The 1060000-nt window shown below is 36.0% G+C and overlaps 3 protein-coding genes across 7 annotated transcripts; all 3 read left to right on the top strand.

Annotated features, from left to right (window-relative positions):
* Positions 1-247947: 247947 nt before the first annotated feature.
* Positions 247948-801940, top strand: LOC138709007 (cadherin-related tumor suppressor-like). Its single transcript, XM_069839450.1, has 16 exons — positions 247948-248254; positions 287987-288220; positions 311753-311954; positions 332139-332326; positions 358635-359060; positions 368158-368689; positions 736749-736929; positions 743440-743693; positions 746772-748360; positions 754699-754983; positions 761449-762918; positions 766734-768310; positions 789416-789732; positions 792519-792805; positions 794213-794510; positions 796458-801940. Exons 1-16 carry the CDS (start codon positions 248039-248041, stop codon positions 798458-798460), a joined length of 10059 nt encoding a protein of 3352 aa, XP_069695551.1. The 5' UTR covers positions 247948-248038; the 3' UTR covers positions 798461-801940.
* Positions 801941-806858: 4918 nt separating this feature from the next.
* LOC138709008 (U4/U6.U5 tri-snRNP-associated protein 1) lies at positions 806859-883821 on the top strand. Of its 5 annotated transcripts, XM_069839454.1 has the most exons (17): positions 807067-807206; positions 817519-817594; positions 853569-853736; positions 862011-862289; positions 862671-862864; positions 863816-863944; positions 865609-865725; positions 867569-867874; positions 867983-868166; positions 871416-871549; positions 871954-872106; positions 873672-873753; positions 874773-874971; positions 878799-878939; positions 879138-879219; positions 881985-882097; positions 883457-883821. In XM_069839454.1, exons 3-17 carry the CDS (start codon positions 853724-853726, stop codon positions 883482-883484), a joined length of 2154 nt encoding a protein of 717 aa, XP_069695555.1. In that variant the 5' UTR covers positions 807067-807206; positions 817519-817594; positions 853569-853723; the 3' UTR covers positions 883485-883821. The 5 variants fall into 5 exon arrangements, with proteins under 5 accessions (XP_069695552.1, XP_069695555.1, XP_069695556.1 ...); XM_069839455.1 differs by lacking the exon at positions 853569-853736; XM_069839451.1 differs by lacking the exons at positions 817519-817594; positions 853569-853736 and having other exon boundaries at positions 806859-807206.
* A 3180-nt stretch (positions 883822-887001) lies between these two features.
* Positions 887002-896066, top strand: LOC138709009 (transcription termination factor 4, mitochondrial). The gene is made up of 3 exons (XM_069839457.1): positions 887002-887125; positions 893661-894413; positions 895756-896066. Exons 2-3 carry the CDS (start codon positions 893668-893670, stop codon positions 895994-895996), a joined length of 987 nt encoding a protein of 328 aa, XP_069695558.1. The 5' UTR covers positions 887002-887125; positions 893661-893667; the 3' UTR covers positions 895997-896066.
* The last annotated feature ends 163934 nt before the right edge of the window (positions 896067-1060000 follow it).

Consider the following 1060000-nt stretch of genomic DNA (forward strand, 5'->3'; position numbering starts at 1 on the left):
CGGTGTAAAAGGCGCTCGGAGTGTAGTGCCCACCACACCACCTCATTCTAGTGTCGAGGTCATGGAAAGCATGGGGCTCTACCTCCATGTCCCCCAAGTGCCTTCATGGCGTGTGACGGGGATGCCTTTACATTTTAAAACTGTTATACCTAATTGGCTTAATTTTCATTTTTTCATCTTCGGGAACCTCACCCATAATCTTAAACCATCCTCGTCGTCGTCGTCGTCCTCTTCATCATAATAATCATCACCACCTCCACCACCACCTTGTTCTTCTTTTTCTTCATCTTTATCACTATTTTTCCTTATTTTCTTTAGTATATTATTATTATTATTATTATTATTATTATTATTATTATCATTATTATTATTTTCTTTACATTCCTTCTACACTTAACTAGCACATCCAGAATCTTGAATCACCTTTATCTCATCCATCCTCGTCACTATTACTTCATTTTTTTTAAATGTAATTAATATCTTTATAATTAACATATTTTTCAGAATTCTGTTCCCGGTAACTACAGAGGTGTGAAAATTATTAGAATAATCTTAATTTTAAAGGTTTTTTAATAGTTCCTTCACAAATATTCATTGAATTAATGAATGTTGGTATATAATATTACTATACTGATGTAGGATATATTTACTACTAACAAAGCCGGAAAGCGTTGTTGTACATTGGTATTTTTCTTATTTTACAATTGTTATGGGAATTCAGAAATTATTATATTATGTTGGCGGAATTGGAAACATCAAAATTTAATTAAGAAATGCTTTAAACAAATTGTTCTTTGCGTTTACATTGTTGTGAAGGTTCAAATGAACGTATACATCTGTTTTGTACATATAATTTTTTATGTTTCCAATTCCGCCAACATAATATAATAATTTCTGAATTCCCATAACAATTGTAAAATAAGAAAAATACCAATGTAAAACAATGCTTTCTGGCATTGTTAGTAGTAAATATATCCTACATCAGTATAGTAATATATACCAATATTCATCAATTCAATTAATATTTGTGAAGGAACTATTAAAAAACCTTTAAAATTAAGATTATTCTAATAATTTTCACACCTCTGTATAATAATAAGTTAATAATAGGTATTGTTATTATTATTATTATCATCATCATTATCATCATCATCATCTTAAAATAATCATCAAGGTCATTACTAGACCCTACCGTCGTAAATTTCTGTTATTTATAACATATCATTAATTTTTTTATAATTAGCGTGCATAATTATTTTCTCGTAAGAACGATACTCGTATTCTTAAATTATCACCGTCATCATTATCGCCATCACTGTCATATTTTCACTTTTACGTTCGTCATAATTTTATCCTACATTACAATGAGCATCCTTCTTCTTCTTCTTCTTCTTCTTCTTCTTCTTCTTCTTCTGAAAATTGTAATAATAACCATAATTACTATCGGTAGCGCTTTTGCCTACTGATCCCGAACTGAACTTGCATTTGATTTCGATTCCCGCTTAAGCTGACCAAATTGGTTTTTTCGAGATTCTTGTGAGGCGAATGTCAAGCAATCACACTCGCCAAATACCATCTCGTTATCGGCAACACCATTCACTCTAAATAACTTAATAGTTGATATAGCATCGTTAAATAATCGAGTCCACGGCTAGCGCGTCTGGCCGCGAAACCAGGTGGCTTGGGTTCGATTCCCGGTCGGGGCAAACTGGCTAACTTTCGGTGCTGGACCCTGGACTCTTTTTACCGGCATTATCACCTTCATCTCATTCAGACGCTAAATAACCTAAGATGTTGATAAAGCATCGTAAAATAACCTATTAAAATAAAATATAAATCTATTAAAATATATTATTACAATGATTTTCTTCTTCTCCCTCACCTTCGACTCCATTTTCTTTTCTCTTCTAATTTTTAACTCACTTTCTATCACTTTCATCGTCTTTTACACCTTTTGCAATTTGCTCCCTTTTTATCTTCATTTTTTTTTTCGTATTCTTTACTTACCTTGTTCCTATCTACATTCTTTATTAGCTACACATCCTTTGTTATCGTCTGTACTATCTAACTTACTTATGTCTTTTAGAGAACTCGGAGGTTCATTGCCAGCCTCACATAAGCTCGTCATCGATCCCTATCGTGAGCAAGATTAACCCAGTCCCTACCACCATCCATTTTAATGGTATCTTCCCATCTACGTCTCGCCTCTCCAAAGTTATTTTTTCTTCCCGCCTTACAACTAACACTCTATATAGATTTATGGATTCGCTAATACGTGCTACATGCCCTGTCCATCTCAAACGTCTGGATTTAATGTTCCTAATTATGTCAGGTGAAGAATACAATGCGTGCAGTTCTGCGTTGTATAACTTTCTCCATTCTCCCATAACTTCATACCACTTAGCCCCAAATATTTTCCTAAGCACCTTATTCTCAAACACCCTTAACCTCTGTGTCTCTCTCAAAGTGAGAGTCCAAGTTTCATAACCATACAGAACAACCAGTAATATAACAGTTTTATAAATGGCAACTTTTAGGTTTTTTGAGATCAGACAGGATGACAAAAGCTTCTTAACCGAATAATAACAGGCATTTTCCATATTTATTCTCCGTTTAATTTCCTCCCGAACTGTGAGTATTTTACTTCTTTTCTTAATTTTCTTTTTTTGTCTTATTCATTTCCTTTCACATTATGTCGTCATTCCTGTTGCCATCTCCTTTTCGTTTTTTTTTTTTTCCATTGTTTATATTTTCATTTTTATTCAGTATCTTTATCCATCTATTTCACCACGATTGAATCGTTGTTCATCGTAATCAAGAAAAAAAAAAACACTTAATAACTTCATGTACTTTTTCTTGGTCATTTTTATTGTTTATCAGGTTATTTCTTTGATTTTATATTTTTCTTTCTTTCTTTCTTTCTTTCTTTCTTTCTTTCTTTCTTTCCTTCCTTCCTTCTTTCTGAAGTATCCATTCATTTATTCTACCAGTTCCAATTTGTCTTATAATTTTAATGTATTTTTTTCATGTTGGCTACATTTTTTAATTTTTGTGTTCACGTTGTTCATCTTCTTCTTCTACTTCAGAACCAGAAAATAACGTTTGTCAATAACCCTAGTGGCCTCTTCTTTTCTAATTTCGATAACAATAGCGGAAATATCTGCCATAAATCCCCTTATGTCATCTCATCTGTCAAAACTTACATTTTATTCTGCAGGTAAAACCGGTTCCGAGTTCCTGCTTTCTTAAATTGTCTGACAGATTGCGACGGGGTCTATAGGTCAGTAGATGGTGTACGTGAAAGATCACTTGAAAGAGAGAGAGAGTTCTGTCGGGTAAAAAATCGGATGTGCGCCATATGCTACACCTGTAGCACGGACGTTCTGCAAGAAAACTCTGGAATCGAAATCATTAAAAAATAGTCAGTGTCATGAAGATAATACATACTTTCTCGTTGCGAATTCTTAAAGTTATGAGTTATGCAATAATGCTACTAAAAATTCAAATTTCAGGAGAGAATCCCTGCGAGGGGAGTGAGGTCCTTGCGGGGTAAGATGAGAGGGTAAGCCAGTAACTCAGCGCTCTTGAAGGAGCGGGTGGATAGGGGTGGTGTTATTGGCTAGCTGGGAGAAACAAGGCTCAGTCAATGGTCAGACGGTTCCATGTCGGGGATTGGTTATAAGAGTGGGTAAACAACTCGCATTCCTTGCGCGGATCTTATTAAACTGAATTGAATTGAAATGAATATCTCACTCAGACGCTAGATATCCATAGCAGTTGATAAATCGTCGTAAAATAAACTATATATCCACCAAATTTACAATTTATTTCAGAAAATAACTCCGAAATAGTGACAGGTTTAACATCTAAATCACCAATTTCACTAAAAATACACTCCCTATCCTATAGTAACGGCTGTAGTAGTACAGTGAAACTTCCCAATAGCGGACACCGCCGGGGAAAAATTAAATGTCCGTTATTGAGAAGTGTCCGGTATTTAGAAAATCGTTAGTATGTATACAGTACAGTAGACAGTGAGATTGTTTACAGTATTCAGCTAGAGAGAAATCGTACCAGTAAATGTTTTGTAAATGAAATAAACATCAGTCACTGTACCACTTCACCTTGCACAAAGAAATCTAGAATTGCATTCTCAGTGTATGATTTTAAAATAACATCCTTGTTTTTTAAAATTTCACTAACCTGAGTTTTTCCTAAATTAAAGTTTGTGGCCAGTTCACGAACACTTAATTTCTCCTTCTCACTATGCTTTACAATATCCATTTTACGTTTACGTTTTTGTGACATTTTTAATGTGACTGTACTTCCGAACACTCAAGTTGACAAACTAAGAAAGTACGGACTGCTCACGTACAGTGTCACAACTAACAACTGTGCTGCTTACCTTCAATAAAGTACAAGAACGTTCAAATGCACGATAATTAGAGATGGCCGATATTTCACAAACCGATATTTTGTCACAGGTATTTTTTTGTCACAGATAAACCTGTGACTGATGACGCGAAATATCTGTGACAAAATATCGCTATCGAAATCTGCTCCGTATTCAGTACTCTGTGACTGATATTTTCTCCTCTACGTCGTAGGTTTGCGCGTGCTCATGATACAATAACAGCAATCGGGCGGTAGTTTTTCCATCTTATTATAAATGATGTAGTTATTACATGATTTAAATAATAACACCATTGCTTACCAGTACTTAATCTTGTGTAAAATCCTGTCTGAATAACTGTTTCATTTTGTAATTATTTTCCAATGTTTTTTCGAATACTTATGTTTCATTAATTTTTATTCTATGACTCAGTATTATAATGTTAATGCACGACTTAAAATAATAATTTATCCATTATATTATATACAATAAAAAGGATCAATTTTTAAAACGATTAGGATAATCATATAACCTCAATTTATCCATACCCAACAACATTTTGAAATGATCAACTGGTTCAATATCTATAATATAACCTCTTGGTACATGAGGATAACTTTTGACATGTTACTATTCAGTTAGGTAAGTATTTATTTGTTAATGATACATGTACATAATTTCTTTGTTGGATTTTCCCATACAAATCGCTGATGAGTGGTGTGTATAGAGAAATCGTATTCATACTTCACTGCTCTTCAATATTTCCTGCTAATTTTTATCGGTGTGACAAAATATCGGTGTAATTCATGAATATTGTGCTTACGTATCGATATAGAATATCGGTGTGACAAAATCACCGATAAAAGTCACAGATATTTAATTGTCACAGTCACAGTTGTCGCAAATACTTGAAAATATCGTTTAAGCTCTTCTCTAAGTCGATAATGATTGTTGCAAAAAATTCCGTTAGAATTCCGTTTAATTTACAACCGTCTTTTTCTTTTTTATTTCGCGCTGTCCGTTATTTGGAAGGTTTAATTGTTGTTTGGAGATACATTTCAGTGTCCGGTCCGTTATTGAGAATGTCCGCTATTTGGAAGAATTTTATCATAAGGGCCAATGTTATTTTGCAGGGGAATTTTAAAATGTCCGCTATTGGGAAGTGTCCGTTAAGGGAAATTTCACTGTAGTTGTTTGCTAGTTCTGTGCTAGTTTGCATTGAGCATAGGCAGTGTGTTCAGGCAGAAGATATCTAAGCGTGATGCACGGTATTTCCAGGTACAGTGCAATAACTCTCACTTGCGCTGCCTAATTACTAGTAGGTGATATACAGTGTAAATATACGTGAAAGATCCAACCAAAGATGCTGAAGTTTTACTGTTCTCTTAATGTTACATTCTCTCCGTAACTGGATGTTTCTCCATCGCTCTAAAAAGTGTGTTTGTTGCAAATGCATATCGCTCTCTGCTGCAACATCTACGTACATAATTTCAGTTTAAATCCCGGAAGAAGATTATGCGCTTGCTTGCTGTGAACATTGAAAGACTTCAGTTGTAAATATTGTTGTATGTCAAGACTACGCGGAAATAATTTTCAAGTTCATGTGTGTTCAAGACGTCAGAACTGCTGCGATGCAGGAAACATGCTCCTAGACGTATGAATAATACAGAAACATCATTAAGAATTTTTCTGTCCATTTCCTTCGACGTAACGCATTGTAGCTGTATTAGGAAACCAAGCGTAAGTAGTAAGGAATCCATATATTACCTGTCAAGATGTCCACATTTCAACTTCTTAAAAGTTCGAAGGAATATATGAGCCGTTCAGATCAAAAGTGGTGTAAGTCAAAATTGGATAATGAGGTTTAAAGTAAAAATTCTGTAAAATACAGCGCAAAGTAGCAATTAATACGTCGTTCTTGCTATCCACTGACTACTAATAGTGACATTCAACATTTAATTTTTTAAGGTGACATGTATTTATCTAGCCTGACGAGTTTACTTCCTTGGTTTGAATAGTAAATTATTTAAAATTAGCGTGTAAGAGGGCCTTAGACTAGAAATGTTTAGTTTAAATGTAGTTCTGTTTATAAGTATGCATAAGGATGTAATTATTTGACTTATTTGAACTGTTGTATCAGTGAAGCGAGGTGAGTCAGTGAAGTTATGGTTTTACAGTGCAGTGAACAGTTCCGATCAGTGATAATTTATAGCGTCAATGAAATGTGTTCTATAGTGTCAGTGAAATGTGTTACAGAGTGTCAGTGAAATATGTGCTAAAGTGTCAGTGAAATGCGTCATAGTGCCACTACAGGGAATGAGATGAGAGTAAAGTGAAAGACTATTGAAACTTATGTAGGACCTATAGATAATTATGTGGGTTGTATTGTAAAATTAGGTATTTTATTTATGTTTTATTATTATTGTGTTAAATTGTATTGTGTATTCTTATTGTATTGTGTATAAAATTGTATATGTGTTGTAAAATTGTATTTGTATTGTAAGTTGTATTGTGTATTGCTTATCATTTTATTGTGTATTGTTAATATTGTATATACCACTGCCACCGGGTGCTTGCCCACTTGCAGTGTAAATAAATACATACATACATACATAGAAATAAAGTGAATATTAATTGCTACTTTGCGCTGTATTTTACAGAATGTTTATTTCAACCCTCATTACCCATTCTTAACTTACACCACTTCTGCTCTGAATGGCTCATATGTATAGGGTTTTCACGAAAGAACTGATTATTTTATGTCATAGATTAAAATATTTAAATTACAGCAATATAAATTATAATTGCACATGTAAACACTTCCTTAGTGGAAGAAATTTTCAGTATGGCCACGTCTCCTCCAATAAATGTTAATGAATTAATGAGTGCGCAAAGAAACAACTGATAATTTAATGAAGGAGTGAGTAGGTGGAAGGATAAGTTAAGAAATTAATTAATTAATTAACGACTGAATAACCATATTAATGAATTAGTGTAAAAGGGGAAAAAGCGAATTATTTATGAGTAAACGGATGATTGAAAGAAAGAAACACTAAATATGTAGGGTAAAGATTGATAATATTGTGATACTAATAATATTATGATAGTTCTTTTTGAGAATGTTTTACAATTTTACTGAGCGAGAAGAATATCGGTTTCTTGCGTCAACGTATTAAGGCAGTGATGTCAAAGCAAGCGCATTTTTTTGACCTTGACGTCGTGCGCGGGCATCAAGCGCTAAGTATGGAAAGAGGAAGGGTTGTGTATATGAATAAGCAGCCTGTTGGATTAAGAAAACGGTGGTGCACAAACTTCAAACGGAACGTGAAATTTTATGTCGTTATTTTTATATGGCTTCTTTCTGTTTGATATTATCTATATTGTCTATAAACAAATATTGCAGTTGTGCTATAAATGTTAATAACATAATAAAGAGTTAAGAAGGAAGATTCACATAAATTCCATAGTAGTACAACTATACTGTACTAAATGGATGAAACACGTCATTCATAATGAAAGTGATATTCCAAAAAATAAATTGAGTATGATATAAGTTGGAATTGATATTGATGGTACCTTTAGTCTTATAAAGGTAATCAATAAACTAATCAAAACAATATTACAGTACAAAGCAAAGTTGCCTAGGTACTGTATCCGTTTTAAGTGTAACTAATATTACATAACAAAACTCTTATCGCATTATACTTTTAAGGTGATATTGGTGAGAAACTTCCTATCATCAGAATATAAAATTATTTTCTCGAAATCTGCTGAAGCTGAAATTTTTACAACACATGGGCACGTATCTTTTGTTTATGATGTAACAGTAGTTGCTTTGTTAATTCATTTCCTTACAAACAATTTCCATGCGAATATTTTCAAAATTTTCTTCAGTAATACGTATTTACGGTTTATTAGATTTACGAAAACATTATGTAAGGATAGTAAATAAATAGGCCTATATCTGAAAATTTCAAGTTTCTAAAAAAAAGTTGAGAAAATATTTATTTTGAACAAAAAAATCAAACTTATGGAAAATGAACATTAAAATTAAAACTAACATTCTTATAATGCAATTATACTTCTCAGATAAATCTAAAAATTAACATGGATAGTGTTAATAAGTTCTCTTCCCTTCATCTATTCAATCAGTGTTGGCCATCCCTGAATATAACTCGACCAAGCGGTATATACTCGTACTACCTTTTTCGGCTGTCTCTTTCCTTTCCGCTGTAAAGCGCTCAGGCTCTCCTGAGCTCTAAAGCGCGCGCTTGCTCCTATGGGCATCAATTGACATGTCTGTATTAAGGGAATGTTCGTGGACAAGTTTCTGCACAAAACCGGTCCTTCTGTCGCTCAATAAAATTGTAAAAAAAATCTCAAAAGAACTATCATAATATTATTAGCATCACAATCTCACAAACCTTTACCCTACATAAACAAATCTATAAGCCAGTGAAAGGGTGAACAAATGAGTGAATCTACGACTAAATATTGTTCAGTGAATGGATTGAATTAAAAAGGAATAAGTGAACGATCGAATTGACGGAGAAACGAAGTAATGTACCAGTAAGTGAATGAATAAACGAAAAAATAAATGATCGAAAGAATGCATGAACAAACTGATGAATATGCGAATGGATTAAAACTGGTTTTAACAGATTAATTATATTAGTAAAAAACGAATGGACGAAGAACAAAGGCTGCTATTCATAGACATTTTGCTAGCCCATGCTACGAGCGTGCTAAACAGGATTCATATCATATCATATCGCTAACACTGGTTTATGAATACGAAAAACGTTAGTTCGCTGATCATCCACCGAAAGCCCGCACTAAGAATGTCTATGAATAGGGCCCAAAGAAATTAATATCGGAAAATCGGACTAATGAGTAGACGAATAAATAAATTATTGAAAGAATTAACTATATGCACTTGGATATTCGGTTCGATGTAATTTAACTTGTAATTGTCGGTTTGTGTATATCTGAAATATTTCAACGCTATCGGAGATGAAAGAGTTAAGTGGGCCACTCTGTGTAGGATTCTGCATGTTACAAACTAAAAACACTGTTTAAGTGATACGCGTTCACTTAGCCATCTTAATTTTTTTCTATAGATAATGTTAATTGCTTGTTAGTAGTACAAAAGTCATTAGAAGTTAAGTAGGTTTAAGGAAGAAAAGAAGAGTTAAAAACAGCCGAAAAAGAATGCAGTAAGGCAGTATTAACGGTTTGATCGTTAAAGATTGTTGAACTGAAAGATTCGAACTGCAGCCTTCCGGATACGCGCTAACGAGGGACATGCCATCACGCATGATTTGTTTTATAGTAGATTGACTATAAAGTATATATTGACTATAACGTAATGCTTTATTTTTTGGAAATCCGTTGGCAGGCATTGTTAAGTTATCGAATAAATATTGACATAAAGGGAATTGTGACATTACTTATTCAAAGCAAGATTAACTAAGCCACTGGCGTAGCTCGATCGGCTGAAGTGCTTGCCTGCTGATCCGGAGTTGCTCTCGGGCGTGGGTTCAGTTCCCGCTTGGGCTGATTACCTAGTTTTTCCCCAACCATATGGCGAATTTCAGGTATAGTCCGGATCACCTTATTTAATACCCTAAGGTTGAAACCTAACCATCATTTCCCTATTACTACATATGCAAGTGTATACAAACAACAACAAATTATTTATACTACGGGTAACATATATTTTACAATTAACCCCTTAAAAACATGAATACTCTATGTAGTGAGATATTTGGATACATTTGTCAGTGTTTTCATTGTGCAATACCTGCATGTATATGTGTATTTACAAGGTAACCAGATATGCCAAGGTGTTCACTTAGTGTTTACCTCCTAACAAAGGACCTGAAGATGCCATTTATGGCGAAAACATTTGTCCTCGCCTCCACTGGGATCGTATTTTGAGTTTGTATAATTGAGTCATGTTTTGACTTATTTATATATTAAAGATACGCAATTGATGAAACCATATATAAATTATTTTATTTTATTGTACCCGCTTATTGGACCACTATGCCAATGAAACTATAAGGCGAATATCAAGTAATCCCACGACGAATCATCGACCTCATCTCGCCGAATATCAGCTCACAATCACCGTTTCAATCGATGCTAAAATAGTCGAGTAACTGACAGAGCGTCGTTAAGTAATAGACAGTAAAAATGTGTATTCAAAGTAAAAATGAAAGAGCCATCTTCTTATTTTGATTCATAGTAATGATTTCATGCTCTTTGTCTTGTAAATGATTGTTCAAGAAAGTAAGCTACAAACGATAACATCAGTGGTAACATGATGAAGAACAATTTGTAGTGGAAGGAGTAAAATATGTAGTGATTGAGTAGGTGTCACCGTCATGAAAACGCCTTTTTCTTCCCTTGAGCTTAAGTTTTGGCTGTGCTGGAAGTTGCTGTACGGGAAAGGAAGGGACAAAAGCTGAAGAATTATTTTTAGTAAGAATGCTAATAAATTCCGTGACTGAGGGAGTAATCTCTGCTCAGCTGGGGGTTTTCTGTCCGGATCCACGAAACCGTCCCTTGTACCGAACCAATCCCCTCGAGTTCTTTTATTCCGCCAACTACCTGTAAGGTAACAGTGGGGTGGATTGTTCACGGACTGACACCCCGTGAAGACAGCAGACGAGGGTTGTTACAAACCCCCAACTCCTCTCCTAAACACAAATCTCCGTATCTGACTTGCAGCAGGGATGTCAAATGCCCACCTGCAGCTTGTTAAAATTCCTCTTAAATCTGCTGTCTTGAAAATGCTCGACTTCAAACATGTCATGCTCTGTACCTGTCCCAATGACGCCATCAGCTGTGCCAAATTGGATTTTGTAGGAAGATTAAAGTCTAGTAATTGGCAAGGAAGGCATGTAGGCTGTGGCATGGGAGCACTTTCCAAGAAAGCTCCGGTAAAATTAAGGAATGAAGATTCATTAGCGCGAGGTACTGAACGGAGAACTGTCGATATTTTAAGCTAATTTGAAGGCTTTTAATTAGATGAAGTACTTTTATATGAAGCATTGAATGTAGGGCTTAGTTAGGTAGATTGGTTAGGAGAGAGTTAAGATTGGTGCATGTGTGAATGAAAGGATAGGTGAATAGATGTCTGTGTTGATGTTTTATTGATGGGATAGATGGATGAATTTATAGATTGATCACATGCTCGACTTGAAACGTGTCATGCCCTGTACCTGTCCCAATGACGCCATAATCCCTGTGTCAGCTGTGCCAAATTGGATTTTGTATGAAGATTAAAGTCTAGTAAATGGCAAGGAAGGCATATAGTCTGTGGCATGGGTGCACTTTCCAAGAAAACGGGTAAAATTCAGGAATGAAGATGCATTAGCGCGAGGTACTGAACCGAGAACTGTCAATATTTTAAGCTAATTTGAAGACTTCTACTTGTAGAGGAAATACTTTTATATGAAGCATTGAATGTAGGGCTTAGTTAGATTGGTTAGGAGAGAGTTAAGATTGGTGAATTAAAGGATATGTGAATAGATATCTCTGTGGATGTTTCAGGATGGGATAGATGGATGAATTTATAGATTGATGAGTAGATGAATGGGGAAATGAATAGACGGATAAGTGGATGCATAGATAAGTGCATGGACGGAGAAGTGAATGGATGGATATCCGAATTAATGAACGGATTACCTGGATGGGTGGATAGTTTTTCAGAGCAGTAAAAGAATTATTGGTAGGATTTGTACGTGGAAGAAATGATAAATGGTTGGATAGGTTATATGTGGATGGATGATCGTTGAACGGGTAGGTCAGTGGAAGTGTTGACTGATGAGGAGGTGGGTAGATAGACGAATAGGCGGACAGATGGATGGTGATATGGATGGTTCGAATGATAGGTGGATTGATGGATGTATGAATGGATTGATAGTTGGATGAAAGGGTTGATTCGATGTGTGGGCGATTGAACAGGTGGATGTATATATAAAACAGATAAAGATAAAGTGATTTGGGTGAGGGATTATAGACATGTGTGTGAGTGAAATTTGGTAAGGAAGTGAAATCATACGAGCTTTAAGGCTCTCGCGGTAAATGTGTATAGAAGTAGACTCTCGAGTATTCAACCATGTCCTGGAACTAAATATCCCCAACGTTTCGGAACTATAGTGCATAATTTGAATCTTTCCACTCCCGTGGAGGTAAAACGGAATCTGCAGTGCACAGAGCTGCTACCTACATACGAGCGTGGAAAGATAAAATGAATGCAATGTAGGTATAGGTTCCATCATCAGATCAAATAGGTACGACTTGAAGAGTTACCTGCTCTATTGGGTTCGCTATTTCTGGTTACTCCAATAACTGAGTTAATTGGAGTAAATGTGACTCTTCAGGCCATATCTATTTGATCTGACGATGGAACTGTATAGAATTTGGAAACGTTGTTTGGAGAAGTTTAGATCCAGGAGACGGTAGAATACCCAGAAGCCAGTTGAAGACTGTTCATGGAAGTATGTAGAATGAAATCAAGACAAAATTACTTCTAGACTTTTGGCAGTTAATGCGTCCAAGGAACAAATTTATCTTTGTGCATTTCTTGCTTTAGGTTTATATATTTTTAAATATATTCTTACTCTGTTAGCACTAATATTATCTATCATCATCATCAGCAGCAACATCAGCAGTAGCGTTATTACGATGTTCTCAGTAAAATTAGCAGAATTAATTTTAATCGAGTTTTTCATCATTTTTGTGCCATGTCTGATATTCTTGATTTTGGTCCTGATTCAAGGGAAATTTATCTGAAGTTTTACTAAATATGTTAGCATTTCATTTTCCCCAATTGTCTTAAAAATATAAAGAGACATATTCAAATGAAAGTTTAAAATTAAGTCCACTTAAAACTATGATACTTTTCTTCTGAAAGACGTACCCAATTTAAACATGATCACTTATTTGTTAACTGTTATCGTAAAAATCCGTACAAATGTCCCTACAGAGCAGATGGGATTTCGTTAAATAAACTTTTTCAATTTTCAATGGTAATGAATTGTATGAATTTGTTTTAAACACAGTTGTATGAAGTTAATATGTGTTATATATTTGTCGTAACAACGTTGTTCCATTTATTCATTTTCATTCATAGTGTTCTGCCCAAGGGCAGGTCTTTCACTGCAAACCCAGCATTATCCAGTATTTCCTATTTACTGCCTTCCTCTTTATCTCATCATATGATCCATACATTTTAATGTCGTCTATCATCTGGTATCTTCTTCTGCCTCGAATTCTTCTCCCGTTCACCATTTCTTCCAGTGCATCCTTCAAAAGGCAGTTTCTTCTCAATCAGTAACGCAGCCAATTCCTTTTCTTCTTTCTGATCAGTTTCAGCATCATTCTTTCTTCATCCACTCTATCACAGCTTCTTCCTTATTCTGTCTGTCCACTTCACACGCTCCATCCTTCTCAACATCCACATTTCAAATGTTTCTAGTCGCTTCTCTTCACTTCGTCGTAATGTCCATGTTTCTACCCCCATACAATGCTACACTCCACACAAAGAACTTCACTAGTCTCTTCCTTAGTTATTATTATTTTATTATCTTTTGGAATAAATTTTCTTCGGCGTAACAATGGTTTGGTGCACATCGTGATTAATTAAAGGCTGACTCATGTAATCCGACTTCCCAGAATTGGTCGTAGTCCTAACTGTATTAAAGATTGGCTACAGATGCGCAGATATCGGGGAGATCACATGTGGCAATAAATGGTACATTTCTGAAATTTTACAAACGAAAATAGCAGGGAAATGGGAAAAATATTTCCGACACTGAATCCGTCTAATACAAATTAATCGATAATAAATCCACTCTTTTCTCAAAAAGAAGTTAAAAAAAGAGAAAGCAATACCAAAAGAACCGGATAAAGTTTACATTAAGCGCATAATAACTGTTTTTAAACAAACTCATAACATTGAAATTCGTGCATTAAAGTATTCCATTTCACCTGTAAAGAGAAAATATCTGAATTTTCAAGATCTAGCAAAATTTAGCTAAGTATTGTGTAATTTAAAACAACTTTTCGTAAAATACGCACTTTCACTGCTCTGTTTGATGTGCACCCCTGACTGCCATAAACGAGATTCATTCCCGTTAGCTGTCATCCCAGCAACCCTCGGATCCTCTCTGCTCTCCACCCTTGTGACCAAGTCAAACCACGGGATATTAATTGCATTTTAGAAAACTGAAATAGGATGAGTTCCCATTTTCTATGGTTAAAGAATCTTACTGCAGAGAAACAAAGTATTGTTAACCTCTGTTCCTGCAACATTCTTCTTTCACGTTTCATGTAGGTAATTTCATCGCCTACATACCAAGTTTTGTTGTTTTAAAAACGGCGCGATAAATATCTTAACATTTAAAGATCAATATTCCATGCTATTAGCACAGTCTAATATATTCAGTCACGAAGCTTGAGTTGTGAGGGTGCTAGGAACAATAAACTGTGTCGGTACTATTTCGCATTGTCTGTAATGAGGCGATATTAGCGATCGTAGTGGTTAGCAACTATCTATGAATGCATATTTACTGCGTATTGAGCTTCGTGACTGTATACGAAACTGTGCTGTTAATAAGATAACCTTCAGAATATCTCCGACATTCTCATACCTTCCTACAATTCAATAATTAGTACGATCGAGGTTTGGAGTGAGCTGTATCACTTTCTAGTATTTGTGTAGATCTGTCTGTTTATCTCTGTTTGTTTATCAGTCTATCTATTCTGTTTGTTTATCAGTCTATCTATGTCTATCTGTCTGTCTGTCCGTTTATATCTCTGTCTGTCTTCATCTACGCAGTAGATACAATGCACCAAAACTGTGATAACCAGAGACCGGATTTTGCAGGAAAAATTTAAAAAAAAAAAAAAGAACAAAAAAGGGAAAGTTATAATCGAAAAAAAGGACTTCAAAAAGGTTATATTATTCCCCAAAACACACTTCAGCACATTCATGGATACCACATGGCACACACAATCTTACATTTAGCTCTTCACAACATGAGGAAAGTGTTGTATTTGATATGTTAGTCAAAAAAGGACCATATTACTCTCTCAAAAGAGTGCTATTTTAATTGAAAACATACTTCAGTACATTCATGGATACACATAGCACACATAAGAATTCATTTATCGCTTCACAACATAAGGAACGTGTTGTATTTGATCACATTCAACATTTCAATATGTTTCAGTATGATTATGCCTATTTGAAAGCAAAATGTCTTTATAAACAAAAAATGACCGCTCAACATCAACTGAACCAGAGGTGAAAATTTCCTTTTTATCCTGAACTCTAAATCAGCACACTTTATTAGTTTTCAATGTCTGGAATCAGAAGAACGAACGAAATTTATTTTCCCAGAAAAAAATATAGGATAATTATCTAAATGTTTGCGATACTCTGTGAAAAAAGTACCAAAATAAGAGATATTTAAAAAAAAGGGGGGGGAGGCAGGAAAGGGAATATGGATTTAAAAAGGGGAAAAAGGAAGTCAAAATCACATAATTTGGTCGGTGGAAGATAGTTTTGAACATTGTAATTAATTATTTCATGTTTCGTGTTGAAATAAAAAAGGGAATTCCCTTTAAAATCAGGTCTCTAGAGATAACTTTGCGATCTGTTATATTGTTCATTCTCCGCTATGGGAGAATGATGATTACCGGAGTAATTAATGTAACAGTAGTGTAATAAATGCATGAGCAACGGGAGTACAGAATAAAAACCTGTCCCAGCACCATTTTGTTCACCAAGAGCTAGGAAAAATATTATACGTCTTAGCTAGTAGTTAATAGTTGGACGAGTTTTCGTATTTTGTTTTTCTCCTATTACTTATATAATTTTAATGAACAATTTGACTTACTTACAAATCAATTTTAAGGAACCGAAGATTCATTGCCGTCCTCACATAAGCCCACCATTGGTCCCTATCTTATGAAAGATTAATCCACTCTCTATCATCATATCCCACCTCCCTCAAATCAATTTTAATATTATCCTCCAATCTACGTTTCGACCCCCTCAAAGGTCTTTTTCCCTCCAGTCTCCCAGCTAACATTCCATATGCATTTCTGGACTCGTCCATACGTGCTACATAAACAATTTGACAAATAAAAAAAATAAATGAATAAATATTGTCTTCTATTTGCATTTCAATTCGAGCACATCCATACCAGGATCAGTTTTAATGGCTCAAGTTAATGAAAATGAAATAAATATTTAGGTAACTAACTTCAACTACCACCTCGTTCACAGTTAAAATGCCACAGCTAGTCCTATAGTCCGGTTAATATCCTAAGGCTGAAACCTATTACTACATAATATGCTAATGGATTATAGTGATTTTCTAGTTGTTAGATTGAATTTTCTTTTATCAACTTTGTTTCGAATTTCAGGTACTGACTTATACTAAAACTACCAGTTATTTTCTAACTGTTATGTTGGCAGCATTAATTTCGGTTTGCAGTAGGAGGAAACTGATGAAATGAAAGCAGCTATACTTGTTTTTTTGAAAGATGGGACATGACAGGAGCGTTGCGATCGGAAAAACAACTGAATATCATATAGCGTGGTAGGCCTGTTGCTACTGTATGGTAACAGCGGTTGAATTGCCAAACTTACAGTTCGCACGTGGCGAGTGCTTAATAGCTCTCTTGGCGACATTTATTGTGCACACAATGTTAGTATTTCGTGTTTAATTCTCTGTCGATTTTTATATTGTTTCTTACCTTCATGTCAATTGTCAATGAATGTTTTAACGTCAGCCATCTTAACGACAATTGCTAGTTTCCATCAGCTGGCAGCGTGGTAGTCCATATTGGCAACATGGCACTGTAGTTCCAAGCTCGACCCGCTTAACTGTCATGTCCCATCTTTCAAAAAAGAAACAAGTATAAGCTTGTGAATTAATAATTGATTAGTAATACAGGTATTCATATTAATGTAAGTGCATAATTCAGTTCTGTTGCGTTGTGATTCCAATTCATCACTATATTCAGGGAAGTGTAATTAAATAAGATATAACGTATAGGCCTACTTGGTATGAAACATTCACGTTAGTAATGGATAGAATATATTTCACATTTTAATGCATTTGTTTCGTGTTTAGATTTTTATTAAAATGTTCAAGGGAGGAAATAGCATGCAAGTGACTTCTCCAAGAAAGAAAGTGCTTGCCATTCAAAGTATACGAGGTTATATTGTAGTTAATAGGTATGCCTATACTGTACTGAAGAACGAAGACATTAAAAAATTGTGCGCATAGAGACAGAAATTATTACGAGAATAGTAATATTATGACTGATTATTTTAAGTAGGCTATACATCTCAAAGTGGGTATTCTGTTTCCGTAATTTGTACCAGTCATTTCATACGATCAAACAAAATGCCTTTTCAGGTTATTTCTCATGAATTATAAACTGTTTAGTCAGAGCAATGAATTTGATGTTGTCAGACAAAATAATTATATTTTAATATTAAATCATACTAATCTATTAATATATTAGAGGGTCACTTATAATAGATGATTGAGAGTTTCAAAAAGTTACTGAATTTAAATACTTAGGAAGTATAATTAATGAAACAGGCTTATTTGGGAAAGAAATTGAACATAGACTCAGTACGGCAAATAAGTGTTATTACTCCCATCATAAATTGCTTAGTTCCAAACTCCTTTCTAGATTATCAAAATTAAGATGCTATAAAACAATAATCCTACCATCTCTCCCATAGTGCTGCGAAACTTGGATATTAACAAAAAAAAAAAAACAACAACAACAAAATTCCTTTTTACTTTTGAGAACAAAATCTTGAGGAAGATTTTTGGTCCCATTCAAGAAAATAACACATGGAGAATTTTGAAGAACAAGGAACTAAGGGATATTTATAAAGATCCGGACATAATAGCTTTAACAAAAAGTCGAAAACTACGTTGGCTTGGACACGTTCTACGGCGTGATGAAGAGACTCTTCTAGGTAAAGCTTTCGACTATTCTCCAAGATGTACCAGACCTCTTGGTAGACATCTCCGTTGGCAGGACCATATGATAATCTTTGTACAGTGGGAGGACGACAAGAAGATGCAGAGAACAGAGATGAATGCCGATATATCGTAAATGAGGCTAAAAACCACTTAGGTTTTGAAATTCCCTAAATTGATTGATTAATTGAACCTATTAATATTACCAACATAATATGCGAGAGACCCAGGAGAAAAATATACTATTTTACAAATTATCGAACCATTTAGAAAACACCTCCCAACATAAAGATGAGGTATGGTAAATAAGTAAATAAGTAAGATATTGTAATTGTTAATTAATTATTATGACTACGATGATGATGACTATGATTATTATTATTATTATTATTATTATTATTATTATTATTATTACAGTACGTAACATAGGTCCGGGGTTCGATCCCAGGTGGTGACAGGATTTTTTCTCGTTGCCAAACTTTCAGAACGGCCCCGAGGTTCACTCAGCCTCCTATAAAATTGAGTACCGGGTCCTTCCCGGGGGTAAAAGGAGGTCAGAGCGTGGTGCCGACCACACCACCTCATTCTAGTGCCGAGGTCATGGAAAGGATGGGGCTCTATCTCCATGCCCCCCCCCCCAAGTGCCTTCATGGCATGTTACGGGGATACCTTTTACCTTTTTATAGTACATAACATTGTGATTTTACTCTCTTTAGTGAGACCTGGTATTAGTTGGCAACACTGAAAATACCGCCAAAGTAGCCTATACTGTACTCCAACCAGGAAAAAGTCTCAGGGGAATAAGACGCAGCGGGGTAATGCTATGAATGAATGTTGATGTCATAAGGTCACACACGTGGGTACACATAACTCCATTGGCTAACTCTCAAAGCACAAACGATAACACTGATACACACATATTTATAGGCTTACTACCCTAGTTACAAAATTAGATCACGGTTAATCTCCTGGTCTTTTAATCCCTCCATACAGGAAATAACATATGCAGGAGAGCGCATGTTTTTAAAACTGACGTTATAACGGTAATATTATCTATCTACTTCGCTCCAATAGATGACGCAATAGTAAGCACATTCCTTTCACGGTTAATCTCCTGGTTGGAGAACAGTATCTGGAGTAGATATCAACAACTATCAATATAGAACAGTTGTGGTTCGTTATTTCACATGTGACACTGGAAATAAGTTGACAAACATTGCAGTATATACCGGTAATGAAAAGTTTCATTCGCAAATTAATGGTAACGCAAATGTGTTAATTAAGAGCACATAAAATTAATAAATACGTGATTTTGTTAAGAAACATAATAATGTTCATGAACACGACATGTTAACGAAGTTAATAAGCATAATTAATGAAAACCTTTCGGTGTGGATGCACTCTTACACTGGGCTTGCTCTGATAGCTTCGATATTTAAATGAAATATTACAGCTGGCGAAGTGGCTGGTTTTACAACCTGGAAGTCGTAAAACGACAAGTAGAATACCAACAAGCATTTGGTTGTGGGTTTTGTTGCCTAGAAGAATATTCACGGGTACGAAGTTTAATAGACCCAAATGTATGGAATCTGATCCCTGCTTAAACAAGTCTAAATCTTTTTATTTTCCTCCCCCTCCTTCCACTCTCGATACTGCTTGACGATCAAGTTCTGTTTGGCTCTGGCGGTCTTGCGTGCTAGAGTTATGAGTTCAAATTCCGTCGAGGTCATGATTGCGTTTTGTTGTATTGTATTACATCATCACCTTCTCATCATGACTCCGATGAATTTTTTACTCGTATGGAAACTGGTGACAAGTTACAGGCACCTGCAGATATCCGTGCGCCGTTGTGCCTCGGTTGCTCTAACAAATAGTCTGCCTTCTAACTCAAATAGTCATCATTTTTATTTTATTTCTTTATATGAGGTGCCAAGAGAAAGTATTTACGAAGTTTAGACACCAAAAATTGCATAGAAGTACGTACAGGTTAAAGAGGAGACTAGACTTCCATATTTTACAATGTTAAATTCCTCAATTTTTGGTGCAGTTTTCTCGGAAGTTATAAAAGATACAAATGTAGAAAAAATAGGGCATATGTAACATACCTTTATGTATACAACCGGTTAAAGAAATTTAATATTCCACTGAGCAGTTGGCAAAAAAAAAAGTCTTATTTATAACGTTTTTTGATTAAGAATTATTACAAAGTATTTTTTATTTTTGCTGAACATAGAAATAATCTTAATTTTTTTTAACCTACTGTGTAAATGCCATCACATTGATATTGTATATTAATTTCAACCTCCTGGGTACAATACTTTCTGAGAAAAGTGCACCAATGTCATAAAAATTAAGAAGTGCAGAATAGTACATTATGCAACGAGCCTATAATGGTAGTAATTAAGTCGCGAGTATGTTTATGAAACGAGCGCAAGCGAGTTTCATAATTTTCATACGAGCGTCTTAATTACCATTATAGTCAAGTTTCATACGACTTTTTATGCTCGACCATATTTCTAACTTGAAATTATTCAGAAGTAGGCCTATTCGTTTTATTCTTATGTGACTGAAGAGCGGAAGTGACCTTGTGCATAGCTCGTAAATTGTGAGATGTGCGCAGACGCGAAAGTATTGATTTTTTCCTAGGAACAGATGTCCACATTGACCTTGATATAGTCTAGAGAGTAAGCTAAATATTAATATTGATATAACATTGAAATTAAATTAGACATGGAAAAACGAGATGACAAATTGAATTTATCTGAATATTATTTACAATTAACGCTAATTATTATAGTAACAGAACATGACCTTTTGCGACAGTATTGGATTTCCAGCCTCCGTGACTTTTCGCTAATTGTCTTTCGATTGCATATCCGAGAATAATCGATACTTGCTATTTTATAATGGTACAATCAGTAAAATGGAGATTTCTCATTGGCTGAACAACTGAATTATAATGAATAGGTGTACTTTAATGAGGTGCATTAAAGAGCTAATACCAGGTGTATAATTACTACATTTCGGCATGGTCGAACATAAAAATGGTATCGAAGTTCCCATAGCATGCAATGTTAAATTCCTCAATTTTGGGAGAACTTTTCTCAGAAGTGATAAAAGATACCAATGTAGGAAAAGTTAAGCATATATAACATACTTTTATGTATTGAATCGGCTAAATAAATTTAAAATTCCACTGAGCGGTTGGAAAAAAAAAATAGTTCAGTGATAACATTTTTTGCATTAAGAATTACTGTACTACAATATTTTTGCTGATGATAGGGCTAAACCTGACAATTAGAAGAAATAAAATCATATTATTATTTTACACATATTAAACTGCCGAAAAACGATAAAAACCTAAATTTCATTTTTTGTCAAGATTCGGTGTACAGACTCCCCTTAAAGAACACAGGATATAGGATGATGATAGCTGTTTACTTTACTACATATAAAGAGTCCACTGCAAGAATGATGGATGTCACTTTCTTGTCGAAAATGAACCAAGACTGTTAATGCATAGCTTAAGACATATAGAATTACGTAGAGAGTTACATGGCATTAACACTGAGTCATTGTCCAGTGATGATCGGAAAATCACGGTTAAGCTTTGAGCGCTAAGCATTTCAAACTTTCAATTGCGTCTCCTGCAAAATGTGTTCCAAATGACATCCATCATTCTTGCAGTGGACTCTTCATATGCTTCTGTTGTTATTCAACTTTGGTTTTGTAGCGTTCTTCTTTACGTGGCGATATTTGTACAAATAACTTAGCTATCATGTACGAAGCTCGTTATGCTCAGTAAGAAATGAATCTACGTTACACGAGGAAGATAATTATGATTTATTAATGGATTTATTGTTGGAAGTGTTGACAGGGGAAACGGGAGAACCCCGAGGTCTTCTCAAATATTATATATCTTTCTGCATGATTTGAACATTGGTGACTAGTGTGTAAAGGTGACTCCCTGGCGTTTCGGGTCACGGTGCATCGCAGTTCTTTGATAACTTTAGCACGTTTGAATTGTACAGGGACATCATTTTATTTTTACTTCAATTATTATTGTACCTGAGTTTTTTAATGTACTTCACTCCCACCCCCTCTACTAGTAAACTTCCAACAGTTCTCAACACAGAACCAAGCGTATACAGTCAAAGTCGCCTTACGGTCATAATAAACACAAACAGTACAAAGTTAGTGAGTATAGTAAGTTCCAGAAATATGTTCGCGTTTTCCGCGACGAAAGAGCTTTCAATATTGAATCATATTCTCGCACAACTACTGTCGTCCTATTGCCTATGTAGCATCCCGGTTTCCCCCACCCGCTTCTGCTCACCCCTCTGTAAAGGTTAGTATCTGGGCCGTCTTAGCTCTTTTCTGAAAACATTAATTTCTGTTAGAAATTGGACGTCTACTTAATATTATACAACTGTTTAAAATAACTTAAATAAAAGGTCCTCGTTAATTAACTGTCACGCGATTTCCCTCCTTCTACGACCCTGCGACAAAACCACTTGGACGGACAGTAGATAGCATGTCTGAGTATTTTTATCTTTTCTGATCGGGCAGAAGTGAAGATTGCATTTAAAGTACGTAAGGTACTCTTTTATAGAGTAGGTACAGAATTGTTTCAACATGAATTACTAGTACGAAGGACGAAACTGCTAATTGAATTAGGTACAATAGTCTATAGTGCGATACTATGCAAAAGGAACTGAAGCCTGTATCGAAATGAACTGCCACCATTTTCAAAATTGTGTTTAAATATTCATATTATGATTATTTTTCAATTTAACTTCATTCTCTATATTGTACGTTAATGTGCTGTAGACAGTATAATGTACACTGCATAATGAATACTTCCGAATTTATAGCTCAGTTCGTGAGTGAAAACACTTATTGTTAATACAGTACTGTATTATGATTAAAGAAAAACCTAATGAAAATTATCAAACTCAAAATCACGATATTTCCTACTACTTTCCTTCCCTCCTATACCTAGTAAAGTTATTTGTTTGTATTTTACGCCAGTATCATCGGACTCCAGTCGTGGAAGGGGGTAGCAGTGTTTCCGGTTCTCAACCGTTAATTCAAAGGTATAGCCAGGTTAATATTAGAAATGTTAGTAAAAATAAAATGATGACTCTGTAGTTTCTACTAAAGCGAACTCCTAACCAGTTGATTGAAAAGCCAGTCTACTGAACTGTCTGTGGAATAAGTCACTTCTTTATGACAATTGGTAACAATAACTGTAACACTTATTTTTGAAAATGAAATAACGACGCAATATTCGGTACCTAATTATTCAAACCCTTGGGCGTGTCGTGTCGTTGTGCACTGATGAAATAGCCTATTGTTGACTATTAACCCTTGACTGCTGTATAAGTAAAATTCATGTCATAAACCCCCCGTCCACTTTCTCCGCCTTCGGGAGGGATGGAATTTTTTATGGTCAGAAATATTCAGACAAAAATGTTGAGAAGAACGAATTCTGAACATTAATGATTAATTCGATTCTATCCAGAGACATGTTTATCATTATTATAGTGTAGTGTAGTCGAATAAGTTGTCAGTTGAGCAATATTTTGGAAGAGCCTGGGTTCAAGGTAGGGAATACTTGTCAGTTTGGCTGATACACCCGCGTAAACGATCATTGTGCCAAAGTTGTTATTTTTATTTGTTACTAGCTGAAAGAACCCAGCGTTGCCCGAGTTATCCTTTTTGCACTTTTTAATTAAACTGGTTGTTAGACTTTTCGGAAATCTTAGAAATTCAACTATAGACAACCAAAACGAATTGTCTTGTTCCATAAAGATGAATCTTTACATAGCGTCACTTGCATGATGTAATGAACTTCTTAGCCAAATGCGTGAAAGGATTAACTCAATTTAAAACAAATGCAGATCAGGCAACGAAAGAAAACATTTCATCACGTGCCTTACTTTCAAATGTGTTTTAATTTGTATGTATGTATGTATGTATGTATGTATGTATGTATGTATGTATGTATGTATGTATGTATGTATGTATGTATGTATGTATGTATGTATGTATGTATGTATGTATGTATGTATGTATGTATGTATGTATGTATGTATGTATGTATGTATGTATGTATGTATGTATGTATGTATGTATGCATGCATGCATGTATGTATGTATGCATGTATGCATGTACTGCATACATGTGTTTATTTATTTATTTTGGCGTAGTTAAGGCCATCAGGCCTTCCTTTCCACATCAATATTTGGCAGTAGTACTATTGGTGATTTATGGTAGCAATTCTTGTGATTTCAAAGAATTCAAGAATTCAGTTGGATAAAACACAGTCTGCTCACTATCTACAACTGCATCGAGAAATACATAATACGGTTCTGGACTGCGTAAAGATATTTACTGCTTGAATAAATTGTCTAGTTTTAGCCTTCATGATGTGTATCAACAATGTTATTTAATTCCGTGTTATAATTTCCATGGTCCCTGAACGTCGATGTTGAATACAACAGATAATAATAAAGAACAATTGACTACAGAAGATAGCATTTTAGTATTACACATGAATGTTTGATTGTATTTATTTTTATTTATTATTTTTTAAATTAATTTAAAGTCCATTTTAACAATTTTAGTATAACCTATGTTTTTCTCCTGGTTATGAAGGTTAAATGTGCAAACTTTGGCACATATCGGTCAAAGCGTGTAGATTTGTATAGAATACATGCATACATACATACATACATACATACATACATACATACATACATACATACATACATACATACATACATACATACATACATACATACATACATACATACATACATACATACATATCCACATTCACTTTTATATATTAAGATTAACAAACTACCAACAGGTAACGCAACAAATGCAGTGTTTAAACTATATAAACTGCCAAAATTATACAGGTTGTACATCACAATTCACTGAAAAAGTACCTAATATGTTATAATGATTCCCTCCCCAAATAGATATTCTACGTAAACCATCTGTTTTTCTAACAGCGAGTAAGATATGGTTGAGAAATACCTGGACATTGTCCAGTGGACATTATCACGGGGCGTCAGCCAATAGTGAACAGGACTGGCAGCATGAAACAATTATTGTTGGTGAATTTATTAAGTCGTGTTGCTTGCTAATATAGGAGAGATATGAACGATGTTGGTGGATTCGTTTTCACGACCTTTGACATGTTCCCTTATTTAACTCACAAATATATATTATATAATGTGGTTTTCTCCGGGAGGGAAGTAGATAAAACTGTGTGGCCCTTGTCGTAGATTTACTACATGTAAAAGAACCCTGTCCCTGACAGAAGGCTTCAGGCAAAATTTATGAGTCATTTCTAGCCCACGTTGAATTTAGACGCTGAATAGTCTTTGCAGTCAAAAGTTTAGTTAAGTAAATTTTACTGCTATTATAAATGGTTCATTCATCCCAATAGTCATAACATAACTCATAACAGCAAATGGACTTATTAAGACGACCGTCAAGAAGTACTTAAAATTGGATTTTGACCGTAACGGATGACATAGATCAGATATTCTGGAAAATGTTGGATTTGTAAAGTAAAATAGCCCCGTATTAAGTGTGCCGGAATGTCCCTTAGCCTCCCATTGCAATTGTCCACACAGTGTTGGACACGTAAATAGCCCCGAATGAAGTATGCTAGATGGTCCCTCAGCCTCCGTTGGAATTGTTCACACCGTGTTGGGCATGAAAAACAGTCAGAAGGTTCTTCAGCTTTAAAAATAGCCCCCAATTAAATCTGTCAGATGGTCCCTCAGCCTACTGTTGGAATTGTTCACATCGTGTTGGGCATGAAAAACAGTCAGAAGGTTCTTCAGCTTTAAAAATAGCCCCGAATTAAATCTGTCAGATGGTCCCTCACCCTACTGTTGGAATTGTTCACACAATGTTGGACATGTAACATAGCTCCGAATGAAGTAGTCAGATGATCCCTCAGCCCCCTGTTGGAATTGTTGACACAGTGTTGGACACGTAAAAGAGCCCCGAATGAAGTATGCCAGAATGTCTCTCAATCTTCTGCTGAGTGCCATGTGAAGAAACTCCAAGAAAACAGGATAACAAAAGTTAAGAAAAGAAAAATAAATGACAAGTCATTAAAATATTCATGACTTGCTAACATAAATGTCTTCGAAGTTGCTTCGATAGTGTTGCAAAAAGAAGAAAAATGTGTGTTACTTTTATAGTCTTCGAACTTGCGAACTTTAAGGCCACAGCCATGGGCATAAGCATCACGGTTCTTGATCAAATCACATAAATGTTTGCAGGGAGTTGCCCGTTGAGGGTCGCAGACGTTCACCTCCAAGAGCAACAAGTGTGTTTGTACCACGCTTCATTTTGCGGAACGGATAGAGAATGCTCAACGTGGCAGTAAGGACGAGAAGAAAACATCCCCTTGGGCCCAAACCACGACTCGAAAACTTGTTTAAAAACTTCAGAAATATTACTAATTAACTACAGATAGTTAAAGGAATACGACGACATTTTCATTAAGTACGGTGCCATGCTTTTGGTTGATGAATATTATTAAGAACGCTGTGGACAGCATAAACACTGTCATTGAAGCGCTATAAATTAGTAGTCACATTCCTCGGCTATGAGAATATTTAGCCTCAAGCTACGTACGTTCTTAGATTTGAGGCGAGATCCCAAAATCTCATCGTTGTTACGGTTTTTTTTTTTGAACGTATGAAAAGGCAATAGTCTTATGATGATGCAACAATCGAGTTCTAAATTTCCACAGGAATATACGTTTACAGCGTTTTTAAGATTAAGATAGTTACTTCCGACATGCTATCTCCCTATTTTTCTTTCTGTCTTCAACACTACCAGAAATGCATTACAACAACAAGATATGACAATATTGGAGAATAGCAGTAACGGATCCAACAATTGGTTCCCTCTTCTAGTCCTGGAGAATAGCTTGGTAACGGATCCAACAGATAGGTTTTTCCTTCTAGTCTTCGAGAATTGCTCTTGGTAACGGATCCAACAGACAGATTTTCCAGTCCAGTTCTAAAGAATATTTCAGTAACGGGTCCAAAATATAGGTTTCTCAGTTCGGTCCTGGAGAATAGCTCTTGGTAACGGATCCAAGAGATAGATTTCCCAGTCCATTCTTAGAGAATATCTCAGTAACGAGTCCAAAATATAGGTTTCTCAGTCCAGCCCAGCCCAGTCTTGGTAACGGATCCAATAAATAAGGCTTTCCAGTCCAGTCCTGGAGAATAGCTTTTAGTAACGAATGCAACAGATAGGTTTCCCCGTCCAGTCCTGGAAAGTAGCTCTTAGTAACGGATCCACAGTTAGTTTCCCGGTCCAGTCTTGGAGAATAGCTATTCGTAAAGATCCAACATTTATAGGTTTCCCAGTCCAGGCCTGAAGAATAGGTCTTATTAACGGTTCCAACAAATAGGTTTCCCTGTACCCTTTTTTCCTGCCTACCCCGATGATGGAACCGAAACATTGGATGTCTTTCCAACTAGGACACGGTGCAAAATCCAAAAACCTAGCATTTATTTATCACCGTGTAAGTACAAATCACACTTGTATACCTAAAAATGGCTCATGTCCTGGACTAATGGCAAGAAAGTCTGGTTAGTAACCATTAAGTCTCGGGTTTGATTCTCGATTCTGCCAAGAAATTTTTGCTTCATTAATAATTGTTCTTTTGAATATATAGTCTTACTCTTTGTATTGTCTTTAAGTTTAAGTTATATTCAGTAATACATGTTAGAGGGGAACCGGCTCGCTCTTTAAAAAATATCTGCTGATACCCCCTACTAAGGCATTACTAGAGCTCGCTCGTGACTCGGATGTTTAGGACTTAGAATGCTTTAGAATGCTTAGATGACAACAGTTAAATGATTTCCTTTTAGTGTTCGTCAAATTATTCACGAAATGTTTTGAACGACGATCTAATTGAATTATTCGATGTTTTAAACGACATTCGAATTGCATTTGTCACTAGCTATTTCCAAGGAAACGAATTAGTCACAAGAGGTTTTTAAGGACAATAGAATTGAATTTGTCGCCAGATGTTGTAACGATGATATTGAATTAGTGTTCACCAGATGTTTGAAGCGAGAGGCTACGTGAAGGGACATTCCTTAAAATATTAAACAAATGCTGCACCCACTTGGACAGGAAAAACAAATTTGACACGCCGACCTGCACCAGGTATTTTATTACTTTTTGTTATTTAATTTATTTTATTTATAGATAATGTAGACAATGAAGGGATATTCCATATGTGTTTTTAATAATATTTTCGTGAGGGGAAGAAAAGAGTTATTTTACAGTTGTAGGAATGTGTCGCTTCGAATACCGTTATAATATTTATAAACAGAATAACCTTATTAAGTTTTATGATTATATTTTTAGAAGAAAGGATAGAAAGTGACCTCTGTTATTTCTCTTTTTTGTCTCAGCATACTGTGGTTATGTCCCATTTGTGGCTTTTATAATATTTTGATCTCTCTACCAAAGTTAAATGTATATAGACTACAAACGAACAAACTGTTAATGTAAATAATCTAGACACTGTCTGCAGACAATCACGTTGATATACACTGTACAAATCTAACACAAATTAGCTCACTTGTACAAGCAAATATTAATTGTAACGATGTTTCTGTTGGTGAGGAAAATGTATAAGATATAACCTGCAGGTGTTCCATTCCCGGTGATATCTACGTTCAAATGCAGAAGTACATTTTCTAATACTGCAGAATCAGAACCTGGAATTAATATTTCATCTTGTAGTAAGGAAGCACAACATTTTTGTTATTTTATAGGATGGTGTATTGCTGTATCGAGAAGTTCCTGTCTGATATTTATCTTAATATAACGACCTTCTTATATTTCATGAATGTTTAGGAACTCTGTTATAAGACGATATCATAGCAGTGGTAGACTGACAAGACGTCGAAATATCCACAGCAACTTTGTTAACTAGATGTTTAACAGAGTCAATTGTGAATAGAGGATATCTTCAGCGTTTTAGTAGGACTTAAAGTAAATCCGTTGTACATATTTAGTATGTGGATCAAGTTAAATGTAGCTCTTTACTTAAAGTATCCTTTAAACAAATCGTAGAGTCACTTCAGAGAGGTTAAGATAATGATAAAATGGTAATTGAGTAATATTGAAATGAAACTGTAAGAACATTCGAATTCCTCCACGAAAGCCTGTTTTAACACTGAAAATTTTGTTTTTGCAAAATGTTAAGTGACAATTTTGTCATGTTTATCAAATTTCCATTGTCATGTTGCCATTTATAGGCCTACTATATAGAAAATATAAATATCGCCGGACATTTCAGCTGTAAACAGGAAAATTGTTTCATATAAGTCTACACGTGTTTGATTTTGCTACATTTCTAAATTTTGAACACTATTTTGCTTTTCATTCTATTTAAAACTGAACTATAGTCATATTACTGACTTTATTACTTTCAACAGTTTATAAACAACGTAGCGAGTTTACAGTACCACCATTCCAAATTATTTCCAGAACCACAGACTCGGTCTTAACAAAAGTAGCTTGGTTGTTTCACACACGTTTTATTTTTATTTATTTTTTTCACCAGTTATGTTAAAAGACCAATCCTAAACCTTTCATCTGCCTGCAACTTTTTAATTCAAATTATTTTACTTGAACAGCATTTCCACAACTAACTACTTACCTTATATATTCAACAATCGTCTTATATTTAGCCCTTACCCGCCATGTTTAAAGCTCTGGCGGTCATTTTTAAAATGCTACTTGCAGCTCTTTTAAGCCTACCATACCCACTAAAAATTGCGTTTCTCAAAACTACGTATTTGATCAATAAAAAGATCTCGGGCGGCTTCCATTTGCTTCGATTTACATGAAACTTAGCGAGAATATTCAACATAGGCCTACTACTCGTACAACATACAAAACTGTGCATGGAATAAGCTCTTCATTGACAAATTTTCATATATACGAATTTTTAGCTTCTACAAATGAAAGAAAATTGTCAAATCAATATTACTATTCATATTAAATTTATCTCATAAACCAATGCTCAAATTTAAAAATCTATATGCATTTTTCTCAATCATGAGATATAGCTTCTTCACAGAAAATTTTAAAACGCAATAATTCTGAATCCGGCAGGGATGTTTTGAATTTACGCATAGCCTAATTTAATATCATTAAAGTAGGTGAAAATTAATATCCAAGGAACTAATGCATGAAACGTGATGAAATTTGTAAGTTATTTAAATGTACAGACACAACAAACCCACCGAATTTGAAAGAAATTGTTCGAAAACTTTAAAAGCGTCCCTTAACTTCTCATCTTGACAACAATCCTCTGACTTAAATTACCATGATATTCGTCACTGATATTTTAATATTGCAGTACTCAATTTTCGCATTGATTATAAGAAAGAGTACCGCCTTTCTCTAGATTTCGAGTATGCATCTCATTGCTCTTGTATCTGTATCTGTCATTAAATATTGTTAGAAAACATAAATCTGCAAGACAGAAGCGTATGTTATGTTTAATGTTTGAATTACGCATAGCCTAATTTAATATCATTAAAGTAAGTGAAAATTAACATCTAAGAAACTAATCCATGAAACGTGATGAAATTTGGTAGTTATTTAAATGTACAGACACAACAAACCCACCGAATTTGAAAGAAATTGTTCGAAAACTTTAGAAGTGTCCCTTAACTTCTCATCTAGACAACAATCCTCTGAATTAAATTACCATGATATTCGTCACTGATATTTTAATATTGTAGTACTCAATTTTCGCACTGATTAGCCTATAAGAAAGATTACCGCCTTTCTCTAGATTTTGAGTGTGCATCTCATTACTCTTGTATCTGTATCTACCGTTAAATATTGTTAGAAAACATAAATCTGCAAGACAGAAGCGTATGTTATGTTTAATGTTTGAATTGCGCATAGCCTAATTTAATATCATTAAAGTAAGTGAAAATTAATATCTAAGGAACTAATGCACGAAACGTAATGAAATTTGGTATTTATTTAAATGTACAGACACAACAAACCTACCGAATTTGAAAGAAATTGTTCGAAAACTTCAGAAGTGTCCCTTAACTTCTTACCTTAACAACAATTCTCTGAATTAAATTACCATGATATTGGTCACGATATTTTAATATTGTAGTACTCAATTTTCGCACTGATTATAAGAAAGATTACCGCCTTTCTCTAGATTTCGATTGTGCAACTCATTGCTCTTGTATATGTATCTGCCGTTAAATATTGTTAGAAAACATAAATCTGCAAGACAGAAGCGTATGTTTAATCTCTGATCACGAGTAATGAAAATGAGATGTAGGCCTGTTTAAGTATGGGAGTGCGCTGTGCCCATACGTGGCCGGAATAAGAAGCCGAAAAGATCAATCGTTGTATTATCATGCTGGTCGGTAGGACGGCGTAATGAAGCAAATAAAACCGTACCTGTACGAATTACGAATTCGCTGACAAGAATGGATAACACTGACATCACAAGCGACGAAGGGAAAGGGAGAAGCCAGCAGAATTAAGAGTTTTAACAACTTGTAGCTGATCCGCACATTCGAGTGACAGAATAGAATGTTGCAATTTCTAGTTGCTATTTTCATTGTTAGGTTTTGCAAGCCATTGAAATTTCTTTCTGCCCAAGACGCTTGTTGTGACTGTGGAACTCCTTGGGCATATGGTTAAGATGAAGCAAGGCTACCGATGAAGGCAACACAATACGTGTTATAAGACTAAGAATGTAAACAATCTCTATTGAAATCTTGATCTTCATTCAAACTAGTGCCGAAGATTTCATTCTGCTTGTCCAATTATTTCAGCTGTTATTTAAGTAATTTTAATAATAAATTCACTCCGATATTTTAATGTAGATATAACATTTACTTAACCGCGAATTAAGTAATAAAAACAGATAGTTTTTCGAAATACACGAGTCATTCAATAATTAATTAATGGCAACGTTTGAATTATCAACAATGAAAACATTTTTGGAACAGTCACATATTTACATGCACTTTAGTAGGGCCTATATGGAACAGAAACATGACAGTTGAATAAAAATATGATTTTGAAGCATCTTAGTACAGAAATGGATTGTTTAAGACGCTCCACATTATATTCTAAATTGGAAAAAATTAGAAAAGAGACAATAAGAAAGAAATGAAAGTTCAAAATTCAATTTTAGATTTTGTGAAATAATAAGCATTTAGAATGGTATGGACATGTTACACGAATGTCAGATAGCGGCTACCGAGAAAGATTCTTGACTGGATACTACCTGGAAGGGGGAAAGAGAGGTCATCCTATAAGCACTTGGATGGATGATGTTTGAAGATGGATGAGAAAAATGTTTAAATGAAATGGCCAGAACAGAATGGAGGAAAAAGTAAAAGTGGAATGAACTTTGGACACTGGAAGTAATATTTACCTACTCATGATGATGATGATGATGATTATTATTATTATTATTATTATTACTTACTTACTTACTTACTTACTTACTTACTGGCTTTTAAGGAACCCGAAGGTTCGTTGCCGCCCTCACATAAGCCCGCCATTGGTCCCTATCCTGAGCAAGATCAATCCAGTCTCTATCATCATATCACACCTCCCTCAAATCCATTTTAATATTATCTTCCCATCTACGTCTCGGCCTCCCCAAAGGTCTTTTTCCCTCCGGCTTCCCAACTAACACTCTATATGTATTTCTGGGTTCGCCCATACGTGCTACATGTCCTGCCCATCTCAAACGTCTGGATTTAATGTTCCTAATTATGTCAGGTGAAGAATACAATGCGTGCAGTTCTGCGTTGTGTAACTTTCTCCATTCTCCTGTAACTTCATCCCTTTTAGCCCCAAATATTTTCCTAAGCACCTTATTCTCAAATACCCTTAACTTATGTTCCTCTCTCAAAGTGAGAGTCCAAGTTTCACAATCATACAGGACAAACGGTAATATAACTGTTTTATAAATTCTAACATTCAGATTTTTTGACAGCAGACTGGATGATAAAAGCTTCTCAACCGAATAATAACAGGCATATCCCATATTTATTCTGTGTTTAATTTCCTCCCGAGTATCATTTATATTTGTTACTGTTGCTCCCAGGTATTTGAATTTCTCCACCTCTTCAAAGGATAAATTTCCATTATGCAAATCTAGTCTTTCAGGTGAAGCTCCCTGTAAAGCAGATTTGAATAATTTCAAGGGAAAAATTATTCAAGGGCCGGGTATCGATCCCGGGACCTCTGGTTGAACGTACCAGCGCTCCCCCAGCTGAGCTACCCGGGAACTCCACCCGACTAGATTTGCATAATATATACGTTACTGTGTACGTTAACAGAAAACCACAATTCCAAGTCATACAGAGTTAGTGTGCACTTGATGTGGGTCTCTGGCGTTTCGTCAGCCCACGTGAGTTGTGTGGATATAAAGGGAAAAGTTGAGACGGTGTCGGGTGGAGTTCCCGGGTAGCTCAGCTGGGAGAGCGCTGGTACGTTCAACCAGAGGTCCCGGGATCGATACCCGGCCCCGGAACAATTTTTCCCTTGAAATTATTCGATAAATTTCCAGTTTTTATATTTCCATTTCGTACAATATTCTCGTCACGAGACATAATCATATACAATGTCTTTTCGGGATTTACTTCCAAACATAGGCTATCTCTTTACTTGCTTATAGTAAAATTCCCGTGTTTTCCCAAATCGTTTATTATTATTATTATTATTATTATTATTATTATTATTATTATTATTATTATTATTATTCCTTATCGTCTGAAAGTGAGACGCATGAACTCTAGCTTAAATTAAATAGTATTATAAAGTACATTGAATTGAGAGCGCTACAAGCAGAGATCCGTGTTGGGACATGTAGACCTATTGACAAAATTTCTCAATTTACCAGGTGTTAGCCTATAACACTTAAAACGTTGGAAACTAGCGTTCTACAGCATTGACTGGTCTCTGTTTTTCTGTAACTAAGAGAATGGGATGTTTAGCAGCATAAACAACTGTTATTTCTGTTTAAGTGTGAAGTAATAAATGAAGGAGAAGAATCTTCTTCCTCGTTGCGGGCACTCCTCTGTAGCTGGGTGCCATAATTTGTATAATTTTTAAAGGAGAGACTTTATTCATTTCAACTTAATTACTGTGAAGGAAAGTTTATGAAATATGAACCATTACGATGTATTCGCTTAACCCTTGATTTCTGTGTAATTGCTCGTAAAGAACACTCTGTACCGCGCGAGAGATGTGACAGTCTCTTGGTAAATTCGTTCCTGTGACATGGAATTACGTCATGAGAATGCGGAGAAGTGTCACAATATTTAACCATGTGCCACAGGCCTCCTCGGAAGTTATATTCTCTAACTTTTCTACCACATAAGTCGCAGTTAAGTTTTATGTTAGTCGCTCAAATGTAAAACAATGAAATTTAATTTTTATTGAGAAGAAAAGATCCCAAGACAATGAATGGTATAAAAATGAACAGAACTTCAAATATAGACTGTATTAACCTCTTCCCTTACTATATATTTTAGCAGTTTTGTGAAAAAAAAGTGTCATATTTTTTATTTTCGTAAAGAGGTCATTTAATATTGCAGAATCACTGTACATCACTAATTTTCTTACATACCTAAAATATCACTATGAAATAGGCATACATTCAGACCTGAATTATTATCCCGAGTTATCTCGTGCACCTTGATTCCAGCTCTGGTAGTTGTTTCACTTTGATTTTCTTCTGAACTATTTACCAACTTATGTTTTTTTATGGATTAATTTATGAGGTAGAATACCAGTGCTGTTGTCAAGGCGTCAAATGTTGCTTGTCGTGTGATAGACTCGAAATCAGGGTATTACGCACAGTGGCACATTGCATTCCGGACAGTAGTATCTGCTCTCCTATATGAGGCGTTTTGGGAAGAATGGTTTAGCAGTCATTCAATATTTGTACCAGTACATCTGTTCTTCAGGTTTGTGAATAATGTTCTGCAGTATCACTATGCCCAAAAGTACACGTATTTAAGAGTCTGTAGTGGGCCGCCACGAATTATTTTCAGCATTCTGTGAACACTTATTAGCATGCCTAATCGTCTTCTCGAATATAATGTTGATGAGGACATTATTAAAGAATAATTAAAAAAATTGAGAATTATCGTTATCAGAAACAATGTTAAAATTTCAGGAAATGGGGACCTCGGAGGTGCAGAAGAAATGGTGCCAGATGTCTTCTATTTAAACCACTGTCGAAAAGACGCGACATCAATTGATCTGAATTTGTTTGTTGGTCTATAACTTCGTCTTCTGATACCGATGTTTCATTTCCTAATCTTATACAGGAATATACTCCTGATCAAAAGTTTCGGAATCACTAACTTGGTCCATCTTTACACAAAACAGCACAAAAAAACACTAAACACAAACAGAAACCGCCAAAACTAACTAGCACCTACTCACTACTGTATGTGAATGCTATATGAGCATAGAATTCCACTCGCAAGGAAGAAGTACAAAAAACACCACCAGATATAGCAATATCACTAACTTCTGTAGCCATCTAGTGAGGAAAAGTTTAATGAAAGAATAGAAACGTATATATTCGGGTTATAATCCTTAGCAGCGAAAATGGGACTCAAACGGGTTAACTCGGGTTAATAAATTTTGACACAAGTTAGCAACCCGAGTTAACTCGGGTTAATCAGGGAAGTGGTTAATGATAGAATAAAATATTTTGTTAGAAATTTGTTAGAACAAGATGCAAGATTAGTAAAAAAAGTATATCAATTTAGTTCGATTGGAACAAGATATGTACGACACAAAAATTGAGATTTCATATGAAAATTTTCTGTGAAGTAAAAACATAATGACGGATTTTTTTTTTTCTTTTCCCTTCGCTGCATACTTTTTCTTTATTCTTGCTCATTACCACAAAGCGTCTTCGTCTACGAGGCAACTGTAGATAACATTGCCGCCTTCAACGCTGCTTGTGGTTACCCCATGGAAGGTGAATCTACGTTGCATCAGTATAATGATGATTAATGACCGGAGAAATATGAATACCTGTAAAAATTGTCCCAAACACCTTGTCTGCCTACCAGAATTTCCCCTCTAACTCGCTAGAATTTAACTTACGTCAGGCTACAAAGGGAAACACACTGGAGGAGATGAATTCGATCCAGTGCTGTGGATTGAACTTCGGCGTAGCTCTATGGTTAGAGCGCTTGGTACGTAGAACCGAGGACCCGGTTTCTCCTCTAATATCAATTAAATGTAATAGGTTTATCCCACGAACCATCTGTAATCCATCTATCTCTATTCATGTGCTCACTGTATATTTAATATTTAAACTATATAATCACTTTATGGTATTAAAGCTGTATTTGATTGTCATCGATATAAAACATGTAAAAATTAGCGGTGGCAAACAAAATCCTCCTTAATGGGAAAAGTTAAAGTTAAGTTAAAACAAAGATTACGCGGTAATTTTGATATAGCCCTACAGCAGCGTTTCTCAAACTTTTTTGAAGTGGGGGACCACTTTTTGAAGTCATTATAGTTCCGCGAACCACCTTACTCTTGTTCCCTTCGAAAGAAAATTTATAATACCAGTATGCTTATATATTAAAATATAATTAAGGTTCGATACTTTGGTACTCTGTTATGAATTCGGGTGGTCCCTGGCTGGGTTACAGGCGCGGCGCCAGATGTGCAGGGAAAAGATGGCGAGAAACACCGCGTTCATAGTGCTTTAAATCCCTCTTTTGTTGCGAGAGTAGAGTGGCAAGTCGGTAGACGGGTAGGGTAATAAATTTCATAAAATGTCAGCATTGGGAGAAAAGGTGAAATTCGATTGCCACGTGTCACTTTCAAACTGTGAGAATTTAAGCTATAGTGTGATACGCAATTCGTTTGAATTTTATTTTTTCTTCTGTCTTTTTTGAAGGACCACAAGGGTAGGCCTCGAGGACCACAGGTGGTCCGCGGACCACAGTTTGAGAAACGCCGCCCTACAGTATTTACCTGGAATGGAGCTCCAGACTATGTTGGTTAGAAGCCATCAGATGAAAAGTTGGTTGAATCTGAGAGAGATGGAGGGAATGAACACCGAAAGAAAGAAACAGAAAATTAAATCATTGTCTGAATAATGCAGATCATTTTGAAAGGAACTCGAACGAATGATAGTTGTTATTAAGACAATATTGGTATTGTTTTGGCATCGTGCAGAGAAAATGTTGAAATCCTTGAACGTCGACATCGCTCTTCGGTTAATTAAAACATGCCGTCCGCCTCGGAGTATCACTCTCATATAATGGTGTTTAATATGTTTATGTAATTGCTTGAAAGAACGCGAGCCATCATAAAATGTCTTTTATAATGTACGATAATATGTGACAGAGTGAAAATGTGAAATGAGTGAAGATCGTAGTAGGTGTAATGGTAGCACAATTTTGAAATTAGGTTTATATATCTCTTACTTCCGTAAGTAGAAAAATAATATCAGAAGTCATTATAATTTACGAATAATGATTACGAAGGACATTATTGTATGCATCTACTTAAATCATAAACTTCTAAATAAAGTTCGTTATCTTACCTTTTTTTTTTATTATATCCTGCCATTATAGGCATAAGTGCCAACGTAACAATTTGTAGATTTTACAGGAGAGAGAAAAAACATTAAGAGAATTACCACTTTAATAATTTATTTAATAACTATCTTAATATGCTGGTACAACTCCGTATTTCAAGGTGGTGTAATGGTTTCAAAATAGATTAAAAACGTTTATTTTTAACTGTCAAGTTAATGTAAAATCTGAGACGTTTGCCCTAATTATTGAACTAATTATAATACAGTATTACAAAGTACAGTTTTTACTCAATTCAAATTGAAGATTTTATTCAGCTTCAGGAATGTTCATATAAACCTTTCGCAAAAGAATGTTTGAAAAACCTTAAACTTTATTCTAAAATTATAAGTTCGATAAATATAAATGATACTCGGGAGGAAATTGAACACAGAATAAATGTGGGAAATGCCTGTTATTATTCGGTTGAGGAACTTTTATCATCCAGTCTGCTGTCGAAAAATCTGAAAGTTAGAATTTATAAAACAGTTATATTAACCGGTTGTTCTGTATGGCTGTGAAACTTGGACTCTCACTTCGAGAGAGGAACAGAGATTAAGGGTGTTTGAGAATAAGGTTCTTAGAAAAAAATATATGGGGCTAAGAGGGATGAAGTTACAGGAGAATGGAGAAAGTTACACAACGCAGAGCTGCACACATTGTATTCTTCACCTGACATAATTAGGAACATTAAATCCAGACGTTTTAGATGGGCAGGACATGTAGCACGTATGGGCGAATCCAGAAATGCATATAGAGTGTTAGTTGGGAAGCCGGAGGGAAAAATACCTTTGGGTAGGTCGAGACGTAGATGGGAAGATAATATTAAAATGGATTTGAGGGAGATGGGATATGATGGTAGAGACTGGATTAATCTTGCTCAGGATAGGGACCAATGGCGGTCTTATGTGAGGGCGGCAATGAACCTTCGGGTTCCTTAAAAGCCAGTAAGTAAGTATTATAGGCATAAGGGCCAACGTAACAATTTGTTGATTTTACAGGAGAGAGAAATAAACATTTTAAAAAATTACCACTTTCATAATTTATTTAATAACTATCTTAAAATACTGGTACAGCTCCGTATTTCAAGGTGTTGTAATGGTTTCAAAATAGATAAAAAAAGTTAATTTTAATTACCAAGTTAATGTAAAACCTGAGACTTTTGCCCTTCTAGTAGAACGCCGCCATATTTGATTTAAACGTTTGCTCTAACTATTGAATTAATTATAATACGATATTTCAAAGTGCAGTTTTTACTAAATTCAAATTGAAGATTTTAATTAACTTGAGAAATGTTCATATTAATACCTTTCGCAAAGTAATGTTTGAAAAACCTTGAACTTTATTATAAAATTATAAGTTCGACGAACTTAACCTCCTTTTTGAAACAGTAATAATTTACAAAGCTTCTTAATAATATTATTAGAATACAAAACAATGAATTAAATTCAAACTTACCTGTTACTGTTGTACATTTTAAACATCAGTGGTGATAAATAATATTTATATTGCAATTTATTAGATAACTGTCACAGTAACAACAATTCTATTCAAATACGCTGGATAACCAACATTCGCAGATTAAAGAAATTAATTGAAACAAAAAATATCGCAAAATACAGCATTATAAAGGAAGAATTATGTTTTTGGAAGCTAGTTTTTGTTTCTTTTGCCTCTTTGTCATATTTAAAAAGAAAAATCAGTAAGTATTTATGACATAACAACATAGCTTATATACTGTAAACATAGGACGTTGGCGCTTTTGGTGGTCATGTCTTATTAACATCGGCCCAACAACCAACATTATTTTCTCATTTACGGCCACAGTATTACGAGAAAACGTCAGTTCTTTTGCATGTTGATGAAAAATATGATATAGAATCACATAGTCAACATAATTCATATTATGAAAAAAATGTTACATTGGTACTTGTGCCTATAATGGGACGATATAAGGGGTAATGGTTTTCAAACCAGGAAAAAAAAGTTTTTGCACGATCATGTTTTTTTGTCATATTTACAACTGTTATTAGACCTTGAAAGTTAGAATTCCCACACAGAAACTTGTTGCTAGGGAAATCATTCATCATAACACAAAACTATATTGAAATAGACCCATTACAGTGTGCTTATTAGGTTTGTCCCAGCACAGTTCAGATTAGATTCTGAACTGCCTGCTCATGCGCAGTAGCTGAATGTGCGTTCCAACAAGACTAGAACTGATTCCGAACCAATTCTGAACTCCCGGTTACCTGTTACAACGTGCTTTAGAACTCGTTCGAAACGTGTGAAATTGATTCTCGATTCAGAGAAGGGACTGGGAATTCTGAACTATTGACGCATGAGCAGACGGTTTAATAAGAAGTTACGGTTAAGAGGCTTCGAGACTAGGCAGGTTAAAATAAAAAAAATAGTCGATCATCAGTAATTTGAAGGATGTAGTGATATTCTTTTATGACGAATTAAGTTCGGATGATGAATATAATTTTAGTATGATAAGAAACTCTGAAGGCCGTGAAAGAACAGTTTTTAAGAAACGTTCCAACAACGTAAAATCCAGAAATAATTCTGAGATCGTACACAACTGGCGCATGCGTCGAAAGAAGTTTAGGCTTAGTTCGTAACACGGTCTGAATTGCTTGCTGGAACAAATCTATTGTCACATATAGTTACCATTACAGTATACTAGTTTCGCGAAGGCTTTGGAATAATATTGCTCTAAATTTTCAATGCAAAATATATTGTATTTTCAATTTTAAAAATATGATCGTGAAAAAAGTTTTGTACAATGCACGTTTGTGAAGTGCATTAAAAGTTTCGGGAATTGAAAAACGATCATGCTCGTTTTTTCAAACTTTTCTTCGATTTTGTAAAAAGCACTTCCCAAAATTACATCGTAATATACGCTATTACTACAGTCCAGTACATACAGTCACGAAGCTTGAGGTGATTTTTTGCATTTCTTGTGATTACAGCGCTCCAAGCGGCTGGCTACTAACAGTAGGCCTACTAGGACTATACCACAGTCTAGTATATACAGTCACGAAGCTTGAGTTGAGATGCTACTAGGAACAATAAACTGTGCCGGTACTATTTCGCAGTGTCTATAATGAGGCGATATTAGCGATCCTAGTGGTTAGCAACTATCTATGGATGCATATTTACTACGTATTGAGCTTCGTGACTGTATATACTAGACTGTGACTGTACTGTGCCGGTACTATTTCGCATTATTGCTTGTAAAGATGTGATGAACTTGTTAGTAGCTAGTCACTAGGATCGCTACTATCGCCTGGATGCATATTCCCTACGTATTGAACTTCGTGACTGTAGGCTATATACTAGATTGTGCTATTACCACAGTCTACTATATACAGTCACGAAGCTTGAGTTTTGAGGGTGCTAGAAACAATAGACTGTAATGAGGCGATATTAGCGATCCTAGTGGTGAGCAACTATCTGTTTGCATATTTACTACGTATTGAGCTTCGCGACTGTATATACTAGACTGTGCTATTACTCCGTTATTTTATGCACAATAAATGATATCACTATGAATGTATTCAAGAAAATAAGTTGTAAACAAGAATAGAATTGGTAACATGATAAAGAAAATGACTTGTTCCAAGATACTCAATTTGCGTCATCTTCAAGACGCCGATTTCTTTCATTTCTTTCATCTTCTTTGCAAGAGAAGAAAGATTAGGAAACGTTATCATTGTAACAACAGTCTAAAAGTTCTAGTCCACCGAAAATGTCAAGTTTACAATCTCTACACTAAGTAGAACACACCTATTTTAATATGTCCAGACTATAAACTTGTAAAGAGACATGCCGATATATTTTTTGCGCTCATTTCTCCTGAGGTTACAATTATGAGTTTCTTTCGGCGTGAAGGACAGACGCACAATGAATACATCTTTCAAAATTATATACGAAAAGATTTTATATATAATATGGAAATGCGAATAACATTATGTGGCAAGTCTTGGAGGATGGCTACCACAAGGCAGACGTGTATCGGTCGGCCTTCTGTCTCGTAAGACTATATGGTCTTATCGAGCGGTTCTGTCCGATTATTACACCGTACCGCAGTAAAGATCTCCAGTTCTGATAAAACACTACAGTATTGCGTGCATCAACGAAATAACCACCTACAATGTTGTGGAGTAAGGTATAGAAAAATGTAATAAAATAAAAAAAACCTCTAGGTTTATGTAACATTACCATATTAACATTATACATAGAACATTTAATATGAAAAGACCTTGTAAACAGTCGCCGTCATCAAGTCATCATTTCCTTTTCACGATGTATCGCTATGATTGTTCTATACTGTCCACTGCTTTCTATGTAAAGATTAATTATTGGTCTTACAGACTATATCTGTTATGGCAACACAATATTATAGGAGAAAAATTCGCTTCGGCGCGGGGATCGAACCCGGGTTCTTGGTTCTACTTACCATTGAGCTACGCCGAAGTTCAATCCACAGCGCCGGAGTGAATTTTTCTCCTCTAATATCAATTGTTACCATAACAGATAGGCTATATTCTGTAGGGCCAAAAATTAATCTTTTCGAAAATTCTTCGCCCTACAATGCATATTACTGTGGAATCCCGGCCATCAAGTCACTCAATTAAGTGCGTTCCTTGTATAATGGCAGTTGACTTAATATAAATGTAGGAGCAAGAACCCGGGTTCGATTCTCTGCGCCGGAGCGAATTTATCTCCTCTAATATCAATAATATCAATTACCCATTACTTTCCACTCAAGTTCGCCAACGTCTGTATGTAGTACTGATAGTATTAAAAAAAACGCTTTCAACTGCAGATGTCATTCGGCGTCGAAGTTTAAAATGTTTGAGAAATTGCCGGAAAAATTGACTGGAGTCCTTTGTTAGTGACAGAGCTATGTTACATGCCGGACACTGGATTCTGAATTCCATCATGTTGTCTCGTTCTTCAGTCGTACTCATAGCGATATTACGTCTTCTGCTCCCACCCCTTCCATGCACGTGCGACTTAACTCACCTGTATTGTGTATTCCGGTTTTCATTGGTGTTCATGCTAGATTAGGAGCTGCACCGCCATCACAAATTAGAACTCGTTTGCGATGTATGTCAACATTTGAGAAGTATAGTGGCACGCCACTGGTCATAGCAATGGCTATCTTAGTGTCTTGTATACATATTTAGTAGCATAACAGTGGAGGTGGATGAATACTGAATGTAAACACAACTTCAAAACATGACGGCATTAATGGAATAGTCTAGAATGCGCTTTTCGCCCTATAGAATTATTGATTGCGATCAGGTTTGAACTCGCTAATCTTGGTTCTCGTATCCAATGATAGCCGCTAGAGCTAGATCGACGACAACGACTTACTTCTTTGATATGTATTTGCATATCAATTTTCGATGTAGTTTGTTGTCCTTTCTGTGTTAGAGTAATGAGATAGTTATTTCTTTATCATTTTATTGAGTTTATTCTTACTGTTTGTAATTCGCTTCTAATGTGTTAATTTTCTTTACTTAAACATCTGTTTACATCTCTTAAAAATCCAGTTAGATCTGTTTAATTTTTATTTTAGTAGGTTATTTTACGACGCTTTATCAACAGCTTAGGTTATTTAGCGTCTGAATGAGATGGTGATAATGCCGGTGAAATGAGTCCGGGGTCCAACACCGAAAGTTACCCAGCATTTGCTCATATTGGGTTGAGGGAAAACCCCGGAAAAAACCTCAACCAGGTAACTTGCCCCGATCGGGAATCGAACCCGGGCCACCTGGTTTCGCGGCTAGATGCTCTAACCGTTACTCCACAGATGTGGACGATCTGTTGAATCATAACTTCGTTTTTACATTCAAAACGTTTGAACGGAGCCATAATTTTCAGTTGACTGTCTATGCTGTAAACAAATGACGATTGCAAGGCATACTTTATAGTACCGTAAAGAATTTGCACTTTGAACTGTTCGCAAACGAAACAAATGGTAGGAAGACGATAAAAACAGGAGAAAGTATATAAAGATTAGAAGAAAGGGTGTACTCTAATACAATAAAATAGATATTAATTGACTTACTAAAATTCTATTTCACTAATTTTACCTTCACCAAAATGTTTGAACGGAGCCATCATTTTCGCTGCCATAACATTTGAAAATTAAATTAAGTCAGTATTACTTTCATAATGTACTGAGTGATGTCACCAGCCTTCTGTCGGTGGGACATTACGAGAAAAAATATTTGTTCATTCATTCATTCATTCATTCATTCATTCATTCATTCATTCATTCATTCATTCATTCATTCATTCATTCATTCATTTATTTTATTCCATAGATCTTACATGAGCAATGAAGCTTTAAGATGTGGAACATGTCAACATTTTACAATATTACAATTACAATTTTTACAAATTTTTATAGTTTTACAATTTAGTAATTTTCTACAATTTTTACAATTTTGTACAATTTTTTTTTTATATTTTGGCGAGATGTAGTGAGATGAGATGAGGTCCGAGGATTCGCCAAAATATTACCCGGCATTTGCCTTTTCGGTGGAGGAAACCTCGGAAAAACCCAACCAGGTAATCAAATCAAAGGGATTGATGCCAAGGACTCGCCATAGACCATCCGGCTTCAGTCCCACGGCTGGGGAAAACCTCCGAAGAAACCAAAGTCCAAAGGGGGATCCAACCCAAGCCCGAACGCAGCTCCGGATCAGCAGCCCAGCGAGTCTGCCGACTGAGCTACATCGATGGCTCTACTAAAAGTATACAATACATAGTCAATCAGATTATTAAATTTACAAACGCAAACGATCATTCATAAGTTGAGCTATATTATAATACAAAACAATTTAATTAAATTTAAGGCATAAACAATTCAACCAGTTGTGATATACAGAAATTGATAATACATATCATGCAAACTACTTCAAATTACAAACAAAAACAATTTATCAGTAGAGCTATATAGATTACTATTCAATTTAAAGCATATACAATTCATCGGCCAAAACTATACAAATATATACAATACAAAGTAGCATACTTTCATTAAGCTATACAAATTTGTGCAATTAATATCAAGTAGATTAATTCAATTTATAATCATAAACAATTCATCAGTTGAGCTATACATATTACCATTCAATTTACAGTAGGTCTATATACAATTCATCAGTAGAGCTACACAGACTAGTAATCATTTTAAGAACATATACAATTCATCAGCCAAACTATACAAACATATACAATCAAATTAGTTCAATTTACAAACTTGTAGCCAGTGCAGAGACTATCTACGCGGGAAAGAAATTACGATCGCAAAGCATGTTTTATAATACTATAGTAACGTATGGTACGAAAGAAATTAAGCATTTTTAATAACAATTTACAATCAACTTCATTAGAATACAAACTCTTAACGAAGTCTTGGTGTTTTAAAAACTGTGTAAGAAAAAAACGTTTTTGACAAGTTTATTAATTTCAATTCTCGGTCGGTTTATTTATTTTATGGTTTCAAGCTTTTTCTTCTTTCTCTCTAAAACTTCAGTGATACCTTATTATTCTTATTTATTTTATTTCCTTAATTTTTGTTATGTTTTATGTTTTTCATAGACTGTAGTTTTATGCTTTGTTATATTATGTTCTACAACATATTACGTATTTGTTCTTGTATATAGCCTCCGAATATGAGCGTTACTCGTTCGAACATTCTCAAAAATTAAAAAGAAAAGTGTTAAATGAATATCTTCCGCTTGTTGTACACGGCCACCTTAAATAATCACAATCATTTGCTTTTGAGGGGGCACGGATTACTTTAAAACTCATATATCTCGTATAAAAATTTTGCCTAGAATAGAACTTGTCGGAAACATTTGAAAGCAACTTTTGTTGTGTAATATTATCCTAAAAATCAATAATTAGCAAGATATTTCGATTTATTTACTTCAGTGCCCCTTATAACTCCTCTTTTAATGAAAGTATTATAGTCTTAAATCTAAGTGGACTCTAACTTATTTTACACACCAATTTTCGTAGGAATATGTTCAGCCATTATCACGTGAAAAAATAACAAACATACAGGTATACAAACAAAATTAAAAAAAAATGCGATTTTCGGTCTCAGGAGAGTTCATTATACATGTTAACACCAATTGTTTTTGTAAAAGCGAAAATTACCATAAAAATTTAGATTACAGTTTTATTATTAGTATAGATTATATTACGTTCTGTTGTGGAATTAATGTATTTCATTCTCTACTTTTAATGTAGAAATTAATGTATTGTAACTTGTTAATTTTTACACAAGATGGTTGTGATTGTAATTCAGGATCCTTGTGGCCATTCATGTTATGATAATATGAACTGATGTCTTTGTAAATATTGTATTATATTAGTGGAATTATGACAAAAGAAAACGTTTCACTTTCGTAGTTTCCTCAAATCGTGGCATTGCGGTAATTATTGCATACAGAATCAAATAGAGTACAAAATAAAGAGATCAGATTAATGTGTTTCATAACTCGACGTAACACGTAAAGGAGTATGTAAACAATAATCGTTCAACTCTTGGAATTATAGTTATTCTCTTTTGTGGTTGAATGGCTGTTATTATTATAAAAGGTGATGATGTAGGACTCTCTGAAGATAAGCATTGAAACAGGTAAGCGTCTTGTTTTGTTTTAAAAAGTGGATCAAGCATTCCATAGCCATTAAGACGACATACAGTGGGAATAAATATTAGGAGAAACCGGGTGAGACAAAAAATACACCTTCGCAATTGCATCAGTAATCGCCTGCTGCGTGCCAATCCGATAAAACGCCAATAATCTAAGTCATTAATCCCGACCCATCGGCCTTCCATGGCTAAGCATGGTTGCTATTGAGTTATGGGCCTTTCTAAGCATCCATTACCTCTCCAGGTACCTATTTAGTATATTTATCAATAAGTAGTACAATAATTGGGAAGATAACACAATCTCCTAGGCAACGCATGTGGCCTGAAGACCCGTGAAGACGTAATGTTATCACGTTCGGATTATTCACTCTGTTAGCACCCCCTTTTTAAGTGCTTTGACCCCTCCTGACCCAAAAATGCTTGCTCTGCTACCGCAAGTACTGTATTTCCAGCTCTGGAGATGAGATGAATTCTTGTACCTAAGCGTGGCAACACCGCTAGACCAGAGAGGCCCGTCCCTTTACTTTTAACAAAGGTTAAGAGTAGCACAAGATGGAGGGGAAGAGGAAAGAACAGGCAAGGAATGTACCTTCGGGCCTTCATGCATAATATAAACTCGTGGCGAGCGAAACTCGACCTTAAGCCCTGTGACCATTACCTTTGTTCCGTTGAACCCGACTACACGTGTCGAGAAGGTTCAAGATGGCATGCCTTGCCTTTGCCAAAGGTTTTGACAGCACTGAAAAAAGCAGTGGAAAAGAAATGATGGCTGGGGGAAAAAGAAGTTAAGGCGGGAGGGAGAAGGGAAATGAAGTAAGAATGAGAAAGGAAGGAATGTGTGGAAGAGAAGGTAATGCAGGGGTCGAAATAAGAAATACTTGGTAATTGAAGTTGTGTAAGAAGTTCACGAAAAGAAAACAGTGATATTAATTGACTATATACTATAAATTTCGCCACTGACTCTTCTGCTATAAAAAAAAGTGAATAGGAAATTCTCTTGAGTTGTATTCTCATTGTTTACCACGGACTGTACTGTTTAATAAGCTCTGTGGCTGTGTCTGTAGGGTTTTGCTATTTGCTTAATTTGCACAGTGTTAAAACACTCCTTAATACCACACTGCCTTCACTATGTACCAAAAAACTGGGAACTGCGTGGCGATAAATAACCATTACAAGCTGTACTTAGTACTAGCCCCAATTTCATGATGATAAATCAAATAATAACGCCATTTACTGCAGAATATCGTTATGCTTAGGAAGGTTACTTTTTCATGTTGGTTCAAGGGAAGTATTTTACACATGGGGCCACCAAAAGATAATGGGTTTTGGTTCTGGTGAATAGCTGGCGTCTCCAATGTCGATATATTTTCGAATCTCATTAACTCATAAATGTGAATCACAATTCTATTTATCTACAGGTTGTCTGTCTGTCTGTTCCATCTCTGTTTAATCTGCATAATGTGTCTAATCTATCTTACTAATCTGTTTAATCTGTGTAATCTATCCTGTCTAATCTATCTGGCACTCATGTTTGTCCCTTCTGTCTAGCTAATTTATTTGTCTCTCTGTCTGCCTACCTACCCAACTACCTATCTACATTTCTGCTCGTCTGTCTACCTTATCTGTCTCATCTGTTTATCTCTGTTTAATTTGCCTGATCTGCGTGTCTATTTAATCTGTCTGATTTATCCAGCTACCTACCTGTCTGTATATCTAGCTACGTAACTGCCTGCCTGCCTGTCTGTCTGTCTGTCTGTCTGTCTATCTACCTACTTACCTGTCTGTATATCTAGCTACATACCTGTCTGTCTATCTATCTAGCTACCTACCTACCGCCTATCTAGCTACCTACCTGTCTTTCTATCTTTCCACCTACTTACCTGTCTGTATATCTAGCTACGTACCTGAATGTCTATCTAGCTACCTACTTGTCTTTCTATCTATCTAGCTACTTACCTGTCTGTATATCTAGCTACTTATCTGCCTGTATATCTAGCTACTTATATGTATGTATATCTAGCTACTTACCTGTATCTATCTAGCTACCTATCTGTATTTCTATTTATCTAGCTACTTACCTGCCTGTATATATATATATATATATATATATATATATATATATATATATATATATATATATAGCTACCTACTTGTCTTTCTATCTATCTAGCTACTTACCTGTCTGTATATCTAGCTACTTACCTGTCTGTATATCTAGCTACTTACCTGTCTGTATATCTATCTAGCTACCCACCTGTCTTTCTATCTATCTAGCTACTTACCTGTCTGTATATCTATCTAGCTACCTACTTGTCTTTCTATCTATCTAGCTACTTACCTGTCTGTATATCTAGTTACTTACCTGTCTGTATATCTAGCTACTTACTTGTCTGTATATCTATCTAGCTACTTACCTGTCTGTATATCTAGTTACCTACCTCCCTGCCTATCTAGCTACCTACCTCCCTGCCTATCTCTGTCTTTCTATCTACCTACTTATCTGTCTGTATATCTATCTACCTACGTACCTGTCTGTCTATGTAGCTATTTACCAGTCTGTATACCTAGCTACGTATCTGCCTGTCTATCTAGCTACCTACCTATCTTTCTATCTATTTAGCTACGTACATGTCTGTCTATCTAGTTACCTACCTGCCTACCTAACTAGCTACTTACCTGCCTGTCTACGTAACTAACTACCTCCCTATCTGCCTATCTAGCTTGCCTACCTGCCTGTTTGTCTAGCTACCCATCTCCCTAAATGTCTATCTAGCTTACCTATCTAGCTGTCTGTCTGTCTGTCTGTCTACTTACCTGTCTGTCTGCTTACCTAACTTTCTGTCTACCTACCTGCCTGCTTGTCTGCCTGTCTATCTACCTATCCATATTTGAGTCTCGTCAACCTGGCACTTAACATACAAGATAATACTCTTGTGATATGGATAATTATGATACTAGATCCGCCTAAACAACATGTTGTTACATTACAATGATCGAGTATTCATGTCCGGATTGGAATTTGAATCCACGATATTGATTTCTATGGAACGTGAAAGCCTGTGTCTTAGCCATTACGTATACCCTGGTTTTCCACGAGTTATGGCTATGAAATATGATTTATTTTATTTTATTGGGTTATTTTACGACGCTGTATCAACATCTAGGTTATTTAGCGTCTGAATGAAATGAAGGTGATAATGCCAGTGAAATGAGTCCGGGGTCCAGCACCGAAAGTTACCCAGCATTTGCTCGTATGAAATATGATTAAGGTTTCTTTGTAACTTATTGTTTAGTCTCAGGATACGAGGTATGAATATACCGTTAGCATTTACTGCTTAAATAGGTGAATTCATGTGTTGCTCTCTAATTACCAAAGAATGCTTGCTTATACATTTTTACATGAAGTGGCTGAGGTGGTTATGGGTAGTTAATTGTTAATGCGATATGTTTTTTTTCTCTGTTTAAAGCAATGTTTCAAAAACCTTTATCTGTTGCGGACTCCCGAATGAAATTGAGGAATTTGATCCCAAAACGCGTTACATTCAGTTTTATGAAAGGACTGAGCTAGCTTTATATCTGCCGGTCTACGGAATGAGTGAGTTTTCAAGTGACATGTAAAATAACCAAACTTTTAGACAAGGATTGGCTCTGTTCTGGAATAAAAGAAGCTTAAAATACAATGATAGAAGTCTAAAAAAAAATCAAATGTACATATATATTTTTAGTAGGTTATTTTACGACGTTTTACCAACGCTTTATTTAGCGTCTGAATGAGATGAAGGTGATAATGCCGGTGAAATGAGTCCGGGGTCCAGCACCGAAAGTTACGCAGCATATATATATATGAAGGAAGGAAGTAAGCGAAGTTTCAATGTAAAGTCAGCCAAATGTAAAAGAAAGATGTTTTGTAAATTGTGCAGTTTCCGGGTAGGATTAGTGGGTCCCTCGAAAAGTGGTGTGCAGTTTCCGGGTAGGATTAGTAAAACCCTCGTGAATCAGTGTGCAGTATCCGGATAGAATTAGTGGGTCCCTCGAAAAGCGGTGTGCAGTTTCCGGGTAGGATTAGTAAAACCCTCGTGAATCAGTGTGCAGTATCCGGATAGAATTAGTGGATCCCTCGAAAAGCGGTGTGCAGTTTCCGCCTACCCAATTAAACGTGTCTTGTTCTACTCCTCACGACCAAAATTTCGGTTTGATTTTCGCAAAAAAAATCTCATATTCAGGCCTCGACAATGATATTGATGTCTGTGTCATCCTTTGCATGACTCGAATCTGAGAGTCGACTCACTCCTCAGCTGTCCCCGCGCACCTTGCCGTGGCTGTACCGTCCGTTGATTGCCGTGCGGCCGTGGATTGTGTTCCAGTTCAACACTGGAGGGCTTTAATTGAAGATGATCACTATTATTTGTTTGGCTTAACGACGCGACCTCCTTGCTCCCAGGCTAATGGTGACGGAGCACGGTAATAACATTATGATTAATTGCGAATTATTATTATGGAGCTATGTTTTCCCGGTCCATTTAAAAATATACCTTAAGAGATTGAGAAAAAGACGGTATGGTTAATGTTGAATACTCTTAGCTCTAAATGTCTAAATGGTTGGAAGGGATTATCTCCAGCTACATTGAACTCTATCTCATTACGGATCTACTTTACACTTCATTATTTGGCCCTGTAATATCGACGTCAGTAATACGAAATATACTTTCTTATTACCGGTACCTATCCATGTATTGTGGGTTCCTATCATCACGGCATGGCGCGTCCTCAGGTTGCGGATCGAGGAGACGGCCTCCAGATATGGAGGGTAACTGTGAATACAGTATATTGAATAAGCAGTCGCGGACAGCCGATGAGGGGTAGTCCTCCAGCTTGGGGGTTGGGCGAAGGGCTAACAACCCATCACCGTAAGAAAACAGCTTGTTACGAAGCCTTACAATAAGCTTCGGAATGGGGCTGATTCTCTGGCACGACCACAGCAAAGGAAAAAGGATTTAAAATGGATTTGAGGGAGTGGGATATGATGATAAGACTGGATTAATCTTGCTCAGGATAGGGACCAATGGCGGGCTTATGTGAGGGCGGCAATGAACCTCCGGGTTCCTTAAAAGCCTGTAAGTAAGTATTACCGGTATACCTATATGTTTCACATGTTTCGCAACAACGCAGTTTAGTGTTGAGAATGACATTCCCTTTTACAGTTTTTTTTTTTTAAATTGTTCAGAAGACACACATGCAAGACAGTCTTCTCCATTCTACATTCATGACACATTGTCTGGAAAATTTTCTACCCTTTTAATTAAAAATAATTCTCATAGTACAAACATTGGTGATGCCACATTTTGACTATTGCGACATTCTACTAATAGATTTAAATTCTAATTTAGCCCAAAGATTGCAGCGCGCTCGTAATGCCTGCATATGTTTCATTTGCAACATCCACAAATAGGACCACATTATAGCTTCCCTTTAAAACGCTCCTATGGATAGGATTACAGGACCGAAGATACATCCATTCACTAATTTTCGTATATCGTATCATCAATACTTCTTTGCCTAACTATCTCTCAGTGTAGTTTAATTTCTTATACATCTTGATTACGCAACAAGCTGCATTGCGAACAATGGTACACAGACTACTCAACATACAAATGAACCAACATGATTACAAAGAAGATCTAAACACAATCAAATACATAGCACAAGAAAACGGATACACCCTAACATAATAGACAACATAATGCGAAAGACAAAACATAATCACAAAAAAACATAAGAATACAACACAAACACAAGAACACAAAAAATACATCACACTAACATACGAAAACAAAAACACACACAAGATTGCAACCTCATTCAAGAAATTAAATTACAACATCGTATACATAACAAATAATACTCTACAAAAACATCTAACACGCAAACGACACAAACAAATACAACCACACAGGCGTATACGAACTCAAATGTAACACCTGCAACAACTTCTACATGGGACAGACCGACAGATCATTTCAAACACGTTACAAAGAACATATCACAGCCATAACAAAATTACAAAACACTTCCACATATGCAGAACACATCAAAAATGCTAATCACACTTACAGAGACATCAACACAGACATGGAAAGTTTACACATCCAACCAAAAAGCCAGAAACTAAACACACTAGAACAATACAAAATATACAGACACACAAAAACACATCCAAATGAAATTCACAACACAAAACTCAATTTCAGTTGCAGTTTAAAAGTAGGCCTAAGTTATTCAAACTCGTGATCAGTACTAGGCGACATAACTCCTAGCTCCAGATTTAATTTTCCCGTTCCTTTATTCTATCATGATTGTTTTATGTACTTTTATCATTGAAATTATAAATCTTATTGTAATCCTACCTTTTATCATCATCCAGTTTGCTGTCAAAAAGTCTGAAACTTGGAATTTATAACAGTTATATTACCGGTTGTTCTTTATGGTTGTGAAACTTGGACTCTCACTTTGAGGAACATAGGTTAAGGGTGTTTGAGAAATAGGTGCTTAGGAAAATATTTGGGGCTAAGAGGGATGAAGTTACAGGAGAATGGAGAAAGTTACACAACACGGAACTACACGCATTGTATTCTTCATCAGACATAATTAGGAACATTAAATGCAGACGTTTGAGATGGGCAGGGCATGTAGCACGTATGGGCGAATCCAGAAATGCATATAGAGTGTTAGTTGGGAGGCCGAAGGGAAAAGACCTTTGGGGAGGCCGAGACGTAGATGGGAGGATAATATTAAAATGGATTTGAGGGAGGTGGGATATGATGATAGAGACTGGATTGGCATTGTTCAGGATAGGGACTTACGGCGGGCTTATGTGAACGCGGCAATGAACCTCCGGGTTCCTTAAAAGCCAGTAAGTAAGTAAGTACTGTAATCCTACAAATTGTAAGTACATATTTTACTCATTTTTCTGAAATTGTTTTCTTTTCTCCCCATTCACATTTAATTCTCCTTTGAGTGTATGTATGTATATATATGTAATTTTCCTCAGTACGTTTGAATTTATAATTCTTGTAATTTGTAATATTGGTTCACTTACCACTTACATATTCATTGAGTGTAACTTCTAAGCCTTATATTATTTTGTAATTATTATTTAGTATGTTTGCATTATTTTACTCAACTTGTGCTTATATGACTATATCAATTTTTTATGTTCTTTAAATATTAATATGTAATCATTAACTTGCATTACTGCAAATCGTATCAGCTTCTTTTGTTTCTGGCTAAATGGAAGAGAAAGTCAGATGGCCTTAACTTCGCCAGTATAAATAATAATAATAATAATAATAATAATAATAATAATAATAATAATAATAATAATAATGTCATTTCATCTTTTTTATTTGTATTTTGTGTTATACCTGCACTTTTGTGTTCTGTTGTGATCCTGTTCATTCTCTATTTGAATTTAATGTAATTTTCATTATTTACTATCACTTTTTGCATTTGTATGTGGTCTCTGGTAGGGTTGGAGACAAGCCCATGTGGCCTTAATCCTCTCAGATTAAATAAATAATAAATAAATAATACATTAAAGTAGGAGAGCATTTGTATGAGACGAACTTTCTCCGAGAAAGGTGGGAGAGGATAATACATTTTTTTATATATCTTGCCAGGTAGTTCGAAAGGTAGTGCAACAAATCTTGCGATTGAAAAATATAAATTTTTAATATTGAAGTCTAAGATATAGATTATGTAATTTATGCCATCGTTATAATTATGTCAAATATTGAAACATTCTTTACAAACTCTTTCGAAAACTACAATTAATTATTATCGTTTTCACACATTCAATTGTATGTACCCGATTTTAAATGACTGTTACGCTTTTACTACGCCATACTACTTTTGATCAATAAAACGGTACGAAAGGACGTCTTCAACCAACCACGGCTGTTTATCACACAATTTTATCGTTTCTCTAGCATTTGTTTGTTTTATCACTACCCTAATATTTGTTTCTTTGTTGCCAACATTTCAAACTGCAAATCCTTTATGGTACTATAAAACATGCTTTACGATCGTCATTTGCTTACCGCATAGAAAGTCAACTGAAAATGACAGCTCCGTTCAAACGTTTTGATGAAGCTAACATTAGTGAAATAGAATTTCATTAAATCAATGAATATTTTATTGTATTAGAGTACTTTATTTCTTCTAATCTTTATATACTTTCTTCTAATAGTGTAACAGTCAATTAAATCCCATTCCCAATCAAAACCTCTAGTGAGATTACTGCTTACCATTTCGTTTCTATGACGTCATTCCATTTTCGACCAATGAAATGTAATGAAATTTTGAATTCCAACCAATCACAGTCACACTTTGCGATAATGTTTGCAGCTAGATTTATCGCTATCAATTTATCGCATGGTCGTTCTTTTGTTTAGTCGTTGTCGCCAACTGTTTCCCCGTAAATTGATGATCATGAATACATTAAGATGCAACTACACTGTTAAACATTTCTTTCAACTTTAAAGCAATGAATGCAAGATTGATATTTAATATTAATTAATATATTTACGCAGTGAAGACGACGTTCAAAACGGCGCACCATGTAGACACAAGATCTTCATGATCTTAATTGAACGTAACTTTTAAACTTGATTATTTCAATATTTTCCTAGATTGCACGCATAAGCGATTGGAATATTGAACTGTGTAGATGAAGCTTTAGTTCCGTTACACACTACAGCTAGAATGCGTTTGTCGAGCTATAAAAAATGCTTTCCTGTAGCACGAGTAACGATCGAAATAACGCACAGCTGACATTGGTCCTGCTCCCACAGGTAACTTAACCTATAATTGTAGCTTATAAAATTTGTATTTTGTGAATGAAATAAAACAATTGGCATTACTGAATAATATTGAATTTCGTTATTGCAATAATCGATATTCATCTATTTATCGGCAAATCTCAGAGCTCTTGTGACATAATGTGTGATCGGAATCACCTCCCCTATTGAGGTGACACTGATGAACAATAAAAGTTAAAAACAAAAATGAAGCTGAAAAAATGGAGGATATTTACATTCGATAGACGGGATTCTAAAAAAATTGTAGATTATAAAATCAAATCGACGCTTCGCTAGGAGTTAATCTTATATGGTTAACGCTTAGAAAACTGAAAATTTTGATCGGATTCACCTCTTGTTACGGTACTTGAATAATCTCCATATTTGAACAGGGACGTTAGATAGACAATTAACAATTACCAATTAAATACATTATTAAGGAGTAAATTGCTGTGTACATAGGCGGAAGAGTAATTAAATTGGGGCAGAGGACTCGAGAATCCCCCTTCCCCCTCCCCCTCCCAATTAAGCGAGCACTTTACTGAAATCAAACACAAGACGAGCGGGATGCTTGATTAGCCGTGTGCAGCTTTGAGCTGAGCCGGCCGTCGCGATGGGTCACGTAGTCTGGATTCGCTTTCGAAACTCTTCATTCTAATTAGCGAGCGTGCTGCTTTCTCTCCATGACGCTGCATTCTGGGTTCAAGTCCTGGTTAAGGCAATCTGATTCTACGCTCTTTATTTGGTATGCCATAAAACTGTACCCATCTTAAACAGTTGGCGATCAGACTTGCTGTACACGTAGAGTTGTTTTCTGGTTCATTAATACTGGAAAAGACAGAGATAGGAACACTCTGTACACTTTCTCTACTAAGTGGACACTGTATCATTATTTTATATCTTTTTTCCGTACAATTTTCACACTTCTGTTTTCCAAGGAATTTCATACTGGATGGTAAGATAATTATGTTGTAATTGTGTACGATTTTACCACGAGAAAACAATATTTTTTCCCTTTCATCGAGAGTATAATTCACGTCATTTCATTCTCTATAACAGTATTTCATCATCTTTATTTATTTCTCTCTTTCACTTTTTATTTTCACGACCTAGTGATGACTTGTCACCTTGGTATCTTAGGGTACGTACACCTTGGAGCAACGATAAACGACGAAAGAAATGGCCTAGCGACGCTTTGGTATTATCAAAGAATCAACTGTTCATATCGGAGCAACGAGGACGCCGGAAGCGAACATTTTGATTTATCAGTAGAAGATATTCTACAGTATACATCCATTTAATGAAAGAAGATATATAGGAAATATCAGCTACTAGGTTCAAGGTTAATATAACTTAAATACGTACAAAATTGAACCCGTTTCTCATCCCAAAGCTAGTATAAATTCGTTGTGTTGTGATTGGTTCTTGTGATTACATAATATATGACGAATAAATACACAACTGATCAATTTGCCAATATCCATGATAATTAATTTAATATACCGAAATAATAATAAATCGATTAATACTCGGATATATTGATAACCACCGGTAATTATACAGATAAATAGTATCTTAATCAGAGATCATATGAACAACAAGAGCGAAGAACATGGAATTTTTCTTTTCCGTCGCTTTTATCGTTACTCCAATATGCACACCTCAATGACAATGCATGCTTCAATTCTCTCTGTTATAGCACCGCTGCTTCTTTTATCGTTTATCGTCGCTCCAACGTGTACGTACCCTAAGTTAGCAGAGCGCTGGTTAACGTTGACTACGGACCCAAGTTCATATTCCGGTGATGACGCAGTCATATTTATGCTGCACAAAGCCAAGGTCTCTGAGGATTTTTCTCGGAGTTTTCCCATTTCCGGCAATTATTTTACTCCTCACTTGAATATTTACCAGGGTAGTTTCAATAGTGTCCCGCGCCGCGGCGTCGTGGTCTAAGCCATTCTGTCTAGGACTCGCGTTATGGAATGCGTGCTGGTTCGAGTCCTCATGGAAGAAGAAATTTTCTTATGAAATTTCGGCCAGTGTATGGGACGGTGCCTACCCAGCATCGTGATGCGCTTGGGGAGCTACGACAGGTAGCGAAATTCGGTTGCGAAAGCCAGCTATAACGGCTGGGAGGATCATCGTGCTAACCACACGATATCTCCATTCTAGTTGGATGATCGTCCACCTCTGCTTCGGCATGTGGGCGTAAGGCCAGCAGCCTGCTGGTCGGTCTAGGCCCTTCACAGGCTGTAGCGCCACGGATGATGATTACTCTTATTATTATTATTATTATTATTATTATTATTATTATTATTATTATTATTATTATTATTTCTTCTGTCTTTATTGTATTATGCTGAACTTTAATTGGTTTCTGGCTGTTGTCCAGCACACAGATATAAATAAATAAATAAATAAATAAATAAATAAATAAATAAATAAATAAATAAATATATAAATAAAAATTATTATTAACTTATGCTGTATAAATACATAAGTCACAATCGTTTGTTTTTAAAGCCGAAATTGAGATCGTGTCAACGTTAGAAAGTTACTCTAATTTTTCTTAGCAAGTGGATCCGAAAAGTTTGTAGCTTTACTCTATCGAGATTCACTTTTCAAAATAATAGTTCTCTTAGTGTTCTCTCTGCTTGAGAAATCAGCAAATGGAATTATCGCCATATAAATCCACCATCTGCATACATGTCTGTCACTATCACTTGAGTATTTTATGTTCCAGTACTAGAAGTCAGTTCAGAAATGTTGTACGAATAAGTTTCTTCCTTTGTCCAGATAAAATGAGTCCTTAGAATTTCCATATTATATTACATAGAACTGCACTAGAAGGAATGACGAACGGGAGAAGAGTTCGGAGCAGAAGAAGATATCAGATGATAGACGACATTAAGATATATGGATCATATGAGGAGATAAAGAGGCAGGCAGAAAATAGGAAAGACTGGATGATGCTGGGTTTGCAGTGAAAGACCTGCCCTTGGGCAGAACATATGAATGAATTACATAGAACCTGAATTTGTTAAAAATGTCTTGCGATTTTTTTTTTTTTTTTTTTTTTTTTTTTTTTTTTTTTTTTTTTTTTTTTTTTTTTTTTCCAGAATTTGAAAATTGAGTACCTACAGTAAAAGTTTAGTTGACAATTCTGTATGAAATTTGGCTCCTCTTCCCCACGCCTAGAAATTCCAGAAACGGAGTTATCATTAGATAAGCCCAACAGCAAAAAATACTTCTGTGTATTTTTCCTTTTCAACTTGTTCAAAAATTCTAAAATGGAATTATTTGAATAAATCCATCTTGCAAAAGGTTTTATTTATGAGCAAACAGAAATTATTATGTGCCAGAACTTGAAGTTCACTCGCGAATTTCTTATCAAATTGAAGCTCTTTCTCTTGTTTCTGTCTACAGATTAGTCGCACAAGATCGCCATCACAAATTCATCAGCCTAAAATGTTTCCATCTCTAACCAATTGGAGGTTATGTGAAAACGCTAGAAATTCAGGGCGTTTGAAGTCCGGATCTCCAGCTAGAAAGCCTGATGGCGCTTGTTCCAAAGGAATTCCGAGCTCACATAGCCAAAGGACCTCCCGAGCACGGGATGAGATTAATTCATGTCTAGTTGTTGCTCCAAGTTTCGGCACTGGACTCTTGCAGACTTGTTCCATTACCTGGAGAACGTATCGCGTGACTGCTTTGTTTTTCCATCGAGGACGTTTAATTTGGGCCCTCGGACAAAAGTTGTAATTTACTACGAGTTAAATTCCTCTGGCTCGCTCTGGGTATTGTAATATAATAATTCCTTGAATTGCCCGTATAAAAATTTCTTTCCTTATAGCATGGTCACTCATAGCCCGACTTGTTATACACACTAACCGCATTTCTGTTATGGTTAAAAACTTAACTGGCAGTTTGATATGAACTCCGTATGTTTGTGTCTCTTAAATGTTTCATTCATTCATTATAGACGTCATAATTACGTTGTAAAAACTCTTGGGCATGACACTGTCAAAGAAGGTATAGTTACAAGTTTGAATCATGATTTTGCTGTCGGGTTGATATTAATTTACTGTTTATTATTTCATAATGTTTTAATAAGACGTGTGTTCAATGCACAACTAGAATACCGCGCACACCAGAGTTCCACGAATCACTTCTACAAACAACCATTAATTTATCTGACTTACTCAGTTCTCTTCTAACTTCAATGTAATGGTAATATAATGTTTATTTTAGTATTCAGTATAAATGACTTATGACTTATCATAGTTATTAAATTTTGGTTCTACAGAATTATCTGTAATGATTATTATTGATTAATAACGGAGAAAAATTCGCTCCGGCACTGGGGATCGAATTTAGGATCCCCAGTTCTATGCACTGGGTGCTCTACCACTCCGAGGCTCAATCGAATCTGCTTAGCCGAAGCGAATTTTTCTCCGTTATTAACCAATAATTGTTCTATTCTATTACATAATAAAAGTATATTTTATCAAAGTACATTATTTTCCATTCCAGTCTATCCTATTATTTTATACGATTCAGTTCAGTTCTATTCCAAGCCGGCCAATTGCAATCCATACTATTCTATTCTTGTTCATTCCATGCCTTTTAAATCTGCCTTTATCCTTTTTACTCTTTTAAATTTTTACTCTAATCTATTCTATTGGAATTCAATTATATTACTAACCTAACTTTTCTGTTATATTGAAATGTATAGATATAGCTTACTAACTTACTACCACAGAAATCAAATAAAACATGAATCTAATCGACATGAATATCGTACTCGAAGACAAAAGTCTACTTTCCCATTAATTGAGCCTAAATGTTATACAAATGCAGCTCTTAAACATGGTGCTAGTTTTGGCCCAAGACTTTATAATAAAATTACAAACCATTTTTCAAATTTAAAAAAATTTAAAATTGAAGCTTTTGAAAAAGAAATTTATCAAATTATTCGTGATACATAATATTAACAAATGTGTGTATTTGTTTTACCTTTTGTGTCTGTCGACTTTATTCATGTTTTTATTGAATATGATTGGCTTCTGTCTGATTGTCAGTTTATATTAAATGTCTTTTTTCTCTCTTTTTCTCTTCTCCCTCTCTCTCTCTCTCTCTCTCTCTTTTTCTTTTGCTCTTGTGTGTTATTTATTGGTTTGAATTAAGTTACTTAGCCTACTGTATTTAGTAAACTATCCTTGTAAATTTTATGTTATATTATTGGCTAAGACCACATCGTATACGAGCTTGGCTCTTACGGTAGTGACTAGAAATATTTTTGTTTTATAATTTTAATTTGTACTCTCTAGCTAGCTAGTTAAATAAATAAATAAAATTAATATTTCATTTGAATTGTAGCCTACTCTATCCTATTACAATCTTATTCCATTCTCTTATTAAAATTCCCTGCCGTTACATTTTACTGTTTTATATTTTATTAAAACTCTATATTGTTGTGTTGCATTATTTTTTACGAAGAGTCTAACTTAAGGGACCGGAATTTCTATCGTCTCTCGACACTACAGTTCGGCAAGCAAATCGCCAGTGATTACGGATAACGTTCTAGGATCTTCCGGTCTGTAGTTTGTTATAATTTTTTATTCCATCCCATTATATCTGTATTCTACCCTACTAACTTTCTATTCATGCAATTTTGTTCTGTTCTGTTTTCTCCTATTGTCACAGTGTTATGTCTTAACAATGATTGGACATCCCTGTTTCAGGACGTAATAAGGTTTCTTAAAGGATAGCTACATGATATTATTCCGAAATATTATTAGCACTAAGGCTGAAGTATTATTGACTTTATGCATGCGTAGGAAGAATAACACAAGACAAACACTTTCTTCAGCAGAGCAGATGTTAAGAAATTCTGCGAATGTTAGACCTAATTGAATGCTTATGAAGTTGTCTTCGCTTGTGGTTTACTGTAACAGTTTTTACAATGTGCCTAGAGAACGGTATGTATTGCAAAACACATGATGCTAAATCAAAAATCAATTCTTTGTAAACCACGACAGAATTGAGTAATTTATTGTAAGATCGAATTGTCATCGCATTTGTTATAATGAGGTTTTTTTTACATCTGTTTTTATTACAACGGAATTGAACGAAGAGATAAATTCAGTATACGTAACCACAAAGACTTTCAGTTCTATAGTTCTGTGTATTAATCACTCAAACTATTGCTTACTTGCATCGTAAGCTTTGCATTCTTACACAATTACCCACTTTTTTAACTAGAACAAACTGATCTGTATGAATGTCTTGCTCTTTCGTTTTGCTCGTATGGCAAACTATGATAATGTAACTTCATATTTCTTTGCAGAACGTGTATTTAATCCATTCCGACTTCACTCCCGCTTTATTTTGTCGGTATTGTGTACAGTTTATTCGTTTTTTTAATTGGTTATTTACGTCATTTTATCAGCTGCTTTGATTATTAAATGTCTGGATGAGATGACGGACATAATGCTAGCGAAATGAATCTAAGATCCAGCGCCGAAAGTTACCCACCATTTGCTCGTAATGGATTGAGGGAAACCCTGTTAAAATCTCAGCCAGGTAACTTGTCCCAACCAGGATTTGAACCCTGATCCGCTCGTTTCATGGTCAGGCAGTTAAAATCTCAGCCAGGTAACTTGTCCCAACCAGGATTTGAACCCTGATCCGCTCGTTTCACGGTCAAGAATGCTAACCGTTACTCCACAGCGGTGGACTGTTTCGTTCTTACATGCTTGCCACCACACCGAAGTTTCTAGGTTCAAATCCAGAAGAGAGCGATGAATGTTTAGGAGTTATGATGATGTTACTTACGGTATGATTAATAAGACACGTCAGCATCTGTGGTTATTTGCACCCTTCTTAAGCCTTGGTTTCTCTGAACCGACGCATGCGAGTTGCGAGGCCCTCCTCGCACAAATCCGGACTACACGAAAGATAGTGAGTGGTTTCTATAACTGCGAGATGCGAGGTCTGCGTACCTCGCAGTTATACTGGGTTTCGTTATACTGGGTGTTCAATTCAAAGTGTGTCTTGAGGTCACTGTTGGTGAGTCAGCGATTTGAAGCGAGTTTCAGCTTTTATGTCAGAGAAGTTGCCTATCAATCAAGGTGTTCAATCTGAACTTGAGAACGTGTACGGTATAACTTGAACGTCATAGCAACAGATGGCGGTCTGTACGGTCTGTGTGCTACCATAACCTCTTTCGAACTGTGCTTTGCGCGGGCAAGTCGTACCCAGGGTATTTGTTATCGTCGGTTGCGTATGGCAACATTCCACAACACAAATCAAATGCTACGTGTCCATGTTGACCTTCGAAGTTAATGTCAACAAATACTGTACGTAAGTAATCGTCTTAACCCTCTCCCCATATCCCGACAGTAAGAAAAAAAAAACTCACCTCAGTACGTGTTTCCAAACAGTTCACATTCTTGCCACTACCGGCGTTACCGTACGTATCGGTAAGTACTCTTCAGAATGAACGCCGTACTTGCTAGGCAACTTCTCTGGCACATAGGTAATACACCTCTGCGGAAGTGTAGGAAGATTGAATTCTCTAGGCTCATCGGCTAGCCACATGACGACATACAGCGAGCCATGACACACTTTGAACTGAACACGCAGTAGAAACCATTCACTATATCTCGTATAGTCCGGATTTTTGCGAGGCAGGCCTCGCACCTCGCAACTCGCATGCGCCGGTTTCGAAAAACCAAGGCTTTAAAGTTTTTTTAAACAAAACACACTTAATGTTAGCGTAATTAAAATACGAACAAAAACTAAAAGACGTCACATTAAAATGAGACACACAATTGTCTTAGTACTAGAATACCTACTCCGAAAAGAAAGTAAGTAGGATGTTCCCATTCGTGCATTTTTTTCTTACTATTCATTCCTTCCGCACTCGCGTGGAGCACAAGATTTATATTAATTTTCCACAGCAGACTTTTATATAGGATGAACAGCAAGCACTGTCATTAATTTGAGTGGGGTATTTGAAATATTTCAAACAATCAAATTTAACACAGTTTTCCTCGTTTTTGCTTCCTTTCCGAGTTATTTTTTCCATAGCGTGTTTTGGGAAAACCATTAATTTAATTCGTAATATGCTCAGTCAATTTACGTGAGCATTGTATTACGATAATTTATGATTGAAATAATTTTAGTTTTGTTCTTTAAATGTGCAGAAATTTGATCCGAACAAATGCAGTTTTTAGTTCTACAAAGTAGTCTTACAATGTTACATTTGTTCGGATCAAATTTCTGCACATTTAAAGGACAAAACTAAGATTATCTCAATCATTTATCAAATACACTGCTCTCTTAAATTGACTAATCATATTGGAAACTGAATCAATGACTTTCCCGAAACACGCTATGAAATATTTCATATAAAATAATTTTTATCTGGAAAAGGAAGCAAAAACCAGCAAAATTATATTAAACTTTTTGGTTTGAAATATCTCAAAGAATACCGTCTTGAAATTATTGACATTGCGGATTGTTCGCTCTGTATATTTGTTTAACCTCTTCACAATACAGGGCCTTCATTTCAAAATTTCCCAGTCCAAATAACTAATTATTTAAAATTAATTCAATTTAAACAAAAAAAAAGACCTCAATTTAGATATTGAGGGGGAAGTCTGAAGCCAGGCTTAATTGCATTTCAGATTTCACCCCCACCCCACAGTCATCCCCACTTTGAAATTTGAAATGGCACCCCTATATTTTTGTACTTAAATATGAAAGAGCATTCAATTGTTTATACACCTCATTCATTTCTTTTCGCATCTTTTGTTTTCTATCGTCGCCTGGCAACCTGTATTTTTGTTATTATCAGTTGATTGTAGGATGAAAACACAGCTTATTTTGTGTATTTTCCTCAATTTAATCAATAAGAATGATTTATGTTCTCTCTTGAAGGGTGTACACCATTTTAAAATAGTTTAATACACAAACACAACTATTACATTAAATGGTCAATAAGATTTTGTAGCTTTATTCTCTTCAGCTCTAATCAACAATAACAACAATCCAGGTTGCCATGCGACGACAGGAAATAAAAGATGCGAAAACAAATGAATGAGATCTGTAAAGAATTGAATGCTCTTTCATATTTAAGTATAAAAATATAGGGGTGCCATTTGAAATTTCAAAATGGGGTGGCTGCGGGATAGGGGGTGAAATCTAAAATGCAATTAAGCCTGGTTTCAGACTTCCCCCTCAATATCGAAATTGACGTGTTTTTTTTTTAAATTGAATTCAAATTAAATAATTTTATCCATTACTTTTCTTTCAGGTCTGTGTGTGTGCATGTGCGTAAATACGACGAGTCAAACCGTATTAAATTTATGCATACAAACCCTGGAAGGAAAATGAAATACTAGGGAGGACTTATTCTTATTTCCATCAAAGTCTTTAGGCCCAAAAAACCTATAGCGGTAAGGGTTACTTTATCAGAACCTAATAGCTCATTGGTATTATTTATCAAACTAGTAAAATCACAGTTTGATTTTTCCTGACGCAATGTTTAAGGATTTGCCTGTTAATTAGCGGAATTTCCAACCTTCACAAATTATGGGATTAGTATAATCAGGCTGTATAATTATTCTTCAAGGTGTAAGACTGACTTGCCTTATATTGCCACCTAAAAAGAGGCTTTGTCACAAATCATGAACTTTTTACTGAATCAGTGTAGCAGAAATTTCCACAGAGACTGCCCACGCCTCTTCCCGTTTAGAACAGCAATATTGCATATAGGAGACTAGTAACGTTTTCTGCAACAGATTGTGACCTCCAACAGCTCGTAGGCATATCGAATCTAAATTTAACCCATTCACAAGGCTGACCGAGGCGCCTGGTTATCTGATTGAGTCCAGCAGAAAGAGCTATAAGTCACCTCACGTAAGGATAATCCTGTTGTAAACAAATCTGAGAAGAATTTGCTTACGAACACGGCATGTGATTGGTTGAAAGGGTTATATTCGCGATTGATGTAGTCCGCTAGCTGCGATGGGACTTTTGACAAAGCATTTTGGTATCCGCTCATCATCACTTTTTGTCTACACGGCATTCTAGTTGTTGAATAACGCCTTTTTTATTCCGTTTTTGAATACGCTATTGGGAATTGAACCGGTTGTATGCATATTCTACATTAGAATAATAGTAATAATTTAGGGGCAAAGGAACTGGCCATCCTACCCCATTATCTCCTGGCCTAGTAGCCTCATAAATGGTGCCTTCTTTGTATGACTCGTGAGGTTCAGACCTGTTTTCGGACAGTTGACTAAACAACAATTTACTTGAATATTACAAACATACCATCTAACCATAATGCATGAATCAGCTCTAATGGAGTACATGCAATGCATTTTGGAAAGAAACCTCAATTTTTTATATTGCGTTATACAGGGACATACATCTTTTCTATCGATATGAGTGTACTGAAATGTGGTAACGTTGGATTTGACTGAGTTTCATTTGGAATGTCTAGAAAAATTATGTAAAATATGAAATGACTGGGTCAGCAATGCTAGAATATACTACTCGTAGTTTAGTCTCCAGATTGGTTTTGTTAGGTAGATATAAAACTAATTATCAATAGACTTAAATATTTATTTTATCGTTTGACTCCTGAAAATCCTAAAATGTTTAACATAGGTGTTTATTATCATTTTAATGTTCTCTTTCGTCGCCTTAATAATAAATGAATACCCCCGGAATAAAGGTCTAAGTATGTAGGGAAACAGTGTACCATACACCCTTATTCCGGGGAGGGGTGTTCAAATGTTTTCTTACTTACTATGAAATGTTTGAATGCACCTAAGTGTAGAATGTGTTACGAAGACGTAGCGATTTGCGTACTTTTTTGCCATTGCTGGGAAGCACTTACGTGCAAGAAATTTGTAAAATAGAATCTACAAAAATACATACCGTATATATATATATATATATATATATATATATTTATTTGCATGTAGTACGTTATAGGGATGATCCTTGCGAAGAAGATACTCTTCATTCATATTGTTCTGTCCAAGGGCAGGTCTTTCACTGCAAACCCAGCATTCTCCAGTCTCTGCCTTCCTCTTTGTCTCCCCATGTGATCCATCAGAAGATACTATGAGTCTGTTTTGAGTGGCCATTTCTGATTCTAGTGATAAGAACTTGATCTCGTCGCCTTAGAAATCAAGTTGAGAAGAATTCCGTCGAATGTTATTTTGCGTAGTTGATGTGATGCCAGATATATTTCCATTGTTTCAAGAGATATCGTTCCATATGTCTTATTTCAACATGGTGTGAGATTATGGATGTTTGGTAGGATGTTGCTTCTTTGGCAACTTGAACCGCTAGATTATTTCCATTTATATCTTGATATGATGGGATTCATATGATTTTGACATTGTATTTCTTATTAAAAAGTAGCTATTTGAAAGATTGGATGTATTTCGGTTACCATTGGGCGTGAGAAATAGAGACCTTTTGATTCTTAAAATTGCATTTTTGAAATCTGTGGAGATAATGTACGAGAGTTTTTGGGTTGTGATGATTGTATATACGTGTAAAAGTATTTTTTGAATGCACACAATTCGCAGGTGAGTGCTGAATATGAATCAGGGAGTTCAACTGATATGTTATCTTTCTCATTCATGGGAAGTTTTGTTTATGAAGGCTAACATTAATGCTGTTTTTGATCGACTGAAGCTTATTTGAATTTCGTACCTTCATTTATAAAAACTTATCTTGAGCTTCTTTGACATCTGTTAGTAGAAATATAAACAACTGTCTGAAATATGAGTAAGATGACTTCCAGATCGCTTTGTTTACATAAGGGAATATCTTACGTGAGGTGATATATAACATGGAGTTTGTCATTGAAAGTTGCATTGTTATGCGTATTTCATAATCCTTTGCCATGAGGGAGGTGGAGGTCAGATGTGGCTTGTGAGTGGGTGACATTCATGTATACTCTCTTAGAAATGCCAGAGATGATTGGATGTTTGAAGAGAAGTTGGATTGCAAGTGATTTTAAAGTAAATGATTGCGAAGTCCGTGAACCTCACGACCTCCACTTGAATGTGATTGAATGTCGTTAATTGGTGCTACATCCCGAGAAGAAGCGCATACATTATGACTATGAGTTACTGTGGCAGCGGTGATTGCGTGCCACTCTCAACAAAACATCTGAATAAAGCTTTACGAACACATGCAGTGTTCTTCTTTCCTTCTGAATGAGCATTTAGATGAAAATTTATGAAGAGATTCGAAGAGTTCATGAACGAATTATTTTTAGGTTTTAGAGATCCTGCAATACTTTTATATTGCTCATATGTTTTATATCAACAAACAGCTCAGATCGCGGGGAGCTTCAAATGTTGAGACATGTCATCATGTGGTAAAAATGAAGAGCTTATGGACAGGGTCAAGGGTGAATATGTGCAGAGAAGATAATTCCTGCAGGTGAAGAACACCTCCAAAAATTGTAGTGAGGGAATCTGGTAAGCTTGAAACTTAAATGAGACATTCATATCAGCAGACGGATGTATTTCTTGACAAAGGGTACTGTAGGACTTGTGCGTTAACAGCAAGTCTAGGAACTAACGAACGCGATATTACCTACCAAATGACCGTTTTCAGAGCTACAAAATTGCGATTTATGGTCCGATCGTGAAGCAATGGGTACCGTGAGCGGTGGCATAATAGTGTTGAAAATTTCCATAGACTTTTTCTTCGTATATTATTGCATTGAAGAATGACCACAGCATATAGGTATGTAACGTAGCTTTACTCTTATTTTTTCATAAAAGATATTCACCATACTGGATATCTATTCATTGGTAAAAAGTATAGATCATTATCTTGATATAAGTACAAACACATACCGTTGACACAAGTCTGAAGAAGCCTGACTCTCCTCGTAAAAATGAAAGGAATAAAAGTAATGACTATTTTATAATTAATCTTTTACTTCCACTTTTAGGTAACTCTTGTAGTAACATCACGTGACAAAAAGAAGCGTTATGTGCACTCTTGTACTGTTACTACGGGTGTTATAACCAATAGGAGTCACAAAAAAATTTCTGTACTATCATGGATGCTAAAAAAACTTCTATTTTCGTCAAAATTTCGAAATAGATTTTTTTAAGCGTCGTTGTGTCTATATGAATAGCGTGTTCGCTCCCCAATCAAGCGGTTCGTGATTAGATTCCCGACGTGGACAATGGAAGTGACTTATCTTCCGTCAACGGGGCTGGGTGTTTGTCCCTTGTCATTTATTATCCTGGGTTCTGTCGGCAGTGACCCCATACTGTAATAACCACACGACCAGGAGGTCCGCAATATTGTCTGTCAATTGTTGGTCCATAGCTATATACTCTCCCTACTACATGCTTGGCCTCAACGCTCACCAGATCTCAACCCATTGTACTTCTTTCTGTGGGGACACTTAAAGTCCTTGGTGTTTTCAACTCCTCTGCATAATTATGGAACTCTTCGTCAACGGATTCTGCAATACTGTCAGACAGTAAGACCTATGCCAGGAATTTGGGAGCATGTTCGGATCTCGAATAGACGACGAGCTGCGGTCTGTATTTAGGCAGGAAGTGGACATTTTGAACAGTTCATCCAAGGAAATATAAACAGAATGTAACATAATTCCTGCAAACAAACGTACTGAAGTGCACTATGATCATACTTGCAAGCAAACAAAGTATTTCCGGATCCATGTTGAAATAATATGAGAACTCTACACCTGAAGTCTTCGACACACTCTGTATTTATACAAATACATGCTGTAGAAAGAAGCGACGACATTTTAAGGTAGTTTTGATATGATTTTGGAGGATTTTCCTGATACAAATTTTTGTTGTCATTGACCGGGTTTTAACCAGCGTACTTAGAGTTCAATGACGAACCATTCCACCATAATTTTTTACGTTACACAAAATGTCCGTTATAATTTAGTAAATTTACAAATTTTGTTTTATTGTATTTTTCGTGACGTGGCTTGTAGACAGCGAGTTAGTTTCTAACTGCTGTGTAGCGCATTCATACGTAAAATCGTTGCTCAACGAGTGACATGTAAGGGGTTGCCTTTATGCAAACAGCATTCCATTCATTGCAGCGTCTGAGTGCTACATGTAGGTGTACAGCAAATGCATGTAGCTGTGTTAATGGAGGCTCTATCAAGGGGTGTACACAAGTTAACGTACCTTTAACTGAACTTAACATATTCATCTTTTCACACCGATGTCCCGGACTTAAGTCCAGTGAGTTCAGGTTTAATTTACGATGGATAAACACATTGGAATACTGCCGCATTTCTAGCCATCATTTCCCTGATTCTTCTGAACTTTCATTATGATGAGCAGAGACCGGAAGTTTAGGCATTATGAATCACTAAAATAGTCAGGCAAAAAGGCATCATAAATAGCTAAAATAGGTAGGCAAAAAGACATTATAAATAGCTGAAACGCAATAAAAGGCAATTACAAAAACCCTGCACTAGACCTACAACCTTGCACTTTCCACAAAGGGATTTCGGCAGTAAGGAAAGCTTTACATAGGAGAGAGTTGGGTAGTATCGGACATCGGGTAATATCGGACAGTGATGTTTCTTTCATCTACCACCAGATGGTAGTACATAAGTGACATGGTTACGTTTCTGTATGCGACATATGAACACTGCAACTACCATCTGGTGGTAGATGAAGGAAACATAACTGTACTACCATCTGGTGGTATATGAAAGAAACATCACTGTCCGATATTACCCGATGTCCGATACTACCCAACCCTCCACTAAATCGAATGCAAATTGAGATTTTCGACTCGATGTTGCAATTACTGTTGGAAGCAAAGAAATCTTCTTCCCAATAGCCTTGGAAAGTGCATTTTTGTGTTTGGTTGTACTGATATGTTGCGATATGAAATATTTAGCTAGCTACAACAACGTCGCAATGAAAACTGAAAGAAAAATAACGTTAGACCCGCACTCATTGTTGCCTTGTCAAATAAACACAAGCGATAGTTAAAACGCTTATCGTTATACATTTTTGCACGGGAGCACTCATTATTGCAAAGAGAATATAAACTGACTGAAAGATAATAATATACATTCGGTGAAGTCACTTTCATTGTAGCGGTTATAGAAATAAATTAAAATGTACCTGTAGGCAATTTTTAATAATACATTAATAAATAATAGATAAATAATCAAATAAAGGCAAAAAAAGCATTTATTTTTTAAATTAGGCATTTATATTAAAAAGGGCAGAAAAGGGTAACAAAAAGCTGTGACGTTTCAGTCACAAAGGTATAATTCGTACAGATTTACTTTCAAAATGAAAATAGATTTAACACATTTAAAAAGGCATTTTGCCAAAGTTCCGGTCTCTGAATGAGGCTGGAGCAAACGCGTAAAGCGTTTAGATTTAATGCATGTAAGCCTCTATATAAGTCTTATCCACACATGTATACTTACAATTTATTTAATACCATACAGGATATAGACTGCGTGTATGCAGTGGTTAAGGAATATACTCCTTAACTTAGCGAGAAAGACGGTATCATGTTTGTCACTTGCCAGTGTGAAGCCTGCTGTATTGTCTTAGGTCGAGATTGAATCGTGCTTACTGCACCTCACGTTATGTGTCTGTTAAAATAAATGTAGCATGTCCTGAAAAGCTCCGAGATTTCATGAGTTGTAAGCAGCATATAATGAAAGAAATAAAGAAGAAAAGAAAGGTAAAGGGAAATTAAAAAAAAACGAGAAAAGTAAAGAAAACTAGGAAAAAAGAAGATGAAAAATAAAAGCTTGGACCGAATAAAGAATGAAGGAAGAACACAAGAAGAAAATAAGGTAATAAAATAGAAGTAAAGAAGAAAAAGAAAATAAGGCAAGGGGAAAAAGGCATAAAAATAATGTAACGAAGGATAAGAAAGAACAAAAATGATATGAAGAAAGGAACGGACGAAAGAGAGAGAAAATAAGTGAGAGAAAAGACGAAGGAAACAAAGAAAAGTATAGAATGAACAGAGGAGCTGAATGGTTGAAAAAATTAAAGACAGAGGAGGAAGGAAAAATAAAGAAAATAACAAAGGAGAAAACACGAAAGATAGTACAAGATAGAAGAAAAAGAAAGAAATAGAAGAAAGATAAAGTAAGAAATGCAAGAAGGAAGGATTATGAAAGTAAACAACAAAATAAGTCAAAAGAAGAATAGATGAAGAATAAAAAGAAACCAGGATAAAAATTATGAAAATAAGAAAGACAAGTCACTTAGTGTAGAATGAACACAAGGAAAGGAAGGGTGAAAGAGCGGATAAAAAGTTCCAAAGACAAATTGACCGGCCATTTCAAAAGGGAAACAACGCACAATTTAAAATTTTGAGAAAACTGAATTTTAAAGCTTCATTTTGCTCTGAAAAGTCCAATTAGCTTACTCTAATTTGAAACTTATGGTATATATACGAGACGCGTCCGTAAAGTAACTTTCCCACTCGTCCCACAGCTATCAAAACATATGTTGCGCGAAGCGACTGCGTGTACGTGATAGAGTAATGTCCTGGCATGGCGCATGCTCTAGAGGAACTTCCCGAGTGCTCTCAGTAGCTTCGTTGCATTGGTTGAAGATGGACGTTCCTATTCCAACTCCCGCCGCGTGAAGTGCGGTCAGTGATAAAGTTTTTGAATGCACAGAGCATAGCGCCGATTGAAATTGATTGGAAAGCTATAGACATAGACGTATTGAAAGATGAACTTGGAGTTAGGTTGACATTGTCACGTTCTATGAATATTTTCTGGCGTAATAGATTCTCTATGTTTAAAACATAATGGCCAATGTGGTCACATGATGTTATATAATCATCAACGAAAGGAGTTTAAAATTACACACATGAAGATCGACTGCACGCTGACGTGAGAGCTGTTTGTCAAGTGAGTTGGAAGTAGCCTATAGATATTGCTCTCAGACATTGTAAATTTGTTTTTGAGCATACGGAATATATGATTCTCATTCTTTGTGTCAATGTGCGAACTCCTTTAAATTGCAAAGAATAATGCCGGACACCTTGTTTTAGAGAACACGTATCTATAGTCTTATCAAACTGTTAGATAATCAGTGACGTAGAATTTGTCACGGTAAAATGATTTTACAAGCAACATTTTGTTGAAACGCGGAAGCGATTTTGTACTCATGCGAGCAAAATTAATCTTATCAAAATGTATCGACTTTCTTCGCCTCACGACTTACATTATCAAGAATAAATAATCTACCTACATTGGTGGCGGTGGACGGCACGAGAATAAATAATATTTATGACTTCGCAAGTGAATTTAAAAGTTTTAATTCCAAATAACACAGTTGAGTTGTATTTCAGATTAAGTGAATGTTACGCCATATACTAGAAACTGCGAATTGAATTTAGTACCTACCGTCTAATTAGACGTTATTATTTTTTTTAATTTTCTTGTAGGTGTGCTACATATTAAGTACAAATGGGGAGGAAACGCTGAACTGTCATGACTAGGGCCAGGGAGTTCATGCCTTAAAAACGTACTAAATATGCATGCAAGTATACCTTTAAAGACCTTAAAAATATGCCAAGAAATATGCACTAATAAAATTCTATATTCCCTTTGATATCACTAATAAATAACTACCGGTAAATAATAATAATAATAATAATAATAATAATAATAATAATAATAATAATAATAATAATAATAATAATAGGCAATAAATGTAATAACATTATAGGTCAAACTAGATGAGATTAAACTTACATGTATTGTTGAGAGCGGTGCCGTGAGATTCGCTACGCATGCCGCGAAACTTTCAATACTTTTATGGTAATAATTATTGTATAATAATTTCACTGAATACCAGTTTTCAAAAATAGAATATGATGCTTTTATTTTAAAAATCCAAACTGTGCATTTTTATGCAACATAAAATCAGCTTTCATTAGTTTAAACGCGAAAATAAAAAATAAAAAAAAAAACAAAATATGTAAATATATGAAACATAAAATTTTATTTGATAAGCTTAAATGTTGATGATTCGTGAAGATAATTAATCTGCAATTAATTAGGCCAATGGAAAAAATCTGCAAATGCATGAACTTCCTGGTCCTAGTCATGACCGTATAACATAATTTAGTAATAGTTTCGATTATTTTTTATAATGACTATTACACTTGTACTACGTCATACTAATTTTGACCAATAAAACGGTACGAAAGGCCATGTTTCAACCGATCACGGCTGTTTATCCTACAATTTTGTCACTTCCCTAGCATTTGTTTATTTTTATCACTTCCCTAGCATTTTTTAGTTTTATCACTTCCCTAGCATTTATTTCTTTGTTTGGTAACATTGCAAAGTGCAATTCTTTACGGTACTATAAAATATGCTTTGCGATCGTCATATGTTTCCCGCATAGATAGTCGAGTAAAAATGGCGCCTTCGTTCAAAGTTTTGGTGAAGGTGACATTAGTGAAATAGAATTTTTGAAAGTCAGTATCTATTTTATTGTATTAGAGTATATTATTTCTTCTAATCTTTATATACTTTCTTCTGTTTTTATCACCTCCCTACCATTTGTTTCTTTGTTTACCAACATTTCAAACTGCAAATTCTTTGCGGTACTATAAAATATGCTTTACAATCGTTATTTGTTTACCGCATATAGAAGCCAGTTAAAAATGGCTCTTCCGTTCAAACGTTTTGGTGAAGCTAATAAAATAGAGGTTTAGTAAGTCAATTAATATCTTATTGTATTAGAGTACTTTATTTCTTATAATCTTTATATATTTTCTTCTAATTGTGTAATAATCTAGTAATGTGACATTTATTATGACTATTTTGTGAATAAAATAAAAATATAAATAATAGCCTATATCCCTAAAATTCGCTCACAAAACGTTAGTAATTGTATATTTATGAATACTTAACCTATTCAGACATTGTGAAGTCGAAATAGGTGAATAACGATTACTGCAATAAAGAAATTGAATGTTATTCAGTAATGCCAATTGAGAAAAGCGAAATACAAATTAAAAATGCTAATTACATGTACTGCGCTTTTCTCTTGTTACTATAACAGAAATACGTTTTCATTATCTGCTCAAATTATAATTTAATTTAAGCATTTTGTAGTGTAATTACAAATAACCTTATTAATACATTAATTAAATGAGCAATTGTGTTGAAGTAGTGTTATTTTCTTTAGATACAATGGACATGGAATTAGAAGATGAAGATGTAGATATGGAAGTAGGATTTCGCACTTTATTTAGTACAATGTATTCATGTAATCTATTTACGTGGAAACAGTTAGCGACACTGACTAAACAAAAGAACGACCATGCGATAAATTGATAGTGGTAAATCGGGCTGCAGAAATTATCGCAATGTATGACTGTGATTGATTGGAATTCAAAATTTCATTACACTTCATTGGCCGAAAATGGAATGACGTCGTGTAAACGAAATAGTCAATTAAATCCCACTCGAGTTTTGATTTTCTCTAGATAAATCAAAACTCTAGTGAGATTACTGTTGAAAAAATGAAGATAGCGGGGGAGAAGAAACAGAAGAAGAAGAAGAAGAAGAAGAAGAAGCTGAGAGGGTGAGTATTGGAGACAAAGACTGAGGGGAGAAGATGCCGAGAAGGGAAGGAAAAAGAGACGAATAAGTAATTGAAAGGACGGCAAGTAGCAGAAAAGAACGAGCAGAATACATGAGAGAATAATATGACTGAGAACTAAGGTTGATAACGTGATAGTGGAAGGAATATATTAGCCTGTATGGAGAACTTATCTTTAGGCTTACAGTAGGTACTGTAGATGTAGAAATGAGACAATATGTTATTTTATTATTGAGTTGTATTTCGATGCAAGTATCTGCTAAAGTATACATCTGTGTTGCAGTTTTGAAATTAATAGTGCGCCATTTATAAAATTCTGCAATTTTTATTGCGGAAGACATTTCTCAGTTGGTTAAGACATTTAAGGTGGCAACACTGAATATCTTGTACTGCTGCCGGGTTAAGATGTTAAGCGACTTAAATGTTACGGGGGGAAAAAAGATTACGACGAATGAAAATAAAAACGGTTTGCCCCTCCTCCGTTTAGGAATACATTTCAGAAGTCATTACTGGAGTCTTAAGGCACATTTAATTTGTTTCGTATGACTTGGAGTATGAATTTCTTGGAAAAAATCTTTTAACACCGGCCATTCAGCATTTTTTAATTCTCTTAACGCCATCTAAACTGGTATTATTTTTACATTTAACATAGCGTGGTAGTTTACGGTTGCATGTTTGCGTTGTAGTATGGAAATGAGTTGCTGTATTTTAGCTCCTTACATTTACCGAGGCAAGTTGTGGTTTTACTCAGTCGCATCTGTTGGCATAGAAAAGTTTGTACTTAATTTTCATATCACACTTGGGGTAGAATAATGTTCTTCTTTCCAGGATATACAGGGTGATTCTTAAGTAACTATACAAACTTTCTGGATGAAACGTGGGGGATAAAAATAAGACTAAAATGTTCTGTACAACTTTTCCCGCAAATCCTTACTTGCAGAGTTATAATGCATAATGTCCTATCTTACTAGGCATAAAAACATGAGCCAGTAAAGTTTTCGGATATATCACGTTCGCCTATATAGCGACTGCAGTAGACGTTTGTTATTCGTACACCTAACTACGACCTGACAGGACCTTGTTTACTTTACTGTACGTAGGTATGTTTAGTTGTATGACGCTGTTGTATTTCCTACCGTCACCACGTCTAGTTAATACACATTCATTCATCGTAGTCGTTCAGTAGGCATCAGTTGTGTACGGTACGATAGGTCATGCAGGACTAGTTGCTTGGCCAGCCAGATCACCGGACCTGAGCCCCCTGAATTTCTACTTTGGGACCGTTTGCAGGCGCTCGTTTATTCCACTCAAATTCTGAACGTAGCATAATTACAGCAACGAACTCAAATTGGCTGTGAAAATATTCGACATGAGTTCAACCGGCTCTGTAACAGTCCGAGATCAGTACATACTACGTACAGTAAACAAAGTCCTGTCAAATCGGTATCAACTGTTTGGGGTGTACGGATAACAAACATCTACCGCAGTTGCTATGTAGGCGAACATGATACATCCTATGGCTCTATTCGCCCTCTCAAAAAAACCTGAAAGTTAGAATTTATAAAACAGTTATATTACCGGTTGTTCTGTACGGTTGTGAAACTTAGACTCTGTGAGAGAGGAACAGAGGTTAAGGGTATTCGAGAATAAGGTGCTTAGGAAAATATTTGGGGCTAAGAGGGATGAAGTTACAGAAGAATGGAGAAAGTTACACAACGTAGAACTGCACGTATTGTATTCTTCACCTGACATAATTAGGAATATTAAATCCAGACGTTTGAGATGGGTAGGACATGTAGAACGTATGGACGAACCCAGAAATGCATATAGTGTGTTGGTTGGGAGGCCGAAGGGAAGAAGATCTTTGGGGAGGCCGAGATGTATATGGGAGGATAATATAAAAATGGATTTGAGGGAGGTGGGATATGATGGTAGATCTTGCTCAGGATAGGGACCTATGATAGGTTTATGTGAGGGCGGTAATGAACCTCCGGATTCCTTAAAAGTCATTTGTAAGTAAGTAAGTATTAGTACATAGACTACTGAAGTACTGAATACATACATGTGTTCTGCCCATGGCAGGTCTTTCACTGCAAACCCAGCATTCTCCAATCTTTCCTATTTTCTGCTTTCCTCTTAGTCTCCGCATATGACCCACATATCTTAATGTCGTCTATCATCTGATATCTTCTTCTGCGCTGAACTCTTCTGCCGTTCACGATTCCTTCCAATCCTTCAGTAAGTAGTTTCTTCTCAGCTAGTGACCCAACCAATTTCTTTTTCTCTTTCTGATCAGTTTCAGCATCATTCTTTCTTCACCCACCCTTTCCAACACAGCTTCATTTCTTAGTCTGTCTGTCCACTTAACACGCTCCATTCCTCTCCATATCCACATTTCAAATGCTTCTATTCGTTTCTCTTCATTTCATCGCAATGTCCATGTTTCTGCCCCACAGAATGCCACACTCCACACAAAGCACTTCACTAGTCTGTTCCTTGGTTATTTTCCAGAGGGTGTAATATCACTAAATTTCCTACAATAACAAGTGACTCTTTTACCGACTGAACTTTATTCAAGTTCCCTTAGATATGATGGGATAAGTGTCCTCCTTGTTTCACACTGGCGTGACGTTCCAGTTTACTTTCAGGACCCTGTTTCATAAATGCTAATAGTCTTGTTTCTTGTCTACTTTTACTGGATATTATTGAATTAACATTAATGAAGTTTGGCGAAATTGGCCAGGAATTAGAAATATTAAAACACGCATTAATGAAATAATTTTATATTCAAACACACATTATTGAAATCATTTTACCTCCTTTTCCATTGTTTAAAGTTTGAAAAAATCTACTGTATATATTTTTATATTTTATTATAATATTTTTATAGTTTATTATAATTCATATTTTTATTTCACACTTGGTTTAAATACTACCAGCAATGGCTCATGTAGCACCACTAGTACGCGTATCATAGGTTGAGAACTGCTGAATTAGGAGTTGATTCTTATATTTTTTCAAGAATGTAGTATATACATGGAACAATGCCCGTTGGGAGAATAGAATGTAGAGAATAACTTGAAACTATTCATAACTTGGTTTGTATACGTTATTCTTACACAAAACATTTAATGACAGAACGTGATGTCCGTTGTGGTAGCAAAAACAAAAGGCGGCTTTTTGAAGTACATTTCAAATCAGCGTCTTGTAAGATTTCCTGCACATAAGATATTACGATACATCACGAAAAGAAAAAGATTTATCGAATAATACTAAATATATTTTTTCCTTTCCATAAACGGAAATAAATAACGTCATTTGAGTTAATAATGTACATTATTTTATGATCGTGAAATGTTTGATTTTATGTGATTTCTCTCGCGGAGAAATGCCACTAGCGTTAAGTACTTCATTTCAGTGGCGGCTCTGTTTCTCACCTTAATGTAACACAAAGTGGAACTCCCGTTTAATGTGTCAAGTCATCGTCTATCCTCTCTCTTAGAACATCACAATATATCTATATTTGACTACGCTGTTGAGCTGCAAGGTTATCTAAGTTAGTTGAATTGTTGGTAGTATATTCGCCATGGATTACTTGTCATTTGCTCACAGTCGGGGAAAACTTCGGAAGACCCCTCACTTTGGAATTCCCTACCGTGTAATGTCCGAGATTTTAAGACATCAAACGAGTTTAAAAATGGATTAAAGAAGTATTTATCAATTAATTCCCATTAGCAATGGTAGTGGTTTTAATTTTTTCAGATTTTTACGGTCATGTAGGCTTATAGGTCTGTAACAGGATATATTTATTATTATTATTATTATTATTATTATTATTATTATTATTATTACTATCAATGTTTATTATTTTTTCACTAACGCTACTTATTTAACATTTTATTATTTATTTTTACTCTATCTATGCACTGCCATAGGATGGAAGAGAAGGCCTTATGGCCTTAATTCTGTCAGATTAAATAAATAAATATTACTGTGCGTTCTAGATATTATTGTAATAGGTAAGACTGATGAATTCAATGAGAGTCTAGCTGGGCGGAAGAGACGGCCTGCTGGTCTTAGCTCCACGAGATTAAATAAATAGGTCAACATTATTAAATTAACTAAGTAATACACCTAAGCGGGATACGAACCCACCCCTGATCGCAGATCGCAGCCACGGCTTAGGAATAACAACTCTTACTCATGAGTTACACCGGCAGCACTTGTCTACTTCTAGACTTTTGGAACTACTACACTGATAGAAAAATTCGTAAGCATAAATATATTATTTAGTGAACTAGATATTAAATAGCAATAAACATAATTATACTCTTGCGAGTTTTCTGCCTATAGTTCAGTATAGCGGCGTCGAGTTGGAAGGAGAAAAGTTTCTTATTAGATGAATCTCTTACAGATAATTTAGTTTTATTTATTTAATTCAGAAAAGGCACTTGATTTACATTATTCGTCTCAAAGAAAGTAAAGAGAAATAATTACACTGCTTCGCCGATTCGTACAATGCGTTTGAGTCTAAAACTCTAAAAAAAAAAAAATGTAGTAATACAGTACAGCGTGGTCTGTTGTGACGACAAACAAAGCCCCCTCACACCGGTAAGGCATCATGTCACAAACACGTTCATGTCTGAGTAGGCCCTATTTGTGACGAAGTAAATATTATTCAGAGTCTTGAAAACGGTGCAAATATTAGGGATATTACTGGAGAGTTTAAGGTAATATTTATTTGTGTATTTATTTACTTGTTTGTTTACTTTATTTATGTATTTATTTAGTTATTTATTTCATTTCATTTCATTTCATTTGGATTTATTTATTATTGTATTTCATAGGTATATTCTAGGAAATAAAGTTAATCTGCTTGAACTTGAACGCTGTGTCAGATTCATTCAGATTCACTTTCATAATGAATTAACTCTTAAATACCCATTCCCGTATGATCGATTTTTCACTGCCCCTAATATTCTTTGACTTTTATGCTCTACCTGAACTTGATGTTTGCCGATTGCAAGGGATTTGTTCTGCGTATTATATATAAGAAGGTAAATATTGGTTTTCTCTTATATCTACATATGTTGTTGACAGTTCTGGGTTACTTTAGACCAGGCATGTCAATTGATGCCCACAGGAGCAAGCGCGCACTTTAAAGCCCAGGAGAGCCTGAGCGCTTTACAGCGGAAAGGAAAGAGATAGACGAAAGAGGTGGTATATTCATGGATGGCCAGCACTGATTCAGTAGATAAAGGGAAGGAACTTATTAAAACTGTGTCCGTGTTAATTTTTAGATTTGCCTGAGAAGTATAAGTGCATTATAAGAATGTAAGTTTTAATTTTAATGCTCATTTTTCACAAGTTTAATTTTTTTATTCAAAAGAAATATTTCCTCAACTTTTCGTATAGAAAACTGAAATTTTGAGGTATAGGCCTATTTATTTAGTAGCCTCACAGAATGTTTTCGTAAATCTAATATACCGTATATACGTATTACTGAAGATAGTGTATTGAAAATTTTGAAAATATTCGCATGGAAATTGTTTATAAGGAAATGAATTAACAAAGCAACTACTATGCAAATCTAGTCTTTCAGGTGAAGCTCCCTGTAAAGCAGATTTGAATAATTTCAAGGGAAAAATTGTTCCGGGGCCGGGTATCGATCCCGGGACCTCTGGTTGAACGTACCAGGGCTCTACCACTGAGCTACCCGGGAACTCCACCCGACACCGTCTCAACTTTTCCCTTTATATCCACACAACTCGCGTGGGCTGACGAAACGCCAGAGACCCACAACGAGTGCACACAATCTCTGTGTGACTTGGAATTGTGGTTTTCTGTTAACGTACACAGCAACTACTGTTACACCATAAGCGAAAGATACGTGCCCATGTGTTGTAAAAATGTCAGCTCTATAGCGTCAGTAGATTTCGAGAAAATAATTTAATATTCTGAAGGCTGGTTGAGTGCAAGAGAAGGCCTTATGGCCTTAACTCTGCCAGCGAAAATAAAACATTATTATTATTATTATTATTATTATTATTATTATTATTATTATTATTATTATTATTATTATTATTATTATGATAGGAAGTTGCTCACAAATATCACCTTAAAAGCATAATGCGGTAAGAGTTTTGTTATGTAATATTAGTTACACTTAAAACAGATACAGTACCTAGGTAATTTGCTTTGTACTGTAATATTGTTTTGATTAGTTTATTGATTACTTTTGTAAGGCTAAAGATACCATCAATATAAATTCCAACTTATGTCCTACTCAATCTCTTTCTTTGGAATATCACTTTCTTTATGAATGATTTGTTTCATCCACTTAATATAGTATAATATTATACTACTATGGAATTTAAGTGAATATTTCTTCTTAACACTCTATTATGTTATTAAGATTTAAAACACAAGTGCAATATTAAGAAATCAGTGTTAGTACTTTTGTTTTACAGACAATATAGATAATATTAAACAGAAAGAAGCCATATAAAAATGACATAAAATTTCACGCTCCGTTTGAAGTTGGTGTACCACTGTTTTCTTAATCCAACAGGTTGCTTATTCATATACACAACCCTTCCTCTTTCCATACTTGGCGCTTGCTGCCCGCGCACGACGCCAAGGTCAGAAAAATGCGCTTGCTTTGACATCGCTGCTTTGGACCTACATGCAGTCCTCTTAAGCGGCCATCGTCGTTAGAATGTCTTCCTGACCCAGGTTTGTCACTCTGACATCGCTGTTATTGGCACGATTCAACAAATTCGATGCAGTACTTCCCTGGATTGATTTCATACTCGACGCTTTTTTTCTAATGTTGCAAATTCGAGCGAATTCTTATTGTCGCAGTGATATTTTCATCCGGATTTACTTCCGATTCCATCCAAATTTGCTTAGACTCCAAATCCAGCACAATTGCTTGTGACTCCAAGTAGAATTTCTTAAAACTCTGAATCCACCTAAAAATTTTTTCGACTTCGAATCCAGCCAATATTGCTTCAAACTCATAAATTTATTTTTTGTTTCTTTTGTTAAGTTTATGTATATAAGCTTTAACATCTATTGTCATAGCACGTGTGTAGGGTCTTTGGGTATAGCCATACACCGTTTTTACTATTGTTGACTTCCTGTTTCTATTGTGTTCATGTAACTGATTTTAGATTTTGAGTAATGTTTATGACATTGTTGATTGAGGCGGTGATGAATCATGATAATTATGTAAATTTCCAGTGCCACATTTGCCTTTGTAATTGAGGGAAAGCATGAAAAACCACAGTCAGAGGTAAATTTATTGCGACTCCAAATTCACACATAACTTCTTCCGACTTTACCCAAAACCTTTACGGCTCCAAATAAAATTATTTCTAATCCCGCTTCGGGATACTTGCACAGTTATGATTTTTAGAATTTGGTAAAAGGTGATTTTAAAAATAAATAGAAAGTAGGTTTTCAAATGAGAAGTGAGATTTATGTTTTACCTATAGTCATCTCACTAGAGGTTTTGATTTTTGTACAGAAAACCAAAACTCGAGTGGGATTTAGTTGACTGTTGCACGATTAGAAGAAAGTATATCAAGATTAGAAGAAATAAAGTACTCTAATACAATAAAATATTAATTGACTTACGAAAATACTAAACTCTCTTGAAAATGTATTATTATACCATCTCATCATTACAAATATTACGCTAGAAGGCAATAGTGTGTTACGATGAGCTGTTATCTTGTTACCAATGTGCCAACTATAAAATCTTCATTGAACTCTATGTATTATTACTAGTTAAGAAGGGTTTGTTCATTCAGTTTCATTTTTATTAAAACAGGTACATTCCACTACAATTATCAAAATATATTAAACAATCTCTGATACGTGACTATCCATAATCTCATACAGCTGAAGTTATAACATAACCTAAATAATATAAACAAGATAAATGATAGAAAAGTTTTAATTAAAGATGATGAAATAAACATGAATAATTTTAAAAGATACAATTATTAAAAGTATAATGTTGGCAATCAAAGAAACAAATGTTAGGGAGGTGATAAAAAGAAACAAATACTAGAGATGTGATAAAAATTGTAGGATAAGCAGCCATGATTGGTTGAAACACGTTGTTCCGTACCGTTTTATTGGTTAAAAATAGAATGACGTAGTAAAAGTGTAATCGTCTAAAGAAAAAAAGTTATAGTTTAAGCAAATTTTTTTATTAAATGAAATCTACGTGACTAATTTTTTACAACCCGTATCTTTAGCGTCCGGACTATGTGACTTTCGTGATTTGGAATAAGCACGACGCCGAGTCACGTTATTACTTTGTCAATGGACGAACATTTTTATTCTACAATGAATTTGAATTCACGGTCATGGTTTCCGTGTAGAGTTAAGGTTTACTTTGTTGTTTCCTGCACGACAAAGTATTAGAGCCGAAAAATATTTAATTTGCGAACGTTAAGTATAAAATTACCCGGCTTATAGCCAGTAAATACTGAGCATATACTTGCTTACAATTTTCTTTGAACGAGCTGCCACTGATTGAATGAAATGCATGTTGGAGCGCATTCATTCTGTCGCCTCCGTCCTACTGGCTCAACCATGAAAGAGTTTTTCAAGAAGAGAAATGTTTTTGTAACCGACCATTAATACTGTCCATTTTCTCGCCTTGCAGTAGTGTAGATGTCATGATATTACTTCGTTTTTAGTCATACTGTAAGTTCTAAGACTCGAAAACAAGGAATACGTCTTTTAATTGAGCAAGCTAAACTCTCAGCCATGTTGGAGTAACTTTTCATGACGCTCAATCTTAAAGTTGTAGTTTTTAAAACAGGATTGCTCACCTATGATTTGAGAACAGGCCAACATTCACTTTAGTTACTAATATTAGAAATATGACAGTGATTTTCGACTAGGGGGCCGAAGAGCAGTTAATGGGGGTCCGTGAACAAAATGAATAACAATAATAATAATAATAATAATAATAATAATAATAATAATAATAATAATAATAATAATAATAATAATAATAATAATAATCATCATCATCATCATCATCATCATCCTTCACGAATTAGGCCTCTGTAGACCTGTTTCGGCCCCATCTAGCAGTCTTCTAAAAGGTCTTCCTGGTCGACGATGTCCTCTAGGTTTATACTGCATCATAATTTTTGGGATTCTTGAATTTTCCATTCTTCTTACATGATCTAGCCAATTTAATTTGTATCTGTTGATTTTTTCTTCTACTGATTCTACTTCTAATTGTTCTAAAATTTCTTCATTCCTTTTTCAGTCTAAAATAATATAGGCTATCCTGCTGTCCTCCTGAAAAATTTCATTTCCGTTGCTTTGATTCTGTTCAGTCTTTTTTCTTTAATGTCCAATCTCGTTTCCGTATAAAAGGGAGGGTAATGCTAGTGTATTATATATTTTATTCTTGTAGATTTTTGTACTACTTTAGCTTTTAATGTATTCTTTATTATTCCTAGAATTTGTGTAAATTTGGTAATTTTCTTGTTCACATCTTTTTCATTTTGATAAGATATTTCAAACCTAGATAGTTGAAATTTTGTACTTGTTCGAGGCATTGGTTATAATAATAATGATAATGATAATAATAATGATGATGATGATGATTAGGGAAAACACGGGAATTTTACTTGAAGCAAGTAAAGAGAAGTAAATCCCGAAAAGACAAAGTATATGATTATGTCTCGTGACCAGAATATTGTACGAAATGGAAATATAAAAATTGGAAATTTATCCTTTGAAGAGGTGGAAAAATTCAAATACCTGGGAGCAACAGTAAAAAATATAAATAATACTCGGGAGGAAATTAAACACAGAATAAATATGGGAAATGCGTGTTATTATTCGGTTGAGAAGCTTTTATCATCCAGTATGCTGTCAAAAAATCTGAAAGTTAGAATTTATAAAACAGTTATATTACCGATTGTTCTTTATGGTTGTAAAACTTGGACTCGCACTTTGAGAGAGGAACATGGGTTAAGGGTGTTTGAGAATAAGGTCCTTAGGAAAATATTTGGGGCTAAGAGGGATGAAGTTAAAGAGAATGGAGAAAGTTACACAACACAGACCTGCACGCATTGTATTCTTAACCTGACATAATTAAGAACATTAAATCCAGACGTTTGAGATGGGCAGGACATGTAGCACGTATGGGCGAATCCATAAATGCATATAGAGTATTAGTTGGGAGACCTAAGGGAAAAAGACCTTTGGGGAGGCCGAGCCGTAGATGGAAGGATAATGTTAGAATGGATTTGAGGGAGGTGGGATATGATGATAGAGTGGATTAATCTTGCACAGGATAGGGACCGATGGCGGGCTTATGTGAGGGCGGCAATGAACCTTCGGGTTCCTTAAAAGCCATTTGTAAGTACGTAAGTAAGAGTAATTATTCGTATACAATGTTTGCAGTCTTAAAGGTCAATAGTTGCAATAGATATTTGCATATAATTACTTTTTGAAAGTAAGACGAACTGGTGCTCTACAGGTAGTAGAGCCTAGGCTAAATATGGGTTACCACAAAAATTTGAAAATAAAATTGGAAAAAACAAAGAAACACAAGTAGGAAATGTGTGTCACATCAATGGCAATGTTTTGTAACAAATAACGCAAATCACGATAGTGAAAATATGGAACGTGTTAATGTGCTTGTAATATGGCTACCTATCTCATATTTGACACATAGCGGTAGCCCATATTAGCAGCATCGACTCATGAAGGTTTTTAAGACTATGTATGGCAATTGTTAATAAAAACTACTCTCATGCCATGTGATAGAGCTGTTCTTCATCAATGCAACACATCAAGCGTGATTTCTAAATACGAAATATATTTTTTTCAATAAAATTGAAACTACATAATGAAAAGCACGAAGGACACACCACATCTACATCACAAAGGCAACTGGTTTGTCTCTTTGTGCATGCAGACTGATGGACACGAGATGTAGCCTAATTTTAGAGCTTTTTCGCTAGGTAACAACACCATATATAGTAAAAAACGAGGTAGCCCATATTACCACTCCTAGCCCATATTTCCACCTTCTTCTCTATATATTAGGAGGAAGTGAAATTTCCAGACATATCTCTTGCTCAGCATTGCAATAAAAAGCCATCAACATTCGTAGGATCTCGGGTTTGAAGGATCGCCGGTTGCTTTACTTTCGGCATCTTCACGTCTTCACTTGTGATATACAATATCCTGACTGTGGGCACTGCGGCTGCAATATTTCTTCTGCTGCATTTAATTGGGAGAAGGACGCAACACACGTGATCAGGAGTCACGACTGATGCAATCATAAGGAAAATTTCTTCGAATTGCATAAGCAGTCTGGAGTAGGTTCTCGAATATAAACTACGACTACCCCGTAAAAAAAAAGTCCGTTCAAAAGCAGGAAAGGGGCAAAAATATAACAAATATAACATTTACTAAAAAAAAAAAAAATAGAAAATGAAAGAACGAAAAAAAAAAAAGAAAAAGAAAAGCAAAATAAATTTAGCTTACATTGATTTCGTATTAAAGTGAAATGAGTTTATATAGCATCTAGCATCCTGCATTTGTCTGTTATATCTCAGGAAAGAGATGCCATTTCATCAACCTCAGAGTCCTAACATCAAAACATATAACATATAAATTTATTAATGTAGGCTGTGTTTTAGATATATATTTTATAAGTACTGTACCAGTATAGTTTTAATATGTATGGTAGGGTAACAGAAATATGTTCTAGAAACACCGGCAGTAAGTTTATAAATCATCATTTCTACGCCATGTTGCCATGCTGCTCAAAACTTCATTGAATCTCCCTAGGTTTCAAGTCACAATCGGCCCGTACGGATTACGAGAGAGATAGTGTTTTATTTTAGTATAATATTACAGCTCATGCATTTTGTAAAGACACTCGCGATGTGCAGTACGGGAACAACATTTCTGTAGAGGGGGTAGGAATAGAAGGGAAGATCGGGCGTGTGTCTACCGAGTAGAAGGCAAAGACACACCCATTCCCTTATAATTCGTAAGTAGACTCATCCGATCTCGTGCGCAGCTCTGTAGGAAGAGTGGGGAAGTATCTGGACATAATGCATGCGCTGTACATATCCAGCTCATTGTCGGAATTCGCAATTATTTTGCTAAATCTTACTTCATAGCCGTTGATGACAAGACAAATTTGTCTCACTCCTTGCAAAGAACAGGCTGTTTTAAATAGAGCGTCACAATTTGGCGCTGTGCGAAGTGTCACCTGTTCTGTCGCACTTTTAGTTTCGATTGCAGACCTACTTTGCACTTAGTTATTGGTAGGAAGCCCACGGGGCGTTCGTCTTGTGACATATCAAAATAATAAATTAATAAAAGCATCAAGATCATAGATTATAAGAGGAAGAGTAAAAAAATTACGATATACAACACCGCATCAAAAGTAGTTAAGTCGTTTCCAACACATCAGAGTCAGACATGGCACCTCCTGTGTGAGAGGTGCCGAAATGACTGGCTGAGACTAATGCGGGTTCAGGGAATGTAGCGCCGTTTTTCTTACATTAATTAATTTTTCGCATACCTCCTGCGGATGATCGATTGTATGTTCCTGGAAAGGAAGTAAATTAGGGAAACGGCGGTCTCTTTTGGTCTAATAGCAAACACAGTTTTGCAGGTTGTGGCGCCAAGATTCTGATGTTGCTGAAGAAAATATTGCATATGTAATCTGCACGCATTTTATAACGAGAAGGAGCCTCTGAATTCGTCTTAAAATATGACGAGTCTTCATCTTATGCTGTGTACAGAACTTAAATGTTTGCGAAAGTTCGAGGAATAAGATACTTTGTAACGTAACAGTGATTTATAGACATGCGGTACTACTTTTGATACTATTACTAACATTACTACTGCTGATCGCACAACTATAACACCTCTTCTGGTCTTATTGCAGCTTCTTTTACTGTTACTGCTATTTATATTATTATTCTTTTATCCTTTCCTGTGTCACTGTTACTACTTTTTCTGCTACTCATACTACTACCGTAACTCCTACTTCTATTAATTCCTTTACTACTTTTGTTACTGCTGTTGCTATTACTGCTACTGCATTATGATTACTGCTGCTACTGTTTCTCCTGCTGCTATTATTACTGATGCTACTAATATAGTAATTTTTGCTGCTATTGTTGCTATTTATATTGCTGGTACTATTAACAATACTGCTACAATTGCTACTAATTTTACTATTAGTACTGTTACTGTCATTACTACTTGCAGCGTCTAGCCCAGTGGTCGGAATTTCTTGACTCGCGAATCAACTCCGTAATACACAAGCAGGGTGGAGGACTAAGATATGATCTCCCTCCTCTTAGCCATCACTTGTTCAAAACTAAGAAGTTTGGATATTCTGCCCCTCCTATCTTCTCCTTTGCTGTGTATTGAGGACTGTATTTTATATGACTTAATCTTCGCCAACCACTGATATAGCCTATAGCTACTGCCCCTAGTTCTTTCCTCCTGAGTCCTGAAACATTTGTTTTTTGTTTTTTGTTTGTTTGTTTGTTTGTTTGTTTGTTTGTGTTTTTTTTAAGTTATATGAGGGAACATGCTGAAAAAAATCTGCAGGTTACAGTTAGGGCACAGAAGTAGGTTTATTATACTATACTTCGGGTCTCTGCATATACACATTATATCATAATCATGTTTGAAGTACAATATATGTACTATACTATACTCTTAGAATTCACGAGGCTATTAGTACTATTATTGTTACTGCTGGTGCTGTATTACTGACACTACTGCTGCTACTGTTATGACTGTTTCTACTGTACTCCGTTCACTCCCAATGCAATCAAAGGAAATTGTATCCATCCGCCAAAAACCAGACCTGTACACTCCAGATCAAAAATAAGTAATGATATACTGTTATATATTTAGATTGTGCATTACTTGCTTCTCTGTGAATAAATTATTTTGCGGTCAGACTTTAGCACTACCATTACTACTTGCTATTGTTGCTGTTGATCCTCTGTTCCACTACTGCCAATGCTGCTGTCATTACTAATAATATAGGTGTTACTGTTACTCCTATTGATTTTAAAGTTTCTATTGTTATTAGATGGCTACTCAGCCAAGTATTAATACTATTGTTACTATTAATATTGCTGCTACTATTAATAATTCTGCTACAATTGCTATTAATTTTACTTCACTACTGCCACTGTCATTACTATTTCAACGTTTGGCTATATCCACTGGACCTACTCCTATGGCTATTACTGCTGGTGCTATGTTAGACACTAGTACTATTATTGTTTCTACTAGCACTACCACTGTATTACCTGTTGTTCTGTAGGTTGTGAAACTTGGACTCTCACATAATTAGAAACATTAAATCCAGACGTTTGAGATGAGCAGGGCATATATAGCACGTATGGGCGAATCCAGAAATGAATATAGAGTGTTAGTTGGGAGGCCGGAGGGAAAAATACTTTTGGGGAGGCCGAGACGTAGATGGGAGGATAATATTAAAATGGATTTGAGGAGGTGGGATATGATGATAGGGAATGGATTAATCTTGCACAGGATAGGGACCGATGGTGGGCTTATGTGAGGGTGCAATGAACCTCCGGGTTCCTTAGAAGCCAATTGTAAGTTTGTAAGTATTAGCACTACCACTACTACTTGCTAATACAGCTGTTACTGTTATTTCTACTATTGATTTCAAAGCTTTTTTTGCCACCACATGGCCGCTCAGCCGCGATGTCTTCAGCAAGCCCATATTTGGGCGCCTTACAACTTATATATTGCGCTGAAACTGAATGAAACATCAATGATAACGGGTTAATGCCATCCTAAATATCGAACTAAAGCAACACAGAATATACATTATTGCCAAGGCACAAATTCGATTCGATTTCATTCTTATGGTTTTCATAGTGCATATGCACATTAGCATTATCGTACACAAAAGTTGACAATTTTTATAGATGAGTTGTAAGATAAAAAATTCTAAAGATTGCAGTATAGTTATTGTTGTATAAGGAGTAAGTTTTGAAATTATTGCATTGCGTAATTTCTTTAAGGAACAGATGATATTGCAATATGAGGAATGTTTTCAGGATGAAGAATTGTATGAAGAGCAAACCACGGCTCACGTTAGGGGCTCTGCTTGTACTTTAATAGAGTGCACTTTACACTACATCACACCTTCCAAAAAAAGAAAAACGTACTCTTTGATGTGGAGAAATACCTGTAACTATTTGATGTTTTTTGTAAGAAGTTTGTCGCGCTGTTTTGTAAAGCCGTGGCGAATTACCAGCGCCTTGTGTGAGTTGATTGGAGTCTTGGGGGGCACTGTACCTGAGTGAGGGTCCGTGGGGGGAGCCACACAAAAGAGTCATTTCCACCAACTCGCTCATCTTCTCAGTCAGTCAGATTTACCGAGTTACAAAACAGAACTTTGATTGTCAACAAAGATTTCCTAGGCTGTAACGCTGACACTGGACTCAAACGGATTTTATTGCTTCTTCAAGATGTTCGATTCCGTCTGTAACTTTTGTAACAGTTTTTCCCTTACTAATTATACATTTCAGGAATATCGAGTGGTAAATTAGATAAGTCTAAGCTCTTGATGAATTACTAATTTTTCTTAAGATGTAACTCAGGTGTTGAGCTGTACAAATTTGGCTATGACTTACAGAACTTTGATTCTGCAAATTTCATAATTGGCTTTTTTTCTTCTAGATTTGTTGAATGAATGTCAAGTTACGAATTAATAAAAATTCTTAAGTGATAACAAATGTATATTAAGTTATTATTGAACTTATAAAACTGAGGTTTCACACATGCAGTAGTAATACATGGTCAAGAACTTATTTTGAGAATATAAAGTACTGCTGAAGTAAAATTTTAGTTCAACTGAACTTTTAGAAAGGTACCTAAACTAGAAGGAACAAATTTTACGTTACTCACATGCGTTGCAGTGACTTTTTAGTCATTTATCTTCTTTAGTGTGTCTTCCTTTTAACATAAAGGGCAATAAATGTGTACTAAATAGGCCTACATATTATATTCGTTCGCTTTTTATCCTGGACTTAGGAATTTTCTACCCAAATAATTCGGATTTAGGAAAATAACAGTAACGAATTGTTCCATTTCACTGCTGATATTTAACTCAAAATTGTCTAAGTTTTTATGTTAAATCGATCACATTTCTATTTTTGAAGAGCTTTCGAATAAATACTGTACAGATTGTTGGAGATCTACAAAACTCATAACCTTGGAAGAAGCCTGTCACATGATTTGAACTGTTGAAGAATATAATCAGGTTGATCAGTTCTAGATTGCTGAAGAATTTTAGGTAGATCCGTTTTTGATTGTTGGAAATGAGTTTGGTCAGTTGTTGATTGTTGAAGTATGTCGAGTTGATTAGTTTTGAATTAATGTAGAATGTGAATTTATTCAATTTGAATTGTTGGATAATACAAGACCAATAATCATTTTTAATAATTTATTGGAGCATATCATTTAAATTGATCCTATATTTATTTGATCACTCTATTCCAGTAGCAAATTTTTTGCACCGTTGTTATAACAATCTTTGTAAAATTATATCTAGGTACTGTATTACCGACCGATTCCTTTGAAAGAAGTAGCAATAGCAGTAGTAATAGTAGAAGTAGCATCAGCAATGTAGAAGTAGCATCAGCAATGTAGAAGTAGCATCAGCAATGTAGAAGTAGCATCAGCAATGTAGAAGTAGCATCAGCAATGTATCTGTGCACTGCACAAACCCAGAAATTTAACTTACAGGTCATTCATTATCTCGTAAAACCTACTTGCAATTGAGGGGGAACAGAAAGTGGACCGAGAAGCTTCCCTCCCTCGCTACGATTCCACTCGCACTAGCTAGCTCACATACCCCCACCATAGAATTCTTTCTATAAGCTTCGGCGCACGCTTGCATTAATTGATTTCACGAGATAACAAATAACCTATATATTGTTAATTGTTCCGCTTCTTCCTGTATAATATGTTCAATAACCTAATCACCTCCGTCCTTATTGTCTTTTTATTGCCTATAAATGTGTGAATTCTGGTAGGACTTCAAATATATTTTCCTTTTCCTTTTCTTCCTTACACTATACTTACTTTTTTACCCTAACTTCTTTTTATCAAAGTGTCCCAAGGAATGGAAATGAATGACTGCAGCAGACTGTAGGACCCCCGAAGGTGAAATATATTTCTTTCAGTACTTATGTAACCGAAAATCTGCATTATTTCTCTCTTATCTCCTGACTGGTTCTTGAACCTGTTGTGATTCTTTGGAATATCTGCCAATAGGATGAATTGCAGACAATGGTATACGTCTGATATCACATTTCAGTATTCTCGGATGCATACTCTTTTGAACTGTAAAATGCGTAAAATTAAACTTCTTCATTATTACCATCCAATGATACTTACAATAAAATGGCAGGTATTTCTAGCATTATCACAACACAAAGATGCGAACAAAACTACAAGGAGATAAAAGAAGATCATGAAAGGCCGTCCGTACGTCTGTCTGCTTCAGATAACCTTATTACTCGTAATGCGCTGACTGTTTGGTTGTACCGAACAAAGTAATTGCGTGTTCGCTGTCAGAGAATTCAAACTCATGCGATTCACAACGTGATGAACGCAAGAGCGATTCACAATAGTTTAATCTATCGTTTCAAGAATTCGGTTTGACGTTCAATATGGAACGTGGTTACCAAATTGAGGAATTTCGGACGTTATAGTTTCCACTAAATACAGTCTGGTTTATTCAAAATATACCTCGGCCTACCTTGCTACGTTACTGTTAGATATGCACTGGTAAAATAATATAGATGCAAAGTGATGTAGCATCGATGGAAATTTGATCACATGGTATGTTGTGATAGAAATCTGAACCCAGGGAATGTTTGCAGACATGAGGTGATTCATCTACCATTTGCCAAGTTGGAATAACATTTGCTTGCCAGCGTTACGAAATTGCCTCATCCATTATTTGGTCGGCTGGCCTTTATCGGGCATTCAAGATTCTCAGCTGTAGTTCAGCTCTATCCCGAAGTGTCCAGGGGATTTCTTGTGAAGAACACAGTAGTTGTACTGGAATTAGTTTTCTAAATAAAATAGGTTTTCTCATAAGCCTTCACAGAATATTGTACATTTGGCTCTATGTCGATCAGTTACAGCCCTGATCACATATAACAGACTTTTGCTCCATGTCCTTCCTGACGAGCACCTCTAAACCTCTATTCCTTTCCCTGGTATAGTTTTGACAGCTTCTGTATAAATTTTCATTGCATATAATGACTAAGCTTCAGTTTTTACACTCCTCATTAAACCTGCTTCAATTGCAATGTTGTTATTGCTGTTATTGTTATCGTTTTCATCGTATAATAATCATCATCAGTATTTTGTTTTGCTCTGAACAAATTAACGTAATTTGTGTATCGAATATCCGCTCCAGATTATTCGTATATCCAGTTCACTCAGGATCGGATTAGCTTTCAAACACTTCCAAGAATATAAGCATCCAGTTCACTTAGGTTAAGTACTTCTAAGAAAATGAACATCCAGTTCACTCAGGATCGGATTAGCTTTCGAATACTTCGAAGAATATGAACATTCAGTTCACTCAGGATCGGATTAGCTTCCAAACACTTCCAAGAATATGAACATTCAGTTCACTCAGGATCGGATTAACTTTCAAACACTTCCAAGAATATGAACATTCAGTTCACTCAGGATTGGATTAGCTTTCGAATACTTCGAAGAATATGAACATTCAGTTCACTCAGGATCGGATTAGCTTCCAAACACTTCCAAGAATATGAACATTCAGTTCACTCAGGATTGGATTAGCTTTCGAATACTTCGAAGAATATGAACATTCAGTTCACTCAGGATCGGATTAGCTTCCAAACACTTCCAAGAATATGAACATTCAGTTCACTCAGGATCGGATTAACTTTCAAACACTTAGAAGAATATGAACAGTCAATTCACTCAGGATTGGATTAGCTTTCAAACACTTCCAAGAATATGAATATTCAGTTCACTCAGGACCGGGTTAGCTTTCGAACACTTCGAAGAATATGAACATTCAGTTCACTCAGGATCGGATTAGCTTTCAAACACTTCCAAAAATATGAACATTCAGTTCACTCAGGATCGGATTAGCTTTCAACTATTTCAAATAATATTAACATGCAGTTCACTCAGGATCGGATTAACTTTCAAACACTTCGAAGAATATGAACAATCAATTCACTCAGGATTGGATTAGCTTTCAGACACTTCCAAGAATGTGAACATTCAGTTCACTCAGGATCGGATTAGCTTTCAAACACTTCGAAGAATATGAACAGTCAATTCACTCAGGATTGGCTTAGCTTTCAAACACTTCCAAGAATATGAACATTCAGTTCACTCAGGATCGGATTAGTTTTCAACTATTTCCAAGAATATTAACATCCAGTTCTTCGCACTTACGTTCCTACAAATATTCCGCGATTAGTTTATTTAGATTTGGTTCAATCTGTAAATTTTAAGTAGGTTGTTTTACGACGCTTTATCAACATCTTAGGTTATTTAGCGTCTGAATGAGATGGTGATAATGCCGGTGATATGAGTCCGGGATCCAGCACCGAAAGTTACCCAGCATTTGCTTATATTGGGTTGAGGGAAAACCCCGGAAAAAACCTCAACCAGGTAACTTGTCCCGACCGGAGTCGAACCCGGGGCACCTGGTTTCGCGGCCAGAGGCGCTGACCGTTACTCCACAGGTGTGGACTCAATCTGTAATCCAGCGTGGTATAATCAAATGAGGAAGAGGAACAAAATTTACACTTTCTCCACTTAAATTGCTTCAAAAGCGGATAATTAAAATTTGCTTAAACAAGTCAATTGATTATACAACAAATTTGATTTACTCAGATTTTAATGCTTTCCAAATTGAAAAAGTATATAAGTATACATTATTAAATTATCATAAAAATCGTCTGAAATATAAGGAAAAACAACATTATGCTACCTGAAGAACTTTGACATGTCTTTTAGCTTAACCTAAACGTTACACAACCACTGGAATAGTCGGCCTCGGTAGCGTAGTTGGTATAGCTCTGGTCTTCTGTGCTCGAGGTTGCGGTTTCGATCCCGGCCCAGGTCGATAGCATTTAAGTGTGCTTATATGCGACAGGCTCTTGTGAATAGATTTACTGGCATGTAAAAGAATCCTGTGAGACAACATTTCGGCACACCGACGACGCTGATATAACCTCTGCAGTTGCGAGCGTCGTTAAATAAACCGCAATTTAAAATTTACCACTGGAATAAATCATACCCAGAGTTACGGGCCAAGGTTATACAACTCTATTTTGGTACTAAATCGTGACCTAGATTAGTTTGAGTTTAATAAATTTAAGAAAAAAATTGAGCAAATAATTTTGTATTCATGTCCCTTCTTTCTTTTTCTTAATTTCAATGGTATGTATTCATTCCAACTTGTACTCTGTTCTTGACTTGATTCTTTATTTTCATCTTCGTAATTATCCCTGTTTTCTAATAATTGTATTGGTTTTGTAATTTTATTGAATCTTTGTTATGTCCTTTAATACAAAATAGAGTCCACACCTGTGGAGTAACGGTCAGCGCGTCTGGCCGCGAAACCAGGTGGCCCGGGTTCGAATCCCGGTCGGGGCAAGTTACATAGTTGAGGTTTTTTCCGGGGTTTTCCCTCAACCCAATACGAGCAAATGCTGGGTAACTTTCGGTGCTGGACCCCGGACTCATTTCACCGGCATTATCACCTTCATATCATTCAGCGCTAAATAACCTAGATGTTGATACAGCGTCGTAAAATAACCTAATAAAATAAAATAAAATACAAAATAGTTATTTATAGGAAGCACCCCCGAACACAAGCTTGCTCAAACGGGCATGCGCTACGTAAATAGTATATATTTATTAATAAATACTAAATACATAGGATAGGATTAGCTTTCAAACGCTTCCAAGAATATAAACATTGAGTTCACTCAGAATCCGATTAGCTTTCAAACACTTCCAAGAATATGAGAAGTCTCAATAATTGTGTGTATTTAGCTCCAAATTCGTCACTTTTCTGTTAGTGTTGACAAATTGTATGCCAATTTTCGTGGTGTGTAGCCAAGGAAAATAATTATAATTGATACAACTTCATTTTATATCTCATCTTTGTTACAAGGTTATTATTATTATTATTATTATTATTATTATTATTATTATTAACGACGATAATGATTGTGACGATGATAATAATAATGATAATGACAATAATTGCCGCAGAGAGTAATGGAATGGATACCATAAGGACGCAGGAAAAAAGAAAGACAAACAGACAATTGGGTGAAAGGAATACTCACAACAATGAGGGAGAGAGATATTGATGACTATTTCGTTTATATGACGTCATTCCATTTTCGGTCATTCAAGTGTAATGAAATTTTGAATTCCAACCAATCGCAGTCATACATTGCGATAATTCCTGCAGCTCGATTTATCACTATCAATTTATCGCATGGCCGTTCTTTGCTTTAGTCAGTGTCTCCAACTGTTTCCACGTAAATCGATGAGCATGAATCCATTGTACTAAATGAAGTGCAAAATCCTATTTCCACATCTACATATTCATCTTCTAATTCCATGTCCATTGTATCTAAACAAAATGACACTCCTTCATAACAATTGTTTATTTAATTAATTAATATATTAATGAGGTTATTTATAGTTATACTATAAAATGTTTAAATTAAATTATGATTTCAGCAGATAATGAAAACGTATTTCTGTTATTATAACAAGAGAAAAGCGCAGTACATGTAATTAACTTTTTTAAACTTGTATTTCGCTTTTCTCAGCACTGAATAACATGAAATTTCTTTATTGCAGTAATCGTTATTCATTTATTTTAACTTCACAATGTCAGAATAGATTACGTATTCATAAATATACAATTGAATTGGTCATTGCTAGAAGGCCCTTTGTCCAAAAATGGTAGTTCTGAATAAATCGAAAAAAACTGTTTTTAAGAAATACTAATCTTCGTAGAGCAATGTGGTGACTGTCCATCATAAAGGTATATTTGTGCTTTCTGGAAGCACAATTTTTATTTTGTTGTCACATGTAATTTGTATAATATTATTAATTAAAAATTCAAATTTAAGGGCCTTTTAGCAGTGAACTTAAAATAATTTCACATTTGGTTAAAAATGGAGTACTGTAATAAAATACAGGATTGTAAATTAAATAAACTACCATTATTTCAAGTTAAAAGTATATTTCTCTTCTTAAAATATATTTTAATTACGTATTACAAAGTTTTAGGCCCTTGTTTTAAATCTAACTTGACGATTTCATTCTGTATTTTCTCTATGTTCTGCTAGTGGAGAATTTACAACTTTCTCATAATAAGGTAACTGTTCATGGGGAATGTGGCATAGAATTTTCTTGATATCCTGCATTTTGTCTGGGTTGATTGCAATCAATTCATCATAAGTAGGACGTTGGGGAAGCACTATGTTTTCAATTCCAGGTACACAAAGAGCAAAGGTATGCCTAATACAACCATCAATGAACTTGGATGTTGAAACAATATGAGGAAGAGTGGCATTGTACATATATTCATAATAGCTCGCAGGGGCGAATGACAACTTCGAACACCGCGGTATCTTTCTACCATAAGATTCTACAGAAAGACCTCTTTTGTAAAACATGGGCCACCAGTTAATGAGTGACTTTATTTTTGTGCATGCATAAATATTTTATATAGCCTATAAAGATTTTTGTGGCCTAAGGAAATAACATTTTTATGCAATATTCAGTTACGTCAGTGATTCAGTGTAAATATTCTGAGCTTACCTACAATCCTCACCAGTTCGTCTTTCAGCCACCAATTCTCCAGAGTAAGCCACATGTTCAGTGCCTTTAACTTTGGCTTTCTTTAATATATTTCGTTTCCTACTGCAAGTATCACTACATCTTTTTTTGCTTTTCAAACTCTCAGTCTCCATTTTAATTAGCCGAAATTGCGTATAATATAATAATTTGTATTAAAACACAAATAAAGATCAGAGCAGAATAAACAGACCGCTTCAAACAATGAAGATAGCTGATAGTATAGTAAGTATAAAGGTTTGTCATCAGATGGAAACACCGCTAAATGACAAGATCACAGCTAGAAGGCCCTCTACCCTGAAGTAAGGGCATTTTAGCATGACATGAAAAATGAAATGCTCAACTGTGCATGTGTATGAAGGCTTGAGGAAAGTCCTTTTAGCACAGATTGTGTATTTATGCGTAAGGATGTTGAATCTGTAGTTAACTCATTTTTGCAAAAATACGGAGAAAGGGCCTTTTAGCAATGACCAATTCAATTGCTAACATTTTGTGAGCGAACTTTGGGATATATTAGGCCTATTTAAATGTTTATTTTATTCACGAAATAGTCGTAATAAATGTCATTTAAGGTCTGAGATCTTCCAAATAAATCGGTAAATCTCAGACCTCTTCTGACATTGCTATAGAAAATTTATGGTTTTATAAACAAGAATGGAGGAGAGTTTTAAAAAGACATAAAATTGTAATCGTGGGATCCGGAATTATTGAACAAACATTGTAAAATCGGAAATTTATTATTATTATTATTATTATTATTATTATTATTATTATTATTATTATTATTATTATTATAATCATCATCATCATAATCATAATCATCCTCATGATTTCCTTTCTGTTTGTCACAAACACACTCTTGATAATGTAGTGGAAAAGAGTAGCCTACCTTCGCAGGAGATTTTTTTCTGACGTGGTTGTTGTCCAGCATGACGTCTATTTTCACTCTTCTGGATTTCATTTCGTGTCTGCAACGTGTTAAACCGACATTCATGTTGTTTCACTACGTTTTCAGTGCGGAGTATATCGCGTAGCGAAGTGTTAATAGAAGCTGTAAATAATTCCTGCAATTGCCTACTCTTTACTAACTCGTCTTTGTTATTCGGCGACTTTGATTTTTTCCGGTTACGTTTTAGAACTGCAAAAATTCACGAAAATTGAATAAACGATAGTGTTGAGACTTATTATCATGGTAATTCATTCTCTGTTTGGTTCACCAAAGTGGTACATACTCATCATTTAGACGTAATTCCAGTGGTGGCATTACTGAATCTACTGTCCCTAGAACCCAATTTCCATGCAAATAAAGGTAAGTTTTTTATAATAGATGTGTGAAGCAAAACAAAATTTTAAAATATGTGATGAGAATATATTGTTAAAAAGATTTCCCACTCTAATATCACAATGGGTTTTGTTATCTCGGGGAAACCAATAAAAGATGTTAAGGCTTGAACATTTTCATTAACATCCAATGAGCAATTTCAAATTTAATTTTGTTACATCACCCCTTCACTCCTTTCCCACCGTCACGTGGAAGTAAAACCATTTCGACTACATATTCTGTCTCTTCTCAACTAATAACAATTCACGACAAAGGGACGGTGCGAAGAGTTCACCTTTAATTCGATAATGACTGTACCCAAGTCTTTGGTATAAAGAAGTTGCAAGGTAAAAAAAAAAGACTGTGAGAGAGTGAGATGGGTAGATTAAAAAAGGGGCGCTTTCTAAATGAGAAAAAGCCCCTCTCTCGTAACACTTCATGCTTGATTTTCTTCCAGCTGAAGGAAGAAAACGAAAAATGGTCCTCGGCTTGTGTTCTCTCATCATGCTGCCTTCATTGTCTCCCGGCCAAAAGATGGCGGTCAGGATTCGAGATGCCGTCACATAACGCGTTGCCCCGGTAACAATTTATAATGTCGGTGTAAGAATCGTGTAAGTCTCTTCTCATCTTCTTCTCCAAAATATTCTTGCTGGAACTTATTAGTGTTAACAATATCTCTGCATAGCGTTCTCATATACTTTAAATAATATTAGAATTCGAAAAATTTGTCGCTTCTCTAGAGCAAATGTACAGATTACTATGCAAATCTACACATTGTTTCAAAACCGATAAATAAAATGTAATTTTTTATTTAGTTGAAAATGTATTTAAGCATTTAAACTTAAGTATAACGCTACTGATGATGTAGGCCTATTATAAACACTAATATCATTATGCCTGTTATTCGGTTGAGAAGCATCCGTCATCCAGTCTGCTCTCAAAAAACCTGAAAGTTAAAATTTATAAAATAGTTAGAGTGAATCGGGAGGAGATGACTATCGGGGGAAAATGCTTATTTCTTTGTAGTTCCACAGTCTTCCAAGAGAGAACCCCATCCGCATGTCTCCATAATCACTGAGACAGTTGAATGTCTGTAGAGTGGAAGCTAACTCATTTTGCCACGTGTTCTTGTTGTGAGAAGAAGAAAAGCAAGAAAACAGCTCATTTTTCTGCTATAAAACGATTTTATTGCAAAGGGAAGTTAAAATTTTAATACATCCTTGAATTCGTAATAACTGTCAAACCTTTGTAATGGATATTGTAGTAAAGGTTCTAAAGTTTGTATTGTTAACAACCAACGACCTTGTTCCGCCATCTTAGATTGCGTCACAGCTTAAGGCATCTTACCCCGATGCTTGGGGTATCGCTGATGTTCGTTCTGCACAAGAAGACCTGTCGTGTTTGTTCCGTCTTGTTATAAAAATATTCCCTGTCCTTCACTCCCATTTCTTCATATTTTAACCGCATAAGGCCCGGTTTTATAAATACGGTTAATCTAACGATTATGTTAAACCTAACCATGAGTTTAACTCAACGTGCCGTATTACAGAGTCTCGGTTAAGTTAAACCGTAGTGGAATATGATTGGTATTACTGCTAGGAAAGAAAAGAAGATCGCAACTGTTTAATTACATTATAGATTTTAAATAGCCGACGCTCGTGGAGAATCTTCATTAAGAAACATCTTTGTTCTTCGATATCACACAGAGTATCTTAAAAAAACCTGCAGAGGACCAATACCGCATACTTCAGTATGCTTGTTAGACTTAGGGGAGAGTCGGGTAGCATCGGACATCGGGTAGAATCGGACAGTGCGTTTCTTTCATCTACCACCAGATGATAGTACCTGAATGACATGGTTACGTTTCCCTATGAGACATCACAGAAACGTAACCATGTTAATCAGGTACTATCATCGTGTGTTAGATGAAAGAAACTCACTGTCCGATATTACCCGATGTCCGATACTACCCGATTCTCCCCTAACCTCAAATAGTTTCTTAACGCTGGCTGCCAACGTCATACTCTCAAACACAATGCAACCAAACTAAATCTTGCATGACCATCCGCAACGTAACTCCATACAGAATCAAGTGAGTAATGAAGTAATAATATTAGTGTGCGTATTTTATGTGTTGTCTAGAATATTTATAAAACAGAATTCAGTCAAACAAAATTATTTTTACGAGTCTAGTAAAATTAGGTAATATTATTAGTGTGTTTATAAATCAGGTAAATTTTACTAGGGGACTGTCTGCCACACACAGTACAATGCGCAATAGGTTTACAGTCTTACTAATAAACCGTGCATAGTTTTTATACGAGACTTATGCAGAGTTGAGACAGAAAACGTTACTAACAAACCGTGAATAAGCTATGGACGTATAAACAGGCTGTAACTATACAATGGGAATTGCTTTGCAGTAGTTATATACACGAAACCCCTTGTTTAAGCGTTGTATATAGGGAAAAAAATGGCCGCCCCTTTAACAGCTGTTCGTATCGACTGTCATTTTATGATGATGTTTACCTTGTAACCACAGAAGAACAAACCAAAGATCATAGAATTATTAGAATAACATTGCTGTAGCTTGTACTCTTTGACCAAAATATAGTGTGGTAATCGATTAGAGCCAGTTGTACTATCGATATTTAACATGCCACACTAGAGCGCTCTACCGGATTCAGTAGAGAACATCAGATATTCTATTACCTTTCGTAACGAAGTAATGACGAAACTATGACGTAGCTTTGTAACAGTTATACTGTTATACACGACGTATGTAGTGATTATTAGTAAGGAATTTACACACGACTTATAAACGAGCTACTCATTGTATAAGACAGTTAAACGTCTGTATATAGAGTTTTTATTAGTAAGACCGTTATAGTAGATTTACGGACACCTCCGAAATCTTCCATCGTTTTCAGTATGCCTACTACCAGAGGAGAAATAGCGCAGTGTAACTCGTAACTGATGAGAGATTCAACAGAATGTTAAAAAAAAATCATTTATCTTTTCAAGTAATCTTTAAATTCAAACCCTAAAACACATATTTTTGCACTTCCTCGTTTTTATGTTGCATGTTGTATCCGAGTTTCAATTTTCCGAAACAAGGTAAGGACTATAAGCCTAATTATGAAGTATTTGAGGAGAAAAATTCGCTCCGGCGCCGGGGATCGAACCCGGGTCCTTGGTTCTACGTACCAAGCGCTCTGACCACTGAGCTACGCCGAATTCAATCCACAGCACCGGATCGAATCTTCCTCCTTCAGTGTTTCCCTGTGTGGCCTAACTCCAAGTTAGGCATATATGTTGACGTAGCCTATATGTCTAGTATCAACTGCCATTATACTAGGAGCGCACTCAGTTGAGTGACTTATTTGGCCGAGATCCCGCAGTTATGATGTACTGCTAGCTATGAGAATATTATGGATTTATTGATTTTTCCTACAGAATAATCTCTGTAATGTTGACAATTAATATTTGAGGAGAAAAATTTTCGTGAATTGTTAATTGGCCAATTACTTGAGCTTATTAAGAATTCAACGTCAAAAACGTATTGCGATCTTATGTACATTTTCACAAATAAAAAGTATGAAGCTTTACTTTTTGTGAAACATGTTTAGCCTGTAACTTGTAACTACAGGGATGGGCACTTGACAAATTATAAACTTGTTAGTTACTTACTTATGGCTTTTAAGGAACCCGGAGGTTCATTGCCGCCCTCACATAACTCCGCCATCGGTCCCTATCCTGGCCAATATTAATCCAGTCCCAACTATCATATCCCACCTCCCTCAAATCCATTTTAATTTTATCCTCCTATCTACGTCTCGGCTTCAATAAAGGTCTTATTCCCTCCGGCCTCCCAACTAACACTCTATATGCATTTCTGGATTCGCCCATATGTGCTACATGCCTGCCCATCTCAAACATCTGGATTTATTGTTCTTAATTATGTCAGATGAACAATACAATGCGTGGAGTTCTGCGTTGTGTAACTTTCTCCATTCTCCTGTAACTTCAGCCCTCTTAGCCTCAAATATTTTTCTAAGAACCTTATTCTCAAACACTCTGTTCCTCTCTCAAAGTGAGAATCCAAGTTTCACAACCATACAGAACAACCGGTAATATAACTGTTTCATAGTTCTAACTTTCAGATTTTTTGACAGCAGACTAGAAGACAAAAGCTTCTCAACTGAATAATAACAGGCAATTCCCATATTTATTCTGTGTTTAATTTCCTCCCGAGTGTCATTTATATTTGTTACTATTGCTCCAAGATATTTGAATTTTTCCACTTCTTCGAAGGATAAATCTCCAATTTTTATAGTTCCATTTCGTAGAATATTCTAGTCACGAGAGATAATCATATACTTTGTCTTTTCGGGATTTACTTCCAAACCTATCGCTTTACTTGCTTCAAGTAGAATTTCCGTGTTTTCCCTAATCGCCTGTGGATTTTCTCCTAACAAATTCACGTCATCCGCATAGACAAGCAGCTGATGTAACCCGTTCAGTTCCAAACCCTGTCTGTTATCCTGAACTTTCCTAATGGCATATTCTAGAGCGAAGTTAAACTCTTCTGAAATAGTTGTCTGTTGACGTGATTCCCTATCAAACAAGGAATTGTTACGTTCTCACTCGGTGTACGTTTAGTTGACGAAACGTGTTGTCAATCGGTAATGGTCTATAAGATCTTGAGATCGTTAGGATCTGTGTGAGTAATTTTTATTGTATATCATAGGTTAAAAATCCGTCTGCAGAGAATTCATCCATCTCGCCTCTTTCTGTAAACAATTAATAGCCCAAATGCAGACTGATGTCTTAGTCCACTCCCACTGTATATAGACACAAGAACGAGAAACAGCTATGTTTTAGGTGATTCTGTTACTAGTGAGCATATTTTTACCGAGTTTTTGGGTTATAATTTCATATTGAACTGATAATAAATTAAGAATTTGGGTGCTTTTCGGAATTACACACTTTTCTTCTTTCAGTGCATTACAATAGATTCTTAAAGAAATACGGTGGGAAGAATAGAACTCTATAGGACCCACGCCAATTGTCCTTGATATCATTACCGATTGTTTACGCTAAACAGGGAGCAAAAACCCAGAGTTCTTCGCGCACTCGCAGTGTTAACATTAACTACGCAGAATTCGATAGTCCATGTGTAGTGAGCTACACACAGAAATATATGCTGTGAGATATAATTTTAGCAGGCTATGTTACTTATAATTTTAGTGTGTTACAAGATATTGTACATTTAAATAGCCAAGTCGTACTAGAAATTGCAGAGGATTACATTAAATTACGGTTTATTTAACGCAACTGCCGAGGATATATTAGCGTCGCCGGTATGCTAGAATTTTGTCCCGCACGAGTTCTTTTACATACGAGTAAATCTACTGACATGAGCCTGTAGCATTTCAGCACCCTTAAATGCCATCGACCTGGCCCGGGATCGAACCCGCAGCCTCAGCACAGAAGACCAGCGCTATACCAACTGCGCTACCCAGGCCGACCATTGTAGAGGTAATTTCGATAGATATTATAGGCGATTCTTTGCTTAGCATTCATTTCTAGCTACGAAGAGTTCAATATTATTCTGATAGTATGAAGGTAGCAGCGGCTCCTGGAATTTTAGACGCTGATCGGATTTTTCCCTCCCTCATTGCAAGACATATAAAGGGAAAGAAAGTATTGAAATAATCCAAAAAATGGATTTCAAGATTTTCACGTAATTTCACTTTTTCTACGAATGTGTGGAAAATCAGTATTTCCGACAACAGAACTGACACTGAAAGTAAGGTTTCCTACATTGAGTGCTGAAAATATTTTTCGTGTGCACTTCCCGCACGCTTGCTAATAAATGAATTTACACAAGAATATTTTTTTACTTTATTAATAGACTATTAGTATTCGAATGACACATTTCCACAGTCTTTTACAAATTGTTATTGATGGTTAATATTAAATGTAAATCCGCTAGTTTCATTTTCTTCACCGCAATCCATTATTTTTGACGCATATTATTGAAGGTTTGACTTACTTACTTACTTACTTACTTACTTACTTACTTACTTGCTTGCTTGCTTGCTTACTTATAGCTTTTAAGGAACCCGGAGGTTCATTGTCGCCCTCACATAAGCCCACCATCGGTCCCTATCCTGAGCAAGATTAATCCAGCCTCTACCATCATATCCCACCTCCCTCAAATCCATTTTAATGTTATCCTCCCATCTACGCCTCAGCGTCCCCAAAAGTCTTATTCCCTCCGGCCTCCCAACTAACACTCTAAAAGTATTTCTGGATTCGCCCGTACGTGCTACATGCCCTGCCCATCTCAAACGTCTGGATTTAATGTTCGAAAAATACATTGCGTGCAATTCTTCGTTCTCCTGTAACTTCATCCCTCTTAGCCCCAAATATTTTCCTAAGAACCATATTTTCAAACACCCTTAATCTCTGTTCCTTTCTCAAAGTGAGACGCCAAGGGTGCTATTCATAGACATTTCGCAGCACGCGCTACGAGCGTACTAAGCTAGCCCCGGCTATCCACTGGTTACTAGTACAGAATTCAAATCATATCCTATCGCTAACACTGGTTTATGAATATGAAAAACGCTGATCATCCACCGGAAGCCCGCGCTAATAATGTATATGAATACGAACTCAAGTTTCACAACCATACAGAAGAACCGGTAGTATAACTGTTATATAAATTCTAACTTTCAGATTTTTTGACAGCAGACTAGATGAAAAAACCTTCTCAATCGAATAATATCAGGCATTTCCCATATTTATTCTGCGTATTTATTGTTTGGTTTCGTAACAAGCTGTTTTTTACGGTGATTGATTGTTAGCCCTTCGCCCAACCCCCAAGCTGAAGGACCACTCCTTATCGGCTGTCCACGACTGCTTATAGAATTAAATGTCCTACTTAAAAAACGAGAACTGTTATTTACATCGACAATATACTAATGTTGTCATAACATCACTGCCTCCTGGAAACATATCTTACAACATAGACGTCCACATCTGTGGAGTAACGGTTAGCACGTCTGGTCGCGAAACCAGGTGGCCCGGATTCGATTCCCGGTCGGGGCAAGTTACCTGGTTGAGGTTTTCTCCGGGGTTTTCCCTCAACCCAATATGAGCACATGCTGGGTAACTTTCGGTGCTGGACCCCGGACTCATTTCACCGACATTATCACCTTCATCTCATTCAGACGCTAAATAATTTAAGATGTTGATAAAGGGTCGTAAAATAACCTACTAAAATAAAAAAACAACATAGACTACCCATTTCGATATACTGTTCGACCGAGTGGAAGTGGTTATGTCACAGGGTCATCGAAACGGGATAAATCACGTGACAGTTATTTATTAACGGAACCCTTTTCTTTAAATTATTTTAAACAGTTAGGCCTATGTAATATTACATAGACTTATAATTCCGTGCAGCAAATATTTTTAGGAAAAGCTTAACAGCTCAGCTACTAGCATTTACAGAGGGGCCAGCAGAATCCTCCGCAACGTCCTTCGCGACTTCGCCGGGGATCGTACGTGGACCGCCTGAATGGAAGGCTATAGCAGAGCCACAGATGCGACCGAACTGCATTTGGACTTCTTGTTCGACAGATCTAAGCTCCCTCCGGTTTCTGAATAAGTAAAGAGAGTGGGTGGGTCCCGAAATTATTATTGACGAAGTGATTAAAAGATCTCGTCCTTTATGGGAGTCTAACCCCTGCTGTTTATCTAAAGCTGTTCTCATTACTAGAGTAGGCCCTACTATCACAGATGGATTACGTAAGGGAAATTTGAAATGTAAATAAGAAAACGATTTGTTGTGTACTTTTGTAAGATTATAACTGTCTTTCCGAACAGCAATCACTTCAAGTTGGACATCGTAGCCAATGAGATAGCATGCTGCAATACCGGCACCTGCTCTCTCCATTCTGAAGCATAGGCTGTGTGTATGACGCCAGTTACAGAAAGAAGAAATCAACTTGTGTCCAGGCTTAATATTCTTTGTCGATGATGCGAATAAGCAGTGAGATCCCCCGCTGGGGCCTACTTCTGGCCAAGGGGGACGTGGGGGTTGAGGAGAGGATTTGACGAACAACCAACAAGGTCGCAGATAAATTTTGCAGCCGCACGATTGCTCCTTCCTGTAATGCCGAAATGTGTAATGCAGAAGGTTTTGTTTCTTATCAACAGTAATGTCACTAGAGGTTTTAATTTATATAGAGAAAATCAAGTCACCTGACATAATTAGGAACATTAAATCCAGTCGTTTGAGATGGGCATGGGCATGTAGCACGTATGGCCGAATTCAGAAATGCATATAGAGTGTTAGTTGGGAGACCAGAGGGAAAAAGACCTTTGGGGGAGCCGAAATGTAGATGGGAGGATAATATTAAAATGGATTTGAGGGAAGTGGGATATGATAATAGAGACTGGATTAATCTTGTACAGGATGGGGAGCGATGGCGGGCTTATGTGAGGGCGGCAATGAAACTGCGGTTCCTTAAAAGCCATTTGTAAGTAAGTAAGTAAGTAAGTAAGTAAGATAAAATCAAAACTCGAGTGGTATTTAATTGACTATTAACACGATTAAAAGAAAGCATATAAAGATTAGAAGAAAGTACTCTAATACAATAATATTAATTGACTTGCTAAAATTCTATTTCATTAATGTTAGCTTCACGAAAACGTTTCAAAGGAGGCGCCATTTTCAGTTGACTATATGTGGTAAACAAATGACGATCGCAAAGCATGTTTTATAGTACCGTAACAAATTTGCAGTTTGAAATGTTGGTAAACAAAGAAACAAATGGTAGGAAGGTGATAAAACAGAAGGAAGTTTATTTATTTATTTATTTATTTATTTATTTATTTATTTATTTAACCTAGTAGAGATAAGGCCATCAGGCCTTCTCTTCCTCTCTACCAGGGGATATATAAAGATTAGAAGAAATAAAATAGGCCTACTCTAATATAACAACATAGATATTAATTGACTTACTAGACTTCTATTTGACTAATGTTCACTTCACCAAAACATTTGAACGGAGCCGCCATTTTCAGTCTATTATCTATGCGGGAAACAATGGCGATCGCAAAGCATGTTTTATAGTACCGCAAAGAATTTGCAGTTTGAAATGTTGGCAAACAAAGAAACAAATGTTAGGGAAGTGATAAAAACAAACAAATGCTAAGGAAATGATAAAAATAAACACATGCTAGGAAATTGATAAAATTGTACGATAAGCCGCCATGATTGGTTGAAAGACGTTCTTTCGTACCGTTTTATTGGTCAAAAGTAGTATGACGTAGTCACTATAGCCCACATCTTGGAGTAACGGTTAGCGCGAAACCAGGTGGCTCGGGTTCGATACTCGGTCAGGGCAAGTTACCTGGTTGATGTTTTTTTCCGGGGTTTTCTCTTAACCCAATATGAGTAAATGTTGGGTAACTTTCGGTGCTGGGCCCCGTACTCATTTCACCGGCATTATCACCTTCATATCACTCAGACGCTAAATAACCTAAGATGTTGATAAAGCGTCGTAAAATAACCTACTAGAATAAAAAAAATAGTCAATATAATATGCCCGAGAGCATGAGACGTAAACAGACGATGTGTTGCGTGCGATAGAAATGAAGTGTATGCAGGTGAATTTGTCATTTTCTAAATGCAGCTGCAATATTTACATATTGAAGAATTAATCAATCATTGAGGTTATTTTAGAACAGATTTACAATTACGACGGTTCTTCGTTGCTCTGTTTCTCTTCTAGGTAATGTAAGTTTTATTTAGTTCTACAATATATTGTAAGTTACTGGCTATTTTAAGTCAATATGGCTAAGCTGAAGTTAATTTTTTGTAGCTAATGTTACTTAAACACTTCAATACAGAATGTGACATTTATAAATTGAATCTTATAAGTCTCAATTTCAACTAAGACAATATAATTTCCACTTCTTTTATCTATCTTAACTTCTCTCCCTAAGACGTGTATTTAGACGGCATCTAATTATGGACATCCCTGAGGAAATAAAAATGAACTCTACAAAAACTACGCAATAAACTTTAAACTAACTGGAAACAAGATGATCATGAACATAAATTACTGCGTGAGTTTTAAGGGACTCTAAAACAAGATACACTTTGTTTATTGATTCGAGGCGAATTGTTGAACATTATTCTGTTTTGCTGTGAAACAATGGTGACGATTTTTTTTGTCGGTAATTATGTTTCGTGAATAGAACGATATACATATATAGAGATAGACGAGGCCACATTCATGTTCTTCGTATTTATATAGATGTTTAAAGCGTCCGTTTTTAGAATTCTGTATGTAGAGATTTTTATAGGGCGTTATTTACTCTCAAGAGGAAACGCCTGTTGATGTCAGTCGGTTTCCGTCTCCCGAAGTGTGGAGCATTTGACGAGATTTAATCAAAGGAGAAACTCATTTTGGCACTGTGGATCTGTGTACTTTTGTACACAAAAATCACAATTAATTTACTGTATCAATATACGAAGAGCAAGGAGATACACTATCACCTTTACTTTTTAACTTCGCTGTGGAATATGCCATTAGGAAAGTTCAGGATAACATAGAGGGTTTGGAATTGAACGGGTTATATCAGCTTCTTGCTTATGCGGATGACGTGAATATGTCAGGAGAAAATCCACAAACGATTAGGGAAAACACGGAAATTTTACTTGAAGCAAGTAGAGCGATCGGTTTGGAAGTAAATCCCGAAAAGACAAAGTATATGATTATGTCTCGTGACCAGAATATTGTACGAAATGGAAATATAAAAATTGGAGATTTATCTTTCGAAGAGGTGGAAAAATTCAAATATCTTGGAGCAACAGTAACAAATATAAATAACACTCGGAAGGAAATTAAACACAGAATAAATATGAGAAATGCGTGTTATTATTCGGCTGAGAAGCTTTTGTTTTCTAGTCTGCTGTCAAAAAATCTGAAAGTTAGAACTTATGAAACAGTTATATTACCGATTGTTCTGTAGGGTTGTGAAACTTGGACTCTCACTCTGAGAGAGGAACAGAGATTAAGGATGCTTGAGAACTAGGTTCTTAGAAAAATATTTGGGGCTAAAAGGGATGAAGTTACAGGAGAATGGAGAAAGTTACACAACGCAGAACTGCACGCATTGTATTTTTCACCTGACAAAATTAGGAACATTAAATCCAGATGTTTGAGATGGGTAGGGGATGTAGCACGTATGGGCGAATCCAGAAATGCATACAGAGTTTAGTTGGAATGCCGGAGGGAAAAAGACCTTTGGGGAGGCCGATACGTAGATGGGAGGGTAATATTAAAATGGATTTGAGAGAGGTGGGATATGATGGTAGAGACTGGATTAATCTTGCACAGGATAGGGACCTATGGCGGGCTTATGTGAGGGCAGCAATGAACCTCCGGGTTCCTTAAAAGCCATAAGTGAGTAATATACGAAGTTTAAAGAGAAAATATTTGGGATATAAAAACTATATTAAAGTTAACGGAAATCCACGTTTTCAGACTGACAGTGTTGTTTTCGATATGCCGTCTGTCTGTGTCGAGTATTTGCTCCTGAAGTACTGTATGGATTTGTTCATACTCACTGTAGTGAGGATCACGTAAGAGTAGTTCCTAAAAGGCTAATTTGGCCGTCTCTTCAGTGTTGCCAACTAATACCAGATATCACAAAAGAGGGTAAAGTCATCTACTGAATTAGTTGGGGGGGGGGGGGGAAACATCATTGGCCTGTGTTATAGGAGTGGAAATTTTCAGTGGTTTTCATAAAAGAACCATAGTTCGAAGACTTTTTTGTGTGAAAACATTCATTGTCCAGCCGGGAAGATGTGGCATTTACAAATATTCCGGTCATTTCATCTTGAAACATTTATCCATAAAATTTTAAACTGTAGTAGATTGGCAGTACTGCTTCTTACGTATGCGGCAAAAGCCATCTCAGAGAAAAATACTTTGGCACCTGAATTGTTGTATGAGTTATGGAGTCATCTTTAGATCCAGAAGTAACCCCATGGAAGAAACGTAAGCAACGAAAGGAGAATAACGGGATATAATAAAGAAAAAGAAGATTAAAGGAGAGGCATAGTTCAGCCACAGTAGAGTATTTTTTCTTAAAACACCCATGTCCACAATTACCTGCATTTGCAGATCTATTTCTATGAGACAATTTAAGTTATAAATGTACTTCAGTTTTCCCAAGTTTCTAGAACACCATAAGAAATGGCATAATGAAGTGTCAACAACACCCATGCCAGATAGTTTTTTGTTTCTCCTGAAAATTTATGTTTTTGGACTATAGTTGCTTTTTTTTTTTTTTCAGAAAACCCTTAAATCGCTGTAGAGCGCATAAATATATGATTACAAAATATGTAAGAACTTCATGAAACTAATTTTTTACATAAGTGTAATGAGTGTTTGTTTAAAATAACTACGCAAAACAGCCTAAACTAAACTATGAGTGTGGACTCTAGAGAGAAATAAAACGAATACTAGGAAAACGGTGGTATAAAAATGAAAAATGTATAACGAATATGCATGTTTCATTTTCATGCCACCGTTTTCTTAGCTTTTGTTTTATTTCTCTGCATATTTCATGCCCATTTCAGGAATAATTGTTTGTTATACATATCTGATCTTTAGTATTAATAGTAAGTTATAGAAATGTAACCCGGAACCTTCCCAAAACTGAATCCACTGTCTGCCCACTCACCGTCGTTCATATTGGATCACAATCTCCGATGGATACGAGTATTAGTCGGTTTATAGCGCTGAAAGTTGTTGCAATGTCCTGAATACAAAATGTAGCCGGAGATTGGATCGCGAATTCTTTTTAAGGCGTTGGCCACGTTGTCATTTATTTCGGTACAGCCTGTTGGGAACATCACGGATGCCTATCATATCTCTGAGAACAGGCTTCTGCATCTATGTGGTCAGGATCACAAGTTGGACTGGCTCTCTGAGTGATGGAGTGTCCAAAGGCGGCCTTGGAAGGGCTCGAAGGAAGAGAAATTTGGATGCTGTTGCCGTCTCCGTCGCGGACTTATTGCATGTCCTTGTATAACGCATTTCTACCACATCCTTCTTGTGGACATGTGTATGAACAATTATTAAATTTATAACCCGGTATTTATCACCTGCATGTTTTGGTTAATCCGTCTCATTCATCATCAGTGTTTATACATGTCTCGGCCGAGCTCGGTGGTCTCTGCCTGTACTGTATTCAGAATAGACCGACCCCAAGGGCGAATGTGGAGAATATGATTCATTTTCAAGCCTTTTTTGTATTTATATAATGCACTTTAAACGTCTGCTGGCACATTAGCGAGGGATGCAGCTTGTCGTCGTCGGTGATGCAACACTTGCGAAGTGCGCGGGTTCAAATCCGACCTTCAGTCCGTTCGAAACATTGTTAGACTACAAGTAAGGAACTATCTCCACATTGTATAGCCTACGTAATGTATGCCTACTTTGGAACTGAATAGCGCTACCCATAACTCAACGTGGTGCCCCAGAGTCCTCATTAGTAAGTTCAAGGGATAAATTTTGTACTGTTTGCTAATTCTCCGACTTGCTCTCCCTCTCTCTATCTATGTACTTCTTTCTATCACACACATTTTTCTCCCTCTCTCTATCTATGTACTTCTATCACACACATTTTACTTATTTATTTATTTATTTATTTATTTATTTATTTACTTATTTATTTATTTATTTATTTATTTACAACTGCATGTTATTATTCGGTTGAGAAGCTTTTATCATCCAGTCTGCTGTCAAAAAATCTGAAAGTTAGAATTTATAAAACAGTTATATTACCGGTTGTTCTTTATGGTTGTGAAACTTATACTCACACTTTGAGAGAGGAACATAGGTTAAGGGTGTTTGAGAATAAGGAGCTTAGGAAAATATTTGGGGCTAAAAGGGATGAAGTTACAGGAGAATGGAGAAATTACACAACACAGAACTGCACGCATTGTATTCTTCACTTGACATAATTAGGAACATTAAATCGAGACGTTTGAGATGGGCAGGGCATGTAGCACGTATGGGCGAATCCAGAAATGCATATAGAGTGTTAGTTGGGAGGCCGGAGGGAAAAAGACCTTTAGGGAGGCCGAGACGTAGATGGGAAGATAATATTAAAATGGATTTGAGGGAGGTGGGATATGATACAGACTGGATTAATCTTGCTCAGGATAGGGACCAATGGCGGGCTTATGTGAGGGCGGCAATGTACCTGCGGGTTCCTTCAAAGCCAGTCAGTAAGTAAGTAACTGCATGCATTATATTCTTCACCGGACATAATTAGGAACAATAAATCCAGAGTTTGATATGAGCAGAGCATGTAGCACGTACTGTAAAGTGGGGCTACTTGGTCATCTTTATAGCACACTTTTACATGTAAACTATGGGAGTTTTATATTAGAGCGATTAAAAAATAGACACTGCACCTACTTGACTTACAAGATTACATAGCTGGTATAAAAATTGGAAAATATCTTTCAAAATCTTAAACAAAAAGAAAAAAAAAATTATTAGGTGTCCAAATAGACCCGGTTTTGGAATTACTTGCACACTTAACTGTTTTTAGACATAAAACGTTTGGTATGTTTGTTAGGTGCTCATGTTACCCCGTAATATGTGGCAGAAGCCTTCAGAAATGTATTATCTTTGTGAATATTATTTATTTTATTTTTATTTTATTAATTTATTTATTTAACCTGGTAGAGATAAGGCCATCAGGCCTTCTCTTCCCCTCTACCAGGGGATTACAACTACAATATTAAGAATACAATTACAATTATAATTACAATTAATATTAAATTTACAAATACAATAAAAATCAAAGTACTAAAAGATTAACTGATTAATAAAAGCTAGATAGTTTATTGTAAAAGTTAAGAAGAGAGAAGCATTTTTTTTTATTGATGAAGTAAAAATTAAGCCTACTCTACGCAGTAAGAAAATGCTTAATAAGTTTGCTTTTGAACGCTACTAAATTCAGACAGTCTCTGGTGTCACTGGGTAGGGTATTCCTCAAGCGCGAGAGCGAGATTGTGTATGATGATGAATACGATGATGTCTTATGTGTTGGTATGGCTAGTATGCGGCTATTTTGCGTGCGTGTGAAGATATTATGATGACAGGTAACTAAACGGGAGGCAAGGTAGATAGGTGTAGAAGTGTGAAGGACTTGGAAAAGGAGAACAAGAGAATGAAAATTTCTACGTTCGTTAAGCCGTAGCCAGTTTAGAGTACCTATATGTGTATATAATGCAATATTTTAAAGAAAAAGTAAGGTTTATTGAATTTTTATTTATTCTCATAATACTTTAAAGGAAAACTAAGATTTATTGAAATTTATTTATTCTTAAAAATTGAAGGGTTCAGAGCCATAGTGGGCCAAGCGCAATTTATTAAAAACGGAGAAAGCAAGGGTTAAAGTTAAGTGAATACCATAGTTTAATGGAGATTGACATACCATTTAGTTTGAATGTCTATCCTTTATATTACATGCTATATGTTTCCATTGAATTATGGTAATAACTTCATTTTAACCCTTGTTTTCTACGGTTTTAGTAAATGGCGCTTGGCCCATTATGGTTCTGAATCCTTCAATTCTTTATTTAAAAAAAATTGCAAGTGACCTTAACAATTATCTAATGAAAAGTAGAAATAGCCACCACTCCCAGCGTTTCTGCAATAACTTCCTCTTCAGTCTTACTTAGACCAGTTGGATGCCCAAAACGTCCCGGATTTTTTCCAAGTACCTTTCGTACTAACGTCGCCCGAGGAATTTTAAAATTTTCTGCTGCCCCCTTCTTCGACCTCCCTTCCCTAACTGTCCCCAATCCCTTTTTCCATATCTCCTTCTTTGTAGGCTAATGATTGATGTAGGGTTCTTGACCCTAGGGTCTTTTCATAAGTTTGCACCATTTTTAACCATTAATACCTGTAACAATGGAAAATAAAACATAATAATAAAAAAGTAACTGAAAATGTAGATATTAAATATGTCTCAACGTGTCACGTTGTGTCCAAGTAGCCTCGCAGTAGTCAAGTAGCCCCACTTTACGGTACGAGTGAATCCAGAAATGCATATAGAGTGTTAGTTGGCTAGGCCGATACGTAGATGGGAGGATACTATTGAGGGAGGTGGAATATGATTGTACAGACTGGATTAATCTTGCTCAGGATAGGGACCGATGGCGGGCTTATGTGAAGGCGGCAATGAACCTCCGGCTTCCTTAAGAGCCGTACATTATATAGAATCATCGTTTTAGCCCTTTGTGACTGAGAGGTTTTCCTCAATACGGTATTGCTAAAAATTGACGTTGGTAATTATCAAACTGATTTCACAAAGTGTTAAATTATTATTCCAGATTCATAGTGAGGTCTGCAACAAGAGTTTTTTCTTGCTTGGAAGCAATTCTTCTTTGGATCTTTAAAAAATATAATCAAGTGCTTCACCTCCTTAGCGGTATTCGTTGTTAAATTTGGAACACAAGAATATACAATCTTTTTACATTAAGATAAAATTGAAACTCCAATAAAATGTAATATTGCACTTAACGTTTAACGAGGTATAACTAGAGAAAATATACAGTACAAACCATAGCTTCCTTTAAAAGGGTCGGCCTGGGTGGCGCTGTCGGTAGAGTGCTGGTCTTCTGTGCCCGAGGTTGCGGGTTCGATGGTATTAAGTGTGCCTAAATGGACAGGATCATGTCAGTAGATTTACTGGCATGTGAAAACTCCTGCGGAACAAAATTCCGGTACACTAGCGGCGTTTATATAACGTCGACAGTTGCGAGAGTCTTTAAATAAAACATAATTTAATTTTAATTTAATTCCTGTAATAGGGAACTATTTACAAATTCGATCTTTTCGTTCTCATATATTTTTTCTCTTTATCGTTTTTTTTTCTCGCTTGGTATTTTTGTTGCTATGGTCATTGTCCTGTTTCATTTATTGTATTCCATAGATCTTACATTAGCAATGAAGGTTTAAGATGTGGAACAAGTCAAAATTGTACAAGATTAGAATTACAATTTTTACAATTTTTTTTATAATTTGAATTTCAGTTTTTTACTATTTTTTGGCGAGATGTAGTGAGCCCGAGGATTAACCAACAGATTACCTGGCATTTGCCTTGTGGTTGAGGAAAAGCTCGGAAAAAACCCAACCAGGTAATCAGACCAAACGGGGGTGAAGTGAAGTGAGGCCGAGGACTATTCTCTACTTTCGTTTCCCCTCTCTTTATCAGTCTCTGTACATATTTTTTTTTTTTACTTTTTTTTCCATCCATTTCTTGGTATTTTTGCTTTCTTCTATTTCTCAAATCTTTAACCTTCTCTTCCTTTCCTTCATTTCCCTTCTCTACTCTTCGGCTCATTTTCTTTTTCGTTCTCCTTCCTTCTCTTCTTTCAGCTTCCTCTTTATCTCATTTCCCACCCTAATCTTCTCTTCTCTCTTCTTCTCCTTTCATCTCTCTTCTTTCTTCTTCTCCTTTCATCTCTCTCCTCTCTTCTCCTCCTTTCTTCTCTCTCCTCCTTTCGTCTCTCTGCTCTCCTTTTCATTTTATCTCTTGACTTCTTTCTTCTCTCTCCTCACTTGACTCCTCCTCTCGTTTCTCTCCTCTCCTCTGATCTCATCTCCTTCTCATTTTCTCTCTTTTTATTATCTCTCCTCATTTTCTCTCTTGTCTATTTTCTTCTCCTCTCTTTGAGAAAATTTACAATGCTCAGCTTTCAGTAACGCTCGAGAGATCAAAGTAACACACACAAGGCTGATGTATCGCCCCCTCCCACCCTCTGAGCGGCGCCGGAGGGTCTTCATGAACTAGTTGAGGCGGGTCTGTAATTATCTGGCGGTACAAAGGGGACGGGAACACATTTGAGCAACACCCGGTAGCAGGGAGGGAGTGATCGGGCCCAAGTGTTGTTGCCGTGAGATAAAATAACAAGATAAGGTATAAATCACTTAATTAACACCACACTCTTGCCTAATAATTTAATACACAACCTTCCAAAAACTTGAGGAAGAGCTGGTTGACAATGTGTGGTTCGCGAGTTCTAAACTTCCTTCAACGAAAGCGAGTTTCTTCCTTTGAAAGCATGAAATTGTCATACATTTAAACGATCTGTATTATAGGATATTTAGTGTTTGAAAATACCTATCTTATTATACTTCCTTACACGAGTTGGACTGAAGCACAGTCTAGTATATACAATCACGAAGCTCAATACGTAGTAAATATGCATCCATAAATAGTTGCTGACCACTAGGATCGCTACTATCGCCTCATTACAGAGAATACGAAATAGTACCTGCACAGTCAATTGTTCCTAGTACCCTCATAAACTCAAGCTTCATGACTGTATATACTAGACTGTGCTTGAAGCTTGTTCCGGTCTTATCCAGCCTCGTTTTCTAGAGTGTTTCTTGACATCCATGTGACATATATACACTCTTTGCAGTTGAGAAACAATTTTTTTTTGTGAACGGTTCTGTTCCGAGTTCTCTGCCCCCGCCCCTGGAACTTGAACAGCCACGCCGCCATGGTTCAGGTGATAGGCACGAGTTCTTGGTGATCTGGAGCTGCACTCGGGCGTGGGTTCGATTCCAGCGTGGGCTGATTATTATCTTGGAGTTTTTACGAGTTTTTTCCTAACTGTAGGACGATTGTCAGGTAACTGTTTGTGACGTAACAACTACTATGGTTGTCTCTGTATCCGAGGTTTGTCGGGTCACACCGATAGATGCTTCCAGGAATGGGGTAATATGATCATATTTACGTTTTGTAAGCAATGTTCGTAAATATGATCATATTACCCCATCCCTGGAAGCAATAGGTTGGTTTAAACTAGATAAGAAAAGAAATTTACATTCACTCCTCTTTCTCTTCGAAATCTTGAACTCTTCTATTCCTTCGTACCTGTCGCCTCGCTTCACTTACCTTTCTTCCCACCATAATCTGAACACACGCTTTCGTCATGAAACAATACTAACAATACCATCCCATCGCACCTCCTCATACTCATCCTCTTTCACAATAGCCCTGCCAAGACTGTGGAATTCGCTACCTGCTAGCATCAGGGACTGTCGAAATAAAATTGAATTCAAACGCAAACTTACTAGGCTCTTGGTCAGTAATTGATTTCTTGTAAATAGTTTCCTTAATCTATCACAAAATATTTCAATATCCAGTAATTTCATCACTATACAATTTTGTTATTGTAGGTTTAATTTGTAATTCAGTAAATATAAAATATTCTTTGTTTTTCTATGATAAATTATCTAGCTTTAATTAGTGAGGTAATCTTTTCGTACATTGATTTTTATTGTATTTGTAATTGTAAATTTAATACTAATTGTAATTTTATTTGTAATTGTAATTGTAAATTTAATATTAATTGTAATTTTATTCTTCATATTATAGTTGGAATCTCCTGGTAGAGGGGCAGAGAAGGCCTGACGCCCTTATCTCTACCAGGTTAAATAAATAAATACTACTAATAGATGATGATGATGATGAATTTTTAAGAGAGATAAATATTCGTTGAAAGATATAAGTTCGGAACCTTGCATTATAAATTAAAGTACCTTATCTCCGAATGAGATACTACTTACTTACTTACTTACTTACTTACTTACTTACTTACTGGCTTTTAAGGAACCCGGAGGTTCATTGCCGCCCTTACATAAGGCCGCCATAGGTCCCTATCCTATGCAAGGTTAATCCAGTCTCTATCATCATATTCCACCTTCCTCAAATCCATTTTAATATTATCCTCCCATCTACGTCTCGGCCTCCCCAAAGGTCTTTTTCTCTCCGGTCTCCCAACTGACACTCTATATGCATTTCTGGATTCGCCCATACGTGCTACATGCCCTGCCCATCGCAAACGTCTGGATTTAATGTTCCTAATTACGCCAGGTGAAGAATACAATGCGTGCAGTTCTGCGTTGTGTAACTTCCTCCATTCCCCTGTAACTTCATCCCTCTTAGCCCCAAATATTTTCCTAAGAACCTTATTCTCAAACACCCTTAATCTCTGCTCCTCTCTCAAAGTGAGAGTCCAAGTTTCACAACCATATAAAACAACCGGTAATATAACACAATATGTAATTTTTCAATAAGTTTCATAACAGAATATTTGTTATATAATCCACAGTTTGGAAGATAGAGAGATTGGGTTTGCAGTAAATACTTGACGTTTCACAGGGATGAGGCATTTGGTTTGTGTATAAACATCAAGAGGTTTCACATACGACGAAGGACGAAGTGAAACTTTACCTATGGAGGAGTGTCCTTAAACATTTCGTAAAATCTGTATTGACAGACTTAAAATAAAAAATACAATGAATCTAACTACTTATCAAAGTACGGTTAGAATACATGATGAGATGAGCCTGAATAAAATATTTACTAACTTATTGCAGACTGGAATGCAGAAGATCTGTTGGACGACATCTAAAGGGAGCATTACTACTGTTTACTTCCAAGAGATCAGTAAAGACATATGGTGGGTTGCAAGAACGCATTTATTCCTTTGTTAGCCTCTAACGGACCAATAAGTTCGAAAAACGCGTTGCAAGAAACATCTTTAGTGTTACTGATCCGTTGAAGGCTTCACTAACTTAAAGATCTGATTTCCCTTCTATAATAAACATTTATTCCTCCGTTAGACAGCCATATTACGTACATTCTGTGTTTTGGCGAGTAGTTTATATATTTTGATTCATCATAATGTTACCTGTGTGAGATTCAGGCATGCGATATTTTGTATATTAGGCCTATATACACGTTATTATAATATTATTCCATATCGATGGCTAAAAAGTGATACCTCATATCTGTACATTTGCAGGTAAATAAAAAAAAACTTCCGAAATTATTTTCTCAAAGTAGACAAACTTCTTATACATGTTTCTGCTTTTCAAGATCTTATATTCCAGAACAAAATATTAGTACACTGTCCAATTTTGTGAAAACAATGATAATGTAGTTAATCTAAATAATAATGTAGTTAACCTAAATTACATTTTTGTACATAGAGGTATCTCTTCTTAGCGATCGATATACGATATTTTGTTTACTTGTTTATTTATTCATTAATTCTTCGAATAGCGAAGTTATTATTTATTTCTTTATTACGGACTCAAGTTCATCGTCTGAAGACGAGGTTATGTGCTCTGTAGACTATCTTTTTATTTTCTATAAAATTAATGCACTCATGCGCTATTTCTAATAACAAAGAGGCATATTTATCTTTCTCACTGAAACTTCTGTTCCTGATTTCTTTCTGGTTCATATTAGTCTCTATTTATTGCAAATTTTGGCAACAATAAAAGCAGTGCCTCACATCAGTCTAGCTGCCGATGTTCACTTTTTATTCATTCATGTCCTATTGCGTCACTTGTGAAATCAAAAGTTGCTTGGTTAACGATCCAATAACTAGTGGCCCGTTAAATGTGTCTTCTGCAACCCGACAACCCACTAATTTTAAAGGTCCACTAACTAATGGAGGAATAGGCATTATTTATAGGTCTGTTTTCTTGCAACCCAGCATAAAACTGTGAAGTTATTGATTCTGATATTCCACATGAACTCACAGGATTTGAACCGGTATCTCTAACATGGAAAGACGACGTTCTAGTCATCTAGTGCATCGGATGACAATGTACCTATGACATTTACTTATTACGACAGTACTAAATGAATATTTCCAGCATAAGCGCTGGAAATGTTCTGCGCGCAAGGCGATACACAAATAATGCTGTGTAATTATTTTCTCTGAAGGTCTGGCGATCTGCAAGTCTGATAGCTCCAGTTTTGCAAGGTTAAGGTTTAGAACAGGGCCTCTCCAAGTGTTTAATCAGGCCATCCGACACAATTGAACTGTGTTAAAAGCAAGATACTTTCACTACGTAGGTGGGCGTACAGATTATGGTCTCTCGCTTTCAAGTCTGTAACGCTTCCTGGTTAACACTTGGGATATTAATGCGCTGGTCGTCAGGTTAAGCTGGATGGTTATTGTAACAATGAGGTCTTGTAATAAATGAATTGGCAGTGACGCGTAGGGTCGTTTGACTTTTTAAGATTTAAGTGTAAGACCATGTCTTTGAGATATGAGGGTTTCTATAATCAGGTGTGGGTTTCTACCCGACCTAGCCAAGGTTGTTTTCCGTATTTATGTAGGCCGCGGCCTTCTAGACTTACCTTCCCAAACGAGTTCGCTGACTCTCATGCTGGAAGTCCATGGTTTGATATCGAGATCCATTTTTCACTTCACTGTAGATTCGAATGCTTGTGTAATGTGTGCGGATCACGTTTTTGACATGGCTCCACGAAGTAGAGTACAATGGAGTGGCATTACTTGGCATGTCACTTCTACTAAATAAATTTAATATCTTGACAACTAACAAAGAGATTTACTATAATGTGTCTGTAAATTGTTTTGCAGTTTATGAGACGGTGTCTTTATTTAACATCAGTGTTGCCACTAACAAAAAATAAAATGTACCAGATCTCGCAGAAAATTATACCAAGCTGTACTTTTTTGTTTACTTAAGGTACCAAATCTAACAATCTCTTGCAACCGTCCAACAAATTACAAATTCTGGGAAGAGGCATTAATACATAACAGAAAACTAACATTACATTTGTTGTTGTTGTGTTGTGTGTACTCAATAAAAGAATTGTATTCCAATGGATACCATCCCATTGTGGAATCCTGGGAAACGAGAATGCGGATGCTTTAGCAAAGAAGTGTAGCACTGCTACTTACAGACCTGTTACCAAATCTACGTATTACTCTCAGAAAAGATTTGTTAAATCTACGTACTTAGACTTCAACAACAAAATTTGATAACAAAATCTCAAGAGGAAAATGGAACTCTCTGCGTCATAAACCAAAGTTAATTTCCGATTTACCACGAAAATAGTCTGTAGCTGCATTTAGATTGGCAACAGGCCATGACTGTTTGGCCAAACACCTGCATAGAATTGGAATATATCAGTCCCCTAACTACCCATTGTGCAACTCAAACCAAGAAATGTATTCGGAACACCTCAAAATCTGTGCTTCATTGGCTGACGATGATAATATCTTTGAAAAATATTGGAGTGCAAGAGGTCAAATGATTTTGTTAAACGCCTGGCATTAGAAAGCAACAACAAAAACACTTGTTGTTGTCTCTTTATTACATTTACAGCAATACTAGTTTCATTTTTTAACATATAGCATACAGTACAACCTAGTTAATCCGAACTAATTGGGGAATAAGTTGTCAGAATTAACGAAAGTCCGGATTAACTGAAATGTCCTAAAAGAACAGCAGAAAGTGAATTAAAATTCAATTTACTGCAATGAAACACGTCTCAGAGTCATGCATCTTGTATACATAAAATAAAAAAGTACATTACATACATGATAATTATGATGATGTGCCTGACGCACCAGGCTCTGCATCATTTGAAACGCTTGCTGCAGAAATTGATTTAAAATACGAGGATTACATGTATATGCTCCTTATTGATAACAATGATATCGTGGTAAATATGAGAGGTGACTTTCAAAGACGGGTTGAATATAAAAACAATGGTCTCATGCTGCCATTTCTAATATCCATAAATAATTTTATGATGATTGAATATTCGTATCAATTTATTTCTGAAAGATTCACCTTTGTAACATCCTCTTTCCTCGTCATAATAGAGGAGTAATGAATAGTAAAGCACATCGTGGTTAATTTACTGCTATGATAAAATGGTCTTTACTGTCTGGGAGAAGGCATAATATAAAATGGGTGTTAAATTGTCTTGTTGTTGCCAGTTACAGGTATTTATGCAGGTACATATTGTTTATCGCACTGTTACAGGCGCGAAACCTCTTCGCTCGGGTAGATTTGCGTGAAGCAGTGAACATGGAAACGATTTTCCACTACAATGATCACGCATAGGAGAGTTCCACATGGCAAACCAAGTGATTCCGTCGGATGTACTTTACACAATTATCGTGAACTACTCTTCTTACACGCGAATTCCAAATGTAACATGGATGTCTTCAACATGTCCAGCAACACCTCCACTAACTGCACTACTTCCAGGACTGTTCACATTAGAATCACCTTCAATGTCCCCGGGAACTATCTGTACAACCACAACAGTTAACACCACTTGTATCAGAACAACTAGCACCTTCTGTATCACAATAACAAGAGCCAGCACCATCTGTATCTCAACCAAAAGACATGAAAGAACCATCTTCAGAATCATAACATCCAGTATATCTTATGCATGAGACCTAGCGTCATAAGTCAACAACAAGACCCAGCACCATTTACACAACCATAATAACTGCCACCATCTTTAACACAACCATTACACGCAGCACATCTATTATATCACACCTCCAGCAACCACAAGATTCAGCACCATCTGTATCACAACTACTAGATTCAACATCACATACACAACTACAGTACCCAGGACTATTATCACTATGTCACAACCTACCAACACTTTCTTCAGTCTCATAAAACCCAGCATCATCTAGTAGACCTATACCACAACCATTTTAGGCATAATTTGTTTTACAAACATCACCACTTCAAGAAAATAGTATCAAAAGTACACAATCCAGCACCATAACCATATCTTTTTTAGCGACCATGAACATCCTCGTTACAGCCACCACATCCATGTCTAATATTGCCATAATTTCATTTTTATATTGTGAAGACTCTGCAGTCGTCAGTTTGAATCTCACTTGGTTGTTCGCAAGTCTATCAGTCGTTTATTAGTTAAGACCTAACGCGAAAGTCCTACCAATATATATATATATATATATATATATATATATATATATATATATATATATATATATATAATTTAAAGTTGAAAATTACCAAAGTATATTCAGGATGTATCTGACCAGGGTGTGGGAAATTTGAACATTTGCTTGGCGTAGTGCTTACTTACAAGTTCTTGAAGCTCTCTTGTGCGATGAATAGCTGTGTTTGTAAAGTTGTGATACCGTTAATCGAAAAAACGGTTAAAGCGTAGGTTTTCTACTAACGAGACTTGCGTTCAAATCCTCGGCAGTCGAATTGGAACTTGTGGAGAGGCAAGAAACCTATTTGGGCTGGTATTCTTGGGGTACTGCCACTTCTCCTACCGTATTTCACCAATATTCCACTATCATTCTATTGTATATAGATCCAACTCCCAAGGTACACCGTATACAGATGATTCAAAGGTTGCGCACAAACTTAAGGAGCTTATAGAGGGGTCGAAATACAACAACTTTAGAATAGGAACTTATGGTCTAGGAAATAATCTTGAGTCAGTGCGCGCTTGGGAATGTCAGCAACTACATTGCAGAGGTAAGCTTACTTTGCAATGAGGCACTATATTCCAATGTGTTTATTATTGTTCTATCGTGTACATTTTATTGAATTATCGGCTTCTGATTTCATGTATTTGATTCTAACAACAATAATATGTATTCCACTGTGTTTATTTTTATTTTATTAGGTAAATTTTTATTTAACTGCCTCTTTTGATATCATTATGTAATTGATATCTGTAGGCCTATATAATTACCTTTGGGGATGTCGAGACGTAGATGGGAGGATAATATTAAAATGGATTTGAGGGAGGTGGGATATGATGATAGACTGGATTAATCTTGCACAGGATAGGGACCGATGGCGGGCTTATTTGAGAGCGGCAATGAACCTGCTGGTTCCTTAAAAGCCATTTGTAAGTAAGTAAGACCTATGTAATTACTTATATCCGATTCAGTGTATGTTGAACTATGTAAGCAAGTTTTAATCCTGGTTGAGTGTACGAGAAGGCCCTACGGCCTTAACTATGCCACGTTAAATAAAGCCATTATTATTATTATTATTATTATTATTATTATTATCATCATAATCATCATCATCATCAAAATTAAACTCGGACTTCAAATTATTAATACAATGGATTCATCTGAGTGATCCAGTTGCGGTTGGAGTGAAACAAATCCAACGACTATTGTAGGTAGAACTACGTAGTGAAATCTTGAATCCTGTCCAGAATATACTTAGGCCTATACGTTTTTTCGTTGGTATTGTTATACTGCCTTGTCTCATCGGAAGTTCGGCGTTAAGCCCATCCCACGTCCCATATAGATGAGACCAAGATCTATCTCGGCTAGAGATCCGATAAAGAAGAACAACAAGAAAGCAAGACTTATTAATTCTCTAATAACCCCCTTTTCCTCTAATGGTATATGTGTATGAAGAGTCTGTTGATTTACCTCCTTAGGAAAAGTGGTGGGGTTAGGGGTGAGACGTTTGTCTTAGAAGCGCTAGTGAGAGAACTTAACCGTATTACTGGCGTATATTAATTACTGAACTTGTATCCTTCGAGACAACGTCCATAAATCAAAGTTTTATGACGAATAATAAAGCAATTTATGAATCAGGCTTTTTAAAACTAGTAAAACTTATGCCTGTAGCTGTAAATTTTAATTACTGTATTAATTTAACTCAAATGAATGGAAGGTGTGGATAGATAATCATTTTATCCTAAGGCCACATATTTGTGTCACAAAACACACAGAAATCAGATTCTTTTTAATGATTTCTGGAAAAGAAGGCTGCTGAGTTCCTCTAAACCAGTGGTCGTCAGCTCTCGCTGAAATGGGTAAAGAGTAAGCGGAGCCGTCCCTTGTGTTTGTCGTGCAGCAGGAAGAAGTAGAGAGCATACCAGCTAGTAGCTACGAATGCACCTTAGTGCAGTGTATTCTCCGCGGGTAAGCGATGCTAGCCTCATAGTGCTCTGTGCTGATGACCGCTACTCTAAACGGTTATTATCATCATCATCATCATCATCATCATCATCATCATCATCATCATCCTCCTCGTCATCGTCGTCGCAACTTTTTTCAAGAATCAGGCGCAATGGGCCGTTCTTCCCCTATTTTTGTTAGAAGTTGGAATCAAATGCTGCTCTTGAAAACAGCATACAAATCGATAAAGAAGGCGCCATAAACTTTCTGATTATAAGTATCATGTTCTTAGTAATATTTCAGTTTTTTATTTCACTGTTGCTATTCCTGTTTGTAATGTATTTTCGTGAATTACGCCTATCATTAGAAAGACACGGGTCTATAAAACTGAAATGGTTTACTGTTCAAAATTTGTTTTGAAGGATAGGCGGAGCGGAGAAAAATTCTCTCCGGCACCGGGACTCGAACCTGGGTTTTCAGCTCTACCTACTGACGCGTTATCCACTAAGCCACACCGAATTCCAGTTCCGATGCCGCATTGAATCCTCTCAATTTAAGTTCCATCTTTTAGTTAACCTTTAGTGGCCAACCCTCATGCACTGTGTCACCAGATGTGTGACAGTGGCACAATGTCCAACACACTATGTGCAGAGGTGCACTCATTACGAGTGACTAAGTAGTCAGAAACCGACGGAATTCCTGCACGGAAATATCATAAGTACTTCGGTACAACACAAATTGTTTTCCCCAATTTGAACGGAAGATACACTTATAATCCCAAAATGTAGTTTCATTTATGAGCTATACTTCTTAAATGTCAGCGCGGTATAAAATTCATTTTTGCAGAAATTCACTTAAAATAGCTGCCCGTAGGTCCTATGTTGGAATCAGTAAATGTTTTGTCGTTTCATAAAACCAAATAAAATACTATTATTACTATTATTACTATTCTCTTAAGCAAAGGGAACTTCAGTGTTTAATAAAACTGGTAAGCCGTTTCAGAATCTTCAACGTGTCTCTATGTTGTCTAGAGCTGTTGAGCTGAAATAATGAAAACGGTACCTGATACTCTTTCGTTGCACATTCAATTCAGAATACTGTATATTTTTAACAAAAAGAAAACAACGTATTTAAATTCGCAGTCAAAGTTCATTTCTATGTCGTAAGGTTGGAATAAGGTAATTTACCGAGAAAACACTCGTACATGCTTATTAAGTTAATAACTGGGACTAGAAATAATTCTCTGGAGCCAAAGACTACAGGAAAATAACTTCCAGCTGATTTTTCACTTGGAAGATGAGATTAAGAACTAATTTGTCACAGTCGGAATTGAAATAAAATGCTCATGTCGGGTTCACCGATATCAATGAAACATGCAAATAAATTATTGTCACTTTCTGCACTTGATTTATGATCGACACTTGAGAGTAGCTTATGGTTGAAACTTCAAGCTCTTAAACAAGGATCATTAGTAAATGACACTAGACATTAAAAAAATTGTTTTAGGAAGTTAGAATATTCTAGAAAATATTATTTTTTATGCTCCGTATGATATATGAAATTGATTTCTTTTCATTTTTTATTCTACAAAGATGAGGTCTCTTGACCTGTTTCAACTTTAGAGAAAAATGTCTTGTCACGAATGTCTTGTTGGTTCACGATTGCTTGAATTGTTTTGGTAGACATTCAGTCCCAATCAGTAATCTTGACAGGGTGAAGCCTCTGAAGAACGGGTCGCTATGCAATGAAAGGCGGAATTATCTGTTAACCATTTTATCCGAAAAACTAAAAAACTGAGGGGGTAAAGACCGCAGATTGGGTCGCTTTATCGTGTAGAAGAGAATAAAAAACTATAAGATATATTGAAATTTTAAATATATTGATATAAAACACAGAAAATATAGGGAAATACTTATTAATTTTGATTTAGATTTTTTTTTTAGTTCTTAAGGTCCAGTTTTTTTGTCTACCGTTGTGGTTGAGGGGTTAGCAAGTATAACTCCGAACCCAGCGGACCCGGGTTCGATTCCCGGTCGGGACGAGTTGCCTGGGTGAGGTTTTTTTTCCAGAGTTTTTGCCTCAGTCCTATGGATGAACATCTGCTAACTTTATCAGGCTATTGGAACCCCATTCGTCTTCGCCACTTCCTTTCCTCCCCTATCCTTTCATTCGTCATTCCGTTACTTCTTCTGGTTTTCAGATCGCTCTACAGGCGACCCTCCGAAGCTGCTGGCTCTCTCGACCGGCCTCCGTGGATTGTATTCATGCGATGATGTATAGCTTCTGCAACGGAACCCGGGACAGACCTTTTCGGGGGAGGACTTCAGCCTCGGACTGTTAAGGGAGCCTTGGGGGGGGGGTTGCCGAAGCAGGAGTGGTATAGCCTATGGACTCTGTTGGCTGTAGAGACCGGTCGTTAAAAGAGTCGGTGCGCGTAGAGGATCGATGGCACGCAACTCACACAATATAGGGGGGTGTACAATAGACCTCAGAATGTAGTGCGTGGGATGTTCCCTCCCTCCCTCCTAAAAGAAAAAAAAAAGTCCAATTTAGATTGTTTTAGGTTCAAAACGATTTACATAAATGACTCTTATGACCATGATTCGGAGAATTATCTAAGAAATTATAAGTTCAGAAGTAAAGCAAAAAATAGGTGAAAAACTTATAAATCCGGTCGACGATGTTTGTGTTAAGAATAGTACATGATTTCCTTTACTGTTCACCCTACGTACGCTCATACCGTAGTGTGCTGTAATTTGTGAATATCGTCTGTCGAAAGTTCTAGGACACAATTTAGTGCAGTTACTTTACATAATATGTTGAACTATTTTCGATGTTTGATCTCCGTTTTGTGTCTGCAGCTGGGGTATTTGCAGATGTTTGAAACAGATGCATGTTACTCGGTTCTTCGTGCAGTCCGATGGAAAGTTGAAAGCCTGCGACCCACAATTGTGACGGTGATTAGTTGCCGCATGCTGTGATGACAGTGTGTCATTCTGTGTCTGTAATTTACGACAGTTTAAATACTGGCTCGCAATCTAGGGCATACATGCCGCTAATTGACGTTGTGTTTAAAAATTACCACTAATAGGCTGTTAATTCATTAATTTAATACATTTTATTAATTCTAAAGTGAAAGTTCTCCATGTGGTTAGAAATGTGTCTTGAAGCCGAATTAGCTATTTCTGTAGAGCGAGTAAAGAAGTCGGGAGCAGTTTCAGGTGAAGAAGAGTTTTTTCATCTGTATCTAAGTTTCAGATCAGCTACGGGATTCATTCAACTTCCTGTGAAATTGAGGACCGAATATTTCCCGGGCTAATAATGGACGAAGCGTGGTGTCAGGAAAAAGTAAAGGACCGAGTCTTGACAGCATTCCTCCTGTATATAGACAACAAGTATTGGAAGACTGTTCACAAGTAGCATACACATAGGCACTCTTGTTTACTGCACAAGCTGTAGCTGAAGCTTAATACAAATAAGAAGCCCATTTTTTTTTTGGAACTATACCTACCATATCATGTCTTTCAGGTATAGAGATCAAATAAGCATCGAAACTATTATCTTTCTGTCTTCTGTGAGCTTGAATGATATGAAGGCGGTCATCATTGCCTTTGGAAAAGTGCGTTTGAAGGTTAGACCAACAACACCAAAGAAAAACACTGAATTAACGAGTACCTCAGACATGGGTTGATTAATCTGAACTTCAGGCTCTCTTGTATACTTTTTTTAGCTGGAGGAAGCCTGAAATATATAATAATAATAATAATAATAATAATAATAATAATAATAATAATAGTAGTAGTAGTAACAGTAGTAGTAGTAGTAGTAGTAGTAGTAGTAGTAGTAGTAGTAGTAGTAGTAGTAGCAGTAGCAGTAGTAGTAGTAGTAGTAGTAGTAACAGTAGTAGTAGTAGTAGTAACAGTAGTAGTAGTAGTAGTAGTAGTAGTAGTAACAGTAGTAGTAGTAACAGTAGTAGTAGTTACCATCATTATTTTCAACGTTATAATAACCTTTCATAATAAAGTCGGTTTCGGCCAATAAATAAATGCCTTTTTTGAAACGTATCTACCTTACATAACATAGATGCAACTTGCACGGTGTTAATAATTTTTTCAAATAACTGAAAACATGAAATTGTTTATTTTTATATCAAAATTGCATTCTTCCTGAAATTCAATGTTTATACAAATACTTACTATTTTCTTTGTTAAGATGAGGAAAAATTGTAACCTATTCTGTGACTCTTGGTTATACATACATACATACATACATACATACATACATACATACATACATACACGCATATACGCATGCATGCATACATACATATATACATACATACATACATACATACATGCATACATACATACATACATACATACATACATACATACATACATACATACATACATACATACATACATACATACATACATAGTATCGTGTGTTTAATGTCTCTATATACCTTTCCTTCATTAGAAACCACAATGTTTGCACTTCCATTACCACGTACCTCTCATTTCGCACGTAATTTACTACGTCTTCGAAGAATTTCCCGTTCTTGAAATATTCCTCTATAAAATCCTTATCTTTGAAATCCATCTCCGCAAGAAATCCCTTCACCCTTGATTTTTCTGAACCGACGCATGCGACGTGCGAGATGCGAGGCCCGGACGAGAGATAGTGAGTTGTTTCTATAGCTGTGAGGTGGGCAGACCTCGCATTTCGCAGTTACAGAAACCACTCACTATCTGTCGTGTAGTCCGGATTTGTGCGAGGTGGGCCTCGCACTTCGCACGTCGCATGCGTCGGTTCAGAAAAACTAATGCTTTACAGATTCGATCATTTTCACTTCCAAAATCACAGGAACCACCTCCTCGTTTTTCCAAAATTTCTATCTGTAACACGTGTAATCATAAACTGATGCCGATCAGGTACACCAGCTTGATCAATTCTGCTAGATACTTTGTAGAAATGTTGAATCTTTTGAGCGTGAGGGAGCGACATAATCCTATGTCTATTGTATCTCAAGACCTGTAAAATAATCGTTTGTGTTATGTCATATTATCCCTTCATCACAGGACGTTGTACGCATAATAGACTTACAAATGATAGCAGTGAGGAAGGACTTCCTTCGGCCCCTCTGTATAAAAAATGTAATATACAGGGTGATTCACAAGGAAGAGTAAACAATTTAGGATGTGAATTCTGAAGTCTTTCTGAGTCAAAAAGTTCATATGAATATGGGTCCGTTTTCGAACGGTTACGGAGATGTGGCTCTTTGATTTCACAAAAACTTTTTGGATTCCATTGTACTAACTCGCATTTAGAGACAGATAACGGACAAGTTTAAAGTTTATATTCACGTATGCATACATACCTAATATTCTAGAAGTCGGGGTCGATGTTTTCGCACATTTTCAAAGGTACCTCCTTCTGCTTCAATGCACTATTGCGCTCGGGCGTGAATCGCGCTCGGGAGAGTTGCTCGTGGCTGTTCTTTATGCCACATCCAAAAGAAAGTCGATTAGCGCCTCTCTCGTTTTCCCCCTTCCTTTGCTATACCAAGTCTTTCATCCAACCCCATAGACAGTAAATACTCTTCGATATGGTACCCTTCTGTTCGGAAAGCGTCGTTCATATTCAGCGACGACACACAAGAAACTTCCATCCCACAAGCCATAAACATACACAATATCGGCATATTCTGTAGTCGAAAATTTATAAAGCTTCTTGAAAAACACAACTTAACACTTCCGATAACTGGACCTGTATAATACGCTGGTTCTGTGTCATTACATCAGACAAGGGAGGCGATTGGGGATTTGTAATGCCCCCCCCCACCCAGTTTGTTTCTCTTATCTATATTACTCACAATGCAGATTCCAATGCTACGTCATTCATTGCGATCGGTGACCTTGTCTCACGTTCTTACGTCAGCAGCATATGATAACGTCTGATTCACATTGGGGCGAGACGTTTTACCAAAAAAATGCACCTAGCTCCGCCATCGTTCGAAAACGGACCTATGTTCATATGAACTTTTTCACTCACAATGGCCTAAGATATCGTATCCTAAATGTTTGACCTTTCCTCGTGAATCACCCTGTATATTTATTACAATAATTTACTGAGTTATTCTGAAATAGTATATGTGTTGGCTTTCTCTCGTCAACGGCTATAATAAAGTAATAAAGTTGCTTAATTGGATCTAGTTCAGTCTTGATCATCCATAATATTCCCATTAGCGCTTGAAAGTTGGTCAATTAAATGACTGCGTACAAGTAGGTTGGTTACACGCAGCTTCAGTACTGTTCCAAGGAATTATTATTGTTTATTATTATAAATTATACGAACAACGTTTATTGTTGTTATAAAAATTAATAAGGCAGCGTTAGCAGAGTGGCTACAGCAAAGACTTCTTGAGGCGGAGAGATCGAAGTTCAAATCTCAGTGAGCCCAAGTAGAAAATATGGCGAGAACGATGGTTTTGAAGGTCGATTTACGTTCTATACTCCCGTTGTCGTGATTGAATTGTACCTGTTACTTCATTAACCACTTCCCTGATTAACCCGAGTTAACTCGGGTTGCTAACTTGTGTCAAAATTTATTAACACGAGTTAACTCGTTTGAGTCCCATTTTCGCTGCGAAGGATTATATCCCGAATATATACGTTTCCATTCTTTCATTAACCTTTTCCTCACTAGATGGTTACAAAAGTTAGTGATATTGCTATATCTGGTGGTGTGTTTTGTACTTCTTCTTTGCGAGTGGAATTTTATGCTCATATAGCATTCACACACAGTAGTGAGTAGATGCTAGTTAGTTTTGGCGGTTTCTGTTTGTGTTTAGTGTTTTTTGTGCTGTTTTGTGTAAAGATGGATCAAGTTAGTGATTCCGAAAGTTTTGATCAGGAATATATTCCTGTAGAAGATTAGGAAATGAAACATCGGTATCAGAATACGAAGTTATAGACCAACAAACAATTCAGATTAGTTGATGTCGCGTCTTTTCGACAGCGGTTTGAATAGAAGATATCTGGCACCATTTCTTCTGCACCTCCGAGGTCCCCATTCCCTGAAATTTTAACATTGTTTCTGATAACGATAATTCTCAATTTTTTAAATTATTCTTTAATAATGACCTCATCAACGTTATTCGAGGAGACGATTCGGCATGCTAATAAGTGTTCGCAGAATGCTGAAAATAATTCGTGGCGGCCTACTACAGACTCTGAAATACATGTACTTTTGGGCATAGTGAATTGCAGAACATTATTCACAAACCTGAAGAACAGATGTACTGGTACAAATATTCAATGACTGCTAAACCATTCTTCCCAAAACGCTCTCATATAGGAGAGCAGATACTACTGTCCGGAATGCAATGTGCCACTGTGCGTAATACCCAGCTTTCGAGTCTATCACACGACAAGCAACATTTAACATCTTGATAACAGCACTGGTATTGTACCTCATAAATTAATCCATAAAAAAACATAAGTTGGTAAATAATTCAGGAGAAAATCAAAATGGGACAACTACCAGAGCTGTCTTCGGTTTCTTCCGAGGTTTTCCACAGCCGTGGGACTGAAGCCGGATGGTCTAAGGCGAGTCTATGGCGAATCCTTGACATCAACCCCTTTGATTTGATTACCTGGTTGGGGTTTTCCGAGGTTTTCCCCAATCAGAAGGCAAATGCCGGGTAATATTTTGGCGAATCCTCGGACCTCACCTCATCTCACTACATCTCGCCAAAATGTAAAAAATTGCACAAAATTGTAAAAATTGTAGAACATTACTAAATTGTAAAACTATAAAAATTTGTAAAAATAATAATTGTAATGTTATAAAATTTTGACTTTTTCCACATCTTAAAGCTTCACTGCTCATGTAAGATTTATGGAATAAAATGAATGAATGAATGAAAACTGGAATCAAGGTGCACGAGATAACTCGGGATAATAATTCAGGTATGAATGTATGTCTATTTTATAGTGATTTTTAGGTATGTAAGAAAATTAGTGATGCACAGTGATTCTGTAATATTAAATGACCTCTTTACGAAAATAAAAGATATGACACTTTTTTCACAAAACTGGTAAAATATATAGTAAGGGAAGAGGTTAATTAACTATAATCGTCATATTGGTTCAACGTAGATCCAGCTCTCTTGGAGCACGAACGACAATGTGAAAATGACAAAATTTGCATGCTTTATCCTAGAAGAGATTATGAAGGATAGAAGTGCCGTCGCATAAAAATTATGTTACTTATTCTAGTTACAAACGATCATGTTCTCTTCTACGAATTCCTGTTATCACATTTCATGTCATCAGAATCTTTCGTAAAGATAGTGCTGTAAATGGCGCACTGAACGGCCGAAGGCACTGCGCTCTGTCGGAGAGCTAAAGAGGTAGTTGTAGAAATGGCGGAGCACGTGGAAACTCGAAAAGAGATTTATATAATATATTTGAAGCTATGATTCCACAGGTAAAATTATTTAATTATTTTATTTAACGTGATAACTTATTCTCTGATATGTTACATCATGATAGGAAAGTTTTTCTTTTTCTCTCAACGTTTACTAGGCTTTCTCATATGGCAGGCCTCCAAGACCGTGCGGTCAGCACGATTCAAAGTCATCGCCGACACATCACAGGAGTAGTAGCTACATGACAAGAGACAAACACCTAGTTCCGTGGAATGGAATTAAATCTCTTGTCCACGCCGGGAATCGAACTACAGTCCGCTTTTGGCATGTTTTCTTATAAGTAACTACATATTTTATTTATTTTGAAGAAAGCGTCAGAGGCTATTTGTGAATCCCACTCTCATATAGGTAGGCTACTTTTTTTCCTATACAAAACTAATTTTTTCTAGTTACAGAGTTAAGACGGTCGTAAATAAATCCTCCTTCACTCACCCTTATCCCTCTTCAATTTCTTGTAGAGCAGAGCTGGGCACCAAGAGGGAATTCTACTCTCTCATGGGGAGCCATATGACTTCTCTTCAACCCCTTTCTTCTCCGCCGAACGCCGCGCAGCGTTGATTCCGAGACGGATGAATATTAAGCGCCCTCGTTTAGAGTTTGGATTCGCTCCCGGTGCCCAGCCCTGCTGTAGAGGAAGAGCTATTCTCAGTATAAAACTGTGTTGGGTGAAAATCGGCAATCATTTGGTTTTCAGAACCTAAAAATACACAAAAATGTGCATTGTAACCCTGAAGTCTGACAATTATGTGCGTGAAAATTAACATGAATAATCTTGATATATGTTACCCAAATTTTATAGTTTTTTCTTGTAATATAGTTTTATCATGTTTCATGTGTCTTATGCAGTTCAAACCTACCAATAGAGGGAATTATTATTCATTTATTATATTCCATAGATCTTACATGAGCAATGAAACTTTAAGATGTGGAACAAGTCAAAATTTTACATTATTACAATTACAATTTTTACAATATTTTACAATTTTTACAGTTGAACAATTTAGGAATTTTCTACAATTTTTACAATTTTCTGCAATTCTTTACAATATTTTGGCGAGATGTAGTGAGATGAGGTGAGGTCCGAGGATTCGCCAAAAGATTACCCGGAATTTGCCTTTTGGTTGGGGAAAACCTCGGAAAAACCCAACCAGGTAATCAAATCAAAGGGGTGAATACTATATAGATGTACAAAATACAAGAATAATTATGGCGACCTCCTATCTTAAGGCTTGTTCGTTGATTTTTCCCCACCATACGCAGGGTTTGCGATATTTATAATCATAAGTCTGAATAACAGTGAAATAGTTTTCAGCAATACCGTTATTAATTGTTAATTTATTTTTAAATTGGCAATTACAGCAATAATCAAGTGAAAGAAAAAATATTATATGATAAATTTAGTAGATGTAAATAGCTCTGTTAAATTACGAAGAAAGAGTAATAGAACGGAGAAAAATTCTCTCCGGCGCCGGGATTTAAACCCGGATTTTCAGCTCTACGTGCTGACGTTTTATCGACTAAGGCACACCGGATTCCACCCCGGCGTCGGAAGAATCGTCTCAGTTTTAAGTTCCAACTCTTGGGTTCCCTCTAGTGGCCGCCCTCTGCACTACGTTAGATATCTATGAACCTAGGACCGAAGTTCACCATGTGCTGAGGTGCACTCGTAATGAGTGACTAGTTGGCTTGGATCCGACGGAATAAGAGCCGTCTTAAATCACGAAGTGATTTACGCATATCATATATTATTATAATGTACCGAAGTACATATGATATTTCCATGCAGATATTCTGCGTCATCATACGAAGAAAGAGTAATGGAACGGAGAAAAATTCTCTTCGTATGATGACGCAGAATATCTGCATGGAAATATCATATGTACTTAGGTACATAATAATAATATATCTGTTAAATTAGTTTTTTTGTTTGTAGTATTGTACTGTACATCCTTTCCTGGTTAGGCGATTTCATGAGCAACAATACTACAAAGCGTCGGAATTCACTGAAAAATAGTATTTTTTTTTTATTTATATAGTTGTTTAATTAATACTGGAAATCCTGAATCCACCACACTTTGCCCCTCTGAGTGATGCTAAATTAACAACCGAAATAGCCACCGGCGTGGCGCAGTCGGTTAAGGCGCTTGGCTGCCGGTCTGAAGTTACTTTCGGGCGCGGGTTCGATCCCCCCTTGGGCTGATTACCTGGTTGGGCTTTTTCCGAGGTTTTACCCAACTGTAGTGTGGATTCAAGGTAATCTATGGCGAATCCTCGGCCTCATCTCGCCAAATATCATCTCGCTATCACTAGTCTCATCGACGCTAAATAACCTAGTAGTTGATACAGCGTCGTTAAATAACCAACTAAAATAAAAAAAAAACAATCTAAATTGCTCAACGTCAAGTAGTAATTAATATATTGAAATGTGGCCGATATACATTGAGAGCCGAAAGTCACTCTTACTGTTATTTCAAATTGTTGATATATTGTTGAAAACGATCTGGCACACATAAGCATACTTTTCTGCACAGTGTCTGATTCGAATCATTTTCTTCAAAAGCTTACTTAACCACTAGCGTAGCTCAGTCGGCTAAGGTGCTTGCCTGCGCTCGGGCGCGAGTTCGATTCCAGTTTGGGCTGATTACCTGGTTGGATTTTTCCCTACGTTTTCCCCTACCGTAAGACGAATGTCAAGCAATCTATGAAGAATCCTCGGCTTCATCTCGCCAAATATCATCTCGCTATCATCAATCCTATTGAAGCTAAACCTTGTAGTTGATGCAGAGTCGTTAAATAACCAACTAAAAAAAGGTTTACTTAAGACTTTCATGGTAATATTTGTGGTGAAAGGTTCTTAGACATTTGCATCGTGTTCTAGACATAGAAACATACAACGTTTCGGCATAATCAAACTGTTTAGCCCAAGGATTTTTCAAACGATCCATATATTTTAGAAATCAGTTACAGAGGTTATTTGCAGAAAAATAGTGGTAGATCTGTAGAAGGATAGTTTGGCCTATTTAAATCTAAGACATAAATTATCATAGCTTAATGAAGTTACGGGTTTATTATCATGAGGACGCTTTTTCAGTGAAACTTGAATTGAACTTGAAAACATTACGTTGTAATATTTTCTATCTTAATTCAAGACTGTAATGATGATATGATCAAGCCTATAAAACTGCAGGAAATTCAAAATATAGTTAAGAAACTTGTATTGTGGAAAACAAAAATATTTGCATATGACTATTCTATAAGCTTCTCGAAACGGGAGAGTAAAAGTAAAAAGAAAAATAATAATAAAAATTGCGGTTACGGATCATGTGGTTAAGGGAATTGCGAGGCGCATCCTGTGAGGTCTCAGCTTGAAAGAGTGCGCCATTACACAAAACAATTGAATCACGTCGGCCGTATATTGTAGCCAGCGCAGCACCGGTAGCATTTGTTTTATTGACACGATCTAGAAGTACGCATAATACATTGGCGACAATTACCTTTGGTTTATTTTCTCATGCATGTATCGAGCCGTATAGAGGTTATGTGTGACATGAATATGTTCCATACGACCTCCACCTTCTTCTGCTTACACCTCATATTCATAACGTGAAGTGCATATTACCCACTAGTCTGCGATAGCCTGCAGGGGTATAGAAAGTTTTCAATTCTATTCATTCATTTTATTTATTTTATTAGGAATATAGACGAATTTATTTCCATATCATGCATTCGAATTCGAATCTCTCAAGACTTAATATACGGCGGACAAGAGACGTTATCATTTTTAAGTACTTCTTCCCCTGACATCAGTTATTTTCAAGCATCTTCGCCGAGTAAGTATTTGTCCTAAGTAGTAAACACTAATACGTATTTTAGAATTGAAATTGTTGTTTAGTCAACTGAACGAAGACAGGTCTGAACCTCACAAGTGATATCAACAAGGCATCACTTATGAGGCAACTAGGTGAGGAAATAATGGGGAAGGGTGCAAGTTCCTTTCCCCCTCCATTGTATACATCGCCGACTAACTACACATTACACTAGTCACACTCAGATGCATACAAACAATAATTGTTCTTTCTCTGACATATATCAAGTGAGATGTACTGCCTGATAATATAAAATCAAATTATAGATAAAAGAAAAATGTATGTATGTTTCAGAATTTATCACAATTTTACTGAGTCAGAGAAAGACCGGTTTTGTTGGTCAACGTATTAAGGGCTTGTCCCTCAACACGTTCCTGCACAAAACAGATCCTTCTCTCGCTAAGAAAAACCGTGATAAGCTGTCAAACACAATATCACGATATTACTCTTATTACGGTTTACCAACCTTTACTCTATGTATGTATGTATGTATGTATGTATGTATGTATGTATGTATGTGTAGTAGGTTATTTTACGACGCTTTATCAACATCTTAGGTTATAAAGCGTCTGAATGAGGTGAAGGTGATAATGCCGGTGAAATGAGTCCGGGGTCCAGCACCGAAAGTTACCCAACATTTGCTCATATTGGTTGAGGGAAAACCCCGGAAAAAACCTTAACCAGGTAACTTGCCCCGACCGGGAATCGAACCTGGGCCACCTGGTTTCGCGGCCAGACGCGCTAACCGTTACTCCACAGATGTGGACTGTATGTATGTATGTATGTATGTATGTATGTATGTATGTATGTATGTAGCCTTATTTGTGTATATAACGTATGTGTGTATGTAACATGTATGTAATGTAACATACGTATGTAATGTATGTACGTGTCTGTCTGTCTGTGTTATCTGTCTATATGTCTCTCTATTGTCTATTTGTCTTCTGTTTCTGTCTGTCGATCCGACCGTCTGTCTGTCTGTCTGTCCTGCATGTCATCTCACTCTGTGTGTGCGTGTGTGTGTGTGTGTAAATTCCGCAGCATACAGTTGATATTAATTAAACAATATTATGTCAGGTCGGGTTTATTTTTGTTAACGTTAAACAGCAAAATATCATCTTCGTCTTGAAATTGCTGTGTCTGGACTTATCCTAACATACCACATCTTTCTCTTGTCAGTGTCCAAATATATTATCATGTATTAACAAAATTTATGACAATTTAACTGATTTAATCTCTTGCATATGTTCATGATAACATGGCTGATAATGAGTTTTGTGTAGTGCGTTACAAATATTGAGTTCTTTGAGATTGTATTAGTAGCCTACTTCTGATATGTAATACCATACACCACAAGATCATAAAGACAATTCTGTTTTGTTCACTCTGCTTTAATATTCCCGTACATCCATGAACTTTTATTATATTAAATTACTCTCTTGATATGGTGCAGTAGCGTGTAAAATGTATCAAATGTGTCTGTTGGAATGTTCTATGTTTTTACAGTAAGTGAATTTTATTCTCGGATTTATATGTGACTTTTATTACCTTTTTAAAATTTACACAATTTTGAAATTGTATATTCGACCTTCGTTACTTGATACTGGACATAGCTGCTTGTATGAATTCGTTAAACACGGCGTAATTCCTTCCACAGACAAGACGTGACATACAAAGCAAGACAGAGAAACACTTTCTCTCCGATTAGTGGCTTTGTGTCTACATTTATAATTTCCTAGAATTCCCTTGTATATACCGCTTATTCACAACATGCTATGATACTCGGATTTCTGTAAATCATTTTCTTCCCTTCGTTTTACAATATAAAAAAATAAATCCCGAATGTCATAAGCACTAAACGTATCTGCTGTTAAATGTTCAAATATTTTAATCGCCATTTTAACACCATTACCGCTTTCAAGGATTCCGTCATTCTGAGAAATTGAGGATAAACCACGCAGACGAAGAAATATAGAAGTGATACTGAAATGGAAGTTTAAATGGGGAAGACAGTTGAAGCTGTACTTGAATTAAACATTTGAAGAGGTCTAATGAAGCTACTTCCCTGGCGATTCGTTTCGCAGTAAGTTTCGTAGAGACTACTTGCATTACCTGTGCCATTATACCCTTATTGCTGGAATTTTAATTTCTTCTAACACATTTACGCTAAAGAAAACACATTTGCGCCGTATTTCTGCGAAAATCATGCACATTCAGTTAATTATTCCAAATTCAAGACTGATATGAAAGGAGTTCATCTTTATGAAAGCTTCATGACTAAATTTATCGTGAAAAAAAAAAATATTTTTTTTTCAAAAGAAAAGTTTTGGATTTCTTTTCCTGCGATGATGTTTAATATCTTGAAAGTTTCATAATCAGAATTAAGTCGCCGTAAGCATCAAACGTAGCATACTGTGTCTGGTTAGCCATAACAATTAGACAAGAATCACATCATAGTACCACAGTCTAGTATATAGTCACGAAGCTCAATACGTAGTAAATATGCATCCGTAGATAGTTGCTAACCAATAGGATCGCTAATATTGCCTCATTACAGACAATGCGAAATAGTACCGGCACAGTGTATTGTTCCTAGCACCCTCACAATTCAAGCTTCGTGACTGTATATACTAGACTGTGATAGTACTCGTATATACTCGCCGTGATAGCTCACTTGGCAAAGCACTAACTTAAGATATCCTTCTACCAGAGTTCGAATCTTGGCGATAACGGAGTCATATTTATGGTGGAGGAGAAAGCCAAGATTGTGAAAATTTTTCACCCGTTTTCTTCCGTTCCCAACGCTCTCCATTCCCCTTTCATTATCATCTCTGTTTCAAAAAGTAGGGTAACACTTATGTTTGTACTGCACGGAACCGATTATTCTCCGTAGTGGCTGTGTTTTGTCTAATCATTGAAAGAGGGCGTGGCGTTGGATTATAGACGACTAATATATATGTACTGAAGAAGAGGAAGCGGAGCCTCTCAATATTCTTACTTTCCTCTCTGACGGAGACATGACGATTCTCATAGTTCTGTGAGGTATAGCTATTGCAGAGCATCATCAGAAGTAGGCCTACTATATTTTACAGATTTGATAGCTGGAGAGGAATGTGGGTTTTCGCGGATGGTGGAGTCGGTTTAGTCGAGCAGCACAGTCTGCACGCAATTCATTGCATAATAGGTGCACAAGAAGCCTACGTGTGTTGAAATGTTTAAAGCATTATTAGAAGTAGAAATATTAAACCAGTATCCTTGCCTCTTTTATCCCTAAGGAAATAGTTCTGGCACTTTTCTTTAGAGGCTGAGTAAACCCTATGGCCGTAGTGCGATTACTCATAGGGAATCGAACTCGCGACCTTTCGACTTGCAGAACAAAGATATTTTGGTAGTCGATCGTCATCCTATGTATTTCATGTTGAGATCAATCGTTTTAAATTTCAATCGTCATTTCCATATTTCAAAACTTGCTTTGGGTGGTATATTATGAAGTCTTAATTTTGTGTTATCAGCTTTTTTTTATTTATTTGTTTGTTTTTTGTTCGTTCATTTGTTCTTCTATGATTCAATTAATTTTCTCGTATCTTTGCAGTTCGACATCGGATCGACATTTGTTTCAAATCTTCTTGGATGACATTTCTGGAATTTGACATTAGAGCAATATTTGTTAAAATTTTCCTCTATGATTATTTTTATTTTGTTGTATTTACAATTTGACATCGGATACACATAATACAGTATGTTTAAATATTTCTCTGTGATACCATCTACGTAGTTGTATCTTTGCAAATTGACGTGAGATCAATATTTCTTTAAAATCTTCTTCTATGAGTCCTTTAAATTTTCTTATATATTTGCAGTTTGTTATCGGTTAAACATTATGTTCAAAACATTTTTCTATTATACCATCCCATTACATTAATATTATTCTCATTATATCGATATATTGTCCCGCGCCGTGGCGTTGTGGTCTAAGGCATCCTGCCTGGGACTCGCGTTACGGAATGCGCCCTGGTTTGAGTCCTCATGGGGGAAGAAATTTTCTCATGAAATTTCGGCCAGTGTATAGGACCGGTACCCACCCAGCATCGTGAGGCACTTGGGGAACTACGATAGGTAGCGAAATCCGGTTACGCAAACCAGCTATAATGGCTGGGGGGGGGGGGCTCATCATGCTAACCACACGATACCTCCATTCTGGTTGGATGATCGTCCACCTCTGCTTCGGTATGTGGCTGTGAGGCCAGCAGCTGGCTGGTCGGTCTTGGCCCCTCGTGGCCTATAGCGCTACGGATTATTATCGATATATTTTAGATTTATATTTTGCTGTCTATAACATCCAATAAACTACTATTAAGTTAATTATTGTCATCATTTAAGGAACTAGCTAACTCAACGTAATTATAATTCTATATTGCATATAGGTTGAATTATAACATGTTAGCTCATAAATTATTACTTTTCGTATAGACTTTATCTCAAATTAAGTAAACACACACGTCATTAAAATTTAACTCAAGGTTACTGCTGGAGAATATGTAGTGTATTGTAAATATTTATAATTTAAATATGTATGTGACTATTGTATTGATTAAGGCCTTATATCCTTAACTCAGCCAGCGAAAATATTCTATTCTATTCTGTTCTATTCTATTCGATTAATGAAGGCTTACCAACGAGAGAGACCTTATACGAACTATGTAAGTATTTCTGTACCGAAAGAGGAATGGAAGATACTAGAAGAGCGTTGCCAGACAGAGAGTAAACGGAGCGGAACGCTCCACTAGACTCGTTGCGTGCTCCGGTGTTTCCACAGACATAAGCAAGTTCACGCTCCGATCTAGCTCCACAACCGGTTTTGGAGCTTACAACTCTGACACTACTGTACTAGAATAAGGGAAGATTTATATATGCTAGCTGCACATTGCGGATTGAAACGTGAAGTACATCTTAGGCAAGTGAACAAATACTAATTGTAACAACTTATTAAAATGAGCTGAATCTTGCACAGAATTAAACACAGGTGCAAGATAAAAAATATCTTATATTAAATATTTAAATTGTAAATATTGTATTTAAAAATGGTATATTTATGTGTAAAATAAATAAAGTGTGTAGTGTAAGGTTTTAAATGATTGTATGTACTGTATGTACTTTTTGTCTGGGAACTATAGTATAATAAATATCAATATTATTTTATTCTATTCTATTCTATTCTATTCTATTCTATTCTATTCTATGTTGTATCTTTGCAATTTGATGTTGGGTCAATATTTCATTTCATAATACAACTTATTTTGTTGTAGTTTCTTACCTTAAGATCGGTATAATGAATTAAAACGATTAGTTTATGAATGTGAGCACTTCTTCGATTATTTGTTTTGAATTTCGATTTTCAGTAGATTTTTTCACACATCACCTAGGCAATACACATTATTATATGTATATATATATATATATATATATATATATATATATATATATATATATTAATTTGTCCTACAGAATTTATCTGTAATATTGACACTTAATATTTTAGGAGAAAAATTCGCTCCGGCGCCGGGGATCGAACCCGGTTCTACGTACCAAGCGCTCTGACCACTGAGCTACGCCGAATTCAATCCCGGCGCCAGAGCGAATTTTTCTCCTAGAATATTAAGTGTCGATATTACAGATACATTCTGCAGGACAAATTAATATATCTATAATACTCTCAGCTAGCAGTGCATAATAACTGCGGATTCCCACCCAACAAGTCACTCAGCTGAGTGCGCTTCTAATGGCAGTTGACATTGGATACACGTCAACATATATGCCTAACTTGGAGTCCAGGCCACAAAGGGAAACATCGAAGGAGGAAGGTTCGATCCGGTGCTGTAGATTGAATTCGGCGTAGCTCAGTGGTCAGAGCGCTTGATACTTAAAACCAAGGACCCCGGGTTCGATCCCCGGCGCCGGAGCGAATTTTTCTCCTAAAATATTAAAAATAAAATAAAATTAAATAAACATTTAGCACTAAAGTAGCTGAAGTTTCTGACCACGTCAGTATTTCGTGAAGTCAACGCTTAATACAAGAGGAACACAATACAAGGGGACCACACTTCTTACAAGGCGGAGACACACTTCACACCCTCTATGCCTAAAATCGAACTAAGGTCCGTTGAATCTGTAGACAGAAATGCTAACATAATATATACACATCAAATACGGTTTTTAATCATAAAATAATTACAAACCACACGTTGTACACGGTATATAGAATGTCGGAGAAAATGATAAGGAGGCCAGACGTGACTCTGAACCTTCACCGTTTGGTCACCTCCCAAACCAATACCAGCAGCCACGATAATTGCAGTTACAACAGTGACTCACTGAGCTAACATGCGGTACTACTGCACTTTCCAATATACCTCCAGATACGAATCTCTTGTGGCTGCTACTGAAATCTAGTTTCGTTCTTCCGTGTAGCAAGGCTGATATTATTGCTTATTAAGTTTAAGGTGGAGGAAATCCGTGTATGTTCGAGACAAACGGTTCTGCTACGTGTATACGTTATTGCAGAGCTTATGGCACGAGACGTAGACCTAGGGCGTCTACAGATGAAGCGAAGATGATGAGAGAAAGAAGGGAATTCAGTCATAACATCCATTCACAGGGGCGATTATCTAGCATAGGTGGAATTGGTGATAACTATACAATTGGATTGCTGCGAATAATCTACGAAAGACACACAGAGAAAAATAAGAAAGTGTACGTGGTACTCGTATTTGTGGACGTGAAAAGGCTTTTGACAATGGTTTGAAATAAACTAATGGAGATCCTGAATAAAATTTGTGAGAATTGGAAAGAGAGGAGACTTTTAAGAATCTTTGTATGAAGCCAGTCATTGTTAGGGTAGGAGAAGAAAGTTGGACGGAGTTACGCAACAACAAATCAACCTACAATTTGAAAAAAAAATTAGATATTTGCACAAATCTGTTGGCTGGAATATATAACTCGGTGAAAAATCAAGAATGCAATATCTGCATTTTGTTGCTGTTTATAAGAAAAATTTATTTATTTATTTATTTATTCATTTTTATTTATTAATTTATTTATTTTTATTTATTTGTTTATTATTTATTTATTTATTTAGCTTTGCAATATTAAATCAACTCCCGGTTTATTATTAAAAATCTGTTAGCCTTTTTAAGCAATGTTGTTGTTGCTCTGTCAACTGTCCGAAGACAAGTCTGAACCTCACAAGTGACACCGAGAAGCCACCACTTATGAGGCAACTAGGTCAGAAGATCATGGGGAAGGGTGGCCTGTTTCTTTCCCCCTCCATTGGATACATTGCCGACTAGCTACATATTACACTAGTCAGATCTCAGATGCATACAAACAATTGTTCTTCATTGTTCTTCCTTTGACACACATCGTCAAGTGAGATGTAGGCCTACTGCCTGATAGTAGATGTACATATCGGTCAAAATCTCAATCAGAGGATTTTTTTAGTATTATTTGTGCTGTTTTTTGTAATGGTATGAATGTTACAATACTTCTTGCATAAAATGTTTAATAAAAACCAGATTTATTTCAATAGTCAATATCTCGAAAACAGTTTTTTGGCGGTTAGTCTCTTTTTGCATAAGTCCGTCCAAATGCCACAGGGAAGTAGAATAGGGAGAGGACTGCGACATGTATGTTCTTTATCACCCATCCTCTCCAACATCTGTTTGGAGGATTTGAGCGAAGAACTGTTTTCAGAACATAGTAGGGGTGATAGTAGAAGGCAAAAGAATGAAGTGCGTAAGATTTGCTGATGATAATGCGTTGGTAGCAGTAGAGGAGACGATACTAAGGCAAAAGTTAAAAGTTACTGGAGCTAAAAGATAGCTGTTAGCAATATGAGATGAAGTTAAATGCAAATAAGACGAAGACCATGGTTATCGGAAGGAAAATAAAGGTGAACGTGCTAATTCGAAATGCAGCAGTAGAACATATGGACAGCTTCAAATACTTGGGGTGTACTGAAGTAGTAACATGAGCTGTTGTCAAAAAGAGGATAGCAATAGCAAAGAAAGCTTTTAATAGAAGAAGGAGCATTTTCTGCGAATCTTTGAAAAAAGAAGTAAGGAAGAGACTAGTAAAGTGCTTTGTGTGGAGTGTGGCATTGTATGTAGCAGAAACATGGACATTTCTACGAAGTGAAGAAAAACGACTGGAAACATTTGATATGCGAATATGGAGATGGATAGAGCCTGTGAAACAGACAGATAAAATAAGAAATGCAGCTGTGCTAGAAAGAGTGGGTGAAGAAATAATAACGCTGAAACTGATCAGGAACAGAGAGATAAATTGGCTGGCTCACTGTCTATTGACGGGAATGAGTAGTTTGTGGCTTTTTTAAGATTACAAAATTACATTTTTTCACAAAATGTCTGCTTATTGACGAGAATGAGTGTGTTTTCGGCAGTGTCCATGTTATGATAGACTAAAGTTCCCCCCCCCCCCATTGTATTCTGTGCAATATACGAGTACCATATCCTGAAATGTAATTTGAAATTGAACCGATCCGATGTAGTGTTGTGCTTTCGCTAGAGAGGACAAATACGAGAATTCCGTGTAATTTTACCTGTGGAATCTATTCGAATTTGAAGACTTTGAGTAGGCCTATTTAGATCATACTTAATACAATATAACATGCATACATAAGTGGCAGTAATTTTATTGTACTTGAAGTGGGCGTCATACGTTTGAGTGGAATAACATACGCACAGTGTAGCTTACTAACTGCGTCATTTATTATTACTTCTATAAAAATTCCGAGAATGTTTTGCGTGCTCGTGGTTTCCAATTCTGACAATGAAGTTTGAATTACAGTCCAGTTGGGGATTTGAACGAAATACTTCCGGTGATCTTGACCAAAAGAAGCATACGATGAAGTTCATGTGTATTTTTCTTCTTGTCCTTCTGCCTCTTTCGGTCTTATTAATATCGTTTCAGCTCTTCTTCGACTATCTGCTATACCAGCGATGGGTGTTTGAGTGCATTTGTCCTCCGTGCGCACGGGGAATTCCAAGTGCGAGCGCTGCAGCGCAGTGTAGTGCCAGCAGCTATAACAGATCTTACAGCTTTTAAATGAGCTGAATTTAGGACTTCAGGGAAAAGAAATTCTTAATACACAATTTGCAGATAGAATTGCAGCTTTTAAGGAGAAATTGCTGTTATGGCTACGTCAAATGCAAAAGGGCGAAATATATCATTTCCCATCCTTATCTAAGCGCATAGAATTTTGAACAATGAAAATTTCGAAATGTACGCATGTATTTTATCCGGTCTATTAGAGGAATTTACATCAAGGTTCCACGATTTAGATTGTCTGGAAATGGATTTGCGTATTTTTGCTACATGTTCCGATTCCAACTGATTATTGATAACGTCCCCCCTTCATTATAGTGTGAATTGATTGACCTGCGATGTGATCGAGAGATGCGAGCGAAATATGATTCAAGGTCGAGTCTTATGCAGTTTTATGACGGATTCCCAAAAGGACGCTTTCCCAATCTGCATAAACTGTGTGAGAAAGTTTTGTGTTTATTTGGTTTCACTTATAGATGTGAACAGTTATTTTCTATAATGAAAATAAACAAATCTCAAACAAGAAATTATGGGCTTTTAAAGGCAGTTCTTCGCATAGCTTGTGCTAATACAGTTTCTCCAAATCTTGAGAAATTGAATAATACGAATTAATGTGCAACAGACATGTTTTGTGTTTAAGGAAGTGTTTCATTACTTTGTGTTCTTATTTAGTTTGGTAGAATAACATTTTCTTTTGAAACATACAGTACGTACCGCAACTTGAATAAACCGGTTTTCGTGCACTCTATAAGCACACTTCTCTCGTACACCGTGCAAGCACAGAGTGCATAATTCTGCCCAATCCTGTGCTATACGATATTATAGGCTTTATATACCTCGTTCTACGTTAGTAACAGTCTGTCATTCAATTTTTAAATTACAGCTTGTTTAAGATTGCGAATTTGTCAAACACGTGTGAAACACTTAAGTGTACTAATTAAAATAAAATATCAAATATGCATATTTAACCGGAAATTAATTAATTAATTATATCTTGTTGAATTAAAGTAAGCATATGTGAATACTGTTGATCAAATACGTGTATGACTTGCATTATCATGTTAAAATAATTTAAACGGAATGCAAAAAATTATGTTTGAGTGTGTTACGTGCATGAAAAAATGGTTATGGACTGCTATTTAAATGTGTAGAATTATTAAATATGCATATTTTTACAAAAAAAATAATAATACTAAATTACAACCACTCATATCAAAGTCATTTAATTGAACTACGATGCGACTATTATGTGCGGGCAAGAAGTTGATAGAACTTCGTTAAATAACCAACTAGCCTGAACAATCTGAAATATTGAAGAAAACAGGGTGAAATTGAGAGAGTTACTGAAATGAAATTTCTGAAGTTGAAGAAATTGGGAGGTTTCTGGTAAAAATAAATCTTATTGTCTGATCTTGTCCGTAAGTTAAAACTAGGAACCGAACCCAAGTTCGCGCAATTACGAGCTCGCACTCTGAGCAATAGCTCCTTGAAATACTCGTCGAACTGTTTCTGGCGACCTTTCGACATTCTCTCTAAGATGTAGACGACGCGGCTAGTATTTATATAAAATATTTGTACATACCTTGACTTATAGTAAGGAGTGGTAGAGTATTTTGTTACTGACTGTATTACGCGTCTGGGTAGAAGATTATTGTCAACTCGACGAAGAACTGCGACAGGGGATTAGAAAAGCTGCTTCAACTAGTTGATGGTCTGGTTTTTCAAACGATGGGATTATTACTTAGTGGCCACTTAGTATTAAAATAAAAACATAGTCAGAGTCGGATTCTTAGTTGGGGGGAGATGTAAAATTATTCTGAATCAAGATCAGCAGCCCAGGCGGCAGTTTAAGGGGCGGGGGTCCTTGGGTTTGAAAACATCCCACTCCTACACAGAAGACAGGGATTCGAATCTGCTGCCCACATGTACTGAGACAATAAAAAATGAAATATGACGTCTTTGTGTTTTGGTATAACGACAACTGGCGTAACAAATTTCAGAGAAGGCTTTACGCCATTTTATAACAAAAGAAACGATTCTGAGTCTAGCTGCTGACCGTATACGACGGATCCCAATTTAAGAAGCGACATACAGTGAAACGGAGTTGGTTTTTAAATGTTCTGTGATTTAATTAAAGATGAGTCTTCGATATAATTAGTTATCTTCGTTGGTAGTATTCTCTGATACTAAATCAGTTAAAATAATTCTGGAACTTTAGTTGTCCTGCGCTGTGTTTTTTTATAGAAAAAGATAGGTTTTTGTTCAGGCACGTAAAAATATTTTGTAACAGAGAAAATGTTTTAATTTGACAGCCATTTCTTACAGTGATGGATTTAAATAACAGTGTTTCATTGAGTAATTAACATTATAAGTGGAGTGTTATAAGCAGGTTTCGAGACTTTGGACCCGATACAATAAGTTTACTGTGCATGTACTATAGGTTGTTGACTCGCTGCAGGTAGATAGAGATGTGTTGAGGTAACAACGTTGCTGTTTAGAGTAGAGTACGGTAGTATGGGGAAACACACATATGTACATTCTGGAAGTAAATATACATTGCACAATGATAATGTCAAAAGAATGTGAAAAGCATTTATTCTCCTGCCTATTATAAACATTTGTGTTTAATTATACACAGTGTTAATGGTGGAAATGAGCATGTAGCAATTTTAATTTTTTTTCATTTATCCTATTGATCGTCTTTAGGAAGTGCAGTTACAGTACCGAAGTGCAATGTACTACGAGATACATTCTCAGTGTCTCAAACGCAAATCTTTTTCGGTTATCTGCCAAAGTTTGTACTGCAGAAAGCTGCGCTCTACGTCGAATGACGTGATTGGAGCAAAACGAAAAAACCTAATATCATTGCAGTCTCTAAGAGACAGTCCTTTATTCTCGGTTGACTCTATGTCCACTAATTTGCTGTTAATGTTACACTATGTTCCATATCCGTTATTTTTACTTAAAATTGATTTCCACTTCTGTTTTACACGTTCAGTAACCGGTGTACTTGATGTCTCATTAATTCTCTGCATCATTTTCTAAATTAATTTGAGAGCTCTGACTTTTCTAACCGTGTAATAGTTTTAGACACAGTTTGTATGAAAACCAAATTATTCGTCAGAACCTTCAAATCCAGAGCGATTTCCTTTGCGTATTTGTTGGCATTCATTCTACAGTACCCCCACCCACTGTACGCTTTACCACTGTACTCAGTACGCCGTTATGCGAATTTCCCAGTGAACTGTTCTATTGGGTCCGAAGTCTCGAAGCCTGGTTATAAGAAATAATAATAATAATAATAATAATAATAATAATAATAATAATAATAATAATCCGTGGCGCTACAGCCCGTGAAGGGCCTAGACCGACCAGCCGGCTGCTGGTCTCACGCCCACATACCGAAGCAGAGGTGGACGATCATCCAACCAGAATGGAGGTATCGTGTGGTCAGCACGATGATTCCCCCCAGCCGTTATAGCTGGCTTTCGCAACCGGATTTCGCTACCTATCGTAGCTCCCCAAGCGCATCGCGATATTTGGTGGGCACCGGTCCCATACACTGGCGAAATTTCATGAGAAATTTCTTCCCCCATGAGGACTCGAACTAGCGCGCATTCCGTAACGCGAGTCCTAGGCATAAGACGTAATACGGTTCAGTAATTTTATTCCTTGCCTGTGCACCATATTTAATAGAAATAAAGGTATTCTGAGATATGAAGTACGTGTAGTTATTTCAACTTTTTTTTTTTTGCTTTGCTCCTACACAGTGCTTTCATTTTATACAAATGGGGTTTATTAAAGTGTTAAAAGGCATTTAATATCTTCTAAAATGTCTCAATTTTAGCTGTCATCCTTTCAGAAGGATAGATTTCAATAATAATGATATTGATTTTTTTTTTAATTTTAGTAGGTTATTTTACGACGCTTTATCAACATCTTAGGTTATTTAGCGTCTGAATGAGATGAAGGTGATAATGCCGGTGAAATGAGTCCGGGGTCCAACACCGAAAGTTACCCAGCATTTGCTCATATTGGGTTGAGGAAAAACCCCGGAAAAAAACCTCAACCAGATAACTTACCCCGACCGGGAATCGAACCCGGGCCACCTGGTTTCGCGGCTAGACGTGCTAACCGTTACTCCACAGGTGTGGACATAATGATATTGATGATTATGAAAATTGTCAATATAAAGATAAAAACCTTACATATTTAAGTTAGTGTATTTTTATTTATAATAGGCCAGTAAATATTTATTTTAGAAGAATTAATTAATTCATTCATTGTGTTCTGCCCAAGGGCAGATCTTTCACTGCAAACCAAGCATTCTCCAGTCTTTCCTATTTTCTGTCTTCCTCTTTGTCTCCGCATATGATCCATATATCTTAATGCCATCTGTCATCTGATATCTTCTTCTGTACCGACCTCTTTTCCTGTTCACCATTCCTTCCAGTGCATCCTTCAGTAGGCAAAAGTGGCCGTTTAAAGTTACGATGTCAAATATTCAAGGAAAAATACGTATCAGTATTGAGATATTGTGGTATCGATCTATCCCTGAAACTAATCTTATTATACTTTCTTAACTAAACTTAATATACCTACGTTTATCAACTGAAAAGGAATTCTGTTTAGCTCTGTCAGTAAAATAATATAAAAGAGACAGGAAGAATCCATTTTCAAGCGCAGGTGAAACTGGAATTTTTCATATTGTTACGACTTTTCAAGTGGCATTAGAATCCACACTGTATAAAAAGTCCGTTCAAAAGCAGAAAGGATAAAAAATGCAAAAAAAAAAAGAGAAAACCAACAAAAAAGTATAACATTCCCAAAAAAATTACAATAAACAATAAAATTCCGAAGATGCAAAAATATTCAGAATTAAAGTCGGCTATATTGGTTCGTATTGAAGTGAAACGAGTTTATATTGCATCATGCAATGTTTGTGTCTCAGAAAAAATATGATATTTCATCAAATTTCGGGCCCTAGTAATCACATTAAGTTTACCAAATGTGTACTCATTATTCGTAATTTTCAAAGTGAAAGAATTTTTCGTTTTGAAATTACTTGTATTCAACAATTAAAGAAATGCACATTGCTGTTTTAAAAAATAATCTCTTGTGTCTAGTACACAATACAAATATATAAATTTAAATTTACAATTTTTCAATTTTTATAAAATCCATACATAATTTTTAAATTTAATATTAGCACTATTAGAACTGACAAGATTAGGATATTTAAACAAAAATTTGTTATTATATTCTTGGGTCTAAATTTCTACTATGATTAAATATTGTAACAGTGTTGCATTTTGGTTCAAACAATCTTAAAGAATTCATACCTTTTGTTTGATAACTGTGAGGTTACAATTCAAAATTATTTCGATTTTTATGTATGCATTTTATTAATACAGTGTAATAAATTTGTCTTATTTTAAGAACATTAAAGTCTAAAAACAATTTTTGAGATGGAAAATCAGTAGGTTCATGGAGACATATTTTAATTATTTTCTCCTGTAATAAATAAAGTGGATCAAAATTGGTTTTAAATAAGCTACCCCATCCTATAATTCCATACATAATTACCGATTAAAATAAAGTTAAGTATATTGTGCGTAATAAACTTATTGAAAAGTAATTCCTCAATAAAACAAAATAATATATTATTTTACGTAATTTATTACAAAGGTAATTAATGTATTGGTTCCATTTTAAATTATTGTCGAAAATTATGCCTAAATACTTAACTTCAGAGGAATCCTTAATAATTGGACATTTACACTGTATAAGGCAACAATTAGAGTTATGTAATTTAATGCTTATATAAATGTAGGAGGTTTGTTACATTTTTCAGATAATGAGAATGGAATAATTATGATTTTATTTTCGTTGATAGAAAGATAATTTATGTCAAACCATTTTTTTTATTAATTTAAGTCCATTATTTGAATTATTATATGCATCATACCAAGTTCTTCCACCAAAAAGTAAAACTGTGTCATCTGCATAAGAATAATGATTGGGTAACTTTCGACGCTAGACCCCGGATTAATTTCGCCGGTATTATCACATTCATATCATTCAGACGCTAGATAACCATAGCAGTTGATAAAGTGCCGTAAAATAACCGATTAAAAATTATGTAAGGGAGATGGAAATACATGGGAACATCTGCTTCAGCTTAGTTTGATCTTCTTTTTGAAAAACTTGTTGTTTGGTCACTCAAGGGTCACATTACCAAATATTTAAATGAGTTGTTCTTGATTCGATTCAAGGTTTTGTGCTTCAAAAATATCAGACATATCTCTGTAATTACACGACACGCCTAGGGAATTCCTTTTCCATTATTAATAGAAATAAACATATCCCTAAAGAGTGTGACAGGTTGGTTTAAGTAAAATAGTTTGTAGATGTAGGAAAAGAGTTTAATGTCCCTGTCCTACCCCTTTCTGAAGTGGTTGCTTTTAGTTCCCAACACAAAAATAATATAATCCTTTTATTGGGAGTTAAAACTCCCCTAATATTTTTACTATAACACGAAACTTCACTCTGGACGTAAAGAAGCTTATTATGTACTTTATATATAAATGTATATATAAAACCCTAACTAGAGCTTATGATGCAGTCCATGCCAAGATTCAAGGATTATGGAGGGCCGTGTAAATAATATAAAAAGTATGGTGGTCACACTGAACTTGTGGTATGAGATCAGCTTTCGAGAGAAAGAGTGAGGGCAGGGCGGGGGAAGGAGAGAAAAAATATAGCCTCATGAATTATTACATTAAATATTCAGGACACGCAAATGAGATACCCAGAGAGTTTTCTTTTCTCTGCGTTTGGACATTAGCGACATCTCTTTTCTGTAGAATTTAGCACCTTCACTAATATAAGAACCGATTATAATCTTTCTCAAGGAACAGTTTCAAGTTTTCAGAACAAGCTTGACTTGTCATGCGCAAGGCATACAGGCGGTTGTTTATGTCAATGGGATTTCTGAACAGTCTGCACATAAATAATATTTCTTGATATGGGGCATCACTTCTTTTATTGTTCCACTTTTCTTTGATTCTTGTCGTCATGTTGGAGAGGCGCTGAATAGATTAATACAGGCCATGTAGATGCGTCTTTCTTCTGAGAGTGTGTTATTAAAATGGATATCTTGGTTTGTAATTAAGTTTCGATTCCTATTTCTTATTCGCTTTTCGAAAACCTTATTTTACTACCATCGAAATAGTTACCTGCTTAAAAGAGAATATTCACTTCAGTTCGAAACCCTTCGATAGTTCACAGTCTGCTGTCAAAAAATCTGAAAGTTAGAATTTATAAAACAGTTATATTACTGGTTGTTCTGTATGGTTGTGAAACTTGGACTCTCACTCTGAGAGAGGAACATAGGTTAAGGATGTTTGAGAATAAGGTACTTAGGAAAATATTTGGGGCTAAGCGGGATGAAGTTACAGGAGAATGGAGAAAGTTACACAACGTAGAACTGCACGCATTGTATTCTTCACCTGACATAATTAGGAACATTAAATCCAGACGTTTGAGATGGGCAGGGCATGTAGCACGTATGGGCGAATCCAGAAATGCATATAGAGTGTTAGTTGGGAGACCGGAGGGAAAAAGACCTTTGGGGAGGCCTAGACGTAGATGGGAGGATAATATTAAAATGGATTTGAGGGAGGTGGGATATGATGATAGAGACTGGATTAATCTTGCACAGGATAGGGACCGATGGCGGGCTTATGTGAGGGCGGCAATAAACCTTCGGGTTCCTTAAAAGCCATTTGTAAGTAAGTAAGTAAGTAATTGCCTTAGTAGGAAAAGAGGTTTTGTATTACTTAATATTTAGACTAGTAATTAAATTAAATGTTACATAATTTTTTCTAAGTAGTACACTTTAATTAATTATTTTACCTGATGTAGTTTCCATGTATGATCGTTCACCACTGCATCGGCACGTGGACGTGAGGTCAGCAGTCGGCTGGTCGGTCTTGGCCCTTCATGGGCTGTAGCACCATGGATTTACTCTACTTCTAATTTCCGTGTAGTCTACCACAAGGCTACTCTTATCTGGAATTAGCAGGTATAGAGGAGTCTATATTGAAGGGGTGGTTGGACTGATTTATTACATGGGTTGTACTAAGTTAAAATGGCAATATTTGTCTAGAAAAAGGATTAAAATATTATACAAAATAATGAGTAAAAATGGACAAAATATGTAAAGAAAATATCAAAGGAAATAGACATTATTTTACATTAATAATGGGGATTTATGGCTAAAATTAAATGAAAATGCCTAAAAAAGACCGAATAAAACAAAAGATGCTCTTTTGAGTTTAAACAGGCAAAAAATGCCCTAAAAATATGTCTTAAAACATTCAGTTTATCACATAACATATAAATACTAAAGCAGCGATGTTTCTGGCTTACTAGAAAAAAGAAGCAATTTCATAAAAATCCTAGCCCTAGTAATCGCTTATTTTTCTCGCGTTCATGTTAAGGGTATATGTACGTGAACGACCACAATTATTATCAGAAAATACAGGCTCTAAATTTCTAAAATTTTATAAGGAAATGAACTCACAATTGGACAAAAATTACAGAATACCACAACAAGACTTATTAGAACGTAAATATGTGACAGAAGTATAAAAAGGGTTACTAATAATATTTTTGTCAATTCACTTTTTACTTTAAATTAAATTTTCCAAAATTTGAAAATTTTCACACATTATTTCATAACTCCACAACCATTAGAGATATAATTCTGAAATTTTGTATAATGATTTAACATGAACTTATGCAAAAGATAGACTACAATAATGCCCATTTCTTTGAAAATAGAAAAATTACGTCACAAAACATTATGTAAATTTTAATAAATTATATATAGGACAAATACAAAATTAATTGTATTAAAATAAACAACTCTACATGTCTGAGAGTAGTCTACTTTTCAGAAATAGCCTAAGTGTTTATTACATGCAGGAAAAATATGAAAAATGTCAGAGAGACCATAACAATGTTATGGTTACCAAATGATGTAACTGCAATTTTTTTTGTTGTTTTTTTTTTTCATACTCTGATAATATTATTAGAAACATTTTTATACTTTTATCAGATATTTAAGTTCTAATAAGTCTTGTTGTGGTACCTTATTATTCCTTCGTACCTGTCGTCTCGCTTCACTTACCTTCCTTCCCACCACAATCTGAACACACGCTCTCGTCATGAAACAATACTAAAAATACCATCCCATCGCACCTCCTCATACTCATCCTCTTTCACAATAGCCCTGCCAAGACTGGAATTAGTTACCTAGTAGCATCAGGGACTGTCGAGATAAAATTGAATTCAAACGCACACTTACTAGGCACTTGGTCAGTAATTGAGACTCGTTCAGACATGGTTTCTTGTAAATAGTTCTCTTAATCTATCACAAAATATCTCAATATATGGTAATTTCATCACTATAGAATTTTGTTATTCTAGGTTTAATTTGTAATTCAGTAAATACAAAAATATTTTTTGTTCTTAACTTCTATGAGAAATTGTCTAGCTTTCATTAATCAGGTAATCTTGTCGTACTTTAATTTTTATTGTAATTGTAATTGTAAATTTAATATTAATTGTAATTTTATTCCTCATATTATAGTTGTAATCCCCTGGTAGAGGGGCAGAGAAGGTTAAATAAATACTATAATTTGTGTCCAATTGTGAGTTCATTTTCTTATAAAATTTTAGAAATTTAGAGCCTGCATTTTCTGACAATATTTGTGGTCGTTCACGTACATATACCCTTAAAGAAATATGAACTCTCTGCTTCACTGCTCTCCACTTACAGTACATAATGTATTTTCATGTGTTGAGCGTTGTTGCATGGATATGCTTAGATACGAAGAGTGGTGCCCTGGTATACCCCTGTGCGCCACCATAAAGTCTTATAAACATTAAAACGTAATGGTTTACGTGGTTGTTAGGGGCCCCTCTTCAGACGCGAAGTGCAGTTAATATTCTATGCTCTTGGCTCCACGAACAGTCAAGCGGGCACTGCAGGCTGGCTTACAATGCTGTTTTAATTACTCAGACTCTCCAAGGTATCATAATAGAGCAAATTAAGGTCTCATTTATTCGTATTATTTATCGTCAGTATGTACGTGGCAGCCATCAAGCAAAGATAAATAAAAAAAAACATCATTTTGTGACATTGTTCGAAGTATATAATTCATTTATAACTATTCTTGCATTGCTGGCAGCCCGTCTTATGATCAGGCTGTTCCACTCTCACAAAATATTAATCCCTTATCTGTCTGTTGTCTGTCTGTCTGTCTGTGTCTTCGTATCGCTGTGTCCGTAACAGAACGTCTCTGGTCTTGACGCTAAAGAATGGTCTTCAACGACTTTGGGTCAGCTTGACGGCTAACTTTTATTTAAAATTTACAATTCATGTTGAGGAATAGTCGGCTAAGCCCCTTGTTAATAACAATATAATTAATTATTTATTCCGTCTTATGGCTTGAGCATTGATTATATATAAAACAAAACACTTATGTTTTACATCTTATTTAGCCTTAATACTAACGTTTTCACCCTTGTAGGGTAGGTACGAGATATAACAGATATCCATCTAAAATCAATTACAAAACTTTGTTTTACATTTGGAAATGACATAAATAGAGTGAAATATAACATAGTGACAATACTAATCATCCAAAACAACATTAAAACAAGATCATGTCAAATATTAAAAACAAAGTTAAAACAACGTAATTTTGCATAGCTATGAAGTAATACTGAATATGCAGTGTTGGCAGACAAAGTAGATCTCAGTACATTGGTATCCTAAATATATTGTACTGTTGCCAATAACTTGTTGAAAGTGAATAGAGAAGCATACAGAGAGTAGTAATCTATGTAGTAATCAGTATTACTTCATAGCTATGCAAGCTTACGTTGTTTTAATTTTGTTTTTAATATTTGACATGATCTTGTTTTAATGTTGTTTGGATGATTAGTATTGTCACTATGTTATATTTCACTCTATTTATGTCATTTCCAAATGTAAAGCAAAGTTTTGTAATTGATTTTAGATGGATATCTGTTATATCTCGTACCTGAAGATGCCCTACAAGTGTGAAAACGTTAGTATTAAGACTAAATAAGATGTAAAACATAAGTGTTTTGTTTTATATATAATCAATTGTCAAGTCATAAGACGGAATATATAATTAATTATATTGTTATTGATTTAAAATGTCAAGAAACATTACATTGATAATGGGCAAATATTCATGTGATGTATGGGATTGAACCGACGATCATACCTTTCACATAAATATTAAGCTGCATTGAAATATATTTTTGAAATACTTCGGTTAAGCTAAAATGAAATCCTTCGCAGAACATAACGATCTGAATGTACATGTAACAATGATGCTCAAGGAGATATCTAATGTCATTTGTTACTTTCTCTATTATCCTTTTGTACCTGCAGAAGCTATTGAGAGACGATATAACAGGATCCATATAAACCAGGGATACAGAACTGGCGAGAGAGGGGTGGAAAGCGTTGGTTCCCCGTCCACCGGCGTTGAATGAATGACGTATCTGTGGCCCGTAAGCAATCACATAAGACAGACTGAATACAAATCCTCTCCCCTATCAAGTCAATTACGCGGGGATGGAAGGAACGGGTGACTGACGTATTCGATGAGTGACGCAACGCCACAATTCTCGCCCAGTTCTCCAAGCCTGCTCTACGATAATAAAGTTCAATCACAGTCTACTATATACAGTCACGAAGCTTGAGTTTTGAGGGTGCTAGAAACAATAGACTGTGACGGTTCTATTTTGCATTGCCTGTAATGAGGCGATATTAGCGAGCCTAGTGGTGAGCAACTATCTAATGTTTGCATATTTACTGCGTATTGAGCTTCGCGACTGTATATACTAGTCTGTGGTTCAATTCCAAGTTTACGCAGATCTCCGCAAGGAAGTTATAATATTGATCACTGTATGATGAAAACTGCAAGGGAAACTGAATTACTCTGAAGAATAACGCTCCGAATTGATTTTTTTTTTCTTCTGGAGTTTTACATAATATCCCTGTGTTATGAAGTTCGACCCCTGGCCCTGTAGTGAAAGCCGTTAGCTGACTGAGGGCAACTGAGCTCTTACGTTGGCTGGATCATGATCGTGAAGTTTGCAGACACATGATTGACCTCCAAGGTGCAAATACCAACTAGGTGTGAGTGCAAGTCATTTGCCTAACACCCTTCTTAACCTACCTAGACTATTCCTAATTTGGATGTGATGATATTTTAAGAATAAAGAGTAAGAGAATACGATCTTCACGAGAGAGAGAACATTTCTTGTAACCTGTTAGTAACAAAATTTGTTACAAATGAAAACGCTGCTCTCTTCTTGTGAGGTATAAATTACTGTGGTCAGAAAGGCGTTCTTAATTTAAAACTAACCTAGAGTTGATGGACTAGGGTTTCCAGGTCTTCTTCAGAAAAAAAAAGGAAAATTTTCACCGACTTAGTGAAAATCACTATAAATTTCAATTTGAAGTTTTTTCATTTACATTTACTATACTTAACATGAGGTTATATAGATACAAGTTTATTTTGATTACAAGTATATTACTTCAGTTGTTTATTTATACTTGTTTACTGGTTTTTCTTTAACAATTTTGTATCACTTTTTGCATTTTGGAAAAACTTCTGGCAGGGAAGGTGAAAGTTTACGACAACTTGTATTTTTGACTCAATCAAGTCATTGGTACATCGATTCCTTGCATCTGTCCATTTTTGTTTCATTAGAGAGAATACTGTCTTCACAAACGTATTGGATCCAGGGATACTAACCAAATAGCCTGAATTTGAACTGAATTGAATTTACAGGAGGGAGCACTAAGGAGCACTGCGACCTGTTACGATCTATTGCGCTAACCCTCAAGCTAGGCGCATTCCCAAACCCACACGGCTGACTACACTAAGATTGTTGGCTGCGTACTCAGGTGTCGAGCAGGCAACCCTCCTCGTCCCTAGGCCAGCCCCCTCCGTGCGTCGCCAGCCTGCGATCGAGGAATGCTGTGGAATGATAACGAAATGGAGAAATTGTGACTGAATAATGTAAATGTATAATATGGGGAAAAACGGGAGAACCCCCAGAAAAAACCCAACTGCGAGCTTGTTCGCCACAAGTGTCACTATGGATTTTTCAATGAAAAATCCCAGACCTGATCGGGATTCGAACCCGGGACGCTTGCGTGACAGGTCAGAGGTCTCACCACTCAACTACCGAAGTGGTTAAACAAATAGCCTACAACTTCACAACATTTTTCTCGAGAACATAGGAGAAAAGTGAACCTATTTTTTCTCTGTCAGTGCCTTGAAGATTTTTCCTGAAAAGTAAATAAACAGAAGAAAGCGTCTTAAGGGAAAAATAAAAACGTGAGACGTACAAGTGAACGAAAAAAGATCTTACAAATTACGGGAATAACTTAAGACCTGGTAACCTTACGATGGACAACGACTTATATGTGGCCTTTAAAGGATTAGGCAGGAACAGACGAAATGGAAAAGAAAGAAATATTTAAGATAATATGAAAGAACTAGTTATAAAAGAGCTGCAACACGTTGAAAAGCCTACTGCTTGTTGTGGAAGGAGAATAGAAGAGGAATGCAAGACAAGGATAATAAGAGAATAGGATAAAAAGGAAATGTTAAGAGGAAGAAGACGAAGAAAGAAATGAAGAAAGAAACGAGAGGAGACGCAAAGGAAACCAAGCATAATTATACAGGAAATATAAAAAAATAAACAGTACACTAAGAGGAAGTAGACTGAGAAGAGGAAAAGAGACAGATGAAAACGAAAAGGGAGAAAGTGGCATACGCAGAATTTGTTAAGGGGGGATGTCATTATTAAAATTGTTTACAATTTACAGGGATTATATTGAAGGAGGGGTAGAAGGATTATGCCTTATGTCGATATAGATTTTGTTACCCTGACAATGAAAAATTAGATAAAGGAAAACAATTACGGATAAAAACATATTCAAATCTAAATATGTATTTTTTTAATGAAGTTCAAGGGAGGGTTCAAATCCGGTAACTCTCCCTTACGTACGGTATATGCCCCTGATGATAAGAAAGAAGATGGTGGAATAAATGAAACGGAATAAAATATAACTAAAATGAAAGAAGGTGAGTAAAAAAGAAAGAGCGAGGACGAGAAGCAGGAATGATATTTATTTAATTTATTTATTATAATTTATAGTATTGTACGAAATGCAAACGAAAAAATTGGAGATTTATCCTTCGAAGAGGTGGAAAAATTCAAATATCTTGGAGCAGCAGTAACAAATTAACATAAACGACACTTGGGAGAAAATTAAACGCAGAATAAATATGAGAAATGCATGTTATTATTCGGTTGAGAAACTTTTGTCATCTAGTCTGCTGTCAGAAAATGTGAAAGAATTTATAAAACAGTTATATTATCGATTGTTCTGTATGGTTGTGAAACTTGGACTCTCACTTTGAGAGAGGAACAGAGATTAAGGGTGTTTGAGAATAAGATTCTTAGGAAAATATTTGGGACTAAGAGGGATGAAGTTACAGGAGAATGGAGAAAGTTACACAACGCAGAACTGCACGCATTGTATTCTTCACCTCACATAATTACGAACATTAAATCCAGACGTTTGAGATGGGCAAGGCATGTAGCACGTATGGGCGAATCCAGAAATGCAATATAGAGTGTTAGTTGGGAGACCGGATGGAAAGAGACCTTTGGGGATACCGAGACGTAGATGGGAGGGTAATATTAAAATGGATTTGAAGGAAGTGGGATATGATGATAGAGACTGGATTAATCTTGCACAGTATAGGGACCAGTGGCGGGCTTATGTGAGGGCGGCAATGAACCTTCGGGTTCCTTGAAAGCCATTTGTAAGTAAGTATTGTAATTTATAATCTATGAAGACACAATGCACAAAAGACATTGTCTTAAAATTATGACAGAAAAGTACATAACATTAAGATTGAATATTTATAATAATGAGATAAAAGGATCTACTTACCAACCAATAGAAGAGAAAATAAGGAGATAGCGAAGTAATTGAAGAAATGGAAGGATTACGTAAGAAGACAAGAAGTAGAGACAGAAAAGAAGCGACAGACAGAATAGAAGAGGCTGTGAGTGAACAATATACATATGAATAAAAAAGAAATATTGGAAGAAGAGGAGATAGAGAAGAAAAGAACAATCAAAAAAAGAAGTGGAGGAACAGAGGAATTGAAAGAAGGACAAAGACGAAAGGGCAGAAGAGGAAAAAGAGAGATTGCAAGATGTGGAGTTGTTTACTTGTGGCCATTCCCCTCGCACGTGAAGGCTTTGGACGGCCCCAGAGCACCAGGCTGGGTCAGTTGTTGGCTTCTTCCAAGCAGCAGCAGCGGCCTCTTGAGTGTATCGTAAATCCTGGGCCCGGGCTCTCTGTTGGCTGGCTGACAGTTTTACTACAACCTACAACTCAGCTGGCCCCCCTCTCTCCCAAGGTTCCGACGGCACCACGAGCCCACCCTGCTCCCACTGAGACCGATCTACACAAAAATGTCAAGGACTCCCCCAAAATTCTAGCAGTTACCGTAAACTATCACTAACCAAAATTAAGTTGTTAATTTTTTTGTCTTTCCTACTTTTTTTTTGTAAAGTTCCTTAGAAAAAAATTTCCACTCTTAATTAAAATAATAACTAATATTTTTACCGCTGTGTAATTGAGGAATTCTGAATACTTCCTCTTAAGGTTTTCTGGTTTCTTATAAAATGCCTGTTAAACAGGTACACTTCTGTTCTGAGTACTGTACTTAGATTTTGATAATTCTGTTTCTGCTGGAAGTTACTTAAAATGACGAATAATATCGCCTAGGTTATCAGGTTATTAGCAGCGAAAGTTGCGATCAAGCGCTTTTTCTCTTTAATATAACTACTTTCTTCTCACTTGTGCTGAGCAACTCCGGTAGCTTAAAGCATAAATCATATATAACAGATTGCTTATCCCCCTGTAAAATCGGTAGCACTTTGAAGAGAAAAACCGCTAGGATCGCCACCCGTCCGCCGTAAACGAACACGAGATGACAGTACAGTCGCTAATGCAATTAAAATGGGAGTTATGACGTGATTCCTTATTTAACAATTAGATGGCAGCATATTAAACCTGACAAAAGTTGTTACCGTCAAAGCTTATAAGGCCGAGCAATCTGGGTATATATGATCTAGGCTTAAAGGTTAAACACTGGACTGTTAATGGAGAGATCCTGACATGGTAGCTAATCTGCCCTTCTTCTTCCTTTCCTTTCTGTCATATTGTTCTGCCTATCCGTCATTTCAGAAAATCTTTTATGTAAATTAGATCTTGTCTCTTGTGTAGTCAGTAATCAAAGGATTTCTATGCGCTTTGTCATTTTTATTGATATCCTTTTTAATTTCTGAAGATATATTAGATATAAAAGACCTAATGAAAATTTAATATTTGGACTTCTTGTTTTGTAAGAATTGGGCATCTTGGTCTGTATCCACATCAGAAGAAACCATCTTTTTTTTTTTTTTTGATTATTTAACGACACTGTATCAACTACTATGTTATTTAGCGTAGATGAGCTTGGTGATAGCGAGATGGTATTTAGCGGAATGAGGTCGAGGATTCGCCTTGGATTACCTAGCATTCACCTTACGGTTGGGGAAAACCTCGGAAAAACCCAACTAGGTAATCAGTCCAAGCGGGGATCGAACTCGCGCCCGAACGCAACTTCAGACCGGCAGGCAAGCGCCGTGACAGACTGAGCCACGCCGATGGTTGAAATCATCTTGCCATTGCCTGCGATGACGGATCTCTGTATTCTTTGGACTTGTATTTCAAAAGACTCTTCGGTAGAATGTGTTCTTACATTCTTAATGTATGTTCAAAACAATTGATTTTAAGGACATTCTTCTGTTAGATTAAAGAGTTTAGCGAGTCCTTTTTTCTATGGTCTTCAGTACTGTGAACAGAAAATAATCAGTAACGGGTGGTGGGGGGGCAATGGTCATATCTGCGGTCTTTATTTTGCAATCTTCTTTTCTTTTCAACTTCCTGTTCTCCCTGCTTACGTTAAGACTGAAACTGGCGTTTTTTTAAATAGAATTTTATTTTAGTGACTCATCTGGTTTTGTTCCGTAAAGTCTACTTAATGTACTTTACCACGCATCTATTGAAATTTGTTTAATTTTGTGTCAGTATCTGTTTCGTAATTTACGAATTATTTTTTCTAATAATTGAAACCAAGTTCTTATTATATTCATTTATTATTGGTCATGATTAATGTTAACTTTGCTTCCCTCTGACAGCTGTTATTAGGCCTACTTTAGTTTCATTTTTAAATTTTCAAATTAAATTTGTTTATTTATTCAATTCGTTGTTATTCCATCTTTTGATTCGCTTAACAAGCAAACATTCTCATGAGGGCAAATAAAAAAGTTAATTTTTTTCTTCCACTGTATTAATAATGTCAAAATATGTGCTTCTACAAATTTTGACCACTCGAGCGCAATTACGAGAACCCCCCAGAAATTAACTTTCCCTGTGGCCGTTTTCAGAAAGAAAACAATAATTTCATGGAAAGATTTATTGGAACAGATACAGATAAGATTGTTGAAGTATTGTTCAACATAGTTCCCCACCGAAAATTAGACATTTGTCATACCTTGGGATCAACGTTTGTATCCCTCTGCCATCTGGGATCGGAACCAGTGCGTGACAGCCGTCTGCACCTCCCTGTTGATCCCGTGGTATAACAAATGCCTTATTCCTATGGGGAATATGTTAAAAAATAGTTCAACAATTGCTGTATCTGATCCAATAAATATTTCCATGAAATTGTGTTTCCTTTCTGTAAACGGCACCGTGGAAGCTTACTTTCTGGGGAAGGGGCGCGTAATTGTGCTCGAGCGGTCAAAATTTGTATAATCACTTTTTTGACATTATTAACATGGTGGAAGAAAAAAAATAACCTTTTTATCTGCCCCATTGGAGAATGTTTGCTTTAAGATGACCCGTCAGTAAATGAAATGGTTTTCAAATAATTATTTTTTGTTTTAAAATGATGATGTAACAGCTTACCGTTTGATAGCTGCGCCTATATTTTTCACTGTTTTAACAAAAAACTTTTGTAATTTCCTACTCGTATATTGTAATTTCATAAAATATCACAAGAAGATGACAGAGACTGTAACTTCTAGAATTATGTTAGATTTTAAGTTTACATACCATATTCGTAATATTATGTAAAAGCCAACGATCACAAACCGTGTGACTAGGAAAACGACTTTGATATGTGGAAGAATTATTTTTCAGAAAGGTACGAATAACATAATATACAATCATTTTCATCCTGAAGAAATGATAGACGTAATAAAAAACCTTAATGAAGACTTGAACTCAATTTGGACGTGGGCTTATAAACTAGGACTGAGGCTGAACCCAGAGAAATCTCAGACAATAGTGATGGGTCATCATCGTCTTCTTAGTACTGTAGACTGCAAAAATTTGCCTAGCATCATGCTTAATTGTACAGTTATTGAATACAGTAAAACAGTAAAAAATCTTGGAATCTCTATGGATAATGATCTTAACAGGAACACTCAAGTTACTCATACATGCAAGAAAATATTGTCGCTGCTCCACCCTTTGAAGCACGTAAAACACTTTCTACCACTTACATTAAAAAATAATATTATACAGACACTCTTGATGCCCATCTCGATTACTGTGATTCCTTGTTAACGAACTTAAGCTCTAACTTAAATGAGAGATTGCAATGTGTTCATAATGTATGTATAAGATTCGTCTGTAATATTCGGAAATTTGACCATGTAATACCGTCTCTTGGTCTGCTCTCGTGGGCTTGTCTAAAGGAGCGAAGAATCATACACGCTCTTTCACTTCTATACGAAATTTTACATAACTCTTCTCCAAATTACTTTGTCTTCACGCTTTCAGTTCCTAACTACTTCACGAAATCAGCATCAATCTCCCCTTTCTATTCCTCGTCACAGAACTTCCCTATACTCATCCTCCTGTACTGTATCATTGCCTCGCCTCTGGAATTCGTTACCTATTGACGTCAGGGATTGCCGGACAATGTCACAGTTTAAAAGTCAACTAGAAAAGTCAATTTTATCTACGAAACCCGTTTCTGAGAAGTTCTAAGATTTATGCCGAAGTTTTCATCTTTAGTACTTTAGCAATAATTTCCTTTTGTTAGATTAACCCTTTCTCTTGTCTTTGTGCCAGGATACTAGAACAGCGTATTGTCTCTTGGTTGATAATAACAGTGATGCTGAGTGACAGTGCCTGTATTTGTTGTATATGTTTTTACTTTTTGCTTGTTCTTTTTTTGCATCATTTAATATGTTAGACTAATTTTTATTATTTTCAATTTGTATTTGTATGTTCAGTTGTTTTTTTTTGTCATATTCATTCTGTCACTCGTTATTACTGTAGATTAATTGCATTTAGAAGGCCTGATGGCCTTAACTCCACCAGAGTAAATAAATAAATATAAATTCCAAAAAGTACTTATCTGTGAGATGCTGAGTATTTCAGTGTTGTATCAGTAAAGCTAGATGTATTTTTTTTATTATTTCGTTTAATGACTTTGACCTGTTGTCAATTCAGGGAGTCATTATACCAGTAACAGGAGAAGAAAGTGGCACAGAGGCAGTCACGACTAGACAGTGCCCCCATCGGTTTGTTTCTGGCCACCAGAATAAGTTTTCCAATACCCAGAAGCGAAACCTTTTCCTGTCACGGGCCTATTTCTGCCGCTACGGAAGGGCTCTCGCGCCTGTCTTATGTAAATCAGGACCTTGAATTTTAGATGCATTGTATTGAGAATGTCATCCGATATAATTCGATCTGTCTGCTGGCATTATTATTCGATTTTATCATTGCAGAACCAGCGCGTCCTGTGTTCCATTCATAACTCAATTTGTTCTGTAACTACATAAGGAGTTTTGTTATATCAATAGCTTTTAACAAATACACAGGTTATAACTTTAATAATGGCAACTGTTTATTTATTAGGAATATATACGTGATACATCTATGAAACTTCTACAGTCCTTTAATGTAGTAACCGGCATTGGCTACAACTCGTTTCCAGCGATGTGGAAGTCGTAGTATCCCTGCAGCAGCTCCTGTTTTGTTGATGTTTCTGATGGACCGCCCTACTGCCTGCAGAATATCGGGAACAGTCCGGAATCGAACGTCACTAACTGGTTCCTTCATCTTTGGGATTAAGTAATAATCACAGGGGCTTAAGTCTGGTGAATGTGGTGGATGGAAAAGCACTTTCCACCCTCAGCGACGGTACAAATCAGCTACAGGGTGTGCTGTGTGCGCCCTAGAGTTAACCTGCGTTAGGCGATTCTTTAGAATACGAAACACAGTCATATGCGATATTCCTATCTCCTGGGCTAACTAACGTACCGTCTGTCGTCGATCGTTGTCTAATAGCGCGGAAACAGCTTGCACTTCCTCTTCACTAACACTCAGACAACCGGCCGAGCTATGTTTTCCACGCAGTCACGCCCCTCGTTGAAGGCTCTAATCCACCTCGCCACAGTCCTGCATGGTAACGCCGTCTCTCCACATGCCTCGACAAGACCGTCATGACATTGTCGTGCTGTACGACCACGGGCAGATTGAATTTTCAGCCAAGATCGCTGTTCCTTCTTTGTAAACATGGCGAAACACAACCGCTTAGTGCTGTAACTAACAGGAGACTAACTTCAACTCTCCACAGCGCATGCACTGGGAGTCGAACGGAAGAGTCCTTTTAGGGGGGAGGAGGGTAGACACAGACTAACATGCGGTAAAATTGACAACAGTGAACTCCGTCTCGTTTCGCTTTTACAGCAGTGTTGCCACTATTAAAGTTACACCCCACGTACTAGTGTGATACAGTATCGTCATTGTTTCAGTGGATAATGTGCTTTCTTCTGACTCAAACATTGCGTTTTCAAACCATACGGAGGGCGATGAGTTTTTTGAATACGTAAATATGTGGATTACAAGTGGAGCGTGAGACTCACTCGCCCTTAGAATAATAATTTTTGGTTTTGAAACATGTATTGAGACAATATTTCGAAACTCTTGATGGCATTTAAGTGTGCTTAAATGCGATAGGCTCATGTCAGTAGATTTACTGGCATGTAAAAGAACTCTCGCGGGACGAAATTCCGGCACACCGACGACGCTGATATAACCTCGACAGTTATGAGCGTCGTTAAACAAACCATAATTTTTTTTTTTAGTGTTCTGCCCAAGGACAGGTCTTTCACTGAAAACCCAGTTTTCTTCAATCTTTCCTATTTTCTGCATTCCTCTTCGTTTTCTCAAATGATCCATATATCTTAATGTTGTCTATGATCTGACTTATTATTATTATTATTATTATTATTATTATTATTATTATTATTTTTATTATTATTATTACATTATTAATATTATTATTATTATTACATTATTATTATTATTACATTATTATTATTATTATTATTATTATTATTATTATTATTATTATTATTATTATTAAGATAGGAGATGGCTTCAAAATACAGTATTAATTATTCTTTGTTTAATGGTGATTTTTTTCCTAAAACAATCACAGCTGCTATAATTTTATTTTTGCACATAATCTGTCATCTTACTTACTTACAAATAGCTTTTAAGGAACCTCGAGGTTCATTGCCGCCCTCACATAAGCCCGCCATCGGACCTTATCCTGTGCAAGATTAATCCAGTCTCTACCATCATATCCCACCTCCCTTAAATCAATTTTAATATTATCCTACCATCTACGTCTCGGCCTCCCCAAAGATATTTTTCCCTCCTGCCTCCCAACTAACACTCTATATGCATTTCTGCATTCGCCCATACGTGCTACATGCTCTGCCCATCTCAAACGTCTGGATTTAATGTTCCTAATTAAGTTAGATGAATATAATGCAAGCAGTTCTGCGTTATGTTTCATAATTCATCATTATAAACTCTTGATAGATCCTGCGAAGTTAATTAAATTATCGCATGTACTTTCTTAGCAAGTAATTGAACATTCTGTATAATTCTTTTTTTTTTCCAGTGGGTACGTAACTTCTTGCATCATTGATTCCAGTTTCCCCCTCTGAGAGAAACACGCCGCACTTGTTGAACTTTTACTGCAAAACATTTCCTTTGGGGCACCGTGGGAGATCATGTACAGAGCACCAGTGTAATATTAATGGAGCACTGGTGGATTGATGACAGGAGAAGCGGGAGTATCCCGCGAAAACCTATCACTTAATATCGTCTTTCACCACCACAATTTTCACATCGACTTAAATGGATTCGAATGCTGGTTACCAGCGTGGAAAACCGACGCTGCGGTCGTTCAGCTATCAGTGCCCCTTAATTCAATTATATGGATGTACATTAGTTAATACGTAAATGAAGAATCTAGTTAGTCTATAGGGATATAAAAAGGAGGAATTCATGTAAATTTGAATAATGATGTTTTATATAAAATGTGTGAAATTATTAATCTGTGAAATAACGTTTTGATGTAACATTGTAACGAATCGTTACCGGGAAGGAAGAATGAAGTCTTATTACCTATTTTAAACAGAGATTAATGTCTTCAGTATCGAAAAGGGCAATAACCTCGGAACGAAGTGCTACAATACTGAAATGGGCCATAGGGTTCAAAACATAATTTACACTCTGAAATCACACTCCGTAATTACATATTCCAAGTCCTATCTTCACCGTACATGCCGCTGATATGCTGTCTGACCAAATTGTTAAAATCAGCTTTACTGAAATTATTATTCAATCGCTAAATTGTTTCGCTTTATGTTTATGAGCTGAGAGCAGGCTTTTGAAATACAGTGCCCCTAAGGAAAAACTGAGTGAGGACTTAAAATTCGTTTTATAATTCACATGTCCAACTTCACACGCAATTCGATCATTTTGAAATGCAAGTACTCTTTATGCTGTAGGGCGAGGTACCCTAGAATCTCTATGTGCCCTAGGACTATAACAATACTAGACTACATTCTCGATAAAACATTTCCTACATCTTTACTTGTGACTATGAGCCTGTCCAGTATACTGTAGTTCCTTAGCATCTTACTTTGTTGCTCACTATTCCCTTACACGATTTGGAGGTACAAAATACAGAAGGAATTCTGCAGTGCTTGGGATAAGTGACACAAGTCAGTTTCCAGAAACCTTTTTTGGTAATTTATTGACAACTTACGGAACATCTGCTCGCTTGGAAAAAAATACATAAGTATTCCTCCCATTACAATAATTCATACAGAAAAAAATCAAATCGACATAAACCAGTGTAAGTTGTCAATAAATTATCAAAAAGGTTTGTGGAAACTGACTCATGTCACTTTTCCCGAGCACTGCAGAATTGACGTCTCCATTTCCGCATCGTCAGATTCTGTGGGATATTGTACTAGAGAATGCCACGTTTTTAAGAATTACTTCTGTTCACAATTATCATCATGATCATGTAACTCAGGCCCTGGAATAGTGTCCGTTGGGGCCTTTTGTAATCTTTTAAATCTCCCCAAAAATACGTTGTCATTAGGGCAGTAATTTAGAATTAGTTTTGGCTGTCTACTGTTATTCGACGATGCTGTATCAACTCTGACGATGGAATTGGTGATAATGAGATAGTATTTGAGCGAGAAAAGACTGATAATTTATCATAGAGTATCTGGAATTCACCTTAAAATAAGAGAATACGTCGAAGAAACCCAAATCAACCCAAGCGGGATTCGAAATCACCCACGAGTGCAGTCTCAAATAAGGAGACCAGCCCCTTAATCCAAGTTACGCCGGTGGCTTATTCTTACTGCTGGCATTCCTATCCTATCCATACTGCTACCACCACACTGGTACCACTATTAAAATATTGCCGCTACTCTAATGCTAGTAGCATTACTACGAGTATGTTGTAGATGTTACTAATAATACAAATACTATTACTTTCGTTTCTATTACTGCTAGTACTACTACTCCAACTATTAGGTTCAAACTTAATGTATCGTACAAATATCTTGAATGCAGAGTTATGTTACTGAAGACGATTCGATTTTACCATATACAGGCTGTCTATGAACTACCTACCCAAACTTTACAGGTTTGTAGAGGACTTGAAACTAAACAAGTTTTGCAAATATTGCGCAAATCTTATGCATGATGTTATGGAATTATAGTAGGAGTAAGAAAACACGTGTCAGAAGCAATATTTATTACTTGTGTTTCAGTTTATACATTAAATGTTCAAAATTTTGATGACGAAACTCGACGCAAGACGAAGGTGTACCAAGAGACTTTGTCGAGTGTGCTCAACGTCAACATTACATCTATTATCCGCGGCTTCTGCTGCTGTAATTCTGTCGATGAGAATCCTTTCAGTCTCAATAAGTGTTTCATAAACGAGAGTTTTCATGTAGCCTCATAAGAAGTCTATCGGCATGAGAGCCGGCGACCTAGGAGGCCATTGTACAGCTCCATCTGGTCCAATCTAACTACAATCGTAGATAATGTCCAGGTGATTACATACCAGTTGAGAAAAATGAGAACGAGTACTATTTCTGACTGCAAAGGGCACATCTTTCAGTGGTTCTGGCAACACGTCCCTTAGAAATGGATAGTAGGCCTACTTCCTTTCGGCTTTCCTACTGTACCCTAAGCAGCTCCATAGGCAAAGTGAATGTCTGTGTATTCAGCTAAGGTATACTGCTCCATTATACCGTATGCATATAAATGACTCGCAAAGCCTGGTAAGCTACACTGAACACTGTGATGTAGGAATCAGACTGATTATAACTTACTGGTTTCCTAATGCAGTATAAGAAACGGCATAACGATTGAGTGTGTTTTTTTAATTGGTTATTTTACGACGTTTTATCAACAGCAATGTTTATCTGGCGTCTGAGTGAGGTAAAGGTGATAATGCCAGCGATAAGTCCAGGGTCCAGTGCCGAAAGTTACCCAGCATTTGCTCTTAATGGGTTGAGGGGAAACTTCTAAAAAAACCTCAACCAGGTAACTTGTCCCAACCAGGATTTGAACTCGGGTCCGCTCGTTTCACTATCATATATGCTGTTACTCCGCTTCTTAATTTACCTTGACCTCCATTCTATAACTTCGTAAGAACGTACTTTCGACTTATACAGCATTTGCAAAACTTGTTTAGTTTGAAGTCCTCTACAACTCTACGAAGTTTAGGGGGGTAGTTCATAGACACTATCTATGTATAAATCATTAATCTAACGTTACTACCGCCAACAACACATATCTAATCAGATAGTTTTTCTTCTGCTTTGTGTCTTTGAAATTTTCTGTAGGCCAATTCATAACAAGGGCTGTGAAACCGTAACCAGTTTTCTTATCGTTGGTTTATGAATGCTTTATCATCGAGGTTTGTCCATCTGTTCAGTGAAGTTTCATGTCAATTTAATACAATTTCTGGCATATCTTGTTAGACCTTATTATTAAAGTTCGTTACTGTTATATACTTTTTACCCCTGACGCTAAGTTATTCGAAGGTAGAACTGTTGATACTTTTAAGGCCTCTATGTCTTCAAATAAATTTGTCACTGATGATCCAAGTTCGAGAATTACGTGTTGTAAGGAAACACTTCACAATATTATGCCCCACTTCGATTATTGTGACTCTCTACTGACCTACCTCAATGTCAACCAGTCGCAAAGATTACAACGTGTTCATAATTCTTGTGTTCGCTTCGTCTGTGATGTCCGTCGCGCTGACCACATTACCCCATCCTTCCAAACTCTAAACTGGCTACGGCTTAACGAACGTAGAAATTTTCATTCTCTTGTTCTCCTTTTCCAAGTCCTTCACACCTCTACACTTACCTACCTTGCCTCCCGTTTCAGTTACCTGTCATCATATCATAATCTCTTCACACGCACGCAAAATAGCCGCATACTAGCCATACCAACACATAAGACATCATCGTATTCTTCATCATCATACACAATCTCGCTCTCGCGCTTGTGGTATACCCTACCCAGTGACATCAGAGACTGTCGGAATTTAGTAGCGTTCAAAATCAAACTTATTAAGCATTTTCTTACTGCGTAGAGTAGGTTTAATTTTTACTTATTTGATAAAAAAAAATTCTCTCTTCTTAACTTTTACAGTACAATAAACTGTCTAGCTTTTATTAGTCAGTTAATCTTTTAGTACTTTGATTTTTATTGTAGGCCTATTTGTAAATTTAATATTAATTGTAATTATAATTGTAATTGTATTCTTAATATTGTAGTTGTAATCCCCTGGTAGAGGGGAAGAGAAGGCCTGATGACCTTATCTCTACTAGGTTAAATAATAAATAAATAAATAAATAAAAATAAAATAAATATTAGGTCGAAAGCCCCTTGAATACACGAATAAATATCATAAAAATAAATAACCAACAAAAATGTAGTTGAAAATATAAATCGTAAAAGGTTTGGGGTACCGGCTTTTAGTTAAATTTTGCGTCATATTAGTAGGCCTATTTGAATAACCATTATATTTACCATTAACGAAGATAGACCAGATGCGTCACATTTTACACTACAACAGAGGAAGATAAGTCACATTACATATATTACACTAAAGTATAAGCATGTTGGTAACTTGTAAATCATCATTTCACCATGTAAGCGCCACTACTGTCCGTCCGAGTGGCTATGTTGCATTCCGGTTTCTCCCACCCGTTTCTGCTGGCCCCTCTGTTAAGGCTAGGGTCCGTCCCAGGAATCTATAGAGTAACTTCACGCATATGGGAGCGGAGTCTATGTCGAAGTGTATTGCGGGCAGCATCAGCTCGAGTCCGCTAAGGGGTAAGATGCTCGTGGTAGAAGGTAGAGTAGAGTTCAGATAGAAATAATCCAATCCCTGCAAGCGATTGCTAGCTTCGTTCAACCAACACCTCCCTCCCCCCCCAGAGCGATGACTGGTCCTAGCCCTCCCACATCACTTGCGCAGAGGTTTTGTTTCGTCTTTCTACTCTTCAGATACCTGGGACGGACTATAGTGGCTGGGCTTTCAGGCTCTTCCCTTAAAATATTTGCTGTACGGAATATTATACAACTGTTTAAAATTATTTAAAGAATATGACCCCTTTAACTGTCACGTACTTTCTCAGTTTCGATGACCCTGCTACATAACCACTCGGACGGATAGTAGTAATGCAGTACAATGAAGAATATTATAGGTTGAATGTTATATATTGTTTACTGGACTTGTGGATTACAAGTGAAGGTTCAGGAGAGTCATGTTAAGGACGTTTGCTCCAAAAACATACCAAAAAGATCAATAAAATTCATATTTTAAGACTTTTGGAGTCCTTTTGCTGCTAAGTGCTCATTGGCAGCTAATTTTTGTGCTAAATTTACCTTTCACAGATACTTTAGCATGATTTTGAAAGATTCCCTGCTTGGTGCTTTTAAATAGCAGTACGGTAATATTACTGCTGTTACTACTATTTCAATTGTAGTTATTACTAATACTACTGTCATTAACATTGCTATTAGGCCTATACAATGATGAAACTTCGAAATCTCTGAAATAATCACTCGATATTGTCTTCGGAATCCAGTTGGAGGTTGACCAGGGTGTTCCCCTCAAGTTATCATGCGATGATGTGTTATTCCTACGAGTATTATATAAAAAAGATGAAGGTGACAAGAAAAACCAGCGGCGGGCGTGTGGGGAGGGATAGCGGGAGGCGAGAGCAGTTAACCCGAACACCTGTCCTTGCTTCGGACATGTGTTAACTGCTGCGTCAAGTGGCGCTCGCTCAACCTGCGCAACGAGATGGGTAATTCGCCCAACAATAATTGATCTCGATGTGGATACCTGCATACCATTGAAACCGAACGGAAATGAAAATATTGTGGAATAGTCATGCATAGAATAGGAGCTGATTTAGCTCTTTCGGTAGATCAACGAACTGAGGATTGGAAAGCTCGGTAGATCGATGGACTGAGGACTGGAAAGCTCAGATTCATGCTAAGGTACAGCGGGTAACTTCCAGAGAAGCGCGCGATTGCGTCGCGGTTAGAGCGTTGTGATGCAAAGTCGGAAGTTACGGGTTCGATTACCGATGGAGTCATGGATTTTCTTCATCGGTCAATCATCCCGGCCGTATTATGGTCAAGAGATTTTTTTAGTAGGTTATTTTACGACGCTTTATCAACATCTCAGGTTATTAAGCGTCTGAATGAGATGAAGGTGATAATGCCGGTGAAATGAGTCCGGGGTCCAGCACCTACAGTTACCCAGCAGTCGAGAGATTTACCCAGTCTTTAGCAGAAAAGAATACTAGGTGTATTTCTTTGGGAATAAAGACGACAAGCGCGTAGGACTAGCACTGCTAACATTACCACTACTATTACTACCACCACCACGACCACCATCACGACCACTACCACTACCACCATCACGACCACTACCACCACCACGACCACCATCACGACCACCACCTTAAAACATAGGCATATTCAAAACTTCTTTCAAATAATTTATGTTTGATTTTTGTGGCTCTCCAGCACTTATATTAGGGATACCTTTATCTTATAAATCCAAGGAGGGGTCACGGATCTGCGTAAAAAAAAATTGAGTACGAAGTCTTTCCAGCGTGTGCAGAATACATCCTTCCTCTAGTGCCGAGGTCTTACTGCTCTTCAGTGTATCTGAATGGCGTCTACAATGTTCTTTACGTTACTTTATGACGGAATGTTATACTGTATATAGTGAAACATTGCATGAAGTATGGAAGGAATAAATATGTAGCAAATGTTAGATGGTGTAATACCAATAATTTCCATAATCTTCATCATCGTCTCCAGAATCTAGGTGAATAAAGGTACGGTCACTGTAATGTAGGCTAGATAAGCAAGACTAATAATAGAAAAACCCAATAAAATTCACCCACCATAAAATGATCCAATATGGAGAAAGTTCCAATATTATGAAAGTATTGCAGAAAGTAGAGCTGAAGCAAGCAAGCCCATGCGCTTTTTGATCAGTTATATGGGCGTATAGTGCTATGTATCTACTTTTAATATTCCAACAATAAGTTGCGGATTCTTACCCGGTAAATGTAGGTGCAGTTTGACTATATTTTGTGACGATATTGAAATAGCATTTCTTCGTCCGTAGCTGATATTGTTTACCCATAAAAGACCTATATCAGACAGTTCAACCAGATAATATTGTTATCAGGGAGACATGAATAATTACAGATTCTGGCAAATAAGAGCTATGTTCTGATGTCAGTTTGGTTATCCTATTTGCCTTTTCATTTCCCTCTTTAATAAATAGAAGCCTAACAACAGTATATAATAAAATACTTAGCATCAATTGAGAAAAGCCACTTATACATTAAACAAATCCTACATTCTCATAATCTTAAGACAAGCAGCAGCAGCAGCAGCAACAAACTGTGTTTAAGTAATTTAACATGTTGCTATTAAGATTGGTTCACAATAAAGAGGGAAGGGAAACGACAACGAGAACGAGAACGGAGAAATTGTTAAAATAAATATATTGAAGTGCGAGTATTCACAATTAACGAGAAGATTGCCTGAGCCCGTGAACAGAAACGTGAAGGTTGGCGTACTTTTAACTTTGCCGTTTTCGTTTTCGATTACAGCCTGCTAGATTCATTCTGTTGTCATCATAAAGCTATTCGGTCGTTGTATATTTTGTAGCAAGGAGGCTGTGACATAATTTCTTCTTCATTCCATTGCTTCTAACTTACCCAGAAATTAAGTAGAATCGCTTTCAATATATGCTACGAGTATATGTGACCAATCTACCACGTGAATTGAATTCTTAAATACTACGTGCCATAAATTTTGAAGTTGGTTAAACTGTGTACGTGTTGGCTGGCTTGTACTCATGAGAGAACGTCATTGGTCAGTTATATACAAATAACATCAGAATGTGTAATATCGACATCGATATTCACATACATATCGATATGTCGACCGCTGTGGAGTAACGGTTAGCATGTCTCACTGTGAATTGAGCGGGCTCGGGTTCAAATCCTGGCTGGGACAAGTTACCTGGTTCGCCTTTTTTACGAGGTTTCCCCTCAACCCATTAAGAGCAAATGCTGGTTAACTTTCGGCGATGGACCCTGAAATCATTTCGCCTTGTTAATAAAGCGTCGTATTATATTTCTTCTGTATGGTGTGAAACTTGGACTCTCACTTTGAGAGAAGAACATAGATTAAGGGTGTTTGAGAATAAGGTTCTTAGGAAAATATTTGGGGCTAAGAGGGATGAAGTTAGAGAACAATGATATGATGGATTTATGATAGATTTTATTGATATTAGTTCACAAAAGTACAAATTTAATAATTTAAACAATGATCTATATACAAAACTAGTTATACATAATAAATATACAATTTCCTAAACTAATTAATTTATCGCAAATCTCAGTAATTAATTGTTCAAACTTGCACTTGAGTCTGGGTTTAGTGCATGTTTAAACCAATCGTGATAACCATTAAAACTCTAAAACTTATTTTTCTGCTCCTTTTCACAATTTACTACCATAAATATGTTTAAATCAATTTTTCTTTTTTCTTTTTTACTTTACAAGGGAATGGAGAAAGTTACACAACACAGAACTGCACGCATTGTATTCTTCACCAGACATAATTAGGAACATTAAATGCAGGCGTTTGAGATGGGCAGGGCATGTAGCACATATGGGGAAATCCAAAAATGCATAGGATAGAGTATTAGTTGGGAGACCGGAGGAAAGAAGACCTTTGGGGAGGACGAGACGTAGATGGGAGGATAATATTAAACTGGATTTGAGAGAGGTGGGATATGATGATAAAAAGTGGATTAATCTTGCACAAGATAGGGACCAATGGCGGGCTTATGTGAGGATGGCAATGAACCTCCGGATTCCTTAAAAGCCATTTGTAAGTAAGCAATAAAGCGTCGTAAAATTACCCACAAAAAAATACATATCCATATGCATAACCGTTTCCGTTCTAGGTTTATTGTGAATAAAAAGTCTTCACGGTCACGTCCTCAGCTTCCCGTTCTAGTACTCGTTCTCGTTCCCGGTTTATTGTAGACCAGCCTTTAATTGCTTCGTACTACTCGTGGCAAGTACTGATCTTCAAAGCGCGAGTAAGGGATATGAAGTGAGAACATTAGAAATGCTGCATGGCCTGTACTGCATTACAGTTCAAAATAAAGGTAATATTTTTCGCCACAAAACTCCCGGAAATAAAAAGAATGCATGTGCACGAACATGAAACTAGAATCTGCAGCAAAAAAATACGGGCAGCTCCACGTCCATTCATGTACCGTGTTCGCAGCTCAACGCCACGTTGTGTAGCAAGTGTGTCAGGCAGGCAACCTACGTACAGGCGTTCACGAGTTCCTCCCTGCAATTTCACTTTCCAGTTTTGTAAGCCGTGCGAGTCTGTGTGTATAACAGTGGAAGCCCCGTGTCGTGCCGGGAGTTTAGCATATGAATTTTCAGTGTTTAGCCCGTGGCTGAATGGTTAGCCTCTCTGCCTTCACTATGGCGAACAGGGTTCGATCTCTGTCTGGGTCACGAGCGAATTGTTGTGGATAAAACGGGCGTTAGGGATTTTCCTCGATATTTACTCGTTTCCCTTCAGCATTATCACCAATCCACCAATACTCTACAAATCACCTTCACTGTGGTAGGTTCCGAGGCATGCCTCTAGAACAAATAAAAAATGTTTGAAAGTTGTATACATCCGTGTCTAATTAAAGACTGTTATTAAGGTAATTTTTAAACTACTGTAACTTTTCACGGATAAAATTAAGTTTAAAATTATCATCGATTTACAAGCAAAACACATTAAGTCAAAAATATTACTTCTGAGAAAAAGGCGTTTGAATGTTATTGAAAAAACTGAATCCCCAAAATATTATTTTAAGCGAGTTGTTTCTCTTTAAGTGTATATTATTTTCAAATTCTAAGTTTATACATATAGGCCTATAATATGTCAATATATACAAATGTTTCTCAAAAGTTATGTTTTTGACTTAATGTGTTTCGTTTGTAAAGCGATGTTATGATAATGGTTACATTAAACGAGAATCTAGATATACACAACAACTCATTTCGGGACCATATTCAATTATTTTAATTTCGAGAAGGTAGCAATTTGTATGGGAATAACTTATCAAAATATGTAACTCCCACCGTCTTGCGTCCTATTATAGATCATTGCAATTATCAACAGTAATCTCACTAGAGTTTTTGATTTATCTAGAAAAAATCAAACTCGAGTGGGATTTAATTGACTATTACACGATTAGAAGGAAGTAGGCCTATATAAAGATTAAAAGAAATAAAGTAGGCCTACTCTAATACAATAAAATATTAATTGACTTACTGAAATTCTATTTCACTAATGTTAGCTTCACCAAAAAGTTTGAACGGAGACGCCATTTTCAGTTGACTGTCTATGCTGTAAACAAATGAAGAGTCTACTGCAAGAATGATGGATGTCACTTTCTTGCCGAAAATGAACCAAGACTGTCAATGCATAGCTTAAGACATATAGAATGTGCGTAGAGAGTTATATGGCATTGTCCAGTAATGATCGGAAAATCACAGTTAAGCTTTGAGCGCTAAGCATTTCAAACTTTCAATTGCTTCTCCTGCAAAATGTATTCCAAATGACATCCATCATTCTTGCAGTGGACTCTTCAAATGTCAACCGCAAAGCATGTTTTATAGATGAAAACAATCAAATATATTGAAATATATTTAATTAAACACAATAATGGAAAATGGAACTCACCAACGATGAAGAATGAAACTGGCATGATGAATATATTGAAGGAGGGTAGGATGACTATACCTTATGTCGATGTATATTTTGTTACTCTAACAATGAAAAATTAAAGAAGGGAAAACGATTATGGATAAAAAAAAATTCAAATCTAAATGTCATTTTTTTTCAAGGTCTAGAAGGGGCGTTCTAACCCTATAACCGCCCTTGCGTACGGCCCTTCGATTGTAACTAGGGATAATATTTACAATGAAAAAGTGACAACACCGGTTAACATTACAAGTATTGATGCCTGCAAAAAAAAGCTATATATCCAACACACAGCCTGCCGCTAGGGTATTAATTGAAGGATTTTACTGTAGGTAAAGTAGATAGAGAGGGAGGCAGGCAGGTGGAGATGAATGGATGGTAGACAGACAATTCGGCAGTCCAGACAAGCATTTCGTCAGCCAGCCCAGTCATTTCGTCAAACAGTTCCTTAGTTTGAAATGCTATCCCTTCTGTCATGTCCGTCCGTAAGTCAATTCAGTCATTCATTGGTCAATCCGATCAGTTGATCAGTCTTCATTCACTGGACTGTAGTTTGAAATTGCTTGGATGAGGACACGGGTCAATCACTGGATTTCTTGAAGTTCTCTTCTTGTGGATATGCCCCAGCGGAACCTCTCGTCACTGTCTGAAGACCCTAACAACCGCAGGAGAGAGAGAAGATCGAATGAGAATGAAATTCTGAGAGTTACGAGCATTCCAGACGAAAACTCTTTTCCCTTCCCGCCCTTCCTCTGTAGCGCCGACCGTACGCTTGCCCACAACCATCTAATTTGGGGGCCTCTATTCTCCTAGTCTTAACACTGAACTGCCCAATCGTGGTACTTGACCTTACTTATGGACGCCAACATTTGTTTTGAATAAATTTGCATATTTACACAGAAAACTCATACAGGGTGTAAAGTAATTAAACCGACAAACTCCGGGAGGTGATATGGGACACCAAAACAAACAGTTTTCTGTAATATCATATTTTTCTCAAAGGCTTCGTTAAACCGGCAGAAGGCGTATGCTTTCTTCAGTTCATGACAACTCTACAAATTCACATTTTGTTGTACGTCTTGACCCAGTGCAGTACTTTATTAAACCGGTCTGGTGGCTCGGATATTGGTGCAGCACAGGCAATAAAAGATAATTCTGGAGTCTTTCACCGCGTTAGACAATCCATATCCCGCTGGTGTAACCTTTGTACGGAGGTATTTTAGCATATTTTCTAGTGATTTAATGTGTAAATGTTTTTGAACATCTTTTGCAGTGATTTTGGTATATATATTATATATTGGGTTTTTTTACGACGCTGTATCAACATCTAGGTTATTTAGCGTCTGAAGGAAATGAAGGTGATAATGCCGGTGAAATGAGTCCGGGGTCCAGCACCGAAAGTTACCCAGCATTTGCTCGTATTGGGTTGAGGGCAAACCCCGGAAAAAACCTCAACCAGGTAACTTGCCCCGCCCGGGATTCGAACCCGAGCCACCTGGTTTCGCGGCCAAACGCGCTGACCGTTACTCCACAGGTGTGGACTGCAGTGATTTTGGTGTGTAAATGTTTTACAAGAGACTCAAGCAATAAAGCATAGCGATGGTTTGTGTTATATTACGATCTGGTGTCTTCGCGAAATAGTCCCTCACAGCACAATATGACATTACAAAAATGTTTGTTTTGATGTCCCATACAACCTCCCGGAGTTTGTCGGTTTAATTAATCCTGTACATACTTGACATACTTTTTACCGCGTTTCACAACATTTCACTTCTTTATCATGTTGTGAATGGTATTCCTGTCTATAGCTGATTTTTTTAACCATCGTTCATAAAACATACCCTGTATACAGTACGATTATTTAGTTCTGACAGTCGCCAGCCATGTGCGCCTGGGTCAGGCGAGTCCATTAAGTTACTCCAAGGGATGTTCAGGTTAGTCTGTCGCCTGCAGCCAGAGCGATCGGATGTCACGCATGCGGTAGGGGGGTATGTTTCCAGTACTGTTAAGCTGTACTGCATTTCTTTACTGACCGCTCGCCCTTATCTCTACTCCGGAGCTCTCCCCACTACTCCTATTACTTCCTCTCTTCCGCGTCGCTGAGCTGTCAGAACTAAATAATCGGTCTGTACACATACATTGCTCTCAAATAAGAAGATAAACTTTCGTTTTCCGGATTGCATATAAAATGTATTATTTAGGAACCTTCCAAAAATAAAGGCTATATTGACTGTATTTACACATTTAGGGCACGCGTAAATGAATAGAAAACCTATATTACGTTTTGTGATTAGATGCACGATTAATTAGAAAATTAAGTTTGAAGTTTCAGCAGTCCGGCAATATCGCCGCTAACACACTCTACTCGTGATACAGATGTAAGAGGTCAACGAACTCGGTGTGTCTCGGTAGGTGATCTGCTCTCTGCCAAGTCGTTGTCACTTGCTCGCATCGTGCAACGGCTTAAATTTAGGGGCTTTTGAAATTAAATTTACACGAAAACCGTGCACGCCAAAGAGAGAAATTATTCTTTATTAGATTTCCTATCGATATAGACAAAAATCACGATCCTACTCACAATAGTTACCGAATAAAAGATAGTTAAACATTTGAGGGGGAAAAAGAAACTATGAACTTCCCACCAATATGATGATATAGTTTTCTGTTACATATAACATGAGCTATCGCTCTGGAAATCTGCAATGCTATTTCACTTCCACTCTGTATACACATACAAGTCTATGTATATGTAATGGGAGTGCGAGGTAACGTCACAATTAAGTCGTTGTGCTACAAGGCGGGAGGTCTCATGTTCGATTTCCTATTGGATCATAGTTTTTCTCTTTTGATCTTATCTCCCCCTGCTGCATTATGACTTTGGGGCCAACTCAGCTTGTACGAGTTTTCCTTGAAGATGAAGGCGGCAAGTACGTAGGACTGACATCTCTTTTGCTACTAATACTGATTTGCGAAGGTGGAAGTTTTAACATCCCATTACTCTTTGGACATTCATGACCTCTAAGATAAATAAAAAATCAAAATAATAAGTTTATTTATTTATTTAAATTTAAATATACAGAATAAAGAATATAATTACAAGCAAACAAGAGAAATAGAAATAAAATAATACAAACAATATAAAACAGGAGATACAGTAGTATTAATATCGCATGTGACATGTGAAAAGTAGGACTATATAACTGTAACTTTTTATATCTAATTAATTTTTCACATAAAACACAATAGTTATTCGTGTATTGTAATAATTTATATTGAGTCTGTTTACGATAATCAAATTTGGAAGTGAAATAATAAATTTGCGAAATACTTCACATTTTTGGAATATAGGTGCTCGACGTTTACATCATCAATAACATCCTAATTTGTCGTCTTCTGATCCGAATAGGCCCATTTTTACGAGAAATGCGTTGGTGAAGAAATAAAGAAATTCAGCAATGGTATAAAAACAAGTAAAATGGTACCAACCTGAAATTAACCTAAGCAGAAAGCAACTGTTTCTCATGCAGTTTAATTTATAACTTAAATTCTGACAACACAATATCTGAAATTTGAGAGTTACTACAGGCTCTACACAAAACGACAATGACCTTTAGGCCTATATAACATGGGAGTATTTATTCCCAATTACAGTAGCTGGAAATTCAGAGCCCAGGCAGGTGGCTATAATCACCTCAATATTGCTAGGTTAACTTAGCTCAGGCTAGAATTATTCCTGATGTGGGATTAGGCAGTGTGAGGTGTCTTAGACTCTCCAGACAGTAACTCAAGTTGCCTTGAAACGGTCCCCCACAAACGTCACTGGCAAAAGCTTGAGCCATCAAAATAACATTCGCTTCTCGTACATATTCATGGCCCCGCTCCGACATAAGACCCGGGCAAAGCAAATAATTTGTTGCGCAATAATAATTGTCCGTCCGTCTGTATGTCTGTCTGACCACGCTAGTGTCCAACACAGGATGTTCCCAGAATACTGCAGACATTGATGTTAGCTAGTTTATTTATGAATTATGAGTAAATGTAGTCCGTCGAGAGTTAATAAAAGACGTTTATGTATTTATTGTTAGAATGCGAACTCATAACCACTTCGTAAATAAATGATTTTTTATTATAATTATGCTAATAATTATGTTTACATGTGTTATTATTATTATTATTATTATTATTATTATTATTATTATTATTATTATTATTATTATTATTATTATTATTAGAGACCGACACAATATGAAGAAAGTTGTGGCTAACATATGAAATTTATTTTAGCAAAATTTGAATGTATGAAATACATATTTCAGTGCTAATACTATAAATCTCCATTATAAACCATTTGAAGCTGGTTTACATCACTATTTACAAAATAATCCTATATATTTTAATAGTTTTGTCTATATTTAATTTACTACCAAATAAAATACCATAAATTTGCACAAGCATCATAAAATCCTTACCTGAATGCAAGAACTAGATAACTCCCTTTATACACTGAACAGAACAAAAGAAAAGTTCTTGCATTGCCTGGACTCAACATTGGCTACAGTACAACACAAGTAATTTTTATATATTTTCAGGCAAAAGATTACGCCTTCTGTCAGTTAATATTGTTTTATGAGTAAAAGTATTATGAACTTGGTAAAAGAACATAAATTAAGTAGCAGTAGTATTAGAAGCAACAGTAGTAGTAACAGCAGTAGCAGTAGTAATATTAGCAGCAGCAGTAATAATAGTAGCAGCAGCAGTAATAATAGTAGCAGCAGAAGCAGCAGTAGTAGCAGCAGCAACAATAGTGATAGCAACAGCAGTAGTATTAGAAGCAACAGTAGTAGCAACAGCAGTAGTACCAGTAGCAGCAGTAGTACTGGTAGTATAGCAGCAGCAGCACTGATGATGGTAGTAGTAGCAGTGGTGGTAGCAGCAGCAGCGGTGTTGGTGGTAGTAGCAGCAGCAGCGGTGTTGGTGGTAGTAGCAGCAGCAGCGGTGTTGGTGGTAGTAGCAGCAACAGTAGTGGTGGTAGCAGCAGCAGCAGTAGTGGTGGTAGCAGCAGCAGCGGTGTTGGGGGTAGTAGCAGCAGCAGCGGTGTTGGTGGTAGTAGCAGCAACAGTAGTGGTGGTAGCAGCAGCAACAGTAGTGGTGGTAGCAGCAGCAGCGGTGTTGATGGTAGTAGCAGCAACAGTAGTGGTGGTAGCAGCAGCAGCAGCAGTAGTGGTGGTAGCAGCAGCAGCAGCAGTAGTGGTGGTAGCAGCAGCAGCGGTGTTGGTGGTTGCAGCAGCAGCAGTAGTGGTGGTAGCAGCAGCAGCGGTGTTGGTGGTAGCAGCAGCAGCGGTGTTGGTGGTAGTAGCAGCAGCAGTAGTGGTGGTAGCAGCAGCAGCGGTGTTGGTGGTAGCAGCAGCAGCAGTAGTGGTGGTAGCAGCAGCAGCGGTATTGGTGGTAGTAGCAGCAGAAGTAGTGGTGGTAGCAGCAGCAGCGGTGTTGGTGGTAGCAGCAGCAGTAGTAGTGGTAGTATAGCAGCAGCAGTGATGATGGTAGTAGTAGCAGTGGTGGTAGCAGCAGCAACAGTAGTGGTGGTAGCAGCAGCAGCTGCAGCAGCAGTAGTGGTTGTAACATAGAATTAACTAAGGAAAATAGAATGGAAGATAGGCGCCATCAAACCCCTCAGCTTAGCTCGTAACGTCATCTGCCATCAAGGCTGGGCCTTTAACATTCCTCGTACTATGGAAAGCAATGCACCGAAGATATTTATGACCTCATAAAAAGACCATTGTGATCCCAAACAATTTTTCAAGTAGCAGCAGTAGTGGTGGTTGTAGTAGCAGCATCAGTAGTGGTGGTTGTAGTAGCAGCATCAGTAGTGGTGGTTGTAGTTGCAGCACCAGCGGTAGTAGTAGCAGCACCAGCGGTGGTAATAGCAGGGGCAGTGGTGGTAGCAGCAGTAGTAGTGGCGGTGGTAGCAGCAGCAGTAGTGGCGGTGGTAGCAGCAGCAGTAGTGGCGGTGGTAGCAGCAGCAGTAGTGGCGGTGGTAGCAGCAGCAGCAGTAGTGGCGGTGGTAGCAGCAGCAGCAGTAGTGGCGGTGGTAGCAGCAGCAGCGGTAGTGGTGGTAGTATTAGCAGCAGTAGTGGTGGTAGTGTTAGCAGCAGTAGTTCGTAAGGGTTGGTGGTGGTAGATAATTTAAACTACAGAGATTAATCAGTAATGAAATTCAAAATGGGTGAGAAATAGATAACAATTTTGTTCGGAGCTCTCGGTTCTTTTATGCACCGTAAATCTACGACACTGAACTCACAACTTTACTTTCCTCTCGAAAGAAACCATGCTGAGAATTTTATCGTTCTTTGTAATTCCCTGTTTCAGCCGGGCGTGAACCGGCGAACCTCTTATCAGACTGCTAGCTTATTAATGCAGCTTGAGAATAGATTCCTAGAGAAGTTGTGCCAATTAACGAGGTAGATAACTGCTTGATTTCCGTGACTGTACCAGACGTAAAATATCGCATATGCCAGTTGGCAATTATTACTCTTTCGTGAGTTAACTATTGTACATGAGAAAGAAAAGTTTTCACATTATATGGGGAGCATCTAGAGTTATGTATAAGTTAAAACCATTTTATGTGGGGGCCATAAAGTCGAGGGGTAGGCGAAAGAGAGAGAAAGGGAATCGCGGAGAATGTGAGCGGGAGAGAGACAGCAACATGCAGTGCTTGTATAGCCACAAATTCTATCCAGAAGATCCATCATGCACGAGGATGTCACGTGTTTTATATTCTGTTAGTAAAAGGACCTAACCACCAAATCTCGGAGCCTGGGTAATGTCAAGGGTAAACTCTATGGCGTTATACGGCCCACATGTCTCGGTGACTGACTTTTATTGACCAACTGCTTGGATGGTCGGCCCGCTATATCAACACGACAAAATCGCTAGAGTGGCGAACATGCAAGAACGCAGGTGGTCAGTGGTCGCGTAAGACGATAGCTATACTATTTTCTTTTGCAACCTCGCTCTTTGATTTCCTTCCGGAAATACATTTTAGGCGCTTCAGGCTCATAACCCTTAGCTTCTTTGCGTGAAAATTAACCTTTGTGGTATAACTTTTTACATGGTCGTGTGCATTGCCACAGTACGTATATTATTGCAAACTTTCTAGTTTAATAGTTTATAAATTATGTTTATCTTATATTTTATACCAGACTTGCAGAACTGAGCATCAATTGAAGCATTACGTCACTCATTGGAATACGTCGCTCACCCCTTCTTTCCACCCTCGTGTCATTGACTTGGTAGAGGAGGGGATTCGTATTCAGTGTCTGTCTTATGTGATTGCCTACGAGCGACAGACACGTCATTCAACTCCGGTGGACTGTGAACAGAGAACCAACGCTTTCCCCATGCTTTCCACCCCTCTCTCGCCAGTTCTGTATCTCTGTTTTATACAGGGACATCATTTTATTTTTACTAGCATTTTTAATATTAACTTGCCCATACCTCTGCATCAAGGCCGTTTGCTACCCCCTTCCACGACTGGAGTTCGATGATACTGGCGTAATATACAAACAAATCACTTTACTAGGTATACAAGGGAAGAAAAGTAGTTCATCCATTTACGTAAACTATGAAATATTCCGCTTTTGAGTTTGATCATTTTCATTAGCTTTTTGTTTAATCAAAATACATTACTGTATTAACAATGAGTGTTTTTACTCACGAACTGAGCTGTCCGTGTGGACGTATACATTATGCAGTGTATATTATACTGTCTGCAGCACATTAGCGTACAATATAGAGAATGAAGTTAAATTGAAAAATAATCATAATATGTATATTTAAACACATTTTTTAAAATGGTGGCCGTTCATTTCGATACAGGCTTCAGTTCTAATGTGCATATTATCGCACTATAGACTATTGTACGTAATTCCAATTACCAGTTTCGTCCTTCGTATCAGTAACTCGTGTTGAAATAATTCTGTACCTACTCTATGAAAGAGTACCTTACGTAGGCCTACTGTAAAAACAATCTTCACTTCTGCCCGATCCGAAAAGATAAAATTGCTCAGACATGCTATCTACTGTCCGTCCAAGTGGTTACGTCGCAGCGTAGTAGAAAGAGAGGAAATCACGTGACAGTTAATTACTTAACGAGGCCCTTTTATTTAAGTTATTTTAAATAGTTGTGTAATATTACGTACACGTTCAGTTCCTAACAGAAATTAATGGTCTCAGAAAAGAGCTAAGACAGCCCAGCCACTAGCTGACGAATAAAAGCAGGTGGGGGAAACCGGGATACGACGTAGGCAAATGGACGACAGTACCTGTGCGAAAATGATTCAATATTGAAAGGTCTTTCGTCACTGGAAAACGCGAACATATTTTTGGAACGTACTGTTTACTATGACCGTAAGGCTACTATGACTGTATATGACGTCTTGAATCTGTGTGGAGGACGGTTGAAATTGATTAGTAGAAGGGGTGGGAGTGAAGCACATTCAAAAACTGAGGTACAATAAAAATTGAAGTAAAAATAAAATGATGTCCCTGTACTTATTTTTGTCTTTTTTAATATTTAACTTTTCTGCTTTTTCCTCGCTTTCAAGTTTGTTTTCAATTCCATCTTTTTATTTGTTTATGGAAATTAAAAATTAGAATTAAAAATAAATTAAAACAAAAATAAATAAAATACGTAATTACTTTTACCTATGACTTTCCTGCCTTTTCCTTGTTTTCACTTCTGTTCGATTTTCGTCTATCTCTGTTTTCACCTTTTCGCTTTTATAATTTTTTTGAGGTTTTTCCTCGTATTTTGAGATTTCATTTTTGTCGTTTTTTTACTATTATCTCCTTTGACTCTTCTCATTTTTTAAATGTATCCATTTTTATATTTGATTTTATTTCTATACTTGTTTCCTTATCTCATTCTTTTGCCTTTCTCTATATTTGTAGAGAGATCCATTTATAATTTGAGAGCTAGTATAGCGCACATCGATGAAATAAGTTATAGGCACTTGCGTCTCCTCCTGCCGCACAAGCAGAGCCACAGTTACTGCGAAGGATTGCGTAACCATCCAGTAGTAATGTCTTATCATTTTTTTATTGGGTTATTTTACGACGCTGTATCAACATCTAGGTTATTTAGCGTCTGAATGAAATGAAGGTGATAATGCTGGTGAAATGAGTCCGGGGTCCAGCACCGAAAGTTGCCCAGCATTTGCTCGTATTGGGTTGAGGGAAAACCCCGGAAAAAAACCTGAACCAGGTAGCTTGCCCCGACCGGGATTCGAACCCGGGCCACCTGGTTTCGCGGCCAGACGCGCTGACCGTTACTCCACAGGTGTGGTCCTTATCATTCTAAGGCAATTGTTCTGCACAATATTAAGGAGATAATTTTTCTAATACAAATTTGTTTACAAATTGAAAGCACTGTAAATGGTGTTTAAAAGTGCATTCGCAATTTCCCATCATAAATATGCAGAATTTCTCACTCACGAATTAAAATGGATTTCCCTCTTCATTTGCCTTTGCTCTTACTTTTCCCTTGCGTCTACCACTGATTTTTGTATCTTGATCTTTGTTTTTAACTTTACCTTTGAATTTCGTTTATTTTAACTTCTTCTCTGTTTTACTATTTGCTTTGATTTTGTCTTTGCATTGGTTTTTACTTTGATCTTGGCTACTATTTTCCTTCGATCATTTTTAACCTTTCGTATGTTTTTATCTGTCGATTTTGCTTCTATCGTATTTAAGGGGTTAGGTATAGTTTACAGCACTACAATTTTTGGAAATATTCAACATTTTTTTTTCCATTACTGTATCTTGCACAATGTTGAAAATTGGTATGTTTAAAACACTATCCTTCTGCTATATGAAAAAAATATTTTTACGATTTAAAAAATATATATTTATATTTTTTTATCAAAATTCAAAGTTCACTGTAAAGTGATGAAGCGTTTCCCTCATAACTCATAAACTTGTTAACTTTTTCATGTCCTCTCTCTCTCTTTTATTTTATTGCTGAAACTCATGTTTACAATATCATGCTCTTTCAACTACATTCTTTAATAAACAGTATTTTTTTTTAATTTTGTGTTATATATTTGACCATTTTTTTAAATGAATTTATTTTTTATCAGACAATCTTATCAAAGGTAGGGAAGTGATTTTGCATTATATTGTAGATATGACATGCATAAATACACATAAAAAATTTCATCACTGAATGTTGGATACTTTTTGAGTTATGAAGGAAACGCTGCATCACTGCACAGTGAAATTTGAATTTTGAAAAAAAAAATATATATATATAAATAATTTTTGAAATCGTAAAAACATGTTTATTATATAACAGAAGACAGTGTTTTATACATACTAATTTTCAATATTGTACAAGATAGAGTAATGGAGGAAAAAAAAGTTGAATATTTACAAAATTTTACTCCTTTAAACTGTAACTAACAACTTAAGTTTTTTGTCGGTTTTACCGTTACTTTATTTTCATAGTTACTCTGAATTTTATGCCTGGTTTGTCTTTAACTTTCCGCTCTTACGTTTTCGTCTTCTTTCTGTTTTCTTTTCGTTTTGGATTTCTCTCTTCAATTGTTTTTTATCTTTGCATACGTTTTTAGTTTTGCACTTATTTTTAAATTCACTATATTACATGTCTTCATATTGAAATCCCTGTTTTATTAATGTTCTGGATCCTTGCGGTCATTCTCATTAGAGGGCAGATTATTTTTTTCATTTTTTATCATACATCTCGTTTGACTTTATTTCTACGTTTTACTTTCTTTTTCTGTTTGTCTTATTTTCACTTTTAATTTCATTTTTATTTTACTTGTGCTTACCTTCTAACAAAGCAAAATATACTGCAGAAGAAAATGACTCTTTCGTATATACCTACACTTTTGTTTGAATAATATATTTTCAGTCCTATTTGACCGTTTAGGACATTAGTATTGGTTGTGATCTCATAGTAATATATTTAGATGTTGTGTACGGAATGAGTATATAAAACAGGTTATTCTTATTAATATAACACTTTCCATGTTCAGGAGGCAGGGAACCAGTGCATCCCGCGAGAACAAATGTCTTCATTTCCGGATCACTCGTTGAGTTAACACTCTAAATAGGCGGCCCTGTTTGAAGAGGGCAACTATAACGTTGCGAATATAAAGTCTCTTATTACAGAGTGCGTGGGACTCTTATATGAGAAATATCAAATTTAAATTTATTGTAGAACAGAAGTTGTAGCTAATTGGGGGCTTTTACGATGATAGGTGGGGCCATTCCTGATGTACGTTTAAGTGTTTGGGTCGTTGCGGACATAAATTTTCGGTTTAAAAATCCTATTTGTTTTTATTGAAGTTTTACTCCTTTATGTAAGTAGGTTTACAACATTCGTTCCACATGAAATGGCAATCATTTCGAGAGAATTTCTCGTTCTGTTATTGGTTCGTTCCACAAGAACTTCTACTGTTTCTACTATTACTAGGCTAATAATGATGATGATGATAATAATAATAATAATAATAATAATAATAATAATAATAATAATATAATTTCTGATAACATTAATAGTTTTGAATTTATAAAACATTGAAATTGTTTAGTTCTTTTGTACAGATTTACAAGTTTCATCGTCAAATTTGTATCACCCAAGATTCGAAAGGATGTGTTGGATAGATTGTGCATGACTAGTGCAAACAATATTGGTCCAGTAAACAGTTCTGAAACTTCAAATATATTAATTCTTAATTAGAGAATGACTTTACATTTATAGTTGAGTTTTTGCGTAGAGGAAGTGTTACAAATATGGGATACCATTTTTTTGTTTTGTTTTGGAAGATACACGTTTTGAATACTGAATGTAAAGTATCGTCCCGTTTATTACTGAATGTCCCTGTGAATGGTACACCGGACTTAGAAGTTCGTAATATGTTACAGAATGTTAAAAAAATAATAATTTCCTTAAAATCTAACATATTACCTTCATAAAAATGGAGGTACAAATATGGAATGCTATTAAGAAGTTAGAAGATCAACAAAATTGCAAAGTCAAGGTGGCATCTACTAAGAAAAGCACAGAACAAGCATTCAGCATTTTCATTAGAAGATGTTTTCCCAACCGTAATACTGAATCCAAATGAATCGTTTCTCACGTATTTTCTCGAATAATTTTATGTTTTCTTACATTGCCTTTTCAGACCACTGTTTTGTAAGTTTATTGGAAGGTGAGGTTTTCCCTCCTCCTCCAAGTGCCAACACTAGTAACGAAACAGAAAACCAGGGTATAAAGATGGAATACTAGTAATACTAGTATTTCATATTTGTGACACACTGATGTTGTAAGTTATAAGCTCAAAACATATCATAATTTAAAAACAAAATCAATTAAACATATATTGCTATGAACATAGATTATTTCTCTTTTAAAAATATATATTCAAAAAAAAAAAAACTTGCCGCCAAAATTTTCGCTTTCCTCGAAAACTCAATAATGATAAACGTTTCAACATACACACTGCCGCGAAAGAGAGTAACAATGCGTAGTAATTTGGAAGACTTCCGTTAGAATACAACATGTCTCAGGTCGTATAACACACTATTCCATATTTGTACCCCTATTTCATATTTGTAACACGCTACAAATAACATAACGTAAGGCGCAAATTACAATCTTGTAAAAATAACAATTACACGCATTTCCACATAAACATTTGAACGAACAATATTTCTTCTTCCTACTGTCTATCTCTGTTACACTACAAGCTTATGTTTATCAGAATAGTCATTCCATCATTTTTAGGCATCCCAGGGCTTCTCCCTCCATGGAGGCGAACATTCCTTGCAATTCTCACAATCCTATGCTCTTACATTTTTGTTACACGTCCATTCCACTTGTCCCTTCTTTTTGTACCCAGTCTTATATTTTTTGTATACCGCACTGCTCCCTTATACTTCAATTTCTTACATGTTCTAGTCTCGTTACAGCTGCTATTTTTTTACTGCTCTCTAAAAATTATGGTTTATTAAACGACGCTCGCTCTGCCGAGGTTACATCAGCGTTGCCGGTGTGCCGGAAGTTTGTCCCGCAGGATTTCTTTTACTTGCCAGTAAATCAAATGACATGAGCCTGTCGCATTTAAGCACACTTAAATGCCATCGACCTGGACCGGGGTCGAATCCGCAACCTCGAGCACAGAAGGCCAGTTTACTGCTCTCATTTCTGTTGTTTCTATAATTTGTTTAGTCCTAGATCTGTCTTCTGTTGTTTCTAATGCGTCAGTGAGAGTAGATCTATTGTGTTTTTATGTATTTTTACTTTTGGTTCTTAATTGAAATAAAAAAAAACGACAATGGATAAGTACATCTTTTGCAGTAAGATGCTGAAATGTTCGATGCTGAAACAGCAAAGATCAGGAAGTAAGAATATACCTGAAAGAGCAAAAAGAATATATATTTTATATCCTGTAAATGAAACAAATAATCCAGATTATGGTATAATTAGGGTAAAGGTTGGTATTATTGTGATACGAGTAATATTGTGATAGTTCTTTTTAGGAATTTATTACAATTTTACTGAGCGAGAGAAGAACCGGTTTTGTGCAGCAGCTTGTCCATGAACGTTGACGCAAAAAACCGATCTTCCTCTCGCTCAGTAAAATTGTAATAAATTCTCAAAAAGGACTATCGCAATATTACTCGTATCATAGTATTACCAACCTTTACCCTATAAGAGGTAAAGTCAACCCTGTTGCAGACAGTCGGCAATAATGGCAGTAGAGATGTCAGTTCTATGTTCCCGCCGCCTTTACCACCAAGAAAATAAATAATTATTGGTACAGTAAATAGAATCTATATATTAATGAAAAGTGACCATCAAATAGATGGCTCGAATGTGTGGAACAGGATCTGAGAACATCTGAAATTAGAAGATGGAAAGATAAGGTAACTCACAGAACTCTATGGACACGTATCACAATGGCAGTCAAGACAGCTGTTGAACCAGTAACGATGATTCCATGAAAAAATTTATCAAGAGCCTTTCACACTATTTCCTTCCTGAAAACATGTCCCCATCCTCTGATCCACCGAAACACAAAGTGTCATAAGACATCAGTCCATCACTCAGTGGAATTCCACTTTAATCTCCAAACTTTATCACGTACAATCATCTCCTCGCCAGTGTCAGTTCATTCCCTGAATCTCTTTTTATATATTATCCAGCTGTATGAAAATGCTATGTCCACACTTCAGCGATGTAGCTAAAAGTGAGATGTTTCTGAATATTATTAGACATGTAACATGTTCGTTCTTTCCCTCCCCCCAACTCTGCTTTACCACGCCAAGTGTTAAGATGTCACCACTTTATACTGTTGACAAACGTGCAATATTTTGAGTATAATATTTTCAGTCCTTCTCTTCATTTTCTTCGTTTCTCTCTCTTTTTCTCATGCACTCTTTTTTTACTTTTATGATGAATATTATTCACATCATAGGAGACATTTAAAATTAAACTTGATGCAGCTTTCACGTATCAGTAAGTTTGCTTCCTTTTACTATTAATATTTTAAAGAGAGCTCTTTCTGTTGCTTAAAAAAAAGTCATGTACATAAACGACATTTCTCATGATGGAGATTTATTCCAGAAATCCGTTATTTTCGCCTTTCCTACGCCACTTAAAATTGTAAGAGTATGTGTACACACAGTACTAAAGTTATTTTCCAAAATGTATAACGAAAAATTCTTTACTTCAGAAATTGACATGTTAGCTTGAAATCTTTAAAAAAATGTAATAATGCAATTCTAAGTAAGTCTGCAAATATAATGATAGTATTTTAAGAAAAGTTAGGCACAACATTAGATGTAGAATGGTAATACAGATCAATATTGAAAAATACTTTAAATATGTCGTAAAATACTGATATCATGACCTAAAGAATAAAATAGAAACGTTAAATTGTTTAATGAAAAGAACGCTTTAAAGTGAGATCAGTAAAGATACCGCAATAAAACTTGAGATTAGGCAGTTCCTAACTTTTTTCGTAAGCAAAACTTGAATGATGAGAAAAATAGAAAAGTAAGCCTATATAGCCTACTAAGTACAGGCCTAAGTGTAAGTCAGGGATGGGCGTAATGTTCCCACGCGGGATACACACTATACGCGGGAATATTATGCCCAACCTGGTATAAGTGATCAGAAAAATGAATCACAAAAAGTGAATATATTTGAAAAAAATAAAATAAAATAGGAGATGGAAACACGTACAGTAGTTATATAATGTACAGTAAATGGACGCTTTAAGTCTGCCATAAATATTGTAAAAAAAAACTGCAAGTTGAACGACAAGAGAAGCATTACCACCAAAAAATCACTTCATTGCTACTGAAAGAGGTAGGCCCTAACTTTTGAATGAGAAAGAAGCTTTATAGTGATGGTGATGGTGATGGTGATTGATGATGATATATTATTGGTAAACTTAACTGGCAAAGATCAGTATTTCATCTGTTTTGCTTCCCCTTTTAGTTCATCTATGTTTATTATTTTTATCTTCTTTTTTAGTGTACTCATATAAACATTTTTTCATCGTTTTCTATAGCCTACTTAATCATAATTTCATTACGAAAATGTTATGTGATTCTTGCCTTCTCGGATTTTAGGTATCGTACCTATTTTTTTTTTTTTCCTGAAGGAATAAATAAAAACCAATGATGTAGGTAGGGTAGGACTACACGTTTCATGAAAAGTTATACCACCTGCTTAACTTGCCTTAAAATGCATATTTACCCATTGATACCTATTTTGTGTTTTTGAGCCTAAAATTGCCTAAATTAAATATTTCCGGAGATCTTTTAATTTTACGGAAAAATACGAAGTTGTAATTAGAGTCGGGCAGACTGCCTCATATTATCGCCCGTTCTCGGTTGCGTAATCACCTCAGTCTCGCCCAGTGCGCGAGTACCTAACGTAGCCAAATGACTCATTGATAGAGAACACGAGATTCTCTTGCTCCCGAGATTACCGATACTAGATCACTCCCGACAGTCTCGGAGGTCTAGGCGGGACTGTAGTACTGATAAGCAAGCAATATCGCTCGGGCCGTGCTCCTATAGGAAGCATTGGCTTATACACTTCCCGGTTCTTTAAATATATATAATGTCGTAGCTCCTATAATACTTAATCAATCGCGCTGTAAAATTTTTGGATTGATAGCTCAATGTCTAAGGAAGGCATAGAAAAACAAATCGAACTGAAAATCTTTTTTGGAAAGTGAAAAAAATATATATTAACTTCGATGGAGATTGATCTGTTCTGACTTCACCGCTTGTAAGCGGCAAACTTTTTTGTTTTTCACGTTAGATGGGGGGTCAAAGCGAGAGAAATGTTGAGAAAGGATGGAAATTACTTTTAAAAGTGATGGCAACTCAAAAATTTTTACTGGTTCTCGAATAACGGCGAGTTAACCTGTTAGCGCGGGACTCATGACTCAAACGTTTGTTCAGTGAAATTTGTACGGAACCCTTCAACGCTTGAAAACTCGTTATTGTACGGATGGTATTAAATGGTATTTTAATACCGGTAGTTGAAAATGAGGCTATATAGTCCAAGACGGTTTACACTTTACAGTAATTAGGCTATCTTTTATAACAACTAAATAAAAAAATAGTTTGTAACACAATGATATGAAACATGAAAATATTAAAAGCTGGTTCACTATAAACCGAGAACGGAAACGGCAACGAGAACTAGAACGGAAATATTGTTAAAATAAATGTATTTAAAGGTAAGCATTCACAATTAACTATTCTGAATGCTCACATTTAAATACTGTACATTAATTTTAACATTATTTCCGTTCTCGTTTCCGTTCTCGGTTTATTGTGAACCAGCCTATATTATAGAAAACTACACTTTCTATTGGTGTGCACGTTATAAATTATTGTTACAGAACAATCATTATTGTATTCTAGCCATGTTACAATATAAAATTATATAGGCCTATATGGTTTATAATAATTATCCTATATGTTATAGGAACGAGAATAACAAATTAAGAATTAATCAGATTTCTAATACTTGTACCGGTACCTAATGATAACTTACAAGACAGTAATAAATAATAACCATCATAATAATCCTGATAATCATAATCTTAATCATCCTAATGATTACAATAATGATGATGATAACAGTAATACTAATAATAATGATATGATGATGATAATAATAAAAATAATAATCGCTGTAGAGTAACGGTTAGCACACCTGATTGTGAAACGATCGGCTTCCGGTTCGAATCTTGGTTGGGACAAGTTAAGACTAGTTCACAATAAACCGAGAACGGAAACGACAACGATAACTGAAATATTGTTAAAATAAATACATTTAAATGTGAGCATTCACAATTAACTTTCACGTTCCCGTTTCCGGGCTCCGGCAATCTTCTCGTTAATTGTGAATGTTCACATTTAAATATATTTATTTAAACATTATTTCTCGTTGTCGTTTCCGTTCCCGGTTTATTGTGAACCAGCCTTTACCTAGCTGAGGTTTCTCGCCTCAACCCATTGAGAGCAAATGCTGGGTAACTTTCGGCGCTGGACCCTGGACTCATTTCGCTGGCATTATCATCTCATTCAGACGCTGGATAGCTATAGCAGTTGATAAAGCGTCGTAAAGTAACTAGGTAATTTAATAATAATAATAATAATAATAATAATAACCCTCTTTTATTCTCTGTTGTTATGATAAAGCAAATATAAATGACACTCAGGAAGAAACGCAGAATAAATATGGGGGGGGGGATGCCTGTTATTATTCGTTTGAGAAGCTTTTGTCATCCAGCCTGCTCTCAAAAAACTTGAAAGTTAGAATTTATAAAACAGTTATATTACCGATTGTTCTGTATGGTTGTGAAATTTGGACTCTCACTTTGAGGAACAGAGGTTAAGGGTGTTCGAGAATAAGATTCTTAGGAAGATATTTGGGGCTAAGAGGGATGGAGAATGGAGGAAGTTGCACAACGTAGAACTGCACACATTGTACTCTTCACCTGACATAATTAGGAATATTAAATTCAGAGGTTTGAAATGGGCAGAACATCTAGCATGTATGGGCGAATCCAGAACTGGATATAGAGTGTTAGTTGGATGGCCGGAGAGAAAGGACGTTTGGAGAGGCAGAGACGTAGATGGGAAGCTAATATAAAAATGGATATGATGGTAGAGACTGAATTAATCTTGCTCAGGATAGAGACCGATGGCGGGCTTATGTGAGAGCGGCAATGAACCTCCGGGTTCCTTAAAACGCATTTGTATTTTAAGTAATTATGATCAATTTGTGAAAGGATCTACTCTATTTCGTAATTCTATCCTTCCCCTTGCAAAAGTGTTTCCATTTCACATTCAGCATTTTATCAGTTGGGAAACAAAAATATCTTTTGTCAGAGTCTTTGGTCCTTTATAATAATATAAATAAGTATTATATTATTTCGTCCTTACGCAGCGCAATAATTACCCATGCTGATGAAGATGCCCTTGCATAACAACGAAACATCCAGATGTGAACGCGCAATATAATAGAGATGGGTAAAAAATAACACAACAGTTATTTTGGAACTGTTCCGGTCTCGGAACTGTTGCAAAAATGAACAGTAGGTCGGAACCTCCTGTTCCGAAATAACAGTGTTCCGACTCCGAGCTGCTCACTTGCCCAGCTGTTACGGGCTCGCAGTACCGCGTTGCACAAGGTATGTTCCGACTCCCTCGGAACTGTTGCAAAAATGAACAGTAGGTCGGAACCTCCTGTTCCGAAATAACAGTGTTCCGACTCCGAGCTGCTCACTTGCCCAGCTGTTGCGGGCTCGCAGTACCGCGTTGCACAAGGTATGTTCCGACTCCGAGATAACAGTCGGAACGTCGGAGCTTGTTCCGATGAACCAATGACAGCTGCAGTTACACTGTTCTCGTTGTTCTTTATGTTGTATTTGGAACTTCGTTGGATGAAGTTGGTACTTGAAACTCTCACGTGGTTGGAGGGGGGCGCATGGAAATTGAAATCCTTGCGGTGGCGCGAACTTTAATATCAACATTTGTAAGACTGGCCAATCATCTGTAATGTTATAGTAAGTATTTAATAATCTGTAATATTCATTCCCGCTTTATGGTTTATTTCACCATTAGTTGACTAATTCTGTTTTATAAACATTCTACAAAGTCATAAAGTACGCATACTATTATTAATTTATTGATCAGCTGATTCTATACAAAGGTTAAAGTCGTAAATGGTAATGAGTGGTTTAGTTACAATGTCTGTATGTCGTTTGTTGAGGTTAAGTCTGACAAGCACAAGTTTTTGTGCTATCTTCTCTGTTATCAAAGAACGACAAAAATGTTGTAGCATTATTTGTTGGAAACTACCCATATAAGTACTGATTTGGAGAGCGAGGTTTAATGCGAAGTTTAAATTACACTTTGGTAAAGATGCGATTCCAACATTTTACTAACCCACTGCGGGGTTTCCAGGTTTCAGTACTGCCAATATATATCTTTTTTATTTATGAAATTGTAATATTTATTATTATTATTATTATTATTATTATTATTATTATTATTATTATTATTATTATAACTGTGCATTAAGAAAAGTAAAAATAAAAATTAATGATTTGTTTTTTTTTATTATGTAATAGAGAGAACAGAAATTACATACCATATGTTTTAAATGTTATGTTATTTTTTTTTTAGTTGGCTACCATGTCTTTATAACTTTATGTACGAAAACAAAGTGTTGTATTCTATCCTTGTAGTCAACAGCTGCGTAATTACTGACATTAAGCTTTTGAGTTCTGTCCGCATGCACAGCAATTTTCCAAAATCGATTCGAATGTGCATTGCAGTGCCATCTATACATAAGAATGTGTACTGTGTCATGCCTATGAGTGCTCCAGTGTGAGCTGCATGGTGTCTATGGTGAAGAGGGAGGGTACTGTACCGTTCGTTTGAACGACTCAACGACTCCGACTCATCACCACTGGTGACTGTTATTTCGGAACTGTTATTTGGAACATAGTATTTTTTCGGAACCGGAACCGTCGGAACTGTTCCGGGAAAAGAACAACTTCGCCCATCACTACAATATAATAATAATAATACAGTCGTGTGATATCCATTACTATAGTGTATACAAAACACTATCGAAAGATTAAATATGGAATGTCAACAAAATCCTGATAGCGAGAAAGTATATCATAGCTCCAACCATAACTTGTTATTGTTTTAGACTAGCTTAGGATTAGGTAACGGCTGAAAGTGCTGCATTATTTTGTTTCTCCGGAAAGGCAATAAATAGTTCATTAAAATAGTGTGACTTCTGTAAGAATGTCGACAATCATAATGTGCTGTATTATTTATTGTATACCACACTGCTGTGCCTTCTTAAATTACTTTATGAACATTAATATTTCAGAAAGAGTCACGAATTGCAGTGATGAGCGACAATTAAGCCGGCAGTCAGTGTACGCATTTCATAACGATAAGTCGGCCGTGCGATAACAGGCCGGGACCCGGTATTCCTCGTTCCCGAGAGTGCCAATCTCGAGAATACGATTCTCGGAACTGGCGTTATCGGCCAGCTAGTCTCGCCTACGAGAACGAGCGGGAGTAAGAGGCTGTTTGCCCGACTCTAGTTGTAATCCCAGATTTTTTGTATTTATGAAATCATTTGGAATTTGTAAATGGATTCCATTTGGATATCCCCAAACTTTAGTTAAAATTTGATGCAATATCGCTGTTCAAGTCGTTTCGTCATTTGACAATCTGACGGGATATTCACTACACTTCCTCACTCCCAGCGACTGACTCTTTCTGCGGGCGGGAAAAAATTCACGCGTGCGCATGAATGTCCCCTACACCCCTCCACCGAAGGACGCAAATATAGCTAAGTTTAAATACGTACCTATTACGTCAAGTAAAAAATCTTTTTCAGCTTACAAAATGATTCTTTCAGATAAAGGATGCAGTTTTAACACCTGAAAATCTAGAAAAATAATTCGTGATGTATTCCAATGCACCAGGGGAATGAGAGAGCATCGAAATAATGTAAAAACATTACAATAATTTTACTTTGTGGTCAATAATTAATTAACTTTATTTCTTTTATTAATTTGATATTTATGTCATTCATTTTTCTGTTAATGATAGTTAATATTATGTGATATTACACAATTTAATAGTCTAAAATAGTACTTTTAGAATCTATTCTACGGTTTTTAAAGCCTAATTTAGGTACCTAAATGTACATTTTTAGAGCCTAAAAATTCTAAATCTACAGTTATAATCCATACACATAGGCTACTGTACATATACAAACACACATACATATATGGACGCATACATGCTCACACATGCATGTATTCATTCTTGACGTCGGGAGATTCTCAATCTAAAATACCTGCAGTATTAATTTTAACTTGTTTTAGCCTTGAAAGTCGTTAGACATGTTGTCAGGCCATTGTTTCAACGTGTGCCCTTTCATATGACTACATTTCTTGTTTTATTATTGGGGGGGGGGGCTGCAAAGTCTACGAGTAATATTTTCCATCATCAATATAGGCCTACTAGTCTATTCTTGATGGTATAGTTAGAGAATAACGCTAAAGCTTTGTAGTTCTTACTCTGTTTTATGACGTCTTTCCCCTGGAAACTTGTCATGTTTTCATCGTTGTCGTAACGGAGGGAGCTATGAGAGGGCGATGGTCATCAACATTGGCCATATTTCCTCCTGCTAACAACCGTCAGGTTCGAACCAGCGAGCTTGGAAACAAAAATCTAGTTGTAACGACTTTCCGAGATCGTTAAGTGTGCAGGATTTTATAACATGACAGAGGGGAGGGAATAAATTCTGCAGAGATTTTACTACGATAGCAGACAAAGCAGAAGCGTTTGCTCCGAAGACTGGGCTTCGGTTCTCGACTGCGACAGGGGATTGACCCTGATGAATTTCTGAAGTAGCCTCTCACTCTACAACACTTGGTGTTACATTGAGAGCAATGGTATGACCACAGTTTAGTATCACGAAGCTCAATACGTAGAAAATATGCATCCATAGATAGTTGCTAACCACTAGGATCGCTAATATCGCCTCATTACAGACAATGTGAAATAGTACCTGCACAGTCTATTGTTCCTAGCACACTCACAACTCAAGCTTCGTGACTGTATAGTGAGGGTCACATAAGAACAGTTCCTAAACAGCAAATATTGCCGTCTTGTCAGTGTTGCCAGCTGTTACCAGATATCACACGATCCTGCGTACTAAATGACTTATTTACTTAACGTACTTTATGTTGGAAGGTTATTCTAAATAATTCAATAATTTGTAACATTTTCGTACGCAAACTATACGGGAAAGGGATCAACATGTCAAGTATTTTGTCTGGCAATACGAAATTCATTGGTTTGACTAAACAATTGACTCATGAGACCTAACCTAAAAGTGTATTTTGTTTGACCACATGAAATTATTAGTAGTAACTCCGAAAACTTACATGACTATAGTCTTGAATTATAACTACAATGCAACACATAAAATAACTATTATAATTAATTATTAGTATGTTCAAATTTCACTAGCTTCCAGTAACCGGCTCAGAAATCTAGTACAATTTTAATTTCATGGAACTCCAGTACCGACAAATATTGTCGATATTTGCCTCAGCTGCCAACATACCAGTTACAAAATCACTACCATTTGTAGTATTTGTCAGTATCGAAATTCGAAACGAAGTTGGCAAAAGAAAATTCAACCTGCAAACTAGATAATCACCACAATCCACTAGCATACGTAGTAATGGGGGAAAAATGGTTAGGTTTCACCCTTAGGGTATGAAGTAAGCTTATCCGAACTATATATATACTGGACTGCGGTATGACTATGTAAAATAAATCATGTGCGATGCGAACAGTGACTAGTTGAGTGGTGACAGTGGTGATGATCTTTTTCAGTCGTGTGAGCCTGTCCGTGGTTGTCAGTTGATAGCTTTATTAAAGAAACTAACGTCGATCAGATTGTACGGCGTTTATGATACAAGAATAAACTGCGTGCCTCTCAGCTAGTTCATTGCTACAACTTGGTGTTATCGTTCTGCAAAATCGGTTTCGATCCCCGGCCATATTTGACTGGAAGGTGTTTTGAATGACATTGGAGTTTTCGCATTTCTCTCAACGTTGCGTATTTTATTTCACTAACACTGAATATTTCTCCATACGTTCCGCCTCATTTCATAATATTTAGTATTGTAATTAATTGAATGGCTGCCTAGAATAACGTTGTAAGTCAGTTTTTACAGTTTGTCAGGAAAATAAAATTATGTTTTTTTCCATACTAACATTGATAAGTATTATAAAATTTGACAGTGTGAGGTCTGTATTAATACTTCAGTAAGTATTCACACCATATATATACCTATATTGCCTTCATCTTCCAAATAACACAACTTTTCGAACATTTACAGTAGAAAAACGATGTATGTCAGTCGAGAAGAACAACGTTGTAAAGCAAAGAAACTTAAATAGTGTCCATATTTCTTGGTAAATTGTGTATGGTTGTTACATTTCAGTACATTAAATAATAATAATAATAATAATAATAATAATAATAATATAATATAAGAATGCGGGCGTGGCATGCGCAGTGGCTCATTTCGGGGACTTCGATTATCCCGTCGGTCCGGTTTTTTTTTTTGCCACTTCTGTACATCTATTCATTATCAAGCAGTAATACATATCATTTGACGATAGGTATGTGTCAGAGGAAGAACAATTATTATTTGCATAGGTCTACATCTTAAGTTACTACCTGACCCTTTCTAAATATCACTTTCATTTTATTACAAATAATTATGTTTGTGTTAAATAACATTACTTGTTTACAATTAAATTTCAAGCTATTTTTTATTTGCAAATATAGAGTAGCATTGTCAATCAAACCGTTTTGAAAATTAATGTCAGACGTTAGCACCAATTTTACTCTTCTTGTAACATTAATTCTGTTATTTATTATATGAGCCTATTATGAAACTTTAGTTCCTCTAATTCTGTAAACAGTGGCCAACGAAACTAAGAGGAAATTGTTGTAGGAAATATTTTAAGTCTATTACATAGAACTCGTACGAGGTAACCCCTTGCGTAAGCAACCCGCAGTATATATTCTTTAAAGTCGTTTTTCCTATTGTGTATGGAAAGTTATTGACCTTAGCAGAGCATGCTTGACGTGCAATATCTCCTGGTTCTACAGGCGTTTGGACGTTTGGACTGCCATGGTCTATCGGGAAAGCTGAAAATGCATTGTGATGTGTAAAACGTCTCTGATAAAGGATAGAGCGATGCATTTTTGCACATTGGCACAATACACCCAGAAAAAGTTCTGGGTGTACATATTCTCAGCAGGAATATAATATGTCATAGTAAATTTCTACAACGGTTGTAGAAAACCAATCGACGGGAATGTAAAAAAAAGAAGCACATTGAAATACTACACGAATGAAATGGCGTTTTCGAGTCATCTGACATTTCAAACTGTTGCCACATTTTATTAGCATTTCTATCAGGAAAATTGAGAGGTTTTATACTTTCGAATTTATAGCATGAGATACGTGTATTATATTCTCAATCAATGAATCCGTTTTCGACTGGAAATAGAATCTATGCATATCTCCCCTTACGGTTATAAGAATCGATTTCTCATGTAGTCTACTATCTATATGTATGGTACATAGACTAGTTTATAAGTATAAACTATATTCATATTATGATTAATTATCTTATGTTGGAGTAGTTCCACAGTTCTGATGATAAGTATTGAAGTACATTGAAACCTGCAGTAGGCCTATTTAGTAGCTTACATATTTTGAGGTTTTTACTTACATACAGGATGAACATAAGTAATGTCATGAACATCAGGACGTAATTTTTTGCGATATTTAAACCAAAAAAGTTTAATACAGTTTTGCTCGTTTTTTGCTTCTTTTTCGAGAAACAAATTGTTTGATATGAAACATTTCATAGTGTGTTTTGGGAAAGCCATTGATTTAATTCCCAATATGCTCAGTCAATTTAAGAGAGCAGTGTATTATGACAATACATGATTGGAAGAATTTTTATATTGTCCTTTAAATGTGTAGAAATTCGATCCGAACAAATGTAACATTTTAAAATCACTTTTCAGAACGAAAAGTTACATTTCTTCAGATCAAATTTCTGCACATTTAAAGGACATAACTAAAATTATTTCAATAATTAATTACTATAATATACTGTTTTCTTACGCTGACTGAACATATTTGGAATTAAACCAATGGCTTTCTCAAAACACGCTGTGAAATATTTTGTGTGAAACAACTTTTATCTCGAAAAGGAAGCAAAACCGTCATAATTAGAAACATTAAATCCAGACGTTTGAGATGGACAGGGCATGTAGCACTTATGGGCAAATCCAGAAATGCATATAGAGTGTTAGTTTGGAGGGCGGAGGGAAAAAGACCTTTGGGGAGACCGAGACGTAGATGGGAAGATAATATTAAAATGGATTTGATGGAGATGGGATTTAATGATAGAGACTAGATTAATCTTGCTCAGGATAGGGACCAATGGCGGGCTTACGTGATAGCGACAAGCCTAAATCAGGCCACCGAAGTTGATATTGAGAAGAAGTCCATATATGAACCTTGTCTGCCTTATCTTTCTCAAAAGTACAACGTCCCTCTTAAACAATGGTCTGTCATTGGTTTGATGTTTGGCAGTAAATTTCCAAATTGACATGGAATTATCTTAAGGAACTACACATTCCTTTTGATTATGTAATGTCTGTCCTTATAAATATTATCAAGGATTCTCTTCAAATATTACATCATCATCTGTATTTCAATTAATCCACTTATATTTGCCTTAAACAATTAACTTTCTTTTTTCTTTAATGTATCACATCACATTATATTGTACATGTTTATTGTATTCAGGACCCTTGTGGTCACTCAAATTCTTTGAGCTGATGTCTATAATTTAGAATTTATAAATCTGGACTCTAGCTATGATCAATCCCTTCGACGTTAAATAACCTAGTAGCTGGTACAACGTCGTTAAATAACTAAGGAAAAAGGAATGTTAAATAAAATCTTAATAAACGCACTGATTTACACAAAATAATATCTGCAGCAAAAATACACAAGAACATCCTTTCATTGTATGTAATTATGTTGCATCTTAACGTAAAAATAAAAAAAATCGTGATCGTCTATTATAGAAATTAATACAATCTTTACAGATATCTTATCATTATATCTTTTACAAGTTATCTCCTGCAGCGACTTGGAGGAGATATTAACCATTAGACGGCCGGGAACAAAATATAAACTGGCAGAATAATTGAAGTTCCGAGGATAAATAGGAGATTATCTGAATAATTTTTATTGAAGCTTAAGTTTCAATTAAACAGGAAATTATGTCTCTTTACCACCTATGACCAAGAAAAAGAAACACAGGTATGCCAACTACGTTGACACATAAAAATATCTGTTTAATCGCCAGGGATAATAAATAAGAAAGCGGAAATGTGTTGAAATAATGAGGTTGACGCAGTTTTACCCCCTCTGATGTATCAAGAGAATCATAAACTAAGCCTTTCTTCACGTTCTGTAGGCTATCTGTAGTGCAAGATAAACTGTATGCAGGTCGTAAATTAAACACTTCACTGCCTTCTTCGCGATGACTTCATTATAAAGTAACGACCACCTCACCTGCTTTCCCAACATTCTTTATATTTGATGTAAATGCCTTCATATCCTGTGAAGCAAATTCTTAGCTTCTAATATCCGTCTACGCGCAATTGTTTTATTTCGTTCAAATGATGTAAGAGGTGGAATGATGTAGCCAACTATTGTTGCATATCGAGAAAATAGGCCCATATTGATGTAAATCAGAAAGTTCATGATCGCAAAAAAGGTAATATACTAGTTGCAGAGAATAAATGCTGGAAAATGTACAAAATGCTAGAAGTTAATTTCAACGAAGGCTGTGAGAGTAGCTTCCGATTAATTCTGCGTTGAAGTGTGTAAATTTTGTGGAAATGTTAAAGCAGTTGCTAGTAATTATGAAAAGAGTGTCTACTTATTCATTTTAAGAAAAAAAAAAACAGACTGTAAGGAACTTGGATTCTTATCTACGGGATACTAAAAAATGTCCTTCGCTTCACAATTCTCTTTTGAGATAAATTTATGAATGTCAGAATGAGTGATGAACTGATAATCCTCATTCACTTCGGAAAATAAACACACTGTCTGCTGGCGACATTGTTATAAGAAAAGGGGTTAGTATCGTATACAATTGTCATGCTGTAGAATATATTTGCCTCATCTGGAAGCTCATTTCTTTTAATGAAGGATGGGCGGAGCAAAGAAAAATTCTCTCCAGCATCGGGACTCGAACCCGGGTTTTCAGCTCTACGTGCTGACGCTTTATCCACAAAGTCACACAGGATTCCAGTTCCGATGCCGGATTGAATCCTCTCAGTTTAAGTTCCACCTCTTAGTTTCCCTTTAGTGGCCAACCCTCGTGCACTGTGTCACAGATGTGTGACAGTGGCACAATGTCCAATACACTACGTGCAGAGGTGCACTCATTACGAGTGACTAAGTGGCCGGGATCCGACGGAATGAGCGCGGTCTTAAGTCACTTTCTAGTGGAGTTAGATCGCTTCAAAATTTTTTCTTTGGATTTCCAAGTTTGAATTATATAAATTGTTTAGTTTACTTCCAAGAATCTTCTCACCAAAGTTTGAAAGACATTAAGGGAAAAATGTGGATTTTCGTTCTAAGAGTCGATGAATACCTTAAATGCTTCTTGTCCAGAAATTTCCCAGTACGTATAACTTATTAAACTGTAACTTATTTTAGTTATATTTAGTTGTGAACTTGGAATTCGGACACTAGGGAACTTTCGCTGTAATTTAATGTGGCATTTTCCTACTGAAGAAATCTCGTGTAAAAATGTGCCTTTCAAGAGACTATCGAATCAACATAAAAATATAACTGACGATCCAAATACCATAAAATAATACAAATTATTAAATTGACAATTCAAATACCTCCTGTAATAATATTTATTTGTTTACTAATTTACTTGTTTATTTTTTGTTTGTTTATTATTTATTTATTTACTTGTTTGTTTAGATTCTTGCTTGCTTGCTTATCTGTTTGTTTATTTATTTACTCGTATATTTTTTATTTTAGTAGGTTTTATCGACGCTTTATCAACAGCTCAGGCTATTTACCGTCTGAATGAGAAGGTGATAATACCGATGAAATAAGTCCGGGATCCAGCACCGAAAGTTACCCAGCACTTGCTCGTATTGGGTTGAGGGAAAACCCCGGAAAAACCCTCAACCAGGTAAATTGCCCCGACCGGGAATTGAACCGGGCCACCTGGTTTCGCGGCCAGACGCGCTAACCGTTACTCCACAGGTGTGGGCTTTACTCGTATATTGGCGGAGTTAAAGCCATAGGACCTTCTCTTGCGCTCCATTAGGTTACAAATACACAATATAAAATAATTAAAATCTTTGCGAATAATGAAATTAATTACTGATTCGTCTTGTGTATCCAGCATCTTACCTCTAGTACAGGGTTGCAGAACTAGCGAGAGAGGGGTAGAAAGCTAGGGGAAAACGTTGATTCCCCGGCCACAGAACACTGGGGTTGAATGACGTCACTGTGACCCGTATGCAATCACATAACACAGACACTGCATACAAATCCCCTCTCCTACCAAGTCAATGACGCAGGGGTAGAGGGAAGGGATACGTGACGTTTCCGATGAGTGACGCAACGCCACAATTGCCGCCCTATTCTGCAAACCTGCTCTAGTACTTCACGTCTAAATATTGTTTCTTTAATAGTTTTGTTACACTGAATGCACGTATTGGTACTGCTTCACAAAATTTTTTTCGATTGTCTTTTCTTTTCCTGCTTTATCAGTGCTGGTTCTGTGTTGCTGCACATAGGATCATATTACAAATTATTACAAGTATGTAGTTTATTTTGAAGTTTTCTTAGAAATTGTGTCTACGTCGCAAGCCCAGGAACTGAAAACTCGTATTGCTCTTGAGGCTCAACGGCAGTACGGAAATCTCTTGCCTATATGTCTCAGAATTTTCTTGAATAACACTAAACAACATGAAATGTGTCCTTTTTATAAAACTGTGTGTATTGGATGTATTTTGTGGTCGAAAAAACGAATCTGCAGTTAGTTTTTGTTCAGCGCGTACTGTTTATCCAAAAAGTTATTTAATGTTAGTGAAATGTTGCACTGCTCTCACCTGATGGGATCCGACATGTCACTGAAAGAACACTTTCCTGACAACCACCTGGACTTCTTTCCAAAAAGCCTTGGTGCTGTAAGTGATGAACATGGAGAAAGGTTTCATCAAGAAATATCTACCTTCGAAAAGCGTTTCAGTGGAAGGTGGAATGCAAGTATGCTAGCTGAATATTGCTGGTAGCTCATCAGGGAGATTGCAGAAGCTGTCTACAAACGTGAAAGATAAAAAAAATACTTTTTAATTTGTGAGTTTTGGCCAAAAAAGGTTGCTTTATATGCTAGTGTAACAAATTTGTGTAAATAAGTGAAGTGCGTGTACTATAAAAATGGTATGTGTTAGAAAATTTTGATTTTCAGAAATGAACTCGGCACCTCTCATTTAGTTAAAATTACATAGTTTCATCTAAAGGACAGAAACAAAGTTTAAATTTACTGTCCAGTGTAATCTATATGAAGGAGAACAATCTGCCTTCGGGATAAAAAAAAATACACGAACAAACGCACTCCTGTGTTCTTGATTAATCGATGTAAGTGCGTGAAGGTTCTGTATCATTATTGTCCTCTGAAACGCATTAATAGCTGCCAATAAATTTGGCAAGGCGTCTTGAAACCGATTTTCTTATAGCAATAATATTTTACCTAGAATTTCAAGTGTTCGCTATGCACGACAATCGTGGGGGGATTCAAACCTGGAGCTTATATTTCTCAAGTGCATAGAAGTATCTGTCGCGGCACTCGATAAATGATTACAGATAATATTTTTGATATCGCTTCTAGTATGAAAATAATAATAATCGATTTGATATGTCTTGTGATCACTGATCATGCGCGGTGAATATAAATCTCGTGGTGGAGATGTCAGGTGCGTAGGACTGTCTGTCAGTTGGAGGTCGTTTTGTTTGGAGACTCCCGAAGGCATGATATCAAGAGCGACTCCATCCATCCTTGGAGAGGAGCGATCGATACTTTATAAGCGAGTTGACGCAGGGTAGACAATTTAATGCTCTTTAATATAAAGGGCAAGAAACATCAATCCATTTAATAATTCTATGGTACAGTGAACGGAGGGGGAATACGACCACAATTTTCTCCAGGCTAATTTTTTATCGATATAATGCGACCATTCGGATCCGAGCTATGCACTAGGACCGCGTCATCTTAATATTTTAATAAGTTGGAAGATGCCCAGCATTCAGAAGCAGTTGTGGCACGTCATGATTGAAGGGCTCTGTGCAACATAATGCTAGGCCATATTGATAATTTTACAGACAAGCAATTTAAGGATTTCGAACAATTCCATAAATCAAATTTCTATTTTATTATTCTTAACCTAAGTCTTTAAAATCTATACAGATGTGGAGGCTATAGGCCTATTTCTTGCGAACTATTTTTGTTTACTTTGAGAAACTTACAAATGTCTTTTAAGGAACCCGCAGGTTCATTGCCGCCCTCACATAAGCCCGCCATCGGTCCCTATCCTGTGCAAGATTAATCCAGTCTCTAACATCATATCCCACCTCTCTCAAATCCATTTTAATATTATCCTCCCTGTACTTTTGACAATTAAATTGTTTGATTTCGCAGAGTTGACTAACCTAACTCCATGGCCATTACTAGTTACGTGCAGGCTCTCTTTTCCAATAGTTGGTTTAAAAAATCCTCCCGTCTTACTTTAGCGTTGAAATCCTCCAATAAAATTTTCATGTGATTTCTATAGAACTGACTAAGAGTGTGTTCCATTTCCTCCTTGAAGCTATCTTTTATATCGTCGTCTTTCTCTTCTGTAGGAGCATGAGCATTTATAACTACGATATCGCACCATCTACCCTTAAGTACTAAATATGATAACCTGTCACTTATAAATTCGACCCTTTTTACTTCTGATTTTATTCTTTAAGCCTTTAAAATCTATACAGATGTGGAGACTATAGGCCTATTTCTTGTTAACTATTTTTGTTTACTTTGAGAAACTTACAAATGGCTTTTAAGGAACCCGCAAATTCATTGCCGCCCTCACATAAGCCCGCCATCGGTCCCTATCCTGTTCAAGATTAATCCAGTCTCTATCATATCCCACCTCCCTCAAATCCATTTTAATATTATCCTGCCTGTACTTTCGACAATTAAATTTTTTGATGTCGCAAAGTTGACTAACCTAACTCCATTGTCATTACTAGTTACGTGTAGGCTCTCTTTTCCAATAGTTGGTTTAAAAAAATCCTCCCGTCCTACTTTAGCGTTGAAATCCCCCAATAAAATTTTCATGTGATATCTAGATAACTGATCAAAAGTAGAAGCTATCTTTTATATCGTCGTTTTTCTCTTTTGTAGGAGCGTGAACATTTATAACTACGATATCGCACCATCTACCCTTAAATACTAAATATGATAACCTATCACTTACAAATTCGACCTTTTTTACTGCTGATTTTATTCTTTTATGAACAAAGAATCCTGTTCCTAATTGGTGATATTGTTTCCTTCCCCGTAATACAACAAGTAAGCTTCTATCTGTGATATGTCATTCCCATCTAACCTAACCTCTTGTACTCCCACTAAGTGTACTCTATATCTAGCTAGTTCTTTTGCTACTAATGTTACCCCTCCTGTTCTATAAAGACTAGTTACGTTCCACGTACCAAATCTCAGAACCTTATTCCTTTGCTGTGGTCGGGTCTGAGAATCAGTCCCATTCCGAGGCTTATTGTATGGATTCGTAACAAGCTGTTTTTTACGGTGATGGGTTGTTAGCCCTTCGCCCAAACCCCAAGCTTGAGAAAAGTGCATATAAATGTCTTTGCTAAATAATTATGTTAATTTTGAAACCTCTTCCCCCGAATTTTCTTTTATGACGTATAGGCTCGAGTTAGAATGTGGAATCCATCATTAAAGCTTCCAGTAACTTGGAGTGAGAGAGAGAGAGAGAGACAGCGAATGAGAATGGGCAATGAGCACGAGTACATAAATCATATTCACCCTTTCTGACGTCTCCCGTGGGCGGATTAAAATGTTAAACAAAGAAAACATGAATGTGAAATTATTGTAATTTATTCCAAATTCGAGCGTTGGAAAATTTTCAAGTTTTAAAGGCTTTAATGACCCGAAGAAGTGAAACTGTTGCTCAAGAAATAAAACGATTATGCGACCAGACTGAAACACACTCCCCCCCCCCTCCCTGCACCATCACTTCTGTACATGGCTACTTTCTCAGTGTATGGGTTTCATCCAGCACAAAATTGTACTGGAATGAGTAGTCCAAAATGAGACGATGGCCAATTTGTGGCTATGAAATAAACAAGTTAGAGAAGACATTTTTGATTACTCATTCAAGACATCAAGGTTAGGATGATCATACCGGCATGATGGTAGAAGCGGAATGTTTATGCCCCTAAATGTATGCAAATGCAGGTACATGGTAATAAGCTGTATCAATAATTTTATTGCTTCCATCAAGACAAATTTGAATGAGAAACGTTGTTCCTTTGGTATCCTAATCCTGTGCAGAATAATAATAATAATAATAATAATAATAATAATAATAATAATAATAATAATAATTTATTATTATTATTATTATTAAGATTTGGAACCTAAGTAAACAGCAAGAAAGAAGAATGGAGGAAGCAGAAATGAAATTGTTGAGACCGTTGGCAGGATATATACTATTAGATCATAAACAAAACAAATACATTAGACAAGAATTAAACATTTCAAATATAATAGATGTAACACATAACTATATAAATAGATGGCATGAACATGTAGAGAGAATGTCATCAGACAGAATTCCAAGAAAACTACACAACTACAGGCCCATGGGACACGGGATGTAGGACGGCCGAGACGACGTTGGAGTGACCAGTTTTAGACTTCAATTAACTAATGGGGCGGAACAGGCCGAACAGCCTAACCCGTGGTGTTTATTATTATTATTATTATTATTATTATTATTATTATTATTATTATTATTATTATTATTTTCGGCGAAAAGCGGTTCAAAAATGAAGACTTGAATTTATGTACGTATGCATGTATGTATGTATGTATGTACAGATATAATCATAGTTTGGTATATCCTAGAAACGTATTAAAACTTTTGTATAAATGAAATAATATAATGTAATGGTTAGGGCTAGGATTTGGATGACCTATAAATCATGAAAAAAAGTCCTAAAACAATGCATTTATGACCTAAAAATCTTTCAAAATGCCCTTAAAATGCCCTAAAAATTGTTCTTACATAATTGGCTTAGTAGGAAAAGAGGTTTTGTACTACTTAATATTTAGACTAGTAATTAAATTAAATTCTACGAGTAGTACCAACATTTAAGTTTATTTAATTTTACATAATTTTTTCTAAGTGGTCCACTTTATTTACTCCACCTGATGTAATTTCCATGTAGCTCACCATAAGGCCACTCTTATCCGGAATTAGCAGGTATAGAGGAGTCTATATTGAAGGGGTAGTTGGAGTGTTCTGCGTTAAAATGGCAATATTTGTGTAGAAAAACGACTAAAATATTATACAAAATAATGAGTATTAGCCATAGGCGTAGCTTGGTTGGTTAAGGCGCTTGCCTGCCGATCCGGAGTTGTACTCGGTCGCGGGTTCGACTCCCGCTTGGGCTGATTATCTGGTTGGGTTTTTTCCGAGGTTTTTCCCAACTGTAAGACAAATGTCAGGTAATCTATGGAGAATCCTCGGCCTCATCTCGCCAAATATATCGCTATCACCAATTCCATCGAAACTAAATAACCTCGTAGTTGATACAGCGTCGTTAAATAATCAAGTAAAAAAATAATGGGTATTAATGGACAAAATATGTAGACAAATATCAAAGAAAATAAACATTATTATATATTAATAATGGGAATTTATGGTCAAAATTAAACGAAAATGCCTCAAAAATGTCCGAATAAAACAAAAGGTGCTCTTGTGAGTTAAAACAGACAAAAAATGCAAAAAAAAAATGCCCTAACAAATATGTCTTAAAACACTCAGTTTATTACATAACATATAAATACTAAAGCAGCTATATTTCTGACTTACTAGAAAAAAGATGCAAATTCATCAAAATCCTAGCCCTAGTATTGGTAATATAACATTTACTGAACAGTCAAAGCAAATTAACTCAATGTATTAAAAGTGGAAATATGACAATTCGACTGCTATTTTGGCGTAAACGTACAAGTTATAACTTACGAATAATCGAAATCTGATTCTGCTTCTTTAAGAAGTACTTTTAAATTAACCTGTCGCCCTGAGTGGCGCAGTTGGTATAGCGCTGGCCTTCTGTGCCCGCTGTTGCGACTTCGATCCCGGCCTAGGTCGATGGCATTCAAGTGTGCTTCAATGCGACACGCACATGTCAATAGATTTTAGTGGCATGTAAAAGAACTCCTGCGGGACAAAATTCCGGCACACCGGCGACGCTAGCAGTTGCGAGCGTCGTTAAATAAACCATAATTTTTTTAATTGGCCTACCGTCTACACGTATAACGTAGGTGTGTTGCAACCTACTCGGCAAGTCCTACAATTTGTTATGGGTCTCATTAAAATATTACGTATCCCGTTCGCGACCTCCCTTGTAAAAATGAACGCTCTGTTCTGACGTTTTAGTATCTATTCGTAGTAGGCTACGTGACGGATGGTCATCAGAAGGGCCTTCTTTCTGTCTCAGTAAATCAATGAGGTATGAATACATGCGGCCAGTTACTGCGTAGATTGTGATGTAGAGCCCGATCTTGTGTGTATAGGAAATTAGTCGGGAGGCAAGTTATTATGAGTCTGGCTTAATAGTATGGACATTTATAACAGGGAGTGAGTCCGTCATGTTGGTATGAGCTTAAAAAGAAATATTAGTCGTCTGTTGTGACTTGTTTCTGCCGAATGTTGCTGGCTGGCAGATAGAAGGAGGGAGGGAAGGATATAGGTAGAGGGGGCAAATCTAACAATCTAATTGGAATTTATGTAGGCCTCCCCATATGAATATCTTCGGTGTCTAAGGAATAAAAGGGCGTAACTACATAAAGGTAAGTTTGTGTTTTCGAATTCTTCAGTGAGTGATGTCTTTTTTTATAGTTAATAAGCTAGACCTTGAATTGTAAATCTGACTTCATATTTCTAACTATACTTTACGGTGATACAAAGCAATTTGTCTTTAACATCAGTAGCTTCTGACTTCCAATTCTTAAAACGACTTTTTAATTGGCCGCCATGTTCGTTAGCTATGTTTATATAGCCACAACAAATTCAGTTCTCATGTTGGAATTGAAATACTGTCGAAATGTTGCAGTAAATATAACTATTAATGATATTATTCAAAATTTGGCTACCATGTGTTTGATTGGATCCACGATTTCCAAAATATATGAGTGCCTACATTCTGTAGTCAGTATTTATATTTCAAAGAGCTTTGACTTGAACGTTCATCCATTTCCTATGAAATAACAAAATCAAAATGTTTCGAAAGTTCGACTTATCTTCAAGAGGTGAAAAATGTGTGAGGAGCTTGTCTTACTCATTGATGTCGTCACATATATCTGAATCTACGTTAGAGGTAAGTTGAATTAGAAATTTAGACACACTTAGAAACTACAGTTTTGGTTGTGCAAGTCTAAGAGGAAGTGGATCTGAAATCGAAATAGGAGCCCTGATTTCAACATGTTATACAGGGTGTTTCCGAGGTGATGTTACAAACTTTCAGGGATGATGACGAAGGTCACATGTATTAATTTGAGATCAGGAACCATGGTCCGGAAATGACTGAGTCGAAAGTTATAAGCAAAAATAGTTGTGTGGAATGGAATTGTAATTTGGCATCACGTGCCCTACTTCCCTTAACTTTTGGAACAGTTGTGGAAAAATGATATAGGCCGAATGTCTCCTACGTGGGTACTTTCCCCGATACAATCTGTGAGCTTGTCTACTGTTCCCATTGGCTCATCCGTATTCGAAAATCAGGTCTGCTTATTCCACTCTCGTGTACTCCTCCATTTCACTAGGACTGATTGACTGGACACTGCAACTTGTGCACATACACTGCTGTCTACAGACGTGCATATCAGGACCGACTATGTCTGTTACACATTACGATATCTGCATTGCTTTATTGTATTTTCCTGTCCCCATCCCTCAGACAGCGCATTGAATGGAATACTGTAAGTAGACAACGTAAACAACGTCAGATGAATAAAATCTGTGTAAGATGTACAGAGAAATAGACATAAATAAGGTGTACAGACGAATAAAATTATTTCATTTCCACAGAACTATTTTAGCTTGTAACTTTCCACTCGGTCATTTCCGGACCAGGGTTCCTTATCTCAAATTGATACATGTGCCCTTCGCCATCATTCCTGAAAGTTTGTAACACCACCACGGAAACACTCTGTATAATGTGTTCTGATGATGATTTTTATAGCCTTTAAAACAATTAAATTCTAACATACAAGTCTGAAGTCGAAATAGGAGCCCTGATTTCAACCAGATGTTATATAAAGTGTTCTGATGATGATTTTTATAGCCTTTAAAGCAATTAAATACTAACATACAAAGTCCCATTCGATGTATATAAACTTCTGAAAGTAAAAATAAAACGACGATTAAAGATTCAATCCCATGGTCTTCAAAATATGAAAATGTGAGATTACGTTTAGGGGTGGTCCTCGGACCACATAACTATAAATATGTTTTATTACAATGAAGGACTTATGGACGGGGCGTTGCTATCGTAACATAAACACTGTTCCCAGAGCGAACATTACCCTTCTTTAATAGCGGGTTTCGCCCCAAGTGAAATCATTCCAGCAAGTGTGCAAAGGCATTCAGATCCATTGTACACATTTCCCTTTCGCGCAGTCATTTGAACATATGTACGCACGTCTTCTGCCTTTGTTATTACAGATCTCCCTGCGCCGACACCGCATGAAAAGGGCGTATCTACAAAATGTTATATAAGAAAGAGCTGAAAATTTTAAGTACAGGGGGCTCCATAAGCTTTTACAATGAGAAAGAAAATATGGAGTCCATGTCGCTCAATTGCACAGCTCCTGTTATATAGTATTGAAACTTGGTAACAGCGGAGAGATTCTCTCTCATTTCCTCAACTTCCCTCGTGATTAGACGGAGGATTTATATACACTAAAAACTGCCAAAATATGCATGCTACCATGCACAAAAAAACTTTACAAATATACACTAACGGTCTTACTAATAAAAACTCTGTATACAGACGTTTAACTGTCTTATACTTATATAATGAGTAGCTCGTTTATAAGTCGTGTGTAAATTCCTTACTAATAATCACTACATACAACGTGTATAACAGTATAACTGTTACACAGCTACGTCATAGTTTCGTCATTACTTCGTTACGAAAGGTAATAGAATAACCGAGGTTCTCTACTGGATTCGGTAGAGCGCTCTAGTGTGGCGTGTTAAATATCGATAGTACAACTGGCTCTAATCGATTACCACACTACATTTTGGTCAAAGAGTACAAGCTACAGCAATATTATTCTAATAATTCTATGATCTTTGGTTTGTTCTTCTGTGGTTACAAGGTAAACATCATCATAAAATGACAGTCGATACGAACAGCTGTTAGAGGGGCGGCCATTTTTTCGCTATATACAACGCTTAAACAAGGGGTTTCGTGTATATAACTTCTGCAAAGCAATTCCCATTGTATAGTTACAGCCCTTTTTATACGTCCATAGCTTATTCACGGTTTATTAGTAACGTTTTCTGTCTCAACTCTGCATAAGTCTCGTATAAAAACTATACACGGTTTATTAGTAAGACTGTAAGAATTTATAAATAAACTATGGGACGCTTTAGTACACTGTTAATGAGAGATTCAGATAGCCTTTAACTATACTTTTACTTTCAAGTCCACCGCTGTGGAATAACTGTTAGCGCATGAGTGCCATAACGCCTGTAGAACCAAGCATGCCCTCCTAAGGTCAATAACTTTCCATATAAAATAGGAAAAACGACCTTAAAGGATATGCGCTGCGGGTTGCTTACGCCAGGGGTTACCTCGTATGAGTTACAATTTGGACATCTATATGTTAGTATGTCTGACCGTGAAACGAACGGGCCCTGGTTCAAATCCCGGTTGCGAGAAGTTACCTGATTGAGATTTTCTCTGGGTTTTCCCTCAACCCATTAAGAGTAAATAGTAGGTAACTTTAGGCGCTAGACCCTGGATTCATTTCGCCATCATATCACCATCTCATTCAACGCTGGATAATCATAGCAGCTGATAAAGCGTTGTGAAAGAACCAATAAAAATGCTTTCAAAAAAATTCTGATTACAAATATCAAATCATTTAAGATGCATTAAAGGTGATATATTATAGTTATATGAACACCAATAAACGCAATAAAATTATTAAAGAAATTAGTTATAGTCAGACATGTTACGGAGATGCTAGTCTCCTTTAAGCAAAGCAACAACGCGGTTCGATCACCTGAACCATCCGTAGTGGTAAATAGTCACTGAAGATGGAGAAGCATCTCCGAAACATGTCAGACTATAACTAATTTCTTTAATAATTTTATTGCATTTATTATTGTTCATATAACTGTAATATATCACCTTTAATGTATCTTATTAAATCTATGAATTACCACGTATAATTGACGTAACATCTGTGTTTTATCTTTAAATATATCAATAATTTCACTCGTGTTAATGCAACCGCCTTTGACGGAGTTTAGATGACAATAAATTGCAAGGTTTTTTTTTTTTTTTCGGCATTTGCTTTTGTGTAGGAACGTATTTTTTCCGTTAATATAAGTCTGTGTGCTGAACATGATCGTTCAACATTACAGGATCTATCTGAGGCAAACTTAGAAAAGGGACCCTTGTCGGATCCCTAGTATTTCGGATACAGGTGTAACTGATTAAATGGATGCACATGAAATATAATAATAAACCAATAACGGTCCTTTATACTCGTATAATGCCAACAACTCCGTCAGCGATTCACTCCGGATCAAAACAGATTATTTTCTTTGTGATGCTTTGTATTACGTAGAATAAACTAAGAACTAAAACAGATGGTAAGAGATTTCCTCAGAGAAATTAATTATCTGTTACAATACTTCTACAACACGCTTGTGATTTCTGTCTTAAATCTTTAAATCAGCCTTAGCACCATAAATCATCACGAAAGATCGCGTGACGTGTAGGTAATCAAATGGAGATAGGACAACAATAATTCTAGATTGCTCTTTCTTAAAGAATAGCGATTTCTAGGTTTAAATTCTCGTTGTTTTTGCGTGGTCAAATGTCCTGAGGAGCACTTTGCAGGTTCCTAATTAACTGTCTGGTTTCAAAGTATTACTCGACAAAGGACAGTGGAGTCCTGCAGCCCGGAGCCGTGGCGCTACTGCTCCTGCATTCGTAATACCGCATCGCAATAGTCCAAATTACGCCGTACATTCGATTTAGTTACGCGTTTGCCCGCCACAAGTCTCCACTTTTCTATGTAGAGATGAATGAAACTATCGTTGCGAAATTTAAAACTTAGGGTTAGTGTCAAAATATCACAAATTACGATGAATTGTAATTAACTTACACTTACACTAATTATGGCTCACAGTTCTCAACATGTCTGCCGCCCCAAGAATGCACAAATGCAAGCGACGGATCATCTCCTCGTGCACTGTCTAGAGTATTTCAGGATTAACCATCTGTATCGTGTGCACAATCCTTTCGACCAGTTCTGGGATGATGCGAGGTTTATCTGTAAACACACGATCTCTATAAAAATAAATCCATGAAAGTTAAGTCTGGTTATCGTGGTGGCCAAGCAATTGGAAATACTTCATGCAAGATTAAAAAATCACGTGCATAATATGGAGAAGCCGCTCATATGTTATACCATTGCAAACACGCATGGAATTATAATGGCGCTTTCTGGTGGACACATTTGTGACTAGATCGACTTCTGGTGGGGAAACGCGTAACCAAATTTAGTGTACGGCACTAGGAAATGTTTCTAATACCAGAGATGTACAACACAGCCACAAATCGTAAAAAATCGTCACTTTTCGAGTGATCAGTTACTTGTGAAAGACCCCGTAGTTAAGAAATTTATAAAGGAGAACATCATTCGTGACACAAATAACTAAACTATTGCGAATACTTAAAACATTTTAAAAATGCCATCTACGTAACTCAGAGTATTTATTTACTTATTTTTCTTGTTTCTCTCTTCCTTTATTTGTTTCTTCTCTTCTTCCTTTCAGTCTTCCGGGGTATTTATTTTGTTTCCTTTTCTCCTTTATCTCTTCCTTCCTGTGTATCTTTAATCCTTCTTCTTCCTTTTCATTTCCGTTTTTCCCTGTTCATATTTTCTTTGATCTATTCTTCATTAATTGATTGTATCTTGGTTTCTGATTCTTCATTTCTTCTTTCTGTTTCACCATGCTGAATGCCGTGAACGTCTTAGGTCAGACTTCATAGTTCTGATCAAGTTTCAAAACTTTGTGACGTAAAATCGTTAATGAAATAGAAAGAACTTGAAGGCTCCAAAATTATTTCTAAAGCGCTAGACAAGACAATTACAATGCCGGGAGAAATAAAAAGCTACTCTTGACATTCCGGGCGACTGTCAAAGGTCCAGCGCTTTCTATCATGATTTAATCTGTAAAACTTTGACAGCTGAGTAGATACGTCTCTGAGCCTCTCAGTTCGGTATTTGTAGTTCTGCGCTCATAATCTAAAATCTGAACACGCAGACCACCCCAGAGTAGAGGCCCAATACTGTACCTTTCAGTTTTGACAGCTGATTTGATCAATCAGCCTTTCATGGTACCGACTTACAGGAGATGTGCTGCTTTTCGGCTTCATTTCCGATCTCTCTCTATAAAAAAATAGATTCAAATCATATCTTAGTTTCGTTTCAATAAACCTCAAAAATTTTTGACATTTCCAGTGGAATTTATCCTAAATATATCTTGGACCCTTAATTCAACATTATGTGGCTCCATAGTGGGACTCCCGCTACGTGATTGAACACGACGCAGGGTCTTCATTTACTACGAATACAATACAGAAGATTATTTTAACAGCAGGCAGATATCCAAGTCTTAATTGCGAATCGAAATTACAATATACTAACACGCATTGGTAGTACTACAATCACGAAGATCAGCTTATATGTACCGGTAGCTTCTTTTTTTTAATTTTCTTATAAAATGTAAGAAATTGGTGTAATTAAAATAACACAGACTTGTTGTAGAATTATGTATTTGCCAACAGTTCATGTTCGTGATCAAATTGCCAATGTTATTAGTTGTTACTGTTTATATACTTAATTTTTTTACCTATCTTTAAAGAAATGCATAGCATCCAAATAAAACGATAACCTCTTATTACCTAGATTGCACACTGCATGGATTTTTATATAAAGAAGAATCACGTTTCCTTTACAAATAGTAAGGTCAAAGTAGAAGTAGGGTAAAGGTTAGTAATATTGTGATACAAGTAATGTTGTGATAGTTCTTTTTGAGAATTTATTACAATTTTACTGAGCGAGAGAAGGACCGGTTTTGTGTAGCAACTCATCCACGAACATTCCCTTAATACGTTGGCGCAAAAAACCGATCTTCTTCTCGCTCAGTAAAATTGTAATCAATTCTCAAAAATAACTATCACAATTTACCAACCTTTACCCTATATAATCTTACATAGAGTCAAGTAAAATAGGTTATTTGAGTATTGTATTCACTTCTACCAATAGTATAGAGAAAAGTAAAGTTAGCATAAGGAGTATACTCGTATTATGTGACACAGGGTATGGTGGTTATTGGACCTGAACCAAAGGAACTGTTGCCTATATTTAAAAAGGATTATTATTATTATTATTATTATTATTATTATTATTATTATTATTATTATTATTATTATTATTATTATTTACTTTTATAGACGTTTCCACTTTCATCGGTTGCCTTTTATTCCCCTTTTCCATTGTTGTCATTCATCCCAAGATCCATTTTCCAACCCTCTAGCTTCCACGGCCTCAGCAACACCACCTCTCCATGTAGGGGAGAGTCGGGTAGTATCGGACATCGGATAATATCGGACAGTGAGTTTCTTTCATCTACCACACGATGATAGTACCTGATTGACATGGTTACGTTTCTGTGATGTCGCATAGAGAAACGTAACCATGTTATTCAGGTACTACCATATGGTGGTAGATGAAAGAAACGCACTGCCCGATACTACCCGATGTCCGATACTTCCCAACTCTCCCCTAAGTCGAGGTCGTCCCTTTTTTCTCCTCCCTGGGAGTGACCAATTTGTATGTTCCGCTTTTCCAAAATCGTGTCATTTCTGACCCTCTGGAGACGGGATATGCATAGACTCCTTAGTCCATCCATTTCCACAGATCTAACACGGTCTTTCTGTCAGAGTCCAGTTCTCCCCTCCATGAGTCAAGATACTCTTTACAATTACATTTTCTTTGTCTCCATTCTAACATCCCTATTCCAAAGCACACCATTAAGTTGTTTTCTTGCTTGTATGACACGATTTTCCACATCTTTAAAGCATGTACCAGATTGGTGGAGAACCGATATTTAAATTGATCCACTGACTTCACTATGCCATTAGAGAATTTCAAATTCCTGCCATCCCCACCATTTACTAGATATTCTGTCTTTGTAAAATTTACCACAAGGCCTGCCGAGTTATAATAATCAATTAGTTTTCTCATCATAAATTTAATATCATCTCAAACTTGTGCAATGATTGCCTGATCATGGCGAAGGTAATGAATGAATATATCGATCTTCCACTCTAATTCCCATATTTCGACAAGAATCATGTCCAAAAAGATCTTAAATAAAGATGGGGACATCCCATATCCTAATCTCAGTCCTTTGGATGTATTAAACTCAGAAGATATAAATTCTCCACACTTAATAGATGCCCTACAATTATAATACATCCTTTTAATAACATGTATTATCGGTTTTGGTACATTCATTCTCTCCATTGATTCCCAAAGTCTACCGATAGGAACCGAATCATATGCTTTCTCTAAATCCACAAATAGAATATGGGTTATTTGAGATTTGGCAGTCCTTTTCTCAATAATTTGTCTCCAGGCAGGATCTTCCAAGAGTGAAGCTTGTCTGCTTTTCTGATACATAGGGGGATATAATCTTCTCAAGTCTTGAAGTTATTATTTTACTAAACAACCTACTCATTGAAGCCATCACACTGATACCTCTATAATTATTATTATTATTATTATTATTGTTATTATTATTATTATTATTAATACTACCGCCACTACAACAACTACTACCTCTACTACTATCACCACCACTACTAGTTGTACTATTGCTGCTAAATTTTGTGGTTTTACACATCTAGACAAAGGAGAAAGAGATTTTGAAATATAATAATAATAATAATAATAATAATAATAATAATAATAATAATAATAATAATAATAATAATGTATGTATGTATGTGTTTATTCACACTGCAGTGGGTATATACCCGGTGGCAGTGGTATCTAATTACACTCAATAATGACAATAATAAACTTATTAATTAAAATACAATTAATAATACTAATGATTAATACTAACGATAATTAATAATAATGATAATAATAATAATAATAATAACAACAACAACAGGGAATATACTAAATTAAATGAAACGATCACTTAAAATAACATTTGAAATAAATCTAATTTGTATCTTAAAACTAAGATCGAACTAAAACCCACGAGTATGATATGTTCATGTCTGCACAAGTACCTTTCAAATTACACTCATTTCGCTGTCAACTCACTCACTGCAATGGAACTACGACACATTTCACTGATTCTATCCTGATTTCACTAACACTTCAAAAACATTTCACTGTTCAAATACTATGCACTGCCACTATAAACTATAAAGCTTCACTGACAGGAACACGTTTCACTTACACAGCACACTTCACTGACACGACATACTTCTTCACTGACACAACACACTTCACTGACACAACACACTTCACTGACACAACACACTTCACTGACACAACATAATTCTTCACTGATACAACACTTCAATAACAACATATCATTTACACCCTTTAAATACTGTGTATAATTACCGTCTATTAGTAAGGTCCTTAAGCCTATTTTTAAATGCATTTTTGGTTGTTGGTAAAGCCTTTAGTATAATTGTAATAATAATAATAATACTATAATAATAATAATAATAATAATAATAATAATAATAATAATAATAATAATAATAATAATAGTTGAATGTATAGCATTTTGCACAACTCAAGTTTCAAGTTTACTTTTCCTCTCAATTATAGTGTGTGAATTCTTCATTTCTGTGCGTGTGGATATAACATCGCGATATGAAACACGCAAAGCTACCTGTGAAGCTCACCTAAAAGTATATCGACCATGTCTTATGCTATGTTACTTCTCTAATGAAAGACGAACAGCAGGCATGTCGGCCTCTTATCGGTTGGCACCTGTTTTCCGTATACTTCCTAGAGGCATTTCGCCGAATTCACTAACCGTTGCACTCTTGGATCCTTCAGTTTGAGGAAGTAAGGTGTGTTAGCGACTTGTCTTCTTTGAACACTTCTTTATCAATTATAGAGAACATTATTCGTTGTGAGATGACCGGTATGATTATGTTGTTTTTTTTAATCTATTCTCTCTTCTGTTATATTTATGTTAAAGACGAACGTTTTAGAAATAGCAAAATTTTGTGTGCATTTAGTATATTCCAAATCGATTTACAATGCAAAATTAATACTCACTTACTTACTGGCTTTAAAGGAACCCGTAGGTTCATTGCCGACTTTACATAAGCCCACCAACGGTCCCTATCCTGTGCAAGATTAATCCAGTCTCTATCACCATATCCCACCTCTCTCAAATCCATTTTAATATTTTCCTCCCATCTACGTCTCGGCCTCTCCAAAGGTCTTTTTCCCTCCGGCCTCCCAACTAACACTATATGCATTTCTGGATTCGCCCATACGTGCTACATGCCCTGCCCATCTCAAACGTCTGGATTTAATGTTCCTAATTATGTCAGGTGAAGAATACAATGTTGTCTGTGGTAAAGATTCTGTACCATGTAAATTTTGCTTCAGTGGCAAAAATTTGGAAAGACTCGATCACTTTAAATACCTTGGTGTCAATTCATCTTTTTTTTGGCAGATCTTGGTATTCCAGATAAAATTCTTACACAACAAGTCTGTGAGCATTATTAATACAGTCGTGAAACCATTTCTAGTTCAAAGCCACACTCGTACGCGGCTATGACATAAGATCTTGGCAAGCGCTGTTCTATGTTACGGGTGCGAAATATAAACTCTAAAAAAAAGCGATGAAAGAAGAATTATCTCGAGCGAAATGAAATTTATGCACTGAACAGCCGGCTGCACAAAGTGGGACCATAAGAGGATCGAAGACATCCTTCAAGGATTAGGAATTTATTTATGTACTAGCCGTACCCGTGCGCTCCGCTGCACCCGTTAGAAATAAATATAAAGTAATTACATAGTTAAAATAGGACGTTTGATCCAGGGAAGATTCGTGTTTGATAGAAGGATAAATCGTTTAATATGTTACTTAATTTAAATTGTATTTAAATAATTAAAATGCGATCTTTTGGTCCAGAGACACTCATTCGGTGCAATGACAATTCCTTTAATATGTTTCTTAATTTTTATTACATGCATCCATACTTTAATGAAGACCGACATATCATTTAGATTTAATGTGTATACTTTATTTTACTTGCTATATGTTTCCATTGAATTATGATAACTTAATTTTAACCCTTGTTTTCTACGTATTCAGTAAATGGCGCTTGGCCCACTATGGTTCTGAACCCTTCAAATAACTTAAATAATTTATATTACATTACATTATATTATATTATATTATATTATATTATATTATATTATATTATATTATATTATATTATATTATATTATAGTATATTATATTATATTACATAAAAATGTGTTGATAACGGATGTACACCGATAAGTAAGTTTTTAATTTGTTATGGAGCCTCTTGAATCTCAGGAGGAACAAATGTTATTTTACAACAGCGCAACATAATCTGCTTGGCTCATTACCCAATTTTTTTGCATTGCATTTAATGCATATGTATTTTATGTATTTTAACACGATTCAATTGAGCATAGTTAAAATTTGGATTATAAAATAATGGAATGCTAAGCTAACATATTATTACTGCATACTAAATCAATACACTCTTGTGGTTCGTTAATTCTCTGAGATAAACATGATTATTTTAAGAAATACAAGAAACGAATACACAGAATAGCCTATCAAGTTGTTTGTGCATAAGAAGCTATTTTAATCTTACCTGTCCTCAATTCACTCCGAAGTTACCGTAATAACATTATAGCATTATGTCCATAAAGAGAAACTACACTTTCCAATGGTGAAATAATAATTAATTACACAAATCGGTTAATTTAGCTTCCGATATTACTTCATACAAACACAGAAACATTCTCTGTAGGCTATGATTCATAGCTTTCGATTGTTGTTGACCAAGGCCCCTTATAGACGAATTCATTTGTTTATTTCATTACACCGCCTTAGATGGCAGTTATTTTAATTTTGAAACTCATTTATCTCATTAAATATCAGTCCTATCAAAATTTTTCAAAGAATAAAACTTATCGGAAATGATTTTTAAAGAAATGCTTGTTATGTAAGATTTTTCACAAAAATCAATAATAAGCGAGATATTTCGATTTATTTAATTCAGATCCCCTTATAACCCCCCTTTTAAATAATGTATTTTGAATGCCATTTAGCCTAAAATCTAAGTTACAACGAACTTAATTTATATTCCAATTTTCATCGAAATCGGTTCAGCCATTATCGCGTGAAAAGGTAACAAACATACAGACAAACATACAAACAAAAATTTCAAAAAAGCGATTTTCGGTTTCAGGGTGGTTAATTATATATGTTAGGACTAATTATTTTTGGAAAATCGAAAATTACCAGAAAAATTTCGGCTACAGATTTATTATTAGTATAGATTTATTTATTTATTTACTTATTTATTTATTTTGCTAAGAATTGTAATATAAATAGAAAAACTTTAGCTCGCCCCTGAAAGAGTTTAACTCGTGCTCAGGGGCGGATTTCTGAATTGAAATTAAGAAGTGTATAATACAATTAGTCTTATGTCTACTATGCAATAAGAATATATAAATTTAAATTTAGGCTAAATGGCATCGCTGTCGGGACGGCAGACGGTTTACGTAGTTCTCGCAACTGATCAGCTGTTGTGATGTTTACATTGCATTAGTGTGTAGTTGGACGTACAGCGTATTTTAAACAGTATTCGTAAAATTCGCGATCGAAATGTCGGCATAAAAGTATTATTTCTTCAAAAACCTCGCAAAAACGAGCAAAATATTAGACTTTTTTGTTCGTTATATTTTAAGGAATCACGTCCTACAATTAATGTACTACCTTATGTTTCACTCTGTATATACACGTATGTAAACATTACAGACCATTTATAGTAATATACGTTACAAGAGCGGTATGTTGACGTTTTCATGGTCGACGAAAAGATTGAAAGAGCGAAACGCAGTTGAGCTTTTTTAATTTCCGAGAACATGAAAACAAACATACCGCTCGTGTATCGTACATTATTTTGTGCGAAGGTAGTTTATTACATACCTGAAAGACGAATTTCTAATTAGTTGCAATGAAATCTCCATGTTGGTTTCAGTTTAATGACGGCAACTTCGGAAAACCAAAATATCTTTCTTCAACATTGTTGCTATAAAATGTTTTCTGTGTTTACTATACTGCAGCAGGCCGTGATATACGTCTGTCTTCCCCCCCCCCCCAGTCTATAAATGCGAACTTAAAACAAACGGTAAGGTTATGTAATGATTTATTTTTCATTTTAATATTTTAACAATATTATTTATATAACATATTGCAGTAATAACATCGGCATCTGGAATCTTGTTGATTTTTTCACGGCTTCCTTAATGTTACTTGTATCAGGAATGCAATAAGTTTCGTGGAGTAGCAGACTTTATTTAATTTTTGCAAATATTTAAAAACATTAACTAACATTGCAATTTAGGTGAAATTGCAGTGGTAAGTTTCCAGTTTATAGTTATTACTATGTTTAACGTCTCTAAAAATAATATGTTAAAAGCCTAAAGCAGTAAAATGAATGTCGCGCTTAAGCGGTAAGAAGAGGGAAATTGTTATGTGTGTTACGTTGGGAATACTGAATGTGGTATTTCACACTTACCGCGTATTGGTTCTGTGCGGAAAACAAGCAAATACGCACGATCTCGCACAAATTATATTTATTTCTTTACTTTGTCTCTGATGCTGTAGTGTATATCCTATAAACGCAATGAAATAGCTATAGTTAACACAATTTTAAGTAGGTATCTGAGATGCTGAGATGGATGCTTCTTCTCTTTGAGAATCTATTTTTGGCTTCGCCCTCTGAGAAAATCTCGGTGCTACCTTGACTGTATAGACCTGTCTAGCTCGCAAAAAAAAAAAGGGGCTAAAAGCTCCTCCCATGGTTGTGCAGTTCGTCCCCCTTTTTCGCCCTCAAGCCGGGTGACTTTTATATCGGGAATTTCAATCTCTTCAAGCCCATCACCTATAAGATGCACCATACTTTAATTCATGCAGTGCCCCTCGGTAGAATCTGTTCACTGTGCGTGTGTGTCTGCAGTCAGTGGCGGCTTGCAAATTGTAACTATACTCCGACTAAATTACGAATTACATTTTTATGACAGAGGAATTACTTCAGATTGTCAACCTCTATTGAAACTTAGTAATTCTATCGTTTTTTTTAACTACTTGCGGGTTCCATTAAAAATATAGCCATTCTCGTTACAAATGCGGGCATATCAACGCTCGTATAAACATATAAATACACAGGGTGAACCGTATGTAATGTTATTCTTTGAAATATTCCAAACTGAAAAGTTTAATACAGTTTTGCTCGTTTTTCCTATCTTTTCGAGATAAAAATGTTTTATATGAAACATTTTATACGTGTTTTGGGAAAACCATGTCTTGTAAAAATTTCTTAGATAAAGCTCCAAGCCACTGGCGTAGCTCGGTCGGCTAAGGCGCTTGCCTGCCGATCCGGAGTTGCGTTCGGGCGCGGGTTCGATTCCCACTTGGCCTGATTACCTGGTTGGGTTTTTCCGATATTTTCCCCAACCATAAGGCAAATTTCAGGTAATCTATGGCGAATCCTCGACTTCATCTCGCTATCACCAAACCTATCGACGCTAAATAACCTCGTAGTTGACACAGCGTCGTTAAATAACCAAGTGAAATAAAAAAAATAATAAACCTCAAATTTCATATGCATTTGCGGGAACATTTCCTAAAAGCATTTCAACAGTCATAATAGTCACTGGTAATAGTCCATGTGATAAAACTTAGTTCAAAGCTGTGGGCCAAATTTACCCGGCACATGGGGTTACTTTGATCCACTTATGTTTTCTCATATATAACTATAGCAAAATTAAACTTGGCCAATGTAATACAGCACATAGGAAATTAAACTAGAAACTGGCAATAATAATCTTAAAAATAAGTCTCTCTGAACATTAAAGATATTTCTTTTGAGACAAATATTTAAACCTTTCCAATGTTTTATGTTAAAAAAGTCATGTTCACAAGTAATGTTTACAAACAATGTCTAAAATTTTATGGCACGAAGTACACGAAGATACATTATATTGATAAGGCTGCAAAACAAAATAAACAAAACAAAACTACAAATCTTTTACAGCCTATTCAGTTGACGCCTTGAAGACTGAGAAAAGCCCTCTTCAATTGTTTTGGGGCGGGGTATTTTCTTTTCCACTGGTAAAATAAAATGTTCTTCTGCTGGGGCCATACCCAATACCGACCAGTAGGACTTGCATGCGTATACTTACTTACTTGCTTGCTTTTAAGGAACCCGGAGGTTCATCGCCGCTCTCACATAAGCCCGCCATTGGTCCCTATCCTGAGCAAGATTAATCCAGTCTCTATCGTCGTATCCCACCTCCGTCAAATCCGTTTTAATATTATCTTCCCATCTACATCTCGGCCTCCCAACTGACACTCTATATGTGTTTCTGGATTCGCCCATACGTGCTACATGCCCTGCCCATCTCAAACGTCTGGATTTAATATTCCTAATTGTGTCAGGTGAAGAATAAAATGCGTGCAGTTCTGTGTTGTGTAACTTTCTCCATTCTCCTGTAACTTCATCCCTCTTAGCCCCAAATATTTTCCTAAGCACCTTATTCTCGCACACCATTAACCTATGTTTCTCTCTCAAAGTGAGACTCCAAGTTTCACAACCATAAATAACAACCGGTAATATAACTGTTTTATAAATTCTAACTTTCAGATTTTTTGACAGCAGAATGGATGAAAAAACTTCTCAACCGAATAATAACGGGTATTTCCCATATTTATTCTGTGTTTAATTTCCTCCCGAGTATAATTTATATTTGTTACTGTTGCTCCCAGGTATTTGAATTTTTCTACCTCTTCAAAAGATAAATTTCCAATTTTTATATTTCCATTTCGTACAATATTCTGGTCACGAGACATAATCATGTACTTTGTCTTTTCGGGATTTACTTCCAAACTTATCTCTTTACTTGCTTCAAGTAAAAATCCCGTGTTTTCCTTAATCGTTTGTGGATTTTCTCCTAATGTATTCACGTCATCCGCATAGACACTTGCATGCATATAGTCAGCATAAATTCCAATTTCCTTCCATTTTGATGATAACAGGTGGATATAACTGGCTTTTCCAAGTTACGCAAAGTTAGCAACAGCCAATGATTGGGTAGGCCTATTTTAATTTCAATGCTCTGATATGGCCTGAAAATAGTTACAACGAAAGAAAATTTAGCGCTAGGGATTACTTTGACCTGGGCCAATGTAGCCCCTATCCATGTAAATAGGTGCTATTTATTTTTAGTTAGAAACTACTGTCAAGGGGTTTTACAATAATCAAATATTGCTTACATAATATATCTGTTATGCCTATAATTTAGCTTACAAAAAATAAACTTACTCGATTTTTTCAGTCTCCGGTATCGGCTGGGAAGGAGGAACTTTACACAATATTAATTTACTACTTCTAGAACAACAAACGCCATGAGCATCACGGGTGTTCAATAAAGGCCGTTATAGACAATCGTGATAGCAGGAGTTATTCTTAAAATATCTGACTATCGTATGGCGTGTAGAAATGAATGCTGTGGATGAAACACGCAGTGCGAAAATTTTTTAAAACTTTTTATCGTATGTAGGTCAATCTAATCCCGGTCGTTTTGTGGGACGGAGATAACGATAACAGTCTGAGTAGAAAACTTAGAACATACACAATATATAATACCATGTAAAACTATTATTCAATCATCAAATGAGTCTTGGATATTAAAGGAAGATGGAAAAAACTATTAGATATAGCATTAATTTGATTACTAAAAAATTTAGATGACGTCAGACAAAGTTAAAAATGAAGGTATAGGATTAATACTAAAAATACGAAGCACAAACAAAATCATAACATGACAAAAACTGAATAAAAACCACAGTTGCTATACAAATCCCATTCCCATATCCGGCTCTTTCATGGAAGTTTATTATGTCAATAACAACAAAGCTACAGTGATACCACAAGACATTTAATAAGCACCACATGTTTCGGCAAGCTACTTTGTAGACACATAACCTGCAATTAGTTATAGCCCTAATCTAATAGTACCTATTGTAGAATGGATGAAAAATTACTTCTTAAAATACCGCTGATAAGCTGCAAGGCACCACGCAGCTCAGCGCCTCGCTAAATATTTCTAATTATAATATCACTAACGTCTCACACTATAGTCAGCGTCATAAGAAGTATTTTCTCAAAATTATAGTCGATATAGTTTTGCTGAACTCTTCTTCACAGCTCTGCATATAAACTTACCGGTAAACCAAACATTACGTCCACGAAAAACGGATGAAGGAATGAAAATCTGTTTGAGATGTAACGGGCTTTCTTATCTAATAACGCGACGTAGAAGAATCGCACTATGGTCAGAGTAAGTCTAAGAGTATATCCGAGACTCGAGAGTGAAGTTGGGACTGTCGGTAGAGCGACGAACTACTCATTGAAAAGGCCTCTGTTAAAATCCAACTGAATACAAGATTTACCATCTCGTCTTATGACAAATCAATATTTTATTATATTAAACTACTTAAGTAAAAAAACTATATTCAAAATGCAACAACGTCACTACTCAAAATTAATAACTTTAAAGGAAATCAATGCAAAAATAGTAATAAATATTCACGGTTTTTCAAGAAATGAATTTAATTCACATGTTATTATTTATATATTCGGGGTCTACTCACATTCTTGTAAAACTGAATGAAAATCTAAGAGGAGTTAACTTCTCTCATCATTTCCTAGATCCGCGGTAAGACGCATAGCAGCTCTTCTTCCATAACAGTTGTGTGCCTTCGACTTAAATCGCAATTTCCTATTAAGTTTTCAATTAGGCCTAAATGTATTATTATTAATGTTATTATTGTTATTATTATTGCTATTATTATTATTATTATTATTATTATTATTATTATTATTATTATTATTAAGTATATCATTAAAATGGTTACATTATAGCCTACCTACATTATTACCAATTGAATTTATTCGCACAGACTAAAAATTAACTTCACTTTTCAATAATGTATGAAAAATCGCTGTACACAGAGAAATGGCAAAAACAGTTTTCTCTGAATCAGGGATTCTGAAAATGCGTAAGTTCTTAAAATCATCTTAACCACAAGACTCACCTTTATTTGTAGATTGAGAGAATAAAACTACAGTATTTTATATGTTTTAAAAAGAATAATAATTGACCTATATTACATTTCAACCAGCCGCCAATCAATCAACAGCCCTAGCGGGAACACTGTTAATTATTACTGAATGTCAAAGACTGTCTCGGCGAGGCTGTGCCGCCCCTGTGAGCATGAATCGAAGACAACTCCGTAATTCTTCGCGGATCTAGAGCGGCATCTGATGGAATTCGCTACCAGCGTCAGCCACACGTATCAGTTCATCTCAGGTATAGTTTTATTACAGCATGCGTATCGCTACATATTTTAATTTTTCTTCAGCGTAATGTTTGCCTTAAGACATGGAAACCCGACGTAAGCATGCTAAGAGAATATTAATAACTTCCCCGCGATCGAGATTCAGAGTCTAGTTTCTCATTTTGCCAAGTAGGTATAAAGAAAGTATTTATTGTTGCTAGAAAACAACTTTTGAGTTTTAGGGAAATACACATTTTCGACGTCACTCATAGCCTAGATCAAATATAGATAGATAGGTCGGCCTTAGGTATAGGTTTTGAAGTCAACTTTTGTCAGGTTTACTACGCTGCCATCTAGTTGTTACATAAGGAGTCACGTCATAATTCCCATTTGAATTGCATTAGCGACTGTACTGCCATCTCGTGTTCGTTTACGGCGGACGGATGGCGATCCTGGCGGTTGTTCTCTTCAAAGTGCAAACGATTTTAACATAGCGATGACCTATATGTTACATATATGACCTAGGCTTATAGGCCTATGAGAGATGCTATTTTTGGTTTTTTATTTTGTCGACCGCTCTTTCTATCTGTTCGACGTCTGTCTGCGTACATACGCTTATGCTAAAATTTATAAATTGTCCGGGCAAGTAGGCTAACAGAATATGAATATTTCTACAAGTAATAGTAAGTAATTTAATTTGTGTGTGCATAAAAATGAACAGGATCAGAAATATTTAAAAATGAACAGAGTAAGAAAGAAAAGGGAGTTCGGTGAAAAGATTTATAAATTAACTTGTTCTGTTACAATAGTAAAAACTTTGTTTTTGTATACACTTTCTGTTACTATAACTTCAACTGTTATTTCTTATTATTAATCGTATTATTATTGCTATTATTGTTATTATTAGGGCCAGGAAGTTAATGCATTTGCTTATATTTTTCCATTGCCTGTAATTTGCTGATTGATTATCTTCACGAATCATCAACATTTAAGCTTGTAAAAGCAATTTTATGTCGCATATATTTGCATATTTTCGTTTTATTTTTGTAAGTGCATAATATTTCATGATATTTATATTATTGTGACATATTGTCGCGTTTAAGCTCATCAAAGCAAATTTTGTTGCATAAAAATACGTAGTTTAGAATTTTTTTAATAAAAGTTCATATTCTATTTTTTAAAACTGGTATTCAGTGAAATTATTGTAATTATTTATACCAGTAAAGTATTGAAAGTTTCGCGGCACACGTAGGGAATCTCACGGCACCTCTCAACAATAAATGTAAGTTTAATCTCATCTAGTTTGACCTATAATGTTACTATATTTATTGCTTATCATTATCATTATTATTATTATTATTATTATTATTATTATTATTATTATTATTTACGTATGTATTAGTGATATCGAGAAGTATAGAATTTTATTATTTATCATAGAAATCGTAATAAGTTTATATTACAGGCACATAATCATGACACAAGACGAAATAATAAGTCCACATTAGTAGAACCTAATGTTTCACATTGCTGAACTAATGCATAGCATTAATTTTGGCCCTCGACTGAGCTAAATTACACCCAGAACTTCTAAGATGTAACCTACTAACATATAACAAGAAAATTAGAAACGTGTTAATGTTTTCAATTTGATTAAATAAATTTATAGCCTATGTGTATGAATTAATCAGCCTATATTATATTTGTATTCTATAGTTTCGAAATATATATTTTTCTTAAATTGTCCTAATTTATTCATGTACGATATTATTCTTGTCTATGTTAATATTATATTATATAATTTCACTGTAGCTGTAATTTTAATTTTAGTTCCTATCAATATGACCTAATAAAATCGCTTCTGTTAACACTGATGTTGACAAGAGTTTTTTGACAACCAAACTTTTGGCTTAAAGAAAAAAGTTGAAAAAATATCAAGATATTAGCCAAAGTTACTTTAAGAATGCTGACTTTTGTAAGGATTTTCTGTCAGCACTGAATATACACAAGAAGTGGAGCTCCATTCTAATTTAGTTAGTATGACACGAGGCGCGTCCAGAAATTAAATGTCCTTGGGGCCGTTTAGAGAAAGAAAAACACAATTTCATGGAAAGATTTATTGGAACAGATACAGCAATTGTTGAGGTATTTTTCAACATTATCCCCAAGGAAATTGAGACATTTGTCATACATGGAATCATGTAACATACTGGTTCCGATCCCAGGCGGCACCGGCGTAGTTTAGTCGGCTAAGGCACTTGCCTGCCGATCCAGAGTTGCGCTCAGGTGCGGGTTCGATTCTCGCTTGGATTGATTACCTCGTTGGTTTTTTTCGAGGTTTTCCCCAAACCCTAAGGTAAATATCAGGTAATCTACGGCGAATCTTCGACCTCATCTCTCCAAATACCATCCATCATCAATTCCATCGACGCTAAATAACCGAATAGTTCATACAGCGTCGTTCAATAACCAACTAAAAAAAGTACAAGCCACCATTTAATGCAAAACGTAGCAGACAGAATACTACAAATGCATATAAAAAATTATATTATGGTTTATTTAACGACGCTCGCAACTGCCGAGGTTATATCAGCGTCGCCGGTGTGCCGGAATTTTGTCCCGCAGGAATTCTTTTACATGCCAGTAGCTAAATCTACTAACATGAGCCTGTCGCATTTAAACACACTTAAATGCCATCGACCTGGGCCGGGATAGAACCTGCAACCTCGAGCATAGAAGGCCAGCACTATACAAACTACGCTATCGAGGCCGATTTATATAGATTATTTTACGACGCTTTATCAACAGCTTAGGTTATTTAGCGTCTGAATGAGATGACGGTTATAATGCCGGTGAAATGAGTCCGGGGTCCAACACCGAAAGTTCCCCAGCATTTGCTCATATTGGGTTGAGGGAAAACCCCGGAAAATACCTCAACCAGGTAACTTGCCCCGACCGGGAACCGAACCCGGGCCACCTGGTTTCGCGGCTAGACGCGCTAACCGTTACTCCACAGGTGTGGACTAATATATACAGTATATTCCAATTCTATGCTGAGGATCAAATATGGATCCTCTGATTGGTAATCTAGTTTTTTAACAATTGAATCATAAGGAACAGTACTAATGGATATTAATTTTTAGACACAGCATTTGTAATGTATGAAGGTAATGTATAATAACAAAATTCCATATGAGAATCCAGTCCATATCTCCTTGATACCGCCTGATCTTCATTTTTAACGTGGTACAACTTACTAATACTACTGTAGGTATGATAATATTCTATTGCCCGCTATTACCAAACCTATACTACGGGTTTTTGTTAACTATTTCTCATAAAATATGTTCTGAATTTCCTTCATTTTGAAACTAACATCTCTGTGTCCAACGAGTTTTGGTAATCATAATAAAAAATACGTGGTCCAGGCCAGCGGATTCTATCGCCATGCCGCGCCTTGCCCTAAGTCAAATAATCAACATTTTCTTCCCATTATAATCATGAGAAGACGTCCTCTTTTCCATATAAACTGCATTCGGAGCTGTATATACATATACAGTGCAGCGTTCGATTTTAAAATAAATGAGGCGTTATAAGATGTTATTCATTTATATGTACATAATAATGCACGGCTCTTGTATGGATGCAGCAATGGTGCTCCTGATTACGCTGTAGAAATAAGCTGCATTAAAGATAATGTAAGGTACATTTTTGCATTAAGATGTCTGGTTACTGGTTGTAGATTAATAATTCTTGTTGTAGTGCGCTTGTCTGAAAGATGTTCTCCTTATAATGAGGGACGAATGATTCGATCCATACTTAGTTTTATGTAGCACGTTGTGATTCGAATCTTTTAGAAATCTAGCAGACTCGAGTGCGATTCTGGGAAAAGGGAGAGATTTACTATCCTTCCCTAGAAAGTAGATGTGCTTCGGTGACTTAGAGACATTGCAAACATAGGGACACGGAGTACAGATATTAATTCATCAATGACTGATGCCAGCTAATATGTTTGAAGAATATTTTAAAACAATTTATCCTTTAGACTATAATAATAATAATAATAATAATAATAATAATAATAATAATAATAATAATAATAATAATAGTGCGATGTAATTAAAAATTGAAGGTGAAAGAGATAGACAATTGTAATAATAATAATAATAATAATAATAATAATAATAATAATAATAATAATAATAATCCGTGGCGCTACAGCCCGTGAAGGGCCTAGACCGACCAGCCGGATGCTGGCCTCACGCCCACATGCCGAAGCAGAGGTGGACGATCATCCAACCAGAATGGAGGTATCGTGTGGTTAGCACGATGATTCCCCCAGCCGTTATAGCTGGTATTCGCAACCGGATTTCGCTACCTATTGTAGCTCCCCAAGTGCATCACGATGCTGGGTGGGCACCGGTCCCATACACTGGCCGAAATTTCATGAGAAAATTTCTTCCCCCATGAGGACTCGAACCAGCGCGCATTCCGTAACGCGAGTCCTAGGCGGGATGCCTTAGACCGCGACGCCACGGCGCGGGACTAGACAATTGTATACCAAATTAAATTGAACATAGTTATTCATCATGCAGACCTATTGTAGTGTCAGTGTCAGAATGGATAAAATGTACTACATATTTAGGCATGATAGTGGATTCAATGTTCTGCACTGAAAAATCGCTCTTAAATATTTGATGTTAACCAAAATATAAAGAACTAGGGAAGAGACTAGTGAAGTGCTTTGTGTGGAGTGTAGTATTGTATGGGGAAGAAACATTGACATCAAGACGAATAGCAGCGAATAGAAGCATTGAAATGTGGATATGGAGAAGAATGGATCGTGTGAAATGGACAGACAGAATAAGAAACGAAGCTGTGTTGGAAAGAGTGGGTGAAGAAAGAATAATGCCGAAACTCACCAAAAAGATGAAAATGAATTGGCTGCGTTACTGGCTGAGAAGAAATTGCCTACTGAGGGCTGTACTAGAAGGAATGGTGAACGGGAAAAGTTCGGAGCAGAAGAAGATATTGCATAAGAAGGAAAATAGATAAATATTTTCCTTGATTACACAATAGACGACATTAAGATAATATGGATCATATGCGGCGACAAAGAGGAAGACAGAAAATAGGAAAGACTAGAGAATGCTGGGTTTACAGTGGAAGACCTGCCATTGGGCAGAACACTGTGAATGAATGAGTGAGCCAAAATATCATATATCACATCATATATCATATCACATCATATATATCATATCATATATCACATCATATCATATATCATATATCATATCATATATCACATCATATATCATATCACATCATATCATATATCATATCATATATCACATCATATATCATATCACATCATATCATATATCATATCATATATCACATCATATACCATATCACATCATATCATATATCACATCATATATCATATCACATCATATCATATCACATCATATCATATATCACATCATATATCATATCACATCATATCATATATCATGTCATATCATATATCATATCACAACATATATCATATCATATTATATCATATATCATATCATATCATATCATATATCGACCTGGTTGGCGCAGTTAATATAGCGCTGGCCTTCTATGCCCGAGGTTGCGGGCTCGATCCCGCCTTCTATGCCAGGTCGATGGCATTTAGTGTGCTTAAATGCTACTGGCTCATGTCATTAGATTTACTGACATGTAAAAGAACTCCTGCGGGACAAAATTCCTGCATAGTGGCGACGCTGTTAAAATCTCGGCAGTTGCGAGCGTCGTTAAATAAAACATAACATTTAACATATATCATATCATATCGTATATATCACATCATATATCATGTCATGTCATGTCATGTCATTTCATTTCATATCGTCCTTTCCATAGTCTAGTAAAAGTTTAACAAATTGTGTATTTCAATTCAAGTAGCAAATTATGCTCAAGTATTTTGGCTTTCACTTGTTTTATCATCTGCATCTACACTTTCGATTAATTTTGGCAACATAGGCCTATTTATAATAAAAGTGCTTGAAATGCAATGATGTAATGATATTATATGTTTATTGTTTTCAATATCAGTGTTACTTCTAAGGTGCTCTTTTCACGATAGAATTTTACATGTGACGTTACAGGAGTATTGAGAAAGAAATAACATGCTAATAGGAGATATAGGTTTGAAATTGATTGGAAATTTTTTAACCATACATCTATACAATGAAATCTTTCTGTCTTCCCAGCAATGCGTACAAAGGGTAGGAACTGAATGTAGTCCATTGCAAAACTATTGCATCCACGTGTTGAAAGGATTATCAGGGAGTTGCTACAGCAGGTTTTGCATTGCTTTATTTAAGAAAACACTTTGGAAATTAAGGTTTAGTGATTGATTTAGTGATTGCAGATTATACTCATTAATCATTATTGACTATTATCATTCACATCATCGTCATCGTTGGGCACGCATTAGACCTGGTGGTTTGTTGCGGTCTTCTGCCAGCGTTTAAAATATCTTTAGATCTTGGAGATATCGATAGAGACGTGTTCTGTGCATAACCAGAACATGTCAGTTGATTCTGTATAATTATTCTGTTTTTAATTATTTTGTAGTTTTTAGTTATTTGTGTATAGCAGCGGTTGTTCTTAAGATTTCGTGCCAATGGCCAGGATTCTTTCACTTTCGCACCTTAATATGAACTTTCTGATACGAGGGAAATGCTCGTAGAAATTTTTATTAAGATTTTCAGTGATATAGCAAAACAGTATAGATTACTATCGAACTAAATATTGAAAATGTAGCTTTCAATTCGTGTTTGTGCCTTTCTGGTTGATGAAATGCTTCCCTGTCCGTTCAAAAAAAAAAAAAAAAAAACTACTACTGGCTTCTTCTCCATATGGACGATATGAACAGTAGTCTCTTGTATTATCCTGGTTCACCAATGATGTGTAAGAATCCGTTGAACTTGAACCAATCAGAACCGTGTAGGACGACGAAAAGTTATCGCATGTAAGTTGCATCGAACCGACAGTTCTCTTATAGAATCAGTAGTAATCAGCAGTAATAAACCAAGTAGCAAATTGCAGTGGCCTCAAAACAAACATGGCTAACCGATTGGAAAATACAGAAAATATTATTATAATCGCAGAACCTTGTGAGTTTAAATTATTTATTACTTAATTATGAACGTTTTAAGATATTTCGTTACAGCTATGTATGAATGATCCTCCTGCTATTGTGTTTCAATAGCTTCTTTATATTAAGTTCATAACTTTAGTGTATTGTTTAGTAATAAAAATGAAATATTGATTTTCCTATCTGTATACAGCGTGATTCACGAGGATTTACCGTCCTTTACAGTGTTTATTTCCGAAGACATTCTGAGCAAAATATGTCATATAAACATGGGTCCTATTCTCAATATTTACAGAGTTACGTTTCGTTATTGGAACGCACTGCTGTGAACGCGTGATCTTGGTCAGCGTGCAGTCAGCAGCCAGCGCGAGCGCTACGGTAATCAAAGATAGCCGTATGCAGTTACGTAGAGCGACGAGTGCCGTTCACAAGCGTGCGGCCAAGTGTACTCAAGCGGACGGCGACATTTTTAAAAATGTGTTGTAAACTCTCCAAGACTGTAAATTAGGATGCAAAATTGAGCTGCAAATAATTAAGTCGGTGGAAGTGGTGTGATTTGTAATAATTGTGATAAGTGCGTAAGAATAATGTAATGTTCTAGTTAAAAATAGAAAAATATGTCTGTACGAAGCAACTAAGAAGGTCACAGCACATTTTTAGCTACTGAAATGATGCATCTGAACGGTTCATTCTCTATTTGTATTATTCTTTTACCTTGAAACTAAAGAAAAATCTTATTTTACAAACAACTTTAAATTAGTGTAGCTAACTCTGAAAATATTGAGAATAGGAACTATGTTTATATGACAGTTTTTGCTCAATATGTCTTCAGAAATAAGCTCCGTAAAGAACGGCAAATCCTCGTGAATCACCCTGTATAAGGTAGGTCAGTTATAGCCAAAGTCTCAAGATTAGCTGCACTTTGTAAGCCGAAATCGTGACAGATTAATTGAATTGCTAGGGTCTATACAATGTTTGGAATGTTTATACATTTCATATCATGATTAAATAGTATAACAACTTTCGACAGTGCCAATTGAACTCTTGGATAATGACAAATAGAGAGCTGAGTTATTAAATCTGTTTTTATCTGACTGTGTACCTGTATATCACAGAGACACGACGAAATGAAGTTAGATAGATAGATAGATAGATAGATAGATAGATAGATAGATAGATAGATAGATAGATAGATAGATAGATAGATAGATAGATAGATAGATAGATAGATAGATAGATAGATAGATGGATGGATGGATGGATGGATGGATGGATGGATGGATGGATGGATGGATGGATGGATGGATGGATGGATGGATGGATGGATGGATGGATGGATGGATGGATGGATGGATGGATGGATGGATGGATGGATGGATGGATGGATGGATGGATGGATGGATGGATTTATTCGTTCCATAATATTCTTACATTTGCTTTATAGCATAGAATAAAGAACATGTCCAATTCTTACGTTTAACAGTAAAATGCAATACATATAAAATGCAAATATGAAATATGTACAGAATTAATACCTTAATAACAATAATATTTTATACAATGTAATATGTTTACCATTTAATAGTATTATAATATTTACACAGTACTGTGAAATGTCAAGAATTCATCTACAGAATAGAAAGTGTGAGATATTAAGTAATTTCTTAGTTCTGCCTTAAATAATGCAGGGTTTTGGCTATGATTCTTAATGTCTTCAGGAAGACTATTGCACATTTTTATCGCCATGTAACGTACTCCCCTTTGAAAGCATGATAAATTTGATGATGGCGTATGAAAATCATTCCTTCTGCGGGTATTTATACTATGTATGGCTGAGTTAGTTGGAAAATTTTCTTTATTACATAAGAGGAAATTTATTGTAGAGTATATGTATTGATTTGTTAAGGTTAGAATATCTAATTTTTTTTTTTTAAATAATCTACATGATTCTCTAGCCTTTGCTCCAACTGTTATTCTAATGGCTCTTTTTTGTAATAAGAATATATTTTTACTATCTATAAAATTTCCCCAAAATATTATTCCGTAGGACATAATGGAATGAAAATAGGCAAAATATATTGTCTTTAAGATACTGCTGTTTAGAAATTGTTGGCTATCATCAAGTTGCATTGAAAACAAAATGTAGGCTACTATGTAAATAAATATCATGATTTGTTATTTTACTTAATATAATGTTGAAATTACATTTCTTATTTATATGCTTGTATATTTATACAGTATGTTGTTATCTTTTGTGAATAGTGTAAACAAATACCACTTTTGCTGTTCATTCACTGTCGACATATTCACCGAGAGCTTCTTGAATTTATCGCCAATGAACAGCAGTCGTGGCATTACCTCTGATAATTATTAGTAAACCCTATTAGAACGCGGTTCTCTATTACGCATTCAGAATTCTTTGTTTCCATTGCATTCCAGCAGTTGTTGAACACTACTTGTAAACTCACAGCATTAAGACAAGAGCTAAGGATTACAATCTACAAACAAATGACTGTACCTAAATAATACAATATATCGACGCCGCAAGGGGGCACAAATACGTCGTTTTACGGAGTATTACCATATTTTCTTATAGTTATTACCTTTATCGTCCTTGATTCTTTATGGTACTTGGTTACAGCGTTGTAGTTTGACAGGTTTCTTCGAGTTTGCATCGTTTGTGTTGTCAATCGTCCATTTTCTTCTTTATTGTCTTATTACGCAGGTCACTCTGCAGTGGCTTGTGCAACGTCATTAAGTTGTGTGAGAGATGACCGAACATGTTAATAGAAAGAAATGATATTGATGACGAATAACCTTATCGCTTCGGCTTCCGGATTTAATTTATTGCCACAGTGCCTTATTAATTATTATATTATAACAGTTTTGTAAATAATATGTTTTAAAGAAATCGTAAATCTATCTTAAATTGGCTATATATTCAGACAAAGTATGACTCGGCCTTAGCTAGTTAATTTGCTGGTATTTCTTTATCGAAAGAAGTTAGATTCTGACCCGAGCAAGCTCATTTAGATTTTTAGAGGTAAGTGGCTGTGAAGAAACGCTTAGGGAAAACGTGGAAGTTCTACATGAAGCAAGTAAAGCGATACGGTTGGAAGTAAATCCCGAAAAGACAAAGTATATGATTATGTCTCGTGACGAGAATATTATACGAAATGGAACTATAAAAATTGGAGATTTATCCTTCGAAGAGGTGGAAAAATTCAAATATCTTGGAGCAACAGTAACAAATATAAATGACACTCGGGAGGAAATTAAACTCGGAATAAATATGGGAAATGCGTGTTATGTTATTATTCGGTTGAGAAGCTTTTGTCATCTAGTCTGCTGTCAAAAAAAATCTGGAAGTTAGAATTTATAAAACAGTTATATTACCGGTTGTTCTGTATGGCTGCGAAACTTAAACTCTCACTTTGAGAGAGGAACAGAGATTAAGGGTGTTTGAGAATAAGGTTCTTAGGAAAATATTTGGGGCTAAGAGGGATGAGGTTACAGGAGAATGGAGGAAGTTACACAACGCAGAGCTGCACGCATTGTATTCTTCACCTGACATAATTAGGAACATTATTAAATCCAGACGTTTGAGATGGGCCGGGCATATAGAGTGTTAGTTGGAGGCCAGAGGGAAAAAGACCTTTGGGGAGGCCGAGACGTAGATGGGAAGATAATATTAAAATGGATTTGAGGGAGATGGGATATGATGGTAGAGACTGGATTAATCTTGCTTAGGATAGGGATCAATGGCGGGCAATGAACCTCCGGGTTCCTTGAAAGCCAGTGAGTAAGTAAGTATGTAAGTAAGTGAGTATGTAAGTAAGTAAAGTATGTAAATATTTCTGTTCGCAGTTTCTCGGTAAGCCAAACCCTATCTAATATGGTTGATTTCTAGAGACCGCAAGACTTTTTTATAAATAAATTTAAAACCGGGAATTTAGTGTCCTCTTACATAACACACAAAGGAATCTCAACTTTCAATGACATGTCTTCAGGCGAAATTTTACTGGCCGTTTCATTCACATGTCAAAACTGGATTGTCATTTTGTTGTGAAGCCCGTGTGATACGTGTGGCAGCCGACTAAATTATATGAGAATCTGTTTCGGAACGAGTATTGAATTGAATCGGCATATCTTAGCTTGTTAAATCTCAACGGTAAACGCTGATTTTGAACGCTTCTGAACTGAATTTTAACACTATTATTGATGATGATGATGATGATGATGATGATGATGATGATGATAATGATGAAGATGAACCTCTGAGACCGAGAGACAATAAACCTTGTACGAGTATGTACTATCCGACTCTTCTAAATTGACCGGTGTTGATTCCACGAACTAGCAGAACTAGCACAGTGCACCATACCCCTCCACGAAAGCTTCGATTCCCTCAATGCCTCACGCTTCGTAATCACCTACGATGTGTGGTATAAGACAGTGGCGACATTAGTGCCCAGCGGTCGTGTAACATGAGATGCGTAGTACGTATGTGAATCCAACTTTGCAGTATACAACTACAGTCTAGTATATACAGTCACGAAGCTTGAGTTGATGAGGATACTAGGAACAATAGACTGTGCAGGTACTATTTCGCATTGTCTGTGATGAGGCGATAGTAACGATCCTAGTGATTAGCAACTATCTATGGATGCATATTTCCTACGTATTGAACTTCGTGACTGTATATACAAGACTGTGATACTACCGGTACCTAATGCTACAAACGTTGGAACATAGCAAACTTTTATAGCTGAAGAATGTTATCCTAAAACTCACTAAATCCGTTTGGCCATTTTTATGATTTATACATATTATGAAGGCGTTTTTTTTTTGTGCAAATTCATTTTTTACACATATGAGGAAGTTACTGATAAAATATTATAACATCTACTCAAAAAATGATGTAAGTATGGGGTGTAGAATTTATCATACCACACCTAATAGCATCGGACTCTAAACTTTCAATGCTCCCTCTTGTGAAATTTTGTCTGTGTGGCTTAGGACTATATCATTCTCACTCCTTCATATATATATATATATATATATATATATATATATATATGATTAAGTTTGAGCCTTTTATCGCAGTTTAAGCATGTTTTCTTCCAAAACAACGCCAATCCTCGTCTACAAGGTTGTATTATTGTGCATGTCACTTGAAAACTCGCTCAGTACGTAGACCAGTGTATACAAAAATTAGCACAGTCTTTTCATAAATATGGACTTAACGCGTTTTGGAATCGGTTCCCATACACTATGTCCACGGATATTTCGTCCACTGTTTCGTACGTCACTTTCATATTCTGTCCACTATATTTTTTCGTCCTCTGGTCTTATATGTCCACTATTATTTCGTCCACAGTTTAAATGTCCATTGTGCTATTTTGTCGTCTGACAGTTTGGTCCACATTTATCTTTGTTCTCTTTATTAAGTTGTCCATTTTATTGTCTCGTCCAGTACATTCTGTCCAATATTCCTGATTGTCCATTTGCATAAATGATTTAAAACTAATATTACTACCATATCACTACTACTACTACTACTACTACTACTACTACTACTATTACTACAATAATAATATAATAATAATAATAATAATAATGCGAATGAAAGTGGTAAGTATAATTTTATTGTTGTTGACTAACATGTCTTGCCTTCTTACGGTTCTTATCATATAAACCATTTTAAATGTTTTCATTTCAAAATTCAATAGCTACTGAACCAATGAACTACATATTTGCATTGTAATGAACATTTTTATCCTACAAAATAATTAAATACATTGCCGTAAGAAGTCTTTTTTAAAATTCTGTATTGGAAGTACTTGTTACCCAAAAATGAACAAAATATTCGAGGACAAAATATTTAATTGGCACAGAAACTAGTGGACAAAGAAAAATTGAAAGAGAAAAATCATAGACACAATAATTCTTGATCGAAATATTAATGGACAAATGTTTTGGTGGACGAAATGTTTGCTGGACTAATTTCCTTGGGCAAAATAGCTGTGGACGTGAGATAGTGGACAAATTGTTTGATGGACGTACTGCTGTGGACGTATCGTCCTGGAAGCTTTGGAATCACACTCTTCAGTTGCTGTTATTTAGTGTATGAACAGTGCTGTAATTCTTTGTCATTTTAATTCATACATTTTCTGAGTTGATAACTATATGATTCTGGCTTGAATTAATTGTAATTATCTTCTTTGGAAATTGATTGCCCCTCGAGACAGAACTTGTCTTGAATTAACTACTGTTTATTATAAAGCAGCTCATTAATTTCTTTGTGTCTCCTTGCAGGTCCGCGTTACGGTTCTTGACAGAAACGACAGTCCTCCATCGTTCCGGGACACTCCGCTAGAGTACTCTGTATCTGAAGACCTTCCAACTGGACAAATGGTAGCTACGCTGAGGGCTAGTGACCCCGACACTTTGGGCCATCTTACGTACAGTTTGGTGTCGGGCGATGAGGGCCACTTCCAATTGGATACAGCTGACACTGGTGTCTTGCGTCTCAGGGAAGCCTTGGACAGAGAGACTCGTGATACATATAGACTGCAGGTCCGGGCCTCGGACGGGGTTCAACACACAGACACCATGGTCACCATCAAGGTAAGATTACGGATTACTCGAGAGTCCCTAGTGTTGTAGAAATGGCATGTCACATATTGAAAAATAATGGAAATAAAAAACAAGGTTAATGCAGGCCCAGGCTCTAGTTCTACCGCCCGGTGAGATGGTTGCCTTGTGTGGGGAGTTAAAGGTAAGGATGGACTGTGCCGATTATTTTTCGGCACCCTGTTTCTTTATTATTGATTTTCTTTTTTGTTTATCCACCGTCCCCGGTTTCCTTTGTTTCCCTTCTCTTTCAGATAAATGTCTCTTTCTTATACTCCATTTTCTGTCTAATTTCTTTTATATTTGTGTGGAAAGCGAGATCATTGGCTGGATTATATTTGTGTGTTCATTGGTTTATTTCCTGTTTTCTCATTGGTGATCTTTTCAAATTTTTTCGTTACTTGGTTGACGGGTTTTTCCTGACCGCGCTGGAGCGACATTACGGAAGTGACATTAATGAATAAGTATAAATTTAGGTATAGGAAAACTGAAATAATTAATTAAATCAAATAAGGAACCAAATAATTCCACATACATATAAAAGAAATTAGACAGAAAATGGAGTTTAAGAAAGAGACATCTATCGGAAGAAGAAGGGAAACAAAGGAAACCGGAGACGGTGGATAAACAATCAATAATAAGAAAACAGGACTATCAGGCCAAGTGCCTGGGTTCGAGTCCCGGTCTGAAAAATCCATAGTGACACTTATGGCGGACAAGGTCGCAGTTGTGGTTTTCCTCGAGGTTCTCCTGTTTTCCCCCATATTAGACATTTGCATCATTCCGTCACCATTTCGACATCATCTCGTAGGTAACGGTGACACGCAAATTCTTGTGGTTAAATGAAAATTTATATGCCCACTTGTTTTGGTCAATGTAATGAAAGACTGCGTCCTAGCAAGAGAGAGCTGAAATAAGTAAAAATTCCGGTGTTCAGATTTCCGGCCTCGAAGATAACACAGAGATATTATACGCAAGTTTTCCCAGGGTTTACTCCGACAGGCCGGGTACCTGCCTATAGACCAGTCTCGCAAACTGTGCATATTCTGATGGCGCTAGTGCATGGTCGCAAACTATTCACAGAGAAATATAGGCCATTCGGTATCTCGTGAAACCAACCTGCGCGTCAGGGGAAGAAGAATGTGGACTGAGAAGCTTCCCTCCCTCGCTACACTCCTTCTTGTAGCAAGCGAGCTCACTCACCCCCACCGTAAGGCTCTTACTATATGCTACTGCGCACGCAAGCATTTGGTTTCACGATATAAACATAAGTTTTATGGCATGAAGTGAAGTGAAATCGGATTGGGAGTGTTGGTGTATTGAATTTTTTTATATTCAGCAAAGCGGGAGAACTGCAGTTGTTCTTATTCTCTCTCTGCTACACTTCCCATTTCTTCGTAATTGTTCAGTTCCTTGTTAAAATAACCCAATTTTGAGGACGACAGTCAATTTTCCCACCAAGAAATTAACATAAATGCATGGAAGGCGAAAACTAACGAGTCTTCACGATAAACTCGAAGTACTGTTGATAGAATTGAATACTCATGATAGTTTATACTACCGTCACGTAGTAAATACTTCGTAGTAGTGACATCAGATTTATGCATACAAAACGAAGTATATACTTCTGCTTCAAGTATTTTCTACAGTCAAAGCAAAAGGTAATGCAACTTTATGCATACCTACCCTTATTTTTTCTTAGGGTAAAAGGCAGCCAGAGCGTGTTATTGTACAATATAGTTCTACCGAGGAAACTAAGAGCTGTAGGCTACTCTCAAACTCTCTGACTTCTGTGCGTGTCTGTGGCGTATGTACACAGGACAATTACTTAAAAAATTGTATATAACAGCCGTCTCGGTGAACGAATTTATTAAGACTCACTCCTTTAACGTAGATTGAATTGAATCTGAGTTAGGGCATGACTATCCCGGTAGGTAATGCTGAATAATTGTGATCTTACGGTAAAGTCCAATAAATTTACTATTACTACTGCTATTACTACTACTACTACTACTACTACTACTACTACTACTACTACTACTACTACTACTACTACTACTACTACTACTACTGCTGCCACCACCACGACCATTACCACCACCACGACCACCACCACAACCACCACCACACTGAATATTATACGTGTGGAAAGTAGGAATTTACAGAGAATGGAAAACTATTCTATCCCACTTCAAGCTTATAGATTCGCGTACACAGTAAGAGGAAGGCGCGAAATAGGCAGACCAACGAAGCACTAGAGAAGAGCAGCTTTAAAATTACTTTGGAAGTGGAAACAGGTCAGTAGGCTGAACGGTGTAGTATGTGATACTGATTATTATTATTATTATTATTATTATTATTATTATTATTATTATTATTATTATTATTATTATTATTTAGTGCTGTTGATCGATCAAAATATTTAATCGATTAACTATTTGAATTTAATCGATAGATTAATCGAGTTTCGATAAAATATTTTAATATACCGGTACTATAATACACATTTATTGTTAAATTTAACTTGTGTTCGGTGATAAGCATAAGTATTGAATGTTGTATATCTGTATATATATATTGTATCGTTATATTACAAAACATCTATTTTAATTACTTACTAATATACTTATTATGAGGCTTATAATTTATTGTGTCAAATTCTCCGGGAATTTCTGAGACAAACATAAATAACAAAAAGTATGAAGACTCACCTAGTTAATACTGTTTCATTCATGATTTTAAACATGTGAGTGCATTCACATGCTCCGAATTGAGTACCACTCTACGTTTAGTAACAATGTTTCCTGCATCACTAAACACGAAAAAACTTTTTTTCTGTCAAGCACTTCTCCACGATCGTTCAATTTAAATCCAAACGCTTCATCGAGTTTACCTCTCAAATTCTCATATGACATAATGGAGTCTACATTTTTCACAAACCACAGAAAACTGATTTTTTTTTCTTTATCAAACTAAACACACAACCTTCAAATGCAAACTTAGTACAGAAACTGCAACTGCGGTATAGCGTTCAAAATAGAAGACTGGCCCCTATTGTAATTGAATTACTAGATTTTAGAAAGAGAAGAAGGTAATTACGCTCTCACTTGCACACACTGTAGACATGGCTATTTTATAAGGGATGAGGGGGATGAATCCCAGAAAAGTGTGTATTTCATATGCTAGGAAGATGAGCTGACAACAAGGTGGAAGTTTTATTGGAAAACCATAAAACTTAATAAGGGTTTCGCATTGTGTTTCAACTTTCAATAGAGGTAGACTAGGTCACTGTCCTCATATCTCCATCTCTTTCTGAAGTGTTTGTGCAAAGATTTTTCCTACGCTGCCTGATTTACAGTTAGAAAATAACAGTACTATTTTTTTAAGTAAGCAATTTCCGAGAGAGAAATATTGTCGGAATTTTTGGAATGAGTTTGTATTAACAAAATAATAATTAGACCTAATATCAACTACAACAGATTAATTTTAATCGACTCGATTATTCGATTAAATATTTTGATCGATTAATCTCACAACAGAAATTGATCGATTAATCGATTAGATTAATCTATTAAATCCCACAACTTTATTATTATTATTATTATTATTATTATTATTATTATTATTATTTTTACATTGGGCCCTCTGTTATTTTTGTTATTTATAGATGGCATACGTAAAAGATTAATTTCAAACTACCTGTTGTTTGCTGATGATCTCAAAATCTTTCGCTCAATAAATAGTTCTGCCGATTGCCTAACTCTTCAAAATGATATTAACTCTATTGAACTTTGGTCTGACAATAATGGAATGAAAATTAATGAAACAAAAACTTTTGTCATATCGTACTCACGAAAAACTACTTCCATAAAATTTAATTATTCTCTTAATAAGGTCTGTATTATTAGGAAAAATTCTATTAAAGATCTTGGTGTATTACTCGATTCTAAATTATACTTTCACGATCATGTTCAATATATTTATAATCATTCAATAAGAATGCTTGGTTTAATAAGGTCTATAACTTATTATTTTTCTACTTCAGACTCTCTATTAATTCTACACTTTACTTCGGTTTGATCTAAACTTGAATATGCATCTGCAGCCTGGAATTCCATTACTTCAACTGATTCGGTTAAATTGGAAAATATTCAAAGAAAATTTATTTCCTTATGTGTTTTTCGATTTGTGCCCAATTCCTCTGACTTTAACTATGAGATTACCTGTAAATATTTTAACTGTTGTAGCCTTTATTATAGACGTCAAAATCTTGATTATCAATTTTTTTGCAAAGTTATCAAGGGTGATATTGATTGTGAGTTTATCATAAACAATATCAGCCTTCGTATTCCTACAAAAGGTTTAAGATTAAAAAAAAAAAATTTATAAAAGGAATTCAAAATCACTTTCTCCAGTCTGTAGATGCATAAAATATGCTAATTTGCATGGGCATAATTTAGATCCTTTTAAGGTATAGTTTCGTTTTGATTATTAGTATTTACTGTTCTTGTTCTCAATTTTATTTATGTATGTTTTTGTTTATTTAAGATATTATTTATTTGTTTTTGCACCTTTGTATCTTCTGTTTGTGTAATGTGCTGAACTATAATTGGCCTCTGGCTGTTGTTGAGCACACAAATATTAATAATAAATATATTATTATTATTATTATTATTATTATTATTATTATTATTATTATTATTATATTTTTCGTGTCTTGGAGCGTCCACCAAACCGAAAAGTTATTAAATTACAAACCAACAAGTGAAGAGAGAACAAGGATGTTCATTGAATTGATGGATAGACCAATTCTTTTGTACTTTGAGACCAGAACAGGCCAATACATCTAAACTCTGTTGATGATATTTTTTTCACGTTGAGCCATTTAGGAGCAATTAATAAAGAGGTTGTAATACTTTGATCGTGGCGATGATGGTAATAGGCAAAGGACATTGAGTCAGAAAGATTAGGCAGTTGAGGACGACACGCGTAGACACGAGTAAATCGCATCTCTGTAACAATGTCGACTCCGTAATATGGATCGACAGCCGCCAGCAAATATACACACGACAAAATCTGAACGAAGCGTAACTGCCATTCCTGGACTTGCTGATTCTACCTTTCTGTGTCTCCTTTAAATAAAAAAGATCATCTTACAGACGGAAAAATCTTTTTTGACTGTTTTATAAAACGACTTCACAAAATAAATAAAACTAAATTCGAAATAAAGAAAAAAATATATACCGGTCCTTTTTCTGTGGCAGAGAGGCCTCTCAAACCAAGGTAACCAAAATCGGCTGGAATGCAGTTGGTGTAATTTAGTTGGGATTCCAAAGCGGCTTTATGCTAGAAGGAGAAGGAAGAAGAAGGAGAAAAGGAAGAAGAAGAAGAAGACTGACGAACATCAGTTACACAACTGAAAACTTTTCCTTCCCAACGTCAGCTTTTCGTTTTGTGTGTGTGTGTGTGTGTGTTTGTGCGTGCGTGTGCGTGTTTTTTTTTTATTCTTTTAAAAATCTTTTTTTAACTTCTTCGAAGTCAGGCATATCAAAGCTTGCTAACTACCAGTTTTTACCTCTTCTTCCGTTCCAGACTTGAAACACATTCTCATACCAGGAATATTAAAAATTCTGCCAACTCGATTGTCGTCGTCTGTGGTGGACGGTCCACGGTAAAGAAAAACACCCGATCCGATCAGTCCTGAGAAGCTCCGGATCGCAGAGCCCATTCTAATCGTTGCCAGCGGCCTGTCCGCCTTTTATAGGATAATGCGACACGTACTGACTCCTCAGATACGATTCCAAGTTCATTTTCTTGTTAGGTGATCACACTGGTCACAGTTCTATGCATTGAATATCCATTTCATTCATTAAGAGTTCCAGAAATGCTCAACTGTAATTCTGCAGTTCTCTATTCACATTCCTATACGGTCGTGTGAAATTTTCATAGAGGAAAATGACATGCGCAGAACTGCGTAGGCTATATACCTAACTAGTACAAATACAGTAAATATTTAAATACTTATGCATATACAGTAGAACCTGTCTTATACGTAAAGCAAAAGTGTTGTTATTAGCTGTAAATAAAAAAGTTGTTTATATAAACAAAATATATTTCTTCCTATTTAAAATAATTTTAAAGTGGTGTATGACATTTGGTGGTATGCATAAAGTTGTAGTATTACCTTTTGCTTTGGCTGTCGAAGGTACTTGAAATAGAACTATAAACTTCATTTTGTATTCATATAGGCCTACTTCATAATCTGAAAGTTAGAATTTATAAAACAGTTATATTACCGGTTGTTCTGTATGGTTGTGAAACTTGGACTCTCACTTTGAGAGAAGAACATAGATTAAGGTTGTTTGAGAATAAGGTTCTTAGGAAAATATTTGGGGCTAAGAGGGATGAAGTTACAGGAGAACGGAGAAAGTTACACAACGCAGAACTGACACATTGTATTCTTCACCTGACATAATTAGGAACATTAAATCCAGACGTTTGAGATGGGCAGGGGATGTAGCACGTATGGGCGAATCCAGTAATGTATATAGAGTGTTAGTTGGGAGGCCTAAGAGAAAAATACCTTTGGGGAGACCGAGACGTAGATGGGAGGATAATATAAAATGGATTTGAGAGAGGTGGGATACGATGATAGAGACTAGATTAATCTTGCACAGGATAGGGACCGTTGGCGGGCATATGTGAGATCGGCAATGAACCTACTGGTTCCTTAAAAGCCATTTGTATGTATGTATGTATGTATGTTTTTTATTTTATTTATTTTATTGGGTTATTTTACGACGCTGTATCAACATCTAGGTTATTTAGCGTCTGAATGAAATGAAGGTGATAATGCGGGTGAAATGAGTCCGGGGTCCAGCACCGAAAGTTACCCAGCATTTGCTCGTATTGGGTTGAGGGAAAACCCCGGAAAAAACCTCAACCAGGTAACTTGCCCCGACCGGGATTCAAACCCGGGCCATCTGGTTTCGCGGCCAGACGCGCTGACCGTTACTCCACGGATGTCGACTGTATGTATGTATGTATGTATGTATGTATGTATGTATGTATGTATGTATGTATGTATGTATGTATGTATGTATGTACACTTGATACTACTACTACTATGAAGTATATACAGATGTGGCGGTGTAAATTAACACGAATATTCGATTATATCGATTATCGACAATAATTCGGGTTTATCCTCGAAGATTCGTTAGTTTTCGCCTTCCATGCATTTATATTAATTTATTGATGGGGATAATTGATTGTCGTATTTAAAATTTAGTTAGTTTAACAAGAAAATGGACAATTACAACGAAGTGGGAAGTGTGAAGAGAGAGAAGGAGAAGAACTTCTGTTTCTTAAGCTACTAAAGGAATACCCAACATTATTATACAAATTGCAAACTCCTGCAACAAGAAGTAACAAAGAAAAACCATCCAGTTTATGAAAGTTGAGATGGTAGCTTACAGCGGGGGGAAAAAATGATGAAAAATGATTAAAATAAATAACTTGAAAAGTTAAATAACGTATTAATCAAATGGGCACAAAATATTATTCACTAAATTTATATGTAACCTAAAATATTGTAAGCACATGAAATTTTTTTTCATGTAAATTAAATGTATTATAAATACATCAAAGAATCATCTCACTAAAAATATATTATTTTTAATAACAATAACAAAAATCAAATGACAGATAGAATTCCGGTTAGTTTCTACAATCATAATTTGAGCAGTCTATTACAAAAATGGATCATATGACATTTTTTATTTATAAAATCTGCATAACTTCTTATAATCACGTTCTGATGGTTCTCGTCTTTCGTGTAGGATTTTCTATCGCGAATTTGCACAAATTGTGCCACTTTAAAGTGTACAAATGCTTATGCTAAGCTAATGAAGTCTCAAACAGGGCAGACTACGATTTTTCTTGGTTTATATTTAGAAGTAGAAGTATATACTTCTCGTTATGCATACAAATAGTAGTTTATACTATGAATTCTAGCATAAACTAAACACGGCTTCCAGATCAACTTTTTGCGTTATGGGAAAGAGTTTACTATAGGTTTTTATACATGAAGATCGTAGTATATGGTATATACTAGGAAAACCTTAGCAATAATATTTACTTCAACTTTATACATACCGCACATTATGTTTTTCCATTTTTTTTTAATCTTGCCTTTTTCGAGAATATTGTATTTTTAACTATAAATGAGAAATTTATTTTTTATTCTGGCTAGAAAAAATGTATTTATGTTTACTTCTTTTTGAAAAAAATCAACACTCTACAAATGAAACAATTGTGTATGTTTAATTCAAGTTTTGATTTGCTTCTGTGTTAAAATGAACTTTGTACCACAGTATATCAGTTAAGCCATTCATAATAAAGGTAACAGATTTGATAGTGTAACAGTACTGTTAGCATTGAAAGCAAAAGGTTAGCCCAGGCTTGCAGAAGTGGGCGCCAATTGTAGCGTTACGTCACTCATTGGAATACGTAACTCATCCCTTCCTTCTATCCCCTCGTCATTGACTTGGTAGGGGAGGGGATTTATATTCAGTGTCTGTGTTATGCGATTGCATACGGGTCACAGTGACATTATTTAACGCCGGTAGACTGTGGACCAACGCTTTCCCCATGCTTTCCACCCCTCTCTCGCCAGTTCTGTATCCCTGGGTTAGCCTTACCTCGACTTTTTTTTAACTTTCATTTCAGTCATTACTCATTACCAGGCTTCGAGACTTCGGACCCGATAGAGTAGTTCAGTGGGAAATCCGCATAACGGCGTACTGAGTATAGTGGTAAAGCGTACAGCGGGTGGGGGTACTGTAGGATGGATGCCAACAAATACTCAAAGAGAAACGCTCCGAATTTGAACGTTCTGACGAATAATTTGCTTTTCATACAAACCCATTTTCAAACTGTGTCTGAAACCATTACACGGTTAGAAGTATCTGAGCAAGAGATGCCGGAAGCCCTCAAATTAGTTGAGGAAATGACACAGAGAATTAATGAGACACCAAGTACACCGGTTACTGAATGTGTAAAACAAGTGGAAATCAATTTTATATAAAAAAATAACGGATATGAAACATTGCGCAATGTAAACAGCAAATTAGCGGACATAGAATCACCCGAGAATAAAGGACTGTCTCTTAGAGACTGCAATGATGTTAGGTTTTTTCGTTTTGCTCCTATCACGTCATGCGACGTAGAGCGCAGCTTTTCATAATACAAACTTTGTTTGGCAGATAACCGAAAAAGATTTACGTTTGAGACACTGAAAATATATTTTGTAGTACATTGTAATTCGGTCCTGTAACTGCAATTCCTAAAGACGACCAATAGGATAAATGAAGAAATTAAAAGTGCTACATGTTTATTTCCACCATTAACACTATCTATGATTAAACACAAATGCTTATAAAAGAAAGGAGAATAAATGCTTTTCACATTATTTTGACATTGTCATTGTATAATGTATATTTACTTTCAGATGTACATATATGTGTGTATTTCCCCATACTACCGTACTCTACTCTAAATAGCAACGTTGTTATCTCAACATATGTTCACTACCTGCAGCGAGTCAACAACCTATAGTACATGCACAGTAAACTTATTGTATCGGGTCCCAAATCTCGAAGCCTGCTCATTACTCATCAGTAGAGTTCGAAGTTGAGGCACATATACTCTGAAATTAAGTACACACAGAATAATACAGTGTTTACAAAGCAGCTGGCAAGGTAGTCCCTCCCCTCATACACACATGACGTTAGTTGGATGGAGCAATATAGGGTAGGCCAAGCAAGGAATAGCTGTCAACAATCTATCACACTTAAGAGAGCGGGATTAGATGCATTTCTCTTCGTAATGCAGGAAAGCTGACTGCATACGGACAGTAGCGGTACTTTGGGAAATATCTTGATTGTGTAGAGATCACATAAATTTAGAATGAGGAATGGAGTACTGTGTCATCGGCGTACTTTCATAGAAACAAAACCTTACTGACGAAGTAGGTTCCGGCATTTTAGAATATTAAGCATCCAAGCAGCTTGTAGCACACATCGACTAACGGACGAGTGGCGCCATTCTTCTTGTACATGACTGCGCCGAAGGATTGTAACTATTTCTCTTTTCTGTCGTCGCAATTATAACCGATTAACAGTACCATTGTGACCATAGCTTATTGATAGTACTTCTCGACCCGATTCAGGACTCATGACTGGAGTCACGTGAATTGATTTAGCACGTCACCGGGTTTCCGTTTAGTTGAATTATTGTTGTAATAAGATTAAAACACATTTAGCTGGATGGATCACAGGTAGAATAATAATTACGCAAATGAACAGCATCTTTAAATGAAATTATAAACCAATATCCCTGATAACATGTGTATCAGACTGGCCATTCCCTTGTTATGGAGAACAACCACCACTCTCTCCACTGTCGAAAAGGCATTTTTGGCAACGACTTCTAGATGGAAGTACAATTGCTGCCTGCAGTTCCATAAGGGTTTTAACGTGACTTCTTTTGCAGTCGGAAGGTGGCAGCATAGTGAAATTCATAAAAGCGGTTGCCTTGAAAGGCCAGAATGTTACAGTAAAGATTACAAATACTGTCTTACCGGTAGCATAACTTGCGGAGTTTTCATCAGCGTATACTCCGATCATTTTGTTATTTTGCCAGCATGTTTAAACATCAGATTCCTGTCCACCAAGTTTTCGTCAGCATGAAAACATAAAATAATTTTTTTTTCCTTCACCCTTGTTTGAGAATAAGGTGCTTAGGAAAATATTTGGGGCTAAGAGGAATGAAGTTAAAGGAGAATGGAGAAAGTTACACAATGTAAAACTGCACGCATTGTGTTCTTCACCTGACATAATTAGGAACATTAAATCCAGACGTTTGAGGTGAGCAGGGCATGTAGCATGTATGCGAAAATGCATATAGAGTGTTAGCTGGGAGACCGGAGGGATAAAGACCTTTGGGAAGGCTGAGACGTAAATGGGAGGATAATATTAATATGGATTTGAGGAAGGGGGATATGATGGTAGAACTGTATTAATCTTGCTCAGGATAACCGATGGTGGGCTTATGTGAGGGCGGTAATTAACCTTCGGGTTCTCTAAAAGCCATTTGTTAGTACAGTTTTCTAACAGTTTGAAGATATTTAGCTTTCTAATTAAAATGTGTCTTAGTGAAACTTACAGCAGAGCCCGTATAGGCCAGTTTCTTTCTGATGTTTTTCCAATTCACTGCGGACTAAAGCAGGGAGATGCACTATCACCTTTACTTTTTAACTTCGCTCTAGAATATGCCACTAGGAAAGTTCAGGATAACAGAGAGGGTTTGGAATTGAACGGGTTACATCAGCTTCTTGTCTATGCGGATGACGTGAATATGTTAGGAGAGAATCCTCAAACGATTAGGGAAAATGCGGAAATTCTACTTGAAGCAAGTAAAGAGATAGGTTTGGAAGTAAATCCCGAAAAGACTAAGTATATGATTATGTCTCGTGATCAGAATATTGTACGAAATGGAACTATAAAAGTTGGAGATTTATCCTTCGAAGAGGTGGAAAAATTCAAATATCTTGGAGCAACAGTAACAAATATAAATGACACTCGGGAGGAAATTAAACGCAGAATAAATATGGGAAATGCGTGTTATTATTCGGTTGAGAAGCTTTTGTCATCTAGTCTGCTGTCAAAAAATTTGAAAGTTAGAATTTATAAAACAGTTATATTACCGGTTGTTCTGTATGGCTGTGAAACTTGGACTGTCACTTTGAGAGAGGAACTGAGATTGAGGGTTTTTGAGAATAAGGTTCTTATGAAAATATTTGGGGCTAAGAGGGATGAAGTTACAGGAGAATGGAGAAAGTTACACAACGCAGAGCTGCACGCATTATATCCTTCACCTGACATAATAAGGAACATTAAATCCAGACGTTTGAAATGGGCAGGGCATGTAGCACGTGTGGGCGAATCCAGAAATGCATATAGAGTGTTAGTTGGGAGGCCAGAGGGGAAAAGACCTTTGGGGAGGCCGAGACGTAGATGGGAAGATAATATTAAAATGGATTTGAGGGTGGTGGGATATGATGATAGAGACTGGATAGGGACCAATGGCGGGCTTATGTGAGGGCGGCAATGAACCTCCGGGTTCCTTAAAAGCCAGTAAGTAAGTAAGTAATCTACAGATGATGATGATGATGATGATGATGATGAGGATGATGACATAAAAAGAGTCTGAGGGGATCAGAACTAGTTCGATGACGAATGAGATGTCCTGATACTGAAAACTGAAATTCAAACAGGTCAGTGGCCTATGCCCTGGAGGGAGAGAGTGATATGTAACATCGTTACGTTGACATCTGTAAAGGACTTTTGGCCATCCCTGAGGCTTTCACACAGTAGGGAGGCCGGCCAGCCCCAACTCGCTGCCCGTGCTGGAGGACTCGACAAATCTAACGAGAAAATCTCGCCCCGCCGCGCCAGCCTGCGGACCGGCCGGATTTGTAGGTTCTAATGCCCGCGTCCATTCTGTTGGGATGTTTATGAGTGGACAGGAAGTTTTTATTCACTTCCTTCCCTCTTTAACATTCTCTCTCGGTCAGGTTTCCTGCACGTGTTTTTAGCATTTTTTTTACCACGGGGGACAGAGCACGAAAGGAGTCCGTCGCCATACGTCAGCCCCTTCTCACGTTTTTCTGAAAAGTTTCGTACAGTCTTAAATTTTGAAACCCTCGCCTCTTCCAGATTATTCTCCCAGTGGTCTTCTTTACATTTTCTTGGGTTTCTTTCTGTCTTTTTCCTCTTCTCTTTGTTTTAATGCGCCTTATTTCTCTTCTATCATTCTCTTCTTTTTCTTCAGTTTTTCCTAGTAATATTTTTTTTCTCATTTTCTTTGCTTTCACTTGCCCTTTTTCATCTTAGATTTTAGTAGTAATCTTTCTTCTTTTTCTTGCTTTACTTCCACTTTTTTGCACCTTTTGCTCTTCCTCGCAGTAGGCTTTAATCTTTCTATTATAGATTTATTAATTTGTCCTACAGAATAATATCTGTAATATTGACAATTAATATTTGAGGAGAAAAATTCCCTCCGGCGCCGGGGATCGAAACCGGGTCTATAATATTCTCAAAGCTGCAGTGCATATGTCTGTACAGATTACTGTGCACTTAACTGCGGAATCCCGGCCAAACAAGTCACTCAACTAGTGCGTTCCTGATATAATGGCAGTTGACATTGGACATATACGTCAACATATATGCCTAACTTGGAGTCAGGCCACAAAGGGAAACATTGAGGGAGGAAGGTTCGGTGCGGTGCTGTGGATTGAATTCGGCGTAGCTCAGTGGTCAGAGCGCTTGATACGCAGAACCAATGACCCGGGTTCGATTCCCGGCGCCGGAGCGAATTTTTCTCCTCAAATATTAATTTAATCTTTCTTCTTTATGTTTTCACTTCCCCTTCTTCCTAATAGTAATCTTTATTCTTTTCCTTCTTTTCCCCTCCTTTTGCACTTTTTACTCTCCTTGTTCTCACTTCCCCTTCATTTGCTCTTTTACCCTTTCTCTTAGTAATCTTTCTTCTCTTTTGTTTTCATTTCCCCTTCTTTTGCATGTTTTTATTCTTCCTAGTAGTACTCTTTCAACTTCTCTTTGATTTCACTTTCTTTTTTTTTAATCTTATATTTTTCCTATTTCCCTCTGATTGAGGTTCTGACCGATAGGTATAGTCTTAGAAAAAAATTTTGTCGCGCAAATACTTTAAGTCCCAGAAAGAAGGCAATGAGCACGATCGGACATACAACGAAACAAAACTAATTTATAACCTCAACTAGTCCTCTTGTGAACTAGGCCGCACGTCCTCTCCTCTGATCATACACATGGGCTCCCTTCTGGGACTTATAAAGTATCTGTGCGATAAAACTTTGTTCTAAAACTGTACATCTATTATCAGACAGTACATATCACTTGAAGATATGTGTCAGAGGAAGAACAATTGTTTGTATACATCTAAAGTCTGACGAGTGTGAGACCAGTAACACACTTGAAGAGTTTTCGCCAGCGAGAAATGTGTTGCGAGAAAGAGGCGAAGAGCCTTCCTCCACACACTTGGCGAGTTCTCGCTATCACAGATCACACCTAGCTATGATCATCTATGCACTGCCTCCATGCAGAAAGCATTTATCTGATGAAGTAATGACTCGTTGGGGGAAATATTATAGGTTATGTATTTACGTATATTGTCGTACTTAAATATATAACCTGTAAGTATATTGTCGTATTTTACACATTACGTACGAACGCTATGTTGAATCTGAGTATTCAGATGATGAGGAAATGGAGTTACATGAACATATTTTGTTCATGAAAAGAAGTAGGCCTAAAATTAAATATCTGAAAATCACATTGTATCTTACGAAAATAAGGGCGAGTTTTGGACACTGGTTTCGATTTTAATGATGATACGTTTAGGCGTTATTTCAGGTTCAATGGACTACAGTTATTATTATTTTTTTGCCATTCATGATATGATAGAGAATTCTTTGCTATATTCTGATTAAAATTACGTAAACTGTTAAGACATATAGATACATTATTTCAAATGTTTAATCAATACTATTAAATCTCATCAAAATAAAATATAACCCTATTTATTTTCAGATAATCTGATATTTGCCTCCAGATTTCTTCTTTAAGTTTCGTGTTTTTATAGTTTTCGTCCCGTGTATCATATAAATATGCCTACGGGTGATATCGTATAAGTTCGATAAATTTCTGACTGCAATTATCAGCAATCTTTCCTCATTTTCAAATAAAAACAATACAATTCATCGCCACCTGTGATATCTTTTTCTACATTCAATCGTCATAAAGAGTATAAAATGTCAAACACCTTTGATAAATGTGTCAAGAAAATTCGCTGAGCTACCGATTCCAGCGAGAAACTCGAGCGAGGTTTTTGCCTTGAGCGAGAATCTCTTCCAGTGTGTGGACGTCCATTTGAATCCATGTTATCAATTTTTTAATTTTCTCGCAACACATTTCTCGCTGGCGAAAACTCTGCAAGTGTGTTAAGGGCCTAATGTAGCTACTCGGCGATGTATGCAGTGGCGGTAGAAAGGAACTGGCCACCATACCCCATTGTTTCCTGGCCTAGTTGCCTTCTTGATATCATTTGTGAGGTTCAGACCTGTCTTCGGACAGTTGACGAAGCAACAACAACGAAACTTTTCCTATAAAGGCCAGCCAAGTTCCGATTACCGACGGCAGGAGTCCGAATTACTGAGCTCCTTGCATGTTTTTAGCGATAGCAGCGATCTCCTCTCCAATCGGTAATAAGAAGTTGGTGGGTTTATATAAGTGACTATTTCTTCTTCTCCTTGCTTCCAATCTTTACTTCTTACTTGTGTTACCTAATCATATTTGTCTCTTCCCTCGTCTTGTCTTTATTTCCTCAATTCTTTCTTTTTCTTCTTTTTGTCTTCTACACTTCCTGTACTTTACATTTTCTTTTCTTTTAAGAAAAAAATGGTTTTACATATACGAAATATTTCATAGCGTATTTTGGGAAAGCCATTGATTTAATTTCCAATATGCTCAATTCATTTAAGAGATCAGTGTATTATGACCAGAGACCGAAAGTTTAGGCATTATGAATAATTAAAATAAGCAGGCAAAAAGGCATCATAAATAGCTAAAATATGCAATAAAAGGCAATTACAAAAACCTTGCACTAGACCCACAACCTTGCACTTTCCACTAAGGGATTTCGGCAGCAAGAAAAGCTTTACATTAGTCGAATGCAAATTGAGATTTTCGATTCGATGTTGCAATTACTGTTGGAAGCAAAGAAATCTTCTTCCCAGTAGCCTTCGAAAGTGCATTTTTGTGTTTGGTTGTACTCATATGTTGCGATATGAAATATTTAGTTAGCTACAACAACGTTGCAATGAAAACTGAAAGAAAATACCCGATAAAAATAACGTTAGACCGGCACTCATTGTTTTCTTGTAAAATAAACAGAAGCGATAATTAAAACGCTTACTGTTATACATTTTTGCACGGCAGCATTCATTGTTGCAAAGAGAATATGAACCGACTGAAAGACAATAATATACATTCGGTAAAGTCACTTTCATTGTAGAGGTTATAGAAATAAATTAAAATATACCTGTAGGCAATTTTTAATAGTACATTAAGAAATAATAGATAAATAATCAAATAAAGGCAAAAAAAGCATTTAGTAAATTAGGCATTTATATTAAAGAAGGCAGAAAAGGGCAACATAAAACTGTGACATTTCAATCACAAAGGTGCAGATTTACTTTCAAAATGAAGATAGATTTAACACATTTAAAAAGGCATTCTGCCAAAGTTCCGGTCTCTGTATGACAATATCATCGAAAGAGTTCTAGTTTTGTTCTTTAAATGTGCAGAAATTGGATCTGAACAAATGCAACTTTTCATTCTGAAAAGGAATTTGAAACAGATGAAGTAATGAAGCATAAATTAAAAGTGATTTTGTATGTTAAATCTTGTGTTTTATCTATTGGAGAATTATCTTTTGTCAAAACCCAGGCGATTTGTCCCATGAGAGGCGAGTTTATTGACTGACGATAAGACAAAATGGTGGCAGAGATTTAAAATAGGAGAGAAATACCTAACTTACAGCAAAGAACTTCATCCTGTCTGTGTGAATTAAGTAAGCACAATCAAGACGATCTTGATTTTTGTAATAAGTTGTGTAGGTTTGCTGGAGTGAAATATTTGAATTCTCTTGCGATTTATGACTACTCAGAGCAGTGACGTGGCTCTTGATTGGGTTAACGAACGAATTCTCCGTTTAGTTTAAAGTGAAGATATTTGGGCATGTTCGTCCGCAAGCTTAAAATAAGAGACTTAACGAGGAACGAAATGCAGATGGTCGCAGACGAGTCATACATTGAGACATTTCCGCATATCTTGAAGGTCATAAAACTCTGAATTTATGTCCTTCGCTTTTCCTGAAGTAACAGCCTTCGTTAGCAGAAATATTTAAATTGTTACGAAGTTGATCGGGCCTACTTCCGTTATTACAAAAATATCGAAGTGATGCTAATGTAAGAATTTTGTGAATATACAGAGTGGACCTCTCGAATGTACCTAATTTCAATTGTATGCGACTGGTAAACGGTTGAAGGTAGAAATCTACAGTAACGTTTATATGAAAGGAAAACTCAACAAGTTTCGATATGCACATCACCATATCTCTACGTGATCTCCAGCTGTCACTGTGACGATATCGAGGCGATGAACGATTTCTTGCCAAGCATGTCTTCTGGAATGCTCTCAATAGCCTCTATGATGCTCTCCCGAAGATCACGAAGGTCTCTGACTGGGGTGGCGTTGCAATGTTGATTTTGGTACTTGAAGTTCCCGCGAAGCTCTTCTTAATGACTTCCGCGGGCTTCGCTCATACGCGGCTTGAACATTTGCAACCATTTCGTCGGAAGTTCTACGACCACCACCATGCTTCTTCAACACCGATCCTGTAGCTAAAAATGTATCGTGCCACTTCTTAATGCTTTTAGCAGTTGGAGTATCATGGTTAAATACTCGCCGATACTCCCTTTGAACTCTAACAACTGATTTAAACTCCGCATACCACAACACAATTTGCGCTTTCATCTGCGGTGTCGCCATTTTGACAATCGATGCAATCTACGAAAAGAAACCGTGCCTGCGCACCATCTATCGATAGGATTCGAAACTTGAGTTTTCATTTCATATAAACGTTACCGTTCACCAGTAACATACAATTGAAATTAGGTACATTCGAGAAGTCCACCCTGTATTATTTTGAAATAATATAGAGGATATTTCTTTTAAAACACATACAAACATTTTCAGTGGACTAATGGTTACCATGCTTGCCTCTGGATTAAAGTATAGCGCGTTCAAATTCGAGCGAAGGCTGTTGATTTGTAGTTCGAACAAATCAAAAAGAATGTAATGGCCTCGATCTCCTGTAATAGATGTGCTGCATACAGAAGTTCATTTTTTCATAACTAAAGAACAATGCATTTAAAATTATATTTCCGCGTCCTACATTGCTCCTTTTAGAACTGATGCAAAAGAGAAAAGGAATGACTGAGATAGAGAAAAAATAAATAGAAAGAATAGATATCAAGAGGGATAGATGGAGAAAAGAAGAGAGATGACGATAGAAATAGAGAGACAACGACATGGACGGGAAAAGAAAGAACTAGAGAAATGGAGGAAAAAAGAGATAGAAAGACCTATAAAATTGTGAGAAAAATGTGCAGAAATAATGAAGAGAGGAAAATGAAAGAGATGGAAAGATACAAATGTAATAGAAGGGATGGAAAATGAAAGGAGGAGAAAAGGAAAGGCGTAAAAAAATGAAAGGAAGAAGAACATGAGAAAAAGTAAAAATAATGCTAGAAATCGCAGACATTTACTCCTAAGATCAATAAATTAAGGGTCGAATTCATAGTCGTCACTTATAAAATGAGAAAACACTTAAGTAATTAGCGTTTCCTTAGCACTTATTTCAGATCGTATTGCAGAGACGCTACTCTTTCATATGCAGTGAGCATTCCCTTGACATCGAAAGAAATATGGCAACATGGCCAGACATGAGCGTTTTCGCACATTCAGTTGTTTTCCAGCGCCTTCAAATTATTAAATCGGCATTAATATTGTAGACAAATACAGAAGTAAATACTAACTTATACAGCTCAAAATTATACAAAATGTCGAAGAAGCATTTTACACAAGAAGAAAGAAGTGAGCTAAGAGAACTAGTTATGAAATATAATTAAATAATATACATATAACTCTGCTCATACCAACTGCAAAATAATAATTAAACCAGAATAGTTTTATGTGTTGCCAAAAATAGATTATTACATTATTATCAGTTATTACTGTATTATTTTATTACATAAACCTGCCTGAAATGATGCTGCAGATAAAATCTCAAAACATTTTCAAAGTTTTTTTTAGCAGTGATGAATTCGGTAAGCCTCTTATAGTTGTATTGTGATTTTCAATGAGAAGTACCAGAATATTCACAACAGTGTTCTTGTTGAAATTGTTGGTCATTATATATCTCTAAAGGTTTTTCCATATCTCTTATATATCTTTTGTTTTGCCGAAACACATTTTCATTTTTGTTTTCATTATAGAATTCAGTAAAATCATAATCATCATCCATTATACACTGAATCAGCTGATTACAATGCATATGAGGAAACACTTGAGTAAACTGACAAGCTACCTTATTTGAATAAGTGTTCACTTCAGTGGGATTTATGAATTGGAAATAATTGTAAGTAACTGCTTAAGGATTTCCTTACGATAAGTGTTGACTATGAATTCGGCCCTAACACTCAAATTGCATTTATTTCACAGACTGGTAACAAACAAACGTTGGGAAATGTTTCTCTTAAACAGAGTTAATTAATTCGAATCCTAAAGAAATTAATTTTAATATGAATTGGAAATGATTATAAGTAACTGCTTAAGGATTTGCTTACGATAAGTGTTGACTATGAATTCGGCCCTAACACTCAAATTGCATTTATTTCACAGACTGGTAACAAACAAACGTTGGGAAATGTTTCTCTTAAACAGAGTTAATTAATTCGAATCCTAAAGAAATTAATTTTAATATGAATTGGAAATGATTATAAGTAACTGCTTAAGGATTTGCTTACGATAAGTGTTGACTATGAATTCGGCCCTAACACTCAAATTGCATTTATTTCACAGACTGGTAACAAACAAACGTTGGGAAATGTTTCTCTTAAACAGAGTTAATTAATTCGAATCCTAAAGAAATTAATTTTAATATGAATTGGAAATGATTATAAGTAACTGCTTAAGGATTTGCTTACGATAAGTGTTGACTATGAATTCGGCCCTAACACTCAAATTGCATTTATTTCACAGACTGGTAACAAACAAACGTTGGGAAATGTTTCTCTTAAACAGAGTTAATTAATTCGAATCCTAAAGAAATTAATTTTAATATGAATTGGAAATGATTATAAGTAACTGCTTAAGGATTTGCTTACGATAAGTGTTGACTATGAATTCGGCCCTAACACTCAAATTGCATTTATTTCACAGACTGGTAACAAACAAACGTTGGGAAATGTTTCTCTTAAACAGAGTTAATTAATTCGAATCCTAAAGAAATTAATTTTAATATGAATTCACGGTACATTTATTTTCTTTGTTTCAAAGCACATGTATTTATGTTGTATAACCGTGTATTTATTGCAATATGAGTAAGAAATTCATATGATAACTCCTGTTGTCAGTATGGAAACATAAAAATATTCCTATCACAGAATTCAGGACGTACAGATGGACATCCGCATATTTTAAAGGAACTTGTTTTTACAGAGATCGGTTGCTAGGATACGTATATTGTTTTTGTATTTTATTTTTTCACTCCAACTGGACCGTTTGAAACTCTTTATGGTTATACAAGGAAGGAATTTGACATTTTAAAATTCATAAATAAAACTTGTATAGTTTGAATGTGATAGTACAAGCCTCGTTCTTTTGGGATATGAGTTCCATATTTCTAATACTGAACTGGGTTCAGTATAATTTACATTTATGAGAGAAGCCTAACTTGTTATCAGTGTCGTTATATATGAAATAACAGGATGGTTATGTGGGTGAATAAACGACTTAAAGTTTTTGTGATTTCTATCGTCAGATTTCCATCGCTATAAACATAAAAGTTTTACCTAAAATGTTCTGCAAAGAAATGCCCTTATATAGGACTTTATTTACATAAATTAAGTAAGATTTGAAAAGGCGTAATTTGATACTCAACGTTACGAATTACAATTCTTGTGTCACGGTATGAATCTTACATTTATTGAAGTTAGTGTAAGATATAACTTTATTTCCATATTATCCTGTATGAAATATTCCCCAGTAAGTTTCGTATCAATCAGCAATTATGGCTGTTTGAATTTGTTCTGTTATGCCGTATTTGGACGCTCAGGTGTCCTAGGAATGCGGCCGTGTGTCCTGATGTTTAAGTGAAATAAGTTACGATTCTCGAAACCGCGAGGCAAAAGACGGCAGAAGAACAACGAAGGGCGCAGTATTAGTAGAACAGAACGGGTCTCTCCTCCGTACAAAAAAAAAAAAGAAGAAGAAGAAGAAGAATACCAAAGTAAAACGAAATTTTTCATTATCATGTAAATCGTTGAAAAAATTTGAGTCAACTTAAGGTAATGCAAAATAGGATATGAAGAGTCCAATGCAAGAATGATGGATGTCATTTAGAATACATTCTCAGGAGAAGCAATTGAAAGTTTGAAATGCTTAGCGCTCAAAGCTTAACTGTGATTTTCCGATCATTACTGGACAATGACTATCAGTGTTAATGCCACATGACTCTCTATGTACATTCTATATGTCTTAAGCTATGCACTGACAGTCTTGGTTCATTTTCGACAAGAAAGTGACATCCATCATTCTTGCAGTGGACTTTTCATATGATAGTAAATTAAGATAATTTCAGTTGAATAAATTTTTTAGTTGGTTATTTAACGACGCTGTATCAACTAAGAGGTTATTTAGCGTCGATGAGATTGGTGATAGCGAGATGAGGCCGAGGATTCGCAATATATTACCTGGCATTCACCTTACGGTTGGGGAAAACCTCGGAAAAAACCCAACCAGGTAATCAGCCCAAGTGGGGATCGAACCCGCGCCCGAGAGCAACTTCAGATCGGCAGGCAAGCGCCTTAAATTAAAAAAGAAAAATGTAACCTTGGGGAGAGGGGGATTGGAATAACGATAACGAGAAAACCAACACAAATTCCAAGTCTCCAGCATGTTATAAATTAAATGAAGTACTTGCCTGATGTACTTCTACTTTACCATAATACAGTCAATTATTTTGCCCTGCTTTGCATGACTATACAATCTATAGCCTCTATAAAACCTAAACTAATAATAAAGATATATACGTTGAAGATGCCTGTTATTATTCGGTTGAGAAGCTTTTATCATCCAGTCTGCTGTCAAAAAATCTGAAAGTTACAATTTATAAAACAGTTATATTATCTGTTGTTCTGTATGGCTGCGAAACTTGGACTCTCACTTTGAGAGAGGAACAGAGATTAAGGGCGTTTGAGAATAAGGTTTTTAGGATAATATTTGGAGCTAAGAGGGATGAAGTTACAGGAGAATGGAGAAAGTTACACAATGCAGAGCTGCACGCTTTGTATTCTTCACCTGACATAATTAGGAACATTAAATCCAGACTTTTGAGATGGGCAGGGCATGTAGCACGTATGGGCGAATCCAGAAATGCATATAGAGTGTTAGTTGGGAGACCGGAGGGAAAAAGACCTTTGGGGAGGCCGAGACGTAGATGGGAAGATAATATTAAAATGAATTTGAGGGAGGTGGGATATGATGGTAGAGACTGGATTAATCTCGCTCAGGATAGTGACCAATGGCGGGCTGATGTGAGGCGGCAATGAACCTCCGGGTTCCTTAAAAGTCAGTAAGTAAGTAACTTTAAACTTCTTTCCAATTAAGACAAGATCTTGGAACCTAGAATTAAATTCATTTTGAATTTCAATTAATATTTGCACATAATCGTTTAACATGGCTTCATCACGAGCAGTTTCTATCGTTGGAAAGTGAGCCATATTATCTTCACGAAACTGACTTACGAAAAGTGTAAGTTTACGACTGAAATCCCGTAATTTATTCCTCATATCAACAATGAGCGGGCCTTTTCCATGAAGAGAGATATTTAAATTGTTGAAGATTAATAAATTCTCACGTACCCTACCTCACGTAATAATGCAACTTTCAACTCCTGAACATCTTTACTGCGAGGTTCACCAACAAAACCATCGTATCTCTATATGTGGACTACTAATGACGCATTATATTATGTTTTCCTCTTTTTTTCAAATTTTTGTGGCAGATAAGTATTGACTCTAGCTGCTGTGTAAAAATAAGCATTCTCCCATGGAATATTGAAAAAATTTGCCTGATGATCACTTTTCCGTCTTTTAGATTCCTCCATTATGTAGCCGTAGATAGGCAAAGTGAAATAGCTACTGATAATACACACTACACCAGATAGCTGCGTGGACTATCCTCTACCTATAGGGATATCCTGAACTAGCACCAACAGATAACGCGCGTGTACTTTGAGGGATGCGCTTTGCGTGTGCGTTTGTTTTCTGATGTATAAACACTAAGGGTGCTATGCATAGACATTTCGCTAGCCCGCGCTACGAGCGTGCTAAACTAGCCCCGGCTATCGACTGATTACTTGTACAGGATTAATATCATAACATATCGCTAACACTGGTTTATGAATACGAAAAACGTTAGTTCACTGATCACCCACCGGAAGCCCGAGCTAAGAATGTCTATGAATATGGCCCTAAGGATTTACGTAGTGTATTAGTACATTAAATACTCTTTAAAACAACTCAAAATGCCAAATTTTTGTTGTGTTCCTATTTGTAAAAACCAGGGAAAGCCTTCTGTCTTCATTCAGGTCCCTAAATATTCTGAATATATGCTTTGAACCTTCAAAAATTTAACTAATTAAATTGCGCCTCGAAAGTGCTAGCTATTGAACAAAAATAACAACTTCAAGTAAGGAATTGCTGGCTACAGTTTCATTTTTGAAGAGGGGAAAAAAATTAATAACATCATAAGCAACCTCGACAGCAAGCTGTGTTAGCTTAGATCATATTCAGTACTTTTAGCTTAGGAGTTGCCAGCATTTTACGCCTGCAGTAAACTCTCGATTAACTGGGATGTTTATTATCCAGGACGATTCATAATGAAATCCATTTCGTGAATAATGTTTTTAATGTGCTGTAGACTAATTATTAAAACCATGCTTTTACTTCAAATTTCCAAAATCAGCCTACATAGTATTCAAAACTGTATGTCCGTAACCTACAAAACACAGGAATAATCGCGATACTACTGCGATCATATTATATCATCTTATCAAACATTGCATTTGATCTTTCCGCAACTAGAGAAAAAAATACGAGGAATTCAGTCTCTATAGTCCCTTCCCTATAAAAAAAAACACATTGGTGGCTGCATATCCTGGTTTTAGCGTGCGGTACTTACAATACTAATGATTAAAGAGGTAATATTCACCTTCGAGAAAGTTCCTATTTTATTTATTTATTTTATTCGTGCACCTCGTTTTCAAAGTTCTCGTTTAGGTTCATGAATATTCAATTTACTTTTATCTATATTCTACATACTGCAGATTTCCCCATCCACCTCTTAAGGGGAATCGCTCAGTATTATACAATTTTAGACAATTATTTATTGTTAATTAAATTAAATTATGATGTAAGAAAATACTGAACTATATTAAATTATACTAGGTTATACAAAATAATTTTAAATATAATTTTGACACGCACAGAAAACCAACAAGAGGGAGAACGTAATCAATTGTAACATATGACATAATATAGTCCTACAACATGGTTTTTTTTTTTATTAACAGGAACATGTATGGTACATAAGTGTCGGCCTGAAAAGGCTTTTACTTTAACAGAGATGGTTAACAAGCACGAACATTTATATATTATATATTATTATGATGTACCGAAGTATATATGACATTTCCGTGCAGAAATTCTGCGTCATCATATGATGAAGAATGAGTGGAACAGAGAAAAATTCTCTCCGGCCACCGGGATTTGAACCCGGGTTTTCAGCTCTACGTGCTGACGCTCTATCCACTAAGCCACACCGGATTCCCATCCCGATGTCGGATTGAATCCTCTCAGTTTAAGTTCCACCACTTGGGTGAAAAAGTAATCACTTAGTGATTTAAGACTGCACTTACTCCGTCGGATCCCGGCCACTAGTCACTCATAACGAGTGCACCTCTGGACATGTATGGACATTGTGCCACTGTCATACATCTATGACGCAGTGCATGAGGGTAGGCCACTAGAGGGAACCCAAGTGGTGGAACTTAAACTGAGAGGATTCAATCCGACATCGGGATGGGAATCCGGTGTGGCTTAGTGGATAGAGCGTCAGCACGTAGAGCTGAAAACCCGGGTTCAAATCCCGGTGCCGGAGAGAATTTTTCTCTGTTCCACTCATTCTTCATCATAGGAACATTTATATTTTTAATTGAGGTGACCGATCTTGACGATAGTTGTTATTTTATACTCTTGTTGCCAGGGCTCTTATCAAAGGAGTGGGGTGGTACAGTAAGTCCTTATTAAAGTTTTCTGTAAATTTCTGTATAGTGTCGTAGAATGATTCTATTTCAAGCATGTCTTGTAGTTTATTGGTGGTTCTATAGTCTGCACCAGTGATGGTTAGGGATACTTTTCTCTGTATAGCATGAAGACGTCTGATAATTTGGAATTTTGCATTGCTCCAGATTTCGCAGCCATAGGTCATTTGAGATCTTATAACAGAAGTGTAATGGATTTTTTCAAGGGAAGTCTGATGTAAGGTGACTTCAACAATGGATATAGATGAATGAATCTGGCTAATGCTTTGTTACGAGCTGCTTCAACATGGTGATGAAATCGAAGTTGTTTATCAAGTGTGATGCCGAGGTATTTTACAGATTGTTTATAGTAGATATCTTCGGAGAAGAGATTGAGGTGATCTGGCATTTTTGGCTTTCTTCTGGTAAAAATGATGGCTTGAGTTTTACTTATATTGACTTTTATTCTCCAGTTTCTTAGCCACATTTACAATATTTATAACATGTAGTGCCGCATGAGATATCCCTATTGCAGGCCTACGTCATTCCGACATACCTTTCCGGCGAGCTGTTAGTCGGCTCTCCCGCTCAATGGGCGCCGTTTGTGCAGGCCTGGTCTATAGCCTCTGTAAAACCTAAACTAATAATGAAGATGTATACGTTGAAGTCCGTCTTCATAGTAACAGTCGATGAGTACTAAACAGTGTTTTGGGATATCTTGTTGAGATGTGGATAACTTGAACGAGCAGGATGTGTGCCCCTGGTCGAGGTCCGCAGCCTCTGCGATGAATCAGGTGTTCCGCCTCACCACACGTCATGCTGTAATTTTATTAAAGCGAAATAATTTTGTACAGGAGGTTGTTTAGGTTAAATAAGTAAGCAGTTGTTGATGTATGTCACCCAAGCAGACAGCCCGCTTGATATTCTCGCTTTCTGTGTTGGGTTTAACGCTTGGTGAGTCACTAAACTCCTTTTTTTTAAATATAATTATCATGTTTGCATAGTTCGGAATGTAAAAACGCAGAGATTCCAAATAAAGCTGTCTTGTGCATAAACCTATTGAAGCATCTGAAAATCACTACGGGCGAAAGTTGTATAACAATTTTGTGAATTAAAACTGTTGATGGAAGAAGGGGATATGTCCCAACTGTAAATGCAAATACTGATAGGTCAAAGGTTAGAAACATTACAAGACAAATTTATGTGGGAGGATTCTTCATTCTCCACCGCATATCAGAACGATGTACAAACATCATTTAGCTTTAACTGCTTTCATATAGTGAAGTGTTTAAAATAAAACCACAGAGGAGTGGCCTCCATTTTACAAGGCCTCCGAGGTTTGTTTGTTGAACAACGCTCAACACTTTTGCCACGAGGCTTATATTAAGTCCCGGATGGTCGTGCATCTGCATTAATTTTTATTATTTTTCTTAGATACACATCTTGACTGATATTACTGTGTGCCCATCGGAGTCATTTTTATTTTGAAACAAGTTACGTAACTGATAAACTGCGTATGTCAAGCTGTTTATTCACCTAGTATCCTAGTGTGATGGAAATAGTGAAGCTCAAAAATTTAGATTGCGTTTAAAGTAGCAGAAGACTGCTTACATCGCAAAGTTCTCATTTATATTTCTAAAAACGAGATCTCTTTCGTCGTTTAAAATAAATCAGTGCTAGTAAATTACCTTTAATGACAATGTCCGCCGAGTTAGCTCTGTGGTAGCGCTTCTGTCTCCAGACTAGTCGGTCCGGGTTCGATTCCCGGCGAAGTCAGAGCTTTTGATTATATCTCAAATCTCTCCGCAGTGCATTGTTGATAATGATTCGTCCGTCGGATGGGACCATTAAACCTGGCAGCCGCCTTGGTATTTTCGACAGGAGTAAGCTACGTGCCGGCACCGGGTTTCCCCTTCTCTCTTCCTCAACTTCATCATCATCGTCAGCCATTCCCTGCACTACTTTCATGAACACCTACACATACGCTCATCCTAGTACTCGACACAGTCCTCCACGCAAGTGAAGTGGATAGGCAGTAGATACACACACACCTTTAATGACAATTCAGATTGTAAGATTGTGATTATTTCTAGCCTCTGCAATTAAACGGTGCTCTTTTGTAATTATGATAGTGTATTTATAACCTTAAAAGTATAAAATCTTTTTTAGTTTTAAAGATAAATGGGTAGATACTTTAATACAGATATTTTATAACGACTCGCGGTGTCTATTGTACTATGCCTTCTATATTACATGACCACTGAGCGCGGGGCCCTATTAGTTGAGCCATAATTTAACCAAGTAGAACCAAATTTGTCACTGAACGACGTGTTTCAACCAATCATGGCTGCTCATCCTACAATTTGTATCACCTGCCTAGCATTTGTTTGTTTTTATCACCTCCCTGGCATTTGTTTCTTTTTTTGGGTTATTTTACGATGCTGTATCAACATCTCAGGTTATTTAGCGTCTGAATGAAATGAAGGTGGTAATGCCGGTGAAATGAGTCCGGGGTCCAGCACCGAAAGTTACCCAGCATTTGCTCGTATTGGATTCAGGGAAAACTCCGGAAAAAACCTCAACCAGGTAACTTGCTCCGACCGGGATTCGAACCCGAGCCACACCATGGCCAGACGCGCTGACCGTTACTTCATAGGTGTGGACAATTGTTTCTTTGTTTGCCAACATTGTACTTTCAATAATTGTACGTTTTCATGATTCATGTTTATTTTATCATCATTAATTAAAACTTTTCTATCATTTACCTTCCTTATATTATTTATGTTATGTTACAGCTTCTGCTGTGTGGGATTATGGATAGTCACGTATCAGAGATTGTTTAATATATGTTGATAATTGAAGTGGAATGTAACTGTATTAATAAAAATGAAACTGAATCAACAAATCCTTCTTGGCTAGTAATCGTCCATACAGTTCAATGAAGGTTGTATAGGCCTAGTTGATACAACTGGTAACGAGAAAACAGCTCGTCATAAAACACTACTGCCATCTAGCGGAATATTTGTAATGATGAGATGGTAAAATAGTACATTTTCAAGACAGTTTAGTATTTTCATAAGTCAATTAATATTTCATTGCATTAGAGTATTTTGTTTCTTCTAATCTTTATATACTTTCTTCTAATCGTGTAATAGTCATTTAAATTCCACTCGTGTTTTGATTTTCTCTAGATAAATCAAAATCTCTAATGAGATTGCTGTAGATAAACAATTCTGTAGCTTCTGCAAAACTAAGTTCAACCATCTTGATCTTAGCTTCAGACGAAATGATCTATTTATTTGGCTGAATCTTCTTAAGGTTATGAGAGGCACCGGCGTAGCTCAGTCGGCAGAAGCGCTTGTCTACTGATCCGGAGCTGCGCTCGGGCGTGAGTTCCATTCCAGCTTGGCTGATTACCTAGTTGTTTTTTCAGAGGTTTTTTCCTAATTCGAAGACGAATGTCAGATAGTCTACGGGGAATCCTCGAACTCGTCTCGCCAGCACCAATTCCATAGACGCTAAATAACATAATTGTTGATACAACGACGTTAAATAACTTGCTAAAAAAAGTTGAGTAGGCTACAATATTGCCTTTCCTCTCTTTTCACGTGGAGAGAAAAACAACGTCATAATTTCTGCGTTTCACCACAAATGAGGAAAGAATTTCAAGACAAACCCCTCGTTCATGACTAAAATTATTGAGAGACTAGGAATTAAGCGTAGACTGTTTCACAATACTTCTCTTTTATATTTTATAAGAATTTTCAGGAAATATAACGGTGTAATATTTTATGGTGTTCATCCTGTGGAACACAATCAGCACTCCCTGAAATTTTAGAAGGGGATGTAGCACCAAACCACAAAGGTAACATTTCCAGACACTCTTTACTTAGAGCACGGCGACAAAAAAGTAATAAAAAGTTTCTAAGGGTCGTTTTATGACCTGCCAGTTCCGCACTGTCACAAACTCATGTCGGGTAACAGTTTTTATTTTTTCTTCCCCTCGACAAAGGGCAACCTAAAGAATTCCAGCGCTCGTATAGACACACGATAATGTGGGGCCACACTTTTCATTCACAGCTTTATGAGTCAAATTGTCGAGTTTCTCTATGATTTATGGTGACCGGAATCGTATAGTGATATGAGTTATCCTTACTGCCTATGATAGCGATGAAAGGAATCATTCTTTAGTGAAATTATCTCAGCAGGATGGACTCTCGCCTTTTCCTACACACATTTTATGCTGTTTTCCACCTGTCGGAATGTGTGAGAGCAAACATTTTCTTGACTTTGTATTTAACTAGCTGGGCAGCGCAGAAGGTCTCAGACTGTGTTTCGTGTCTCTTATCGCCAAAACAAATTCCAGGGAATTCGTAATACTATATAACGTTTTTGGTGAAAACATTGCTGTTTTTAGACACTAAATTAATAATATTAATTTGTTCATTATTTTATATTATTAATATTAATATGGACACCAACGTGATTAGCCAATAATATTAACTCAAGGGTTATTACTATAGAAATTAACACAATATTACTATTAGTAATAATAATAATAATAATAATGATAATAATAATAATGATGTTGATAATAATAATAATAACAACAATAATAATAGGCCTAATAGTATGTACGGCATAGAAATATAAAAATTGGAAATTTATCCTTTGACGAGGTGGAAAAATTAAAATATCTTGGAGCAACAGTAACAAATATTAATGACACTCGAGAGGAAATTAAATGTAGAATAAATGTGGGAAATGCCTGTTATTATTTTTGTTATCCAATATGCTCTCAAAAAAAGTTGAATGTTAGAATTTATAAAACAGTTTTATTACCGGCTGTTCTTTCCATCTCAAAAATTGTTTTTAGGATTTAAAGTTCTTAAAATAAGACAAATTTATTATATTGTATTAATAAAATTCATACATAAAAATCGAAATAATTTTGAATTGTATTCTCATAGTTATGAAATAAAATGTATTAATTCTTTAAGATTGTTTAAACCGAAATTCAACATCGCTATAGTATTTAATCATAGTAGTAACTTAGGCCCAAGAACATATAACAAATTTATATTTAAATATACTAATCTTGTCAATTCTAATAGTCGTAGTATTAAATTTAAAAAGTTATGTATGGATTTTATAAATAATGGAAAAATTGTAAATATAAATTTATATATTCGTATTGTGTAGAAGACATAAGACAAATTGTCTTAAAATTTAAATTCAAGAATCCGTCCCTGAGCACGAGTTCTACTCTTTCAGGGGTAGGCTAAAGTTTTATCTGTTTATATTATATTTTATATTATAATTATTAGCAAAATAAATGCATAAATAAATAAATATGGTAGTAAAAATTGGACTCTTATTTTGCGAGAGGAACAGAGGTTAAGGGTGTTTGAGAATAACGTGCTTAGGAAAATACTTGGGGCTAAGAGGGATGAAGTTACGGGGAGGCCGAGATGTAGGTGACAGGATAATATTAAAATGGATTTGAGGGAGGTGGGATATGATGATAGAGAGTGGATTAATCTTGCACAGGATAGGGACCGATGGAGGGCTTAAGTGAGAGCGGCAAAGAAACTTAGGGTCCCTTAAAAGCCATTTGTAAGTAAGTATTATTTTATTATTATTATTATTATTATTATTATTATTATTATTATTATTATTATTATTATTATTATTAATAATAATAATTAAACCATAATAAGAAAAGTTCTTACTTGCCCTTAAACTTAACTTCTGTTAAGCACAATAGGCTATTCTTATAAAGGGAGAATAGAAACTTCCGATATTATAAAAAAGAGAGGAAAAACAATCAATTTTAAAGGACCATAAAATTCTCAACATGGCTTCCTTCGTGAGTAAAGCTTGGAGGTGTATGTCATAAATTTATAGTAGTTAACAGTGGCCTTCAGGCGAACTTTTGTCTGCCATTATTCGTGCATACTGAATTTTGACGCTGAAGAAAAATAGTATTTTGAAAGTATTCTTAAATAAAATACTACTGTTAGTGATATGTTACTGCTCTTAAGATAACGGTGTTAAGTCAGTTCTAGCTTATTCGAAAAAAATTCGATTTTTGATACCACGTTAATCAAACCGTGTACATGTCCATCACTACTCAAATTGAGTTAGAAAGATTCACAATGCCATCTGTTGTCACGTAATGGAATTACTGTCGTTTGTTACGTCATCAAAATAGATTCTTCACGAAGACAAGAAAAAACTGTGTTTTCACATTAATATTCATCAGGGTTTAAAGCTATATGTCGGCCAGTTAATAATAAAATTATTATTTGCAGAATTGTGTATTACGTAACCTAACATTTCTAGACTATTTTAGCTGCAGGGGTTCATATTACGAATAAACATTCTCTTCTTTTAAATTATAGTCTGAACTTTATTTGAACGTTTCTTTTTTATTCCTTATGTTTGCTTGTTTGGAAATATTTTTCATTTATAAAAATAATAATGAACAGAATCGTTTTCTTTTTGTATTATTAACCTATTCGATGGCGTGCTTATGTGAGGGAGGCAATGAACCTGCGGGTTTCTTAAAAGTAATTTGTAAGTAATTATTAATCTATTTGAAAATGAATCAAATTTCGCATTTTGATAAGTATCGCCGTCGTCGTCTTCTTCTTCGTCAAGATGAGTCGTCATGTCCATTTCGTCTCACAGGGAATTCTGTTATTTGCGACGAGGTTCCCTTCTTCTTTCCTATAGGAAAAGAATTTAGATTTCTCATATCGTTCATCTTCATCATCTCTTCCATAGGCATAGGCCTATGACGCATGTCTTCGTCCGCTTGCAGGAGGAGCGTCCTCTCCGAAACCATCTCTGGGTTCCAAGCCTTTCGCAATATCTGTGCCAGGATTTACACCTTAAGACATGGATGAGCACTTACTGGTTTACGAACCAGAAGTGGTTCTTGACGTTCCCGCAAAAGACAAGAGATGGCAATGCGGGAGTTCGGTGTTCGTAACCTGAATAGCAGTCAGTATCGGGCAGTGACACAATTCCAGTTGGAAAGTCGTCATGGCACATTGAAAGTCTATATCGTCGTTGTTCCTACAATAACTCGTATGTGTAAAATATACAATTTTTCAGTAGGAAGGAAAAAACACATTTATTCATCCTATGGCAGCCGTACATAGGAGATTGTGAATTCTTACATTTTCGAAACAAAGAAATATAATTACATATAGGAGATTTTATTATTTGCTGTATCACTATTTAAGTTATTTAATAGAACAAAAATCTGAAAATCGATAAATATGTCACATAGGAGTTATTGCAGGAACAACGACGATATATAAACGCAAATTTAATGGTGAATGGGAAGAACAGTTTTCTGTGTTCCCAAAGGAGACAATGTCCTTTGCCTTGTTTGTTCAAAAATGCTAATTGCATATAATAGACGTGGTTGTAAACACAATAATAAAATAGAATGAAAAAGCTCTAAAGCACCCACAGTTTCGAAAGCTTCTGGAGGACATGGAATCCGATTACGAAGATCTGATTTACTATACTGATGTCAGATGGCTCAGTCATGGTAACATGCTTCATTGCTTCTTTTAAGGGGTTAGGTACAGCTTACAGCAGTAAAAAGTGTGGAAATATTCAACATTTTTTTCGTCTATTACTGTATCTTGTGCAATAACGAAAATTGGTATGTGTAAAACATTGTCCTTCTGCTATATGAAAAAAAAATATTTTTCTAGTTTAAAAAATGATTTATATACATTTTTTTTTTTCAAAATTCATAATGGTGGTAGTTCACTGTGCAGTGATGAAGCTTTTCCCTCATAGCTCATAAACTTGTTAACTTTTTAATGTTATCTTTCTTTTATTTTATTGCTGAAACTCATGTTTACAATATCATGCTCTTTCAACTACATTCCTTAATAAATAATTTTTTTTGAGTTAGAAGAAAATACTCATACTTGACTTTTTTTTTTTAAGAATTTATTTTTTATCAGAAAATCTATCAAAGGCAGATAAGCGATCTTGCATCATATTGTAGATATGACATGCATAAATACACACAAAAATTTCATCACAGAATGTTGGATAGTTTTTGGGATATGTGGGAAACGCTTCATCACTGCACAGTGAATTGAAATAAAAAAAAAAGAATGTAAATAATTTTTTTAAATCGTAAAAGTACTTTTTTCATATAGTAGGAGGACAGTGTTCTACACATGCGAATTTTCAGTATTGTAAAGATATAGTAATGGAGGAAAAAAATGTTGAATATTTCCAAAATTTTACTGCTGTAAGCTGTACCTAACCCCTTAACTTCGTACGACAGTAAATGAGTTTATGAAACGTTTGGTCAGTAACATTTGCATACAAACAACTTTACAAAACAATTACTTTATTCTATTAAAAATTATCATTTACTTCATTATGCTTGCTATATTTCCATAATGTTCATGTGCTTTAATGAATATTATTGTTTTTACAGGGAAAGCAAATTGTGGAATTAGAAAAGAAATAATGGATTAAAGATTTGGCCTTCCTTGTTGATATATCAAAACACTTAAATAATCTTAACAAGAAACTTCAAGGAAGAAATCAAAGTTTAGTGAACATTTACGATGGAATTAAATTCTTTACCGTGCAGTTGGACTTGTGAGAGAGGGGCAGCTGTATCATTTTCCCTGTTTGCAATCCCTCCAAACTACAAACATTTTAATAACTATATTCCGTTACTATGCAATCTAAAGACTGAATTCTTAGAAAAACAATTTGCCTATTTCAGAAACATGGGAAATGAGTTTGACCTATGCACATCGAACATGCAAAGATAAGACTGGATTTGCAGTTACAATTAATATCCGTGCAAAATTATACATGTTTGAAACATCAGTGCCATGATAAACTTGGTGTCGATGTATTTAAACAATTTTCAGTTGCTAAATACATGCCATTAAGTTTCTTTGCAGCAACAATTTTGGTTATGTTTGCTTCTACATATTTCTGTAAGCAACTGTTTTCGCAAATGCATTATGTCAAGTCAAAGTACAGATGTCGTTTGACAGACGAACATCTGTTGGTGCAACAAAAATAGCTTTACCTGAAGTAAACCCAGATTTTGACGAAATAATTGCAAACGCAAAAGAAATTAATTAAAATCACAGTCTAGTATATACAGTCGCGAAGCTCAATACGTAGTAAATATGCAAACATTAGGTAGTTGCTCACCACTAGGATCGCCAATATCGCTTCATTACAGGCAATGCAAAATAGTATCGTCACAGTTTATTGTTTCTAGCACCCTCAAAACTCAAGCTTCGTGACTGTATATAGAAGACTGTGTTAAAATGTTGTTTTGTATTATTTGTTACTGAAGTCTAAGAGATGCTACTGAAATATTTAAAAATATAGCAGACACCAACCAAAACCCGCACCAAAAATAAAGCAAGCTCATGTGTCGTTCAAAATTTCAAAACTAACTTTTGTAATTGGAGACAAATTAACCAGATATCAGGATCTGTCAATAAGGAAGGAAAAGTAATCTTAATGGCATGTACATGTATTTCATGTCAGTAAGTGTACATAAATTCCTAATAGCCTACATGGTGCAGATGTGATAAAATTCTTCCTTGTTGCAAGAGGTAAAATATCCGAAGAGGTACAGGAATCTACATAGAAATAAAGACTATAGGGAGTTCAGAGAAATTCACGAATCGCTACAAGTGAATATTTACTTCATACCCTCTTTGTGTCATTTGTTCTTTTATCGCAAGCTTAAGACCAGTGCCAAAAAGGAAAATAAACAAGCTGCATGCTGAAGTTCAAGCTTTCTTTGCAATTTGAAGAACATGAAGTAGAAAGAAAAGATAGTAACAAGAAGACGAAAACGAAGAGGATATCATGAAATAGACCTATTTATCCTTGGGGAGGGGCAAGAAAGTTTTATACAGCTAAATAGATTGCAAAGATTGTTTCGTAAACAATTAGTTCCGTATTCATTTATTTCACATTTTCGCGATACCTCTCGTTATACTTTATACAGTAAAGTCGAAATCTTTACTGAAAATGCTAAAGTATCTGCTCCCAATACACAAGCAAGAACTACACACTAAAACATGAGGAGAGGCCTTGTAATGAAAAAATAAAGCTGAGTTACCTCTCATCCTTCCTGGATCAAAGAATAAAGTGTAGACACTTTAAATAGATCTATTAACAGAAATATTTGTTGTTATTATTATTATTATTATTATTATTATTATTATTATTATTATTATTATTTTCAAATTCAATTAATTTGATTTTTATTTTATGTAGGAAGTGTTTTATTGAATATTTGAAGTAAAATCTTGTACAATACAAGGATACATAATAATCAGTGGGAAAGAATGAAATTCAACACAGATAACGAAAAAAGAACCCAGAATCTCTCTACACACTAGACTAGACTGCATTTCGGAAGGCGGTCAACTGCTATATGCGCCGTAGCACTTCTGGTATGTGACGTCACAAGTTTGTACACTAGAACCAATCGGAATCAGTCTATAACAAGTAAGTTACTTCCCGAGTTCGTTTGTTCACATGTGAGTGTTTCAATATATTGAATAAGTAAAACTAACATTTACTGCGTGTGTGCAAATTGAAGAAGAGACTGTAAAAAGACAAGTATTGCACAGGCAGGCGCGGAAAATAGTGTTTAAAGTGTATAATTATTTCAGAAACGTTGACGAGCAGAATGCTGCCGGCCATCTTGATGCTGACTACAACGTTGCCAACGCGCAAGAAATGACTGCAGAAGCATGTGATGTAGGACTGAGAATCGTGCAAAGAATATTGTTAGTGAAGGAAAGAGGATTTGTTTGGTGTCATGCTTACAGTAATCAATTGCTAAGGTCATTATTGTCTTTTGATAATCTAAATTCTCTCCTGCGCTATTTGTATCGCACGTGCGCGTGAAGTACGATGTGGCAATGTTGTACGCTGCCTTGCTCTCTCTATCTGTCTCTCTCGACGCAAACGCTAGCAGACTATCGCCTTCCGAATTGCCGTCGACTCTAGAGAGTTTAGATGTGGACTAAAGTTGCTTTATCCTTTAAATAACTTATTCTAGCTAACTGACATTCCAATAAACTTATTTCTATTTTTGACGCGATAAAATACTCTTTCAGACTAGGCCTACTGTGCTGAAGGGTCATCCCTAACCCGCCCTTAGCCTCTTAATACTACTATTGCTACTACTACATTTCATTTCAGTGATTTTAATGTAAAACCGTTTTTAGTTGGTTATTTAACGACGCTGTAACAACTTCTAGGTTGTTTAGCATCGATGGAATTGGTGATAGCGAGATGGTATTTGGCAAAATGAAGCCGAGGGTTCTCCATAGATTATCTGGCATTCGCCTTACATTAGGTGAAAAGTTCGGGAAAAGACCAACCAGATAAACAGCCCAAGCGGGAATCGAACCCGTTCCCGAGCGCAATTCCGGATCGGTAGGCAAGCGCCTTAGCCAGCTGAGCTGCGCCGGTTGCTAACAGAACTCTCTCAATGCACATGCGAATCGCACAGACCCAAAGACTAAAAATAAGCGTAGCCCCTTAAAATGCTGCAGCCGTGCCAAGAATATTTAGGACATGTTTATAGTTGCGAAGAGAAATGTGCGAGAACTCTGCAAATGGTTTACCAACATGTCTTGTTACTACAATATATTGTATGCAAATTATTTAGTTCCAGCTGCTTACGTTGAAGTTATAAGCCTATATTTCTGCAATTTAAACGCCATCTGAACATATGAACTCGTATTTAATATAGTATAGAGCGGTGAAAAATTACATTTACCATTTGTCCTATAAGAACTGTAGGGGAATTGTTGAAATCGTCTTTTCCTATAAACAAACAAGTTGTCGTAGAAACCCGATCGTCGCTAAAGGTATATGGAGAGAAATTCAGTAATACGCCTTTAAGAAATCTAATAAAAATAAACAGTGTTATTTTATAGTAGAATGCTTATATAAATAAGTAGGTATGTGAGAGTTAGTTTAAAATTTGCGCATAATTGAGTGGAAAAAATAAAATATCTGCACAAATTAACGCAATTTTTATATTTTCTTATTCTTATTTTCTAATTAGTTGAAGTTTAAAGGAAGTGTTATGGCCCTGAGAGAGGCCTTGAATAATACTGCTAGAAAATACATGTTTTCAGCAAACCTGATACCAAGAAACTACTTTTTGGAGCACCTATGTCACAAGTATTTTACTTCATTTCCTTTTTACGGATATTTTTCCATATATGTTTATCCCTACTGATGACAGTCTATTAGATCTTGTTTACATTTTTATAATGTATGAAATAAATTATTTCCTCTATTCTTTTGTACATATCTTATGTGTGTGAGTCAATTTATTCGGAGTGATATGCACGAAATATATTTACTTTTAACAAAAGCTCATTGCCAAGCAGATGACACATACTTTCTCATTCCATCAAAACTTTCCACTCGATCCTACTCTTCTCTTCGTAATGAAGCATTTCATATTACAAATATGTAGTTTTAGAGTAAGGTGTTAAAGTCCTCGTTATGCTGGATGGAGGTGAATAGAAAGTCACTACTTCTCTGTAAAAGCTCATTAGTTCATGACTGTGCTTCGGTGCCAGATAGAGACCCTGAATAGACGATATTCTCTTGAATTCGGAAGTGTTCCTCAAGCTGGAAGGATGCCTCGAGATGGCATTGTATGTGTGGGCGTGTGTCTCTATATAATGTAGGTCTATACGTTTGTTGATAATTTTGTTACGATAACTTACACCTTTTGAAGTCGAATTTGCGATAGAAAATATGAAAAAGCACAAATACCCAGGTAACGATAAAATCCCAGCGGAATTAATACAAGAGGGTGGAAACGCATTATCTAGCGAAATTTATAACCTTGTACTTGCTATTTGGGAAAAGGAAATTGTACCAGAACAATGGAAGGAGTCCATAATCATACCTACCTTTAAGAAGGGGGACAAGACTAACTGTAGTAACTTTCGAGGAATATCACTTTTGTTGACGTCGTACACAATTTTGTCCAATATTCTTTTGAGGAGATTAACTCCATATGTAGATGAAATTATTGGGGATCATCAGTGTGGTTTTAGGCATAATAGATCGACTATTGATCACATTTTTTTTTATTCGACAGATATTGGAGAAAAAAAAATGGAAGTATAAAGATACGGTACAGTACATCAGTTGTTCATAGATTTCAAAAAGGCATATGACTCGGTTAAGAGAGAAGTTTTATATGACATTCTTATTGAATGTGGTACTCCCAAGAAACTAGTTCGATTAATGAAAACGTGTCTCAGTGGAACGTATAACAGAGTCCGTATAGGTCAGTTTCTGTCGGATGCTTCTTTAATTCACATCGGACTAAAGCAGGGAGATGCACTATCACCTTTACTTTTTAACTTTGCTCTAGCTAGAGTATGCAATTAGGAAAGTTCAGGATAACAGAGAGAGTTTGGAATTGAATGGGTTATATCAGCTGCTTGTCTATGTGGATGACGTGAATATGTTATGAGAAAAGCCACAAACTATTAGGGAAAATACGGGAATTTTACTTGAAGCAAGTAAAGAGATAGGTTTGGAAGTAACTCTCGAAAAGACAAAGTATATGATTATGTATCGTGTCCAGAATATTGCAGAAATAGAAATATGTAAATTGAAAATTTATCGTTTGAAGAGGTGGAAAAATTAAAATATCTTGGAGCAACAGTAACAAATATAAATGACACTCGGGAGGAAATGAAACGCAGAATAAATATGGGAAATGCCTGTTATTATACGGTTGAGAAGCTTTGGCATCCAATCTGCTCTTAAAAAAGCTGAAAGTTAGAATTTATAAAACAGTTATATTACCGGTTATTCTGTATGGTTGTGAAACTTGGACTCTCACTTTCAAAGAGAAACAGAGGTTAAGGTTGTTTGAGAATATGGTGCTTAGGAAAATATTTGGGGCTAAGAGGGATGATGTTACAGTAAAATGGAGAAAGTTACACAACGCAGAACTGCACGCATTCTATTCTTCACCTGACATAATTAGGAACATTAAATCCAGACGTTTGAGATGGGCAGGGCATGTAGCACGTATGGGCGAATCCAGAAATACATATTGAGTGTTAGTTGGGAGGCCGGAGGGAAAAAAGTCTTTGGGGAGGCCGAGACGTAAATGGGAGGATAATATTACAATGGATTTGAGGGAGGTGAGATATTTATTGTAGAGAGTGGATTGATCTTGCTCAGATTGGGGACCGATGGCGAGCTTATGTGAGGGCGGCAATGAACCTGCTGGTTCCTTAAAAGCCATAAGTAAGTAAGTATGTAAGTAAGTAAGCAATTGTTTATTTAACATGCATATTTCACGAGTTGTCGTTGTTGTTTCAGGTTACGGACACGAATGATAACCCTCCTGTATTTTCGCTGGGTGCCTACTCTTTCGACGTTGCTGAGAACACGGGACGAGGTGCCCGCGTGGGGTCTGTCACAGCTCGCGACATGGATCAAGGAGTAAACGGCCAGGTCAGCTACAGCGTCATCTCGGACTGGGCCAACGACGTGTTCTCGCTGAATCCGCAGTCTGGCATGTTCACTCTCACCGCTCGCCTAGACTACGAGGAGGTAAGAATTTATACTCGTGCTCATAATAACCTGTTATATATATATATATATATATATATATATATATATATATATATATATATATATATTCCATAGTATTTGTAGTCTTGTAAAGCTTGATCAAAAACCATATACATTTATAGAAATATTGTCTCAGTTATATAACTGAGTAAAAGGTAAAGGTAAAGGTATCTCCGTAACATGCTATGAAGGCATTTGGGGGGCATGGAGGTAGAGCCCTATGCTTTCCATGACCTCGGCACTAGAATGAGGTGGTGTGGTCGGCACCACGCTCTGACCACCTTTTACCCCCGGGAAAGACCCGGTACTCAATTTTATAGGAGGCTGTGTGAACCTCGGGGCCGTTCTGAAAGTTTGGAAACGAGAAGAAAATCCTGTCACCATCTGGGATCGAACCCCGGACCTTTATATAACTGAGTAAAATAATAAAAATAATAGAGTTTGATCATGAATGAGAAACCGAAGAACATGAAAGTTACTGCCAAAAAATGGGATCCAGATATTGAACTACATTCTGTTACCTATTTGGCACCTTTGAAAAAAAGAAGTCACATTTTACTTCCCGGCAAATTTTATGGCTTGATTTTGGAGAACGTTTTCTCCGTTATTCGACAGGAGTAGGCTACGTGCCGGCACCGGGTTTCCCCTTCTCCCTTTCTCATCTTCATCATCATCATCACTCATTCCAGATACTACACTTACACGAACACTTACACATACACTCACCTTAGTACACGACATAACTCTTCAGATACACATCATGTACAGTGTGACCCGCCGAAGTGGTGTACAACTAGAAAATGGGTCACAGTTCTGCCATCTATCCGCAGCATGCGGAACCCGAATCACGCAAGTGAAGTGGGTGGGCATTGGATACACACACACACTTCTTGTGTGTTCTTTGATATTCTAAAGGTGCATCTACACCGTTCAACGTTTCTTTCAATTTTAAGCATTCAAGCAATGCATGCAATAGTGCATGTCTTTTTCCACCAAAAATAATAGCGCATGCGGAAATTGAAAGCTACCCATCACTGGTGGGTATTTTGTGCGTTTTTCGTTCAACATTAGCATGTAGCGAGCAGCTGATAGTTTTAGGTGGCCGTGGATAAACTGAAAATTGTTTTAATTGGTGAAGGTGGACCTCTTAAGTTAAAGGTGGTGGCAAGTATACGATTAGCTTTTTTGAAGATTATCACACATGTGAGTGCCAGTGGAGTGTTCAGTCATAATTTTGAGGATCAAGTAGACCTAAATATTGGATTGATATTGATTGACGCTGCTATAACCTCGGCAGTTGCGAGCATCGTTAAATAAACCATAATTTAATACACACATACATAATTTTGTTGACTTTCTTTTTCTTCTTCTTTCTGCTTTTACATTTTCATTCATATTTACTTTCCTTTTTAGTTGCTAGTTTTATTTTATTCTTGTTTACATCTTCATTCCTTTAAGTTTCTTGTGGTTTCTTTTATCATTGCTTGCTTTATGTATCGTTTTCTGTCTCTTTCAGGTTTGTCTTGTTTGTCTGGATGTTTCTTTCCTCTGCCTTTATTTATGTTTTTCTAATTTAATTCTTTTTAAATTTCCTTTCGTTTGTTTTTATCTTTCTTTTTTGTTTTTAATTTCTTCCATATTTTTCTCGTATTTTTTTCATTTTAATTTCATTTACCTATTTAATTTGAATTTATTTGTGTATCTTTACCTGATGCATCTCGAATGACATATTTTATTACTTTAATGCTAATCGCTCCGAAATTTCGACTCTCTTCCAGTTATTTTTATTTGTCTTTTTTATCTGTCTGTGTCTTCCTTTTAAACTTGTTTCTCTTCATATTTTATTCCTGTTTTTCTTCATTCTACCTTTTTTCTCTATAGTAGGCCTACTTTTTTCCTTCGTATAATATTCTTTCATTCATCATTGTTTTTGTGGCAAAAGTTTATAGATACCAATACCGTCTACCTTGCTTTCGTTGGTACGCGTCTCACAACCAGCGCACCGTTCATATCTGCTAACTAAAGTGGCTATTAATTTTTTTAACGTGCAGTTAAGAATCTAGTTTATTAAGAAGGTTACTCACTAGGGCCTGTTAATAGAGAATCGTGTGCTAATTAATTATGGTGACCCGGAATTGTGTCTTGAAAGGGAGGCTTCTCCGTATTATAATTGTAGACTTGGCTTTATGATGTCCAGAAGGGAATGAACTCTAGTTCGCCAAACTGCGGTCCGGAGATTTGCTCCAGTTCGTCCCTACAACCTTGTATGTAAAAAATGAGGAGTAATGGAGCAGGTCTTTTAATAGTTTTATAACTTGTGTCGTTTGAAGAAAGGAACTCTTGAGTAATTGCGGTTCATCCACCTCTCAAAAGAATTTTACGACACTTCAACATCTTAAATTTATGTTTTGTGTACGTATCCAGCCATTACCGATTATGATACAAAAAGCATTAAATAATTTCTTTTATTATTGAATTGTTTGTGTTTATTTGTTGAATGACATTGAACCCTTCATCAGTAATATCCGCTAATTGTCTGTGGACTGAAGGATCAGTGTGTTTAAGTGTCTGTCCGACAGTTCCGAGGTTTGTTTCTCATCTTGCCTCATATATTTATTCTTTTCTGTCTCAAATTCTTGTTCTCCTCTTCCTCCCTCATTTCATCCTATTCTCTTCTTTCTCCCTTATTCACAAGCTTATCGACCTTAACGTTTTTGATTTTCTCATCCCTTCCTGTCTTCTTAGTCCCTTGTTCATCATCCTTCTTACATTTCTCGTTGTTCTTTGTTTTGTCTTATCCACCTGTTCTATGTTTCCATTTAGTTCTTTTCAGTCTTTCTCTTTCTTTCTGTCTTATCCTTTGTCTTCTTTTTGCTTCTTTCTTTTCCTTCTGCTTGCTTTTCTTCTCTGTTTTATTCATCTGTTTGTTTCTCTTCCCTTTCTTTTTCCTCCGCTTCTTTCTCTTGTCTTTATCTCTGCTTCTTTCTTTTCTTTTTTTTTCCTCTGTGCCGCTTGTTCTTGTTTCTTTTTACTCTTTGCTTCTTTCTCTCTTTCCTTTTCCTCTGTGACACTTTCTCTTCTCTTTCTTTTTGTTCTGTGCCGCTTGTTCTTTCTTTTTACTCTTTGCTTCTTTCTCTCTTTCCTTTCCTTCTGCGATAATTTCTGTTTTCTTTTGTTTTCTTCTGTGCCGCTTGTTCTTTTTTCTTTCTCCTCTTTGCTTCTTTCTCTCTTTCCTTTTTCTCTGTGATACTTTCTCTTCTCTTTCTTTTTCTTCTGTGCCGCTTGTTCTTTCTTTTTCCTCTTTGCTTCTTTCTCTCTTTCCTTTTTCTCTGTGATACTTTCTCTTCTCTTTCTTTTTCATCTGTGCCGCTTATTCTTCTTTCTTTTTACTCTTTGCTTCTTTCTCTCTTTCCTTTCCTTCTGCGATAATTTCTGTTTTCTTTCGTTTTCTTCTGTGCCGCTTGTTCTTCTTTCTTTTTCCTCTTTGCTTCTTTCTCTCTTTCCTTTTTCTCTGTGATACTTTTTCTTCTCTTTCCTTTTTCTTCTCTTTCCTTTTTCTTCTGTGCCGCTTGTTCTTTCTTTTCCCTCCTTGCTTCTTTCTCTTTCTTTTTCCTCTGTGATACTTTCTCTTCTCTTTCTTTTTCATCTGTGCCGCTTATTCTTCTTTCTTTTTACTCTTTGCTTCTTTTTCTCTTTCCTTTTGTCTGTGATACTTTTTCTTCTCTTTCTTTTTCTTCTGTGCCGCTTGTTCTTTCTTTTTCCTCTTTGCTTCTTTCTCTCTTTTTTTTCTTCTGTGATACTTCCTCTTCTCTTTCTTTTTTCCTCTGTGCCGCTAGTTCTTTCTTTTTACTCTTTACTTCTTTTCTCTTTCATTTTCTTCTGTGATACTTTCTCTTCTCTTTCTTTTTCCTCTGTGCCCCTTGTTCTTCTTTCTTTTCACTCTATGCTTCTTTCTCTATTTCATTTTCTTCTGTGATACTTTCTCTTCTCTTTCTTTTTTCTCTGTGCCGTTTGTTCTTCTTTCTTTTTCCTCTTTGCTTCTCTCTCTCTTTCCTTTTCCTCTGTGATGCTTTCTCTTCTCTTTCTTTTTTCTCTGTCCCACTTGTTCTTCTTTTCTTTTCCTCTGTGCTTCTTTCTCTTTTTCATTTTCGTCTGTTCTGCGTGTTCATCTTTCTTTTTCCTCTTTGGTTCTTCCTCTACTCTTTTTCTTTTCTCTTCTCTTTTTTCCTCTGCTTCTACCTCTTCTCTTTTTTCTCTGCTTCTTTCTTTACTTACTTTTCCTTTCTGCTTACTCTTCTCTTTCTTTTTCCTCTCTGCTTTTCCTTTCCCTTTCTCCTTCTTATTTTTCCCCTTTTCGCTATCTATATCTCTCTTTATTCTCATGCTCTCTCCTGCGTTCGTCTGTCTGAATCTCATTCTATTTTCTTCATATCGTTATTGTTCGTTTTACCTTTCTTATCATTCTTTTCTTCCAGATAAGTAAAATAATACCTTCGCGATTCGATTATAATAAAATTCACTTAACGATTTTTCTGTGGAAAGCTCCAGTTCTGATACATACGAGAATGCGAAAGGTCTGAAGTAATGCAGTGTCTTCTATGAATCTTCTTGCTGCAGTTTGTAGATCATGATCCTCTTCTTGACGAATTCAGTTCTGGTGGTTTATTATTCTTCCTTCTCCATAAGTTCCGCAGCACAAACTGGAGGAAAGCTAAAGTTGATAAAGCGTCGGGAGCCATCAATCAGTGATTCAGTCTGAGGCCTGCCGTCGTTCGCCTTGGTTACGCATTATTCGAAGGACTGGTAGCTCGAAGCTGCTGCACTGGTTTTTCTACGGACGGGCTCGGCTTATGGATGCTTAGTGCCTCACTGCATGTCAGAGGTGACCAAACTACGGCTCACATGTCGCATGCGGCTGTAATGCTTTTCACGCGGCTTTGTTCATTCGTCCTATATTCGTTGCTGCCAGAGCTAACAGCAACTGAGTTTGCAGGCCAGTTGTGTCTTATACAATGTGAGGCTATGGAACGGACGATTTTCAGATTCGTGTCTTCTCGGCTGTTGTCGGGTACTTTAATTATTACATGCAACAATTTATTCTACGTTCGATTGCATTTTTTATAATGGATCGTTAGACGGGTGAACAACATGATTTTGCTACTAAGGCACATTATAAAAATAATGATAGTTTCATTGCTGGACAACTGCTATTTCGACGTCATTACAATATCCACCGCAATGATCCGATACCATCACCCCATGCAATAAAAATCTGGATTCAGAACTTTGAAGTAACTGGTTCTGCGTTAAAGAAGAAGTCTTCAGGTAAGCAAAGATCAGTACGTACCCCGGAAAACATCAACTCCGTAAGAGTTGCTATGATCCGTAATCCTTCAAGTTCTGCCCGTCGTCATGCAATTTCATTGGCTTGTCAAACATCAGTATACGAAGAATTCTTCATAAAGACCTACACATACATCCATACAAAATTCAAGTAGTGCAGACATTAAAAGATGCTGATAAAGCAAACTGCATGGCTTTTTGCCAAAAATTTTTGGATCTAAATGTTAACGAAGACATTGTCCACATACGCTGATGAGTGATGAAGCTCATTTTCATTCTCTCTGGATAAGTCGATAAACAATACTGATCACCAACTAACTCTTATGAAATGCATGAGGAACCATTACACAGTGTCAAAGTCACTGTTTGGTGGAGTGCAATAGCGTCATTTGCAATCATTGGTCCTTATTTCTTTGAGGACGATAATGGGACATCTGTTACTGTAACATCACAGCGATGTGTTCGAATGATTAAAGAATTTTTGTCTCCACGAATTGCCAATAATCCTCTCATCAATAGAGACACGTAGTTTCAACAGAATGGCGAGACCAGTCACACGGACAGACTTAGGCCTAGACTTGAAGAATATGTGCAACGAAATGCGTTCCATCTGCGGGATGTAGTGTTCAGAATATAAGAATTTCATGAGGTACATTAAATGCTATTGTGTATACTTTAAATGTAAAGTGAAAGTTTCTTTTCAAATTAATCAGTGTAATAATATTACTAAAGTTTCAAAATCGCCCGTTTCATTGGCTCTCCTTATATTATTCGTGGCTGGATGGATGGATGGATTGATTGATGGATGGATGCATGAATGAATGAATGAATGAATGAGTAGTTTCCACGTGGATGGTGGGAAGGTGATTTAGGTCACCACTTTGATATGGGTGAGATATAGCTGGTCAATTTTTCTTGGAGCCCTTAAATCAGGGGAATGGCCAGGGGCGGCCCGTCCTTATGTGCTACAGTGCTACAGCACAATGATAATTTTTGCTCAAATAATGTATTTGCAATACCACCATAGTATCTAATCTGCCATTAGACAATTTTCCGTGGTTATGTTCATGACGCGTTATAGAGTGTTTAGTCTTCGCTCTTAGCTCTTTGGTGCCTCAGGGAGTACAATGTGCTACTCAAAACTCTAAAAGAGAATGTAGACAATTAATGCGCATGTGCGAAGCTGAAATCACTGCCCTGATTGGCTATTTTTACGCGGGGAAGTGCTGTAGTCAGCTTCAGCACAACACAGCTTGGAGATTGCAAAAGTAAAGCGTAACGAGAGAATGCTTGTTTGTGGAAGAACTCGGAACTATTTACAATGTAGGCCTATTTGGTAATTCAAGTGTCCGACTGCTGCTGCCGTCTACCTGGTTTTTGAGGTTCCTCCTGAATCAGTCAGCAAGCGACGAAGAATGGAATCCCAGAAAACTGAAGCCAAGGAAGTATGTGACCGTATAATTCAGAAAACTACTCACCGTTTCCAGTCATTAAGCTATCTACATGCAACAAAATTGTTAAACAGCAAATTTTCTGGCAATTTTTGGATAGCCTAATTTTCCTGAACGCGAACTTGAAGTTGCTGTCAACAGCTATACTGTACTGAACAAAAGAGTGTTAAAGACACAACTTTGAGTTCTATACGGAACACCTGCCTTCCGGAATACAGATGGAGCTGTTCAATTGTTACGATACATAGCCTCCAACAATTCACAGGATCCATTCTGTGAAGTAACACTGTCAATAGAAAAGAGTATGATATCCAAGTTGAAGGGTTTAACACAGGGTAATTGACAGGTCCTACAGTAGGAAGGAACGTCGTATGGATTTCATATTTCGTCACTAGGCGAGTCTCAAATTAAGATAAATGCGTATAAGTGTATACAGTAGGCCAATATAGAAATTGTAGCACACTCATTATTTTGACCACCAGCCGCTACTGGGAATGGCTCTTCAAATCTATACAAGCCTTGCAACTTTACTCCTCCTCCTAAGAAAATCATGCTAAGAATGTTTTATCTCACTTGAAAATCCATCACTTTGACCCCGCGAATCTCGAATACATTAGCAAGCAAGATAACCACTACACAACCGAAGACGAAGTCAATATGATGTACTCACAATGCAATTAAAAAAAAATAAAATAAAATGCATTAAATCCGTGGCACGACAGTCCATGAAGGGCCATAGTCGACCAGTCGACTGAATCCTCAGAGGTTAACGATCATCCCACTAGAATGGGAGGTATCGTGTGGTCAGACGTTATAGCTGGTTTGCGTAATCGGATTTCGCTACATATCGTAGCTCCCAAAATTCATCACGATGCTGTGTGGTCACCAGGCCCCTAGACTGGCCGAAATTTCATGAGAAAATTCCTTCTTCATAAGGACTCGAACCAGCGCGGATTCAGTAACGCGAGTCCTAGACATGAGGTCTTAGACCGCGTCGCAACGGCGCGGGACCAATGAAATTAAGCTTAGTTGAATAATTATGAAAAAAACTGGAAATATTGTACCTTCATTTAACTTACAAACATTCCCTGAACTTCGTAAATAGATTCTGACTACATGAAGAAGTTATTCAGGAGTAATTGCTAGAAGTTCTCTGCGAATACTGCCTCTTAATCCAAGTGTATAGAGATTTGTTGCATACACTTTCTTTTCAGAATACTCCCATAAATAAGTTACATGTGATCAGATCGCGTCAACATGTTGGTCGCAAAACACGACTTATCATTTTTCTGAGAAGTGAGTTTCATCTTATACGCTATATCGTTCAGTTACTCTTTACCACACGGAAATTCTGAACTACATTCAGTAAATCTTAACTTTATTAAACCGTTTCCGAATTGCATACCTACTCAGTATTTTGACACTAAGAAACATGCGACAAAGTGTTCAGTGACAAATTCTTGCTGATGAACACTAGGGTGCTATGCATAGGCATTTCGCTAGCCCGCGCTACGAGCGTGCTAAACTAGCCCCGGCTATCGACTGATTACTTGTACAGGAAAGTTTATTTGATACATTGGTGAAAATTGCAACAATAAAACATAAAATTGTTGCTGTGTCTAACGACAGATCTGCCTCTCCATGTTAATTAAAAATTAAATTTGGCCAATTATGTTTAAAAAAATATATAAAAATGAAGTGTGCAGACAGTTTTTTGTTCCTCCTGTAAAGTTTGTTTTTCTTGAGATACGAAGTTTTCATTCTTAGCCGACGCAGGCCCGCTTTCTTCAACCTTTGTTAAATTATAACAATATGTTATTCCATTTTAACTTTAAACTTAACAATTGAAGCATTTCTTCAACTACTGTTAGTATTAACAGACTGTTAAAACCCATGTTAAGTTAACTGCCCAATTTCATGCAATTAAATCATTTAACTCTCTGTTAGCATAGACGTATTCAATATGGCTGGTGTGTTAGATGCTGAACTTTTATATCTGGATTATTTAGAAAATGATATCCATGAATACATAAACAGAGCGGATAATTTCAGTGATTTGACAGAACAAGACTTCATACAAAGGTATAGGCTATTTTCTGCCAAGCCTCACATTGCGCTTTCAGTATAGATTCGTTTGTTTGTTTTTTTTTTCTCAATAATTGGTTTATACTGCGAAATTATTTAGGCTTCTCTCGAACGGAGAGTTAGTCCCACAATTTCTTTTTGTTCCAGTGTTTTCCATTTCACAACACCAATACGCCGCTTCACGACACTATGATACACTCGACGGAAAGAAGCATAAATCAAATCCGAGAGAATAGAAAGACTTCTTTTCTCTTTGAATCAAACGAGAATCGCAATTGTCACAGTTCAGAAAACAGAATTGAGCCTACACTTAGTTATAGGTTATGGTTAAACTATAGAATCTCTGATCCTAACAGAGAGTTAACAAACAGTATGTTAAAATGTGAAATATAAAGTTGAAGAAACGCAATATTTTAACAGCAATTTATATTTTTAACTTCCAGTTAATTAACACTATGTTAGGTGCATTTTAACAAAGGTTGAAGAAACCGGGCCGTAATGTTTTTTTTTTTTTAATTCTCTGACGCCAACGACTAATACGAGCCACTTTAAATTTAACGGTCACTCATCGGCAGAGATATAATAAAAGATATGTGAATGGATGTATAGTTGCATGGAGGGATGAATGGTTATTCATTGACTTGAAACATTGTGTGTGTATGTAGCCTATGTATTTATTCACAATACCCGATGGCAGTGGTAACTAATTACACTCAATAATGATAATAATAAACACAATTACTAAAAATATAATTAATAATAAATTAATAATAATTAATATAATAATAATAATAATAATAATAATAATAATAATAAAAGGGAGCATCCTAAATTAAATGAAGCACGATCACTTAAAATAACATTTAAAGTAAATCTAACTTGTATCTTAACCTTAAGTTCGAACTAAAACCCACGGGTATGATATGTTCATACCTGCACAAGTACCTTTCAACATTACACTCATTTCGCTGACAACTCACTGCACTGGAACTACAACACATTTCACTGATTCTATCCTGATTTCACTAACACTTCAAAAATATTTCACTGTTCAAATATTTTGCACTGCCACTATAAACTACGAAGATTCACTGACAGAAACACACTTCACTTACACAACACACTTCACTGACACAACACACTTCTTCACTGATACAACACTTTAATAACAAAATATCAATTACATCCTTTAAATAATTTGTTTGTAATATACTTCGTAGATAATCAAAAACATTAACATGTTCGAAGTAATTATAAAATAAGGAATTAATACTGTCAGTAATCCAAAATTCATGCTTCCAAGAGCTGCTGTTAAAATATTTATTACGAAAATGAATTAAATGTTTGGCGTGCGCTTAGGAAATGATGCATTTGGGCACCCCTGATAATGCAGCCACTGCCGTTATGGACCGACCGAGCGACCTGACTGGACTGGCTACTATCTCTTGTATACAATTGAATTTTCTCTTTTGTCCTGGTGTTGACACAATGGTATACAAGACATTGAAGACAAACCGTCAGCTCCCAACCAGACTGGACAAGAATAAATTTTTCGGAAATGAAAATAAAAAACGATAGAAAAGAAGAACAAATCAAATTCATGAAAGGTGGAAGAAAAGCGGAGGAGGTGAAAGAAGAGGAAGATGATAAAAAGAGAAAACTTTGTAGGCCTGCTGGTGGAGGAAAGAAAAACATATCAATAATGAAAATAAAATGCTGGGAACAAACCTTGTAAGTTGAAGTACGGCAGGACGCAGTTCCGGTAATCAGATACGTGTACAACAGGGTGTAAAACTGGCTGCTTTCCCTAGAAAATTGACATGTCTTTCGTCGTTATATTTTCATAATGTTTGCGAAAAGTTGTACAGGCACATCATTTTATTTTTACTAACATTTTTAATATTAACCTGGCTATACCTTTGGATTAACGGTCGAGAACCGGAAACACAGTTTGCTATCCCTCTTCCACGACTGGAGGTCGATGTTACTGGCGTAAAATACAAACAAATCACTTTAATAGATACAGGAGGGAAGAAAAGTAGTTCATCCATTTACTAAACTAGGAAATATCGCGATTTTGAGTTTGATAATTTTATTAGGTTTTTGCTTAATCAAAATACAATACAGTATTAACAATAAGTGTTTTTACTCACGAACTGAGTTATCCATGCGAACGTATTCATTATGCAGTGCATATTATACTGTCTACAGCATATTAGTGTACAATATAGAGAATGAAGTTAAATTGAATAATAATCATAATATGGATATTTAAACACATTTTTGAAAATGGTGGCCGTTCATTTCGATACAGGCTACAGTTCTTTTGTGCATATTATCGCACTATAGTCTATTGCATCTAATTCCAATTAGAAGTTTCGTCCTTCGTACTAGTAATCCATGTTGAAATAATTCTGTACCTACTCTATAAAAGATTATCTTACGTACTGTAAGTTCAATCTTCACTTCTGTCCGATCCGAACAGATAAAATTACTCAGGCAACATGCTATCTACTGTCCATCCAAGTGGTTATGTCGCAGGATCATATGAAGGGTGGAAATCACATCACAGTTAATTACTTAACGAGGCCCTTTTATTTAAGTTATTTTAAACAGTTGTATAATATTACATAGACGTCCAATTCCTAACAGAAATCAATGTTTTCAGAAAAGAGCTATGACAACCCAGCCACTAGCTTTTACAGAGGGGCGAGCAGAAGCAGGTGGAGGAAGTTGGGATGCGACAGTACCTTTGCGAAAATATGATTCAATATTGAAAGCTCTTTCGTCACTAGAAACGCGAACATATTTCTGGAACTTATTATACTCACAAACGCAGTACTGTTTACTATATGCGGCCTTGGTTCTGTGTGGAGGACAGTTGGAACTTCATTAGTAGAAGGGGTGGGAGTGAAGTACATTAAAAAACTCAGGTACAATAAAAATTAAAGTAAAAATAAAATAATGTCCCTGTACATGAATGTGAAGATTTTTAAGTTATCATATCGTCGTCGTCATCGTCATCATCATTATCGGCTTAACATCAGTGCCTACTCAAAATTTAATACCATGGGAAAAAACATTCTTAATATGCTTGTAACAGACATGGTAAAATCTAGTCTTAATTCGACAGTGTTTTCATTCAATTGATTAAAAAATATAACATGCAAAGACAATATAATTATTACAGTATTAAACACATATTGAAAATCATGTTTAAACCATACATGTTTCAGGACGTGCGGTCCTATCTTCAGTGGTCATCTGTAAGGAGAATAATCTCTTAATATAATGTTCCTAAACAATTACAGTGTTGAAATTGAAGTTTAAAAATGTGTTTAAATTTGAAGGTACAGGTCAAACTGTAAACATTCCAGAATCCATAGAGATTTATAAAGACAAAATTACAAATAAAAATAATTTAAATGATAAAGCTCTAATTGACAATAACATTCTCATTGATCTGTGTATTGCTTTTCAATTTGACCAGCGTAGTCATAACACACGCCGCATTCAGTCACCTACCCATACCGGCATCGCGTCTCAGCGAACATCAGCTGATTAGTCGTAAGTATTCATTCTGTACTATGGCCGTTTTCAATTTTATACACATTATTAAACTTCAGTTTCAACATTGTAATTTTTAGTAACATTATATTAAGAAATTATTCTCCTTATAGATGACCACTGAAGATAGGACCACAAGTCCTGAAACCTGTGTGGTTACACATGATACTCAATGTGTGTTTTAGTACTGTAATAATTATATTGCCTTTGTATGTTGCATTTTTTAATCAAAACCATTCTTTACTACGGTACTACTGATTAAAATAGGTTAAAATATTACTAATGAACTATTAAGTTACTTAAGGTACTCATCTACCTTCAATTGTTAATTTTCCTTTAAAAATATTTTTTTTATTATTTTTATCTGAAAGCTTGAACTTTCTAGTTTTTCAAAAATATATCTGTTTCATCTCTATGATGTTTGGTTAATTAATTAACTGTGCTTTTATTGACCGGAAACACCCTTTCTTTAAACCGGAAGTGCAGTTTTGCAAGTGTCAATCCGTCAAATTCTGTCAATTTTATATATTTTTCATGTAATAACAGTTCAAATTCGGCGGTAGAGTTTGACTGTATTATTTTTCATACAGTCAGGAAGCTGTGTGTTTGGTTACAATTTTTCATACCCTCAGGATGTCTATGATTTTTCTCCATGTTCGGTTTTACAATATTTTACAACACTAATGTTAACACAAAATGCATTGAGAATGGGGATATTTTCATTATTCTGGCACTAAAATGAAGCTGATTAACGTAGCTAAGTGTCAAACTACAAACAGTGCCCTACTTCTTAAGAAAGTTAATTTAAAACTCCAAGATCTTAAATTTTTATTTTTATGTTTGAAATTAAAAATAAACTGACACTTTTCCTTGATAGGATAACATAGGGAGAAAGATTAGGAGTGGGACAATTAAGGAAATTTTGTTTCAACATAAAAGCAGTGGGTCAAGGACTAAAACAAATCTCAGTTTTGGCTTTAAAAAAAATTGTCCCCTTGCTCTCCGAAAAATATTTGAGGGGTTTATTTTGTAAGGAAATCCTTAATTATGTGTCAAGTAATGAGGGGAAAAAGAGCTTTTCAAATTTGGATAAAAACTGCAAACATTTTTATCCCAAGAATAGATAAATATCTTAAATTAAATAAATAACGACTTCACTGTATTAATATTTAAATATCATATCCATCATTCTCTGAATTCTAGTGAGTTTCCGCGCTATCTTTTGGTTCCCTGTTATGATGGGGTGTGTTCATGACTGGTAGGGCCTAATATTGTATCGAAAAGGACGTGTGTTGAGAATGTGCTAGGATTAAATTTCAGAATATACACCCTTTTCAATACAGCACTATCGGTTATTATATTATATTGTTATAATATTTTTGTTTTATTGAGTGCAATTAATTTTTCCTTTATTATTATTATTATTATTATTATTATTATTATTATTATTATTATTATATTATTAGCATCATCTTGTTGGATAAATTGCTAAGTTATATTAACTTTATTTTCTTGGCAACCTATGATTTCAGAGTGACTTCTTACTCGGTAGTGTTTTCTGGAAAACATATTACACTTGTACTGCATTGCACAGAAAATCCTTAAAGAAAAGTAAGCAATATTTTTGCACTCTGTACGTATTAGTACATAAACCTTTGTTGGTATGATGTTAATCGATGAAGCGATATCAGGTGGATTCATACAGTCACAGATGAATAGGCAGAGAAGAAGGACGTTAACATTTCATAATTGTTGACCGTGGCAGTTAATTCTCATGAAAACGGGTTCTGTGTTTTTAATCAAGGACGTTGTATGAAATGTAGAGTTTTAAAAGTAGGAAATAAATTGTTTTCAGTGGTGAGTTAGCAAGAATTTAAAGGAAGCAGTCACGGTTGAAAAGAAAACATCCATACACTTTTCTGAACATAAATTATTTGTATTAACAGCCAACATTCGTCTTGTACAATTTCATCAAAGGAGACGATACTAACGACAATTTTAGTTGTTTTACACACCCTCAGGAATTAGCTGATCAGGATGTTACACACAGTATATTGATCGTTTGTGGTCATGATTCCAGAAAATAGTTATCATCTTGAAAAATTGTAAAACTTTCTTTAAAACTCTAGAAGTGTTAAAACTAAAAAGAAATGATAATATAGCTTATTAACAGACTGTACCGTTTGGACACTGATGTTACTCTTAGAGTGAACACCTAGTGCATGATGAAAGTTGAAGGATCATGGAGAATCGGACTATGCACTCTAAGAGTCTCATTTTCTACAGTCCTACGCGGTGATAAAAGTTATAGAATCATGAAGATTAGTGTCGTGTCACGTATTTGTGTCCTAAGTGTCTTGACTTTTTACAGCCTTGTCTCATAATGAAAAGTGAAAAATCACTGATCGTATCAACCTACTTATGTTATAGAGACTGATTTTTCTTCATCCCCAACTGACGATGAAAGGTAGCAGAATCACGGAAAGTCGAATCATACATTTGTGTCTGACTTGCCTACATGCTTAACCGATGATGAAAGATGGATAACGGAGAGCCGTGTCAAGCATTTTGTGTTTTAAGACCATGTCTTGTCTACAGACCTATCAGATGGTGAAAGCTGAAGTATCACGCAGAGCAAAATCAAGTATTAGTGCTTTAATATTCTGACTTGTGCACAGCCCTATCAGATGGTGAAACGTGAAGGAAGATCACGGAGAGTTGTATCAATTGTTTTAAGATTCTAACTTATCTACAGACCTAGCAGATGGTGAAAGGCGATGTAAGTATCACGAAGAGCCGTATCAAGTATTAATTAGTGTTTTAAGGTGTGACTTGTTTACAGACCTATCAGATGGTGAAAGGTGAAGGAAGTATCACGAAGAGCCGTATCAAGTATTAGTGTTTTAAGGTTGTGACTTGTTTACGAGCCTATCAGATGGTGAAAGGTGAAGTATCACGAAGAGCCGTATCAAGTACTGCTGTTTTAAGAGTCTGACTTACCTACAGGCCTATCAGATGGTGAAAGGTGAATTAAGTGTCACGAAGAGCCGTATCAAGTATAAGTGTTTTAAGGTTGTGACTTGTTTACAGACCTATCAGATAGTAAAATATGAAGGAAGTATCACGGACAGCCGTATCAAGTATTAGTGCTTTAAGGTTGTGACTTGTCTACAGACCTATCAGATGGTGAAAGGTGAAACAAGTGTCACGGAGAGCCGTATCAAGTATTAGTGCTTTAAGGTTTGACTTGTTTACAGATCTATCTGATGGTGAAAGGTGAAATAAGTGCCACGAAGAGCCGTATCAAGTATTAGTTTTTTAAGGTTGTGACTTGTTTACAAACCTATCAGATGGTAAAATATGAAGAATATCACGGAGAGCCGTATCAAGTGTTAGTGCTTTAATGTTGTGACTTGTCTACAGACCTATCAGATGGTGAAAGGTGAAATAAGTGTCACGGAGAGCCGTATCAAGTATTAGTGCTTTAAGGTTGTGACTTGTTTACAGACCTATCAGATGGTGAAAGGTGAAATAAGTGCCACGAAGAGCCGTATCAAGTATTAGTGTTTTGAGGTTGTGACTTGTCTACATACAAGGTGAAGGAAGGAAGTATCACGGAGAGTCGTATCAAGTACTGCTGTTTTAAGAGTCTGACTTACCTACAGGCCTATCAGATGGTGAAAGGTGAAATAAGTGTCACGAAGAGCCGTATCAAGTATAAGTGTTTTAAGGTTGTGACTTGTTTACAGACCTATCAGATAGTAAAATATGAAGGAAGTATCACGGACAGCCGTATCAAGTATTAGTGCTTTAAGGTTGTGACTTGTCTACAGACCTATCAGATGGTGAAAGGTGAAATAAGTGTCACGGAGAGCCGTATCAAGTATTAGTGCTTTAAGGTTTGACTTGTTTACAGACCTATCAGATGGTGAAAGGTGAAATAAGTGCCACGAAGAGCCGTATCAAGTATTAGTTTTTTAAGGTTGTGACTTGTTTACAAACCTATCAGATGGTAAAATATGAAGAATATCACGGAGAGCCGTATCAAGTGTTAGTGCTTTAATGTTGTGACTTGTCTACAGACCTATCAGATGGTGAAAGGTGAAATAAGTGTCACGGAGAGCCGTATCAAGTATTAGTGCTTTCAGGTTGTGACTTGTTTACAGACCTATCAGATGGTGAAAGGTGAAATAAGTGCCACGAAGAGCCGTATCAAGTATTAGTGTTTTAAGGTTGTGACTTGCCTACATACAAGGTGAAGGAAGGAAGTATCACGGAGAGTCGTATCAAGTACTGCTGTTTTATGATTCTGACTTACCTACAGGCCTATCAGATGGTGAAAGTTGAAATATCACGGGGACCCGTGTAAAGCACTTATGTTTTATCTACAGCCTATTAGATAACCACGGATAGCTGTGTCAAACACGTACTTTTACGCTTGTGACTTGTCTACAGGCCTATCCAGGGATGAAATTTGAAGGTTCGCTGAGATTCGAATCCTGTAGACGCCACTTGTGTTCTAAGAGTCTGATTTTTGTGCATGTTTAGAGCTTATTTAGGAAGCTGCTTCTCATGCATTAGGGTTCGTATTTAGATCTAATTTTTATGTTTAACCATTCCTTCAATTTGCCTTCCAGTGAACGACTTTTCAAGCAAGCATTCGACCTGATGATTTTGTACGGTTTCCTTGTAAGCAGTGAAGTGATCATGATAGTTAAACATTTTGTACTTTGACGTTGCTAGGGAATTGTTGAATGTAAAGTGACAAATAATTGGCAAATTGTTAAAGAAATGAAAACAGACTATTGTAGTTTCATGCCATGGGTATCAAAAGTAGAAGCATTTTCTTTGCTATACAATGTTGTTAACTTATCACTCCTTATGATTGATGGGTAACTTTTGTTTTTATAAAACATTGTCTGAGAAGAAGAGGAGTTCGTAATGTAGAGTTCATTAAACTGCGTTTGTTTTTGTTTGAGACTGTACCGTCATTATCACAGTCATTACGATCCCCATAATGTAATGTAATTATCACCACAACACGACTGCGGTGTAGTTACATTCCTTTCTGATTCACAAGTTCATGAAAAACTCGAGACTTCTCACATCTTTTGTTATGAATTCAGTTGTGATAGTAGAACACGTTATGAATATTGAAACCTTCGTTTCTTGTACGTTTTCTTTCCTTACAAAAAGAATAGCACAAGAACAGAGAAATGCTAAGTAAGCAGATTAGAAGTTCAGATGTAGGAGCAATACAGCGGCTGGTTTGTGAAACCTTCTTCGATCTTTCTTTTCTTCTTGTACTTTCTCTTCGTTTAATTTTCCTATTTCTGCTTCTACTTCTTCGCTTTGTACATCTTCTGACGAGGTGTTCATAACCGTAGAATGATTTGATTCAAAACTATAAATTTTAACTTTTTTCGATCGGATACTAGATGGACAGTCGTTAGAAATCTAATACTATGCATGATGGCCGTTTACACATAAGACAGTACAGACCTTTACATGAGTAATTGGCAAACATTTATGCCTAAGGCAGATTCGAAATTATGCCTTACCCGTAAAACTATTACGCAAATGATCTTTTGTTAAAATTATATCATTGTGCACTTTTACAGTATATGTGACGGTCTTTATATCAGACATCTGGAGTCGAAATCGGTAAAATTGTACTACATACATACAGTCGGCATCGGTAGCGTAGTTTGTATAGCGCTGGTCTTCTCTGCTTGAGGTTGCGGGTTCGATCCCAGCCCAGGTCGATGGCATTTAAGTGTGCTTAAATGCGACAGACTCATGTCAGTAGATTTACTGGCATGTAAAAGAACTCCTGCGTGACAAAATTCCGGCACACCGTCGACGCTGATATAACCTCTGCAGTTGCGAGCGTCGTTAAATAAATCATAATTTAATTTAATTTAATTTTTCCATACATACATACATACATACATACATACATACATACATACATACATACATACATACATACATACATACATACATACATACATACATACATACATTTCCTGTGTTAACAATATTACCTACTAAAATGCATATATAACTGTGTTAGATGATAGATTTTAGTAACTTAAAAATAAAAATTTAGTGCATTATGCAACGAGCCTATAATGGTAGTAATTAAGACGCGAATATGTTTGTTTATGAAACGAGCGCAAGCTAGTTTCATAATTTTCATACGATCGTCTCAATTACCATTATAGGCATGTTTCATACGACTTTTTATGCTCGACAATATTTCTAACTTGAAATTATTCATAAGTATTCATGTTATGGTTATGTAAGTGAGGAGCGGAACTGACCTGAATTGTGAGATGTGCGCAGACGCGAAAGTATTGATTTTTCCGAGGCACGAATGTCGTTGACCTTTGTATAATCTAGAGAATAACATGAAGATTAGTCTTGATATAACCTGGAAATTGATTTAGAATTGAAAAACGAGATGACAAATTGAATTTAGTTGAATATTATTTACAATTAACGCTAATTATTATAGTAACAGAACACAACCTTCTGCGACTGTATTGGATTTCCAGCCTCCGTGACTTTTCGCTAATTGTCTTTCGATTGCATATCCGAGAATAATCGATACTTGCGGTTTTATAATGGTACAATGGTGATTTCTCATTGGCTGAACAACTCAATTATAATGAATAGGTGTACTTTAATGAGGTGCATTAAAGCGCTACTACCAGGTGTATAATTACTACATTTCGGCATGGTCGAGCATAAAAGTATTTTATAGCACTTTTAATGTTAGAATTTAGTATGTTATACCACATGAACACTTTCCCAAGTTTCACGTAAATCGTAACATAACTATAAAACACATTAGGGTTCTAGCAGAATCCTGTTACGCCCGGTATAGTTGGTAATGAATGACAATAAAATACATTGGACTAGCGCTTTAAAAAATGGAAGTTGATACAATTTGGCTGTGATAATTGTGGAGGGAAAATGACGGAGCTGAAAACAGTGTTTTAAATATTATCAGTCAAAGATGAGACGGTATAGAACAACAACAAAATGTTAATTACATCAATAGCAGAAATTCACTACAAAATTACAGGACAGTTAAAACGATATGAATGCCTCCAGCTCAGTGTTCAGTATGCGTTAAGTTCTAAAAATCTCTCAGTTTTACGGTCTTCATGGTCCTTCTTCTTACTTGCAACGTTTTGCATGTGCAAATAAAATGTCACATAAGCTGTTGCGTCTGGACCGCCTTAACAATCAGAATTGTAGGCTATGTTTGTAAAAGAATATTGATTGTCTCAGTTTCTTTTCTAAGAAACTGATGTATGGGGACCCAAGTTCGAACCGGGTAGCTCAGTTGGTAGAGCAGCTGGCTACGGACTGGAAGGTCCGGGGTTCGATCCCAGGTGGTGACACTGGAATGCTCTATCTGCAGACTTACTAAAGGCTTTACCAATAACCAAAAATGTATTTAAAAATAGGCTTAAGGACTTTATTAATAGACGGTAATACCAGGGGCGGCCCGTCCTTATGTGCTACAGTGCTACAGCACAATGATAATTTTTGCTCAAATAATGTATTTGCAATACCACCATACTATCTGATCTGCCATTTGACAATTTTCCGTGGTTATGTTCATGACGCGTTATAGAGTGTTTAGTCTTCGCTCTTAGCTCTTTGGTGCCTCAGGGGGTACAATGTGCTACTCAAAACTCTAAATGAGAATGTAGACAATTAATGCGCATGTGCGAAGCTGAAATCACTGCCCTGATTGGCTATTTTTACGCGGGGAAGTGCTGTAGTCAGCTTCAGCACAACACAGCTTGGAGATTGCAAAAGTAAAGCGTAACGAGAGAATGCTTGTTTGTGGAAGAACTCGGAACTATTTACAATGTAGGCCTATTTGGTAATTCAAGTGTCCGACTGCTGCTGCCGTCTACCTGGTTTTTGAGGTTCCTCCTGAATCAGTCAGCAAGCGACGGAGAATGGAATCCCAGAAAACTGAAGCCAAGGAAGCATGTGACCGTATAATTCAGAAAACTACTCACCGTTTCCAGTCTTTAAGCTATCTACATGCAACAAAATTGTTAAACAGCAAATTTTCTGGCAATTTTTGGATAGCCTAATTTTCCTGAACGCGAACTTGAAGTTGCTGTCAACAGCTATACTGTACTGAACAAAAGAGTGTTAAAGACACAACTTTGAGTTCTATACGGAACACCTGCCTTCCGGAATATAGATAGAGCTGTTCAATTGTTACGATACATAGCCTCCAACAATTCACAGGATCCATTCTGTGAAGTAACACTGTCAATAGAAAAGAGTATGATATCCAAGTTGAAGGGTTTAACACCAGGGTAATTGACAGGTTCTGCAGTAGGAAGGAACGTCGTATGGATTTCATATTTCGTCACTAGGCGAGTCTCAAATTAAGATAAATGCGTATAAGTGTATACAGTAGGCCAATATAGAAATTGTAGCACACTCATTATTTTGACCACCAGCCGCTACTGGGTAATACATTATGCAGACTACAGTATTTTGTGGTTTTACAAGTATAGTGAGTAAGCAGAGAAACATTGTGAATCTCCAGTGATTTATATTGGGTGTGCAGTGTGTTGTAGTGAAAGTGCAGCTTATAAGTAAATTCTGAGAGTTATAGTGACAGAAAAATAGATTTATAGTGAACGGGTGTGAGTTATAGTGATTGTCCTAAATTGCTTGTAATGGGGTCTAGACTAGCGATTTGAGCTTAATACAGTAAGTACAATTCTACGGAATAATAAGGATGTAATTGATGTTCTATTATTTGAAATGTATCAGTGAAGAAGTGTGTTGTGTCTGTGAAATGTGTTGTGTCAGTGAAGTGTGTTTGTGTCAGTGAAGTTCTATAGTTTACAGTGGTAGTGCAAATTATTTGAACAGAGAAATGTTTTTGAAATGTTAGTGAAATCAGGATAGTGTCAGTAAAATGTGTCTTAGTTCCAGTGCAGTGAGTGAATTGATAGCGAAATGAGTGTAGTGCTGAAAGGTACTTACGCAAGTATGAGCATATATCATATATACTCGTGGTTTTAAGTTATAACTTAGGGTTAAGATATAAATTAGATTTACTTTAATTAATTATGTTATATTAAGTGATTCATGTAATTTAGGATGCTCCTTGTTAATAATATTATTATATATTACTATTATTATTTTATTAATATTATGGCTGTATTTTATTATTATTGTAATTATTGAGTGTAATTAGTTACCACTGCCACCGGGTATTTACCCATTTGCAGTGTGGATAAACACACACATACATACATAGGCGGGGGGGATCTTTATTCCGTGTACAGATTGCACTCTCCAGTACTTCTAAGGCATACGATCTGCTGTCAAATTGTGATTCTACGTTGCCTATATTTTTCAGCCATTCCCACGAAGTTTGTGGTATTTAGCTAGCTTCGTACTGTTCCATTTCTTTGATCGTCGATGACATTTCCATTACAGTAATATTTTTGCTGTGTGGCTTAAAGAAAACATATCTCTATTTATCACCTATAGATCTGAAAAACAAAACCTAAATCTAGGTAGCGGTGATAAAGTGTTACGTGGCGGGCACTTGTTCTCTTACCTTCAATGGTCGCATTTTCACTTCTCCCACCTGCCCATATATAATACGCTTTCCTCGTCTTCTACTAGGAGGCAGCGTTGCCACGTCTCCGCTGGATGAAAGTCACGCACCCCAATAATTAACCGTTTATTAAATTACGTTATTAGAACGCGCAAGTTGATGATGGGGCCCGGCCAGTGAGGACATAGGATGCCCCCACCTTCCTCTCTACTTGATGTGATGAGACGTACAGCGAGTGACGTATGAGTCAAGTGAATGCCCTCCTGAGTTGAACCTGATATGCGTCATCTGCTGATCAGCAGACTTTTATCCTTGGATCGAATCCTGTCAATGGTTTCATCTCATTGCAGAGAATGGTATTTAAATACATACCGAAAGAAGTAGTAGTAGCGGTAGTAAAAGGTAAAGGTATCCCCGTAACATGCCATGAAGGCACTTGGGGGGCATGGAGGTAGAGCCCCATGCTTTCCATGACCTCGGCACTAGAATGAGGTGGTGTGGTCGGCGGTGGTATTATTATTATTATTATTATTATTATTATTATTATTATTATTATTATTTTACTTGGCAGAGTTAAGGCCTTGATACTTTCTCTTCCACTTAACCACGTCTATAACTAATACAAATAGATGTAATAATACTTACTTACTGGCTTTTAAGGAACCCAGAGGTTCATTGCCGCCCTCACATAAGCCCGCCATCGGTCCCTATCCTGAGCAAGTTTAATCCAGTCTCTACCATCATATTCCACCTCCCTCAAATCCATTTTAATATTACCTTCCCACCTACGTCTCGGCCTCCCCAAAGGTCTTTTTCCCTCTGGCCTCCCATCTAACACTCTGTATGCATTTCTAGATTCGCACATACGTGCTACATGTGCTGCCCATCTCAAACGTCTGGATTTTATGTTCCTAATTATGTCAGGTGAAGAATACATGTTTAAAATAACAATTATAATAATATATTATCCTCTGATTGAGGTTCTGGCTGTTATGCAGGGTAAAGGTTGGTAACTCTGTGATACGAGTAATATTGTGATAGTTCTTTCTGAGAATTTATTACAATTTTACTGAGAGAGAGGAAGGTGGGTTTTTTTTATTCAACGTATTGAGGGAATGTTCGTGGACAAGTTTCTGCACAAAACTGGTCCTTCTCTCGCTCAGTAAAATTGTAAAAAATTCTCAAAAATAACTCTCACAATATTACTCGTATCACATTTTACCAACCTTTACCCTATATCTGTTATCAGACAGTGCTTCTCACTTGACGATATGTGTTAGAGGAGGAACAATATGTTTGTGTCTTTTAATATTTTGTGTGTAAGTTCAAAAGTATTCGAGGTAAACTACACCCTTTCTGTATGCCTTTAATGATATCTGTATATGTGTAGAATGTTAAGATTCTTTACCGATACACGTAATATATGACATGTATTTTCTGCAGGTGCAGCATTACATCTTCGTGGTCCAGGCGCAGGACTCTGGACGGCCCAGTCTCTCCTCAACACTGACCGTTTACTTCAACGTGGTAGACCTCAACGACAACGCGCCACTTTTCGATCCCATGAGCTACAGCAATGAAGTCTTCGAGAACGTTACTGTGGGCACCAGTGTTGTCACCGTGAGCGCTACGGATCTCGATTCAGGTGAGTCAGAATTATGTCTACGCATGGCTTAGGATAATGAAACTGGGAGTTTTCTTGTGAGGTGTATGCAAATATTGAATGAGCGGATTATCTATGAAACGCGAGCTCCGAATAGAGTTAACGGGTCACGAAGCGTATGCTACCGGCCGACCGGCAACAGATTTTGCGGTTAAAGCGCGGCACTAATGTGATTGCCTAACAAAATACTACTCACTTTTATTTAAAAAAAATATATATGTATATGTACCGGAACTCGCCCATGTAATGAACGGAGACGTAGAACTGTCTACCTTCATTTTCCACAAATTTCTGCGAACATCTTTTTTTTTTTCTTTCTCTCTTAAGAAATTGAATTAATTTCTCCACGGATGTTATTCTTTAGTTCGTCCAAAGTGAGTGGATTTTATCATGTACACTTTGTCTTTTAATATTCCACAGAGATAATCGCAAGGAATCGGGGATCGATGGGGTTATATCGTCGTCGTTCAGGCAGAAGTCACTAAGTCCAAAATTGACGAAGTCCATTATTTTGGATATTTTAAGAAATAATGCGTATCTACGTGGCAACAACTTCGCTTATATGCCGATAAAATTAACTAGGAGATGTAATCAGAAGGAAAAAATAGGTTAAATTATGGCAAAACAGATTTTTAAAATTTGATTAAACTTTAAAATCGCTGTAACTCAAAACAACAAGCTTATGACTTTATCGTCGAATACTTTATGAAATGCCTACAAAGAAACATCGTCGCAGGGTCCTGCCGGAAAAACGCGAAACTACTTTCCTTCACACTTAATTGAGCAAAAAAAGTTGCAAAATATTTTGCATATATCTATCACTAAGTTCGTATCACCTCCAATTTTTTGGTCATGAAAGGGTTCCTCATGGAGCAGATTAGGTTCTTGCGGTTGGTTTGTGTATTAACATAACCATATAAGTGGAACGAAGCTCCGTCGGAGAAAATGAGATTATGATCACTTTCTAAATCATGCATTTTCTCAAAATCCTTTCATAAAGTCTAATTCTAGGTATTGGATCACTCACAGTAATTTTATACAGTTTTAATTTAAGTAACTTAGTAGCTCTTGTATAGAAGTGTAAAGGTCTATTCACAATGAAAATTAAACATAACCGTAACATAAACACAGAAGTTTGCGATCAGGTTACCAAATGGGATCATTCACAATGATTCACATAAACGCTGACATTAACATTGTCGTTAGACGATAACATGAAAGTTTGCAAACTCCAAACTTTCATGCTTATGCTTACGTGATTTGCAAACAGTACACAATCGTGGAGCGCTGAAGTATACGACAGAATATGAGGAAATGACGTCGTTGTTATATTTCCATGGTTACCAAGTATCTTTGCGGTTAGTTTATGTTCCCATCGAGAATGACAGCATGAGCAAAGTCTAGTACTGTATATACAGTCACGAGTCCACACCTGTGGAGTAACGGTCAGCGCGTCTGGCCGCGAAACCAGGTGGCCTGGGTTCGGGGCAAGTTACCTGGTTGAGGTTTTTTCCGGGGTTTTCCCTCAACCCAGTATGAGCAAATGCTGGGTAACTTTCGGTGTTGGACCCGGACTCATTTCACCGGCATTATCACCTTCATCTCATTCAGATGCTAAATAACCAAAGATGTTGATAAAGCGTTGTAAAATAACCTACTAAAATAAAAATAAAAAAATATACAGTCACGAAGCTTGAGTTATTGAGGGTACTAGGAACAATAGACTGTACCGGTACTATTTCGCATTGTCTGTAATGGAGCGATAGTAGCGGTCCTAGTAGTTAACAACTATCTATGGATGCATATTTCCTACATATTGAGCTTCGTGACTGTATATACTAGACTGTGGTATGAGCAAGTGTAAATATTGTTGTTCTCGCTCATCCGATTATTATCTTAGAAAGCATGTTGAAATGTTCAGATAGTCAATATAATATGATATAATATAATATAATATTGTTTAATAATTCAGTCTAATTGATATATCACAAATATAAAAAGTCAATGACACTTACCCATGTAAGTGATCATTGTGTACTATTCAAATATATATAGTACACAATGATCACTTACATGGGTGTCATTGACATTTTATATTCGTGATATGTCAATTAGACTGAATTAATAAAACAATATTATATTATATTATATCATCCGATTATACTAATTGTATGACAGATTGAACCAAGCCTATACAAACTAATCGCAAACTTATAAATTATTTTAAGAAATCTGTTACATAAAGAAGAAACATATTTGTCCCATCTTAAATGTTGGTCAATAATAATTCCCAAGGACTTCACAAATGCAATAATTCCTGTAAATTACTAAGATATCGGTATGTGCTGTAATTTCATCTTATAGGTATTGTTATTATAATACTGATAGGCGTATCCTATTTATTAATTTTATTTGAAAGTTATGGTTGTATGGTAATTTTTCTACTCGTATTTTTAATGTACTCTATTTGGATTGTAAGTTAACTTTCCTACACCGAAAGTTACAATTTGGTTAGGAAAAGTAATTCTAGGAACAAAACTAAAACATGGCGTATAACAAGAGTACAAATAAACGAAGGTGCTCTTTGAGTGATTTCAACAGAAATAACTGCGAATGACTGACAATAAGAAAGCCCGCAGCAGTACAATGTACTTCAAATTTAATTGTATACAGTATTGTGTAGTTACACAGTATAATGTAGTTTTGTGTTTGAAACCACTGAAATTGTTGTGCATTGTTGATTTTGAGTTATGTTACAAAAACCCATGATTATAATTTATACCTTATGACAGTAATCCTGGGAAGGGAATTTCTTTATTGTCGTAGTAAATGTTTGCATTGCGCATCTTTCGTGGGAGTTCCTTTCAGACACACAATTGCTATCGACACATTGGCAGTGAAACGTATTCAATTTGTAGCAAGACAAAATATATAAACAACACAATGAACCTCTGTTGGAAATGAACAGTGTCAGAATTAACGATCTGGAAAGACTGCAACAGATATATATATATTACCCTTCACGATCGACTCTTTTATGTCTTAGAACCGAACAACTTCAAACATTATTCCTTAGTAATGACTAATGGGAAGTTAACATCAACGGACATGTAATTGGCAATATAAAATTCTGGGTTTTATACAGCCTTTGCTCTAATGTTATTCTTCTTAAAATAGTTACTGAGAGTTCGAAAAATAAAAAAATAAAGTATTTATGCTTGTTTAAACCAAAAACATGAAATGTTAGAATCAATTCCAAATTTACCTACCTACATTAGTTTCCTTTGTTATTCCTTCTCTATCTTGCCGTTTGTCATGAGTAGATTTTGCTTATCATAATATATGTACTTGCCAAATTATTGTTTTTGCTTTCTTCTCCACCTATCTTCAAGGATTGAGGCAATTCTCTCGTTCCGGGTTCATGAAAATTTACATTTTGGTCACCTCATCTCTTCCATAATTTTTCCAACTCTCTTCTTTTGAGCTGATACAGGAACAATTATTTTTGGATACGTCTGTCATCCATTTTCAATTTCTTTTTCAGACTTCTGAATGGACTCCATACATTAACCCGAAATTTCAGTCAATTAAATTTAAATTTTTCATAATCTTTTCTCTATAAACATTTATAAGGTTGTTTTTAGAATTTCACAATTTTTTTAAATGATTAATTTGTTTTTCTATATGAGAAGCATGAAAAGGAATATGACTAATAAAATAATAGTTTATACACAGATGAGCATTTACTGGTTCGAGAACCGGAAGTACTTCGAAACTTCCCACCAACGCCGAGAGTTGGGGCTGTGATTACAGTGCCGGTCTCTTCGTATCACTTCTTCTGTACCGTAAAAATGAAAACAATTTAAGGGAGTCAGAAACAAACGGGAATAACTGCACTTCAGTTACTTTTGAGAAAATGTGATTGAAAATGTTTAAGCTTTTGTAAAGTCCGTTTAGTTTTAATTCTAATTTAAAAAAAAAAGTATCATTTTGCACTGATATTAATTCGAGCTGAACATTGAGAACCAAATCACTTTCCAAATGTTTTAAATAGACTGTCTGAAAGACCGTATGACAATACTACGACTAGACTGTTTAATTCTTTTAAAATCGCGCAGGTATACTTTTACCACAGAACTTTCAATGAATTTCCCGTCAATGAATTGTTTTAGACATGGCAGTGCATGTCTTACGAGAGCGTGAGTTATCTCAAAAGATAACATCTGCAGTGCCTGGGAAAAGTGACATAAGTCAGTTTCCACAAACCTTTTTTGATAATTTATTGACAACTTACGGAACATCTGCTCGTTTGGAAAAAGCGACATAAATATTTCTCCCATTACAATAATTCATACAGAAAAAAATCAAATCGACATAAAGCAGTGTAAGTTGTCAATAAATTATCAAAAAAGGATTTGTGGAAACTGACTTATGTCACTTTTCCCAGGCACTGCAGAAATGTCTCAGTAACTTGTAAGGACTATCTTATCGGTAATTTGCTTTTTTTTTTGTCAGATTCTGTAGACGTTTCTTCCAATTGATTTTTTCATATCCATTAACTGTTTTCCACGTTAACGGCTTCAAATGACGCTAAAATAATTCAGAATTCTGTTTCTCCAAGGCAAATTATGATATAATTACCATTTATTTCAGGTTTTCGAGAGCGGCATATAAAGTTTGAACGACCGTATAAAATCATAGTAATCAGTGGCAAAGGGATATATCTTTTAGTCAGGTCACACGTTAATATAAAATTAAAACTTTATGGAATTTACGAAAGATTAAACATTTTCAATCACGTTTTCTAAAAAATAGCTAAAGTTCTCTTAACTCCTTTGCTTCTGACTCCTTCAATTGTTTTGATTTGTACGGTACAGAACGACTGATACGAAGAGACAGGCACTGTAAATCACAGCTCCATCTCTCGGCGTTGGAAGGAAGTTTCGAAGCACCTCCGGTTCGCGAACCACTAAATGCGCATCCACGGTTTATAGCCTTTTTTAAGATTACATATTTCATTCCGTACACAATTGTGCTTGTTACGCTGTGTTTTTCCTTTACTTCTATAACATATCTATAATGGCTGAAGTACCAATCGCTGTTTGTCTTTCCTGAGAGGGATTCGAACCCGCATCCTGTGCTTGCACTAGGTATCAGGACTTTGTTTCTGACAGTCACGCTAGTGTACGTTAAAAATGTATAGAAATTCTTTAATATTCTTGACTGTATACCGATAAAGTAATGTAAGAATACGATTTTCAGCAAGAGAGGTGAAGCACAGTAGCTTGGACGTTTAACGTCCCAATTGGATATAGGAGTATTGGACTACTCGCAAGCGAGGGGATGGTTCCCAGCAACCTCATACGAAACATGCAATCAATCATTGCTTTGGCCCAACTCCCCTCTTCTTTTCTGCTCCTTCCCCACTTCGTCTTGTACACATCATGTCCGAACCTCCCATTTTCTTCGCGCGCAGTCTGAAATGTATCTCTTTTTACTTCGTCTTCTCTCCTTTACTGCTCAATCGCTGTTATGATGATGATTATGATGATGATGATGATCATCATCATAATTCTTTACGCATAACCATTTTCATATCTTGGTCTATATATCGTTTTCTTGAACGCCCAGTGCTTCTTTGTCTTTTTGTTTGTTTTTTTTTTCTAATCGGTTATTTGTCAGCACTTTATGCTTATCAAATACTAGGTTATTTAGTGTCGATGACATCGGTGATAGCGAGATGGAATTTGGCGAGATAAGACAGAGTATTCGGCGTGAATTACCTAACATTTGCCTTACAGTGGGGAAAACTTCGGGGAAAAACCAAACCAGGTAATCATTCTAAGCAGGAATCGAATCCTCGAATACAGCTCTGGAACAGGAGGGAAACCGATGTTTCTTCTCCATGTATTGGTCAACATTTTATAGGACAGTGTGGTAGGATCCGTTCTTCGGAATTTGAATATCTACTTACAGTGGTCCCTTAAAAATATACCTGAAAAGTTTGTCAATAAAACCAGGAAATATAGCAATATATTATAATGCTCAAATTATATAAAACAATTGCCTCTTGTGTTATACATAGCACATATTATGTATCCGACAACTGGAGAATGAGTAGGCTACGCCTTAAAAGAGAATTGGTAGAAACTGCAAGGCTTCATTTCCTCGGATAACTTATGTTTCAGTAAACATCCTTTAGGAAATCAAGTTGTCAATACATATTCAGCTTAAACATCTACAGCTAAACGTTTATTGTAGGAGTTGTAGAGGATGATCTTGACAATGTTTTGTTTAGAGATGACTTTGTTATTATTCATACAGCACTATGGTATGATGTGATGTGATGTGATGTGATGTGATGTGATGTGATGTGATGTGATGTGATGTGATGTGGTATGGTATATGATATGATATGATATGATATGATATGATATGATATGATATGATATGATATGATATGATATGAAGAGCTTGAGGGAAAAACGATGAATGTCACATTTCTATTAAGGATTACATAATAATCTAATTGAGTCTATAACTGCAAGATGTAGTGCTGTTTCTATAGAAAATAAAGGAAATGATTACTGTATTCGTGGTGATAATTCTCCTTTTTACCATTTTTCATAAGAACAACATTAAATTTCGCAGTAATCCATTGAATTAGATAGTGACATCAACTTTAAGAAAACTGTGACATTCATCGTTTTTCCCGCAAACTCTTCATATGATATATGATATGATATGATATGATATGATATGATATGATATGATATGATATGATATGATATGATATGATATGATATGATATGATATATGATATGATATATGATATGATATGATATATGATATGATATATGATATGATATATGATATGATATGATATGATATGATATGATATGATATGACATGATATGATATACGATATGATATGACATGATATACGATATGATATATGATATGATATGATATGATATGATATGATATGATATGATATGATATGATATGATATGATATACCTGTCAACTCTTTACATGTAATGGTGGACCTCACATTTTACATGAAATTATTATAGAAATCAGTGTTAATTTTTGTTACCTCTGAGATGATGATGATGATGATGATGATGGATTATTATTATTATTATTATTATTATTATTATTATTATTATTATTATTATTATCATTATTATTGAATACAATTACAATTTATAAAGCTTTTAATAACGAGAATTTTATTAAATGATTGTGCAATGGCACGTTTCTATTTTTCTGCTATTTTCATTCGCCATTCAGCATTATTGAGTAATCAGCTTGTGCAGCATATAAACTGCCATAACGATCGTACCAAGAAGCTTGTCTTGGACATAATAGGGACACACAATGTTAAGTGAACAAAAGAGTTAGTTTATGTGGATTGTAAACTTTTACGAAGAAAGGACATAAAACTGCGAAAAAAAACTCTTCTCTCAACATAATGCTTATTCGTTTCAGTTCCATTATTATGAATGGCGGGAAAATGACCCAATTTAATCGAACTGAGCAGTAAAATTACATTTTTTACCTTTTTTTTTCTTTTTTCTCGATCTGTTTTACGAATCACTTTAGCGTTTACGACACGACTTCGAGGTTGTAGAGAGTGGTCTCCCTAAGTACATATGAACTTGGTCTCTTTGAGATAAAAGTTTTTATGACGTCAATATCGTTGGAAATTAGGAAAATAAGGAATCCATTTGAAGTTTGGCGTTGAGATTAATTAAATCTGGTAGCTATGTTATCATTGTTTGATATTTTTTTAAGAACAAACACTAAAACAGAAATATTTACAGCTTTCTGAATGTTTTTATTTTATAAAAGCAAAAGGCTATTGGATTTTTATTTTGTTTATCGTACTTCTTTGTTTCACCATGGTAACCATTTGTTCTTGATTTGAGCATTTGAAAGGTTAATGAAATAGTGGACATAGTTTCGAAATGGCAGAGCAGGGATTTCAGGTTTTGTGTTTTATTATGTTTCTAGAAGAGCTACTCTTCCAAGACATTAGGGAATTAATTGTATTATAAAGCGCGATGTTTTCCTAAATTTGACTTTAAGATTCCATGACTCGTTATAAACATATATGCTCAAGAATCTTGGGAGGAGCGATGATAAGAAAAGTCTGGTGGTATTAAAGTCAATCAGTATAACGTTTCTCGCAGTATTTCTCTGAAAAGAGGTTTGCAAACGTTATGGACTTCTTAGGATACTATAATCTAAAAAACTCGTAATATCTTACAGTATTCATAATAAGAAGATTACTTAATATTTTACCTTCGTCAGAGCTTTGACTTCAGACTCGCTTTCTATCTATCTGTCTGTTTGTCTGTCCATCTGTCTATCCGTCACTCCATTCATTCATCCATCTCACCCAATTTATGTCTATCTATCTATCTATCTATCTATCTATCTATCTATCTATCTATCTATCTATCTATCTATCTATCTATCTATCTATCTATCTATAGCTAAATCTAATCTAATCTTATCTTATTTTTATATCTATCTGTGTCTCCCTCTGTCCTGTCTGTCTCTCTGTCCAACCTTCTGTGTGTATCTGTCTCTCTCTCTCTGTATTCTCTCTATCTCTGTCTGTCTCTCTCTATCTGTCCTTATATCTCTGCCTACCTACCTGCCCAACTCTGTCTGTTTCTATCTTATATCTGTCTGTCTCTCTCTTTGTCTGACCTTTCGCCTATCCATTCATCTTTCTTTCATGGTTATTTTAAATTTCATGTAGTTAGTCTTTCTTATTTCTTGGATAGGCATTTCATCTCTACTAGAGTTCATAGTTCTATATTATTTACTTCTTTCTTTCTCCCTCGTTTTTTCTTTGTCAAGGATTAATCTTGCTTGTTTTCTTTGGTATTTTATTTTTGTCAAAGTTTGGCTTTAGTATGCCCTCCTTTCTTGGATATCTCTGATCTTTGTAGAACTTAAATGTCTTTATCAGTTCCCTGTTTCTGAGCATTTTGAACCTTTTATGTCGAAACACAATCGACTGACATATTAATTCGCATAATATTATTATATAACACACGAAAAGTTGCTATGCGTTACAATTCCTACGAACATCACTGTCACCTTACCAGAGGTGTATAAGGAAGTACATACATCACAAGTCTCCGTCTCTTACTCCTCAGTCCTATCATGCCATGCATAGTAAGAATGAAAAATATTGGGCGTCCATTTTCCAAGTACTGGTGGGAGAAACAAACCAAGATATCAGACAAGTGCTGTAGGGCCATACTGACAGCACCTGTGAAATGAGTCAAATACATCAATGCATAATCAAATCCAAAGTGCATGCCCGTCACCCATGCACTCAAATCATATAAATTGTTTTTTGTATAACGGTTGCAATTTACAGGTCGGTCAATGTTCTCTTAGCAGAGTTTCAGAAGGATATGGGTTTGAGTCCTCGTCTCTTTTTTTTTTTTTTTTTTTTTTTCTTGAGGTCTATTGTACACCCCCATGTATGGGATGAGTTACATGCCCACCGATCCTCTACGCGCACCGACCTAATCACTTGACCCCCTTAACGACCGGTCTCTACAGCCAACAGCGTCCATGTACCACTCCTGCTTTGGCACCCCCCCCCCCCAAGGCTCCCTTAACGGTCCGAGATGGAAGTCCTCCCCCGAGAAAGTCTTCCCCGTGTTCCGTTGCGGAACATCACATGAATACAATCCATGGAGGCCGGTCGAGAGAGCCAACAGTTTCGGAGGGCCGCCTGTAGAGCGATCTGAAAACAGGAAGGGGAGGAAAGAATGTGGCAAAGATGAGTGGGATTCCAATCGCCTGATATTCATCCATAGGAGTGAGGGAAAAACCCTGAAAAAACGTCACCCAGGCAACTCGTCCCAACCGGGGATCGAACCCGGGCCCGCTGGGTTCGGAGTTAGACTTGCTAACCCCTCAGCCACAACGGTGGACGTCCTCGTCTCTTACTACTCTGCCATCTGCCGATATCCGTAATAAGAATGACAAGTAACATGGCTCCCTCGCTTTAAAACTCCCATCTGCAAGGTATAATGTACTTACTGCATCCGTCAGAAGGAATAAACGGTATGTCACAACACAGCCATAAATTACAAAGTTATGCAGTTGCTGCATGACGACTATAAAAGTCAGAATAAATAGTAATATTATAATTACAGTTATGTAGACACAAGTAATGGGTAAGTGTTAGTAGGCAGTGAATCAAAATCACAGTATACTGTGTCACAGCAACGCAGCGCAAGGGAGACGAGAATTTGCTGCTCCAAGCTATATCGACGAAGCGTGTCTTCTCAAGAAATTGTATGTCGCAAGTAGGGTTGCCAGGTCTCTCGTATATTACGTGTTCTACCGTATTTTACCCACTTTTTCGCCAGTCTCCTGTCTCACGTATTTGGTAATATTTTCTCCTGTAATTTATTTAAATGTTATATGAATAATGCTATGAAAGTTACTCTAATTAGATGCGTATTTTTTAATGTATTCTACAATAACAAATTCTCACTAATTTTCAACCTGTTTTGTTAAGGGAAATTTCAATTGTAACAGTTTTTTTAATTAATACAAAGCAAGTGGTAAGTATTAACCCTAGAATTTTACTCACTCCGCACGATTTCACTTTACTCGAGAGCCCTGATTACTTTGAATGTCCATTGTAATATTCTTCTTTCTCAATTTCATGTTCAAATTTAGAGAGGTGTTTCAGCAATATAGTAAATACTGCATAAAATGATGTTTGAATCTTAATTCATACAATATATCATGCTCAAATTTCTTATCCACATAAAAGAAACATAAAGGTAACCATAAAACACTCTCATAAGATTTTAGTGGTGATTGAAAAATATGAGTAAATTTTACTCATGATTAGTATGCACGAGTGTAGAATATCGTTAGTATTCTAGGGTTAATAGTGCTCTGAGATTCATTTTAAATTACTTTTGCGTACAGTTGTACTGTGTATATAACATGCTCCTGAAGGTAAAACATGTCGATAATGTCTTGAATGAACGATTTTGGCATTTATTTCCAAAATCTCCTGTACTTTCAGTTTGAAATTCTGGCATCCCTAGTCACATGTAAGTTCCGTGAAAGGACACGGCTTATAAAAGATTCATTTTTCGAATAATATAAGTTGCTTATCATTTCTGACGTGAACAATTAATTTCTTAATTCCATTTCAGTTTGTAAGACAGAATTTGCTTCAGTATTTTTATTGCTATTTATAGTAGATCTAAAAAAATTTATAGTAGTGGCAAAAAAAACCGGACCGACCCTTGTAGCTGATTGCAGAGCCTTGTTCACTCAGAGCACGATAGACTGGTAACTAAGACTTTTGTGGTTCGAATCCTGCCTGGGAAGGAAACGTTTTTTTGTTCCTTATTCAAATTTATTCCCAATACTTTTCGATTTCTGATAAAATTCATGTTCTGGGAATAATAAGTTAATTAAGTAGTAAAATATCGCTGCAATCGAAAAGTATTGGGAATAAATTTGAATAAGGAACAAAAAAACGTTTCCTTCCCAGGCAGGATTCGAACCACAAAAGTCTTAGTTACCAGTTCTGGAGTGAACAAGGCTCTGAAATCTGCTACAAGAGTCGATCCGGTTTTTTTGGCACTACTGTACACACAGTCTTATACCCCTTTTTTTTTCCGGAGAAGAGCCCGAAGGCTACCATCTCAGCTTATTGTGCAAGTTCCTTATATTGTGGGATGATTGTTGGAGTCCTTAGGATAAGATTCCTGTGAGTATGTGATTCATTGCTTGGTGGCATCTTATCGATTCTTATCCAATTCGGACAGAGTCCGCGTAGGCAGGGTCGCCTCTCCATCTCCCTGTGATGTTCTGCCGCCTCCTCAGATCGATGGATCTATTTTCAATTCACGTACTATGTCTTGCTGCATCTTATATTGACCTGAAGCTCGCGGCACTGTAGATACCGCGACTCACCAAGGCGCCATCTGTCCGAGGGAGCTACACTCCCTAGTCTGCCGTAGTCCGCTATGAAAGCCTCTACGCCTCCCTGGGATCTGTTCGGCTCCCCCAAACAGATGTCACCTGTAGGCGAATCATGGTACCACGTCTGCCCGATCTCCTGGTCGACCTGAAACTATTGAAGATGATAGATGAAGTTGAAGTTAATGAAGGCGAAATGAGTCCGAGGTCTAACGCCGAAAGTTACCCAACAATTCTGCTTCAAGTGGTTGAGGAGGAAATGTCTGAAAAAAAAAACCAACCTGGTAACTTTTATCCACCAGGATTGAAACAGAGACCCACTCGTTTCACGGTCAGGCATGCTAACTGTTACTCCACAGTGATGGACATCTTATACCTAACACAGCTGTACAGACAGATTGATGTAGCTTTAAGTCACAATCTACTACAGATTGTATGTTAAGTTCTTGTTGAACACTTCTAAGGAATTCCCAAACTTCTCTGTCAACAGGAATTTAGCCTGATATAAGAAATGAACAACAGAATTCTTCTATTTGGTCTACGGGCTTATCGGATAAGGAATAGTGAAGGATCAGAAATAGTCGTGTTCGAATTCTGACAATGAGGCTACTAAATTTAAGGTTTGAATGTATTTTTTTAGTCTACGTACACTAGTCGCCTGGAAACGGAAACCATAGCGGCCATTAGCTTCGTCTGTAAAACAGAGAGTGCGCATGCGCGAGCATATGCTATAATACTGTTTCTACCCACGGCAGATTCCAGGCGGGAAGTGTAAAGATTACTATGTTTGTTTTCGGCCCTACAAAATTATCTGTTATGGTTACCATTGGTTATTAATTGTGAAAAATTCGCTCCTGTGTCGGATGGATAAAAAAATTAATACTTACGTAGATCATTCGCCCAACAATGCATATATACTGTGCAGCTCCGGCCACCAAGTCACTCAAATGCGTGCGCTCCTTGTGTGATGACTAGGGCTAGGATTTTGATGACCTGTAAATCATGAAAAAATGTCCTAAAACAATGCATTTATGACCTAAAAATCTTTCAAAAATGTCCTAAATATTGATCTTACATAATTGGCTTAGTAGGAAAAGAGGTTTTGTACTACTTAATATTTAGAGTAGTAATTAAATTAAATTTTACATAATTTTTTCTATGTAGTACACTTTAATTAATTATTTTACCTCATGTTGTTTCCATGCATGACAGTTCACTTCTGCGTCGGCATGTGGACGTGAGGTCAGCAGTCAGCTGGTCGGTCTTGGCCCTTCATGGGCTGTAGCGCCATGGATTGACTTTAATTTTAGTTTCCATGTAGTCCACCACAAGGCCACTCTTATCCGAAATTAGCAGGTATAGAGGAGTCTATATTGAAGGGGTGTTTGGACTGATTCATTACATGGGGTGTACTACGTTAAAATGGCAACATTTGTGTAGAAAAATGATTAAAGTATCATACAAAATAAATGGGTATTCATGGACGAAATATGTAAAGAAAATATAAAAGGAAATAAACATTATCTTACATTAATAATGGGGATTTATGGCCAAAATTAAATGAAAATTCCTAAAAAATGACCGAATAAAATAAAAGATGCTCTTATAAGTTGAAACAGGCAAAAAATGCAAAAAAAATGCCCTAACAAATATGTCTTAAAACACTCAGTTTATCACATAACATATAAATACTAAAGCAGCTATGTTTCTGGCTTACTAGAAAAAAGATGCAATTTCATCAAAATCCTAGCCCTAGTGATGACAGTTGACTTAATATATGTGTCAATATAAATGTCGAACATGGAGTTATGCGACTAAAGGAAAATATCAGAGGAGAAAGATTCGATCCGGTGCTGGGGATTGAGCCTCGGCGTAGGTCAGTGGTTAGAGCGCCCAGTGCGTAGAATTGGGGGTCCCGGGTTCGATCCCCGACTCTGAAGCGAATTTTTCTCCGTTAATAATATTTTTTAGTGTTGATTTTGTGTCTTGCGATTCATATTGCCAGCTATTTTTAAAAATAATTACCCCTTATTTTGCGACTTTACAATGGGATTTAGTTTCTGTGATTTTGGATGGCTCTCTTTTGAAGACGTATTTGCAATTAGGCAGTGCGAACGAACACTTTTTCTGTCCTACTCCTTTACTGAGCGCAAGCATCCGAGCCGCCCATCAACAAGGAAACCCGAAAACTAGTTCCTCACTCCATGCACTGCAGTTAAAACTGCCTATTGAATTAAAATATCTCAACATCCATTATTATGTCATTTCGCCTCCCCTAACCCCACCCACCTGCTTTGACCCTTGCAGCCTTCAAGCCATGTCGTAACTGTAGTTTGGGTGTCACCAAACATTACCTAAAAAAAAAAGAACCCTCTACTTCGGCGATGTTCTGGTTCTTCACCCTTCTACAGAGAACTCTGTTATTTCACGAGGTTTGTTTCTATGAATGAGACGGACAACATCCTGGACTAGATGCAAGTGGTAGCGTTTCCGGCTATAAATTCTGATTTGAAAGTTTGTTCGCTGTGAAAAAGGTAACTACAAAAATGTAGGTGTCATTATAAACTGTAGGACGCACAAAATGAGTTTCAAATGGAGCGTGAAATATTTTAATGTACTAGTAGTCCTACATGAATAACTTTTCTTACTTACTTACTTACTGGCTTTTAAGGAACCGGAGGTTCATTGCCGCCCTCACATAAGCCCGCCACTGGTCCCTATCCTAAGCAAGATTAATCCATTCTCTATCATCACATCCCACCTCCCTCAAATCCGTTTTAATATTATTTTCCCACCTACGTCTCGGCCTCCCTAAAGGTCTTTTTCCCTCCGGCCTCCCAACTAACACTCTATATGCATTTCTGAATTCGCCCATACATGCTACATGCCCTGCCCATCTCAAAAGCCTGGATTTAATGTTCCTAATTATGTCAGGTGAAGAATAGAATGCGTGCAGTTCTGTGTTGTGTAACTGTCTCCATTCTCCTGTAACGTCATCCCTTTTAGCCCCAAATATTTTCCTAAGCACCTTATTCTCAAATACCCTTAACCTATGTTCCTCTCTCAAAGTGAGAATCCAAGTTTCACAACTATAAAGAACAACCGGTAATATAACTGTTTTATAAATTCTAACTTTCAGATTTTTTGACAGCAGACTGGATGATAAAAGCTTCTCAACCGAATAATAACAGGCATTTCCCATATTTATTCTGTGTTTCATTTCTTCCCGAGTATCATTTATATTTGTTACTGTTGCTCCAAGATATTTAAACTTCTCCACCTCTTCAAAAGATAAATTTCCAATTTTTATATTTCCATTTCGTACAATATTCTCGTCACGAGACATAATCATATACTTTGTCTTTTCGGGATTTACTTCCAAACCTATTTCTTTACTTGTTTCCAGTAAAATTCCCGTGTTTTCCCTAATCGTTTATGGATTTTTTCCTAACATATTCATTTCATCCGCATACACAAGCAGCTGATGTAACCCGTTCAATTTCAAACCCTCTCTGTTATCCTGGAGAATAACTTTTCTACTCACGTTAATTTACTGCTATTAATAGATGATGTGATTCTTTATTTATCAAATCAAAACACAAACATCTGATAATAAGAACAGTGAAAAATGTATAGTGTGAAGCATCGAAGTGTTTTCAGGCTAACTCTCTTTGTCTGAATTTAAACAAATCACAGAATATATTGTTGTCGTCGAGGACACTTAAATATAATACAAATGATTAGATATTACATTGGACACCAAATTAATATGGATAAATACGGCATTTGCTAATAGGGTATAGCAAAGGTAGAGTATTCAAATCGATTTGAGTCTCAAAGTCGATACATCTAAAATGTGGGATCGGCTCGACGGATCGTCCACACCTGTAGAGTAACGGTTAGCGCGTTTGGCCGCGAAACCAGGTGGCCCGGGTTCGATTTCCGGTCGAGGCAAGTTACCTGGTTGAGGTTTTTTTCTGGGGTTTTCCCTCAACCCAATATGAGCAAATGCTGGGTAACTTTCGGTGCTGGATCCTGGACTCATTTCACCAGCATTATCGCCTTCATCTCATTCAGACGCTAAATAACCTAAGATCTTGATAAAGCGTCGTAAAATAACCTACTAAAAATCGACCGGATCGTATTGAAATTTGCATGAAAACACGTGTCGTATTCAAAACGATCTCAATACGCTAAGCGCGTGATCGATCGTCATTTGTTTGATATGTCAGCTGTTTTACCAGCAGGGATCGCTATTGCGTATGTTAAAAAAGCATGTTGTAACAATAGTATTTTTGTATTTTTCTAAAAGCCGTTATTACCATCCTTCATTAACAGCCAGAATATTAACTTTTCATGCGTCTTGTTAAGAAAATTCAACAATGTTTATAGCTAAGGTCTACAGAGTGACCAACATGCTAACATATTTCGTCTCAGCTAGTTGAACCAACCAATTTTAGGTCTATAGGCTAAATAATTTCGGTATTAAAAATGATTTCTATTTTTTTCACCTGCGACACAAAAATATCTGTAGTGATATATATATTTTTTGTAATTCGTTAATTTTTGTGAAGATATTCTCAAAGGATACATTTTTCGAATTTAATATTCATTTTTATGTATCTTCATAAATTTGGCATGTTAGAAAATTTTTTGTGATTTTTTTTTAAATTTAATAAAAAAATATTCATAATACATACATAATTAAACGTCTGAAATGTGAATTTTATTAATCTACCTATTCTTGTTCTCAAACTTTTCTTAACTCACTTGTAAACTTTTGTCTCAATAGGGTTAAAAATACAACACCAGAAACTTTTTATGTGACGCTAGATGCAAAAAAAATTGTTTTCAGAAATAAGCAAATAAAAATTTGGTGTCAAAAAATGTCTTGTATCTTACTTTTCTAAAACTGCCCTGCTCATTTTGCCCCCTCAGACTTCTCTTTCTTTTCTTCTTTGGACATTTTCTGGATTATGGAATATTTTTGAGAATATAAACAAAAAATTGAATTTTCGATCAAATTTGGTCATACCTTACCTTAATTATTAAATTTCAAGCTAAATTATATGTTTAATGTGTACTTTAACACAAGTTACTCTCAGATATCTTGTTAATAGTAGCACAATCTAGTATATACAGTCACGAAGCTTGAGTTTATGAGGGTACTAGGAACAATAGACTGTGCAGGTACTATTTCTCATTGTCTGTAATGAAGCGATAGTAGCGATCCTAGTGGTTAGCAACTATCTTTGGATGCATATTTACTACGTATTGAGCTTCGTGACTGTATATACTAGGCTGTGGTGGTAGTGTTAACCAAAATAAAAATACATGAAAAGCACTATCATAGACAAAAACAAGTGTGACTCGTGAAAGAAAAGATGTGTATTGAACATAAAGGTTCGTTCTTTACACAAGGAAGACGTCTCTTTCTCCCCCTTTTTAGGCTTATGGTGGTAACTCTACACCCGTGACTGCTCCAGGCGGGAAGAGTGCCAACTGCTGAGGAATTCCCCGCATCCTAGCGCAGGATCTGGGGTTTCGAAACTTCCAAGAGTCAACGCTATCTCGGCAGGCCATCTAGAAAGAGGGGAACATTCCTCTTTTTTTCCCTCTTAAAACGTTTTGTTGTTTTTTGTGTCTTCTTGTAGCTGCTCATTTAATGATCTGACTCGATCCGTCCGTCCGTCTGTCCGTCTATCTGTCGTTAGTGGACAGGAATTTCAAACGAAGGAACAGAAAAGAAAGCAGATATATTTTAGAAATGAGGAGGGAAGCGATGAAGACTCAGATGTCTGATTTAGCTAACTTTACTTACCTAAGCTTTATGTTTGTGGTCTTCTGGAGACCTGCGTTGTGGAGGATGGGAAGAACTTCAGTGATAAGAGTAAGAGAAATTAACGATTTAGGAAATGAGCATCGACGGACCTCTTAGTTTTTGAAAGAAAAAAAATTAAATACTCTTTAAACCCATTATGCTGCGTGTGGCGGTATTGTATTCGTAAAGTACAGGTACCCATGCACACGCCATTGAAATGCATACGAGGCAGGCACACTTTCATGTATTCTTGATCTCGTTGCTGGAAGAGTGATTCACCAGTCAATTTTATAGGAGCCGAAATTATAACTACATGAACTTGTTGATTTCGGGCTCTACCAGTCCGAAAAGCGCTTCAGGACATTGGGCCTACTAGCTATGAGACATTTACAATTTTGTTAACAATTACAATCGACTCCCGTTAATTCGCGGTAATTAGTGGACGAACTTGCTTGAAATATCAAAAATCGCGAATTATCTATAGCAGCGTTTCTCAAACTTTTTTGAAGTGGGGACCACTTTTTTAAGTCAGAACAGTTCTGCGGACCACCTTACTCTTGTTCCCTTCGAAAGCAAATTTATCATTTTTGTAGCATATTTTAATACCAGTATACTTATATATTAAAAAAGAGTTAATTAATTATGATACTTTCGTAATTATATTTTTGTAGCCAATCAGAACTAACTTATAACTAATTCTGTGCATTGTTGATTCATCTCTTGGCTGTTAGCAGTTAGTTGTTTGAAATCCTTCTTATATGGTACACGAAGTAATTGTCCAGGTCTGTGTTAAATAGTGCCTGGCTTCGATCTGCATTGAAAAGAAAGGAACATGATGATACGCGTCATTTAGACAGTGTTAATAGTTCAGAAGCTGTGTGTGAAGAAATATATTAATTATAATGCCATTAAAGAAATATCTAAACCTAGTGGTAGCTATTCAAAGAAAAAATACTTTCGTAAATATGACAAGAGTTATTTGGAACTTGGACTTACGTGGTGTGGCAATGAGAGTGAACCAAAACCTCGGTGCGTTGTTTGTTACGAAGCGCTTTAAACGAATGTATGAAACTCGTGAAATTGAAACGGCACTTAGAGAGGAAACACGCAAGTGTAAAAATTAAATCTGATGGATTTTAATATAGGCGAAGTCTAAAATTTCTTATGTCGTCATCTTAAAAAAAAAACAAATAAAAATTAATGCACAAACATGCCCGATTTTTAACAAGTAAAGATGCATTTTGGCATGTTCTATTTGGTGTACGACGTACAGTACGTGCACATTTCAATGTGCAGACTGGGTGTCGGCAAGTTTTAAAATATTTCAAACTTGGAAAATGATTTGTAATTTTATTATAAAGTGTTGAGCCGAAACTAGCGCCATGTTTATGTGCTGCACTTGGATGACATATAGGTTCAATAAGTGGGAGAGTAGACTTTTGTCTTCGAGTGTGATGTTCATGTCGATTACAATTATGTTTTTTTATTTCTGTGGTAATAAGTTAGTAAGCTATATTTATGCAATAGTTAATACTTTAAATATGTGTAAATTAAATTTGTTGGATAATTCATATTTTTGGTCAGACAAATTTTTATTAATCTTTTATGTAATAAAATTAATGGATTAAGTACAGATGATGCTACTCTATCCCAGTTTATTATACCATACTGTTTTAATGAGTGTACTGAAGCTAAAAATGTTATTCTCAATGCTTTCTTAGTGATAAAATTTCGAAGTATTATGAATTTATCAATTGTCTTTCTTATACTTGTACACATAAAATCAGTATGTTTATCCCAAAGTAAATGCTCATCTATAATAATTCCTAAGTATTTAACTTCTATGAAAGATATTAAAGATTTATTAATTTGTCCTACAGAATAATATCTGTAATATTAATTGACAATTAATATTTGAGGAGAAAAATTCGCTCCGGCGCCGGGGATCGAACCGGGTCCTTGGTGGTCAGAGCGCTTAGTACGTAGAACCAAGGACCCGGGTTCGATCCCCGGCGCCGGAGCGAATTTTTCTCCTCAAATATTAATTGTCAATTCTATTAAAGGTGTTAGATGTGGGTAATTACAATAACTACAATTGTATATAAGTATTAAGAAATCATCATTACTATATAATAATTAAGAGAAAATATAAATGAATAATGGAGCAAAATACAATTAATGCAGTGACTTTAGTAAACAACAACTGAATAAAACTAATTTATTCATAGGCCTAATACCATGTGACTATAAACGTACATGTGTGCGCAGAAGAAGACTACCTTGGATCGCCTTCATACTTGACGATGATTATAGATACTATACAAATGACTGATCTGAATATTTGTCTCACAGGTGACAACGGCAGAATCGTGTACAGCATAAGCTCTGGTGACGACGACAACGACTTCGCAATAGCTCAGAATGGAACCATCTACACCACGCGGCTGCTGGACCGAGAGGCGAAGTCGCTGTACAATCTCGTAGTGATGGCCGCCGACCAGGCCAAGGCACCTCAGCAGCGCCTCTCCTCCACTGTGCAGGTGAGAAATGAAAATGAATTTTATAACACTGCACCGCATGTTCAAGTAATGTACAGGGTGTATTATGTCATGGCAAACAACTTAAAAGTGTATTGTAACTAAACTGCTGAGTGCTTTTATGCGGTGTTCCGTCGCTGTCAGACCCAACCCGGCGTGAAACAATGCATCACTACATCTTAGAAGTTTAATGAACAATTTTGTAAGTGATGAATGAAATACTGTCTTACGATAGAGTATTATCATGGATGAATATATAATAGGATGCGAAACTGCGGTCAGCACCATCTGACGGAAGGGGGTTCAAATAAGATGATCAGCGCCCGACGTCGTGGGTGGTGAACATTAGAACTACGTGTTGGGTAGATTACCCATCGTTCTCTATTTATCCGTTCGTTCGAGACTAACAGACAATGCTCGAGAAGACAAGATGGCAGCCAGAAACTTGCTAATGAGTGGACATAAAGTGATACTAAGTGTGTGTATAAGCGTGTATGTTAAACAGTGATGTTTATGGACGTTGTAAAAATAGTGTTGTTGAATATATTGTAAAGCAATAGTAATATAATAAATTGAAATGTCTAAGTAGTTTTTGCAGACTTTTCCATTGCGCTGTACACTAAATACCCAAAGAATACAATCCCAATTAGCTAACCTTTTGCTTCATTTTCTGTCTCTGTTTGGTTATATTTTAATTGGGTAGTGTAAAATAGATCGTCTCTTTTATCTTCCTATTGGTTCCGGTAAGAATTTTCAGTGGAAGATGTTGTGAGAAATAAAAATGTAAATGCTTTATTTTAAATTGGGCTAGTTGAGAATATCGCTGAGGGTGGGAGGGGAGGAATATTTTATGCATAGTTTAACATTTTCGTCATCAGGTGCGCTGCTAAATGCATGGAGTAATTAGTTTTTGTTTTTGTTACTTTGTGCGTTGCTAGATGTAATAAGTTCTCCACCGTCCAACAGATGGCAGCAAGATCAGTTTCTACATTAGCGCCTCTAGCATGTGTTACGGGAAACTCACTAAGTTTCGCATCCTATTATATATTCATCCATGGTATTATCTTCAGGACCACGTATGGAGATCGCGAAAATAACGACATAATAGATATAAAATAGATTTTTACTAATCTTTACCAATTACGTGATTCTGAGTAATAGGCTAATATGGGGATAAAACAATCGCGACAAATCGTGAAATAGAGTTATAATAGCGAAATATGAATACATTCGCGAATTATTACTATTGCATTGTTTTATGGCGAAGTTCATGTTCTGAGTTTTTTCGGAGTTTTTTTTTTACTTGAATTTGTTATACTAGTAGAGTCGGAAAGTACCGGAACTTCGGGTGGCAACGCCATGGTCTGTAGACAACTTCTCTGCCTTGTCCGTGTGGTATGAGACTCCGGTTCCGTTTATTATACTTTACGTATTATGCAAGATCTTTTGCACACGGTACCATCTGGGCACAGCAACATCTACGCAGCACAAACTGAATACATGTTCACTTGACGTTTAATTCGTGTATTCGCATAGTGAATATGCAGACATGTTTTCTGTTTATGGATTTTGTGACGGCAATGCACTGACTGCTGTTGAGGAATAAAGACGACATTTTGCCAATCGAAGGGTTCCATCTAGCCTTGTGTTTTCCCGTGTTTACCGGATATTAACTAAAACGGCAAGCTACGAAGTGATTCATTGAGATCGGAAAGAGAACCGGTACCTGATATGAATTTACAATTCATGGATTCTATGAGAAGTAGGGACGTCGCTAGGGGGGTGCGAAAGGGTGCGCAAGCACCCCATAAAAAATCGAAGCACCCCTTTCTGCACCCCAAAAGGCAATTTATTAAAAAATACTACGTAGGCATAAATTATTTTGAAGAACAAAAACAAACAAACAATTTCTTGGATGTGAAAAAACTACGTCCCTTAGTGTATCGTAATGGATGTGATGAGCAATAATAATAATAATAATAATAATAATAATAATAATAATAATTAGTAATATTAATAAACAGATATATAGTATGCGCGCAAGTACATGAGAACATTTTGGATTTTTTATGTACCACATTTATACAGCTCGCATCCCATTTTTAAATCTCGCACCCCATCCGCACCGCCCTCTTCTCATCCTGGCGACGTCACTGTTGAGAAGGGCAGCCTTAGCAATTTGTCTTGTGTAATTATTTTATTTTCTTACTAAATTTATACTTAATTATGACATAAACTTATTGAAACAGCCAAGATGTAGTATTTTCAGTAATGTATCATACCACAATGTTCTAAAATAGAGAAATAAGTCTATAATGCCTGAACCCATTTAAATTTCACTCATTAATAACTTCCCAACCATTACATTTCAAACTTAGGTATATCAGGTTAGTTCGATGTGGATTAAACCAAACTACATTATCCTGAAGTATTTTATAGTCCTCGTGAGACACTCTGTATATTATAGTTTAAACACAAAAACTTCGGAACAAAAGATAAACTGGTATCAAAGCATATCAAGAATGGACGAAGAAATTCTACCGAAAATATTATTAAGCTGTAGATCCAAAGGATACAGAAATGTAGCCCGATCGAAAACTAGATGCGAACGAAAAACGCCATTGGGCCTAGTCCCTCTGAAGGAAGAGGAAGAAGAAGAAAAAGGAAGAAGAGAAGGTAGAGTTGTTGAATATGCTTGTATAACGCAGATATTGATTATTAAGACTGCGACGTAGTTAACATCCATTGACCGGTTCTAATCAAAACCTTGCTGAAGAACACACTGATGTCGAAGTGCTTGTAATATAGTTCCCATCTGAGCTTCGTTTCCAACGTCTTTATTTGTCTCATTCCACGAAATGCATTTCTTTCTTTTTATTATTTTCCTCTGGTGTTGTCCGGTGTCACCCCGGGTGTGGGAGCGCTGGAGTGTTTGTCTTGAAGGTAAACACAAGAGGAGTGCAGAACACTGCTGCCAGATACTGCTCCACAGTAAGGGGTATCCAAACACTTTCGATATTAATTTTAGTTCATCATCGGCTCAGTTGCACAAAATAGTTAAATTGTTGTTATGTGTCGGTGTGATTGCGATGGTCGTGTGTTCCAATCTTGTCACTAAGATGGGCGTATATTAATGTGGTACTCCATGTTCTTTAATAGAAGCTTGAATTTGTAATGACGTCACATTATGAGAGCATCGGCATGTGTTCATTGTTCAAGATTAATATTTCCAGAAAGGGTCACTAAACTAATCCAGTGGAACATTAAAATGACTAAATGAAGTAAGAAGTTGTGAAGATTACAATAATTACGTTCCCATTATGCATTATTTAGTTATTCATTGTGCTTTCTATGATATTCTTGCTTATAGTTAAGTTTCGTTTCTTGCATTTTACATAAAATATATTCATTATTCACTTTGATTATGTAATGTAGAATTTACATCACTAATAAAAATGTTGTAAACACATTCATAACGCAACTAGTTACATAATGATACTTCTATTACGCAACTAGTTAGGTAATGATACTATTGCGTATTACTACATTTATCTTGGAACACTAATCTTCACATTTTTTATATTCCACTTCATATCTTTCGCGGAATTTCGATGTACTAAACATTCAATTGCAGAATTTGCAGCATTTTCAGTATCTGAATCCTCGTTTGAACTCATTTTAACAATGTTCGTTTATTTCTCCTAGTACTGCTATTCTTCTGTTATAAACAAAAATCTATCGTGTTCAAAACTAACAAAAAAAACATAAAGGAATCTCCTCTCACAGGAAGAAATTAATAATAATACGATCGCCTCTCCACAAAATACATTTAATTTTTTACAAAAGTATATAAAACATTCTGCAGTATATTTATCATAACTTCATGTTACAATACTCGACTGGTTATCAAACTCGTATTGTAATATGAAACGTTAAAAGGTATAGGTAAAAAGGTATCCCCGTAACATGCCATGAAGGCACTTGGGGGGCCATGCTTTCCATGACCTCGGCACTAGAATGAGGTGGTGTGGTCGGCACCACGCTCTGACCGCCTTTTACCCCCGGGAAAGACCCGGTACTCAATTTTATAGGAGGCTGAGTGAACCTCGGGGCAGTTCTGAAAGTTTGGCAACAAGAAAAAATCCTGTCACCACCTGGGATCTAACCCCGGACCTTCCAGTTCGTAGCCAGCTGCTCTACCAACTGAGCTACCCGGCGGCCAATGTGAAACGTTACGTTAAATAAATAAGTTACTTAAATAATTATTATAATCCCAAAAGGTAAAATGACTTCGTGTATAAATTGCATAGTTTAAGTGAACTTGTGTAGTTCACTGCACAAATTCATATTATAATAGTTACTCCTAAATTGCAGCAATTTTTAGTGTTGTTTTTATATTTACGAAAATATACATTTAAAAATTGCTTACATTTTAAAAAGTAAACGTATTACTATGATGACTAAGTTCGGATGAAGTAACTGTATCAGGATAGACATCCTTGCTTCATGCGTTTTGTTTGCAAACATTAACTACAGTAGTTGTCGTGTGTCCCCTTAGCCGTCAGTAGTGACGCTGTACTGTCCATTCACTGATGTTTTAGCTTTGGGTTGGGGAGCTCTCTTCCCAGCAGGTAGAGTTTTAGCTAGTGGAATTGAGTAGTATTTACTTAGTCTGAATCAAGTCAAGGTCATTTTCTACACAGCTATACAGTCTATCCTGATACAGCTACTTTATCCGAACCTTAATGATGATATTCTAAGTATATTACTTACTTGTCAAATAGCAGTACTATGAAATCAGAGCCTTGAAGAGAAAAATTTAAAACTTTATTCTTGTGTGGTCATTTACCTGCTCTTTGCAAAGGAACCTGTAAAACTATTGTCGTGACTCTCTCCCTTTCGAATTTGTCTCTATATACAGAGTGTCCCGCAGCGGAATGTCCATAGCTTACCTACGTGCTCATGGAATTATTTTGAGTGAAAAAGTTCTAATCAGCATGGGTCCGATTTAGAAAGGTATCTACAGGAAACACAATTCTAAATTAATAATTTTAATTGTGATTTAATTACAACAGTATGCAACCTCGTCGTAAGGATGTAGTTCAGTTAATTCTAACAGAATGCACGCACATGGCTCAGCTACATGACTTTGGTTTATACCCATTTAACATTCAAAGTGTCCTGGCTCTACAACCAAATGATGTTCATCTTCATATCAGACAAGGCATGTGGCTGCAGCAAGATGGTGCACCTCCACACTTTGGCAGATGTGTGACTGCATTTTTAAATCAACAGTGTTCACATCGTTGGATTGGCTAAGAAGGTCCAGTGGCTTGGCCACCAAGATCACCAGATTTGTCTCCATTAGATTACTTTCTTTGGGGTAATATGATATCAGTTGTGTATGCTGATCGGTCGAACACAAGGGTCGAACTACTCTGGAAAATGTTGAATGTTAAATGGAACTTTTAAAATAAATAAATAAATTTATCGAAGTGAAAATAAGTTTAGAAGTAAATAATATTAGTTTTTCGAAGGATTGAAATTTGAATATTCGCAAGGGAAAATGACTTAATATTGAAATATGTAAAATATGAGTATATTCCGGCCCTGATGTTAACACTTTTGTCCATTTAGAAATGTTTCTATGTTTTTCTGACTCCATGTATTAATTATTACCTTCTCTAATATCACAGTGTAGAAATTAATTATGAATAGGCCTACTTGTTTTACACGTGAACGTTGTATCTGAACATCGTCTGTGTACATACACATCTATAAATAATTACTTAAACAAACACAAATCATAGTACAAAAGAAATTATTTACATTGACTTCTTGCTTCACGAGTCTCCAAACATTTTAAATGAAAATTTTCTCCTTCTTCCTGATAAAATACATTTTCTCTTTGCCTAATGAAGCACTCTTTACCAAATCCTTCTATTAGAACACTGATATCCAAGCGCCCAGCTTTGTTTTGTTTTGGCATGTTCGCTGAACAGCAGACCTGACGTGTAAACGCCGCGCTATACTCCATATATCTCTACGCTATTGCGAGTAGCTTGCAAGCTTTAGGTAACCAAACGCAAGACTCTAGTTATAAGTTGCCAGTGTACCTAATGTTACTGCTTCTGTGCTTCAGCGTAACGTACTGGTTTACCATACAGACGATCGAGTTCTATCCTCTGCACGTCGTGATGGATTTTGTGAGTGGCAATGCAGACGTTGTAAATGTTTTTCTCGGGATATTCCCGATTCCTTACCTTCACTTCATCTATCATCTGTAATAGATAAACGTAGATTGGGGTGAAGTTACGGGAGTAGTACTGCTTTCTGATGCTGCTGTAAGAAGGTCATGGGGTGTCGGGCATTAGGATGTATCAGGTACCCGTTTAGGGATTGGGCCTGACTTTGTCAGGGCTGAGGCAAATTGGCCCATTGTCCCATCTGTCAGCATCAGATTCACTATTGTCGCCCAGGCTATCTGTAGAACTTAGACAATCGTCGCATATAACATACAGGGCTCAGAATGGGCTACTGGAACTCTAAGTACATGAAACTAGCTCGTGTTTGGCTCTCGAAAACCCAAGCCAAGCAGCGTAACGTAGCGTTAAGTAGCTGGCTTGTCCATGTTAAAGGCTAGTAAAAATATTATTCAACTATTAGTACATTTTACGATATACTTATTACAATCTATTTTCTTTATTATGTTTCTATTAGTTGCTGCGTTTTGTAGGTCAGATTTTGTTTATAGTATTTACCCACGAACAGACTTTCAAGAGGTAATTCGACCTAATTTTGAAATTTTTCTTGTCGGTAATCGACAGCTTGTGTTACAGATTTTCTTTAAGGACGACCATTTATTTTTAGTGTGAAGAGAAGTATATAATTATTTCATGTAAACCATTCACGGTGTAATTGGTGGTAGGTATGGAATATTAAAAAATTCCGTCCATTAGTTTAGCAGAAATCGCTATGTACAGGATACTAAAAAAAACATTCAGTATTTTGAGAGGTGGTATTAGTAGTCTATTCATAAAAACAATAAAACAAAGTGTAATAAACATGAGTCATAAAATTACTATCTTCTGAGACATGAATAGTTGTTAATCAGCATCATACGAGACGCTTAATGTGATTATCATTCAATTTAACGCATCCTTCTGACTCCAAGGCTCACACCTTGTTACTATTTTGTTTACTGTATGTCCGATATGATACTGTATACCTAATAAGGTCAGGTCACGGTTAGGTTAGGTCACGGTGCCTATGAGCGGGTTAGGACGACCCCTTGGCACGTCGACCATACTGAGGTCTATTGTTCACTTCGAATTTTTTATGAGATGATTGAGGATGAGGGTGTACCAGCCCACCGGCCGCATGGGACCCCTCACCCCCTCCTTACCCTCCCGCTCCAAGTTCACACTGCCAAGGTGTCCAAGCAGCACAGGATCCATTCCATGACCCTTGGAAGTGCTCTTAAGGAATTAATTCTGGCAGAGATATTTATCCAATAAGAAACAAGCAAAGAGCTCACATTAGAAAACACACATCTTACAATATCAATTTCAAAGCCCGAGTTTCATACAAAATTTAATTTTAGGACAAATGTTTATTAGATTTTTTCCTTGTTTTGATTAATATTACTACTTCTCAGAAAAATGGAAATCGCATTGAGCATTTCCTGTGACATTTTTCTTTTTTTAATTGATTTATTTTACAACGCTTTATCAACTGCTTTGAATATCTAGTGTTGGTGTGAAATGAAGATGATAATGCCAGCGAATTGAGTCCAGGGTTCAGCGCCGAAAGTTACCCAGCATTTGCTCTTAAAATGGGTTAAGGGGAAAACCCCTGAAAAAAGTCAACCAGGTAACTTGTCCCAACCAGGATTTGAACCGGGGCCCGCTCGTTTCGCGGTCAGACATGCTAATTGTTTCTCCACAATGGACCCTACGTTGTTGATGAACAAATATTAATATCACGGATTATATTAATTTTAGGACCCACGTTTAGTAGACTTTGTTTTCTTGTTATTTTTAATGAATACTATCACGTCTCAAATTATTGAATGATTTTTAACACCCTGTACCTAAAACCACTTCATTGGCATTAGGGACGGTGAAAACGTGTATATTTGTAAAGACCTGGAAATCTTTATTTTTCGTTATCATAATACTTTTTTTTATTCTTCAGGTAATGAGAAAATAAAATGGAGTGGTCAGTGCATAGAATATGAAGAACGCATGCCAGCAACAGTAACTGTAATAGTTACATAATATAAGCCACTCGAGAAAATCCTTAGGAAGGCAAACAAATGTTATGATTAATTTTGATTATAACTTTAAAATTTAAAATCGTAATGTATATAGCAATAAATTGTTTTATTAAGACTCCAGTGGAGAGAACGTTCGGAGAAACATGAAGTGTAGCGACTTCGATGCCTACTGTCCCAGGGATTCCGAAGGTCATACAGTCTTTTCACATTTTACAGAGATTGCAGAACTATGTCAGTGTCAACTAGAAGTTTACTGCAGATCTTTAATGCACTCCTTATTATCTGAAGGTTGAGTAGAAAACAGAATCACACTGAAACATAAAGACTGGTAATTTGCTCATTGAAAAGTAAGAACGCAATTATCATTTCAACTTGGACTAATCAAATGCAAAGAGGCATTGTATGCTTCTATATTTGCTTGCTAATAAACATTCCTGTTTGCAAATTATTCAACCTACAAAATTACGTACAGAACTGCAAAGTACTTTGTAGTAGTAGTAATAATTAATAATAATAATAATAATAATAATAATAATAATAATAATAATAATAATAATAATAATAATAATAATGGTGGTGGTGGTGGTGGTGATGGTAATAGTATAATATTGAACATTCTTTTTGCCATAGCAGACTGCCTAAATGACAAAGAATATGTATTTATGTATGTATGTATGTATGTATGTATGTATGCATGCATGCATGCATGCATGTATGTATGCATGTATGTATTAGCACTAGAATTGGGTATACACCCAGTGGCAGTGGTATATAATATGCAGTGATATTACAATAATTACAGCAATACAATTAAATAATCACAACAATAAATAAGATGGATAAAATAAACGTAAAATAAAGACTATGCTATAAATAACGCCTACTATAAACAAAAGTATACCTAACTTGGAGTATTTCTATTAAACTCAACTATTGTCAACTTAAGTAATTACAAGTCACCTTAATTAGGCGTACATTTCAATTTAATTAATTGCATGCCATAACTTAGATAATTACACCGCACCTACAATTAAAATATCAGTCTAATCTTATCACTTACTTAAAGCAGCTGATGTAACCCGTTCAATTCCATTCCCGCTCTGTTATCTTGGACTTTTCTAATGGCATACTCTAGAGAAAAGTTATAAAGTAAAGGTGATAGTGCATCTCCTTGCTTTAGCCCACAGTGAATTGGAAATGCATCTGACAGAAATTGACCTATACGGACTCTCGGATATTTTCCCACACGCTATTAACATCTAACTCTTCCTCAACTTCGTCGGAACTTGCTAATACGACAAACCTATTTGAAATTTCGACCTGATAATGTTACTTAGTTTCCTCGTTCTTTAATTTCGGAATATTGAATCTTCTAATATTAACTTGTTGCTCTACTCGCTTGGCTACTGATAGTCTTTCTCTTAGTACTCCAATTACCAAATGGTCAGAATTACAGTCTGACCCCCTGAAGGTTCGAATGTCTACTATACTAGTGTGTCTTCTTTTACCTATCAAGACGTGATCTATATGATTATGTGTCAATCCAACTGGAGAAGTCCAAGTATAGTTATGTATATCCTTATGGGGGAATGATGTACTTTTGACAATTAAATTTTTTGATGTGGCAAAGTTGACTAACCTAGCTTAATTATTACAGTTACGTGTAGGCTCTCTTTTCCAATAGTCGGTTTAAAAAGTCTAATCTTATCAACCTTTCTTTAAATGTTAAAAAATTAATTTTTTTTATACTGTGGCTGTAAAGCTAACAAAGGTTAAATTTGCTATTATTATATATGGTGGTATGAGAAAAATTACGATAATATAACTATATATTTTAGTTCATGCTGTATAAATGGTTGTACAATACTTCTATAGAACCTTTCAAAGCAAGAAGAGCTACATCTAAACAAATTTGCTCATGTCATAAAAATCCGCAAAACTCAAGCTTTGAGCTGTTTGGAATAAAATTAATGTAAATGACTGAATTTTAACGTGGAATAACTATTAACTGGAATGAAATAATACATTTGGTAATGCAGTAATCCACGAGACTTGTACGAGACGTGATCAAATGAAAGCCGTTCGAACCGATTTGTATATTTATTTATGAAGATTCAGCACATAAAAACTATAAACGATATAAGAATGTTAGTGCTTAAGAATAGATTCATGCAGTAGATTTCCTTGAAAAAAGTATCCATAGACATTCACCAAGGCGTCCCATTATGTTCCAAAACATAGGGCATCGTCAGCTGAATGCATTGGCGTCTCTTTGTATGGAGAAGCGCCTGATATCACCAGCAGGATACGTGAATGCAATAGATGTTTCCTTAGAAGTCTCCATAGGGATTCACACAGGCTTCGCGCTGTGTGGTGAGGCGTCTGATACTGTCAGCGAAGAAAGACCTCGAACCATTTCAGTATTGCGGCCTTCACTTCATCATCTGTGCAGAATCTTTGCTGAATCTGTGCCTTTTAGAGCTTTCTTTAAGGATTCGAAGAATGAAAGCCACTTGGTGACAAATCTGGACTGTAATGTGTATGGTCCAGAGCCTTTTGTTGTTAATATGGAAACATCGCTCGCTGGTTAATTTTGGACTGATTAGAATAACATTAGTCATGTTAACAGGCGCCAGACGTCTACACATTTTGTGTGTATAGAAGTAAATTGCTCTGCAGAAGGCGAAGCAGAATAATCGGGTTTCATTTGATATGCTTCATAAATTATTTTGTGGAACAAAAATTCAACTCCATACTTTCGTGGAATGCAGTTAAGACATAGCTACGTATAATAACAATAACTTAAGAGAAGTAATATAAAACTTGCTTATTAAGAGATGAATGTCAGTTTTCTTCTGGATGGTCGGTTACCAGAAAATGTATTGAGATTTGCTCCAACATCTTCATTCCGTATATGATCTATAAATCTACATATCTCAAAGCTCTTAAAATTCTCATTTCTGAGGACATAGAGATATGTTTTGTAGGAGCAACTCATAAATCACTGCCAAACATCAGAAAAAGAACGGCAATACTTTGTAAAACTTTAGCTGCATGTGTCTCCAAATTTTATTTCTTCAAAGTTCTACTACAAGAGAAGTTAGATGTATGTAATTTTTTTCTTAGTCCAAGTTCTCGTCTGAATGAGAAGATAGATCACATCCTAACAAGTTAAAATATGATGTAGACCCTATGGGCGACCATTTAGCATAGGCCCTATTATATTTCTACTTAGGTTTTACGAGAGATTTTGTCTTAAAATTAATTTCTTATTAAGCTATGAACATTATGATAGGCATATACAAAGTTCTCTAAAATGTCATCTGAATTTTCTATAATGTTTTATTTCTGAGTTATTGTTTAGTCAAATGTCCGAAGATAGGTCTGAACCTCACAAGTGATATAACAGTTCTTAACTTATGAGGAAACTAGGCCAGAAGATAATGGGGTAGGATGGCCAGTTCCTTCCCCTCTCCATTGTATACATCACCAATTAGCTACATGTTACACTAATCAGACTTCAAATATATACAAACAACTGTTCTTCCTCTGACACTTCGGCAAGCAAGATGTACTGCCTGATAATAGATGTACTGTACATATCAGCCTAGACCATATATAGGTACCCAGATAGGTCGGCCTTATAGGCTTTGAGGTTAACAACTTTTGTCAGGTTTACTACGCTGCCATCTAGTTGTTACATAAGGAGTCGCGTCATAATTCCCATTTGAATTGCATTAGCGACTGTACTGCCATCTCGTGTTCGTTTACGGCGGACGGGTGGCGATCCTGGCGATTGTTCTTTTCAAAGTGCTGCCGATTTTAACGTAGCGATGAGTTTCTAGGATATCAGCCAGAACCTCAGAGGCAAGAAAGAGTGTATAGTTAATTTTATATCATGGAGTGCAGTTTCACAGAAATTACTTTGCCGACAGACCTTCTACTGCCCCCTTCTAATTTGTTGTCATAACCTTATTGTGACAGAAGTCTTGTCTTCGCCTGTTAGTGACCAATCATAATCTTCGTTTAAGAAAATTAGCAGATTCCCTTCATGTCTACGTGGAGGGAGAGTTGCCATATATTTTCCGAATTCCAAGAATCCCGTCAATTAGCACGAAAATATTATTGAATGTGGCAACTGTGAGCATCGGAATGGTGGGCAGAATGGGATGTTCAGAGGTGTTTGTATAATATATCGTAAATCTGCTAAGTTTATATTCAAAGAAGCTACTGAGCAGCACACGATGATACTTGGGAATATCATGGAACTCAAGGAAATAATAACACATATGGCAACATCTATTCCTAGAGAATTCTGCGTCAGAGTGTTAAGTGCTACTTTCGATAGTTTTCAATTGTGTGTTGATAAAAATAGGAAACAGGTTGTGAGACCTTACAATAAATGAAAAATATCCCTTGTGGCCCGGTTTTATAAATACGATTAATCTAAAGATTATGTTAAACATAAGTTAAACCTAACCGTGAGGTTAACTCAACGTGCCGTATTACAGAGTCTCGGTTAAGTTAAACCGTAATGGAATACGATTAGTATTACTGCTAGGAAAGAAAAGAAGACGATCGCAGCTAATAAAATTATATTATTGATTTGAAATAGCCGACGCTCGTGGAGAATCTTCATTAAGAAACATCTTCGTTCTTCGATATCAGAGAGAGTATCGTAAAAAAAAACCTATAGGGGACCAATTCCGCGTACTTCAGTAAGCTCGTCAGACTTAACCTCAAATAGTTTCTTAACGCTGCGGCTCCCAAACACAATGCAACCAAACTAAACGTTGCATGACCATCCGCGACGTAACTACATATAGAATCAACTGAGTAATGAAATATTAGTGTGCGTATTCTGTGTTGTCTAGTATGTTTATGAAACAGAATTCAATCAAACAATACAATTATTTTTATGATTCTAGTAAAATTGGGTAATATTATTAGTGTGTTGATAAATCAGGCCCCATAGTAAATCTTACCAGGAGACTATCTGCCACACACAGTACAATGCGCAATAGGTTTATAATAGATTTATGGACACCTTCTAAATCTTCCATCGTTTTCAGTATGCCTACTATCAGAGGAAAAGTAGTGCAGCGTAACTAGTAATTGATGCAGAGATTCAATAGAATGTTTTCAAAAAGAAAAAAAGAAATCATTTATCTTTTCAAATAACCTTTAAATTCAATCCCTAAAACTCATATTTTTGCACATTATTTTTCTGTTGCATGTTGTATCCGAGTTTCAATTTTTCGAAACAGGGTTTGGACTATAAAGTCTAGCCTAATTGTGAAGATTAGGACTGTTTTAAAACTTATATTCATTTTTATTTCAAAGTGGTGCACTCTATTTCGAAAAATTCTTGGCCGCCGTGGACGTTCAGTAATATTGATCACTTACTTATCGTCAATCGTAAGTACTTGGAAAACTTCTGCAATATCCATGTGTATTGCGGGAACCGCCATCTTGCACTGTTGAGCCTTGAACTGCAGTTTAAACGGCAGAGGACTGCCGATCAAGTTAAACTAAAGTTAACTCAAGATTAACTAGTACAGTACGTTCGCCTACGGGTGAGGCCAGGAAAGCGGCATGTACTGATACGCCGCTTTGTGCTCGCAGTTGTTGAGACACGCTCGACAATCAAGGACATCAAGGTCGACAAGTTATCAGTTGTGAGCCAGATGTTGCAGTATTTAACACGTACAGTGCAGTTTCTTGACACAGTTGCTTAAATATTCAGCGTTGTGTAAAATTTGTTAACAATGCAAAACGCAAAATTCACGCTTGAACAGAGTTTTTATGTATGATGCAAATGTGAAAACAGAGTCGTGTAGAGAGGCGCGTAGGCAATTTGAAGTGAAATATTCGGATGCTCCAATTCAGGGTAGAGAAACTGTTAGACGTCTTGTTAACAAATTAAGGACAACAGGGTCGATAAATGCTACAGTTCCTAAGCGAAAACGAAGAGTATTGACGGGAGAAAAAAATTGATGAAATCAGTGCATTATTTACACGCTCTCCTAATAAATCTCTAAGACGTGTTTCACAGGAAGTTAGTGTTTCAAAAACATCAGTCTTTACTGCTGCTAAACTTTAAAATTAAAACCCTACAGAGTACAGTAGGTATAGAAAGCGGAAGCTTGCGGATAGACGATTCCCGCAAGCGACACCGCAGGCAGGCCGCTTTCCTGGCCCCATCCGTAGGCGAACTCCCTGTAGTTAAGGTTTATAATACGAAGCAAAACGAAAAAGTTGAGTTTAAACTATACATAAGGTTTAAACGGCGTTTATAATACCGGTTCCGAGCCGGATGTTTTTTAGAGTATAATGTTCTTCCCATATAATACCGGTTCCGAGCCGGATGTTTTTTTAGAGTAGAGTATAATGTTCTTCCCATTTAAGTGTTAACATAATTTTGGCACATTCTATATACTTTTCCGATATATATGTCAACACAATTTTTATAGTAGGCTAGCACATACGAGTAAAATATGTTTTGTGCGTGTATCCAGTGATACCTCTGCATTTGATGCAAAAATCTGGCTCAGGGGGAAATTTGGCAGCCCTAGAGTGATACCCATAACAGTTCTGGGAGTTACGGTAATTTTCGTCCCTCCCTTTAATCGAACGCACCTACAGGCTATAGTTCTGTAGACTGCAAGCAATGGAATGGAGCTTGTTTTTGTGTGGCACTGTGACGAAGCATTTTTCCCGCTGTGTCGGACTTGGCTTCCAGAGCTTGGCATCCCTGACACTGTCCATGAAAAGAAAGTATTCTTCCTACACCCGCAGTCATTCGAAGTCCAGGTGTTACAAAGATGATGTATGACGTAATAAAAGCAAGAAGACTGCGGAATTTCTTAGAACTCACAACATGAATACAGAGCTCTTAACAAATGAAATTATAAATGCGCTGTATGGAAGTTCATTTGGATCTAACTGCCGTATACATTCAACATTTCTCCCCTTGCTATAATTACTTAATTTTAACTGAATATTGTGATTTTTCTAGTACTCTTGTTGTACGTCATTCTCGTTGTATAAATTGTGATTTAAGTATGTTGCGTGTAGCCTCTCACTTCGAAGTTCCACAGGTTGCATATTCTCGTTTCTTCCCGGTTCTTTCTTTCTTTTTTCCATGTCGTTCACAGCCGTCGTTCGTCCATAGTAAGATCTTTCAGAGGCAACGCATTTTTAGATAGGCACATGGGGGCTTCTGTGACGTAGGATCACCACGATTCCGGATCTTTACCTACAACAGTACTTTACATACATTGATAAGGAACAGGCGAAGCAACAAACTAGGACTAGATTCGGCGATTCCAGTAAAATTTATGGTGAACAAAGTATGTATTTATTTTGTGCAGCCTTTTCCGACTGCTCCCAGCGATTGGCGAAAGACGCCCACAGAAAAATAAAGAAATATGTTTAGAGTTTGTGAACTTGGAAAAGGCTTTGACAGAGTGGATTGGAATACGCTTATGGGAACCTAAAAAAAATGGTGCAGATTGGAAAAAGAGGAGGCTATTAAATAATCTTTATATGAAATCCACGTTTCAAAGTGAGAGGATAGAAGACGAAATGTCAAAGGGAAGTCGAATGGGGATATGAGTACAGCAATAATGCCCTTTATCACTTTTTCAGAACAGGGAGGGGTGAAAATGGAAGGAAGAAGAATAAAGTGTATAAGATTTGCTGCTGACACGGCGTTATTAGCAGAAGAGGAAGTGATAGTAAGTGTTATGCTGCTGGAGATAAATGACAGCTGTGAGCTGTATGGGATGAAGATAAATACAAACAAGACGAATAACATGGTTATCGGAAGAAAAATAAAGAAGATAAATTTGTGAATTTGGAAATGAGGGAGTAGAACAATTGGATAGCTTCAAATATGTGTAGTGTAATTGTAAGTAGTTACCTCTGATTGAGGTTGTGGCTAATATATACATCTACAAGCAGTACATCTCACTTGACGACATATGTCAGAGGAAGAACATCTTAAAACTGATTAGTGTAATATGTTACTAGTCAGCGATGTATGCAATGGAGGGGGAAAGGAATTGGCCGCTCTACTCCATGTTCTCCTGGCTTAGTTTCCTCATGAGCGATGCTCTATTGCTGTCACTTATGAGGTTCAAACCTGTCTTCGGACAGTTGACTAAACAACTGTAAGTAGTAACATGAGCTGCTGCCAGGAAGTCAAAAGGAGGATAGCAATGACAAAGAAAGCTTTTAATAGAAAAAGGAGCATCATCTGCGAACCTCTGGAAAAAGAACTAAGGAAGAGACTAGTGAAATGTTTTGTGTGTAGTGTGGAATTTTATGGGGCACAAACGTGGACATTACGACAAAGTGAAGAGAAACGACTAGAAGCATTTGAAAGGTAGATATGGAGAAGAATGGAGCGTTTGAAGTAGACAGATAGAAAAAGAAGTAAGCCGTGTTGGAAAGAGTGGATGAAGAAAAAATGATTCTGAAACTGATCAGGAAGAGAAAAAGAAGTTGGTTCGGTCACTGGCTGAGAAGAAACTGCCTACTGGAAGATGCATTTTAAGAAATGATGAACGAAACAAAAGTTGGGGGAGAAGAGAATATGAGATGATAAATAATATTAAGATAGCCTACATGGATCATATGCGGAGAGTAAGAGGAAGTCAGAAAATAAGAAAGACCTGCCCTTGGGCAGAACACTAAGAATGAATGAATGAATTTGACAGAAATAGTTCCGTATTTTCTTCTTGCCATGGGTTTTTACTTTCATCTATTTCTTTTAAGCTAGATTCATATTTCGAAAGTCGAATAATTCAATGTATAGTTTGTTTCACCAGGTCATTTGATATTGTTTGTCAACCACTTTATAAATTGGAGACATAACATAGGGTCCAAAGGCGCCCTTTTTTACTTAGTTATTTAACATCGCTGTAACAACTACTAACTCTTTTAGCGTCGATGGAATTGATGATAGCGGGATGGTATTTGACTAGATGAGGCATAGAATTCGCCATAGATTACTTAACATTCGCCTTACGGTTGGGGAAAACCTCATAAAAATTAACTAGGTAATCAGCCCAAGCTACAATCGAACCCACGCCCGAGGGCAACTTCGGATTAACAGGCAAACGCGCTACCGCCTGAGCTACGACGGTGGCTTCCCTTCTACAAATGCAGGTGTATTTACACGACTCCCGAGTTTTGCATGGGAATACTTCCCTGATTTGCAGTCGTCGCAAAATTGTCTTTCGTGAAACTGCGCCTGAACTCTGACGTAAGTTCCACGTGACATTTCACTCCTCTAGCGTTGTCTGTACTGTCAGTGATGGCTCATGCTGTTATTCAGTACTATCTGAATAGTGATTTGGCGTTCATAACAGATATTTCTGAACGACAGAACAAACTAAACTGCCGATTTCAAGGACGTGTTCAGGACATAGTTAACATGTATGACGCAGTGAAATCTTTTTCCATGATGATAAATGTTTGGAAAGTGATGATGTCCCTTTGGTGGCTGAAAACGTTTGCAAGTATAATTCAAAAATAAATATATAAAAAAACAGTGATATGTAACTTGTTTTTTGTACATTTTGTTAAGCCATAAAGATTGATTATTTAAAACACTGATATAAATAAGAGTAGTAATTGGCTTAGCTGATCATTAAAATCTTAGGGCTATATTCATAGACGTTCTTAGCGCTGGCTTCCGGTAGATGATCAGCGAACTAACGTTTTTCGTATTCATAAACCAGTGTTAGCGATATGATATGATATATGATATGATATGATATGATATGATATGATATGATATGATATGATATGATATGATATGATATGATATGATATGATATGATATGATATGATATGATATGATATGATATGATATGATATGAATCCTGTACAAGTAATCAGTCGATAGCCGGGGCTAGTTTAGCGCGCTTGTAGCGAAATGTCTATGCATAGCACCCAAAATGAATTGTAAAATAATTATTATGGCCTACTTAATGTAAACAATGTAGTATTTATTACTTTAAAATAAATAAAACTGGATCTTATTGCTCACTGACATTATATAAACACAAGTAATAATGAATGTTTAGATAAAATATTGATTCATGTCAACTTTAATAAGTGTACCGTTTTTTTTTATTTGGAAATATGGTCACCCTAGATTAGACCGCATACTACAGAATAAACCTACAACTATTTCCTCCAGATTTTAAGTATAGCTTTACGTGTAATTTGCACTACTTATAAGACATATTTTCTAAATATAATTCTGTTCTCCACCAATAAGATTCATCCGTCGTTAGTTCATCTCCATGCACATCTCCTAATCACATTTTGTGCAGCATCTTCATGGCTTATATAAAGATAAAACTAAAAACACACGGTAGTAGGCCAAATATGAATAAAAATTATATAATATTTGTCTAGGACCCACTCGTGGAAAACAGGCTATGGAGTGGTACACGTGCCAAGGGTTGGAAACCGTGCTTGCTACACGATCCTGTAGTTCACTCACTCACCCGGTCGGTCGGCAAACACGGCCCCCCCGTGTAAACATCACCTCCCCGGCAGCCAAAAACACAACAAGACTCTGGAATGTTGTTCACAGACAGATGTACTACACATCTTCTACCTCATCATGTCCATTTTTTTTATTCTCTTTCTCCATTTCTAGTTTTCATTATAATACTATGACACTCCTCGGTGCTGGGAGATCCACGCGGGAAGTTCTGTGCCTCACATTAAAGAAACAAGCAGCTTCACTAATCTCGCCATGTGCAACACACGACCCCTACCAACTTTCATCAAATTAATATCCCTTGAGACGTAATCCAAAGAAGATGTGCAACAAGACAGCTAAATGATATATTTTGGCGTTCACAAACATAAAAACAAACCAAAATAAGAATTTATAATGCCATCGTGGAGAGTATGTACATATTAGCATGTACATATTATATTTCGAAGGTGTTGAAGATTAAAGAGCATTTCGTCGTTGTTCCTGCAATAAGTCAGATTTTTGCTCTATTAAATTTATTTATTTATTTATTATTTTGCTAATAATTGTAACATAAAATATGTTGTTGTTTTCTAATGCCAGGCATTTGACAATAAAGTCATTTGACCTCTTGCACTCCAATATTTTTAAAAAATATTGTCATGGTTAGCCACTGACGTACAGATTGTGATATGCTCTGAATCCATTTCTTGATTTGAGTTACACAATGGACAGTTAGGAGACTGATATATTCCAATTCTATGCAGATGCTTGGTCAAACAGTCACGGCCTGTTGCCAATCTAAATGCAGCTACAGACGATTTGCGTGGTTTTTTATTTTATTTTAGTAGGTTTTTTTACTACACTTTATCAACAGCTTAGGTTATTTAGCGTCTGAATGAGATGAAGATGATAATGCCGGTGAAATGAGTCCGGGGTCCAGCACCGAAAGTTACCCAGCATTTGCTCATATTGGGTTGAGGGAAAACTCCGGAAAAAACCTCAACCAGGTAACTTGCCCCGACCCGGAATCGAACCCGGGTCACCTGGTTTCGCGGCCAGACTCGCTAACCGTTACTCCACAGGTGTGGACGATTTGCGTGGTAAATCGGGAATATAAATAAATATAATATATATAGAAAAACTTTAGCTTGCCCCTGAAAGAGTAGAACTCATGCTCAGGGGCGGAAAAATAACTTAAATAGTGATACAGCAAATAATAAAATCTCCTATATGTAATTATATTGCTTTCTTTCGAAAATGTAAGAATTCACAATCTCCTATGTACGGCTGCCATAGGATGAATAAATGTGTTTTTTCTTCCTACTGAAAGCTTTTATATGTTGCACATAGGAATTATTGCGGGAACAACGACGATTTGATCTATTGAGTACGATTGAAAGGAAATCTTGCTTCGATGTTTTACTGAATTATACGAACTGATAGATAAACATATTGTACGGATTGCTGATGGAATGGGATTTTGAACTTAGACTAATGAAGACCATAGATCAGTGGTACTCATTACGCTTATTTTGTCTTGATATATAACGTTTTATTAACATTTTTATCTTAATAGACATTACAATAGCGTGTATTCAAATTTTGATAGCAAGTATCCAAAACATATTCTCAAGCAAGAATATAAAAACTGAAAACGTTAAAAATGTCCGTAATATCTGAACAGAATGTAATGTATTCCACTGCACACAAAAACGATTGACAACAAAAATCTCGTACCAGGTAGCATAAATTAAGTCATTTACAGATTCGGAGAATTTTAAGGAGTGCCTTCTAGCTGTACATGACACTATTTTCTAAATTCCAGATTCAAAACAGATTACAGGTGAAATAAAACAACAAATGAACCTTCTCGTATTGATATGATTTTACAGGAGAGTAGCAGAGCCCGCCCTTCAACATCAAAATACCAGTAATAAGTATTTGTTACCTCATATTGAAATAATAATAATAATAATAATAATAATAATAATAATAATAATAATACATCTTGATTACACAATTTTTAACATTATATCACTTTTGAAAATGTATTATATAACGTTCGCGTGTTGAATATTTATATTACCTTGTTAACATGTTTCGGCCTGCTATAGGCCTTTATCAGAACTGATCGTTGCTGGTCTTGGCGCCTTTTGTTTTGTTACCTGTGGGAGTGTGTTTGTGTAGTGTAATGTGGAGTCGAAGAGTGTGTGTGTCTTCTGAAATTGAGTTGTGTGTTGAGAATTTCATTTGGATGTGTTTTTGTGTGTTTGTATATTTCGTATTGTTCTACTGTGTTTAGTTTCTGGCTTTTTGGTTGGAGCTAACCACAAATATAGAGACATCAACACAGACATGGAAATTCTATACATCCAACCAAAAAGCCAGAAACTAAACGCACTAGAACAATACAAAGATGTAACTTCCGTCACGCATCTCTGAAGATGTAACTTCTGTCACGCATCTCTGAAGATGTAACTTCTGTCACGCATCTCTAATGATGTAACTTCTGTCACATCTTTTCTGAAGATGTAATTTCCTTGGCGCATCTCTGTAGACGGAACTTGTCACGCATCTCTGAAGATGTAACTTCTGTCACGCATCTCTGAAGATGTGTCACGCACCTTTTCTGAAGATATAAATTCTGTCACGCACCTCTTATTAAGATGTAACTTCCGTCACACACCGCTGAATATGTAACTTCCGTCATGCACTTCTTCTGAAGATGTAACTTCTGTCACGCACCTCTGAAGGTGTAACTTGTCACACATCTCTGAAGATGTTACTTCTGTCACGTATCTCTTCTGAAGATGTAACTTTCGTCACCCATCTCTTCTAAAGATATAACTTGTCACACACCTCTGAAGATGTAACTTGTCACACACTTCTGAAGATGGTAAAATCTGTTACGTTACTCCACGATTGTATTTCTATTATGCAGTTCTGCAGATGCAAATTCTTTCACATACCTTTGTGGATGTAACTTCTGCCACTTATTTCTTTAAATGCAACTTATTATAGGTCCACAGTATATTTAAAGAATGCATCTTCTGCCATCTCTGGAAATGCAACTTCTCTCACCTACATTTAGCTATACGTTGTTGGCTCGTGATCCACAGGTTTCCCTTCGGCGGCAGCGAGGCACAATGGACATGAGGTAGCGTATTAAATATTGCCGATCGAATTTATCGCCTGTGTAAATTAAAGTAATAGCCTGGAGAGAACGCACTCGATGGTTGAAGGAATGGTCATAAAATCCGTCTGGTTTTTGTCAGAGTCTGTACAGGCATTACCACCGCCATTACGCATTTTAATTAGAATCTAAATGTAACCGAGAGAGTGTAATTGCGTTTCGTAGTGATGCCACATTCCTCATTAACGGCCTACATTGCAGCCTTGTCGTCTCGAAGCAGTTTCGGCTCCGACAGTGTCGCCAAATCTGTCATCCTTCTGAAGTCTGCTCTATATTTTTACTTTCTCATTATCTGAAGTGTAAATCGGATTATTATGTTATGTTGTGACGTTGTAAAAAATGTCGATTTCGAGATTTCCACAAAAATTCTCTTTTCCAGCGTTCTTCATATTGAAAAGTGATTTTCTATGCTGACTGTATGTCTGTCTGTCTACAGTAATTTTTCCTAAACTATTGATTGGATTTTATTCGTGTTCAGCATTTACCAATCAATTTGTCAGATAATATTGGACCTGAGATATTGTACTGATCGTAATACATAGATTAATAGAACTGTAATTGAAACAATAATACACAGTGTCGATTTACTTCAAATTAAAGCAGAACACATTTTTTCGTGATTTTTTGCATTAGGCCTATTTAGAATAAGCCGATAAATTAAAATAGATTTGTTCCTTTGAAAAGTGATTGCTTCATAAGTAGGGACCGAATTTTTATGTACCTAATTACATATTATATTCCTTTCAACCTAACCGTACATAAATAATAAATATTTGCGAATCTTGTAATTACCATTCATATATTAAAATTTGATACTACATATTTTTACATATTTACCCCAACATTACATATTATGGCTTGATATTACATAAATCTACATATTTAGAGGTTTTATTCATTTTTACTTCTCTAAAAGGGGGAAAAAAACTTTTGCTGGGGAAGTTTACAATTTGAAATACACAGATTTAAAAAGCCTTTTTACCTACCCAAGAAAGGGTATATTCGGGACGAAACATAACGTCCTTAGTTCCAGAAAGTAGTAGAGGCACACATCGCATACCACCCACTGTAAATATGAGTGAACAAAAGGCAACCTTTCTCATACAACTACCTTGTATTGTAAAAATCACTCAGAAAGTAGCGTTGCTTTCATGCGGTGGAGTGGGACGAGGACGACATGATTTGTCTCGAACTATAATTGTTCTTCACACCTCTTAACAAGCCATTCCCATGCAATTTGTAACCTTACCCATCCTTTTCCTAATCCTTCCAGGGAAAACCCGTGTCAAGTCTGACATGAGCCGCAATAAAGTAGCCGACTTTTGAAAAGAAGCTGGAGTGAAGGAACAAACTGGAAAGATGTTGAAAGAATAAAATAAATAGCTTTTCAGATTATTGCTTGACCTCTTTACTTTAAATAAAATTATGGATTGCGATGGACGAAGCTTTCACTACAGATGGAAAAATAGTAATGTGTCAAGTGTGCGGTAAAAATGTCGGGTGCTGTATGAAATCACAACTGGAGAGTCTTATCTATCCTATACCTGCCAGATACTGATATTAAATATTTTCATGATTTTACATATTTTGGTACATATTCAGCTTATTTTTCTTACATAAATGTGTACATATTTCACACCTTGATACTACATAAAAATCCGGTCCCTATTCATAAGTATTGTTATCTATATTTATTTCCATTATTTGGCAGCGATATTTTATTAAGTTCTACCGCGTTCAGGATATAAGATTAGTCACAAAAGACCATACGACGTACATATATGTAACTCAGGCAGCCCGGAGGGTTTCTTCTTAAATGATTAACAATCACTTACTCTAAATCACTTTTGTTATGCGTTTGAGAATATTGATAAAAACAATTAGTTTCAGCCATCTGATTTGATCTGTGAAGTTAATCAATACGCAAAATTTAATTTTGTTTGCGTTTACGAGCACTATGCAGCGGTGGGCCTCGATGCCTCTGAACTTTCATTTTATATAGAAAAAAAACTGGATCGTGAAGCTGGAAAAGATTGTCATCCTATATCAAATAAAAAAGAAAAGAACGTTAGTTTTACATCCTTCACTTAGCAGTCTGATTTCAAAGTAGTGCTAGTTATTTGACAAGCAAATGACGAACGTCGGCATGTTGTACATGACATATTTGATAATTATAAAGTGATTACAGCTACAATGAATAAAATATGTTAACAAAAACAATGTAAAATGAACAAGTTAAAACAATATTACTCTCTCTGTTAAAAAATATGGTATAGAAAGATGTCATTAATTCTGTTCCAAAATATGGTATACATATGTTAAAGTTCTCAGTAATATAATGTAATTTTAATACATCTTGTAGATACTTATTTGGTTGATAAATTAATATAAGAAAAACATAAAAATTAGGTACATTTCATTCTGTGTGATGTGAAATTAACAAAAGAAAAAACAAACATTGCTTTGAGAGAGGCAAATTAACACAAAAACTGAAATAAATTATAACCCGTTTTTATACGACTGTTGTGCCATAGATGTTCTATTCAAAATATTTGACTGGCTTGGTGTTACGTTTACTGCAACAGGAACACCACAGCAGGTGCCCATTTGATTTCTGTCCATAATGAACTACTTAAATATTATAGTTTGATGCATTACAGAAGATTAGAAACATTCACAACTGCACTGTCTGATAGTCCCTTCACTTCTGAACAGAAACATTTCGTGCGCGCATGTCCAATAATCAAACTCGTTCTGTTTGTTACTATGCCATATTTTGGAAGGGAGGGAGTAAAACATATTGTAGAGAAGTTTACTTATAAAATGCATCCTTTGTAACTATAGATATGTAATAAAAATAATGCAGATATATGTCATTATTTGTTGATATTTGTTGACAATCGTTTAGAAGTTAAACACATATTCTATGATATTGATTATATTTTAAAATCATTACAACATTAATATATGCGGTGGATATTGTTAATCATATTTAGTAAGTAATAGTTTCTCTGACGCGTATCGTACTTTCGGCATGATCAGTCATACTCAACAACTGATTCACAGCAACTTATCAACTTGTTTTCGGATTAGAGTAGCCCGAAACATTGTTCATCAGAACTTGAAGCGTAGGCCTGCATTATATGATTTAACCATATGCGGAGTTTATTTATTTATTTATTTAATCTGAACTTGAAGGTGCATTACATGATTCAACCATATGTAGAGTTTATTTATTTATTTATTTATTTATTTACTTATTTATTTATTTATTTATTTATTTATTTGTTCATTTATTTACTTAATCTGAACTTGAAGGTGCATTACATGATGCAACCATATGTGGAGTTTACTTTATTTATTTATTTATTTATTTATTTATTTATTTAATCTGAACTTGAAGGTACATTACATGATTCAACCATATGTGGAGTTTATTTATTTATGCTCGACCATGTCGAAATATAGTAATTATACACCTGGTAGCAGTCCTTTAACGCATGTCATTAAAGTACACCTATTCATTAAAGTTCAGGTTTTCGATTATTCTCGGATATGCAATCGAAAGACAACGAGAGAAACGTCACGGAGGCTGGAAATCCAATACTGTCGCAGAAGGTTATGTTCTGTTACTATAATAATTAGCGTTAATTGTAAATAATATTCAAATAAATTCAATTTGTCATCTCGTTTTTTAATTCTAAATCAATTTCCAGGTTATATCAAAATTAGTTCATGTTATTCTCTAGATCACATCAAGGTCAATGACATTATTGTTCCTCGGAAAAAATCAATACTTTCGCGTCTGCGCACATCTCACAATTTACGAGCTATGCACAAGGTCACTTCCGATCTTCAGTCAGATACGAATAAAATGAATACTTCTGAATAATTTCAAGTTAGAAATATGGTCGAGCATAAAAAGTCGTATGAAACTTGCCTATAATGGTAATTAAGACGCTCGTATGAAAATTATGAAACTCGATTGCGCTCGTTTCATAAACAAACATACTCGCGTCTTAATTACTATCATTATAGGCTCGTTGCATAATGTACTATTATTTATTTATTTATTTATTTATTTATTTATTTATTTATTTATTTATTTTTATAACTGAAAGGTGTACGACATGTTTCTCGGACAGAACAACGATCGTTGCTGTCCGCGACCTGCTCGCTGACTGTTGCGTCTTTTAAGAACTGCAATGCATTCATTAGGCCTACGCATGCATGAACTTTATTCAGAGCACCTAAGAATAAGTGACATATACATCTTGTCTTGCCCTTCCTCACACGTCACATACAATGATTCCGTATTTTTCTGTTTTCGCAGGTGACCATCGTGCTGAAGGACGTGAACGACATGTCGCCGGAATTCATTACTCCGAATGAGACCTCGGTGCCGGAGAACATCCCTGTGAACACTGTGGTGATGGCGGTGAAGGCCCTGGACAGGGACGAGGGACGCAACAGCTACATCGAATACACGCTGAGCGCCTTGGAACCGGGTCTGGGCTCCATTTTCTCGCTGGGCCCCGTGGACGGGCTGCTGAGGGTTTCAGGGCGCCTGGACCGCGAGGCGAGGGCCAACTACACATTGGAGGTGACGGCTAGAGACCGCGGCGATCCCCCTCGCCAGACCAAGGAGCGCATCTTGGTCAAGGTGCTGGACGAGAATGACAACAGCCCCGTGTTCGACCCCAAGCAGTACAGCGCCTCTGTGGCCGAGAACGCCAGCATCGGTGCTAGTGTGCTCCAGGTAAGACGCCAGCGAAGTAAAATTTAAAATTCTGTACAGTTATTTCGAACTCTGTTCTCAATCATAGCGTCAATTATTTTCTCTTACATGAAGTATAGACAAAATTATGTAATTCTTTAAGTTGCAGTATACCTATCTCAGCGATATCATGCCGTTCTATTACGTGCTCTTCTTCAATTTCCTTCCAGCAACAGCAAACCTTACCTCCCCTGATATCCCTTGTCTACCTGCAATCTTACTCTATGGTCAGTCCCAGGAATCTGTAGATTAGAAAGACGAATCAAGATCTCTGCGCAAGTGGTAGGCTATGTATGTATGTATTTATTCACACTGCAGTGGGTATATACCCGGTGGCAGTGATAACTAATTACACTCAATAATGACAATAAACTTATTAATTAAAAATACAATTAATAATAATACTAATAATTAATACTAACAATAATTAATAATAATAATAACAACAACAACAGGGAATATACTAAATTAAATGAAACGATCACTTAAAATAACATTTGAAATAAATCTAATTTGTATCTTAAAATTAAGATCGAACTAAAACCCACGAGTATGATATGTTCATATCTGCACAAGTACCTTTCAAATTACACTCATTTCGCTGTCAACTCACTCACTGCAATGGAACTACGACACATTTCACTGATTCTATCCTGATTTCACTAACACTTCAAAAACATTTCACTGTTCAAATACTATGCACTGCCACTATAAACTATAAAACTTCACCGACAGGAACACGTTTCACTTACACAGCACACTTCACTGACACGACATACTTCTTCACTGATACAACACACTTCACTGACACAACATAATTCTTCACTGATACAACACTTCAATAACAACATATCATTTACACCCTTTAAATACTGTGTATAATTACCGTCTATTAGTAAGGTCCTTAAGCCTATTTTTAAATACATTTTTGGTTGTTGGTAAAGCCTTTAGTAAGTCTGCAGGTAAAGCATTCCAGTCCCTGATAGTACGATTGAGAAAAGAAAACTTTCCAGTGTCCGTCCTCTGCCTTCTTTCCCTCAATTTATATGAGTGGTCGTTCCTTGAAGAGTAATTTGGTGGCTGCAACCTATTTTTTATTTCTCTCCAGGCAGGCTCACCTCTGTATGTTTTGAACAGTGCGCATAATCGAATTCGCGTTCTCCTGTCCGTGAGTGTGTCCCATTTTAATGGTGAATTTTTCCGACAACACTTAAGAGCCCGTTTTTTAATCTTTTCCAATGTCTTAATATGTTCTAATCTGTAAGGATCCCAACATGCAGCACCATATTCCATTACTGGACGTACTAGTGATTTATATGCAATCTCTTTGGATTTATCAGAACCTTTTCTTAGTACCCTCATCACAAAGTGTAACGCTCTCCATGCTTTTCCCGCTGTGTCTGTAACGTGTTCCCCCCAGCCGAGATCGCTGCTAAATGTTATTCCGAGGTATTTACATTTGTTAACTTTCGGAATGGTTTCACCCCCTAACGTATACGATGCGATTATTTTATTTCTTTTCCTTGTAAAGCTGATGGCTTTGCTCTTTAGGGAATTTATTTTCATTTTGTTGGCTATTGCCCAATCGTTTATTCTATTGAGGTCATTCTGGAGAAGAGTAGTATCTTCATGGCTTTTTATTTCCCTGTATACCATACAATCATCCGCGAATAAGCGAACCCTAGACAAGATGTTAACTGGCAGATCATTTACAAAAGCCAAGAATAGAAGAGGCCCCAAGACACTCCCCTGCGGGACCCCGGAAGTAATTTCAATTGGGTTCGATAATTCCTCCCCTACCCGTACTCTCTGAGTGCGACAAGTTAAAAATTCCTTGATCCACTTGAGCACTCTGAAGTCAATCCCCGTTGATTGTAGTTTAACCAACAATATATCGTGTGGGACTACATCGAATGCGCGTGAAAAGTCAATAATCACTGCATCTACTTGGCTATTGGAATCTATTCCGTCTTCTAAATCCTGACATACCGTTACTAATTGACTCTCACATGAATAGTGACTAGGGGCAGTGAGTGCTCTGGATGGAGGTGTTGGTTGAACGAAGCTACCAATCGCTTGCAGGGAGGGGATCATTTCTATCTGAACTCTACAGTGTACAGCAGTGGTTGCCAAACACTACGAAATTGTGACGTAATAGAAATGCAACCCGCACACCACTATCACAAGGAGAGGGATGGAGTGGGTATCTCCTCAGGTAATGCAGTGAATGACAGTGCAGAGACGGACTGTAACCTAAAAACAAAAACAATATAACATTCTTCTACTTATTAACTACACACACTTTTTTCATGTTAACTTTTTATCCTTCTATTCATTATTTTCTGTGTTCTTAATAAAATAAAATATATTTTCTTATTTACCATAAAAAGAATGCGTAGGCTACTTTACATCAGCAGATATTTGAAATTAGAAAAACGTACCAGGCTGGTCACGAAGTTATAAATTACACTACATACGTCAAAAAACGACGAAGTATTTTACCCCGATTAAGACATAGAGAAGCCGATACTTTTTGTTTGTTTATTAATGAAATATTTAAGTTACAGGTAAGGGCGTGGTAGTCTTTATGACAAGAAGAATAATGACAACGTACATTGTTCTTTTATACTTCATTTAAAATTGTACAACAAATTAAGTATCTCATATTTTGGCCATCAGCACAAAAGAAATCCTGTTCCTCCCATGCTCCTTAAAATTAAGTTTTTACATATTTATTTTGAAAAAGACATCGAAACATATTATCCTACACACTTGTAACATTATATGTGTACGTTCCCTGCTGATATCTGTCTTTACTTCTAACGAAGTGAAGGCTGTAAACAGAGGGTATGATGCCATGGTTAGGCTTGAGTGGAGGCAGGGGCATGTGTCGCGACACATCTTTTGGCGATCACTGGTGTAGAGCATAGATGTCCAATTGTAACTCGTACGAGGTAATCCCTGGCGTAAGAAACCCGCAACGCATATTCTTTAAGGTCGTTTTTCCTATTTTATATGGAAAGTTACTGACCTTAGCAGAGCATGCTTCACGTGCAATATCTCCTGGTTCTATAGGCGTTTGGACACCCATGGTGTAGAGTCTACACTACCACGATCAATCTTACCCCTTAGCGGCCTCGAGCTGATGCTGCCCGCAATACACTTCGGCACAGATAGACACCGCTCCCATATGCATAAAATTACTCTACAGATTCGTGGGACGGACCATAGACCTGATAGGGAAGTACAAATTTAATACGTCTACATTCGACCTCATGCTAAAGAGTACAGAGCATTGAAGTCATCACAATTTCTTCGATTACTTTAATTTTTACTTTTTATTTAAATAATAAAGTAAAATTTTGTTTCAGTAATAATATCAATGTTCGGCAGTACGTATAGGTGTAAACAGTTATTTCATTCATGAAACTTGATAAATTTAATGTAAAGAGTCGACTGAGTCGACAATAATTTGTAGGGTTCAGAGCCATAGTGGGCCAAGCGCCATTTATTAAAAACGGAGAAAGCAAGGATGAAAGGTGAATGAATATCATAGTTTAATGAAGATTGACATATCATTTAGTTGTATCTTTATATTACTTGCTGTATGTTTCCATTGAATTATGGTGATAACTTCATTTTAACCCTTGTTTTATACGGTTTAGTAAATGGCGCTTGGCCCACTGTGGTTCTCAACCCTTAATTTATGTTCAGTTTTAAGGATTGCAACTGCTAACGTAATATTATAAATTACATAGAGAATGATTGTATCTAAAAATAAACCTAAACGTCTACAGTAGGACCTTCAAATGAGAAAAATGAACTCCTGTAACGTAAGAAAGTGTGTTTTAATATTATACACATTGCAATAGGTGAACATTGAAATGAAAACCTAGAAAATAATTAAGATTTAGCCTACTTTTTTGTTTTTCAGTTTGCTTATGTGTTTACGTACCAGTAAGTTACAATATATGTTTTTGTCTTCCAGTGTTTTGATATTTAACATGATTTAAGAAAAAAAAAATTTTTTATCTGCCACCAAGAGAATGTTTGCTTATCAGTTGTCAATTGTTTCACAACTAATGCCGATATAGCTCGATATCTACATGACTGATCACTGACTAGTGAGGTAGTTGAATGACTGATTGGCTAGCTGGGTGACTGAATGACTAGACTGAATGATTAACTTAATGGATGTCAATGGCTCTTAGTTCACTGACTGATTCTGTAATTGATTTAGTTAGGCTACTTGATTTTGGCTGTGTAACGAGTCTTTTAGAAATTATAGAAGGATTATTATTTCTGAAATTATGCTGAGATTCTCGCTGCATGGTGTCGGTACCACGGCGGATGTCCACCCAAAAGAAAAATGTTAATAACTTACAAACATTCATACTCGAGACGGGATTCGAATCATTGTCGTACCTTCTAATCCACGGCACAATTACTACTTAATCGTTTCGTACACAGAGGTTTAGTTGAAAGTCACTCTTCATCGCTTTTTAATTTAGTTGAAGTGTTAAACAATATCGTATATTTGAATCGATGGTTTGCATTCGGTAACGTTAATGCGTAAGTAAATTAATTATTTCAGGCCTCAGTTTGATCATATTCTGATTAGGTAACTTGAAGCGTCTTGTTAGAAGATGGAAAATGTGTAGGTAATTTTAATTGAGTTTAATTTTACAGCAGGTGTTACGATTTAATTACAGGGGTTGTATCCTGGACGTGTCTGAGTGAAAAATTGGATTCAACGGCTATAAATTTCTTTCCCCTTCGTTTATTTAGCAACAGTCTTTCAGCTACCAACGTTACGCGAGTCATCTTAATGTCTTTTGTTACGCTGAAATATGTTCTCATCACAAAATTTGATGATTAATTGAGATATTGAAGTGTATTATCATAAAGTATTATTACTTACTTACAAATGGCTTGTAAGGAACCCGAAGGTTCATTGCCGCCCTCACATAAGCCCGCCATTGGTCCCTATCCTGTGCAAGATTAATCCAGTCTCTATCATCACATCCCACCTCCCTCAAATCCATTTTAATATTATCCTCCCATCTACGTCTCGGCCTTCCCAAAGGTATATTTCCCTCCGGTGTCCCAACTAACACACTATATGCATTTCTGGATTCGCCCATACGTGCTACATGCCCTGCCCATCTCAAACGTCTGGATTTAATGTTCCTAATTATGTCAGGTGAAGAATATTTTCCTAAGAACCTTATTCTCGAGCACCCTTAATCTCTGTATCACAACCATACAGAACAACCGGTAATATAACTGTTTTATAAATTATAATTTTAAGATTTTTTCACAGCAGACTAGATGACAAAAGCTTCTCAATCGAATAATAACACGCATTTCCCATATTTATTATTATTATTGTTATTATTATTATTATTATTACTATTATTATACGGGTTACATCAGCATCTTGTCTATGAGGATGACGTGAATATGTTAGGATAAAATCCATAAACGATTAAGGAAAACACGGTAATTTTTCTTGAAGCAAGTAAAGCGACAGGTTTGGAAGTAAATCCCGAAAACACAAAGTATATGATTATGTCTCGTGACCAAAATATTGTACGAAATGGAAATATAAAAATTGGAAATTTATCCTTCAAAGAGTTGGAAAAAATTCAAATATCTTGGAGCAACAGCGAAAAATATAAGTGGCGCTAGGGAGGAAATTAAACGCAAAATAAATATGGGAATTGCCTGTTGTTATTCGGTTGAGAAGTTTATGTCATCTAGTCTGCTCTCAAAAAATCTGAAAATTAGAATTTATAAAACAGTTAGGGCCTACATTACCGGTTGTTCTGTACGGTTGTGAAACTTGGACTCTCACTTTGAGAGAGAAACAGAGATTAAGGGTGCTCGAGAATAAGGTTCTTAGGAAAATATTTGAAGCTAAGAGGGATGAAGCTACAGGAGAATAGAGACTGCACTCATTGTATTCTTCACCTGACAAAATTAGGAACATTAAATCAAGACGTTTGAGATGGGCAGGACATGTAGCACGTATGGGCGAATCCAGAAATTCATATAGAGTGTTAGTTGGGAGACCTGAGAGAAAAAGACCTTTGGCGAGACCGAGACGTAGATGAGAGGATAGTGCTAAAATGGATTTGAGGAAGATGGGATATGATGATGAAGACTGGATTAATCTTGCACAGGATAGGAACCGATGGCGGGCTTACGTGCGGGCGGCGATGAACCTCGGGGTTCCTTAAAAGCCATTTGTATGTATTATTACTATTATTATTATTATTATTAGTATTATTATTATTAGTATTATTATTTTTCTCTTCTCCTCCAGCAACTACCGGTATTTGATTTCGTGAATTGATTTCTTGGCGTAAGAAACGTCAAAGAGCTAACGTACAGCCCACTACGATGACCGTATAAGGAATGTACATATAGCTCTAACAATTATATTGCATGTTTTATTGAAGTATAATCATAACTTCCTGCTGTTAAATGCGGTCAATATACCATACTGCCGACTCCAAAAACATTAGAGAACTTACTGCCGGCCGGGTGCTCGTATGTCTCGCGTGAATTAGTGCATCGCAAGCATGGAAAGATAAAATGTATGCACTATCCCCTCCCAATGACATAGACTATACACGACATTATATTACGCTTATGATTTTCACGTCGTTATTTCGAATTGCGACTTACTAATAAACGAAGTTATTGTGAAATTACTATAAAATAGTTATTGGTTATCATCATTGATGAATTAACTTTAGTATATTGCCGTACATAATAAATTATGTTCTAATGTGGATTTATAATGGATATTATTGATTTAATCTACCTCACAGGAGGACTGTAGTTCACAATGAATTGTTCGAGCCGATATCAGAAGGAGCATAGTATCCAGGTTGCTGCCATTCGTAATGGAAAAAGCGGAGTGTGACGAATCTGTTATGATAGCTAACTGAGCTACAAAGTTCTCCACCAAATCATAATTTTTCAAATATCGTTCTTTCATGTTTATTATATGTTTATAGTACGCATAGCAATATTCTTTTTCATAATAATATTTTCCATTTGTCATTTCTAATAATAATCTGTGTGACACATCAATTTTTGGATGGTTTATACGAGGGCTGATAAAAAGAGGCTGAGACTGATTTTTTCCGTAGCTTCCTTGAGAGTTACATGTCTGTACATTGAATATTTGAAAACAATGGGGTTTTATGTATAATGACAATAGGCGGCAGTGCTATCGTATTGGTCGGTTGGTAGTAATGCTCTGTGTTGTAGATCCTACTTGCATTCGCATGCCACAAAATTGAGGTGACGCGAGAGGAGCAGTATGGAGCAATAAAATTCTGTTTTCGCATAAAGCATTCGAGTACTACATTCGTCAGTATTGGCGGCAATGAGGATGCACATCGCAAAGAAACGACCATAACTTCATCGGCATGGGTGGAGAGTGCATCAGTTGTGCTAAATTCAACATAACCTGTGTACCACATGCGTCTTTATAGCCTCAATCTTACTTTTTTGTATTGCCGTTACTAGAGGCAAAGCTGCGGAGCTTTCGATTTGAGAACTCTGAAGCAGTTCTCAAGAAATATGAGGCGATTCTCAAGGACCTGACAAAGAATGGCTTGCATCATGTGTTCGAGAACTGTAAGAAACGCTGTAACAAGTGCATTCAAGTAGAAGGGGACTACTTTGAAAAACATCATGTAAACATTGAGGTAGAGTAATAAACATCTGTGAAAAAGAAACAAAAACAGCCTACCTTTCTTGATCAGCCCTCGTAGAATATATCTGCACTTCTAACTCAGTCTTTGTCTCACAATTGGAAACCGAGAAACTGTACATGACGACGACGACGACGATGATGATGATGATGATGATGATGATACTATGTATAGTCTATTTTGTTCCTGCATATTTGATCTTATACGTAGTTCAAATCCTTGGTAATTTCCTAGAAGACAGGCAAAACCCAACATGGCTGACGAAAACTACCAAAAACGATCTGCCAACTATGAAGTTCAAATGCCACCAAACATCAAAATATCAAAGATGAAAAATAAAACATATATTCATATTTATAAAGAAGAGCAAACCCTTAAAAAATGAAAATATTTCTAATTTTCCATCTTTCATTTTTTTGGTGTTTGTTAGCATTCGAACTTCATAGTTGGCAGTACTTTTCTGGCAGTTTTGATAACTCGTTGGTTTTGATCCGCCCTTTACCCCAAGAAATCACTAAAATACACAACAAAACAATAATTTATCACTTTATGACGTCTTCAACGACAACCACTTCACTCCCAGTATATGAGAAAGGCTTCAAGGCAATCTAAACTTAAACCATGCAGGCAACAAAGAACTAAGCTAACACTTTGTCGTACAGTCAACTTCGCATAAATAAACAATGTATTTACACAAAATGAAATTCTCTTCGAACACTTATTACACCTTAACTTATACGGAATATTCAGTAAATAATTCCTTTTAAACCACAGTTTTCGACACAATTCTTATTCACCAGCGAAAGAACTAAACCAAAATCGACACAAAATGTAATGCCCTGTTCTATGTTCACACATCTTTCACAAATATCTTAAAATGACAAACTTTCAATAGCTTTAGCCATCAGACACAATATAACGCCACTTCACGACAAACAACCAAGAACAACTGACAGCAATATTACCCTTTCAAAATTAACGAAATTCTAGAAAAATTTACAACTACTGTATAACCAATCAAATCGAAAGAAAATCACGGCGACACCAGTATAAAAATCTAGAACTAACATATACAAGTCACTAAAAATCACTAACATTTAACTCTGAAATAAAAAAGTTGGTAATACTACATTCAACCAGGTGCCCGTCTTATATGAAATTACCAAATCCTTGTTTACTCGAGAAACTGCACAGATCTAGAAGATACTGACGAGGGCGACGACGACGACGACGATGATGATGATGATAGCGTAAATAGATTGTTCCCGCTTATTTGACCTTGTATGTAGATCAAATTCTTGTTTACCCGTAATTGTACTCATAATAATTTGGTATATCATTCGCAGGTCTCTGCTACTGATGTGGACGAAGGCGCGAATGGTCGAGTGCGTTACGCAATTTCTTCTGGCGACGACAACCGCGACTTCAGCATCAGTGAGGACACAGGGGTAGTTCGCGTAGCCAAGAACCTCAACTACGAACGCAAGAGCCGGTACATCCTAACAGTGCGAGCCGAGGACTGCGCCGGAGGTCTGCTCCTCCTCAACACGGGCGAGGACTCCAGCGTCCGCTTCGACACGGCGTCCATCGTCATCACTGTCGCCGACATCAATGACAATCCACCCACCTTCTTGGACTCGCCATACCTCGCATACGTCATGGAGAACGTTGTACCCCCACCGAACGGCTATGTCCTCACCGTGAGAGCATACGACGCCGATACTCCGCCCTACAACGGACAGGTCCGCTACTTCCTCAAGGAGGGTGATGCAGATCTCTTCAGAATCAACGCCTCAACTGGAGAGATCACTCTGCTCAGAGCTCTGGACCGCGAGGCGCAGGCCGAGTACATCCTCACTCTAGTCGCCATGGACACCGGTGAGTACACAGAAACATTTTACTGCATGCTTTTTTATATAAGACCTTATCCTGTCAAAAATAGTTTTGAAACCCCAACAGCTTTTATTGGCAGATGAATTACGTGGAAGAATTTAACATCGGAAAATAATTTCACATTTACTGCTAGTAGGCAGGTTTCAAGAAAACGTTTTAGACATTCGAACACATTTCATGAATGTATGATGTATGGTTAAGCAAATTTCTGAAAACCTTTTTGGGATCCAAATAATTCTGATGAAAGATACGTTATAGGGAAGCATTTTTACATTCGGGTATATTAGATAAGTGCTAGGAAAGCATGATTTCTTGCAAACTAGCATATTTGATTACTAATATCATGAAAGTGTTAAAACAATTAAATGATTTTACTATTATACTCGGTTTCTGGTACACCTCAGTTAACTGTCAGTTACTTAACTGCACTTATAAATTTGACTGCACTGTTAACTTTCATGTGTTTCCGAAAAGTTAAATTTAGATTTATCAGATCTTGTAACTAACAGTTGAGGTAACTTTAAGTTCAGTATCTCTTGTTGTCCATAGATGTCTCCACCTGCACTGGTAGGAGCAAGGCTTTTTAATTATGGAACCGTGTGATAAACGATAGTGTACATATACACTTCCATCTCAATCGTAATATGATTAAAAAGGTAATAGTTGTTGATATTTGGCGTGATCATCGAGGTAAATAATACTAGTGGAGAGAGAGCTAGATGTAATTTCTGCTACAAAACTACAACCGCAGTCAGCTGTGGTAGTTATGGCACCCATATTGGTAATGTAAAAATATGTTACATTCGTCCATATGAATGCTTTCGGGTGTTCAAATGGACTTTTCGGAGACCGAAATACCATTGGCATTGGTAGAGCACCCAAGAATAAAATATTCATTGACTGACGACATAGAATCTGAAGTTTATGACGAAAATGAAGCTTAAGATATTCGAAATTGTTTTTACAAACACACATTATTATCCTAATATGTCATAGAAAGTAGAACATTTACCGTAAGTTACGTAAATAAAACGCCAAATTTGTTAAATTATACCGATAATATAGTAAATTAATTAATTCCGGTTTATATTATTATTTAATATCGGTTATTATACTTTACGAAACAGTAATGCAGTACCGCCGCATGTTGGTATTTGTTCGAATCAGTATTAACAGCCAGGTAACAACAGGCTGAGGCACAGTTATCAGTTGAAGCACAGATAACTGTAAATATGACGATAACTGTTGTTTTCGGAAACTCGTTTCAAACATATCAGCTCGTTAAATCTTAGATAACTCTGTATGTACAGGTAACTGTCTTTCCAGAAACCGGGCATTATTATTATTAGATTGGTGCTATTGAAATATTTTGAGCAAAACACTTTCATATATCGATATCACGGATGAATTTCGGATATTCGAATATTTTTACTAATGTATGGTGCCTTGGTATGTTCCCCCCTTGCCAGCTGACCTGAATGACCTGAGACAAGAATCGAAGCAACACTGGAGTCAATAACCGAGGACATGCTTGCACGAGTCTGAATCCGGACAGAACTAGAGTACCATCTCGACATTTGCCCTGACACCAACGGCGGTCACATTGAACAATTTTAGTGTAAAAAAAAAAAAAAAAAAAAAAAAAAAACTTGGATAGGTAATATGTTGTTTCGAGTCAATAAAGTTCACTTTTGAAAAAATCAGTTTGCACCATCCTTTTTAATCACGGTGTATTTGAACGTGTGTGATATTATGTGACCAGTAACGAAAATTTTGAGACTTGCTTTGATAGATTCCAGGCAGATAGCAACAGTGAATCTCGTCCACTGATTATTTGACCTAGGCATTTTAATGTGTATGCCAATCCTTGTATAGTGGGGTCATTGCAATTTTGAGCAATTTAGCTTCGCAGAGGAGGGGTATGTGTTCTCCGCACCATAAAGTTCTGGCAGTGCCCAATTAATAGCGGATGCCCCGCCACATGGAGGCGTTGCTGCTTGAGGCGTATTCTCACATTGCCTTTCCACGGCCGCAAGAGCGACCTGGCTGCTTAGTATTCGAATCAGATGTTTAAAGAAGAACGTATTCTCTCCTTTTATGTGTTTACTATTAGTTTATCATAGAGCAGTTAATAGACATGAGCTCTTGTGTCTGTAGAAATATGTAAAGATCGAGTACGTATATGGAAGCGCATTTATATCTCTGGTGTTTTCACCCAATTAGTTTTGAACGTATAGATCAGCTTTCCGACGTTTGGTTTAGACGGTGATAATTTTTATTGTAGAAACGTGATCTTCAATTATTTTTAACAATAGAAAACTGTTGAGTCTTTTGTTTTACGTTTATTTATAGAATGAACGGGAGTGGAGAAGTATAAAATGTAAATTCCGTGTTTCTTAAGTCTCCATAACTCTGGAATCATTTCTCAGTTGAGTAGTACTAATGTTATAATATAACAATAAACTTTTATCAACAGTACAAAGTTAACTAGTTCAGTATTGTTAGCATATTTAATTCTTGTATTAGATGGCTCTAATTTTTATTTGGGATTGTTGCTTTCTATTTTCTAACAATCATAATTTTAATGATTATAATCCTATTTTGTCCCACCAGGAGAATACTGGGATGGTACCAATTATAAGAACCACGACCCGCTTCCTTCCCGATTCTACAATCCTTCATAATACCATTTAGTTGTCTTCTTCTCACCTTCCGCCAGCTATCAGTCAGAGAAGTATAGCAACTGGCTGAATGTGCATCTTTCTATCGAGAGGAAAGTGCATTAGAGGCAAACCGCTGAAGAGTGGGGAAAAATACCTGACAAGAAAAACAATTTTATTTTATTGTGAAGGTAGAATACTATTATTCAAAAGAATTAAAATCGCTCTTCTCGTAAAGTTTTTCGGATGGTATGAATAGTAAGAGAAGGGTAACATTTTCATGCGCTGTTATGGTACTCATATGGGATTATGGTGCCGTCTACCGCTTACCTTCCTGCACAAGAGGAATAAAATGATAATGCCGTTCCAGTACTGGTTCGATGATCGTTCACCTCTGCCGAGGCATGTGGACGTGGGACCTGAAGTCTGATCGGCCTTTGGATAGGTTTTCAGCATAACAATTAGCGTAAAGATTATTTAGGAAAATCCCGAACGGTCACCAGATACAATAGTTCATCTTCGAATACAAGCGGGAAGACTGTCTTTCTTCGAATAGCACCCTATGCTAGCTACTCTCGTTGTAAGGCAGTTATTTCCAACTGGCCAACCTATGACGTCGGAGCGCGTTTCCCCTCTCGGAGCAGAGCTTAGTAGAGCACGTGAGGGTGGGTAATATTGTGTCTCCGCTATTTAAACATCTCCATCCCTTTCACTTCCCCTACTCAAGGAGATCGAGAGCAGAGACGTGTGACGTTACAGTACCAGCAGTTGGAAATGCCTGTCGTAAGGCATCCACTGCCTAGCATACGCTGACCAGACGTCCCCGATTTCCGGGGACAGTCCCGGTTTTGAGTTGCTGTCCCCGGGGAGCAAATGTCTCCTTTTTGTCCCCGGAAATTAATTTTGTCCCCAGAAATTTTGATTTTGTTTCAATGACATTTTACACATGAATATTTAAGTATCGTGATGGAACTGCTCTGATTCATGCACATTTCTGAACGGTTCTCAGTATGAGACAGAAGTACCAGCAAGCACAGTATGAGATAATCTGCACTCTTTGAGAAGAGCATACGATATCCCGTTTTGTCTTCATTCGCGTTGCGTGGAAGCATTAGAACTGCCGCAGCGTCCATTTTTAAGTAGTTCAAAAAATGAAAAGTTTTGTGACAAACCAACAGGTCAAAATTGGTGTGATATTTTTCTACATTTCAAAAAAAAAAATCTATTCCATTTGAAAATCTTCTCAAAATAGTGTCATTAATCATGCGTCTTTCAGTCAGTAATTTGTCAGTTGAAAGACTTTTCTCTACAATGAACTCAGTCTGGACTGATGAAAAGTCAAGACTGAAACTTGAAACAGCTTTGTTACATGTGAAAACTTTCATTTCTCATGTGAAGAACTTAGTGTGAAGCTGTATGGGAATGAATAGATCCTTAAAAAGATATATTCTTCAGACCACTACTTGTAAAATGTGTGTGTTAGAATTCACTGTGTATACAATATCATATGAAAGACTTCGATACATGCGTCAGTACTGAAATTGAATTCTTAGTGGCCATAATTATGTATAGAAGTTATGTGCGTTTATTCATTTAATTCAGAAAGTTAAGATACTCTACAAATTTAGTGTGCAAAGTTCTATAATTGTATCTACAGTTACATGTAATTTGTGCAACATTTCAACTGATAGTGACGAGATAAGTGTTTGTGGTTTTTCTTGAAATTGCCGATGTCCCCTGTTGGATCATAAAAATCTAGTCAGCCTAGCCTAGCACAGGGACACACTTCCACATACTAGCGGATAACGCTTATTGAAGGTCTCCGACTAGGACTGGTGAACAGTCCTGAACGTTTAGGAAGAAAAAACTAGAATGAAATGAGGAGTTTTGATGGAATGAAATTTGCAATGTTGACTAGAAATTGACAGGTACAAAACTTTGCTATAGTGCATATCTTTACGTAGAACTACTTGTGGGTGCAATCACCTGTCGACAGGTACATAGCTTTATGTTACTGCATATTTTTAAGTAGAAATATGTATTACGGTTCTAGAAATAAAACAGAGATTACAAGGATAACAGGAAGGCAAGAAAAACAAGGGGAAATACAAAGAAAATAAGGAGAACAAGGGGGTGCAAGGAAGAAAAGGGGAATGTAAATAGAACAAAGGGAAGACAAAGGAGAATAAGGCGAAGACAATGAGAATAATAGAAACACAAGGAGAATAAGAAAAGATGATAACGAAGGGAATGGAAGTAGAACAAAGGAAAGATAAGGAGAACAAGGGGAAGAAGAAAAGACTAAGAGGAATACGAGGATAATAATGGGAAGACGATAACGAGGGGAAGGCGAGAAGAAGAAGGAACCCAGAATTTGCAAAATGATTATGATATGCTTTGATATGCGAGTGTTTTGGATTAAGAGCACGTTTTCGAAACGAATTATGCTCGTAAGCCAAGGTTTTACTGTATTGTAAAAGTGTTATGGTACGAGTGATTATGTAGTAAGAACCGTCGAGTTGGCCATATTCCCACAATAGAGGTCCTGGGCACATATTTTCCCGTTAGAGTGTAAAGGAACTAACAATATGCTAGTCTGACGAAAATTTTCAAAATCTAATTAAATATTTGTATCCTATATTTGGTAATGTAAGCCTATGTACTCTGGACCCCTATTGCTGGAATATTGCCTATCAGATGGTTACTACATAATTACCATGTAATGTTATATTCGTTACTCCATGATACAGTTGATGTAAATAAGTACAGGGACATCATTTTATTTTTACTAACATTTTTTATATTAACTTGGCTATACATTTAGAGAACCGGAAATACAGTTTCCATGACTGTCGTTCGATGATACTGGCGTAAAACACAAACAAATCACTCTACTAGGTATAGGAGGTAAGAAAAGTAGTTCATCCATTTACCTAAACTAGGAAATATCGCGATTTTGAGTTTGATAATTATCATTAGGTTTTTGTTTAGTACTGTATTAAGAATAAGTGTTTTTACTACAAATTGAGTTATCATTATGCAGTGTATATTATACTGTCTACAGTATATTAGCGTACATTATAGAGAAAGAAGTTAAATTGAAAAATAATCTTAATATGAATATTTAAACACTTTTTTGAAAATGGTGGCAGTTCATTTCGATACAGGCTTCAGTTCTTTTGTGCATATTATCGCACTATAGATTATTGCATCTAATTCCAATTGCCAGTTTCGTCCTTCGTACTAGTAACTCATGTTGAAATAATTCTGTACCTACTCTATAAAAGAATACCTTACGTACTGTAAATTCAATCTTCACTTCTGCCCGATCCGAAAAGATAAAATTATTCAGACATGCTATCTACTGTCCGTCCAAGTGGTTATGCCGCAGGATTGTAGAAAGTGGGGAAATCACGTGACAGTTAATTACTTAACGAGGCCCTTTTATTTAAGTTATTTTAAACAGTTGTATAATATTACGTAAACGTCCAATTCCTAACAGAAATTAATGTTTTCAGAAAAGAGCTAAGACAGCCCAGCTTTTACAGAGGGGCCAACAGAAGCAGGTGGATACGTAGGCAAACGGACGACAGTAGCCCTACCTGTGCGAAAATATGATTCAATATTGAAAGCTCTTTCGTCACTGGAAAACACGAACATATTTCTGGAACGTACTACACTCACTAACTCAGTGCTGTTTACTATATGCGGCCTTGATTCTGTGTGGAGTACAGTTGAAACTTCATTAGTAGAAGGGATGGGAGTGAAGTACATTAAAAAACTCAGGTACAATACAAATTGAAGTAAAAATAAAATGATGTCCCTGTATATGTTTTACTGTTATAAATGTCAAATAGCTTTTTTTGAACAAAAGTGAACATTTCGCTCACATTTCCAAACAAAACCGGATATTTCCAAAAGATTTTTTTCTATAAAATGCACACAAAATAACTAAAATCATTATTATTGATACCATTAGAACAACAGATGTAACACGCACGACACATAATATTATCACAGTCTAGTATATACAGTCACGAAGCTTGAGTTGTGAGGGTGCTAAGAACAATAGACTGTGTCGGTACTATTTCGCATTGTCTGTAATGAGGCGATATTAGCGATCCTAGTGGTTAGCAACTATCTATGGATGCATATTTACTACGTATTGAGCTTCGTGACTGTATATACTACATTGTGATATTATCGTTCACTTTGGAGTACAGTAAAGGCTCGATACAGTTTTTTCTACTTCCTGAAAAAAAATACTATTTTGGAAATTACAGGTTTTCTTCGCATCTTCCACAACTATAGGTACTAAGAGTGGTCATCGTGGTGAATTTGTTTTGGCTTGCATTTAACTGTAACGTTCCGCTATTCTGACATGACCAAGAATCATTTAGGTTCAATTTCTACACAGAAACGAATATTGAAAGAAGAGTGACATTCATTTCAAGATGAAAATCTTTTAATTTTAAAGAACTTTCAGTATCAGAGACTTCTGGTTTCTAGCAGTTTTATTATTTTAAATCTGGTTCTAAATTTGAAAAATACTTATTTTATAGCCCTACCTCTCTTATAAGGCTTTATTGTGGTAGTGCATTGCGAGTGTCATACATTGCACCGTAGTGTTATATACATTTTCATTACATTACAAGTTTCATAGCAGTTAAACATTTTATGTGAATGTAATTATTGAAAGGACGTAGGATTGAGAAAGAAAGTATGAAAGTTTTAACGTCAGTAAAACATCAAAACAGATTCTATGTAAGAGTAGTTAAATGTGTGAATTTGACATTTTTTTTTGCAACTACGTTGCTTAGCAACACAACGGGACATCGTCATTTGTTTCACTTCTAAAATAAGTGACTGCAAAAGACTTCCCTAGGGTAATTATTAGAGATTCATTAAATGAACTTGAATGATAAATGTTCCGGTCTTTATATGTACACAGTACCACTAGTTGTTATGCTTCATCTAGCACTAAACTGATCCTAAATATTCTTCCAATTTAAATTGTCACCATTCTCTTTCTTCATACAGATTAATTTTACAATCGTCGTCTATACGAAATAATTATTAGTTTCTCAGTTCCATCAACATATTTCTTGCGGAAAGATAATTGTCGTTATATTATATCCATAGAAATGATTATAGTGTATGTGTTGATAAAGCAGAACGCTTATTAAGTGGTAGAATTGCATCAAGTGCGAACCAACATTTATGAGCGTTGTATATGAGGCCTAACTAACAGATAAGTTGCTATGGTTCGTTGCCATTTCTCCGACGGGAATTGAACTAGGGTGCGCCTGAACGATACAGCGCAGAATTAAACTGTAAAACGTAAGTAACTTATATACAGGGTGTAACTGAATGATTTTTTCAAAAATTGTGGAAAAACCTGGTATGATACATATAATAATTCAAATAATGGACTTAAATTAATAAAAAATTGTTTGACATAAATTATCTATCAACGAAAATAAAAATATAATTATTCCATTCTCATTATCTGAAAAATGTTACAAATCTCCTACATCTGTACAGGGTTGTTTCCGATCTCTGATAACGAATATGAATGATATCATGTGCGTCATTAACCACAACGACAGCTGAATTGCAGCGAGAGGTGACAGACCAGTAGTGAGTGATTTCATAATCAGAGTGCACGGTGTATCACAGTAGCAATGTCCAAGAAAATCGAGCCTTTTTTTTTGAGGGGTACATAACAACCCTTTCCGATGCCAAGTACAGTTAAGTGAAAATCATTGGAGCCTGCAAAAAACATAGTTTCGTTATTTCCAAGAAAGGCATCTTGTGTGTACCTAATAAGACAGGCAAAGCTCGGATGGGATTAATTCCAGAGTGGAAAAAGCAAGAAAATCCACCCCTGTCACAAGTCGGCGCACCACCACGAGATGATACAAATTAATTCCATTCGATATTTACCAATCTTATTAAGTACACAGAAGATGCCTTTCTTGGAAATAACGAAACCTAGTTTATTGCAGGCTTCTTTTATTTTCATTTAACAGTACTTGGCATCGGAAAGTGTTGTTATGTATCCCTCTCTTAAAGGCTCGATTTTGTTGGGAATTTCTGCTGTGAGTCGCCGTGCATTTTGACTATGAGATCACTAACTACTGGTCTGTCACCTCGCGCCACAGTTCAGCTGTCATGTGACTCTGACGCACATGATGTCATTCAAATTCGTTATCAGAGATCGAAAACAACTCTGCATTATATACTTCTTAATTTAAAATCAAGAATCCGCCACTGAGCATGAGTTCTACTCTTTCAGAGGTGAGCTAAAATTGTATCAGTGTATGCTATATTTTATGTTACAAGTATTAGCAAAATAAAATAAAAATATAGAGGGTGATATGATGAAGATTTTTCACAAGGAATTGGGATATCTAGCATTTTGTGACTCGTGAGCCATTCCATGGAGGAGCCTGTCTCAAAATGTAAATAAAGTTAGAGCAGTGGTGTCTACTTGTATTAGCTTTGTCAGTTCCTGTTGATCGCCGAGTTAGGGAAGCTGGAACCTTGACCTGCACGCTCCCCTGACCTCTTCCCTCCTGACTTTTTTCCTATGGGAGTACGTGAAGACTATTTTGTACTCAACACCGGTAGAAACAGTAAATTATCTTACTGAGCGCATCTTTATAGCATCTTTACTGCATTCGATACCATAAGAGGGGAGCGGAGAATCTTCCAGAGAGTAAAACAAAACATGGTTCGTCGTTACACGCTATGTGACGAAGTTGGCGGTCGTCACTTTGAACATTTATTGTAAATGTGGAAGCCAATAAAGTTCTTCAAACTACTCTGATGCTTTATTTTGCCTACTGAATAAGTAGAAAGTTCGCCACCACAAAAACAGGAAAACCAACATCTCACAGTGCTGTAGATACTCCAATTCTCATTCCCGGTCATGGGTTCCTAGATGATAAATCTTCACCATATCACCCTCTATATCCCCCATATTTTAAAAAAAGTCATTCAGTTAAACGCTGTACATTTTTCTTAAACGATGAGAATAGGGCCTATACCAGTGGTCGTCAGCACTTGCTGAAATGTGCAAAGGGTAAGCGGAGTCGTCCCGTGTGCACCGTTGTGCAGCAGGAAGAGGTAAAGAGCATACCCGCTAGCAGCTACGAGTGCACCATGGTGCACTGTGTTCTCCACGAGTAAGGGACGCTAGCCCCAGGGTGCTCTGCGCTGACAACCCCTGGTCTACACGATTAATGTGCAAGAATATGAAAGCGACGATTACGTTGTAAGGGCAGAAGATCGTATCTTCAGTATGTGAACAGTGCTTTTGATATATTTCTGAGAATTGGAACTTTGTTAGTTCAGAGCAGGTAATATAATAATAATAATAATAATAATAATAATAATAATAATAATTATTATTATTATTATTATTATTATTATTATTATTATTATTGTTGATGTTGTTGTTGTTGTTGTTATTATTATTGTATGTGAACAGTGCTTTTGAAATATTTCTGAGAATTGGAACTTTATTAGTTCAGAGCAGGTAATAAAATTATTATTATTATTGTTATTATTATATTATTATTATTATTATTATTATTATTATTATTATTATTATTATTATTATTATTATTATTATTATTATTATTATTGTACCCGATGATGAAGTGGGTACCATACTTGACGCTAAATCCGATACTTGCGAACTGAAATCCTTGGGAGGGCGGTAAAATTCCTTAGTACAGCTTTATTTGGAATGTTAGTAAAACTGGAAGGCTCGTGTTGTATATTTACGATAGTACATGTAAAATAATACCACAGTCTAGTATATACAGTCACGAAGCTCGAGTTGATGAGGGTGCTAGGAACAATAGATTGTGCCGGTACTATTTCGCATTGTCTGTAATGAGGTGATAGTAGCGATCCTAGTGGTTAGCAACTATCTATGGATGCATATTTACTACGTATTGAGCTTCGTGACTGTATATACTATACTGTGATACTACTATTCTTATTGAGAGAGCTCCAGTCTAAATCAACTGGCCATACATTGTCCATATAAAAATTTAGATCTTGAGGTTGTACATGGGGTCCGTATGGGCAGACTAAGTGCGTGGAGTTTGACGTTCTGCATATAATAATTTATTATTATTATTATTATTATTATTATTATTATTATTATTATTATTATTATTGTACCCGATGATGAAGTGGGTACCATACTTGACGCTAAATCCGATACTTGCGAACTGAAATCCTTGGGAGGGCGGTAAAATTCCTTAGTATAGCTTTATTTGGAATGTTAGTAAAACTGGAAGGCTCGTGTTGTATATTTACGATAGTACATGTAAAATAATACCACAGTCTAGTATATACAGTCACGAAGCTCGAGTTGATGAGGGTACTAGGAACAATAGACTGTGCCGGTACTATTTCGCATTGTCTGTAATGAGGTGATAGTAGCGATCCTAGTGGTTAGCAACTATCTATGGATGCATATTTACTACGTATTGCGCTTCGTGACTGTATATACTATACTGTGATACTACTCTTCTTATTGAGAGAGCTCCAGTCTAAATCAACTGGCCATACATTGTCCATATAAAAATTTAGATCTTGAGGTTGTACATGGGGTCCGTATGGGCAGACTAAGTGCGTGGAGTTTGACGTTCTGCATATAATAATTTATTATTATTATTATTATTATTATTATTATTATTATTATTATTATTATTATTATTATTATTATTATTGTACCCGATGATGAAGTGGGTACCATACTTGACGCTAAATCCGATACTTGCGAACTGAAATCCATGGGAGGGCGGTAAAATTCCTTAGTACAGCTTTATTTGGAATGTTAGTAAAACTGGAAGGCTCGTGTTGTATATTTACGATAGTACATGTAAAATAATACCACAGTCTAGTATATACAGTCACGAAGCTCGAGTTGATGAGGGTGCTAGGAACAATAGACTGTGCCGGTACTATTTCGCATTGTCTGTAATGAGGTGATAGTAGCGATCCTAGTGGTTAGCAACTATCTATGGATGCATATTTACTACGTATTGAGCTTCGTGACTGTATATAATATACTGTGATACTACTCTTCTTATTGAGAGAGCTCCAGTCTAAATCAACTGGCCATACATTGTCCATATAAAAATTTAGATCTTGAGGTTGTACATGGGGTCCGTATGGGCAGACTAAGTGCGTGGAGTTTGACGTTCTGCATATAATAATTTATTATTATTATTATTATTATTATTATTATTATTACTATTATTCAACAATTAATGTGCATAGCTAAAGTGGTTTTAGGGTGAAAGCCTTGCTATCGGTATGGATGACATTTTTTTAAATGGAAGTTACTATACAGAATCCCTTCATATTGAAAGGCAATAGATACACAGGATAAAATACGCTGTTGTCACGTCAGACGACGGAGGAAAAATGAGAGAGAAAGTAAATTCTAGACTCACCCCACAAATTTCAGCAGCGGTGTTACCAGATTTGAGGAAATATTCTAAAATTAGGTTAAAGAACAGGGAAAATTAGAAGATTTGAAAAAAAAAAACCGTATTTTTTATGGACGTTTGGCTTTCTTTTGAATTCATGGAATAAATGTGCAATAAAAAACTGAAGACTATATATTTTCTATGTTTGATATAGGCCTACACTTGTAAATAATTTTATTCTCGAGTCTATTTGCAATAAAATATTATGTTATTTATGAGATTCATCTTTCTCAGGCCAATCAGAATGCAAGTTATCGACAAATCAGAACACGAGCATTAATAGCACGTAGGGCAATTGAATCAAATTATTGCCACCTCACCAATACCAATTAATCTTTCTTGTTTTTTTTAAATTGAGGTCTTTACTTACAAAAATCTGTCACCCATTTCTAACTTGCTGTTACTTACGACTAATCACTGTTTGTTTTGACGTAGAACTTATGTAATACGTTTCAAATAAGTTGACACATTCCGATAGAATGTGTGTTTTCATTACATTTAATTTTACGAATAAAGAAACGTGACAGTTTACAATGAAGTTGCAGGCTTTAATTTGCATTGTGCTTGTATATTCCTAGCTTAATTCCAATATTTAACTATACAATTTTAACTAAAAGTGAACGTCCGTTTACGTCTGATTAATCTCAATATGTTAGGTTAGGTTGCTCTTGTTAGTCACAGAATGAAGCTTGTGTTATAAAATATAGGGAACGGATTTCTAGTTCCTTACCTATTTTGTTTGCTACGTCCTAGATGTATGTTATTCAGATATCTCTACGTTTCATGCATATAGGATCCCACTATTAAAATTCTATAGAACCAAAAACGCCTAAAAGAACAATAAAATCTTATAAATGCCTAAAAACTGTGTTTGTGTCTGAAAAGCGCCGTTTTAGTATTTTGTGTATATTTAAAATAAAAATACCGGTACTAAAAATGCAAAAATGCCCCCAAAAAATACAAAAAATGTTATTTACATTGCAAAAAAAAATCTCTTACAAACACCGGCCTACAAAGCTCGTTCCATATTGGTCTCAGAAGGGAAGAGAAGAAGATTTTACCTAATTTCTTGGAACCGAAGTTCTTTTGGAAAGGTCCATCTAGGATAAAAGGCTTTGTAGGTTGTTCAGGTTAGGCTAGAACTTACAAATTAGTTTTCCTGTCATTACATCCCCGTTATGAGAAATGAAACTGCCCAATAAGCATTCAGTGTCTTTCACTGATAGAATTTGAATCTTCACTTTAGTAATACTCATTATCAGCACCAGTTCTTTTTACTTATATATTCTCCACCCAAAATGGAATATTTGCTAAAATTAAAATTATTAATTGTTAATGTTATATAAACTCCTAAATGTCCTAAATTGGATTTTATAAAGCCCCAAATCTCTCTTTTTTAGCTACTGGAAATTCGTTCCCTAGTTATAAAACAGTATTGGAGTAATATGGAAGTTCTATAGGTATTATAATGAACTACAGCAGTTTTACGTCTTTCACAATCATCCATTTTGTTCTATTACCCAGTATTTCCTGCACCAATCCAAAATTCGCAGACATGTTGAAGAAATTTGGGGAAATCTTACATGTTTGGCTGAGGAAATTTTCGAGTTTCTAGCTGGAAATTCTGTTCGCCAGTATGTTTTGCACTCTGCCAACGTTAACATGTAGTTCTCCACTGTTATTTCTCGCTAAAGGAGGAGTAAACACAGCAAACCAATTTGAAGAATACTAATGAGATCAACTACAATCACTTTCTATTGCGAAATATTATGATCTGTGGTATTATAGTAGTTTTAAAACGGCAAAATTAGCATTGCTGTATAAATACATTTCAGAGGACAATAATCAACTTCCCCTATGATGTACACAGCGAGAAGATAAATTAGAAAAGTTCACTGATTGGCCCAAAAAATTTCACACAGGAAACAGGTTTCGCTCGGTTAAAATACAGACAGGCTTTCACTGTTAGAGATCGAACACGACTGCCGAGGAAATAGTGTGTACATTTCCCCGGGATTGAGAGAGGGAAGTGACGTCAAGGCTAGAACTGTAGTATACAGCTGACTTCCATTCGGTGCATCTGAGTCTAATTTATGGCAATCCAGTGCACATTCCAGCAGTGAATCTTCATTTATGATACGTATATTACGAAGAATTAATATAAAATGTGTCGTGCTATATTTTCAGCGGTCGGCAGTTCCAGCACAGCCGTACACATCAGTGTGAACGGAGCTTTCGAGGTCTTGCTGAGAGCTGAAACAAATGTTAATCCTAGCGCAGGCAGCGAACAGCATCAATGTTGTGGCGTGCTCAAATTTTTTAAATATTAAAATTATACAAACATAGATAGCCCGAGTATTCGTAGAAGGTCACTGCTGATGATGAATCTATGTTTGTTTGGACACGGTCTCCAGCGGCGGCCAGTAATGCATCACAACGTGATCTGAAAGCCAACGGCAGGTACAGCACGCAACGAGTGGGTGGAGGGACACGATTCCTCGGGCCGAAGAGGTTATTATTACATCTCTCTGTTTAATTGTGCTACATTTATTCCATGAGAACCGACTCTAATTAATGATTTTCGCAGAGCTTATACACGGTAACAAAGATTTCTGCACTCTGTGGGTAGTCAAGGAGGGCAAAAAGGTCGACAGAACCGCATCTGTAAGCTTTGAAAATGAAGTGGATGAAAACAGTACCGCGGTAGTCAAGGTTGTGAGAATTAGTAGTTGATAGTTACTGGCCCATTTTACACAGTCCCAATCCAGTCAGACAAACAGTTCCTATCTTGACTCTAGTAGTAGGTATCTTACTAACAAACTTGGAGGATTCGAGTTCGATTTCCGGCAGGAAAGTGAAAATTCATTTATCTGTCTTAGAACCTGGGTGTATGTCTCTTGTATGTCTCTATATGTAGGTATTACATTATAAAGCCATTCTTAAGGTATGCAACAACCAGGAAACTTTCAGCGCATTGATCTAGGTTCTAAGAGTTTGGGGCTTCGAACTCTGGGTTCGGGCTCGTCAGTATATCATTTTTTTTATTTTAGTAGGTTGTTTTACGACGCTTTATCAACAGCTTAGGTTATTTAGCGTCTGAATGAGATGAAGGCGATAATGCCGGTGAAATGAATCCGGGGTCCAGCACCGAAAGTTACCCAGCATTTGCTCATATTGGGTTGAGGGAAAACCCCGGAAAAAACCTCAACCAGGTAACTTGCCCCGACCGGGAATCGAACCCGGGTCACCTGCTTTCGCGGCCAGACTCGCTAACCGTTACTCCACAGGTGTGGACTCGTCAGTATATGATGGGACGTTATCTGCAGGGTCCAGGTAGGATGGCACGCCTATCAACGTCGGATTCACAAATGCCACCCGGGTTATCAGCGGGATTTAGACAATCATCGCATAGATAGAAATAGATAGAGATCATGCTGGAGACATTCAAAAAATGTATATCGACCTCTTAAATATACGACAAGAAGATTCATTTATATAAGGTTTTTATTTTTATTTTATTGGGTTATTTTACGACGCTGTATCAACATCTAGGTTATTTAGCGTCTGAATGAAATTTAATAAAGGTGATAATGCCGGCGAAATGAGTCCGGGGTCCAGCATCGAAAGTTACCCAGCATTTTCTCGTATTGGGTTGAGGGAAAACCCCGGTAAAAATCTCGACCAGGTAACTTGCCCCGACCGGTATTCGAACCCGGGCCACCTGGTTTCGCGGCCAGACGCGCTGACCGTTACTCCACAGGTAATATAAGAAGGTAATCTATTATAAAGTCTTATTGCAACCGTATAAAAACTGTTTTGAGTGATACTAAATTTATTTTTATTAGGTTAAATAATATTTCTATTACGCGTAGAATAATCAAGAAGATAACAATTGGTAGTTGAATTTAAAACTTTTTTCTTCGTATAAAGAAGGCAGCTCAAAACATATAACGATGTCAAAGTAAGTATACCCAACTTAATAATAAGTGGTTTACAATGCTATCTTAAGGGAGCTCCACTAATAATCCTACAGCTCTTTTGCAAAATAAGTCAAGCTGTGATTCCCCCATAACAGAGTCTCATAATTAAGGTGACTTTGAGTAAAAGCGTAATAAATCTACAAATAATAGGGCGTACAATGAACCTAAACGACCTAAGTGGAAGGATCCATCTCAGCTCCAGTCCTCGTGAAATTGATCGATTAGTCAATCAATATTACTCGACCGAGGCCAGTGGCGTCCTGCAGCCCGGAGCGCCACTTGTACTGCTCCTGTGTTCGTATAGCGTCATCGCCATAGACGGCCGCGGCTCCACTCGCCTCGGTCGAGTAATACCTAAGTTTCCCGGTAGTCTAATGGCTTCCGTGATTCTATTTGAATCTTAGGTATTCAGCTTCGATCCTGGCCGAAAGCGATTGACTTTTAAGCGGAAAGAGCCAAAAGTGCGACTTTCAACATATGAGAAAGTAAGTAGTTGCCCACACATAGATTTCCCTCATGTAAATGATCCATTTGTTCATGAGTAAATATCAATAAGGACAAAATATATGTCCAGGCCCGCCTTTAGTACGTTACGAACTCACAGTAACAGATGTCACTCCGTTAACGAATATTGATACTTCTATTGGAGGTGAGAGGGAATACATAGATTGATAATGCCACTGGTAGACAGATCCATATAACTTATATAATGAAACTGACGACGTATTACTACGAGGTGAATAAACTGAATATTAATAATATTGATTAAACAGAGACCAAATAAAAAGAGGTACGGTAATAATTGAGGTGCTGGGTGCAAGAAGGGCATTTTAGAGGATGAGCTCTTTTTGAGTAAAACGCTTTATTGTGGTCTATGATCTGTTATGAATATGATCACCAAGTTGTAGTTCAACATTGTGATCATAGAGGTCAGGAATACCCAAAATGTAAAGGCGTGCATAGATAACATTATTACGGTTTGAATTTTCAACATCAATTTTATAAAAACGTGCATCTGAGAGAAGTGCCTTTCTTGCACTCAACCCCTCAATTTAGTTGTCAAATGCTTGGTGCAACGAACCAACCAACAAACCACCTTTCGGTAACAAATACATCTGTGTCATGCTTGTAACGAAAATCGGCGTATTTCAATCATCTTCAGGTAAACAGTGTTTTGTGGTATACTCTAATGTAAATGATCTACAAAAATGTAGCTCCCAGTAAAAATAAAACACAAAAGGAAATTTGGTCCGTTCTACTGGTGCTTCAGTAACATTACATACCTTGGCTATACTAGACACACTTTAACTATGGTCCGTCCCAGGAATCTGTAGAGTAAAAAGATGAAATAAGACATGTGGGTATGTGGGAGGGCTGGGACCAATGACCGCTCTGGGAGGAGGCATTGGTTGAACGAAGCTACCAATCGCATACAGGAAAAGGATCATTTCTATCTGAACTCTCTACTATACCGGGGACAGAACAACTAGAGGCTTCAGTGACGTCACTACAGAAGAGCCCACACACAGCAGAATTGTTCGTGGCACTACAAACTGAAAACGTTGACCATCTACTTTCACTGATCCAGCTGCGCTCTCACAATACAATAACGTTTGTTCAGAAAATGTTTTGCAGCTTAATGGTACCGTATACCTGCTAGTGCGGGAGGAGGGGGTGGTCGGACAGTAAAAGTAACCGTCTCCAAGCTTCTAGATGTTCTGTCCCCAGTATACTGTAGACATCTTACCCCTTAGCGGCCTCGAGCTGATGCTGCCCGCAATACACTCCGGCACAGGTAGACTCCGCCCCAATATGTGCCAAGTCACTCTACAGATTTCGGGGACAGACCATAGATATTCTCTACAGAGTCTGCATAATTATTTTGAGTTTAACGCTTACAGTTCCGCACCATAGTTGCGTGACTTTTAAGACGTCATGCCTTGAGCTTGCTATAACAAATTTAGGAAGCTACAGTTGTAACAAATCCAGTTTTGTAAGCCAACTATGGGGAGAACATCGTGCTGGCCACAGGTACCTCTATATTCTTTAGATGATCGTTTACCTCTGCTGAGGAATGCAGACATGAGGCCTGCAGTTTGTTTCTCGGCCTGCGTTGGGCTGTCGTAATAAACAAGAAATTCCGTACTCCACCTGTCATTTAAATTCAGTAATATGCATAGAAGTTGGAGGACAGAATATTTGTGTGTGGTCTACAGGTTTTTTAGTTGTTGAAAGATGGAAGTATGGCGTTTATATTGCGATCTATTATTTAACCTTTAGTTTACAGTCTCTTTATGGCTTTGGACTGTTTCATTACGATAAAAATTTACTTAAAGATTGATATGCAATTTGAGAAAAAAAAACCTTTCGAACAACAACAGATTGCACTGTCATATTCGGGAGTCCACTTAAAGCGAATATGAACCTTTAAAATGTAAAATTATGCACAATTTTTGTATCACGCAGTTCAGAATCGAATTCTTAATGCACTTTTTTTTTAATCTAAAAATAAAAGGACAATAATTTGTAATCATTTTTAACGTTCTGATACACCCTTAGCCAGAGGAATGGAAACTGCATCAACGTAGCCACCGCTATGTGGCGTAGGAGTTCACTTTATTAAGACACTCACAAGTGGCCTAAGCTCTTTATATTTCTGTCATGAATCTTTCTTGTCTCCCACACGAGCGTCTTACATCATCTCTTATTTCCACATTTATTACAATCAGCCAGTCATTTAACTCAAACCTGTTCGCTAACCCCTGTTCTTCAAACTGTGGTTCGTGATTACGAGTGTTGTTAATATTTGACCGAAACAAATTGTTACGTCCACTGTATAAAGATACACCATTAGTCCAACGGCTGCAACGTCTACATTTCCACATCAGGCATGCGACTTGGAACCCTACAAGTCGAATTCGAATTAAAGTCATTTCTACCAACTTAAAAATCAGACGATTCAGTTGTAGATCTGAGTGGGACTCGTGATTCGAGACTAAGCTCGGGTCTGGATTCGAATCCCACTTTGAATGTTTTCTCATTGGGTGTTTTTCCCCGAACATTTTCTCAACTGTAATCCTGGACCTCATCTAGCCAATATATCATTTCGTTAACAATAATTCCAGTGACCATAGATAACTGAGTGGTTGATAACGCGTCGTTAAATAACATTAAATATAATAGTAAATCAGTAAACGTACAGAACGAATTACATACAAATCACAACTGATCCAGATAAAATTATGGAATAATGTACGTTCGAATATTAAATAGAAAAATGTGAAGGAGCAATAAATCAATATTCAGTTGCAGTAAATTTCCTGGATAGTAAATCCATATAACAAAGTATATGATTATGTCTCGTGACGAGAATATTGTACGAAATGGGAATATAAAAGTTGGAGATTTATCTTTCGAAGAGGTGAAAAAATTCAAATATTTTGGAGCAACAATAACAAAATATAAATGACACTCGGGAGGAAATTAAACACAGAATAAATATGGGAAATGCCTGTTAATATTCGGTTGAGAAGCTTTTGTCATCTAGTCTGCTATCAAAAAATCTGAAAGCTAGAATTTATAAAACAGTTATACTACCAGTTGTTCTGTATGGTTGTGATACTTTGATTCTCACATTGAGAAAGGAACAGAGATTAAGGGTGTTTGAGAATAAGGTTCTTAGGAAATTTGGGGATAAGAGGGGTGAAGTTACAGGAGAATGGAGAAAGTTACACAATGCAGTACTGCACGCATTGTATTCTTCACCTGACATAATTAGGAACATTAAATCCAGACGTTTGAGATGGGCAGGGCATATAGCACATATGGGCGAATCCAGAAATGCATATAGTGTGTTAGTTGGGAGACAAGAGAGAAAAAGATCTTTGGGGAGGCCGAGACGTAGATGGGAGGATAATATTAAAATGAATTTTAGGGAGATGGGATATGATGATAGATAGTGGTTTTAATCTTGCACAGGATGGCGGGCTTATGTGAGGGCGGCAATGAACCTGCGGGTTCCTTAAAAGTCATTTGTAAGTAAGTAAATCTATATATATTCACAGTGGATTATGTTAAATTGTATGGTCCAGTGTAAATGAATACGGTACAGCTTTAGAGCGAATTGTGTAATAACTTACGGATGAACAGTAAATCAGTACATGTAAATAATGAAAAACCAATACAGGGTGAATTATTAAATTAGAATCTATAAATTAGTAAATCGGTACAAACTGAACCTGTAAGACTGTTTCGTCAAGTAAAAATTCAGTAAGACTTAAAGAAAATTACGTAATAATTCACAGATGAATAGTTTCTGGTTGGTTACCGTAAAATGGGGAAACATTAGCAGGTTTTTTCATGTTTTTTTTTTTTTTTTTTCGAGTTTCCCAAATCCACATACAAGAATTCCTATTATAATACAATGCAAACCATCCTTTGATTTCCTCATTAATTATTTCTCTTCCATTTTTTTAGCAATTAGTTTTTTTTTTTTTAACCTGTCAATGTTACCCCGTGAACATGTAACTATGACAAGTTCATTTCAAAGGTTTATTTGAAAAAATAATATGCTTACTATATGTAACTGTGGCACTTAAATACGTTTTTAAAATATATTTTACAATTTTTGCTAATTAAGAATTCGCAATTAGTGAGTTGTAATATAGTATACATACCCAATGAAAATACTGAAGTCATTACAAAATTACAAATATTTAAAAAATAAATGAACACGAAGTTATGAAATTACATGAAATAATAACTGATGCCATTACAAAATGACAGCACAAAGTTTTGAAATTACAACTTTTCCAAAAATAAATGAACTCAAAATAATAAAATTCCTAGGACATTGGATAGGACGAGATGGACCCCTGAATTGGACTCCACGTTCTCCAGGCCGCTGGATTTATTTACTTTTTGGTGCTAAATGAAGGACAGGGTTTACACCACTAAAGTGCGGGACCTTCGAGACCTCCGTGCCCGGATTGTGGAAGCCATTGTTACCATCTCTCCGAGCATGTTGGAGCGGACCTGGACGGAAATAGAATACAGACTAGACATCCATCGTTTCACCAAGTTTCATGGAAGTTTGTGATTCTTAGTTACAAACTTAATCCCTCGTATGACTTATGTTTGTGAATAAAATTCTCTTATCTTTATTTCTTTTGTATTGGAAGCAAGATAAAAATATTGCATTTCGGTGTAGAAACCACGTATTTTAATGCTCTGATATTATTATACTCGTATTTAAGTAATAGCAAATCCATATAATAGAAATCGCATCATTATATCAAATTACACTTCAAAATATTGTATCTCTGAAACGATTCCGTAATTTTAAAAGGTTATTAATATTTTCTCTACCAACTCTGTAACATCTAGAATTTCATTAAAAAAACTTTTTAATCGCCCGTATACCACAAGGACATGCACTTTTTCTTTTACTTGGTTATTTAACGATGTTATGTTATGTTTTATTTAATGACGCTCGCAACTGCATAGGTTATATCAGCGTCGCCGGATGTGCCGGAATTTTGTCCCGCAGGAGTTCTTTTACATGCCAGTAAATCTACTGACACGAGCCTGTCGCATTGAAGCACACTTAAATGCCATCGACCTGGCCCGGGATCGAACCCGCAACCTTAGGCACAGAAGGCCAGCACTATACCAACTCGCCAACCAGGTCGACTTATTTAACGACGCTGTATCAACTACGAGCTTATTTAGCGTCGATGAGATTGGTGATAGATGGTATTTGGTGAGATGAGGCCGAGGATTCGCCATAGATTACCTGGAATTCACCTTACGGTTGGGGAAAACCTCGGAAAAAACCCAACCAGGTAATCAACCCAAGCGGAGATCGAACCCGCGTCCGAGCGCAACTTCAGACCGGCAGGCAAGCGCCTTAACCGACTGAGCAACGCCTGTGGCTGACATGCACGTAATGGAAGGCGGTCGAACCAAAACCAAACAACACAAGTACCATATTTTCTGACTGCAGATAACAAAAAAAATGGGACGTGTGAAGAATGTTGGAGGAGTGAAGAGGAGAAAGCGGAAGTACCCAGAGAAAACTCCTCAAAACCTTGGCTTCATCCACTACGATTGAACTCGAGCTCGCTGCATAACAGTCCCACGCGCTGGGCGGCATAATATTAGAATCTATATTAATAATAAATCTGTAAGCGAAATTTTTCTGGTAATTTTCGATTTTCCAAAAATAATTGGTGTTAACATGTATAATTAATCATCCTGAAACCAAAATCGCTTTTTTTGAAATTTTTGTTTGTATGTTTGTCTGTCTGTCTGTCTGTCTGGATGTTTGTTACCTTTTCACGCGATAATGGCTGAACGGATTTCGATGAAAATTGGAACATAAATTAAGTTCGTTTTTACTTAGATTTTAGGCTATGTGGCATTCAAAACACTTTATTTAAAAGGGGGGTTATAAGGGGGCCTGAATTAAATAACCGAAATATCTCGCTTTTTATTGATTTTTGTGAAAAATGTTACATAACAAACGTTTCTTTAAAAATGATTTCCTATAAGTTTTATTCCAGGCAAAATTTTGACGGAACTGATATTTAAATCTGTCTGTCTGTCTGTCTGTCCGGATGTTTGTTACCTTTTCACACCATAATGGCTGAACGGATTTCGATGAAAATTGGAATATAAATTAAGTTCGTTGTAACTTAGATTTTAGGCTATATGACATTCAAAATACTTTATTTAAAAGGGGGGTTATAAGGTGGCCTGAATTAAATAAACCGAAATATCTCGGTTATTATTGATTTTTGTGAAAAATGTTACATGACAAAAGTTTCTTTAAAAATGATTTGCGATAAGTTTTATGCCAGACAAAATTTTGATAGGACTGATAATTAAGGATATACAAGAGTTTTAAATTAACAATACAACACATTTCTACCGCCGCTTCAGATTATAGTGTAGTTGTTCAAAACCGGCCTGCTGATATACCCACACATTCTAAACATGCGACATGTCCACAGATGTTAAAGCGTGAATAAAATAAACTTGACAACAAAAAAATGCACAGTAAGGTTAACATAAAAATGATCTTCATACACAATCAACTCTATTAATTTGGAGTGATTTATTAAAGGATACATTCAAGACTAATTTAGGAAAATGTTAAATGAATTATCTTTGCACCAAATGAGTGGTCTCTGAACCAAAATGATAGCATTTTAATTATTTAAATAGAATTTGAATTAGGTAGCAAATTAAACGATTTATTCTTCTATCAAACACGAATGTTCCCTGGACCCAATATTCTATTTTAATTATGTACCTAATTACTTTATATTTATTTCTAATAAGTGCAGCGGAGCGCACGGGTATAGCTAGTGTAGAATAAAGTAGTAGTAAATCTTTTCGGTATACATTTTCGGAGTGAGCTATATATGAATACATACTGAAGTAATAAACCTGCGTATGCCACTTTCTTCGGTCTAGCCGACATCTTTCTTGATGGAAGAAATGCAATCCGTGAGTTGGTATACATCCCTCCGTGATGTTTGTGGCCTTGATACACGCGTGCGGGGGACATCCAGTGCGTTGACATGAACCCATGAAGATGGTCTGGCTTGAATTCACATGGAGAGATATCGAACCTCCTTTCCATTCGGTCGTCAATCTGTCAGCGAGGTCATATGACTGACTGCCTAGTGATTCCAGTCACTCTGCAGGATGCTGACAGCACGTACTAACAAGATGCTGAGGGTCGAGCACTCACTCGTCACATAGTTTATCCTTTTGGATTAGGCCACCAGCGTTACTAAGGCGTTGATTTTTTAATTTAACTGTTTATGTATTTTAACCTATATTATGATGCGTGTTTGTGAGATCAAAGCCTTGAATTATATTGTGTATTTAACGAGCCTCGCTTTTATAATCCCGCAGAAGTTAACTACGTAATTTATTTATTAACCTAGTTATTAAGGTCCCGGGTTCGATACACGGCCCCGGAACAATTTTTCCCTCGAAATTATTCAAATCAACTTTACAGGGAGTTATACCTGAAAGCTTGATTTGCATAATTCAATTCGATTTATTTGGCCATTAGACATACAGTTTTAGGCTTCGTCAGAGTACATTGAAAAATATATAAATACATTTTAAAAAACACTAATAAAAGAAACAGTAAAATTTAAATAATACAATGAAAACAAGAAATAATTTGAAACTTTTAAATTACAGGAAATTAACTAAATTGCAATTCAATTTATTTATTAAAATACAATTTCATACAAATTTGTGTTGAACTCAGCAACAGAATAAAAAGGATTATTTAATAACCAATTGTAAAATCTAGTTTTTATAAGCTATAGATTGGTAATTTATAATATTGACTGGGGAGCTTATTATATAATTTCATCCCCATAATTAAAAAGTTTGTGTTGCCCTTGTGTAATCTACAATATGGAATATTAATTTGTTCACTATTTCTAATTTCATGATCATGTATATTGGCCACTAATGAGTAATTGTCGATATTTTGTCGAGTGTAAAGTACTAGATCATATATATATATATATATATATATATATATATATATATATACAAATTTATGATTGTTAAAATCCGTGATTGTCTGAAAAGTGGCCGACAATGTTCCAGATAGTTTGATTTACATAAAATTCTAATGGCTTTCTTTTGTAAAATCAAGACGCTTCCAATTTTGGTTCCATTTCCCCAGAAAATCAGGGCATATTGGATTATCGAGTGAAAGAAAATACACGTCACTGTTCGTTAACAGAAAACCACAATTTAAGTCACACAGAGGTAGTGTGCACTCAATGTTGGTTGCTTGACGGCTGTCAGCCCACTTTGGAGTCTGTGAATATAGAGGAATAATTGGATCGGTGTCTGGTAGAGTTCCCGGGTAGCTCAGTTGGTAGAGCGTTGGTACGTTTAACCAAAGGTCCCGGGTTCGATATCCGGCCCCGGAACAATTTTTCCCTCGAAATTATTCTAGTTATTAATTAATTTTGTTCTATCAGATATGACATTCGCAAGGTCATAGTCACCATTACATTCTATTGTATTATTTATTTGGCTATTATTTAAGGGGGTTCGGAACCTCAAAAATTACGAAATTTGGAATTTTATTTTATGTCTCATTGTATGTCTATTCTACAGACTTCAGGAATTACAATTATATATGACACTTACTGTTTTGAAAATTGAAAAGTATTTTTTCATATTTTTTATTTATGTTCCATCTGTCAATTGATGTTTCTTGTCAACTTTTAAGTTTTCCAAAAATTACATTTTTTTAACATATCACTCATAATCTCAGCTTCTACCTAAGACACAAAGCTCAAAATTTTACCACATATTCTCCATAAGTATTTCCTACTTTTAACATAGGGAAATGTATCTATGTTGGATAGTTTAGAAATAAAAAAATTCTCTCCTTTTCTCTTTCCAAAATTCAGTTTCATAATAAAATTTTTAAACTATAAAGATTTTATAGTAACTAAACGTAATTATGTCTAAATGATCAACAGGCTTCCAGTAATATGTGGCAAAAGTTTCAGTTTTCTACAAATGAAGGTTTCTGAGAAAATGGATCATGAACTTTCCATTTAAAGGGCTTATATGATGAAATTTAACATTGTGGAGATATGCGATTCCGAACTCCTTTAACTTATCCAGGAAGCTGATTATTTTATCTATTTATGTCACATTTTAATCGGTTTTTCATACATTCCTTCATTTTCCCGTAGACATTGATTAATTACTTGTTTACTATTTATTTTACGAAATTATGCAAATTATATGACATTTGTTAATTTGTGACACCATGGTTTGTTTCTTTCATTTTAATTACGCTTTTATTGATCAATAATTAGTATATTATCATTACACCCAGACTGTTTTATTAAAATTTCCGTACGGTTAAACATATTTCTGACGTATAGGCCTACCCAATATGTACGGGATAACTTCATAACATAGGCTAATTACAATAAGGATAATTAAAAAATTATGACGTAACAATTTTATTATGGAAGCTGACCGAGAGAGTTGGCTCAGACGGTAGCGTTTGAGACTCATATTCGGGAAGTCCCGGGTTCAAACCCCTGTGTCTGGCCAACCTGACTGGGATTTTTTATGGTTTCCCTCAGTCACAAAGTCAAATGCCGGATTGGAAATTTACATACCATGATTCATCACCACCTCAATCACCGGTATCATAAACATTAATCAAAATCTAAAATCAGTTACATGAACACCAGCCATAAAAACACAAAAAAAACATACTCGACAATAGCAAAAACGGCCTACTGGCATTACCCAGAGATCCTAAACACGCGATATAACCACAGATGTTAAAGCGTGTATAAATAGACTTACTTACTTACTTACAACTTACAAATGGCTTTTAAGGAACCCGAAGGTTCATTGCCGCCCTCACATAAGCCCGCCATCGGTCCCTATCCTGTGCAAGATTAAGCCAGTCTCTATCATCATACCCCACCTCCCTCAAATCCATTTTAATATTATCCTCCCATCTACGTCTCGGCCTCCCTAAAGGTCTTTTTCCCTCCGGTCTCCCAAATAACACCCTTTGCTGTGGTCGTGCCAGAGAATCAGTCCTATTCCGAGGCTTACTGTAGGAATTCGTAACAAGCTGTTTTTTACGGTGAAGGGTTGTTAGCCCTTCGCCCAACCCCCAAGCTGGAGGACCACCCCTTATCGGCTGTCCACGACTGCTTATTCAATATATTCGCAGCTACCCTCCATATCTGGGCTTAATAAAAAAAATTGAAGTTATGTTGGAAAGACTGGGTAAAGAAAGAATAACGTTGAAACTGATCAGGAAGAGAAAAAGAAATTGGCTGAGTCACTGGATAAGAAGAAACTGTCTAATGAAGGATGTACCGGAAAGTATGGTGAACGGGAGAAAAGTTCGGGGCTGAGGAAGATAACAGATGATAGACAACATGAAAGTATATTGAGCGTATTCGGAGACTAAGAGGAAGGCGAAAAATAGGAAAGATTCGAGAATGCTGGGTTTGCAGTGCCATTGGGCAGAAAATTATGAATGAATCAATAAATGTAGGGAAATTTGAACCAAGTATCTGATTAATTTCTACGACGTTAGGCAGTAGACTAGATTGTCCGCATGTTGTTAGTACAAAGGTGTCGTTAATAGTACATTATGCAACGAGCCTATAATGGTAGTAATTAAGACGCGAGTATGTTTATGAAACGAGCGCAAGCGAGTTTCATAATTTTTATACGAGCATCTTAATTACCATTATAGACAAGTTTCATACGACTTTTTATTCTCGACCATATTTCTAACTTGAAATTATTCATAAGTATTCATGTTATTCTTATCTGACTGGGGAGCGGAACTGACCTTGTGCAATATCTCGTAAATTGTGAGATGTGCGCAGACGCGAAAGTATTGATTTTGTCCTAGAAACAAATGTCATTGACCTTGATATAATCTAAGGAGTAAAATAAAGATTAATCTTAATATAACCTTGAAATTGATTTAGACATTGAAAAACGAGATGACAAATTGAATTTATTTGAATATTATTTCCAATTAACGCTAATTATTATAGTAACAGAACATAACCTTCTGCGACAGTATTGGATTTCCAGCCTCCGTGACGTTTCGCTAGTTGTCTTTCGATTGCATATCCGAGAATAATCGATACTTGCGCTTTCATATTGCTACAATGGTGTCTTCTGATTGGTGGAACACCTGAACTTTAATGAATAGGTGTACTTTAATGAGGTCCATTAAAGGGCTGCTACCAGGTGTATAATTACTACATTTCGGCATGGTCGAGCATAAAAAATTATAGCTGTTCGCCTACACTTATATTCCCGATATATTCGATTCATCCTTCAAAACCTACAGTTTTGTATTGTTCCCTTTAAAATATCGCTTTTCGACGTCTCAAAATTCTACTCTTAAAATTATTCTAGTACTTCCAGAAATCTACTTAAATTTAGCACCTTTCCCTTTAGGTTCCATCTCTCGCTGTTCCTGGGTTTACGGATCATACAAACTTAGAATTATTGAAAGCAATTCTGGTTATTCTCTTTATTTCCCATTATTAGTTCAACATCCTATACCTCACCTAAAATTTTTGTGAATAATATTTCTCCCAAATACTCCTCAATTTCCTGCCCCCATTTTGGGAATTACCTATGAATCAAATCATGCAGATTTGAATTCGTTAATGGTGACGTCATAAATTCCCTTAAGAAAGTTACAACGAACCCTCCTAATACGGCAAAATTTATGCCAACGCAGTGAGAGAGATTCTGCAAGACACAGCTGTCCTATTTCCACCTAGCTATAAAACACGAAGCTGTTACATTTACAGCTCTTAGCTTGTGCAGTGCATTATCGCGTTATTTCTCAACGCTTCTGTAGAATGCTTGGGCAAAAAACTTACAGTACGTACAGAGAGGTGGGTTCACACAGAGCCGATCTTCGTATACCGTTATACATATTATAGGCGACTCCTGTTCGACGCTCTACAGAGATGATATTTGTCTGCCTTTCATATCTTTTATTTGTTGCTCATTGTCTTGTGCCATGCTAACCACACGACACGATACTGTCTTAACTAGAATTTTTCGCCCTAGCAGTTGAAGAAATTTAGGGGTTTAAACATCTACTTTTTAAGGGAGTGGGTAGTGATTAGTGCTAAAAAAATCCGATTTATTTTATTTTGTATTTTAAAAAAGTACAAACACGCTCTTTAAAACAATATATATATATATATATATATATATATATATATATATAACATTGTATCTCTGCAGATAAGCCCTTTAAATGGCCTTTTTAAGTTTAACAGCGCATATAATTCATATATCTATTTTCCTTTAATGCAATTTTCCGTACGTGATATTTTTCGAACTTAGGTTAAGTGTATTTTTCTCTGAAACTATTGAATCTATTTACATGAAATTTGTACAGTATTTTCAGCAGCCTGTGTGCTACAAAGTAGAGCTACGGGTTTATGAATATCACACACATAAAGTGAGGGAAAAAGAACATGTATGCATTGAAAAAATTGCAAAAATTGTTAATCAAAATTCAATATTTTTACTGTTTCACTAAGGGTGAAATATTTAACTAAATTTTGCTTTAGAGTTTACAGTATACATTACCTGATAACTTAAAAAAATACAAGGTATATGAGGGAAGACTGTTGCTAGTAATGTGCACGTGAAGACTGAGGCACATTTAGCAAAGTGGGAAAACAGGTTATCAGTTAGGGTCTTTCGTTTGAACTTGATAAGAAACTAATTAATTATCTTTTATATCACTGAATTGAGAATGATTTGTTGTATAACCGTGTAAATTTTTATTCCAATCTGAACAGTAGAAACGTAGAAATATTGAACTAAACTTTTGTACTGAAATTCTTTAATCGCATAGGCACATATTTTATTATTCTATTGATATTATTTGATTCACAAAAGAAAAACTGTTATATTTTTTAAAACTAGAAAGTTCAAGCATTGTGGGTTCCTATCACCACGGCATGGCGCGTCCTCAGGTTGCGGATAGAGGAGACGGCCTTCAGATATGGAGGGTAGCTGCGAAGATATTGAATAAGCAGTCGTGGACAGCCGATAGGGGATGGTCCTCCAACTTAGAGGTTGGGCGAAGGGTTAACAACCCATCATCGTAAAAAACAGCTTGTTACGAAGCCAAACATAAGCCTCTGAATGGGACTGATTCTCCAGCATGACCACAGCGAAGGAATAAGGTTATGAGATTTGGTTGTGAAACTTGGACTCTCACTTTGAGAGAGGAACAGAGATTAAGGTGTTTGAGAATGTGGTTCATAGGAAAATATTTGGGGCTAAGAGGGATGAAGCAACAGGAGAATGAAGAAAGTTACACAATGCAGAACTGCACGCATTGTGTTCAACACCTGACATAATTAGGAACATTGAATCCAGACGTTTGAGATGGGCAGGGTATGTAGCACGTATGAGCGAATTCAGAAATGCATATAGAGTGTTAGTTGAAAGGCCGGAGGAAATAAGACCTTTGGGGAGGCCGAGACGTAGATGTGAGGATAATATGAAAATGGATTTGAGGGAAGTGGGATATGATGCTATGGACTGGATTAATCTTGCTCAGGATAGGTACCGATGGCGGGCTTAGCTATGTGAGGGGCGGCAATGAACCTCCGGGTTCCAAAAAAAAAGCATTTTGAAGGGAAATTGAAAAAAAAAAAGTAGATAAGTACCTTAATAGGACGGTTCGATTCCTGTACTTCATGTTTACTAATTTGTGACGTTTGCTAGTGAGTGGATTCTTTACTCGATGTACAAACTCATACTGAAGCATAGTGAATAGTCAGTAAACTTAGGCCTACAACGGCACCGTTTTAAAACGTCATTTTATGAAAGGCTGTCTGCATCTGTGTTCTATGCGTGTTGGATTCCACTCATGAAAATATCGCATTTTTCCCATTCATGATCTCTCCTTGTAAAGACGAGAATCTTGAAAGTTCATGATGGTGATTTTGAATAAGGATCGCCTCCTACTTAAATACGGGGTTGTGAAGAAGTGTCATTAATAAAAGCAACTATGTATATCTTGTGTGCTCTATAATTTAATTTTGACTAAAATACCTCTGTCTGTCTAAGCTACTTGTTTCTAGACGCCTCACAGTTTGGCATTCGGGCGACGGAAAAATTTTATGCGATCGAAATAAATCACTAAAATGGATGGTCGGAGAGAAATTTATAATTCTGTAGACAAGACTGTCTTCAGCTTGGCATCCTTCCATCACAGTGTGGTGATAGAAGAATATTCGTGTCCAGAATATATTTAGAAAAGCGGCTCGCAAAACTTTTTTGAACCACGGACCACTTACTGCGTGGGTTTGATTGGAAGGCCACCCAAATTCTAAACTGTTGGGATTAAATCTTACTAAGAAACGGAAAATGAGTGATAGTTTTTCGTTTTACATTTCTAAAGAGTACAAGTCTGAATTAGGCCTATGTGTTCTCTGGTACTGTACATATACCCTTTTCCCTATAAGAAAAATTCTAATGTAAACACAAGCACGTGGCTGTCATACCCGTGATTGGCTTCCAGTCGAAACACTCACACGCCCAGGAAAATATAGGTTCTTATTTGAAAACCACAACCTTGTATTATTTGAAAATATAAATTGAATTCTAGTTATTAAATACGACGAAACATATAACTTCACTCGTATGTAAAACGCTATTTAAAAGAAAAGCTACTTTTATATTTTATTTACGTTGTAAGCGGATGAATACTAAGAGTAATACCAAGGTAGTCTGTTCTTGTAATACTCTGGCGTCACTTGACCTTGTTCTCTTAAGCACGTGATAGTATGACTTCTGCATCCTCAATGTGTGAAGAGAAAGAAATAGTGTTGAATGTATATAGTATGTTAAGTGAGTTGAATCCAATTAATTAATTATAAAATAATAGTTTCCTAAGCAAATGAATGCATAGTAGTGAGGTTAGGTCTACTTTGACGAGTAACGGGAAATGTTTAACATGAAACAGAATGTGCAATGTACAATGTACTTACTGAGAATCTCTGGCCAAACTGCGGCGGCCAATCAAGTCTCACTTCAGTCACGTGTCATTCTTTACTGTAGGATTATTCTTACAACGAAAAGATAATAGATGACGATTATTATTATTATTATTATTATTATTATTATTATTATTATTATTATTGATAAAGTAGTATTGGATGGAGAGGGTTCGATTCCCGCTTGGGCTGATTACCTGGTTGGGTTTTTTCCGAGGTTTTCCCCAACCGTAAGGTAAGGTAATCTATGGCGAATCCTCGGCCTCATCTCGCCAAATACTAATTCGCTATCACCAATCCCATCGACGCTAAATAACCTCGTAGTTGATACAGCGTCGTTAAAACCAACTAAAAAAAATTGAATGGGATAGAATTTCTGGAGTAGGCACTACAACCCAGCACTGCGACCTTTCACAATCTGTTGCGCTAACACAAGCTAAGCGCATTCCCAATCCACATTGGCTGACTACACTAACTTCCGCTACGTACCCAAGTTTCGAGCAGGCACTCCCCCTCGTCCCCAGGCCAGCCCTCCCCGTCCGTTGTCAGCAGGCGTTCAGGGAATGCTACGGAATGATGACGAAATGGAGAAATGTTGACGGAATGATGTACTGTATGTGCCTAATATAGGGAAACGAGAAAACCCAGAGAAAACTCCCAACAGCGACCTTGTCCGCCACAAGTGTTCCTGACCGGGACTCGAAATCGGATCGCCTGCATAATAGGCTGAAGGTCTGACCATTCTGCCACCACAAGGGTGAGAAAATAGTATAGTTTGCATCAATTTTACTGAAACTCTCGACACCTTACAAACACACTACATAACAATTGCGCGTCACTCGGAAGACGTCAATTCTATAGTCAAATTCTTACCATGGTCTCTCCAAGATATCTCTCTTATGAATATATCGCAGCTAAGATACTTTGTCTTAATTATTGAAGATCTTGTGGCAGGTATAGCGCACAGACGAACATATTATATATTTAACATTTAATTTAAATCTATAACTTCTCCGAAACTAGTCATAGTTCATACACATATCTAATTTCATTTTCTCTATAATCGTTTTCATTTCCGATGTTTTCTCCAGTCCAATGTGGTTGTCGCATTTTTGCACATTTACATTGAAAGTTTAGAAGTTGAGCAGCAAAATGCGACAAATGCGACTGTGGCTTAAACCCTGCTTCTTGGTAGTTTTGTGATAAGCTACTTTAAAATCGGTGTGTATCAAGCTGTGTGTACGTAGCGACACAAATTATAACTTATCTTATGTGCTGCACGTACCATAAAGTGTGTTATTTTCTAACTTGGCTCTTAATAATGTGCCTGTTCTGTCCTCCATCTAGTTTGAGATATTGCAATTCCTCTTTCAGATATGACCTTCTACATGTGAAATGCAAAAATGCATACAATAACGAGAAAGAGATGGAAATTAAAGTAAAAGGATAACAGTCGACTATTTAACAGTGCTGGAACTTGTATTGCCTGGCTATAAGACTAGTTCAGATGTAGAAATAGAGCCGCTTTACAGTGCAACAACGGGATAAAACCGGATGCATTCAGTCAAGCGCGTCATAAAATTCAGATGTGACACGTGAGCCGTGCATTGTGAATTGTGAGACTCTCGTTTATACTGTACAATAATGCGGTAAGAATAAGGCGTTGATGCAACAATAACATAGCAATAGTGGAATAAACCTGTTAAGGGGAAAAAATACTCTGTGAAATTGTGTTCCCCAGATTCGTTGTCCATAATAAATTCTTCCAGAGCGACCTCTCTTCTCTTTGGATTGTCCACCTCAGATTTGTTTAACATTTTTGGTTAGTTTCTCTATAACAATTTATTTCATAAGTTGGTGTTTTGGTTGGTTGCATTTTTTAATGGTTGGTCGATCGGTTGGTTGATCTGCTGATCATCGACCTCTCTTCTCTTTGCATTGTCCGTCTCCAATTTGTTCAACGTTTTTGGTTAGTTTCTCTATAACAATTTATATTATAAGTGAGTGTTTTGGTTGGTTGCATTTTTAATGGTTGGTCGATCGATTGGATACCATCCACACCTTCTCTCTTTAAATTGTCCATCTCAAATTTGAATTTCATAAGTGAGTGTTTTGGTTGGTTGCATTTTTTAATGGTTGGTTGCATTTTTTAATGGTTGGTTGGTCGGTTGGATGATCTATTGATCATCGGTCTCTCTTCTCTTTGGATTGTCCGTCTCAAATTTGTTCAACGGCTTTGGTTAGTTTCTCTATAACAATTTATTTCATAAGTGAGTGTTTGTGGAATAACGATCAGCGCGTCTGGCAGCGAAACCAGGTGGCCCGGGTTCGAATCCCGGTCGGGGCAAGTTACCTGGTTGAGGTTTTTTCCGGGGTTTTCCCTCAACCCAATACGAGCAAATGCTGGGTAACTTTCGGTGCTGGACCCCGGACTCATTTCACCGGCATTATCACCTTCATATCATTCAGACGCTAAATAACCTAGATGTTGATATAGCGTCGTAAAATAACCCAATAAAATAAATTAAGTGAGTGTTTTGGTTTGTTGCATTTTTTTTCATGGTTGGTCGGTCAGTTGGATCATCTGCTGATCATCGACGTCTCTTCTCTTTGGACTGTCTGTCTCAAATTTGTTCAACGTTTTTGGTTAGTTTCTCTGTAACAATTTATTTCATAAGTGAGTATTTTGGTTGGTTACAATTTTTAATGGTTGGTTGGTCGGTTAGATGATCTACTGATCATCGACCTCTTTTCACTTTGGATTGTCCATCTCAAATTTGTATTTCATAAATGAGTGTTTCGGTCGGTTGCATTTCTTAATGGTTGGTCGGTCGGTTGGATAATCTGCTGATCACCGACCTCTCTTCTCTTTGGATTGTCCGTCTCAAATTTGTTCACCGTTTTGTGTTACTTTCTCCATAACAATTTATTTCATAAGTGGGTGTTTTGGTTGGTCGGTCAGTTGGATGAGCTACTGATCTGTCAGTCTATCGATGTGTTGGTTATTATTATTATTATTATTATTATTATTATTATTATTATTATTATTATTATTTCCGGTTTCGGAATGACAGTTGATATGGTATTGTCGATGTCTGCAGTACCGAGTAATTCATGTAGTATTACGTTACATGCAGCCGCTAAGAGAATAAACTTGTGTGGCTGAGCTATACAGTATCACAATTTCAAGTATGATGTACTCACTGTCTAGCGTCTCGATCCGCCGAGATTTACAGTACGGTGCACCACGAGGATTTTAATGCAATGCAACTGATGTAGCATTGGCCTAAGGTAGCGACTTGTTGCAGGCTTATTTTATACCACAACATTTACCTTAAAAGTAACCTGCCTATCCTACACGCAATATCAGTAAAATATAGTTAGCAGTGACAGCTAAGCGCAAAGTTATTAAGGCCATCGGAGACATGTGGATGGAACTGAAATAATCCTTATGTACACCGACAGCAGAGTAGTTTTATGCCGCCATTCAGCCAACTTTCCTTATACAAACAAAATAATAACAAAAAAGAAAAGAATAAAGAAGTCAGAACATCTTTGTACCTCTTCCACACCAAGTCTGATCCTATTACCGGATTTTTACAAACTTGCTGCGAAATGAAACTCACTAAACTCCTTACGTAAGTCAATAAGTCACGGGCGAGTACTTGTATTTCACCTGCAGCATATATGTATATCTAGATATATAGGTATGCTAATAGACGTGTAGGTAGGTGTAGACAGACACAGTAGGCGGATGGATGATATTCGATGTATGTGAATATTTAGGTATTTATATTATATATGTATGTCTCGCGCCGTAGCGTAGTGGTTTAAGGCATCCTGCCTAGTTCTCGCGTTACGGAATGCGCGCTGGTTGGAGTTCTTATGGGGGAAGAAATTTCTCATGAAATCTCTGCCAGTGTATGGGACCGGTGCCCACCCAGCATCGTGATTCACTTGGGGAGCTACGATAGGTAGCAAAATCCGGTTGCGAAAGCCAGTTATAGCGGCTGCGGGGATCATGCTAACCACACGATACCTCCATTGTGGTTGGATGATCGTCCACCTCTGCTTTGGCATGTGAACGTGAGGCCAACAGCCGGATGGTCTGGGCCCTTCAAGGGTTGTGTCTCCACGGATTATTATTTATTATTGTGTATGTATGTAGGCCTATGCATGTATCTATGTATGTATGTATGTATGTATGTATGTATGTATGTATGTATACATAGTCAATCCGGATATAGTGAACCTCTGCGGACTTGCATATTTCGTTCACTATATCCGAAGTGTCTTTCCCCTAACCTTAAATGACAGGGATGAATGAAATTGTGAACAAGAAAATAAAATACTTTACAGTAATTAAAATATTTCATTCTTGTGGAATGGATTACGCTGTATAGGCCTACTGTTACTCACGGTTACTTAAATTATACTGTCGACTCACGTCCGCGTCCGAAAGACCACGTTCAATGTCACTTACAATATTCGCCTTATCTCCCAAAGAAAACACTTTACAATTCGACATTTTTATATAGTACATTCATTGTTCGAACACTAGAAACAGACTGATCATCAGGTAGAAATGACAAATGCTGTTACGGTGTGACTGCGTACTCAGCCTTGGAATTTTCCAGGTCACTTAATGGAAACTGGGAGGGGATTGATGGAGTTTGAAAGCCATCGAAATCTTACCTTCATTTATGCTCTGGACATAATGTCCATCCCCTTTTAATAAAGGAAGCCAATTTCATTTTACATTGTTCGATGCTATTCGTCATAATGGAAATGTTTCTGAGAACAAAAGGCAACCCTTTGACAGTGGAGGATTAGAAATAACAATAGAGTAGTGTGCCTGAGAACGGAATCGCAACCCTTCAATGGTGGAGTGAGGCAAAGTCGTCACGTGTTGCCTGGATTTACAGTACAGCTCATTGTCTAAGAATCACTAATCCTACCTTTGTCCTTTGACTAAAGAAGTAAGAAACTTAGAATGTTGTTCTCAACACATTCTTTCAATTTTATACAAGAAGGTCTGACTTCATGTAAGAATTTGTCAGGATACAACTCTGTAACTTCAGTTTTTAATGTTCACTATAACCGAAGCGAGGGTTCACTATAAACGGAAATATTAATGTACTTTTTAATGTATGCGGGTTGGGACCAACGATGTAGGGTCACTATAGCCGAATGTTCACTATAACAGAGTTCACTATATCCAGAGTTGACTGTATTTATATATAGGATGGAAGTAATAGGGGAGGGTCGGCTAGTATCGGACAGTGCGTTTCTTTCATCTACCACCATATGGTAGTACCTGAATGACATGGTTACGTTTCTCTATGCGGCATCACAGAAACGTAACCATGTCAATCAAGTACTATCATCGTGTGGTAGATGAAAGAAACTCACTGTCCGATATTATCCGATATCCGATACTACCCGACTCTCCCCTATAAACTCATCACAGAAGTACCAACAATCAGGAAATTAAACAAGATATAGGATTATACAAATCTGGTTTTCAGATATAGCTCTCTGTAAAGCTTACTTGAATAATTTCAATAGAAAAATTGTTTCAGGGCTGGGTATCGAACCCGGGACCTTTGGCATAGTGCAGAGCCAGATTTGTATAATACACGGTACTGTTCAATAAAAAAAACACACACACAAAATTAAGTCACACAGAAAGTGTGCACTCAATGCTGGACTCTGACGTTCTGTAAACGCACTTGAGGTGTGTGGATATAACGGGAGTATTTGAGCCAGGACCTGGTACAGTTCCTGGATAGCTCAGTCGGTAGAGCGTTGGCGCGACCAGCCAAAGGCCTTTTTCTCTTAAAAGCTTCCTTTGCCATTGCTATTCTCCTTTTGACTTCCTTGCTGCAGCTCATGTTACTGCTTACAGTACACCCCAAGTATTTAAAGCTGTCCACTTGCTCTACTGCCTCATTTAGAATTCGCAAGTTTATCTTCTTTATTTTTCTTCCTATGACCATGCTCTTCTTCGTATTTGCATTTATCTTCATCCCATACTGGTCACAGCTGTCATTTAGCTCCAGTAGCATATCCCTTAGTATCATCTCCTCTTCTGCTAACAACGCCATATCATCAGCAAATCTTATGCACTTTATTCTTCTTTCTCGTACTATCACTCCTCCCATGTTCTGAAAACAGTTCTTTACTAAATCCTCCAAGTAGATGTTGAACAGGGTAGGTGATAAAGGACATCCTTGACGTAATTCTCTCCCAGTTTCACTTCCTTCTGAGGCAGAAATCTATGAGCGAATATAAAACATTGAAAATAAATTCACGTGATGTCACACGTTATAATGCGCTGATTGTCGTGGAAAATCCTCCTTTTCAGACCAAATGTCCTGCTTTTCACCTTTTTTAATCCGGTAACCTTGAGATGAACATATTTAAGAATAAGAACTACTGTTTTCAGATGAATCTAATTCAATATAATAAAATGTTTAAAGCTCAATCAATAAGATTTATCTATTTTGCAATTATTTTATTTGCTACTAGCCGTACCCGTGCGCTCCTCTGCACCTGATAGAAATAAATATAATGTAATTACATAATTAAAATAGGACGTTTGATCCAGGGAACATTCGTGTTTGATACAAGAATAAATCGTTTAATACGTTACTTAATTTAAATTGTATTTAAATTATTAAAATGGGACCATTTTCGTCCAGAGACCACTCATTTGATGCAATGACAATTCCTTTATGTTTCTTATTTGTTATTACATGCAACCATAGTTTAATAAATGTACAAAATAGCCTATTATGTTTTCTGTGCATAAGAAGTTATTTTAATCTTACCTGTCCTCGATTCACTCAGAAGTTACTGTAATAACATTATAGCATTATGTCCATCTAGAGAAACTACACTTTCCAATGGTGAAATAACAATTAATTATACAAATCGGTTAATTTAACATCCGTTATTACTTCATACAAAGACAGAAACATTATCTGTAGGATATCTTTCATAGCTTTCGATTGTTGCTGTCCAAGGCCCCTTATAGACGAGGTCATTTGTTTTTTAATTCATTACACTGCCTTAGATGGCAGTTATTTTAATTTTAAAACTCATTTATCTCATTAAATATCAGTCCTATCAAAATTTTTCTAGGAATAAAACTTATCGCAAATTATTTTTAAAGAAACTTTTGTTATGTAACATTTTTCACAAAAATCAATAATAAGCGAGATATTTCGATTTATTTAATTCAGGCCCCCTTATAACCCCCCTTTTAAATAATGTATTTTGAATGTCATATAGCCTAAAATCTAAGTTACAACAAACTTAATTTATATTCCAATTTTCATCGATATCCGTTCAGCCATTATCGCGTTAAAAGGTAACAAACATACAGACAGACAGATATACAAACAAAAATTTCAAAAAAGCGATTTTCGGTTTCAGGGTGGTTAATTATATATGTTATTACCAATTATTTTTGGAAAATCGAAAATTACCAGAAAAATTTTGGCTACAGATTTATTATTAGTATAGATAACATTTTAGATGGAATATTAACGGTTTCGCCTTTTTTTGGCATCATCAGATATTGTTAAAAAGAACGAAATCTAAAACTTTAACCATTAGAATGTACATAATAAATATGCATGACAAGAATAGTGGATTTTTCATGAGTACTATGTAACCACATCTTGTTGATGAAAAGATTTAAATTTGAATTGATTTCCAGAAAATATAAATTTAGGAGCTATAGACACGACTTCTGGTGCATATAACTCATGTTACAATACATTTTGTTGGAGAAAACAATTGTTACAAAATAATTATAATAATTGACAAGAGCTGTGTATATTATATCTTGCATTAAGTTAATAACTTACTTACTTACTTACCTACTTACTTACTTACTTATTTACTGGCTTTTAAGGAACCCGGAGGTTCATTGCCGCCCTCACATAAGCCCGCCATTGGTCCCTATCCTGAGCAAGATTATTCCATTCTCTATCATCATATCCCACCTCCCTCAAATCCATTTTAATATTATCTTCTCATCCACGTCTCGGCCTCCCTAAAGGTCTTTTTCCCTCCGTCCTCCCAACTAATACTCTATATGCATTTCTGGATTCGCCCATACGTGATACATGCACTGCCCATCTCAAACGTCTGGATTTAATGTTCTTAATTATGTCAGGTGAAGAATACAATGCGTGCAGTTCTGTGTTGTGTAACTTTCTCCATTCTCCTATAACTTCATCCCTCTTAGCCCTAAATATTTTCCTAAGCACCTTATTCTCAAACACCCTTAACCTATGTTTCTATCTCAAAGTGAGAGTCCAAGTTTCACAACCATAAAGAACAATCGGTAATATAACTGTTTTATAATTTCTAACTTTCAGATTTTTTGACAGCAGACTGGATGATAAAAGCTTCTCAACCGAATAATAACAGGCATTTCCCATATTTATTCTGTGTTTAATTTTCTCCCGAGTATCATTTATATTTGTTACTGTTGCTCCCAGGTAGGATATTTGAATTTTTCCATCTCTTCAAAGGATACATTTCCAATTTTTACATTTCCATTTCGTACAATATTCTCGTCACGAGACATAATCATATACTTTGTCTTTTCGGGATTGACTTCCAAACCTATTGTTTTACTTGCTTCAAGTAAAATCCTCGTACTTTCCCTAATCGTTTGTGGATTTTCTCCTAACATATTCACGTCATCAGCATAGACAAGCAGCTGATATAACCCGTTCAATTCCAAACTCTCTCTGTTATCCTAGACTTTCCTAATGGCATACTCTAGAGCAGCCGTGGCGAAAAGGCCATGGTGCGCCGAGCCACTGTGTAAGCTGCAACGTGCATAGCACCTATGGAGGGAGGCGGACAACCGAAGGGGAAGTTAATGTTTAGGACGTGTAACGAAGAAAGAAATGAACAAGAAAACACAGGACACATTATCACAACCTAAAATTAACTGTCTTCAGAATGTCTCTGCGACAAAGTTTCAAAATCAGGAATTATGTCACTTACTGCAAATCGAAGTTGATCACGAAGGTATTTGTCTGTCAGTCGTGATCTAAATTTGATTTTTACTATTTTCATTGTTGAAAATAATTTTTCACAAACGTAAGTTACAGCGAACATGGCTTCAACAGAGCAAGCGAAAGAACGAAGCTTCAAATATTTATTTTTTTCCAAAGATTTGAAAAGTTCAATATCTGTCAAGTCCTTACATCTAGCTTTCATTTAACGTCACATTGTAAATCTGTGAGTTTAAATTGAAAATCTAACCGCATTATTCATACATCTGCTGTAAAGAATCGACGTACAGAGATGATAATGATGATGATAATAATAATAATAATAATAATAATAATAATAATAATAATAATAATAATAATAATAAAACTTAAACTTTTAATGTTTCATCAGTAACGTGTAGTAACTTACGCCGTTTTATGTTATACAACCGTTTTCCTAGTAATATTTGTGAACAAATCATACATTTAATATTTTCATTATATTGTAAGCAAAAGAATTCATCCTCCCATCCTACTTGAAACTTTCGTTTTTTTTATAGAGGTACATGGTTTCGAGAGAGATATTGCGACGATACGTCACTCGCAGGTCAGAGACAAATACAAATAGAACGGAGTTTGACTACAGTGAGTAAGAGGGTTGGGGTTGTAGGTAGGAAGCGAGAGAAAAGCACTGCGAGCCACAATGTGCTCGTGAGTCGCATTTTCGCGCGGCTGCTCTAGAGCAAAGTTAAAAAGTAAAGGTGATAGTGCATCTCCTTGCTTTAGCCCGCAGTGAATTGGAAACGCATCTGACAGAAACTGACATGAGCGAATATAAAATATTGAAAATAAATTCACGTGATGTCACACGTTATAATGCGCAGATTTTCGTGGAAAATCCTCCTTTTTCAGACCAAATGTCCTGCTTTTCACTTTTTTTTTTAATCCGGTAACCTTGAGATGAACATATTTAAGAATAAGAACTATTGTGATGGAGAAGAAGATTGATAACGGCAGTGATTGTGGTAAGGATTGCTACTATTAATTTTTCTATATAGGCCTACAATTGTGTGATGATTGCGAAAAATATTTGGGTGTGATGGTGTTAAAGATGTGGAAGACGATTATACACACAATGCTTTGCGAACACCCGCTCTTGCCTCGCTGTGATGTAGAGGATTGGAGACTTCATGGCGTGTTATGATAACAAGTCCTGACCCGCTGACACCAGAAAGAGTCGTGCAGTCGTTGTTACTGCAGCGGTCATTGAGAGCTAGGTTTACGCTCTCTCTTACATACAGGTTGCCCAAAAAGTCTTCGACAGACGACTGTCAGCTGTTTACCGTCAGGTCGCAACTTTGAAATTGTAGTGCAGTCGGTAATATTGTAGGGGTCACTGCAAACCAGGCGTAAAGGTCTTTTATACAGGATACAAAAAATAATCTTTGATATAACTGCTTGTCAGACATCTGATACCGTATCGTAACAATGGAACCAACGTGTCGTCGTTATTCAAACGGTTATGTGATCGAGATTTAATGCTCTTTTACAGTTCAGATACGGTGTCCAAAATGTCGCTGATATGATTGTTTTAAGGTACTTAATATCATGTTACAACATTGAAATCGTCGTGTTATTGTTTTACTACTTTGGTCATAAAACGAGATATGTTTTTCTTTTCGTACAGAATGTTCAGGAAGTCAAGATACAGATCAAAACTTCTCAACAATTTCCTGTAACTGTTATTTTAGCAGTCGCTGACAGGGAAACCTTGAAGATCAAGTCGGAAATCCACTTAAAAGTATATTATATTGAATAATTTTGCGACTTAAAGAACGTAGAACTTTACACTCTTTGTCTTTACTCTTTCGAATTCTGCACACTTCAACACCAAATTACCTTTCGTCTCGTTTCTCTTATCTATACTCTAACCACGACGTAAATACCAGATCACTTATCTGTGGCGCGTTAAGTATACCTCTTCATAGAACATCTCGTTATTCATCATCTTTTACAGTATCCACCTCGCGACAATGGAATTCCTTGTCACAGGTTGCAAGACAACAAACACTTTTAAAAACAGAAAGGATAACCTTCTTAGTAATTCACTCCAATCATACTGACTTAAACTATCACTGACTACACTGTTACTTCTTCCTTTAGACATATCCTGATAGTGCTGTATTTTCAAAATTGTCTCATAATAATCTCTTTCTATTATCTAACATTATTTGAAATATATTAACATTCTATGTATTTTAGCTTAATTCTGCTACATAGTTTGTATTTCAGTGTTTAATTAATAGTTCATAATATTTTGTTGTTTAATTCGTAAATAATTCTTGTATATATGTACAGTAGCTCCTATCTAAATCAAATTGTTGAATTCTTTGTAAGTTCATACTTATGTATATATACTTTTTGCTGGTTGAGTGAAAGAGAAGGCCTTACGGCCTTAACTCTGCCAGCTAAAATAAATCATTATTATTATTATTATTATTATTATTATTATTATTATTATTATTATTATTAAAAAGTGAGTGCCAAAAATGTACAAAAGAAGACACGTAAGGAGAAATGCTGGAAAGGTAAAACGTGTTGCAAAAATGTTTCAGGACATACTAACACAAAATATAAAATATGTTTGAACTATTCCGCTAATATATTTTTTTTATATCGGTACTTCATTATATTCGCTAAGTTACGCTAGACAAGATAACTAAGATGCGACACATCTTATGTTACATTAAAAGTAGATTGGTGTCACACAGGGTTGCCAGGTATCCCGATTTAGATGGAGTTCTCCCGATTTCCCTATTGGAATCCCGATTAAAGACATTGAGATTGCAAGTCTAGTTTTTCAGGTAAAGCTCCCTGTGAAGGATACTTGAATAATTTCGTGGGAAAAATTGTTCCGGGCCGGGTATCGATCCCGGAACCTCTGGTTGAACGTACCAGCGCACTGTGTGCACTCGAGGTAAGTTTCTGGCGTCTTATCAGCCCACTCGAGTTGTGTGGATATAAAGGGAAAAATTGAGACCGTGTCGGGTGGAGTTCCTGGGTAGCTTAGTTGGTAGAGCGCTGGTGATTTCAACCAGAGGTCTCGGGATCGATATTCGGCCCCGACACAATTTTTTCCTTGAAATTATTCACAGTTGAGATCGGTAAATATCCCGGTTTTACAGATATTAGAGCATATTTAAACAAATTAGCCTATATGTATTTCCATTTCTCCAGTATTTTGATTTATACGATAACTCAAATGGCAACACTGTTAAAAAGGTAACCCAACTGATGGCCATAAGCCAACGATACTCGCAGGACGAGTTCTGTCACAGGATTACTGAATCCGTTTCAATACCTATTCATTCGCTGCTGTAGCAGTTAGTAAACAGTGCGTATTTTAAGTGCTTTCAGTGGCAAAAAACAATAGCATATTTGATATTACATTTTACGCTTATGACGGACATAATATATGACATGTGTATGTAGTTTAGTGAACAATTTAAAAAAATGGACTGACAAGCAAACGTTCTGATGAGGGCAGATAAAAAAGTTAATTTTTTTTCTTTCACCATGTTAATAATGTCAAAAGAAGTGCTTATACAAATTTTGGCAGCTCGACCGCAATTATGAGGGCCATAAAAATATGTTCTATAGGGACCGTTAACTGAAAAAGACACAATTTCATGGGACAAATTTATTGCAACATACACAGCAATTGTTGAGCAATTTTTCAACATATTTTCCATTAGGATTGAGACATTTCTCATATCATGGGTTCGACAGAGAGAGGTGCAGACGGAGCCAAACGCTGGTTCCGATTTGAGACGGCTGACTTCTATGACACAAAAATTGATCCCATGGTATGACAAATGTCTCAATTCCAGTGGGGGATAAGTTGAAAAATAGCGCAACAATGGCTGTATCTATTTTAATAAATATTTCCATGCAATTATGTTTTTGTCTATAAACTGTCCCAGGGAAAATCACTTTCTGGACGGCCTCGTAATTGCGGTGGAGTGGCCAAAATTTGTATAAGCACTTCTTTTGACATTATTAACATGGTGGATGAAAAAAATCTAACTTTCTTTTATCTGCCTCCGTCAGAACGTTTGCTTGTGAGTGTTCCAAGAAAATATGATTCAACGTCCTTGTCCACTACAAATTCTATTTGGATTCCCCAGTATTTGGACCTGCGCAGTGCGATGTGCGGTGATGGATGCGATGGATGCACAAAATTCATTGTCAGGCCAACAGCGGCCAGTAAGGGCGGATGAATCTTGTGTTTGATTTAGACGAGGTGTTGGCTGACAGAAACGTGTTTTCGAAGTATGAAGTTGAAACTGATTACTTGAAGATGTTAGGCAGATAGCAGCTAGATGTGGGAGTTTATATCCATTTGTTCTTGTAACGACCTATTTCATGCAACAATCAACCCACAGGAACTGTGAAATACAGTGTGTTAAAAATGTTCATCTTCCAACTGAATTTCATACACAGCTTTTATTGCTGAAGAGAATAATGAAGAGTTCAGAGCCACAGTGGGCCAAGCGCCATTTATTGAAAACTGAGAAAGCAAGAGTTAAAGTTAAGTGAATACCATAGTTTAATGAGGGTTGATATATAATTTAGTTTTAATGTGCATACTTTATGTTACGTGCTATATGTTTCCATTGAATTATGGTAATAACTTCATTTTAACCCTTGTTTTCTACGGTTGGCCCACTATGGTTCTGAACCCTTCAAATAGTAGTTTGATTGAAGTGGTAAAACATATTGATAGAACACGTTATAAGGTACCTGAAGGTAATACGACCACCTTAATTTGAATTAATTTTATCATGGCTGTGGTATTCCCTAAATAAAAAGTTCGTGTGTTTGCATGAACTTTGATTCTTTATGCACACATAGAAAAATAATCCAATTCTTTAAACAAGAGTGTTTTGTTTTTTACATTTTGAAAAACCTTATATTGTGCAGGTAATATGGCTAGAAGAAAGAAAATTCATTATTTTGGAAAGAAAAACTTTATTGGTTGATTAACCCCTTCAGGCCTGATGTACAGTAGTGGCAAAAAAAACCGGACCGACGGAATAATCGAAGTCCCCGAAAAGAGCCACTGCACATGCCACGCCCGCATTCACAAGATAGCGAGTAATCTATTGAAATTATTGTAGTTTCGACTGCTGCCGTAGCCCATTTCGAAAGCCATTAGAAAATAAGGTGGTAAAATTCATGTTCTGAAAATAGCAAGTTAATTAAGTAGTAAAATATCGCTGCAGTCGTAAAGTATTGGGAATAAATTTGAATAAGGAACAAATAAAAGTTTCCTTCCCAGGCAGGATTCGAACCACGAAAGTCTTAGTTACCAGTCTATCGTGGCTCTAGAGTGAACAAGGCTCTGAAGTCAGCTATAAAGGTCGGTTCGGTTTTTTTTTTTTGCCACTACTGTACATTATAGTGTACATTGTTTCTTTTTTTCTTTCTTTTTTGGAATGTCTTCGATACTTTTAAATATTTTGAAAAATTCAATGTGATAGAAATGGAGAGTATTATTTTTGAAACATTTCTATAGGCCTACCTTCTTCTTCTTCTTCTTCTTCTTCTTCTTATTCTTCGGTATTACAGCCCAGGTGGGCCTTAACCTTCTCTATGGCTCTCTTCCATCCTTCTCTATCCATCGCCAACTCCCTCCAATTCCTTATTCCTAATCTATTCACATCCACTCGTACACAGTTCCACCATTTTGTTCTCAGTCTTCCTCTTAATCTGGTTCCATCTGGGTTGTTATTGAAGACAACCTTCACTTTCCTTGTTGTTTCCATCCTTGTGACGTGTCCTAACCATCTCAATCTTTGACATCTTATGTGCGCTTCCAAATCCGATTCCTTGTACAGTTCGTATATCTCATTATATCTGGCTCTCCATCTATCCACTGTTTCAATTGCTCCGAAAATCCTTCTTAAGATTTTCCTCTCAAATACTGCTAGTTGTTTGCATGTATTTTTATTCAGAACCCATGTTTCTGTACCATATGTTATAATGGGTCTTATTAGGGTTTTGTAAATCTTGATTTTTATTTCTCTAGATATTATTTTATTTTTAACAATAGGCCTACCTGAATTAAAAATAAAATTGAAAGTTTTGGAGTCCTAGAGGTCAAAATTGTCCCCAGATTTTTATTTTTTGTGAAGACTTGATTTGGGAATTTTGGATCCCCATAATTATTATGTGACCAGTTTTTTTTTTCAATTTTTTAATATAAATTCAGGCCTGAAGGGGTTAATGAAGTTTGAATTGAACATAATGATTCTCGGTTTAAAAATCATATTCCTACAAATAATTTGTGATTAGGTCTATAAAACATTGCAATTTGAAAAAAAAAGATGACAAAGTTCACAAATACAAAAATAAAAAATAATCAATGAATATATGTGTGACAAATAAGTCTTTTGTCAGTCCAACACAACCCTCCTGCATGTACATACATACCACAAATTGCACATAGTAACATATCCATGTGGCCATATTACCTGCATCCAGCACCTCTCGAAAAATCAGCTATTTCTTAGTTAAATATGAATGCATTTTAAATAAGCATTGGATGTCTGTAACAAGCATTAAACAAGTTATAAAATGTTATATAGAAACTATAATATTACTAATTGCTTGAAAGGAAATACAAGACAAACTTACCAACAGCAATATTATAACACCGTCTTAATCCGTTGCCACAAATCAAATAAAGAAGGCCTGTGGAAGAAGTTTTGTTACAATTCACTAATGTCGCTGATTATGTGCACTTTCTAACTAACACGTAGTTCAACATACTGGCACTAACTTTTGGTTATCACATCAATTAGCAATAGAACAGAAATGTAGCCATATTACCTGCATTGGCCATATTTGCATCACATACCTTGTGAGGATATTGTATAGGGTAAAGATGCCTAATTTCGTGATACCTCTAATCCCGTGATCCCGTGCCAGGAATTGTCTTCTTTTTAATTCTATTGACTACTCGCTTTTTGAATAGAAGCAGTCGATTGCGGAAGCTTTTGTTTAGTGAAAGGTGGTTGTCCAGTAAGTTTTTCTTTGTCTTGTGACCGCTCCTGAAAAAATATTTTATATTTGAGGTAAGAATTAATATTGCATTATAAAAATCATATATTTCTATGGATATATAGTCAGCTGAATCAATGTATATGATTATTTAAACATTATGAGACAACAACAATGCTACAGGAGCTTTCCCATTTTCGGATTTATTTTCATATTTCTCCTTCCTGGCTCACTCGACCAGTGATCCCAACGCTAAATTGTGAAAATTATTATCTCTGAAAGAAAATACTGTAGTTCGTGGAAATAATAATAGAAATAAGTTATAGAAAACATGAATTATACAGTAATTATAATAAAATAATATGGCATATATCTTACTTAATTACTGCTGTTGTTAGGAATATAAATAATGAGAAATAATTGTGTTATATTTCAATTTGTTCAAATTAAATTTTGTATTGAATTTAACTTCCAGTTTATTTTGTTTATAATATATTAATATGTAATATGTATTCCTACAGTTACACAAGTATTTTCTATTAAATTTGTCACTTAGGCCCTTTTTCTGTGTTGTAATTTCTTGCTTAATTCATATTAAAACAATATACCATGACTTTAATGCGTTTTTCCAAAAACGCGGTTTGTTTTCTGAGCAATTAATGAGAATTATTTTAGTATCACGGACTTAGGATATCACTCACGGAATTAGGAAACCACTATCACGGAATTTGGATCCCTATCACGGATTTAGGAGCCACTGTATAACAATGAAGAATCATATGTTATATACCAAACTTGTGAAACTGTTGACACTGAATGTTGTAAAAACTGTAGCTAAAGGTCCAAATAACGTCATTTGGGTGTTATTTTAAAATTTGTATTACAATTTTGGCATAAATATAGACTTTATTTAATATGTCACGGAATTAGACAATTTTACCCTATAAAATCCAATACCTACGCTTTATTTGAGATATGACGAACATCTTCCTCCCGATAAGAGATTCCAAGAAATGATTTCAAACTTTCAAAATACATTTTACAGTATCAGTATTAATCAGAAATGAAATTCATCTCTTTTCTCTTCATGTCTTCATTTTGGAATATATCGCCACTTTAGACAGTTTACCGGCCTTCTCTAGTAATATTCTCGGCTCGATAAAGTCTGCAGATGGAAGCATGCGTTAAACAAAGAGGTTTTGACGCTTCCATGAGAAAGCAATTAAGTCGCAGCAATCATATTACGCTGTGAGTGCGATGCAGTGCACAGATTGCGCTAATTGGTGTACAACTCTACCTCTGTTTAATTTTAAGGTTTTGAGTATTCCAAATAGAAATGTCACGTGACTCGGAAGTCAATTAGAGGCTCCGTGAGATTGCCTAGTCCGCCCCGCCCTCTATCCGCCCCTGTTCATTACATATGATTATCATAAAATAAATATCAGGAACACCTGTCACATTAAATGTTACATAATTTATCAAGAAAAAGGCTAATCCTATACGAAAGTTCTGTGTATTAATTATATTCTTACTGGTCTCTTGGAAGCAAATTAGACTTGGCCAGTAAGCAACAGATGGGCATGGGAATCTTCCATGGTCGTATAGCCGTTTAGACTTGGTCAAATATAGTTGGGGCAGTACCTTTAACCGTTGAAATGCAGTAGCATAATGAACAGACAGCAAGACTAACTGGCATTTGGAGAGTAGTAAATGTGAGGCTCTTGAAAAATGAAGGTACATTTTCTATCAGGGACATGATGCTAAGAGTGCACATCAATTGCGCGCGAAAGGATTACAATATAATTATTTGCGCGCGAACTCCTTAAATGTAAACATATCAATTGCGCGCGGAGCTTCTCTCTATAAACACATTAAGGGACACTGAGACGAAGTTTTGAAACTTCTATGGCCGTATTCATAGACATTATTAGCGCGGGCTTCCGGTGGATGATCAGCGAACTAACGTTTTTTTGTATTCATAAACCAGTGTTAGCGATATGATATGTTATGATATGATATGATATGATATGATATGATATGATATGATATGATATGATATGATATGATATGATATGATATGATATGATATGATATGATATGATATATGATATGATATGATATATGATATGATATGATATATGATATGATATGATATATGATATGAGATATGATATGATAATAATAATAATAATAATAATAATAATATTTATTTAATACCATACACTTGAGCTACATTAGGCATAGATATGATCTGGTGTATGATATGATATGGTATATGATATGATATGATATGGTATATGATATGATATGATATGATATGATATGATATGATAAATGATATGATATGAGATATGATATGATATGATATGATATGATATGATATGATATGATATGATATGATATGATATGATATGATATGATATGATATGATATGATATATGATACGATATATGATACGATAAATGATATGATATGATATGATATGATATGATATGATATGATATGATATGATATGAATCCTGTACAAGTAACCAGTCGATAGTCGGGGCTAGTTTAGCACTCTCGTAGCGCGGGCTAGTGAAATGTCTATGAATATCACCCCTAAAGTTTTTCATCAAGTGTCTTCGAATTCGGTGGATTTGTTGTGTCTGTACATTTAAATAACAATACTAAAATTTAATCAAATTTAATGCATTAGTTTCTTAGATATTCATTTTCACTTATTTTAATTATATTAAATTATGTGTAGATTCAAAAGATCCCTAGCGGTTTCAGAATTGTTATTGCCTATTAAAATTTTCTGTAAAGGACTTATTTCATGATTAAGAAAACTACGCGTGGATTTTTAAATTCAAGCATTGGTTAATGAGATAATACTTTTTATAGAAATTCTGATTTTTCCGTGATAATTTTATTTATTTTTTAAAGTTAAAAATTTATATTATGAAAAGTTTTCAGCGAAGAGCTGATTTCATGCACAGGTTTATGTATTGTAGTATGCTGAATGTTCTTGCAAAGTTTCATCCACATCGGAGCAAATGTAAGCACCTGGGGACCTTTTTATTGTCCAAAAACGTATTTTTGGGAAAATGCAATTTTCAGTAGGTGTGTTATGTTTAAAAAAGCTTCGCGTACCATTTTAAAAATTTCCGCCATATCTCTCAAAATGGTGGGCGGAGGTTAAATATAGGACAAGGTAGCCTAACTATTTACATAAAAAGAATAAAAATATTTATTTCTGCCATTTGTAAGTAAGTTGTAAGTATTATTAGTCTTCTCTTATTATTATTATTATTATTATTATTATTATTATTATTATTATTATTATTATTATTAGTATTATTATCATTATTATTATTATTATTATTATTATTATTATTATTATTATTATACATTAGTTATTGATGCAATAATAATAGTAATGATTTACGTAAAATGGTATTCAAACAAGGAAAAACAAGAGTTGATATTGCAAAAGAAACTATAATATAATGCAATAATTATCAACAAATATAATACAATAAATATGTCAGAACTTTTACATACGTAATCAATGGGATGCGTACCACTTGAGATAACCCCGTACCATAGATTGAATACCACTGTCTACCAAAATATGATTGCCGATTGCAGGAGACACGCTCCGCGTGTTATAGCTAAACAGGTTGGGTTTGATTTATACTAAATCGACGGAGAAGTGTATATAATTTTGCTTTGTTTCACTTCAGTTTACATCATAAACTTCATCTGAAAAAGAACAATCGATATCCGCGGCCTGATAAACTTTCTTTTCTTTTGGATGCACTGATGAAATTCACGCTTCCTAAATAAATAAATTAATAAATGAATGACTGAATATGATCTTGAGTTGTGTCAGATAGATGGCTGGCATCTTGTTCACAGCTCTTTGCCGGAGTACCACTGTGTGTCTGTGCGTGGTGGTCTCAAGAGTTACCGTATTAGTTAGTTCCAGTGATGATGATCATGATGAAGATTTTGTTACGAGTGTAAATTCCACAGATTTTAATTTTACATGTTTATATTATTGTTGTCTGCTTCCTTCCCTAATATAGAGACAATATAAAGCGTCTGGATTCATTCTTACGTCCACGTTAACGTACGTGATTTCAATTGCTGCAAAAGTTTGTTAAAACACTCTCGGGTACGGGCATTAAATGTGCTAATTAACGTGACGTATGCGACAGAGCTATCTCTGCGCAGAAAATGTGCATATATTCATTGTGTTAAAATCAAGGAGAGAAAAGGGCGTAACAAAATGGGAGACATGTTTCTATGAGAATTTTAAAGTGCATTAAACGTTGTCCCAGCCATTTTTAAGCACCCTTTACCCTCGAGGTAGGACTTAATGTGCGTACCCTCTTGCTTTTTACGACCCAGACCGTTGGTCGCGGGGTTTCGGCTGGGTGGGGTTTGATTTCTACAACACAACAACACCGGGGGAAAAAAGAAAACGAGGAAAGAAGCTAACAACCTCAGCATTTCATCATTTTATGCCGACCTTCTTAAAGAGTTCTCAGCCGCCTGGTGGTCGTAGCTAAGACTGGGTCTCGGTATCAAATTAAATATTACAGCAAATGCTCGACCTTCCAGTGACCCCTCCTTCAATTCTTGTTGCTAGGGTCATGAAACCAATCGAACGTAACAAAACACGGCAGAACAGAAATGTGCAAAACGACTGTGTGGTATATCGTCGCAGTCATGGCAACAAGGCGCGGTTGTAAGGTCGATGTCTCTTCCAGTCTCCAGTCTGATCTTCGTTTTCGTTTTTACTTTTAGGTAATTAATTCTCTATGTGATACATCTTCATTTCACATTTGAAGAGTCCACTGCAAGAATGATGGATGTCACTTTCTTGTCGAAAATGAACCAAGACTGTCAATGCATAGCTTAAGACATATAGAATGTACATAGAGAGTTGTATGGCATTAACACTGATAGTCATTGTCCAGTAATGATCGGAAAATCACAGTTAAGCTTTGAGCGCTAAGCATTTCAAACTTTCAATTGCTTCTCCTGCAAAATGGATTCCAAATGACATCCATCATTCTTGCAGTCGACTCTTCATTTTGGATATACAGTCTGATCTGTTTGGGTATGGATAATATTAATTTATTATTATAAAGCTATTATGGTAGTAGGAAAAATTTCTTGCTGGTTATATTATGATTAAAAGATGGGAGTTTCTATATAATGACAATCAACAATGCATAATTGAAAGGACAAATGAAAATCGTAGAATATACGTAGAGAGTTATATGGCATTAACACTGATAGTCATTGTCCAGTAATGATAGGAAAATCACAGTTAAGCTTTGAGCGCTAAGCATTTCAAACTTTCAATTGCTTCTCCTGCAAAATATATTCCAAATGATATCCATCATTCTTGCAATGGACTCTTCATTTTGGATATACAGTCGGATTTGTTTGGGTATGGATAATATGAATTTATTATTATAAAGCTATTATGATAGTAGGAAAAATTTCTTACCGGTTATATTATGATTAAAAGATGGGAGTTTCCATATGTGACAATGCATAATCTGAAGGGACAAATGAAAATCGTAGATGATTAAAATGGCTATACTACAAATCAACACCGGGCACAATGTGTTTTTTGGTATGCTAAATCTGAGAGTGTTAAAAGAGTTCAAAGGAAATTTCGACGTGAGTATGGTGTGTGTAATGTACAGTAGTGGCAAAAAAAAAAAAAAAAAAAAAAAACCGGACCGACCCTTGTAGCTGATTTCAGAGACTTGTTCACTCCAGAGCACGATAGACTGGTAACTAAGACTTTCGTGGTTCGAATTCTACCTGGGAAAGAAACTCTTTTTTGTTCCTTATTCAAATTTATTCCCAATATTTTTCGATTGTAGCGATATTTTACTACTTAATTAACTTATTATTCCCAGAACATGAATTTTACCAGCAGTCGAAAAGTATTGGGAATAAATTTGAAAAGACAAAAAAAGTTTCCTTTCCAGGCAGGATTCGAACCACGAAAGTCTTAGTTACCAGTGTATCGTGCTCTGGAGTGAACAAGGTTCTGAAATCAGCTACAAGGTCAGTCGGTTTTTTTTTTTTTTTTTGGCCACTAATGTACCTATATACGATTCCATAATGTTATGGTATCGAACATTTGTAGAAACAGGATCTGTGTTAAAAAAAAAAAAGAAACATAGCCTACAGGAGATCGCAGGCGAAACCCAGTACGAGAAGCAGCCATCTCTTGGTTTGGTCCACAAACTCCCCAGATATAACTCCTCCTGACGTCTTCTTATTGGGTTTTGTTAAAGACATTGTCTATTCACAAAAACCCAGGAACTCTGATGATCTGAGAATAAAAATTACTCAAGCTTTTCAACAAATCACCCCTCTTATGTTACAACGGATATGGACTGATCACTGTTATGAGTTGTGCAGGGTGCGCAATGGGGGTCACGTTGAGCTCTGAGGAATCTCCCGTCTTCCAGTGTTGTATGCACAGAGTTTCAACAAATGAAGTTCAATAGTAAATGTTTTCCGATGTTTTTATTTTGTCCATACCCAAACGTATCAACCTGTATTACTTTTTACAGGGAGAGATTACTAGTATCCAGCTTGAACACTCGATTCGTTGAACGAGGGTTTGATTTCGGCCTAGATCATATATGTAACAGATATGTCGGGCTTATAGGCTTTGAGGTTAACAACTTTTGTCAGGTTTACTACGCTGCCATCTAGTTATTACATAAGGAGGCACGTCATAATTCTCATTTGAATTACATTAGCGACTGTACTGCCATCTCGTGTTCGTTTACGGCGGACGGGTGGCGATCCTGGCGGTTGTTCTCTTCAAAGTGCTGCCGATTTTAACGTAGCGAGGAGTTATCTGTTACATAAATGATCTAGGATTTCGGGAATTTATTGGCATTCGCAATAAGACAAAAAATTGGGGCGGGGGGGGGGGGAATGGAACGTCTGGTTCATTCTTACTAATCGAATGTGTTAACACTATATTTATTTCTTCAGCATTTCAGTGCTAAAAAAACATATTACCTTAATTTGAATTTGTCCATTTTTGGTTGAAAAGTGTAATTTTGTCCAGTTTTCATGGGAAATTCCATTACTATATTCTTTAATACGATTTCAAAGGTCCACACCTGTGGAATAACGGTCAGCGCGTCTGGCCACGAAACTAGATGGCCCTGTCGGGGCAAGTTACGTGATTGACTTTTTTTCCGAGGTTTTCCCTCAACCCAATACGAGCAAATGCTGGGTAACTTTCGGTGCTGGACCCTGGACTCGTTTCACCTGCATTATCACCTTCATTTCATTCAGGCGCTAAATAACCTGAGATGTTGATACAGCATCGTAAAATAACCCAATAAAATAAAGAAAAACGATTTAAAAGTTAATATTTTTATTGACTAAGAATATATTTTCATATTCAACTTGAACATCTGGCACATGGATTACATTTTAATAAAATGTTGCAAAATATAACATTTATGATTCAAACAAAATTATTTTTGGCTGCATCAAGACTCGTTACATTTACTTATACTGACTAACATACCGGTACTGAACAAGTTTTAACTACAACCACATTTTTTTATATAAAGGTTCCTAAACTCCCAAAGGTCGCTGAGCAGCGTCTTGAAATAAAATTCTTTATTAGCAAAAATTCTAAAATTCATTCCATTCAAACATCCATGTATCTCCAAATTTTTTCCCGATAATTTAGCGACATTTGCTTTCTTTTCATTCGAAATTAAATGCTGCAGATTCAATTCCCTTAGTGTCACATGCCATTATCTCTTTCACCTTCCTTAAAGAGAAAAGATAATTTTTCGGCTTTATTTCTTTCGGTATACTGCTTCCTTCCCAAAAACTTTCTCGTTCGAGATCCCGTATTTATTTGACCAACAAAAGATTACTCCATGTTAGTAGTTCCTATATTCTGAGTCCTGAGACATTTGTTGTATAATTCTAGACTTCAAAAAGAAAAGTCACTGACATGAGGAAAAATGCTGAAAAAATGTTACAGGTTACAGATTGGACGCAAATGCAGGTATATTATACTGTACTTCGGGTTTCTGCATAAACATCTTATATCATAATCGTGTATGAAGTTTTGTATAGTATAGAACAATTTCTCTAAGCATATTACTAGTATTGTTTTTAATGCTTTTATCTTTCGTAACTCTAAATATTTCAATATTCCTTTCTTACAGATAGTTTTTATGCATTAGTTCGGTCAAAATTAGAATACTGTTCGATAATTTGGAATCCAACGACAATTAAACATATTAAGTTGCTTGGACAAGTTCAAAATAAATTTCTAAAATATCTTTATTTTAAAAGTTGTAATTGTTATCCACAATATAAAACATACAATTTTATGATTAAAATTTTTAACGTTTCAACCTTATCACATAGAAGAGATTGCAATACTTTACTGTTTTTTATCATCATCAATAACAGTCTTGGATTAGTCCTGGTCTGTTCTGCTTCCGGAAGAAAGTTGGTCTTTCCATCTCTTCCTTGGTCCTCCGATGTCTCGTTTTCCTTGAGGCGTATAGTCCAATAGTCTCTTGGGTAACGTATTATTGGGCATTCTTAATACATGTTCATGTCAGTTGTTGCGGTAAGATTCTATAGTATCCTAATGGCGGTGATATTCAATTCTGTTCCTTTTATGGTCGTAAAGAGTAGACTATATCCTGCAAGAGGTCTTAGCAATCGCATTTCAGCAGCTTCTATTCTTCGAAGTTGCCCTTTCGATAATGACCATGTCTCTGATCCATATAATAATGTCGGGACTGAAATAACTTTATAGAATTTCAAAATTGTTTCTGGTCGAACTGTTTTTATATAAATTAAAAAATAATAAAATAGATGATATTAGTATACACGATAATATTTATTATACCCCATATAATGCTTCTTACAAATATAATATATTTACTTACTGGCTTTTAAGGAACCTGGAGGTTCATTGCCGCCCTCACATAAGCCCGCCATTGATCCCTATCCTGAGCAAGATTAAGCCATACGATGAAAGAGTAATGAAACGGAGAAAAATTCTCTCCGGCGCCGGGATTTGAACCCGGGTTTTCAGCTCTACGTGCTGATGCTTTATCCACTAAGCCACACCGGATACAACTCCGACGCCGGTTAGAATCGTCTCAGATTAAGCTCCAACTCTTGGGTTCCCTCTAGTGGCCGCCCTCTGCACTACGTCATACATGTCTATGAACGCAGGACCGAAGTCCACACATGTGCTGAGGTGCACTCGATATGAGTGACTAGTTGGCCGGGATCCGACGGAATAAGCGTCAGCACGTAGAGCTGAAAACCCGGGTTCAAATCCCGGCGCCGGAGAGAATTTTTCTCCGTTCCATTACTCTTTCATCGTATGATGACGCAGAATATCTGCATGGAAATATCATATGTACTTCGGTACATTAAAATAATATATATGATATGCGTAAATCACTTCGTGATTTAAGACGGCGCTTATTCCGTCGGATCCCGGCCAACTGGTCACTCATATCGAGTGCACCTCAGCACATGTGTGGACTTCGGTCCTGCGTTCATAGACATCTATGACGTAGTGCAGAGGGCGGCCACTAGAGGGAACCCAAGAGTTGGAGCTTAATCTGAGACGATTCTAACCGGCGTCGGAGTTGTATCCGGTGTGGCTTAGTGGATAAAGCATCAGCACGTAGAGCTGAAAACCCGGGTTCAAATCCCGGCGCCGGAGAGAATTTTTCTCCGTTCCATTACTCTTTCATCGTATGATGACGCAGAATATCTGCATGGAAATATCATATGTACTTCGGTACATAAAAATAATATATAAGATTAAGCCAGTCTCTATCATCATATCCTATCTCCCTCAAATCCATTTTAATATTATCTTCCCATCTACGTCTCGGCCTCCCTGAAGGTCTTTTTCCCTCCGGCCTCCCAACTAATACTCTATATGCATTTCTGGATTCGCCCATACGTGCTACATGCCTTGCCCATCTCAAATGACAGGATTTAATGTTCCTAATTATGTCAGGTGAAGAATACAATGCGTGCAGTTCTGTGTTGTGTAACTTTCTCCATTCTCCTGTAACTTCATCCCTCTTAGCCCCAAATATTTTCCTAATAACCTTATTCTCAAACACCCTTAACCTATGTTCCTCTCTCAAAGTGAGAGTCCAAGTTTCACAACTATAAAGAACAACCGGTAATATAACTGTTTTATAAATTCTAACTTTCAGATTTTTTGACAGCAGACTGGATGATAAAAGCTCTTCAACCGTATAATAAGAGGCATTTCCCATATTTATTCTGTGTTTAATTTCCTCCCGAGTATCATTTATATTTGTTACTGTTGCTCCCAGGTTTATTTTTTATTTTATTTATTTATTTTATTTATTTTATTTATTTATTTAATTAATTTACTTTATTTATTTATTTACCGTATTTAAATAATTTATTTATTTTATTTATTTATTTAATTTATTTATTTATTTAATTTATTTATTTATTTTATTTGTTTATTTAATTTTATTTATTTATTTATTTTATTTATTTAATTTATTTTATTTATTTATTTAATTTATTTAATTTATTTATTTTATTTATTTATTTACACTTGAGCTACATTAGGCATTGCTGCCCGAAAGAGCAGAAGCTCGTGCTCGGGCACATTTCAGATCAGTTATACAAATATATCACAAAATTAAGAGAGTTCATTGAGCACAATAATATTAATAAATGGTAAAATAATACAGCATGTAATAATAGGGTCTATATACAAATAGAAAATACAAAAGTATATAAATATTAGAGTATCAATTTTTAACTCAATTAGCTTAAACAATTAAATAATTAATCTGATTTGTTTCTTAAATCTATGTGTGTTAAGTGTACTTAGCTCAGGGTAAGCTCTAATTAATTCATTATATATTTTGGGTCCAAAATTTCTGCTGTATTTGAATTTTTCCACCTCTTCAAAGGATAAATTTCCAATTTTTATAATTACATTTCGTACAATATTCTCGTCACGAGACATAATCATATACTTTGTCTTTTCGAGATTTACTTCCAAAACTCCTTTTTACTTGCTTCAAGTAAAATTCCCGTGTTTTCCCTAATCGTTTGTGGGTTTTCTCCTAACATATTCACGTCATCCGCATAGACAAGGAGCTGATGTAACCCGTTCAATTCCAAACCCTCTTTGTTTTCCTGGAATATCAAAATATATCTTACCTATATTTCGTATTCCATTTCTTTTTGAGTTCAAGTCCTTGTGAATGAATGCACAATCTCTTAGTCTTGGCATTAAATTGAGTTGAGTGGTCATCTTCACGCTTGTACCCCTTCGACCTCTTGACTGGGTGGGCCTCCATGATCCCTCCGTTCCCCATATCGCCTGAGCTACAAGGCCCACCTAGCGGCAATAAGATACAACATTTGAATTCCCCTCCTCGGGTATTGACACTCAAGGATGAGTTCCATTATATTTTTACTGTAGTTAGCAATCAAGTGATTTTTCTCTGCCAATACAATGCAGTCGCGGACCCAGCGGGGAGCACGGATTGCGCGCGTGGGTCAGCACTACGGAATCATTGTTTGGTCAGCACTGACAGACACATCACTACTTTGATTAATGATAGGTGCGATAAACCCATCTATTAACAATGCTGTGCTTGATTCCGAGGAATGTACGTGCACTTGTACACAAATAAAAAGCACTCGGGGCTTGATTGATTTGTGTTCATCGACGCACTCGTCCGCTGCTGAAAGATGAGATAATGACCTTTGATTGGCAGAGTGGACACTTTGTTTATACAACGATGCTATATCAAACACATACTACCTACACATACACCTTGTTACTGATACAAGTCCGGTTACAGGTCATGGACAATCCATAGAGGTAGACTGAGTTCCTTGTAGACAGTGCCAGGATATTTATGTAATTGCATAAGCTGTTTACTTCTCATTTATAGTTTTACAATTCAGAGAACTACCTCGTCGCCTTTGGTGGTCAAGTGGGTATCATATTTGCTCATTAACGCGTGTTCAAACAATGCAGACTGAGGTGAATTTTCAAGGGCGATAAAAATTCTTAGGATGAAGTCCTGTATTGTATACGTAAAATAACTAAGTCCCTGAGTGAGAGGGTTCCTCACAAAATAATATATTTGGCCATTCATCTCACATCAAAATTAACTGGAGATATGTAGCATAATGTGTAGTAATAAAGTTGTAATATTACCTTTTGCTTTCACTTTCAGAAGATGCTTGAAGCAGAAGTATATTATACTTCGTTTTGTATGCATAAACCTGATATTACTACGAAGCATGTACTATGCGGTGGTAGTATAAACTATCAAGAGTATTCAATTAATCGAGAATCGATGGTACTTCGGATAAATCCTTGAAACGTCGTTAATTTCCGCCTTGTATGAATGATAAATTTCGTGGGGAGAAAATTGAAGTTTTTTTTTTTTTTAAGAACCATAGTACAAGGGCTTCAGAAAAGGAAAAAGATACATTGGATGCTATTGGACTACAGTACTATACTCCAACCACGAGAAAGTCTCCAGGGAATAAGGGAAGCGGGGTGATGCTGTGAATGAATGTTGATGTCATAAGATGTCATAAGGTCACACACGTGGGTACTCATATTTCTATTGGCTATCTCTCAAAGCACAAACCATAACACATTTTTATACTACCCTAGTTACAAAATTAGATCACTGTTAATCTCTTGGTCTTTTAATCCCTCCATACAGGAAATAACATAAGAACGATGCTATATCAAACACATACTACCTACACATACACCTTGTTACTGATACAAGTCCGGTTACAGGTCATGGACAATCCATAGAGGTACACGGAGTTCCTTGTAGACAGTGCCAGGATATTTATGTAATTGCATAAGCTGTTTACTTCTCATTTATAGTTTTACAATTCAGAGAACTACCTCGTCGCCTTTGGTGGTCAAGTGGGTATCATATTTGCTCATTAACGCGTGTTCAAACAATGCAGACTGAGGTGAATTTTCAAGGGCGATAAAAATTCTTAGGATGAAGTCCTGTATTTTATACGTAAAATAACTAAGTCCCTGAGTGAGAGGGCTCCTCACAAAATAATATATATTGGCCATTCATCTCGCATCAAAATTAACTGGAGATATGTAGCATAATGTGTGGTAATAAAGTTCTAATATTACCTTTTGCTTTCACTTTCAGAAGATGCTTGAAGCAGAAGTATATTATACTTCGTTTTGTATGCATAAACCTGATATTACTACGAAGCATGTACTATGCGGTGGTAGTATAAACTATCAAGAGTATTCAATTAATCGAGAATCGATGGTACTTCGGATAAATCCTTAAAACGTCGTTAATTTCCGCCTTGTGTGAATGATAAATTTCGTGGGGACAAAATTGAAGTTTTTTTTTTTAAAGAACCATAGTACAAGGGCTTCAGAAAAGGAAAAAGATACATTGGATGCTATTGGACTACAGTACTATACTTCAACCACGAGAAAGTCTCCAGGGAATAAGGGAAGCGGGGTGATGCTGTGAATGAATGTTGATGTCATAAGATGTCATAAGGTCACACACGTGGTACTCATATCTCTATTGGCTATCTCTCAAAGCACAAACCATAACACATTTTTATACTACCCTAGTTACAAAATTAGATCGCTGTTAATCTCTTGGTCTTTTAATCCCTCCATACAGGAAATAACATAACAACGATGCTATATCAAACACATACTACCTACACATACACCTTGTTACTGATACAAGTCCGGTTACAGGTCATGGACAATCCATAGAGGTAGACTGAGTTCCTTGCAGACAGTGCCAGGATATTTATGTAATTGCATAAGCTGTTTACTTCTCATTTATAGTTTTACAATTCAGAGAACTACCTCGTCGCCTTTGGTGGTCAAGTGGGTATCATATTTGCTCATTAACGCGTGTTCAAACAATGCAGACTGAGGTGAATTTTCAAGGGCAATAAAAATTCTTAGGATGAAGTCCTGTATTGTATAGTAAAATAACTAAGTCCCTGAGTGAGAGGGTTCCTCACAAAATAATATATTTGGCCATTCATCTCGCATCAAAATTAACTGGAGATATGTAGCATAATGTGTAGTAATAAAGTTGTAATATTACCTTTTGCTTTCACTTTCAGAAGATGCTTGAAGCAGAAGTATATTATACTTCGTTTTGTATGCATAAACCTGATATTACTACGAAGCATGTACTATGCGGTGGTAGTATAAACTATCAAGAGTATTCAATTAATCGAGAATCGATGGTACTTCGGATAAATCCTTGAAACGTCGTTAATTTCCGCCTTGTATGAATGATAAATTTCGTGGGGAGAAAATTGAAGTTTTTTTTTTTTTAAGAACCATAGTACAAGGGCTTCAGAAAAGGAAAAAGATACATTGGATGCTATTGGACTACAGTACTATACTCCAACCACGAGAAAGTCTCCAGGGAATAAGGGAAGCGGGGTGATGCTGTGAATGAATGTTGATGTCATAAGATGTCATAAGGTCACACACGTGGGTACTCATATTTCTATTGGCTATCTCTCAAAGCACAAACCATAACACATTTTTATACTACCCTAGTTACAAAATTAGATCACTGTTAATCTCTTGGTCTTTTAATCCCTCCATACAGGAAATAACATAAGAACGATGCTATATCAAACACATACTACCTACACATACACCTTGTTACTGATACAAGTCCGGTTACAGGTCATGGACAATCCATAGAGGTACACGGAGTTCCTTGTAGACAGTGCCAGGATATTTATGTAATTGCATAAGCTGTTTACTTCTCATTTATAGTTTTACAATTCAGAGAACTACCTCGTCGCCTTTGGTGGTCAAGTGGGTATCATATTTGCTCATTAACGCGTGTTCAAACAATGCAGACTGAGGTGAATTTTCAAGGGCGATAAAAATTCTTAGGATGAAGTCCTGTATTTTATACGTAAAATAACTAAGTCCCTGAGTGAGAGGGCTCCTCACAAAATAATATATATTGGCCATTCATCTCGCATCAAAATTAACTGGATATATGTAGCTTAATGTGTGGTAATAAAGTTGTAATATTACCTTTTGCTTTCTTTACAGAAGATGCTTGAACCAGAAATATACAGTAGAACTTGGTTATAGCAACCTCGTTTTGTGCGACACCTCGCCTATAACGTCAAATATTCTGTGGTCCCAACTAATTCCCCATAAGACATATGCTTTCCTACCTTGCTTAATACGACAAACGCATATGCGTCTACCTCGCATATAACGTCATTTTCAACCTCAGTTTGGAATAATATTTTCTAAGAACCAAAGTATTTTAAGAAATATTTTGTTGAAATCTGATCCTGACAAATTCTTTACAGTCTCCTTCTGTTATAGACCTCTGGAATACAGACGGATTCCCCACCCCATTTTAACCTGCCCGAATTCATGCGATATTAGATCAGTTTCGACAGGAAGTTTTCACTAAGTGCAAGCATTTTAACGCAGTATGGCCACTAAAAGAAGTGAGTGACGCTTTAGAAGTCATTAGAATTATGAACATGTTCTATGAAGCTAGGGAAGGAGCAGTGAAATTGCAACTGAAATTATGAACATAGAACGTAATTTAGCCCTAGAAAGTGTGTATTGGGCAAGTAGAAGACAACAGAGTAAAATGACTGATTACTTCACTTCTAAGTAAAGTAGTTTGGTGAGTACTGAACAAACTGTTTTAATACAGAATACTGTATTTATAATTCTAGGCCTACGTGTATTATATGTTTGTTCATTTTAGGCTTAAAAATCAATACATAAATCTAAAATAAGTCTAATTAAGTTTGTTATTTTTCATTTTCCACCTCACTAGATTGATAATGTGAATCTCGGTTACTACGACACTCGTTTATAACAACGTAATGTTTAAGGTCCCTTGGATGTCGTTATAACCAAGTTCTACTGTATTATATTTCGTTTTCTATGCATAAACCTGATATTACTACGAAGCTTGTAGCCTACTGTGCGGTGGTAGTATAAACTATCAAGAGTATTCAATTAATCGAGAATCGATGGTACTTCGGATATATTCTTAAAAACAAGTTAGTTTCCGCCTTGCGTGAATGATATATTTCATGGTGGAGAAAATTGAAGTTTTTTTTAAAAGAACCATAGTAGGCCTACAAGGGATTCAGAAAAGGAAAAAGATACATTGGATGGAATTTGACTACCGTAGAACCTCTATTATCCGTGATAATGAAGGGGATGAAGTAAACGGTTCATCGAAAAAATCGGATAATCCGTACCATTAAAGGGTTTTGATAAATTAAGTGCATAATAGAGTTTCGTAATTTCCTTCGTAGTCTTTTGTTTTAATACGCTAGGTATTAAATTCACTAATTTAAGTCTGGTTTTCAGTGACTAGTTTTTAATGGCCAAATAAACCCCTTATGAGACTTTCTGTAGAAAGACGGGAATAGTATAGGTTTCATGTTATATATTTACATACTTTATACAGTTTATATTTGTTTTTCATTAAATCGCGCACAGTTGTAATTCCTATCATATTCTGATGCGAAATGAACCACAGTTTCTCTTTTCGCAAACCACTCAATTACTTGCACTTTTTTTCATAGCACAACACGTTTCATTTTGACAGTCAGATAATCCACCAATCGGATAACAGGGTGACGGAAAACCGGCGAAAGATACCTAGAGAAGAATAAAGAAGTGTATATAGTATGTGTGAATCTAGAAAAGGCGTTTGACAGAGTGGATTAGAACAAACTGATGGACATCCTGAAGAAAATAAGTGTGGATTGAAAAGACAGGAGACTGTTCAGTAACCTGTATATGAAACAAGGAGCCAAAGACAGGATAGGAGAAGAAATGTCTGAAGGAAGTGAAATAGGGAGAGGAGTCGAAAAAATCGAAAAATCGAAAGAGAATTGGGAGGACAAATTTAAAAGGTACGCAAAACGCGTCCTGCAAGGCGTTGGGGGCTGTACAAAACTAAATATGTGAGCTCCAAGCCTGTTGGCCACTAGTCTCACTCCGGGTTACGCTGCTCCACTGAAGGAGCTCTAGAAAATTTTGAAGGGGAAGCCGAAATTGGACATAACCTCTTAGGTACCACATACGCGAGGGGGACTGAGATTTGATCAAGTGATCACGGAACGGGGCGAGGAGGAGTTGGCTGGTGTTTGCCGTTAGGATGGCAAGACGCTGTCATCTGTTGTTCGATGAAGGCCGTCGGAAGAAGCGCCGTGAAATCTAAATCTGCAATTTGAGAGGTCCCTGTCCTTTCAATTTGCGACTAATTGAGTGACCTCGTATATTTAATAGACAATTTACAGGTTCTGAACTAGGGCATACGTCGTTTATAATAAAGGGGGAATATATATGGGGAAGGGCATATAAGTCCGTGGCCCATTTCTTATAGGGCTCACCCCGACATTTGTCTTACACCTGAAGAAAAACCACGGAATACCTTAGGCAGGATGAGTTGTCTCATATATAAGAGACTAGCCAATTTGGCTATTATGTAAGAGGTGATTGTTGTCATGAGCCTTGTTGAATCGTCTCAATTTTGAGACAAGCCATTTGGCTATATGATGGCTCAATTACAAAGAGGGGGGAGAGATGTAATTGTTAATTAATTTAGTGTAATTAGGGAGATTCATGGGGATATGAGTGCAGGTCCGTGGCCCATTTTTTTTAGGGCTCATCCCGACATTTGTCTTAGCGCCTTAGGAAAACCACGGAAAAACCTTAGGCAGGATGAGTTGTCTCAATATCAGAGACTAGCCAGTTGGCTCTTTGGTTGAATGACTCTATGAATCGATGGATATATACTAGCCAATTGGCTCTATGATAGTTCCATCGATCAACAAAAGTAGATATTGTTAGGGAGGGAGAGGAGTACGACAAGGATGCCTTTTATCACCTACCCTGTTCAACATCTAGTTTGAGGATTTAGTGAAAAACTGTTTTCAGAACATGGCAAGGGTAAAAGTAGGACGAAGAAGAATAAAGTGCATAAGATTTGCTGATGATATGGCGTTGTTAGCAGATGAGGAGACTATGCTAAGGGATATGCTACTGGAGCTAAATGACAGCTGTGAGCAGTATGGTATGAAGATAAATGTAAATAAGACGAAGAGCATGGCCAAAGGAAGAAAAATAAAGAAAGTAAACTTGCGAATTCTAAATGAGGCAGTAGAGCAAGTGAACAGCTTCAAATACTTTGGGTGTACTATAAGCAGTAACATGAGCTGCAGCCAAGAAGTCAAAAGGAGAATAACAATGGTAAAGGAAGTTTTTAATAGAAAAAGGAGCATCTTCTGCGGACCTCTGGAAAAAGAACTCGCTCCCGGTTGCACCAAGAAGCTATATTATTTCATTATTTTCAATAATTACAATTTCTAGTGAAAGTTTAAGGACATCCATTTAAAATAGACGTTTCACTCCTGTCATTATACTTATGTGAAACCCCTTAATTTTTATACAGAGACCAAATGCCTCTGAAAAAAGAATTTTTTTTTTTAACTGCAAACTCAATCTCTCTGTCTTTCAAACTCGGAATTATATAACAATTGACAATTGAAGGGTTCGGAACCATAGTGGGCCAAGCGCCATTTACTAAAACCGTAGAAAACAAGGGTTAACATGAAGTTATCACCATAATTCAATGGAAATGTATAGCAAGTAATATAAAGTATACACTTTCAAACTAAATATGTCAATCTTCATTAAACTATGGTATTCACTTAACTTTAACCCTAGCTGTCTCCGTTTTTAATAAATGGCGCTTGGCCCACTATAGCTCTGAACTCTTCAATTGTTCTGTTATGAAAACTTATTGAAAAAAATAATTACTCCAGAATGAATGTAGGCTGCTTATATCAATGAATTTTCGTGCGGATTTGCGTGCAAATCTTAGCAAAGCCAGTAGTGTGGGTTGAGAATTAGTGTAGTTGGAGTTGTATGTATGTATTTATTTACACTGCAAGTGGGCAAGCACCCGGTGGCAGTGGTATATACAATATTAACAATACACAATAAAATGATAACCAATACACAATAAAATTTACAATACACAATACAATTTTACAACACATATACAATTTTACACACAATACAATAATAATACACAATACAATTTAACACAATAATAATAAAACATAAAATAAAATACCTAATTTTACAATAAAACCTACATAATTATCTATAGGTCCTACATAAGTTTCAATAGTCTTTCACTTTACTCTCATCTCATTCCCTGTAGTGGCACTATGACGCATTTCACTGACACTTTAGCACACATTTCACTGACACTATAGAACACATTTCATTGGCGCTATAAATTATCACTGATCGGAACTGTTCACTGCACTGTAAAACCATAACTTCACTGACTCACCTCGCTTCACTGATACAACAGTTCAAATAAGCCAAATAATTACATCCTTATGCATACTTATAAACAGAACTACATTTAAACTAAACATTTCTAGTCTAAGGCCCTCTTACACGCTATTTTTAAATAATTTACAATTCAAACCAAGGAAGTAAACTCGTCAGCCTAGATAAATACATGTCACCTTAAAAAATTAAATGTTGAATGTCACCTTAATTTTAATTTTCACTTTGTATACAACTTTTTAAATTATTCTTGAATCTCCTTAAGGAAGGACAGCCCTCAAAGACCGCTGCAGGTATGTCATTCCAATCATTTATAGTTCTATTTAAAAATGAGAATTTACCTACACCCGTTTTTTACCTACATCCGTTGGGCGTAATAGATCTCTCAGATGGACCTAGCGCTAATATTCGCACTCGATCTGCAGGATAATGTCTCAATTTAATCTAAATGCATAGCGGATGAGACGTGAATTACTAGTAGCTGTTCCAAAAGCTTAAGAAAAGGGCCACACAGATTTAGTTTTAATTTTTATAGTTTTTGTGCCTTACAGTTCGTAATGGCAGATAATATTTTGTACTCTTCTCCGTCGATATAGAAGAAAGCCAATGTTTACCTACTTAGATATAACACGCGGAGCAAGTCCCTTGCAATCGGTAAGCATCATGTTTAGGTAGAGCAGAGAATAGTTTAATATAATTGTTTATCTTTTTTATGCAAACTTTTTGATTGGAAGTCAAATATAAAAAAGTCAAGGAATATTATGAACAGTAAAAAATCGTTCACACGACAATGGATAATTAAGAGTTGTTAATGATGTATTTGCAATGAAAGACCTGGCCTGGACAGAAAACTATGAATGAATGAATTCATTATAAAAAGTGAATCTGATAAATAACCCAACTGTACGGTTCGAAAAGGATGTATCTCAAGCATTAGCGATTGATCAAGAAAAACAAGTCGTTTACCGCCCATGTGTTCCTCACTTGAGTGAGAGATATAATGCAATTTTTCCTTAAGGAGATTCAAGAATAATTTAAAGAGTTGTGTATAAAGTGAAGATTAAAATTAAGGTGACATTCAACAATTAATTTTTTAAGGTGACATGTATTTATCTAGGCTGACGAGTTTACTTCCTTGGTTTGAATTGTAAATTATTTAAAAATAGCGTGTAAGAGGGCCTTAGACTAGAAATGTTTAGTTTAAATGTAGTTCTGTTTATAAGTATGCATAAGAATGCAATTATTTGACTTATTTGAACTGTTGTATCAGTGAAGCGAGGTGAGTCAGTGAAGTTATGGTTTTACAGTGCAGGGAACAGTTCCGATCAGTGATAATTTATAGCGTCAATGAAATGTGTTCTATAGTGTCAGTGAAATGTGTTACAGAGTGTCAGTGAAATGTGTGCTAAAGTGTCAGTGAAATGCGTCATAGTGCCACTACAGGGAATGAGATGAGAGTAAAGTGAAAAACTATTGAAACTTATGTAGGACCTATACATAATTATGTGGGTTGTGTTGTAAAAGTAAGTGTTTTATTTTATGTTTTATTATTATTGTGTTAAATTGTATTGTGTATTCTTATTGTATTGTGTATAAAATTGTATATGTATTGTAAATTGTATTATGTATTGTAAATTTTATTGTGTATTGCTTATCATTTTAACTGTGTATTGTTAATATTGTATATACCACTACCACCGGGTGCTTGCCCACTTGCAGTGTAAATACATACATACATTACACATGGGAGGTGAGGGGTTTGCTTTCTGGTGCCCGCGGATCGGCGTATAAATACTGGGTGTTCAGTTCGAAATGTGTCATGGCTCGCTGTATGCCGTCATGTGGCTAGCCGATGAGCCTAGAGAATTCAATCTTCCTACACTTCCGCAGAGGTGTATAATCTAGAGGTAGAAGTACGGCGTTCATTCTGAAGAGTACGTACCGATACGTAGGTAACGCCTGTAGTGGCAGGAATATGAACTGTTTGGAAATACGTACTGTCGGGATATGGGAGAGGGTTAAGACGATTACTTACATATTTGTTGACATTAACTTCGACGGTCAACATGGACACGGAGCATTTGATTTGTGTTGTGGATTGTTACCGTACGCAACCCATGATAACAAATACCCTGCGTACGACTTGCCGGCGCAAAACGCAGTTCGAAAGAGGTTATGGTAGCACACAGACCGTACAGACCGCCATCTGTTGCTACGACGTTCAAGTTATACCGTAGACGTTCTCAAGTTCAGATTGAAGAACGCCTTAAATAATAGGCAACTTCTCTAACATATAAGCTGAAACTCGCTTCAAATCGGTGACCCAACAACAGTGACGTCATGACACACTTTGAAATGAACACCCAGTATACTACTGACATTTTAAAACAATATGATATGACATCCCAAGATATTAAAAATATTTGTTTAAATATCTTAAAGAAATCCATAGGCATTTTACATAATAATTTATATAATGTTTAATCTTTTAAACTTCCTAAATTGCATATTGTACTATGATTGCTACCTACTGTATTGATTTTTTTCTCTATTCCATATTATATGCATTTTTTTATTTTATTCAGGACCTGTATGGTCACCTCTTATGATAGGCAGATTTTATTATTATTATTATTATTATTATTATTATTATTATTATTATTATTATTATTATTAAAGACGATTTATCGTATTGGAAATAAATAAATAAATAAACAGGTAAATAAAGATCCAGCAATATCCTTAATATTTGCGCCGTTTTCAAAGTGTTCAATAATATTTACTTCGTCAGAAATAGGGTAAACTAGGTAGTTATTGACCAGTATACGGTGATTGACCGCTTCCTTTTTTCAAACATATTGTGAATAAACCACAATCGTGATTTCACTTTTTGCTGCATATACCTCTAGTAACAACCCTTACTTGTGATTATTTGTCGCTGTTCATCCCACTGAGTTAGTGTCTGTTGTCTGAGAGGACTGAAATCGATTGGAAATGCAACTGAACGTAAACAAATGTAAGTAACTAGAGTAATTGCTAAGAATAATGCTCACAATGATTTATTTATTCTGCAAAGAATACATAAATTCTGGTGCTCGTTTTTACACTCATAGTGTGAGAAAAAGTATAAGGTTTCCTTCCACAGAATATTATTTTGTAAAAGTTTTTATATGACATAAAAATGCCCCATGGTCAATCACTATAAAGTGAATGTCCGCAAACTACAGTGATTGGTCGTTTATAAATTATTTGTTAGAATATGGAACAATTTGCTCCAATTTTATATATGTTATTGGTTAAATGATGGAGATATTTACAGGACTGATACTATATTATAATGCCAAAGCCAGGTAAAGTGCCTTATACAGAGGAAGATTTACGAAACTCTATAGAACCTGTCCGCAGTGGAATTGGTTTAAATGAAGCTGCCAAGAACTTTGGTGTCCTAAAAGCAACCTTAGCGTCCAGAAATAAATATTCCGTTGAAGGAAAAGTGTCCTTTGGTCCTCGTCCAGTGCTGGGTGAAGCCATTTGTAATAACATCAGAGAAATGACACACACTTGCTTCTGATAAGGCACAAAAGAGAAAAATGGAAGAAGAGGCAAGAGAAGAAAGGAAGCGAATAAGAGATGAAAAAAAAGGCAGCGAGAAGAGTTCTTTATTTATTTATTTATTTATTTATTTATTTATTTATTTATTTATTTATTTATTTTAACTTGGTTATTTAACGACACTGTATCAACTACGAGGTTTTTTTAGCGTCGATGGGATTGATGATCGCGAGATGGTATTTGGCGAGATGAGGCCGAGGATTCGTCATAATTACCTGACATTTGCCTTACGGTTGGGCAAAACCTCGGAAAAAACCGAACCAGATAATCAGCCCAAGCGGGAATTGAACCCGCGCCCGAACGAAACTCCGGATCGGCAGGCAAACGCCTTAGCCGACAGATCTACGCCGGTGGCGAAGAGTTCTTAGAAAGATCAGAATAAGAGAAACGAAACAGACAAGAAAAAAGTGAAAACTGTGAAAATCTGTTGTTTAATCACTATTTATTTATTTATTTATTTATTTATTTATTTATTTATTTATTTATTTATTTATTTATTTATTTAAATTCAAATATACAGAATAAAGAAATATAATTACAAAACAAACAAAGAGAAATACAAATAAAATAATACAAGCAATATAAAAGGAAGATACAGTAGTATTAACAAGTGAGTATTCAATAACTGTGCAGTAGACGGTCAATCACTAATAAGCGTGTGGTCAATAACTGCAGTAGACGGTCAATAACTGTAAAAGTGGACTTGTTGTGTTTATTGAATTTACCTTTGCATTAAAATTTTATTTTTTCTTTTGTTTATTGACTTTGATTTGTTTCTGAATCTTCACTTGACCCAATGCCTTTAAAATTCTCTCAATAAGTTACCACTGTTTTCCGCTATTTCATTGTTTTATTATTCATTAGCTTAAGTGGTCAATCACTATACAGTTTACCCTACTCAGACTTGAAAGTGTTTGTGACATGATGCCTTACCACTATGCGGGGTCTTGGATTCTCTTCACAACAACAGATAACGTTGTACTGTATTGCTGCTTTCTTTAGACTCAAACGCATTCTACTAAATCGGCAGAGCAGTGTATTTGACATTTCGTTTGCAGTATCTATTCGTATATGACTTTTCAAGAGGCATTTCAACATGATGGCTTTTGGATTTTGCTGCAAGTTACGAATATGATTAATCCGTACATAAAAGACGAAAAATGTGCATATGAGCTCTGGATTAAGTATGATAAAAAAAATAATTGCAGCGTATTGCAGTTGTGTGCAGAAGATTCTGCAAACCGGTCTTAACAAGGGGCGTGGGGGGGGGGGTTGGTTTGATATTGAGAGAGCTTCACAAATTCCACGTCGTGATGAGTGCCTTATCGGAACGCACGCTGCTAGACTTCCCAAACCCAGTGACTATGATTACCTCAGTTGGTTGGATTATCGTATTATATAACACAGTACATACGCTTGTTTTATTTGAAATTGATGAAATTATATACTTGTTTGGCTGCTACCTACTTCTCCGTAGTCACGCATGAGGTATTCAAGACAATAATTTGTAACTACTATGGATTTGAATTATTAATCATAACTTTTTATATCGTGGCTATAACTGAAAAGAAAGGAAGAAAAATGTTTTCGTATGTAAATATTTTATAAATTCATTGTTCTTTTCTTTTATTTGTTTTTATGCATTTTTTATTCCATCTTTCACCGTCTTCATCTCCTTCATTCATTTCTCACGATAGTTAATCAGCTGGAACGTTCCTTCGAATAGGCTTGACACGATTTCTGTACTTCTTGTGTCCCTATTCGTCAAAGGTCGTAGTTGAGACTAACTTCTGACCAGTAGTTCAAGAGGACGAGGATGAATTGCAACCTCATCGTAGGTAAATATGTAAACGGCATCATGTAAAATAATATTTTTTTAATATGTCATAAAGGGGAATTACTTTTTAATAGACTGAAACGTAAAAATTAAAGGCAATCTGCATTATATGTTCAAATGGTAGCTATTAGGCTTATTTGAATATCCTAGTTACAAAGACAGCCATGTCCATTTGTCAAAAATTTTCAGTAGAGACCAAAAACTGTTTTAATTAGTTTAAGCCAACTTAGGAAGTTGAATACTTTTCTACAGTATGTTGATAGCTTAGCTTAGAATAAATAATTTGCTTAAGGGAAGAGGATGGTATTTTTTGGTGAAAAATGAGTAAATTTTCAAAAAACAATTTTTTTCCCCTTAAAATACTCTGTGATATGTGTAGAATACATTGTATAATATTTTGTGGGTATTTGTGCCCTTATCAGTTGTTGAGACGCCATTTTTAAACTTCCTGCGCTCTGGATTTTTAAATCACACCGCCCTTTTGTTTGTTGTTTCCGGAACTTCATTTTTTTTTTCAAAATCAAATTTTTCTTTAAAATACTCTGTGATGTGTGTGGAATACATTGTATAACATTGTGTGGGTATCTGTGCCCTTATTGGATGTTGAGACGCCATTTTTCAAGTTCCTGCGCTCTGGATTATTAAATCACACCCCCTTTGATTGCTGTTTCTGGAACTTTACTTTTTTCGCTACATAGCCAGACAAAAATCGATATAATTTTTGAGCTATTAAAGATATATGAATGAAATTTAGAACACATATTCTCTAGACTACTAGGAAACTTTTCTCTGTAACGGAATTTCCCTAATTGATTTCATTTTAAAAATAAGTCTCTCTGTTTGCAAGAAAGAAAATAAAAAAAAAATGTTATTAAATTTTAATTGTTTATTTTACAAATGTAGGAACTAATATCAAATTTCTGTTACAGACAGTTTGTAGAGCGTGCTTTTACAAATAAATTGTAACATAGTGTTTGAATTTATCTTCAAAAATGGCTTAGATATATCGAGTTTAGTAAAATCCTGCATTGGGTACATTTTTTTTTCAAATCTGCCTCCCAAATAATTTATTCAAAATATTTATATTTTGTTGAGTTGCTATAGCCATGAGCTCTCTACATACAAAAAATTAATATTTTACGCCAAATAAGAAAAAAGTTTTAAAAATTACTATCCTCTCCCCTTAATTTAAATATTTCATCTTTCATATATATTGAATAGTTTACATCTGGAATCTTTTACCGTGCAAATACTCATCATGCCATGTTTGCAGTTTTTCTTGGGAAAGATAAATGCGGTAGCTTCCCGTTGCTTTCCGCACACCACTCTCTCTTTCGCATCTTAAAAAGATCGCAGGGGGACCTAGCGTGGAGGTGAGGAGAGTGGATAGGACTAATTAGGCCCTTCGGACTTCACCGAAATTCACCACAAGGGTTAAATATCAGTTATATCAGGATTTTTGACCCGATCAGAGACCGGGAACATCACGCCGAAGAGAAGCGAATGGAAGCATTTGAAATGTGGATATGGAGAAGAATGGAACGTGTGAAGTGGGCAGATACAATAAGAAATGAAGCTATGTTGGAAAGAGTGGGTGAAGAAGGAATGATGCTGAAACTGATCAGGAAGAGGAAAGGGAATTGGTTTGGTCACTGTGTGAGAAGAAACTGCCTACTGACGGATGTACTGGAAAGAATGGTGAACGGGAAAAGAGTTCGGGGCGGAAGAAGATATAAAATGGTAGACGACATTAAGATATATGAGGAGACAAAGAGGAAGGCAGAAAATAGGAAAGACTGGAGAAAGCTGGATTTGCAGTGAAATACCTGCCCTTGGGCAGAACGCTAAATGAATGAATGATATGTAATGGGATAATTGAAAAATAAAAAAAGGACTTGGCCAGCTTTGTAAGAAAGAATGGGAGGTGGCTATTTTTGCAACATAAATGACAGCACACTCCATGTGTTTGCATAGGGAAGCAAAGCGATTTAGAATTTTCAATATACTTTCTCTCTTGAAGACTAAACTGAAACATATTTATTTTAAGAAAACTACATTATATTAGTGCAACCACATTAAATTAATCTGAAAAAAATTCCAACATAATAAATGGAAAACACTGCAGACATTCACTGACTCTTTTAAAGTAAAGCTATTGCTTTACAACATCGTTACACAGAATAAAAAGAAATCAATGTTTTTAAAATACATGACAGTTGTTACTATACCAATTACCGAAAGAAAATAGCTATAATTAAATTTTTCACATAATATTCAAATAAATCACAGTTTCTCGGTAACAATATTTGTGTGTGACTATACGGATGAAGAAAGTATTACAGGCACTATGTTCGATTCAGGTTAGTCGAGTTTGACGAAGTTCGACATTCGTCGATGTTCGCTCTGCAGAAGAAGGCCTGTCGTGTTTGTTGAACCTAGCTATAAAAATATTGGCTGTCCTCCACTCCCACCCCTTCATGTTTTAGCATAGACCTTGGGATTAGTTTTTCATATAAAATAAGAAGTTTGTAATGTCTTTGTTGCCTCTCTCATGTTCGAACATTGCAGGACACTATTTTAAACCGGTTAAGGATTTGGGGACATATCTTGCGATTAATTTTTTCATATGGAATAATACGAAGTTTGCAATGTCTTGGTTTCTTCTCTCATGTTTGAACATTGCATGTACTAGTCGATATTTTGAACATACACTTCTAAATATGTGTTTTGTTTGATCTATTGATACGTATATTTGTGTGAATGTTTAGTCATATTAATAAGAAGAAATATTACCCATACTTATTACCAGGGAAAGGATTTATATGTAAATACATATTTACTTATAAAGCTAATATAATTTATATTTTGCATTATCTTTATGTTTCACAATGTGTAGGGTTGAAAAACCTACTTTTATTTTCCATATTTTTCCATATTTTAGAGTTTAGTACATATTTTCGTTAATTTCCATATATTTTCCATATTTCATATAAAACAGTCCATATTATATTAGGTTTAACAATAAAACAAAACAAAATTCCATTAACTTTTAAAAATACATTTCAACAATAGAGATTTAAACACATGTTCAGTAATCCCTTTAACATCAGAGTTATTTGAAAATTAGCAGTCCTATCAACAATGGGAAAGTAAGTTACAAAACTGTATTAATTTAATTTAAAATTTTTAACAGACTTCAGTTGTGCAGCTCAACAGTTAAATGCCAGTCAGAGTACACATAGGTTCAGTTTTGTAAATCATACTATAAAGACGGTAAATATGCCAAAAGTACGTCATTCAGTCAATTTAAAATCAAAACTAACAAGTTACATTTCAGAATTTAAAGAAGATGGTTTATCAACTGACAATAAAATATTATTTTGTAATTTGTGTCAGTGTGCAGTATCATCTACACAAAAGTTCCTGGTGCAACAACACATTACAACTAGTAAACATCAGGCCAACAAACAACTAAATTCCAAGCAGAGACAATTGTTTTTAACACAACCAACAACATCGAATGTAAGATCTGAGTTTAACATCGACCTGTGCCGTTCTCTCATCTCTGCTGATATTCCTCTCTACAAACTAAAGAATAAGGTCTTCAGGGAATTCCTTGAAAAATATACTCAACATACAATCCCGGATGAGTCAACACTTAGGAAGACGTATGCTCCATCCATCTACGATGAGACAATACAGAAGATAAGAGATGAAATTAAAGATAGTTCAATTTGGGTTTCCATTGATGAGACTCCCGACAAAGAAGGTAGACTTGTTGGTAATGTAGTTATCGGTTTGTTAAGTGAACAATATTCTGAACGAATTCTTTTACATTGTGATGTTCTAGAAAAGTGCAATAACAAAACTATAGTTAAACTGTTCAACGAAGCTATGGGTATCCTGTGGCCAAAGGGTATTATGTACGATAATGTGTTATTCTTTATTAGCGATGCTGCCCCTTATATGGTCAAAGCTGGACAAGCATTATCTGTTGTATATCCTAAATTGACTCATTTTACTTGTGTGGCGCATGCATTTCATCGTGTGGCAGAAGTGGTCAGAGACAATTTCCCTAAAGTAGATTTGTTGATTTCATCAGTGAAAAAAGTATTTCTCAAAGCTCCCAGTAGAGTTAACGTGTTGAAAGAAATGTACCCTGAAATTCCATTGCCACCAAAGCCAATTTTAACTAGATGGGGTACATGGCTAGAAGCAGTTGAATATTATGCCGAACATATAGACTCTATTAACAATGTTCTCCTTGCATTGGACTCTGAAGATGCAGTCTCAATTGATACTGCGAAAACAGTTACCTGTGACATAAGTGTGAAGAATGACTTAGCTCACATTCAGCATACATTTTCATGCATCATAAAAACGCTCAAAAGTCTCCAAAATAGGCACCTTTCACTATCTGAAAGTTTTGAAATTATAAATAGTACTGTGGAACAACTGAATCGTGGTAGAGGTAAAGTTGCAGATGCAGTAAGAGCTAAGGTGGACACTGTACTTTCAAAAAACCCTGGATATGAAGAACTACAAAAGGTTGTTGCTGTGATGAGTGGTGAATCAACAGTGAAGATTAACTTGGACTTATCCCCAGCAGACATTGTGAAATTGAATTATGTACCAGTTACTTCTTGTGACGTCGAACGCTCTTTTAGTCAGTATAAATCTATCCTCAGAGACAATAGAAGAAGATTCACTTTTCAGCACTTGAAAGAAATGTTTGTAACCTATTGTTATGGTAACAGACAATAAAAATTGTGTTTTGTTGAAACTACATTGGAAGATAAGGTACGTCCATTATATTTTTTGTTTAGTTTGATTAAAATGTACCAATATTTAACGTACATAGTCATTTTTTTATAATTTTAAGTCCATATTTAATTCCATATTTTGGTAAAAATCCATATTTAATTCCATATTTTGGTAAAAATAACTACATATATATTTACATATTTCATATATTTTTAGTCCATATAAATCCGTTCCCTGCTTATTACTATGCGTAACTTCGCAAGATATGTGCCTGATATCCTTATGCAGGTAAAGCATAAAGGCGCAGGGAGAGAAGGTACTAAAGAGAATGGCACCGAACATATGTAAGGAAAGGGACATATTGAACAAACGCAAAGGTAGCTTCAGTTCTACAGAGACTCGGCAAACATGAACCGAACATAAGGCCTCTTACCGGTTTTCAATGGATTCGGTTATTTTAGTTTGCACGCTTCACTTCCACGTACTGCTGGGATGCCTAGGGAGTAGGGCGAAGTTTATAGTATCTTGATATCCCCGCTCATGTTCGAACATTACACGACACTAATTCCGAAGATAAGATTTGTTACGCAATATTGCGATCCTTACGTTACTGTGGGTACCGTGTAACCCAGAACATTATTCTTGCGGTGTCGTTGACCGTTTATTGGTAAGTCTTTATTTTTCTTTATCTACGATGAATAGCAGATTTTTATGAAAGGTATTCGCGGACCACGATTTGAAAACCGCTGAGCCACGAAGATATGCTCGCTGACCCACTGGAATCCAGACCCGCTGCTGGGCAATGTGAATCGTAAAGGCAACAGTGGCGTAAAGACCAGCTGCTATCCTTCATATCGTACTTTACATGATAGGAGGACCTAGATCCTAGGATTATTTTTATGTCTGATTTAAATTATGACTTACTGCAATTTAATTACACTGACATTTCCTTTCGCCTGTTAGTAATTCTGTGTCAATAGAATTGGTACGACAGTATTCGTCGTTTTTTAATTATGGCTGCCATTGTCATGAACATGATGATTCTTGCTGTAAAATTTTCTTACATTAGGTTACCATAGCTTGAGTCGGTTTGGGCTGGATTAGCTTAGCTTACTTTACAGTTGAGTTATCGTTAGCGACCTGTCCTATATTCAGTCAATAATAACATTAATCCAACATGTTTTTCATTATGAAAACACGCATGACAGCTGTCAAGCTAGCGGGGATGAGACACAAGGTGGGACACGGGTTGCTGCGAGTACGTAAATAGATGTCATAGCATTTAAATTAATCATTGTTGGTAACTCTTTCGTACATGTCATGACTTGTATTTTGTCCTCACTTTTCTTCTGATTTACCAAATTTCCTTCGCTTCCCCGTTTTGCTTTGTCCCGAAACAATGTTTTCGTGTGTATCTATGACGAATAAGTAATTATTTATCAACGGTCTTACTAATAAAAACTGTATATACAGACGTTTAACTGTCTTATACTTATACCACAGTCTACTATATACAGTCGCGAGGCTTAATATGTAGTAAAAATGCAAACATGGATAGTTGCCCACCACTAGGATCGCTACTATCGTCTCATCATCGCAGATCTCTCTCCTAGCAGCAGACAAAATATGTTACACTTTCGTTGTGTTCTTTTGGAAAAATTAACACCTTCCTTCCATTATTGAAATATTAAATGCATAAAGTTAATTTATTATTTTAATGAAGTATATTAAATTCCACCATAAACTCGAAGATACCTGCAAGAAATAGGTTAATATTATTTTTGTTTGTGCAAAACGAACTGAAATTTACTATAATCGCTTCACTCATTCAAGATTATAGCGATAATTAACTATGAAACCATAAATATTAATTTGCATATCCCTTTACAACAATAATAACGGAAATATGAATTAATGGATTAACTTACGTATACCGGTACTTGTAGTGTAGGCTTATGTAGTTGAGTTTAAGCAATAATAATCACACCAGAATTGGAAATAAAACGTGATTATAAATTTTATTGTAACAGACTTTTTCTACGTCTCTAGTAAAGTAATAAATAAAAATAACAACAAAATTAACAGCTATAATTAAAAACATATCCTTTGAAAAAAAAGTAGGCCTAAGCAATAATAATCCCACCAGAATTGAAAATATAACGTGATCAATAAATTTCATTAAAACAAACTTAATTTTTCTACGTCTCTAGTAAAATATTATTATTCCAATTATTGTATTTTAGCCATTAACATTTTCATTACAACCAATAACGAACATTTCACAAGCATCAATGTGAAATACGCAACGAGCTAGTATTCGATGGAAATACGATTCAGTCCAAAGTCGACCGTGGACAGTCTATTGTTTCTAGTTGCTAACCGCTTGGAGCGCTTTATCACGAGATTTGCAAAAAATCACCTCAAGCTTCGCGACTGTATATAGTAGACTGTGTTTATACAATGAGTAGCTCGTTTATAAGTCGTGTGTAAATTCCTTACTAATAATCACTACATACGTCGTGTATAACAGTATAACTGTTACACAGCTACGTCATAGTATCGTCATTACTTCGTTACGAAAGGTAATAGAATATCTGAGGTTGTCTATTGCATCTGGTAGAGCGCTCTAATGTGGCGTGTTAAATATCGATAGTACAACTGGCTCTAATCGATTACCACACTGCATTTAGGTCAAAGAATACAAGCTACAGCAATATTATTCTAATAATTCTGTGATCTTTGGTTTGTTCTTCTATGGTTACAAGGTAACCATCATCATAAAATGACAGTCGATACGAACAGCTGTTAGAGAGGCGGCCATTTTTTCGCTATATACAACGCTTAAACAAGGGGTTTCGTGTATATAACTACTGCAAAGCAATTCCCATTGTATAGTTACAGCCTGTTTATACGTCCATAGCTTATTCACGGTTTATTAGTAACGTTTTCTGTTCACAACTCTGCATAAGTCTCGTATAAAAACTATACACGGTTTATTAGTAAGACTGTTATTGTATTGCATACAGAAAAAAATTGCATGTGTAGTCCTATATATATATATATATATATATATATATATATATATATATATATATATATATTGTTCTGCCCAGGGAAGATCTTTCACTGCAAACCCAACATTCTCAAATCTTTCCTATTTTCTGCCTTCCTCTTAGTCTCCGCATATGATCCACATACCTTAATGTCGTTTATCGCCTGATATCTTCCTTTCACCATTCCTTCCAGTGCATCCTTCAGTAGACAACCAGTCTTCTCAACCAGTGACCCGAGCAATTCCTTTTTTCTTTGTGATCAGTTTCAGCATTCTTCTTTCTTCACCCACTCTTTCCAACACAGCTTCATTTCTTATTCTGTCTGTCCATTCTTCTCTATATCCCCACTTCAAATGCTTCTATTCGCTTTTCTTCACTTCTTGGTAATGTCCACATTTCTGCTCCCATACAATGCCACACTCAACTCAAAGCACTTTACTAGTCTCTTCCTTAGTTCCTTTTCCAGACATTGTATAGCCATATAGAAAAATTATTAAGAAACTAGCCGTACCCGTGCGCTCCGCTGTACCCGTTAGAAATAAATATAAAGTAATTACATAATTAAAATAGGACGTTTGATCCAGGGAACATTCGTGTTTGATAGAAGGATAAATCGTTTATTATGTTACGTAATTTAAATTGTATTTAAAAATTAAAATGCGATCATTTTGATCCAGAGACCACTCATTTGGTCATAAAAATTATTTTAGGAAGTACAGGAAACGAATGTACAGGCTATGTTTCATAGCTTTCGATTGTTGTTGTCCAAGGCCCCTTATAGACGAAGTTATTTGTTTTTTATTTCTTTACACCGCCTTAGATGGAGTTGTTATTCTAATTTTGAAACTCATTTATCTCATTAAATATCAGTCCTATCAAAATTTTGCATAGAATAAAACTGATCGGAAATTATTTTTAAAGAAACTTTTGTTATGTAATATTTTTCATGAAAATTAATAATAAGGGAGATATTTCGAGTTATTTAATTCAAGCCACCTTATAACCCCCCCTTTTTAAATAAAATATTTTGAATGCCATATAGCCTAAATTCTAAGTTACAACGAACTTAATTTATATTCCAATTTTCATATAAATCGGTTCAGCCATTATCGCGTGAAAAGGTAACAAACATCCAGACAGACTTACAAACAAAAATTTCAAAAAAGAGATTTTCGGTTTCAGGGTGGTTAATTACATATGTTAGGACCAATTATTTTTGGAAAATCGAAAATTGCCAGAAAAATTTCGGCTACAGATTTATTATTAGTATAGATATTGTATTAGCAATGTATGTATATCAGCATTTTATGTTGTTGAGAAGGTCAAATAGGATTTCCTCTTGAAACTCTGTAAACGCATGTGCGAAATCATGTAACTATCCTGTAATGCAATGGTCGTCAGCACTCGCTGAAATGAGTAGAGTGCGTGGAGGGTAAGAAACTATGCTCCGTCGTGTACAAGGGATAGAGAGACAGCATGCTCGCCAGCAGCCACGAATAAGCGCTAGGGCTGTCTTGTCCGCGGGTAAGTGACGCTAGCCCGAGCGTGCAGTGTTTTGATGACCGCTGTTGTAGTGCATGTGTAAAATACAAACCTTCGCCCACTGGAGATAAGTATGTGCAAAAGGTGTAGAGTTATGTATTTTATTGCAAAATTATTGTATGAAACAATCGATAAATATTGCACGGATTATTTATACTAAAGTTAATTGAACTATCAATTAGGAAAATCAGTCATTCCATTTGTAACAAGTGTGAAGTTGGCAATGCAGTTAATTGTCATTAGTCACTAAATGGCGTTAACAGCGAATGGTAACATGCCTCCAGTTCGGGGAACATAATGCGTTGTCTTTTATAAATATAGGCGTAGATATAATGGTATTATTCCTAGGCCTATATAGAATATAATTTATCCTAGGCCTATATAGAATATAATTTACTAAGTTCTAGATACAACGCATTGTGCTTGTGCAATAATATAAGTTATATATATTACGTGAAATGACAAGTGAAATGTCGTAGTTCGCTTACAAGGAAAAGGTCATTTCAAAAAAAAAAAAAAAAAAGGTGTGTGAAAATACTTATAATTTTGATTCTTGTTTCCGTTTGCAGAATTCCACGGGATGTGCTCAGTCTTACTAAATAATCAGCTCCCCTCCCCCCCCCCCTTTTTACGCATGGACAAGTGTACCTACTAGATATGAACAAAACTATAACTGCCGCTCTCGTTCGCTGTGTTCTTTGCATTTGTCTTTCGAGTCTCGTCGTCATTCTCGTGCTTTTCGAGTCTCGCTCATCATTCTCGAAATAGCATTTGGTCGGCGTGGAAATATTTCATAACTTTGAATAACATACATCATTGATATAAATAACATTATAAATGTTTAAATGAGACAAAAAGACAAAACAGAACAGTATCTTAGTTATCAAAATGTTCTGGTCCTATTATATGACATTACCTATGGTTATATAAATAGAAAACAAAAATTCTCAAATAAATTTGCATTTCTAAGAAACATAAAACGTACTTGAGATTGCACACTTGATCTGAAACATATGAAAAGAAAATTCCTAGCCTTAAATAAAGATTGAGAAACGGATTATTATACATTGAAAGGTAGAAATGACGTTTCATTAGGCTACTTGATTGTTTATACATTATAACAGTTGTCAAAGTAAATAAAAGTTCAGTCAAGTATAAACAACTGTGGCGATTCAAGGCTGCTTGACGTTCGAGACTTCGGGAGTGATCAATCTCGACGTCTCGAAACACTCACAAGCAGTCTTTACGTCAACGACGCGACGTATACATCGTTGTCGTGCGGGTTTTCGACTTTGCGGGCGCTGTTAGTCTTGTTTTCTCGATCGTTGTTCATCTCTACCTACATAGAGGTAATTTTAATTTGACAACTTCATCTTCAACTGTCAGATTTCACAGTACAGTACTACTATTTGACTAACGTTTCTGTTCTCTTTAAAATGTTTTTTTGAACAGAATAATAGTAGAACTATTGTAAATTATTACTTATACGAATAGCTGTTTAGTATGTATTTGTTTAGAATTAATGGCATGCATGTACTTAAATCGTATTAATAAAAAATAATTTAGATAGATCAGTTTTTTTGAGGGGGGATGAAGAACTGGTCCTTTTCTGTACAACATTAGAAGAACCAAAGTGCTACGGAACGCATAAAAAGTGTTGTCACTGAGAGAAACGCTGAAGTATAAAGATGAAGTATTTCGAACTCGGAACTCGCGATGGAAAGACACTGAAAATAAGTGCTGACCGAGAAAGGGAAAAGATTAACTTATCGGGAAGTGGACTTAAAAGCTTACAACTTCTCGAAGGTGTGGCTTACCTCTCATTAAGCAGAAATGAAAGAGCTGCCTTACCGACTCCACAGCTGTACGCAGCAGTCCCCAGTCGCCCCGGGAGAACATGTATTCGAAACGGAGTTTAATTGAACAATCGTTAGAGAGAATCGAAGCCTCTTTATTGCGCGCTGGTGGTCGTATATAACAGTCGTTAGAGGCTGGCAGAATAATAGAGACTTGATTAGAACGGTAGCTGTTCCTTGTTTCTATAGCTTGACGTTCTGCACTGGAGACATGTTGTATACGTGAATTGTTAATTGTTGTGAAATGAGATAGAAATGGTAATGACAGAGCCGAGAATTGTCAGGTAGTAGCTCTCATGAACACTTGATTTTACGCTTAATAAATTTCTAAGTCAGAGGTTTGGTTGTTTATACAAAGTTTGTTACGTTTTAATTAATTACGTACTCGTAATTACCTGAGATGTGTTTTATTACGACTACTATATTTTACTTTCTCATTACACAAAGTACAAAGAGGAAATATTGTGGTATTACAAAAAAAATATATCGAGATTTTTACAAGAAAACTCACTTTCAGCATCCGTTCTACTGAAAAATTGATTTTAGCCTAGATCATATATGTAACAGATAACTCATCGCTATGTTAAAATCGGCAGCATTTTGAAGAGAACAACCGCCAGGATCGCCACCCGTCCGCCGTAAGCGAACACGAGATGGCAGTACCGTCGCTAATGCAATTCAAATGGGAATTATGACGTGACTCCTTATGTAAGAACTAGATGGCAGTGTAGTAAACCTGACAAAAGTTGTTAACGTCAAAGCCTATAAGGCCGACCTATCTGTTACGTATATGATCTAGGATTTTAGCCAATGTCTGCCCATGTTTGGTTTGATTCAAACGCTCTTTCCTTAAACACATCCAAAAAAACTGTTGTTCCGTTTTCAGTAAGGTCCAGTGGTCTCTTATCTCCTCAATCTTCTTTTAGGCTCAAAATTCATCATTCTGATTGTTCTTCTCAAAATTGTGAATGTCCCATATTAACCGAACCCTCAGAAGTTAAGTATTTAGGCATTACAATCGACCAACACTTACGATGGAATAAACATATTACATATTTATGCAATAGATACGTAAAACAATTTATATCTTTGTTATACTTCGGTCATATTTACCAGTTACTATTTTACGTCTCATTTATTTAGCTTTATTTCGCTTTATTTCAATCCATTCTCCAATATGGAATTTTAGGATGGGGAAATGCTTGTAATTCTAATCTCACTCCACTAATACTTATTCATAAAAGAATAATTAAAATATGCCTTACTAAACCAATTGATTACTCATCCGAGCTTTTGTTCTCTGATGTTTATGTTTTGAAAATGAAACAGATTTATTATATTGCTTTATTAAACTTCATACATAAAAATCGTAATAAATTCAAATTGTATCATCATAAATATGGAATTAAAAGATCCGATTTTATACGACTAGAGGAACCAAAGTGTTTCACGAGCACAGCTCAGCCATGGTACCTACTTTGGCCCAAGGTTATATAATAAAATAATTGAAAAATACCCAAATTTGGAAAATTTTAGTTTCAGAAATTTAAAAAATAACATTAGAAATATAATTGTTAAAGTATATATATATGTTGATTTAATATGTGTATGTATTTGTATGATTTAAATTGTTAACATTAAAATTGTATTTTTAAAGTTAATTTATTTCTATTTTTTTTTGACCCAACAATATCATGTGTAGGAATTTAATTCTAAACTAATCGACGGATACTGTTCATATTTAGTATCTTCTCTCCATCCGTTATAAATTAACCGGTGTTGAATCCACGAACTAGCGGAGTCGGTCATCCTCCTCCACGAATGCTTTGATCTCCTCATTGTCCCGCGCTCTGTAATCGCCTAAGATGTTTTCTTGTATACGACAGTGGCGACAACTGCGATCATGTGTAACACAGTGATCGTCAGCACTCGCTGAAATGGGTAAATGGTATTCGGATCAACATCATATGCCCCGTCGTGCAGCAGGCAAAGAGGGATAGAGCATACCCGCCAGCAGCCACGGATTCACCGTAGTATAGTCGACCATCGTTTCTGTGCCCCCGTAAGATATGCGAACTGAACCTTAATTCCTTTTCAGCCTCGGCAATTCATTTCCCTCCCTGTATTCCTATTTCTCTCTTTTCTATCCCTCTCTCTTTCTCTCCCCCACTACTCACAATTTTGAGCCTTCTTGCGGGACAGTTTATTTGCACTTGCAGTCCAGTGTTGTCAACTCAACATGAATACTGTAGCACGGAGTGGTGAAAGAAATATTATTAAGCAAGTAATAGCATTTTGCATAAGTCAATCATCATTATTAGACCTACTTAAATTAAATTATGAATAAGTAATAATTAAACTTACATTATTATAAGCAATATTCAAGAGACATGACACTGTTTGACGGAAGTTTGGCAACATCCCTATTCGGCAAGGTTCGTGGCCTGCTGTTTGACGTAGTGGGAGAGAAACGGGTGGAATGGGGTGAGTAGAGGCGTTAACTTTTCCAAGAACGACGACAACGCTGAAGGGGCATAGATTCGATGGTCCGACAATACAGTCTCTTATCCGCGGGTGAGAGGCGCTAGCCCGAGGTGCTCTGTCCTGATGAGCGCCGATGTAACATCTAACCCTAGATCATATATGTAACAGCTAACTCATCGCTATGTTAAAATCGGCAGCACTTTGAAGAGAACAACCGCCAGCATTGCCACCCGTCCGCCGTAAACGAACACAAGATGGCATTACAGTTCGCTAATACAATTGAAATGGGAATTATGACGTGAATCCTTATGTAACAACTAGATGGCAGCGTAGTAAACCTGACAAAAGTTGTTAACGTCAAAGCCTATAAGGCCGACCTATGTGGGTATATATGATCTAGGATGTGACGCGTAGTACAGTAGAGAAAAGTTCTGACCTATTACCTTACCATGTGCCGTGACTATATCACCAGTGGATATGGAGGGTGAGGATGGGTTTTAGTCTGAGATGCTCCCATGTCGTTAGATTCGTATAATATTAAACATCAAGAAATAAACACTCTTTCTGATAGCTTATTCTTTGCTCTTTTGCACAGCTCACATGCCAGGTCTCCCCTCCTCATCTGTACTAATAATGGCTGTGTGATGTATCTTGTCTCACTGTGAAAAGAGAGAGAAAGGAGATATGTCTTACTTCGTCTGTGTTGTTACGGCGATAGGGGAGTAGAGCGGTGCCGTCCATCCATCCAGTGGCGGAAGGGACTAGTTGATACATTCTATAGCGCAAAATAAAATAACTAAATATCTCTCTTCATACTGTGTACTTCCGTCACTGAGCTTGTCTTTCAAGAAACTGAGTTCCGGCAGCCTGTACAATAACAAGATTTTGAAAGGAATCCTGAAAATTTACAACCCTCCTATAATCTCCACTCTCATAGGAAGGGACGTGGTTTTATTGCTACTGAGACAAGATAAACCTTACCAGGTACAGTCAATCATCCATCCTTATCTGTCTGTCACTTTGTCGTCTTTTCCATCCATCCATGGTACATATAGCTTCCAAGTTTGAACATTCGATGAACTTTGTAAAAATGTACTGTTTGTTTTTCAAATTGAAAAATAGCTATTGTTCCTGCAGAAAAATTATCAAGTAGAAAGAAACGGAATAATTAGTGATGAATGAGTGATAATCGCCATCAAAACGGTGTGGGTGATCGAATACAAAATAAATATCGGAATACTTATTATTTGACTTCCTTTTGTTAAATGTTATATTACCTTGTTAGTATGTTTCAGCCTGCTATTGGCCATCCTCAGAACTGGTGATTGTTGTTGGTCGTGGCGCCTTTTGTTAGTGTGTCCTGTGAGGGCGTGTTTGTGTAGTGTAATGTGCCAAGACCAACAACAACCACTTCTGAGGACGGCCAATAGCAGGGTGAAACATGTTAACAAGGTAATATAACATTTAACAAAAGAAAGTCAAATAATATGTTTTTCGAAGTGATATAGTGTTAAAAGTACTGTAATCAAGATGTAAAATAAATATGTTTGGGAAAGGACCAAATATCAATTACTCTCCTTCTCCAAAAGGTATAAATCACTTTTCTGCCGGCATTAGTGTTCGTGATCCGACGTGAGAGGGTGCTGCTCCTTTGATAGCTTGTCGTTAGAACATAGAGTTATCACGAACCTCGTGTTCGATCCCTGACATCAACTCATATGCTACAGCGAGATCTTAGAGCTTCTTCCTTTTCACTCGAAATTAGAGATTTCCTTCCACCAACACTCGCCATTTAGTTTTTAATTATTTACTTCATTATATGTCATGAAAATTGTACTGGAGGTTAAGACGTTCGAGATTGGTTGATGCTGGATAGGCAGTTTACTACAGTAGGCCTACTTCTGTGTGAAAAACAAGTGTGCACTGACAACAGATGAGATCGCTGGTAATTGGTGATTATGTGAGTCTGTTGTGCGTTGGGGGATTACATGAGTTATTCCCGTGATATTTTCGTACTGAAAATCCATCCGTATTGATTCCACGTATCTCAACCCTTCTTATTAGGGGTTGTATGCGTAATAAATTAGCTGTGGTGTCAATGCAGAAGAAAACTCTTCGTCCCCTTCGGGTATATACACAACATGAATAGTGGATATACGTTACATCTTTAACACGATTGCGGTTCATGGAGAAATGGTACAATGTTGGCAAGAAAAATTAGAGCATTCCACGAGATCCTGTGTAAATAACCAGTCTTTGTCGAGCGCAAATTTTGAGTTGGGCTGTCCGGGAAGTTGATGCCGAGTCTCCAACCTGAATAGCAGAAGTTCCAGCCATCGAGCTGTTTGGCTTACTAGTAAATGGGACCTTGTGACGTGAAGTGTTTGTCTGAAAGAACTCTCCTCGAATATGTTACGTTAGAGCGTGATATACAGAGTGATTCACGAGGATTTACCGTCTTTTACGGAGCTTATGTCTGAAGACATTTTGAGCAAAAAATGTCATGTAAACATAGTTCCTATTCTCAAAAAATTTTCAGCGTTACACTAATTTAAAGTTGTTTGTAAACTACGTTTTTTCTTTAGTTTGAAGGTAAAAGAATAATACAAATAAAGAATGAACCATTCAGAAGTATCATTTCTTTAATTGGCAAGTATTATAAAGCTAAAAATGTGCTGTGAATACCTTAGTTGCTTCGTACAGACATCTTTTTATATTTTTAACTAGAAAATTACATTATTCTTACGCATTTACCACAGTAATTATTAGAAATCACACAACTTCCACCGACTTAATTATTAGCAGGTCAATTTTGCATCCTAATTTACAGTCTTGGAGAGTTTACAACACATTTTAAAAAAATATCGCCGTCCGCTTGAGTACACTTGGCCGCACGCTTGTGAACGGCACTCGTCGCTCTACGTAACTGCATACGGCTATCTTTGATTTCCGCAGCGCTCACGCTGGCTGCTGACTGCACGCTGACCAAGATCACGCGTTCACAGCAATGCGTTCCAATAACGAAACGTAACCTTGTAAATATTGAGAATAGGACCCATGTTTATGACATTTTTTGCTCAAAATGTCTTCGGAAATAAGCTCCGTAAAGGACGGTAAATCCTCGTGAATCTCTCTGTATGTGTTTGTGTGCTCGTTAATGTTAGGGACTACATACGAATTCGGCGAGTAGATTTCGGTAATCAAAGATATCGAGAAATGGTGTGACTCTTTATGTATGTATGTATGTATGTATGTATGTATGTATGTATGTATGTATGTATGTATGTATATGTATATGTATATTGTATGTGTACGTACGTATGTATGTACGTGTATGTATGTATGTATGTATGTATGTATGTATGTATGTATGTATGTATGTATGTATGTAGGATGCATGCATGCCTGTAAGCCTGTATGTGTGTAATATAGACTTCACTTTCCTTGGAGTTTTGACATGCCAGTATTCAGCAAGGAAATATTTTTGGTGGTATATACGTTATCTCATATTTTTACTCTCTCAGTTTTAGGCATTTCTTCTTTTGACAAAGATGTAAAGATAGTGGACAACGTAAGTGAAACAATTGCGACAACACGTTCCTCGGATGAACCATTTCTAGCTCTTTGTTTTGAGTAATTAAATCTGGTTTAATAATTGGTTTACACTTCTTGTCTCATAATTATTCCCACTTTCTTTATATTAACTCGCCATGTCTTAATCACCATGAAGCATCACGACCTACTTCCTCTACTGCTTTGTCATCTGTCGTTTATTCTTGTACACAGAGTGATCCTGAACACAGGAAGTTGAGAACAATACTTCAACAGGGTTGGCCAAACTCTGACGAGTCAGACGTCATAAGTCATAAAGTAAGTCGTCTTTTTTATCGTTGACACCTCGGTCACCAAAAGTAACGTGGTGGAAGGGTCTGAGAGAGTGCCTATTTCTATTTGTTATATACGAATTTTCGTGTAGCAGTGAAAGAGAAAGTTTTGAATGTCATGGGGTGGGTTTGGTTCAAATATCCTGCAACAGTTTGGATGTAGGAATGAAGAATACCTGAAAGGTGTCTCGTTTTGTTGAGCATTTGAGTACACAGTAGGAATGTGATGAATTGGGAGGATGTAGTTCTTCCTAAAGAAATGAGCACGGCAAATATTGCTAGATTTAAATATCCATCCATTGCTTCATTGGGAAGAGTTTTTTCGCTTGTAAAAAGTTCTAAGAAAAGGCAAAGTTTCACAATAGAAAATTATAGAAAAACGTTCATTTACTCAGGATATGCTCTCTTCACAGGATTTACGAAATCATGAAAATAATTAATGTTTTCACTATTACAAGTTTTCACGGACTGTTCTACACCATGGTGCACGGAGTCAGTAATCATGAATGTATGACCTGCTTCGAGATATTTGATTGTATTGTCTTCAGCAGCAATCATGTCTGAATTAACTATTATTGTAAACAAGCTCTAGTTCTTATTTTGGGCCGAGCAGTTATCAGCCCAATTCAGGACATGAAGAGCATCGCTTTCTTCTAGCAGAGCTCGATAATATGCTGGAGCTATTTCTTCAGCTCTCCTCCATCTTATGGCTTCATTCCATACACTGATATTTGGTTCTATATTGTAAATTAATTGGTAAATTAATTAATTTAATTGTAATAGTAAATCCCGAAAAGACAAAGTATATGATTATGTCTCGTGACGAGAATATTGTACGAAGTGGAAATATAAAAATTGGAAATTTATCCTTTGAAGAGGTGGAAAAATTCAAATACCTGGGAGCAACAGTAACAAATATAAATGATACTCGGGAGGAAATTAAACACAGAAAAGCAGGGAGATGCACTATCACCTTTACTTATTAACTTCGCTTTAGAATATGCCATTAGGAAAGTTCAGGATAACAGGCAGGGTTTGGAATTGAACGGGTTACATCAGCTTCTTGTCTATGCAGATGACGTGAATATGTTAGGAGAAAATACACAAACGATTAGGGAAAACACGGAAATTTTACTTGAAGCAAGTAAAGCGTTCGGTTTGGAAGTAAATCCCGAAAAGACAAAGTATATGATTATGTCTCGTGACCAGAATATTGTACGAAATGGAAATATAAAAATTGGAGATTTATCCTTTGAAGAGGTGGAAAAATTCAAATATCTTGGAGCAACAGTAACAAATATAAATGACACTCGGGAGGAAATTAAACGCAGAATAAATATGGGAAATGCGTGTTATTATTCGGTTGAGAAGCTCTTATCATCCAGTCTGCTGTCCAAAAATCTGAAAGTTAGAATTTATAAAACAAATATATTACCGGTTGTTCTGTATGGTTGTGAAACTTGGACTCTCACACTGAGAGAGGAACATAGGTTAAGGGTGTTTGAGAATAAGGTGCTTAGGAAAATATTTGAGACTAAGCGGGATGAAGTTACAGGAGAATGGAGAAAGTTACACAACACAGAACTGCACGCATTGTATTCTTCACCTGACAAAATTGGGAACTTAAAATCCAGACGTTTGAGATGGGCAGGGCATGTAGCACGTATGGGCGAATCCAGAAATGCATATAGAGTTTTAGTTGGGAGACCGGAGGGAAAAAGGCCTTTAGGGAGGCCGAGACGTAGATGGGAGAATAATATTAAAATGGATTTGGGGGAGGTGGGGTATGATGATAGAGACTGGATTAATGTTGCATAGGATAGGGACCGCTGGCGGGCTTATGTGAGGGCGGCAATGAACCTTCGGATTCCTTAAAAGCCATTTGTAAGTAGGTAAGTAAGTAATAAATATGGGAAATGCCTGTTATTATTCGGTTGAGAAGTTTTTATCATCCAGTCTGCTGTCAAAAAATCTGAAAGTTAGAATTTATAAAACAGATATATAATAATACTTTCAAACAATTTTGTTCATACCATCCTTTGCTAATTACAGGGCTTTATCCTGTCACCATGACTCGGCAACACGACCGCCCTATTTGTAGCATCTTTAACCTGATTCTGAAACTGTTACCGCAATACTAGAAGAGGTCTTGCCGTCCCCCTCGTCATACATGCTTTCTACTATACATCATTTTCTACATACAACCTGTGGCTGCATCACTCAATTTTATTAACTGTTTTAATTTATATCCTACTTTTAACATTGTTTTAGCTAGTTAAGACCAAGTGTTCATTTTGTTAACATGTTTTATTCGACCTGAAGATGCCAATATAATTGGCGAAAACGTTTGTCCTTAAAATATATGTAATGTTACTTTTTGGTATAACATAAATTTTAATGTAATCCTTCTATTAATTGAGTTATATTACCGGTTGTTCTTTATGGTTGTGAAACTTGGACTCTCACTTTGAGAGAGGAACGTAGGTTAAGGGTGCTTGAGAGTAAGGTGCTTAGGAAAATATTTGGGGCTAAAAGGGATGACGTTACAGAAGAATGGAGAAAGTTACACAACACAGAACTGCACGCATTGTATTCTTCACCTGACATAATTAGGAACATTAAATCCAGACGTTTGAGATGGGCAGGGCATGTAGCATGTATGGGCGAATCCAGAAATGCATATAGAGTGTTAGTTGGGTGGTCGGAAGGAAAAAGACCTTTGGGGAGGCCGAGACGTAGATGGGAAGGTAATATTAAAATGTATTTGAGGGAGGTGGGATATGATGATAGAGACTGGATTGATCTTGCTCAGGATAGGGACCTATGGCGGGCTTATGTGAGGGCGGCAATGAACCTTCGGGTTCCTTAAAAGCCAGTAAGTAAGTAAGTATGAGCACTTATGTATTAACAGTCTTAGATCAATGAGGCTGATGAATTCATTAAAAATTACATACCGGTATTCATAATTTAAGACTTAACACAAAATTTCTAACCGCAATATTTTCTTACTGCTTTGTCACTGTACACTGTACAATTAATTGCAATTTTATAGTTACTGTAGTAGTTCCTGTGGATATAAATTACATTTTATGTGCATAAAATGTATTTTTAGCTGTTTGAAATTGTATTTTTATGTGCCTAAATCTATTTTTAATGCCTATTTTAATAAATTCAGGGTCTATTTTGGGTGTCTAAAAGTTAGTTTTTAAGTGTCTAAAAATTCGTGTCTACTAATCACACTGAAATAACGAATCATCCAATAGGCATACGACCAACTTCCCTTCATTCATAAAAGTTGCGGCCCACAGGTTGTATTTGACACCCGCCAGAGCCATATAACGCGCAGATGAAGTCGTTTACCTTGCACGTAACAAACAGCAAGGAAACGGTCGTGGTGCACTCCATGTTTCGATATGTGTAAGAAGAACGCAGACACTGACTTCGGCAGCGGAATACGAATGAATGTGTGAATGTCTCACAGACAGAGAGAGAGGAAGATGGAGTGGAGTTCACTGACTCAAATCACTTGGGGTTCGCCTCGTGGGAAGAACGACTGTATAACTTCGGAAACTTCGGCATCCGTTTGTATTGTACAATTAATCTTACAAATGTCAGAACCTTTTTAATTGGACCAATTTACACCAAATTTTGTCAGTGTTTATACCATCGCCGGGAGATCTCGCATGGTTCAAGCGGTAGTGCAGACTGAAGGGTCTGTTGAAGCGCATGTGATTGCTAGATTTTCATCTCGGAAGACTTTTCAGAATTAGTAGTGATGGAGGAATTAAATTAAATACCGATATATTGATATTGCAATATATTGCAAACCTAATTTCGATAAACAATGTATATCGCAGAAAATATATCGATATATCGAACGATTATCGATATATCGCTATTCCGTAAGCAAATTGCATTTTCAGGCGTACATTTACTGTATTACAATAAAATTACTTAAATTTTAATATTCCTTTTTGCCATTGAAATTAACATCATAAGTCAAAAGCATAAATGTAAAATTGTAACAATAAACAATACATTTTCAATACCATGTCATGTAGGGCCTAACCTAAATCAAAATTATGGTGGAGGCAAGGGAGCTTAAGTGATATAGTGGGAAAGAGTTAAGTGAACTCTACATGGTTGAGTATTTGATATTGGAACACGGTTAAATTATTCTAATGTTATACAGGATTCAATCCAGGACACAGATATAATACTCTTTTCTACCTGACAACGTAATCATTTTTAAATGTAAGTAAACAGAACTTGTAATTATTTTTAAATGTAAGGAAACCGTACTTAGAATGTTACAAGTTTTAACAAACTTCACAGTTGATTTGATACAATCCTTCTATAGTATGTTCCCATTGCAAGTTACTGTTACACTCCAACATTCCAAACAACAATGGTGATGTTTATAGGGATAGAATTTTTATGCACTAAAAGATATAATAAGAAAATAAAGTGTCAGCACTAGGCTGTACATAGAAAATATAGACGTAAAAAAATGTCACATCGATATTAAATCCTTGTTTCTCTTTCTATTTCAGAATATAGCAATAAAAGTTTTGATACTCGTTTTGAGATCAGACGGTTCCCTTTCAGGGTGGGAGTTGCTCCTGCCTTGTAGAACATTAATAGCAATATTAAAACAGTAGTAGATAAACCTCCCGTCTGTCTCACGTTCGCACAGGCTAAGTTTTGAATTTGGTGCTGCATAGTAAACAGTTCTAATTCGAATTCCAGTCTAGCCAATTAAAACAAGGTATTGAGTGAAGTTGCACAATTATGTAGGCCTAACTGTCCACCTTCAGTAGCGCCATCTCTCGGAAATTATCGGAGTTGTCTAGTGTGGATTTTGTTGTTGTTGATAATGATAATAATTCTACAAAAAAAAATCGATAAACTTATGAGGAAACCGATATATTATACGATATATTGAATCAAAATTTCGATATCAATATATCGCTATATCGAAACGAAAGTATCGATATTTCGTAAAAACCGATATATCGTTCCCATCTCTAAACGTTAGGGCTGAAATCAGGATTGCCAGACGTCCTGGATTTCCCAGAATTGTTCTGGATTTTAATATTGTGTCCTTGGTTGAATTATACTTCTCCCGGAATGTCAAAAAGTTTGGAAAGATACAATTCTTTGCTCAATTCTGTAAAGTTATTTTTAAAATCCTTTATTAATTTTTTCAAGAGTCTATCCAACCTATGTTCAATGTTGTCGTCAATCCCGTCTGCGTGTTGTATTGAAATAAAAATGATAATAATATAGTACAGGGATACGGAACTTTGCTACAATTGAAGAACACGTCATGACCCGGAACACATAACTCATCCCTTCCCTGCAACCCTCGCGTCATTGTACGGTAGGGACAGAGAAGAAGAGAGAACAGCGTGTTTGCCAAACGTCACAGAAACATCACTAAAAGCTCTGGCCTTGTGATGGGGGAACGAACTCTTTTTCCCATGCTTTCACGCCTTTCTTCTCCAGTTCTACAATCCTGCTATAGTATGTAGGCCTACTGGGTATTATACAGTACAGTAGAGCATCGATTATCCGAATACCGATCAACCGAAACATCGGTTAACCGAAAGCGTTCCAGTCGACAAATTCAAATTTGTGCGCGCCATGGAGAAGTTTTGCTAGCGCTGTTTGCGAGATTTAGCGGCAAAAAAAAACGAGTCTCAGCTCTGAAGCATAAAAAAAATAATTGGACTTCTTTTCCTAAACTGTAGGTATATTTTAATGACCATTTTGAACTTGTCAAACGAGGCTAGTCAGTTCTCTGTGTTATTTGTAACACGTGTGATACAAAATATATACTGTATGTACAGTTTTGGGTTTAATATCAGTGTTTCTTTGTTTCATACTGCTCCTATGACACCGGTACAATTTTTTTTTTCATAAATGATCGGTTATCCGAAAAAATCAGTAATCTGAACACCCCCCCGACCCCACGTCACCAATTGTTTCGGATAATCGATGCTCTACTGTATCTTTATTGTTTACTCTCTTTGGAAATTGATTTATTACAGAAGTTATGCAGTACGGTATGTTTATACTTTACTCTCTTTGGAAGTTGATTTGTTATTGATAGGATGCATTTTTTCTGTGTAGATCTTGTTGTAATAAGGCATTTTTTCAGATTCTATCAGAGGAAATGTTATGATCTAGCAAAAATGTAACAAAATTAAAAGTTTAGGCCCTATATAATTAGTTGAAATACATAAAACGAATAAAATCATTTATATTACATATCGATACCGTAATTCAAATGTGTAGTCACGTTACGGTATGCAGTATCATCACCTGTCTTAAATTCCTGACGAGAAAATCTGGCAACTCTGGTTCAAATCCTGGTTGGGAAAAGCCTGCTGGCTGCAGGTTTCTTTCCTCAACAAATAAATTCTGATAAAATTGAGCCGATTAATTCTCGGGTTCGTTACCACCTTAGCTTCAAACTTATACCAAATGAGCACAATCGGTTGCTTCGTGGTTCACGTAGCTTTACTACAGAGTTATTTCCGATCTCTGATAACGAATTTGAATGACGTCATATGCGTCAGGAATCACACAGACAGCTGAATTGTGGCAAGAGGTGACAGACCAGTAGTGAGTGATTTCATAATCAGAGTGCACGGTGTATCACAGTAGCAATCCCCAAGAAGTTGAGCTGCCTTCAGGCGGTGGAGTGGGACGAGAACATAATGATTTATCTCGAACTATAGCAGAAAAAAAATGGGCCGAGTCTTGATTGCAGTCCTCCTGTATGTAGACAACAAGTTTCGCAAGATTGTCCACAACCAGTATATACACAGGCGCTCTTGTTTACTGCACATGCGCAGTGTGTTATATCTGGAACGTTGTAAAATTAGGCGGCCCATTTATTTTTTGGGATGTACGTCTTTGCCTTTATTATTATTGGCATAGGTTAAGATGACGACCCGATCCGTTTATTAAGGCTGAACATACCAGCACTTTAGCCTTCTCAGATGCCGAAAATGAGTTGATAGCCTCATCTGTAGTCGTCAGTTCTTAGTAGAATAGAAATCTATTGAAAAATCTCTTTTCCAGTGCAAGGAAGAATATTAATTATTGTTTTCTTTCTTAGGGTTAGGTACAGCTTACAGCAGTAACATTTTTGGAAATGTTCAATATTTTTTTCCTCCATTACTGTATCTTGTACAATAATGAAAATTGGTATGTGTACAACACTATCCTTCTGCTATATGAAAAAAAATATTTTTTAAGATTTAAAAAAATACATTATTTATGTATTTTCTTTCCAAAATGGTGGCAGTTCACTGTGCAGTGATGAAGCGTTTCCCTCATAAATCATTAACTTTTTAACTTTTTCATGTTCTCTCTCTTTTATTTTATTGCTGAAACTCTTGTTTACAGTATCAAGCTCTTTCAACTACATTTCGTAATAATAAATAATATTTTTTTTATTTTGTGTTAGAAGAAAATACTGATATTTGACCGTTTTTAAAATGAATTTATTTTTATCAGACAATCTATCAAAGGTAGAGAAGTAATTTTCAATTACCTATATTGTAGATATGACATACATAAACGCATACAAAAAATTTCATATCAGAATGTTGGGTGGTTTTGAGTTATATAAATGATTTTTTTTAATCGTAAAAATATTTTATCATATAGCAGAAGAACAGTGTTTTACACACACTAATTTTCATTATTGTACAAGATACAGTAATGGAGGAAAAAATGTTGAGTATTTCCAAAATTTTACTGTTGTAAGCTGTACCTAACCCCTTAAAGCGAATATAGGTCTAATAGCACAACTTTGGATAATGAAATAATTATGGTTTAACCTATTGCAGCCAATGTGTGACGTTAAGTCATTGGCACGACAGCCCATGGAGGGCCAAGGCCGATGAGTTGACTTTTGGCTTCATTTCCTCATGCCTCAACAAAGATGAACGGTCATCCAACCAGTACGGTGTAACGTGTGGTTAGCACGATGATCCCTCTAGCCGTTATAGCAGGCTTATGAAACCAGATTTCGATATTCACTGCTGTAGACTAGATGCTGGGCGGACTCCGATCTCATACACTGGTCGAAATTTCATTGGAAATCTATTTCCCCAAGAGGACTCGAACCAGAGCGCATCTCATATCGTCAGTCCGAGGCATAACATCTTAGACCAGGGCTGGGCACCGGGAGCGATTCCAAACTAAACGGGGACGCTTAATATTCATCCGTTACGGCATCAACGCTGCGCGGTGTTCGGCGGTGAAGAAAGGGATTGAAGAGAAGTCATATGGCTTCCCGTGAGAAAGTAGAATCCGCTCTTGGTGCCCAGTCCTGTCGTAGAACGCAGAGCGCGTGCGCACACACACATTTATAGGGTCTGAAATATTCACTAAATAAAATTTCCATATTGTAATTGCATAAGTGTCATGATTAGACTTCGTTGAATTGCCACACGCAGCATGCAATCAGGTTGCCGATGTACGGTAGTATAGAGGAGGCGAGCGACCGCCCGGTCTGGTAGTATAAGCAGTCCATATTAAGAGTTGTGACCGGTCCAAATAATAGAGCAGCTACAGCTAATGTATACCTAAGTAAGCATTTGTTTTTGCATTACTGTGGTTGGAATATTCAAAGCTTAACATATTTTGTTCAGTGCAAACAAGAATTCAATCAAACATACTACAATGAGAGTGTTGCTGTTCCAAATAATTGCCCCTGGAATACCCTTACCCCCGCAACCAGTCTTGACCCGTTGGGGAACGTGGTTGGATGCTGTTAATTATTATGCACAACATTACGGCAAAATAATGGAGGTAATTGAATAGCACAGACAGTTCCGCTGTTGCTGCTGTAAAATCATTGGCTTCTGAACAGCTATTGGAAGATGTTCTGTTCATTGATTCTAATTTTAAAATCGTGTCCAAAAGCATCATCCTGTTAGAATCGACTAAACTACAACTCTCAGAAGCCCTTAATATAGTGGATAAAGTATCACAAACCGTTATCCAAAATAACAATTCACTAATTTCAGAAAATTGAAATGTAAGTTGAGAAACATTATTGCTAAAACTTGTGCCTATTCACAACTTCGTATTATAAATGATGTACTATCGGGTCACGACAAGATATCTGAAGTAGTGACTTTTCGTTCTTCAAATATGTACGTATTACATCGTGTGATGTTGAACGTACATTTTTCCCAAAATAAAAACTGTTTAAGTGACCGTCGGAGGAGGTTACTTTGCAGTCGCTGAAAATGTACGTAACTCTTCACTGCAATGCACATATTCAAGGATGATGTGAGTATCTTACATTAAATTTTAAGAATTAATATATCTCACTATAAAATGATTGTGTATTTACATGTTTAGACATTTCCTACTTCAATGATCATTCATTACATTTCTTGAATGCAGGATACAGGTTTTATTGTAACCGCAGTATACTGTTCAGTGTTTACATCAGAGGCATACTCAATTCGTTCCACGCCCCCTTCTCATACAGTCTATACCGCGTGCACAGTAAACCTTGCGATTCTTGTGGCAATTCCACGAAGTCTAGTCATGATTGTGTACTATATTTTGTGATCCATAATCGAACCCTGATTGTCCAAGTGAGGTTTTTACGTAGCATCCATACGGATCGTTCTACTGTAGGCTATATTGCACTAATGGATGTGAATGAATACCTAAGTTCCGTCCCTGGAATCTGTAGAGTAGAAAGACGAAATAAGACCTTTGCGCAAGTGGTATGTGGAAGGCCTAGGGCTAATAATCGCTCTGGGGGAGGTGTTGGTTGAAAGAAGCTAGCAATTCGCTTGCAGGGATTGGATCATTTCTGTCTGAACTCTACTCTGCTTTCTACCACAAGCAACTTACCTCTTAGCGGCCTCGAGCTGGTGCTGTCCGCAATACACTTCTGCACAGATAGACTCTGCCTCCATATGCATGGAGTTACTTCACAGATTCCTGGGGCGGGCCATAGTAATATTCGTGGTTTATACTTCTTACAAATGGCTTTTAGAGAACCTTAGGTTCATTGCCGCTCTCACATAAGCCCGCCATCGGTCCCTATCCTGAGGAAGATTAATCCAGTCCCTACCATCATATCTCAACTGCCTAAAATCCATTTTAATATTATTCTCTCATCTACGTCTCGGCCTCCCCAAAGATCTTTTTTCCCTCCTGCCTCCCAGCTAACATTCTATATGCATTTTTGGATTCGCCCATACGTGTTACATGTCTTGTCCATCTCAAAAGTCTGGATTTAATATTCCTAATCATTTCAGGTGAAGAATACAATGCGTGCAGCTCTGCGATGTGTAACTTTCTCTGTTCTCCTGTAACTTCAACCTCCTTAGCCCCAAATATTTTCCTCAGCACCTTATTCTCGCACATCCCTAACCTCTGTTCCTCTCTCAAAATGAGAGTCCAAGTTTCGTAACCATGCAGAACAACCAGTAATATAACTGTTGTATAGATTCTAACTTTCAATTTGTTTAAAGCAGACTAGATAACAAAACCTTCTCACCCAAATAATAGCAGACATTTCCCATATTTATTCTGCGTTTAATTTCCTCTCGAGTATCATTTATATTTTGTTACTAATGCTCCAAGGTATTTTAATTTTTTCACCTCTTCGAAGGATGAATTTCCAGTTCGTATCAAAATTTACTTTACTATTAGAGCAGCGGTGACCAAAGCGGGTGTCGTGATTAGGTAGTGTAATCACAGACATTCAAACGGGTACGAGGAGTTTCCTGTACATTGCTGTCTGTTTCATTCATGTACTGAAGGCAAGCAGTGGCGGTATCATGTCGCTCTACAATCTCTGTCACTACAAGCCGAAAGAGGTGGTTTCGTAAAGAATGAGAAAGAGAACTTTTTTGTTGTTCTGTCGGACAAAATGTAATATGTTTACTTTGCTCAGCTGTTCAGTTAGGATTAGATAGAAACGTTAATTGCCACGCTAAATAATGTATTATTATTATTATTATTATTATTATTATTATTATTATTATTATTATTATTATTATTATTATTACTGACCGCTAGGTATGTGTTTCTACAATTCTTCTGTAGTGCATAAATACAGTATTTATCTTTTTTAGATTTTCTCCCTAGAAGGTTAAAATTATTAGGTTTTATCTCAATTTTAATATTCTTAATCTTTAGATGAGAGAAACTATTTACTAGTTATTCATTTAATAATAATATAGTAGAAGAACTGATTCAATATTATGTGCCAACGAATTGTTAAACGCCAGGAATTGACATTAAATCATATCCAAGAAGAGAAAGATGACATAAATAAATGTAAGGAAATCAGCTACTTAATGGGGTTTGAAATATCTCGTGCTGTAAAGCCTTTTAATAGAACAGAATTTCTCGAAAGAATAATGATTCAAAAGCTTAAGTAACTTCTCCATAAGAAGATTTTAATTTTGAAAAACTACGAATTTCTTGACCAAGTAACGAGAGAAGAATTTAGAAAATTCCTCATTATATTCAAGAAGAAGGTTAAAAAAAAAAAAAAGGAAGCTAGAAAAATCGTATATAATTCACTGGCTCTTGATGACAGCAGTGACATTACTGATACAGCAAAGCTCGAGATATTTATCCGCGGGATTGCTCAAGATGTTAGTACAGGAACCACCACTGGTTGTAGTTTTCATGCCAAGTACCTTTCCCGCTTCTCCTTACTTCATAGGCTGTCTGTCGCATGTAATCACTGCAGTTCGAATTTTGGTCACCGCTGTATTAGTCTTTGACAAAATCATTCATTGTTGGGGGTGGAATTTTTGTTTATTCTTTTTCCTTGTTATCGGCTTCAGACTCACTATAGAATTTCAAAATATGAAATGGCTCGTTATTGTTTTGGATCCTCTTTCACTTTCTTACTACAGCAGATAATGGATTCGCCGGATTTTGTTATCGCTCACCATACGACTATTGGTAGGAAGTTTGAAATACGTTGGTCCTCTCATAGTTTTTGTACCGTAACCTTACACGTGAGAAATATCACAATATTGGGCCGCTACATTATTGCTGTAATATTTATGATATTCAACTTTTCACCATAGCGGGCCACGAAATTTCGAAGACCATTCTGTAGATGAATTGATTTGTTACGGACATTAGGCCTATAGTGACAGAAATTTACAATTTTTGAACCGAAATTCTGGGAAGCACCCGTATTCATATATCATTCGATGTTGACGTTGAGGATGATGTTTTATTGACGGTGTGTCAACTCAAGTTCTCTTGGTAACGAAACGTTCGACCGCCATGTTTGCAGGTCATCGTGAGTGATCGACGCGGGATGCCTGTCATATAAGGGGCGGAAACCGTCATCACATGATAATAAAGTAGAATAGTAAAGTATTGCGTGGGCATTGTTCCTTGTGCTGCGGGTTTTAAAGCCGCTCTGGGCGTTGGTGCGCCATTATTGCTTCTATCCAATTAGACAGAGAGCAAATCAAACAGAAAACTCCGTCAATACGTACATCCTTCACACAGTGCAAATGCGTAGGCTATGTGCAGTTATATCTTTTCCCGGAACAAGGTGAATCTTGGTGCCGTGACGATGGGCACAGCACTTGTCTTGATTATTGTTTTGAATTCATTGATTATCGTTGAAATTCGTAGTAATTAAGTGATTTAAGTAACAATGAAAGGAAGGTAAGTGAAGAATGAAAGAAGTAGATATGTAAGTAGTAGTAGTATTAGTAGTAGTAGTATTTATTTATTTAACCTGGAAGAGATAAGGCCGTCAGGCCTTCTCTGCCCCTCTACCAGGAGATTCCAACTACAATATCAACAATAAAATTACAATTAGTATTAAATTTACAATTACAATTACAAATAATATTACAGTTAGTCTTAAATAATAAAAGGTAAAATAGTGAGAAATAAGTAACAAAGACAGAGTAAAGATAATCAACTACTCTCGTCTTTCTCTATCACGCATTAGGCAAATTATGCCTGTTCCGGCTTCAAAAAGTATTTATCCATCCGTCTGGTCCTCGGTCGTGAGTTCCTTTAACCCATTAACATATTGGCAAGCTTGTTTTTCAATATAAAGCGTCGGGGTGTCCTTCCAAATGTCTGGTTAATATGTGATTGACGCTACTGAGTAAGGCAATCTTACATGGAAGGGTTACCAGTCCCTCGCATTAACCCCCCCCCCCCAGCCTGGAGGGCCAGACTTTGTGATTTTGGAGTAGCCTACTGTCTCATAGGAAAGTTGCCGATCAAGACTTAAGAGTCCCTTCTACCCACAGCAGTCTGGTTTTCTGGCACTAGAAACTCGCCATTCCCTCTCCGTCTTCAGTAATAATAGCTCCTCCAAGTAAAGGCAGACGGTAGGACTAGATTGAGAGATGCTTTATAGTACGCTCCCTCAAATCCATTTTAATATTATCTTCCCATCTACGTCTCGGCCTCCCCAAAGGTATTTTTCTCTCCGGCCTCCCAACTAACACTCTATATGCATTTCTGGATTCGCCCATACGTGCTACATGCCCTGCCCATTTCAAACGTCTGGATTTAATATTCCTAATTATGTTAGATGAAGAATACAATGCGTGCAGTTCTGCGTTGTGTAACTTTCTCCATTCTCCTGTAACTTCATCCCTCTTAGCCCCAAATATTTTCCTCAGCACCTTAAAATACATACATACATACATACATACATACATACATACATACATACATACATACATACATACATACGTCCACACCTGCGGAGTAACGGTCAGCATGTCTGGCCGCAAAACCAGGTGGCCCGGGTTCGAATTCAGGTCGGGGCAAGTTACCTGTTTGAGGTTTTTTCCGGGATTTTTCCTCAACTCAAATGCTGGGTAACTTTCGGTGCTGGACCCAGGACTCATTTCACCGGAATTATCACCTTCATTTCATTCTGACGCTAAATAACCTGAGATGTTGATACGGCGTCGTAAAATAACCCAATAAAATAAAAGAAATACATACATACATAAAATACAAAATAAATGGATTAATTAAAAAATAAAATATGTAAATAAGTAAATAAATAAGTAAAGAATAAGTAAATAAATAAGAAAGTAAAGAGTAAGTAAGTAAATACGTAACTAAGTACATAAGTAAAAAAGAAGCATCTCATGCTCAGGATTATCCAACATTAGTCTTTGAAAACAAAGCGTTCTATTAAAGGTGCTGTCCGGATGATGATACCGGGGATAATGATGATAATAATGTTCATCACATTTTTTAGAACGTTTGGTTTTCAAGAAATAAGTGACTCTGAGCGTGGGTTATTTTCATTTATTTATTTATTTTTTAATATTTCAATTTATTGTCATCTCCGTAGCATCTCTTAGTGCTTTTTGGCTGAACTCATAGCTGACGATACTTGTCGAAAATGTGACGTTGAAACATGTGTTCAGGTTTCTGTCCAGCGACAATCCTGATGTGATATATTTATTTGAAATCTGATTAATTAATAACCTGGCATACTCACAGTCGCATTCATATTCATACAAATTTACAGACTCTACACACCCACCAAGGAAAATTCCCCGAGAATCGAATCCGGGACCTCCAGATTCAGGAGTCAGTATACTGACGACTGGACCTCGGAGGCAGCCATTTATTTATTTATTTACATCGTGACTCCGGTGAGCTTTCATACTCAACATGGTGCAGTATAAGAGGTGCAAGTATCCGGGTTCTGTGACAGTTGTTCTGTCATTAATGGCTGTACACTTTTAAGATTCGTAGTGCGTGCAAGTGTATATATTTCATCGTTTGCCTTGTGTCACGAGGTATGTAAAGCAAACGAATGGGCTGTCCTGGACGCAGCGTCTTCATAAATTTAACAGTCAGGTGATGCAAACTTCTCAACAGCGTGAGACACGTCTGGCATTGCCGCACTGGTCTTTCAGCTACTTCCACGATGGTCTGATGGCTCAACATCACACATTAATTTTGTCGTGTTTGTAGAAAATATTAAAGATGAGCTTCAAGGTTTGCACTTTATCTTTGAGCACGATGATTATGATTGAAGAAACATGTATTAAAACCGCAACCATCGTCGTCGTCGTCGTCGTCGTCGTCATCATTAGGGCTAGGATTTTGATGACCTATAAATCATGAAAAAATATCCTAAAAACAATGTATTTATGACCTAAAAACCTTTGAAGAATGCCCTTAAAATGCCCTACAAATTGATCTTAAATAAATTGGTTTAGTAGGAAAAGAGGTTTTGTACTACTTAATATTTAGACTAGTAATTAAATTAAATTCCAGTATCAACATTTAAGTTTATTTAATTTTAAATAATTTTTTCTAAGTAGTACACTTCAATTAATTATTTTACCTGATGTAGTTCCCATGTAGTCCGCCACAAGGCCACTCTTGTCCGGAATTAGCAGGTATAGGGGAGTTTGTATTGAAGGGGTGGTTTGACTGATTCATTACATGGGGTGTACTACGTTAAAATGACAATATTTGTGTACAAAAACGATTAAAATATTATACAAAATAATGGGTATTTATAAACAAAATATGTAGAGAAAATATCAAAGGATATAAACATTATTTTACATTAATAATGGGGATTTATGGCCAAAATTAAATGAAAATGCCTCAAAAATGGCCGAATAAAATAAAAGATGCTCTTATGAGCCCAAACACGCAAAAAATGCCAAAAATGCCCTAGCAAATACGTCTTAAAACTTTCAGTTTATCACATCTTCTTAATATATAAAATTGAATGTGGGTATGTATGTATGTATGTATGTATGTATGTATGTATGTATGTATGTATGTATGTATGTATGTATGTATGTATGTGTGTGTATGTTCTCTATACAAATCTACACGCTTTGACCGATATGTGCCAAAGTTTGCACATTTAACCTTCATAACCAGGAGAAGAACATAGGCTACATTAAAATTGTGCAAATGGAAGTTAAATTAATTAAAATTAGAAATAATAAAAATAAATACGGTCAATCATTCATATGTAATACTAAAATGCAATCTGCTATAGTCAATTGTTTTTATTATTATCTGTTGTATTCAACATCGACTTTCACGAGGCCATGGAAATTTTAACATGAAATTAAATTACATTGTTGTTACACATCATGAAGGCTGAAACTAGATAATTCATGCAATAACTATCTTTACGCAGTCCAGGACCGTATTATGAATTCCTCGATGCAGTTTTGTAGATAGTGAGCAAACTGTTTTATACAACTGAATTCTAGAATTCTTTGAAACTACAAGGTTTCCTACCACATAATTTACTTAATATTAAATAAGCAATAGTACTATTCCGAAATATTGACCCACCAAAATTATGCACGAATAAGAATTGGTGTGAAAAACTCATACGAAACGAATTGGCAATATTAACTGCAAAAATAAAAGGAGATGTTTTTATTCCACGTATTGCTAGGATACTCATTCAATTTTAAGCAACTGCAATTTCAATGCCACTAATGGCCATATTAAAATGAAGCTCAAAAGTTGCAGACATTAACTTAAAAACTGCGTGTTTCTCACATCCTCAACTATATTTTATACAAAGAAGTGAAAAAAAAAAAAATTTACACATATCAATAAGCAATTCAATCATACTTTTGTCATGTTGCTAATGTAATATGTGAATGTACATATTCCCACTGAAAATAACATTGTATTAATTCTCAAAATATTGTTGTTCACGTCCGAAAATGTATCTGTATAATCACGTTCCAAATTTAGTATGTTAAGCGTTGTGGAAATAAAAATCTCTTAATTTCTAAAATAGCGGTAGGCCTATACGTTTCTCAGAATATTAGTCTTTACGTTAAAAAATGACTTATTGCGAGTTTATATTGTTCCTGCATTCTGTGTATAAAATTAGAATTAATATAATATGTTCTGAATTTAAGAGATATAGTTTCAAGTTTTATTAAAAAAACTGGGTATGATATTTGGGTGTACAGCGGTCAAGAGGTAAAAAAATCTTCCAATATGAATTAAATTATATATATATATATATATATATATATATATATACATATATATATATATACATATATATATATATATATATATTGATTCGATGCTGAAACTGATCAGAAAGAGGAGAAGGAATTATATTTTCGTTGGGTTTTACTTTGTTTATAGTTTGATTTTCTATTACTTTATTTGTATTTCTGGCGGTGTGAAAGAGAAGGCCTAATGGCCTTAACTACACCAGAATAAATAAATAAATAAATAAATAAATAAATAAAAACAAGTGAATAAATACAAATGAATAAATGAATAAAAACAAATGAATAAATGAATAAAACAAATAAATAAATGAATAAAAACAAATAAATGAATAAAAACAAATAAATGTAAAACAACAGTTTAACGTCAGGCACATGATGAAATGTTTCTTTTTCGGTGCCTGATTTACAACTGTTTTAAATTAAGTTAACCCTGGCAGGCATTTGGCTAAGGAGTTCATAAATTCATCTAAATCACGATAAGTAAAGATTCATCTTTATGGGCGAGGAAAGCTTAGTAAAGACAATTCGTTTTGGTTGTGTATAGTTATGTTTCCGAGATTTCCGAAAATATAATAACCAGTTTAATTAAAAATAGAAGCAGAAAGGAAAACCCGGGCAACCCCGGGTGCTTTCAGCTAGTAACATATAAATACTAAAGCAGCTATGTTTCTGGCTTATTAGAAAAAAATGCAATTTCATCAAAATCCTAGCTCTAATCATCATCATCTTCATCATCATCATCATCATCACCATCATCACCGAATCACGAGAAATTCTATTTCCCTGGGTATGCGCTTTTAGACTTTGACGACGAAGAAGAATTTTGGGCTTCCGACCGTGTTGAAACAATATCTTCTGCTGTCTTTCGAAACTAATTAAAGGCTCCATTACTAGAGTGATGTCACCCAAGACATGAAGAATACCTGATCTCTATGTGGTGCATTGAATTATTATAGTAGTGTTTATGTTGTTCTCACAATAGAACCTTTCACCTTCTACAAATTCATGTCGAGATCCTGCTTGAAAATTTTGTACGGGCAAGTATATTATAATGAAAAGTGACTTACAACAACCTAACTAATAGCAATGAAACCAAACCGTAAGGACGGTCGAACGAATGTCCAATGCAGTATGCTGCAGCTACATAAGAATGAGTGTAATCACAGTCACATCGAATGGTCCGAGACAAAACCGTCCTGTCTGAGACAGAATGTCCAATGCAGTATGCTGCAGCTACATAAGAATGCGTGTAATCACAGTCACATCGAATGGTCCGAGACAAAACCGTCCTGTCTGAGACAGAATGTCCAATGCAGTATGCTGCAGCTACATAAGAATGCGTGTAATCACAGTTACATCGAATGGTCCGAGACAAAACCGTCCTGTCTGAGACAGAATGTCCAATGCAGTATGCTGCAGCTACATAAGAATGCTTGTAGGCCTAATCACCATCACATCGAATGGTCCGAGACAAAACCGTCCTGTCTGAGACAGAATGTCCAATGCAGTATGCTGCAGCTACATAAGAATGCGTGTAATCACAGTCACATCGAATGGTCCGAGACAAAACCGTCCTGAGACAGAATGTCCAGTGCAATATGCTGCAGCTACATAAGAATGCGTGTAATCATCGTCACATCGAATGGTCCGAGACAAAACCATCCTGTCTGAGACAGAATGTCCAATGCAGTAAGCTGCAGCTACATAAGAATGCGTGTAATCATCGTCACATCGAATGGTCCGAGACAAAACCGTCCTGTCTGAGACAGAATGTCCGATGTAGTATCCTGCAGGCTTATAACAATGCGTGTAGTAATCTTCGCATTGCGCGATCCGAGAGAAAACCGTCCTGTCGGAAACAGAATGCCCGATACAATATGCTGCCGGCCTAGGACTGAAAAAAATTAATTTTGAAAAATATATAAATTATTCCAATCTACCAGCATTTGAATAATCTCTGTACTAGTGTCTAGCTGTCGTCTACCGCTGTGGAGTAATGGTTAGCACATCTGGCTGTGAAACGGGCGGCCTCGGGTTCAAATTCTGGTTGGGACTAGTTACCTGGTTGAGGTTTTTCCGAGGTTTTCTCTCAACCAATCGAAGTAGAATTGCTGAATAATTTTCGGCGTTGGACCTCGGACTCATCGAAGATATCCTCCGAATAATGCACTATTCCGAGTTCGTACAACACAATCATAGTGTAACCATTTAATTAATTTTTTAACCCTTAAAGTGACGAAGTATCCTGTAGGATACTACAGGTTAATAGGCTATAGGCTATGCTGTAATTTTAACAGAACTATAGAAAAAAAAAATTGGTAGGAAAATTAAAATTTCACAATACTATAATATTGTGCAACATATAAAATATGAACATTGCGATAGTTGTTTTCTTTACAGTCCGTCACGATTTAATAAACTAGTGTGAGAAATGAAGTTTTGTCAATTTAAGGGTTAACAGGACTTTATTCCAATTTCGTGTAACTGGGCCTAAGTTAGATTCTCGCTCATGATGGTGTCTTGTTTAATTAATATATTTGAATGTTGTTGTTGTTTTCTGATGCCAGGCGTTCGACAATAAAGTCATTTGACTTCTTGCACTCCAATATTTTTCAAAGATATTATCATGACCAGCCACTGAAGCACAGATTTTGAGGTGTTCCGAATCCATTTCTTGGTTGAACAATGGACAGTTAGGGGACTGATATATTCCAATTCTATGCAGGTGTTTGGCCAAACAATCATGGCCTGTTGCCAATCTAAATGCAGCTACAGACGATTTTCGCGGTAAATCGGGAATTAACTGTGGATTTTGATGCAGAGAGTTCCATTTTTTCGCTTGGGATTGTGTTATCAGATTTTGTTTGTTGAAGTCTAAGTATGTAGATTTAATCAATCTTTTCACAGAGTAATACGTAGATTTAGTAACAGGTCTGTAAGTAGCAGTGCTGCCCTTCTTTGCTAAAGCATCCGCATTCTCGTTTCCCAGGATTCCACAATGGGATGGTATCCATTGGAATACAATTCTTTTATTGAGTGATATTAATTGAGAGAGCATTTTAGTTATTTCTGCTGTTTGAGATGAAGGTGTGTGTTTAGAGACTATTGATAGAATAGCTGCTTTGGAGTCTGACAATATAACTGGATTTTTAAATTTACTGATGTGGCATAGAAGATACCTGAGACTTTCACTTATTGCAATGATTTCTCCATCAAAACTTGTTGTTCCATACCCAAGAGATCTATAAAGTGAGAAGAGACAGCACGTAACACCTGCACCGGCACCTTGTTCTCTGGAGATCAAGGATCCGTCAGTGTATAAATGAAGCCAGTTTTGTGGAGGGTATCTAATATTAATTGTCTCTAAAGACAATTGTTTTAGTATTTCAGTGTTATATATTTGAATGTAAGTTCATTTCTTCATAATGAATTATAAGTACATTTTCCTGTTTTCGTTGCAGTTAGCAAGTTACGTAATTAATTTATAAGGGAATAAGACAACATTTGAGACCTTATAATTCTGAAACTTGATAGGGAAAAGAATCTGGAAGAGGAAATGGAGTTAAAACGCATGGCAACTTAGACTAGAGTTATCGCTCGTATCTTTGAGAGTTTCTTAGGTAGAATTGTTAAGTTTCCCTCAATGAATAAAACTGTCGTCCCTCCAGGAGCAGCCCTTGAATTTCCCTATTTTATTGTCAATCCTGTCGTCTATCACAGGGACCAATAGTAGGTAGGAGAACAATGCGTCGTTAAGGGAGTAACATAAAGCGTGGCGGTGGATTATTTTGAATCCTGCCATAAAATAGCCACTTTCACACCGAACACTTGTAGTCGTTTCTGTGAACAAGGAATAACTGGGTTCTTTATAGTTTTCGGGGTAAAAACAAATCTTGGATGGAACCTCCTAATTTTTAAGAGTCAGAGGTTTATCCGTCAGAAGCGGACACGTTTGGGACTCCCAGGGTTAGCTGCTTTTGTGATGCAGAGGCGTACTGGTTCTAATCTATTCGTAATTATTTTTGTTCAACTGTTACTCTATGTATGCACTCCGTAACTTAAGAGTGTAAAACAGACTCAAAGCTGATATCGGCTACTGAGTCAGTGTTTCTTGATGGGAGTGGGTAGTGATGCCTATTCGATTAAAGAATTTCAGTTCAAAAGTTTAGTTCAATATTTCTAGGCTTTTAGTGTTCAGTCTACTTTCCCATTAATTGAGCCTAAATGTCATACAAGTGCAGCTCTCAAACATGGTGCTAGTTTCGGCCCAAGACTTTATAATAAAATTACAAACCATTTTCCAAATTTGAAATATTTTAAAATTGAAGCTTTTAAAAAAGAAATTTGTAAAATTATCCATGATATATAATATTAACAAATCTGTTTTTTTACCTTTTATTTCTGTCGACTATATTCATGTTTTTATTGAATATCACTGGCTTCTGTCGGATTGTCAATTTACATATATTAAATGTGTATTTTTCTCTCTTTTTCTCTTTCTTCTTTATTCTTGCTCTTGTGTTGTATTTATTGGTTTGAATTAAGTTACTTACTGTATTTAGTAAACTGTCCTTGTAAATGTTATGTTATATTATTGGCTAAGACCACACCGTACACGAGACTGGCTCTTATGGTAGTGGCTAGAAGCATTTTTGTTTTATAAATTTAATTTGTACTCACTAGCTAGCTAGTTAAATAAATAAATAAGTAAAGAATAAAAATGTCCATGGTTATACAATAAATGATTCCGAATTCAGTGGTATAAAAGACAGTTAATTTCTTATCCAAGTGCAAAGAAATATCCTAACTGATTTCTCCTGTCTTCTCACTATGCTGAATGTTCATACATACTACAGTATTTATTTTTTCGTAAGTTGATATGTTTCAAACTTAAGTACATTTTTCTCTGAAATTATTGAATTTACATGAAATTTTTGCAGTATTTTCTTCAGCCTATATTGAACAAAGCAGACCTACGGGTTTATGAATATGAAGAGGAAATGTAGGCTATGCATTGGAAAAAATGGCAAAGATCGTGAAGCAGGGTTTTTTTTAATTAAGGGTGAAATACTTAACTAAATTTTGCTTTAAATTTACAAAGGTTGTCCTTGCGTACCTGGAGCAGGAAATTTGCCTTCAGGATTTTAGCTACTGTGGAAATAATTGATCTTTCACATATTATACAATTGAAATGAACGTATAATGGCAAGGACTCTCTTGGCTTTACATTTTTTTAAGCTATGAAATGTTTCCGAAGATTCTTAAATTTGCAACGAAAATTATTACAATTTCCAGCAGCACATACATAGTCCTATCGTTACGTGTATCGTATGTATGTGTGTATGTATGTATGTATGTATGTATGTATGTATGTATGTATGTATGTATGTATGCCTATGTATGTATGCCTATGTATGTATATTTTGTGTCTGTGTGTGTATATATCCACAGAATGTGAATCTACGTAAATAATTACAGGCATATATATATGTATAAATATATATATACATATACATATATATGCCTATAATTATTTACGTAGATTCTTCGCCCAACAGAGCATATTACTGTGGAATCCAGGCCATCAAGTCACCCAATTGAGTGCGCTCCTTGTATAATGGCAGTTGTCTTAATATATGTCAACATATATGTCGAACTTGGAGTCAGGCCACAAAAGGAAAAACACTGGTTGGAGAGGGATTCGATCAGGTGCTGTGGATTGAACTTCGGTGTAGCTCAGTGATTAGAGCACTTGGTACGCAGAACCAAGGATCCGTGTTCGATCCCCGGCGCCGGAGCGAGTTTTTCTCCTCTAATAATAATTTTTGTAGTAAGATTATAACAATATTTTTTCTTTATATTTCGTGTACTAAGAAAGTAAAAACATGACCCTGGTCAGAGTGTTGTTTTTCCACTTCGGAGGTTTGAGTTCAAATCCCGGCGAGTCCAAGTTGAATTTTATTGCTCCAGATGGTCAAGTATTTAGTTTTTATTTTTACTGTAATAACAATTAATAGTAATGATGAGTGGCTGTCCAAGAAATTATTTTTCAACAATCGTGCGGGCCTCGTGACGGAAGTCGGTAGCGTAGATGCAGACAATGAAAATGTTGCTTAGCGGTAAAGAAAAGATACATTCTTTTCACGTGTATGAAGTAAAATATCTTCCGAATAACATGCCACGCCACTTTCGATTGGAGAATGTAACTTGCTATTGTTTCGATGTGCTGTAATTGCCCCCGGAAGGTGGGGTGAAGGATCTTACGTATCTCATCATAAGTGCGTTTACGGCTGTTGGTATTCCAGTCAAGGCTGCTGCACTTAGTGCCCAGTGTCACACGCGCATCGTGTTGCGCGGGATGCAGCCGCGAAGGGGCGTGGCTAGGCGTGGCTCGCAGCTTCTTTCTCGAGTTAGGGGCGCGCCCTGGCACTTTATTTTACAGGTATATATTTGATGTTCCCTACATGAGTCCGTAATTTATTTTGTTATTCTTTTCCGGGGTTATAAAAGTCTTTTACATTAAAGAATTCGTTATAATCGTCTTATTTTTCATGTTTCCTTATTATAATAAGTACGAAGACAAACTATACCGACAATGTAAACATTCATTTTTAGGATTTCCATGGATTTAAATGTCCTGAGCCTTCCTTTTACCATAAAAATAATTGTTGGGATACTGTGTGCTAATCTTCTTGTATAAAACTATAGGCCTAACTTGCAACTTCTCCCATTAGTGTAAGTTATATTATAATATGGTATTATAGGATGGGGTTGTGCTATTAGTACCTCCCTCATGCCAATAACTCTGCTACAGAAAATAATAATATAAATATGTCTTAATAAACATCTTGATTATCCTTCAGAATTGTTGTATTCAGAATTGAAAGTGTTTGATGTCAATAAATTTATAACAATACATACATACGTACGTACATACATACATACATACATACATACATACATACATACATACATACATACATACATACATACATACATACATACATACATACATACGTGTTCTGCTCATGGGCAGGTCTTTCACTGCAAACCCAGCATTCTCCAATCTTTCATATTTTCTGCCTTCCTCTTAGTCTCCGCTTAATAAAAATGTCTTATTTAATTTCGTACATAAAAACCGAAATATATTTCATTTGTGTTCACATAAATATAAAACCAAAAGATCAGATAACATATGCTTGACAGTTCCTAAATGTACCACAACTGTAGCATATAATAGCAGTAGCAACTTCGGTCCAAGGCTTTAGCTAAATTTCCAAGCATACAATTTGCTAATGCACCTTATTTAAAGAAATTAATTAAAAATCACGTTTAGAGAGAAAATTTGAAGTTTCATTTATTGTAATATCTGTGTTTTTCTCTGTCTTGTTTTTTTTTTTGTTTACTTTTCCTGCTGTTATTTAATGAAATGTCTTAAAATTATGTGGAATGTCCACTGAGAACGAGTATGTAACTTACTCTTTCTGGGGGTGCTAGAGTTATTATTATATGTAGGGTAAAGGTGGGTAATATTATGATATGAGTAATATTGTGATAGTTTTTTTATTAAAATTTTACTGAGCAAGAGGAAGGTAGGTTTTTTATTTTTTTTTTTTATTTTTTTTTATTTTATTTATTTATTTATTTATTTTTTTTTTTTTGCGTCAACGTATTAAGGGAATGTTCGTGGTCACGTTTCTGCACAAAACCGATCCTTCTCTCTCTCAGTAAAATTGTAATAAATTCTCATAAAGAACTATCACATTATTACTCATATCACAGTATTACCAACCTTTACCCCATATAAAAACAATATGTAGACCTATGTTTCTTCTAGCAGTAAAGTATTATTATTATTATTATTATTATTATTATTATTATTATTATTATTATTATTATTATTATTATTACTAGCTGTACCCGTGCGCTCCGCTGCACCCGTTAGAAATAAATATAAAGTAATTACATAATTAAAATAGGACGTTTGATCCAGGGAACATTCGTGTTTGATAGAAGGATAAATCGTTTAATATGTTACTTAATTTAAATTGTATTTAAAATATTAAAATGCGATCATTTTGATCCAGAGACCACTCATTTGGTGCAATGACAATTCCTTTAACATGTTATTAATTGTTATTACCAATTATTTTTGGAAAAGCGAAAATTAACAGAAAAATTTTGGCTACAGATTTATTATTATGTTTATATTATATTATATTTTATATTATATTATACTATATTTTATATTATATTATATTATATTATATTATATTATATTATATTATATTATATTATATTATATTATATTATATTATATTATTTTATATTGTTATATTATATTGTGTTATATTATGTTATATTATATTATATTATATTATATTATATATTATATTATATTATATTATATTATATTATATTATATTATATTATATTATATTATATTATGTAAAAAGTGTGTTGATAACGGATGTACTCGAATTAGAAAGTTTTTAATTTGTTGTGGGAGCTCTTGAATCTCAGGAGGAACAGCTTTTACAATAGCGCAACATAATCTGCTTGGCTCATTACCCAATTTTTTTGCATTGCATTTATTGGATATATATATTTTATGTATTTTAATACGATTCAATTGAGCATAGTTAAAATTTGAATGATAAAATAATGGATTGCTAAGCTAACGTACTATTACTGCATACTAAATCAATACACTCTCGTTGTTCGTTAATTCTCTGAGATAAAAATGAATATGTTCATAAACATTATTTTAAGAAATACAGGAAATTAATATACAGAATAACCTATCAAGTTTTCTGTGCATAAGAAGCTATTTTAATCTTACCTGTCCTCAATTCACTCACAAGTTACTGTAATAACATTATAGCATTATGTCCATCCAGAGAAACTACACTTTCCAATGATGAAATAATAATTAATTCTACAAATCGGTTAATTTAGCTCCCTATATTACTTCATACAAACACAGAAACATTGTCTGTAGGCTATGTTTCATAGCTTTCGATTGTTGTGTCCAAGACCCCTTATAGACGAAGTCATTTGTTTTTTATTTCAATACACCGCCTTAGATGGCAGTTATTTTAATTTTAAAACTCATTTATCTCATTAAATATCAGTCCTATCAAAATTTTTCAAAGATTAAAATTTATCAGAAATCATTTTTAAAGAAACTTTTGTTATGTAACATTTTTCACAACAATCAATAATAAGCGAGATATTTCGATTTATTTAATTCAGGCTCCCTTATAACCCCCCTTTTAAATAATGTATTTTGAATGCCATATAGCCTAAAATCTAAGTTACAACGAACTTAATTTATATTCCAATTTTCATCGAAATCCGTTCAGCCATTATCGCGTGAAAAGGTAACAAACATACAGACAGACAGACATACATACAAACAAAAATTAAAAAAAAAAGCAATTTTCGGTTTCAGGATGGTTAATTATACATGTTAACACCAATTATTTTTAGAAAATCGAAAATTACCAGAAAAATTTTGGCTACAGATTTATTATTAGTATAGATTACATAATTTTCTATTGGACGAAAGTGGTTCGTCATTGAATACCTATCTGTCAATTCAGTTGGGAACAGTGGATTTGAAATGTAATTATTTGATTAACAAATTGCTGTATTTACATGAAAATAAAATCTTTCGGTTTTTTATGTGCTTATTGGACCCGGGACTATAATAAAGGTTAATCTAAATCTAAGGATTTATTATAGCTTACATTGCATTGATTTCTACAGTTACAGTGAAATCTAGGCTGTACGTAACTCAAGGGGAATTATTTAAATTACACCCAGATCAGAACTACAGTACGCATAAATAAGGTTTTAATATAAGATAATTAATTTTAAAATGACTAGGAATCAGTTTAACGGAACACAAGAAAGCTAGGAACACGTAGAGATTCTTTTAACTCATCCAAATGTGCTTTAAGCGAAATGTCTATGCATAGCACCCTTAATGTTTAATATAAATGCACTCCATACATTCAGGCCTACTTTGAATTTCTTCTTCAATCATGAACTCAGACTTTAAGATAGCTTACCTTCCAGCTGCCTCAGTTATTCGATGCTTAATAATTCAATTAAATATACCTATTTTAACTTTAACGTTTTAGTAATTGCTATTGTTAGTACAACTGTTGTTTCTCTTAATATCTTTTGTGTTAGTATCATTCGTATGTCTTGACTAGTACTAAATCATGGATTAATTCAATTTCTTTATGGCAAATGAATTTATCAGGCGACAAATATATCGAAGGTAGGTCAGAGAGTTGATTATATCTGGTCTCACGTCTTTAAATCAGGCTAGGCTATCCACACCTAATGCCTTTAGATATAGGAACGTAACCTTTTGCTTTTGCTTTTTTTTTTTTTTTTTTTTGTGAATCAAAATATTTTATTTTTTCTCTTTTTCTATTGGCACCTGCCTTCAAATACCACACAGTTTACCGCGGATTAGCAGCAACATCCGAGAGCCATCAGGATTAAAACAGGTGACTATTTTCCGGTCCGTAGGCAAGGATCGCCTACATGTGTATGATTTTGAAGTCTTCTTCAAGCACGTGACTTACTGCTTGGTGTCATCTTATCGATTCGTCTATGACGCCCCTCCTTCCTCCTGTTAATATGTTTTCTCAGATCGATGACATCTCTTCTCAATTAATGTGCTTGCATTCTGCTGCATCCTTCGATCCGAAGAACGCGCCACCGTGAATTCCGCGACTCATCAAGCGCCACACTGCCCGGTCTGCCGTAGTCACTGTAGAAGCCCCTACGTCTCCCTGGAATTTGTTCAGCTCCCGCATATAGATGACATCTGTAGGTGAATCCCGGAACAACGTCTGCCAAGATCTGCTGTCGACTTGAAACTACTAAGATGATATAGGTCTCGCAAGCAGAGAATACCGACGGAAGGAATGCGAATGAAACAATGCAATAAGGAATAGCGGGCGACAGGAAAGGTCACGAGATAGCTTGAATGATATTCAAGAGTAGCCTACAGTCGGAAGAGAAATGACATCGATAGAATCAGTCTTGCGTTGTGATAGTTACATTACGGCTTTAGTTTGTTCCATTGCATGTGAATACGTGTCTTGTATCGCACGGTATTATTATTTCATTCGTAAACATATGTTACGCGTTTAATTGGCTTCGAATTTTTCTCTTGCTACGTTCTTTATTTCCACAGCGATGTCATCATCTGTTCATTTTCTTGGAAGACACAGTACTTCCATCGGCCCGCACCTCTCGCCCTCTCGACTTGCCTACATACACACGTCAAAACAGACAGCAACGCCACCATTGCTTTTCGGTAATCGTTCCTTGCGCGAGCTATGCATGAATTGAAGGAATGAAGGGGAAATGAGTCCGAGGTCCAACACCGAAAGTTACTCAACAATTCCACTTCAAGTGGTTGAGGAAAAACCTGGGAAAAAACCCCAACCGAGTAACTTGTTCCAGACAGTGAACCTGGGCCCGCTAACCATTACTCAATAGCAGTGGATTTATTTTATTTCACTAGGTTATTTTACGGCACTTTATCAACATCTTAGGTTATTTAGCGTCTGAATGAGATGAAGGTGCTAGTGTCGGTGAAATGAGTCCGGGGTCCAGCACCGATAGTTACCCAGCATTTGCTCAACCTCAACCAGGTAACTTGTCCCGACCGGGAATCGAACCCGGGCCACCTGGTTTCGCGGCCAGACGCGCTAACCGTTACTCCACAGGTGTGGATCCTAGCAGTAGACAGCAGATGGTTTTAAACCAAGATTCTTGGTGTGGAAGGTCAATACAGATATTAGTGAATGAGAAACTATCTACTCAACAGCAGGTTTAAAGCTTATTTTACAGGAAGATGAGTGATTTCCAGAGCTTTCCTAAAACCTGTGGCGAAGGAAGAAGTCCGTAGTGTTTCTTTAGGAGCGAATTCACTTTCTTTCAGTGTACAGCCTTTCCTAGTTGCAGTGCCTTCAAGAAGGTAACTTCTCGCTCATATGGCATGCGTTGCACACCCCTGAAGTGTATTTATTCAGTACAACTCGGCCCATGGACTGTTCTCATCATGTGGTGGTGAATGAATGTACCCGGACGCTGACATGTACGCACAAGAATGTACAGCAGAGCGCACGTTCCAAGTGTAGAAGGGCGTGATTGCGACTGATATGGCATTCACATCAGGGCTTCAGGATCATAGAAAGAAATCATGCTTCATTTTAGTGGATCTCATGGCCAGCTTCATCACTACCACCTTTATTGTTACTATTATCAATCAGAATATTGTACCATTTTCGCCTTATTATCATATTCATCTTGTTTCTCTCTTCCACTTTCTTACTCCGTCCTCTGATTTTTCTCTCCTTTGTCCTCGTACTAATAAGTATCATCCCTGCGATGACTGAATGGTCTTCTAGAACAGTGTCCCGCAACATTTTTCTACTCACGGCACACCCTAGACAGGCCTAGACTCAATACGGCACACCACAATGTTAATTCCCTCAAAAATATATGTTGTGACTCTCCTAATATAATTACGTAATGTAATCAAATTTACTTATTATTATTATTATTATTATTATTATTATTATTATTATTATTATTATTATTATTTTATTATTATTATTATTATTTTATTATTATTATTATTATACATATTATATTATATTTTATTATTATTATTATTATTATTATTATTATTATTATTATTATTATTATTATTATTATTATTATTATTATTATTATTATTATTATTTGTCATCTAGTCTTCTGTCAAAAAATCTGAAAGTTAGAATTTATAAAACAGTTGTATTACCGGTTGTACTGTATGGTTGTGAAACTTGGACTCTCACTTTGAGAGAGGAACAGAGATTAAGGGTGTTTGAGAATAAGGTTCTTAGGAAAATATTTGGGGCTAAGAGGGATGAAGTTACAGGAGAATGGAGAAAGTTACAGAAGGCAGAAATGCACGCATTGTATACTTCACCTGACATAATTAGGACCATAAAATCCAGACGTTTGAGATGGGCAGGACATGTAGCACGTATGGGCGAATCCAGAAATGCATATAGAGTGTTAGTTGGGAGTCCAGAGGGCAAAAGACCTTTGGGGATGCCGAGACATAGATGGGAAGATAATATTAAAATGGATTTGAAGGAGGTAGGATATGATGGTAGAGACTGGATTAATCTTGCTCAGGATAGGGACCAATGGCGGGCTTATGTGAGGGCGGCAATGAACCTCCGGGTTCCTTAAAAGCCAGTAAGTAAGTATTATTATTATTATTATTATTATTATTATTATTATTATTATTATTATTATTATTATCATTATTATTATAAAATAAAAATCGACTCTTGCATTTATTAACAATTTATGAACTTTAATTCTTACTTACTTATTTACTTACTTACTTACTTACTTACAAATGGCTTTTAAGGAACCCGAAGGTTCATTGCCGCCCTCACATAAGCCCGCCATCGGTCCCTATCCTGTGCAAGATTAATCCACACTCTATCATCATATCCCATCTCCCTCAAATCCATTTTAATATTATCCTCCCATCTACGTCTCGGCCTCCCCAAAGGTCTTTTTCCCTCCGGCCTCCCAACTAACACTCTATATGCATTTCTGGATTCGCCCATACGTGCTACATGCTTTTTATTGTAGGAATTCGTAACAATCTTGAACTTTAATTCACTGTAGAAAATACACATTTCTATTACTAATATTAAAGTAAATAACTCTACTCATACTTTCAATGTGATACTTGGGCCTGCTTAGCTGCACAAAGGTGGCTGATTCGCGGTAGAATCGTTGACAGTGCAAGCCTAATTTCTTCATCGATGGATTTGAGTCTCTCCCTCTTTAATGTTTTAATTTCAGTTAACGTCGAGAACCCCAGTTCACACATATATTATGTAGTTGAAAATGGCAATAACATATTAACTGTCATCTCAGAGATAGCCGGGTATTCACTCCTTATTGACAACCAAAATGTTTCCAAAGGCACTTCGAGGAGTTCTAATTTCAATGTTCTTATGTAGGAGGAGTGTAGTGTGCTCTGATCCCATTTCCTGACACAAAACAGAAAAAAGCAGCATATTTAGGGACCGCGATTTGATTAAGTTCACGACTTTTACTATTACGTCCATCACAATTTTCAGAGGAGATGGCAAAACAATGGCTTCGCGGTGAATGAGTCAATGGTCGCCCTTATGTTATGATATAGGCCTACTTCACGTACTTTAGCTTTGAATTCTTTCACTCGTCCTGTCATAGAAGCGGCTCCATCTCTAAAACACTGATGCAATCCTCCTATGTTAATTCATTACGGACCACATATCCATTAGTTGAATCGGGCATTGCAGAAACTGCACGTCACTATGTGTGGCGTATTGACATGTGCTGTTTCTGCAATCTCTGATTCAGTTGTACGAACCATTTCTTCACCGGTTGCTCGCTCGGGCAGTTTGCACAAAGGAAATTGCAAATACATCCCCATCAATGTACCGAATGTAGGAAAGAAGTTGTGCATGACCGCTAATATCGGTGGACTCGTCGATCTGAAGTGAGAACTTCTGACTGCTCTTTATTTTCTCCTTCATAATGTCTTGGATGTCACTGGACATGTCACTAACTGGGCGGCTAATTGTGTCAGCAGAGAGAGGAATTTAATTTTAATTAATTTTATAAATTTCTTACAATAATAGGTAAAAGTTCGCGTCACACCTTTCACCTTGTGGAGGCACACCAGTTGCAGAACAAATCTAGAGGGTGACCAGACGTCCCGTTTTAACGGGATTGTCCCTTTTTAAGCTTCCTGTCCTCTGTCTCGAGAAAAGTATGCTCGGGACGCCAAATATCCCCCTTTTTTTTTAATTGCGTCCCGTTTCCCTAAATTGTTGTTGAAATATTTATTTTTTCTTTTATTTTATTTAATAATCACGTAAACATTGACTAATTCTATATTGTTTCCATAATAAATTCAAGAAATTGTGTCATGCATGGACTTCTATAGTTTCCTGAAGGAAAGGCCAACACTTCTAGAGCAAATTCACTCATCAAAGAAATATGATGCTGATTGTACAGTTCATCTTCATGGAGAATATATATTATTTTAATGCACCGAAGTACATATGAAGTTTCCATGCAGATGTTCTGCGTCATCGTACGATGAGGCCTTCTATGCCCAAGGTTGCGGGTTCGATCCCGGGCCAGGTCGATGGCATTTAAGTGTGCTTAAATGCGACAGGCTTATGTCAGTAGATTTACTGGCATATAAAAGAACTCCTGCGGGACAAAATTCCGGCACATCCGGCTACTCTGATACAACCTCTGCAGTTGCGAGCGTCGTTAAATAAAACATAACATTTAGCATTTTCGTACGATGAAAGAGTAGTGGAACGGAGAAAAATTTTCTCCGGCATCCGAATTTGAACCCGGGTTTTCAGCTCTACGTGCTGATGCTTTATTCACTAAGCCACACCGGATTCCCATCCCGGTGTCGGATCGAATCGTCTCAGTTTAAGTTCCGCCTCTTGGGTTCCCTCTAGAGGCCTGCCCTCTGCACTACGTCATAGATGTCTATGGACGTAGGACAATGTCCACATATGTGCGGAGGTGCACTTTGTGATTTAAGACGGCTCTTATTCCGTCGGATCCCGGCCAATCAGTCACTCATATGTGGACATTGTCCTACGTTCATAGACATCTATGACGTAGTGCAGAGAGCAGGCCACTAGAGGGAACCCAAAAGGTGGAACTTAAACTGAGACGATTCGATCCGACACCGGGATGGGAATTTTCACTATAAACAGTGTAGTATTTATTTCTTTAAAATAAATAAAACTGGACCTTATTGCTCACTGACATTATATAAACACAAGTAATAATGAATGTTTAGTTAAAATGTTGATTCATGTCAACTTTAATAAGCGTCCCGTTTTTTTTTTTTTGGGGGGGGGGGAATCTGGTTACCCTAACCTAGACCATCACATCAACCTGTCACGCAGGGGATTCGGGTTCAAGTCTCTTCTCTGTGCAACGAGGAGATTTTCAACGACATTCATACTCTGTTACTATTCTCATTCCATCATTCTGAATTTTCATGATCGCCATATCATCATCACTACTACCACCATAATCGTCAATATGCCTCCTAGATTCTGAATTATCTGTGTAGGCCTAATTCATTGTGCTAAAAGGAATTTTTTCATAATTTTTGTGGTGTATTTAAATCATTGTAAGACAACGTCGAGGCACCGACGTAGCTCAGTTGGTTAAGGCACTTGCTTGCCGATCCGGAATTGCGCTCGGGCTTGGGTTCGATAACCGCTTGGTATCCTCGGTCTCATTTCTCTAAATACCATCTCACTATCACCAATTCCATCGACGCTAAATAACCAAGTAAAAAAGAAAAGACAACACCGAAGAAATAAATAAATAAAAAAGAGAAAAGAAATAAACAACTTCTAAGTAAACATAACAGTGGATAGGGATACGACAGGAATAAAAAGATTAAAATAGAAGTGAAGATAGTTATAAAAAGAAATAGGCTTTATTTAAATAAACGAAAAGCAGAAGAAAGAGCTTACAGAAGTGAAATTGGATTATCAATTCTAAAAATATTTCCCATTCAGTTAAATGGAACTCGTACACATAATCAACTACTGATTATGCATATGTACGCGAAAGAGTGATATTGGTTTACAAACAGATTTAGGATCGGTTGCTGTTTACAGAGAACGAGCGAAGTTTTGTGGATGAACTCCAGAGTGTGAAATGTTTTCCACTGCATTAGCAGCCAGTTCGACACTGATTTTCCCACAGGTCGTATTGGAGGGAATTAAATGGAATACGAAACAATGCTATAATTCTTGGTTGTTATGGGCGCGCGCTCGGCCATGTTGGTTTGTTTATATGTGCTGGATCATGGCCAGGCTTCTTGGGTTACATGAAGGAGGCTTGTTATAAAGCTCTGGTACACCGCGAGAGCACAGTCGGGGAGCGGATGTAGCCAGCTTTTAATTAATTAACTAACAACGATCCAGGAAGACATAATCGTCCGGTTTTAACTAAATTATTAAGAAATGTTATTGTAATACCACATAGAGATATTACAGAGATCATTGTTATTGTCCCCATTCTCAATCTGATGGAGAACTATTTCTTCCAGACTCACTCATTGTCGGTAGACATTCGAAAGTATTATTATTATTATTATTATTATTATTATTATTATTATTATTATTATTATTATTATTATTATTATTACACACGCCTGCAAAATTAAAAGTCATAAAAACTTTTCTAAAAATTTATGCTACATTTATAGTAGGCCTATACTCTCTTTGGGTGCTGAATCCAAAATTCAACTCAGATTTTCTCTATCACGCACCATTTTTCCGCAACATGCATTGACACCTTTAGCAACGTGAATGTGGCGTTACTGAATTTAATATAGAAAAGTGATGAAGTGAAATATGTCGTGAGGCAAATATTAAAGGTATATTGTGCAAAAACTATTAGATTGTCGTAATTAACATACTTACTTACTTACTTACTTATTAACTTACTTGCTTTTAAGGAACCCGAAGGTTCATTGCCGCCCTCACATAAGCCCGCTATCGGTCCCTACCCTGAGCAAGATTAATCCAATCTCCATCATCATATCCCACCTCCCTCAAATCCATTTTAATATTATTCTCCCATCTACGTCTCGGCCTCCCCAAAGACCTTTTTCCTTCCGACCTCCCAACCAACATTCTATATGCATTTCTGGATTCGCCCTACGTGCTACATGCCCTGCCCATCTCAAACGTTTGGATTTAATGTTCCTAATTATGTTAGGTGAAGAATAAAATGCGTGCAGTTCTGTGTTGTGTAACTTTCTCCATTCTCCTGTAACTACATCCCTCTTAGCTCCAAATTTTCCTAAGCACCTTATTCTCAATCACCCTTAACCTATGTTCCTCTCTCGAAGTGAGAGTCCAAGTTTCACAACCATAAAGAACAACCGGTAATATAACTGTTTTATAAATTCTAACTTTCAGATTTTTTGACAGCAAACTGGATGATAAAAGCTTCTCAACCGAATAATAACACGCAATTCCCATATTTATTCTGTGTTTAATTTCCTCCCGAGTGTCATTTATATTTGTTAATGTTGCTCCCAGGTATTTGAATTTTTACTCACATTTATTCAAATGCTTTATACCCCTTTTTTCTCTTTATGGTGAAGTTGCGTTTGTTGATTTTCCTCTTGTGTGAGGTTCAAGAGATGTTCTTTGCGGCCGGTGTTTTTGTTCCCAATGACTAGGGCTAGGATTTTGATGAAATTGTATCTTTTTTTCTAGTAATCCAGAAACATTGCTGCTTTAGTATTTATATGTTATGTGATAAACTGAATGTTTTAAAACATATTTGTTAGGGCATTTTTTTTTTGCATTTTTTACCTCTTACAACTCATAAAAGCATTTTTTGTTTTATTCGGTCATTCTTGGGGTATTTTCATTTAATTTTGGCCATAAATCCACATTATTAATGTAAAATATTATTTATTTCCTTTGATATTTTCTCTACATATTTTTTTTCAATTAATAGAGTACCCATTATTTTGTATATTACTTATTTTAATCGTTTTCCTACATAAATATTGTTATTTTAACGTAGTACACCCCCACGTAATGAATCAGTCCAACTACTCGTTCAATATAGACTCCTCTATACCTGCTAGTTCTGGATAAGAGTAGCCTTGTGGTGGACTACGTGGAACTACATCAGATAAAATAATTAGTTAAAGTGTACCACTTAGAAAAATTATGTAAAATTAAATAAACTTTAATGTTGGTGCTAGAATTTAATTTAATTATTAGTCTAAATATTAATATTGGTACTAAGCCAATTATGTAAGATCAATTTTTAGGGCATTTTTGAACGATTTTTAGTTCATAAATGTATTGCTTTTAGGACATTTTTTTCATGATTTATAGGTCATCAGAATCCTAGCCCTACCAAAGATCGCTTCTTGCTCTGCTGTCCCTTTCATAGAGGAACTATGGCAACTTAAGTATACCCAGCCTGCTGACCAAGAAGCATGCACAACTCTCTCTTAGATCTCCACAGTTATCATCTTTATATTTTATCTCTGTAGGAATCGGTTCAAGATTATCATGTTTCATTAAAGTGTACCGAATGACCAATAGGTAACGAAGCATACTTTTTGCTGATCACTGTCTTCAGACTTCTTTTGGAGGAATCGATAAAAGTTTCCATTCATCCACTTCGTACGGAACATTAAACTCCTGTATCAAACCAGTATCACTGCAGTATATTAAGGCATCCTCTTGTGAAAAGTAGGAAGTAAATTAATTTATTTTAATCTGGAGCGTAAGAGTTCAGCTTTTTCCTAGGGTAATCCTATATATCTTGCTAAATCATTAAGTTCAAACTGGTAAATTCTTAAGGTCTTCCATTTTCTACGTTACACAGTCTTCTAGGTTTATGATTCTGATGCTCATCAACAGATCAGACAAAATTTTACGTTAGAGCACTGTGTTACAGATGTAGCAAAATCACCAGTAGGCCTATATTAATACCACAATTTAGTATATGAAGTCACGAAGCTTGAGTTGTGAGGGTGCTAGGAACAATAGACTGTGCCGGTACTATTTCGCATTGTCTGTAATGAGGCGATAGTAGCCATCCTAGTGATGAGCAACTATCTATGGATGCATATTTGCTACGTATTGAGCTTCGTGGCTGTATGTGGTAGACTGTGTTAATACTACAAAACATAAAATATACAGTAGTCTTGTGTAAAAATGGAGTGTGATTGGCCATTTTGATGTCATTTCTGGCTTCGGCACACAAAAATACATACAGCACAGTGAATAGTTCCGATAGATGAAAAAAATAAACAAACCCTCTCCTGTTCATCACCTCTGCCCCTATACTCTGCTATCAGTTAACCTGTATCCCTCCTACTGGGACCTGAACTTCGAAGTCCCATGACTCAAGCAAATACACTTTTAGAATTGTTCCAAACGTTTGTTGTTGACTGAATTTTTGCTTCGAATTGGATCCATTACTAAAATGCTAAAGATAAAGCCTTACTCATTCCGATAACGATAATATGAAAGCAAACCATTTGAGAGGATGAATTTTCTGTTGACATTCGCCGACGATTGGTATGAAAGGAGAAGCTATTTGTGTTATAAAAGACCTACCCGCATGATTCTGCGTGACTTTCAAATTACTATATTTATGACTAGGACGAGTATGGATTGAGAGACCACAGTTAAGACATCATCCACAGAGACATAAAATGTTTGTAGATATGCATATAAGGTGTTCTTGTTTTGCTTCGTTCCCGTAACATTTTGGGTTATATTTATTTCGCAAAGTTGTACTAACCTTCATATCCTAAAATGTTTATCTGAAGGAATTTTAAATTTTATGCATAGGAATAAATTTATTTTTATTTTTTCCGATGAATACATTTCTTTTGCCGTATATGCGTAACGGCTAGTGTTGGGTTAATTTTGCAAATCAATTCTTGAACACAAAATAACGTACTTTTTACCACATATAGGGTAAACATTGGTGATTTCGTGATAATTTCATGAAAATTAATTTAAAATGCAAATGTGTAAATATATCCTTATTCCAATTTTTTCATCTAAAAGACGATAATTTGCTGTACAAATCTGGACACATAAAATATTGGACACGTTCTTGAACAAGTGCCAAAAACCACTTTTACAAATTAAGCTAAAAGGTTGGTTATTTCGTGATATTACATTGATAATTTCGTGAGAGGTACAAGAATTGTGTAAAAATTCATTACAGTCCAATTAAATTCTCATTTATTGTTACAAGACTTCAAACATAGTAATTCCGTCTAATATTCATAGCAAGAAATCATAGAAATACATGTCAACACATAATAAGAATGAAATCAAAGTAAAAATTGAAATTGAAAATGCATCTTCTTTGTCCTGAAAGGGTGAACACTTTTATTACGGACTTTACCATAGCCTATATAACTAGGGTAACTTCAAAAGTAATGCATAATATTTGTTTAAAAATTATATTTTTATCCTACAGCTTTGCTATTTTCACAGAATGTAGATACATCCTTTAGGAACAAAATGTCACTTTTCCACATAATCCCCGTCCCTTTCAACTGCCTTACGTAACCTAGGAACGAGGGCCTGTAGACCAGCACGGTAAAATTCTGGACCAACACGTCTGAGCCACTCTTTAGCAGCGTGCACAAGGGAGTCATCTTCTAACTTCGTTCCGCGAAGGGATTCTTCAGTTTACCAAAGAGATGGTAATCGCACGGTGCCCGTTCAAGACTGTAAGACGGATGTTTCAGTGTTGTCTATCCGTATTTTCTGATCTGGTCTGTGGTCTTGTGACTGACATATGGCTGTGCGTTGTCGTGCAATAGCAGAACATCCTGCTTCTGCCGATGTCGTCGAACACGACTCAGTCGAGTTTGAAGTTTCTTGAGAGTCGCCACATACCGTACGCGTCAGAATTAATGGTGGTTCCGTGTGGCATGATGTCCATAAGCAAGAGTCCTTCTGAATCGAAAAACACAGTAGCCATAACTTTTCCTGTCGAAGGTGCACTTTTGAATTTTTATTTCTTTGGTGAATTTGCATGATGCCACTCCATTGTCTGCCTCTCTTTCCGGTCCAAAATGGTGGAGCCATGTTTCATCTTCTGTCACAATTCTTGCAAGTAAGTCATCTAGCACTTATCATTGACACTAAGCATGATAACAAATCAAACAGAAGCTACACTGAACCCATTGCGTCCTCTTTTTCTTTTTTGTTATCACATCTTATCTTCAGATTTCTAAAATTCGTATTGTAATACAATTTTTAAAATAGTATAAAATGTAACGCTTAATGCTCAACAGAATTTCGCCTCAAACAGCTAAGATTTCTATCAGTAAAGCTAAGCCTATATGGCGACTACAGCTGCATCTAAAATTCCAAAAACATTTCCCAAAATTTCATTAAGATATAATAAATCATTGTACCATATATCATATGCTTACCTTTAGTAATAAGCCTGTAATATAATTACAAATATCCACAAAATTTGTACGCCTGAGAAGTCGACGCTAACTTGCTCTCTCCAAACATAAAAGCTCACTGAAGCAGATACAATAGTCACACAAAGCGTAGATGTATGTTTCTGGAAACCGGACAACATATGCAATCCCTTGGCGGAAATTTGAATCTCGTAACACTATTGGTTAGTTCACAAAAGAGCAAAGAAAAAGTATCACGAAATAACCATTGCCACGAAATTACCAATGTTTACCCTACAGTAGACTACTCGTTCTTTTCAATTTAATATTAGTGTTATTGAAATAAATTCGTGTTTCTTCCTTAAATTTAATTTACGTATATTTATGGCCCATAACATTAATTTCACATTACATGAATATGGCGTTTCAACTTCCCTTACGCCTTAATTTTATGTGGAAAAGTTTTCGATTAGACTCATTGGTTTGTAAAACATATAAAGTGGCTAAAGACTATCTAAGTAAATAATCAGTTTATCTTTCCTTTTTTTGAATAATGTTCCATTAAAATTTTATTGAAATTATTATATTTAATACAAAGGAAACTTGGTTAATTCCGCAGTACTAAGAGAAAAACACATAAAATTTATACTATGATTTTTATAGGATAGGAGTAGACCAAATCTCAGTTTAGTGCAGGACTGCAGAACCCGTAAGTAAGGGAAATGCGACGTCAGCCTCACCCCACTTCTATTGGGGATGATCGACTATATATTGTGTTTAATGAAATACAGGGACATCATTTTATTTTTACTTCAATTTTTATTGTACCTGAGTTTTTTAATGTACTTCACTCCCACCCCTTCTACTAATGAAGTTCCAACTGTCCTCCAGACAGAATCAAGGCCACATATAGTAAACAATACTGAGTTAGTGAGTATAGTACGTTCCAGAAATATGTTCGCGTTCTCCAGTGACGAAAGAGCTTTCAATATTGAATCATATTTTCGCACAGGTACTGTTTGTTTGCCTACCTCGCATCCCGATTTCCCCCACCTGCTTCTGCACGCCCCTCTGTAAAAGCTGGGCTGTCTTAGCTCTTTTCTGAAAGCATTAATTTCTGTTAGGAATTGGACGTCTACGTAATATTATACAACTGTTTAAAATAACTTAAATAGAAGGGCCTCGTTAAGTAATTAACTGTCACGTGATTTTCCCCCTTTCTACGATCCTGCGGCATAACCACTTGGACGGACAGTAGATAGCATGTCTGGGTAATTTTATCTGTGCGGGTCGGGCAGAAGTGAAGATTGAATATACAGTACGTAAGGTACTCTTTTATAGAGTAGGTACAGAATTATTTCAACATGAGTTACTAGTACGAAGGACGAAACTGACAATTGGAATTAGATGCAATAGTCTATAGTGCGATAATATGCTCAAAACAACTGAAGCCTGCATCGAAATGAACGGCCATCATTTTCAAAAATGTGTTTAAATATTCATATTATGATTATTTTTCAATTGAACTTCATTCTCTATATTGTACGCTAATGTGCTGTAGACAGCATAATACACACTGTATAATGAATACGTCCGCATGGATAACTAATTTCGTGAGTAAAAACACTTATTCTTAATACAGTACTGTATTTTGACCAAACAAAAGCCTAAAGAAAATTATCGAGCTCAAAATCTCGATATTTCCTAGTTTACGTAAATGAATGAAATACTTTTCTTCCCTCCTATACCTAATAGAGTGATGTGTTTGTGTATCATCGAACTCCAGTCGTGGAAGGGGGTAGCAAACTGTGTTTCCGGTTCTCTAAAGGTATAGCCAGGTTGATATTAAAAATGTTAGTAAAAATAAAATGATGTCCCTGTATATTATTTATAACAAATAACTAAAATTATGTGTAACTAAGTATATCACTAATAATTAACTTTTAAAATTTTATTTATTAATGATACAAGATGTTTTTCTTATGTCCAAGCAAAAATGGTGCCATGAAATCCAGATAAATACATTGCGTGGTTCCATCATATGACGTTGTGTTAATATTTGGTGCTTCAGTTGTTCCTAGAGTCGGTATCGTCGTAAACAGAGCAAGTGGCGCGCTCTTCTCCCAGGCCCTCACTCGCCTTGGACGGGTTATATCGTCGTTGTTCCTGCAATAACTCCTATGTGACATATTTATCGATTTTCAGATTTTTGCTTTATTAAATAACTTAAATAGCGATACAGCAAATAATAAAATCTCCTATAAAAAAACGTAAAAGGTAAAGGTATCCCCGTAACATGCCATGAAGGCACTTGGGGGGAGCATGGAGGTAGAGCCCCATGCTTTCCATGACCTCGGTACTAGAATGAGATGGTGTGGTCGGCACCACGCTCTGGACGCCTTTTACCCCCGGGAAATCGAAAAATCGAAAGAGAATTGGGAGGACAAATTTAAAATGCAAAACGCATCCTTGCAAGGGGTTGGGGGCTGTACAAAACTAAATATCCAAGCCTGTTGGCCACTAGTCTCACTCCGGGTTACGCTGCTTCACTGAAGGAGCTCTAGAAAATTTTGAAGGGGAAGCCGAAATTGGACGTAACCTCTTAGGTACCACATAGGCTACGCGAGGGGGACTGAGATCAAGTGATCACGGAACGGGGCGAGGAGGAGATGGCTGGTGTTTGCCGTTAGGATGGCAAGACGCTGTCATCTGTTGTTCGATGACAAGGCATGTGAAGGCCGTCGGAAGAAGCGCCGTGAAATCTAGATTTGAAATTCGAGAGGTCCCTGTCCTTTCAAATTGCGACTAATTGAGTGACCTCGTATATTTAATAGACAATTTATAGGTTCTGAACTAGGGCATACATCGTTTACAAGAAAAGGGGAATATATATGGGGAAGGGCATATAGGTCCGTGGCCCATTTCTTATAGGGCTCATCTCGACATTTGTCTTACGCCTTAGGAAAACCACGGAGAGACCCGGTACTCAATTTTATAGGAGGCTGAGTGAACCTCATTCTGAAAATTTGGCAACGAGAAAAAATCCTGTCACCACCTGGGATCGAACCCCGGACCTTCCAGTCCGTAGCCAGCTGCTCTACCAACTGAGCTACTCGGCCGCTAATAAAATCTCCTATATGTAATTATATTTCTTTGTTTCGAAAATGTAAGAATTCACAGTCTCCTATGTACGGTTGCCATAGGATGAATAAATGTGTTTTTTCTTCCTACTGAAAAATTTTATATTTTGCACATAGAAGTTATTGCAGGAACAACGACGATATACTTTTGTGCCGGTGAGAAAGTAAATGGCACTAAGTAGTGAAGTGAGTTATCACTTCCTTTCAATGGATTCACACAGGTCTAGTAATGCAGGAATGGAATAAGCATGCGAAGTATTTATAATTCTATCGGCAGATCAGACTTTGTGGGGGTGGGTACGGGGTATACGTGTTTATCTCTCATAAATAATTCCAATGTGTACCAGCGCTGGACTCGCTCTCAGGACGTGTTCCAGCATTACCCGGTGAAACCAGATTGTCACATTGATCAAGGTCACTCATAAATCGTAAAGATCCATTCTGATCTCAAAAAAGTACAAGAAAACTCAATACCCTTTTTTCCATTTCTCTTGCTTCTCGCCATCCCGTTACTACAAATTGTTGTTCACATTCATTCGATTTCAAATACAAAGGTTAACAGTAATTGCATGATACATGTATGTAATGATTTTGGTAAAGGGAACAACTACATGATTCATACGAGTAGGCCTATATATACAGGGTGATTCACGAGGATTTGCAGTCCCTTACGGAGTTTATTTCCGAAGACATTCTGAGCAAAACATGTCATATAAACATTTGTCCTAATCTCAATATTTCCAGAATTACAGTAATTTGAAGTTATTTATAAAATACCATTATTCTTGAGTTTTAAAAGTAAAAGAATATTACAGATAAAGAATGAACTATTCAAGAGTATCATTTCTTTAATTAGCCAGTATTCTGAAACAAAAAATGCGTTGTGAATTCCATAGTTGTTTCGTACAGATTTTTTTTTTTTTTTTTCCAATTTTTAACTACAAAATTACAATTTCTTACGCATTTACCACAACTATTGTTACAAATCACGCCACTCTTGTAAATTCTTTAAGACTTGTAACAATTTTTGTGATAAGTGCGTAATAATGACGTAATTTTTAGTTAAAAATTGAAAAATGAAATCTGTGCAAAGCAATTAGCAACGCATTTTTAGCTGCAGAACACTAGCCAATTAAGAAATGACACTTCTGAATAGTTCATTCTCTATTTGTAATATTTTTTTTACCCGTAAAACTAAAGACAAGGTATTTTACTAACAAATTAAAATTAATGTACGTAACTTTGAAAGTATTGCGATTAGGACAAATGTTCATATGACATTTTTTGCTCAGAATGTCTTCGGAAATAAGCTCCGTAAGTGACGATAAATCCTCATGAATCACCTTGTGTATGATTTTGAGACCTCTATAATTATACTGGGTGTTCATTTCAAAGTGTGTCATGACGTCACTGTTGTTGGGTCACCGATTTGAAGCGAGTTTCAGCTTATATGTTAGAGAAGTTGCCTATTATTTAAGGCGTTCCTCAATCTGAACTTGAGAACGTGTACGGTATAACTTGAACGTCGTAGCAACAGATGGCGGTCTGTACGGTCTGTGTGCTACCATAACCTCTTTCGAACTGTGTTTTGCGCCGGCAAGTCGTACGCAGGGTATTTGTTATCATCGGTTGCGTACGGTAACATTCCACAACACAAATCAAATGCTCCGTGTCCATGTTGACCGTCGAAGTTAATGTCAACAAATATATAAGTAATCGTCTTAACCCTCTCCCCATATCCCGACAGTACGTATTTCCAAACAGTTCACATTCCTGCCACTACCGGCGTTACCGTACGTATCGGCACGTACTCTTCAGAATGAACGCCGTACTTGCTAGCCAACTTCTCTGCCTCTTAGATTAGACACCTGAGCTGCGGAAGTGTAGGAAGATTGAATTCTCTAGGCTCATCAGCTAGCCACATGACGGCACACAGCGAGCCATGACACATTTTGAACTGAACACCCAGTATTTGAAGCTTGTTTTCTTCCAAAACAACGTCATTCTTAGCTGAAAGTTTGTTTTATTCTGCACGTTACTTGAAAACTCGCTTAGTCCGTAGACTGGTAGATAAAAGAACTGACCCAATTCTTTTGTAAAAATGGGCTTAAGCTATTTTGGGATCAGACTCTTCAATTGTAATATATGTCCTTCAATTTTCATTCAAAATATATGCATAAAGTAAATAATTTACCAGAAATTGAAATAAGAAGGAGAAAATTAGGAAATGTAAGGTATTTTATTATTCTTAACTGCACTACCTTTCGGAAAGTAATTTCTGAAATTTCAGAGAATGTGCTGCTAAAGAAACTGGACTTTGCCTGAAGTGAATTTTTGCCACACAACTAAGTAGTTGTGTGTGTATTTGTGTGTTAACGGAAGGGGCAAATAAAAGTTTTATTCAATTTTATTTTTTACTTTTTTTTTTTTTTTTTTTGCATTCAGACCGTAAATTACCCAGTATGCATACAACTCGTACGATGCAGGGGGAAATTAATGGGCTCCCCAAGGGCTATTATTTAATCATAGATAAGTGATATGACTCAGACAGTTGCCTCTCGCCAAATGTTGGCTTGGCTTAATAAGTCCATTATGCTCTATTTATGTATGCAGTGATTGACAAAGTTCGATAGTTGGTTTGGGTGGCATTCGTAAATCCGACGCTGACTGGTGGGTAATCCTTCCTCAGCTCTTGATAGGAAAACGTTTCAGAAACTTTTTGCAGATGTTTTTCTAAGAAGTAATAATAATAATAATAATAATAATAATAATAATAATAATAATAATAATAATAGTGTTAATGAAATTTATTCTGATGCGCATACGTACTGGAATTTCATTTACGTCAGTGCTGTAGTTGGAAACAAATTTTAGGGGGTACTGTTGAAATCTTCTTGATCAGACTAGACTCTGTATGGACTCGTACTGCACTTCTTTTCCAAGATTACTTCTTCGTCATACATTCGCTTCTGCAGACCTCCTTCCAGATCGCAGCCACAATAAAATTGCGTATAAGACAACAAATTAACAAATAAATAAATTAGAGAAAGAATTGGAGAAAAAATGGGAATATAAGTGTACAGTGCATAAGTTATTCATAGATTTCAAAAAGGCGTATGACTCGGTTAAGAGAGAAGTTTCATATGGCATTCTTATTGAATTTGGTGTTCCCAAGAAACTGGTTCGATTAATTATAATGTGTTCAGTAAAACGTACAGTAGAGTCCGTATAGGTCAGTTTTCGTCAGATGCGTCCAATTCACTGTGGGCTAAAGCAAGAAGATGCATTATCAACTTTACATTTTAACTTTGCTCTAGAGTATGTCATTAGGAAAGTCCAGGATAACAGAGATGGTTTGGAATTGAACGGGTTACATCAGCTTCTTGTCTATGCGGATGACGTGAATATGTTAGGAGAAAATCCACAAACGATTAGGGAAAACACGGGGATTTTACTTGAAGCAAGTAAAGAGATAGGTTTGGAAGTAAATCCCGAAAAGACAAAGTATATGATTATGTCTCGTGACCAGAATATTGTACGAAATGGAAATATAAAAATTGGAAATTTATCCTTCGAAGAGGCGGGAAAATTCAAATACGTGGGAGCAACAGTAACAAATATAAATGATACTCGGGAGGAAATTAAACACTGAATAAATATGAGAAATGCCTCATCCAGTCTCCTGTCAAAAAATCTGAAAGTTAGAATTTATGAAAGAGTTATATTACCGGTTGTTCTTTATGGTTGTGAAACTTGGACTCTCACTTTGAGAGAGGAACATAGGTTAAGGGTGTTTGGGAATAAGGTGCTTAGGAAAATATTTGGGGCTAAGAGGGGTGAAGTTACAGGAGAATGGAGAAAGTTACACAACACAGACCTGCACGCATTGTATGCTTCACCTGAGATAATTAGGAACATCAAATCCAGACGTTTGAGGGACAGGGTATGTAGCACGTATGGGCGAATCCAGAAATGCATATAGAGTGTTAGTTGGGAAGCCGGAGGAAAAAATACCTTTGGGGAAGCCGAGACGTAGATGGGAAGATAATATTAAAATGGATCTGAGGGAGGTGGGATATGATGATAGAGACTGGATTAATCTTACTCAGGATAGGGACCAATGGCGGGCTTATGTGAGGGCGGCAATGAACCTCCGGGTTCCTTAAAAGCCAGTAAGTATAAGACAAGAAATTAATTGCTGGCACTTGTGGCCCAATACTTTTTAGGAACAAAAGCCTAGGAATTCTTTTACTAGAAGAGTATTTCTTTTCTTAGTACAGTAATGCTCATTCACATTCTTTAGTTGAAATTTGAATAGAATCTATAATAATTATTTAACTGGACTCAAGATTCATGAACGAACGAAAAGTAACAATATTTCCCTCCTCTAGCAAACTGCTAGCTTTATGCCCCAGCGAGTTTTAAAATTAGCGAATCACTGCGGCAGATTTCTTGAGGCGCCACATCATAAAATTAGTGTTATGCGAAGACATCTACGCAAGTTTTGAAATTAGTGAATCAGTGTAGCAGATTTCTTGAGACGCCATATCATAAAGGTAGTGTTAATTACTTGTAGAAATACCACGGCATCTTGCAAGCAAATTTAAATTAACAAGTCATAACTACTCTTGAAGTGCCAGACCATGGTTTTCGATAAAACAACGAATGGATTAGCGTTTAAGCAAAGCATGTGAGATGCCAGCCGTTACTTTTATGCCAGATATCAAAATTAAAATGTTTTCAAATAGCTTCCATCCTCCTTTTCAAAGTGTGTTAAAGTTTATTTAAACACAATTAATATATTTTCGAGTCTATATATATTTTTTTTTCCGGTACGCTAACAGCGAGTTTTATTTTAGACGGAACGGCGTACTGGCCCGTATCGGTCCAACTACAGCACTGATTTACGTATATTTGAGGACTATAACATCATAGGATAGGATAAAAGACTGTCAGTTCTGCTTGGCTTGTTAAATGTCTGAAAAATATTTTGAACATAGTATATGAAGTAACAAGATTCCTCTCCTACGTACGCTCATTGTATTTATAATTGCACTTGACTTGCTGTCATTGAGAGAAACTTACCGCCCGCAATGTACGCTGTATAAAGGACATAAGTGTCAGTTGAGACTTATTTCCTACGTTACTGAATAAGAAGGAGAACAGGAGAATATTTTACACGTGTATTTTGTGCTGAGGGCCGTATTATAAATACTGTCTAAGACGGTTATTGCAAATACTATAGGCCTAGACAGTCTTAACGCATGCTCCGTAAATAGTTTCATATAATGTTGCTTGTAATCTAAAGAACAAACATACATATGTACATTACCACTTAATGTTTGTATAAAAACTTGCAATTAGTGTCAGATTCTCTTCTTAAAATGACTTGTTAAAGAATATTGATGTTAGACAAGCATTTCAATTCGTTTTGGCTTTGGGTTCATAACGTATGCATCTTTCAGACATAAGTATCTTCACAAATACCCATTACGAATGGAGGAGTGTTACAGTCTGTAAATATACAACAGAAAGCTCATCACGATCTTTAGATGTTTTCTGTTGTTCTGTCTCGATCCTCGAACAAATAAAAGTAAACAGCTACAGTACGGCGCAAAATATCACGAGTATAAATTTAAACATTCGTTTCGTTCTGCAATTTGTAATTAATTATGGACTATGTTGTATATTTAAAGATGAATATAGTATTGAAATATGTTTAGTAATTATTATTGTTACTTTTACAGTTACTTCGTTATTTTTTACAGGACCATCTTTAAGCTATGTATAAAAAAGGTCTCGCAAGCAGGGATTACCGACGATAGAAATGCAAACGTAACAATTTGATAAGGAAGAGCATGCGACAGGAAAAGTCACGAGATAACTTGAATGATATTCAAGAGTACAGTCGGAAGACAAACGACATCGATAGAATCAGTCTTGCATTGTGGTAGTTACATTACGGTTTTAGTTTCAGTTCCACTGCATGTGAATTCGTGTCTTGTTCCAAGTGCGTTTGTTTTATTATGTAGTGATGGAGCGTTCCCCTCGCAGAGTAGCATTATTTTATTCGTAAACATAATGTTGCGCGTTTAATTCGCTTCGAATTTTTCTCTTGCTACGCTCTTCATTTCCACAGGCGATGTCCCCATCTGTTCATCTTCTTGGAAGAGGCAGTACTTCCATCGGTCCGCACCTCTCGCTCCTTCGACGTGCCTACATACACACGTCAAAACAGACAGTAACGCCACCACTGTTTTTCGGTAATCGTTTCTTGCGCGAGATATACCACCGGCATGGTCTGGAAATAGCTGGCCGGAGACTGCGCTCGAGCGTGAGTTCGAATCCCGCTTGGACCCATTATCTATTTGTTTTTTTACGAAATTTTTCCAGACAATAAGGTGAATGCCATACAATCCTATGGCTAGGGTTGCCAAGCGTCAGGCTTTAGGTCGGATCACTCTCCTTTTCGACTTAAAAATTTTATTGATGTCGTCCCCTAAATAAACCGAACGCCATTTGTCCTCCATTTGAGTGAAACCAATTCAGGAAGTATTAAAATTAGTAAATTTAACTGAATTTTACATTTTGAGCCTGCTTTAAATCCATCTAGGCCTAATTGTTCGCGCTTGAGTAGATCTATACATAGCGATTTTTTTTTACATGAAAAGAAACTGTTTACCATAGCTTACAGCTCTCCCCAGGACCCCGATAAGTCGAAAAAATTGTCATGTTTATGCACAATAATATTACAATAATTAAATTATATACTAATATAATAGTTATTTATGATACAAGCTCGTGAAAGTTTCCTTTTTGGCACAAGTGTAAAATTTGTGAAAGGTCTTTTCTACGATAGCACAAATTTACATTCAATAAATATTTCTAGTTGAAGAGATTAGGCCTATATGATCACTATTTCATGGCAGTCTAAACTCAGAACCCTGTAAAAATAAGTATCCTTAGAATCACAGCCTGTTTTATTCACGATCACGAGTTCATGGCCGTCTAAACCGGCCATAATCAACAAAGCATTTGTCAGAGAGCAAATAAAATATACTAATTACGCAATTGATAATAGGCCTATAATATTTAATATTTATTAATAGTTCACAAAATAGTACATAAACTTAATAATTAAAACTAACATAATACACTTAGTAATTTTACACAATACTATCATATAACTATTCTATTAATGTCTAGTTTTAGTGCAAGTTTCAACCAATCGCGTTTAAACCTTAAAGCTCAGGCTATTTACTTGCTAAATTTGAAATTCTCTTTTAACTCTGCAATAAACAAGTGTAGGCCTATATAAATCGTGTTTTACAAAATACATATTTATATTTAATTTTAGGTCCTCTTTTACATAATAAATATTTCATATAATGAATTCCGCATTGAGGTTACTGATGTCGACATTAAGTCAACAAACCGAATAGTTGAATCGGTACATTCTATAAATAGGGTAGTGTCTACTCTTGCAATTTAGCTTGTCAGCTAAAATTGATAATAATACGAGGCGCATCCAGAAAGTAAGTTTCCCTATTTTTTTTAAAGAACACACACTTTAAGGAAAACATTTATTGGCAACAGGTACAGCAATGTTTCAGCTATTTTTGAACATAGCCACCATCAGAATTGAGACACTTGTCGTATCGTGGGATCAACTTTTGTATCCCTCTGTCGTAGAACTCTGCCGCCTGTGAATGGAACCAGCGTGTGACAGACGTCTTCAGCTCTTCGTCGTTGCCAAAACGCTCACAGGAGGACAGGAATTTCTTGAAAAAGAGAGAAGAGAGAGAGAGAGAGAGAGAGAGAGAGAGAGATATGTTCGGCCCATAGGCCTGACAGCTGCCGATGAGAGCTGGCAATGCTTTGTGCATTAAAGAACTTTATCACCGACCGAACCTCGAGGCGGCGGGAGAAGGAATAAGAGCTTCAATTTCGAACCACTGCTGCCACGCTACTGGCATCAGGCGGGACCTGTCCGGCTGCCATATGATTGATACGTCATAGATCTGTTACGCATGCGCAATTGACACGGCTAATTACGTTTACTTTCAAAGGGAAACAATCGGGAAACTTACTTTCTGGATGCCCCTCGTATAATGTACTTAATTTGTGTTATTATTTTTATTACGCCTACAGTCTCTTCCAGAAATTCTTGTTATCAAATTATTGACTTTAACACTGCATTCTGGACACATTTCTAAATTACGTTTCTGAACTCAGAACCATAAAGAAATAAATAACCATGGAATGATAGCTATTAGCCTGACAAAGAGTGAAGTTACTTCACAGTTCCTTCCAGTGCATCCTTGAGTAGGCAGTTTCTTCTGAGCCCGTGACTAAACCAATTTCTTTTCCTCTTCCTGATCCTCATAAATATAGTGGATATAAAAATCTCATTTATTTTAATAAGAGGCCAGACTTGGCTTGAGATTAATATGATGGATATCCCTGTTACAGTTTCTTCATTGTACCATTATAGTGTTACCTTACACTCGCTCTCATCTAGAAAAGTTTAGTTCGAAAAAAAAAAAGTACCGTCATTAGGAATTTCCATTGGAGAAAATGAGAGAACAGTAGCCCGTACTGTGTTATTTAACAATTTAAACTCTATACTACAAGACCCTTTAGATTAGGGTGGGATATTAAGTGGCTTATTTATGATGTTTGTCTCAGAATATTGCTTAGAGAAGCTGCCAAAGTACGGGTCGCACGGTTCCATCTACTAATTTCTTATTAGTCGCTATAATTTGTGAATTATTACTTACGAATTTTAGGATGCGTTGTGTGACCTGGACGGTACTAGTAACCGTTATCCTTTCTTATTATCTATCATATTTTTAATTTTCAGTACACGGGATATGGAGAAAAGATATTTCGATGCTGCGGCGGAAAATGTTTCTCGAAGTTTTCACGGAAATACACCATTTCAGCATCCCTGATATGATAAAGTTGTTTTAGGTTTACTGTTTGTCTGTATACCGTACAATACAGCAATTTTTTGTTAAACGCTTGGACAGATTTCGTTTGAATTCCGTATATGAGAGTCAATGCATTCAGGTATTATGTACTTAATAATAATTTTCAGTAAAAAACAATTTATACCAAAATAATTCAGACGATTATATTCATGTTTTTTTTTTTTTTTTTTTTTTTCGTATTATCCCAAATCACATATAGATTGATCATCCCTGTGTTAAAATCGGTAGCACTTTGAAGAGAACAACCGCCAGGATCGCCACCCGTCCGCCGTAAACGAACACGAAATGGCAGTACAGTCACTAATGCAATTCAAAAGGGAGTTATGACGTGACTCCTTATGTAACAACTGGATGGCAGCATAGTAAACCTGACAAGTTGTTACCGTCAAAGCCTATAAGGCCGAGCAGTCTGGGTATAAATTATCTAGGCCGTGCTCATCGGTGTCGTGCTCAGCCACTGAACAGCGGCACTCGGAAGCGCTGCAGAGTGATTTTTGTGAAAAGGGTTTTAAACCGTATAATTTATAAATTAAGTCAAATTTATTTCTTTTTGGCGAGTAAAAGAGTGGTTTTTGTGTGCAGTCTTCTTATTTTGGTGTTGTTGTTTAGTCAACTGTCCGAAGATAGTCTGAACCTTACAAGTGACACCAACAAGGTACCACTTATGAAGCAAGTAGTATAAGAATGAATTAATAACAATATTAGGCTTAAAGATAATAAACTATTATGAGTATTATTTATTTATTTATTTACCGGAGCTTCCTCAAATTAGAGGCTGCCATTAGACAAAGCATACAAAACAAAAAAAGAACAAATAGATGATGAAAGATAACAGAGTGAGAAAAATGACAAACAAGTAAACAAACAAACAATGGTAGTTAACAGAATAAGCCAGCAAGAAGAAAAATGATAATGGCTCATCAATTTTTTAGTACACTGAATTGGAGTTCATATAGGTGGATCCGTAAGAGTTTGACGGCTCTCTATTATTATTAATATTATTATTATTATTATTATTATTATTATTATTATTATTATTATTATTATTAGCCTGTTATTATTATTATAATAATAATAATTATTATTATTACTACTACTACTATTACTACTATTACTACTACTACTACTACTACTACTACTATAAATAGGTTTACAATGTATTATCACAAGTTCCTGTGATCAGTGACCTACGTTCTTATTTTTTTCCTCCAATTCTCTCTATCCCCCCAATCCCGTCCTTGTAGACGTTTCTCTGTCAACGCTCTATTTATGTCTTGCAACCGGGTATTTTGCGGTCTACCTCTGCCTTTCCTTCCCTCTGGAATCCAATCTAAAACTCTTCTTAGTAGCCTTCCATTATCTATTAACGGTAATATAATTCTAGACACTTCAAATTGTTATGAAACGGGTAAAATGCATTGAAACTGTTTTAAAAAGAAGGGTGCTTATGAATTTTGTAAGTGAAGGTTTTGAGACTGTGGTGATTGTACGATAACACACAGTTACGCTAAATATCAAGTTTATTAGTTGCTGTGTAAAATGTATAATTATAGAGAATGTGTTATTTATATGGCACCGACATTTTACTGCGCTTATAACTCAGAATAGGATCCATGTTTATATGACTTTTTGCTCAAAATGTCTTCGGAGATATGCTCCAAGTGGCGGTGCTCGTGAGTCACCCTGTATAAGCCCTCATCTCAATTTTTTTTTTTAACTACCTCTCAAGTCAACACTAAGGATCGAACGATATGAGTTCACGTAGTGATAAGTTCTCATCTAACACCGATCTACACGACCTAAGGGGATACACTCAATAATTGCCTGTCCATGATATTTTTCCTTTGTTTTTCTAATTGCAGTTTCCATATTTTCAGCAGACAACACAAATAAAATTGGCGTTGAAATATTCGAAGTTAAAAGAGGACAAATGAAACCAACATAACAATAAAATTACCAGGCTTGGAATACACCAGTGGTTTACCCTTAGGGACTTTGACTTGTGACTTCATATATACGAATGTACGTATCAATACAAAAGAAAAGAAAATGTCCAGAGAGATGATTTCATAAAAATCCACGGACATTGCATTTGGAATAATGAAATGCGCTCGGGGACGAAAAGTGGTCCGCAGATAATAGTTATTCAGTGACGCAAGAGGTGTAATCAATACATGTATTATATACAAAACCCACTGCATATATCAGACCAACGAGTAGCCGGGTACATATTTCACATACCTCTCGTACCCACCTACGTCAGACAAATAGTACTGTATTGAAGGACTACATCTAATTTGCAGACAATGAATATTGAGAGAGTTGGCGAGGGCGTTAACCCAAAAAACCACGCGACTGAGCCCGTCTAACAAAGACTAAGAACTTGATTTAGCTATTTGTTGTGTGTGTGAAAATGACCTGCAAAGTATGGCCAGTACCAGAGCAAAAGGTTGTTCACACTGTGCTAACAGAAATTTTGGAAATAGCTTTGGAAGTAAATCCCGAAAAGACAAAGTATATGATTATGTCTCGTGACCAGAATATTGTACGTAATGGAAATATAAAAATTGGATATTTAGCCTTCGAAGAGATGGAAAAATACAAATATTAACAAATGCATTTTTTTACCTTTCATTTCTGTCGACTATATTCATGTTTTTTTTTTATTATCACTGACTTCTGTCTAATTGTCAATTTATATTAAATGTGTATTTTTCTCTCTTTTTTTTTTCTTTCTTCCCCCCTTTTTTTTTGTTGCTCCTGTGTGTTATTTATTGGTTTCAGTTAAGTTACTTACTGTATTTAGTAATCTGTCCTTGTAAATTTTATGTTATATTTTTGGCTAAGACCACACCGTACACGAGCCTGGGCTCTTACGGTAGTGGCTAGAAACATTTTTGTTTTATAAATTTAATTTGTATTCACTAGCTAGTTAAATAAATAAATGAAATAAATAAATCTTGGAGCAACAGTAACAAATATAAATGACACTCGGGAGAAAATTAAACGCAGAGTAAATATGTGAAATGCCTGTTATTATTCGGTTGAGAAGCTTTTGTCATCTAGTCTGCTGTTAAAAAATCTTAAATTTAGAATTCATAAAATTGTTATATTACAGGTTGTTATTTATGGTTGTGAAACTTGGACTCTCACTTTGAGAGAGGAACAGAGATTAAGGGTGTTTGAAAATAAGGTTCTTAGGAAAATATTTGGAGCTAATAGGGATGAAGTTACAAGAGAAATGAGAAAGTTACGTAACGCAGAATTGCACGCATTGTATTCTTCACCTGACATAATTAGGAACATTAAATCCAGACGTTTGAGATGGGCAGTGTTTGTAGCACGTATGGGCTAATCTGAAATGCATATAGAGTGCCAGTTGGGAGGGCTCGAGACGTAGATGGGAGGATAATATTAAAATGTATTTGAGGGAGGTGGGATATGAGACTGGATTAATCTTGCACAGGATAGGGATCGATGACGGACTTATGTGAGGGCGGCAATGAACCTCCGGGTTCCTTAAAAGCCATTTGTAAGTAAGTAAGTAAATATGTGAAGTGCGCAAGTATAGGCATAGATGTTTGCATAGACGAACTCATCTTGGCAATCAAATAGTGGAAACAGATATGTGTAATGTTTGCCTGGCATTACGAAGGCGGACCTAGGCTAGGTCTGTGCACTTAGACACTCTTTGGTTCATTGTGCGCCCTATATATGCTATAATTGTGCAAGACCGACAGGTGGCCTGGGTGGTATTCGTGAATCCAACGTTGGCATGTGAACCATCCTGCCTCAGTCCCTGATAGAGCCAGGTCCCGTCCGCACACGAGTAGCCTGATAAGCTCCAGGGACCCGAAGACCCAAACCCTTCCTATATCAGCATCGGAAACCCGTACTATCCCCAGACTTCACCCCAGCCAATTTTTACTATTTCCGATAATAACTGAAATGAGGGAAGAGATGGAAAGTGTTTGTGGAATGATAGAGGAAAACGGGAGTATCCAGAGAAAAAACTCTCTGCTTTATCCACAAATTTCATCACGACCTGACCGGGGATCAAACCCGGACCGCCTGGGTGTAAGATCCTACAGACCCGGTCTTATAGGTAATTGAGACTTCCACGATTTTCAACTTCAAATGTGGCCAGCACTTTGTCATAGGAGCGGAAACATCCAACGTTTCGAAGCTAGATACTGAATCCATCAGGAAAGCCAAGGAATAGGAGTCTTCTATTGGGTCCATTACCGGAATCTATTCTCCACTCAAAATTTAAAAAAAAATATGTATAACACAATAATCAAAAGTGTGAGCCTACTCACCTATAGATCAGAAATTTGGTAAATGCCATCTACTTAAAACAATATTTCTGTGTAGATGGATATATTGATATACAGATACAGTCTTCAACAAAGATAAAATTATATTATTAATGAAAGAATGAGAATTTTGAAAAAAAAAAGTTAACAGAAGAAGAAAATAATAGTTCATGTGCTACATTTGAGTAATGACAGATTACCAAAGTACACTGTGATTTGAATACTACCTGGCAATTTTTATAAGTTCATCCGGAAGCATCCTTTGAAATTCCACAAGTAGAGGAAAAAATTAATAATTTATAAAATTCTAGCTTTCAACAGAAACAAAGCATCACAAAAACATATTATTTTTATCTATCTATCTATCTATCTATCTATCTATCTATCTATCTATCTATCTATCTATCTATCTATCTATCTATCTATCTATCTATCTATCTATCTATCTATCTATCTATCTATCTATCTATCTATCTATCTATCTATCTATCTATCTATCTATCTACCTATCTACCTATCTACCTATCTACCTATCTACCTATCTACCTATCTATCTATCTATCTATCTATCTATCTATCTATCTATCTATCTATCTATCTATCTATCTGTCTGTCTGTCTAATCTTATCCTATCCTATCCTATCTTATCTATCTTAATCTAATCTTATTTAATGTTATATAATCTTATCTATCTATCTATCTATCTATCTATCTATCTATCTATCTATCTATCTATCTATCTATCTATCTATCTATCTATCTATCTATCTATCTATCTATCTATCTATCTATCTGTCTGTCTGTCTGTCTGTCTGTCTGTCTGTCTGTCTGTCTGTCTGTCTGCCTGCCTGCCTATTTATTTATTTATTTATTTATTTATTTATTTATTTATTTATTTATTTATTTATTTATTTATTTATTTATTTATTTGTCCGTATTAGTAGTTTACTCTGAATTTCTAGGATATTTTAAAAAATAATCGCTTTCTTTTTGTATACACTGAAGATAATTTTTCCCTGTTTTTCGTAGAAGACTTCTTCAACTCTTCCATCCGCGTGATGCATTTCGCATTACAGATCTAATTACCAACTACGCCTTTCATAAGCAAGTTCCGTTCACATCCGCCTCATACCTATTCATGCACCTTCTGTGTCATTAACTCCAGCAAATGCAAATGCAAATGCAAGAACCTAGAAGCGCTGTTTCATAAGAATTTCCATGGCAACGAACATCCTTTGGCTTCGTATTTTCCAGAGTATAGCATCATTCATCTGTCACCCACTGGGTTTGCGACAAATTTTTCAACTATTTCCTCCGACATATTTGCGTTTGTTAATGGTCAAGATCAAACAGAGGCGGTGAGGCCGCTCTGTCCCTGCTTCCATAATACTTCTGAGAAATTCAGCGCTGACATTCACAATCGGGATCAGAAGCACATTCTTCTTGCTCTCCCCCCTCCTCTAAAGAGCTTCAACTTATGAAGGTAGCTGCAGAAGATCTTGCAACTGGTGCTACTAATTCTAGGAATCACTTAATTCCCCGTTCTGTCATCGGAATATCCAGCTAATTGAAATGTATTGTATATATATTCTCATATATGTTGCACTAAGCTATTCAAAGTGCATGTCTTGTTTATTTAACTGTTACTTTCTGTAATATAGGACCAATTTCAAGTTATTAGGAATCATTGTATCTCTTGCAGAATGAGAAATGTTACTATCACTTTTAAAATTACTATTATGCGTTTCAGCATGAGTTTAAAGAAATTCTAAAGACAATCTGCGTCGTTTAATGCCCCGTGCGTATACGTATATACGCGCGCGCATTGAAGAGTGTATACTGTTTTCGCTGTAAGAAATATCCTAATGTAAACATAAGCACGTTGTTGTCATACCCGTGATTGGCTCCAAGTCGAAACACTCGCACGACGCAGGAAAATATAGTTCGTATTTGGAAACCACAATCTTGTATTATTTGAAAATAAAAAATTGAATTCTAGTTCTTAAATACGATAAAACATTAACTTCATTTATATGTAAAACGCTATGTAAAAGAAAAGCTACTTTTATATTTTGTTATGTATTATGAACGCGGATGAATAGCAACAGTAATACCGAGGTAGTCTGTTCTTGTAACATGCTGGCGTCACTTGAGCTCGTAGTTGTTCACGTAAGCAAGGGGTACTGAAGTATGGCTTCTGCATCCTCAACTGTCCATTGTGAAGACATAAGACTTAAAAATAATTTAATACAGTAATTATAAAGTAAATGTTTCCTAAGCAAACAAATGCATAGTAGTGAGGTTAGGCCTACTTGACGGGTAACGGGAAATGTTTAACATGAAACAGAATTTACAACAGTAGGTGGGAACACGTACTGAGAATCTATGGCGCCAAACAGTGGCCATTGAAGCTTCACTTCAGTCACGTGCTATTGTTTACATTAGGATTTTTCTTACAGCGAAAAGATTATAGATGTCAGTTCTGCAAACACCATGGTTGATCCATGAAGCGTACAACCCCAGAAGTGGCTGACAAGGAAATCTTCCAGAATTAGAGTCCAAAACCCCCCTTGAAGGATAGTATGTACAGGGGGTAATGTAAGGAAAATAAGGACTAGAAAGACAGTTGCATATAAAGACACAGCCACCGGCGTAGCTCACTCGATTAAGGTGCTCATCTGCCGATCCGGTGTCGCGTTTCTGGCTCGCGAAATTTTGTGGGTGTGCAGGAAAATAGTTTGTGTGTTTAGAGTCTTTGGTAGTTGATGATTAAGTACAATTTCTGTAAGGATACATAAATGATAAATCATTGCCAAGAGCAAACTAAGTCTATACATTGAAAGGATCGAATTCGCAGCCATGCATGTTGGCATTTTTAATGCATCTGGAGACTGGTGAAAGAAATTTTGAATATATATTATAGAAAGATTTTAGGGCTCTCATATCTTTCGTTGGAATACGTAAAGTAATATTGTTTAAGGAGGAATTACAGGATATATCGCCTTTGAGGACCTTTCTGTATTACGATATGATAATGAAGGCGTGTTTACACGGTAGCAGTATTTTGTATAACCCTCGATGTGACGTAGAGAGTTAGATACACAGGGATGATAAAGCAGAGTCAAGGGCAAACTACATCGTAAAACTGTTCAGCATCGGGACTCAATCTCTTGATAGCCAGATCTGCCAGTGCCAGTCTATAACAAGGCTAGATTCCCAGAACACAACAAATATGTTTATTGTTTAGCCAAACACAACTACATTCTGGTCATTTAAACTCTGTCTCTGTTCCTCTGCAAGAACAGATTCAGTTAATGACTACAATAGATTGGTTTGTACAACGAAGTGCCACTCTTTTCTTCCCCTCTCCCATTTAAGGCTTATCGAACTTTCAGAGAGAGGAGGGGATCAACATTTTTGCTTATACCCATTTTCTAGAAGACTAATGGAGGCATTGGTAGTCGAAATATGTGTTGCGTAGCTAGTTCTATAGTACTAGTATTAAAAAGTTACATTTTGAATTTGCCATAACTATTTTAATTGAGTTTAAAAATATAAGAACATATATTTTCCTACAGGAATGAATTTATGTATGGCATGTTTTTTTCAATAAAGAGTCTTCTTTCTTATGTACTATAGACAGAATTTTCCAATAAACCTGAGGGAATATCTCCATTCTGTTATCAATTCAAACTTTCAGGTATAATAATAACATGATTTTAAATATTGCAAGATTGTCTCAGATTTGTAATCTCTCTGGGCAGAATTGGGAAACATATCGGCTTATGCGTCCATCGCCAATTAAAATTAATCGTGTTTGGGTGTAAATATACAGTCTGATCCGTTTGGTTATGGATAATATTAATTTATTATTACAAAACTATTATGATAGTAGGAAAAATTTCTTCCTGGTTATATTATGATTGAAAGATGGAAGTTTCCATATATGACAATCAACAATGCATAATCTGAAAGGACAAATGAAAATCGTAGATGATTTAAATGGCTATTACAAATCAACTGCGGGCATAATGTGTTTTTGGTATGCCAAATTTGAGAGTGTTAAAAAGAGTTCAAAGGGAATTTCGACGTGAGTATGGTGTGCGTGCACCTAAATACGATTCTATAATGTTGTGGTATCGAACATTTATAGAAACAGATTCTGTGTTAAAAAAAGAACATGCAGGAGGTCGCAGGCGAAACCCAGTACAAGAAGCAGCTATCTCTTGGCTTGGTCCCCAAACTCCCCAGATCTAACTCCTCCTGAGTTCTTTGTGTGGGGTTTAGTTAAAGACATTGCCTATTCACGGAAACCCAGAAGCATTGATGATCTGAGAGTAAAAATTACTCAAGCTTTTCAACAAATCACCCCTCTGATTGACCTCTGATTGGCGATCACAAATTAGTCATTGGCTAGATAGGGGTATGTTATCTTTGTCAAAGAAATCCCGCACCAACAAATTTGTTTATAGGAGAAGCCTTTGTAGAGCTGAGGGATAGGATGAAGTTGTGGCTATTTATATCGACACTAATCAAGTTTGTTACTAGCATTTCTCTGTTGAAATGTAAGATGTGACGCATCTGCATTGTCGTACAAAGATTATTTAAGTAGTACAGTAGAACCTCTATTATCCGTGGTAATGAAAGAGGTAGGCTGAACGGTTAATCGAAAGAATCGGATAATACGTACCATAGAAGATTTTCATAAATTAAGTGTTGCATAATGCAGTTTCGTAATTTTCTCAGTGGTCATGTGTTTTAACACATTAGTTAGTGGATCAGAAGTTTTAAGTATAATAGCTCTGTTGGAAAGAGTGAGTGAAGAAAGAATAGTGCTGAAACTGATCACGAAGAGAAAAAGGAATTGGCTGGGTCACTGGTTGAGAAGAAACTGTCTATTGAAGGATTCATTGGAAGGAATGGTGAACGGGAGAAAATTTCGGGGCAGAATAAGATATCAAATAATAGATGTCATTAAGATATATGGATCATATGCGGAGACTAAGAGGGAGGCAGAAAATAGAAACGATTGGAGAATGCTGGATTTGCAGTGACAAAATACTATGAATGAATGTATGAATGAATGTCAATGACGGGTTTCTAAGAGTCACGGAAACTTCCTATGATGGATTTCCGTGAGAAGATAGGAAAAGTATAGGTCTCATGTTATAGCTTTAAGTAATTTATACACTTTATCCTTGATTTTTATTAAATCTCGCACACTTAACTATAATCTCGTATTCCGATGTGAGATGAACCACAGTTCCTCTTTTCCAAAACCACTCAGTTATATGCACTCTCTTCGATACTTAGCATAAAATGTATTCTTTTGGTACTTCTGGGAGACGTTTTGCAGAGAAATTAAACAGATCACTCGAACAGTAGATCATAATGTGTAAGGGCAAAGACTCTATAAGAAAAATACGTACCAATGTACTCTGCACTATTCAATACTTTTTCTGCAACAAAAATAGGAGAGAATGACAGACGGATAATCCAACAATCGGTTAATAGGGTGACGGATAATCGGGGTTCTGCTGTAGAACAGTGGAACACTTAACGTCGTATTCATAAGCTATTTTTGTGCCTTACAGTAATAATTATATTTTTGTAACAAGTTCTTGGAAATACTGTTTATGTACTGTGTAATTATAGACAAACTTTCAAAGAGAGTTTTGGCTCGGTATTATGAAAGGTTCCTTTGTGTGTTTCCAGCAGTATTAATCGCGAGCAAAACCGATGAAGGGTTTTCTCAGATATTACATAGATTCTTATTTGTGCTTAAGGGATACTAGGACTGAGTTATGAAATTTTTGCTATTTTAATCCGATTTATTTTATTTTTAAACTCTTTGTGAGATGCATTAAAAACAAGGTGTGAGCTCAATCGGACTGTTAGTTTTGAAGTTATTTTTATTTTAACTGTGCAAATTAGTGATGTAAACAAAATGTTCCATGCGCATTACATTCAGGTACAGAAAGTTTATTTATTTTTTCCTACGGACTCTGTATCACGGGCAATATTTTAATGTTGATATATCCGTCATATCAAGTTTAGTTTAGGCACAATACATTTTTGAAAACTAGACATTTATTTATTCATATTTTTTTTATTTACATAGTAATTTTTTTGGCTCCCAATTTTTAACATACTTAAAATATCTGATCGTTAGATCTCAGATAATTTATATGCATGGACACTTTCGAATTTTTTCATTGAACTTGATGAAAACTGCATGCGCTTGGAGCAATCTGAACACCAAAAATGTAGTTTCGAGGAAAAGCAAATTCGTGAAAAGACATACAATACTGACATATGGAATAGGCCTAGGTAAAAGTCGCTCCTAGACCTCAAAGAAAGCGTAGAGTCAAAAAACCGATTGTTCTCAACTTCCTATGTGCCGAAGGAATATGTTTGTACAAAAAACCGAGAAATTATATTTTAATCTTTTTTTTTTAATCCTAATGTCCCATAAATTTTAAGTAAAATGTTTATAACATGTATTATTTCAATGTACCGAAGTACATATGATGTTTCCATGCAGATATTCTGCGTTATCATACGATGAAAGAGTAATGGAACGGAGAAAAATTCTCTCCGGCGCCGGGACTTGAACCCGGGTTTTCAGCTCTACGTGCTGATGCTTTATCCACTAAGCCACACCGGATACAACCCCGGCGTCGGACAGAATTGTCTCTGATTGAGTTCCAACTCTTGGGTTCCCTCTAGTGGCCGCCCTCTGCACTACGTCATAGATGTCTATGAACATTGGACCGAAGTCCACACATGTGCTGAGGTGCACTCGTTATGACGCCGAGGTTGTATCCGGTGTGGCTTAGTGGATAAAGCATCAGCACGAAGTGATTTAAGACGGCGCTTATTCCGTCGGATCCCGGCCAACTAGTCACTCATAACGAGTGCACCTCAGCACATGTGTGGACTTCGGTCCTATGTTCATAGACATCTATGACGTAGTGCAGAGGGCGGCCACTAGAGGGAACCCAAGAGTTGGAACTCAATCAGAGACAATTCTGTCCGACGCCGGGGTTGTATCCGGTGTGGCTTAGTGGATAAAGCATCAGCACGTAGAGCTGAAAACCCGGGTTCAAGTCCCGGCGCCGGAGAGAATTTTTCTCCGTTCCATTACTCTTTCATCGTTTATAACATTGCCAGAGTTTTTGGTGTCAGTCATTGCACCCTGCACCTCGTAGATCCTAAGCCAACTCACTTCCGCCATGCGGTCCTGAATGAACTGCCTATCTTACCAAAGGACGACAGTCTTAATTAAGGATTCAGTACCAGGAAACACCCTGCATTGGTAATGGGAAAGTCAGTGAACTTTCCGACGCTGTTGGATAAATTGCGCACTATGTGGGACGTGTTGCTAGAGCAGTTCCTAGTGTTACAGAGTAGTTAACGGGTGGTCTAGTTATTATCTGATTGGCTATTAATGGTGTGGGTGGGGCGCGTGCGAACATCACAAAAAGTACAAACTTTTATTTTCTCTGCAAGAACACTAAGATGGAATTACTTCCTTATACTTAACATACGAAACAATAGAGGAATTAGCGTTCGGTAAACTTCTGATGTTTATTAACAGTGACAGAAACAAAAATGACGTTACGTACTCAAATTAGAGTCAGTTTTGCAGCAGTACCTCTCTTATTGTCACCGACAGAGGCAATTTATTCTTTCGCCATATTACTTTAGTTGTGTTTAATATCACAATTTTCTTATATTTAGTATCTTTTGTTTCTTCTAGACTAGACATACAGAGTATTTCAGTGACATCCCACTTTTTAAATAGCTCTCTTGTTTGACTATATGTATACAGAGTGTCCCATTTATTTTGTGCACCTATTATAATTTTTTTGTTTGATAGGTATTAGAATTTTTGTTTTTGAGCGTTATGTAGAACGAGGATCTAACATGAATATGGAGATTTGGTGCATGTAACTACATTCGGTATGGCATAGTTGCGCCCCGCGGTCAATTGGGAGGCCTAAGCATGGCATAATTGCGCCCCGAAGAAATCAGGTAGCAGATGGGACATGGCATAGTTGCGCCCCGAAGAAATCAGGTAGCAGATGGGACATGGCATAGTTGCGCCCCGAAGAAATCAGGTAGCAGGATGGACATGGCATAGTTGCGCCCCGAAGAAATCAGGTAGCAGGATGGACATGGCATAGTTGCGCCCCGAAGAAATCAGGTAGCAGGATAGACATGGCATAGTTGCGCCCCGATGAGCATAGTACACACGAAAGTGATTGTCATAAAATAAATAAATTACTTAAAAATATTACAGTGATAGCTGCATTGAAATCAGGTAGGCCTAGCTTATGATCAATTTTGCTATTTAAAATAACACTTTTTTATTGATCACACACAATAAATGAACTACATTTTTTGTTTCTACACCGATATCTTAACCCTACGGTACAGGGTTTCGAAAATTTAAACTTAGAACCATTATCAATTATTAACTCTTCACCCTTTTCACTAAACTTAACATTCATTTTAAATTAACCTCACTATATGCCACAGACGGTGTGAAAATCACTAATAAAATGTCAAGACTGCTAAGGCCCCTTATTCCAACGGCTCACTCATTTGAATATGTCAGTTAATAAAGTACTGCCAACTTCATGGTGTTCATTTTAACGGTAGGCTATTAATAATCACTGCATAAACAGTAGAAAAACAGTTAATAAAGTACTGCCAACTTCATGGTGTTCATTTTAAGGGTAGGCTATCGATAATCACTGCATAAACAGTAGAAAAACAGTTAATAAAATACTGCCAACTTCATGGTGTTCATTTTAACGGTATCGATAATGAATATACATAAATCGAATAAGAAATCACTAAGGTTGGTTGATTACGAGGCTCGAGTTTCCATAGTGTCTTTTTCTCTACCTATTTCATCGGGGCGCAACTATGCCATGACCTTTTCTCTACCTGAAGGGAACGGGGCGCAACTATGCCATGCCTTTTTCTCTACCTGATGGGAACGGGGCGCAATTATGCCCTCAAAACAGGGACCCTTTTTTATGTGCTGCATTTTATCTGACCGTGTGGCGCAACTATACCCTGCCCAACTACAAGATAGACGTGACGTCATCAATTTTTCAAATAGCACTACATACTATGATAATGTTATGCTTTGAAAGTCACAGGAGATGTTCCAAATGATGACCATTCACAATATTGCGCATTCGAAGGCGTTCCCCGAAAGAACGTATGACTACCCGGCATGTTGCTGGCTGAATGGACACACAAGCCTGTCGAATGCGTTGCTGCATGTCGTCTGGTGCTGTCAAAATGTTCTGGTACACATAGTCCTTTACAGTTCCTCACAGGAAGAAGTCTAGTGGCGACAGGTCCGGAGAACGTGCAGGCCACTGTACGTGGATTGTGGCGTGGACAGTTGTTGTGGTTTGTTTAGGTACATGTTAAGACAGCAAACACACAACACACGACGTGTACGGACGTCAGTCGTCTTTCGTTTTGTGTAAGTTAATGCACAAAATGAATGAGGCACAACAACAAACGGCACATTCTGATGGCATTCATTTTGCATTTTGTTGTTATTGATTGGGAAGGTGACATTGTGATACATTTTTGAACTCGTCTTAATTTGTGTAATCAATGTAACATGATTAAAGTATGTAGTGCTATTTGAAAAATTGATGACGTCAAGTGTATCTTATACCATAATGTAGTTACATGCACCAAATCTCTACAATCATGTTAGTCCCTCGTTCTAACAAGATTCTCAAAAACAAAAATTCCAATACCTATCCAAACAAAAAAGTTATAATAGGTGCACAAGATAAATGGGATATTCTGTATATATCTGTGTGTGCGTGCGTGCGTGCGTGTGATATTGTCCGATTTTGTATTGTTACGTTTGTGTTCTCTGTGATGATTCGCAGTTGTTTCCATAAATCATGAGAAAGTCCATTAAACTACCCAGTAATTATCAATAAACTGGGAAATAATCTATCAGCATCAATTTAATCGGTATCAACTACATTAGATAAATTTACTTTTACGTACTGTCACTTCCATATATTTACATAAATTTTCATGTTTTTAAATTTCATTATAGCAAAATGAATATTTTCCGTTATTCCATTGTTTCTGTATTTCTTGTGTTGTTAGAATAGGTAACACTAGATGGCTCTGGAAATAGTCAAATTCTTATCCATAATAGTATGCATTATTATACAGTAGGGCCTACATCATTTTATTTTTACTTCAATGTTTATTGTACAATTTTTATTATTTTATTTATTGGAACAGATACAACAATTGTGCTATTTTTCAACATTCTCCATCAGAATTGAGACATTTGTCATACCGTGGGATGAATAGAGAGGTGCAGATGGCTGTCACACACTGGTTCTGATCCCAAGCGACAGATTTCTACGATACAAGAATACAAAAATTGATCTCATGTTATGGAAAATGTCTCAGTTCCAGTGGGGAATGTGTTGAAAAATATAACAACAATTGCTGTGTCTGTTTCAATAAATGTTTCCATGAAATTGTGCTTTCTTTCTGTAAACGGCCCCAGGGAAAATCACTTTCTGGACGACCTCGTAATTGCAGTCGAGTGGCCAAAATTTATATAAGCACTTGTTTTTACATTATTAATATGGTGAAATGAAAAAAAAAAAACTTTTTTACCTGTCCCCACGAGAATGTTTGCTTGTTAGACTTGAAGCCGCTCCAGAAACTTCCATTAGTCTGCTCAATGTAACGGGAGTCACAATGGAGTAATCCTAATCATCATCATCATCATCATCATCATCATCATCATCATCATCATCATCATTTAGGCTATACCTTAAGCCAATTGAACTTTCCTCTCAGCATATTCATGAAATCATTGATTTCAACGCGTTATTCTATTGAGCATTCTTTCTGTATGCTAGGCCTACCTACTGATATGATGCAATCAATGAAATTTTTATGATTCTGTTTAATTAAATTGAATGATTTTAAATTTTTATTATATTTACATCAGCAGTTTGAAAAATAACATTTGAAAACTGATGTAAATATTGGTTGGATAATATATTAAATTTGACTCAGATTATTTAGTTTGAATTCTGTTATTCCAATGAAACGCTTCATCAAGTTAACAACAATTATCTTTGTAACAGATACAGGTTATTATTAGGAAAAACACGACAAACATAAGAAATAGATAGGATCATTCCGCTGCCTTATATACATATAAATTGAAGGTAAAAAAACGTACGCAAAACGTCTTTCTTAACGGCCTATAAATTTATAAGCTTCATTTGTAATGTCCATTAAGAAAATCGAATCAACAAAGAGCAATTATTATTTCATGAATTCCGGTTTTCGTAATGCAGTTACAGCTTTGCAATCTTCTTGGAAATATTAAGACATTTGTATCTGTATTTATGTTTTTGAAATATGCAAAAAGTGCTATACTTCATAGGACAGATTAAGAAACCTGTTGGAATGTTCAGAAAAATTATCTTTTACGACAAAAAAGTACTTAGAAGAAACATGTAAAAACGAGTAATATTATGCAGATGATACGTACAGTATTTTCTCATATATTTTGCACAGCAATTAATATAACAAATTTTACGTAAACATGTATTTAATAAATTATACTTACACATAATATATGTCTCTTCTTATGGCATATTTTAAGTATTTAACTTTAGTTTGTTACAAGTAACTATTGGAGATATGTTTTAAGTCTTAACATTTTCGTTTGAAATTGCGATTTGAGGCTCTTCAGATGTAGGCCTAATCATGTTTGGGCATATACTTGTATGATGTAATATAATCTATGATATAGGGCCTGTGTTATTTCATTTGTCACCATCTGTGTGTAAAAATAAGCACAAGATACTCACATTATTGTGATGTACCTAAGTAGGCTACATATGATATTTTCGTGAGGGAATTCTGCATTATCATATTATGATGAAGGATGGGCGGAGCGGAGAAAAATTCTCTCCGGCACCGGGACTCGAACCCGGGTTACAGCTCTACGTGCTGACACTTTATCCACTAAGCCACGCCGGATTCCAGTTCCGATGCCGGATTAAATCCTCTCAGTTTAAGTTCCATCTCTCAGTTTCCCTTTAGTGGCCAACCTTCATCCACTGTGTCACAGATGTGTGACAGTGGCACAATGTCCAATACATGTGCAAAGGTGCACTCATTACGAGTGACTAAGTGGCCGGGATCCGACGGAATGAGCGTCTCTTAAGGGGTTAGGTACAGCTTAAAGGAGTAAAGTTTTGGAAATATTAAACTTTTTTTCCGTATCTTGTAAAACACTGTCGTCCTGCTATATGATAAACATATTTTTACGATTTAAAAAAATTATTTATATTGTTGTTGTTGTTTTTTTTATTTTTTTTATTTTTTATTTTTTTTTCAAAATTCACTGTGCAGTGATGAAGCGTTTCCCTCATAACTCAAAAAGTATCCAACATTCTGTGATGAATTTTTTTTTCTGTGTATTTATTCATGTCATATCTATAATATGATACGAAATCACTTCTCTACCTTTAATAGATTGTCTGATAAAAATAAATTCATTTTTAAAAATGATCAAATATCAGTATTTTCTTCTAACACAAAATAAAAAAAAAAATATTACTTATTAAGGAATGTAAACATGAGTTTCAGCAATGAAATAAAAGACAGAGAACATGAAAAAGTTAATAAGTTTATGAATTATGAGGGAAAAGCTTCATCACTGCACAGTGAACTGCCACTGTTTTGAATTTTTAAAAAAATATATATAAATAAATTTTTTAATCTTAAAAATACTTTTTATATAGCAAAAGGACAGTGTTTTACACATATCAATTTTCATGATTGTACAATATACAGTAATGGGGGAAAAAACGTTGAATATTTCCAAAAATTTTACTGCTGTAAGCTGTACCTAACCGCTTAAATCACTAAGTGATTATTTACGCATCATATTATTGTGATGTACCGAGATACATAAGATATTCTCAGCTCCACATCAGTAGGTAGGACTAGCACTCTACAGGAAGAATATTCAATAGAATATCTTTCACTGCAATCCCAGCATTCTCCAGTCTTTCCTATTTTCTGCCGTCCTCTTTGTCTCCTCATATGATCCATATACCTTAAGGTCGTGTATTATTTGATATCTTCTTCTGTCCCAAACTCTTCTGCGGTTCACCGTTCTCTCCAGTGCATCCTTCACTAGGCAGTTTCTTCTTAGCCAGTGACCTAGCCAATTCCTTTTTCTCTTCTTGTTCAGTTTCAGCATAATTTTTCTTCACCCACTCTTTCCAACACATCTTAGTTTCTTATTCCGTCTCTCCATTTCACAAGCTCCATTTTTCTCCATATCTACATTTCAAATGCTTCTAGTCGCTTCTCTTCACTTCGTGTGATGTCCATGTTTCTGCCCCGTACAATGTTTCTTTTTTTAGTAGGTTATTTTACGACGCTTTATCAACATCTTAGGTTATTTAGTGTCTGAATGAAATGAAGGTGATAATGCCGATGAAATGAGTCCGGGTCCAGCACCCAAAGTTACCCAGCATTTGCTCGTATTGGGTTAAAGGAAAACCCCGGAAAAAAACCTCAATCTGGTAACTTGTCCCGACTGGGAGTCGAATCCCGGCCACCTGTTTCGCGGCCAGCCATGCTAGCCGTTACTCCACAGGTGTGGACCCGCACAATTGTACACTCCACATAAAGCACTTCACTAGTCTCTACCTTAGTTTTTTTTACCAGAGGTCCATAGGAGATGCTCCCTTTTGTATTAAAAGCTTCCTTTGCCATTGCTATTCTCCTTTTCATTTCCTGGCAGCAGTTCATGTTACTACTTATAGTACAACCCAAGTATGTGAAGCTGTTTACTTGCTCTACTGCCTAATTTAGAATTCGCAAGTTTACCTTCTTTACTTTTTTTCCTATGACCATGATCTTTGTTTTATTTTCATTTACCTTCATCCCATACTGCTCACAGCTGCCATTTAGCTCCAGTAGCAGATCTCTCAGTATTGTCTCCTCTTCTGCTAACATCGCCATATCATCAGAAAAGGCCACCGGCGTGGCTCAATCGGTGAAGGCGCTTTCCTGCCGGTCTGAAGTTGCGTTCGGGAGCGAGTTCGATCCCTGCTTGGGCTGATTATCTGGTTGGGTTTTATCCGAGTTTTTCCCCAAATGTAAAGTGGGACTGAAGCCGGATGGTCTATGGCGAGTCTATGGCATCAATCCCTTTGATTTGATTACCACCCTTTGATTTGATTGCCTGGTTGGGTTTTTCCGAGGTTTTCCCCAACCAAAAGGCAAATGCTGGGTAATATTTTGGCGAATCCTCGGACCTCACCTCATCTCACTACATCTCGCCAAAATATTGTAAAAAATTGCACAAAATTGTAAAAATTGTAGAAAATTACTAAATTGTAAAACTATAAAAAATTTGTAAATATTTTAATTGTAATATTGTAAAATTTTGACTTATTCCACCATTACTCATGTAAGATCTATGGAATAAAATGAATGAATGAATGAATGAATGAATGAATGAATGCCAGGTAATCTATGGCGAATTGTTGGCCTCATATCGCCAAATACCATCTCGATATCATCAATCTCACCGACGCTAAATAACTTTGTAGTTGATACAGCGTCGTTAAATAACCAACGCAAAAATAATCAGAAAATCGTGTTCAGTTAATTCTTCTTCCTCGTACTATCTCTCCTCCCATGTTATGAAAACAGTTCTTCACAAATCCTCAAAGAACATATTGAATAGGGTAGCTGATAAAGGGCATCCTTGACGTACTGCTCTCTCCAATCAAATTTGTATTATGAGATAGAAAATTGACTACAAACACAGTCTTCTAGGAGACTGATACGTGGACCTCAAGTTGAGGGCATAAATCATGTGCATAGCGACGAGACTGCCCGTTGCAGTGATATTGAATTGCATATTGAAATCTCTTTTAGAAGCGGAACAAGGCTTTACCCTCATGCCACGGGTAGCGTGGAGTTAATTCAGCACAGTAGCTTGAATACACCAGCAAGTGTTAAAATTGTTTTTTCTTTAGTTTTATTTTTTAAAGAGCAACTCTCGGAAGAAGAGGCGGTCGGTAATTAATGAACATGGTACAGTCTGTTGCATACAACTGCTACCAGCACTACCGTAAGAAGGTTCGACTTGTAAATGGAATATGATATGAGCACTCATCATTTTTAATACTATCTTTGTCAAAAATTTATCTTTTTTATTGGGTTTCCGCTGCTAATCTTGAGTGGACCCACATGTTTATTCTGTTTTCTGCTTTATTAAGGGGAGAGGATGGTATTTTTTGGTGAAAAATGAGTAAATTTTCAAAAAAAAAAATTTTTTTCTTTAAAATACTCTGTGATATGTGTGGAATGCATAGCATAATATTTTGTGGGTATTTGTGCCCTTATCATTTTTTGCTACATTGCCAGACAAAAAGGGATATAATTTCTGAACTATTAAAGATACATGCATGAAGTTTAGAACACACATTCTTTAAATTATTAGGAAACCTTTCTCTGTAACAGAATTTTGTTAATTGATATCATTTTAAAACTACATCCGTTTGTTTGCAAGAAAGGAATACAGAAAAGTGTTATTAAATTTTAATTGTTTATTTTACAAACGTAGGGACAAATATCAAAATTCTGTTACAGACAGTTTGTAGAGCATGCTTTTGCAAGTACATTGCAAAAAACTGGATCACTCTACCTTTAAAAATGGTTTAGATATATCGGTTTTAGTAAAATCCTGCATTTGGTATATTCTTTTTTCAAATCTGGGCCCCCAAATAATTTTTTTTTTTTCAAAATATTTATTTTTGGTTGAGTTGCTACAGCTATGAGCTCTCAACATACAAAAAATTAATATTTTACACCAAATAGTAAAAAAGTTTTAAAAAATACCATCCTCTCCCCTTAAGATTCGTAGAAGAAAATAAACCATGGTTACAGAATTTGCTTCATATTTCATTTGTTTACGTGCCGAATTCTCCAGTGTAACCTGTCTAGCTTTATAGTTGATTTTAGTTGTATTTCCTATCGTTGTCTTTGATATTTCTCCATTTTGGTTGAAAATTTAAGTATAACACAGATATTAGTTTGCTAAGCAACATAAGAATCGACTCTCACGATAAAAAAAACTTACATCTCGAAGGACGCAAATCATACGATAATAGTACATTATGGAACGAGCCTATAATGGTAGTAATTAAGACGCGAGGATGTTTATGAAACGAGCGCAAGCGAGTTTAATAATTTTCATACGAGCGTCTTAATTACCATTATAGGCAAGTTTCATACGACTTTTTATGCTCGACTATATTTCTAACTTAAAATTATTCGTAAGTATTCATGTTATTCTTATCTGACTGAGGAGCGAACTGACGTTGTGCAATCTCGTAAATTGTGAGATGTGCGCAGACGCGAAAGTATTGATTTTTTTGCGGGCAATGAATGTCGACGACCTTGATATAATCTAGAGAGTAAGATAAACGTTAAACTTGATATAACCTTGAAATTGAATTCGACATTGAAAAACGAGATGACAAATTGAATTTATTTGAATATTATTTACAATTAACGCTAATTATTATAGTAACAGAACATAACCTTCTGCGACAGTATTGGATTTCCAGCCTGTGTGACGTTTTGCTAGTTGTCTTTCGATTGCATATCCGAGAATAATCGAAAACCTGAACTTTAATGAATAGGTGTACTTTAATGACATGCATTAAAGGACTGCTACCAGGTGTATAATTACTACATTTCGGCATGGTCGAGCATAAATGTCTTTTTTTATATTCTTTTAGCATGCAGTTTTATTTATTTGAATTTCTGATTGTACACAATCTTTGCGTAAATACCGCAGCTTGACATATAAAGACTGTACATTAACATCACTTTATATAGGTTGAGGAACGGGTGAACTTCAAATAAACGGGCATTCAACAGCCTTCACATTTGCCTATCATGTACCCGCATATTCCCAATATCTTTATGTGAAGTCAACAGCAAGCAGAGAATTCAAATCGTTCCATTATCAACAATAGATGACGGATATACATTGATGTTGATACCATTGATCAATGTGCACCCTTTCCTTACTGATACGCGTCGAAATATTACACGGATCGCTTTGTCGTCCTAGTGATGTTGCCCACCTTGTAAGTGAATCTACTTTGCGTGCGCCGAACTACAAATCTTGTATTCTGATTTCAGAAACAGAAATTGAGGGGGGAAAAACACATTTCCACCGGCATTCATCTAGTATTAAATGCAAATAAGTATTTAACGTATAAGCTCGTTATTGCTAGTATACTGAGGCAATAATTTAATTAAGAAATTTCCTTTGGAGACTTCTTATGGTCGTATTGAAAGCCCTATTTATTACAAGGCACTATAGTCAATGGGGAACAAGTAGAACTTTTATAGGTACTTTACAACGCTGGTTTCTTTTAGAGGGAAAAATGATATGTTATACACATATTCGAAACCTTAAGGAACTTTTATTTTTTTCTGGTTAAAAAGACATGAAAATTAGAAAAAAAATCATGACTCGAAAACGCCATTTCATTGGTATTTTATTGCAGTATACTGTATGTTACCACAAGAGAATTTCTTTGATTTGAACAGGGAAACATGCTGAGATTTCCAATGCTACCAGTTTCTTCGTCGTCAGCCGTTGCAGAGCTTGTTTATGTATTTGTTTATTTAGTTATTTACTGTCTTTATCTATTTATTTGGTATCACTTGTGATGTTCAGAGCTGTCTTCGGACAGTTAATTAAACAACTGTCTATCTATCTATCTATCTATCTATCTATCTATCTATCTATCTATCTATCTATCTATCTATCTATCTATCTATCTATCTGTCTATCTGTCTATCTGTCTATCTGTCTATCTGTCTATCTATCTATCTATCTATCTATCTATCTATCTATCTATCTATCTATCTATCTATCTATCTATCTATCTATCTATCTATCTATCTATCTATCTATCTATCTATCTATCTATCTATCTATCTATCTATCTATCTATCTATCTATCTATCTATCTATCTATCTATCTCTCTATCTATCTATCTATCTATCTATCTATCTATCTATCTATCTATCTATCTATCTATCTATCTATCTATCTATCTATCTATCTATCTATCTATCTATCTATCTATCTATCTATCTATCTATCTATCTATCTATCTATCTATCTATCTATCTATCTATCTATCTATCTATCTATCTATCTATCTATCTATCTATCTATCTATCTATCTATCTATCTATCTATCTATCTATCTTTTTGCTATTTTTTGCTAACGGCGGGAATTTGACTGTTCGTCATTAACCCATATGAAGCCAGTTATGTACACCAATTTACCGACAGATTGGTTTGCAGAATTTTATTGTGATATCTACTCCTGCGTAGTATCAATGTGCAAAAACAGAGCGCTTCCATCACTAGTGCTGAAGGCACATTGCACACTTCACAAAGCATTTGTCAATTTCGCGATTGACTTTGACATACCCTAGAAAAGCCTTGGGAATAGGGGGGTAGGAAAAAGGTAAAGAGATACCCCCGCCCATGTCCTTTCCGCTTCACCGCTTATATACGAGCACACAGTAAAGCACTGTGCATTAGTGGTGGATTTTTGGCGATCAACGATATCCGAAAGCTGTGATGCATACTTTGTACCATGGCCGGCAAGGAATACTCCCCGCTTTGGCAATACAGAACTGGAGCGTGCCCGTATGGGAACAGAACTGAGTCGCTGAGGTAGCTATATATCTGCAGTCTGTGTGATGACGTGAACTAGAGCTGTACAGTTGTGCTGTACATTAGCGGCGTGGTGGTGGAAAGTTATGCTTATATCTTTTTTTTTTTTGTACATACAGTAGTTCTATTACTATACTTCTTACACTCACAACATCCTAGTAGTATATTTGCACAGTTGTCAATTAAATTTATAAATGTATATTCATGAAAGTTATCACACTTTGCACTCATACTTTACACTCACCGCACACTAGTAATGATGTATTCTCATTGCCTGTCATTTTTAAAATACTTTACACATTTGAATACAAACAAAATATCAAAAAATCACAATAAAGTAATTGGACATCGTTGTGTACATAGAAATAGACAGAACTTGCAGTCAAACATGCTAGTAACATAGGTAACATATATGTGAAGGTTTAGAAATTGCAATTATCTGTAAATAAATATTGTACATTTATATGCATAACACATTATCATATTTTTCATTTGCAATACACTATTAGTTATGTTTAATATTGCTTATCAGTACTACCACTGCTCGTGTGATTGTAAATAAACTGTACGTAACTAATAAAATAAGCAGTAACTAGAGAAACAAACTAAATTAACAGTAACTAAACATGTTTATTTTACTCGCATTAAATTATAATACTCTTTACTCTGCTTGAATGGTGGTGGTGGTGGTGGTGGTGGTGGTGGTGGTGGTGGTGGTGGTGGTGGTGGTGGTGGTGGTGGTGGTGGTGGTGGTGGTGGTAGGCTCTTTGTGAATTACTTTGATGTACGGTGTGCTATAGTTTTGCTACAGTTTCTTTGCGTTACATGTTTTTACCATGGGTAGTACTGTGGAGGCTACATCTCCTTCTAAAGTTACCGAATACATTGATAAATCGGTTTAAGTATATTTGAAAGCCACTGTTTGCAGAATAACTATACCTCCTCTTTGTAATTGTCATCTTGAAAATTGTAATGCATTTGCTTTAGCGTTTGATGGGAGTTATTGAAATAGCTAACGCAATGTCGAAATTTGTCTCTAAATCAATGTCAGGAATACAACAGTCTCACCTGGCCACGTGTGGGAGCTCAGGAGCGAGCCGCAGGCCATGGATTGCCTTCTTCTCCCAGCAATTAAATGCTCTTACTCTATGTGTCGAAGCGAGTATTTTGAGATGGCCACAAGGCATGGAGGCGGCGCGGTGGTCCGCGTCAATCATACAGCGACAGTCAGTGGGTGACGACCTCAAGGTCACAGCTGTGGTACAGCTCTGACACGAAAATATATTTGTCAGTGCGCGTCGGTTTTGTAAACCAGAGTTGAACTGACAAAGACGATGTATGGGGACATTTTCTCCGTGGACGCTCGTTTTCGTGTCACCATTTGACTAGTTGTCTTTCAGTCGTCGTCGTCATCATCATCATCATCATCATCATCATCATCATCATCATCATCATCATAATCATCATGCCGAAGACTAAGATCAAAATCCCAGCGAATCTTTGGTGATCATATAAACATTCCTCCCAGTGGTAGAATCGTCAATGCTGAAAGAAATGGGGGAAACTCGGCTAATTCCGCAATACGGGTAATACTGCGGCTTTACAATAGCGTGAACGTAAGTTTTGAGAGGCTTCAACAGGCGGCATATCCTCTGCAGTGCTATAGAAAAAATCAAGGATATTGATCGACACTTCTGTCGGCAACACAGTGAAACATCGACTGTTGACTGTGTTTTGCTACATAGCTGTCAAGAAAGTGAGCATTGTTACATATAGATTGTTCCTTTTATGTTACTTTCATAATGTATTTCACAATTATTTACGACTACAGAATTAGCCAAGTCATATTGCGGATTTATCCACACTGTTGCGGAATTACCCGAGTTCTTTTTCAACTGTAATGTGTGTACAACTAAATATATTTGCATTTTAATAGGTCCCTTTATCTCATTTGGTAATGAAAGGTTTCGTCCATGTCTACATACCTTGATAATATTTTTCAATAAACATTTTGATAAAAATAAGATAGATTTACTTCTTAATATTGCGGAATTAGCCGAGTCTCCCCTATATATTCCATTCACATTATACAAAGTGAACGGTAAGTAATGTCATTAGTTTCAGAGAGTTATTCTGTGATATATTTAAAAAAAAAACGTTTAATACATTTTGCTCGTTTTTGCTTCCTTTTCGAGATAAATATTGTTTTATATTAAACATTTCATAGCGTGTGTTGGGAAACTCATTGACTTAATTCCCAATATGCTTACTCAGTGTAACAGAGTAGTATATTATGGTAATAATCAATTGAAAGTATTTTACTTTTGTGCAGAAATCTGATCCGAACAAATGTAACATTTCATAATTCCTTTGCAGAACGAAAAGTTACGTTTGTTCGGATCAAATTTCTACACTTTTAAAGGACAAAACTAAAATCTTTTCAATCGTTTATCATCATAATGCACTGCTCTCTTAAATTGATTGAGCATATTGGGAATTCGATCCATGGCTTTATCGAAGCCCGCTATGAAATGTTTCATGTAAGACAATTGAAGGAGTAAGAATTAGATGGTCCAAAGCCTCACTTTTAACAAAAACAGTTTTTTGTTCGAGTTCATTTCTTACACACATGGGGAAGCTACTAGTAAATTATTGTAAAATTTTCTCAAGAAATAACAGAAATATACGCCGAAGGAATCATGAGACAGCATTGGACTCTAAACTTTTAATACGCTCTCCTGTAAAATTTTATCTTTGTAGCTTAGAAGTATAAGATTTTCTCCCCTTCAGTTTTTATCTCGAAAAAGAAGCAAAAACGTGAAAAACTGCATTGAATCTTTTAGTTTGAAATACGAGTATCTCTAAGGTAATCTATGGCGAATCTATCTCGTCGAATATCATCTCGCTGTCATCAATTACATCGCGCTAAATAACCTTGTAGTTCATACAGCATCGTTAAATAACCAAGGAAAAAGTACATTCATTCATAAATACTTTTAGGGGGTTATTTTACGACGCTGTATCACCATCTCAGGTTATTTAGCGACTGAATGAAATAAAGGTGATAATCCCGATGAAATGAGTCAGGGGTCCAGCATCGATAGTTACCAGCATTAGCTCAAATTAGGTTGAGGAAAAACCCAGGAAAAAATCTCAACTAGGTAACTCGTCCCGACCGGGATACATGCGTGCGTGCGTACGTACATACATACATACATACATACATACATACATACATACATACATACATACATACATACATACATACATACATACATACATACATACATACATACATACATACATACATACATACATACATACATACATACATACATACATACATACATACATACATACATACATACATACATACAATTTGGGATATGTAATAGTGAAAAACACTGGTGCACGAATGCGACAAAACAAAGAAAAAAACTTTGACGTAGGGTAAAGTTGCCTAATCCCGTAACACTTTTTAAAAATTGAATATAACTCAAAGCTTTGCAGTTCGATCATAGCGCCAGACATTTTTCTCGAAAGAGTGCATCTTTCACCTACTTTTGAGACATCGGTGAACTTCCTAGCAAGATATCCAATTCCATGATATTCAGAGAAAGAAACGTATCACGGAATTTGGAGTATCATGGAATTAGGCAACTTTACCCTACCTAAGAAAATCTCTTATTTTTTTCTGCCAGCTTTAATTTCTATCACATTATGCGTTAGTGATGATTTAGAACAATAATGGACTCAATAATGATGATTGTTACGATAAGGTGTAACACAATTGGTAGAACAACTGACTACAGACTGGAAGGTGCGGGTTCAATATCGAAAGGTAGCGAGATTTTTTTCGTTACCAGAATTTTCAGAAGTCCTTTCTCCACTTAATTTCCTAAGGCGGTTGGAGCGTGGTTTTCACCATACCACATTATTCTAATGCCATGCTACCTATGTTCCTTCATTGCGTGTAAACTTTATAAAGATTAGGCACCCAGTGATGAATGAATGAAGTTTTATGATGATGATGATGATGATGATGATGATTGTGAATTTAACGGTTGAAGCTATTTAAGTAACATTTTTTAAAAACTGTAGGGTATCTTATTTTACACCATGACCGGTCTACATTGAAACGCAACATTTTACATGGAAAACGCTGAGAAATAATACTAATGCAACTTGTTTAAAACTTTAAAGCATCAGTTGGAGTGGTTACATTCTGTAGAAAGCGGCCGATAAATGTGCACTCCACATTATTGCATCTATTAAAACATAAAATGTTTCATTAACGCGTTGGTAGTCAGTACTGCCTGTTGAAACATGAACGGACAACGGCCCAATAAGGACTCAATAAATATTATGTACTGCCCGAGGCGACACAGTTGGTGTAGTGGTTAGTGAAGTGGTCCCCTACGACGTCGAACCGGCTTCGTTACCCGCTGAGTCTATCTAGTATTTTATACAAGACATCTCTGTCGTGTCGTTATCAATAACATCATCTTGCTAATACGACGTCGTTAAATTAGTATGTAAGCTGTTTCCCTTCATTTAAGTAAGAGCAAAGCGTTTATGGAATCATTACGATATTCAAAGAAGTTTCCTGCAATTAAAACGAACCGATAGTAATGATGTGATCATTATAATACTTCAGAGATCGGAGTTTGATTCTCAGCAGGTGTGTTGAAAGTCATCTACGACATCTAGCAACAAATATTTTGTGATGTGTTAAAGCAGACTGTAATTCTTTATCTCTACATCAAACTTGGTGACTTGGTGCTTGAATTTATCGTAAAACGAACGTTTGTAAGAAATAAGATTGAGTAATTCTTTATTTTAACGACCCTTTTAAACTAGAGAAACCGCTCATGGTCGGTAGGTTGTTGCTATGTCGGCAATGGAAATAAGGTGGAATATATTATAATTATTGCAAGAGTATAAAAGTTTTGATAGAGAATCTATGCCTTATCTCCCCTCTTAATTCTTATAGAAAGAGAAGCATTTCCTGAGAGAAGAAGCCTTGTAAGCTCACTAACTCAAATGAAAGAAACTTCCTAAAATTTATTTTTAATTAAGGGGAGAGGATGGTATTTTTGATGAAAAATGACTAAATTTTCAAAAACAGAAATATTCTTTAACCCTTTGATGCACGCATTTGGGAAGGAAATAAAAAATCTTGTTTGCAATGAAATTAAACTTTTATTTGTCTAAGAGAAGTGCCTCAAATTTTAAAAATTTTAAAAACTTCCATTTTTACACAGAAAATGGGTGGTTTCATGGTAAAACCACTATGCAATACTGCAGAACACTGGAATTGGTTCCCAAATCTGTGAATTAGTTCCCAGTTCGTCCCAGAGCTATACCGGAGTTGGTTCCAGGTTGATTTTTCCTGTGTACTGCAATTGGTTCCCGCGCTAGATCAAGACAGAAAACATTTCCCTTCCCATTTTATACACACTTAGGACTGTCAACTACTTTCTACAGTAGTAGGTAGGTTAAAAATGTTTTGTGCATGGAGGACGCGCTGCGTCGAATAACTTCACAATTTTATTTCTGTACTAGTAAAAATTTGAAACGTGTCGCAGGAATGCATATCTACTTACACTGCCATCAGAAAGCTTTTCCATCCAATCTTTCACGAAAGTTTCCTTTTGTTGCATTATCTTAGGCCTACATTTACTTTTACTCCTAAGCTTAATGTAAGTATCGCACTGAACCTCCTTCAGAGCATCTGCAAGTGCAAATATATTTGGGTGTGGAGCACAAAAGTGCGCATTAAGTTTACTGTGAAAAGATTCACAACAGTTGGTTGTTCGCACTAAGGAAGAAGTAAACTCAGCCCATATTGGAGGTGGATCCTCACTTGTTGGTGTAATATAAGTATGGAGGATGTAATCAAAGAACTGGTCCAATCGATCGTCTATAGGTTTGACAGCCATTAAGTCATTAACAAAACAATCTTCAACTTCTTGAGGAGCCAATAAAGGCAGTCCGAATATAGTTTTTACAAGCTGACCATTTTCAGATTCCCCTTTTCACTGAGCATAGTAGTAAAATCCATAATTAAGTGCAATACAGCTGTCCTGTACTTCCACTGCCACTGTAACTTATGATCATCCATGTCCCACACAGCCTGCTACAAAATCACAGCCTTGGATATTTGAACATGGGGAACCAACTCACGTTGATGATATTTGAACATGGGGAACCAACTCATGTTGTTGATATTTGAACATGGGGAACCAACTCACGTTGTTGATATTTTGTTTGGGAACCAACTGCAGAACAGCGCTTCAGACTTATTTCGAATGATACAAAAGGAAACAGTTTCTGGTTTCATTAAGGCAAAGTGCCACTTCACATGTGTTGCGTGGTAATTAGAAAGGAAAAGAATGGACCTTCTATCCTTCACTTGAACCAGGACACTCCATCATATGACGTACGGCTATTACTCTCACCACGTTTCATGTCGTGGTCTCTTCTTTCGTCGTGTGGTAAACCAATGTCCAACTGTACCTCATGCATAGATATTTTTCTCCCTTAGAGATCATCAGATTCAAACTTGTGAAAAATTTGTCAAAAACACTTTGCGATTGTCACCAACCATCTCTTCCTTGTAGCCATTATGAATAAGCTGACACAAAAATGGAACATTTTGTTGGATATGGTAAGCATAACTGCCCTGTTTGCTTAATGGTTACGTTTTGAAACCACCACATTATTTCTATATTGACGCCACATGTGTCGAAGAAATTACAATCTTGTTACTGAAATATGTTCTAAAAGACCGAAAGACAAATAATACTAAATATAAACTTACCTAACTGTGATATTTTTAACATACATCTGAAATAAAAACATGTAGCGAGTCTTCCACACCCAAACTATACACAACAACACCGGCCATCTTAGTGGAGCAACACAAATATAGGGAAAATAAAATTCTTCTACAGTTACTAAGGATCAGTGAACGCAGTGCAGTAGTTTTGAAATGAAAATCACACTGTAAGTAGGCAGGAAACTCAAATTTGAAAGATGGTTATGTACTGTAACCACTGCGCTTCAAAGGGTTAAAATACTCTGTGATATGTGTGGATCGCCGTTTTTAAACTTCCTGCATTATGGATTTTTAAATCACTTGCCCACTTTTATTGTTGTTTCCGGTAAATTAAATTTTCAAAAAATAGTTTTTTTTTTCTTTAAAATACCCTTTGATATGTGTGGAATGCATTGCATAACATTTTGTGAGTATTTGTGTCAATTTTAAACTTCCTGCGCTATGGATTTTTAAATCACACGCCCCCTTTTATCGGTTTCCAGTAACTTTTTTTTTTTTTTTTGCTACATTGCCAGACAAAATGAATATAATTTCTGAACTATTAAAGATACATGCATGAAATTTAGAAACGTAGGGACTAATATCAAAATTCTGTTAGACAGTTTGTAGAACATACTTTTAATAATACATTGTAAAAACTGTTTGAATATATCTTTAAAAACGGTTTAGATATATCGGTTTTAGTACAATCCTGCATTGGGTATATTTTTTTCAAATTTGGGCGCCCAAATATATATATATATATATTAAATACTTTTATTTGGTTGAGTTGCCACAGCTATGAGCTCTCTACATACAAAAAATTAATAATTTACACCAAATAGGAAAAAAGTTAAAAAAAAAAAATACCATCCTCTCCCCTTAAATCATTTCACACTGTCATTAACTACCAGAATTTAAATTTAGTAAAAGCAATAATGCTGTTTGGATGTATTAAATTTATTAATTTATGTACAGTGCATTATACAGGGTGATTCACGAGGATTTACCGTCCCTTACGGAGCTTATTTCCGAAGACATTCTGAGGAAAAAATGGCATATAAACATGTGTCGTAATCTCAATATTTTCAGAGTTACACTAATCTGAAATTGTTTGTAAAATACCCTTATTATTTTTTTAATGGTAATAGTAATATGCGTTACAAGAGCGGTATGTTGACGTTTTCATGTTCGAGGAAAAGATTGAAAAAGCGAAACGTAGTTGAGCTTTTTAATTTCCGAGAACATGAAAACAAACATACCGCTCGTGTATCGTACATTATTTTGTGCGAAGATCGTTTATTACATACCTGAAACAGGAATTTCTAATTAGTTGCAATGAAATCTCCATCTTGGTTTCTGTTCAATGACGGCAACTTTGGAAAACAAATATATCTATCTTCAACATTGTTCCTATAAAATGTTTTCTGTGTTTACTATACTGCAGCAGGCTGTGATATACGTCTGTCTTTTTTTTTCCCCCAGTCTATGATGAGTCTGGAATCTTGTTGATTTTTTCACGGCTTCCTTAATGTTACTTGCATTACAAATGCAGTAACTTTTGTGGTGTTGTAGAGTTTACTTAATTTTTGCAAATATTTAAAAACAATAATTAACAGTGCAATTTAGGTGAAATTGCAGTGGTAAGTTTCCAATTTATAATTATTACTACATTGAACGTCTTTAAAAATAATATGTTAAAAGCCTAAAGCAGTAAAATGAATATGACGCTTAAGCGGTAAGAATAGGAAAATTGTTATGTGTGTTACGTTGGGAATACTGAATATGGTATTTCACACTTGCCGCATATTGGTTTTGTGCGGAAAGCAAGCAAATACGCACGATCCCGCACAAAAGAATATTTAGATAAAGAATGAACTATTCAGGAGTATCATTTCTTCAATCAGCCAGTATTCGGAAGCTAAAAATGTGTTGTAAATTCCATAGTTGCTTCGTACAGAATTTTTTTTTCGATTTGTAACTACAAAATGACATTTTTCTTACGCATTTATCACAACAATTGTTACAAATCATGCCACTCTTGTAAATTCTTTAGGACTGTACATTAGGATGGATAATTAAACTGTAAAGAATCAAGTTCCTAAAGTCGTATGATTTGTAACAATTTTTGTGATAATTGCGTAAGAATAATGTAATTTTTAATTAAAAATTGAAAAAAAAAAAAAGATCTCTACGAAACAATTTTATTAAGAACACATATTTAACTTCAGAACACCAGCTAATAAATGATACTTTTGAATAGTTCATCCTCTATTTGTAATATTCTTTTACCCTTAAAACTAAAGAAAAAAGGTATTTTACAAACAAATTAAGATTAATGTAATTATGAAAATATTAAGAATAGGACACATGTTTATATGACATTTTTTGCTCAGAATGTCTTCGGAAATAAGCTCCGTAAGTGGCGGTAAATCCTCGTGTGTGTGTGTGTGTGTGTGTGTGTGTGTTTTTCTGTGTGTTTGTGTGTGTGTGTGTGTGTGTGTGTGTGTATTCGCCCTCGGTAGCGTAGTTGGTATAGCGCTGGTCTTTTATGCTCAAGGTTGCGGGTTCGATCCCGGCCGACGTCGATGACATTTAAGTGGGTTTAATGCGATAGGCTTATGTCAGTAGATTCACTGGCATGTAAAAGAACTCATGCGGGACAAAATTCCGGCACACCGGCGACGCTGATATAATCTCTGCAGTTGCGAGCGTCGTTAAATAATAGTACATTATGCAACGAGCCTATAATGGTAGTAATTAAGACGCGAGTATGTTTATGAAAGCTCGCTTTCGCTCGTTTCATAATTTTCATTCGAGCGTCTTAATTACCATTATAGGCTAGTTTCATACGACTTTTTATGCTCGACCGTATTTCTAACTTGAAATTATTCATAAGTATTCATGTTATTCTTATTTGTCTGGGGAGCGGAACTGACCTTGTGCAATATCTCGTAAATTGCGAGATGTGCGCAGACGCGAAAGTATTGATTTTTTCCTAGAAACAAATGTCGTTGATCTTGATATAATCTAGAGAGTAAAATAAAGATTAATCTTGATATAACCTTGAAATTGATGTAGACATTGAAAAACGAGATGACAAATTGAATTTATTTGAATATTATTTACAATTAACGCTAATTATTATAGTAACAGAACATAACCTTCTGCGACAGTATTGGATTTCCAGCCTCCGTGACGTTTCGCTAGTTGTCTTTCGATTGCATATCCGAGAATAATGGATACTTGCGCTTTCATATTGCTAAAATGGTGTTTTCTGATTGGTGGAACACCTGAACTTTAATGAATAGGTGTACTTTAATGAGGTCCATTAAAGGGCTGCTACCAGTGTATAATTACTACATTTCGGCATGGTCGAGCATAAACCATAATTTAATAATAATAATAATAATAATAATAATAATAATAATAATAATAACAATAATAATAATACTAATAATAAAAATATAATATGTTTCTACAGTGAAGGTGTCATCTGAGTGGTGTACTGTTCAATCATTGATTACTAAAATCCTCTACATTACTGAATTTGAGAAAAAAATCATTAGAAAACTGTCAAGGAAAAACAAATATTATTATTTTGTATTATGTGATATGTATTGATGGTCACATAACCATGAATAGACTATGCCTGGTGTTAATTTATTCTGTATTATATACGTTTTAAAATGGAGAGTTATTTCAATTATTTTAGAGTCATTAGCTCTCTCAAAGACGATTCGAAGGGTCAAAGTCTAGGAATCCCAACACCGAAATAGTTACCCGTGCGTTAAAAAAAATTAAGACCAAAATGAACAGAAATAAATTGAGACAGACGATGTATCAAGGATGTCTGATGGTTCTCGGCAACTTACAATTTCGAGCACGTTTTAGTGTGCCCTCATCTTAATGAACGGAGTTGTACTCGTCCTGTTGTTAGCGAACAATAACAATCTAATAGCATATTCATATATAAATGTGATGTAATTCACATACAGGGAGTGGGCAGGTATTGACCTATCGATTTAAAAAAATTCCACGCTCCTCGTCGGTAGGTGCCGATACCAACAAAAGTCTTTTCTCTCTCCTTCTCTTTCTCCGTACTACAATGCTTGTCAAGTTTTCTTTACTTCGAATGCCTCTTATAACATCACAAGAAGAAAAAAGTTGCTGAATCACTGGAAATAATTTCATTAGCCCGTTTTCTCCAACTGTTGTTGTTCATCATCATCATCGTCATCGTCATCGTCATCATCATCATCATCATCATCATCACTATCACCATCATTTTCTCGAATAACCATCATTGTTATCGTTATCACCATCCCATTCATTGGGATACGGATTCTAAATTGTGAATGCAGGGGTGAATAAAGTTTCCGCGGAAGGTAATGATTGCATCTTGTATAGTCTAGCCAGAAAAAAAAAAGCGATGGAGGAAAATATATTTTGACATATAAGTAAAAGGGGTATTCCTAGGTTTACGGTCTCTAAGAGCATTACAAACCCCTGTGTGAGCAGTGGAACAAATAAATAGTTTAGAAGTAATATCTCATATCTACAGAAATGGTCCTTTATTTACATTAGAGTATTATGTTAGCTACATTATTATAATCATTATTATTATTATTATTATTATTATTATTATTATTATTATTATTATAAGCAAGTCGTGGACAGCCGATAAGGGGTGGTCCTCCACCTTGGGGGTTGGGCGAAGGGCTCACAGCCCATCACCTTAAAAACAGTTTGTTACGAATTCTTACAATAAGCTTTTGTCATCTAGTCTGCTGTCAAAAAATCTGAAAGTTAGAATTTATAAAACAGTTATATTATTAACGGTTGTTCTGTATGGTTGTGAAACTTGGACCCTCACTTTGAGAGAGGGACAGAGATTAAAGGTGTTTGAGAACAAGGTTCTTAGAAAAATATTTTAAGGGATGAAATTAGAGGAGAATGGAAAAGTTACACGACGCAGAACTGCACGCATTGTACTCTTCACCTGACATAATTAGGAACATTAAATCCAGACGTTTGAGATGGGCAGGGCATGTATCATGTATGGGCGAATTCAGAAATGCATATAGAGTGTTAGTTGGGAGATCGGAGGGAAAAAGACCTTTGGGAAGGCCGAGACGTAGATAGGAAGATAATATTAAAATGGATTTGAGGGAGGTGGGATGTGATGATAGAGACTGGATTAATCTTGCTCAGGATAGGGACCAATGGCGGGCTTATGTGAGGGCGGCAATGAACCTGCGGGTTCCTTAAAAGCCATTTGTAGGTAAGTATTATTATTATGTTCACAAAATTGGACAGTCAACTAATTTTGTGTTCTCAAGTAGATGATATTTTTTATTATTTTTTTTTGTAATCGGTTATTTTAGGATGCTTTATCAACTGTTAAGGGTTATCTAGCGTCTGAATGCGAAACGAGCCTAGGGTCCAGCGCCGAGAGTACCCAGCATTTGCTCAGGATTTGAACCCAGGCCTGCTAGTTTCACGGTCAGGCGTGCTAACCGTTACCCACAACGTTGGACTAGATGATCTTGCAAAACAGGAAATATATATAAAAAAGTATGTGTAGTTTTAGAAATATTAATTTTTTAACAGTTTTTTGATCCACCTGCAAATTTACAGAGAGCCATCGAAATTTATCTTCTGTCCTCTGGACTGTGTGTTTGTCCGTTGTCTTGTGATTGTCCTGCGGTGTCTCAGAGATGACCCGACGTCAAGAGGAAGAAGGCCCGCGTTTGTGATAACTTATGTCTAGTGTACGATCAACTGAATCTCTCTTCCCTTCCCGTAGTGATGTGTAAAGGCTGGTTCACAATAAACCGGAAACGAGAACGAGAACGGAAATACATTTATTTCAACATTATTTACGTTCTCGTTCTCGTTGTCGTTTCCGTTCCCGGTTTATTGTGAACCAGCCTTAAGTCGGATAAGGGGGAGAGATAAGAAGATTAAGAAAGGAAGAATGCGTTATAATAATTTCATTACCCTGTTTCTACAATTATTGTTCACCACGATGTTTATTATCTCGTGAACATCATCATAAAAATAATCGATATACCAAGATAAGAATACAAAAACGAGATAGAAGTTTAAATAGAAGCTAATGATTGCGTTCTGTATCGGCCATGAAAGCATAAAGAAGTCGACACAAATCCTTTGCGTGACATTCGTTTGAAGGGAAGCAAATCTGAGGGTTTTGTCTCGTGGATTTACGACCCACGTAATCATTGGAAATAATTTTAATTAGACTATTTTCTTCATCTATTGTTCTGTATGACCTGGGATTGATTGATTGATTATTTATTTATTTATTTATTTATTTATTTATTTATTTATTTATTTATTTATTTATTTATTTATTTATTTATTTATTGATATAGTTCACAAAAGTACAAAACTTAATAATTTAACAAAAGATCTATAAACAAATGTAGTTCTACATAATACAATTTCCTAGACTCATTAATTTATCGCAAATCTCAATAATTTATTGGTTCAAACTTGCACTTACGTCTGGTTTTAGTGCATGTTTAAACCAATCGTGATAACCATTAAGGGCCGTATTCATAGACATTTTTAGCGCGGGCTTTCGGTGGATTATAGCGTTTTTAGAATTCATAAACCAGTGTTAGCGATAGGATATGATTTGAATTCTGTACTAGTAACCAGTGGATAGCCGGGGCTAGCTTAGTACGCTCGTAGCGCGTGTTGCGAAATGTTTATGAATACGGCCCTAAGACTTCAAACCTTATTAAATTTATCTGCTCCTTTTCAACAATTTAATCGTATGACCTGGGACGGATATTTATGACAATCGCGAAAATCACATAATAGATTTACAATAGACTTTTACTAATCTTTACGAATTAAGTGATTCTGATTAATAATATGCGGATAAAACAATCGCAACAAATCGTGAAATAGAGTTCTAATAGCGAAATATGAACACATTTGCTAATTATTACTATTGCGTCGTTTTATAGCGAATTTCTTATGCTGATTTTTTCTTCGTATTTTATTTATACTTGAGTTTGTTATATATCCAAGTAGGCTACATTACATGGTATTCCAGGTGTTCTGATTACATTAGTGAACTCAAAAGGTGGAGAATTCAACATTTCAGTAATAATTTGAAAGTGTTAATTTGAGGGCTGCAAGTTTTTTTTTTTTTATGAGTGTGTGTTAAATACAGTCTCAATCCAACAAATATTGTCTATTGGCCATACCGCACCTTCACCAGAATCCAACGAAACTTTAATGTTAATTGTTCGGAAAGTAATATTCATACTGAGTTAATACTCCAATTATTCTAAAATAATTGTGTTTTCCAAAATTTCCATTAATCTCCGCCAAGAGTACAAATCAGTCGTCAACAACCTCCGCCGACACCAATATTAAAAAACACTAATGATAAAATTAATCTCAATAAATACCTATCTCTGTGCATGACCATTGTCTTCGTTGTCATCATCATCATCATCATCATCATCATCATCATCATCGGAACCACAAATCTAAGAAAACCTCTGCATTACTTTCCGTCGACACCAATATTAAAAAACACAAATGATAAAATTAATCTCCATAAATACCTACCTCTGTGCATGACCATTGTCTTCGTTGTCATCATCATCATCATCATCATCGTCGTCGTCGAAACCACAAATCTGTCTCTTAAGAAAACCTCAGCATTACTTTCCGCCGACACCAATATTAAAAAACACAAATGATAAAATTAATCTCCATAAATACCTACCTCTGTGCATGAGCATTGTCTTCGTTGTCATCATCATCATCATCATCATCATCATCATCGGAACCACAAATCTGTCTCTTAAGAAAACCTCTGCATTACTTTCCGCCGACACCAGTATTAAAAAATACAAATGATAAAATTAATCTCCATAAATACCTACCTCTGTGCATGACCATTGTCTTCGTTATCATCATCAACATCATCATCGAAACCACAAATCTGTCTCTTAAGGAAACCTCTGCATTATTTTCTACAGCAGAGAAGTAAAACAAGGGGTCTCGGAGCTTAGGTTTTTCGGTATGTGAAATTACTGGCTTGTTGCAAGTATCCGTATTGATTTCTATTCGATTGGTTTATCTTTCATTAATTTTGGTATGAATGTTTGGTAATTTTCTAACTATTCATAAACAGTTTCGTGTGAGAAAAATAATTTTGAAATCTACCAATTACTAGGAACGATGTTTTAAAATTATCTTAATTTTACGAACCTTACATATAATGGAAATTCTTTGTTATTTATTATAAAAATTTCGAAGCAGAGACAGAGATGTTATCTTCATTAATTTTCCTGCGTAAGATATGTGGCAACAAAGCGACTGACGATAAATGCATTAAGGTAAAGAGGTTAGAAATAATATAGAGCTGAGATAGCATTGTAAAGAGACGGGGCGGTCGATGCACGACTTTAGACAAGGAAGTTGCAGCACGTCTTGAAGGGCATCTAGCATCCTGTCCAGAACTATACTCTTTCTTTGGAATTTTATCTCCTTACACCTGCAAGGCGTTTAGTCCATTTACACACACGATTCTATATTAATAACCTTTTATCTTCTACTTCTCGCGTTCATACAGAAGAAGGAACAAAAATTATGGAGTAGTTTCCAAATCAAAAACCTTTTGTCACACCACAACTGAATTAGATCATAAGCAATTTCTTGTTAAAAGTTGTTTTCCGCCTCAGTAGCGCTCCTTACAGTGTGGACGAAGTTCGAACGTTTGTTATATCGATGGGTATAACAAAATTCGACAACAAACACACATTCAAAATCTACAGAAAACAACAACACACATACACAATACATTCAATCACCCAACACAACACAAACAAGCTGCATTCCGAGCAATGGTACACAGACTACTCAACATATCAATGAGCCAACAAGATTACGAAGAAGAGCTACACACAATCAAATACGTAGCACAAGAAAACGGATACAATCCTAACATAATAAAGAACATAATAAGAAAGACAAAACATAATAAAAAATAAGAATACAACACAAACACAAGAACACAAAAAATACATCACAATAACATACGAAAACAAAAACACACACAAGATTGCAACATCATTCAAGAAATTAAATTACAACATTGCATACAGAACAAATAACACTGTACAAAAGCATCTCAACATACAAACAACACAAAGAAACAAATACAATCACACAGACGTATACGAACTCAAATGCAACACCTGGAATTACTTCTACATAGGACAGACAGGCAAATCATTTCAAACACGTTACAAAGAACACATCACAGCCATAACAAAATTACAAAACACTTCCACATACGCAGAACACATCACAAATGCTAACCACACATACAGCGACATCAACACAGACATGCAAATTCGACATAGGCTATTCAACCAAAATGTCAGACACACTAGAACAATACGAAATATGTACACACACAAAAACACATCCAAATGAAATTCTCAATACACAACTCAATTTCAGAACACACACACTCTTTCACTATACATTATACACTATGCAAACACCCCCACAGGAAATGCAAACAAAGGCGTTAAGACCAGCACCAACCAGTTCTGAAGATGGCCCATAACAGGCGGAAACTAGTCAACTAGTTACTATAATATTTAACACGCGAAAGCTATATAATACATATTCCGAAGTAAATAAAATAATTCGAGTGAAAGATTTAGAATATTAGGTTTCGAGAGTGTAAGGATCTTCGGAATATATTACTGGAGTGGAACATCAAGAACACAAATATATTGGAGGAAACTTATTCGAGTAAATGTACACAAATGTTTTCATTCGAATTAAATTAATATGTAGCCTAAGTATTGAAGCGAGTAAAATCTTCAGATTCATTGATATCCACATAAACATGAGAAGTTGTTTTCTTCTGTTTTGCTTGCAGTACAGTGAGGTGTGTACGTACTTCGGAACATTCTATGTCCAATACGGAAACATTTTGCCACTGCTTGTAAGATTAGTGTACAATAGATAGGCCTACATAGATGATTCAGCGCCACATTTACCATAACCGCCATATAGTCGTATGCCAATAATTCATATTTCAATAGTCACCAGACAAAATTGGCGCCATTTAAATGCTGCGAAATGAGTGGAATTATCGGTAATTGATTATCACCAGGGCGCGGATTTTGATGACATATCACCTTTATTTCTTTACATTCTTTGCAACGCCGTAAATATATAAATCCTGGATATGAGCTGCTTGAGCTGCTCGTTACAGAAATGTAAAGTTTTTAGGTCATTTTTTGGTAATTTGTTCCTGTTTTAATCTTTTAGGTCGTTTTTTAAATTTCGAGGGCATTTTTAATCTTTATTTATTTTAAGTTGATTTTTAGTCATTTAGGCTAAAGACTTCTTCTTCTACTTCCAAGTTCCTTGTAATGTAAAAGTAAAAAGTAGAACCATATGTTCTCAAAATTTTTCTCCTAAAATATTAAGTGTCAATATTACAGATAAATTCTGTAGGACGAATTAATATAGCTATAATATTCTCTCAGCTAGCAGTGCATAATAACTGCGGATTCCCGGCCAATAAGTCACTCAGCTGAGTGCGCTCCTAGTATAATGGCAGTTGACATTGGACATATACGTCAATATATATGCCTAACTTGGAGTCAGGCCATAAAGGGAAACATCGAAGGAGGAAAGTTTGATCCGGGACTGTGGCGTAGCTCAGTGGCCAGAGCGCTTGCTACGTAGAACCAGGGCCCGGGTTCCATCCCCGGCGCCGGAGCGAATTTTTCTCCTAAAATATTAAGTGTCAACATTACAGATAAATTCTGTAGGACAAATTAATATATCTATAATATTCTCTTAGCTAGCAGTGCATAATAACTGCGGATTCCCGGCCAACAAGTCACTCAGTTGAGTTTGTTATATCCTTCGCTATACTGTGTTCAAGTGAAAGAGTAACTATCTTCTTCTCTTTCTAAAATGTTGTAACACGATTACAATAGGGGCCAGCCTGCTGTTCTGTTGCAGTTTCTACATGAAGCTTGTGTGTTTAATTTGCTAAAGAAAAAAAAAATCAGATTTCTATAGTCTGTGAAAAAAGTGAGAATTCAAATATATTATGTCATACGCCTATGAGAATTTGAAAAGTAAACTCGGTGAAACGTTTGGATTTAAATTGAACGATCGTGAAGAAGTGCTTAACAGAAAAAAAAATCGTGTTTAGTGGTGCAGGAAACATTGATACTAAACGTAGAGCAGCACTTAATTCGAAGCATGTGAATGCACTCACATGTTTAAAATCATGGATGAAGCAGTATTAACTAGGTGAGTCTTCATATTTTTTTAATTTGCGTTTGTCTCAAAAGAATTGACACAATAAATTATAAACCTACATAATACATATGTTAGTAAATAACTAAAATAGTATTGTTTTGTATTACAGTGATATAGTGTATACATATGTACTACATTTTATACTTATGCTTATTACCAAATTTAACAATAAATTGTATAGTTATTACAGTACCTATATTAAAACTTTTTTTCAAATCGATCAAAACTCGATTTATCTATCGATTAATCCAGCGTTTCTCAAACTATGGTCCGCGGACCACCTGTGGTTCTCGAGTTCTGCCCTTGTGGTCCTTAAAAAAAGACAGAAGAGAAAATAAAATTCAAATGAATTGCGTATCACACTATAGCTGAAAATCTCAGAGTTTGGAAATGACACATGGAAATTGCCTTTCACTTTTCCTCCCAGTACTAATATTTTATGAAATTTCTTACCCTACCCGTCTACCCACTTTCCACTCTACCCTCAGAAACAAACGAGGGATTTAAAGCACTATGAACGTGGCGTTTCTCGCCATCTTTTCCCTGCATATCTGGCACTGAGCCTGTAACCCAGCCAGGGACCACCCGAATTCATAATAGAGGACCAAAGTACCGAGCATTTTCATGTATTAATGACTTTCTTAATAGTTTTGCCGACACTCAGTATGCACATTGACATGGACACATAGGCCTACTGTACGTCGTACACCAATAATAGAACGTGCCAAATTGCATCTCTACTTGTTTAAAATCGGGCATGTTTTTGCATTAAGTTTTTTATTTGTTTTTCCAGATGACGATATAAGAAATTTTAGACTCCGCCAATTTTAAAATCCGACAGGTTTACTTTTTACACTTGCGTGTTTCGTCTCTAAGTGCCGTTTCAATTTCGCGGGTTTCTTACACTCGTTTTAAAGCACTTCGTAACAAACAACGCACCGAGGTTTGGTTCACTCTCATTGCCACACGAAGTAAATCCAAGTTCCAAATAACTCTTGCCATATTTACGAAAGTATTTTTTCTTTGAATAGCTACCACTAGGACTAGATATTTCTTTAATGGCACTATAATTAATATAATTCTTCTCACACAGCTTCTGAACTATTAGTGCTGCCTAAATGAAGCGTATCGTCATGTTCCTTTCTTTTCAAAGATCCGGATCGAAGCCAGTTTTCCATTATTTATAATGGGCACTATTTAACAGAGACATGGACAACTACTAGCGTGTACCACATAAGAAGGATTTCAAACAACTAACTGCTAACAGGGAAGCGAAGAATCAACAATGCACAGAATTTGCTATAAGTTACTTGTGATTAGCTACAAAAATATAATTACAAAAGTATTATAATTAATTATTAATTCTATTTTAAAATATAAGTATACTGGTATTAAAATATGCTACAAAAATGATAAATTTGCTTTCGAAGTGAACAAGAGTAAAGTGAAAGAGTGATGGAACGGAGAAAAATTCTCTCCGGCGCCGGGATTTGAACCCGGGTTTTCAGCTCTACGTGCTGATGCTTTATCCACTAAGCCACGCCGGATATAATCCCGACGCCGTTTAGAATCGTCTCAGATTAAGCTCCATCTCTTGGGTTCCCTCTAGTGGCCGCCCTCTGCACTACGTCATAGATGTCTATGAACGCAGGACCGAAGTCCATGCATGTGTTGAGGTGCACTCAGATGAGTGACTGATTGGCCGGGATCCGACGGTATGGGCGCCGTCTTAAATCACAAAGTGATTTATTACGCATGTCATATATATATTTTGATGTACCGAAGTACATGTGATGACGCAGAATATCTGCATAGAAATATCATATGTACTTCGATACATCAAAATATATATAAGAGTAAAGTGGTCCGCGGAACTGTTCTGACTTAAAAAAGTGGTCCCCATTTCAAAAAAGTTTGAGAAACGCTGGATTAATCGATTAAATTAAAATCGTTAATCCATTAAATATTTTGATCGATCGACAACACTAGTAAAAACGTTACGCCGTCTCTACAGTTGCGCGAAGTAGAAACATTGTCCAACGGTACGAAATACGAATGAAATCCCATGAAGTGCAGTACAGTTTCGCGCCGCGTTCGGCACAAGGTCCACAGTTTGCCCTTCCCTGTGGCGGCCGGTGAAGGCCATGCCAGCACCATCAGTTATACAACAGATATTGTCTTTAGAGTACATCTTCACGAGATGCCTCGGCGCCCATGATAAGTCATAATTTTGGTAACCGAGATTGTAATCTTGGCTAACGTCTATCTCTCTCTGTCTCGCTCTCCCTCCCCCCACCACCTCGGAAATTCTCACGTTTGTGATCATCTCCTCTGACGCATCCAACTGTGTGGCTGGCGGGCATCGTGTTATCTATGGGCTGGATCTTAGAAACGTGGTGCAACTATTGTTTTGTGCTGGTTTTGCATTACTAAACAAGTACCTGATTAAAAGCTGAAAACAAAATGCATAATGGATGTTAAACAAAAGAGCCTTACAATTCTATTTCCCATCAAATACCTCAACCGATCCGCTGCTGAAGTATTTGGAATGGGGAACTTCTGTCTGTACCTTATTTACCTTATTGTAATGTATACGCGAATTAAACTTTAGTTATAGCAATTTAAATTGTCGGAAGTGCTTAGTCTATGACACGTCCTTACAAGAGTTAATTAGGAAGCTGCCTGCTTGTAAAAATGTTGTTTCTGTGTTTTGCATTTTATTTTAATTACTTTAACATTAGAATAAAATACAGGGACATCATTTTATTTTTACTTCAACTTTTATTGTACCTGTGTTTTTGAATGTACTTCACTCCCACCCCTTCTACTAACGAAGTTCCAACTGTCCTCCACACAGAACCCAGGCCGCAGTACTGAGTTAGTGGTTATAGTACGTTTCATAAATATGTTCGCGTTTTCCAGTGACGAAAACTTCCAATACAGAATCATATTTTCGCACAGGTACTGTCGTCCGTTTGCCTACTTTGCACCCCGATTTCCCCCACCTGCTTCTGCTCGCTCCACTGTAAAGACTAGTGGCTGGGCTTTCTTAGCTCTTTTCTGAAAACATTAATTTCTCTTAGGAATTAATTGGACGTCTACGTAATATTATGCAACTGTTTAAAATAACTTAAATAAAAGGGCCTCGTTAAGTAATTAACTATCACGTGATCCCCCCCCCTTTCTACAATCCTGCGACATAACCACTTGGACGGACAGTAGATAGCATGTCTGAGTCATTTTATCTGTGCGGGTCGGACAGAAGTGAAGACTGAATTTACTACGTAAAGTACTCTCTTATAGAGTAGGTACAGAATTATTTCAACATGAGTTAGTAAGTATGAAGGACGAAACTAGTAATTGAAATTAGATGCAATAGTCTATAGTGCGATAATAGGCACAAAACAACTGAAGCCTGTATCGAAATGAACGGCCACCATTTTAATAAATGTGTTTAAATATCCATATTATGATTATTTTTCATTTTAACTTCATTCTCTATATCGTACGCTAATGTGCTGTAGGCAGTATAATATACACTGCATAATGAATACGTTCGCATGCATAACTCAGTTCGTGAGTAAAAGCACTTATTGTTAATACTGTACTGTATTTTGATTAAACAAAACCTAATGAAAATTATCACACTCAAAATCGCGATATTTCTTACTTTATGTAAATGGATGAACTACTTTTCTTTTCTTCTGTACCTAGTAAAGTGATTTGTTTGTATTTTACGCCAGTATCATCGAACTCCAGTCGTGGAAGGAGGTAGCAAACGGTGTTTCCGGGTCTCAATCATTAATCCAAAGGTATAGCCAGGTTAATATTAAAAATGTTAGTAAAAATAAAATGATGTCCCTGTATTATAAGCTAAATATACTGCAATACAGTCTTAATACAACGAAACAGAATATGCTGTAAGTCTACCTACGTAGATATGATATCCTGGGAAAGTATATTACTATTCCATCTCAAATCGACCGAAATATAGACAAAATTGACCTTGCAATTTTTAAATACAATGAAACTTTTTGTGTCCGTGGACAACTGTGATACAATGCTTTGTGCAAAGTTTGAGGCATCAGAAGTTCATAATGTTTAAATTAAAAATATTTAAATTTATCGTATTTTCATAAAATTAGCAACTTTAAACTATTGTAGCTCCGAAACTCTTTCACCCAATGATCAAAATCATGGTTTATTTTGATGCTGAGAAATTAAAGTTTATATTGGCATGTAAGCAGTTTTTCTTACTTTTTATGGAAATGGAGAAATTTTAGATTTTTCTTCATTAAGACGCCTTTGACCACAAAAAAAAAAATATTTTTAAAATATACTGTATGGTTAGATTCCGCATTGAAAGTACAAATAAACACATTTGTTTACCGGTGCACCGTTGATAAGAAAGTATTGAAAATATCAAATAAAGAAAATAAATAGTACGCGCGTGAAGTAACCAGCTGACTGTGAGGCGGGAGCTAGCCGAGACAAGCAAGGCCAGGAGACATAAACACGTGATGTTTCGTCTAGTAGCGCATAGCTGGGCTAGCTTTATCACAAGTTTTCATAAACACAGGAGTAAAATGACGCCCAGCGCTCGCTTATCTTCAGCTCTCGGCCAGTGCGTGCGGTACTGCGCCGTTCAAGTCTAGGCATGTGAAAATAATGTATTTAATACCCTCGAAACTTATTGCCGAGCCACTAAGCAAACAATGCCTAATCCCTCTTAATAATGCAAGGTTTTTTCTCAATATTTTTTACATTTTTACAAAAGTAAAGCCTAAAAGTAAGTAAAATCAGATTATCTGTCTCTCTGTATACAATAAAAACAAGTATTACTTTTTATCATAACCTACCAAATGCCAGCTTCAAAATGAGCTCCCGTTCAATGTTCTGCAGTAAACGGTTCCAGAGTTCTGAGCGCTGAAAGAGGCTTGTTTTTATAAAATACGCTAAATTTGTCGTTCAATAGTACGAAAACCGTTTGACTTTCGATAGTATATTTTTAAAAATGCACTGTCCTCAGCACCTTGTATAAATAGGGAAAAAATTAGAGTATTAAAAAAAATGCGAGGTTTTTTACTCATCGATTTCATATGGAATAGCCCATATGTTGCTTAGTGCTTAGTCAACTGTCCGAAGACAAGTCTGGACCTCACAAGTAATAGCAACAAGGCACCACTAATGATACAACTAAGCCGGGAGATAATGGAGTAGAATTGCCAGTTCCTTCCCCCTCCATTGCATACATCGCTGACTAGTTACAGATTACAGTAATCAGACTTCTGAATATGAACAAGTAAAATAGAGTCGTGTACGTAATTGAGTGCCCTAAAAATCGCCAAAATATGCAGTATAAAATATGCGCTTATGACATAAAAATTCCAGAAATATGCTCTACAATATAAAAAATACGTTATAACAAATTTATGTATTTTTTATAGTTTACTTTGGATGTAGATTATACCCAGAATGACAACCAGAAGAGAACAAAGTGAAATTTAAGGGATTTCAGTTGATTGTACATTAGACATATCCTCATTGACGTCGGGTCATCTCTGAGAACCCATAGGGCAATCACAAGACAACGGACAAACACACAGTCCAGGGGACCGAAGATAAATTTCGATGGCTCTCTGTAAATTTGAAGTGGATCAAAAAACTGTTAAAAAATTAATATTTCTAAAACTACACAAACTTTATTATATATGTTCCTGTTTTGCAAGATCATCTAGTCCAACGTTGTGGGTAACGGTTAGCAGGCCTGACCGTGAAACGAGCGGGCCTGGGTTCAGATCCTGAGCAAATGCAGGGTAACTCTCGGCGCTGGACCCCAGGTTCATTTCGCTGGCATTATCACCTTCATACGTGCATCATTCAGACGTTAGATAATCCTAGAATTTGATAAAGCATCGTAAAACAACCAATTAAAAATAAAAACATATCATCTACTGCGGTCCATAAACCGCAGACTCAGACTAGAGGCTCAACTCTTGAGTATTCCCGGTGCTAACATACGGTTGCCAAACTTGGGCCCTCACAGAGAGGCAAAAGATGAACATCGAAATATGCCAAAGGAAAATGGAGAGGAAGATAGTTGGTGTCTCACTGAAAGACAAGGTCTCCAACACGGCACTGCAGAAAATTACAGCTTCTGAGAACATCACAGAAAAAGCACTCATAACGAAGTGGAAGTGGGGTGGTCATGTAGCAAGGCAGCAACAAGGCAGATGGGCGCGAGAAACCACCATGTGGTACCCGTACATAGGAAGGAGAACACAAGGCAGGCCAAGAAGAAGATGGGCAGATACATTCAAGCAGCAGCTGGGAGGGAACTGGTCAACCATCGCCCGCAACAGGAACGAGTGGAGACAGATAGTCAACAAACTCATATAGTAGAAAAGTTTTCCGGGCTATGAGGCCGTGGTCTGTTGGTTGTGAGACCAAACGTTTCGTTCACTGCTGCGGTGAACATCTTCAGTGGTGTCTATTGCTGGTGCGGCTGGTTCTACTGCGTGTGCCGATTACAGTCTGCGCTGTCGAAAAAATCGAAAAATCGAATGAGAATTGGGAGGAAAATTTAAAAGGTACGCAAAACGCGTCCTTGCAAGGGGTTGGGGGCTGTACAAAACTAAATATGTGAGCTCCAAGCCTGTTGGCCACTAGTCTCACTCCGGGTTACGCTGCTCCCCTGAAGGAGCTCTAGAAAATTTTGAATGGGAAGCCGAAATTGGACGTAACCTCTTAGGTACCACATACGCGAGGGGGGCTGAGATTGACAGTCTGCGCTGGCTGCATCGTTGTATATATAGTGCGGGAGGGGGGGGGGCTTGCTGTTGTCGCCTCGGTCCGCGCTCGAATGTGCTTCGCGGGCGGGTTTGCTGTTTTGTAATCGGCACACGCAGTAGAACCAGCCGCACCAGCAATAGACACCACTGAAGATGTTCACCGCAGCAGTGAACGAAACGTTTGGTCTCACAACCAACAGACCACGGCCTCATAGCCCGGAAAACTTTTCTACTATTGACGCCGGCCGTGAAAGCCTACACTCCAATATAAACTCATATAGATCTAAAATTTGACAAATTCTAGTGCATCTCATATAGTGAATGTGAATTTGAATATTGTTCACGTGAAATAGCTCATCATGTGAACCACACCAACCGAGCTTCCCTTCCTGTAGGAGGCCCTAGCCCTTCATGGGACACAGTGGCTTCATTCATTCATTCATTCATTCATTCATTCATTCATTCATTCATTCATTCATTCATTCATTCATCTACTTGAGAACACAAAATTAGTTAACTGTCCAATTTTGTGAGCATAATAATAATAATAATAATAATAATATCATGATGATGATTATTGTTACGAATTTTTAACAATTCATGTAGTCTTATTCTACTAATCATGTTTATTCAAACACTTATCCAGCATTAAACATTCACAAGAATCATTATTAAGTTATGTGATCAACATGGTGCAGTGACTGCACATAAAAAATTAAATAAACGAAACAAGACAAGGAACACTCCTGGTTCTGTGAAGTGAGATCCGATATCTGCTGGGAATCGAGCCCAGGTCTCCTTGGACCTGTATCTGCGAGGTAATATAGGAGAAGCAACCGTCTCTGAGAATATTATACATAACAAGTGAATGCATTGTATTGTTTACATATGATGTACCAAGCTTCGGAATTTCCCGAAATTCAGCGAATCCTTGTCATCTGCGACGACGCAGTACAGGTTTCGTGTCGCGAACAGCACGCCAGGCCTAGTTTTTATTCGGCCCCTGATCCTGACCCCTCTCCCCTCGCTGTTCCTGCTTTGACACTGCTAGAATGCCCGCCTTACGATCACTCTGCAAATAAACTAGAGGAGACTGACTTCGATGGAATGGAACTTACATGTACAGTCGCGGTATTTTATATTCCTGGAAGGACTGCGTCAGGGGTGACCAGATATGTATTTTCAGACACGTAATTGATAATTCTTTCTTTTATGCACGTTTTTTAAATTACAATAGCTCTGTAGAGAAGACTCCCATTCCTGTATCAGCAAAGGACACGTTAATTTTGCAATGTACTTTGTATAAAATATAATTTAACTCTTATCTGAATATTTTTATTGGAGCAATAGATGTGTAAATAACAGTAACACTGAACAACAAAATTGACCTTCAAAATTTTTTTTATGTATTTTGATGCGTTGAGTTCTAGTTTTTATGTTGCACCCTTAGTTTTTTTTAGTAAATGACATTTTTTACTTTTTTTTAAGAGCAAGCAATAAAATCGCAACAGATAGACCAGTTCTACTTGTCATACTGCGCTTTACTTTTTATTATGATGCATATAATAATTCGAATAATGGACTTATATTAATAAAAAAATTGGTTTGACATAAATTATCTTTCTATCAATGAAAATGAAATCATAATTATTCCATTCTCATTATCTGAAAAATGTATCAAACCTCCTACATCTATATTAAGTATTAAATTACATAACTCTGATTGTTGCCTTATACAGTGTAAATGTCCGATTTATTAAGGAGTCCTCTGAAGTTAAGTATTTTTAGGCACAATTTTTGACAATCATTTAAAATGGAACCAACACATTAATTACCTTTGTAATAAATTACGTAAAATAATACGTTATTTTGTTTTATTGAGGAATTACTTGTCAATAAGTTTATTACGCACAATATACTTAACTTTATTTCAATCGGTAATTATGTATGGAATTCATCAATTGAGCAATACAGACTACTATTCAATTTACAGCATATACATACATTACCACTTCGTTCATTATATGATTATGTAAAGAGGTAGGTAAAAACCTGGTTAACAGCGTAATATGAGACCGCGTGTTAGCTCGCTTTTCTTCCATCAGGCGGCCCGGGTTCGATTCCCTGTTATGTCGTGATGGAATTCTTGGTGAACAAAGGCGTTGCAGATGCTTTCTTTTCGGAGTACTCCCGTTTTCCTCTATCATGTTACAAATACTCTTCACCCTCCCCTATTTCACCTATCATTTGCAGTAGTGAAGTCTTGGGAATAACACGGGTTTCCGATGCTGCTATTTCCTGGATCCTGGCCCCACAGCTTATCAGATGCTCGGTACTCTTCTGAAAATGGGACCTGGCTCTGTCAGAACTGAAATTACTTATAATTCATTTAAGGCACAGTCCGTCCCAAGGATTCTGTGGAGTAACTTCGCGAATATGGGGGCGGAGTCTATCTGTGCCGGAGTGTATTGCGGGCAGTATCAGCTCGAGTCCGCTAAGGGGTAAGATGCTCGTAGTAGAAGGTAGAGTTCAGATAGAAATTATCCCCTCTTGCAAGCGAATGCTTGCTTCATTCTAGCAATACTTCCACCCCGAGCAGTCACTGCCCATAAGCCTCCCACATACCACTTGCGCAGAGGTCTTGTTCCGTGTTTCTACTCCACAGATTTCTGGGACCGACCATAGTTAGAAAGTGTAAATGGAAAAGCAAAGAAGCATAAATCAAGTAGTGACGTCGAATTTAATTCTAATGAATATAGGAAAGAAATGTCATGTAGGCTATATGATTATGTATGCAGTATATAATATATATTATTTAATTCAATTTTCTTTCTTTTCAGGTAAGTCATTTCATCTTAAACTACAGATAATGCTGAAGACAAACATGTAAGTAGCCTACTAATAAGATCGAGTATAATGAATAAAATTTGATAGAATAATTTCACCACTTCTTATACAGTAGTTCCTCACCCTAGTTTCATGTGAGTTCTTTGCTGTTCGTAGACAATTTTAAGAATAAGATGTCAGGTATAAATAACAATTACTTCATGAAACAATTCGGTACATTCATAATTTAACTACTAACTTATATTTCGTAATATGAAGAGATGTGCAAGAATTTTCTGCTTTTGTGGCATATCCTGGATGTAAAAATACTCAGTTTCTAAGGTGCTTATCGGATTCGTCATCAGAAAGGTACACAAAGCAGAAGGCGATAATCCTATCTCTTTCATCACTTGAGCTAGGATTTTCAAGATCTACATAGTACATAAAAGAATAATGAAGTTATCACCGAGAAAATCTAAAAAAAAACACTATTTAATTACGTTTATAAAAGAATTGACATATTTTAGACTATCTCTGAAGTATTAGGTATCTAACATAGTGTAACCAATACATGTAGCATATTTAAATTAAGATATCCTTTTTTAATTACAACTATTTATTTATTTATTTATTTATTTATTTATTTATTTATTTATTTATTTATTTATTTATTTATTTATTTATTCACATTGCAAATGGGTATATACTCGGTGGCAGTGGCTTTTAAAGTTTTTTTATCTTATTTAGCAACTATTTATTTCAACAAAAAACATGGTTTAAAAATATTCACAAACTTATGTGACAATATATATTCTATTAACGCTCTGAAATATGTCCATGCATTCTACAGATTGTTTCATTCCATATATTCAGAAAAAATCACATCACTGGATCGATTTTATATTTATTACAGGCGAAAATGATTTTATGGCATCTCATTACAAATTATCTAATAGTTTTCCTTTCCCAGAATATTACACACATTCATTTTTAAAATTTAGCATTAAAGAATTATGAAATTAAGAATAACTTAATTGATAAGAACCTTAACTATTTACTTCATTGCGCATAATTTATTTTAATATGCACGTTACTATATTTTTTTTATTACACATTTAATGTATAAAAGGCATAACTCTTCCAGTGACGCATTTGGTATTTTTATAACATTTCAACAATTCGTTCTTTATTGTAGAAAAACGAATGATTCTGGGATGTCACATCAGCCAGGAAAGAAAGTCAGGTTCCTAATATATATGAAATAAGAATTATGAACTACTGTAATGTTTCAACAATCAACACTGATCAGACGAAATGTGTAATCTTCTCTACCCAATATATCGTAGGCTGTGTCGCAGAAGTGCAATAAATATCTGTTATTGCTATTGTAAAACATGTTTAAAGTTCACCGCTGTGAAATGTTCTTGAGAGGCATTTGTTTGATGGTGATGATGATGATGATGATGATGATGATGATGATGATGATGATGACGACGACGACCACCCTTCAAGTACTAAATGCCGAATAATGAAACTCCGACAAGACAGCATTTAGTAGTGGTTACGGTGGTGGTAGCGGTACTATTAGATATGACAATAATGATAATATAATAATAATAATAATAATAATAATAATAATAATATTGGTGGTCATAATAATAATAATAGTAATAATAGTAATAATAATGTCGGGCAGTAAAGTAATATATTCGCTAAATTCATTTCTCTTTTCCTTCTCCTGCTTCCTCTGCCTCTTTGACCTCCACCTCAAAGTTTAAGCTCACATTCAGTTCCGGCTTGTGAAGTCATTTCACCTTTTCAGAAGACTTACAGAGTCTTTTTTTTCTCATTTTTTATTATTGTTTGCTTTGCGTGCGCATTCATCCTTCATACACGCTCAAGTCACTTACCTCTGTGTTTGTCTATTACCAGAAACAGTATTTTAGGTGCATCGAAATCAGCATTAGTTTAAAAATGTCAAGACAGTAATGATGATGGTATATCAGCTTTATAATATTAATAACACCTTCTGATTCCCAATAATAGCACAGCAATTATGTCCATCCATTGATGTAGGCCTACTTGGTAGCTCATTTCTTTCATTGCTTCATGCGATTTTTTCTCATGCAGTTCTTGACTTCCTGCGATATCCTATTTTACATTTTTTATGTTCATATGATATTGTTAGAATATTATGGTACTTATTAAAAGTTATTGGTCTTGTGCTGTTGTTTTCTAAATAAATAAATAAACATCATCATCATCATCATTATTACTTATATACAGGGCCGGATATTTATGGAGATCCCGAAAATCATGACATAATAGATATACAATACATTTTTACTAATATTTAGGAATTAAATGATTATGATTAATAATATGCGGATAAAACAATCGCGACAAATCGCGAAATAGAGTTATAATAGCGAAATATGAACACATTCGCGAATTATTACTATTGCGTCGTTTTATAGCAAATTTCATATTCTGAGTTTTTTCGGATTTTTTTTCACTTGAATTTGTTATATATCCAAGTAGGCTACATTACATGGTATTCCAGGTGTTCCGATTACATTAGTGAACTCAAAAGACGGAGAATTCAACACTTCACTAATAATTTGAAAGTGTTAATTTTGAGAACTGCATTTTTTTCCTCCGTTTTTAATGAATGTGTGTTAAATACAGCCTCAATCCAACAAATATTGTCTATTGTCCATACCGCACCTTTACCAGAATTCAACGAATGTTAATTATTTCCATTAACCTCCGCATGTAGTACGTATGGACGAATCCAGAAATGCATATACTGTGTTAGTTGGGAGGCCGGAAGGTAAAAGACCTTTGGGGAATCCGAGACGTAGATGCGAGGATAATATTAAAATTGATTTGAGGGAGGTGGGATATGATTGTAGAGACTGGATTAATCTTGCTCAGGATAGGGACCGATGGCGAGTTTATGTGAGGACGGCAATGAACCTCCGTATTCCTTAAAAGCCATAAATATGTAAGTAATCATTATTATTATTATTATTATTATTATTATTATTATTATTATTATTATTATTATTATTATTACTCATTATGACATCTAAAATTGCAAGAGATTAAGATGAAAAAGAAGATGATATAATTAATGTAATAATGCTTAAATTTCTCATAACAAAAGAATTTCTGTTCCGTTTTGATTGATAGATTTATTGTTGTGGAATTATGATAAATTAATACAATAACTTTAATAACCACCAGTATAATTGACAATAACTTATTAGGTATGTATAAAGAGATGTGGGACTTCTGATTTCGAGTGTGTCGAGAGAAAATTTTAGGAGTAATGGTAGGGGTGGCCATGTATTGTGGGTCCCTATCACCACAGCATGGCGCGTCCTCAGGTTATGGATCGAGGAGACGGCCTCCAGACATGGAGGATAGCTGTAAATATATTGAATAAGTAGTCACGGACAGCCGATGATGGGTGGTCCTCCAGCTTGGGGGTTGAGCGAAGGGTTAACAACCCATCACCGTAAAAAAACAGCTTGTTACGAAACCTTCAAATAAGCCTCGGAATGGGACTGATTCTCTGGCACGACTACAGCAAAGGAATAAGGTTTTGAGTTGTTCTTTATGGTTGTGAAACTTGGACTCTCACTTTGAGAGAGGAACATAGGTTAAGGGTGTTTCAGAATAAGGTGCTTAGGAAAATATTTGGGCTAAGAGGGATGAAGTTACAGGAGAATTGAGGAATGTACACAATGCAGAACTGCACGAATTGTTTTCTTCACCTGACATAATTGAGAACATTAAAACCAGACGTTTGAGATGGGCAGGAAATGTGGTAAGTAAGGGCGCATCCAGAAATGCATATAGTGTGTTAGTTGGGATCCCGGAGGGAAAAAGACCTTTGGGAAGGATAATATAAAAATGGATTTGAGGGAGGTGGGATATGATTGTAGAGACTGGATTAATCTTGCTCAGGATAGGGACCGATCGCGGGTTTATGTGAGGGCGGCAATGCACCTCCGGATTCCTTAAATGTCATAAGGAAGTAAGTAATCACTATAATTATTTTTATTACTCATTATGACGTCTAAAATTGCAAGCGGTTAAGAAGAAGAAGAAGAAGAAGATGATGATGATGATGATGATGATATATTTAATGTATTAATGCTTAAATTTCGCATATCAAAGGAATTTCTATTCAGTTTTGATGGATAGATTTATTGTTGTGGAATTATGATAAATTAATGGAATAACTTTGTTAGGTATGTATAAACAGATGTGGGATTTCTGATTTCGAGTGCGTCGCGAGAAAATATTAGGAGCAATGGTAGGGGTGGAACTGCGGACATTTCAGCAAGCCGTTGTTTTGTAATCATGACTTTAAATTAACCATTTTATCGTACTTTTATACCGGAGGAGAAACAGAGAAAGAGAGAGAAGGCGGTGATGCTTTAATAAAGTCACGATTATAAAACCTCCCTGGAATAATAAAGTTGGCAACCCTAGTGTACATGTGGAAGGAGACATTACATGGTAACATCCTACCTTCAGGTTACACACGTCTGAGGCATCTTGATGTTAAAAGGGATTGAAAAGGTTTTGAGAAGAGGTCGACTAAAAAAGAAAGTAAAGTAAAGAAAAGAAAGCGACGTCAAAGGAATCGTGATGGCTTGTACCTGATCGACCGGGAGATCTGGAGGCATTCCATGCTGTACCTACCGGCTCGGGTTTCGTCCCCCGTCCCCCGGCCGATGCGGGGCGCAAAATACAATGCCAGCCGTCAATACGATTAGCCAGTGAATCGGGCGGGCGAAACACCGGCAGCGGCTGGCAGGCTCGCCGCACCCACAAACTGGGTATTAAGTGTCCCCGTGTCTTACCGCGCCCCGGGACAATCCCTTGTCATCGCCACTTTAACTGCAGTGCTAATTAATTATAAACGGCGCCGGGTTCGATTCCCACGAAATATTGCAAAGAAATTATTAAAAGAATTTGTCTCGTAAAGACGACAGGTACGATTCAACAGTTGAGCGTGTGGTTTGCAGAACTGTCCTTTTCGACGCATTAAAAAGAAATTAATTTTTATCTGATTATGTTAGTGTTGGTACACATGCGTCTAGAAACTGTGGTAATACCACAGTCTACTATATACTGTCACGAAGCTTGAGTTTTGAGGGTGCTAGAAACAATAGACTGTGACGGTACTATTTTGCATTGCCTGTAATGAGGCGATATTAGCGATTCTAGTGGTGAGCAACTTCAAGTTGATTAAATAAATTTATAGCCTATGTGTATGAATTAATCAACCTATATTATATTTGTATTCTATAATTTTGAAATATATATTAGTCCTACTTTTCACGTGCGATATTATTCTTCTCTAGTGTTAATATAATATATAATTCCATTGTCGCTGTAATTATATTTTAGTTCCTATTTTATTTTACTTATTTATTTTTATTATTACTATTATTTTTTTAATTTTAATATTATATCTGAACTGCGACCGAGCACGAGCGCTGCTCATTCGGTCTCAAATTTTGTTAATACTACTGTATCTTCTTTTTATATTGCTTGTATTATTTTATTTACATTTCTCTTGTTTGTTTTGTAATTATATTCTTTATTCTGTATATTTAAATTTAAATAAAAATAAATAAGTTGCCCACGCACCATAAAAAAAACATTTTGCATCTGAATCCTCTAGATCAGCCGTGGCGAAAATGCGATCGTGCGCCGAGCCACTGTCTGACCTGCAACGTGCATAGCACTTATGGAGGGTGGCGGACACCCGAAGGGGAAGTGAAGCAACTGTCTGACTTATTAACGGATTTTCATTTTCCTTACGTCAAGCACGTAAATATAATTTTATACAGTACAAGGTTACAAATTAATGTTTAATACATGTAACGAAGAAAGAAATGAACAGTAAAACATAGGACATATTATCACAACCTAAAATTAGCTGTCTTCAGAATGTCTCTGCGACAGAGTTTCAAAATCAGGAATTATGTCACTTACTGCCAGTCATAGTTGATCACGAAGGTATTTGTCTGTCAGTCGTGATCTAAATTTGGTTTTTACTCTTTTCATTCTTGAAAATAATTTTTCACAAACGTAAGTTGTAGGGAACATGGCTTCAAAAGAGCAAGCGAAAGAACGAAGCTTTGGATATTTATTTTTTGGCAAAGATTTGAAAAGTTCAACATTATTTTGTCAAGTCCTTACATTTAGCTTTCATTTAACATCACATTGTAAATCTGTGAGTTTAAATTGAAGATCTAACCGCATTATTCGTACATCTGCTGAAAAAGGATCGACGTACAAAGATGATGATGATGTTAATAATAATAATAATAATAATAATAATAATAATAATAATAACACTTAACCTTTTAATGCTTCATCAGTAACATGTAGTATAACGCCGTTTTATGTTATACAACCGTTTTCCTCGTAATAATTGTGAACAAATCATACATTTAATATTCTCCTCATATTGGCAGCAAAAAAAATGCGTCCTCCCATCCAAACTTTCGTTTTTGTAGAGGTACATGGTTTCGAGAGAGACATTGCGACGATACGCCATTCGTAGATCAGAGACACATACAAAGGGAACGGAGTTTGACTCCAGGGAGTGAGAGGGTGGGGGTTGTGGGAGGTAGGAAGCGTATAGCTATCATTGCGAGCCACAATGTGCTCGTGAGTCAAATTTTCGCCACAGCTGCTCTAGATTCAAAACCTCCTAAAGACCAATTTATTCTGAACTGAGTTACGCCCACATACTGCTTGTTAAGAATGAATTCTATTGATTTACTCTCTCTGTTCCAAAATATGGCATAGAAAGATGTCATGTATTTCGTTCCAAATTATGGTATACATTTGTTAAATTTCTCAGTAATATAATGTAACTTTAATATATCTTCTAGATATTTATTTGTTTGATTAATTAACATAAGACAAATTAATAAATAAAGTACATTTCATTCTGTGATGTCAAATTAATAAAAGAAAAAATAAACATTGTTTTGAGGGAGGCAAATTAATATAAAACTGCAATAAATTACAACCCGTTTTTGTACGACTGTTGTGCCTCAGATGTTCTATTCAAAATTGACTGGGTTGGTGTTACATTTTCTGCAACAGGAAAAACACAGCAGGTGCCCATTTGATTTCTGTTCATAATGAGCTATTTAAATATTATAGTTTGATGCACTGCAGAGGACTAGAAACATTCACAACTGCTCTGTCTGTTAGTCCCTTAACTACTGAACAAAATACCATATGGCGAAACATTTCATTCGAGCATGCGCAATGATTAAAAACGTGTTGTTTGTTACTATAGCATATTTTGGAACGGAGGGAGTATATAGTTTGAATTAAGAAAACGACTAAAAGTCACTGTTAGGTTGAAAATTCCCCTATTTGCAACCAGGTACTGTCAAAATCCTTTTATTTGTGAAAGTGGATATGCCTATAGGGGATTTTGAATCTGTAGGATTCATCTGGTGTCTGATATATGAATTCATATCAATCTTTGGTTGTAGAATCCGAAACGACTTTCAGAATTGCTGTATCACGTAAGGGTTTTGAGATATTTTAGAGTTCATATGGATTTTTAAATATTTTACGTCTTTTGTGTTGTCATTTTTCAGAGGTATTGTATGCTGGCTAAACTATCTATTTCAGTGTAATATACGGTGGAAGAATGTAGGCTATATTTATTGGATTACAAATTATTAAGTTGTTGAAAGATCCTACCTTTATTGCAAAGTCACAAATCTCTTTCAAAACCATTGTTTACGGATTTCTGGATAACAGAAGAGACGATAAATATTTCCATAGTGATTGCTCTGCTAGATAACTACAAGAACTCAAAATTCACATTTACACTCACATCTTGACTTTCTCTCAGTATAATTTTAAACTGATTTTTCTGTTTCAAAACAATCCTAATCCGATCAGTTTATTATCAAAACTATCCTTTTCCTCAGATTTGCTGCAAAACTGTCCTTTTCCGAAATATTATTTGAAATAACTCTGTAATATTAAGGATAATATTCATGAAACATCTGGAAGCAATTGAAGACTCCCTGCAAAAACGAGTAGCTCCACTTTTACAAAGTTATGGAAAACTACAAAACAAATATTCTAAAAAATTCAAATTTTAACTTAGCTTCTTCCTTTTTTCAGAGTATGTCCTAGGTACTTAAGAGTTTAATTTTATCACTCAATCATAGACGAAGTCATTTGTTATTTCATTGCACCGTCTTAGATGGCGTTATTTTAATTTTAAAATTCAATTTATCTCATTAAATATCAGTCCTATCAAACTTTTGTAAAGAATAAAACTTATCGGAAATCATTTTCAAAGAAACTTTTGTTATGTAACATTTTTCACAAAAATCGATAATAAGCGAGATATTTCGATTTATTTAATTCAGACCCCCTTATAACCCCCCTTTTAAATAAAGTATTTTGAATGCCATATAGCCTAAAATCTAAGTTACAACGAACTTAATTTATATTCTAATTTTCATATAAATCGGTTCAGCCATTATCGCGTGAAAAGGTAACAAACATACAGACAGGCATACAAACAAAAATTTCAAAAATGCGATTTTCGGTTTCAGGGTGGTTAATTATATATGTTAGGACCAATTATTTTTGGAAAATCGAAAATTACCAGAAAAATTTCGGCTACAGATTTATTATTAGTATAGATTATTATTATTATTATTATTATTATTATTATTATTATTATTATTATTATTATACATGGCATTGTGTGATTTTATCCTCTTTTGGTGATATCTAGTATTAGTTGGCAACACTGAAGAAACGGCCAAATTAGTCTTTTAGGAATTACTCTTACATGATCCTCAGTATAACAGTGTCTTTGAATCCAGACTGGAAGACTGCACCACGCTGTCTTTCGCATCAAATTTATCTTCAGAGAGTCCAGATTGGACTCCATTGTAGACGAACTAATAAAAAGCAGCAGCAACAACAACGCCGGCCCGTAGCTCTGTTGTAGGGAGGAACTATATTGCGTAGACAGAGAGAGAAAGAGGGTGGGTAAGAGAAAGAAATGAGATTGCATGGAGGAACCCCCTAATTTCCAGCGCAGGGGCCAATGACCATCTCGCTGTGCACGCGTCAGCCAGTCCGTCTGGTGGCACGATAATAAAGAGAAGACGCTGCTCTGTGGTCTTAAAATTCTCGCATTTATGATTGGATGCAGTCCTTGTACGTAACCTGCTGTGACAAATCTCTCGGACCTGTTGCAACATCTTGAGTCTTATCCAACAGTTCGCGGCACTGCATTGTGACTGTTGAAAATACAAACGGCTATAATCTTTGCAGATTTAAAGGAGATAATTAATTATCATTTCAGGAAGTGCGCTTCCCGGTTATAATTACGGTGATTTAATATCTCATTAATTTTCTCTTATTTGTGAGGTACATAATTTATAAGGTCAAATGTTATACCGGCCATATACTGACGAATTCAAACTTTAAGAATAACTCAAATATTTTAAAGGCTTACATACTTTTTGGTTATGAGTTTTCCATCCCTGCCACGTGCATCAACGTCGCGGTTAAAATGTTGTAAGCAGGGGTTATGGAACCACAGTTAAAAGTAACCATGGTTAAAATGTAATTTCTGTGCATCCTTCATAACCACCGGTTACTTAAGGGGTTAGGCACAGCATACACAGTAAAATTTTGGAGATGTTCAACATTTTTTTCTCCATTACTATATTTTGTACAATAATGAAAGTTGGTATGTTTAAAACATTGTCCTTCTGCTATATGAAAAAAATATATATATTTTTGCGATTTAAAAAAAAAATATTTACATTTTTCTTTTTTAAAAATTCAGTTCACTGTGCAGTGATGAAGCGTTTCCCACATAACTAAAAAAAATCCAACATTCTGTGATGAAATCTTTTGTGTGTATTTATGCATGTCATATCTACAATATGATTCAAGATCACTCCTCTGCCTTTGAGAGATTGTCTGATAAAAAATAAATTCATTTAAGAATGGTCAATTATCAGTACTTTCTTCTATCACAAAATAAAAAATATATATATATATTATTTATTGAGGAATGGAGTTGTAAATATGAGTTTCAACAATAAAATAAGAGAGAGAGAGAGAGAGAGAGAACATGAAAAAGTTAACAAATTTATGAATTATGAGGGAAACGCTTCATCACTGCACAGTGAACTGCCACCATTTTTAATTTTGAAAAAAATATATATAAATTACTTTTTTTTAATCGTAAAATTATATATATATATATATTTTTTCATATAGCAGAAGGACAGTGTTTTACACATACCAATTTTCATTATTGTACAAGATACAGTAATGGAGAAGAAAAAATGTTGAATATTTCCAAAAATGTTACTGCTGTAAGCTGTACCTAACCCCTTAAACACGGTTAGTTGGCTCTTCATTTAACCAGGGTAAATTTGTGAAGATACAAAATGAAGAAAGGAAAGCATCAATACCTATGCAAAGATAATAGTCAACGTCTAAAAACGACTGCGCTCACCCCGTTCTACATAGAAACGGACGTATATATTTTCGCGTTGCACTTGTTTGTCTTTGAGCGCTGTTATGTTTACAGGTTGCATTTCTTAATATGTAACATGAAGAAAAAAATGGAATATTCATATTATAGGAAATGAATGAAGATTAGTAGGAATGTATGTACCAGGAAGTATGCAATAACCTAAGATCCAGCCACAACCTCTTCTCCATCCAGGCTGCGACGCAGGATAAGAGATAATCGAGTTATCCCCATTAAAAAACTGAAAATATCAGTTGCATAGAATCATAATGTAAACAGACAATTCAGGGAGAACCAGGACTGTTTGTGGGTTATTTCAAGTGATCCATTCGTTGTAGCAGGAATGGCGCCATAGGTTTTTATAGACGAAATTTCTCCTGAAATTTTCAGTACTTAATTCCTCGTAAGAATTCTCTTTCCACTAATAAAATTTGACGCTCACCATCATCCCCATCCACGTACAATACTAATCGTCTTCGAAATAATCTGCCGTTGATCGCTATTTTTTTTCACTAAGCCTGCTAATCTCTGGTTATCTCCTTTAACCGCTCTAATATGGCCAGTTAGAGATAACCAGGGGTTAGGTGGCAATTTTAACCGGTGGTTATGCTAACCGACGTTGTTGCACGTGGCCACTTTAATCTTTTTACTTAGATATTTAACGACGCTGTATCAACTACGAGGCTATTTAGCGTCGATGGAATTGGTAATAGTGAGGTTATATTTGGCGAGATGAGACCGAGGATTCGCCATAGATTACCTGACATTTGCCTTACGTTGGGAAAACTCGGAAAAAACCCAACCAGGTAATCAGCCCAAGCGGGAATCGATCGGATCGGCAGGCAAGCGCCTTAACCGAACGAGCTACGCCGGTGGCTACTTTAATCTTATCCAACAGTCCGCTGCACTGCATTCTGACTGTTGAAAATACAAACGACCGTATTCATTGCAGATTTAAAGGAGATAATTAATTTTCATTTCAGGAAGTGCGCTTCCAGGTTATAATTACGATGAATTAATATCACATTAATTTTCGCGTATTTGTGAGGTACATAATTTATAAGGCCAAATGTCATACCGGCCATATACTGACGAATTCAAACTTTAGGAATAAGTTATCACTTGGTATTTTAAAAGCTTACATATTTATTGGTTCTGAATTCTCCATCCCTGCCTCAACCTCTTCGTCATTTACTGCCAAAAAGAGGGCAAAATAAAAGATTGGCTAAGGCTGTTTCTTTAAGACGGAACATACAACTTTAAATACTAAAAAAATTGGTAAAATTCAATTTTTTTTCAGGAATGATAAATCTGTAATCTTGACATTTTACATGTTCGATATACCCTATTTCTGCAGTTGTATACTACTGTATTTTCAGATTTCGTGTAACTGTTATTGTTACGGGTTAGTTGCATTTTGTGCATTGAAATGCCGTTTCCACAATAATTTCCACAGATATCAGTTTTTTGAGCGAGTCTTTTTTTCTGTTTATTCCTGAATATCATATGAACAACATAACATATAATCTTTGAAATGCCTTCAGTAGAAATATGTTTTATATTATTTTCTGTTTTAAAGACAATTATTTTAATTTTATTAGGTTAAAGTATTTGTTTAAAATAAACTGTACTGTAAGTGTTAAACTAATAGTTCTAGGCAGGTTTGTTCACAAGTATGAAATACAATTGGACGCAAAATTTCACTGTAATATCTTAAAAACTGTTTGAGTTATCAGACAAACCGTTTGAATAAACAAAGTTACGGGTGCCATTTTGTATTTCTAATAACTCGTAACAGTTTTAGAAAATCTGAAAAAAGTATAAGTATAATTGCAAAAGTAGTGAGGATATCAAATTTCGAGGTGACAGCATTATTTATTGCTGAGAAAAAAAATACACTCATTTTTCAGTACTCAAAGTGTATGTCACCACTTAAGGGGAGTTCCTTGTTATCGCATATAAAATAATGGTAAAAAAATAGCCTATCTTCAAGTAGTCGTATGTAATACTATTTATCAGAGCTCTTTCAATTTTTTAGTGACGCTTTTATACACATTAAGCTTTAAAATACAAAGAAGAATGATTACTCGAAAGTAAATCTTTCGAGTTAAAATATATTTTTTTTAAATTTAAACATATGTTTTATATAAATTCACTACATGCCAGTGATTAGATACACTCTATTCGCTTATTATAGCAGACATTGAATTGAAATTTTAGCCACTATACTATAACACACCCTACCAAAATTATTAATATATCCGCAATATTACGGGCGTAGACCTTATACCAATCATTACCGTCAAATTTATCTTAATAAGTCGCTTAATTAACAATCAGAACTGTTGTATTCTGAATTTAAAATATTTGATATCCAACACGTGGTAGAGGGCTGGCCTTGCATTCGGGAGGTCCGGGGTTCGATCCCAGGGGCTGGCAATCCTAACTGAGGTTTTTCATGCTTTCCTCAGTTATTTCCAGGCAAATGTCGGGATTGTACCTCTTGAAAGTCCGGCCATGGACGGCGATCCTTCCCTTAATCCTTTCATATGTGTGAGTGAATGCTGTGTAATGTCTTAAATGTTTGTGTTGTATCGGAGGTGGCCCTGGCATTGAGCTGATCCCTCACCTCGGGAGGCCCTCCATGTCCTTGTGTGGTCAAAAAGTATGTAGCCCATGTGATCCATAGATTAATTCCTCTCCCGACAGGTCGCGGCCCTGTAAGGCCCGGGTGGCGTGGGTCGTGTAAAACGAACCTAAAAGGAAGAGGTTAAACTAAGGGAAAGAAGATGATATCCATCAAATTTATAATAATGTCTTATTGAATTTTATACATAAAAACCAAAATATATTAAATTTTGTATCCACATAAATATAAAACTAAAAGATATGACAACATATAATCACAGCAGCAACTTCGGCTCTATAACTAGATAACAGCTAAATTTCCAAACATTCAATTTACTAATGGTCCTTATTTTAAAAAAATCAATTAAAATTATTGTTTAGCGAGAAAATATGAAGTTTCAGTTACTGTAATATCTGTCTGCGTTTTTCTTTTTATATTTTTACTTTTTATTATATTAAATACGTCTTAAAATTTTGTGGAATATGCCATTATTATTATTATTATTATTATTATTATTATTATTATTATTATTAAAAAATTCGCGTTTCTGTTCGTATTAGTGACAATTTTCTTTTATCGTGCGAACGTCTCCCGATACAAGTGAGTCGGTTAGAGTCATAACTCACATGCTCCAAAAATGAAAAATTGAGATACCGTTATTCCCATGCGGTAATCTGCGTAGGACACGATTCAGAGGTTAATTTTTCACATTTCTTATATGATGCTTGTGTAAATAGGGACATACTTCCCGGTTTCTGTCAAAAGTCTCATGATCCACAGGATCTTGTGAGTTCTGTTGTATAGACCCATCACCGATCAGTATTTTTCTCCCCCTTCTCCACTTCTTGTTGTGTAGAATAGGGTTGTGGATGAGTATCTTGTATATGCTGTGTTATTTTTATAAATATCAGTGAATTTAGCGGCTGTAATTGAGCATTTTGTAAGTGTAATATTATGGAAGAGAGCGTATTACCGATTGGAGAAAGATGACGACCACGGAAATGTATAGCAGCTCCAGAAATAACGAAAACAAACGAAGCCAAATTAGCAAGATTAATATTCTTTTCTGATTCTGCTTGGCTCCTACTGATGTATTGGTAAATTAAGCAGGATCGAGTATTTTATCACAATTATAATATATTCAAGTTCTACATGTATGTCATTGATGCTGCCGTGAATAATAATCAACTGGACAATACTGAACATATGTGCGAATTGATGGAAGCAGATATTAATTTTGTGATATAAAGGAACGTAGTAACGAAAATTTGAGTTTTGGTAAAATTTATAATCAGTATTTCTTTTGTAGGTTGTAAATTGAGAGTTCGACTCAAATAAGGGGAGAACCCGCTTTTCTAAGAAAATTTAGTTTTTTTCTCGTCTCTAGAATGTTGTGTCATAAGTGCAATAACTCTGACAATAGCTTAGCCTACTGGAATTTAAATTTCCACAATAAATGCTCAGACTATTTTGGGAATACCTAATTTCCCTATTCCAAGATTTGCGACTTATCCTTCTCTCTGACTGGACCCCTCAATTCATATTGTACTATATTATTTTGTAAAATTTACTCATCTGAAGAATTTAATAATCGTACAGCTATTCTTTTACATTGAATTTTAAAATATGCTTGAGTTAATGTTCTTATGTAATATTTAAATTTTTTACTATCAAATCCCTCATGATCCCAACTGGTCACTTTCTAAACTCACATGTTCCAAACGGAGCACTCTCAGCACACTCATGATCCAAAGGTCATTGTCAAAACTCGTGTCATCCATAATTTAAAGCTAAATAACTTTTACTCCTGTATAAATAAATACGGTTACAATTATGAATAGTAGTTTTTAATCATTGCTCTTTCATTTATTAACCTTCATTGTGAAGAAAATGGCCTCCAAGTATTACAAATATGTTTTCCCTCATTTGTGAAAATTTTCATTTTTGGAACACATGAGTTATGACTCTAACCGACTCAAGTTGATTCAAAGATATTTCTTACGCTTCTCAATGTCCATTTTCAATATGAAAAAGTCGTGTAATCGTCTTAAATTTGGAAATTCCTAACAGAGAAAGAGAAAATAAAAGCTAACAGAAAACGATGCAGCTTGACAGGCTGGAATTTCAGAGCAGTGTAGTGTTTCCTCGAGGGAATATATCTGCTGTGTTTGAGACTAATCCCTACATAAATAACGCTAATCGCAATGCCTCGAAAAATGCGAGGAATCTGCTGTACCCGGAAAACAGTTTCAAATAGTTTCTACTGCTGCCGCAAACCCGAGGCAGAACAGATGCAGTATCCATCTTGAGATTCTCTCTCACGTTGCTTACGGCTGGATGCAGACTCTCCGATGTAATTATATTCAACCGTTCTGTTTAGATTTCACAAACATCCTGCGATTAGCGTTGCCATGTGTCTTTCCAACAGACAGTGCTTTCTATTTACGGAAGTTTCTGATAGTTCATTACATCAGAATGTCAGTGAATGGGAGTGTCCCAGCCTTGCTTTCTTTATTTTTTTTACAGACTTTCCGCCTTTTAACTGTTTCCTCTGATTTCCTTTTACTGGTAGGCTATCTCCATTTTTCTAAATTTCTTGCCCTGATTATCTGTATCCTTGTACCTTTCCGTGTTATACGCGATTTTTCCTCGCTTTCTTCTTGATTTTGGTGACCAATGAAAGAATCGTTTGGTTTTTTTACTTTTTTGCACGATCGTGTTTTTTTTATTGTACAGTCAACTCCGGATATAGTGAACTTCTGTGGACTTGCATATTTCGTTCACTATATCCGAGGTTCACTAAATCCGAAGTCTCTCTCCCCTAACCTTAAATGACAGGAATGAATGAAATTATGAACAAGAAAATAAAATGCTATACAGTAATTAAAACATTTCATTTTTGTGGAATCGATAATACTGTATACTGTTGCTCACAGTTGATTTACTTAAAGTATGCTGTCGACCCACGTCCGCTTGCGAAAGACCACGTTCAATGTTATTTATAATATTCTCCTTATGTTCCAAAGAAAACACTTTACTCTTCGACATTTTTATACAATACATTCACTGTTCGAACATTACAAACAGAATGATCAGATAGAAATGACGAACATTGTTATGGTGTGACTGCGTACTCAGCCTTGGAATTTCCCGGGCCATTTAATGGAAACTGGGAGGAGGTTGATGAAGTTTGAAAGCCATCGGAATCTTACTTTTATTTATGAATATAATGTCAGTCTCCTTTTTAATAAAGGAAGGCAATTTCATTTTCCGTTGTTTCGATGCAATCCGTCATAATGGAAATGTTTCTGAAAACAAAAAGCAACACTTTGACGATGGAGGATTAGAAATAAGAGTAGGGTAGTGTGCCTGAGAACAGAATGACAACCCTTCGACGGTGGAGTGAAGCAAAGTCGTCAAGCGTTGTCTGGATTTACAGTACAGATCATTGTCTAGGAATCACTAATCCTACCTTTGTCCTTTGACTAAAGAAGTAAGAAACTTAGAATGTTCTCAACACATTCTTTCAATTCTATACAAGAAGGTCTGACTTCAAATAAGAATTTGTCACGATACAACTCTTGTAACTTCAGTTTTTAAGGTTCACTATAACCGAAACGTGGGTTCACTATAAACGGAAATATTAATATACTTTCTAATGTATGCGGGTTGGGACCAACGATTTAGGTTGACTATAGCCGAATGTTCACTATAACCGAGTTCACTATATTCACAGTTGACTGTATTTACAGCTATTGCTGTTAGGCCTTGAAAGTTAGAATTCCCACACAGAAACGTGTTGCTAGGTAAACCATTCTTCATAACAAAAAACTATACTGAAATAGACCCATTTCAGTGCACTTATTGTTACTAATTTACCATTATAGTATAGTTCTGCGAAGTCTTTGGAATAATAGTGATCTATATTTTCAATGCAAAATATATTGTATTTGCAATTTTAAAAATATGATCATGCAAAAAATGTTGTACAATGCACGTTTGTGAAGTGCATTACAAAATCTCGGAAATTGAAAAACTCGTTCGTTTTTCAAATTTTCCCTCGATTGTGTAGAAAGCACTTCACAACCTTGTATCGTAATATACTACTGCAACATATTTTAATGTGTACAATATTTTAATGATACTAGTCCTACATTTTCTTTCTCATATAGCTTCTGTGAACTTTGGCTTTCGAGTCCTTTCCGGCTGATTGTTCAACTACCTCCAAGTCGTGGCTGTCCTGTTTCATTCATCAATATTATTTTGTCTCTATAGGCTATCCTTCTTGATCCTCTTTCTTAACTCCCTAGAGATTTACTCCATTGCTTCTTTCTCTACTGCTCAATATGGGTTTCTCATGCGTGAAGAGTCCAGCTCTATATGCTATCGAAAAATATGCTTTGCGATACCATCTAGAACTAGATTTATGCATTGCCAAAGACCCTAATTTCTTATATTTTATGGCCAACTTAAATTAGCATCCAACGTAGACAGCGGTTTACTTAATGTTCGTAATTGTTGGGTAATTGAGGTAGTTACCTATCATGACTATTGTATTAGTGGCATGGAAGAATATGGATTCTGGACTGATTGTAAAGGTTTAATTTATTATAATTCCATTAAGTTTACATTATTGCTTGGATGTTTGATTTTTCTTTTTTTATCACATCAAAAAATATGATGTTTACTTATTTATTTATTCTGGTAGAGTTAAGGCCATGAGGCCTTCTCTTCCACACTACCAGGAGTAAAATACATAATGAAACAGTGACAAAAATAGACGTCATACTTAAATATAAAAATAATTTTCATGCACATTAACAAGCGTACATGGGCTATAATGAAATATTAACTAAACATGATACATAATTAAGTTATTTATAATTCATGCTACTTTATGATAGGCCTAAATGACAATTTATATACACACAGAATAACCTCTAAAAATCGGCTAACACTCACAAATCAATTTCATATAAAAGTATGTAATTTTTAATTCTTAATTTAAATTGATTAACCGTTCGGCAATCCCTGACATGCCGAGGTAAGGAGTTCCATAGGCGACAAACTGACGCGGTGAAAGAGGATGAATAGAAAGAAGTGCGGTGACGAGGAATGGATAATAAGGCCTGATGTTGATTCCGTAACGTTGTAAGATATTCAAAGCGAGTTCTCAGATATTTTGGAGTAGAAGTGAATAATATTCTAAACAGAACAGATAAAGAATGTGCTATTTTACGCTATTTTAGGCGGACCCAAGAAAGAACTTCAAAAGATGGCGTTATATGGTCAATTTTACGAGTATTGCAGATGAAGCGGACACACACATTATGAACACGTTGTAGTCTTTCAACTGACTGACAAGATCTGGGTTTTGATTTATCTTCTCAATTAAGCATTATAAAACTTTATCCTTCTGTGAAAATCGTCTTCACTTATTTCTTGCAAAAGCTGGATATTAAGATTTTATTTGCTTGCGTGTTTAGTAGATTTTAAGGCATGAACTTCTGACTCTTATAACATTGCTTTATGATATTGCATTAAATTAAATTATTAAGACGTCCTGAAATACCCTGAGATAATTTTCTTTAATACATGGTTTAAACATCCAAAATCCTACACCATTACTACAAAATTCTCATCTAATATAGTTGATATATCTTCCTACACACGCAAACTTCTCTACCCACGTTGTAACAGGGAGCAATGTATTACATCGTTGAAAAATCGTTGATAAAGATGGCGCCAATAATTTGTCACGCTCATTATTCAGTAATAAGAATTAAAGCTTTCGATGTTTTTGTTCTAACAAATTTACCTGTTTATTTTCATCTCGTCGCAGGCCGTTCGTTATCCGTTCCCTTTAATATTATGTTACTTAAAACCTCGGTTCGTTGTGAAGCTCCCGAAGTAAAAATTCCATGAACGTAGACTCGATCCAAGTCTCGCTTCGTATATTGACCAATTAACATAATTTAGCTCTTATACATAATTTAGAGTCCAAAGGAATCCATCCCGCCTGGTGTATTACAATGCGCATTTTTATCTTCCCTTCTGGACATGATCGAATGAGTTTCTTGACTACAATTATAATATAAAATATTTTAGTCGTCACCTGTTGCCAACTTGGGTCTCATTCTAATTTCGTGCTCTCGTTATTTGCAGCTTCATGTTGAAGTGCTGCATTCATTCTCATTATACGAAGTTTAACGAGAACGTATTGTGTTGACATAAAAAAGAACAATTTGGAGATTATCAGGAATATATACTTTTTCAGCGTCCCTATACAGAAAAAGCCTTTTCCAACATGGCATTTACCTGTCTGTGCCTAACGATTTTTTTAAACTATTTGACGGATTTTGTCTATATTCACTATCTACGAGTCAACTCATCCGGAAATAATGTGCATTCAATATAATTCTTTTGCTTAAAGATTAATGGACCTTCATTTCGATATCTAAGAAGGGATATCTCGTATCTACAAAAATGGTAATTTAGTTTAACTACATTATTTAGATCAGGCTTGGAGAACAGGGCGACAATTGTGGCGTTGCGTCACTCACCGGATACGTCACTCACCCCTTCCTTCCATTCTCGCGTCATTGACTTGGTAGGGGAGGGGATTTGTATTCAGTGTCTGTCTTATGTGATTGCGTACGGGCCACAGATACGTCATTCAACGCCGGTGGACTGTGGACGGAATGAGCGCCGTCTTAAATCACTAAGTGATTATTTACGCATAGCATATTATTGTGATGTACCGAAGTACATATGATATTTCCGGCTACTTATTCACTCGTAATGAGTGCACCTCTGCACATAAAGTGTTGGACATTGCGCCACTGTCATACATCTGTGACAGTGCATGATGGTTGGCCACTAAAGGGACACTGAGAGGTGGAACTTAAACTGAGAGGATTCAATCCGGCATCGGAACTGGAATCCGGTGTGGCTTAGTGCCTTACGGTCTTACTAATAAAAACTCTATATACAGACGTTTAACTGTCTTATACTTATACAATGAGTAGCTCGTTTGCAAGTCGTGTGTAAATTCCTTACTAATAATCACTACATACGTCGTGTATAACAGCATAACAGTTACACAGCTACGTCATAGTTTCGTCATTACTTCGTTACGAAAGATAATAGAATATCTGAGGTTCTCTATTGCATCCGATAGAGCGCTCTAGTGTGGCGTGTTAAATATCGATAGTACAACTGGCTCTAATCGATTACCACACTACATTTTGGTCAAAGAGTACAAGCTACAGCAATATTATTCTAATAATTTTATGATCTTTGGTTTGTTCTTCTGTGGTTACAAGGTAACCATCATCATAAAATGACAGTCGATGCGAACAGTTGTTAGAGGGGCGGCCATTTTTTCGTTATATACAACGCTTAAACAAGGGGTTTGGTGTATATAACTACTGCAAAGCAATACCCATTGTATAGTTACAGCCTGTTTATACGTCCATAGCTTATTCACGGTTTATTAGCAACGTTTTCTATCTCAACTCTGCGTAAGTCTCGTGTAAAAACTATACACGGTTTATTAGTAAGACTGTTAGTGAATAAAGCGTCAGCATGTAGAGCTGAAAACCCGGGTTCGGGTCCTGGTGCCGGAGAGAATTTTTCTGCGCTCCACCCATCCTTCATCATATGGAACGCAGAATACCTGCACGGAAATATCATAATGTACTTCGGTACATCACAGTAACGTAAGCTTATGACAGGCCGCGGTACTAGCCTTCGGGCTCTTCCACACTACAAAAGAAAAAAAAAAGTGTCAATAGTTATATCACTTTCAGAAATGGGCTTTCGTGAGTAGGAAAATAATATTATAAATAATTATACAATAGTAATAACTAATAACCATTTTATGTGAATTTACGCACAATAAATATATTTAGCTGTGAAATTTATACATGAAGTTAATATGCGTAAAAAGTATGAGAAAATATTTCATTTTTATGATACCGTTTTTTTGTGTAAATACGACTAATCTTAGCTGCTATTTATAAGCTTCATATATCGGAATAAATCCCCCAGATTCTATAATTTGGTAGATATTTATTTCATTAAAACGATCCCCTTCGGTTTCTCTGATGACAAGCAAGTTATGTTTGTTCCGACTGTTTTCCAAGTATCTCAAGTGCTTGTAATGACTCTTGTGTAGAAGCCGGCCTCCCCGTCAGTACGTCAAAGCACAGGTTTATCATCCCGAAGAACAAAGATGTAATCTTGTAAGAATCTAATTGCGCTAATACACATGGGCAAGCAAGGGTCCGTGAGAAACAAGTTCGGAGCATCCATAGCATTCGCTCGCTCCCATTACGTAATTTTGGTATTGTAATATTTTTCTGATGCCGGCTGCCGACTTGCCTTAATGCGCCGCGCCGGCAAGACATCACGAACTATTGTTCTTACCATTAACTTACTGTTGGGGAATTTCTTCAACGTAATGCGCGACCAAATCACGAAGACGATGACCTTATGAAAGGTATGGAAGTAGTATTAGAATACGAGTAGGAACTAGGACTTTTCTGAAAAGAGGATTAGTCTAGATCAGCCATTTTCAACCGCGAGAAAATGAAAATATTGTTATAGAAAAATTTTGAAAAATAAAAATGAAGTGCCAACATTCAGCAAACGTGGCATGTCAACATTGAGTAAGGCCACTGGCGTACCCAAAGGCGTGGGTTCGATTCCCACTTGATTAGGTTTTTTCCCGAGGTTTTTCCGAACCGCAGAGCGAATGTCAAGTAATCTATGACGAATCCTCGGCCTCATCTCGCCAAATACCATCTCGCTATCACCAATTCCATCGACGTTAAATAACCAACTTAAAAAAAAATCAGTTATCATTGTATAGGTATGTGAGCCATAGAGAAGAGAATGACTGACGCGTAGTTGTCAGATAAGTAACGTTAGAATATCGTACCAGTCTTTAAAAATACCGTATTTTACTTGTCTTTATGAAAAAAAAAACATAGGCCTACATTAAATACCTCGGCAAAGCAAATAGCACGTATGGCTGAATCTAGAAATACATATTAAGACATGGGAAAAAGACCTTTGGAGAAGCGAGACGTAGATGGGAGGATAATATTAAAATGAATTTTAGGGAGGTGCGATATGATGGTAAGGAATAAATTAATCTTGCTCAAGTTAGGGACCGATGGCGTGCTTATGTGAGGGCGACAAACCATTTTGTAACTAAATACTGTACATACCTCGGCAAAAAATGTAATAATATTGTTTTTTTTTTCATATTTCCTACATAACAAATTAATAAAACATGCATAATACCATAATTATTACACTAGTATTGTAATAAGTTTCTCTTATTAAATTTTACATTATTGTAAACTGTCATTCCCCACTATGTTGACTAAATAATAATGTAGGCCTAGGCCTATATAAAATTGAAAATATTTTATTTTATATATTAATGCATATAAAAAGTAAATCCATGGCGCTACAGCCCATGAAGGGCCAAGACCGACCAGCCGGCTGCTGGCCTCACGTCCATATGCCGAAGCAGAGGTGGACGATCATCCAACCAGAATGGAGGTATCGTATGGTTAGCACGATGCTCCTCCCAGCCGTTATAGCTGGTTTGCGAAACAGAATTTTCGCTACCTATCGTAGCTCCCCAAGTGCATCATGATGCTGCGTGGGTACCGTCCCATACACTGGCCGAAATTTCATGAGAAAATTTCTTCCCCCCTGGGGACTCGAACCAGCGCGCATTCCGTAACGCGAGTCCTAGGCGGCATGCCTTAGACCATGACGCCACGGCGCGGGACATTAATGCATATACTTTCATCAAATTTATTTTTATTTTATAGTCTAGATTTCATCCTAAAACCTTCAAAATTCCTATTATATGACATGCCACGGGGTTTAAAATTACATCTTCAGTGTGCCACATGCTCAGAAATGTTGAAAACGCAGGTCTAGATAGGACTAGTAGTTGAAAAACTGGAAACGATTTTTAGAACTTTCTGGTATCATGCGTCATTCAGAATGCAAAGAAATTTTGGCACTCATAATGAGAAACTTTACGTAAGGAATATTGAATTTTATTCTTTCTGAGGCGGTACGCACACTGCCCTACTGTTGTTACACCATGTTTCTGATGGTGCTATGTGTCGTCTCTCCCCAGATGTGGTACCCATTAGTTCGTATCCATTTCCGATTATATTCCCTTTAGAATTTCTCGAGGTTCCCTCAATGGAACGGTGACAGAGGAGTGAGACAAATGGCCCTCCGGCTTGGAATCACGTAGATTCTTTCCTATAGCCTCAGATCACTATTGAAATATAGACCTACGGTTCTGGCTCTATCTCAGAAACGGATGGACCGAATTATTATTATTATAGTCTGTCCCAGGAATCTGTAGAGTAGAAAGACGAAATAAAACCTCTGCGCAAGTGGCATGTGGGAGGGCTAGGGCCAATGACCGCTCTGGGGGAGGCATTGATTGAACGAAGCTACCAATCGCTTGCAGGGAGGGGATCGTTTCTATATCTTAACACTCTACCACGAGCATCTTACCCCTTAGCGGCCTCGAGCTGATGCTACCCGCAATACACTCCAGCCCCATATGCATCAAGTCACTCTACATATCCCAGGAACGGACCATATTATCATTATTATTATTATTATTATTATTATTATTATATTGTTTGTAGACGAATAGGGTTTATCATCTCCTTTAAAATGATGTGTCAAAAATAGGACATGGAATTGCAAATATTCAGAGGTGGCTGTGGGAGGAAGAAGTAGAACAGAAAATTCAGTCAGCAATAGTTTTGAACTTATCCCTCGAAAACTAAATCGACATGTTTTTCCTCAAAACAGTGTTCACTACACATCAAGAATTCTTCAAGGTGGAATGTTTATAAATAAACACACGTTATAGTCTAATTATATTTGTGTCTTACAAGTTGAAGCAAAAGCACCTTTCTTTTGTAAAATAAGTGATAAATTGTAGTTCATGAACAACAGTTCACTGTTGCCCCATCGAGAGTATTTTATCCTGAAGAACTTAATACTAGGATACGGATTTTAGGTCGTTAAAATGTAATTTTAGGAGCCTAAAATAGGCTTAAAAGTGTAGGAAATAGTCTCTAAAGAATTGAAAATAGGCTCTAACAAAAAATAATGCTTTGTTTAAAAACATGTACCAAATAATCAGGAATTCACTTCTAGAATTTAATAATTTTAAATACTTATACACCTTTACCACCATCACTACTACTACTAAAAGTACAAGAACAACAAATATCTAACTAGTTATACATAAACTAAACAATGAAATGTGGAAAAATAAATTTTAGACATAAATTCAGTACACAAACAAGTCAAATATAATCAATTTTTACCAAGCCTTGTCCGTTAATGTCCATAATTAGCTTCACAGTAAATTACTAATACTTTTTCTAAATTTTCAACTAAAAACAATGCCGTCTGTTACTCAACACAAATTTGTATGCTGAAATTGAATGTTCCACATCCACTGAAGTAACAGGAGCGTATTTCAATTTCGACACTAGTTGAACAGGAATGTTACATTGTAAATCCGTGTTCCTTCCTGCTAAGATATCTGAAGCAGTACATAGGTCCTTCAGCCCTACATTTCTCTGCAGAACTTGCCCCAGTTTATCCCGTACTTTATTTCCAACAGAACCAGGAACACATTTCGAATTTAAAATACAAATTTTCGAAATAAGAATGGATGTTTTGATCTATTAGAGATAAAACATATTTAATAGGTCAAAATAGGCTTTGTCGTCAAAATAGGCATTTTTAGTTGTTATTAAAATACCAGTTTTAGGGATAGTTTTATATGAAACGTGTACTTGCAAGTTTTTATGAATTTATCTTTTAAGGATTAAAATAGGTTTTTACGTAAAATCAATCCGAAGTCTACTTATTACCACGTCAGCTTATGTCTTTTGAGTGTATCTGAATAACATTATCCGTTCCACGGAGACATATAATTCTTATCAAGGAAGGCATCAGCCAATCTTTGAACGGGAAACAACATAAGGAGTGTGCATCTTCTGTACAACTGTGTACAAGATACGTCCCTTAATATTCACTCAATTTGTAAAAATGATGCGCATCTTATTCCTAAATACTCAGCGATACTTTTGACGAATAATTTATTAAATCCTCCTATATCTCCGCTTGTAATAATAACGAATAAATGCAGAGAACATAGAATGTCGCGGCTACATTCTGAGAGCTTCGCGGCGCACAAGCAGAGAAACCATTCCCATTACGAATTCAAACGCTAAACAGAGGAGTATAATTAACTACCATGGAATGATGCCATAAAATCACGTAATATATTCTTAACAATGATTTGTTGAGAAGTGGCGTTGTCGTTAACACGAGAGACTGGTTGACGGTTCTTCTCTCTCTTGATCTGCTGGTTTCAAGATCAATTTCACGGCCGCTATATCTCTCATTACTTGTGTGCGAGTATTTGTTGAACGATTCGGTCACAGTCAGCTAAATGATATTGTTCTATAAAACCATTTCTTTTTTGTCAGAAGCTGAGTTAAATGACTCTTAAATTCATTTTATGATCCGTGATATTAGACATGTTTTTTTCCCAAGACATGATGCTAGTGAATCACAATTAAATATTTATTTAAACATAATAGTTATTATTTATGTATAATTAACCCATTGTGATTTTCAATTATTTACTTCACTTCAGAATGCTTACCAGGATAAGGTAATAACCCAGAGACGTGAGATTTTATCTGTTCGCGCTGATTGATGTGTGAAAAAAGAATTGGAATTTTTAATCGTGTGTCGAGATTTAATAGGCCTACCTCAACGTTCCTGAACTACTGCAGAACCCCGATTTCTGGACTGATTAGGATCTAGGTTAATCCGATTAATTGAAAATTCAGATCATTGACTTTACTGGAGAAAAAAGGATTTTATACAAAAATACTATGTGTACCTATACTTTATTGTATGTATGTATATATGTATATATATATATGTATGTATGTATGTATGTATAACGAAAATGGTTAGGCCTATATATGAAAATGGTTGCATATACAGGGACATCATTTTATTTTTACTTCAATTTTTATTGTACCTGAGTTTTTTAATGCACTTCACTCCCACCACCTTTACTAGTAAACTTCCAACCGTCCTCCACACAGAACCAAGGCCGCGTATGCAGTACTGAGTTAGTGAGTATAGTACGTTCCAGAAATATGTTCGAGTTTTCCAGTGACGAAAGAGCTTTCAATATTGAATTATATTTTCGCACAGGTACTGTCGTCCGTTTCCCTACGTCGCATCCCGGTTTCTCCCACCTGCTTCTGTTCGCCCCTCTGTAAAGTCAAGTAGCTGGGCTGTCTTAGCTCTTTTCTGGAAACATTAATTTCTGTTAGGAATTGGACGTCTACGTAATATTATGCAACTGTTTAAAATAACTTAAATAAAAGGGTCTCGTTAAGTAATTAACTGTCACGTGATCCCCCCCCCCTTTCTACTACCCTGCCATTTGATCGTACAGTAGATAGCATTTCTGAGTAATTTTATCTTTTCGGATCGGGCAGAAGTGAAGATTAAATTTACTGTACGTAAGGTGCTCTTTTATAGAGTAGGTACAGAATTATTTCAACATGAGTTACTAGTACGAAGGACTAAACTGGTAATTGGAATTAGGTACAATAGACTATAGTGCGATGATATGCACAAAAGAACTGAAGCCTGTATCGAAATGAACGGCCACCATTTTCAAAAATGTGTTTAAATATCCATATTATGATTACTTTTCAATTTAACTTCATTCTCTATATTGTATGCTAATGTGCTGTAACAGTACAATATACACTGCATAATTAATACGTCCGAATGGATAGCTCAATTCGTGAGTAAAAACACTTGTTGTTAATACAGTACTGTATTTTAATTAAACAAAAACCTAATGAAATTATCAAATTCAAAATTGCAATATTTCCTAGTTTACATAAATGGATGAACTACTTTTATTCCCTCCTATACCTAGTAAAGTGATTTGTATTTTACGCCAGTATCATCGAACTCCAATCTTGGAAGGAGGAGCAAGCGATGTTTCCGGTTCTAGACCTTTAATCCAAAGATATAGCCAGGTTAGTATTAAAAATGTTAGTAAAACTAAAATGATGTCCCTGTATAACCATTTTCGTTTCAGCAACGCTGAATAACTTTTGTAGTTGGAAACGTCATTGCAGTAAATTGCGGATTGATAGTCTTCATTTGTTCTAATATTGTACTAAGCGGAATTCACTCTTCAACACGTATCCTTGAAATCTGTAAGCAAGGGCATTCGATAATGTTAGAGAAGTGCAATAGTGCAAGAGGTGTATGTATTGTGTTGTATAGTATTGTATTGCATTGCATTGCATTGCATAGTATTACATTGCTTTGCATTGTTTTGTATAAGACGGAACTCAGTCACTGATTCAAATCCTGATTACTGTGCGACTTTGCGATTTTAACCGACGAGTGATGTGTGACAAGGTTCTGTGGTCTGGGAAAGTATGCGTGATGCTTTAATTCAGTGGTCGGCAAAGATTACGTCATATAAAATATAGCCCGCAAAACACATCAAAAGGGGGAGTAGGAGGAGATATAAGAGGAGAGGCGGGGAACACCTTCACTGTTGCAAGTTTTCAGTGCTCAGAGACGGCCAGTGAACATAGCCAAACTGTTTAACTTTGATTGTCTAAGGGGAGGGAGATCATGCCTTGCCCCCCCCTCTGCTTGTGTTTTAAGGGGTTAACTCGCGAGTCAAGAAAAGCCGACCACTGCTCTAATTGCATTTCCATACTGCCAGATTTTATTAGCTTACATTCTGTTATATCTCTGATTAAGGTTCTGGCTGATATGTAGGGTAAAGTTGCCTATTTCTATGATACCCCTAATCCCGTGATACTTTCGTAAAATTGAATGTCAGTCAGAGCTTTGCCGTTCGACCATAGCGCCGGACATCTTTCTCGAAAGAGTCCATCTTTCGCCTACTTTTGAGACTTCGGTGAACTTCATAGCAAGATACCCAACCCCGTGACAGTGAAAAAAAACGTATCACGGAATTAGGAGTATCACGGAATTAGGCATTTTTACTCTACATCTATTATCGGGCAGTACATCTCACTTGACATGTGTCAGAGGATATATATCTGAAGTCTGACTATACTAGTTTTCACCTTGTGAAGCGACTGAACAGGAAGTGACGTCATGTTGCTGTCAGTAGAGGCTCGGTTGCCACATAGATAATTTCTATTTCCACCGTCTTATGTTCTTCGCTTCTTTTTCATGCTGAAGCGCTCAGGAGATTCCATGCTTCTTTTAATCACAGTGTTAGTAACACTTTTACACACCAATAACAGCGGCAATGATACAGCACACGAAAGCAACTGCATATAACACTCTGGCCTGGCGCCATAACTTTGGCAACATTGTCTCGCCGAACAAGAGAATATCGCACCGCGCTCGGTTGGCATTACATTGCCAGTTTGTTCCTAGCATATGAATTTTTCTGTTGTGAATGTCAGTAAAGAGTTACGTTCTCACTCAATATGACAACACTGTACAAGTTACTCCTCTATTCCGCACTCACTCCTCGCGTATAGAACTACTTCCTGTTTAGTCGCTTTAAAACATGGAAACTAGTATAGTGTAATATGTAGCTAGTCGGCGATGTATACAATGGAGGGGGAAAGGAACTGGCCACCCTACCCCACTACCCTACTCTACTGTCTTCGGACAGTTGATTAAACAATAACATTCTCTTAATAAAGTTTTTTCTCTTCAAATTATTCTCTTTTTCCTTAAATTGGACGATACTCCCGAGTGAGAAAAGTGGTCTACGGGCTTGGAGTTCACACAGTTACTGCAGCAGTCCTGTGTTTTGTCACTATGATACGAGAATCAACTCCCGATCCATTTGTCCATTCAATTCTGACTCTCTTGACTTCAAGAATGGCACAATGAAGAGGAACTTCGTAAATCAGCTGCAGTAGATAAATATACTCCTGTTCAGAGCAAATAAACCACGGACCGCTACAAACGGCATTTAAAAAGCATTGACCTGACTGCAGAGCAATGAGACATGATTATACTGGAGCCATGACCCATCCTTCGACATGGTTACTCTGCGTTAAATACTTTTGTGTACTGGAATTGTGGTCGGGGGCCCCCGCAGTTTCTGAGCCCCCTCAAGCATAGCGAGAAAAGCCCGCCCCCTATTGGGTAAACACGAGTTGAAAGCTGCTCTGTGGTTGGTCGACTACAGTCATCATTAGTGGAACCATTACCCGGAACTCTAACCTATAATTACATCTTCCTGCCCCCACTCCCACACACTTGGTTACTTACCTCGTGGTTCGCGAACTGATATTCTACTTACGAAATGATTAGCACTCAATCAAAATTATTGGATTAGCCCTACATAATATGATATCATTTTTTCTTAATTATTTATCATCTAAATTTTCTACAATAGTTCTATTATGCATACAAGTTAGTTTCGTATAGTTAAATGTCAAACTTTTCGCCGATAAAGTAGCATTGTGTCTATCCAAAATCTCATTTAAACTGCAATGCCTTAATGTCTTTGTTTGTTGTCACGTTCTTATTATTTAATATTCCTATATTCCAGCCACAAGACTTTTTCGGAAACAAAATCCAGTTTTCGTTTCACTTTATCTCCCCTTATTCACCTCCATTCTCTTGGACAATTTTCTTGCTTTTGGCAATAAAATTTTCAGAAAGTAGTCCTCACTTCGTTCATGGTTATATCTGTGTTGAAAAACAAATTTGTTCTAAAACTTAAGACAGCGATTCTGAATATATCTGTACTGTCGGATTGCCATTGTTATTTATTACGAACTACCTTTGAATATTTATTGATTCCTTATAAGTTATTTTAATTGCAGCTTTTATTCTCCGTCGTTGGAGTACGATGTCAAAGAGACACGATGCTGCTGCTTTATGAAATCGGATGAAGCCTCTACTCGGCTTAGATCTTTAGCCGTTGATGGTGATAATGAATATAATGATATTTTAATTCCGTATAACATTAATACTGACAGTGTTTAAGCATGAATGTATATGTTTATAGGCTATACAGAGTGCCCCAGAGAAATGTAAAATATTTCGGGATAATGTAGTTTCAGTTAAACTGCATTGATTTAATCTTACATATGTGTCCGAGATCTAGTTGTCGGGGAGAAATTGTCGAGAGAAATATTAGGAACACCTTGCGGTCCTGTGTACTATACTTGACGTGCTACGTCAGATCTTTGCACACGGCACGGTCTGGGCACCGCAATGTAGCTTGTGTAAATTTCAACATACCATACTGGTACTGTATTGTATCATTGTTATCTGGCTGTCTCTAAACTGTGGAAAAATGTAACAGTACTGTAGTACTCTGGTACTCTCACACGGACTGTAAACTGTTAATGAATATCGTAAACACTGCAAGAAAGTATATACAGTATTTGCTGCTCAAGCCACTAGTCTTATTTTGAATATACTATATAAATTATACTGCGGTACTCAAACTTCATTTATTTTTTCCAAATATATTCCTTATTGATAAGGTACAAGATGCGGGTAAAGTATTACAGAAATAGTAACGGACTTTTCCCTGAATAGATGTCCACTTAAACTTTCCACGTTAAAAAAAGAACAATCATATTCTTATCACGAAAGCTTCCTGAGCTCTAGTGTGAAGAACAGCGAGCACAAAAACATAGACATAAACTTGAATTCACTTCTTCGATAGTTGCAGTACAATTCATGAAATGCATAAGAAGGGCAACTTCAGTAATTTGTGTTGTGTAATTATTTTATTTTCTTGCTGAGATTGTGTTTAATGCAAAATAAATTTATTAGAAAAGTATGAAATACAGCATTTTAATACTGTATCATATCACATTGCTATATAACAGGCCTGCACAAGGTTTGCGCTCTCCGAGCCGGCTCACAGCTCATAAGCGGATTGCAAATGTTAGCTGCGCTCTGTTATGAGGGTGGACTGGAAGAAGGGGTGATCTCGTACAAAATGTGCACAAAAGAAAGTACTATTACGAGTGCTTATGAAATAAATTCCCGTCCAGTGTTTGCAAAACTATCTTGGACTATTATTAATTAATAAAGAAATATTTATTTTACAGAAGTAATAGAAATTCTATAGCTACTTAAATGTACAATATCATTTTTTTATATTTTTATTTATCAGTACATCAAAACGAGGTTTTATGCTGTTGGCAGCTGAAAGGAACAATAGCCCACTGATCATGATGAAACATCAGTTACAGATGTTCGATGTCTGCCTTTATTAAAGTTGATTATAGAAAACAGTTGCTCACAAATATAAATATTGAGCCAAACATAGCGATCATTTTCACAGCCAGCCTGTGTAGTCGTGGATATTATTGCTAATGTTTAGTCTTGTAAAACTCAACCAGGCTAGTAGTATTATTCAAACGATCTTTAGCCCTTAGGTCACATTGAAGATCAATAAGTTCGAGGCGTAAATCGTTAAATGTTAAATGTTATGTTCCGTCTTTTAGATTCCTCCATACTGTACTGTAGCAGTAGGTAAGCAATGTGAAACAGTTACTGAGAATAGGCCTACACACTGCACTCCACTAGATAACTGAGTGGTCGTTTCCCTCTCCTCTACCTATAGCAAGTCTGTCAATCTGACGTATCTTCCTCCCCGTTTCGGCGAACGGTAAAAACTGCTCTCCCGCTCCGAAAGAGCGCGCGCGCTCGTTGAGCGCTGTTTGTGCAGGTCTGCTATATAACGTAGAAATAGGGTAAAGGTTGGTAAAACTGTGATACATACATACATATATACATACATACACACATACATACATACATACATACATACATACATACATACATACATACATACATACATACATACATACATACATACATACATACAGGTCTCGCAAGTACGGAATACCGACGGAAGGAATGTGAATCAAACACTGCGATAAGGAAGAGCGGGCGACAGGAAAGGTCACGAGATAACTTGAATGATATTCAAGAGTAGTCGGAAGACAAATGACATCGACAGAATCAATCTTGCGTTGTTATAGTTACATTACGACTTTAGTTTGTTCCATTGGATGTGAATACGTGTCTTGTATCGCACGGTATTATTATTTCATTCGTAAACATATGTTGCGCGTTTAATTAGCTTCGAATTTTTCTCTTCCTACATTCTTTATTTCCACAGCGATGTCCTCATTTTTTCATCTTCTTGGAAGAGACAGTACTTCCATCGGCTCGCATCTCTCCCCCCTCGGCGTGCCTACATACACACGTCAAAACAGACAGCAACGCCATCATTGTTTTTCGGTAATCGTTTCTTGCGCGAGCTATACATACATATTAATATCAGACACACATTAATTTCAGTTTTGTGAAGAAAAAAATTGTACGTGATGTGGCATTTTAAGTGCCATTTTCTATTTTAGCACACAAAAATACGCAAGTTGCAGTTAAAATTAAAAAAAAAAATTCTTCATCGCAGGCCTGTGTAATGGATAAAACAGAATAAACACAAAGTAGCCTACTTGTATAAACGATTTATTATGTTTCAAAGAAGTAACTGTTTTTTCTTATCGCCGCCACAAAAAAGTTGTCAAATTTGTAGCTAGCCATTGACACAAAAATTCTGTAGCTAGCGCGAGTCCGAACGCTATCAGACCTCGCTACAAACTCGCTAACTCAGCAATACACTCGCACACCCGCTGCCTATGAAACACTGTTAGATCTGACTTTCTTTATCAAAAATCGAACCCAGTTCCACTAGATTTGTGGCTGGGAATTCTGCCGTTTATATAGAGGACCAATTAGAAACATTAAACGAATTCATTATTCTTTTTACACTGTCTAACGACACATACGAGTAGATTTACAATTAAAAAAATGAGAATAAGTTAGAAATGAATATAATATACATCCGTGCAAAATGTTCAAATGCAGCTGTACGCAGTACGCAGTATTTTGAAATATTGTCGAGATCACCGACTGTGATTCTGAATAAGTGGCCGGTACTTGTGATGCAGCCAGGTGGTTAGTGTTCTACTCCAGCGTTGACATCACCGTCTCCAGCGGGTGGATTCTTCCACGACTCGCATTCCCATTCAATTGATATCCGTTCGTGCATTCATCATTATTGCTGAAGGGAACTTCGCTTTACACTCATCATTCCACAACCTCGTCGCAGAGGTTCGCAGCCTGTGGAACGCGTAATCTCCCTTTTAGGAACTCCGTATGCGGATGTTGCTTTTGACATTCGTAGGCCTATATACGAGGCCAAATTATTAACTCAATCAGTATTTTGATTGTACCGTCACTAAATGAACAAGATCGTGATATTTGTCCGTTTTCACCGATGTTCTTATTTTATTTGGTGAACATAAAATTAACAATTACCAGTCTTCTAACCATCTAAATAAGAACCATTTCCTCAAAACCGATTATCAAAGAATTGATGCTCTATCAATTTGAAGGTCACTGACTTCATAACCATATATAGAATAGTTAAGAAGGTCGTATATCATTCGTAAAAGCGAGCTTATTACACAGAAGTGCCCTGATTGGTAAGCAATTATCATCTGAATATCAAGCAAGTGATTATTTTTTTTGTGAGAATACAACTTTGAAAATGGAAATTATATAAAGTAACGAAAACGAATAAGGTGTGGCCTATATTTTCAAATCATTGTGATGTACTGAAATACGTATGATATTCCCGTGCAGGAATTCTGCATTACCATATGGTGAAGTATGGGTGGAGCGGAGAAAAATTCTCTCCGACACCGGGACCCGAACCCGGGTTTTCAACTCTACGTGCTGACGCTTTATCCACTAACAAGCAAACATTCTGATGGGGGCAGATAAAAAGTTTTTTTTTTCTTTCACCATGTTAATGATGTCAAAAGAAATACTTACACAAATTTTGGCTACTCGACCGCAATTACGAGGCCGTCCAGAAAGTGATTTTCCGTGGGACCGTTTACAGAAAAAATCAGAATTGCAGGGAAAGATTTATTGGAACAGATACATCAATTATTGAGCTAATTGTCAACATATCCCCCACTGGAAATGAAACATTTGTCATACCATGAGATGAATTTTTGTACAAGTGAGCCGCCTGGGATTAGAACGAGCGTTTAACAGCCGTCTGCATCTCTCTGTCGATCCCATGATATGACAAATGTCTCAATTCCGGTGGGAAATATGTTGAAAAGTGGCTCAACAATTGCTGTGTCTCTTCCAATAGATTTTTCCAATGAAATTGTATTTTCTTTTTGTTAACGGCCCCTGGTGAACTTATTTTTTACGGCCTCGTAATAGCGGTCGAGTGGTCAAAATTTGTATAAGCACTTCTTTTGACATTATTAACATTGTGAAAGAAAAAAATTTAACTTTTATATTTGCCCCCATCAGAATGTTTGCTTGTAAGCCACACCGGATTCCAGTTCTGATGCCGGATTAAATCCTCTCAGTTTCCCTTTAGTGGCCAACCTTCATAAATTGTGTCACAGATGTGTGACAGTGGCATAATGTCCAACACACTATGTGCAGAAGTGCACTCATTACGAGTGACTAAGTGGCCGGGATCCGACCGAATGAGCGCCGTATTTAAATTACTAACTGATTATTTACTCATATCATATTATTGTGATGTACCGAAGTACTGGAATCGGGTGTGGCTTAGTGGATAAAGGGTCAGCACATAGAGCTGAAAATCCGGGTTCGGGTCCCGGTGCCGGAGTGACTTTTTCTCCGCTCCACCCGTACTTCACTATATTTTCAAGCCCTACGCGAAGGTGTAGATAAAATAAATTGAATGGATATTATAAACATAATTTGAAAAGTACTGATGGGAAAAACATCAAATACAAAGAACTTGCACGATTACAAATACAAGGTCAAATGATCTTCTTACGTAAAATACTACTCCAGCGACTATTATGACAACAATTATTGGTGCTAATACTACTACTGTTAGGAATGTCACTACCAATACTAATATGACAGTCACATCCACCAATAACTAGCCTACTACAATCTCTACAGCTTAAATGCGACAGGCTCATGTCAGTAGATTTACTGGCATGTAAAAGAACTCCTGCGGGACAAAATTCCGGCACATCCGGCGACGCTGATATAACCTCTGCAGTTGCGAGCGTCATTAAATAAACCATAACATTTAACAATCTCTACAACTGCAAGTCATTTATTTTACTACTAGGCCTACTGCTAATACCACAATAACTGCCATATTAACCTCCACTTATAATGCCACACTGCCACTGTCACTGCTGCTACTACAATTGGCACTCAATACTAGTACAACTGATGCTGTCTACTGCTGCAATTTACACTCACTATTGCGTGTAATACTATTGACACTACTAATATTACTGCAACTAACACTAATGCTACTACCATTTCCACTACAAACGTGTGCATCAGTCAGGTTTATTCGGCAGTGTTTTGCCATCAGATATGTGTTAGTCCTGCTGAAAAGAATGCGGGAAACTGCGTGAAGTTTATTGCAAATATCGCTTGAAGAATATTTTCCTTTAATTCCTCCAGATTACGTGGATTGATTGCGTTTGTTTAAGGTTAGCCCAATAATAAATGTCATAGGGATTTAGGTCCGGGGATGTAGGAGACCATATCCCTGGATAATAACGACGAAATTTCCTCTTGCAGGATTTTTAAGAACATATTTTCACAACTGCCATAAATGCATTCTCATCATATTATACAATGAACTACGCACAGAACAATGAACGTGTTAAACTAGCACCACATTAAAAAAAAACTCTACTGAGAAACGAAACGGTTATGATATAGCATGATTCGCAGTAGCCGACCTTGACCGACCGGGAATACAGTTTAATGAGTTTCGGCTATTTCCGATCAACCTAACCGGCGGACACCTGATATTCCTTATATTACCACTACTACCGCTATTACTGCGATGTTCTAAGATCATATCTGGGTTTTATAATCAATCTAACTGTAGGCAGAGAAAAGTTGGATCTTCAATAATGCGATGTTAGCATCATACCAAGCTTCATTCTGTTACTACACCGAGTATTACATTGACTAGAACCTACAGCCGTAGCTCTCATGCGTAAATATGGCGTCACCTGTTGCCTACTGCACCCAGATTCATGAATAAAATTATAGGCATTTTTGTAAGTTTTGTTGTAGACTTTCTCTCCATAGTCTGTCTAGACTTGCAGAAACAGTTCTGAATAATATGAATTAATCGAAAAGTCGAACAAGGCATTGACAGTCATTTTGTTAACGGCAGATATTTTGATAGTTCATCATTAATCTAGGTGTCTCCTTTCTTTAAGAATAGAGTGCCGCAACTTTCCCTTCATAAGTGTTACACGTAGTGCATCATGGAATGTGGATCTTCATTACATTAGTGAGATGGTAATTAGTGGAGAAACGGTGGAAATCCGTAGAGGAAAAGAGAATATGCGTTAAAACCTGCCTCAACCATCGTCTTTGACCACTACACTGTCCACATGTATACGCCAAGATTTGAATACGTGTTCTTGCTCAAGCATGAAAACCTGTGCGTCTGTATTGTGGACTTAGTAATATAATGAGATCATAATTGGTTTATTGCGAACCTGTAAAAATATTAATATTAAACGACGGCAATATATATACTATGTGACCCGTAACCCATTTTTCGAATAAAATTACATAGGAAGTGTTTGCCCGGACGATGAGAACCTGCCGCGTGTTTTGAAAGGCGGCTGAAACGCTGGGTTCAATGAGCTGTTCCTCTTACACATGCAATGACGGAAGACCAGTCTGGCTGCCCGCTCCAGAGCTGATGAGCGGGCAGCGCGTGTAGGCCTAAATTTTTGTTCTACACGCAGCGCAGCAGATAAACAGCTCTGTGTTTCAGTGCCATTCACGTAATATTAAGCACCTGTTACTGCAAAACTGTGAACCTGTGCCATTTATTATTATTATTATTATTATTATTATTATTATTATTATTATTATTATTATTAGAGGAGAAGGTGGAAATATGGGCTAGGAGTGGTAATACGTGCCACCTCGTTTTTTACTATTCATTCATTCATTCATTTATTTTATTCCATAGATCTTACATGAGCAATGAAGATGTGGAACAAGTCAAAATTTTACAATATTACAATTACAATTTTTACAAATTTGTGCAATTTTTTACAATATTTTGGCGAGATGTAGTGAGATGAGGTGAGGTCCGAGGATTCGCCAAAATATTACCCGGCATTTGCCTTATGGTTTGGGGAAAACCTCGGAAAAACCCAACCAGGTAATCAAATCAAAGGGGGGTAATCTAATCAAAGGGGTTGATGCCAAGGACTCGCCATACACCATCCGGCTTCAGTCCCACGGCTGTGGAAAATCTCGGAAGAAACCAAAGACCAAAGGGGGATCCAACCCAAGCCCGAACGCAGCTCTGGATCAGCAGCCCAGCGAGTCTGCCGACTGAGCTACATCGATGGCTCTACTAAAAGTATAGCCTACAATACATAGACAATCAGATTATTAAATTTACAAACGCAAACGATCATTCATCAGTTCAGCTATATGTTTAATACAAAACAAGTTAATTAAATTTACGGCATAAACAATTCAACCAGTTGTGATATACAGAAATTGATATCATGCAAACTACTTCAAATTACAAACACAAACAATGTTATCAATAGAGCTATATAGATTACTATTCAATTTAAAGCATATACAATTCATCGGCCAAAACTATACAAATATATACAATACAAAGTAGGCTAGCATACTTTCATTAAGCTATACAAATTTGTGCAATTAATATCAAGTAGATTAATTCAATTTATAATCATAGACAATTCATCAGTTTAGCTGTACAGACTACTATACAATTTACAGCATATACAATTCATCAATTGAGCTATACAGACTACCATTCAATTTACAGTAGGCCTATATACAATTCATCAGTAGAGCTACACAGGCTAGTAATCATTTTAAAAGCATATACAATTCATCAGCCAAACTATACAAACATATACAATCAAATTAGTTCAATTTACAAACTTATTTTCGTTAAGCTATACAAAATTGTACAATTCATATGAAGTAGATTAATTCAATTTATAAGCTTAAACAATTCATCAGTTGACCTATACATTATACTATTCAATTTACAATGGTGTGGTTACTCAGCGAAAAAGCTCTAAAAGTACATCTGCGTCCTGACATCCTACTTATGTTTCTTTGTTTTTTTTTTTTTTTTTTTCCAATTTTAATTTCAAATTTTTGTGGTAGCCCATATTTAGACTCCACTACCTATATATGCAAATATCTATTGCAACTATTGACCTTTAAGACTGGAAAAATTGTGTATGAATAATTATTCTGTATGTCAATAAAGATCTCCAAGCAATATGCCACACCATTTTCCATTATTATGAGGAAAACAAAATGGTAGCCCACATTTCGACCTTCTCCTCTATTATTATTATTATTATTATTATTATTATTATTATTATTATTATTATTATTATTATTATTATTAAATCTATTATTCTACTAAAAAGGTATGCATGTACGGGTATTTCATTACATATCTGCAGTATGTAGTATGTAATTTGCGTTAAAATTCATTGTGCAATATGGTAAATATTAAGGATGGCTGATACCGATTAGTTCATGTTTAAATAGTTCAAATGGTGTTGATAAACAGTGTCTATACTCATGCCGTTGTAACTGTGCACCTGACAGCTTTGCGTAATGTTGGTGGCGAGAGATGCCACGGTGCCACATTGAATACTGCAAAACAGCTGACGAGTCCTTCGCACCAATTATGACGTCTGACTATTCAGTGCTACACCTTCACGCAAGGGATCATTCTTACACCGTGAGTTATTCTCCGAACGTCTTTTTTTGCTCCATTTCATAACAGCGCTACAAATTAATTATAATGTTATAAATAGGGAAGGGATTTCTAGGTGCTAAAAAAAGAGAGATATAGGACTTTGGTTTGCATTTTTTCTTGTGAAAGATGGATGTGGTAGGGTTACTCTTTCTTAATTGATTTGTCATAACTGTTCTTAAGCTCTCTTGATTATGTATGGCCGAATCTCCACAAACCTAATCTTTCACAATTTCCTCTCCAGCGGTTTGACGTTACTATAGTTTGACTATACAATTTCTTGAACCCTATTTTACCCGAAAGTACATTAGGATTATAGTTATAGGCTGAGTTTATATTATTATAATGAGAATTCATTTGACGTGGGTAGCCCAGTCTTGCTACTTAAAATTAATACTTATATCTACTACAATAATTTGAATTATTTACAAGATTTGAACACAAAGGTGTGATGCGATTTTCGGATACAAAAGTTAGTTAGTGAACATATTGAAAACTTTACATTCTACAGCAATTATGTACGGCAATTAATTTTGAACATTGTAATTACTAAGTACAGTGACATCAGAGACTGTCGGAATTTAGTAGCGTTCAAAAGCAAACTTATTAAGCATTTTCTTACTGCGTAAAGTAGGTTTACTTTTTACTTAATTAATAAAAAGAAATTTTTCTCTCTTCTTAACTTTTACAATAAACTGTCTAGCTATTATTAATCATTTAACCTTTTAGTACTTTGAGTTTTATTGTATTTGTAAATTTAATATTAATTGTAATTATAATTGTAATTGTGTTCTTAATATTGTAGTTGTAATCCCTTGGTAGAGGGGAAGAGAAGGTCTGATGGTCTTATCTCTACCAGCTTAAATAAATAAATAAATAAATAAATAAATAATTAGTGTTACGAAACTTAAAAATTGTATATAAATAATTAATACACCTGAATGTTGAAATGTATATCAGAACATGGAAAATGTATATTTACTTTTCTGTCTCCATCTCCAGTTGAATTTTCTCCAGGATTTCAAGACCTGAAATTTTACTCGACGAAACCTTTGTCAAGTTCAGTAAAGAAATAATTTAGTTTTCTAATACATACATTTCTGTTTTTATTTTGCACAGGAAGTCATAATTACGTACTCCTTTGCTATCAATTACATAATTCATTGCCAGTTTCATCGCCATTTTTCATAGATTTAAATTAGCTAAATGGCCAAAATCGGGTCCTTAAATCTAAGTCTTACTTAGTGCGCTAATCTGTCCTTAAATGCGTGGAGAAATGCAAATTTGATTAAGTCTTATCTGAACAAAGATTTAATGAAGACTTAAATTTAAGTATGGATGGTAAAATGGGACACTGAAATGTATCTCCAACAACAATTAAAACTTCCAAATAACGGACAGCGTGAAAGAAAAAAAAGAAAAAGAAGGTTGTGAATTAAACGGAATTCTAACGGAATTCTTCGCAACAATCATTATCGTGTATTTGAACGTTCTTGTACTTTACTGAAAGTAAGCAGAACAGGTTGTTAGTTGTGATACTGTACGTGAGCAGTCCGTACTTTCTTAGTTTGTCAAGTTGAGTGTTCGGAAGTACAGTCACATTAAAAATGTCACATAAACGTAAACGTTTGTCACTAAAAGAGAAAGTGGATATTGTAAAGGAGAAATTAAGTGTTCGTGAGCTGGCCACAAAGTTTAATGTGGGAAAAACTCAGGTTAGTGAAATTTTGAAAAAACAAGGATGTTATTTTAAAACCATACGCTGAGAATGCAAATGAGAACAAAAAAAGAGCTTTTCCTAAAACTGAGAGGCTTGCCATTGACAATTTAACATATGAATGGTTCTGCCGTGCTAGAACAAACAAGATGCCTTTATCTGGGATTTCTCTCTGGATGAATACTGTAAACAATCTCACTGTCTACTGTACTGTACTGTAAAATATAGTGTTGAATATGTATGAGAAATTTTAATGTAATGCATACAGTACATACTAACGATTTTCTAAATAACGGACACTTATCAATAACGGACATTTAATTTTTCCCCGGTGGTGTCCGTTATTGGGAAGTTTCAGGTCCACACCTGTGGAATAATGGTTAGCGCGTCTGGCCGCGAAACCAGGTGGCCCGGGTTCGATTCCCGGTCAGGACAAGTTACCTGGTTGAGGTTTTTTCCGTGGTTTTCCCTCAACCCAATATAAGCAAATGCTGGGTAACTTTCGGTGTTGGACCCCGGACTCATTTCACCGGCATTATCACCTTCATCTCATTCAGACGCTAAATAACCTAAGCTGTTGATAAAGCGTCGTAAAATAACCTACTAAAATAAAAAGAAGTTTCACTGTATAAAACGAATATCATTCACAAGACGGTTAAGGAACTGAATTGTTGCAACTCGTACAAAACGCATAAAGAGAACTTAGTTAAATTTTATTTTTTGAATGATTGTGTAAAGTAGGCCGTATTTGAGAAACGCCTTCCAAACTTACCTTCATTTTGATGTGAGATAGCGACCAGATTGGTGCTTTTCTCGTATTGTTCACTTATCCTAAAGAAGCTGAATGAAACAACAGACTACTAAGTGGAAAAGAAACTTCGGTTATTGAACCGTTGACCTTCTGGATACGAAGTCCTTACTCTAAGAAGAGGCTTCATAAGTCTTCAGTTCATGAGGTCACTCTATATTATCTAATTAATGGTATATGCAGTTATACTGTTCAGAAAGCAGCGGAATGTAAATAACACAGCAGAGAGTCTGTCTGGAAATGAGGAAACCGCGGCGTAATATATTCAAGAGAACACACACGCAGGCGCCCCAGCTCGCGAGAAGGAAAGGGATGTAAATCTGAACGAAATATATTGCTTTGATCTATTGCAGAGACTCTGTAGAATCCCACTACTCAATCTCTTCGTCTATCTAGGAAATTAAAACGTTGCTGTGACGTTTAATGCAGATGTTGGTCTCGTAATAGAAAAAAGTTTTACGTTTTCCTGGTGTATGTGCCCCCTTTGCAGTAGACGATAAAAGTCATCGTCCCTCGCGGATATGCAACCAGGCACCTTATAATAAGGTTACCAGATTTTTTACCTGAAATTCGGGACACCGGTCAGCTCCACAATACGATCACTACATTACTGTTAGGCCCGGTTTCTTCAATCTTTGTTAAAATGCACCTAACATAGCGTTAATTACTGTAAGTTAAAAGTATAAAGTGCTGTTAAAAATATTGCGTTTCTTAAACTTCACATTTCATATTTTAACATTCTGTTTGTTAACTCTTTGTTAGGACCAGAGATTCTAGAGTTTAACCATAACCTATAACGAGGTATAGGCTCAATACTGTTTTGTGAACTGTTACAATTGCGATCCTCGCTTGTTTCTGTTGTGTGTTTCAGAGAGAATAGAAGTATTTCTATTCTCTCAGGTTTAATTTATGCTTCTTTCCGTCCTCTGTATCACAGTAGCGTGGAGCGGCGTATTGGTATTGTTGTTGTGAAATGGAAAACACTGGCACAAAAAGAAGTCGTGGGACTAATTTCTCTTCGTTCGAGAGAAGCCTTCTGCTGGAAATAATTTCGCAGTATAAACCAATTATTGAGAATAAACAAACAAACGGATCTAAGTTGAAAACGAAAAGTGAGGCTTGGCAGAAAATAGCCTATACCTTTGTATGAACTTCTGTTCTGTCAAATCACAGAAATCATCCGCTCTGTTTATGTATCCATGGATATCATTTTCTAAATAATAAAGATATAAAAGTTCAGCATCTAACGCACCAGCCATATTGAATACTTCTATGCTAACAGAGAGTTAAATGATTTAACTGCATGAAATTGGGCAGCTAAATTAACATGGGTTTTAACAGCCTGTTAGTACTAACAGGAGTTGAAGTAATGCTTCAACTGTTAAGTTTACAGTTAAAATGGAGTAACACACCGTTATAATTTAACAAAGGTTGAAGAAACCGAGCCTTATAGTTGTTGTTTCTTCTTCTATTGTTGCTTTTCCTATTATTGTCATTAATTATTATTATCATTATTATTATTATTATTATTATTATTATTAATAGGCCTAGTGTTACTAAATTAAATTAAATTAAATTAAATTGCTACATGATGACGTAACAGGCACTTCCATGATGTATTCACTATGCGATACTATACATGAACTGTTTCGTCGAACATGGCACAATATTATTAGGAGATATTGACAGATGAAAATTTAAAAATAATTACGAATGATGAAATATATTACGTTAATATGTCGGCATCTATGACTTTATTATTGCTACATGTCAAGAACTTTCAAACGGATGTTTTTCAAGTGGTTTTGTGTTCTAATGGATAAAAACGTTAGCGAAGCAAATAGTACAGAACGAGTTCGAATCTACCCGTCGGCAAGGTAAATAAATTATAATATAATAATATAAAATAGTTAATTAATAACAATATAAATAGTATAAATAATGTATCATATAATGTGTAATTTACATATAAATGAATATAAAAAATAAAATAAATGAGATAAGGAGAGAAGAAAAGACAAGTTTAACATAAGTTTTTTTTTTTCTTTAACCTTCCCAAAATCTTATATTTTCGACATAAGTAAAAACGACATAAGTAACACCGGCGAGTCATTTTCAATTACCTGTTATCTTATCGACTTCTGGCTTAGCCTACTTTCATTACCAAAACTTTAAAGACAGGGAGAGGGAAAATAGATACATTTAAATATTTACAAACTGTCCTCCATTGAGGGTAGCCCTTACGGACTCAGTTTGTCCTAAAAAAAATACATATGTAAACATAGATAATTAAATTAAAAAAAAAACAAAGAAAAGGGCATGAAAGATTACAACTGCTATTAATGTGGCACCATGTGATTAATCAGGATTTGACAGAATTTTTTTAACACGGTTATCACAATGGCATCCCTCAGAGATGTTGGCAGAGCAAATTTCCGTCGAAATTCTTCGAAAAAAGCTGGTACAGTCACTCGAGCACCCTCGAGCGAGCCGAATACCTCAACGCGAATTAAGGCATATTTCACCTTGAAATAGTTTCTGTAGGGTTAAAGTGAAATTGAATGTAAACTTGTTGGTAGTTCAATGAATTCTAATATGCAAGTAGAGCACATAACCACTAAGTTAATGGCATCTCTCAAACGGTCTTGGTTTGAGAGACAACAATTTATTTTAAATTTGTACAACTGATTCTAGTATGCTGCCTGGATCGTTACACAATTGGACAATCGTTATCGGGCTTTTATCCCTTACCAAGTTTTGAGAATGGAGTAAGAGTATTTCCACTCCTCCCTAAAAATGTACGCCTATATTTTCTCTCTAATTAAAGTGAAACATGTATGACGGTAAATTAAGACAGCTCATCCTGCTTGTAATTTTCCTAAGGCTCTAGGACAAAATAGGTCGTAATGAGCCTTACAAGAAATGGGTGAGACGAACATCTCCTCCCACACAAATTTCGCTATGTTTCCAAATTAAAGTCTTCTGATATTGGAACCCTGGCTTACGCAATGTCACTCTCTCAGTGCAAGGGCTTGAATCCCTTCTCATTCGAAGATTGCGATGTCCTACTCGATGAGCAGGCTTTTAACATCCTCGGCGATCTGTCCTGCCCTGTCGGCGTTCTGGCATGCTACTCTCCCCTCCACTCATCTGGTAGCTATTAGGTTAGATTTATTGTCGGTTTTTCCTTTCAAAATTCCCTATGTTTCTTCAATGGAACGGAGAAAATTGGAGTGAGACAAATGGCTTACAGGCTTGGAGATGACTTACACATTTCTTCTCAACCGTAATTTTCCTTGCAAGAACGCGTTTACGCGTACTTTTTAAATATTATTCAGCGCATTTCCCCATTCATTCATTGGGCTGATTTCATACTTTCACGGTAATTAAGTTGTGGACAATAATTTGGTGTTATTAACTGTGCCTCTATACAGAGTTGTTTCCAATCTCTGATAACGAAATTGAATGACGTCATGTAAGTCAGGAATCACACCGACAGCTGAATTGCGGAGAGAGGTGACAGACCAGTAGTGAGTGATTTAATAATCAGAGTGCACGGTGTATCACAGTAGCAATGCCCAAGAAAATCGAGCCTTTTTGGGAGGAGTACATAACTCTTTCCGATGCCAAGTACAGTTACGTGAAAATCATAGGACACTGCAAAAAACGTGGTTTCGTTATTTTCAAGAAAGGCATCTTGAATGTACCTAATAAGACTGGCAAAGCTCGCGGGACGAGTAGACTAATAATAGCGTCCATTATCACAGACTACTGAACGGAAATGAGTGCGCGATGCATGGGAGCATTATTACATCTTTACTCGTGGCTACTGCGCAAGCTCCATCTTCCTGCAACGATCTAGCAATCCACAATCGACAATAGGAAGTTGATTTCTGAATAGCCCTTGTACCATGTCCTGGAACTTAACTAACTTAACTTTTCCAACATTACGGAACTACATAAGCATACAGGTTCCATCATTAATGCATTCTCTGGCAAGCTTACTAGGTAAAAGGTAAAGGTATCCCCTAACATGCCATGAAGGCACTTGGGGGGGGGGGGCCACGGAGGTAGAGCCCCATGCTTTCCATGACCTCGGCACTAGAATGAGGTGGTGTTGTCGGCACCACGCTCTGACCGTTTTGAAAAGTCATACATGGATTCGCTCGGGGGGTGGGGGGAGTTGAATACGGGGAAAAAAAAAGTCTACAATTTTGAATCACATCATACAAAAAAGCTTCAAGAAATTGCTTACAGCCTTCATATGAGTAAACTTATCGTAAGATTTTTTGAACACATGTCATGTTCTTCACATTACATTCCATTATCGCTCACCTTTACTAACACAAAAATAAGCATTGATTTACACCAATATGCCTTTGCTGTAGCGTAAGGTGTGCCCTCACAAGCGATAATTAGGAAGAACAGTTGAGAATTAGGTATAGTCCGGATCAGCGTACTTAATACCCTAAGGGTGAAACCTAACCATTTTCCCCCCATTACTATTACTACATATGCTAGTGAATCAGGTTGATTTTCTAGTTTGAAGGTTGAATTTTCTTTTGCCAACTTGTTTCGAATTTCGATACTGAGAAATACTACAACTGGTAGTAATTTTCTAACTGTAATGTTGGCAGCAGGAACAACTGTTGTCGGTAGTGCAAATTCTGAAAATTCAAATTGTTCTAGATTTCTAGATTAGTGGAAGGTAATGAAATTCGAACATATTAATAATTAAGTAATATCATTATTATATTAATACATAATTGTTATATTATGTGTTGTGTTGCGGTTACAATTCAAGATTAGGCTATAGTCAGATAAGTGTAAATAAATATAACATATGGTGTGATAAATGCACTTGGCTGATCGATAGAAAATGCACACGGAGACAGCAATTATAACTAAAATAGCAAAATTATTAGGAGTAAGCAAGTATTCTTAAGCATACATTTCATAGTGGCATTCGGTTTTCGGAGTTTGTACTAATCATTTCACGTGATCAAACAAATACATTTTTAGGTTAGATTTCGTGAATCGTAAACTATTTAGTCAAAGCAATGAATTTTATGTTGTCAGACAAAATACATTTTAATATTAGATCATATTAATCTACTAATTTACAACATAGTGTGCGAGAGATCCCGGAGGAAAATATAGGCCTACTCTTTCACAAATTTATTGAACCATTCAGAAAACGTCTCCCAACATAAAGGTGAGATGTAGTAAATAAGTAAATAAGCAAGATATTACTATTATTATTATTATTATTATTATTATTATTATTATTATTATTATTATTATTATTATTGTGCATGGCATTGCGATTTTACTCTCTTTGGTGGTATCTGGTATTAGTTAGCAACACTGAAGAGACAGCCAAATTAGTATTTTAGGAACTGCTCTTACGTGATCCTCACTATAGAATGGAACATTTTAAGCTATTTTAAAAACAAATTTCTTGTTTGTGTGTCGCATATTTGCAGCTACGTTTTTGTAGGTAACTTTTCATTTATATAGGCTAGTATGTGTGCAAAATTTCAAAGGAAGTTACAGCCTTATGTTGAGAAAGATTCCATAGTCAGGCTGAAAGATACAGAAAACAACCTTTTAATATTAACTGACTGTCTGATGAGCAGTGAGGGAAGTGAGACGGTATGCGACGGTATGGAATACCGCCACTGGTTTCTATGGCCAGAAAACATACCGTTAGTGAAAAATGACATACCGTCACTGAAAAAATGTGATCGTGAAAATTTGTTTATACATTTCTTCACAGCAAAGAGTACTATATGTTTGCTTCGTAAATCTAAACCACAGCATTCTGGAACTGTGTTCAGAGTGTATTTAGACACGCTTATTTGATAAGCTCAACCCCTGGAATGTTTACAACGGTAGTATTTCAAATATAGAAGGCTGTGGTCTGTAGCTTGTGGTGGCCATTGTTGCCAATTTAGTGACTGTCATTTTTTGTTGCACTTTTTATTTATAATTAAGTAAGGCACTTTGAAGCTTTAAGATTATTTTAAGTGATAAATCTCAAAGGATATTGTAAAACGATCTAGTAAATAGCTGAAGTAAATTGAAATCATTTTATTAAGAAATTTAACGTGTTGCGTAAACTTCAAAGATTCGCGTTACAAACTGCACGAAACAATTGAAGAGTCCACTGCAAGAATGATGGATGTCACTTTCTTGTCGAAAATGAACCAAGACTGTCAATGCATAGCTTAAGACATATAGAATTTACATAGAGAGTTATATGACATTAACACTGATAGTCATTGTCCAGTAATGATTGGAAAATCACAGTTAAGCTTTGAGCGCTAAGCATTTTAAACTTTCAATCGCTTCTCCTGAAAAATGTATTCCAAATGACATCCATCATTCTTGCAGTGGACTCTTAAATTATTTATTGTAACTTATACGTAATTTATGTCTATGCTGTAAAGAAGGGGATATGCCTTTTCTTAAATCAAGGTATGCCAGAGGAAAATCTTGGAGTAGCATACCGCCTCTGTTTCCCCCCCCCCCACTTCCCTCACAGCTGATGAGCGATCTATCTTAGAGCTCTTTGAAGTGTTGTGTAAGATATTATGGTTCTAAATTGGGGCTATAGTCCTTTGGAGCGTTCCCTCTTGCAAATGTGTGGATCTGATTCCTAAAACTTCGGATAGGAACATGTCTAATCCATGTCTTAAATTCCTTCAGTTCAATGTAAAAAAAAAAAAAACAGAATTATGTCATAGGCAACCTTTTGTTATTCCCATTCCTAGAACTGTTTTCTTCAAGAACTCTCCATTGTTTGTTATGTGTAATACTTACAACTCTCTGTCTTTAAACTGTGATTCCCAATTAGATTTCAGTTTAACAGCTGAAAAATTTCATACAATATTAAAAAGAATAGAGTGTTAGTTGGGAGACCGGAGGGAAAAAGACCTTTAGGGAGGCCGAGACGTAGATGGGGGAATAATATTAAAATGGATTTGAGGGAGGTGGGGTATGATGATAGAGACTGGATTAATCTTGCACAGGATAGGGACCGCTGGCGGGCTTATGTGAGGGCGGCAATGAACCTTCGGGTTCCTTAAAAGCCATTTGTAAGTAAGTAAGTAAGTATTAAAAAGAATTGTACTGTATTTCCTTAGATATTTTAATTATGAAGAAGTGTATTATTACAGTCTAGTATATACAGTCACGAAGCTTGAGTTGTGAGGATGCTAGGAACAATATTCTGTGCCAGTACTATTTCGCATTGTCTGTAATGAGGCGATATTAGCGATCCTAGTGGTCAGCAATTATCTATGGATGCATATTTATTACGTATTGAGTTTCATGACTGTATATAATAGACTGGTATTATAATGTTTTTACTCTAGTTTTTAAATAATTTTGCATCATTATATTGGCATTTGTCACTATATTAACTGCAATATTATATTCTAGCATCTATTACCGTTATGTATTTTCTTTCTTTCGTTTGTGTTGTTTGTTTTGTTTTTGTTTTTATATATTTTGTGTATGTATCTGTGTAAGCCACCTGTAATTGGAAGCCTGCGTCTGTTGGTGGTGGATTTAAATAAATCTATACTAATAATAAATCTGTAGCCGAAATTTTTCTGGTAATTTTCGATTTTCCAAAAATAATTGGTCCTAACATATATAATTAACCATCCTGAAACCGAAAATCGTTTTTTTGAAATTTTTGTTTGTATGTCTGTCTGTCTGTCTGGATGTTTGTTGCCTTTTCACGCGATAATGGATGAACGGATTTCGATGAAAATTGGAATATAAATTATGTTCGTTGTAACTTAGATTTTAGGCTATATGACATTCAAAATATATTATTTAAAAGGAGGGTTATAAGGAGGCCTGAATTAAATAAATCGAAATATCTCGCTTATTATTGATTTTTGTGAAAAATATTACATAACAAAAGCTTCTTTAAAAATAATTTGCGATAAGTTTTATTCCTTGAAAAATGTTGATAGGACTGATATTTAATGAGATAAATGAGTTTTAAAATTGAAATAACTGCCATCTAAGGTCGTATAATGAAATAAAAAACAAATGACTTCGTCTATAAGGGGCCTTGGACAGCAACAATCGAAAGCTATGAAAGATAGCCTACAGAGAATGTTTCTGTGTTTCTATGAAATAATATCGGAAGCTAAATTAACCGATTTGTATAATTAATTATTATTTCACCATTGGAAAGTGTAGTTTCTCTAGATGGACATAATGCTATAATGTTATTACAGTAACTTGTGATATAATATAATGTAATGTAGTATAATATAATATAATATATGTAATGTAATATTATATAATATAATTTAAGTTATTTGAAGGGTTCAGAACCATAGTGGGCCAAACGCCATTTACTGAATACGTAGAAAACAATGGTTAAAATTAAGTTATTACCATAATTCAATGGAAACCTATAACAAGTAAAATAAAGTATACACATTAAATCTAAATGATGTCAATGTTCATTAAACTATGCTTGCATGTAATAAAAATTAGAAACATGTTAAAGGAATTGTCATTGTACCAATGAGTGGTCTCTGGACCAAAATGATCGCATTTTAATTATTTGGATACAATTTAAATTAAGTAACATATTAAACGATTTATCCTTCTATCAAACACGAATGTTCCCTGGATCAAATGTCCTATTTTAATTATGTAATTACTTTATATTTATTTCTAACGGGTGCAGCGGAGCGCACGGGTACGGCTAGTAAATAAATAAATTTTTAGCCATTTATGAATAATTTTTTAATTTTCTGTATATAAAGGAGACTGTGACGTAGAATCGAGGACGAAAATGTTAATATTGTTCATTTTAAGAGATAACAACCTTGCCATGCGCACGTCTTTCCAGTCAGGCTGGATCGTAACACCCACAGGACGGTCCTAGCCATCACATCTCTGCTAACTTCACATCTTCATTGATGGGCGTGCATTGAAGTGCAGGACACTGCATTACCGACGTAGTTTTTTTGTGTGTCCGTATGATAGAGACCGTGAAGCGTGACGCCAAGCACCTCCCTCCGGAGTGCTGCCACTTGTTTTCAAGACGCCCAAACTGCGTCCTCATTGGAGAATAATCTCAAGTATCCAATTGCCAAGCCTACTGGTTTCCGGGCCCTCTTTGTAACATTGCTGCAAAAGTTATTTATAATAATATATACGTGGTGAAAAAAAGGAAAAAAATTACGTAATCGTCGTTAAGATCTTGGAGCTGTTGTGTGTGATTAGCGGCTTCGCCCCGCCCAGTGTCTTGTTCGGGCTGCTGGCACCTCCCCAACAGAGGCTATCCCCCCCTCTCCGCCCCTTCCAGCATCCGGCCACATGGACCTGTGCAGGGAATTCCGATTAAAACTAGAGTATGAGGGCCTTGACAAAAAGGATCCATTGTTTACATTATGACAGTTCCGTGAGGTCGCGTGCTTAGGATTCGGAGAGTTGCTGAGCCCTACAGCAACCATTGCTTATTTGTAGCAAGGACGGTGTTATCAGTATTATTATTATTATTATTATTATTATTATTATTATTATTATTATTAACGATTAGGGAAAATACGAGAATTTTACTTGAAGCAAGTAAAGAAATAGGTTTGGAAGTAAATCCCGAAAATACAAAGTATATGATTATATCTCGTTACGAAATTATTGTTCGAAATGGAAATATAAAAATTGGAAATTTATCCTTTGAAGAGGTGGAAAAATTCAAATACCTGGTAGTAACAGTAACAAATATAAATGATAGACTACTCGGGAGGAAATTAAACACAGAATAAATATGGGAAATACCTGTTATTATTCAGTTGAGAAGCTTTTATCATCCAGTCTGTTGTCAAAAAATCTGAAAGTTAGAATTTATAAAACAGTTATATTACCGGTTGTTCTTCATGGTTGTGAAACTTGGATTCTCACTTTGAGAGAGGAACATAGGTTAAGGGTGTTTGAGAATAAGGTGCTTAGGAAAATATTTGGGGTTAAGAGGGATGAAGTTACAGGAGAATGGAGAAAGTTACACAACACAGAACTGCACGCATTGTATTCTTCACCTGACATAATTAGGAACATTAAATCCAGACGTTTGAGAAGGGCAGGACGTGTAGCACGTATGGGGGAATTCAGAAATGTATATAGAGTGTTAGTTGGGAGGCCGGAGGGAAAAAACCTTTGGGGGGCCGAGACGTAGATGGGAAGATAATATTAAAATGAATTTGAGGGAGGTGGGATATGATGGTAGAGACTGGATTAATCTTGCTCAGGATAGGGACCAATGGCGGGCTTATGTGAGGGCGGCAATGAATCTCCGGGTTCCTTAAAACCCATTAAGTAATTATCATTATTATTATTATTATTATTATTATTATTATTATTATTATTATTATTTTGTTCATATCAACTGTAGACTTAACACAATGGACGTATGTATCAAATAGATGTGGAAGTGAATGTGCTTTTAATTTTCCTCAACTTGCAATTCGTTCATTCACTTACTCACCCACCGTAAAGATGGAAAGGGACACTGCTTGAGCGGTGCGATTAGAGTGACGTCAGAATGCGGATTAGCTGGAATCTGCTGGAGCGGAATGTTAGTACCTCCATTTTGTGCGCTACAACTGATCAACTGTGACAAAGCTGATAAACAGCCGATTAAGTGGACGGTGACGACATACATGCTGCATAGCAAACTTAAGGCTGGAAAGTGGCACAATGAGAAGAAATAAGGGGCAGATCTGTAAGAAATGTCATCCTATTCACCAATTTCGGGAACTATGTATCAGTTCGGGCTTTAAAATACATCATAAATTGGTTCTATCAATCTAAAATACGTATTGAGATGGATAAAATAGTTTAAATAAATAAAAACTACAATAAGTACGTAATGACAGATCGAATATCGCATCGAATTCATTAATCATAAACGAATTATTCAAATATATTCTTGAAGCCAGTTTATAGAAAATTTGTTTATTTATTTATTTAATTACTTATTTATTTATTTTATTCTTATAATGTAATCAAGCGTACAACCTCATCAGTAAGATCTTCTTCTTCTTCTTCTTCCAAACTGCAGTTTGGTTATAATTCCCGTCCTGCGTCTGTGCTTACATTAGAAACTGGTCGTCCTACATCTCTGTGCTCAGGGGAATGTAGTGAAGAATTTTAAAAGACAAACGGTATGCTAGCATCCTAAAAATATGCTGTTTCCATTTTTATTGATACTTATAAACTTCATCCGTTATTTCTTCCATATTCCATCTGCTCCTCATATCTTAACTTCGGATATAATATGGTCTCTCAGTGTGACGCCTGATGTGGATCGTATAAATTTGATTTGTGACGAATTTATTCTCCTTTTATCATTTTCGCGCTGTGTCCAACATTCACTGCCATATAATAGGACTAGAGCTGGTTTCGTTATTAGATTATGGAATCTCGATTTAATTTCCTTTCTCATTTGTTTTCCAGAATTCCTTCGTAATATCCCATTTAGTTGCTATTTGGGAAAAGGAAATTGTACCAGAACAATGGAAGGAGTCCATAAACGTACCTATCTTTAAGAATGGGGACAAGACTAATTGTAGTAACTTTCGAGGAATATCACTTTTATTGACATCCTACAAAATTTTGTCCAATATTCTTTTGAGAAGATTAACTCCTTATGTACATGAAATTATTGGGGATCATCAGTGTTGTTTTAGGCGTAATAGATCAACTATTGACCAGATATTTTGTATTCGACAGATAATGGAGAAAAAATGGGAGTATAAGGGTACAGTGCATCAGTTATTCATAGATTTCAAAAAGGCATATGACTCGGTTAAGAGAGAAGTTCTATATGATATTCTTATTGAATTTGGTATTCCCAAGAAACTAGTTCGATTAATTAAAATGTGTCTCAGTGAAACGTACAGCAGAGTTCATATAGGTCAGTTTCTGTCAGATGCGTTTCCAATTCACTGTGGGCTAAAGTAAGGAGATGCATTATCACCTCTACTTTTTAACTTTGCTCTAGAGTATGCCATTAGGAAAGTCAAGGATAACAGAGAGAGTTTGGAATTGAAGGGTTACATCAGCTGCTTGTCTATGCGGATGACGTGAATATGTTAGGAGAAAATCCACAAACGATTAGGGAAAACAAGTGAATTTTAATGGAAGCAAGTAAAAAGATAGGTTTGGAAGTAAATTCCGAAAAAACAAAGTATATGATTATGTCTCGTGACGAGAATATTGTACGGAATGGAAATATAAAAATTGGAAATTTATCTTTTGAAGAGGTGGAGAAATTCAAATATCTTGGAGCAAAAGTAACAAATATAAATGATACTCGGGAGGAAATTAAACACAGAATAAATATGGGAAATGCCTGTTATTATTCGGTTGAGAAGCTTTTTGCTGTCGAAAAATCCGAAAGTTAGAATTTATAAAACAGTTATATTACAGGTTGTTCTTTATGGTTGTGAAACTTGGACTCTCACTTTGAGAGAGGAACATAGGTTAAGGGTGTTTGAGAATAAGGTGCTTAGGAAAATATTTGGGGCTAAGAGGGATGAAGTTACAGGAGAATGGAGAAAGTTACACAATGCAGAACTGTACGCATTGTATTCTTCACCTGACATAATTAGGAACATTAAATCCAGACGTTTGAGATGGGGAGGGCATGTAGCACGTATGGGCGAATCCAGAAATGTATATAGAGTGTTAGTTGGGAGGCCGGAGGGAAGAGGACCTTCGGGGAGACCGAGACGTAGATGGGAGGATAATATTAAAATGGATTTGAGGGAGGTGGGATAGGATGATAGATACTTAATTAATCTTGCTTAGGATAGGGACCAATGGCGGGCTTATGTGAGGGCGGCAATGAACCTCCGGGTTCCTTAAAAGCCAGTAAGTAAGTAATATCACATTCAGTGTGTTACATGTGATCAAATTTTTCTGGGCATTCATTAGATAATTAAATAATGAGATATTATGTAAGCCTATGTGTAGTCTATGTATCTGTTCACACTGCAAAAGGGGAAATAGCCGGTGGCAGTGGTAACTAATTACACTCAATAATGACAATTAATAATAAACACAATTAATAATAGTATTAATTATTAATTAAGAATAATTAGTAGTAATAACAATAGTATAATAATATTAACAAGGCGCATCCTAAATTAAATAAAGCACGATGACTTAAAATAACATTTAAAGTAAATGTAATTTGTATCTTAAGCCAAGTTCGAACTAAAACCCACGAGTATGATATGTTCATACTTACACAAGTACCTTTCAGCACTACACTCATTTCGCTGTCAACTCACTGAGTGCACTGGAACTACGACACATTCCACTGATTCTATCCTGATTTCACTAACACTTCAAAAACGTTTCACTGTTCAAATACTTTGCTCTACCACTATAAAGTATAAAACTTCACTGACACAAACATACACGTACTTCACTGACACAACACACTTCACACTTCACTGACACAACACACATCTTCACTGATACAACACCTCAAATAACAATACATCAATTACACCCTTTAAACAGTGTGCATAATATACTACCGTCTATTAGTAAAGTTCTTAAGCCTAGTTTTAAATACATTATTTGATTATTGGTAAAGCCTTTAGTAAGTTTGTAGATAAAGCATTCCAGTCTCTGGTAGTACGAGTGAGATAAGAAAACTTTCCAGTGTCCGTCCTCTGTCTTCTTTCCCTCAATTTATATGAGTGGTCGTTCCTTGAAGTAATTTGGCGGCTGCAACCTATTTTTTATTTCTCTCCAGGCAGGCTCACCTCTGTATGTTTTGAATATTGCGCATAATCGATGAACATTACGCATAATCGCATATGGCTTCCTAAATAAACAAAGTCTGTAGCTTCTTCTATCACTTTATTGATGGTGCATATCTTTGCTCTTGCAAGGTGTTTGCCACATACTGTCATTGATTTAGTTTTTTCTTCTAAGATCTTCATGTTATATGTCTTCAAAATATTCTATATCAGCAAGATATAACTTACATCTTATGGCATTCTTGACAACGACAAAGAGCACGTAACACCAGACTTGCTAACCTACGAAAGATGGAATGCAGGAAATGGGAATGTGGTGGGGCTTATTCTTTTTAATAACAATAGCAATAAGACGAGAACGTAACATTAAAATGAAAGGTACGCGATCACATCTAAATCTATAAGATTATCATATCAATGCGGGAGAGCGGAAATTGTGGGCCAATTGCGGATGATTCGGCAGCAGCAGTTAAGGTGGCAGCTCTGTAATATAACGACAAACTGATCATAACAAATCTATAGCAGCAATCTGCTTGCGACATCGCTCATTCCTTAGCTGCATAATACTCTACGTTTTGAGTTTACTTACTTTTTTTTCAGCAGTATCTTATTCGTGGATGTGGATTGTTTACCGTGCCATCTAACTAATAGGCGTATGTTATAACTAGGGACCGTATTTTTAGGTTTTAAGAAGTCCATTTTAGGTTATTGGAATAAGTGAAATAGGTTTTCTTTAGGTTTTTAGCCCAAACTGTGAAAGGGGTCGCAAAAATTGCCTGATTGTTAAAAATGTACCCTTACAGTTAGTTTTAATTTCCCTCGGTGGTAAAGTTGGAGTTATTTCCAATCTACTGCCGTAATAAATGTGATTTCACTTGTTTTGGCATAACTTAACAAAACACAAAATATATTAATTCAGTGTTAACAGCAGAAGCACCAGAATAAGACAGACTGCACAGAGACTTCAGAAAAGTTCGCAGCTTGTACCCGCACACGCAAGATCACAGTCTTCTATCTGGGAATATGCTCGAAAACTTCACGAATTTCAATAAAACGACTTTTTTGCAGTTCATTCACCTTGAAACAAAGTTGTCACTTCATACCCTTCTACTGGCATCTCATATCTGGGATCAGTGGAAATTTCAAAATACATACAGTGCCCTTAAGAGGATGACAGTGCCCTTGAGAGGATGACAGTGCCCTTGAGAGGGTGAAGTCTCTGAAGAACAACCAGCTATATAAAGAAACCATGAACCCTGCAAAACAACAAAAGACTAAAGGGGTAAAGACCACAAATTGGGTCGCTTTCTCCAGTGCAGAAGAGAATAAAAATTATAAGATATATTGAAATTTCTAAATATATTTATATAAAAACAATAAATATTTTAAAAATACATATTAATTATGATTTGGGTTTTTTAGTTGTTTAGGTTCAATTCAGTTTGTTTTAGGTTCAACAGAATTTACATATATAACTCTTATTATGACCTTGATTCGGAAAATTATCTAAGAAATTGTGAGTTCAGAAGTAAGGAAAAAAATAAGTAAAACCTATAAATCCGGTGCCTAGTTATAACATTAATTATTTATAAATTGAATAGTATATTAATTTTTATTGATATAATATCTTGAGAAACATTGGCAGCTTACCGAACCGAATTCTTGCGATTCATAACGATTTCATACGATCTGTTAGAATCGACACGAATCACAATAATATAATACTCCAATATTTTTACTTTTGTGATCATACGTATTTGTAATTTCTCTACTATACAAAGCGTTTCCCCCATAGCGCAGTTATTTAGCTCGTCATTTTAATCCCAATGGGACTTTCATTAATTTTTTTTGTGTACAAAGTAACTAATGGCTGCTCAGAAGAAATCAAAGAAAAGTATAAGCTCTTTTTACAGGCCAAGAGATATTGCTTTGGACTCCGGAAATAACTAAAGTCATATTTATTAACAATTATTAAGAGTAAAATTGAATCATGTAAAATAATAGTAATTAATCATATGTTAATGTGTATGGATCAGGCACATAGATTTTAACAAAAACTGGTGAAAAATTTATTCGTACCTATTTTTTAAAGAAAGATGTTGAGAGTCAAATATGGACTAATTAACATAAATTGTGGACACAAATCAGAGATAAGTTATATGCCTTAGGAAAAGCATATGAATATTAAAACCTAAAAGGGCTAGAATGGGCAGGACATGTAATAAGATGAAAGATGAAGGCAAACGATCCAAAGAAAGGACGATCAAAGCTTCGATGGGAATGTATGATAAGTGACTCTTAAATTGACGAAGTATCCTATTGGTTGCAATATTTTAATTTGTTATAATTTTAATAAAATAACAGCAAATAAATTGGTTGGTAAATATAAATTTAAGAAAAATTACATAATAATATACAACTTTGCGTTAGTTATTTGTATAGTTTAATTGAAAAACAAACTCCTAAATTTACAGACTGCCATTGTAGACAAGGTAAAAATTGTTTATTATATGAAAAGAAAAGGAGATCATAATTAGGTATGTAAATGAGATTGATGTTAAATAATCACTAGTAAGTTTTTTCGTGCGAAAGATTTCCTTAAGCATAGAGATGATTCCTCAAAGTTGTGATCGAACCCCGTAGCCATAAGTACTATTTCGTTGATGTTCCTCATGGGTAGATCGAGACGTCTCCAGGTATCAGCAAACTGTACCGCGTGTGCCAACCACTAGCCTCAGTATTTCTATCTCCTGAATGTATAACAGGGAATTGTAGACTCATATGCAGAGCATTCATTTTTAGCCCCTTACCTTTCAGTTGTGTGCACATGGAGTTCACGTCGTTGTTTGTTGACATTAGATCGAAGGGGAGGAGTACCCGCTGGGACACTCTGAACACGTACACTCGCATTAATATAAAGATGAGTCACTTCTGTTAATCATTCTTGAGCGAAACAAATGAACTTCAACCGTTGCAATTTATAACTAAGTGCATGCGTAAAGTATCGAAATCAAAGCTTCTCCCGCGATCACTCAACAACAGTTTGTATTTAGAGAAACTTCTCTCACCATCACAAGACGTTACTGGAGGAAACAGGAAATAAGGAACGTTACTGTCTTTTACTCCCCCTTGTGCCAGTTTTTTGCCACAATGCCGAATAACCAGGGATCTTGTGTAGGACGCCTTTAAATTTATTCGTAACTTTTTCGCCAACAGTATTAGCTTGTACATCGAGAACATTCACGTTTCTTTCAAGTTCTTCTATTAAATTAAGGGCGTCTGACATTTTCAGACCGCTAAATATGTAATTGCTTTTTAGAATCCTGAAACTACCAAGACCTGCAACACTTAGCGAACGGTTCGTTGTGTATATTTTTCCACAAAGTCCTTAAAATAACTATTTTCGAGCTTGTGAAATGGTATATTACATTTAACCATCATTTCACATAAATCTCTGTAAAATTCCGAGTCCTTAACCTGATTGTCGGTAGAGATGGACGATTGTTCATTGCCTACCCTGGTGAACAAATTTAAGTGGTAAATATGTTTCTTAGAATTACAGTGTTCTTTCAAGCACTTACTTTCACTTCCCCTTTATTTACGTCTTACACAGAACACATATTATAGAGTCGGCATGTGACTTTATATGTTTATTTTCAATGTCCTCCAGAATCTTATTCAAACGATCCTGTAAAGAACGTTTTGCTTTCGGCATTGTGAATGCACTGATCTTGTACAACTAAAGATAATTGACACGGTACGTTAGCTGTGTGCTCTACGTGGACGGTCTGTCTTTCAATTCCACGACTATTTTTATGTGATCCGTACGTACGCAAGGTCAAGTGACGTCATCCATACTCCGTACAGCTAACTTAACATTCGCTGTCTGAAAATGAATGCTCTACTCTTATGTTTTTCTTTTCTTGGTTCACCTTCTGGTTGAACCCTGTGATTGTCGAATCGGACTGATGGATCCAGAATAAATCCCTGTTTGCTGTTCTCTCTGAAAGCAATCATATCTACTCGACGTGAACTACCGTTTGTGGCCAGAAATGCCAGTGTGAAACTAATTCCTACTGCTTTAAGAGAGAAACATTATACCCTATACGAGGAAATCCATGGAATGTCGTTGGAAAGTCTTGTCGAAGAATTGATATCCTTGCTGTCCCTCCCAATTCCTAAGTAGGCTGCATCATTGACCCAACTATCAGAACAGAGTCATACCAGGACCAACCTTCCGACGTTCATAAAGAAAAATATCGCATATACGGACCTACAATTTCTTATTACAAGGAAAAATTCAGCTTGTTATCCATCGAGATAGTAGGTTTGATGATAGGAGCACGAGGCACAATATTACTCGCCTCTTTGTAACTTTCTGTCGCAAGTTTGGACTTAATTACATTCTAATGATGACTGCAGCCATTCCTGCTGTAAAAATTTCTCTCTCGATTTTAAAACACTGAGGCCCAATTGTATAAAATCCCTGACTAAAGATCAACTTTGATCGAAAATCGGAAAGTGAACCGAGTTCAGACACTTCTATTGTATAAAACTTTCCTGCAATCAAATTACCTTGGTTCAAATGCAATCTAAGTTCAAGTGAAAAGGATTTGGCAACATCGCATAAACAGGTGAAGTATGTGTTGTGCGGGCCATGTTGTACAGGTTTGCTCAGTGTTGCCAATATAGCGACTTTCACTCTTTTTCAACAACAATAATTTCTTTTAACTTTCATATCGCTTAAGTAGGGATTTAGCGACCTTTTTAGCACCCCATAGTGACAAAATTTAATCTTTCTTTGTTGATAATGAGAAATCTAGCGACTTTCCAACTACTTTTTGGCGACTTTCCATACACTGCTGGAGACACTGGTTTGTTTTGTGCATTGTAAATAATGGCTGACAATAAGAAGAAGGTTGACCGTTCTCCAAATTGTTATCATGTTACGGGTTTGATACTGCTAAATATAATAAAGCTTTATAAAACGACAATTTTCGTTTAGTAATACAGTTAATTGAAAATTTATGAATGTACCTATCATATCCATTAATAAAATGGTTGTTATAAATATAATATCATTATAGGTTATGTTATTTGATACTGCTGAACACGATAGAGCCTTATAAAATATAAGAATGTTTGTGTATTAAGGCAAGAAATTAAAAAATATATATAAATGTACCTGCCATATCTATTAATATTAATAATAATGGTTATTCTTTTTGCATAATCTGCCACTCGTATATTTCAAACAGAAAAGAAATAACTGAACTTTGATCATCTAACTTCATCGAAGAAATTTCTTCAGTCAAAGTTGACTTTAGTTTGAGACAAATTAATCTTAGATTAGACTTTATACAACACAAAATTCCAAGTTCAGCTAGAACGAGGATCAATGTAACCTCTGGTCTAAGATTAAATGATTTATACAATCGGCCCTAAAACTATTACTAATAAAAAGCCTTATACAGATGTTTAATTGACACAGTGAATAGCTCGTTTATAAAACGTGTATAAATTCCTTACTAATAACCACTACATACAACTGTTACACAGCTACGTAATAGTTTCGTCATTACTTCATTACGGAATGTAATAGAATAACTGAGGTTCTCTATTGCATCCGATAGTGAGCGCTAGTGTCCCGCGCTAAGTATCGATAACTACGCTATATTTCGGTTAAAGAGAGCATCTACAGCAATATTATTCTAATTATTCTGTGCTCTTTGGTTTGTTCTTCTGTGGTTACAAGGCAACCATCATCATAAAATGACAATCGATACGAACAACTGTTAGAGAGGCGGCCATATTTTCTCTATAGCCTATACAACGCTTAAAGAAGGGGTTTCGTGTATATAACTACTGCAAAGCAATTCCCATGTATAGTTACAAGATATTTATACATCCATCGCTTATGCATGGTTTATTAGTAACGTTTTCTGTCTCAGTTCTGCGTAAGTCTCGTGTATAAAAACTATACATGGTTTATTAGTAAGACCGAATATGTATTCTAATGTATCAAATATTTAAATTGTTCACATTTTTTATACATATTTTGTCTTATTACTTGTTCTCTTTTGTACCAGTTGTGATTAGTTAATTTCAGAGGTCATTTTTTTTTTTTACAAAATTGTTTCTTATTTCATTTTTGTACGTATTGAGTATGCTTTGTCTATATAGGCAGCCCTAATTTGGAAACCTTGTGGAGAATAATTTTTTACAATTTCTGTGCATACCTTAAAATGTATTAAGCATAGGGGATCTACTTAATCTGTTGTTAATCTGGGTAAACGGCTTCAAAGCTGTGTACCCTACAAAATGAGTGTACTACTATTTCAAATTAACTTGAGGGTGTTGATAAATAATTCTGCCTCCCATTAAAACTCATTCCTTATAGCTCCATCCCTATTTGGTTGCTTCCAATTCAAGAATTAAAGACATTCGCAATAGCAAATTGGGGAGCATTGACACTGAATAGAGAGGCCAGGCACGAACTTAAAAAAAAAGGCCCATAGAGAACTGTTGTGGCACTGCTGATGATGAAAGTAATTTTATTTCTACAAAGTCATATTTGACTTTTTCAGTATTTTTACTTGCCTGGACGATTTATTCAGTACAGATTCTCAACACTTATAGCTCGACCAACTACAAAAAGACCTTCGACTTTTCCAATACTCACGTGGCCATGGAGGGGGAGACGTCATCACTATATGAGCAACTCGTTAGGCCGGGTTACACTAGTCGGACTCCAACTGTGGTAGACAATGACACTGCCCCTTCCTTCAAAACGTTTTTTTATCAAGCTGGCCGAAACTTCAGTAGCTTCCTTGTTGATGTGACAACATATTTCAACTTAAATTCTTTTTTTTCTCTCTTTTAAATACTTCGCAATGTTATAAATAATTTTACGCACGTCACTTTTCAAAAGCCTGCCGCGCACATTTGGTTTCCCTTCCACTATCATAAATTACGATCTGTTTTAACTATACACAATAAGTCGAAATGGAATATTAATAATTGATTGAAAAGTGAAAGATTGGACGCGGACACGAGTGCTGTTTCGAATAGTTTAGAACGTACTCGCTGCGAGACGTCGATCAGGGAGCGCATCTATAACACAACACATCCCCCCACTATGACAGCCTGCGCACGAATGAACACTGGTTTGTGGCGCAGGTTTTAATGTCAGTGGTCAGCCTATAATATTCTTTTTTCGTGTAGGCCCCTAATACTTCAGCAATTGTAACATCTATTGTCATTGAAGATCTTTCTCATTTCTTTACATTCGGAAGAGAGCCATATTCTTCGAATTTTACTAGTCTTCTAGAGACTTGGTAGATGGTCATTCTGCTAGGCAGACGAGGACTACAAGTTGGCGAAACCAGTAGACCTACGAGGATATTCTGTAAGCTCTGGTGATCATTAGGGAAATATCTTGTCTCTGGGACTGAAAATTCACCCGTAGAAATTCCGCTCACCTCGCTTTTCCTTCCCAGGAGCTGTACTCACAATGGACTGTGATCTGACTGCACATGAGTTATACTTACGTTATTTCTCTAGTGCTGAAGATCGACTGTTGTATAGCAATGCAAAAAACAAAAGCTGTTGATGGCATTGGCAGTATGAAAGCGAATTTAACAAGAATGTTTATTATATATTCTCAATTATAGAAACCGATGTTACGGAGCAACATTTAATCGCCGTTTAAACACGTAATTTGATACGAATTTAAATTATTTTATTGCATAATTTTGTTCTTAAGAAAGAGTTGTATATGAATTTTAAAGAGTAAATATAAGTTATTGCTCATAAAATCTCTTCGCTCATTGTTGCGTTCTGAGAAGTTATTAAAGTTAATTAAATGAAATAATGTAATTTCTTTCGCCTTCCGCAGTTCTAGTGGCCGTGATCAGAGAGAATATAGTATGCCTAAATGTATCCACCTGCAGTGACTCTATAAAAGGGAAGCAAAGTCAGATGTGCCAGTTGACAGTCTATAAAATGCATTCTTAATTGTATGTAGGCGTAGTCGTAGAATTTTCCGTTAAAGGCGATAAAACGTGGGGAACTCATATTTAATTTTCTTCTGTAGAAGGTCGTAAAAACATCCCTTGTTACGATGAAGTACCCAACTTGCAGAGGTTATCAACGATAATATCTTGTCGCCATGTTGATTTGTATTCTGTGTAGACCTACAAAATGGAAGGTGAAGCAGTATGTGATAAATTAGTGATAAAGACAAGTTAATTTTATCTTTTTGCTTACCGGTACGAACAAAGAATTACATTTGAAGGAGATATAACTTTACAAATACGATTATAGTGTGGAATGACTGCTAATGTTTGCAGCTTCTTCTAGGGGACACGCATAAGTAGCTGTCATTGTTATCGTCATCATAATCATAATCATCATAATCTTTCTGTTGTTGCCTGTGGCCCATTAAATTTTTAATATAGAGTCCCGTTTCATCTTCTAGCGACCATCCCTGACATATTCTTCCCTGGTCTACATATCAAGGTGGGAAATAGCGTGTAAATTTCATACACTTTAAATGTAGGGTTGCCATATGCCACGGATTTCGCGAACTGTCCGTGATTTTATAGTGCAAGAAGATAATCCGGTCGAAAAGATGGAAGTCCACGATTTTGAATGCAGTTGGAATATTTCAATACAGCAGTACCTCTATTATCCGTGGTAATGAAGGGGATGAACTGAACGATTAATCGAAAGAATCGGATAATGCGTACCATAAAAATTTTCGTAAATTTAGTGAATAATACACCTTGGTAATTTCCTCTATGGCCTTGTCTTTAACACGCTAGGCAGTTGATCATAAGTTAACTAATTTAAGCCTCATTGTCAACGACTGATTTTCAAAAGTCAAGGAAATTCCTTTTAATGGCTTCCTACGGAAAGATATGAATAGTGGAGGTCTCGTGTTGTAGATGTAGGCCTACATATTTCATACACTCCAAACTCATATTCTATTGCGAGATGAGCTACAGTTTTTTTCCCTCACTCCTATGGATGAATATCAGGTAATTTTATCAGGCGATTGGAACCCCACTCATCTTCGCCACTTCCTTTCCTCTCCCATCATCCTTTCCTCATCATCCCGTTTCTGGTTTTTCAGATCACTCTACAGGCGGCCTCCCGGAACTACTGGCTCTCTCGACCGGCCTCCGTGGAATGTAGTGGCTTCTGCTTCTGCAACGAGCACCCGAGGCGGATCTACTCGGGGGAGGAGTTTCGCCTCGGGCCGACAGGGGGGCCTTGGGGGAAGTTGCCGAAGCAGGAATGGTATATGGATCTCTGTTGGCTGTAGGGACCGGTCGTCAGGGAGTCATGTGGTTGAGTTGGTGCGCGTAGAGAATCTATGGCACGCATCTCATTCCATATCGAGGGTTAGCGAAATAGATCTCAACAGGTCGCAGTGCTGGGCCATCCGTGCCCCCCTCATTTAAATTCCATTCCAATTCTATTCCATTCCATTCTCTTTTCCCACAGCACTAAATTATTTACACTTTTTTTTCGATACTTAGGACAACAGGATTTCTTTTGACACCCTTAGAAGACACTATACAAGTTACACAATACAATTCGAAGAGTAGACCATGCTGTGTGTAAGGGAAAAGTCTTGTAATAACAATCACTAGAAAAAAATAACGTGCTAATACGATGTACAGCAATTAATATCATTTTGTAGGAAAAAAACGAGACAAAGCCAGATGGATAATCCACCAATCGATTAATAGAGTGACGAATAATCGGAGTTTTACTGTAATTTGTAGGATAGTGTCGAATTGACACTCAAGTAGCTGCAAGATAATGTCTTGCGAACTAAATTAGATCTTTCTCTTTGACCAGGTAATCAAATTGAAATCTTTCCTATCAGACAACAAAGAGGAAGAATCTGAAGATAAGATTTGACACAAAATCCGGGTAAATTTTTATCATAGCTGTGTTTCTGTGGAGCAGTACTCGGAATTGTTTAAAATTGCGTAATTTTATTTCTCTATATTTAGATATGATGCTAGCGTTGACAGAGTGCTTTCTTTGATGACAGAAGAAAGTAATGTTGGCAGATACAGTATAATATGAAAAATGTAAATTGCAGTGAATTTCACAATATCATTCACAAAGTTCGGTCTTCTGTTCACAGTTCTGATAAGTATGGGTGGTATTGTGGTGGTGATATACAGACTTTAATGGTGTGCCGCTAATATAAATGGTAATGATGTGATGTTCATGTCAAATAAGAAGACGATATAATATATGGTAAAGTGTATTACTGAAGTGTCCAACTCTATCCATATTTAAGAAATGAGCGACTGATATACAGGGTTGTTTCCAATCTCTGGTAACGAATTTGAATGACATCATGTGGGTCAGGAGTCACACGACAGCTGAACTGTGGCGCGAGATGACAGACCAGTAGTAAGTGATCTCATAGTCAGAGTGCACGGCGACTCACAGCAGAAATTCCCAAGAAAATCGAGCCTTTTTGAGAGGGGTACATTACGACCCTTTCCAATGCCAAGTACAGTTAAGTGAAAATAAAACAAGCCTGCAATAAACGAGGTCTCGTTATTTCCAAGAAAGGCATCTTCTGTGTACTTAATAAGATTGGCGAAGCTCGATTGGAATTAATTTGTATCATTTCGTGGGATGCGGCGACTTGTGACGGGGGTGGATTTGCTTGCTTTTTCCACTCTGGAATTAATCCCATCCGAGCTTTGCCAGTCTTATTAGGTACACGTAAGATTTTTTTTTTTTTTTTTTTTTTTTTTTTTGCAGGCTCCTATGATTTTCACGTAACTGTATTTGGCATCGGAAAGGGTTGTTATGTACCCCTCCCAAAGAGGCTCGATTTTCTTGGGCATTGCTACTGTGATACACCGTGCACTCTGATTATGAAATCACTCACTACTGGCCTGTCACCTCTCGCTGCAATTCAGCTGTCGGTGTGATTCTTGACGCACATGACGTCATTCAAATTCGTTATCAGAGATCGGAAACAACCCTGTAGTCTCTATAGTAAATAAACGGAATTTACTGTCCGTATCAAATAAAACTCACTTTTAACTTCAGAATACTAGTCAATTAAAGAAATGATACTTCTGAATAGTTCATTATCTATTTGTAATATTCTTTTACCCTTAAAACTAAACAAAAATGCATTTTACTGACAACTTCAAATTAGTGTAACTCTGAGAATATTGAGATTAGGAAACATGTTTATATGACATTTTTTGCTCAGAATATCTTCGGAAATATGCTCCGTAAGTGGCGGTAAATCCTCGTGAATCATTCTGTATATTGTTGAGAAATTTATTGCGTATTTTTTCAAATGCTCTGAAATGTATTAATATTACTTTTAATGCAATAGTAGTAGTGATCGAAATAAAATTAGTTCTCACAGTCCTGTGATTAAAATGCTAGCTTTCTCTCGTGAATTCAGTGATTGTTTCGCATGTGATATTCTATTTCACACAAATATTAATCACCTTCCTTTTTCTGACTAGATATTTTCAAGCTATCGTCTCTGTATGCCTAAGTAACTACGTATGTTTTTGTCTGACTGTTAGTAACACCTGCTTTGTGGCTGAGCTAATGCACGTAACTAATAAATAGATATTACTCTAGATCATATATATAACAGATTGTTCATCCCTATGTTAAAATCGGTAGCACTATGTTGTTTTTCTCCATAGTATAGGCCTATGCAGTGGATGAATGTTATATCATTATAAATGTTTAATTGTGAAATTACAGAAAAGGAAATTTAAGTTTTAACAAAATAATAATAATAATAATAATAATAATAATAATAATAATAATAATAATAACAATAATAATTGGTGAATCTGTTAGGAAGGATCGATATTCTGGCAGAAATTCACGTTTTCTTGGATTTTTCAACGGTCTTGATAATGAATCGATCCTTTGACCTACAATGGTATACTACGCGCAATCCACTACAAGTCTGCTTAAGTGGGGGTATAGCCTCTCCTCTATTTCTCCTGGCTCGCGAGTCACAAATTGCCGATGTATGTCTTAAACCATAGACGTGGCAGAAACATTATGCAAAATAATTGTTGTACTCGGAAGCACAATGTAAAAATGTTTATAAACTGTGTATTTCTGATACTGTGCAAAAGATAATGGGATCAAAAAATATCATGTACAATAATTATTTCTGGGAAATCTAAGTGCAAAGAAATAAAATTGTAGAGAACTTTTCCATTCATACTGTGCTAAGGATTCGTCTCTTAAAAGAACTCTGATTGAACTCATTTCATCCTGTATGTATGTATGTATGTATGTATGTATGTATGTATGTATGTATGTATGTATGTATGTATGTATGTAAGTATGTATGTATGTATGTATGTATGTATGTACAGTATGTATGTATGTATTTTTCATAAAATGAATGGAAATATGATTAAGAAATGCAAAATGTGGTTAAAGATTTTTTTCTCCAACATGGCGCTGTGTTTGCTGACGACAACAGTGCTGTGTTAACTTTCAATGAAGACAGCTTTATGTAAAAGGAAAAGGAATCTGTGCGGCCGCTGCAACGACAGTAGAAATATGAATGTTGTCTTTGTATTTATATGGAAGCCCGTAAACACTGTTTAATTTTCCAGAGCCGAGAATAAAATTCAATAAAACTAAACGAGTAGCACAGAGAATTAATCGTAAATTGTCACCAGTTGCGATTAATGTTAACTTTCAGAGTCCCATAAACATTTTTTTCTCCCCCAAGCATATAGCTATGACGAGGAATTAAAATTTATAATTTTTAAATACAAAATAAAAAAATGTTAAATATTGAACCAGTGTGTGGTTCGTCTATAACACTTAAGATGGCTCCACCTTCGTCTGGTGCTGCATTATAAATGTATACCCTGAGGATGTATTCTATAATGGCCCGTCGCTCGCCTAGCGCATGCAATGAGTCGTTTAGCCCAGATGACCGTCGCATCGGTCGGCCGTCAGGGTCATCCTTGTGTGCAAGAGTGACATAAAACAGTACCGACTACGCCCCAGTTTCTCGTGATGAATCATCGGCACTTTATTTCCTTCCCAGCGTTTCCGGTTTGATGTGTTTAGCATCACACATTTGTGATTACTCGTTAAGCCTCTCACGTGAGGCAGCCATCACAAGCAGGGAAATTTGGTTGCTACTAGTGGGAATTAATTAGTCACGCTTGACAAAGACAAAGCTGAATTAAACAGCAGGGCTGGCATGGATAGTGCAATATTATGATGTCCTAAATTAGATTGCGTTAAAGAATACATGTGTCATTGGTTATGAGAAACGTCGGTGATTATTATATGCTTAGCGATGTTGTCTCTGTAATGTTCTCCATGGACATTTGTTACCGCTATGCATTTGAGACTTTGTTTTCGGGGGGATATTTATTTTTGTCATGAGTCTTTGTACGTAAAGATTAATTTTTTCGTCCCACAGAATTATCTGTTATGGTTATCATTAGTTATGAATGCAGAAAAATTCGCTCAGGCGCCGGGGATCGATCCCTGCTTCCCAATTTTACGCACTGGGCGCTCTAACCACTGGGCTACTCCGATGCTCAATCCACAGCATCGGATCGAATCCACTAAGGGAAAATACCAAGGGAGAGAGATTCGATCCGGCGATGTGGATTGAGCCTCGGCGTAGCTCAGTGGTTAGAGCACCCAGTGCGTTGAACTGGGGACCCGGGTTCGATCCCCGACGCCGGAGTTGATTTTTCTCCATTAATAACCAATGAGTCTTTATGTTTCAGACAGACATACGTTCTTACTACGAATTTCCTACGCGTATTCTAATGAAATTTCATTACTCTTACGGACGGAAATTTATCACTTTTTACTTTACCGTCGTTATCCATATCATTACTATACTAATTTACTTTGTGGCAATTTTATTTTTATACATTTAATTTTCCCTTTAGTTGTTTTTATATTAGAGCTTTGCATTGGAGGGTTCACGAACATGCGAATCTACGAGTTGTATTTTTCTCATTAAACGAAGAAAAGAGACTAGTGAATTGCTTCGTGTGAAGTGTGGCATTGAATGAGACAGAAACGACCAAGTGAAGAAAAACGACTAGAAGCATTTGAAATGTGGATTTGGAGAAGAATAATGCTTGTGAAATGAACAGACAGAAAAGAAATTAATATGTTCTAGAAAGAGTGGGTGAAGAAAGAATAATGCTGAAACTATTCAGTAAGAGAAAAAGAAATGACTGGATTATGGCTGACGGATGCACTTGAAAGAATGGTGAACGGAAGAAAAGTTCGGGGTAGAAGAGGTTACTAGAAATGGACAACATTAATATACACTAAAACTCCAATTATCCGGACTAATAGGGATTAATACAGTATCTACCAAAAAGTAATTGGGCACAGTTTTGCCCCTTTAGAACCTCATGGTACCACTTCTTTTTTATATAACAGCAGCCACCCTGTCAGGCATGCTCTCCACTAGTTTGTGTAGGATATCCACTGGAATGCGTCGCCATTCCTCTTGCAACATGGCACTCAGTTGGACAATGGAAGTTGGCTCCATGTTTCGGCGGCTACTATGCAGTGGTATGCAGACAATAATGTTCACCGGTTGAACTGGCCTGCACAGAGTCCTGATCTCAATCCCATTGAGCACCTTTGGAACGAATTTGATCGGCGATTGAGGTCTTGGGAGATGCGGCCAACTTCCATTGTCCAGCTGAGTGCCATGTTGCAAAAGGAATGGCGACGCATTCCATTGGATATTCTACACAAACTAGTGGAGAGCATGCCTGACAGGGTGGCTGCTGTTATAGCAACAAGAGGTGGTACCACGAGGTTCTAAACGGACAAAAACAGTGCCCAATTACTTTTTAGTAGATAGTGTATGATCCGGATATACAGAAATCGGAATAATTGGGTCGGATGTGAAAAGAGTCTACAAACAACAGTAGTAAGCTACTGTATGTATTAAAAGTGCAAAATGACTATAGGCCTACAGTTTATAATGAACAAAGTTACATATATTCAAACAAAATAAAATTTTAAATGGATTAAAATTGAACGGGTGAGTGGAAAAAGGATAACATTCCAAAAAAAAATTGAGAAATTAAACTGAAATAGCCATTTTGTATATTTTTGCTTAAGCTATCCAATGAATGTAAAAGGGGGAATATTCCAGTCTCATATCATTATTAAAACCATAATTGAAGCTTAGTTGAGTGGAAATAGGATAACATTCCAGGAATGTAACCTATTATCTATTCAATATTGCATTGGCATAAATCCGAGGTCACAGTTTTCAGCCATGTGACAGAACATTTTCAGTCATTAAACGACAAGTTCGAAGATTAGATCGGATTTACTCTCCAGATCAGTGTGATGACATCATTTGAAATCCCAGGAAACTCAACCCCCCATATCAAGTAAAAAGACTTCAAAACAACTTCAAACACTGGCGGCCAAAGTATTCCAAGAAAACATGTAAAGATATTGAGAATAAAAACCTGACATTCAACATCAGTAAGTATAGGCAACAGATAATGAAAGACTGTGTCGAGGCTGTGTCAGAGTACATTGATGGTTTGCACCATGGAACCTTCAGGTTGAAGGAACAAGATCATGTGGAGCTCCACATTATTGGAGCATATAATGGAAAACTTGGAATCAATATCAAAAAGTTAGAGAACATGTCAAAAGTCACGCACTACATATCTTATGAATACAAGTCAATTTACGATGACATCCTTCAGTATTCAACTTCAAATACAAGAGACAGTAATAAGGATGAATAAAGACTCATATCTTCATTGTATACAATAAAACCATTTTAAAGTGTTCTTTGTAATATTAAACATTTCATGCCATAAAAAACAATACACTTAATGATTTTATCATTGTCAAAACATTGAGTGAAAAAAAGGATAATATTTCAACACATTTAATTTTATTAATAATTATTAAACCACTAAGTATTTGACTTTGAGATTGTTTGAGTGAACACTTAATGACTAGATCTACAGTTGTCTAATAGTAAGTTTTCCAATAGAACCCTTAACTTTTTCTGTAAACTTATTTTTTTGATTTCCCACAAACTAGGGAAGTTGGAATATTATCCTTCTTCCACTCACTCGTTCAATTATAAGAACTCTTCATATTCCATAGCCTACAGAACAGAATTTTACTTATGTATGGTAGTACAGTACACGGAATAAAAACCCCAAACATATACAACTTTCTTTGAATAAACAATTTCAAACTGTCTTGAAACGTGATCCGGGTAATTGGCGATCCGGATATTTGGAGTTCTACTGTATATGAATCGTATGCGGAAAAGAGGGAAAATTGGAGTTTTACTGTATATGAATCGTATGTGGAAAAGAGGGAAGATTGGAGTTCTACTGTATACGAATCGTATGTGGAAAAGAGGGAAGATTGGAGTTCTACTGTATATGAATCGTAAGTGGAAAAGAGGGAAGATTGGAGTTCTACTGTTTATGAATCGTATGCGGAAAAGAGGGAAGATCTACTGTATATGAATCGTATGCGGAAAAGAGTGAAGATCTACTGTATATGAGTCTTATGAGGAAAAGAGGGAAGATTGGAGTTCTACTGTATATGAATCGTATGCGGAAAAGAGGGAAGATTGGAGTTCTACTGTATATGTATCGTATGCGGAAAAGAGGGAAGATTGGAGTTCTACTGTATATGAATCATATGCGGAAAAGAGGGAAGATATACTGTATATGAATCGTATGTGGAAAAGAGGGAAGATTGGAGTTCTACTGTATATGAATCGTATGCAGAAAAGAGGGAAGATATACTGTATATGAATCGTATTCGGAAAAGAGGGAAGATTGGAGTTCTACTATATATGAATCGTATGCGGAAAAGAGGGAAGATTGGAGTTCTACTGTATATGAATCGTATGCGGAAAAGAGGGAAGATATACTGTATATGAATCGTATGTGGAAAAGAGGGAAGATTGGAGTTCTACTGTATATGAATCGTATGCGGAAAAGAGGGAAGATATACTGTATATGAATCGTATTCGGAAAAGAGGGAAGATTGGAGTTCTACTGTATATGAATCGTATGCGGAAAAGAGGGAAGATTGGAGTTCTACTGTATATGAATCTTATGCGGAAAAGAGGGAAGATTGGAGTTCTACTGTATATGTATCGTATGCGGAAAAGAGGGAAGATTGGAGTTCTACTATATATGAATCGTATGCGGAAAAGAGGGAAGATATACTGTATATGAATCGTATGCGGAAAAGAGGGAAGATTGGAGTTCTACTATATATGAATCGTATGCGGAAAAGAGGGAAGATTGGAGTTCTACTATATATGAATCGTATGCGGAAAAGAGGGAAGATTGGAGTTCTACTGTATATGTACAGATTATCTAGGGAATTAGTAATACTTTCGGTTTTAATATCCGTCAATGTTTCTTCTACCTCGAACACACAATATTATATCGTAACTTATTTCTTAAAATCTCACTTATCAAGTAATTTACATCACAAGTTTGTATGAATTTCTAAGTGAGATGTAATAAATCTCGCTAGATAAAGTCGAGGAAAACTGAGACACAACGTCTCTTGTACGGAGAAGAATGTTCAATAGAAAGTACATAGTTAAAAATGCAAGTACATATAAGTAATAATATCGTAATTTAATTAAAAAGAAAGATATGCAAATCCATATATATGGTCAATAGTCACACTTAACTTGTTTGGTGAAGGAGTCTACGTGTGTATGATGGCATTTCATAACATTTCTTCATTAGAAGTTTAATATCCTTTACATTTTTTTCTACTGTGATTGTGATAAATTTCCATTTATCTTTACTATTTACATCACGTCATTCTTTCCTCCCATCGACATGCAGTTCACGCTTAAACGAATAAGATAATTTATATTAAGAATTTATTACTATAAAATAAAGAATTAAAATTATTATCACACGTGATAACAACCCTATTTATCCCCTACAATATTTGGCAACTTCTCCGTCATATGTGTGTTGCGGGTCTGTTCCATTTAACTGCATAGGCGTTTGATAAAAGCAAGACTACTTGATCAGAAAAAAATATATTTATAGTAAAATAAAGATGTCCCCTTTAGACGTCATGAAGGCGGGTAGGGGGCTTGGAGGTATTTCATGACCTCGGCACTAGAATGAGGTGGTGTGATCAGAACTACGTTCCGTTCCCTTTTTTTCCCCTGGAAATATCACGATAATCAATTAGATTAAATTGCAATTAATGATGTTCTCGGTTGTATGTACGAGTATGTATGTATGTATGTATGTATGTATGTATGTATGTATGTATGTATGTATGTATGTATGTATGTATGTATGTATGTATGTATGTATGTATGCATGTATGAATGTATGTATGTATGTACTTATTGTATTGTAATGTAATGTATGTATGCTGTAAGTTTTTATACTTGTTTTCATACATTATGTCACACATTGGCATTAAACCAAATGTTCTATTGAACTGTAGCTGTCTGCTACATCTCATAATCTCTTATCTTTACATATATTCCTTATAAAAACCTTAATGATGTTAATGATTATAAGTGAGGACAAAATTATTATCAAGAAGTTATTTTTAATTATTTCGGACCTAATATAATTAACGACACTATTTTAGAAATGGAGGATAATTACCAAATAAATTAAGCCGTGAGATATCTGGGAAGTTACATATTGTGTGGAAACAAATATATAAGTTTGAAATCAAATGAGGCTCTTATAGAACAATAATTAATCTCATATTGGCATGAACTTGTCACAAGACTGAATAAATAATGGAGTACTGAAATGAATACACTAAGGAAAATAATTGGGAAAACAGAATTAGATTTGAGATGTTTGAATGGAGTCGGTAGAGTGCTGGCCTTCTATGCCTGAGATTGCGGGTTTAATCCCGGCCTAGGTCGATGGCATTTAAGTGTGCTTGAATGCAACAGGCTCTTGTCAGTAGATTTACTGGCACGTAAAAGAACTCCTGCGGAACAAAGTTCCAGGCACACCGGCGACGCAGTTGCGAGCGTCGTTAAATAAAACATAATTTAATACTGGATAGATGGAAGGATGGGTGGATGGATGGACTGATGGTGGATGAATGAGTGGGTAGATTACGGATGGATGATGTGACAAATTCAGGCACACTTATGACATCCATACGATTCCATTGTGTTACCTCTGCAGTTTAATTATGACGTAGGCGAAATATAACTATGGCCTTTCAAATTTACTTGCATTTCGAAGAAAACTATACTCATGAGTTTTATCGCCTTTAAAAACTCGACCTGTTTGAATCTGCAATCCGGCGGCAAATATTGTATATCCATTAGGCTACCGGTGATAACAGAGTTTTAAGACATTACATCTTAGATAGAATGAGGACTTAGAACTATGGAACAGAATTCAGGAGATCCGGAAATGGATTGAAAATTACCTAATTGAAACGAATGTGTACAAAAAGATTTCATCAACATTATTTCATCAGTTAGTTTATCTTTCATTGTATTTATTAATTTGTATTCATTTCCAACTTACTAGCAATAAAAATCTATACTAATAATAAATCTGTAGCCGAAATTTTTCTGGTAATTTTCGATTTTACAAAAATAATTGGTCCTAACATATATAATTAACCGCCCTGAAACCGCAAATCGCTTTTTTGAAATTTTTGTTTGTATGTCTGTCTTTGTCTGTCTTTCTGGATGTTTGTTACCTTTTCTCGTGATAATGGCTGAACCGATTTATATGAAAATTTGAATATAAATTAAGTTCGTTGTAACTTAGGATTTAGGCTATATGGCATTCAAAATATTTTATTTAAAAGGGGGGTTATAAGGGGGCTTGAATTAAATAAATCGAAATATCTCCCTTATTATTAATTTTCATGAAAAATATTACATATCAAAAGTTTCTTTAAAAATAATTTCCGATAAGTTTTATTTCCAGAAAAAGTTTGATAGGACTGATATTTAATGAGATAAATGAGTTTCAAAATTTCAATAACAACGCCATCTAAGGCGGTGTAATGAAATAAACAAATGACTTCGTCTATAAGGGGCCTTGGACAAAAACAATCGAAAGCTATGAAACATAGCCTACAGATAATGTTTCTGTGTTTGTATGAAGTAATATCGGAAGCTAAATTAACCGATTTGTATAATTAATTATTAATTCACCATTGGAAAGTGTAGTTTCTCTAGATGGACATAATGCTAGGCCTATAATATTATTACAGTAACTTCTGAGTGAATCGAGAACAGGTAAGATTAAAATAGCTTCTTATGCACAGAAAACTTGATAGGCATTCGTTTCCTGTATTTCCTAAAATAATTTTGATGAACAAATGAGTGGTCTCTGGATCAAAATGATTGCATTTTAATTTTTTAATACAATTTAAATTAAGTAACATAATAAACGATTTATCCTTCTATCAAACACGAATGTTCCTGGATCAAATGTCCTATTTTAATTATGTAATTACTTTATATTTATTTCTAACGGGTGCAGCGGAGCGCACGGGTACGGCTAGTAAATAAATAAAAATAAATTATAAAAATGGATACTATTCTTCAGGAGAAAAACCTTGTCCTGAAAAACTACAAAAATTAAGTGACTCAGTTCTGGCAATAACTGGCTAATAGCCTAAATGGATGAACACGTAAATATGTTGAGAATCAGTTTCTCTCGGAGTAAAGTTCCCACAGAAGGCAACTGCAACAGCTAACCAGTTATTGTTGTACCATCAAGATAATTAATTCGAAAAGGCGGAATATTTTGTTGTGATGTAACGAGACATTTATTCCTTGAGAATGTTTGTGTTTCATTCCACTTTGATTTTGAAGGGGGTAGAGAAAAAAAAAAAGAGAAATATTCTTATCTTCGATCAAATTTAGTGTCCCTTGGAGCTAGTTTCACCTCTTTCTGAGAATTCGTAATAGCATAAAATCACGTAGAACTCTGTGTCGAACTTAAGACTCTTACATTTAAGCTGGTCTTGCTTTTAAAAGGTGCGGCACATAGAAACAGAGTTTGACATGATATAGCATAAAATCATATGCTATGCACAGGTAACTATGCGATATTTTCAACTGATAACGATCCAGAAATCTCCTACCACACGCCATAACCTCACTGTCTCGATTGTAGAATAGAGTTCTTGAATAATTTACCCACCGTTCACTACACATAACATTACCATATCAACCCTGCGTTGTTCCTTTTTTGTGCCAAAAGGATCTAACCATTTCAAGAATTAGTTATACAGGAATGGCTATAAAAAAAGATCATAACGACCGTATTTAAGAAGCTAGGCAAGTACAAGCACGCATACCACGGTAGGCTATTCCTGTCATAATTCAGATTATGTAAGCCGAGGCCGGATTTATGTAAATGTGCCGAGACGATCAGTTGTCCCGGATTGGAAACTATGGCGGGAAGAGAAATGTGATGAATAGCGTGATTCTTCTATATCACTAAAATGTTAAATGCTTTCGAAATCGAAGTTATGTATATTAATGACATTAAATATCCACATATATACAATATAATTTTTTTAATGTCAAGATTATCTTTTGATTTCCACTTCCTAGTTCGTCTATAGTTCCAGTGCTGTTGTTCCTCGTATGTTAATTAGCTGAATTACAGCTTTATTTATTTGTTTATTAATTTTTTACTTAGTTATTTATTTATTTATTTATTTATCTGTTTACTTCATTATTTATTTCCTTTTTTATTTATTTGTTTACTTCCTTCCTTCCTTTATTTATTTATTTATCTATTCATTTAGTTACCTTTAGGGAGGCCGAGACGTAGATGGGAGGATAATATTAAAATGGATTTGAGGGAGGTGGGGTATGATGATAGAGACTGGCTTAATCTTGCACAGGATAGGGACCGATGGCGGGCTTATGTGAGGGCGGCAATGAACCTTCGGGTTCCTTAAAAGCCATTTGTAAGTAAGTAAGTAAATTCATTTAGTTATTTATTTCCATTTTTAATTATTTCTTTATTTCCTTATTTATTTATTTATTATTTATTTATTTATTTCCTTTTCTATTTAATTGTTTATATCCTTATTTATTTATTTGTTTATTTCCTTATTTATTTGTTTATTTCCTTATTTATTTATTTATTTATTTATTTATTTATTTATTTATTTATTTATTTCCTTTATTTATTTATTTATTTATTATTGATCTATTCATTTAGTTATTTATTTCCATTTTTATTTACTTGTTTACTTATTTATTTATTTATTTATTTATTTATTTATTTATTTATTTATTTATTCATTTATTTCCTTTTCTATTTATTTGTTTATTTCATTATTTATTTATTTCCTTTATTTATTTGTCAATTATTTATTTATTTCCTAATTTTTATTTGTTTATTTTCTTATTTATTTATTTATTTATTTTTATGGTTTTTCAGGACAGTGTTTTTCTCCTGAAGAACAGTATCCTTTTTATAATTGTATGCTCGACCCTGCCGAAATGTAGTAATTATACACATGGTACCAGCCCTTTAATGGACCTCATTAAAGTACACCTATTCATTAAAGTTCAGATGTTCCACCAATCAGAAATCACCATTGTAGCAATATGAAAGCGCAAGTATCGATTATTCTCGGATATGCAATCGAAAGACAACTAGCGAAACGTCACGGAGGCTGGAAATCCAATACTGTCGCAGAAGGTTATGTTCTGTTACTATAATAATTAGCGTTAATTGTAAATAATATTCAAATAAATTCAATTTGCCATCTCGTTTTTCAATGTCTAAATCAATTTCAAGGTTATATCAAGATTAATGTTTAATTTACTCTCTAGATTATATCAAGGTCAATGACATTGGTTTCTCGGAATAAATCAATACTTTCGCGTCTGCGCACATCTCACAATTTACGAGATATTGCACAAGGTCAGTTCCGCTCCCCAGTCAGAGAAGAATAACGTGAATACTTATGAATAATTTCAAGTTAGAAATATGGTCGAGCATAAAAAGTCGTATGAAACTTGCCTATAATGGTAATTAAGACACTCGTATGAAAATTATGAAACTCGCTTGTGCTCATTTTATAAACATACTCGCGTCTTAATTACTATCATTATAGGCTCGTTGCATAATGTACTAATGTTGGATGAAATCTTTTTATAGGAAATTTCCAATCCATTTCCGAATCTCCAGAATTCTGGTCTATAGTTCTGGTCATTCTATATAAGATGTAATCTCTTAAAACTCTGTTATCACCGGTGACCTAATGAATATACAATATTTGCCGCCGGATTGCAGATTCAAACAGGTCGAGTTTTTCTTTCTTTCTTTTTTTCTTTCTTTCCCTTAGTTTAACCTCTCCCGTTTAGGTTCATTTACACGACCCACGCCACCCGGGCCTTACAGGGCCGCGACCTGTCGGGAGAGGAATTAATCTATGGATCACATACATAATTTTTTGATCACACAAGGACATGGAGGGCCTCCCGGACGAGGGATCAGCTCAGTGCCAGGGCCACCTCCGACACAAACATTTAAGACATTACATAGCATTCACTCACACATATGAAAGGATTAAGGGAAGGATCGCCGTCCATGGCCGGTCTTTCAAGAGGTACAATCCCGGCATTTGCCTGGAAATAACTGAGGAAACCTTGAAAAACCTCAGTTAGGATTGCCAGCCCCTGGGATCGAACCCCGGACCTCCCGAATGCAAGGCCAGCCCGCTCGGTGGTCGAGTTTTTAAAGGCGATAGATCTCATGAGCATAGCTTTCTTCGAAATGCAAGTAAATTTGAAAGCCCTCTGCTGTAGAGTATTCTATCTTCTACTTCTTCCTAATCATTTCCAAAATTTCTTCTAAACCATATCAACCAATACAACCGCACAATCAACTCAACCGAAACAATAAATGAATAAGTCAAGAAGTAAATAAATAAATAATTCCAGAAATAGATAAATAAATAAAATAAATAAATAAATAAATAAATAAATAAATAAATAAATAAATAAATGCTGACTTTCAAACTTTTAATCTGTTTTTAAAATCATGAAACGGCTATATTTACATCTCGGTATTGTGCTTAGGCCTACACTTGACTTCTGTGAAGTACAAACACACAACCTCAACACTTTTTCGCTCTCTCCTACCATGTGTGAAATATCGAGAGCATTGAAACATCTCAGTGAGACGCTCTTATGAGCGGGGAGAATAAATTTTTCAGCGTTCACCTCGAAAAAGTTCACAGTTCAATCACTGTTTCACTGTCTAAGATCACCGTGATCTTAAATGAGCAATCACAGGTCGAACAGTGATCACAAAAGAGCGCTTTATCTCATTACTACTGTCAGTTAAATCACTGAGAAAAGTGCATCAGTCCAGAGCAAGATATAAAATGGCATCCGTGTTCATTTACAACAATGAATAGTCCTAAGTCAAATCAAACCCTCTTCTTCAGTTACGGGATGAAGCTGTATTAAGGTAAGCGTTCACTACATCGTATCGCACTCATCGGACGAATCGCACGGATCGGAAAAAGACAATCTTTGCTGTAATTGTTATGTAACCGCATTCACTGCATCGTATCGCACGCATCGCCTCTCGGCAAATCCGTCCACGTTTCTCGGATGAGCAACTTTGCCGATGCGTGCGATCATGGTCTTCTTTAATAAACCAATTTTAATTGCTCAACTGTTACTATTATGTTGTGCCACGTTCAGTGTCGCGCCAAAATGGCAGACGGAAAACTTATTTCGCTTGTAGAAAATTGCGAAGAATTATACAATTTGAGGCGTCCCCATTACAGTAATCAAGTAATTTCTTACATATATATTATGTAACCAATATTTCTTTCGTTTCTTCCTCTTCAATTAAGACGTATGAAGCAATTACAAATTCTTATTCGCTTGCAGTCATAATTAATAGACCTAACCTCAAACTCCTCTATTTTCAGCAATGTCAATATCGTACGACGTCATGTTTCAAACAGCTGATAGGGGAATCCGATGAGGCGATGAGATGGAGTCGTTACAGTAAACGCACTGCACTTAAAATATCCGTTGCTTGCGATTCGTACGAGGAGTGCGATACAATGTAGTGAACGCTTACCTTTACTCCACTTTCATCAATTTTCGTTTCTCTCTCTCTCTCTTCTCTCTCGCTCTTTCTCTCTCTCAGAATATAACTTGAAGGCGTTTTAATATAATTCTTATAGCGGTGCGAGTTGTGTTATGTATGTAATGGTTTGTAATTTATGATACAAAAAGTGCTTGACAGCGAGTGGGTGGGTTAGAGAGAACAAAACGAGGTAGTTAAAAATAAGGTAACTCGGATAGCAGCGGTCGTAAATTAAAACGCTCTGTATTCATAATATATACTTGGTAACTAACGAACGCGTTTACAGATAAGCCTAATGTCTCCCATATATGTTATAATTTAAGCAACGTTGTATATATTACACATTTTATTTCAAATATGATCAATTTCGCTTTATCAAATTTAAATGTGGAGAAAATATATATTGTGATACTGCAAAATTATATTTGGGGCTTATCAAGAAAACTCATCCCTGATGCTGAAAAAAAAGAACAAGGTTTTGGATTTACCATCTGTTGTTTGGTCTCTTAATCATATTGAGTACTATGAGTAAATTCACCCGGGAATGATGCACAGGAAATGTAATAATTAGGGCTATGATTTTATGAAATTGCATTTTTTTTTCTAGTAAGCTAGAAACATTGCTGCGTTAGTATTTATATGTTATGTGATAAACTGAGTGTTTTAAAACATATTTTATGCTCGACCATGCCGAAATGTAGTAATTATACACCTGGTAGTAGCCCTTTAATGCACCTCATTAAAGTACACCTATTCATTATAATTCAGTTGTTTAGCCAATGAAAAATCACCTTTGTACTGATTGTACCATTATAAAACCGCAAGTATCGATTATTCTCGGATATGCAGTCGAAAGACAATTAGCGAAAAGTCACGGAGCCTGGAAATCCAATACTGTCGCAGAAGGTTATGTTCTGTTACTATAATAATTAGCGTTAATTGTAAATAATATTCAAATAAATTAAATTTGCCATCTCGTTTTTCAATTCTAAATCAATTTCCAGGTTATATCAAGCCTAATCTTCATGTTATTCTCTAGATTATATCAAGGTCAATGACATTCGTGTTTCGGAAAAAATCAATACTTTCGCGTCTGCGCACATCTCATAATTCAGATCAGTTCACTCCTCACTTACATAACCATAACATGAATACTTCTGAATAATTTCAAGTTAGAAATATGATCGAGCATAAAAAGTCGTATGAAACTTGCCTATAATGGTAATTAAGACGCTCGTATGAAAATTATGAAACGAGCGCAAGCGCTCGTTTCATAAACAAGCATACTCGCGTCTTAATTACTATCATTATAGGCTCGTTGCATAATTTACTATGTTAGGACACTTTTTTAATTTTATGCCTGTTACAACTCATAAGAGCATTTTTTTTTTTGTTTTATTCCGTCATTTTTGGGGTATTTTCATTTAATTTTGACCATAAATCTCCATTATTAATGTAAAATATATTTTGTCCATTAATACCCATTATTTTGTATATCAATGTTATCGCAGTTAGATCTCTCCCCGGTAGAAGCCTTAGCAATACCCATTGCAGGAGATGCAATGAGCATGAAACGTTACCCCACGTGCTAGGTTTCTGCCCTCAGGGCGAATTACTGCGAATTGACAGACATAACACAGTCCGCTCAATAATTGCTAACAGATTAAGGGAACATGGTGAATACGAAGTACAGTATATGAGGAAGTTCAATGTCTTTCTACGGAAGGATCTACACGGCGTGCTGACATAATAATTGACCGAGATAAAAAAACTGGTCTCATTCTTGACCCCACAGTAATGTTCGAAATTAATGAAGATCAACCAAAGCAGGTACATGAAGAGAAACGCGCTATTTACCTTACACGCTGTGATGATCTCAGTCATAAAATATAATATTCAAGATTGGAATGTCATTGGACTTATGTTTGGTGCGCGAAGAACAATTCCCAAATTTACATTGGAGATCCTCAGAAAATTAAAGTTTCCTGAAAAGACTCTTCAGACAATTGCATCAACCATTTTAAAATCTTCATTGAACATCATCAATCATCATCTCTATTCATCTTTATAATATTCAATGTATATTATTTATTTTCAATAAATTTTTATCGTTTTAATAGCTACCACATCTTGTCGCAGAATATTCTTTTATTTTAATTTCATTATGTATTTTTTTAACATTAATTTACATTTTCTTTTTTGTTCATTTGAATTGATTAGGATGCCGATATTTTAAATCCAAGATTTGGACGGCTATCATTTTGATTGTCTCTCTCTCTCTCTAATCGTTTTCCTACACAAATATTATCATTTTAACGTAGTACACCCCCATGTAATGGATCAGTCCAACCACCCCTTCAATATAGACTCCTCTATATCTGCTAGTTCTGGATAAGATTGGCCTTGTGGTGGACTACTTGGAACTACATCAGGTAAAATAATTAATTAAAGTGTACTGCTTAGAAAAATTATGTAAAATTAAATAAACTTTAATGTGGTACTAGAATTTAATTTAATTACTAGTCTAAATATTAATATTCCTCTAAGACAATTATATAAGACCAATTTTTAGGACATTTTAAGGGCTTTTTTGAAAAATTGTTAGGTCATAAATGCATTGTTTTAGGGCATTTTCCCATGATTTATAGGTAATCAAAATCGTAGACATAGTAATAATTGTAGAAGAAAATGAATAGGTCTCTATTTTGAATCAAGAAAACAGAAATGCGATTTACTCTGTATCAGACGGTTTTCCTCACGATTCTTTGTATTTTAAGATTACGTGGAATTAATTGATAAACGATAGGTTACAGTTAATATCAAATAAAGGTTAGCGCGTTTGGCCGCGAAATCAGGTGGCCCGGGTTGGAATGCCGGTTAGGACAAGTTACCTGGTTGAGGTTTTTCCGGGGTTTTCCCTCAATCCAATATGAGCAAATGCTGGGTAACTATCGGTGCTGGACTCCGAACTCATTTTACCGGCATTATCACCTTCATCTCATTCAGACGTTAAATAACCTAAGATGTTGATACAGCGTCGTAAAATATCCTACTAAAAATATCAAACAAAAGAATATTTCCTCAGTAAGTAAATTATCATTATCATTTACAAAATTATTTGTACTTTCGTCTCAGGTATAATCAAAGTTCTACTACAACCGAAACAGAAAACTAATCACAAAAGACTACGCTTGTAGGTACAGTTCGATTTTACTTAAATGATTAGCAGTGTTTAATCCTTAACTTTCCCAATTCGCAGAAGTATGCAATTTCGTAACTTCTCCTTTATCAGTTTGATTCTACAGTACCGCTGGTTGCTTGACTAAAAAGGAATACACTTGGAATCTTATCACAAACAACTAATATCTTTTAGCATTTATATCACTTTTAGGTTTTGATTTTGGGAAGTAGGAAATAGTAGCTTATTAGAAATGAGTACAATATTCGTTTAGTTTAATTCATAGTTTCCTGTCCTTCACTGGAAACCCAGCATTCTCCAATCTTTCATCATTTCCGCCTTCCTCTTAGTCTCCGCATTCGATCGATATAGCCTATCTTGATGTTGTATGTTATCTGATATCTTCTTCCGACCAGAATTATTTCCCGTTCGATTACAGTGTAGAGCCCAATCGCAAACTCGTGGCACCAACATGCGCGAGCTTCTTTCTCAGGCTTCGGAGTGGGGGGTTCTGTGTGTGCGGGCGACTGCTTACTCATAGAGCGTACAATTCAACCCCCCCCCCCCAGCAAGACTCTTGGGCGAGTCCATATAAGTGGTTTGCCAATTCGTCTTTCGCGCAGGTGCCACGAGTTTGCGATCGGGCTCTACTAATACGAGTGTTTTATATGGCTCTGTACTGAATAAAAGACATGTCTACTCTAGCTGAATGTTTTATAAATTAAGTTGGAGAGGCCTGTTCCAATTTCTGGGAATGTAAAAAATTCTCTGAATGGAATACATGAAACGAACGTGTATCTTCTTATTGGGTGCACAGTGATATTAGTTTTGCATGTCTTTCGAGTAATATTTCACGAAAATAAATTATAAATGGAAATATGGTTTGCAGTACCGGTATGATAAGAAGTTAATTATTGCAAGACGCTTGAAACATGTAATGAGAAGCTGCATGTAATCTGGATAAACCCGAGTTTGATATCATTGGATAAGTCATTATTAAAAGCATTAAGTCATTTCTTTCAGTATTGTCATAATCTGAGAAAACTGTTATACTACTTATTCATTTTAAAGTTACTGTAGTCTAAACTTATGTTTTTTTGTATTTACGTATCAGTTACCATGCTACTATTAAGCTAGAAATAATAATAATAATAATAATAATAATAATAATAATAATAATAATAATAATAATAATAATAATAATGGCTTTATTTAACCTGGCGGAGTTAAGACCGTAAGGCCTTCTCTTACACTCAACCAGGAATAAAACTTGCTTACACTTTTGAACATAAAACTGGATCGGAATTAAGTAATTACATACTGAAACAATTTAGGTACATAATGAGATCAAAAGAGGTAGTTACATAAAATTTACCTCATAAAATAAAAATAAACATAGTGGAATACATATTAATGTTGTTAGAATCAAATACGAATCACATAAAAACAGAAGCTGATAATTTAATAAAAAATGTACACAGTAAAAATAAAAATAAACACATTAGTATACATATTGGTATTAGATTACAATTAAGTAGGATTTACATAATTAAACCAGAAACCAACAATTGAATAAAATTTACACACAAAAAAATGGATTAATAATAAAAAAACAACACAGTGGGATACATATTGGCGTTAAGTGATAAATAAACACGACTTAGATAATAAAAATAAGAAACAAAAAAAAATAAAAATAAATACATACAGTGGAACACATTCCATTAAATATTTGCAACGCCTTAGGTCTGGCAACTCATCATAAGATATTTTTCTAATTTACATTTAAAGGAAATTAAAGTTCGGCAGCCCTTGACTTCAGGCGGCAGAGAATTCCAGTGACGAGAAGTAGCAACAGTGAAAGATGAAGAATAAAGAGATGATGTGTGCAGTGGTATTTCTAGCGTGTTATTATATTGTGACCGAGTATTTAAGTTATGATACCGAGAAAGACTGTGGAATCGGACAGATAAGTAAGAGGGAGTAGAGGTGTGCAAAATTCGGTATAAGAGAGAAAGGGAATGTAACTTTCTCCTCTCATTTAATCTGAGCCACAATAATTTATCGAAAGAAGGCGAAATGTGATCGTAGTAGCGGACATTACAAATGAAACGAACACACGCATTATGAACACGTTGCAGTTTCTGGGATAAATTCACCCTGAGATCACTGAATAAAACGTCAATTTAATCGAAATGAGGCATAATAAGAGTCTGTACAAGCGTTTGCTTTAATTTAGCTGGATAGTGATACAATATTTTTAATGAGTGAAGAGTGGAAAATACATCCAATAAGAGTGGAAGAGTGGAAAGTATAATTGATTTGTTTCGTCCTCTATTAAATCCAGAAGAAAGTCATGAAATTCATCAAAAAGTCCATTTCATCAAGAATTGACTTGGTGCATTTTAACAATGACCGATTCAGTTGTAGAAAGTAGTGCGTGTACATACCTGTTAAGTCCTAACATTTTTGTCTGAAATCGCGTTCACTTGGGAGACATAATAATGTAAATGTCATTTAATATTGTACTGAAAATTTTTGTTTCATGCTTTGTTTTCGTAACGTCTAGGGTTGTGTTTATTTCATAGGGGAAATTAGTGTGATATTTTAAGTCCTAACTAAATTGTTTGTAGCAATTGGAAGTATAACAGAACTGTTTTAATAATTGAATCATTCAACCGAGCAACGTTGTAACCAACATTGTGTTGAATATGAGTTCAGGATAGTACTGCGTTATGTCTGTCCTCCTGCATGAGATAGAAAACTTTGTTTTTGAATAAATCAACAGTTGGTACCATTACACTTAGTTGAAATTACTGTTTAGTATAACAAAGTTATAGCTTTTACAGTTTTTTTTTTACTCCTGTAAAATTTACTTTTAGTTGGTTACAACGTTTTTTGGTTGCATGATTCAATTACTGCTCGCAATTTTTCCGAAACATATCACATACTGCTCTCAATAATTCATTTGTCATGTTATATTATGTACGAAACAAAGTTTTACGGAAAAGAAATAAATAGAACCTAAAAAATCGTCATAATTTTTTGTAATAAAGAACTTTTTTTTATAAAAAGATTATATTTTATGTGCATTGTATTCAGATGAATTGACTTTTAGATAACTTATAGAACAGGCTTGCAAAACTGGGCGACAATTGTGGCGTTGCGTCACTTAGCTGATATGACACTTATCCCTTCCTTCTATCCCCGCGTCATTGACTTGGTAGCGGAGGGGTTTGCATTCATTGTCTGTCTTATGTGATTGCGTACGGGCCACAGGTACGTCATTCAATGCCGGTGGACTGTGGACGGGGAATCAACGCTTTCCCCATGCTTTCCACTCCTCTCTCGCCAGTTCTGAATCCCTACTATAGAATATTAACAAAATCTGTTCAGTTTTGTACAAGAAATTTCAATACATAAACAATCATGTTGCATTCCGATAACTTTTTCTGTCTCAGGAATAGCTGACACTGTTTCCCCAAAAAAGATCTCGAAAACGTGTTTTTAGTATCACAATTCTTTCTCTTTATTGTTAATTAAACTAGAAAGTAAACATGCAAATTTGTTATATCATCAGTCTATCGTAGTTCGGAAACACGTCTGTTAGCCCAGAAGTTATCTATATCTCAAAATAAAACAGCAGTTATTATCCCTCTTTCTAGCATATTTTTCTTCAGGCATTATATTTATACTACTCCGCTTTCAGTTTTTCTTTTGTTCAAGTTAATCCCCTAATCTGAGCACAGAGTAGGTCATGGTTAATTACGCATATTAATCCTGACATGTTTAAGCCTAGGAGATTAAATTTCATAGGAGAAATTATGTAGTCAATCATTGTAGATTCTACTACATCAGCCTTAGAGCAAAATAAATGCGTCAATCAAACGTAGCAACGTGTTATTGCACATGTTGATACTCTTTCTCTTCTCCCTTCATCTCTTTCTCTCTCTCTCTCAGACCTCTAACTACTGGAGCTACATTCGAAGATGAGACGATTACAAAAGAAGAAGATCATACTTTATTATATGCAGCAGCCTGCTGGACTCCAGATCCGTCCGAAGATTATAACCGGTTTTACACTTAACCCCTATTAATGGGTAACACCTAATAAAACTAATAGCACGAAAGCTGTATGAATGCCTAATCCAAGCGAAAGGCATTTCCAAGAAACAAAAAGACATAACGCACCGTTATTGCGTGTGGGAATCTCTTCGAGCTACCTCGAGCTAGCCACGAAGAATAAGATCATCTCTCTGTGTTCTGTTCTTGAGAGCAAGATTTCCTTGGCGCTAGCTTATAATGAATTATTAATTCTTCTTGTGATTGAGTTGTTATGCTTCATGTTGGCAGCTCAGGAGATTTACTGTTAAGTTTGCATCTTGTAATGGTCGATGGAGAAACTCTCGCATTTTACGACTGTGTGATAGATATTTTCGTATGATAAATTGAAACAAAAACTAGAACAATGAACCTTAAGTATACAGCAATAATAATCATCATCTGCAAGGTAGATTTTCTTTTAGTCTCTTTTTGCCTTGAAATTCTACTCTGACCTTAGCTTACGAAATTTTGCAAGGCCTGGAAATTACGAGGATTTTTTGTCCGCTAAACTAGGTTGCGTAACTTACTAAGAATAAATTGTCGCTGGATTCGTCTTTATCCGTGATTTTCCATTGTTTGTAACTTACTCCGTCCGGCCAAATTCTTCTGGATCGTCATCTCATTCTGGAGGAGTTCATCTCATTATTTAATTTAACAATATTTTCTCCGTCATCTCTTTTTCAAATGGACGTATTGAGTAAATTTTCATATTTTTTCCCACATTATTTAGATATCTACTAGCTTCTTTAACTTAAATTTTCGAATATGCTTTCTTTTGTAACTTAATTTAAATAATATTACTGTTCTCCCAGGAATTGAATTTCTGTAGTTATTAATTTTTCCTTTAGACATGTTGAATTTATTATATTTAACGTACAATTATAAATAATACATGAATTGAAAGAGCAACTCAAACAGTTTTGTACGTGCATGCACTGTTTCCTCTGTCTGCCGTTAGAAGCGCGTTGAACGAGTGAGAGTGTCTTTCACGCGTAGCCCCAAGAAATCTGTTCGGAAGGCTAGTCGTGAATTAGCAGCGACGTCTGTGGAGCATATGGAATTACGCGATTGGTTAAACGACGTTGTACCCGACCGCTGGATTGGCCGAAAGGGGCCGAATGACAGAGCTTTTTTCGCATGGCCTCCACGTTCACCAGATCTTACGCCATGCGATTTTTACCTTTGGGGATTCATAAAGGATTGTGTGTATGTACCTCCGCTATCAGCTGACCTACCAGATTTAAGACAGAGGATTGAAGCAGTTGTTGCAACAATTACTCCAGACACACTGATCAAGGTTAGGGAAGAACTCGCTTATCGACCCGATGTGTGCCGTGTGACGAATGGTGCTCACATTGAGCACTTATAGAAAACTGTTTGAGATGCTCTTTCATTTGGTGTGTTATTTATAATTGTACGTTAAATGTAATAAATACTACAAAGACTTAAAACCCCGATATTCATTTTGAAACACTCGGTACTTAAAAGCCGCAACTAAGTGTACCTATTCTTATTTCATTCAGTGTTTTCGTTATATTCTCATCAATACAGTCAGTGGAGTTTGTAGTTTTTGTGTACCCTAATCCTTTCTTAGCCTTTCGTATTTTTTTCCCTTATTTTTGTTCTTATTTACTTAATTTAATTATCTTGTGTGATTATATCTTCGTAGCAGATTTTCAGCTAGTAATTCTATACAGGGTGACTTTTAATTCATCGTATTTCCTGTTAAGCCGTGATATTGGAGGTAAAATACAGTGCATTTAACCCCTAATGGTATATCCACAAGTTACTAGTTTTCCAGATATCTCAGATTGAAGATTGTCTTATGAACAGTGTAATGCAATAATAACTACCACGCTGAATGATGTGATGTATTTGTTTTCGATTGCATCACTGTTAGATAACGCATCAGTAACAGTAATATATTTTATCTTATTAAGAATGTGCATAAATATTTATGTTAAAGTCACATTTATTTTAAACATTTAGTTCAAACTGTGCACCTCTGTGCCTGATGCAAGTCCTAATTCTTTTTCGTATTTCGCTCTTAGTGGCCCTTGAAGAAAACGTCAATCTCAGTTGTTCCGCTGCGTGAACGATTTTCTGCCTCAGTACTTCGACTGAGGCACCGGTGTGGAGTAGACTACGTCTTTCATGCGGTCCCAAACATAATAGTCTACGGGGGTTAAGTCGGGAGATCTCGAAGGCCACGGAATTGGCACTCCCCTGCCTATCCACCGATTTGGAAAGTTTGTATCCAAACACTGATGTACTGTGATTTGATAGTGAGCTGAACAACCGTCATGCTGGAATGTCATGTCCCTTGTTGTTGCCAGTGGAACGTCTTCTAGCAAGATAATCAGTTCGTTCCTTAGGAAATCTTCATAGTTGTCCCCGTTTAAAATTTGGAGGCAGGAAATATGGATCAACCAAATAGCAGGCTAGTTAATTACTGCCATTCACATGTCTCACGAAAAACGTCTTTAAAGCCAGTTGTTTAACTTGCCCCGGGTTTCCTTCAATCTTTGGTGCCCAATAATGTAAATTATGATAATTGGTGATGAACTACAAGTCACTCTGTATAATTGATCATTATTTTGAGAATTTATTGATAAACTCGAAATTTTCTTATTGTAAACACCATATTTTCAATGTTTTTTCCTATTACAATTTGGCCATCAGAAAAGAGAAGTGTGTAGATTGTTCCTTTTACATTCCGTAACTTCCATTCCATAGCGCTTCTTTCGCCGAAACTGAAGAGATTTGTATGTTGAAATATATCTTAGAAGACGTAGGAGCTATTCCACGTTCATTGTGATACTTTAGAGATGTGGAATGTTAGACCCTCACGATGATGATACTATATAGAATAATAAATTGAGATCTTTAGCCGAGATTTTAGAATTAATGTTGCTGGGTATAACCAAAACTGCGTTGATAATTCCACATTCTTTTTCACATCTCACAGTCATCCTACCTATTATTATAATTTTTTTTTTTTTTTAGTATTTAAGGTTCCTTCATAATAGAATTTACCACTCAAACATATCCACCGGCTTAGCTCAGGCGATAGCAGTTTGATTCCAGATCTGAGGCTATTTTCGGACACAAGTGTGAACCCCACTTGGACTGATTGTCTGGTTTGGTTCTTGCCGATGTTTCCCCAAGTGTGCGGCGAATATCAGGTAATTCTATAGAGAATCCTCGGCATCACCTTGCCAAATATAATTTCATTATGACCCGTTGAACTTACAATCTCAAAAAGTCTTCAAGCTGTGGTACGTTCAGAACAGAGAAAAACACGTAACACAACGCTGAAATATAAACTTGTAACCATTACATTAAACCTCAGATCACACATTTAACAGCCTTATAGGCTTTGACAGCAACAACTTTGATCAATTTCACTATGCTACTATCTAGCTACTGCATACGAAGTCACGTTATAACTCTCATTTAAATAGCGTGGAGCAACTGTACTTCCATCTAGCGGTCATTTTCAATCGACGGTGGCGATCCTGGGGTTGTTTCTGATTTTAACATGGAGATGGCCTATTTGTTATTATGTGATCAGGGATTAAACGCACCAATTCGCAGTACGTTCACGTAGACAACTTTGCAACATAAAGTTATAACTATAAACTTAGTTACACTCAGCTTTTAAGTGTAAGCTTTCGTGTGAAAACCAATAATTACAAGACACGATTGTGCAAATCGGAAGTTGAATCGAAGCAATAGATAATCACGTCGTTATATTTTTAGTGTGCTCTGTGTCCTACAGGAAACCGAGAATTACTGCTAAACATCTTTGTAATAACAGAATTAACATTCAAACTCCAAGAAATCGATTCAGGAATAAAAATAGACAATTAATATTAAGAGGAGAAAAATTCGCTCCGACGCCGGGAATCGAACCCGGGTCCTTGGTTCTACGTACCAAGTGCTCTCACCATTGAGTTACATCGAAGTCAACATACATGCCCAACTTCGAGTCAGGCCACAAAGGGAAAAACACTGGAGGAGGGGAGTTCGATCCGGTGCTGTGGATTGGACTTCGGCGTAGCTCAATGGTGAGAGCGCTTGATACGTAGAACCAAGGACTGGATTCGATTTCCGACGCCGGAGCGAATTTTTTTCCTCTAATATTAATTGTTACCATAACAGACCGAAAAAAAATCTTTAGTAAATAAAAATAGACGATAATACAATATTAAATAATGTAAATTTTGTAGATGGTTTTGTAATAATACAAAATAACGGAAATACACCACAAGAATCTTCCAACAAATTGAACCAAACTTTGAAACTTTACAATTTTAGAATTTCAGTAACAGACAAAGGTAATGAATGACATTCCACGGAAAATATACTCAACGTTCAAAAATTGTTGTTGATGGATCAAGTGTCTCGGTACCCAGACTGCGATATTAGTAATGATTATGACAAAGATATAGAGCAAAAATTCAACAGTAGTGTGTAAGTCGGACAAAACAGAATAGGAAAATAAGCAAGTTCAAGAAAATAAACTTTAACGGGAATATTATATTCAATAGCAACATGGCAATAGTGTTGAAACGTTTAGAAATGCGTAAAGTGTAATGTAAAAGAGCATGCCACCTACAATGACACCGTTGACACTATTATTATTATTATTATTATTATTATTATTATTATTATTATTATTATTATTATTATTATTATTATTATTATTGTAGATTGACATTCATTTTCATTATTTGGTATTTCTCTCTCGCAGTAATGTGTTTCGATATTCATGGTAACGACAATCTGGTGCTTCTTTTCTTGTAATCAAAACTAAAGTCTACTTGATTACGAACTAACGTCTTGACTTAAATTGCAGTGACGATTAATGTGCAGCTTTACTTCTTCGTGTGAATGTTGTAAACCGAGAAGTATGGGCAATTGAAACAAGGTAGAGACAGCAATGAAACTGTGCATTAAACGAATCAACGATATGGGAAAACAAAATCTTCCAGATGTTACTTATTTTACGACATCGAAACGACAATTGCCACATAAAATAGACGAGACAATAAATCTATTTTTCCATTGAATCCTTCGAATGTTCAAGTTCGCTTTAAATTATTTTTTATAGTTAAGAATTTTCTGTTGGGTAAGGAATTTTCTTTTTCAAGGTTGTCTTTTTTGCCTTTATAGGCATTTTCAATCTTGCACATTAAACAGGCAGATTGCGGAATTCATATTGCATATGGTTAGCACGTCGCGGACCCTGATAGGTTCAGAACAGGGCGTCAGTGTGAAGACATAAAAGAGAGATTTGAGTTCAGCAACCATGGGATTCATGTACTTTTAGTTGAACACAATGCTTTGCGATAAGTATTAAATTGCCATAACTACATTTCAGAATCTTTATCACTAGAAACACGGATTTATTTTAGTCTTTTCTACGAGTAATGAGTGAATTAAGGGATGGCTACCGACTCCCTCCCGCTGTTAATTATTCTTCCCGATTCTCTCCGAAGCGGTAATCTATACTAATAATAAATCTGTAGCCGAAATTTTTCTGGTAATTTTCGATTTTCCAAAAATAATTGGTCCTAACATATATAATTAACCACCCTGAAACCGAAAATCGCATTTTTGAAATTTTTGTTTGTATGTCTGTCTGCATGTTTGTTACCTTTTCACGCGATAATGGCTGAACTGATTTATATGAAAATTGGAATATAAATTAAGTTCGTTGTAACTTAGATTTTAGGCTATATGGCATTCAAAATACTTTATTTAAAAGGGGGGGTTATAAGGAGGCTTGAATTAAATAAATCAAAATATCTCGCTTATTATTGATTTTTGTGAAAATTGTTACATAACAAAAGTTTCTTTAAAAATGATTTCCGATAAGTTTTATTCTTTACAAAATTTTGATAGGACTGATATTTAATGAGATAAATGAGTTTTAAAATTAAAATAACGCCATCTAAGACGGTGCAATGAATTAAGAACAAATGACTTCGTCTATAAAGGGCCTTGGACAACAACAATCGAAACAGGGGCCTTGGACATCAACAATCGAAAGCTATTAAACATAGCCTACAGAGAATGTTTCTGTGTTTGTATGAAGTAATATCACAAGCTAAATTAACCGATTTGTATAATTAATTCTTATTTCACCATTGGAAAGTGTAGTTTCTCTAGATGGACATAATGCTATAATGTTATTACAGTAACGTCTGAGTAAATCGAGGACAGGTAAGATTAAAATACTGTAGTTTCTTATGCACAGAAAATTTGATAGGCTATTTTGTACATTCGTTTTCTGTAGACCTATTTCTTAAAATAATATTTATGTACACTCATTTTAATCTCAGAGAATTAACGAACAACGAGAGCGTATTGATTTAGTATGCAGTGATAGTACGTTAGCTTAGCAATCCATTATTTTATAATTCAAATTTTAACCATGCTCAATTGAATTGTGTTAAAATACATAAAATATATATCCAATAAATGCAATGCAAAAAAAAATTGGGTAATGAGCGAAGCAGATTATCTTGCGCTGTTGTAAAAGTTGTTCTCTGGATCAAACGTCCTATTTTAATTATGTAATTACTTTATATTTATTTCTAACAGGTGCAGCGGAGCGCACGGGTACGGCTAGTTGTAAATATACCGATTCCCTCCGCCCCAAAAAGGAACTACTGGATACTCCGATTCCCTCCTATAAAGTCTGGCTGGCTGGCTGAGTGGGTGGGTGGGTAGGTGGGTGGGTGTCATGGTCTGTTTTTGGTTACATATCGTTGCGGACATGAATGCTGTAAATACACTAGTGTCTATGTAGGGTAGTCCCTCTGTTAGTGAATCTAAAATCATAATGTTTTAATTTAGAATTAACTAAGAAAAATAAAGTGTTCTCGACTACTTCCAATAATATTTGTACTTTCTTTATACACATAAATAGCGAAACTTTCTACACAAAATTTAACAGTTGCTTTTATACGTCACACCCAACATTTTTGTGTTTTTAGATGTTATATACAAAGTAGGCCTACAGACAAATACAAAAATTAAAATACGTTAATTCTGCCGTTATCCACCCAGGTAGAACCACAAAGACTTATAAACAAAAAATGAACTATTTAAAGAATAAAACTGAACAATTAGATAACGGACAGATCAATCTTTCGCAATATTGCAATGCTAAGTCCTACAAAGTTTTTCTCAATATTTTTATGTAGAAGATAAAACACAACAAGGGTATGGATTAGTTATTTCGGTTATATTCTTGACAGTCCGAAGTCTGTGTAAAGTGTGATGGAAAATTGTGTGCCTGGTTAAGGCATGGAGGAAATCGGGCAGTCCGAAGTCTGTGTAAAGTGTGACGGAAAATTGTGTGCCTGGTTAAGGCATGGAGGAAATCGGGCAGTCCGAAGTCTGTGTAAAGTGTGACGGAAAATTGTGTGTCTGGTTAAGGCATGGAGGAAATCGGACAGTCCGAAGTCTGTGTAAAGTGTGACGGAAAATTGTGTGCCTGGTTAAGGCATGGAGGAAATCGGACAGTCCGAAGTCTGTGTAAAGTGTGACGGAAAATTGTGTGCCTGGTTAAGGCATGGAGGAAATCGGACAGTCCGAAGTCTGTGTAAAGTGTGACGGAAAATAGTGTGCCTGGTTAAGGCATGGAGGAAATCGGACAGTCCGAAGTCTGTGTAAAGTGTGACGGAAAATTGTGTGTCTGGTTAAGGCATGGAGGAAATCGGACAGTCCGAAGTCTGTGTAAAGTGTGACGGAAAATTGTGTGTCTGGTTAAGGCATGGAGGAAATCGGACTGCACTGAATTCAAACAACAAAAAATTGGGAGGGAATAGGGCTGTACCCTTTTTGGAGAGAGAATCGGAACCTCATTTTTGGGAGGGAATCTGCGTCCCCCGAGTTAATATTGTGTTTTATATCAGCGAATGTTTTAAGTTACAATAACTTGTCCGCTATTATGAAACTTTTAAGTCATAAATAATGAACAATTGGTTTGCTGCTTATTATTATTATTATTATTATTATTATTATTATTATTATTATTATCATCATCATCTAATACCTATAACATAATTTAAATAGAAATAAGGTCTTCATTCTCGCAAATTCCAGTGATTTTTTTTTATGTTGACAAGTAAGCTTCAGAAATGTGATTTCTAAAATATGATGATGATCTTTCTATTGCTCCATTGTTGCCATGTAATGATATTGTGGAGTGTGAATGTTTTCTGTAATTTGAAAATGAGATAAAGCAAATATTTCCGGTATAAAAATTTACAGAGACGGCATTGCGTAGAAGTGAAGATTTGAAACTTCTGCTGCCTCTTCTCATAAAACGGTTTCATACAGTCATCTGTTTGTTCGAAATACTTTCAGACGAAGAAAAAAAAAATAATTTTATGAGCTCAATAAAAATCTACTGACTTCCAAGTTCATAACGTGTCTGCAGTGAAGGAAGGCGATAATAATCTGGAAGTATAATATAGAGAGGCAGGAAACTGAGAAATGCCACGACTTAAGCTGTAAACGCTATATGATGCAGACTGGCGAACTATAAATAAGCTTTTGATTGTCTCTTGTTTTTGTGGAAGAACATATGAAACTCGTTTCGTATTAGTGCCAACATATAGATTCTAAATGTCTTTCTAAAGTTTTAGAGCCTCAAGCTCCTTCCCATTATTTTATGAAAAAATGCATGTAAAAATTAAAATTTTTTACACCTTTTTTTCTCGAAAATGTAGCGTAATATCTGTTTTAAGGCGATTAAATGAAATTTCCCTGTTTTAGTGACATATAAACCAAACCCTTATAGATATCTTTTGAAATTGCTACAGACTCTAGCCTGTAGTGGGTCATAACTCTGACTTCAACAAATAAATAGATTCCTGTTTTTATGGAATATCACTGTCAACAGTGTTCGTAAACTTGGAGCTCTGATTTTATTGTTTTTATCTGTTTGAATTTGTTTTAAAATATTTCCTCATTTGTGTTTCAGTCTAACATGTAAGTTACAATCAACATTTTAAACGTGTTTAGGATTGTCTTAGATGAACAAGAAATACTTTCTTACTATTAGATTCGAAATTTTGGGTTTCAAAACCGGTCCCGACGATGTATTTTTAGAGAGATAAAAGTTCTTAGCGTAGTGCTTTATGAAAGGGAATTATACCCCAAGTGTTAGATTCTGATATTCCGTTTATATTACGAAAAACCGACCTGTATCTGCATGATAGAGTTTCACAGAAAATTCTTGGGGTTCAAAATTGGCCCTATGATGTAATTTCTAGATATATAAAAATAGTCAGCTTGGTGGTTTTTAGGAAGGTAATTAATTCCAAGGGTAGGATTTTGGGCTTACATAGACGCCACGTAAAACCGATCTCTATCTATATAAGAGGATTCCATATAAAACTCATTCTCGTGTACGTCATAATTCCAAATATTTGGGGTGGGATTTTTTAAATCGAATGCGATTATAGTTCAACCAAATTTGATATTCAAATGGAATAAGAAAACTCGACATTGTTAAGTATAGGGGAGAGTTGGGTAGTATCTGACATCGGGAAATATCAGACACTGCGTTTCTTTCATCCACCACCAGATGGTAGTACCTGAATAACATGGTTACGTTTCTGTATGCGACATCACAGAAACGTAGCCATGTCATTCAGGTACTGTCATCTGGTGGTAGATGGAAGAAACTCACTGTCCGATATTACCCGATGTCCGATACTATCCAACTCTCCCCTAAAAGAACAGAATATAGGTATACACAACATACAGTATGTTATAGAAATCTACAGTAGATGTGTTAAATTTTTACTCGAGTTTCCAGGCTAAAAGTGTTCATTACTCCCGGTAATTCATTCGAGCTCTTCGTATTAAAACGTCATTAAATTTCTTCTATCCTTTGAAATGATACGCCGATACCACACAGCATTTCCGCATGTTACTTAACTACTCGCCGAGCCGATACAAATCCCAGGTTTTACTAGTCATCAGAGACTTCCGATGGTTTTCATCATGTGCATTTTGTCATTGTATTTCGCACGGTTTCTACTAGCATCTCTTTCCCCCCCCCCCCGAGTTTCTTATCAGGCGGTAATGAATAGTGTCTTTGTGCGCAATTCCAACGTCGTTTGTTTTCCTTTATCCGCTGACCGAAGGAAATCGTCCTGTTCATAGAGCAAAATTTGTTGTCCTTTTGAGAGCTCTTTGTGTACACTTTCCCAGAAGCAATGTCTTTTACTTTAGTTTCTAATATTTCAGTAAGAGTTTATAATCTGTAATTTTGAAATTGCTAAGAATTTGTATTATAAATAAAAGTTAAAGTCTACATGTACGCAGGAAGACCCTTGCATAGCAAGTATGAGTATTTGGTTTTATTCCCACAAAACTTATAATTAAAAACTGTGCAACATGAACATTTTGTGGCTCGATGATTAAAAACACAGCAACACAGCGTCTTGAAGTACTTAGAAGAGTATCTAACTTATTAATTGACTTCTATTAAAATAATTTACTACGTTGCGTGGAAAATCTTGTAAAAATCAGCTTTTCTGCGCGATGAAAATTATTGAATTGTTATTCTACAGACATAACTGAATAAAATCAACATAATCTTGAATAAGAAGACGAATTTTCGTTTTCTAGATTGCACACAGGAATTCTTACAGAATCCCAAGAGTAAACAGTTTGCCTTCATTTATACGAGTAAGTTGTAGTTGTGCATTTGCACAGGTTAACGTAAAGTAACTGCACGTATACTGTAATAATTATTATGGTATTTACAGGAAGTGGCATTTGAATGTTACATAAATGTTGCAATGGTATATGATATGATATGATATGATATGATATGATATGATATGATATGATATGATATGATATGATATGATATGATATGATATGATATGATATGATATGATATGATGTGATGTGATGTGATGTGATGTGATATGATATGATATATGATATGATATATGATATGATATGATATGATATGATATGATATGATATGATATGATATGATATGATATGATATGATATGATATGATATGATATGATATGATATGATATGATATATTTGTCAGCCGACTTTACGATTCATAGTTATGGTGGCCCATCACATTTCTGCTTTTCGATCCACCATCCCTTTATTACATACCGTAAGTGTTGAAGTAGGTACTTAGACCTTGCTTTAGTGGTTCACTTACTGTATACTTTATAGTATAATATAACCCTAGTCCTAAATCTAAGTACATAGTTTCTGTCCTCTTTTTTCGAACAATGTCCTCCTTTTTGAAGCTTTGTGTCCTCTTTTCTATCGATGTGGATCTGGTCACCCTGACTTAGGGTAAATACCTGTACATAGATTCATATTCAGATGGACGGCATGTCAGAATATCAAAGTTGGTAATAAAGTTGTTTTTAATCCATATGACATCGAAGAATACATGTTCAGAAAATGTATTATTTCTGTTTTTAGGCAATTGAATGCTCTCTAGAACGAAGTAAAGAGGCAGTTAAAATAAAACATAATAAAAGCACATTACATCAAACAAGAAGGAAGAAAAAGAATAACGGGAAGAGAGCTCTACCTCGTCCCTCGGGGCCATCAGCCCTTGCCGTCACTAAGAGAATTGCAATAACAGAGCAAACAGTACACTCATGGCGGATCGTAGAGTAAACGGATTGGTAACATCGTCTTTATTCAGGTTCTGATGCAATAAATTTTGGAGTATCGTGCAAATTCCATTCACTTTACGTGATCATGCTATTTTAATTGATAATGGTAATTTATTTTTTTCTATGAGTTCAATGCCAGTAAGTTGTCCTGAGATGCTGAAACGAATTCCTCCTTTACAATACCGATAGATTCCCCCCCCTCCCCGCGGTTAGAGTAGGAATCTGTTAACGACATGTTACACAAGTCGCCAGGAAACCGGATCGTGAACAAAACGTTCCACGTTCGATTCCTGGCAAGAGAAAGGTGTCTTTACTTTCCCAAGTCGTTTTCATGAACTCTTAAACGCCCACGCGAGATCATATGGGATAGGCACTAGAAACACTTTCTCGGCAAGTAAATCGGTCCAAATATTAACCACCCACAATTGTCTCTTGCTGCAGCTATGAATACAATTACTTTACATTCCGTTCCTGTAGAGAATGGAGTAGAATATCGAATGGAGAAAATTTCCCAGGAAGACCAAGACTCTTCAAGCACTGTTGCTCTAGGAGTATTGGTAGTATTGGTAGTAGAAGCAGTACCGATAATACTGGTAGAGTACTGGTGATTATAGTGGATAACAACGATTGTAAAATGACATCAAAAACTTTATCCGTCGACCTGGTTGGCGAGTTGGTATAGCGCTGGCCTTCTATGCCCAAGGTTGCGGGTTCGATCCCGGGCCAGGTCGATGGCATTTAAGTGTGCTTAAATGCGACAGGCTCATGTCAGTAGATTTACTGGCATGTAAAAGAACTCCTTCGGGACAAAATTCCGGCACATTCGGCGACGCTGATATAACCTTTGCAGTTGCGAGCGTCGTTAAATAAAACATAACATTTTTAAAACTTTTTCCTTGCATTTTTAACTATGTTCTGATTGTACTTATGCAGTGTAAAATATTACCATGGCAACTAAAACTTACCATTAAACAAAGCCTGCATGGCATAGTAAAAAAAGAAGGTACTTTAAAAATGTAAGGAAAAAGTTTTTGATGTCAATGCTGTATGCCTACATATAGACCTAATATTGGTAGTAAAAGGTAAAAGGTAAAGGTATCCCCGTAACATGCCATGAAGGCACTTGGGGGGCATGGAGGTAGAGCCCCATGCTTTCCATGACCTCGGCACTAGAATGAGGTGGTGTGGTCGGCACCACGCTCTGACCGCCTTTTACCCCCGGGAAAGACCCGGTACTCAATTTTATAGAAAATATTGGTAGTAGTGATGATAAAAATATTGATGACTAGTGTTGAGAATTATATACACTTACTTACTTACTTACGGCTTTTAGAGAACCCGGAGGTTCATTGTCTCCCTCACATAAGCCCGCCACTAGTCCCTACCCCGAGCAAGATTATTTCAGTCCCTACCATCATATCCCACCTCCCTCAAATCCATTTTAATATTATCCTCTCAGCTATGTCTAGGTCTCCCCAAAGGTCTTTTTCCCTCCGGCCTCCCAACTAACACTCTGTATGCATTTCTGGATTCTACTATACGTACTAATGCCCTGCCCATCTCAAATGTCTGAATTTAATGTTCCTAATTATGTCAGGTGAAAAATACAATGTGTAGAGTACTGCGTTGTGAAACTTTCTCCATTCTCATGCAACTTCATATCTTACAAGCAAACATTCTGATGAGGGCAGATAAAAAAGTGTTTTCTTTCTTTCACCATGTTAATAATGTCAAAAGAAGTGTTTACACAAATTTTGGCCACTCGGCCGCAATTACGAGAGCCGTAAAAATAAGTTCGCCAGGGGTCGTTAACAGAAAGGAAACACATTTTCATTGGAAAAATTTATTGGAATAGACACAGCAATAATTGTTGAGTTATTTTTCAACATATTCCCCACCGGAATTGAGAAGTTTGTCATTTCATGGGATCGACAGAGAAGTGCAGACGGCTGTCAAACGCTGGTTTCGATCCCAGGCGGCAGACTTCTATGACACAAGGATACAGAAATTGATCCCATGATATGATAAATGTCTCAATTCCAGTGGGGAATATGTTGACAAATAGCGCAAAAATTGCTGTATCTGTTTCAATAAATCTTTCCATGCAATTGTGTTTTCTCTGTAAACGGGCTCACTTTACGTTTTCGGGATGTGTCCTTGAGTAAAGGTTCCCAGTCAGTGGCATCTGTTGCCACTTCGTCTAAGAGTGGTACCACCTCCAAAACACAAGTCGCCTCAGCAATCTGCCAATCACAGTTGTCCACCTTTTCGTCCACAAACTGCGGCAAAGGTAATACACACCCTCTTAATGTTCTCATTACTTATTTCACGCGCCAAAAACGGTGGCTTTCGTTATATCATATGACGAGGTGAGGTAATGGTACACTGGATTTCATTAATGCCGTCTCGTTTCTCAGTCGTAATGACAACGAAACTACGTCTTCGGTTTGACTCGTCTGTATTATGTATTCTGGCTTTCATTGATGTTCATACTAGAGTAGTAGCTACACAATTAGAACTGGTTTGCGGTGTATACCAATGCTTGCCAAGGGGTTGACTCGCGAGTCGAGAAATGCCAATCACTGATCTAATACAACACGCACATAGATAAAGAACTTTTCTCCCTTTTTTGGATTCATATACATGAACATTATGATTCACAAGAAGTCTGTTCTTAACCACATAACATTCTACCCTAGATCATATATACCCAGATAGGCTTTGAGGTTAACAACTTTTGTCAGATTTACTACGCTGCCATCTAGTTGTTACATAAGCAGTCACGTCATATTTCCCATTTGAATTGCATTAGCGACTGTACTGCCATCTCGTGTTCGTTTACGGCGGACGGGTGGCGATCCTGGCGGTTGTTCTCTTCAAAGTGCTGTCGATTTTAACATAGCGATGAGTTATCTGTTACATATATGATCTAGGATTCTACCCACAGAGAAGTAGTGCACCAACTGTATAATGTGTTAAACTATACATCATTGCTTATTTTTGGACTAGTGTATACAGGTCTGCCTTTTGGCGGATGGATACAATTTTTTTGTTTACATTTGGACCCATTCTAAGAGTGAACAGAGTGTAGGTTTAAATCCTTTTCCTTGAGATCTAACTACGGCGAGATTCTCTTCTGTCTATACTTGATACAATAACGAATATGTCACGGATTGTACTGTATTATTTGGTGTCACGAATTATTTATACCATAAGCGTTCCTATGGAATCTGGAGCAGTTGGTATCATTGCACGCAGTCATTTTTTTCGCGATCCCAGCATTAGCATGCATTGTGAGGGCCGGCATCTAGATACAAGTGTGATGCTGAAGCTTCTCCCATTAGCATAATGATGTGTCATAACTCGGGTTGCTGTCATGTTGGCAGCCATGGAGGAGGAGGATTGTGGAGCTTGGGGGCATCCCTGACGTCACGACGCCCAGACCAACATGGCCGCCCGTCTTGGGAACACGCCCCCTTGCTTCATGTCTTCCTGTTCTGTTGCTCAGGGGTGCGTACTTTCACAGATGTTTTCCATGCCAACCTAAGAAGAATATTCCCTCAGTACCAACATAACTAGATCATTTCAACAAATCCTTTGGAATTTTTACTCTGAAAAAGGGCTACGTTATTATTATTATTATTATTATTATTATTATTATTATTATTATTATTATTATTATTATTCATTGTAATTGTTTCTGGTATAAAGAAGGAATGTAGCTGTAAGCAAATAACCATTACCGATATATTTAGTGAAGCATTAATTTCCTGATACTACTTACTTCCTTACTGGCTTATAAGAAACCCGGAGGTTCATTGCCACCCTCACATAAGCCCGCCATCGTTCCCTATCCTGTGCAAGGTTAGTCCACTCTATCATAATATCCCACCTCCCTCAAATCGATTTTAACATTATCCTCCCACCTACGTCTCGGCTTCCCCAAAGGTATTTTTCCCTTCGGTCTCCCAACTAACACTCTATAAACATTTCTGGATTCGCCCATACGTGCTACATGCCCTCAAATATCTGGATTTAATGTTCTTAATTATGTCAGGTGAAGAATACAAAGCGTGCAGTTCTGCGTTGTGTAACTTTCTCCATTCTTCTGTAACTTCATCCCTCTTAGCCCCAAATATTTTCCTAAGAACCTTATTCTCAAACATACTTTATCTCTGTTCCTCTCTCAAAGTGAGAGTCCAAGTTTCACAACCATACAGAACAACCGGTAATATAACTGTTTTATAAATTTTAACTTTAAGATTTTTTGACAGCAGACTAGAAGACAAAAGCTTCTCAACTGAATAATAACAGGCATTTCCCATATTTATTCTGCATTTAATTTCCTCCTGAGTGTCATTTATATTTGTTACTGTTGCTCTAAGATATCTGAATTTTTCCACCTCTTCGAAGGATAAATCTTCAATTTTTATATTTCCTGATCCTATTGCAACTTAAAAAAAAAAAAAAAATTAAATACTTCGAAGAGCATTTGAATTTATTTTATTAATCTCATGGGCACTCTTGAAATCTGATTTCATTGATCACATTTTATATAAGGAGGAGGTTTAAATAAATTATTTTCTGGGCAGTTTCAGTTAGACATCTGGAATTCATTCACGCGTCTCAAACCTTATCGGAACCATTTTGAGCGGACGGTGTCAGTATTAAACTTTTACAATACGTCTCTCTCCTTAGGAATTCCTCTTACGCACAGCTACTGAGGGATTTTCCAACCCCACGACAATGCCTTTTTACTAGGGGAAATGTTATTTTATAACATATTGTTTTAAATTCAGTGACAATTCTGTTCCTAATTAATTTTCTTCATACATCATTCAAAAGAAATATTTAAATAAAATAATTTATTGTGCACCGTGAAGTGATGATAAACTTTAATTTTCTCCATTGTACTCAATTATATGTAATTAATTGCGCATGAATTCATATGTATGGGTGATAGTATAGGCTTCTATTGCAATAGCCTCTAATATTAGTTTGTCACTTACCAAATTGGCAGACACATTAAACTGTATTAGATGTTTGTAGTGAGAATCTATGTTATTTATAAAGCAGCGAATATCTCTAACGAAATGAAACTGCTGGTGGGGAAATATATATAACACGACTTACACTCCTCGTCAGTAGAAAATGCATCCGAAGGTCAAATCCAAAGGCTTCTCCCTCCGTCCCGTGAGCCTTAAAACTTCGTGCGATGTTGCGAGTGTATGTGTTATCTCTACCTCAACCCACGCACGTCTTGACTCAACATAGGTCACATGGTGTCAAATGGTGGTGCAATATGCATATAAGGAAAACATCGGTCTTTTACCGATAGCCGTATTGAAATCAGCGTGTTTTTTGTAGTTGTTTAGTTAACGACGCTGTATCAACTACGAGGTTATTTAGCGTCGATGAGATTGGTGATAACGAGGTGATATTTGGCGAGACGAAGCTGAGGATTCGCCATAGATTACCTGGCATTCACCTTACGGTCGGGGAAAACCTAACCAGGTAATCAGGCCAAGCGGGGATCGAACCCGCGCCCGACCGCAACTTCAGACCGGCAGGCAAGCGCCTTAACCGACTGAGGCACTCCGGTGGCTATCAACGTGTTAATTGTGCAGTGTCATAGCTCTTTACATCCGTGTATATTGCATTATTTTATTATTTTTCATTTTTATTTAGCTAATTTCGTTTATTGCTCATTTTACCACCGTGGAGGGTGAGAGTGGATCATCTGCTATCTACAGTACACTAGTTAAAAAAGGCAGACGAATGGGATAATCTGATTTGCGAAGTCACAGCAAGAAAACGTTTAAAATGTGTATAACTTTCTTAAAGATCTTGCACAACAGAAATAAGCAGAAGTAAATAAGCAAGACATTATTATTGTTAATACTATATTATTATTATTATTATTATTATTATTATTATTATTATTATTATTATTATTATTATTATTTCAGTATATGGCATTGTGACTTAATCCTCTTTGGTGATATCTGGTATTAGTTGGCAACACTGAAGAGACGGCCAAACTAGTCTTTTAGGAACTACTCTTACGACATCCTTACTATACAGGTTCCATCATCAGGGCAGATAGATAAGACCATAGGGGTCGTCTTCTCACAATCAGTTGAGCTCGTTACGCCAGGCTAATCCGGACGACTGAGCCTAAACAATTCCTATGAACGTGGCTTTGTTTATAAGATGAACCGACATCGCTATTACGTCACAGCTCAGAACTGGCTGCGATTTGTTGTTGCCATAGCAGCTTTGGTACGGTAACAAATTCCTGTGAACATGATTCTGGTACAATCACAGAATATTTTAATCCAGATATACGAGGATTGTAAATAAAGTAGTGGTATAGGTCTCGCAGCCACGGATTACCGACGGAAGGAATGCGAATCAAACACTGCGATAAGGAAGAGCGGGCTAGAGGAAAGGTCACGAGATAACTTGAATGATATTCGAGAGTACAGTCGGAAGAGAAATGACATCGACAGAATCATTCTTGCGTTGTGATAGTTACATTACGACTTTAGTTTGTTCCATTGCATGTAAATGCGTGTCTTGTATCGCACGGTATTATTATTTCATTCGTAAACATATGTTGCGCGTTTAATTAACTTCGAATTTTTCTCTTGCTACGTTCTTTATTTCCACAGCGATGTCCTCATCTGTTCATCTTCTTGGAAGAGACAGTACTTCTATCGGCTCGCACCTCTTCCCCCCTCGGCTGCCTACATACACACGTCAAAACAAACAGCAACGCCACCAATGGTTTTCGGTAATCGTTTCTTGCGCGAGCTGTAACATAGACAGTACGAATAATTATTATTGAACTTACAAGGAAAATACATTTGAAAATACATTTACAGTACATCCCTTCAATATAATCACCAGCGTGTTCTTGTATCTTTTGCCAAATCCGTGGTAACAGTTGAATGCCGTTAGAGAGGTTGTTTCCGTTGATCTCTCCGATGGACCTGTCCTATTGCATGAAGCACTGATGGAATATCTGGAAACCTCTTGCCTCTAAGTGGAGGTTTTTCTTCAGAATGTGCCACACAGTTTGACGACTGAGTCCAATCTCGGTGGATAATTTTCGTACAGTCCAACGATGGTCAACAGCAAGGAGAACTCGCACTAACTTCACTTGTTCGTCACAAATGGACGGGCGACCTGTGCGAGCCACATGTGCCTCTCATTCCGATCCGTACGAAATGCAGAGAACCATCTTGCAACCGTTCGCTACGGTAGTGCAGTCATGTCAATTGATGCCCACAGGAGCAAGCGCGCGCTTTAGAGCTCAGGAGAGCCTGAGCGCTTTACAGCGGAAAGGAAAGAGACAGACGAAAGAGGTGGTATATACCGCTTGGTCGAGCTATATTCAGGGATGGCCAGCACTGATTCAATAGATAAAGGGAAGAGAACTTATTAAAACTGTATCCATGTTAATTTTTAGATTTGCCTGAGAAGTATAAGTGCATTATAAGAATGTAAGTTTTAATTTTAATGCTCATTTTTTACAAGTTTCATTTTTTTATTCAAAAGAAATATTTTCTCAGTTTTTTGTATAGAAAAGTGAAATTTTCAGGTATAGGCTTATTTATTTAGTAACCTTACAGAATGTTTTCGTAAATCTAATATACCGTATATACGTATTACTGAAGATAGTGTATTGAAATTTTTGAAAATATTCGCATGGAAATTGTTTGTAAGGAAATGAATTAACAAAGCAACTACTGTTACATCATAAGCACAAGATACGTGCCCATGTGTTGTAAAAATGTCAGCTCTATAGCTTCAGCATATTTCGAGAAAATAATTTAATATTCTGATGATAGGAAGTTGCTCACCAATATCACCTTAAAAGCATAATGCGATAAGAGTTCTGTTATGGAATATTAGGTACACTTAAAACATATACAGCACCTAGGTAACTTTGTTTTGTACTGTAATATTGTTTTGATTAGTTCATTGATTACTTTTATAAGGCTAAAGGTACCATCAATACCAATTCCAACTTATAATGTCATACTTAATCTCTTTTTTTGGGATATCACTTTCTTTATGAATGATGTGTTTCAGTATAGTTGTTGCCTACTACTACGGAATTTAAGTGAATATTCCTTCTTAACTCTCTATTATGTTATTAAGATTTAAAACACAAGTGCAATATTAAGAAATCAGTGTTAGTACTTTTGTTTTACAGACAATATAGATAATATTAAACAGAAGAAGTCATATAAAAATAGCGATATAAAATTTCACGTTCCGTTTGAAGTTTATGCACCACTGTTTTCTTAATCCAACGGGTTGCTTATTCATATACACAACCTTTACTCTTTCCATACTTAGCGTTTGCTGCCCGCGCACGACGTCAAGGTCAGAAAAATGCGCTTGCTTTGACATCACTGGTCTACAGCAAGGAGAACTCGCACTAACTTCACTTGTTCGTCACAAATGGACGGGCGACCTGTGCGAGCCACATGTGCCGTCTCATTCCGACTTGTACGAAATGCAGAGAACCATCTTTCAACCGTTCGATACGGTAGTGCATCGTTGCCACAAGCTTTAATTAACCCTTGATGACATTGGCATGTATTTCTACCACGGGCTACCTCGGTTTTTATCCACGATCGCTGCTCAACTTTAGTAAACATGCTTTAGAGCAATTTAAAATAGTGTTTTACATTTAACGACGCACAATAACGACCTCTGTTGTCATAGAAATCAATTTTATCATTCAATACATCTACAGTATCTCCAACTATTGTACTACTAAAACCTCTGTGGCTTTGACCTAGAAAATCGAGCGCTAGTGCAGTTCTTATCGCCCACCAGCTGGGGAATGGGAGTGCCAAGCTACTTGCAACTGGATTACGATTCTCATGGTTGTGTCAGTTACTGTGTTGCCACGTCTGATGAAATCGTAACTAAAGCCTCGTTGACATTTTTCAAGTAACTTGAATTCAAGTCACGTGATTTCAAGTACCTGAATTCAAAGTCGCCGTTCAGACATATTCAAGTTATTTTGTTTTCAAGTAGGATAAAATGGCGTCCATGGATGTTGTGCAATTAGGAATTTCTGTAGTAGCAAGTCTCCAGGGAAATGATAAATATATTGAAGAAATGGAAAACGCGTTGTTCAGTATGGGTTAGGAATTAGATTAGTAAGAGAAATACACGACCACTGACTATTACAAATAGAATAAGTAAAATCTTCAAGGAGATTTAATAATTCGCAAATGTAATAAAATATAAGCGAGTCTGAATTACCATAATTGAAAATGATTATCTTGAAGCAGTTACAGTTCCCTCACAAAAATCTATCAACCACACTGAACTATGCCAGTTTCGGCGATAAATATCATTCCTTCTAGCAACGCTCTTCTCTTCTTAATCCCTCTTATCTTCCTCACTTCTTTTCTATCTACAGTTTAATGGTTTTTTATTATTTTTCATAGGCTATATCATGCGTTCACGTTAAAATCTCTGCTGTTCAATTCTTCAATGAACTCTTCCTTTCTTTGCAGCTTCCTTTGCATTTCTATTACGAAACTTTGTAGTTTCTATAATCCGCAGGCCTTCGTGAATTTTATACAACTTCAGAAACTCAAATATTTGGTCATTATTTCACTTACTGCTGTTTCCTATTATTTTTACGTTCCCAGTAGAACTGAAAAACAATCAGCTGTTAATTTAACTCTCTTAAAACAGCTATTAATTTAAATTCCCGCTCTTTTCTCCTTGAATTCAAGTTATCAAGTGACGTTCACACTTTTCAAGTGTCCTTTCAAGTCAAGTAAAAAGTAGAAAGGGATCGAATTTTACTTGAAACTTGAATTCAAGCCGTTAATTGATTTCAAGTCAACTTGAAACATAGTTCACACTTTTCAAGTTCGTCTTTTCAAGTGATATGAATTCAAGTTACTTGAAAAGTGTGAACGAGGCTTAAGTATGGTGAAAACTACGAGAAACACTGGAGAGAAATTCAACAAGCTGATGATGACGAGTTGGGACTTAGCGGCTGGGTGAAAGATCGACAAGATAATGTCAGTCGATCTACAGTATTGGTTAGCATATTTTCTGCGTCCGTCAGAAGTTTTGGCGCATCAGCGTCTCCTATCGCATGCGAATGCGCATAACCCATTCCCGGCAGTGTTGCCACTACTTTATTTACAACCCATGTAGATAACTGTTTGAAAATATAATAATAATAATAATAATAATAATAATAATAATAATAATAATAATAATAATAATAATAATGATAATAATAATGATAATAATATAAAATAGCTTAGTAGTCTAAAAGGGACAACAAATGAAGGACTGCGGTTGGAATTTAAATGTACTACTTATCCGGTTCGTAGGTGCATAGTAGAAATTTTCCCATGTCTCTCCCGAGGTTCGAACTCGTAGCAGCGAAGGAATAAATTGAATGTTGTATTTATGTGCTGTGGATAAGGCGCCGCTTTATTCCTTACGATGTCGCAATTCCTTCCTCGTCACACATCTAAGTAAATCGAATGTGTTATAACGGAGACTGCCGCCGCGGCGGAACAAAGGAGAAAAGGTTAGCGACCTTTGTGGAATTTTTAGTGTTTATCTTTTTAAAGCGTCAGCAGAGGTGTATGAATGATGCGCGCAGCTGTCAATCAGCAATTCCGTCTGCTGTGTATACAGTGGCAGTGTTATTACTGATCGGCCGTACGTAATGTGCAATTACACAATCCCGGGGCCGGCCAGCTACCTGCAGAGTGGTGCTGAAATCCGTTGCTCGGGGGCTCCTCTTCTTAATCAAATAAAACAAAGTTGATCCACTTGTGTTGTTTGAGGAACCCGTTGCTTCCAACCTCTAATAACAGAGTAATGGATCGAATTGTATCTGTACCACGGACTCGGACCCGGTGCGATCGGGAGTGCGAATTACTCTATATCGCGACACCGAAACTCATTTTTCTCCCGAGATCTTAATCAGCTGGTCAGATATGAATACGACACCACGTATCAGAATAAACACTATCCTATAAAGCTGGGTGTGAAGACCGGGAGTTTTCTGGTCGAGTACTATCCTGGTAAGGTTTATCTTGTCTCAGTAGCAATAAAACCAAGTCCCTTCAAAAGAAGGTGGAGATTATAGGAGGGTTATAAATTTTCAGGATTCCTTTCAAAACCTTGCTATTGTACAGGTTACCGGAACTCAGTTTCTTGAAAGACGAGCTCAGTGACGGAACTACACAGTACGAAGAGAGATATTTTGTTATTTTATTTTGCGCTACAGAATGTATCAACTAGTTCCTACCGCCACTGGATGGATGGACGGCATCGCTCCACTCCCCCATCGCCATAACAATACAGAAGAAGTAAGACATATCTCCTTTCTCTCTCTTTTCACAGTGAGACAAGATACACCACACAGAGTTTAATAATGTCTGCATTCTCTTGGAGTGCTGAAAGCACGAATTCTTCCGCAGTGAATTTATACAGAGTGATTCACGAGGAAAGGTAAAAAATATAGTATCTTAGGCCATTTTGAGTGAAAAAGATCATATAAACATAGGTCCGTTTTCGAACGATGGCGGAGCTAGATGCATTTTTTTGGTAAAACGTCTCGCCCCAATGTGAATCAGACGTTACCATATGCTGCTGACGTGAGATTTGGGACAAGGTCACGGATCGCAATGAATGATGTAACATTGGAATCTGCATTGTGAGCGACGTGGATAAGTTCATTCACCTCACAAACCAGATTACAAATGTCCAATCGCCTGCCCTTATCTGATGTAATGACACAGATCCCGCGCATAACACAAATACACTATCGCTTATCAGTCCACAACAGTTCAGTCAGCTAATTACAGTACAGTAGTTATACAGGTACAGTTATCGGAAGTGTTAAGTTGTGTTTTTCAAGATACCTTATAAATTTTCGACTGCAGAATACGCTGATAATGTGTATGTTTATGATTTATGCGATGGAAGTTCCTTGCGTGCCGTCGCTGGATATGAACGACGCTTTCCGAACAGAAGAGTACCATATCGAAGAGTATTTACTGTCTATGGGGTTGGATGAAAAACTTGGTATACCAAAGGAAGGTGGAAACGAGAGAGGCGCTAATCGACCGTATTTTGGATGCTGCACGTCGCATAAAGAACAGCCACGTGCAACTCTCCCAAGCGATGAATGCGATTCACGTCCGAGCATAACAGTGCATTAAAAACAGAAAGTGGTATCTTTGAAAATGTGCGGAAACATCACTCCGACATCTAGAATATTAGATATGTATGCATACGTGAATATAAACTTTAAATTTGTCCTTTACCTGTCTCTAAATACGAGTTAGTACAATGGAATCCCAGAAGTTTTTGTGAAATCAAAGAGCCATATCTCCGTAACTGTTCGAAAACGGATCTATATTCATATGAACTTTTTGACTCGGAATGACTTCAGAATTCACATCCCAAATTTTTTACCTTTCCTCGTGAATCACCCTGTATAGTGAGGGTCACATAAGAACAGTTCCTAAACAGCAAATATTGCCATCTTGTCAGTGTTGCCAACTGTTACTAGATATCACACGATCCTAAATGACTTAATTACTTACCGTACTTTATGTTGGAAGGTTATTCCAAATAATTCAATAATTTGTAACATATTTTCGTAGGCAAACTATACGGGAAAGGAATCAACATGACAATACGAAATTCATTGATTTGACTAAACAATTAAGTCACGAGACATAACCTAAATATATATATTGTTTGACCACATGAAATTATTAGTACTAACTCGGAAAACTTACCTGACTATAATCTTGAATTATAACCACAACGCAACATATAAAATAACTATTATCTATTAAATTTAATACTGGTATTAATTAATTATTAGTATGTTCAAATTTCACTAGGTTCCAGTAACCGGCTCAGAATCTAGTACAATTTTAATTTCATGGAACTCCAGTACCGACAAATATTGTCGATATTTGTCTCAGCTGCCAACATATCAGTTACAAAATCACTACCATTTGTAGTATTTGTCAATATCGAATCAACTGCAAACTTGAAAATCACCACAATCCACTAGCATATGTAGTAATGGGAGGGGGGAATGGTTACGTTTCACCCTTCGGGTATGAAGTAAGTTGACCCGGACTATACTAAACGACCAAAGTCAAGAATGAGAAGAAAGCCCACACCTGTGGAGTAACGGTTAGCGCGTCTGGCCGCGAAACTGTGTCAACTTGTCCACTGCTTTGCGCTGTATTTTACAGAATTTTTACTTTAAACCTCATTACCCAATTTTGACTTACACCACTTCTGCTCTGAACGGCTCATATATCTGTACCCTGACCACGTTTGTGACTCAACGCTAATGTGTTGGGCTTCCATCCAAGCGGTCCGGGATCGATTCTCGGTCGGGTCGTTATGAATTTATCATGGACAAGGTAGACGATTCAGATGATTTCTCTACGAGTACTTCCGTTTCCCTCCCTCATTTACTAACTCTCTTCACCTTCCCTTAGTTCACGTATCATCTGCAATATTTGAAATTAGGTATGGGTGAAGTTTTGGGTGTAAAACGGTCTTCCGTCCATCATTGTGGACTGTGGAGTAACGGTTAGTATGTATATCTAACCGTGAAACGAACAGGCCCGGGTTCAAATCCTGGTTGGGACAAGTTACCTGTTTGAGGTTTTTTTTCCAGGCTTTTCTCTCAACCCATGAAGAGCAAATGCTGGGTTACTTTCGGCGCTGGACCCTGGACTCATTTCTTCCAGGCTTTTCTCTCAACCCATGAAGAGCAAATGCTGGGTAACTTTCGGCGCTGGACCCTGGACTCATTTCGCTGACATTATTACCTTCGTCTCATGCAGACGCTAGATAACCATCGCAATTGATAGGTGTCGTAAAATAACCAATAAAAATACGGGCTTCCGATGCTGATACAGGAAGGGCTTGGGGTTCCGGGCCCTAGGGATTTATCAGATACGGATGGAACCTGGCTCTATCAGAGCTGAATCAGGGTTTCCACTTGTAAGCATCGGATGTGATCCTTATATGATGCATCGCGGGTCAGGTCCTCGAAAAGCCAGTCAGCCAGCAGAGGTAGGTTAAAGGTTTGGTGAAACATTCTTCATATCCACAGGATGAAAATATGTACGAGTATGTTCTATGAACATAGGTCCGGAAACGCTTTGTTTCCTCCTTAGAGTTGATTTTTAACAACTCTGTTTACATTGTATGACAAACGAGCTAGTTTATTCTAGTGTGAAATGCCATCATGGCTTTTGTGTCCATAGTACACTACACTCCATACCACAACACCAAACACCAGAACTGTGGGAACGCACAGAAACAGAAGTAGACCTACATTACGAAATGTAAGGTAGCATACCAAAGAAAAATCTGCGGATGCCCTTTGATCTACAATAAATGCCCAAAATGTCCCCGTTAGCTTGAATTGACTTCAGGTTGCGCCCTAGATCATTATATAACAGATAGCTCATCCCTATGTTAAAATCGGTAGCACTTTGAAGAGAACAACCGCCTGGATCGCCACCCGTCCGCCGTAAACGAACACGAGATGGCAGTACAGTCGCTAATGCAATTCAAATGGGAGTTATGACGTGACTCATGTAACAACTAGATGGCAGCATAGTAAACCTGACAAAAGTTGTTACCGTCAAAGCCTATAAGGCCGAGCAATCTGGATATATATGATCTAGGAATTTCGTGTTGTCGCGCAGTCTTTCACAATACGACTACAAGGACTCCCCACATCTTACACTGGAATTGCATATACAAACGATTTTAATGCCTCACAAATAAAAGTCTAATGAATTTAAATCAGGGGCGCGGGAAGGCCAAGGTATTGGTTCAGCTTTACCTATCCAGCAGTCACGCAACTTTCGATTGAGGAACCGACGAACGCACACTGAAATGAGCAGGAGCTTCATTATACGTAAAAGACAATATTCTCCATATCGGTAATGGACAATTTTCTACCAGAAAAAAGAAGTTGTTCTTTAGGAACCCTTTCTATCTCCATTCGTCGAGGTTGTAGAAAAGAAGCTCTGACAATGAAATAAAGCGTTCTCGGGCCTATGCTCATACAACGTACGAATAGAGTGAAGGTTGGTAATATTGTGATACTAATAATGTTATGATAGTGCTTTTTGAGAATTTTTTAGAATTTTACTGAGCGAGAGGAAGATCGGTTTCTTGCGTCAACCTATTAAGGGAATGTTTATAGACAAGTTTCTGGACAAAATCGGTCCTTCTGTCGCTCAGTAAAATTATAAAAAATTCTCAAAAAGTACTATCATAATATTATTAGTATCACAATATTACCAACCTTTACCCTATAGTCATCCTCTAGATGTGAAAAATATTTCTCCGAAATTTCGACGTACATTTATTTACACTCTGTATATAGTCTATGTACTGTATATAGGCGACTGGGTACTCAGTTAGTGGGGCAATTGACTGCGGACTGGAAGGTCCGAGGCTCAATCATGGGTGATGACCGGATTTTCTCGTTGCCAAACTTCCAGAACGGCCTCGAAGTCCACTCAGCCTCCTATCAAATTGAGCACCGGATGGATCTTTCACGGGGGTAAAAGGCGGTCGGAGCGTGTTGCCGATCACACCACCTCATTCTAGTGCCGAGGGCAAGAAACCAGGGGCGTTACCTCCATGCCCCCCAAGTTCCTTCATGGCATGTGAAGGGGTTATATTTTATAGGCCTACTATATACATATATATAGTATTATACCTGTCTCTCTGTATCTGTGTGTCTGTCTCTCTACGTCTGTGTAGACTATTCATATACAGGGTGTAACAACATTAATGTTTAGAATTTCTGGAACATGTTCCCTGACACGTTCTACGTCGATTAAACCTAACATACCTATATCCAATTTTTATAGGTTTGGATTATTTGTACCCCAAAGTTTAATTTTATCGCTGAATACTGAAAGAAGTAACACCAATTTCCGAAATTACATGTCTGTGTCATTATTTTTATTATTACCATATTACATTTTAATATCAACTACTTGTGAGTATGAAAGAAGCAGTGCAAAGTTGAAAAAAAAACGTCCTTAAGATTCCAAACACTGTACTTCTTGAAATTTGCCAATAGGCACGTGAAAATACCTGTGCACTAGGAATCCTACGATTTGGGAACCGTGCTTGATATGCCAAAACAGCTGCTGTTGCATTGCCATCACACAGTCCATACACATAAACTATGTCGTCGTATTCCTGATGTGTGTACACAAAAGGCGTGTTTTAATGGTCAAAACTCAATAAAAAGACTAGTCAAAATACGGTTTATTTTTCTCACAACTGTTATTTTAAACTGTTGTCTGTTTCGTTTCCTTAGCAACCTAAACAATTTTAATTTAATTTCTCTTAAAAGTAAAATTTCCTTCATTCACTGCTTTTCAAATGTTTCTTATGTATCTCTACTTAGTAATGTCATAAAAAAGTCCTTGTATAAACGGTATAATGCTTGGAGCTGCAAGAAGTTCTATTTTTTCCAGCACTGTTTTATTTTTTTATTTTAGTAGGTTATTTTACGACGCTTTATCAACAGCTTAGGTTATTTAGCGTCTGAATGAGATGAAGGTCATAATGCCGGTGAAATGAGTCCGGGATCCAGCACCGAAAGTTACCCAGCATTTGCTCATATTGGGTTGAGGGAAAACCCCGGAAAAAACCTCAACCAGGTAACTTGCCCCGACCGGGAATCGAACCCGGGCCACCTGGTTTCGCGGCCAGACGCGCTGACCGTTACTCCACAGGTGTGGACTCCAGCTCTGTTATCTCCCAATTTCGGATATAGGTATGTTAGGTTTAATCAACGTAGAACGTGTTCCTGAAATTCTAAACATTAAAGTTTTACACCCTGTATGTCCGATTGTCTGTTTAATAATAATAATAATTATTATTATTATTATTATTATTATTATTATTATTATTATTATTATTAATTTTATTTTACCTGGCAGAGTTAAGGCCTTAAGACCTTCTCTTCCACTCAATCAGCTCTACAATTAATACAAATGATAAGTAGTAGTAGTAGTAGTAGTAGTAGTAGTAGTAGTAGTAGTAGTAGTAGTAGTAGTAGTAGTAGTAGTAGTAGTAGTAACAATAATAATGTGAAATACTATTATTGAAACTTACTACTAATTTATCAGTTATTATATGTCTGTGTATCCATGTTCATATAGGCCTATATGTGTGCTTATGTTACTTATTTCTCTATCATTAAGTGTGCCTCTGTATCTGGCCGCGTCCGTGCATGAGCGCTAGCACGCTATTCTTGCATCCAGGCGATTGGGGTTCAGTTTCCGGCGAAGTCATACGGGTTTCCGATGCTGATATAGGATTTAAGAACTTTACCTAAGGGCTTTGGGGTTTATCAGGTGCTCGCTTGGGGATAGGGTCTGACTTTGTCAGGGCAGAGGCAGGATTGACGGAAGTCACCCAGGATACCCGTCGGACTTTGGACATTCATAGTAGGCCTATATACAGGGATATCATTTTATTTTTACTTCAACTTTTATTGTACCTGAGTTTTTTAATGTACTTCACTCCCACCCCTTCTACTAACCAAATTCCAGCTGTCTTCCTCACAGAACCAAGGCCGCAGTACTGAGTTAGTGATTATAGTACGTTTCAGAAATATGTTCGAGTTTTCCAGTGAGAAAAATTTCCAATATTGAATCATATTTTCGCACAGGTACTGTCGTCCGTTTGCCTACGTCGCATCCCGATTTCCCCCACCTGCTTCTGCTCGCTCCACTGTAAAGACTAGTGGCTGGGCTTTCTTAGCTCTTTTCTGAAAACATTAATTTCTGCTAGGAATTAATTGTACGTCTACGTAATATTATGCAACTGTTTAAAATAACTTAAATAAAAGGGCCTCGTTAAGTAATTAATTATCACGTGATTCCCCCCTTTCTACGATCCTGCGACATAACCACTTGGACGGACAGTAGATAGCATGTCTGAGTAATTTTATCTGTGGGGGTCGGGCAGAAGTGAAGACTGAATTTACAGCACGTAAGGTACTCTTTTATAGAATAGGTACAGAATTATTTCAACATGAGTTACTAAGTATGAAGGACGAAACTGGTAATTGGAATTAGATGCAATAGTCTATAGTGCGATAATAGGCACAAAAAAACTGAAGCCTGTATCGAAATGAACGGCCACCATTTTGAAAAATGTGTTTAAATATCCATATTATGATTATTTTTCATTTTAACTTCATTTTCTTATGTACGCTAATGTGCTATAGACAGTATAATATACACTGCATAATGAATACGTTCGCATGGATAACTCAGTTTGTGTGTAAAAACATTTACTGGTAATACTGTACTGTATTTTGATTAAACAAAACCTAATGAAAATTTTCACACTTAAAATCGCGATATTTCCTACTTTACGTAAATGGATGAACTACTTTTCATCCCTCCTGTACCTAGTAAAGTGATCTGTTTGTATTTTACGCCAGTATGATCGAACTCCAGTCGTGGAAGGAGATAGCAAACGGTGTTTCCGGGTCTCAATCATTAATCCAAAGGTATAGCCAGGTTAATATTAAAAATGTTAGTAAAAATAAAATGATGTCCCTGTATAACACGCACAATGAGCCAATGTAAGCCTAAGGCTCTCGAATAGCCAAGCCTAAGTGGATGGATCCCTTCGTAGTGTGGCTCTCGAAAAAGTCGAGCCAAGCCTCTGTACTAGGTATGTCTGTCTGCATTTGTTTCTGTTTATGTATGTTATGTTATTTAACGTATGTATTCATTCATTCATAGTGTTCTGCCCAATTGCAGGTCTTTTACTATAAACCCAACATTCTCCAATCTTTCCTATTTTCTGCCTTCCTCTTTGTTTCCGCATATGATCCATATAACCTATCATAATGTCACCTGTTATCTAATATCTTCTTCTACCCCGAACTCTTTTCCTGTTCACCATAACTTCTAGTGCATCCTTCAGTACGCAGTTCGTAGTTGTTCCTGTAATGTTATGTTATGTTTTATTTAACAACGCTCGCAACTGCCGAAGTTATATCAGCGTCGCCGGATGTGCCGGAATTTTGTCCCGCAGGAGTTCTTTTACATGCCAGTAAATCTACTGACATGAGCCTGTCGCATTTAAGCACACTTAAATGCCATCGACCTGGCCCGGGATCGAACCCGCAACCTTGGGCAGAGAAGGCCGCGCTATACCAACTCGCCAACCAGGTCGACTTTGTTCCTGCAATAACTCCTATGTGCAAAATATAAAATTTTTCAGTAGGAAGGAAATACACGTTTATTCATCCTATGATAGCCGTACATAGGAGACTGTGAATTCTTACATTTTCGAAACAAAGAAATATAACTACATATAGGAGATTTTATTATTTGCTGTATCTGAAAATCAATAAATATGTCACATACTCGTAGGAGTTATTGCAGGGACAACGACGAGTTGCTTCTCAACCAGTGGCCCAACTAATTCCTTTTTCTCTTTCAGTCGCCCTGGTTGGCAAGTTGGTATGGCGCTGGCCTTCTACGCCCAAGGTTGCGGGTTCGATCCCGGGCCAGGTCGATGGCATTTAAGTGTGCTTAAATGCGACAGGCTCATGTCAGTAGATTTACTAGCATGTAAAAGAACTCCTGCGGGACAAAATTCTGGCACATCCGGCGACGCTGATATAACCTCTGTAGTTGCGAGCGTCGTTAAATAAAACATAACATTTTTAACATTTTTCTCTTCCTGATTAGTTTCAGCGTCGTATGTATGTATGTATGTATGTATGTATGTATTGTATGCCTGTCTACGTTTAGTCTATGTTTGTATGTGTGTGTGTATGTCCGTTATCCTTTTATTTCTGCATTTAGGATGTCTTTGGTCTATGTATGTATCTTTCTGTGTGTGTATATATGTATATGTATATATGTGTTCCTGCAATTTTTCACATAATATAACTTAGATTTTTGCAAACTTAACATGTTCATTTCTACGGAAATGGGCAGATAGATCTTCACCATTCAGTAATCACAGACTTTCTACCTACATCATACCACAAATGCCAGTGACGCTATTTCAGATGCACACATGTGCTCTTAACAGACTAGAAATATGTTTATACTTGTGAAGTTTCTTATGACATCGGCTGCATTTGAAAAGTTTTGTATGATTTATTTTAAAAGACCGCATCTTGTTTAGTTTAAAACATTGTACTTGTTAAAAGGCTGAAAAAAAAAAATTGAAACCTATTTGTAATTTATAATAATGGAGAAGCAGTATTCCTGTGGAATATGTACCCGATTAGTGTCGAGTTTGAATAATTCCTGGACGAGGTTGAGGTAGCTGTTGTCCAATTAATACCAGACATTGATTGTTTCTTGTACACGGTACAAATGAACTACCGCTGCTGGATTTCCCACTTCAATTCGTTACTGCCGCCTTAAGCGAGCTCGGAACTGAAATACTGCGGCGGTTAATGCTCCGCCTTCCAAATAGGGATGTCCGGGGTTCGAGGTCACTTACTCTTTCGATACGTCACGGGATCGCATCTCAGTGCCGTCTGATCTCATCTGTTCCCTCTTATCGACGAAAATGAGAAGAATATCATCTATTACACGCACCTTATTTGCTTACTACCCTACTATTGCTATTACTAGCTATAAACTACCACCACTAATACTACTACTATTACTAATACTACTGCTGCTACTACTACTATACTACAACTACTACAACTACTACTACTACTACTGCTACTGCCATTAATACTACTACTACTAATACTACTACTAATAATACTACTATTACTACTGATACTACTACTACTACTACTACTAATAATAATAATAATAATAATAATAATAATACTGCTGCTGCTAATACTACTACTACTACTGCTACTAATACTACTACTACTAATAATACTACTATTACTACTGATACTACTACTAATAATAAAAATAATACTACTAATATTACTGCTGCTGCTAATACTACTACTGTACTACTACTACTACTACTACTACTACTACTACTACCACCACTAATACTAATATTACTATTACCACCAACACTAATACTAACATTACTACTACCACCAACACTAATACTACTACTATTACTAATACTACTGCTGCTACTACTACAAATATTACTACTACTACTGCTACTGCCACTAATACTACTAATAATACTACTAATACTACTATTACTACTGATACTACTACTAATAATAATAATATTATTACTACTAATACTACTGCTGCTGCTAATACTACTACTGCTACTATTACTACTACCACCACTAATACTGCTACTGCTGCTATTACTATTGCTACTACTACCACCACTAATACTAATATTACTACTACCACCAAAACTAATACTACTAGTATTACTAATACTACTGCTGCTACTACTACAAATACCACTACTACTACTACTACTACTACTACTACTACTACTACTACTACTACTACTACTACTACTACTGCTACTACTGCTACTGCCACTAATACTACTACTAATACTACTATTACTACTGATACTACTACTAATAATAATAATAATACTAATACTACTGCTGCTGCTAATACTACTACTGCTACTACTACTACCACCACTAATACTGCTACTGCTGCTATTACTATTGCTACTACTACCACCACTAATACTAATAGTACTGCTACCACCAACACTAATACTACTACTATTACTAATACTACTGCTGCTACTACTACTACTACTGCCACTAATACTACTACTACTAATACTACTGCTGCTGCTAATACTACTACTGCTACTACTACTACTACTATTACTACCACCACTAATACTACTACTCATAATAATACTAAAAAGACCTTTGGGGAGGCCGAGACGTAGATGGGATGATAATATTAAAATGGATTTGAGGGAGGTGGGATATGATGATAGAGACTGGATTAATCTTGCATAGGATAGGGACCGATGGCGAGCTTATGTGACGGCGGCAATGAATCTCCGGGTTCTCTAAAACATTATTATTATTATTATTATTATTATTATTATTATTATTATTATTATTATTATTATTATTATTATTATTATTATTATTATTATTATTGTGACAATCCTCATAGCTCATGGCCTAGTGGTCAGAACTTCTGGCCAAAGTTCATAAGGTCCCGGGTTCGATTCACGGTTAGAGCACAGGGATTTTCCCCTAAAGGGAACTGTTCATGTGTTCGTCCATCGTCTAGAATTTAGGTTAAGTCTAGATGTGAGACCTTTCCTGGCGCTATATGATCATCACTATACAGCGGATTTTCGGTCCCGATACTGAACGTTAATTGTACGTCAGTTGCAAGGAGGCCATTGCACTCAATGCTACGCTCCCTCCATACGGTAAGGGATGTGACGTCTTGTCGCTGTTCAGAGACCGAAAATCCGCTGTCTGATCATGATTATCCCTACCATATCATCGGGCGACTCTGCCTTTCAGGCACTCCAACCTCACTGTCAGGAAAGAAAGCCAGTAATGTCTAAAATGAACCTGGTAGCACTACAGTCTAGTATATACAGTCACGAAGCTTGAGTTGTGAGGGTGCTAGGAACAAAAGACTGTGCCGGTACTATTTCGCATTGTCTGTAATGAGGCGATATTAGCGATCTAGTGGTCAGAAACTATCTATGGATGCATATTTACTACATATTGAGCTTCGTCACTGTATGCGAGTATACACTAGAAAAAATATATTGTTTCTTTTTCAAGTGCGAAAACATTTTATTCTCATTATTACCACGTTCACCCATTTTGTACAGTCCTGCGCATTTTTTCCTAATGCATTCGTCACTTGTGTCTACTATTCTGTAGTTGTACGTTAATTTACGATAGTTTGTTTATAGTTGCATGAAATTAAGAAAAACGAGACGAATGATCCTGTTCTTCCATGTTTATATATTCTGTTCTATGGAATAAAATGTTTTCTGACTACAGTCTACTAATTATGTCGTTACAATTAGCTTGTTCTAAGCGCAAATAATATTCAAGTTACGACAATTCGCGATGTATTCTGATATCTCACTGTTCAGGTTCAATGTCCGGTGCGGACTTCTCAGCTAAGGTATAGCCACGTCTAAGGAAGTCTCCCCGACCACAATCTACACACAGCCGAATGAGTCAATTACAAGCAGCAATTATAAGTCAAGGAAACGCAAGAACAAAACAATGCACCTTTCGTTTCGCATTTCTCTCAGAGGAGCAAGTGCACATTACCCTGTCCAGTTATGGTTGTGTGATGAATGTAACGAACATAAAAGTGGTTTTTCCGTAAGTGATCGTTTGGGTTCTTTTATGGAACCATTTCCGAATACTTGTCGCATCTGATAAACATCCAGGGAAATAAGGTTGCCGAAGGAAAATGCGCGATATTTTAACGGAACTCTACAGTGTAGGATTTGAAGAGAAGATTCGAACATGCATTGAGTAGGTATCGCAAGCAGAGAATATCGATGGAAGGAATGCGAATGAAACAATGCGATTAGGAAAAGCGGGCAACAGAAAAGGTCACGAGATAGCTTGAATGATATTCAAGAGTAGGCTACAGTCGGAAGAGAAATGACATCGATAGAGTCATTCTTGCGTTGTGATAGTTACATTACGACTTTAGTTTGTTTCATTGCATGTGAATACGTGTCTTGCATCGCACGGTATTATTATTTCATTCATAAACATATGTTGCGCGTTTAAATAGCTTCGAATTTTTCTCTTGCTACGTTCTTTATTTCCACAGCGATGTCATCTGTTCATCTTCTTGGAAGAGACAGCAGTTCCATCGGCCCGCATCTCTCGCTCCCTCGGCGTGCCTACATACACACGTCGAAATAGACAGCAACGCCACCATTGCTTTCCAGTAATCGTTCCTTGCGCGAGCTTTTATAGTAAGAGTATACCATCTAATATACTATTTATTTTTCACAAAATTACTTTTTAATGCTGTATTATCAGGATTCATTAATATCCATTAGTAGAGTCGTCTTCGGTAGCGCAGTTGGTATAGCGCTGGCCTTCTATGCTCGAGGTTGCGGATTCGATTTCGGCCGAGGTCCTGGCATTTAAGTGTGTTTAAATGCGACAGGCTCATGTCAGTAGATTTACTGGCATGTAAAAGAACTCCTGCGGGACAAAAATTCCGGCACACCGGCGATGCTGATATAACCTCTGCATTTGCGAGAGTCGTTAAATATACCATAATTTAAAATTTTCCATTAGTAGGGACCATATTTTTTGTCCCAGGGCGTACGGAGATAAGGTTAGCTGTTCATAGACTATATTGACGTGACGTCATATTTGACGTGTGCAATAACATCTTGTCTGTGTTGAAGTTTATGTTCTATTAACGATTCAAAACTATACCTCATAGACTGTTTTCAATGCAATTATAGTGATAAAGACTGATACTAAGATGAAGTTTCCTACAATTTAAATTATTTGTTCATTTATTTAATTTATTTATTTTCACTGTACAGAGTTAAGACCAAAAAGTCTTTTCTTCTACTCAATCAGTTTAGAAATGCGTAGAAAATACAAATAATAGCAACACAGAAAACAATATAATAATAATAATAATAATAATAATAATAATAATAATAATAATAATAATAACAGTAATAATAATAATAATAATAATAATAATAATGATAATAATAATAATAATAATAATAATAATAATAGCAAAATGTAGATGTGTTTAGTTACATGTAATTCCAAGGGTTAAACAATTACAGTTTAGTGTTCAATAATATAATTGATATTTTAAAAATAAAAATCATATTCCACAAAAGTCTTTTTATAATATGATAATTAAGTTGTAGCGGTCTACTTTGTGGTAGCGTTGCATTAAATATGTTATGTAAAATTTTACAGCAACTACATGAGCTCTTTACACAGAATAGGATGAATGTGAAATACTTCAGGATAATGTAGTTTGGGTTAATCTATATCGATTTAACCTGATATAGCTATGTCCAAAGTGTAATGGCTGAAAAGTTATTGATGGGCAAACTATTAAGTGGAAAGAGACATTATAGACATATCTTCTTTAGAACATTGTGATACGGTATATTACTGAAAATGTGCATCTTGTGTTGTTCCAGTATGTTTATTTCATAATTAAATACAAACTGAATAATAAAATAAAATAATTACATAAGACAAATGACTAAAGTTGCCCTTCTTATGGATTCCATAAATTGTAAATTTATATCAGGTACCGGTACCGGTTCTCTTTCCGACCTCAATGAAGCGCTTGGTAGCTTGCCTGTTTAAGATAACATCTGATAAGCACAGGAAAACACACATCTGGACGGAACCCTTTAATTGGGAAAACGTCGTCTGTATTCCTCAACAGAGCCAATGCATTGCCATTACAAAATCCATAAACGAAAAGCATGTCTGCATATTTACTATGCGAATACACGAATTAAATGTCAAGTGAACGTGTAGGGCTATTGAGTTGGGTGTGTTGCGCTGGCGTTGCTGTGCTCAGATGCTGCCGTGTGCAAAAGATCTGGGATATGGTAACACGTGAACAATAAACCGCAAGACGTTCCATTTGTCCTCAGGCGTTAGACTTCGGACATAGGTATAGCATGTTAAATCGATGTAGTTAACCCAAACTACATTATTCTGAAGTATTTTACATTCCTCCTCAGCCATCCTGTATACACCATTATGTGCCAACTCGACATGAACCGCAAACAGTTTCAGCTACACGAAGAATCATGCAATTCTTGGTTTGTTTCTTCATATAACTCCATGAAAGTTGAGTTTATTACTGTGGTTAAATGGCGTCATAGTTTTAATGGCGGAAATGCGATAAATTTAACACAACACTTCTATTGGAAATTAAATTACTGCAGTGCAGAATATAATTTTGTTTTATATTATTCTTTGTATGGTATATGAAACGTGGTTGAATGAGAACCTCTTAAGATTTTTAATAAACAAATATTTACTCACACGGTAGTTACATTGATGCCATTTATTTTAAAAGTATAATCATGAAATACAGACTCAAGGCAGTGGCGACGGTTTAATGATCTACCAGATTATTGCCCTTCATTTTTCAACGAGAACAAACCAGTCATGTTTCCTTAAGCCATATGTTTGTAAATAAACTATGATATAACCACAAGTACAGCTCTGTCAAGATGCTAGAGAAGAATACAACTCGCAATTTCTCACAGACATTAAATAACTCTTTCAGCTTTCAAATATTCTTCGTCTTCCTCTTCCACGTCATGCGGCTGCAATTTTTATATCTTTTCTTGTTCGACCTGCAACTTTCATATGTCTGTAAATTAACAACACAATTAGAACGTAACATGGAAGCTAAATAATTTGTTTTACTGGTACCTAGTAAATGGATGGGTAATTTTTTGTTTTGGCGAGTCAAATATTTGACGAGTTACATGACATGTTAAAGGTGCGAGCCCAGGGGTAACAGGACTAGAGACAAACCTAGGACCAAGTAGAATGATGACATAGTTGATGTTATGATGGCATTAGGAGTCAAAATTTGGTGACTGTGGATCGTGATACAGATAATTAGATCAAACTTCTGAGAATTTGTAAAAGTGTGTGACATTTATTGGGTTGATGCAAAAGTAGCCTACGTAGCGTTTTTGTTTGATTAATGTCTTGACTTGACTCGGTTAGTGACTGAGTAACTAACTAAACTGACTGTATGTATGATTGTCTAATTGACTAATCGGACTGAATGTTATCTGACTGACTAAATGTCTGGCTAACTGATTGACTGGCTAGTTGTTTGATTCACTGATTGACTGAAATAACTGGATGTAATGTGTGACTAATTAATTGGACTGAGTATTTATCTGATTGAATGACAGACTGCCTAAACTGAATGTAGCATATATGACTAACTGATGGACTAATTTTACTAAATATATATCTGACTTACTGGCTAGAGTAAATGTCTGGCTGACTGATTGACTAATTCGACTGAATGTTCATTTGATTGGCTGGCTGGCATAATGACTAACTGACTGGATTAAATATCTGTCTGGCTGACTGAATAAATTAACTTGATGTAATATATGACTGGCTGATTAACTGGATGAATAATAATTAGACTGAATGTTATCTGACTGAGTGATTGACTGGTCGACTGCCTAAAATGAATGTAATAGGGTAAAGGTTGGTAATACTGTGATACGAGTAATATTGTGATAGTTCTTTTTGAGAATCTATTACAATTTTACTGGGCGAGAGAAGGACAGGTTTTGTGCAGCAACTTGTCCACGAACATTACCTTAAATACAATGACACAAAAACCGATCTTCCTCTCGCTCAGTAAAATTGTAATAAATTCTCAAAAAGAAATGTCACAATATTACTCATATCACGATATTACCAACTTTTACCTGGCTGATTGACTAATTCGACTGAATGTTTATCTGGCTCGCTGGCTGGCATAATAATTGACTGACTAGATTGAATATTGATCTAAATGTAATGCTTGAGTGATGGATGGATGGATGGATGGATGGATGGATGGGCGGACTGACGGACGGATTAATGTATTCGTTCCATAATATTCTTACAGTTGCTTTATCGCATAGAATAAAGGACATGCCCAATTCTTACGTTTAATATGTAAAAATACAAATATGAAATGTAATTATACAGAATTAGTATCTTAATAACAATAACATATTATACATTGCGATATTTTACCATTTAATAGTATTAAAATATTTACACAGTTCTGTAAAATGTCAAGAACACATCTAAAAAATTGAAAATGTGAGATATTAAATAATGTTTTAGTTTTATCATAATTAATGCAGGGCTTTGGTTATGATTCTTAATGTCTTCAGGAAGACTATTAAAAATTTTTATTGCTATGTAACATACTCCCCTTTGATAGCATGATAAATTTGATGATGGCGTATGAAACTTTTTTCTCAGGTATTTATACTGTGTATGGCTGAATTATTTGGAAAATTGTCTTTATTACATAAGAGTAAATTTATTAAAGAGTATAAATAACTAACTAAACTGTATATCTGTCTAACTGGCTAGCTTACTTAATAACTGATTGACTGACGTGAGCTGAGTATCTGGTTGACTGAGTTAGTGAGCTGATTGAATGACTGGTTGGACTAATATTTCGCTGGGTGTCTGAATTACTGGTTGACCAAATTGAATCTCTCTTAGCCGGTTGAGTGACTGCACTAGATATGTCTGGCCGATTGAATGATTGACTGATGATACTGAATAACAGGCTGGGTGATTGACAGATTGTTCAGACTGAAAGTCAAGATGAGTGACTGACAAATTGACTGAACTGGATGTCTGGCCGGTTGATTGGCAGGCAGACAGACTAGACTGGATGTTTGACTAGTGACAGATAAACTGATTGGAATGTCTGGCACGCTGGTGAATTGCTGACTGATGGAACTGAATGTTGGGCTTGGTAATTGAACGGCTAGACTAATAAGTTGATTGAGTGGTTAGATTAGATTGGACTGAACTTTGGTTGACTTATGATTCTTCAGATGTTGCAGGCAAATGCAGGAATTTTTGTGCTCATTTGCTTCGTGGGTCATTTCGCCGTTGAAATCCCAAGATAAGTAGCGCTTGCAGAAGTATTCCCTGATGCTTACACCAACAAGCCAAGCTGCAGCCTGCCTGCCTGCCTGACCTGCACTCTTTGTTACTGTTACATGCAACACAAGTTGGAAATGTAATCGCATTTGCTATGTGCGCTTATAGACGACGTACATGCACAGAACACCTGCCTCTAATCAATAAAGTCCTAAGTGTTGCTCTGTTTATAAAGTGAAAAGATCGTAAAATTTAAATGTTTGCAAAGCGTTTGTCCGCCACGTTGTTCCAAGAATGCGGATATCCATAAAATTAAAAGCACTGTACTCTGTGTGACGTCGCTACTATTACGGATTTTGTTCGAATAATCCGATTCTTCGTCTTCGAACATGCTGAGGTTTCTGCAGTTATTGCGCTTATAGGATTGTTCAAAAGTTAGGACACTTTTCCACTTTGTGAAACTTTGTTATAAATGAGTTCTACATTCAAATATACAACCATTTCACTCACAGAAGAAATGAATTTAACTTATTTTCCTTTTTTTTTCACGTCGGTTGCTTTAAATTTATGAATACGTCAAAACTTTGCTGAAAACAATATAATGCGATTATGGCTACAGTGATGATGGAAACTACAATATAATGACAATAACGATGACTATGGCGGTGATAATGATAACCATGACAATGATGATTGTGGTGGAGTCTAGGAATTCTCGTCACCGGATATGTCGTCATTATACCTTCTTGTCACCGATTAGGCCTACATTTTAGTCACCGGTGTTCTGGCCACCGATTACATTTAATACTTTATTAACGTTTTATTAAAAAAAATTAACGAGATTTAAATGTCATTGTAAGGTTGTTTTCGTGGTTACGCATATAAGTATAAGGTTGTAAGGTTATTTCCGTGGTTACAAATATAACTATAATGAGATTTAAATGTCATTGCACGGTTATTTCCGTGGTTACGCATATAAGTATAATGAGATTTAAATATCGTTTTATGGTTGTTTCCGTGGTTATGCATATAAGTGTAATGAGATTTAAATATCATTGTAAGGTTGTTTCCGTGGTTATGCATATAAGTATGATGAGATTTAAATATCATTGTAAGCTTATTTCCGTGGTTACGCATATAAGTATAATGAGATTTAAATATCGTTGTATGGTTGTTTCTGTGGTTACGCATGTAAGTGTAATGAGATTTAAATGTCATTCTAAGGTTGTTTCCGTGGTTATGCATATAAGTATAATGAGATTTAAATATCATTGTAAGGTTGTTTCCGTGGTTATGCATATAAGAGTAATGAGATTTAAATATCGTTGTATGGTTGTTTCCGTGGTTACGCATATAAGTGTAATGAGATTTAAATGTCATTCTAAGGTTGTTTCCGAGGTTATGCATATAAGTATAATGAGATTTAAATATCATTGTAAGGTTGTTTCCGTGGTTACGCATATAAGTATAATGAGATTTAAATATCGTTGTATGGTTGTTTCTGTGGTTACGCATATAAGTGTAATGAGATTTAAATGTCATTCTAAGGTTGTTTCCGTGGTTATGCATATAAGTATAATGAGATTTAAATATCATTGTAAGGTTGTTTCCGTGGTTATGCATATAAGTGTAATGAGATTTAAATATCGTTGTATGGTTGTTTCCGTTGTTACGCATATAAGTATAATGAGATTTAAATATCATTGTAAGGTTGTCTCCGTGGTTATGCATATAAGTGTAATGAGATTTAAATATCGTTGTATGGTTGTTTCCGTGGTTACGCATATAAGTATAATGAGATTTAAATATCGTTGTATGGTTGTTTCTGTGGTTACGCATATAAGTGTAATGAGATTTAAATGTCATTCTAAGGTTGTTTCCGTGGTTATGCATATAAGTATAATGAGATTTAAATATCATTGTAAGGTTGTTTCCGTGGTTATGCATATAAGTGTAATGAGATTTAAATATCGTTGTATGGTTGTTTCCGTTGTTACGCATATAAGTATAATGAGATTTAAATGTCATTGTAAGGTTATTTCTTTGGTTACGCATATAAGTATGATGAGATTTAAATGTCATTGTAAGGTTATTTCTTTGGTTACGCATATAAGTATAATGAGATTTAAATATCGTTTTATGGTTGTTTCCGTGGTTACGCATATAAGTATAATGAGATTTAAATGTCATTGTAAGGTTGTTTCGTGGTTACGCATATAAGTATAATGAGATTTAAATGTCATTGTAAAGTTGTTTCCGTGGTTACGCATATAACTATAATAAGATTTAAATGTCATTGTAAGGTTGTTTCCGTGGTTCCGCATATAAGTATGATGAGATTTAAATATCGTTTTATGGTTGTTTCCGTGGTTACGCATATAAGTATAATGAGATTTAAATGTCATTGTAAGGTTGTTTCGTGGTTACGCATATAAGTATAATGAGATTTAAATGTCATTGTAAAGTTGTTTCCGTGGTTACGCATATAACTATAATAAGATTTAAATGTCATTGTAAGGTTGTTTCCGTGGTTCCGCATATAAGTATGATGAGATTTAAATATCGTTTTATGGTTGTTTCCGTGGTTACGCATATAAGTATAATGAGATTTAAATGTCATTGTAAGGTTGTTTCGTGGTTACGCATATAAGTATAATGAGATTTAAATGTCATTGTAAAGTTGTTTCCGTGGTTACGCATATAACTATAATAAGATTTAAATGTCATTGTAAGGTTGTTTCCGTGGTTCCGCATATAAGTATGATGAGATTTAAATATCGTTTTATGGTTGTTTCCGTGGTTACGCATATAAGTATAATGAGATTTAAATGTCATTGTAAGGTTGTTTCGTGGTTACGCATATAAGTATAATGAGATTTAAATGTCATTGTAAAGTTGTTTCCGTGGTTACGCATATAACTATAATAAGATTTAAATGTCATTGTAAGGTTGTTTCCGTGGTTCCGCATATGAGTATGAGATTTAAATATCGTTGTATGGTTGTTTCCGTGGTTACGCATATAAGTATAATGAGATTTAAATATCGTTTTATGGTTGTTTCCGTGGTTACGGATATAAGTATAATGATAATTTAAATGTCATTGTAAAGTTGTTTGCGTGGTTACGCATATAAGTATTTGGCAAAAAAAAAAAATTAGGTGAAAGGTGACGTTCTTACCGATTTTAGTTATTATCAAATTTATTTTATTGATGGAGGATCACGAAGGGGAATTTCGAAGTATTAGGGGCTTTAGAGTTACTGCGAAGGTCACTCCCCACCCCGTAAAAAGAAGAAAATGGAGGATTTAGACAGAAGGATTAGTGGGATGCAGAACGATACCCTGATTATAAAGATAATGTTCTTACATACCTCAGAGCCATCGGACACAGTTTGGGTGGCCATTTTGAAACATAAATCATGTAATATTTTATGCTTTGTGGCAATTTTGAAACATTATTCACATAACATTTTATACAGGGTGTTTCAAAAATACGGGGCATAATTTCAGGTGTGTATTTCCCACATGTAGACAATCAAAATAGTTCATTACAACATGTGTCCGGAAATGCTTTATTTCCGAGTTATGGCCTTCATAACATTGAAATTCACCGGAACGTTTTTCTTTCCGCAGGTCGTTGCCGTCAAAGGAGACATTAAGAGGGCACTCTGACAGTTCATTCCGAGGCGAAGGTTACATTCAGTGTTGTGTAGGCGTTAGACTGTGCGACATGTATTCAAATCAAGAGCTGGCAGAGATACACTTCATGTACGGTAAGGCGGACGGCAATGCTGCGCTGGCTCGTCGTTTGTACCAGGAGAGGTACCCACAGCGACAACGTCCAGATCGGAAGACATTTGTACGTCTCCATTACCGTCTGTGGGAGTATGGAAAATTTAACTCTCCTGGTTTGGGAAGGGGACGACCAAGATCTACAACTCCAGAAGTACAGGAGGAGATTCTGGAGGCTGTGAACATGACTCCTTCTATCAGCACACGAAGGGTAGCGTTGCAAGTCAGTGTTCCTCATACGACTGTCTGGAGACTGTTGAAAGAGTATCAATTGTATCCTTATCATTTGCAACGTGTACAGGCCCTGTCACCAGCAGATTACCCTGCACGAGTTAGGTTCTGTCAGTGGTTCTTGCAGCAGTGTGGTGTAAATCCGAACTTTCCTGCCTTAGTATTATTTACAGATGAAGCACAGTTCACACGAGATGGTATAACAAATTTTCACAATCAGCATGTATGGGCGTATGAAAACCCACGTGCAACTGTTCCATTTCATCACCAGGTGCGGTTCTCCCTCAACATGTGGGCCGGATCGATTAGTTGGACCCCAAGTACTTGTAAACAGACTTACGGGGCAGCCGTACACAAACTTCCTGGAAAACACCATACCTCATGTTTTAGAAGACACTCCACTGATCAATCTTAAACACATTCACTTCTTGCATGACGGCGCTCCTGCACACTTCAGTCGTACGGCTCGCCGGTACTTGGATCGATGGATAGGTAGAGGTGGCTCAATTGCTTGGCCTCCACGCTCACCTGATCTGAAGCCTCTCGATTTCTACTTGTGGGGCCATTTAAAATCATTGGTTTATTCGTCTCCGGTGCCTGATTTGGAATCCCTTCGGAATCGAATTGTGGCATGTTCTGAGGACATACGCAATACTCCTGGAGTTTGGGATCGTGTTCGCAGGTCAATGAGACATCGATGTGAGGTCTGTATTCAAGCAGGAGGTGGACATTTTGAACATCTTCTGTAATGACAACGACCTGCGGAAAGAAAAACGTTCCGGTGAATTTCAATGTTGCGAAGTCCATAACTCGGAACTGAAGCATTTCCGGACACATGTTGTAATGAACTATTTTGATTGTCTACATGTGGGAAATACATACCTGAAATTATGCCCCGTATTTTTTAAACATTCTGTATAGTGTACCTATAGATATTTTACTTGTCAAAATAAATTATTATTGTTGAGAAAATGTGTACTGGAGACGAAAATATTGGGTGACCAAAAGTCAAAGTGATCAAAACACCGGGTGACAAAATTGCAGTGACTAGGTGGTACAATGACGAGAGTTTCGGTGACGAGAATTCCGCTTCCCATGGTGGTGACCAGTAACGAGGCGTACGGGTGTACAGTGTCCACCTTGTAATATCTTTCTAAAACATTTAATACTATGTCACTGTAGGCCTAGAAATAATGTGCGTTACGTAATAATAATTATTTACCGTACTCATTTATTTTAATTTTAGTTACTTCGATGAAACTAGATCCCTCACTATGACAGTGAGTCGATGAGAAGGATAAATTGTGTAGCCCTACGTCTAAGTGAAACGCGATCCTTTTCCAAATCCTATTGAAAAAGAAGCATGTCTGGTATCAAACCCCACTGCCTCAATACTGCTAGAGCATGGTTTATGACGCTCAAAAATGTGTCTTCTGAGATATTACTGGCTTATTTTTTCGCTCTTGTCTTTTGTCAGTGACACCAAACTTTCTAGGTAATCCGTTAGTTTTCAGACATTTTATGTGGAATGGTTGGTTTTGCGATGGCGTGTGATTGCTCTCTATAGAAAAATAATTATTGTGGAGCTTTAACAAACAGCTAAAATTCAAAGACAAAGTAATATCTTAGACATTTTTGCAGAAATGAAGGATAATTAGGGACATCGAGCTTATTTATAAGACAGTTAATTAAGATGAGATGTCAAAATTCAGATATCACAATTTTATTACTGCGTTTCGTTTTGCTAAAGTACTTCCTCAGAATCTATTTAGCAAAGTAAATTGAAGGGTTCAGAACCATAGTGGGCCAAGCGCCATTTACTAAAACCATAGAAAACAAGGGTTAAAATAAAGTTATTACCATAATTCAATGGAAACATATAGCAAGTAATATGAAGTATACACATTAAAACTAAATGTTATGTCAATCTTTATTAAACTATGGTATTCACTTAACTTTAACCCTTGCTGTCTCCGTTTTTAATAAATAGCGCTTGGCCCACTATGGATTGCATTACCAGTACCAAAATAATACATTGTACTAGAAATTACAATATAGGCCTATAATACTGGTTTATTAGTAGCAATAGCAGCAGCAGTAGAGACTTTATTAATGATAACTGAGCTATATAAAATATTCAGTAACGACGATAAGATAAACTAAATTGCCACTGTCTACCCTTGTAAGTATAGCACGCTTCGCCACTAGTGATGATTATAAAAATCACGATGACGACGTTAGCGAGTCGGCTTTGGTGGCGCAGTCGGTAGAGTGCTGGCCTTCTGTGCCCCAGGTTGCGGGTTCGATCCCGGCCAAGGTCAATGCCATTTAAGTATACTTAAATGCTACAGGCTCATGTCAGTAGATTTAGGCCTACTTAGAACTTTTGCGGGATAAAATTCCGGCACACCGGCGACGCTGAAATAACCTCAGCAGTTGCGAACGTCGTTAAATAAAACATATTTTTACGTTAGCGATGTCAGTGAGATAGTGATCACCAAGGAAACTATGAAAATGTTAAATAGGGTATTGAAAAGTGTTTTGTAATGCATGAAGTCGGAGAAGTTTGTGATGATCGTAAGATCCATAACAAAGGAAACGATAGTATCCTACACTTATGAACAAAGCGAAATTTTCGTTTCAACTTACACTGTCAACACGGTTGCAGTAGCTGGCATACGTTAGCACGAAAATGGCAAATGCATGTGAGGATTTGTCATACCGCAAAGTTGTTAATTTGCAGTACAATGAAGCGTTTACCCATGTGGTATTCTTAATCACCATATATAAACGTGATGCACAAATCAATGAGCATTGTTAATATACGGTTCGTGCATGCAACTATTCAAATACATCATGCGCAACTAATAGTCTTCTCTCGGAATCCATAAAGCTATGCAGTACGTCGTCGTAACGTATGTAGCAGACCAGCCGTTCCGCGACATATTGCTGTTACGTAGCAGAACCGTTTCAAGCGGTTTTGGTCCCTCTTTTTGAGTCACAGATCTTTTCGGTCATACATTTCGGGCGGTAAGGCATTTTGCTCAATACAACATTACGGTATAACGAAACTCGGGTATTTCGACGTTTCGGTATCACGGACATAATTGTTATCGTATGCAGAGACGTTTATTGTGCGTTTTCAGGCGAAAGTGCAACTCTTTATTCTCGGTCTTAAGATCGATTCACATTATACGTCACATCAACGTCACGTCACGGACCAGCAGCGTTACATCAAAACATTGTACAACGCATTTTATATGGTAGCGTTCACATATACAGGCAACGTCACGGACCGTCTGAGATTCTCGAGGAGAATGTTTTGACGTGACGGAACCTGTACGTGGACGATTTTTTTCTGCTAGACTCTATAGCAGCACCGTTAAACATTTACATGTCGTAGCTCCTATGAGAGACAATCTGCATAAAAAAAAGTCCGCCACGCAAACCTCCGAATTAAACTCACAAACCGGTACAGGTTTTGAATATCAGCCACTTTTAAAAGTAATTTCCATTCTTTCTAAACATTTCTCTCGCTTTGACCTCCCATATAACGTGAAAAATACAAACGTTTGTCGCTTATGAACTTTTGACATGTCGTCAATGTCTATTTTGAACGGGTGGCTTCGAAGTTAGTAATTTTTTTTCTCACTGTCCAAAAAAGATTTTGATTGCGAATTTTTTCTATGCTTTCCTTAAACATTTATATACTGAATTCTAAAAAATTACAGTGCAATTGTTTGTCTCACATAGGAACTACGACATTGTTTGAGAGCATAGACTACTACTCTATTCTTGATGACTCTGGCAAACTGACGGTCACTTGCCGTTAAATGTGAATGAGTTTGCATTCGACGTGACGGTGATGGTGACGGTCCGTGACGTTGATGTTCCGTATAATGTGAATCGAGCTTCATTCTGAATAACTGAGAGTGAACTCAGTGATGCATGTCTTTTCTTGGAGTTGGTATACATGTGGACTAGGACCACTTCACTTGACTAATGTACAGCAGTTTTCCAGGGGGATGTTTATGATATTCTAACCTGTGCCTTGGAAACCTGATATCATAGAGAAATGTAAACATGTGCTTTTATTCAGACAGCGTGTCTGTTTTGGGTCTTAAAATAATTTGGTATTATCCACAGACTGGCTGAAGGTTGTAAAAACACCCTAAACCAATTGCAAAGGTATAATAAAATATAGCTTGTTAGGGTTCCTGGGCACACTGGTGTCATGGGTAACGAGAATATTGATACCTTGGCCAAAGGGTTGTGTTTCAGCTGCTCCTATCGGACGATAACTCTTTATTGACCTCCCCATTCGTAGTGCGTTTAGAGCATTGAAAGAAAACCATCATAAGAAATGTTGTAAGGGTTGAATGGAAGCACTGATTACACAGGTCTACAAACAAAAATCAACAGAAATAAAAATAGGTGGACTTTACTAAACTCGACATGCTGATTTCAAAATTTATTAGTTTTCCTGTATGAGGTATAGTTTTGGAGATGACTCATATTTTATATATAATTTTCAGAAAAAAAAAATAAAAATCAGGATATAACGGCTTTTATTTTTCAAAGTTTAAAATTCTCATAATAATTGTCTACAGTGCCTGCGCACTTTTCTGGTGGTTGCTCTTGACTCCTCCCCCAAGTTGTCTGCGGCAGGTCGCTAAAGCTTTTTTTTTTTTTTACAGTTAATGGTCCAATGGTACAGTGGACTCTCCTAAGTTCGACTGAACAGAATTAAAAGTTCAGCCCAATATGGGTAGGGACTGTGGCAGGTGAAATGAATACAAATTCTTATTGGTTATCCATCAACGAATACAGTACTGTACTTGCATTACTGTACTGCCCGCCCCGAGACTTGTGTATACACTTCTAGTATCACAGTGGGTTTCGACAGCTCCGTCTCACAAAACTTTTGTGACGTATACTGGTTAAAGGGTTTGGGGTACCGCTGACCCTATTATTACACAAAATATATCTAACAATTACTTTAATTTTAATTACTATGGTAAAACTAATAATACAAAATTATTACATTATGTTATATTATAAACTTTTTCTTTTGTAATTTCCTTGGGCTACCGCCGGTAGCCCCGGTAGCTCGCAAAATACGCCCCTGCACAAAAGGCACAATTCTGAAATAGAAAAAGAAGAGTTCATTAATTTAAAATTAGTGATTAAATATGAATGTCCTAATCAATAAAATATTCTGTTTTCCTTTAACAAAAGTATAACTACAAGACACAGAACCAATTCCCATTCAAATAGTGCCGGTATAGGGGCGTTAGGCACGTAAGCAGTCGAACTATGGGATGTCGAGCTTGTTTTCTCTCGAACGTAAGAGCTTCCACTGTATTTTGCAGTGACGTTAACGGCCTGTTCAAGCAGCTAAACAGGACCATTCTGCCACTGACTGGAGACTTTTCATTGATTCGTCATCGCGAAGTTTGAAAGCAGTTCTGCTGCATAATAGGAATACAAAACCGTCCATTCCGATAGGCCACTCTGTTCACGTGAAGGAGACTTAAGACTACATGAAAGTACTCTTGGACGCCATGCAATATAATATTCACCAGTGGAGTATTTGTGGAGATTTGAAAATCGTGGGGATCCTCATGGGAATGCAAGGAGGCTTGACGAAGTTCTGCTGCTTCCTATGCCTATTGGACAGCCGTGCTACAGGTGCACATTTTGAGAAACAAGATTGGGAACTGAAGAACATGTGTGAACTAGGAAGGCCCATCGTTCAGAACGTGCCTTGTGAATCTAAAGAACATATTTCCCCCTTCCCTCCATATTAAATGGGCTAATTAAAGGTATTGCTAAAGCTAAGGTAACGACAAATTCTAGGGGAGTCAAGTATTTGTGTGAAAGACTTCATCAGCAAAATTAAAAGAAGTCATTTTCATGGGGCCACAAATACGAGAGATCATGAAAAACGATGCATTTGTAGAAACTTTAAATGATGAAGAGAAGGGAAAGTTTTGTTTGTGTTTATAAAAATTTCTAGGCCAAAATAAATCTTCTGATTACAAAGAAGACGTGGAAAAACTTTTGAGCTCTTACAAAGCATGTCGCATGTCACTAAAGCTGCATTTTCTACATTGTCACTTGGATTTTTTCTCACAAAATCTAGGTGAAATCAGTGATGAACAAGGTGAAAGGCTTCACCAAGATATCAAGACAATAAAGGAAAGATATCAGGGATTTTGGAATGACTCTATGATGGCAGACTTTGTACCGAGAAGATCCAAGCCAGTAACACTGCAGAAAATGTGGAGAGATTGAGAACGACGTTCCAGCAGAGTCCTTGCTGGTCTGTTCTTCAGCATTCACACTGCTTGGATATGTCGGACGTAAGTGTTAGGCGCATCTTACATCATGATTTACACTTCCATCCATTCTATGTAGACTTCAAGAGAAATGTTCCCGCAGGTTGTGATTTCTCGCTTTGGCGACATAAATTGGCCTGCACGGTCGTCTGATTTATCAGCAGCTAATTTCTTCCTGTGAGGTTATTTCAACGGACAAGTTCATCAAGAACGATCTGACACAAGCCAGGATTTGAAGAACAAATTTCGAACAGAAATTCAAGAAATTCCACGGCTCATGCTGCAGATGCAGAGATTTGTGTTCGATCTAGCGAAATCAGAGTAAAATTAAATTGTATGCTTTAACGTATATTTTCAATTTGGTGTCCAATATATTTTTCCAATTCAAATGTTATTTTCCGAACCATAAATCGTCTAATTGTTTCTGTGTTTTTGTTTTATAGAATTCAGTACGTGAAACTTATTGTAAAGTAAAAATGCGCAGGGAGACTTTTAAACTACCACAGACACTTATTGCTGACATCATAACTTCAGTTTTGAAACGCTCTTACCAAATTATGAGTCATCATGTTCACTTTGTTTAATTTTTTTCTTTACTTTATAATTCATATATGTTTATTTTAATTTTCTTTCTACAAATTTATGAAAACATTTAATATTGTAAAATTCATGTAGGAGAGTATACTGAGTCCTTCTGGGCTACCTCCAATGGGAGGCAGTTATTATTGTTATTATTATTATTATTATTATTATTATTATTATTATTATTATTACTATTATTATTATTATTATTAGGCTACACGTCATTGAAAGGCGTAAGAGAATAGAAGGTGGAGTTCGTTTAATTTAATTGATTGTATTCCACAGATCTTATATAAAGATAAATTTACAAACATAAACAATTCGCCAGTTGAGTAGATGACATGAATAAAGAGATATTTTGTTATTTCTGTTCTGAATCTCTTCTCTTGGCCCGTCAGAACTTTAAGAAAATGAGGCAGTAGTACACGAACAGGGAACAGTTGAAAGCAACAGAGGGTAGATGGAGATCTGATTTGTGTCTTGTATTAAAATTACTAATTTTGTGATTAGTACTAAATGTATCTTGGTTTTAATTTAAAACATTGTCAGAAAAAGAATGTACTCACAATGTAACATCACCGTTTCTGAATTTTTTTAAATTTTTACATGATGTCCTTTTATGCACACCTACCATTATCCTTGGGTTTGATTGACATTGTGGTTCCGAAAAGTTAACAAGTTTATTATTTATCGATATTTTTCTGTCTATAACTTACGAATGTCTATGATAAAAATATTTTTTTATTTACCTTATTTCCAGAAATAATCGTAGAAGCTTTCTTTTACAAAACAAAAATGTGTTTAGCTTCAAATGGATTTCTCTAGGATGTTAAAGGGAGAAACTTGGTGGAAAATGTGAAAATTTTAATGATTTTTCCCCACTTAAAACACCATTACTATGTGTACTTTCATCTTGCCAAAAGATTTTGTACATTTCCACTTCTAAGTTGGTTTAAAACATGTTTTCCTAATGTCTATGTTGGAGTCGCCCATTTGAAAGCTGTCAAAAGATAATTTAAACTAAATTTTTCGTAACTTAAATTTTTTCTGCTGTAGATAATAATTTTTGATACTAAATATTATAAAATTCTAATGAAATATTTACATTACATAGAGAATGGATAGATAAATATGTCTAAGCATTCAAATTTTAAATGATTAACAAAAATTGTGTTTTTATTAATTTTTATTATTAACATTTTATGAATTTGTAATTATTAAAAAGTTATATCTCAGAGTGGCGAACCTCAGCCGGAGTGCGATATGTGCCATGTTCCACTTACGGTGGAACACTTTTTATTGCATTGCAGGAAATATGACCATGCACGGAGGCAATATGGAATTCGGCCGACATTACGTGACGCTCTTGGAAATGATTTTAATTGTGCAAATGCAGTTCTGAGATTTTTATCAAATACAGGTTTGGATAAGGTGATTTAGTTTTTTATTGATCCGTTTTACTCATCCTCCGGACCCTTTACATCCGGAGGTTACATTTGTTGTTTTATATTTGATTTTACATTGTTGACATTTCGGACTTTATACATCCGAATATTTTATAAAATTTTAAGGTTTTAAAATATGATTGACAAGTTATCTCTGGTGGCCTTAGTTTTATTGTTTTATTTGTTCGTTTTGAATACCACCTAGTGTGGTAGAATTGCTCACTTTTATGATTCTGTAGAAATCACCTTACGTATACTGCATTTGTGTGCCTCGTTTTATGGTGACAACGCTTTTTAGTTCTTTTAGCACTCTGATTATTATATTATTTATGTATTTGTTACATTAAGAATTTTAGATAAGGGCGCAAATAGCCATAGTAGCTGACGCGCCCTTCTTAAACCCTACTACTACTACTACTATATCTCAGACACTAATTCATATTAAGTACCTAAATCTAATTCACAGTCTGGTCCTCCCACATATGAAGACTTAGCTGTAAAAATTACAAAACATTCAGTAGTAATTAAGGTTTGGTCTAATCAAAATATGACATAATGTATTTAAAAAATTGTATGTCTTGAAGGAATTGACCAATTTTTTTTTTTAATTTCTTAGAGTGCTATTACTGATTAGCATAACTATGCTGTAAAAATTGGTTCAAAATAAAAGAATCCAAAGTTTTCCATTTTAAGGGTTTTTGTGCGCTTTAAAATAGGGATGATGTGGTCGGCACCAAGCTCCTACCGCCTTTACGCTTGAATGTATTCAGTATTCAATGTCAGAGAAAGTCTTGTGGTTTGCGAAGCTGTTGTGGAAATTACGAAATGAAAAATCACTCTTTTATCTAGACCTGAACCCGTGCTCTTTCAGTCTTGAATCTAATGAGAGCTAAACCAAAGTCCGAATTTGTTATTAGAGTCAGTAATTAAATTGCATAGAATAGCTAAAATAGAGATAGGAATGTGATTCAATTGTATAGGATTTCAACTGAAAGTATTTCATGTTCTGAACGAAAAATTATTTGTAATGAATGGTTAACAACTGTCACAGCCTTAGATGTGGCAACGTTGCCTCTCGGCGACTTTTAACGATGGTTGCCGTAAAATGGATGTCGATGCACGCAATGCTATTCATTGAATGTCATAGCATGAAGGTATCCAGACGAGTGCCCGAACGTAACAGCGCGCGAACAAATGCATGCCGGGACGTCGAATTGTCACAGAAAAGTAAAATCTAAAGATGGAATTAATGGGATGAAGAGACTACGAATAAGATACTTTCATTAACCCACCAATCATTTCGCTTTGTTTTGAATCATTAACGCCATTTCGTAATTCTAGCTCTTATTTAGCGGTATGTTAGCTGTCCTCGGTGATCTAGTGAATACCACGCTAGCCGTTGGATTAAACTTTCTCGGATTAATATCCTACCGAGGGTGATGTAATCTTAGCATGGCTTTCTTCGAGAGGGAAGTAAATCTGGGCTCGTTTCACAGGGTAAAATTTGTTTGCCATTTCTAGTACACGTTGAATTTCGACGCCGAATAACCACTGCAGTTGAAGAAAGTATCGCTAAATAAAATAAAACGCTAGCTAATTATTGATATTTTAAATTCTGTAACAACATCTCTTACTTGTTTAATACTGTTCCCTTTCAAATATTTCGCTGCAGTGTTTGGTATTATAAAAAGCGAACCCTATGACCCACCTTTACTGACAATCGGATTAATGGCAGTAGGGATGTCAATCCTAAATGCCCGCCGTCTTTACTACCCCCCAAGGAAATGCCCCTGTTACTCATTTCTGTTAGAGACTCACTAACCCCATTTTCATCCATCTTAGACCCAAATATTTTCCTAAGCTCCTTATTCTGAAACACCCGTAACCTCTGTTCCTCTCTCAAAGTGAGAGTTAAGTTTCACAACCATACAGAACAACCGATAATATAACTGTTTTATAAATTCTAGCTTTCAGCTTTTTTGAGAGCAGACTGAATAACAAAAGCTTCTCAACCAAATATTAACAGGTATTTCCCATATTTATTCTGCGTTTAATTTCCTCCCGAGTGTCATTTATATTTGTTACTGTTGCTCCAAGATATTTGAATTTTTCCACCTCTTCAAAGGATAAATTTCCAATTTTTATATTTCCATTTCGTACAATGTTCTAGTCACGAGACATAATCATTCACTTTGTCTTTTCGAGATTTACTTCCAAACCTATCTCTTTACTTGCCTGAAACAAAATTCCAGTGTTTTCCCCTAATTGTTTTTGGATTTTTTCCTAACTTATTCACGTCATCCACATAGACAAGCAACTGATGTAACTCGTTCAATTCCAAACCCTCTCTATTATTCTGGACTTTCCTAATGGCATACTTTAGAGCAAAGTTAAAAAGCAAAGCTGATAATACATCTCCTTGCTTTAGCTCGCAGCGACCTATACGGACTCTGTTGTACCTTTCACTGAGACACATTTTAATTAATCGAACTAGTTTCTTGGGAATATCAAATTCAATAAGAATATCATACAAAACGTCTCTCTTAGCCGACTCATATGCTTTTATGAAATCTATGAATAACTGATGCATTTTACCCTTAAGCTTTGGTTTTTCTGAACCGACGCATGCTAGTTGCGAGGTGCGAGGCCCGCATCGCACAAATCCGGACTACACGAAAGATAATGAGTGGTTTCTATAATTGCGATGTGCGAGGTCTGCGGACCTCGCACTTATAGAAACCACTCACTATCTTTCTGCGGACCTCGCACTTATAGAAACCACTCACTATCTTTCTTGTAGTCCGAATTTGTGCGATGCGGGCCTCGCATCTCGTAACTAGCATGCGTCGGTTCAGAAAAACCAAAGCTTTATACTCCCATTTTTTTCTCCAATATCTGTCGAATACAAAAAACCTGATCAATAGTCGTCTATTACAGAGCAGTGTATATTGGAGAGTACCGCATTCCTTTGATCCGACAAATGCCGACGCGGAGGCCATATTTACTCCTGCGGAGACTCCGTACAACGCAAGACTTGCGTAGGAACACAGATTTCTAGTGTGATATTCCACTGTTATCTTGAAGAATGCCGTGTTGTTGTGCAGTTAATCAATGTACAGTCAATTGTCGTTGTACAAAATTGGCATGAAGTCACAAACAAGAGGAGGAATATGCTTAAATTATTAATTTTCTCAACGACAAAATATTTTCACAGCGGGCTAAAGCAAGGAGATGCACTATCACCTTTACTTCTTAACTTTGCTCTATAATATGCCATTAGGAAAGTTCAGGATAACAGAGAGGGTTTGGAATTGAATGGGTTACAGCTTCTTGTATATGCGGATGGCATGAATATGTTAGGAGAAAAATCCACACACGATTAGGGAAAACACGGAAATTTTACTTGAAGCATGTAAAGCTATCGGTTTGGAAGTAAATCCCGAAAAGACAAAGTATATGATTATGTCTCGTGACCAGAATATTGTACGAAATGGAAATATAAAAATCAGAAATTTATCCTTCGAAGAGGTAGAAAAATTCATATATCTTGGAGCAACAATAACAAATATAAATGACACTCGAGAGGAAATTAAACGCAGAATAAATATGGGGAATGCTTGTTATTATTTGGTTGAGAAGATTTTGTCATCTAGTCTGCTGTCAAAAGATCTGAAAGTTAGAATTTATAAAACAGTTATATTAGGCCTACTGGTTGTTTTGTATGGTTGTGAAACTTGGATTCTCACTTTGAGAGAGGAACATAGATTAAGAATGTTTGAGAATAACGTAATTAGGAAAATATTTGGGGCTAAGAGGGATGAAGTAAAAGAATAATGGAGAAAGTTACACAACGCAGAACTGCACGCATTGTATTCTTCACCTGACATAATTAGGATCATTAATTCCAGACGTTTGACATGGGCAGGGCATGTAGCAAGTATGGGCGAATCCAGAAATGCATATAGAGTGTTAGTTGGGAAGCCGGAGGAAAAGAGACCTTTGGGAAGGCCGAGACGTAGATGGGGGATAATATTAAAATGGATTTGAGGGAGGTGGGATATGATGATAGAGACTGGATTAATCTTGACAGGATAGAGACCGATGGCGAGCTTATGTGAGGGCAGCAATGAACCTCCGGGTTCCTTAAAAGTCATAAATAAATAATGACATAATATCTATAATTGAAAATATCAAGGTGAGCAAAAGCGGACGTTGGAAACATTCCAAACTGGTATAATACTGGTAACGAAAAAAGTTCTTGATTTTCAAAAAAGTTTCCTTTGTAAAGCGAACTTCAAATATCTTATGCTAGACAGATGCACGTAGGATGCGTTAGAAAATTTATTTTATACTGTCCGTTCCATATAAATCCAATCCCGGATGCAAAAGAATTCAAAACTGCATTACGATTTCCCAAAAACGAAGCATGGAAATTACGCAGTTTGCGATTCTGAACAATTAGTTGAGTTTGTAGGTACAGATGTGAGTAAACCCTGAACAGAAAGGTCTAGTGAAGAAGAATATGAGTAAAAGGAAATTGATATAGTCTAAACTGTAATTTAACTGAAAATGTAAATATTGACTTGAGCGAATAATAAGCTCTTTACTATATGTTGGGATCAGTTTTGTTCAAAATAAAACAACATAAGTCATAGTGTATATGTGAAAACTGTTTTTCATCTCTAATAACTGATAACAGAGATGAATCTATAAATTTTATTAGCACATTAGTGACTCTCAAGTCGTACAAGTAAATGTCACTTGTATACCCTTGTAAATTCGTGTTTGTTATAATTCTAAATGCAGAAAAGTGTGAAACGTTGGTAGAAAATGAGTTGATACTAAAGGGGTTGAAGTCTTTATTCATTAACACCTTAACTCGTACGTTCCCAACTTTTCATAATATTCTTGAAAAAGTCTTATCACTGTATTTTAGGACTAGAATATATTTATTGTTAAGTGTTTGTTATAGCAAATGCACTGCAACAATCTTTTAAAGTGCTGGTATGAGAATTGCAGTAGAAAATTGCTGATGTTTATTTCTATTGAAAAGGACATAACATAAATAATAAAGTGTTATCTCTTATGATTCTTTTCACTAAGACAATAATGTTTATTAATCCTTGTCTCCTGTATTCAATAAACCACAACAACATGTATGATATCGCCTTTAATGACCTTCCATCTAGCATTACTGCTTATGCTTCTGTGAAGAGCAAGGAGTAAATATGGCGGCCGCCGCCGAGAATGCGGTACTCTCTAATATACACTGGTCTATTAAGCCTGATACCCAGTAATTCCATCTACATAATTATGGAATTAATCTTCTCAAAAGAATATTGGACAAAATGTTGTACGACTTCAACGATATTCCCCGAAAGTTATTATAGTTAGTCTTGTCCGTCTTCTTAAAGATAGGTACAATATTATGGACTCCTTCCATTGTTCTGATAGTCTACAATTTTCTTTTCCCAAATAGTAAGTAAAATTATTATTATTATTATTATTATTATTATTATTATTATTATTATTGTTGTTATTGTTGTTGTTACTATTGTTGTTGATGAGCACAAGCCGCTAATAAGTTAGTTGGAAACCCACACAAAAGCGAGTATGGAAAGGATCCTATGGCTCAATCCTTGCAGCAGGTGATAAGTGAAATCTTCACGTCTTGAAGTTGAAGCTGTGACTGTACCAGCACGGTAGTTGGACTGTCAAGATTGGACCTCCCGGTGTGATAATAACAGTTGCTAAGCCACGACATGGGTGCATCTCCTATTGTATAGGGTGCCACATACATCACGTCCCAGCGGCCCAGCATGTGAAGAAACATCGTCAAGATGATAGAGATAATGTTACACTTAAATTCCACGGACTCCCATAATGAATGGTTATTGCGCGAGTCGCTGTTTGTTGCCTACGATTTAGTGAGCTCGCCGTAATCATAAACGGGACGTCTATATATCTGTTTCACTAATTACTCAAAGTCTACGAATTTTAGTTACAATTAAATTTGCTTAATAACACTTTTTATATAGCTTATTTTATAATATAATATAGATCTATATATTTATAAGGCATATGTGTATTGTTACCCCGAATCTCGGATAGTAATGTCTGAAAATACGTTGTTTATAACTGAAATTATAAAATGGCAGCAGTTACCATGACTACGCGAACCAAAGCGTTATAAACAGAGTTATAAAATGCAAAGGCTCTTTCGAGTGAGTAATGCAGCTAGATTATAAACACATATGGTTTATTCAGGCAAGACAACTTTATGGAAGATAATACTGCGTTCTTCCAAGCAATTAATCTGTGTAGGAAACCAAATTGTTTTGGTGACAATGGCAAAATGAATTGATAATAAATTGAATAACAGCGTCTGGGGTTTTATGTTGCAAGACAACAGTGTGCAATTTTTGGATTGAAGCAAATGTTCATAGTGTTTTTTTTCGCTGTGACAAAATTTTTTAATAGAAGATAGAAATTAATGAGTAATATTTTCTCCTGCATTATCTATGACTCTATGCCAATGCTGGGATGTTTTTTTCGATTCCGCATCAGAAGAAATCTGCTGGTTTGGAGTTTAAGAAGTCGTCAAGCCAAGTTTGTGAAGCATCTTCGTTATCAAAGGAGTTGCCTTGAAGATTGTTGGATAGAGAACGAAGAAGGTGGAAATCTAAGGACGCAAGATTGGGAGAATATGAGGGATGTGAAGTCACCCCTCAGCCAAGCTTCTGGACACCTGCTTTCGTCACATTAGCGGAGTGCAGGCGTGCATTATCATGTTGCAGCAGCACTTCATGTAGTCTTTCCGGTCGTTTTCATCGCCGCCTGCCGCCGCGCGAAGGGGACTGGTGTAAGAACAGCGGATTGCCTGCAACGGATCCAGAGTACTTAAGAACCTTAGCGTAATCAACTTGTGTAGGTTGAGAATGAACATAGCTATGGGTTAGTATAGTGGCGTTAGGGTTCACTTTTCACCTTCAGAATAATAATAATTAGACTTCGTGGAATTGCCACGAGAATCGCAAGGTTTACTGCGCACGCGGTATAGACTGTATGAGAAGGGGGCGTGCAATTGATGGAGTATGCCTCTAATGTAAACACTGAGCAGTATTCTGCGGTTACAATTAAACCTTTATCCTGCATTCAAGAAATATAATGAATGATCATTGAAGTAGGAAATGTCTAAACATGTAAATACACAATTATTTTATAGTGAGACATATTAACTCTTAAAATTTAGTATAAGATACTCACATCATCCTTGAATATGTGCATTGGAGTGAACAGTTACGTACATTTTGAGCGACTGCTAAGTAACCTCCTCCGATGGTCACTTAAACAGTTGTTATTTTGGGAAAATGTACGTTAAACATCACACGATGTAATATGTACATATTTGAAGAACGGAAAGTCACTACCTTTTAGTACACCAACTTCAGATGTCTTGTCGTGACCTGATGGTACATCATTTATAATACGAAGTTGTGAATAGGCAGAATTTTTAGCAATAATGTTTCTCAACTTACATTTCACTTTTTCTGAAATTAATAAATTGTTATTTTGGATAACGGTTTGTGATACTTTATCCACTATATTAAGGACTTCTGAGAGTTGTAGTTTAGACGATTCTAACAGGATGATGCTTTTGGACACGATTTTAAAATTAGAGTCAATGAACAGAATATCGTTCAATTGCTCTTCAGAAGGCAATGATTTTACATCTGCAACAGCGGAGCTGTTTGTGCTATCAAATGCATCAATTACCTCCATTATTTTGCCGTAATGTTCTGCATAATAATTAACAACATCCAACCACGTTTCCCAACGGGTCAAGACTGGCTGCGGGGGTAAGGGTATTCCAGGGGCAATTATTTAGAACAGTAACACTCTCACTGTAGTATGTTTGATTTAATTCTTATCTGCACTGAACAAATGTTAAGCTTTGACTATTCCAACCACAGTAATGCAAAAACAAGTGCTTACATAGATATACATTAGCTGTAGCTGCTCTATCTATTTGGACCGGTCACAACTCTTAACATGAACTGCTTATACTACGAGACCGGGCGGTCGCTCACCTCCTCTATACTACCGTACATCGGCAACCTGATTGCATGCTGCGTGTGGCAATTAAACGGTCTAATAATAATAATAATAATAATAATAATAATAATAATAATAATAATAATAATCATAATCATAATAATCGTCATCAACATAATCATCATCGTTACCATGATCATCATCATCATCATCATCAATAGAATGAAGCCACCAATACCTTCATACACCTAAGCTAGTTAGAACCACGACCATTTACGTAAAACGTAGATTCTAGTAGTTGGCCATACCTGCACAATGCTAAATGTGTCACACCTAGTTTTAGATGTCTCACGGTAAGATGAACGGAAATGCATTATTTTTTTGCAATACAGAGTTATTGAAAATAAATCATATGGTTTTCCCTCCTAATTTAGCATTGCAAGATTTCTATTTAAATATAACAATATATAATACCTGTTTCCCATAATTTCTTATGTCTGTCCTTTCGCACAAAGGCGAACGATTTTTTGTTAAATCTTTCCTTTTTACATTTCTGAAATATATTTTAAAATCAATTTGAATCCCATGGCTTATCGTAAAGTAAATTCATGGCGCTACAGCCCTTTGCAGGACCAAGACCGACCAGCCGGCTGCTGGCATCACGTCCACATGCCGAAGCAGAGGTGAACGATCATCCGAGATTCCCGTGGCTTATACATAATAATGTTTACTTTCTAATTAAATTAATCCAACATAATGGCAAATTTTAACATGAATTTCTTCGACGTAAATGTAAAATAAATAGGAGATTCTTGGTTTACTTTTCGATACTGTTAGAATGCAATATTTGTAACTAGGCTACATTCCTACATGTCATCAATACCCGCAACTCTGACACAATCGAATAGTATAGCAATTAGGAGCAGATGTGAATAATTATAATGTAGAGACGGTTGTGTTTGGATGTGTTCGCATTGAATAACTTTTAAGCCTTTTATATTTATACTTAGATGTCCACGTCCGATACTATGCCCACTACTGCGAGATTATTTTTTCTTAAGTTCATGTGTATAAATTTTCACATATCATTTAATAACAGGTGTCCGCTATGAGAGGTGCCCGTTAATGAAAGTTTCACTGTATCATATTTAATACTAATAACTTTAACAAGCTAGATCCTGAAGCCTCAGAGGTCTTGAGTTTCGAGTCAGCCTTTAGTTCGCTGGGCACCGTCGTGTAGATGTTGGTATTGTACCCCTGAAAGACACAGGAAATGTGTACGTCATTTAATAATACAGTAGCTGAAGAGTCATTTCAACATTTACTAGCTATTATGAGTCAGGACTTTGAATTCTTCATCTGTTAAGTGTTGCAAGATTATGGAATCAAAAACAAAACAAATGAAGGGTACACGGGAATAACGATCAAGGTCCATTTTAGAAAGTTTCGAGAAAAACGAATTTAAAGTTTAAGCACTTAATACTTTGTTATGTGTGTATTTAATAGAAATTGACGTGGTGGAATGTCAAGAACGATGATTTCTTATTACTAGCTAGACCACATGATAGTACTTTCTTTCCTCTATAAGATAGCATTATTAACTGAATTTCGAGTTTTGATGGACCTTGATCGTTTTTCCCGTGTACCCTTCAAATAACATCGTGATAATGTAAGTAGACTATAGAAATTGTTACTGGTTATAAAAATATATATGTAGAACGGAGGCCTTCAACCCGCGACCCACCTAAGTTATTTTTTTTAGATCTTTCCCAATATATAAAATAATGCAGCTGCAATGGTAGGCTATGTGCTAGAGATGAACAACGATCGAGAAAACAAGACTAACAGCGCCCACAAAGCCGAAAACCCGCACGACAATGTTGTATACGTCGCATCGTTGACGTAAAGACTGCTTGTGAGTGTTTTGAGACGTCTAGATTGATTACTCACGAAGTCCCGAACGTCAAGCAGCCTTGAATCGCCACAGTTGTTTATACCTGACTGAACTTTTATCTACTTTGGCAACTGTTATATATGTGTGTGTATAAACAATCAAGTAACCTATTTGAAACATTATCTCTAGCTTTGATTGTGTAATAATCCGTTTCCCGGTCTTTATTTAATTAAAGGCTAGGAATTTTCTTTTCATATGTTTGAGATCAAGTGTGCAATCTCAAGTAAAAAGATATTAACGTTACGTTTTATGTTTCTTAGAAATGGAAATTTATTTGAGAATTGTTTATATATATATATATATATATATATATATATATATATATCTATATCCATAGGTAATATCATAGGCTATAACAGAACCAGAACATTTTCATAACTAAGATACTGTTTTGTTTTGCCTTTGTGTCTCATTTAAACATTTATAATGTTATTTATTTCAATGATGTATGTTATTCAAAGTTACGAAATCTTTCCACGCCAACCAAATGCTATTTCGAGAATGATGAGCGAGTCTCGATTTTTTTATCAGTAGGTTATTTTACGACGCTTTATCAACAGCTTAGGTTATTTAGCGTCTGAATGAGATGAAGGTGATAATGCTGGTGAAATGAGTCCGGGGTGCAACACCGAAAGTTACCCAGCATTTGCTCATATTGGGTTGAGGGAAAACCCCGGAAAAAACCTCAACAAGGTAACTTGTCCCGACCGGGAATCGAACCCGGGCCACCTGGTTTCGCGGCTAGACGCGCTAACCGTTACTCCACAGATGTGGACTCGAGACTCGAAGCGCATGAGAATGACGAGACGAGACTCGAAAGACAAATGCAACGAACACAGCGAGCGAGAGCGGCAATTAGTTTTGTTCATCTCTAGTATGTAGAGATACAAAAATAAAATTTGGAGCTCTCTTATTGTATAAGTTTCGCTTACAACAATCTGTGCATGTGCAGTAAACAAGAGCACCTGTATATATATATGCTACTTGTGGACAGTCTCCTCTTCTGATATAAAATTTAAGAGCTTGGGGCACTGAGCTCTGGAGTTCCTCAAGGTCTCGTCTGGGGATAGGATCTCGTTCTGTCAGAGCTGAGGCAAGATGGTCCGTCTGCCAGCATCGGATTCACGAATGCCACTCAGGCCATCTGTCGGACTGGTGCAATTATCGCATACAGAACGTACTTTCGGTCGACATAAATCTAAGTGCTTGGATCGATTCTCGGTCTAACTGTCGAAAAACTGTCAGTATAAAATAATGACATCGATACCACTACTTGATCTACAATCGATGCATTAAAAACTACTCTAATTATTTAAAATGGGTAACAACTAAGCCGATACCGTTTGAGAAGAAATAATAACTGTTGAGTTCTGGGCACCAGAGACCCACTAACCACACATTCAAAAGAGGAGATGAAATATCTATTAGTATAATAATGTTTGTAAGAATAGCATCTTAGAGTTATGGCCAATCTGTGGTCTAGGGTCACAGATTCGCGAGACTGAAGTTTGGAACTCACGGAGTATACGTGACGTCATGATCCATGGGGTGGGATGGCACTGTGAGAGTACAGTTGGTTTCGTAAGAAATTACATTAGGCTTTTCTCATTCTGCTTGGCGTGGGTCCTTGCAATCACCATACGTACTTGAGATTCTGTGAGTAAACAAGTATATTTTATTTATTTTAATTTATTTATTTGGTTATTTATACATGCATACTTGTGTTACTCTTAATTTAGATGTGTTATAATTTACACTACTGAGGAACATGTCGAATATTAAAAGCACCAAGCGTTTCCATCAGAACGAACTTATAGAGAAGTATGTAAATTAATATTTTCTTATTAAAGAAAAAAAAAAACATTGAATTTTGCAAATTGTTAAAAAAGTATAAGGACATAACTCGATTCTTTCAAAAGCAATATAATAGCAAAACATACATAGAAAATATTGAATTACACAGTCAAAACTGGTCTTCAACATCAAAATCAGACATATAACATCAAAACGAATTTCATCGAGATTTGTGTATAATGTTGGTACATGCCAACATCCCTTTCAACAATATTTCAAAGCGTTTCTTGCAAAAAGTTATTTGGAGTGAAAGTAAGGGATACTTTTCTTTTGATACGTTGCGAATGGACCTTGTAATTTTGTGCATTTAATTATGAAGAGATGTATTTTATATAAGTAGGCCTACTGTACATTTGTTTTTCTTTTCTGCTCACACACAAATGATTATTTTATTTTGTTAAAACTTGTACAGTATAATGTAAATTTAAACATGTAATGTTAGACAATTATTTTTTTAGGTACTAGAAATGCACTGTATATAATATTATATTTGTAAACGTGAACATTTATTTTGTGTCCTACTGTGACTGAATGTTTACATGTTGAGGCAAGGAGTAACTGCACTCCCAATCTCCCATTCCCCTCGATCTACACAACACAGTGGTCTATGCGTCCATAACTTAATGGGTTTCGCTACCCTGGGCCGCAGTCTGGTTATGGCATATAAATATTTGCAGTAAATACTGTATGTTGGACAATAACTTCATTTAGGTCAAAATTAGATAAATTCTTACTTAACATATTAATTGCTGATTAATATTTGTTACTTATAATGAAACTAACATCTGTCCATTCTTATTATTATCATTAATTTCTCTAAATAGATTTACAAAACCTCTAATGGCAATTACATTAATATTCTCATTATAGAAATATATTTTAGATTTATATATATATTTTTTTCTCCCTGTAACATAGTCCCAGTAAGCTTGTATTAAATTAATTTTCATCATTTTACTAGCTATCTCAAATCTTAAATTAATTATAATTGATTGAATTAAATTAGCTCATAAATTAAGTTACTACTTTGCCTTACAGGTTTATCTAAATTTAAATAAATATGTAGTCTACTAGTCTTTAAAACTTAACTGAAGAATATAGCTGGAGAACCTTTTAAGTGTAGTGTAAATATTTGTAATTTAAATATGTATTGTATTGATTAAGGCTGGTTGAGTGGAAGAGAAGGCCTTATGGCCTTAACTCAGCCAGCGAAAATAAAACATTATTATTATTATTATTATTATTATTATTATTATTATTATTATTATTATTATTATTATTATTATTACACGTCGCTATGTCTCTTGACCTGACTACATATTTCTGTAAAGGTCTGTCTTTCTCCTTAGTCTTCTGCATCACGATGTACAACTATGTGAAATACAAGTTGAATTGGAAATCGTCCAAAAAAAAAAATCTTTTGGATCACCCTATTAACATGGAAGTCAACTGTCGGTGTTTTCTTTCTTGATTCTACTTGCTGTTGGCGTTATCATGGTAGTAGTGAATTTCTCTTTTAAAGACATACTGGAAGCCGCCACTGCTTGCTATGTCCAATGACCTTTCTCCACATTTGAACAATGCTCACAGTCGTTACGATCGTGAGCCAACCTTATGAGAGAAAGAGAGAGAGAGAGAGAGAGAGAGAGAGAGAGAGAAAAGCAATCATCGACTTGGTCTCTCCTGTTTCTTATCTTGAATGGGATGGTTAGATTGTGACAGTATCTTTTTATTCACAAGCTTGGCTACCACGAACACTGCTCTGACCTAAATTCCCTTTTATTTTAAATCGAAGTGAAATCTGTTTTCCGAATCGTGGGTGGCTGCGTTAGTTCATGTTTTAAAAGTCGGACAAGAGAAGATTTATGCCACATGTCTATGTTATCGGCACTCGGCTGGAAAGTGTAATAATTCTACACCCACAACTTTCAATAGGAAACAAGTAAGAAAAAGCAGACCGAATCAACAGCAAATTTAATCTTTTATTTTCTGCTTGCGTTCGATATCGATAATTTCGCTAGGAATGCTTTATATCAGCTGAATGGCATGGAAATAAAATAAACTATAAGCTTACAGCATTTCATTGCCTCTCTATAATAATTAGTACAAGGTGTTTCAAATAAACAGGCTTTTTTAATTTACTGAGAAAAATCTTCCCTTTTTATATTATTACGATGTACCGAAGTACATATGATATTTCCATGCAGAAATTCTGCGTCATCATATGATGAAAGATGAGTGGAACGGAGAAAAATTCTGTCCGGCACCGGGATTTGAATCCGGGTTTTCAGCTCTACGTGCTGACGCTCTATCCCTTTTTATGTTGCAAATGGATCAACTATTCATAAATAAATGTATATACTGTACATAAAAAGAGTTAAGTAATTCTTCCCATCACCCCAACAAACTATATTAAATACTAAATCATTTTTAGCCGTCATTTGCCAGAAACAATGTTTGACCGTCATCTGTTTAGCGATACTACGCCAGAAACATGGATCTATGGAATGGATCTCAACGGGTAATAGCTGTTAAAACTTTTTATAAACATCGTCATAGTGCGGCCGAAGCTTGAAGAGCATATCGGCGTTATTTTAATATTGGAAGAAATGGTCCTGTTCCACGGTAATATCTGTCAAGTATGCCGATATGGTAAATTTATTTTGGGTTATTTTACAACGCTGTATCAACATCTAGGTTATTTAGCGTCTGAATGATATGAAGGTGATAATGCCGGTGAAATGAGTCCGGGGTCCAGCACCGAAAGTTACCCAGCATTTGCTCGTATTGGGTTGAGGGAAAACCCCGGAAAAATCCTCAACCAGGTAACTTGCCCCGACCCGGATTCGAACCCGGGCCACCTGGTTTCGTGGCCAGACGCGCTGACCGTTACTCCACAGGTGTGGACGACATGGTAAACACACTAGTCATACGAGAACATGCTAGATTCCTACACAGAGGCCATATTGGTTCCAGCAAGACGGGGCTATGTCGTATTATGCGAGAATTTCTATGCAAACAGTGCGTCAAATTTTCCACAACCGCGCCATCTCCAGGAATGGTGACCTAGATTGGCCCTCCAGGTCCCCTGACTTAACTGCGTGTGATTATTTCCTATATTGGCACCTGAAAAGCAAAATTTATGCAAGTCGGCTACACACCATTGAAGAGCTCATGAACAGCATCCGTGTTGAAATCGAATCCATCCCTATTGCGATGTTATGATTGATCTAAATCGCAGGCTCTCTGAGCGTGAAGGTCGTCACCCGCCGGATATAGCTAATAATATTACACAAATGGCAATATGCAATGTTACAATTCATGTATTTTTCTTTTCTGTCTCATTATTCAACGTATTTATTTTGTTGTATTTAGGAAAGCCCGTTTATTTGAGACACATTGTATTTGTACACTTCATAATTATATCTGTATGAAAGGAAAGTGTTCCCTGTCGTAGCTGCGTGGTCTAAGGCATCATGTCTTGGATTAGAGATACGAATGAGCGCTGGTTTGAGTCCTTATAGGGAAGACATTTTATTTTTTTCTCACGAAATATCGACCAGCACCCACCAGTATCGTGATTAATTTGGTGGAGCTACAGTGAGATGCGAAATTTAATTTTAAGCCAGCTGTAACAGCTGGGAGGATCATGCTACTAACCACACATTACCCTCATACTGGTACATTGAGGCAAGTGGAAGTGTTGTCTATAGTCAGCTGGTCGGCTTTGGTCCTCTATTCTGTGGTTTGTAGACTTACTGAATTACTCGTAATTTAATAAAGGGAAGCAGTGAGATACTGCAATAAATCAATTTCGACATTTGCATGTACAGTAAAACCTGTCTATGACGGAACATGATGGTTCAATAGGAAATTTTTCATCTTTGCAGTTTCCTTCTTACAAAGAATTGCTTAAATTTTCATTTAACTTAAGGAACATGCAAAGACAACTTAAGCCACAGTTTTACTTCCTTGATAATTTGTTTTTTTTTTTTTTTTTTTAATAAAACAGACTGCACACTTAAAATCAGTACCTTCCTACACTTCAATACACCATTTAAATGAAACTACACTGACATACTGACTACATGGGACAAGTATTTATTTTCGCAATGCCTTCTAAGTAGTTGTGCCGTTAACTAAAAAATAAATTTCCGCCTTATTCAGGCAATAACTAACCAATGGTTCTTTAACACAATTCCGTTTCCGCGTTACGGAGGTTTCCGGCGTAAGGAAATTGTTTTCATGTATGAAATCGTTCCGTTCTGAGATTTTCTTTCCGTGTTGACAGGTTTCCTTCTTATACAGGTTCCGTCATAGTCGATTTCACTGTAATTGCACGTGTTAAGCATTTCTAAACATGTTTTATTTTTTTATTTTTTATTTATTTATTTATTTTTTTGCTTCTTGGCATGTCATCTCTCTGTGTATAGTGTTTTCTCTACACGATTGAATGGATTCTGTTTATAGTTTATTCAGGAATTATGAATATGAAACAATCATTTTACTAGAAAATTAACACTATTTACTAAAAAGAATAATTTAAAATGAATGTTTACTCGAAATTTATTCTAAATATTTTTTCGTGATTTATTTCTTCTATAAGATCGTTAGGCAACGGGATATTACAGACATGATGTCCGCAAACGAGTTTGCATGAAAGATTTTACTCATTATTTACATAATTCCCTATACAAATATTTTAGTACGGTACTTAAACATATACGATTCGGTTTGTATGATTAAAGTAATCCTATCCGTTACGAAAATAAAAAAAAAATGTCTATACGCTAAACAGATTAAAAATTATCTACCATCATGTCACGGATTTACTTTAAGTAGAAGTTTATATATTAACACACACATTCATTATTGTAAAAAGACGCAGGTGTATTTATAACTTGCATTTTAATAAAAATATGTTCAAGAATTAGATGACTGATTTTGAGAATAGCAGAAGTCAAATAACTTATTTCATGGAATTATAATGAACTCTTTCCGTGTGCAGTCCAGAGAATAAACTGGTGTCTTGAGTTGGTGCACATTACATGACTTCATTTATGTTTGCATTTTGAATAATAGTTCAATAAAATATACTTCAAACATTAATGTGATAGTCAATATTATAAAAAGTACTGACTAGCTGCGAAGCGCGTGAAACCTATAGGGTATTATCATCTTTATGTTGCGGATTTAATTACGTCTGAAAAAAAAAAAAACTTAAAAATAAATATTGTTAAGATTTGTTATGGAATTAAATAAATAAGATAATATTGCTCATTCTGTTACTGGAAGCCTGAATGTAAAGCCAATTGTTCTTTCGTTTTATAGACTGAACTATATGCTAATGGAATAGGTTTAGCATCTGTTGCAATAGCTTGTTACCTCATGGAATTGATTCGTCGTGTATTGAGCAAACGTCTCTCTCATATTTGTTCTGGTGAAAGCGGGACATGAGTTTTAATGACACTGAACAATGCAATTAGAATATCTATTCATTGTTTCTACAGGGACACTTCAACACAATTCAAAGCAAATATTCAAAGCCATACATACCATTGCCTGAATAACTGGGTGTCGATTTTCTCTGTTAGAAACCTTGGTTGAAATTCGTGCATTATCCCTGTAAGTATCTATCATCCAAATTGAGATTCCCACGCTTATTTTCTACCCACGAAAATGTCCCGTAATTCGGCTTTATTTTGTTCATTTTGTATTTTTAACGCAATTGTTTAGTGCATTGATTGTGATATACAGGGTGATTCAAAATAACACAGGCAACGTATAGTATGTTGTGCGGGTTGGCAAACTGATCATTTTTCAACGGGGAACCCATGTCCGGAAATGCATGGTGTGGGCGCTTGGGGCGTCGAAGTTTGAGAACGGTTCTAATGTGGTGATGGGTGTGCGTTCCACATTTCGTCAAGAAATCCATTAAGAGCATCACATAGTGCAGTAAATTACAAAAAGGGTTCAAAATTTTTACCTCCTACTTGATTACTGAGCCTACATCGGCGGTGCAGAGATTCACGCACATGGTCAAATAAGTGCTGTTGTGTGCTCAGTACTACAGTCGCTGCGTAGATTCGTAGAGGTAGCATACACCATAGTTTTCATAGTACCCTACAGAAAATAGTCTGGAGGTGTAAGAGCTGGTGACCGTGGTGGCCATGGAACAGGGGACCCTCTCTACCAATCCATCGATTTGGATATGTGGTTTCCAATTGGTGCTGCACATCAGTCATTACATATCTTACTGCTGTGAACGTTACTGCACTAGTACACAACGCAAACTACCCAATTAGTATGCGAACCATGGACTATGGAGAAATGTGCGCATGTAGAACATATAAGAAAATTATTATACATACAGTCATGTAGTATGAATTATTTCGCTATGTGTACCCTGTCTCCCCTGACGTTACGCTACTGAGGACAACGTCAGTTTAAAAGAAATTTGAAGAACTGTCTCTCACGCTCTATTTCTTAAACCTCGGCGGACTGCAAAGAAAACAACTAACGCAATGAAGTTTAGTCTGTAATTTTTCTTAAATTTTATTATTTTGCTACCTATGTCTTTCTGTTATTTTATTAAAATTATAGCACAAATCATAATCTTCTAGACGATACTTTGATAATATAAGGGTTAACACCACTCCAAATAAGGGTAATTAAGTGTTATTTCTGTGAGGGAATACATAGATTCCCATTGTCTGTACATATGGATTTTCAACCACAGTCATTACCACTTCATTCACAGCGGAGGATTAGCAAAATATAATTACCTTAATAAGGTGTCGTCACCGAGTACTCAATAGGAAAATATAGTCCTCGTCATATTATGGATAGCGTATAGGAAAATGTGGAGATATTTTTGCCATTTAGATATAGAAAAAAAAGAAAGGAGATAATACCACAGTCTAGTACAGGGCTGGGCGTCGAGAGCGGATCCACACTCTAAACGGGGACGCTTAATATTCATCCTTTACTGAATCAACGGTGCGCGGTGTTCGGCGGGGAAGAAAGGGGATGAAGAGAAATCATATGGCTCCCCGTGAGAGAGTAGAATCCGCTCTTGCTGCCCAGTCCTGGTCTAGTATATACAGTCACGAAACTTGAATTGTGAGGGTGCTAGGAACAATTGACTGTGCCGGTACTGTTTCGCATTGTCTGTAATGAGAAGATATTAGCGATCCTAGTGGTTAGCAACTATCTATGGATGCATATTTACTACGTATTGAGCTTCGTGAGTGTATATACTAGATTGTGATAATACTAAGAATCATTCCTAAAACTAAAACAGCGCGTTTCTGCGTCCTGATAACGTTAGATATAGACAATCCACTCTCTGTTTTTCGCTTAAATAAATTATGAAATAGAAAACTAATTTCCTGGATAATTTGAAAGCATTGTTAAGACTCATGTTTCTAATAAGTACAATTTGTCAGAAAAAATTGATTTATAAATCACGTGCAACTCAGTGTGTTCATTAGTGAAGAGGATTTCGAGGTAGTAGGTATTCTACATTTTAGTGTCGGCAAATTAATGTAGAAAACTTGTAGTCCTGCTGTACTTCATTACATATTTTGTTAATAGAGTAACTAACACAATATTTAATTTCGTAGGAGTTTCTTAAGGTTTGGTGTAAAGTACAGTGGAAGCTCTTGAGTTCGACAGAAAACAAGTTCGACATTCTATAGTTCGATTGCTTACGTAGGAGCATTAGACACGCCTCTATAAGGGCACTAAAAAAAGGGTTTGCCATTTGAATGAGAATTGGTTCTCTGTCTTGTAGTGATACTTTTGTTAAAGGAAACATAATATTTTATTGATTAGGTCATCCATATTTAATCACTGATTTTAAATTAATGAATTCTTCTTTTGCTATTCGAGAATTGTGCCGTTTGTGAGACGGAACTGTCGAAACCCACTGTGGTACTAGAAGCGCATACACAAGTCTCGGGGCGGGTAGGAAATGCAAGTACAGTACTGTATTCGTTGATGGATAACTAATAAGAATTTGTATTCATTTTACTTGCCACACCCACTACCCTTATTGGACTGAACTTTCAATTCTGTTCAGTCGAACTTAGGAGAGTCCACTGTATTAGAGATAAAATTATTTTCGTTTTCATTTGTTGCCTTTTTTAAATCTAGTGTTGTTGTTTTGCAAGATGACTCGGATTGCGCGCGCAATAAGGAAGAAGCTGGTAATTCATGGTTGGAATTAATTTTGTTACTAAGTTATGCTCCTTTACTTAATTTTCATTACGTTTTAGGTTAAATTCAACAATGTGGAGTCCACACCTGTGGAGTAACGGTTAGCGTGTCTAGCCGCGAAACCAGGTGGCCCGGGTTCGATTCCCGGTTGGGGCAAGTTACCTGGTTGAGGTTTTTTCCGGAGTTTTCCCTCAACCAAATATGAGCAAATGCTGGGTAACTTTCGGTGTTGGACCCCGGACACATTTCACCGGCATTATCACCTTCCTCTCATTCAGACGCTAAATAACCTAAGCTGTTGATAAAGCGTCGTAAAATAACCTACTAAAATAAAAAAAAACAATGTGGGATTATGTAAAGAAGCTAGGATCAAGAATAAAATGAAATTGCAGCTCAGTATACCTTTTTAATTTGTTGAAAGCATTAAAATTGGGAAAATTAAGCATTAGAAAGGCTTCGGAAGACTATGGGATCCTTTACACGACACTGAATGATAAATTAAGCTATCAAAAAATAATTACGCTATTATAAAGTTCCCCACTAAGAAAATAATAAAATATTTCATTGGCAGAGTGGATATAAAAATAGGAGAGGACTTGTATGAGAAGAAATTTCCCGGAAAAAAGAAGAGAGAGAGTGATACATTTTTTATATATCTTGCCACTGACGTAGAAGAAGGACAGATAAATCGTCAAGTCCTTGGCTCACTGCACAAACTCTGTACTCACTTAACTTCAAAGAGTGATTGCTAAGATTCCGGTCTTTAGTTATTAGTATGTAGTTTAGTGTAAATACAGTTTATTTATTAAATTAATTCAGTACGTGTTTAGATATTAATTCAGAATTGTTTTCAGTTTATAGCCAATTAACAAACAATCTGTAATAACAATCGATAGTTTTAATTATATCTATCGGTAGTACTATCGATTGTAGGAACTACAGATATGGCGGACACTTTAAATGGGAACGTTACGAGTGCATGCAAGAGTAACCGTTCTGAATGGGAACAGGTGAACGTCTTATCGAAAACGAAGTTGTGGCCAACTCTCGAGGGAGCGGGCGTTCATACAGCTAGCGCTCGACCTTCACCCTGAAAAACAGAAAGAAAGAATAACTGACTGATTTATGCTTTTGTGTAATTTATTCTTTTTCGCGTTGGCTGGCGTGTCGTAACTTGTAACAAAAGATTGTTTACGATGATGCACCTTTACATCAACGATTGGAATTCTTTAAGCATGGACAGACTGGAAGTATCTCGTTATAACGAGATGTACGATGGGATTTATACTTTGAGTCTCGGAATAATCAGATTGTTTTATTGCGTAAGTTAGTACACAATACTGATATGGGATGTTAGTTTTCAGAATATTTCGAGTAGTTACGGGCCTCACAGCTTTACTTCCCCACCACAGGAAACCATGATAAGGAGTTAATAAATAAATAAATAAAAGTATTTGCGTGAGACAATTTCACGCATAATCTTAAAAATAACACAGGTCTGCAAAATTCATTCATTCATAGTGTTCACTGCAAACCCAGCAGTCTCCAGTCTTTCCTATTTTCTGCCTTCCTTTTTGTCTCCGCATATGATCCATATATCTTAATGTCGTCTATCATCTGATATCTTCTTCTGCCACGAACTCTTCTCCCGTTCACCATTTCTTCCAGTGTATCCTTCACTAGGCTGTTTCTTCTCAGCCAGTGACCCAACCAATTCCTCTTTCTGCACAGCTTCATTTCTTATTATGTCTGTCCACTTCACACGTTCCATCTTCTCCATAGCCACATTTCAAATGCTAGTTGGGCTGCTTCATAATGTATCCTTTCCCAGCATCCCCCCTCCCGAACATCCAAATGGTGGGATGTTTACTACCGGAATCTTTTACCGTGGAAAAACTCATCATGTCATGTTTGCAGCTTTTCTTGGGAAAGGTATATGTGGTATCTTCCCGTTGCTTTCCGCACACCACTCTCTCTTTCGCATCTTAACCCCTTCAGCCTGATGTACATAATAGTGTACATTGTTTCTTTTGGAATGCCTTCGATATTTTTAAGTATGTTGAAAAAATCAATGTGATAGAAATGGAGAATATTATTTTTGAAACATTTCTATACCTGAATTAAAAATAAAATTTAAAATTTTGGAACTCCAGGGGTCAAAATTGTCCTCAAATTTTGATTTTCTGTGAAGACTTGATTTGGGAATTTTGGATCCCCAGAATGATTATGTGACCAGTTTCTTTTTCTTTTTCTTTATATATATATATATATATATATATATATATATATATATATATATATATATATACATATAAATTCAGGACTGAAGGGATTTAAAGATCCCAGGGAGACCCAGAGTGGAGGTGAGGAGAGTAGATTTGACTAATTAGGCCCTCCGGACTTCACCAAAATTCACCGCAAGGGTTAAATATCAATTCTATCAGGGTTTTTGACCCGATCAGAGACCGGGAAATCCCAAATAGCCTTTGGCTCCGAAAATCATATATATGTATAAATCATAAAAATGTCCAAATGGATTGAGTGAGTTTTGGGATCACACTCTTAATGAAGATGTGGGGTTCCTGTAATTCACGATTCATTTATGAACAAAAAATGCAACACAGGGAAATTATCTGCAGACTTACTAAAGGCTTTACCAATAACCAAAAATGTATTTAAAAATAGGTTTAAGGACTTTATTAATAGACGGTAGTATATTATACACACTATTTAAAAGATGTAATTGATATTTTATTTGAAGTGTTGTTTCAGTGAAGAAGTGTGTTGTGTCAGTGAAGTGAGAAGTGTATTGTGTCAGTGAAGTGTGTTGTGTAAGTGAGGTATGTTTGTGTCAGTGAAATTTTATAGTTTATAGTGGCAGTGCAAAGTATTTGAACAGTGAAATGTTTTTGAAGTGTTAGTGAAATCAGGATAGAATAAGTGAAATGTGTCGTAGTTCCAGTGCAGTGAGTGAGTTGATAGCGAAATGAGTGTAGTGCTGTAATGTACTTGTGCAGGTATGAACATATCATACTCGTGGGTTTTAGTTCGAACTTAGGTTTAAGATACAAATTAGATTTACTTTAAATGTTATTTTATGTGATCGTGCTTCATTTAATTTAGGATACTCGTTGTTGTTGTTATTATTATTATTAGTAGTAGTAGTAGTAGTAGTAGTAGTAGTAGTAGTAGTAGTATTAATGTATTATTAATTGTATTTTTCATTAGATGTGTTTATTATTAATTGTCATTATTGAGTGTAATTAGTTACCATTGCCACCGGGTATATACCCATTTGCAGTGTGAATACATACATACATACATACATACATACATACATACATACATACATACATACATACATACATACATACATACATACATACATTATGTATGTAGAAAAGTGTCTCGATTTTCGATAAAAAAAATTTTCTGCATCTTCCAATTTTTTCATTTTCTTTAAACTATTGTCATTGCTTTGGAGGCAAATATGTGCAGAGGTCTAAAGAAGCAAAATTAATCAAATGAACGATTTTGGAAAACACGTTCTTCTAGTTTTCTTTTTCGTCTGACACTTTTATAAGAATACGTTTTTCTTATCGCCAGAGCATTATCTCCGAATAGTCTAAGCAGTTTAAGACGAACGCAAGTAAGAATGACAATTACATCGAAGGCAGGGAACATGTGTAGAGAAATCAGAAAGGAAAACGTGTGAGTTGGAGCACGCCAGATCTGTAATGCCTCTGAACAGAATCGCTATGTGTAGTAATGCAGACGGCATCAAAAGAGGCAGCAGCAGCAGCAGCAGCCTTCGATGACTAATTTATACTGCAGGCCATCCTATCACGAACCTGTTTCTTCCCTTGCTACACTGTGTTTCATAAGTTGAGAACTGATTTAATTGGATGCTGACAAGGCGCTTCTCTCTTTCTCTCTTCTCTTTTTAAATATTGTTATGCGTGAAATTTATAGATAGATGGGGACCATCCAAATTTAGATTGGTCCTACATTTACACAAAATAAAAGAACATCTTTCATGTTACCACATGGTATTTTATATCTTGTTAACTGTTACAGTCAGTTTGCTGTCAGGATTAGGAAATATTTTTGAAAATTATTGTTATGCGTAAAATTTATGGAGTGACCATTAATATAGACTGGTTGAAATTCACTAACCAACTAGTTGCCCTGCTGTCTGTGTGTCTGTCTGATGCATGCTACTACAAGGCGTTACATAAACAACAATATCGTTAGTTTCTGAACTTACATAAATAGAAGGTCATGATATAAAATCTTTACGTTAGGAAATAATTGTATGGTACTTAGTAGATTCAGCTAATAGCCTGACACTAAAAGGAAAGTTTCCATATACAAATAAATATAAATAGCAGTAAATAAGTTAGAAAAATATTTTGGAACGCAATAGTTGAGCAGTGCGTGGTTCGAAAAATGGATATTTTAAGAAAGGATGAATATATTGTAAAATCTGGTATTATGATTTTATTTGTCATTAGCACAGAAAGCATTATAATAATAATAATAATAATAATAATAATTATTATTATTATTATTATTATTATTGCTGAATCTCCAAAATTCACAAATAACCCTTTTTTGTACCTATCTAAGGTAGGCCTATGTTAGGATTGTGGTTAAAAGGAATAATAAACCAAACATAATATACTATAACAATACACATACGTTTAGATTTTTTAAAATATAGAAAGTGAAACTGAGAAAATATATGTAACAGCAAAGTCTAATACACATTTTGAAAAGAGGAGAACAATATATTATAATGTTATGTTCATATAAATATTTCAGGTTAGGTAACGGTGGCTAGGAGCGGGTTAGGGATGACCCTTTGCACGTCGGCCATACTGGGGTCTATTGTGCACCTCGAATTTATGAGATGAATGAGGATGAGTGTACCAGCCCTCCGGCCGCATGTGACCCCTCACCCACTCACCCAATGGTGGCCCCTATCCCTCCCGCTCTAAGTTCATACTGCCAAGGTGACCGCAGTATGTGCATTGTATATGCCTCATCACGCAACTTACAATTAACAGAACGTATTTAGAAACGTTTCAGGACTTTATGATTAAATAAACAGAAAGTTTAATCATGGATTTACGTAGATATCGTGATTCTTATAATCAATCAGTCCTGCCCAAGCAGTGCTTGGGTTGCTTGGGTGGACTGCACGTCACTGGGCTTTACGCACATTGTCAGAAATATCAAAAGCAAACGGATTAGAAACTCTGTTATTCATAAGATATGGTTATCCTGATTCTGTTCGGTTAAAATACATGGGTCCACACCTGTAGAGTAACAGTTAGTGCGACTGGCCGCGAAACTAAGTGGCCCGGGTTCGAATTCCAGTCGGGGAAAGTTACCTGGCTGAGGTTTTTCCGGGGTTTTCCCACAACCCAATATGAGCAAATGCTGGGTAAATATCGGTGCTGGACCCCAGACTAATTTCTCCGGCATTATAACCTCATCTCATTCACACGCTAAATAACCTGAGATGTTGATATACCGTCTTAAAATAACCTACTAAAAATGCTATGGGCATGTACAGTAGTGGCAAAAAAACCGGACCGACGCGACGGAATACTGTAATCAAAGTCCCCGAAATGAGCCACTGCGCATGCCACGCCCACATTCACAAAATAGCGAGTAATCTATTGAAATTGTTGTAGTTTCGACTGCTGACGTAGCCCATTTTGAAAGCCATTAGAAAATAAGCTGGTAAAATTCATGTTCTGGGAATAATAAGTTAATTAAGTAGTAAAATATCGCTGCAATCGAAAAGTATTGGGAATAAATTTGAATAAGGAACAAAAAAAAAAAAATGTCCTTCCCAGGCTGGATTCGAACCACGAAAGTCTTAGTTACCATTGTATCGTGCTCTGGAATGAACAAGGCTCTGAAATCAGCTACAAGGGTCGGCCCGGTTTTTTTTTTGCCACTACTGTACAAAGAATGCAAAACCGCAAATTGCCAAACAGTGTGCTGAATTAGCTTTCAAATGGGAGCAGGAAGAAGGGGAACCCAAGAAAATGTGCGTACATGCATACATACATACATACATACATACATACATACATACATACATACATACATACATACATACATACATACATACATACATACATACGAGTACACACATACATACATACGAGTACATACATACATACATACATACTTTTATGATCTAATTGTTGTAACCGATAGCTCTCCTTTTCAATAAGTAAATAAATAATGAAATAAATAAATTGAATAAATCTATAAGTGTAAGTAAGACAAACGGTGAAACAGGAGTTAAAGTTTATTGGCCGGAAATACGGTATTTGGATTTAAGTGAAAATTCCCAAATTACATACAGCAGCGGTCGGCACTTCACGCAGTAAGCCGCATCTTACGTCATACTTACGCAAGGACAGTTCATTACTGCATCCCTTCACACGCACTCACTCCACGTAGGACAGGCAGAGTACATACGTAACTGGCTGTCAGCATGTCTGTTTCCAAACCATTAAAAGTAAACAGTGCAGCAAAATGAATATTTGTGAAAGAATGGGAAGAGAAATTCTTTTGTTGTGCACAGGAAGAAAATGTACCATGTTTGTTACCTTCTAAACTACTGAAAGGATTTCACCATAAAGAGACATTAAACAGAACTCCATTGTCACGTGTACTTTGCCATAATATTAATATTGATTAAGGAAAATGCGTTTGCGAATATCATTTTCTGATATAAAATTTTAAAACTTTGCAAAGAAGCCTAAATAAGGTAAAATTTCTGATATTTGAAATTTTTCCAAAAATTCACTACAATTCAAAATATTCACTACGTAGGTCATTTTGTGCCAGGTTTATTTCAATGTTCGGCTGGACATACACATATATGTGAGCAATTTCTTTAAAAAATGAAACACGTTAAATGTAAAGCGCGCTCCCGATTGACGGACCAACATTCATTTCAGCAATTACAAATTGCAACTTATGATGGAGAGCCAGATTTCACTTCACTAATTATTACATCGGTATAGGCTGATGAGTAATTTCAAATCGATCAGAAGGATACTGAGACATCATATAGTTCGGTTACTAGTTTATTATTGTCATTATTGAGTGTAATTAGTTACCACTGCCACCGGGTATATACCCACTGCAGTGTGAATAAATACATACAAGCTTATTTCCAGACTACACGGGGGCGATGTTTAGTCCTCTCCTCTCCCCAGCCTACTACTTCTACCACCCCTTGTCTTGCAAGGCGGGCTGAATTTCATATGACGTTACCTGTGTTGACGTTCTGCCGATCCCTGACGTAGGCTACAGTATTCTGTGTATTTCGAGACCCATCAAATTTCTGTATTATTGTCATAGGAATGTGAGACAAACAATTAATGTCTAGGTATCTAGTTTAATGTAACAAAAGGATTGGTTTTTATATACGAATCCTGGATGATGATGATGATGATGATGATGATGATGATGATGATGATGATGATGATGATGATGATGATCCAGTCATTCTACAAATTGTACTAGGCTATGATTCATCAGGGTTTTAACTCGTGAATCGTGGAAAATTAGTACTCTAATATTAGGTCTATTGTGGGCTTGCAGCTTGCGAATGTCATGGTTTTCTATCTTCTGCTGATGTGATTCGATCCTGAGAACGTTGATCGAGGAGACAGATATGATATTTCATCAGCATTCTTACTCCTGTCATATCCATGACGTTGGATATACCAACAACAATATATCTATATAATCGCAAATGTTCGTGGCCATATTTGGCGAGGAGCTGAAGTAAAGGTCAAACTGTAGGTTCTTATTCTCTCACTCCTCCATGTCCTCTCTAACTACATGTGAGAGAGAGTATGGTACCACTATAGGAAGTTATTCCTGTACAGTGGCGGATTTAAGGAAGAATATATAAATATATCATTAGTGGTAGGATATCACTTGGAGACAGTTCCACTCAGTGTTGCCAACTAGTATGTTTTGAATTATACTGTACATGGGCTATTCCATATGAAATCGATCAGTAAAAAACCTCGCATTTTTTTATACTCTAATTTTTTCCCTATTTATGCAAGGTGCTGAGGAGAGTGCATTTTCAAAAATATACTATCGAAAGTCAAACGGTTTTCGTGTTGTAGAGCACAAATTTAGCGTATTTTAGAAAAACAAGCCTCTTTCAGCGCTCAGAACTCTGGAACCATTTACTGCAGAACATTGAACGAGAGCTCATTTTGAAGCTGACATTTGGCAGGTTATGATAAGAAGTAATCCTTATTTTTATTGTATACAGAGAGACAGATAATCTGATTTTACTTACTTTTAGGCTTTTTGCCCATTTGTAAAAATGTAAAAAAATATTGAGAAAAAACCTTGCATTATTAAGAGGGATTCGGCATTGTTTGCTTAGTGTCACGGCAATAAGTTTCGAGGGTATTAAATAAATTATTTTCACACGCCTAGACTTGAAAGGTGCAACACAGCACACACTGGCCGAGAGATGAAGATAAGCGAGCATTGGGCATCATTTTACTCCTGTGTTTATGAAAACCCGTGATAAAGCTAGCCAGCTATGCGCTACTAGACGAAACATCACGTGTTTATGTCTCCTGGCCTTGCTTGCCTAGGCTAGCTCCCGCCTCACAGTCCGCTGGTTAGCTCACGCGCGTACGATTTATTTTCTTTATTTGATCTTTCAATACTTTCTTATTAACGTTGCACCATTAAAAAAACACGTGTTTATTTGTACTTTCAATGCGGAATCTAACCATATATTTTAAAAATATTTTTTCGTGGGCAAAGGTGTCTTAATTAAGAAAAATCTAAAGTTCTCCATTTCCATAAAAAGTAATAAAAACTTTTTACATGTCAACATAAACTTTAACTTTTCAGCATCAAAATAAACCATGATTTTGATCATTGGGTGAAAGGGTTTCGGAGCCACAACAGTTTAAAGTTGCTAATTTTATGAAAATACGATAAATTAAAATATTTTTAATTTAAACACTATGGAGTTCTGATGCCTCAAACTTTGCACAAAGCATTGTATCATAGTTGTCTACGGACAGAAAAAGTGTCGTATTTAAAAATTACAAGGTCAATTTTCTCTATATTTCAGTCGATTTGAGATGGAATAGCCCACATGCATATTATTTGGTGTAGCGACAAGGATACAGTGTCAACTAGCGTCGTACATTTCAGCCGCTATGTTCGGTTCAAGTTTGTCGAGTATGGTGAAGTTCGATGTTCGCCCATGTTCGCTCTGCAGAAGGCGGCCTGTCACGTTTGTTCGGCCTTGTTATGAAAACATTTTCTGATCTCTACTCCCATCCCTTAATGTTTCAATCACTCAAGGATTTTAGCACACATCTAGCGATTAGTTTTTCATATGGAATAAGACGAATTTTGTAATATCTTGGTTGCCTCTCTCATGTTCGAACATTGTCTTGACAAAACTAAGTCATGCGAAGTTTGCGGTGATATTAATGGTAAAACTCTGAAATAATATGTGAAATTTAAACTGACAAGGGAAGTCTTAAATGTCCTGACATGGAAACTTTCTGCTTACAGATATCTCCACAGCAGAGGGACAGATATAAGATATGATCTGCCCGTACTAACGGCAAGTATGTCAAAACTTACTTGGAATGTTGCATTAAGGAACAACGGCTCATACTGTGATGCAGTAGTTGAGATCCAATTCAACGTAAATGTCTATGCTGTTACGTGACATGTGAAATTATCTTGTGCACTTACACGCCTTGCCAGCTGTGTAAGCACTATCTGTTCATTGCCGGCGGATACTCAATTTTTCTGTGATATTTAATTTAAACTTCATTTCGCAACCTTACAATTATCATAAGCAGCTTTTTTGTTTGTCTATCTGCTGTGGACATATAAGGTGTTTCAAAAGTGATGGTCAAAAATTTAGGGATGACAAGTAAAAACGAAGAGAAGCAAAAAAAGTTTCTATAAACATGGGTCCGCAAATTAACCGTTTACGAAATAATGTCATTTTGTGCTGGTTGGGGCCGCCAGGATTTACAGGTTTTCCTAGTGACCAACTCTCATGTACTGTGTCACAGATGTGTAACAGTGGCACAGTCCAACACACTGTGCCGAGGTGCACTCATTACGAGTGACTAAGTGGCCGGGATCCGATGGAATGAGCTCCATCTTAAATCGCTAAGGGAAACTAAGAGATGGAACTTAAACTGAGAGGATTCAATCCGGCTTCGGAACTGGAATCCAGTGTGGCTTAGTGGATAAAGCGTCAGCACGTAGAGCTGAAAATCGAGTTCGAATCCTGGTGCCGGAAAAAATTTTTTTCTCCGCTCCACTCATTCTTCATCATGTGGTAATGCAGAATTCCTGCACAGAAATATCATACGTATTTCGGTACATCACAATAATTTTTGCGACCTCTTTCACAGTTTGGGCAAAAAAACCTAAAAAGAAAACCTATTTCACCTATTCCAATAACTTCTTAAAAACCTAAGAATCCGGTCACTTACTTACTTACTTACTTACAAAATAATGGCTTTTAAGGAACCCGGTGGTTCATAAACCCGCCATCGGTCCCTATCCTGTGCAAGATTAATCCAGTCTCTATCATCATTTTCACCACTTTCACCACTTTCAAATTCATTTTAATATTATCCTCCCATCTACGTCTCGGCCTCCCCAAAGGTCTTTTTCCCTCCGGTCTCCCAACTAACACTCTATGCATTTCTGGATTCGCCTATACGTGCTACATGCCCTGCCCATCTCAAACGTCTGGATTTAATGTTCCTAATTATGTCAGGTGACGAATACAATGCGTGCAGTTCTGCGTTGTGCAACTTTCTCCATTCTCCTGTAACTTCATCCCTCTTAGCTCCAAATATTTTCCTAAGAACCTTATTCTCAAACATCCTTAATCTCTGTTCCTCTCTCAAATTGAGAGTCCAAGTTTCACAACCATACAGAACAACCGGTAATATAGCTGTTTTATAAATTCTAACTTGCAGATTTTTTGATAGCTGATTAGATACATAAACTTCTCAACCGAATAATAACAGACATTTCCCATATTTATTCTGCGTTTCATTTCCTCCCGAATGTCATTTGTATTTGTTACTGTTGCTCCAAAATGTTTGAATTTCTACACCTCTTCGAAGGATAAATCTCCAATTTTTATGTTTCAATTTCGTAGAATATTCTGGTCACGAGACATAATCATTTCCGTGTTTTCTCTAATCATTTGTGGATTTTCTCCTAACATATTCACGTCATCCGCATAGACAACCAGCTGATGTAACCCGTTCAATTCCGAACCCTGTCTGTTATCGTGAACTTTCTTAATGGCATATCCTAGAGCGAAGTTAAAAAGTAAAGATGATAGCACATATGCTTGCTTTAGCCCAAAAATCTGGTCCCTAGTAATAATAATAAAAGTAATAATCAGGCTTCGAGACTTTGGACCCGATACAATAAGTTTACTGTGCTTGTACTATAGGTTGTTGACTCGCTGCAGGTAGTGAAAGATAGAGATGTGTTGAGGTAACAACGTTGCTATTTAGAGTAGAGTACGGTCGTATGGGTAAACACATATGTACATTCTGAAAATAAATATACATTACACAATGATAATGTCAAAAGAATGGGAAAAGCATTTATTCTCCTGTCTTTTATAAGCATTTGTGTTTAATTATACACAGTGTTAATGGTGGAAATAAACATGTAGCAATTTTAATTTCTTCATTTATCCTATTGGTCGTCTTTAGGAAGTGCAGTTACAGTACCGAATTGCAATGTACTACAAGATACATTCTCAGTGTCTCAAACGTAAATCTTTTTCGGTTATCTGCCAAACACAGTTTGTACTGTGAAAAGCTGTTCTCTACGTCGCATGACGTGATAGGAGCAAACGAAAAAAAAACCTAATAGTCCTAAGAGACAGTCCTTTATTCTCGGGTGACTCTATGTCCACTAATTGGTGATTATATTACACAGTGATCCATATCCGTTATTTTTACATAAAATTGATTTCTACTTCTATTTTACACATTCAGTAACCGGTATACTTAATGTCTCATTAATTCTCTGTGTCATTTCCTCAACTAATTTGAGGGCTTCCAACTTCTTGCTCTGACTTTTCTAACCGTGTAGTCTAATAGTTTCAGACACAGTTTGAAAATAGGTTTGTATGAGAACCAAATTATTCGTCAGAACCTTCAAATCAAGAGCGTTTTCCTTTGCGTATTTCTTGTCATTCATTCTACAGTACCCCCACCCACTGTAAGCTTTATTACTATACTCAGTACGCAGTTATGTGGATTTCCCACTGAATTGCTCTATCGGGTCCGAAGTCTCGAAGCCTGGTAATAATATTATGCAAATTATTTTATTTGATGGATAGTGAAAAATTTCGTTTATGTACGTGCAGTATGTAATTTAAATTATGGTTGAATGAAATAAATTGCAATGGAAAACGTGGCAAATACAGTACACGAATTATTCCGAAATATGCGAAGCAAAACGTGCATTGAGAAAGCATGTGTCATCTCCGTGACACCGATTGTTTTTTCATGAATGGTTTGGGACGTGCACGCAGGTGCTGAATCCTCCACTGCCGGTGCATATGTGCAGAGGTGCTTGGCTGCGTGGGAGCGAGAGAGACGGAGCTAGTGTGGCGTGGTTTTCTGTTGAGTGATTATCCTGTCAGGGCGAGATGGAACCGAACTGACAAACGCACTTGAGGGATACTCCAGTCCCATTAAAACGTGCCGCCGCGCCGTCCCGATAATTAACAGCAAAGTCTGAACACGCTATATCTACAGATTATGTGTCCACTGAGCTTAATTTTGTTTGTTCATCTCCCGCTCTTTAGTTCAGATTCCATTTCCAGCGGCAGTGCCAGTGGTGTATCGAATAATTCCACGTCTCCCCGACAGCTACTTTTGAGGCTCCTTGAATTATTGGCAAATAGACATATCCAAGTCGCCTCTTTCTAATATTATGTAGACTATCGGAGGAATACAAGAGAGAATGTAAAAAATAGGTATGATGGAAATGATAACCTTTCATTACATATTTTATATGTTTCTCAACCATTAATTTGTTTAGGATATTACAAACGACATTCCCTTCTGTACAGTCCGTTCCATTAATGCCGTTACGTTTTGAAGTTATATTTACAGTCAGTACTTCATCCCCAGAAAGGAGACATGATCAGACATAAAACGAAACAAAACTAATTTTAATATTAGAGGAGAAAAATTCGCTCCGGCACCGGGGATCGAACCCGGGTTCTTGTTTTACGTACCAAACGCTCTTACCATTGAGCTACGCCGAAGTCCAATCCACAGCACCGGATCGAACTCCCCTCCTCCAGTGTTTTTCCCTTTGTGGCCTGACTCCAAGTTTATTAAATCAACTGCCATTAATTGTCCCCATAACAGATATATTCTGTAGGACCAAAAAAATAATAACCCGTAGTAAAAACTAATTTTATTACCCCAACTAGTCCTTTTGTGCACCAGGTCGCTCGTCCTTTGATCATGAGCACTGTTTCCTTTCTGGGACTTATAAAATATCTATGCGACAAAGCTTTTTTCTAAGACTGTATACAACAAACACACAGATAGCTATTTGTACTAGCAACGGCGTGCTACTGTACCTCTGAAATGTTGGGCAAGGGCGCTCGCAATTGCTACCACTGGTATTTTAATTTTTTACGTTTTTTTTTTCTTAACGAGTTCGATATATTATGTTTTCTCAAATCCTCAGTAAACAATTCGACAAAAGTAAGTGCTTCAAATTATGAATGCGTGTACAGAGTAATTTATATTTCAGAATTGCCTTTTTTATGTTCAGTTTTCTCTCTCCTCGTCCATCCGTTTCTTCTAATTTTCTAACCATCTTGCTACCACTGAGATTGAATCCTGCGGGCACCCTTGATGTTGGGCATGCATCGCAAACGAGTTCCAATTCTGATGACGGCGTAGCTACTCTAGCATGAACACCATTGAAAACTGGAATACACAATACAGGCGAGTCAAGCCGCGCATGCACGGTAGCGGTGGGAATAGAATATAGAATGAGACGGCATTAATGGAATCGAAACTTGATTTCTTTAAGGTATATCTAATTTCATTAGTAAATTATGTGGTTTAAGTAAGATGTCCTATAATATTATTTTAGTAAGTAATCAGTCATTAACTTATCTTAACATGATTAAAATTCAATAACCCATACAAATTTTTGAACATTTTAATTTACACCAGTATCAATACAATCAATGTTCTTACTATTATGTTAAAAATTTTTATTTTTACATAAATTTAAATTGTATTTATTGCAGTGTTGTAAAAAAATAGGAAAGCTCTTAATTCTTTAAAAAAACTGATATTTTAATTGCTTAATTAAGGTTTTCGTTAATAACAAAAAATACGACTATTATTATTATTATTATTATTATTATTATTATTATTATTATTGTTGTTGTTGTTGAACTCGGATATTATTTACTCTGTTGTTTTTATAATTGTAATAATAATTTATATATTGTGTATTTTCAGGGACGCCTCCCCTAACAGGATCGGGCACGGTGCGTGTGGTGGTGCAGGACGTCAATGACCACAGTCCCGAGTTCGAGCGGCAGGCGTACAGTGCCACGGTGCGGGAGAACATGCCCCCTGGAACTCCAGTGCTGCAGCCGGTCGCCTCGGACAAAGACTCCGACCTCAACGCAAAGATAAGGTGAGAAGTGTGGCCTCGCATTGCTTTCTTTGTCCTGAGGAGAACAATGCGACGAAATGATGAAACCCCCTTTTTAAGTCTGGCAGTGCAGACACACCCGAAATGAATACTACTATCATAGATAGAGAGGTGGGCGGAGTACCGAGGTGCCTAATTTAGAGACAGAGAGAAAGCCATCCTTGCTAAATCAGAATCAGCTGTTTGTGTGGGAACTTCTTACAGGGATTATGAGAACGATTCTCAAATTGCTCCGTCGCATTTTGTGGTCCGCCTGTACAATCCGGTACTTGAGACGAATTTATTCTTACCTTAACTGTAGATATTCATGCATTTATATCTTCTGTCTTAGCGATTCCTATTTGTTTATATCAAAGAGTGTAGTCACAACAAGGAAAATACAAGAATAACAAAAAAAAAAAGACAAGGAAACTAATGGAAATATAATAAAATATTTTGTCATTAGACAGCACATCGCTGTATTGGGCAAGTCAGGTTTACATACAAACACAATACAACATGAAACAGAATAATGCGGCTTTATGTAGGAATGCAAAATCATTGTTTTTAGCGTATGAAACGAAGGACTTCACCATTTGCACCTATAATACACTGCTCTGCCCATTTTGTAGAATGCGTTTGAGTCTAAAGAAAGCAGTAAAACAGTGCAACGTGGTCTGATGTTGTGAAAAGAATCCAAGCCCCCCTATAATGGTAAGGCATCACGTCACGAACACGTTCACGTCTGAGTATGTCTAAAAGTAAATATTATTCATCGCCTTCGAAAAAGAGCGCAAATATTAACGATATTGCTTGACAGTTTAAAGTTTTTATTTATTTATTTATTTATTTATTTATTTATTTATTTATTTATTTATTTATTTATTTATTTATTTACTTGTCCCGCGCCGTGGCGTCGCGTTCTAAGGCATCCTGCCTGGTTCGAGTCCTCATGGGGGAAGAAATTTTCTCATGAAATTTCGGCCACTGTATGGGACCGGTGCCCACCCAGCATCGTGATGCACTTGGGTAGCTACGATAGGTAGCGAAATCCGGTTGCGAATGCCAGCTATAACGGCTGGGGGGATCATCGTGCTAACCACACGGTACCTCCATTCTGGTTGGTTGGATGATCGTCCACCTCTGCTTCGACATGTGGGCTGAGGCCAGCAGCCGGCTGGTCGGTCTAGGCCCTTCACGGGCTATAGCGCCACGGATTATTATTACTATTATTATTATTATTATTATTATTATTATTATTATATTTATTATTATATTTATTTATTTATTTTGTAGATAGATATATAGCCTATTGTAAAAAATAATTTGTATTAACGTTGTATCAGATTCACTTTTTATAATGAATTAACAACTCTTAAATACCCATTTTCGTATGATCGATGTTTTCCTTTCTATAACATTCCTCGACTTTCATGATCTACCGCTTGCCGATTGCAGGGACCTTGCTCCGCGTGTTATATCTAAGTAGGTGAACATTGGTTTTCTCCTGTATGGACGGGCAATGTACTAGCAAAGTAATAGGCCTACTAGTTTGCTTCGAACCACGAAGCTTTTGATAGATACGTGTGCAGAAACATGGATTTGGTTTTCACTATCATTAACCAAATGCAATACAACGTAGGTCTACTTGGCGTTATAAGTTTGAGTTTTGAAGTAGTTACATTTTATACACAGTTTCCACTGCCAGTTTTGTAACGATTTTATACTGTAACATTTATTGAACAAGTGAATAACTGCTTAACATTGACTGAAAAGGAAGGGAGATCATGCCTTACCCCTCCGTCCTCTTGTGTATTAAGGGGTTAACTCGCGAGTCAAGAAATGCCGACCACTGATCTATGTTGACAAATGTTAGGTAAAAATTTCAATCTCTGTTACTAGCGAATTTAAGTTTAATGCAATGGCAGTCTAAGACTAGACCAAACATAAGAAATAGGAAGGTTTTAACTGTTCAGAAAAATTCTGTAGTATTTGAATTGTTTATTTAAATTTTATTATTAAACCAAACTCGTAACATGTATGGAGTTCTATTTCATTGAACGGGTTGAGATGCTGAGACTACTCGCCTCTTGTAGGAATATTATCATTATGCGTTTATTTCGTGCACTTGGAACATAAAAGTTCTTCTGTAGGATTCAAAGAAACTGATCGATCTGTTCTTAATTTATAAGCAACTGGAATCATTTCTATAGTGCAAATGAAATGGTCGGACTTGTTTTAATTTCCAAGTAAGTTGAATCGCTTTAACGTGGTAGAAGGATATGTTCTAAACGCAGTTGACTGTGTTTAATGCCCATTGCTAATCAGTGTTGAATGACGGCATTAAAACGACTTACCCTTTAGAAATATATTAATTTTATTACACCGACAAGCTTTAATTGTAGATATATTCTGCGAAAATATAAACCTTCCAGTTGGATGTAATTAAAGTGACGGTATAAAAATTTAAATGATTGAGAATTCTTTTATCGATTGTTGTTTATTTTATACCTAATAATAAGTTTAAAAAAGATATAGAACGCTTATTTTATGTTTTATGTCGTAAGAATAAATGAACCATACCTGTGGGAAAATGAAGGTAATGTACCTGCTTGAAATAAAACAATACGTAAGTACTCAGCAGATTCAGTCATCTATTTTTAGTTATATTTTACAGAAAGAAGGAAATTGATTAATACATTTATGAAACAACACACTTTCAATATACAGACGCTAATCATTTGTTTTAGCACATTCTTTAGAGAAATGTGAGTTTCGTTCTACGTACATGTTTTCGCAGCATCACCTATTCATGTACGCATTTCCGTTGCTTATGTTGACAGCCGTTCATTCATTCATAATGTTCTGCCCAAGGGCAGATCTTTCACTGCAAACCCAGCATTCTCCAGTCTTTCCTATTTTCTGCCTTCCTCTTAGTCTTCGCATATGATCCATATATTTTAATATCGTCTGTTATTTGATATATTCTTTGTCTCGAACTCTTGTTCCATTCACCATTCCTTCCAGTGCATCCTTCACTAGGCAGTTTCTTCTCAGCCAGTGACCCAGCCAATTTCGTTTTCTCTTCGTGATCAGTTTCAGTTTTTCTTTCTCTACCCAATCTTTCCAACACAGTTTCATTTTTATTCTGTCTGTCCATTTCACACGCTCCAGTCTTCTTCATATTCAAATTTCAAGTGCTTCTAGTCGCTTTTCTTCACTTCGTCGTAATGCCCATGTTTCTACCTCATATATAGACAGTGGATGCAGGATGACTTAAGAAAAAGTGAAGTTGTTTCGTATCGGAGTATATAGCATGTGCCGCGTCGTTCGTCTTTTATGTACCTGGCGAGTACAGCAGCGTACATAACGAAGGAACCTCGGTCCACATTGCGTGTGCAGTTGTGTTATCCTGCTAAAGTATTTAGTACGAGTTGAATAGTGTAGTGCTGATCCAATCATAATGTCGAAGTCAAAACGTTAAATTCGCTTAGAGATAAGAAATGCAATTAAGAAGTATGAGAGTGACATTTTATGTATTAACGAAGACAATATCGTGTGTAATGTATGTAAAATTGAAATAAAAACCAGAACAACTCAGGCTATAGAGAAACATTGCAACAGTACATCGCACAGGAAATGCGTTGAAATGAAATCTGAGGAACCATCATCATCCTCATTTAGTTGTGCGGGTCTAGACGACACGTGCAACATGATGCTCAGTGCAAATATTCCTCTAAAGAAATTGAGTGATCCCCACTTTAGAGTTTTTCTTCAGAAATTCTCTCGATACAAAAACTGTTTAAGCGATAGGCGAAGACGATTCAGCTTCGACAACTTACGAGAATATATCGTCGTTTACTGCAACGCTGGTAATTGAATCAATCATGACGAGGACTGAACTTGCAAGGTATGTGCTACACTACTACAGTACGTTATTTTTCTTTTCCTTCTGACTGTATGGAGATACAGCAGCATGTTGACGTCGTCTGTTTACGTTTAAAACCTGTTGAGCCAATGGTCTGAATGAAAAAAAAAATATATAACATAAAGTAAATGTGCACCTACATTCAACGGTAAGTCATCCCGCATCCACTGTCTACTCATATAAATGCTACACTTCACACAACGCACTTCACTAGTATCTTCCTTAGTTCTTTTTTCAGAGGTCCGCAGAAGATGCTCCTTTTTCTATTAAAAGCTTCCTTGACCAGTGCTATTCTCCTTTTGACTTCCTGGCAGCAGCTCATGTTACTGCTTATAGAAGGGTACTTCACTAGTATCTTCCTTAGTTCTTTTTTCAGAGGTCCGCAGAAGATGCTCCTTTTTCTATTAAAAGCTTCCTTGACCAGTGCTATTCTCCTTTTGACTTCCTGGCAGCAGCTCATGTTACTGCTTATAGAAGGGTAAAGTTGCTTATTTTCATGATACCCCTAACCCCGTGATATTTTTTTTAACTGAATGTCAGTCAAAGATTTGCCGTTCGATCACAGCGTCAGACATCTTTCTCCAAAGATTGCATCTTTCGCCTACTTTTGAGACATCGGCTAACTTCATAACAAGATACCCAACCCCGTGACATTGAGTGAAAATAACACCCCAAGTATTTGAAGCTGTTCACTTGCTCTACTGCCTCATTTAGAATTCGCAAGTTTATCTTCTTTACTTTTGTTCCTATGAGCATGGTCTTCGTCTTATTTGCTTTTATCTTCATCCCACACTGCTCATATCTGTCATTTAGCTCCAGTAAAGGTCACGTTTAAATATCGATTTTCATAAAGAGAAAAGTAATGATACAACATACATATTGCTATTTGGTTTAAATTTGTGAAAAATTAATTACATATGTGTCGGCTTACTTAAACCATATACTTTATCAAATTAGTCAAATTGGGATTATTGATAACGTCTTTTGTGTGCCATATGAGAACGAAATGTCATATTTTATAAGAGTGCATAATGAATTATTTCATTCAGGTATGTACTATACTTTAAATCGTGGTGCAAGAAAATAAACTGTATACTAATTACTAATATTTGTAACTTAATATGGAAGCTGAATTGTTTCGAAAAGCGCAAAATGTATGAGAAAGTAGCCTATATGTCACTTTCTTGAAACTCGTTTTTACTTTTCATTTTAAAGCAAAATTCACTTGTTCTTTCAATGTTGCAGTATAAAATCGTTGCAAAACTGACAGTAAAAACTGTGGATATAATGTAGGTACTTCAAAACTCAAACTTATAACGCCAAATAAACCTACAACAAGTGCTTCTCTGCTACCAACATTGCAATACGTCAAAGGCCCACAGGATCTCGTAATGGAATCTGGAATTTTATTGCCAAAGATTTAAAAAAGGAGCTAAAACAGTTTTTGATCACAGTGAACTCCTAGTTTGCGATATCCTTGAGAGCACGAGGAAACTGTGAATTTCGGTTGCTTTGTATCGTGGAGTACTGCTGCCGCTCTCATTCCCGATATATCTTTCATCGGACAGGTACATATTTCTCTTTAAATGTGTTCACGTTCACGTCTGTGGAGTAACGGTTAGCACGTCTGACTGTGAACAAGCAGGTTGAGGTTTTTTTACGAGGTTTCCCTCAACCATTGTAATTGGGCTTTTGCTTGTTATGTTCATTAACAAATAAAGTAAAAAATAAAAATAAACCAATCGAAGCAGAATTTCTGGGTAAATTTCGGCGTTGGATCTCAGATTCATTTCCCCATCATAATTACACTTTCCCTCATCTCCGTTTCGGTCTTGCTCCGATGTAGAGTCGTCTGAGGGCCGCCGCTGCACTTAGACCCCGTGGACATGTGGTCATTCGTTGTTGGTGGTAGCGCTATGCACCGTGGACTGTGCACTGTACCCATGATAACTCGTGGGACCGGGGTTAAGGAATCGCGGTGAGTCCTGCGCGGAAAGATAAAAGAATCATGTAGGCTGTAGGGGAGTTCGGAGACGGCGCGCAGGGGCTTAGGGCATGCACACCATTCCATGCTGAGTAGTACAATGGGCCTACGCGAGCGGCCTGCGTGCGAGGACAATCCCAGTCCGTGCCTTCCCTTGAAGGTGGACTAACAAATAGATGTGTTCACCTAATACATCTCCATTGAAAGATTCTCAGTTCAAAGTTCCCCACAGTAAAGGTTAAACACACACTATGTGTTATGGCTGAATAAATTTGAAGGTATCACAGCGCCAGATAAACATGAATACATTCTGAATGTACTGTTTTCGTCTCCCATTCATAGACGGAGCTTGAAATTTAATCTATCAAATAAATTATGACTACATTTTGATGCTGCATGACATACGTAGCTATCAGGAGAAAAGAGAGGCCGACATGTGTCGCATACAAATTGAGCCCGACGAGGACGGGTAATGCAAGGTCTTTTTTTTTCTTCTTCTTCTTTCTCGGCGTAATACATGTTATTGATGATGATTGTGATGGTTATCATTATCGTCATTACGTCTGTTTCGTGAGTTTGACTGCCTTGTGGATGAATGCAGGTACAGTCTCCTGGGCGACAACGTTGAGCGATTCCTGGTGGACGCAGATTCGGGTCTCATCACGACGGCTGTGGAATTGGATCGCGAGGAGGTGCAGGGATACCACCTGACGCTGGTGGCGCAGGATTCGAGCGTCACGGAGCCCCGCGCCTCTGCCGTCAACCTCACCGTCACTGTGCTGGACGAGAACGATAATGCGCCACACTTTTCCAGCGACCGCTACACTGTGCACGTACCCGATCGCACGCAGCCAGGTATGTTGTTCTGATTCCCTAATAAGTAACAAGTTATTTGGTAGATAGATAGATAGATATGTTCTTGAAAGGAAAGAATGGAAACATTAAAGGAATGCACCAAAAATTGGCTACATCATGTTATTAGAATGGAAGACCTTCGGATGCCAAAATAAGTGCTCGAATACAGACTAATAGGCTGTCAGGCACTTCCAACTGCTGGCTCTGTGACGTCACACGTCTCTGCTCTCATGCTCTTCGAGAAGAGAAGCATAAGCGAAAGAGCAAAGTAAAGGGAGTGGCAAAAGAAGGGATGGAAAGGTTTAAATAGTGAAGACACAACGTTACTCTCCCCTAACGTGCTCTGTCACATCTGCTTCGAAAGGGAAAACGCGCTCCAACGTCACAGACTGGCTAGTTGTAAATGACTGGACTAGGTAAAAGAAGCGAAACCGGACTAAAGCGGTGGAAATAGCAATTCAACCCTTCACCAGATCGGAACGATCTTTATAGATAAATGGACGAAGATAGACTAAGGAAACTGTGGAATGAACATTTCACGAGATGGGAACGAGCCTTATAGGTAAAAGGACGACGGTAGGCTAAGGAACCAATAGAAAGAACAGTTCAATCCTTCAAGAGATCGGAACGAGTTTTATAGATAAAAGGAGGAAGGTAGACTAAGGAAACAATGGAAAGAACAGTTCAAATCTTCACGAGATCGGAGCGCTTTATAGGTAAAAGGAGGAATATAGACCAGGCATGTCAATTGATGCCCACAGGAGCAAGCGCGCGCTTTAGACCCCAGGAGAGCCTGAGCGCTTTACAGCGGAAAAGAAAGAGACAGACGAAAGAGGTGGTATTTCCCGCTTGGTCGAGCTATATTCAGGGATGGCCAGCTCTCTATTATGTTATTAAGATTTAAAACACAAGTGCAATATTAAGAAATCAGTGTTAGTACTTTTGTTTTACAGACAATATAGATACTATTAAACAGAAAGAAGCCATATAAAACCGTATCCATGTTAATTTTTATATTTGCCTGAGAAGTATAAGTGTATTATAAGAATGTAAGTTTTAATTTTAATGCTCATTTTTCACAAGTTTAATTTTTTTATTCAAAAGAAATATTTTCTCAACTTTTCACGTAGAAAAGTGAAATTTTCAGGTATAGGCCTACTTATTTAGTAGCCTTACAGAATGTTTTCGTAAATCTAATATACTGTATATACGTATGACTGAAGATAGTGTATCGAAAATTTTGAAAATATTCGCATGGAAATTGTTTGTAAGTAAATGAATTAACAAAACAACTACTGTTACATCATAAGCAAAAGATACGTGCCCATGTGTTGTAAAAATGTCAGCTCTATAGCTTCAGCAGATTTCGAGAAAATAATTTAATATTTTGATGATAGGAAGTTGCTCACAATATCACCTTAAAAGCATAATGCGATAAGAGTTTTGTTACGTAATATTAGTTACACTTGAAATAGATACAGTACCTAGGTAACTTTGCTTTGTACTGTAATATTGTTTTGATTAGTTTATTGATTACTTTTGTAAGGCTAAAGATACCATGAATATAAATTCCAACTTATCATGTCATACTGAATCTCTTTCTTTGGAACATCACTTTCTTTATTAATGGTGTGTTTCATCCACTTAATACAGTGTAATATTATACTACTATGGAATTTAAGTGAATATTCTTCTTAACTCTCTATTATGTTATTAAGATTTAAAACACAAGTGCAATATTAAGAAATCAGTGTTAGTACTTTTGTTTTACAGACAATGTAGATAATATTAAACAGAAAGAAGCCATATAAAAATAACGACATAAAATTTCACGCTCCTCTTGAAGTTTGTGCACCACTGTTTTCTTAATCCAACAGGTTGCTTATTCATATACACAACCCTTCCTCTTTCCATACTTAGCGCTTGCTGCCCGCGCATGACGTCAAGGTCAGAAAAATGCGCTTGCTTTTACATCACTGATATAGACTAAGGAAACAATGGAAAGAACAGTTCAATACTTCACGAGATCGGAACGAGCTTTATAGGTAAAAGGAGGAAGGTAGACTAAGGAAACAATGGAAAGAACAGTTCAATTCTTCACGAGATCGGAACGAGCTTTATAGGTAAATGGAGGAAGATAGACTAAGAAAACAATGGAAAGAACAGTTCAAACCTTCACGAGATCGGAACGAACTTTACAGATAAAAGGAGGAAGCTAGACTAAGGAAATAATGGAAAGCACAAACTTTGGAAAGAACAGTTCAAACCTTCACGAGATCGGAAACAGTGTGTGTTCGATATAGACTAAGTGAACTGAAAATCAAGAACCGAGTGATAAAAGTGTCAATTTTGAATGAATTAGAGGAGTGTAATAGGAAGTTAAGTAAAACAATGAAGATAATGAAAATAGGTTAGTAGTATGGTGGGGGAGGCTAGCTAGGATAGCGAAGTATGTAGAAAATTAGTGAGATCTGAAAATGGAATGTACGCAAGAAACAGACATAATAAGAAACATATTGGACACTGGTGTAGTATGTTTTAGTAACAAGTATTAATAGAAACAGTGTGTGTTCGATATAAGTGAACTGAAAATCAAGAACAGAGTAGTAAAAGTGGCAATTTTGAATGAGCTAAATTAAGTTGTTAGGTTTTAAAGGTGGGAATACTGAGCAATTTAAATGGGGTCGAAAGTCAAATTATAAGAGCGTCTACAAAATGTATATCTATAATGAATGTAATTGTGACACCGGATACAAAATTGTGAGGTCCACGTTACATGGATGTAAATGTTGACATCAAATATATATGTCAATCATATTTTATGCTCACATTTCAATTATTGTGTTACCGTGCTTATGTTCCAAATCTGTAATAGATAATTTCGTATTTCACAATCACATTTCCATGGTTAATGTTATCAATCCTCTGTAACAGGTCAGTTCATATTTCATAATCATAATTCTATTCTTGTAACATTGTGTTCATGTTTCCGACTCTCTGTAACAGGTCAGTTCGTATTTCATAATCATAATTCCATTCTTGTAACACTGTGTTCATATTTCCGACTCTCTGTAACAGGTCAGTTCGTATTCGGAGCCAAAGCCGTAGATGCCGACGAGGGTGCCAACAGCCGCGTGGCCTTCTCTCTTGGCGGGGAGGACGCCTCTCTCTTCACCATTGACCGTGACACAGGAGTGGTGAAAGCAGCACGAGAGCTGTCGAGTGCAGGCGGACGGGAGAGAGAATTCCGAGTGCAGCTTCGAGCTCGAGACGGCGGCAGAGAAGCTAAGACGGCCACAGCCGATCTCACAATCCAGCTGCGTCCATCGGGACTCTTCCCCAGCCTCACCGCACCACGGGAAACCAAGTTCTCTCTCCCTGAAGACGTCGCGGCTGGCAAAGTCATCACTCAACTCAGCGCGACATCACCGAAACCTCGACCGACAGGGGAGATCCGCTTTGCTATCGCTGGGGGAAACGTAGGAGATGCGTTGAGGATAGATTCCTCCACTGGGGAGGTCCTGGTCGCTGGAGGTGGCCTGGACTTCGAAACAGCACCTCAGTACGTAGTCTGGGTTGAGGCTAGAGATTCAGACGTGCCACCTCTTCGTAGTGTCTTGAGACTTGTTGTCAATGTTACTGACGCCAACGATAACGCTCCTGTAATGGAAAATGCATTGTACAACGCTAGCATCATCGAGGAAGAGTCACCGCCACAGAAGGTCCTTCAAGTTCGAGCAACAGATGCAGATTCCGGAACAAACGGGCAGTTGACCTACCGCCTTGTCAACGACGAGGATGGAGCTTTTGAAATGGATTCCGAAACGGGTGAAATCTACACTAGTGTCCGCCTGGACAGAGAGAGCGTTGCTAGCTACCAGCTCACCGTCGAAGCTGTCGATCAAGGACGTCCTCAGTTGACGGGCAGTGCTACTGTGGTCGTCACGGTCCTAGACAAGAATGACAATCCTCCGAGATTCACAAGGCTGTTCAGCGTCAACGTAACTGAAAACGCAGAGCCAGGTTCGTTCGTGATCAAGGTTACTAGTTCAGACTTGGACGTTGGAGAAAATGCCAATGCGACCTACAGCTTCACGGAGAATCCTGGAGAGAAGTTTGCAATCGATGTCATAACTGGTAACGTCACAGTTGCTGGACCGTTGGATAGGGAAGCTCAGGATGAATATCTTCTGAAAGTGGCGGCCGTAGATGGTGCCTGGCGTGCAGAAACACCGCTCACAATCACCATACAGGATCAGAACGACAATGCTCCCGAATTCGAGCATTCTTACTACAGCTTTAACTTTCCAGAGCTTCAAAGGAGTGTTGTGTTCGTGGGACAGGTCTCAGCCGCTGACAGGGACAAGCAGGGTCCCAACTCAGTCATCTCATACTCTTTGCAACATCCGTCTGATCTGTTCACGGTGGATCCTGCCAGCGGAGAGCTTTTCTCCAAGAGGTCCTTGCGGTACAAGCACACAGCACTGGAGCCCTCTCCTGAGAATCAGTACGTGTTGACTGTGATGGCTACGGACAACGGGAAGCCACCGATGTCGTCGGAGTGCCTGGTCACTGTAAACGTCGTGGATGCCAACAACAACGCGCCACAGTTTGAGCAAGAGGAATACTTCACACCAGTTCCCGAGAATGCTCTTGCTGGACAACAGGTAATTTGTTATGAAGTTATGTCCTATATCCTTTAGATCAGTGCTAATGTTCGGACTTACAATGAGGTAATTCGAGCTTGATCTCTGACGTAATAGTGGAAAAGATAGTAGAATGAGGATTTTTTTCGAAAATAGCTTTGAATAACGAATCCTATTGCTAGGGAAGTTACTTTTGGTGACGAATACTACCTCCAGCAAATTAGACCTCGATAAGTGATCCAAAAGATAGATTTGTCTTTTCTTATTTTTTTCTGATAATGCTGCCGGTGTGTAGCTCCGTAGCTTTGTGTTTCAATATCTGAGACATGGCGAGAAATTATACGTATCTCACCAAATGTAACATTAATAGCTTCCTGAAGGTTGTGTGTAAGCTACGGCAAGTTTTGGTATTAAACTATCTAAACGGAATTTTTTTTTACTTGGTTACTTAACGACATTCTATCAAATACGGGGTTATTTAAGGTCATAGAAGGATGGTATTTGGCGAGGTGAGGCCAGCCTGACATTCGCCTTACGGTTGGGGAAATGTCTTAAAAACCAGTGGCGTAGCGTGGCTTCCGAAACAGGGGAAGCAATCAAGATTAATTTAGTAATAATAATTATTCCTAAAATTCATTAAAAATAAGGCCATAATTTTACGTGTATAATTAAGAATCATATAAAATAATATTAAATGGTTTGTTTAAAAGTTAGATACCTACCGGTACTTCTATTTTCAATTATTATGAAATAAATAGCCTATGCTTTACAGTATCCATCGAAACGTATAAATGATAATTATAATTTAAACGTTACAAATATGTATATGTAGCTAATTCCTTATTACATTACCTAAATGCAATATAATATCAATACAATTGTAATATTGTCATTATTTTTATGATACACATTCTTCATATTTCAATATCTTATTAATATTTTGATTAAATTTAGGAATATACAGTAATTTTAGTTTTCTAAATTAATATGAAATGTTTAAATGGCCATCTATTCGGGAAATACGTTTGTTACCATTTCTGTAATACTCCTCGTGACTCTTACTCCTTAGTGGGGATGCGCCGATGCAACCTGCAACAAATCGTTCTTCCTTAGTGTCAGCGGGCAGATGCAACCCGCTACAAATCATTATTGGAAAAATAAATGAACTTTGAATTTCATCATAATTAGGCCTTATATATTTTACATTTAAGATATTGCCAGTGGCTTCAGCAGCCACATTTCACGCAATTACAGGGACTCGACAGGAATTCTACGAGTCCCCTGCCTTCCTTTTTAATTCAAAGATTGTTATTCTCCTCCAAGATACTTAAAATACGTAAAATCAAATTTATATAATTAAATTTAGGTTAACTTCCTATATTTTAATTCTAACACTGTTGTCCTCTTCTAAACTACTTATAATGAAATCAAATTTACATAGGCTAAATTGATACATAAGTTAAGTTTTCAATATCTTGCTGTCCTCTTCTAATGTGCCTATTTAAAACCTATTTTGATATTTTAAAACATAAATTTATGTGCCTGTATATGATTTTTAGAGCTTAATATCCCAGGAATACTCATAAAAAAATGAGTAAAATCGTTTAAATAACTTTGGCGCTATGGGCTTCCATTGTCTTTTCCTCTTCCATAAATGAAATGCATATTAACAAGTTGCGAGGAAAGATGCAAAATTAAATAGGCAAAATATAATTTATGATGCCAACTAGCTTATACCATGTTCATGAGAAATCATAAACGTTTGCAGGAACGGCCGTCTGCAACGAAATTTCAAAAGGATAGCCTTGAGTTCGATTCTAGCTGGTTACATTGACTAACATATATAGGTTTCCAACTACCAAACAGAACGTTTCCGAAAATAAGTTCCTATATTAAAGTTGTTCATAAATTGTCTCCTCTATCATTCCTAAAAGTTTGTATCATAGTCACTGAATCACCCTGTATAGTGCACATGGAAAGTGATTAATATTTTGTTGACGATATAATACTGGAAATGTAACTGAGAGTTGTAGTTACTATTCATAGCGATAAATAAACACACATCCAATTTGATTTTCAACAATGCATTTTTGTTTATACATGCAGTTAAATTTAAGCAGTTTCATGGTATAATAAATTGATATCGGAATTACAATGTAATTATGCAGCTGCACACTTTCCTTGTACTCTCGCCGCGACCGCGACAATGTGACTTCCGACTTCCACAAGGTGTTCAAGAATAAACTTCAGGAAATTTTTTAAAAACAAATTTCACTGTAAAATGAAAATGGAAAAAGGAAAGAAAAAAGTGAAGAGAGAGACAGAGAGACAATGCCGCCCCCTGGAAATTGCCTAGGTCTAAATCCGGCACATGATGATGATGATGATGATGATGATGATGATGATGATGATGATGATGATGATGATGATGATGATGGCGGGGGCTGCAAATATTACCATATAAAATGTTCTATGACTTATTCATTCTATTCACTTATTCCTCCGTTGTTTCATTCTCCTCCCCTCATCTATTAATCAGATAGACTCGCCATTTTCATTCGCCATTGCTTGAGACAGTCAAAATTCTTGAATAAAAGGAGCTAAAATTCTTGGTTAAAAAGGAATAAAATTCTTAAGTGAAAACGAAAATTTCTTCAGAAAACCTGAAATTTTCACCCTATTTTATTAAAAATTATTATGTTGCTTAATATAATTGACAATAAATTATAATTATATATTCAAAGTTTTACGTTGACAACAATTCTAAGATATTTAACATTATTTAACATTCAAAGTTGTACGCAGACAACAGTTCTAGGTTTGTCATTGTAAGGTTTCTTCTTCTATTTGTTAGCACACACGAAAACTGTGAAAAAAAAAAACGTTCACAGTCAACATTAGAAACTGGAACTCATATAGCTTGGAGTGCTCCATCCACAAAATCACTGTAATCTTCACGTAACGACAGCAAACTTTCTCGCACTGAAAGTCCAAGACTATTTTTAACTATGTCCTTCAGTTCACTGTATGCATGTACTGCTACATCAGGTGATAAATTCTTTAAGGTTGGCGCCTGATCAAAGAGAGGTTTCAAACTGCTTTCAGTTGTATCAAACCGTTTACGAACCATTTCAACTCACACCATCTACCGCCAGAATTCCAAACCTTGTGCATTTTTCAAACAGAACTTCTAAAATTTCCAAATTTAGATAATGTATATATTAATTGCTGAAAAATTGCGTCTATTCACGAATAACGACAGAACATATGCTAAATTCGCGAGTCATAGAATTTTTGCGATTTTTTGCGAGTGTTTCGCGAGTTGAAAGGTGTAATTATATGATATTTTTTATGTGAACCATGTTTTAAACTATGTTTATTTGGATAATTTCAAGGAAAAATTGTTCCGGGGCCGGGTATCGATCCCGGGACCCTTCGCTTAGCGCGCGAACGCTCTTCCGACTGAGCTACCCCAGGAACTATACAAGACACCGTCACAATTTTTCCTTTGTATCCACACGACTCAAATGAGCTGACAAGACGCCAGAACTCAACTATGAGTGCACACAAATACTTGTGTGACTTAAATTGTGGCTTTCTGTTAACGTACCTCCAGTAATGAATGTATTATACAAATACAATTTTTCCTTGAAATTATTCAAACATGCTTTACAGGGAGCTACTACCTGAAAGCCAGATTTGTATGTTTATTTGGTTTTTAGATTTTTCGCGGTTTCGCGAGTCACGAATTTTGACTGCCTCGAGCCATTACACATTGTCGCCATGAAAGTTCAGTACTAGAAACAATAACATTGCAGCAAATGAGACATTATTCTGATGCTGGTACTTTAGCCATATAATTATTTATGATCTTTATAGATGATGCAAGATGGAATATTTTTGATAAACTGCATATCATTTGTAAAATACGTCTGTGTGTCATAAGAACCCATCCATGCTGTCTTTTTCTAGTAATACAACAGCGGCAGACTGACTCAGTAATAAACATCATGAGGAGTATCTGAATGCTTGAAAAGAATAGAAATTACATGGCAGGCAAAACACACTTGAGCGTACATCGTGACTAATCGTGTACACAAATGGGAAAATTTATCTAATGCTCGTGGCACCTACTTTTTATTGCATTCCGGGCTCAACTTTTATTGCAGACCGTACTTCAAGATGAAAAGATTGTCGGTTAAATGCTGCCACTGATATAAGCTTGATTTATTATAATTCTAATTAGCAATTATCATAACCAGCGTGATCCTAACTGGGATTCCAATGAACCGACTCTGTTCAGTCAGACTAGACTTTCATTGTTGTTTTATTTTTACCTAGTCATGCGCAGAAGAGGTGACCCTTGCACACGAAATATTAACAGTAATTATTTAACAAAGTCCTGTGATGGAACTCGACATCTTGCATGTATCATAAATTTGCATACCATTTACAACGTCAAGTCTTTGTAAATAGAATACGCTGTATATCACATCATGTGTTAGTTTAGTCAGGCTTCTGTGAAAATATTTGCATTGCTATTCGTAGTTGTTTCGTGTACAAATTCTTTGTCCATTATTAGAAGAGAAGAAAAAGTATATAAATAGAAAATTTTCTTAGTTTACTTTTCTTATTTATTTATGCATCCAAGAAACGTCTCGCACAAGTGTAGTAGATAAAGTTACATAATGAAACTTATTATTTAGTCTGGCATTACACTAAATATAAAGGGAAGGTATTTTGATGTCTATTTACAGACTTTCACAGCAACGTACATTTCCAGCATCCTTGACAGCAAATAATCATTTTTTGCATACCATCTATATACAGCGAATTCTACTAAATTATTGGACAAATTTTGTTTATATTCTGTATCTATGAACACAAAGTTAAATTACACGATTTTCCCGCCATTTTTCATTCCATAATTTTGGAATGAAATTATCCATATATATATATATATATAAAATTTGAACTGGTAATGGAAATTACGGGAAAACGGCTGAACGGATTTTAATAAATGATCCCTCATTTTGAAGCTTGGAACTCAAAGTTTTTCAGAAAAATAGTAGTTTTCAGTGAAATGTCAATTTTTCAACATAATTTTCCTAGTTTTCAAAATCCATCTGTCGTCAGTTTTGAGAACTAGCTAATTGCATTTCAGAATAAAACAAAACACACACTACAGTAAACAATATTACACGAAGGCCATGATCTGCAAGAATGCTGACATATTTAGAGCTCAAATTAAATTGATTATTAAAAACTTAACTTACTAAAAATAATTTACAGGTTCGATTCTGTGGTGTGTAATTTTCTGGGTATAGCTGTGTATTGGATATTAAAAGCTACAAAACTTGAGGTGGTTTGATGACATTACCATTAGAAATGAAATATTATTGCAGTTAATGCCATGATGTGACTATTTTTCATTAATTATACATATTAATGCTATATTGATGATATGAAAGTGAAACGTTTTGGGGTTATAAGTAGATGTAGAGAATAACTTAAATTAGATTTGGATTTCTATATTTTACTGACTGGCGGCTATATAGTATATATAGTACCTATACCAGTATGTTACTGAAAGCTATAAAACTTACGTAAGATAAAAATATTATTAAAAATCAAATATTTTTATAGTTATTAATCAAGTGAGGTTGGGTCATTTTCATATATTTAATGGCGGTGTGGTGTAGATATTTATATGTGTGGTTCTCTTCAGTATTGGCTCGAGAGAGAGTATCTTTCATTATTATGGAAGCAAATAACTTTCAGAATGTCTGGTATTCTTCATTGAAAATAAATCTGAAAAATGTTTATTTGAACGTCTAATGAACTTAGTTTGCAGCATTTGCTGCACAAGCCACTAGTATGCTATATAATTATGTACACAGGGTGATTCAAGAACTCCACAACAAACTCTGGGGATCGATAGATCTTGCAATGAGGATCATTTTTCATAAAACGACCCATGTTCTCCGATGCCTCGTGTAGGAGCTACGCGGCATCGAAAAAAAAAAAAGACAGGTCTTAGTGACATTTACAGTTAATTATGAAATGAATTATTCATCTATTTCTTCAAGTACCCTTGCGGACAAGTTACAAGTGTCCTGTCATTTTGCTGCCCCCTTTGCATGGAGCGCTCTTCGGAACACGCTTTCGCTGCTCACTATATGAGGGGACATGTGATTCCACATAACGTCCAAACACACTTCAACCTGGAATTCAGAAGATTACACATACGATTCAATCTCCAAATGCATTATGTTGAAGTATTAGCCATATTAAGCAATGGATTCAATGCCTTTTCTGGTAAAGTCTCCACATAATCAGTTTGATCATCTTTCTTTCAGATAATTCGAGTGACAGCGAAGGACGATGCGGACTTTGGAGTGAATGCAGAGGTGGAATACGTGAAGATCGGAGGCAACGGTTCGGAACTGTTCGAGGTGGGGAAGACGACGGGATGGATATCGGTGTCGGGTATCTCCCTCGCAGGCAGGTTGTTGGAGTCCTACAGTCTCGTGGTGAGGGCGGTAGACAAGGGTGTTCCGCCCCAGAGTGACCAGACAGTCGTCACCCTCGTGGTCACAGGAGAGAACCGATACAGTCCGGTGTTCACTGCCCTTAGCTACCAGGTTAGTGGAAACAAATTATTTAATTAGTTAAAACAGTTTTACAGCATTTCAAGCTATGTTCCGTGTATCGCCGATTGTGTATTGTCCTCAGAACTTCATTTCAGGAATTAAAAATGCTACTTTACAAAATACAGTGCATTTATTTTGTATGGGCTCGCTAGTATACGGAATACGGAGGCGGAAATTAAGTAAGTACAAGCCACGTAGACAGACAGCGATAAGGCGGCATGAAGCATGTGTCAGTTGCTTTGAGAGACGTTTGCAGCGCGGTTTCAGCTCTCTTTTCGTGACTACTGATTGTGTCATGGTTCTAAAATTTACTACCGAACAACTTGTAACTTTTCAAAAAATGAATCGCCTACTCAGTACCGTAGAGATTTCAGGAATGATTTTCTGACATTGATCCACCTAATAAGAGAACAGTTTAAAAATAGTAAACAAATTCAAAACTACGCGATAAGTATTTGACAAGAAATCAAATCGAAAACGTCACAAAACAACATTCGAAAAGAAATAGCCAACATTTCGAAAGCAGAGTTGTAACGTGTGAATCAAAATGTGTTTACAAGCTACAACGCTTGTATCGTAGCAATGGGAAATATTTTCAACATAGTCTTTGAAAACGTAAGCTTTTCTTACATTTTAAAATAGCAAAAAAAAAAAACTGTTCGTTGCACGGTTTATCTTGCGTGGTCTTGACTCACAACTGACAGCTCTTCAGGCCACATGTCGGCAACTGTGCTGTTCAGTGCCGCACATCCTGAGCTTCCGCGAGCGAGCCCTAGCAAAATAAATTCACTGTATAATTTCGTAAGATACTCAGTTTCATTCATTCGTTCATCCACTCATTAATTTATGTCAGAATTTCCTAAGAGCCTTCTACCGATCTCACAGATATCTATGTAATGCTCGAGGTTGCGGGTTCGATCCCGGCCGAGGTCGATGGTATTTAAATGTGTTTAAATGCGACAGGCTCATGTCAGTAGATTTACTGACATGTAAAAGAACTCCTGCGGGACAAAATTCCGGCACACTGGCGATGCTGATATAACTTCTGCAGTTGCGAGCGTCATTAAATAAATCATAATTTAAATTTTTCTATCTGTCTGTCTGTCCATCCGTCCGTCCGTCTATATATCTATCTATCTATCTATCTATCTATCTATCTATCTATCTATCTATCTATCTATCTATCTATCTATCTATCTATCTATCTATCTATCTATCTATCTATCTACTGTATCTATCTAGTTTATCTATCTATCTATCTATCTATCTATCTATCTATCTATCTATCTATCTATCTATCTATCTATCTATCTATCTATCTATCCGAATATTTGTCTGTCTAGCTTTTTTTTTCTTTTTTCCTTAATTTCATATCCTCTTTCATGATTTTTTTTCATTTTAATATTTTTTTACCAATACTGGGTCGTGTTGTAAGTCCACAACTGGACTCTGGAAAAAAATCATTACACAAGATGTGGTACAACTTCGTGATTTGGAGTCGGCACATTAGTGGGCATCCAAATATGATAACAAGAGGCCTATCTTTCTCTTAATCTTTTTTCGCTGGCTTTATCTTCTTCGCCATTGCCATGTCATTACCGAACTGCTAGAGCTTCACGGGGAGTAATATTTGGTGGACAAAGACGGCGTCCTTCTGTTTTCCCTATCATAATAGTAATTTCTTCCCGTAGTAGTCATTGGTGCAAAGTAGTCTACCGCGAGCAATATCTAATATAGTAAAGTGATCCATAGATTGGCGCGTAACCCTGAAGGACGACACTTAGCAAGAAAATGTTAATCATAGTTATTAATTGTTATTCACTAATGCACTAATATACACTGTGTCTTATTTCCTGCTATAGAATATGGCAGCAATTATCGTAAATCTTACAGCAGGTAACAATAAGAAAAAATTGTTTAATTATTTAAGGTATGATACTCATTTACTTGACGTTAATGACATTAAAATCTTCATTACGTGTTTTTTACCTGTCAGATTCCAGATACTGAAAATAAAATAGAGGTAATTCATTATAACTTAATTGCACATGTAACATTTGCTTCTCGAATGAAGATTCGTCGGAATCAATCTGTGGATCAACTAACCGCGAGTTTCTGTAATTCTCCAGATGCCATATGTCGTAAATCTGATGCATCGCCGTTTTGTTTTATTGCCTGTTTTTAACACTTTTCTGCAGCATACACCTCTAAGTGATGTCACAATCCCATGCGTTTTCTATTCATTATGACTATCACATAAAACGTAAACTATAAATCATTGGGTACATACCATCGTTCACGCTTCTATCGGCTCGTACAGTAATGTGTCCAAATGTACGACAGATTCTTGATATCTCTATTTTTAAGCTTGCATTAACGTTACTGTATAGGACAATGTTGCCCAAACTTCTGATCCTCGAATACTTTTTATTTTGATGAATCTGTATGATACATATATAGCATAAAGGTTGGTAATATTGTGATACCAATAATATTATGATAGTATTTTTTGAGCATTTTTTACAATTTTACTGAGCGAGAGAAGAACCGGTTTTGTGCAGAAACTTGTCCACGAACATTCTCTTAATACGTTGAAGCAAAAAACCGATCTTCCTCTCGCTCAGTAAAATTGTAAAAAAAATTCTGAAAAAGAACTATTATAATATTACTAGTATCACAATATTACCAACCTTCACCCCACATTGTTAACTAAAAAGTAATTGTAAAAATACAAAAATTAAATACTGTATTGAATTGTATTTCTTATTATCGGAAGTGGTAGTTTAAAGTTGGATTCTTCTTTGAGACCAAATAAGTGAAAATCCTATCTTACATAAAATAGATTGTTAATTTGGGGGGAGCACTCTGCTACTAGACAACACCAAAAGTTACTGAAAGAACAAAAATCGAGTCAAACGTTTATAATTATTTACATTATATTGACTGATTCGAGCAGTTCATACCCAAACTATTTCATCAGGAAAATGCAGTTCTGCAAATTGCCTAAGTGGTTAAGATGATGTTTGAAACTTCTTTGTAGACTGGAGATTTTATTTATATCAGTCGAAAATATTCGCAGGTTAGAGAAGCTGTCAGTCGCTCTGTTATGCGAAACATTTCCAGAATGTTAACGAAATGTTGTGGAACATATTGAAATTAGTCACAGTCTTCAGAGGCGGATTAATTTCATTTAAGTCCTTGAGTCACAAGGAATCTGATGGGGAGGGAAAAAATTAAGTTCTCGATTTTGATAGTGCAAAAATTAGATTTAGAATTTTGACGAAAATACACACTTTCATCATTCAAGATAATGAAATACTCTGGTAGTATTGATTGTATTTTCCATCTATTTGTATATAGCGAATTTTCCTACGTTATAAATAAATTAATAAATAAATTTAGCCTGCTAGATCCTGTAAGGGCAAGGGCCTCCTGATTGACAGGGCTTGGCTCAGTAGACTTCACTCATTAGGTGAGCTGGTCCTAAGGAGTGATATCAGCGAACTTGGCTGCACTACTTCGTTTCTATGTACACTAACACTATATGCACTTGTAAGATTCGCACCACACTGCACACTGAGGACGGTGGCTTCTAGATTTCTCCATAGGCTAGCTGTCTGTCTCTTGTACTGCTCATCCATTGTGCTCCTGCCTTCTTCTTGAAGAATTCGGCCCATCTAGTCGTCTGGCGTCTCACTCTTCTTCTGCCGATCCTGGGATCCCACAATGTCAATCGCACAGACGTCTGTGCATCGTCTGTGGTCCATCCTTACCACGTGCCCTCCCCATTTCCACTTTAGGCTTTCGGCGGTGTTTAGGACGTCTTTCATGCCGGTACGATTGCGTAGCTCCTCGTTCCTTACTTTCTTCCTCAGAGATAGTTGCAGGATTTTTCTTTCCATACTGCGTTGGCAGGTTTGAAGCGTACGCCTATGTTTTGATGTTAGGGACCAGGTTTGGCATCCATACTGTAGGACTGGTAATACACATTTTTATACACTTTTTTTGCGGATTTTGTCCATGTTCAGTGCTCATGTCTCAGTTTATTAAAAAATTATGCACATAATATGTAGTAATTTAATGAAATATATTAATAGGTATTTATTTGAAGTCAAAATCACATCATGGTGATTTACTCCAAACCAACAGATATGATTTTCTTCGTAAGTTTTTGTTACGCAGAATAAACTGTCAAAAGAAATGGTAAGCTATAGTTCGTTTCGAATAAGGAATGATTTTGTAAGGGACGATATTTCATACTGAGTTATATATAATGCTCATAGTCCCGCGCCGTGGAGTAGTGGTCTAAGCATCCTGCCTAGGATGAGCGTTACGAAATGCGCGCTGGTTCGAGTCCTCATGGGGGAAGAAATTTTCTCATGAAATTTCGGCCAATGTATGGGACCGGTGCCCACCCAGCATCGTGATGCACTTGGTAGCGAAATCCGGTTGCGAAAGCCAGCTATAACGGCTGGGGGGATCATCGTGCTAACTACACGATACGTCCATTCTGGTTGGATGATCGTCCACTTCTGCTTCGTCATGTGGGCGTGAGGCCAGAAGCCGGCTAGTCTGTCTAGGCCCCTCACGGGCTGTAGCACCACGGATTATTATTATTATTATTATTATTATTATTATTATTATTATTATTATTATTATTATACTTCTCATTGCTGTTTCAATCATAGTTTGTATCTCCTCTGATATAGAAGCCTGAGCAGGTAGACAGAACACATGTATATAAGTGAGAAAATATGTTATAGTTAAGGTCTCACCTTCAATACATTGGTTGAAATATTAAATATTTCGGTATTTAATTTTTCTTTATATCCCCAAAATTAACATGTTATATAAATTAATCCTTTGACTATTACCGACGTATGTAAATCAATAATGATATGATATTTATTATTTATAGTTCACAGAAAATGAAATACATACATATAATCGTTTAAAACTTACATATACACACACTTTATAATTTTACACATAGATATATAATTTTTAATACAATTTCTAAAATTAAATATTTAATATAAGATGTTTTATCTTGCACATGCGTCTAGTTTTAGTGGAAGACTCAACTCACTTTAGTATGTTGTTACAATTGAAGACATTATTACAAAAACAACCCTTGTTAAAATTGCTATTTTTCAGGAGAACAATAAAAATAAATAGAACAACACATGTCAGCTGTTTCTGTACAACTGGTGTTTATCCTTGTGACTATTGCAACTGGCATGAGTCGTTTCTGGAGTCTATAAACATTTTAAATAGTAGCAAATGCGTCCTTAACTCAATTTCATTAAAAATGATTAGGACTGTTTTTGTAATAATGTCTTCAATTAGTATTTGTTCACTTGCCTAAGTTGTACTTCACGTTTAAGTCTGCAATGTGCAGCTAGTATATGTAAATCTTCAATTATTCTAGTATCTTTCATTCATCTTTCGCAACAGAAATATTTACACAGTTCATATAAACTCTCTTTGGTTGGCAAGCCTTCATTTCTTAATTTAATTTCATAGTATTCTTTATGCTCGACCATGCCGAAATGTAGTAATTATACACCTGGTAGCAGCCCTTTAATGGACCTCATTAAAGTACACCTATTCATTAAAGTTCAGGTGTTCCACCAATCAGAAAACACCATTGTAGCAATATGAAAGCGCAAGTATCCATTATTCTCGGATATGCAATCGAAAGACAACTAGCGAAACGTCACGGAGGCTGAAAATCCAATACTGTCTCAGAAGGTTATGTTCTGTTACTATAATAATTAGCGTTAATTGTAAATAATATTCAAATAAATTCAATTTGTCATCTCGTTTTTCAATGTCTAAATCAATTTCAAGGTTATATTAAGATTAATCTTTATTTTACTCTCTAGATTATATCAAGGTCAATGACATTTGTTGCTCGGAAAAAATCAATACTTTCGCGTCTGCGCACATCTCACAATTTACGAGATATTGCACAAGGTCACTTCCGCTCCCTAGTCAGATAAAAATAACATGAATCCTTTGAATAATTTCAAGCTAGAAATATGGTCGAGCATAAAAAGTCGTATGAAACTTGCCTATAATGGTAATTACTGTAAGACGCTCGTATAAAAATTATGAAACTCGCTTGCGCTCGTTTCATAAACATACTCGCGTCTTAATTACTACCATTATAGGCTCGTTGCATAATGTACTATTTGACATTACTTCAAAACTATTAAATTTAGAAATAAAAAAGATAGCTAAGTAGTTTCTACCAAGTCAAAAATGTTATTATCGGTGAGTCTTGAAAATGCATACCTGCCAAAATTGAATTTATATAAATCAGTAAAGAAAACTGTTATAACTGTTGCTTGATCATTATAGAATATTCAACATCTTCAGTTAATAATATTCAGAATCATGTATGTAGTTTTCTTCAAGACAGTTTTTAACTGTATACTTTTGTTTCTCCAGGTAATCGTTCCAGAGAACGAGCCGTTGGGCGCTACTATCGTAACAATGACAGCTGCAGATGGTGACGAGGGCCCTAATGGCATTGTACGATATTCTATATCGAGTGGCAACGAGCGAGAAGAGTTCCGTGTGGAACCTGCGACCGGAGCTATCACGATCCACCAACCTCTGGACTACGACACGGTGCCCGAATATCGCCTCAACATCACAGCATCGGACCTTGGGTTTGAGCCCCGGCAAGCCACCGCCATGCTCACAGTCACCCTCACAGACATCAACGACAATGCTCCCGTCTTCAATCAGACGTCGTATGAAGCCTTCCTGCCAGAGAACTCACCGCCACACTCAACAGTGTACCGAGTGCAAGCCCATGATGTGGATTCAGCCAAGAACGCAATCATCCAGTACTCTATAGTCGGCGGAAGCGGCAAAGACGTCTTCAGCATTGAATCCAAAACAGGAGTCATTTACTCCAAAACGAGTTTTGACTACGAGGAACAGAATATGTACGTTCTTGACATCCTTGCCGCTAATCCAGATTCGCCGATGTACGGTTCAACCAAAGTCGTAATTCACATAACAGGAAAGAATGAATTCTACCCAAGATTCATGCAACCTGTGTTCCATTTCGACGTCTCTGAATCTGCAGAAGTTGGTACAAGTGTCGGCATGATTCAGGCTACAGATCAGGACGCCGGAGATGATGGTGTTGTGTTTTATCTGTTCGTTGGATCGAGTAACGATCGTGGTTTTAGTATTGGTTCAGAGTCAGGTGTGATTAAAGTGTCCAGAAGGCTAGACAGAGAGACGCAGAACCGTGTCGTGCTAACCGTCATGGCAAAGAATGCGGGCGGAATCAGAGGCAACGATACTGATGAAGCCCAGGTGATAGTATCCATCCAGGACGGTAACGATCCGCCAGAATTCTTGCAGCCTTTGTATGATGCGATGGTATCTGAAGGAGCCTCACCTGGCACGAAAGTCGTCACCGTCAAGGCAGTTGACAAGGATGTCAGACCGCAGAACAATCAGTTCTCGTACTCCATCATTGGCGGGAACCAAGGACACGTATTCAAAGTAGATCCTGCAACCGGGGACGTGGAGACTACATCGCGACTAGATAGAGAGACTGTTCCGGCATACACACTGACTCTCGGAGCGATTGACACTGGTTCGCCGCCTCAGACAGGGACCACGACCGTCAGGATTGCTGTACAGGATGTCAATGATAACGGTCCGGTGTTTGATCCTCCGGAAGTGATCGGCTACGTGACGGAGAACGAGCCTCCTAATACAAGCGTGATGACTCTGACGGCGACGGATCCAGATCTCCCACCAAACGGTGCGCCCTTCACGTACCGGCTTGTCGGCGGGCGGCAAAAGGATCTGGTGACGGTGGAGAGGCATAGTGGCGTTGTCAAGACGACGAGGAGCATCGATCGTGAGACGACGCCCAGGCTCGACATTCTGGTGAGTGTACAAACCGGTTCTCTAATCTTTTTATTGCTGAAAGTACTCATATTCGCTTCTGAATCTTACTACATCTGCTGATGTTTGTTTCTAATAAGAATTAAGATTATGATTCTCATACAAAAAAGAAATGTGAGGAGGAACTGCCTGCTCGCGATATTTATGTCTGTTGTTATTTTAAAGAACTTCAAATCTTCTAGAAGTGTCCGACGATTACGAAATGATTTGCGGTCGTTAATTATCATACCCGTCAAAAGTGAATTCCTCCCCTAGGCTTAATTTATGGAAATTAATGTCCCGTATGAATAACTAAGCAGAATTTAGACATATTTGGATACAATCCTTCATCAGAAATGTACATTCCTTAGCGACTCAAGTTGTAGACGTGGTGCTCATGAGAATTTAGTTGACGTCTTCTAATCAGCCAGAACGGGATTCGATTCCAAGCATATTCTCTCATATTTGTAGCGGTGAGAAGATATAGAAAGGAGAGGAAATTATAGAAGAATGAGAGGAGAAAATACATGACCAATTATGGCACGATGAGAGAGGAGAGCGATGGAGAGGGAAAGAAAGAAAATTAGACGTTAGGGTAGTATGAGTGTCAAAGGGTAGATAAGAAAGGATACGAGTTTAACTAAAAAGAAGAAGAAATAACAGGATATAAACGGAAAGGATAGGAGAGAATGAAGAAATAAGGACCAAAGAGGAACGGAGAGGGCAGAAAAGGAGACGAAGAAGAAAGGAAATGGGAAAGTAAAAGAATAGCGTAGAGAGATGAAGAGGAGAGGAAAGTAGGTAGATGCAGATGGGATGACGAAACATCTATGGGATGGGATGGAACGAAATGATATGAGATTAATGAGTGGGGGCATAGGCGGAGTTACGGGGAGGCATGGGAGGCACTGCCTCCCCCCAAACTTGTCTGAATTTTTTTTCTACTAACGTTAGAAAATATTGAATTCAAAAGATATTTTTTACTTTTGTTTAGGATTAAGTTTCTGTTCTTAAATTGATGAATTAATGTCTTCAGATCACGTGTCTGGACTATAATCTTTATTTTAAATTTCTGAATGTATAAGAATATCTGTACCTCATTTGAGGAATGGAAGCACTGTAATGTTTCTTTTGTAACAGCCTGTACAAGTCTGCAGGTGTTCAGGCCGCCACTTGGAGAAATATGAATAACATACTGCATAGCAATCCAGAAAAAGAAAAGTCATCCCGGTATAATGTATAAACTTAAAGACGAGACAAAATAAAATAATTAGAGTTTGCATTTCATAATTATGATATCTTCAGGAAGGTAACATTTATATAAAAAAGTTTCTGTTGGCACTGTTATGTGGTTTTATTGATGTATGCATGTGTTTCTGTACGAGAGAGAAAAAGAGGGAGATTGTTTTAAGTTATGCCCTATTATAATTTGTAGTAAACCTACAGTTCAAGCTTTATACCCCACTTGGTCCGAAACATCGTGAATGTGGATGTAACACTGTAAGAAACATGCCCTTGAAAATACCTTTATTAAATAATCATATTCCGATATACTGTACCACGGTCAAGCTATAACGGGGGAGGAGGTAAATGATGTTCCCCATAACCTCGTTATATGGGGATTCTATGGTTTTGCTTTGCCCCCTCTCAAGGAAGTGGGTCTCTCTCTGCCTATGAGTGGCAGAATGTTATAAGTAGGCTTCGTATTCCAGCTACCTAAAGGCTGAAGTTAAAGACACATTGGGTATATAGTACGCCGAACACAAGTAATGCAACGGATAAAAATAGAAACAAACAGGTCGTCGCTGCGTGTTCGTGGCGTACAGTCAACTCCCGACATTCCGAGGCTATACTAGTAAACATATGCTTGAGCTGTGATGTTAATGTTCGTTGTGGTCTTTGCAGTGAATAGGCCTAATAACGTACATTCGTAAGTTACGGAACTTGAACATATGCGGATATCACTTGAAATTATTTTATATTGCAAGAAATTCTTTGAATAGCACATGACGATATTGTGCATGATGTAGTACAAGATATTTGTATTGTCTGATATTTTTTCATGTTTCATTAGGGTATTACATGTCGCACATCACTGAAAACCCAGTAATTTTCTATGTACTTTTCTAGAAATTCCCTAAAATGTAGATTATTTAATTTCTTAATTTGGATGTTCGTACTGAACATCATGCTAGGCTACAAAAATCCAGGCTAAACGTCGAGTTAATACCTTCATAATTTTCATATTGTGATGGTACTGTTCTTTTGGATTACGTTGAATACACTTTCTGTGCCTTTTGGTATTTCATTGTCTTTCATTGCACTGTTTTTGTCACTTTTACGTTTATTTTACGCAATTTATATGTAATGTTGTCTATATTGACAGTGAAAATATTAGTTCAAATATCCTCAGCTATTTCCTGCAATATTACACGCTTTGAGCGTCTTACCTATGACATTTTACCTCTGCAATGAACCGTCAATCAGTCACAAATATGTAGTTATTTAAATAATACGACTAGTAAGAGCAGTGATCGACAAGATTACTCACTATGGCTGCGTCCCGGTTTTGACTTTCTAGAGGAAGAGAGCAGAGGATGCGTAGTTATTTTGTAGACGAACGTACCTGTATCTGCGCTGTGACGTCACATATACTTTGAATCAGGCAACTTCATTCTGATGAAAGAGTAATGGAACGGAGAAAAATTCTCTCCGACGCCGGGATTTGAACCCGGGTTTTCAGCTCTACGTGCTGACGCTTTATCCACTAAGCCACGCCGGATTCCACCCCGGCGTCGGAAGAATCGTCTCAGTTTTAAGTTCCAACTCTTGGGTTCCCTCTAGTGGCCGCCCTCTGCACTACGTTATAGATATCTATGAACCTAGGGCCGAAGTCCACACATGTGCTGAGGTGCACTCGTAATGAGTGACTAGTTGGCCGGGATCCGACGGAATAAGCGCCGTCTTAAATTACGAAGTGATTTACGCATATCATATATATTATTATAATGTACCGAAGTACATATGATATTTCCATGCAGATATTCTGCGTCATCATACGATGAAAGAGTAATGGAACGGAGAAAAATTCTCTCCGGCGCTGGGATTTGAACCCGGGTTTCCGTCGGATCCCGGCCAACTAGTCACTCATTACGAGTGCACCTCAGCACATGTGTGGACTTCGGTCCTAGGTTCATAGATATCTATGACGTAGTGTAGAGGGCGGCCACTAGAGGGAACCCAAGAGTTGGAACTTAAAACTGAGACGATTCTTCCGACGCCGGGGTGGAATCCGGTGTGGCTTAGTGGATAAAGCGTCAGCACGTAGAGCTGAAAACCCGGGTTCAAATCCCGGCGCCGGAGAGAATTTTTCTCCGTTCCATTACTCTTTCATCGTATGATGACGCAGAATATCTGCATGGAAATATCATTTGTACTTCGGTACATTATAATAACTTCATTCTGGTTTATAGGTAGCTGGAATACGAAGCCTAGTTATAAGAGAGAGAAGAGTGGTGAGTGTCGCTGGAAGAAATATGAAAAAGGTAGAGAGAAGAGAAAAAGAAAACGACAGGGGAGATACGGGGAAAAAAGAGAACAGGAGAGAAAAATAAAGGGAAAACGAAAACGTATATTAAATGTAGAAGTAAAAGGCGACAAATAGGCATGCATTTAGTCAGTCTGTAGATACGTATGCGAATAAACGAGTGGCCCTGGTCTTGATAACCCTTGACAAAGGGAACAAGTCTTTACTTTCAACGTCCTAAAACTTGTGTAGAAATCCAGGAGTAATGATAATTGTTTTCTTGTGACGACAGGTTGAGGTGGAGGACAGCGGGGAACCTCGGATGAAGTCGCAGCATCCCGTCACCATCTTGGTACTGGACCAGAACGACAGTCCTTCAACTCCACGCGCCGTCCACGTGTTGGTGCACGCGTTCAACGATGCTTTTCCTGTTGGGAAGATCGCCGACGTGCATCCCAATGACGCTGATACGTCGGGCGAGTACCACTGCAAGATCTTGTCCAGCGCTCCGCCCACTCGCGGCATCCTGACCATCCCCAGCGGTTGCGATCTCCACACCTCCAAGGTGACGCCAGGCTCTGGATACTCTCTCAGCATATCCGGGAACGACGGTCGACATCCGGACGTCATCTCGACTGTCACAGTCGAATTCGTCTCCTTCGACAACTCTACTGTGGAGAACAGCGTCACCCTCAGGCTTGAGAATATGACGGCATCGAAATTTCTCACCCACTTCTACAAAGGTTTGCTAGACGTTCTCAAGTCCACCTTCGGCGCAGGCGATATTGTATACATGTACAGTCTTCACGAGGCAGACGGAGGTCTGGAATTATCAGTAGCTGCAAGAAGTCCTAAAGGATACCGCGGAAAATCCCAGATGCTCGAGATGCTGGGCAGGAAACGAGCTACGATTCAACAGCTCCTTCAGTCTGCCGCCATCATCGTGGGTTACACTCCGTGCCAGAGACCGACATGTGAGAACGGCGGGCAATGCAGTGATGGAATAAGAGTTCACGGCGAAACAAGAATCACCGATAGTCAGACAGTCGTCTTTACCTCGCCACTTGTCAGCCATGATTTCACATGCCGGTGTACCGACGGTTTTACAGGGAAGCGGTGTGACAGGAGACAAGATCCTTGCTCACCCAATCCTTGCCAAGCTGGTGGAACTTGCAGACGTCAGGGTTTCGACTTCCAATGCGTGTGCCCACCTCTGCGTGAAGGCAAACTCTGTGAGCTTGAGAGGGGCGATGTCTGTGATGGTAATCCTTGTCTTAACGGTGGATCCTGTAGAGAGAGTCCGGATGGCTCCAGTTTCTTCTGCCTCTGCAGACCTGGTTATCGTGGCAACCAGTGTGAGGCAGCGGCGGATTCCTGCAGACCGAATCCTTGTCTCTACGGTGGTTTATGTATCAGCTTGAAGCCTGGTTACCGGTGTAGCTGTCCAGAAGCGAGGTACGGCCGTCATTGTGAGAGAGCGACGTTTGGCTTCAACGAGCTCTCCTTCATGACTTTTCCGCCTCTGGACGCTGGCACCAACGATATCTCAGTGGTATTTGCGACGACGAAGCCAGACGCGTTACTGGTGTATAATTTCGGTGCACAGACTGGAGGAAGATCTGACTTCGTGGCTCTGGAGTTGGTGGCGGGGCGCGCTGTGTTTTCGTATGGCGGAGCACGAACAGCAATTACGTCCGTGATGGTAAATGGCGGCTCTCTGGCTGATGGGGAGTGGCATAAAGTGACCGCCACCAGAAACGGTCGTGTTGTGTCCCTCAGCATCGCGGCGTGTACCGAGCATGGGGATGTCTGCAAGGAGTGTCGACCTGGAGACGCCACTTGCTACGCCGACGACATCGGACCTGCTGGGTGAGTCATATATTTCTGACTGTTGCAACAATTAACGAATAGGTGCATCATTATCGAAGCTTTTCCTTTCCACACCGGAGATCCGGTTTCATATCCTGGCAAGTCCAAGTGAAATTATATCGTGCATCAAAACCAAACTGTTATTGGCTGTTTGTTGATATATTTTCTCTGTTAATGTTTATACAGAATATGAAGAATCGGCACACAAAATCTCCAACTCCGAGATTTGTATAAATTTCAGTATGCATTAATCAATTTATATGCAGCCTAATAGTCGGTTATTTAAGGACGTTGCATCAACTACTAGGTTATTTAGCGTCGATTGAATTAGTGTTAGCGAGATGAGTCCGAGGGTTCGCCATGAGATTATCTGAGATCCGCTTTACATTTAGGAAAATCTCGGAAAAACCTAACCAGGCAATTATCCTAAGCGGGGATCGAATCCACGTCTAAGCTACGACGATGACCAAATTATTTAATTTAAATATATTTTGAGGAAACTACGCTTTGGTGTTATCGGTAAATTTGCTCAAGTTCGTGGCCAAATTATCGAATTGAAACATATGTTGAGGAAACTACACTTTGGCGTTATCGGTAAATAGGCTCAAGTTCGTGGCAAAGTTATCGAATTGAAACATATGTTGAGGAAACTACGCTTTGGCGTTATCGGTAAATAGGCTCAAGTTCGTGGCAAAGTTATCGAATTGAAACATATGTTGAGGAAACTACGCTTTGGCGTTATCGGTAAATAGGCTCAAATTCGTGGCCAAGTTATCGAATTGAAACATGTTGAGGAAACTACGCTTTGGCGTTATCGGTAAGTAGGCTCAAGTTCGTGGCCAAGTTATCGAATTGAAACATGTTGAGGAAACTACGCTTTGGGGTTGTCGGTAAATAGACTCAAGTTCATGGCCAAGTTATCGAATTGAAACATATGTTGAGGAAACTACGCTTTAGTGTTATCGGTAAATAGACTCAAGCTCGTAGCCAAATTATTGGATTGAAACATTTTGAGGAAACTTGGAGTTGTATATTACAAAAATTAAAATTTCTCTAGGTCGTATTTAGTGTGCAATAAGTGCTTTACTTCGGTTTAACGTGCCACGAATAATATACTTGCTTCGATTTTCTTATTCCATCATCATTTCGGAAAATTTCTTTCAACTTTCATTTAATAAGGAATCTATCGCGGTTAGATACGTATTTCACTTCTCTGAAAATAAGACCAAAACTATATAGCCTATATCTTGATAATGAGAAATGAAAATACGATAAAATGAGACCGTGAAAGGCATAAATTTGATTAAATCTGTAAGTCACTTTGTAAATTAGTTCTGAATAATAAAAAAAACAAAGTCAGCATAATACATCAAGAATATAAATTGGTAGAAACTTAGTTTCAGAAAGTTATTTACGCGTGTTTTGTGTAGCAACAATATTATCAAGGAAACAAACCGAGAAAAAATATCTCCCTTTGAATGTGGTTTTGACCCTAAATCAAGAGCTCGACTACCATTCTCGTTACGATTTTTCTTAATTGCACTAATCTTCTTAATTTTCGACGTAGAAATTGCACTACTATTACCAATAACAATAATTATTACATATACATCAAGAATTATAATACGGTCTGAAGTAATAAAGTACACCAGTGAACCCCTCATTTGTGCTAACCACACGTTATTTCCTTACTAGTTTGATGATCGTTCACCTCTGCTGAGGCATATGGACGTTAGGTCAGTAGTCGGCTGGTAGGCTTTGTCATTTGCGCAATGGATTTTTTTAGCGTTCCCGAAATATTAAGACAATGTATTTTGCTTAAAATTCAAGTGATAGGTAACCATTTGATCTATATGTATACCTGTATTATATGTAACCAAGTTTCTTGCAATTACAAGAAAAACGTAATATTTACTCTAATAGTTTCGCAATTCTGTGTTGATTATTATAAGATTGCATACTAAACATAAGCCTATACATCAGCCATTTTCAACCGGTGTGCCTCGGCACACATGTGCTGCGAATGAGAATGATCCGCTGGCGTGCAGCGAGAAAATGAAAATAGTATAGGTTGTCGTAGTAAATTGGAAACATAAAAGTGAAAAGAGTAGTAAGAAAGTGAGTCCACAAGAGTGAACATTCAGTAAAAACATTTCCGTCCACCACTGTGGAGTAACGATTAGCACATCTGACAGTGAAACGAGCGGCCCGGCTTCAAATCCTGGTTGGGACAAGTTACCTGGTTGGGTTTTTTCCAGGGTTTTTTCTTAACCAATTGAAGCAGAATTGTTAGGTAACTTTCGTTGTTGGATCTCGGACTCATTTCGCCATTATTAATTCACATATCATCATTATCCATACCATAGCTTGGGTTAAGTTCACGGTGCGGCGTGCTGTTCTTGTACAAGAGCGCGGCCGTTCGGCTACCCAATCATTCACAGAATATGCCTCAGGCTACAGTGTAAGCCTTCGGGTCCCTCCTCCGTACAAGAGAGGAAAGAAAAAACATTCCCTCTAAAACCCTCAAAATTCCCTCGTTGTTGAGAACCACTGGTTTAGATTAAGTGTGCCATGGGATTTTAAATTATAGCTATAGTGTGCCACATGTTGAAAAACGCTGTTATACATAATAATCTGGCGTGAACAGTGCAAGTTTTGCAGTATTATTTGTTGTCTTGAACCACGATTGGCTCTTTTCTTGAAAGAAAATAACGAATATATCAACAAACTAAACCATCTAGGTCTTATTTATATTGCATGCTCTTCGATACCATTCTCGATCTTCCATTAACGCATTAATCCTGCATTATGGAAGAATTCTTCGATTCGACGTAAATATATTACGCTTCAATCATTATTCATTCATTCATTGTGTTCTGACAAAGGGCAGGTCTTTCACTACAAACCCAGCATTCTCCAGGCTTTCCTATTTTCTGCCTTCCTCTTAGTCTCCGTATATGGTCCATATATCTTAATGTAGTCTATCATTTGATATCTTCTTCTGCTCTGAACTCTTCTCCCGTTCACTATTCCTTCCAGTGCATCTTTAAGAAGGCAGTTTCTTCTCAACCAGTGACCCAACCAATTCCTTTTCCTCTTCGTGATCAGTTTTTGCATCATTCTTTCTTTACCCACTCTTTCCAACACAGTTTCGTTTCTTATTCTGTCTGTCCACTTCACACGCTTCATTCTTCTTCATATCCATATTTCAAATGCTTCTCTTCACTTCGTCGTAATGTCCATGTTTCTGTTCCATACAATACTACACTCCACACAGCGTACTACACTAGCCTCTTCCTTAGTTCTTTCTCCAGAGGTCCACAGAAGATGCTCCTTTTTCTATTAAAAGTTTCCTTTGCCATTGCTATTCTCCTTATGACTTCCTGGCAGCAGTTCATGTTACTGCTTATAGTACATCCCAAATATTTGAAGCTGTCCACTTGCTCTACTGCCTCATTTAGAATTCGTGTTTACCTGCTTTACTTTTCTTTCTGTGACCATGTTCTACGTCTTGTTGACATTTATCTTCATTCCATACTGCTCACAGCTGTCATTTAGTTTCAGTAGCATATCCCTTAGTATCATCTTTCCTAATTTTACTTCAAAACTTTTGCATGTTGTTGAATAAAATAACTAGTTGCAGCATGTAATGACCAGGCTTCGCATGTTTGTCACAAGAGTTATATTGGATACAGTAGTTTCTTCTGGTACATTAATGACGTAAGTCAAAGGCGCAAGCAGGTTACAAAACCGTTATGAGTTCTGACTTGTGTAGAAGCACACGTTATTACGTATGTATATTTGTATGTCGATGAGTTCGTGATCTCCTTCAGTCATAGAGGAGATGCACCAGGAGACAAATGTCGCCATCAATATTTACACTTACTTACAAATAGCTTTTAAGGAACCCGGAGGTTCATTGCCGCCCTCACATAAGCTCGCCATTGGTCCCTATCCTGTGCAAGATTAATCCAGTCTATATCATCATATCCCACCTCCCTCAAATCCATTTTAATATTATCCTCCCATCTACGTCTCAGTCTCCCCAAAGGCCTTTTTCCCTCCTGCCTCCCAACAAACACACTATAAGCATTTCTGGATTCGCCCATACGTCCCACATGCCCTGCCCATCTCAAAAGTCTGGATTTATTGTTCCTAATTATGTCAGGTGAAGAATACAGTGTGCAGTTTTGCGTTGTGTAACTTCCTCCATTCTCCTGTAACTTCATCCCTCTTAGCCCCAAATATTTTCCTAAGAACCTTATTCCCAAACACACTTAATCTCTGTTCCTCTCTCAAAGTGAGAGTCCAAGTTTCACAACCATACAGAACAACCGGTAATAGGCCTATAACTGTACAATCAATATTTACAGTTCAATCATTTTGTCAAGACACTCGCGATGCGCAGATGGGGAACAACGTTTCTGTAGAGGGGGTAGGAGGAGAAGGGAAGGTTGGGCGTGTGTCTACCGAGTTCAAGGCAAAGGCTGACCCATTCCCATATAATTCGTAAGTAGACTCATCCGAGCTCCTGCGCAGCTCTGTAGGAAGAGTGGGGGAGTGTCTGGATATAATGCATGAGCTGTACACTACAGTTGTTTATTTCGGAATTTTGAATTTATTAGTTTCGTGTAAGGAATGGTAACATATTCTTTGAATGTATATTTTTTTGTAATTGGAATAGTAGTTATTTCAATAAATAAGTGTAAATTATTGTTTGTATATATTTATAAAACTTCTCTTGTATACAATATTATCAGATTATTAATTTTGAAATTCAGTTGTAATCAATAGCGTGGCATACATATTTGTTCGAAACGTTTCGATTGTACAAACAGTTAAAATTAAGTTGCAGTGTTGTCATGATATGCTCCATTATATTTTACATTCACCGTAGGCCTACTGTACCGCCAATTACGCAGTGAGCGCCAGACATTTGAACTCCCTCCGTACAAGGCTATATTCCTCAATAAATTCAGCGTGACAAAAATGCGAAGCCTGGTAATGACATTGTTCTTTACCTTTGTGTCAGCGTCACTTTTACACTTAAGTTTGCATTGACAATGAAGCCTGACAAGTAAAAGATTAAGTCAGTCACGACTCTCCTTAACCTCCAGACGTATGCGACAGATGATGAAAATCTGAATGTCTAGAACAGCGGTGACCAAAACTCGAGCTGCAGTGATTACATGCGACAGACAGCCTATGAAGTAAGGAGACGGAGGAAAGGTACTTTACATGAAAACTACAACCAGTGGTGGTTCCTATACTAACATCTTGATCAATCCCGTGGATAAAAATCTCAAGCTTTGCTGTATCAGTAATGCCCCTGCTGTCATCAAGAGCCAGTGAATAATATACTATTGTTCTTGCTTCTTTTTTAATATATAATCTTGAATATAATCAGGAATTTTCTAAATTCTTCTCTCGATACTTGGTCCAGAAATTCGTAGTTTTTCAAAATTAAAAATTTCTTATGGACAAGTTATTTAAGCTATTTTAATCATTACTCCTTTGAGAAATTCTGTTCTATTAAAAGCTATAGCACGAGATATTTCAAACCCCATTAGATAGCTGACTTCTTACATTTATTTATCTCATCTTTCTCTTCCTGGCTATGATTTAAGGCATGTCAATTCCTGGCTTTTAACAGTTCGTTGACACATAATATTGAATCAGTTTTTCTACAATATTATTGTTAAATGAATAACTAATAAATAGTTACCCTCATCTAAAGATTAAGAAGATTAAATTGAGATAAAACTTAATAATTTTATCCTTCTAGGGAGAAAATCTAAAAATATCGATATTTATGCACGTACAGAAGAATTATAGAAACACATACTTAGTAGTCAGTAATTATTATTATAATAATAATAATACATTATTCGGGGTGGCAATTAATGTTTCTATATACTCCTAATTAAACTGTTGAGCAAAGTAAACATATTACGTTTTGTCCGACAGAACAACAAAGAAGTTCTCCTCATTCTTTACGTTTACGATAACACCTCTTACTGCTTGTAGAGACGGAGTTTGTAGAGCGACATTATACCGCTACTGCTTGCCTTCAGTACGTGAATGAAACACACAGCAATGTACAGATAACTCCTCATACACGATGTAATCACGACACCCGCTTTGGTCACCGCTGGTCTAGAATTTCTCTTTGATACTTATCTAACGCCCAGTCGTCTTGTACAAATTTTTACCTTGTTGATGCCTCTTGACATCCTAGATAATGATTTACTGCACAAGGTCACACGCCTCTGTCATAGCAAATTATCCCTATCAGCATTTCGGAATTTTGGAAACAAGTTAATAAAATAATAGGATGTCTTCGTAATATTGCTGGTAACTTTGTTCGCTGATATTTAGGGCCTAATATAAATACCATTTTTAGGTTTTCATGGTGATTAACTTTTTTGTTATTTTTATTATATTAAATCATAACCTTGATCGGATACGATACAGCCTTTCATCGCTGGTATTAATGACAGACTTCCACAAGCAAGATTATGATGCCAAGGGCCGATGAGATATTTGCAGTGCCTGTACATTTACATACCAACTGCCGCAATGTACAACAAGGGCTCAAGGAGCTTCCAGTATTATAACATCTTGTTCATAAATAAATCACATGCGATAGTAGTAATTTTATTTCAGTTTTCTGGTACAAGATCTTTAATAATTAAACAGTGCCGCTGTTTTAAGAAATTTACAAATTCAAAAATTGTCCTACAATTACTCAACATTTGACTTCATGCTTAGAATACTGACGTGGATCCTGTTTCGAACCTAACAATTCGACTTTCTGAACGTTAGCTTCCTACCTGCATCTTGTTCTACCCAGCAGCCTTTCCCTCAGGCTTTCAAACAAAAACTTTGTATACATATTCTCTTGTTTCTTCTACAGTATATGGACAACATGTAATACTCAATACAGATACCGGATTTTAGATTACGGACTGAAACTCATGAAGTTTATCTACAACTCTCTGACGAAAGAGATTTTTACATCAGATCAAAATTCACTTTCAACGTTTGTACACAAGCGAATACTAAAACAAAAACAAAAACGTGGCTCCTAGTATAGACTTTCGGTCTTACTAATAAAAACTCTATATACAGACGTTTAACTGTCTTATACTTATACAATGAGTAGCTCATTTATACGTCGTGTGTAAATTCCTTACTAATAACCTAGATCATATATGTAACAGATATGTCGGGCTTATAGGCTTTGAGGTTAACAACTTTTGTCAGGTTTACTACGCTGCCATCTAGTTATTACATAAGGAGTCACGTCGTAATTCCCATTTGAATTGCATTAGCGATTGTGCTGCCATCTCGTGTTCGTTTACGGCGGACGGGTGGCGATCCTGGCGGTTGTTCTCTTCAAAGTGCTGCCGATTTTAACGTAGCGAGGAATTATCTGTTACATATATGATCTAGGCTAATAATCACTACATACGTCGCGTATAACAGTACAACTGTTACACAGCTACGTCATAGTTTCGTCATTACTTCGTTACGAAAGATAATAGAATATCTGAGGTTCTCTATTGCATCCGGTAGAGCGCTCTAGTGTGGCGTGTTAAGTATCGATAATACAACTGGCTCTAATCGATTACCATACTATATTTTGGTCAAAGAGTACAAGCTACAGTAATATTATTCTAATTATTCTGTGCTCTTTGGTTTGTTCTTCTTTGGTTACTAGGCAACCATCATCATAAAATGACAGTCGATACGAACAGCTGTTAGAGGGGCGGCCATTTTTTCTCTATATACAACGCTTAAAAACAATGGGTTTCGTGTATATAACTACTGCAAAGCAATTCCCATTGTATAGTTACAGGCTGTTTATACATCCATCGCTTCTGCATGGTTTATTAGTAAAGTTTTCTGTCTCAACTCTGCATAAGTCTAGTATAAAAACTATACACGGTTTATTAGTAAGACTGTTTATTTATTTATTTGTTTATTTATTTATTTATTTATTTATTTATTTATTTATTTATTTATTTATTTATTTATTTATTTATTTGTTTTGTTTTGTTTTGTTTTGTTTTGTTTGGTTTGTTTAGTTGATTCTTTGTATCTATCTATCTATCTATCTATCTATCTATCTATCTATCTATCTATCTATCTATCTATCTATCTATCTATCTATCTATCTATCTATCTATCTATCTATTTATTTATTTATTTATTTATTTATTTATTTAACTAGGTAGCTAGCTAGCTAGTGAATACAAATTAAATTTATAAAACAAAAATGTTTCTAGCCACTACCGTAAGAGCCAAGCTCGTGTACGGTGTGGTCTTAAAAATTAATTAAAAACAATTTTAAAATTAAGTTTAAAATGTAGCATTAAATGTTCCGCTATGTTATACTAAGCGTGGGCATAGAGGAGGGGAGGTGTAAATAATCGATTTCACTCCTTTCACAATATTTCAGACGTAGCTGCTGTGTTTACATTAAAGAGTAACTGCATGAACTTGGCTTCTCTTCCGCCTAGGGAAAACTAATGCTGCGTGCCATTACATTAAATATTTCAAATCAAATAAAATACGTAATATAGGCATTCATATTATGGTTATTATGGCTTAGCACTCATTATAAATAATCATTTTAGGCTCTATATCGCCTATACTGTTTGGTCAGAACGAATCTTGAGTTAAGATGAATACTACACATAAACGTAAATCAGTTACGAGATGATAGGCTGTTACAATAGACGTGTACGCGCAATATTTTTCATCAGGTTCATTTTAGAAAAAAAATTGTTCGCAGACATATGTGGATTCAAACATTTCCAGCTTCTTAGCTGCGAAATTACGTAAGTTACAAGACTTGTCACTAGGTAATAATTCATACAATTCCTTGCCGGTTTTAGCTGACATTTTAAAAAGGGTATTGTTCTCTATGATTCGCCCGTGTGTTTGAAATGCAGTAAATTGATCGGACTTCATTTTCAACTGGTAGTGATTGTGGGTTGGCTTTTCCATTAACAAATTATTCTCGACGATTCTTGAAAACTTTCTCACTATTTCATCCTACTTACTTACAAATGGCTTTTAAGGAATCCGCAGGTATATGAATCAAATAATTAGAGAATGGAAACAATTACCTCATGGATATATATATACAACTCAGTAGACATTTACAAGTGGATTCATTACTTTTTGCAGACGATTTAGCTCTGGTGACATCCTCAGAAGATGAATTCAACGTTCAATTTTTAATTTTAACAAAATTGGAAATAAATATGATATGAAAATCAATAAAGAAAAACCTAAAATTATGGCCTTCTGCGGAAAATATTCTGTGCCTAGCAAAATATGTTTAGATTCAAAAATATTAGAAAGAGTAAATTATTTTACATATCTCGGATACACATTATCTTTTTCGATGAAGTAGACATTTCACAGAAAATTTTTAAATACACCAAAGCAATGGGAACAATTAACAACATTATGAAACCTTCCCTAGTACAAAGGCATACTAGAATTTACCTGTACAAGACCTTGGCGAGACCTGTACTTTGTTACGGCAGTGAGGCATGGACATTGAGGAAGAAAGACGAAAACAGAATAACGGCCAATGAAATGAAATTTATGAGATATACAGCGGGATATACGAAATGGGATCACAAACGCAATGAAGATGTAATGGAAGAATTACAACTAGAACCTGTAATTAGTCACGTAAAACATTATCGGAACAACTGTATAAATCATCTGCATCGCGTGCGTAGAGATAGAATTCCAAAAGTCATGCTCCACTATCGTCCAAACGGGAAGAGATCTCTCGGTCTTCCAAAAAAGCGCTGGATTAAAAATTCAACTGTGAGATCGTAATAGGCCATATGGCCTAATACTTGAAGTGAAGAAGAAGAAGAAGAAGAAGAAGAAGAAGAAAAGTCGGAATTTAACCAAGACCCTTGTTGGCGCTGGACATACTATGTATGGACTTAAAGTTGTAGACGATGTGATGATGACCGAAAGGTGTACGACCATAGTTGAGGTGGACAAAGAGTAGTGACCGAAGTGTCCTGGAAGTCTCTTGTTTTCTTACAAACTAAAAACTCATCACCGGTATTTTGAATTAGCTTTCTGTAATTTTTATAAATAGGCCTGCTGGTTTTCAAGAACGAAGCTTTTCAAGCGTCACAGAGTCATAACCTTTTCAATAATTTCTAACGATTGTTTAACAAAATGTAAGCGGATTTCTTTTATTGGCTTCGTTATATCCAGTTCAGAATGGACATCAGTATTCTGGCAGTTAAACTTAAAATGGCTGTAGCATCGTCTGACGGTGCCCTTCCTCAAAGTCTGTCTGCTGATGTGCATTTTTAACTCTTCGTAACTGCCCACGCACTTCGTCGGGGATCACTGGGGGGAAGGTAGAGAAACCTTCGGACGGTTATTGAAGGAATATTTTTTTATTATTATTTTTATTTTATAGGCCCACTTGCTGGGACATGGGGCTCTTATACGAATGCGAATTTATTACCTCCTTGCTTTCAACCTCATAAGCCATTATATACAAAAGTTCATTGTTATGATGGGCCTTGTTGGGTGAAATTTTGAATTCTGCATGCGGCTTAAGATTGTGGTTTATATTTCTAGTCATAAATATTATTTGAAAACGGTCATTTCACTGCATGTCTCTGTAACTATTAGTAACGATACTGTCCTAATAAATCAGTTTTTTAAGAACATGTCATCAATATGTTCAGTGACAAAACTGCAAACGTAGGCTATGTGCTACCAACTTTGTTCGTCTTCAGTCTGATCCCTTTATTTTTTATATTCAACTTGAAAATGTATTGTGGGTCCCTATCACCACAGCATGGCGCGTCCTCAGGTTGCGGATAGAGGAAACCGCCACCGGATATGGAGGGTAGTTGCGAATATAATTGAATAAGCAGTCGCGGACAGCCGATAAGGGGTGGTCCTCCAGCTTGAAGGTTGAGCGAAGGGCTAACAACCCATCACCGTAAAAAACTAGCTTGTTACGAAATCCCAAAACGCAGAACTGCACGCATTGTATTCTTCATCTGACATAATTAGAAACATTAAATCCAGACGTTTGAGATGGGCAGGGCATGTAGCACGTATGGGCGAATACAGAAATACATATGAATGGTGAATTTGCAAAAGGACTTAAGTCCCTAAAAGTAGTTTTGAGAAAATTAAAGAAAACTGTTTTTAGCCTCGCTCAATCATATATTGTTATATGTAAGAGAAATAGTTTTATTATAAAAATTCATACTTTTGTATTCTTCTTCAGATCGTAAAAAATTTAATTATCTTCAGGACTTAAGTTGTTCTGCAAATTCACTTCAATCCTGCATCATAATTATTAAGTTACTGACACATAAACATGTTTAACTAAATGTATTTATACAAAAATCATAAATTAACCTTATTGCAATTGTTGAACAACATTATCTTGAACAATTTGTTAATCACAAGAGCACAGACAACTCTTAGGAGTGTTATAACGAGATACAGCTTAGTTTCATCTTTCAATTCTTTGTCGTCTCCCATGCTGTAATGTTTTCGTAAAATGTATGCACGTCTTCTTTATCACGAATGTACTTAAGCATTTTACGAATATCTTGAATTTTGGTTTCATTGATCGAGGATAAACCACTGTGTTGGAAAGTGTGGAGAAAGAATGATGCTGAAAATGATCAAGAAGTAGAAAGGGAATTGGTTGTGTGCACTGGCTGAATAGTACTGCCTACTGAAGAATGCACTGGAATGAATGGTGAATGTGAGATAAGTTCGGAAAGAATTATCAATGACAACAGACAAAAAACAATTTGTCAGCTGATTGTATGATTAAAATTACATATTATGTAAGTTTCTTCAGCATTTGACAGGAAAAACAACTTAAGTCCAGGACTAAAGTCATTTTATCCCTTAACCAAATATTCTGCTGCAAATAAAAACTATACAAAAGTAGTGGATTAAAGCCATTCTGCTATTAAACGATGCCCCTTGCACTTACTTACAAATGGCTTTTAAGGAACCCGAAGGTTCATTGCCGCCCTCACATAAGCCCATCATCGGTCCCTGTCCTGTGCAAGATTAATCCAGTCTCTATCATCATATTCCACCTCCCTCAAATCCATTGTAATATTATCCTCCCATCTACGTCTCGGCCTCCCTAAAGGTCTTTTACCCTCCGGTCTCCCAACTAACACTCTATATGCATTTCTGGATTCGCCCATACGTGCTACATGCCCTGCCCATCTCAAACGTCTGGATTTAATGTTCCTAATTATGTCAGGTGAAGAATACAATGTGTGCAGTTCTGCATTGTTTAACTTTCTCCATTCTCCTGTAACTTCATCCCGCTTAGATCCAAATATTTTCCTAAGCCCCTTGCACACAGTAACATAATCATGCTCTCAACTCAAAACCCCCAAAATGTGGACTTAAGTCGTTTTGCAAATTCACCATTCATATAGAGCGTTTGTTGGGAGGCCGGAGGGAAAAAGACTTTTGGTGAGGCCGAAACGTAGATAATATAAAAATGGATTTCAGAGAGGTGGGATATGATGATAGACTTGGATTAATCTTGCTCAGAATAGGGACCGATGGCGGGCTTATGTGAGGGCGGCAATGAACCTCCAGGTTTCTTAAAAGCCATAACAAAAAAAAAAAAAACTTAAATGGATGTATATAACGATCACTTACATACATGATAATGGTAGGCATGAGACATATCACATGCTATGTTATACATTAAGTCTTTCATATTTAAATTACGAATACATTACAAACCAAACATAAGCCTTTATTACTTACGGAAGAGGTGGAAAGAGGTCTTTCATTAATACGATCATACCACTCATTGTGCTTTCTAAAATCCGTTGGTGAGAGAACCTCATAGGTTTATTTGCAGCCATAGATATAGTCTCAAAAGGTTCCGTAACGAGGTCACCATATCTAAAAACGAAATCCAGATTGAGCAAGCGGATCTCGCTCAAGGCGTCCCCAGCAGGCATTGATTGATTGTTATGAGCGTTGCACGTAGAAAACAATATGTGTGGTCGACCAGGTCCATAAACTGTCGCCATCCGTTGATTTTTTGTGACATTAATTAGTATAAATAAGGGGAATGTTAGTATAGAGTGAAATTGCAAAGTTGTGGGAAACGGGAGATCCCCGAAAAAAACTAATTCATTATGTAATATTTACCACCACATGTAACTTATCGTAACATTCAACACTGGGTGCTATTCATAGACATTTCGCTAGCACGCGCTACGAGCGTGCTAATCTAGCCCCGGCTATCGACTGGTTACTTTTACAGGATTGTATAGAAGCCTTGACTCATACACGTACTTTTGTTTACATGAAAACATATTCTAAGCTCGGAATTAGAATAGAGGAACATTAGCTTGGAAATTTGGGCAAAAGTGAAAAAATTTATGATTTGAATATTGGCGTTACCACCTGAAACATTTTAACTAAACTTCGCTTGTGTGTGTGTGTGTGTTTTTTAATAAAATTCATTTGTATTGTTATAATTTAATTTTCATCGTATACTTCAATGTTGGTACTACCGCAGTCTAGTATATACAGTTACGAAGCTCAATACGTAGTAAATATGCATCCATAGATAGTTGCTAACCACTAGAATCGCTAATATCGCCTCATTACAGACAATGCAAAATAGTACCGGCACAATCGTTTGTTCCTAGCACCCTCACAACTTAAGCTTCGTGACTGTACATACTAGACTGTGGTACTACAAACTGAAAACTTTTAAATTAGATTTCCCGATGTCTTTTAAAATTATAGGCCTGTTCAGTTATGGTTTTGAAGTTTGAATATTGATTTCGTACCTGAATTTTGTTTACTTTTAAGTAAAGTTCACTGATGTCCTTAAAAATGAAATTTAATTACGGCATTTGAAGTTTGAATATTGATTTTGGGACATAAATATCGTGCAGAGTTCATGATGGGTCAGGCTTTTGTTCTCGCGTCTCTTTCGTTTTCCTTTTATTTTTCTCCCGTTTTGTTTTATGACGAGGTCCAACAATACAACAGGCAGAGATAATTCCTGCAGACAGCGTCTTCACCAACCGCCGATTATTGCTCGTATTTTCTCAGTTCCCGTACAAAGGTTTGACAGGAGCAATTCCATGCTCAATTTTGTTATCCGTGTTCCTCGGTCTGCCCAATCGCAGGCGGACAAATTTCTTACAGAGAATTGATTTCAGTTTCTGATTTAAAGCTATTGGATCTGACTAAACATAGATTAGCCTACAGTCTCCCTGTAATAAGAACATGTATACATTAATAATTAAGGCCGAAGTTTCGCGGATTCAAATCCCTCGAAGATAGTGGACGTTCTAACGGTAATAAAAACCTGTAGCATGAATTTCTTCACAAGGGAAATAAATCCGTGAGTTCCGGGTTTCATTTACGATACACGAGAGAATCCTGTGCGCAGGCTACGTGTCGACACCGCGCTTCCCCTTTTCCTTGCCCACCATCATCATCCTCGCCCATTCCCACACCACACGTACACATACACTCACCCTAGTACACGACATAACTCTTAACAGATAGACATTATGCATAACATGGCCTGCCGAAGTGATATGCAACTTGAAAATGGGTCACAGTCCTGCCATCTAAATGATGGCACTGGCTGTAGCTATTGCCCCTGTTCTTAATTTTGATAACTTACAATTTAGTTTATCAACAACTCTTGAGCTGTGCTAGAAAAAGTCCCGCCCATTTCTTCGTTCTGGGAAGGGTCATAAGCAGACAGCGGATTTTCAGTCCCTAAACAGCGACAAGGCGTCATATCCCTTGGCGTACGGCGGAAGAGCAACAATGAGTTCAGTGACCTTCCTGCAACTGGCGTACGCCCAACGTTCAGTATCAGGACCGAAAATCTGCTGTCTGGTCATAAAATCCACCCTGATCCCATAAGAAGTAGGTATAGCTGATTCATTATCTCGTGAAACCAAATGCATTATAGCGCCGTAGCTTATAATAAGAACTTTATGGTGACGGTAAGTGAGCTAGCTAGCTGCAAGTCGAAGCATACTGAGGGAGGGAAGCTTCTCAGTCCACTTTTTCCTTCCACTTACGCGTAGGTAGGTTTCAACAAGATACCGAATGGCTTATACGTTTGTTTACTCCGACGAGACAACAATGAGGCTCCTGCAAAATATTCGCGCGATTCTCCGAACCATAATAATCATGTTCCTATGATCTACAGAGTGTCCCATAAGTCTGGAAACTTAGGGAAATGAGCTTTTACGGAATGTGCTCGATATGTTCCCCATTCTGCAATGTGCACTTACATAGCCGGGTCACCCAATCCTGGAGAACCAGTTGAATGATATCTGGTGTGATTTGTGAACACACTTTAATGATGCGCGCCTGCAGATGAGCACGGGATCGAATCTTCTCAGCATACACCAATGACTTCAAGTGACCGACATCCTACCAATGGCCAGTAAATTGCTCATCAAGCCAGGTCCTAACTGCCAAGCTGTAATGGGGAGATTTATTGGGGCTTAATACAAATCGACCAAGAACAGCGATTGATGTTGATTGTTGTTTCTTTGTCGGCGGACTTCTGTGTGGGACCACTACGCAGCTTAACTTCGACAAAACCTGTTTGCTTAAATTTTTCCACCAACTTGTAAACACATGAGAATGAAATGGGTGCACGTTTGGGATGTAATCTGTTGAATTCATCAGCCACTTTTCTCAGACTTCTCCCATCATTCACAAAAATGATTTTGATACGTTCCTCTTTGCTCAGATGCATCATTTAAATGTCAACATACAACAAAAAGAAAAAAATACTATATTTTTTCCTTTGTTTCCAGTCTTATGGGACACCCTATAGTAGACAGAAACTAAATTACTTCAACGCTTATTTTAAACGTTTATGACTTCGAAAATTTTTTATTGTAGCACAAACTTGCTACAAGCTTAAGGAACCATCCCTGACATTTATACTTACAATACTTGCTTACAAATGGCTTTTTAAAGAACCCGAAGGTTCATTTCCGCTCTCACATAAGCCCACCATCGGTCCCTATCTTTTGCAAGATTAATCCAGTCTCTATCATCATATCCCACCTTCCTCAAATCCATTTTAATATTATCCTCCCATCTACGTCTCAATCTCCCCAAAGGTCTTTTTCCCTCCGGTCTCCCAACTAACAATCTACATTTCTGGATTCGCCCATATATGCTACATGCCCTGTCCACCTCAAATGTCTGGATTTAATGTTCCTAATTATGTCAGGTGAAGAATGTAATACGTGCAGTTCTGCATTGTGTAACTTTCTCCACTCTCCTGTAACTTCATCCCTCTTTGCCCCAAATATTTTCCTAAGAACCTTATTCTCAAACACTCTTAATCTCTGTTCTTCTCTCAAAGTTGCTTTTCCAATTCACTGTGGGATAAAGCAAAGAGATGCACTATCACCTTTATTTTTTAACTTTGCTCTAGAATATGCCATTAGGAAAGTTCAGGATAACAGACAGGGTTTGGAATTGAATGGATTGCATCAGCTTCTTGTCTATGCAGATGACGTGAATGTCAGGAGAAAATCCACAAATGATTAGGGAAAACGCGGAAATTTTATTTGAAGCAAGTAAAGCAATAAGTTTGGAAGTAAATCCCGAAAAGACAAATTATATGATTGTGTCTCATGGCCAGAATGTTGTAGGAAATGGAAACATAAAAATTGGAGATTTATCCTTCAAAGAGATGGAAAAATTTAAATATCTTGGAGCAACAGTAACAAATATAAATGAAACTCAGGAGGAGATTAAACGCAGAATAAATATGGGAAATGCCTGTTATTATTCGGTTGAGAAACTTTTGTCATCTAGTCTGTTGTCAAAAAATCTGAAAGTTGGAATTTATAAAACAGTTATATTACCGGTTGTTCTGAATGGTTGTGGAACTTGGACATTCACACTAAAAGAAATATTTATAAGTGTAAAATTTCAAGTATTGATGTCTAATGGTTTCACAAAGTGGCATTTTCTTGTCTAATGATTGAGTTGTGTGGACTTTTTCCAATGCTAATTTTCAAAACGTCTAGTGTGTGTTTTAAGAATTATCATAGTGCTGTGGAAACATATGGTGGTGCAATCTACACCTGTCAGTGATCTTGATAGGCTGAAACAGTGGTCCCATAAAAAGGAAGAGAAATGCGCAACAACACGTTTGGGGATAAATGTGTTGACCCTCAGTGAAATGTCTTGTGTATAATGAGAAGATTCGTATGAGGTCAAGGAACCTTTCTCCTAACAAGCATGGTCCTTCCATAACAAGCGGCTATGTTGATGATGATCTCAGTCAAGAGTTTAGAGGCCTTCTCAGTGCAATATTACAACAGATGATTGAGTGTATTGAATAACGGCGTTAGAAACTCGAATCTTGCTCATGTAACCTTAACTGGTTCTACAAATTTTAACAAGCAGAATTTTAAGGCTATGAAGACATGAATATTTAAGTCCACTGGTGGCCAATAAGGTCTCCATGCACTCAGATGTGCAAACTAGATTTAGATTTCAAACATCATGTGTTATGCGTATGTTTCACATTTACCTAGACTTCACAGATTTTCTTGTTGCTTCATATATCAAAATTTTCCTTCCGATTGACCTGATTATATTCTTTGAAACAGTATTTGTTAGAATTATTTTGTTGCAAATTATTCTTCCTGTCCTTCTCCATCTTCTTCTTCTTCTTTGAGTTCTCTCCTTCTGTTTTCTCTTTATCTACTCTTTCTCTAAATATTCCTCTAGTATTCTATATAAACTGAATTGCTCAATCATTATGGTAATTTAACACTTTTTTTCTATCTCTCAGTATTCATTCCATGCTTACTTTCATAATAAATACCTGTATTTGTTCGCCCATTTTTATTTCATACAGACTTTATGTTTGTCTTTCACTCTGAATCACTTACAGCTCTACGTATATAATTATCTTTGTTTGGTATTTCCCTGTTATATGATTATTTATAAATTATACATGATATTGAAATAGTTTGTTTATAACGATTCAGATATGCACACTTTGCCTTCAATATCAGGAACTTTCTGAAAGCAACAGTACAAGGTCGATGGATTGGCAGAGGTGGACCTGTACCTTGGTCAACTCTATCTTCCGATCTCACCTGTATTGAAACTTCGATTATATGTGTGTATAGATATACACATATTGACGAGAAAATTGCATAAATTTTAATGACCCTTTTTTTTCATATTCTGCAGTCAGATTTCACGTATCAGAACAGGACATTCGAAAAATAATGGAAACATAGTTACTGTTTCACACCAAATTTATTTAGGTTACTTTTGACATTATATAATTCAAATATAGTCCCCTGCCTTGTCAACAATATGTTGCAAATCCTTGGGAGATGGCGGACTCCATCTGCAGCAGCATTTCTGGATGTTGCTCTCACTGATTGATCTAAAGCTCTTTGGTTGTCAGCTCTTGATTGAAAGTATTGCCTCGCTTCCACCCATCTTGTAATAGTTCATTGTGGTAGAACTTCTTTCCCATAAGCTTCTTTTAATATCCTAAAGCACCAAGTTGCATTTTTTTTCTTCTTGCAACTTCACTTTTTATGGAGCACCTACTGAACATTTGTTAGAGCTGTATTATGTGTTATAAATCAAAAACAGTCACTGTATTTACAAAATATGGTTACTTCGAGACTTTCAGTACTGCATATTTATGAAGTAATTGCTGCTGTATTCAGTATGGTACTACAAGATTTCAATGGTCACTGCTAGAAGCATTGATTTACAGCATTGTTGGCATTTCTTATCGAATGCTCTAGTAGTTTTGAGTTCTGGATTAAAATGTAATGAAACAGAAAGCACTAAACATAGTAGTTAATTTTATTTTAAAACATACATAAGACATTTTATGTCGTGGACTAAATATTTAAAGTAACCTTATGGAGTGATTAAAAACCTGTTTCATGATAGGACCATACTGTATAAGTCACACTTGTTTGTTTAGTCAACTGTCCTAAGACAGGTTTGAACCTCATAAGTGACGTCAGTAATCAATCAATCAATTATGTTTGTCAGAATTACAATAGCGTAATTATATACAATAGTCAATAAAAACAATCAGATTAAAATTCCAAGTTCATATGGCTGTCAAAAAATTCATTAATATGATAAATAGGATTATCTAAAAGCTATTTTTAAAACAACTTTAAATCTAAATAGGCCAACTGAGAGGCAATCTGTTAAATATATCTAAAGAAATAACATTGAACCATTTCTTGGTCTTTGTCAACCTGACCGTAGGTGTTACAATATAATGATTATTTCTAGTACAATATTTGTGAAGCTGGGATTGAGAAGCATGGCTATTTAAATTAATCTTGGTATAGACTAAACAGTCATAAATATATTGATTAATTACAGTAAGAATATTAGCATTACGAAATAAAGGTCGACAATAAGCATTAAAAGATGAATTAGTAATACTACGTAATGCTTTTTTCTACAAGATTAGAACACTATTAACATTAGCACCATTACCCCACAAATGAATACCATAATGAAATACACTATGGAAAAACGCATATTAGGCTTGTTTCAAATATCTACTAGATAAAAGAGGTTTTAATTTACGCAAAAGATAAAGTACACGAGACAACCTTCTGCACACAATCACAATGTGATCCGCTCAAGTAAGCTTTGAATCTAATGTAATACAAAGAAGTTTAACTTCTGAAATCAGTTAAGGTGTCACGAAGCAATTAAGCCAGGAGATAATGGGGTAGGGTGGCCAGTTCTTTTCCTCAAGTTACACTTAAGATAAAAAATTTCCACAATGAGTATTATTTAAGTTTTCTCTGTTTCCTGAATACTAGGAGTTTCTTAACTAGTATTATAGCAATGCTAATGAGTTTATTCAAAACTTGGTACAAGAAGTTGGCTCCATAATATCTTATCTCTTTCTCAGCTTCCTAGTTAAGACTTATTATTTTTCCATTGATCTAAATAAGACACAGTACAATATAATCCTGAGACTTACAATAACCTTGCTATTTATTTATTTATTTTATTTTATTTATTTAATTAATTTGTTTATTTATTTAATTTATTCATTTATTTTTTTTATGTATATATTTTTTTAATGTTGCCAATTTAATCATTGTTTTCTTACACATCTGAAATATTATTAATCACAATAAAAACGTAATGTAAACAATGAAATCTTCATAATTCTCAAATCTATTTACTAGATTCACACGCTCATATTAGGTTAAGCGACTTCCTCCGTCAAGGACAACACTATTCAGTACTGACCCAGTGCTCTGTGAGGATCCTGATGTTCCGTTTTGGTTAGGTATTTGTGGGTTATGCAATTCAATATTTGTGTCCGAATAGAACTATTGTACCTCCAATACTTAATTGAATCTTCGTTGCGTGGTTTGTGTTGACTTCTGTAATGTGTGGGCCAGCACACTGAAGATCATGGCTTCATTAAAGATCGGACTCCTCTCTCCTTTCTTCGTGGAAGTTTTCTTCTTGTGAACTTTCTTCCCATGCTGAAGCAGGTACAATTAAATGAGAAAGATCTCATTCATCGAAATTTATTTATTATTTATTTATTTTATTTATTTTTTTACTTATTTATTTATTTATTTATTCATTGATTTATTTATTTATTCATTCATTTATTTATTCATTTATTTTAATTAATTAATTAATTTAATTTATGTATTTAATTAATTTGTTTATTTATTTATTTTATTTATTTATTTTTTACTTATTTATTTATTTTTTATTTATTCATTGATTTATTTATTTATTTATTCACTTATTTATTTATTTATTTATTTATTTATTTATTTATTTATTTATTTATTTATTCATTTATTCATTCATTTACTTATTTATTTATTCATTTATTTATTTATTTTTTATTCATTCATTTATTTACTCATTTATTTCTTTACTTACTTAATTATTTACTTATTTATTTAATTAATTATTTGTTTGTTTGTTTGTTTGTTTGTTTGTTTATTTAATTATGTATATTTTCAGAACACTTAATTTCAACAATCAGCCAATGTGGATTGGAGGTCTTGCCTCAGCAGATGCAATCCTCGAGCGTCCTGGACAAGTTCATTCTGATGACATGGTGGGCTGTGTGCACAGTGTTTCGGTGAATGGGAGAGCACTGAATCTCAGCAATCCCCTTCGATCTCGGGAAGTTGACCCAACTTGTGGCAGGTCTTCTGGTCGTAGTCCTTGTGCTGCGCCTGAGAACACAGTGTTGGAAGTGGCACCTTGTGGACCAATGGGTTCTTGCCTCGATCGCTGGAAGACTGTTGCGTGTGTTTGTCCCAGTATTGAATCAGGTAAGATGCAAGCAGCAGAGTAAAATGAGGTTGGAATTTAAGATAGTGGTGATGGCATTGCTGATGGTGATGATGACTATGACGACGACGAAGTTGAAGGAGCATATTAATGAACAGTTATCAGAATAATATTCTCAAGTGTCTTTAATAGCATGTCTTTACAATAAATGAAATCAAGTTTCTCTAGAAGGACAGCAACATAGGATAGTAGTTAATAGTAATTAAGTGCAACATTTTGGGTTATATTCAAAAGTATTAATAATTATTGAAGGATGTGTTCTTCTTTCAGAATAGATATCATTTTGAGGAACATATTTGATACAATCAGTTTGAGTTGTTTCTACAATAACAGTGATATGCATTTCACTTCTTATTATCATTCATTATTGGTACTGTAGGTACTGGTACCATAACCATAAGAATTAATTTACTTCATTCTAAAAAGGATATAATAATAATAATAATAATAATAATAATAATAATAATAATAATAATAATGTGGGCTTATCATGTTGAAGCCCCTCCCCCCCGCCATTTTTAAGAAGTATTTTTAAATTTAAATTAGGTTTAATGCATGAAGAAACAATTCACCAATGCGACATTGAAAGAAAAGTTTTGTTCGATTGTTTCTAATCTTTTAGGCCTATATTTCTGCTGACATTTGTCTTAAATCGAGTGATTTTTTTCAAAGAAATTATGAAGCTACCATTCTCAACACAGTAACTAGAATAAAATTATTATAAGCCTCAGGCTGTAGTGCATTGTGCAAGCCTTTGGGTCCCTCCTCCGTACAAGAGAGAGAGAGAGAGAGAAGTCATTTATAAAGTTCAGTATAATTCTACACTTCAAAAGAAAGTCCCTGACATGAGGAAAATGCTGAAAAAATTGTGCAGGTTACAGTTAAGGCACAAATGCAGGTATGTACTATACTTCAGGTCTCTCCACATACATCTTAAATCATAATCATGTATAAAGTGTAGTATACTAGACTAGACGGCAGTTCGGAAGGCGGTCGGCTGCTATATGCACTGTAGCATTTCTGGCATGTGACGTCACAAGCTTGTACAGTAGAACCAATCAGAATCAATCTGTAACAAGTACTTCCCGAGTTAGTTTGTTCACGTGTGAGTGTTTCAATACATTGAATAAGTAAAACTAACATTTACTATGTGTGTAAGATAAATAAATGGAAGAAGAGACTGTAAAAAGACAGTATTGTACAGGCAGGTGCGGAAAATATTGTTTAAGGTGTATAATTATTTTAAAAACGTTGACGAGCAGAATGCTGCCGGCCATTTTGATGCTGGCTGTAACGTTGCCAACGTGCAAGAAATGACTCCAGAAGCATGTGGTGTGGGATTGAGAACCGTGCAAAGAATATTGTTAGTGAAGGAAACAGGGTTTGTTTGGTGTCAAACTTACAGTAGTCAATGGCTAAGGGCATTATTTTCTTTTGATAATTTAAATTCTCTCCTGCACTATTTGTATTGCACGTGCTCGATGTGGCAATGTTGTACGCTGCCTTGCCCTCTCTAGCTGTCTCTCTCGACGCAAATGCTAGCAGTCTAAGCAGACTACTGCCTTCCGAATTGCTGTCGACTCTATATTCTCGGGACTCAGGAGGTTATAACAACTTTCGATGGGTCTAAATTGATTTTAAATTTCATAGCATCAATATTAAACATTAATAATTATTGTCTTTTAAATGTGTTGCATGTAGGTTATGGTCAAATTTCCAAGTGATGTTCCCGAAACTTCCCCCACTCCTTCTCATTTTAAATTCCTGCTATACCACTGAATAATAATAATTTTTAAGGATAATATATCAATCTTCAGAAGATATGTTCTTGCCCTATCCATCTTGTCTGGGGACATCAATTGATCTGAATCCCAATGATTAATACCGATATTTAAATGCTTCATTAGCTATATTTTGATCTGGCTGATGTTCTAAATTGTTTATCCCACTCACTTCTATATTACTGAATATTTGTTAAATTAAAAATCTGCAATTCATGTCTCTTATCTATATGTGTCTCTACATCCTGCAATCTTCAGCATAAACTACTGTTACACCTGAATTCTGAAACATTTTCTTAATCATTGGCCTCTTTTGCAGCCATAAGGTACAGAAACGGCATTAAATAATTTCAAGGGAAAAATTGTTCCAGGGCTGAATATTGCACCTGGGACTTTTGGCTCAGTGCACCAATGTTCTACCGACTGAGCTACCTAGGAACTATACTAGACTCCGGCTCGATTTTCCCCTTATACCCCACATACCTCAAGTGGGCTAACGAATGTCAGAGCCCAGCATTGAGTGCACACTTACAGTATGACTTAAATTTGTAGTTTTTTGTTATCGAAACAGTAACGCATATTATACAAATCTGGCTTTTTCAGGTATAGCTCCCTGTAGAACTGACTTGAATATTTTCAAGGGAAAAGCCAGATTTGTAGAAGAAACCACATTACCGGTACTTTATCAAAATCATTTTCATTTTCAAATTCTTAAAAATGTTCCACGTTCATAAACATCCTATTTATCATGCTAATTGTCTAGTTCTTGTGAACTTTACAGTTAATACAATATGACTACAGTCGCATTTTCAAATAACTGCATTCCGAAATTTACAAGCATGTATGAACAAAGGGGATATTGAGGTACCAAAAAGAGATGGAACAACAGGATTTCTGTATTCTAATACTGGTCCCAGCAACCTAGTTTTTTTTTTCCTGGTAAAAAAAAAATATATTTCTAATGCATTCTTTTTTTTTTTTTTCAGGACGTCTTGTAGCTCCAGATTGTCACGAATCTCTGCAGCCAATAAGTCTTGATGAAGGAGCATTCCTCGAGTATCGGGTATCAGATAAGCATCGGCGAATGCAGCTTCTGGAATCTATGTATGAAGGTTCAACATTGTGGAGGGATGAAATGGTAACAGGAAAGACTAATAAGGAACCCTCACGCAGTACTCCTCCTGCCAAGAGTCTTAGCATTGTCTTCAGGACAGTACAAGGAGATGGACTGCTTGTGTACACGGCCACTAACAATGATTTCACATCCTTGGAGGTTAGCAAGTTGTCCATTCGCTTTTAATACAGAGTCCATGTGCAAAGTACTTTAGATTATGATTTTTTATTACATGAGTACAGAGTGTGGTAATTTTAACTTCATATTGATCACTAAAGCATGAAAGTTCTTGCCCTAGAACTTCAGGAGTGATGCCTTGATGGTGTCACTTGTGGGGTCCAGACTGTCTTCAGCCAGTTGGCTAAACAACAACAACTAGAAATCTGTTAAAGATTGGTTTTCCAAATTTAGTTTTATAATGGGATTTTCTTCTTTCTTCTTCTTAAGGTGCTACAATTTCATATACTGAAAGTTTTGCAGTTCCGGACAATTGGCCACAGAAAATTGGTAACTGGGACAATTGGCCACAGAAAATTGGTAATAGGGACAATTCGCCACAGATAGACAATTTGTCACACCATCCATTATCCAAAAATGGGACCGTAACAATATATTCAAATGTGAATTAGTGGCAAATATGATAACTTTCACGTTGTCCTCCGGTTCAAAATACAACAACCACCTTTCTCGTTGTATGATCTTAGTGTATCTGTCGGCTATAACGTTCAGTTCGTCAATATTCCTTGGTTCAGGTGGTAGCTTCCTGGCACAGCGCACAGTTTTTTTAATAGATGGTTTCTTCGGTAGATTCACATTGGCTTCGCTTGCAATATGCTGTAACTCATTTTGAATAATGACAGACGTTGGTTTTCGGGAAGTCCCCACCCTTGTCTTCATGTTCTCTACACATTCCTTTGCCTTAATCCTTCCCCAGTCTGCAGAATGATTCTTGTGTTCAGACGGTTCTTTGACGACACTGCTTCCATCTTCTGATAATGTGACTGTTGCATTACATCCGCCACGCATGTCACAGTGCCAAACAACTCCATTCTTATTTTCTCTAAGTCTCGTGTACATGTAGCCAAGATATATTAATTTGTCAGAGCCTCTTTCTGATTTTGTGAAGCGAATTTCTTCCGCCATAGTTCCTAATTAGTTTACAGCTTCTGGACTTGTCTTGTGTTACCATAGAAATATATTATAAATTGTTGCGAATTTGAGTATTGCTTTGAATTTTAATGTGTGGCGAATTGTCTATGATACGAATTTCAATTATATGGCGAGTTGCCTCTGTGCCCCAACCCAAAGTTTTGGCCTTCTGCTGAGGTGTCAGTGCTTTCCATTGGACAATGACAATTTTTTTTTCTCAAGAACCCTCATTTCTTTAATTTATCCAATTTTAAAATCAAATTAATTAACGTGATAGTGTTTCTACTTAATGAAGCATGTTTGTGTATATATTATTGTCTTCTTCTTCTTGACTGGACAGATAGTATGTTGGTTAATAATGAAATCTTTGGTTGTTGCATTCAAATACAAAATTAATAAATATAAATTCCTCTCCAGCTTCGTAGTGGGCAGTTGATGTACGTATCACGATTGGGAGCAGCACGAACGCCAGTCAATATGACAGTAACAGCACCTGGTGGCAACAGTAACAGTGGTGGACTAGCTGATGGAAACTGGCATAATGTAACCCTTACATCACACAATCGTGGGCTGAGACTTCTGCTCGATGGAGTTAGAGTTGGAGATGAACTAGATCTCGCTGGTGTGCATGACTTCTTGGATCCTTATCTCACTGCTGTGTACTTGGGAGGTGCAAAGAGAGAAATGTTCACAGCCCAGGATTCAGCGCCAGTTGGTGAGTATAAGAAACAGGACAGTTGAGATAAATATAATTGATACTAACCACTTTTCTTAAGTAAGAAATATTTTAACATTTGGAAGTACCGGTACACTCTTAGGCTGAAAAATGAGCTCCTCTTCAAAAAAGGAGTGCTTTATATTGCATATAGAAATGTAGAAACAATTCTCAATGTGTAAATATCCTATATTTTGGAATGCCAAAGAAATTAATATTATTTTATTTATTTGACTAGCTAGCTAGCTAGTGAGTACAAATTAAAATTATAGAACAAAAATGTTTCTAGCCACTACCGTAAGAGCCTGGCTCGTGTACGGTGTGGTCTTCGCCAATAATATAACATAAAATTTACAAAGACAGTTTACTAAATACAGCAAGTAACTTAATTCAAACCAATAAATAACACACAAGAGCAAAGAGAGAGAGAGAGAAAGACACATTTAATATAAATTGACAATCAGACAGAAGCCAGTGATATTCAATAAAAACATGAATATAGACGACAGAAATAAAAGGTAAAAAAAATACACACATTTGTTAATATTATATATCATGAATAATTTTATAAATTTCTTTTTTAAAAGCTTCAATTTTAAAATATTTCAAATTTGGAAAATGGTTTGTAATTTTATTACAAAGTCTTGGGCCGAAACTAGCACCATGTTTAAGAGCTGCACTTGTATTGACATTTAGGCTCAATTAATGGGAGAGTAGACTTTTGTCTTTGAGTATGATATTCATGTCGATTAGATTTATGTTTTATTTGATTTCTGTGGTAGTAAGTTAGTAAACTATATTTATAAATTTCTTCAATAGTTTATACTTTAAAATCTGTATAAATTAAATTCGTTGGGTAATCCATATTTTTGGTTAGACAAATTTTTATTAATCTTCTGTGTAATAAAATTAATGAATTAAGTACAGATGATGCTACTCCATCCCAGTTTATTATACCGTATTATATTAATGATTGTACTAAAGCTAAAAATATTATTCTCAATGCCTCCTTAGTGATAAAATTTCGAAGTATTATGAATTTATAAATTGTCTTTCTTATTTGTAGCCAGCTCTTAGTAAATTAATTTTAATTCTATACATTCTGTTGCTTTTTACGCGTTTATTTGCATAACGAAATTCAAGATTTATATTAGTCATTTCCTAGGCACCATCTGTTGTATACAGTGATGATTTTTTACTTTTTCCTTCGAGAAAGTGGGAAATGAAACAGCAGGGAGACTGGATACAGTTAATAAACCATTGGATAGGCCTACTTTTTATGGTAATGCTTTACACGTTTATTTATGTTTCTCTTAATATTGTTGTTATTGTTGTTGTTGTTGTTCTTCTTCTTCTTCTGCTTCTTCTTCTTCTTATCATCATCATCATCATGATCATCATCATATCGAGGGCATCATGCCAGAAGGACGTATCAACAAAATTTCAAGTTTATGTTAGAGCCATTTGAATATAGAATAAGTTTTCCTATTCTTATCTACATAACAAGGTACATTCTTTGATCCTTCCTCATGTCCATTGTAATTCTCAAACGATTGTTTTCAAATATAAATAGGTTCCATTAAAATATTTCAATAATGCTACATTTTGTTGATATGCCTCTTCTGGTATGTTGCTCTCGATTATGTTTATGCGCCTGTGCCTTTTAAATATACAGATACACTATTTCAAGTTAAAATACCAGTACTAACTAAAATAATGGCATATGTAATTTATTTTAATAAACATTTTTTAAACTGATTGATCATCGTCAGTTGGAGAGAACTAATATTGTTTAGGTTGATGTAAGTTCGATTGAAAATAAGGAATTATTATGTTTTTAATTTAGTTTTTTAAGTTTAAACTTGTGATAAATGACGAGAGAATTTGAGCTTCAGTCTCTGAAGTCATCATGGAACACATTATAATAACCCATTTTGTTTCTTCCAGGATTTGAAGGCTGTTTTGCGAACTTCAGTATAAATAATGAAATTCAACCATTCAATGGATCTGGCAGCATCCTGTCGGAGGTGCTTCAGTATGGGAAAGTGATGTCAGGGTGTTCAGGTCCAGTGGGGGGCGTGAGTGCTGCTGCAGCTCCAGATCCACTCAGTATAGGGCTCACTCTTGTCATCGTATTCTTTATCATCCTTCTGGTCGCCATACTTATCAGTTTCGTTGTATTCCGACTGCGACGACAGAAGAAAGAAAAAGGGGATGGACCAGGAGGCAGCCCAGGAGCGGCGAAGCAGAATGGAAGTATGACGTTAGTAGCTGGAGGTGGCGTAGGCGTGTCAAGTGGCGGGGGCGATTCCCGCGAGGGACCACCTGGTTTCCTGTCAGAAACTGGTGATGTATTGAGAGGTGGGCACCATCTCGTAGCTCCAGAGTTAATATCAAAGAAATACAAAGAGAGAGAGATTGTCGCTACAGAGATGAGGCCTCAGAGACCCGATATAATAGAACGGGAAGTTGTGAGCAAGTCCTTGCCACAGCATCCTCCTCTTCCGCCTCCAGGTGCTACGTCACAGAGTCAAGGACAGCCCCACCATCCTCACGAGCAGCCGCAACCTTCCAGTGGGGCTGTGGACTTGGAAGTGCCAGAACATTATGACTTGGAGAATGCGAGCTCCATAGCGCCATCAGACATTGACATTGTGTACCACTATAAGGGTTACCGTGAAGGGGGGAATGTTAGGAAATACAAAGCGACGCCACCTCATTTGCCACCCAGCGCTGGAGGGAGTGGTGGAGGCGGCGGTGGTAGTGGTCCAGTCGCAAGTTACCACCACAAGCACCAGGCGTCAGCACAGCAGCAGCAACATCGCCACTCCCCCCATCACTTCCCACCTGGAACGCGGTCTGTCGTGCCACCCCCTCCAGCATCCAGAGTGGACTCACCTCCAAGTACTGGGGCTGGAGGTAGCTCCAGCGGGGGAGGGAAGTTGCTCCAGAGCACGCCTCTAGCGCGCTTGAGTCCCAGTTCGGAGCTGTCCGCGCAACAGACCCCCAGAATCCTCACGCTGCAGGATATCAGTGGGAAGCCACTGCAGTCAGCTCTCCTCGCCACCACGTCGTCCTCGGGGGGCAAGGACGCCAGCGAGCGCAGCCTCAACAGCCCCGTCATGAGCCAGTTGAGTGGTCAGAGTTCGGCAGCAAGCCGCAAGGCTGGCCCTGGCGGGGGTGCCGGGGCAGGTGATGGGGGCCCTGGAGGTGCAGTGGGGCTCACGGCAGAGGAGATAGAGCGCCTCAACTCCAGGCCACGGACCTCCAGCCTCGTCAGCACACTGGATGCTGTGTCCAGCTCCAGCGAAGCTCCTCGTGGTCGCAGACTACTGGAGTCGGGAACTGGCCCTCCACCTCCAGTTGTGCACCACTTGAACCACCTGCACCACGCGGCCGCCAGTGCAGACCCACATATGGACAACCACAGCTCAACCACAACGGACGAGAGTGGCAACGATTCCTTCACATGCTCTGAGTTCGAGTACGATAACAACACAAACTCAGAGAACACAAATAATGCCAAACGTGGAGAAGCCATGTTTGGTGCAGCTGGAAAATTACCCTTAGCAGAAGCAGAAGATGAAGAAAGGCGAGGGGCAGAGAGTGGGGGTGGAACAGGAAGTGGCAACAAACCACCCTTGCCGCCTGTACCTGCATCCTATGACGGTTTTGATTCCTCCTTCCGTGGCTCTCTGAGCACCCTCGTCGCATCGGATGACGATCTCTCCACGCACATGGGAGCACCGATATACAGGCCCCACAATGGCTCACCGTCTGCAGGAGCCGCCCTCGGTTGGGATTACCTCTTAAATTGGGGACCCAACTTTGAAAGTCTTGTGGGTGTGTTCAAAGATATTGCAGAGCTGCCAGACTCAGTGAACAGTCGTGTGGCTGCATCACTAAGACTTCCAAGTAGTGCTCCAAAACCGTCTGAAGAGTACGTGTGACAAAAGACACATTCGTAGGTGAACGGACATCAGATCTGTTCTAGTATTAGTATTCCTCTACTTCGTTCAGTAAATATAAATATTTCAAATTATTGCCTAATAAAAGAAGACATTATCTGTAACTATATTTTAGAAGATAAATTTAATGTGAAAAGTGTACAGTACATTTATAACAAAATGCCAATAATAACTTGAGTCTGTTTTTAATGATTCAAGTTTTCTGAAAGTTGAGCTCTTGCCTCATGCAATGTGCGTACATTATTTTCATGAACAGATCTAATGTCCAGTCTTGTAATAATACATTCCTGCTCTTCAGTTAGTTATGCACCAAAGTCCCTTACTACCTTTTAACAGCGTCGAGAATTGAGAAATACAAACTGAATTAAAACTAATATTGTATAATGAACGAAATTGTTATAGTTATTTGTGACTAGAATGAAGTGTTTATCGCGGGAAAATGAGTGCTAATAAAAAGAAGAGTGTAAAGGTGCTCTCTTTAAGAGTTCAAGAAGTGATAAAACAGTTTTTGAGCATTTACGCTTTATTAATAGCCTGAAAAAGGGTTGTTAAAGTTTTAAAAGTATTGTAAAAGTGTTGTGATGGATGTGGAGTGCACCTCATGTTACTCATACTTGCATTTAATTCATAAGTGACTTACAGTATGCAAGAGGAAGGACACGACATCCTTTTTTCAAAATTAGTGAATTCGTCAGACAGCATTCGAATTGTTTTTCTTTATACATATATTTCCTTCATATGTGGTGTACCAAAATCCCTTCCAAAGAAGTGACATGACATTTGAAGGATGATAATTAGTGATTCAACCCACAAATTAAATGGTACATTGCTAACTTCAACTTACCAACTTTGAAACTAGTGATGAAATATATGGAACTTGTATCACTAAGAAACAATAGGCTGTAACGACACTGAACTTTATCTTCTAGAGATAATATTGTGAAAACTTAGATTGCTTTGTTGTCAAAATAATCTGGAAAATTAGGTTATTTAAACATTTTGTGAGAGCAACTTGCTATAGTTAAATGTGCTAAAAAGTGTATACCTAATTTTACAAATGATCACTTTTTTTTTTTTTTTTTTTACGTAATATGTTATCTAAGGATCTAAAAGTTAAACATTTTACGCAGAAAATAAATTTTTTATATAAGATGCTATCGAAGGATCTAAACGTTAAACATTTTATGCAGAAAAAATCTGTTTGTTTGAAGAAAATTTCTGAGGATACAGTACTGATTTTGTATAAAAAAAATGAAATAGTATTGTCACTGCCAGAAAAATACAGTGGCAAATAAGTTTGCCGAAACTACTGATTTTAACTTAATTTGATCCAGTTCAGTACACTATGAATTCAAAACTATGTATTTTGAATATTAAGGCTGTGAATGAGATACAGACTAATATCTGATTGTAAGTTTAAGTTTTCTCAAAATTTTATGATAAATCGGATGCTATGCATATAATTGGCATAGAATATAAAACACATTAAATAGGGTGAAACAGCCCAGAATGTAACTGAGAAAAATAGCGAGGAAATTGTGTAAGGGAATATTAAAATTCTAAATCTTCATCAAAATGACCTTACAACTTTCGCTTTCACAAAGATAGAAGAATTATATCAATGTTCGATAAAGTATTTCGTCCAATTTCTTACGTACATTTGCACAAAAAGAAATTTTCTGGTCGATCTTAATGTCTAATTGCAATTTCATATTCTAATACTCTCATTTACTCATGTAGATTATCTGAAAAATCATAGACATCCGAGAAAACAACCTGCATATCCATATATTATGAAATACACAGATTTTAATCTAAATACTTCCTTTTGAGAACGTGAAATGAAATATATTCTTTACATTTATATAACTCCTTAAATATCATATTTCAAAAAAATAAAATAAACAAATTTAGAAGTCAGTTCAACTATGTGGACACAAAATATTATTGATTTTCATACTGACATATAACTGGAATAGAATTGATTACATTTTTTAAATTAATTGTTACAATAGTCACTTTAAGACACATCTGAGAAGAGTATTGCCCAGACTGTTACAGATAATGGAGAAGGAAAAATTTTTAATTTTAACTCTCTACAAGATAGAGTTCAGTGCATTCATTTAAACCCTCCGAGGACTTGCCATCCTTAAAAACTATTGATCAGGGATTTATGTAACAAGCATTTCTTTAAGATAGCTAGCGCAATGTAAATGAGCCATTCTGATAAGTGCCGCAAACCCTGTGTATCAAAATATCTTACAACATCTAAACATTTGGGCCTTCTTTATTTAAGAAAATAGGTGTTATTCACTCATTAATTTCAATATTTTCTGCTAATGGTATGAAGACTGCCTTGTAGGAATATTTCCAGTACTTTTTAATTAAGACTATATGAATATGTAAAATGTGTGGTCATCTGCCACATTCAAAGAGCTTTAATAGAAGTCAACAGAATCGGCTAATACGTAAAAATTTAATCATTAATTGAGGTCATTTTCTAGCCATCTCGTTGATCTAATTACAGTTTAGTCCCCTGTTATATTTGGACATGAGCTTCAATTTTATAGAGGCTACATTTTGGATTTTAAAATTTTATTAAACTATGCTGTAATACACATCAGTATACAGACATTATTGGTAGCATAGCTCGACTAGATTCAACACTTCCCATTGGCAGCCATCAATTGACTGTTAATTCTATATAAATTTCGATTAAAGATTTATCTTACTATCAACTATATATTTTTGTAAATTAAATTGTTAAAGAAAAATAAGTGCCTTGTTCCAAGTGCTTTCGAATGTGTACCAGTACATTGAGTTTATATACAATAATAATAATTTTAAGACTATGTGAAATATGGTACACCAAAACTATTTAAGGAAGAGAAGCTTATAATTTCACCACAATTGTTTATTTTGTGTTATTATTTAGGGTGTAAAAAATGTTCAGTACCGATCAGTAGCAACATTAGAAATCGTCATAATTGAGTTGGAATTATCAGCATTGTTTCCTTTAAAATAATGTGTTTCATAATTTTCTTTTCATTACAGCTATGCTACTTAAAGTCAACTACATCACAAAGTATCATTAAGTACAGTACATTCCCTAATATCTTCTATTGAAAGAGTTTAAGATTATATGCTCAATTATTTGCCACATAGCTTTGGTACAAATTAACAAAGTGTTTGTTGCCATATTTTAGTGACACTGTCTTGTTCAGAAGAATGTGCTGGCAATGAAACCAACCTCCTGTAAATATAATTTGTATGATTTTTTTATACTGACATTGTTTTGTATGTACTGTTTGTGTGCATGATTTTTTTTACAGAATGTGCATATAATGTGAAAATGGAAAAATAAGGTTTCAATATTGTTTTAGCCATAAGCGGTAGTGCCAAATTTATATTCCATTTGTACATATATGTGTTAGAAATACGGACTTTGTAATAATAAAATTATCAAGAAACATGTTTTGTTATTATATTATTCCCTCGAACACTGCTAGCATTGCTTCTTCAATGTTAGGTTTGTAATAAAGATGTTCATGTTTTACTCAACAAATAAGACTCCAAAGTTAATATTACTGGGTATAATTAAAGCAGCAAAGAACTTGTCTGTATGTGATGTATTATTTTCTAAAAGAAGGATAGCACACTCTCCTTCTCTTTTTACTGCTTACCATTGATCAATAAAAATTATACTTGTACAGTAAAATCCCTCATATCCGGCACCCAAATAACCGGCAATACTAAAACAACTGCACTTTTGGCCAGGCAAAAAATAAAGTCATTCATGAAAAAGGGAAGAGTCAAACAAAGATGTAAGTGGTTTTCATGAATCGCACATGCCACATATTGTTTACTCTTTACATTGTTCACGTGTAAAAACAAAGATAGAAAACCCTGTTATGTACCTGGAGATCAGTAAGCTGTCACTTGGGCCGTGCAAACAATTGGGAGAGATGATATCTTTAAATTTACCACTTGAACTCGCCCGTTCAAAGGGATGTTGTACGAGTCTAAATAGGAAAGTGTGAAATTTTCTGTTCCTACAGCACGTAAAAGTTTCATTTAAGTGATAGAAAGTATACCAAGAAGACATTAGAAATATATTAAAGAGATTCAAATCATCGAGTGCTACTTCATCTTCATAGTTGCGACATTGGCTACACTGCTCTTCACTTCACGTGGCCGCTATTTAAAATTGTCATAAGGTTACGAAAACATTTAGTATTTTTTATGCTATTATGCATTACAATAAATTATGAACTGATGAATGTTCATTACCGTATTCAGTACTAAAAATAGACATTGTACGTCTTTCAAAACTTTATTTTTAAATATCTATATGAAAATTACTAAATTTCAACATGGAAAAAAATGTTTGTGCAGAACAGTATGTCTTTACATAACCTATAAATGCTTATTTTCCAATTATCCGACACTGGCTTTGTCCCACAGTTGCCGGATATGAGGAATTCTACTGTTATTTCTTAACCCAGTGCTGGTCACTATACCTATGAGCATTTTGCTCAGTATCAAATTTCAGATAACAATTACATCAAAGTGGATGGGGTTTGTTTCTCTCTCTAGCTGACCTTATAACTTTTGGCCATTACATGCTAGGAGAATTTTCTTCGAACAATAATGGTATTGGTACTCTGTAGAGAAAACATTTCTCAGACTAGTAGCTCAGATGGAATAATTACTGTCATGTCTTCATAAAGTCAATGGAATTATAATTTTATTCGGGTTTAATATTTCTGTTTAAAAGTTCCTAAATCTTCTGTGAATGCAGGGATTTCGCCAAGTAACTTATCCCTTTCTAAAATAAAATTAAATAAGCCCTATGTTTTATATATATATATATATATATATATATATATATATATATATATATATATATATATATATAGGGTGTATTCTAAATTGATGTCAAATATTTTGGGGACGTGTTCGTAACACAAAAACATTACAAAAGGTTCATATGAACATTGGTCTCAAAATAATTTATTTCAGAGTTACAAGACAAAATTTAATGTTACAAAAATTGCTCGAAGTGGCTTCCTCCTGATTCGATGTATCCCCTAAATCTGCGTTGAAATCCATTTGGATACGCTCTCAGAATATCAACATTAAGTACAGAGTCGCATAAACAAGGAACTTTAAATGTCCCCAGACGAAGAAATCCATTGGATTCAAATCAGGCGATCGAGCAGGCCATGCAATGAATCTCCTTCGACCAATCCATCTTTGGGGAAATTGATCATTAAAAAAATTACGAACTATCAGAATGAAATGAGCTGGAGCGGCATCGTGTTAAAACACTTTCGTTGGATGATGTCCAGAAGCACATCATCAATTAAATGATGCAAATCATTTCGTTCTGTTCACTCACAGAATACATTTTCTTCTGATTTCTTTGCTCTACAAAATACAAACAAACATAAAACCATCAAACAATCAGCAGTCAATGAAGGGACAAATCCTTTAATAACTCCCTAATGAATGGTTTTCAGACCCATGTTCTTATTAACTTTTTAAATTGTTTTGATGTTAAGAACACGTCCCCGAAATATTTGACACCAATTTAGATACATCCTGTATATATATATATATATATATATATATATATATATATATATATATATATATATATATGGCCAGAAAGTGTTAATGCAGTTATGAACATTTTTCTCAAACTATATTAGTATTAGTATTTAGTATTTATTTATTTAACCTGGTAGAGTTATACCGTACATAACGACCGTCAGGCCTTCTCTGCCCCTCTACCAGGAGATTCCAACTATAATATGAAGAATAAAATTACAAAATATTGTGATACAGTACATCAAAAGAAAGGCCCAAGTCTTAAGAAAACACGTGTTCTCACTTCAACTCACTATATTTTCCGTTTCAAGAGTTATATAAGGACAAGTACAATGTTGGGCTAGTCTCGGCAAAATGCTGAGTACCGGTATGCGACCACCAGAGTTATACCGTACATAACGACCTCTGCAGAGTAAAATGAATTTTGAAATAATCTACAAATATGAATTTTAATACGAAAGTACTGTAATGAATACAAACCCAGAATTAGGCTTTAATCAACACAAAATAAATCTGTATTTACTGTACAACTATAACAACGAGAAACTATGGTAACCAAAAGCATAGATATGTGAAATGTTATTTTTTGTACTTCAGCATTATAAACAATCATTATCATTATTGAAAATCGTTCACAATATGCCACATTATTGTAGGCTACCAGTGAAGTAAAATATTACCATGCCAATTAAAAAGTCGTAACTGCTATTATGATGGCATAACTTGTGCCATGAAGTTAATATTATGAAATGATGTGCCATCCAATAACATTCAATACATAGTTATTATAGCCACCCCATTTCTTCATAGTTCATGATATCAAACTAGGCCTACCTATCATTATAAATTTAGTATGTTATTTCTTTATTAATTCTCTTATAATGCTGGCATACAAAAAAAAAATAGCCTAGATATGAAACACGTTTATAATTTATTATTACACAGTTATTTCACAGGAAACTCTCATTGACTCATGTGATAAAGTATAACATTATAAACTTGTTTCATGATATACTTTTATAAAGTTATCATAACATTCTCCCCACATTTAAATTTTCACATAATCTGACAAACAGGTTGGTGGAGATGGGGGAAGAGGTCTTGTATTTCTTCTAGGTTTTAATTCAGATTTAAGCTGTTGGTTAGCAACAAGAACTTTCATAAATTTAGGCTTTTACGGTAAATATAATCAGAAATAGACTTTTGGATATTCCACACCGTGTCCTGGAACTTAACATTTCCAATGCATCATAACTATATGCAAGTTCCATCATTATGGTTGATGGATTCTACCAGAGGAGTCATCTGCTCTGTTGGGTTTGTTATGTCTGAATTACTTCAGGCAACTGAGCCAGACATAACGAGCCTACAGAGTAGGCAGTCCCTCTAGTAATACCTAACTACCCGATGTTGGAACCTATTACCACAGTCTAGCAGAGGCGTATACTGGTTAAAGGGTTTGGGCTACCGCTGACCCTATTATTACACAAACTATATCTAACAATTACTTTAATTTTAATTACTATGGTAAAACTAATAATACAAAATTATTACATTATGTTATATTATAAATTTTTTCTTTTGTAATTTCCTTGGGCTACCGCCGGTAGCCCCGGTAGCCCGCAAAATACGCCCCTGCAGTCTAGTATATAAAGTCACGAAGCTTGAGTTGTGAGAGTGCTAGGAACAATAGACTGTGCCGGTACTATTTCGCATTGTCTTTAATGAGGCGATATTAGCGATCCTAGTGGTTAGCAACAATCTATGGATGCATATTTACTACGTATTGAGCTTTGTGACTGTATACACTAGACTGTGCTGTTACAGAGTTCGAAAATATTAAAAATGTTAAATTCCAGTACACAGTGGAATACCCAAAACTCTATTTCTAAAGGACTTTAGAATTTTGAATCAGATTCAAAGAATTTAATCTTAGTATTTAGTTCATGATAGGGAAGTCTATTTAGAGTTGAGTTTGCTTGCTCTCTTTCAGCATTTTCTTCAGTTTTATGCTCTTCAGTTAATTCTTGGATTTCTTCAGCATCAGTGGTACCGGTAATCTCACCTTGAGGAACCAAATGTCTAGTCAAGACCATTTTATTGTATTCTGGAATACACATTTATCTAAAAAACATTCTATAAAATTTTTTTTTAGTAAACTTGATTAGTACCGGTATAATTTTCTTAAAGCATACCATGAAATGCATGGCAAGTTTGGAAAATTAAATTGATTCCCATAATAGTTAATTTACTACTATTTCCACAACTTGGGACATCTGGCCGACATCTACGGCTGACTACTAGGATCCAGAATACAAAGCAACCACTTTGCAGATTTAGTACCAAAAAATAAATTACATACCGTACTGTTGGTTTCTTTCCTCAATTCCAGGTTTTTTTAATTGTAATACTCAGAAGCTTCCAGGAAATGAGAAAGTGAGCAATGAAATATTTGTTTCAATCGTAATAATCCCGCTAATTAATATATTTACGAAGCACAGCCATATAAAGTTGCATTGTTCACAAAATTAAATTTAAAATACCCGGTTTCTTCAGCAGTTCAAAATGCTGCTCACAGGTAGCAGGATAGACAAGCAGTAGCAATTTACAATTTCCATCAATGGTACAAGACAAAATATCCTTTATACTGTATTTTAATTACATTAATTATTGAAGAGAAAATTATTTAAATGTGTAGAGTATAATATAAACAGAGCGAAAGTCAGCTAAAACTCTTTTACGAATAGTGCTACCATCTGTGAATATTCTGTTTATGCTACTGATTTCAAAATGGTGGGTGTCGTAAGGGTTGCGTACTAGAAGATGATTGGAAAGATTTTGTTGGTTTAATGATACGTTTGTGAATTCTTGAACGGTTTAGTGTATTCAGCCTTTATTCCTATATATTTGTAATCTTCTCCAATTATGGGCTCAACAAAGAAACACAAGATTCGAGATTCCAAGAAAAGGAAGCATCGTAGCAGAAGTAAATCTCGTTCTCCGGAACGAAGCAAACATCGACATCACAAAAAACATCATAAAGATAGGAAGAAAGAGAAGATAAAGGATAAAAATGGAGAGTTCATCAATAAGTACGACGGTTATGACAGTGAAGGTAAGTTACATATGTATTAGATTTCATTTCTTTTCAGGTATTTTTTTAGCTGTTAAAGTATTGAACGTTGATTTCATCCTAACGTTTTTAGGTTTAATATTACGTGTGACTTAGTATGCTGACACCTGTGATGCCCCTAATTGTATTTAATGATTGAAATTTTAAGTATTTGTTATGTTCCATAGATATATTTTGCAATATGATAAAAACAGAACCCAATTAAATTTCAGCATTTGTCATTATTGTCATCACCCACGCCTATCTAGCTGTAAGCAAAAATTCATTGTATGTGTGTTATAGATGTATATGTAGATTAGTATACAAACTGGTTTGAAGAGACAAAGTTTTGATGCAGAAATATAGGGCTATGCGCTGTTCTGGTGCTCGTTTTGGGCATTCTGCACGACGTGGACACATGGAGTCGAGGACTGACGAGATTAGAGTGGGTTAGATGAAGGGGATAGCTAAGTGACAGGAGGTGGAGAACTGTGACAAGGTTAAGAGTGGGTTAAATACCGGTATTATTGGTCTATACGTAACAGTGATTCCTAACTTATAAATAGGTAGGGGCATTAATTTATCATAGTGTATGGTCTAGATTACTGTAGGCCTACCTAAGTTTGAGCCGTTGAACTCTAGAATACAAGTAAGCAAACTGTTCCAGCATTAGTGACTGCCCCATGTCGAGCCTCGAATAAAAGGAGAGGAAAAACGTGAAGTTCAGTAAAGAGGATTGTGCAGTGTCTTCCGAATAAATATTCCTGGACAAAAGACAGGATAGCTAGCTTAGTAAAGGTTGTTGCAAAATAGACCTATCAAGTTAAGAAATGAGTAATGTTTTTGGACAGTGAAGAAAGACGAGTACCGTATTTTCCCTAGGCCTAGACCAAAAAAAGAAAAAGTACGTTCCCTTGTAGGCTACCAGAGAAAAAAATCAGCCAATGGAAGGAAATATACTTCTCTGTACAATTGATCATGATTTCTCTCAACGTCATTGCACGGTTTTTAGTTACCTGTATTCTAAAGTCGCTCTGTTTGAGCTCTGTTATAATGTGCGGATAAATCGTAAAACAGCGAACGCCAGTAGGGGAAGTTATCCCCACCCTCGCCGCTCGGCACCTCGCTCGCCTGCTCTCTCTCTCTCTCTCTCTCTCTCTCTCTCTCTCTACTATCTGTCCCGCTTCGGTGGATCACTGCCTACCGCCTCACAAGTATTTCATATTTTACAACACAATACAACCAAATTTACGTTTTTTCCTCGAACTAACATAACACAACACAATACAACGAAATTGATGTGCATTAGACAACAACCACATGTAATGTGTGGGCGTGCATTCGACACTACGTTTTTTCCTCATACTAACATATACTTTGAATAAAACAACACTCACCTGTTAACTTTGCACTGTCCTCAAAGTATATCGTATCAACGACACACATTGCATTTCTGCAATACGTTATGGCAGTTCCCTTGAACATAAATAGATTCATTTTCCCTTCTACCACCAACTCGCCTCAGTAGCTGAGAGGTCTAAAGTGTGACCAAAAAGCGTGCGTGCGTTTCGTTAGGAAGATACACGGATCGAATACTACCCTCTGCAAAGTCATAAGAAAAAAAAAGAGAGACAAGAGAGAAGGAGAGGCTGGAGAAAGAGAGGAGAGACAGAAGGAGGCAGGACGAAGTTCCTCTTTTGCTTCGTAGACGCCGCATTCACTTTTTTTGTTCCACTTTCCTCCAATAGATGTCACCCTACCCTAAACCATTATTTCCACTCTTTCCCGGTAGAGTGTGTGGTGAGCTTGTAGGGGGAAAAGTGAAAAGGGGTCGTGGGCGGAGCTTAGCGTTCGCTGTTTTACGATTTTGCCAATGTTTTCCATAGAATACGTAAGCAAAAACCAAGTAACACACATGAATGTCAGTCATATTATAGACCGATTATTTAGTCCTGACAGCTCAGCGACGCGAAGAGGGAAGTAATAGAAGTAGTGGGGAGAGCTCTGGAGTAGAGATAAGGGCGAGCAATCAGTAAAGGAATGCAGTACAGCTTAATTGTACTAGAAACATCGGCTCTACCGCACGCATGACATACGATCGCACTGAAGGCAAGTGAGTAACACATACACCCCTTGGCGTGACTAAATGGACTTGCTTGACCCAGGTGCACATCTCCGGCGACAGAATTAAATAGTTGTACTGTACTTGGGTTAGACACGTTATTATTTTTTCCTTTACACAGAAATATAATATTCGTCATTCTTACATCGACCTCTGTTGTCAACAGAGTGGAAAAAATCATGAATTTTTTAAAATTAATTTACTTTTTTCTTTATTTAAATTAGTTTTTTTATTTCAATAATTTTTTTACTGAAATACTTCTAATTAATTTTTTTAATTTGATACATTGAAGTAAACAAGGTATTGTTAATAACAAATGATCAAACAAGAGTTAGACTTTTTCCAATTTTAAGTTAAATTAAGAAACCATACTTGAAACAAATGAAACCAGATGCTCCACAACTGACTGCTCAACCTAAAATACACAAGCCTAATACAGTATACCAACCAGACCTCTAGTTAATCACATGTCTGCACCAGCATACAAGCTAGCTAAATACATAGAAAATATCATCAGAAACAATATACAATTTACCAATCACACTGCACTCAAGAACAATACAGACCTAGTCAACCACATCAAGGACAAACACATACTCCACAATTCAACACTAGCATTGTTTGACCACCAGTCTATCAGTGGTGTAGCATGAAATTTTGAGCAGGGGAAGCTAACTCAAGTTGTCTTTCATGCAATATGAGAAAACGTATTACAAAAATACAGTCTTAAAATAAATAGTAGTCAATTTCAAGTCAGCAGTCGAAGATTGGTTGGAACATCGTAAGTAACACCAATAAGGCATGACCTCAAATGATAAGCAGTAAAATATGATTTCACGGTTTACACATATCACTTAACAAATAGACACGTATAGGTATAACATGAGCTCACTCCCTGTCATACTTAGAGAAATCACAATATTAGTATCATTACGTAAGTATGCGTCTGTCTTTTGGTTGTGTCCTTCATTGACAGCAAGGGAGTTGGTCATTTGTTTTTTAAATCACACTTTTGTTCATAAGTCAGTCTTGATAATACAATTGTCCTAAAAAAAAGTCAAGTAAATTAGTGTCAGGAACTGTTATTTCGCTCATTATTTATTATATCAGCCACAATGCACACTAACACTTCAACTGAACACAACTGACGAAAAGGGATAACTCGGAAACTACTTATTTTAAATGTTAAAGCTAGCTTCTTGCGAGCCTTGCGACTAGGGTAGTTTAGTTAGAAAGGGATGGGAAATCTGCGGGGTGGATTACACAGAAGAAACTGGTCTCCTTGGAAGCTGGTGTGTGCAGGCTTCTTGTTTACTGCTGCATCACAAATCATCCTGAGCTGCCGCATCACAATATTTAACGCGTAAATATAAATTCTATTAAAATTAATAAATAATTTTCTCCATAAACTGCAGGTTTATTATGAAATTATTATTAACTGGGGAAGCTAAGCATTTTAGCTTACATTGACGCTACGCCACTGCAGTCTATATACATTCACTAACAAACCCATACATGAAACAATAAAAATACTAGAACATATGTTAAAATACAACATACCTCAACCACAAATAGATGAAAACTCAGCAAGTTGTTTTCAAATTGTTTCTTGGGTTGTGTTTAATGGTGTCTGCTTATTCAAATGTTTGTATAGTAACACAAGTTTTGATGCTTTGGGTAATTTGCTAGGAGACGTCGTTGCATATAGACTACTTTTACACTAAACCTAACCTTAGTGTATACAACGTATACTAAAACACTAACCTAACCTAAACTGTCACAGATTAAGGAAAAGGTTAGGTTAGGTCAGTTTAGGGTTTTAGTATATCTTGCAAAAACAAATTTTAGGTTTAGTGTAAAAGTGGTCTATATGCAACGACATCTCCTAGCAAATTACCAATGCTTTGTCTGTATCAAGCCTATTGTGTAACTTAGAATGTATAACGCCAAATGTAGAGAAAACACTCTCTACACCAGCAGAAGATGCTCTTGCAGTTAGCAGCTAATCACATTCATGACGCCTTTGCCATTACTAATGAGAGATTCTTATGACTTCCACCACTGCAGTGCGCACACACACCTAAAATCTCATCTGTGTACCTACATAATTTTTTAAAAATAAGATTTTGCTTTATATTTCACTATTGTAGGTAAGAATGAGGATCCACTATAGTTAATTTGAGCAAACAGAAGTGCAAATTCACGTTCTTCTACAATTAGTTTATATTTGGAGGAATGTTGAAGCTTAGGATCAACCAAAAAGCCCAAAAAATGTGATGGTGTAAGTGCTTGATTATAGTGCTTTTGAAATACGATGTCTTTGTTGTGAGATGATTCTTGTCTTCATGTATTACATTTCGTCTTTCCAAGTTATCTTTTAGAGCTGTCTATTTTGCCGGTCTGGGTAGTGCAGTATGTATAGCGTTGGCCTTCTGTGCTCGAGGTTGCGGGTTCGATCCCAGCCCAGGTCGATGGCATTTAAGTGTGCTTAAATGCGACAGGCTCATGTCAGTAATTTACTAGCATGTTAAAGAACTCCTGCAGAACAAAATTCCGGCACACCGGCAACACTGATATAACCTCGGCAGTTGCGAGCGTTGTTAAATAAACCATAATTTAAATTTTAAAAAGCTTTCTATTGTTCGATAGCTTGGCCAATTGTGCAAGTAAGTCAGTCTTGAACATTGTAATTGGGTTTTGCCTGTTATGTTCATAAACAAATAAGAGAAATAAAAATGAATAAATCATTTTTTCTGACAAATGTCAAGTGCTACTGATAAGTTTTAACATATTTAAAGGTATATGTACGTGAACAACCACAAATATTATCAGAAAATGCAGGCTCTAAATTTCTAAAATCTTATAAGGAAATGAACTCAAATTGGATAAAAATTACAAGGTACCACAAGACGACTTAGAATTTAAATATCTGGTAAATGTATAAAAAAAGGTTACTAATAATATTTTTTAGAATTCACTTTTTACTTTAAATTAAATTTTCCAAAATTTGAAAATTTTCACACATAGACTATTATTTCATAACTCCACAACCATTAGAGGTAGAATTCTGAAATTTTGTACACTGATTTAACATGCATTTATGCAAAAGGTAGACTACAGTAATGCCCATTTCTTTGAAAATAGAAACATTAGATCACAAATATAAATGTAAATTTTAATATATTTTATATAGAACAAATAAAAAATTAATTGTATTAAAATAAACAACTCTACATGTCTGAGAGTAGTCTACTTTTCAGAAATAAATGTTTATTACATGCAGGGAAAATATTAAAGGTGTCAGAGAGACCATACCAATGTTATGGTTACCAAATGATGTAACTGCAGAATTTTTTTTTTTTTTTCATACTTCGATAAAACTGGTTTGAAAAATATTATTAGTAACCTTTTTTATAGTTTTATCAGACATTTAAGTTCTAATAAGTCTTGTTGTGGTACTTTGTAATTTTTGTCCAATTGTGAGTTCATTTTATTATAAAATTTTAGAAATTTAGAGCCTGCATTTTCAGATAATATTTGTGGTTGTTCACGTACATATACCCTTAACAAGTCTTCTGCATTACACTTAATTTGAAAGTCACTTTTTTCGAAATCGAGCTGTGGATTTGTCTCTGTTTTCTACACAAATTTTCATGAATGTACCACTAGGCAAATTTTTTTATGTGTGCAGTGAGACAGTCCACAAGCATGTTCCATCTCACATCGTACAGTAATATTAATGATATTATTGAATTTAGCATTTGCAAAATGATTGTTGCGGAAGTAATTATTTTACAATTTCTATGACATATTGTTCTTTCACATTTGAAGTATTTTTTTTATAAGTCTTGAGATAGAAGGTTTAAAATATGGGCAGAACAACCGTAAGTAATCACATCAAGATCTTCACGATTCTTAAGAGCATCTCTCTCTTTTTTTTATATAGGCCTATTACTTGCATTGTCAGTAACAAAACTTCTAACACTGTTACATCTAAATTCTCTCTCATAACTTTAGAATCCATAGCAATTTCAGTCACATAATCTGAGGTGTGTGGGTGACCTGATTTATCAGTTGTGCTGTAGGCTATATAAGTGCGCATCACCTGCCTCTGTGGTCACTGTCTCACAAACTATTGGTTCTTTATGTGCCACAAGAGACCTTCACCATCGTTTTCAGGAATCTTAAATCAGTCTACATGAACATTTTCACCCAAATCCATTGTGCCCTACTGAAAACCCTCGCTTGTTAGTAAGTTATCACCAGTATACTTTTGCTCTTGCAACCTTAATAGTGGTAGAAGTTCATACTCATATTCATATTCACTCTACTCATAATTACACTTCATTTGATTGCAATAGTTACGAAGTAAATATACCCATATATTGAGAAAATATAGTACATCATTTAACACTGCACACTTTTAGCCATTGGTGTGTTATAATTAGAGACGAGAATTTCATGCACTATAAAATCCCAAAATATGCATGCATTCATGCACTATCAAACTATGAAACATGCACAATAAAGTGAAAAATACATTAAAATATCCACTTTTCTTATTTCACTTCACATTTTTTTTTTTTGCACAGTTAACATCGAATTGGTTCCTGTGCTTGTCAATCAATATGTTTTTGTAGGCAGAGAATGACCTGTCTACATTGCAAGAAGTTATGGGTGCAAACTTGAATGAACATATTTGTGACAGTGTCAGATCAAATTCTTCATTCAAGTTTTTGCCACAAATAAGCTTCTTCACTGAACAAAAGAATCAATAGTCCGGTTTCGCGTTTATGACCCTGTCCAGTTTATTTTAAAGAAGTTTTGTAATGTCTTACAAAGAACAACTGTCATAGAAAATATTCGGAAACAGAAGAGCAGTGCTTAGCTACCTCTTTACTGCAACAATACCAGAATAAGACATCCCCATATGATCTAATAAAATCTATTCCTTTAATTCATTGTGTAAAGAGTACACTTTTGGAACCTTTAATTGGAGGCGTATTTGAACTACATTAACACACGCAAACAGAATAAACAAACACAATATTTACCACTTACGAGATTCACACACTGCAAAGACAGTTTAGCGAATGACTCCAATTTTACTAGTAGTGGAAAAGGAAGAGAATATTTACAACCTTCCTGAAAGAGAGTGCTTTTGACCTAAGTTATTTGTCGGCAATTTCCTTGAACCCTCAATATTTCCTATTATTCTCAAAATATCCAACGTAATAAATCCATTTATGACACGCAGTCTATAGAGGGTTATCGATAAAGTGTTGTAAAAGTGAACTTCCCTCCAGTGAAACATCTTGTTGTGAAAATCTTAACATTTTAGTTCATTTTTCTGTTATTTAGTTTTTTTTCTTTTCCTTCGTCAAACCTGATTCCTGAAGCTAAAATAAGGGACATAAAAATCGAGAAACTGAGGTGTCCACTCAAAATCATTGAAACATGCATTTAAACTGAATATAATGTATATTAGCCTATATGCGTCATTAAGCTAAAAATATGCATTATGCATGTTTTTATTCCAAAAAAGGCCAAAACATACAAATATGCACAAAAAAGTACACATATTTGGAACCGGAAAGTAGTGAAATGGATAAATACAAAGTTTGAGCTGTGTCCTATATTCCTATAAAAGTGCATTTACATGGAGTTCTCGTCTCTAGTTACAATGAAAATTAATGGTCATGTTTAATTGTTCAGTAACTTTCCAAACTACTAAGAATAGAATTACACATTTGCAAAGGTGTTAATGTATCACTACTTTCCATTTGTTTTCATTCTTATATTTTATATCGTCATTGTGCCTTCATTAAACAGATATTTCAGGAGAAAGAAAAAGCATCATCACTTTTAACTCCATTGATTTTCAAAGCTACTTTCGGTATAATTTCAGTCATTACATGAAAAATGATGAAATTATACCGAAAGTAACTTTGAAAATCAAGGGAGTTAAAAATGATGTTTTTTTTTTTCTTCTGAAAAATTTGTTTAAATGCACTTTGTCTAGGAGATTTTGGAGGTGCAGGGACGGCATCTCACTTTCAATTTATATTAGAAATTTATAACAGGACTTCAGTCTGGAGATATTACCAGTACCATAAAAAACCAAAAAGATAAATATTTGGAAGAAATGTCAAATTTTAATTAGGCCTACCTGGGATGTGATTATAATATCTGTTTTGAAAATTAAGATGATAACACTAGCTTTTCCCAGAAACACCCACATGAGAACAAAATATAGCATACTGAAAGCAGTTGAAATTATGTTTTTGGGGGGAAGAAGAAACATCAGAATACACATTTTCGCCCAGAAAAAAAAATTAGAAATTTTAAAATCAATTGAAAGTAGAAACAGGCACTGATAAAATAAAATATAAGCGACGGAATTTAAGGAAATTCCAATGATTGCATGAAATGTCAATGTCAAACATTTGTCTAACTGGTAATAGTATTTCACTGTCACAGCAGTTTCCGTTATGTGGGATACAAGAAAGAAAGTTGCCTTTATGAATTAAGTTCTGCCCATTGTAATGCTGTCCTCCTCTCCAAACAAACTAATAACTCTTGATATTTCTCTGTCCCTTATGCGCACGCACTATTCTTATTAAAGTTTTCACAGATTTCTTCAATATCTCCAGAAGAATGCTAGAATAATATCGTAAAATAAACTGTTTGAATTTATCTTCTCATTCACAATTTTACCAACCTCTCATTTCACTGATTCCAACTGCTGTAGTTGGAAACTAATAATTAGCCACCTGCATGGCTCAGTCGGTTAAGGCACTTGCCTGCCGGTCTGAACTTGCGCTCGGGCGTGGGTTCGATCCCCGCTGGGACTGATTACCTGGTTGGGTTTTTTTTCCAAGGATTTCCCCAACTGTAAGGTGACTGCCAGGTAATCTATGACGAATCCTCGGCCTCATCTCGCTATTACCAATCTCATCGATGCTAAATAACCTCGTAGTTGATACAGTTGACCAACTTAAAAAATAATTATGGTAAATACGTTAATTATTTCATTCACATTAATTAACATTATAAGAGAATTTTTATTAGTAATGCTCTACATTCACTGTTACATGGTTTAAGTTCAATATTGAACCCAGAACAGACCATTGTTGTGCTATCAACCTCGTCACTTTTCTCCCATCCTCTACACCTCGTTATAAAAATATCGTCTGCTCTTCCCTCTTGCCACAATATCTCTGAAATATGGGAAAAATACTTAACAACCCATCACCATTAAAAACATCTTGTTACGAAACCACACAATAAGATGAGAGGATAATATTAAAATGGATTTGAGGGAGGTGGGATATGATTGTAGAGACTGGATTAATCTTGCTCAGGATAGGAACCTATGTGGGCGGCAATGAACTTGCGGGTTTCTTAAAAGCCATAAGTAAGTTATAAGTGAATAAAATATAATTTACATTTTGTGCCTACATTTTGTTATGAAATCACATCAGTGTTTTATAATAGCTGTTAGAAAGAAAAATATGACGTAAGGTAGTTAAATGAGATGTAGTTAACTTTTGAGTTGTCTTCTATGTTTGAGATTTTATTTGAGTTTGCTGAATTCATATGTAGGACTATGTAAGAAATATATGTGGAGTCAGAACTCAACATTCTCGATTGATAGTGTAGCTGTATTTTTTTTCACAATATTTTATTAAAACAATTTGTTGCTAATGTTTCTGAATGTGCAGGTTGATGTCTTTGTATCATAGCAGTGATCCCAAGAACTGATATAAATTACGTTATTGTAAACGTTTATGTACTTCGAATATTTGAAATATTTTGTGTGAATAATTTCGTTAGCAACTTTATATTTGGTATACATATTTTTTTAAGTATTATTGTGTTTTACTGCATAGTTTAATATCCAAGGCATGTTAACAACATAATGATACTCTTTAAAATAATTATTGAATATGATTGACATTGGTTCACATACTTGTGTCCCTATTTACCATTCCATATTCCTTTTCTGTTGTACAGTGTATGATGTATGTATTTAGCATCTGCCAGTCAACATACATGCCTAGTGAAACATACCGCCTTCAAGTCATTGATTTAAAGCTTAAAAGTTGGGCAAGAAGTGTCTAGCCATTTGTGTTGACTGGCTGCAATAAAAGAAGGCTGTAATTTTGCCTGCGTTTTTGTCCGTTTTTTCAGAATTATGCATTCCTGAAGAATGAGTCTTCAGGGCCTCCATTCAGAAAGCCTGTATAAGACAGATGATGTATGGAAGGTATAGTACTGGTTTATAGAAATCCACAATATTTTAGTGTCACTGAAAGGGATATTGTTTTTAATTTTCAGTAGAAAAATTACTGCCTGTAAATGTACAAATATATATTTTATAAAATTGTTTTAAATATTAGTGGTAAATATTGTTTGTAAACTGTAATCTATCTTCATTTAGTAACCATTGAATTAATGAGTTAAAATTTGAGAGATTTTCATGAGAAGTGCTGTTAATTATCTTGTAAATAAATCCATTAATTATACTGCTGTGCTTCATAGAGAAGTTACAGAAGCTTCATATTATTTCTGATAGTAATTTAACCCATGTTGTGAACATCACTTTTGTGTTTACACATGTACTTTTGTTATGAGAGCTTGCATGTATGACATTTTCAGATGGATCACTTGTCTTGACTTTGCTAGGAATTGACCTTATGAAGGATATACGTAAAGCATTTTAAAAATAAACTGTTTAGGGTTACTGTATTTGACACATGAAATTCCAGGACACACAAATCTTTCTTTTAAAAGTAGAAATCCTAACTTACTGCACGTACTGTTTCTGCATTAAACAGTACACCAGATGAACTCCTCCCCCATTTTTTGTAACTAAGACTTTTAATATGTAAGTGTAGAACATGCGGTTATAAATAAGTTTGGTTTTAAATTTGAATAAGTTCTTGCTTGGGCTATGGATTTTTTAGTAACATTTTGTCTGTAGGCTTTTGATAAAGTTAATCGGAATAAATTACTTCAGATTTTGGCAGGTGATCAAGTCCCTCAACAGATTATACAAAATATTTACAACATATATAAAACAACCATCATAGCAATTCGAAACAACAATAGACTTTCACAATGGCGACCCATTTATAGTGGAGTACAACAAGGCTGTGGTCTTTCACCACTTCTGTTCATTATATATATAAACAGAATCGTTCCAGATTGGCGACAGACACGCCATGGATTTATTCCAATTAATCGAAATTTGCAGCTTGATGCTTTACTTTTCGCTGATGATCTAGTTCTCATAGTATCAACTGAAGATGATTTACAATATTCAGTACACAATTTAAATATGGTCAATGAAAAATATAATATGGAAATTAATATTGAAAAAACGGAAATCATGTCATTTTGTGGGAAATTCCCTGTACCAAGTATAATCTGTTTGAATAATAAAATAATAGAAAGAGTAAATACTTTAACTTACCTTGGCTATACACTATCACCTTATGAGGAAGTAGATATTGCTGAAAAAATATGTAAATATAATAAAACAATGGGGATCATTAATAAAATCATGAAACCTTCACTAGTACAAAGACACACAAGAATAGGCTTGTGTAAAACCTTAGCACAGCCAGTATTAAGCTATGGTAGTGAAGCGTGGACTGTGAAGAATAAAGATGTCAGTAGAATAACAGCAAGTGAGATGAGGTTCATGAGAGCAACAGCTGGATATACTCGCTGGGATCATAAAAAAAAATGAGGACATAATGCAAGAACTTCAAATAAAACCCCTTATGCAGTTCATCAGTAAATATCAACTTCAGTGGAAGGGTCATCTCGAACGAATGGATCGATGCAGAATTTCAAAAGCACTGTTTCATTACCATCTGCATGGCAAAAGATCTCTGGATTGTCCGAAGAAGAGATGGACTGAAAATTCTAGTTTGAGACCGTAATAGGCCACTCGGCCTAATACTTGTTAGGAAGATGATGACATTTTGTTTGTGACTGTTTGGTGAAGCTGCAAATATGATCATTTGGAAAGATTTAGTTCTTTTGCATCGTATGTATCCCAACAGATCAGTTTTCAGTATGTTCCTCTCATCTGCCCATAATTTCATGGGTGAAAATGTTCTCTCCAATATTCGCCATTGCCTATTTCAGTGTGACAAATTTTACGTGCTTTGTATCCCAGCATCTACTGAAAACAGTCAACATAATATGTCGTAATTGTTGTTTCATACTTCGGTGTGTATATTTCAATATTGATTGCTGATTCCATATGTCACAACTTGTCACATTATTCAATGTTTAGATTGTAATGCAATGGAGCAGTGTCAATACATGCCATAATCAGTTATTGTTCAGTTTTTTTTTTATGTAAAGTGCAGCTGCGTTGAAATCAGATCTAATAACAAACTATCTAAGATTCTACTCGAAAATGTTAGTAAACCAAATGTGGTTTAATTGACAAAGACAAAGGTTTTGACAGTAATTAGGCAATTAAGGCACAATAAGCCATCACAGGCTACAGTGCATCCAGAACCTAGTAGAGGGGCCTGTATTAGAAAAATTAAAGTAACACTAAATGAGGGGGATTTAAAAAACAAAATGTTAATACATCTTGACTGTGCAATTGTAAAAATTGGGCTGTCTTTTAGACATCTGAATTAAATGAAAATAATAAAGCATTTATGCACCATTTACTCCAGAAAATCTCGTATGTATAGCAGCAATTCTAGGATTGCTATTTCTTGGGACAGTCCAGTAATAGATTCTACTAGCATTGTTCAGAAATTGTCATGAAACTATATAGAAAATCAGAGTGATAATTACAGGAAGAAGTTGTATCTTTCTGTTTTGTTCAAGCTGTGTTTCTTTCGGGTATACTGCCATAGCATCTTCCAGTTTCCCCAGAAGAAAATGATAAAGCAAACTTTATCACACTCACAAACAACTTGATAATTACTGTTCAGAAAAGAATTAATATTACTGATTTAATATTCGAGATGTTTAAGGTTTTTAGAATAAAAAAAAAATACTTTTTCATTTTTTTTTTGTAATATCGTACATTAGGCAGTAGGTTATTTATATTTTATATGTGACATAATTTGTATTCATCTTTAAGCAAGCTAACACACACAATAACAATAACAAGATATAGGAAACATCTGTTATAGTATGGTGTAAAAATACCTATAAATATACGACAGTCATTCGAAAAGAAATGCACAACATTAAATGAATTCAACTTTTATCCTAAATTTTACATAATGTGCATTAGATACATTCTTTAGGAACAGGATGTCACTTTTACATATCCTGTCTCTTTCAATTGCCTTATGCCACCTTGGAACTAGGGCCTGTATAGCCACACAGTAAGTTTGAACCAGCATGTTTGGGCCACTGTTTAGCAACCAACATTCACGAGGGAGTCCTCACCTTCAAACCTTGTTCTGCAAAGGGATTCCTCCAATTTATCAAAGAGATGTTAATCAGTATAATCACATAGTTCCAGATCAGGGCTGTAAGGCGTTTTAAAACACAGTAGCCATAACTTCTGTCGAAGGTGCAGTTTTTTTTTTAGTTCACATGATGCCACTCCTTTTGTTTGCTTCTTTTTCTCCAGTTCAAAATAGTGCAGCCATGTTTCATCTTCTGTCACCATTCTTGTATTGTTTTCCAAAAGTTCTCTGCACACTATTTATTGGGTTTCTTTGTGGACTTCTGTCAACATCTTTGGAACCCACCTGGCAGAAAGACTTTTTCAACCCCTACTGCTTCAATATTTAGCATACACTTTGTTTCTCCTATTCAAATTTGGAGTGACAATTCTTTCACTGTTATGTGTTTGTCAACCAAAAACATGTAGTTACTCATTGCACATTGTCTGGAGTTTGTGCAGTGTGTGGTCTCCTGCTGCGAGGAGAATTCCTGATATTGGCATGCCCTCATTCACCAGGTAATCTGCTTGCCTATCAACTAACTGTACTACAATCGATTGCGACATCTCTATACACCTTTTTCAACCTCTTGTGAATGTTTCTCACTGTCTCATTCTCACAACTCAGGAATTCTATAACAGCACGTTGCTTTTGACGAATGTCAAGTGCAGCAGCCATCTTGAAGGACTGCTATGATGGCGCCACTCATGGGAATGGTTGAATTAAATTTTAATACAAGCAGGGAGGATGCTTCTATGAGCTCCATAAATTGCAAAAGTTTAGAATAAAAACTGAATTTTTTGGAAGTGGAATCAAGTGGAAACATGAACTCATTATTGGTTCATGAGCTTTCTAGCTTCCCAGTACTGGTCACTTTCTCTTGTCCCATTTAAAGCTGGATAGAGTTGGAGGTGATCTTTGTTCATTACTTCTTTGAGCCCACGAAGTTTGCAGTTTGGCTGTGGTAAAATTGCAATATGATTAAGGTATGCTTACAGACAATCATGGCTAGTATGGAGGCAGAATATGGCCACTGCTTATTTTCTTGGCCAATCAGAGGTAGGGGGAATGGTGCTAGCCCACTGTTTAGATTATGTTCTGTTACGTAGTTTTTCGAGATTGATGTGTTTAGCGGATTGGCGGATATGTATTTTGATGGTGTTGGAAGATATTTTTTAAATATTTAGTAGAATGATATTAGTTCTTTTCTTAGTCAATATATCTGCCTGTTCATTACCGTATATCTTGCATTGGCCTGGGATTTACTGTAGGAAGACTTGCTTGTGTTTGGTCCTAAAATGTTAGATTACAATTTGGCATTCTTTGATCTTCAATGGAGGACTCACTTGCAGAACGTACAGATTGAATATTGGACTTAGAGTCTGAAAATATCACCACACTTTTGGACTTCATGTGTAGATTGCTGAGCTGGGACAGTACTATCACAGACTAGTATATAATCACGAAGCTTCAGTTGATGAAGGCACTAGGAACAATAGACTGTGCCAGTACTGTTTCACATTGTATGCGATAAGGCAATAGTAGCGATTCTAGTGGTTAGCAACTATCTATGGATGCATATTCTCTACGTATTGAGCTTCGTGACTGTATATACTAGACTGTGGTATTATTCGGATTGCAGAAATTCGCCATTGTGTGCTGATCCATCTGTACCAACTGGCCTATAGAATGAAAATATGTCACTATACAGAATGAAGAGTAACTTCTGCACCAAAATGATACTGGTAATAGATCGTTAGGAGAGATTTGAAAAATCTATATAAGTTTTTTCTCTAACATTCACCGTTTTAGAGGAAATCATTATGCTTCTATGAAACATTTGGCAACATCACAACTGCTCCATTAACTCAAAGCAAGTGTGACCTTCTCCTCCCCCCTAGTTGGTAATATGTATGTGACGTGCACTGCGTTGCAAGATTTATTTAAACAATTTTCACTACTATTCAGTTTAAATTCATGGCTAAACAGTTGGTAATATGTATGTGACGTGCACTGCATTGCAAGATTTATTTAAACAATTTTCACTACTATTCAGTTTAAATTCATGGCTAAACAGTTTAATTTGCGAAAAAAGATTCAAGATATTAACTGTTCAAATTATTTTTACCTATCTTATATAGCAATCAGCCATTTCTCTTAGGCCACTAAACTAGCCAGCATTTTGGAAGGCAGTCAGCTGCTATATGCACCGTAGCATTTCTGCTATGTGACATCACAAGCTTGTACAGTAGAACCAATCGGAATCAATCAGTAACAAGTACTTCTCGAGTTCGTTTGTTCATGTGTGAGTGTTTCAATACATTGAATAAGAACTACTAACATATACTGTGTGTGTGTGTGTGTGTGTGTGTGTGTGTGTGTGTGTGTGTGTGTGTGTGTGTGTGTGTGTGTGTGTGTGTGTGTGTGTGTGTGTGTGTGTGTGTGTGTGTGTGTGTGTGTGTGTGTGTGTGTGTGTGTGTGTGTGTGTGTGTGTGTGTGTGTGTGTGTGTGTGTGTGTGTGTGTGTGTGTGTGTGTGTGTGTGTGTGTGTGTGTGTGTGTGTGTGTGTGTGTGTGTGTGTGTGTGTGTGTGTGTGTGTGTGTGTGTGTGTGTGTGTGTGTGTGTGTGTGTGTGTGTGTGTGTGTGTGTGTGTGTGTGTGTGTGTGTGTGTGTGTGTGTGTGTGTGTGTGTGTGTGTGTGTGTGTGTGTGTGTGTGTGTGTGTGTGTGTGTGTGTGTGTGTGTGTGTGTGTGTGTGTGTGTGTGTGTGTGTGTGTGTGTGTGTGTGTGTGTGTGTGTGTGTGTGTGTGTGTGTGTGTGTGTGTGTGTGTGTGTGTGTGTGTGTGTGTGTGTGTGTGTGTGTGTGTGTGTGTGTGTGTGTGTGTGTGTGTGTGTGTGTGTGTGTGTGTGTGTGTGTGTGTGTGTGTGTGTGTGTGTGTGTGTGTGTGTGTGTGTGTGTGTGTGTGTGTGTGTGTGTGTGTGTGTGTGTGTGTGTGTGTGTGTGTGTGTGTGTGTGTGTGTGTGTGTGTGTGTGTGTGTGTGTGTGTGTGTGTGTGTGTGTGTGTGTGTGTGTGTGTGTGTGTGTGTGTGTGTGTGTGTGTGTGTGTGTGTGTGTGTGTGTGTGTGTGTGTGTGTGTGTGTGTGTGTGTGTGTGTGTGTGTGTGTGTGTGTGTGTGTGTGTGTGTGTGTGTGTGTGTGTGTGTGTGTGTGTGTGTGTGTGTGTGTGTGTGTGTGTGTGTGTGTGTGTGTGTGTGTGTGTGTGTGTGTGTGTGTGTGTGTGTGTGTGTGTGTGTGTGTGTGTGTGTGTGTGTGTGTGTGTGTGTGTGTGTGTGTGTGTGTGTGTGTGTGTGTGTGTGTGTGTGTGTGTGTGTGTGTGTGTGTGTGTGTGTGTGTGTGTGTGTGTGTGTGTGTGTGTGTGTGTGTGTGTGTGTGTGTGTGTGTGTGTGTGTGTGTGTGTGTGTGTGTGTGTGTGTGTGTGTGTGTGTGTGTGTGTGTGTGTGTGTGTGTGTGTGTGTGTGTGTGTGTGTGTGTGTGTGTGTGTGTGTGTGTGTGTGTGTGTGTGTGTGTGTGTGTGTGTGTGTGTGTGTGTGTGTGTGTGTGTGTGTGTGTGTGTGTGTGTGTGTGTGTGTGTGTGTGTGTGTGTGTGTGTGTGTGTGTGTGTGTGTGTGTGTGTGTGTGTGTGTGTGTGTGTGTGTGTGTGTGTGTGTGTGTGTGTGTGTGTGTGTGTGTGTGTGTGTGTGTGTGTGTGTGTGTGTGTGTGTGTGTGTGTGTGTGTGTGTGTGTGTGTGTGTGTGTGTGTGTGTGTGTGTGTGTGTGTGTGTGTGTGTGTGTGTGTGTGTGTGTGTGTGTGTGTGTGTGTGTGTGTGTGTGTGTGTGTGTGTGTGTGTGTGTGTGTGTGTGTGTGTGTGTGTGTGTGTGTGTGTGTGTGTGTGTGTGTGTGTGTGTGTGTGTGTGTGTGTGTGTGTGTGTGTGTGTGTGTGTGTGTGTGTGTGTGTGTGTGTGTGTGTGTGTGTGTGTGTGTGTGTGATAAATGAAAGGAGAGGCTGTAAAAAGACAAGTACTGCACAGGCTGGCGTGGAAAATAGTGTTTAAGGCGTATAATTATTTTAAAAACATTGATGAGCAGAACGCTGCCAGCCATCTTGATGCTGGCTACAACATTGCCAACGCGCAAGAAACTACTACAGAAGCATGTGTTGTGGGACTGAGAATCGTGCAAAGAATATTGTTAGTAAAGAAAAGAGGGTTTGTTTGGTGTCATGCTTAAAGTAATTAACGGCTAAGGTCATTATTGTCTTTTGATAATAATTTAAATTCTCTCCTGCGCTATTTGTTTTGAACGTGCGCGTGAAGTACGATGTGGCAATGTTGTACACTGCCTTGCTCTCTCTCTATCTGTCTCTCTCGACGTAAACGCTAGCAGACGACCGCCTTCCGAATTCCTGTTGACTCTACCACAATAGAGTGCTGCAAACATTGGGGAAAGACTATTTTTTTCCTGCATAACGGTGCTTTATTGAAGGAAAAGTGTAATAACAATTTTGTTATATTCAACATGTAGAAGTCCACACCTGTGGAGTAACAGCTAGCGCGTCTGACTGCGAAACCAGGTAGCCCAGGTTCGATTCCCGGTCAGGGCAAGTTACCTGGTTGAGGTTTTTTCTGGGGTTTTCTCTCAACCCAATATGAGCAATTGCTGGGTAACTATCGGTGCTGGACTTCGGACTCATTTCACCAGCTTTATCACCTTCATTTCATTCAGACGCTAAATAACCTGAGATGTTGATACAGCATCATAAAATAACCTAATAAAAAAACATGTAGAAACGCCTCTTAAATTTAGATGCAGAGGTTACCATCCACCCTGTATACCCCTGCTTCAATGTTGACATTATCTTTCATCTGCGACCCATCTGTGTAGAACTGAAACCAGTCATATCTTGGGTATCTGCTGTTGATAGTTTCCAGTGCAAGCTGCCTAAGCTGTTCTTGATTGTATTCTTTTTAAAAAACAGTCTGTGTGAGGTCAAGAGAGAGGTCAATCGGTGATAGTTGAAGTGGGTTTGTTGAATAAAGTAATAATTCTGGGACACCTGCAAATTGATATTTGTTTTTAACTTCCGCAACTTTCTGAACAAAACCACACTGAGTCTTCAATATGTGCTCATTGCTAGGTTGATACATTCTCCAGAATTGATCATCAGGGAGTCTGATGAGTTTTTCATAGAAGATAAGTGCTTTCTCTTCAATTATGTCAAGTATAGGTTTATTTCCAGTGACAAAATGCATTACATCATTAGGTGTTTTAATACCACCAGGTTTTCAAGTTTCTGGGGAGTTGATTCATTTGTAGAGATAAGCGGTTCACATGAATAGGTTATGATTGAGAGAATACAGAGAGTGGAAGTGAACCAGCCTTGCAGATTTTTTCAGAGCAAATAGCTCATGTTGTATGTAACAAAAAACTATAATATCATATTGGTGGACAGTTAATAGTTTTTTCAGATTCTGAAGACGTCATGGTTGATGTGGTAAAGTAACTGAAGGAAAATACAAAGAATGAGTTCCAGGAATGTTTCCAGCTACTTTACGGATGTTGGCTGAATATGTAGCTGCAGAAGGACATTACTTTGAAGAAAATGTGTAAAATTTGTTACTGTACCGTGTTTTAATAAACTCTATAAAAACACTTGACATTTATGTAAGGGCATAAAGGAATTTAAAAAAGAATTATCAGGCAAGGATAAACGCAATCAAGGATGAGAATGGTGACTTCAAACTCTCATTCCATCCTGAACAGGTGGGAGAACTATTTTGGGCAACTACTAAATGTACATAGGCCAAATAGAAATGATCAGGACGATATTCAAATACAAACTGCTGAGCTATTTATACTCGAACCCACACACTCTGAAGTCGAAATTGCAATAGAAAATCTGAAAAAGTACAAGTTTCCAGGTATCAATCAAATTTCAGAAGAATTAATACAAGAGGGTGGAAATGCATTATGTAATGAAGTTTGTAACCTTGTACTTCCTATTTGGGAAAAATGAAATTGTACTAGAACAGTGGAAGGAGTCCATAATCATATCTATCTTCAAGAAGGAGGGCAAGATTAATTGCAGTAACTTTTGAGGAATACCACTTTTATTGATGCCATGCAAAATGTTATCCAAAATTCTTTTGAGAGGATTAACTTCCTATGTAGATAAAATTATTTGGGATCATCAATGTGGTTTTAGTCATATTGGATTGACTATTGATCAGATTTTTTGTATTTGGTGGATATAGAGAAAAAAATGGGAGTATAAGGGCACAGTACACCAGTTATTCATAGATTTCAAAAAGGCATATGACTCAGTTAAGAGAGAAATTTTATATAATATTCTTATTGAATTTGGTATTCCCAAGAAAACTAGTTTGATCAATTAAAATGTGTCTCCGTGAAACATACAGAAGAGTCCGTATAGGCCAGTTTCTGTCTGATGCTGTTCCAATTCACTATGGGCTAAAGCAAGGAGATGCACTATCACTATTACTTTTTAATTTTGCTCTAGAATATGCCATTAGGAAAGACCAGGAAAACAGAGAGGGTTTGGAATTGAACAGATTACATGAGCTGCTTGTTTATGTGGATGATGTGAATATGTTGTTGAGAGAAAATCCACGAACTATTAGGGAGAACTCGGGAATTTTACTTGAAGCAAAGTAAGGAGATAGGCTTGGAAGTAAATCCCGAAAAGACAAAGTGTATGTTTATTTTACGTGATCAGAACATAGTACACCAATATGGCATCACTTATGAGGCAACTAAGCCAGGAGATAATGTGTAGGTTGGCCAGTTCCTTTCCCCCTCCATTGTATACATCACTAACTAGCAACATACTGTATTACACTAGTCAGACTTCAGATGTATTCAAACAATTTATTCCTCTAACACCTATCATCAAGCAAGATGTACTGTACACATCAGCCAGAACTTCTGTCAGAAGTAGTATATTATATGAATAATACAGTAGAATCTTTGTATATGGCAGCTATGGGACAAAGCCAGTGCCGAATAACCGAATTTGCCGGTTAATTGAAAAATATTTTATAGATTATTTAAATATATAATTGATACGCTTGTTCGGAGATGCCGCAAGTACTGTTTCCAAACCTACATGGGTCACTTAACTGGCTATTTCGAAAAGGGGCTGAGGTCGTGAATTATCTGTTCTGCCATTTGTTGAGGAGGCAAAAAATTACATATTATTTACCCAATAGATATTTGTGCGCCCAAAAAAAGGCACATATCTAATGGCATAGCTATAACAGAATTCTGTGGAGTGAACACAGTAATTGTCTACTTAAACAAATGATGGCTTCCGGCCTCACTTCCAGCGATCTAGATAGCTGTTTCTTTGTTTAGTTTGTGCAGTGATTGTATGAACATTGATAATACTGCAATCTAGTGGTGATAGATTCAGGTGCTTCATTCAAAAATGTAAGTCACTACATCAATTTGTAATTTACTTACTGACTTTCCATCATATTTTTATTTTCCTTATTCAAAAGTGCTGTTGTTTTGGAATTGCTGGATATCTGGGTACCAGATACGAGGGATTCCACTATATAATGAAAAAGAAGTGCTTTTTATTTGTCCTTCACATCATTAAATCTATCTGAAATTAGAATAATAAAGACTATAGGGTTTTTAACCATATTTCTAAACATATTTTATGTAACTTTAAAGAATTTTTCAGATCTGTATGTTCTTAATACATTGATTATTTTTATTAGGAACTAGCTGTACCCGTGCGCTCGGCTGTACTTATTAGAAATAAATATAAAGTAATTACATAATTAAAATAGAACATTGGGTCCAGGAAACATTCGTGTTTGATAGAAGAATAAATCGTTTAATATGCTACTTAATTTAAATTCTATTTAAATAATTAAAATGCTATCATTTTGGTCCAGAGACCACTCATTTGGTGCAAAGATAATTCGTTTAACATTTTTCTAAATTAGTCTTGAATGCATCCTTTAATAAATCACTCCAAATTAATAGAGTTGATTGTGTACGAAGATCATTTTTATGTTAGAGAAACTACAAATTTCAAATAGTGAAGGTTAATTAGCTTCTGAGATTACTTCATACAAACACACAAAATATTCTCTGTATATTAATATTGATAAACAAGGCCACCTTAAATAGACGGAGTCATTTGTTTTGATTTCATTGTAGCCACTGTCGTCGTTCCTGCAATAACTCCTATGTCACATATCGATTTTAAGATTTTTGCTCTATTAAATAACTTAAATAGTGATGCAGCAATAATACAACCTATTATATATCACTTAATTATATTTCTTTCTTTCGAAAATGTAAGAATTCACGATCTCCAATGCACTACTGCCATAGAATGAATAAATTTGTTTTTCTTCCTACTAAAAAATTTAATATTTTACACATAGAAGTTACGGAACAACAACACTATAATCTGAGGCGGCGGTGGAAATGTATTGTTATTTTAAAACTTCTGTATATCCTTAAATATCAGTCCTATCAAAATTTTTCCTGGGATAAAACTTATCGGAAATCATTTTTAATGAAACTTTTGTTATGTAACATTTTTCACAAAAATCAATAATAAGCTAGATATTTCGGTTTATTTAATTCAGGCCCCCTTATAACCCCCTTTTTAAATAAAGTATTTTGAATGCCATATAGCCTAAAATCTAAGTTACAACGAACTTAATTTATATTCCAATTTTCATCGAAATCCAGTCACCCATTATCGCGTGAAAAGGTAACAAACATCCAGACAGACAGACAGACATACAAACAAAAATTTCAAAAAAGTTATTTTCGGTTTCAGGATGATTAATTATACATGTTAACACCAATTATTTTTAGAAAAGCGAAAATTACCAGAAAAATTTTGCTTACAGATTTATTATTAGTATAGATATTCCATTATACAATGATTCTCCTCAAACCAAACCAATAATCTGCTGTCGCCAAATGTCCTTGTCCATAGCATCATCATCATCATCATCATCATCATCTAAGTTTGGGAGTGTGTAGTAATAATAATAATAATAATAATAATAATAATAATAATCAATACACTGATAAATGATTAAAAATTATATTATTATTATAATAAATACAAAACAAAACTTTTCTTATGGAGATAGCTGTAATCATTGAGATATCTCAATGAGAGGTCACGATGTGGAAATGTGTTATTCTAATGAAAAGCTTACCAAATTGTAAGGATTAGAGAGTACACTCAAAAATCATTTTAAGAATGGTCAGGCATTTTGCTTTCTCATTATATGAAGTAAAAGAGTAGGCCTAAGTGTTGTGATGTTGCCAAAAAATCTATTTAGAAATTTTTGCAGAAATACACTTTGTCAGTCCCTGATGCTGAAAAATATCATTTTGAGTATCCATCAATCTTTGCACAGTGGTTTCTTCTAAATTATTTTACAGATTTTTTTTCATATTCATTATCTGCTTGTCAATTTTTCGGGCGGTACAGTATGTCTCCAGAGTCCTATGTTTTGGTGTGAAATAATTATATACAGAATTATTTACATACTTGTTCTGAATTTTATAAGTTCCGAAAGTCCTCAGACTACTGTTTAAAGTGGGTTTAAAAGAGGTGGCAGTATGCAACTAATATGAATGAATACAGGAAGAGTGGTAGCATTATTTTCAAGAGAATCAATAATAAATTAGAAAAATTAACTTCAGAATGGAATAGGATATAACATACAGCCTATTTAAAAAAAACTTAGATTATAAAAACTACAAATCTCTTTCCAAGCAATATAATTAAAAGTTATACTAATAGAAAGTTACTCATATCTTACTACAGTGCATTCGTAGCTCGGCCGGACAGTTCTGTGACGGCCTTGGACTGGGTGAAGATTGGCACGCCTGCTGCCAGAGTTACACGTAAACAACTGGCAAGTCATGGGTACAGAACACTAACTACTCTACTAACATTAGGCTTACCTGAATCACAACAGATGTTGAAAGTGATGACCTTCAACTCGAACACATTCCCTATATCTCCAAAAGCAATTCTGGTTCACTCGCAAAAGTTCATGTTGACTAATTGCCTGTATTTCGCTCGTGATGTTGTCCTTCAGTTCTTGTAACGTGTGCGGATTTGATGCATATACTTTATTTTTTTTTTATATATATAAATAAAAATCGCATGGAGATAGGTCAGGGGAACGAGGTGGCCACAATCCTCGACTAATTATTCTGTCACCAAACACACTTCGCATTTCATGCATAGAATTTGCAGCAGTGTGTGCTGTAGCTGAATCCTGCAGAAACCAGCCACTCAATCGTTCATTTCTTGTTGTTGTTGTTGTTTTCTAATGCAAGGCGTTTGACAATAAAGTCATTTGACCCTCCAATATTTTTCAAAGATATTATCATGACCAGCCACTGAAGCACAGATTTTGAGGTATCCCGAATCCATTTCTTGGTTTGAGTTGCACAATGGGCAGTTAGGGGACTGATATATTCCAATTCTATGCAGGTGTTTGGCCAAACAATCATGGCCTGTTGCCAATCTAAATGCAGCTACAGACGATTTTCGTGGTAAATCGGGAATTAACTGTGGATTTTGATGCAGGGAGTTCCATTTTTTCCCTTGGGATTGAGTTATCAAATTTTGTTTGTTGAAGTCTAAGTATGTAGATTTAATAAATCTCTTCACAGAGTAATACGTAGATTTAGTAACAGGTCTGTAAGTAGCAGTGCTGCCCTTCTTTGCTAAAGCATCCGCATTCTCGTTTCCCAGGATTCCACAATGGGATGGTATCCATTGGAATAGAATTCTTTTATTGAGTGATATTAATTGAGAGAGCATTTTAGTTATTTCTGCTGTTTGAGATGAAGGTGTGTGTTTAGAGACGATTGACAGACTAGCTGCTTTGGAGTCTGACAATATAACTGCATTCCTAAATTTATTGATGTGGCATAGAAGATTCCTGAGACTTTCACTTATTGCAATGATTTCACCATCAAAACTTGTTGTTTCATATCCAAGAGATCTATATATAAAGTGAGAAGAGACAGCACGTAACACCTGCACCGGCACCTTGTTCCCTGGAGATCAAGGATCCGTCGGTGTATAAATGAAGCCAGTTTTGTGGAGGGTACCTAATATTAATTGTTTCTAAAGACAATTGTTCCAGTATTTCAGTGTTTACTTCTGATTTCAGTATTTCTTCTGTTAAATTTAGATTATATTCCATATTTAATAGAGTTAAAGGGTTTGGTTTAATTTGTAAGTTTTCTTTTAAATTCGGGATATTCATTTTCTGTTTTAATTCTTGAACAATAGATATGAAACTTTTTTGAGTTTTCAATCTACAGAGAGGACTGTATGAATGCCAATTTTAAGGTTTGCTTCTTGGATAAGGAAGATATCGATATTATTATCTGAGAGTATATTGGCTAGTTCAGTCTTCTTGGCTGATGTTATACCGCCAGCATTCCATTGTAAGATGATTAGTTGATTCTGTACCATTAAAGTAGTCCCCGCCCGGAGATCCGATTGGGGGACTATTTTACCTCCGGATAATTTTACCTTAATGGTACTCATTTCATATTGGAGCAGTTAAATGGCAAGTTGTAGCCGATTTAAGTGAACACCATATTTTAACGTTTTGGTGGCTACTTCATTCACACACAACCCCCAGAATGTCTGGAGGACCACACCTGCTGTTGGTCGACGGGTCCATTGGACCTAGCTGGGAGATCTTGTTGATCACCAGCTTTCCCTCCTTAAGCCACTGGAGGACGATTTTAGTGCCATAGCAGGTCAGCACTAGGAACAGAAAAGTAGGAAGAGGAGGAAGGAAAGGGAAATGAACCCCTAGGCCTAATGCCGTCGGGATCAAAGAAAGTAAGAGTTCAGTCTGAGGACTGGATAGGAAAGGGTAAAGAGGGAATTAGGTATTGGATAGAGGAAAATTATACCAAATTCAGTCATTAACCCATCAAGCTGACCAGTGCTAATGGATGAGTAGCCCCTCCCTTTAGTTCAGCTCGTAAAATTATGCTTACTAACAGCTGCACCACGGGAAGGTAGGGATGGGACATTGGGTATTTGTCCAGGTTGGTTCCTTAAAGCCTTCAATGGGAAGGATTAATGGCTCTCCCCCCTGTATCCGACAGATACCCTTTTGCCTTTTCTTGTTAGTTGCGGAAAAAAGTTATTTAAAATTGAAGTTACATAAACGTGTGAATCAACTGTTGTGTCGAAAAATATGGGACCGATAATTCTGCTCACACTCACTGCACACCAAACCCCAACCTTTGCAGTGTGGTGAGGAACTTCATGAATAATATGGGGATTTTCGGTAGAAACATGACTGAAGATGAAACCACATTTTATCAGTGAAGAATGTTATAAGTGAGTCCACGTCGCCATTATGAACAGACTGCACAAACCAATTGCAATAATTAATCCTACTTACAAGAGCTTGTGGTTGTAAAGCACAAACTACAGTTACCCAGTAAGACTTAAGTTTCAGAAGTTTTGTTGCCACAAAAGCTGATGTCTTGGAAATGTTAATCTCTTATGCTAAACGTCGCAATGATTTGCGGGGTGAGTGCTCTAACTGGGCCCCTACTTCTTCAAGGTTCTCTTCTGTCAGTACACGGCATTGTTGAACACGTTTCTTGTTCAAAAAAGATCTTGTACGTCTGACTGTATTGACAAGGTCATGAATAGTTGACTTGCTAGGAATCCGAACACCAGCAAACCAATGTTCAAATTCTCTTCGACACATTCTTGCAGAAAAGTATTTCACAAACCATCATAGAGGAAAAATACGTCGTTCTAAAGTGTACTCAGCCATTATTAATAGACATTTTATCAACACGAGACAACACAATTTTACTCACAACACGCGCACAGACGTCTTACCCTCACGACAGATCAAACTCGACTGACTGGCGCGTCAGCGGTAGCTACAGTGCTACTCTGGCGGCAGGTGCGGCAATCTTCACCCAGTCCAAGGCCACCACGGAATGATCTGGCCAAGCTACGAACACATTGTACATTATTCATTTAAATTGTAAGACACTTAACAGTCAACATTGTTATCAGAAACTATCAAGAGCCTCCCACACTTCCATTGTACATTGTGTAATGTAAATTTGAAACAGATATTGATTTTACACGTGTCTCGCATGTCTAGGCTGAGGCTTTTGCAGAATAAAACGTTTTCATAGCCTATATTTGACACTATGATGAGAAATTAGAGTTCAAATGACACCATGCATTGTTAATGTAGCAGGATTTTTCAGCTCTCAGCTACCTTCTGTTATATAAATTGTGTCCATTCTGTTAGACATTGTTGACCCTTTTAAATGAAAATTGTGTAACGGTTTCATTAACATTAGTATTTAAATGAGTTTTCAATGTATTCATGATATGCAGTTAAATATGAAATAAATAAAAGTTGTATAACAATAAATAGAAGATGTATGTATGGATTCCAACAGAAAACAGGAAGAGAAGAAGATCAAAATTGACATGGACACAAGGAATAATTAGAACAACGAGAGAAAAGGGATTGAAAGATGGCGCATGGGAGAATAAAAAATAATGAAGAAAGGGTATAGAATCCTGGAAATGAGTACAGGAAGATGTCCTAGAACATTGTAAAGCATCAATCTTATTAATGGTGTGCCATACCAGTTTGTTTCCCAGGTTTTTATATGTGTACCCGGATCATACTGGCCCACTTTAAGCACTGCCTCAGGCCAAGTAGTCAAGAATAGTGAACAAATGCTGGGTAACTTTCGGTGCTGGACCCTGGACTCATTTCACTGGCAATATCACCTTCATTTCACTCAGACGCTAAATAACCTAGATGTTGATACAGCGTCGTAAAATAACCCAATAAACAAACAAACAAAAGAATAGTGAAGAGTGCTTCATTGTTGTAGAATTGTCATAAACACATTTGTTATGCGTGATTGAACTACTGAAGCAAGCTTTGATATATTTTTTACATTTGATGGAATGAAATGAAGGATCCAATCCATGGTGTACCTATAATGAACTTTTATATGCTGATTTTATAAATAGAAAAATATTAGAAATGATTACAGTATACACGTACAACAATTTTTATATATTTTTTTGCAAAATTAACTGCATGTATCTTCTGTAACCCTACAGTATATAGATGAAGTCAAATGCTTTACTTTTGAGATTATAAAATGCTTTGGTGTGCAATCCAAAAAACTAATTTTATTTGAGTTGATATTAAATGATTTCATTTATGATTGCTTTCAGAATAATAGTTTAAAAAAAGTAAACCTGTAAACAGTAATATAATTTGTGACATCATAAAGGAACCGAATTGTTACAAAATACATAAAATATATAATGAAGAAGTACAGCCTTCACATTTCATTTTCTTACCACTAAGTGTGTTACTTTCATGTCTACAACAGCTCTACCAGCAACGTGCAAGATAGCTACAGAAGAATCTCTTAGTTACTCTCTGTAATTACAAATTAAAATAAAACACACAGCTTTATTTACAAGCATTCTACATGAGTGCTAAGTTGTTTGGGGTTTCCTGAGTTAAAACATGTTGCCTCTTATTATGCTTTTGTCTTGTACATTGCGGTCTCTTTCAGTTTTGCACCTTAGAATGACTAAGAGCTTTAACACTTGAAAAGTTCTCAGCAAACTTTCTTTGCACTTGTCAGAGTTATGCCCAATGCACATGAGTGGATGCACCTGCCATGACACTGAGTGGGCAGTTGTTGCGTGAGCCAGCAGTACAAAGTATTAATATTTATTTATTTAATCTGGCAGAGCTAAGGCCAGTAGGCCTTCTCTTCCGCCCAGCCAGACAAGCAAGCGTAATTGCTTCAACACTCTATGTGCCTGCAGCGGGGAAAATTTTACTGGTGGGTACTGTTGGATTGCCACAACACATTGCTCTTTCTGCGTAGCAGCAGAACGTTTTCTGGAATCAGTGAGTGCAGACGAGCGAGCCTTGCCCACCCGTGACAATGGACGGAGAGCTAGATGTAGAACTCTTCATTGAAGAAATTAAGAAATGTTCCGAAATTTGGAACATTGTGAGTAATGCCATGTTGCTGCTGCTTCTGTAACTGTGGTATAACCAAGCCACCATTTCTGGCGCGTGAAATAAGTAATGGGAACGTTGAGAGTGACAAGAATAAAAAGCATGCTGCTTCGATCAGTGTATGTGAAGTTACTATTATTATCTTTCAGCATTCCAACAGATTGCATCAACAGCCCAACAGATCCCTTTACCAATAGTAATGCCTCCAACATGCTTGCAAGACACCAATCTTTATTCTCCTGAGAGCAACAATACAGTCAATCTTTATTCTCCTGGTAGCAACAATACAATCGATTCCACGAGTTTGTCTTGATTTGTACAATAAAATTGCACACTAGGACTAAATTTTAACTGTAAGAACTGGGTATAATTGAATAAAAATTCAACAACGACAGACTGAAACATTTAATACAGTTTCACACAGATTTGCGAAACTTAGCTTAATGTTACTGCTAGCATTTCCATTGGAGATGTAGTAAGTCTCATTATGTTGTCTTCAGTTTGATGTTGTTGCTGAGTTCTACTTGAAGTTTGTCAAATGACTTTATACTCATACAAAATTAAATTTGATAAACTTAGCTTCATCATTCCTCAGATCTATAAACATGGACTTGAAAGCATCTTTGAGAAGACAAGAACTGAATTACAGATCAACCCAGTATTTCCTGCCTTGTTAATTAATTAATTTACTATAAACTAAATAGACAAACATTGCCCATCTTTTCCTTTTTGCCTCATTACATACGTACAGACAGACTACTACTGAATATTGTATAGGTGCAAAGTGTTGCTCTTGTACATTGACTAACAAGTAGTGTTGCTGCAATATTGCGCGTACATTACCCGCTTGTATGCATCAGGCCTTAGTGATTACATGAAAATATGAACATTCGCTTTTGTCTGATAAACCAACAAACATCCATTCCAATTACATAATTATCACAAAATAAATTTTCGCTCATATCAACTATCAGACCAGAAAACTTAACTCTCTTCCATTGGCATGCGATAAGTTCAGTTGTCTTGTGTTCAGTGTTATTTAATCTTTGTCTGAGACCTCGATATTAGATAGCATACACAGCATGAGGTGTGTAAAAGAAACCTGTAACACAGCTGCAGGAGTAAGTGATGCTTAGTAATATGGAAATAAAATGAGGACACTGTGTCACCATTACACTTTTTTTTGGAGGAGGGAGAGGAGAAAGGTCCAAATGTGGCTTTTTAAAACTCCATTTTGAATCTTGTGTACACCACTTTTAACACTTGAATATAATTAATTGATGAACTAGTGGACTTACTCGTGTTAAATATGAAATATCTGTCCGGCTTACAGCTGTTTCAGTGCTTCACGCACCATCATCAGACCCTACTAGATCGCGGCCACCACCACACACATACACAACACATCTAACCACCCCATACAACACAAACATGCTGCATTTAGGACAATGGTACACAGATTACTCAACATACCCATGAACCAACAACACTACAATGAAGAAGTGAACACAATCAAATACATAGCACAAGAAAACGGATACAATCCAAATATAATAGACAATATCATAAGGAAGACAAAACAAAAACTTAACAAACACAAAAATACACAAAACACAACACAAACACAAGAACACAAGAAGTACATCACACTAACATATGAAAACAAAAGCACACATAAGATCGCATCTTCATTCAGGAAACAGAAATACAACATAACATACAGAACAGAAAACACACTACAAAGACATCTCAACACACAAAAAACACAAACAAATAAATACGACCACACAGGTGTATACAAACTCAAATGTAATAGTTGCGACAAGTTCTACATAGGACAGACAGGCAGATCATTCCAAACACGCTACAAAGAACACATTAAAGCTATAACCAGAGGACACAATACGTCTACATACGCCGATCACATAACCAATACTAACCATACATACAATAACATAAATACGGACATGGAAATCCTACACACACAACCCAAGAACCAAAAACTCAACACACTGGAACAATATGAAATATACAAACACACTAAAACACACCCTGATCAAATCCTCAACACACAAATCAATTTCAGTACACACACACTATTCGACTCCACAATTCAACACCTTCCAACAACAAAACACACCCTCCTAACAGGCAGAGAAGTTCGAGATGACGCCGCGATCTGGTAGGCTCTGATGATGGTGCGTGAAGCACTGAAACAGCTGTAAGCCGGACAGATATTTCATATTTAACACGAGTAAGTCCACTAGTTCATCAATTAATTTTTAAAACTGTTGGTATCAGGTTTCATGATTACCCATCAGCTGCATTTGTTTGCCACAATTCATTATGTCCTAATAGATTAAGAAGTCTTTTTTTTTTTTTTTTTTAATGCAAGTGTTTTTTATACTGAGCTACTTGGGAGATTTGTTTATTGAAAATGTTTCATTTGCTCATGATATATTAATTTAGCTGAGTTCATAATATATTAACAAATTTTCCCTTTACAACTAGTAAGTTCCCAAACAATAACATAACTTGCTTCAGTTGTTTTTTTTTTTTTTGTGGTATCTTCAGTTTCTTCTTTCTTAGAGACTACCCTTTTGCAAGATACAGATATCTCTCAGTTCTGTTGGTTTGTCATTAGTCCAGTATTGAAATCATGAACTGTCAGTGTCTAGTGAAGAATAACAAAATGGAGATGATGATGATGATGTCGACAACAAAGATCATATTGCTGAAGACTTGAAACTATACTGTTGTTCTGAACTGCTCCCCGTGATGTTTTTGAACAAATCATTTAATTTTATATTTTCTTCTCTAATGCCCGGTTTCTGGTACACATAAGTTAACTCTCAGTTACTTAACTGCTCTTATAAATTTAACTGCACTGATAACTTTCATGAGTTTCTGGAAAGTTAAATGTAAATTTATCAGCGGTTGTAACTAACAGTTGAGGTAACTTCAAGTTCAGTATCTATTGTCGTCCATAGATGTCTGCATTAGTATTTTGTTAGTGATTTTTAGTTATTTATAGTTACTTTTGTTTGCAGAAGTTTTCAGTAGTAATATGGCTGATAGGTACACAGTGAGTTCTGTACTACTAGTAGGTGCAAGGTTGCTTTTTAATTAAAGAACAGTATGATAAACGATAGTATACTTGTACACTTCCATCTCAATCTTAATAAGATTAAAAAAAGCAATAATTGTTAGTATTTGGCATGATTATCGAGGTAAATAATACTAGTGGAGAGAGAGCTAGATGTAACGTTTGTTTCAAAACTGCAACTGTATTCAGCTGTGGTGGCTATGGCAGCCATACTGAAAATATGTCAAAATATTTTACATTCGTCCATATGTCCACATGAATGCTTTCATGTATTGAAGTGGACTTTTCAGAGCCCGAAATACCATTGGCATTGGTAGAACACCCAAGAGAGCACTCGGGAAGTTCCGCCAGCGCATGCACCATGCCAGGACATTACTCTATCACGTACACGCAGTCGCTTCGCGTAACATATGGTTTGCTAGCTGTGGGACGAGTGGGAAAGTTACTTTATGGACGTGCCTCGTATATGTCTAAAATGCAGGTAGTAGATCGTGATGATACAAAAAGGAGGAGAGTTCGTCTGGCACCGTGGATCATGTCCCGACATAGCTCAGTTGGAAAGACCACTCAGCATGCAGAACTGAGAGGTCCTGGGTTAGATTTCCAGTTCCGGAACGAATTTTTCTCAAATTAACATGTAAAGGAAAGAACTTTACAGGAAATTGGTACACGAGATTATTAGACACATTATGGCAAGTAACAAGGAACTTCAAAATTCACTTGACATACATTGAAAATAATGGTGAACATCTGAAAGACATTTTCAAAAAGTGAGAGATATTTCAGTAACTGCAAGAAATGAAATACAGAGGATATGTAAAAATACATGTATATGTTATGAATGAAAAGAATGTCATAATAATCATCTTCTAATGGCCGACATTGGAGGATGCTGGATATTCTAAATCTGTGGCACAGTGCAAAAACTCATCAACATCATTACAGACCCTGGAAGATGATGGGATGTCAAGGATCCATCTTACAAGACATTTGGCACTGAGTAACAGTAGAGACATCAGTTCTACATGCTGGCCACTTTTTCTTCCAAGCAAATAACTTTGATACTTATTTTTGTTAGAGCTGAGTGAACCCCGGGGCCATAATGTGGACAGAAGGATTAGATGAATGAGAAAAGTCCATAACACCATCGGAGATCGAACCTACAACCATCCAGCTTGTAATGCACTGCCTTAACCATGGTGCTACTACATGCGCCGCACTCTACTTTAAACACCATGAAAATCTTAAATCATGCAGAAATGTATGGGTTACTGTGCACCTGTCCAGCATAAAGCGAATTTCTCTGGCTGTACTACTATTAGGTGTTTGCATAAGTCTGTTCGCCATTACAACACTTTACATAGATTATTTGTCTAACAGTGCGTGTAAACTGTGGAGTCCCAGCCGCACAAGTCACTCATATGAGTGTGCTCCTTGTATGATGACATAATATACAGTCAACTCCGGATATAGTGAACCTCTACAGACTTGAATATTTCGTTCACTATATCTGAGGTTCACTAAATCCGAAGTGTCTCTCCCCTACCTTAAATGTCAGGAATGAATGAAATTGTGAAGAAGAAAATAAAATATTATACAGTAATTAAAATATTTCATTTTTGTGGATTGGATTACACTGTATACTGTTATTCACAGTTGATTTACTTAAACTACGCTGTCGACCCATGTCCACTTGTGAAAGATCATGTTCTATGTCACTTATAATATTTGCCTTATCTTCCAAAGAAAACCCTTTACGCTGCGACATTTTTATACAATATATTCACCGTTTGAACACTGATCAGGTAGAAATGACAAACACTGTTATGGTGTGACTGCATACTCAATCTTGGAATTTCCCGGGTCACTTAATGGAAACTGGAAGGGGGTTGATAGATATAATGTCCGTTCCCTTTTAATAAGAGAAGGCAATTTTATTTTCCATTCTTTTGATGCTATCCGTCATAATGGAAATGTTTCTGAGAACAAAAGGCAACCCTATGATGAACAGTAGAGTAGTGTGCTTGAGAACAGAATAGCAACCCTTCGAAGGTGGAGTGAGGCAAGATCGTCACGTGTTGTCTGAATTTACAGTACAGCTCATTGTCTAGAAATCACTAATCATACCTTTGTTCTTTGACTAAAGGAGTAAGAAACTTAGAATGTTGTTCTCAACACATTTTCAATTTTATACAAGAAAGTCTGACTTGAAAGAAGAATTTGTCAGGGTACAACACTTGTAACTTCAATTTTTAAGGTTCACTATAACCTAAGTGAGGGTTCACTATAAACGGAAATATTAATGTACTTTTTAATGTATGTGGTTGGGACCAATGATTTAGGTTCACTATAACTGAGTTCACTATATCCAGAGTTGACTGTATGTCGAACATGGAGTAAGCCCACAAAGGGAAAAAACCAAAGGAGAAAGATTCAATCTGGTGCTGTGGGTTGAGTCTCGGCATAGCTCAGTGGTAGAGCAACCAGTGTGTAGAACTGGGGTCCTGGGTTCGATTCCCGTCACGAGCGAATTTTTCTCCATTATTAACCCAGAATTTGAAGATTTTTTAGGTCATTGTGCTACTTACATTGGCTGTATCAGGCCATAACTTTCCAGCACAGATGTTTTTCAAATTGGCAAGAGCAGAATAGCGACATGGTACTTGTTTTACCATTTTGATCTCAGTCCTGCACTTTCAACAGTAAAGATTATCAGTAGAGACTGGCATGATCTGAAGAAAATGTTGCCAAAATACGAAATTTATTTCGACAAACTATGAAAATATGAAGTACCATTTCATTGCTAAATTCTTTGGTCAGCGGGAAAAGGCACATAAGTCAGAAAAGTTGATTTTTCTGTTGTACCTAATCACTTCAGTCAAGGATTTTTTCTAATTTTTTAAATAATAAAATTTCTTGTATGCTAAATTGAAAAGGGTCTTATTTTGACCAACATACATGAATTTCATTATTATACTTATATTCAATTAAGAGTAAATTAAAAAAAAAAAGTATCTTCTGAAAAATTATTTTTTTTTACGTGTGTGCCCTTTTCCGCCGACCAAAGAATTATCGTCATTCCTAAACCATATGGAGCAAAGTTACATTATTATATAAGCCTCTATAAGTTAATAATTTTGCCTATATTTAATATGCTACCAATAAAGTGCAGTAAATCTAGATAATTAAACAGTTTTTCAGCATCATCAAACTCTTTCCTGAATGCAAGAACTAGTTGTCTAATTTTTTTACATTGAAGAAAACAAAAAAAAAAAAAATCTTACATTGGCTGGACTCGACACATTACGATTCAATACAAATAACTTTTATATATATATATATACATATTTTCTGGCAAACAATTACAGCATACTTGTATCATGCTACATTTAGTAGTATAATATTTGCTGGTATTTCAAATTGTCATCTTCAAGTACCTTACAAACTTTATAGAGTGTGGAATAGATGGCTTGGGTTTTTCAAGTTTTTCCTGGTAAACGTATCTATTTTCTCCTTAAAATTTCTGGAAAGTCCTGTTCAGGAGCAGTTATAGAGATATTAACAGAGGGGGAGGGGAGAATTGTATAAAATATGAAGATTTTATTAAATTTACCAAAATATTATGAAATATGGAAAATTTGTTTGTATTAATTACATTCTTACACATTGTTAACCATGAAAATTCTCATTCCCAAACACAAGCAGGCACATTTTAGAATATGACATTTCATATTTTGCCTGTTACTATTATCAGTTAATTCCAGTCTGTGCAAGTGGTGATAAATTCCTACAGTTATTTGTAGACTTCTACGAGATTACTGTAGGCAATGTTTGGTAAGTGTTCTTTAGCTTTCACATGTCAGCAGCAGATATTGTAAGTTTGATCAGATAAAATTGTGTTAAACAACTAACTTCAGACGCTGAAATAGCTAATGCATTTGCTGCAACCTACTCGCAAGCCCAAAAAAAGAGTATACCAGGAAAATATCTAAAGCACTAAAATATAAAATGTACAGCAATAAACTCAAGGACCAATATGTTCTTCCACTCTTCCAGACTCCATTCACTAAACAAGAATTGATTAACGCAATTATGAAATTTAAGACAAGGAAGTCACTGGGAACAGACAACATACATTTAGAATTTCTTAAAAATCTTGGTAAAATGGCTGCTGAAGTATTAGTTAAGCTAATAAAAAATATATGGGAAACTGGAATTCTGCCCAGCCAATGGAGAATAGCAAACATCATCCCTATATAAAGAAAAATAAGGATCTCTCCCAAATAAATAGTTAACAGTTAACATATTGTTCACCTGTGTTGTCTCCAAAACAATGGAAAAAATGGTGAACCAGAGATTAAATTGATATTATGAAACCCACAACATACTAGCTAATGAACAGTTCAGAACACACAGATCTAAGAATCACCAAGTGCCAAAGTTACCACAACATGTCAAAGACGCTCTAGCACAGACATGCAGAACTGGGCGACAATAAATGTGGCAGACATCACAAGCCTGAATACGTCACTCATTCCTTCCTTAAACCCCTGTGTTGTCTCGAAAACAATGGAAAGAATGGTGAACCAGAGATTAAATTGGTACCTTGAAACCCACAACATACTAGCTAATGAACAGGCTGGGTTCAGAACACACAGATCTAAAAATCACCAAGTGGAAAAGTTATTACAACATGTCAAAGATGCTCTAGCATAGGCATGCAGAACTGGGCGACAATTGTGGTAGATATCACAAGCTGGAATACGTCACTCATCCCTTCCTTAAACCTCACGTGTCATTGACATGGTAGGGCAGAGGGGGTTTGTATTCAGTATCTATTCCTACATGTTTGTGGATGGATCACTGAGACGTCATTCAACAATGGTGGACTGTGGAAGGAGAACCAGTGCTTTCCCCATGCTTCCACTCCTCTCTCTCCCAGTTCTGCGTCTCTGCTCTAGCACATAGAAAAGTTTTAACTGCAGTCTTCGTGGATCTTAAATCTGCCTATGCCTCAGTCTGCACTGAAAAATTAACCCTCAAGTTTACAAAAGTGGGCATCAAATCTGAAACGCTACAGTGGATCCAGACATTCGTTGGACAATGCTTGTGCAGAGTTAGATATAGGACAAGTATATCGAAATCCAAAAAAAACTGCAAATGGGATTACTACAGGGGTCAGTAATGAGCTCACTATTTATCAGTGATGTAGTAACTTTGCTTAAAAAGATTGATGACTAAAAATATCTGTTATGTAATACGAAACCCCCAAACACAAAGCTCCAAGCAAAACTGAAAAAGGACTAAATCAAGCACTAGAAAATTTAGCACAGTGGTGCTCTGACAATAATATGAAGTTCAATCTACAGAAGACAGCGTACCAAACATTCTCACTAGCTCACAATACCTTAGAACTGCAACTTCAACTGGAAAACTCTCCCATCAGCCAGACAAGCAATTATAACATACTTAGGGATGGCCTTTGATAGCAGGCTGACTTGGAAGGCACATGCTGAGAGGAGCACCAACCAAAGCAGTAATGGACTTCGTATCCTCAAACGCCTTCCAGATGTAAATGGGGCAATAACAGAAACATTCAATCTAACCTTCAGAACATACATACTACTGTGAATCCCTCACCATTGCTACAGAAGAAGCTCTTAGACCCTTGATATCAATATGTAACCAAGTAATATGATTAATCACCAGAGTTGTCAAAACATCAATTGATTAAATGCTTCTCCTTATTGGTAATAGCCCCCTCCAAAACATGATACAGGACCAATATCTACTGCTGTTTGAAAAACTCTTGAGAACCCCCAACGATCCTTATGTATATATCTTATGCGGAATGTGTATGCCAAAAATGAATCCACTAACTCAAAAACCACAGAAATTAAAAATTTCACCTATCTCCTGCCGTAAGCTACATTTAGAGACATTCCCTGCTGCTACCATATAACTCAATACTGATCCTATAGAACACTCACTGCACCTACAATAGCACGTGAAGAAAAAGGACATGGATCACAGCACTTGTGCCAGCTAGCTCTACAAACCTTTAACAGCAAATACCCAGAAACAAACTAGCTGCATATTTTCACAGATGACTCATACTCAGCACAAACCAAGAAAGCTGGAGCAGGAGTTTCCACCAACATGTTTTGCTTCTATTTATTCGCAGGATTCAACAGAACAGCCTTTGATGGGGAGGTTGAGGCACTCAAGATAGCTCTAAGCAATTGTGTGTACACGCAACCAGCTTCAACAGCCCATTTATATTCATTGATTCCAAGTCTGCAATTCAAGCCATAGCATATGACTTGCCTAGAACCCCTGAAATCAATGAATGTCGCCAGTTTTACCAATCTTTAACATCCAAAGGAAAAACCGTGTTTCTGGATTCCTGGCCACTGTGGTCTAACTGGAAATGCAAAGGCGGACATGCTTGCAAAGAAAGGCACAGATATACGAGAACTCTCATTTACGGTGTATCTATACTGTTCAATTTTCCATGCATAATCTGGAAAGAATATTGAAAGAATAAAGTTTAAAATGAACGTTCAATTAAGATGCATGAAGATTTTGTGTGTACATGGTGCACCATTTTGAACGTCATCTTCACTACATATATATTTAATTAATATTAAATATCAATTTTGCATGCATTGCTTAAATGCTTAAAGTTAAAAGAAAAGTTGAACTATGTATAGGCCTATGCATCTTTAAAGGACTTTCATATAGCACAATCAAGCATAGACTTAACACAGTCTGCAAAGAACACTACATTCAAGAACATAATTAACAACTTCATGACAAACAGTGGAGAGACAAAGTTTTGACTATATCTGACAGCCCAAGAAGTGAAGCAGTCACCATCTTCCACCTAATAAAAGGCCATGACTTAATGGGTAATCACCTCCATTTCATTGGAATCACACAGGATGCATACTGCAAGCTATGTAACTCTTGTTCATTGGAATAAATAAATGTAAGAATCCTGACATAACTGTGTGAGATGTTTGGCTTTTGCACCATGTTATAAATACAGAAACATTTAATATTCTAGAGCTGTATAGTATGTCCAGAAAGTCCATATACAGCTATATCTTACTAGTTTCTTATTAGCATATATTATATTATTATGTTGTAATTATTTTTTATTATTAATATTTATAACATTTGTGTGTGTGTGCGCATGCGTGTTTTTTTGTTTTCTTTATTGCACAAACATTTAGCAGAGTCCAATAAGCCGATTTGATGTAGATGTTTTGTAAGACATCACCAGTAATTAGTCTGAACCTGACAACCACAGATTTTCGTGGTAGATCAAGAATGGATTTTAAATCTTGTAGTAAATTGTTCCATCTTGAATTTTGATGTTCACTTGGAGAATTAGTGTGGTGATTGCTGTTAATTTTCCTTTTGATAACTCGTTTTATGGCCTCATATGAAAAACTGTAGTTCTTTACGTTTATTTTAGTTCCTTTCTTGGCCAACATACCAGCTTTCTCATTACTATATATTCCACAATGGACTGGAATCCAATGGAGAACTAAGGTCTTATTTAAATTTTGAATCTGCCTTAACATGCAATGGATTTCCTTAATTTTTTTCTGATTTAGTAATAATTGTTGTTGGTGTACGAGTACATATCATTGCTTATCCTTAGAGATACATTCGGAAATACGAATACATATCATTGCTTACCTTTAGTGATGAGAAATATGCAAAAGCAAATTTGTATCGGAACTGCATATTTTAATGAAACTTAGTAATTACATGTTACATGTTTAAGATGGTTGATACATGATTGTTTGTGCATATATGTGCATATTTCAGCATTAAGAATATATTTCATACATATTTTTAATTTTCTTTTATAGTAAAGACTGATTTGTAGTTTTGTGAACTTTGGTAAAACATGTAATTATTTATGAATTAACGGACGTATATACGTCATCCAAACATCGCAAGATGAAGATTACATTTGTAATTATTTACTGTAGCTCAATATTTATTCAGAAATCCTTTATTTGACTTGGAGAATACGGACAAACTAATAAAATTCAGCGGAAAGAAATAATTTCCAGTGTACCATATAGCAGACAGTGAGCAACCATATTTGGTGTGTTTGTTTTGTTCTTCTTTGTATAAAAGGTGTTGTGATATATTAATGAGTTGGTCTGCCATTTCTCCTTGTGCAAATTAAAGAACAGTGTTTTCCGCTCAGTTTGAGGAGTTTGTATGTATTCTGTAAGTCAAATCAAGAAATTCTGAATAAATATTGTCGAGAAACCACATCGAGTCGACCTGATTGGCAAGTTGGTATAGCGCTTGCCTTCTATGCCCAAGGTTGCGGGTTTGATCCCGGGCCAGGTCGATGGCATTTAAGTGTGCTTAAATGCGACAGGCTCATGTGAGTAGCTTTACTGGCATGTAAAAGAACTCCTGCGGGACAAAATTCCGGCACATCCAGCGACACTGATATAACCTCTGCAGTTGCGAACGTCGTTAAATAAAACATAACATTTTTTTTAACCACATCATCAGCTAGAGTAAAGAAGGAAATGAGGGAAATTAGCAAAGTGATTCAAGGATATGATAATGATGTGGATGTTAATAATATCGTTTTAACCGAATTATAAGTTTTGCCCCCTCACTTTATGTGATGATGTAAGAACTCTTTCTTTAAACAAGTTCATTTTTATGGATAGGAGAAAAAAGTTGGATCGTGAAAAGATGGAAAAGATCATTGCATCACAAAGTTTCATACAGTCATGAGCGAAAATGAATTGGCTATCAAATTTAATTTTAAGGAAATTATCAGTAGCCAATACGACAATAACTAAGAAATTAAAGTGACTGATTATTTTAATGCCCAATAATTTTAATACTGTATTTCCCATTATATGGCTAGTGTTTTGTTTTTTGTGGGATTCTATAATATGGTAAGTTTGCTGGCTCTTCAGCTTTTAGTGTATATGAGGGGGTCAGAAGCAAAGGGGTATAAGTACACTTCAGTTACTTTTGAGAAAATGTATTTGAAAATGTTTAAACTTTCGTAAATTCCGTGAAGTTTAAATTTTAATGTGTGATGTCGTTAAAAGATATATTTATTTCTTTTCCACTAAAATTTTTATTAAGTGCATATTTGCATGCATACTTTAGGAGTTTTATTGCATATAATTTTCAACACGACTTATCGTTAAGTATAGGTTGCAGCAACACTTACAAAAATTTGCTATCCAGAACTAAAGAAATTTCACTGAGTGCACAGCATAAAAATTTCAACTTGCTGATAACATTCTTCACATCTTATATAAAGGGAGAAAATATTAATATTCAAACAAAAGTCTCTGTAATGCAGTATCTGGTAAGTTGATAATACTTCATTTTCCTATCTTCATTCCATAGTTGGCCATCGGAAGATATCATTCCAGAATTCTTCATTTTCGGCAGTTACTGACACTTGTTGTTAAATTTTAACTCTAGGTTATTGCTGTAGAATCTTTAGTGCATTGTAAATATTTATAATTTAAATATGTATATCATTGCTGCAGCATATTGATTAAGATTGGTTGAGTGGAAGAGAAGACCTTATGGCCTTAAATCTGCCAATGAAAATAAAACATTCTACAGTCTACACATAGGCAGCTGATTTTTTAATATCAGACATTTTCTTCACATTGATGGAAACTGCATTGTCTGGATATGCAAGGTGCACAGGCGGAGCAATATTTTGTTTTTGAGGCAAAGACATGTGGATGAAATGTACTGAAGTTCAAGCCATCAAAATACTCATAGATGTAACTTACTCTTTCGTTTCACTTTCATAGACTAACTGGTTAAATGTAGACACACCAAAAGAAGTCTTGCTGTCTCTTGCAACAGAACGAGGAGAAATTTCCACTGAGGAGCAGGTCTTTTTGCACAGTTATGATCACCATGATTTAAAATGTAGTATATCTATTCCTTGCATCTCTTGCACCATGATATTCCCAACAAACAAAATATACATGGTGTGCAAAACAGCGATAGCTAATATTTGAGTGCAGAAGGGACTGCAATCCTGAACTCCAGGTCTTTCTGCAGTCAACTAGTAATTCAATCCCATGTTTTCAACCTTATATCTCTGAGGACTAGGGTCTTGTCTGCATAAAGATGAATGTATATCGAAAGATTCAGAATCTGCTCAGAACTGAATTTCATAAAATAAAATGTGAACCAGGTCCTTTCTGCAATCATCGATTCAATTAGATTTTCAGTTTCTAAATCAATTCCACGCGATCTTTTTTGGGGTATTTATTTGATTAACTACATTAAAGCTGTTGTTTGATGTAATGAGTGTCATACTGAGGACAGTTAATGAAAGTGAGATTTCACATAATGTTAACTAAAAATGGTTATTAATTTAATTAAATTATGAAAAATATTCACTGTATTCGAGTCTAAAGGGGATCCTTTCACATTCCAGGAAGAGAAAATTGTCCTTAAACATTCAAGTAACAGGATTCTGGGTTGGGATTATAAAATGTACATTATTTTGTGAAGCACCCAAATAATTCAGAATTAGTGAAGAGTTTAGTGCCAATTCATTAAGGGAATTTTCGTCCAGAAGCATTTTCATTCTCAGAACAGTTGTCCATTGGATAATTTGCCCAAAATTATTAATCTAAAAGAAAGTTCAACCAAAGAAAATTGTCCCAAATTTATAATATTTGTGTAAATATGTCTGCAGCTGTATGGAATGTTCTGTCTATATACCAGGTTGCAGAACAGGACAGCTTTTGTAGGTGGGGTTTCGAAGCAAGTATTATTATTCGATCAAAATCGTCTACATCATCATTGTCATGATCATCAAAACTAACGAAAATCAAAAACTGTTCACCACTTGTTATTCGGAATTCTTGCAGTAAAGCATGAAGATCTGATAGTGACTTTGGGTTTGAGGGAAATTTCCTCTGACATCTTTTATTCATGTTCCTTTTTAGTGACTCTCACAAAGGAAGGAACGGAAGCACTCCTGATGGTACACCCTCCAGCTCACATTGGATAATTTGCGCTGGACCTGGAACAGGCTCATTCTCTGCAGCTCTCTTTAGCCTAATACAACGCCTTAGGGCTTCCACTTCTTCTAGCGATGGTTGATGATCGTGATCAACAGCCTTCAACGTTAGCATCCAGCGCTGTAGTAATAGCATGTTTCATGCAATTTGGTTTTCTTCTACAAATCCAATACAATTTAGTTCTGTTAGAATTTCTTGAGTGCAAGTTGTATAGATATCCTCTGTGAGCCAAAATCATTTCATTCCTTTCACTTTGTATAATTTCTCCCTGGTCGCCCATTAGACCATTTATGAGCAACTGAAAATTTAAAACTGTATACTGATGTATGAGCAAGTGATAATTTGAAACTGTATACAAAATAGAAATATTACCATATTACCACAGTCTAATATATACAGTTCACAAAGCTCAATACTTAAATATGCAAACATAGATAGTTGCTCAACACCAGGATCGCTACTATTGCCTCATCATAGACTCTTTCCCTAGCAGACGATAAAATGTATTGTAGTTTCGATATCGTGTTCTTTTGAAAAAATTAACGCCTTCCTTCCACTGTCGAAATATGAAATAAGGTAACTCTGACCTCGTTTTCTTACAATTTATAGTGCTACAAACGTCTCCTTGTCGCATAGTATTATTGAAATTATTGTATTTTAGCTATTTACAGTTATTACACCCATAATGAACATTTCACAGTTTACACAACTTTTCACAACAATGCGAAATAGGGCACAGTCAATGTCTTTTCGATCCAAACCGTAATGTACCATATGTTCGAGTTTTCTATTTCAGTGTATGGAACTCAGTGAAATATTATAAACTTTATTGCGTATCATTGCTAAGTTTTATTTAGTGTAGTATTAAAATACAAATTTAATGTCCGGGATTTCATACATGACATGTTTAATTATAATGTATAATTGCGAATATAGGAATATAAGTTAAATATAGTAATCATAACCTATAATTTCCATTGACATAACATCAACGAGTTGCATAACATACATAAGTAATGGGAGGGCATTGGAGACCACTAAAATTAGACAAAAAGAGGCAACTAGTACAGTAAACATAACCTATAATTTCAACATACCTAATAACTGTGCGGTGCAACTGAAAATTATTGAATCGTGCATAAATGAATGTACAGGAATTTCGCAATATTTAATCGAAATAAAGGCAGGTATTACACATACGAACAACATGATTTTCATAGCAAAAATAATATTACTCGCAAGTGAATTATGTCTGAAGTGTCTCATAATCATTGTTTTAAATTTTATTAATGCAATTACACTACATTTTAGAGAAACATACATTACTCTTTATGCATTCAAACTAATTTATATGGTTGAAACGCAAGTCACATGGTCTGCCTTACGCCTGTATTAGATCATGATGACAGTGACACAGTCTATTGTTCCTAGTACTCACAGCACACCAAGCAGCTAGCAACTATCGCGAGAAATGCAAAAAATCATCCCAAGCTTCGTGACTGTATATAGTAGACTGTGATATTACCATGAATATGGGTATGGGAATATTGTTGGGTGAATATTCCTAGGGTGAGGGTAAGAATGGAATTTGTTGGGCGAATTATCTTTGAATTAATATTCTTGGGTGAATTGTTCCTTGTGAAATATTCATGGATTAAATGGCCGGACCCCTTAGTGAAGACCTGCTGTCTGTGAGGACATACTGCCAGTATTTATTGAATTCATCATTTTTTTCTGTTAAAATAAGAAGGGAAATAACTTTTAAAACATGTGTGCACGTGCTCTTCCAGATAAATCAGCTGTGAATATTTAATATGAACAACCTCATCACCACACGCTTTCAGGTGGTATGAGGCCAAAGGGTCTGATGCCGTCTCTTCTGTGGTCTTTTTCCATTAGGGTTACACTATATTTACCCGAATATAAGATGAAGTTTTTTTTTTTTTTCATATTTTTCCATTTGAAAAATGGGGGATTGTCTTAAATTTGCATATTAAAAAAACTGCAGAAGTTGCATCAATTTTGTTATGTTATACAGAACACAGTACCATATGCATTGTCGTTTCTCCCACAGACCACTTGTTTACAGTGGTATCGAATTACGTAGTATATGACAAAAAACTTTTCGAAATGCTGTAAATAGAATATTTGAATTGTTAGGCCCTACAGGGATACAGATTTCATTTTATCAAGAGGATCGAACTATTTTACAGAAGTGAGTACTGAAAAACTTGAAATTTTATATCTTCCAGAACCATAGTTAAAAATGGGTTAATTGTCTGTGAATTCATCAACAAAAATGTCTTTAAAAATTAAATCCTATAGAAGCCACTGGAAAATTAGGGGCAATCTTAAATTCGAGAGGTCGTCTTATAATCAGACAAATATGGTAATTTAAAATTTATTTTAGGATTCTATTTTTTTTTTTCCATGTTTTCAGTGTTTTATAATAACTTATGAAATTTCTCTTTTCCTTCTTCTTTTTCTTCAGTTGGATCATATTATACCTAAAATAGTCAAATATCCTCTGGAAATTTTAAGCCTACTTTAAATTTTACTTTTGTTCCAAATTTTATTATTCAGTGTTGAATTGAGTGACTTGTGAATTATAACATTATGCCAGCATGAGCTCTCATATTTCTGTCTGCGCCCTGGTAAAGCTAGAATGTGTTCCAATAATTTTTATATTTTCTTCACTAAATGCCATATAATTGGTATTCTTTAAATGCAATTCGTTGTGAATTCCATGTGACAGTGCTAAGAATATCTTTCCTTATCCATTTCTTTTTAACCGAATTCAAGCCTAGGTCATCATAGTTGATAGTTTGGTTGGTATATTATTGAAACTTGAAAGCAATAGAAATATCATATGTACTTTGGTACATCGTAATAATATATGATATGCGAAAAATAATCACTTAGTGATTTAAGATGGTGCTTACTCCGTTGGACCCCGGCCACTTAGTCACTCATAACGAGTGCACCTCTGCACATGTGTGGACATTGTGCCACTGTTATACATCTATGATGCAGTGCATGAAGCACTTGAGGGAACCCAAGAGGTGGAACTTAAACTGAGAGGATTCAATCTGATATCGGGATGGCAATCTGGTGTGGCTTAATGGATAGAGTGTCAGCACATAGACCTGAAAGCCCGGGTTCAAATCCCGTTGCCGGAGAGAATTTTTCTCTGTTCCACACATCCTTCATCATAATATGATGACAATTTCTGTACGGAAATATCATATATATTTCGGTACATCATAATAAATAAAATTATAGTCTTGCTAATTAGTTGCTAGCCAAGAAACAACCAATCCACTGGCTTAAAAGAAAGTAATTAATCCAAAAGCAGTTTTTCTTCTTCTTCTTCTTCTTCATGATCGGCGATAGTGTTTTTTTTATTTATATATATATATAGAAATATACATATGTTTTTTTTGTAGAATCATAATATTTCCTTCATAAAAAAATTAATCCATTACTCGACAGCACATGGAAGGCCAAAGCTGATCACTGAACTGATGGCCTCACGTCCACATGCCTCAGAAGAGGTGAACGATCATCCAGCCAGTACAAGGGGTAACATGGGATCAGTATAATGGCACTCCCTGTCTCCCAGCCATTATAGCTGAACTTCAAACTTCATGCTATATGAAAGTAAATATCACAAGCAGAATAGGTGCACAGAAGAAATGTCATGTCTTATAAATTTGAAACATTTAAATTCAAGTAACACTTCCATTGCAAATTGCTGTGTAGATTGTGACTAAACTGATTTCCTGTGCAGTAATGTGTTGTCTTGGTATCAAAAGGAGTGAAATAAAGTGCCAAAAGCCCACGTCATATATTCTGACATATTTTTCTTACTAAGCAAATGCTGGAATAATATTTTACACCGCTTTTGTAGCCCTTCCTCTTTTTCAGGTCATAATCTTTTTATCAACAGTCATCTCACTAGAGGTTTTGATTTATCTTGAGGAAATCAAAACTTGAGTGGGATTTAATTGACTATTACACGCTTAGAAGAAATTATATAAAGATTAGAAGAAATAAAGTACTCTAATACAATAAAATATTGACTTACTGAAATTCTATTTTACTAATGTTTGAATGGAGCCGCCATTTTCAATTGACTGTCTGCAGTTTGCAGAAACAAATGCTAGGGTAGTGATAAAAACAAACAACTGCTAGGAAAGCGATAAAATTAAACAAATGCTAGGGAAGCGATAAAATTGTACGATAAGCAGCCATGATTGATTGAAAGACTTCTTTCGTACCGTTTTATTGGTCAAAAGTAGTATGACATAGTAAAAGTGTAATAGTCAACAGTAATCTCTCTTAAGAAAATCAAAACTCGAGTGAGATTTAATTGACTATTACACGATTGAAAGAAAGTATATAAAGATTAGAAGAAATAAAGTACTCTATAAATGATTCCACGTTAAGAAAAAGCATTGGTTTCATGGGCCTTGCCTAATATATTGTAGAAGCTATGTGGTAGATTGGCGTTTCTATGGCAACTGGTCATTTGATGGAATAGCCCCATTTGCTCAGTGCTTTTTCTTAATGTGAAATCCTCTATAATACAATAAAATATTAATTGACTTACTAAAATTCTATTTCACTAATGTTAGCTTCAGCAAAACATTTGAACAGAGGCGCCATTTTCAGTTGACTATGCGGTAAACAAATGACTATCACAAAGCATGTTTTATAGTACCGTAAAGAATTTGCAGTTTGAAATGTTGACAAACAAAGAAACAAATAGGAAAGTACCGGTATATGAAGATTATAAGAAATAAAGTACTTTAATACAATGAAATAGATATTAATTGACTTACTGAAATCATATTTCACTAATGTTAGCTTCACCAAAAGGTTTGAATGGAGCCGCCATTTTCAGTTGACTACTATCTATGTGGGAAACAAATGACGATCGCAAAGCATGTTTTATAGTACCGTAAAGAATTTGCAGTTTCAAATGCTGGCAAACAAAGAAACAAATGCTAGGGAAGTGATAAAATTGTTGCGATAAGCAGCCATGATTGCTTGAAACACATCCTTTCGTACAGTTTTATTGATCAAACGTAGTATGACATAGTAAAAGTATAATAGTGTATGTAAATAGTGAATAATTTTTAGCTCTGAAAGCATTGTGAAAAGTACCTAGAAATATAATTAAAGGACTGTGATCTTTTTTTTTTTCTTAATTCTGTGCATTTGTAGCATTGTGAAGAAGAAGAGGGAAATGGGAAGAGAAACAATTAAAAGGTACACAATTGTGCATCCTTGCAAGGGAATTTTGGGCTTTGAGGAAGAATCTATGTTCACTCCAAGCCTGTTGGCCACTTGTCTTCCATTTTCTACCATTCTATTGAAGGGAAAAAGCCGAAAATGAACGTAATTTTATAGCTACCACATGAAGGGGGGGAGGGGGAATGTTGCAAGCACGATCAGCAGCAGGACAAAATCTTCAAAGATGTTAAAAGCCTCTGCAGAGTAATTGGTGAGAGGATGGACGTCATTGTCCTCACTAGACAAATGATCCAAGCTCTACACTGGGAGAGTGGCACTCTAGCATACTCACCCTAAAATACCCAAGTTGACACACAAAAACCAAGGCTTCAAATAGTGAAGGCTTTGATTTGGAAAATTTCAAAATTTATGTGGGGAAGTACATAGGTCTGTGGCCCATTTATTTTAGGTTTCATCCCAAATTTTGTCTTAGCTCCTTAGGAAAATCACAGACAGTATGAGGTGTCTCAATTTAGGAGATTAGCCAATTGGCTGTGAGGTGAAATATAGACTGATCGGATCGACCTTATGGACAATATATGAGGAAGGGTGGGTATTATAAACAAGGGGGAAAAGATGTTTCCTGGCTTAGAGAGTGGTGGGGGGGGGGGGCATTGCCATTCTCAAGAATAAAAGTGATTCAGTAGCTGATATCAACATCCGACATCCGGGAGTATCTTTTCCAACATATCCAGTACATTAATTCCAATTTAGTTTCTTAATTATGGTATGAAGGAGAATAATTTAAAATACTATTTAAGCTAGTATTTCTGTCGTCTTTGAATATGCTTGTTCCTGTGTCATAGAAGTTGCAGTGAGACTACAATCTATACAAAACTAGAAAGGTATTGACAGTTCAGTGGCTTCTAAGCATCACCATGGCAATCGCTCAAGCTAGCCAATCAGAGACCATGACAACAGGTCATCGTTGCCAACTGTTTCGCAGCGAGCACATGCTTTGTTCGGAAGTGTTGAATCTTCGTTACTGTATTACAGCAAGTATTGATGTTCTGTCGTTGCTATTGTTTTCGTAGATATTTTGTTGTTGATGAGGATAGAATTAGCTTGAGTTTAGTTTCAAATTTAATCTAGTTGTGAGTGTATTTGTAATGCGATGTATAATGTCCATGTGTTCCATTTATACACTGTTGCAAGGCATCACTACTGCAGTTAGCGGCACAAAATGAACCACGGGCTCAGAAGGAGAAAGGAGTGCTATAAGGGACAGCAAGAGATCTAGAAGTAACGGAAAAGGTGCTCCTCTTACAAGTCAGGCGAGAGAAACGATTTGTACTGTGCGGAACTATTTTGAGAAAGAAGAGACAGTGACAGACCTCTTATTCCAGTACAACAGGTGGTAAATAGTACTGCAGAGGCTCTCAAAATAGGAAAGTACACCATCGTTAAAATAGGAAAGGAAAATTTTAAAATGAATGAGCAAGAGGATGGACCTTCCCGACTTGAAACCTCAGGAAAGAAAAGGAAAGTGGAAAAGCAGGTGACAAATTTAGATGTCTTTCAGGAGGATGCAATCTGGCGGCATGTATATTTATATTACCGACAGGAGGAGCATCCGTACGTTAAAAGAAGCTGCAAACTTCGCTCTGAGATGTGGATCTTTTCCACAGCAGTGTTTCTTCTCTGCACCCTGTCTTAAAGAATTTAGGTTTCAAGTATAAAAAATCAATAGTCACAAGATATTAATGAAGAGAAATTATTGCTTACACTTTAGCCCATATACCATATTCGCATTCATTCATATGTTTATTATTATTATTATTATTATTATTATTATTATTATATTAGTCTGGTCTAGGACTACTGTATGATACAAATTTATGAGTTTACAATTTTGTGTCAGCTGCTTAGTTCCGAAATGGCAGACAGGCGGCGCAAAGAGCCGCACAACTTCACAACATCGCTTCCTTTCCGCGTGTGCGAGAGAGAACTGTCAGTATCTTTCTAGTTTTGTATAGACTGTAAGTTACATGTTTGATAATTTACATAGCATTATGATGATAATTACGTGAATGAAAGTGCATTTCTTACAGCTTGTGTTTTTATGTAAATCTTTATTATTCTATCTCTTAGGAATAATGAAGTTGTGAACCAATGTCAGCGCTTATCTAATATTCTAAAACCTTCTAACATATTTAACTGCAGAAATTTTGTTGAAACCGATAATTAATTTTAATTAAGAAGGTTTTATCAACATTTAGAAATGAAACCATTTTTACTTGTAAGCTCTTGCATGTCTCAGTTTCTCTAAATTATATGATTATTTTTAATGGAACTGAGTGCTTTTAATAGAAATAAAACATATTTTATAACTTGTCAGAGAGTAGTTTTTTTATTATAAAGTGCTTAAATAATAATTCGGCCACAGATTGAATTTTCACTTACTGTTGTCTTTATTAATACTCATATTTAAGATTTTCAGTAACCACTAAAGTCCAGAATTTCTGCAGTCATTTCCTGGTTTATTTATCTTTTGAGATTTTCTGCACAGTGTTTTATAATTTTTATTTACAGTTTCCTGCGAAGTTGACATTTGTGTTATGAAACATTGGAAAACACATTTACAGGTCTACAGTGTTACAATATTCCATTGCAAATACCTTTCATATAAATTGCAATATGATTAAAATACACATTTTCTTGCACCAAGTATACCTAGGCTGCATCTTCATCTTACTCTCTTCGTCCTCCAGAATCTTAGGAATGAAAATTAATCTAGTATTCTTTACATCATTTATAAATGTAAGTGAATAAATTTATAGTCACTGCAGTCAATACAGTAAAACCTCAATAAGATGCTCCCGCTTATTACGCTGTCCCGTGTAATACGCTTTTTTTGTCCAGTCCCTGCACATTTCATATATAACACCTTTATAAAATACCCCATTTGTTGTGCTCAAGTCCCGCATAATATGCTGATTTTGTGGAATATTTTCGATGTAATTTTCAGCAATGAAACATCTTTATCATTGAACTCACTGGTGCCATTATCCTGAAAAGTATTGGTATTCGACCCTTTACCTGCGCATTTAAACCTTCATACTTCATACCTTAGTATACCCCACCCTCTTGTTACGCTCTCTTATTCAAGTCCTTACCTGCGCAGTTAAAGCCTACATACAGTTACAATACCTCACCCTCTTGCTAACCCTCTCTCTCAAACAGCATTCCTCACTTGGCCGTAATAAAATTGTGGAAATTTTTGCTGGTCAGTTTGTTGTCCTTTAGTGTATTGAAATGTCTGTGAATGTGATTATAATGATTTACAAAGCGCTTTCTATGTCGAAAAAATTGGAAATCTTACAAAAGTACGATGAGAACAGTACTCTTACTCAGAAACAACTCTCTGATTCATTAGGAATCCCGTAATCGACATTAAGGACGATAATAAAAAATCGCGACTCAATCACTACAGCTGCGATGTCAGGAGGATGTAATCGCAGGAAACTGAAGTGTGGTAAACATGAGGACTTGGAGTACACGCACACGGCAAACAACTATAAATTACTTTTTTTTTTTTTTTCTTTCGAAAGTATTAAGTACCAGTACATATTGTAAATGTCTTTGACGTACAGTACAGTATTACATAATGGAGTAATACTGTATTACCTATCATGAATCATGTATTTCAATAAAGAAAAATGCTGATAGGTACTGTATATAAGTCAAAATTAGTATACCCGCCTAATGCGTGGTCCTGGTTAGTACGGAGTTTACATCCGGTCCCTTGAACAGCATCTTATCGGGGTTTTACTGTATTTAGTAACATACTGTACATTTCATGTAGCCATATACTGTAATGGGAGAGATGTAAGCTCAAGGGAGACAGGAATATAGAAAGCTGATGCTCCCCACCCCATGTCTTCACTTTGTGTGTAGCGACTGTAGAGGGTAGTATTTATTTGCATAACGAATTTATGACATCTTGCGATGCCTACCTTAATGACTTGACGAGGTGACTGTTGCAGTCACTCCCAAATGTCCACAGCAACTGCCAGCAGTGTAGACAAACGATGCTTGCTGGTGTCACTCACATGATCTTCATTGTTTTCAACCTTCGTATCAATGCCATTATTGTGTTCCTGTCTGGATGACTGCAAAACACCAAATTTCCTCTGGTATGTCTTTGTGTCACTTTGACTGAGTTTGTTATACAGTAGTTTTTTCACAAGAAAGAGTCGTTGTATAGTGTGTCCTGCATCTTCAATGACAACGACTGAGACTAGATTGTTATGGCTCATGATACATACTCCTAAAGCTTCCATGTGATACATGAATGAAACTCCAAGATCTTCCACATATTTTGAAAGGAAAATTAAACATTGTTATAGGTATATTCCTTTTCAAATGAATGAATAAAAAAACATAAGTTTTATATTAATCACTCTGTATTAATGTTTTTGTAAATATCTCCTAATGCTAAAGTTACAAATATTATTACTATAAATTAATATGTCTTTCTGTTGCTAATAGTTTTGTACAAAAGGTTGGATAAAAAGTAATGACAACAGTTCGATAATTCTGAAATGGCTTTATTCACAGGGGTACAACATTTACGTACCTTCAATATAGTTGCCCCCCTTATTTATCACCTTTTGCCAAATGTTTGGAAGGCGTCGTAAACCATCACTGCGTCCATGTTTGTTGATGTTCCGTATTGACTGCTCTATAGCACAGATAAGTTCATCTCTGGTATTGCACCGGGTCCCTCACAGTTGTTCTTTCACTTTGGCGAAGAGATCGTAATCGCATGGATTCATATCGGGTGACTACGGTGGATGTTGCAGAATCTTCTATTGCCAGTGACGCCAGAGGTCCAAGACAGCAGCAGTGGAGTGACTCCTTGCATTGTCATGAAGAATGATGGGGTTCTGTACCACCAAGTGTCGTCGTTTTCTCCTGAGAGTTGGACGAAGGTAGTGGTGCTTCACACAGTCCTTGAAAACATTCTTGTGCACTACGAACTCGTGCCACATCAATTTTGATGCAGGAACATTGCTCTAGTTTTGTAAACATGATCTTATGGCACTCGCACTATGCCTATGAAAGTCAACGTTCCACACTGCAGTAGATGACAGAGTACTGCTGCTGCTGGCTGCACTAACTCATCTAACAGTCCTTGTTCATGTCAGCACTGCTGGCAGCTCTTGAACGCACCATCGTCATGTGACAGCAATGTTGCCATAACTTTTTATCCAACCATAACTTTTTATATAATTATGTAATAATGAATTATATGAAATATAATTTAAACAAATTATGCTGCTGATTAATATTTACATGCCAGAAGTAATAATTTTAATTTTGAAGACAATTATTTTATTTTATTACGATATTAATCAGTTTCGGCCTTACTATCTGGCATTGAATTAACTCCTCCAATTTCAAAGGCAGCACCTGTTTCCCAGAGTAAGTAAGTTGAACTGATAGGCCTATGTGGTTCGTATTTTCGTGAAAATATTATTTATTTTCTGGTAGGGGTGCAAACAATTCTCTGAAATGTTCATTTGCGCTGTGTAACTACCTGAACAGCTTTCATTCTTTTACATATTTCAAAATCACTGAAGCTTACAACTATTTCATTCAGTGATGGGTCTTTAGTCAGTCATGGTGTATAAAATGACAACGGCACAGCTTCAAAGCTGCGTGGTGAAGCGGGAACTCACTATATCAGTGTTTTGATTGGAATCTTTAATAAGTTCAGAAAATCCCAAAATTTATTATGTCTCCTTTTAGTATTTCTTTTCTGTTAAACAGAATTAACAACAAACTTTCAAACCAAAGTAACAAGAATATCTTGGATTTGAACAATTACTAATCAGTTAAAAATCAGGTCATTAAGACTTGCTTTATCTCATCCAGCAACACCCATTTTACATATTCATTAAAACATTCTCAACCCAACATAACCCATGCCACAGTAACAATCTCCAAACTTCCAGTGTAACCTTATTACATACCAAAGTCAACCCGAACCCAGTTGATCTCTCCAGATCAATTGATCCTCTCGTCTTAACCACCCGTATCAGGGCAGATCTCCCACTGCCTCGCATTCCGATCGTACTCCACACGACGATCCCCCTCACCATCCAGGTGGGGGTCGAAGGCGATCGATGCATGCACACAGAAATAATCCAAAACTGCTACACTGAAAGTCGCTTTGTAAACATACATATTTAGGAAAGATACCTAAATTTACATCATGCTGGATTACAGTATAAACCATCCAAACATACCGTTACAATGGACAGAAGGATTATGGATTCGAATCGCGTCTAGAGCATATATTTGATTGTTATTAGTATGGTGTCCAGTGTTTTAAGTGAGGTACCAGTATTATGCTGATCCTTGATACAGAAGACATATTGTATTGCCCATATAGTCAGAGGTTGAAAGGAGAAGAAACAATGATTAGGATGAGTCTAGTCAAGCTTTTGAAAATAATGTAGTAGTAGTAGTAATTATTGGACCATTACACCTCCTATAGCTATAAATTCAAATACAATTTCATTTGCCAAGATTTCCAGCACTGAAGAGCTGATGCAGATACTTGATTCAGTATGATGGCATATTTGAAGGGAGGATTTTTTAAGAACCGTGCAACATTTTTTATTGCAGATGATGTCATTGCAGTGCCCCCTCCACCAAAAATTTCTCGTCCATCCACACCACCTCCACCAGCCATATCGAGTAATGACAGTCCACCAGCACCTGCAAGTTCAAGAACTGACCAGTCATTGTCCATTGAAGAAACAAATAAACTACGAGCACGGCTAGGTCTGAAGCCTCTTAGAATTGAAGACATTCCAGCCTTCAAGGAAGATGGTGCAGAAAAAAAGAAAGATGTGGAGAAAGATGGTGGTACAGATATGGGGGAATTTGTTCATAAACCTGCAGGTAAGTTGCAAGTTTATTGCCCAATGATGATGATGATGATGATGATGATTATTATTATTATTATTATTATTATTATTATTATTATTATTATTATTGGTCTCTCTTTCTCCCTTCTCTTTCCTTTCCTTCTAGTTTTCTCTTCTTCTTTTCTATTTCTATTTCCAAGGGTGAGGCAGTCCTGTTCCAGTCTCAGATTTCAATTAATTTTCTTTGAAACAGCCAGATCAGTTTCTTGCTGGTTGATACTTTGTTACTTGTGTTCATATTGTTCAGTATGGAAAATTGAGAATTTGTATTTGTATCTTGCTTAATCTTGTGTTGTTTTAATTTGTTCCTCTTCCCACTTTTATGTAAACTTATTTCAATTTTATGTTTCTGCAGAGAATCTTTCGCAAAAAGCTCAGTCTGAGAAAGTAAAGCAGAGATTAACAGAGCATCGGGAAAAGAGACATATTGAATCAAAGTTGTCTCGTGTTAAGCCACTTGCAGAATCAGATGAAGATGATGAAGATGCTCATGCTTGGGTGGTTCGGAGTCGCAAAATGCAAGAAGAAAGAGTACAAGCTGAGAAGCGGGTAAGGTTATTTTTGTATAAAATTGAAAATAAATTTTATAATGTTTTTCATAATCTTACTTCTCTTACAAACTGTAAAGCATATAGAGATTGTTGTACTTTTCATCTGTTTTTCCACTTTTCGTGAAGTACAGTATTACAAAGGAGAAATAAGTTATGTGAAGTGTTCAAAACTAAAGTGGATCAAGTCACAAATTTTCATAAATCGAGTTTAATTCATTTTCTGATTATCTGAAGTTGGATCTTTTCCGAGCAGTAATGGATCAAGTCTTAATTCCAAGCATTTGCCGGTAGGTGACACCAGTCACTTTTGGCTCAGATTATTATTTGTTCATGATGTTCTGAGCCATAATGGATCAAGTCACCAAAGCGTTGCATCAGTTAACATCACAATTGTTTATATTTTATAAATCTAGAATTTGAGAATGGAGCAATAAAATTATTGCTACTGAAATTAGATAATCCACTAGAGCAAGTTAACTTTAAGTCCTATTATCTCAAAACTACTTTTCATGGACTTGACCCAATTTAGCTCTGAATGCCTCATGTATGTGTGAGTGATAAAATCAGTAGACTTTCTCTCGACCACATGTTAAATTAAATGACGCTTGCAATGACGAGTAGATGCAGTATATGAATGTTGTTTAATTTAATCGTGAAACAGCCCTAGGAACAATTGAGAACAATTATGACATTTATGTAAAGATCAGTTGTATAAATTGTTACTCTGAGATAAAGCAGTGAAATTAACTTTCAGTGTAGTGATACTGTATTTTCAAATATTTCATTAAGCTAGTCTGAATGTTTTGAAATATTAAAATGAGTCGCTTCTTCCAAGCCTAGTGTGTATCATGTATGTATATGTTTACGTGTTTCACTCCCACACACACTACAGTGTTAAAAAATGAGAATGGAATTAATTTACATATACTTGTATATTTTTCTTCAATAGGCAAAAGCTCTTGAGGAACTGGATGCTGAATTTGGTGTTGGTGATCTCGTGGAAGATGAAATGAGGAATGACCGCAAAGAAGCATATACATCACGAGACTTGAAGGGTCTTAGGGTAGAACATGCAGTTGTAAGTACTTCTGATATGTTATTGTTAGGGGTGTATATTCAAATGTTGAAACTGTTCTCAACCTTTATATTCAAGAATAGGTTAGTTAAGTGCTGTAAAAAGGTGTAGTGAGATTTGCTGCTTGAGATCAGATTGAACTTGCTCCAGTTTGTGGATTGGTCAGAGTACTTTTCAATACCTTTTCTAAACATGTATAAACTGATGTTAAACAGTGACTGGAAGTAAGCTTACTTCTCCAGAAAATTGTTTATTTCATTTAATGCTCATAATATTGAAGGCATCAGGAAATGTGTATCACAATTTGCTCAATTATGAGGCGTGTTCTTAAAATAAGTTCCAAAAGGGTATAGTAAGTAAATGGGAAGGTATTTACAAATCATTTTTGTTGCATTGTATTCCCTACACTTCAATTACTTTTCAACGTAATCTCCACCATTATTGAGGCATTTATTGAGTCGTGGCACAAGTCTTTCTATCCCCTCATTGTAGAATTCGCCCACCTGCGATGCGAACCACTCCCGCACTGCTGTTTTCACTTCATTGTCGCCATCAAAGCGTTGAGCACAGAGGAACTTCTTGAGGTGCAGGAAGAGATGAAAGTCACTCGGAGCCAAATCCAGGCTGTAGGGGGGCGGTCAATTTGTTCCCAGCCAAATTTCAAGATGAGATTTTGGGTGTCATAGCCATCAAAACATTGACCACTGAGGAACTTCTTGAGGTGCAGCAAGAGATGAAAGTCACTCGGAGCCAAATTCGAGCTGTGGGGGGGGGGATGGTCAATTTGTTCCTGTCCTCATGAATTTTTTCATCGACAGCACGCACCAAATCGTCATTGTCAAAGATGGCTGACCGGTACGCTGCTCGTCATGCACAGAGACGCAGCCCTCGTTGAACTTCCTAACCCATCTCCTCACCATTCCATCACTAATGGCATCATCACCATACACCTCACAAAGTTGACGATGAATGTCAGCTGGTTTGATGTTTCTCGCATTCAAGAAACGGATAACAGACCGCATCTCACAGTCGGTGGGGTGCTCAATCACTTTAAGCATTTCAACTGATCACAACTAATCACACACACGGACTGAAGCTCTGAAACTGCACGCACAGCTTGCCTGAGGACTGAAGAAGAAAACACGCATGCACAAAATAACGATTGCAACGTTGCAACGGCTATAATTGAAAACGGAACTTACTTTAAGAACACGCCTCGTAAAATTAGTAACTCGATTTCTACATGTTGCTGTACATAATATCAATTTTGTATGCCATATTCTAACTGATATTGTCACGAAATATTAACCAAAGCTTTCATATTTTCACGAAAACTCACCGAAATCATGATAAAATATCAAAATAGAGATAAAATAATCACCACAAAATCACATCCCTACTTATTTTATATTGTCATTTCTCTTCTTCCCTGCTTTTCTGCACCTATATTGCCTCCTCATTAGAACCTGTCTCATTTGTTCTAAAATCTGTAAGAAATTAATAATATAGAAAATTGCGACATATTGAAGCTAAGAGGAAGAACAAATGTCGATACATTGAGAAACATTATATTAATGAAATTGAACTTCTTCTTTTAATCTAAAGCATGAATGGAAATTATATTATACAAGCTTTAAGTTATAAAATAATTTATTATTAACTTTCAGGATCACTTCTCTGAGGGGAAGACTGTGATTCTAACTTTGAAAGACCAAGGAGTGTTGGATGAAGATGGTGATGTCCTTGTAAATGTTAACATGTTGGATGATGAACGATACAACAAGGTAAGGAGGAGGATTACAGTTCTATTTATTGATTGATTCTTTCATTAATTCATTCATTGAATTATAATATTCAGCAATTTCAGCTAGTAAGTGAAACTATTTTAGTGCCATATTGTGTATTAAAATTTTTTAAGTCAGAAACATGTCATTCATAATTAACCTTCATTTTACTCTGTAATTATTGTTCTAAGAATATATAGTTATGTTTATAGTACTAAAATAAATCTCTGTTTCGAAATTTTCATGGGTATACGTTTCCAGCTTACTTGATATCAAAAACTGGTCTTTGATGTGTTATCTGTCCATGTACAGTCTACTATCCTTTGGCGTTATGAGATCAATTTTATTCATATGGATTATCATCTGAATTAATTTATCCAACAATATGCACTTGAGACATAATAATTTTTGTTCGAAAATATTTTCTTTGAAAAAATAACACAAAATGGCAATTTATTTTATCAATTCTTAGCATTATTCTTCTTGATATTTTATTTTTGTATGGTAGTGTGAAATGAAACAACACAGATTACATCTTCAAAAATGTTAAAATTCAGGGCAGTATTTTTTTTATTTATATGACAGTTCCTTCAATCAAAAAACTTCTTCAAACAAAATATTTAAGACTTATAAATGCACAGGATCATTCAGAAGAACAGTGAAACTTACTAGATTATACTGTTGATGATAAATACACAAACAGTTTTAGATAGAAAATGCACGAGCATTGAAGCTTAATTTATTGCAAAAGGGCATTAAACTTGAGATATCTCCTGAAAGGTATGGAAGATCTCCTGCATTTCTCCATTCAGTTCTCAGTTGATTGTCATTCTAATGTTTTATATCGTTATCTGATTGTCATTCTACTATTATACATCTTTATGAGTCTGGAATTCCAATTTGCGCTGCTGTATTGTGTGCAAAACTGTTGGGGGGTTGTCCTTTGAAAACTACTCTGATTGCCTTTCTGTTGTTATAAGAATGTAAATCATATGCTTTAATACTATTAAAGTCTGTCTACAAATCCAGTCTCTGTGGTTAGACACTATTATATTAAATCATAACAAAATATCAGTGCATTGCACTACTTAATAACAACAGAAATATTATTAGGTAGTAGATTAAGATCAAAGTACATGAGATCTAGTTACATTTCAAGAGATGTCTCAACTTTAATGCTTTTTTGGAAGAAACTGGGGCTTTGCTGATCACTCATTTCATACCTCAGGATATTTGTGTTGATGTCATTTCACTTATATTAAAATATTTTACTTTATTCTGAATGACTTCGTATACATGAATTATTTTTACTAAATTAACATAGGGTTATCCATTGATAAGATAAAACAAGAAGTGTAGTAAGTGCCACAAGCATAAACATGCAAACAGGAGAAAAACTGAAAAAGAATCTGAAATTATGTACAGTTTGACATCATGCAATGAAGATTTAACTAGTCGTTCTGAAAATATTTCTTGCTACTTAAATGTATGTGTTTATATTGCACACAATTAGAATTACCTACCTTACAGTGAATAGGCGAGCCCAGAGTCAGAAATAAAGGTATCTTGTCAGATTCACTGTAATCTTCTTTGGAATTGCTACTGTCTGACATTTGAACATAAGAGATGGGAGTGTGTTACTTCCCACCAATGGCAGTTCTAGAATACAACTACTGATAGAACCTACTCCTGGCCTGCCCCTGCCTACCACTTTGGATCATGAACCACTTAAAGATTTCTTCTCCCGAATGCTGTACAGTACTTGCATTCACTACCTGCTGATTTATTCTGTATTCTATATATATATATTTATTTATGTTTGTAATTTGTCTTATTTTCCCAGAATACAGAAAAGAAGAAATTAAAACCAAATTTACATGGTTATGATGTCTATAGTGAAGAGGATGACCTTGAAAACAAGTCGTCTGTACTCAGCAAATACGACGAAGAGATAGAAGGTGAAAAAAAGACAAGTTTTGCTCTGGGTGAAGAGATATCAGAGGCTGTAAGGAAACGGAACTTACAGGCTGTGAGAGAAAAGCTCCATGGAAAGACACTTGTGTCACTTGATCTTCCTGCACCACAATTGGCATCAGAATACTACACAGAAGAAGAAATATCAGTGAAATTCAAAAAGCCCAAGAAAAAGGTACGAATTTGTCACAGAGTTTTTTCTTGTACTGCATGCATGAATAATTTTTATTTATACTTCTTAGATCAGTGTTTAAAAAAATTAAATGAAATGTTGAATTATCAGGTGCGCAAGATTCGTCGTAAACTGAAAGCAGAAGAACTGGAACCCGAAGGTGACTGGTCTCGTGATATGGGCTCTCGCTCCAAAGGAAGTAGGCATGGTGGAAATGCTGATTCCAGTGAAATGGAAGTTGTTAAGGTGAAACAAGAAGTTGATGAAGATGCTATGGAAACAGAGGATACACCATGTGAGTTTCGCTTATCAACCAGAACTTGTTAATTTTATTTCAGTGGAGATATATTCATATAACATGAAAATTCAGCTGCACTATAGGGACTTATTCCTGAGGTTATTTGAATACGTTGTTGTTGTTTTCTAATGCCAGGTGTTTGACAATAAAGTCATTTGACCTCTTGCACTCCAATATTTTTCAAAGATATTGTCATGGTCAGCCACTGACACACAGATTTCGAGGTGTTCTGAATCCATTTCTTGATTTGAGTTGCACAATGGGCAGTTAGGGGACTGATATATTCCAATTCTATGCAGATGCTTGGTCAGACAGTCATGACCTGTTGCCAATCTAAATGCAGCTACAGACGATTTGTATGGTAAATCAGGAATCAACTGTGGATTATGTTGCAGAGAGTTCCATTTTTTCCCTTGAGATTGTGTTATCAATTTTGTTTGTTGAAGACTAAGTATATAGATTTAATAAATCTTTTCACAGAGTAAGAGGTAGATTTAGCAACAGGTTTGTAAGTAGCAGTGCTGCCTTTCTTTGCTAAAGCATCTGCATTCTCGTTTCCCAGGATTCCACAATGGGATGGTATCCATTGGAATACAATTCTTTTATTGAGTGTTATTAATTGAGAGAGCATTTTAGTTATTTCTGCTGGTTGAGATGAAGGTGTGTGTGTGCAGATTATTGAGCTGCTTTGGAGTCTGACAATAAAACTGCATTTTTAAATTTATTGATGTGGCATAGAAGATTTCTGATACTTTCACTTATTGCAATGATTTCTCCATCAAAACTTGTTGTTCCATATCCAAGAGATCTATAAAGTGAGAAGAGACAGCACGTAACACTTGCACGTGCACCTTGTTCCCTGGAGATCAAGGATCCATCGGTGTATAAATGAAGTCAGTTTTGTGGAGGGTACCTAATATTAATTGTTATTTGAATATAAAAGTTCATGTGATCATGGTCCCAATCCTTATAGTTGCTGTGTTTACAATTTGAAATTTAGGAAAAGATATAATAATTGTATTGTTTTAATTTAGGGTAAAAAATGCCATAATAAAAACTTACAAAGGTGTTATTTTGTTAAGTTGTAGCTTACAGTACAGAAAGTTGGATTTTTTTGGTAGAAACTGCACAAATTTTTTTTTATTATTTTTATAAATAATTTTTTTATTATTTTATTTCACAAATCTTTACCCTTTCCTATCCAATCCTCTGACTGAACTCTTAACTTTCTTCAACCCCGACGGCATTAGAGCATTCGAGGCCTAGGGGTTCATTTCCCTTTCCTTCCTCCTCTTTCTACTTTTCTGTTCCTAGTGCTGACCTGCTGTGGCACTAAAATCGTCCTCCAGTGGCTTAAGGAGGGAAAGCTGGTGATCAACAAGATCTCCCAGCTAGGTCCAATGGACCCGTCGACCAACAGCAGGTGTGGTCCTCCAGACATTCTGGGGGTTGTGTGTGAATGAAGTAGCCACCAAAACGTTAAAATATGGTGTTCACTTAAATCGGCTACAACTTGCCATTTTATCTCAAGGGGAAAAATGGAACTCTCTGCATCAAAATTCACAGTTAATTCCCGATTTACCACGAAAATCGTCTGTAGCTGCATTTAGATTGGCAACAGGCCATGATTGTTTGGCCAAACACCTGCAATTGGAATATATCAGTCCCCTAACTGCCCATTGTGCAACTCAAACCAAGAAATGGATTCGGAACACCTCAAAATCTGTGCTTCAGTGGCTGGCCATGATAATATCTTTGAAAAATATTGGAGTGCAAGAGGTCAAATGACTTTATTGTCAAACGCCTGGCATTAGAAAACAACAACAACATTTCAAAAATCATAAAAAATAAACAGAATATTATGTGAATGATGTTTTTATCAGGTAAAGCATGTTATCACAATGCAAAAAGAGCTTGCAGCAGGTTTTCAAAAATGTTGGTTCCTGTGTTTGCAGCTGGTTTTCAAAATTTCATTTCCCACGTCAGTGCAGCCTATATAGCTGACCTGATCATATAGAACACCCATGTCAGGTCTGGCTACATGAAAACAATTGAAGATCCACATTATACAGTAATTGAACCTGTCGCTGCTAGCATGTGGACATTTCAGTCTGTTTTTGTGTTTGTTGTATGGGCGTATAATGACAAAAGGGACTCATTCCTTCTCAGTAACTAGATTTTCGTCGACTTACAGAAGCTTGGTTCAAAACTATATATATCCCTCAAAATGAAAATACTGTACTATAACAGTGTAGCTGTCAGATGCGCTTTTCTATTAAAAATTACCTCAGGAATAAGTTTCTTAAGTGTGGTTAGAACTTTGTGTGTAATTATGTGTATAAAAATTAGGCCATGGTGTATAAATTATTTTCGTTTTCAGTTCTATATTCTCTGAAGAAAAAAATCTTCGTTCATGGTTTTCTATTCCGGATTTTTTACTGAACTGGATAAGCCTGGAACTTTTATGCTAGTTTTAAAAGGAGGGATCGAATGTTTGGTCTCCGAAATTTCCAATCTCTTCTGTTACTGGATAGAAAGCTATCCCATTCCACCCCTTATATTGTAGTTGTAATCCCCTGGTAGAGGGGCAGAGAAGGCTTGACGGCCTTATCTCTACCAGGTTAAATAAATAAATATTACTATTAAATACTACCCCTCAAAAGGCCCTTAGGGTGGCGAAATGTTAAGGTTCTCACCTCACAAGACAATCAGCACTGAATAGCAGTAGGTATGTTACTCCTGTGTACTGGTTGCCTTTGCCTTCGCTTGAGTTGTGGCAAATAACAGCAAGTTACAAGCTCTGCCGTTGCACAAAAATCTTTATGCATTTAACTCTTCACATTTCCTTTTCACAGTTTGTTTGATTAAGACATTTCACACACTGTCCCTAAAGTTGGACTATGAAATGCATATAAGGCAAAGCTTTTCTCTTGCTACCAGCCCTAAAGACTTTTTAACAGGATATTTTACATTGTACTGTTTTCATCATCTAAACTCTACTCTTAGATACAGGATATTGCTATCTCTTGCTGGGTGAAAGTGGGAGAATTTGTGGAAATAAAATCAGATAATCTACCAGTTCGTTAATAATTTGATGGATAATTTGAGTTGTATCATACTTCATTTAGTGCCAGGATTTATCACTTTCTGAGTCAGCTATTTTTATAGGAATTCTATTACTGTTTACTATATACACAGTAATTTGAGGCTTATGTATGTTTATAATTATTTTATTTTCAATTTCAGTGCTGGAAGATTTGATTACTAACATCAAAGTGGAACCTGATGAAAGTGAATTGGAGTTACAGTTGGCCCTGAAGAAGGCACGTAAGCTGAAACTGCAGGAAGCAATTGCAGACTCCAAAAACAGCATAGAGAAGGTATATTATCATAGTGTTTTAGCTCTAGGATTGTATTATTGTATCAGTGTTCTTTTCCTGTTAGCTGATAACAAATACATGAGCTGTATACTGGAATGAGTATTCTTCAATAATACAAATTAAATAAAAATTATGCAATTAATGCTTTTTTTTTAGGTAGTGCAAACACGATAGTCTTAGAAAAGCTGCTCATGATTGTGGAACTTATATAATGAGAAAGTAAAAAAATAAAATGGCATACTTTCGCATTATGAGAAGTGCTATAAAAAGAAAGTGTTGTGCTTCCAGATTTCACGAATGCTGCAAAACGTTTTTTGACAAACTATCTCTGGCGTTCATTTATCTGAAATTTGCTTGTTGCCTGTTTATTTTCAGCCATTAAGTTTCATTTAATTTTTTGCCAGGTTGCAAAATCTATCCTGGAAAGCAGTTCTGAAGGAAATATGGAAGGTGGTTCCATAGTGTTGAATGCTACAGCTGAGTTCTGTCGGACACTAGGTGATATTCCTACATATGGCTTAGCTGGTAATAGAGATGAAGATGCCCAGGAGTTGCTTGTGAGTATGATTCTTATGTACTCATAATTTATAATTTATCATTATATCATGTCTTTGGAAACTGAAAGTTCTTTCATTCTGGCCTGTTATTTTACACGTCAACATTTCATTTCAGCCACTGGCATGGCTTGAACAGTAGTATGTTTTCCTATTGATTCAGAGTTTTGCTTAGGCATGGGTTCAATTTCCGCTTGGGCTAGTTACCTGATTAGGCTTTTCCAAATGCAAGGCGAATGTCAGGTAATTGCATGGCAAATCGTCAGCCTCATCTTGCTATCAGTTTCATTAACACTAAATAACCTAGTGCAAAAGTTAGTACATGATCATTAAATAACCGACTAAAAGAAGCATTACATGTCACGCTATCTTTTATACTTTCTCATAAAAAGAATAAAGATATTGTGATGCTGTAGAGAACTCACTATGGGATTTTAAGAAAAATTAATTTTTTTCACCACCCTTCATATCGAATAAGTGATTTTGGATGTGCCATATGTTTGTGTGTACCACATTTTCTTACATTCATATTAAAAATATAAGGGCCTACAGGTTATTATCTAGCAGTGATACACAAGAAGTAATAATAATTTATATTAAGGAAATTCATGGATCTTTATTTGAAATTAACACACAGTGGTAATTTACATGATGTAAAATGTAACAAATTTCTCTGTAATATTTTGTAGTACATAAAATCAACTAAGAAACTAAATTATGTAATTCTTTTGACTGGAGAAATTATTTCTTCACAGAACTTATTGTCTGTAGAATTGTTTCTCCTCTGCGTGATTTCATGACAGAGTTCTACCATCTCCAGCACAGAAGAATGAACACAGATGCATTAGGGATAATTCTTTCTTAAAGAATTAGTTGTGTCTAGTTCTAAACTCCCTTTAAATGCAGTTAACATGAATATTCTCAGGATCGCATTGTAACCCACCAAGATCTATCAATATTTATGTCACTTAAATACTGATTTTTGTACATAGAAACATTTTAGAAATGATTACACTATACGAAGCGTTATTTTGTGCATGTGTGCCAAAAGTACATCTTATTTTTGTGTATAGTAAATGATTTAATTGATGTGTTAGTTTTTTTTAAATGATAGTTTTAAGAAAATAAGACAGTACATGAGGATCTAATTTGCAACATTAAAAGAGAAGGGAAATTTTGAAAAACATAATTAGAAAGTATGTGTAATTTTCTTAACAGTTTTTTCCCTTTTTATTTGGTTTATATAAATAAGTTAGTAACAGAGCAGGATTTTTCCATCTTGTTGCAGTAGGAGTTGAGCAACACAGGGAAGTGACTAATGTACCTCTGGAGATTAACTGCCAGTATATAATTTATCCTTTTTCGTTTCCTCAATCTGAGAATAACCTCTTTCAAGATCTTAGAGATATATAATGAAGTGTTTTCTTCTCACTTTGAAGGCAATATCTTATAAAGAGAATAAGGTGTCCTAATAGCCAAAGAAAAACATCACACCTAGTTATGATGTGTGAGACAACATCTTTGTGTGTTCATGTCAATAGGAAACTTAAAACTTGTCTCAATTTCAGGATTTTGAGCGAGAAATGATTGAGGAGAAAAAGCGTCAGGAAGAAGAGGGCAAGCGTGGAGCATGGAACGAAGTTGAAATAGGTAAGAGTCTTATGAAGATTATGCAGTTGTCTTCTTCTTCATTAATTAGGGTTTCCCCAGTTTATCAGGCCTCATTCTGTGGAAGTATAGAACTAGCTATTCCCATCTCTTGGGTTGTCTTCCAGGGAATATTCTTCCTGTTGGTCGTTCTTGTTTACAAATTCGTACCAGTCTTACTGGGTCCATTCACATGTGCATTTCATTCTCTTTTCCTTATCTTCATCCACTTACAATTAATATTAGAGGAGAAAAATTCGCTCTGGCACTGGGATCGAACCCGGGTCCTTGGTTCTACATACCAAGCGCTCTCACAATTGAGCTACACCAAAGTCCAATCCACAGCACCGGATCGATCTCCCCTCCTCTTTGTTTCTGAAGCATTTTCCATACTTTTTTTGGCTCCATACAAGCCCTGTTCCATGTCTTTTGTATACCGTTTCCAATGATTATGCAATCGGTTATTTAAAATTAATAAAGTTTACGTCAGTTAATGGAGAAGTAAGAGTAGTAATGAGGTTTCTTCCCACTTCTCTAAATACACACATAATCTCTCTTTCTTTCGCTAGTGGGAGAATCATTCATTTTGGTCTCAACACATTCGCATCTTAACAAATACACACAAGCTCTGTGCTGTACAGTCACAAGTATATAAAAGTGAAACAAAGTGTATAGAAGCAAAACCGTGCATTATAATGACACTAAACATCGTGAACAATGTTTTTGTTATCTCTTAATCTTTGACACCATATTCCAACACATGATATTATAGCCATCCAAACAGATATGAAATAAGAAAATAAAATTATTTTAAAATGGCCGTTTTGGACTAGTTCATAAAAACAGGATTTTGGATGTTCCATATAAGCTTCCGTGGTTTCAAATATGGGATATCCCATATAATACAGGACAACCTGGTAACCCTAGAGACAACCAATTTTTCATCATTCAAATACATGAAAGTATGTTTTCACTACAAAATAATCTTACTTAAGAAATATCTTTTTTTTCTCTTTATGCAGATGAGACCCCAGTGGATGTACTCCCAGCAGAAGTGCCAATCTTGGATGTGGAACCTGATGTGGGTGTGGGAGTTGCAGGTGCCCTCCGCTTGGCAGTCAGTAAGGGTTACTTGGAGCGTGAGGACATGAACAAACCTTCAGCATCACGCTTTGCTCACCTACAAGCACAAAACTACTCAATTGAAGATAAGACACACATGTAAGTTCTGTCACGAGATTCCATTGGGCACTTCTCTAATTACTTGCTATTTTTGTGTTGTAAATTATGTTTGGCAGTTTTCTTCTTAAAAATGTTGACAACGAGGTTGAAGTCATTCACATTACTTCAGATTTTTTTCTTTTTGGTTACATAAATAAAACCCCCCCGGATTCTAAAGCTGCATTCAAGGCCATAATTTAACTACATCTCCGAAAATAAATACAATTTTAAAATTCGTTGCATAATAAATTCAAATAAAAACATAGTTTTCCAGTGGATCTCAGCCCACTTAAGGATGAATGGTAATGAGGTAGCTGATATGTTTACAAGGAAAGGAAGTAAAATCAGAATGAAAAAACACAATTTTTCACAAGAGTCTATAAAACATATTATAAAAAAATAATCTATTATCTATTATAAAGGAAAATCTTTAATTTGGAACTCCACTTGTGTTGACACTAGCTCCATCTCACTTGCCGAATACCTCCAGACGTACAGCATCTGCTGCTGAATTAGCCATGAAGAAAAAAGTCAATAAATATGCTCATCTTTTAGACAATTATATCTTTATCCCCTTTGCTGTGGAGACCTTCGGTCCTTGGAGTTACGACACCAAAGGTTTGGTATCTCAAATCGGCTATATTTTGATCTCCATTACTGGTGATCGCCGTTGCACTACTTATTTGCGTCAACGCTTAAGTATTGCTATTCAACGCGGAAATGCAATGAGCATTTTAAGTACTCTTCCCAAATCCAGCCCTTTGGACGAACTCTTTATTCTGTAAAATTTGTTAAGTATTTTGTGTGTAAATAATAATGAACGATTCGTGGATTTTACACTTCAAATAATAGAAGCAAAATCTTTAATTTATCACAATTTAATAGATAAAAATGAAAAGTCAAGGTGGAATATTCCTTCAAAACTGTAAAGTTAATTCCTGATCTACTGAGAATATCTGTTATAGCTATGTTAAAATTGGTTACTGTTCATGATTTCCTAAGTAAACATCTTAAAAGAATTGCTTTTTATTAATTTCTCCAAATTTCTTGTTATGCACAAAAAAAGAAGATATGAATATGGAACACTTTGCAAGCTTGAATCTCTCAAGACTTTCGAAGACCTTACTCCAGATATTAAGAAAAAGAATTAAGATAACTTTAATCTAAAACCCTGAGCTAAAAGCACACATACAATTTTGAATATTGGTATTTTCTTCTCTCCCCTTTCATCACTGTCATCACCACCATTATGAACTTCATGGGATTATATCATATCATCTGGACATATAAATACTGTGATATATGCTCTAAGTAGCTTCAGTTATTCCTGGTCTTGGCATCTTAGAGAATAATCAAGTTGTAATTTTGATAGCCTTATGCTTTTATGCAATCCAACATATCGATTGCAAATGATTCTTGCTTTAGTTGGTCATCGGGTTTGATTTCCTGCAAAATATGCATCTTGTAGGCATGAAAATGTGATCGTTAGTGAAGAATTTTGTGTACAGTTGACTGTTTCATTCCAAGTTCTCTCACTGCTTATGTGATTGACTTCTTTGGACTTCTTTCAAACAATCTCTGGCCTTCCTGGATACCAAGATTTCTGCCTCCGTGTCCTTTCAACACACTACCGTTGATAGTCTTTAATTTTGGCAGGTCCTTGTACTCATGACGGAAGTTTGTTTGCATTTGAATAAATGATTTTGCTCTACCTACCACCAAACAATATGGGCACGCTCACTAGGAGTTACCATTTTATAAATGACTAGCCGTACCCATGCGCTCCGCTGCACCCGTTAGAAATGAATATAAAGTAATTACATAATTAAAATAGGAGGTTTGATCCAGAGAACATTCGTATTTGATAGAAGGATAAATCGTTTAATATGTTACTTAATTTAAATTGTATTTAAAATATTAAAATGCGATCATTTTGATCCAGAGACCACTCATTTGGTGCAATGACAATTCCTTTAACATGTTATTAATTGTTATTACCAATTATTTTTGGAAAAGCGAAAATTAACAGAAAAATTTTGGCTACAGATTTATTATATTATATTATATTATATTATATTATATTATATTATTATTATATTATATTATATTATATTATATATTATATTATATTATATTATATTATATTATATTATATTATATTATATTATATTATATTATATTATATTATATTATATTATGTAAAAAGTGTGTTGGTAACGGATGTACTCGAATTAGAAAGTTTTTAATTTGTTGTGGGAGCTCTTGAATCTCAGGAGGAACAGCTTTTACAACAGCGCAACATAATCTGCTTGGCTCATTACCAAATTTTTTTGCATTGCATTTATTGCATATATATTTTATGTATTTTAACACGATTCAATTGAGCATAGTTAAAATTTGAATTATAAAATAATGGATTGCTAAGCTAACGTACTATTACTGCATACTAAATTAATACACTCTCGTTGTTCGTTAATTCTCTGAGATAAAAATGAATATGTTCATAAACATTATTTTAAGAAATACAGGAAATGAATATACAGAATAGCCTATCAAGTTTTCTGTGCATAAGAAGCTATTTTAATCTTACCTGTCCTCAATTCACTCACAAGTTACTGTAATAACATTATAGCATTATGTCCATCCAGAGAAACTACATTTCCAATGATGAAATAATAATTAATTATACAAATCGGTTAATTTAGCTTCCTATATTACTTCATACAAACACAGAAACATTGTCTGTAGGCTATGTTTCATAGCTTTCGATTGTTGTGTCCAAGGCCCCTTATAGACGAAGTCATTTGTTTTTTATTTCAATACACTGCCTTAGATGGCAGTTATTTTAATTTTAAAACTCATTTATCTCATTAAATATCAGTCCTATCAAAATTTTTCAAAGAATAAAACTTATCAGAAATCATTTTTGAAGAAACTTTTGTTATATAACATTTTTCACAAAAATCAATAATAAGCGAGATATTTCGATTTATTTAATTCAGGCCCCCTTATAACCCCCCTTTTAAATAACGTATTTTGAATGTCATATAGCCTAAAATCTAAGTTACAACGAACTTAATTTATATTCCAATTTTCATCGAAATCCATTCAGCCATTATCGCGTGAAAAGGTAACAAACATACAGATAGACAGACAGATAGACATACAAACAAAAATTAAAAAAAAGCGATTTTCGGTTTCAGAATGGTTAATTATACATGTTAACACCAATTATTTTTAGAAAATCGAAAATTTACCAGAAAAATTTTGGCTACAGATTTATTATTAGTATAGATTAATTGTTGCAGCATTGTTGTCGTTACTATGACTCTGACGTGTACTACGAAATTGTTATATAAACTTTTTGAGTCTGTGGTTATTTTTCGATCAGAATGACAGCTATACTTCCTGACATTAAATGTAAAATATACTGTCAAATGTTGGAGGTTCACTGTAGACACTCCGTACTGCTAGAGTCTCATTTGTTTACAACATTTTGCACTACATGCAGGTGAGGATGGAAATTGTATTGGGTAGGAGAGATTATAGATGAAATGCACTTCACTACCCCTTTGCAACGCTCATCCACATATCAAATATGTCATTTTGAAGCGTATGAAAGGAAAACTTCATGCATTAGATAGTGTTCAGACACCATCAGTGCACACACCTTTGGAAATAACTTTCCACTTTCCTACCAGAAATCGAACCGAGCTTCATTGTATTTGTAGATAGGAATGTTGTCACTTGAGTCTCAGGGAGGATGCTATGTATGTGTATGATCTGTTTTGTAATATTTTCATTTGATGGTATGTAATGTTTTTCAGTGATGATGATAAATTTGGTCGACGTGAACGCTACAGTGGTCCAACTTCAGACTTCAAAGAGAAAGACGGATATAAACCAAATGTTAAATTAGACTATATAGATGACGATGGCCATGTGCTTAATGCAAAGGAAGCTTTCAGGTAATTAAAGAAAAATAATTTTAACAGTTAAAATTGTGGTACATCCTACAGTTTGATTTTTTCTTTGAATCTTTTTGGTCTTGAAAATTCCATTTTGTTAAGGACATTAAGATTGAAATTGAAAATTATTTATGAAGTGAATCAAACTGGTTCAGTCTAATAGCAGTGCATTTGAGCTTTTTAAATTTAATTTTTCAGGTATCTGTCTCATAAATTCCATGGCAAAGGACCTGGAAAAAATAAAGTAGAAAAGCGAATGAAGAAGAATGAGCAGGAAGGGGTAAGTCATTGTCTTGAAGTAAAGTAAGAGTTGTTACATTGGCAATTGGCCTTGTCTTGTCTCTTCATTTGGCATTATCAGCCAGTGCTGGCTTATATGATATTCTGTCAAGTTCAATATTCGCCCTGGAAGGAAGTTACTCTTTATTTTATCTGTAATTTCCCCTTAGAAACAGAATTGTCTTTGTTCCTATGCTCATGTATATGATACAGGGATACAAAATTTCCTTCAGTTGCTGCTGTGATTTAACAAGTTTGGTGTAAGGTGTTATTTAAAAGAATAGATATCTGTGTATCATACATATAGGTAGAAATGAAATCATTTATAACCTGTCAGATTGCATTTGTAAGAGTTCCCTGAAGTGAACTTGTCTCACAAGAACAGAGACATTTATGTAAAAAGTATGATAAATTGAAACTTTTTTTAACGAGATGTACTAAATAAGAGAGTTTTTTAACTGAAGAAAGATTTAATATTAGAGGTTGATAATAATGTTGCGGGATTAATAATAAAAATTTGTAGGACCATTATTTCTTATGACATGCTAAGGGTGGAACCTATTTTAGAGATTTTCGAAGGCCATTCTGTAGTAAACTGATAAATAAGAGTATTTTTAACAGGACAAAACAGTTGCATACATTACAGATTATTCTATGTATGTATCGAAATCTGCCACTGTCAATCTTGGTTGAGCTACATTTCCTACAGTTTATGTCAAAGGTTGAAAAAGTCTATTCTGGTTTGTTTGAGCTTGAGATGGTCTGAACACAGTTTCTAACACATGTGATTAGTAAATTTGGATGTTTTTACTGTCGTATCTTCTTCAGTAAATGACAGATTAATGGCCAATTTCATTAACATCTATCAGATTTGCTTGAACATCAAATGAATAACTTCCAGTTATCTAACATCTGTTTAAAATAAGAACAGTTTCATCACATTGATCAACAGTCAGTGTTAAGATACCTTAGTTTATCTCTAAATTATTTAAGAAGGCCAGACATTTTTCGAAGAAGCAAAGGTCATAACACAGAATTGTCCAAATTGGTTAGTCATGCTAAACATTGTCTGCATATCAACAGAATTGTTGGAAATAAATGCTTGATTTTTTTTAATGGAAATACGACTTTGAAATTGAACATAATAGAAAAATCCGAAAAAAAAAAAAAATACATGAAGATATAGTATATTAAGAGTCCACTGCAAGAATGATGGATGTCATTTGGAATACATTTTTCAGGAGAAGCAATAGGGATATCTTGTGCGAAGTTTTACCGTCAGATGGCAGGAGCGTTCCATGCGGCGCAACATGTTGTAGGGCTATGTCTTGTCATATGCCTCAGTTGATTACGTTTTCCTGCCGGTTGGTTTTCTGTGCGTGTCAAAATTATATTTACAGTTATTTCGTATAACCTAATATAATTCAATATTTTCTTACCTCATAATTTAATTTAATTTACAGTAAATAATAACGTAAACCTGTATAATATTCAGCGATTCCCCGAGATGGGTGGGGAAATCTGCAGTATGCAGAATATAAATACGAGTAAATTGAATGTTCATGAACCTAAACGAGAACTTTGAGAACAATATGCACGAATAAAAAAATAGGAAATATGTCGAAAGTGTTATTGCCCTCTTTAATAATTAGTATTTAAGAACCGTACGCTAAAAACAGGTTATGCAGCCACCAATATGTTTTTTTATAGGGAAGAGATTATCGAGATTGAATTAATTGTATTTTTTCTGTAGTTGCATAAAGATCAAATGCAATTTTTAATAGGATGACATAATATGATCGCAGTAGTATCACGATTAGTCGTGTGTTTTGTAGGTTAAGGACATGCAGTTTTGAATACTATGTAGGATGAGTTTGAAAATTTGAAGTTAAAACATGGTTTTAATAATTAGGGTACAGTACATAAAAACATTATTCACGAAATGGGTTCCACTACGGATCGTCCTGGATAATAAACATCCCAGTTTATCGAGAGTTTACTGCAGGCATAAACTTCGGAGACTCCTACAACTACTGCATATAATCTAAGCTAACATAGCTCGCTGTCGAGGTTGCATAGGTTTTTATTAATTTTACTTTTTCCTCTTCCAAAATGAAACTGTAGTCAACAATTCCGTAGTTACTTTTATTTAATAGCTAGCACTTTCGAGGCGCAATTTAATTACTCATATTTTTTAAGATTTAAAGCATATATTCAGAATATTTCGGGATCTGATTGAAGACAAAAAGCTTTCCCTAGTGTTTACATGTAGGAACATAACAAAAATTTGCCATTTTTAGTTGTTTTTAAGAGTATATAATATACTAATTCACTACGTATATCCTCAATGTTTATATACCGAAAAACAAAGCGCTATCTGTTGGTGCTAGTTCAGGATATCCCTATTGAAAGTTTGAAATGCTTAGTGCTCAAAGCTTAACTGTGATTTTCCGATCATTACTGGACAATGACTATCAGTGTTAATGCCATATAACTCTCTCACATTCTATATGTCTTAAGCTATGCATTGACAGTCTTAGTTCATTTTCGACAAGAAAGTGACATCCATCATTCTTGCAGTGGACTCTTCATATAGTATATTGTAGTTTCAAATCCGGCGAGATGGCTTAGATAAATAATTTAGTTGAGTGAAAACACATGATTTGAAATAAAAGGACTGTTATAAAAAGCATCAAATACACAGAACTTGCATGACAAGAAGTACCGGTAATATAAACAAATTGGAATGAATGTGCTTTCTTTCAGTTGATGAAACAAATGAGTTCAACAGACACTCCATTGGGAACTCTGAGCCTCCTACAACAGAAACAAAAAGAAACGCAGTCTCCATTTGTAGTCCTAAGTGGCAGTAAACAAACGTAAGTGTATAATAGTTTTGATGCTGTAATAACTATTAAGAATTTACACTGCCATTTAAGTGTAAATCTGTCGTCGTAATGTTGAAGCAGTTTCTGCTTTAAGTGAAGAAATAAATTAGTTATGCCTGTTGTTCACGATCATATTTTTCGTACAATAAATATTACGAAAGATGTTACAAATATTTTATGACATTGGTTCCTTGCTCACAGTCAAATTTTTCATCCAATTTCTCTCATAAACACTATTCCATCTATGCAGTGAATTTGACGCTACAGTATGTTTGCTCTGCCATAATATGAGAAATATTTTGTACTGTTTTCTCTAATGAAATCTGTAATTGTCATTCGTCTAGTAAAAGACTTGCAACTTCTTTGTTTAATGTTTGTTTGAACTTCACAATCTGCACACCAGATAGCGCTGTTTCCACACACCTGCTTTGCTGATTCGTTGGTTTCATCCAATATTTGACGAAAATAAGACCTGCTTTATTTGGGAAAAGTTGTATTCAATGTTTAACCAAACTCGGTTTTACAAAAATTTGATCGTGAGCAACAGGAATTTGATACAATTAAATTGAATTAAATTTCTTGAACAATAAATTTGTCCACACTTGTCGAGTATTGGTTAGCGCATCTGGCCGCAAAACCAGGTGGCCAGGGTTCGATTCCTGGTCGGGACAAGTTACCTGGTTGAGGTTTTTTTCCAGGGTTTTCCCTCAACCCAATATGAGCAAATGCTGGGTAACTTTTGGTGCTGGACCCTGGCATTATCACCTTCATCTCATTCAGACGCTAAATAACCTAGGATGTTGATGAAGGGTCGTAAAATAACCTACTAAAATAAAAATAAAAAAAATATTTTTTTATACACTAGTGTCTTGTGCAAACTAAGTCCATAAGAAGTTCAAATAAAAATTGTTCGGATTTATTTTCAATAAATACTAGACATTTTGAAAATTATTTGCTTCCATAATAGTGAAACATACTCTCTCAATGTTTTTTATGCCAAATAGTTTTCCTTGAACCTATCCATCTTCAGTTCTCGAGTTTCAATGCGAAAACGCAAGTAACATTGTCAGGACGATTTGCGAGTTTTTCATGTGGGAGTAATGCATTAGCTATTTGAAACATTGTGTTGTATTTAATTTGATTCCTATATTTAAAATTATACATGTGAATTTATGGCAAAATGATGTTATGGAATGGACTGAAATTAGTTTCTATGACATCAACATTGGTTACATTAACATGTATTTTTTTCATATCGTTTATCAAATGAACATTTCTCATGATTTTGATCTTGGCTATTCTTTTTGGATCATTATACATTGCTGATTTTCGCACTTTTCTTTCTTTCAGAACAACTATCTCGAAGACAAAATTGTGAAGTGTGGAAGAAATGAAGACTTATTGTCTAGCTGCATTAACAATAATTGAATGTCAAAATGTATTTTATTAGTTAATTTTTGGAGCACCAACATTATTTTTAAATATATCACAATAAAATTTACAATTTTCACATTGAAAGCATCAAGGAAGAGACTACAGTTGCTGATAGTGTCTGTGAAAATGGAAGCGAAGTGCAGTAAATATCGGTGGTGTGTGTTCGTAGTTTAAAAACAGTTCTGGGGATCTTCCTCACATCTTTTGTAATCATCTTGGTAACCAAAAACATAGCACTACAGATGATGGTAGTTATTAAAGAATAAGGACTACATCAGTGACTTCAAGAGTATTCATTGTTCCCATTTTATTTATCTTTCCTTATACTGTAGATCTTTGTTTTAAATGATAACATGTTTCTTTTTAACATGCATATTGACATTTTAAGACGAAACTAACCTGAAACGTTCTCCCAGACACCCTCTGTCATTTTGCATCTTCCAGATTCTATTATTTAATTGGCAGTGAAACGTCTGTTGAGAAATGGTTCCCATTGCCTCCATATATGGTAACCGTCTAGGACGTTTATGGATTTTGCTTGCCTGGCAATGTTAAAGAGACTGGATAGTCTGAAAGTATTGCAGTTGTGTAAAACTGAAGAAATTTTGCTATCATTCTTCAACTTTTGAATCAATTTACAATTTTTATAGCATACGCAGAATATTTACAGGTTTATTTTGGTTTTCAGTTTATCGTTTTTACCTCATATACTTGGTTTTATAAAAAATTTTAAACTTGAAAAGTATTAATTAAATTTAAGTTAAAAATATATGTATTTTAGGAACATTTTCCTCAGAAACTACTGGGTCTAAGAGGTTCAAATTTTGTATATTCCTATTTCATATGGTAGTGAAGAAGCATGCACATTTTCACATAGTTATCAAAAGTATTATGGATTTTACAAGCAGAAAAGTATGAAAAAATATGAAAAATTGTAAATAATTTTTTTCAGTAAGGAAAATAATTTTTTTCTATTAAACGAATATTCATAATGTGATGAAAATGGCGGAAAATATAGTCAGCTGCATTGGAAATATACTTGAATTTTTAGGAACCTAAAAGGTTTCTGAGAAAAATGTTCTTAAAATACCGGTACTTTGTTTTTAACTGAAATTTAATCAATATTTTTAGGTTTAAAATTTTTTTATAAAATAAAGTATATGAGATAGATAGCCTGTTAATATTGTGTGTATACTGTAAAAATTGTAAATGGATAGATTTAAAAGTTGAAGAGTAATAGCGAAATTTCTTCACTCATACATAACAGCCATACATTCATATTACCCAGTCTGCTTAAATTCCAGTCCTAAGGAGAAAAGCATCTGTTATCACTGAATTGTTACCCTGATGATAAATTAATTATAAATGTGGATTAAGACTAGCAAAGTTGAATCTTAACATTAGGCAAGGGGTTAAATCCCAAATCTCTCTGCAGTGCATATGAAGAGAAGGCATATATATGTCATTGTTGATAGTGATTCATCTGTCGGACAGGAATGTTAAGCTTGATGGACCCCTTGGTTCTATTTTACAGGAGTAGACTACGTGCCGGCACCGGGTTTCCCCTTCTTCCTTCCTCGTATTCATCATCATCACTTTTAAATGCACATTTAACATAAGCTTAATATGGCAATTCCTTTGTTTTTTAGAACTTTGAACATGTATTTATATTAGGCGATTGTCAAGATTGCCAAGACTAGACCATGATAACCATGTGACTCTGATTCATCCCATAGCCTGTCTTTCTCGTTAGCCATGGTGATGCCTTATTGGTGTCACTTATGTGGTTCAAACCTGTCTTAGGACAGTTGACTACAGTCACGCTCAAACCTCCTGACATTTGCAGGTGTGCCTGCTTAGAAAGTCTCAAAATCAAATAACAAATGTGCTCGGAAAAATTAGTATTTTTTTAGGACCCTGCATGTATATATGATGATTGTTTATTGTTTTCTGAACACACAGAAACAAAAATCACATGTCTACCCCCAGCAGTTCCAATTTTATGGATTAATACAGTAAAACCCCGATAAGACACTGTTCAAGGGACCACATGTAAATTGCGTATTAACCGGGTCCACATATTAGACGAGTATACTAATTTTGACTTATATACAGTAGGGTAGGTTAGGCTAGGTTATGTTATGTTATGGGTGGGGGGGGGGGGTTGTCTTTAAGGAGTTTTAAAGGTCTCCTGCACATAAGCCTAAAAGGCTTATTGTACATCCCTATTGGAATGGACACTAGCATTGTCTTTCAAACTCTGTTCCTTTGACTAGCAACAGTATTTTGGCTCCAACATTAATGTCCATTTCTAAATCTTCCCTTGTTATGGAAAGGGAAAATCTTTTCCTTTCTAGGAATGTACAGTCAAACAGGATATGCGAAGCAGTCTCTTCCTTCTGTTTGCACATTCGACACATGGGTTTCTGAGTTCCGCTGTGCATAGGTGTTTCCTGAAGTGACCATGACCAGTAATTAATGCAACTACGCTTCTCATTCCTCTTCTGCCCAATTTGAGCAGAGATGAGGAAAGAGAGTTGTTTGGACCTAGGACCAGTTTTCTGGCCAGTTTTTGTCCAGGATAGGATTGCCATCTAATTTTATGTCTTTCCTTAATCCATGTCTTAACCGAGGTTTTGGTACTGAGTAAACTGATTCCAACCACGGGTTCAGGTCCAACAAAGGGTATCTCCGTACCCTTTTTGGTCAGTTGATCTATATACATTATCTGTTAGCATTTTTCTTTATTGAAATACATGATTCGCACTTCACTTCTGCCAAAAGAAAACTCCCCGTGTATTTGAGTGAAAAGCTGTTGGAGAAAGAAGAAATAAAAACCTTAAGGGGGGGGGGGGGGGGGAGAGATTCGGTGGAGTGGAGAGCATTCTCCATCTCTTTCAATATAATGTGATGGGGCTATTTCAAATCAAGCCTATCATTCAATTTATTTTATCACACTGCGCCATTGTATTATTCGACAACTTTATCAACCCTAATAAAAGTAAAACTATTACAAAAACTTATATAAACTGAGCGAGTATGATTAGGCCTATTTACATCTGAATCAACTAATTTTTCCTATATTTTGTGACTTTTAATTTTATTCGACGCAATCTGATGATGATGATTATTATTATTATTATTATTATTATTATTATTTTGCACCTCCCTATCAAACTAATCTCAGGTAAAGGGTCGCGCTCCACAGTTTTAAAACTACTGCCGCTTAGAGAGGGGGGGGGAAGAGGCGCGAAGAGAGTAACTATGACAACGTCGCGAACGCCAGGAGGTTTGAGCGCGACTGTAAACGACAACACTGAAAATACTGCCAAATAAACTGCATTCGGTTCAAGATTGGAAAGGGAACTGCTTTTATAAAAAAAAATTACCAACATTGGGCAACGGTGGGAAATGAATGTTTAATAGTTGGCAATTTGGAACATAATCGGCAGTTGTTTGACTTTGTTGCACTGTCCTAGTGATCGAGAAGGCAGTGGCAGACGGCAATTCTAGGCCTTTGAAATTGAATATAGGTTATGTTTTCGCTGAAGAAAAATTGGGGAAACGAGAGAATCACTTACTAGTGTGAGTTCTAATATAAATATATTGAGTATTTGGATTTTATTTTGAGAACATATTCCACTTCCAACGTAGCCGGTCTATTATTAAATCTACAATTGTACATAACTGCACGTTAGTGTAAATCGTATAATTCTGAAAGACTCGGAAACTGTACAGATTTACTTATTGTAATAATTATTTAGGCTAAACTAGCGCTGAGTTAATTTCCTTCGTTCACCATTTAGGCTAAACTAACGCTGAGCTAATTTCCTTTCCGCTTCTACGCCTTGCATAAACGAATCTGCGACAGGTTAGGTTTGGTTCGTTATACTTTTGTTATGTCTTGCATTATACTATCAACTCCATCTCCACAAGAAATCCAGGTGAAACTAGCGCTGAGATAGTCATCCCAAACCCCGACCTCCACCCCTAAGAGCGCCAGACCTTATATACACGTCAGTCAAGGCCTTCTGACAAATAAAAGCAATTGACAATAGATATCTCAGTCGTGACAACCTCATAAAATATCCTATCAATTGAATAATCGATCTTGCTACGTACAACATAATTATATTATTATATTATCACCTTTGGGTTGAAGGTACGAGTTACATTTTATAATGTGTTCTTTCTTGTTTTAGGGGAAACCCCTGTTGGTGACTTGGTCCCCAAACCCTCATGCAATTAATTTATAATAATTAACCGGTCCATCACCTTTGGGTTGAAGGTACGAGTTACATTTTATAATGTGTTCTTTCTTGTTTTAGGGGGCTCCGCCCCCTAAAAACCCCTGTTGGGGACTTGGGCCCCCAAACCTTCATGCAATTAATTTATAGTAATTAACCGGTCCATCACCTTTGGGTTGAAGGTACGAGTTACATTTTATAATGTGTTCTTTCTTGCCCCCTAAAAACCCCTGTTGGGGACTTGGTCCCCAAACCTTCGTGCAATTAATTTATAGTAATTAACCGGTCCATCACATTTGAGTTGAAGGTACGAGTTGCATTTTATAATGTGTTCTTTCTTGTTTTAGGGGGCTCCGACCCTTAAAAACCCCTGTTGGGGACTTGGTCCCCAAACCTTCATGCAATTAATTTATAGTAGCCTAATAAACCGGTCCATCACCTTTGAGTTGAAGGTACGACTTATATTTTATGATGTTCTTTCTTGCTGTTGTGGACGGCCCCCAAGCCCTTGTGCAATTAATTTATAATAATTAACCGGTCCATTACATTTGAGTTGAAGGTACCGGTACATTCTTTAATAAATCACTGAAAAACAAATGTGAATATAATAAATTGTAGGATGTGGAGTACGAAATTATTATTATTTTGTGGCGCATCATTTTTACGTAAATAACGACAATTGAAAAGTAACATGCCACATAACATTATTTTAAGAAATACCGGAAACATGCATGAATAATATTCACCATTCTTAATGATCGTGGGATAGAAAAAAAACATATGGAATAGAAATTACATGCGTATAATAAACAATAAGCAAACCATCTTCGATTAATCATTTCAAAACAACGTGAATATAGCGTGCATTGTGTAGGAAAATAATTTCTTATATGTTGCTCCTAATGTGCATCATTGTTAACTTATGTAAACAAATGAAATTTAATATGGCATATAAACATTATTTGAAGAAGGATAGGAGATATTAAGTAATATTCATCGTTATTAATGATCTTCGGATGGAAAATAACAATGAAATATGTATAAAATAGAAATTACATATAGGTGAGCATATAAAAAACAATAAGTAGAATCATTTATTTGATTAATAAGCTTAAATTACTCCAGGTTTAGTGTAAGAGTGGTCTATGTAACAAGTACCGGTTACTAGGAAAATACCCGGGTTTTTTTTGTGGGTTTATCATATATGCAAGGGATACCATAACAAAAACCTAAACTAATCAAACCTAACCTGTCATAGATTTATATATGCAAGGTTTATAAGTGGAGTACGAAGGGAACTACCTCAGCACTAGTTTAGACACAATCCTGTTATAAAGTCAACGATTTATCTTCCGAAATCACCAGAACTACCTCAACGTTTCACCATTATTTACTTTAGCGATATCGTTTCTATCCACTATTTCTCCACTTTTTCCCGGGTGATTTTCATGCAGCCAGGCTGGAGCTTACCCCATCACTCTCCAGAAGTTAGGTTTGGTTAGTTTCAGTTACGTTCTCCCTGAAACTTCTCAACTTGTTTTTTGGTGGTGTATAATATTTGCCGCAATTAAAAACAAAACTGTTTCTATTTACTTTCACTGACTGTTCACAACGTCCACATATTTGTATTTATTTATTTACTTTATCGTTATCGTTATGTTCGTTTCCATAATTTCTCCACTTGTTCCTGTGTGACTTTCATGCAGCAATGCTTTAGACTGCCCGCCACTCTCCAGAAGTTAGGTTAGGAAAAACTTTTTGTTCAGTGGTGCTCGAATCGAAGCGGGACTCGGGATTTTTATACGAAAATCGGGACATCTGATAACCTTAAATATCAGTGGCAGGTTAGGTTTGGTTAGTTCAGGCTTTTGGTATGCATTGCATATACGCATTTTGCTCAGTAGGTGGGTACCAATTCAGATATCTGCTATCCTTTGATAGCGCAATTGTAAAGAATTACCTCGACTACTATAGGTTTTTAACGGAGAAATATCTTCTCTCCGGTGCTGGTTCTCAGCTCCTCGGTTCTACGACTACCTACTATAGATAAAGTATTAGGCTCACCCATTTGTGGAAGATTGGGGTTAGGTGGAGTCTATTAACTGAGTAACTATTAAATTAATACAAAATGTCAATTTGACATTGCCCCTCTATGGTCCCTGCCCTTAATTTGATTTTCTTTCATTTCATAGATCATGTTTTTCCACATAACTTACGTAGAGCAGTAATTATAATATCCTAACTTTATCGAAGTTCAACAGGTTTTAAATGGGTAAAGAAAAAACGTGACATGCCGTGATGGAAAAGTGCATGTAAGTTAATGTTATTTGAAGTAATACGGAAGATTGGTCTTTGTTCTCTTTAGTCACTTGTTGCTTTTCATACAGTTTTTGAAATGCTTGTTCTTGTGCAAACAGATACTGGAGATATTTTTACTAGTTTAGTATTAATCTTAAGTTTCTCCTAATCCTACTTGTCTGTGGTGTAATAATCATGATGAAGATCTGGAACACATTCTTCTATAATGTCCATTCATAAACCACAAAAGAAGTAAATTAAAATCATCAGTACCAGTTGCTGAAGACATAGCCCTGCAGTATATATTGATTACACCCCAACTCTGGCTACTAGCAACAGGCATCTGTAATGAATACTGATAAAAGTACCCTCCATTTCTCGTGAAAAACAACAACTGAATAGACTACAGTGGACTATAGTGGACTTTATTTTGTCAGCAAACAGCTGGATATATTAAGAAGATTGATTGATTAAGTTTCTCTGGTAATTCAGTAGAAAACATTGAGTAATTGATTAACTAGTGGACTAACTTGTGTTAATTATGTAAGTCTGTGCGGCTTACAGCTGTTGTCTTCATAATCCATTTTGAATCTTCCATACACTACTTTTAACAGTTGAATATAAGTAATTGATTAACTAGTGGACTGGTACTCATGTTAATCAATTACTTATATTCAAGTGTTAAAAGTAGTGTACACAAGATTCAAAATGGATTGTCAAGAAAACATTGGCCAATATTGTGGACATCATTGAGGATCCATAACAGATTAGATTTGGTTTGTTCAGGCTTTTGGTCTGCCTACCAAAAATGAAGACATATCAGAAACCTGAACAAACCAAATCTAAAATGTCATTAATCCTCCATGATGTCATTGATGTCCGTCATATTGGCAAAGTTTTCTACTGAATTACCATTTCTGCTTGGTGATCACATGTTCTTTTCTTAATGTAAGTTAATTTTTTTCTGAAATTTTTATTAATACTTATTTAGTTTTTCTCTCTATATAAGGAATGTCACTCTTATATGTAACATTTACTTACTTACTTACTTACAAATGGCTTTTAAGGAACCCGAAGGTTCATTGCCGCCCTCACATAAGCCCGCCAGCGGTCCCTATCCTGTGCAAGATTAATCCAGTCTCTATCATCATACCCCACCTCCCTCAAATCCATTTTAATATTATCCTCCCATCTACGTCTCGGCCTCCCTAAAGGTCTTTTTCCCTCCGGTCTCCCAACTAACACTCTATATGCATTTCTGGATTCGCCCATACGTGCTACATACCCTGCCCATCTCAAACGTCTGGATTTAATGTTCCTAATTATGTCAGGTGAAGAATACAATGCGTGCAGTTCTGTGTTGTGTAACTTTCTCCATTCTCCTGTAACTTCATCCCGCTTAGCCCCAAATATTTTCCTTAGCACCTTATTCTCAAACACCCTGAACCTATGTTCCTCTCTCAGAGTGAGAGTCCAAGTTTCACAACCATACAGAAGAACCGGTAATATAACTGTTTTATAAATTCTAACTTTCAGATTTTTGGACAGCAGACTGGATGATAAGAGCTTCTCAACCGAATAATAACACGCATTTCCCATATTTATTCTGCGTTTAATTTCCTCCCGAGTGTCATTTATATTTGTTACTGTTGCTCCAAGATATTTGAATTTTTCCACCTCTTCGAAGGATAAATCTCCAATTTTTATATTTCCATTTCGTACAATATTCTGGTCACGAGACATAATCATATACTTTGTCTTTTCGGGATTTACTTCCAAACCGATCGCTCTACTTGCTTCAAGTAAAATTTCCGTGTTTTCCCTAATCGTTTGTGTATTTTCTCCTAACATATTCACGTCATCTGCATAGACAAGAAGCTGATGTAGCCCGTTCAATTCCAAACCCTGCCTGTTATCCTGAACTTTCCTAATGGCATATTCTAGAGCGAAGTTAAAAAGTAAAGGTGATAGTGCATCTCCCTGCTTTAGCCCGCAGTGAATTGGAAAAGCATCAGATAGAAACTGACCTATACGGACTCTGCTGTATGTTTCACTGAGACACATTTTAATTAATCGAACTAGTTTCTTGGGAATACCAAATTCAATAAGAATATCATATAATACTTCCCTCTTAACCGAGTCATAAGCCTTTTTGAAATCTATGAATAACTGATGTACTGTACCCTTATACTCCCATTTTTTCTCCATTATCTGTCGAATACAAAAAATCTGATCAATAGTCGATCTATTACGCCGAAAACCGCACTGATGATCCCCAATAATTTCATCTACGTACGGAGTTAATCTTCTCAAAAGAATATTGGACAAAATTTTGTACGACGTCAACAAAAGTGATATTCCTCGAAAGTTACCACAGTTGGTTTTGTCCCCCTTTTTAAAAATAGGTACAATTATGGACTCCTTCCATTGTTCTGGTACAATTTCCTTTTCCCAAATAGCAAGTACAAGTTTATAAATTTCGCTATATAATGCACTCCCACCCTCTTGTAGTAATTCTGCTGGAATTTGATCGATACCTGGAGACTTGTACTTTTTCAGATTTTCTATCGCAATTTCGACTTCTGAAAGCATGGGTTCGGGTATAAATGGCTCAGCAGTTTGTATTTCAATTTCGTCCCGATCATTTCTATTTGGCCTATGTACATTTAGTAGTTGCGCAAAATAATTTTTCCATCTGTTTAGGATTGATGGAGAGTCTGCAAGCAAGTCACCATTCTCATCCTTGATCACTTTACCCTTGGCTGATATCCGTTCTTAAATTCCTTTATACCCTTATATAAATCTCGAATGTTTTTATTCTTACTATTTGTTTCTACTTCATTCAGTTTTTCCTTCAAGTAACCTCTCTTTTTATTCCTAAGTGTACGACTTGCTTCCCGTCTTTCATTGAAATAATTATCCTTATATGTAGCATTACATTGAAAAACTTTTTGTTCAGTGGTGCTTTTGTTACATTTATTAACCAACGATTAAAACTAGGATGAGATGGTAAACTGAATGTAAAAGCTAACATTACACAGTACAACTTATAAAAGTACACTGCTGTACTGATTTTTATTCCATTATATGAAATCTAAGTATGTCTAGTAGAAGGGATAAAGACAGCAACTACACAACAAATTTCAAACCCCTGCTACTACTTTAAATATCCCCCATATATATATATATATATTTTGCTAATGGCAGGCATTTGATTTTTCGTTGTGTAGCCAATTGTGTAGACCAATTTACCGACAGAGTTGTTGCCCAGGGTGTGCCAAAGGAGGCTGGTCTAGCTACACTGGCGATGGTAGGAGATGGTGATGGGGATTTGTTGGGATGCCACAGGGGAACCGGAGCTCCCAGAGCTGTGTTACCTGTACCACGGGCTTGTCCAATACAAGTTATAAATTGGTGGTACACCGGGGATCAAGCCTGGGTCCACAGGATTAGAAGTACAGTGCTCTAGCCACTAGTCTACCGTGGCAGTTTAATACCCCTAATGTAGAAGAAAAAAAGAGTGGATTAAAAGCTAATTATGTTGATATTACAGCAAAGATTTATTTCTTTTACAGATTGAGTATGCAGGGAATCAAGAAAGCATATGTGATACTTGGACTAAGAAGGTGTTCCTTGTTTCAAAATAGAACTGGTCATTCAAATTTCAATTTTCTTGTTAAAGATCACTCGACTATTGATATATTAAACTGTAGATATTGTACAGCAGTTTTGAATGCTTCCACAAGTGGTGATAACAGATTTCAAAATCCGAAAATAGCATCATTACTTGAAGTTACTGTGAAGGAAGGAATTAAACCTGATGACCTTTTAAGTGCTATAGAAACATCTCCGGAATTAATGACCAAGTCTCCATTACAGTGGGAGAACTACTTCAAGGAATTAAAATATCATGGATTTACAACCAAAGATAGCTTACAAATGTTGATCCATTATCCACAATTACTTAACATTGTGGAGAAAGGTGAACTTAATTCGTCAATGGAAGTGTGGTTGAATTGTCAATTAGGATTTGAAAATGTACTGAATTTGCTGGTAGAGTGCCCACATTTCCTTTCTGTTCGAGGGAGGGAGCTCTCACGCAGGATACCATTGCTTCAATCATTAGCTAAATCACGTGGGAAGAATGTTACAAAGCTACTGCAGAACTGCCCATCTCTTTTGTTTCAAAATTGGAAAGACGTGGAAGCAAAGTTGGCTTATGTAGAAGATGTTATGAAGATAGATACAAAGAAGGAGAATATAACCAAGTGCTATATGTTTAATCGTTCTTTGGATGAGATAAAGACAAGACATGTCTTTTTACAAAGGTTAGTATCATAATCCTACTTATTTCTCCACCATCATTATCATCATCATATCATCTGCTTATTATGTCCTCTGATTAGAGCAGTGGTCGTCATCATGCCCTGAAATGAATGAAGGGTAAGGAGTGTCTCAGAATATGCACTGTCGTGCAGAAGGGAGAGAGAGAAAACATGCCAGCCAGCAGCCTCAGATGCACGACAGTGCAGTTTCTTATCCATGGGTAAGAGACGCTAGCCCGAGGGTACACTGTGCTGGTGACCGCAGGGTTAGAGGGTTGATTGCAAATTCTGCTTTCTATTTAGTCTATTGTATCTCCTGCGTTTTTTATGTTACTTCACTTTTCTGTTCAGTTATATCTTTTACTTTCAGATTCTTCTTGATCTAGTTTATTCATTGTTTTCATTGCCTGCCAGTGGGTTTTTTCATCTTTAAATTTAATCTTAAATAATATTTTTTTTATTGTTTTTCCTTTTTCAATCGTCAAGAATACCTCTATACTGCAAATAATAATAATAATAAATTTCACTTTTCCCTTCTGAGGAACCTCAAAATGGACATACTGTATAGATTTTGGCTTCCATATATTACGGCACTGTGATGGTTATGATTGATTGATTGATTGATTGATTGATTGATAGATATGAACATGTATCTAATAGTTTAATGATCCAAGACATCGGTATGAAGACCTTCATTTTTAGCACAGCTAAATTCTGCACCATATCCTAGCAGATATTTTGCGAAGATAATCAAGGGTCACTTTGTTGAGGGCATCTTCCATAGCTGCTCTTAATAATTGTGTTATAACGGTGATTTCGCATTTTGTCCTTGATGAACCCCCCCAGAGAGCATTATCAGGTGTTGTAAGATCGGGACTTTGTGGAGGCCAGGCAAAAGGAGCTTGATCATCTGCAGATCCTCTTCCAATCCACCGGTTGGGAAAGGTCATATTAAGATATTGGCACACTTACAATTTGAAGTGTCGCTAATGCACGTTTTTCCCACCCCAACATTGTTGCTTTCCTTATTAGTTCCAAACTGAAGGGGTCATGAAATTTCATCTTCACTGTTTCCACAATGTCCCCGATATGACTTCTTTCATGAAGTCAAATCACTATCATTAATCTTTGTTCAATGGTAAACTGACTCTGGTCAACCATGTTTGTTTATAACTGCATAGTTACCAAGGTAGCATGATACCAACGTAAACATGGGGGTACCAATGTTTACATTCAACATTCACAAAGTAAGTGAAATAAGAATACATAGAGGGTATGTCCACTTTGTGACCTCACAATCTATGCGGTAATTGAATTTTATATGTTACTGTATTTTATTTTACAGAGCTGGAATCTATATCACACCAGGAAGAATAAAAAAGACCAGAAAAGAACAGGCACAACAACCATGGAGCAATAACCCACGTCTAAGTCAGATCACAGACACTAGTGATGTTAAGTTTATATCAGAAGTAGCTAATAGCCTCACAGTGGAAGAGTTGGAAGTCTTCAGGGAAATGTACAGTGAACAATTGGATGAAGAAAATGTGAGTGGGAGTGATGATGACTCATCTGATGATGAGTGAATACTGTTTTGTAGTAATAGTAATTACATGTAATGTTGTTCTTAATAAAATCTGAGGAAAAGCTTGATAACACACTTTTTTTTTTAGATACCTGTATTACCAACTTTGTAATGAAGTATTCTATATCGCTAGAGATCCATGAAATTCGTAGATGCAATAATGTGGATTATTCTCTTTTTGCAAATTTTTTACACCATTTGTAAGTCTTCCCATAACCTCCCAAAAAAACTCCTTTTGAATTGCGAAATACCATGAATTTGTATAATAATGCGAAATAGTAATATACGTTACAAGAGCGGTATGTTGACGTTTTCATGGTCGAGGAAAAGATTGAAAAAGCGAAACGTAGTTGAGCTTTTTTAATTTCCGAGAACATGAAAACAAACATACTGCTCGTGTATCGTACATTATTTTGTGCGAAGATCGTTTATTATATACCTGAAAGACGAATTTCTAATTAGTTGCAATGAATTCTCCATGTTGGTTTCTGTTTAATGACGCAACTTCTGAACACCAAAATATCATACTTCTACATTGTTGCTATAAAATGTTTTCTGTGTTTACTATACTCCAGCAGGCCATGATATACGTCTGTCTTTTTTTTCCCCCAGTCTATAAATGCGAACTTAAAACAAACGGTAAGGTTATGTAATGATTTATTTTTCATTTTAATATTTTAACAATATTATTTATATAACATATTGCAGTAATAACATCGGCATCTGGAATCTTGTTGATTTTTTCAGGGCTTCCTTAATGTTACTTGTATCAGGAATGCAATAAGTTTCGTGGAGTAGTAGACTTTACTTAATTTTTGCAAATATTTAAAAACAATAATTAACATTGCAATTTAGGTGAAATTGCAGTGGTAAGTTTCCAATTTATAATTATTACTATGTTAAACGTCTCTAAAAATAATATGTTAAAAGCCTAAAGCAGTAAAATGAATGTCGCGCTTAAGCGGTAAGAGGAGGGAAATTGTTATGTGTGTTACGTTGGGAATACTGAATGTGGTATTTCACACTTGCCGCGTATTGGTTCTGTGCGGAAAACAAGCAAATACGCACGATCTCGCACAAAGAGTTTTTAAACGAATTCCAGGAATAATTGTTGTTTTATTTGCGAAATCTATGAAGGCCAGTGGCATGCGGTAGTGTTGTGTGAAGGGAAACAGTGCCTGTATGTATGCCATTGCTCAACTGGGCTTCGATGCCTTTGCCTACATACAGTGTTTCCGTGGAATCACTTCCCCGAAAACGTCATCATTGCACTCTGCTGATGAAGGCTATGTTGTTCTGCAAGGTCTAATAAAAGAAGAAATGAAGTGACCAGAGTGTACAGCTCAATTCAACAATCTTGGCCCTTGTCCTTGCTTGTTTGGCTAATGAGCGAGCTGGGTGTTGCATTATAAGAAATAAATTTAATCACAAATGTGTATAGGAGGGGAAGAGGAAGAAGCAGAATGAAAATAATATCTATGCTCGTAGCTGAGGGACACTCCATGTCGAGAAAATATAAGTCATTATGACATTGTTAGTCAACAGACGTAGTGGTTAATAACGGGAGTCCACACCTGTGGAGTAATGGTTAGTGGTCTGACTGCAAAACTAGGTGGCTCAGGTGTAAATCCTGGGCAAGTTACTTCGTTGAGGTTTTTTTCAGGGTTTTCTCGCAGCTCAATATGAGCAAATGCTGGGTAACTATCGGTGCTGGACCCTTGACTGCTTTCCCCAGCATTATCACCTTCATTTCATTCAGACGCTAAATAACCTGAGATGTTGATACAGTGTCGTAAAATAACCTACTTAAAAAAAAAAGGAATGAGATGTGTGGAAGAATATTGTGTTTTTAAGACTGAGTGTACCGCGACATGATAAGGAGAAAGTACTATAGTGTTATGACTGTGTGGCCTTAGTTGTACCCATATGTACACTTGCAAGATAATTATTTGCTCTTTGAGGGAGTTTGTCAAAGCAGAGTTAATCGTCATGGTTACTTTTTCCTAAAAGGTAAATTTTGGTTGAAAATTAGCAAGCTAGCTAGAATCCAAATCTTATGCATATTGGTGTATTAAAATATATACAGGGTGTTCCATTTATCTTATGCACCTCAAATAACTTTTATGTTTGGACTGGAATTGAAAATATTTTTGTTGGAAGTTATTTTACAACAAGGGGCTAACATAAGTATGGAGATTTGGTTCATGTAACTGCACTCTCGTTCTGTAGCTTAAAGATAATGCTATCAGTGGATAAAAGTGCTGTTTATCTACGTGTTAAATTACGAGACTTACAAAGCCCAGTTTGTGAGTGCAATAGTAGGAATTTTAAACATGCCCAAGAAATTCGGAGTGGAGTACCATTGCAGCCGGCACACTTTGCTTTTATTTTTAGCAACAGGAAGATTAACTCCTTTCGTTACTTTAATTGTACATGGTGGTTCTGTGTTTAAGGGCTTGCAACATGGGACAGCCATGCTCTGAGATATTTTATATTTTGGGGGGTTGTATGCATCTCGGCATTTCCTGGGGCTGCAGCATTGATCAGCTGAGTGTGTGGCTTATGTTTGCTTGTTACCACAGTCTAGTATATACAGTCACGAAACTCAATACGCAGTAAATATGCATACATAAATAGTTGCTAACCACTAGGATCGCTACTATCGCCTCATTACAGACAATGCAAAATAGTACCTGCATAGTCTATTGTTCCTAGTACTCTCATAAACTCAAGCTTCGTGACTGTATATACTAGACTGTGATGTTACTGGATTTGTCATTTGTTTTTGTATTTCAGAGTTATGTAGGCCTACAGAATTTCCAGAAAGAAACCATGCAGCCATGCAGAATGTCGTCTCTTTATATAGACAATTCCAACAATAACTATGACGTATTAATTAATAAATTATTATTACACTTTAACAAGCTGAATAGTAGCTTGCAAGGCCAAATATAAAATCGACGTATTTTTAAGGAAACTTGATTTCTGGTCGACAACACTTGACAAAAAGAAATTTGATTCATTCTACTGTATTAAAGAACTCATGGAACATTTAGCTGCTACGTATGTAACATGTGATGGGACAAAATAATGAGTTTGTTTTTGCGAACATGCAGTTAAGTTTGCACAATTGAAGATATTCCCGGAAAAAGGATCTTACATTTATTTAATAAAATATGTGACTTAGGTGGAAAAAGTAATTTTGAAGCATTCATTTATAACAATAAATTATTGAATCCAATAGCTTAAATAGCTGAATAAACGTATATTCTTGATTAGTCAAATGGTTCTGCTAGTAAATATAGGCCTAACGAAATATGTCCCTGAAATTATTTTCCTTCCTGTTTCACTTCGCGATTACACCTGATCTCTTACAGTAAGAAGTCGTACTTTGACGGTCCCAAACTCTACTAATAGCTCCATAAATATATTTCCACTCTATTATAATACAATCCTTATTTTGTTCTTGAAAACAGTACGACAATAGCCTATTGGAAGAAACAAGTAATGTCAAACAGGACCTTTGGCTACAGGAAATCAGAAATTATCTTAGTGGACAAACTAAAAAAAAAGTAATCAGGAAGTTGTCGTTGGTAGTAATGTAATATATGTGTATGTTCTTTTATTCATAACACATATACACCTTTTTCTTCCCTAGAGCTTCCCATGAATTGACTCGGTGTTTATTGCCTATATGCAACATACGGAAAGTTTCTTTTTTCTTCCTTTTTAGATCTGTTTTCTCGAACACGGATTCTAACCTTACTATCATTATTAATATCTGGGTCAGGGTGCGAATTAAGATTTCTGATGGGGGGGATAGAATCCTAAATTGAGAATACCATACATAAAATTATTAGTCTCATTCGATACGGCTCAATGCTTTGTCGCACTGAGTTGCTTGTCTTGCATCTTGATAATAATAATAATAATAGTAGTAATAATAATAATTATATCCATAAGCAGGCTTAAGAGATAAGATGTGTAATTTCTAAGTTATTAATTGTTGCCAACATGCCGGTGATGATAGATAATACATCAATATTATTTTCTTTGATGAAAGCTGAGTGGAATGGAGAAAAATTTTCTCCAGCACCGGGATGTGAACCCGGGTTATCAGCTCTATGTGCTGACGCTCTATCCACTAAGCCAGACCAGATTCCCATCCCGATGTCGGATCGAATCCTCTCAGTTTAAGTTCCACCTCTTGGATTCCCTCTAGTGGCCTACCCTCATGCACTGTGTCTTAGATGTATGACAGTGACATATGTCCACACATGTGCAGAGGTGCACTCATGAGTGACAAAGTGGCCGGGATCCGACGGAATAAGCGCATTCTTAAATCACAAAGTGATTTTTTTTCCACATATATATTAATATGATGTACCGAAGTACATATGATAGTTTCGTGCAGAAATTCTGCGTCATCATGTGAAAGATGAGTGAAACAGAGGATTCAATCCGACACCGGAATAGGAATCCGGTGTGGCTTAGTGGATAGAGCGTCAGCACATAGAGCTGAAAACCCGGGTTCACATCCCAGTGCCAGAGAGAATTTTTCTTCATTCCACTCATCTTTCATAAAATGATGACTCAGAATTTCTGCATGGAAATATCATATGTACTTTGGTACATCATAATAATATATTATTTTCTTTGCTTACTTTATACTTTATAAAGTATACTCGTATTAAAACAATAAAATTTTATTTTGTGAGGGGGGGGGGGAGGATAGAGGTTATTCCTGGCAGAGATGTTAATATGAATTTATGAAAGGGGGATAACTTTCCAACAGGGGGAGAAATCCCCTCTATCCTCCCCGTTTATTCGCACCCTGATTCAAAAGAATCATGAAATTTTATGCACACTGCACTTCCTCTAAGATTGGTGTTTATAACAATACTTTCTTGACGACAAAAACAATCTTAGTTTGTAGGTATAGACTGACATTCCCCACAGTTACACCAGTCTAAATTTTTAATTTTATCTTCCACAGGAGCATCACTTACACTTACGTCAGTTTTTATTTTCTGGGGTTCGAATTGATAAAGTTTTATTCCAGACATAACAGTGAACGCATGTACAGAGTGGGCACAAAGTTCCGTTACCCTCTCTGAATACCTCAAATATACACACTATTTACATATGTAATTCCGGTCATGATGCAGACATACTGTACATCCATTTTACACTAACTGTGTGTCCTAAGTGCCCATAGGGTCAGTGTATCCCCTCATCATTCTCATGTGTCGCCAGGTTCGGTGTGACATGACATTTGCCTCAGCATTGCTGGTGTAATCTGTTAGAAAGCGCATTGCCACAGATTGTGAGATCAGGGCTGCAATGTGGCCAGTAGAGAGGAGCTGGTGAGATGGTTGACCCGTTATGCCGTGAGTACCTCAATAAGGTGTTTCCACAACACTGGATTGACCGTGGATCTCCTCTCGACTGGCAACCTTGCAGCCCTGACCTCACAACCCAACCTGTGACAACGTGCTGTGGGGTTTCATCAAGAGCATTGTTGCACAGGAACGGTATACCATTGATGAATTGAAGGATGCCGTGCGACGCGCTTTCCAACAGATTACACCAGCAATGCTGAGGTGAATATCACACCGAACCTGGCGACGCATTATTTTGTGTGAGGAGAATGGTGACGAACATACTGACCCCTTGGATTCTTAGGACATACAGTTAGTGTAAACTGGATGTATGTCTGCTTTATGATCGGAACTACATAAACAGATGTATATTTGAGGTATTTATAGAGGAAATGGGGCTTTGTGCCCACTCTGTATTTGCTGTGTAAGCTGGGTCGAGCTGGGACTAGATGACGTCATGGAATCTAGCGACAATGTTTTCATTGTTGAATTAATCACTATCTAAAAATCGTATGACAATGCGATTTTCTGCATTGTAGTTCTCTCTGAAAAGACCATAACAATAAAATAAAACCAAACTTGCGATTTTTAATCGGAGAGGGCCTTTAAAACGTAGGCTAATAATTGTAAAAATTATCTTAACAGCAAATGGTGGCCCAAATTTTGTTTCTGATTCTGTACAAGGAAGGTTCCGAGTCTTGTGCGTCATGATGATGATGATGATAATAATAATAATAATAATAATAATAATAATAATAATAATAATAATAATAATAATGGCTTTTAAGGAACCCGGAGGTTCATTATCGCCCTCACATAAGCCCGCCATTGGTCCCTATCCTGAGCAAGATTAATCCAGTCTCTATCACCATATCCCACCTCCCTCAAATCCATTTTAATATTATCTTCCCATCTACGTCTCGGCCTCCCCAAAGGTCTTTTTCCCTCCGGTCTCCCAACTAACACTCTGTATGCATTTCTGGATTCGCCCATATGTGCTACTTGCCTTGCCCATCTCAAACGTCTGGATTTAATGTTCCTAATTATGTCAGATGAAGAATACAATGCGTGCAGTTCTGTGTTGTGTAACTTTCTCCATTCTCCTGTAACTTCATCCCTCTTAGCCCCAAATATTTTCCTAAGCACCTTATTCTCAAACACTCTTAACCTACAGTCCACATTTCACGAGAAGATCCGAGCAAGGAATGCGAGTTTTTCCCCCACTCTTATAACCTATCCCCAACATGGAACCAGCCGGCCATTGACTGAGTCTTGTTTGTCCCAGTCGGCCAATGACACCACTCCCATCCACCTCCTCCTTCAAGAACGCTGAGTTACTGGCTTATTATCTCCTCTTACCCCGCAAGAACCGTACTCCCCTCGCAGGGATCCTCTCGTGAAATTTGAACTGTATGTTCCTCTCTCAAAGTGAGAGTCCAAGCTTCACAACCATAAAGGACAACTGGTAACATAACTGTTTTATAAATTCTAACTTTCAGATTTTTTGACAGCAGACTAGATGACAAAAGCTTCTCAACCGAATAATAACAGGCATTACCCATATTTATTCTGTGTTTAATTTCCTCCCGAGTATCGTTTATATTTGTTACTGTTGCTCCCAGGTATTTGAATTTTTCCACCTCTTCAAAGGATAAATTTACAATTTTTATATTTCCATTTCGTACAATATTCTCGTCAGGAGACATAATCACATACTTCGTCGTTTCGGGATTTACTTCCAAACCAATAATAATAATAATAATAATAATAATAATAATAATAATAATAATAATAATAATAATAATAATAATTAATAATGATGATGATACAAATAATATATAAGATCACATGACAATGTAACAATCAAATAGTCGTATAGGCCTACATTAAAAGTAGTAAAGATTTTTTTTTCGGCGGACTAATATAGTAGTAGTTGAAGAGCCTCTTGATAGAGCTTGTTTCCTTTCCTGAAATGAGATCAGAAGTGAATTGGTACTTCCTAAAGATGTTAGTGGTTTCTTGAATGTGTGGGCAGAGGACAGGGGGTGGACATCCAAACAAGAGGACCCACCCACTCGCCGAAGTCATCAACTTCTTTCTTCACTCGCTTGAAGACTTGTGCCTGTAGTATACTTAGTCAAGGCTTGTTAACGCTGAGGTGTTCAGTCCGAATCAGATGTGTTCGTGGTCTGTAGCTGATGTGCTTCCACTTCGAAGGCCATCTAAATTTAAATTTAAACTCTCTTCTCTCACGAGTTTCTTTCTAGGCATTAACCGAGACAATAGTGTAAGTATTCACATAGCACTACGCAGCCGAACGACTAGCTTATTTACTTTTCCAAGCCAGAGATCCGCGTGCAAATCTCGGCGAGTTCGGGTAAAATTTGTGATACACAAAAACATAGGCCTATCTATGTGTCTATTTGTGTTTATATGCGTGCATATGTGTGTGCGTGTATGTAGTAGGGCTATTATTTTACGTCCACACCTGTGGAGTAACGGTCAGCGCGTCTGGCCGCGAAACCAGGTGGTCCGGGTTCGAATCCCGGTCGGGGCAAGTTACCTGGTTGAGGTTTCTTCCGGGGTTTTCCCTCAACCCAATACGAGCAAATGCTGGGTAACTTTCGGTGTTGGACCCCGGACTTATTTCACCGGCATTATCACCTCCATTTCATCCAGACGCTAAATAACCTAGGTGTTGATAAAGCGTCGTAAAATAACCCAATAAAATAAAAATAAAAAATAAATATTATTTTACTTTCGAATGTACTGTTGTTTAGTCAACTGTCCGAAGACAGGTCTGAACCTCACAAGTGATACCAACAAGCCACCACTTATGAGGCAACTAGGCCAGGAGATAATGGGGTAGGGTGGCCAGTTCCCTTCCCCCTCCATTGCATACATCATAGCTACATATTACACTAATCAGACTTCAGATGCATTCAAACAATTATTGTTCTTCCTCGGACACATATCGTCAAGTGAGATGTACTGCCATATATCAGGCAGAACCTCAGAAGTAAAATAATAATACTTGCTTACAAATGGCTTTTAAGGAACCCGCAGGTTCATTGCCGCGCTCACATAAGCCCGCCATCGATCCCTATCCTGTGCAAGATTAATTCACTCTCTATCATCATATCCCACTTCCCTCAAATCCATTTTAATATTATCCTCCCATCTACATCTCGGCCTCCCCAAAGGTCTTTTTCCTTCCGGTTTCCCAACTAACACACTATATGCATTTCTGGATTCGCCCATACGTGCTACATGCCCTGCCCATCTCAAACGTCTGGATTTAATGTTCCTAATTATGTCAGGTAAAGAATACAATGCGTGCAGTTCTGCGTTGTGTAACTTTCTCCATTCTCCTGTGACTTCATCCGTCTTAGCCCCAAATATTTTCCTAAGAACCTTAATCTCAAACACCCTTAATCTCTGTTCCTCTCTCAAAGTGAGAGTCCAAGTTTCACAACCATAAAGAGCAACCGGTAATATAACTGTTGTATAAATTCTAACTTCCACATTTTTTGACAGCAGACTAGATGACAAAAGCTTCTCAACCGAATAATAACAGGCATTTCCCATATTTATTCTGCGTTTAATTCCCTCCCGAGTGTTTTATAATTGTTATTGTTGGTCCAAGGTGCTGTATTTGAATTTTTCCACCTCTTCGAAGGATAAATCTCCAATTTTTATGTTTCCATTTCATACAGTATTCTGGTCACGAGACATAATCATATACTTTGTAATAGGTGAGCGAAAAATAACAGAAAATACTTTTTCAATATATTTTAGTTCATCGAACAATCTAAAATATAATTTTCCTTTTTCTTCTTTCCATTAATTTATGAAATGACAATTTGGGATTTAGAAAGTGTACGGTAGCATTCTTGTAACGTCATTACCAGGAAACATCGACTAAAGCTGTTAAGCAAGACATAGTGTATACAAGCAGTAGTTTGACATAGAAGCAGATGTCTGCATTACGGAATGATTAATATATAACTGTTGGCATTCATTTAGTTGTGGAACTATTTGAAGGAAAAGTGGTTTCGCGAGCTCTCCTTTAGAACCCCTTGTTGACTACAAGCTCGGTGTAATAATTAGCCATAAGTGAGTGTTCAGGGTGCAGAGAACGGTGCAAAGAAAGATGTGGTTTTCAGACCCAAGTTGCCGCAGCTTCAAACAGTATGCAAACGTGAAAGTCGGTTAGTCTTTGTTAGCTAATGAAACTGGCGCACAATTTACATCGGCAGTAACGGCAAAGTAGTACAAGTAAAGTTTCCGGGCGTTATGTAGCAGTATTAGATGGATGCGAGGCCACGTATTCTCACCCACGGCGTTGAGAGATGATTAATTAAAACAAGTTACCATTAATGAACAAACTGACAGCAGAATGTGGCCACCAGAGACAGTTCGTACTGCGCTATGTCGCAAAGTTCGTTTGTTTTTACTTGGCAAATGTCAAATCAATTTTGTAATGTCTAGTAAAAGTAAACAGCTGTTTTGTGAGGAACGATTGAAATCGATAACAAAATCTATGCCATGAAGAATACACATAATTTTATTTATTATTATTATTATTATTATTATTATTATTATTATTATTATTATTATTAAATATCGCCACCGGGATGGCTCAGTCGGTTAAGGCGCTTGCCTGCTGGTCTGAAGTTGCGCTCGGGCGCGGGTTCGAGTCCCGCTTGGGCTGATTGCCTGGTTGGTTTTTTTCCGAGGTTATCCCCAAGTGTAAGGTGAATGCCAGGTAATCTATAGTGAATCCTCGGTCTCATCTCGCCAAATACCATCTCGCTATCGCCAATCTCATCGACGCTAAATAAGCTCGTAGTTGATACAGCGTCGTTAAATAACCAACTAAAAAAACTATTAAATATCCATATTTATTGAACCCTACTTTACCATGATGTATATTAGGGTTATAAGTTAATTAAATACATTTTAGATAAAAAAAATGCATAAAGCTTACTTAGGAATACATATTACTTGTAATAGATATGTTACAATGTATTTATTACGCACAGAAATATATATATATATAATATATATATATGACATAAAAAGCAAACGTATTACATAAAACTGCATGCATATAACACAAAAGACAGACATATTACATATTAGTACATTATGCAACGAGCCTATAATGATAGTAGGGCTAATTAAGAAACGAGTATGGATGTTTATAAAACGAGCGCAAGCGAGTTTCATAATTTTCATACGAGCTTCTTAATTACCATTATAGGCGAGTTTCATACGACATTTTATGCTCGACCATATTTCTAACTTGAAATTATTCAGATGTATACATTTTAATTGTATCTGACAAGATCGGAATTGACCTTGTTCTAGGTCGTGAATTGTGAGATGTGCGCAGACGCGAAAGTATTTATTTTTTTCGAGGAACAATAATGTCATTGACCTTGATGTAATCCCGTTAAACTTGATATAACCTTGATTATTGAATTCGACATTGAAGAACGAGATGACAAATTGAATTTATTTGAATATTATTTACAATTAACTCTAATTATTATAGTAACAGAACATAACCTTCTGCGACAGTATTGGATTTCCAGCCTCCGTGACTTTTCGCTAATTCTCTTTCGATTGCATATCCGAGAATAATCGATACTTGCGGTTTTATAACGGTACAATCATTGGTTGAACACCTGTAAGCTGAGTTGTCATTGGCTGAACACCTGTACTTTAATGAGTAGGTGTACTTTAATGACATGCATTAAAGGACTGCTACCAGGTGTATAATTACTACATTTGGGCATGGTCGAGCATAAAAATATGTACATAGTTAATAAAAAACAGATATTACGCAGAAATTATACACATGATACACAAAAACAGACATGTCGATATTGCATAAAAACAGACACATTATATAGGCCTACTGTAGAAATTGGACACATATGATACACAAATCATACATACTACATGGAAACTACATACATATTAATCACAAAACTGACATATTACATAGAAATTTCATACATAATATATAAAAGAAATACATATTAGATACAAGTACATAGTAGATATTACATTACAAATACATATTAAATATAGATACGGACAAATTACACAGAAATGCCTTCTATTGCATAAAATATATATGTATAGACATTATTATATTTAAGTACATGTTATTAGATTACATTACGTTCGCGTAAGGAGGTTTGGCGACACTGCAGTAAAGTTTAGGATGGGGTGTAGAGTGGGGATGGTTCATGAGTCAGCAGTTCAGTTACCTGAACACAAGTTGTATCTTTCCAATGGAGCGAGCAAATCATCTGAAAATGCCGAAGTTTACAGACGAAGATTATTCAGGTAGAATTCTAATTTATGGTGAAACTAAATACAATTCGCTTAAAGCGTACCTGCTGCTTGATGTTTCGGTAAGTTGTAAACACATGTAATAGAAAGTTAATGTTAAATTAAATGCAAAATTCTTGGCTTTTCTATAGCAGGCGACACTGAAACTTCCAACTTGCATTTTCGAAAGTTCTACCGTGCGAGAATCTGTGAAAGGTTAAGTTAGTTTAGGATTGTCGTATGCCTTGCATGTATACGAATCTGTGACAGGTTAGATTAGTTTAGGCTTTTGAAGTGTGCATTACCCGTTCATTTTGAAGTGTTCTATCTCTTTTTCCTCTGATTGAGGTTCTGGTTGTTATGTACAGTACATCCATTAGTATTATCAGGCAGTATATCTCACTTGTCTCAGAGGAAGAACAACTGTTCGTATGCATCTGAAATCTTGACTAGTGTAACGTATAGCTTAGTCGGCGATGTATGCAATGTAGGAGGAAAGAAACTGGCCACCTTACCCCATTATCACCTGGCCTAGTTGCCTCATAAATGGTGAGGTTCAGCCCCAGACCTGTCTTCGGACAGTTGACTATACATGCTATCTCTTTATTTCACGTATTAAATAATCACTTTTAAGTTACCTACACCGATCAATTCTTTCCAATGTTTAGGTATTTTATAGGCTAAGTCAAATGACGTAATATATGAATTATTCACATTTCAAAGTACCTTTCCTCAAAAAATGAAACCATTTTTCAAAATTTTCGTTAAAAATAATTCAGTGTCGTGTGCTTTAGAAAACCAAAATCCTTGAATGTGGGGTTAATTTTCTAAATTTTTTGGCATAATCTGATGTGGACCAATCTTCGATATCTCCCCCACACCAATACAGGACTGACGTCTGTTTACGTTTCGTTAAGGGTTAGATGGATTAAATGAGGGGATACCTAAGTGACATGAGGCGAGGTATGTGACAAGGTTAGTGGGTGGGTTAGTTGAGGGGATATTTACGTGTCGTGAGATCGAGGAATGTGAAAAATGATTTAAGTACGTTTTCTCTCCCGTGTATAGCGTAGGGAGATATCAAAGTTTCACCTCTAACGTGTAATGACCTGGCCATTTGTATTCCTCGCTGGTTAATATGTCTTTATAACTAACAGTAGTTACATTTCGTTTCCTTACACCATAAGAAAGCCAATATCCGAGCATTCATGCAAGTAAGTTACCTCGATTGTCGTGAGAGAGATCATTTCTCTAGGAACTGTGTGACCCATCTGTTCGCAGTTTATTTTACAGAAGAGTTATAAGTAAGCAAATTAGGACGAGCATCCATTGAAAGTGTTATGATTGACACTATCCATATAGGTACCTTAATGATTGGCTGCGTGAGACGTATACTATTAGAATGGTCTTTAGCGGAAGTCATAGAAGTAAAGAAATAATGTTGCCAACATTTGAAAAGTTGTAGTACTGTTAATGAAAGGAAATCTCGTCTCCTGCCATTTAACTATCCCAGCTAACCCAACCAAACCTTGTCACAATCCTCGCCTCCTGCCTTTTTGGTCCTGGAAAAATATTTGTCTTTATTTACATGAATCTTCATTATACTATAGGCTACTTTCGGTCCAGGGAAAATACTCGTCTTTATTTACTGTAGACTTTGTGGAAGGAAACGGGTATGGTGAATATTACCAGTGTTAGCCCACAGTCTAATATACAGTCACGAAGCTTGAGGTGATTTTTTTGCATTTCTCGCGATACAGTGCTCCAAGCGGTTAGCAACTGAGAGTATTAGGAACAATAGACTGTGCCGGTACTATTTCACATTGTCTGTGATGAGGCGATAGTAGCGATCCTAATGGCTAGTAACTAAAGTTCAACTGTCATTGGTTGCATATTCCTTACGTATTGGGCTTCGTGACTGTACTAGACTGAGGTTAGCCTTTCATTGGATACGCTAACAGATTATTTTTTCGTGCGTCGCAGCTTTCATGGTCGTATGATGTAAGAAAACGAAGAATAACGCAAATGGTTGGTACTGAAAGTAATATTTTTTGCATGAATGTGTATACGCGATTTTACTTCGTATTGTTTTGTTTTTACCCTCCAAATGAAACGTAAATTATAATTCTTTAGATCGAATGTATTAATTTTATTAATTATTGACCGTTGAAAAAAATTACCGAATATTACATTTGTTTCAGTGTAATCTATCAACTTCTTACATCTGCACACTCAAGATAGGTACATTACTTTCATCCTGTATGCTGTATAATACGATACGTATTTCATAACGCATATAAACTAATGACAAGGCATACTTACACGAATAAATTATTAATCACTATCGATAGTCATATATATTTGAGACTCCTGTGGTGGCTGAGTGGTCATCACGCAGGACGTCTGGGTTCGAGTTCCGGTTTCAATTTAAAAGTCCTTAGTGACATTTTTGGCAGACAAGGTCGCAGTTGGGGTTTTTCTCGGGGTCTTCCGTTTCCCTATATTAGGCATCTACATCATTCTCTTCAACATTTCTCAATTTTTTTCATCGTTCCTTAGCATTCCTCGAACGTCGGCTGGCGACGCACGGAGGGGCTGGCCTAGAGACGAGTAGGGTTGACTGCTTGAAACTTGGGTACACAGTGACAGTGACTACACATGTAGTCAGCCGTTGTAGGTTTGGAAATGCGCCTACCTTGAGAATTAGCAAAAGGCCACAGTGCTGGGTCATAGTGCCCCCTCCAGAAATTCCATTCCATTTCATTCCAGGTATCTTTGGACGTCAATAGACAGACGAACCATAGATTGTTCCGCTCATTTCATGTTGTGTTCTGTATTTGTTGCATTACAATTATTATTATTCTTTGTTAGTGTGCCATAGACGTTATAATGGATCACGTAACGGAGACACGACACGGAAATTAACTCATTATAATAGAACATGAGTCCATTTCAGGAATGCAAGTTTTTAAAAAGTGAAGAGTGTTTCTTTCCTTGTGTCCATCGTACGTGCAAGGTGACGTTCAACACGAATCCAGTGTAGACCAGGGTAATTTTTTCACTCGTTCCCTGAGCTTCAGCAATTTATTTTGTGGAAAGACCTTCACTTTTCCATTTTACGATAAGAGCTTCCTTTTTGATGTGTTCTCGCAATGCCACATTTGCCACACAATCGCGTCCCGCTAACAGAACATAAGGTATCACGGAACGTTGTGATGACGCGCCTAAAACGAACAGCAGAAGATGAACCTCACGTCAGACCCAACAAATTGATTAGAAAGGAGCTTCAATCCACTATTTCAACCATGAAAGAAAATCTTTGCAATGAAGATATGAGTAGGCTGCGAAAAGAAACGTATAATATTCATCATAAACAGTTCTTCCAAAAAGTTGGAGCGAGTGCATTGAGCAGTTAAGAATTCATGAACTTAAATGTGATAATATTTTATCACTTCGGAATATGTATGGTAAGACTTTCCTGTGTTACATTTCAACGTACCTCATTTACATGTTTCGACCTACTTATGGGTCATCTTCAGAACTGGTCGTTGTTGGTCTTGGCGCCACTTGTTCTGTTTCCTGTGAGGGTGTGTTCCTGTGGTATAGTGTAGAATCAAAGAGTTTGTGTGTTTTGAAGTTGTGTGTTGAGAATTTCGTTGGGGTGTGTTTTTGTGTGTCTTTATATTTCATACTAGCCGTACCCGTGCGCTCCGCTGCACCCGTTAGAAATAAATATAAAGTCATTACATAATTAAAATAGGACATTTGACCCAGGGAACATTCGTGTTTGATAGAAGGATAAATCGTTTAATATGTTACTTAATTTAAATTGCATCCAAATAATTAAAATGCGATCATTTTGGTCCAGAGACACTCATTTGGTGCAATGACAATTCCTTTAACATGTTTCTTAATTTTTATTACATGCAACCATAGTTTAATGAAGATTGACATCATTTAGATTTAATGTGTATATTTTATTTTACTTGTTATAGGTTTCCATTGAATTATGGTAATAACTTAATTTTAACCCTTGTTTTCTACGTATTCAGTAAATGGCGCTTGGCCCACTATGGTTCTGAACCCTTCAAATAACTTAAATTATATTATATTATATTATATTATATTATATTATATTATATTATATTATATTATATTATATTATTATTGTATATCAGAAGTTACTGTAATAACATTATAGCATTATGTCCATCTAGAGAAACTACACTTTCCAATGGTGAAATAATAATTAATTATACAAATCGGTTAATTTAGCTTCCGATATTAGATACTTCATACAAACACAAAAACATTCTCTGTAGGCTATCTTTCATAGCTTTCGATTGTTGCTGTCCAAGGCCCCTTATAGACGAAGTCATTTTTTAATTCATTACACGGCCTTAGATGGCAGTTATTTTAATTTTAAAACTCATTTATCTCATTAAATATCAGTCCTATCAAAATTTTTCAAGGAATAAAACTTATCGCAAATTATTTTTAAAGAAACCTTTGTTATGTAATATTTTTCACAAAAATCAATAATAATCGAGATATTTCGATTTATTTAATTCAGGCCCCCTTATACCCCCCCTTTTAAATAATGTATTTTGAATGCCATATAGCCTAAAATCTAAGTTACAACGAACTTAATTTATATTCCCATTTTCACCGAAATCCGTTCAGCCATTATCGCGTGAAAAGGTAACAAACATACAGATAGACAGACAGACAGACATACAAAAAAAATAAAAAAAAAAAGCGATTTTCGGTTTCAGGGTGGTTAATTATATATGTTAGGACCAATTATTTTTGGAAAATCGAAAATTACCAGAAAAATGTTGGCTACAGATTTATTATTAGTATAGATTGTATATCTTTGAAAAATATTGCAGTGCAAGAGGACAAATGCCTTTATTGTCAAATGCCTGGCATTAGAGAACAACAACAACATATTTCATATTGTTCTAGTGTGTTTAGTTTCCGGCTTTTTGGTTGGATGTGTAGTATTTCCATGTCTGTGTTGATGTCTCTGTGGGTATGGTTAGCATTTGTGATGTTTTCTGCATATGTGGAGGTGTTTTGTAATTTTGTTATGGCTGTGATGTGTTCTTTGTAACGTGTTTGAAACGATCTGCCTGTCTGTCCTATGTAGAAGTTGTTGCAGGTGTTACATTTGAGTTTGTATATGCCTGTGTGGTTGTATTTGTTTGTTTGTGTTGTTTGTGTGTTGAGATGTTTTTGTAGAGTATTATTTGTTCTGTATGCGATGTTGTAACAGCCGTAACAAAATTAACCTCCACATATGCAGAACACATCACAAATACTAACCACACCCCCAGAGACATCAACACAGACATGGAAGTACTACACATCCAACCAAAAAGCCAGAAACTAAACACACTAGAACAATATGAAATATACAGACACACAAAAACACACCCCAACGAAATTCTCAACACACAACTCAACTTCAAAACACACACATTCTTTGATCCTACACTATACCACAGGAACACACCCTCACAGGAAACAGAACAAGTGGCGCCAAGACCAATAACGACCAGTTCTGAAGATGACCCATAAATAGGTCGAAACATGTAAACGAGGTACGTTGAAATTTAACACAGGAAAGTCTTACCATACATATTCCGAAGTGATACAGTGTTAAAAGTTGTGCAATCAAGATGCATATTTTATCAATTGAAGATTGTCGATGGAGCGCGTGTCATCAAGTCCGAAAATGGGTAATAGTCGGTATATGACGGCATTTTTTACTGTCTCGCTACGTTGTTGTTATGCAGACAGCAGTGTTTGAATTCTGTAAGAGGTGTAATAGGTTTTTATGGTTCTTTCCATCATCCTATTTTAGTTGTATTTCTGTATCTGTATCAATGTATATAGCATGTAAATAAGAATGTTACTTGCCCTTTAGGAGGCTTGGTGTACTTTTGAGCGGCTATTTAATGGCAAAACAGCCCCATAAGCTCGAACCTCTTATATAAATTACTATATAACCGTATAGCCTTGAATATAGTAATATGTTGACTTAAATTCCCATTGAATCAAAAGAGGGGCATTTCCTTGAAATACTGAAAGTTAAACATGGAACACCACGCATTCGCAGAACTGTAAAGCTGGCACTAAAAATAAGAATACAAAGGGTATCCAAATCAATTCTAAAAAATGATAACCACACTAATGATTTTTTATAATATGTAGGATCTGGGCCTCATATGAACTCGGTACAGAAGAATCAATGTTAAGTGTTCGCGTAGGCTTCCGCGGCTGGTGTACATAGTGTGTGGATAAGCTTCAGGGCTTCTACCGCGTTGTCTTGGTGTTGGTGGCTGACGTTTCGACCGCTGTGTTGTGGTCATCTTCAGAGAAGTTGTTGGATAAGGAAATAGTCTGAGATCTGGTACTTGCGGTGATAGATCGTAGGTTCTCCTACTGGCATCTGATTGGTCCTACGTTGTCCAATCCGGTTGAGGTCTGTATGAAGGGGAGTATTCATATTAAATACTGGCCCTCATAAGGTCCGAAAGAGTGACCTTGATATCGTGCCTGATGTCCGGATGAAGGGGGGCGCCGCGTACATGTGGAGACCTGGTTTCTCGTTCCTAAGTATAGGTCGTAGGTTCTCCTTCTGGTATCTGATTGGTCCTACGTTGTCCTTGTGCAACAACTGCTCTGAAGATAATCACAACACAGCGGTCGAAACGTCAGCCACCAACACCAAGACAACGCGCTAGAAGCCCTGAAGCTTATCCACACACCAAGAATTAATGTTATCGTTTAAAACAGATGACAAATTAATCCTGAAATATATCCGGATACTAAAATGTTATTGTAAAAATATTTAAACTCAAGCTACTAGTATAATGAAAATTAAGACAATATTGATATTTGAAAGGTTCAGAGCCATAGTGGGCCAAGCGCCATTTATTAAAAACGGAGAAAGCAAGAGTTAAAGTTAAGTGAATGATATAGTTTAATGAAGATTGACATATAATTTAGTTTTAATGTGTATACTTTATATTACTTGCTATATGTTCCCATTGAATTATTTTAACCCTTGTTTTCTACGGTTTTAGTAAATGGCGCTTGGCCCACTATGGTTCTGAACCCTTCATTTAATTTCGGAGTTAAAGTTCACGAAGCAAACTTCTTACAAAAATCGAATAAAAATACAAAAACAGGAAAATAGCAATCATTTTACTATCGCTAAATTTTTTAATTGTTTTATATTGCGACTTTCGAAGAGAAACATTCTGGCTCAATATTTTACGAATACCGTGGAGTGTAAATGAATACAATACAATACTCCTCACAGCCGTTATGTAGTTTCAGTAGCATATCCATCAGTATCGTCTTCTCTTCTGCTAACAACGCCATAACATCAGCAAGTCTTATGTACTATTGCTGCTATTATTATTATTATTATTATTATTATTATTATTATTATTATTATTACTATTATTATTATTAACTAAGGAAATTTTAAAATGGTGGATTGTAATTATTCGTTGATTGGTGTTGGTGTTTCTTGATGTTTATGATTTTATATGAGCAAACTCATTTATTCTACCAGTCGGGTCAATAACATTTTTTATTGGATTATATCCATATTCGTCCCGCGCCGTGGCGCCGTGGTCTAAAGCATCCTGCCTAGGACTCGCGTTAAGGAATGCGCGCTGGTTCGACTCCTCATGAGGGAAGAAATCTTCTCATGAAATTTCGGCCAGAGTATGGGACCGGTGCCCACCCAGCATCGTGATGCACTAGAGGAGCTACGATAGGTAGCGAAATCCGGTTGCGAATGCCAGCTATAACGGCTGGGGGGATCATCGTGCTAACCACACGATACCTCCATTCTGGTTGGATGATCGTCCACCTCTGCTTCGGCATGTGGGCGTGAGGTCAGCAGCCGGCTGGTCGGTCTAGGCCCTTCACGGGCTGTAGTGCCACGGATTATTATATCCATATTAGCCAGTAAATTTTCGTATATTTTATTACTTTTAAGTTAACGAGATGTTAGAAAATTGAGAGTTGTTAATTTGACTAACGTTGATCAAACCGGCCGTAAGATTAAGTCTCGTCATGTACTGTTTTTACCAACTCCATCGCCAATCTTGAGATTGATGTTGAAGACTTTCTGCTAGAATAATATTATGGTTGGTTACATGGGATGCATTTGCTTCTACAATAAAACTGAGTTAAATAATTTCTGTGGAAACTGAAGTAAACTGATTTTCATATTCAGGGCCTGGATAAACTCTTTCTCTTCCGAGAAGCGTTGGAAAAGGGACAAGAGGATTAAATACCTCGCAGAGCATTGTGTCTTTATGCTTCGGGAATCAGTGGTCAGGTTGGTAATTTGCTGCCAGTAGCATTGAGTGCTACAGCTGCTATGAATTTTTCAAGGCAATCCATTAGCAGCGGCCTCCTCACTGAAAATGGCGGATCGTCGGTGCCTAGCAACGCTGAGAAAGTCTCCGAGAAAAGGCTTCTAAATATACATTTATAAATTTCCGTTACTCTGACTTCGTTAGGCTTATTATTATTTTTTCCAGCTCCGTGTACAATAGCTTATTTTGCAGATAGATGTGTTGTTCTTAATTTTGTAAATTTCAGTTACGCTGATTTTCTATTCGCAATCTTGTATTCATACTGAGAGCTGTAAGAATTCTTTGATCAGGTCATGACTGCCTTACGTGACACAGCTACTTATTTTATGAATCTCCAATTCCGTGTGGTTTCTTCGTAAGAAACAATTGGAGCGGTGATGTGCATACAGCACAAGTCCCCCATTCAAAACTATGACGAAATTTTTAATTTTATATTATGTGAAATATAAAGAGAAATTACTCTGATATTGTAAAAACCGATTTCGAAATTTTCACAGAAATGTACAGTAGTGGCAAAAAAAAAAAAAAACCCGGACCGACCCTTGTAGCTGATTTCAGAGCCTTGTTCACTCCAGAGCGTGATAGACTGGTAACTAAGAGCCGTATTCATAGACATTTTTAGCGCGGGCTTTCGGTGGGTGACCAGCGTTTTTCGTATTCGTAAACCAGTGTTAGCGATAGGATATGATTTGAATTCTGTACTAGTAACCAGTGGATAGCCGGGGCTAGCTTAGTACGCTCGTAGCGCGTGCTGCGAAATGTCTATGAATAGCACCCTATGACTTTCGTGGTTCGAATCACAGTCTACTATATACAGTCACGAAACTTGAGTTTTGAGGGTGCTAGAAACAATAGACTGTGACGGTACTATTTTGCATTGCCTGTAATGAGGCGATATTAGCGATCCTAGTGGTGAGCAACTATCTAATGTTTGCATATTTACTACGTATTGAGCTTCGCGACTGTATATACTAGACTGTGGTTCGAATCCTGTCTGGGCAGAACTTTTTTTGTTCCTTATTCAAATTTATTCCCAATACTTTTCGATTGCAGCGTTATTTTACCAGAACATGAATTTTACCAGCTTATTTTCTAATGGCTTTCGAAATGGGATACGTCAGCAGTCGAAACTACAATTTCAATAGCTTACTTGCTGTCTTGTGAATGCGGGCGTGGCATGCGCAGTGGCTCATTTCGGGGACTTTGATTATTCCGTCGGTCCGATTTTTTTTTTTTTGCCACTACTGTACAAGGCCATACAAAATTCATTTCAAAATTTAAAGCGTTATAAAAATTACAATATTTATTATTTATTTATTTATTTATTTTAATGTCCAGACACTTCATACATTATCATTCGTCTACGAACTTCTCAATATAAATCACCTATTGTATTATACGGAAAGGTTTGTAAAGCACATCACTTTGATATAGGCCTACTCGATTTATAAAATCCGGATGCACGTACCAAGAAGAACGTACTATAAGTAGAAAGCAATTTTTGAGTAGGGACGAATTTGAGTGATGTGAATGTAATGTTTTCGAAACAAAATTAAAATATATGGTAATTATTTACATAATTTGTGTGATGTTTCGAATAGAAATCCCTGCTTTATTTTCTGTCTTTTTTATCCGAGGTTACATAAATATTGTCGAATGTCCTGTCATCTGTTTGCATTACAATACAAAACGGAATACTAGTCTGTGTTTAAATGTATGACGTATTCGTGGTGTGGATTAATTCCCTCGAGCATCTGGCAAAAAAATCCGTTTCCAAAAAAAAAAAAAATAGTAGTAGTTGATACAAATGCCCAGGAGAGTAGTCAGATGAGATGGTTACACTGACTGTCGTTCTGGATGATGCTACGTAACAGTTTTTTGGGGGGAGGGAATGGAATCTGTGTTTCATTTTACAAGCTCGTTCGCAACAGTTATTTGTTATCTTCTCCCTGCTCATATCTCCACACATTCACCGCTCGTAATGGAAAGATTTTGGGGCCAGATATACCACGACCGAATCATTACGTTGATATTGCAATTCGATCTTATGTTGGCAGATTCAGACCCAGTTGAAAGCGATGAAATTTTGATAGTATTTATGTTACTCTCTTCGGAAGGGAAGTAAAGCCGTGGGTTACCTTTTCTATGTCAAAGAAGTAGCACGCGAATGATCTTTTTTTTTAGTAGGTTATTTTACGACGGTTTATCAACATCTTAGGTTATTTAGCGTCTGAATGAGATGAAGGTGATAATGCCGGTGAAATGAGTCCGGGGTCCAACATCGGAAGTTACCCAGCATTTGCTCATATTGGGTTGAGGGAAAACCCCGGAAAAAACCTCAACCAGGTAACTTGGCCCGACCGGGAATCGAACCCGGGCCATCTGGTTTCGCGGCTAGACGCGCTAGCCGTTACTCCACAGGTGTTGACTACTTCAGTTTTTGTTAGCGATGAATAATGAGAATATTTATTTTTATTTGAATGTATTGTAGTGGAGTAGTAATAGTCTATGGTTTTTCACTCATAACAAAGGTTTTATTCTGAGTGAATCAACTGGTAATATACAATATAGCAGTACATAAATATAAATAAAGACCAGAATTGACAAAACTTCCAAGCCCATTGATATAAATTGTTCAGGAGAGCACGAAAACTACATAGGCTTGCAATATCAGAGCATTGAAATAAATATTTTTTGCAATAATTTTTTTAATTGAGTAAACTTTATTGTACATACATAAATACATTATATTTGGGAATAACAGGAACAGAGAAAGGAAAACAAAAAATAAAATAAAATAACTTGACACTTGTTTATGGGTATTGCCCATTGGCAATCCCAAAAGTACCCTATAGCCTCATATCACTATGCCGTTTTCTTTTTAGTCTTCTATGTGCTGGATCTTGTGGTGGATTAGTGACAATTACTCGAAATAGCGGATTAATGTGGTTTAGGAAGGAGTTGTACAGTCTGATGTAGCTCTGTCTTAGGAATACAGGAATACAGAGATCATCGTGCAGGTTCTTGTTGCTGATATACCAAGGTGTACCAGACATCAGCCTCAAATAGCGATTTTGCATGACCTGTATTCTTCTTATTTGTGATGCAGAAGCAGATTCCTAAATTGAACATCCATATTGCCACACAGGGCGCACAATTTAAATATATATGTCTCTTGTAGTGTATAGGCAATGGAGATTTGTCTTGAATAATGTGTTTTAGCAGGTAGATTCTGTGCCTAATTCTTTTAACAATAGCTTATATGTGATTATTTGCAATACTTGATATGTAAGTTAGGCAACATATAGGCCATTTGGTAGTGAAAGTAAAATTTAAAATTCATTTCTTAGTTGCCATGGCAGCAATTCTTGAACAGGTCTGAAATACTTACAGTACGAGTTGGAAATGACGTAGCACCCAACAGAATAGTAACCTAATAACCAAACCTTGAATTAATGGATCTTTACCAAAATCTGCAAATGCATTGATTACTTATTGATCGTAATGTGAAATGCGCAGTTTGACATGTTGTTAATATTAAGAATCGATTCAATTTAAAGAGATAGTTGATCGTAAAATTGAATAATCGCAACATAAGCTTGCTGGAAAAATATATTTCTTAGATTTCTCAAGAAAATATGCCAATAACATAGTCTCATTGGTATGAATACTTATTAACGTTTTTATCTAAACACCACTTTCGAAACACATTGTAAGCTACTTCATATCTCTTCTTTGATTTTTCCGTTAAAAGTGATGCACATGCTAGATCCACAGCTTCTTTAGTACCAATCTTACTAATTTTTACATCATTTTAATTAAATTTCACTACTTGATAAAGGCTGGTTTACAATAAACTTTTTTTTTTTTTTGTGGACCAACCCTAACTATGAAACATTCAAACAAATTCCGATCACTGCCTGCTGGATCGCATCCTATAGCTGCGTAAACTGCCTGCTCAATCAAAGTTATTTTGACGCTAGGTGGCAGGCAGTGCCCACCATCCACGGACTCTGACTGCTATTAACATTATCAGTATATGCAAACTGCACCGCAGTCTTAGGCTTATTGTGCAACCTCCTTATGTTCGAATAATTGTTGAAATCATTTAGGATCTCTCCTCAAGCGCATGATTCACTGCATGGTGCCATGGTATCGATTCAGCCACAGCATCCAGTTCTGACTGGAGACCGTTCCTCTGCCCGCCTGTGATGTTATTCTGCAGCCTCCTCAAATCGATGACATCTGTTCGCAATCTATGTGCCTGAATCTACTGCATCCTCAACTAGAAGGCCATGCCGCCGTCCATTTCACGATTCACCAAGGCACCATCTATCCGAGGGAGCTACACTCCCCCAATCTGACCGCAGTCCTCTTATTGAAGCCCCTGCGGTTTCTCTGGATATGTGCAGCTCCCGCGGAAAGACGCCATCTGTAGGCGGATCCTGAAACCACGTCCGCCATGTCCTCTGGGTCAACCTGTAACTATTAAAGATGATTAATGAAATGATACTAATGAAGTCGAAATGAATTCGAGGCCCAACACCGAAAATTACTCAGCAATTCTGCTTCAAATGGTTGAGGTAAAACCTCAGAAGAAATCCGACCAGGTGACTTGTCCCGACCAGGATTTGAACCCGGACCCCGCTCGTTTCACGGTCAGGAAAGCTAATCTTTACTCCACAGCGGTGGACTTGTTGCTATGTTACTGTTCAATGAAAGATATTTTCACTTAGTTCCCTAAAGAAGCAATGTGGCTTACTGTACGTCCCGTCGTCAATAGCAACCAACACCATCACGGTAAACAAGCTAATGACAGCATATTTACGGCAGTGGGAGTGGAAACAAAACTTAACTATCTCAATAAACAACATACGTAATAGCATAACAACCACGTTCAATTCTTCTGTTTCTAAGTAAGCTTCGCTCTATTTTTTTCAAACTTTTCCTCTAACGCTCTAACCTGTTATAAAACACTTACCACACTTGTATAGCAATATGCTATTGTATGATTAAAATCACAGGCTTAGAGTCGGACTTGTGATATTACTTTTTTAGAGGATTAGGCTATGTAAATTTTGGACTTGGGATGTTTTTCAATTTAGGTCTTAAAATGTAATTTAACAATTCCAATAAATAGCAAAAAAAGTTCATACATTAGGGTTGCCAACTTTTTAAAAGAAAATACGGGAAACTAAGGAATCGACAAAATTTCACATAGAAGATTGACAAATTATTCGGTTCAGTTACTAAAAAAAAAAACTTTATTTACACTTTGGCAGCTAGGCTTAAATTAAGAGTATTTTGAAACAGATTTTATCTCGCGTAATAGTTGAATTAGACTGCAGTTTAAAGCTCTGATTCGATTAGATGTGTCGTGCTCCTGTTTCGAACGTCTGTTCAATTATTGTTCATGAAATAAAACATTCTCTTTGTATGAGCATTACTAGTTGGTATGCTTAGAACAAAACTCGCCAGTTTTTTTTTTTTTTTTTTTTTTTTTTCAAATTTATAACAATGAGATGGTTTCATTTTAAGCAGGTGAGCACTAAGACATTTCTGGCAAGTATTACCTTCTAGAAAGGCTGCATATTTTAATGCAGTTCTTGAACAACAAAATTTATCATATAAATCACCATTCACGGCAAAATCAAATGTTTAGAATACAAATTTTTATATTATGCAAAAATAAGGGAGAAAAATGCTCGAAGAGAAGAATAATACGGGAGTCGGGAGTCTGTTAAAAATTAGGGGCAAATACGGGAGATCCCGAGAAATATGTGTGCTGAATCCGATCCAGACAGGTGGACCATCCTACCTCAACCCTGACAGAGCCAGGTCTCATTCACAAATTAACCCCAAAGCCCGGAGCTCCAAGCTCTTCCTATACCAATATCGGAAATCCGTACTACCTCCAAAACTTCACAATAGTCTATTTTTAGCTATTGCCGATGATAGATGAAGTGAAGGGAAGGTGAAGGTTGTTGGTGGAATGATATAAAGAGAGAGAATTAACTCGAGAACAGATTTCTACATCTTCTTTTTTAAGCCACAAATTCCATCGCAGCCTGGCCGGGTAGCGAACCTGGGCCGCCTGGTTGAGAAGTAGAATTATCTGATATTCGCTTTGGTGTTGTAAATCTCGGAGAAACTCCAATCAGGAGCGAGGACGGAATCCACGTCCAAGCTGGCAATGTGATGGTGGTGGTGATAATGATGACTGATGATTATGGTGTTAGTGGCGGTAGTGAAGAAGAAGAAGAAGAAGAAGGTTATGATTATTATGATGATCATGACGACGGCGATGATGATGATGGTGATGATGAAAGACGGTATTACGTCCGAGTGAGTTTACCTACCCATTGGTTACTGATTATTATTATTATTGAACGGTCAAAGGATCTGTTTGATGTGTCTTTAGGGTACGAGAAAGCTTTTCCCGCCATAAAGTGGACTGCAGCATGCTACTGACCGCACAACACCTAGTGTCAAGAACATCGTGTGAGCGTGTGTGTTTCCACGTCAAAACACTTTCAAGAAACTTTCAGGAAACAAGCTCTGCTATACGAACAGCGATATCAAACGCTCCATTCTCAGTCATCTTTGTGTTTCCTCAGTTCATTAACTTGAGGTATTTAGGAACTGAACTATTCCTGTGTCTTTTAATACAAAATAGGTCACTTGTCAGGATGGATTTTAAATATTTTATCGATGTTTTCGAAACACTAAGCCACTGGAACAATTCCTGAAGTAAAATCATCCATAAATAATAATTAGAGGCACATCGTTAATTAGTAACAGATTGCTTCAAATACGTACGTACATACATACATACATACATACATACATACATACATACATACATACATACATACAGATCTGTTACGACAAGGTCCCGATGAGTGAAGTAAGGAACCAGCTTGCGGTCATATCCAAAGGAAAGTGGGAAAGTGAATGTTCAACTACTTCCAAAGATGCTCTAACCAAGGCGTTCTTCCCTAGTGTCCAAGATAGATTGAATTTGAAGATAGAAGTAACTCCAAACTTGACGACTCTGTTGACCAGACACGGAAGACTCAACGCATATTTTCATCGCTTTAAAATCAAGAATAGTGCGACATGTGTCTGTGGGGATGGGGATCAGACAGTGGATCGTATTGTTTATGACTGTACGAAATTAGGAAAGGAAAGAGAAACACTAATCCAGTCTATACATAAATGTGGTGGGAAGTGGCCTGTGGACAAGACAAAATTAGTGAAAGGCTATATAAAATATTTTATAAAGTTTGCAAATAGTATGGACTATGAACAACTACAATAGGCTGGCTAGTATGTAAAGATAAGTTATTTGGGAAGATAAAGAGGTTAAAAGTCAGAATTAAGTGATAAGGGCCGAAAATAGGTTAATTCTGTAAATATGCTAGAATATTAGAGGATATAATTTATTTGAAAATAGACTCATCAAAAAGATAGTAAATATATAAATAGTGTAAATATTTAAATGCTAGAATATGTAAATAGATTCTTGTGCTTCATAGGTTAGGAATAGGAAAATAAGTTAGACTTAAAAGTAACAATATTATCTTGAGAGTTACACACGTAGATGAACTACACTAATCCATACTTGACCTAGAATAGCAACATAACAATATATAATGTAAACCGATAATGTACTTGAAGGTAAACCTAGGCATGTAGTATTACTTCTCATTTGTAATGGAACATGCTGCTCAAAAAGGTACATACATACATACATACATACATACATACATACATACATACATACATACATACATACATACATACATACATACATACATACATACATACATACATACATACATACATACATACATACATACATACATACATACATACATACATACATACATACATACATACATACATACATACATACAAACATACATACACACATACACACATACATACGAGTGCCACTCGAATATTTGGTGAAAAATAAATGTTTTGTTTTCATTTGTCTCACCCCTTATTTTGTTCACTTCTACGCAAAACTAATTATCACTAAATTTCGTTGCCATATCTCAAAGTTTACAGGTAGCTCAAGGCCCTTGTATTTTTAAATATTATAGCTATTTTATTGTTTTTAAACTAAAAACGGCATCTCCAGCAAGTAAGGACAGTTCAAAGAAACATCGTGGCATTTGTTTGGTAGATTGAGCTAGTGAATCTATAATAGGAAGCAAGTTACCCTCAAGTTTTAAGTTTTTTTTATTCCTCCATGAAAAGCGAACTATTCAAGATAGTGTTGCGGAGACAGCACGAGAAGTTTAAACTTTCTGGGAGAAAGCACGAACCCCAACCAGAAAAGAGTATTACGTGATAAATAAAATTCAAGACTTGCATTCTCAGTAGACACGCTTATAAAATAATCTCCTTAGGGCAGGAAGAGGTGTTACGCAACTTTTGGTGCAATGAAGCTTCCAAGTCGGAATGAGATATCACAAGAAAATATGGTACTCCAAGTAATACAGGATTAGAATTTGACTGAAACAGTTTGGTTCATGTCATTTGACACCACAGCGAGCAATACAGGTTTGAAAAGTGAAGTCTGTATTTTGCTGGAGCAGAAACTAAAAATAAACCTTGTGAGTTTGTTTTGGCGACATCATATTGCAATATATTTTAACTTATTGTTGCACGTGTTTTCGATACATTGATGGGAGCTAAAAGTGATCTAAACCTCTAAACTGGTGTCGTACAACATTCCAACTTGAGAGGGGATATAAAGATACTACGAACTTCGCCCTACTCCTTAGGCATCCAACAGTGCGTGGAAGTGAAGCATGTAAACTAAGTAACTGAGTCTGTTGAAAAACCGGTCAGAGGCCTTATGTTCGGTTCAAGTTTGCGAAGTCTCTGTAGAACCGAAGCTCCCTTTGCGTTTGTTCAGTCTTTCCCCTTCCTTACATGTGTGCGGTGTCTTTCTCCTTAGCTTCTCCTCTCCCTGTGCCTTTATGTTTTAGGTGCATAAGAATGTCAGACACATATCTTGCGAAGTTACGCTTCGTTATTATTAAAATTACTAGGCCTAAACATTCACAAAAATACAGTATACATATAAATAAATGAAACATAATCTATGCTAATCATAAAACTGTAACCTAAGTTTATCTGGTAATTTTCGCTTTTACAAAAATAATCAATAACAAATAATACAACAATAATTGTCTTATTTCATATGACAAACTAATCGCAAGATCTGTGCTAAAATCCATGCTCTTTTTTAACTTTTTTCCTATTTGGTGTAAAATATTAGTTTTTTGTATGTAGAGAGTTCATAGCTGTAGCAACTCAACCAAATATAAATATTTTGAAAAAAAATATTTGGGGGCCCAAATTTGAAAGAAAATGTATCCAATGCAGAATTATACTAAAACCGATATATCTAAACCGTCTTTAAAGATAGATTCAAACAGTTTTTTGCAACGTATTTGAAAAAGCATGTTCTACAAACTGTCTGTAACAGAATTTTGATATTAGTTCCTACGTTTGTAAAATAAACAATTGAAATTTAATTACACGTTTCTGATTTCCTTTCTTGCAAACAAACAGACGTATTTTTAAAATGAAATCAATTAACAAAATTCTGTTACAGAGAAAAGTTTCCTAATAGTCTAAAGAATGTGTGTTCTAAATTTCATGCATGTCTCTTTAATAGTTCAGAAATTATATCCATTTTTGTCTGGCAATGTAGCAAAAAAAAAAAAAAAAGAAGTTACTGGAAACCGATAAAAGGGGGCATGTGATTTAAAAATCCATAGCGCAGGAAGTTTAAAAGTGGCGTCTAAACATCCGATAAGGGCACAAATATCCACAAAATGTTATGCAATGCATTCCACACATACCAAAGAGTATATTAAAAAAATTTTTTTTTTTTTGAAAATTTAATTTACCAGAAACAACAATAAAAGTGGGCGAGTGATTTAAAAATCCATAACGCAGGAAGTTTAAAAATGGCATCTCAACATCCGATAAGGGCACAAATACCCATAAAATGTTATGCTATGCATTCCACACATATCACAGTGTTTTAAAGAATTTTTTTTTTAAAATTTACTCATTTTTTCACCAAAAAATACCATCCTCTCCCCTTAAGCGGTTAAAACATGAGGGGTGAGAGTGAAGGACAAAGAATTTTTTTATAACAAGTTGAAACACACGACAGAGCGAACATCGGCGAATATCGAACTTCACCATACTCAACAAACTTGAACAGAACATAGCGCCTGCAATACACAACGCTAGTTTAAGGGGTTAGGTACAGCTTACAGCAGTAAAATTTTCGAAATATTCAACATTTTTTCCCTCCATTACTGTATCCTGTACAGTAATGAAAATTAGTATGCGTAAAACACTGTCTTTCTGCTATATGAAAAAAAAAACATATTTTTACGATTTAAAAAATTTATTTACATTTTTTTTAATTCAGTTCACTGTGCAGTGATGAAGCGTTTCCCACATAACTCAAAAACTATCTAACATTCCGTGATTAAATTTTTTGTGTGTATTTATGCATGTCATATCTACAATTTGATGCAAGATCACTTCTCTACCTTTGAGAGATTGTCTGATAAAAAATAAATTAATTTAAAAAATGGTCAAATAAAAGTATTTTCTTCTAACACAAAATAAAAAAGAATATTATTTGTTAAGGAATGTAGTTGAAAGAGTGTGATATTGTAAACATGAGTTTAAGCAATAAAATAAAGAAAGTTAATATGAAAAAGTTAACAAGTTTATGAGTTATGAGGGGAATGCTTCATCACTGCACAGCGAACTGCCACCATTTTGAATTTTGAAAAAAAAAATATATATATAAATAATTTTTTTAAATCGTAAAAATATTTTTTTTTTTTCGTATAGCAGGAGGACAGTGTTTTACACATACCAATTTTCATTATTGTACAAGATACAGTAATGAAGGAAAAAAAATGCTGAATATTTCCAAAAAATTTACTGCTGTAAGCTGTACCTAACCCCTTAAAGCATGAAGGGATGAGAGGGGAGGACAGCAAATCTTTTCATAATATTGGAAAACAAACATGATAGGCCTCGTTCTGCAAATATCGAACTTGGCCATACTCGACAAAATGAACCGAACATAGTGTCTGTCATGCACGACGATAATGTGTAGTAGGAAAATTAAATAATTTATTTGATTTAACAGGTTGAGTAGTATGTAATATTTATGTATAATATTATGAAAATGAAAGCGTGTGTAAAAAATAATAGACTAGGGGAAAAATATACTAAAGCTGTTTTATCAACAATAATCTCACTAGAGGTTTTGATTTATCTAGAGAAAATCAAAACTCGAGTGGGATTTAATTGACTATTACACGATTAGAAGAAAGTATATAAAGAATAGAAGTAACGAAAATACAACTGTCTTCAAATGTATTATTGTATCATCTCAACATTACAAATATTACGCTAGATGCATGTTAGATGGCAGTAGTGTGTTATGATTAGCTGTTTTCTTGTTATCAGTTGTGCCAACTATGGAATCTTCATTGAACTCTGTAGATGGTTACTAGTCAAGAAGGCTTTGTTGATTCAATTTCATTTTTATTAAAACAGTTGCATTCCACTTCAATTATCCGGATCCCAATAATCAACGTCACTTGACAGATGATTTTCAATAAATCTTAGTATTAAACAATCTGTGATACGTGACTATCCATAATATCATATAGCAGAAGCTATAACATAACCTAAATAATATAAACAAGTGTTAGAAAAGATTAGAGATGACGAAATAAACAAGAAAGTTTTAATTAACGATTATGACATAAAAATAAACATGAGTCATTTTAAAAGGAACAATTATTGAAAGTACAATTTTCAAATTTGAATGTTTTAGTGGTTGGTGGTTCAGTTGATGTTATATTGGACGTGTGCGTAAAAGAAGTGAACTCCTTGATATACATGGTGTATTACTCAACTTATTCAGGATTTCCGAATGGTGCTCTTCATATATGACCAGTGATCTTTATTAATTCTTGTTCTTGAATGCCAATGCGAGTCGTATTTGAAAGTGCTGTGCATCGACTGGAGTGGTTTGTAATTCTCTGTTTTTTGACGTCCAGATCAGTGCAGTTTGAAATGTTGGCAAACAAAGAAACAAATGCTAGGGTAGTGATAAAAATAAACAAATGCTAGGGACGCGATAAAATTATGAGATAAGCAGCCATGATTGGTTGGAAGACGTCCTTTCGTACCGTTTTATTGGTCAAAAGTAGTCTGACGTAGTAAAAGTGTAATAGTCTATGCAGTATCTGTCTCAAATAGCGAAACTGAATTCCTTTTGCTGGAAAGCCGTCAGATGACTGAGTTACTGTGAAGACAGGTTTTGAAAACAGCAAAGAATCGAATACCTACACTCCAGGTCGTTGTCAGCTATTCAATTGGTGCGAAGCTTCGGAATAGCGTAGGAATGCCTACAAAAAAGTGGGGGAGGAGCGAGGAAGGAGGATAACTTGGCTGGAATACGACACCTCTTGAACGATAAATACAGCCTGAAGGATAGTATGTGAAAAGGTATAAAAGTACGTCATAAAATTCCGTTTCGTGAAATGGTTTTTCTTTCTCTGTCTCTAGAGCCAGAGGAATACTTTGTGAAACATGTTGCGTTTCCGTGCGTATGGGAAGTATCTATCACAAGTTAGTTGGGAACCACAAACACAGATTTGCATTAATAACAGAGCAAAGCGTGTTTTGATAGATGTCTTGGTAATTCTTCTACTCGTCAACGTTCACATTTCATTTCCGACAATGAACTTAACGCAATCTGAAATCTTCACTCTCGCTTTCTCTCTTCCCCTCCGTCTCGCTCTGGCCGTAGTTTACGCAGTCAAGGCTTGTTAGTTATAGAACTGTCAAAATGCTTGCTTTAGAATCCCTGCTGGGCTTTTCCATTGGTCTGGTCTGCTTGCCTCCCGTTAAATACTAACATAACATATACAAGGGGTGTACAACGTTTATATTTCTGTTTCTAGTCAGCATGCACATCGAACTTAGGACGAATCACAGAAATATCGCTCGTTATTCGATTAGTAACAAGCCCAGTGCTTTTCTTCTGGAGGAAAAGATGGTGGAACTCTGTGTAGAATATACGTGTCCGCACTCGTAAGCCAGCGGTCTACCAACTGAGCTACCAAGGTAGCTAGTATGAAATAATAATAATAATAATAATAATAATAATAATAATAATAATAATAATAATAACCATAATTATGTTAACGTGATTATACATCTTCATTACACAACTTTTAACACTGTATCACTTCGGAATATGTATGGTAAGACTTTCCTGTATTAAATTTCAACGTACCTCGTTTACATGTTTCGACCTATTTATGGGTCATCTTCAGAACTGGTCGTTGTTGGTCTTGGCGCCACTTGTTCTGTTTCCTGTGAGGGTGTGTTCCTGTGGTATAGTGTAGAGTCAAAGAGTGTGTGTGTGTTTTGAAGTTGAGTTGTGTGTTGAGAATTTCGTTGGGGTGTGTTTTTGTGTGTCTGTATATTTCGTATTGTTCTAGTGTGTTTAGTTTCTGGCCTTTTGGTTGGATGTGTAGTATTTCCATGTCTGTGTTGATGTCTCTGTGGGTGTGGTTAGGATTTGTGATGTGTTCTGCATATGTGGAGGTGTTTTGTAATTTTGTTATGGCTGTGATGTGTTCTTTGTAACGTGTTTGAAACGATTTGCCTGTGTGTCCTATGTAGAAGTTGTTGCAGGTGTTACATTTGAGTTTGTATATGCCTGTGTGGTTATATTTGTTTGTTTGAATGTTGAGATGTTTTTGTAGAGTGTTGTTTGTTCTGTATGCGATGTTGAAATTCTCAACACACAACTCAACTTCAAAACACACGCACTCTTTGACTCTACACTATACCACAGGAACACACCCTCACAGGAAACAGAACAAGTGGCGCCAAGACAACAACGACCAGTTCTGAAGATGACCCATAAATAGGTCGAAACATGTAAACGAGGTACGTTGAAATTTAACAGAGGAAAGTCTTACCATACATATTCCGATAATGTGTTGTTCAAGAATATGCTCATTTTTGACGATATGTACGTGAAAATCGCTGTTAAAACTCTGAATCCATTTTATAGCATAGATATCAGTTCATTGCAACGTAGTAACTTGGTTTGTGTTACGTGCAGGTCCAGTATTGCCCTGACCCACGGTCGACTCTAATCGAAGTTCGGAAGGCAACACTATGTCATCTGCTCTTGTCAGTCATACTTTGCCAACAGAACCAACGAGTTTTAATGTTAATATCAGAAGAAAACCGTTAAGAAGTTAATCATACGTCGTATAAGGAGCCAACATTACGGATTATAGATAGATATACAGTACGATTATTTAGTCCTGAGAGTTGCCGACAATGTGCGCCTGGGTCAGGCGAGTCCAGTAAGTTACGTCAAGGAGTGTTCAGGTTAGTCAGTCGCTTGCATTCAGAGCGATCGGATGTCTCGCATGCGGTATAGCGTTGTATATACAGTACAGTTAAACTGTACTGTACTTATTCCTTTACCGACCGCTCGCTCCTAGCTCTACTTCGGAACTCTCCCCACTACTCCTATTACTTCCCCTCTTTCGTGTCATTGAGCTGTCAGGACTAAATAATCGGTCTGTAGATTGGATCACTTTATGATTCGGGCAACTGCTATTTAATCAGTATTATGAAGTTACACAGAAATCAAATACAGCAAAATTGTGTTACAAGAAATAAAATGAAATTTCTATTTGTGATGCATCACATAACATATGTAATCAATTCTATAATACAATATAACATTAACTTAAATAGGTTTTTTTCTTTGGTATACATTTAGCACAGCCACTTTAATATTCGGACACAATATTCAAATTCAAATTCAAATTTATTGATAATTTACATTTGAAATGGTACATTTGAATAGATACCCGAAATGAGCATATGCTCGTTCTCGGGTACAGTCCAGTAGAGTATACATAAATTTTACAGACATCAATAATAATGTTGTTGATAGAAATAATAGTGACGGAGATAATACAAAGATAGTAATACAAATTAATTAAGAATAATAATATAATAATAATAATAATAATAATAATAATAATAATAATAATAATAATAATAATAATAAAACAAAAATATTAACAATAATAAAATAATAACTAAGACTGATAAAATAAAATGTAAACCCACTTAGCGAGAGTTAACACAACTTATATACGGTAAGCATATAATAACTAGAAAAAAATAACGAACTCGAAATCAACAAAAAAGTTCGTTGTATCGCAGACGATAGCAACCGCCGTATTGATAGGCTTATTGTGTTATGCATTATTAGTAGGAGGGGGGAGCCGAAGTTCTACTTCCTAACGTTCTCGTCGAATCTTCTATCATACAATCATAGGAAGTTAATGCTGAAAAACAAAAGTGTCTACCAGTCAAACTGTTCATTATTACCAGGATAAATACAAAAATAATACTGAGATAAATTAATCAAGTTTCAGTTATATATCTCCCCTTAGGTGCAAGAGGTATCATATCAAAATATTTTATGAATGGCGGGGAAAATATAAATTTCAAGAATTCTCTATTGACAGAGATAGTGATAAGTATAATCAAGTGTATCTGTGGCGATGCTAAGATATCTTTTATATGGAAACATACACTATTATTAATTAAGAAAATGATCTATTGAAATAAAATAAAATAAAGTAAAAGCTCATACTTGTGAAAAAGAAATAAGCCTTAGTATTTGGTGATATGTCCATTCTGTTTTATCACAGTTTCCAGTTTCTTCGGCATGGAGGTAACTAATTTTTCCTATATTCACGGTCAATTTTGTCCTATTCTTCTCCAAGTCTCCTCCTCAGTTCTTTCTTTGAAGTTATTGGAGTTTTCCTGACCCTGGCATCAAGTTCCTGCCACAAATTCTCAATAGAATTGAGATCAGGTGACTGGGGTGGAGTGCACATCACTTTCGGACAGTTATAAAGTAGCCAAGCCCTCACATTGTACGCCTTATGCTTCGGATCGTTGTCCTGATAGAATCGGAAAGTATTTCTGGTATCCAGTTTCTCTGCGCTGCTGTGTAAATTATTCCTCAGGATATTCAAATAGTCCATATGATTCATTGTGTGTTCTGTAAATACCATTTTTCTCACTCCAGCTGACGAAAAACAACACCACACCATGACATTTCCACCACCATGTTTTACTGTTGTTCTCAAGTTTTTAGGATTGAGTTCTTCACTCGATTTCCGTCACACATATCGTCTTCCATCCGATGCAGATACGTTGAACTTGCTTTCATCTGCAAATATTACACTTCGCCACCAATTTTCATCATACTTTACGTGTTCTCTTGCAAACTCGAGTTCTTCCTTCGTGTTTATTTCACTAATAAACGGCTTCTTCCTTGCTACTCTTCCGTTATATTCGGCTTTCCTTATACAGTATGTCTACGCACAGTTTCAGGATGCACACACTTTTCTGTTTCTTGATTAAGTTCGGCAGTTAGTTTCGATGAACTCAATTTTGGATCTATCTTGATTTTTCTGATGAGAAGACTTTTTTCTCTTCTAGTGAGAATTTCTGATGGAACATTTTGAGGTAGAGAATCTATTCTGTCTTATTTTTCATAGCGTCTTATTAGATCATGAACTGTACTTTTGCACATTTGCAACATCTGCGCAATTTATCTTTCACAGCGATCTTTTGCGTGATGAAAAATCACAAGCTGGCGTTGTTCAAATGTCGAATTTTTTCCTTTGCGTCCCATTTTAGCGTTGTATTTACAATAGGCTATTGTCACTGACCTGAACTGTACACAGCAATAGAGGACAGGTAAGACAAGCCACTTCTACACCTTCTTCTAATAGATGCGGAATGTAAACAAAGGAAGAAACTAGTACAATCAGCAATTGCCCGAAAAATAAAAACGTGTAACACAAACATATCGTGGTTTAGAATTCTAATTTTTTATACATTTGCAACGAAGTAAAGTATCGATAATCTTTTTATATATTTTTAAAATCCTGAATAATGTCATCTCTTACAAATTTGCTGTAATTTATTCCAAGGATTCGTAAGGGGTATGTCGTGTCTTCATTATTTGTCATTACTTCCCACATACTATAGTTTTATATTATTTATTAAAATATTCCATTATATTATGTACAAATCTCAAACACGTACAGTTCATAGGCGTGAATATTAAACACATTTTGTTACATTTGAGCCGTTCAGAGCAGAAGTGGTGTAAGTCAAAAATGGGTAATGAGAGTTAAAGTAAACATTCTGTAAAATACAGCGCAAAGTAGCAATTAGTATTCAATTTATTTAAACTATTAGTAGTCATTGGATAGCAAGAAGACATATTAATTGCTACTTTGCGCTGTATTTTACAGAATTTTTACTTTAAACCTCAGTACACAATTTTGACTTACACCACTTTTGCTCTGAACGGCTCATTTGTAGTTCATTTAGGTCATAGATCTACGTTGGTTTTCAGCCAGAATTAATGGAGCTATCCAGTTAGGTAGGCCACTTTTTTCAAACTTCAGTACTGTAATATTAATTTATAAAAGAGACTGTAGATACCTTAAAAGGAGTCGTGTCTTTATTAATAGATATTTTTATTTTATTTCCATAATTTATTTGGCAGTTCTATATTGTTCATCAAAATACTATTCCATTACATTACATGCAATACTCGACACATACTGAAAGTATTTTGTCAGCAAGTTCAGTATATTCCATCACACGTGAGCATACATCGTTTACAAAGCCAGTATCACTACACAATACTGTTTTTGAGAGTAACTTCAACAACTTCTTTGATTTCCACATTTTACATAGTTTTCTTCATTAACACTGTTTGAAATCAATGTGTTTACAATGCAGTAGGCAATTGTTGCAATGTAAAGTACAAAATACGAAGGAAGAGTAAAGTCCTTTTCGATTGAAAGTGTAAACATAAATATCTTGATTGTTGGCTTCTTTGTCTACCAAGTAATCAATACAAAGTGAGCAATGTAGCTTTAAGGATACTACAACTACCTTGAAAGAGGCATAAGCTGATATGTTCAGAAAGCTGGATGTATCAGCGTCAAAGCTAAAAGTATCAGACTCTTAGATAACTCTAAAAAGTGGAGCTACCGGTACATCTACCATTTCGTTTCTTTCTGGTTCTATATCGTTTGCTGTTTCAAATGTTTCCGAGGGCCATTTTAGAAATCCATACTTCGCTGATTTCATGCCAAAACTTAAAAGGAAAAAGTCAGCATAAATTGTAAATACTCTTCAATACGCAAAAGAAAGGCTTAAATCGCGTACACCACGCGCTCGTAAGAAGACTGATGCATAATGTACATGTTGCCAAGTTTCCGCCTTCCGACCTTCTACAAGAGTCGACCGTGCCTGACCCCATGGCTTGAAAGGCTGATCGTGAATTCGTACATTTTCAACCGAAAAAACGAATCGTATATTGACAGTAAATTTCTAATGATATCTGTAAATAATAATAATAATAATAATAATAATAATAATAATAATAATAATAATAATAATATAATAATTTATTTACTAATATTTATTGTGCTGTAGGGTAAAGTTGCCTAATTCCGTGATACGTTTTTTTTTCACTGAATGTCACGGGGTTGGGTATCTTGCTAGGAAGTTCACCGATGTCTCAAAAGTAGGTGAAAGATGCACTCTTTCGAGAAAGATGTCTGCGCTATGGTCGAACGGCAAAGCTTTGACTGATATTCAATTTAAAAAAATTATCACAGGATTAAGGGTATCATGGAAATTGGCAACTTTACTCCAAAACAGCCTGGGGCCAATAACAGTTCAGCACAGGATAAAAGTTAGCACAAAATTTACAGTGAACAAGGAATTACAAAAACAGTACATACAAATAGGCTAATTATTAAAATTAGAGACAAATACAAATAAACAATAATGACAAAATGAATAGATAACTGCAAAATAAATAATAATAATAATAATAATAATAATAATAATAATAATAATAATAATCACGGGAATTTTACTGGAAGCAAGTAAAGATATAGGTTTGGAAGTAAATCCCGAAAAGCCAAAGTATATGATTATGTCTCGTGATGAGAATATTGTACGAAATGGAAATATAAAAATTGGAAATTTATCCTTTGAAGAGTGGAAAAATTCAAATATCTGGGAGCAACAGTAACAAATATAAGTGATACTCGGGAGGAAATTAAATACAGAATAAATATGAGAAATGCCCGTTATTATTCGGTCGAGAAGCATTTATCATCCAGTCTGCTATCAAAAAATCTGAAAGTTAGAATTTATAAAACAGTTAATTATATTACCGGTTGTTATTTATGGTTGTGAAACTTAGACTCTCACTTTGAGAGAGGAACATAGGTTAAGGTGTTTGAGAATAAGGTTCTTAGGAAAATATTTGGGGATAAAAGGGATTAAATTACAGGAGAATGGAGAAAGTTACACAACATAGAACTGCACGCATTGTATTCTGACATAATTAGGAACATTAAATCCAGACGTTTGAGATGGACAGGGCATGTAGCACGTATGGGCGAATTCGGAAATGCATATAGAGTGTTAGTTGGGAGGCCGGAGGGAAAAAGACCTTTAGGGAGGCCGAGACATAGATGGGAAGATAATATTAAAATGGATTTGATGGAGGTGGGATATGATGATAGAGAATGGATTAATCTTGCTCAGGATAGGGACCAATGGCGGGCTTATGTGAGGGCGGCAATGAACCTCTGGGTTCCTTAAAAGCCAGTAAGTAAGTAATAATAATAATAATATAATAATAATAATAATAATAATAATAATAATAATAATAATGATGATAATAATAGTAATTCATGGCAATAGCAATATTTTAAACTAAGAATCCATCCTGTCAGCTGCTATAGCCTACTTTAAAGACAACTTGACATGTTGAATGTATGACAATTATAATGTTATTTTTATAATAAAGGTATAATAATAATAATAATAATAATAATAATAATAATAATAATGATGAAAATAATAATTCTTTTTTCTTCTGTTTCACATCCTCAGTTCCTACCGACTTACAGTCCAGTGCGGTGTAAGATAGGGTATGTAGGCCTCTTTGTAGCTATGGACAACAGTTAGTTGACAGTCACACATTGCGGGCCTGCTTGGTATTGTGATCAGCACGACGCAGAGCCCACCGCTGAGACAACACAGGACAGCACATGACAACGGACAAAACTCAGTCCCGTGAGCGGAAGATAAATGTCTTACATTGCCCACGCCGAGAATCGAACCACGGGCTACTTAGAGGGGAAGCGAACACACTATCCATATGATCACAACGGCGGACAACAGCAGTAATAATAATAATAATAATAATAATAATAATAATAATAATAATAATAAGTGCACTTAATTGATATCGCTGTCGCCAACGACCAAATCGTACTCGTACATAAAAATATGGAGAAAATTTCAACAAATACATCCCGCCTTCAAGTGGGATTGAAAGAATCTCGTGTCGTTAGTAATGTGACCGTAAATAATGAGTAGTAAACTTCAAAATTATCATAGTAAGCGATGTCTTGCTACATCCTTTTCCTAAAGGATTCAATTCTGGGTCTTCCATCACTTCACAAAGAACATGCCCATTGAAGTCCACTATAGAAGGAAATATTATGTTTGCTCTCCTTTTGCATCTAACGTATACAGCTCATTATCATGTTTAATCCATTATACTGTCTATAAATATTTTGCTAAAGATGTGGGATGTAAAAATATGTGTACATAAAGAACAAGGGTGTGGCGGTTACATGCATTTTGATCATAACATCCATTTTATATTCTCTCCTGAAGCCTAAAAAGAGAAAGTATGTGGGGGGAATGAAAATAAAAACGCAGAAACATAAAGCTTAAACTTAAAAAAAATGTATAACATTTTCGTTTCGTAATTCGTGTTCATAAAGTCTGGTAAATGAAACGGTCTGGCGCTTGGAATCAGAAACTAATCACCACATAACATCGCAGCAATAAACATTCAGACCATCTCCTCTCCTCGCTTTACGAAGCTGCAGTTAACGAATATTCGCGTTAAAGCATCTGAAAATTGAGCTCACCCTTCTCTTTTGGTATGCGTAATGGATTTGTGCTACAATGAGAATCTACCAAGCCGTGCGTACAGTATGTTACCATCCAGCCTTCCATCCCTTCGGCTCTTGCACTTTGCTGCTGCTGAGTGTTATAAGGGAGGGGTTATTCTCAGGGAATTTGCCAGTTTTATGAGCTTTTCTCCCCCTCAGAATATAGCCAAATGTCACCTACCCTTGCTTTGTATTCTACAGATTTTCGTTTCGAATTCCAGTCGGGTAGCCGATTTTCATACTAGAAGTTTTTGATCGTTTTACTTAGTTTCTCCTGGAGCTACCCAAACTGAAGTGCAAGGGTGTCGGATCTGTGAAAGATTTATTTAAAGTACATGTGCAAGAGATAACGCTTTCTATTGGTGAACTTCTCAAACTTGTTGAAAGTAAGAACCACTTTGAAAAATATCTAAACTATGCTGACCACCATAAACTATTCACCTTGATATATTAAAAAGGCTTTGTATTGTTTTAATTAAATATCACACGTTTTGAATTGAATGACGGGAGACATGCATGAATTTTATTTGATATTTTCATTGAAAGTGGATTCTATAATGCAAATAAGTTGAAAAGAAAGTCATACTACCGAAAAGCACTATATTATTTTTGTGACGACACAGAATACGTCACTCCGACAGCAAATGTTCAATTTAAATGTGGTGAAACTTCTCTGCGGTTTTATTTATGTAGTGGTATTTACATTCCTGTCAGTTGCTTGCTCGTCAATCGTTGTTTCTGTTAAAAAATATGCAAAAGAAGAAATCTTATTGTGCAAATGTGCAAAAACACGTTTTGTACTAGGGCTCCCAGACGTCCCGGTTTATGTGATATTTAAAATTTTCCGCTTTTGCTAATCGTTGACATTCAATAGGTTCAAATTCTCTTCGGCAATGAATATTGTACAGATATTTTTGGTAATTCCTAATTACTACTTTTGTAACTCACTTTGTCGTTTCCGGTAGCGGCTGCCAGGTAACCAATGACGTTACAGTTTGGCTGCATTTGAACGCGTTTACTCTTGAGCGTCATTCTGTTTGGTATCTTTGGAGATAGTTCCTCCACAACGCAGAACGCTCATCCATAATCATCCAGGTGTTTGTGAAGGTTTTTGAAGTTTTTTTTTCTGTTTAAATCGACATTGCTGGATTATTTATGAACATTATAACAGTGACAGTGTGCGCATAGTGAAAACATTGTAGGCCTAGTGCTTTTGTTTATAATAGTTTTCACACTTTCTCACCATACCTAAGTCAAAATTCAATTTTATATACAATTTAAAAGTGCAGTATCCATACTTGAAAGAATTTCATCACATTAAGTCTAAAGTGGGGTTTACTACAGTGCGTTCGTAGCTCGGCCGGACCGTTCCGCGGCGGCCTTGAACTGGGTGAAGATTGGTGCGCCCGCCGCCAGAGTTACACGTAAACGACCGGCAAGTCATGGGTACGGAACACGAACTACTCTACTAACATTAGACTTACCTGCATCACAACAGATGTTTAAAGTGATGACCTTCAACTCGAACTTCACTCGCAAAAGTTCATGTTGACTGATTGCCTGTATTTCTCTCGTGATATTGTCCTTCAATTCTTGTAACGTGTGCGGATTTGATGCGTACACTTCATTCTTTAACATTCCCCATAAATAAAAATCGCATGGAGATAGGTCAGGGGAATGAGGTGGCCACAATCCTCGACTAATTAATCTGCCACCAAACACACTTCGGAATTCACGCATAGAATTCGCAGCGGTGTGCGCTGTAGCTGAATTCTGATGAAACCGGCCACTCAATCGTTCATTTCTTGTTAGTTGCGGAAAAAAAAAATATTTAAAATTATTGAAGTTGCATAAACGTGTGAATCAACTGTTGTGTCGAAAAATATGGGACCTATAATTATACTCGCACTTACTGCACACCAAACCCCAACCTTTGTAGCGTGGTGAGGAACTTCATGAATCATATGGGGATTTTCGGTAGCCCAGTATCTATTGTTCTGAGTAGAAACGTGACCGTGAAGATGAAACCACGCTTCATCAGTGAAGAACTTTAAAAGTGGGTCCACGTCGCCATTATGAACGGACTGCACAAACCAATTGCAATAATTAACCCTACTTACAGGATCTTGTGGTTGTAAAACCTGAACTACAGTTACTCTGTACGGCTTAAGTTTTAGAAGTTTCGTTGCTACAAAAGCTGACGTCTTGGAAATGTTAACCTCTTGTTCTAAACGTCGCAGTGATTTGCGGGGTGAGTGCTCTGACCAGGCCCTTACTTCATTAAGCTTCTCTTCTGTCAATACACGGCGTTGTTGAACACGTTTCTTTTCAAAAAAGATCCTGTACGTCTGACTTTATTGACAAGGTTATGAATAGTTGACCTGCTAGGAATTCGAACACCTGCAAACCGATATTCAAATTCTTTTCGACACCTTCTTGCAGAATAATATTTTACATACACATCGTAGAGAAAAATACTTTGTTCTAAAGTGTACTCAACCATTATTAATAGACACTTTATCACCACGAGACAACACAATTTTACTCACAACACGAACACAGACGTCTTCCCCTCACGAAAGATCCAACTCGACTGACTGGCGCGTCAGCGGTAGCTACAGCGCTACTCTGGCGGCAGGCGCGCCAATCTTCATCCAGTCCAAGGCCGCCGCGGAACGATCCGGCCGAGCTACGAACGCACTGTATATGCGTTGCGTGGCCTACCCGCTCACCCGATCTTTCCATTCAATTCCTTTTTTTTAATTTTGGTAGAAATATTATAAACAACGTCTGAGGACTCTGTAAGGAACGAAAGAATCTGTAATCCATGAAATTGCGGCCATAAACGGAGACCTTCAACGTGTGTTGACAACTTCACAAAGTGTCTGCAGTAGTGCATTGACTGTAATGGAAGGCATCTTGAGAATGTTGTGTTCACGAAGTAATTTTGTAACGTAGAGGTAATAAATGTCAGATTTTGTACTTTTGACTGGGATATTAATTAATTTCCTCTCCTCTCAATGTCACTAAGTAAAAGTCTTAAAAATAGAGGAGTAGGCTGCTCGTCACTATGTAATAGAAAGCACCTACAGAGAATGAATGTAACTAGACTGCCGAAAACTTCATCGAACTATTATAGGTTTTTTACTTGGTTATTTAACAACGCTGCATGAACTATTGGCTTATTTAGCGTCGATGGAATTGGTGATCACGAGATGAGGCCGTAGATTCACCATAGACTACCTGACATTCACCTTACGGTTGGAGAAAATCTTGGGAAAACCTAACTGGATAATCAGCCCAAGCGGGAATCGAAGCCACTTCCGAGTCTAATTCTGAAGTAGCAGACAAATGCGCTATTGTCTGAGCTACGCCGGTAGCTGCTTGTGTTTGTGTGGAAAACACATACTGATGAGATGGCAGTTGATTTGATAGAACATTATACTTGGGTGCGTTTTAATTATGTTATATTACCACAGTCTAATATCATACAGTCACGAAGCTTGAGGTGATTTTTTGCATTTCTCGCGATACAGCGTTCGAAGTGGTTAGCAACTGAGAGTACTAGGAACAATAGACTGTGCCAGTACTATTTCGCATTGTCTGTGATGAGGCGATAGTAGTGATCCTAGTGGCTAGCAACTAAAGTTCAACTGTCATTGGATGCATATTTCCTACGTATTGAGTTTCGTGACTGTCTGTACTAGATTGTGATATTACCGTATTTTTATTCTTTTTGCATACATTAATCTAACATCTTGCGGGACAAAGGGGTGGTTAGGATTATTGTACTAATTACTCTTGTCTACAGGTTCAACCGTAAGTAATGTCATTAATTTTAGGAAGTTAATCTTTGAGATATTTCAAACAAAAAAGTTTGATACAATTTTGCTCGTTTTTGCTTCCTTTCCATATAGGCTAAAATTGTTTTGTATGAAACATTTCATAGCGTATTTTGGAAAAGCCTTTGATTTAATTTCCAGTATGTTCTTTCAATTTACGACAGCAGTTTATTATAATGAGAATGATTGAAAGAATTTTAATTTTGTTTTTAAACGTGTAGAAAATTGATCCAAAGAAATGTAACATTTTAAAATTCCTTTTCAGAACGAAACGTTACATTTGTTAAGATCAAATTTCTGTACATTTCAAGAACAAGCCTAAAACTCTTCCAATAATTCATTATCATAATACACTGCTTTCTTAAATTGACTGAGAATATTGATAATTAAATCAGTGGCTTTCCAAAAACAAGCTATGAAATGTTTCACATAAAACAATTTTCATCTCGGAAAGGAAGCAAAAGCGAACAAATTTGTATTACACTTTTTTAATTGAAATATCTCATAGAATAACCCCCGGAAATTAATGGCATTACTTACGGTTTATCGTGTATACTATAAGGTTGAGTCGGTCTTGATTTTGCAGTCGGTATAGCTCTGGCCTTCTGTGCTCGAGGTTGCGGGTTGGATTCCGGCCCAGGTCGATGGCATTTAAGTGTGCTTAAATGCGACAGACTCATGTCAGTAGATTTACTGGCATGTGAAAGAACTCCTGCGAGACAGAATTCCGGCACACCGTCGACGCTGATATAACCTCGGCAGTTGCGAGTGCCGTTAAATAAAACATAATTTAAATTTTTTATAAGGTTGAGCGCCATTTTTTGCATGGGGTAGAAAGGTATTGTAATGATAATTTACCAACAAAATACATATTTTTAATAGTAGGCTATATGCAAAACGTTTTGACACCCGCGACGCTAAAAAAATTTTGGCCAGGAACCGCTACTGCAAAAGTGCGTACTATTTGGGTAAACAATAAACTATTTGATTCATGCATGCCTTCCAAATTTTGTTTCAAGTATGTGAACGGGGATACTTATAATTGATACTGATTATACTGTGTGATACATCAAAAGAAGTGAATTGCTGCATAAATCATATAATGAAGAAGTGGTATGTGTCATCTTCGTGACACCGGTATTTTTCCTGATGTTGACGTATCGTGTGTCGCATTAAATACTGAAACGAACCACAACATGGTATATTTTTAAAATAAATCTGAGCTGTAAAGCAGGTGTGTGTGTTGACGCAGTAGATTTATATCGGCTTCACGTGTTAACTCTGCTAGTGTGTTACAGCTCTGCGTTTTGCCTTAAACCTCTTTTGAGCTCTTGCATGGATACCGGCTAGCTCAAAGGCCTCATTTGTGGTTTAAATTTATGTGGACCGGTTATGATCGATAATTTGGTCCGTACCTGTTTTTACAACGTCAGAGATATTTACATGTGTTGTATTTGATAGTTTTACCAGTATATTGCTCAAAATGTTACTGTTTTTTCAAATTAAAGATGCTGAATTAGGATTAAAAATGGGTTAGGAGATTCATCATTGTCATTATCATCATCATCATTATCATAATCATCAGTATCATAGATTCTTCTTCTTCTTTTTCTTCTGGCATTAATTCCTATTCCGTCTTGATATTTTGTTAGTTTAACTTCACCTTTTCTGGTACGACCAACAATTCTTTTACCTTTAGGTTGATAGTTTTGCATCAGTGTGTTTATATTTTTTAAGTCTTCATTCAAAACAGGCGCAATTAATCAATTTTATCATTCACATTATATAAATCATTTTACACACTACGAAAATATCTCATCTTCAATGCTTGTAATTTACTTCCATCTCGTTCTTTAATTAGCTACATCTCGCTTCCGTTATGTTGGCATCGCAACTGCCATGGTTTTTACAACTTTATATTTGAGTCGTTTCTTGTTTTATTTTGTACTGTTATATTTATTGTGATTGAAATTTTTACTTTTATTTCGACTTACTTAACTATTTCGAAAGTTACATTACGCACTAAACAATCAAATTGCGACACCTGTTTTGTGCACATATTTTCAAGTATTTTTGTATGCAGAGAAAATTTGTCACTCCGAGCTATTTGATTACGAGATTTGCTTATTTTCGTAATCAAAAGTCTTCTCCAAACAATATCTAAGGAAACAAACTTTGGTGACGTAATTACTCATCATTAACAGCCTTCATACAATCGACATACTGTAATTCGCCTAATTGTTCCTTCATGCATATCTCTAACTGCTGAAATATATTTCCGGAATATGTACGAAATTATGTCACTAGTTATCTAAGAATGTGAGAATTGTAGTATTTATTATTATATATTTCATTTTATTTAACAACGAGCCAAGGTCAGGATAGGAGAATAAATGTCGGAAGGAAGTGAAATAGGGATAGAAGTACGACAAGGATGCACTTTATCACCTACCCTGTTCAACATCTACTTGGAGGATTTAGTGAAGAACTGTTTTCAGAACATTGGAGGAGTGATAGTAGGAGGAAGAAGAATAAAATGTATCAGATTTTCTGATGATATGGCGTTGCTAGCAGAAGAATAGACGATACTAAAGGATATGCTACTGGAGCTAAATGACAGCTGTGAGCAGTATGGAATGAAGATAAATGCCAACAAGAAAAAGAAAGTAAAGAATGTAAACTTACGAATTCTAAATGAGGCAGTAGAGCAAGCGGACAGCTTCAAATACTTGGGATGTACTATAATCAGTAATATGAGCTGCTGCCAAGAAGTCAAAAGGAGAATAGCAATAAGGAAGCTTTTCATAGAAAGAGGAGCATCTTCTGCTGACCTTTGGAGAAAGAAGTAATGAAGAGACTAGTGAAGTGCTTTGTGTGAAGCGTAGCATTGTATGGGGCAGAAACATGGACATTACGACGAAGTGAAGAGAAGCGACTAGAAGCATTTGAAATGTGGATATGGAGAAGAATGGAACGTGTGAAATGGACAGACAGAATAAGAAACGAAGCTGTGTTGGAAAGAGTGGGTGAAGAAAGAATGATGCTGAAACTGATCAGAAAAATAAAAAGGTATTGACTGGGTCACTGGTTGAGAAGAAACTGCCTTCTGAAGGATACATTGGAAGGAATGGTGAACGGGAGAAGATTTCGGAGCAGAAGAAGATATACGACATTAAGATATATGGATCATATGAGGAGACAAAGAGGAAGACAGAAAATAGGAAAGACTGGAGAAAACTGGTTTTGCAGTGAAAAACCTGCCCTTGGGCAGAACACTATGAATGAATGAATGAATGAATGAATGAATGAATGAATGAATGAATGAATGAATGAATTTTGAATAATATTACGTGGAATAAGAACTACATTTATTTTTAAGGGAATGGTTTTTAAAGGCCTACGTCCTGTTATTAACAATGAGGAAGTCATATAACCAACTTATGGGCAGTCTATAGTGGGTCATTTTTATCTATGAGATTTGTAAACCAACTAGGTAATTAAGGATAATTGCCCAATAACTACTTCTTCTTCTTTTTTTTTAAATTTAGACCGGCCAGAGGCCGTTTACCAAAGTTATCTTTGTTTTCTGTTTTCCATTTGTTTCCTTTGTTTTACTTATGCTAATACAAACACAACACCCATGCCCGAGGCGGTACTCGAACCCGCAACCCTTCGGCCCAAGCGATAGAGACATGCCGTGCCCCTACCTCTTGAGCCATCCGGGCCGGCAATTCTTCATAACACAGATTGGTATTAAAATTAATTCAAAATTCTGAGCAGGAAAAAATCGATTAATTTTTATTAAGGGATTTTCATCGTTTTTTTTACATTTAATTTTAAGCATAATTATTTTGTTGTTAATAAAAGAATAAGCAGATGAAGGTACAAGACTGCTTTAACTCCTTCAGAATTTATATTAAAAAAAAAATGAAAAAAAAAAAAACTAGTCACATAATCATTCTGGGGATCCAAAATTCCCAAATCAAGTCTTCAGAAAATAAAAATTTGGGGACAATTTGGATCCCTGGGGACCCAAAATTTTAAATTTTACTTTTAATTCAGGTATAGAAATGTTTCAAAAATAATATTCTCCCTTTTTATCACATTGAATTTTTCAAAATATTTAAAAGTATCGAAGACATTCCAAAAAAAGAAACAGTGTACACTATAATGTACATCAGGCCTGAAGGGGTTAAGTTTAGAACTGGACTCAAGAATTTTCCTGCAACACCTACTGAACGAAGAACGGCATTACTAATACTGGGTGTTCATTTCAAAGTGTGTCATGACGTCACTGTTGTAAGTCAGCGATTTGAAGCGAGTTTCAACTTTTATGTCAGAGAAGTTGCCTATTAATCAAGGCGTTCAATCTGAACTTGAGAACGTGTACGGTAAAACTTGAACGTCGTAGCAACAGATGGCGGTCTGTACGGTCTGTGTGCTACCATAACCTCTTTCGAACTGTGTTTTGCGCGGGAAGTCGTACGCAGGGTATTTGTTATCATCGGTTGTGTACGGCAACATTCCACAACACAAATCAAATGCTCCGTGTCCATGTTGACCGTCGAAGTTAATGTCAACAAATACTATACGTAAGTAATCGTCTTAACCCTCTCCCCATATCCCGACAGTAAGAAAAAAACTCACCTCAGTACGTGTTTCCAAACAGTTCACATTCCTGCCATTACTGGCGTTACAGTACGTATCGGTAAGTACTCTTCAGAATGAACGCCGTACTTGCCAGGCAACTTCTCTGGCATATAGGTAATACGCCTCTGCGAAAGTGTAGGAAGAATGAATTCTCTAGGCTCATCGGCTAGCCACATGACGACATACAGCGAGCCACGACACACTTTGAACTGAACACGCAGTATTAAATCAGGCAAAATCTGAAAATATTAAGTTTAAAAAATACAAATATATAACAAAAATTGAAAAGATCTCATGGACCTGATCAAGAATGATACCCAGTACATTATCATAAGTCACGAATTATACTTTTATAGACTTGTTTCGTCGTTGTCCTCTAAATTTACCAAAGATCTGTTTCAACGTCGGTATTTGTTTTAATAATTAGTTATAAAATCCGTCCGACAATATTCGTAGGGTTGTAAAATCTCCCCTGCCAACTTCTCTTACGACCTCCTAATGCAGCCAGATTAAAATCTAGAGGTATTTTAGAACAGCAACTAACAGCTTTCCATAAATTTCGAAAAATCCATTTGATTCGGATTCTGTTCTGTACTTAGTGTTATGAACATAGCTCACACCCTCAGAGATCAGTTCTCCCAGTTGCATTTTAATATTATCATCCTCCCATCTGCTTCTTCCTCACCCTAATGGTCTCGTCTTCCCTTCCGGATTTTCAGTATAAACCAACAAAGAGATCGTAAGAGAAGTTGGTAGGGGAGATTTTACAACCTTACGAATATGGTCGAACGGTTTTTATAACAAATACCGAAGACGAAGTTTAATAAAGACAGAGGAAATTCCCTAATGATTAAAATTATTTTTGACGCAAGGTTTCCAGAAGACTTGAAGTCCAATCGTTTTACTGAGTTGGTCCCTTTTCATGACTTTTCAAACATTTTGTTGCAAGCGTTGAAGATGGACCAAATTAGAATGCCTGAGTGCATTTCTCACCATTAAACTTTATTCTATCCGAGTTTCTTGCTTTCAAACGCCAGCAGCATAGTTTATTTTGGAAGGACATGAAGCTGGTTCCATATTATAGATTTACGGCACATAGAATTACCACGATCCCTACGGAAGTCTTCAGACGAAATTTGCCTGTCGTTTTCCGACCACTTCAAAATAATTAAAACGTTTGCTCTCTGTAAAGCGTGAAGTCCTACATTAGGTACGCTTTTGAAAGCTCATTGCTGGAGAGCGTACTGCATTTTTCGCAAACTAAGGTTCGAACCTCATTTTTAACTTAGCGTTAGGCCTATACATGTGATGCATGACATCGGAGAACGATGAATTTTTCCCGAGGGTTCTCCGGCCTCCTTCACTTTAGAAATATATTTACACAATAAACACACTTCACTTCACCTTACTTTTCCTCCAGTTTCATATTATTTAAATTAATTAAATATTAGAGGTCATTCGTTATCTCGTGAAATCAAATGCATGTATGCGCCGTAGGTCTTAATATGAACTTATGTTTGTTATCTAGTTGCAAATTTATTTATTTATTTATTTATTTATTTATTTATTTATTTATTTATTTATTTATTTATTTATTTATTTATTTATTTATTTATGTATTACTTATTTACTTATATATATTTATTTACTTATATATGGTATTTATTTCTATATTTAATTATTTAATTTAATTTATACTTATTTAATTATATACTTATTTATTTATGTATTTATTTACTTATTTTTGTAAATTTATGAAGAAAATTAACAGAAGCAAATCTGAAAGGAATATTTAATGAAATAAAACAACACGATGTGGTCTCAAGGCACATTTATTATTTCCAGACAGAAAAACTTAATAGTTTCACCTTCAATCAGATACATGGGAAGTGATCCGTAGAGGACAGTTGAAGTTCAAATTTAATCATAACCTGCTGTGTTAACGTTGTCATACACTGTTTTTCGTTTCAGATATGCCTTTAATTTTCATTGTAATATTGTTCAATATGCTCGGAGTATATAATTACAGGCACATGTCTTATTGATTTTATTTATTTATTTATTTATTTCAGTTATTAATTTTGTCAAATTATATTTCACTGTAATTTCACCTATTGCTCACAATGAGTACTACTATTAATTGCGTTTTCCCTTTAGCAACACTCTCGGGATAAAATTAAAAAAATTGGTAGTGATCCTATTCACCCATAGGAAAAGGATCAGCCATTAAATTATACATACGATCCTATCTACCTCACCTTAGGGGCGAATAGGAACACGGAACAAAAAAATATATAATGGGTAAATAAATAAATGAAATAAATGAACTGTGATTACAATAGGCTACTATGCCTAAAGACTCATGATTTGGTTATGACTAAAATTTTTCCTCCAGAAGTTTTCCTGTGGAAAATGTTGTGAGAAGTTTGAAATTGATCGATTTTACTCTTCCAAAAGTATTTTGATGCGCTGAGTTCAAATATGCTATTTGTAGTAACCTACTTACAGTTTTTATGAATTCCATGACGCACTTCTTGGGAGGGGTACTTAATATCATAAAATGAATAAATTTCTGTATCAATTATCATTCATTATAATAATTTCCCCTTATAGAATCAAAACGAACAACATAACATATTTGGAAAGAATTTCAGCTCATTTTCATATCTATCCTGTTTCATACTGCAGTCAGTTAACTTCAGTCATTTGTTTCTTCTCTTGTGGATATTGAACTTCCTCCTATGAATGTCCAGCGGTAAATCCGCGAGCATATTGGGGTTCCATCTTCATCGTTACGGTTTTTTAATTTCAGTAATGTCTTGATGCAATCGTCTTTCACCATGTTCGTGTCTATCATGCTCGAGAATAAGATGAGAATATGCAAATCCAACTTTCAGATATAGCTCCCTGTGAATATGATTTAAATAATTTCGAAGGAAAAAATTGTTCCGGGGCCGGGTATCGAACCCGAGACCTTTACTAAACGCACCAACGCTCTACCAACTTAGCTACCCGGGAACTCTACCAGACAGATATTCGTGAACAGTTAGTGTTAATACAGTCTAGCAGAATAATTTAATGCAATTCTAAGCTTGTTGCATCATAAAATGGTTTTGTTCTTTTATGCGTGCTTATTAATAGAATTGAATTCCCCAGCGTACTAACGAGTCGCTGTTTTTGCACCCCTGACGTACACGCTCTCTCGCCTAGCTGTCGTTTCCTTACACGGCTGGTGAGAAAGGCTGCTTCACACCGCTATGTTTTCCGAGTTCTACGGCGTCCCAGATCGCTATATTCTTGTTCAGACAGAAAGTGATTTTAGTTTGACTATTGTGGACTTAGCGTAATTCGTTCTATGTTGCTGTCATTTATTACTATGTTAACTAATACTTCAATACCGGTACTGCTTTTCCATTGCTGGAAGAAATCTGTGTTTTTTCTGATAGAAATCTATGTTAACGTTGGAATTTTTTCTCATTATTTCATTTTCAATAGCACTGTCACTGTCATGAACACTATTGTTAAAATTTCCGTCTTATTCTTTGGACATTTTAGGAGGTGATTGTCGTTTTATCTTGTGATGATTTTGGACCACAAGTAGAAACTGGGCTCTCTATTCTTATGATCGGCATGATGAAAACCACCATTTAAGACATCACAGAGGAACGTAAGATAAGAAGCAAGCTAAGAATGAATATCAAAACCTCGCTCTTCTGCGGGGAGTAGATAACTTGTCTGCTGAGTTTAGTGAAATGTGCCGTGGCTAGGGCTAAAATGTTTTTGTGATATGATACAAAATGTTATTTATGCAATAAATAGCTTTGCCAATGTAGCAGTCAAATAGAGTAGTTTTATTGCGCTATTTTTCACACTTTGCCTATTTTATTTCACAAGATAATATTCTGCCTTGTTAAAACATTTCAAATCATTTTGATATATTTTGGGTACACATAGATTATTATTTTATTGAAGACTATTTCTATAACTTATGCCCAATTGTCCACGAAGTTCGTTTCTTATTTTAAAATTCTTCCATTCTAAATCAGTAAAAGTATTTCAACGTCGACCCTCTTTTTGATGCACTAGTCCAGTGTCAGCTTAATTTGAAGAGTACAATTTTAAGTTGAAAGAATACTTTCAGTGCTTAGACTCTGTTAGCTGACAGTATTTAGTCCTTCATTTATGAAAACTTGAATGAGTTGTTTTTATTACAATTGGTTATAGACAGTTTATAGCGACTGTCTATTGCGAATGGTACATTGTTCATACATTTAGTTTCAATATTTGCTGTTATCTAGCGGCCAGTCCATAGACTATGTACTCCCAACATGTCCCCATCTACTGGCATGTACCTGGCATTATAGCCCATGAAACCCTTCATAATATTAAGTTATCATTAAATTTAATGGTCATATTATCAGAGTATACTTTGCCCCAAAACATGACGGCCTTCCCTCACACCCTTCACCACTTAACTGCAGGCACGTGCAAGGGATAAACATTTAGCTGAGTTGCCAGTTCTTGAAGTCATTGTCATATGCCAACGTTTTTCAAACCGTGTTATGTCAAAACGCTATTTTCCGCGAGAACGTTATCTTTGTAAATATAATTATGTTAGTTTATAGGCCTAATTACTAAAACAAAATCGGTATAAAATTGAACAAACGTATTTCAGAAACAATTTATTCTTATATTTTCACTAATGTTCTTGTTTCAAATAATGAATAAACAAATGTACAATTATATAGGAAGTGATACATCGATGGCCCAGAACCAGACTGTTCCAAGTCCATTTTACTATTTTTTTTTCAGAAGAGCTATTTTGAGCTCCTGACATTCAAATCTTCATGAAACAATTTGGAATAGCTTCATAGCAACCTTATGTAGAGGAATATTTACAATTTTGTTCGATTCATATATGCAGACGAGAACTGGAACACAATGAAACACAGATTTCTTTATTATAAAAAGTTGGACTTAGAACAGTCTGGTTCTCAGCCATCGATATGTTATTGAAGTTTTAGAATTTCATATTTAACTGAAGATGTTCCACGGGCAAAATTTTCGGAAACACTGATCATAGAAATTACTTTTACATCGTCTGTTTCATAACACAAAACTCAATTAAACCACAAAAGAATATACTTGTTTCTCTCTCAGTTTAGTTGCCTGATGTCTATGCAAATTTTCGATGCCTAAGGAACGTTATACGACACGAAATATGAATTAATTAAGAAGGCATGTACACTTTTACACCTTAAATAAAAATAAAATTTAGATTTGTTGTTGTTCAGTCGACTGTTCGAAGACAGGTCTGAACCTCACAAGTAATACCGAGAAGGCACTACTTATGTGGCAATTAGGCCAGGAGATAATGGGGTAGGATAGTCAGTTCCTTTCGCCCTCCATTGCATATATCGCCGACTAGCTACATATTACACTAGTCAGACTTCAGATGCATACAAACAATTGTTCTTCCTCTATTATCGTCAAGTGAGATGTACTGTCCGATGCACATCAGCCAGAACCTTAATCAGAGGATAAATTTAAATTTATACACCAATTATTGAAGTTCATATTGGTGAAAGAATCTGCATTAGTTTTGAAGTTTTTAAAAACAAGGCGCGGCACTGGCTATAAAAGCTGTAAGTGCAGAACGGTATGATAGTTTCTCCAAAGACTATTTTTTTAATCCGTTTCTCGATCATTTCGAAACTACTCTGATTAAATTGAATCGAATTAAATTTTTTAAACAAAATACGAATAAGTTGAAATTTGGTTGCATTAGTAGGATATAGTCATTTTTGTGGCATAGAAATCAGCAGTCATATTGGAACATTAAATACATGTTAGAAAATTGAAAGTAGTCTTAATACCAATATACTACAAATAGTATTATTAATGTATTAATTTGAAACTCTGTACAAGTCACGTGTTCAAAAAGAATTGAAAATTACTAGTGTTCTAGTGTTTAAAATGTAAATGACACTTTAAAGTAAGAATACGGCTACTGGGTTTTTATCATAAGACTAGACATAGATTGCAGAAGATATTTCAAGAAAGTTAGAAAGAAATTATGGCATCAGTTGGCGGACATAGAAATGAAGATAGGCCCTAACTATTTTATTTAAGTACTATAAAACATACAATATATCTAATTTGAATGAATCAAGTATAGTTTTGTTTGTAATAAATTCATATAACCTTGAACATTGAAGAATGAATGAATGAATGAATGAATGAATGAATGAATGAATGAATGAATGAATGAATGAATGAATGAATGAATGAATGAATTTAGCCATTTTGTCCCGTGAAGGGCAAAGGCCTCCTATAAAAGGGGTGGCTCGTTATTACTCGCCTGGTGAGCTATTCCAGGCGAGATTTCTCTTTGTCGGTCTGGTATACCTTTATTAAATTACATAAAACCAAGAAACCAAGTACATTTCCTACGTATCTTAAGTAGAACCGGCATAATAGGTAAAAGAAGTATGAGTGATACAAGCATAAGTAAAACAAGTCATATTAGACAAATTAAGTAGCCTATAACGAGTGAAATTAGCTAAAGAAGTGAAGTGTTATGATATGTGGAAATAATGTAAAGTGAAGTCTATTTCATTATTAGATACAATTATGGTGTCAGAAATCTTGATGAGTTTTATTGCGAGTATAGTTATCGTCGAGAGACGAACGCGGTAGCAAACAGTTGCGCAAGCCATATACGTTATAGTACAATATAATATTATTATCAGAAGTAAAACTCATCATAATTAATGTACAGTAATAACCATTGCAAAACTGTTACTTTACATCACTTTATTGGGGTCTAAAATTAACCTTTTGGGAAACTCTGTAACAGGTCTTTAAATTGTTGGAGATATAATTACTTTCGATGTATATTTTTATTCCCTCAGTTAGGAATTACTGGTGCCTTTAGTAAAGTGAAGTCTCAGTATAAGAGCAGAAATGTCGTACCAGCAGGATGGCATCTCGCCACACTTTGCAAGACCTACACGAGAACTGTTAAACGACAAGTTTGGCGACAGATGGATTGGACGTGCTGGACCTGTCACATGGCCACCTCGTTCAGCTGACGTTAAGCCTTTGGATTACTTTTTATAGGGGATACGTGAAACGAAAAGGCATGTCTGTAGCACCTACAGCCAAAGAGAGTATGAAGAAATGAACACATGAAACATATGGCAATATTAGGCCTAATCTCTGTATATTGTCAAATGTTAGAAAAAGTTTCCATAAGGGAATTAGTAGTGTTTACCATACTATTAATTGGTTTAATGTGGGCCACTCTGTATGCTGTGGTATAATAACACTGTATCAAGCCACCAATCTCAAAAATCTTATTTCTGTCGCTTCCAATCTTTTCTGGACTTCAATTCAAACCTTTTGAAAGCATCTCTTTACTAACTCTTTTCCTACCGACCTTTAAATTGTTTACACAAGAGTATCTGAATCTATGAGCTTAACATATACATTTGCATGCTCTCAGACTTGAAACTTCAATTCAAATCCTTTTGAGAGCTCATCTCCTTACTAACTCACTTCATATTGAACTTCTATTCGTTACACAGAATTATCTGAATCAATTCAGCATACATTTGTATGTTTTCAGATTTCAGACTTTAATTCAAACCTTTTTGAGCAATTCAAATCTATTTGAGCACATCTTCTTACTAATTCATTTCCTATTGAACTTCTAATCGTTACACAGAAATATCTGAATCTATTCAGCATACATTTGTATGTTTTCAATCTTCAGGCTTTAATTCATATCTTTTTTGAGCAATTCAAATCTTTTTGAGCTCATCTTCTTACTAATTCATTTCCTATTGAACTTGTAATCCTTACAAGAAATATCTGAATATATTCAGCATACATTTGTATGTTCTCAGTCTTCAGGCTTTAATTCAATTTTTTTTTTGAGTAATTCAAATATTTTTGAGCTCATCTTCTTACTAATTCATTTCCTATTGAACTTCTAATCATTACACAGAAATATCTTAATCTATTCAGCACACATTTGTATGTTATCAGTCTTGGGGCTTTAAGTCAAATCTTTTTTGAGTAATTCAAATCTTTTTGAGCTCATCTTACTAACTCATTTCCTATTGAACTTGTAATCGTTACACAGGAGTATCTAAATCTATTCAGCGTATATTTGTATGTTTTCAGACTTTAGGCTTTAATTCAAATCTTTTTGAGCTCATCTTCTTACTACTTCATTTCCTATTGAACTTCTAATCGTCACACAGAAATATCTAAATCTATTCAGCATAAATTTATATGCTCTCAGACTTCAGTTCAAAGTTTCTTGAGAGAATCTCTGCACGAACTCATTTCTTAATTACCTCCGAATTGTGACGTCGAAGGCGGCAAAGAGCTCTCTTAATTCGGCAAGTTCCTTTTAGAGGGAAAATCTGTACTCAATAAAAGTTCAAAATAAAATATGAAACATAATACAGATAATATATAAATAGATTTTATCCTTAAGAATATCAGCATGTCGTCCTCGGCAGTCTAGCGCCAATCGAAAACGTCCATGTGGCCAGGCCCTCTTGTGTACGGGGCTGTGCCAAGTGCTACTCTTTATACCACGGTTGACTCTGCTATTTGGAATGGTCTGTAAAATCTGGTGACCGTAAGTTAAGTGTATATGTAATATTTTCGAAAGTTAAAATTCATCCTCGGGTATCCTGCTCATCTCACATCTCCTTTCTCTGGGCTTTATGCTTTATGGATAAACTTTAGTCGGTATACAGAAGGACTTCCGTCCGCTCTCTCCATACATAAGTTCAGGCAAAGAAATTAAAGTATTCGTATCAGTTGTCAATCAAATCCTGCAGTCCCTTTTATTTGTTCATGCCAGGAATAAAGAGAAGTTTTGTGCATGTTTCGAGCGACTGAGAACTTTAATACAGATATCGTGATGTCCCATAAAAGTATTTACAATGCAACTTGGACTAGTCTATATCATCTTCCTACTCAGTCCTCGAAATGTTCTTCAGCAGAACCTTGTAAGGTCGTAATATTTGACTACAACTCAATATAATATCTTGATGAGAAGAGGTTTGAGGTCCGAAGATGTTCCGAGATGAATACAAGGGTTTTGTAATACTTCTGTGAATTTTCCTCCGCTTGCTCTCGTATTTGTTTGACTCCAAAGACTCCATTTAAAGTTTTAATTGGCTGATATTTTATTTGCAGATGGTGTATTTGCTTTAAGCCAAGTCTGGTATCTCATTTAGAGCTGTCTTCAATTCGTTTCAAAGGAATGTGTACTTACGCCCTTTGCAGACTTAATACGTAACAGAAACCTCTGTTACTTTGAACCGTTTCTCGGCATGCAACTTTATTCTTTCATTGTTTTATCCGAAGATTACGAGCAAACAGTCGTAGCAAATTGCGCATTTACAAATTTTCCAACTTGAATGTGAATGAGATCTTAGAAAATTAAATGTATAGACTGCATGCTACGTAGTTCGTATAATTATACTCAGTTAGATTTTATTGTAATCGCTGTAATCTTAATCAAGTTTTTAAAAATACAGCTGAAAAGAAGCGTAATTTTAATCCAGTGATACACAATTATGAAAATTAAATTAAATTAAATTTGTACCGAACCGTAAAATTGTTTGGTTGTGATACTATTAACCGTAAGGTTAATTTTATACAGTCTTTTTTTTTAAACGAGACAAACAGTTTAGTAAAAATTCTCCATTGATTGTTTTATAAGAGATTAGGCCCTGTATTAATTTAAACCTTCTGGAATTCGTGATTAAAACTGATTTTTAAATCAAGTTGTTTCAAAATACGCAATCTGAAAATCGGTGCACTTCTTTCCAATTTATAATAAGCAAACATGAATAAAACCAAATCTGTATTTAATTTTTGTTAAACACATGCAGCTTCATTTATTTGTATCTTTGAATGAATATATGTGTTTCTGTCTACAATGTTATCAAGATAGAAGCTCGCGAGTTTAAAACATAACAGAGGGTGGAGGATTTTTAATGGAATTAAAAGTCCTTACAATAGAGTTGATAAGGTTATCAATGTGTACATTACCATTTTTGTATTAGTATCAATCAAGTCTTTGCCTTAATTTGTCATTCGAACCCATTTATTTTAACTACCTGTCCTTCCCCCTGTCTGCTTTTTGAATCCCCGCCCCCCCCTTCTCTCTCTTTTTCACATGTAGGGTAAACATTGGTAATTTCGTGATAATTTCATGAAAACTAATTTAAAATGCAAATGTGTAAATATATCCTTATTCCGATTTTTTCATCTAAAAGACGATAACTTGCTGTACAAATCTGGAGACATAAAAGATTGGATACGTTCTTGAATATGTGTCAAAAACCACTTTTACAACTTAAGCTGAAAGGTTGGTTATTTCGTGATAACCCTGGTACTTTCGTGATATTGCATTGATAATTTCGTGAGAGGTAGAAGAATTGTGGAAAAATTCATTGAAGTCAAATGAAATTCTCATTTCTTGTTATAAGACTTCAAACATAGTAATTCCGTCTAATATTCATAGCAAGAAAACATAGAAATACATATCAACACATAATAAGAATGAAATCAAAGTAAAAATTGGAATAGAAAAGGGATCTTCTTTGCCCTGAAGGGGTGAACACTTTTATTACGGACTTTACTATAGCCTATATTACTAGGGTAACTCCAAAAGTAATGCATAATGTTTGTTTAAAACTTATATTTTTATCCTACAGCTTTGCTATTTTCACAGAATGTAGATGCATCCTTAAGGAACAAAATGTCACTTTTCCACATAATCCCCGTCCCTTTCAACTGCCTTACGTAACCTAGGAACGAGGGTCTGTAGACCAGCACGGTAAAAGTCTGGGCCAACACGTCTGAGCCACTCTTTAGCAGCGTGCACAAGGGAGTCATCTTCTAACCTCGTTCCGCGAAGGGATCTTTCAGTTTACCAAAGAGATGGTAATCGCACGGTGCCAGTTCAGGATTGTAAGGCGGATGTTTCAGTGTTGTCTATCCGAATTTTCTGATCTGGTCTGTGGTCTTGTGGCTAACATATGGCTGTGCGTTTTCGTGCAATAGCAGAACATCCTGCTTCTCCCGATGTCGTCGAACACGACTCAGTCGAACTAGAAGTTTCTTGAGATTTGCAACATACCCGTCAGAATTAATGGTGGTTCCGTGTGGCATGATGTCCACAAGCAAGAGTCCTTCTGAATCGAAAAAAACAGTAGCCATAACGTTTCCTGCCGAAGATGTACTTTTGAATTTCTATTTCTTTGGTGAATTTGCATGATGCCACTCCATTGTCTGCCTCTGTCTCCGGTCCAAAATGGTGGAGCAATGTTCCATCTTCTATCACAATTCTTGCAAGTAAGTCATCTAGCACTTATCATTGACACTTAGCATGATAACAATTCAAACAGAAGCTACACTGAACCCATTGCGTCTCCGTTTTCTTTTTTGTTATCACATCTTGTCTTCAGATTTCTAAAATTCGTATTGTAATACAATTTTTAAAATAGTATAAACTGTAACACTTAATGCTCAACAAAATTTCGCCTCAAACAGCTAAGATTTCTATCAGTAAAGCTAAGCCTATATGGCGACTACAGATGTATCTAAAATTCCAAAAATATTTCCTAAAATTTCATGAAGATTCAATAAATCTTTATACCAAATATCATATGCTTACCTTTAGTAATAAGCCTGTAATGTAATTACAAACATCCACAAAATGTGTACGCCTGAGAAGTCGACGCAAACTTGCTCTCTCCAAACATAAAAGCTCACTGAAGCAACTACAATAGTCACACAAAGCTCAGCTGTATGTTTCTGGAAACTGGACAACATATGTAATCCCTTGGCGGAAATTTGGATCTCGTAACACGATTGGTTAGTTCACAAAAGAGCAAAAAAAAAGTATCACGAAATAACCACTGCCACCCTATGTACCTACTTACTTACAAATGGCTTTTAAGGAACCCGCAGTTCATTGCCGACATAAGTCCACCATTGGTCCTTATCCTGTGCAAGATTAATCCAGTGTCTATCATCATATCCCACCTCCCTCAAATCCGTTTTAATATTATCCTCCCATCTACGTCTCGGCCTCCCCAAAAGTCTTCGCATGTATGTATGTATGTATGTATGTGTGTGTATGTATGTATATATATATATATATATATATATATATATATATATATAGTATGACGCAGAATAAAGTATACCGAAACTAAAGAACATGAAATTTAATTGAAAAACATACAGTATCTACCAGTAATGTGTACATGTAAAAATTCTCCATTATTTCTTAGACATGTTTGGTAACGCTCTTTATTGTTTCAGTGTAAAATGTAAACAGTGATTGTAGTTTCTGGTAATTAAATATCTATCAATCTGATCAATTATAATGTGTTTAATTAGAAGTTTTGTAATCATTTAATTATTGTGACAAAATAATTGGTTGAGGATTAAGTGGATGAAAGGATTAAAGAACCATAGAGGATCGGTTGCGCTAAGTTAATACTGGAAAAGTCTAAAGAAGCTATGAAAATGTGTATTTTTTAAAATATAGGCTCTGTTTATATTTGCGGTAAGTAGTTATAACAGCACTGTTATTTCTTTGTTTGCACAGCAACCAGAGACCATGTGGTATTGTCAACTTATGAAGAATGTAAACAACAATGGTAAGTAGACAAAAAAGGCATGATCGTACAAAATAGCTATTTATGTGTCAAGTACGCAAAATAAGGCTTTAGCGGACGAATTCTATGTTCTTGCACAAGGTGTAAGCCGAATCCAAAATACGGGATGAGTCCACTAAAGGTTTCGCGTACGTGTTGCATACAATAGTTTTTAGTAAAGCTCTCTAAATTATATGAAATAAAATAAAGTGAAAGTAAATATAAATATAAATGGCATAGTCCGCCTAGGCCGCTAAAGTTCAATTTTTCGGACTGATAACAGTATGAAGGGTATTATGTTGACTATTACACTTTTACTACGTCATACTCCTTTTGACCAATAAAACGGTACGAAAGGACGTCTTTCAACCTATCATGGCTGCTTATCGCACAGTTTTATCGCTTCCCTAGCATTTGTTTAATTTTATCGCTTCCCTAGCATTTGTTTAATTTTATCGCTTCCCTAGCATTTGTTTTTTATCACTACCCTAGCATTCGTTTCTTTATTTACCAACATTTCAAACTGCAAATTCTTTACGGTACTATAAAATATGCTTTGTGATCGTCATTTGTTCATAACATAGACATTCAATTGAAATGGCAGCTCCGTTCAAACGTTTTGGTGAAGCTAACATTAGTGAAATTGAATTTCAGTAAGTCAATTAACATTTTATTGTATTAGAGTACTTTATTTCTTCTAATCTTTATATACTTTCTTCTAATCGTGTAATAATCAATCAAATCCCACTAGAGGTTTGATTTTCTCTATATAAATCAAAACATCTAATGAGATTACTGTTGATAATTAAGCACTGAGGGCAACAGTTTTGCTAAACCGAAGGTTGTGACTCGAGGTTTTGTAAGTTGTCCGAGATGTATTAATTATTAATAATTCCAGTTGCATTCAATGAATTATGCCTCACTTCTTTACTAGAAAAGGAAATAAATATTAATATATCACATTAATTTGATGAATGTTTGTCAAAGTTATATACGTCAGAGTCAACAACGAAGTTACTAATGAAATGGTAACTACGAAGTTTACTAACAAACTCAGTTTCAGAAGTTGTGTAAATTAAAAAAAACTCTCTTGCAATTGTCTGTAACCATGTAATTTCTATTTCAATTTCGCTAAATACTAATTCGTGTTTGATTTTATTATTTTCTGTATTTTGTATTGTGTTCAGTTTCAGACGTTGTGTGAAGTCAAAACATTACTCTCTTGCAATAGCCTGTAACCATGGCAAACTTTATAGGACCGTGGGCATGCTATAAATCCCTAATGCCTGCGAATTCCTTATACTAGCAGAGTCAGAAAGTATCGGAACTTCGGGTGGCAACGCCATGCTCTGTAGGCAACTTCTCTTCCTTGTCCGTGTGGTATGTGGCTTACTCTCCATGCATACAGACTCAGTGTGTCGACCTATCAAAGGGGAAAGTAATGCTTGAAGTGCCTTTTGATTTCCAAGGTCTCATAAATTTCCAGTTTATTCCTGAGGGTCGAACTGTCAGTAAGGAGACGTATGTTGCAATTCTTCGACGTCTTTGTGATGCAGTTCGACGGAAAAGACCCAATTTGTGACAAGGACAGAATTGGGTTCTTCATCATGACAATACCCTAGCACATCGGTCGCTCTTGGTGTGCGAATTCCTCGCACAACACAAAATACCTTTCCTTCCACAGCCACTATATTCTCCAGATTTTGCCCGGGAATCGAACCCGGGCCACCTGGTCGTACTGTACCGTAAAGTAACAGCAAACCTGTTTCTTTGGGCAATAAGTTTCGCTCCCTGGTTATAAGGATAAAATAAAATAAATATCAACAATAAAATTTTTACCATAGTAACCGTTACAATAGTGATTCTGTACAAAACAAATTAAATACATTTAGAAAATGCTATTAAACATTATACAGTCATATAATAGTACATTACGCAACGAGCCTATAATGGTAGTAATTAAGACGCAAGTATGTTTGTTTATGAAACAAGCGCAAGCGAGTTTCATAACTTTCATACAAGGTCTTAATTACCATTATAGGCAAGTTTCATACAACTTTTTATGCTCGACCATATTTCTAAATTGAAATTATTCATAAGTTTTCATGTATGGTTATGCAAGTCACGAACGGTACTGACCTGAATTGTGAGATGTGCGCAGACGCAAAAGTATTGATTTTTTGCGAGGCCACGAATACCATTGACCTTGATATAATCTAGAGAACATTACGCAACGAGCCTATAATGGTAGTAATTAAGACGCAAGTATGTTTGTTTATGAAACAAGCGCAAGCGAGTTTCATAACTTTCATACAAGGTCTTAATTACCATTATAGGCAAGTTTCATACAACTTTTTATGCTCGACCATATTTCTAAATTGAAATTATTCATAAGTTTTCATGTATGGTTATGCAAGTCACGAACGGTACTGACCTGAATTGTGAGATGTGCGCAGACGCAAAAGTATTGATTTTTTGCGAGGCCACGAATACCATTGACCTTGATATAATCTAGAGAACATTAGTCTTGATATAACCTGAAAATTGATTTAGAATTGAAAAAGGAGATGACAAATTGAATTTATATGAATATTACTTACAATTAGCGCTAATTATTATAGTAACGGAACATAACCTTCTGCGACAGTATTGGATTTCCAGCCTCCGTGACATTTCCCTAGTTGTCTTTCAATCTCATATCCGAGAATAATCGAAAACCTGAACTTTAATGAATAGGTGTAATTTAATGATATGCATTAAAGGACTGCTACCAGGTGTATAATTACTACATTTCGGCATGGTCGAGCATAAAAATGTTTTCGATGATATCATAACTCATATAAAAATTTGTATCAATAAAAATATTTCTTTCTAAATATAAGATTTGATGTGTCTGAGCATTTTGTAAAAAAATTCCTTAATTCAGTTTTAATTGTAATTATGCGTTAATTTTAAAAACCCTGTTATATATAATGTTCGGCTTCCATCTTGGAGTTTCTCTTTTTGTACGTAAATACACGGATAATTTATCACAAGACTTTGTTTCTATGGTTACCGATCTGGAAAGATCGATATAAATGAACGATGGCGTTGCTGTCTTGTCGCGCAAAACATTAGCTGATTTCGGTTTAGTCGCAAGGGATTCGATTTATATTGTCGTTAATTGCGATCGCTGGCGTGATAACTCATTGGTGTAATGGGATGCAGGCTGCCCGGTATAAACTGAGTGTGAAAAATGTTACTTGGACTTCGTGAAAATTTAATGTGATAAACATTGATTCCAAACTCGAAAGCAAAGCAGCGATCCCGCTTGGCTGAAAGTTGTTATAGCCCTTTTTTACCCAGTGCTCTTTCCTTTATAATCAAGAATTGGGATCTATAAAGCCCATTTCGAGGTTCAGATTTAGCCTTTGCCATCTGCTACGTGTTCCTCCATTTCCTCTGGGTTTGTGTGTATAAAAGAGTTTTGACATTCTATCGCAGTGCATTCTATCAAGATGTTGTTTTCCATTTCTTTTGGTAGTCCTCAGTCTACTCTATATGGAGTTTTTATTTTCTTCACTTTGTAATCTATCCCTGAAGGTTACTCCTAGCATATACGTATAGAATCTCATATTTGTTTACTCCAGTGCACTTTACGTTTTATATATTTCCGCAGGAGTTCTCTGACTAAAGTGTCATGTAAATTCGTTTAAGGAGAACCTGGATTTATCTCTAGGGATAAACAGAAAATAACACTGCATGACGTCAAGATGCATAAAGGACAGTGAAATGAAAGTCTGAGCATTCTTCATCCCGCTTCTGGAATGTAAAATCATTGTTGAATCCATTTACCTGAGAAAAGAGGTATTATCAGCAAAGAAGTAAAAGACAGAAGGAAAAGAAGAAAGGAAGGAATGAAGAAAGGAAAGATGAAAGAACCAAAAGAAGGAAAGAAAGGAAGAAAGAAAATAACAGAACAAAGAAAGAAAAAAGTCGAGTAACAATACATTATCAACATCACTCACAAATTAGGCAAATAATTTCGGTCTTATGTAGTAGGCTAATAGACTACACGGCAGCTATATGCGTCGTAGCATTTCTGGTATGTGATTTCACAAGCTTGTACAGTAGAACCAATCAGAATCAGTCTGTAACAAGTACTTCCCGAGTTCGTTTATTCACGTGTCAGTGTTTCAATAAATTGAATAAGTAAAACTAACATTTACTATGTGTGTAAGATAAATAAATGGAAGAAGAGACTGTAAAAAGACAAGTATTGCACAGGCAGAAGCGGAAAATAGTGTTTAAGTTGTATAATTATTTTAAAAGCGTTGACGAGCAGAACGCTGCCGGCCATCTTGATGCTGACTACAACGTTGCCAACATGCAAGAAACGACTGCAGAAGCATGTGGTGTGGGATTGAGAACCGTGCAAAGAATATTGCTAGTGAAGGAAAGAGGGTTTGTTTGGTGTCACGCTTACAGTAATCAATGGCTGTGGTCATTATTGTATTTTGATAATTTAAATTCTCTCCTGCGCTATTTGTAATACACGTGCTCGTGAAGTACGATGTGGCAATGTTGTACACTGCCTTGCTCTCTCGATCTGTCTCTCTCGACGCAAACGCTAGCAGACTACCGCCTTCCGAATTGCCGTCGACTCTAGTAGTAGTCGGCAAAGCTTACGTCATACGAAATGTAACCCGCAACACACAGTGAAGGGGAAGGTAGGCGGAGGAGTATATCCAAACTGCTTAACATTGAATAAGTGATGGCTAAGGGGAGGGAGATCAGGCCTTACCTCTCCGTCCTGCTTGTGTATTAAGGGGTTGACTCTCGAGTCAAATGCCGACCACTGGTCTAAACGAAACGACAAAAAGATAAGACAACAATGGAGGGCCCATAAAGGCAGAATATACGAAGTCTATGTAACAAAGTAATACTAAACAACTAAACTATAGGCCTATTGGAAAAAGAAACGTCAGTAAACCGATCAGAATAAGATGGACTTATCAGTTTCCTTGAAGACGGAACGACCCACGAGTTTTACAACGTTTTTGATGACGATGATGAATTGATGATGAAAATGAAGAAGATGCTGATATGGTTTGGGTTGTGGCCCTGTAATTTCTTTATTCCAGATGCTATTATTGACAACAAAATATAGGTCAAATTGTAGTTTTCTTATAATAGCTCTTAACATAAATAAGGTCCAGTATTTTGTGAGTGATGTGTTTGTTTAATTTTTAAGAAAATATTAGTTTTATAAAGTTTCGGTGAAAAGTATTGTGACTTTTGAATGTTAATAAACTTATAATAAAAATTCATATAAATAAATTTGATACAAAAATACAAATAAACAAATCTACAAGTAAAAAATAGAAGAGTAAATGAAATGTGGTATATATAAATAAAATGAGGCAAATTAATCAGAAACAGAAACACTGGCAGAAGGAAAAAAAGAAAAAAAAATGATTTTCAATGTAAGGTTTCCAGCGAATAGAATGATACAAAGGTCGTCCTCTTATGTGTACGGGAAAGAAAGAAGGGAAGGAAGGACTCTTAGTAATCTTATATAACTTGGAGGTTTCCCCAGGGAATGTAATTTTTATCCGAAGTAATCCTCCTTCAGCTATTACCTGACTTCGCCATTTTGTTTAATTCCGTTTCCAGGAAAAGCTTAATCAAAACCGAATTATTGGAAGGTCATATAGACTTAATTAATAGGAGACATTATTTTCAGTTCCTTCAGAAATTGAATTCAGTCGATTGACTCTAATCAGAAAGCAGTTGGTTAGATTTCGAGGACTGAGAGGTTTCAGGTAGGCCCACACAAAATAACTTTCGGGGAGGTTGTCTCCAAATACGTTAGTCTTTTTTGTAATTCCATTACATACATACATACATACATACATACATACATACATACATACATACATACATACATACATACAATGGCGGGCTTATGTGAGGGCGGCAATGAACCTCGGGGTTCCTTAAAAGCCAGTAAATAAGTAAGTATTATTTATTATTATTATTATTATTATTATTATTATTATTATTATTATTTCACGACGCTTTTCAAGTACAGCGGTTATTCAACAAAAAGATAGAAAGGAAGGAAGAAAGAGTGAAAGAAATAGAAATTATGTAAGAGATAAAGAGAAATGAAGTAAGAAATAAAGAAGAGGAAGAAAGAATGGAAGAAAAACAAAGAGCATTCAGAGAGGAGTGTGCTAAGTCGTAGTTCTCATTGCCGTTTTTAGAGCTGATACGGTATCAAAACGATTAAGAATTAGTAGTTTGAAACGATACTTACAAGAGACAAGCAGACACTGCAATTACAGAAGAAAAATACTCGTAAATCACAGTTTCCATTGTCTAGAATCGAATCCGGGACCATAGTGTTTATAACCGAAATGTAGAGTTTTGGTTAGAAAAAATGACCGACTGCCATACGCAAAGTCCCCTTCGGCAAACTTCGGTTAATTCCGTAAAAGCTTAGGTTTACACGTTAACGAATTTCTTATAGAAGACCCCGCTCTGTTGTTCCTTGTTTGTTTATTATTTCTTATAGAAGATTCCGCTCTGTTTTTCCTTTTTTGTTTGTTTGTTGCTTTTTCTGTCTGTTTATAGGTCAAATGTTGTAACTAATCCATAACAAAGTTATATTCAAGGTCTAAATTGGCTACAGCTCATGCATTTTGTCAAGACACTCGCGATGCGCAGTAGGGGAACAAAGTTTCTGTAGAGGGGATAAGAGTAGAAGGGAAGGTCGGGTGTGTGTCTACCGAGTTCAAGGTAAATGCTAACCCATTCCCCTACAATTCATAAGTAGACTCATCCAATCTCGTGCGCAGCTCTGTAGGAAGAGTGGGGGAGTGTCTGGACATACAGCATGAGCTGTACAAAATAAACATTCTTTCCCTAGTAGGGCGCTGCCCGAAGCGGACTCAGACTAATTCACGCTTGCAGGAAATTGCTCATTTTTTGTGTCTAAGGCTGTACCTCTTCAACGACATTTACGGTAAGTCTAATTTAGATTCAACTACTCGTAGGCTAATGGACCATCTTGTTGTTGGTATTCGAATACTTTTATCAGTGCTCGGGCTTCGAACTCTGGGAGTGCCCAGTGAAGGAGCCACTGCGTGTTCGAATGCAAATTCTCATTATTGTAAGTGAATCGTGAGTCACGCGTTGCGTGTCCAGTTGCTTTAAAAACTTGTGACTCGATTGCCAAGAGACCTGTGACTGTTGTAACAACTGAATGTCGCACGAACTGATTGTCGAGGCAATTGTTTCCAAATTACATTTCCCAAGCGTCGCATTGTCTCCTACGCTTGTTTTTATTGGATATATTAGCAAATAAACTCTTCGCTGTAGCGAACAGAACGTTTCTTTTTAAGGAAGTAGGGCGTTAACGTTCAACATATTTATTTTGTTTCATGCGCATTTCGTATTATAGTAGTTTTCGATGATGGATTTGTGTTTTTGTGGGTGATACATGTGCTTTTGTATGCTGTGTTTAATTTGTGTTGTGTTTTTTTTTTGTGTGTGTCTTTTGATGCGCGAGTATCTATGTATAAGTATTTGAGCTCGTGCCTCTGTGTATGTGAGTGTGTGTGTTTGAGGTCGTGCCTTTGTATGTATTTTAGGTACATGTGAACACGTACCTTACCTTTGTGTGTATATTTGTGTATGTAAGTATTCGAACTCTACGTTTGTGTGTGATCTCGTATTTTTGCGTGTGTGTGTCTGTGAGCTCGTGCCTTTTTGTGTGTGTGTGTGTGTGTGTGTGTGTGTGTGTATATATATTTTTTTTTAATTGGACAGCATGTTCCATTACAAGGTTACTAATACTACATACCTTGTTGATCATTCAATACAATTCTAAATTACTATTAGGTAAACACTATAGATAAATGTCACATATGGCTTCACTGTTCTTTGAGTCTGGTTCATAATTATCTACTTCACTTCCCATTTATGTTTATACTTAATACACTTCTATATCGCTAGTATTACTAAGAGATAAGTATTATATAATTACACAATTTTCACTATGACTACTGTTTGCACTTCTGTTATGTTGTTATTACACTATATACACTATTTACAACTCTGTGTAAAATGTTAAATGTTATGTTTTATATAACGACGCTCGCAACTACAGATGTTATATCAGCGTCGCCAGATGTGCCGGAATTTTGTCCCGCAGGAGTTCTTTTACATGCCAGTAAATCTACTCACATGAGCCTGTCGCATTTAAGCACACTTAAATGCCATTGACCTGGCCCGGGATCGAACCCGCAACCTTGGGCATAGAAGGCCAGCGCTATACCAACTCGCCAACCAGGTCGACAACTCTGTGTGTATGTATGTATGTATGTAGGCTATGTATGTATGCATGTATGTATTCGAGCTCGTTTGTGTATGTTTGAGCTCGTGTCATTGTGTGTGTCTGTGTGTGAGGTCGTAACTTTGTGTGCGTGTGTGTGAGCTGAAATCTTTGAATGCGTGTGTGTGTGTTCTTTTGTATTTGTGTGAGATCTCGTGCCTCTGTTTTGTGTGTGAGCTTGTGTCTTTGTGTTTCTATATGTAAGTGAGCTCGTATCCTTGTGTGCGTCTGTGTGATCTCGAGTCTTTGAGTGCGCGTGTGTATATGCGTCTTTGTGTGCGAGCTCGTGCCTCTATGCGTGCGTGCGTGCAAGCGTGTGTGTGTGTATTTTTGAGCTCGAATATTTGAGTGCGTGTTTGTATGTGAAACCTTCTGTATGTGTCTTTAAGTGTGTGTTTATCTCCGTGTGAATTCTCTTCTTCTTGTATGTGTGAGGGCGTGACTTTTCCTGTTTTTGTCATTTTCGTGTGTGAGCATGCGCCATTGCGTTTGTACTTTTTGCGGAAATCACACGCCTCTAGTATGTGTGTGTGTGTGTGTGTCTGTGTGTGCGCACGATTTTATGTGCTTACATTTCTTCGGTGTGTGTGTATCTGTGTGTGTTTAAATTGGTTGTGCGTTTCTAGTAGTTCACTTCTAACTTGTACACAGTATTGAATCATTTGTAAGATGGTTTCTCTTCGTAGGTAGTCAAAATTCCTCCAAAAGAATTCATGACAGTGGTATGTAGAACACGCTGTGAATGTGTTATTCAAATAGCTCAGCATATTTCAGCGTTTTGGTATTTTGAAGCAGAAAAATGTAAATAATTTAAGTGATGGGAAGTTATTAAATGAAGAGATATTATGGTAAATTTCGAAATAGATTGTTTTCGATTTTTCCTTTCTGTGTAATGAAAATTATGTTCCCCCTATGTTTTCCTCCACTCATACATTGAAATAAATTATCTTATATTTTCATACCCTCTCATGTGTTTAAGATAACTATCGATGTCATGAAGGTAACATAATTTCTCATTACACCTTTTACGCATTTCTCAACTTTTCAGGGGTAGGGCATGGTTGCGCCCCACGGTCAGGTAAGATGCAGCAGATAAAAAAGAGTCCCTGTTTTGTGGGCATAGTTGCGCCGCGTTCCCATCAGGTAGAAAAAAGTGTCGGCATAGTTGCGCCCCGATGAAGTAGATAGAGAAAAAAACATACGGAAACTCGAGCCTCATAATCAACCAACCTTATTGATTTCTTATTCGATTTAATATGCATTATCGATACCGTTAAAATGAACACCATGAAGTTGGCAGTACTTTATTAACTGTTTTTCTGTTGTTTATGCAGTTATTATCGATAGCCTACCGTTAAAATGAACACCATGAAGTTGGCAGTACTTTATTGACTGTTTTTTCTACTGTTTATGCAGTGATTATCCATAACCTACTGATATCGATAGGCTCTGTTTTTTTAACCACGTGATCGAGGAATTCAGAAGCGGTAAAATAGACAGATGTTGTTAAAAATGCAGCTACCACTATAATATTTTTATGCTCGACCGTACCGAAATGTAGTAATTATATACCTGGTAGCAGTCCTTTAATGCATGTCATTGAAGTATACCTATTCATTAAAGTTCAGGTTTTCGATTATTCTCGGATATGCAATCGAAAGACAACTAGGGAAACGTCACGGAGGCTGGAAATCCAATACTGTCGCAGAAGGTTATGTTCTGTTACTATAATAATTAGCGTTAATTGTAAATAATATTGAAATAAATTCAATTTGTCATCTCGTTTTTCAATGTCGAATTAAATTTCAAGGTTATATCAAGTTTAATGTTTATCTTACTCTCTAGATTATATCAAGGTCAATGATATTCGTGCCTCGGAAAAAATCAATACTTTCGCGTCTGCGCACATCTCACAATTTATGAGGTAGGCTATTGCACTCACTCACATAACAATAACATGAATACTTATGAATAATTTCAAGTTAGAAGTATGGTCGAGCATAAAAAGTCGTATGACACTTGCCTATAATGGTAATTAAGACGCTCATATGAAAATTATGAAACTCGCTTGCGCTCGTTTCATAAACATCCTCGCGTCTTAATTACTACCATTATAGGCTCGTTGCATAATGTACTATTAAGTAATTTATTTATTTTATGACGATCACTTTCGTGTATACTATGCCCATCGGGCAGCAACTATGCCATGTCCATTCTGCTACCTGATTTCTTCAGGGCGCAATAATGCCATGTCCATTCTGATACCTGATTTCTTCAGGGCGCAACAATGCCATGTCCATTCTGCTACCCGATTTCTTCAGGGCGCAACAATGCCATGTCCATTCTGCTACCTGATTTCTTCAGGGCGCAACAATGCCATGTCCATTCTGCTACCTGATTTCTTCAGGGCACAACAATGCCATGTCCATTCTGCTACCTGATTTCTTCAGGGCGCAACAATGCCATGTCCATTCTGCTACCTGATTTCTTCAGGGCGCAACAATGCCATGTCCATTCTGCTACCTGATTTCTTCAAGGCGCAACAATGCCATGTCCAATCTGCTACCTGATTTCTTCAGGGCGCAACTATGCCATGTCCATTCTGCTACCTGATTTCTTCAGGGCGCAACAATGCCATGTCCATTCTGCTACCTGATTTCTTTGGGGCGCAACTATGCCATGTCCATTCTGCTACCTGATTTCTTCAGGGCGCAACAATGCCATGTCCATTCTGCTACCTGATTTCTTTGGGGCGCAACTATGCCATGTCCATTCTGCTACCTGATTTCTTCAGGGCGCAACAATGCCATGTCCATTCTGCTACCTGATTTCTTCAGAGCGCAACAATGCCATGTCAATTCTGCTACCTGATTTCTTTGGGGCGCAACTATGCCATGTCCATTCTGCTACCTGATTTCTTCAGGGCGCAACAATGCCATGTCCATTCTGCTACCTGATTTCTTCAGGGCGCAACAATGCCATGTCCATTCTGCTACCTGATTTCTTTGGGGCGCAACTATGGCATGTCTAGACCTCCGAATTGACCGCGAGGCGCAGCTATGCCATATCGCTTTTCAGATCACCGACGTGGTTCATGAGTGGTGACTAGAACTTTTTAAACAATCATTTACTTATTATTTATTTTGCTTTAGTTTTATTTAGGGAAAAATTATTATTAACAGCAATAAAATCAATATTAGACGACTGCTTACTGAATTTAACTTTGTAGGTTTTGAATTTTGAATAAGATTGCGTGCTCATTGTTTTATGTATTATGTTTGGCAATAGCAAGGTAAGCAAGAGCATGTTCAACTGTTTGTGTGCACTTTTCAATAGTGAAAGTGTGAAATACCATACCTAATCACAGAATATATATGTATGTATATATGTATTTGATGTCAACATTTACATCCATGTAACGTGGACCTCACAATTTTTGTATCCTGTGCCACAATTACATTCATTACAGATATACCTTATATAGACGCTCTTATAATTTAACTTTCGACCCCATTTAAATTTATCAGTATTTCCACCTTTAAAACCTAATAACTTAATTTAGATCATTCAGAATAGACATTTTTACGACTCTGTTCTTGATTTTCAGTTCACTTACATCGAACACACACTGTTTCTAATAATACTTGTTACTAAAACATACTGCATCATTGTCCAATATGTTCGTTATTATGTCTTTTTCTTGAGTACATTTCATTTTCAGATCTCACTAATTTTCTACATATTATACTTCACTATCCTATCTGGCCTCCCCGCCATACTCCTCACCTATTTTCATTATCTCTATCGTTTTACTGATCTTCCTGTTACACTTCTCTAATTCATTCAAAATTGACACTTTTATCACTCTGTTCTTGATTTTCAGTTTCTCTTAGACTATATCGAACACACACTGTTTCTAATAATAGGCCTAATTGTTACTAAAACATATTACACCATTGTCCAATATGCTCGTTATTATGACCTGTTTCTTGAGTACATTTCATTTTCCGATCTCACTAATTTTCTACATATTATACTTCGCCTTCCTAGCTAGTCTCAACCACCATACTCCTTACCTATTTTATTACCTCTGTCGCCTTATCTAACTTCCTCTAATTCATATTTCAATTTATTTATTAAGTCCTTAGTCGTCTTAGGACCAGAAACATTCACTTCACCATTTTCTACAAATCTGAATATATTTTCAATGTAGTATGCAATGAAAATCTTTAAGAACATCCGAAACAACTTGTAAAACTAGAATTATATTGTAAAGCATTAATTTTTTTCCGTATTTTAACGACATTAATGTATTCAGAAAGCATATACAGGGACATCATTTTATTTTTACTTCAATTTTTATTGTACCCGAGTTTTTGAATGTACTTCACTCCCACCCCTTCTACTAATGAAGTTCCAACTCCACACAGAGCCAAGACAGCAGATAGTAAGCAGTACTGAGTTACTGAGAATAGTACGTTCCAGAAATATGTTCGCTTTTTCCAGTGACGAAAGAGCTTTCAATATTGAATCATATTTTCGCACAGGTACTGTCCGTTTGCCTATGTCGCATCCCGATTTCCCCCACCTGCTTCTGCTCGCCCCTCTGTAAAAGCTGGGCTGTCTTAGCTCTTTTCTGAAAACATTAATTTCTCTTAGGAATTGGAAGTTTACGTAATATTATACAGCTGTTTAATTTAACTTAAATAAAAGGGCCTCGTTAAGTAATTAACTGTCACGTGATTTCCTCCCTTTCTACAATCATGCGACATAACCACTTGGACGGACAGTAGATAGCATGTCTGAGTAATTTTATATTTTCGGGTCCGGCAGAAGTGAAGATTGAATTAACAGTACGTAGAGTAGGTACAGAATTATTTCAACATGAGTTACTAGTACGAAGGACGAAACTGGCAATTGCAATTAGATGCAATAGTCTATAGTGCGATAATATGCACAAAAGAACTGAAGCCTGTATCGAAATGAACAGCCACCATTTTCAGAATTGTGTTTAAATATTCATATTATGATTATTTTTCAATTTAACTTCTTTCTCTATATTGTACGCTAATGTGCTGTAGATAGTATACACTGCAAAATGAATACGTTCGCATGGATAACTCACTTCGTGAGTAAAAACACTTATTCTTAATACAGTACTGTACTTTGATTAAAGAAAAACCTAATGAAAATTATCAATCTCAAAATCGCGATATTTCCTAGTTTACGTAAATGAACTACTTTTCTTCCTTCCTATACCTAGTAGAGTGATTTGTGTTTTACGCCAGTATCATCGAACTCCAGTCTTGGAGGGGGGAGCAAGCGGTGTTTCCGGTTCTCTAAAGGTATAGACAGGTTAATATTAAAAATGTTAGTAAAAATAAAATGATGTCCCTGTATTTTCTGATACAAGAAACTATGTGATAATCACTCTGAGATTTCGCAGCAACTGCTTTTAAACCAAATCAATGGTGTACGAATAACCAACAAACCGAATAATCCGCGCACGGATAATCGAGAGTTTGTAGTAGTCTATATTAAAATTGTTAATATTGATTACTTTTTACCACTCCTGAAACTTGTAACAATTTTGCTGAAACACCCTGTAATATTTGTGTATAAAGAGAATGGATGTGTCATCTTAGTGACACCGATTTTTGTATATTGGGGTGTCCCAGAAACAGTTAAATCATTCGCACACTTTTCCATTTTTTAATTTTAAACATGTTACAGATTCGGACAGGGTTACTAAATGTATCTGAACGTTCTTCTGCATCTGGAAGTGATGTGTTGGTAATATTAAAGCGACTTGAAGGGACGAGCGTCTCCAACAGAAGGTGGACTCATCATTCATGCGTGTAGACAATTTAATTGAGTATTCTTGCACCTACCCATTCCCTTACGCATGTCTGACATCAGAACAATAAATTATTGTTCACTTGTGTTATCACTTCGTTATGCGTGCTGCATCAATTTCCTGCTGTCCACGCGTTCTCCTTCACAATAGAGACATTCAGGACGCTTCTGGCATTTGTATAATACTCTCATTTACCAAATTTTTATACTCCTATGATACATTGATTTATTATGCAACATGAAACTAATAAAATATCCATCAAGTGTCGTCTTGTATAAAATATTGTAAATTTAAAACCTCACATTACAATGTTAATTTAGAAGTCATTTCCAGGACATAGAATATTTATACATATATTTAGTTAATTATTTATTTACTTACTTATTTATTTACTTATTTATTTATTTATTTATTTACGTATTTATTTATTTATGTAGCTATTTATTTATTTATTTATTTATTTATTTATTCATTTATGTATTTTTTATTTACGTATTTTCTTATTTATTTATGTATTTATTTATTTATGTATTTATTTATTTACTTATTTATTTTTTACTTTATTTACTTGTTTAGTTACTTATTTACTTCTTTACTTACTTGTTTACTTATTTATTTATTTGTTCGTTGGTTTGTTTGTTTACTTACTTGTTTATTTACTTGTTTATTTATTTACTAACGTATTTATTTATTTACTTACGTATTTATTTATTTACTTACGTATTTATTTATTTATTTATGTATTTATTTATTATTTTTTATGTTTTTATTTTTTAATTGTCAATTTTTATTTATTTATTTATATATTTATATGTATATATATTTATTTATTTTTTCCACTCAACAGTATAATTACAGAGTGGAAAATAGTGAAACCAGTAGTAATACATATCAATGGTGTTTAAGTAAAAGGCCTTAAACCTCAGTTTTTAAATGTGAATTTTCTACTTTTTACACTTTAATTAGTGTAATTAGCTAAAACTTAATTACAAAACTTGAAGATATGTTTTTTGACAATTATGTTTACATTCTTTCAAACAAAGTAACTAATAATAATAATGTATTAAAATTTAATTATAGCTATTTCTGAAAAAAAAGTTCTTTTGTGGGATAAGTCCTTTTACCTGAACACCATCGGATATATTCATATAATGGAATCGTCTTCATCATCTTCTACTGCTACTACTACTACTGCTACTGCTACTGCTACTACTACTACTACTACTACTACTACTACTACTACTACTACTACTACTACTGCTGCTGCTGCTGCTACTGCTACTGCTACTGCTACTGCTACTGCTTCGTGGTTTGGACTTTCAATCCGTTCCGGCTCCTATTTGTTCAGACCATCCCCTCCTAGGTCTCCCAGTACTTATTTTCCCTAGGTTGATATTTCAAGGCCATCTTAGGAAATCTACTGTCTGTCATTCTATCTATATGTTATCGCCAGTCTTTCCTTAACTTACAAATTATTTGATTCAGTTCATCTGTTTGTAATTCTTGTCGAATGTCCGTGTTACCTTTTATGTATCTAGTTTTGTATATCCAGCTATGGATCTAAGAAATATAATTTTTTCTGATAGAATTTTTGATTTTTTTTTCATTTATTACCCATGTTTCTGATCCGTACGTAAGTATCGGTATTGCCATTCATTTATATAATTTTATTACTGAATCTTGCCTGCATTATGTTTAAGTTTTCTTCTCAGTGTTTCTGTCACTATTTCGTATTTGTATGTATGTATGTATGTATGTATGTATGTATGTATGTATGTATACGTATGTATGTATACGTTTGTATTAGTGAGAGACAGTACATCCCAAATAATTAAATTGTGATACTTGTTCAGTATTTATGTCATATGTCACTGGTTTTGATCTTACTGGGATTTTTCATCCGGTATTGTTTAATTAATTGATTAGACAGTGGATCATTCTCTGTAAATCATCTCCATTTGTAGCCATCAGTATCTGGTCGTCTGCGAATAATAAGGATTTTAATTCTGTATGTTTTATTTAAATACCTCCATTCACATTGTTTTTTTTTTTTCATTCTCTCACAATCCAATCTATAAATAGATTGAAAAGAGCGGTCGATAAAAGACAACCTTGTCTAACACCTATTGGACATCTTTTATTTATTTTTATTTTTGTTCTGTCATACATACTTTTCATAACTTGTAGGCCTATTAAATGCAATGGTATTCCTCTAACTTCTAACAAATTCCGTAGTATCGATCTTGATACTTTGTCAAAGGCTTCACAATAATCTATAAACAGAAGATGGGTCTCCAAATTTTGCTCTTTTCGTTTTTCGATTACTTGTTTTAAAGTGTCAATATAACTTCTCCCTTTCCTAAATCCTGCTTGTTCTTCTAGGAGTATTCCTTCCCTTATTTTATTTTATTTAAATCTTATAATTTTTGCATATATTTTATAGGCCGTGCAAAGTAAACTAATCCCTCTGTAATTTTCTGGTTTAATTCGGTATCCTTTCTTAAATATTGATATAACTTTTGCTATTTTCCACTCTTCAGATGTTATTCTTTGTTTCTAACATATATTATATAAATTGAGTAGTCTTTCTTGTAGTTCTTTTGTAGCAATAATTTATTATCAGTTATTTGTCTTGTAAAGCAAACATTGGAGGCTTTTGAAAATAATGTTTATTTTCATGCAACCTTTTGTGACTTGAGCAAGGTTTTGATTATGTTGATCATAGTATTCTATTGACTAAATTACGTTATTTGGGTATCAAAGAAAGTAAGTTGATGATTTTTGAATCTTACTTATCAGATCGTATACAAAGTGTTTCGTTTAATGGTAAGAAATCTGATGTTATGAATTATTATTGTTATGGAATTCCTCAGGCTCCGTATTGGGTCCAATATTATTTTTGCTAGCTACTAATAACCTAGTCTATAATATAAATGCTGATACTGTTCTTACGCGGATGATACTACTTTTTTAATTAACCATAATGATATTAACTATTTGAAAAGCTTTGATCAACATAATTTAAGAGATGCTGAAATTTGCTTTAATGCAAATGGATTTCTGTTAAACCCAGCTAAAACTGAACATGTGATTTTTACTCTTAAGAAGACCGATCATGAACAAAGTCAGTTTAATGTGTTACGAGTTATTGTTGATTCCAAGTTGACATGGGAAAGTCATATTGATCATATTTCTACTAAACTTTCAAATACTTTGTTTCTCCTTATGAAATTAAAAACTATTGTACCTGAAAACTATATTCGTGATGCAAATTTTGCTTATTTTAAAAGTAGTCTTACCTATGGAATATTGCTACGGAGCAACAGTCCTTTTATAAATAGCGTCCTATTGCTTCAAAAAAGGGCCGTAAGGATTATATCAAATGCAGCTTTTAATGAACATTGTAAACCATTATTTGTGAAAAACAAAATCATGACTGTAAGAAATTTATATATTTAAGAGTTAATTTTGTATGTTAAAGATAATCTTCCGAATTTAACATTAAGAAATTATATTCATTCCTATGACACAAAACAAGGAAATGATTTTAATAGCATAACATGTAGACTTGCTAAATCCCAAAAAACTTTTGTCAAATGTCACTGAAGGTTGAAAATAAATTTTCATCTCATATTTTTTATTTAAGCAGAGCTGCTCTCAAATTTTACACCTCTAGTTGGTTGATTGGAAATATAAAAATTGGAGATTTATCCTTCGAAGGGGTGGAAAAATTCCAATATCTTGGAGCAACAGTAACAAATATAAATGACACTCGGGAGGAAATTAAACACAGAATAAATATGGGAAATGCGTGTTATTATTCGGTTGAGAAGCTTTTATCATCTAGTCTGCTGTCAAAAAATCTGAAAGTTAGAATTTATAAAACAGTTATATTACCGGTTGTTCTGTATGGTTGTGAAACTTGGACTCTCACTCTGAGAGAGGAACATAGGTTAAGGGTGTTAGAGAATAAGGCGCTTAGGAAAATATTTGAGGCTAAGAGGGATGAAGTTACAGGAGAATGGAGAAAGTTACACAACGCAGAACTGCACGCATTGTATTCTTCACCTGACATAATTAGGAACATTAAATCCAGACGTTTGCCTTGGGCAGGGCATGTAGCACGTATGGGCGAATCCAGGAATGCATATAGAGTGTCAGTCAGGAGACCGGAGGGAAAAAGACCTTTGGGGAGGCCGAGACGTAGATGGGAGGATAATATTAAAATGTATTTGAGGGAGGTGGGATATGATGATAGGGACTGGATTAATCTTGCACAGGATAGGGACCGATGGCGGGCTTACGTGAGGGCGGCAATGAACCTTCGGGTTCCTTAAAAGCCATTTGTAAGTAAGTAAGTAAGTTGGTTAATTTTAAATCCGTTTTATAATCTTGACGAATTTTTTGATCGTACAATCTCTTTGTAATTGTTACATTTTAACTGATCTTGTCTATACATTTTGTTTTTAGGCATGTAATTTTAAACTATTAAAGTACACTGCTCTCTTAAATTGACTGAGCATATTGGGAATTCAATCAGTGGCTTTCCCAAATCACGCTATGAAATGTTTCATAAAAAAAAACAATTTCTATCTCGAAAAGGAAGCGAAAATGTGCAAAATTGTATTAAACGTTTTTGTTTAAAATATTTCAAAGAATAATCTCTGGAATGAATGACATTACTTACGGTTCAGGCTGTGTAATGTGTTCTCAATTTTTTCCTATGAAGAAAAGGGGAAAGAAAGGAGAGAGAAAATGTATTGTGCTTGAATACTACATACTGAATTATTTTTCTGAATGTCAAGAAAAATGAGTTAATATTGTCTTACGTGTGTATATGGTGCTTGATTCTTACTGAGATCCTATTAGTGTAATTGCCATATTCGAAATGTATTTTGTGTCATTTTATAGACCCTCATCGACAATCGACATTCCCTAATTCTCTGTAACAAAGACACGACATCGGACTCGTAAGTATTCATTAAAACGGAAGTCTGAAATTAATAACAGGTTTGAAGTTCGAAGCAGGAATTGACAAATGAAAATACGAATTTAGTGACAGGTTGATGGGGTGGGGCACACGATTGACAAATGAAAATTCGAGTTTTGTGACAGATTAAAAGGTAGTAGGGGGATTTTCAGTCAAAAACAATGTATCTACCACAGCTGCTTGTGGATTAATTTTTAGATGTTGGTAGTAATTTCAGAATGTGTTGTTATTTTTGGCAGTTTTATGGACAGGTGGATTAAAGTTTTACAAAGAGTTCAATCCAATGTTATTAGCCTTATAATATGCGACATTATTAGTGGTTTCCATAATATGAATTGATTTTAATAAATAGAAGTGCGAGAGACACGATATAAGTGTGAAGGATCTGTCATTACACCTTATAAAATTTATTTATAAATTTATATTGTGTTTAAGTTATTTAAAACAAACGAAGATCTCTGAAGAATATCTCCTTTCTTGGCAATAATTGCCATATCGTTAACAAATAAAATAAAATGGGTAGGAAAATCGTGTTGTAAAACCATTTCCATTTCATTATATCAGTCAGAAGTGATTTTGTCAATATAGAAATTACAGAGTTGGACAGATAAAACAGGCCCGTCTCATTTCATTTGATTTGAAATTATGTTGGCTATCCTTTCTTCCGCATGTTTAGTTACATTGTTGCTTGTTATTTGCTATAAGTAGGGGGCGGATGTTGATAAAAAGTCATCTTCTTATTTTTCACATTAGGACGATGCCTATTAATATAGAAATTATTTCTATGTTAATATCAACGTAAAAAAGTAATTTCTTATATTGCATTTTTTTAATTTTTTGACGTTTTTGAACTAATAGATCATGTTTATGTTTTTCTCGGAATTTTTTGGTCACTTTTAATACTTTGAAAAACTTTTAGATCATTTGGAAAGCATTTTACGTTCTTTACCGATCATCATTTAAATCATTTTTAACTAAATAGGTCAGTAGTAATTATCTGCTGAATAAGTGAATAACAGTGAAGTTTGAGTTTTATAGTTTGGAACAGTCTCTAAAGTCCATCCCTCATTCCACTGAAGGCTTCACTTCACACAACGGAAGTAATATAAAATGCTTGACAACAGCTTAGTTTAAGTGAGGACTTTGACCGCTACTGTTCTTTTGTCGGTACGAGGATGTCTTTAAAACTTATGTTTGGAAGGGGGGAAAACTCTCACCATGTCCTGCACAGGACGTTGTGTCCTCAACATGGTTCGGAAGGGATGTCTACTGTATTAGACAGTATTTTTAACATAAAGATTGCAAGAATGCATGCTGCGCCCACAATTTGTTTTGTCATTCATACTCCCTCATCTGGAAGGTATGTTAACAAAAGTGAAGCGCGGAAGGAGGAGACGGAGAATGAAGGTACTGACATGAACCACCCCTGATTGAAACACATTGTAAACCTTCATTAAAATCTATAGTTTTCCCTTAAAATCTCCATTTTGTTGCATGTTCTTTTCATTTATGTTAGCCAATTGCAGGAAGTTGCCTCCTCTCCCCGAGATTTGCACGGCAGTCATTGAAACAAGTTGATTAATTTTTAAGACGTTGTGGTGCGAGTATGGTGAATAATATTTAAATGTCATTTTCTTTTAATTTTACGTCATTTTTCCATTAGTTTAAGGGCATATTAACGATCATTTTAAGTAGATGTTTAGGTCAACATCCACCCCCTACCTGTAACTTACAAATTATTTATAAACTGTTCTGTTTGTTGTTGTAACGTAAAGATTTGTTTTGTGAATAAATATGACATATTCAGTACCTGCGAATATTCATTACAGAGGAGTACATACGTACTAGTTCTATCAAGGAAACGCGGGAATTAGCCCATTCAGGGAAAATATCCGATTCGCTCAATACCAGCGAAAAGCAGCTCATGATTTGGTGCGAAAATGGCGTACGACTGGATCCATTGTGGTCTTTACTCAATTACTCAGGCCAGGATCGTTGATTGTTTTTATTATTATATGCATGCGATGTGCCACATCTATTGTATTGTACTTGCTGTATCGAATTTATCTTCTCCGTGGAGTTCACCTCTGAGGCCTTAAAATCAGTGCTCACCTTTGCGACTAGACGAGCCTACATAGAGTTTCCCAAATGTAAAAAGTACGGAATTTAGTAAAAGGTAAAAAAGGTAAAGGTATCCCCGTAACATGCCATGCAGGCATTTGGGGGGCACGGAGGTAGAGCTCCATGCTTTCCATGACCTCAGCACAAGAATGAGGTGGTGTGGTCGGCACCACGCTCTGACCGCCTTTTACCCCCGGGAAAGACCCGGTACTCAATTTTATAGGAGGCTGAGTGAACCTCGGGGCCGTTCTGAAAGTTTGACAACGAGAAAAAATCCTGTCACCACCTGGGCTCGAACCCCGGACCTTCCAGTCCGTAGCCAGCTGCTCTAGTACTGTTTGTATTTTGGCAAAGGCGAGACCAGCTTTCTGGAACTTACAGAGCAGTTGAAAAATGTAGGGAAGAAAAATAAGAAGAAGAAGTAGAAGGAGGAAAAGAAATATAAGCTGTTGACGTATTATAATAATTTGTTCCAATTTGCTAATAAGCTGACCAAAATTGTTCACGAATTCTCTCCAAATTTGGTGTACAACAGAGACAAGACTGGACTGAATACACATATTGCAAGTGTGAAAACCTTTATAAGTATAAGTATAAACCTTTAATAGGTAGTAAAACCTCAAGAAAACGATTGTCAGTCGTGTACTGTATCAAGATGTCTGGTGAAAAAGAAGGAATTTGGTAATTAGCAAAATTAAGAACTCACGATGCTCTAGAAATGCTCATATGCTTTCAGTAATCAAAGCTCATATTCCAATTTATAAATGATCAACCTTAATATTTAAAAAATGGCTACTCAAATGGAATAACTGATTGAACGATAAAGGCTGGTCCACAATAAACCGGGAATGGGAACCAGAACGAAAACGGGAAGCGAAGAACGTGAACGTGAAGATTTTTGATTCACAATAAACCGAGAACAGAAACGGCTATGCATATCGATATGTACCTATGCCAATAACGATATGTAAAGTCGATATTACGCATTCTGATGTTATTTGTATAGGCCTATAATTGAGGACTTAGCTACAATAAGGGCCCATGCTCCAAAATGTTGTTCTGAGATATATAGAGTTGAAATTTTTAAAGCAGTGCACTAAATGCACTAACCAATGAGTATGAAAGTGCTGGATAAGTAGTTGTTTTCTTTTACATTATATAACAGAAAAAGGCCTACTAAAAGCATTTTAATCCAATGTTATATATTTAAAGAATAATGTATAAAAGTAATGCATGTTATGGGCCCCTTTTCTGGAGAACGTGCTTTCAATTCAAAAATAAATATGAGCTAATAATTATTAATAATATTCATTAACATTTTTAGAACCGAACTTGAGATATTTTCCACATAACATAGCAAATAACGAACATTTCGGAAAGTTAGAAATGTTTTCAAAACAAAATAACGAATCATGAATATTTAGACTTTATGACATTTTTTCCACACAAAATAAAAAATCGCGAACATTTTGAAAAATTAAAAATGTTTTCCGAACAAAATAAGGAATAGAAGTTTATCAAACAAGGTAACACATCATGAACTTGTTGGATAGTAAAAACTGTTTTTCAAACAAGGTAGGACATTATTTTTGTTCATTCCACATCCATATTTTCCACACGATTTCACTCCTCATCTCTGTCTTTACTTTCACTCTCCTCTCCATCTTCCATACTCTCAGAAGATTGGAAAAGAGACTCATAAAATGAGCGGCTTTCCTCTTTTACATATGGAAATAAGTCTCTGACATCCTTAACTTCACTTTTCTTCAGTGGAACTCGAGACTCTGATTGAAAATCCAGTCTTGGAGGGCAGTGTTTCATGTATGAACATGTTCTATAGATAAAGGGCCTATAAAGTATATTAAAATAAACAGATTCACTAACATTGCTGTTAAAAATTTCTCAACAAAACTTTGTGAGTATAACAAAGAAACTATGGAGAATCGATTTATGCATTCTCCGGAAAAAGGGCCCATGGGGTTATGGGCCCTTATTGCAGCTACGTCCTCTTGACCTATGGCATTCTCTCAAGAGTACAAATCAACCAACATAAACACAGGTTAACCAACTTCGAAATTTAAGACACGGAATATTTAAGAATTCTGGTCACATACAACATAGCATATATGGAAAGTGATTCTACTGAATTTCTGCTTTAGTTACAAGCAATGAATGGACAAGATATTATGTCACGGCCTCCTTGCTACAAAATATACGACGACCAAATGACAACAGAATGAATCTATAGTCGCGACGCTGTTATTCCCGGCGTGACTCCTCCTCTTTGCTTACGGCTTAGTAAGGGAAGGCTCTATACAGTCTAGGTAGGTAGTATCGTTCGCCATTTTCGTTCTTTCGTTGCCGAGCTACCAGACGAGGAATCTATTTTCCACACCGTTAAACATTATCATGTCGTAGCTCCTATGATAATAAATCAAACGCACTGTAATTCAGCAAATAATTGAATGGCAAATAACGCTTTCGTGTGCTTTCTGCGAACGCCAACGAAAGAGGCAAAATGGCGGGCGATTATATTAAGCATTTATCGAGCCTTAGGAAATGCATTACGTCATCATCAGCGAATCACAAGACGCACACGTTTAAATGTAGCCGACCTGCAACGTGATTGGCAACCGGAAATAAGAGCGACGGGACTATAGCAGGCTGTGATCGGAAACGAGAATGGCAAAGTTAAAACTAGGCCAACTCTCCGTTCCCGTTCCCGGGTTCCGGCAAGCTTCTCGTTAATTGTGAATGCTCACATTTAAATACATTTATTTATTTTTTTTCCGTTCTCATTCTCGTCGTTTCCGGTTTATTGTGAACCAGCCTTAAGACTCTTTCGCTGGTTGATAACTGTGCATCACACATTGTGAATTCTGAGGTATGGCAGACCACCACCAGACATATGGTGCACTGGTTTGATGGCTGGAGAGGAATGCGTGATGTGACGTATGGTGGAGTCGGCTTAGCCGTGCAGCACGCGACTCAGTCTGTCACGATTACACAAAATAAGCGGGCTTGGGCTGAAGTGCTTAAGAGGGGATGCTTCATGTTCCGTCCGATAAGCACTTCTCTCTCTCACGTTGGCCGCGTCCCAAAGTGATCACAGTAAACGGCGTGCGCTGCATCCAAATGGTTCTGATTTTAACACCTTGCTTTCAAACGCAATTTTGCTCTGACGATCGTTGTTTTGCTATGCAGAGTAGAGATCTTCATATCAAACTTGTATAAACTATACGTGACAAAATGGAATTGAGCATCCCCAGTAAGCAGCGCGCTAGCACAGATTGTTGGCGGTTTTCAGGGTAAACTTGCTACAAACAGTGGCGTAGGCAGGGGGGCTCATCAGGCTGAATCCTTCCTCCACTTTCAATAAATATTTAAAAGGTATATTAGATTTAAACTATATAGAAACATGCCACCATTGTCGTTGCGAGTGTGTTACTGAGAATAAAATATTGTTTGACTGTTTCTACGAACAATATTTAAAACAAGCCTTTTATTTTTCTGCCAACAGGTTGTTTTAAATTTACCGATGACTTTCAAGGAAATTGTGAAGCTACTTTTTTCAAAACAATAACTTAAATAGATTTATTTAGGTTCGACGTCTGCTCATTTACTCTGCAACGACAACGGGGAATGGATTTTGCTTTATTACAACTTTTGGGAGTTGATTTTAAACTTCATAGTATTGAACAATAATTATTATTGTCTTTTAAATATGTTGCATTTAAGTTATAAGCAAATTTGCTAAGTGAAGTTCCCAAAACTTCCCCTTCTCCTTTCGTAAATTCCTGACTATGCCACTGGCTACAAACAAGAGATCTTTAAAAGACAAAACGAAGGGCTTTTGTAAGGTTAATTAATATATTTGGTTACTGAATATTTATCTATAGTAATCTCACTAGAAGTTTTGATTTATCGAGAGAAAATCAAAACTCGAGTGGGATTTATTTGACTCTTACATGATTAGAAGAAAATATATAAAGACTAGAAGAAATAAAGTACTCTAATACAATAAAATATTAATTTACTTACTAAAATACTAAACTGTTTTCAATTGTATTATTGTACCATCTCATCATTACAATATTACAGTACGCTAGATGGCAGTAGTGTGTTACGATGAGCTGTTCTCTTCAGCGTATAGGGAATTTACAAGTATGGACACTTGGCGTCGATACCTTTGATGTAACAGGACTTATTTCAATGACCTTCAAACCAGCTTGAGCGTGAGATTCTACTTTTTCCCCTACAGTTGGCGCTGACATTACATTAGTTAGCAGTCGACAGACATACAATTAATACATCTAGCTACATTTTGTACTCAAATATAATAAATTGGACTCATGAAATAATAAATCCGTCATTAACTGTAATGTCTAGACTCTAGAGTTCCTATATATTGAGAGTTGAGACGTGGACCCCATCAACAATTAAAATATGTAATAATTTGATAGCGCTGAAAATGGAAAAACAAAAGTCCTATGAGAAGTGAAACCATATGCCTATTATTGTATACAAATATTAAACGAATTTGATACATAATTTTGTAATGTATTATATTATTTTTAATATAATTTATTATATATAAAACATAAAAATTATTATTACAACTAGTTTATCACTGAGAAATAAGGAGAAATTATTAACTTGAATTTATTTGAAGCAAAGCGTTACTGGATTATGCAATAAGGTAGGCGATGTTTTGATCCTGTGTCTCAACTCTTATATTCAATTATTATCTTAGCATGTGCTCGATTACACTAACCTCTAGCGCTTGAAAGTGGAACTAAACGCCGGCGCACAGAGAAACAAAACAGGAAAATTCGCTGAGTGTCCATTCTGTATAATTCCTATTCACTGTTCTCTTGTTACCAGTTGTTCCAACTATATAATCTCCATTGAAATCTACGGATGGTTACCAGTCAAGCAGCTTTGTTGATTCAGTTTCATTTTTATTAAAACAGTTGTATTCCACTTCAATTATTGATATATATTAAACAACATTTGATACGTGATATCCACAGTCTCATACAGCAGAAGCTATAACATAACCTAAATAATATAAACAAGATAAATGATAGGAAAGTTTTAATTAAGGTTGATGAAATAAACATAAATAATTTTAAAAGGTACAATTATTGAAAGTACAATGTTGGCAAACAAACAAATGCTAGGGAGGTGATAAAAACAAATGCTAGGGAGGTGATAAAGATTGTAGGATAAGCAGCCATGATTGGTTGAAACATGTCGTTCCGTACCGTTTTATTGGTCAAAAGTAGTATGATGTAATAAAAGTATAATAGTCAGTAATAAAGTATTTGTAAATATATTTGAATTATGTAATTTGAGTTCGGTTTTAAACTTTGTTGATTGGGATATACAAGTTATAATAATTATACGGATTTAAGAAAAACCCGGAATATATATTAAAGAGCACAAATATGTTCTGGTATACAAATAAAATAAAAATAAATCTGTTGCGCGAGTCGAATGCTGGCCTCAAGTTCATATGACTCTGAAGAGGTGAACGATCATCTAACAATACTGGGGAAAGGTGTGGTTAGCACGATAATTCCTCCCCTCAATCATTATAGCTGGCTTCCGAAACTGAATTTTGCTAATCACTGTAGCTTCCCAAATTCATCACGATACTGGGCTAGAATCGGTAGTATACACCGGTGTAAATTTTATGAAAAATTTTCTTTCTCCATAAAGATTCAACTCAGTGCTCAGTCCATAACGATAGCATGACATTCTAGATCAGGCAGCTACGAAGCGGAACATGTTCTGGTATATTTACCTTTAATCTTCCTGTTAATTGTAAAGACAAACAAAATATGAAAAGGAAAGAAAAAAAGAAGAGTAAGTGAGGAAGCAAGACTAAGAAATTAAATTAAATTATGATATATTTAACGATGCTCGCAACTGCCGAGGTTATATCAGCGTCTCCGGTGTGCCGGAATTTTGTCCCACACGAGTTCTTTTATATGCCAGTAAATCTACTGACATGAGCCTGTAGCATGTAAGGACACTTAAATGCCATCGACCTGGGCTAAGAAATTATGGAGAACTTCTATGTGCATACTCTTTCAAAGCAAGGTGTAAGAGTTTGTTCCTTGAAGTCGGTATATTTATTAGTTACTCCACACATAGTTACCTGATCTTTTCTCAAATGTAACTTTCGTGGAATATGATTTTTATTTTCCATTTATTATTCTTCATTGTCAAATATCGTTTCTTTGATACAAATTGAAGCGGTGAGATCAATAAGTCCACTTCTGGTAATTCATTTTTTGCAAATTTTAAATTAAATTTTGGATATTTCCACAAGTGTTAAGACTTTAAAAGTTGGTATATTACTTTGTCTTGCTCCCTAAAAAATAATAATTAGGTAAGAAATAAAAAAATAGTTCTTTGCATTTTTCTCGAAACTTGTGTAAATGGACTGGAATAGTTATTGATCTCACCACTTCAATTGTCTTATTTAACACTAAATTGTAATTGTTTAACTCTTCGAATTACACGTAGGCCTAACTAAACACATCTACATTTTACTGCTGCTATTATTATTATTATTATTATTATTATTATTATTATTATTATTATTATTATTATTACCATGTTTTCTGTCATTGTTATTTATATTTGCTGTGAATTTTTATATTAGTTGAGTGAAAGACAAGGCCTTATGATCTTAAAAATAAATAAATAAATAAATAAATAAATAAATAAATGAAGAAATAAATAAATGAAGAAATAATTTAAATTGTCGGAAACATCATCATAGTATCAATCTTTATCAACAGTAATCTCACTAGACGTTTTCATTTATCTAGAGAAAATCAAAACTCGAGTGGGATTTAATTGACTATTACATGATTAGAAGAAAGTATATAAAGATTAGAAGTAACGAAGTACTCCAATACAATAAAATATTAATTGACTTACGAAAATACAACTGTCTTCAAATGTATTATTGTACCATCTCAACATTACAAATATTACGCTAGATGCATGCTAGATGGCAGTAGTGAGCAATGCCTTCTCGTCGAGAAGTTCTCGATCTATTATACACGATGGCAATGTTACTAGTCAAGAAGGCTTTGTTGATTCAGTTTGATTTTTATTAAAATGCAACATTCCACTTCAATTATCCGAATCCCAGTAATCAACGTCACTTGACAGATGATTTTCAATAAATCTTAATATTAAACAATCTCTGATACGTAACTATCCATAATATCATATAGCAGAAGCTATAACATAACCTAACTAATATACACAAGTGTTAGAAAAGTTTTAATTAACGACGATGACATAAAAAATAAACATGAATAATTTTAAAAGGAATAATTATTGAATGTACAATTTTCAAATTTGAATATGGTTGGTGGTTCAATTGATGTTATATTGGACGTGTGCGTAATAGAAGTAGAACTCGTTGATTTAGGCCTACATGGTCTATTCAACTTATTCAGGATTTCCGAATGGTGCTCTTCATTTATTTGCAAATCGGATTTCAGAAGATGCATAGGTATGATAAGTGATTTTATTAATTATTATTCTTGAATGCCAATGCGAGTCATATTTGAAACTGCTGTGCATCGACTGGAATGGTTTGTAATTATATATATATATATTTACGTCCAGACCAGCGCAGTTTCAAATGTTGGCAAACAAAGAAACACATGCTAGGGACGCGATAAAATTAAACAAATGCTAGGGACGCGATAAAATTGTGCGATAAGCAGCCATAATTGGTTGAAATACGTCCTTTCGTACCGTTTTATTGGTCAAAAGTAGTATGACGTAATAAGAGTGTAATAGTCACTATAATGCATTGTAAACAGTCTATGAGGTGTAGTTTTGAATCATGAATAGAACGTGAACTGCTACACAAACATGATGCTGTGGCACGCGAAAAATTTGACGTCACGTCAATATAGTCTATGAACAGCTAACCTTATATCTGTACGCCCTGGGACAAAATACTGTCCCTAATTGTCATCGTTGTCTTCATCATTAGGTCTAATATTAATCTAGAAGTACATAGGGCTAACATTTAAAATTTAGGGGAAAATTATTATTTTGTTTGAGAAAAGTATTAATTTGGGACTAGCATGTTATTAGAATTTTTTCCTGTACACTATCCAAAGAATAAGCTGTTAAAATCTGCGTAGTTATGTTACTTCCACTCTGTAGGCTATATGCGACGATTGTCACATGCGAATTCGATACTGACACGTGGGCAGTCCTGCCTCAATCCTGACATCCATCCCCAGACGAGTATCTACTAATCCCTAGGGTCTGGAGCCCCAAGTCCTTAGAACCTACCGGTACATCGGCATCGGGAATACTGTATGCATTATCCTTAGACCTCACTCCAGACCATTTTTAAGTATCGCAGATAATTGATGAAATGATGGGGAGGTAAATGTTAGCGGAATGAAAGAGAGAAACGAGAGTACCCCGATAAAACCCTTTGGAATGTCTGATTTTATCAACAGTAATCTCACTAGAGGTTTTGATTTATCTTGACAAAATCAGAACTCTAGTGGGATTTAATTGATTATTACACGATTAGAAGAAATAAAATATTAATTGACTTGCGAAAATACAACTGTCTTCAAATGTATTATTGTACCATCTCAAAATTACAAATATTACGCTAGATAGCAGTAGTGTGTTATGATTAGCTATTTTCTTGTTATCAGTTGTGCCAACTATGGAATCTTCATTGAACTCTGTGGACGGTTACTAGTCAAGAAGGCTTTGTTGATTCAGTTTAATTTTATTAAAACAGTTGCATTCCACTTCAGTTATCCGATCCCAGTAATCAACGTCACTTGACAGATGATTTTCAATAAATCTTAATATTAAACAACCTCTGATACGTGAAGCTATAATGTAACCTAAATAGTATAAACAAGTGTTAGAAAAGTTTTAATTAGGGATGATGAAATAAACAAGAACATTTTTAATTAAGGACGATGAAATAAAAAATAAACATGAATAATTTTAAAAGAAACAATTATTGAAAGTACAATTTTAAAATGTGAATGTTTTAGTGGTTGGTGGTTTAGTTGATGTTATATTGGACATGTGCGTAAAAGAAGTGGAACTCGTTGATGTACTGTAGGCCTACATGGTTTATTCCTCAACTTATTTAGGATTTCCGAATGGTGCTTTTGATTTATTTGTAAATAGGGTTTCAGGGAAGATGCATAGCTATGACCAGTGATCTTTATTAATTCTTGTTCTTGAATGCCAATGCGAGTCATATTTCAAAGTACTGTGCATCGACTTGGGTGGTTTGTAATTTTCTGTTTTTTGACGTCCAGACCAATGAAGTTTGAAATGTTGGCAAACAAAGAAACAAAGCGATAAAAACAAACAAATATTAGGGAAGCGATCAAATTAAACAAATGCTAGGGATGCGATAAAATTGTGCGATAAAAAGCCATGATTGGTTGAAAGATATCCTTTCGTACCGTTTTAATTGTCAAAAGTAGTATGACGTAGTAAAAGTGTAATAGTTACGGCAAATTCTCTAACGAGCTAACGTCGAGAGTACAGAATGAACATACATACTGTATATTGTTCTAGATATTACGTTTTTGTTAGCATTTTCTACAGCTATGCAGCAGATTGGGAAGGACTGGTCTATTGTGTACCGGTATCTTTATTCTAGAAAATTGTTCAATTAAATTAGATTTTAAGAATGTTGTTCAATATTCCGAGATTTGTGTGAGTTTTGTAATTTATTCATGAATATGCTCTTCATTTTGGCATGAAATATCATAGCCCATTATGGTAAAAACAATTGACTTTATACAAACTGTATCTGTTATTCACTGCTGTTGTGTTTCGTATCTGTTCAAAATTGCCATTGTTTTAGATTTTTCCGCTGAGATATTCAGTACAAAATTTTTCATCATGCATATTAATTTGTCTTTGATGATTTGCTCTATTAATTGCTGATTAAAACTAGATCACCGAAAAGAATGAATGTATATTGTATGCAAACGTTTCAGCTTTCCGGGTTTACGTATTGTAACTACGATTTTGTGTAAGAGTAAAACTGAACAGAAAATCTGTTAGAAACCATTGTAAAAATAACCAATTACTCAAAGTTGTGGGCTTGTAGTAAGGTATAAAACACGACTTCGCCCTTGTTGAAAAGAGCGGCGCCCAGGGGAGTCTGCTGCGCGGCCGGGTGTGAACCCGCCTCGCTGTATATAAGAGCGCGTATCGGCGCCGCGACAGTAAGCGGCCTGCAGCCTCTGCAGAGCATTAGTTCGCTTCGAGACAGCGGCCGGGCAAGGTCGTGTGCAGCAGCGGGGCCACGCGCTTAGCGTTAACCATGTTGTCACGCTCAATCATGTGAAGTGGCGTCAGCAGCTCTCAAGGAACAGAAGGGGCGGGTCGAATCACGTACACACAACACTTTGCAAGACATTCAGCTTTATTGTGACAGTCATTTTTGTTAGTTTGTCATATCTGTGTAGTGGAACACTTTCAGTGTTGATTGTTTGTGAAACGTTGTGACATTTGTGTATTTCTTCATCATCTCATAGTCGGCAGCAAGGAACTACAATATATGTGAAGCTTTTAAAACCAGTAGATTAATTGTGGTATTAAGAGTAGCCTATATATGGTCCCGCTTTTTGTATGGTGATATTGGTATTTTCGCGATTGAATTTTGACTGTCATAGGCTATTTTTATGTACTGTAATCACGTTGGTGTTTGTTGTAATTGCATACATTTATTGTGAAGACAATTTAAACATTTCCGTGTAACTGTCGTGTGTGTTTTGAGGTTGGTTTTTATTCTGAAGTTGTGACACTGTTATTTGTCATTTCTGCACGTGGCTTACGTTGTGAAAACGTGACTGACACAAATCTTATAGGTAGGGTGTAGCATAGTACGATTACAGCCATATATAATCCTTCAGTATATCTTCTATCACGAATAAACAATAAATACAGCCCTAAGAATGAAGATGCGTTTGCAGTTAACTTGCCGGTTGTGTGTGTCATATATCATAATAAAATTAGATTGGTTTTAAATCAGAAAAATCTACTGAACAGATATCATTCACTAAAACATACAAACACTTTTTTCTCTTAACGAGAAAGTTAATAAAAAACCTCGTGATGTTTCATCGTTAGTTTGTCGATATCGTTCGAAATGTGAATGAATGAACAGAATACACGTCTAGCCTATTTATATCTGTGTTTTCGCTTGACTTGTGTACACGTCCCTATTTAAAGCGACATTTACACTCTTAACTTGCTGAATAACTTATGTCACAGACGTCAAAACAAAATTTCCGTTTTTGATTGCTGTCTGCAGCCACGTGAAATTATGTAAAAAAAAAAGACGCGCGCAAACTGACAATCTGTGAAAAGTGTACAAACATTTTAAAGTAACATGGAAACACGGATCTCTGCGAACAGATATCACATTTCCTGCCATCTGACTACTTGAACGTGTTCTCTAAAAGCGCCATTTACTTCTCCATTCTACACTTCGTAAGAAGACAATGAGAACTTCATCGTCCGAAGATAATAGGAGGCGCTTCTAACTACAAAACATGTCAGAATATAATAGCCGCGCTAAAATAGACCTACTTGTCTGAGAGGAATGAACAATCGATTTCAAACATGTCACATCGTCCATCAACTTCGTGGTTTTTTCACCAGCCAAGATGTTCCGGTCTTTGTTTGTTTGTAACAGTATACTTGAGCTTGTTTGTAATTGCTGGAATTCTACTGTTTGGATCCTTGTTTCAAATCCGTAGCAACAAGGTGTCATCTGGAGGAGTACGGAGAACTTACGTGAGCAACACGGAGACTGGGAGATCCACTTCAAACACAGCAAGATACTACAACAGTCATTCGGAAGACGACGATTACCAATGGGAGAATGTGTTGTATTCGAATAGGAGCCACTACCACCATGATGGGGCGAGCGGACAAGGGGACGGAACCGCAGCCACCGGGATCGGTGTCGAGGACATCCGTGACAAGCTGACTGCCACGTGGACGGGTCCTGGCCTCAGGTGGCCGTACAGCAATTCAGCACTCATCAATTGCTCTTCGCTGCAAGAAGTGACGGACCTCGAGTTTGTGGCTTCTGGATGGACCAAAGCGGTTTACAAGGGCAGGTAAGGAATTACATCGATAAAGTTGCTTTGGTACAGTGTCATTTTTAAGCTACGCAACAGCTTATAGCCTATAAACGGGCCGCAAACCGCCCCTCCAGCGAAATAAGGTTGCATTATTATTGGTAGAAAAGCCTGCAAGGTTGAATCTTTATTATTGTTTTGACAGCAGTTGCTGGAAATTGCTACCTGCATTTACATAATTGACGTATACTTAAAATGTTAGAATTAACTAAAAAGAAGTTGTTGAGAACTAATGAATGAAGTCCTTTTTCTTTTAAAGGGATTGAGAACGCCTTATCCCTGTAATTTAAAAATATATAATCATCTTATGTATTTTCTTAGCAGACTAAGCAATATTTACCACATGTATCTTACTCACTGTTCTCAGTTTTAACACAGGACTTAATTATTATGCCCAACATAAAAAGTAAATACGTCCCTTCTTAATTTGTAATTTTTTATAAAATGTATTTCATAATTTCATTAAAATTACAAAAAAGTTCGTGTTAAAATTGAGCAAAACGCTTTTAGAGTATCTGATAGAATTCCAGGTTCCTTCATATAGCCTATCTAGATGCTCATCAGTTTGGTTCTGAAGTAAAAAAGAAATTAACATCAGGCCTATATTGATAAAGCATGGAGACTAAGAGGAAGGCAGAAATTAGGAAAGATTGGAGAATGCTGGGTTTGCAGTGAAAAACCTGCCCTTGAGCAGAACATGTATGTATGTATGTATGTATGTAAAGCGTTTCGAATGCCCTTAAATTTGCCTTTCAGCTATGGGAATTGTATTTGTTCACTTACCTAGATCTTTAAATTTCACCGCAGCTACAAATCACACGATGAGAGATCGGGAGAGTTTTTTTCTTCCGATTTCGTCTAACTTCTCTTCAGTTAGCAAACGACATAACTGTTTTGATTTTATAGTCAGAATTAGACAAAGTGACTTTTTTTTAATTTATTTAGAAGTACAAAATCTTGTAAATCCCGAGAACTGAAATTTTCAGGAAGGGAATAAAACTCTTCTGTGTTAAATTTCCTTGACATAGAAACAAAAGTATGATTCATAAAATTATCCCAAAATCATTACCCATAATTTTATGATTCATATTTTTGTTCATATCGTCGTTGTTCCTGCAATAACTCCTATGTACAAAATATAAAATTGTTCAGTAGGAAGAAAAACACATTTATTCATTCTATGGTAGCAATACATATGAGACTGTGAATTCTTAAATTTTCGAAAGAAAGAAATATAATTACAGATAGGAGATTTTATTATTTGTTGTATCACTATTTAAGTTATTTACTAGAGCAAAAATCTGAAAATGGATAAATATGTCAGATAGGAGTTACTGCAGGAACAATGACGACATGTCAGGCAAATTTAACACAGAAAATTTTGGTTCCCAGAACTTCCTAGGTTTTGCACTTCTGCCAACGATATATCATGGTCCAGTTGGGAATTATGACATCGGGAAATCCTTTGTGAAATCGAGAGCTTAATGTGAAACTAACGTAACTATAATCTATGTTTTATTCACAACAAACATTTAACAGGCAATACACTTATTTCACATGAACTATACCATTATGTTTTGTAGTTACGAACTGTATTATATACAAGACTGTTCGGGAACAGTAGTATGCTATTTCGCGATATCAAAGTTCACGTTGCAATATGTGCGGAGCATCAGCAGTGTTATATGAAAAGGGGTTGTGGAAAGCTTGTATTCTTCGTCCACGTGTTTCTGATCTTGAAACCTAACAGTGAACTCGTTTAGTAGATCTGTCATCAGAGAGCGGATTTTCGGTCCCCACATAGCGACAAAGCGACAAGACGTCTCTTAGCGTACGGACAGAGCTTAGCATTGAGTTCAATGACATCTCTGCATCTAACGTACACGTAACGTTGAGTATCGGGACCGAAAATCCGCTGTCAGGTCATAATGTTCTTATACTTCAGTAAATTGTGTTCTGCTCCCTTATCTGTAACAATCTTCAGTTTAGGGAAATGATAAAAGTCATTTTTCCTTCTCTCGGGCCTCCCCGAATAATTTGTCGCTACCAAAATCCTCAATATGTATGTCTGTAAAATTTTTCATGTTAAAATGTGATGTGTACCTAATAATAATAATAATAATAATAATAATAATAATAATAATAATAATAATAATAATCCACATACTAAACAACGCCCATACCCGTTCTTCTGACACACAAAAATATTTCTCGTCCCACTCAGAGTTAAACACAGGGCCCTGCGTGGACTCGTATTGCAGGCGATCCAGCATTGTTCACCCTGACTAAAGTCGACGGCAATTCGGAAGGCGGTAGTCTGCTAGCGTTTGCGTCGAGAGAGAGAGACAGATAGAGTGAGCAAGGCAGCGTACAACATTGCCACATCGTACTTCACGCGTATTTGCAATACAAATAGCGCAGGAGAGAATTTAAATTATCAAAAGACAATAATGACCTTAGCCGTTAATTACTGTAAGCATGACACCAAACAAACCCTCTTTCCTTCAATAACAATATTCTTTGCACGATTCTAATTCCACAACACATGCTTCTGCAGTCGTTTCTTGCGCGTTGGCAACGTTGCAGCTAGCATCAAGATGGGCGGCAGCGTTCTGCTCATCAACGTTTTTAAAATAATTATACGCCTTAAACACTATTTTCCGCGCCTGCCTGTGCAGTACTTGTCATTTTACAGCCTCTTCTTTCATTTATTTATCTTACACACTCACAGTAAATGTTAGTGGTTCTTATTCAATGTATTGAAACACTCACACATGAACAAACGAACTCGAGAAGTACTTGTGACAGACTGATTCCATTGGTTCTACTGTACAAGCTTGTGACGTCACATACCAGAAATGCTACGGCGCATATAGCAGCTGATCGCTTTCCGAAATGCCGTCTAGTCTAGCAGTGTACTAGTCAGGGTTGCCAGATGATTCCAGACCAGTGTCGCCAACTATACACTTACAAGGCGCTAGAAAGTAGCCAATTATCTCTGAAGTTGATAGTGAAAGGAGTAATAAACTTAAAAAAACCTGCAGTGTAATTATGAACATAACCATTCATATTCATGGATAAATTTGTAATATTTTTTTTTGTTAATATTATTTAATACAAAGATACAGGATCATTAAATGGCATTATTCAGCTATGATACTTGCATTTTGCTGTTTGTTTACAAGCATACTTTACAAATTACTTCATTCGAATTTTTCTTAAAATTTGTAGTTTCTTGAAGCCAACCTGAAAATATTAATTTTTTGCATTAGGTGGTCTGTAGTCTAATGGTGAATTTTTTTAAGTGGTAGTAATTTTGAATTATGAGTAAATACTGGTACCGAATTTTGAGGCTTGAATATATAGGCTAATTTTAATTAAATTACAATTATCTTTAGCCCAGGGCAGCTTCTCCCACTCCTTGTTATACTTTCTGCGACTATCATATTTCGGCATCTTCTATATTAACGTCATCACAGTTAAAGAAAGTAACCAAGTGAAAGAATCTGCTAATAGGCCCGCTAAATCGCTGAATTCCCGTTATTATTATTTAACGGTTTACTGCTCAACATCATTTCTATTAATTATAAAAGTTTAGAAATAAAGCATAGAAATGAATTACATGTGTTTTAAACTAAAAGTTTAATTGGTAATAAAGTCCACTTATTTAATCCCTTAATGTAATATATTTAAAAGCATTAATTCCAATTAATTATGTTATTAAAGACATCCTTGTAAGTCATTACTGGGGAAGTTTTCTATGCAACCTTGAACGTTAGGCTGCCATCTTTTGAAAATTAATGGAATACAATAACTGACGAATATTTACGTTCTGAAGAATATTACGTACAAGGGATCACAGTCAGTCTTGTGAAAAAATGTTTTAATTAAATTATTTTTTATAATTTTGACATTAAAGACGTCAGAAAAGTAGCCAGGTCGCCAAGGGGAAATTTTCGTCGCCACAAGGAACATAAAAGGCGCCACATCTGGCAATCCTGGTACTATAGTCGCGACGCTGTTATTCCAGGCGTGACTCCTCCTCTTTGCTTACGTCTTAGGAAGTGAAGGCTCTATAAAGTCTAGGTAGGTTCTTTCGTTGCCGAGCTACCATACGAGGAATCTATTTGCCACACAGTTAAACATGATCATGTCGTAGCTCCTATGATAATAAATCAAACGCACTGTAATTCAGCAAATAATTGAGCGGCAAATAACGTCTTCATATGCTTTCTGCGAACGCCAACGAAAGAGCCAAAATGGCGGGCGATTATATTAAGTATTTATCGAGCCTTAAGAAATGAATAACGTCTTAATCAACGAATCACAAGACGCACACGTTTAAATGTAGCCGACCTGCAACGCGATTGGCTGCCAGAAATTAGAGCGACGTGACTATAGGTAGTGAACGGCATGAGGGCCAGGGAGTGCTAGTGCGCGCCATGAGCTGCTCTTCCCCACCCCTGATTGTAGATGCAACCGCAATGATGGAAATGTAGAAGCTTCAGAGCTTCTAGCTTTTTATGTTTGCGCCAGAGCGAATAATTCAGCCAATCACGAGACAGAAGTGATCGTGATATAAGATCAAGAGTCGAACCGAAGCAGAGGATAAACCAATCATATTTTCAGTATGTACAAGGACAAGGAGGAACCGTACATCACTGTAAGACCTGCTTTCAATGTCAGAATTAGAGTTAAATCTAGCCAAAATATGTTCTCCGATGATGATCCGCTGAAGATATTTGAGATCGTGGGAAGGAATTGGATCTTCGTTGAGCATGTTTGTGAACATATTCTTTCTCCAAACTCAGATACATTATGTAAACAGTCTTACTGCCTCGACAAGAACGTCAACTCCCAAAATTAATTCCAATCGATGACCAATAGAATTGGTTATTTCTTACATAACGCAACTGTAATTTTCTTTCCCACTGCTAAACTCTATTTTATCATGTTGTTCACGTCAGAATATTTTCTTTATTCAAATTTTGATTCTGAACACAGGCTAGCTATAATTTAAAATTGCTGATGATAGTGACAATAGCGGAGGTTAAAGTCAGACTGTTGACTGTGTAAGGTAGCAGTGTTAAGAATTATTGGACAGGGATAAATGCAGTGTTTAAAGTTTTGCATTATTAAACGTTTTGAATTTGAATAACACATGAAACAGTTGTCACTCTTCGTTAAACATTTAATTAATAGGCATTAATAAATTGTAATACTATTGTCAGTAATATTTCGTTATCTCAAATTTGAAAGGGTAGTCGAAAATGGAATTTAACTAAACTGACATTAAGGTTGAAAATGTCAGAATTAATATCAAACTACTTTAATAGAAAAGCTTAACTTTACTAATTTTTGAAGACATATTTTTCCCGGTAAGTTATGTATATATACATATTTTGTTTGAGATTTAGTCAAAACTTAGGCTATCTGTAGTAAAAATTATGACGTATTCGACAAACGTTTTCGGTCGTTCGAGCATCTTCAGGTTATATATGAGAATATTACATATGTTGAGTGATGCGTAAAGATGTGTGGCGGAAGGACCCTAATATTCAACTGCGTAAATGTATTCTCAAATATACAGTACAGTGGAAGTTCTTAAGTTCGACAGAAAACAAGTTCGACATCCTATAGTTCGACTGCTTACGTAGGAGAATTAGACACGCCCCTATACGGGCACTAAGAAATGGGTTTGCTATTTGAATGGGTATTGGTTCTGTGTCTTGTAATGATACTTTTGTTGAAGGAAAACATAATATTTTATTGATTAGGACATCCATATTTAATTACTGGTTTTAAATTAATGAACTGTTTGAGACAGAGACTTGCCGCCTTCAACACGTTTTAGGATATTTAATTTTTCTTTAACGTACAATATTTATTCTTTCTACTACAGGAGGCAGACTAAATTATGCCGTTTGTGAGACGGAACTGTCGAAACCCACTGTGGTACTAGAAGCGCATACACAAGTCTCGGGGAGGGCAGGAAATGCAAGTACAGTAATGTATTCGTTGATGGATAACCAATAAGAATTTGTATTCATTTCACCTGCCACACCCACTACCCTTATTGGACTGAACTTTCAATACTTAGGAGAGTCCACTGTATATTTAAGACCTGAAGATGCTCGAATAATTTTCTGTACAAATATTTTAACACTTGACCACTATGTAAGTGTTTTATTTATTTATTTATTTATTTATTTATTTATTTATTTATTTAACCTGGTAGAGATAAGGTCATCAGACCTTCCCCTCTACCAGGGGATTATAATTACAATATTAAGAATACAATTACAATTATAATTATAATTTTATTGTATTTTAATTGTATATACACACTATTGTAGAATTTATTCTTAATACTCATACTTTCCCTGTACCCTATCGTTCTTCTGTTATTGTATACAGCTTTTTAGATGAGTCCAGTAGTCATTACTATTTTCAGGTGTGAATCGTAATTTGGCGACTTACATTTGAACATTTGCTTCAAATGTTCTTCTTTCCTGTTCGTTCTCCAGCTTTTCCATGCCCAGTTTATTTATCACATATCACCATATCTTCTTCGCTTATCATTAGGACATGATCTGACTTAATATCAGCTCCTAAATAGTGTGTTTAGTATATCGTACAATAAGTAAAAATGCGAAGGAGAAAGGAATAAGAAATTTCAAAGGCTTCTTTAAGTTTCTAAGTTTAAGTTTTAAAATGCAGTTTAACTTTCTACCCATATATTCTTCACTGTACTGTGTAAATGACTCACCTATTGGAAATATCTTGTGCTGGCATTTTTCCTCTACAATTTCGAATTCAGAGAGCTATGACTAAACTAAACAAGTAGGTTTATTGCTTAAGTCTTGTCTGTAAAACACGTCCATAGTGACATCATAGATCATCATAAATAGTGTTCCTTGCCTGATTTCGTATTCTAGCAAGCAGCAGATGGGGAGAGTTACGGCATCAAACTCTTCATGTATTTTTTACTTTTAATTTAAACTTGAGAAGGTTCGCCCTGCTCAAACTTGTGAGGTTGTGCGCTGTTGTCATAATTAAAATGTCTCCGGAGGGTACCACGACAATAGGCATAAGCCCTTGGCGTTCTTACCTCGGCACTAGATGGAGATCCGTAATAAACTTTATACCTACTGCGAGTGCCGCACGTCTAAAGAAGAGATAATAATAGGACGACCTAGACTCTGCATATGGCAGCGAGGATAAATATACTTGCCTCTGTTTAGAATTATGCCCTATCATCCATCTTCTGCTTTGAAGACGTACATTCAATGCTGTTTAATAGACTAAAATTTTTGAGACTCTATAACGGCTGCAACCAACTGGAACCTACACAGTCTGGTCAATCTTTCGCATTCCCGTATTAACTTCTGATTTCGTGTTCACAACTTTTCATTGGGTTGTCGGTTAGCCCATTTGACGGAGCAATTGGCTACGGGCTGAATGGTTCCGGGTTCAATTCCGGTCTCGAGGTTCACTCAGCCTTCTGAGTACCGGGTTTTTCCCGGGAGTACAAAGGCGATGGGATCTTGGTGCATATCACACCATCTTATCCTAGTGTGAGGTTATTAAAGCAATGAGCTCTATTTCATTGCCCCCAGGCGTTTTATGGCGTGCAAAGAGGATATGCTTATCATTTTACCTTTTTGTTGCATTATCGTTACTTATCGAAGTGAGTTTGATCAATTTGCTCCACTTATTGGTCAAATTAATGTTTTGCTTGTTTCATACGTTAAAAAATATGCCCGATCTTTTAGAGCAGCGGTGACCAAAGCGGGTGTCGTGATTACATCGTGTAATCACAGACATTCAAACGGGTACGAGGAGTTTCCTGTACATTGCTGTGTGTTTCATTCACGTCCTGAAGGCAAGCAGTGGCGGTATCATGTCGCTCTACAAACCCTGTCTCTACAAGCAGTGAGAGGTGGTTTCGTAAAGATCTTCTCCCTAGAAGCATAAAATTATTAGGTTTTATCTCAGTTTTAATCTTCTTAATCTTTAGATGAGGGTAACTATTTATTAGTTATTCGTTTAATAAAAATATTGTAGAAAAACTGATTAAATAGTATGTGCCAACGAACTGTTAAGCGCCAGGAATTGACATGTCTTAAATCATAGCCAGGAAGAGAAAGACGAGATAAATAAATATAAGGAAGTCAGCTACCTAATAGGGTTTGAAATATCTCGTGCTCTAAAGCCTTTTAATAGAACATTTCTCAAAAGAGTAATGATTTAAATAGCTTAAATAACTTGTCCATAAGAAGTTTTTAATTTTGAAAAACTACGAATTTCTTGACCAAGTATCGAGAGAAGAATTTAGAAAATTTCTGATTATATCCAAGAGGAAGGTTAAAAAAAGAAGCAAGAAAAATCGTATATTATTCATTGGCTCTTGATGACAGCAGTGACATTATTGATACAGCAAAGCTTGAGATATTTATCCGCGGGATTGATCAAGATGTTAGTACAGGAACCAACACTGGTTGTGGTTTTCATGCCAAGTACCTTTCCTCCGTCTCCTTACTTAATAAGCTGTCTGTCGCATGTAATTACTGCAGCTCGAGTTTTGGTCACCGCTGTTTTACAGTCGAATTGGAGCTGAACTCCCAATCGTTTCGTTGCAAAAAGAAGGTACCTCCTGGAGCTATACAGGTGTAAGGGGTATTTGTGCCATTATTTTAACTGATGATTGTTCATGCCAAAAGGAAGAAAAAATGTCCTCACAATTTTTTTCTAATTGCAATATGTAACTAATTATTAAAGTTTACAATATTAGGCGTTTGGCAACGTTGCTGGATGGGGAGGAGGGAGTTTACAAATACACAGTAGGACAGCTCAAGCGGATACAGACATACCGGTACAAAACAGATGCTCTGTTCTAATGCAGGGACGGACCGTTGTTTACATAAAACGAACAGCAAATACGAACTTTCAATCTGATTAATAGAACTTTATGGTAAATTTCCATATTATTTAACAATATTGGTAATATTGGTCCATTTTTTAATTGTACGTCTAAAAAATAAACAATAATGGTTTACTGCACAAAATCACACGAACTTTTTTTAAAATGCAGCATTTTCATCTCTCCCGCTTCCATAAAGCAGTACCATTTTAAAAGAAATTTCTGTTTGTGTGATTTTCGAAACGAGGTAAGAGACTCCTAGTTTCTAATAATCGTTGAGAAACCGTCACAAAAGTTCACAGATTAGGTAACATTCATTGCGGAAAACATTGACGGTACATCTTCTTGCCTCACTTGAATTACGACGACTTTCTCCATAAATTAATAACATATGATATTTCTAAACTGTGAATGACATTGTAAGTTGTTTATCGAATACCTGGTACCGAACTGCCATCCGCTCGGCAGTAGAGCTATGGACAGGGAGCTTGAACTCAGCTGACATGTAGGCCTACGTACGTCTGTGCAGAGTACTGCCTGCTGATCACGTTGCCACGTCTCTCACGCCAGAATATTAACACATTTAAGCATGCAATTTTATTTAATTTCACGAAAGCATAATAGAACACACAAATATTTATTTAAACTAATATTAACTCTTTGCTAGATATACCTATTGATCTAATTGTTTTCGTAATTTTACTAACGATATAAGCAGTATAGCGCGAATTAAATAAGAGAAGAAATTTTTTTTTTCTGGGAAAACTATCAAGTTTTGACCCTATGTTGTATGGACAATTTTTGATTCTGTAGACTGTTCCCGACGACTGTGAAAAGGACGGCACTCCTTACACCCTGTACAGTATATAGAGTAAACCGTAGGTAGTGTCATTAATTTCGGGGAGTTAGTCTCTGAGATATTTCAAACAAGAAGTTCAATAAAATGTTACTCCTTTTTACTTTCTTTTCGAGATGAAAATTGTTTTATATGAAATATTCATAGCGTATTCTAGGAAAGCCATTGATTTAATTTTCAAACTGTTCAGTCAGTTTAAGAGAGCAATGTATTATGATAATGAATTATTGAAATAATTTTAGTTTTGTTTTACAAATTTTGAGAAATGTTATCAGAACAAATGCAACTTTTCGTTCTATGAAGGAATTTTACAATGTTACATTTGCTCGCATCACATTTCAAGGACAAAACTAAAATTCTTTCAATGATTAATTTTCGTAATACAATGCTCTCTTAAATTGACTGAGCATATTGGCAATTAAATCAAGGCTTTGTAAATCACGCTATGTAATGTTTCATATAAAACAATTTTTATCTCGAAAAGGAAGCAAAAACGAGCAAAATTGTATGAAATTGTTTGTTTGAAATATTTCAAAGAGTAGCCCCCTGAAATTAATGACATTACTTATTGCAAAAAGGGAGTAGCTCCATTATTTGTTTATATATTACCCCCCCCTCTTAAATTGCTGATTGTAATAAATGAGTGAGTGATAAAATGAAAGTCCCAAGTACCTAGGACATGCTCTGAAAAAGGAAGAAAGCTTAATTAAAATTTGAATTTTTAGAATGTTTTTGTTGTTTTCCACAACTTTGTAAAAGTGGAGCTAGGTACCTCTTTTTTTGGGGGGGGGCAGAGAACCCTTCAATTGTTGTAAATGAGGAATACTGAGGTTGAATGTTTCATTTTTCAGAATCTTGGACAGTAACTTGAAGTGTAATGGACATTAATGATTTAAAGCACTTGTTTATGAATTCAATAAACAGAGGTTTTGTAAACAAATAAGCATTTGAGTAGGGAAATTGTATAAATAATAATAATAATAATAATAATAATAATAATAATAATAATAATAATCCAAGGCACGACAGCCCATGAAGGACCATGACCGACAGCCGGCTGATGAAGCAGAGGTGGACGATCATCCAACCAGGATGGAGGTATCCTGTGGTTAGCACGATGATCCCCCCAGCCGTAGGAAATTGTATTATTACAACATATAGGCTTATTATACATAAAAGAATATGTACAGCATCAAATACAGATTTGAAAGAACTAAAAAATTGCACACTAATACAGAACAAAATAAGCAATTATGACAAAGTAAAATCGCTTCCGGATGAACATATTTGGTAAAATAGGGTATACTCCGTACTGTACTTACATTGAATGCAGCAAGAACCATAAAAAACAACTTTGATGGAGAAACATAAGTTATATTTCTTCCGGTTTTTAATTTGTTATTTAACGACGCTATACTAGCTCTGGGCTATTTGGCATCGATGGGTTTAGTGGTAGCGACATGTTATTTGGCGAGATGAGGCAAAATATTCGCCATAGATTACCTGCCATTCGCCATACGGTTTGGAAAACCTCGAAAAAGAATCCAGCTAATCAGTCCAAACTGGAGGCGAACCCATGCCTGATCGAAACTCCGGATCAGCAGACAAACGCGCTACCGCATGAGCTACAGCAGGAGAGCTTGTTAAGCAAGGCTGTTATTCTCGTATATTCAAGGACAGAAATTCAGCCATTAGCCTAAAACAGTAGTAGGCCCTAAAACTATAAAAATCAGAACTAGAAACCTGAAAGATAATGAAGAAAATTTTCCTAGTAAATAAAATAATACATTTAATTAGTACCCCACGTGTTGGTTCATTAGAAAATAATATTACAGACACATTAGTCACTATTATGAAATTAGGTTACCACAGAACGTTCAACCAGGTGACAAACACCACGCGGATTTCCGGTCGGGGCAAGTTACCTCGTTGGGGTTTTTTCCGGGGTTTTCCCTCAACCCTATATGAGCAAATGCTGGATAACTATCGATGCTGGACCCCGGACTCATTTCACCGGCATTATCACCTTCATTTCATTCAGACGTTAAATAACCTGAGATGTTGATACCGTGTCGTAAAATAACCAACTAAAAAAAAAAACACGCGTCTGAAGCTGCGATTGTGTGCATATCTATGTAGCAAATTTATTACATAAAAAAGTGAAAAATGGAAAGAAAAATGCTTACTTGGGAATCAGCTCCTGTACTGGCAATTCGACAGTATGGAAACCACCTCCACGGTTCTCAACGTTTATAGTCTCCTGCTTACACACCGAGAGACTGCTGTGACTGCGAAAGTTGTAAACAGAGAAAGTACAGATCTACTGGGAAAATGGAGAAGCCGAGAGGAGTCACACTTTACTGCTAAACAAGGTGTATCAACTTACTGTTGGTCTGCAGTAAATAATGGGTATAGTCAACACACTATTCATATGGGGCCACTCAAGGTCGCATTTGGTACTTTTAACCGTTTCCTGCGATATACTAATAGACAATAAGATTTTTGCCTATATTATCATAATTATCATTCGCAGTCAGTTAATTTAAATATACAATGTGTTAATTAAGTATGGAATATTGCTAATAATTCTTTATATATTCATTTTATGAAAAAATACCAAAAACAAAAGTTGGAGATTTCTAACTAAAACTTATGGCTTTGTAGTGTACTTGGACCTTACCTCAGTGGCGGCTGATTGACTGAGGCAAGTGAGGCCGGGCCTCAGTCACTTGGCTTAACTGAAATCAAATTTTGTGTTTTTATATAATGTATTAGTTATTTGAATGAAGCATATATTGCTGTAGAAGCATTTGAAAACTTTGATGTATATAGACCTGTTTTGCAGTAAACTTTGTTCCTGAGGCTGGGATTGCTCGTGCCGGGTCTGGCTTGTGATGTATTTAGACCTGTTTTGCAGTAAAATTTGTTCCTGAGGCCAGAATCGTTCGTGCCGGGCTGGCTTAATGCATTTCATGTCCTTTCGCGGGCTTTGAGTTTACGCTTAAAACGTTGTAGGAGAGGCACAATTCGGCTGGCCTGGTCAGATTTCACTCGTCCCATCCATGGGGCGGCCTCAAGGGTAGAGTGGGGTGGGAATAGTAGTGGTGACTTGTCTTCCTAACTAGGCCATAAATAACAAAATTCCAGCTCTTTGGCAGGCAGAAACCCACTCGATTCTCTCCCCTTATGCCTCAGTTTATGACATAAGCGAGGGTGTTGTACTATTGTACTTCGTAGTACAGTAGTGAATCTGGGCCAATGTTGTTATGTATTTTGGGAAAATGTAAACAGAAACAAATGAGAGAAATAATGCTGGTGCAGTTAATTCAGTGTTAGAGTGTCCTTTTTCGAGAAGAAATAATGCTAAAAGAAAAGAAGTTTTAAATAAAGAGAGAGACTACCGAGATACCTACGACATTGCTGATAAAAATTTTTCTGACACATAATCTTAAAACGCGAGTTTCTATTGCATCCTGGTATGGGCAACATAAATGGTTATGTGGTAATATGATGCAAAATAAACTTCTCTTGGCCTTGTTTGTTGCTGTCAAAGGAAAAAAAATAAAAAGAAAAGAAAGAAAGCGGAATTTCAACACATAATATGGGATGCTTCATCACACTGAAACAATCACTGAAACTCAGAGCATAACAGCTTATTTGGTGAGTGAAATTATTATTTTTCATTGATAGTAATAAGAATAGACTAATAATAGTAATAGTAATAGTAATAGTAATAATAATAATAATAATAATAATAAAAATACAGTAATAATGATATTAATAATATAATAACAATAATAATTAATATCATAAACAAACATTTCCTATCGGAGGCACTTAAACTAGTTGCATCTGGCCTTATCGAGGATTTTGATCATCGGCCGCTACTGCCTTACCTTCATCTGATTTATGTGTCTGTTCCCCAGAGACGCCAATTTAACAACAGCTCAGTTTGCAGATAATGTTGCTGTTCTGTGCAAAGATTCATGTGAAATGACAGCTAATAAATTGCAACAGTTTTTACATTTAGTGGATGTATGGTGTAACAAATAGAAAGTTAAAATGAACCCTAGCAAATCCAATGTTATTCAGTTCACCTATAAAAGAAAAACTGAAAATCAATCAATCACTCTACAAGGTGAAGAAGTATCACATGCTGAGTCAGTGCGGTACCTAGGTCTGTACTTGGACAGAAAATTGACTTGGAATACACATATAAGCAACCTAGTGAAAAGACTCCGACATAAATTATATCAAGTTAAACATCTGTTGAAGGGTTCATCACCACTGCCGCTACACTTGAAAAGACTTATATATTTCTCATTAATCAGACCTATATGGATGTATGGCTGTGGCATATGGGGATCTGCATCCAATTCCCAAATCACACGAATTCAGACAATATAGAACCGGGTCCTTCGTCTAATCGTGGATGCACCCTGGTACATCCGCAATGACAACCTACACAAAGACTTGAACGTGCCTACAGTTGAATCCACCCTGCGCAGCTCCTACATACGACTTCATCGCTCACTGGTTAACCATCAAAATGAACTGCTTAATAGCATCCCAGAACAACTTCCACCGCCTCACCAAATAAGAAGATTAAAAAGAAAAAGACATTCAGATCTGTTGTTTGAAGATTAACATTTTTGTTTTGTTTCACATTTTGCCAGAGGACAGTCATAGGACTGCAACCTCCATAAATGTTTCTTGTGTGCTTATATAGCATAGTATTTATAATTTTTAAGCACAATTGTATTGTACATAATTGTATAATAACGTTTTCTTATGACTGAAAAAAAAAAACTTATGACTGTGGTCTCAAAATAGTATTGATTCATGTATAGGGTGTGGCAAGAATAACACTTCTTAAGTGACACCCTATATTACATTTTATATATTTGAAATCTCCATTCAATTTTACATACAAATAGAAGTTTGACTCTGCATAAATTATGAATACTCTCTTGTAAATGTTACGGTTCTTTCAAATGCTTTGATAATGTAACACGAAATAAATTTGTCTATTCATATGGAGTAGGCCATGAAACAAACAAAACAATAACGTAACTGTTTCAGAGAATATTTAAAATTATGGTTCTTTTGAATGCTTTGGTATGCAACATAAAATAAAGGTGTGTATTCATAATGGAATAGGCCATGAAACAAAAAAAATAATAACATAACTGTATTCATAATTTATGCTGAGTCACACTTCTTTTTGTATGTAAAATTGAATGGAAGTTTCAAATATGTAACATTTAATATAGGGTGCCATTTTAAATAAGTGTTATTTTTTGCCACGCCATGTGCATGAATCACAGCTATAAGTTTTAGTTAGATATCTCTCAACAATTTTTGTTTTTGGTATTTTTTCATAAAATGAATATATAAAGAGTTATTAGTCATATTCCATACTTAATTAAAACACTGTATATGCCTATAATGGAAAGCATTTGAGGTATACCTAATGTTGATTTATAATGGTTAATATTGTTTAATCTTACCTCTTAAACAAACTGTGCAAGGATAGAATTGCATAAGCTGCTATCAGAATGAACACTGATATAGGCCATTTATTATCCCTTGAAACCTTCTTGCGCGTAAGGGGAAGAAAAAGGCTGATTGAGAAGCTTCCCTCCCTCGCTATGCTCCCACTTGCAGCTAGCTAGCTCTCTTACCCACCATAAGGTTCTTACTCTGAGCTACAGCGCACGCATTCATTTGGTTCCACGAGATAACGTAAGACCTAGATCCACCATGCTGAGAACCAAATAGGCCAATCGGAGTCTGATGAATCTGCTGTGATTGTGAACTGGTATACAAAATCCTTCACTAAACCATCAATATATTCCTTTTGTTCCGGCAGTTCTTTGACTTCAGATTCATTTCAGTATCGTACGTAACTTCTCTTCTCACTGAAAGTTTATGCCTTCCTTTACTAACAGCAGCAAATTGCGAAAAGATGGTAGGCCTACTTTTAATTTTTTTCCTGCATATAAGTGATGCACAACTCGCTTAATAACAGACCTATAAAATTCGTCTACATCAGACTGTTACGTTCGACGCCCTTTGTTTCCAGAAGTCTTAGAAAAGTACCGGTACCATGCTTAAATTCTTTCCTTACGTTTAATAACCTTATGACTAGACACGAGAATTCCATGCAAATGCATGTTTTTATATGAACATAGGACATAGCTCAAACTTAGTACTTATCCATTTCATTACTTTCCGGTTCCAAATATGTGTACTTTTTCCGTGCACATTTGCATGTTTTGGCCTTTTTGGGGATAAAAACATGCATAATGCATATTTAAGCAATTTTAGCTTAATCATGCATATAATATACATTATATTCAGTTTAAATGCGTGTTTTATTGGCTTTGAGTGGACAGCTTAGTTTCTTGGTTTTTATATCCCTTAATTTAGTTTCAGGAATCAGGATTGACGAAGGAAAAGACAAAAAAAAAAAAAAAAAAAACTAAATAACAGAAAAATGATATAAAATGTTAAGATTTGCACAGTAGATGTTAGAGGACCTTTCCCTGGACGGAAGTTCAACACTTTAATGATGACGAAAGTTCAGTTTCACAACACTTTACCGACGACCCTCTACAGAGTACGTGTCATAAATGGATTTATTACGTTGGATATTTCGAGAATAGTAGAAAGGAAAAATAGAGGGTTCAAGGAAACTGCCGACAAATAATTTAGGACAAAAGCACCCTCTTTCAGGGAGGTTGTAAATACTCTCTCTCTTTTCCATCTTCTAAAATTGGAACCATTCGCTAAAATGTCTTTGCAGTGTGTGAACCTCGTAAGTGGTTAATGTGTTTGTTTATTCTGTTTGCGTGTTTTAATGAGGTTCTAATATGCCTCCAATTGAAGGTTCCAAAAGTGTACTCTTTGCACAGTGGATTAAAGAAAAAGATTTTATTAGATCATTTAGGGATGTCATATTCTTCGTTTGTTACAGTAAAGAGATAAGCAAAGCTATTCTGTTTCCGAATATTTTCTACGACAGTTGTTCTTTGGAAAACATTACAAAACTTCTTTAAAATAAACTGGACAGGGTCATGAACGCGAACCCGGACTACGGATTCTTGTGTTCAGTGAATTAGGTTATTTGTGGCGAAAACTTGAATGAAGAATTTGACCAGACACTGTCACAAATATGTTTATTTAAGTTTGTAACCATAACTTCTTGCGATGCAGAGGGGTCATTCTCTGCCTACAAAAACATATTGACTGACAAGCACAGGAACCTCACAGAAACCAATTTAGAAATGTAGTTAGTCGTTAACTTTGCAAAAAAATAAATAAATAAATAAAAAACAAAAAAAGAAATTTGGAACAAAAATGAAAGTGCATATTTTAATGTATTTTTCGCTTGATCATGCATGTTTCATAGTTTGATAATGCATGAATGCATGGATATTTTGGAATTTTATAGTGCATGAAATTCTCGTCTCTACTTATGACATTTACAGCCTTTTCAGTAGCTTGTTTAATGGGGAAATGGAAGAATACTGTTTGTAGGCTCCTTATCCTAATTGTTCCTCAATGTGCTATTGCATGTATAGCTTCACTGTGGATATTCTTTCCTTGTTTTTCATGATGTTTGATGTAATTTATACCTTACAGGTCACAAACGAATCACAGACACAAATCACAGACAGAAGCTGCACTGTCGAACAACAAAATTGACGATAAACTACTGTTCCTCCATTTCGCAACAAAATTCAAAGTAACCAACAAAGAGCACAGTGAGATGTGTATAACATAATTTGCGCATACAAATTTTTTCTTGCATTTGAATAATGCAATATATTGAGGTAATGCATTAATTTCTTATTGAATGAAGTTTGTACATTGAATATTATATTTTATTTGGCAGTGCGTAAAGTGAGCCTTTAAAACACGTGCGTAAATTCAAGGTGCAAAGGTTTATTTTGAACAGATCACTTCGAAGTTAGTTTTTTCTCACTTTTAAAAAAAAAAAAAAGATTAGAATTTGAATTTATTTATATACTTTTCCTAGACATTGATCTTTCTGTAAAAAGAACAGTGCGATTATCATAGGAGCTACGACATGATAAATGTTCAACGGAGCGGGAAATATCGTTGTCGTCCACTAGCTGCAAACGTCAACGAAAGAACCGAAATGTCGGATGATTATACCTTTAATATAGAGCCTTAGGAAAGTGGTTATTTGGAAAACCGTAAGTTTTGTCGCTGTGTCTGTCAGTGACCGCAAGGACACAAACAAAATTTAAAAAATGTGAGATTATGATGCTGACGGTACCAACATCGAATTGCCCCTCGAAGTTAATCTTTTTACTGTGTTTAGGTAGCATTCTTCAGTGGTCGGAATGGTTTCTCAAGTTGAAATCGGTCTTTAGTGAAATTGGATTCAGCATCATGTAGGCTAGAAATGGATCTGCGTTTGTCATAGTTTTCTGTGGGTTAATGGAAATTGTTCTATTTGTCTGCAACAGGAATTATTACTGAAATTTCTGGTACCGGTAACTATTTATAAATGAGTGTGGTTAACAGTACTCAGTTTGATTGTGTTTTTGTACATGCATTTTAGTGACGCCCAGCAACAACTTTTCTGCAGTACCAACGGTCGCATATACTATTTCATGTATTATACTGTATTTTCGATGAGCACACAGGCTGCTGAAGTTCTGAAATATAAATGGCGAGTGGCAGATACTAAACTGTGAAAATTACAAGGGAAGGATGTAATAATTGTTTTTTAGTCTGTAAATAGACTGTTATCGGAACAAGACCATTATTTCCTTTTTTGCAAAATGTACTTTTAAACGACACTTACAGACTACTATACTATATAATGTAGAAAGCTGAATATTTCAGTTTTGTTTTATACAGGGTGATTTACGAAGTTCTCCCCCAATTTATTGAGGTGATTCCTAAGGTTATTTGGAACAAAAATTTGATAACTTAATGGGATCACATTCATAATTACGGAGTTACAACACATTTTCGAAACGCGTCATAGTGAACGGAGCGCTAAGCATGTTTGTTGCCATAACTGCATCGGAGGTCGATGAAAGACATCGTGTATCATGTTAAGATACAAACACGCGAAGAGTTGCTTCAACGCATTCTGGATGCCGCGGCGACAATACGGAACAAACGTGTGAAACTGCGAAATGCTACACGTGCGGTTCACACTGGTGCGGATGCGGACCGTTGCCTTGAGATTCAGGGAGGCATTTTCGAAAATGTGATTTAAATCCACGCTAAATGAAAGAGACTTATACATAAACAGTCAATTGTTTGTATTTTAATAATTTTTTGCATTTTTGTTAGTGAAATCCTGAAATAAAATATTTTTCTGCCGTTTTCAAATTAGCGTAACTCCATAATAATGTGATCCTATTAATTTATTTACATTTTTTGTTCCAAATAACCTCAGGAATCGCCTACTTAAATCACTTTGTGTATTCAGAAAAGTACCAATATTATTCTTGTGAATATATGTTTAAGGATGATTACAATATCTTATGTCTCTGACATGTCCATATTTTCTGAAGTTTACTTACATTATACTCACAGGTGACTGAGAAATAGACGACAGATTTGAATGAATTTCGTTAAAAATCGTGAATAGGCTACCTCTTGTTGTGTACGTCTTCTGTCACCAAATCCTTCAATAATTGGAATATTAATTCGTTCATTTTCTGTTAAGAACATCTTGTTTTATTTTGACTTCACCAATAAAACGAAAATTAAGATATACAGTATAGATCATATGCGGAGACCGAGAGGAAGACAGAAAATTGGGAAGATTGGAGAATGCTGGGCTTGCAGTGAAAACCCTGCCCTTGGGCAGGAAACTATGAATGCATGAATGAGTGAATGAAATAAATTGCTTCCATGGTAAAGAGACAGCGAGAGAGTTGGCTCAGACGGAACATTTGAGACTAGCATTCGGATGGTCTCGGGTTCAAACCCCGTGGCCGGCCAATCTGACTGGGGTTTTTCATGCTTTCCTTCAGTCACAAAGGTAAATGCCAGATTGAAAATTTTACATACCATGATTCATCACTGCCTTAATGAACAATATCATAAACATTAATCAAAATCTAAAATGAGTTAGGCCTACATGAATACAAGTCATCTACAGGGTATCCATAAGGTCTGGAATCATAGGACATAATACACATACATACATATTAACATTAAAGAATGTGTTCCACATGTCTGCCACCATTTTCAACACACGTCCCCGTACGTTTTGCACAATTTCTTTGAATTGTCTTCAACGTGGGTTAAGAGTAGCACATACAGCAATAATAATTATATAATGTTCCACATCCCGAATTTTTTCTGCATACACCTCAGCTTTCACAATCCCCCAAATGACAAAATCCATAGGGTTTAGGTCTGGTGACATTGATGCCCATTCCACAGGGCCACTTCTCCCAATCCAGCGTCCGGGAAACATTTCATCCAGCCAGTGCCGAACGAAACCTGCATAATGAGGTGGGTCCCCATCTTGCATAAACCACTCTGGATAGCCGATACCATGACGTTCTGGTACCATTTCATCGTCCAACATCCTGAGATAATGTTCTCCAGTGACTGTTGAGTCAAAGAAGAATGGATCAACAATCTTATCGTCCCATAAACTACACCATACCATCATTTTTGGAGAGCCTTGTCTTTTACTGTCGATGTACCAGTTTGGGTTTGCTTGTAACAAATACGTCGAATTTTGTTTGTTCACCTCCCCACATACGTAAAATTTTGCCTCGATTGGGAACATCACTGTTTCCTGAAAAGATGGATTTACTGTTATTTGGCTCAGGAAAAAATTCACACATCTCAACCCTTCGGTCAGGATCGTCCTCCGTTAGATGATGCATGATTTGCAATTTGTAAGGATGGAATTTGAAAGCTTTTAAAATTGTATGCACCCTGCTCCGGGAAACACCGATTTCCAAGCTCGTGTGTCGGATTGATTTTTTTTGTACTAGAGTGAAACTTCACAAGTAGCGCAGTCCTGGTATCTTCATCTACCGATGGTCTGCCGGAACGCAGTTTATCGTTTATCGATCCTGTTTCACGAAATTTCTTCAGTCATTTTGCAACTGCACTTTGCGTTACTGACTTCTCTAGATACCTCCTGTTAAACTAGGCGTGCACGTCCCTCTGTGACCACACCTCTCGTCCACAAAGAAGAATGATCTCCACTCGGTGCTCTTTCGACAGTAACATTATGAACCTATGAACAAACAGAAAAAAATGTCATTCTCCTATGATTCCAGACTTTATGGATTCTCTGTATAACAAACGACAATAGAAACACGAACTGAACAATAGTAAAAACGGCCTACCAATATACACAAAAATCCTACACGCGATACGGCAGATGTTGAAGCGTGTATAAATAAACTTAACAAAAGAAATAATATCAATAATAAATTAAAGGATTAACAAAATGTATCGGCAATGAAATTGTTACCATCCTTAGTACTTCTGTATCAGGCCTACAGGACCCTAAGTAGAGGAAATATGACGTAGCCTCACTCCACTTCTATTGGGGATGATCGACTGCTGAGTAGAGTTATTTACATTCTTTGCGCGTGAAGGGTCCATCAGTGGCGGCACTATAATTTTCAAAAAGGGTTGTAATAAAATCATTGTACTTATAATGCGTTATCTCGTTTCAAGGTTTACAGTTATGCTACATTTCATGTCGGTAGTTTCTTTGAGATTTCTTTCCACGTACCCTGCTTTAGATTTTCGAAAACTTTCCTATCATCACCTACGGAAACATAAATTTGTTCATTTGTAATTCTTGATAGCGTGTTGTGTACCTGCCGCCGCGAGAATGAATGTTGATGCAGCCGAGCGTAACTAGAACTCTATGACCACACTGGTAGAAAAGGTGGATGGGGTAGAAGGGATACGAAGGCAGTCGCTCTGAGGAGTTATAGTTCTGCAGGTCTGTTCTATATAAAGACAAATGGAAATATTAGATGAAGATACTTATGTTCTTTCAGATGATATTAAAAAAAGCTATAGCGTGCAATTTAAAGAAGTTATCGGTGTTATAACTCGCAGATCAGTAGTCACAGAAATATTTATTTTCGATAAAAATAATATTTTCTAAATAAAAGGTTTTAGATGTCTGAGGTTTTTGTCCCAAATCTTTTATCGATCTTTTAATTGCAATTGTGCATTACCATAATTTTGAAACACCTTGTATGTATATGTGGGCCTTCCCTAGCCTGAGGTCAGCGGAGCGTAAAGGCATCTACAGAGACACACATAGAACATCTATCTAAGCCCAAGGCGAGATTCAAACCCACGAACCTTCGGACCACGCCGCATAAGGGAGCGCGCCATACACCACTTAGCCATCCGGCCTGACATAAGTTTGGGAATATGTTTGTTAAAACTTCCATTCGCTTTGATGACTATTTTTTATATTAAATGTATTTCAATTCAATGGTATATTACGATACAAAGTTTGTAATGCACTTCACACACTTGTATTGTACAAATTTTTTTGCACGATCATTGTTAAAAATTGCAAATACATTATACTTTCATTGAAAATTTAGAGAAATATTATTCCAAAGCCTTTGCAAAACTATACTATAACGGTAACTAAGTAACAGTAAATATGCTGTAATGGGTCTTTTTCAGTATAGTTTTATGTTATGAAGAATGGTTTCCCTAGCAAAAAGTTTCTGTGTGGGAATTCTAACTGTCAAGGCCTAACAACAATAGCTGTTAAAAAAAAAAAAAAAAAAAAAACGTTATTTACGCGACTCTAAAGACGTAATGATTGAATTACATCTATCTTGCAGAGACGTGTAAAGAGAACACAGTAATGAGTTACTTACAAATGGCTTTTAAGGAACCCGGAAGTTCATTGCCGTTCTCACATAAGCCCGCCATCGGTCTCTATCCTGTGCAAGATTAATCCAGTCTCTATCATCATATCCCATCTCTCAAATCCATTTTAATATTATCCTCCCATCTACGTCTCGGCCTCCTCAAAGGTCTTTTTCCCCTCAGGCCTCCCAACTAACACTCTATATGCATTTCTGGATTCGCCCATACGTGCTACATGCCTGTCCATCTGAAACGTCTGGATTTAATGTTCCTAATTATGTCAGGTGAAGAATACAATGCGTGCAGTTCTGCGTTGTGTAACTTCTCCATCCTCCTGTAACTTCATCCCTCTTAGCCCCAAATATTTTCCTAAGCACCTTATTCTCAAACACCCTTAATCTCTGTTCCTCTCTCAAAGTGAAAGTCCAAGTTTCACAACCATACAGAACAACCGGTAATATAACTGTTTTATAAATTCTAACTTTCAGATTTTTTGACAGCAGACTAGATAACAAAAGCTTCTCAACCGAATAATAACAGGCATTTCCCATATTTATTCTTCGTTTAATTTCTTCCCGAGTGTCATTCATATTTGTTACTGTTACTCCAAGATATTTGGTAATGAGTGGAAACAAAAAATTAGGTGCCAGTTATACTCCAATTCCAGACATTAGTAATCAGGATCGATAAATTTTATTTACGAAAAATATCTGTAGGCCTACTTGTATTACAGCGATTTCATGTTGTTGCAGCATTATTGTTAACATTAGGGTAAAGGCTTTAGGAGTTTAATTTTTTTAAGTGAGTAGAATAATAATAGATTGTGTCTACATATGCACACAAATATCACTCCTTTTGTACGGTTGATAATATTTAATACCTGGAATGTGGACTTCGACCCTGTCAAAACACGCTAATAGGAGTTGAAGTATTATCAATTTATAAAACTCGAAAACCCTAGAGAAATCTGCTGCTGTTACGTAGTTTGTCAAATTTGTATCAGGATGATCATTTTTTACTTCAGACAAAAGACAGAGATAGAGGTCGATTGAACATTTTCCAGGTCAACTAAAGTTCCGCTTATGTTTTAACATAAACTACTATTACAATAAAGAATTCTATGCAATATAATGGTGATCATATATTCATAACTATAGAGACTTCACCGGAGTTTATTGTGAAAGTGTTATAACACTTATAACAGACAACTCTAAATATTTTATTTGAATATTATAAAACATTGTTACATGACATCAATGGTTATCTTATTGCTACTGTATCTGTCTTGTATATGGAGTTATTTTAAAATATAAGTATAAGTACATTATTGAACTCTTCATATTATACGTTGGCCACAAGTATGAAATAATATAGGTTATGTAAAGCGCAGTACGATGTTTTAAAGATATTCGTTGAAAGTGAGAAAGTTGATTTGTAGAAATATGTGAAATTTTGTAACTACTTTCCTGTGAAATTAAAAGTAATCGCTTAGCATTATGCCTGTATAGCACCGACGACGATATATTGCAGACCAAACTTTTAGACGTCTAATTTTTTTATTAAAAATATTGCGTTTAAAGATGTTTTAATACATAGAAAGAATTACATAAAACTCCATTTGAAACTGATATTATTGTGAGTAGTTTTAAAAAAAGGTCTGTGATAAAGTAAAAACTAAAACTAACTGAACGAGTTAATTCAATGAGATCAACCAACAAATACCTATTTTCGAGATACTGAGCATTGAAATAAATCTGCTTATTTATTAAGCATTTCATGCAAGAAATTTTGGAACATTCATATACTATTACAAAAAAATAGCATTAATAATAATAATAATAATAATAATAATAATAATAATAATAATAATAATATTTGTTTGTTTGTTTATTGATATTTATGTGCTTGACAACAGCCATAGGCCAATAAAAGTCCAGCACAGTGATACAAATAATGCAATAAAATGAACAACTATAGTACACATTACATAATAGAGATAATAATAATAATAATAATAATAATAATAATGATAATAATAATAGTAAAATAATAATAGTAAAATAATAATAATAATAGTAAAATAATAATAATAGTAAAATAATAATAATAGTAAAATAATAATAATAGTATAATAATAATAATAGAATAATAATAATAATAATAATAATAATAATAATAATAATAAAGGGCTAACAGTTTTTTTAATAACAGACCAAGAGTTGATCTAAAATGTTGCAAAGCAAAATAAGTAAATGAATTTTATGCAATAAACGAATTTTGCTTATAAATAGCAGGAGAGTGCAGTTCGCATTCTTGATTTTTTCCGAGTTAATAATCCAGCCAACAACGATCTGTGTAAATACAGGGCTTTCATTTCAAAACTTCCCAGTCTAAATAACTAATTATTTAAACTGAATTCAATTTAAACAAGAAACACGTCAATTTAGATATTGAGGGGGAAGTCTGAAACCAGACTTAATTGAATTTTAGGTTTCACCCCCCACTGCTAGCCTCCCCCATTCTGAAATTTCAAATGGCACCCCTATATGTTTATACTTAAATATGAAAGAGCATTCAATTGTTTATACACCTCATTCATTTGTTTTCGCATCTTTTGTTTTCTATCGTCGCCTGGCAACCTGTATTTTTGCTATTATCAGTTGATTGTAGGATGAAAACACAGCTATTTTGCTTAGTTTCCTAAATTTAATCAATAAGGATGATTTATGTTCTCTCTTGAAGAGTATGCGCCATTTTAAAATAATGTAATACACAATTACTATTGCATGAAATGCTCAATAAGTTTTTGTAGCTTTATTCTCTTCAGCTCTAATCAACAATAACAACAATCCAGGTTCCCAGGCAACGATAGAAAACAAAATACACGAAAACAAATGAATAAGGTATATAAACATTTGAATGCTCTTTCATATTTAAGCATAAAAACATAGGGGTGCCATTTGAAATTTCAAAGTGGGGACGACTGGGGGTGGGGGGTGAGATCTAAAATGCAATTAAGCATGGTTTCAGACTTTCTCCTCAATATCTAAATTGACGTGTTTTTTTTTGTTTAAATTGAATTCAATTTAAATAATTAGTTATTTAGACTGGGAAGTTTTGAAATAAAAGCCCTGCATATATTTTTTAATTGTCGGATGGTATATTGTTGCATAATTTCGTCCAAGTAATCAATTAGTATGATAATAAATTGTACCTTTAGTGAAAATGAGTTTAGCTGAGATTTTCATTCTGTGTAAATTTAGAAAAATTAATTTTTTATATTTCTGTATCTTGATATTTTAAAGCAATGTTTTAAATCTTTTCCCCCCAGAAGAAGGAGAGACAAAGAAAGAAACGAAGGAAAAAAAAAAATAAAGAAAGAAACTAGCTTTGTGAAAATATTAGGGTAATATCGTGGGCTTACTGGAAAGAAGTTTGTATATGTTATTGCTCTCCTATGTAGTTGCGGAATTCTTGCAGTAAGTCTACGATAATAGGGTTATTATAAAGTAACTAACATGGTTGGAATCAACATAACTGGCAAAGAAATTGACTAGTCAAGATGAACTAAGCAGCTACGTATGCCATGTGCCAGGATTGGAAACTACTGTGGACGCGGATTGTCTTTGTTGTCCATATTCTACAATTGTATTGATTCGACCATTAAAAATAAAGTGGACCTCATCTGTCAGTATTCGAGGTAACCATCCCGGTTGAATTTCCATCTGAGGTAATATACATAATGAATATTTTTAGCCCGTCTCTTTTGATAACAGCTGCCTTCAATTCATACATCGTTTGCACTTCATCAGAATACATTTTCGGAAGTTCTCGTGAAAGTTCCAAACAGTGCTGTGTGGCATTTGTAAGCCATTCCTTAAACATTCACACTGTTGACTGGTAACAGGATTTTCTGTGGCTAGGTTTTGTCTAATTAGGAACATTAAATCCAGACGTTTGAGATGGGCAGGACATGTGGCACGTATGGGCGAATCCAGAAATGGTTGTAGAGTGTTAGTTGGGAGGCCGGAGGGAAAAAGATCTTTGAGGAGGCCTAGACGTAGATGGGATGATAATATTAAAATGGATTTCAGGGTGGTGTGAGATGATGATAGAGACTGGATTAATCTTGCACAGGATAGGGACCAATGGCGTGCTTATGTGAGGGCGGCAATGAACCTCCGGGTTCTTTAAAAGCCATTTGTAAGTAAGGTTTTTTTTTCTCTCACTAAGGCTCTGAATTTGCAGAGTTTAATCCTTCAACAGACAGAAAGAGTTTTCCTTAAGATCATAAGATGAGAAAAGGGAAAACATTTAATCCTTCCCAGAATTTCAATCATGGTCATTACATTTCTTTTCGCGGTGTCAAAAGTGCGTCTTAATCACCTTATACATCCTTTTGTTCTAATTTTATTATACATACTATTTGAAGGGTTCAGAGCCATAGTGGGCCATTTATTAAAAACGGAGAAAGTAAGGGTTAAAATTAAGTGAATACTATAGTTTAATGAAAATTGACATATCATTTAGTTTTAATGTGCATACTTTATATTACTTGCTACATGTTTCATTGAATTATGGTACTGACTTCATTTTAACCCTTGTTTTCTCCGTTTTTAATATAATAATAATAATGATTTAATAATAATAATGATTTATTTTAGCTGGCAGAGTTAAGGCCGTAAGGCCTTCTCTTCCACACAACCAGCAAAAAGTGTATATACATATGCATGAACTTACAAAGAATTCAACAATTTGATTTAGATGAGAGTTACATATATACAAGAGTTATTTACGAATTAAACAACAAAATACTATGAACTATTAATTAAACACTGAAATAAAATGTGTAGCAGAATTAAACTAAAATACATAGAATGTTAATATATTTCAAATTATATTAGATAATAGAAAGAGATTATTATGAGACAATTTTGAAAATGCAGCACAATCAGGATGATGTCTAAAGAAAAAAAGCAACAGTGTAGTCTGTAATATTTTAAATCAGTATGATTGGAGTGAAATGCTAATAAGGTTATCTTTTAAGCTGTTCTTAAAGGTGTTTGTTGTCTTGCAGCCCCTAATACTTTGTGACAAGGAATTCCATTGACGCGAGGTGGATATTGTAAAAGATGAGGAATAACAAGATGTTCTATGAAGAGGTATATTTAGCGTGCCACAGATAAGTGATCTGGTATTTACGTCGTGGTTAGAGTATAGATAAGAGAAACGAGACGAAAGGTAATTTGGTGTTGAGGTGTGCAGAATTCGAAAGAGTAAAGACAAAGAGTGTAAAGTTCTGCGTTCTTTAAGTCGGAACCACGAGAGACTTGCGAAGGACGGTGATATGTGATCATATCGTCGGATGTTGCACACGTATCTGATGCACATATTCTGAGCTCGCTGTAACTTGACTGACAGTTCAGAACTTAGATCACTTAACAAAACGTCACAATAATCGAAGTGCGGCATTACTAGGGTTTGTACTAGGGTAAGTTTTAGTTGCTGGGGCAAGAAGTTTCTCAAGCGACTCAAAGAGTGAAAGGAGGAACAGATTTTTTTTTATCGTTTCTTTAACTTGAAAATTCCAACTTAAATTATTATCAAAAAAGAAGCCAAGATTTTTTACGACAGATGAATAAGGGATTAGCGATGGGGCTTGGCACAATATGGCTCTGAATACCATAGTTTAATGAAGATTGACATATCACTTAGTTTTCATATGCATGCTTTATATTACTGCACGCATTGTATTCTTCACCTGACATAATTAGGAACATTAAATCCAGACGTTTGAGATGGGCAGCATGTAGCACGTATGGGAGAATCCAGAAATGCATATAGAGTGTTAGTTGAAAGGCCGGAGGGAAAAATACCTTTGCGGAGGCTGAGACGTAGATGGGAGGATAATATTAAAATGGATTTGAGGAAGGTGGGATATGCTGATAGAGACTGGATTAATCTTGCACAGGATAGGGGCCAGTGGCGTGTTTATGTGAGGGCGGCAATGAACTTCCGGGTTCCTTAAAAGCCATTTGTAACTAAGTAATTAAAGTTTTGTCTTGCACTAAGGCTCTGAATTTGGAGAGTTTAATTCTTCAACAGACAGAAAGAGTTTTCCTTAAGATCATAAGATGAAAAAGAGGAAAACATTTTCACCCTTCACAGAATTTCAATCACGGTCATATTTCTTTTCGCGGTGTCAAAACTGTCTTAATCGCCTTATACATCCTGTTTGTTCTAATTTTATTATACACTAGCCGTACCCGTGCGCTCCGCTGCACCCGTTAGAAATAAATATAAAGTAATTACATAATTAAAATAGGACATTTGATCCAAGTAACATTCGTGTTTGATAGAAGGATAAATCGTTTATTATGTTACTTAATTTAAATTATATTTAAAAAATTAAAATGCGATCATTTTGATCCGGAGACTACTCATTAGGTCATAAAAATTATTTTAGGAAACACAGGAAACGAATGTACAGAATAGCCCATCAAGTTTTCTGTGCATAAGAAGCTATTTTAATCTTACCTGTCAGAAGTTACTGTAATAACATTATAGCATTATGTCCATCTAGAGAAACTACACTTCCCAATGGTGAATTAATAATTAATTATACAAATCGGTTAATTTAGCTTCCGATATTACTTCATACAAATGCAGAAACATTTTCTGTAGGCTATGTTTCATAACTTTCGATTATTGTTGACCAAGGCCTCTTATAGACGAAGTCATTTGTTTTTTTATTCCATTGCACCACCTTAGATGGCATTGTTATTGTAATTTTGAAACTCATTTATCTCATTAAATATCAGTCCTATCATAATTTTGCATAGAATAAAACTTATCGGAAATCATTTTCAAAGAAACTTTTGTTATGTAGCATATTTCACAAAAATCAATAATAAGCGAGATATTTCGATTTATTTAATTCAGGCCCCCTTATAACCCCCCTTTTAAATAAAGTGTTTTGGATGTTATATAGCCTGTAATCTAAGTTACAACGAACTTAATTTATATTCCAATTTTCATCGAAATCCGTTCAGCCATTATTGCGTGAAAAGGTAACAAACATCCAGACAGACAGACAGACAGACATACAAACAAAAATTTCAAAAAAGCGATTTTCGGTTTCAGGATGGTTAATTATACATGTTAACACCAATTATTTTTGGAAAATCTAAAATTACCAGAAAAATTTTGGCTACAGATTTATTATAAGTATAGATAATATATGAAGTTAAGTGAATACTATAGTTTAATGAAGATTGACATATCATTTAGTTTTAATGTGTTTACTTTGTTACTTGCTATAGGCCTATGTTTAATTGAATTATTGTATTCACTTAATTTTAACCCTTGTTTTCTCCGTTTTTAATATATGGCGCTTGGCCCACTATGGCTCTCGATACCATAGTTTAATGAAGATTGACATATCATTTAGTTTTAATGTGCATAATTTATATTACTTGCTACATGTTTCATTGAATTATGGTACTCACTTAATTTCAACCCTTGTTTTCTCCGTTTTTAATACATGGCACTTGGCCCACTATGACTCTGAACCCTTCATATAAAATAAGTAGCCTACTTATTATTGAACGTAGCGCACACCCGTTTGAGCGAGCTCGTGTTCGGGGACAGTTCCTATAAACGACTACTTATTTCGTAGTCTACTAAATGGAAGATAACAACAATTCAATAAAACCACGAAACTGGTACAGTTATTACAAAACAAGAATAATTACGAAAATAAAAGTAGAAAATCAAGTCAAGAACAGAATATAAGTCCGAGTGAATAAGTAGTAGCCTATATTGAAATTAAGAAAAAGACAAAAAAGAGTATATTAATACAGAAAAATTGGTTTATTTTTTTTTAATTTATTAAAATAAAAATTACCTAGGTTAGGCTTCATTATCAAAATGAAATTTTGTATAACCTTGGCCCGTAGCCCTAATTCTGGCTGTGATTTAGTCCAGTGGCTGTGTAACATTTAGGTTCACCGTCTCGTGACTGGAATATTGTACGAAATGGAAATATAAAAATTGGAAATTTATCTTTTGAAGAGGTGGAGAAGTTCAGATATCTTGGAGCAACAGTGACAAATATAAATGATACTCGGGAGGAAGTTAAACACAGAGTAAATATCGGAAATGCGTGTTATTATTCGGTTGAGGAGCTTTTGTCATCCAGTCTGCTGTCAAAAAATCTGAAACTTAGAATTTATAAAACAGTTATATTACCGGATGTTCTTTATAGTTGTGAAACTTGGACTCTCACTTTGAGAGAGGAACATAGGTTAAGGGTGTTTGAGAATAAGATGCTTAGGAAAATATTTGGGGCTAAGAGGGATGAAGTTACAGGAGAATGGAGAAAGTTACACAACACAGAACTGCACACATTGTATTCTTCACCTGACATAATTAGGAACATTAAATCCAGACGTTTGAGATGGGCAGGGCATGTAGCACGTATGGGCGAATCCAGAAATGCATATAGAGTGTTAGTTGGGAGGCCGGAGGGAAAAAGAGCTTTAGGGAGGCCGAAACGTAGATGGGAAGATAATATTAAAATGGATTTGAGGGAGGTGGGATATGATAGAGAATGGATTAATCTTGCTCAGGATAGGGACCAATGGCGGGCTTATGTGAGGGCGGCAATGAACCTCCGGGTGCCTTAAAAGCCAGTAACTAAGTAAATAAGTAAAGGACATGGCAAATTTATTCTGATGGAGTAAACATGTTGCTCTTCTTTATACTAGGTACATCTGACGATTTTTATGATAATATTTTAATAATGTATATATTTGATATGTTTGTTAAACTTGGAAAACATAAAAATCTGAATAAATTGCTTTAAAAGTCTTACTTTCTAGTTTCATTTCCTGAAGAATCCGTGTTTTAAAACAGTAGTCAGAGTCACAAAAGTGGTTTAGAATTTGACGTTCATACAAAACGTTTACATACCCTACTTAAAGGATTGTTACTCATTTCTATGGAAACTGACGCCTTTATTTATGCATCGTGATAAAGGTTGGAAGTTTGCGAATAGGAAGCTCTCTAATTTAAAGTTGATGTAATTCTCCTCTCACCCCAATAACGATGTTAGAAGATGAAAACATTATATAAAGTATTCCACAGGCAGAAGCAACTAAAAATGCAATAGAACTTGGCTGCTGTATAGAGACAAGCTGAAAGTTTACTTGCTTACCTGCTACTTAGCGTTTTGAAGCACGTTCGCGAAAACAATTTGCAAGACATTTGCAAGTTCGTCGTGTATGCACACTTGTCTGCGCGTTCACACATAACTCAAGGAAAGGTTTTAAAACGAAACAAGTCCATAGTGACACATGCCACTTTTTCTAACTTTGATAAATTGACATAATTATATTAGATTGAATCAAGAGTTATAATACGTTGACGTAACATTTATTTTACAGCAAATTAACAACGAACAGATCATTCCTTCAGATAAAGTCCATTATTTTCGATGACAGTCTGCATCTTTTTTTTTCCAGTAGTTCAATTATGCGGTGATATAATCTTTGGACTTGAAGGCCAAAAAAAAAAAAAAAAACTTGTGATTTACGGAGTTCATACAAATCCTTGGAAGTGCCGAAAACGACTCATCGATCGAGATACGAGAGAGGATCGAAAAGTAATGCACATCAATTTTTTGTGGCAACGTATTTAATAGGCAATGAAAACGAAATAATGCAGGAAAAAAACTACAGGTTTAACCTATTTTTCAACACAGGAACCAAGGCTCTCGACATATTTCCCCCAACGTGACACCAAATTCAGTACACCTTATTAGTAAAACTCCGTTTTCTGGGCCTATAACCACCTGCGCACGATTGATTTCACTTCTTCATCCGAACCAAAGCGTTGGCCTCTAAGAATTTTTTCATTGGTGCGAAGAGGTGAAACTCAGACGGTGCGAGGTCTGGGCTGTAGGGTGGGGTGACTGCCGCTTCAATGCCTCTGACATTGGCTGGTGTTGCAGCGGTCACTGGTCGGCCAGAACGTGCTTCGTCGGTAAGATTTGTTTCGCCCTCTTCGAAGAACCTGCACCACCTGGAGATATTGTTACGGTCCAGACAGTCAACACCATACAACTCCAACATTTCCCTGTGGACTTCACTCGGACTTTTTTGTTTTGCCCAGAAAAAACAGACAACACCGCGCTGCTTTTCACAAATAGACGATGCTAGCACAAATTCCATCTTTACTCAGTAGTTACCGTTCGTTCCACCAGGGTGACACCTAATCGAGCCATTGCTGTCTGTAGCGCATGATTCAAACTATCGGTCACTTCGAACGTTCTAACCAAAATAGTATACCGTAAAGAAATTGTTGTGCGTTACTTTCCGATCCTCTCTTGTGAATAGTAATCGAAAGGTAAAGTGTAGCTGTATAAAATGGATGTGACAAAAACATCATTACATTATGAGTTCTTGAATCTTGACTTGCGTCAAGCATGTAACGTTGCCAGCTACTGATGGATTTGCTTTAGTTGACTGAAGATGAATAGCGATTACGTAATACGTCGTATGAACGACTCGGCTGTTCAAAATATAGTTCGCTATCAACGACTCAGCCACCTGAAGAAAGGTACGAGTAGTATACCTTAAGAATTTACCGAAAACTCCATTTGGTCTTGGAAAAGACGGTTTTGTCGAACTATGTGTTGATTTTTTGATTACGGGGTATCCACTGATTTACTTTGCCCTATTTTTCGTCGTACGTGACGGTCCATTTCCAAACTTCTGTTTCCTAAATGATTTTGAAATAGTTGACGGGTGACATTTTAATCCGTCGTTCGGTTTATGCATTCGTCATCCGCGCGGATCTTGCAAAAGCCCGTTGCTCGGTAACTGAGGCTTTCACAAGTGATGGAAAACAGTTGATGGTGAAAGGTTAACTGTTGTTGACAGTTATCGAATGTATCATTGTTGTCCTCCTTCCAGTGCAGTTTGCACAGTTCCACCATTAATATTTGATAATCATCCCGACCGAGGGTTTCTTATCACGTTTGTGTACCCGCGATCTTACTTCCTCTCCTCTTCGGCTTCTACTTTTACGTTTAAAAATATTTCCCAAAAAATGGTGCAAAAGCATGCGAATCACTTTTCTCGTTGCACATTCTTAACTTAACTCTAGAATGCTGTCGAACGTAATTTTGACGTATTATAATGGGTAAACAATTGATCCTAACTACTTTCCCCACCAAGCGAGCCCCTCTTTCTGCTAGCTATGCTTCCATTTGTCAATTGCTGACTATCAGTCGTGACAGTAGGTTGCAACTTGCACGCTTAGGTAAGGCATTATAAGATGTATTTGGAAGAGTACGTCAGATTTACGTGTCAATAGTATTAATAGAACATTTTCTGTCAGTGCAATTTATTTTCTTATAAGTATGTTTTATCTAACAAAGTAACACTAGATGAAAACTTACCTGATAATTCTGACACTACTCTGCAAAATATACCTGTATGGAAGTTCAGATGATGATGATGATGATGATGAAGGCAATGTAGAGATTGAATATGAAGCTTGTGACAGCGACAAGGATCCAAAATACAAACCGGGATGAAGTTGCACCTCAAGGAGAAAAATTTAATGAAAGATACAGTAGGAAAGATTGTAGAAAACAAGGAAATTGAGAAAGAAGAAATAGAAGCAAGAAACAGGAAACGGGAAACTCGCCATGAATTCCACTACCGAAGAAAAAAAGAAAAGAAAAAAATTGTATTCTGAAATATTTTCTTGTAGTTAGATTTATATGGTTTTTTCTTTTCTGTAAATTTATTACTGTAGAAGTCCTTTTCATCTTCTCGAAGACACTGACGCACTGCTTTCCGGGTGTCCTCCAGCGTCTCTTAGGGTTGGCTCGCAGCTGCTCCTTTACAGAACCGAAAAGATGGTAGGCGGAGGTTGCCAAGTTGGAACTGTAGGAAGATTGCGGAAGAGTTTCCCACCCAAATGTTCTGATTTTCTCCACGGTGAGACGATCAGCGTGAAGCCACGCGTTATCGTGTTGCAGGATGATCTTGTTTTCAGGGCGTTTCTTGCGCAATGCACGACGGAGCTTCAAAACTGTCTGAATATAGCGGACAATATTTATGGTCTGTCCAGGTTCTAGAAATTCAAAATGTATCCCAGAACTCATCAACTTTTTCCTTGTTGCCTTCCGTGGAGGCAGTTCGAGGGCGACCGCTACGAGGCTCATCTTGGATGCTCGTGTTCCCATCTTCGAAATGTTTCACCCATCTCCTAACACTGCTGGCGCCCATGTACACATCTCCGTATGCACGCTGAAGTCTGAGGTGAATTTCAGCAGATGATGTTTCTTCTTTAACAAGGAATTTAATGACAGCAAGCTGTCGAAACGAACCATCATTTTGCAAATATTGCTTGTTGTCATATGATAGAAGTTAATGACGTCATAATATATGAATACATAGTGTAACGTCTGTAGATTATGATCATATAATCGTTTTGGTACATTGTTGAACATCCACACCTGTGAAGTAATGGTTAGCGCGTCTAGCCGCGAAACCAGGTGGCCTAGGTTCGATTCCCCGTTGGGGAAAGTTACCTGGTTAAGGTTTTTTCCGGGATTTTCCCTCAACCCAATATAAGCAAATGCTGGGTAACTCCCTGTGTCGGGATGAGCCCTAAAAGAAACGGGCCACGGACCACATCCCTTCCCCCACTCTTTCTCTTCTACTATCACAAAGAACTTGCTAATTTCTTAGATAATAAACCTGTATTATGATAATAGGGGAAAATAATTTTACTGTAAGTTCACAGGGCTAACGGCTTCGAAGCTGGGTACCTGGTTCTAATGAAGTGCACTGGAAGCAATTTAAAACATGGGGGCATGAGATAGTTACTCTGCGTGCCATAAAAAATCCACTTCAATTAATCCCCAAGGTAAAAAAAAAACTCGGTGTTGGACCTCGGACTCATTTCACCGGCATTATCACCTTCTCTAATTCAGACGCTAAATATAATATAAGATGTTGATAAAGCGTCATAAAATAACCTATCAAAAATACATTGTTGAAATTGAAATTGAAATTTAAATTATAGGAATCTGTTGCTCATGACTTTCAGTACGACCCTCTGTAAAAAGAGTCTGGTTATTATTCAGCTATACTGGCATTTGTTTTCTTTTTTTAACAGATTTTTTCGAGTTTATAGGATTTCCATGAGTTTGGAACGACCTTTTTAAGCCACCCGTGATTTCTGCTGCTGCTTCTCTTTGATGATGATGATGATGAGGATGAGGATGAGGATGAGGATGAGGATGAGGATGATGGTGTGATGTGCAAGGAAAGAAATATCTCAGAAAAGATTCGGCTATTCGCAGAGAAGCAAGTAAAGAGAGAAAGAGTGGTTCCCTACTTGGCGAAACGTCAGACTTCATAGAGAATTTTCTAGTCTTGTGTTTACACGTCCGCATTGTCTTCGTAAGGCCAAGTTAGAACCTGACACGGATTTCGTCTGTTCTGTCAGGCGGTAAGGTAATAAAACATCAACTGTCAAATATTGGCTGTTTAACGCAGCTCACGCTCTCGCTTCCAGTCTCAACCGAGTGGAATACCTCGCTTATCACAGCCAGCGCTTCGATGCATATACGAGCAGTTCGGACACCGTCTGTCCGTTTGACAGGTGTTGAAGAAACTCGGTCTTTTTTATGTTCAGTTAAGTTTGATTATGCAGTAGAGTGATAATTATTGGCGGAATATGCAATGAAGTGGAAAGGTCTGTTGGCGATGATGGTTATAATATATAATATAATATATAATATAATATAATATAATATAATTTATAAAACAGTTATATTACCGGTTGTTCTTTATGGTTGTGAAACTTGGACTTTCACTTTGAGAGAGGAACATAGGTTAAGGTTGTTTGAGAATAAGGTGCTTAGGAAAATGTTTGGGGCTAAGAGGGATGAAGTTACAGGAGAATGGAGAAAGTTACACAACACAGAACTGCACGCATTGTATTCGTCACCTGACATAATTAGGAACATTAAATCCAGACGTTTGAGATGGGCAGGGCATGTAGCACGTATGGGCGAATCCAGAAATGCATATAGAGTGTTAGTTGGGAGGCCGGAGGGAAAAAGACCTTTAGGGAGGCCGAGACGTAGATGGGAAGATAATATTAAAATGGATTTGAGGGAGGTGGTATATGATGATAGAGAATGGATTAATGTTGCTCAGGATAAGGACCAATGGCGGGTTTATGTGAGGGCGGCAATGAACTTCCGGGTTCCTTAAAAGCCAGTAAGTAAGTATAATATAATATAATATAATATAATATAATATAATATAATATAATATAATCATTCATTCGTAGTGTTCTGCCTAAGGGCAGGCTTTTCACTGCAAATCCAGCGTTCTCTTCTTTCCTATTTTCTGCCTTCCTCTTAATAGCAAACATTCTGATGGAGGCAGATAAAAAAGTTAATTTTTTTTCTTTCACCATGTCAATAATGTCAAAAGAAGTGCTTATACAAGTTTTGGCCACTCGACTGCAATTACGAGGGCCGTAAAATAAAGTTCGCCAGGGACCATTTAACAGAAAGAAAACACAATTTCATTGGAAAAATTTATTGGAACTAACATAGTACGTGCTGAGCTATTTTTCAACATATTCCCCACCGGAACTGAGATATTTGTCATACCATGGGATCGACAGAGAGGTGCAGACGGCTCTCAAACGCTGGTTTCGATCCCAGGCGGCTGATTTATACGACACAAGGATACAAAAATTGATCCCATGGTATGACAAATATATAAATTCCAATGGGAGGTATGATGATAAATAGCGCAACAATTGCTGTATCTGTTTCAATAAATCTTTCCATAGAATTGTGACAAATGTTTATATGGCATTTTTTGCTCAGAATGTCTTCGGAAATAGGCTGTATACAAATAATATTCCATCGATAACTAATGAAATTTGTTTTCTTATGCGTGTAGCCTATGTCTTATTCTAATGTTATAATTTTCATTTTTATGTTTTCTGTACACGCCAAACTTATGTTTGTTTAAATTTGCATTGTAAATGTAGGTACATAATCTGAATTTGTGCTTACGGTTCAACTCTACGTACAGGTGAGTTGATGTAACTTTATGCCCTTCAGCATAGTTGGCAGCGGCCTAACAGCGTAAAATCACGCTCTGCATCTATTGTTTTTAAAGTAATTACAAGCTATTGAAGCTTTGTAAATGGCTGACTTCACAGTGTTGTATGAGTTTTGTCTATTTAAACATTAGCGGTATTACTAATAAACCGTGTATAATTTTGTATGAGACTTATGCAGAGTTGGGACAGAAAACGTTACTAACAAACCAAGGAAAATTAAATTATGTATTTAACGACTCTCGCAATTGCAGAAGTTATATCAGCGTCGCCGGTGTGCCAGAATTTTGTCCCGCAGGAGTTCTTTTACATGCCAATAAATCTACTGACATGAGCTTGTTGCATTTAAACACATTTAAATGCCTCGGCCGGGATCGAACCCGCAACCTCGAGCATAGAAGGCCAGCGCTATACGAACTACGCTACCGAGGGCGACTAAACCATGGATATATAAGCAATGTGTAACTGTAGGCCTACATGGGAATTGCTTTGCTGTAGTTATGCACACGAAACTTCTCGTTGAAGTGTTGTATATAGAGAAAAATGGCCGCCTTTCTAGCAGCTGTTTCTATGGAGACTGAGTCCGATCGGCAACTTCTCGCATACTCTTACTCATTTAACTTTGAATAATAATAATAATATACACACAATTACATTTTTATTTTAAAATTAATCTGTGTTACAAGAGTTGTTCAAAGGACTGTCAGTTTCCATCCACTATTATCTACATCTGTTGATGAAATTGTTATTTACCACCGGCGTGGCTCAGTCGGTTAAGGCGCTTGCCTGCCGGTCTGAAGTTGCATTCGGGCGCAGGTTCGATCCCCGCTTGGGCTGATTACCTGGTTGGGTTTTTTTCCGAGGTTTTCCCCAACCGTAATGTGAATACAAGGTAATCTCTGGCGAATCCTCGGCCTCATCTCGCTATCACCAATCTCATCGACGCTAAATAACCTAGTTGTTGATACAGCGTCGTTAAATAACCAACTAAAATAAAAAAAATTCACTACTTTAAGAAACCTAGAATACAGAGTATCCAGGACTACAGGTCTGAAAGTTGAGCATCGAGATGTTACCGTGTAATGTAATGTATCATATTTTTAAATAACTGTTTTGTATCTCTATTAACGTAGAGACATGAATTTTAGGTGTTTGCTTTCAATTTATTATTATTATTATTATTATTATTATTATTATTATTATTATTATTATTATTATTATTATTATTATTTGACTAATGTAAAAGTTACGAACCGTGTTATAACCACCATTTTAATTGCACAATTATATCAACATATTCGTATATGCAGTACTTACTTACAAATGGTTTTTAAGGAACCCGAAGGTTCATTGCCGCCCTCACATAAGCCCGCCATCGGTCCCTATCCTGAGCAAGATTAAACCAGTCCCTACCATCGTATCCGACCTCCCTCAAATCCATTTTAATATTATCCTCCTATCTACGTCTCGGCCTCCCCAAAGGTCTTTTTCCCTCCGGTCTCCCAACTAACACTCTATATGCATTTCTGGATTCGCCCATATGTGCTACATGCCCTGCCCATCTCAAACGTCTGGATTTAATGTTCCTAATTATGTCAGGTGAAGAATACAATGCGTGCAGTTCTGCGTTGTGTAACTTTCTCCATTCTCCTGTAAGTTCATCCTTCTTAGGCCCAAATAATAATAATAATAATAATAATATTATTATTATTATTAAAAATTAATGTTCAAATGTACGGCAAGATCTGTGATAATCTGTTCTCGTAGCTATTTAGCACTTAAAATGGAATTGCAATGAGAATAATTTTCGTAGAGAAACTTGTAAGGTTAGTTTTGTAAAATTTCAAGATCATGTTAGGATATAGTGTGGGGTAAAGGTTGGTAATATTGTGATATGAGTAATGTTGTGATAGTTCTTTTTGAGAATTTATTACAATTTTACTGAGCGAAAGAAGGACCGGTTTTGTGCAGCAACTTGTCCACTAGCATTCCCTTAATACGTTGACGCAAAAAACCGTTATTCCTCTCGCTCAATAAAATGGTAATAAATTCTCAAAAAGAACTATCACAATATTACTTATATCACAATATTACCAACCTTTACCCTATATTCGCTAGAGATAGTAGTAGTCTGTAGTGACTCTAGTTGTACAATTTTTAAAGTAGTTAGCGATTAATATAGGTACAATCCGAACGTGCTATTCTACTAGCGTCATGCATTACAGGTGCTATGTTCGATTCAAGTTTGTCGAATATAGCGAAGTTCAATATTCGCCGATGTTCTCTCTACAGGAGGAGGCCTGTCGTGTTTGTTCCACGTTGTTATAAAAATATTCATTGACCTCCACTTCACTCCATATTTTAACCTCTTAGGGATTTTAGTATAGACCTTGCGATTAGTTCTTCATATCAAATAAGACGAAGTTTCTAATGTCTTGTTTGTCTCTTTCATGTTCGAACATTGCAGGATACTATCTTCTGTAGATTCCGTCAATAATGGAGAAAGAATATCCTTAATTTGAGGCATGTGGCACTTCAGAGTGGTGGTGATTTTTAAAATTCATAATTTAAATTACATCCTTTTTTTCTCTTGTACGGAGGAGGGATCCGAAGACTTACACTGAAGCTTGAGGCTTATTGTGCTTATCACTCCTATTCTGTGAATGACTGGGTAGCCGAACGGTCTCGCTCTTATACAAGTACAGCACGCCGCACCGTGAAATTAACCCTTGCTATTGTATGGCGGAGGGTGATATGTGAATTAATGATGGCAAAATGAGTCCGAGGTCCAACGCCGAAAGTTACCCAGCAATTCTCCTTCAATTGGTTGAGGGAAAACCCCGGCAAAAAACCCCATCCAGGTAACTTGTCCCAACCAAAATTTGAACCCGGGTTCGCTCGTTTCATCGTCAGACGTGCTAACCATTACTCCACAGCAGTGAACAAATTACAGCCTTAGAACTTACATTAAACGAACAGAATGAGAAGTCTGCAAACCGTAACTAAAGTAAATAGGCTACATCAAAAATATATAAGGCAGTTACCATTAAATATCCACATATCAGTTCTTTGGTAGCTGTACATTTGTGAATTCGGGAGCTGTGAAATTCTATAAAATCTTGAAGTTTTGGCGTATCTTCAGCCGAATTTATTATATATTTCGATTTTTTTCAAACAAGATATCATAAAGACACTCAGTTTTTGTTAGTTCTCATAATTTTATCCTACGGGCAGACAAGTCTGTTAGGCAAACACTATAATTTTCTGAACTGAAATCCTAAGCGTAACGTTCATTCTTAATTGATTTTCCAAAAATTGTCCTTCTGAAAGAAGTGGTGGTGGTATTTTATTTAACGACGCTTTCAATTGCAGAGCTTACCGAGTATTGAAAGTTTGACGCGTGAGAGAAATGGCCGGCAAATTTTGTCTGGATACCTCTTATTAGGAACATGGTTTTTATGTGCCTTAAATCTATAACATGGGACCCACAGTTTACTTTCCTCCCTGAGGAAGTCAAAATAATGATTTTATCGCTCTTTAAAAATATGAAAATTGTAGAAATAACGTTATATCTATGAGTCACTTTCATCACTGTGGAACTAGTGTTTTCCGTCATGAAGTTTGTGTCTATATATGAAAATTCCACTCTGCTGTTTCAACATTTGGGTTTAATTTCGTTGGTACGAAGAATTCATAAACGGTTACTTTTACATGGAGAGAATGCACAGATACAGAAATAAAATTTGGAGCTCCTTTATTTTCAAAGTTTCGACACACTGCGCATGTGCAGTAAACAAGACCCCCCTGTATGTATGCTACTTGTGGACAATTGTGTGAATCTGTTGCCTCCATATAGGTGGACTCCCAACAAGATTCGCTCCAAATTTTAATTTCGTATCTACACTGTATGTGGGACCTTACCCATTTTTGGGGGGGGGGGGAAAGTATGTGCTTTTATCTCGTTTTTGGTTCAACACATCACGGTCACCTCATATGTTCTACCTTGTTTATTCAGAATCTCCTCTGTTTTTATTCGCTTGTAAGTGGAGCGGAATTTGAAGTCGCCATATGCTATATGTCAGAAAAGAAAATTTTTAGTTTTTCTTTTTCCGCACTTCAGTATCGTTTAGCAACGTTAACTCAGCAAGATTGTAGTGCTATTCTTGTCTTGAAGTTCAGCGAATTTGATATGCTCAAGGTTTTCTAGGAAACCCAATTCTCTTCTCTGTTGGGGTTCTGAAGATTGCAATGAGAACAAGTGACTTTCGTGTTCCGTACGAACGAGAAAATGAAAGTTCGCCCCTTTTTTTTCTCTTTATTCAAATAACTGGAATATTGACTTCTGGATTTGTAAGCTACAAACAATTGTTGCATTTAGAACGATTATTGCTTTGCATCTCTTTCTTTCATTTCTTGTTTGTTTCTTTCTTTTTTCTTCCTGTCTCTTATTTATCATTCTTTTTTCTCTTTCTTTCATTCTTTTTTATGGGATAGGCTGGAAGCGTGTTGAGGTCTGAAATTTTTGTCATGTTTTATCTGGGACAATTAATAAGTTACAGTTAGGCCTATCAAGTAATTTACTACATTAAAGAATAAATTTAAAAGTCATGTTGAGGTTGAAGTTTAGATAAGTTGAATAATTCATGATAAGAAAAATTATATTACAATTTCAGTCAACAACTTATCAGATTAGTACAAAAAAAGTTTTGTTACAGTGATCACATTATAGTTCAGTGGTCGTCAGCACTCGCTGAAATGTGCAATGGGTACGCGGTGCCGTCCCCTGTGCACCGTCGTGCAACAGGGAGAGATAGAGAGCATACCCGCTAGCAGCTGCGAGAGCACTATAGTGCACTGCGTTTTCTGCGGGTAAGAGAGGCTAGCCCCAGCGTGCTCTGTGCTGATGACCCCTGTTATAGTTCTTGGTAGTATCCACGAATATTTTCGATTTTACAAGAAATCATCATTAGGTGGAAGCAATATATTAGACAAGTTGAACACAAGTAGAACACAAAATACATAATGTATACATGATGAATAAAACGGTATAGGAAACACTATCATATGTCAAAACATTAAAAACAACTTATAAAAATTCAATGATGACATGTATTCAAGAAGTAATGCATATGCATGTATATCCTTTGGATTGTTAATAAAATGTAAACGTAAAATATGTGTATGCTAAGAGTTAACATTTAATGATGCCATATTTTTATGGTAGTTGAAAACTGAAGTTCTGTGAAATATTTAGTCACTCGAGTCGATGAGGTGATTAAGACATCTGAAATTAATAAAAAAGGAATTTTACGAACAATAGTTAGTAAAGAGAATTAATTGGGCAGCATCGATAGTGCTTTTCTGTTAATATTTACGATGTTGAAGATGGAGCAGAGTTAGATTCTGAAGTCAACTCATAGACACGTTACATCGTACGTACTATGTACAATGTGGGTAGACTCATCGACTCGAGTGACAAAATATTTCATAGAACTTCAGTTTTCAACTACCATAAAAATATGGCATCATTAAATGTTAACTCTTAGCATACACATATTTTACGTTTACATTTTATTAACAATCCAAAGGATATACGTGCATATGCATTACTTCTTGAATATATGTCATCATTGAATTTTTATAAGTTGTTTTTAATGTTTTGACATATGATAGTGTTTCCTATACGGTTTTATTCATTATGTATACTTTTATATTTTGTGTTTCACTTATGTTCAACTTATCTAATATATTGTTTCCGCCTGATGATGATTTCTTGTAAAATCTAAAATAATCGTGGATACTATCAAGAATTATAATGTGATCATTGTAACAAAACTTATTTTTGTACCAATCTGATAAGTTATTGACTGAAATTTATTGTAGTATAATTTTTCTTATCATACATTAAAGAATGTTTATATTCTCGTAGTGAAGATCGACGTCATCTATGACCATCCGTGGTGAGAATAAACATGAGTATATAGTATATACTGGAATTTTTTATCATTGGTCCATATGCACTGTATCAAATGTATTTTAAGGACATTTTAAATTAATGACAATGTGCACATATAAAATATAAAATACACCTACCCAGCCTTGTCAATAAGAGAAGTGGCATGTCTTGCTTTGTAAAATCTTTTCAAAGTCCGGAGTGTACGAAGTTTCAGCAATGGTTAAAGAATCCCGCAATTGTTCATGAATTGTTCTGGATATAAAACTGTTCTTCACAAAATTCATGTTGGAAACATAGTTTCGCACACATATATGTCGATCCAAACATTGCCAGCACATATTTTTAAAACTTTCGCATGTTGGGTAGAAATCACTATCGAGAGAGAGAGAGAGAGAGAGAGAGAGAGAGAGAGAGAGAGAGAGAGAGAAGTGAGAAGTGAAGTAATAATTCAGAACGTAACACTTGCGTTTATATATGTGTGGAGCAAATATTGTTTTAGTATCTAGGGGACGTATAAGGCGTAGGCCTACATTACTCTCTGAAATAATTTTACTGTTTTTAATTATTATTGTAATTATTTTCCTTTCTTTTCACCCTTGACGTCGTATAAACCGAAGAAGTCCGGGGAAAAAGGCTTCGGGGTTCGAATCCGGACCGGAATCCGCCATTTGAAGACCCCTGGTCTAGGCTATTCTTAGGCGTTGGCACGAAGTCTCGATCTACGAATTTATTAATTTTCGAAAGCGGTATTTGTAACATTTGCTACTGCTGTTTTCACACATACAATTGTTCATAGGCTATCTCCCCCTCGTAAAAGAAATGTAGTGTCACACTTAACTTATTGTGCTCTTATCTCATGTTGCTCCTCCGGACTTGTTCGTATTTTCCGCAGTAAATCTTAGTATACTAATAAGTTACTGCAAAGAAGAATAGTTTGGGATGGTGCTTGTGCTGTCGCAACGAGAAACACTCAACAAGAGAGTATGTTGCTCAAGTATACTGATGAACGTCATCCTGTGCCAAAAGCGATTCAACGAACTGTGCAACGCTTACAAGAAACAGATATTGTAGGTGAACATGTAGCCTACGTGTTATCCCATAACAGCTGGTGATGAACATATGGAAGGATTTGTGAAGCTGCTGTGAACATTGTTACTTGTGCTAGAACACGTATTGTCAGAGTTGCGGAAATTAGACAAGATAGGCTATAGTGTGGCGCATAATATGACGACACAATTTCATTCGTGTTACATTTCATTGTTCCAAGAAGAGCATGACAACGAATTGGTAGGAGGGTGGAATTTTGCAGACTGTTTCAGAAGGAATTCATCGAAGAGAATAAATGCTCAATGTTGAGTTCACATTTACCAACTTTTGAGAAGTCAATAGATACAGAATCTCTTTAATATCTTTCCGTGTGGATGGATATGTAGGAGAGGTCCGCATGACTTTCGCGATCTTCAGGTAAACGACTCTTGACTTCTTTCCGTGGGGATATGCAAGGCAAGTGGGGTTTATGTAACAGAGCCAACCTCTCCAGAGGATATGCGACTTCGCATAATTTTCTTGGCCATTCAAAAGTCACTTCGAACATTAAAGCGTTATAAATATTATAATATAGAAGACGAAAATGCAAAAACATTACTATGTTGGGTAAACAATTGAATTTGAATTTCTGCAATACCATGCCCAGCACTTATCTTGAAATATTTCCGATTTATTGCGGGATAGCATTTTTCAGTTTGTTGCGGTGGATTTGTTGGGTGCGCTACACAAAAACTGGTTCTTTAAGGTAATCCTACAACTAAAAGTCGGCCGGAGTGAAATCTGGAGATCGTGGAGACTATATTGTTAGAAAGTATCTACTGGTGACACGATCATTAAAGATCCGTGTAATTAGGCCTACTTGTTTTTCAGGGGTGTAAATGTGGGGCGGTGCGCCATCTTACATGGGGATTATATTTTTCAGTGTGTAGGAGTGACAAAGTTCCGTAGCATACTGTAGTAGCGTTCCCCGTTTCTGCCAAGTGAAGTCACACCAAATCTTGAAGACTATGTTGAATTAAAACCTGGGAGTAATTTTCTGACTAAATTCTGCAATTACGTGTGATAACTCAACCATTAAGAAAGAAGTGTGCATGCTGTGTCAAGAAAACTGTGCTTAGCCAATAATCATTAAATTGATTCTCTGCTAGCATAAATGAATTAGAATTATATTTTTTTCTGCTTGCCACTTTCTTTGATTGTGAACACTGGTTTTAGTTTATACGGGTACATACAAAGATGTGTTCTTAGAATTCTCAAAATTGCTATAAATTATGTCAGAATGCCAAGACACCTAACACTACTAATTCCATAATGATTATTTCTACTTTTTCATTACTTATCCAAAGCACTTCAGCAACAGTGACGTAATTGATTATCAATAATTGGTCTTCCAGATGTCTTCTTAACAACAGAAAGAATTTCTTCAAACTCTTGATTAAATATCCTTAATTTCCTAGGAATGGAACTTGGGCCTTCACTTAAATTTTATTAAGTACGAGTAGGCTATTCTAAATTTTCTCGAACCTTGTGAAAGACTCCTTTGGTTTTCAACAATGACATAGCTACAGTATATATTGGATTAATTTTCACAATTAATTCACAGAGTTTTTATACTACACTTCTTCGCCGATTTAGTAGAATGCATTTTAGTCTAAAGAAAGCGGCAATACAGTACAACGTCGTCTGTTGTCGTGATGAGAATCCAAGCACCCGCATAGCGGTACGGTATCATGTCACAAACACGTTCATGTCTGAATATTTCTCACAAAATAAATATTTAACGGCGCAAATATTAAGGTTAATATAAGGTAATATTTATTCATTAATTCGTTTATTCATTTATTCGTTCGTTTGATCAGCCGGTTAGTCCATTCATTCATTCATTCATTCATTCATTCATTCATTCATTCATTCATTCATTCATTCATTCATTCATTCATGTACTTATTTTATAGATATATTCTAGGAGATAAAATTAATTAGTATTAACGTTGTATCAAATTCACTTTCGTAAAATCGAATTAACAACTCTTAAATATCTATTCCCGTATGTTCGGCTATAATATTTCTTGACTTCCATGCTCTACCTAACCATGATGCTTGCCGATTGCAGGTGACTTCCTCCGCGTGTAATATCTAAGTAGGTTTGGTTTTCTCCTATATCGACGGAGCAGTGTATTTACATAAATAACTAGTTAGTGTCAATTTTTTAAAGAATAGCGATACCTATAATCTAGACGTATTCAAGTCTATTCTTGAAACTCTACAGTTCTCTAGATATACCACTTTTTTCCGACGACATTCCCAGTGTGTAATCTGTGAACTCATACTAGAGAACTGTAAGAGATTCAAAGGAATATGAATACCATTTGAAATATTATTGCTTCAAGTAACCTCAGAATATGGCACCAGTACTTTTAATATTGTATGCGATGTGTCATTTTTATGAACATGCAATTTTACGTTTAATTTCAGTGATATTTTATTACGCTTTTCGATAGTTTTACGAGATTCACTGCCAATAAATAATTACGACGACACGAGTGTATATATTGCCCACACAGTATGAAATCAAATAGACCAATATTAGTCCATTTGGTATGTAATTTCACGCATCGCGCAATTTATGGATCGTCAGTTTTGAACATTAAGTTCATAGCGGGGCATAAACTTTCGTCAGCTGTTATTTATTGCAGTGCATGCTTTGCGTATGATCTTACATTGGATAGGTCAGTAAAAAGTAACATTATTGTATAGTGTTACACAGTTTGTTCTTTGTTTTTATAGTTCAGACGCTACTGCCTCTCTTAGAGTGGAGTGTAATGTGCGAACATTCCCATGTAACGACTACTTACTGACTGCAGGCGGGTATTAGCCTGTTTAATATATTCTTTGTGCAAACTCTAGGCTTGATCCCCAAACAATGGAACGTGAGCCATGGGAAAGATTACGAACGATGTTAGAAATGTGTCACTTTTTAATAACAATTAATATTTGAGGAGAAAAATTCGCTCCAGCGCCGGGGATCGAACCCGGGTCCTTGGTTCTACGTACCAAGCGCTCTGACCACTGAGCTACGCCGAATTCAATCCCCAAATATTAATTGTCAGTATTACAGATATTATTCTGTATGACAAATTAATTAATCTATAATACTTTTTAATAAGTTAAGAATATTTATCTCGTCTTTCGTCATAATTTGGATACAATGTTTGTCTGTAATAAAGTTGGAGCAATAAAATGCCGCTTAACCGAACTGAAACCCCTGATCACATACATATTAGATTGGCCATTCCCATGTTATGAAATGGCAACAATTAAAGAGAACAACCACTAGAATCTCCACTGTCGAAAATGAATTTTTTGGTAACAACCCCTAGATGGAAATACTGGTGCAAGCTATTGCTCCATACAATTCCATCAGGGCTATAACGTGACTTCTTTTGGAGTCGCTAGATGGCAGCATAATGAAATTGATAAATGTTGGTGTCTTGAAATTGCATTAGGCTAATCTATCTGTTACATGTGATCAGGGCTGAAACCCGGTTTAACCGAAAGAATGGAGTAAAAATAGCTATTTTTTTTTACCATAACACATTTTTTCTTAAAAAGAACCAAAAGTCGCGCACATTAAAATTATACTGTCTATATTGAATAGTGCAGTTGGAAAGTGCTATCGGCTACCGCTAGGCAGCATAATGGGTATTAACAGCAACAAACCTAGACGTCATTGTGATGTGTGTATACACTGACGCTTGCAGTAGCCCTTTGTTTATTGCTCAGCAAACATGTCGTTTTCTCAAGAGCAACGAGTTTTCATTGTAGAACATTATTTTTCCAGTCGTTACGCACTTGTTGTAGACGAATTTCGTAATAATTATCCGAATGTGGCAGTGTTAACAATTCGACCATAACGAGATTAATCTCCCGTTTTAGGGAACGTAGATCAGCGCTTCCTGACAATGATTAACGTGATTGTTTATTCCAGCAGGAGAGTGCCACTTGTCACACATCTAATGAAACCATGCAGTTTTTGCGCGAGTTTTTTGGTGAGTGTATCATTTCTCAAGGATTATGGCCTTCACGTTCTCCCGATTTGACTTCCCCAGATTTCTTCCTGTGGGATTATTTTAAAGAAAGGGCATAGAAAAGCAGGTCGCACACACTGAAGGAACTAAAGAGGAACATAACAACGGAGATTAACATCATCAGTGTACGCGTGCTAAAAAAGTGGCCGCAAACATGGTAAAAAGAGTTCGCACATGCATTACTGAACGGGGCTGCCATTTACAGCATATGTTGTGAAAAATGATGTAACTCATGTGAGAACGGATGTAAGTAAACGTAAAAAAATTCATCTTTATAAATATATGTGAACGTATTATTAAGATGCGCGCGACTTTTGGATCGCTCTGTATAACTGCGTCTTATGTGCCGAAGGTCTGTCGATGCATGCTAATGAAACAGCTATCGCCTTGTTCTTATCCCATTGCAAGGCTAAAATAAGGGTAAATATTCTGTAAGAAATGCTTTTCACACTCTCAGTTTGTTTTATTTTCGTAGTGGCCAGCGGATATTATGTCAGTCTCATCAAGTGAAAGTTAATCTTTGTTTACATACCTTTTGTTGCTTCTACCCCCTATCCCAAGAATTGTGGAATCAGTTACGGCTTAATGAGAGGTGACAACTGATTCCGCATGCACTTACTTCTGTGATGCTTTACGTTTCGCTGATATACTGCTCATCAAACAGTGTCGTGATATAGCTATTTGGTTCCAAAGTGAATTTGGAGTCGGTAATAGGCAATTCATAATAATTAGAGACAGGATTTTCATGCACTATCTAATCGTAAAATATGCATGCATTCATGCACTATCAAATGGTCAAATATGCACAATGAATGAAAAAAGAAACACTGAAAATATGCACTATCAAAATTGAAACTTATATTTTATTTTCGAATGGCACAATGTACTACTAACAGTATTTCCAAATTTCTAATATATTCTTTTACCTTGATCCACTGTGTCACAAGATCTCTTCTTGAACATTTAATCGGGGGCATTACAACACTTCACAGATCACCACAGAACACAAATATAGTAACTAATTCACAAAACACCTGTACATAGCTTAGTACAGATTTTATACCTATCTGCATGTCCAAATTAAAGGCATATTAGGGGAAGCATGTTAGTGCTATTGTCACCAAACTACAAAGTATGGGAGGGAGCAGAAGAGGCACACTTCTAATAATAATTTTAGCCTCATGGTAAGACTTGTATAGAACAGGAGTGTGGAATTCCAGTGTGACAATACAATGAGAGGATTAACTGGTAAGGTTCAAAGTCCTCAGGTAGAAACCCTGCAAACCGTTAGCATTTCACTTATATTTTTCAGTACATATACTCAAATATTATAAGCTCAGAAATACCAAATTCTACGAGGCAACATTTATAAAATGCAGTATCATGCGATTTAATATAAAATATGCAATGAAACTATAAAAATGGACGTAATATGCAACATAAACCTCCAAATATGCATTATTAAACTTAGAATCTAAAAACATGCATTATGCATGAATTTACCGCTAAAAAGACCAAAACATGCAAATATGCACTGAAAAAGTATACATATTTCGAATCACTAAGCCATGAAACGGATACTTACAAAGTTTAAGAACTGTAGCAAGCTTATATAAAAACATGCATTTGCATGGAAATCCTGTCCCTAATAATAATGTTTTTAGAGGGTTATTTTTACGACGCTTAATTAACATCTATGGTTATCTATCGTCTGTATGATATGAAGGTGATAATGCCAGCAAAATGAGTCCAGAGTCCAGCACCGAAAGTTACTCAGCATTTTCTCTTAAGGATTGAGAGAAAACCACGGAAAAACCTCAACCAGGTAACTTGTCCCAATCAGTATTTGAACCCGTGCTTGCTCGTTTCACTGTCAAGCAAGCTAACCGTTACTCCACAGCGGTGGACTCCTAATAATATTACATGAGACTCAATCATATATAAAGTTTATTTCATTGCAAACAATTTTTTTTAGTTTTATTAACATTTAGGCAGAAAGCATTAGCCCTAAATTATTGACTCAGACATGACACAATACAAGATCTACATGTCAGTAGTATCGTCAGCGAAAAGTATAGTTTGATAACTAACGTTAAAAGGTAGCCTAAGTTATTATTCGTTATTATTCATTACTAAAAAGACAAGTTATGATAACATTAGACTGGTGGTGTAGTGTAATTTTGATTGCAATATAATTAAGCCTCGTGCATTTCGCTGAAGAATTACATAGTATGAAAATTCATTGCTGTCAGCATATGAATGAGATAGCACGAATACTTTTTGTATTAAATCTTTTGGAAACTAAATTAATAAAATAATATATCATTCATAGCCAATCCTGCTTTAGAAATAAATCCTCTCGTATGTATTTACCTTCAGTGTTCTGTAAATGTAGGAGCAGTGGGGTATAAATATCACAGAATTAACAGAAATGTTCTTTACGAAGACGTTTATTTCCTTTGTTGTCTTACTCATTTAAAAATGTGACTTTCAACTGTCCTGGTTTTAATCCTTTCAATTCCGTTAACGCTGAAAACTCCAATTTTCTATCTCCGAAAGTGTCGCTTCGGCCGGCTGATGGAATATTTAGAGCCTTCCCGTCCGTTCTGATGGAATTAAGAGAAGGCCAATAGTAGAAGCCATTGTTTCATTAGTGAAAATGTAAAATAAATTGGCGTTTCAGTAAATTAGCTCACTTACTGAATTACATCACATCTGTTATTGGATCATATGCGTTGTTGAACAGTGATTTTCCGACACAAGTAGGTTGGCAACATTAGATTTATGTGACACGCATTTCAATTGCAAACACATGGGGAAGGCAGAGATTTATACTTGCAGTCCGGTGCAATAAATTATAATTATTTCGATTTACTGTTAATGATATTACTTTCCTTTTTTCTTCCATTCGCTTTCATTTCTTCTTTTTTTTCTTCCTTACATTCACTCTTTCTTTCATTCTTTGTCTCTTTTTGTCTTTCTTTTCTTATTTATCTGTTTCTCTTTGCATATCTCTCTTCTTTTTTTTACTGTCCTCTCTTTTTGTCTTCCTTTCATTATGTCCTATCTCTTCCTGAAAAGAATTAATTTTAACATTATAATGTATTATTCAACAATTACCAACACTACCTTCATCGTCGACCTGTTCTGTTTTCATTCCTATGAGTGTGATTTCAAAATAAGTCACGTATAAAGGCTGTCTGACCATGTCGCAAGGTGACCGCCTAAACCTTTACACAAATAACATAGGACAAATACAAGCATATTTAGCACTATGAGAATGGATCGCAGATCCGTTGGGTTTTAGCTACAATTGCTGCCCTTTTAGTTTTAACAGAAGACTATCGGCACTGCAAAATTCATATAGAAGTTGTACATGAACTCTTTAACACTTAAGTACTCGCGAATTATTTTGTGACATTAGTACATATAACTTTGATTACTTAAATGTTAATGTTCTGTAGGCTATAATTGAAGGGTTCAGCGCCATTTATTAAAAACGGAGAAAGCAGGGGTTCAAGTTAAGTGACTACCATAGTTTAATGAAGATTGACATATCATTTACTTTGAATGTGTATACTTCATATTACTTACTGTATGTTTCCATGAATTATGGTGATAACTTCATTTTAACCCTTGTTTTCTATGGTTTTAGTAAATGGCGCTTGGCCCACTAAGGTTCTGAACCCACGTGTGTTATTCAGCTATATCTGTGTTCCATGTACAGTAGTGACAAAAAAAACCGGACCGACGGAATAATCAAAGTCCCCGAAATGAGCCACTGCGCATGCCACGCCCGCATTCACAAGATAGCGAGTAATCTATTGAAATTGTTGTAGTTTCGACTGCTGACGTAGCCCATTTCGAAAGCCATTAGAAAATAAACTGGTAAAATTCATGTTCTGGGAATAATAAGTTAATTAAGTAGTAAAATATCGCTGCAATCGAAAAGTATTGGGAGTAAATTTGAATAAGTAACAAAAAAAGTTTCCTTCTCAGGCATGATTCGAACCACGAAAGTCTTAGTTATCAGTCTATCGTGTTGTCATTGTGAACAAAGGCTCTTAAATCAGCTACAAGGGTCGGTCCGGTTCTTTTTGCCACTGCTGTACATAGGATCCTCCTATTAAAATTCTATAGGACCTAAAACTCCCAAATGAACCATAAACTCCTATAAATGCCTAAAAACTATATTCGTGCCTGAAAAGCGCCTTTTTAGTAATTTGCGTATATTTAAAATAAAAATACCGGTACTAAAAATGCAAAAACACCCCATAAAACTACAAATATACTATTTAAAATATAAAAAAAACATTACTTTTCAAACACTGATCTGACATGTTCGTTCCATATTGGTCTTAGAAGGGGAGTGAAGAAGATTTTACCTATTTCCTGGAATCGAAGTTCGTTTGGAAAAGTCCATCCTAACATAAAAGGGGTGGTAGGTTCAAGTTAGGCAATAGCTTACAAATTAGTTTTCGAGTCAATGCATCCTCGTTATGCGAAATGAAATTGACCAATCAACAATCAGTCTCTTTCACTGGCAGAATGAATCTTCAATTCAGTAGCACGTATTGTCAGCACCAGTTCTTTGTGCATAAATTTCACATAAAATAGAATATTTAATAAAATTTAAATTATTATTTGTTAATTTTATATGAACTTCTAAAAATCCTAAGTCTCTCTTTTTAGTACCTAGAAATTCGTTCCCTAATTATTATATTCATTATTTTTATAATCATTCGGAAGCCATTACTATTCACTTTGTATTGTCCTAATCACACCGTCTTCTTGGCTTATGACAACCATGGACCAAAGTTTGGCAATGGCGGAGATGTGTTTGTGGTAGACAAAGTCAGGATTGATTGTTCTTCCGTTTTTCCTCTCGTCATTACACAAATACTCTCCTCGGGAAGTTATTAATTATAATTATGTATTGGCGTAATCAAGAATTGTATATTATACAGAGTGTCCCATTTATCTTTCTCACCCAAACTACATTTTTCTTAAATGTGAAATGAAAAATTGTTTCAAACAAAAGTTGTTTAAGTACAATGGAGAATTAATAGTAGGCATATCTTTCTTGTAGACTTGTTCATAAAGATAATACGAGTAATGTCATTTCATTAAATGGCAATATGCATTTTTTAATGAAGGAATAATTTAACTTCTTCAAGACCTGTTCGAAAATGTATCACAATATACCATTCTAATACACAAAACATGGAATTCATAATGTACGTACTTACTACAAGTTCGAAGTAAGATAGCAACTAGTAGCACACCTACTAGCAAAACAACAACATTTACATGTCTTGCTCCAAGTGGTGACCATTGAAATGAATGCATAGTTACAATCTTTAAATGAATTACTCCATAGATCATAGTGTTGGCTACTGAATGAATGCACAAGTATGAGTAATACGTTGCTGCATGCCCACTGGTGTCGCTGAAACATTTCGATAGACAGCATCCTTGACAGCTCCTCAAAGAAAAAAAAGTCTAGTGGCGTAAGGTCGGAAGAACATGCAAGCCAACTAACTGGTCTCCCACGTCCAATACACCTACCAGGATATTTTCGGTACAGAACACGACGGGTTCTGAAAGTGTTAAGTGCTGGGCATCCATCATGGCAGTGCCACATAGCCATTCTATTCTTCAAGTATATGGCCTTCAAAAGATCAGAAAATATGATTCTTACGAATTTGGAATATCGTCTGCCATTTAGGTACCATTAACAAAATTAAGCCCAATATTGGCACCTCAATTTTACAAAGTGGCAGTTTACTTCGAACTTGTAGTAATTACGAGTTCCATATTCTTTTGCACACCTCAATGTTTTGTTTATTATAATGGTACATTGTGATGTATTTTTGAACATGCATTGAAGAGGTTAAATGAGTCATTGAATAAAATGTAGGGTAAAGTTGCGTAATTCCGTGATACTTTTTTTTCACTGAATGTCACGGGGTTGAATATCTTGCTAGGAAGTTCACCGATGTCTCAAAAGTAGGCCAAAGATGCACTCTTTCGAGAAAGATGTCTGGTGCTATGGTCGAACGGCAAAGCTTTGATTGACATTCAATTTGAAAAAAGTATCACGGGAATAGGCAATTTTACCCTACATGGTGCCATTTAAAGAAATGAAGTCATTACTCGTATCTCTTTAATTAAAAAGGTTATAAGAAAGATATGCCCATGATATTAATTCTGCATTGTACTTCTACAACTTTTGTTTGAAACAATTTTTCAACTGGCACCTCAGATAAAATTTATTTTGAGTGAGTATTTTCTTTTTAAAGCTCAAAATGTTTTCTTATACGTAAAGATAAGACTACAGAAGTTTCAAGCTACGTATGAACTTAAATTAGGCTATTAATATCTCTACCTTGTTAATAATTATTATTCCTACATCAGGTTTTCTGAAGCAATGTAGGTAATTGCAAACAGCGCGTTCGTAAGCTTGTTGCAATGTTCATAAGTTTAATATCTGATCCAATTTATCATCTGGTTGTGTTTCTCACGGCATTATTTACAGTGTCTGGGGTTATTCTCAACGTCGGCGTTATTTTAATCTTGTTACGCCTGCTACATGCTGACACACATCCGACCAACTGACTGTTATTATTTGATGTCATGAAATACAACAGAAGTAGTAGTAGTCAAGATTTTCAGAGAGAGTATAAGAATTTTAATAAAGTGAGCACACCATCTGTCGTACATAAAATATCTAGATACTGTCTGCTGAAGGTTTCCAGTTCCAGGATCGATACCTACATAGTTTTAACATTTGCCATATTTTTCGTAATAATGGGTAACAGTTTACATCTACATATTAAAATCAATTCAACCATTAATAAAACGTTTAGATCATTAAATGAGATATTATATTCGGTAATGCGGAACAATTTTCTGTTTCTTTCTTACGTGATAGATCTTTAAAATACAGAGCTGTTTTAAATGAGTTAGGCGAAAATTAATTGCAGGAAATTCATAATAAAATATTAATTACTGTACAGACATACATATTTAATCTGTTATTTTAAGACACTTTATCAATTGTATGGTTATCTAGCGTTTGAATGAGATGAAGATGATAATGTCACCGAAATGAGTCCACAATCCAGCGCCGAAAGTTAAATGGTTGAGGAAAAACCCCGAAAAAATTCGTACATAAAAACGTACATGAACTTACATAAAAGATGGAATACAAAGAATATGCACTGCAGCAAGTAATGTGATGAAAACATTGTGAAATGAATTTGTTAATTACTGTATATTGAAAGTAGATGGGTATTTCTGTGAAGTAGTAAAAGATCCATATCTTATCTGAAATGTTACAGTTTATGTACAATTTGGTGCACAATTTTTAAAACGTGTCGCCCTGTGTAGTGTAGTTGGTATTGCCACAGTCTAGTAGGCCTATATACAGTCACGAAGCTTGAGTTTTGAGGGTACTAGGAACAACAGACTGTGCCGGTACTATTTCGCATTGTCTGTAATAAGGCGATAGTAGCGATCCTAGTGGTCAGCAACTATATATGGTTACATATTTACTACGTATTGAGCTTCGTGACTGTATATACTAGACTGTGGTATAGTGCTGGCCTTCTATGCTCGAGGTTGCGGGTTCGATCCAGGCCGAGGTTGATGGCATTTAAGTGTGTTTAAATGCGACAAGCTCATGTCAGTAGATTTACTGGCATGTAAAAGAACTCCTACGGAACAAAATTCCGGCACACCGGCGACGCTGATATAACCTCTGCAGTTGCGAGTGTCATTAAATAAACCATAATTTAAATTTTAAAACAACATCATCACTCAAATTCATCATTTTCCAAAGAATAATAACTATTAATCCTTTCTTGATAAAGAACATTGTCATGTGTTTTCCAACCACCAAGAGCCCATCATCACATTCTCTTAGTCTTTACTGAAGTAATCCGTGGCACGATAGTCCATGAAGGACCAAGACCGACCAGCAGACTGCCTCAGTCCACATGCCTCAGCAGAGGTGAACGATCATCCAACCTATACGGGGATAACGTTTGGTTAGCACGATGATGCCCTCAGCCGTTATAGTTGGTTTTTGAAACCCGATTTAGCTATCTAGCGTAATTTCTCAAATTTATCACGATGCTGGATGGGTACTGCTTCCATAAACTGGGAGAAATTTCATGAGAAAGTTCCTCCCTTATGAAGACTCGAACCACTGCTCATTCCGTAACCCGAGTCTAGGCATGATGCCTTAGACCAGCGATCGGCATTTCTTGACTTGCGAGTCAACCCGTTAGGCTATAGTGCGCTTCACGAAAAGAGAGGGTTGATCTCAATAGCCTTAGCGAGTACTTGACCATTTTTCTGGAAGACCTTCACGTTACTGTTTCTGATGTAAGTATAGAGAGGGTTGAAATAAGGTCGCTGATGTTTCTGTAGTTCCTATTGCATACAGATGCTACAGTCATAACCAGTTTGCTATTTCAAGCAGTTTGATGTGAATCTTGGTCTTGTGTAAGTTTTATTTTACGCTTATAGCTATAGAAAAAGGAGCATCTTCTACGGACCTCTGGAAAAATAACTAAGGAAGAGACTAGTGAAGTGCTTTCTATGAAGTGTGGCATTGTGGGGCAGAAACATTGACATTACGACGAAGTGAAGAGATGCGAATAGAAGCATTTGAAATGTGGATGTGGAGGAGAATGGAACGTGTGAACTGGACAGACAGAATAAGAAATGAAGCTGTGTTGAAAAGAGTGGGTGAAGAAAGAATGATGCTGAAACTGATCAGGAAGAGGAAAAAGAATTGGTTGGGTCACTGGCTGAGAAGAAACTGCCTACTGAAGGATATACTGGAAGGAATGGTGAACGGGAGAAGAGTTCGTGGCAGAAGAAGATATCAGATGATAGACAACATTAAAATATATGGATCATGTGAAGAGACAAAGAGGAAGACAGAAAATAGGAAAGATTGGAGAAAGCTGGGTTTGCAGTGAAAGACCTAAATGAGTGAATGGTTTTGTCTTATTTAATTGGTGGAAGAGGGAATCATATTCGTTCCGAAAATAGAGAGTTTATATGCTGGGTTCACGAGTATTTTCGCATTGAGAGGTGCGGTAAACCTATGATATGGGTCAGTAAGTGTATGAAAGACCTATTAAAGCGACTGGAATTAGTGAAAAGTGGAATTCTTAAGGAGAAACAAACAGGCACATTGAAAAATCTAACGAAAAAATGGCCGCGGGATTGTTCTGAAAATAATATTTCGACGTGATACATTAAGAAGGAATATTTTAAGTTTGTGTGGAGAAGGTTACGTTCCAAGTTTGAGTGACATATTAAAAAGAGCCAAAGAGAAGTTGTGTTTTCCTGCGTCTCGATCATCTCTCTGGCGGATAATGAGAAACATTGGGGTGTGTTGTTAAAATTAGGGGTCTACCTTAGACCATGGCGCTAGAATGCGGGAGCTTTTACTAGAGGGGTTTTCAAAATTAGTTTAATGAATTGTAAAAACTTTATTTACGCTTATCCAATGTATTCAAGATGGCTAACGATTTGACATTAGTCGAACTGAGTTGACTACCAAAATCTCACCTTAAAAATATGAATGAACTTACAGGTGTAAGTTTCGCAGATGCAAATATTACTAACGTTGTTAAACGAAAATAAACCCTTTGACAGTAGCTAAACATTTGACACGCCGCATATCTCGATCAGTTGGTGAAATCGGCCAGCTAAGTTACACAATAATTTTATTGTTAGAGCGACAATAGTGATTGAGATACAAGGTTTCAGTTTGCACCAGACCGCTATAGTAAAGTTTAGAAAAGAATTAACATTTTAGGAGAAAAATTCGCTCCGGCGCCGGGGATCGAACCCGGGTCCTTGGTTCTACGTACCAAGCGCTCTGACCACTGAGCTACGCCGAATTCAATCCACAGCACCGGACCAAATTCTTCTCCTTCGATGTTTCCCTTTGTGGCCTAACTCCAAGTTACGCATATATATATATATATATATATATATATATATATATATATATATATATATATATATATATATATATATGTTGACGTGTATCCAATGTCAACCGCCATTATAGGCCTACTAGGAGCGCACTCAGCTGAGTGACTTGTTGTCCAGGAATCCGCAGTTATTATGCACTGCTAGCTAAGAGAAAATTATAGATATATTAATTTGTCCTACAGAATTTATCTGTAATATTGACACTTGAGATGGGCAGGACATGTAGCACGTATGGGCGAATCCAGAAATACATATACAGTGTTAGTTGGGAGGGCGGAGGGAAAAAGACCTTTGGGGAGGCCGAGACGTAGATGGGAAGATAATATTAAAATGGGTTTGAGGAAGGTGGGATATGATGGTAGAAACTGGATTAATCTTGCTCAGGTTAGGGACCAATGGCGGGTTTATGTGAGGGCGGCAGTGAACCTCCGGGTTCCTTAAAAGCCAGTAAGTAAGTAATATTGACACTTAAAGGTTCGGTGCTGTGGATTGAATTCGGCGTAGGTCAGTGGTCAGAGCGCTTGATACGTAGAACCAAGGACCCGGGTTCGATTCCCGGCGCCGGAGCGAATTTTTCTCCTAAAATATTAAGTGTCAATATTACAGATAAATTCCGTAGGACAAATTAATATATCTCTAATATTAGAAAAGAATGCTCTGTCAGCTTTAAAAAATGATACCTTTATCTAGACATGATGTAAGAACATGAAATTAAGATTCTGTATAGAAATACCCACCGATTGTAACAATAAATGTTATTTTTCATTTCGTAAAGATGATAGTCATTTCTGAGATGTATCGTCCGCATGTCACTTTGCACCCTCTGCACCATATTAATCTCTACTTAATGCTTGTAATCCTGATATGTACTGAAAATTGCTACATTTTTTATGAAGTTATAATGGGAGTAATTTCCTTTCGAAGCGGAGGCAAGAAGTGAGCTTGTACATTTCTTCGCGTTCTCCTTTCTGTCGAGTCTATAATAAATAAAAGAGAGATGGGATTTTAATAAGTAAAATTAAGATCTGCAGACGTTCCATTTTATCCAATTCTCTTCTCATTTTGAGTACTGAGTACTTGCAGAATTAAATTTCCGTCTACATGGATTAATAAGAATAAGCCGATTCAGGGGCACAATCCAAGTGAACGCAGGAACATGTAGACTAATAATAATTCTTCATGTTGCTTCACGGGGATGGTTAAAAGGAAGGTCTCATTCAGACATCCTCTGCCTTACGAACAGAGGCAGGCACGAAATAATATTAATCTCACAGCTGCCATTCCAACCGTGACGCAGTTACCATGTATGAACTTTGAATAACCTCAATAGATCGCGTTTCACGATTACTTCATTTTTATTAATGTTAGGACGTCTTCACATATGTAGCACGTAGTCCTATACCAATGGCTTTATGCATACGTACAAAGGATAAATACGTGCTGTACAGTACAGATACGGAATTAAAATTTGATGAAAGTCCACCTGTATATAGGCTACAATTTCGCACGACTGTCGATAAGTAGCATATGTACAGGGGCTATTGTTTCCTGCACATGCACAGTGTGTTGTAAGCGAAACTTGTTCAATAAGAGAGATCCAAATTGTATTTCCGCAAATACATTTTATTTATTTTATTGGGTTATTTTACGATGCTGTATCAACATCTCAGGTTATTTAGCGTCTGAAGGTGATAATGCCGGTGAAATGAGCTTGGGGTCCAGCACCGAAAGTTACCCAGCATTTGCTCGTATTGAGTTGAGGGAAAACCCCGGAAAAAACCTCAACTAGGTAACTTGCCCCGACCGGGATTCGTACCCGGGCCATCTGGTTTCGCGGCCAGATGCGCTCACCATTACTCCACAGGCGTGGACCCGCAAATACATGCTGATACTCATATACTATGCATATAATAATAATAATAATAATAATAATAATAATAATAATAATAATAATACTTACGGCTTTTAAAGAACCCGGAGGTCCATTCTCGCCCTCACATAAGCCCGCCATCGGCTCCTATCCTGTGCAAGATTAATCCAGGCTCTATCATCATATCCCACCTCACTTAAATCCATTTTGATATTATCCTCCCATTTACGTCTCGGCCTCCACAACTAACACTGTATATCCATTTCTGGATTCGTGCATATATGCTCTGCCCATCTCTAACGTCTGGATTTAATGTTCCTAATCATGCCAAGTGAAGAATACAATGCGTGCAATTCTGTGTTGTGTAACTTTCTCCATTTTCCTGTAACTTCATCCCTTTTAGCCGAAAATATTTTCCTAAGCAGCTTAATCTCGAACACACTTAAACTCTGTACCACTTTCAAAGTGAGAGTCCAAGTTTCATAGAAAACATCCGGTAATATAACTATTTTATAAATTCAAACTTCAAGTTTTTTTTAAGTAGAATGCATGACAAAAGCTTCTCAACCGAATAATAGCAGGCGTTTCGCATATTTATTCTGGATTTAATTTTCTCTAGAGTGTCATTTATATTTGTTACTGTTCCTCCAAAGAATTTGAAATTTTTCGATTTTTTCGAAGGATAAATTTCCAGTTTTATATTTTCATTTTGTACTATGTTCTGGTCACGAGACGTAATAATATAGGTCTACTTTATTTTTTCGGGATTTGCTTCCAAACCTATCTTATTAGGGCTACTTGCTTCAAGTAAAATTCCCGTGTTTTCCTAATAGGTAGTTCATGTAGTAATAATATTAATGATATGTATATGTATATTTACACATACACACGAAATCCCCTTTGGTTTATACGTATTTTATGGAATGATTTCATGTTCTATCTGAAAATGAACGCACCTCACAGTTGGAAGCTTCCAGAAATAACATTCTAAATGAAAGAGTAAATTCTCGGAAAGCCAGCGAAGCAGTAAAGTTAAAAATCGAAAGAGTAATTGATTTTAGAATGGTACTTGTGAAGTTATGTTTTGAATTCGCGCATAATCATTGTGCGTAACACAGTTTCTCAGAAATAGCACCGTTAACATTTAAAGAGAAACATTTGTAGAGAGTTCCGACGGGGTTCTCTCAATGGCGTTCTGGAATTTATCTACCTGTATGTGAAATATTCTTATCTTCATATAGGCCTATAGACTCCGCTCCCATTCCAACACTTTTCCTGCGGAACGGCTTTTCATATAAGCTTTATTCATTGTGTTAATCATTTGATCTTTAAAACCACTAGGTACACATAGTGTATTTTTAATGGAAGTTTGGTGAAACTTCTATGTACATATAATAAAAAAGAACGTCACAAATTTAAATACAAACCGATTATGTGGCCATGGATTTAGCTTGTTGACATATTCCGGAGGTCCGGTGCTACATACATCCGTGAGGCTGAACGTCGTGTTTGGGGATTTCCCGTGACTCTGGATGAGAGTTCAGAATATAACCTCTCCTCTCCCCTCTCTTCTCATATACTGTACATGTACATCGAATGTTTCCTCTGTTATGGTTATGAATTGGAAAACTTTTTGTAATGTTATTTATATTTGCCGTCATCACAATAATAATAATAATAATAATAATAATAATAATAATAATAATAATAATAATAAACTTTAGGCATATTGGCCAGTCTCATCTTCTGTGGAGTGATTCTTCCCAACGAGTTTTTGGTCGTTCAAGTTCTCCATATTACCTGGGTTTATACAGGGATATCATTTTATTTTTACTTCAATTTTTATTGTACCTGAAGTATTGAATGTACTTCACTCCCACCCCTTCTACTAATGAAGTTCAACAGTTCTCCACACAGATCCAAGACCGCATATACAGTCATAGTACCCTTATGGTCATAGTAAACAGTACGTTCCAAAAATATGTTCGCGTTTTCCAGTGACGAAAGAGCTTTCAATATTGCATCATTTTCCATTTGCCTACGTCGCATCCCGGTTTCCCCCACCTGATTCTATTCGCCTCTCTATAAATGCTAGTGGCTGGGATGTCTTAGCTCTTTTTTGAGAACATTAATTTCTGTTAGGAATTGGACGTCTACGTAATATTATACCCATACAACTGCTTAAAGTAAGTTAAATAAAAGGGCCTCGTTAAATAATTAACTCTCACGTGATCCCCCCCCCCTTTCTACGACCCTGCGACATAACCATTTGGACGGGCAGTAGATAGCATGTCTGAGTAATTTTATCCTTTCGGATCGGGCAGAAGAGAAGACTGAATTTACAGTACGTAAGGTACTCTTTTTATAGAGTAGGTACAGAATTATTTCAACATGAGTTACTAGTACGAAGGACGAAACTGGTAATTGGAATTAGGTACAATAGTATATAGTACAATAATATGCACATTAGAACTGAAAACATGTATTCTAAATGCTGCATGTGAAGCCATAGGAAAAAAGAAAAAAATTCGCAACAAAAGAGGATTAAAGATATGGAATGACGAAATAGAAGAGGCTGTACGAGATAAGAAATTAGCTTATTTAGAATACTTACAAAAAAAACTGAAGAATCTAAAATTATATATAATCAAAAAAGAAACCGAGCGAAACAAATAACTCGAACAGCTCATAAAGATTCCTGGGAAAGATTCATTTCTAGAATAGAGCACGATGTACATGGAAGACAATCTTTAGCATTTAAAGTAATGAAACAGTTAAATAGAACAGAAAAAGACACTGCAAAATTAAATATCATTGATCTGAAAACATGGGAAAACCACTACAGATAATTATGGTGGAATGAAGAAGAATTAGATATAAAATACCCTTCTGAAAATGAAAATGAATCAGAAATAGACAGAATTATTCTAAGCGAAATGAGGGAAGCAATGAAAGAAATGAAAAACAGAAAAGCACCAGGTATAGATGGTATAAATAATGAATTGATCAAATATGCAGGTTTATATGCAGAAATAAGATTACTGAATTTAATAAATGAATGCTGGAATACATGCAAAATACCTGAAAATTGGAAGATAGGTGAAGTTATATCCCTCTTCAAAAAAGGAAATAGATTAGATAGTAAAAATTACAGAGGTATCAGTTTATTGAACTCCACTTATAAATTATACGCGAAAATTATAAATAATAGATTGAAGATTATATCTAATACACTTTTAGAAGAAGAACAAGCAGGGTTTAGAAAAGGAAGATCTTGTAGTGATAATGTGTTTATTATAAAGAGACTAATCGAAAAGAGAAGAGAATTTAATTTGTCATCGTATTTACTGTTTGTTGATTTTGAAAAGGCCTTCGGCAGAGTGAATAGAACCAAACTATGGGCAATAATGAAAGAACGGGGATATCCGCATCATCTAATAAAATCAATCCAAAGCTTATATGAAGAAACCAAAATAGTAATAAAAGCAGATAAAAAAAGTCAGAAGAAATTTTAATAAATCAAGGAGTTAGACAAGGGTGCAGTTTATCGCCCACTCTTTTTAATATATATATTGACGACATTATGAAACAGTGGAAAATGTTAACACACAAAGGCCTTAGATTGAATAATGACACAAGTATTAACAACTTAATTTTCGCTGACGATTTAGTCTTACTACATTATGACGAAGATTTATTGCAACTGGCTGCCCATAAATTAATTGAAATATGTAAAGATTATAATCTCAAAATCTCGATAAATAAAACAAAGGTGATGGCTTTTAGTGGAAAAAACCCTCTACGCGCAAAAATAATCATTGATGACCAAATGATTGAACAAGTATCCCACTATAAATATCTAGGATGTGATATTAGCTATGGATATGATAAGGATATTGAATATAAAATTAATCAGTTCCAAGCTATTTGTGGCACAATAAATAGAACGTTGAATAATAAAGTCCACAAACAAACAAAATTAAAATTCTATAAAACAATGGCAGTTCCTACCCTCCTATATGGGAGTGAATCTTGGATTACCACTACTAAACATGAAAGTAAAATCCAGGCAGCTGAGATGAAGTTTTTAAGGAGAGTAAAGGGATGTACTAGAATGGACCAGATAAGAAACGAGGATATCCGTGAAGAACTGCAAATCTACTCCATAAAAGAAAAGATAACTAACAATAAGGAACAATGGAAAGAACATATAGAAAGAATGGCAGAGAGTAGATTACCAAAGAGAATACAAAACTACTTCCCAAGAGGAAGAAGAGATGTTGGACGTCCTCGGAAGAGATGGTCCTAGATCTATTAGTGAAGACGGAATAGGCAATTAATGCCTAAACCAGGAAGTGAAGAAGAAGAAGAGAAGAAGAAGAACTGAAGTCTGTATCGAAATGAACGGTCACTATTTTCAGAAATGTGTTTAAATATCCATATTATGATTATTTTTCAATTTAACTTCATTCTCTATTGTGTACGCTAATGTGTTGTAGACAGTAAGTATAATATACACTGTATAATGAATACGTCCGCATGAAAAGCTCATCAGTTCGTGAGTAAAAACAGTCATTGTTAATACTGTACTGTATTTTGATTAAACAAAAACCTAATGAAAATTATGAAACTCAAAATCGCGATATTTCCTAGTTTACGTAAATGGATGAACTACTTTTCTTCCCTCCTATACCTAGTAAAGTGATTTGTTTGTATATTACGCCAGTATCATCGAACTCCAGTCGTGGAAGCAGGTAGCAAACTGTGTTTCCGATTCTTAATCGTTGATCCAAAGGTGTAGCCAGGATAATATTAGAAATGTTAGTAAAAATAAAATGATGTCCCTGTACTTTATTATCTGTTTAGCAGTCCATCGTCTTGTATTCTACATACCGCACATAGCGATACCAGTTTCTTCTAAAAAAAAAAAAAATTAAAGTATGATTTATTTAACGACGCTCGCAACTGCAGAGGTTATATCAGCGTCGCCGGTGTGCCAGAATTTTATCCCGCGGGAGTTTTTTTACATGCTAGTATATCTACAGACATGAGCCTATCGCATTTAAGCACATTTAAATGCCATCGGCCTGGGCCGGAATCGAGCTCGCAACCTCGAGCACAGAAGGCCAGCGCTATACCGATTACGCTACCGAGACCGACAGTTTCTTCTATATTTTCTTATTTTATCAGTCATATTATTTGTAACTGGTCTTTTATTACAGTGTCTCTGTCGTCATCTCTGAGAGTGTATCCTACTAATGGGAAATGGTGATGATGATGATGATGATGATGATGATGATGATGATGATATAAATGATACTGATGATGTACACGGCGACGTAGGCCTACAAGAGGGATACCAAGAATAACATAAAACAATATTATCGTTCACGTTGTTTCGTCATACCCTATTGCACCGGAACGTAAATGCGTATGACATAATAATGAAATACTGTACATTCAGTCTCTTGACAGGCGTCAAAAAGCGACAGGGGATTCATAGAATCCATGTAACTACGTAAAACATGTATACTCTCGGTTTGGCGTTATTGTGATATTTAGATTTTTAAGGAATTGGTTCTTATTTATAAGGGTGTGAATTAGAGTGGGAGTGAAAGTAAATTAATGTAATTTATGTAAGATATATATATATATATATATATATATATAATTTGAACTGGTAATGGAAATTACGAGAAAACGGCTGAACGGATTTTAATAAATGGCCCCTCATTTTGAAGTTTGGAACCCAAAGTTTTTCGGAAAAATAGTAGTTTTCAGTGAAATGTCAATTTTCCTACATAATTTTCCTATTTTCCAAAATCCATCTGTCGTCAGTTTTGAGAACTAGCTAATTGCATTCGGGAGAAGCGAAGCGAGCATCAAGTCGGCCGTGTTGCATTTCAGATTAAAACAAAATACACACTACAGTAAACAATATTACACGAAGGCCATGATCTGCAAGAATGCTGACATATTTAGAGCTCAAATTAAATTGGTTATTCAAAACTTAACTTACTAAAAATAATTTACAGGTTCGATTCTGTGGTGTGTAATTTTCTGGGTACAGCTGTGTATTGGATATTAAAAACTACAAAACTTGAGGTGGTTTGATGACATTATTAGGCCTACTATTAGAAATGAAATATTATTGTAGTTAATGCCGTGATGTGACTATTTTTCATTAATTATACATATTAATGCTATATTGATGATATGAAAGTGAAACGTTTTGGGGTTATATAAGTAGATGTAGAGAATAACTTAAATTAGATTTTGATTTCTATATTTTACTGAGTGGCGGCTATATAGTATATATAGTGTATGTTACTGAAAGCTATAAAACTTACGTAAGATAATAATATTATTAAAAATCAAATATTTTTATAGTTATTAATCAAGTGGGGTTGGGTCTTTTTCATATATTTAATGGCGGTGTGGTGTAGATATTTATATGCGTGGTTCTCTTCAGTATTGGCTCGAGAGAGAGTATCTTTCATTATTAAGTTATGGAAGCAAATAACTTTCAGAATGTCTGGTATTCTTCATTGAAAATAAACCTGAAAAATGTTTATTTGAACGTCTAATGAATTTAGTTTGCAGCATTTGCTGCACAAGCCACTAGTATATATATATATATATATATATATATATATATATATATATATATAGTTTTATTATTAATTATTATTTTCTCTCCATTGCTTTATTAAATATATTTCATATAGTTACACAAATAATTACAATGGAATTATGATGGTTTCTTAGAGAGCCATAATCATGGGTCTGTGAGAGAAATAAGAAATATAATTAATGTAAGAAAGAAGTATATACCGCTAGGAAACACCATATTAATGTAAGAGTCTTGTCCGTTGATAAGCTAGTGACGTCGGAGTTTAAATTTCCGGAATATTTTATTCATTTTATCCTCGAGAATAGACGTTTCATGTTCTTTCTTAGTTATTTAACGACGCTGTGTGAGGTTCTGGGTTATTTAGTGTCGATATGATTGGTGATAGCGAGATAGTATTTAGCAAGATGAGGCCGAGGATTCACCATAGATTGCCTGAGATTCGTCTTATAGCTGGGAGGAAAA

The sequence above is a fragment of the Periplaneta americana genome, chromosome 11, assembly GCF_040183065.1.
Source record: "Periplaneta americana isolate PAMFEO1 chromosome 11, P.americana_PAMFEO1_priV1, whole genome shotgun sequence".
NCBI lineage: Eukaryota > Metazoa > Arthropoda > Insecta > Blattodea > Blattidae > Periplaneta > Periplaneta americana.

Excerpts from the sequence above, each read along its gene's own strand:
- LOC138709007 (XM_069839450.1), top strand. The coding sequence starts at position 248,039 with ATGGTAGCTACGCTGAGGGCTAGTGACCCCGACACTTTGGGCCATCTT. Across the intron at positions 311,955-332,138 it reads CGCTACGGATCTCGATTCAG|GTGACAACGGCAGAATCGTG; the intron begins GTGAGTCAGAAT and ends TTTGTCTCACAG. Across the intron at positions 736,930-743,439 it reads GACCTCAACGCAAAGATAAG|GTACAGTCTCCTGGGCGACA; the intron begins GTGAGAAGTGTG and ends GGATGAATGCAG.
- LOC138709008 (XM_069839451.1), top strand. The coding sequence starts at position 807,017 with ATGGGCTCAACAAAGAAACACAAGATTCGAGATTCCAAGAAAAGGAAG. Across the intron at positions 874,972-878,798 it reads ATTGAAGATAAGACACACAT|TGATGATGATAAATTTGGTC; the intron begins GTAAGTTCTGTC and ends AATGTTTTTCAG. Across the intron at positions 879,220-881,984 it reads AGAAGAATGAGCAGGAAGGG|TTGATGAAACAAATGAGTTC; the intron begins GTAAGTCATTGT and ends GCTTTCTTTCAG.
- LOC138709009 (XM_069839457.1), top strand. The coding sequence starts at position 893,668 with ATGCAGGGAATCAAGAAAGCATATGTGATACTTGGACTAAGAAGGTGT. Across the intron at positions 894,414-895,755 it reads AGACATGTCTTTTTACAAAG|AGCTGGAATCTATATCACAC; the intron begins GTTAGTATCATA and ends TTTATTTTACAG.